This window comes from Harpia harpyja, chromosome 1, assembly GCF_026419915.1.
Source record: "Harpia harpyja isolate bHarHar1 chromosome 1, bHarHar1 primary haplotype, whole genome shotgun sequence".
Taxonomy (NCBI): Eukaryota; Metazoa; Chordata; class Aves; order Accipitriformes; family Accipitridae; genus Harpia; species Harpia harpyja.
This window is the reverse complement of record NC_068940.1, coordinates 63,756,981-64,910,413: the sequence shown is the minus strand read 5'-3', so window position 1 is coordinate 64,910,413 and position 1,153,433 is coordinate 63,756,981. Positions and strand designations below refer to the sequence as shown.

The 1,153,433-nt window shown below is 40.2% G+C and overlaps 4 protein-coding genes across 11 annotated transcripts; 2 read left to right on the top strand and 2 right to left on the bottom strand.

The window, feature by feature from the left end:
* Window positions 1-50,268: 50,268 nt before the first annotated feature.
* Window positions 50,269-55,291, bottom strand: EOMES (eomesodermin). Its single transcript, XM_052797638.1, has 6 exons — window positions 54,491-55,291; window positions 54,008-54,162; window positions 53,569-53,690; window positions 52,917-53,075; window positions 52,765-52,826; window positions 50,269-52,093 (listed from the first exon to the last, which is right to left on the bottom strand). The coding sequence occupies exons 1-6, from the start codon at window positions 55,243-55,245 to the stop codon at window positions 51,358-51,360; spliced, it is 1,989 nt and encodes a 662-aa protein (XP_052653598.1). The 5' UTR covers window positions 55,246-55,291; the 3' UTR covers window positions 50,269-51,357.
* Window positions 55,292-258,096: 202,805 nt separating this feature from the next.
* CMC1 (C-X9-C motif containing 1) lies at window positions 258,097-303,375 on the top strand. 2 transcript variants are annotated; one of them, XM_052797617.1, is made up of 4 exons: window positions 258,097-258,157; window positions 269,970-270,062; window positions 301,644-301,734; window positions 303,109-303,375. In XM_052797617.1, exons 1-4 carry the CDS (start codon window positions 258,133-258,135, stop codon window positions 303,221-303,223), a joined length of 324 nt encoding a protein of 107 aa, XP_052653577.1. In that variant the 5' UTR covers window positions 258,097-258,132; the 3' UTR covers window positions 303,224-303,375. The 2 variants fall into 2 exon arrangements, with proteins under 2 accessions (XP_052653577.1, XP_052653585.1); XM_052797625.1 differs by lacking the exon at window positions 269,970-270,062.
* Window positions 303,376-309,073: 5,698 nt separating this feature from the next.
* AZI2 (5-azacytidine induced 2) lies at window positions 309,074-338,557 on the bottom strand. Of its 5 annotated transcripts, none has more exons than XM_052797592.1 (9): window positions 337,666-338,196; window positions 328,905-328,965; window positions 328,180-328,409; window positions 324,993-325,118; window positions 324,565-324,664; window positions 321,700-321,848; window positions 319,113-319,174; window positions 314,872-314,987; window positions 309,074-311,479 (listed from the first exon to the last, which is right to left on the bottom strand). In XM_052797592.1, the coding sequence occupies exons 3-9, from the start codon at window positions 328,402-328,404 to the stop codon at window positions 311,091-311,093; spliced, it is 1,167 nt and encodes a 388-aa protein (XP_052653552.1). In that variant the 5' UTR covers window positions 328,405-328,409; window positions 328,905-328,965; window positions 337,666-338,196; the 3' UTR covers window positions 309,074-311,090. The 5 variants fall into 5 exon arrangements, with proteins under 5 accessions (XP_052653552.1, XP_052653560.1, XP_052653566.1 ...); XM_052797600.1 differs by having other exon boundaries at window positions 328,905-328,962; XM_052797606.1 differs by lacking the exons at window positions 328,905-328,965; window positions 337,666-338,196 and adding an exon at window positions 338,493-338,557.
* Window positions 338,558-406,302: 67,745 nt separating this feature from the next.
* Window positions 406,303-1,136,769, top strand: RBMS3 (RNA binding motif single stranded interacting protein 3). Of its 3 annotated transcripts, XM_052797551.1 has the most exons (17): window positions 406,303-406,508; window positions 407,204-407,394; window positions 514,769-514,837; window positions 629,528-629,701; window positions 777,952-778,121; window positions 805,686-805,744; window positions 867,246-867,337; window positions 976,661-976,818; window positions 986,980-987,059; window positions 1,041,574-1,041,680; window positions 1,053,920-1,053,966; window positions 1,061,405-1,061,501; window positions 1,064,138-1,064,188; window positions 1,096,126-1,096,236; window positions 1,124,049-1,124,129; window positions 1,126,655-1,126,782; window positions 1,130,649-1,136,769. In XM_052797551.1, the coding sequence occupies exons 2-17, from the start codon at window positions 407,215-407,217 to the stop codon at window positions 1,130,653-1,130,655; spliced, it is 1,611 nt and encodes a 536-aa protein (XP_052653511.1). In that variant the 5' UTR covers window positions 406,303-406,508; window positions 407,204-407,214; the 3' UTR covers window positions 1,130,656-1,136,769. The 3 variants fall into 3 exon arrangements, with proteins under 3 accessions (XP_052653511.1, XP_052653526.1, XP_052653517.1); XM_052797566.1 differs by lacking the exons at window positions 406,303-406,508; window positions 407,204-407,394; window positions 514,769-514,837; window positions 629,528-629,701 and adding an exon at window positions 678,576-678,860 and having other exon boundaries at window positions 777,955-778,121; XM_052797557.1 differs by lacking the exons at window positions 406,303-406,508; window positions 407,204-407,394; window positions 514,769-514,837; window positions 629,528-629,701 and adding an exon at window positions 678,576-678,860.
* The last annotated feature ends 16,664 nt before the right edge of the window (window positions 1,136,770-1,153,433 follow it).

Genomic DNA, 1,153,433 nt, shown 5'->3' with positions numbered 1-1,153,433 from the left:
TGATGAGTTATTAATGAGAAATTGTCCAACTGGAAAGTATATCAACCTGTGTTATGCAGAACACTGCTCTAGGGCCCCAGCTAGTCAATATATGTATTTGTGATTTGGAAGCTGGTAGAGACTTACTGCATCTGCAAACAATGTCGAACTGGAGGGAGCTGTGAGCACCCTGGAAGATTACAACCAAAAACAATTGGGACAGCAACGAGTAACTGCTCTGGGTCCTTTCCAGCCCTGTTTTCTATGACCATATTTTTCTTCATATCTAACCCTTATGCAGAGCACAAACTTTAATCCCCTAATTTGACACTTCCTAAAGCTTCCCCTTATCCATGTTGTGCTTTCATTCAATTCCTTTTGGCCAAATCCAGACAATTGTGTGCCTCCTCTCAGGCTGTCACAGCTTGCTGCTTGACCACAAGTTCCTTGGGAGGCAGACTACTTTTCACTGTTATTTGCATATCCCAAACCTTTGCTGTGGTTTCTAACAGTTTACTTGGGGAGGGGAGGGAGAGGGAGAGTCCAACATAAAACAGGCAGGCCTCTTCTTTGTCAAAAGTGATGATTGTTGTTTTCAGCATTAAAGTGTTTGCATGTTTTAGAACAGGACAGCATACTGGACAGGAATGGAATTTAAATTTGCATTCACTTTTAAGTTGCTTTCTTTTCATGCAATACCTAAGGCAAGAGTATTCAGCACTGGTACGTACAAATAGCACACATACTAAGGGCTGACACGTGGAAAATGAAGCAAAGTCTGTATAAAATGAAATCATTCCATACAAGGACACCAGGGCCTAAGGGATGAAATTACCAGCCCTAAATGGCGCAGCAGCCAGCTTCTGCAGTGTCTGATCCTGCAAACGTTGAACACACATGCTCAGCTTGACTATGAATAACTCTATTGAGTTGAAGGGAATTATTTACAGTAGTAAAGTTAAGTACATGCATAAGGACTCACAGATTTGGGGTTTAGCACAGGGCATAAGAAAAAAGAGGATGAAACCAGACATTTCCTGTGCTACGGAGAAGTTTCAGTCCAGCAGATCTGCTCAGACCCATTTGCCCATGCCTGGAACTTTCCTTTCTGTAAACACCCACTGTGAAGTCTTCCTGGCAAGCAGATGAGGTGGAGCTCTCCTGTGTCAGAAGCACTGCTGTTCCTACCCTAGCACCTACACAACCTCCATAGTGCTTCTGGATCTAAGATGGCAATAAAAAGCACCCTCAAATTTGGCATCTGTGGCCTTTTCACTCAGTTCAGAGAAACTGAATCACATGCTGTATTTTCATTGACAGTGAAAACATACAAGCCAAGAATAAAATCACACAGGCTTTTACAGGCTGTCCTCACCCTCACCACACTGGTATTTTCCAAACTCCCAGCCAAATGAATACATATGTCCACAGTCTTTGAAGGGCCAGCCCCCATACTGCGATGCCTCTCCTCTTCACTGTCTCTGTTAAAAGGCATTCAGATCTGATTTTCATTTGCTTAATGTTTTTAAATGCTCTTCTTAGGGAATAAAGCAATTCACTGGATCCTAAAAGGTACCTAAGCCACACCACAAAAAGAGAAATTATCTATGAAGGATTTAAAATAAACCTGGATTCTGTATGCTGTAACATTTTATGATTTAATCACTGGAATGGAGAAGGGAAAATGCCACAGTGAAAGCATAGGTTTGACACTTAAGAGACACGGCCTTTATCACTGACTGCTACAAATATGCTCTGTGATTCTGAGCACATTATTCAAATTCTTTGGCTGAATTTCCATCAGTGATTCACAATATCAATATCCAACCAGAGCCTCCAAGCCTGATACTTAGAGGCCTTACACTCTGCATTCTGGAAACCTAGCAGACCTCCTTTTAAATACCTCATATGCTGCCTACCCTGTAACTGACATTTTCAAAGGATGTGGGGGAAAACAAAAAATCAGTTCAGAAATCATAGGGTTCAAGCTGTAAACTGGGGCTGAAGTTCAAATCCCACGGCTTAATTCATTAATGAAAACATCTGACAGGAAAGTATTCTGGACACCATGTGTTATTTCTTACGTTTTCCTCTCTGGAGTTTGCTTGCTCCAAAAAACATGTTCACATACCAGCCCCTGTAGGGCCAACATAAAGGTTTTGTAATTATGGAATGACTGGAACTGAAACAGCCCCACCAGGAAAGTGCTTTACAGCAGAATACCTTTGACTTTGGCATGGGAAAATAACACCAACAACCACTTTTAGGCTAATACTTCTGCATTGTATAACAGAAAGTGGTATGTACAGCTGTCTCAGTACTCATCTACCACACCAGTTCCTCCAAAGGGTGGGCACAGCAGAGCATGAAGAACAAGCCAAAAAGCTCTTATACAGGTTCACTATCCACCCTGCACAGTAAGACAGCAGGACATAACAGGCAGGGCCAAGATGACGACAGCAGTGCTTCAGGTACACCACTGCCGCCATCTCCTCCTTTGAAAGTAGCAGGGCACTGATGCAGAACTGACTGCAAGGCAGCGGCACAACAGAGGAGGAACGATCTAAGATGATGTATGTTGTAATTACAGTTAATCCCTCCTGGCATAGCCATACTCTGTTCAGACATCAGTGGCAGAAGTTCAGTTTTGCATCTAGAGCTTGTTTTGCTGAGGTGGGCTAGAATAAGCTGTACAAACTGAAACATACATTTACTGTCATGAACCGTGGCCACAATGGGCAACTGTTATGAACCTTAATGGCGCAGTAAACTGGGTAGCACCTCCTCCAGAGAGATAGAATCTATGTGCGAACAAGCTATCATTAGGCTATCTGGTTCTCATTTCCTTCTACTTTTGCCAACCTAAAGAAATTCAGAGGTGTTAGTCATCATAGACCTGGTGAATTATTTTCACCAGTGATTTTGCCAGTAGTAAATCCTGATGCCTTCAAAATGTTTTTTGATTTTTACTCTGATGAAAATAATGCTAGAACGTCCTCATTGTTTGTATTTTATTTCAAAGTTGTCTGAAAAAGAAAAATATTTTTCAAAAGGGATGATCAGTAAACACTCGTTCATCATGATTATTCTGAACTAAAAGTGGGTTTAATTTCGATCACCCTTCTTCCTTAATAAAAAAAGATAGTAAGAAGAGTCCTTATGTGAATAGACATGTACACATCCTTATTATATCCTGTCAGTGCACTGTTTGGTAAGATTATACTGTCACATGACAACAGACCTATTTGTATCACAGGCTTCTTTTGAACAGAGAACATGTTTCAGCAATTTGGACTCCTAACTATTTCATGGGTGGAAGCTTTTCAGAGAGAAGATACTGATGGGCCTATTTCAGCAAGCGGACAGATAGAAGCCATGGAATAATACTGAAGGGCACAGCTAACAGAAGTTGGTCTTTTCATAAGAATAGAGATAAGGATATAGAAGCAGTTCCTTTGTTTTCACTCCACAGATCACTCCATTTGGCCTCAGGCAAGTGGAAGCAGCCACATCCACACCCTATCCAACAGCAGGGAAGTGGGTTACATCCTGTGATTCTTGACACAGCTGCACTGAGCTGAATTTATCTGAAAACTATTGTTGAAGAACTTGCCTGAGATTTCTCAGCACAATTAGAGGTGGTTGTAGACCACAGGTTCACTGAAATGAACTACTTCCAGCATGGCACATATTTGGTTTCTGGCTGTGGGCTTCCTTTCAGTCAGTGTCAAGGCATGGGTCCAACTCAGAAAAGGAACTTGTTTCAGCTGCTGAGATCAATACAACCCTCAGTACAGGAAGGAGGAAGAGGTAGAGGCTACCCAACACAGCAGAGGTTATAAAGGCAGTGGCTCATTACCCTGGGAAGGAGACTGCGTGTTTTGCTGAACAGAGGCACCTCCAGGGCTTTGATAGGTGTGAAACAACCTTGAGCTAACAACTTTGAACAGGACACCAAGTACAAAATGGCAGGGACTGCATTGCCAAGAAGGCTTAGGTTAACATACAGGAACATCAGAACGAGCACGCAAGGCGGTCCGAAGTCCTGGAGCTGTTGAAAAGTCTCTCTAGTCCATCAGTGCAGAGCAGAGGTGCCACAAAAGCAGGAATCTGAGTTAACCTTGCAACAAAGATAACTCATTTATATTTCCTGGTATTTGGTATTTGTGTAGAATATCCGTGTGGTTTCTTCACTGCAATGTCACCTGCTAGTTCTACGGTTTCAGCCACAATAGTTTCACACAGCTGAAATGTTTTTCCCAGCCACAAAAGGTTTGCCTTGCCCAGATAGCAATCCTCTCAAATGTTTATCTTGAGCTCTTAAGAGTGTCTGGCCCAAGGAAACAGAAATAAAAAGGGGTAAAGAATGAAAAAAACCAGCAGAGAGGACTGGAAAAGGAAACTGGAAAACAAACATCTAAAGAATAGAGAAGTGAACTAGCGTCAAAGATATCAGAAGAATAGCTCCAGCTGCAAGAATAGGAAGGTGTGGTGTGTAATTCTTGTTTACTTTTGTATACAATAATAGAGGGGAACCAGCGCAATTCAGTTGAAGGCATTGTTATTGCTTGTGTGTAACAGCACACCTGAAACTACTAGTGAGGAGTTTTAACTTTACCAGGCCCAGCTCTTCCCTGAAGAATTATCTTCATTCATCCCCTCGAGCTCCCTTTGCTAGCACTCAGTAGACTGGCATTTTGGCACCTCCCACATCCTTTAACAGCACGTTCATGACTCCACAATGTGCGTGGAAAGAAAAGTCAAGCTCACTGTTTTTAAATGCACTAAAACAAATGCCAGGAAAAGTTAACCCTAGGCCATTTACATGCTTATTTAAGAAAGCAAGGATTGGGCATTACACTGCTAAAATGTTTGTTATGGGTCTAAGCCAACATGATTTCTTTGAAATTTGGACAGGTGCATGACACAGTCAGTTACTGCAGCTCAACAAACAGCTGGCAACTAGTTAAACTGCAGCAAAGCAGCCACTCTGTATCAAGAGGTCCCAGATGACAGTGCAACCCAGACTGATGGAGCCCACAGGCTTCCAGCTGCGGCACGTGATCAGAAGCACTGAGTATCATGCCTGATTTTAAGGGCTAAAGACATTTAAAGCACTTGCTCAATGCCAGGCTTCATATGAGATATTTCAGTGTGTAATTCCACTGCCACAGAGGAACTGGGCACCTGCCTTGCTAAATCTAGGCTTTCACATCTTACTGCCTGGCTTCCCAGATCTGAGTTAGACAGGATCTTGGCTCCCTTGTTAGAGTTGATTTTAAAGAAAAGATGAATGGGGCAAGGTGACACAAGTACATAAAACGTTGGTTGGTTAAAAAAAAAAAAAAAAATAGGTAAAGTGGAAACTTCCATTACCTCCTAACTAAAGAACAAGAAAATGTTGACACAAACTGCAAGATGATAAATTCAGAGCTGGTAAGAATATTGTTATATAGAATATAAGAATTTCAGCTAAACCCAACAGTCAGTGTCACTGAAGCTACAAATTAGGCAAGACTCTACCAGGATTTACATGTTTATAAAGCAGAGTTACAGTAACCATTTTTCCAAAGGGGAAGGACAACTAAATACATGCTCCCAGGCTTAGTATTTAGAGATTGCATTGCAACAAAGAGGAGGCTCCTTTGAGGAACAGATTATGTCACACACACTAATTAAAGGCATGCTGTGCCTTCCCCTACAGCGTGCCATACTGACCACTGCCAGAGAAGAGGAATTGTCATGCTGAAGCAGACCTGAAAATGCATCAACTCCTGTGACTTGTGTCAAGGTGCCACAGTCCATGGCTGGGCAGGGAAGGGCTGTGGGGAGCTGGAGACCAGCCCTGCTGCAGCGTAACTGGGGCAGGAACTGACAGCCCCAGGCTGGGCTGAAATGGGGTCCTGGGCCATGGGCAGGGTAGGGGGAGCCCCTTGGGGAGGCTGGGCATGGCCATTAGTGCCCTCAATGCCCTGACAACTTATGAAAAAACATGAAAATGATTCCCAGTTGCTAAACGGTTTTTCCGTGACCAACTCAAATGCAGTCTCCCAGATTACTCCAAAACCAAATATTCAGCAACTTTTATGAATAATATCTGCATCTGTTCTGAGGGATGGAAGCGTCGGAGTGGGAAAAGCAGACAGACCCGAATTCTGCTCCTGGTCCTGCTAATAACCTGCAGAGGGTAGGTCACTTGCCCCCAGCTCTGCCATCTTACAATGGAGGACAATGAAACAGTCCACAGCTGTAAGCAATAGGCATTACACATGGCCAGAAGAAATGGGATAATTTTGTAACAGGCTGTTTTGGAAACATTAAGAAATGAGGTTGAGGGTTGTTTTGTTTCTTAATACATGCTATATATTGGGGCTCTTTTCTAGCTAATTCATATCCAGACTCCATTAGTTGCCAAGAGTCCATATGATAGTCCTCTCTTTCCCAGAATTGTATCTCCTCAATGCATTTGTAATCTTTTAAGATTATGTAGAATACTTTATCTGTATCTAGATGCCATTGTTAAGGCCAATATGACAAGTGTATCTAAACCTGGATCTGTGCAAGCAGTACCCCTAACAAAGAAAGATTAAAGGTAAAAATATAGGCAAGATGGTCAAAGTACATGATAGATTGTTATGTTTTGGTTTAAATCAGGTAACTCCACAATTTAGCACAATGATATCCTTCCATATACCGAGTGCTGTTATCTTAGGACTTAAGCAGTAAACAAAGAAAATCTCTGCTCTGCTGATTTCAGAGTTGTTTTTTCAGATACATTATTTATAGATTATCATAAGTTTTATATGGGTCATAAGAACAGATGTAGTTACTGTTCCAAGAATCTAATAAATAAACACACCTAACCATCAAACACAATAAAAGCAGAAAATAAATTCTTGAAGCATTGCTAGCATCTGTAGCTGATGAGATAATTATAGGCAGTTTTTCTGAATAAAATCCTAAAAATTTTTTTTCAAATTTCACTTGAAAATTATTTCAAAGACAGAAGTGCCACTTGGGCATGAGAACTAGCAGTGTTCTTCACAGACATATAGCATGAGGAAAAAAATTTAGATATGAGAAGATGGAAAGGGTCTAGTCGAGCTTCACTGATGTTAATAAGAGTCTTTCTGTTGGCTCCACAGGGCAAATATGACCAAAGACAACAGTTAGCAAAAAGGCATGCAAAGAGTAAGCAGTGGATGAAGGATATAAAGAATGAGGGCGTATTGGGCTAGAAATACAATGATGTCAGGATAAGCCTGAACTTCACAAATAAAGTAGTGAACTGATTGCAGGGAGGGTCTAATATGTCACAGCCAAAAAGATGATCATTCACTTAACTTCATAGCTTTCCCTTGAATCTAATTATGGGTGATGTGAGACAGTGTTGACTATTATCCTCTTGGAAAGGCCTAAACTCCAGTTGTCCCAAGTACCTTCACCTCTAATTGACCTGGAATTTTATAATAAATACTAGAAGCAATAATACCCATTGAAATTGTGTGATCATGATATTAAGAGGTTGGCTTGCATGGATATTTGGTCATTGTCTGCCAGAGAGGCAGGGAGATAGTCAGAAAGCAATTAAATCTGTCTGGCTGTGCTGACATTTTACTCAGTGTTCACCAAGTCCTTTAATTTCTGTAAGTGTACATTAGAGTTTGAGCTGCTGGGCGGGAAGGGAGGGGAAAAGATCAGGCCCTAGAGCCTCTTTTGTATTGGGGTGGAATTTTGGTTTAAAATCAAAGTTGATCAGTTCCCTAACATGGGTAAAAGTCCTGTGTAAAAGGCCATGCCACTCTCCACTCAAATGGCCAGAAGCCATCGTTTCCACAAGAAACAAAAGCAACTAAAAGCTTTAAATCCTATCCCATTGTAGGAACACAATTGAATTCTCTTGCCAACATGAGGACAGAGTATACATAGTCACTGCATAGGACTGACAGTCTGTGTGGGAATTACTGAAGTCTAGCTGTAAGATTTCCATATACAGACATTTCCTGCCACGAGAATGTTACAGTAATAAGTCAGCATCCAAAGTAACCTAAAGAACAAAAGCAAAGCCTCTAAAATAGCAAGGAGGAAAAAAATTATACACAAAGAACACTTCATACATTCAATACAGACATTTAAAGTAGAAGATATCAAGGTCATATCCTGCAGCCTTTATTCAGGAACATCAATAGGAGGGGGTTGTTACAGTAAAGCCTGAGGCAATATCTGACCTTTTTCAATTTTTTTTTTTTTTTCCTTTGGATAAGATAGTTATGAGATGCTGCCCAAGAATGGAACTATAGGACATACCAAACTCAAACACACATTTGCAACTGAATAGCATCTATGTTTCAAAGTATGGCCCCAAAGAAGCTCTGTGAGTAGCAGTAAACGAGACAAAAGATACTTGGGTCTACAGTCTGTTAATATAAAAATAATCTAATCTTGCTATAAACAAAGCAAAGGGAGTTTAATTAATCAGCCATTACATCAGCCATGTTTGAAGTGCAAACAGCAATTCCCATGGAGGTTTGATGGCCTCCCAACCTGTCAAATCCATTTTGTGGCGAAAATGCAGGTAACATGCACTGAAGCAACCCTGCCCACCCACCTCCCAGGAAATCTTGTTTAGCATAAAGACAGAAGACAGGTGTAGTCTGTGACTATATCAGCTCAAATACACAACTCATCCCTCTGACCTGAAATCCTGTTGCTCAACACAAGGAGAAATACGAGAAGATTTCCCAAGTGTCATGATGGAGAGCAGCTCCTTCTTCCACAAACAGTGTATGTTAATAACACCCTTGTATCCCCATATACACAGACATCTGAGAGGAAAGCAGCCGCCATCCATGTCAACTCCCCTTCCATGTTGCCTCAGCTTGATCCCACTATAAAGACAGACAAGAAGTATTAGGTCTGCAGTGTTTTTCCACTGTTCTCTCACTTCCCTGTTCCCTTTTGCAATGGTTAATGACATTTACCTACAATAAAAAAACCCATAATAAACTATAATAAAGCCTTTGCTTTTCTATGTGCCCAGGTAGTACACCTGTGCAGGAAAGCAAGACTGCTAGAGTGTCACAAACCTAAATCTGACATTATTATGCAGCACTAATATTATAACACTTAGTAGCTGTTCCTTACACTCCCTGCAGCTCACTGCTACCATTATTGATCGTTACTTCATAATACTAATTCCAGTGTTATCAGAACAGCTCTCAAAGGTCATATAACAGGCACCTGAAAACATTCATGTGCCATTGCAAATGGTATACCCTGATACCTATTTTGGTTGAGTACTTATTTGCTCGCGTAAATGAATAAACTCTTGCTTCTTTCAGAGTATGCTTAGAACAAGTTAATTTTTACAGAATTTTCCGCACCAAGTTTTCAGCTGCTTCTAGAAGAAAGAAGCTTTGCAAAACATACTAAAACAACCATGGCATGTAGGTGGGAAATAGAAACCCCTCCATTCATGTGTGCTGGGCTGGGCTTGGTGCCCCCCTTTGAGAAGGGCATAGCCACCTCATGGAGAGTATGTAATTTACACATGTGTAACATCTCCCTCTACTGGCTAAAACCGTGGGAATACTTTAATTCCCAAGCAGGAAAGTTTTCTCTGGAGTGAGAATCCCGGGATCAGGTCACCTCGCATACTCTTGTTCTTACACACATTTGAAATCTCTGTAATCCTAAAGCAGACAAGGTTTGTGTGATGGAGCAGGCGAGGATGAACTAGGCACAATTCACCTGAAAGTATTCTTCGATGCTAAAGTCCTCAGTGAAATGCTTTGAAGACAATGTGATGTTGAGCAAGTGCAATGGGACTGTTCTTGGGAACCCACAACTAAAGGGGACAGTCGCATTGCAGAACCTTTCATCTTGGACCCTGGAGCAACATCTGAGTTTAGCAATACTGCTTATTAAGCAATTTTGAAAACTAAGATCCTAATGGTGAACCTTAAGTCTCTTCAGTAAAACCAGGGTCCAGTGGTTAAATATGGATGTTTTACCAAATCTCAGTTCTTTACTCTTTGAAGACCACTAAAGCCACAACTCAGTGTCATTGTGTACTCCCCGCTAACAGCATTTTTGTATCTGATCCTATCTTTATTCTTTTTAAATGCTCAACAGCTGACCAAATTGATGAAAAATTATCTTGATACATTTTGAGAATGAGAAACACTAGCCTACGAATACACTCCAGATGCCAAGGCAAAGCTGGGATACTCTGTCAGGACAATTTCACGACACATAGCATGTACACGCATCTTCAGTTTCCAGCACTGCATAACATGCTCTTTTACACCCTTGAGAGCTAATGCTTCTTATAGAGCCTTTAGGCTACAACTGGGAGAGTATAATTCCCATATACCCCAACACTAAATGGCATTAAGCTAAGATAAAGACATTCTAAAGTTAACCTCCTCTTTTGTAAGCTGCTATCAGAGCTGGCCGTATGAATCTCCTGTGGGCAAGAAAAAGAGAAAAGATGATCCATTCTATTAAAAATGGAGAATCCACCTCACACCAACCCTTCTGAAATGTGGCCCACACTATAGATTCAGAGGTTCTTGATCTATAGGCTACAGACACTAATATTTTTTTTGCTACAAGATTGTCAAGTTCAACAAATAATTCAAATACTATTTTCTATCATAATTCACACAACTGTAAATAAGGTAAATAATTGAAAAATTTAAGTTATTCATAGCAAGAGAATTATATCCTTTTCATTGCTCTCCATCTTTTAAAAGCCTTTTTAATTCACCATTCCTTCCCTTTTATTTCCCTTCTTCCTTTGTTTGATAAGCTTTTTTCTAAATTTCCCTTCCCTGAATCCTGTGTGCAGGGTGAAACCATTCATGCAGAATACATCACAGGAAAACAAACATAATAACTCACTCCCATATTCCCAGGAGGAAATTAACTGAAATTACCAGTTCTTGGGAAACTGGCATAGAAAAAAAGCAGGAGAAATTACTATAGCCAAGTTGTCACGGAAACTGTTAGCACTCTGGTAGCTCAGGAAAATGGGCTATTTGAAACACTTTCTTGTAAGTACCCAAGTAAACTATAGGGTCGTTTATGGGGACAGGAGGTGCACAAAGTCTGAAAGCATTATTGCCTTTGAAAGGCTTAGTAACTCCTGGCTGCTGTGGGAGAGCTCACTGCAGAACGGACTTTTGCTACCTTTTCAGCACAGACATACAGTTCTATGAATAGGACTTGGCTAATTCCCCCTTTGTGGAAGTCTTTAGGAAGCTTTTCATTGTATAGCCCATTCTATAGAACTCCTAAAGCCAAAAGATATGAGTGACATTTTCCAAGGAAATTATCCAATTCTATAGTGGGCTTTTTAAAAATTATTTTTGCCCAACCTTATTACATTTCCTTTGCTACTTACAGGACAACAATTATCACAGCCAGCACTAGACAGACTTCTGCAACAGAACTTCATTACTTTTAGTCCTGCTAAGTACATGGCTAGTTCCAAACACCCAGGCAGCTTCTGTAAGCTATAGCTGTCTAAGTCACAGAGCTAACATTCAGCACGAGACTATGATTAGCAGTGCAATACTCCTCTCTCCTCTGCTCTGCTCTCTGCTCGAAACTCTTCCAACTTGCCTTCTAGCTAGGGAAGACTTCAGACTGTAAAATGACCTGAACTTAGGGCACACTGGGAACACACTGCTGGGATATAAGCATTGCTCCAGCAGCCCTCCCTACACAAATGCACTCATACCCAGACGATATCTTGTTTTGCTCTGCTACTTGCCACAAACACACACTTACAACATATGACTGGAGAGCAGAAAATGAGTTAGAGTGCATTTCTGTGGTATAACTGCACTGGCAGTACTATTTCTGTGAGCAGAGTAATGCCTAAAAAAAAGAGAAAAAGCAACGTGCCTATGCCAACCAATCTTTTAAGTGTTGACCTTGCTGTGAACAGCTGAATAGTGACAGCAAGTACATGAACTGTGGGCCAGGGTAGGCTGTGGGAAGAGGGAGAAGAAATCCTAGGCTTTAGCCCTGACCCGGGACTGCAGTGGATATGTAACAAATAAATAAATAAATAAATCTGTCTTTATATATTACACGAGGAGATGCCTCAGTCATCCTGGTGGTTAAAGGTGTGGAGCTCTCGCAAAACATGCCTAACCTCATGTCCCACACGCTTAAACAGCCAGCAGCAAATTTCACGTTATCGTTGCATCCGCATGGACCAGACTCTCAACAAGAGAGCCCTGGTCAACAATACATGAGGCAGTATGGGTTATTCTAACCATAATCCTTGCAAGAGGCCTAGGCAAGGCTTGAGTTTTCAATAGGATAAACAGCAGAGTAAAGAGGGGGAGGAGAAAAAGATGAGGGGAAAAAAACCCCAAAGAGCTAAAAACGTGCTGACAACAATATCAGGTTAACATCAGAGTCAAACTTAAGATTTTGGGGGCTAGTTTTTTCTAGGGCAAAGGTTCTAGGGGAAGCTTTTTCTTCCCATTCCCCCCCCTCAGAAATAAGGCCAAGGCATATAAATACAGGTATTAGATTACAGACTTAGAAACCTGCTAAAGACAAAGTTTTGTGAGCTGATTCTACCTTCTATTCAGCAGGTTATAGGAAGTTTCCTTACACCTGCATAACTTGCTCATAGAGTATTCAAGTATTCCTCCTTCTCCAGTTACTCAATTTGCCTGCTTGAACTACAGACCTACCAGCCCTGAAGATTCATCCAACTTGTACCTACTTATCCTCTCCAAAAGTGCTTGCCATCCCTGGCTCCCTTTCACCTTTGAGCGTGAGGATGTGCACGCACATATGCAAGGTGTGTTAAGAGGTTAAAAGGGTGAATTTGTGCTGGAAGCATCATGTAGATGATTGGAGTCTCAGCTTGGCACAAGAAGAAAGGCCAAGACATGCCAGAATTTGCAGAGACATATTCCTCAAGTTGCTTGAACTGTACTTGGCTCTCAGACTCCCAGCAAAGACCACAGGACTCAAGGTCACCACGTTCATCAGACAGTTGGTAAGCACATGAGCATACACACAGCTGATTCAGTCCACATCTGAGGCCCTGCCATCAAGGGCACTTTGCCACACGCATTCCTCCCTGTACAGGGCTTCTCCCTCACTCTCCTGACAAGGAGCAGCCATTACACTCAGATCATTCATTTCACTGGCTATAAACCTCTGGAGCAGAGCAGCCTGGCCTGTAGTTTTACCTTCCTCTGCTGTGAGGAAAAAAGTTCACTGTAGTTCTCCAAGTTACCAAGCACATATTGGAAATCAACTGGGGCTAAAGAGGCATGGGAAAAAGAATGAAACCCAAGCCTGTAGCCCCAAGGGCAAGAAGAGATTGCACAGCATGGTCTGGACAGCCTGCCCACACCACCTGACTTTTCCCAGCAGTGCCTACACTCACTTTCCTTCTAAATGAATCTGCTTAAGCCGCCCATGCCAAGTCTTGAAAGAAAGGCCTGGCAGACACCTGCAGCAAAGTCCCTATTGCTTCTATGAAAACTGCCCTGTTGCAACCAACGATCAGGAAGGATACTCTTGCAGAGGCTGGGACTCAGATTCAGTTCAATTCACAGCTCGGCAATCCATTTCCCCAGTGACATGGAATAAGGCACTCTCTGTGCCTCAACAACGAATGCACAACAGGGAAACTGTGCAGCCTTTCTCCCAAAGGTACCTTTTACTGGTCTGCAGAGCTAGGCTCTAAGATACACAGCATAATTTAGAAGGACTTTGAAATATCTGAGCTAGCTCTGAGATTAACTTAGAGAGTGGAAGACAGTCACATTAACACTACCTTGGGTCAGTTAGCCCTGATGAAAAGCAAGATCTGTTCTATAGGATGCCAGCTGGGGATCTTCCTCTTTCTACTACTAACCTCAAGACCCTTCAGAGAAGCAAGAAGCTGGCAAATGTCCCTGGCACAGGGTCATAAGGCAAAGATACGCTCATGCTCCTCAAATCTCGTGGGGAATGATCTCTCTGGCAAAATGTAACTCCCTTTCTCCCACTAGGAACACAGAAACTCTGTTCTGGGACTTCTCTAGAGAAAGAGGAAAATGTTGCCGTATGGAGTTGCGGAGAGGGTGAGTAAGAAGAGGAGTGTGGCCTCCTTGGAGAAGAGCGGCTGTGCAAGTAACACAGGTCATGGTTGAGAAGAGAAACATGGCAGGTGGGAGAGGGAAAGGAGGAATACAGTATTACAGAAAGAGCATAATGTAATAGCCAAACATGTTACTATTGATATATAAAACCCTTTAATATAATACGTATTTGGAATTGCAAAAAACCCTACAGCATCATAAACCTTGATGCAGAATAGCGTCAGGCCATGTACACATACTAATGCCCAATACATTTAGGCATCTCATTCCCATTAGCTTTAATAGGAGTTATGCATCTAACTAGGATTTGGGAACTTTATACCTTTGTTGCATGTCCCATGAGCCTCTACTGAAGTACAGATAAGGCCAATGGTTGGGACAGTGCTTCTGTCCAACAGAGGATGCAAGGTATAGGGAAAAAAGACACAGCATCAGTCTGTATCTGGGAGCTGCTAGCTCCAAAATCATGTTATGCCTTACATGTACAATAGTTTTCAAAGTTGGTTTTGTTTCCTCTGCAAGCCCATTCCCTAACACTATCACCTACTGCATGTTCCAGCCTGCATTAAGCACCACCCTCTTCACAAGAAGTAATTTTGCAAGAAATTGAGGTGATTTCAGCATATTTCAAGGTATTAAAAACAGTTTAGTAAGTATCAAACTCTGAAGTAAAGTAGATAATAGGCATTAATCACCCAAGTAAATCCATTAGTCAGTTGCACAGTGTTCATGGTTGTTCCTGTACCTACAGCATCAACAAAGTCAGAATGAAACATCAGCCTTCTCTGACTTGCTATAGCAAATCCAGCTGTTACTTTAATGGAATAAAAAATTTTCACCCCCTGTGATCTCCTCCTTTATTTTTGCTAATTACTTTGGTACAGAGATTTCAAAAACATTTTTATGCCACAATAAAAAGGTAATGGCTCATCTGGCCCGCAGAGGCATAATTACTACAAATATATTTGTAATGCAGATGATTCTGGACAGCATGTTTCCATGAGCAAAAGCCAAAAGGAGCAAGCAGACTGATGACTGTCACCTGAATACCAGTCTTCTAAAATCATGATCCCTCTAGAAAGATCAACACTGCTGCCTAAAAGCTATAGGTATGTGCCTCAGGCATCACCTAATATTTTGTCTTTCCTCATATTATTGGTTGAAGTTGTGTATTTTTGGGGTTGTTTGGGGGTTTTTTTCATATTTTGTCAATTTCACAGTAAGCAAAGAGCATTATATAAAGGATCACTAAATAAACATTGTCTTTCACTCTGAAAAGTCAAATTCCAGTCAATTGTTCACCACTACAGAAATAGCTGTTCAATATTTATACATATTTCATGCATAGGATATCTAGATTGATAAAAAAAGCTAAACAAATTCAGACATGGATTTGTATGTTTGCAATTAATTTACATATACAATTGGATTTATCAATACAGTTCCACACTATTGCAGGTTATCTCCTTAGATAGTTTCCTAACATCACAAAGAAAGTTTCCATACCTAGAAAATAAATACAGGTTCTTAAAATTCCCCATTCAAACTATCTCCATTCTTGAAACGCAAGAGGGGAAGAGCAACAAGTTGGGGAAGAAGGGAAGGCCAAGGAAAAACAACACCCCCCCCCCCCCTCCCATTTTTCCTTTGTGAAGTTATGGAACAAAAAAAAAAGGTAAAATATGAAAATAGTCTAATCTTAGTGAAGAAATTGTTCTAGAAGTTTAAAGTTCTACTTAAAATCAAAATGTAAAGGATGGAGGGATTCTGAGGAGTCCAGACAGGTATTTCTCTCAAGCCACAGTTAATGATTGTTTGCATTTCTCTTAATGTGCAGAAAGATTTTACCTTAAAAAGACCACAGCAACCATCTTAAGAACAGACTGTCTCTGCTACAGAGATCTGCTGTTCAGTTGCCACCAGTAATGCATGTATTTACCTCAGTGCATGCCCATTCAGAAGTCAAATGTAGTCATTCCTGCTCCAAATGGTTAAAGATAAGAACAGCACAAAAGCAAACTCATGTAATACCTTTGCCCTTGCCAAGTGGCTGCAAGTTTGAGGCGATTCCAGACCTCCCTCCTCCTGTGAAGTGAAATCAGAGCTGAGGAGACAAGATACCCATCACGCAGGTAGCTGTCTAGCAAACACACACAAGCCCGTTTCTTCACAGTGCTCCCATACCGCACACAGGCAGCCTTTTGAAAAGCCCCCAAGCAATATACTTCTGCCAACCACCTACCTTGGGGCCACGTCCTTCAGGGCATTATCACACAGAAATTTGGTGGCAGCAGTTTACATTATTTCCACATAGCCCTTGTCTGCTTATACCTGATCCTACAACACCCCTTGCCAGTGCTAGGACAATTGCACCAGGGCAGCACAGTGAACCACACCGGGACCTGACCCAAGTTACACGTAACTTCTTTTTTTTTTTTTTCTCCAGATAGATCAGTCTCCTGATCCTACCCATGACTCCGCCCCACACATAGCTGTAGCAGCACAACTTGTAGGGGCGCATGGGGAGGGTGAAAAAAGGGACCTACACAGGAGGAAAGACTGAACAGGAGCTACTTAGGCCATCCTCATTGCCAAAGTAACTTGGTAAGTAATTTGTTTAAAAATCATTCTCAAACAAAGATTTAACACATCTGACTTCTGAACTCTGAGCCTTACACCCTCTCCTCCATCAATCCCTGCTTCCAAGAAGTCCATAAGCCTAAGCTTATTAAGCCATATTTTGAAGACTTTTCTCTCACTTGCAGTGATGGTTAAGTAACCACCCTCACACTGTCCCTCTCAAGCACACAGAGCCATCCCAGTATAACCACGCCAGGCAGGGGCGAATACTTTTAACTGGTTGGGGTGACAAATTCATGTTTGAAATATTACATGTTGCCAGATTATTTTGGTACTTCCACTTCTGTCTCAACCAAGAACTCAGAAACTGGTAAGAACACACAGGGAAATGAACAGCAAGCAAAAAAGTGGACAAAAACCGAAAAAGAAAATGGACAAACAATAAACATGTTTGAGCCTGAAATTAAAATGGGTTCACTTCAAGGTCTTGTCTAGCTTTAATCCTGGAAGATGTGTTTGCCTGAACCAATCTGTCCATCGTCAGCGAACAACTGGCAGTCAGCAAACACTTCAATATTCTTCTCTTATTTTGTACATTCCAACTTCTTCACTGCCAACTGTTCAAATCTATTTGCAATGATTTGTTTTTCTTCCTAGTTTGAAGAATGTGATGACAATCAGTGCAAGAAAGCCTTATAATAGTTAATGCTGTGCAAGCACTGGAATGATGAGAAAACTGTTCTGAGTAAACACAGTCATTTCTCCAAAACTTATTTATCCAGTAGACTCTACACGCTTGTGTGGACTTCGGGAATTACAGAATACTAAATCTGCAAAATGTTCATTTAACTCTATTGACAAAATAAACAATGAAGCTGAATACCTCAGGATCAGATGGACAGTCTTCTATGAAGAGCACATTACCTAGAGAGCAACTGGAAGATCTTAGCTATCACATACAGCTTCGTAAACCATTAAGGAGACAGAACATTGCCTGTTCACAAGTCAACAGCAAAACTTCACTGGCACAAGAATCAGCACCAACATAAAATGAGAGCAGATCTGAAACACATGTCCAGGCCCTAACATGATACCTTAACAGAATGGTTCACCTGTAACTGCTTCACTAGCAGTATTTCCCTCCTGAAAAACAAAGCCAATTTTTTAATAATGTACTTGCAAAAAGGAAAACCAGAAATTCTACGTCCTAAAAGCTCTCTTTTCTTTCCACCCACTTTGAGTGGATTTTTTCCTCTTCTTGTCTGTCTCATTTCTAAGTCAAACTCCTAGCAGCTGCTTATTGAAGACCTCAGTGGTGATTCTAGCTGGCTGATGGCAGCTTCTTTCTTTCAAAATAATAGACAAAGAAGGATACATGATAAGAAAGATTTCTTCACAGTTTCCAACGCAGTGGATGAGTAATTCCAAAGGTATCGAGAATCTCTTCTGTTTACAGTATTGCTTTCTTCTACTTTATTTAGAGGATAAAACAAAGAGCTACCTTAGGAGATATCAACAAAGCTACACCACACAGAAGGATCTCCTTTGCAAGGGGGAAGGATGCAATTAACAGCTGTCACATATAAAAGTTAATTGCACATTATACTTTTGCAATGCAGATTCCTGAATCCATTTCAATAGTTTATCAAGATAAAACAAGGTAAACAGAACAAGATAAAAACCAAACAACTCCCCCCATAATTTATGCAAATGTTTAAACATTCTTTAAAAGATAACTTAGTTTGCTGCTGACTGACATGCAGATGGTATATAAATAACCACACACAGAGGCTTTGCTCACTTTAAGTCTTTGATTTAAAACTCAGAGAAGATTCCAGAAGAAACACCAAACTGCAACTTGCCACAAGTAAACTATAGTCTTCTTGAAAGTCACAGTGCATTTAGTATTCATTCACTAAGATCAGAGAGTGTTCATAGTGAATCTCTGTGATCCATGAAAATGCACAGCCTATACAAAGTTTATATTCCAGAGATCTGGATTCAATTTTGATGCATTGTTGAAAGCTGTTGATCTTCCTCACATTTGCAAACACTTGATAGAACTGCTGGCTTTATGAGAATTTACTTATTTATACAACACACAACACCAGAGACCCAATACCATTTGCAGATAAATCAACAAGAACATTCTCGTTATTCTGGCTTGCCTTCTGTTAGCTCTTAGAAAAGAGACTTCCATTCTTGCATGCCTAGGAATAAAGCTCCATCAATCAAAATCATTCACCAGTTTCGTAATGCCCCTCCACCTGACCTTCATTGCCTTATGTAACAAGCAACCTGCTGAGTCATCTTCTGTAAAGAACACATCTTGGTAGCCTATTCAACTAATCCATCAAACAGAAAAGGAGTAGTTGTGTTGGTCAAATTCGTGCAAAAGACACTCTGTGGTAACTAACTGATCCCAGGATCCACATCACCTTAAAACTCTTACCTTCTAGCACACAACAGACAATATTGCACTCACCAGACAAGCAGGCAGCTGACAACTGCAATTAAACAGATTGGGCCTGATCATCTTTAGGCCAATGTTGTAATGAGAAGAGTACAAGCAAGAATTATTTTAAAATTACATGCCTTAGATGCTGCTTATGATTCAGCTTCTCAAGAACATTTGTAGTAATATTCTCCTTTAGGATAGGCAGCATAAGGATTATTTTACACTAGCCTACAGCATCTGAAAACTTCACTAAGTCAGGTAAGATAAAAGTAGAATTAAAATGGATTGAGTGACTTCAGGTAAGTCTCTTGTGAGCATTTATTCACATTGCAAAACTACTGCTGAGAGAGGGTTGACTCTAGCTTTTGATGTGGCCATAATAGAGAGACTGCTCTGATCTGAGCTTTAATTATACATGAACAGCATCTGAAAGAGATTCTCTGATGGAACTAATCCTTTCACACCTTGACCCATATATTTTTCCTTAACCAACAGAAGACATTTAATAGATTAGACTATTAAATATTACTCTGGTCCAGACCTGCATCATAAATCCCTGAGACAACATTTTCAATTAAGACAGCCTGAAATGACCTGTTTTTCAATGCCCATGATCTGATACACCTATTTGGTTTAACTTATTATTCTAGTCATGGAGCTTGTTAAAATTAGGTGGCATATCAGAATCTAAATTATACATCAGGACAAACCCTGGAATCATATAGCCTTACATCTTTCCCAAACCCCTTGACCTCTTTTTTCTAAACCCAGTCTGACCAAGGATCTCTCTAGGTTATTAAATTGTTAACATTTCACAGATTTTTTGTATTAGCAGCATGAAACTACTGAAAAATCTGTCAGGAGAAAAGTAGAGGCTACCACAGATGGGGAGGTAGTGGCAAGAAATGGAAATAAGAACTAGAAAGGAACTGGTTTGAGTTTTGGGACTGACAAAAAAGATTCACCCCTTCAGTAGTCATTCGGAAGGCATTCAGATTGCTTTGTATTTGAGAAGGAATATTAATTTCCTCATACCACATCCCAACCTAATTTACACTGCAGGTCTTTCCCCAGAAACTTGCAATTATAGTAAGGAGGAATAGAATGGCAGCAGATTCTATTTTACTGTTTATTACTTTACAGTAATACACACACATCTGTTTTAGTGACTTTAAAAATTCAGTAACATCTATGGAGAGCTGGCCATCTAACACCCCGTATCAGGGAAAACAATTCCATGTTTTGTTCTTCTAAAAACCTTAATAAATGTTTCTTTTCTCTGTTAATTTTACATCCATTTTTCTACTCTTCCAGATCCTTCATACACATCAATATGGCTTAGCCTCAGATAGACTCTAAGGCACTGCACCAGGAACCGTTAACTGTTTCGAAATATGATCTCATTCTGCTTTTTCTTATTGCTTAACCAGTTCTGCGTCTCACGCTTGCTTTCCCACGTTAAATGAAAAAAAGCCTCTTGTGAAGAGCTTTGTCACAGGCTTTTTGAAACATGATCTCCAAATAAAAAGTTGCTGTGAAGATGTAGACTATGCTATAAACAGAAAAGGGATCGGAAGACCAACTGCCTGGGCATGACTCATTTTCTGCCACACATGTAAGCTATGCCTTGAGAAAGGCATAAAGGCAGAGATCAAGAAGTCTTTGACAAAATGGGGGCTGTAATTTAATGATTGGTACCAAGTGAGAAACAGCTTCACCACTCTGAAAAGGAATTGTTTGTGCAAATCAGATGCTGGCTCCCAGCAGACCCTCTTTGTCTAAGTCATTAAGACTCTCCCTCCTACCACTATTAGTCATGCTGAGTATTAATATTATTCATTATTACTCATAGTTTACTCTTTGAATAACCTCATTAATTTCAGTGAGACATTTGCAGTAGGAGGTAGTAGATAATCTATGCATTTATATATGTATGCATGTCTAATTAAAGGCTATCAAATGAGAAGACTGAGTTTCCCTTGCTGACTAAGCTGATCCTTAAAACTCTGGACCCAGAACTGAAAGTATTTGTGGCTGCTGCTGAAGACATGCTAAGTCAAGCTTTCAAAAGTACCGGTGGCAGAATCGGTCTTCACAGCAACTTTCATGAGGATACTGCAAATTTATGCCAGGCTTTCACCTCTAGGCTCTACTGTACAAAAGAAACTTGGAAAGCGCTAACTGCCTGTCCCTCCATACTCCCAAACAGCACGCTAGTAACAAAGTTAGCAAGCAGATTCAGAAGAAAACACACACAGCTACCTCAAAGACCACTCTTCTATTTATTCCTGCTCTTTTGTGGATCCCACTGTCATTCAGAACGTTTCTCCTCTGCAGGTCTTCCTTCTTCCGAAGTTAGGGAGAAGAGCAAGCCAGTTAACCGTTCATTATAAGATCAAACTGTGCTTTATCCCCCTCTGCAGGCATCCTGTGATAAGATCTTCTGGGGGAGAAGGGCAGACTCATCTCAAAGAAGTAAGGGGCCCATGAGAGCACCTCAAATCATCCAGGTCATAAATAACTTGAGTGTTGTTGCTGTTTATTTTTTAAAAAAGAGAGTTAATTTTCTCAGTGATTTCAGTACATTTCAAAACTTCATGTATTAAAACATTAATTCTTTAATTATATTTTTAAAGAGGAACATTCTTGTGATAACTTTCTACAGAAATACACTGGGACAGCAGTACTATAGGCAGCAGGAGACTGGAGGGGTATGCTGTCTGAAAACATGACAATGAGTCAGAAAAGCATGACTGAAGTCTGCTCCCTGATCATTTCCTTCAAATGTTTAAAGGAATTCCTGTTATGAGTGAGAATTATAACTTTTTACTCTGTCCCCATGTCTTCCCCTCACTCCCCTCCCCCAAGCAGAGATTACTAGCACAGCTACAAAGTCATCACCCATCCTGTTTCTCACCACTACCCACCTCATCCCTATGAAAGCCAGCTGGATCAAGCAATGCCTGTGAAGCCAGGCTCCTAATCCCATCAGGGGAGGGTGATAGCAATCTGAAAGAAGCAAGGCGGGACACTTTCTAAATACTACCACCCACAGGAAAAATTGCACTCAGCTGCTTACAGACTATGCAAGCCTGTCTGCTCTCCTGGCCTGGACAAGGAGCAGGAAAATAAGCATAAGATCAGACCATGCTGTTTAATGGCTAGCCCTTTGAGAAGCAGACCCTGTCTTTCCCCCAGCTCTCCGGGGCACACCTTGAACATTAGCCCTGTACTACTGAATTTGCTCAGTCTCATGCACTGGACACATTGGCTCACAAGTGGCTCCCACTTCATGTTTGTCTGAAGCCAGGGTTAAACTTCATGTTCAAGACAGAGCCACAGGCTCTCATAACAGCTGAGGTGAGCTTAGTCAATCACAGAGTCAAAGAGGCTACAGCTCTTTTGCCACCAGAACCCACCTACTGAGTTCCCATGATCAACAAAGTCCCACTAGTGGATGCATGTGATCAACATGGACCCACACAACCCACTGCACCAGAAACCTTCCCCCATCACAAGCCTGGCTGAGGCACGTGTTTGAGAATAAATCAGGAGGCAGCATACTGTATGATACAATGCTGCCTTCTTCCTCAAACTGTAAACATGAACCATCCCCTGCAGCTGGGGACAATTTTAGTCACCACAAGCTCTTAAGAAGTAACAGCCTATGCACTTCCCTCAGAACTGATGTCGTATTTTGCTCTGACACAGACATATACTGAGGCTGGGGAAGGAAACATTTATCTCTTCCACAGTGGAGCCAGACAAGAGACAGGCACCATCTTATCCAAAACAATGAATAAAGTGATCCTACCATTGACTCAGCTTTCAAATACTTCTCTTCCATCAGATAGGCTTCTCCTTAACACAGGAGGAGAGGTGGAGTTCTTCTCAGACTTGTAAATATTATCAGAGGTACATTAAACATATTGATTGCTAAGGTGTGTTCCTAGACAGGGGCCAATGCCAACATGGATTGCAATTGTGTACAAACCCTCCACCTCCTCCTTCTAAGAGCTCAGTCATAATCTCATAGAGATTGATCAAGGCTGACATACTTTAGCTTAAATTAAAAAAAAAAAAAAAAAATCGGCTCCAGGGCATCTGCAAATAACTAGCATAAGAACCAGAGTCTATTGGACAAAACCAGGAACTTCCACACCTGTGAAATTCAGGCCTTCATTATTTTTAAGAATTCTGTAGATTCAGTCATATCATTCCAGTCATCTCAGTCAGAAAATTCTGATTTAATCTATTTCTCTGTTTGAGAAATAGAGGGAACAGTTATTTACCTATCACGTAAGAATGTAGTGAAGAAATACTAGCTAACATCTGTCTCCCAAGTCATAAATCACGGCACAATTACCAAGGAGTATTAGGACTTAAATTTTTTTCAAAAAAAGACTCATCATATAATCTGTCTTCTACAAATACAGTTGCAGCAATTCTCACAGATGTAATAAAATGATCCATTATAACCTTTTAAGAAACATGTTTCATCAGGGGTCCAATGAACAAATACTTTTTAATGCGAAAAACCCCCCCACCAAACCCAGTTTAAAACTATCTCAATTTTGATCATGAGAAACGCTGGGTCAGTCCTATTCCCACTTACTGGTAAGCAAATGGCAAAGCTTCCACTGACTTCAACAGGGGAATGATAGGACCTTGCGGCAATGTATTTTAAGTTACTGATATTCACAGAAATTTCCCTGTGAGCACAAATGTCATATAGTAACCACTGGGCAAGAATAAAATGGTGACATTATTACTAGTGCAGAATAATGGTTCATGATCTTTGCACTGTGCCCTATAGTGCAAATGTCACTACATTTATTAAGATATTTCTTTTCCTTTGTGTTTGAGGGTATGCATCACAGCAGGAAATATTTTTATTTTTACAGTGACCTTTGCAAAGCTTGCACAGCTAGATTATGTTGTGGTAATGGGACAACCCAAAGGTCATGAAACATTATTCTGCCCTAGTAACTATTAGAAATGTGATGGGAGTTAGAAAAGGTATCTGTCCTCAGGGCCAGTTTTTCTAGTCTTCCACCTCTGGAGACCTGGGTTCAATATTGGCCACGCCAGTTATACGCTGGAGGCTGTTAAGAGTCCTTGTTAACATTTCACCAGTTAACTGAAGGCTATGCTTCCTGACTTGATGAAGTTCACTCTCTCTTTAGATACTACTGAATCATCCAGACAGTAAACTTAATAATAATGTTTAGACTGGGGGGAGTGAGAGCTGATTTCCAAATGCAAAGGAAAATGCTGCCTTCTCCTTAAGAACAAACAATGAGAAACTACAAACCAGCCTGAAGGTGAGGAAGAGGCACTATCCTGGATAACATTGTCAAATTAAAGCTCCTAACGCAGCGGTGCACAGCTTGTTGGCAGTAGACTATACTTGTGATATTTCACAGTGACTGTCAAAACATTAGATTATAATGATGAGTACAGTACTATTGTGTTAGTCCATGCTTTTCAAAATTACACAAATCTAAAACGTAGTGCATGAAAAGCAATGCAAATTTTTTTTAAGAGCATTAGTGTGCATTTGTATAGCACATAGTAAAGTGAACAGCAACACTGGCTAATGGGTATAAATGCCTGCAAAATATGTGTGTTTTTATCACAATGTCGTTTAGGGGCACAGGATGCAAAGTGACAACTGAAAAAAAGTAAAATCCAAGGTTCAGAACCACACGGAAGACAAAACAGGCAGTGATGAGACACTAAGGAAGCAGAAGCAAAAGCTGGTGCATCCACTGATGAGTTCAAACTGTCCTGTTGATTCACACATAAACAACAAGAGGTGAAGTAGTTGCAGCAGAAAGAACAGGATTCCTGGGGCTGACACATGAATTAGAAAAGCATTTGACTGCTTTGCTTCAGAACGTCCCGTTCTGGCACTGCCACAACATGTCACTTTGAAACCAAAATGGCACTGAGAAGAATTACACAAACATGGGCATGTGGTTAACCCTGCTGGGGCTTGTAACCATGATGTAATCACCTGATTTTTTTTCCTCAGTGTTTTACATGCCAGGATTATAAAATTTTTACCATTTTTAGCCTCCAGGCCTTAATTATATTTGAGTTTTTCTGGTACAACAGTATTTTATGCTACCTATCTCTAACAGAACACCAACTTTTCATATCTCTGCAACAGTTAAGTGCATCACTTGGTTGTCTTCATGGGAAGCCGATGCTGAAAACATCTTAGATATTCCAATATGATAGAGACAGGGAAGAAATGCACTGGGAGAAATGAACCAATGGCAATTTCACAACAATTTTAGAAAACAAGAGGAATGTGTTTGGGGGCTAGGTTTTTAGGAAGCCTCAAGGTTACCAATAGGATTCCATCTAGCTTTTTTATTTTGTTCTAAAAAAAAAAAATCTGATGTCATTTTCAAGGAAAATTACCACAGAATAAGACTTTTTTTTTTCTGACGAGGGTTGAACACGACTGGTGAACTTCCCATTGGAGTCTCACAAAAAGAGCAAATAGGTTTTGTGACACAAACCTGCCCTCTGCTGGAAGTACAAGAACATGGTAAATACAAAAGAGAATCCCAATCTAATTTGAAAGGGGTAACTTTGATATTTTTTGTACACGAACAGCGCTTCTTTAAATTATATGTTCTCTTTCTTTAAATAACAATGAACTAATTTTTCAAACTCCAAATAATCTATTTTATTCAGTGCTACAGAACGATGTCCAAATGTCTCATCTACCAACAGAACATCACTGATCCTGTATAGACCTAAGTCTGCAAGAAGGCAAACGCTGGTACAGTCAAGTGTCTGGAGGAAGCACTGACCTGATAAAAATATCTGTGTCTTCCTTTCCTCATGAAATTCCCCACTAGCTGCACATGTGCACCACACCTCTGCCAATATTCATCTTCCTCTAATATTTTCACCCTCCGTAGACTGTGAAAGTCACATCTACCATTGCCGTCATCCCACTTCTGCCTATTCTTAATTATTTTTTGCCTTTAAAAAAAACCCCAAAACCTGTTTGAATAGCTCCACTATGCTTCCTGTATTCACATACACAAAGATCAATGCATATTAAATAGGCCCTTAAGGCTCTTCAGCCTGATATGAAAACATCATTTTTCATCTAAATAGAATAACCTTCTTAAAACTCAGTCTCCTTGCAAATAAAGGACCACCTAGTCCAAATAAATGAGAGTGACCAGTGTTTGCTCCCTGACCTACTGAAATCAAGCAAAGCTGCAGATGTTGAGCATTTTGTAAATATATGGTTTCTAGGTACCATTCACTTACTGCAAAAGAAAATCCCTGCTTCTTCCAGCAGCCACCCACTCTCAGCTTAGAGTTAATTTGTGGCTCATTCTTAAATCCTCTGGTTTATTATATCTGGGTATCGCAGCTTGTCCGACCTCAGCACGTTGCTAACAGAAGCTATTAATGGCATGAGCTCGAAAAACATTTGTGCCAAGAGATGAACTCCAGCCCCATTTACATTATAGCCTCTGCTTTTTCGCGGACTTTATGGCAGCAAATAGTTGTACCCAGGTGCTCCTGCACAAACACAGGGTTAGTTGAAAGATTGTAGCCACAATCCCTGCTCATGTCCCAGAACCTGCAGAATTGCGTTCAACCATATTTGGAGATGACTTTCCTGTAAATGCGATCCCCCAACATGGTACTCCAATGGGGTGGGTAGGACTTGAAACATCAATGGATCTAAGGCGATCAAACAGGCTTTTAGCCACCTTCATAGTTTCACAGGGTGCATATATTTAGACTCTCCAAATTTCTGCGGACTGATAGCTCTCCTCTCTGAGCAGTACCTGCAGCTGTGCCATTATTCAGCCATGCTTTTACGTCAGCTGGCATGGGCCTTCTTCATAGGCAAAGGTGTCCACTCACTCCCTGCTAGGGCTGGGCTCCTCTGGAGCTGACTGCTCTACAAGCTGCATTCTCACAGAGCTGCAAGGTGCTCAGAGCAACAGCTTAGTCCATGGCATCCCTGGCAGCTAGGTAAAAGTATGGAGCCATGGCCTTGCTGGGAGCAACAGATTCTCGGTGTTTTTCTCCTGCATGGGACAGGAGCTCCTGGATCCTGCTGAGCTCCTTCTTATTCCAGCTGGAGCCAGTGTCCATCATGAAGAGCAAAATGGACAACATGGCTGATCACTTTGCTTTTGTGAAAAGCAAAGGCTTCCAGCTGCTGCACTCAACTGTGCTCCTATTTCAACAGCAGCCAAGAATCAATGTGTCCATGTAGGCACTGATGATCCTATATTTGATCTGAAAACTTCTCAGACATACAAAAGTTCACCTGCCAAGTGGCAAATACCTTAGAAATTATTAAACCTCTCAAAAATCCTTATAAGTAAGCTTACAACCACATGCTTGGATAAGAAAGGACTGCAGCTGAAAATATGTAGAAGCGCCTTATTCATCTGCAAAAAAAAGTATGTATTTATTGCAGAGTTAAATCTCCTGGCGATGCACTCTGTAGGAAGGTGTTGCAGTTTAAGCACTATCCCAGGAGAATCAGAGCTCAAATAACCCCTTACACCTTTGCACTGCACAAATAAGACTGGTCTTCAGGACCACCCTCAGCAGGCAGAGGCTTTGCCAATATCTTGTGTTTATATAACCAGCGTACTTAAGGTGGAAGAAATACAATCCAGTAAGTATGGAACGTATCAAATACATTTTTACATTTTGTCGTGGTTTGACCCCAGCCAGCAACTAAGCACCATGCAGCCGCTCACTCACTCCCCTCCCACCCAGTGGGATGGGGGAGAAAATCGGAAAAAGAAGTAAAACTCGTGGGTTGAGATGAGAATGGTTTAATAGAACAGAAAAGAAGAAACTAATAATGATAATGATAACACTAATAAAATGACAACAGTAATAATAAAAGGATTGGAATATACAAATGATGCACAATGAAATTGCTTACCACCCATGCCGATTGACGCCCAGTTAGTCCCCAAGCAGTGATCCCCCCACCCCCACTCCCACCAGTTTATATACTAGATGTGACATCACATGGTATGGAATACCCTGTTGGCCACTTTGGGTCAGCTGCCCTGGCTGTGTCCCCTCCCAACTTCTTGTGCCCCTCCAGCCTTCTTGTTGGCTGGGCATGAGAAGCTGAAAAATCCTTGACTTTAGACTAAACATTACTTAGCAACAACTGAAAACATCAGTGTGTTATCAGCATTCTTCTCATACCTAACTCAAAACCATAGCACTATACCAGCTACTAGGAAGACAATTAACTCTATCCCAGCTGAAACCAGGACACATTTTCATGTTGCTGAGTGGCACTGGCATTTAACAGGATCCTTGGATGAAAAAAGACTAACTTAAAGCAAATTTGTGATAATTAAGGTAATTATTAACTGGGTTAATGTCTTGCATTTGGCTAGTAAACAAAGCCTATCTTTATTAAACCAAAGTAAAGCAGTGAACGAACTAGTTTTATGGTGCACTCACTTTTCTGCCACAGGGCCCTAACCTATGAGAATTGTCGACTTCAGTAGGCAAGAAGACATGGTGTTTCCACAACTCCAGCTGAATCGCACATTGCCCTAGCTTAAGGGCTGGTGATGGTATTTGCAGGTGCAAGCCTAGTGCCCAGTAATGACCAATGAGAAGTAGTAAGGACAGACTGGAGAATGCAATGGGACACGCCAATAGGACTGGAAGGCAGGAGCAGGGTGACAGCATTTTAATAGCTAAATTCTGCTCCCACTTACTTTCATACAGGTCCACTGGCACGCTGCATCTATTTTCTAGTCAGGACACCATCCCTTCCCTCCTTCACCGTTTCTCTGCTCCTTTCTGTGCAGCTCAGTTCAGTTTGCATTTCACCTTACTACCTCTCCCCTCATTCTTATCTCTCTCTCCAGCCTCTCCTCTGTGGACTCTCAAATAAAGTCAGGGTGGAATTCTCACAGTTTATTACATCAAGAGCAAATGTTTAGAATAGAATGTTTAAAATGAGACAAAAATGGGTTTCTGAATCTACATGCTAATCAGAGAAAAGCATGGTAGAAAAAAAAACCCAACCAAAACCAAACAGTCTGCTTTTTCATTGACTGCAGAGATACTGCATGTTTCCTCTACCTGTGGACTTCAACTGAAGTCAAAGTACCTAACACTTGGAAAAACCTGTGCCAAGTCCTTCTTTTTCTAGGTTTATACAGTTCAATGGCATGTATTGAGGAACTAGGTTTGGATTTTTCTTTTTTTAATGGTATGACATTCTTGCTTACAGACTTTAAGTCTTCGTAATACAACGACAATTTTCTTGCTTAGTTGTCACTTACACTCCCTACAGTTTTGTCATGAATTATACCCTCAAAACGGTAGCTATAATTTTAGAATGATCAAAAGGCATTTAATCAAATGAGTGGGACACATCCCCTGAATTTTCTATGTCATGGTTAAACTTATTTGCATAGGCAGGCATTCTTCTTGGCTTACAGTAATCTTGAAACACTGTGGTCACAGCAGATTTTTGCTTTGCCACTTTCAAATGATAATGTGTCAAAACCCTCCTGGGTCTGTCCTGCTCACTTAGTTCTGATCATTGTGCCCTTTCTTCCCTTGAAGTTTTCTTCTTTTTTCCAATCAAGACATATTAATTCAGTTTCTCTAATTTCAGAGGCAGCTGAAGTGCAGCTGACAAGTTTGGGGTGGGGAAAGGAGGAAACTTCTGTCTGTCTTCCTGCAAAAGAATAACCAGGTTTGGTTACTTACTTTTCCTACACGATTAAAGCTTCACAGCACAGCAAGGGCCCTACCTCTGAGCGTGGAGACAGCACCTAGCACAGCCAGAAGCTCCTCGCCATAACAGGTCCTGTGGGCATCACCACAACAGAAATAGTGAATGTTCATTTTCCAGCTAATGCCAAAATACTAGCAGAATACAAAGCACATTTTAAGCTGTAAAAGCCCAGAGGCTGTCCTTATATTTCCATTGTATCATAGAACCAAACAAATTGCTGGTGACTAAAACACAGCTGCAAAAGGCCACAGCAGGAAGAGGATTTTGGTTTCAGTGTCCTTCCTTCTCTGGCAGCCAGTGTTTTGGAGAGATCTTTTCAATCAGCCGCTGTTTACTAGCGCTCACTCGCACAAGAGGGCACTGTAGCCACACACACCAGGGCGGAGTGCCTCAGCCCACGAGCTGTTCATCTGCAGAAACAGGCTTTAAACAGCTCTCTTCCCCCGAGTTAAAGAGGCCTTGTCTTCTCATCCAGACTGGTAGCAAACACAGCAGTGTGTGCTGACGTGTTGCACTGGTACACCTTGCACAGATGGATTGCTCTGGGGTAAAATATGCCTTGCAGAGTTTATCCCAGTTCCAAACTTGAATAAAATTTGATACTTACGGTTTACCTGCATGGCCCAGGGAGTTGAAGTCAGGGAAACTATCATAAGCTTTTTTTTTTTTTTTTTTGAAACTTAAATCCCAGTTCATGCTGTTGAAAGGAAAAACTTTCTATGCTTGTAATAATGTGACTATTTAGAGTATACTGGCAAAACAAAAACCTTCTAGATATTCACAGGACAACTGGAAGAGAGCTCATGGCAGTTTCAGATGAAGGGTATTAAAAACTTACGTGTCTGTCTGCCTGTGAATCTTCAAGCGTGTTTATGCTTCCAAATAAATGGCCTGTCTTCAGGATCAAAGCATTCACAATTCCCACTAATTCAGATATGACTAATAAGCACAATATACCCCAAAATATCAGGCTACCACTAACACAAGATACCTGTTGGAGTTACCTAACTTTAGGGTCCCCACTTAATATTTTCAATTACATTTATCATAATGAATAACAAATAGCAAAAAGGTGAAATACTTATATCCTAGCTCAGTACCGCAAAGTACCTGAGGTTTGCAGCTCCAGCAACAAAGTAAGAGAAATCTGTTACATACAACTATATTTATGTTCTGATTCCACTCAAGCACTGGGTGGACATGAAGGCTATTTTGCAAAAAGAAGTTTAGGATGGGAAAAATTAGAAGATGAAAATCATATTTAAAATCAGCAACAGAGGAGGCCATTTCTGGTAAACCAAATAATAAAAGAATAAGCAAATCCTACTTGCACTTTTGACGTGCTTTTCATTTGGCACTGATGATTAATAGAAGTGGTTTGAAAAGAATAAATCTCAACAACATGGGTTGAGATTTCTGGTGGGGAAATCTGCAACCAAACCACTGCAACATTGGACTGCAGAATTTAAGGGGTTCCTATGGGGAATGAGGTTTGCTTAAAGGATTAAACCACATCAAGGAAGTGTTAAGCATGACAGTCCAGAAATAGCTCAGGAAATCCTTAAAGCTGATTGCTGGAAGCTCTCAAGAGAACTATCAATCTGTAACATTATCTTATTCTTATACTCTGCTATTAGCTGCTCTAGAGACAACATACTGGACAAGATGGACTTTTGGCCTAATGCCATATAACCACTATGTTCCTATGATCCACCTTGACACAGAGGAACCCATACCATACTGATCCTGAGAGATGACCCAACAAACCAGGCTAGGCCTTCAGCCTACCTCCCTACCACCTTCATCTAAATGCTAACACATCCGAAGCACAAAACTTCCAAGTATTTTCCTGCTCTTACCACCTTTCTTGTATCTCCTTTTCTTTCTCTGCCCCACTTTTTCCAACCCCTCACTACTGAAAAAAAAAAATCAACCAACAGCCTGGCTTAGGTAAGTCTATTTTATGCAGTCTTCTCCTAGAAGACTCAGATTAAAAAGGCAGCTATGACTTCAGCAGCTGATACAGATTAAAATTTGCCAGGTCTCAGAACATCTAATAAATTCATATGCTGAACTTGCTTTTCTGTAATAGCAAGATTATTAGAAAGCTACCTAGTCTTATTAAAAGTCACAGCCTCTATTCCCTGTTCTTTTTTCTTCGCTTTTACATTTTTGTCTTCTGTTGTTGTGAAGCAGATTTGGACTACAACAAGCACAGTGCTTATAGCAGGCTCCGAGCCTGGTGTCACCAGCAGAATTTGGGTTTTTTTGATCATGGGTCGGTTTACAGGACACCAGGCCTGCTGGTGACAAACAGCATACACCTGTTTCAAAGGGGGAAAAGGATCTTTGCACAGAAGTTAGCAGGGCTCATTGAAAGAGCTTTAAACTAGATTTGAAGGGGGAAAGGGATAAAACCAGGCTTGCTAAAGATAAGCCTGGGGGCAGCATGCCAATGTCTGAAGGATGGTGTGCTAGCAAGGTCCTTTGGTCTGCTGTCTCAGTGGAGGTAGGGGATGGAGATCCATGCAGCAGCAAAGATACAAGGGTTATTGATGTGTTAGAAACCACGGAAGTGCCTGAGAATGGTCACATAGGAATTAGGGATTCTCCCCCCAAAAAGGTGGCAGGATCAATAGCCCAACTGAAGTGCATCTACACCAATGCACACAGCATGGGCAACAAACAGGAGGAGCTGGAAGCCATTGTGCAGCAGAAAAACTATGACATAGTTGCCATCACGGAAACATGGTGGGATGACTTGCACAACTGCAGTACTGCAATGGATAGCTATAAACCCTTCAGAAGGGGTAGACAAGGAAGGAGAGGCTATGGGGTAGCCCTGTATGTTAGGGAGTGTTTTGATTGTCTAGAGCTTAATGATGGATATAATAGGGTTGTTTATAGGTAAGAATCAGGGGGAAGGCCAACAAGGCAGATATCATGGTGGGAGTCTGTTGTAGACCACCCAACCAGGATGAAGAGGCAGACAAAATGCTTTATAAGCAGCTGGGAGAAGTCTCACAATTGCTAGCCTTTGTTCTCGTGGGGGACTTCAACTTACCAGAATTCTGCTAGAAATACAATACAGCAGACAAGAAACAGTCTAGGAGGTTCCTGGAGCATGTGGAAGATAACTTCCTGACACAGCTGCTGAGTAAGCCAACTAGGGAAGGCACTCCACTGGACCTGTTGTTTGCAAACAGAGAAGGGCTTGTGGGTGATGTGATGGTTGGGGACCGTCTTGGGCACAGTGATCACGAAATGATAGTTTTTGATTCTTGGAGAAGTAAGGAGTGGGAGTCAGCAGAACTGCTACCTCGGACTTCCAGAGGGCAGACTTTGGCCTGTTTAGGAGACTAGTTGACAGAGTCCCTGGGGAGGCAGTCCTGAAGGGCAAAGGAGTCCAGCAAGGCTGGACATTCTTCAAGAAGAAAATCTTAAAGGTGCAGGAGCAGGCTGACCCCATGTGCCAAAAGACCAGCCGGCGGGGAGGAAGACCAGCCTGGCTGAACAGAGAGCTTTGGCTGGAACTCAGGAATAAAACGGAGAGTTTAAGACCTTTGGAAGAAGGGGCAGGCAACTCAGGAGGACTACAAGGATGTCATGAAGTTATGCAGGGAGAAAATTAGAAAGGCCAAAGCCCAACTAGAACTTAATCTGCCTACTGCCGTAAAAGACAATAAAAAATGTTTCTATAAATACATTAGTAACAAAAGGAGGGCTAAGGAGAATCTCCATCCTTTATTGGATGCAGGGGGAAACACAGTGACAAAGGATGAGGAAAAGGCTGAGGTACTTAATGCCGCCTTTGCCTCAGTCTTTAATAGTAAGACCAGGTGTTCTCCAGGTACCTAGCCCCCGGAGCTGGAAGACAGGGACCGGGAGCAGAATGAAGCCCTTATAATCCAAGGGGAAATTATTAGCAACCTACTATACCACTTAGACACACACAAGACTATGGAGCCAGATGGGATCCACCCAAGGGTACTGAAGGAGCAGGTGGAAGTGCTCACCAAGCTACTTTCAATCATTCAGCAGCAGTCCTGGCTAACTGGGGAGGTCCCAGTTGACTGGAGGTTAGCAAACGTGACACCCATCTACAAGAAGGGCTGGAAGGAGGATCCAAAAAACTACAGGCCTGTCAGTCTGACCTCGGCGCCAGGGAAGGTTATGGAGCAGATCATCTTGAGTGCCATCACGCAGCACATCCAGGACAACCAGGTGATCGGGTCCAGTCAGCACGGGTTTATGAAAGGCAGGTCCTGCTTGACTAACCTCATTTCCTTCTATGACAAGGTGACCCGCTTAGTGGATGAGGGAAAGGCTGTGGATGTTGTCTACCTGGACTTCAGTAAAGCCTTTGACACCATTTCCAACAGCATGCTCCTGGAGAAACTGGCTGCTCACAGCTTGGACGGGTGTGCTGTTCACTGGGTAAAAAACTGGTTGGATGGCCAGGCCCAAAGAGTTGTCATGAATACAGTTAAAGCCAGTTGGCAGCCGGTCACAAGTGATGTTCCCCAGGGCTCAGTATTGGGGCCAGTTCTGTTTAATTTATCAATGATCTGGATGAGGGGATCGAGGGCACCTGCAGTAAGTTTGCAGACGACACCAAGTTGGGTGGGAATGTTGATCTGCTTGAGGGCAGAACGGCTGTACAGAGGGATCTGGACAGGCTGGATCGATGGGCCAAGGCCAATTGTATGAGTTTCAACAAGGCCAAGTGCTGGGTCCTGCACTTGGGTCACAACAGCCCCATGCAACACTAAAGGCTTGGGGAAGAGCAGCTGGAAAACCGCCCAGTGGAAAAGTACCTGGGGGTGTTGGTTGACAGATGCCTGAATGTGAGCTGGCTGTGTGCCCAGGTGGCCAAGAAGGCCAATAGCATCCTAGCTTGTAGCAGAAATAGTGTGGCCAGCAGGACTAGGGAAGTGATTGTTCCTCTGTACTCGGCACTGATGAGGCCACACCTTGAATACCGTGTTCAGTTTTGGGCCCCTCACTGCAAGAAAGACATTGAGGTGCTGGAGCGTGTCCAAAGAAGGGCAATGAAGCTGGTGAAAGGTCTAGAGAACAAGTCTTATGAGGAACAGCTGAGGGAACTGGGGTTGTTTAGCTTGGAGAAAAGGAGGCTTGGGGAGACCTTATCGCTCTCTACAGCTACCTGAAAGGAGGTTGTAGCAAGGTGGGTGTCAGTCTCTTCTCCCAAGTAACGAGCAATAGGACAAGAGGAAATGGCCTCAAGCTGCACCAGGGGAAGTTTAGATTGGATATTAGGAAAAATTTCTTCACCAAAAGGGTTGTCAAGCATTCGAACAGGGTGCCCAGGGAAGTGATTGAGTCACCATCCCTGCAGGTATTTAAAATACATGTAGATGTGGCGCTTAGGGACATGGTTTAGTGATGGCCTTGGCAGTGCTAGGTTAATGGTTGGACTCGATGATCTTAAAGGTCTTTTCCAACCTAAACGATTCTATGATTCCATGATTCCAAAAAACACAAAACTGGCAAAGTTGGGGAAATTTTTTTTTTTAATCCTCTTTGTAGCTAATAAAAGGGAAATAGGGGATATTGGTAAAATTAAAACCTTCTTGATATTACAAACATTTAGGTCCCTGCATCTCTTCAAAAGATTCAAAGTGACAATTATTTGCCACAGTATTTGATAGACCAATATCTCTCTCTCTTCCCAAAATGCCAGGTAATGGTTAATAGCTTGCTACTTTATGATGACAGTGCCACACAAACACCATGAGCTCTGAGAGCCATTTACTCCAATAAAAAATAACACAGCAGATGACATGAAATCAGATGAGAATTTTTCAGATTCACAAAGGCACAGCTGAAATCTGTATCTGGTGATCCACCTTTAGATTTCCTAGAATTTATCTCCCATCTTCCTTATGCCCAGACACAGCCATAAATTCCTCCTGCTTCCACAAAAATCACCTTTTGTGAATGGAAAAGCACATTGGTGAACTCAGTGCTAGCATTAAAGAACATAAGCCTTCCCTATCTATGAACTGCTGCAAACAATATATGTAAGGTTTGAAAAGCTGTTTGTGTACAGACATTTCTAACATTTGCTATTTACAAAGACAAAACAACTATAGTAAATTTATTCTACCAAGATTCTTTGCACTAACCACAGGAGCACTACAGGTGCATTTGTAGGGCCAAAGGGCATAGCACTAAAATAGAATAATCCCTTGTGACATAAAAAAGCAGCGTCTCATTTGCTTCTATCATCCAAAGACATTTGCTTGTAGCTGTGCACTACCTAAATCTAAGGTGTTAATGTACTAGCCTGACTTCAGAAATCTCAGGAGTTGCTCACCCCAGGCAACAGATACGCATCTTTTTGGGGGGCTAGTGTGTAATATAACACATGAAAGCTCTATTTCTTAGAGGAATAAAGCAGCATCTTAAATAACATCTAAGGGAGCAGATGCTTTTTCCCCTCTTCTAGGCTAATTCTTTTCTTATTAGATTTGTAAGAAAAATAATCATGTTTTTCTTACCCCAACCATCCCCCACACCTAAAAAACCCCTGCCAAAACAAAAATCCCAAATCCCCTCAAACCAACAAACTCTCGGAGCCAGTGCATCATTGGACCATACCTCTCTGTTCAGATCCATTTTAAAAAGCTACAATTTTATGTTACTAACCTAGGGCCAAATTCAACATATTCTACTCATATTAACTTCAACAGGGATGCATGAATGAACAGCATTCAGTGAGACTCCTTATACCTCTAAGTGCTACTCAGTGTGCAGACAGCCATATCTGGGCCTTTGTGACAGTGTCTCTCTTACCTAGCCAGAAGGCACCCTGGCTTTGGAAAGTCTCTGATTCCAGCCAGTATCCTACTTCTACAGGAAAAGTTTTCCTCCTTGTATCTCCAAAGTATCTGTGTCTTTCTCCTACCCACATTCCTTTATTTGCCTTTTCCAGATTGCATCTGAAAGATTGCATGCTAGTCATTATGCTTCATGTATATACACATCCTTTGTATGTTTAGGAGTATGCTAGATCATCCATAACCATTACTACATCAAATGGGATATGTCTTAAGTGTTACATTTGCTATCAGAAGTGCTAGAGTTGCAAGCCCAGAAAACAGGTCTGTAAATCCTGTTAGAGTTGTTGCATTGAAGCTGGAAACTGAGGCTACATGCTTACAGAAGTCAGGCATATCCCTCAAGGCTGTGACCTGAAACCTTCCTCCACAATGGGGAAAGCTTCCTCACAGAGATGTCCTGTGTTAAGTGACATGGTAATTCTTAGAAGTTAGGAACAGCTACAGCTACACAGTTTGGAGATCATTATCAACATGTTACAGAGTAGAATTTAACATGAAGCAAGCTAGAACATCTTCAGCAGTGAGAAACACTATGTACAGATGAAGTGGCTCCTGATGGGTCTGGAAGCTTTCAGCTCAAGCCTGAAAGGAAGTCAAGTTCAGAGCAGACTTGCACAAATAGTATGTAACAGGGACCAAGCCCCTGCATTAGCAAAGAAAACCCATATGCAATTCCTTCACACCTCCTCCTGATGTGACTGTGCTGGGCTTTATGCTGCAAAATTGGACCCTGTTTTGTGGAAAAAACAAGAGAAAATCTCTGATTTGGCATTTAAATGCTACAGCTCAAGGACCTGTCCCTGGGAAGTGCTGACCACTTGATTTTTGCTGCAGTCAGTTCTTTTTTTCAACACCCTGTACTCAATGCCCTCTGCAGACCCAGACCCTGCCTTAGGGATTTAAGTCAAACATTTTCGTCAGGAGGTCAGGCAGGGAAAGTACCTGACCTACTGAGAACCATCTCTGAGAAAAGCATGAATCACCTTCAGAGTTCAGCAGCTCAATGATTTTGTCTGATCCACAGAAAAACACAACAGACTCTCAGGATTGTACTAGAAATGAACAGAGCATTGCTCATTTGGAATGGAAACATTCAGAAGTGTCTATTACATAGAAAGCACAGTGGAAAGCAGACACAAGAACCACTGAGCCAGCTCCTGCTGATCTACTGCAGTGAAAGTTATGCTATCACATATAACGCTGCTCTTAATACATAGCAGTGAACCCAAGATACTGTTTGCTCATGAGTACTGTCACAACGCAGCAAACTAAATATGCTTTTACAGTTGTAAGCTGAGGTCATAAAATGAGACTCTGCCACAAAAATCTACAGCGGTACAAAACATTCAAAGTCATTTGACCTGAAATATTTCAGGCCCTTTTGGAAAAAATACAAAGTGAAAAACTTTTGCTCAGAATTCAGCCCATTTAATCCCATGGGCAATGTTATTCTACTCAGACATGATATCAGAATGTTTCAGTTTAAAAGAAAGTGGAACTCCTGCCTTATTCATTATATTACACATGATTTTGGAGCAACTGTTGCAGAAGGCTACTGTATTTCTATAGAAGCTTCAATGGGAGTCTCAGTATGGGTAATACAATACACTTACTTACCAGACAGACTGGCACCTTTTATTTTTACTTTTTTCAGCAATTTAAAGTATTGGTGCAAGAAAAGGTTTTCTTGTTATTAGTTTTCGGATACTACAGTATAATACACTGATTGTGAGGCTGTAATAATTTATAAACCTTACAGCACTCTGCAAGTTTTGCATGCAGTGGCAAAATATAAATTGAAGGTGCATTTTGCTTATTAGTAACAATAATAGCATTCAAAATTCATACCATATCAAACACACATGGTGACGCTGATAATTCTGTGACAAAGGATTGAGCATGACTTCCTGGCAATTACCAACACTTCTCCTCTAAAATGGAAACACAGTGTTTATAGCCGTAGTTCCATAAAATGGTTAAGTCTGGTTTTAGGGCACCTGACATTAGATTAAAAAAGGTGATAGAAGCACATGACATAAACCACTAAGTTTCCATTAAATAATTTTGCTTGATCAAAGTTCTTCAGTTAAGTCTTGAAAGGTATATTCTTTCACCAGGCTTTGTTTGATGGGTATCACATCTTCACGCAGCTCTGCAACTGACCTTCCTCAGTCAGATCAGACCTTTACTCTGTACCTTCCTGCCCCTTTTCTGCTCCCAATATCCAATAATGCAATAATGCGTGCCTGGTGTGCCCTTCAATGCTGACCCAGGCCTCCAAGTTTTCTCTTTCCCTTGTACATCCACCAGAGTTAGGCCTTCTGTTTTCTGCTACTGAAGTGTCCCATCAACTTCAAGCCTGTCAATTCAGCCTGCATCCTTGCGCAGTCTGCTGCTGAGCAGACAGAATTAGGTCCCCACACTAGCCAGCCATGACTGCAAAAATATCCTTGGGAATACCAGCACCCCAGGCTAGAGGGCATCCATGCAAGACCCTACTGCCAGGCAACGTGAGGACCAATTCCATCTACCACTGCCTACAGAAAGCAAGCATCACAGCGTGGGAACATGAAGTGGTGCTGTGCTAAAGCTCAGCACCTCAGGCAGGCCTCCCTGAAGGCTCAAAAGAGTACCATACTCAAGGGCTGCTAGAGTATCCAGCTCCTATACTACAATGTAACTAGTGCAATGAGAGACTAAAGTGCATTTACTACTACCACTTACTTGATGAAGGAGATAAGAACAAGGAACGTGCTGCTGAAAGAGGCACTCAGGGAGGGAAAGAAGGGATGAGAAGGTGGCAGCTCCAACAAGCAGCACTCTAAATCCTGGAGTAACCTAAAGAAAGGTACCTGAGGTCTGAAAGCAACCATAGAAGAAAAAGGATTGCTTGGTGGCATCTCACAGGGATTACAGAATCACAGTGGGACAGCTCACATGGCTGGATTGCTGCAATGGATGGATACAGGCTTTTAAGAAAAAACAGGCTGGGAAGGTAAGGAATATGGATGGGTTTCAATCTATGCAAAGGGCTGGCTGCAGTACAGCTTTGCTTGGAACAAGTGACGAGGCAGGAAAGACTTTATGGGTAAGGACCAGAGAACAGTCCGACATGGGTGACTTTGTGCTAGGTGCCTGCTACAGACCTCCTGATCAAGAAGGGGAAGTAGAAGCCACCTTCATTTGAAAGGTGGAGGAAGCTCCATGAGCTGGTACTCCAGCTCTAGTCCCCACTGGTACTCATTGGGGATGAGAACCACCCTGATATCTGCAGGTAGGGTAATACAGCTGGGCACAGACAATCCAGATTTCTGCTCTGTGTTGATGGTAATTTCTTGATGCAGGTGACTGATGAGTCTTCTGGACTTCTTGCAAAGAATAAGTATAGGATGTAAAGGGCAGCCAAAAGATTGTGGAGATTAAAATTCTGAGAGAAGTGAGAAAGACAAATAGTACAATTACAAGGTGGCACTTCAGGAGAGCAGAATTCAGCTTGTTCAGGGATCTTCTTGGTAGAATCTCATGGGAGACTGCTGTGGAAGGTAAAGGGAAAGCCTGTGAGAGCTGGCTGGTCTTCAAGGACAACCTCCTCAAAGCACAAGACAGCCCATTCCTGCATGCAGGAAGTCAAGCAGGTATGGTGAAAGACCAGCATGGATAAACAGAGAGCTCCTTACTCCTGAGTTCAAATACAAGAAGGAAGTACATGAAAGGTATAAGCAGGAGTGGGCTTAGTCTCTTCAGCTCAGGTCCTGCCTCCAGTTATGTCAGATGCTTTGAAGTTTTGCAAATTTCTGCAAGCACTAGCATGCAGTGAGCTTCCTTCCCTTTCCTCCAAAACGAACTCTTCTGCAGGCTCTAATGAACTTAAACAGGGTATAATTTTGCCTCTAGCTCATGACTGTTTATAACTGTTTGGCTTTCCGAAGTTCTCTTCCCTGTTTAGCCTGGAGTTTAGCAGAGTTTTTGGCCCTGATTCCAGTGCTGTTTGACAACAACAGGTTATAAACCCTCACCTCATCTTAGGAGGAACATCTATTCATGACTGCTGTCTGTCCTGATCAGTCCAGATCTGCTTCAGGGCATGCATCAGAAATGCAACACAGATAGAACTTTCACCTAGATCTATGTGATACTTCTATAGCTACTGATACACCTATAGTGACAGATCTTTGTACATCTATGCAGATCCAGCCAAAGCTATGTGTCACTTCCTGAACCAACAGTTTTGCAAGACCAGGTCAAGCACAAAGGATCATTACTGCATTATTTTTTTTAAGACTGAAGAATTACAGCCCACTGATCCTGAATGCAGTCATAAACTTTTTGAAATGAGACAAAGACTTTTCCAAGCCACTTAAACTGGCTACATGGCCACCACACAATTCTGCACTCATCTCTCCTCAGTTACTGTTGGCTGGAGTTTCCAAGTGTCCTGCAAGATGACAGTGAACAAACACGATACTGCCTATGCAGCAAACTGTCTCAATCAGCCAGTCCATAATAATGACCTTCTAGTTCCTCAAATTACTCTTCATAGCATAATCTGCTACTCACACACAGGATTGTAGTAGCTTTGTCCCACCGATAAGAGACATTTTCTCATAGGCAAGATATATTTTACCAGTCAATTCATTTTCCATTACATTTGCCCTAGCTATAGATACATATGTCTCAGAAAACAGAAATTACAATGAGAAGAGGAAGAAATAGGGAAGGTCTCCCTAAAATAGTAAAAATATCTGCATCAGAGGCAATTCTTCCCTACCAACAAAGGTAGCTAGTGGGTTAGTAAAATGGAATTTAAATAATAATCTGTTAATATCATAAACTAATTTCAGTGGTTTTCACTGTTGCAAAATTTCCTTTGAAATCTAGCGTTGCAGAATTTAGCTCACAACTTGGGTTCTTCCAAGCAGCACTGTTGGCTTGGCCATTTACTTTAGGTTTACCTTTTTATTTTTTTATTTTCAGCTTATAGAGTGCCCTCCCTGCAGTTGGGTATTGACTGCTTACAATCTAATCTTGCAAACACTAGCAGATTTGGTACATATTCTAGGAGACCTCAGGGGAGGTCTCACAGCAGTATGTATAATATTTGGTAGCATTGGCAACATCAGGATTTTGTCTGACATAGCTGATTTTGCCCCCTTAACAGGCAGGAACAGATTTTTTACCCTAAATGTTTACTTCTTATTTGGAGGAGAAAGCAGAGGCATCAAAGCAGGTCTTTTCTTAATGTAATTTACTACCAATGAAATATACCCAACTACCCACTTCCCCGAGTAAATGACAAAAATACAACCCATTCTTGTGGATTCCTTGAGCAAGCTTACTTTACCCAAAGAAATACTCTTCCAGAGCCTGAGTCAAAAAGCATTAACTCAATGCATATCCCCTTGTTCCCAAATTAGCCCCAGGAAACCTATCCTGAGAGGCATGTCATTCATTGCAGAGTTAAATTTGGGTGATCATGACTATATGACAAGGTCACCACCAGCCTGCACAAGAAAGGTCACACACTCCCAGTGATATCTGCATTAATGTGTTCTCAGTCACCTCTTCCTACCTGATCACCCCACATTTCTTAAAGCCATGACACAGTGAGGGGTTTTGCAATTTTCTCCCAGGGACCTTGGCCTTTCTGGACACTCAGAAGGAACAGGAGGGCAGTAATGAAGCATTTATCACAACAGCCTGGGGAAACACCATTTAATCTGAAGCAGAGAGTTTTGTCTCTTTGAATGATAAAGCTGCAATTTCACAATTTCACAAATTAAGTCAACATAAGGTTATAGCAAAGCGAAATCCTGCCCTCTTCCTACAGTCCTGGGAGGTTGCTTACAACCCTCTTCTCCACCAGTCCTGGCCATGTAATCCTGCCCTCTCCTTTGCACTGTCTCTGACTCTTGTCGGATCTTAGTTGAGCCAATTCAACTTGTGAACCCAGCAGCATGCAATTGGACTTTTCTCCTGGATGTGTTTTATGCCAAGTCTGTAAAATGAATCGACTCACAGAACACTTTGAAGAGCCCCACAGCTAGTACAAGGTAAGAAGCAAACCCACAAGCCAAGCATAAGAAGGAAATACTAAGGAGGGGTAAGAACCTTTCTCTTTTCTCAGCAGTAAGTGGCACCTTAAATCAGCCCAAACCCCCTCCCATAGCTTCACCCTTCGTCTTCAATAAAGATACACCTTAAGACTTGAGATGCTTTGGCCTAGCTATTAACCTCTGTAACTGTTATAATAAAGGAGACTGAAAGCCTTAGCTGTTAGACAAAAGAGACAGTTAATCCAGTTAGTCTCCATCAGGATTTTTTTTAGGTGTGGTTATGGCCAATCTCTAAGTCTTTCTATAGAGTGTTTTCACCTTATACTTCAGTGACCTTTAAACTTTATGGGCAGCCATTAGCACTTCTCAGCATAACAATATTAATACCACTGTGGAGGATGATGCTGATAGATCAAATCTGATTGAAGTGAATAGGGTGGAGGAACACAATTAATTTGCCTTGTTTGCTGCTGCTTTGGCTTTCCCTGTGACTCCTGGTTTGGAGAATACCACACCAACAAGAAAAGGGATCCATGTTTTCTTTTTTTTCTAATCTCCAGTCCCTGGGTAGGTTGAAGAAACACCAGAAGGGCATTGCCTCTCATCTTGTATTCTCCATGCTTCCCTACAGAGACTCAACTCAGAGCAGGGGGAAGACATGGGCAAATACCTTAGCCACTAATCAAAACACCCACAATCCAGTCTAGCAGAAGTCAGTCACAGTTCAGAGCAATCCCATCAATGGTTGTGGGATTTGGTTTTTTAGCTCTCCGATGAAATACCCCAATACTTTTTGTGTGTTTGTTCATTTCTTGTGTAGCGTACTACAGCTAAACACACCCCTTGTTCCTCTAGATAATCTCTCCGAATGTGAAACAGAAAGAAGCCTGCCACCAAGCATCCCTCCTGCAGCTGCTGATCAAAGACACTGCCCTGGAACTCCTCATATTTCAGGCCATTTCCAGGGGAGTTGTATCTCCCTAAGCATTCTCACCCAGTGGGAATGTCAGAAACAAGAACTGAACCCACATCATAATTACAATTTTTGGAAGAGAAACTGCATTCAGGCTATTACACACCTTCCATTATACTAAGCAACAGTTAAGCCTTTTGTAGCACGGCAAAACCAGGGAGTTTGTGTTTTCTAATAACTATGGGAATGGCTTTCTCTTCCTGTGGCTGAAATCAGGAAAGCACTAGACCTAACCATAGGCAGGGGACTACAAAGTAAACTACAGAGCAAGCATGTGCCCACAGACAGCTGCTGTGGGGTATGAGAAGTGGTCTAAACCTGTGCTTCACCATACTCCCACAGCTACCTAAATGCTGTGATTGTACCACTGTGGTACCTCTACCCGACCTGAAAGTCCCCTCACAGTTTTCCAGTCAGAATGTTTATACCAAGCTCCTTAAATGCTTTTGAAGGCTGGTACCTAAACTGGCCACGACTTTGGGTATGGACTTTACCATCCAGGCATTAGCTGTCATGTGCAGTTATTGTGGGGGAAGAAAAAAAATAAAAAAAAAAAAATCACGAATACTGCTGCTTAAACTGATGAAAGCAGACACCAGCACCCCTGGCACGAATATGTATGTAAGTTTTTCACTCTTACACCCTGCTCTGTTTCTTCTTTCTGTTTGGTGCCAGCACAAGCATTTCTGCTGCTGCAGAGTGAACTAAATTAGAGAATTGATCTGACTGGAAAATAACCTGATTCTTCACTTCCAATCCACTACCCTTATTCACTGGCCCATCCTGACAGCAGGCATTTCCAGAGGTTTATTATGTACATATAATTTAAGCAGATCACGTAGAGAAATATATTGTACATTTGAAATGGAGCTTTACAATGCAGATTTATCTGCTATTCAGATCATTGCTGCCACAAACTTTAGGAACATTACTCATTCTGTAAGTAAAACCAAAACCATTCAAATGACACAGGTTTTGCCATAATTCTTCTTCCGGATCAAAGACATTTCCACCCAAAACAAGAACTTCACCTAATCCTTCCTCTGAAATGACCCTGCTAAGGAGTTGCAAGTTAAAGGCAGCAGAGCAGAATCCTGCCTTTGCTGAAAGCAAGTAACAGAAAAGCTGGGTTAATAATAATCTTGAGACATAAAACAAAAAGCTACTAGAAAATAAGCTACTTGATGTATCAGCGGAGATGAGGCTACACAGGAAAGGCTTTATCTGTCCTATCTGGAGTAAGAGATAGGATAAAATTTACCTGCTATTGCGAATAGCTCCCGAAAAGTCTTCTTTGCGTTGGTATGCCCTCTGAAGCATCAGTTTAAGAGCTCTCCTTGCTCAAATTGTATCTTCATTAGGGCAGGAATGTCATGTTCTTATATTCTTACACAGCACAGGAAGTAAGGAGAGGAAAGTAATAATATTTGTGCTATTGAAAACTTATCACTAAGAACAAGCAAGCGCTAATACATTACAAACCAATTAGTTTCCGAAGAAAGTTTTCTTCCTCAAAGGAAATTTGCAACTATGCCAAGCAATTTACCAAGACTGTATTGCTTTATGGACAAACAGGATTATAACTGTTCATGAAGTTTAACAATTAGTGCCCTATCTGCACTACAAAAACCTAACCCTGCTGTAAGAAAACCAAGGATCATAACAGAACTGACTCCTTTGCCCTCAGTATATACAATCACAGTACAGAAGAACCCTAACATGAAGTTTCATTCCCAAACCTGCTAAAATGGTACGACTTTATGTTACAGCCACTTTAGTAGTGCCTACTTCAACCATAAGAGTTCTTCTGTAAACCATAAAACTGCAGAGCTCATACTTCAGCAGAAGAGAGTATGGACTTATATGGAGTCCTGCTACAGATTTGTTAACTGATGTCCCACTCCACGCAGCCTTCCCTCATTTACAGACGTCATGCCCTGCTAAAAAAGAACTGAATGTTGTCTTTGGGGCCTTTCTTTCCATGGAGAAAACTCCAGGCAGAAGGAACTCACCTTGCTCTTTGCCTGAGTTTGCTGATAAAAGACTGGCTACTTTGAAAAAGCTCTAAAACCATCAGATCATATTTGGGTCTTAGACACTCAAAGGAAGCCTAACTTTAAACAGTGGCAGGATGAAGAAGACAGACCGCTTTTCAAGCTTCAAAGATCATTATGTGAATTCAGGTTCATAGCTTGACTTCATTTCAGTGGTATAAACCAAAAGGTGGTATGCATTAAGAAAATGCACCTGTTCCATACCTTCCCCAAAAGCAAGAAGGGATGAAAAGTCGGTTTTAGTAGTTACAGGAACCACAAATAGAGCCTTGCCCCATCCATCATCTCAGACCATCCTTTGAGGGACAACGGTCAAAATAGGTTGGTCCCCTTACAGTAGTAGCTAACCTATTTATTTCATGATCAGAGGGGATTATCACCACATGTAGGGAAGACAAACTGCCTGATACCATTTCACCCAACGCACTACACTACTGAAAGACAGTCTGAGACCATGACCATGAGGGCCAGACAGGAACCAGCTGATGGAGGGTTGGAAAATAACCCCTCTGCTAATAAATATTATCAGCAAAAAATCAGTTCCCTGCTGCAGATGGAAACTAAATGGCATGCAACAGACAGAAGACTAAATTTTGCTCACAAGCCTGGGACTGAGCTGATGGTCAAAGCCCAGGTGGGAGAGAGACTCTCCCTCCAGACACAGAGGCCTCCTGCACATGATTAACACCACTCACATGTGGAAACCCTCTGCAAGCAGGTAGGTACCCCGTGAGTAAAGCCTTTATTTTTTTATTATCTGCAGGGTCAGGACTGCAGCTTTACCTCCTTCCCACCCAGCACTCCCTGTGTTACTGTAGTCCTTCAGGCAGGCAAACCACCCAGCACTTCATCTCTCCTTTATTTCCTCTTCCTCTCCTGCATTTTATTTGACTCCAAAATGAAAATGGGGGAGAGGGCGGAAGGTTAGAGGAAAGCCTGCAGAGTATTCCTCCTCCCCAGATTAGGATTTAATTGTATTCCTAGTGAGTCCCTTCTGGTTGCACTCGGTCTTTCAGATGAATGTTTCATCAATATGATTAGGATCACATCCCTCAGTCTCGTCTATTTACACAATCGGTTGTGACAGCTCAGAGCATAGTACTCCCTAAAGGAAATATTAGATACCACCCTATCATTTTATTCAAATCATATTTTGCACTCCGCACTTTCAGCCTAATATCATTCTCCCCTGGATTACATATTTGTGATATCCAGCAAGCACTAAAATCCTTCCAACAAGGATTAGATTAATATTTATATTAGCCATACTCATTAAGAACAGGGATATAGAGATTTTGGAAGGGGAGGAGTGGGCTACAGATACCTCAAGGGGCTGGGGAATGGGCTTGTATGTACAAAAAAAAGTGGGACAAACAGTGAATAATAATAATAACAATAATAATAATGGCAGCACCGATGGTGGCAAATCCCAGCTTCATGAGCTGAAGGGGCGCGAGGGAAGCACCGGCAGGCCCCGTCTCCCTCACCTCAACCCCCTCGGCGCCATTTTCTCCCTAGGGCCAGCTCCCCCGGCACCCCTAGCCTCTAGTCCCGACGAGAAGGGGCATTTCTGAAGCCTAACGGTACCGCAGGAGGCACCGCGGGCCTATTCCCGCTTCGGCCGCCGCCGCCCTCCCCTCAGGGCCGCCTCAGCGCGGCAGAGCCGCGCTGAGGCGGCCCTGAGGGGAGGGCGGCGGCGGCGGCGGCTGAGCGGGGCTGTAAAAATAACCGTTCCCGGGAAACCCCCCGCCGTTAACGCCCGCTCCCCTCAGAGAGGAGGAGGTAACAAGCCAGCAGGTGGTGAAAAGGCGGCCTTGAGGAAGGTGGGAAGCAGAAATTCAGACCGAAAGTAAAACCCCATCGCATTACTCGAAGAGAAAACACACCGAAAAATACCTGCTCCTTCCTCCCCGGAGCGCTGAGACCGCCGCGGCGAGGAAGGAGCCCTTTCTCCCGAGGGGGTCGGACAGACGCCATTGGAAGAAGCAGCATTTCGGGGTCGTTTCGTTTTCCCGCCCAGGTGTGAAGCACCAGCGATACAGTTTGGGGGGAGCAGCAAGAGACGAAGTTTCGTTGAAAAAAAAAAAAAAAACCAAAACAAAAAAATACAAAAATCAGACGGTTGACTCCCGACGTACCGCTGCAAAGAGGACAGCCGGAAGAGGCGATGACCTGTCGGGTCTGCTTTAACGAAAAAAACCCCCCAAAACAGAGTCTTTGGTGAGGAAATAGTCCCTCGGACGAGCCCACCCCCGCTGCCTCTATTGCCCTGCCGGGCGCCCATGCACGCAAAGCGCCGAACCGCTCCCTCGGCTCAGTGGGGAAATATCCCAGAGAATTGCTAATTCGCGGGGAACGGCCTCAAATGGTTACACCGGTGTAGCCCCGTTTCCCGGGGCCCGCGGGGAAAAGGAGCGGAGCCCCCGGGGCGGGCAGAGCCGGCGGCGCCTTTGCCCGCAGGGATCGAAGCAGAAGCGGGCGGGTTCCGGGCAACGGCCGCGGAGCTCCGGATTTTCCTTTAACCGAGAACTGGGTTTTGCAGCTTCACCGAGCAGGCTTTCTCACTGCACACCACCGCAATGGTGTAAACAACTATTTATTTATTTATTTATTTTCCTCTAGACGCTGCTTGCCCCCCATTCCCGTCCAGCTGTCGTTTCAAAGTCGCACGCAGTTTCCATGCGAGAGCTACCGAAATCGCAGGGACGGACGGGGCCGACGGACGCCTTTCCTTACAGCGTTTTCTGCCTGCAAGCTGCGAGGAGAAGGTGCCGTGTTTCCCGGCGCACGCCCGCCTTGCCCGCGGGTGTCGGGGCTGCGGAGGAAGGGGCAGTCATCCTCGGGGACGCCCCCTCCCTCCAAATCCGCGATAAAAAGCCCGCCGAGGCTAGGCGGGGCTCTCCACCCGGAGCCTGCTGTTTGTCTCAGTAAATCACGTTACGAAGCAAAGTGCAAGGGTAGTTAACTTTATCTTCTGTTAATGTAAACAAATAAGAAGCATTCAGTTCCTTGATCTTTATTTAAATATAGTTGTTTATCGGTGTCATCCTATGAAGATTAATTAGATACCTTTATTCACAATTTGGCGTCTGACACCCCGTTTTAGGAATGCATTATAATCACAAGGTGTTAATTGGGGCCAGCCAGGCACTTACGTTTCTATTAAACAGTGTGAGGACTTTTCACAAGTATTAAGTTCTTTTTTTACCGCGCAGTGCAAAAATATACAGCTTTTAATAACACACCGCGGCGGAATCGTGCTCCTGAGCGTTGTATCATCGGCGTTTGCAGCGCGGGAAGGGCGGGCGAGGCGCGGCCGGCATGCCACTGCACCGCCCGGCGGGAAACGGGGGACAGCCCGCCTTTCCAGGGCGCTTTTCCGGGAGGGAGTATCCCCCCTTAGAAGAAAATATACGGAAAAAGAAAAAAAAAGCCAAAAAAAACCCCCAAACCAAACCCCCAAAACCGTATCCCGTCCGTAGTCGCTTAGAAATTACCGCGGGTCCCCTTCTGTCCCAAATCGGATGTGACTCCTCGTGCAGGGGGAGAGCTGCTGGGATACCGATTTGTTTCCTTTGCCAACGCGCAGAGCCGGAGCCTCGCACCCAGAAGTGAAGAGCTGATCGAAATCTCCTCGGAAATCCGCCGCTCTCCGCTCCGGAGCGGGGGGTGGGGGGGAAGCCTCCCAGGGGCCGCTGCCAGCGCCCCCCGATCGCGTTACCTCCTCCGGGGAGGGCCCCAGCCTGAGCCCCTGGTTTATTTTGTTTGCAGCCGGGCATCGCTAACAGTTTAATCCCATTACTGTCTGCATATCCTCAGGAAAGGTCCCGCTGCCGCGGGAGCCGGGATTCAATTGCTCTGCCAGGAGGGGCTTTCTCCCCAGATAAGCGGGCAGGGGAATTTCTTACCGTGTTCCGGGAAACGGAGGGGGCGAGCAGGGGCCGGCCCCACTGCTGCTGGGGGAGGCGAGCCGAGTTCACAAGTCGCTCCCCGGGACGAGGGCTGAGCTCACACCTCGCCTCCCGCAGCCCCGCAGAAGGGGGGGAGGTAGGGGAAAAGAGGCACTGTCGGATTTTTGGACCAAGCCGGGGGGAGGGGGTGCTCAGAGCTTGCAGGGGATGCATAGGAGAACTGTGACAAACCATGAGATAGATAGATATATATATATATAAAAAAAAAAACACCACCAAAAAAACCCCAACCAACCACACACAGATAGCAACATCTGAATGAGCACAGTGCCAGGGATAAAGCTGCAAGGAGAAACTTTGCAAGGGATTGCTAGATTCAGAGACAACTCAGCCCCCAAGGATTGTGCTCCCTCCTCCTCCTCCCCCCAGTTGGGACACCCCATAGAGGCAAAGAAGAGGCACAGAGCCACCCCCACTCTTACCCCCGGCACCACCACATTTATTAAAAATTACTACTATGTACATAGAAAAAAAACAGAACCAAGTTTTGTTGGGAGAAGTTTGTGTGCCAGTGCTCTAGGGTTGATCAGTTTAAAATGGCTGAAACTATAGGCAAGAAGAGTGGGTAAGTTACATCACTTCCAGTTTTGTACAGGGCAGCTGAAAAAGTCACTTTACATACACATAAATAGAAATCTGTTCATGTTTTTTTTTTTTGCAATGTTCCATATGCTAAGTTTGAATAACAAAAAAAAGCCTTTTGAACTTCAAAGCACCACTGGAGGTCCTTCTGACTGAACAGCTATAGGTCAACTATTTATACATTATTCCACAATATTCTACAGTGTACCTAGACAAAACACAACTGTACACTTTGCTTTTTTTTGGCCACCTCAGTAAAGGTTAGGCTTTTGGGATGGAAGCATGGGGGGGTTTTTTAATGCAAGTTCTAAACTAAGAAAAGTCAGATTTGGTCATTGTAACCCCATCATTAGTAACAAGACCTTCAAGTCAAAATCCTGTCTGGCAAGCAGGCCTTATTTTGGCTATCTTCTGCCAAAGAAAGCCTTAGCTGAGCAATATCCAACTCAGCCAACTGCTGCAGACACAGGTTGAAGAAGCCAGCTCTATCTAGAGCAGAACATAGCATTTGTGCAGCTCCCTGCAACCCAGCCTCCTTTTATCAGAGGGGGAAGCAGGAGAGAAAATTAAATTTGGGATCCTACACCCCTATTTCCTTGCTCAGGAGTGCATAGATTTGATCAGGCCTCTGAGCCAAGCCAAACTGTACACTTTAGTGTCTCCAATAAATAAGCCACACTGTAAAAATCTAGGCTCCTGCTTACAGCTTCCACATGTGGTTCCTTCTAAAAGAGGGGAAGAATTCTACCATAGTTCACTCTTTCCCTACTTTGCTACCTGCAACACTCAAAAAGCTTTGGCACCTTCTTTAGAATTGCACACAACAATTCAAGGTGGAAGGCAAGAGTCTTTTTGGCAATTGTAATGCAAAAAAACCCAAGGCCACCCTGAAAGAAATTAGCCAATTGGAATAAAAGGATGCTTTAAGAACTAGTATAGAACGCGTAGTAGCCCATGCCTTTTGAAGTGTCCTTGCTATAGTCCTCAGCATTAATGTCCTCACATTTCATAGTTGGGGAATTTTCATTGCTGGAAGTGCTAGGGGAGAGCCGTCTTCTCTTACAAGCACCCGTGTAGACCCCAGAATCATTTGAATCTAGAGACTTTATGGAGGGTGGAGTCTCTATCCAGGATGAGCCAATTTCTTCTTTCACCTTCTCCTTGGAAAGCTGGTCTTCAGAGAAACCTGGAGGACTTGTTCTGGAGGTCCAAGGTAATCCTGTTGCCATTTTTCGCTGGTAAGAGCCCCTGCTCCCCCAGCCTGCCATGGATGGAAATGTCGGGTCAGGGTAGTATCCCAGGGCATGGGATGTCTGAAGGGGGAGGGATTTAATGCTGTAAGGGAGCAAGGTGCTAGGAGAATACTCCGTCTCGTAAGAGTTCATGTCCAGTTTGTTGGCACTGGGCTGCTGTACAGGTGTAACAAACCACCGCTGGGGAGGGCTGGCCACCTCTTCATTCTGCTGAGGGGAGAGCAAGCCATTTGTCTGAGGGACGGTTCTCTCACCATTGTAAAACCTGGCCGGGGGCAGGTTGTTGACAAACTGTTCTTGGAAGAACGGTTGCACGCTGTATCGGGCACCAGGAACAATCTGGTGGGATCTAGGAGAATCCGTGGGAGATGGAGTTAATCTGTCATTTTCTGAAGCTGTGTACATGCTACAACATAAAAGAGAAATACTGAGTGTTGTTCTTTATAATTCCAGTGTGATAGTAAAACAAAAACACACAAATGGGAAGAAACTGAGTTATTTCTTAATTAGAATCACAACTACATTTAACTGGATGTTCATTTTTATCCAGTTTAGGAGTTCAGGTTGTTTTTCTTAGAGCAGTGTAAAATTTATAATCTTGCTGCTACAAGTATGCACTGTTCTCTGCCAGCCAACCCATTTTAAATGGGGTGCAGCACCTTCCTCCCAGAAACCATAGCTGTATACATACAGCTCCAGCTTTTCAAAGGCCATTTGATGCTAGAGAGCGAGCATCAGGCAAGTCTTCTGCCGACAGTTTGAAGCAGCTGCCTGCTCTGTGAAGATACCTGATACACTACTGCCAATCCGCAGGCCAGCTAGGTTCTGCCAGTAAAAATTTTCTACCAAAATTCAGAAGCCTGCTGGAAGACAGGTCATCAAGACAATACAGTAACTATCTAAGCAGACATTTAATGTCTTTGAAAGGAGCACATCAGCTAGCAAAGCAGCCAGCAGAAGTATCACTAGTCCTGAATAACTGAAGTAGTGACTAAAGAAAAACTCTCCCACACACATTTCAGGCCAAAATCATGCCTCCGAGAGAGACAGCTGCAGAGAAGACAGAAGCGTACTTACGAGTCATAGTTGTCTCTGAAACCTTTTGCAAAAGGATTATGGTCAATTTTGAGCTGGGTAATCTAAAAGTGAAAGCAGAATATAGTAAGATGAGACAGTGAACCCACAAGACAATTTTATTCTTAATTGTCATTTTATACATCCATGCTTACATCAGTGTTTTGATATGCTGTAACTGCTATGAACTGCGTTTCAGGGAAAATAAATGTTTGAGTCTTTGAGGAATCATTCAGATCTTCAACACCATCTTCAGTCACTTCCACAATGTGAAGCCGGGGCTGGTACTTATGTAGAGATTGCAGTACTATCATCTAAAAGGAACCATGAAAGAGACAAGATCTTTAGACACACTGCATCTAACATTAAAACATCTATTTTATAGCCTAACACTTTCTTCCTGTAAATTTTAATCTTTTGACATGGGACTGGAGCAATTTTAACTATTAACAGGAGATGATTCACAGCTTGTAGCCCTGTTTCACTAGGTTATAATATGCTAAAATCTGTAAATGCAGGAAATCAAGAGCTATCAGCTACACTTTGAGCAATTCCAGAAATAGATATATTATTGTCTAAAACCAAAGAAATTCACACATCTATTTCTGACATTTCTAGTTGTCTTTATAAGGACAAGCAAAGGAAACAAGATCTACAATCCAGTTCAAGAAGCGAACAAGTCACATCTAGCAGCTCGATGAAATGCTCTAAAGCCCTGAAATCCCAGGGGTCCCCTGGCTGGGCCACCAAGAGCCCCTCAAGCCTGCCTCCACACACACCCCCGCTCCACCCCCCCCCGCCATTTACCTGCGCGTTGTTGTTGTTAGCACCTTTATTGTTCGTTAGCTTCAGTTTCCCGAAAGAAATCTCCTGCCTCATCCAGTGAGCCCCGGTGTTGGGCGACTCGGGGTGGACGTACACCTTGTTGCCTGTGGAAAATAAGCCAGTAAAGCACCTGCCGGGCACAGGCGCTTTGTTCCACCGCCGGCGGCTCGGAGCAGCGGGGCAGGGCGGGCGGCAGCGCCCGGGCAGCACCTCGGGTCCCCGATGTCCCCGCTCCCGCACAGCCTCGCACACCGGGGCGCGAAAAAAAAGTTGCAAGACGCCCTTAAAAGCGTAGCTCTGCCCGCAGCGGGATGCCGGGGGTGAGGAAGACCCTGCAGAGGCGGAGGGAAGCGGGAACCCTTTCTGGGAAGCCGACCCGCAGGGGAAGGCGGCAGGGAGACCCCGGAGAACCCGCACCTACCTTGCATGTTGTTGTCGGCTTTGCCGCAGGTCACCCACTTGCCCCCCTGGAAACGCCAGTGGTTGGGGTCTGCCAGCACTACCTCCACGAAGACGTTGTAGTGGGCCGTGGGGTTGAGGCCGGTGATGTTAAAGCTCAGGAAAGGAAACATCCTCCTGGGGAGGGGAGGAAAAGCACACGGCATGCGAGGCGGGCCGGGGAAGGGGGCGCGGGCTCCGGCGGCAGCTCCGTCCTGCCACCGAGGAGGCCAAGGAGGCGAGCGGCGAGCCCTGACCGACCCCCGCCTCATCCCCCGGCCGCCTGGCGCGGGGAAATCGGGAGATCCGCTTTTCGAGGACAGCATCGCCGGGCCGGAGGCACTCCCGAGGGGGAAGGCGCGCACCTCCTTCCCGGTGGACCGGGCAGCGCTGCCCAGCACGGAGCGACCGCGGGCGTCCCCCCGTCCCGCTTCCCTCCGTTTCGGCCCGCCCCCTGCCCGCTTACCGGCCCTGCTTGGTGATGATCATCTCCGTCTGGTGCCGGTGGAACTTGAGCCAGAGGGGCCGGTTGCAGAGGAAGACCTGCGCCCGCAGCCCCGGGCCGGCGGCCGGCACCCCCAGCGCCCCTAGCCCGCCGCAGGAGCCCGACGCCGCAGGGTACGGGCCGTAGAGGGTTCCGCCGGCCGCCGCCTGCCCGTACTGGTACCCGCCGCCGCCGCCGCCGAACTGCGCCCGGCCGCCGGGCGGGCAGACGGCGCCCGCGAAGCCGCCCGGCGACAGCACCGAGCCGTAGGGGTAGCGCGGCCCGCCGGGCGGCTGGTAGACGGTGCCGTGCTGCGCCGCCGGCGGGTAGGGGAAGAGGGCGCAGGGCCCCCCCAGCTCAGCCCCCGGCGGCCCAGGAGACTGCAGGTAGTAGCGCTCGGGGCTGAGGCTGTCCATGGAGTAGCGGGCGGCGGCCGGGGGCAGCTCCTCCTCCCCGCAGGGGGTGGCCTTGCGGCCGTCCGGCTTGGGGGCGGCGAAGGGCGGCTCGCCCGCCTCCGCCTCGCCCAGCATGGCCGGGGCCGCCGCGAACTTCTTGGGCGTCTTGTCCAGGTCGAGGCGCGGCGGCGAGCCCGGCCGGGGCGGCCCGCGAGACCCGCCACCGGGCCCGGCTCCTGCTCCCGCCCCTGCCCCGCCGCCGCGTCCGCCGCCCTCCAGCGGGTAGAAGGGGGCGCCCGGCAGGGCCCCCGCCGCCGCCAGCAGCGGCTCCCCCAGCTGCATCCTCGGTGGGCGGTGCGGCGGAGCGCTCACGCGGTCCGGTGCCGACCCCGACCCGCGGCCGCGCAACGCAGCGCTGCGGCAGGGCTCCGCCGAGGCGATTTATACCGGCGCGCCGGGCTCCTCGGGCCGCCGGGGAGGGGCTTGCGCCGGGCTGTCTCATCGCCGCCCTCCACCCCCGCCGGCCCATTGGCTGGGCCGCGTGACACTAATTTAATTAGACAGCTACTAATTGGAACAAGTCACCTGTGACTCTGGTGTGTGCCCCCCTCCCCGGGCCCCCCTTCCCGCAGCCGGCTGCCGGAGGGTCTACGGCCCTCCCCGTGCCCCCGTGCCGCTCGGAGCGAGGGGAGCTCCCGCATCACCCCGCGGTAGCCGCAGTGAAGGTCCCGACTCCCCCCCCCCAAAAAGACCTTTTGCAGAAGTGGCACCGTCCTCCCGGGCGCACAGCCGCTCGGGGACGGAGGGGGGGATCCGCGGCGGGGAGCGAGGGATGGGGACGAAAGGGAAAACGGGGGGGGAGAGCCGGTCCCAGCCCCGGCACCCAGCGGGGAGAGAGGGCGGCGATCCGCCTGGCCGCTGAGACGGGGCGGGTGACACTAGCCCCGCCACCCCCGCGCTGGCCGTCTCGCCGTTCAAACAATCGGGCTTGTGCCCCAGCGGAGCCCAACAGCCGCCTTCCCCCCTCTCCGCTCCCCGGGCAGCATCGTTATCACGGGGGCGACACGTTTCACCTTATCGGGGACGTCTCTGTGGGAAGCGGCGGGCTTGGTTCGCAATTTGTTTTCAGGCACTGGGCGGTCGGTTTTCCGCAACCCGCGTTCCCCTTCAGCATCTCCCACCGGGAAGGCAGATTTATAATTCAGGCGGGTGTCAGGTCTGGCGCTCGCTCTCAGCGCAAAAATCGGAGCCTTTTGCCCCAAAGGGTGAGGGAACAGCACTAGGAAGGTGTAGATGCCCGTGTGATTTTGCGGAGCGGGCAGAGCCCGCGCGAACGATTTGCAGCTACAAATCCGCAGCCCCTCGCCCTCTACTCGCCGCCAGCCAGCTCGCAGGGAGCGGTGCGAAAACCTGCCTCCTCCTCACGGCTGAATTTTAAACCAGACCCGCCGAGCAGCGGGGATTTCGTTGCCTGACGGAAGGACCCGCCGGGCGCGGGCGAGCGGCCGGACTGGAGCCGCCGAGCTCTGCCGCCCGCCCCGCCGCCGCCTCGCCCCGCTCGCCCACCGCTCGCCCACCCGCCGCTGCCGCCGTGCCGTGCCGCGCCGCGCCGCATCGGGGCAACTGAAATCAATCGCCAACAATTTGACGGCGGCCGCCAGACCCCGGGGCAGAGGCGCAGGCGGGGCCCCGCGGGGATGCGGCTCTTTGCGCAAGTTGGGCGCCCGCACGGTCGCGGGTGGCGGTGGGTGCCTGGCGGTGCCCGCCGAGGCAGGGGACAGGCACCGGAGGCTCAGAGGTCAGGAGCCCGGAGGCGGGGGAACCGGCCCCTGATGTGGCCACCGCCGGCTGCGGCCACACAGGCGGGAGCCTAGGACAGGCTCTGGAAGACCACCACCGCCCTCCCACCCCCAGCCCTAACCACCCGTTCTCTCCGGGATAACATTTGGCCCAATTTTTGCGTTGATCTCGTCCGACCGAGGAAGGCAACAAAAACGTGTCGGAGAAGCCCGACGCTCCGGCACGAAGCGGACTGGCCGCTGCGCGCTGCTGCCCTTTCCCCGGGCTGCCTCTCGGCAAGGTGCTCGCGTTCACCGCGGGGCGAGGAGGGGAGCAGAGCCCGGCCGGGCTGCCCTGCTTTGAAAGCAAAACAAAACGAGGAGCATCCTGCCGGGCTGAACCTCTGCGTCCCTTCCCGCGGCCGGCGAACCCCGGTGCGGCTCTCGGCGGGGCCGGCCCCCGCCCGGGGCTCTACTCCGACAGCCCGCTCCCTCGGGGTCTGCCTTTCCTGGGCTAGGGCAGAGACGGAAGGAAATTTTACAAAGCTACTGCGTAGGATTTAAGGGAGTTAATTTTACGATATCATAGACTGAAAGGGTCCCATGATTTAAAACATCCCCGCAGGACAGGTGCCGCGTAGTTCAAGGCTGCTGCTGTTTTTTCTTCCAAAACTCGGCTAACCTCGCGTTTAACAGAGAAAGGTAGAACAGCTTTAGATGTTGCTTAGCTTTCTTGCGGATTGCACTGTCTCGGAGGGGGCGGGGGGGCAGGAAAACTGTGGCGACCCTGGGAAAGGGAGACCTTTTCAGTTTTGTTCGAAATACGCCTGGGGGGGGGGCTCTCCCTAACGAACGAAGGATTCGTCCAGCTCTTTCCAGACTCGGGATTATTTTCAGCTCAGCTCGGGAGAAATGCAGCCTGGCCTCGATCCCTGCCTCGCACCCCGCAGCTCCAGCTGAGCCAGGGGCCCGGCGGTTGTGGTAGGGGATGCCGGGGCCGGGGCTGACCCCCCACCCCCCGCCCCGGGAGCCCCGTCCGGCAAGGCTTCCCGGAGACCTTCAGCGGCACTGCGGCCGTGCGAGGGTTTGAGAGAACCGGCTGTAACTCGGGGGCTTGTTCATTCACTCCGTACGGTACGGTACGGGCTGTAGTTCCCCCCCGCTTCCTCACACCCCGCAAATTAAAGTTACTACTGCAGTCACCAGCCAGACTCAAACTCTTGGGACTCATTATTTGTCATTCCCTTAGCTTGCAAATCTCCCTTTCCTGGGGGTCAGGGAGGCAACCGTGGGATTGCCCCCCCCCCGGCCCCCTGCAAGCCAGCTCCATCGTTACTCCCCGCCCGGGACCTCTCCGGGGTCTGGCCGGGGAACATCGCTGTAAGAAGCTGCGGGATGTTTCAGTCATGTGTGGGACCGGAGATTCCTGAATGGGTCCCGCAACCCTTTAGATGTTATCTTAGAGATAACACTGTAGAAACAGCAGACTGGTGAAACAGAAAGGAGCATGTTAGGTTCGTAAATCTACTAAAATAACCTCCAAACCACAAAAAGAATGTTGAAAGAAAATGTAGGTCTTTGAAGGGTTACAGATTATCTTGTTTTGTTGGGCTTTATTCAAATATACTTCTGGGGTTTATTCAAATAAGGAGCGTCTCTGACTAAAAAAGCCGTTCCAGAAGAGCTCATTTTCTGCAGCCTAACTTACAGTGGAGTCACACTGTACTGGAGTATTTCATCCTTCGCTTTCGGGCTGGGATTGAGCCCTTTCCTCTTTTGTCGGAGGTCAGCGTATCGGAAAACAGCTCCCCGCTTCAACAAATTGCTTGGACTCGTGGTACTGAAACTGTTCAATGGAAGTACCCTGCTCAGTAGGGCCTAAGAGGGGAAAAGAAATTGGGAACCATATAACATATTCTGTCAGGCTGTTGTACACCTGTATATGTGTATATATACATTTATGGAAATCCATATATCACCATTTATAGTCGTAGATGTCCTTTATACTTATAAATATGGATACAGATACACCACCCCCCCGCTGGGTCTATACGGACACCTTAAAAATTTTGGTTATCAGAATCACCTGCCATGCTGTTCCATCACCGTATTCTTTTCTTGAAGTCCTGCCGTCACCATGGCAGGACTGACAGGTATTTTCTGAATGCTACATTTGAATAGTTTTGTGAGGTAATTTTTTTCCTTGTCTGATTTTGGTTAAAAATATTCTGTCAATTTCTGGATGTCCTCTTCAATTTGCTAGCATCTGATTCCCAAAGGGCTTCAATACTGTCACCTTTATGTCAAGTTTGTGCTGGGATTTTGTAGATTTTCTATTTTTCCAGTCATCCAGTCTCGCTTTCCCCCCCCTTCAACTACATACAGAGTATCTGGCTAGGCAAATGAAAGAGGATACTTTTAAATGCATCCGTGGGACTTCCACTTTTCCACCATCTTTCAACATCATTTTTAAAATCACTAAATCAGAGATATTTCAGCTGTGGCCAGTCATATGTGAGTGCTTCCTTTTTTTTTTTAAATCTAGCTGCCTTTCTTTTCAAGGCTGTTGACTGCTTACAGCCCTCAGAAAAATCAAGGAGGTATTAATATGCCTGTGTAAGGCTTGGCATTTCAGCTTGTCCCTTCACTTCAGGGGCTATTTTTATGAAGAAGCCAGCCACACCCTTTCAGTGCTCAGGTTGTTTCATCTGTCAGATGCAGACAACAGCCATCTGTGTCACGGGAATGTTAGGAGACTAAATTAATTGAAAATGCTCTTTATTTTCTGACGAAAGGAAGTTCTGCTATAGCTGTAAAGAGCATCAATCCCTTTTAGTTTATGCCGAGTGGGATTTTCAGTGTGCAGACATATACAAGTGAAGATAAAAGTGCAGCTTAAAATCTGCTTTGAGGTTGTGAAAATCCGAACCGAAAAGGGTCAAAAAGTAGAGTCAACTGTTGTTGACGCAGATATACATGGACTTTAAATAGAAGAAATCAATAGCTCTACAAAACCAAGGAACTGTTATCTTCAGTATTAACTGGAGATGGTGTCACATTAACAGCAATTTTACCCTTTGGTAATGAATTCAATTTAGCTGCCACTTTCTTAGCTATCAAAACCAATTTAAAGTCTGTATGCTGCCTTTTTAAACTGGCAGCATAGACACATACACATTTTAAAAAAATGGACATAAGTATACATAAGCCCCATAATAAGTATGGGGCTAATTTATAAAAATGAGAAAGTAAAGAATAGCCTTTTCTAGCCGAGGTATATGGAACAGAAAGAACAGACACGAGTCAATGAATCAGAACCTGGAAGAAACAACACAGTATTTGAAAAGAAAGTGGTATTCAAAGCAGCCTTATTGGTCACTTCCTTTCTCCTCCTTAAAAGAAAAACACCACCTAAAAAATCCTTATCTGTGATTTAAAATTGAAGGGAAAAGCAATGGTTAGTAAAAACCAGGCAAGGTCTGATCCTAATTGGTAAAATATGGCAGTATAAGCACAGAGAAGGATAAACATATTCAGTGCTTGGAGGGAATTCTTGGCAATGGATAATTTTGCCAGGTAAGACCACAAAACAGCTTTTTGTCATTGGGCCTATGGTACCCTATTGGCTAAAGAAAGAAAAAGAAGTCCGTTCGAGAAAGCGTAAGCCTTTGTGAAGTGGATGCCTTTGTCATATTGACAAATATTTGGGAAACTTACAAGAAGGAAGATGGGAAAAGTATTAAATTGGCTTTAGCTTCCAGGTGACTTTCCTTGCTCCAAATGGAATTGAAAAAAGGTCAGTAAAGGAAGAGGCTGAAATTAGGATCACAAAGCCAACCGTAACTGCGAGCAACATTTCATATTTTGTATTATTCATGCATAGGGATCTCCGAACAGCTCTTCTTAAATGCTTGCCTTTTTACCCTCCAATAAGTTTAATGAGGGATGCCTAGCACCTCTTCCCTGGTTTTAAAGCAAGATCACTTACTCGCTTATGGATTTGTGCCCATTGCCAGCCTGACAGCCATGCAATAGAGATGTGAGAACATAAGAGGAACCGTGACATGGGTGTGATAGCCACAGATCTGGTCAGTTTGATCCTATTTGTATTTACAGATCTATTACAGAGAGTATTAAACAGCTAATTTGGGCTTGCTTGCCCTGCTTTATATCAGAAATTACTATTGAAAGAGCCTGGATTCAACTGCACTGTTTAAATCGCAGCAATTAAAATTAGCGGCTCAAATCCTGTGAAAAGATGTTCTGCTTTTTGTTCTAACACTTTAAAAAGTACAATTTCATCATGCGAAGGCCCTGATAAACTTCCTGCTGCTCAGGGCTTATGATGTCAGAGCCATGAAATATTTCCTGCTGATAACATAATAGCTGAGAAATATGAGTTTTGGAGGATTTGGGGTTTTGTTTGCTCTACACGCATGCAGTATGAGGCTTACAGTGGGAAAACAATTAACTCGAGGGGCTGGAAAAGCGAGTAGCAGTGGGCTACCGTGTAATTGCAGAAACAATGAGGAATTTCACCTGGTATTATTTGTGACAGCAATCAAACAGCAAGGCCTAGCAGGGAACCACATATTAAATAACTGCCGTGACGGGTGAGTCTGCTATAAAAATAAGTGGAAAGCAGAACGAGGACGACATATGTACTCTCTGGGAAGGTGAGAAGATAGCTGCAGGGTTCCCCTCCCGGGGAGGGCTCGGGTTTTGCTAGCTGCTCGCCCCGATTTCCACCAGCGGCCCGTTGCTACCGGGGGCGGGATGGAGCCGGCATCCTTCCTCCCTTCCAGCCGGCCCAGGCCTGCCCGGAGGGAGGGCAGGGACCAAGCGGGGTGACCAGGGAGGGAGGCAGCCCAGTGGAGGGGGGATCGGACGGCGGGGGGACTGCGTCCCGAAGGTGCCCCCGCAAGCGGGCCGGGGGTGGTGTGTGTGTGTGTCCGTGTCAATGGCTGTGGCGGGGGCAGCCTCAGGCCGGAGGGGGCAGCTCCAGCCCCGCACCGCTCCCCCCCCCCCCGGCCCCTGCCCGGCTGCGAGGGCCGGCAGCAGCCGCCTGGACGGGGCGGGCGGCGGGGCCGTCGGTGGCGGGGAGCGGTCCCGGCTGGGACGCCGCCCAAGCCGGCTCCTCACCCGCCGCCCCTCAGGCGGTGTCAGGCTGCGGGTGGGGGGGAAATGCCGGCCCCCGCCTCGGGAACCCCATTTTCGAAACATCGCTGCCAAATCTTCCCACCTGAGGAAAGACCGGGCAGCCCTCGCCCCCCGCACCAGCGGCGGGGAGGGCCGGCAGAAACCACCGCCCCCCGCTCCCGCCCCGAGTACGCCCTTGCGGGGACTAGCCCTGCCGGCAGCAGGCAGGCGGAGATCGGCCCTGTGCCCGGCCGGGGGCCGAGGACCGGCGGGCAGGTCTCCGGGGCGGGCGCAGCGGTCCCGGCCCCGGCCCCGGCGCGGGGCGGTGGCGGGCGATCCGGCCGGATTAACGCCGGGCGCTTTGAAGTCCCTGTGTCGCTTGCGATCCCACGTCGGGGTGCTTAGGGCTCCCCATTCAGTTGTTAATTCCCACTAAGCGTTTTTAAGTACCTGAGCTGTCAGACCTCTGCGCCTTCAAAACAAGTTTATGCAAGCAAATAGCTCCAAAATTACCCATCTGGGCACCAGCAAGACCAAAGGCAGAGGCGAGCAGGGTCGTTAGAAAATAATCGAAGCAAATGGGCACTTTCTTTGCCACGTGAATTTCAGCTCAGAAACCCCTTTGCAGGAGGGGCAGTTTCAAAGGTGGCCGCACCTGCGGAGCCTGCGCCCTCCGGGGCGCGGAGCCCGGGGGGCCGCGGGGGTAGGAGGACGGGACCGGCACCCTGCTCTGCTTAAATGGCCAGAAAGGAAAAAAAAAAAAAAAAAAAAGGCATCAAAAAAACTTCCATCAGAAAAACATTAGCTGAGGAGGAAACGGCTGGGGACACCCTGGTGAGATTCCCCCTCACTCCAGGCAGGAAGAATTTTTGCCATTGCTACCAGCCCTGCAGAACTGTCCGTCTCTTTTATTTTTTTTTTTTTTTTTTTTTTAATAAGCAGAGATTTAGGACATATACAGGACAGCGGAATGAAGTTACATTATGAAGAAATAAAAAACGTGACCTATGCCCCCCCGCCAAAAAAAAAAACCCAAACCCAAACACGAAAAACCCAACCACCCCTCACAACAGAACCGATCACTGCTTTGCCACCATAATTTGCTTCTCGGTGACACAAGGACAATGTGAAAGGATCCCTGAGCCTCTTGTCTTCAATTAACTTCAGTGAGTGAAGTATGAGCACCGTTTTTTCTAGCACAGATGATTGTGTTGATTCCTAGCACATTAGTGAGGGAAAATTTTAGCTTGAAGAGCTTGACTTATACAGATGAGAACAGACAAATGAGCAACATCACAGCAGAACTTTAAACCATCTCACAAATGCGCATTCTTTCTGTTTTTTGACTATATTCTTTCCTTTCTCCACTATTCATGTTTCAGGTTCTCCTGTTGCCCACAGCTATGGATTGAAGGGCAGAAGAGGAATGGATGTAATGAATGTGAAAAGCATGTGGGAAAAAAAGTCTTCTGATCTTTTGTTTTAGGTGTTGATCTAAATTAAAATACCAGCCCCTTTAGTATGACCCATTAAAAAGTAGCAAGGGGCTTGGTGTGAGCAGTCAGACCCTGATGTCCACAAGGTGGTGAGGCCTTGGTAAACAATACATTTCTGCTTAGTTTACACCTTCTTCAGCCCTACTCAAGCTAAAAACCCACCTTCCAATTTCCCTTATATATAGCCCAAGGCATAAGGTTTGACAGCTGTGGAACCATCGGGCAGGTAAAATACAGAGCCCCAGCATGATGATAGAGGTCGGGGGCTGTGCCCCTCCATCCCATGGATGTTTTCCTAAGCCTGTGCTCCTGGTGCCAGCCCGGTTGCAGGGGACAGCCTGGGACCTGGAGGATGGCCGTCCTCGGCTCCTGGGAGGAGTTCCTGCCTCTGCTGCTCCAGCTCATGTCCAGCCTTTTCTCTTAAACGACATGTGAGTCAGAGCTAGGTGGTCAGCCTGTGAGGTATCACAGCAAGGCAAAGGACATGCTTTTCCTTTGGTCGAAGCAGCTACGAGAACAGGAGCCTTCCATGCATGGGGCAGATGGCAACCAGCAGCCGAGCAGGGCACGGACCATCCTTCCTTCAGTCACCAGCCCTTGGGAAAAGGAGTGGGATGTCAGAGGGTCACAGTCTGCGCTGTCATAACAAGAGCGGCCAGGGCAGCGAGCAGTGATTTGCAAGTGGCAGAGCTGGACCCAGAGTAACTCACTTTGCAAGACAGGATAAGCTGTGTTGTATTTGCATTTGAACATTTGGTTGGTGTGTGATCTGGCACGCTCCTGCCAGGCAAGTTCTCTTAATGTCCACCCAGGGCTTGTGGACTGCGTAGATGCCTTGACCATTTATTTCATCACTTTTCTACATGTGGTGTAGTAGGTGGGAGGTCCTAAAGGATGAATTTTTACTGTATTGCCTATTTCTGAATGCTAACAGCTCGGGGGAATATTTGTTGAAAGGTGCATGTCTGGAGCTCCCGAATAGAATAAATGCTGCTAAAAATCCACCTTTAAAGCAAAATAATAAAAAAGCCTACTGTAACCATGGAAAACCATCCCACCAGGCAGCAACTACACAGGTTTCAGAAAAAAGAAAGCAAAGCAAGCCTGCATTTCCATCTGGTAGCAGAGCAGCTCTGGAAGTAATTGTCCATTTTGTTTCAACTTTCTCCTTCTGGGGTTTTGGGTCTTGCCTGTCACATTTCATGGCACCATTTACCAGACCTCATTGAAGTGCTTAGGGGTGGGTGGTGCCCCGGAGGGCAGAACCCGCGTGGGAAGTAGTACCAGCCCAGGTTAGGGGGACACAAGTGGGCGCCAGTGTGAGCCGCTGTCCCGGTTCGCTGAGCACTCCGCCGGTCCCTGGGGCTCTCCGATTCCACGCTCGGAGAAAGTGGCCAATTATTTTTCTGTCTGAAAGAGTCTGTGATGTGGCAGAGAATGACAGCTCCAAGGGAGAAAACACCTCTTCATTAAAAAGTGCTGCTAAGCACACTGAATATCCAGACCCCAGCACCCAGTTGCACAAAGGTTAGGATGAGAGCCAAGAAATTATGCACGTTCACAGATTTTTACATATACACATATATATGTATGTGTACAATGTACATGCAGGCACACACACACAAATCTACAGGCTCTCTTTCAACACAAGGTGGCCAAAATCCTTTAAGTTCCTCCTCAGGCAAAACTCCTGCTAAAGTCCAGTTTTACTATCAGTTTTGATGTGATAGCAATCACCTAGGAAAAAACCCAATGAATTTGGTTACAAAAAGCAAGAAGAGACTCAGCTTCACAGAAACAGAAATGATTAGGAGTCTGTTGAGGAGAAGATTAAAAAGAAAAGAGAAAGCAATAATCTGTGTCTTGCACATCTCTGTCTGAAAGGTTGCAGGGAAGAGATGTCCAGACTGCTACATTTTATAGGTTCCATTTGATTTCATTGCCTTTTAAGTGATTTTAATGATTGCCTGAATTAATTTTAATGAATTACTATGTATTTCTAAAAAAGATACAAACCACATATGAATTGTGTGACAATGCAGAATTGGGTTTCTTGGTGAGGCACATTGTGTTGAAGAAGAGAACCACTCTACCACTGATACCAAAGAAAGCTCAAAATAGAACCTGCATTTTGGGATGTGGTTTTTAACAGCCTTCCTTTTCTTTTCCTTTAGAAATTCTGAAAGGCTGAGAGAAGAGAAAAGAAGGCACACTGAGGAAAAGATGGGAGAAAAAAGTGGTGACATCCAGGGCTACAGCAAGTCAGCAAGTTGGAAGTCATTGTTCCCACAATGGCTCTGTGGAAGAGTTTAGGCTCCAAGATGACCAGAAGCAGTCCTCAGCCTTCACCTAACTCCTCACAGCCCAGCAGCTTTCCTTAGCCCTGTTCCCTGGCTGCCTGCATTCACGCACCGAGCTGCGTGGTGCTCAGCCAGTTGCTGCCTGTCTCCCACAGAGGCCCAGTTACAAGCCCGACACTTTGCCTCCCCCACAACAGTGGCCCAGGTGGGATGCTCAGACCACCACACCACCAAGGCTGCTTTGCAGAGGAGCCCCGCTCCCTTTTGCTCCCATGTCTTGGTGAAGCAGGAAAAACTTCGGACAGAATGAGGGCAGGGCAGCAAGCGACCCTCTGGTTACTGCTATCTATTTATAGGGGGACATGCTGAGATAAACCACCACCAGTTCCCTCGGAACTCGGAGAATATTCCAGCTGAACTACAATCCAGCAGTGCAGTGATGAATAAAGAAGGGGATAGTCGCATATTTGATGTTCAAGGCTGGGCAGTGCAAAATGTGGAAATCCTGTGCTGACCAAATGGATAAACCCCTGTGACTATGCCTTTATTTACTGACTTGACAGAATCACTAAACACAACATTTTTCTAACCTTTCCTGCAGTTTAATTTCAAAATTTCCATCTCCCTGTGTCCTCTCACCTGACCATATATCAACACCTTTCTCAGCATCCTAAAGAAGGAAGCCACAACAAGGCAGAAATGTTCAAAATACGGAAAATAATTTCTTCTTTTCCTAAACAATTTACAGATTATAGCCACTTGTTTTCAGTAAAGATTTTAAGCCACAATCACTTATTTTCAGTAGGACTTTAAATCCTGCAACAGCACATCTTTGTTCTCCTATGTTTCAATGCAGAACTGCTGGGTTTTGGTTCTGCAATATTCTTATTTGATTGTTTTCTGCTTTAAATGCACTGTAATGTAACCATAACAATATACTGCTTTTCCATGCTTAGCATATTCATTACCTTGTCTTCCTCTCAACTTCTTGATTTGCATGCAAGAAATCTGTGTCAGAGAGAATGCAATCTGCAAGCCAATAAAATCCCATCCCATGGGAGGAAGGAGTCAAAGTGGTACATGTAGCTCAGACGAAGAATATGAAGTACATACAAGAGTGTGGTCCTGCATCACATGAAAGGCCCACGGTCCAAGTGCAGCGTGCCAGGTAGAGAATACCTATTGCAAGAAGCAGTGAAAGGACTCCAGCTGCAGTTCCACCAGGCATTGGCTTTATTGACAAAACCAGACCATGAAGTCTCCAGTTCCCTGGCAGCTACCTGCCCACTCCTATGGCTCAGGTCTTTGCCCCTCAGGTCAGTCTGTATGAACATCTGGAAGACTGCTGTAGATCAAGCCCTGGGAGTAGTTCTGCTTAATAATTACCGCCTCCCAAAAAAGCGTGTTTTTAACCCTGCTTAGTTCAGTGATTGGGTTCAACATGCAGTCTTACCAACAGCTGCATCAGCACAATGAAGGTGACAAGCAGCGTTACGGGAACAAAAACAAAGAGCTGCGGGGTAGAAACTTCCTCCGTTGGTTTCACAGGCACCCGGTTGAACCCTCCCCGGCAGATGAGCCGGGGCAGGTTGCCCAGGTTGCTGCCTGCCGCCTGCCTGCAGCAGCCAGGCTGGGGCTCTGCGCTCGGCAGAAGCAGTCCCATGCCCTGCTGGAGCACCCAGCGGTGCTCACCTGACCCAGTTTAGGCTCGGGCATGTGGTCACGTTTCTCTCAAATCGGTCCACGCGCCCAGCAGAGGTTTAGCCAGCTGCAGACAAGTAGGTAGCACCCGGTTCAGGGTAAAGGCTGCTGGTGCAGAGTCAACTTGTCTCTGTGTTTTGAAGAAATCTGAGCCCAGGCGTGGGTGTACCGATTGGCAATCTGAGGCCCGCAGCCACAGCACTTCTGATTTAAGACTAAGAATCTTAAGACCAGATTTGTTGAACCATGGTCTGATCTGCTTGCAGCTCCTGACCCACTGTGGCATTTTAAGGCATATGAAGATAAATGATGGTTCTCCTGAAAGTGCTGCACCCTCTGGCAGTTTGGCAGCTATATGTATGGCAGGGGCTGGGGCAGTAACACCATCAGCCCTCCTAGCTCTAAGCAGAGCAGCAATTAGAGAGTTAAAGCAGCCAGCGCTTGTTTCTCTCTCCAGATTTGATCTCAGACAACCAGGACAGAGGCAGTTTCACCTCTCTGAACCAACTCTTTGCTGCCTGCCTTCCTCTATACTTACTTGCATAAAACCCAGAGTGAAAAATCTGCCAGTTCAGAATCATAATAGGCAGTGGCAGATGAAGCCTAGTTGCACTTTCTGTCTGTCTCACCAAAGTGTAATCTGGTAGTATCTGATATGGCTAAGAGGTAGAATGATGATTTACTATGGCTCGGTTAACATACTGCAGGTTCACAGCATTTTGCTTTGGGGCATGCCCTTTTCATCACTCCTTATTCCCAGCAGTGGCCAGTTCAGCTAGGCTGGTCCAACCATTGGTGGGATCTCCTTGTCAGCCAGAAACCTAAATCAGCTTTTAAAATACATGCTCGTAGCCCAGATCCCCACGTGGTTGTGCTAGGGATCATACGCTCTGCTACAGGGGCCAGAACCCACATGAGAGGAGCGAGGTGACTCCATAAACCCATTTGGCTGCTAAAGCACACCTAACTGAAACCGCAGCCTTGCAAACTTCAGTAGCTGGGCTGTGTGCCCATTATCTGTGTGTCAGAGTTGCCAGAGTTGTCTTTTAATTTGCTCCCCATCACCCATCCTCTCTTTCCAAATAAATATGAGTCTGCCAGAGACTTCATATTTCTCTGCAAAGATGTGGACTCTGTACAGTGCTACTCAGCTGAAATTTGCCTCTGTCTATTTGTTCAGCTAGTGACAGGTCTACGTGAAAGACTTTAACTTAATGCAGAGCCTATCTTAATAAACATCAGGAGTTTTCAACTAATACATCTAACGTACCCCCAAAACTTGACTATGAAAGGTACATTCAACCACGTAGTATCTTCTGTAAAACTGCAGGCGCTCCAGTAACATTTACTTTTTTTAAAGGAGGTTGCAGTTTTCATAGAAAACATTTAAAGGTTTGTGAATTAGAAAATGTGCCCACCTCTGCTATAGCAAATCCCTGAAAGGCACAGGTGAACAACCTCCTAAGGGAAGAGGGGCACGGCAATGTCTATTAAATCATGGTTGAATACTTGACTTGCCATAGCTTGTTGCTTTTGGAAATTCTGACTTTATAGATCTTGCAAACAGTTATAAAAAATGAGAGGTGGAAACAGTGTTTGTAACAAGAAGCAATAAAAAAATTCTTAGCGTAATATAATTCTAAAAAAACAAGTTAAAGAAAAAGAGTATGTAAAAGTATTAGGTATAGCCAAACTGCTGTTAAGGCAGTCTGCTTTAAAGCATACACACAGGGGCATTTGAACTGTGACAGCTGAAAAAAAGTTTCACAATTACATCAACTTTGTAGGCTGAACTGTTACTACCATTCACAGGAAAATAAACCAGTGACTAAACAAACAAAAAAATGACAACGTTCACCCCCATCATATTTCTCAATAGCAATGAGAACAACTCTCCCTGGTTGTGACTCACGTGAAGTCGGCGGAGATTCACTGGGGCTGAAATGTCTCCCGTAAGTCCGGCCCCAGCGTTTACCCACAGAGCCCCTTCCTGACACCTCTGTCCCTCGCTGGCTCAGCAGCCATGGGGATCGTCTCCCCCAGCGACCCAGCTACACCTTTCCCATTTCTTATTTTTCAGCATGGGCAAGTCTGTGGTGTAGGCATCCTTACTATTGGCTTGAGTGGTCTTGCACCAGCACCAGTCCTTCCCAGCACCCGGGCTCAAACCCGCTTTCCACCTTCCCAGAAGTGCTCTGGATCCGCGTCCCACTGCCTGGTGAGCTGCACTATACATGTGTCCCCGCTGCACAGGAACGGCCAGGGTGGCTGCACGCTGAGACAGGCCCTAATGTCAACCCACAGCTGCTGGTACCCACGAATTGCCCCATCAGCCTCTCAGCACTCCACGTCCAGGGAGCTACCGGGTGCTGGTTTATCTGACGGTGGTCCATGTCCAGCTGGGTTTCCTGCTGCCAGCACCAGAGTACTGCAGGGTATACAAACAGCTTTTTACGGTCTCAACACTTTAAACTTCCTCTGGAGGAAAAAGCAGAGCAGATGGTGCCTGGGCTGGGAGCAACTCACCTTTGACGTCTTCAGAAAGCACAGCCTGGCCAAAGGCCACTAGCCATGCTAAATAACCTGAGCACCTACGTATCTGTCCTTTCCTGCTATTATTCTGGCTCTTCTTGCACAAGCCGTATCAGGAGGGTTCTGCCACTGGTGCTGACACTCTGGAGTTGAATATTTGTAATATTAAAAACTGATTATGTTACTTCCCAGTGAACAATACTCTTAGGTTGAGCTTGGCTTCCTTAACTGGCTTGGCTACCAAAATAATTTGTCCTTCTTATCACTGGAATAGGGACAGATCTTACTAAACACTCCGCTTATAGCTAAGTAGGTTTTTCAGAAGTGGTACAAGTGATGGCAGTTGGAATACAGCATTTTTTTTTTTTTTAACTTGATCATGTAATTTACTTAGAAGAAAAAAAGTACAGGTTTTATTTTCCTACCTTCTCCTTAACCCCTACAGGCTGTGATATCATATGTGTAAATTCAAATTAACACTTCTCCCATCTGGATTTCTGTATATTTAAACTGGAGGCTTGGAATAACATTTTTCTTTTTAGAATAAATGCTTCTGAGAAACTACTGTGTTTGAAGAGCAATGGGTTGGGTGGCTGACCGTGCTAGTGCCTGACTAGGAAAACCACAGCCAGCTGAAATTACTTTGTCAAGTTTTTTTCACGTTTAGGCTTTATAGCCCGAGGAGAGATTGGTATCTTTGTAGGCAGGGCACGTTAGCTGATAAATGTTTTTCTGCAACTTTAAGTTGCAGAAATAAGTTAAGTCCTTATTTTTACCACAGGCATGACCTCCTAACTCAACCTTTGCACTTTTTTCAGCCAGTTCCCTGTGCAGCTGGGCACCGCCATCTGTCACCAGCTTTACCTCCTACCTCTGGGGCACCCCGTCCTGTGGTGGGTACAAGGGCATGGCTGCCTCAGAGCTGAGGGGCGAAACAAAACCCCAAGAAGAAACCTCCCAGGTCAGCCACTGCATCCATAACTGGGGCAGAGGAGAGCATCACCCAGGGCCCTGGCTGCATTGTTGTGCGGATGTCCTTCTTGTGAGAGCCGGCACCTCCACCTGCCCCCTTCAGCCCAGCAGACAAGGCTGAGCCCGTGTGAGAGCGTGTAATCCGCCTGCACGGGCTCCAGTCAGCTGCAGGAAGGCTATGGCTGTGAAGTCCTCAAAACCAAAAGAGTCAGTGGGCAGCACCAGCCCGTTTCTCTCTGCCCCGCTTTTGTTTGCAGCTTCCCCCAGCTCGTCCTGCCCTCGCAGCAGGGCAGGAATCTGAGAGGAAACTCTGCTCCGCCATTCCCAAGCAGATGCCCTGCCAGAAACCCACCGACAAACAAACACAGCTGCTCTTCAGCCTCCTCCTCATCCTCGTAGGTGTGTCAAGGATGCTTTTCCACGCAGACAAACGGGGAGGAAGGGTCCCACGGCCTCCAGCTCCCCTGTCCCCATCCCTCTCGCTCTGGGTGCCGGCGCAAGGGGCAGGAAGCAGCAGTTGCTCAGCAAATTTACTTCGGCTCTCTTCAGCTGGGTCAGAGGAAGAAAAGCCTCAGAAGTCAATTGGCGCAGCTTGAAAGCAAATCCGACGCCCCTGCCTGCCCCAGCACCCCTCCAGACTCGAATGCCTGTTCCCAAACCCAACGAGCCCCGCAGCATTAAGATGAGATTGCTTCTCCTTGACTTCAGCCGCCAGCGGCCCTGCAGTGGACCCCCAGCCGGCCCACCCAAGGCTGAGGGGAGAGCTGGGCTTCCGGGGACTGTCCTGAAACACGGACACGAGCAGCTGGAGGAAACGCCGCTGCTTGTGCCGGGTGGTCAGCATGGGGCACGCTGCGGTTTCAGCAGGAGGGTAGGGGGAATGTGACGGGCTGTGTTTGCTGACATGATCACAGCTTTTAAAAACAAGCTTATGCTGCAAAAGCCAAGGCATCTCAGATGACGCTTTTCAGCATGCTGCTGGCTGGCGCGGCAGCTCCCAACAAGTGCAATTCAGAGCAGCTCCACAGGAAGCCACACATGCACCAGAGAGCAGCCAGAAACCCAGGGGACGATGCTGCACCCCTCGGCCCCTGAGGCGAAGCTGCGAGTGATGGGGCAGGCGGCAGGATGAACCTACAGGCTTTCAAGGACTCTCCCTTCTGTCATCCCCAGCTGCAGCAGCCCTGCACACTTCACTTCCACGCTGCAGTGTGGTTCCTTGCTCTCTGCTAAAGCTTTTCCCTGACCAGAACTGGTGCCAGGTCCTCCCCAACCTGAGCTGGTGCCATCATGCCAGTGGGAATCCGGTCTCACCTCCTCAATGCAGAATAAATCAGATGCCGCATCTATGGATGGCTGCCATTCCTCTTGCTCCCAATGCATCTGGAAAGGCTCCTTCAGCTGTCCCTCACTGGTTGGGCTGTCACACACCAATGTCACACAGTCCACAGGTCCCCATATACCCAGGGATAGCCACATGTGCAGGAGGACAGCATAGTATCACTGTGAGCAGAGCAAACCCTCCAGCAGCTCTTGCCCCATGCTGGGTCACAAGGTCTTCCCTACTTGCATGCAATTAGGAAACAGTAATATGGACACCACATGCAGCAGGAGACAAGGTAGCCTTTTCATATTGGTATCACTACCTGTAGAACATATAGGTTCCAGTGTGTTTCTGTACTTATGCAAGTAGCCTTTTTTCCCCCAAAACAAAGTCCCCAAAGAAGCTGAAGCTGATCAGTTTCTGTCTCAAGTGGTGATCGCCATTCCTCCCACCCCCTGCTTCTCCCTTTCCCTGCTTTTGGCTCACGGCCCTCCTTCCCACCTCGAACTGTTCTTTGGTCTCGGTGTTCACGTGGCCCTTCACTTTAATCCACTCAGCTGACAGAGAGTCATCCACATGATTGTCCTGTGGCCATTCACATGAAAATCATTATTTACTCTGTATTAATATTCCGCTGAGTTGAATCACAGCAGGGTCTCAGGAGCAGACTGGGCATGTGGAGAAGAGAAGGGATGAGGGGAAGGGAACAGGACATCTTCCTGCTGATGGCGGAGATCAGCTCAGTTGCATGACCTCACTTCCTCTAATAAAAGGTGTTTTAGAGAAGCAGCATTGTTGCTCTTTTTTTTTTTTTTAATGTTAGAAGATCACTGATTTTGTCACTCTTCCTTCAGATTTGATGCTTTCCTTCTGAAAATGCTCTTGCTCAACCAGAAAGGCTGGGCTTGGTGCAGGAGTGACTAAAGAAATCCTATGGTTTGTGTTGCAGAGAAGCCAGGTTAGAGGTGTTAGGTCATTATTACCAGTTTAGCCAACCAAGGACACCAGGCATGGGCACAGCTCTTCTGTATGCGTTAAATACTTAGCCAAAGCCAGACCTCGGTGTCCTACTCACGCTCCGCTGCACACTCTTACTGCCAGCAGAAGTTTGCTGTTTTTCTTGGATTCAGATAAGCCTTTCTCTAATTAATCAAGAATATCCTGCCCTTCTTGAAGCATGTGTTATTATCAGCACTCCAGCCCCATCAGCACTGTATCCAACAGGCTCCTGTCTCTGATTCAGTCTTCCATTTTTGTCAAGGGGAGCTGAGACACCAAATGTTGAGCACTGAAATTATTGCTTATCATGTGTGGTTACTGTGCTTTGTCCTTGGACAAGCCTGAATCCCTGGGGTTAGAAACACTCAGAGGCACCTTTAAAAAAAGCTCCAAACAATCAAGCCCATCAACAATTTATCTATATGTTTGTTAATACAATGAAACTTGATCTAAAATAGGGTACAGTGAAAACACCATATGTCTTCAGAAGAATTTCCTTTGGACCACACACATAAATGTCAGTTTAACAGATTATTTGATTAAAGGAGTTGAGATTCTGCACTTAATTTATTCCTGGTCTACTGCATGTTTCATCACATGCAAATGTTTAATCTTTTTCTGGGGACAAAGGGAAAAGTTTTTGCTGTGTTGTTCTATCCACTATCTCCTTAAGCAAGCTGAATCATACTGACTTTGCTGGGGCTTTGAATCAGGTTACACAAATCTGCTGATTTTATTGGGCAAATTGGGTGTTGCAGTAATTTAAAACACCTAACAAAATTGCTTCTTTTTGTCTTACTACCGTTGAGTGCTGTTCATATGGTACATTATGACATATATAATGTTCAGGTCTGACCTGATAACATCTTGGCTGTAGGTACAGCATTCAGCATTGTTTGACTCTGGCTCTTGCTTCAGCTCTGGCGAAGGCGGCTGCAGTGCATTCAGGAGCAGGGAACCCACAGCAGAGCTAGCTGAAAAACAAGCGGAGAGGTGGGAAGGATCAAGTTCATGGCATAAGCAAATACTCTGCAAATCATCAAGAGACTAGCTGGATGGCCACAACGAGATTTTTGTCAAGGGTTTTATACAGCTAAAATCAATTCATTCACTTCATCTGTTTTGAACATACTGGGGATGCAGCTAAAGATGTCACAAATGGTTAGAGCTGCCTGGAAACCTTCAAGGTGTCAATTGACCATATTTTTAGGCGCAGGAATGTTACATGGACACACCACAATTTCACCAGTGATTTCTTTAAAAAACGAATGGAGTCGGAAATCTACAAGGGAATAAAAATATCAGGAGAGTGAAGCTGAGTTGAAGCAGGGTAACTCAAAATCAATATTTTGCTTTTAAACTCTTAAGGGGAGGCCCAGGAGGGCTGCACTCATTTTGTCCTCCTTCCTTATTGTCCTCGGAGGATTGGCTGAGAAGTGACAAGGCTGCTCCGTACTTACTGCAGGACATTCCTCACTAACAAGCCACTTGTTAGAGTATTCCGCTGCTGCTTCCCTCCCCAGTGCCTGGCTTTCACTGAACAGCATCAGACAATGGTCAAGCCAAACTTGAAACTAGGGATGGAAAAAGGGCTCTGTTCCTTTCGCCGTATGCACACGGAGCTCTGTCCATAAGCTCAGCTCTGTACATGAAAACGGGTCATTGAATATCCAACATCCCCGGCACAACCCCCAGGGTTTGCATTAAGGGAGTAAATTCAATCTGAGGTTGCTCCAGAGACTGGGCCAGTGGAGAGGGAAAGAAGTGGCCACGTAACTGCATCCTGCCCCTTTTACTCGTGGTTATTTGTCTGTGGCTTTGCCCCATACAACTGGGGAAAAAGGAGGTGAAAACTTGTAGGTGTTTTTCTAAGCAGAGGTGGACAAAAGGCCAAGAAACTTCTGGGGTGCCATTTTCTGCAGTTCTCACAGTGTAAAAATATATGGCCAGGTGTGGTTTAACCCCAGCCAGCAACTAAACACCACGCAGCCGCTCACTCACTCCCCTCCACCCAGTGGGATGGGGAGAAAATCGGGAAAAGAAGTAAAACTTGTGGGTTGAGATAAGAACGGTTTAATAGAACAGAAAAGAAGAAACTAATAATGATTATGATAACACTAATAAAATGACAACAGCAATAATAAAAGGATTGGAATGTACAAATGCTGCGCAGTGCAATTGCTCACCACCCGCCGACCGACACCCAGCCAGTCCCCCAGCAGCGATTCCCCGCCCCCACTTCCCCGTTCCTATACTAGATGGGACGTCACATGGTATGGAATACCCCGTTGGCCAGTTTGGGTCAGGTGCCCTGGCTGTGTCCTGTGCCAACTTCTTGTGCCCCTCCAGCTTTCTCGCTGGCTGGGGATGAGAAGCTGAAAAATCCTTGACTTTAGACTAAACACTGCTTAGCAACAACTGAAAACATCAGTGTTATCAACATTCTTCTCATACTGAACTCAAAACATAGCACTGTACCAGCTACTAGGAAGACAGTTAACTCTACCCCAGCTGAACCAGGACACCAGGAAAAGTTATAAGGTCCTTAGGTCCTTGACTCCCAAAATGGCTCCTTGGGGCCCCCCTGGGGGGTGGGTTTTTCCAGGATGAGGGGTACAGACAGTTCGCAGTGGTCTAAGGCAGACTTTGGTCAAGCCAAAGATGCTACATTGAAAAATTCAGAATCCATGCCCTCGTGTGGTTGCATTTGCTGGACTCAGGCAGCCAAGAGTGAACTACCCATCCCTGCACCAGGGTGAATGAAACAGGAGCAGATTTTTTTTCCCCCTTAAACAAGGAGTGCTTTAGAGACCAGTGGCTGGCCAGCTGAAATTGTGGATGGGCCACTAAAGACTCCAGTTTACCAATATCAGCCTGTGCACTCCCCTCACTCCTGCAAGACACAAAAAGGGGCCTGTGGTCCTGCAAGCCCTGACCTTGGCATCACAAGGGGGCTGTGTCATGGCATAGCCTCTTCCCCGACCTCCGAGGCAGCAAACACACCATGAGCATTGCTATCGAGGAGAACACAGGGACAGCAGGATAACAGAGCACATAAATCCACAAAGTGATCCAGCACCAAACTTCAAAAACTATTTTATCCAAATCCTAAGGTGATGGGAGCTAAGTGCCTCAGGACTTTCAAAGCTCTGGACCTAAATCCCTACGAAAAAGTGGGGTGAGCCCTCAGCCATCACTTTGGGCCCTTCGCAAGCCAATAAACCAGAACCAGCACAAGCATAGGGTGGAAGTATCGGTCCTTGTCCCTGCTGTGCTTGGTCCATAGCTATGCCAGTCAGTAGGAGCTTTGCCCTGGGTTCAAGATCACCTCTTGAAGAAGTATCTGTTGCAGGAGGTACAAACATTTGTGGACCCTGGGCCTCGAGATCAACACCAAGGCAGAGTGTGGACGCTGGGTAGCATCTTGGGGAAGCCAGGGTTCCCATCTCCTTACCCTGCAGGGCAGGCAGAGTTACAGCCACAGGATTTAGTTCCCACAGACCCTTCAGGCAGCATGTGAGATTCTTGGTACAGCTGAAGCACAGAGCTATGCAGTCTTTGTCCATCCAAACCCTCCCCGGGAGCGCGTAGCTCAGTTGTGCTGCTGACAAGTGAGGCTGGGTTGCCTGACAGGAGACCTTCAGCCAGAGCAGGCTGCAGCGCAACGCCAGCGGTCATTTCTCACTCGCCATCTCCTGGGGATGGAGGGGTGCCGTGGGAGCTGGCTCCTGTTTGCAACAAAGAAAATTCAAATCAGAGTGAGGATTTACACTTTTTTAGAATTAGTCCTCCGCCAGCGGTGCTGCCCACTGGAGATTTTCAAAAGACTGGCCCAGGCGGTCCCCGCTGACCCGCGCTGCCAGCATCAGCGTCTGGAGGAGGACCTCATTGCTGCCCAGCAGAAAACTTGCGCCAAAACTCTGCTCTGAGCAGCACAAAGCTTTCCGTTTTGCCCTGCTCTGTGTTCTTTTCCTGCATGTTTCCACTTGTTTTCTAAATGTTGCTTCTTCCCCTGGTTGCACAGATTTGTAAAATGCCAAATCACCTCAAAGCCTATAAAGCGCTACATAAGGCTTTGGTCTGGTTTATTCCAGTTTCATGCCTCTGCCAGTGACACTAAAATGGACCTTGCGTTGGACTTCAGGTATCCCAGAGAGGACAGATGTGTGCGTCAGTGCCACCTCGTTAAGTTGTTTGTTTAAAGCCCCCAAACAATCCACTTCCATGCAGATGGAAATCCCAGCCTCCCTCTTTTCATTTAGATGTGGATTCTCCCTGGCAGACACGTGTTGATCTGCTCAATTAAAAAACTTCAAACCCCTAAAATTCTGGTCTTTGACCCTACCCTAAAACTAATTTGAACTATTATCAGCTGATCTGGAGTTGAAGGACATGGCTTTTAACTGGAAATACCTTATCTATAGACGAGTAATCATTGTTAATTAAACCAGTAAAGAGACATTAGCCTCCGCTTGCTTAAGTTTTAGCCTGTGGATTAACAGGCAATCCATGATGTCCTTTTAAATGAGGATGTTCTCATGGAATTGAACAATCCCAGCACCAATATCCTTTTCCTGTGAGATCTGAAAAATAAACCTTGCAGCGTGGACTGAGAGTAAACTCTCCTGCACAAAGCACAAATTTCTAAAGCTTGCTTTCTCTCTTCAAAACAGATGTACAACTCTTCTAATTCCAAAAATTATTTTAGCAGTAATAGAAAAACAATCTGTACCCAGTTGCTAATTCAGAAGTTACTGTGTGGAAATAGAAGCGGAGGGGTGTTTGTGCGTGGAGCCTTCCCACACTGGCACTCTTGAAACTCGTGAGTAACAATGAGGAGGTGCTGGGAGTTGCAACAGCAAGAACTTGACAGAAAATGGAAAAGAAGCAGGCACAAGATTTGACAGTGCAAGAAAAAGATATTTATGGTAAAATATTTCACATTGTCTAAAAAACTCAGCTGCCTTACTGTTCACTTGCGGAAAGACAATGATAACTGTGATAATTGCAAAAATGGTGATAATGCAGTGAGACAAATTGCTGGGGAGATGGGAAATGGCCTGGAACAGCCCAGGTAGAATACACCCAGGTGGGGCTGCCAAGCACATTCGTGCAATGCAGGGAGCCCTTGAAGCACTCCTTGCTTGCAGCATGGCATGTACACCACTGCCAAAGAGAGGATGGATGAACATTTGGACTGATCCAGCAATGTGTACACCCATGAACCTATATAAAATTTTTTTACCTGAGGTTTAGATACCTCAAATCATGTGTCTGTGTTAACCTTTAACTTGGGCCAGAGCCAAAAACCACCAGTGAGGTGTTATCATTACACTTACTGGTCTTCAGTGTCCACAGGTTGGATTCTTTGTGTACTGTCTGGTGTAGTGTCATTTGCACCAGAGGAAAGTGAATGCCAGCTGCAAAATGCCAGCACTTGACACTTGTTATTTGCTGTCAGAAATGTCTGTTGCATGGTGTTAGTCAATATTGAATTGACTCCACAGAAAGTTTTCCTGGTGACTACAAATTGGAGAAAGCCACATACAACTTAACAAATTCTGTCTGTGAAATATTCTATACAAAATCATATTTCTTGTTTTGCAGATTCATTACTGTGGTCCTAAGCAATATCTCTCTGTTCTTTGGAGGTTTATTCCGCTGTAGATTCCCCTTAAAATAAAAAAAACAAACCAAATCCTTCTCTACATTTAAAATTACCATTCCCCTGTCAAATGGTTCATTTTCAAATTTTGTGAAACATGGAAAAAACATTGTCTGCACAGAGAATTTTTTCCTCCTCAACCACCTTTCTTTGTAATGAAGAAACATCAATGTATCATAGGCCAAGTAAAGCTGAAAATTTGCTATTTTATGGAAGTTAGCAAACTTGTTGAAGCTTTTCCCATCAAGTTTTGATTGCTATGCCCTTTCCCAAACAGTATCAGTCTTTTCTGTCTCTGTCTTTCTCTCACACATGCACACATGATTCCTGTGACTAAATCAAGTCAGCAGAGGTACCGCACATTTTCTATGCCATAATTTAGATTTAAAAAGTGGTTCTGAAATTTCACATATAGCAAAAAACCTGATCCCCAGGTATGATGTGTTCTTCAAGAATAGTCTGACTGTCATTTGAGTTACTGAGGAAAGGAAAAGATGAAGAGTAGATATAAAGAGATCAAAGAAAATTTTTCCTCTGCCATTAAACACCCTCTGTGTTTCTAGTAATGTTGCTACTGACTTTCAATGTCCCATCCTAGATTTGCTAAAATAAAGCTACCAAAGGTCTTCTTTTTCCCCATTTACCACCTTGGCTACAATGGGTGTACGTGCTTAGGGGACAGTGGGGGAGGGAAACGCAGTGGGGGAATCAAAGCTTTAAAGTGCACAGACTGCTAGCTACAGTTGAGACCTTGACCTGTCACATCAAGCAGCTCCAGTCAGACGAGATGTGACAAGGAGATTGCACAGCACCCTCGCAGTGGGCATCTGCACCCAGGACCTACCTCTCACTCTACCTAGGAGCCACCGCAGCAGCATGGTGAGAGCTGGGGCACAATCTCAGCTCCCCAAATCCATCAAGTTCACACAGAAAAGAGAGACATACTGGCATTTAAATGGGATCTGAAGCACATTTGTTGGTTTTGCACGTCTGGCTCAGGGCGGGCAGTAGCTGGGATGACTCCAGACAGAAAATAAGGACTGTGGTGCTTCACAGTCCCAAAGCCTCCTTCAGTGAGTGGAGTTCATAAACCTCCTGGCAGCTCCGATTATGATATCCTCACTCATAACAAGCAATACCTTACTCCAGGGGAAATCTCTTTGATTTTTAATTTAGCCTAAAGTTGTCACATAGGTGTAAGACACCAAGACTCAAAAGTTCCTGGAGAATTAAAGAGTAGTGGTATTTGCATTTGAATCTCAGCTGCTGGCTCCAAGTGTGAAGGAGGAGAGAGGGGGCACAGTGTCCCCTTTTCTTCCTACTTACACTCTTGCATATTTTATTTTAGCAAGAAAAAGAATTCTGGAAGAAGAACAAATGCTGGGGAAGGTCCCAATGTTTTTAAAGGCTCTCATATTAAAAACTAGCTCAAAATGTGTTAAGTTTTTTTAATTCAGGCATTTACTTCTTCAGCTGAGTTGACTTTAAAGAAGTGTAGTTACAGTTTGTCATAAGTTACAGAAGAGATCCCAAGTAGTTTCTGTGTCTATCAGCCAAAGCTCCTGCAGAGCCATTGGTTTTTACCATTTTAGCAAGTACAGCTCTCATGTTAAAGATAGGAAATGGATGCATATATAGTCTCACCACAACCAGTAACAAAGTCAGAAATAACATCCAGATGTCTGTCTTGACTCTGCTTCCCGCTCTACTCAACAGGCCACGCTTCTTCCTTGGATGCAGAGAGAAATTTTTACTTTTTAAGCTTAGCACAAACCCTCAAGTTTCTGTTTGAGTTCTAGTGCTGTGTGCCTTTGCTCTTCCTTGCAGTGTGCCCTTCATTCACCCCCACCGTACCCGTGTGTCCCTGCACATGCATGGTTTGTCCCCCCTGTAAAGCCTCCCGGGGTCCGAAGGCCTGGCCGCTGGCCCGGCTGCAGCGGAGCTGTATGTGGATGGGGCGTCTGTCTGGCTGCCACTGCTGCTTTGTCCCCCAGATTCACTCGGGGGGCTCTGCAGAGTTTTCTAGACTGAATGCAAAGTGGAGAATGGGGAAATTAGTGCAAATATTGGAGACTAGCGTGAATGCACGAATGTTTAAGAGGGTGTGTTTGAATTTGGTGGCCAAGTGGCCACCAAAGGAAGAGAGAACGAATGAACCCTGATCACACTGCATCGTGGGCTGTAATAGCTACAGATGAGAGACTGATTTATATTTCAGTTTTTCAGAGGGTAATAAGGATTCACCTGTTTGAAAAGAAATAAGCAGGCTGGACTTCGAATCTCCCATTTGGGATCATTGCTGTTTAAAAATGAAATGTTTATTGGCCTTAATGAGATTAATGTAAAAGGGTGTTGGGTTTTTGCATCCCAATTTCTGAACTTCCAAAAGAAACGTGGTGATGTCTGAAAGCGTAGAATGACACCCAGCTGCAGGTCTCTGGTTTTGAAGTATCACTATTTAGAAAAATTACATATCGGATCCTTTTTTTTTTTTTAAATGCAAGAGCAAGGAAACTTTCAAAGTAATTAAGAAGCAAATAACTTAAAAACACTAAGGAGACTGTTTTTTTAAGAGTTACAATATTGTCCTAGGGTTCTCTGCTACAACCTACTATGAACATTAAAAAAAGAATTAGACACTACATGGTGGCAGGCAGTATGAGCGCTTTCTTTCCTAGACAGCAAGACATACCAGGATAGAAACACTTCGACATTAGAGCATAAACAAATCTGTAAATGATCAGCCAAGGAAACAAGTCTGGTCGATTGTTTGACAGTTCCTTAACTGTCCACTGCAAAATATATGGCTATTGTCTCCTGCTGCTGGAGGAGGGTGATACAATAGCAATAATAAAGATAACAGACAGAAGACCTATTGCACTACGTGGATTGTGCACTTGGTCTTGCAAATCAATTTATGTGTATCTTGTCTCAATTGCAAGTGATATCTGGAAGGTGAAGAGACAGACTAACACACATGTAAAATAAATGGAATTAATCTGGAAAATAGGCTCACTTCCATTTTTTGATCCAGTGCTTGCCTAAGAAAAAACTAGCTTCAGGTCACAATACAAATCTCAGTGTTTTACATTTGTTTATGCACAAATGCAAATGGCTTTGATTCAGTTAAGCACATGAACAGCTTCAGACGTGTGCTTAAGTCCCGTTTATCACAACTAAACACTACTTACAGTACTTTGCTGAATCAGGGGCTGGATTCAGTGTTCCCATGGATAGGCAGCCATATGCCATGCGCGCTGTGGTATACAAAGCTTAATTTCCCAGGGGAAAATAAATCTTGCAGAAATTTCTTTTCATCAGGCCTTTTATTAGACACTGCTAGATCTGAGTCCCAGGAGAGCATGATTTCCTTGGCTGCAATGGCATGTGCACTCCTAGAAAATACAGAAATTGGCTGGGCACACCAGTACCAGAACTGGTCAATTCCAACAGCCAGCTAGACCCTTGCTTGCATGTTTATTAACAAATGATCAGGAAAAATAAAAGTAAAAATAATAAAAAAAGAACATAACTGCACCTGGAACAACCTTGCCGTGCCACGAGCCCACCGCCCACCAGCCCCTTCCTTTCCTGGCCATGGTCATCTCCACATGTCGGGATGCTGCATGGGACGCAGCAGTTCGCTGCCCAAGCGGGGCTGGCTCCAGCACCACAGTGGGGACAGACCCAAGCCACCACCTTTCCCTCCACTGCCCACCCTGACCTCTTGGCACATATGCTGACCCCTCATAAATGTCCCCGTGAGACGAGGGTGACCTGGCGTAACCTGGAGCTGGAGAAAGGGGATTCCACACCGTACTGCTGCCAGAGCAGGTCAGCAGCAGACCACATGAAGGGGAAATGCTCCACATGCTGTGAGCCAGGCAGGCTGGAAAGGATGCTGCTGCAGGGGTGCGTCACCACGTATTTGTGGAAGGAATAACAGCTTTGGCTCAACAGTGAGCCCACCTGAGCACCCTGGAGGGAAGGCTGCTGGGAAGGAAACCTGCTGTGGTTTTATATTTCCTCCCTTGCCAGATTTGCCCCTCTCCCTTTCTCTCGCCTCTTTGGTTGTAATCAGCCAGATATACTCTTAATGGTTTGGCACCTGATGGAAATCAAGGGCAAATTAACGTGTTCCTTCTAACTGACATACCAACATTTTCTAAACAACTTCCCTTACTTTCCACCCTGGGAACACTATAGTCCTGCTCAGGCATTACTATTCCTATGTTATGCAAGGACCAACCAAACCCACTCTTAAAAGGATGTTGTCTATGATCTGCTTTCCTTGAAATGCCAAGCACTCCCAGGGGCACTCTCCCCTTACCACTGGTGAACAGGTGGTCGCTGCTGGTGTAGGATGATATACTGGATGGAAAATTGCAGACTGCTGAGACATAGGTGCCTGCTCCCTCTCAACATCACCTTTCTCTTCTCTTTCATCTTCCATCATACTGGTGCAGTAAGATTTTTTGAGCCAAGATTTTTTGAGCCAAGTTTTTTCTTGTCATATTCCTGTGTGGCAGCTATGTTGGGTCATGGTGACAGATGTGCACCAGAGCCCTACGTTACCAGAGACAAAATTCAAACCAGTTTAGTCCCCAATGGTTTATTTCTTACCTTGATGGTCAAAGAACCATTTGTCTTCCTGCTTTTCCGCCTTCCCTTGACTTATCTTTTGCTCGACACAGCAGAGTCCCTTGGGATTCCCCAGGGTGAGGAAAATGAAACACATCACGGTAGCTGTTGCTGCTTTCTCAGATACTTTCTTCCAGCACAGGACAGAGGCTGGCATTTGAAGAATATTTCTTTCATCGGCAACATCTACTTCAGCATTCCCCTGTGTCATACCATCTCCCTGTTTGTACAGCCCCGTCCATTTCTCCATCCATTTGTGGATGGAGAAACCAGTTCAGCTTAAATATATCTAAGCAAAAATAAGGTGAAGATTACCCTTAAGAGTGATGGACTCCTGGGTGCCTCTCGCTGCATGGCTGGCCAAAGCGCTGCTTGGTCATAACCGAGAGAGCCGCTCCAGGGTAGGAACGAGCAGCCAGAGGGGAAGAAAGGGCTGCTTCAGCCCACTTTGCTATTGAGGAAAAAAAACTACCTGTGGAATCATCCCTGACTGCTTCATTACTTTTTCAGGCTGAGACGCTTCTTCCATTACCATTTAAGTTACCTTTTAAAACACAAAATAAATAAGTCCTCTCTAGACTTCCTTTAGGAGCAAACCAGGTTTGTTAGCACAAAAGCTTTCAATGCATTTTAGCTGACCTCTGTCCATCTGGAAAGAGAGGATATCTACAGAAGAAGTAGTTGGGACCAAACGCAGACTGGACTGTGGGTATGAGCAGTCTCCTGTTTTACTATACACCTGGGCGTGATGGAATTAAAGCCTGATCTGGGACATGAAACTAGTCAGGTATTAAGGCATCTTCAGAGGGTGAAATTTTTCTTGCATGCTCCACGGTTAGCATAGTCAAAATCAAATCATTGATCAAATTTAGATCTAGCCCTGAAAATGGTGAGCATCTCCTGTTGTTCCCATGCTCTGTGGGGCTGTGATTTCACAATACAAAGTGTTTGGTAGCGAAACAGGCTTGTGGTACTGCTGGGGTCCTATCCATGCTCTGCCCTCCTCTTCCTTCCAACTGTGGCTGCTTATCTCTGCCCCTGCACTGGGAAGAAATAATCAGGCTGGGTATAACCCAGTAATAACTTAAAGTAGGGATGCTAACAAACACTGTATGGTAAAACCATCACTCAAGAGCACATCTGCTGTTTGCTTAGTGGAAATGAGAAGGAGAATTACAAGCATAGACGAGACAGGTTTGCTTTATCATTGGGGCCAAAAATACACCAAACCAAGCTACCGAAGACACATCAAGCCATGCTAATATGCTCGGCATCTTCATGCCTAGATATTGCTTATTGCTCCAAATGATTTCTGGAGGAAGAAAGAAGTGAGATGCATACACAAATAATATTGACACACAAAAACAATGACGCACACACTGCAAAGGCGGTCAAGGTATCGGACCAAATAGCTTTCTTGCCCCCATACCTCAAATGTTTCTAATCTAAGACACTATAAAAGATGAGACTGCTTCATCTCTACCAAAACAGCTTCCTTCAAAACTGCAGAAAAATATTTCGTAAAAAAGTAACACAAATTAAATTGTGTACACTGCAGGAATTTATCAATCTGTATCACCAAGGGAGAATAATAAGACAGACAAGCCATCTATGTCTAACATGCTGTAGTGAGAGAATTGTCATCATCTTTGGGTTCTTTTATAAATAAAATAAATATAAAAAGAAGAGTAATTTTCTCACCTAATTTTCCTGTAGAACTGATAATTAAGTGTTGTTGGCTGCATCACCAGCACACATTTGTAATAGTTGATATAGTGTCTCTGCATATTTAGAAGCTAAAAATCTTCTCTTTTGCTGAGTAAAAATACCTGTTTCATGGCTTTTTCTCCTGTTCAAGTAATAAGCCAGCTTTTATTTTTTAAAACTTGCCATCAATGAAAAGTCTTACATTTTTTTGACTCTTTCATGTATCTAGGACCTCACTGAAAAGCAGCTACTGTGTATATCATAGAATGAGTCTAAATATATTAACAAAGCTGTAAGGTGCTACCACATGTGTATTTAAAATGTACATTACAAAAACACTGGCTCTAACACAGGGTCAAATTTTGGAAGTCCTTACTTCAGCTGTTGGCTTTACTTCACTGTAGCATGTTTTGAACATCCACGAATTTTTGTCATGAAAATACAGCTAAGACAATACCGAACATGGAAAATAAATCCTCACATATGAGGGAAGCATTTGTGGCTTTCCTCACAAGTGTGTACACCCTCTAAGTGCGGTTCATTCTTCACGCAGCAGCTCGGCAATACCATATCACAGAGCCAAATCTTCATGGCTGAGAGCTTCACAAAAGGAAGATGAACAGATTGGATACAAAAATGAGAAGATTTAATTTAACATGCCCAAGCTGGAGACAGACAGTCAGAGTCTTTGACCAAGAACTTTTCTGTGTCCTCAGAAGTTAGGTGCAGCTGAGTGAACTCCTCTGTTCTTGGTTCTTCCTCTCTCAGTGGCCGCAGCTCTGGCTCCCAAGGACAAATCCCTCGCACTGTGATGTTACGGTGTGTCTGGGACTCACCTCCCACCACACCGACTGACAGGTTTAACGAAAAACAATGTCTGTGCAAATCAAGGGCCCCCATGCCCATGCCCATGCCAGCATATTGCTTGTAGGCACACACCTTTCATTTCGTTTCACTTATTTTGGTAAAAAAGAAAAAACACCCCCCCCCCCGAAGAGATGACATTAAAATAAATTGTGTTTAAACTGAAACCAAGTACGTTTATGGTTTTCCCCAGCATAAAGCTTGTTTTAAGTTAAACCATTGAAAGTTCCCTGAGTACATCAGGCTTTGAAGAGTGCGTACTTACTACCCGTGACACTGCAGATTTCGGCACTAGTTCACAGTAACTCCCACGTCATCTACACAGTAGCGTAGTGTTAGCAAAATTGCTGTCATTTACCACAGTCACTGTACCTAATCAAAACCTGCATGCACATATGAAGCTATGGCTGATACTTATGTCATGCTGCGGGGTGGTTTTTGCCACCCTGAGTTGGCAAGAGACATTAGAGGAGACTCCCTCAAAATGGTCACATCAAAACAGCCAGAAAGGTATAAAAATTGCATCACGTGCAAATTTTTCTTACTAAAGTAAATAATGAGGTAGAACCAAAGTCCTAATTTAACTCTTCTAACAGGACCAATGCTGCTTCTGCAAACTGTAGTGTCTGCATACTGCACTGTAAATCCTTGAGGACTTGTTAGCTCCTGCAAATCCCTCTGGGGTGATTTAGGAAGTTTGTTGTTGTCTGCCTTTATATGGAGGCATTAGGAGAGGTGGGAATTGTGTGTAAGCCTTTGTCACCACAATTTGCAACCTGGAAAATTAAATTGCTATTGATCCCGCCTTATGTTAATATTCCTGCCCATAGGCAATGGTATTTTGAACAATCCAGTGATTATATATATATATGGTTTTCATTTTGAAAATTAAACATCAGGGACTGTGAATCAAAGCCCACAGCTGCCTGCAAGGACAGAAAGCCATTTTGCCAGCAGTGACTGGTGCAGGCTGAGCACTGGAGCACCTTCCTGCCTGCCCAGCCTTTACCTGTGTTCTCGCCTGTTTGCCACTGAGCCTGAAGTGTCAGTATGTGCAAAGTCCTGGTAGCAACTGCATCAAAACCCAGTAACATTTAACTGGCTTAACATTTTTAAAGGCATTTCTAATGAAAGGCTTGTTATTTTCCCAAGCAGAGACAGGCAGCCCCAGCTTTCTCCTTTCTGCGTCTTCCCTTTTTCCTCATCACCACTGTTGTGTAACAACCCACAAGATACATGACATTTATCACAACAGTTCTCATCCATTCACCTGACAATTAGAAATGCCCAGTGGGTTGGCTAAAGGCCTGATATTCGTGTTTGTATTTTTGAATTTCAGCATTTCTGTAACCCTTCGTTACCATCAGTATAGCCAAAAGTCAGCACTTACCTCACACAACAGACACATCCACATCACTAAAACACGATCTTCTCAACAGATTGAAAAGGAGCTTGGGCGTGAAGTCTCGTTTGTGTGAAGAAGCACCTCCACCAGTATTTTCTGCTCAGCTGACATGTTACAACCAGTCGCTCTTACCACTGGGAAGGGTTTGTCAGCCTCTCCTTCCTCTTGGAAGAAAGACATCAGTGTGGGGCAGCAATGAAACCTGTCGTTTCTTTGCCTATGGACAGCTAAGGCCAGATCCTGCTTGCAGCAAAACCATATTGAACTACTGTTTATGAAAACACACCCTTACTCCACTTCTAAACAAATGATAATACTTTAGCTTTTTTCATACCTGACATAGTTTTATTGATCACAACATCGCCCCATCGGTATTTGCTCATTACCATCACATACTTTGAGGTACCTCACAGGGGCACACCATGCTCAAGTAAATCAGGATAACTAGAATTTAATTAAACAGAGTGATTTAAGGCAGAATTAAAATGAAGTGACACAAATTATGATGGGCTTATGCCCAGACCTAGTGCCGATGGAGCTACTAGGATTATTACTCCTGAATTTGTTTGCAGAATAAATAGTTAAAGAAAAGCAGGTTCTGACTTGCTTAGACATGTCTGCAAATAATGAAACATCATTAATCATGCAGGAAACTTGTTATATTTTGGTGTATTTGATTTTCAAATACCAGGCTTGGTTTCTTGCTTCCCAGTCTCCATAGCCCTGCCATCACCACTAGTTGCAAGAGAGGCGGTTTCGCAGGCAGTGGCATTCCCCTGCAGAGGCTGTAACACCACGCTGCCCGGAGGCATGGCGTGTTGATTGAAGCATGGTCTCTATGTGTCATGTGTCAAGGATGATATGTCACCAAATCATCCTTGCATCTCTATGCAAGGTGTTGAGATAACACTATCAAATCATGGTCTCATGACTGTTTTTTAGTATCTAATATAACAAATCACTATAAGCTCACTCTGGATTAATGTCGGTGTCATGAATGTTTACTAATGCATATCAAAGCTGTGATCAATGCAAGGAAAGGATTTCGAGTATAAGTTTACAATGAAGTAGAGACACGGAGCTGACTTCCCCCCTCCAGCACAAATTACAAGTGAATTTACACTGCATTGTGCAAGGGCAGAGGGCAATATTTGTGACACATTATTAAGAAAACAAAGCTTCCCTTCCTTCTTTCTATGAGGGAGCAACTTAATTTTGAATATATTGGTTTGCTGCTTGCAACTGTTGGATAAATCATGTTGTGAGCAAAATGTGAGCTCTGGCTGGTCGGTGGACCTGTTACCACATGTACTTACAACTCACGCTGTCTGACCTTACATCATCCAATTGGACGTCATCATGTTTTTCCACTCTTTTTTTCACTTTCTGTGATTGGACATGTCTTCCCAGACCCTTTGAGATGGTCCATGACTGCGTCCAGTGCTAGCGCAGCAGATGCAGCAGCATGTCATGACCCGTGCTCACAGAAACTCCCACCCCTTCCCACCAGGTTCCCCCCATGCAGCTAGTGTTTTTCACAGGGGCCCATGGTTCAGAACAAACAGCAAATGATGCGATTTGAGGGCAGCATGCTGTTACTTTCAGTTTTAATGTTTTGCCATTTCTGCTTTGAATAGCTTTGTAAGCATGCCTTAGTAGAGTGCTTTTCTTTGTCAAATGGCAATATTTATTTTAACAAAGGCGTTTGGGGCAGACAGGTTAAAGGGTGATTCCCCCACTTTTAATTCCTGTCTCCCGGAGGGATGGAGGAGATGCCTGCTTCTCCGTTGGTGCTTAACCTCTGCATGGGTCACTCCGGACCTGCTGGACATCACAACCTGCTGCACAGGGTCTTTAGGCCACTCCTTGGCAGGCAGCAGCACTGTGGGGTGTTTCATGACGCCAAGGCATATGAGACAAAAAGGGCAGACGCAATCCTTTTCCTCCTTCATGCACCCTCTCTGCAGCTGGGCAGTACGTGCTCCAGCACTGCCACGCACTGGAGCTGACCTGGAGCGGCTGGGACCCCCTTGCCCAGCCGCGTCTGGTGGCAGCGCTGTCGTACACCGTGCCAGGCTGCACACGGGTGAGCCGGTGCCTAAGCCTCACACCCGCCTGGAGGAAGGTGAGCGTTAATGTCTCACTTCAGCCTCATCCCGGATATGTGTTTGTGCACGCGTGTATTTTCACAGCCTTGCAAAGGAACAAAAAGTATGGTTCTTTCAAGCAGCGATAGTCTCACAAGACAGTGGTAGACTTGGGACATCAACACTGCAGCTCCAGTCTGACTATCGGCCTGGGAAACGCCTGCCCCTTCACATCACTGCATCCAGCTGATCTCAGCAGGCACATCCCACCCTCCTCTCCAGTCCTGCCAGTTGCAGCAAGGCCAGGAACTCATGTGTAAGCTGGACTGCTGGGAGTTACGGACATTGAGGCACGCTGGGGGCTGTAGGTGTTACTGCCCTGCCTTTCTGTCCCCACCCCAAAAGCGGGCAGCAGGATGCTGGCTCGCACCTCACCGGCTCCCAGGTTAGAGCCACTGAGGGCAGAGAAAACCAGCTTGCAGAAAGGGGCTGGACTGTTAACTGTGGCTGCAGATGCTGGTCTCGACCTAGCACTGCTGTGGCTGAGGAGCCAGCCCGAGCAGCGGAGCAGGGTGGCAGCAGCAGCCTGTGCGACCTCGCACATGGCTGCGGGCAGCTCTCCAAGCACCTGTCTCTCGTCCCAGTGTCAGAGCTGGGTTTGAAGCAAGCTTCAGGCAGGTTTAAAGTAAGATAGTGTAGCAAAGGCTGAAAGTCCTGGTTAGCAGTGCAACCACACACTACTCTGAGCCATCCCCCAGCCTGACCAGACTTCCTCGCCTATTTCTGAACAACGCGGAGTTACTCCTGCCACAGCTCCGCACTTTGGTGTCCCCATCTGCAACACAGAGTCCACAAGCCTTCCCTTCCTTTGCAAAGCATTGCAAGACATTTAGACCCGAAGCTCTACCTAAGAGCCGGCATTACTGCTGTTCAGCTGATGATGCTGAAGGCAAAACGGCAACAGCCTGGAACTTGGGGGAGGGAGAGAGGGAAAGAAAACCTCTTCATGTGGACCCATGAAAAAGCACCACAGAAGAATGCATAAATGAAAAAGACCTTCATTTTGGAAAGGGTGGGTGCACTGAGGCCATTGTAAGGCGAAGCAAAATAACTGAGCTGTGACAGGCACTGTGGCAGCCATGACTTTCCCACTCGCAGCAAGGCGTTGCTCACTCAGAGGCACCAGCTGCTAAATGGCCTTGAAAGAATCCAAGAAACAACTTTTGAGCTGATACCCAACTGCCTTCGCTGCCAGCCAGCCAGCGCCGCAGGAGGAGCCGACGTCCGACGGGCGCAGGTGCTGGGTGCCCCTGTGCTGCAGTAAGGGGAGGGCAGCGCAGAGCCCTGGTCTGTGAGAATCTCCATTAGAAATGACTGCTTGTCCAAAGTACTACGATTACCACTTTAGCTGCTCCTCTCTGATATACCGTGATATTCTTTTTCCAGCACCTGACCAAACCAAGCAGAGAGAGCACCAGAGGCTGCATGATGTTTTTATCTATTAATCTGTCTTTGCAGCACTCCTGGGTAAGTCAGAGAGAGCAACTAACCTTTTGATTTCCAACACAACCAGCAGCTTGTAATCCAAGACTGCCCAAATCAGAAGAGTACAAAACTTTATCATCAGCCCCCCCCCCCCCCTTTAATTTCCTTCAGCAATTTATCACCTCTTTGCAGCTCACACATACAGAACAACCAGGAAAATTTCTTAACACCCCTTTGGCAAGCTGCATGGAAGCAACTGCCACAGTATTTTTTTATTATTGTTTTCAGGGCCAACGGCAAAACAGACCTAAAAAAAAAGACTACCCAAACCCAAACTAAACTAGGAAAAAAAAAATTAAGTACCTACCTTCCACATGCAAGACATGTGCAAAGAGTGTGAGAATCGACATGAAAGGGCAAAATAATTTTTCTTTCAAACAGAATTAGGCTGGAAAACATATTGAGAACAGTGTCATCTCCAAATATATATTCACACTACCTACATACACACATGTGTTTGTATGTGTATATATTATATATTTATACAAATAATTTTAAACACATTAGAGCAGGGTGTTGCTTGAAGTTTCACGTAAGAGCAAGAAAATGGGAAGTAAAATTCACTCCCTGCTCCAAATCCACTGGCACTGCATATTCATTTAGTAGTTTTTCTATTCTATTGCTCTCCTTTTCCATTAAACCCTCTAGCTGAAGCTCAGGCAGCCTGTGTAATTCCAGCATAGATAGATTTGCCTTTGTTATTTCCCATTCATATGGCAACTGATTCTCTAATGAAGTGAATACTTGGGGCTTGGTTCTTTGCTGCTCCATAGCATACATTCTCATTTTACAGCAGTGTGAAGTGGTGGTAAAATGATGCCTTACTAACTGGTAGTATTTTACACCCACTAACCAAACTCTTGGAAGCAGTGTTAATGATTACACAGAGTGCAAAGCCAGAAAAATCAGACCTTAGGGGTTTATGGCCAGGAGAGGTGAGAGCAAGTACAGCTCGCTGGACCTGCAGTGCTGCAGCCTTGCCACACAGGTGCTTGTGCAGCTCGCTTAGGGCTCTACATGACTTGCTTGTAGCCACGCAGACATGCAGCCTTCTTCAGACTAGGGCTGTAGCTATGCTTTCTCTAATTTGCAATTTCACTGACAGATTTCGTGGCCAGGCTTTTATGTCAAAGCTGATGGCTCTTATTCAAGAGTGATCTTCCCTCCCAATGCCCAGTACAAGGGCACACTTAAGCCACATTAAATGCCAGAGACACATCCAGCCCAGATTTGAGACCACCACACGACAGACATGTCACCACCTGGCCTGGGGCACATAACCCTTTCGCCACTGAGATTTGTGCCTTTTGTCCCGTGTGAGTGTGACCAGGTTAATTAATTCCCCAGCATTCACCCTTATCATTCTTAACTCTGTGCTTTGACAAGATGCATTTCCACAAAGCTACAGCAAAGAGCAACAATTTCATTTCCAACCCACAGTTCTTCATTAGGTGAGTAGGCAGCCAGAGCACTGAGCAGCAATGCCCCACCATTTCTGACTGGTTGGCGTACCTGGGTCTCTGTTCGGAGCTTCTTGTCCAGCTTGTCCAGCTTGTCAGACCAAGGTGAGGAGTGTCTTTCTGTTGGGAATCTGTCAGTCTGCTGATATAGTGGAGTCTTGACCTGTGAGCAGGACACAGACCAATCTTTCATCTCTCATGTAAAAAGCACGTAGAAAAAGAGAATTCTGTCCAAACCCTTTCAACTAGTCTTCTCTGAAGTGTTTTGTTACGCTATAGTTCACATGGGGCGGGTAAATGTTCCCATTACCCTTTGCTCTTGAGACTCTTTTTTCATGCAACATGTCTACTGCAGAGGAGAAAAGCATTCGTGTAGCTGCATTTTGCTCTCACAGCCTCTCAGTAGGAGGCAAAATCCCCTCTCTTCTATCTCTGTCCCTGATGGGCTTGCAAAGCCCACTGAGAAGAGGCTGACATGCAATTTGCTGAATGCCAGTGTTGTGGCTCCCTGCTGTGCCCTATCTCCTGCATGTGCAGTAGACATTTGCCTGCTTACGGGCAGTGGTGTATTGGCACTGGGGTATCAATTCACCCTTTCAGAAACGGGAAATAGAATGGTCATGCTATTTTTCTTCCTGGGACCACCTACCAATTGGTAGTCCTATAGCGTTGTTAATGCAGGATCCAAACACCGACAAATTTGCTTACAGAAGAGTTTACCTCTTATGCCCTGTGTGCTTCGTACTAGTTATGTATGAGCGTATCAGTTTCTAATGCTAATACCAGAGGCACAAGGGAATGTACGTATGTACAGACTCTTGAGGCTTGCATAGTAAACCCTGTGTAATCCATAACAGAATATGGTATCAGTCATCGTGTCCCTTTTGAATTGTCTTTTTCTTTTCTTATACTACATATAGTGCACATCCAGAAGGAGTTCTTCCATTGCACACAGGATTTCCTTGGAGAAGGAGGACGATTCGTCTACTTGATGTTAAGCATCTTATTGAGACTTCTGAGGTGCCTGCCCTAAGCGCTCTTCATAGCCATGAGAGAGAGACAAGGTTTCACCCCATCACGAGAAGCATGACTTCTCTCCACTGACTGCAAAGACACTCTGAGGTACTTGGCTTTCACTTGTCTCTAAATGTTTAAGGTGCAGCTTGATGCTGCAGTGAAACTGATCCAAGAGCTGCCAAAACTCCTGCCCACACACCGCCTCCACCCCCCTGTGCAGGGGATCTAGCAGTCCGGCGGCTGCTGGGGACCCTGTTCAGCACACCCATCTGGGACGGGGTCTGGGAAAGGGGCCTTCCCTTTCAGCAGCACCCCACAGATAGAGGTAAGGACAAACTGTGCCCCAGCACTTAGATGAAAGGAATGTTACCTTTACTTCTACTTTCCTACTCTATTTAATTATTTTTAAATAGCTCCAGGATCTGCCTTTTCTCTCTCATTTTCTTCTCCTGTCTCTATGATATTCTTTTATTTCTCCCTCCCCTTCCTACTCCCTTTCTGCAGCTTTTCTTCCCTCTACTTAACGTACAGTAGTGTATTAGGAAGACAGACAGATAACACATTCCTACACGTGGGATAGGGCACAGCCATTAACACGACCATACATCTCCCTGGAAATGGGCTCACAGCCAAACTCTGTAACTTTTACCTACAATGAACTCTTAAGTCCAACTAGAATTCAAATAAATCAGAAGGCAGTTTTCTATGCTATGGCTGAAAGCAGCAAACTATCTTACTGGAATTAAAAAAAAAAACTGTTTAAACTTTTTAAACTCTTTCTAATTTGAACATTTTAAAAGGAGATTAATCTGATTTTCGGTCCATTTCTGAACAATGTTATACCTGTCCAAAAACAAGTATCAAGGTCCTGTCTTGGGCTTAGGGATGGGGCTGAGGCACCATTTGTTCAGGTTGAGGATGTCCTCTGGGAAAGGGTCAATATAGGCTTTCTCTGGTCTCATATCCTTTCCCCAAGCATCTGCTGCTGGGGAGATGGGAAACTGTCCTGGAGCTGGGAGCTTTGGTCTGACCCAGAATGTGTAGTATGTTATCAGCACTTCCCAGAAACACCTATACAAGCATCTCCATCAGCATCTACCATGAGTGAAAAAGTCGTTCTTTGGTAAAAGAAAAGAACTGAAAATTCAGCATAATGAGTTTTTTGCCAGCATTTGCAGCTAAGGCTGTGTGGGCACATGCTAAATGAAATGACCTAATGAAGTCAGGAGTTCACACCGTTCTTTTAATTCAAATACTCATGTAGCTCAGAAATCATGTAGTAGGCCCTTATTTATTCAAAAAAGTACTCTTAACTTTGCTTACATTTGCCTTCAGTCTAGCCTGATCTCAGAATAACTATTATATCTGTGTTTAGAGTGAAAGATGAAGCAATGCAATTTTGCTGCAAAGCAAACTCAGAGTAACTGACCCCCTGGGGCAGGCTTAGTGAGGGGTTGGATCCTGTCCACCCAGGGAAGGGGGATACAGCTGTGAGGCTGAGCGGTGGTGGCCTTGAGCTGAGGTATGGAGAGGCAGGCGGCAGTCCTCAACACCTCCCTGGGCTCAGGCCATCCCATCACTGCTGCTGGCAGGGACGGTCACTGGAATTGACACCAGTTTGGGAACAGACAACTCCTTACAGCCACCCATGGACATTCATGAAAAATGGCTTCTAATGGAAAATCCAGTAGTGCTGCAAAAAGTGGCTAAATCTGTGCTGGAAGAAGAATGCCAGGCAACATTGGCTGGGGTACCTATGCGCTTCACATGAAGAGCTGCTTCTGCCTACAGTACCAGGCTTTTGACAGTGCAGCTTACATGGATTCCCCAAACTAAATAAGCTATACTGGTCAAAGCTTTTACTTTTCCCTTAGTGTAACCACATCCACAAAGGGCTTTTGGTAGTATAGAAATGCTGTTAAAAAAATCACACTTCTAATCAAGAGTATTTTTCTGGAAAGAGTTGCTAGAGTGTGATCTTAGAGCACTTTACACTTGTGATTCTCCTCTGTCATGCTCATACTGCACCACAGCACTGCAGGAATCAGGAGCACTCACACAACATCAGTAGGCAATCTTCCCTGGTCACAGCATGTGCCCAAAGTGTATATTAAATACCCATCAATATTTGGCATGAGAAACTATTCGCCATCCCACTGTCACACAAAGACATTTCAGCCTTAAAGCTGTACCTGTACAGCTTTAAATTAAACCTGCACCTGTACAGCTTTAAATTAAACCTGCTGGGGACTGCTCTTGGCCACCAAGGCCAGCCGGCACAGTATGGCCTGCGTCTACCGGCCGCTCTTCTCTTCCAAAACCATGTGGCTGCCTCCGGTCTGGTCACTGGGAACGGCCCACGCTGGCTCCCAAGCACTGCCTGCAACCCACTGGGAGGGCTGCTGCCTGCTTGGACTGGGTACCAGCACAGATGATCGAGTTCCCATCCCAGGGATTTTCCCTGCCACTGTTTTTTGACTCAGATGGACGCAGACAAGATGTCTGTACGGAGTGCAACACACTCTGAAGACCTTCACTTAGGTTATTGCACAGAAGGATTGGGACTCTATAGGCTTGGGTCAGCAAACAGTCTTCACAAAGAACAGTTCAGCAAACCATTTACACATATGCTTAGCTATAAATCGGCTGAAATCTGTGATAAATAAGCCCCGTTTCCATGCTTTGCTATAGTAAAGTGGAAGACCAGTAGGAAACGCAGGTCCTCTGGATGCCTCCAGCAGCCTTGCAGCATATGTGTGGTACGCATCATGGTGTCCACACGGCATGTAACCAGAACCCACCCCACTTTGACCATGAAGGCGGTGGCCCTGCAGGTCTTTCATACCCCCCCAGTGACTTAACATATTTCCCAGTGACTTGACAACTCTTCAGAGACAACAAAATGGAGAAACCACAGAAGAATGCAACAGCCACAACTACTGTAAGCAAGGAAAGCTCTGCAGGGACAACTCATGATTTTTACTAGACCAATTAAGACAGCTGGCAATAACAGACTTAAAAAAAAAAAAAATTGACGTGTCCAAAAGCGTATTCCTTTTTTCTGGCTACCCTTTGAGCTAGTAACAGGTATTGCCTCCCCCTTGCTATTTTCCTTAGACCAGCCCAGCTGTTAACTGTTAAAGTTACTCTTGCTCTCTGCAGAGGAGTGGATCATCTAAAAGAACCAAACATACTGCTTCTAGACATGATGCAACTTCTTCATACCAGTGTCAGAACAATCTGCCTCCCTTTCCATGGCATAATTTCTGAAGCCAGAAATTAAGGACTAACTAGAACAGCTATCAAAAGACACATGGCTAAAGCAGGGAGTAACTTCCCAAGCCATTGTGTGAGCATCATGTCTGCAGATAGCGTAACAAAGTCCTACTGGTTGGACAGACATGAGATTAGATTAGATCAGATCAAATCAGATTTGATTAGATCAGAATTAATTCAAGATGGGTGCCTTATTATCTCTTGACAGGGGTCTTGCTCTCATGCTGGGATTTTAGGAAGCCCTGAAATATCTTGAATGGTTAGAAAACATAAATACATTTGTATTCTGCCCACAATTTGTGATTTTGTTATTCTTAAAGATTTAAGAGGTGACTGAGGTGTGAAACCAAATTGTAATGCTGTTCATGACAGATGTACTGTATTACCAACACTGTTGGAAGTGCTAAATGACAATGTCACATGGACAATTTTTAGCTGGGAAGGAGAGATGCACAGGCAGTTTAAAGGATAAATAAACACTGCGTGCTTAAAAATTCTCACAGTAAAAAAATAAATACCTTCTGAACACAATGATTCCTCTCTCAGGATACAGTTACCTGTTTGCACCATACAAAACCAACAGCAGCACGATGTTCCCAACCCAAAATAGCTGCTACACTTCTGTTCTGAAGGTTGTTAGACATGATTTTTGCATATCCTAAAAGTCTGAATGCACCAGTGAACAACAGCTAACTTTCACTACGTTTAGCGTTGTGCAGACTAAGTGCTGAGCTCTTACTTACTCCATAACAAGATTCCTCAGTCTCCTCTTGCCCTCATTTTTTCTACTGAAATAAGGGCTCAAGTGCAGACACCTTAGGCTCTCAGCAGGCCTAGAGGCTTTCACTCCCCTCCATGCAAGTGAGGGGAAATGCCACACTCCTTTTCTGGTTTTTGCATGGGAATATTCAATGAAGAGTTGAGGGAAATGGCAAACTGGACACATTTCTTCTCATTAGGGGAAGTAGAAACACTGAGCTTTCTCAAGGAAATCTGCTTTATATACTTACGCAGCTGGAAAGTTTTAATTGCCATATATACTCTTGTAATAGCTTCATTATTGTGTTCTCCCTATCTCCTCATCCCTCTAAATTTTTTCCAGAGTTAAATAGGGAATGGCTTCAAGGTTCATCCACAAACTATTGCTTGTATCAGGGGAGGTGGCCACTAGATGTGTGTGCAGAAAAGTGGAATGAAAGGCAGGGCTGGGAGGTCTCCCACAGTTTCTTAGGCTCCCCACTGTCTACATTGCGAGAGGGTATCACAAAATCAATTTAGGCATGACTTAAAAGCCAAAAGCAAAATAAATTCTCCAAACACTACTGATGTACAGAGAGGGAGCTGTTCAATCAAGTCATCAGTGGCCTCAGGTTTATCCTGAAGGCATATCAGATCCAATCAGCTTCCTAACTACTATTGCTTTTTACAGATTTCTTACAGGAATCAGAGGAATTAGGCCATGTTGATGCTTTTGGGGGGTGCCTCTCGTCCATTGTTAGAAAAGTTAACTGCATGGTACAAGATGTTTCTCTGTTCTTGGAAACCCATTGTCACAACCACAGATTTAAATGAGTTTTAAATGCAAGGGCACATCCACATTTGTGTGCAAAGAAAAATCAGTTAGACCTAATAACAGAAAAAAAATTGAGCCCAATTTAATGTATTCTTGGGTTTCCTTCTGCTTCTGTGCTTTATTTGTTTTATTGTTTGCAGTGCTCCTTCACCATTTATTAATATTGGAGTGGATGAGGCAGACTGCACCATCACTCAGCCACATTTGAGAGGAGAAATTACCACTGGGGTGGCACACCTGAAAACATCCCTCCTTGGGCTGTCTCTTCAAATCCACTGCAGAACCACAGTTGTGGCTTTTATGCCATTCTAAACAATTTATCCTCTCATGAAAAAGAGATGGAAGAGGGATGTGAAGGCTGACACCATTCAGGGGACTGCTGTACCAGGCTTGTGAGCGACATCAAGAAGCTTCCTTTGGATTCCCTCCCCATAACCTCCTGCCCTGCACAGCTTGGTTCACATCCATCAGATACAATCTGCATACAGCTCTGTCATCCATGCCTCATTTTACTGATGCTAGTCTTATTTTTAGGAACTGGGTATTAACCACCATTTCCATGGACTTACCTTTGTCTGCACCTCTCACATGGTCTTGGATAAAAGAATAAATATTCTTGAGATGTATTTAATTGTTTTCACATGTCCTGGTGGAAGAGTGCTGTCAGATGCTCCCCTCCATCTCTTCTGTGTGCGGGCCCAGAGGCACTGAAGAACAGCAGCAATGACAAAAGTGCAGAGATGGAGATGAAATATGGTCACCTCAGAATTTGGCATAACTATTGTCTATCAAAACTACAGAGGCTGCTTCCAGTGAGTGTGTAGGGACTTTCAGATATGACATTGAAGAAGCACAAGTGAGAAGCTTTAAACAATAATGTGTTACTAACACAGCTAAAGCAGTCTGACAGCCCCTAGCAGACATGAGGCAGCCTGGGCGCTCTGTCTCAGCTGCTTTCCTTGGTCTCTGCCTGACAGCAGCAGTTCCTGAGCCTCGACAGGCACAGGCACAACTTCTCCCAGAAGACGTTATTGGAAATGGGTTTTGCTTTCATCCCTGCTTCAGGATAAATGCTTTAACTTAAGCACCCAAGGTGGCAGGAGGCAGGTTTCCCTTTATTTTGCTTCAGGTTAGGATACTAACCACCAGGTTTCTGAGGCAGCGGATCAGTGACGTGAGTCACCACAACAGTGCTGGTTTAGGCTATTTTTTCATGACCATGCTTTTGAACTCTGGTGGCATAGCCAAAGCACAAAAGGAGCAGCCACCTGGCCCGAAGTGACTACAAAAGGCAAATTCATTGCCCATCAGCACTGGCAAGCTGGAATAAGACCACAGCAAAGCTAAACTCTAGACTGATGGTGCTACTTTAGGTGGTTCGCATTTAAGAAAATACATTCTGAAACTGACCTTGTGCTATGCTCTCACATAGTTTTAATACAAGTTATTTCACAGTTGTTTGAAGCCATTTTGTTACAAGGATGCACAATCTAGGGAAAAAGAAAGCAAAACCCAATAGAAAAATGACGAGGGTGTAGAGACAGATGGTGACACGTAGATCAGCAGCTGGTTCCCCCACAGCTGTCCACACAGCCAGGTCTTCTCTCAGTTCCTCTGAAGAAGCCTGGTCTAAACCTGGAAGTGGTAACCACGCTGGAGAGGAGTCTTGTTTTTCACAGACAGATATATCAGGAAGATCTCATATGCAAATGCAGCTACAGTGATATAAATGCACCTTGCACTGTAAATGTTATTTCCCTTCCTCAACTGGAGTCGCCACAAAATTTCTACAACCTTTATTCTGACCCGAGTCTCAGCAGGGAGGCATATTACTTTAGCTAGACAAATTGACCTTATTATACTCAATACACTTCAGCAGCTTAAGCGCCTCATCAACTAGATTTTTAGCAGCAGAGGGCTCTTTAATTTAGTTTGCAAAGGCATGACACGATGCTATGGCTAAGAGCTGACGGAAGGTGCTTTTGGATAATACCCACTACACAAGACTGGATTACTAATGTCTACTTTCACAATATGCTTCATTTGCTAATTTATCATAGTTTTAAGAGCCCTCTGGCCATGTGCTCCCCTTTGTCCCCTGGCTAGAGTTGGGGGTGGAGCGTGGGGTCTAAATCTGATCTGCTGCCCATGGAGGAGGTTTTTATTCCAGCCCCAGCTGGTCTGGTGGAGGCAGATCCCACTGCTGCAGCAGAAGTTTCTGCTCCCTCCGTTGTGCCAAATCCTGCTTCAACCCACTGTGTGGCCACGTGCTAAACGAGGAGTTAGAGACCACTAGTGAAAGACTGGGAGAAGAAGGGACACTTAAGTCTGGTTTGGGTTTTTCTTTTTTTTTTCAGGCAATAGGCAAAATTAGTAGCTTTAGTTCAGGCTAGATGTATGCCCCTTGCAATAGGGAAGGTAATGAACGGAAAATGTGCTCAGTTTTTTTCCTCAAAGCTTTAAATCAAGAACATACCTGAAAAACGTGCCCTAGTTCAAACAGATATTAGAAGCCTCCTCAAATTAATGTCCTTCTGATGTAAAATTTATTAATCTGAGGGGAACTGGCAGGTATGGGGAAACCTTACTACTCTGGTGCTAGACCAGTTACCGCAACATTGAAAATATGTTTGTCGAAGAAACCTTGAGAAAGCAGGTAATGATTGAGGAGGTTCGTCCTACATCCCCAGCAGCAAATGTGAAGTGCAATGAGCCTAACACTACTTTAACTTGCCCCTTCAGAAGAAACTGGACAGCTGAAGTGCAACTTTCCCCACTGTAGATCCCGCACAGCCCCTCTGGACTAATTTCTGAACTTGACTTCTAACCCAGAGCTCAGCGCAAAGCTGAAGTGTGTTTGAAGACTGGACAAAACTACCTGTAGAGAGTTCAGAAATTGAACTACCCCAGCAATGTGTGTGGGGTGGCATGGAGGGATTTTCATACAGCAGGATTTTTCACAGGTTATGTTATTGGTTTCAGTCAAAAGGTTACAAGTGGGTGTAGAACTTAGATTTAAGAAAGTTTGTCTTTTTACTTTTCTTTCCTTATTCAGGCTAGCAATAACCAGTAGAAATATATTGCTTTATAGAAGATTCTGAAACTTGTAAGAACTTCCCATCTGTAAAAGACTTGTAATAGAAAAAGGCCAGCAATGAAGTGGTGCCGAAACAGAAGGACAGACTTCAGCCCTCCTTTCTCTTTGAGATAACTTGCATTGAGCTCTGCTCTGGCTCACTTCTCTGGGTAGGTCCCAGCCATTCTCCTTCGCTCCTCCCCACCTTCCCCTCGCAACCTCTGAGCTCCCTTACAAAATAAAGCACTTTCTGACGGCATCAAGCACAGTGATGGGTTGCTACAATAGCAAGCATTTAGTTATTTCAAAAGCCATCTTTCCAGGTCCCATGACTTCTCCTCATTGAGCTGCTTAGTAGAAGTTTCCTCAGTTATGTCTCAAAAGGTTGCTTTTGTACCAAAGTGAAGTTTTCATCAAAAGAAGACAAAGCTTTAATGGCATTGCAAAAGCTCTTCAGAGCTATGGATATCTTCAAACACCAGTCCCTCCTCAAAGATACAAGGATGCTCAGAAAACACATCCAAGCAAAATGAAACATGATGACAGACTGAAAGGATAGCAGGACTAGCATTAAACTACAATCTAGATTCAAAAATCAGGGCTAGGAATTAGCTGTTCCCACAAGCTTTCAGACTCGAAAGGCAGTGAAACCGGTAAAGTTGCCTTGGAAAACAGAAAACAGAAATACAACATCAAAACAATTTCAGTCAAGATGAAGCCTATATCTCGAGGAAAATTTGCAAAATTATGGGTTTGGGGTTTGTTGGTTGCTTTTTTTTTTTTTTTGGTCTGCATTTAAATCAGAAACAAAACCACAGTGAAAAAAATTAGTTTGAGAGTGCTTTTGGCTTCCAGAAGCTTCAAAACATGACCCAAACAGATGTGGAAACAGAATTAAACCAGTAAAAAACCCCATTGTCAGTCTTTTTAATTTAAATTGGTCCTTTGCCTAAAGGATTCTAAACCAAAGTAGATTCTTAATATTCCTAAACTGTTTGAAGGTTTCCAAACCAGTTTGCCACTTTCTTATAGAGACAATGCTTCAAAATCCGAAGAAGTTCAGAGCACTGGTTCTCGTTTTGTCTCTGTCCAGTTAAAATACAGACCATGCCAAAAGTTTGACTTTTTCCACAACAAACTTAGAAACATAAAAACCTCCACAGATTTTTAAAGTAACTTTAAAGTGTTTAGATTCTGTTGTATCAGCTAGAATATAAGATTATTAGTAATAGTATCATGTATGTTTTTTTCCAAATCCATTCTGCTTTATCACCACATACATATTTTGGCTTTTTGTATGTAAAGAAAGCAAAAAGAAGAAAAAGAGAAAAAGGCTATTGGGCTTTACATCTCTTTGATCTTTTCAAACTACAGGATCACTGGGAAATGAATGGAAGCAGATATGCACATCAGCCAGAGGGCTTAATGATTGTTTTGTGACTAAGAAATGTCAGAAGAACATTCTAAAGACTGTCCTGGGTTAGACTGTATGTAGCTGATATCATCTAGACAGTTAGGAAAGTGTGTAAGAAGAGGAAAAGCATGTAGGGATATTTCCCGAGACTATTCTCCCAATGATTTGAAGTTCAGAGAATTTGTAAGCCAGAAGATTGGGGTTTCTGTTTAACAGCCCCACTTGGGTTTATATGCTATGAATTTGCCTATTTCCCTTTCAAACCCATGTGAAAAAGAACATCTCCCCAGGTTTGCATACAATAAACTCTATCAGTAGATAAACACACGTTTACTGTGTTTGCACAATAGTCTCATCACTGAGTTATGACAAAATAGCACACGATACTGTAGTGCAGGTTAACAGCTTCAAAATAACTTATGGTGAGTACAAAATACTGTGTGAAAAACATCCCTGAATATGGTTTGATCTGATAGTTAATATCTCACATATATTCTAATTGTTTTAAAATCATATCGTTCCATGTATTCACAACGGTTGCTATTATTCTTCTTTTACCTTTTAATTTTCTTTCTGAGTCTGTTAAAAATCAACAGAGTTAAATTACAAACCTAGTGTTAGTTGTGATCAGCTAATTCATTAACATACTCTATGAAAGGTGTAGCTTCTGTTTATCCATAGAGAGTGCCTGGAGGGTTTTTAAATTTAAAAAATATATATGTAAAAGCAGGCAATAAGGCTTCTGATTGTTTTCAACATTCAAAATACATTTTTCTAGTCCCTGTGGCTAGAAAATTGCTAATGTTCATTACAGGAGGCACAGGAGAAGGGAGACACCTGACTCCTGCGGATGGGACCTTAATTAGAAAGTCTACAGTCTAGCATGTTTTTATTTTTAATACTTATATAGCTTTAATGCTAGATTAGCACTTCAGAGAAGGGATATCTTTCTTAGAAATGTACCAGTCTTAACACTTTAAGGTGAGAGAGATAACAGTAAAACATGCTTTTAAGTAACAACAGAGCATCCTCAGTCTTTCTACGGAGAAAAAGGCAACGAGAAAATAGGGAAAACTGCAAGTCATCTTAATGTTTCACACAGCAGTGACACACAAAGACCATGTAGCTCAGATCTTCACAGTTAATTTTTATGGGCTGGAGATTAGCACAAAAAAAAGAAGAAAAAAAAAGGTAGTGAGCTCTATGGCAAGAAAATTAAGTCCAAAAGGGATTTCCAAGTGCTGCAGACGATGGGTATCAAACCTGTTACTTCCCAATCCCTCTAAATTAGATTTGGTCTTTGCGACCAGGTGATGTGAACAGGACAGGGCACGCACAGTCCCTGCATTAACAGAGTGGTACCTGAGAGCCCCTTTGACTGGCAAGTCAGCAATGCACCTCATGCCTTTCCTACGGGGTAAAAGCCACAGGGGCTGGGTGCGTGGCAGAGCTCTGTACTGTTCTGTGCCAAACAGGCAAGGCAAAACCGGGGCTGGGGGGGGGGGGGCGGGGTGGGAAGAAAAATCATTAAATCAAAACACAAACCATTAATACATCAATATGTTAAAAATCCCGGCGTTAAAAAGAGCTGACGGAAACCACATGTCTTTAAACTGGCAGCGTGTCAAAATGCTTTTAAAAATAATCGGAGAGGTGCAAACCACGGAGGGGACCCTGCTGCTTGCAAACTGGAAAGCGGCTGGTACTTCTCAGGATGTGACTGATTTCGACCTTCTTGCATGTCAGCACACTCCCCACGTGAGCCCGAGATAAGGGTCTCTGCCAACTGATACAGCCAGGACCGGCCCCTGTGGCCGCCCAGTCGCAAGGGGGTCTGCAGCGACTTGCAGCCATCCTCAAGCCTTTTTCAGCCCGGCGGCTCTCCTCCTTGTCAGCGATGAGGTGATGTTCAGGAGATGGATTTTTTTGGGCCCCTCACATTTCAGGCAGGGCTGGAGCACCCCGCGGGCACGCAGGGGGATGACACGGTCCCACAGCAGGCCCAGGGCACCGGTGCGTGCCGTTTGGGCTATATGGAAGCGGCCTCCCCAGGCTGCTGCTCCTCTGCTGCCCTTGCAGGTCCCAGGCAGTTTGTGGGGAAGGAGCCAGCCCCGGCTGCAGGGCGGCATTTTGGCAGATGGCGCAGCCGGGGCCTGCCATCGCCCCAGCTCCCCTTGGTCCAGGCACACCGCCGGGCTTCGGATGCGCCGGGCAAAGGGACCCGTGGCCGGCTTGGCCTCCCTCCGCAGGTTCCCACGCACGCTAGCAAGGCCTGACGAACAACAGAGGATGCTCTGCTAGGGCCGTCAGAAACAAACAGCGCAATTACCCTCTGCAGGATTGCTTCAAGTTGCAGACAAAGGATGACAAACAAAACACAGAACAGATCCCCCTCCAGGCCCGTAGGGCAGTCAAGAGGAGGCTGACAATGGCAGGGCCCCTCCGGCCCTGTGCCAAGGACACTCACCCCCAAGGACAAGCATACGCTGCTGCCTCGCAGAGCCCCTGGCTGCCCGCCAGCCCTTTTGTCTAGCACGTATGGAGCCCATCCTTGCTTGCAGACCGCTCTGGCTATGCCAAAGCTGTGTCTACCACTGGCCTCCTTGCCAAGAGTTCAGCACCTCTCACTGCCGCAATCTCAACCCTCCGGTGCCAGCTCCTGCCCATGCACCACCTCCTCCTCCTCCTCCTTCCCGGCGAGTGGCAACGCCTGCCCGAGCTGGATGAGACACGAGGGTTAACACCCGCTACCCAGAAATGAGTCAGCAAGTCCCTTGCCCCCACAAGTCACTGCCTGGTTTCCAGAAACGCTGACCGTTTCCAGATCACCCCAGCGTCTGATGAATACATCAAAAACATGACTCCGAGCCTCAAAAGTGGAAGAGCACACAGCTAAAAGTCAGCACTGTGCTCCCCAGGCCAACACCTCGGAGGAGTATAATGGAACCTGGGATCGTTTTCTGTCCAACGCCAATTTGATAACCAAAGGTCTTCAGTTGGATGCTGTTATGTCCGTGCAATTAATGACACTCATTCACTGTAAAACTCTGCCATAAACATACTGAAAAGTGCAATGCAAATCTCACTGTCTGTGTTTGTTTCTGAGGCTTGCGGTCCCCATCCTACCTCCCTTCCCTGCCGGCACGTCTTTTTAAAAGAAGAACAAGGACGCTAAGTTTTTGACTTAATGGCAAAAACATTTGCTCTTCTCTCACCTAACTATGAAGATGTGATGGCCAGGGCTCATAGGATTAGGAGGTTAAGGTTGGCCTGGCTGAGTGCTGGGGCTCTTGGGCATTTGTCCAAAGGGCTACCCCAATCTCTCACACCTTCTAAGCAACACACGAAGACTGGAGAACACGATTTCTGTGAGCTGTCGCTGCAAAAGAGGCAGGAAACACCATGAGAACAGGTTTTCTCTGCATACATCAATGTTTCCACTTCCAGTGCAGGAGGAAGTCCTCCACAGAAAGACTTTAAATTGAAATGCTCAGTCAATACACAAGTTCGTCAACATTTTTGGGACTTCAAGAAACACAGTTAACAGTCCCTGTACTATGGGCTTCAGATGAGGGACACTGTGTTTTTCACCTGATCATGAAGTGTTAGAAGCAAATGTTCACATTAATATGATTTCCCAGGAATCTAAGCACTGTTTTAGAGACACATGCAAATATAAGTACTCAGATAAGGAACCTAAACTTGGAAATGAGCATTTTGGTCCATTAGGGTCTACATACCACAATCGATGCCTACTGACTTTAAGCATTGTCAGCCTGTACAGATTACCATAAGTCTCATCAATGTAGCACCTCTCCTGAAGTCCTACATCCTAAAATCATGTTGCTTGATAACAAGCTCAGGTTCTTGGCTTTTTTTTTTTTTTGAGAAGAAAAGCAAATCAAGCAGATCCACATTCACTCATACTAATTAAACAGCCCACCCAGAATGTTTATAACACAGTCAATGTAGTGCTTGAACCTTGGTTTCTGTGGCGTTTATTTTACAAAATTTTATCAATACCAAAAGGCCAAAACCAACAGAAAAAATAATTGAGATTCAGGGGGGGAGGGGAGGGAGGCAAAGAAAAAAATCTGAAGTTGGTTTGTTTCAAAGTTCTTTAACAGTCTTTCCCGTTTCTCTTCATTATATATATATTTAAACTTTTTTCAAAGGAATATTGATTCTTATTTACATGAAAAAAAGATCATAATATGTACAAAGAAAAGGCATGGTGCCTTTTACATGAACATAAAGGAATAATTCCTTGAAAAGCACTGTATGTTTCTGTGCAAGTTCTTTACTGATTTTTTTTAAAAAAATGAATTCTTTTTGCTGTTGAATTCTTTTTTTCCCCAATTTGTCCATTTCTCCCTGCCTACTCTCATTCCGAGAACTAGTCACCCACATTACACCTGATCGCTCATTTAGCATAACCTGGGTTACGGCCATTCAGATTTAAATTCTGCTTATTAAAACTGATTCCAAATGATAATTTTCATTTTGGCTCACCCATTCACATAAATTTCATTTCTGCAATATTAAGTTCAAACAGTCCCTGTTTGCAGCTTGTGAGTAATTCTTAATTTACTTTTACCACCAATAAAAAAAAAAGCCCACTAGTTTATTCAACCAAGTCTCCATTAGTCATCATGAACCATGTAACTACCAAACACGGTTTTCACTTCATATACTCATTGGCTGTTCAGGGTGAGGGTGGAGGTATGTGGGCTACAAGTGGAAGAAAAGAGGTTACTGAGGTTAAAAAGAGGAACGTATGACTGTGTACGCCCCTGGTACCTCTGCTGCTTATACCCTCTTTGCTTTGCATCTTATGCTGGTAGGCACACAGCTGGCACTCTCGCCCAAAGATGAGTTGCTTAGGTAGCAATTTCTTCTGCACATTCTAGCTAATGGATGTGGTTGTGTTTGTGGTTTTGTTTCAGCATGTGCAAGTCCAATACAACATAAAATTTGGCATATGCCTGTGTTTTCCTGCAATATTTATCTAACATGCTTAGCTATATAATGGGATGTGTGTTACTAGAGGTTCCCCTAAATTTGTGTTGAATTCATCTATGCCCAATACACATGCACAAAGGCAAACACACACATATGCCTGTATTAAAGAGATGGATCTTCCCCCCATGTTCTCCCCCGAACATTATCAGCATGGAGAGCTCTGCATGGCTGAGAAATCACGCTGACACTAGAGACTTAACACCCTGGCCTGTCTGAGCTCTGCACAGTCTGAGAACCAGCAAACAAAAGCAAGGCAATTCAGGGCATGCTCAAAGTCATCCTGCCAGTTCTTTCATCTTCCTACAATAAAGTGGTCACAGTTTTCAATCATCTGCTGCGTGCCTCTGCCACTGTCCCGAAGTCCTTGTCTCGCTTTTGTAGAAAATCTCTGGGCAAGATACTCTTTGCCCTCCTGCAACCTCAGTGTCGCCTGCTGAAGATATTCCAGCTGTCACTGGGGTCACTACGATTTGAATTCAGTGCTTTCTTCAGAGCCTTTGCATGAAGGGGCTCCACATGGTGGTGAGCTGCTCCTCTCTGCCAAGGCAGATCAGATGGTGGCTGCAGCTACATAAGTCAAGGGAGATGCAGGTCAAGGCTGTTTCTCACAGCAGGGTCAACCAACTTCTGTAGGTTGGAGGGACAGTTTTATTCCAAGACCATCTGACATATTCACCCAGCACTATCTCTAACCAGCACTGACAGACATCTCCAGGCACCGTCCCATCCCAAAACACAGAAACAACGATGCCTACAGAGGATCAGGGACTGGACAGCACTCCCAGAGAAACCTGTGGGAGGTGCTGAGCTGGAAGGGCTGCCCCCATGGAAATCTCCACCTCTGCTGGGAAAAAAGGGGCTGTGGCTGTCTTCTCCTCTTCTCCCCTTCCTCATACTTTTCCTGTTTAGATCTAGTGAATTTTGTTCATTCCCTACTTATAATTAGAAAGTGGAAAGCACTTACTGCCTTCCCAGTTGTTCATTCTCTAAAACAACACTTAACGAATGGAGAAACAGCTGAAATCTAGGCCATTTAAAAAAAAAATTAAGCGGTGGTCCTAGTTACTACACCTGTCCCTGAATCCCCCCTAATAATGTTTGTGGGTTTGCATCACATTTTCCTACGTGAAAAAAAATATATTAAAATTATCTCTTTTATTGCCAGTTGAAGAACCCGCAAACAAATGGGCAAATCTGACTAACTGGTTAAGCAGAGAAAACAATGGAAATGTATATGCACCAAAGGCTGTCAACAGCCCCGAAGAAAGAATTGGAAAGACAGAAAAAAATTCTTTAAGCTCTTGTAACAACAAAATGTCAAAACCAAACAAATAACAGACAGAAGTGGGAGCTAAGTGTTGACTGTACCTCGTTAAGAGTTTAGTGAACAAAGCAGTCCCAGCCTTCCCCTGGGCTGCCCCAGTCCAGCCCTGGGACTACCCTGCAGCTTTCAGGGAGTGTGCTCCTGCAATCCACCCGCCAGCAAAACTGGGACTGATTACAGAGATCTCCTGAGTAAGGTATCAGATGTCGCATGGTATTTTAGTATGGCTATTGGGAATCCTTCCTCCTGCCCTGCCCCCCTGCCCCCTTTAATTATTGTTAATACAATTTGACTCAAATTCTGACCTGACATTCAGATACTGGTATTTGTAGTGCCTCTTTATTTTTCTTCTCTCTCTCTTTTTTTTTTAATCCCTTTTTCATGTTTTTATGCTGTAACCTAGAATAGGTAATGAATTTCCTGGCTTCTGTGGGTTAGATAGGAAACTCAGTGTTACTATTTTGATGTAGAATGCAGACATTTTTGTGGTCATACTTATCATAGCTGAGCTAAACTCAACAGGAAATGGCATTTATATTTGCCTGTTCATATCCCACAACTACAGTGTAGAAATAACTGATAAACTGATGGGAAACTGATGAAGGCCGATTTAGACAGAAGGAACTGGCAGGTCAGATGCCAGTGGTCCAGGTATAAACCATACCAAGAAAATACACCGCTGCTTTGCATTCAGACATTTGTATGAAGTCAGGACCAACTACAAAGTCTTGGTTACCAAACTGGTGTTGTTTTTATGCTCAAGGAGGGAGGCAGGCTTCAGAAAGGATACCTCCATAAGGAAGTTTAGAGCTTGCCCTCTTTCATTTTTTTCTTCTCAAGTAACAGTCACAGCTAAGACTTTTATTGTCATTCTAAGATTAAGACGTAGCTGCTGGAAATCCATGGGGAGAACAATCCAACTTAGGGAGTCAGAAAATACTCATTTATACATTTGTTTGTTTTCTGGGAAAACTCACATGTCCACACGCAGCAAGGTTTGGTACAAGACACCTGTGGGACTGCTGCAGCTCGGAAGTTGGAAAGGACAGAAGACTTCAGGTAGCACCCCAGGTTCCTTCTGTCCCTCAGATCTAGAGACTGCATCAAGGGTACTAAAAAATAGCTATGGTTTGGGTGGGTATGGAGCTGGGTCTCAAGCTACAATATTTTGAGGGGAATCTGTGGGAAATGGTGCGGCCCACCTTGCACTGATGCCAGCGAGGTACTGGCCTCACCTTGCCTCATTTAAAAGGGAATGTTTCTCTGAGTTTGTCCTCTATAGGCTCTAGCATCGTGATTAAACTCAAAGACGAATATAATCTGACACAACACCCTTGGAGGTTTATTGCATTTTTACTCTGTTCAACCACAATTCACTCTTTCTTCTTCTGATATACTACAGTTCTGGGACCTCAGGAACTGCCTGTCCCTCCTTGCTCAGGTAGGTAGGGGTGCAAGGGCGACCTGGGGCTGTGGTGGAGTAATGCTCCTCGTTCGTCCCTTTCTGAGCTGAAACCCCCTTTTCTGAATTTGGAAGTCTTGTTCAGTATGAGGGTCTTGGGAGGCTCCGCACAGCCCTTTTCAGGGTTTATCTGGGTTGATACCTTGTGTTGACAAGGTCAAAGGCCTTGCCAGGGCCACATAATTCCTCTGTGATCTCCACCTAAGCCGCTTGAAAAAAAGTGCTGTGAAAACTTGAAGCTCACTTTCTATCAGGCAAGTCTTTATTTATGGCAATAAAAGGCAATACTGAATATTAGCCTCAGCGGGGGGGACTGTTAGAAGCAAGGTTTCCATTTGTGCATGCCGTGCATCTGGCAGCACTTCGTGTACCGTCAATTTCAAGTTCCCCCACGCTGGCTGCTCCGTCAGCTTTGCCCACCATTCGTGTGGCTTCACACAGCAACAGGGGAGAGAAAAACGTATTAAAAACAGGAAAATGTGACTGTCAAACTCCCAACCTTGACAGGTGAAACTCAGAGGGTAAAAGCAATCTCCAAGACCACATATAACTCAATTTTGTAATGACTGTCTTCTAAATCTTCCTTTTCCCCATACAATCCCCCTGTTAAAGGAAAACTGGGGTATCCCAGGAGTGTTTCACGTCCTAACCAATTAGTGCGATTTGATAGCCACATCATGACCACAGTTAAAAGGACCCCCAGGGAACAGGTTCCTCTCTGAGAACAATGACAGACATTGGGCAGCAAATTTAACTTGGATAACCAGGGCTGGTTTTGTTTGCAATAGTCCACTCTACACCAGTGTTGAGCTCCTCAAAATACAGCCATCTCATCCGCTTACGAGCTAGCTCCTGAAGCACCATTTTGGCCTATTAAAGTAGCTGCACGTCACCTTTGGTTGGCCTGAATATACTGGGTGGCACTGCTGCTAGATGAGAAAAATCAGATATTCCCAAGTAGATGTAGAAACGTCCACTAGAAACATGAGGTAGGTGGCTGGGAGAAGTAATTGCTTTAGGCAAAGGCTAGAAACTCAGAAATACTGCTCCATAATTCTACTCAACCACTGGAACTGACATACTGTTTGTAAGGCAATGTGACGAACTAGACTGGGAAACTGATCCTGCAGAAAAAAATGTTGTATCGGCTGTATTGGGACCTTATCCGGGTAACTGCGTTCCTGCACATGAAGCTGTACCAGCACAATCCCAAGCACAGCACAGGAGTGGCAATGAGGTGTTGGAGGTGGGAATGGCTTCGATGTGCCTGTTGCTGAAGGTCCAGGCTGCCCTCGGCAACACCACTAGACACTGTAGAAGCTTCACTGTGACCTGAAGCAGTGCAAACGGATCAGAAAATACAACAACATTTTAAAATCCAGAAAAAGAGGCCGGTCAGGAATATTTTTAGAAAATACCTCATCACAGGATGCCAATTTGTGGACACTAAAATTTTCATGGACATCTGCTGGGTTGGTGAAACTTTCTACTCTTTCATTGCTTAAAAATCTTCCAACAATTTCTATTACAAGCAGGTATATATCCATTAGCTGTAAATTAATTTAAGTTAAGCAGATTCTGCTTGCCTTGTTGCAAGGATCAATCTTATTATTATTCTAACTTACCTTTTCCATTTCACCCTAGTGGTGGCCACTGTGGAAAAGTCATTAACTTTTGTGTTGGCAATTTTAAGTCTTTGATGCCATTTTGTGTCTGAAGAAAGAAATCCATCTGCTCTTTTTGATCCTGAGCTTACCTTTGTTTCTCACATCTCCTGTCTTTGTAAAGCTGCTTATTAACACTTTCACTATATTGCCCTATATTCAACGCTGTCTCAGTCACACTTCTGCTGAAAGTCTTATTCACACTTTTGTCTTCTCCAGGCTTGATTATTGTAATTTTCCATCTCCATGGCCTTTGCCAGGAGTTTGCTTTCTTTAGAAGGCACAAGAAGGATCATAAAATAAGAACAACTCACACTTTGTGTTGTACAGAACGCAAGTCCTTAGCTTGCATTAAGGGCCTGTACCGTCAGCTCCTCAAGGCACAGCAGTGGGCAGTGCTGCAGCCAAGATAAGCAGTGTACTCTCACTTCTATTTTGAGCTACTCCCTGGAAACAAAATTTGCCCATTTGTCACTGCCCAGCTCAAACATCCAACCCTTATTCATCATTACATGCCATTTGTGTTGATCAATACACCAATAGCAGTGGATAAGACCATGGTGCAGATGAAGCCAAAGTATTTTGATCACTAAAATTTCTGTCTCAGAGATAGACTATAATTCCTAATCTGACTCAAATTATGGCAGAGGCCAGACACTTGATATGCAGTTAACATCCTGAGAAATACAGTGCCTATGGGGATGTGGGTCCACATACAGCTGTGTACACTGTGATGCCCCAGGTTATAATGCCACGTTCCTGCTGGAGCAGAAGGCAATTCCCAGGCATCACTGTGAGCAAAATGACCAGGAATGGGTCTGTACACTGTCATAGCAAGTTGTAATACACTTGTCAGTTGAATAGATTAAATGTCAATTCCCACATCTACACTAATATTCATAGGGTCTTCAAATGGTCACAGCTACACAAACAGAACCATGCCAAATCTCTGTCTTTTGCCAGCTGGAGTTGATCCAGCAGTTTAAGTTTCCATGCAGTAGATAAGAACTTGACTCAGTTGTGGCAGAACTGCAGAGGGGCATGGGCCAAATCCCACTCTAAAGTAAATGTACTCATGAGGTCTTTTCACACAGATGTAACCAAACCGGCTTACGCCTGTCTGCACACAGTCCTGCACTGTGCAGAAGATAGTATGAGGCTATTCATCCATCTGACAAGTATTTGCTATAGATTATTTATAGATTTTTAAGGCTATTATATCACACGAACTGACTTTCTGTATAACATTGCTCAGAGTCTCACAGTGTTACACCTAAATTTACCCCAGGATCATGCATTTGACTAAACAAAACTTCTAAAGAGACATTTGGCCTTGGTATGAAGACACCAAAAAATTGAAAGTCTACAATGCTGCTGGTGGTTTCCACCAATCATTTATCCTCTTCACAATTCAAACAACCAACGCACGCAACTTATTTTTAGAGTGAGTGTACTTGGCTTTCCTTTTCAGTCACTGAACCTTTTTATTTGTTTGATTGTTAGGTTAAAGACTTCTATATATGCACACTATAACAAAGTAGCTTTTAATTTTTCTTTTGATAAAATATTGGTTTAAAAGTGTATCACTGGAAGGTGCTTTCTCCAGCCTCCTTTGTATTCTCCCCATGTAGGCAGCAGAATGATGTACAGTATTCTAGTGTGCGATATGCTCATGCTGTATTTGGAGGTAAAGTTGCTTCTCGTCAACTTCCACCAACCTAAAATAGCCCTTCCTTAAGGCAGGGTCTGTACAGCCTTTCACATCTTTTTAACTACATCTGTTAAAATTCATATCTTGATTTAAAACAGAATAATTCCCACTGAATACAAACCTTTGACGTATGGACACATAAGTAACATGTTGTGATATACAGGACATGGACATATGAAATACTGAGCCCATACTACAGTTTGGACTTAAAGCTCATCAGCTAGTCCACACCAGCTGTATATGTCTATACCCTTACCCCATGGTAAATTCAAAGGGCACTGGGGTACGTGGCGTGTTGATGCAAGTGCTGGCTGGCATTCCACAGTGGCCACGACATGACAGACAATACCTGATCTGGTGTAAAGCCTGCCAGGATGAAGTTTCCTTTGCCACTTTTTTGAATAAATTAAAACTTGTAGAGTGAGCACAACATGTAGATCTCATACTAGGAGCCCAGTGACTGGATTTACAGTCCTTTGGAATCAAAGTCTAATAAAGACAGACTCACTAATAGGCTTTGATTAACACAGTTCTCAAAAAAACCCCAACCCCAAATCCAGTTCACACTTGTCAGAGAAACCATATCAGAAGCATCTTTAGACATAACGTGAACCAAGATAAATCAGCGTTGCCAACAGAGGACCGCAGGGAGTTGGATTACACCATTTGGAGTCCTTGGGGACTCCAAAGGTTTTCCTCTGGGTCTTTTGTCTCTTAAATTAGCCAAAGCACTGACATGACACTCTGTTTTCACTAGATGAATCATGTGGCAATGTCTGCAGAGTAATTTTGGTTTCCCTTTTATGTTTCTCATGTCTTCAGTATAACTATTTGGATTTGCCCGTTTTGTTGTTGTACTATCCCGGGGGGCAGAAGACGCTTAGGTCATTAAGGACACAATTCAGGGTTTTTGCTGGGTGTTATTCACGTATTTTCGTTGCAGAACTAAACAAGTCTAGTGCTCCATCGTTGTCCCCCATGTAGCCTCATCAGCGTACAGAAACCTCTGACCTGAGCTTAGCTATGTTTTTGCTGTTTCCAGCCAGTGATGACACTCAAAATCTTAAAGCTGCCTTTTACTTTCCCCACTCGAGTTAGCAACCTGCTCACTTTGCAGTAAAGCTGCCCGCTAACCCACTGGAATGCTAACAGTCCTCCACGCCTTCCCACAATTTTCCCCGTGTGTCAACACCAGGCATGTTTTACAGCAGTTTGTTAGCAAAGTCTCCCAGAGCAGACCAGGTTCCTGCAGGGCCAGGAAGCATGGGATGAGCCCCACAGGACCAAACAGGTCCTTTGCAATAGCAGGGAAGAGCAAATTGTTGGTCTGGGTTTTTTAGTGTGATTGCTTATATATGAGCAGTGTTAGCTCCACTGTGAAGATACACTTGGGACAACCAGGAGATTGTTCATATACAAATGAAAACCACACTGTTTGTAAACATTATCTAGAATCTGGAAAAGGGTTTTCAGTTAGTATTACCAGTAAATTACTTCCATAAAGGATGCACTGAAAGATGCACTGTCAAAGACGCATTCAGAGGGCTATTGCTTTTCAGCCTGTGCTGAAACAAAAATATAGGCTGCATGAAGTGCTGTTGCCTAAAGGGGTTAAGAATAGTGAAAAGTCATTGAAGCCAAGATGTTTCAGCCTGCCTCTTGTTTTGCAGTATTAATATAGAGATGAGTTTGCTGTCTTATTGGCTACTGTTCTGATCATCAGCATTTGTTAGAAAAATCTCTGTTTAATAAAAGAGAAAATTCTGTGTATTAAACATTAAATGGAATTGTGTTGGAATTGTGCTATTTTACTAACTCTTGTCTTAGCTAACACCTAAAGTTACTGTCATTGGAAATATATTATACATGTAAGTATACTGAGTACTGCCCAATTTTCACTCTTCTTTTTTTTTTCCCCTGTTTATTTGCTTTCTGCTTTTCCTTACATTTTTTTGTATAATCAGTTCACTTTTCTGAGAAACAATCTTAAAATATTTTATGTCTTCCTCATCATGATTTTTCTCCATTTACAAGGAGCTTTCCTAATTAATGTCATTATTTCCATAGTGAGATAATTTCTTCTCTTATTTTGCGTAGGGATCTCACATAGCAATGAAACCAGTCTGGTGGAACATGAAAATTATATCAAGGGCTACACCAAGATATAATACTGTAATACCATTTTTTTTTCTTTTAATGGAGTGGCTACACAGAACTGAAAGCAATCCACGTGTACCCACAGTGATTCAGAGCCATTTTTAATGTCTAGTTCAGAAGGCCACAAAGTGAAAATGAAATTAAAACGCATTTGATAGCAGATGGACTGTAGTTTAGCTAAAACCATTGCAAGAAAAACAAACAAACAAACAGGAAATGGGAATTATCAACAATAGACTACCTTGAAACCAAGAGAGCCCTACAGAACACAGCGGAGGTGTGAGACAGGGGCATAGCATACAACTCCATTTCTTTTTTTTCCCCTCATATTGGTAATGTCAGGTCAAATCCTCTCTCTCTCTCACTGTTACGTTTTTCCTGCCACCCTATTTTTGTTAATGATTAATGAATTTCAAAGCAGCTTCACACAGTCAACAATGTGTTTATAATTCCCAACCTGTAACAGAATATTTTAGGATTCATGGGGGGTGTGGGTGGGTGGGGGATGGAAATCAAATATTTCAAGGTCTTTTCCTTCACTTGCCCAGAATCCTGAGTTCTGAATATCTCTTGTCTGGGATTTGACAAATGATCTAAGTAGAACAGTGGTTTAAACTGCCAAAAAGGAAATAATACCATTCATGTCTAAGGCAAGATTGTGGCATTTAACACCACTGCTCTGTGGCAAAGAATGTTTCTGAGGAAAAAAGAATTATGCAATGAAAAATTAAATGGTATAGCAAAGTACTTACATAGCTTAACATCAAGCATCTCATTGAGGATCTTCGTATATTCAGATACATGCTCCTCCAGTGCTGGTGATTTAGATGTTAGGAGAAATGACTCCTTCCGTCATTCACAGGGGGTCCCTACTGCGACTAATTTCTTTAGTCTTTGGTCTAAAGTTAGGTGAGCTGAAGTCTACTTTTAGGGAACAAAGTAATGCACAGACTGAAGAGAGTTAGGCTCTGTTCCTGGTTTTATGCCAAGTTCCCAGGTAATTTGAGTTTGAATGTAGCCTGTGCTTCAGTTCCACCTGTTCATTAAGGGAGGATGTTGCTTTCCCTTTCTACACCTTGACAGGTGGTGTAAGGCTAAGCCACAGCTATTACAATGATAAGGCTTGTATTGGTGCCTAGAAAAAACTGCTCCAGGGAGTGCAGGAGAAGCATAAATGAGCCATCCCTTGCAAAAGCTGGATATATTTGCTGATTGGTTTGTACTTACACTGCCTCCTCTGTTTCCCCATCTGTTTCAAGATGGATCCCTTTCTGTGGAAGTTCTCAATTTTCATGAGAGACTTTGTACTGAGGGCTTGAGAGAAATGACACCATCAGGCTGTTACTGGGTGATCGAAAGCAGATCTATAGCCAGAATTCTACAAAAGCACAAGTTTATCAAATCTCTCTAAGGATATTAGGATGTATTATTTATAAAATAACTGTGCTACGTGTAACAGGTACACATAGGTGAAAAGGCAAGCCCAGCCCAGAAGAGGTTTCAGTCCAAACGAAGTGTTCCACTCTTTTGTATAAAGAGAGAACTGAAGTACAAAGATGTGACTTGCCCAAAGACAAGAAACTTCAGGGAGATTAAGAAAGTGAACCAGATCTTCTGAGCTGGTCCTTGTTGAGTGTTATAACCACAAAACTCTCCTTCCTCCCCTCCTTGTTGCTCAGTCTAGTTTCTCTTTTGTTTCTTTGCAAATTTAGTCCTTCCCTCTCTTTTACAAGAAGTCATTATTTAAAAAAAGGTGAGGTGTAAAGATGTTTCTCCTCCCCTCATTGTACTCCTGCCCTCAACAAACCATATCTACATGATTACCTACTTCTTAATTACATTCTATACCATAAAAGATGTATCTTAAATCCCTTTTCTCTGCTTTATACTTCCCTGCTTTGTTATTAGGTTATAAACTAATGGGATAGCCTGAACGTTCCTGGAACAGCTTTTCTTCTCAGATTAGTCTAAGAAACCCGTATGTTAGTGCATGGGGAATGGCAATTCCCCATCGGAGAAGCAATTCCTTAAAGATCACCTACACAGTGGAAAATGTTCTCGTTGCAGGACTAGCAATTGGTCATCTTTAATTCAATGAAGGTGCTGCACACAACTGAAATATAAAGAATACTAGATTCTTTCCTCAGTGTTTGGGGACCTGACTGTAACTCTTAGTCATACTGATGAATACTGAGTCACCCAAGGACCCCTTCTAGTCCAACAAGGTATTACTCACACAGATGCTCCCCAATGTGAGTAAGGACTGGAAATTTGTACCTTAGGTGTTACTGACTAGGAGCTAGTCTAAGCATGGTTTTACCAAACTTCGGATCAGTCCTAAAAAAACCTCATGTATGAAACTCTTATTTCAGAGTGCTTGTTCTTTTTAACTTACTTTCTTTCAAGGTCTGTGGGGGCTAAGTGCAAATGTATACAGTAATAAGAAAAATCCTCCTGGGTTATTCCTCAACAACTGCTGTCATAGGTGAACTCCAACCTATATGGCAGCAGCTGGCTAAAGAGACCAAATTTCTTGGCTTGTTTGGGCCTTTTTTCCATTTGCTTTATGCTTGCAGTAAAGTGCTTTCACCAAACTGCTTTACTTCTTAAGTCTAACAGGTAAAAATATATCTTACAGTGCAGAGAAAACTGCACTGTAGATAGAGGTGAGCTTGAAGGAACATTTTCAAGTAGGAAAATAAAAGAGTTCATTTCAGCAGTGCAGATACCACACTACTCAGTTGAAAGGAGAGTGATGCCAGTGGCATGTGCTACAAGCTTTCACAGCCATGCCTGTGGATGCTCGTGTGTTTCGTTGCTTAAACTCCAACCCATAGTCAGTCACTGTGAGCTGGGAAAATGGAAAATATGACTATAAGACCATGACAACAGCTAGCTTATGAGCAGGTTTTCTTTTGGGTTTCGTTGACATTGTCCCTATGGGAAGAGGAAGATGGGATAAAATAGTTAAGAAGCAATCTTCCACTGTAAGAAACCAGCTACATACAAGATCATTTGAATTTGAAGCTTGGTTTGTGTATGGTGTCAGAGGGATTAGTGGTCCCTGTACAGAATCTCATATATCTGCTTCATTCCTCCCCCTTCCACTTCTCTCCCCTAAAAATATTCTTGGTAACTGACACTATTTGGTTTCTCTGTTAGCAGAGTCAACAGACAAGCTGACAATTAGATTGAATAGAATTACTTTCTGTTTACGCTAGATAAACTAGCCAGTGCTAACAACAGGTGGCCACAGTACCTGTAGATGGGGAAAAGCTTGTGCTGGAGCACAACCCCGAGAAGCTGTGCTAAACCCCATTGTTTCAAACAGGCAGCCTAGGCAGGAGCCGGCACGGTCCAATTGGCATCAGCCAAACATGACTAACCTCAGCAGCAGCAAGGCATGACTGTTCACCTGTGCTAGTCACCCTGACACAAAACGTAGAGAATGGTCTTACCAGCTCAGACTGAGCCCAGTGTCCTCCCTCCAACAGCAGCAGCGGTGGTTACCTAAGGCAGTGTGTAAGCATCAGAGAACAGCCATCCTTTCTCCAGTAATGCGCAGTGCAGGGACTCTGAGCCGGAGGGGGGGTGTTAGAGGTAATGCACTACATGTATTTGAATGCAAACGAAACTATTTGGGGATGCAAATAGCAAAAAGGGCAAGCTATTGTGGTAAAAATCTAGTATTATCATATATAGTTTCTCTCAGGCAGCATCCAGATGCTAGCTTAGATGCGCTGTTTTGTAGAAATGCAGATGGACAGGCTAACCAGAAAGAGAGCACTTATGGGATAGGCAAAGTAAGTTGGGTAGAGATCGTATCTGTCCATCTGGTTATTTAAAGGCAACTAATGAATTTCAGTCTCCTAAACTGTCTACCTAGGCATTTGTAACACACTGACATTGATGGTATCTGACTGCAATTCAGGGAATTCACAAGCTACAGTGCAGGTGTTATGGGCCTGGCATTTTCCTTGCTCAACACATCTTTTCCCCTCTCCACCTTAGATCCCAGTATTTCTGGGCACAGTTCAGCACTCACAAGGAGCTGCCTCAGGTTGGTCCCCAGTGAATCCAGAGCTGGGGACTGACTAGGTAGGGCTCAGCTCCCTGACTTTGTGCCGCTCGCTATCGGTTCATGCTCAGAGTAGCATGATTCTTTTCTCCCTAACACTTCAGTGACACTTGAGTAGCTTGTCGTGCCAATAAAGCCTCATTTTAACTGAGCTGAAATCACACTAACAAGATGTGGAGGAAGACGTTAACAGTACCTATAGCAATGAGTCTTTGGAAGGAAAGACAGACAGAGGAAGAAATTCACTCTTCAAAATTATACATCACACCTAATTGCATGAAAATGTTAACTACTATTTCTTGCAGGGGTACAGCTGTGACGCTAATGACAAATGTTATGTGGGTACAAATTCAACATGGGATAAAACAAAACAAGGCCTATGGAACAAGAACGAAAAAAAAAAGTAGAAAAGAGAGAAAGACTACAAGCATTGACAAAGCCAGCTGTGGACCACCAGCCTTAAGGAGCGCTTGACTTGTGATTCCAGTATTTAGATAGCTTAAATTTGAAACCTACTCCCCCATGAAGACATGCCAGGGCTTGTAGCTGTACTAATTAAATATGTTAGGTTAAGGTTTCTGATATGATAATCAACAACAAAACGGCAGCTTTAGCATTTAAACCATCTTAATGAGGTGTTAGAACCGAAGCCCTTTGAGGTGAATGGGGAAAGTTTATACACACTGCTATTGTTCCAGCCCGTCTGGCTCTCCTCTCGAAACAACAGTGCATTTTACCAGTGATTACCTTAACAGCCAGGTGGATAAGAAGCTGAATTCCTGGGCTGTTTTTTTCTTTACACCCTCTTAATTTTCAAATGCTAGGAAATGTAAAGACAATGAGAAAAATAGTCTGACATTGGAGGTACTGGGCGAGGGAAGAACACGCCTTAAATCACCAATTTATGCACCTTTGGGGTTGCCTGTAAGTTATTTGAAGCTTCAGTCTATTTAGACGCTGGGGGAGTAAATGGGTGTGTTTTTAATAGCTCCTCATTACCTATTTTTTTGTACAGAACAAAACGCTTTCTTTTCAAAACGATGGCCTATCAGGCGCTCATCAGTGTGATTAATCAGCTCATATTTGCCCAGGACTTTGAAGACAGAGGAGGCTCTAGAAGTGCTGCGGGTTATTGCTGCCAATGTAAAACTCCCCGAATTCCACTTCCTCACTAAGCCAGTCTCGCAAACAACTGCCACCAAGCAAACGATTGAAGACGTAAGTACATCACTTCATTCCCCTCAAAGAAATATTAACTTCAAAGCCAAGTTAGGACCATTTAAATGCAAGTAACTCTAAAAGGAGCAGGAGGCTGCGCAGGAAGCCGTGGTACGGTGGCACCCGAAGGCACCGCTGAACACAAGCATCAGCCAAGACACCGTGCCTCAGCTGTTTTGCCACCAGCAGCGCTGAAAGCAGACTTATGTTCTCATGCACTTCCACAGGGACGTTTCAGAGGAATAAAGACTGCCTCTTTGTAACATGACATCACCTCATCCTACTCCGAAAGGCAAACGCCCAAACCCATTTAAGGTAAAGCTGCTGCCACTGTTCTCCAGGTGTTCTCCTGCACCACTTTTGATTGTAGCCAAAGGCCAACATCTCCACCCAAAGACTTTTAACTGCCTAGCAAATTTGGGGCCCCACCTGAAGTCCACAGAAGATTCTGGATAACTTCATTTGCAGTCTAAGTAGAACAACTGATATTTGGCCGTCTTTAGCTGTGCAATTAATCTAATTGTGCTAGTAATCTATTTGTTCTATAATTGGCCATTAGTCAAAACACAAAGGACAATTCTGGTGTATGGCTAGCCCTCACAGGGAAATAAATGCTTTGATGTTAGACACAAATTTTGTTCAGCGTTAGTAAAAAATATTTACTGGTGTCCTTTGCCCAGCCAGTGTGTAGGTGTCAGACCATGGAAAATGTTAAAGGTATCTCCCAGAATAATTGCTCCCTTCACAGGTGCTGTTGTTTGGGAGTTGGGTTTTTTTTTGCTGTTGTTGTTTTTTTAAAAAAAATTAATCGACTGACTTAAAGCAAGCAGTTGAGTACCAAAAGAAGGTTTAAGTGCTGTCCTTAGGAAGAAAAGGAGCTCATACTGATTTATTTAGACCACTGAAGGCCTCAGTAAAAGACCTCATGCTTGTTTAGTGCAAGCAAGAGACTGGCCGATTCATGGGCTTACCTGTATCCTTTAGAAATTGTTCCTGGAGGAAGCTTTGTTGAACCCTTTGGTCCTTATCTTACATTTAGTATTACAAAACCAGATCTCTGTACCCATACGCGGTCTAACTGAAGTCACCACGGCTGTATATAACCCTTTGTCAGATACAGACGACTCTATCATCTATTTCAGCATGAAGAATGTCCTCTCTCAACTGACCCTAATTTCAGATTTCTCTCTACAGTTACCTGTTCTGCAAGACTCAAATGAGAACAATAGTACTGGGGCTAAATCCCTCAGAAAGGCCTCCAGCAGAGCTGGAGTATTGGTTAATTCCTGAAAACAGCACAATTAATTTTTAGGCTCTCGTGAAAATACTAATAACCAGAACTGCACAGTTATTTGCATAGGTTTGGTATTAATATAATTGTACTATGTCTGACTTGCCGGACAGAAAGTAGGACAGATAAGGCTCATTATCTTTTTGTAAGCAGATATGTTTAATATGACAAGTGTGAAAAAAATGGAAGAAATAAGAATAACTTATGTAATGTAGACAGTGAATAGTTTTACAATTGCTAATGACAATTCTATATCTTCGGTTGAGGAGAGAATGTATTTCAAAAGCATTTTCCTCCCTAATTTTCCTACCTGATAGGAATGTCAATTTGTCAGGCTGCAGCCACAGCCCTGCCAAGAAACAGAGGCTGAACACAAGAATGCCAGTCAGAGAGTGAACAGTTCAAGTCTGCCTTCCCAAAGGAAAACTTCCAGCGAGAGCTGGTGAAGGCATCTGGGTGAGTACCTCCTTGAGGAACTCGTGATTGACTGGAAGGAGAGGGGAAATGGGGGGCTGTTGTCTACCCTTGCTCATGCTTCCTGGGGCAGAGGTGCTGTGCTTCTGTGACAGTTCTGCACTGCAGTTTGCTCTGCTGCCAGGCAGGACAACGGGGCTCCAGTCCCAGCTGCTGCTAAGAGCAGTTGTTCCAGAAGAAGGGTTTGCTGCAGCAAGTGTGCACAGCTAAGGACGTGTTGCATCCCAGCTATGAGGTTTGACAGGCCCTTGGGAGGACAACATCCACCTCCTTGCACCTTCACTTCCTATCTCCTCCCTCCTTCTGGTTTTCCAGACCTCTAAGGCAAAGAAAAACCTATCACAAAGCCAACTAGGTAGCCATCTATCTAGCGCAGGCAATCCTAGAAAACTCCAGAAGCTGAGACTTGAGAAAATCTAAACAAAAGAAATGAAAGGAAAGCCATTTCCTTCAACTTTACAGATTTTTTTTTTCTTTTTGGTTAAATTTGAAGAGTGTGGAAGAAAGACGAAGGATGTTTTGCTTGTTTGTTTTAATGTGACAAAATATCCCCTCATTTTTCTCCCTATTACTGGGAGAAAATGAGTGGTTAGCTCATTACACTGACACCAGAGACAATATTTTTGGTCTACTGATTTATAGCTTCCATCTTTTCTTATTTACAGACCATCGCTTCTAAAAAGGTCTAGCTGAGGATGTAGCTATGGCCCTTTACATCACACATGTAGCTGGGGGGGTGTGAGACACAAGGTGTTCGCAGCTCGCAGGCCCAAGACCTGAAGCAAAACTGTACCTGCTCCTACTCCCACTCACCTGTCCATCCATCGGTTGAGAACGTTCAGTCAAAAGGAATATGCTTATCTAAGGAAAACATGTGTTTTAACACCTTTATGGAAGCCAGTGTTGATGCTGTCAGAAGAGGCAGGAGCAGTGAGTAATTTTCAGGCTGACAAAAAGCCCAAAATCGAGGTGACAACCACCCAGCTACCACCAAAGGGAGCTGCCGGGGGTTGCTGGTGAGGCGAAGAGGGAGAACGTGGGAGTTTGTTCAGTTTTGACAAAGGTGGGCTTGAATTACCCTGGAAATCATGACTCAGATGTTTTCGTGGCCTCAGCTTGCATTACTCCCAGGAAACTCTCTGATGCCGAAGTCACAGTTTAGTTACATCAGTGACTCAGAAGTGTGAAGATTCATATTTTAGCACTTGGCAATCAGAGGCAGCATTAAACCATTTAAAAAGGAATGCTGATGAAAACGAAGAACTTATGAGCGCTGCTGACCATGGGTGTGCATTAGGATCCTAAATTGAGATGAATGGTTTAATTGTTCTCTGTCACTTATTTTGGTTAATAGTTCAGGGACAAAATGAGCCTACTGCTATAAGAAAGATATTTGTTTAATCCTGTCAGGAGAACCTACATTAATTTTCACTTTGCCTTATGTGCTAGTGTATAACTGAAAGAGAAATCTTCTGTGAACACTCCTGTACCCTGTACTGCCTTTCTTGAACTAATAGAGAGCTCCCAGTTTTCCTTAAATGATGTCAAAGATAACATTTTCTGCCTCTTTTAGGAGACTCTTTTAAAGCAGCTACAGCCCTCTTCTATATTTCTATAGCATCCAATACAAATGAGGTCTGCCCTGATTGCCTTTCAAAATGAAAAAGTAAAAATTATTTGTATTATCAGCTTTGCCAAGCCTTGCAATTTTATCATAGTTCTAGTATTACTGGCTGATTTTAAAAGTTATTTATTATGTACCAATTTTTCAAGTCTTGTGATCAAATGGAGATTTTGGTCCTCTTTTGCTCTTTTCAATGAAATAACTTTTCTGCCTCTTGCAAGGATAGCTTGAAAAGGTGAATGTGAAAGGCTTAAAAAACCCCAAGGGAAACACTCCTCCTAGGTTTGTAAATATGTGTCTGTGTTTATGTGTGTGTGTGTGGAATATGTCTGCTTATGCCTTCGCAAATCAACATGATTTTTAACTGAATATCCTCCTTTGTCGATTATTTTTGAGCCAGTGGCTGAAAGCATTGAATTGCAATCAAGAATATTTTAACTGTTTCTTCAGTGGCTCCTTAGTGTGAACTAAGTTAAAGCAAACATCATTTATGCAGAACTATCCATTCACCTGGTGTCTTGAAATAGATAAAGCATGATCCATAAAACTCATCTTTTTGCCCTGAGGCATTAAGACCTAACGCATTTTATTAACTGAGAGAATGTAGCACAAAGTGGCATATGGCCTTTTAGCTGGGATGATTTATGGTGACACACTCCAAAGGAGCAAAGAGAGCTTCAGGTTCCTCTGTGACTATTGTAGCTTTTCTGAATTGGGCATAGGAAGCTGAATGGATTAAACCTGTCTCTAAATTACAGTGACAGAAGCAAGATGAATTCTCAATAAAGATGGTGACACTGAACAAGAGAAGTGGACCCAGTTGTTCCACTGGTGGCTGTGCCAGAGTAAGAGATTAAAAAAGAACCAAAAATGTTTTTTTTAAAAATGGGGGGCATTTCCACTACCCCCTCCTAATGCTGTAGGTCTCATTAGAAATTAAAATCTCTGTACAAGCAAAACACTGGCAGCTTGTTCAGAGCCGCTCAGCATTGTGTTTCGCTTTAGTTTTGGCAAGACACAATGCACGAAGATCAATGAGGAAGCAAGTGCAATGTGCAAGATCCTGCTTTACTGCCTTTATTTACCACACTCAGCCTGCTTTCTAGTTTTCATTGTGCTATGCGGCACCACAAGTGACGAGACAAACCAGCGGCGTAAAATAAGCTACAGTCTCACTGGCAAGGATGTATACTGCCTTTTTGTTCCAGAGCTGCCTGCCTGATGCACGGGGAGGTCTGGGTGGCCCTTGCTTGGGGAGCAGGCCAGAGGGGCCATGCCTACTGCCAGGTACTTGGGTACCAGGGCAGTGAAGCCACCAAGTGAGCATCCAAGTGTTGGGGAGGGTGAGAAGACAAAGCTCCCCTCATCAAACAGGGGGTGTGAGGGGGAACCAAGGGCTGAGGCCTGGCGAGGCTGTAGCGTGTGTGTTTGCCTGGTGGAGCTGCTTGAACCTGCTGCTGCCTCCCTGCTCCCCTGCACTGCCTGGGGCATGTGGGGAGCAGTGGGGGGTGACTGTCTGCGGGTAGGATGACCCCTCTTCCCCAGAAGTGTCCCTGCACCTGGTGTTGCATCATGCCAGAGAGATACCCCTCTGCCTCCTATACAAACCTCCCTGGAGCATGGGAAGATTCTGAGCCACACATGTCAGCGGCCGGGGCAGAGATGCTTGCGCTGGTCCCTTACTCTCCACTGGTCACTATCAATCAGAGACAGGAGTCCTAGCCGTGGGCCCATCCACTCCTGCATGCATGTCTCTGTTTCAGATCCCCCACAGGTCCTCTGTTTTTCACAGTGTGAGGTTTTGTATAGTAACTTCAGCATAGGCAATGATGAAGCTGGGCTGCAACCCTAAGAGGCAGCGGTGACCCTGTGGTGGCCATAGCAGGAGTGCCATTGCTTCCACTGGAGGTGATGCTGTGAGCCCGGCAGAAGCAGGAGCTATACTGGGAAGGGTCTGGCAGCCTGTGGTCCTTGAATTCACACAAAGAGTACAAAGGAGCAATGGATCCAAGGTCTGGTTTCTCAGATTGGGTAAGATGGCCTTGCAGTAGGGGACAGCCAACCAAGGCACTCCTATGCAGTAGTTTTCAGGGCCGGGGTTGCAAGCCCCAGAGTCAAGGAGATCATGGAGGGATTTGCAATGACAGGCTTTCCCCAATACTGTGCGGTCTCACAAAACCCTGCCTCCGGCGTGAGGCTGATGGAAAATGATCCCACCCACATCCAGCCCCACTCCTAAGGACCTATTGCCACCTTCATGCCACAGTTCACCACCTATCACACATGTCTTATCACTGTTTAGGGGGCTGCACTGCAAAGTAGATCAGTAATATCATCCCAACTAAAAATAAAAGTGTTTGGTTTGTTTTTCACCTGGATCCTAAAGGAGTGTCGCAGCACAGCAGAGGGATAACTGAAGTACAAAGACAGGAACGGGCTCTAGGAACCTGAATGAATTGGAACTTTTAAAGCTGGTTGTGCCACCAAAACCAGCATCTTGTGAAACCACAGCCAGGATCTACACAAAGGGTCTGTATTTGCATGTTTACAAATTTCCATAACATAGGAAAGCCCTTGATGTCAGCTCTCTTATGGGCAATAATGAGTGCTCTGTGCCAGACCTGCACGTGCCACTTCAGAAATGTATGCCTAAGAAGGGAAGTTCTTAATTTGATTATTCAAGCAGGCTTGAGACTGGTTTGCAGTCTCTTGCATCAAGATCCCAAACATCTCCTGTCAGAAAAGATATCCTCACTTATGCCCCATAGCTACTGCCAACAGGATCAGAAATGCTGTTTTTAATTAAAAACGTTATTTCTAAATACAGTTTGCAGCGTATATTCTCAGTGATAAGTGCTCCTCACCTTGTGAACTTTTAGACTGCTGTACTGCTGATCAAAATATTGCAAGCCTTTCTGTGATATCTTGTCTACACAGGCTAAGGAAATATCTTTGGGTTCCACTGAAAGGTTCTGCTGGTATAGCTGTGCTGGCTCAGAGTTGAAAAACCCATGCTGGCAGAAAGCTAGAAAATAAAAGGGCAGAACTCCCAACTTTTGCCATCATAGCTTATTTAATTTAATGTAGGCAGCTACAATCACAAAGGAACTCTCTTGCAAATGTTACACTTTATCAATCTTCTGTATTAGAAAACTGCCAGTCATACCCCACACTCCCAACCCCTGGTGTGCTTATAGGAGAAACATAGTAGCAGATTAATTCATGGCCTCAAACGATTTTAATCGATCGGGATGGGTCATCACTCACGTCCCTGGACCAAACTCATTCTTACTGTTCTATGCGTAAGACTGAAATCTTACAAAAAAGCTGTTTGGTAAAGGAACTCTTTTGCTAACATAAGCTGAGTTTCCACTGAGGGCTTTATTGTACACTTCTAGCAATTAATCTTTTCAAAGGTAGACAAGCTCAGAGCCCTGACAAAGGTCGTGGCTTGGACCTAATAATAACCAGCCTGGTTTTCCCCTGTCCTGCATCTTGTACAGTCACTTACACCTGTTACACCTGTGGGTGTGAAATGCTACCACATGAGAGCAGTCCTGTCTTACACTCTCCTTCACTTACTTGTCATAGGTGTAAATATTTGTTTCATGACTATAGAGGTTCAGAACCAACATGCTCTGGACCAAAACACACAGATGAGGCTACTTCATTGTACAGCCAGGTTCAAAGTACTCTTTCAAGTCCAACCAACCAAAGTTTTTCTCTATAAATTTCCCACCGTTCTGCTACTTATACAGTAAACCCCCAACAGACAAGCCGCATAAATACAGTCTAAAATATGGTCACCAGCATTTTTTCCCAGGCACACAGCTGCAGAATTAACTCACGCTCTCTAGTTTAGTGTGTCCTCCAGCCAAGAAAGCTACTACCATGTTACACCGGGGGTAGTTCAGTCCAGCCTTGCTGGCCTGCCTTTAGCGTGTGAACTCCTGAGTGAAACCTTCAGTGAGGGGGCTCTTAACACCCTCACTTTGCAATGATTGTGAACACGAAACCGTTCAATGTGGCCAGTAGCCCTCTGACATATTCTGCAGCTCTCTGTGATGATAGGAAGAAAAGATAAGTCCTTTCCCAACAGACTAGGAAAGCATCACAGAGCACTTCAGTTTACCACACTCATAAATTTCAGGGCACAAGTCCTCAGAAGCCCTTGCAAAGCACCCAGTGCCTGTGCGTGGTTTTGCACTGTGTCTGCTTACCCCCTGCAACAGCTTAAGCTCAGATGTTCATCCACATTCATGCTGCAGCGAATTCATTCCCATATTGACAGGCAGTAAGGCAACAGAGGCAACACTAGCTACACCATGCCTGGGCAGTCTAGCTGTCATCTCTGGGGTCAGAGGAGAGATGATATGACAGAGGAAAGAAAGGTTTATATACGCAAGGCCTTAGAGAGCAAGCAAAACAAAGGTACAACAGAGTCTTCTTATCCATAAGAAGCCAAATCATCATAATAAAAATGGTTTCAGTGTTTCTGACTTTACTGCAACACTTGTCACATTTGATCATTTTCTTAAAGGCCACACTCTCAATTTTCTTCTTGAAGAAGCTGAACGAACAGCTTTCATGTAAAAAATACAAAAAGTATCCCTGTGGTTGCAGGGCAAACCGTGAGAACACAACCCACAGCAGTTAAAAAACCAGAAAGCAAATCACAACAATACATCGTTGCCTGAAAAAGCCACACAGTATTATAATAGTCTCATGACTCTGGGAGGCAAAACTTAGTGTCTTTGAGTGCTTGGCACTGGCACTACACTGGTTCCACTGCAACTTCGCTTAACAGTGTGAACTTGCCTGTGGTCCTTACTTCTGAGCGTGTGTGCCATCAGCAACATATAATTCCTGACATTGCCAAACACCTTGTCGCTTCTCCACAATGCTGCTTTTCTTAGCTTTTTCAGTCATTTTGTAACTTCAAGCAGACAATAAGATGCTCACAAGCACTGTAGACCTTTCCCAAGAGCAGGCTATCAATTTGCATGAAAGCAAAAAAAGCAGTAGGAGTCATCAAATTGTCATCACATCTGCACAGAGCTTTAAAAAAATACTGTTTTTTTTTTCTTTTTCTTTCCCTTCCTTTTATTTTTCATGGAGGTTTTTCCCTGAAGCCTCAGCTCTCATGCATTGTTCAGCTGTTGCTGTGTTTCTGACAGAGACCCTGTGGATTACAGGGGTCCCTTTCTTGCTAAGCCTCTCTGATACTGCTAAAAAGACAGAAAGCTTCCAAATGTTACTGCATGCTGCATTATTTCTCTTTTTCTCATCTCTCATGTGTTTTCAGTTATGTGTGTATGTTGGTTTTTTAAGACTCTTCTAAAAGCTTTTAACTTCTCAAGCTTTCAGTCAAGCGCAGAGCCGAACATTGTACAGACTCCCATTCTGACAGATCCTGAAGAAAAGGGACAGAGCCATTTGCAGCAACCGGGAGCCCACGTGCGTGGGCATGCACACAGACACACACAGGGCTACGGGAAGCTTTGCAGGAGGAAGGACTGCAGGATGGACCCACACAGGCTTAAAATTTTTGCAAACACACAATGCCTTTCCTGGAACTTTGGTTTCACAGTTTGTCGCTTCCAATATTAGTAAGTGACCAGAAGAAAACAGAATGGCAACCAACATGTTTGCGAAAAGAATATTTGGATTTCTATGCACATTTCACGAGGAACTAATCCACATGAATTCCAGCCCTTTTCTATGGGAGTAGGCACTGCTGTCCATCAAATGAACTGTGGTGTATGCTTATTGTAGTATCATTGTATTTTTCTGCCAGCAGCCTTCCATTTCTTCTTCTTCCTACTTTGCAGACAGCTAGTACAGAAATCTGCAATTCAGAGACTGTCCTAGATTCATCCACTGCTGCACTGTTGAATCGCACATTTGATGGAAAAAGACAGTCTAAACGTTCAGTTCAGTTATGAAGACTCAAACATGAGATCCAGCTGTTTTCATGCAGCACATTTTGATAACTGATACGGGCTTCAGACAAAAAAATACTCCAGCTCCCAGTGCTGCAGTGCATTTGACTAGGAACATTTTTAAAAGCTTAACTTTTTAATTAAAGACGTGACCCAGAATTTTAAAATATGAAACTTGCCTTGCAAGATGTGGGAAGTGTCTGCCCCTCTTCTGCAGTCCAGGGATGAACCACATGTCCCCGTCTTCTTTTGTTGCTAGCAGTAGTTTAAGATCTCATCCAAACAGCAGCCTTTATGGAGCAGCTCACTCTCCTCACTGTCACAGGGAGATTGGGGCTATGCTGTGTATCTATTAGAACTATTCTGAAATAAACACTGTGAAAATTAACAGCTCTGTAATCTTTTCTAGAGCTTATTTTCCCAAGTCGTATATGTCTGTTTACCTTTTTCTTCTATTGCAGTCAGCCACTGTTCCTCCCAAGCTACAGAAATATCGCAGGTGCAGGGAAAATAAAGTGTCCGTGCAGGCCTTGCCACTACAACTCTTGTTTCACCGGGACAAAGGATGGTACAACAAATTTCCAAATTAGAGCCTTAGTTAACCACATACATGTTTGATCTGGAATGATTTGGAGGGGGCATCCAACGAGCAGTTTAGAAATCGCAACAAATCTTTAGTACTAAATAGCATTTTTTTCTCCCCTCTGAGCCGGTTTGGGAAGGCCCTCCAGTGAGAAGTTGCTGAAACTCTTTTATGGGCGGTGTTCCCCATGTGGCAAGAAAGGCCCAAATGAATGACACTGATTTGATCAACTCAGTCATTAAGGGTGTTACTGCCAGCAGGGATATTGCACCCTCACCTGCCCTGAAAGAATTGATAGCCAAAACACCTCTAAGGGAGATGCCAATTAAACTCCCTCTTATCTTCCTGAGGACTCAGAAGCTCCAGGTCTTCACTGCTGTTTTGACTCCCAGTTTCCTCTGGGTTTCTCTGCCGAGTGCCTTTTAAGTTCCCATTTGCAGCACCAGCTGCAGGACCAGCCTGCTCAATAAACTGGCTGGTGCAGCAGCCTTCCAACACTGCTGCGGCAGAGGTGAGCCCAAAGGAGCCTGACCCTGCCTGACAGCAAACCCCAGGAGCACTCAGTGCCGTAATAAATAATGCAGGGCAAGTATACAGAAGGCATGAGACGTGGGAAATGTGATATCTCAGTTCTGAAACCCAGGTGGACCAAGTTGGCAGTCTTGGATAGAAACAGAATAAGTGTGAGAAATCACTCATCCTTAATAAATACTAGTTTCATAGGCCTTGCTGGTTGTGAGAAGCATTCAGCTTCAGCAAGTCATTGAAAACAAAATGTGCATTTTTTCACTTCAGAGGATTTAGGATTTGATTAAGTACAAAAAGAGGGAGCTCCGTGAGTAAAAGGACTAGACTCTCACTTCAGGGAATTCGGGTCGAGCCCTCTGTGAAACGAGTTCATGTCTCAGCTCGGCATCTCCAGCAGATACTAGCTCACATCACAAAACCACTGTAAAGGATTTGGCACAGTATGGCATGTCTAAGGATCTCTGCTCAGAAAGGCTGGAGGGAGGGAGGAGGCTTAGCCTGCATTAGTGCAGGACTGGATCATCCCTTAGCTGCAGAAAGTCAGCCTGGGGAGGTCTGGACAGGAAGGGTTGGACCTTCTTTAACCTGGAGTCGTATCTGCCAAGTGGAGACCATTGGAGTTTTATTTACACTTGAAATCAAATCCTTTCCCTTCTCTCTGGAGATGGCAGCATTGAAGAGGATGGCTGAGGTGCCCTGCACGGGGCCCTGTCTCAGAGAGGAGGAGAGAAGGTCTACACACAAGGGAAAACAACCCAATGGGGGTAAATCTGTAGCTGCACTGACGTGTTGTGGGCTGTGCCCAGCTAACCTCCAGCCAGCTGTGTCCAGGCCCTCCTGCTGCAGTGTGGCACAGAGGCTGCTCTGCAGCTACCAGATATGCTCCCCAGTGTTCATAAAACCTAGCATACCACAGTGAAACCACAGCTACATGCAGTACTTGGAAAAGCAAAGGCAAATCAACAAAACCTGTGAAGCGAGCACACCTAAATTAAAATATGTAAATGATGTAATTCTTTAGCTCTGAGGAGGAATTAAAGCATGGCGAAAAAGCCCACTGTATTAGTGAGAATGCTCTCCTGACTTCCCTTGGCATCTCTATATAGATGAATTCCAGGCATGTTCAGGGGGGACCTGGCCAAGCCTAGTTCTTCCCTCTCTCAACCCATTTGCTCCACAGCGAAAATAAGCAAACATCCATTTTTTTGGGTGCAATATGATTTTTCTCAAACCTTATACCTTGGTCACCTTCGGGGCTCGATATACCATCTTAAGCTTTGCAGATTAATGCATCTCAGTGTGCTCTTTTGAGGACACAAAGCAGAGGGATGTACTCAGTAAAAAAAAAAAAAAATCATAAGCAGCAGGCTCTGAGCTCCAGTACCTTATAACTTCAGCTGTAAATGCTTCACTGACTTTTTTGCAGTAGTGAAGAAGTTTACATTACAGTTGTGGGAATGTGTAGGTGCCCTCTAGTGGTGTATTTCTTTTACATTTCTGCTGCTGTGCCCTAAAGGTGCTCCCACACGGAAGACCATGTGCCCTCCTCTGCAGTGCTCTGCATAAGGGAGCCAAATCACAGTGCAGCCAGAAAAGAGAGACGATAGTATATATAACTTCAACTCTGTGTAAAGCCAGGTTGAAGCACGACATTGAATCAGACAGCCCACTTCCAGACTTGCTGACCTTTCAAACCAGTAGGCCTCATGATATAAAAAGTACCTCTAACTTGATCAAATGTGACATCATCTCCAGATCTCAGAAAAGGATGCATTTTGCTCTTAATCTCAGTCTTCCTGGACAAACATTCACCCTCTTCGCCTACCCATTCCCTTCCAACATTGACCTCTTTCCCCAGACAGGTTCTCCATAAGAAGCAATCTCCAACAATTAACTGACAGAGTGTGCGGACTTTGCCAGGAACTGGGAACAAGCCATTCTGCCCTGTGAAAAAGACAGGTCTCGAGAGATCTTCAGACAATGCCAACCAGCCAAAACACCATCAATGAAAAAGATGGGAGCTTGATGGAAAATTTTCAACAGGTCCTTGTTACAGGTCAGCCCCTGGGTGGGATTATTGTCTGGTCCTGTTTTCCTGTAGAGCAGCTGGAAAATGGTATAACCAAAGCTAAGTACAGGCAATGTATTTATCTGCTCCAAGCAGTATAGAGCAGACTGTAGTTTATTGTATTTACAGTTCTAGCCACAGAGGCATATATAGACCAATCTGATGCATTCATCCAGTGTTTAACTTGTTACCACTTCATGACAGTGGATAAAAGGCCAAAAATCCCACCCTCCTCACTTCACCTACTGCAGGCAGGTGCCACTCACCAGGGCACGTTCAGGAAGCAGCTTTTCCTCCCCGAACTACTTTAGACTCTTGGAACACATTAATTACTAGTTTTATCAACCACAGCCAAAAACCAAGGACAAAACCACCGGTCTTTCCGTGGCCGTTTCTGATCCTGTCTTGCCTGTCCCAACCATAGTGAGATATTCTCTTGCAAGTACAGCTGTAGCAGTTTAAGAAGTTACTGTGGATGGAGGCTCTTCAGATGACCCTGACTCAGCTGGCACTGTGAAACAGAAGAGGAGTGTTAGTGCAGTTGCTTATTCAAATTCTGTACAGAGTTTTAAGGAAGAGATGGGGTGGTGATGCCTTTTATATTACAACAGGTAGCCTTGCAAGAGGACCCTTAACTATGGTATTAGACTATAAACCTTATCAATTCTTGGAAGATAAAGCTAGATTGGCAGTTTAGATTACATGTTTAGCTGAGGTTGGTTGTTCGCAATATATTTGAAAGAGCTAGACACTGCACTTTTCTCTCCCAGAAGACAATCATTTCTGGAGCACTTACAGTAAACGTAAAGAGAGCCAACAGCACTCAAATCCTGGAATGAGGATCAGTGGTCGGTCCAGCCTAGCATATTGTTACATTATCAGTCAATCAGCCAAGACATTTAAACTAGGAATGTAAAATCTTTTATAGATAAACCCTAAAGATTTGTGCAGCACCTAGCACAATGATTGGGGCCACTAGAGTTATCAAACCATGAATAAGAATTATAGCAGAAGGGAGCAGTCATGAGACTGTGTGAGAAGTAGCATCAATGCCCAGAGTGCACCTCTGAGGAACTTTTTGGCAGGGTGGGGCTGTAGGATCAAAATAAACAATACAAATACATTGCAAACAATGTTTTCATTGAAAACAGCAATGGAGCCCTAATGAGACCTGAAGAAATGCTGTGCTCCTGATATCCTCAAGTCTTAAATCCCAGGTCCTTGGCAATTTGTTTGGAGCATACCAAAAGAAGATGGATAACATGGGGAGGGAGGGGAACCTACATGGATTTAAGAGTTGCTCCATGTCTTTCAAGGAATGAATCATTACTGATGACCAACACATGGAGGGGGGTGGCCAAGGGCCCCTGAGGTCGTCTGACACTCGAGGAATAGTGTTATGAAAGCAGACATCTTATAAATAATTATAAAAAAATCTGTTCCATTCTTTTGCACTGACCCCAGATGGGCAAGCCAGCCCCTTAAAGATGGTCTTTCTCTGCTCAGACAAAAATGGTATGAAAATGAAGCATTTGACAAAGAATCTGTCTGCATTTGCAAAATACATTTTTCAAGCCCAACCCAAGCAACTTTTTCAAGCTGCTTGAAAAAGTCTTTGTGTATCTAAGCTTCAAGCCACTTGCCAGCAATTGTTATCATACAGAAAGGTCATTAGTTCTTTTATATTTTGCCTTTTACAACTATTTCTGAAGTAACCAATTTTTGAGAAAGGAGCAAAAAGGAAAACCACACAGTGCTAATTACAGCAGGGAAGAAGCTTTGCTATTGACAGACTTAACATTAGTTGTGACTTCTACCAAACAGGCTGTGCTGGCGTACATCTAATTGGAAGATCCAATGTTCAGTGTTTGTGGTATAACTTCAAAAAAATGTTCAGTACATCTCTGTCTCACTGCCAAAAAGAGACATCGAGGCTACGCATTATGCAAAAGGATGAGCATTCTCTTGGGGAAAATGGGTGTCCCGATCATCTACTTACTTGGTGTTAAAAGTACCTACTACAATGCTTTATTTTGGTATTTTGCTTAGTTTTATAAAGGTGTTTTTGCCTGTAAATTCTTTTTCTCTTCTGCATCCTTAACCAGACTTTCTCCAGCTACCTCTCGCACACCTCTTGCCTCACTGAATGGAATTGAATCCAGGCCAAGAAATTCTTGCCTCTTCCTGGGTCCCATGCCACTACTCATGGGGCAGTGCTTCATACCCTCTTACAAATAAAAATACAGGATTTGCAGCCATGGTGTGCCCTATCTTGAAGCATGAATGCAGCACTGTTTGGCTGTAGCTCCAGGGGAGCAGTCTGCAGAAAAGTGGCCTTGGGGATGTAAGTCAGGGCTAGTTAATAGCAAATAGGATTTTTCCCTGCTTCAAAATAGGCTCTTGGGCTTTGAGATGAGAGAAGACACTAAACGTGCAGAAATGCAGACAAGTTATTTTAAGCAGCTCCTATTCTTTGGTCTCCCACTGGATATAGCTACAAACAAAATGCAGGGTTATGTAGAGATAGCTGTGCTGCATTTAAACATGTTAACTCAGGCACCAGTAGCTGTGTAAGCACAGCAGCATGCAGCTCAGTGCAGGGCTAATTTGCCCTGCTGCTTGTTTAACGCCAGCTTGTATAATTCCACAGTGATTTGCAGTAGCCATACCCAATTTCCACAACAGTTGCAGCTGGGTATAGCCTTCTCTCCTGTAATTGAGTTACATACTCTCCTTGTGCACTTGCAGCTTTAATGGCTCTGATCTATGGTAATGGCTCAGGCTGGATGGGGAAGGAGATTAAAATTTGTGTTCTTGGGGCAGTGTAGGGACTGCCAATAAGGGAGACAGAAATCATCAACATTAATCTAATTAGCAAGTAAAACTGTTGTATGTCAGTTACTAAAGGGAAGGCCTGTGTTTAACTCGGTGCCAGCATGGACCTATCTACAGTATCCAGCACTGAGACCAGAGGGGTTTGGTCCTGCACAGTGCTGTGTACCACTCCCACACTGGCTCAGCAGAAGTCAGGGCACACAGCACCCACTGAGCGTTTTCTTCCTCTGGCCTTGCTAGCAATTAAAGCCTCTTCAGAAGTCAAATCCTTAAATCTTTCTTGCCTTACTTCCACCCCCCCCCCTTCAACATCCATATCCTTACTCCTGTGTGTAGTTTCTCAAAGTTCCTCAGACAAGAAGGAGCTGGAAGAATTGTGTCTTAAGTTAGAAAGTGAAGGAACAAACAAAGTAATACTGTCTATCAGATGAGCTCAGGAACACAACAGTGGGAAAGGCTGTGCTCCTCAGTGGCTGAGTGCTGTTTTCAGTATTGCTCTTACCGCACCCAGCCGTAGGAATAGAAAAGGCTGGGAGGGAAGGGCAATACCTCCTAAAGGGAATGGTCACTACAAAAATAATTAAGAAGTGCAAACTGACTCAGATTGAAAAGTCAAAAAGAGGCAGCATTCAGAACAGCAGAGCTGTGACAGAGCCCCATCAAGCGACTAACGCAACCACATGTCAGAGCCAGAGGCAACTCTATGGCCACCAACACAACCGACCGCCTCAGGACTCACATAAGGAGCCAGATGCTCTGTCTGGGAATCATTCTTCCACAGGTCGGCATCAAGATCCCAGGACTGTCATCTTGAGAAGAGGAAGAGCAAGTACAACATGGTGACATAAAACAAAGGTTGAACTGGACTATATTTGGTTTTGTTTGCTTGTTTTTTAATGCACTGACTTATAAATAAAACACTTATTTCTGACATACTTTTGCTTTGCTACATGACTGGCTTTGCTTATAAAAAGAAAAAGAAAAGCCTATGTCCTCTTTATGAATATTAAGAATGGGCCTCAATTACATGTTTCCCAGCACTATTGCCTCAGGCTTGGGAACCCAAGGAAACCAGCCCCACATGCTTCTTTGCAAAACAAACCCTCAGATCACAGATTGATTAGGCAAACAAACCCCTCCCTGTCCTGCAATGGAGATAGGCCAAGAGAAGAAACATTTACCTAGCTCTCCACCCTGCACTTCTCAGATAAGAGTCTGAGCCATTCTTGATTTTGGTAATCAAGAACTCAGCCAATGACGGTTGCAAAATCTAACTCAAAGGCCATATCCATCCTTGGAGGCACATCGATCCGGGAAAAACAAACTTTGAACAGTCAAGTAAAAAATGCCAACTTGTTTACCACCAAACAAAAACATAACAGAATGACCAACTCCAATTCCCTTGCCCTGGTATTTTAACAGGATCATGGTTGAAAGGAGAGAGCTTGAAAGTTTGACCTTACAAATGACTCATTTTCGAACAGGCCTGTCCCCACAATCTTTTCTGTCTGCCCAATGCACTCCCAGGGATGAAATCTGCATCAAAAATTAGGAAATTTAGGCTGCTGACAATTTAGTCTATAGATATCTAAGGTTCGATATCGGGAAGCAGCTACGGTGTGTTGGCTTCAGCTCTGTTGGGTCATTTTTGCCTTGGTAGCTTCGTGCTGCTGCTGCTGTGGCTCAGCATTCCAGCGCAGTAGGAAGCAATGCAGGATATCTTGCAAGAATGCAGTAGGCATCACCTGTCTGGTGTTTGGGCAAAATTTATTCATGTGCCACACCTGGGTTAAAAAAAGCTCTTCCTCAATGATGGAACAACCTGGCCAACCTTCTTTGCATGAAGTAAAATGTTGCTTTCCCATAATTACACCTAGTATTTTGTTGTTTTGTGGGAACACATCTGGTGTATATATATTATACCAGACTGTAAGCAGAACTGCACATAAGGGGATTTGGGGAGACGACAGCCTCCAGCAGCATCGTCCAGCAGGTGGTACAACTGGCAGTGGTCTTTCCTCCAATCCCTCAAGAAGAAAGGAGACATCCTTGTGTCCAAAATAGAAATATTCATCCTAGAAGCAAAAAGTGCTTTTGCTTAGGTGTGCCCACAAGGATCCCCTCAAGTGACTCTGTAGCAGCAGGCTGAATCAGACTAGATCAGAGCTGATGTGGCAGCAGCGACAGCACTGCCTGCTCAGTGACTCCCGGAGCAGACTTCCCAGGGCCAGCCGCAGTGGGATGGATGCTGCCGAGCTGGACTGTGTGGCTGCATATTGAAATGAGGGCTGGCATGGTTGAATGTTTTGCACCTGAGCAGACAGAGAGAGATGAAACCTCCCTGACCACCACTGAATTTGACTGGATCTGTGCATTTGCTTGAAGGTAGTGGGGACCATCAGCTTTTCTAGACCATAACCATGACTGGACGCGCAGACCGGTGTCTATGGGAGAGCTCATATTCCTAATAGACTGACTGGGTTTTGCTCATCGTGCTTTTTGGAAACGTTTATCATGTTAGTTTTAATTTTTTCCCCCAGTTCTCTTAGATTCCTGGGGTTCTGTATTCTGAAGGCCTCTGGAGTGTGTGTGGGTGCGATTCTCCTGGAGAAGAGGCTAAAAAGCTTAGCGTTGAATTTTCCTGAGCCAGAGTTGGAGCACAGCTTTACACGTAAGCTCAAGCCATTGTGCCACTTGGTGTCATGAGAACTTAGGGAAGGTTACACCCACCGATCCACCCACACCCCTCCATGTATGTCCACCTGCACACAGGGGATTTCTCTACGAAGGCTGTCATGTAGAAATGCCCGTGACCATTTGGCCTTCTGCACAGACAAAGAAATGGAGACCTTTGCCCACATTTCTAATGACAACAATTAATTGTACAATACAGTGGCGTACCTGTCATTTTAAACATTAGACAAAACTGACAGTATCGTTGTCCCCACTGTTATAATCTAAGTTACTGAGGACAGGGATCAGCAAAAAGATAGGGAAGCTGCATGAAGAGAAAAATCCTAGTGAAAGTTTAGAATAGAAAATGAAGAGGGAATTCACTGATAGATGAAATTTTTTGTTGTCATTAGAAGGTGTAGAATGATATAAATACCATGAGTTGAGGCAGTATGTGTGATTCATATTTCTTGTTTGTTATGCTGTATTATTTAGAGTAATTGCTAGTGGAGTTAATTGTTGACACTATTTTTCTGTGTGAATGTAGCTACTTTGTACTATTCAGATATAATTACAAAATAATTCTTTTTTCTATCAATTCAAAAGTATTCATCAAGTTGTCTACTTAAATAATTAGGAAACTAAGAGACGACCCAACTGCCCTCCTGACTACAGAAAAAAGAAAATCATTTGATGTAAAATAATGAAAGATTTAAAAAGCAAACCCAAGAAAACTCAAAGCAACTACAACAGTCAAGCTGAAAAATGGTGAAAGAGAAGCAATTACTGGCAAATACTATGTGTCAATCCATCTTAACATGGAATCATTTTTATGACTATAATCACAATAAGAATGACAAAGGTAATGATTGTCTTTTCTGTTGATAGCCCTTGTAATGTCCTTCAAACTAATAGATCCTCCAAAACTCTTGGTGTTGCAAAACCACACAGTTTACTTCTCCGCACAAAGATGAAGCAGTACCGTTGTGAAGTTGATCTTAACATGAACCTCTAATGAACCACCTACACAAACTCCTTCTAACATGCTGTGTCCTGGTTCTTAGAAATGAAACTCCATCACCAATTCTGGTTTAAATGTCAAATACAGCTTCAAAAACTCCAGACAGGTGCTCTGACATTTAGGGGTTTTTTTCTTGTTTCACTTATCACTTTACCTACAGTAATCTCCACGAAAACTGCATCTTTTACTGCATTCACATCCTCCTCATTTATGTGATGCCTTCAGAATATTCGTACATGCTATCAAATGCATAGAAAACGCCGTTGGACCTAGATACCTCTTCTATACATACTTTTTACATGTGCACTTAAAGATATTTTAAGAAGGTCTCTCTCTCATCCTGGGTTTACCTACCATATACATATGAGAATAAATGTGTGTGTATTTCAAACCCATGATTCTTTTAATACTGTTTTATGCAGCACCAATCATGCTTAAAAGGGTCATTTCAGAACAGCAAGACTGAGAAGAAATCACAGTAATGAAACATCAGTCCTGGAGTGTGGGAAGTGTCAACACACAGCCTGTTGAGGGCTGATACTAGCAAAGAAGCTGCTTTATCTGTTCTACATTTACTGTGTTAAATACTCATATCTAATGACTCAAACCAGCTTGAACTTGTTTGTGTGGGTGTCACACACAGGACTATTTGAATATACCAATCCATAGATGCAGAGAGCTTGCCTACAACAGCATCATTTTTCCCTGTTATGGACGTGTTGAATGATCTGTGTTTGCAGAGTGTTGAGGGAGAAAGAGTGCTCCATCTAAAGGGCAGAGGCCCAAAGGGTTTTGTCTCCATCTCCAGTGGATCAGCTACGGCAGTTACTGCACCCCATTGCCCGTGTGCCTCTCCTGTCAGAGGTCACAGCCCCCCTCACATGGGTGCCAGCAATTTGCACTGCCACTTAAGAACACGTGCTGTAATATTTATGTAATCCACCCTTGGTTTTGCTTTAGGTTAACACACTAGGCTGTTAATCAGGCTGAGGAGCAAGCCCTGTTGTGTTATTCCTGCTTTGGGCCTTAATCTCCAGCAGATGGATAGGAAGGCAAAGGTAACAACACTTTCACCCATAACAACTGACTCACCTTGGGGGTGTCAATCTGGGCCTTTAGCACTGTATGAGAGGCCATTTACACCACAGGAGTTTTACTGATAATGAGAGTCTATTCAGGTACCTCACCTGGGGTAGCAGTTTATAAACTGCTTGTCCTGGCCTCCATTATATTGCTGGATAGAAAGATCAGCTAACCACTGGAGTTCCCCTAGCCTCAACACAGACCAAGTGAGTGGCCACAAAGCAATACATGGGTCCCAGGGCACCCAGTATTAACTAAGTCCTGCATGTACATTATATATAGTTGATTCTTCCCTTTTCTTTACCTCCTACTTTGTGTTCCCTTGGCACTTTGCCGAAGTTAATTCTACTATTTTAACAATGTTCATTTGTGCTACCTGTTATGGATTTAACACAAATCTCACTGTACCTGGTGTTCTGTCTGTCTATTGAATTCCCAGTGTCAAGTGATCACCCGGGAACCTCAATATTCTTTTATCAGAAAAAAAAAAAGAACATTTCATCCTTCAATACTGTGATAAAAAAGTTTGAAACAGAAACCAAGTCTTGCCATTGCCCTAAAAAATACTCAAGATTTACTATTACTTAAAATCTCGTGATTTGGGGACCTTCACTCATGCTTTTTGAATGCTGGGAACCATAAAAATGTACTTTACTATTTTTAACTTTTTAGATGGCCAAGAATAACTGATCCATCTCTGAGTGATGTGGATTCTCTTCTGCCTCTAGCATCATTCACGGAAGATTGATAACTTCCTCTCTGTGTTTTCTATACAGTTTTTGTGTCCCTATTCTTGTTTACTAGGTCAAGAAGATTACGTGTCTAGGGCTTCCAGTTAACCTAATGAAGGTGATGAAGCTGGCCTTTGGAGGAAGGAGAAGTCTTTAGAGAGAATTTTTTTATACAGATGGTTAATTTTAAGAAAAAAAAAAGTTTGTTAAAGTCTTCTGGAGATATTGAAAGCTAAATTAGATCCAAAGCAGATGAAGCTGTATAAGTGAAGTGGATAAAGGTGGGCTACATACTTTGTTTTATTTTTCCCCCAAATTTATCCAAATCACTGATGTGGTTTGTACCTAGAGTTATACAGGGCATGAAACTAGCCTCATTAAAATCAGTAGCAGCTTTTAGACTTCAGTGGAACCAGGATGTAATCCAGAAAGTCTTACTTCTCCAACTTTACAGTGTTAGAGCATTCAGTTAGAACACATCCCATATGGAGTAGGACATGACATAAGGCTCACAAAATCAGGGGAGGTAATCCTATAGGATTGCAACAGGCCATGTTTAATACCCACTAGATTTGCTCTAGCCCCCAGTGACTGCATTAGCTTTCATTGACTTCTCTAGATTAGAATCACACTGAAACAAGCCCAATTAATTTCTGTAAAGACTCAGCAGTCAATGAATACGTGACATAAAACTATTCATTATTTGAGCTATTGTTCTTAATTAGCTCCCATTCCCATTTATCATTTTAAAAGGATGCTACAGCCACATCATTTAAGTATTCAACCTTGAAAACACACTTGCATTTTTCACATCTTGAATATTCTAAACTTTTAATGATGAAAGCTGGGAAATTTCCCTGTAATCACTGGGCTTAATTATGTCACTGATGGGCTGCATCCCTGATTTGTGCCAGAATGTAACATAGCTCTCAGATCCAGGCAAAGGTATTCAATTACATGTTGGAGGTGAGCAGAGGAGAGTTTAGAAAACAAGCTGCAGAGAACAGAACATATAATAAAGGACAAAGAGGAGATAAGTATTTTGTGCAGGAGATGAACTGCCTGCAAACCATGGATTGGTGTTAAATCCTGAACTTTAGTGAGCAGGCGATGAGCTGGGTTCATCTAACACCAACAAACATGATATGGCTACAGGGCATTTCACCCTGGTAAAATACCAGATGAATTAAAGGCTGTTGCCAGCAGCTGTGATGAATGTCACTGGGATGCCGTCTGATTGCTCTCTGAGTTTTATGAGTGAAGTATGTTGGCTCTTTGTTAAGGTCAGCATGTGTTTCTAATGGTTCATCTGCAGGGCTTTGCTGAAGGCACCAGTGAGAACACAGGTGCTGGAAAATGTCTCTTTCATGCAGCACGGACTGGAACAAGCAGGACTGAATAGTGTCAGGAGGAACTTTTGCATCAACATGTTTGCAGTGTGGAAACAGCACTCACAGATCAGGACATAAACTGACAGGCATTTGTGGATGGTACAAACTTACTGCCAAACAACAGGCATTTTTATTTAACTTGCACAAAAAAGTAATTTTCCTTGAGTTACCTGCTTCTGAAATTCAGAGAGACTTGCACAACTTTATATAAAGATGTTTTTAAAAAATCTCAGAGTGAGAAAGGATCAAGGTTTGCCTGTTTTCAAGGCTTGCAAGGTTTTAGCTACTGGGTTTTGAGACAGTGATTCAAAGAAGGGATTATGAGCTTTTTAACCCTCCTCATCCATTCTGGATGATTACCTAAATTAATCTCGGTGCTCCTATTTCTTCTTTTGTACAGGATAAAGTGAAGCTTGCCTTTCACAGCAATGTGAAATTCCTGGTCACTCACTTTCCCACCTGTTCTCAGCTCTTCCTCCTTCAGTCTGTCTCTACAGACTACTGGCAGAGGAATAATTCCTAAATTTTTGTTGTGGTCAACAGTTGTATAACAAAATAGACACCCTACTGCATCTTACTATTCCTCAATGAATAAATAGCTAGATGTGTTCCTCCCCTGGGAACTTTCATTCACTTTTTAAAAAAGTATTTTTACAAGAACATTTGATTGTTATTACCAAAAAGCCAAATCATCTAGCTGTCCTAATGCCAGAAAAACATATTCCATCTAATTCACCGAACTTGCTCACTAACTGCATCCCAACCATCTCTTGAGGTAAGAGGATAACTAAGACTTTGTCTATACCCAAGAGTAACCATAATCCTGGATGTTGATAACAGGTAAAGATAAATATAGTCAAACCAGAGCTTGCATTGACTGAACTCACTCACTCATATCTACCAAAATCTAGCATGAACAAACTGATGGGAACCTGACCACATCCAGCGGAGACCTACTAGGCAAGCTCTGTTGATTAGGTCATTAAAACTAACACTTTTCTGGATTCACTTGGCCTTCCATGAATCAGCCTTGCTGCATGCGTGCATGGACTCTGACACTCTCACACATGCTCTCCATGCTCAGATCACCCTATTCCACATATGCTGTGAATCCCCAGTGTCTGGGACATGTTGAAAAGCCACAGGTGCTTCTCTGTATGTATGCAGTGATCACTTGTCTGGCCAACTGGCAATTGATTACTGCCAAAAGTGGGCACTGACCTCTCTACAAGATGGTTAATGTTGCCATTTGGACATTAGAAATATCAACATAAGTCCCTTTACCTTCCTTTTGTCTCGGCACTAAGTCTCTCTAATGTCAGGAGATCTAAGCAGGACAAAATGGATGTTTATTTGAAGCTTCCTGAGGCATAGGTAGCAAGGTTGACACAATATCATTAACTCTCTCTTCCTGAGATGAAAGGAAGGTTGACTCTCAGACACTTGGACAATTTAAAATAATCCACATAATTTCAATGATATCCATAGGAGGACACATTCTTAGGGCTTGGTTTTACAAGACAGGTATGACTTTGTACCAGCTATTCTGCACATCACATCCAGTCTGATGTGAGCCAGTCTAATTCACTAAAATGAAAAAAAAAAGAAAAAAAAAAAAAAAGGAAAAAAACCCAGGACAGTTTTCTATTGTTTCAGTGAATCAAATTGGCTCATGGGAAAGCCCAATGACTGCTACAGCTGGAATAAGGGGATAGGCATGGGCCAAGAGAATTAGTAAGGGAAGAGCAGGGAAGGTCTAGCTGCTCTATCATGGCAGTTGTCTGGCTTCAGCATCGTACTGAAAAGTACCATAATGAGTATGTGGCAGGAGGTGACCAGTTCAAAAAAAATCAACACAGTTTGAAGTAACTATACAGAAGGTTGTTGCAAAACCTGTCTTGTCATCTGTCTACCAAACATTTAGTCACTTAAAAAAAAAAAAGCTCCAATTATGAACACATTTTGTAAGCTCAAACAGATGAGAAAAATGTGTAATGGAAGATATTCCACCCTGAGCAAATACATAACTAGGGAAACCTCATTTAGCACGAGTACTCTCTCCCACACAATGTCTCCTGCTGCAGGTGTCCTCTTTGTCCCCTTCTCTGTTCTTCCCTCCCACCGTGAAATAAAGGTGAAAGCTTCACAGCCCTGCCACTTCATCACGGCTTGCGTTGCAGTAAAAACAGAACTGAAGGTAAAGATAGACAAGTCTTAAAAAAATTACTGTCCTTAATTCTGCAAGACTCCCATATGACAAATAACACCAGAGTCAATCAAAGCATACTGGGATTTTTGCAATGCTGTGAAGCGAGGTATGTGCCTCAAACCAGAACTGGGCTCAAGAAGTCAGTTCGTACCTTCCTAACTCCAGAAAAACTTCCACCAAAACTCAGTGAACAGATAGTGAACCATCTGTTTCAGGAGGAGATAAAGCTCATGCCACTTGACTTGGTTTTGGATACTTCTCTTGCAGTACCATTTCCATGACAGTTTACAGTCCTGGTGAGACTCTTTGCTGTGCTTCTACAGCCATAAGGGCCGGAACCGGGGCTGACAGTCACTGCAGCAACTGCCCTGCTTCCCAATCACACAAGTTTCTCCTTGCTATAAGGTTGGCAGTTACTGAATGCAACAGAAACCACCACCAAGTTGTTTACTTACCAGCAGAGGTTGATAACACTCCAGTAGATCTGTGTGGGACTGACCCATCTACCTTTAAAACCAAATTGTGCTGAAGCGAAAGAATAATGCTGTTGCAGAACTTGGCCTTTCATTTAATTCTCTCTGTTAACCTGCTCATTTACACTTTGAAGAATATTGACCCTGAATGATGAAAGAAAATTACTAAGCACACATTTTTCTTCATCTTCACAGCACAAAATTGTTCTATTTATTTTCTGACAGATGTAGGACAGTACTGGTTTAAATTACTTTCCTTCATACCTCTCACCTATCTCTCAATCTTCCCCTACTCTTTCCCATTTGATCTCTAACCAGAAGAGGTGGGCTGGCACTCATATGCTGAAATGAGGCCCAGGAGAGCTGACGTACAAGCAAGAGCTCCTTTCTGTCACCTACAAATGGAGATACAAACTCCAGTCAAAGAGCAGAATAGGTGTTTGGGTCAATAGTGTCTTAAATCACCTTAAATAAATCCATCAGAGCCCACCTCTCAAAAGGTCTCAAGCTTTCCCCATATCCTCTCTTTTTTTGACAGCTTCACTGCCTTCAAGTTATGCTACTTCCAATTTTTGTTTCTTAGCAAAGGCCATCACTAACAGAAAATGCAACCTATTTTTATTTTAAATGCTTGTCTGGTTATGATAAGCAAATCCCTTTAGTAGTTTCTGTGACCTTGTAAACCTTTGATTTCTTTTTCAGTATGCAAAATGTGTTTCTCTAGTTGGCTTTGACAGCACACTGAAAAACACAGCATTGTCAAGGTTCACATTTTCACAAGTGATCTCTAATTTTTGATGCCTAAATTTTTGTATGCCCAGATGTGGAAATTGAGACTGGTTTCTCATGCACTGTAGCTCTGAGAAGAACCACAAACTACACAAATCCTGTACTCTGGCATGTCACACTTTCACTCCAGGCATTCACCCAGAAAGAAGCCCTCAGCCTACATGTATATAATAAGTATGTTATTAATACATATGCTTAAGGACAGGACTTCTTGGATCAGAAGCAGTGTTCATTGTTTTGCAGAATCAAACTTGCACTGTGCCAAGCTAAGCACATGCACGTATATTTTGCAGTATAGTGCATTCTCAAAGCAGCACTGTTAAGTGTCTGCTTTTTCTGGGCCTAAGCTGAGGGGACCCTCTAACTGGGAGTCACACAAACAAAAGGACAGCTCATGAGGCTAACTACAGGGGTACTATGAAGTACCTGAAATGATTTGGGAAAAGGGTATATGGGGTTTGTAGCTACCGGGCTTGTCTTCCTCCTGGGAGCTCTATTTTGTACAAAAGTATTGCATAAAAAACAAACCAATGTTGCAGTGTAAAACTTGCGATCAATTTCCATCATGCTAGCTTTTCATTTTTCTTTACTCCTTTGCCTTCAATGTGCAAAAAAGATGAAAATTAATTACTGAAAGAACAAAAAAAAAAAGGGAAAGGAGAGAAACAATGAACTCCCATACTATGCAAATATCTACAAGTACCAGTTTTGAATCGGGTGACACCACAGTAGAATCTAAAGCTAAAATACGCCAAAAACTCCTGAGAAAGCAACAGAGCTTTTTGCTTTCCCACAAGATGCCTCACTGGACTCTTTGAAATCAAATAGTGGAAGATTAAGCTTCTCTGAGTCAGGAACCTACAGGAGTTATTTTACCATGCATTGTGCCATGCCATAGACAGAGGCTAAAGCACAAACATAGATGAGTAATGCAAAACCACCAGCACGGCAGAGCAGTACAATGCTGGTGCAAGAGAGGCTGGAAAACCAAAACATATTTGAACTGGTGAAAGCAAAGAGAGGGAAATACCTTCTCGAGCTGAACACTCCCCTCACACTATAACACGACTTCACTGTCTGATGGTTGCCTCTTCCTGGAAGCAGTCTGCAGAAATGGGGATGGAAGGAGAGACACAGAAAAACAACAGTGAAAATACAAAAGATACGGGATTGGATTTTGCAGTGTACTCATTGTTGGTTCGATTTTGTCCCACTGAAGCTAATTATAAAACCTTCATTAATTCAGCAGAGCAAAGCTGTAACAGGACTGCATACTTCTGAAAATTTGATTCTTAAAAGAAATTCAACTTAGAGACTGCCAGGGCAGTAGGAGTCCCCAGTCAAACAACAAGGAAAACCACCCTCTTTTCTAACTGTCAGTGAGGAACTTTTCTTTTCTTACTTCTGAAGAGGAACTAATGCTCTGAAGTCAGTAATGGCAGTGAATCAGCACATTTGCTAGACAAGGCAAAAAAGAGGACCTTGCTGTCTGACTCTAAATTCTTGAGACAATTACTGCAGTTTGCTGTTTGCATAGAGAACGTGTGGCTAGGAAGAAAAAGACTTCCTCTCCTGAGGACACCTGTTCTGAGAAGCTCTGATAAATTGAATATGCATAGCACAGGAGAGGCACTTGTGAAGTGTTAAGTAAATCACCTAACAAGTAACAAGGGAGGTGGGAAGAGGAAGAACAGAAGGATACAAGACAGACAGACTATAGGATAAATTAAAGCATACACAGAATGCCATAATGAATATGTACATCAATATTTAAGCTATTTGATTTTTTTTTCCCATTAGAAGTATATATTTCTTTCAGTTTCCACAGGCAAGTGGTGATTTTGATTAATTTTTCCACTTTTCCAACTCGATTGAAATGAGAAAATGCTCTACGTCAGCCTTAAATTTAGTTTCTATTTTAACATCACTTCACCTCATTTCATACCCAAAATGTTTACATTTCCCACTTTTTCACGTTTGTGACTTCTCAGAATTTGTTCCTTAAATTTCAGTATCTTGTTCTTATTATCTTACATCCATGCAGGAATCATTCTAAAATGGCAAGCTTTTCAGTTAAATAAAAATTCAACTTGTTGAACAACTGAAATATCTTTCCACTGACAGCTGCATTTGCTGCCTAAAACCTATGGAAAAGTAAGAACACCCATACTATGGCCTAGGTTTATTGTATTATCATAACATTTTATGCACACCTCCCTGATTTTGTGACTAATAAAATTGCATGTTGAAATAAGATTTGAGCAGAATTACATACAAGATTGCTGAAAGTATGGGTGAAACTCACATCTGAGATGCTCTAATAACTTGCCATCACTGGAAAGGAGAGATCTGCTTCCCCCTTGCACTCCCACTACCGGTACATCCCAACCCCATATCATCTCTTCCAGCTGTACACTCCCACTCTGTGGCAGCAGCTCTAGAGCTAATTTGATTCTCGAATTCACTAAACTATTGATACTTTTGCTGCATAATGTTCTGTTGGTTCAGCAAGTTCAGCCACTGAAGGATGGGATCAGAAGATCGTCAGAGCTGGTGCAGGGTGGAAAGGGTACCAATAGGTCAACTTCAGTGGTACTATGTAACTGAAAAATTAGGTGCCCTTTTCAGGCTCTTGCTATCTTTAATACGTGTCTTTAATATATATTTTTGCTATCTTTACTTGTTAAGAGAGAACTCAGCCCTAGAGCTATTTTTCTTTTGTTCAATGTACTCAACACCTTCATCTCTTGCTAGTCTTACTGGGAGCAGAAGGAAGTCAGTCCTGGCAAGGCTGGACTCTCCGCGAGACCACACACAAAATGTCCGTCCTGACAGCTAACAGGGAAGCCACTGACGGAAGTACACTGCCCAGTGCCTTCTAAGCCCATCTACGTGTTATTTGTCCCACACTTTTATATGTGTCACATTTGCTTGTTGTTTAAAAAAATAATATCCATGCTCATCTCAAGCGCAGATATGATTTGTTTTTGTTGGTAACATGTTTGTACTTTGCTAGAGGAACCGTATCCCAACTGAGGCTTATCGTTGACTTCTCTTAAGCACGGCAGGTAGGCCAAAATTTTCACACATAACACCTATATTTAGCACCAAATTGACATGGAGGACTACGTGACAGCAGGACTGCACTAGAAACTTTTGCTGGTAAAGCAGCGTGTAGCACAGAGTTGGTTAGAGGTGTGATTTTAGTGCAGCATCGCTAATGTCAGCAGGACTGCTAGCACAGACACAGTTAAAAAACTACTTCTTGCCTGTAAAAGCTTATTTCATTCTGGCAACTGATACAAAATGTAGCAAAAAAAGGTGTTTTGCTGATAGAGTGGACATCAATAGTGATCTAAATCAAGCGGGTGCAGAGCCGTAATCACATCGTATCACACAGGCACACATCTTGGACTGGTTCATACCACAGGGGAAGGGACTGGAGGGACAAAGCATTTAGTCCCACTGGCAAAGCTACTCCTGGTAAAAGCTGCATCTCCCAGGGGAGAAGACAGCAGTAGGACTACATCAGAACCAGGTTTACGCAGGAAGATGGGCCTCAGGTTGATGTCTTGCCATCACCAGAACGTCACATAGCTCAGGTAGTGGAGCATTTGTGAAAATTTTAGACGCTAAAATTTGAATATGTTGTGGCACCCAAGCTTGATAAATATATTCTGAATAGCTGGAGTCCTAAGTTTGTCCACAGAGATAGTCTGAGGCACTTAAAGTATCTTCATGACATCTCAAGAAATAAATAGGATGAAGGCTGAATCCTACTGTGTGCGTGTGTGTGTGTGCGTGTGTGTGTGTGTAAGAGAGCACGAGAGGAGAGAGAGAAATAGATCCTTTTCCTCATAAGTGTGAAGGAAAGCTACCAACACACCACTTCACATAAACATCACGTTAAACCCTACTGCTGTCAGGGCTAATTGAAATTTACAGGATTGGTACTTGCAGTATTAACCCAGGAACTGTCAAGCTTCATTATTTCCAGTGGAGTCTGAGAGTCTTGTCTTAACATTATGAAGTGTCAGTCTCTTTTCCCTTGATGACAAAGAAATAACATCTGCATTTCCCCACCCTATAAGGCTAAAAGGGTATGAAAACTACTGTTATGGTCAGTATTTCAGTGTTTTCAGGATCATGATGGTCCAGTCACTGCTGTTGTCACAAATACAAAAGAAAAAAAAAGTAACTCTGTTTACTTTATAGTTGTTGTTTCCCTGTTGAGCCAAATTAATACTACAACTTCCCCTTAGTAGAAATGGTGCTACCGTTAACACTTTTGATTAAAAGAGTATCTAGAAAAGTCCTTTCTTCCTTTGTTTACAACTGACTGAAAGGACTAAGTTTAGCAAAAGGCAGACAGAGCAAAGCAGCATTTCATCTTCAGAGATCTGTGTTCAACTAAAAGCTTGGGAATGAAGTAGAGGTTGTCTCCAGTACAAGCCTTCTCTATTGTATCAGGTTCCGAACTGTTGTCCACAGGGATGAATTTAATGTCTTAAAAAAAAGAAAAAAACCCAACCCTATATTAACATTAGCTGAAGCCCAATACAAACTTCCACACACAGATCTTTAACCAAACTCTAATAAACTCACTACTAGTGTTTCCACCAGCATCAGTGATACCCCTACCCTGCTGAGATATTCATAGGGGCAGATGTTCCTTAGGAAAAAGGGGTGAAGATATATCTATATAAGAAAAAAAAAGAAGCAAAACAAAAGAAAACCTAGGACTGCTCAAATTCAAGAACTCGCAAGCTGACTTTCTGAAATTTCACTCAAAATTACACTGGCAGTTAGCAGCTCCAGATGGGCTGAGCAGGCACTCTGGGGCCACCATGGATGGACAAATCCACCTTCCCTAGAAAGAAATAATTGGAGGTAGCATTATATACACAAACTACCTTTATAACAGTTACCACAAAATCTTGTTGCAGGAGTCAAGGAAATTTATCTAAAATTAAAGAAGTAGCGGCTGTATTTTCTCAGTTCAAATCCAAGTGCTAAGCTTTTGCTCCTAAAAGCCCATGCACAGATCTGACCCATAGGACAGCCTGTTGAAAAAACAAAATTCCACTTCTCACCAGTGGTGCATGCAACATAGAAAACCAGAGAATGCAGCAGTATACATAGTAACAGTGCAAACCAGTTAAGCCAAAATAAAGTAAAATCTACCAAATCTGAAAAAGTTGCCCTCTATAAACACTCTAAGCCTGGCAGTTTCATCACAGATGTTTCCTTCGTTCATTTTTCCTCCTGCTGTTCCTTGCCTCTGCTCCTTTTTCTCCTAATGTCAAATTGCAGTTGAGTGGGTAAACCTAAAAACAGTGCAGGACTTTTAGATTCAGTCTAATGGAGTCAGGGTTGGTTCCAGCAAGTAATGCTTATCTGTAACTGGGCCAGGACAAGGTAGTGCCAGATCCTCACAAGACAAGAGGGGACCAAGAGACTTGGGTCTATTGTGCTGCTTTCCACAATAACTGTTACAGAATGAACACTACCACCTACGGATTTATGAAACACAGAGATCTCCAATGCACCTGTCTATACATGTGTGGAAAACATTATAAACCAGTGGACCAATTTACCATTGCTCCATCAGATTACCTGAGAGAATTGTTAGCTGCAAGCTGTTAATTTTTATTGTTACTATGCTTAATGCTCCTAAGCCTAATTAAGGTATTAATTTGAACGTACATAGGCTAGCATCTATTCTCACATTCCATAGGTAAGTGGCTAAAAGAATTAAAATCACTTATGTGATCATAAATACAACAGACCTTATGTCCCTCTTCATAAACATTCAGAACTTGCATGTTTTCCAACACTCAAAACTTTCTGAACAAAAAATGGATAGAGGTTCAATGAGGACAAAAGATCATAAATAGTTCAATGAAGCTGAGGGGAAGAACTTATTTCTTGGTCCTCTCCCATCTCAGTTCTTTCAACTCAAATAAAAGTGCAAAAGCAAAGGTCAACGATCACCATTCTAGATCCTATTGACATAAACTTTCTGTAACTACAAGGCTAATTGATAAAATCCTAAGTAGCGTCTCTGATTAGAATCACAGAAACAACCATGACGCTCTCACCTCACCCATTCATCCTCCTTACCTGCAGAGAGACAATACTCAGAAGTACAGGGAGCTATCTATTTGACATTCAGGTCCTTGCAACTGGAGAAACCAGGAGAAGATAAAAATAAAAGTGGAAGTATATTAAAAAAATGCATGGTACAGGAAAGTTCTACTCTATAAGGAAAAGATGAACATTCATTTACATAGGAAGCTATTAAAAATTCAGAAAATTCAAGGGAATTTTTTTTTCCACACAAGGTCTGGCTGGACTGCAGAATTGTCACAGGAAGCCAGGGAAGCAAGAACACGAGAAGATGCAATAGGGGATTGGACTTTATTACACAGATATCAAGAGAATCCAGATAGATCATAACTAATTATAAAAATCTTGAAGGGATGCTAAACCTGGTCCACCAGAACTTCATAGTTAGAGGGTAAGATACACCTTATTGTCATTCACTGTCAGATACTGGATGTTGTGCTCTAACTGTAGGTCTGATCTAGCAAAGCAATTTCTGTATTTCTTATTTGGCTGAAAGATTCAAGCTCATTCACACATTTTCTCATATGCGTATCCTTTTGATAATCCTAAAGTAATTTACAGCATTTGAAAACCATCCATAAGTCAGGCTTTACTGGCACATACCTAATACCGTGTTTGGCATCTGTTGCAAATATTTTTCAGGATATGATGATTAATGGTATAATTACAGATTTCATGTTGGCTAATACCTTTAATTCTGCGCAGACATTAATATTGTAGATTTAGCAGCATTTAGCTTTGAAACAGATTGCAGTGTTATAAGTATTAGCTAATAATTAATAGCTGTTATGCTCATTGTAAACTACAGTGTTTAATAAACAACAGCAAGAAAAAAAGAAGCAAAAAACATAACCAAACAGTATTTCCTGAGTATCTCTGTGATGCTTACCTATCACCTTTTTCTCCTGTTTATATAACTTACATAAAATTATATACCATGGTAAATGCTGATATATCAGGAGCTTATAGGAAACACTCTCCCATGTTTAGGCTAGCAATTTCATTTTGTGAAAAACAAGAAGTCCAGGCAGAGAATGAAGACTATTTGCACTTGAAACAATGGAACAATTGGTTTGGAAAACAGAGCTTAATGTGTGAGCTGGCAGCTGTCCAAGTATCCGAGAAAGATGTTCATTTTCTTTGCTCAGATGCTTCCCAGTCTCTTCCTGAACTCCTGGTTTATTGTGACAGCCGAAAGCTGCACAATCTAACCTCTCACCAGGTTTGGTGATCCTTGTAGGAAACAATTTTCACCTGAAGGGCAAGAAATAAGGGAATGTTGTTTTGATTCCCACAAAACATAACTCTTAATTGTGGGAATAAATTGGCCATGAGATATATCTTTACGGACTGGTTTTTTTTGTGTACTTCCTTTCAACTACCATTCTCCATTTCGCTTTCATCCTCTTTCTTTTTTCCCCTCAAATGCCCACACTCCGATGCATCCCTGTTCTCTGACACTTGATAAGAATTTAAGACAAACACTGTTTATAGTTTTCCTTAGCAGTGAATCTGATGGATTTCCTAATGGCTATTCCTATAATTGATACATTCTTCAATTTGTATAGTGTTGACATTCTGAAATATTTCTATTTGTCATACACAAACTCATCCATTTTCTATTCACACATCAACCTCCAGTACCACACTGCTTTTTGTCCTCTCCTGAAAGCCATGTATTAAGCTGAAAAATTAACAGACATCTTCACTCTTGCGCAGCTCAACTCACAGGGAATCAGTTGCCAATAAAAGTAGAGAAAATAACTGCTTAAAAGTGTTAAAGATACTAATTGAGTTCCGGTTAACTTGGCCTGGCTGGAAGCCAGCATATCTAGTAAGGCATTGACAGGGAACAAAGATCTATGCGCTGCTTATATACTGCGTATGGTTTTCCTAATGACAAAAAATGGTTTGGAAGAGGAGCAGTAGCAATGTGTGCTAAGCATTTTTTCCTTCTACTATATCTCTTCACCTAATGCTTTATTGTCTGTATATGATTAAATCATTATTATCATTCAGTGACCATGATTTAAAAGGGAAGAAGGAGTAGAAAAGGATGCACATGATAGGCAAGACTTTGTTGTAGCTGTGGAACTTCTTTAAGTACTATTTGCAGTTCCATACCTAAAAAAGACAGAGCAAAGTTAGAGAAAGTAAGGAGAATAGCAAATAAAATAATTGAGGGAGCTACTCCTTTGTGAGATACCGAATGGGCTGGGACTCCTCAAGTTGGACAGCAGATGGGTGAGGACTGAAAGACAGGTTTAGAAGCTCATGGTGGCAATGGACAAGGTGGGCGGTGTAGAGAAATTCCATGCGGGGACGGACGACAGCACACCAATATGATGATCAAAGTCGCCGGTTTATTGAGCATAGCAGATCATTCTTATACAATTCTCTAAGTTCCTCAAAAGCTCTTATTGGTTGCTGCGTGCAAGCATACAGTGTCCACGTGCATAAACACAAAACATAATTGGTTATACTACTCTATACACGCGCATAAACATAAGGCATAATTGGTTATACTACTCTGTACACGCGCATAAACATAAGGCATAATTGGTTATATCAATCAAAACATGCGAAACTTGTCTCAATCTAATTGGTCAAGATAAACTGCCGAATTGAGGTTGTTTGTGCCAAGTTCCCTTTATCGTGGAATGTGCACCTGTGTTCTTCTAATTGGTAACTTCCTTTTTTTGTCTTCTTGTTTACCCTGTTCAAGGCCTTCTAAAGGCGTCTGGAATGCTCTCGTGTACTCTACTTTCAGACCCAGTCACTAAGTTCCATATAATTGACTCCTACATCTCCCCCTTTTTCTTTAAAAAGAGCATTAACAGATCTAGTCACCATCATCCGCGAACATTGAATCATACATCGGATAATAACCAAGATTATAAATATAGGAGCCACCAAAGAAATCAACCACTTTAATATTTGCTGTATCCAAGGTCCAAATCCCAATGATTTTAACCATTCACTAAACGGGTCAGCATAATATCTAATCTTGTTTAGGTTCTCCTGTAACTGATTTAAGTGTTTGTGAATGCTTATATAATGGCCCGACAGGTTCATGCAACACATTCCTTCAAACTCTTCACACCCATGTCCTTGCGCTAAAAGTAAGAAATCTATAGCCGCTCGATTTTGCAAAACAGCATGCCTGATACTATCAACATCGTTAAGAAGTTCTGATATTATTAATGATGTTGAATTGAATTGTTTTACAGACCAGCAGGCTAATCTTTTTAGTTCCCTATAATTTCTTCCTGCTGCTCCACCAGGAAGAAACTTTGCTAATGCAACAAACTTCGCCATGGACAAAAATTCCACCTCATCTTTACAGTTTTCATCAAAATTTTTAACTCCTCTCTTTTCCCTGCGTGCTCTGGTGTTACTAGTCAATTGTCTCATGGAGGGTGTAAACATTGTCAACTTACCCAAGTAACATGGTCCTCCTACAGGCTTATATGGTATACCATTCCATGCCCTATCTCCGCAAATCAAAAACACTCCTGGGGGCAACAATTTTCCCCCTGCAGTATTTACATCAAAACTTGCAGCATCAACGTCAGGCCATAAGGACAACCCTCTTATGTTCTGCCATCCCATAAAGTATGACCCTGGTTGCTCTTTCTCCTTCCTTAGTAAAATGGTGTCCCCCAAAAATATTGCCCCTATGCCATTATAGGGTGGTAATTGCGATCGGAGGTATCGACAATCTTTTAAATGGGAAATATTGGTTACCTCAACCGGGGGCAAGGAAAACATTGAATCTAATTCCTGAAGGGGCAAGTTTGCACTAATCAGAAGGTTTTCTACAAACAATTGCTGTTGTTTAGCTCCTATCAAAGAGGGCCACCACTTTTCGCCAATATTTATGCACATCGCCGAATCGCTTGTTGTCATCATGTTGAATTTTTTAAATTCTATGTTGTAGCTGGTCTGGTTGTACCATGAGCTGTAAAATTCAGGGTTAAAGTCTGGATACCCAATTAGACATGTACAAAAAGGATCCCCTGGTGTAGCTAAAGACAAACAAAAATCAGTCTGTCCGGTACTGTTCACCCAAGTTACCCACATATTCTGCCTGGGGTCAATTTTAAATACAGATCCCGTGACTAAGGTCATCGCAGTCATTATCACTACTATTTCTTTTTCCAAACTCATCTTTTTCTTTTTTTTTTTTTTTTTTTAGTCTTTATCATAAGCCAATCAACATTAAATCAAATATATTTGCTGTAATAGCTCTAAGCTGCTTATTCTCTTATACAATTAATAACATGCACGAGGCCAAAATCAGCAAGCGATCTATTGCAAAAAATAAATGCTCTTCTCATCTACGCAAGGTTAGTAGGTTAGTTGATTAGTTGATTAGTTGAATTTCTATCACAATAATCACACAAAAATTGTTTATCTTTTTCACCCACTCGTACTACTCTCCGCGTCTTCTGCCTACATCCTGGGCAGAAGATGCATATCCAGGGCTGGCACCGTACTCCGTTTTTTGTTGGTGTTTTTTTTTTTTTTTTTTTTTCCACACGCGTTCTTGATTTTCATATTGACTGCCAGTCTCTGCCGTGGTTTGTCCAGGTAGTCTATCCAGGGCTTCAGAATTTGCTGAAGTCTCTACTGTCTCCTGCTCTTGATCTCCTGAGTTGTCTGTGACATCTGATTGTTTAATCCATGGCTCGACCCATTTCGCTGGTATCCAATAGGGCTGCTCGTTACCTGTGGAAACACAAGCATATCCTCTTCCCCACGTGAATAGCTTGCAAGGTCCCTGCCATTGTTGTAAATCTGGATTGAATATTGAAACTTGTGACTGGTTTTCATCAATATTTTTGCTCCCACACATATGCCTAGTAATTGGGATCTGATCCTCGGTACCGTGTGGCTGTAGCCAATTCAAAACATATAGTGCTTTGCTTATTAATTCTTGGGGGGTACAATGCTGCATGTCTTCCCCCATTTTTAAGATATTTAAACAATCCTTTAAGGTTCTATGTGCGCGCTCAACAATAGCTTGACCAGTAGAATTATGGGGTACGCCAAATGTATGAGTTATTCCCCATAACTGTAAAAATGTTTCTAATGACTAGGCGTGATATCCCGGGCCATTGTCTGTTTTAATTTCTGTTGGCACTCCCATGGCAGCGAATGCCGCCAAAAGGTGCTTAATTACTGATCTGGCATTAGTTGACACATGAACAGTAGCCCACATAAGGTTCGAATACGTGTCAATAGATACATGAACGTATTTATATTTCCCAAAACTGGGATACTCCGTAACATCTGTTTGCCAAATTTGCAATGATGATAATCCCCAGGGGTTTACCCCTTGTGGTTGTAAGTTTGGAATGTTCGCATAGTCAGGGCAAGCAGCAATAATACTTCTGGCTTGCTGCAATGGGAGGTCAAACTGCTTACTCAGTGCTTTTGCTGACTGATGATAAAATTTATGCGATAACAGCACTTGTCCAAATAAATCAGGTTTGGGTGTATTTAAGCAAATGTCTGCATTGGCTACTACCAACCGATCCGCACGCGCATTACCTTCCACAATAAATCCTGGCAATGTTGTATGGCTATGAATGTGATCGATAAAAAATAAGTCTGTTCGTTTTTCTAATAACGTCCATAATTTCAAAAACGCCATAAATAGCTGCTCGTTACTTACAGTTTTTAGCAAGGATCTGTGCATACGTCTGACTACCCCAACGACATATTGCAAATCCGAAATAATGTTGACAGGTGATTTATCCCATTTTTTGAAAACAGAACATACGGCTAATAACTCAAGCACCTATACTGACCCTTCTGACAAAATGACTTCAGACTTCCAAGATCCATCCTGAAGATACACAAATCCCGCTTTACCTGTTCTGCTGCTAGCATCAGTAAAAACAGTAATTGCTTCCAATGGGTTTTCACTGCAAATAGAGCGTGGTTCCAATGTCAACATTGTTTTAAACAATGGGTGAGGGGGATAGTGATTGTCCACTTCCCCCTTAAAGCCCATCAGAGCTACCGCAAGGCAATCATTTTTCATCATGGCATTATTCACAATATCAAGGGATATAGGCAAAATAATTTTGTCCATTTGCTTCTCTGAAATTTGTATCACCCTCGCTCCTGCCTTTTGAATGCACATCCCCAAGGCTTCAATTCTAGCGACTACCGTTTTTGACATGCTAGCAGGCAAGAATATCCATTCTATTATTATCAATGGGTTTTGTTCCTGTCGTTCATCCCACTGACCCAAAATTCCCGCAACTTCCTTATCTGAATTATATACATATAAATTTATGGGTAAGTAAGTCAGGAATGTATCTGCCAGACATGGATGAAGTGATTTTTTGTTCAATTGCTGCCAAGGCTTGCCGTCCCGGTGCACTCAGTTGTCTTGTGGAAGTTAAGCTATTGCTACTCCGCAATAAATCCAGCAGTGGTTGCAAGTCTGTATTTGTAATACCACAATAAGGTCGAATCCACTGTAGGTCTCCGACAAGCTTTTGCACGTCATGTACATTTCGTATGTCTTTGTGTAGTGACAACTTTTGTGGACAAACAGAGGCTTCTGCAACTTGCAAACCCAGATATCTCCATGGTGCTGTTAGCTGAATTTTTTCTGGAGCTATGACTAGGCCATACGTCCCAAGGCACATTTAAAGGTCAGATAATACCTGTTCATATGAAAGTTGTTGTGCACAGAGAATCTTGACCTGTTATGTTGGCCAAGGTGACCTACACATTAGTTTTTGGCCGAGGTGGTATTCATATTGCCGCACCATCTAGGATGTTCCAGATGATGATGGTCGTACAAATCGAGCGGGAGTCCATTGTGGGACTGTATCCCTAATTTCCGGCCGTTCCTGATATGTGGATAAAAAGTGTCTAAATATCGGTGGACCGCCTGCATCAGACCAACGATTTAGAAAATTTAAAACATAAGTGGCTTTAGCTAACTTTTCTTGTGGAGAGAGATTCCCTACTCCCTTTTTTTTTTTCATCAATTAACACCTGCTGTATTGCACTTTGCAAAGATCTATGGACACAATTAATTAAACACAGTAAAAGCAATATTATACCTAATAAAATACACAAGAATAAAAGAAACCCCGATTTTTAACAAAGATACAAACCAACTCCTAAGTCCCCATCCCGCAGCTAAATGCTCTAAGCCGAAATGACAGCTTTCTTAATTGCATTAAAGCTCTTGCAGCTCCTTCTTGCCTCTGCAGTTCTGTTATCTTGTTTATTAATTGCTCCACTGTCCAAGTTCCTCATGTCCGTTGTTTTTCTGGTGGTTCAAAAGTCCTTTCATACTGCAGCTGTCACATACTCTGGCCCACTCATGCTAACTGCGGCCTACTTATGCTAACTCTAAATAATCAGGCTTGAAGAAATGTCCCCTATTTTCCATGAAATCTCCCATAATATCCCCTTTTTGTTTTTGTGCAAGCCAAGTTACATGAAATGCTTTTGTAATCATACGTTCAATTATTTTTATGATACGTGGTACAATCATTACAACTGCTAATATTACAATTAAAATAACTAAGCCATGCATAAGCAAATCTTTCAACCATCTCGTAATTCCCAAACTTGCTAGTCATCTACTTAACCCTGTGTCAGTTATTGTGAGCCTTTTTACTGTGAATCATATTGATATCGGGTGTTAGTAACGTAAGTTGTCCGAGGCTACATGGCCTCCCGTTAAGTTTCGATGGAATTCACCCTCACGCTCTATCCCCACAAATTAAAAACATCCCTGCAGGTAAAGCAGCTGGAATAGAAAAAAAGCGTGATATTCTGGAATAGATATAGTTACACCAAGCTGTAGCATTTCTATATACAGGCAAAATAGCATTTACATTCTGACCCTTTCGAGTGGTGTTATAGGTGTAATTAAACATCACACAGGCATTCATGATGACTGATCCTAACAACTCTAACTCTTGAGGTTCCTGCATTAATTGAGGCAGGTGTGCATACACACCATCCCAATTATCGACACAGGATTGTGAGTTAGTACAAAGGGAAAATTCAGGCATTGGATCTGGCCAGGTATCTAGAGGTAACCCCACCAAAGAGGTAGAAAAAGGGTTTTCAGGGTTAGTGACAGAAAGACATATAGCTTCTTGATGCGTTATGTTTGCCAAAGTTACCCATACATTCTGTTTTGGCTGTTGGATCATCCATTCTTCACTTATGTGTGTCACCCATAACAGGCCAAATGCAGTGAGGAGGAGGAAAGTGGGGGGGGGGGGGGGAAGGGGGTGCATCAAAGGACACGGTTGGCGGTTTTTCTCGCTTCACAGCAGCCTCCAGCTGTGCCAGCTTTTCTATTACTGACTGCAACTGCTGCGAAGTAGGCTCCGGCCCCTCTTCATGCTCTTGAGGCGATCCAGGTGTAGATGGACGCAACGGAGGGTATATGCTAGGTATAATTTGTTCATGTTGAGCGGCGATCTCTGGGGGCTGTTTTCTCGTAGGCAGATTTTTACTCGCTTCCTGATTCTGTAGGGTTTCCTTTAAGCGTACGGTTAGGGAGGCTTGGGAACTGTCAGATAGCTGATTAATACCGGCAGTCCCAGGGAGTGGAGTAGAAATCAAGGGCACAGGAGCAGGCGGACAAGCTCCAAAAGTCTCTCTCGCTGCATTATGTTTTTCTCCCCGTGTTTCTCCTTTGCTTGCGGTGGGAGAGAGAGCAGCAAAAGCAGACGCAGCCGCTTTACGATCTGCTTTTATTTCTTGCAGAGTTGTCTTAATTACTTTCCATAAAGTTGCAAGACCTTTAACTTCTTTAGACCTGTCACTAATTTCATCCCATAGGGAGGTTCCAATAGCTTCCCAGGTACTAAGCTCAAAAGCTGTACCCACACTAATTAAAAGGTTTCTGTCCTTGCTCCATTGTAAAAGCCGCTTTAAACAAGCTTCATCATATTTTATGCCTCTCTTTGAGAGCATATGTTGGAGGAGCTTAACTACCGCTTCTTCTTCTTTGGAAAGCGTAGACCCCATCTCCTCCCCTGACCGCTCACCTCCTTTACGGGCGAGTCCTCACCTCAATGAGCGAAAAAATGACAGCGCTGTCTTATCTGCCTCTATGGGCACACCAGCCGGGGCAGCCGGTCTTTCAGTCAGGATCCTCCCGTCTGTTTTTTCAACCAGCCTCATAAATGTCTTTACGGCTGCCTTTTCCTTCACAGATGCTGCGATACCCATGCCGCCTTTTATCACGTAAGCTTACGATTCCTGCCTCTCTCGAGCAGCCCGGCGCTTTCTTCTAAGCCCACCGGCATCCGCGGCAATCTCCCCTGCCTTTTCAGTCGTTAACGTTCCCCTCTTGTTCCTTACCGGATCATGTCGGAGTCGCCAGATGTAGAGAAATTCCATGCGGGGACGGACGACAGCACACCAATATGATGATCAAAGTCGCCAGTTTATTGAGCATAGCAGATCATTCTTATACAATTCTCTAAGTTCCTCAAAAGCTCTGATTGGTTGCTGCGTGCAAGCATACAGTGTCCACGCGCATAAACATAAGGCATAATTGGTTATACTACTCTATACACGCGCATAAACATAAGGCATAATTGGTTATACTACTCTGTACACGCGCATAAACATAAGGCATAATTGGTTATATCAATCAAAACATGCGAAACTTGTCTCAATCTAATTGGTCAAGATAAACTGCCGAATTGAGGTTGTTTGTGCCAAGTTCCCTTTATCGTGGAATGTGCACCTGTGTTCTTCTAATTGGTAACTTCCTTTTTTTGTCTTCTTGTTTACCCTGTTCAAGGCCTTCTAAAGGCGTCTGGAATGCTCTCGTGTACTCTACTTTCAGACCCAGTCAATAAGTTCCATATAATTGACTCCTACAGGGCGGTTATTCAGCAAGTCGCAAACTATTTGAACAAGGGGGCACACAACAAATAGGAGACCCACGTAAAGAGGATTTTTTAAGTACTTTTTTTGTTTTTAAACAACAAGAATGAACTTCTGGAATCTATTGTCGCAGCAGGTTGCAGAGGCAGAAGTTACCAACAGGTTCAAAGAGGACTGGATAAATTCATGGACAGCAGATCCATAAGCAGACACTAAAATAAACAGGCAGGGATGCACTCTCTAACAACCCTTATCCAGCAGTTGTGGATGGTGGGGAAATACAAAAGGAAAGGACCACAGAGAGTAGCTAGAGTTGCATACTGTTCCCAAATAGCATCTGCTACTGTCACTGTGAGGGACAATACATTGGATAGGAAAAGGAGATCAAAAATTGCCATGTTGGTTAGACCATCACTAACACCATCATCACATCCTATATGCTCATCCTATATCCTGATTTCTGTATGCTTGTACCATTCCCAGTGCGACAGGGACCTCTGTGCCAAAGACTCAAGGAATCAAAATAAACATTGAGAAGGTACACACAGATCTACGGAAAATACATAATATACTTGCTGAAGGCATGATGTAGTTCCTAATTATTTAACAACATAATTTGTTCTAATTTCCCCCCCCCTTTTAAAAAAACACGACATTGTGTCGAGAACTTTTAATAATGCATGTATTCTACCAACGAAGTATGTCTAGTTAGATGTGATTAGAGGTGATAATGCCTTATTAACCTCAGGTTAGACTTAAAAAGGTAAAGCAAATACATCCCAACAGAAAACCAGTGTTCGTTTAATACCTTCCCTTTATTTTTCTCTGCTGGAAATCAATACATTGCTATGGTAATTCACCTATTTTATCCTCAAACCATAATAACCTACAGATCCAAGGAAAGAAAATTACCCTCTATATAAAAGTATAAAATTAGCAGCATGTGTCCTTACTAAGATAATCAGAAGTACTTAAAGTTGACCTCAAAGCAAAAGTAATTGGGTCTCTACTGTTTTGTGTCTCCTAATTATCTCTGGAGGGGTACAAAAAATTGTCTTTTGTTTGTTTTCTCCATTAGAAATGCAGATGTTTTCTGCCTTGGAAGACTTGAGACCTAAGACTTCACAAGAGTCAAAAACCTGGAAGTGACTTGCAGAAAAGGGAAGGATTCTTGTGTTTCTTTGGCCTTGAATCTCACATAAAACCAAATATACAGAGCACTAGAATAAATGGTCACAGGAAAAAGCAGTATGCATGCTTATCACTGTATATAAAGTAGATAAATTCACATGCTTGATATCTATAAGAAATAGATGCATTTTGGATTGTTCAACCTAGAAATGAGTGAGTTACATTTATAAACATTTATTCTCAGGTAAGCCATGGACTTACCACTCACCTATGCACTCTACAGAGTCCAAAATTATTTTGGTTGACCTGGCTCCTCAATTAATTCTGCTAATAATGGAAGTATTTTTATTGGCTCTTGTCACCAGATTATGGCATGTGCCACTAGAACCCTTGCTGCTTGATGTACATTCACGAGCATGGGTTTTTCTAATGAACACAGAGCTTTCCTCCGTGAAAGGAGGAAATGAAAGAAAACTGTCTCACCCTTTTGAGCAGATTTGTGCTATAGGAGCATTACATGTTAAAAAAAAAAAAGTGGCGTGTTTTCTGAAAGAATTTACATTTAGTCCAGGAACAAATGGATGTACCCTATCTGGTTTTTGTCTATCATTGTTTGCAGTAGACAAGACAAGCTTGTTGCATTTTTGACTCGTTGTTAGCTAGAAATTTTTGTTATTTTTTACTTTTTCCAACAGGAAATAATGCTGTTTCCTATTATTTTCAATTCTCTTGCAAATAATTGCAACATAGCGTCTAGATTCTTACACCAGGGCACCATAATACTACCTTAATGCCATTCTTTCATCGGTAACCATTTCTTGCTAAAGACCTGTGGTTTGTAACAATATCTATTGAGAAACCTAAACCTAGACTTACCAAATAAAATAATAGCCAATATTCAGAAACTAGCTAATTTCTGCAGATAGTTCTTTCCCAGGAATAGCAAAAACCTTTTCTTCTCATCCCCCAAACAAGGGAAGAATTAGATCTTTACCCAGCAAAGCATTTTCACCACAAGTTTAGCCATAAGCATGATTAGGACCTTTTAAAACCAAATCTTGAAATTTAACCAAGAACTTAGTCAGAAATGTAGGTATATTGCCATTGTACAATTTGCATTTTAAAAAAGTCATGTTTCTCTCCCACCCCGCTTATGTGTCATTTTTCGGTTCTTATATTAACTTCCAACGAAATATCAGATTACACAAAGACCAGTAACACCTCTATGCCCAATCCCTCTCCAACAGGAGATTGTTAAAACATTCCCTGAATGATCTACTGACATGATGTTCCATGACTGTCCAAATGTAACACCATGCCAGCACTGCAGCCTTGTGCTAGTGAAAGCTCCCACCAACCAACCTCAGAACAATACCTCTGTCCTATCAGGCAGGAGGCTCTGGGGTGACCGTTGAGTGCACTCTGATTTTACAAACTGTCATATGGCGAGATAGCGGTGGGTTTCAATGCCGTCACCTATTCAGTCAGCCCAGATGAACTAGAATCACCATTTCAGTTATATCATAGCTCGGGGCAAGAACATGTCACCCTCTTTATTTCCAGCTCAGAACAAGCTGCTTAGGCAGATGCTAACTGTGGTCCTCCCTGCCATGTTCTGTAGAGTGGCCTTTGTCTGCGTTAATTGAGCCCCCACTCCATTTAATAGGCTGTTGAAGTCTTATTGAAACGGAGCTAGTGCCGCAGGTTAAATACATTGCAGTGCTCTTGTTAATCCCCTCATTAACGGAGTTGTAAAGCTTGTTGAGAGCTGTGAGTTTGCATATATTATCAGAGAGTTCTTCACTCAAGTGCTATCAATAAAATGACAAAGCCAGTTTGCAAATAGTGAAATCAACAGTGACATAAAGCTAGATACCTTAAAAAAATAAACAAGTTAATAACTGATAAATCTAATTTTCACACTTGGAGGATAAAATAAAACAGGTTGAAGAATCTCCTTTTTTATTGGATGAACTTAAAACATGAATTATACGAACATGATTACTTTCCTTGAGTAAAGAGAACAAGCAAAAAAAATATCACTTCTTCAACAGGAGCTTCTGGCTGAGGTTTTGCTGTAGCTGTTTGGAAGTAACTTAATGAGCCATGCACAGACTAGCTGCGCTTCACAAACCCAAAGAAAACAAATTAATTCATAATACAAAATAAGAAGTGAACTTAGATATAATAAAATGCAACAGAGCACATTGAGAAAGCCTTGTATGATCTCCAAAGGAAAAGAAAGCAGAGTAGGCCCTGGAAAAAAGAACTGGGTGGTTAAGAGGAGCATTTAGCAAATCAAGGCGCTCTCACACCTGCTGGGATGGGGAGCAGGAGAAGGGCCTCCCCCAACACATGCACAGTGGGATATGGCTGATGTCAAACAGCAAAGAAGTAGGAAGACAGGACTGCATGGATGATGTTCACCAGGACACGAGAAGGAGTCTGAGCAGGAGAGGCAGCCACTAAAAGCATGATGAGAGCAGAGCTGTCTGGAGGATAAACTACCTGGTGCTGATGTCAAAGGGCATTTTTGCAATGACCTGCTGGGGCCAACCAGCAGCCTCTCGAGTGTGTGTTTTTCCTGATGCTGATCTGAAGCAACAATCGTCCTTGTAATAAGGAAGACAGAACTACCTGAAAATATCTTTTTGTGCATATTCGTCTTTATCTTTTATCTGCATTGTAGGCATGATCCTTGGCAGATCAGAATGCCAAAGAGAAGCCTATAAGTAAAAATAATGACTAACACCATCAAAACTGAACTGTTGTAGATACAATGTTGATTTAGTGCTGATTTCAACTTCCCCCTCTCTATCTCTGACCAATGAATGCATATGGTTTAGAAAAGCCCAGTGAGGTAATTTCAGAATCATGACAGCCACAGCTAAGTCCTTTACAGATACTCTCAGAAGTTTTTTCTAAAACGTAACATGAGTGGCTCTGGTTGCCCCTTATTTTCCACTTCTTGCTCTCGCTTGCTGGCCTATAAGAAAACCTGATATGCATTCTTTTCTTAACAGCCCCACCTATATAAATAGTTATAATTCTGATCAGGGCCTTTTTTTAAACCCTGGAATAAAACATAGGCAAAGTTTGCCCATCTATGCTAAGACCCTACCCTAGTGCATGCACACCAGTAACTGGACTGGACAGTGAGTTTACTACAGGCAATTTTTCACAGTGTAATGAGAACTGTGTCTTCTTGGGCACTTTCAAAACTTAACCCTGAATGCTTTCTTCTAGGAATGAACCCTGTGCCCTTCCTGAACACTTTTTTTAGCTAAATGAGGACTATATACTACTATTTTTTTCTACTGGGGTTCAATGTTCTTCTTTTTTGAATTTGGAAACAACCAGAAAGTGGGGTTTTGCGTTGTTTGGGGGTTTTTTGACTCTTTCTTTACCTGCAGGCACTATCTCTGTAAACTGTATATAGGTTGACGTAGATGCAAAATCTTTCTTTTCCCAGGATGCTACCTTTGGACAAAAAAAAGTCTGAGAAAAATTGGACATGAGTTGGCAATGTGTGCTTGCAGCCCAGAAAGCCAATGGTATCCTGGGCAGCATGAAAAGAAGTGTGGCCAGCAGGTTGAGGGAGGTGATTCTCCCTCTCTGCTCTGCTCTCGTGAGACCCTACCTGGAGTACTGCATTCAGCTCTGGAGTCCACAGCACAAGAAAGATATGGACCTGTTCGAGCGGGTCCAGAGGAGGCCCACAAAAATGATCAGAGGGATGGAACACCTCTCCTGTGAAGAAAGGCTGAGAGAGTTGGGATCATTCCACCTGGAGAAGAGACAGCTCTGGGGACACCTTATTGCAGTCTTTCGATATATAAAGGGGGCTTGTAAGAAAGATGGAGAGAGAATTTTTACCAAGGCCTGTAGTGATAGGACAAGGGGCAACAGTTTTAAACTTAAAGAGGGTAGATTTAGGTTGGACATAAGGAATAAATGTTGTATGATGAGGGTGTTGAGACACTGGAACAGGTTGCCCAGAGAAGTTGTGGATGCCCCATCATTGGCAGTGTTCAAGGTCAGGTTGAACAGGGCTTTGATCAGCTCCATCTAGTGAAAGATGTCCCTGCCCATGGTAAGGGGTTGGATTAGATGATCTTTAAAGGTCCCTTCCAACCCAAACCATTCTATGATTCTAGAAAAATAATATAAAATTGGCAAAGGATGGTCCCTTTGTTTTACCTTAGAAATTTTTAAAAAATCATTTTCTTTGGTAAAATTCTTACTTTAATCATAGTAGTAATAGAAAGGGTAATTTTGTCCACCACAATTGGCTTTTTGTTAAAGTTTAATTGCTGTCATCATGGTTTTTTGTCACATCTTAAATTTTAAGTTTTGAGGAACAACCTAAAGCAATTAGGACTCTTTTGAGAGCAATAATAGACAACATAAATATCTTCTTATGTGTTCCTGCTTCAGCAAGGTCTGGCACCTGACCATGGTCTCATAAGCCACTTTTTAACATCAAACATATAGTGCTTATATCCTGCACTCCTTTTTTCACATGAGTTAGAAGTGGTGGTGGGAGAAAAGGTAGTGGCCATAGTCAGAAAGCTCAACACAGTGCTTGAGAGTTGGCAGGTCTGCAAGTGTATCTTGCAACAAACGATGTTAGATTTTGTGAGTCTATATGCTGTTTAACATCAAGGGTGCTATATTTAACATCCAAACCACAATGATTGTTTCTTACTGGTTGAATTACTGTTCACCTAACTGCAGGTAGTGCTAATCACAGCTTCAGGTTCAGCACTTCAGCTGTGTCACTCCAAGAACATGCTGCTTGCCTTGCCATACTGGAGGCTTACTGTCATTTACATGGAGATGCCTTTACTAAGCTTAGGCAGTGTAAAATGCATGCATGCCCATGATCCTGCATAGACTACAGAAAAATTAGCAGACTGCTATTGCAAACTACATTAGTCACTTAGTCATTTCTGTGGGTCTGCAGACAAGAGGATCACTTCAGTACCTGAACAGTATACTCACAGTAACTCACAGAATTTCTGCAGTGTTTTCCACAGCAAAAGGCATTCCTCTTCTCTACCAAGTCAGCCTGGCTGACTGTTTTTCATCAGACCTAGCAAAGTACACTTTGAAATGCTGGCATCTTGCACATAAATTTTCATTATTTATATAAATTAAAAGCTTCATATATCCTCCTCTCCATTCGCTAGGTCATTTGTAAAATAAAAAGAAAGAAGTGATGACCTAAGTGGAGAAAAGGGTCCTTCACTACCTGGCATAGTGGATGGGAGTTGCCAGTTTCCATTTCAATTTATACAACTGCTGTCAGCAGAAGTAACTCCTCTCCTTTCCATGAAAAGCATACCTTTTAATAGCATTTCTGTTAATAATTAAAGCCTTTGGGTAGCATCAAGTGACTCCCCAGACCACTCACCAGAACTTGCAGTTCTTGATCAAAATGGGACTGTTAGTGAATGTAAGCCAACAATTTTAAACGGAATTTCCTCTGCTTCCTCCTCCTATTTGTCTCTCATCAAAATATTCCACCAGAAACATTTTTCACTGGCTCTTTCAAATATTGAGGCTGTAGACAGACAGTGGCTGAATAAATATTCTGCTGCTAGCAAGGGTCCAATAAATGACTGTCCATCTGTACAAAGCTTGCTTTGCTCCCCATGGATCTAAAATGGCACCTGTTAAACAACACACAGATGGGTTTTATGTTTGCCAGTTGATCTAAATAGGGATAGTCGTCTTATTGATGGTGGTCCTTGGCTGGCCATAATGCTCAAAAAGAACGGAAAATCTTGGCATAGGAACACTATTAATTTAGTTTTTAAAATATTTATTTAGCTAGATTTGAGTAAAATGGCTTTTTATTTAATTTTTGCTTACTACCAGGTAAAGCAAACTGTGGTTTTATCTGAAGAGGTGAACATCTAGCATTAATCAATAACTCAGCTTGTGAGTATTTCAGAAAAATCTCTTCTACCAGCAACTTCCCTCTGAGGTTACAACAAGAAAGAACATTTTCTGTTTGACTTTATCTAACCTACATTACCTTTCCAGTCTAGAGAAGACCATGTGATATGACACCTCTTCAGTGTTGTGTTCTACTATCATACACCAGTGATTTATTGTTCAGAATCTACTCACTCACCCAGTTAACATGCAGTCTTCCATTGCACAGTTTCCATAATCTTACAACATGCAAACATTTCTGTCTCAACTCAATGCTATGCTTTAGCTGAGCAACAGGGATTTGAAGACAACGCTAACATGATCCCTTTTTCTTTCAGTCAAAGGAACCTTTACTAGGAAGCATATGATTGACAGAAGAATAAATTATTTCTTTATTCTATATCTTTGTAGTGTAAACTTTTCTAAGTCTTTACTTCATTTCTTGTGTAGCTCCCCAATTGCTGGGAGTAAATTTTCATGGTAATAATGCAGGGCATCAGTTTCATGTAGTATCCCTGCTTCACAGTACCAACCCTTACCTCTCACTATCAAAATCTCTAGTAAATACTAATGTCCTCGCTTGCTTGCAACTGGGGAAGTTGCCTTCCACACTTGGACTAAGCATATGCTGAAGTGTGCTAACTGGAAATAATCCTTGCAAAAGGTGGGTATTTTTTGGTAAGGTTTTTTTGGTTTGAGATTGCTGTAACTAAAACTCTTTTCATTTCTACACACAGTTGAAGAAAGAAACTTGTTTAGACCACATTCAAACATATAATCCAGAGAATTAGGACTGCCTTTCTGCGTAACCTGGAGTTCCATTTGTGGCTGAGGACTTCTCCTTCATAGCTTGAGGAGTTTTTGGCCATTTTTGAAGATCACATGGTCAGAAGAGTGCTCCAAATACTTTTTGTGTGTTCTTCAGGAGCACTACAAAAGCTGAGGCCATGTAATAATGAGCTTCAAACAGCTGCTTTTGCACATTAGAAAAAGAAGAATTCCCAGGTTGTACTGAACTTACCTCTACCCTGCATTTAAAAAAAAAAAAGAAGAAGAAGAAAGAACAGGCAAAGAGCAAGATTTACAGAAAATCACCATGGAATGATGTTTGAATGAACTAGGAAACACTGATGTTACAATAAAGTTATTTCAGCACCTTTGTCCCTACAGAGGGAAAATAACGCAGTGAACTTTTCAGAACACTGGAACACCACAGTCTCTCTGCTAAGCTCTTTCCCTCAAGTAAAGAAGTTCTGATGACATTGTCTGCATGTAGACTGAAGTTTTTAAGAAAGCCTTAAGAGTGATTTAAACAGCTACTTCCTGGTACTTGGGCGTTGAATACCGTATGGGCGCTTTGAAATTCCCATGCATGATGACGGATTCATTTGCCTAGATAGTCCTCAGGATTAAGCCTTTTGCTTCCAAAAGCATTTGAGTTATCTCACGTAACTCAACTGAGAAATCAACCACTTCTTCCTGTATGATATGAAAAGAACATGTTTCTAAAAAAGTTATTTTCTTTTTAAGTCTTTTCCCTTGAAAGCTTAAAGAAAGAAACCCACAAGTTAGGTTAGGAAAGCCTTTTCTGGCATGAACTCCTCAAGATCTTTCAAAAATGGAGAGGGGAAGCTCATGAGAAGAGTCATCCATTAACACACTGTACACTTAGACCAAGGATGAGCCATGTACTAATATACTGTGCACTCAGACCAAGAATCCCTTGCTAGTCATCTCTCCATAAAGTCAGCGAAGAGATTTCTTTGACTAAATATTTGACTAAATATTGAAAAAAGAACAGCTGGAAAAAACATGAAGGAAAGTGAATTAATGAGGTTCCAGCTCTTCACTTTTGATATGCTAGTTGCTGGCTCTGTAATGAAATGTGTGTTGACCATTTGTACAGGAGGAGCTCACTGCAAATAATTTGTCTTGTCATATACTGTGGAAGCCACAAAATGATCCATATTAGCTGCAGTGCACAAAAATAGGGAAAACAAAGTTTTAACTGTTCCTAGCCAGGTACTGCTCCAGACCTCAGGGCCCCAGCAGACCCTGTTGCATCAGCTCAGCACAGAACATGACAAGGCCTTGACTCCTCATCTCTCTGTTTCACTTGAACAAATGTGTTAATAGATCTAATGCCATCTTATTTTCTCACTTTGGTTCGACAGAAGGTGACCAGACGACGAGTGTGAGGTCATTTTGGATAAAGGAGGACTGCTGAGGTAAGGGTCATTGAAGAGGCAAGGTGCAAGAGTTCAGGATCTTGCCTCCTGGGAAAACTAAAGTTTGCACTCTGATTTCTACATTTTTACAAATTCCTTGTCATGACTTATATCTCCACCTTTTTAGCCCATTTATCTTCCTTGCTAGAGATCATCTCTCCCTAGTTTGGTGGATAGGGAGAAATGTCCAAAATTTGCAGAAGAATATGCAGTTGTGCTTAGAGAGATGTAGGTGGAACACGTTACCATTACTGCCCACATTTGTCATGTATAATTGCAATGTCTTCTTCAGAGCTAAGTTCACTTTCTTCTGTGGAACAGAGAGGCTCAAAGTTGCTGTAACCTGTGCTAACTGCTTACAGCTGCAAGTCAAAGAGCTGCTGCTGCAGCTGGACAGCCATAGGGGACAATGTAATGAGCTATGCTTCTACACTTCTAGGCAGAGGCTGCAATTAGAGTTGCATGGGAGCTGTCACAGCAGGTGCCTCACTGACAGGATCCTCCAGGAAGATGAATCTGCTTATTCTAGAGCCACTTTTCGACAGCAGATCTGGCTCAGCTAGTAATTTACCATCAGATCAAAACATGCAAAGCTGAACAATCCCCAGCTGTCTGCAACAAATTCTTCTTAGTTTTACTCCTTGCTTTGCTTACTGCACATTCCCAACATCTTTGCTCATTCTGAGCTCCAGTATATCTAGGTGTATGCCCAGAAAAGAAAGCTCTACAGCATCATTTCCAGACACAGTGGAAAAGTCAAGTTAGATTCTTTCCCTGTAGTATTGACGGATACTTGTTTGATTCAAAAGGGGCAGGCTGGGTCAGTGTGTGCTACCTGAGTATCCAGGACTCTCTGTTCTGAATCCAAAACAACCTTGCAGGAAAGGAAAGACTTCTGAGTGCAGCCATCATCCTCCATGTGCAAATACTCACTATCCCAGGAGCAGCAGAGCAAGATTGGCCATTTTGAGAAAGTGCCAAAAAGACAGAAGGCCATCTGGTGCTATAGACTAATCTAACAGCACTGAAGTCAATACAGCCTGGTTGGTATACAGTGCATAAGGCTCTTTTACAGACAGATTAGTCCCTGTAGTCAGGAGAGACTGGACATTACGTTATCTGCACTAGAGAAGCAAACACTGACAAGCTGGAAGAGACAAGCTGGCAATGTGGCTCTCAGAGCAGAGAGTAGGAAGCTGATCACAGATAGATTTGTTTGGGATTAAGAATTTTGGAAAAGAAAGTGGCTCAATATATTGGACTCAGTTGCAAATTGGTGCGTGTGAATTCCTGCCTGGGATAACTTAAGACGTGTTATCATTTGTACAGGTAGTTTGCAAGCGTGTAAAGTTATGAAGATAACTTGGAAAGAAAGGGAGGAAACTGTGAGATTCAAACAGAAAGAGTAAAAGGTTAGTGCCAACACATGCAATCACACCAGCATAACCCAATGTCTCAGTGGTCTGCTGTGTTCATTGCATTAAATGTGATAGTACCATGTGCTTATACAAACATACAGTACTGAAAGACAATACATTTATACACACAATATGTCACTTTCCTGAGTGGGAGGGCAGGATCAACTACCATACCTGAGGGCTGGAGGACAGTCAGTGTTGCACATGCACATATATTGGTAAAAGTGTATGCAGTCATCCAGTGAATTGCAGACCAGTAGTTTGCTTTCAATAGCTGGTAAATTATTTGCATTTGTGACTTAAAATACTTAGAATATAATGGGATCTATACACTGTGAGGTCTGCAACGAAGCTGATCTGTTAAAAATTCTTTGAGCAAGTCAGTAGTATAGTAGGTAAAAGAGAAGGCTGACATAATTTATGAAGGTCTCAAAATGCCTTTGTCCAAACCCTTCATAAAGAGCAACTAAAGAAGCTAAGTAGGCAAAGAGGAGAAAGAGGAGGGGACAAAGCAGTTGCACAGATCAAAAATGGTGAAGTAATAAGAAACAAAAAGAAAGAAAAATGGTTGCTATGGCATGAGGTTATCCGTGGTGTGCCACAAGGTTCCATCCTTGGGCATCTGTTATTTATCAACTATCTGGAAAGTGTTTTGCTGACATTCCAAAATTATTTAAGTTGATCAAGACCAGAGAAACTGTGAAAAACTTTGGAGGCCTTAAGCAAGTTGAGTGAATAGAAAATATGATGGCAGATGAAACCAAATGCTGGCAAATCTCTTTAGCACACTTTAAAGGAAATCACTGGAACTGCTCACTTTCCTGGGTACGAAACTGACTGTATCTCAGAAAAAGACTCAACAAACACTGTACATAGATCAAAAAAGACCATTACTCATGAAGAAGCAGTGGTGGAAAAAGTAAGCAGTTACTGGGCTATGCACAAAATACAATGGTAATAGAACAGAAATATGATAATGTATGTCTATGTATTGTAATTTATTTAACTAAATAAATCACTTGTCATCTGGAACACTGTGCACAATTTTAATTACCCCTATCAAAAAGGGGACAGAAGAACTAACTGAGATAAAAATTAGTAGAAACACACTGAAAGACTGTCTTATGTTTGCCTTAGACAGAAGGCAAGTGGGGACACAAGAAAAAAAATCACAACAATAAATAACATGCTCTCATACAAGAACAAGGGAGCGTTCACTGAAAGGGGAATTTACTGGCAATTTCAAAGGGGCAATAGGAAACTCTTTTTCACACAAAGCAAAATTGTATGTAATTATAATGTTAAATATTAAACAACAGATAATTATGTCAGGGTAATCTATCAACAGCAATTAGAGCTTTTGGAAGCACACTCTTCTACACAACCAACTCCCTAGCAATATACTGCCAGGCTTCTTGCACTTCCTTTGACATATCTAGTACTAGCTACTGTTCAAGGTAGGACAATATGCCTTGGATCTGATTTACTCTGGACACTTCTATGGATAATTACTGGAATAAAAATTATTAGTACTGTATAGAGTGTATATTGACATTAAAGCTATCTGTTGAATGATTTTACTTTAAAACTTTGTTGCTTGATCGGTTTCCACCCATTTTAAACTGGAAATAAAAAGCAAGGAAACCAGCAGCATAGAACCCTTTTCTACCTCATTATATCTCTAATTTGTTGTAGAAGAAGTGTTGTAAATTCTCTTTTCCCTCATAGGGGTTTGAGTGAGGGAGATGCAGATCACAATGAATATTTCCTTGACCATTGTTGTTACTATTGACAGCAGATAGCTATTTACGTAACACATTCACTTACTCACTCACATTTACTCAGTTGCCAGTCAGAGCAATAGTTGGGAGACCAACTCCACTGTGTACTTGGAAGAAGATCATGCTGAAGCACTGATGGATTCTAGATAGTTCTTCAGACAGTCCTTCAGGGAGTCCTTTGTTTCATGAGGTGTGCATATAATCCTGTAGTCTTTTCATACAGCAGCCACTGCCTCCCAGGATGTGGTCCAAGTTATACAACCCACTCACTGTTGATGCCAGTGTGTGCTAGTAGCCTTGTATCAATTCAGCAGACTCAAGGTGCTCTGAGTTTATTAGTTCTTGCAAATTCAACATGACTACTTGTCTCCAGATCTTGTCCTAAAGAAACTTTCACTAACTGCCTTCTCAGTACTTTACTTATCCCCTCCTTGGTTTGTAGATAGTTAGTATCCAGAATTAACACAGGTTTATGAGAAGGTATTGATTCAGTCAATCCTGCCTTGAATTTTGTGCCAAGGCTTATGAGTAGAGGCAGTGTAAAGACACTTCTGTTCACCAACTTCTTGTTCCTGTGCAGGTGAACTTGCTCTCCACACATGCATTACTGAGGTGTGGATATAAGCCAGAGTAGAAAAGGATCAGCTGAAATGGCAGGAGGGAATGGATCTACCATAAGCTTTTTTTGCAGAAGTGTCCAAGTTTTCTCTAGAAAGTGGTGTTCATGTCATATCTTTAAAGTATGTGGTATTAACACTTAACCAAAACAGCTTCTTGTACAGCATATCCTACATCCCAGCTTCTTGTAGTCACATCTTCAGGGCACTCTTCTGTGAAATAACATATAAATGGATATTGGTTATACTATACATGCCCATGTATATATTCAACAGTTCTGGTCCTTGCTCCACAAATGCAGTGCAAAACAATAACAGAGATGTCAAAATACATTCATACTACTAATCTTTGCCAGCAGCTTGGCTTTTATGTTGTGCCCTGCTTTAAATACCATTGCATTCATTGAGACCTGCAAAGAGAGGAAAGTCTTGGTTACGTTTCACATAAAATCATGGAATAATTTAGGTTGCCTAAGGACCAATCTAAATGTTGCCTAAAGGATCAACACTTAAATCAGACCTAACTTGTAAGTTAGATCAGGTTGCTCAGGGCTTTGACCAGTCATGTTCTGAATATCACCAAGGATGGAGATTCCATGACTGGTCTGAGCCCCTGTTCCAGTGTTTGCCCACCCTCACTATGATCTTCTCGATAGCCTTCTACAACAAATGCTTCTCTAATCATCTTTCTGACCCTCCACTGGATTTTCTCCTGCATGTCACAGAATCACAGCATGGCTGAGGTTGGAAGTAACCTCTGAAGGTCATCTGGTCCAAACCTCCTTCTCAAGCAGGGCCACCTACAGCTGGTGGCCCAGGACTATGTCCAGACAGCTTTTGAATATCTCCAAGGATGGAGACACCACAACCTCTCTGGGCAACCTGTGTCAGTGCTCAGTCACCCTCACAGCGAAAAAATGTTTCCTTATGTTCAGAGGGACTCTCCTGTGTTTCTGTGGGTACCCATTGCCTCTTGTCCTGTCACTGGGTACCACTGGAAAGAGCCTGGCTCTGTCCTCGTTGCACCTTCCCTTCAGATATTTGCATACATTGGTAAGAGACCCATATACATTGGTAAGAATCTTCCTAAAGTATATACCTCCCATATGTCAATATTTTTCTTGTACCACAGCACCTCAGACTAGACATAGACTTCCAGAAGTAATATCACAGGTACCAAATAGTGGGCAACAGTCATTTTCCTCAATGTGCTGCCTACCATTTTACTAATGCGGTATGTGGTTAGCCTTCATCAGCACGCTGTTGACTCATGGTTAAAGACCAGAATGTCATATGAACACTTATATATATGACCAGTTAACATGGTGAGAACACCAAAATCTTCCCATTAGCCCACATACATCTACTGAGAAATTCCCTGGAGTTGTCTGAAAGAACTATAGCACATATGCAAAATATGTACCCATCACACATGTCAATGAATACCAAATATAATACTATAATACTTGCAGTTTTTCTCTTCTTTGGATTGCAGTGGATGACCTGCAAAAATGATGATCATATTTCATGACAAATTCTAAAAAAAAAAAAAAGGCCTGCAAACAGTAGTGCTTTTCAATGTATTAGGATGTATTTGAGAAAAAAATCCAAAAGTTGGCTGTGGATTAACAGACTAACCAGTGGTATCTTCTTTCAGCACTGTGTGATGTTACATGTGCTTCCATGTGAAAGTTCCTCCTTCAGAATGAGATCTGGGCAGTATCAGTCCTTGAGTGACATGCAGGGATTTAGTGAAGCATCTGCCTTGGTGCATAAAGAAGGAGGAAGCCAGCTCTGCTGATGGTACCTTTTAGGAAATCCTCTACAAGTACAGTGGAGAATCAGGCCTGTAAATTTGCAAGCTGAAGAAGGACATGCTTGCTGAAGTTGCAGAAGCAGAGAGACTGAAGCTAAGCCTGCAAGGGAGACAGATGGTTCCTGTGTAGTCATGCAGAAGGAGAAGGTAGCAAGACTTGTTGATGCTCCAGGAGGAGAAGATCTAAAGAGAGAAACATCAGTAAATATCTGCAATATTTGGGTTCCAGAGCAGAAACCACCAAAAAACTGATGTTCTTTCTGTGATGTATTTATTAATTGGCTTTATATGCAAATCTACTCCACAGCAGGAAGGAGGAAGGTACAAGACAAAAATGGAGGCAAAGTCAGGGTTCTGATAGGAGGGAAGAGGGAATGGTGTGACAAAAAAGAAGACACTATTAAAACAAATATATACTAAATAAATATATCCTATGCTATGTTCAAGTTTGAAGAGGTATGCAAATCAGGCAAGAAGACAAAACTTTTTTTAAGGTATTCCAAATTGTGTGTCATACTTTGAGTAAACATGAGCCGATAGAGGTACACAAAATAATAGGGCATTTCATCTCTCTGATCTTTTGCTATATTCTTTTAGCTATTAAATCAACAGATATGTAACATTTTCTTCCAGCATGTGTTATAAACACTGGTTCCCAGTTCTTTTAATTCTTAGCAAGAAAATGAAGTGCATACTTCCTTATACCAGTGGTGACGTTAATCAGTGGGTGCCACTGTGCACCAGAAATAAGTAATAGAAACAGATATAAAAAAGAACAGCAGAAAATTCAGCAACCTAGTCAAAATGTTTATCCATATTTCTAAGAGTAAAACTTTTGCTGTAACTGCTAGCAAATACAATGGTCAGCAAGATGAGATCCCCAGGTTATGATCTTTTAATTGAAATCGATCTCATTATATTTATTTTCATTTCTATTTTATATGTTTTTAATTGGATTTGCAGAAAATAAAAATACAGGCATCCGTGTGGTTTTTGCTTCACAGATTTAATACAGTCCCTGTGCAGGTCACTTCAAATATGGGCAAAATTCAAGGAGTGAAAAAATGTCACATTTAATTAGGACTACCAAGATAGCAGTGGTGAGGTAAAGTTCTCCGAAGTTTTTGAGACAAAATTATATGCATTTCATGTTGCTTAAAAAAGGCTATATTCTGAGCTAGACTGGTATGAATCCAGAGCACTCCACTGGAGTTATGCTGGTGTAAACCTGGAGAGACTGAAATCCAGGTCTGTCCCAAAGCATGCCTTTCATTCTGTAATTTTCTGGAGACTAGGTTCTCAACCAATGTACACTGGAATAAACAAGAAAATAACTTCAGCACCATCAGTACAGTTATTTGTGATATATAACTACAGGAATGAAACCAGAATCCTGTCCTCAGAATTACAAATATTCCTGCTGAGTCTCTTTTCTTGGGATGGAAACAGATGGTTGATGCATCAAGGCCAGATTTTAATCTCAGCTGCAATGATATAAGTCTGAAGCTGTTTTGCTGAAGTCTTTGCAGGGGCTTGTTTTCACAATAGAAAGTGGTCAGTGGCTTAAGGTATTCCCGATCCCCGGCTTGTTTTCATTGGCATGCTGTCCCCTCGGGCATACGTGTTAAAATAAAACAATTAATAAAACATGACTTTTTCAACTTGGATCAATTCCCTGATTTAATCCACAAAACTGACTCCCAACCACTTGCACCAGCACAACTTGGAGGGTGATGTCCCATGACAAACACCAGAGCAACTGGGACAGGAATACTATTTAGACAACAAACATGAAACTGCAGCCTTGGGATGTTACCCATGACCTGAGAACTAACAGAGTGATGTAAAGCAAGAACTCAGGCTAGGGAAGGGAGAGAACAAGTTAGATGTTACTTTGATAAGTTAGAGGTTTCTAAATTGTATACACCTGATGAAATTTGCTATGGCCTAGAGCTCATAGGGAATTGGATACAGTAATTTAAAGCCACTAGCAATTATTTTTTATAACCTCAAGGATACAAGAGGTTCTAAAAGACTGAAAATAGGTAACCAACATGCTGGTTTGCACAGGGACAAAGAGGAGCTGATACTCATTTTAACCCAACATATGTGTAAGTAGTCAATGGGCAGGACAGTCACACTGTCCCATGCATCTGGCCATCTCCCTAGTGTTAGCACTGGCATTTTTGCAGCTGTGTGGTAAGCCAGGTCAAGGAACCAATTTGTCTGAAAACTCTTCCCACCTCCCTCTCTACCCCTCTCGTCCCAGCTGGGTTAGCTCTGCAAGATCAAATCCTTAATTTTACTTGGTGTGTTGCCACACAAGGAAAAAGGAACAAGCAAATGATGTGAAAGGAGGAAAACAGCCCAGTCAAAGCTTATTTTGATAACATAATGTTATGGGTTTGTGTGGTGGGGGTTTTTGGTAGTGGGGGAGGGGCCACAGGGGTGGCTCCTGTGAGAAGCTGCTAGAAGCTTCCCTGGCTCCAAGTCAGACCTGCCTCTGGCCAAGGCCCAGCCCATCAGCCATGGTGGTAGCACCTTTGGGATAAAGGAGGAAAAACCTGCAGCAGAGAGGGGAGTGGGATGTGAGAGAAACCTCTGTGCAGACAGCAAGGTCAGGGAAGAAGGAGGGGAGGAGTTGCACCAGAGGAGGGGATGCCCCTGCAGCCCGTGGTGAGACGGCAGGCTGTCCCCCCCAGCCCGTGGAGGGGAGTGGGGGAGCAGATGCCCACCTGCAGCCTGGGGAGGACCCCACGCCGGAGCAGGGGGATGCCCCCAAAGATGGCCGTGACTCCATGGGAAAGCCCGCGTTGGAGCAGTCTGTGACTGAAGGACTGCAGCCCATGGAAAGGACCCGCACTGGAGCAGTTCATGAAGGACTGCAGCCTGTGGGAAGGACCCACATTGGAAAAGTTCGTGAAGTACCGTCTCCCATGGGAGGGACCCCACGCTGGAGCAGGGGAAGAGTGAGGAGTCCTCCCCCTGAGGAGGAAGGAGCAGCAGAGACAATGTGTGATGAACTGGCCCCAACCCCCATTCCCCGTCCTCCTGTGCCGCCAGGGGGAGGAGGGAGAGAAAACTGGGAGTGAAGTTGAGCCAGGAAGGAGGGTGGGGTGGGGAAGGTGTTTTAAGATGTGGTTTTACTTCTCATTATCCTTGGTTTGATTTGATTGGTAGCAAATTAAATTACTTTTTTTTTTTCTCCAAGTTGAGTCTGTCTTTTGCCCGTGACCATAATTGGTGAGTGATCCCTCCCTGTCTTGTCTCGACCCACTAGCTTTTCTTTATATTTTCTCCTCTTCATCCCACCGTGGCCATGGCCAGGGGGAAGGAGTGAGTGAGTGGCTGCATGGTACTTTGTTACTGGCTGGGCTTAAACCACGACACATAACCTCATGATTGTACCCAGCAGCTGGCCAGCCTAACTCAGCTCAACAAATAATCACATAAGATATTTATAAGCCCAGGATATAATAAAGATAAAAGCAACTGCTAGGATACATTTGTTAAGATTAAATCAGGTCAGACCAACCTAATTTCCATCCATGACAAGTAACAGGCCTCTTAGCAAGGATAGAAGTAGCATCCGTGCTATAATTAAATGTCGCTTAGATTCTGCCACTATTTTCTGTGACAATCTTGTAAGTCAGGTAGGGTAACATGGCCTGGACAACTAACTGCTAGATGGGCATGCTTAGATGTTAGTTCTCTGTGATCAAAGCTGGAACGTAAAATGATGAATCTACATGTGAAATATGAACAAAGTCAAATAAAAATGCCACCATCAACCTAGCAGAGATAACTATTTCAACATCATCACACAGGAGCAATATTTCAGTATAGTCAGGAGCTAAAAACAACAGACATTCTTTATACTACTTTCATTTGTGACAGAGACATAATGACTAACAAACTGACAAGAGTTATACTTCCTGTGTTTGGCCAACTGGCATTTCTTTTTTCTTGGCTTATAATTCAACTGTCTTAGAACTGTGCTGTTTCTGGTACTGCTTCCCTGTGACTGGGGTTGTATCAATCACATGCCAAGGGAATCCAGTAGGAAAGAACCAAAAAGAGCTAACATAGAAGTAGGACTTCTGCTTCTTCCACAATAACTTAAACTTCATGTTTTAAGCAATAACTGAACTGACATACCCACTGGAGTCTACTTCTCTTAAAAGCAGCTATATACTTGGTTATATAGAAAAGTACTACATTTTATGGTTTAAATAAGACTTTTTAACTATTCTGCTATTTTTAAGTTTTTTAATACATTTTGTCTTTCATATAAATAGGCAGGTATTTTCTATTCTAATTTTAAAAAAACATTGTGATTGCTATATTGATATGGCTGGCATATTTCTCCACATGAAGATTTAGTTCTTTTAATCACATCTCTAAAATATCTGGGGAACTTTTATATAAATGATACGTAATACCATCCACTTAAGCCTAGAGTGAACTCAAAGATTTTTCTAATCACTACATTAGAAACACTTGTCTCTGGAAATGCAGAATATCTTCTGGAGTTGATATGTATGTTCCAAATCTGTGATATGAGTTTGATTATCTCTGCTTTTTATATTTCTCAAAGGAGTGTCAAAGAACGTCTGTTCTTGTAGCACTTAATTTTCTTTCTCTGAAATAATTCTCCATAGACTTTCTGTATCAGCATAGTTAAAGCTCAGTATATTTTTGTTTGTTTGCTTGTTAAATCATCACTTTAGAGTCCAATTTCTTTAACATGGGATTGGTCAATCAGTCATTTTTGTTCCAGATCTTCTGATCTATCTTGACTATTAGATGGCATATAGGTCATATTTGCCTTCAGCACTGTTTAAAGCTGTATAGCTATTTGATCTGAATCATTTGTGTGTCTGCCTACATTTAAGCATTTTGCATATTAAATACAGGTACATTTAAGGGGTTTTTTTAACATAAATATCCCTACAGTAACAGTCAAATATTCTAAGCCCCACTGTACATTAAAAACCAGAGAAGATGATCTAAGACTCCCCTGAATATCACACTTTGTTAAACCCATCAGAAATTCAGTGTTCTAGCTACTTTCCCCCTTGGTTCCTCTGATAAATGCAGCAATCTGCAAGTGTCTTACCATGACACAGAACAGTTGGGAGTAGCTATAATTACTGTGGCTAAGAAAAAGATCCCCACAAAGCTTCCACAAATGGTATAAGGACGAGCGGATCTACTGTAAACTTACATATTAACAGCTGAAAACATGTATCCTTGTACCCTTGTGTTGGAACTGTGTTAACCTTTGAAGTGGGACAAGCTACAAGATAACAAAGGTAACTTTGAAGAGATTTCCACCAGCTTTGTAAATGTGCTGCTAAGTATCTCCCAGATACATAAAAGCTTTGCAGAATAACATGGTTTTATATTGTACACGTGCCGAGAGACTGTGAGTGATAGCATATCCCATTAGTCACATGAGATGGATTCAAACTGCTTTCTCTATAAAATCAGTATGCCCCTGCCAGCTCATCGTTTACCAAGCAGCCTTCTCACTGGGGTTGTTTTCTTAGGTCTGAGTCATTTGTTGTGGGTGAAGTTTTGCATAAGAAAGTACCACCAATATCAGAAAAAATGTCTCCAACATGAAACCCAGAAATAAGTAATATGTACCATTCCTTTCAAAATACCCAGTTATTAATTTTTTACTGGTGCACACTACTCTGTGAGATATAAACCAAATAAATACAAGGCCTGGCAATTCCATAGTGATTTTGTACTGTGAAATGATACTCTCTTTCAGTTATACAGGCAATATGAAAATAACTTTTCTTTACTATTCAATTTTGCACTGGTGTGCATGGATGAGGAACCAAATCCTTCCTGAGTATCATTTCATATCATCTCTTTCTGCCCTGCAGGTACTCGTGAGCTGAAACCTAAAAATAACTTTGGAGAACAGAGCAACTATGGTAACAAAACTCCCTGTCTGTCCATGTCCACAGTGCACAGAACTTGCAACTCCTTCCCGTGGCACAGCAGTGAGTACAGTCTGCAAACCCCTTCCATTTCTATAGATCAGAATCCACACAGGAGAACCATGGGAGAGCGAGCTCTGACTTTCTCACAGCACGTGAGCTCTGTCATGGCCACATGGCAAGGAAACTGGGAGAGGACACATGGAGCTGACACAAGAGGGGTGTCGATTCCAGGTAAAAAGCACAGTTCCATGTTGATTCAATGTTCTCCAGCCACAGCACAACAAAGCACGAGTCTCACAATGATGCCTAAGTGCACTCACAGTGTCTACTTTTCTAAGGGCAGAAACCAGGGTGAAACCCATCACCTGCCGAAGTCAGCTGGAGCTTTGACACTGACTTAACAGAATCAGCATTTCACCCTAGGACATCTTCTCTGTTGCAGGTTAGCAAGGAGGATCAGGAGCTTTAAGCCTCTGTCGCCTCTCCAGTCTTCATTTGGCAAGAAGTTAGACCCAGCCTAATGATGAACTGCAGCTGCAGCATGCAGCTGGCACTCACACACCGCAATTTCTCACTCTGTTCCACTGACAATCTAAAGAGACCAATTCAGTAAAACATTACTCACCAATTACACTGGTTTCTAAGGAATTTACTTGGAAAATGCACGAACTGCACCACCACTCGGTCAAGCCACTGGCTCTTCTGCTCACAAAGCTCTCTTTTTCCCTTTACCAGTGTTGCCTCATTCTGTGTTGCGTTAGTAAAAGAAAAACAATCTTCTGAACAGTTTTCTAACCATGAACCTGCCTTGCATCCTTTCACTTTAACTAATGCCAGCAGAACTGGTATTTCCCATTTGCAAGGTAATATGAAGTTTGCTGATAAACATTTTACCTTAAAGTATCACACAAATCTCCCATGAAATACTGTGTTTCAGCAGAATCGCATTTCAGAATGCCAGGATTTCTCCCCCACATCATTTTTTTCCTGTTAACTGGCATATACAATACAGTATTTTTTTTAATCCTGTGATTTCTAGTGTCTCCCGCAGATGAAGAGTGTGAGCACACTGCTGTTTTTATGTTGCCTGAAGCCACATCAAAGTAATTAACAATTAAGTTGCACTCAGCAATTATACTGCACCATATACTTTTCAAGGGCTCTGCAAACATTAATCCAGGCTTCATGAATCTCAGTTTTCACAACTTAAACCAGGTCATGCCTGGTTAGTACTCTGAATGAAGACCTTCCATCCTCCCCCCCCCCCCCCCCCCGCCCTGATCCCAGATGTTAAGAAGGGAATTATTTGAGAGATCCAAGGGATGGTGCTGTCCAGAAGAAAAAGAAACAGTTCTAGAATGCAAATTTTCAGAAGATTAAAATGGCTTTCATTTTCATGGAGTTATACTGAGCCTGTTTTTGTCAATGCCATTTTTAAAAGCTTCTTGAAACAGCAAGAAAATTATGTTTTCATAGGGGAATCCAACAGGAAACATTACCAAACAAAATACAAACAATTTTGATTAAAATGTGTGAAAAAGAACCAACCCCCCAAAATATCAACATGGAGAGGAAGAGGGAAGGCGATTTATTTTGCTGATATTTTCACTGATTATTTTGGTTTTCAATCTACACTCACTCTTGTAGCAATCCATGATGGCATCACTTCCTGAGCACCATTGACAAATTGGAGATTTGCTGATACCAGCACCACCAGGTGGCCTCTTTCATGTGAGGTACAAAACCAACATCTGAACCACTACCGAGTTCCCTCAACATTTTGGATAGTGGTATCGATGAAAATAGTAATATTAATTATTAGTAGGTTTTGTCTGCCACCTGAGTTCTTCTACAATTCAAAATGATACAGACACAAGGATGGGAAAAATGCAGTGCTGTTCCTAAAAACTCACCCCAAACCCCAACCCAATAGATTTAAAATCAACATATTTTTAAAGTTATCACAAGAAATTTCAGATTTTATCCTAATTAGCAATTCAGACTGCTGGTAATTTATGTCTGCAGTTGCTCATGTTTACTGCATAGAGCAACCTGTGCCAATCTGCATACACCTAATGTCATATATTTTGATAAAAAATGAAATGGTTAATGGAGTTGACAGTTAAGTTACTGTCATTAGATCTCCAAGTTGATACCACATTGAGATGAATGGGATATTTCTGACCTCTCAGAGATGCAATTACAAGCTTGCAGAAGGGTAAAGGAGCTTCATTACAACGCTTGGTATTTCGTTTCTGTTTGTGCCTCCAGATGACTCCATACAGCTCTAGAACTGCCCAGATTTTAAACTGATGAAGATCACATACAAACTGGAAAAGAAGAGGATGGAATTTCAGAGTTTTTATTTGTAACTATATGATCAGGTTCTCAGTTATTCCAAGGGGTTTTAAAGTGAATGAGACTGAAATACTTACAGCTGATTTTTGCTTTAATGAAAACCTAAATTCTGGAGCACAGATGGCAGCTGAAAAAAAAAGAAGAAAAAGAAACAGCATGACAACCTACTGTAAGGCCACTCACTCCAGTCCTTGGATTCAGTCATTTTAAAGTGCTTTCCAATACTGCTATATATTACTAACAGTTCCATTGTACCAGGAAATGTGATGAGACTAATAAACAGCTTTTATGTGAAGTGAATACTCTTCAAACTGCCCCTTAGAATGAAGATTTCTGTGCAGATGCAATTTGTTATGGTTTCTGGGGTATATTGTATGGCTCAATGCCATCCATATAGTTTTATATTGTCATATATTTTATTTTATTAAAAACAAAGCCAAGTTAAAACACCAGGCAAATTATTTTGCCTCTTTTGAAAATCTGAAATAAGAGGTGTGAAATTCTGCCATTCTTACGCAGTTGTTACACTTTCAAACTTTCAGAATCCAGTTTATGCTTTGCTTCAAAAGCCAGACTTGTCCAAATCACTTGCAATCACGAAGTTTTCCAGACACACAGGTTGGAAAACTAAAGTGCTTTTAACAGCTGCGTCCCAAGTTCAGAATGTAGGTCTCTGCATGCTTTGTTAGCCCTGAGGAGGGAAGCAGGGACTTCAACATTTTGGCTATGTCTTCCACTGTTTGCCTTTTACTGTCACAGCGGCTGCTGCTGCTGCTGCTGAGGATGACATCTGATGTTGACATCAGGCATTGGGGAGATAGAACAGACTTTCAATATCTGTGCTCAGTCACTGGGAGAAAAGACCTCGACAAAAGCCATCACAAAAGGAGATAATCTCCTCCTCCTCAACCTTCCATCACCATCTCCTGCAAACACGGGAAAGGTTCAGAGGAAGGCAGGCTAATGAGTCACCCCTGAGCCCCACTTTTAATTCACTTATGCTCTCTACCTTAGGGGAGTCTTTCTGCAAGCACAACTGATAATGTAAATAAATAATTTCTGTTCTGCAAAAAAGTCATATTTATTGAAGTCATTCTAAATATTGTAAGCAAGCAACCACATACTGAAATTTCTCATTCTTTCTGACTGAAAAGCTGCCTACATCAAAGGAAGAAAACATTAACAGAAAGAGATAGTGGTAGGCCTGTAACCCACTTTAGTTTTAACAAGTTAAAGGGAGAACTACCACATGATTATCTTTACTGCCCTACACTTATAATGTGAAAATGCATTGAATACAGGACTTCCTGAGGCGTATAAGTTTTCAGAGAGCTTGATGCTGCAATCCTTACATCTGTTATACAGAATCCACCTACATGAGTCACCTAGTTGCAATGGGTCAAGTAATTTGTATCTATGAGTGTTGTTCAACATAGGAGCTACTAGAGTCTGGCCAAGCTTTAATTTCTTAATTATTAAACTTAATTAAAAACTAAAAAAGCAACCACTGTAAAATGGTTGAATTTGCTCGTGTTAACTCTTGTTTAACCACATTCAGTGTTAATATGATACAAGACATACATGAGTTGGAAGGCTTCCTAATATTTCTGTAAAATGTAAAATATTAAACACTTCAGCAACATAACAATGCTGGTTCTAATAAGAATGAATTGAGTCAGGCACATGAAGGAGTAAGAAAAAGGAGTTTTTGCAGCAGTATGGTAAGCATATGCTCCATCCTCTCCAAAAAGCCATTGTGCAAGCTATTTGGTGGGGCAGGCTGCTGGATTTGGTGTTGATGGCTGCAACAGATTTATTGTCTTTCAAATTTATGTCAGCTGAAGTAAAACAAAGAACTATGTCAGTATTTTAAATTACCCGTCTTTTTCCATTTTCAAAAAGTGTTTCAGCACTAGTCAAAGTTTAAAGTCCTCTGAGATTTTTTTAATACCTCTCAATTCATCTATCCCCCTTCAGTACTCACACATGTATTTCCAGCCAGGACAGGTACACAGCTCTGCTGCACATCATTCAGTCTAAAAATTCAACATTTGGTGATAAGCCAAAGACACTTTTTTTTCCTGAGGGAACTCTAGTTTTCTTTTGAGAGAGAATAGGAATGAAAGGGGAATCCCAGAAATTCCCCTCCCATTAGCTCTGTGCTTGAAGTATTATTAACACTTTCACTTTCTCACTCCTACTCTCACCATTTGAATCTGGGTCATAACAGCATGCCTACCCTTCAGTACCCTGAGTGGGTGGTTGTTTTGGCTGGCGCTAAGGCATACTTGCTTTGTGACACAGAGTGCCCTTATGGTGACACATACCTGTCCTTTTCAGTTGCATTTCATACTTCTTTTTATCAACTCGTTTATTATAAAAGACAGACTAGAGAGTGGAATTTGTGTTATTCAGTATTCATATTGTTTTAACAATGTGTGAAAGGAAAACCCACAAAATACTTGAGTCTATTCTTTTCACAACACTGGATTATTCCCTATAGCATCTTTTCTTTTCCCTTTCCAAATACCTTTTCCTTACTAAAATACTGTAATACATGCCCTACCCTCAAATACTACAATGCGTGCCTGAAGTCTCAGGTTGGGCCTCTAGTACTAGAGTCTTCAAATCCTAAATGAAGAATTTGAACAGCTAGAATTAAATTATAGTAGAAATTAAATTCATTTAGTGCGAGGCTGCCTATCTAAAGAAAGTGTCAGACCTATAATAACTCCTGTATGAAAAGAAAAAAGGGACCAAACAAATATGTGAAGAAGCTCGATCTTCAAATTACCCTGTTAGCAGAACAACAAAATCAAGAGTCCAGCACAGGAAAGGTTTAAGTGACATGCAGCAGAATGGGAATGACACCTGTAGATTTATGCCTTTCCGAACAAGTGAAGTCTCTTATTGACTCTTCGTGTATCCAGTCTTGATGCTTCTTTTTATCCTCTTTGAGGGGTGGAAAGAGTCTGTGAGAAAATTCTGGACTTTTAGAAAAGGACCAGAAAGATGAGATGCTATTTTTCCAAACTAAAACATCTACCTTTCTGTGTATGATTCTAACGAAGATAAAGAAGAGAGATTATTCTACATGATTCTGTTCTACCTTCCCCATTATTCTGAAATGGTCATTAACTAATTGGCAAATATTCTAAACAGCTGCTATTTTAAAATTTCTTTAAAATCAGTACCAACAACCTGTTCAAAGTAGTTCACACCTGGTTTTTTAGCTAACATATACCAAGTAGAGACAAATTATTGCTTGTGTAGTCATTATATACAATATTAAAACATGATCCTAAAATTATATAAATGTATGTATACTGTTTGCTTTTATTACTATCGCCACAAAGCAAATGCAACATTTGCAACCTCGGTAATTAGCACCAGGGCTGTTCTTTCTAAATTGCAAGTGAGTATCTCTATGCCATCCTTTTTCTTTGCATCCAATTAAGGCAAATGCATACTGCCCTGCAAGAATTTGCAAGCTGTACCGAGAAATAATGCAGTGTTAGTTTTGTGATTTAGTGCACAGGGCACATTTGTGCTAAAGCTCTGTAAACTCGGCCCGTGGTCAAAAGGAGCAATTAGCACTTTGTTAGTATGCAATGATGTACTAATCTACACAGTCCCCAAAAGCAATTGTCTATTCCTTTTGCCCTTGTGTACAAATTTTCTACAGTATTCTCCACTCTGCCCCTAAAATAGCCCATCACAGCACAGTTGCTGCAAATCAGGTTTCCTGTAATTAGAACCTATGTATCACTTAGAATTTATTTATTGGTAAAAGATCATATTGTAACATTAATGCCCTTTTCTGTGTTGAGATAGGTGCATAGTTCTCTGAAAGTGTTAAACAACTGTAACTGTTCTATTAAAGAGTAAAAGGGGGTCAAATTTAAGTGACAGAATATTTCCATTTGAACCCCCTCTAAAGGTTGCTCCTTACTAAAAATAGACTGTTGCAAGCCGTGATCTCCAGGAACATAAGGCTGGTGTTAAAAGTGGCCTGATGGTAAAAATCATAGAAGATATCAATAATACTGACAACTGTCAGAAACAGTGGACTAAAACCTACTATTCAGTGAGTATTCCACATCCCCCTCTTGTGGCTGATATGTAAAGGATGTGAATCTATCATCACAGGTACCAGCTAAATTATCTTTTAATATAGATGGGCTTTATGAAAGTCACCAGAGACAGTCCACAGCAAGGGCTGCAAAAATCAAGGAGGAAAACAAGGCAGCATATTGCCAAGCATCTGAGAGTGACTAGTGCTTGTTGTTAAAGGCTTGGTTTCAAAGGCTATTTTCCAAAAATCAGGCTCATTATAAGGTATCTCAGCTGGGGCACCCACCAGCCAAAACACCTTCAGCCACTAACCATTTTGGAAAATCTTGGCAGTGCAATATGTACCTACCCCTTAAGCGGTTACACTCTAGGCATCCTCTCCTCCCTGTATCAGTTGCCTAGAAGGAAGCGAAACTACAATTTCATATTTACCTAGCAAAACTTACAAGGCTGACAGCATCTACCACAGGGTTACAGTTTCCAAAAGGAGTAGGGAAAACTAGGATGTTAGCTCCCTCAGAAGAAAGGTAAGTCATATTAAGGAGCCATAGCACCTCCATAATAGCAGAATGCTACACAATTAGGATGAGTAGAACATCACTATCCAGCTAGGTAACGTGGAAGTTCAATCCTCAAGTTAAAGGAGAAAATAAAAAAGAAAGCTCTATGAACTGACAGTGCAGTCAGTAACTTTAACAGAATGATCCTTCATGGGGACCTCTAAATAAAAAGATAACCATAGTCACTGCCCACATACCTGTCTCTGATCTTACGCAAAAGAGCTCTTTGGCTTTTCAGACTAGAACAAGAGGCACACTCTAGGCTTTGACAGAAGAAAGGGAAGAACAATGAAAAGGAGGTGTATGTAGTTGTAGGAAGCTGACAGAGCTTTTCTCCTTTCTCATTTCTTTCCCATTACATCTATCAATGCTATGAATTCAGTTCAAAGAGCTTCTGGTTTCCATTTTCCCTTTTTTTCTTCCTTCTCTTCATTTCCAGTGGGAAAGAAAGGAAGAAAAGAGGAATATGAATGAGGAAATGACAAATAAAAAAATCTCAATGAAAAAAAGTCTACATTTAATTTTTGGGGGGTAAAAAATATAAAATTAACATTTTTGTGAGACATGCCTAATAAATTCCCTGCTCCCACCCCCACATACCCTTTGAACAGTTTAGATTTGCTGTTCTCTCGAATATTATATTCGCTTCATGGGGACACAGTCAAACATTTCATTGCTTCTGACAAGAAAACTTCACCTCCATAGAACTAGCCCCATGATATTCTTGATAAACCTGCCAATGCCCACCAGGCAGTCATAGTCATCTTTAGAATGGGAGGGCAACAGGACAGTAACAGACTTGAAAATGTGCTTGTTTCTCCAGATTTGAAGAAAACTACTGAACACAAGAACAAGGCCTGTGAGAACTGTATTTTTCTCTTAATTAGGGGACCTAAGTGTTAGCTTCTCGGTATTTGCCATTTTGGTACCAAAAGCAAAAGTAATTTGAAGAAGTATTATAAATATCATTACATTCACTGCTTGCAACACTGTATAAACTAACATATTCCTTCTAATCTTCTCTCACTTGAACAAGTCAGGAGTCATAGTATCCCTCACGGAGATGAAAGAAAGAAATTAGACATGGTGGTTAAGGAGATGGAGTCTCTTGTGACTTGGGATGAGACTGTTTAGATCAACTGTTAATGGATGGAATACTCTAACATCATATAATTTATTGATGGGTCTGTTACACAGCAATATGGATCTACTAAGGTCATATCAACTTCTTGTCTTCCTCATTCACTTCCTTGTGCAAGCAGCAGTACCTGATTCATTTGATTTCCTCCATCTGTCTTTCTGTTTTCCCAGTTCATCTCTCCAGGACACCACCTTTTGCAAAGAATGCTTTAAATTTGCTCTGGAAAGAAAATATAGTTGCTTGGATGTTATCCAACGTGGCTAGGCATAGAGAAGATTTCAGAGGTTCTTTGCTTGGTTTACATTTAAGCTGCAGAAAGGTTTATGCAGCTGTCTGAAATATTTGTAGCAGTACTGAATTAGTTTTCAGTTAGTTCATTTAGCTTTCATCATCAATGAGTTTTGTAACAGAGCAGTGGTAGATGAGGAGTAGATAATACGTTAACAAGAAGGCTGTTCTCTCTCTACTTAGTGTCAGCACCTGCCATTTGGGATTCTCTCCAAAATGTGTGTTCTGTTTCTGAGAATACTGAAAAACAATGAAGAGAGTTACTGAGAATTCTAGTTCTCCTTGTCTACACTTACATTTCTGGACTTAGCAAATTAATAAAGAAAAAGACATGAGCATAAGGAACTGTAAATTTTCAGATATGTTATCCACAGTAGACAGAAATAAGATCCTGTCAAAGGTTTAGCATTTGAACAGATTGTTTAATATTCATGTAGGAAAATTTAAACTGATTATATTCCAAAATTTTTTTTTTAAATATGACTTTGCTGAAAATTCTGAATTGCTCATCTGCTTAAATTATTTTTTTTTAGAATAAAAGAACATATTTTAATATATGTTGCTATCATGCTGTTATAAATATCGGAAATGATTAACACTGAAAGAGTATTAAAAATTTAAACTGTTTCACCATCTGTGCTGTTTGTTTATTTTTCACATTTCATTCAACTTGGACAGTGAAAATAGATTAGTTTTTTCTCTTTCACTCTCATGTGCTAGCATAATGATTCAGTGTTTCTGCTACAAACACTGCGAGGGTATATTTATCTCCAAACTGCCATATGCAAAAATGCTGTTTTCATGTAGTCAGAAAAAGATATACATATATACAAAACCAAACACAAATAACTTGACTTTATTAAAATGGCTATGTGATTGGTCCATTGTTTCAGTTTTTTATGTTGATTACTTTTCCCAACATACTACAGGCATACTTGGGCTTATATAGCTAGTGTATATCTATCTGTTGTACTTGACAAAAGTCGTCTTTATTATTTTTTTGCAAAAAGAGGACAAAGGATGCCTGAAGTGTGATGGTAAGGTGCACTTGTCTTCAATAATGCACTCTATGTTATTTTTATGTGATGAATGGAAGACAAGTGTAAATATTTTTTTATAGGCCTACCTTCATTCAGAATGTCTTGCCCACCCGATTGTCACAATTCAAAAGCATTAGACTCTTCAGCTGCAAAATCACTGAAGATGAAAACAAGTTTCAAGATCCAGATTTACCATGGAAAAAGAATGGTTCCAGCTCTGCTATCCTGTTACAATTGTGGTGCTCAGGTGGAATATCTCAGGGACATTCTTCTTCCATATTAAAATGAAAAAAATCTGAAACAACTGAATCCTGAGTTGAAGTTCCTCCTCACAAAGAAAGGTCACATCCCAAGGCCATTTAATCCCTCAGAATCTGACAGAGGAGCAAATCCCCATTGAATCACTTAAATTACAGCATGAAAAGCAAAGACAAATCTGTTTGATTATCATTAACAGACACCTTCTTTGTTCCATGTTTGCAGGCACAACGGCTAGGTATCAGTGTCATCTCTAAATTGGAGTAGATTCCATGCATTCCTCAGAAAATATTTTCTGAATCATGCCACGATCACCCCACATTTATTGATTCCAAGCCTGGATTCAGTGGCAAAGATCTAAGCCGGAGATCTTTGTGTTTTCTCAAAGTGAAACAAAATAAAACCAATTTCATATAATGCAAAAACTTCACCTAAGATTGTTAGCTTTCTCTACTTACCTCTTGATTACACTTCTCCTGGACAATTTCCAGCAACCATTCCACTGTAATCCACTCATTAACTGCAGTGCTCTGACTTTCAAGTAAACTTTTTAAGTCTATAGTGAAAGAGGTGGATAAAAAGAGAAAAGTTAAGGTTAAAACCTCTTCTAAATTAATCACGTTTTTCTTGGCAATTTGGTCTATGTGGACCACACAGTGACCAGAGTAAACAAAACCCCAACACCCCCCCCAACACCATCACAGTGAATCAGGATAACAAGAAAGACTTAAGGAATTAAAAAAAAAAAAAAAAAGAAAAAGGAAAAAAAAAAGTGTGACTTAGAAGGAACATTTAAAAACCTTTATAAATGACAACATTATGAATGCGAAATAGAAATGAAGAACAGGTATAAACAAATTGGGCTTGTCTAAAAAATGAACTTGACCAGACAGATTTGTTTTATCCTTTCATTTGCCCTTGAATTTTGACAAGAATTCCCTTGCATGCCAATTGCCTGGGATTTGAAAGGTCTGACACACAATATTCATGGTAGTCAGCTTTACTAATAGTTCTCCACTCTTGTTTTTCAAGAAAAAAAAATCACACTTTTTGGAGACATAGTTTCCTTATTCATTTTCTCAGGGGGGATTAAAATGTTAAGTCCTTTATTCCTTACCTTTGATGAGTCTGGAATGGATTGTGAATGTGATATTGCAAATTGGCAGAAAGATCTTATTTTGTCTGAATTTTTGAATCAGCCTCTCTCAAAGAGTCTAATCAAACCTGTCACTCTTATGAAGACTGACGTGGCCAACAAGTGTGCTGCTGAACTGCAACCTGCCAGACTTAGGAACTCCTGCCATAAACGCATTTGAAAATCTGGATTTTCTATTGATCACAACTTGGTTTTGCTATACTATGACTTCTGTAGCTGGACCACATTGACATTTCTGTTAGAAAGGTTACACTGCATGTGTTGATCATGTCCAATTTACAAAACGTTGACATGACAATAATGCGGTTATTTGAACATTTATTGTTGAACAGTGAGAAACAATGTATTTGCTGATGTCAAGGAAGACTCTATACGTGCTCAGACACCAGCAAGTGCAGAAGTAATTTATCCTTCCACAAGACCTTGGGAAGGGCTTTTTAATTCTTAGCTCAAAAGAGCCTTAGGCTCAGAAATAAAGGGCAAATACTCTTTCAGAAACTGATATTCAGAACTAAGCCATGCTTTTCTACTGTGGAAATTCATACTACAAAATAAGTGATTTTTATTTTCTTCCTCTCCATAGGGGTGGCTTGCAAACACATATTCCCCTCTTCTCTCTCCTCTCTATGAATGTTGCACTTTTCCTGCTGCATTCAGCAGCATAGCTTACACTCAGATCATAGCTGGTCATTTTAGGGCTCTGGGAAGATTCTGAATCCTCCACCCAAAACTAAAGGTTAGATTTTTAAAAGAAATATGAGAATTAGGTAAGCAGGTGTCACTGAGTTCAGAGGGGCTTGAACAGCTAACTTGCTTCACCCCCAGTAGAAACCCAAGACTGGAATTTGGGAAATTTTCCTTGGGCAACACCCAGTAGGGAGTTTTGCCTGAATACGAATGTCAGGACTGGATTTTTACAATACCATCCTTTACCAAATCTGAATGGTATCAGACCTGTTCCAAGGGCTTGTTTGCTATATTATTTTACCTGAATGTAAGTAGACAAGAACAAAGGAGGCTGTATAAAGTGGACGGAATAAACACGTTCAAAAAGAACAGTGGCTCAGCAAGTATCTGTGGGTATGAGGGCTCTGATAATATTAAAAAGCTAAATGTTTTCAAATCAATCCAGTCAAGTGCCTATTGAAAAAAAAAAAAGAGGAAAAGAAAAAAAGAAAAAGCTCTCTTTTTTCCTCAGCTGTGGTGGTGCAGCACCTGCCATTAGCTGTGGTGGTTCCTATTTTCATATTGTCTGACAGTAGCAGTTGGACTGAGCCAGAGCCAGTGAGGCCGAGAGGCAGACTCCCTGCTTCCACAAAGCTGAATTTAATAAGATGAGAACAGTATGCCAAGATGGTGAACTCCCTCCCTAGCACTTATCATGACACTAGTCACTCAGCAGGGCCCTTATTGCAGCAGTAATCTGGGTGAGCCTGGCAGAGCGTCCTGCTTACAAGTTCAATATAATAGAACAGCAGGGCACTGGAGGCCTGGCAGAAAAGCTTAGCAAAGTTAAAGCCTATTACGCTATGCTTGAAAAAAATGGCTCTCAAAATATTATATGCCGAGCAAAAACCTGGACATGCCAAGTGCAGTGACATACTAAGCCTCTTCCATAATGGTGCACTCATTAGTCTATAGACGCAAGCAACATGGATTTAAAAGTCCATAACTTGAATGGAAATGGGTATGCAAATTCGTCCTTTTCTTCTGCTTGACTTGAATTTAATAGGCAACACTACAGCATAATATATAGATAGTGAAAACAAAACTTGAGTCTGCTTGAGCTGCATTAAGTTGTTGAAGTTAGAAAATCCCTGCTCTGCATTTTATTTCCCTTATATTTTCATAAATAACAAAAATCAGTTGGAAGTAATAACCCATCTCACTGGTATATACTGGTATGTGAACATGAAATCTCAACCTTGACAAGACCTATGGCAGAGAAGCTGTATCAGACACACCCTTAATATAGCAACATACGACACAAGCCCATCAGCATTTAAATTAAAGCAGAATAAAGATTTTGTTGTGAGCTGTCCACAATAATATCATGTCAGACTGGTTTTCATTGGATGATTACTTATTTGATTGAACATTTGAAGGTCTATTTTACTCCTGTCCCTATTTTTAGCTTCAGAGGTGTCTGTTATAGTATGGGCTTGAAATTCATCAAAAATGGGCTGATCCAACCTTGAAACGTGGTCCCTAGTTTGAATGGCATTTTGGAAAGAGAATTTAACTTGTTAGGAATTGCCAGTAAAGTCTTTCCATCTGGTCAAAAGACCATAATGATAAACTCCTCTGAAATGAATTCTAAAATGATAAAACAGCTAAAAAGAAATGGAAAAAGAGGTAGATATAAACACCTCTGCATATACATCACTTGTGATGGGAAGACCAATGTGTCACCTGGCCACTTTGCAAAGTCAAGCAGGCTTTCATTTGCCTAAACACAAGCCCTTAAAGTCATCTGACATGCCCTTGGGTTTTCCATGTAGTCTATATGCATCATTCCAGAAGAGCTAGAGTCTCCTGTGGTTTCTGCACCACGTATGTCCCACATAGAATAGACTTGCATAACCTTCCAGCTGGAAGGAACCTCAAGAGGCCTCCAGTCCAACTCCCTGCTCAAAGGAGGGTCAACACTGTATTCAGATGAAGTTTCTCTGGGCTTTGTCCAGTTGAGTCTTGAAAACCTCCAAGGATGGAGATTCTGTAATTTCTTTGGGTCCCTGTTCCAATGCTTAATTATCCTCACAGTGGAACATTTTTTTCCTTATTTCCAGCTATAACCTTCCCTGTTTCAATTTATGGTTCTTGTTCTCCCACTGTGCTCCTTAGTAAAAAAAATGTCTCTGTCTTCCTAGAAACCTCCTCTTAGGTATCAGAAAGCTGCTACTAGGTGCCCCACACCTCCCATAAACAATCTTACTCTCTAAAGAAGCACAGTTCCTATAGGCTTTCCTGACCATCTTTGTAGCTCTCTGCTAGACTTGCTCAAGTTTACCAGCATCTTCCTTGTACCAGGGACCCCAAAACTGAAGGCAGTATTCCAGATGCAGTCTCACAAGTGGCTAACAGAGAGGAATAATTACTTTCTGATCTACTGGCTACACTTCTGTTGATACCCCCAGTATGTGCCAGTCTACTGCCAGATCTACTGGCTGCACTCCTGTTGATATGTCCAGTATGTTTGGTCTACTGCCCACCAGGACCCCCAGGTACTTTTCAGCAGAATCTCCCGATGTTAGGGTGGCAATCCATAAGAACCAGGGTCGGTGATGTGGTGACTTCCTTGAGTTGCTTAAAGAAGAATTCATCCATTTCCTAATACTGGCCATGTGATTTGTAACAGATTCCCACCACAATGTTGCCCTTACCAGCCTCTCCTCTGATCATGACCCACAAGCCCTCAGTCACCCTATCTTCTGTTCCACAAAATAGCTTCATACATCCAGGCTGTTCCCTCACATAGATAGCACCCCCATTCGTTGTCTTCCCTGCCTGTCATTCTTAAAGGCCTGTACATGCTTTACAATGTGAAGTTCCTGCCACATCTCAGTTATTCTCACGATGTCTTAGTTCTGTGCCCACACACAGAGCTCTAGCTCCTCCTGTTTGCTTCCCAGACTGCATGCATCTGTGCATAAACACTTGAGGCAAACCTTCTTTTAACCTGTCTTATCCTTCCTGAGGGCTCTCTTGCTCCTGCCACCCTGTCCCATGTATTTACTGCCCTGACTTCTGTTCCCTCACTTATCTGTAAGCTGTCATCACCATCCCCTGACATACCTGGTTTAAAGCCTGTTGGCAAAGATCATATGTGTGGATATCTTGGATACTCTAGGGCACTTCAAATGGAAAGTACTTGCGTTCAGACAGTTAAATCCTGCGTTTAGTGTCTGAGTCCAAGACTTACAACTGCTTCTGTCTGGTCATGTCTATTTCTCATCCCATCCTTACAGTCTGTACCATTTTATCAATCATTCACACAGAGGAATAGACCATTATATTCCTAGGTGTTCTTTATAATGCACAGAAAGACTATTTTAGATGCAGATTTTAGGGGTTCTTTTTGAGCAAAAGCCTTCCTGTGTGAAAGAAATTAACTTCTTTTAAGTATCACCCTACAGAATCTAGCTAAAAAGTGCTTGAGTTACAGCACAACTGTAGCAAAACCAGCTAAAATATTCCTACCCTAGCACAAGGGTCAACAATATTTGGCAGATGTGATAAACACAGCAGGTAGCAAAATTTTAGGCAGCACACAGCACGCACTTAGGGTGCCTGAGTGCACTAACAGGCCTTAATGGCCCTGACCTGCCTCAGCTGGGGCCTCTGCCCACACCCATGGGTCCAGGAGCTCTACTTAAGCTCAGCCCTACACCTTCATTTCTCTTCTAGGTTACTTTGGGGGAGCACTGGTTTTCAGCTTAGCTGCAGCTATGCCCCTGCCTGGCAATGTGACCAGTTGACCCTGGCCCCTGTGAACTGACTTCCCAGCTTGACCTGGGATCTGCCTGGCAATTGCCAGACCTGATTCTGACTTGCAGGCTGACTTCCTGGCTTGACCTCAGGCTTCCTTCATCACCATGAACTTGCCCTGGTGATTTCAACTCTTGGTTGGACCTGGCTACTATTTTGGGGCATGCCCTGCTCAGGTACTGTAGTGTGGTCCCCAGCCAATGAGACCCCTGCCCTGCTGGCCAGGTTATTCCCCTTGGCTCCATGTACCTTAGGGACCCCCTGGCCCTTGCTGCTCCCTGATGAAAACTGTAAAAATGGTTAATGCGTGGTATTGAGAGCTAAGCATGTGGTTAAAGCATTACTGTGAATACAGCAGTGGCAGTACTTTGAATTTTACTGCAAAAGAGAAGCTTTCAAAAACATCACCTGTTTCCCTTTCAAGTTTTTCCCTACTGTTCTACACTGTTGACTAACCTTAATATCTACTGATCTCTCTATTACCTTTGAAAGCTTCTATTTATGTACTAGGTTTCTTGCATCATAGCCTCTATGCAGTGCCTTGTTATATTCTGCCATGTTGTTGTGATGAGTTATAGTGCCCTAATCGAAGAGCTTTAATTTAGTATTGCCAAACTTGATGGTTTCCCCCTTGGAAAGGGACACCTTGTGGCTTTTTGGAAGGTGTTAGTAGTTCACTTAACCCAGAGAAGAAATTTTGTAAATTACAGTAAATTACAACACATCACCATTCCTCAGTTTTGTGGCTGTGCTGGCAACAGAACTGCAAGTAGTTTGATTTGCTCTGCATCCTGTCTCCCCAGTGAGAACAATGGGGAGCTGAGGACATTTATGGTGTCTTCTAACCCCTGAACACTAAAGACCAAACATGGTGCATACCCCTTCCATACCTGCAGTTCATCTGAAAGGATTCCAGGTTTAGCATAAGGTAAAAAAAAAAACAACCAGCTTATGAAACCAACAACCTTAACTCTGCCCCGCAGTATGTTTTGGGATAACCATTAAATTAACTTCTTTGGATATCTGTAGTTGTAAATTACATGGAATTTATTTGTAAAGTTGCTAGAGTTGGGATTTACTCTTAGATTATTTTTTTTTCCCATTGACATTTTGCAATATACACACTTCTGTTGCCCACTAGTAAGTGAGCTTAAACTACTTTGTTCTTCTGCATGTGTAAAATCCACAGGAAGTTTTTACTGATTGATAATGCACATTAGCAGAAAAATTGCTGGCTAGCATTGAATGACTTCATGCAAGTAAGCGTAAGAGCCTTAGAGAACAGTCGTGTCCCAGAACACTTTTCAGGGCCTTTGAGCATAACTTGCATGAACCTAAGCAGCTAAGCCTTATAATTTCAACAGTATCTCAAATGGTGAAAAGGCACTGTAAGAAGTCCTTGCTTTGCTCTGTGGTAAAGCTTCTGGTGTTAGAAAGCAAGGGTACCACTGATGTCCTCCTGTGCATATCCAAAACTCTGAGCACGATGAACAGAAACAGAGCACTGCCAAATATTACCAAGGAAGACTTTGCTGCTATTTTAAGTCTTGCTTTGGGTGATTGGTTTTAGTTTTATCACCTGTCATCTAGTGGTGAAACATTTCCAGGCAAATGGTATGTTCAGGACAGAGCAATATTAAATGTTCTTGGTAGATTTCAGATACCCTGTCAATATTAGGTTGGTATTCAACCATTTCAGTATCATATGAAAGATAGATACAACACTAGTATCTTCAAATTATTTTGTGGCTGAAGCCAAAATTGGCAACAGTAAACTTTTCAAATAAGCTTTTAATATTACAAGGCATCAGGAGTACTGCAGAAACCATTAGCAATGCAGTTTCATGAAAAAAGAAATTCCTTTGGATATTCTAACCGATGGGACCAGTGTACTTGTGAAGAAGGGAATGAGTGAAAGGCACCCTGTAACAGAAAGGACAGCATAGGTAGTGTTATATAAAGCTGAGTGTGCCACTTGGCTTGTGCTACAGCAGCTGTTACTCAAAACCATATGGGAATTTCTGAAGACAACTTTTGTTCTCAACTTCCTCATCTGACTTAGCAGAGACAAATACATAGCAATCAGTATGTATACTTTTGATGAAATTCCAAGGAAAAGGTGTTCCAACATTCTGAAAGCAAAATCTTAATGCCTTTGCATCTTGGTAATCTCTTAACTTAGATACTTAAGACAAATCAAATAAATGTTTTATTTTGTGGGACCAGATGGCTAACACCTCACAGGCTAAAATGCCAGATGCCAATTTGTTTGTTGGTGTTTGGCTTTAAGTTACTGCACGCACTGGGAGGTAAAGAATAAACTTTTAATTTCTGTCAGATTTATTATTTCACAATTTGAATTTTAGTTAAGCTCACGTTGAGTCGAGCAACAACCTGAGGCAAATCCTTGCCCTTTTCTCTTAGGAGATATTTTCCTACATGTACTTACGCTACCATTTTGATGTGAAAGATGGGCAGATATGCTCAAAATATCCAGTTCTCCTTGAGTTCCGAAGACCAATGTCAGATGAGTAGCTGGTTGTGATTTACTTTCGGTGATGGCTTCTGCTTTGCTTCTGTTGATATCAATTTCCAGCAACTATTCCAGTTACATATGCAATACATTGTAACTGATCTTCCATATTCCATCAGATATGTCTGATGACACAAAAGGCCAAGATTAATTATTATTAATCTGTATTGCAATAGTGCAAAGATACTACGGTATAGCATATGCCAGCATCATGCTTGAAGAAATTTCAAAATTATTTTCTTGTCCAAGAGGAAAATATATATATTCTGCTTGAACAGAATTTTGAAGTATTATGCAATGGACAGACTGGATGTGGTGCATACTAAGCTGATAATTCCAACTGCCAAAACCCTTTTTCTACCAGACCTTGGCACTGAAAGATTAAGGTATCATTGTTATCTGTACTCAGAGCTAGTTTGGATATGGGGGACTAATTCATCCTGATTTAATAAATTGAAGTGCTTTTTGCATGGCTTATGTAAAAATTAGCTTCTTGGTATATCATACAATTAAAAGCTATTCCAAAGAAATTTTCATATATTTTATAGTGTCTGATAATAACTACAGAACTGCTTGCACAAAAAAGAATAATCTATGCTAGAATAATAGTGTATAATATGATCCTAGTAGGCCACTGATAGTGAAAACAGGATAGTTAAAGTCAAATATTTTATATCCATAAAACAGATTCTGTTAATCAGGAATAAACTGATGTGCTTAACTGCACTATTGGGTAAACAATGTGAGGAAGAAAACCAGTCATTTGACTTGAGTGACAAATTTAGAAAACAAACCAAAGTGTGGATATACCCAAAGAGGGATTTTTATTTTTTTTATTATTCTGTGATCATCATATATTTAAATTCCTTTTAAAACATGACAATTAATTCAGAAAAGAAATTACTTCAAAATTGGAACATTAATAACCCCAGTTCTAAAAATTAAAAAAAAAGAAAAAGAAAAAAAAAAGAGAGAGAGAGAGAGAATAATGAGGGTTTTTTTCAGGACAAAGGGGTCTTCATTTCTTCTTGGCCAAGACTGGTTTGGAATCTGTAACTGAGGCCTTTGTAGGACAAAACCAAAGTGTAAAGTAGATACATATCAGAAGTTATATATTTAAAATTTTTTTAGGTTCAGTTGCTGGTTTTATTTTATTCAGGAATGAAAGCTAAGTCATCAATGTTAAGTTTGCTTTTTCTCCCTATCTGGGAGACATCCCTAACTCAGTTCTGTGACTCATGAACATTAAAATAATCAACAGTAGTCCTATACTGTTAGATTCCTGTAAACAAATATATATAAACCCACTGTTGCCAGCTGTAATGGGGCCTGGTAACATGATTCAAGGGAATTCAATTAGCATTTTTTAGGTTTTCTTTGTCCCATATTATAATATTGAAACCAACACTGTGTATCATTTCTCATCATAGACTAGAAGCAATGCCCATTTTTCAGATTTTTAGAATGTACTGAATATGTCATTATATGTTTTCCCTCTAGCAGCAATCTCAACAAGATATTAGACCACTTCTAGTTCCATCTCCTGTTTTTCCTTTGGTTAGTTGGCTATTTTAAAGTCTTAATTCTGTCTTAGGAATCAAACTGGTCCCTCCAAATATGGAAAGGCTTTTCATTGAAAGAGCTACTTAATGTTCGTTTATTCTGAAAACAAGAGGATGGCACTAAATGAAAGTGTGCATGTATATTTGATTCCAAGGTTACACAGAGCAGATGAGAAGTGAGACAAGTGAGCAATGTTCAAACATACATATTCTGCTGTCTGGGGGTAGTGGGATGGATCTGTATGGACTTATATAGTTAGTATAAATTACAGCTGATCTGACCCGCAGTCACTTCCATGCCTGTCTGTGCTTTGTGGTACTGATAAGGAGCTGCTCAACTGTTGTAAGCCCTTGACCTTTCACTTGTCTAAAGTGGTAAGCGTGAAATTTGCGACCAGCTATACTTTGGTGCAGTTTCAGAGCACATCAAGATCATGGCAGGACATGGATGAATTGAACTGGATAGCGTAAGAGCCAACACTGCAGACTGAAATTCTGATACAAGAACCTTGGAGAGAGGTTCATCTTTATTTTACACAGCATTGATATTGTTCAATGCTTGCTACTATAATAAAATTATACCCATAAAGAGGATTCCAATTCCAAATGTTGCTATTTTTACTCTAAAAGGAGAATTTAAAAAAAAGACATCACCAAATAAAAACAATGTACCAATTTATCCTCCCTACAACTTCCTTTGTGGTCAGGAAGTTAAAATGGGTATGAACTTGTGAATGAGAGCTTGGCTTTATATATTTACAAAGGTGTTAATGTCTCTGTTTTTCTTCATGATTTTACATTACGAAAACAGCTGATCATAATCTCAAGGTAAGCCAATACTAAGAAAGATTCAAATCTCCATATTAATTTTCTAGTGGGATGACACTTACTAATTCCCACTCCTTGCTGCAGATGGATAGAAGGCCACATCTTTTGAGGATGGTATGCCAGTGTCTTTTGTTGTCTGAAGAAAAAAAAAAAGTGTACTACTCAACAGCATTCAAAGTGTATTTTACAAGCCAATCAATAGTTATATATGAAAATATATCAATATAGTTATATATGAAAAAGTATCAATTCTGTACTCAGCAGCCGGAAGAGTGTGAGGTGATTATCATTTCAAGTTATTAATACCTAGAGCTACTAAAACATCATGCAGGGTTGCATCTGTGTGCCAGTGTTTTAGTAAGCAGCACTGCTTTCTCATTTCTTGTTACGATCCATAGGTGATTCCCCTGCCCTTAGTCTACTTCAATTCCTTGCAGCAGCTATTAATTTCCTGCTCAGGCTGATGTTTGATCAGAAACATCTATTCCTTTACCGTATCCTGAAACTTTGCCACTCACCGTGCATCATGCCTGTCCTTTACAGGTTCCAGACTCCCACTGCCTTTGCTTATTACAGGCCTCCAGTGTTGCTCTGCAGCTATCTTCAACACCTTATGGTCTTCAACAGCCACTGTTGCCTGATAAATCTCCAGCTTTGTAAGTAATGGTAACAGCAAATGAGAAAGGTCAAGTCCTCCTCTACCCTGATGGAGTAACGCTCAGGGTAGATGCACCGAGACAAACAGGTGAGAGGCCTGAGTAGCAAATGCGGTCTTGCTCAAGAGGAAGATATGGCTGACCAGGGCTTAGGGGAACCTGCCTCCTGTATCTAGCTAAATTTCAGCTCATCTGAAACTGGGAGCTTCATAGTTACCTCTGTATAGGTGCACTTCAACACATCAGGGCACTAGTAGGACTTAATGGCCCTGACCTCCCTCAGCTGGGGCCTCCACCCTAACCCATGGCCCAGGAGGTCTATTTAAGCTCAGCTTGAGGCCTTCATTCATTGCTTGAGCTTGACCTCAGACCTGCCTTCTCAGCATGAACTTGTCTGGCAATCTCAGCTCTCGGTTGGGCCTGGACATCATCCCTGGGTCTGCCCTGCTCCATTGTGGGGAGCAGCGGGATAGGCCCTGGCTGGCGAGACCCTTGCTTTGCTGGCCTGCTGTACCCTGACAGCTGGAACTTGGTATCACTGAAGTTGTAAAACCACAACCAAATTCATGAATAATTAGTTAATGAGAAAATTCCATTTCTGATTCAGTGGACCAGTGGCAGGATTTCTTAATAAATTCTAAGGGGGGGGGGGGGGGGGAAGTAGTCACACTAGTGTTAAAAGAGCTTTATTGAAGACTTCTTCTGTTCACATACTTTGAATTTGGAAAATGAAATTTGGCAATGAGGTAATTTGGGAGTTCACTGGGTACTTTATGCTGCACTATTAAACTGCTCTGATATACATTAAGCCTTCAAAATTCATTACTCGTATCCTTGCAAAAGACAGTAGAGTTGCTCATTCTAACTAGACAGTGTACATGAGTTCTGCAATAAAGGTAGGTGGAATTATAACCAAGTCATATCATTGTTTAGCAGTCTTTTGTTTCAAAGATGATAATTAGCACACTACTGACTGCTCCTAAAAGTCTCACTAGTAAGGTATCTGAGAGATAATTAGAGGAAATCAGAAGACAAATTTTCAGATTGACGCATAATATCCTCACTGAAATTAGCCACTGTGCACATAAATAAAGATCAACTATGACTCAAACTTAGGAATCAATATTATGTTGCCACTGTAGTGTCTTAATGTTATGACTGAGTTTTTTTACATGTCTAAATGTCTAGGATTCCAATATGAATACTGGAGTGACTCTCAGTCAACAGAATATATAAAATGTATAGATCAGACTGACCCAAACAGACAGCCAATGGCTTAGAATCATGAATGTTCATGAGTACATTGGACTAATGCAACTGCTTGGATGAATGTACCCATTTATTCACTCTTCTACATTATGGAGAAAGAACACTTGCATGTAAGCTCAATATAAAAAGAAAATGCTACTTTAAAATTTCCTTCCATACTGACTCAGTTTTTTATATATTAGGAAGACTGATGAGTATGAAAAGCTTAGTTTTGACAACCTGGAAAAAAACAAGGTTAAATGCAAACCCGAATATGATTTAGCATGGAAGTTTATTACAATTGTAAAAAAATATGCTTTTAAAAGGAAAAATACTGAATATTTAATACTGCAAATAAGTAGTATGTAGAATTATGCCTGAGGGCTCTTTTGCTATGTTGAGTGGATTTAATTTAATTTAGAAGGGCTGAAAAAATAGTATACAGTACACACTTTTCCAATCTACCAACTTTTTTTATTTTTGTAGAAAGGCAGAAAGGAAGCTGCATAACTAATCTAAAAAACCTCTAAAATAATTTAAATCAGAGCAGAGTTACACAATGTCCACCTTGCAAGCAGCATAGCAGAGAAAAATGCTACACTGGCAGTAGAAGGGAATTCGCTCACACAAATTTTTGTACTTACACATGAAAGAAGATATCATTTTCATCAAGCCTGCTCTTACTGAGGTGTCTGTGAAACAAATAATATTAAAATGACTTTTCATTTAACCTTGTAAACAAATTTGAAATACTTTGTTATACTGGAAATGAACAGTCAGAATGTAGAACTGGAGACTTAAAACAAACAAAGAACCCCCCCCCAAACAAACAAACAAACAAGAAAACATCCCAAACCGAAAGCCCTCAATGAAGAAACTTTGTAGAAGTCACATGTTTTGGTCAAAGTTTGTCATTTTTAGTGGTCTGGTGCTTAAATTTGGTACTGATGTTGTAATGTTATCTCCATGTCAGTGGAGTATTTGAAAAAACCTCAAAGGCTATAGGAAGCTGGAAACAATTTAGCAAATACTTTCTGCAAGAATCAGCACCCAAAAAAAAGTGCCTTATTTATACTCCATAGATTATTGCTTATACAATCACATCTTCCACAAATCTAAAATGTTATGTTTGTACAAACACAGGAGGAAGATCAAGTCATTTGTTGGGAATACTGAAAAAGTGCAACTCTGAGGCGCACCACTTTGCATTCTGCCATGCATGTCTACAGCCAGTCTTAATAGCTGAACTGCATCACCACTGCTTATTGGTTTCACTGAGGCTTATTCTATGTAAATTATACGTTGTTAAATACTTTCAATAAATAACGGCTGGTCACCCACTTAACCTGTATTTGCTTTACTCATGCAACAGAACTGGAAGCACTGGAAATACCCAAAATTATACTGTGCAATATAACATCTACAGCATTTTGGAAATACACAAAACTATGTACATTCTTTTAATAAGATTTGAGGGACTTCATAGAATACACAGATCTACCAGTGTATCCAGTCAATCCTTTGTAATCTGTATTAATAGTTATGTCTTATATTTGTTTTGCCATCATAACCGGATAAAGAAGGATATTGACTACTCTCTATTTTTATCCTAGCATTCCTGACAAGGTAATTGTAGCATTTTTCTTCAGTGTGCTTTGAAATTCAAATATTCTAACACTTCAGAAGTTCTAAAATACCTGGTATTACTAAGGTATTAATTAGTTCATTGCTTCATCACATATAACTAGCTATTTGTACAATTATAGATAAACATCTAAGTCTTGATTCATAAATAGAAGGATTATATACATGCCAGTGAAATGCTGTATGTATGCTGCTATTGTGTAGTGTCACCCTTTGGGTATTTTCCTTTATATTCACAGTCAGATTTTGTTGTAGAAGTGAACTGCATATATGATTCAAATGGGCTCCAGGCAGATGCTCAGATTTTTCCTGAAAACATAGAAAGGCTTCAGGGAAACATCTTCCCTTGGTGATCATAAAAGCACCACTTGCATGTTTCCATATGGAATATCCTTAGAACCTTGTTCACAAACACAGAGAGAACTGAGAAGCAAAGCTGAGTGGTTCTGGCACCCTAAGGATTTCTGAGATAATAACCACGAGGAGAAGATTCTTGTGTATGTAGCAATGTGTTACAAATAATGGAAGATATCTTAACTATTCTTAAATGCTTGGCAGTGCTCTGCTCTGGGGCTTCACTCTGGTCCGTTATAAAGACAGATATTAATTTTGGACTTGATTGATGTTTCTGTAATTCAGAATCATCTGTAATTACAAGTTATAAGTGCTTTGGACTAAAAGCATTTATTCAGAAACAAACAAAATACTGCATATTTACTCATAAAGTAATAGTAGTAGTAGGTGTAATGGATGGTAGCACTTCTTAATTGGAAACAGCTTGTGATTTCATAGCTGCTTTATGGGAGAAATTCTGCACTTGGCAAAATTATACTAACAAGTTAATCTTATCACATCATAACCACTGCTAAGTAAAAGCTGGTTATGTTTATCTGAATTTTTATTTAGATAATAGTGATGGTAGGCTAAGGGTGGGACAAAGTCCTTTTTAAAGCAGTATCTAAAACCATTGGTAAATGAAGCTGCATTCAAGTATCTTTTTCCATCTAGATCCAGGGTCAGTGTAACTGGAAGTGAAACATTTCTTTATTTGTATTGTTGAAGTTAATGTTTTGGGGTTTTTTTTTAAACTTTGCGGCGTGTCTCTCCTATATAATTTGGTTATACTGAGTCATCTTTTTCTGTCCATCCCCTGGCTTGTTACTTCCAGGGTGGTCTGCATTTCAGATTTTGTGATGGGATGTTATTTTGGTTTCCTTCCGTTTCCTTGTTCTCCCTCACTGCTGCTATTCTCTTCAGAGAATCCATCATACTTTCGTGTATTCATGTCAAGGTGCTTTACCTGTCAGTAAATTCTAGTTTAGAGGCCTAATTCAGTTCTTCATTGAGCTTTCTATCATGTTGCCCCCTATGTAGCAAAGCAATTTCAATGCCTGTAAATACATTCTAGTACCTGCATCCACCATGTGATGCTCAGGACAACCCTTCTCTTGGACTATTACTACTTTTAAAAATGGACTTTTTTTGTCAGACCTCTTATGTGTGTTGTTTAATCATGCGTTTTCTATGACTCCTAAGCGTATTGCGACAGAAGTTCTGTCTTCTGATTTTCTCTCTTAACCTTTTCTGTAGGTGTGTTACATATTTCAATCCTTAATATTATTTCCCCTTGTCTACCCATCTGCTTATTTTAGCTGCTTCTTCCTCTCTGCTGGATTCTGTACAGACTTCCCATCCCCCTGTCCACTCCTTTAAACTCTCCCCCATAGCTCTGTCTATCCTCTCAGTCGGTGCATTTGTGACCCTTCTGTTCAGATGGAACCCGTCCCACCTATATAGGCTCCATCTGTTCGAAAATGTCCCACAAACCTAAAAGGGGACGGAGGAAGTTCTCCTCTACAGAATTGACGTCACTAGGTGGAATTCTCCTGGGGTTCTGGCCCCGGATCATCAGTAGCATTTACAAACAATAAAAAGGCTTCTTGCTGAAAGGAATTCCTGCTAACAATGTTACCACAATACCTACCTATTTGCATGTATACTTCTCAGGACCTGATCCAAAGCCTAAGTCACTGGGGATTTTCCACTGATCTCAGTGGACTTTGGATCAAGCCTTCATTTCACAAATACATGCGTTCAAAGGACGGGTTTAAAAAATAGCAAATTCTGCCAAGACAAGGGTGTTTAATAACTCCAAAGCAATTCTCTTTCCTCAAAAAAATATGGCAACTAAGAAAATATTACAGAGACACTTCTTTGGGAAACCATTATTACAATATCTCTATGTATACTGGGACCTAGTAAAATTAAATCTTGTAGATATGATGCAACCTTTTGTCAGTGAAGTGATTTTTTTGGTCATTCTCCAAATGTTGCTCAATATCTGCAGTATGTGAAGTATTAAAATCTCCTTGTGATCTGCTTCAAGGGACAAGAAAAGCTGGTAGCAAATAAAAGCAAAAAACTCTCTAAAATGGAACCTGCTTTCAGCACTGGTAAAATCTCTAGTGATTTTTTTTCTCTATAGCCTAAGGAGAAAAGTTGTATTAGTCTATTGCATGAAGCAAATCTTTTGCTGTTCAAAATAAATAAGGACTGAAATCTGAAATTTGCTTTTATACATCCCACTGAATAAATGTAAAAATGGGGAGGAAAGGCTGAAATTAATTCTTGGCAATTATTACTCTACTCAGTTGCTGAGATGCACTTTAAAATTGCTAAAAGACAAGAACCAGAACTGCTCTATATTTTTGAATAAGGTTCCTGCAATGATGGTCTCTCCCAGCTTTTTGCAAGGTACAGTAGCTGCAGCTTTGTTTATCTGGCCTCTACACAATATTGTCAGGATGCATTTCCATTTTCCAAGTGACTGCTGCCACTGTGCCACAATCTGTGCTCATTTCTCGAGCAGCTAAACCCTTTGACACTGTGGTTTTTAATTAAAATTACATTAAACTTAATCAGCCAGAAAGAGGCTGCTGTAGAAGGCAGGTTTGATTGCAACCTGCAAAGGGCGCTGGGGCTGCCAACTCGCTAAAGATGTGCCGGCAGATGCCAAGCTGCTTGTGTGAGCCCCATGGTCACAAAAATGCTATGAGAGGTCAGTTCTGTCTTCACTTTTTTCTAGCACTGTCACCAAACTATAAAGCGTGACAACTCTTGATAAAGCTCAAGGAAGAGAAAGAAATACATTGCTAATACAGCCAATGTACTTTTATTCATTTCTCAAATAACTGAGAATCACAGAAAAGATGTATTTGACAAATGTTATTATTTGGTGAATCCTGCAAATGATAGCCCTGTAGGTCTACCTGCATGTTTAAGAATCAAAACATGTGCAAGGGGTTATGAGATTGGGCCTTGTGATATAAATAGTCCCTCATCTCCTCAAGATTTTCCCTGGAGTTTCTTTATTTTTTGTTCTTGTTTGGCTTTGAACAGAGTAAGGAATGAATGAGCAGGCCTAAGAGTGTTAGACTGTCAGTACTTCTTTGTAGAGCTAAGACTGATTTAGCTGCACAAATTAATAGTTTTCATCTGAAAATTAAAGTAAAGGTTAAAGTAGAGTTTTGGAATAGCATTCATAACTTTTTAAAATATTCAATAGCAGCCCAGAGCAACTGTAGAGTTCCTCAAGCTTGGTAGGGTATTGGTATCTTCTAAACACTTCCCCACATGTTGGTCATTGAATGGGAATTATATATATATATATATATGAGTAGTATTATTTAAATTATTTTAATACTTAAGAAACTTAAACCAGGTCTCTCTGTGAACCACCCACCCCTGCCACCCCCTGGCCTTTATGTCCACTGTTTAGATCTGAACAAACTCACAATGAACTGGAAAGGTACCAGTGATAGGACTAAGATGTCTCTTTGAAACCTATTCCCATCTTCTTGAGTTCTGGATTTTAGACTCATAATCTGGAGGGGCATGGTGGTTACAACAATCACGTTTCATGCTTGAAACTGTCCAATCTTAAGAGATCTTAGTGCTTTGAAATCCCTTTTACATTCAGTACAAGAAGAGGAAAAAAAAAGCCCAGGAGTCTTTTGGCTTCTATTATACGTTATGAAACTCACTAACAAGGCTTCTGAAAGCTTCTGGGCAAGATTTTAGTGTTTAACTCCATTTTATATTTCCTTTTGTGGGCTATTTCATTCTTCTACCTACAACTAGTAATTCTGGAATCACTTGATTTTTGCTATGAGAATTTGATTTATTTTATGTGTTCAAGGGAGCAGACAACTACTGTGATCTCACAACTATACAAGCTAACCAGAATATAATGCTTCACATAGTTTTCAGTTGTCTATGCCTGGAAATGTGTTACTGAAACCTGGAAAATCAGGAACAAATTGGGCAAAGTAATGAGAGAAATGGAGAACAGTCAGATGGGAGAGGTAATGAAATCTAAGAGTCTAGTAGATTTATAACTAGCGAGGGGAGACATCTGAAAAGAGAAGAGAAAGAGAGAACAGTAAGAAAGGTTTCCCAGTGACTGAAGTGGTAGAATAGCAAAGTTATCTTCTTACTACATAACCAGACATATTAATTACAGCGGATGGCAATTACTCTGTTAAGATCTATTATAAACTCTATGAGAAAATAAATACATTAACACTCATAAATTAGGAATAACACTAATTAAGTCAATGGAATCAGATTGTTCTAGGACAAACAGGAATTTTTTTTTTCTTCAATTGTTCACTCGAGAAAAGAAAACAAAAGGACAAAGCACTTCATGCTTGCTAATTACATTTGGTGTAGGAAACAATAAAATATATCAGAAAAATTAAACTTGTGTGACAGAAGCATAAAATAGAAATGGTGGAAGTAAGAAATAGTTTTTAAAAGTTTGGACTTCTTTTTTAGGGATATAGAGATTTAGGAACAAGCAAAGAATTAAGCAATGGTAGTTTCATCATATTATGTCTTACATGACCGTGAATCCTTTTCTTCCCCCTTATTCTTGCAATCTCCACTGTATTTTCCATTTTTTCCACATTATATATACAGTTCTTAATTTTTTTGAGTGTTTGTTTTGTGCCTTGGAAGTATTCCTGCAACCCCAGCTTTGCTAATCATTTCCTGTGACTGAGCTTTAGCCCTGAAATGAAGAGATGAAACGTGGAAAGCATTACACAGCAAACTTCCCTCTTAATTGTTTGGGTAAAATAGGCATTAGCAGTAAACAGGAATCAAACAGTTCTAGGCCTTACTAAATGGTGTTTTTTCACTGTATCAACTAGACGTTGTAATGTATTGAGTGTGCCCAGTGTAGAGCAAGCTGCATGGCAAGAAACACTGTTATTCTGTATGTGGAGCTTGGCCAGTTACTTAAAAGGATTACACAGTGTGATCTCCATGGTTAGCAGGGACTCGACCCGGTAGTCAAATATTTCCTTCTAGTACAATGTTCGTAACGAGGAAGGATAAAAAAGCAGACGAAATACTTTTTCACATTTTAGGTCATCTTTTAAGCTACATTCTATGTAATGAAGTCTACAGTAAAGTTGGGGACAATACTCTTTACTGATCACCCACACAGCTTTACTTGGAATAGTAAGATATGTTACTTATACAAAAAATTAACGGGTAATTCCATAAAAAGCAGAACTGATGTGCCGTGGTTTAACCCCAGCCAGCAACTAAGCACCACGCAGCCGCTCACTCACTCCCCTCCCACCCAGTGGGATGGGGGAGAAAATCGGAAAAAGAAGTAAAACTCGTGGGTTGAGATAAGAACGGTTTAATAGAACAGAAAAGAAGAAACTAATAATGATAACACTAATAAAATGACAACAGTAATGATAAAAGGATTGGAATGTACAAATGATGCACAGTGCAATCGCTCACCACCTGCCGATCGACACCCAGTTAGTCCCTGAGTGGCGATTCCCCCCACCCGCCCTCCCCAGTTCCTATACTAGATGGGACGTCACATGGTATGGAATACCCCTTTGGCCACTTTGGGTCAGCTGTCCTGGCTGTGCCCTGTGCCAACTTCTTGTGTCCCTCTAGCCTTCTTGTTGGCAGGGCATGAGAAGCTGAAAAATCCTTGACTTTAGACTAAACATTACTTAGCAACAACTGAAAACATCAGTGTGTTATCTACATTCTTCTTATAACTAACTCAAAAACACAGCACTATACTAGCTACTAGGAAGACAATTAACTCTATCCCAGCTAAAACCAGGACAGTATGTCTCCTGGTTTGTCCTGGTTTTGTGTTTTATCAGTAATTAAACCTTCTTCTGTAATAGGTCTTTCTAAATAGCTTCCCCTGTGTGGATTCTCTGGGATCTAATCTTAGTTGAATTTACACTGCAGTCTTTGTCTTGTGGATCATGGTCTATCACACCACTCAGATGCCTTGTTTCAGGCAACTTGATGAACTTTATAGTTTGAGACCTCTCTGTCAGATTTGATCGAAGCTGGTCAATAGATTCAGGGAAGGGAGACAAACATATATACATATTCCCTGGGAAATTGCAGAAGTCTTGTTTCCTCAGAAAATGAGGCTAAAAGAGAAATGTAAAAACCAGATCTGAATATTTATAGATTGTCTCTTTACCCCATTTCTTGATGTACAGTTGTGAGTTTGTGTTAATAAATTTCAAGAGAGTGATGGACAAAGAGCTCTATAGTTAGAGCAAGGTACAGTACATGCACACAAATTCTGCTGGCCCATGGAATGGCACAAACCTCACTACCCCCAGGAGAAGCCAGGGACTTCAGAATGATGTGTACTACGTGATGGGATAAAGATGGCATACATGGCAAAGGGCAATTTGATACAGGGAATTTCTACCTCTTGTATAATTGGGAAACCTTAGAGGTGCGACTGAATGAAGGCAAGGGTGATGGATACAAAAATGATGGCTTCTTAAACTAATGTGTAGAGAACCCTGCCAGGAATGGTTCATGTCTAGATCTAGTTAACCAATGATCAGGCAGTAAGAGCAAATTAGCGTTGAGCCCCTGGGGGTCAAGTGACCATAATCTGATTAAATTTATTATAATGCAGAAACCAAAATCAATTAAAACAAATATAAAAAGTATGACTTCCGACTGGCCTGCTCTGATGCTTCACGGAAGAAAGGGACCTTGGTAGTGCATGTACACTGGGGAAGGCAGAACGCAGCTCTCAGGCAGCATTGAAGTTCAGAGTATGCAAGACAAACCTAGGATTGGTTCTGTTTAAAGCTCGACATTTCAAAAGGAGAATAATTTTATTCCTCCTAGAAAATACCCACCCTACCAGTTGCACCAGTTACATTTAAAATGGTGATTTCTTCCTAACTGGAAAAAATACAATTTAAAGACAGGACTGATATGCATATTATTAGCACTCTAAAGACAAGATGCACCTTTTTAAGAGGTTACATTAATACTATGATATCATTCATTTGCATCATTAGTATGCTCCAAGCCAACCACTGCAAACAGCCGTATGGCAGGGAACTGTGTATCTCATCAACCCACACTTGTAAAGCAGGACCTTGCAAGCAAAACAGACAGTGAAACGCAAACACAATTATTCCCTTGTAGGTGGGATACTCAGTTTTTATTTGGTACCTGCACTGCATTTTGTAGGGGATGGGCACACATCTACACAATGTGGCAACTGACCTGCAGCTGGTGAGTACTCAGGAGTGGATTCCCAGCTGCCATACTCCTTGGCTGTTTCCAGGCAGGCTAAGACTTCTTACGAGTGTGTATATGGAGCTACGAGACACCAAAAAGATCACAGGCAGCAAACTGGGCAGTATAGCTCCTCCAGAGTTTGGGTAACCACTCAAAGCCCAAACTTGTCAACTGTCCACACAGGAGAAAACTTCAGGTTCATGCTGCCTTTAGTTTGGGTCCAAGCACATATAAGCCTGAAGTGTACAGAGGTAGCACATGAGAGAGGGACCTCTCCTCACCTGCCAGATTTGCAACTGGTATTTGTAGGAAGCCTCAGCTCAGGTTGCAGTCATACAGTGTGGATGCTGGAAACAATGTGTGTGCATAGAATCAGGTTGAGAAACGGCCTGTTCCAGCCTGAGTTAATATAGTGCCATGTGATCAAAGGAGGACTGAATGGTGCTTTGAAAGAAGGATTTTTTAAATGTAAAGTTAAAAAGCCTCCCACACTATAGAACTGCTGATATGCCTTGCCGTGTAATGTGCAGCTTGAGTCTCTCTCTCCCCTCCCTACATTTTTCAGTGCTACTCTTTTAAAGACAATGCCATATCCATTACTGTACCAGCTCATGCTCAAAGGCAACATGCAAAGCCTACAATGTCTCATGACTGCATATCTCAGGAGAACTCTTTCCTTCTAGCTCTGCTCTCCAGCCTGGCCTGAAGAACCAGCACTTGGCTCTCTTAATAATTCCAATGAGGAGTGTTGATTTTGATTAAGTCTGTGTAACACATCTCACATCCAAGAGTCAACAACATAGCTTATGAGTTACTGCTTTCTAAGTTTATCTGACTTGATGCTAAACCACGAAAAAACCTGAAACAAATTATGAAATGGCAAATGTAATTTTTCATCCATTAATGCAACAATGTGAGGTGCCTCAAGGCAACTGAGACAGTTTCTGGTGGCCAAATATATGTTATTTGTAAGACACCCATCATAAAGAACAGAATTAGTCATCACACTGTAAAAAATAGAGAAATACCTCTATGTAAGTGAAGACAAAACCTTTGTTAAATAACTACAGCTTCCACATGGCTGAGTCTGCCATTGATATAACTTCTGACTGGTACCGTATTACATGAGTAAACCCAGTAATTTCAGTGAAATTAGACAAGAGGTAAAGTCCTGCATAATGTAAGTACAAAGAAGATTCTAGTCTTCACTAAACTGGGAGGGCAGTACTCACCTCCCAGAATGGACAATTTGACTTTAAATATCTTCTAAGACAACAAGAGCGAAGTCTTGAATGTCTTTTTCTGCACACCTAAATTGATAAAGTTCTTTACATCTTTTTACCACAGGAAAAACACTGATTTAGAAGACAACACCTTGACAACAGAAATTTTCTGCCTGGAAATTAAATGAAAGATGCCACAGAAAAAAAAGTAGAGAAAATACGTCTTATAGAACTGGAAATTTATTCATAAATTTATCCCCACTTGACATAACAGTTTTGATATTTTTCAGTGAAATTTAGTAATGTCCATGATGTGAGAATAAGTACGGGAAAGAACTAAGCTGGAGATAACTCAGCACAGTCACTCTTCAGGAAACTATCTGGAGAAAACAGTAAAAATCCAATAAAACAAATGAAATAAAAAAAAGGTGTCAACTCAATTCCAAAGCAAAATTCCTGAGATTTTTTTCACTTTACATTGTTCTAATTTCTTTCCTGCTTGCTCTTTTGCTTTATATTTTTCATGCATTTTTAAGCCACTGTAGCTGTACACTTAAAATTTTGTGTTTAACCTTTTAAATGCCCAGAGACATCTTTCCGTCCAACAAAGGAACAGACCTATGACTCATCTGGACCTATGACTGTACTTTATACATCACCACTGATTAGGAAGCATGGGGTCTATCAACCAAGGCTTGTCCCAGGCAGCACTGGGTCATTGCACTCAAGGGGTTAACTGATGGCATTTAATATACTTATCTGGGGGTAAAGAGGTTCAAGACTGGAAAAAACTTCCCCTCGTATTACCACTTGGTGAGTTAGCAACCTTTAGGCCAGAGCTATGTGTTCATACCCTCTTGTTATCCTGTCAGGACTCCTTACTCATTCACCAGTAACAGAGTCCTGTGACTAAACCTTTTTTTGGCCAGGGTAGCTTTCAGACCAGCTTCTGATTCCTCACAGAAACTCTCCTATAGGCAATAAAACAGCAGTTATATCACAACTGCTCAAATGGCAAATGTGAAGTGACTGCTCGAGTATAAGATGCTGCCTGAAAAAAAGGAGATGGGGGTAGCTCATTTGACAGAGCTGTTCACACTTTTTCTGCACAGCTGAGAGACATTAGCTTGATTTCCCAAGATTGGTGTGTTTTCCAGCACGGCGAGTTAGAAAACCCAGCAGCTTCAGAGATAAGCTGGGTCTGATCATACATGTTTCAAAGCTCAGGCCCCAAAAGCCACTCCAAAAAAACCCTCACAGAAAGCTGAATATTTTTGCAAGGTCAATAGTTCAAATAAAGTAAACAGAAAAAGAAAAAAGGCTTCAGTGAACTGTCTCGAGACCATCTTTCCCACAATGGTACCCTATCTAGCTCAGAATTCCATACTTTGTTTTGTAGATACTTTGGCAAAATTCACCTCTTTGTCAAAAAAGAACAAATTGTCTATGTTCACACAGGCTGGAGACGACTGGTAACAACTATCCAGTTCAGTGGATTTGGGAATTAAGGCAAAGCAGGACACAGTTGGTGATAGAGGAAACACAAGGCCTTTTATTTTTAGTTTTGATTGATGTCTAAAGTTAAACACCTATATTTTATACTGAACTGCTCGGTCTGGCAGGCTCATAATCAACACTGTTGGTTACCCAGAAGCTTCCATTTACCTTGCCCACAGTAATCATTATTTCTAAAATATCAAATAATTTTTGGATGCCTAAATATGGATTGAGATTTTTATCTTGGGTAGCCATTTTTTTAACTTGCAGAAAAAATATATTTTACCACCCTCATTCTGCCACAGTCACTGATAATCAACATTCCCATAGAAAAAGATGTGTAAAGCATTTTTATTTTTAGTAGTATTATAACTATTTTAAAATGTGTATTGTACTACAGTGCACTTATTCAGTGTGTTATATGGAGTTATGATAGCTCAACCTCTGACAAGGAAAGTAGAAGCAGTAGAGGCTATTTTTCTAGAAAAGATGGAAATATGTTGATTTTGACAGTTTGATTTTGGGATGTGAAAATTTGTGGGATGATTATTATTCAATATTCCTGGTAAATCTCCTATTTATCTCATGGTATATACCTGGTTTGTACTGAGGGTCAATGATTTATTTAGAGTTTAAAATTTTTTCAAGCTCCTATCTCTTTGAACTGAAGCTACTCATACAGTAGCAGTTCAATATGTAGTAATGTGACTGAAGTTGAAAAGGCTTTCCAGAAGTATTTTGAATTTTTCCACCGTGTTTCTGATTGTGGATGCTCACTTTTATTCTATGTAGGCAGGCAGTCCCCTGATCCAGTCTTTGTTATGATATGCCACTGTCTGGATTTGGAGGTGAAGGGGTTGTGGGGTTTTTGTTGTTCTTTGCTTTAAAGACATCTTTACCACTGGCTGCTGTAGAAATATGGGTATGTCAGAGGCCTGAGGATATTTTGAAATGATCTGTGGGAGTCTAATTATGTTTTATTTGTTTAAAATTCTGATTTATCAAGAGAATCTCATGAGTCATAACAGCACCTTCACCTTCCTTCTCAGATCAACTCTACATATGGACTAGAAGGGTATTTTGAAATTCTCTGGATAAGGAAAGGCTCCGATGATTTTATATATATCATACTCTGAATTCAAAGTTATATGTTTCAGTGAGATTCCCATTTTTGCAAACATTTTTCTTATGAACAACAAAAAAAGATGTAACCCTTTAAACATATATCTATGATCCATTAAACTACATAACACCTGCAAGGAGATCCTTGTAGTCTTTAATTTAAATTCACATGGACTGTGTCTCAGCACAAGAATACTTATTATACACATCTCCACAGATTGATTGTACAAAAAGACCTGTAACTGAGAACAGAAAGCAGATTTCCAAACAGTTTCTAAATCTAAGCTAAACTTCTGGCCCCACTGAAATAAATGATAGTGGGACACAGATTTCTTCATTAGAGCTTCATTATTGTATGGATAAAAATAGAGCAACTATATAAATAAATATAGTATTTTTACCTACCCTAGGTAGCTTTGATGTCAGTATATTCCAGTTACTGGATTTTTTTTTTTTTTCAGAATTAATATAAATCATAGCAATTTTATTGATTACAGGGGAGCTTGTAATCTCATTTACCTCAGAGTAGAAGAAGAATGGAGAAAGCAGAAATGAAAGAGATCAAAGCAGCAGTAGTTCCCACCTAAGCAGTACCTTCTAATTGCAGACACCCCTCTTCATCTCCATTCAGACTGCAGCTGAATGGAGCTGCTTCTAGTTTTATGTTGCTTTAACAATAGTACCATCTCATTTTCTAATCTCAAAACTTTACAATAATATAAAGCTGTATTTGTTCTAAACTATTAGGCCTACTTCTCATTTTAGTTGCAAGGACAAAACAGAAATTATAAAAAAAAAAAAATCAAGTTAATACAAGACAGAGGTAGACGACAGCCAAACAGATTTATGCATCAGCATACTAAATAAAATTAAAGAGATTATGCAGGTATAATCTCCCTCTTTACTACAAAATAAAAGACAAAGCAACCACAGAGAAGTTTTTTCCTAACTCCTAAAGCTGTGGATAGCAATGAAAGAAAAAAATAGACACAATATTTTTCAGAAAAGCATTTTCTCCTTTTTTCTGCTGAGATACACTTGATCCCAAATCCTCAGTATATTTGTACAATGATTCATTGCCTCCATCAAAGTGCCAAGGTGGGTTCATTCTAATCCAGGATATCTCACTGTTTAACTCACATTTGTTTCAATCTACATTAAACACAATCAATAGTAATTGATCCCTGATATTTCAGTTTGGACTTTGAAAACCTGACACTTTAGGTCAATTAAAATATATTAGCCATTGTGTTCTACATTAGTTTACAAGCAAGACGTATTTTTGAGGCAGATTTACCACAGAAGTCCTCACTAACAAGTCCTCCAAACTTTTTCAGAAGAAAACAGAAGCTGATTAGAAGTAAAAATCGGATACCTTACTGGAATGTTCTAAAAAGCAGATATGCAAGGTGTGCAACAAAAACTTACAAAGAGTCAATATGAGACCCATACTTTGATACATTTCAGGTGCTTGTTTAAAATCAGCATTTGTCATGGTGAGAAATTCTGTGGTGAATGTTGAGACAAAAATCAGAATAACAGCAGTGATCACAGCTGGAAGTAAGTTTGAAAAAGAAACAACAATGAAAAATCCACTCTCTAAATCGATACAACTGATAATGTAGACCTATACTTTTTTCATATTGACTGAAAGCTTGGAGTATGCTGACCTAGGTCTGAACCCACTGCCATGCCATCTATATGTATCATGTGCTCTGAAAACTAATTGGTTGATGGACTTACGCATGGAGGCGTGAAAAACTTTGTAAAGCTCAGTCACAGCAGGATAAGACCAGAAGAAGACATTAACAGGGACTGAAGAGGAAGATGACATGGTAACGTGAGTGAAGTAATGCATGTCCTTGTAGACATAAAGGACTAGGAAGATTAAGTAAGCAAGAGCTGTTTTTCCTTTTTGACTGCCAAGAAACAATCCTCACAGATATTTTCCAGGCTTTTGTCAAAACCAGGCTCCATTTTTTTATTTATTACATGTAATAGAGAACACAGTAATAGACACAGAGGAATGCAGTATAAATGCCTAAAGCGTAGTCACTTTTTCCTTCCATATTTTATTCAAATTTCCTTTTGTTTTATATTGGCTAAAGATGGAAGAGAGATTTTTGCTGTTCTTTTAAAGAACCAACAGCATGTTTTACCATGATTTTCACTTTTAACATTAATAGCTTTACTAAATTCCATTTGCTGTCAGGTAATTTCAGCATGTGCCCAAATTCTCTCAAAAAATATCCTTTTGCTAAGATTTTACAGCTATTGCACAGTTTGCTGCTCTTACTACTACTTCCTCCATTACCACAGTTCCTCTCATTCAGCTTGGGCATTCAGTTAAGGATGAAGTGGAATACTTCTGTAGTTTAACCATTTTTTAGAGAAACTTTTTATAAACATTTCTATCATAAAGAAACCACTATCTGTACAACCACATAATTCATAACTTGCATTCTACAATTGACAAGCTTGGTATGTAGTTTAGCAAGCTAACACTAACTTTTTGCATAGCAGTTCTTTGAACAATATCTTCAGTTGGCTAGGTGACTTCTCTATTCTGCTAAACCATGATCTGCACTCCAAAATTGCATCTGTCGTGCTTGTTAGACTGCTATAGCAATACCATAAACTGTGTATGACATAACCAATACAAAACACTGCAGTGTGTCTTCTCAGCAGCTGTATACCAGGTGCATCATACCTATCCTCCACCCCTTGTTCTCGTTTGCCGCTGAATATCAAAAGTTAGGGCATTCATTTGCTGACACAAAGAGTATCAATATGAAAGACGGCCTAATGCACACAGGTGAAGATGAGGATTGATGACAATTTTCTGCTTGGCTCAATGGAGCTTTCAACAATCAGGATAATCTTGTCTGCACTGAAGATGCAGATTTTGGAGGGCTTGTTCATTTCACCACTTCTTGAGGAACTACAGATCATCACAAACCTCATGTCTGCCTATTCAAGTTAGAGTATATGCTTTTGAGCTTCCTATTACAACCTTTTCAAAATAAACCCACTTTACTGAACACACTGCTGCCTCTCTGGAGTCCAAGGACAAACATGACAGACATTAGTCATATGCACACTGCTTAACACACTGATGGAAGGCACATGGATACAATGGTAAAAACTATGAAGAAGAGATCAGAATACTCCACTACAGATATAATTGACATGAAGTGCATCAGCATTGTAGAATGTAAGAACAGAGAAACCTCTGTAAAGGTTATCTGACTGTAAAGTACTATCAGTCATTGAAATTAAAAGCACTCATAGTTCCTGTAAAGCATGTGGTCTCAATACTGAACCATTATAAATACCACAGTACAATATATACTCCTTTTGCAAAACAAATGTGAAGTACTTTGGAAACTGTTAAAATTAAAATCTGCAGGAAACACTTTTTTTTTTAAATTTACATTTAAAAACAAATGAGAACTATGAGCTAGAAGATGCTAAAAATCTAAAAAATGAGTCAATAAGGATGAAATTTATTAGTGTTTTCCTACAAATTTCAAAGCCTCCTGTAAGAATAGTGAATATGGAAGCTCTGGTAGTACTAAAGATGGACAGCACAAACCAGAGAACTCCAAACAGGGGCAGCAGTGAAAAGAAAACACTGTAAGGGATGCAGATGGACACTGATGTTCTAGCTGATAGCCACAGTTTGCACATATTGCAGGAACTGCTATTCCCACCTTATTTTTTTGCTTGCTAAGATAAAGGCTGTTTCTTTTTTTGATGAACTGGAATGTTAAGTCTATTGAGCATCATATGTACCTAACCGATTTAACCTTGAGATGGGCTGCAGGACTGCAAATCCTTAACAACAACACGTATCAGCACAGATGAGGATGTTTACACAAGCTTAGGATGAATCATCTTGCACTGTGCAGCAGTGAGTGCTGGGACTTGGAGGAATTCCCATCCAAATTCCCCTACACTAAAGAAAACAATGGAGATCGTAGCAACATAAAAGAGGAGGGGAAACATTACATCCTTAAACTATCAGAGGTGCTAGAAGCAAATCTTCAGATCCTATTGGTGAAGTGGCTGTTTTAATAGTCACGAAGCTTACACTTCAGGAGGAGGGAGACAAGCAACCAAGTGGGTAGATTCGGAGGAATGTTAAAAGACATCCCACTGGTTCAACCATTTCCAGTTTGCAGAATGGTTTTTGTTTGTTTGTTTGTTTGTTTTTTAACACCACAGCTCTGCTGGCAGCCATTTCAACAGCTTGTCTTAGGCTGTGAGAAAGACAGCTTCTCTTTCCATGGGATCAAAAGATATAAAAAGAACAACCGAACATACTGTAAAAATACAGCTAATACAGTATATAACAACCAACATACTGTAAAACACAGCATTATTAAATTAAAAGAATAACTGATCCCCAGAAAGTTTGGATCCTTCCTTTCCCTATGTGAAGGAAGAAATGCCTCTTGAATTTTGTAGCTAAGTGCACTACTAGAGAAAAATATTCTTCCAAAGAAGGGGAAAAACAAATAAAATATTTACACACAGCATATAAATCCTCAATAAGCTTTTTCCTTATTTTGTTGAATAAGAAGGAGGTTGCTAAGCATTTTTTGGTTTTGAAATGCATTTCAGGAGTTCTATCATCATTTTTATTAGCTGCAGAATAGGTTAAGAGAAGATATTTTATTTATTGTTTCTTTGCAGTGATGCTGCAAGATGAGAATTCCATTTCTTTTCACCCAACTACTTCAGTGTTGTTATTTTTAAAGAAATGTGATACTGCTACCTAAAAGCAGTGTGCAGAACTTTAATTTCACTATATCAAACATAGGTTTTCAAACTAGCAAATACATCTAGGCTACCAATATCTATGTAATTTGATACGCTGACACATTTTTATTTTCTGTCTCAGTAATGTCTCATTTCACTAACTCATGGCCATAGGCTACAAACAACTCTCACTCCCTGAAATGTCATACATAATTAATACGTGGTAAATTTTAAAAGAGAAAGTTCTTCAGACCCATTGAACAGGACATTTCTTTCACTTTCTGTCCTACAGTATTGTGTAATGTTGATGCAAATCATTCTATTTTCAAAGTAGCCATATTTGGATGGTCAGTGAAAATCTCCTGTGCTGAGATGATGATATTCCCAAACCTCTGGTTGTACAAATATAAGCATAAAAGTTCAGCTAAGTATGTTGGCCTTTATTTACCTGCTTATTCACTGACTGAAAGTGCAACTTACATAGTATATAAAGGTACATATACTTTTGGCCCTATAATGTTTGTAAACTCATGGACTAAACAATTTTAAAAAATTTAGCCTATACATTTTGTAAATATTTTTAGTATCTGTAGACAAATACAGCACTATATACTTGGAAGATACATTTTCATTATGTAGTACTATACCTAAGATCTATGCCTCCTGGAGTCTTCAAGCCAAATACCATTCAGAAAACAGTTTCTGTTCCCCTTGTTTCTGTTTCACTTACTACAAATGCTGTGTAGCTATCCCTATGATACCTTTGGTCCAACAGCATGTGTATGCAGATACAGTTTGTTTCCACAAATGATGTTTACTCACATAATTATTTGCAGATTTAGCAGCACAGTCAGTTCAGAGAAGTAAAGCAGTCCTAGGTCTGAATACCTCATCACAGTCGACTTTTTTCAGAAGCAGAGACTCAACCGCAATGATGACTAAAACCTTGCAGTACCAGTGGAAGGAGAGCTGCACAGCCTTCCTCTTTGTTTCACTTTGCCACTCTCAGTTTTGGCTTTGTTCCTTCATTTTTGCTTTCCTATTTCTATTTTAGCCATCAATCTGAATGCAGGTGAAGCCATATTTATTGCAGTCCTTTAACATCAACTAAAATGTGAAACAGGTCTAAAAATTCTGCTTACATTAGATAAGGATGGTCATCAAACCTGCAGGTGTCTTACCAGATCGATGCTAATGATATAGGCTATACAATTTAGACCATTTTAGTAAGAAAAACTGGAATGAAGCAGACTCATCTCTGAATACAATTTTATAATTGTAACACACAATATACTTAGATTTTTTTTATGGCTGGACACAACGAATCTCTTTGCAGCATTGTAAATCTCTTGCACCACCAAGAAAAAGGTGGCTAGTAATCTCACATCTTTTTGGTGCATTTTATGGGCATGTCTATGTGCTCTTGGTTGCCAGGTTCAAGCTCCCAAAGCCAAATGGCTAAAGCCAATTGTGTCCATGTTGTCATCCCACATTCATTCACAGCTGATGCCTGTTGCATTCAACTCACTTTAACAGGCTTTTTGGGCTCATCTGCTTTTGCACTCAGCAATGAGAGAGGCCTTTCCAGGATTAAACATGAGATGATTCTTGTGCATTTCACACATCTTACGATCTCCCAGCACACTCTGTGAGAATCTCCCTGGCACATCAGTTCTTGATTGGCTCAGTCAGGACTGAACTCCCTGCACAAGCGAACTGCATGACAGGGCTGATGAAGACTGGGATGTGAGTAAGAGGCATCAGTGTGATTTGGCTCCCCTACCTCGAAGCCGACATCCCTGGAGTTACAGGACCCAGCATTTCTTTGCTCTTTAATCTTGCTAGGTCTAGGCACAGTCCCGGCAAAGAGGACATTCTACATTTGTCTAGATCTAGATATAGACTCCTGAGAATTCACAATAGCCCTCAGAGGGCCTACGACAGATTTACTGAACTGCCTCTTCAAGTTTTAAGTGAACCACGAAGGTCTGAGCAACTATCACATATGGCCCGCATTTCCAGTTGAAGCTTTCTTGTCTGGGAGCCAGTTGTTTTGCACCAGAGACTGAATGTGAGCCAACAGTGGGTACTTACGGGATCTGGAATCAAATATGTGAGCTTGCAATCTAAGTTACGGTCAGAGCAGGAAGTGCAGTACTAAGCGTAGTCTAGTTCTTACTCTCAGAGAACTTCTGTTTATTTCCGTGACTGGGTTCCATTAACCAGGTTACAGCCAAGAATCAAACCAAGCTTCCAGCAAGGCCACTTTTGTCACTCATTCATTCAACTGTGTATCATCATTTTTCCTTGTGAAGACATTCAAGAAATAGCTAGGCATCCTGGTTTAAACAACAGTTTCAGCATACATTTTAATGTAATATATGCTGCACATTTCCCACAATAAGAATCACCACTAAAAATGCATTATAATCCATGTAATTATTCCACAGTCCACACAAGAATTGTAACAGCCAAAACACAGCCAGTGGCTAACTGGGGGAGAGAGGCAAGGGGCAGAAGAAGCAATTTAAAGTAGCAACTAAAAGAATTTTAATTTATTTTGCCTGTCACCAAACTTGTACTTAAGAAGACTATGTTCATTGAATTAACATGAATGCATAATATTAGATAATATTAGACCTACCACATCCTGGCATTTACTTTCTTATATGAATAGTTTTCGCAAATGACTGCCCTATTAAAATACTGTATCTTAATGCTTTATACTAATTCATAAATCATTTAACTGTCAATACTTTAAACATCCAATGACAATGTATCATTATGCTCAATGTTTTGAGTCTCAGTGTTTCACTGTTGATTATCTGTGTTACTTATTGAATGGAATAAGTCAAAGTGTTTCTTTTTCACATACTATTTTTGGGAGTGATATTCAGACTCTCAAACAGCATCATCAGTTAGATGCTTGAAGCCTCCTGACTGGCCAAGTCTGGCATGTATTCTTCTCCAGGAGAAGGTTATTAACAGAATTAACATAATAAGGTTTTTAAAACCACACTGTAAAAAACTTTTTTTTTCCTAGGGTGAAACAGGAAATAATTGCACCATTCTACTAAAGTCTGATGAGTTTCCAGATGTGAACTATCTTGGGAAATTATTCATTTTCTGTGACCAATTTTTTCACTGCAGGAATGCATCTGACAAGTTCTACTATGTTTTTAGAAGTCCATTTCCAATTACAGAACCAATTACTTGGCATTTTAATTAAAAGAGAAAGCTGTTTTTCTGCTTTGAACTAGATAAACTTGCTCTGGTTTTGACCTGGGTAAAGATGGTAATTTAGTCCAGCTTGAATGGTTAATAACATGAAAATTTTCTCCTCCCTTCCTATAATAAAATGTTTACTTTCTAATAATTTGTCTTCTGTCTGGATTGTCTAGTAACAGAAGGCCACTTTGTGCCACGTAATCAGTATATAGTTGGAAATTCCCTCTGTGGTAAGGAATATCCCCTGGTGGATGCTTTCATTAGAGGAAAGGTAAAGCCTAATGAAGCTGTTCTGGATTCTACATTAGTTTGCACAAAATCATACCAACAGACCCTATAAAGAGCTATTTCAAGAGGCCAAAATAAGGCAGCATTATCAAGCTCACAAAGACTAAGAAGCAAAAGCCTATGAAATGTAATCCCATCTCCTCATACTTGCTCTTCTGTACAGAAAAACATAAATCATAATACAAAATGTCTTTTTTTTCCTTATTTGGGTGAAATTCCAAAGGAGCACATAGTGGAAACCCAATGGAGAAGTCCTTTCAAAAAAATATATGCACTGAGTTCTAATAATTTGAACCATGGATGACGCTGCTTTACTGAGGTAGGCAGGCAACTGAGGAGGGCTGCTGAGAGTACAGTCACTTAAGGTGTACATGGGAAGGGTTTTGCTGAGGTAAGTAGAGATGACTGTAGCTATGTTTGGCACTTTTAAGAAAGTAAATATGAAGAAGAAGCCCCACATTTCAAAATTAGAGATTAGTAATTAATTATGTGCAATTATTCCTGCCAAAGTTTATAGAAGACCTAAATTGAAAGAAAACTACTATTGCTGTCACAATCCGTTGGTTTTGTTTATTTAGACAACCAAGTGATCATGGCTAGGAAAATAAGATTAAAAAAAAATTAACAGGTTTTTTTTTTCCTTTTTAACTTACATTGGAAGCCATCAGAAAGTAACATGGGTAGTTTTCCATATAAATTGAATAGTTTTGAACATTAAGTAGGTAATACAATTCCAGTTGCTGCCTCTCCTTTAATGACAGCAGTCACCTAAGCAAAAATGCAATGTGTTTTTATCTATTTGTCATGTGCTGTTATCCTGATTTACACCAGGTACTAGTAATTCGTTCACATGAAGGAAGTGAATGAAACATGATATGACACAATACATATCAACATGTAAGACAACACACACCACAGTGGATAGATCACAATTATCAGCAGATGCAACTTCTAAAAAACCCCATTTAAAGTTGACTGAGAAATGCTCAGGTGATTGACTACATGTGTATTTCAGAATGTCCTTATTGCACAACTCATATCTCCATTTCCACACTTCAGAAAAGTCACATTACTAGCATATTAAAATAAATTCTTATTGAGGAAAAACAATATGCACTGGTAGAAAGATAGGAATAAAAAAAAAATTTATCCCGTTACCTTAGAAAGAAAGGGTCCAAAATAATAACTGATCTCAGTCTCACCTTCTGTAATCCCTTTTGTCAGGAAATATAGGAACAAACATGGTATTTCAACCAAAGAGGAATTTAACAGAATTTGCACAAAACCCCCCAATTTGGGCCCACACAAATTATAAAAGGAAATAGATGAGCTACTAAATTACTTAGTTTATTATCAACATGTCTTTTTGTCTTAGTTTATTATCAAAATGTCTTTTTGTCCCTTTCTTAATTCAATTACATTTAGTAGAGGTACAATATTTAACAGTCTCCCCATGTAATTATTCCTCAATGTCAGTCAGCATCATCCACTCAATCCACATTTTTCCCTTTTGTCTCAGACAACCAGCATTCACCTAGGCCTTCTACTATCTACAACACAACATGCATGTAGATCATTGAGGTGAAATTCAATCTCACTACATAACTTCTATAACATCTTGATGAAAAAAAGCCAGGAGAGGGTTCCCCCCCCCCCCCCCCCCCCCCCCCGGAAAACATAAATAATTCTTATATCTCAGTAGATCTACTGACTAGCTTTGGTCAAACTCATATAGGTTACAAGGAATAAGAGAAATAGCTCTGCATATGCAGTTTTCATATTTCAAAAGCATCTTATGTTTAAGACACTATTTGAGTCTATGAAGTTTGTGGTTTGTGGGAATTGTGGTTATTTAGCTAACTGAACTCAAAGATATGTGAGAAAAATGTGCAAAATATCAATAAGAGAGCATTTATACATATTTCCTCTGCTACAGTCAGTAAATATTTTTCTTAAAATGTGATAAAGAAAATTCAAGTGTCCTCTGAAGAGTTACTGCCTTATTCAGAGACTGAACTCAATCTTTAATGTGTGAAACAGAAGGATTATAATTTTGCTTTAAAAGCAAGTATCAACAGAATTTAATTATGGAATTACTTCTGGTGCTTCACTGATATTATGTGTGCCATATAAAGCAAAATAAAAGACTGTCTCAGAAGTGAAGAACATTATTAAGCTTTCTAGAGCTTGAACCTAGCATAAAAATACTCTTACCATCTCTTCTGCAGTTGTTGCTGGTTTATTAATCTTTATGCAGAAGATACTATCTATCATAATATCTGTGCTATCAAAACCTCATAAAACATCGGTTTTATGAGTGATGGTTCAGGAAAAACCCTGATACAAGGAAAATCATTGATACAAAGAAAACAACCCAACATTCATAATAATTCAGCTTCACTATTCAGTAAATCAAACTATAAACTATAATAAATAAACCTGAATTATTGCAGGAAATATATCAAACCATTTGGTATTACCCTGCTATATTTGTTCATCATTGATGCAGAATTTGGGAAATGCTGCAGCAAGTGACATAAAAGGGCCAACGGCTATCAGCCACACAGGTAGCCTGCTGTGAAAATTTAGTGCCAAAAGATTACTCTCCTGTGTGTAGGACACCTGTGGGTGAATCCTCTATCACACCAAAAGCTGCTAGCTGGCAATCAAGTTCAAACACCTGATCACTAGATACATGTGTATTTTGCTGGTCCATCTGCGGCACAGAACATGTGCCAGAAGTTTCACTAAAAGTGAGTAAGAAAGGAGCAGTGTAAAGTGTATCATATGTTTAGGAAACTCTTTGTTCATGAATCTACACTAAGTATTTTATTACTTTTCTTATTCACAACCAAAATGCACCACAGGCAGTGAAAACATCAGATTTTCAGTTATGGCCTGAGGGATTTACAAGCTATTATTATCATATTTTGGGGACTACTGTTGTACTGTCATCTTTTCTCAAAGCTCTTGAAATTTCATGTTAAGAGAAACTTCTGAAAAAACAAAGTTAAAGTAAATAATTCCCTGACTGATTCATAAATCTGTCAGAACATGTTAAAAAATCAGATCACTGGTACTAAATGCAAACTTCCTGGTACTCATGGGTGAAAGGAGATCTAATGCATGATGGGATAAAGAACTGCCAGTCTTGTTAAAAACGGAGATTAATCTAAACCTCACTGAAGCTAATGGGACTTTCCATTAACTTCTACAGTCTCTGGATCAGGTCCTGTAGTTTATTTTTCTCTGTCCTTTTATCTTCTCTCCCTTTCAGATTTGTTTTTCTCCTTTATGTGTTACAAGAGCAGTACTGAGAGCTGAAATGGACAATGCTTAGCTGGCAGTCATTCTCTGGTAATTAGACTGAGTCTCAAACACCTGACCTGCACATCTATAGATATCAAGCATGTCTGAGTGCCCAATTACCCAGGAGTATTAAGAAATAGGTTTGGAGGATGGGCAAATGATTTGATTCTTAAACTCTTCTCTAGTTGACGCTGTATATGCTGCTTCTTTAGCACAGCCTAGAAGACCCAAAGAGAGACTGGAGTTCAAATCCTGTCTGAACCATCATATACGGTGAACAATTTCTTCATACTGTTCAGGATCTTTGACCTTTAGAAAGTCTACAGCATTCATAATTATATCTAAAGCAGCTTTGATGGTGTCTTCCTCTATAATGGATTCACAGACATGAATAATACTCCTTAATTTTCAAGTATTTCTTTTTCAAATTAATATTTCAAAGAGAAAAACCCTTATCTTGTTAAGAAGAAGAGTTTTTAGGGTTGTAGCTCTTGCATAGGATGATACAGTTTGGTGGCCTCTCTTGTTAAAAATGTTCTAGTACCCATCTAATGCCCACTTATTTATGGATTTTAGACTAAAAGCCCTTTTTTGCCAGTTTTCTTCACAAGCACTTATCTCAACATCCTCATTAGATGGTTTTTCTCTTTTCTTTTTTTCAAGGCCTATCCATGCCCTTGGTACTTTCTTTTGTTCCATTCTGCAAAAGGAATGGCTTTAAAGGATCTCTCTCCACCAGTTTCAACTTTTTTCCTTTGTAATTAGCCTTATTTGAGGAGCAGAAAAGTAGAAGACCAGAGAGAAATAATAATAATAAAAACCCCTGGTGAACAAAGGAGATGATATTCTTTACTTCAATCATATGCTGTATAGCCTGAGTCAAAGAACTTGCACATCTTTCTTTCTTTTTTTTTTTTTTTAAATCTGACTCATATGGTACATGTAAGCCAGCTGAGAGAAAATTTTGAAGCTAAAGAAGAAGAATCTTTTATTCAGATGGTTGTTGTTATTACCAGGAGCTTATTTAAAAGTTATAATTAAAGAAATCTTTTGCAGACAGTAATTTGGAAAGGAAAGATACATTTGCCATCATCTGCTGAGAAGGAATATATTGATAGTATTAATACACAAATGTGTGAATAAGAAAGAATATATTTATGATGTTAATGGACAAGTGTATGAATATGCATATTTGAAAAATAAGCAGTGAAATAATCTGAACTATAATGGAACTTGAATATGAATTACTGTAGAATAAAGTCTAGAACTACTCGTATCATAGCTAAATCTGGTGTCAATCTTTATTCAAAAAATAGGGGAGAAGAATTTCTTTGGTATTCTCTTTCAAACTGATAGAAATACCTGATACATATTGGCAGTCCTGATAAATCTTAAAACTCTAGAAGGTATTTCAGCATACACACCACCTGTGGAAATACAGACACCTGAATTTGTAGTGGTTCTGAAACTCACTTGTGACTGGTTCAGAAGAGCTATGAAAAAGAAAAAAAAAAAGGGTGCCTTTCTTATAAAGAAAGTGAATGGATTTGTATTCTAACTTTCTTTAAAAACCAAAGAACATTTGTACCTTGAATATCAGGTCTTGACTTCCTAAGTTTTGTTTGCTCTTTTTGTCTTTTCCCTTTTTGGTAGACAGTTCTTACAAGACTAGATATCTAAATGAAGGAACATTTGCCACCTGGAACAAAAGGATATTTGAAACTTCAAAAGATAGAACTCTTCTCCAAAAAAATTTCCAAGCATTTGAGTTAAGAAGATGTATAGAACATCTTTTACTATTAGCAGTCTACAGCTGTGAAATTCTTACTCTTTAATATTTGTGAATTATGTATTTTTATTATTAATATCACTCTGAATACATACATGAAATTTATTTTGCCACCAAAAAGTAGATTAGCTAACTTTTATATACTTGAAGATCACTAAATTTGTCTTGTGTTGACTGTCTTGATTTTACGTTCAGTCTAAAATAGGTTCAGCTAAAGCTAGTAGTAATTTCCACAGATGTTATAAGATTATCTAATATTTACTATAAAAGAAGCAACATACATGTAAAGCCTTGATTATTTAATTTTTGTTTATATGTCTAACTTTTAATAATTTTAGAGTTATCCAACTTAAACTAATTTTGATGGGTACACAGGTCAGTTAAATATTTATACAGTTGGGATACTTCTGTGAATTTTACTCACACTACAAGATCTTTTTGAATCTGCCAAACTGAACAGAAAGAGACATTCCAGCAAGATGATAGGCCATTTGTTCTGCTGCTTACATGAGAACAACCACCTTTTTTTGCCACTGATTTTTTTTTTAGTTCTAGTTGAAATTCTAGTGAAAACAAAACAGTATGTATCATTTGAGAATGATCGCTATATGCTTTTGAATCTTAAAAAATTTATTTAAGTTTAGTTTGAATTTTGGACAAAGAGTTCAGGTATTTGTTATCTAAATAGGATCACCATTCCTCATTTTGCATATCATGAACCCAGTCAATCTACTGACATTCTATGTATCAAGATGTGTAGGTTCACACTTGCAAAATGGGTGACAATTCATTGGTTTGCATACTGCTACAAACTGCAAGCCCGAAGTGGTTAAATCTCTCATCATTTTGTCTCTGTACCTCGTCAGAGTTCTGTGGTCTCTGCTCATTTACAAAATTGTCTCAGTTAATGCAAATGCATTATGTAATCCATGCTCATGATGGACTATCAGATTTAGAGTTTGTGGCCTGCATTGTTTAAAGAATTATATCTGTTTCTGTTATAATTTACTATACTGCATGCTTAAGACATCTAGATGCACTATATTTTATCAAGTAAAGCACTTTCTTTTTTGTAAAGGGAAGTGTACTTCTTTTTATTTTTATTTCATATTTTTTTATTTCATATTTCCTTTTATATTTCCAGTTACAAGTTGACATTTTCAATCGATCTCTAGCTGAACCCAGCTATAGCCTAGGTATGTGCAGGAAAGGCAGACAAGGATCACAGACTTTCCAAAATCTGTAAATGTGCAAATACCTGTGGTGCTTCACCTGCATGAAGTTTGGCACAGAAAACATCTGTGGGAAAATTAGAAACTGATTCTTGCTCAGGCTAAGGGCAAGTGAAGAGATTTATGGAAGGGATTTATAGCTCCTCCTTTCCTTAATAATCTCAACCTAATGAGCTGAGAAGAACATAGCATGAAGTTATTTTAACTACATTATGATAGAATAAGCATAACTGGATGCAACTAATTGTTTCAAAATCTATTCAGTTACATTGCACAATTAAATTTCATTTAGCAGTATGTTACATAGATTAAATATGTTGAATACAAATTATTTTTAATTTTTTCCTTTTCATCGGTAGGTAACTTACCCATATATTAGTGGTAACTTACTTTGTCTGGCAGTAGGCATTTTAAGGACAAGTGATCAGTTTCCTACAGGAAATGACCCCTTCCTACTTTTTAAAGTAACCAGACAGAAGCCTGAGAGGCAGTTTTCTCTATCTTAACTTGTACATATGCAAGTATAATTTAAAATGCTAATGAGAGACATTAGGAAAGACTTCTTTACTAGCAGGGCAGTGTAGCTCTGGAACAGGCTACTGAGAGAAGCTATGCATCTCCATCCTTGGATGTTATCAAGACTCAACTTGACAACACCACAGCTGACCTGCTCTAGCATTGACAATCATCCCACCTTGAGCTGGAGGCTGGACTAGGTGACCTCCATAGGTTCCTTCCAAACAAGATTTCTGCCATCCTGTGATTAAACTGAATGAATCCGTACTTTAATTAGGCACAGTCAACTTCTGACTTCATTACTCATTCACAAAAGGGAGATCAATATTAAGTTGTTACTTAAAACCCCTATTTTTCATAAAATCTTTCTTCAAATACCTAAAGCAAAAGCATCTCCGATGGTTCTGAATGCCATTTAAGCAGAATGACTACATTTTTGTTGCCTGGCCAAATGTTCTTAAACAGCACTCTATTCCCTTGATTATGGGTTTTCATATTAAGCCGAGAAAGAAACCTGCTCTGTGCTGACAGACCTGAGGACAGTAGAATTGCTCTGATCCTGCTGCGCAGAACTTGTTCCTTTGTGAAAATGTATTTATATAAGGAACACAAATGTAGTGGGTCTACTATTCAGTTAGCTGAGCTGAAGTGGGATCCCCAAAACAGAAGAATTGGAAGAAAACAGATGAGGCAGAATCAGAACTACAATAACTGGTAACATACAGATCTCAAAAGTGTCTTCTTATGTTACTCATGACTCATGTCAGACTCCTGCTGTAGAAGGCAGCTGGGCCCTGTAATCCTGTTCAAGAACTGATGAAACGTCCTCTTTAAAATCAACCCAGTTTGCTCTCTCCATTAATATTTTAAAGAGGTTGTTCCAGAGCTCACTCCTCTTAAAGTTAAAAACCTTTTAATTTCCAATGATATGCATGCCCAAATTCAATCCCATTTCTTGTGCCAACTCAAATGGCTCTTTTGCCACACTCTTCCTTACAGAGATCTTCTACTGAGGAGATTGAAGCAGACGGACGCCTGTAAAGTTGAAAGCAGACAACCCTTTATTGCTAAAACACACACATATTTATAGTCACATATTCTGCAAAGTCACTGTACACGCGCACAAGCATAAAATATGATTGGTTATATCAACTCTGTACATGCGCATAAACATAAGATATAATTGGTTATATCAACTTAAACATGCGAAGCTTGTCTCAGTCTAATTGGTTGAGATAAACTGCCGAATTGAGGTTTTTTGTGCCAAGTTCCCTTTATCGTGGAATGCACACCTGTGTTCTTCTAATTGGCTTTATTATAATCTTTCTTTTTTTGTCTTCTTGTTTATTGTGTTCAAGGTCTTCTAAAGGTGTCTGCAATGCTCTTGCGACCGACGTTAGCTAAATATGTGTCCACATTCTACCTGCTACCAAAGGCTGGTCACTGGTAAGAAAATTTGCTTCTTGATATAAAATGAAAGCAAGTTTACGTTTGTTTGCAAATAAACAAGGAGTGCTTTCCCACAAGTTCTGTCTGTCCAATCAAATACCAAAAAGACAAACTATAGTCATGGCACCTCTTCAAATGAGTAGCACCACAATAAGGCTTTGCCCAGCACCTCTTTCTTTGGACTTAGTATGTAAAACAAGATTGTTGGGAACCACAGAGCAGCAAGAAAGAAAGAAAACTACTGAGTTTCAGGTGGATCTGCATCTACAGTACTCAGCCTCAGCCATGCATACTAGCTCCCACGTCATCAACACTAATGTTACAATGGCACTCAATGCTCACAGTATCGCCAGTAGCCTGAAACCATACACATTAAACCTTACACAGTAAAGTCTGAGATGAAGGCATCCACTGCCAATCTGTTCTCCCCATACTTTACAAATCTTGCAGACACCTAAAAGGGTTATCTCGAGTCCTCCTCACAGTAAATAAAATATTCTTTAAAAGGCTTTTGGGGATCCTCAGGGCATTCCAGTATTGCCAGGAAGATGCTTTACCCTACCTAGTAGAGAAATACATAACAATGTGCTTTAAAAATTAAAAATTTAGAAGAATCTGAATAATTGCTTCCTGTCAATTTTCTAGGTTGGCATCATGTAATTCAGGAGTGCACCATCTCAACAAATTCATTTGGAAATGTCTGTCTAGCCTGTGGAAAAGCTATGTAAAACTGTGTACAGAGCACAATACATAATGAAGTTTACACTTGCTTTGGGTTTGTCCTGAGGAACATACAGCAATTCTGACATGGTATCTGTCAGTGTTACTAGTTACAACATGCAGCCTTGTAGCAGAGGAGTCTATTTCCTGTTCAAAGGTAAAATCAAAAACTTTAATAAAAATTTACCAGTCAATTGCCTCAAAGTATTAGCATTTGGTTCTCCTTAAAAAATAAATAAGTAACTGCATTATCAGAATAAATGAACAACAAAGTTATTATGTAGATATTCAAACTACAGGTCAGAACAAAAAATCCATAATGAAATCAGTGGTTTTCAATCTGATTTTTTAGGTGTGCATACGCTATAGTCTCATACCACTCCCTTTTGACCTGATGATAAGAATCAGTCAAAACTAAATTTATCGGCGTCTTGTACTCTGATTTGCTCAAATAATTGCATTTTGTTTTCTGACCTGCACAAAATGGAGCTGTGTGCATAAGCAGGGATGAATATTCCACAGGCAGAAAGACTCCAGTTTATTTCAGTACCTTTCTGGTTCTGGAAAGAGAACATGCAGGAAAAAGTAAAATGGTAAGACATATTTGTTTAGAACATACGTTCCCTACATGCATCAACTAAAATGCCATCAATCTTGAACAGCTTTGGACACAGTAAAATCTCTGAAAATTGTGAAGCGCTGTTTGAAAACATTAAGGCAACAGAATTTCTCAGCAAAGCAGCAGTTAAGCAAACAAATACACAGTGAAAACAACATATTTTTCCCTAGTTTTTTTCCAGAAAACAGATGGATTTTATTTGTTTTGCTCCTTTTTAAAAAAAGTTAGCCTCAAAGCAGACTCAGCCAGGAAGAATTTCAAACTGTATGGCTTCCTATATCTGAAAGCTAAAGGCGTATCAGGCCATCCTAACGCTAAGCATATTTACACTGTGACAAGAACTGTAATATAAATAACTTTTGTATTAACCTGGATAAATGTTAAAGACTAAAGAAAGAATATTGTGCCTAAATACAATGTAGAAAAGTGAAAAATTACATATTTGAGATAGGAGTACAATTAGATATTCTCAAGTTAAGCATTCTTGCAGAACCACTGCTGCTTCCACCAGTGTTGTCAAGGTCTCTTGATTTAGATGGGTAATGAATCTATTACAGATTATACACACATTCCACTAGTTTCATGTATTTATATACATATTTTGAAGGAATCATTCTGACTACTGTGGCTAATTTCCTGAGCCAAGAAGACTACAGTTTCTGTTTGAGCTACAGGATATTCAGCAAGAAAATAAACATTTTGATTGGAAAAGTGACTAATACTGAATCCATTACTTGTCTTGTTAAAAACTAGAAATGCTGCTCATTTTCATTTGTCTTGCTTTCGTTTCTAGGCTCTGAATCTTGTAATGTATTTCTCTACTGGGTTCATACAGCATGAATCATCATATATTTTCTCCCACTATTTTACTGCATGCTGGTGAGGACCAATCCTCATCTTAGTCTTCTTTTTCTGATAAGTTAAATATATCAAGGTATTTATAACTATTGCTATAAACCAGGTACTGTTAAAGTCAAATATGCATATTACTTTTAAAATTCCATTCCAATTCTCAACATTAAAAAATACTGACAACTAAAATGGACACAAACTATTTTGATTCTCCATCACACTTCCTCTTTGCCCCCTTCCTATGTTCAACCTGGCTTCCTGGTTTTTTTCAGCAACGCCATGAGCAATGCCACGAACAACAATGCTGCTACGCCTGTAATAACTCAGTACTCCTCTGTGTATGTACATTATCCAGCTACTAGAATGGCCAACAGTGTTGCACTGAATATTTATATTCAAGAATTGTGATAGGTATCCAGCTAATATATTTTAAAATCGTAAAATATATAGAGGATTTAACCAAATGCACTTAAAAATACTTGGCAGATCTTGGCCTTAGCTATTAATCCTATTTATTTTCAGCGAAACCAAGGAAATACAACTGAAGAAAATCCTTCCATCCCAGAACCCTAAAAATATGTTAATATATTAAATCTATTGAATTTGAACTTTTATTTTATTTAGTTTCTGCCTGGCAATACTTTTACCAGACAATGAGCAGGAGGAGATTTCCCAGAAGTCAGCTCAAGTCTGACTAGAGGTCAAAATTTCCCCACAGATATTCATGCACAATCCGGCTGTACAATGTATGCCTCATTCAGAAAGAAAACTTTTTAGAAGATATTCTACCTCTTAATATACTTTGACCTAAAAATTCAGAGACAACTCTTGTGAATCAGTACGAGTGTTACAAAGAGTTTAAAAATGGGTTATAACAATTCTTAAAATTGTAAGGGTAAAAAGTTTTGAATAAGCCATGTTTTTAAAGCAATATTCAACTTTTAACTTCGGTATCTTGGATACCCCTATTTATATGACACAGATCAGCTGCAGACAAAGAATAGTTCAAATGAAAAGAAAGAAAACAAAGAGGAAGAGAGAACTACTCTTCAGTGACCAAACCACTTTCTCTTCATTTGCAGGAAGAAGGTAGTGAAAGTTCGAGAGCGCTGCCTTTAGGGGACCAGAGATGCAAAAGGTTGTTTTCATCTTTTCCCGTTGCTCTCCCAGGGCATACTGCTCCTGGCTTCAAGGCAAAATCAGCAGCGTTCAATTGCAGGCCTAGCAAGAACACCCACTAGCTATACTCAAGGCAGTATTATTGAGCCCTTTCTCTAAGTCTATGTACTACCTCAGTTTAAACTTCTAGTTCTGATTATTGATCAAACAAAAAATTTCCACTCGAGCAGTCCTGCGAGAAAGCCAGGAGATTTCCTGCACAGAAGCACAGTCCTTCTGTATGGGTAGCCCATATACTGAGGCTCCCTGTTCAGTTTTGTATCCTGACAACTATGCCCCTGGGGTGTCTTGAGATATGCCTGAAGTACTTCTCTACCATCCACCTACTCTTTATTGGCTCTTCACCCTGACACTAGACAACAGCCTCACACTGATCCTCTTCACCTTGCCACAGAGCATTCCCCAGCTGCAAGGTGCCATGAACATGTCTTGGGATAATGGTCCATCTTTACACATTTGCAGAAAATGCTTCAGAGAATCATGAACCCTAAATTCATGATTTTCCCCTGATCTACCTGAACCCCAACTTAAGCCAAGTTTAACGACAAAAAGCCACCAAAGAATTATTAAGCAAGCAATAAATTTAGACTTTTAGTTCAAGAATGGAAACCCTGAACTCCCACTTATATCCTAAGCCTGGTTGCTCAGCCAGTAAGACTCTAATCTTTAGATCTGTAACCTCTATCTTTTTTATACTTTGCTGTTAGCTTTGGGACACAAAAGCAAATACCCTAAGTGCACCAGCACAGTACGGATAATTTTATCAGTGGGAACTATGGTCATACTTATATAGTGAAGACCATCTCTTAACAAGGGATGCCTTTTAAACTGGGGACTACATCCACAACCAGCAATGCCAGAAACTGATGAACTGAAATCAAGTAACAAGTAACTATACAAAATTTGCTTTTATGGAATACAATATGAAACACAGGCTTAAGTATCCTCTTTGAATAACCTGAGACCTGTTACTTTAATTTATTAGACATTTGGAATTGCACACATGGAAAAAAAAAAAAGGTGATACTTCTTCCTGAGCTAACATAAAGCAAAGTTGTTAACGTCTAATTTTGAACTCTACCTTTGTGCTTTAGCAGATCTGAAGACAGAGCTTGACAAACCGGAGTATTTATCCAGACAAAAATAGCCACTCAGCTGTGCTTTAGTGCCATTTTCTGTCACACCAGCATGACAGCACTAAGTGTTTAGTTGAAATAAGTGGTTCTACGTCCTCTGATAATACAACATGGTTCCAGCATTCTGTTCACTACAATTTCAGCTCCATCAGGGGTGGCACAAGACAGCTCAGTATTCCCAGAGATTTTCAAACTGTGGTGCATGTGTTCTATTATGCACTCAACCCGTCTGGTCCATTTGGACTGGATTCACCAGGGAATACAATTAGCTGGCCATTTTATTTACACAACCCAGCCTGCCAATTTGTCTGGAGCTTCAGTTATTTTTATTTTTCTCTTTCTTGCAGTTTCGAATTATTTCTGATGTGGTAGCTGTCTGTAGCACAGATTTTTCTTCCACCGAGCATTAGTGTGTAAGGCAACCAACTGTTGGGGATTCATCTTGGTACAGTTAGGATTTTCAAATTAGCAGTAGTAGTTATTTCCTCAACAAACTGAAGTACATTGTTCTTTTAAATGAACCACTAGATAAGACTTCTTCCTAATGTGCTGTCAAACAAATCATGGAGAATATGAAGGAACAGCAACAGAAGAGCAAACACACAGCAACAAATTCTGCTCCGTGCTGCATGACTAATTGGTGGTCCCAAAACAGGACACGATTGTTGCACTGAAGACCAGAATTTGACACAGGCTATTCAGTATTTTAGCAAAACAGGCAAATCTTCAAAAACTGAGATGAGAAATGATCTTATCCAAAGGGCACAGAGCTTATGTGATTTCAGCAAGCCTCACAGAACCACTGTTGTCACTGTATTTTGAGTATACTTCCCAAAGTTCAGATAACATATATAACACAAATATTTCATGTCAAAAAATAAGACCAGACGTAACCAGATAAATACAAAATGTTGCTCCCATTCAAACACAAACATTTGAAATGGTAAACCTATGAAAATATTGTGTGCTTATTCAAACTAGGAGGTTCATACCTTACTGATTTGATGATGCCAAATATTATTTTATGCCAATGTCTTCTCTATTCTTTTCTTCCTCTTTCTCTGCCTCTGTCCTCCTGTACCAAAGAAAAATCTCTCAGCTTCCTACATTTTTCTCTTGAGGCAACACAAACTCAAAATGTTTCATACAATAAAAAGGAAACTTAGTAAGAAGAAAAAAATGTGCCACCTTTCATCAGACACTGTTTTTTCCTGTACTGCTACTCAACACAAATAGCCTGTCTTACTTACAATTTTCCTAATTACCCTAACTATCTTTTTTCCAAAAATATGCTACTTCCGGACAAGCCCATAAAATATGTCCTAAGCTACCCTCTTGCCAAAAGCTTTTTCCACGAGCTTTGCTAATCAGCTTCATGTAACTTACTCATTTTTGTAACGATTTATAATTAAACTTTGATAGGAAGCCCAGATACTTTGGCCATTTAACTATAATTCAAATTACCAAAAATTAAAGTTACAGTATACATTGCAAACACAAAATGACTGATGAGATCACATAACATCTCTCATAACTCTGAAGGTTTCCATCACTTTAAGTCTTTCAATGAGTAATAATGAGTCAAACCGAAACTATCACCAAAATAGGGTTAAACTAGAAAAAATTATCAGTGCATTTATGCTGACAGACAGCCATGGTCTAAACTCACTAGAGTGCATGAAATGTTCACTCTCCTTACCAATACAGCATGTTCTTATTTATATTAAGAGGCTTGAGAGCAAAACCCAGAACCTTTATCCGAGTACTTACCTCAAGCGTCTCTTATTCCTCTGGCCAGTCCACTGCCTCTTGGAATGTTTTCCCAAAGCACCACAGGTTACTATCCCTCTTGCCAAGGAAGTAGAAAGTCCTAAAATCACTTCTCTCCATTCTGTAACTTCATATTGCATATTTGTTTGATGGACTGACATGGCAGTTAGAACAAATACTCCTGTTGTTCTTGACGCATGTTGTGTTTAGAGCATCTGTGAAGCTGCAGGAGGAGAGGGGGACACACTGTCAGGGCAAATGGAGTGGTTGCCTGGTCATTCTGGCAGGGTACACTGAGGTGCTGAACTGTGAAGGGAAGGTCTTAAAAGCACTGACAATATGCCATAGCCAAACAACACATCACTTAATATTAGTTTTTGCAGCTTCATCAACACACTGGCCTTGGCATGTTCTAGAGTTTCGAGTAATTGCTGGTAAATTTTACAAATCTAGTGGGGGATACTAGATTTTGGGTTCCAGAGGGTTTTTTTGCAAAACAAACTAAACATATCATTGCTTTCACAAAGTAAGACACTTCAGCAATAAACAGGAACTTCCAGGAGACATTTAACGGCCCACGAAAACAACTGAATGCTAATGCTTGGATCAGGACAGCAATTGTCTTTGTTCTCCCCTCCAGCTGAGTAGAAGGCCTAATACACTGCCTTGATGGAGTGGGATGGGTGGAAAAATCCCTGCTCCCACACCAAAAAACAGAGCTGTCTGGCCACTGTAATTACTGCTGGGTTATAGGTTCCACATGACTTCTTTGAAGGGATTGGTAGTAACCCTTTTAGTTATCTCAAGAGCTGTGTGATATCCTGGTGAGCTTAAAAGTCATTTATTGCTCTTCTTCATTCCCTGCTGAATATGCCTCCTCTATTACTCTCTTTCTTGTCCTCTAGACTCACAATTTTAAGAAGATTACAGAATGGCCCCTTCATAGGGCCATTTTTATTTCCTGCTGAAGAAGGACCATCCTTTGGTAAATATAGACCAGGTGCATTAGAAAGATGACATACAAAAAAATGGGCAGCTATTGTTAAAAGATAATATAGCATAAAAGCAAACTATGTTAAAAACTGCCTGGAATGTTACAATTCAGATGTCAGAAAACTCTGAAATAATCATATCTGCCCTTAAGCGACTTGCCTCAGGACAGCTGCACAGATCGAGTACAGATCAAGTGAGTATTTAGTGACAATTTTCAAAGCCTGTGACTGTGAAGAGTAGACCACTGGGTACTGTAGGTCACAGGCCTGAGGCAAATAAAGTCTGACCCTACTTAGGAGGGAATGAAAGAATCTGAAGACAGCTGCTAAAGGTAGGCAGAGTTTACCCTGCTGTTGGACTTTTTAAAGCAATGATGTTGTCAGAGCTCCTTCCCAAGCAGACCAGAAAGGTGCCTTAACAGGACAAAACAATCAATTCAACCACATAAAGACAGCTTACAGACAACCTGATTGATTGGTAACTTTGTCCCATTTCTACTGGAAAAACTGAACTCTGGCCAAGGCAAGTTGATATGGCACAAGTGGAGAAAGTTTGCTCCTATAGTCCAAAACTAGCCAATTCAAAGCCAAGTTCACTCAGTCAGTAAGAATGAGTCCATTTCTCTCTCCGTACCTGAATGTAATTGTTGAAGTAGTTTCTCTTCTGTCTGGACTTCAGACTGGAAATTCAACACACTGCACCTCATATGCAGACTTCAGACAAAAACCTTGTCAGCTGCATGACCAGTTCCTAGATTGCTTACAAGGATTTCTTTTTCAATTTATACGTACAAGTATTAGGTTTACTTTTTCCTTTTTCAATACACTGATTTATGCTTAGAAGAAATAGTATGTGCCTGTCCCACCAAATACATGCGCACATCTGGAAATGTTTGGGGTTGCTTAAGGTATTCTTAGTTTTGCTTATGTTTTCCAGGACAGAAGGTTAATTTAAGAACTTATTTGAAAGGCAATTATCTGGTCAAGGTTTCTGCTGCAGTCTCCAGAGAGTGGAAGTGAAAAGGGGAAAAAAAAAAGTGTGTCATTAATAAACACACCCACTTTATTCTGTTGTTTGTATTCCTAAGTTTTATGGGAAGGTCTGAGCAGTTTTAAAGGATCTGAATCTTCTGAGATCCTCTCCTCAAGGAGACTGCTGTTGGTCTGCACTTCTGGATGTTGCAAAATATCCAATGCTACTTGACAGGGATAAGATAGTTTTCCCAACCAAAATGGCATTTGGTTATATAGGCTTTACCAATAAATTTTCCTGGTAATATTAAAATATCAACAATTTTAATATGAAAAATGTAAGATCTTTCCTTTCAAATGTGGGTCAGAATTAATTTTAACATTTACAGTAAGATCTGGACAGAAATTCATACATTTCTAGCTAAAAGTTTGGCAACATTTTTTAAAGTTTGCTGTATTTCAGAAAGATTATAAAAATCTTAAATAAAACACCATTTAATTCCTACACACATATTTCCTCATGGACATTTTTGTCATCATTCATCATCATATTTGCAAGAAAATAACTCACCCTCTCTTAATCTCAATTTTTTTCTCTCAGGTGGGTAACACTAATATTAACATTCCAGGAATGAGCCTAGTTCTTATAAAATAGTAAAAGAAAAAAAGAAGTCCTTTGTTGAGTTTTTGCTGGAAATGCCAGAAGGAAAAAACCCAAAACAATTATACAAATGAACTTTCTAATATATTTGAACAACGGTGAGATTTGTTAGTTGAAAACAGGAGAGAATTTCTGGTTCTCTGGTAATTTTAATGGTAAAATGACCTAGGTGTGCCCCCATACAACCCAAATACTGGATTCTTCATCAGCAATACCAACACAAGAGGAGACCTAAAACTTGACATTGACACATACAATATCTGGTAGTCCAGAAATCAGTAAGAGCAGTGACCTGCTTTCAAATGAAAAGCAGGAAGAATCTCGCCCAAAGGCCCAAATGTCTATATGGCCTACGACTAACAACCAAAATGCAAGAAAAATGTAGAAGCTTCATACATGACTACGGAATGGACAGAAGTAAAAGAACCACTTGTTTTAAGCACATATCATTCATGTTTATATACACTACGAGTTGGAGTTTTTTACTGCAGAAGTCAGAAGTGGTCTAAAGTAAGTGACAGAGGAGAGAGAAACTGAATGAAAAAGTGCTAAGAAGAGTTTATGGCAAAACCACTTTGCCAGAAAAGCACAGCACTTACAGAATTACAGCAGTCTTCCGACTGATAGTGTGTGAAAACCTGGGAGGGTATCTTTGATGTACATCAAAACCAGTAAAAGCTGAAGTGAGACCACAAAGCTCTTTCTCTTTTCTGAAACAGTGTATGTATTTAAGTCTGCAGAAATAGAACCAATGTGTGCATGCCTTCTTCTAAGGAGGGTCTTGCAGATGCTTCCTAGAAAAATTGTTGGTTTACGTACAGTAGCACAGTTTCTAACTCCAGTGAGTTAGAAGTATGTTAGTGCTTGCTACTCCCCTTTTTCTGCAGACTCCAGCTCCTCCCTGAGTCAGACTGAATGCACCTCTTCAAAAAAAAACTATTCTGACAATATGTTCATCCTTTCTCAGGGTTTATTGCCAATTTCCAGAGCCTAATCACTGTTGTGAACTGTGAGGAATATACTATATCCAAACTGTGCCTAGAACGAAAAACTACCTTTTTCCCCCCCCTGTTCTCTCCCTATTTCAGCAGCAGATTTTCTCCCCTGTTAATGCAATATCTGTTGTGGAGGATTTTTCCTTCACAATAAAACCAAAAGCATCTCTTGTTTTCCAGCATGATTGTTACAAATCAACACTACTTCTGACTTTGTATTTGACATTAGCATTGCTCTTTAAAGCAAATTTGATAGTTTCTCAGCAGTAGCATCACATTTCTTTAATGCTTATTGACAGGTAGGTCAGTAGCCAGTGACTTTTTTTTTTTAATGACTGTATTCTTTTGTTCTCTTTGCAGTACCCACAAGGACTTGAATGACAGAAAGTTCATTTTTCTCCGAATGAACATCTGATTAGAGTAGCCCATGCTTTACCCCCCTTTGGGAGACATGCTGTCAGCCAGCAAAGCCATGGTGGTCGTGGTAACTGTCACTGCATATCCAACAGCTGCTCCGTTACACATTCCCTAACCTGGCAAGAACCACGCTGCTGAGGTTCTGCTGCTTTCCCCTACCCTGGCTCTGTGTTGCTGTAGCCCTGTACCTCCAGCAGGCAGGCTAGCTGGCGTGCAGCTCTGGCTGCAGCTGCTTCTCACCCTCCTGGTGTTGGTTCACCATCAGCAGGAGATCTCCCTAAGGTGTCTCCTATGGCCTTGACCCCGGAGACTGAGCGTCACCCCTGCCAAGGAACCAGAGCTCCTCCTCAGCTGGAAGCCTGCAGGGGCCTAACCTGGTTGGTACTCAGAATTTGCAGATGGTGGTACACTGTGGGGTTTTTGCTATACCAATGGAATGAATGATGAGGAAAAAATTATGCTGAAGTGGACATTTTGAATTCTTTAAGTTCAAAGCAGAACATGGCTTGATGAATCGACAGTTAATAAAATGGCCAACATGTGTTGCCCTGACATCAAAAGAATTATGTCTCTGCAGTTGCCATGTTCTAGCTGTTCAGGCAGAACTTGGGCTACATAAGACAGAATTCAATGCAAATTGCATTCCATAGATGGATGTCATAATCATCATCTGGACAGTCATTTTAGTTTAACGCTAAATTGTTCAAAATGATCTTTTAATTATACAAAGCTAGGTACCATAATATTTTCTTTGGAACAATCCTTTACACTTCTGTCTTTGTTGAAGACGCGATACAAACATGAATGGAGCTTAAACTGCCACCACAACTGGTTACACCTTCCTAGAGGTACGTTGCTTGCACTTATGCCAGATAGTCCTAGTTAGGATTGTATTCTAAGTCTCTCACGTATGAGTAGCTCTGTCTTCCACAATGAAATCTACAACTGAAATCAATGTGAGACATTCTTAAACATCATACTATTCTACAAGCTTAAAGAGATAGCATATCTTTAATAAAGATATTCCTACTTGTGTAAACCATACATGAGCTTAAAAAAAAATTCAAAATTTCCCCTAGTTTTTTGACTAACAAGACTTAATTTCAAGCCAATTCAAAGAATGAGAGCTGAATTACAAAGGTATTTATTTACTTTCAGTTACAGTATTAATAGCTACCATCGCTGTTGTAAAAGTGCAAATGCATTTCAGTACTTCAAAATGGTAGCATCCATGCACATGCAGTAATTTTAATGACTTGACATGCCAGGTTATGGATTGCTTTTTATGTTAAAAAGCAATTAACATGTAAATGGCTAAGGAAGAAGCAGATGAATATGAAGGGACTGTAAAAGTGCATCGCAGAAACTCCAGTTCAGCCACACGCCTGATTTGCATTGGTACATCTGTCAATACTGGTACAGATCAGGTGCCACCCACCAACCAAACCTTTATATTTTACAGAGTAAACAAAAACTTTCATGGACAACAAAGGATGGCAAGAAAGACAATATGACAAATTTGGAGATGAACTGTGGTAAAAACTGAATGATAGTAATGAACTGGAGGATACTGGATGACAGCGTAACTGGCGTACCAATGGGTTTGAAATTGGAACCGTAACAAGAATACCATTTGCCAGAGATGGTAGATACAGTTTTGCAACATATTGCTTCTTCTCCCACTAAAACTGACAAAAAGTGATCCTTATGCATTACGAAGGGCCAAGCTGTCACACTTGTAATAGAGAGCAAAAGAATAATAAAAGTTTTTCTATGCATGAAATAGCAATGGAAGAAAACATGTAACATTAAGATACTATACTTACAGTATATATTTCTGGAATGAAAAATCAAGCAGCATAACAAGAAGGTGTAAGAAGTGCTTGTTAAGAACCCAATAAAAACATACTAAAAAAAAAAATTGTAATTCTCTAAAGGTGCTATGATTTCTCCAGCTAACTTGGCTGCCTCCATTTTGCTAAAATTTCCTAGCTGAGGAAATAAATACCAAGCTATGCAAATTTCCACATCTTAAAACTTTCTTTTCTAAACAGGGAGAAAGGGCCCTCAGAACAAACAGAACTTTTATTTCTATAGATGCTAGCAACAGTATATAGCACAGCCAGGTGAAGAAGAGTTATTCTGACATTCCATACGCAATGTTTTTTTAGAACACAGGGGTTAAAATCTTGCTGTTACTCATAATCTGTTGTTCCATATCAGACAATGATGAAATTCAAACTTCAGTTTTCCCTTTCTACAGCTTATACCAGCATGGGAATTGATTCATCACACTCTGCAATCAACTTTTTGGTACTTAACTGAATACAAATTATGATACTGAGGGAGATTTACATGTTTGTGTCATAGAGCACAATGCTCAGGAAAAAAAAGTTGATTTATCCTCTGCAGTGGATTTAGTTACATTTTTTAATTCCTATTCAAACTAAAACACAGAAAGACTGGGAGGATTGTTTTCTATGCTTTTCTACTTCTCTATGCTAATTTATGTAATTGTTAATTTTTAAAAGAATAATTTTTTGTTTGTTTCAAGCCTTTGATTTACCAGAAATATCAGATTTGGTCTCCCATAATTTTGTTGTGGAAGTTCTGGGAAATCTCACAGATGTTATGAACCTTACTGAAAGTTTAGAGAACTGACTATTCTTTTCTCTAAAATGTGAATTAGTCACTGAAATTAAATAAAAGGTGTTATAAAAAGTGGGGTAAAGAAACTCCAGGAAACAATGAATTCAAAATAGCCTGACCAAAAATCCCTGCTTTTCTGAGTTGATTAACACTTTGCCCTAGTTACGTAAAAACATGACAGAAAGTTAAACTAAAGAAAGTTACACTTTCTTTAACAAATCACTGTTCAACCACGTCTTCTTTGACCTTTGCTATGCTCCTTCCTAATTCTATAGGATAGGTAGGAAAGATAATTAAATACCTATATATAATACATATACTACAGTCCACATATATTACATGCGTATCATGATAACATATATGCAGTAGATGTGTTCATACCAACTACAACATTTGTAATGTCTTCCTGCTCTCTTTGCCCTTATTTAATTCTGCCTGTTACGTCATTTCAATTGTTTATATTTTTGGAACAGATACGCAGACAATGCCTGAAGAAACAGACCCCAGTCCCTGATACTGATGTTAACAATGCACAATGATCAGACTAATGCTGGAGATAGGTAAATAATATAAATATTTACATAAAATCTATAATCCCAAATTGTAGCGTGTTAGGAAAAGTTGAGAAATATAGGACACACCTTAAACACTTATTTAATTGGAGAGCAAAGAGAATAACTATGAAATCCTGAATCATAGTACCTGTATTTAACTCCCAGTTTCAGTTTGCCCTAATTTAAAATTGTTACCATTGTCACTGAAATTTCAGAACTGTCCAGCACTTCCAAGATCTTACAAGACTTGTTTTACTAACTTTGCCCAGGGTTTCCATTTTTGCATCCAGCTTCATTCCTTTACATAGCCTCACATACTTTTCAGTTGTGAATAAAGGTTGAACACTGGTTGTAAAGCAAAGGAGATGGTTAATTAAATGCTTTGCAGCAAAGAATTTGAATGTAAAAGTCGTCAGGCTCTTATGACATTCTAAACACAACTGGAATCCATCGGCTAAATCTTTTGAGTTTTCATTTGGATTCTATGCATTACAATATGTTACATTAATCAGTCTGAAAAATATCCCAGGATTCTACAGACGATACTATGGTTTGCCACATCAACAGCAACTAACCCTTGCTGCACCCCCACCAACCAGCCATCAGAACAGGAGTCGCACAAAACCTGTATTACTTAAGGATGTAAATATCCCAGTAAGGTAGATAATTAGGAACATACCAGAATCATATCGTGGAGAAATACATGTTGAGAGCTGAGTTTTCAAATCAGATCTCCCTTCCCTGCATTCAGTGCTCCCTTAACACTGAAATGAATGTCAGTAGGTGAAAGTACAGCAGCTATAAAACCGTACTCAGCAACATAAAAAAGATGAGAAAGGGAGACAGGGATAGAAAACATGTTTGTTTGCAGCTACAATGAGAGTTTATTTCTCAGCTGAAAAATATGTGACATGATAATTTCACTGCCTTCAACAATGAGTCCTGTACTTACAAACAGGCAAGTGCTTAACTGCACAACATAGATAGGATACTAGGAACTGAGAAGTTCATTTCCAAAGCAATGGATGAACACAAAGAAGCATGTAAGACTTTTTTCCCCTTACACAACTTCAGGTTATGGAGTTTTATGACTGTGAATACTACCTCTTTATAACATCCATATCTCAGTAAGTAAAACCATGGAATCAGTGCTGGCCAGTTGAGGCTTCTTAGCAGAGTAGTGTTTAAATTTAAAGTCAGATTGAATTTTCCAGACTGGTGAATATGTAGAAGCTAAGTGTTCAGCATTATTATTGTTGCATCACTCTTACACCCCTGAAAACTAAAGGGAGGGGAAAAGTTTTTATTAAAAAAACCACGTTTTGATCATATCTGTCATGGTAGGAAAAGCGTCTTCCTCTACTCACATCCTGTTTATCAGTCTTCAAGTGTCAAGTTTGAATTTGAAACAAGTCAAAGTGTAGTAAACACATTTAATCATTTTAAGTTTTAAGGAACATAAACCCCAGTATCTCAGATTGGTTTTTATATTTTATGGAGAAGGAGACAACCAACCACAGACTTCTTAACAATGTAAACTAAGAAGTATGCAAATATAATATTGTAGATAATTATATAACACTATCCTACTGTAAATTTGGGTACAGATAGGTATGAGGATTTACTATAAGCTAAATACTGAGAGTTTGATGCATGCAAAAAGAAGTCATCTGCTGAAAGATTTTTTTAGACAGTATCAGGATCACATCCAGCAATGGCATTTTTTCTCATTCATTTCTGCATCCTTCTCTACATACATTAAGTAGCTTTTGTTTCATCACCTTTGTCTTCTGCTGTGATGACTCAGATCTTACCATTTCCAATGACACCAATCCAAATGCAAAGCCTAATTTCCTGAACTATGAGCAGTGTTATGATCTCGTGTCATCTCAGTGGACTATAAATTGAGGAGCTTGATCTTCAGCCCTCTACTCTACCACTAGCATTCCTCAACAATGTCAGGCAAACTGCTTAAGCTCTTTGTACTGTTGTTTCCCTATCTATAAGGCTTTTTGAGGTTTGGAGATGAAAGAAGCAACTACTGCAGTTGAACTTCAAGGCAGAATGGTGATCCTACATTACAGGGTGGCATGTCCTATAAGAAGAAAACAATTTCAGAACTAAAGAAACAGACAACGATTCTTAAGAGAATCAACCAGCAGTTAAGAGGATTTGTGTCTCTAAGCAGGGATTTACTACACAAAAAGAATATGTACAAACAAGACTTAGCGCTCAAACTGGACTATGTAGCATGTTTCAGTTATTAAAGGCTTACTCTGTTTCTTTTTCTATACTTGCAATAACTCCTGACACCAAGGGTGGAGCTGTTATGTTATGGAATGTTATGGAGCTGTTATGTTATGGAAACCTGTCTATGTTAAGGAATGGATTGGAAAGTACCTTAGAACTTCAGAGCTTGCCTCCATAGAGACATTCTCTACTGTGGCACTAAAAACCCAAACAAATTAAAACCAGACCAGGGAGTGATTAGGAAATGTCCGGGCTAGTACTAATGGAAAGACAGCAAGAAGGCTCTAGTGCCAGCTCACATACCTAGAGGACTGCACCACACAGTGGTTACTGTGGCCTAGAAGCCACATTGAACATTGAACCATCTCCTTTCAAACATTTATGATCAGGGACTAGCCCTTCTCTGTACGGCATTTAAAAAAATGGGAAAGGATAAAGCAAGAGAATGGCTAAGTAGCTTTTTAAAGAAAATCATGAACACAAAAAAAACTTGTGACTGCACGCAGAGCCACAAGGAAGGAAAATGAAAATCCAAAGCTTCAGCAATGGCTGAAGTAAGTTTCCAAATAAAATCTTCAATGCAAGTGACAGTCACCCATAATTGTCATGAATGTATTCAGACAAGAAAACATTCTGACCATAGCCTGAAAAGTAATTGTTCTTGTAAACAGGGTAAATCAAACTATGAAAGTTTATAAACTAGTTTGTTCTGGTGGTGGACCTTCCCTTCCTTTTACATTACTGAACTACTATTATTTGAAAATCTTGACGCCAGTCATCTACATTTGGTATATAGTTTATAACTTTGGAGTACATCTGAATCCATTGAGATAAAAGAAAGAGGAATTTTTAAGGAAACAAAAGCCAGTGAAAGGTTGTGCTACTGTGTGTGGACTTCAGGAAGGGAAGCGAACTGAAGTGTTTTTCACTCTGCCAATCAGATCTAGTAGTGACTGGCAAACGTAATTATTATTTGATGCAATTTTTCTACTTGAGCAGATGGCCAGCTCCCCAGATACTACTTCAGTGACGTCTTGCTAGAAAGACAACAAAAAAATTATGGTAGTCACCCTGATTGGATGCTTCCAACTCCCCTGAAACATGAGTGGAAAGGCCAGGCCCACAAAGGGAAAGGTTTCATTCTTGGTGAAGTGGCAAGATCAGTGCCACAGGACTTGACACAGGCACTGCCACCGTAGAGCGTGCCACCTAGTGACACGCCAGCTGCAGTTCTTCTAGAGCAAGAAAGAGGCCAAGGCACTGTGAAGATAATGCAGAAGTCTTACATCAGTTATGAGACTTGACAGGCTGCAGGTTCAGAGGTCTGCCAGCTACTAGTACCCACTTGCTAAAACAAGCAGAATTATAGATTAGTAACACAGGACAGAAATAGTTCAGCATGCCTAGTGCTTCTTCTTCCTACCATAGCAGATTCTGCTGTAAAGACCTCCGATCCTTAAACCTTTAGAAACCAGACAAATGGATGGTTTTAATTTTATATGGGGGAATAAATAAAAAATGTTGCAATTTGCACAACAAAAAGACACTACAAACTCCTCCTTCATCTTTTTCCCTCTTCTGGAAGAAATGTCTCCAGTCAGTGAAAATTCAGATGGCAATTGCAAATAAGGTCCTGAACAACTTTACAGTGTCTTCAGTAGAAGTATGTTCCCTTAAGAAGAGAAAGAAATGTTTCTTTGATTCTAAATGTTAATTCTCATTTAAAGCTCCCCCACATCTCTCACCTATGAGTGAATGTATTTCACATGGGTAAACTTAGCAAAGAATCACAGTCTTTTACTGGAAGTTATATTTGATGAAACAAGATCAAAAATGTCAACAGCAAACATGTTTAAGAGGTGCCATTTGAAAAATATTCCTTTGAACTCATTTGACCAAGGCTATTGTTTGGAGTTGAAAAAAAAAAATCACACCTGTGTGCAGGCAGACAGGCTCTCTTTATCTGGTAAGAACAAGGTGCGGAGACTTGTGCGATAGATAATTAATCTCTATTGCTATCTATAGTTTCATTGTTAACACTGTCTTGGTTGAAGTGTGAAAATATGTTCACACTTTTGAAAATGAGCGATTAACTAATCAAATGACAATATGAATCTTACAAATACAGAAATGACTGCAATCCAACACTACTTATGACTATATTTTTATTTTTAATTTTGTAAGAAAAACAGTATCTCAAGCACCCTTCAAGACTATAAGGGAAGTTACCAGATCTTCCCCACTGTAATAATCAGTGCAGAAATTGTTACCACCATCACCTGTCTATTTCCACTAGAGCACCCAGTATTTTATCCTCAGGGAATTAACTGCAGGTAACATTTTCCTTGTATAGACAAGTTCCAAGAGACTGTAACAGACAGAAGGCATAAGCAGCACTGAATGACCAGGGGCAGATACTAGTAAGCAGTAGCCACTATCCCATTAAGGCCCTGTTAAGTAACAGTTGTGTGTATTAAGTACTACTGGTCTTACATCAATGCCCCAGGAGATGGCAAGTTTTCTGGATAAGTATGTCAGTTAAATGAAGCATACGGTACTAACTTGTATCGAAGTGCTACACAGCAAAAGCCCCATACATTTCAGCATAACTTCACAGGGCTGCAGAACTTGTGCAAGAGTCATATTAAAAAAGATTTGACTAAACAAAATTACATATTCCAGATGTCATTTCAAAACTCTCTCCTGGGATAAGATGCAAGTTAGACCTCATGTTTAAGGAAGACCCACTTTGCACTTTTTTTTCTTTTTTAATGAAACCATCCCTTTATACCCTTGGATATTCCTACAAGACAGAGTTCACATAACAGGCACTTCCACATTAATGAAGGAAGTAAATCTATCTTTTCTCTCTATATGTAGGTTGATGATCTTATTAACATCTAGACTGCATATAAAAGCATGCAGAACATGTATTTACAAAGTGTTTAGCTTTTTTTATGTATGCTACTAAAATTCCTGATACGGCTCTTAACACTTCACATCTCTAACACAGTAACCTCTTTTCTGGTCGTGAAAATTCTTCTGCTTATATTCATTCAAACTGCTATAGAAAATAATTTTCTTGTGTCACTGATTCAGCCACTGCACCACCTCCTGGGATCACTGCACTGACTCCCAAGTCAGACACAAGCTATTTATCTTACTTTAAAGCCCTTAGTAGACAGTTTTTGTCTTACTGTCTTTCTTATGCCATTCCTGCTCCACATAATGTCAGTCTCATTTACTTATCTGTCAAGATAACATTTTCTCTGATACTTTCTCATTTCCAATACTTTCTAATAGCCCCAAATAGCGTAAGACTATTATCAGACCCACATCGGCATATGCCCTCACTCAAAAACTATTTCTGCTCCAGAACAAAGTTCTTCTATCCATTTTTTTTCCTTTGTATTTGTTTTTATTTCCCCAAGATGTCTCTTACTCCCTTGCAGTTCTTAGCATTCTTCCTTCTTGCCTGTCAGACATGAAAATAAGACTTGCAGAAAAATGCTGTTTCTGCTTTCCAGGCCTGTTACTGGAAGAAGCAGCAGCAGAGGACAACTTCCCCAAGTTACAAAGTTGTTGGACTTTTCGTATTTACTGTCTTCATCAAAGAACAGAAATACTACTTCAAAGCAAAGTTCTGTCTAGCCTAGCATCCTGTCCCTGAGAACGATCAAATTAACACAATACACAGAGCTGAGATATAAGTTCAAAGATCTTAATCTTAAATAAAATAAATCTTCACAGTTCTGATTCTGCAAGGGCATATATAAACACCAGTAGCCAAGAGTTTAAGAGCAGCAAAAATTACTAACTTCAATTTTTTTTTTTTTTTTTTTAAATTCAACCTACTGTTTTAAGTGTACGTTCTCCTTTTTGGTTCTCATGCTGAAAGTTCCTTTTTGTATCATGTGTTTTCTTGTATTTTCTCATTGCATAGATATAATAACTCTTCACAGATTGGCTGGTATCCTTTTTTTTCAACACTCTCTTACATTCATTGCAGAAGTGGCATAGCCAAAACCCCTTAATAAAACAAACAAATTGATATGTTGCATTTTCACAGCCCTGTTCAATTAAAATTCTCAAATCTGCATATAAAGATTAACTGAAGTGGTACAGTTTAAAGTTACAGAAAACAATTGTAATATCCACATTTTACTCTAAGGAATGAGATCAAACTTATGGATTAAAAAAATCCAAACATAAAGACACTTAATGCTCTATAACAGAAATGGTCTAGATCAGTAAGGCCAAAGGCATTCATGTGGAAGATTTTGCCTACATCACGCTCTACTAATTTCTGTGAATGTATCAGCACAAAGTACTTGGCTCTTAATGTGGCCTCAAGTTGAAACAATCCATTTTCAAATAAAGAGACTGAATTTTCGTATGGGGAAAATAATGTAAATCTGGCAAAAACCTGTGGACTTGAAGCTCATACCTTTACTTTAATGAATGTTCATTTTAAGAATAAATAACATGGTAATTACGATTAAAATTCCTCCTACTGATTTTTTTCTAGACTGCTTATTGTTATCTTCCAGAGCACATAAGGTCTATCTGGTGTTTGGGGAAGGCTCCTGGACTTCCCACTTCCCTGAGAATGTAACGTTTAAAGCTCACCTTTCCACTGAACAGGAAGTAACAATGCAGGATAACAGAGGAAATGCTACATTTAGAAGAATTTTTGCAGCCTCGTGTAAAAGGCTACTGCATAAAATGACTAATTTTCCATACCACCTGTTAGTCTAAAATGTTGAAGATAGGAAAAGAGGGTAGGCTGTTTCAAAATTCTGGACTGTATTTGTTAAAAATAAGTCCTGAGTTTCAGCTATGTCTCCTTGTTTTTCATCTCTTAATTTCTGGGGAATCATGTTCTCAGGTTTTTAAATGTATGGCAATTTCTTGCATTTTTTTTATTCCATGTTTTGTTGCTAGAAGTGGTCGGCCTTGCCTCATGCCACTAATAACTAAAGAAAGACTGATCAGTGAAATATACTACAGACTCATAAATAAAAGATACCACCAGAATTACTCCTTTGCCATTAACGTATACTTCACATATGTCTCAATGGTTACTTACACAGGCAGACCAAAACGACACACAGATAAATTAGTCATTTTTAACACTATCAAACTTTTAGTGATACTAACCAAAAAAGCGTTTCGTATTCTTTCTATAGACCTAATTTCTATAAAGTTTTCATGAGCAACCACAGTTATTCAAATTTTGCCTTAAAACCTGCATCTTTTCAATAACCAGACAGCCAGTAGTCCATATTTATTTCTCTATAGCATATTAAAAGCATCTGTTTGACCTTTTGATTGCTGGCATTTATTATGCAATGTTTTACATGGCAAGATCCTTCTCTTACGTATACAATGCTTGAAAAAAAATGACAGGACATTCACACAATATCAAATGGAACTACCTGAAACCCTCAAAACTGAACTGCACAAACAGAGGTAAAAAAATGTAAGCTGTGTGGAGTAACCCAGCTGCTGCATTTTGCTAGGCTGACCACCACGCCATCCTAAGTTTCCATAGTAGTATTTTGCCCAAGTTTCTGGTGGGACACTAAATTTCCTGATTCCTCTGTCACCTGAACTACCTGTCACAGGAGCATGGTCCCAGACACATACAGAGAGAGAGAACGTCTCCTGCCCATAAACTGGGAAGCCCTTTTTAAAGGGCACAAACCAACTCATCGGTAAAAATGGCCACCATTGTGATTCTCTCCCACTGCAAGCCCTTGCTGTGAAAGCCTCAGACACCCCAAGGGCTCCCTCGGCCAGAGGCTGCGACACCCCGGCCTGCAGTCCGGTCAGGGGCTACACCCACACGGAAAGTTTGCCCGCGGCTCCCGGGGAAGCTGATGTTCTCTGTACCCGCACCTGCGGGGACCCCTAAGTGACTCCCAGAGACAGAGCCCACCCACGCTCCCTCAGCCCCGTTCACCGCAGCTTGCCCCGGCGGCAGGAGCAGGGTGCGCAAGACCGGGAAGGCAGCGGCTGCCGGCTCCGTCACGGCGACCCACCGCCGCCCACCTGCCCAACCCGAGACACGGCGCATGCGCTCAGCCTCCCGCCCCCACCTCACCACCGCCCACCCTGCCACAAGGCGCATGCGCTCAGCCTCCAGCACACCCCCCTCACCCCCCGCCGCGCAGCTAGCGCATGCGCCTTGCCTCCCCCTCCCCGCGTCTGCTTTTCAACGCCCTTCGCCTTGCCCGCGTCCGCCCCCGCTCTCTGCCCGGTGGGGGGAAGAGAGGGGTGGGACTCGCCTGCGCGGCAAGGGCGGGCTACGTAGTCTGCGCAGCTGCTGCTGCTGCCGCCGTCGCGTGGAGCCGCAGATGGAGCCTCCCCCTGGCGCAGCAGGTAGGGGCGGTTGCCGCACGCGCTGGCTGGCTGGCCGGCCGGCCGGCGGTCGGCACGTGCAACGAGGGGGAGGGGGGCGGCGGCGGAGCGCCCCTTCCCCCCGCTGCCGCTTCGGCCCGCCCTCCGCCTCGCCAGGGCTTCCTGTGGGAAATCCCCGTCGCTTTCCGCTGCGCCCTCGCAGGCGGCGGCGAGGAGAGCGGGCCGGGCTGCACCGCCGGCGGGTGCTGGGAAGCGGCTCGGTCCGCCCTCCGCCAGCCTCGGCGGGCTGGGGCTGCCCCGCCCTCCGCAGTGGCCTCCCGGCGCCCTCCCGGCGGCGCTTTCCCCGCCGCGCCCTCCTTCCCGCCGCGGCCGTGACCGTGACCTCCGGCGGCGAGACGCGGCGCCCGGCTTCGCCTCAGCGGCGGCGCAGGCTCCTCCGGGGCGTCGAGGTCCTGGCGGGGCCTTGCCGCCGCCGCCGTCCGGCCTGCTGTAGCCTCCCTGGTTGTGTAACAACCGTAAAGGCAAAACGCCAAGGTTACGTGGTTCTCGGCTCTGTGCTACCCAGACCTCGTCCGAACAGTTACAGCCGCGTATCCGCAGAAGTGAATTGAAGCCCGTGTGTGTACACCCACGTAATACTCACTCTTCCGCCCTGTTCCTGAGGCGGGTGCCTTCGGCTGGGTACGTTGGTGTTAAAAGGCCAGTCCCCCAGCAGAGCGAACCCAGCGAGGTGTTGGTATGCTTCAGCTAATGCCAGGTGTTGAGACACCTGTAGTTGGTGGTGAACTGCAGCGGTTGTGACTCTGCATCTTGGTCCATGCTGCCTGTGACCACTTCTTCAAAAGCCAAAGGGTGCCAGCCAAGGCCAAGCTCTCAGTTTCTGATGGAAACCTGTCCTGGGCCTGGCTGTCCAGGCCCTGCAAACAAGGCATTTGTGCAGTAATCAAGTTCTGGTTTTGTTGATCGTATCGTCTAAGCATCAATCTGTTATCAAATTAAGAAAATGTTTTAAAACTTATCGCTGCATTTCAAGTGGTGGTTGTTCAGCGTAATTTTGCTTCCCAGTTGTCCTTTGGAAAAAGTCTAGTTATTACACTAGCTTAATTCAAGCTATTGTGTGTTCAGCGTATAGCAAAAAGGATGGCTCCAAACACTGGGGTTCATCAGCATTCTGCTTCCCTATTTATGTCTATAATGACATTATATGTCCCTCCTAATCCACGTTGCAGTTGTATGTTAGCTGTGGTAGGACTATTGAGGGTGTACTTTGGGTACATGCTATGTGACACCAATACTGAGATTCATCTGCTGGGCAGTGGCATTGCTTACTGACACCTCTGTAAATCTGCTACCTTGTTATCCAGTATCTTTTGCTTACCTTCCCCCCCACCATCAAGTCCCTGGCTGTTATGGGTATGTTGAAAACCTCAGAACGTGAACTAAAAGCAGAAATGTCTAAGTGAGGTTGTCCAGAAACTCAAACAATAGCTGCGAGAGGTGTGAGCTGCCCTGTTCATATCAGTAAGGTGTTAACTCAGATACCCCAGTGCGGTAGTTTTTAATGTCATCATTGTTAACTGCCTCTTGGCTCACATACAAGAAAAAACGGGGAGAATCACAGGTTAGTAAATTGTTACTGTGTCTGATGCTTTGTTTTGTCGTCACAAAAGACACAAATATTCTCATGGCTTTGCCAGGCAGTGGGGAGTGACTATTAAGGAGTCCTCTGAAGCTCGGAATGTAGAACCTGTGAATTATGTCATTATTTGTATGGGAGGAGTTTTTTGACAGCCACAGTTTGGGAGGGAGCTGTGGCTGTGTTATTAGGTGATTGCATCCAATAAACAAATTGGTAGATAAATCCCTTGACAAAATTTTATGTTACACTATTTATTTTATCCTTCTTCGGAATGAATGTGCTGCAGCCCAGGCTTGAAGTTGATTTTTGCATGTAGCACTTCCAGAACTCTGCAGGGTGCTGTTTTCAGAAGTAGAGGTCATGGGTTATTAGAAAGCTCATTTTCTTTTTAATGTATATTTGGTTATAGCTGTCATTTTCCGATGCTGATGTCTGGATCCCTAGTTGAAGATTCACAAATGTGTAAGGAGAAAAGTAGGGTTATTGAGAGTAGCTTAGACAATACAGGTTTTGGTACCTATCCTGGACATTTTTGGGAGTCTTAAAAACAGAGGTGTTGAAGACTGGTTTCATAATTTTCCTAAGCTGCTTAAAATGTCTGTTTCTTACTGTCATGTGGAAATCTAGGCTGTTACATACAGCAGCAGTATATAAGTAGAAGGAGAGAATCAGGCTTGCAGAATGGTTGTGACTTGTTTCAGAGGGGCATGGGCAGTAAGACAGAGCTAGAAGAATATAGTGAAAGGAATGAAATTATAGCTTCAAAAGATAGAAAGGAAAAAATAACAGGAGATAGAGCAGTGTTGAATTTAAAGGGCAAAAATATCTAAGTAAAAGGAAGAAGAGTTTCAGCTTTTAATTAAACTTCTTTTAGATAATATTTGCAATGAAGAACATAAGTTGCCACCGTCAAGAAGGGAGTTGAATGAGAATGACCTTTTTGATATTGCTAGTGTCTTTGACCTGTATTAGGAACTTGAAGGGAGAAGATAATTGTGATTTCCTGAAGTTGTTTGGCACCACATTTTAAAGAACTGTTCTGGGAAAAGAACTAAAAAATGAAAGATGTATTGGGACACTCCAGTGAGTTTTATAAGACTGAATGGTTTGAAAGGATTCTTTAGAGTTTAAAATCCAGAATAACATCTGCAGTCCTTGTGTTAATGTAACCAAAAGGCTTTCAGCCTTCTCTTCATGTCAGAACACCTCACGGTCTGCAAATTCCAAAAACACTGGTGTGTTTTGGTCATATCCATGATGTTAGTTTCTAAGATCTTCGTACTGATTGTTCATTAAATACATAGCTACAGAAATCAAAGGTAGGCATTGTTTTTTCTTGTCTCTTAATCCTTATTTCCGGTTAAAAAAAAAGAAAAAGCAGGAAGAAAGGTATTTGGTCCTGTTACTCAAAAGCCTTGCTCTTAATTTGTTTGTGGTGTTCATTATTTGGAATGAAAGGTGTAAATTTTATCTTGAAAGGAGTGGTTAAAGAGCTAAATATTCAAGCTCTCGGAGTTTGATCAGATTTTTTTTTTAAATGAAACTTTTATTTGTGATTTACATGGTTTTTCTTTACATGTTATCACACAATTCTGAAAATCAGTAAAAAGGAGTATGTAGTGCTGTAGCCACCAATTAGTGTTATTGAGCATGGTGGGAAATCTTAGGTGGTTAGCATCTCCTCTTGTAATAATCAGGGGTTTCATTGGTTGTTAGATTTTCCTGCATCCCGTCTTCATCCAGATGCCGGGTACTTTGCTCTTTCTATGTAGTTTTTTACCTGTTACTCATCTCTTGTTTCTGATGCAAATTATTGCACAGTTCTTGAGGTCACTGCTTAGCTCTATTTTGTGGTCTGTTTGGTTTATATACTTCAGGTAGTTTGTGATTTTTGCAGGACCTTTCTCTATTTCTTACTCCAGGTGGAAGCAAGCAATAAATTCTTGGACAACATCTACTGTTAGTTAGAAAGGGCATAGAGGAAATAGGGATTGTACACTTGGGACCGGTTTCAAATAGGTGCTCAAAAGTTTGGGTTTCGCTTAAAAAGTGTGGAACCCGATGTATAGGAATCCAATTGTATCTGTGCTGTTACTATATTTTTGCCATACCAGAAAAAAACCCAAAATGTTTATTTGGTTGCTGAAACGTTGCTGCATGGTGTCTTTGTTTAAGTGACAGAAAGTTGTGTTGAGGATTTTACATGAGTTACCAAGTGAAGCATTGAGAAGCTTTACAATGGCGGAATTAAGGCTGTCTGTGCTATTTTAGTCCTTGGCCAGTCCACAGCCCTAGTTGTTACTGACTGTGTTTTGTGCATTTTGCTGGAATCCTCATCCACAGTTGTCAGAAGAGATTTGAGGTGGGGTGGGGTGTTCCCCTTATAGGTAGCTCGCACCCAAACTTTTCCTAACTGGCAGGTCTGTCATACTTGAACAGTAGTTCACGCTAGGTGTTAATGAACGTGCATTATTTTCAGTAGTAAATATTAATCCCTGATCTGTAATTAATTTTCAGGCACTGGCTTTGCTGTGTGATCAAGAGTGTAAAAAAAAATCTCCCTGTGTCAAAAATCTTCACAAGCAACTTCAGGCTTGGCTTTACTTATTACTCACTAGATGTATGAGCATTTGCAATCCGCATGTAGTTAACAAATGAGTATGCTTTGTCAGGTCTGCTTTTCCTTTTCTTTCTAGATATTACAGACTTGCTGTAATACAGCCATTGTTCATTTTTAGCAAACAGGCTTGTCAGTATTCTCGTAATCCAATGCTGCCATATTGCAAGAACATGAGCCCCAAAGCAAAATGTAAGATAACAAATTCAGCCAGTGAAAAAGGTGAAAATTGACTTTGAGGTGATGATAGAATGGTGAGAAGTTAAAGCTTTGGAAATTTTCCCTGGTGTTGTCATCCCTGTACTCCATCTTAATTTAAAATGATGTCAGTATTAGATAGAAAGATCTCTAAATCTGTAACTTTTTAAATACAAAGAAATTTATTCATATACATTTAAAGAAGAAAAAATGGTTGCTATGTAGAGAAGCTGCACTGATCAGCTGCTTTTGCTTTTAAATCAGGGTTTCAGGGTATCACGTATGTTGTTTCACTTGGATTATAACACTTCTGTCACTTCATGTTGTCCTTCTATACTTTAAAACCTTAGTAGAGAGCAAAGTACTTAAGACTCTAGTTCGTATGCAAACACCTATGTGCAAATGAAATTACCAAACTCACTAGCATTTCACATATGCATAAAGGTGTTTGGTCCTGGTCCATCATCAGTCAGTTCACACTGGATGTTTTTGACTGATAAAATCCATTGCCTTTAACAGGATCCTGAGTGGTTTTTGTGGGACTGAGGTTACAAAGCAGTATGCTGAAATTATTTGTCACTTTGGCCCCATGAACCTCTTGGCAGTAAGGGCACAGGAGCCCCCTCACAGTCTACAGGACTGGGTACTTAAAAGTATTAATTACATTGATAAATAAAATTACAATTGTAGGAAAAAACTTAGATTTTTAGGAACATTTTTTTTTTCCTCCAATGAGTTTAATGGGTCTATCTCTAAATTAATTTGTTCCAATGTGTGACTTAGTGTTTTCGAATAGAGGTTTTAAGTAGTTGATAATATATTCAATGATACAGACTTTTTTGATAACTGTTTTTATGATGCAGATACGCACAAATGATTTCGCATGAATTAACATAAGATTGGTAACTTTTATTTAATACAAATTGGATAAGCTAGGCAGAGTAAAGGAGGTGAAAATTTTGAGTTGAATGCATTCTTTTCCTGGAGGAGTAGTAAGCTATAATTATCTTTGCCTATTCAAAACACTGTTACAAGTACACTAAAATAAATCTGAAATGGTTTTTGAAAAAATTTAACCTCTAGAGCCAACAGTCTGATTGATGAAAGGAATGTTTGCCAATAAACACGCAATTAACACCATGCTGCTACTTCTGTTATTAATAAAAGTGTACTTTTTCAGTGTAGTTTTATAATAAGCTTATAGGCAAGTGTTTTAAAACAAATCTTTAGGGTGAAATGGAATATTTACAGCACAGAAATAATTTTTACCAAGTGATACAAAAAATAGCTGAATCCCCCAAATTAATGCACCTACATAACTTAGCTATAAACCTGTTATTCATTCTGCAGCCCATCTTAAGTGTTGTTTATACTATAGGTCCGCATATGGAAAAAAATGAGAGATTGGCTGGCAAAGTCTTGTTTAGTAAGCTCATCACAGATGACGGCAAGACCTTCCCTTCCAGGAAAAGATCTGTGTTACACTTCTTTGGAGTGGAGATTTTCTTTAAATGTGGTGTAAGTTAAAGAATGGGAATTCTGCATGTATCTTCTTGTTTTTCTTCCCCTTCACGGTAATAACTCTTATTATTTCTGCACTGAAGTTTTCATTAATACTTTTTCAAGTTCTATTTCTTAAAAAAGAAAGGCATCTTAGAAATCTATTCACTGACAACTGCTTATCTTTGGTGGCAGCTTGTAGGAAAAAGATAGTAAGGTGTATTTAAAAAAAAAAAAAGTCCCATTTATGGCTCCACATTTCTGAACCAAGGCCTCAAAATAATGAAAGTGATTGTTTTAAAATGTTTATATTTTGAATAGTGTTATATTTTTTAACTTGGAGTCTTGAACCTTGACTGAACTTTGTACAGCATTTTTGCTAGTAAATGACATAACTGATGTCTAAAAGTTGATGTAACGGGGACTTCAAGAACATGTGGTATAACAGTTGCTAATGAAAATGTTAAAAACTTACTAAAACTGTCTCTGTTCTTTGTATGTACTGTGGTTCTTACTGAAATAGCTATAATATTTAAAGTACTACTTTGAGCTATTTTTTTAAAATGTGCATAGATAAACTGGACTAAGAAAATCCAAATTACAGGTTGTATAATGAGAAATTCACATTTCAAAAACTCTTACTGGAATCGCTTGACTCGCTTCCTCTTGGAGGCAGAAGGTATGAGGCTTCTGTAAATATCTGGGTAGACAAGTTTTCAACTTTTTGTCAACTTCCCTAAGTAATCTGTGTCCCTGCTACCTGAAGTCATGAGAGAGATGAAAGCAGAGCTGTAAACTACCGGCAGGACATAGTGACAAAAGAGTAAGTCGTTTACCAGCTGTGTTGAATGAAGAGGGGAGGTGACAGGACTTTTCTCAGGACACTCTTCTAGGAAAGCTTTTGTCTTGGTATCCCCTTTTTGTAACAGTCTTCTAATTAATATGACAAGCTGCTACAGTTGCTTTCATTATTAGGACCGTACAGCAGCTTTGTATTTCATTCTCTTCTTGTCCTCTTAGAGGTCTGCTGCCTACAGCACAGGTCTACACCGTGCTCCTCTTTTTCTCAAGGTCTTCCTGGAACCTGTGGTCAGAGGCAAGGAGGCCAGGAGAGTATTTGTCATCTGTTTTCCCAGCTTCCATACGGACTGGATTTGATGTGTATTCTGTGCTGTTCTAGTGGTTGTGACGCTTTTGTTCCTATTGATGCATTTATTTACTGATTTTTTTTTTTGTCATTTTTACAAAAATAATGAAAACGGTTAAACCGAATGGCTGTGGTCCTTGGCCTTCCATGGCAATAAATAGCTTTTGCAGCTGAGGGTTTTGATCAACCACAGAAAGCTATTACAGTCTTGTGCCCTACATATTGTATGCAACCAGAGAACAATTTAAGCATTGAGATTTGCCAAAACCCACAGATTTTATTTGTTAAAAAAAAAAAAAGTCTTAAATGTGTTCTTAGTGTTTTGCTGAATAGGGGTATCTCCCAATTTAGTAATCTGTCTCTTCTTCTTCCTTTAATTCTTTACACTGTGCTGAGGTGGTATGGAAAACAATTTCACTTTCCCAGAGGTATTCCCGTTTCTGTAGTTTTCTCCCCTTCTGTCTTTTTTTCTGGCAACTGCAAGCTTATAACCTCTATACCCATTCTTTATCCTCTCCTCTATTCCTCATCCCCACAAGGAGTGGCAGCATTCTGGAATGTGTTGATCTCTGTCTTTAGGAAACATTCAGTAGTTTCACCACACAGATTCCTTGGCTGTAACCTTATTCACATTTTCAAGGAGCTAGTGATTTAGATGCTGTAACACCTGCAAGCCTGTATTTGGTTTTAATTCTGGCTTAACTTCTGTATATACTTTTACAAAATACTTAGGTTTTACTGTTAATTGTATTTAGTCTGCTTTTTGTAACCTTTACTCAATTAGCTCATGTTCATCCATCTGTCCCTTGTAATGTTTGATGGTACTAGGAAATTTCAACAGAATGTAAGGTAAAGATAGAATCTCAGAATATTAAGTTACTCTAACATGCCCGAGTTTTGGCTGACAGGAGGAGAAGGAAAAGCTGCTGCTAACGTTTGTTTGGCCCTCTGGAAGCTGAGAGAAAGTGTGTTCTTGTTGGTTCACTTTGCGGCCAAAGGCCATGATCATCTCAAACAATCTACCCAGAAGACTAGGCAAAGTGTGTGGAGCATGCAGGTGGGAACCAGAAGTACCAGCTTTCAAATGCAGAAGGCAGACTGTAGGAAAATGTATTTCTTGCTTGTCTGGGAATAATTTTATTGATGTTTTGAAGATAAAATAAACCAGTAGTAGGTCTGTTGTAATGCCGATTCTTCTGTAGGGACTAGTCTGCAGCAAACCAGGTATTAGAGTAAGAATTACCTTTCTTAGTGCAGAATAGTGAACTTTCAAAAGGGGAAAAAAAGTACTTATTCTAGAAACTGTAATATAGTTGAAAAAAGGCAAAAGGAATGGATGGTTTCACATCATGGCTGTCTCATGTTTTTTGATGAAGTCTTGCTTCTGAGGTGTTGTTTCTTTGAAAGTTCTTGCCGTATATGTTACTGCAGAGCTGATTGGGTTGGATTGGTGATGATCTCCTTGCAAGTGCTCATATCAGAAATTCAGTTACTCTGCATGTAAACATTTTTCTAGCTGGTATTCAGTATTTGTGCCTTATTTTTCCTTAATATTTTGTATAAATGTTAGAGATGCCAACTTCAGTAAAGCGTTTTAAGGTCCTTGAAGGAAAATCACTGTAATCATAATGCAACGGACAGTTTAGAATCGAGGAAGAGTATTAAAATACTTAAGATGTTACAGTTGAAACTCATGAGTTTCAGTACGGCCCAAACTGAACTTCTGAATTTGAGCTATTTGGGGAGATGGTTGCACCCAGATGCCTAAAACTACCTCCTAGACTTTATATGATGATTTGAATTGCTTGCGCTTTTCATGGTTTAAAAACTGATACTTACCAACAAACTTCATTTTAAAAACTGTAGATGAGATTATAAGTAGTCTTTATTTCTGTTTCCTTTATACTGTTGAATAATTACCTTTGAATTACTGTTGTAGCTCTCTTCTGATTCTTTGTACTGGACACTTCCCTGTGTCCTGATGTGCCCTCTCCTTCCTGCTTTTTTAGCTGCTGCAGGTTTGACAACAGGGGACTAAAAAGAGGGAGTTTGCCTGGAGCACAGCTCTGTCATGGTTCTGGTTGAGCTTGTGTTAACACTGGTCCACTACTTCTTGCTGTCAGTCTTAAGTCCCTTTCCTTTTGAATAATCAAGCAGAAAATTGGGTGCTTATGCTCAGATAAAACCCAAAAATCCTTCTTGACTGTTCCAGGCTAACAGGGAGGCCTTCTCTTGTCCTGTTTCCTTTCTAGCCTTCAGTTGCCTTCCTATCCACTTCTCCTCTTTGTCAGTTATGGGTGGCTGATCCTTGCATTGGACCCCTGTGCTTTCTTGTTGGAGGAACTGTGGTTGCTTCTAGCCACCGCTGCCAGTGGGGGAAGCCCAGCTGCCCTTCCCGGGCCCTTAAGACTTCTGTGCTATCTGCTACATTTCCATGTATGGTGGGATAGATACTGATGTATAAAAGTTAAATAAAGTAATTATTAGAACTCTGATAATTATATTTAGTTGTACCCCAAACTGTAAATCAGTTGAGAAGCACTTTTTTACATATATTTGAGTTAGTTTTCTGTGTTGAACTGGTCGCTTACTGTGTTGTTAAGTGCATAATAGTGCTGATGTGATAGGGTTGGGTGAGGGCAATGGGGGACTGTCAAAACTTCCCTTTTGGTGGCAGCTAGCAATCCACTTGCTTACCTGTATCCACACTCATAGATCAGCTTAGTTTCTGCCTACTTGAAGCACCAGCATAACTAATTTAAAAAAAAAAAAAAGCGGGGGGGCAGAAATGCCAACGAAAAGCTTAGGCTATAGTTTGAGCCAGTGGTGCTCATGACAGTTGCAGTCTTCCCTTTGCTTGTTCCTAGTCTTACACAGTTCCCTTTCCTGGTGCTTTCATGCTGTTGTATAGTGAACTGGATTGGAGAATTTGTCTGGCTGAAGAATTGCCTGACAAGAAATTTGTTTACCTTTAGACCAAATTAACTTCCCCTTTCAGTTTACCACAGGGCTGCAGAGCACATCTGTGTGGGCAGAGCATCACAGGGATTGGGAGAGGCAGGACTGCAGTAGTGCTGGCTTGCTTTGACTGAAGTTCAAAGTAGAGCTGAGGCACGCAGCTTGGTGGCGCTGTCCCTGCCATGTCATTCAGCCGAACTGATGTGTCCTGCTTTTTAAAAAACGTGTAAAATTTTATGACAGCTTTGTGTTGTCTGTGACATAATAAATGCTCGGTACAGTAATTCTACTGATATTCTGCAGATAGTTAAAATGAAGGATATTTAATTGTAATTACTTTATCTCAGTCATGAAAATTGGAGCATTGAAGCAAATCTTAAGTCGTGAGCTATTTGTTTGGCATTTTTGTTGTATTTACAGCAGATGCTTTGTTTTCTTTCTTTCGCTGTAGAAATTCCAAGTAAGAAATTTTTGAGGAGAAAAATAAGTCTTTAGTTCAGATTCTGTATATTGCTCATTGTAATCCTCAGTTTCATTACCTAATTCCCCTAGTAATATCAGAGATTCAATACTGTATAACCTCATAATGTAACCTCATAGCATTAGTAAACTTTAAAACATGATGAGTTAGAAATGGCTAGAGAAATGTTAGTCTCTGTTGCCTTTTGATCTAGAAGTAGATGCAGATGCTCTGAAAAATAGGTGGTGTTTAAAAGCAGTAGGTAATTTAAATTCTTCTTCTTTCCTTAATTTCAACACATCACGTTTTTAATTCATTTCATCTAAATTTTTTTATAAGCAATTTTTAAATGAATTGATTGTCACTCAAAATAACAGTGTATCTGACAGTAGAGTTTTCATAATGTGAGCACCACAGCTGATGCTATTCTGAAGTGTAATATCAACATCAAAGGAGGAAAACCAGGTATTTGGTAAAACTGTGTTGGACTATACAATGTTCTGAACAAATATCCTTTAAAGGGTTTTTAACTCAGAAGCTAAGAAGTAAAAAGCTGTGCTTGGTAAATTCTCATCCCTTTGTTTTGAAGAAAGTGGATTTGGAAATGCACTTTTTTTCAAAATGGTCTGTGTTGTTTAACTATTCAAAATCACTAGCTGTACTCTAGTACTGAATTCTGTTCTGACACAACTGAAAGCAAACTGCAAGTATACTTTTAAGCACAGAGTTCAGGCAGCAGCATTTGTTCTTGTTCAGTTGAATTTCTCAATGAAAAACTCCTAGATCCTCCATTTAAGAGGCTTCTTAGTTTAAAGAACTGAAGTCTGCCATGTAACAATACAAATTTCAGGTTGTGCTCTAATATGTGCTGTATTTCTCAGCTTTATGACAGTGAGTAAAAAAGCCAGTTTGTAGAGATAATGTACATAGAAAAATACTAGTATCCTGAAATAAAAGTAATTCTCAACCTTTGTGCAGTCTGTATGCAGACCTTCTGTTTAGTAAGGCAGAAATTAGAATGTGCTGCCAGAATTTTCTTCATAATTTTTGGTTCATTGTGCACATTGAGCAGAACAGAAATATTCAGGATAATGTTCACATTTGTATCTGAGCAATTTTAAATCCTGGACTTTCCTGCCTTTTGATTTGTCTGGTCCTTCCATGGTACTTTATGTTGCTAGTTTGTGACAGTTTTAGTATACTAGTGTATCTTATATAAACAATGCTGTGTTATTTCTGTAGATGGACTTTCTCTGATGTAGAGATAAAAAAAAAATCTTTTTTTCCTATTTTTTGTTTTTATCACTCTTGCAGAAAGTTCTAAGCTGAGACATGTAGAAAAAGATATTTTGATTCCACAAATAATGAGGGATCGGGCCAAGGAGCTGTGTTCAGATAAAGTGCAAGGTAAGAGTCAAATATTCATTGGGAGATCAGATGTATTCACTTTTGAGCCCTGAATATAATCCTTGGTTTTGAAGTCAAGTAGTCAGAGAATTAATATGTATGATCTGCATCTTATCTGTTCACTGTGAAACCAGTAGTAAAGCATATAAATCTGCTGTGTTGGCTTTGGCTGCTTGGTGATGTGGATTTTTTTCCAAAATGACTTGTTCTCGAGGGCTGTGGAATTCAGTATGATGAATATAAAACTTTCCACATCTCCGTCTAGACTATGTGATGACAGAGCAACACAAGAGTTACTGTATTCCTGTACATAATATTTGATACTTACATAAATGAAATTCTCATGTGAGCCTTCAGTTAGGGTCTCTCTCATTATGATAAATTTATTTAAATATCCCAACTAACTGCATCCTTTCCCTGTCCCAATATTTTAATGATACATGCACATAAACACACACATGTTATTAGACAGATGTTGAAATAGGGTGGTACGGCCCACTTTTGCATGTTTTCATTTTCTTTTGAAGAGTACTGGACAATAACTCTTTAAAGTTGGGTATCACCACTTTTGACACCCAGCTGTTCATATATTCCTGGCAGAAATCTGGAGCTTTTTGAAGTAGCAGAAGGATAGAGCTACTTACGCACAGGTTAGCTGAGAATGTTGCTATAAGAGGGATGTAAGAATGGAAAAAAAATTTAGGCCACAGAATTATTCTATACAAGTGGCATGCTTTCAGTGGAGGGCACTTGCCTCTTGTTATCTAGATCTGTGCTCTCTAAACTTTTTTGATCATGCACTCCATCAGTAACAGTTTCTGAGTGTGCAATCCCATTATATGTATATTTATTTATAAATTATATACATGTACCACTCTACTAGTATATTATGTACATTGTAAAACAAAAAAATAGAAATTAAAAAAGGATGAGATAAAGATGAAATAAACAGTACTTTAAAATAATTTTTATGTTATTTATCAATGGTACAAAAACCTTTTTGCTCTTAAAATATTACTATTAATAACAATATTTTTATTGAGAGCTATATGATTGAATATGCTTCATTATTTTTTAAATCTTTGTTTAACACTTTGTGATACAGCAATTTGAAGGTCTGGTTCTAAGTTCAGTTTATTTCAATACTTGTTTTAATGGGTGTCATAGCTGAAAAAGATACCTCACAAAGATGCACAGATCCCAATGGAAGAGGTGCATTGTTGCCTGCACTTACTAAATCATGATACTCGTTTTTGAATCCCATCCACAAGTTCTGCAAAGGTTTTGCTTGAAATTGGGCTAGTAAATGATCATCTTCCCTGATGGCAATCAGTTGTTCTTCCAAACTAATCAGAAGGTGTTGCGTGTTTATATTTCTAACAAATAGGTTCAAAAACCACTGAAACTCTCATTTGGAAGGTTTTTAAACAGGTTAGAAAATTCTGTTTCTGTCCTTTTAAAGTGTACAGATATGAGAGGTTTTTATAGGTGAAACACTTGCATTGTGTTCAGCAACAAAACCAAAGCAAACCAAAAAAATCACATAAAGAGGGGAACACATCCAAACATCTGTGTTCAAAATGCTCTCTCCATAGTATGAGTTTCTTTTGAAAAGCAGTTACTTTCTCACTCATTGTTAAAACATCACCTTCACCTCGAAGGGACACATTAAGTGTGTTTATTTTTTGGAAACACCTGCTAGGTAGCAAACTACTCACAGCCACCTGCCATCACCAAAAAGGTCAGCAAATGTGGAACACTTGTCTTTTTGTAAAAGAAAAATGTGTAAAGTTTGACAACTTTTTTAAGCACTTTGCCACAAGTTAACCAGCAAACCTCTGTGTGGTGCAAGAGATTTTCATGGTCACACCCCATCTCATTACAAAGTCTGGTAAAGATGCTACTGTTTGAAGGGCTTGTTTTTATAAAGTTAACCACACTGATGTCATCCTGTAGCACTTTGTGCACTCCTGGCTCCAACTTCTTTGCTGCAATAGCTTGCCTATGAGTGATGCAGTGAAGGAGTTTCACATGCGGTGCTATGTCTGTAGCCTTACCCTGGAATCTCTTTTTTATTCCAGTCAAAGTAGCTGCTCCATCAGTGGTTACACTTGCCCAGTTTTTCCATAAAACATTGTTTTCATTAAAGAAGCCATTTCTTTTTGAGAATATATCTTCTCTAGCACAGCTCTCCTTGAGTGGCTCACGAAAAAAAAATAGTTCTTCATGCATTTCATTATTGAAATGCAAATACCATAAGCTGAGAGAAGTTCAAAACATCTGTACTTTCATCCAACTGTATAGCAAACCTCCCACACCGTGTAACTTGTTCTAATACTTGCTTCTTCAAGTCTTCAGCAGTGTCTTCTATGCATCTTCCAATAGTATTCACTGACAAAGGTATGCATTTTAGTTTGTTGCCATAATGTTTTGCATCTATTAGAGTGACTTTTACCATGGCAGGAAGAACAAGTGTTTCCCCAATGGTATGTGGCTTTTTGTCTTTCACTGTTACCTAAGAAACTTCAGAGATGGCTTGTAGATATTTATCACTAGGTTTAGAGTCAAGTCTAGTTAAAGTGGACCACTGTATTTTCCAGCAGCTGCTTTTAGGGGTTCTCCAAAAGACATAAAAGAGTAGTGTTACAATAAATTTGAGATGAGTAAGTGGGAAGAGAGTTGGGAATATCTGCCAAAGGAAAGTGGCATCACATGACAGGTAACTTCCAGTGCTGCCAGAAGGAGTTAATACACCTTTTTTTCATTTGAATGATAGTTGAATCATTTTTACTTTGAACTCTGTACCTGTTAGGGGAAAAAAAAATGAAGGGGAAAAGCAATTACAGTAATGGGTCATTGAAAGACAATGTCAGTTAAAAGTATTTTGAGAGCATGCTATTTGTATACTCTTGTTTGGGGGTAGACCAAAGGGAGTGTGTGTGTGTTTTTTTTCTCCTCTGAACTTTCTCTGTGTAAGATGAGGACTTTGGTTTCAGCATCTTAGTTTTCTGTAGCAGCAACCAATATTGGAGAGTCTTGAGCTGTGAGTTGTGGACCATTACCTTATAGCTTCTCCATGTTTTTGCCTCCATAAATTTTAAAGCAAAATGCTATCATTTTTTTTTCTGTGATGTTAGGCAAAACTATATTTTTTTAATTCTTTCTCCTGAATAGAGTTCAGTTGTGTATCTTTAGGGAAATGAGGTTTGTGGATGCATCTGTCTCCCCCTCATTCCTCTGTCACCTGTAAGCCAGCTTTGATCAAATTGTGGGGAAGTTAGAGGTGGAAACTGAATATTTCTGATACAATTTTTATGATCAAAGAGACAAGCAAAATCCACAGTGATATCCCTATTAAAAAAAAAAAGGTGGTAGCATAAGTTCAGCTATTTTGTTGTACACCATTTAATCTGGACAGGACAGGGAGAGAGACCAAATCACGGGAAATGAAGCTTAAGCACTTTTGTGAACAGGAGAATTTATCATCTCATAAATCCATTGTGAAATTATTCCTGGAGTAGATTTGTCTTGTTAGTACACAGGGATAGGTGTTAATCAGAGTAAATAGGCTATGTTTTTTAGGCTATAAACAATTATAAGCTATGAATATAAGCTGTGTAATTAAGTAATCAGAACTCCTGTGATACAGTTTGCGTGCCACAGAGTGTACACATGTGCATGAAATTGTGCTGTTTACACTAAGTGGCATAGCTACTCATGTAACTTGCTCTCAGTGTAGGATTTTTCTGCTTTATGTTAATTTTGTCTGAACAGCTCCTATTAATTAATACACCTTTCTTTCATTTTGTCTTTAGGAAATTGTGGTAAATGCATTGGTAATACAGGAAATAAAGCTATTCTACAAGTATGAGCCTTTACAATTTACTTGATCATGCTAGGTTCATATGTGTCCCTATGGGGAGCCCCTATACATTCAATAGTGCTCTGCGTGAGCACGGGGGTCCATCTGTATACAGTCCGTTACCTTAGCCTGCAGCTATACCACCTAGAGCTGTGTGCTTATCAGAGCTAATAATGCAAGTAGTGACAGCCTGTCCAGCTCGTGTTCAAGAGCCATCCAGGGAATAGAAACCCCAAGGGTTAAAAAATAAATAAAAAATAAAGGTTTTGTTAACTCGAGAGGTAATTCTGCTACCCTAGCATGGTTAAATGGGTGACCCATTGCTGTGCTTGGTTGTTAGCGTACCAGAGTAGCTTAGGGAGTAAATAACCATGAAAATGTGTCCACCTGATAATTTTTAAGAAAAATTAAGTATTGTGTCTAGTCATATTTCATTTTACTTAGATTCTTTAAATTTGCTTTGAATTTTTTTTCAGGTTGTTCCAGTATAGTTCTTGTGTGTGCTGCATGTTCCTCAAGAATTTAGTACATCTCAGTTGCAGAATAATTTCTGTGTTTAAGATTTTCAAGCACTTTTTCAGTGAAAATGGATATATTAGTAATTTTGTTAAGAGGGTGAACATGCTTTCTGCAAAACAGTAGTTAGTTTTCCATGACTATTATGTAAATATGCTTTATTGTGTTAATATCCATGCACTGTATGTATGTGAAATTGTGGGCACAATGTGTGTGAGTCTGGAGTGTCAAAAGTGTCGTAAAAAACAAGCAAACAAAAAAAACACAACAACATTGTCATACAGGAACTTTTCACTGTATTTGTACAAACTGTAGCATGAGTTCATCTGAAATAATATTAAATCCATGTATTTCTGTATCAGTGTGTCTTTGGCATATAAAAATATGTGCTTTCAAACTGAAGTAGCTAAAAGGAACATTTATTTGCCTTTGCCTCATCTATTGCTTTTATGAAGTAATTTCTTAAGCAAGCTGTTTTCCTTTAAAATTATCAAGTTTTTGGCTTTAATTTCCAGTTATAAAATTTAAATTTGAGTAAACTTTCTTGAAGAAAAATAATAGCAAATTTCAGGAACCTGAAGTTAGCATTTTTCATCAGAAATGTTATCTTTAGCTTATCAAAACTTCTGTAGTTTCATCTAGCTGTGCTGTGCTTTCCATAACTCCTCTCTGCTCTGAAACTAGGGACACTCACTAAAAAAAAACTGCAAGAGCTTTGGTTGATCTTGATCATATCTACAGAAATGTTTGTTCCATTTCTTAAGAGCACTTATTTTGCTGTTCAGAGTTACTGATTCTGAAATTTAACTTGATGGGCTTAGGTAGAGAAGAACTTTTGAGGACAGAAATATACAAACTTTAAGGATTGTACACTCCGTTCAGTTTGATTTTGGGTTCCTTGGCTTGAAAAATAAAAACAGGAACAGCTGACTAACTTCTGACGGGTTGTGGGTTTGGACTTTGAAGAAGTTGTCTTAAGTTGAGGTCCCAAAAAGAAATTACTGGATTACTGAGTCAGTCATGAGATCATAATTTCGTATTATATTTGTTGTATAAGTTTTGTGTATTTGTCATATTATAAAGCAATTCTGCTCACCTTCCAAAACTTCACAATCTTTTTTTGCTAGGAGAAAAACAATCTTGTTCCAGACACAAGGGGTTTTAGTTCTAAACTTTTTTCTTCTAAATTTTGGTGTCTACTACTGATACATGGTCTCTGCGTTTGGGCCTTTCAGGGTCACCAAGAGTGACTTTCAGATGTCTTCTGTACTTGTGACTCATTTGTAAGGCTCAAGGATTCAAGCAGGAAATTGAGCTACACACTTTTCAGGGTGAATACAGGGATAGATAGTTCAAATTAGCCTGGTTCTGCCATTAGGAAGGTAGTGAAGTAAGGGAAACAATTTGGATGATTGAAGACCTGATCCTGCCTGTGACTCTGCAAATGAGAACGTGACCATTTCTTGTTTGAAGCTTGTTGTGGGAGATATGCATTTGGCCAAGATGACAAGTTGTTTTGTCCTTTTTTATGTTGGTTCTGTTGTCTGTAGGAACTGTGTAAGTAAGGCAACTGGATTCCTATTGCTGAAAAAACCCTTGATACTTGGCTAGTCTTTAAAAATGGTTTGGAAAGTGTGGCTGGAAAAGGACATTTCCAAGCAGCCACCCTCCTCCCATGCTTGTTTCCCCATTAGCCTTCTCCTCCTCAGGGCTCATGTTGATACTTAGTGAAAATGATGGGATGCAACACTACTGCAGGCTTCTCTACAGTTGAGCATGACCAGTGTCAACCAGAGTTTTGATAATGTGCAGTTACTCAACAGTCCTGTCACTGACATCATCTCTGTCCCCGTAGGGGCCACCTGCTCTAGACTATGACCCTTACACCTGACACATCAAGGCCCATAAAACCAAAGAATTTCTGATTGAACTACATGTGATGCTGCACATTTAAATGCCCAAGCACACCTTTAGATATTCATTCTAAAAAAAAAAAAAAAAAAGTCTTGTTATATATACTTTCTTGTCAGAAATGCAGATAATAAAATGTGTGAAGTACTTAGCAAATTTCAGCTTGATGTTACTCAGTGGAGTTGCTCACTTTCCCTTGTATTGCAGGACAAATACTGTTAATTGATGCAAACCCTTGCTGAATGCTGGCAGCGGATTAACCTGTTGGTACCTACAGTCATGGTTCTGAGGTTGACCCTGGAAGATGCTAAGACTGATAGTAGTGGGAAATTACATGACAGTCTTACTTTCTTGAAGCAAATTAAAACTAAAATCACCATTTATTACCGAACTTTGCTCATCTGCTTTGCTTCATTGTGAAAATAATAGTCCTTACAAATTTTTTTTGTAAATTCACGTATTTTAGGAGTATCTGGGAATATAGTGGTCTTCTAATTGACCAAAGCAAAAAGAGCAAGTAACTGAAAAAAATCAATGAGTTAACATGACAACTCCTGGTAACTTCTTTTTAATTGAGCTGTTGTGGCCAGAAATGCTTGTATGTGCTTGTGTACATATTCTTCAGAGCTTGATGGAAAGCCTGAGAGGTTACATGGGAGGAATCATAGATTTTATAACTGGAATAGCCTTCTCTTACGAGGATGAAAAAAGAATGCTGCGTTACTACCTGCAGCTTCATATTCGTGAGAGGAAGGTTAGTATAATTTGAGAACATAGTTTCAATCCAATGACAAAACTGCAAGTGGAGAAGAGAAGAAGAATATTATCCTCTCTTGCTGTATTTATTATCTGAATATTAAAGTACATTATAGTCATATTGTGTGTGACCCCATGACCCTATATGAAGCTATTGAGATTACTGTTTCAACATGCACAGTTGTTAGTTATTTAAATTATTTTAGATGTTTTGATAGTGTACAGCTGTATTAAGTACTGGTGATAAATTACTACATGTTTTTCCCTGGCTAGCGTTTCTCAAGAGTAAGGTTCTGAACTTTTACATGATGTTCTTGTTCACGCACAACAGCTTTTATTTTGAAAAAATGATTCAGCTCTGTATATTTCCAATGAACATTTACTCTCATCACATTTAGCTATGTGAATTAATACAATCTCTAGAGGGATTATGGTATATTGAGCTTTGCTCCAACAAACTGGGCAGAGAGAACAGCTATATGTAAATTACAATTTGAAGAAATGAGATCCTAGATCTCATGGTCTTTTTTTTAATGATACTTACAGCTTTAACTACCCTAAGCTAATTTAGGGGATTTTATAGAAAAGAAATATGGGAGCATATTGTGTTGGTTGGTGATGGAAATCTAAGTATTCTAACTAGTGTTAAGACTTAGAAGAAAATGTTTGGGGAGGGAACTTACCCTATTTGATTTTTTTTTTCCTTCCCCCCTCCATGTCATTTCAACCCAGCTGATGACAAAAAATGGGTCAGACTGCTAGCTTTACCACTGCAACTTAGTTGTGTGGGGTTTTTTATTTTTTTTATTAGGGAATGGAACAGCTTTTACAGGGACAAAGAGAAATGAAATCACTTTCAATGAAAGAAAGAGGCCTCATTATAGCCACCAACAGCAGTTATTGACAGCTACACTTCCTATTAACAAGGAGCATTTAAGAGTTTGGCTGTTGGATCTTTGGACTTGATCTAATTTGCTAGCATTAATTAGTTTCTTTTGAGCACAGACACTTGGTGCTCACAGCTATAGATTTGGAGGACTAATTAGGACAGAAAATTGAACAGAATGGGGTAAGGCATTAACCTTCAACCATTACCAGCTGGGGCTCTGATAAAGACCACAGAGTCCAAATGCTCCTATTCATGCAAAGAGTACTCTAATGAATATCAATTTCAGCCAGGTTGCCATATCCTACAAGCGCTGTCTTAATTTTGATTCTCCTACCTGGTAGAGATTTTTATGTATAGATACTAAAGTGATATTGGTAGTTAAGAGCTCATAGATGACAACCTCAAGAGGTTACCTGTGTTTTGTCCAGCCTTTCAATTTGGTTTTCTCAAGTCAGAGATTTTATTGGTTTCTGGTTAAGATCCTGAATTTCAAATCATTTTCCCTGTCCAGCATAAATATATTAAGACAGCATAGATTAATTACATGATGTTAACAAATGCTGGTTTAAATAGAGGATGCCTGTATGTTTTTGGATTATTGTAGTACATGGTAGTAATATCCATGACAAGAGCACTGACCAAGCTAACTGCTGAAAGTTGAACAATAGGATTGCTTCTTTTGCCCCTTTTATGATGAGGTACAATTATATTGTGGAGTTAAGTTGGTGATCCAGTTTTAGGAGGAAAACTGTTCTTGCAGGCTGTGGATTGATGGTGTTTTAACATCTGCAGAATGGAAGTACTTTAACTGTATATAAAAAAGGAGAAAAACAATTGCCTTTGTCCTTTTGTACCATTTCTTGGATTATTGGACTTGAAATTAAGATCCAGGATCATCAGTTGTTTCTTCTACCCTTTAGTCTATCACTACTCCCTGACGAACTCCCCATCAAATCTGGATCATTGGTTCTCTCTTCATGTGACTTCTGTACCTGGAAATTCCTTGCCCATTGATGAGAAAAGTGTAAAAGTCTCTTCTTTGACATCCTTTCTTCAAACTTGTTTCTTTCAGGAAGGGTGCTAGCATTAATGTATATCCTGTGACTTTTGAAGAATTGAATCTGTTTGGGTTATATCTGGTGTTTAGCTCTTCGAGGCTAATATTGCCTTTTATATGCTCTAATGACTTCCAGTTCTCTAGTGGTAAACTCTATATTGTTAGGTTGAGTAGCTGGTTCCATGTCTTAGGGTCCTCGTGAGTTTGGTTTGTCGTAAGCTGTGAAAATAGAGAAATTCAAACTTGCCTGTAGCTTCTCATCTTGGTGTATTTCGTGGTATTTAGATCAGTCTTCAGAGAACCACTTTTGCTGACTATCTGTGAGGTTGAGTGTCCATAGGGCAGCAGCTAGGGGATAGGGGAGACATGGTCAAATTCTCCCAACTAAAGGGGGAGGCTAAGGTGGTTACTGTTACATCCTCTTACTAATACCAGGTTTGTATCTTTTCTTAGATGTTATATACAATATTTGCTGATACCCATAGTTTTCTTTCCCAACTGACACGTTTTGATTCTTCTGTATCAGTCATTCTTACTGCCAGCAGGTGAGGGCATACTTGGGATTCTGTAGGGTTTTTTTGTATCCATTCATTGGTGGTGGTGAGAACCTATAGATATCGTAGCTTATGTATTAGAGTATTACAGTATTGTATTACTGTGGCATAGTTGCACATAGCAATGCATTGTTAATGACAGTACACGTGACTTACAGTAACTGTTATTTTAACTGCATGTCCTTGATGATGTATTGGGTAGTTGCTTTGCAGTTTTGGATTATAAACCACTCTTAGATACTACATTTAACAGTAGTAACACAGTTAGCACTTTGTGTAAATAAATCTTAATACTTTTAAGAGGTCGTGCTATATTCCCATTGCATGTGTATAAATATTTATATTGTATATGAATTATGAATATTACCCTGGGGTTACTTTCACACAGAAAATAGGTTATATTTCAACTGCTGAAGTCAGAATGTGTTGTGTAGATACCATTAGGTTCAGCAGTGGAAAATAGAACTTAGTTTGGTCAAAAAGTAGCTACTGTGTATTCAGAAATAAAATGAAGAGTGAGCTTTCAAATAGCCTACAAGCAGTGTATTGACCTTGTAAAGAATGTATGATAAGCAGGGTAAGGTAATAGGGGAAAACTTCTGTCCACTATTCGTTAGAAAACACCTGAAGTTGGCAAGTGTATTTGCCAAAGAAAATTGCTTATCCAAATCACAAAAAGTGAAATGAAAATATTATTGCCAGTTGAGCTAAATGGGAATGAGAATAGTAGCTGCAGTTTCATCTAATATGCTTTGGTTTTATGAGGCAGTGCATTTTGAGAGTTGTAGTTTTGATCTCCATTATTTCCTGTAGATTGGAGAGCTATACCTGTTGTACATATCTTTGTGTGGAATATGAGAAGTCAGCAGAGCCAGTCAAAAAAAAGGGCAGGAATCACAGGCCTTATCAGGCAATAGGGGAACGCAAGTTAAAGTAGAAATACAGTTTGGCAAATAAACACACTTTCAACAAGATGTGGTGGTCTGAGTATTCTTCATGCTTTTTGGTGTTCTGGAAAAATTAGTGTGTTTAATGAAATCTCAAATTTTCATTATGGTTTGGGATGGAAACATTTTAAACTTCTTTTTCCATGTGGAATAGTAGTTCTAAAAATTGTTTAGCTTAAATGGAGTGAGTTGTCCCTCCGGCACTTATACTTTGATATAGAAGTTAATGGATCCTGTGGTAAAAACACTGACAATGCACAACTTTTTTTAAAAGTAGAAACCATGTCTGTTGCTGAGTAAAATCACATTCTCGCACATTATTGTTCAGGTCCTTTTAATAATGGCAACAAAAAATAATCGCCCTCTTTCCCACCCGAAATTTAGTTTTGTTGCTATTGTAATTGTCCAATAGTTGTCTCTGTGGTGCTGCATAGATAAAGAGTAAGGAGATCTGTGCTCTGACAAGTGTTCTACTTACAAGCCTGATGCCTAAGAAGGGAGTAAAGGCTACTAATAAAAGGTCATAAAACACTTGTGCTCTATTGTTATCCCTATGAATTTTATTTTTAACAGTTTATGACCCTCAAAAATAAGAAGAAAGAAACCTTGCAGAAAAGAGCACCTGGAATGTGTGCTCCCTAAGATCAGGATAGATATGTTTACATGAAGTGCAAGCATATGACAAAGTGAGAAGTATTTTGCGTGAGGAATCAGGAGCTGCAGAGTTGGTCATAGGATGTGAAAGGGGATGGACAAGGAATACTAGAGCTGTACAGAGATGTGGAGGTATGGATAAGGCTTTAAATTTATGATCAGGGAGCAAGAAAAATGATTTATCTGCTGTAGTCTAGGTATGAGAGGGATACTACTAAAGGATTTGAAAGGAATCATGTAAGGGATGGAAGTAATCATTCTGATGGTATAATGAGTAGGAAAGGAACTAACATTAGGAATTTTTGAGAAGATAGCGTAGAAGAGCAGTGCATGAAAATTTCCCTTGGATGGGATTCTTCTCTTGATATCCACTGTATTGGGAAGGAGTTGAAATAGTTGTAGGAAATTTTGGACTTTAATTATGGTATTAAGTGATCTGCCTTCTTACCTTTTTCCTAAAATAAGCTTAAGGAAAGGTTTCTCTAAGTCTGAAATGCCTTTTTTCACTTCTTATAGTCAAGTTCAGGATTCCCTTGTATGAATTTTATGACATAGAATGTCTTGTACTTCTTTCTTCCTGTCTGTGATCCAGAATCTCTCAAGGAAGTATCTAGCCATTCTTTTCCCCCCTCTTCAATATAAACTAAATATGGCCTCTAAGCCTCCAGATCAACAACATATTTTAAGGATATTTAAATAGTCCTTTTTGAAACACTAAACCACACAGTCAGCTTATGTGTGTAAATTCGTCATCACACTTGCATACCAAGCTTGATACAGGTCTTGCTTTGTTTCTTGGTGACAGAAACATCCCATACACTTTGCTATAATGGGATGCTCATGAAGCTGGTGAAAAAGCACTGCAAATGTGACTTGAGATGTAATCTCACCTGTGGCTGTAGACTATCAATCTAACCTTTTAAAAGTCATTTTATAGAGGCACAGCTTACGTTGGTGAAAAGAACTTCTGAATGCTATTGTTTAATATGTGGGAAATGTGTAGGAAGTGTATAATGTGGAAGCACATAGAGAGTTGAAAGCAGGACTTCTTGATGCAATCTAGACTGGTCTAACTGTGCTTTAATAGCATTACCTTCAATTCTATAAAGAGATTGTCAAACCTAAGTGCTCTAAAAAATTACCTCCTCATTGGAGAGCACGTTTATCAAGCCTAAGAGGAATGCAGAGCTGGAAAGGACTTCTAGAAGACACTTTGGGCCATCGTCTTCTCTTGCGGCCATATCTATTATGCCTGTGTTTGTCTTGTAATCTGATTAATGTTGCAGCTTCTATAGACAGGCTGTTCCAATGCTTAGTTGTTTTTTACTGTGCAAGGAATGTTTTTTTGGTTTTCTAAGTTTTGGGGTTTTTTTTAATGTCTAAACTAACTTTTCTCTGTATATCAAGCCATTGATGTTCTCAGACATTGGGCACATTCCTGTTAGTGGTGTGAATAAAAGCAGCACTTTGAATGGAAGAAATAGGACAATCTTTTTTATCTAAAAAAGGCAAAAAGGGGAAAAAGAAAAAGGAAAATACAAGGCTTGCTCATTAACCATCCTGGAAAACTGTTTCTACTGCCGAGTCCCTGAGATGGCTTAGGGAAGGTGTTGGACCCTGAGATTCCAGAGTTGTTTTCAGGACTATGGAGAATATAAAACAAAAAACTCAAACTTCAATGTCACAATGTAAAAAATTACATTTAAATTCACAGGGAGAACTAGTGCTTTCAGGTTGAAGAAAATGGTATCTAATAAATGAGAGTGACCACAGTCTGCAACTTCAAATACTATACTATGTTGCCCATTACTTTTCTTTCTGCCTTTGGGGTGCTAATTTTCTACAGTGAATCTGACAACCCAGTCAAAATAATTCATAAGACCAATGATGAAAAGTACTTTTTATTTTTTCTGGTGTAAATAATGTTTGTCATTCCTCATCTGTCCTGATTTCTTCCTCTTGTTTCTTTGCTTTGTGTTTTCTAAGTGGTTGGGTTTTTTTAATGCTCCTTCTTAATGTATATAAACTCTCCAACTTACAGTGTGCCTTCTGTTCATTGTTTAAGAAGCATAACAAAAGTATAGTCTAAACATGGCTGAAGAAATTGAGCTCCTAAATATGGAAAACCTGTGTGTTACAGGTTTTGGACAAGCATTAATTTGCTGGTGATACCCATCCTGGGTATAGCTATAGAACAGTAACCTGGAGAATAAGGTGCCTGTCTTGTGTGCCATCCCATTTCCTACCCCAGCAATGCAGCTCACACAGGATTTGGGTGTGCAGGGAAGGTCCCTTCTATTTATTTTCAGATTGCAGAGCACCTCAGTGAGGCAGATTTTTGAAAGCAAAAGTCAACACGGTTGAAGAAACATGGCATGCTGAGTGAGACCCAGTGCAGCAGGGCAAGCACATAGACTGTTAGGGATCCAAATGGGCATATTCATTCTGCCTGCCGGGAAGTTCAGGATGAAATTCTGCCAGGCCATAATGTTTACATTCTTACATTGTTTTAAGGCACTGTTGTGCGTTGTTACCTTAATATAGGCTTCGACATATATCTCGTTAATGAACAGAAACATACCATTGCTTTCCATACAATATGGAAAAGAAGAATATAAAAGAATGTATACTGTTTGGGGTTATATAACCAAAGATTTAATTACTAATTAATTACTAATTAACTAACTAATTAGGATGAGAGGAAATGGCCTCAAGTTGCACCAGGGGAGGTTTAGATTGGATATTAGGAAAAATTTCTTTACTGAAAGGGTTGTCGGCCACTGGAACAGGCTGCCCAGGGAAGTGGTGGTGTCACTGTCCCTGGAGGTATTAAAGAAATGTGTAGACAAGGCACTTCAAGACATGGTTTAGTGGGCATGGTTGACGGTTGGACTCGATGATCTTAAAGGTCTTTTCCAACCTAAATGATTCTGTGATTCTATGCTAGTTAATCTTTAACAGGGTACTAACAGAGGTCAGAGCTTCTGTGGTGTCTTCAATGACGTCAATGTCCTCTTTAAAACATTTTATATTATCTACATCTAATGATGCTTCATTACCGTTGAGTAATAGTACTAATGGTTCTTCAGCTTCCTCTGTGATAGAGGTGTCTTCATCTTACACTTTCGAAAACTGTTCCTGATTTAACTGGTTGGAAAATAAAAAGCATATACATGTATATGTGATGGATTTTTTAATTTTATTTTATACATTTAAAACTGCTTGAGAAAGTTTTAAGTCCTTTGTGGGGAGTGAGAATGGTGTGGAAAAAAATCCTCTTGCTTCAGCAAAGCTATTGTGTAAGTTCATTTTGATATGCTTCATCTGTTGAGTAATTATGAAACTTCAGTATTTTTGAAACAGAATATTGTTTGGGGAATCTGTCTTCTTCACTCTGCCATCAAATTAATGTAAATACTAGTTACTGACTGTGCATAAACTTTTGAGAAACATTAATTGTTAGGCAGAGAATACTTAGTAAATTACAACTCCAAAAAATAATTTTTGCACTTCTGTAGAAAGAAGATATTTAATAGAGTTGGCAACTTTTGCTTTAGCTACATTCTCCCAACAGACTAGTAATTCAGGTGAATAGTTCTGGTCTCATCTTCTTCTCTTCTGCTCTTGCCGTTTAAATATCAGTTCAGGAAAATATGGCAGGTGATTAATTTTTTTTTTTTACCTCAGTTAAATATGCTAGTTCCATTCTCTTCTAGATAACTACTTACATATTCAGAGATGCATTTATGTACCTGAATTTAATTAGTGTCTCATTACTGCTATTGTTAATGAAAGGTAAGATTTCATGTTGGATTTTTAAATGCAAAAGCATATTATTGTCTCTGTGGAAAACTGCTAGATAGGCATGACTACAGAATGAAGTTCTCTTCTAAATGGTAACAAGTTAAACTTAGGAAACTGATGCAACATTTCACAGGCAATTCTATTAGTGCAACCTAGTTCTGATCTCATGGTCTTACCCAAGGCTTGTAGTTCACAAAATCTTTTTGCTCTGAGGCATAAGCAGTGGTCTCAGTGCAGTGCTGTTTGTTCTAGATCTGATGTTACTTATCTCCCTTGCCCTAATGTTTGAGTTGCAATGACCTGACTTGTCTGAAAGCTAATTCAGCCACTCTAATAAGGAGGAGAAAAAAAATCACCTCTGTGAGTGTGTTAAAAGTACTTATAAGTAATTTAGTGTTTGCATTACCATATTTCAGGTCTACTTAGATATATTTCACATAAAGGGTAAATTGTGACAGTGACTATAATTGCTTTACGTGAAGCAGGTGGAATTTCCTAGTTTCTAATATAATATAGTCAATGTCTTAAGTTTGATTACAAGGTTGGTATACTAAAGTTTAGGTTCTACCGTGTGCTATAGTCATCTGTATAAAGAGATGATGGTAGTAACCGGTGTTTTGTGTGTCCAAACCGTAACTGATTGCACAATAACTTTTTACGTGGGCAGGTTTTGTACTAATAGTTCTCCAGCACTCAAGTCTCTAAGCCTTAGCTGAACTTGTGGCAAAAAGTCAGAATGATCAGTTAAAGCTTGTTATATTTCAAGCAGAGAGAATGAATCTGAATAAGAAACAGTGTCTAGCCCTTCTCTTCTCCCTTCTACAGTCCTTCAAAGCTCCAGTGGGGCAGCAGGTACTTCATACTGTTCCACAGTGTTCAGAGAGGAGACCCTTGTGAGTAGCACACTAGCCTTGGAGACTTATGTAGGCTCCTTGAACTTTTCTTTTATGATTTTTTGGTAAGTCATGTAGGATGGGAGATATTTCATCCCAATTCTAGTCATCTGAAAGCTATGTCTAGTCTTAAACCAGTCATCCTGTTTAAATCTCTTCAGTGGGACCTAACTGCATGCTGGAAGTACCTTGTGCACTCACTATCTCTCTCTCACTCTGTTTTGTGTCAAGGCAACAAGAAGGACAGCAAGGTACTTCCAGAATCAGCTTTAGGTGAGACATGTAAATTTTAGGTGGCTAAAATTAGGTAAAGTGAATTCCACTGGTAGTCATTTTTAGTCTCTGTTCACACATGTTAAATGAGGATAAGACCATATACGAAGAACTATCATGGTTAATGCATACGTGGCATTGCACTGGTATGCATAAAGCAAGGATGGCTATGCTATGAATTTTTGTTAGGGTATTTGATCTCCTGCAAAAGCCATGTAGAAACCCTTGGGGTTTTGTGAGCATTTGCTAAGGATTCCTTTGAGCTGTTTTTTCCTCCCTATCTCAGGTTAGTTCCACATCACTTGGGAGTCCCATTGATTTGTTAGTGCCTCCTCTAATGTTAAACATCAGTGTGTCTGCAGTTCTGTGCAGATGTGGACTGACAGGGTAGTAAGTGTCTTTCAGTTCCCACCAAGATTTGGTGGAAAGTAGGGGAAAGGCAGTTGATGCCTGCTACTTCATTAGAAACAGGGCTCAGCTGGAGTTACTAATTTTAAAATTTGGGGAGAACACTTGGAATCGAATGAAGGTTCTTTACTTTTATGGCCCCAATTACTTCCCGTTTTTTTTTCTTTCACCACTAGCAGCAGGCCCAGACTCTAGTCTAGGCTGAAGAATAAATGAAACTATTTTCCATAACTAATTTGACATCTTATTTCCTGTTTCATCACTTTTTTTTTTGGTCCCCAAATACTTATCATATATAAGGCTGAAATCATAGTATGTAAGGGAAAACAGGCAAATAATCCCAACAGTATAAACTTAAATTCATAAATCTGAGACTTGCAACCAGCCTGCTGTACAAGAAAACAGATGCCATGCAATAAATTAATACTAAGCTGAATAATAAACAAGATGTATTGTTAAAGGTCTTTAACGCAAAGAAAGTGATTTCAGACTTTCATATGCTTGTTTTCTGTCTTTGTTTAAATGAGGCCCTTGCATGTGTTTTCTTTATTGTTCTCTTTCGCACACATTTGAGCTTTGTTGGGTTGAGAACTCAGTCTCTGGTTGGGCAGTGGTGATTAACTTACACTAAATAGGCAGCAGTAATGTGATTTGAGAATGAAAAGGATTCATTTCTTTTAAATGAGGGGAAAAAAACCCTAGGTTGAAGGAAATAGTTTACATAATCTGTAAACTAGTTAAGGAGCTGAATATTTATGCAGGTTGAAATTGAAGCTTAGTTGCCCTCTAGGGGTTTTACATTAATACAGCATATGTTAGCTTTTGGGTGTTGGGTTTTTTTTTTTTCTTTCAGAATAAAGGTGAGAGAAGTCTTTGGAAAAACTTACATACTGACAAATCTGTGGTGGTGGAGGCACGTGTACATCTGCATTCAGTGACTGAAGCTCATTTAGTTCAGAACCCAGAAAACGGAGGAAAGATTTTTATCCAGATTATGTTCTTGTAATTTCAGTGTACCAGTTGAGAAGGTACTCACAGTCATCCAGTCGTAGACTGAGAGGTCCCAGCCAGGAAAGATCCTTATGTAGAAGTAGGGGTACAACCTAAAGAGCTTTCAGTCCTGAGTAGACATGGAAGACAAAAGGTTACATGGGGATGGAATGGTGCTGCTGAGGCCACAGTAATGGCAGTATGAAGACCCTCCATCAGGTTCTGCTTGTGTCCTAGCCACTGAATTCTGCTTTGAATTCTTAATGTCCTCAGCTGCCACTGGCTAGTGCACAGGGGTCTTCTGTCACATCTTGCCTTACAGCAGCTTGAGCCCTGTTTATGGATCCTGTGACTGAACTTGTTAGAAATGAACTTTGTCTCCTTCTTTAGAAAACAGTTGACAAAAACTGAGTAGTTCTTGTTTGTTTGGGTAGCATATGATATTTCATAGGAAGTGTCCTCATGCCATGGGAAGAAATGTGACTAAAATGGCTTCTAAACTAAAGCTACATATATATTTCTCCTTGTCTAAACTTTTAAATGTCTCCTTTGCCAATGGTTTTGTAGCAGATGGATTGCTAATGCTTGTTTGAAGAATTGCTAAATAAATTCTTTAAAGTGCAGTTGTTTTTCTAAACGTGGAAACCACATTTATATGATTATTTTTGCTGTTTCTTTCTTAAGTGTTGAGCCTATATTATTCTCAAATCTTTTTGCATCAGAAACAAGGTAACTTGGAGCAGGCAGAATAGATGCACTTACACAAGCATTTCCTGCCACACTTGAGTATATGTGTGCATACAGCTTGAGGAACAGAGTTTAGTCGACTGTCAGAAGTTAGAGCACTGTCCCCGAGGCTTCATTATACCAAACACAGTCTGGATTTGTGCCATTAAAGTCTATGGTGTTATATAGATTTTTATGCCATTTGCCCATTAAGCTTTACACTGAAAAACAGTTCCTCTTGGTACAGTACCAGAGTTCCTGGTACATTTTGTTTTGCTTTGTGGATTTGTCAAAAGCTTGTTTGTAAATCCTCTGTCTACAAGTATTTCATTTTACTGTCTTCAAAATTATAACCTTTGCTATGGAGAAATGGCCTAATCTCTTAATTTCTCTATAGAATCAGGTCTCTTATTACAACCCCTTATACATGTATAATGCTTTGGCCTGGTACTGTTTGGTTCCAACAGCCAGTAGCATCACAGAAGTACCTGCTTGGCTGTATCTGCTGCATGCTTGGGCATGACATCACGGCTTCAGCCTGGTGCTCCCTTGTCAAACCCAGTGACTTTATCAGCAGAGTTCTATGTTATCAGTTCTGCCTTCTCCTGCTCTCTGATGCTTGATGTCCATGCCCAATCTGCCTGGGCAGTGCATTGGACCAAAAGAGGTGGTAGGTTAGAGGGGATGGTGGGTTGGTTGTTTTTAGGACCTTTTTTTTCTCCCTTCTGTGATCTGTTTCCCTCCATGAGTAGAAGCACCTGAGCTGACTGCTCTTTATGCAAGCTTTTGGTCCAGAACGGAACTGCTCTGTAAGTAAGGTTGTAATAAGCTGCCAGTCTTGCATTGTTCTGAATAGTCTTGGCCTCATCTGTTCTGTTTAATGTCTTTGAAAAGTTTGAAGAAAGCATGTATTACTAGCTCAGGGAGGGTGTGTGGCATGGGGGAGTTCCTGATCACGGGGAGCATCGTAATTGCCCTGTTCCTGCAGGGCAGTGTGCAGTGCTCACGGAGAGTTTTTCAGGACCTGAACAAAATACTGAGTTGTAGTGCTTTGTCATTTGAAAAAAGCTTTTGTGCGACAAAGATGCAGGAAGAGTATGGTGGCTGGATTATTTGCTGTCTGGTATTCAGTCCTTTTTAGATATCTGGTTATCACAGTCATTTATTTAAAAGAATTTACAGAAGATGAAAGATAAATGTTACACAGTTACTACCAAGTTTCCAGATCTTGCTAAGCTTTGGTAGTGTGCTTTCTTGCCATGTCGTTAAAACTAATCTCTTCAAAATCATTAAATTAGTAGGGAAGTCTGAAATTCTGACTGCCTACATAGTCAATGATGCACTTCCTTTTGAAAAAGTAATTATACAAATTTTATCACACTGTGGCCACCCTTGCAAAAGGTCAAGTTACTCTTCAGTATACAGTTCAGAATACAGACACAGCACAATTTTTTTTTTTATTTTCTGAAAAATTGCGCTTCTGGTTCTGTCATCCTTACAAATGCTGAATAGTACCTCATTCAGCAGGTATTCTTCCCACACCTCCACACTGGCATACACTGAAGGCTAGTAATTTTTGAAAAAAGAGAGAGACTAAACATATACTGCAAACTAAGGTAAGTATGTGGTAGCCTGTTCTGGAGATGTTGGAATAGTGGTTGGGAAGGAATATAGGATGAATTGTGACCTGTGAGGGAAAGTCACTTCCTCTTTTAAAAGAGCATAAGTGTATTAATTTTAATACTGTATCCTTGTTGGAGTGCTCAGAAGGCCTGAAATTTGGACCCCATTCTGTATACCCCATCCCACCCACAACCTCCAGCTGGAACCCTGAAATCAGTTTCACTTTTGCTTAGAGGATATTTTTTCTATTCAGAGGAGGGAGAAATAATACTTTAATGATGATGATGATAATAATAATACCACCACCACCACCCCACCCCCCTTGGTATTGGAACTTTGCGTTAAAGTCATACTTTTGGAAATACAGTAAATTGAACTGAGGGGGGAAAAAATTATCCCCTTAACAGCATGCTGTAAATTAGAGGTGGTGTCATGGTAGAATAGCTGTGTAATTGTCTCTTCCAAGAGTTACATAAATGACCTGCTCTATCTCCACCGTGTGGTAGAAGGACATAACTGCTATTCCTGCCACTTGGTGAATCTCTGTCTTTTATAAATAGGTATTTTTTTTAACTTTGGAGTTCAGCTAAGGAGTCAGTCACTATGGGACGGAGGGAGGGGGATGTTGTTTCTTTTAATCATCTGTTATGCTAACTTCTCAGCTGTCCCTGAGTGGCTCAGCAGCTCCCAAAGGAGGTGGGAGGATAAGCAGCAGCGAGGCTACTCTGCACAGCTCAAGTTGGATGCACTTGTTTATGTAGAAGCAGGCAGTGACAGACAGTAGCCATGGGGGAACTTGCATTTGTTCCAGTTCTGCCTCTTCCAGTGCCTGGTATGGTAATGCTTGATGTCAGGGATACTTACTGTGGGGTGGGAGGAAAATTAGATCAAGTCAGTCTTAAAAGAAGCAGTTATTTTAAAAGAGTGCAGTTTAACTAGGTGGCTGTACTCGCTGGGTGTGCTTTACTTGAAACTTTATATAGAAGGCAATGGTTGTACTTGACAAGAACATTCTTAAAGCAAGTATCTTTAGTAGACAAATGATTTACCTAAGTAAACTGTTTCACAGCAATGTGTTTACTTTGCTAAAAAGGATTTTTTTTTTTTTTTGTAATTTCTATGGGAAGAAAAAGAGGTCTGCTTTTCTTGACAAATCTGCCTGAATAGCCCAGCAGATTGTCATCTTTGGGCACTTAAATCTGCCTTGCTTGACAAAGTACAGTCACTGTAAAGCCTTATACATAATAGTTATACCCTTGCTATTTCTCCCCTGTCTTCTGAGGACATAACCCTCTTCTTTGTATTGCTGTGCTCTGGGTGTCTTGCTTAGTCAGAAGCAGGAGAACTTGTCTCTTAGCTCTTAAAGAGCTGGGTTGCTGGAACTTATTTCATAAATGTGACAGTGTACTATATTTCTGTGTGTTTGGGGCAAAATAACACACGTATAGATATGTGTGTATACACTCACAGACAAAAAATGCTGACAAATCTGGAAATCCAGGATGGGAGATCAGATCAGGTCAAGCTTGTGCCCGCTACACTAAAGCTAGCATGTAGATATTTCTCCGTATCATCTGTGCCAAAGCTCCATTTGTTGTTGAAGTCCAAGTTCAGTTGAAATTCTAGTGACTAAACACATATTACTAAGAAATCATGTCTACGACAGCATTTCATCAGCATTCAGCAATAGTCAGGAAAGTACTGTCTTGACATTTTAAGGTGTCCGTTTTTGAAAAAATCATCTTTTCTGGGTCTGTGATTTACTTAAGAAAACACTTTCCCTAGTCAAGTTTCATGTGTGCATTCAGAATTCTTGTCAAACCGAAAACTAACTTTAATTTTTCCACCCGTCATCCCCCAAAAGTCATTTTGGTCAGATCTCATGTGTGCAGGACTGATACAGAAATGTAGAATGAGGAGAGCTGACCTGTCCTTGGCCAAGTGGCATAACTGAGAGCTACTGAAAGGACCATGAGATTCCAAGGTTTGGTTTTTTTTTTTCAGAACTCAGTTTTTTAACTCTAATTACTTTGATCTGGCATATTTTTGTGAACAGTTTTAAGTATTTGCCTATTTTTTGTTAGTTGTACTGATTGGGTTGACTTGAATTACTTTGTTAGGCTGTGTTCCTCAGTCTTTTCTTTTTTTTTTTTTTTTTTAAATTAAAACATTTTTCCCTTTCTTAAACTTGCTGCTTTTCAATTTCATTCACTGTCTCTTAGTGCTCATTATGAAATTAGGAAGAAAAGATCCAACAATCTGCTGTGGACAAGTGTGGGTTAATTGGGACAGACAATTACTTCCCTGCTGTTGCTTGGGGTTTCTGGATATACCTCTGACAAACATCTACGATTCTCAGTCCGAATGGGAGCAAATTTTAGACTGCAGAGCATATATAGTGAGTCTGGTGAGGGAGGTGCTCCCAGAGCGAGCTTCTGCATCGTATGGGAATGGGACTGTGTCTTCATTGTTCATGCCTTTCTTGGTTTTATTTGTCATTCCTTGATGCTAGTTTCTTAGAACCCTCTTTTTTTCCAGAGATTTGGTCTTTAATGATTGTTGGCTTTGAAAACAACAGAAACCCTGTTAATGTTTCTGTAATAAAAAGTAGATCAGCAGCTGAGCAATGACTTCTGTTTTGGATTAAGTGATGTTGGAGAATCCCTATGTGCCTTACATGTGTTTTCAGAATTGGTATGGTATTGTGGTTTCTAAAAAACCCAACAACACAAATGAAAAAAACAGTAATTTTTTTATAACTTTTGAAACAAAGTTTAAATAAGCCATTGATTTTCTGTATTAATTTGAAAAGCTCCTTCTAAGCCTTCATTTCAGAAAAGAAATGCTCTTGCCGGGTGTGAGCAGTTGACCAAACCCAGAAACTTGTAATATCTACGTGTTTTAAGAAATGAAAACTTTGAAGACTGTTGCTTCTCAGTGAAGGTAGATGGCATTTACAGAGCAAATAACTGCATTGTTCTGAGAGAAAAAAAAAAAAACAAACCAAAAAACCAAAACACCAACCAACTCCCAACAAAAACCAACCCCCAAACATTTTTAATCTGCACAGAGTGCCTTTCCTCCCTACTGCTTTGGCCTATTCTACAGCCAGCCGATGCATACTTTGAGGCCAGTTAATTTTTGCAGCAGGATTTTGAAAACTTGCTAATGAAAAAGGCATCCATGGTATGACACAAATAACCACAACTGCAATAGCTGGGACTTCAGCAGGACTTAAGCAAGCCGGGGCAGTTAGATGTTGAAGGAATTCAGGCTAGCATATGTGTTTTTAGTATTGGGGTGGTTTTTTCCTCGTTCTTCCTCCTTTTCTCTTGCAGCCTTGTCAGTTTAGACCCACTGTGCAAGTGATCGTAAGGGTTTTGAAAGGTATGTGAGAATTTTATGCTTCAAGGTATAAGCCAAGCTTACAGCTGATAAGGGTTAGGAAGAAACTTCACTTGAGAAAATGTTTTTCCATAATGCAGACCTTCTGGCACCATTTTCTGAAGCAGCTATTACTGGCTTCTGAGAAAGATGGTATACAGGACAAATGGGCCCTTTGTCTGATTCGGTATGTTATTTTCTCATCTCTAACTTTAAATGTCCCCTAAAGCAAAGGTTTCAGATTTGTTTCTGGGATATTGATAACACGTATTCTTTACCCCAAGGCAATGTGTTTAGAGAAACCATTTCTGTTTTTTTTGGGAAATACTCTTTCTCTGCAGATCACAGTTGTGCTGTCTGCCTTCCTGACAATTCTCTCCTGCTGTATGTTCACCTCTCAATCATGAGACGAGTGACTTTTCAGCATTTCATACTGGTGTGCCAGAGATGCTCTAATCTACTGGAGGATCCTCTGTTTGCATTGTATATTTTAAGACAAAGCTGGTTTTTCATGCTGAGAGTGCCCTGGAAAAGATTGGGGAGGAAGAGAGATCTTTAACACAGTGAATATCCCTTCCCTAAAATTCCTGGATTCCTGGAATTGTCTCTCCTCCCTGGTCATCTGTTGTGTGCTACTATGTATTGATCATCTGCCCTAGGGCAGATGCCCCCAGCAGTATGTTGGAGCTACAAAAGCTGAAATGGAGCAGCTTTTTGGGGTGGTGATGATAGGGAGGAAAATAGAAAGTGTATGATTACTTTTATGTTATAGCAAATAAGTATTTGTGGAGACAAAGTATTTGATCTCATAACAGAAGTTCACTTGAAAGAATCAAGGTTATTTTATGTCAATTTTCTCTTTGCCCTATATAAGATGCATTTAATTATTTCATGCTATCTCCTATTCAAATTAATCTGTCTTATATATATTTGTTGCTCAAATTAGAATAATTCTTTAATCAGCTGTGTTATGCATGCCATAGTAGACTAGAATAGGAAAGCTACTCCTGGCATACTGACGATGCATGTATTTTATTTGTTACTGTAATTTAAAAGTAAAATCAGAAATATTGATTTCTACTTGACTGGAGAGATGATTTAGTTTGAATATCAGACTGATCTTAATCAGGTGAGAATTAATTGAGTTGGAGGTATTAGATATTCAGTGATGTTAACTGAACCATGATCAATCTACAGAGAAGCTTTCTTTTGTACTGTGTTGGAAATATCAAATAGCTTGTACTCTACAATGTAAAACAATCTTTTCATGTTCATCCTACTACTTCCTCTGGCTCATTAAATGCACCAGTAATCTGTTCTGTGCATACTGAGTAATCTTCAAAGTAACAAGCTAATAAATCACAATTTAATACAAAATTAAAAGCATAATAACTTTGCCATAAAATGTTGCTGATAATGTTTTGTCTCATTTTAATGTTTTTGTACACATTTTACAAACATAGATTTTAAAATCTTGTCCTTGTTTACATTTTGAAGGGACCTGTGTCCTCCTTCCACCCTCACCCTGCAAATCCCCATTGTTACTTGGTCATCTTTTCTCCACTCAGTTGTAGAGCTCAAGGAATGACCCAAACATTGGACAAAACTATTTCCTTTTTTGTGTAAAGGAAAAAACCTACCCCAGGAATAGAACATAAGCCTGGTCTGGATCATGATACAAGCTTTTTTTTTTTATTTTAAGAGTGTGATAGCAGTATCATAAGTGTTGAGAAAATATAAATGGTGAGATAACACCTCTGTAGGACTTTCTCTTAAGTAGTAAAATTGTAAAGTCTTTAAATAAACTAGAGCCAGACCTGAGAGGATCAATTTATCTTAATAATGGGGAATATTTCATTTAACTTGTGTACAATAACATCTGCAAAATAGATACATAATTATGATTTATAAAACTAGAGTTCTAATATTATATGAATTGCACAACACTGCAATATGAGTCAATACGGAAGTGCCAAGTATTGTTATAATCTGAATCTGCAAAAAAAGAACTTTCAGACATAGCCTTCATGCTACATACAGTTCATACACTGAAAATAATAATGGTGGTCCCTTGGTATTGTTATATCAACACAGTTTCCAATGCAGCTGGTTGTCTGGAGGTAAGTCCCACTTTTGTTCTTCTCTTCCTTTGCATGTGAAAAGACTTTCATGTTTGCAGAAAGAAACAATTAAGTATCTAATATTTTTAAATACTTAAAGTAAAAAAAATTTACTTTAAAAAATCCCCTACAAATATAATCTACTTGCTGGTTGTTCCCCTTCATTAAATCACCAAAAAATAAAAACTTTTTGTTTATTTTTAATGCTTGGGGCAGGGCATTACAGTTTTCTTCATAAAGTCTTTCCTTTACATATATGTAACTGAAACTTTTGCAGTCCAACACACTGGTTCTGCCATTTCATTTTGAATGCAGCACAGTGCAGAGACCAGCCTACCTCTGCTTGGGGGTGGAGGGGTGTTGTAGGCTACATAAAGAACACTTGCATCCTAAATATGGTGCTTTGTTTTTGTGGTCCACTGTTTGTAGGTCTGCAGACACTGAGATTAAGAATGTTAAATTTAACCTTGTCTGGTTTAATGGTGTGGAAGAAAATCATTATCTTTATGCAGCAGAGCTGTGCCTCTGTGTTTCGTCAGATCTTGGTTTGTCCCTTTGAGTCAAAATCCTACAAGTTTTTGTTTTCGTCATATAGGAGCAAATATTTCTTGAACCTCTGAATATGTTCTAAGTTGAAAAGGGGCAGTACTGTGGCTTTTTATTTCCTTTTTTTTTTTAATGAAGAAGTGTATGTACCAGGGTGTCTGTTGGTGGACCCCCACCAACTTTGTTGTAACTAACTTTCTGGTAATGTATCTGATCTTTTAAAATTTGAAAATCAACACTTTAATGTGCTGATTATTGCATATGCCTCTCTGACTGCTTGGATAGACAGGGAAATCATTTGTCCAGTCTTTAGTCTGAGATAAGTGAACTGTTACCCAGATTCACTTTGGTTTTTATCTGCTTCCCATATTATCTTGTAGTAAAGTTATAAAACAGAGTTGGGGGAAAAAGCTATTAAAAATACTAAAGGAAAACATTCTTAGATACTATTTTTCAGCAAAGATTTATGTGGACTGTAAAGATCTTTGTAAACAAAGTTCTTTACTGTGTCAACCTTCTAGCTAATTATCAAAGAAACCTTAATAAAAGAGTGCTCTGTAACTTAAAGCAGTTCTTAACCATCAAATATACTAATAGTCAGACATTAAAAAATAGTTCTTGATACCTCCAACATTATTTGTATACTTCTGTATCTGAACAGAATTATACAAAGACTCAGAATAGGATTTTTATAAAAAATAAAAACCTGCATGTCCAGACAGCTTTAGAAATAATTTTAGAAGGCTTTTAAAAGCTCGCTCTTCCATTGTTCTGCGACCTTACATGTGCCAGGATCTACAAAAGCAGATGTTTTTCCCTTTGTTCTCTGTGTCCTGCTTTCTCGAGTAGTTAAGCTGAGATAGGGAGACCCAGTGAAATACTGCTCTTGGATCCTGGGCAGCTGGAGATACGGAGGTGCCGGGGACCAAACTCAGCAGCTTCCCTGAGCTGCTCCGGGCCCCAGATGCTCCCTGCTGAAGAGTAAGCCATGGAAAGGCTCACTCATCGCTGACCTCAGCCACAAAGCTGTCATGTCTGTCCCTGAAAATCGTAGGAGCTAAGTGGTCCTCCTGTCATAGGCAGATCACCTATATATGCTAGCATGCCATAGATAGCAGGTGGGAACTGGTGAAACTGAATTGCTCTGTATTCAAATGGGGTTGTTCAGCTTTTGTTCAGTTGAAAGCAGACCTTCATCTTGGCAAAGATACCGTTTGGCCTTACATACTTGGTTGATGTAGAGAAGGTACTAAATTGCAAGCTTGCTTTAGCAGATAAAATCTCTCTATGTGGCTGTAACGGCCCAAAAGTAATGAGACTTAAAATTCTCAGGACTGTGCCCAAAACTCATATTGAATTTGCCTTACAACAGAATCGCAAAGCTTTCTTTGCGCGAGAGAGGAAGACAACGAAATCTGGCCCCGAATCAGTGCGGAACTGTTCAGTGAACTATTTCTGAGCTGTAGCCTTGAGAAGAGTTCTTTGCTCAGTGTGTGTCCCCTTAGACACAGCCTATGGCACGGAGAAGAGCCTGTGGGGCTAACCTATGTCAGATATGATGTCATGAACTGTAGCTGCTGCAGGTGAAAGAGGGGTCCATAGCCAGTTTCTGTGGTAACTGGTAGGCACCTGCAGCTCGTTGACGCAGTACTGGATCTGTCCTTATCTGTGCATAGAGCACTCAGTGACAGGCATATGTAGCTGTCCTGACAAAGCCTCATCAGGGTTCATTTTACAGAAGGCAAGCTTTTTCTCCCCTTTCTAACAAGGCATTTTGACTCCTGTTGTGTTGAGCTCCATCCCTCATTTTATTTAGCTTGTATTTGTAAATACTGGGGATAACTTTTATTGTTTGAAACATTTCTTTCTGTTGTTACAATCTGCAATGAATTTGCAGACTGGCCAAAATTTACATCTAGTTTCACTGCTGCCTGAGGTTCTGTTTTGGTAGCTTGCTGCTTGCAAGGAGAAAGAAAACATTTTATGGGGCCACGAACTTGAAAAGTCATGGAAAGCCATTTGCTAAAGTCGTAAAGATTGGATGATGCACAAGATTTCTAAAAGATCAATTCTGCTCTGAAAGAGCAGTTGTTCTTTGTATCACGTGCAGTATATCAGGAAGGAGTTCGTTTGAGTGTGAGACTGGCTTCCCTAGCATTCTGCTTACCGCTCGTAGCTGCTAAAGTGTTAAACTACAATGGGTTTGTAATCAGATCCTGTGTATCCGCTCCTTTTGTGGTATCTCACTATGCACCCTGAAGCTTTGGTCTACAATGCAGATATTGCTTGAGTGAGGAATGAGTGGTGATTGTCAAGATTATGGAGATGGAGATTAATTCTTGGTTTGAGATTATATCTGGAACTATTGTGCACAATTCGTGAGATTATTCTCCAAACCAGTAGTTTTAACACTCTTTGTGCTGCTCAACATTGAGATTTTTTGTTTCATGAAAAAGTTGTGAGCAAGACAGAGCATAATTAAAAATAAAACAATGTGCTCCAGACTCCTGTGTGGTTTCTGGTAAACGTTTATAGCTAAACCTATCTTGCAGCACATTCCTTGTGCCTCTGCCAAAAGGATTTTAAAGTGCCGGAAGTAAGAGAAGAGAGGGATAATCAAGTTTTGTGTGCTTATATGAGGATGCCCAATATGCTTTAACCTGCTCCTTTTTTCCCCTCTGTTGTTAAGCATCAGCGACATTAAAGCTAGATAGCTGGAAGCAGTTTTATCACTTTGCAGCAGTGCCTGGCCATGTACCGCAAGCGGGGCCTTCTGAAGCCAGGGAATGCTTGCAATTGCAGTTCAGGTTTTGTTCACTGGGACATCACGCCTGTAACCAAGCAAGACTGGTAAGCTAACAAGTGAGAGGGACCTCCTGTTGTCTTCAGTGGTTTTTTTACTTCACAGCTTCCAGAAGGAATGATTACTACAAAAAAACCAGCACAGCACTTAAGGAAGTGTCTGCAGAGAGTAGAAATCAAACTGGTCACTAGACAAACCATAAGCTTTCAAAGGCTTCTGATGTTTTTCCCAGAAAAAAAAAAGGACATTTCTAGAAATGTGATAATAGGTATGATTTTTCTGAGGTGCTGATGTAGGGACATTCAATGTAAACAGTCCAGGAAAGAACAGAAGAAACGTCAGATTCACCTTTAAAACCAAAGAAATATTTTTGATAACCTGATATTTCTCATATTGTTCTGAGCTTACACTGCTTCGTGAACGTCAGCTATCCAGAAGTATCCTTAAAGTTGTGGATATGTATTTGGATGATTTTAGGTCTAAAACTAAAACACATACTGAATGAGATCTTAGAAATTGAGTGTGGTTGTTAATAGATACCTTTAAGCACAGGTTACAGTGTCTTCCCAACTGGTAATTAACTGGTTAATTTCAACCCATTTTTTTTGCATACTTTCATCTGATACATTTTCAGGTGGTGTATGGTGATGTTACCAGTGTTTAAGGTTAGGTGCTGTGTTGAGGCATGTTTTAAGTGTTCATAAATAATATGTTCAAAGTAGAGAAGATGCCAATTCTCTGCAAAGTTTTGCAAAGATATATGTAAGTTTGGCAGTGTAAGGACACTTAAGACTGTCATCAACACTTTCAGCAAACACTGATTTTATCAAAAGCCTAATTAATATAGCCGTGGGAAGCAGATTAGCCTCATCTAGGGGTTGCTTGCAGCTGTTGGATCACTTTCTCCTTTAAAGTCTTGCCAGTAGTGTCCAGGATACTAGAAGGTGGATTTGGTTCCACTGAGGTCTGCAATTGCTTAATGCTCATTTCAGTGGGCATCTGCTGTGAGTGAAGGACAGGATTGCTGCTTTTATAGGCACAAATCTCTGTTTTCTTCTAAGTTTTGATGTAATGGACATCACATCATCATACAGGATCAACAGTTACTTAGTCTGCAAATCTGAAACTTCAGCTAAATGTCTTGAAAACATACAAGGACAGGTACATGACTGTGCTACAGTTGATATGTTTGACAGTCATGCCCATATTTTCACATGGTCAATACGCTGCAGGTGCTTGAGGTGCCTTTTTGATGCCCAGCATGACTTCAGAGGTGTATCTATACAGTAAGCTTCAAGAATGGAAGTGATACGTAGTATTTACAGAAATAGCAACTTTTGTATCTGATTGCTGTGTACAAAAAGTGGAAGATTCTAGTGTGAGTACATGAAGTACAAGTTTTTGGACAAAACAGAGTAAGAGCAATGCATTGAGCATATATATAAACATATGATACTCAATGTGCATATACTTAATGTATGTAAACATACTCAGTGTACATATATGCTGAGTATAGATGATGCGATTTACCCTTTGTATGATGTAGCATCATTAAGTTTTGATGTTACTGGATTAGCTGTAAGTTTTGCAAAAGATGTACAAGGATATAACAATTTCTGTTTGCCCTAAATTTGCTGGATATTAAATCACTACCAGGAAGAGGTCAGAAGAGTAGAAATGGATGGAACTCTGGAAGGGGACACAGTAGACTTGACTTTGTTCTTCACCTGGCTACTGGTTGATCTTGGACCATTGGCTTTATCTCTCCCTCTCTTTCACTTATTAAATGCAGATGATTACTAACTCAGACCCCTTATAACAAAATAGTTTGAATCTCCTGATAGGAATAACAGCTAATTCTTACCTAGAGTTACTATTTAGTGAAACATCTGTACAGGGTGCTGGTAACAACGAGGCATAATTTTAGTTACTCCCAGATAAAAACCACACCCTTAACCATGACTTTGCTGTTCTGTTTCAGTATCTAGCATCTCACTGACTTGTTTCTAAGTCTCAAGACCCTTAAGACTGACCGGGTACTTTTACTTCATTGAGCAAACAGATTGGGAAGAGACAGATCATTTTTGTGGGCAATGCTCTTTACTAGCCATTTGGACTTTGAAGAAACTCCGTATTGAAGAACAGCTACAGGCCACTACACAACGCAGAGAAGATACAGAGAAGATAGAAGTCCTTCTTGGAGCAGTATAGTGCCGTGGAGTACAACCTGGCACTCCCAGCTGATAGATAAGCTGCTGGCTTTCTCCTTGCACTCCCAGGAGACATTTTTGGAAATTCCAGGAAAGAACCATGACCGCACAGTTTCTTATCTCCTGCCCCAAGGGAACCTTCACAGGAGGTGAAATGCCAGTCGATTTCTTTGAGACAGTTGTTGCTGTCAACATTACTGCCCTCTTTATTTGTAGATACAAATGTGCTTCCATAATTTCAAAAGCTTTCATTGTAGAGGAAATGCTAACAACCCTGGCTTACCTCATTTTTCATGCTTCCTTTTGTTTTGCTGTGATAGCCCTGAGTAGTCGGTATGAAAAGCAGGCACAAGAATCATGGATTTGCTGCAAGAATAACTTCAGAAATTTGTTGGTATTAGCAACAGCAGTATGCATGTGAACATGTTACATGATATGAGGGGAGAATCCCAATTAAAATCTTGTTGCTAAACAAGTGACAGAGACCTTACAAACAATGTGAGACTCCAGGCCAATTATGGTTATATTAATAATAAATCAGATCTGGTCTGTGAGGTTTTCTTAAATGGCATAGTATACACATACGAGAATTTTTTTACCAATGGTCATTTTTCTAACTTTAATTTAGTTTGTGTTTTTTCTTCTTTTTTTCCAGCATTTACTAAATGCTGTCAAGAAACTGGTCTTCTTATGGTGGTGAAGTGTCGGCAAGAGAACACAGCACTGAAAGCCTGTCTGGTTGGCTAGTAAGTCCCTCATGAGTTTTTGTTGGTTTTTTGTTGCGTGGCCTATACTAATCTAGAAATGAGTAGAAATCTTAAGTCTTCTCAAAATGCTTATGCAAGGTTAGTGACTTTGACGTATTTTCTGAAAATTGTATCTTTGCTTTATTAAAAAACATGTTGGTCAGGGCCCTACCTGACAAGATTTTATTTCCTTAATAAAGCTGTCCTGTGGCTATAAAGACTCCTTTCTTGATTTAAATGCTGACGGATCTAGATTTTCAGCCCAGACAACACATAGCTTTGTATTCACTATGCTGAATGACATATGTGGGGATGGGGGTGAGCAGTAGAAGCACCTTCATACCCGGTTAGTGAGACAGGATAAGTTTGTTTTGATTTTGCTGCTTGAACTGTTTTTTAAGATTTAGTCTTTGTCCTGAAAGTGTCCTGCTGTTGTGAACAGCAATAGCAGCAGCAATGGGAAACTGTTCGATATTAGAGAGGTCAACTTGATGCCATGGTGGATTTGAAACGTCTCTTTTAGAAGTCCTAATTTATCCCCACTGCCATCAGGCTGAAGTGTTAGATTCTTGAATTTCACAGGGTGAGGGTTGGGGATTTTTTGAGTTTGACTCAGCTGGTTTGCTTTTTGGTGCAATGTGTGTCCTGCCCTGTTAAACCAGAGATTAAGATTAAATGCCTTTGAACTAGTGACAGTTATTCTCAAGTATTTGGGAACTAATGAAAAAACATGTGCAGCCAGGCAAAAGTTCAGGCCTAACTGCAGTGAGAACTTGCTGGAGTTACTCAGTTTTATTTGTACCTTTGCCTTTTTTAAAAATCAAACCAAAACAAAACAACACACAAACAAAATTCTACTGAAAAAAAGTTTAGTGCTTGAATAATTACACTTAAAGTTATGAGCCAAATGAATTGATTTAATGATCAAGGACCTACATATTTATTGTTTGAGACACACACTTGAACCTGTTACCAGTAGTTGCTTCGGTGCATAAAAAAATGTAAGCGTACTCCAGCAGATTCCCATGCTGAGGAAACTAATGGCAAATAACAACAAATTATTTAGCTGAACTGAAATACCAAATGTCTTTCCCTTTTTCTACCTTTCCTCTTCATGGCTTCACTGTAGAGGCTTGAAAAGGACTGTGCCTCAAGAGAGAGTAGTATCACCAGAAGGCAAACCAACTCAGTATTTAGAGTTTACAAGATAACTTTGTAACACTTATGTACTTTATAAAAAAAGGTATTTTATTATCAAAGGCAGGCAAATTTTCTTTGGGTGTGAAAGGAAGATCAGTTATGAGTGTTATTGATGCAATATCTGTTCCATATTCCAAGATGAAAAACAGTATTATGTATTTGTCTGTCTTGTAGCTATTCTGATCCATTGTTCTATGAAGAATGCAAAACAGAATATTTGAAGCAAAGAGAAGAATACAGAGCAACTGGAATTAAGAAGAAAAGACAGAAGCTTACTTCAAATGTGTAGTTAAAACTTAAAGTGAACTTTCCAAATTTTATATCCAACTTTGATTTGACTTGATTTAAACAGACTTAAATCATCTGTACCCCTCTGTGTGGACTATAACTGAAATACACAAAATGATATGAATGGAGAATAAAATAATCTCTGAACTTAAATGTCAATTTTTTAATTTGCTGTAATTACAGTTACAATGCATGCTGTCACACTTTGCAAGGAAAGTTGCAAAGGTCTGTTATTCTGTCTGGACCTGAGATTTTGTTACCAATTTACAAATGGTCTTTTGGAATTTAAAGCTTGTGTCTAGTTATGTGTGGCCAGCTACATAAAAACTTAAGGGTGAATAATTTAAGTTGTATTAACTGATCACAAATTGGGTATACGTTAAAATTGGTCTGTTTGTCATCTGGAGCTGAGGGGGTGTATAGAGATGCTTTTGATGCTCTTACTAGAAGAGAAGGGTGGCAAATGCAGAAGGGAACAGCTTCTTGGAGCAATTTGATTTATCTTTTTCATGAAAATGTTGAGTCATATGAGAGCCTGATAGTACTTTTGCCTACATTGTGACTCATTTTCAAGTCTACATTGCCAGAACAGATGGATGCCCCATGCCCCTGTGTGGCCCAGACTGACTGTTTTCACTCCAGAGGAAAAAGTCATCTGATCTAGACCTTCCCTGAGAATGGGAGAAGGCATGCTGAAGGCAAAATCATTGAGAGCAGTAGCCTCCCCTGCTTTCCTCTTTCAGAATGAAGACGATTGTATAAGCTTCCACACTTAAGGATTGAGCGAGTGACCACACTTGCAAAATTATTATGGATAGAGGTGAGCAAACAACTAAGCTAGATATGTAAGATGCAGGTCACTTCTTGCGGACACAGAAGTATAAGCAAGTCCCTATTTAAAAAGGGGCATTCAAAGGATCTTTTGTATACTAATACTTGAAGCTGCTTAATTGTAGAACTCTCAAATGTGTAAATGGCTTCACTAGAGAGAGTCTGTAAAACTTTATATTACTATTTTGGAATATCTTTTGAAGCATTTTGAAATAAAAAACTTCTTTACAAGTAAGGAAAGGCTGCACTTGGAAACCTTATTCACATGGTAACCTCAATGCCCTGATTTTAAAAAAATTGTTTAAGTAGTAGGATTTGTTACTTTTCTATCAGGAGATGCAAAATTTTACTTATTTGAGCACTGTTTCACCACAAAACCAGTACTGCTTTAAAGCAATTCAAGTAGGAAATTCAAATCAGACTTTGAGACACTTATATGTAAAAATACTTAAGTTAATGTTGCGGGTTAGTCCTTGCCCTTTATTCTGTGCCTTTTAGTGGAATAATCAATAAAATATTGTTGCTTCTGCTATTAGCAGATTGGCTGGAGGACTAGGGAGTGCTTGTGAATGAAAAACTGAAAAGATGTATAGCATTTTGCCTTGTTAAGCAAACTTAAGTAAGTGGCATTCAGCTCTAAACTAACCACCTTAATGTAGCTTCTGTGGACTGAAGTTTCCTACATATGTACTTGCTCTTGGCTCCTCAGTTCAAGCATTTTGGAAAAAAAAATATTCCGAATCAGTTAGTGGAAAAATGGTTGTTTCCCTGTATGTAGTTAAAAAAGAGGAAACTTAAGGTAGATGGTGAAATATCTTTTTAAGGACAGCAACTGTTCTGTTATCCCACTATGAAAATCTGCTACGTTTTCAACCTCTGGGAAGCAAGCCTGGGTGTTCGAAATTGTTGTCAAAAGCACTTCCAAAGAGGACTTGGGCTGGAGTGAGCATTCTTTCGGAGGCAAGTTCCATGTGCTGCCAGTGGTATGTGCCTGCACCGAGGGCACACCTGGGCCTGACTCTGGTTCACACCATAGCCAGTGAACACAGACAACAGCACCAGTGTGGGTTTCCCCTTTTCTGGCTTAGCAGAAAGTATGTTCAGCAGGTGAGCGGGAACCCAGTGCATTGACCAGTACTGCTGGGAAGGAATTAATGCCTGTAGTGGAACAAAGCCCAGTTTAACCTGCAGGTATTACTCCCCACCATTCTATACATGCTGTATGTGAAGGACTGTGACAACTCACTTCTGCACCGATAGTCAAGCTCTACTGTCAAGCCTGAAATTGCATGTACTGAATTACGCTGTCAGCCATTCATTTCTCTTTAGCTGCACTGGTGTGTGTATAAGGAAGAACTGGGTTATTGCAGCTCCTCCTGTCTTTACTGTGGCACGCACTTAGAGCTGGGCTTTGCCCTTGGCTCCGGCATCAACTTCTCTGTAGTACACCCATGGCCATAATGCAATGTTTCCTAGTTTTGAATTCTTGATTTCACACCTTTCACTTTCTTAATGTCTTGTGCAGTATCCTGTATTTTAATTGCATTTACATCTTTTATTTAAAGTTTAAACAAAAGAATGACTACTGTGAAGTGACAAACTCATACTAGTAACTTGCTTTCAGTTTTGTTTTTATCTCGGCTGCAACCTCTCCTTCCTACTCAGGTTAACAGGAAGTAGCCCTCGATTCTAATCGGTGTGAAAAAACATCAATAGTCGATGAAGCCTTCAACTGTGCTTCAGCAGTGAACTGGAAGCTTTTTTGCTACATGTTGAGTATTTTTTAAAAAGCACTACTTCTATTTTGTCACAAGTTACTTGTGAATGATGATGAGAGAGTTTAGCTCTGGACCTTCCCCCCCTCAGCCCCTCGACCTCCCAACACAACAGAACACCTTCACTGCCTGTACTTACTGAGAGTAGCCAGCTGTGGGTGATGAGGAAGAGAGCTGACATCAGTGCAGATGTGCAGTACTTCAGCTAGCCATCTCCATCTAAACCAGGGATTGTGACTCTAATTAACGGTCCCTAGATGTGTTTTTGTGTTTTTTCGTTTTGAAATCAATTCTGCAGGATTCTTATACGTTATTATTCTGTGTAGGAGTAGACAATTGGTGGAATTAATCTAGGCGTGTCTCCAGTGTTTTCAAGTTAGCCTATTAATATAAAAAGGTTACATAAGTGCAGAGGCAGGGACTAACTCAAGTACGTCAGCCAAAGTCTGAAGCATGGCAATGCCGCTAGCCCATCATAGTTAACATTTGTAAAGTGCCTGATGTTTTCTAACACGTGGCCTTCTTAAAAATTAAGGTGGCATTACCAAGTGTTTACAGTTCCAATTTTAACACTGCCTGTTACAGCTAGAAGCTCTCACAGAGTTGCACGGCTTTCCCTGTAGCCGTACAACTAGCCTGCAGCCTATGCTTACCTCCTTTAATGGGAACCATGTGCTCAGCCAGTTTAAAACCATCCACCATGTGGCACTATTGATTGACATTGATGCAATAAGGTCTTAAAACTAGAAGACTGATTTGTCACCTAGCTCCCTCACAGGGTGCAGCAAGGCGTCTGTCACACTTTCTGCAGCAAAGGGCCCTATCTTTGCCTCTTCATAGCACTTGGGAGGACTTGGCAAGCACCCAAGACACCCACATTTTTCGCTTGAGACTACATGCTTTCAGTGTAATAAAGCCTTCTTCAAACTCCTGAGACAAGACCCCTACAAATGTGAGATCTAAAAGGCAGGAGGAAAAAGGTGTCATATACTTAATTAAAATGTTTGCCTTCATAGAGTAAAATGAAGCCTCGGAGGATAGATGAGTGGCAGTTTGTAACGCACAGGGTTTTCAGACAGTCTGAGACACCACCCAGCGATAAATCTGTAAGCAAGCCAGAAACCCATTCTGCATCATACTTAGTACAGCCATGCTCCTTAAGTAATTCCTCCAAGTAACTCCTGTGTTCTCTGTTTACTCTGCTGGTCCAAAAATGGTCAAGTACAGTTGAAATCTAAGTGTTCCATCTAGTTAAAAATCAGTTCAGTAACAGTAAGCACCTGGTTATTTCTTTCATGCTTCTCCCCTAGATCAAACATCCATACTTGGAATACCATCATCTTATCACCTAATTACTGCATCTTGATGTTTGAACCACTTTGTCTCTTCCATCTTAAAATATAATGAAATGAATTCTGCTGGACACTGATCTCAGTTCACATCACATTTACTACAGAGAACAGTTTTGGTTTGCTTTGTTTTTAAATGGTTCAACTGCAACTCGATTAAAATTAGGGTTTACCTTTAGTGCTGATAATAAAAAAAACGAAATACTTTTGTCCACTGTCCTATGTTCATACAATTGCAAGTAGCACACCACTCCCCCTACAGAAAGGGGCAAAAGCCTGACCCCTAAAAGAACAAAACAATACAACACCCCCCCTCCCCGCCGCCTTTTTGTATTCAAACTACACAAAGCAACAGGGAAATGCCTTACCGCTCAGCCACCGCTGTTCTTCACAGGGCCTGTCTGAAGATCAGAAGAAAATGCAGGCGGGTCGGTCAGGTACCGGAGCTTTTCACTCTTCCTTTACCAGGCCACAGCATCAGTAAAAATACAGGTGTGGGACTGCAGGAGTTTCAAGGTCTACTGCAATTTGGTTTTGAAATAAAATCAAATCTGCTTTACATCACCAGTATAGTTCGTATTATACTTATGTGGAGCTGTGTTAAATTACTTGGAGTGGGTCTTCCTGTAACTCCAGCATATGTCTAGTACTGCTCTCATCTTTTTCCAGCTGTAAAAATTTGACAGTGCATCACAGCTAATTTGGCAGTTTGCTTTCTTCAATATGGCTAGTTCACATAAGAGGAAAACTAATCAGTTGTAAACCCACAAAACTGGCAGGGAGACTTAAAATGATCAGATTTAAAAAATATTTAAAATGAACCAAACAGTGGAAGTTGACATATGAAGGTTAGTCCAACTCTCCAAATACATATTCATCAGCTTGCCATATGCTCGCTTAAATGTGCAAAGCAACAACCTCCTCCTGCCCCAAAAGCTGTCTTCCATTTCTGTTATATGGAATTAGTGCTTGCTTAAATTAAAAATTGTCAAATCAGTGGGTTGGGTGAAGTTTTAAAATGTTCAAAGTTTGCATTCAAGTTAAGTTTTTTTTGGTGTCACTTAACATACTTGTAGGACTTTGGTTCTTTCTTTATGCAATTTTATGGTTTTATAGAACAAACGCACACATGCACAAAAAACACCAGAACCCCTTTACTACAGCTACTTCTGCATGTAATTTGCTGTCACTGTGATGAAAAGCTTTCACATCTGAAAATGGAAAAAGCACTGTGAGCCACTAGTGGCATGGATTTAAATGACTTTTCCATCTTGAGTCAAAATTTGATTGTATGCTCTGGACCAACAGATGCTTCACAAGCCAGCGAGCTCCCAAGTGACTTCAAATCTGGGGACTTCCTTTTCAAATGTTACGGCTTGGCCACAGCAATGAGTGATTGGATTGGAAATGCTGCCTACAGCAAGCTCTCCGTCATCCTGCCCTCCTCTCTCTGGTATCAGCAGTTCTGAAGTCCCTCAGGGCAAACATCCCTGCTCCCTTCTCCAGCACGGGAAGCAGCACAGAAGATAAACCAAGAGTCAAAGGCAAAGCCCAGAAATTCTCAGGCACTGCACAGAGAAGCTTAATTTTAAGTTTTTCTGTCACACAGGACAGGGCAGGCTGACCAGGAACCTTCTGACACAAGTAGTCAAACCACAGGAACAGGCTGTAGCTTCAGGTAACAAGTTCTTCAGGTTTCAACATCCAAAAGAATACTTTTCCCAGAATACATTGAAGCAGTCTACTGCGGATGTTTGGTTTTTTCCTGAATGGAGGAGGATGAACCTCAAACTTAATTGTTTGTATTTTGAATCACATGTATAAACAAACAAGAAATTAAAACTGAGTAAAAAATTTTGTGCCAGATACAGAAAGGAGATTTGTAAGTGAAACCCATTTCAAATAAAAATAAATTTATTTAAAATCTTACACAGTAGAATTCCTTCATTGCACAAATCAAAGTATTAATCATGTTGACGTCTGTTGGCTAATGTGTTACTTTATAAAAAAACCCTCTGTAATGTTGAGGTGGGGAACCCCAAAAAGTAAGCTACATTAGAACTAGATACCATATAGCTTATGCAGCCACATGAGAAATGTTTTCTGCTGCTTTGTTATTACACAGGTAGTTGGTTCTATCAGCTAAAGCCTAGTGACTTGGATTTGTTTTATGCATATTGGGTTTTGTTCTATTACTTTCCAAGAGATTGTACTCCCCTGAGTCAGCTGTGTTCATTGGTCAGAATAAATTCCAGCATCTGACACCATTTCCATTAATCACAGACAAGCCAGTATACATGAGCAAGATAATAGAAAGATAAAAACAATATCTGGTGAATGGGAAACATTATTTATGTATGCTGTTCGCTAATACAGTAGAAGGTAGCTGGAAGGCATTTTTTCAACTTTGATAGACAAACTGAAAGGAGAAGAAGGGCATCATATGAAGTACTTACTCCACAGGGAAGAAAGTGTCTGGAACCACACAGATCACGTAGCACCTTGGTAACACTTTTACAGCCCATCATTACCATGGCTATGCTAGAGTCATAGCTTCCCCATGTATCTGCAAGCAATATTAAGATAATTTGCTAAACAGCTGTGAAATTCATTTTTATTACACTGATCTTAAACTGGACCTGTGAAGTTGAATACTTCACCCACTTACCCACACATCTATAAATAACACAGTTAGTATTGTGTCTTCCCACCTGTTACAAGTTAGATGTCATGGATCTAAAATACAAAGCATTTTTCTTCAGTGTATTGAGCAGTCAAGGCATTTCACTTAACCCTGTTGTATTAAGCCAGATATGAAGCAGAGCAGTTTAAAAAAAAAAAAAAAAAAGGTGTTAGTTGTATTTGTCTAAAAACAGTTCTTGGCCCTAAAAGAAAAAAAAAGTAGTACTCGGACACCCATAGTCTATAAAGCAGGCAGTTGCAATTCAAATAACTCTAGTTCCCACTGGCATACTAAAGATACCACAAAAATACTTCTTATGTATATCAACAATGCTACAACACCTAGTCCAATTAAATTAAGGCTTTGTTTCTTTAAAAAAAGTTAGTAGCCTTCACCACCACACAAATAAAAAGTCGAGGTTCTGGTGCTGTGCAAAGGAGGCACAATAAGGATAACTGCGCTCTGAACAGGATGATTCTGTGGCAGGCACCACTGTGCGTGGCATTAAGTCGGTTTCCTACAGCACAAACGGAGGGAAACAAGCTGAACATCCAGATTCGCAGTGTTCAGCAGCATTACTTATGATCCTTTATAATTCACAATAAGGCCCAAAATGGCACAATCTAAACAGGATAGCCTAGAAGTGATTTTTCTCTTGCCACTATCTAATATAAATCAAGATTTTGACAAAAAAAATCTCACCTTTCTTGATTAAGTATTACATAAAAATGCATTTCTAAGCCACAGGAATCAGAAAGTTAATTGAAAGGAGGAAGGAAGATATAATCCAATTCTTCATTTTATGTCTTACTCTGGAAAAAACAACACTGTCAAAAAATAAGCTCAGAGCTGGTACAAGTTTTAACACAGGATACCAAGTATTTTCTTGATTACATACAGATAGCAAACAAATACAGAACTGGATTATTTTGTTTTATTCCAAGAACTCACTTTTCAATGTAATCTTTTGCAAATGTGTGCCATTTGCAGTACAAGACTATCTAGGCCCCATGCTAGATTTCTTTATATTTACATTATACCAGCACAGCTTTAACTTCAAGGAACTTGCTCCTGATTTACAGCTGCGGAAGACTACACTTGCTGTTTCGGAACTAGAATTAAAAATAAAAGAACATTTCAGGAAATCTGTTTTCCCTCTTTAAAAGTTCAAGCGTTAAGGTGCCTATTCAGAACCACTCTAAAAATGCCTCAGTTCATTCCAAAAATTGTTTAACTCTTGTACAGACAGTTTTGATTACACTGATCCAGGTAATCTGCTGGACAGTTTAACAAAGTTGTTTTATTTCTCATTTCCCAAAACACATTCTCATTAGGCTTTGGAGGACTTGGGAACACCCAGGAATTATCTTCCAGAGAGCTCTTTCCGTAAGAATGGTGTTCCTGAAACGTTTTGCCATCAACCGGAATGGGTCTCTCATCTGTCCATGCTTGTAGAGTCACCCTTTCAGATGGGGTTTTTACATCTCTCGGCAGAGGGGGAGACACAGCATTGCAGAGTATTTCATCATTTTGTGAGAGTTTTTTATAGACTACCCCAGATGTCAAATTCAGCTTTGAAATATTCAGGTCAACACATTGTACCGGTACAGTACAGGCAGCTGAAGAAAGAAAATAAACAAGAATTTTAAACGACATTATTAATGCATTTTTCATATACTCCAAATGTACTACAGTATAGCAGGGATGTGAAACCTAGTGTTTTCAAGCTACAAATTTTCAGACTGTATTTTACTTCAGTAACTACTTAAAAGTTACAAACTACACGTACTAACCTCTTCAGTCTCATTTTGCAAGATGAACCAGAGATGCTGAAATCTCAATGTCTAAAATACACCTAACACCAACAAAACCTCCCAGATCCCACTTGAACACAGATAAATTGATGAATCTTTTTGACAAGACTGGAATGAATGCTGAAACAGAGAGGATTTTCATGCACTCGGAGAAATCAACCAGATTCAGAACACTGCTTACACAGAGCATGTGTCGTGGTTTAACCCCAGCCAGCAACTAAACACCACGCAGCCGCTCACTCACTCCCCCCCACCCAGTGGGATGGGGGAGAAAATCGGGAAAAGAAGCAAAACCCGTGGGTTGAGATAAGAACGGTTTAATAGAACAGAAAAGAAGAAACTAATAATGATAATGATAACACTAATAAAATGACAACAGCAATAATGAAAGGATTGGAATGTACAAATGATGCGCAGTGCAACTGCTCACCACCCACCGACCAACACCCAGCCAGTCCCCGAGCGGCGAATCCCTGCCCCCCCACTTCCCCGTTCCTATACTGGATGGGACGTCACATGGTATGGAATACCCCGTTGGCCAGTTTGGGTCAGGTGCCCTGGCTGTGTCCTGTGCCAACTTCTTGTGCCCCTCCAGCTTTCTCACTGGCTGGGCATGAGAAGCTGAAAAATCCTTGACATTAGTCTAAACACTACTGAGCAACAACTGAAAACATCAGTGTTATCAACATTCTTCGCTCTGAACTCAAAACATAGCACTGTACCAGCTACTAGGAAGACAGTTAACTCTATCCCAGCTGAAACCAGGACAGCATGCTTCTTCCTACTCTACTGATTCTTTCTCAGGCTGCCAAGAACCTGAATTCTCACTGTCCACGAAGCAGTAAGAAGGAAACACGCGGTGTTCACAGGTTCTCTGTGCTCCACTATTGTCTGACTTCTGAAACTATTGTCTGACTTCTGAAACTAAAGTGACAGACTGCAATGTTCAGCCATCTGAAATTCCAGGGGAGTTTTAAACCGTGCTAGGAATGGGAGGATTTTGGAACAGAACAGCATCTACCTGAAACAAAAAAGCTGCACCTTCAACGCACATCTGAACAGATGGCCAATAATTTACATAAACATGTAGTGATTCCTGCAGTTACAGAAACTCATGTCTTACAGGTAGTTTTCTAGAACAGCTATGAATCTTGAGTACAGCCTGTGATTGGTAACTTTAGTTCTTAAGGGACAGAAAGAGGAGCCAGTATCTCAGTCAAAGAATACAATGTCCATTTGTCACTAAAAATTAAAAGGCAGTACCCAATTTGCAAATGTCAGCCAAAAGCACTTTCCAATAGCACAGGCATCATATCTGAAAAACATGCTAAGGAACTGGATTTGGCCTCTTTGAGCTGACAGGTGTAAAAAGCAATTTGAGATCTACAGACCTTTAAAGTTCAAGAAAAATGGAATACACTGAAAATGGTTTGAAAATGTAAAAAAATAACTCCATAAGCGGACACAACATTTGTTGAAAATGCCTCCATACATAAATGACAGCTAAGTAGAATCCTCACGTTAACTGGTATTGTTAACATCATACACACAGCAATGAATACATTGTGTTCTACAGACTTCACGCACCTCTTGTAGAGGCAACTAGTTTGTAAATGGTAAAATAGCTAGTACTACAGGTATAGGAAGTGAAAGTTTTAAGTGAATTCTACCCTTATTTTGCATAAGCCAAGATTTTTCTATAAATACAAGCACAGATCCATCTGCATTGCATTTGTAAGAGTGGCTGACAAGCAAGATAAACAAACAAACCAAAAAATTAGTGTTCATTTCTGCTGAACCTGTCCACTCAACATACTTCTGAAAAATTTACTGAAAAAAGCTTACAGAGCAAAAGGCAAAAATCCTTTGTTTCCAAAATCAATCAATAACGTCTTTTATAGCTGTGGATGTACAACTGCATTAGCAACCTCAGAAAATCAGACTGTTCACCAGCTAGAAGAGCAAAATCAGTACTTGTGGAGTGGCAAGACAGATCTAACCTCAAATCAAAAACAACAACAGAAAGATATTCCATGATCACATCAAAACTTGACAGACTTAAGGATTAAAACCTCATTCACTTCCCAGTTTCTCTGCCAAAGTTATTTGACAAACATGTCTTAGAACTGTAGGAACACAGACTCACCTGGTAACATGTGACCAAGTCTACAAAATGTGTTGATAGTTTATCAGCCAAGTACCAGAGAGTGATTAATCACTGCTGGCCATGGACAAAGGCCATGATTGACCTGGAGGTGAATCCTATCACTACCTCACTGAGCCGATCAAAGCTGTTTAGAAACAAAATGTCTTGATCTTGTAATGGACTAGGACATCAGAGACTGTCACCAATATATTGTAACCAAGTTCACAGTGTTTCACCGGCATCTTCTGTATTCTGAACACAGTAAATACCACAATTGGAGTGAGCAGAAAACAAAGGAAATAAACACTGGAATAAACAGTCAGACTGACAGTCTGGCCCCACCAGACTTCTCTCTTGTAAAGCATTTGGCTTGAGAGAAACATACGCATGAAATAGAAGAACCAACTCATGAACTGCTCAAAGAAATTATACATACTTTATGTGGAAATTGTTTTCCTCTTTATTATTTGCAATGTAGCAGCAGAAATAAGGCAGTTTTGCAGCCCCAGTATTTTGACATTCAGAAAATGTCATCTTGCATAGCATTTTGCTAGGAAAGACAACTTTTCTGAACGCCAACATGAAGAAATACGCGACCATAATGGAATTTCAGTCTATTAAAGTCTGAGTTTAAAATGTTGCCAAATTAATACTTTATATATTCTATACTGGGAAAATAATACTGCATTTGCAAAAAGATTTTTCTCCCCCTAATATGAAGTTATTCTGGTAAAAGGTCAAATACAAGTAAACTTAACACCTCAGCCTTGTGCACATAAGCAACACTTGACTGAGAAAAAAGCCACAAGGGCAACAGAATACAGTACTGAAGAAAAAAACACATCAGCAACACCTTTATGTGTGAAGTTGACCAGTATGAGGCAGAAGCAAAAGCAGAAAATGGGTAGGCTGAAACCATAATATAGTCTAGCTTATCAACTTCAATTGATGAGATTCTGATAAGATATGATAGCTAGTTTCTTTCTAAAATGGTACAGCTTGAATCAACGGTTTGTGTTTGTAAGGTCTGTTACTGCAAACACTGACTTGCCTTTCTTGGTCGCTGTTGAGTTTGTTTTCAGTTTTCGTAGGACCTCAGCTTGCATGTCAGTCACTAGACGCAAATTAGACATTTCTCTCTTCAGTTCCCAATATGCTTGTTGCACACTTTCAAAACAAAGATTTTTTAGAAGTTAAATAATTGCCATCTCTAAAGCACCCTCATGCCTATTAACATGCTTATCAAGCACTAACTGTTAATAATAATTTTTGCCTGACAATTACTGCCAATTTTACTAGAGTACCACAATTCAAAATGAATTGAGCAGTACTGATAATTACCTTAAACTGATGGACCTTTGTATATTTTATTTGACTCTTATGTATTACAATATATAATGTATTCTATATCAACATACTAGTTGATACTAATAATTTCAAGTTTCCCAACGGGAAAGAAATATGAAGCATATTCTCCAATTTCATTATTTGAAGCTAACCATCTTACCATAAAATTAGTAATCTCCAAGGAATACTTTTTAAAAAATACATTAAATGGACACTAGACTACAAACAAGGTAGAGTACTAACTTTCAATGGCTTCTGATAAAAATGACCACACAAACCATCATATGTTAAGATCCTAGTAATGTTAATTGATCATAGTTTTAAATATTCCATCAAAATCAGTATTTGGGTCTTTACACTATTCATTTTGCTACAGTGAATTCAGACTAGATATCCGAGATCCAAACTTTGCACCCACAGACCAGACTAAAATATAAAACATACTGTTTCATATTCAAGTCATCTAATTTATGTTAATACACTGCCTTATCAGACAGTTTAAAAAATAGCAACCCAATTCATTCTCTGATAAGACAGCATAATATGAGAACCATATTTAGCAACAGCAGCACTGTTCCAACATGGAAGTTTCTGGTTATTAGCTGGTAAGAAAAACCAAGAACAAACAAAAAAAAAAAATCAGAGAAGTCAGCATCACCATATGTTTCTTGGTAAAATTTCGAGCAAAGGCTCACTGAACACCACATTTATGTTAATTAATAATTAACTTAGTGTTCAAAGACATAAGGATGCAGTTACTTCAACTTAAACATGAAATCAATGATTTAAATTTTTTTTAATGCTTAACATTCTACCAAAACACATTTATTGAGGACAAGTATCATGGATGGGCGTTTTCAGAATATTCTTTCTACCTCACTATATTCACCTAAAAGGCATTTACTTTAAAACAGTTCAGTACCTCAAACTATTGTTGAGATGACTTAAGAACTATTAAGCTATATAAGAGTGGCTGGAAAGCTGCCAGGCAGAGAAAGACCTGGGGGTGCTGGTCGACAGCTGGCTGAATATGAGCCAGCAGTGTGCCCAGGTGGCCAAGAAGGCCAACGGCATCCTGGCCTGTATCAGGAACAGTGTGGCCAGCAGGAGCAGGGAGGTGGTTGTTCCCCTGTACTCGGCACTGGTGAGGCCGCACCTCGAGTACTGTGTTCAGTTTTGGGCCCCTCACTACAGGAAAGACATTGAGCTGCTTGAGCGTGTCCAGAGAAGGGCAACCAAGTTGGTGAGGGGCCTTGAGCACAAGTCTTATGAGGAGCGGCTGAGGGATCTGGGGTTGTTCAGTCTAGAAAAGAGGCGGCTGAGGGGAGACCTTATTGCTCTCTACAACTACCTGAAAGGGGGTTGTAGTGAGGTGGGTGTTGGTCTCTTCTGTCAGGTGGCTGGAGATAGGACAAGAGGAAATGGCCTCAAGTTGAGGCAAGGGAGATTTAGGTTAGATATTAGGAAAAATTTTTTTTACTGAGAGGGTTGTCAAACATTGGAATGGGCTGCCCAGGGAAGTGGTTGAGTCACCATCCCTGGAGGTATTCAAAAAGCGAGTGGACAGGGTACTCCAGGGCATGGTTTAGGGGGCATGGTTAATGGTTGGACTCGATGATCTTGAAGGTCTTTTCCAACCAAAATGATTCTATGATTCTATGATAACAACTGTATTTTCAAACATGCATATATACAGATTTCTATCCCGCTAAAATACCAATTTAGGATCACTCCTGCATGAAATGTATCAGACATTAATGTGTTCAAAAGGACCCTGAGAAGCAGCTATTATTCTGTTCTGCAAGTTAACACTAAAAGAGTTTCCTTAAAACATAGAAATTAAACTTTCTTCTATGCACAGAAATATTTCCCCAGAATACAAAAATTCAGATGCAAAAACTCTGTTAAAGAACAGAGGAAGCTGACAGTTTAACAGGTAATGTATTAGGTATCAGCAATTCTGATACATAGAAAGTTAAAATTTTCAGAACTGATATTTCAAGAAGTTCAGCTAAACCTGTGGCCTTTTTGCTGCAGAATCCATGTGGCTCTTTGAACTTTTGAGATGACAATTTTAAAATTAAGTTGATGTGGCAACCACACTTCATTTATTCACGTGTTTTGGTCTCAAAACCAAGATCAAATAAACTTTACTTATATCAGAACAGAACTGTCCAATAGTTAAATATATTTATGTATATAAGTGGTAAATATAAGAACAGCTCAGTGTCTGCCACCAACCAGAAGGAAAGCGCTTAGATAAATTTTGTAACATGCATTTAGTGCTTTTAAAAGCATCTTGCAAAGGGATGCAGGTACCAGAATTCCACTTAATTCAGGTATAACATATTTTAACTGTTTTTGTTGATACTGACCTAGAATCCCATTGCAAAGCCTCATTTTCAAGGAATTTGCAATTGAAAAACCAAGGATTCCACACGCTTGGAAGTTTATCCTATACTGCTTTCTAACATGTAGCATAAACCTTGAATATCATAGCCTATCTAAATCTACAGCAAAGTAGATTTGCAAACCAAGAATTTAAAGTCAGATTTGCAGGCTGCTGACAAATGTGAAATAATTACTTTCCAAAAAGTTAACTAACTGCAAATACCTCCATCTCCCATAAACAGCAGGACTGCTTGCTACAACAAATGTTTCACATAAGAGGTTTTTCAAGTGTTTGTCCACAGATTTTTGGATAGGCTTACATATTCAGTACACATTACACATTCATTATTTATGTCATATTAAAATAAACACTATACTGTACATATGCTAATTCAGATGGTTGCCACCTGAACGTCACTTTGTGGAATAAATCTGCTCTGGAAGATCAAAGAGATAACTGCTTTACCTTGAGATAACACCTTTTTTCAGGCGTGCAAGACTGACTATGAAGCTCCAGCAGAAACCACAAGAAAAAGTGTTAGCTACCTAGCTATCCAGTCAAGGTGAAAGGTGAAAGTGTAATCTGTGTATAGTGTGTATAATATTATCATTACACCAGAGAACATATGAAAAGAAATATCTGTGCTGTTCTCTTTCAGTGACTCATTTCCTTTCCCATCTCTTCAATAGCCAAGGTATTACACTAAACAATCTGTCATTATGAAGGACCACTCTTCCCTCTTGTGGAAAATCATGTAAGTACACCAGTAGGCATAACGGTGTAAGAGTTGCAGTTAGTATTTCATTTCTGCAACACAGAACATTTGGGAACCTTCATGCATTCATGAATTGTTCTGTTGCATAAAGAATTAAAAGATATATATACTTTATAATATGGCACACATACTCATGACAGGATAATATAGGAGTTTAGATCCTTAGATTTACCACAATTATTATTTGAATGGCTGCAAAATGAAAACAAATGCTTTCTGATATGTTAGCATTTTTCTGGAAAATTGCTATTTCTTTTTTAACAGGTCACACGATGGCTCCTCCATATTAAACAAAAAAATCCTTTACAATGTCTTCTAGTAGAAATATTATTTCTAATAGTACTGCACTAAATAAGAATGTATGTTCCAACGCTAAGCAAGAGATTTGAAGCCATCACCTATGCAAATACAGCAACCTCCCCATACACAAAATGAAGATATTCTATAGCTGGGATAAGACTTGGAAATGTATCTACCACCTCCTCAAGTCAACTAATTATTAAAAACCTGATTTTTGACTACAAGATAATTTAACTTTCATTTTCTGTACAACAATCTGAAGATGTAAATATTTTCTTATCATCATCACCCTGGACTACCAACATAACAAAGGAAAAAAAAATTACAATGATCTTGCTAAATTAGTATACCTAGACTTGAAATTAGATTATATAATTTGAAATAACACATTTGAACACGCTGCAAGAGTATTTACTTGTTCAAATAACTGTCCCTCAGTAAACTAAAAATAAACATGAAAGCCACTTGATTTTCATACCTCTGGATGTCTTGCCTTTGAAGGAGGTCTCCATTGAATGGATTTTTGTCTTGAGTGTGGTCCTGGCATAACAGAGTGAGGGGAAGACAAAGAAAGAATGAACGTATGATTTCAGATCTTCTATGTGAAAATACGTCAGTGAAACTACAAGTTCGCTAATACTGAAATTCAGAAGTAAAGTAGTCTTCATTTGTGTTGGCTGCAGTGGTTTTCAAAATGGACATAAAGACTTCTACTAAGAATTTCCACTTAAAAATGTTTAAATTACCTACTTATATGAAAGCATTGCTCAGCCACCACCATACTCTCTCCTCTCTCTCTTTTTTTTTTTTTTTAAATAAACAGCTGAGCTCTTGGAATTTGTGATTCTTTAAAATGCAAAAATTGAGAAAGGCTTTTGACTTCCATTAAAAAAAAAAGTAATCAGTCTTCTCTTGTTATTTCCCTGTCCCAGTATATAAAGACCTTTAATATAAAGAAAACTTTTTCAGTATAGATTTACTTCCACAAGTTACTTTTATGATAGAACATAATTTATCCCTTGATTCTGAAAGACTGCTTTAAATTGTGCATACAAGCAGGCTTGCTGAAGTTAACAAGACTGTTTAACAAATCGAACATTGGGCTTGCTTCATTAGTCATGTTTCTATTAGATCTTCACCTGTGATGAGTTCCCATTCATATCACTTCTCTTCATGTTCCTTTCCTCCTACCACTCCCTCTAGCCAAAGCTGTTATGTATTTGATATCTGTTACCGTGGCTTCATGATGGCCTATACACATTTCAAGCAACTCGTCAATATAATATACACACTGCATCAACTACAATGCAAAACCCAAATATCTAAAAATAGAAAAACATAGAAAGTATACTTGCCTAAGGTAGAAAACATCTGAAAATGCTAACTAATGTAATTAAAAACAGTAATAATGAAAATACCAGCTGGGTTTGAAACAATGCTGACTTGTCATTGCCCATTGATCACCTTTCCCTGTATTTTACCTGACAATTTTTCCCCCTCCTGAAGACATTCCCACCACCACCCATCAGAGATTCAATTTCATAGTTAAAAAAACAGTTGCACTATATTACACCCCATCTGAAAACTTGTATCTTTTTATTTCCTATATTAAGCAGTTACCAGGATCAAGAATAGATAATATTAAAAAAAGAAAAAGGAAAAAAGCTGTTCCTTAGATTTGTTCTTTGCAACAAAAGCTGCTGACATAAACGTTATTTAAACAGTGCCATGTCTAGTATTCCTTAAAACTGCTACTTTAGTCTGTTCTTTCTAGCAACATTCATTCTCACAGTACAATCTGCAATCTTAAATTATTTATATAGCTGTTACTCTATTCTATAGAGCCACCTGACACCAGAACTGCGTACAAGTTATAGTATGGCTTCAGAATTTACAAGTTATTGAAAACACCTAAAAGAATTCCAGATACAACAGAAAACAACCCACAGTAACAGAAGTTAACAGAACACCTCACATGCCTTCCAGGCAACATGCTTTATCCCCACCTAGTGTTAACGAACACAGACTACACGCGAGACAAGAAAATCATGCGCGAAAACCTGTCCGTGTAAGCTAGGAGTGTGGCATGACAGTAGCAGAGACGTATTCAGTGCTGACAGGCCAAGAGCTCAACTATATATGCTTTGAGGGCTGCAGGGGAGAAGGACTTCAGCTTAACTGTAGTCTGGTCCCTGAATGCCCAGGAGAGGTTGTCTTACATACCCTGAATATTGGCTCAGTCAAATATTATGTGACTCAAGATTACATCACCATAATGACCATAAGGAACCTAAAATCGTCTGCCTCTTCAATCAATCACATTTAAATCTTTTAAATTTATCGTGTAACTTCAATGTGACTGCAGAGTCCCTAGAGACTGCCACTGTACCTTTTTTCATGTGAAGCAGTAAGCATGCACTAGATCTTTTAATCTTTTTTAAGCTTAATGAATTTTATTACTGTTAAGATCTCTTATTTTCCTTTTTGAGATCCTAAGCACATCTATGTCACACAATGACTCCCTCACAACAGACACGTGTCCCAGAAATGGCAGGGAAGGGCACTAAAAGAGGTGTAGCAAGATTCTGAAAACCTTGTTACAAAAATACACTTTTCCTGACAAGCTTCATGCAACTACCCTGCTGTGCTAGAGCTCCTTAAACAAAGTTCATGATAGCTTTTAACATAACTATTCTATTGTCTTAAACAAACAAAAAAAACCCCAAGCAAACCAGGTCTTGCCCAAACTTTCTAAGAAGTCCAGCCCAAGACAAATATCAGAACAGAACACTTTGATCTGACTGGCTACTTAAAAGAAATTGTAAAGCTTTATTTTCTGTTGTTACATGGGCAACAGCTGGGAAATCTCACCTATGTAAGTGTACTATTTCCAAGAAACAAGCCAGTCTATGCGAATATTTAAGGTTAATTTTACTAGGAAGCTGATCTTTCACTCAATTTTCATCTCTTTGTTTAGCCTTTATTTTGCTTGAACAAGGGTTTAAAAATAATGCTATAACACAGACACATCTATTAATACAAAAATTCCTTAAAAGTAAAGGTACCTTCTGCTTGGATTTTTGCAACTCCTTTCTGAGACTGCTGCACTCTTGCTTGAGCTTTTCTAGATCCTGTTCCAGACTATGCACCTTCAGGTCACTGCTCAGCTTCTCTATTTCCCAGGTGGACTGAGTACAATTCAAATTTTTCATCACTGTAAGAAGATAAACAAGACAATCAGATTTCAGTCTCAGTTCAAGAAATGTAACTCAATATGTAAGGTTTCACTTTAACCAGCCCATGCCCTACAAAAAATTATCCTGTATGTTCTGAAGAAACTGCAGTCTATGACAACAGAGAAATAGTAACACTGGTAAAGTTGTTGGCAGAGAAGTCTATTTTCTGAGTTTAAAGTACAGAGCCCTACTTTCCAAGAATGCACTGGAGATTTTACATAAAGAAAACGAAAGTAACAGCATAAAAAGGCATTGGAAATACAAAAATCTGCTAATGGCAAACATGCATGATATATATACCAACTTGCATACTTCTTACATGCTTTGAAAACATGAGCCTTTTCCTCCCTCAGATTTATATCATTACATAATTCACCCTAAGTTTTTCCCAAGTTTAATATGAAGAAGTTCCAAACAGAACTACAAAAGATACAATCAAAACAAAAGGGTAAAGTCCAGACGTTACTTAAGGCTTCTTATTAGATAGAAGAAATTCACATGGTGTCTATTAAGAAGCAACCTAAGACAATCGTAGCATCAAATCAGTAGTAGAAGGCTAGTTAGCAAGAAAAGAAAGAATATGACAGGAAGAAAACCCCCAAGTCTTCAACTGCACGGTACACTCACTTCCAGATTTAATAATTTAAACAAGCTTAAGCTACACTGATTTTTCTTAAACAAGGTACTCAGAAGCCCAGTTATCAGTAAAATTGATTACTAAGTAAGGCTTGAAATCACCACATTTTCAGAGCTCGCTTTATAAACACTGCACTTCCTACCTCCTTAAACCATGATGTCCTCAACAATGATACTACTACTACATGTGGTTTGTTCTTCTAGGTTTAAAAACTTGTGTAACTGAAGTAGTGCATTACATGCTTGAGGTCCTCTTGGAAAGTAATCCAATTCAAGCACAGCAATACTTACAAGCACCCTTCAAATGACTGCATTTGTACACAGTCTGAAGTCCAGTCCATACCTCTAACTCTACACAGACGGCATTTTCTTATTCTCTTTTCTTGTAACAGTACATTGATTTTTTTCTTCCATAGTGTTTTATTTTACATACCTATCATCTACACAGCAGTCTTTACAATGGCAGTAACAGAAGCTGGATTTGGGCTTTTGGAATTGCCAGGGTACACTGCTTGTTTCTCTTTCCCCTTCCACCAGGCTCTCTACAACCAGCATCCTTCTACCTTTCCTCACCTCCCAGCCCTTTAAATAGCTGTTGCTGACTGCAGCTATTGCTATACAACATCCTCCTGTACCTGTCATATCCCAACAGTGAAACAAAGCAATACATCAGATCATCTACAGGTACCAGGGAAAGTGGTATTGACAGGATAGTGTTTGATACTTGAACAACTATGACCCATCTCACTCTGAGGAAAAGGTGGTGGGTGTTTTGGGTTTGTGTGGCAGGGGTTTTGGGGGGGGGGGGGGGGGGGCGGGCTGCAGGAGTGGCTCCTGGGCTGCAGGAGTGGCTCCTGTGAGAAGCTGCTAGAAGCTTCCCTGGTTCCAAGTCGGGCCTGCCTCTGGCCAAGGCCCAGCCCATCAGTGACAGTGGTAGCACCTCTGGGAGAACAGATTTAAGAAGGGGAACTGGCAGTGAGTAGGGGGACTGGAAAGTGAGAGAAACCCCTGTGCAGATACCGAGGTCAGTGAAGAAGGAGGGGAGGAGGAGCAGGGGAGGAGGGGATGCCCCTGCAGCCCGTGGTGAGACGGCAGGCTGTCCCCCCCAGCCCGTGGAGGGGAGCGGGGGAGCAGATGCCCACCTGCAGCCCGGGGAGGACCCCACGCCGGAGCAGGGGGGTGCCCCTGAAGATGGCTGTGACTCCCATGGGAAAGCCCGCGCTGGAGCAGTCTGTGCCTGAAGGGCTGCAGCCCATGGGAAGGACTCATGTTGGAGAAGTTTGTGGAGGACTGTCTCCCGTAGGAGGTACCCCACGCTGGAGCAGGGGAAGAGTGAGGAGCCCTCCCCCTGAGGAGGAAGGAGTGGCAGAGACAAAGTGTGATGAACTGACCCCAACCCCCATTCCCCATCCCCCTGTGCCGCTGGGGGGAGGACGGAGAGAGAACCGGGAGTGGAGTTGAGCCGGGAACGAGGGAAGGGTGGGGGGAAGGTGTTCTAAGGTTTGGTTTTACCTGTCATTATTCTGTTTTGATTTGATTGTTAACAAATTAAATTGATTTTATTTTTTCCCCAAGTTGAGTTTGGCTTTTGCCCGTGACCGTAAGTGGTCAATGATCCCTCCCTGCCCTTGCCTCAACCCATGAGCTTTTCTTTATATTTTCTCCTCCCCATCCCACCGCAGGGGAGGAGTGAGCGAGCGGCCTTGTGGTGCTTTGTTGCCGGCTGGGCTTAAACCACAACAGTGGTGTCCAGAGATGTACATGACTAGCCTATAAACTGTCAGGTTGTGCACATTTCTCAAACGATTAAATAACCTACAGTGGAAGAACACGACAGCCTCAGATCTGTACCATGGACCTCCTCGTCTATGATAACAAAGATGCCTGCCACCATTTACAAGAATGAACACATATGCAAGCTCAAGGTACCTCACTGCAGTATACTCCTGTCTTACCTAGCCACTATACAATAGAGTTAAACCTCTTCATGCCCCGAGATCATAATATAACCACTAAGACTAGTCAACATACATTAAGATGAAGTAACCACATACATACCTTGCTGAGTTTCCACTTCAGTTCTTAGCTGTAACAGCTCTACTTCTTTAGACTGCAACTGTTCATTCAAGGTTTTCAAGGATTCCGCACTTTCTTTCATCTGTTTTCAGGGGAAGGGGGAAGCCATTTGTGAAGCTTTTTTTCTATCATATCTGACAATTCTGAGGTTTTGGGTTTTTTTAAAAAACAAACCAAGAAAACTATTGCTTTGAGGTTTTTTTTAGCATTACCCAAGCCCAGCAATAAAATTGAGATACTTAAGGCCGTTATTCCTACATAAAGTATTGTCATGTACTTTAAAAACCTAAAGGAGTGATAAAACAAACACCACGGATCTTCAGCAAATAAAATTCATTCTACAGTAAGCATTTACTAACTATGCAGTACTTATATAACGTGCATTTAAGTCATTACTTAAAAAGGCATACCATTTTATCCAGTTTGCTTTTCAGATTATCTCGGTCAATGCAGGCCTCTCGATAGGCTTGGTATGCCTTATTTACTTGTTCACGTCCAACTGAACCACATTCCTCTTCCAGTCGGGAGCCAAGCAGCTAAAGTTTAACGGACATGAGAAGTAAGAAGTTTTGTATGTTATATTGAGAACTGCAAAATTTAAAAAGTGCAATAGTACAGCCTGCAACTTAAACTAACATCATTTTTTTTAGTTTAGAAAATAAATTAATCAAATACATTGATACGGACCAAAATTTTTTACAAAAGTGAAACAAAAGCTGTCTACGAATTCTGCAATCTTTAACCATACTTAATGCTCACTAGTTTACTACTATGAGTATTTAAAAACCATCCACAAGTCATGGTTACTCACACTGGCAATCCCGTAATCATATTTTTTCCAGGCTCTGAAGATGTGCAAACTGCTTTTTGGAAAAGAGTTTTAAGCATATAAAGACACAACATATAGAAAATTCAGAGGAAACCAAACATAACTTTTTTAATGACTCATAATTTAAACAAAGACTTTTTTTTCAGTGTAATGTGTTTTTTATGTGAGAAAAGCCAAAGCAGAATTATTTTACAAATAACTATTAACTTCCAAGTCACCACTATCTCATTGCCTGCTAAGGCAAGAGAAAAGCAAGGGGGAATAAGCACCACTAACTAGATTGCCAGAAAGAGGGGGGCAGAGTTAAAATATATTCAGTATTTTTAATAAGACAGCAAGAAGAGAAGTCTTACATCAAATTACATCCATTCACATAGAAAGTTCTTGTACTAAGTATTGCATTATCCTTTTCATTCTGTTTACCCTGCACACTTGCTTTAAATTATTGAGGCATTTAAACACATCCAGTGTAGATATTTGCAACAGATTTATATATATTTTCTTAAAAATTAAGAGACATACACACAAAAAAATTACAAAAATCAACAGTTATGTATCTACCTTAAATATCTCCTCTTTTAGGTGTTCGCTCGAAAGAAAGTACGGGAAAACAAGCCATAAAGATAGGAAGCTTCTGCCCTTTGCTTTTTATATTGACCCTCAAAGTATGTGTACTACTCATTTTAAGTTTTGTCTTTTAAATTTTCCTCCCCCAAATAAAGCCATTCTGATAGAACATAAGCCTTACCAAACTTTCTGGAAGTTTCCATACACTTTGAAATTTAAAACTCAAAAGAGGTAACTCCCCCTGTATTTTTTATCATACAGGTATACTAGCCATTAACAAAGACTGAAAGTCAGCTCTGTTAAGTAACAGTCTAGGCCCTCTCAATGCCCCTCTCTCATAGAAACATTTCTATGGTATTCATATACTAAAACAAGTCTTCTCTATGGAAAACAAAGTATCATCTTCAAGACAATTAAGCTGAACCAGGCCAAACCAAAAGACACAAGACTAAGAGGGATCGTCAAGGTCAAGTCCTGTTTATTGTGATTTTGAGTAACCACATAAAAGATGTTAGTTGCTGGCTGGGGTTAAACCACGACAAAGCACCACGCAGCCGCTCACTCACACACACCCCCACCCACCCATCCACACCCCTCCACCCCCCCCAGTGGGATGGGGGAGAGAATTGGGGAAAAAAAGTAAAACTTGTGGGTTAAGAACAGTTTAATAGAACAGACAGGAAGAAACTAAGATAATAATAACCATAATAAAATGACAATAATAATTATAAAAGAGTTGGAATATACAAAACAAGTGATGCACAATGCAATTGCTGACCACCCTCCGACCGATGCCCAGTTAGTTCCTGAGCAGTGATCCCACCTCCAGCCCAACTTCCCCCAGTTTATATACTGGGCATGACATCACATGGTATGGAATACCCCTTTGGCCAGTTTGGGTCAGCTGTCCTGGCTGTGTCCCCTCCCAACTTCTTGTGCCCCTCCAGCCTTCTTGCTGGCTGGGCATGAGAAGCTGAAAAATCCCTGACTTAGTCTAAACACTACTTGGCAACAACTGGAAACATCAGTGTTATCAACATTCTTCTCATACTGAACCCAAAACATAGCACTGTACCAGCTACTAGGAAGAAAGTTAACTCTATCCCAGTCCAAACCAGGACAATGTTACACTCAGCATGGTTCAGAGAATATTCAGTCTAGAGCTCTGTTCCTATCCCCATTACTTTCCCCAGGACCCTATATAAAGAAAGTGCTGAGAAAGTTTTGCCTTTTGACAGAAGGTCAATCCTGTCAAACTAGTCACTAAGAATTCCTGAATAAGTGTTTCAAAATTGTACTGACTCAAGCTCTTCGTTCCAATGCCACAAAATCATATATACTTTGTAAGCTTTTAAGAGTCAGTAGCATATACTTAAGACTAATTCCTAATAAACGTCTCGGCTCTAACTCTAGGATCTCTCCTTCCATCTTACATTAATAAGAAAGTAATCTATCAAAGTTAAGACCTTCTGCAGTACAAAGACACTTCACTACTGAATGATGGATATACATAGCATTCTTTACTCGGGGAAAAAAGCCTGCACCATGACCAATTTCTAGCTTTAATGAATTTCACTAAACTAAGGCCATGAGAAACTGCATATAAAACAAATTCCTAGACTCCTTTAAGTTTTAGAATTGCTGCATCAAAAAATAGCTAGCCAACACCTCTATGTTAAGCATTGCGACTTTGTATTTCATGTTTGAGACTGCTATTAGCTAGACCTAACCAGATATTCTTAACAACCAATTTTTCCTTATCATTGTGGTATGTTGAGCCAAAGAGATTCTTTTGATAGACAATCCCTGGATTCTGACAGTTTAAAGACGTGGCACCTCACTATTCAACAACACTGTGACATGTGCCCAAGTTAAACACCATAAAGAGGTAGATGAAATACAGTAACAATCCAATGCAACCACACCTCTTTTGGAATCACAGCCAGTGTCTTTGCAGTGCACTACTGCATTGTGTCATATACATGCCCAGTAAGAATCAAAAATCCCAGTATGATGTAACTAGACTACCAGAGGAACAATCTGTGTTTCACTTAAACAAATAGAACAATTTACCAAAACTTTTTAACTTGGAAATTATTTTAAGTACATATTTTAAACACTTAACCACATGTTCCGCCATCCAGACAGGAGCAAAAAAGTAGCTGCTACCAGAAGCTGGTAAGTCAACTTTTTTTTCTTACCTTCTCTTCTAGAATTCTCACTCTTTTTTTTAAGAAGGAGTTCTCCTTCTCTGTCTCCTTTAGGCGTTTCTTGATATCTTCATATGCAGTGACAAGTGCGAAGTGTGAGGCAACAGACTCATCTCCACTGTAAGATGAAACAGGAATCTCCCCATCTCTCTTATGAGCGTTGTCTGCTTTTTCATGGTTCAAAATACAGATGTCATCCTCTACCAACTCCTCCATGACAGCTGTTAAGAAGACAGATAAGAGTGCAAAATTTCACAAAGACAAATTCATCAAGAGTCTCAAGTCTGAAAACCTTCCGAAACAATACTGCAGGGTGTTTCTGTCTAAGTACGACAAGACTGAATAATTAGGAACTATCTTAATGTTGCAGAAAAATCTTGAAACCCATTATACATTGAAAATACACTGCTTAGAAAAGAAGCATCTTTCACTGTTACTTGATAAAAATATTTTGAGTACACATCAGATTTATGAACCCCCAAATTAATTTTATTAAGGCTTAACACCATCCTAGAATTTGGCTGGTACCAAATATTTGAACTACAAAGGAATTAGAGGTTTTCCAAGTCAGCACTGAGCAGTAAAAGAGATTATAGTTGCAAGAAATCAACTAACTACTGTGGTTCCTGAGCACAAGGGCCAAATTTCCTTCATTCTTGAATGCAAATATTTATACTTTTCCCAAACTTTAAAATGGAATCTTAAGGTACACTTGCCTTAGTCCTTAAAGAGGCATGAGTAGCTATTCTTTACTTAGTCACAGTAGAAAACATCCTGCTGTACAAGAATTATGATCTGCCTAAACATGCATGGAGGAAACTGACAATAATCTGACCATAGGAAAAGTATCACCCTAAAATCCACCTGAATGACAAATGCAAAGTAACCATTCGGTTGAGTTTTCATTACAACACATATCATTTAGGCACAGCAAAATATTCAATAAGAAAATACTACCTTTAAAAAACTCCATATACTTTCTTGAACTCCAGGCCTTAAGGGAAAAGCCCCAACAGCACTTTCCTTAATGTTAATAGTTATCAGGAACAAGTTCAGGGGTTTGATTTAAAAACAAACAAACAAACACACACCCCAAAAAACCCAAACCCAACCAAACAGAAAAAGACACAGCTCATTCCTGTTTAGTTATGAAGATCAAGATTCCTTGCATTTATATGCAATACTAACAAATGCTATACAGCATCTGATAACATTTCTCCCCCCCTTAAAAAAAAACTACTGATGCTACTTCTACCAAAAGTAGATTTTTATTTTTATTTTTTCCCCTTGAACAAATCCTTAGGTTCCTGATGATTAGCTAATGAACCAACAGAAATGATGGAATGAAAGAAATGAGCATAATGAAGACAGTTTGTATTGTAGGAAAAAGCCATTTCAACAGAAAACTGACCTGACCACCCCGAACATCGAAGGAAAGACAGGCATCAGTGGGGGAAAAACCCACAGCCACAGTCACTGACTTTACTGTGTATTTGCTATTTAAATTCAAACTAGACTTCCATTTATTTAGCAATACTAAGAGGTAAAGGGATCAACTGCCCTGGAGCTTATCTATATGGTCAACTTTCTCTCACCGTGCTAGCAATGGAAAAGCTACATGGACTGCAGCACTATGAAGAGCTGTAGCACAGCTATAGCTGAACAATGGTGCTGTTATCACATTTGTCTCAATTTGCTTCAAGCCAGTTAGACAACATGATAAAAAACTGCAACAGCTTGTTTATACTAAATAGACAGCAATGGAGTTGCAACAGTGAAAAAAGACAAGCAAACTACAAACCAAAACTGAAGTCCTTCTAATGGTTATCTTCAGGAGGTGAACAGATGCCTTGTATACTGTTTGATGTATTCTAACAAAACACGTAGCCTAAGCTTCCCTTGCCTGTTGCTTTGCCTCATACTTAAGCAGAAAGAGCCTTGCAAAAAGGTTTGCTTCCTTTTAATTGTAAGAATAATATCACTGCAGGCACAAGGTGACCTTGACCAAAAGCACTACATCATTCAAACTGCATTAACTGACTGAAGCAATTGCTCATTTTGTCTTCTAAGATGAACATACCTCTTCTCTCCCTATTTTACCAAGGGCCCTGCAAGTCTTCTCACCCATCTCATCAAATTCCAAGAGCTTGCCTTCTCAAGACAACACATCTCTTTTCTCTGAACACTAGACTCAAATGTCACTAAAGAATTGTCACAGCTTATCATTATCTCTTGAAGAAGCAGCAGATTGTGTGACCTTGTACACAAAATCCATCTTTATCCCCACACTTTCCTATAGCTCCTAAACTTGAGCATCATACATTCTCTATTTCTTGCACACATCAGTTCCACCAGGAGATGGCAATAAGGGAAAACGGGAGACATCAGAATACGACATCATATTTATTCTGCATTTTGCTAACTAAAACTTACTGCCTTCATGAGCTTCCAAAAGAGCAAGACCTTCAAATAAGACTCAACATACACAAATACTATTTTATAAATTCAGGTACACACTTAACCTGTACCTACTAAGAGGACTAGTTACACTAACACCTTTTTACTTGAAAGATCTCATTTAGTTTACAAGATTATTCAACTCTGGTTTTCTGATGCTGCTCTCTAAGCCAGCACTGGATGCTATTTAGAAGATAAGCATATAATTCCATATAATTCAAAGGAGCTTGTAATATACATTTTTCAAAATTTCTACACAAGAGAGAACCATTTCAGAAAGATCTGATATACACATTTTTGACTAATCTTACTGCATACTAAATGACAAGAAACTGCCTACAAAAAAGAAGTCTACTTCTGAAAGACAGGTGCCCAAATAAGACACCTTCCTCTTGGCTCATCCCTTTAAACATATCTGATGATGTAACACTTTGGAGAGGAAGTGGCAACACACCGTACACAGGCTTAAATGAAGTAGAATATTCAGAAGGAATTCTGCGATTTTTAAACTTTTTGCTTCAGTTATTAAAAATAAATAAAATTATCATGAAACATGCTTCTCTGTACTGGAAGCTTAACAGCCTGTCAAGAAGGGAAAATCACAATATTCACTTTTTATATACTTTATTTTTATCTTCCATTATCTCTATTAACATAAAGTATTAATAATATCCACATACCGTATTACACTGCCACGACCACAAAAAAGTGCAGTCGTTTCAGCTCTACAAGAAACACTATTCAAATCACCATTGTCATCACGCCCAACAATATGGAAACAAAACCAACTTCAGACAGACATAACTTTCAAATAAATGGACAGATTTACATAAACTGAAATTTAAATGCCACTGAACACCAATTCACTCAGAATTTTAGTGCCTCACATGAAGGAAATATAATAATAAAATATTTACATTACTCTAAGTTTAGCATAAGATCACTTCAAAAAGACATAGCGTAGACAGACAGAAAACAAAAAGCTGTTGGTATTTTGAGATTTCACCCTATGTCTTAAAGGACATTTCTGCTTTTGGAAAGAGGCACTACTCTTGAAACCGAAAGCATCTTTTCTTCACAAAATAAACAAGCCACTATGATTTCTAAGAGATATCATGATGCTATTGTCAGTCAATCTGAAAGGAAAAGTCTGTACATATTTCATTCTAAATAGCTCTCCATTTTCTCCCATAATAGTTATTCTACAAAACCACACAGTTAAATTAAAAAAAACAAAACTGCAAAAATTGTAACAAATTTATAGAAGAGGAAAAAAATGAAAAAAACATGCATTTATCAAAGCTCAGGTATGAGTTGATACAAAATAATTTTAACAGTTAACTCTATTAGTAAACATCAGTCTGTTGCCTGTCCTTACTAAATATTCCTTTTATTGCGTATTTACAAAAGTTTCAAATCTCACAGTCTACAGAACTGTATGATAGACATTTCCTACGAAAAGTGTTAAGACTTCTGTATTGGATAGGTGCATGATGACTCAAAAATAAGTTATAATATACACACCACTAACTGCACTATGCATTAGATGAGCATAAGAAAAAAGTCACATTAGAAAAATTAGAGCAGCATTGCTAAATATATCTAAATAAATCAACAGAACCTAAAAAAGAAAAGAAAAAAAACCCAAACAGTTTATTTCTATGCTGCAAAAGCTTTCTGAAGTATTTCCAAAGAAAAAAATAAATGCAAAGTTACTTCTCCAGCACCTGCTAAGCCTGTATTAAAAGGGCCAATAAAAGATATAAGCTCATACAAGAATAAAACCTGGTCATTAAACAGTGTAAGATCAGCAGTTCTGTAAAGGTCATGGTGAAATGCACAGTTCATCAGCTCTGTCTTGCTGTCAGGAAAAAGAAAAAAAAGAGAAAGCATGCTCACAAGTACTTTCTCCATAAGAAGCTCTCTCATGATATTATAGCAATAGACAGAAATTCTTAGAAGATGAAACCTTACAAAATGGGGCTATTATCTGTAAGAAAGGCTGTAGCCTTTAATTTTACTCTTTATGGACAGGAATCAAAATTTAGTTTCTCCAGTATTATATTACATCATTTAAAAAATATGAACTGTAAGCAACAAAGAAGTGCTTTCTGACACAATACGTGCATTAGATTATTCCACAAGTTACGACTTGTCAAATCTGGCAGTCCCAGAAGGGCTTGCAGGATGGCTTACTGAGTCCAGCCACAGACCTCTGCCTGAGTTTTATTCCGTTTGGCTTCTCCAATTCAAAGCTACACTCGTATGTGCTGCTGCAAACGCTCCAGAGCTGTCACTCTGTAGCACCCGAGTGAATTTTGATCTCTCTGGAGTAGCAGTTCATGAGATAATCTGTACTAGAGTAACCAGTTAAAGTGAAAGATTTCCCACTAAAATATTTAAAGTATTATACAGACAAGTTAATGTCTATGAATACAATTGATGTCCATCTCAACGTACCTAAAGCAAGCTTTACGATCCCAGTTACCACACATCCCATCCCAAGAAAGGTCTCCCTAATACTTTTGCCTGTGACAAAGAAACATGTTACATTTATACATTTTTTGGAACGATCTGCACATGAAACAGCCTATTTAAAAGGAATTAATCTTTACTTCCAAAAATAAATACAGTAAATGAATACAGTAGTAGTGTTTGTATTAAATAACTAATGTTTTAAAAAAAACCCACCACAACCCGAATACACTGTCGACAGGACGTAGTATCAAGTTCTAGCAGGAGTAATGATGTCCACTGTTTATAAGCATACAAGTTTGAAGAGATGGCACCACTCAAGTTTTCTTTCACGTACTGTAGAAAAGAATGGTTTACAGAAACCACTTCTGTTGTTCACAGACACTTAATGTAGGTTATAGAACAGCTTTAGGATTTAATATATTAAGCATCTTGAGAATAAAAATGTTTTCCTATTTCTTACTAATGCTTGGCAGAAATATAGCTTTTCTCTTCATAGAGCTTTACAAATATTAGTCATTAACACCATGGGAGGTAGTTAAATATAAAACAGATTCTACATACAAGGAACACAGGATGCAGAGGCTCTAATAGCAAACAGACAACTGCACAAACAGATTTCTGTAGTTTGAAATGCTAATCTTATTCTCGGATCAGGAAGAGAGAGAGTAAAAGCAGGATTACATTAAATTTTTCCCAGTATCAAGCAGATTCCCATTTTGCCCCACCTTTTGATTTGAAAGAGAACGGAACGGTTTTCAAAATATTTCCAAATGTCGAATGCAAATAATTTCAAGATGGTATTTTCCTGATTTTTTCAGGGCTACTGAGGGTCTGAACTATTTTACTTCATTTACCTTCTAGACTTCAGCAGTTTGACTTCATAATGGTAGTATGAATAGTCTCCAGCTGTTAATAATAAGAGTATAATTTTTGTACTGGTTTACCTTGCCTTACATAGAAGGGTGTATATATGCATGTAGACATAAAAATAAAACATTAAATTCAAGAAATGCCTTTGATCCACAGGAGCCCTGAAGGAGCGTGTTGCAGCCCTCACCTTAATTTCAGAAAAGTTGTACTGCTTTTTTTTCCTTTTTAAAAGACACTCCAGCACAGCAACGAAAAATACAGAATTCCTGCAGTCAGCATCAAAAACTCCACATAGTATATGGAGCACATGACACATGATGCTAAATAAAGCAAGACTTCAGTCTCTTTAAGCATCTACCATTTTGCATCTCTCCCTCAGAAATCTTAGGTTCCCTTTGATTCCAGTTGCGAACAGCCTGTTCTACTGCGAGACACATCGCTGTTTACAGATACTTGCTCCATTTTTAGAGAAAAAAATCTGCATACACACATCTCAGTAGCTGCTAGCTTTGGCCACCACTTACGCTTCCGTATGGACAAAGTCCACAGCCCCAAAGCACTCCCTAAGAGTCCATGTGTACAAGGGCACAGCCCTGCAGCCTCAGCATACTTGGTGCTCTTTCAGAAACACGTCAGCATATCAGCTACATCAGACCTCCAAATCGCTTTTGTTTTGCTGCCTCCCGGAAATGGAAAGTTACTGTCTCTAAGCTCACAAACCAGATCGCTGTAGTTCATCTATCGTGAACGTCTGGGTGAGCTAGAGGAGCCAAGCAAAATCTGCTTAGGTACAACAGGCAATTTTTTTCAATCTCAAACTTTTTACAATAAATAATCTACTCTCCGAAGAACTAGAAAAGTACTAAAAAGCCCATTTTATGACAACGGTGCTTTATAAACTTTACTTTCTCTGCACAGTTTTACACCCCAGCATCTTCATCGCTAATTTGCAAACCCTATGCATCTTCAACATAACGTATTCAATTTGCCTTTCTGTGGATGCTGTCACAACCACCACTTTCCCTGACAACCATCAGAAAAGGAGGGGGGGGGGGAATAAACCCCAGAAGTTAGAGTCAATTAAATATTGTCCTCTCAGCATCCTATAATCCTGTTTATTAAACTATTAAATTTAATCTTGCAACTAATTAGAAGCAATACTGCCAAAGAAACACAAGCAGGAGCAACGTGGCTTCTGGCTGTTAAACCTTTCTAGCACCAAATATAAGTATATTCAAAGCTTACTGAAAAACCCATATGTTCTCATGCTAACACTGATTATTATTTTAATAGACACTTTTTTGGTGTTCATTCCTTCCCACTTCAAAATGTTTATAAAGACGAACATTGAAGAAAGTTAAGAGGGTTTGTTTTGGGGTTTTTTAAATCTTTTGTAAAACAAACAGTAGGTCCTACCTCCCAGTCATCAGTTTCCTCCCACTCAATTCAACTGTCAGATTAATTAATGTTCAATAAGTTCACAAGTTCAGCAATAAAGTATTATGAAAGCCTTGTATAATTACATTAAGTTTTAATTCAACTGGAAACATACCTCACCTGTTACAGCTATTAAAAGGCAAGTTAAACTGAGCCACACTGATGGCCTTTGGTCATCCTGCAATTCACTCACTTAACATCTGGAAGTTTTCAAGACACGACTGGACAGGGTGCTAGATAATCTCACCTAGCTCCGTTTTCCACAAAAAGTTGGACCAGATGATCTTTTCAGGTCCTTTCCAACCTGGGCTGTTCTACAATTCTGTGATTCTATATTCAGGTTTACATCTCATTATTTCAGACAAACCTGGTCATTTGAACACAAGTTCCCACCAGCAGCTTGTAAGTGGATGACTTTGAATATTCAAGTTACTTATGCTTCACTTCCCTCCTCAAACTTCATTTCTTCTCCCCAAACGTATTGTCAAATTTTAGCAGCATCTACCATTTTATACACTAAGAACTCCACATAAAAATATTATATAATCATGTAAAAATAATAGTTAATTAATGCAATTATAGTATAAACATATAGCAAAAGCATAAGACTGATTGCAAAGCTGATTGTGGATAAATCACATACGTATGGAGTCTCTAAAAGTACCCCCTCAGTGGAACCCACCACTGACTTCTACCAAGCTATTACTAGTCTGACTCTTGTATTACTCCTATCATCGCCATTTTAACAAACTGGATCTTGTTGCCACCATAACTGTTTTATGGAGTATGGACTGCCTACCTAGACTACCTCTGTTTAGAAAATACCTGGGAAAGAATGAAAAGACATATCAAAAGGTAAATCCACACTGCGTTTTATCCCATTTATTTCTACCTTTTAGCTTATTTTCTTCAAAATCTATTCTAAGTCAGTCAGATATCGATGGCATGTGCAGCGACAGGTCTGCACTTTTTCCAGGGTAGTTTTCACTTTCCTAAGTAGACATCCCACATTGAACATTTTCCAGTCATAATACACAATCCCCAATTCAATGCATCTATTGATATCATAAGAACAAATGTTACTGGATTTGGAACTTCATGTACAGTTTTTCCAACATTGTGAGACAAAGTTATTCTATTTCTTCACCCTGAGTATACCAAATACAGTTTGTTCATGTATTGGACCTGATAATTTTCACACTTTCCTCACCTTTTAACTCTCATATAGAAAGCAGAGATATACTGAAAATCAAATTAGAATATTTGCTGAAATTTAGGCAATCTTAAAATTCTCTCTAATTTATGACCCATTTTTGCTGCACGAAGATGTCACTTCATCCCCTTTGCTCTTTTAAAGAGCTTTTTACTATTTAATTTTCATTGTAAAACATAACCTAGCTAGTGTTCCAGCAATGGTCACTTTATACTTTTCTGAACCGTAAACTGTAGTATACAAGGGCTGAAAAATAAAACACAGTTTTAGAAAAAATGTGAGGTTTTGGAGGGGAAGAGGTGGCTAAAATCCTCGTATGATCTCATCTAGAGTTCACTCAACCAGTGTTTTCTGCCTTCTGACTTCACTCATAGTTGTTAGCTCAAAAATCATGCTTTGAATTTGGGGCAGTAGTCTCCTACTTAAGTTATAGTGCAATCATCTGATAAACACTTCTATCGCCAAGTTCTTTTACAAAATACCAATTATTCAAAGAACAAAATGTAGTAGTAATCTTAAATTTCTTTTGGTTTCTACAATAAAAATTCCAGGATACATGTGCTAACAGATAACTGGTATTACTAGCAGCAGTAGCACCTGATCACACACCACTATGCAAGAAAATTAAGTGTTTCCCATAGTCCATAATAACACTTCTCAGAAAACTCTGTCTCAGAAGAGCACCTCGCCTTTGGAGCCCAGAGCAGACCTGACTGTTATGACAACAGCCCGACCCGCACTCTGCTTTTTCCAGAGCTGGCTTGCTGGTTTTATTGCATACACACAGTGTATGGGACAGCAGGGAGATTAAGGGATTCCTCCAAGACATGCAAAAGCTCCTAAAACCACTCGCTGGAACAGTTTACGGCCCAACCCCCTCTCACTTGTAGGCTGCTGGGGGACAGATTTATTTAAGGAGATGAGGGCGATCAGGTAATACCAGGTGAAACACCAGGACTTCAAGCTGGAATTTCTTAAAAGTCAAAAGCATCACTCGCATACGAGACTATCTCAACACTCACCTGTACTCCCTTCTTCCAAACCAACACGGCCCGCAACACCTGTATTCCGATCTGCTCCGGTATTTCACCATGTTTCTGTTTCCACATCTCGTGCCAATAATCCTACTTCGTTCATGTCCTTTGCCAGATTCCCCTGTACCCAAACTGCTGCTCTAAGAACTCGCCCGGTTTTTCAGCTCAATTAGCTGCAGCTTTTTAACTAGTTTTATTGCCTACCCGAGACCCGTTCCCAACTCGTTAGCAGAACCTTTAAACTCTGCTCGCCCTCCCTCAGCGGGGAGGCCCCTCCTCACCCGGTCACCCTTCGCCCGCGAAGCGAGAGCCGTTCAGGGACGCCCCGCAGGGCTCCGCCAGCCTGCTCCTTCGGCGAGGACGACTCGGTTTCACGAGGAGAAACGAAAGATCGACCGGAGCCGCCCCCGTCCCCAGGGGCAACCGCTCCTACTCCACTGGGCAACGGGGCACGAAGCAACCCGGCACCCCCGGGGACGCCACGCGAGAGGCTAGGCCGCGGGGGGCCCGGGCCGCCCACAGGCAGCCCCCGCCGGCCCCCTGCGCCTGCCCGGCGGCCCCTCCCCCCCGCCGGCACCGGCACCAACCTCTCCGGGCCTCGCTCGGCGCCAGGCGGGTCAGCAACGGGCGGTCACCTCGGCGGAGAGGCAGCGCCGGCCGTCGCGGCCCCCGCTCGGGCCCCCTCGGGCCCCCATCGCCTCCGCCCCGCCGGCCCGGCCGCCGTACCGGCCTCCGCCACCGCGGGAAATTCCCGGGGCGCCGGCCCCGCCCGCCGCCTTTCGGGGAAGTCAACAAACGCCTCACGTGACGCGGACCTCGGCCCGCCGGTCCTTCTCCCCCTCCAACGGGCACTCGCTGCTCCCGGAAGGAGAGAGGCGGCTCCGCCGCCAGACAGGGGGAAGGAGGGCGGGCGGACTACAAATCCCGGCATGCAACCGGGTGGGCTCCCGGCCGAGCATCTCGGGAAGGCCGGTTCCCCGGCCAGGGCGCAGGCCGAGGCCTGGCTCCGCGCGGCGGGGGTGGTGAAGCCTGAGGCTCCGCAGGAGGTGTGGGCGGGCGGACGGACGGACGGGTGCGGTGCTCGGGGTCGGCGCTTCGTGTGGACCGCAGGGCACGGCCGCTAGAAAGCAGCGGTGCGAAAACCACGCTTCGCCCCTCTCAGAGGTGCGCCGAATCCCTCACCCCGACGCCAAGTAAGACCGCGATGAAGATCAGTGCCTTTTACTGGGGAGCTGCCCCCGGGCAACAAGCACGTCGGGTGGGAAAAGGCGTTTCCCAGCAGGCGGAGCGCACGGCGCCCTCCGAGCGCTCCTCAGCGGGATGGCTTTTTGTCCTGTGTGTCCGTGTGTTCTCACCCCCCCCCCCCCGCCCGTTTTACCTTCCTTTAACTATTTCCAGCTTCTTGAGAAGTTCACATCTGTGCACAGTTGAAGAACTAGCGAGCCGCAGTGTAACATTTTACATTCATACTCCCCTCCCCCCTCTTTTCTTTTTTGTTTTTGTTTTGGGGGTTTTTTTGCAGTAAGCGCAAAGGCAGAGGTGAAAGGCAGGACATCGCCGGTTGCTGCACCGGGGGGACAAGATCCCCGCATGTAACCTCATCTGACGGAAACACAGCTTTTTTTTCCTCGGCCGAGTTCAAAGTGAAGCAAGAATAAATCTAAATCACAGTTCAGGACCTCTGCTTTAGGGATAAAAACAAGCTGATTCAACAAGTCTAATGTGGATCTACAGGGGAGAGCAGCTGTAGCGTTCAAGACTAATTTAAAACTAACAGGAGTTTCCTTTCCGGCTGAAAAAACAAGCAGTTTGCTTTTATGTTGTGAGAGCTCTCTGGCCGAGTCCCAAAGGGCCTTTTGCAACTGTGCCACAAAGTCAGCTGGAGCAAGGGAAGTGTTTTAGCATGCCAAATTGATCTATATATGGAAGAATATTGCAATATTGTGTACTCCTTAAATACTTAAAGACCAAATGGAAACAGGACCTCACAATCTGCTGTGGGCAGGGAATTGTTATTTGGACAAGAATCTCATTTAAAAACCAAAACCACAAGATCTCCATTAATCATGTTCATAGACCTCAAAACAACTTTTTAAAGTTTTAAGCATACTACCATTATTAAGATTTTCACCAGAAGTTTAGGTTAGGTATAAACTTTGCTTTTTTTTATGAGCCAAAGTAGTACGGTGCTCAGTTTTCAGCTGTACTTAAAATCCTTTTTACCAAAAGCAGCGTCCTTCTTTTAAGTCCAAAAAATACCATTTCCAGGTTAACACCTCTTCATGCTAATCAATACGGCATGGATACAAATGTGTTTGTATGTCATTAAGTTACAGAACAGAGGTTTTATTACATAAATTAGCATTGATTTGAAATAGTGCCATTATGAAATCCAGAAGAAAAGCATATAAGGATTTGGGCTATCAAATATGTCCACTATTTTTGTGAATAGCATTAATGGACTGATTATCACATTTATTTTTATCCATGTACTTAATTTGTAGTCTTTTTCCCATAAAAAATTACAGTTGGGATCATATCTGCAGAGCAGTTAAAAAAAAAAAATAGTCCCAAGCAATGGCCAATGTTGTAAAACCTGGTCGTACACATCTAAAACCAGCTTAGAGACAGTAATATTAGAATTAATGTCAGAATTTATTCTCATAGTAGAGAGCCTGTTTTTTTTCTTTCAAATGTTGAATATTTAAGTGGACAACAGTTCACGGTGTCAGTTATTTTTTCTGAAAAAAAACCAGATACCTCAATTTCTGAAGAGAGAAACACTAATTTATTATCACCTCATTTATACAGAAAGTACTAGAACGGGGTATGGATTAAAAAGCTAATTATAAAGTCTAAGAACATATATAGTTCAGCTGCAAGTGGGCATACAATGTTTCTGTTGAACAACTATGGAATTAAAAAAAAAGAGAATGAAACGTACATTAGACTGACAGATTTTTTCTTAAAACACCATCATGTTGCTACATAGCTCTTTGTAAGCTGTCCAGCCTAGATCTTGCAACCTACCAAGCATTATTATTTAACTAGCAAGACATTTCTCTCTACTTCAGTTTGACATCCTAATTCCAGTGCGTTAAGCATATACAGTGAAATATATTGCCAGGCACAAGCATAAGCCTGCAGAACCAGAATACTGGACTTTTAAAACAAACCAAGAAAACCCCACCAAACCCAAATCCCAAATCTTTTCAAAGTCTTGCAAATAATTCAACACAACAAATGCCCAGAAGGATGTGGGCCAGAACATCCGGTATCTTTAACTGAGAGTAGTAACTTTTCAATACTAAATACATTCTGGTTTGATGACCCACCAGAGAGGTACATCCCTTAAAGAAACTGATTCCATAGCTTGGTTTTCAGATTTACGGAAGGACTGTGTGTTTTACAACAAAACAGAAAACTTAAAAATTCTGTTATGGAAAAAATACTGATCAGCAATTAAATACAGTTGTTTAGTATAAGCTATATTAAACCAAACCACATCAGATTTTCATCTAGAAAATTGTAAATAGAAGATGTAGGATTCAGAAATGTTAAGGCCCCAGGCAACAATTAAATAACTAATGCATTAGAAGTATGTGCCTAGAACAGCTTACTCCCTGTACTCTGGTGAATTCTCTTGACTATTTCTATTATGTGTGATTTAAATAATGTATAATTAGAATGATACAAAATTTTTATTGTATATAATTAGAATAAAATGAACTTGATATAAAAATCAGCATGTTATAAAACATACTAAGTTAAATTCACTTTAGCAGATGCAAAAGCTGTTTTGAACACCCCCATCTATTCATTCAGATTCGCTTAGCCTCCAAAATAAATGTGAGTAATCATAGGTATTACTCTCTCCTCATACAGTGCAAATCCTTGCAAATACAAAAATAGGTCGTAGTTGCTCTCCTCAGATCCTTTCCTGTATTTGACATTGTACAGAAGCAGCACAAAGATCATAAAACCTGTTGTCCTGGTTTCGGCTGGGATGGAGTTAATTTTCTTCCCAGTAGCTGGTACAGTGTGTTTTGGATTTAGTGTGAGAATAATGTTGATAACACACTGATGTTTTAGTTGTTGCTACGTAGGGCTTATCCTAAAACAAGGATTTTTCAGTTTCCCATGCTCTGCCAGCAAGCAGGTGTACAAGAAGCTGGGAGGGAGCGTAGCCAGGACGGCTGACCCAAACTAGCCAGAGGGATATTCCATACCATAGAACATCACGCTCAGTATATAAACTGGGGGAAGTTGGCCAGGAGGGGCTGATCGCTGCTCAGGCATCGGTCAGCGGGTGGTAAGCAATTGCATTATGCATCTCTTGTCTTTTCTTGGGTCCAATTTCTCTCTTTTTGTTATATTCCTTTTCATTATTATTATTGTTGTTATTATATTTGTATTACTCTTATTGTTGTTGGTTTTTTTTTTTTATTTTAGTTATTAAACTGTTCTTATCTCAACCTACAAGTTTTGCTTTTTTTTTCCATTCTCCTCCCTATCCCACTGGGAGGGGGCAGGAGTGAGCGAGGGGCTGTGTGGTGCTGAGCTGCTGGCTGGGGTTAAACCACCACACCTCTTGCCCAAAGGTAATGCCTTAGCAGTCTTTACACTCTCTTTGCAATCCTTCTGTACCAGTCAAGGTAGGACACAAAGTTGCATTACAGTAAAATCTTGGAAGTACTAAATACTAATATATGCAGTTAAAATCCTTGCTGTGTATTTCCCTAGACTGTTGATAAAGCACAAGTAACATTTAAATACAAAGGGTGTTTGCTGAGTTTTAGTTATAGGTTAACCTTCTGTATTATATTAAGCATAAATTCTTCTACAAGAGTCACTCGTTTCTTTTTCAAGATATATCACTTAAACTGAAGTACCGAATATAGTTTTCAAAGTTACAGCATACTTTTTCTTCAAACACCTGTTAGATTGAAGCTATTTCTACAATATTGTTTCATCAACTCATCAAGGATCTTCAGGCTACTCATAATAGAAATTTGTAACAAATGAACTAAAGTCTTTCAGAGAGAAATAGCATATACACAGACCTATACAGAACAGGAAACCACTCCATTAATCCTTCAAACACCCTAAGAGTGGAAGTGCAGAATTTTCCTGTCTGCAGAGTATGTCTGATGGAGAGAGAGATGGGAACAGCTCTACATCCATTGAGTGGGGTAAGCAGAATCAGGACTTCAACCAGTATGGGTTTGTTCAAGAATCAGTAGCTAGCTGTAGAGGTAGGAAAAAAGCGAACCCTACCCCCCAAACCCAAATCACTTTACAAAGTGATTTCTGCAGTCTATTGTTTATGGATTTCTAACAAAACCAAGGCCTCTATTAGATGTGAAAAAAAAAGTCCATGCAGTAACACCCCTGGAAAACACTGGGCTGTGCAAAAACATAGGAACAACGCACCCCTTACCAAAATTGCTAAACTTTGTAAGATTACCAGGCTGGTACTTCTTACCTGGCTATCTTGGCAGACAGCAGAACGTGCTGGAAGGTAAATCTCCATGTTTTTGGTGACTTAGGCTGGTGGAGCTTGTTCTACCCTGGCTATTGTTCAGGGTCTCTTTATGAAGGATATGAAAGGAAGGATTTGATAACACACACAGAATAATCATAATAAAAAAAAAACAGCCACCCTCAAAACCCCAAACAAAAAAACCACACACACAAAAAAAGGTCTCTCTTACAGAAATAATTTGGGGTATGTTTATACTTCATTAATTTATTAGGATTTTTGTTAAGAATTAAAATGCAGAAGCGTAACTGAGTAATTTTATGACTGGCAAAGAGTAAGTGAAGAACAAAAGGAAAGGAAAGCCCACCTTTATTTTCTTATCAAAGGTGAACCATTCCCACAGTTAATTCTGAGGTATTTTCAGTCCCTTAAGAAAACCATGACTGAGAAAAACCTCATACAAGTTCAGTACTGCATGAGGGACAGATGTGGGTGACAACTTTTAATGAACCAAGCTGTGAATAAAAATCAACAAACACTTTATAGACACTATAGCAAAAGAGAACACCTTTCTTTTGAACCTTAATGTATGAATTAGTAATTTTATTCCTACTGCAGTAGCAAATGAACTGGAGAATAATTTCTAAAAGGTTTAGGAAAAAAGGATTCGAGAAGGAGGTGTGAAACTAGTTTTTACTAGGCAGGGCTCGCCGACTCGGGCAGCAGCGGGTCCTGAGGTGGAAGAGCTCATGGAGACATGTTTCAGCCTAGTAAACTGCCTTACCCAGCTGCCAGCGAAGAGGATGAAGCTCAAGTTAAAAAGCTGACAAGCTCGGAGACTGCCGGCCGGATCAGCGGCCGGACCGGGCGCCGCGGGCCGCCTTTCCCCCTCACAACCCGCCGCGCAGCCCCGCGCGCTCCGGCCGCCGCCGCCCGGGGACGGGCGCTGCCTTGTGGGAGCAGCGAGCCCGTTGACTGCTTAAGAAATCTCCACAAAGCCCGGGGGAAAGAAAGCTTGGGACTTCGGGTCCGCGGGGCGGAGAGGGCGGACGAGCAGAGCGGCGCTGCCGAGCCCCGCGGCCGCCGGTGGGGCGGCCGCCCGGCCCAGCACGCGCCGGCCGCGGCATTTGGCGGGAAATGCCGTCAGGAGCGCGAGGCCCGGGCGAGCGGGGGAGGCCGCTGCGCCCCTGTCCCTCAGCCTGGGCTGCGCTCAGCTGAGGCGGCGGCGGCTTGTTCGAAGGCTCCGCCGGCCGGCCGGCTACGGGCGGAGGAGAGTTGGCGATGCAGGTGAGCGGCGCCCGGTTTGTCCGTCAGCTAGGCGGCTGGAGGGCGTCGGCCGCGGAAAGGGAGGGTGGCAGCGCCGCCGCTCGCACGCCTCCCCTCGCTTCAAACGCCCGCGGCCGCGCCCGTACCCCTTTGCTGCGCGGGTTGCGGTTTTCCTCGAGGTGGTGCTGCTGCTACTGCTGCTGCTGAAATACCGCAAGTTCCGCGCCCGCTTCGGCTCCCCTCCGAGACTAGCAGCTCGCCCCAGTGCGGGGCAGCCCCTAGCCGGGCAGGCGGAGAGGGGCCGGATCGGCGTGTGAGGGCAGCCCCAGGGCGGGCTCCGCCGGTCGCGCACCTCCCCGGGGCCGCCTCGGGCTCCCTCCCAGCCCTGAGGGGAGCGGCCGCGCCCGCGGTTCGGAAAGGCTCCGGTCCCGTCGCGAAAACCGCCCTTCTTTTCCCTCATCCAGAACCGTAACAGGCTGAAGGACGAGGTGGTGGCAGGTAGGAGGTGTTTTTTGGTTTTTGTTTGTTTGTTTGTTTTGGTTTTTTTTTTTTACCCTTTTCGCCCCCTTCTTCTGCCTAAAAAGCCTTTCTAGCTTTACTAGTCGTGATAGCAAGCTCCTCAGAGGTTCTCAGAGCTGAAAAATGTTTTTAATCACAATAGATCCGTGCATCTTGCTTAGTTCTAATGCTGCTGCCTTGGAACCCATGCTAGTTGAAATGGTGACTTCTTGCAGAGAACAGGTGCTTTGGCAGATGAAAAATTAAGTCCTGTTAGGAAGAAAGTACTTTAAAGAGGCTAAAAATATAAAATATTGAAGCTTGAACTTTCATCGTCTATAGCTTAAGTCATTGGGGTTTTTTTGGTTGAAAAATCAAGGGCAAACCTTCCACTGAATTCAGCTGAGCTAAACTTCTTTTGTTGTCCCCTTAATGCTTATAGATTTTGAAATGCTAAATTGTTTTGTGCATTAAAATTGAATGTTTCTTGTTTGTGCTTAGATGAATATTATTTGTAGATATTTCCACTTTGTCCCTTCTCTATTTTGAGATTTAAAACAAAAATTAGCCCCTATTTGCATGTGGGAAACGTCACTAACTTTTCTTTCTGTGTAGCTAAAATACTTAATGTCTTTCAGGCTTGTTCTATGCATCAAAAGAAAGAGCTGCCTGTTTGAAGCTTTGCACAATTTTACAAATGACTTGAAAAGATTCTTAGAAGTCATATTTCTACTTTTGTTTGATGTTGCCAGGAGGTAAATGTGTGTGTGAATGAGAAGAGAAAGGAAACAGAAAGAGGTCTGTCCAGAACTAATTTGGTGGTAAACACTGTGCTTTAGAATGGTCAGTCATTTTTATGAAGGAAACACTGTTCTGAAAGAGAATGTAGTCAACAAAATGCATAAACTTCAAGGCACTACAGCATTGGCATTCCAAATACAGCAATTTACAAACTTTTATTACAGTTTTTAGAAAAATAGGCTTTGGATTAGAAAGGAATCAGGGAGGGGGGAGGAAGCTTAGAGTATCACCTGAGTTTTGGCACTGGCTTAGTAAGTATGGAATCAAGCTAATTAAACATCTCTTTTTTTTTTTTTAATTGCCATTTAGCTATTTTCACTTTTTTTCTTAGCTGTTTCATGTATGCATTCAGTTTTTTTCTGCAGTACAATTAGGATATGGCGCAAATGGGCCAGAGGAAAAAGTCAGGTATTTTCAGGATGATAAAGAAACATATGTAATTATTAGTATCATGAAATTCAAAAGCTGAGTAAGTAATATTTTTATGATCAAGGTAGTAGTTAGCTCTGGCTTAATTTGTCTGTCAAATGTATCCTAAATTAAAGCCATGGTCTGCCTACTGTTACCTTCAAGGATTACAGCAGAAGAAGGTGGTAAGAGCTAACAATGCCTTCAGAAAATTCCAGTGTGCTATGACAGCTTTCCGTAGCAAATTGTTCTTGTTTGCTTGACTCCATAGTCAGAATTCTTATGGCTAATTATGTTTTCTTTTCTTGTGAAATACTTCTACTGTCTTACATAACTCTTCATTTAAATTACTGTATAGGTTAATGACTTTTGGATAAGTAGCCTAGCATCTTCTGTTATCTTACTCATAAGCCTTCTTATAGTAAGTCTTTATGTTGTATGGGTATTATTGTTATTTCCAGTAACAAACTGTTACTCTGTGAAAATGTAAAAATACAAGGTAGAAATGTTCAGAACTTGTAGCTCTCTGAAACTGTTAAATTACCTGAATTCAAAAACTACCATATGCTGAGCCATAAGCACCATCTTCACTTGTGGAATGCCCTGAACTAGTTGGTGTCTAGTATTTTGTTACTCTGTAGCAGTCTATAGTCAAGGTATCTGAGCCAGAGAGATCTGTTGACCTTCAGGACAATGTGTTCTGGTACCATTTCAGCTGAGCAAAGAGAACAGGGTATGGTCCTGAGCATGCTAACTCATTCTCATTAGTTGCAACGAGTTTGAACTTCCATATGCTAATATGACAAAAGCAGTTAATATTCCATTATCCTTTTGTGACTAAGCTTTTTAGTTTTATTTTGGTGTTAATCCCAAACTGCTCATTTCTTACCTATGAGTATTTAGAATTAGAAATTTAGCTACTTTTTTAGCTAAAGGTCTTCAGAACTTGCTCAAATATAGGCTTTCCCACTGTTTGGCTGTTTCTTTATTGATTTCTTGTACAAAATTTAGTGAAATATTTTAAGAAAGCATAGGGAAAGGAGAAAAACTTCTGGGGTTTTTTTGTGTTTGGGTTTTTTGGGGGGGGGGGGGGAAGAGGTGTTTTGTGGGGAAGAAGACTATAGGAAGGAAATGTTTGTACTCCTTATTCCTGGAAGTATTAAGTGATACTGTGATAAATAGCTGATTTGGTACTATAAGAAGAATGAGTCATTTTTTGCTGAGATAGTTATGTTAATTAGAGACTGGCTTAATAATTCTCCAGTTCAGCGATACACACTGTAAATGCTTTGTATTCTCAAGCCTTCCCTAACCAACGGAACTCTTTTTCAATGGCTTCGATGTTTTAAATATCTTAGCCGATTCAAGAAAACGGTTACTTCTCAGCTCAGGAAAACCAAATGACTTTCTTGGGGCCTTCTGTTGATAACATAAGCATTGTCCTACTGCTAAGGGATAGATCTCTTTCACAAACCAGAAGGTTCCTTTGGCATAATTTTCCACCTCTGTTTTATACCATTAAATACTGCTGAACCACTCAAGATCTGAGATGACAGTTTCAGAGCCATAAGTTGGTAAGCATGAAAAGAAATGTATAGAGATGTCCTGGTCTGCTCTGTGATGGATCTGCATCATGTTCCAGAAAGCCAAGGAAGAGAATTAATTTTGTTAATTTTGGTGGAGAAATCACAGTTCAGAATAGATTTATGTACTCCCCAGAAAAGCAGCATTTTCCTGGGGGCTCGTACTTCCATCTTTTTTGAACCATGAGAAGAGAGAGAGGTATACATAGGTATACTGTAGTGAAAGCAGGCTTCATGTTCTTTGCACTTCTCATCTTTTTCCTCTCTTTTCGTCTACTGGGCTCTTGTATGAGGATGCATTTTCGGATGTCTTTCCTGGTAGTCTTGAAAGTATCTGACAGAAAAAGAAGGGTCTGGACTTGATATCCTCGTATCAATATACATTGTTGATACCCCCCCCCCCCCCCCCCGGCCCCTGCATACGTGTACCAACAATGTCATATTCTGCAGCTAAACCACTTAAAACAGTCCTGGTTTTAAGTTCTGCCTAACATGCTCTCTAATCTCTGCACTGACCTGGTAATGTTGGCAAGGTCTTTGCTGTCATACTTGATCTCATTTTCAAGCACCAAAGCAATTAATTTTTAAGATGACTCCCTTCTTCCTTTTGTGCAATATTCTGATTTAACAAAATTAAAAGCAAAAAATGTGTTAGATACAGTCATGCTTCTGTGATAAAAGAAAACAGATCTGGTTTTGTAAATTACAAAATAAGTGAAAGTAGAATTATATTATGATTTCGTTGTTAAAATGCCATTAATGTATATAATTAATTATGCATCTTAAATATCTGATGTTCCTTTGGATGTAAGAATTATGGAGAAATGGAGATCTCAAGAGACTGTATTGACGAATGTATTTTACATGATCCTGCTTTTTCTCCACAACATTTCTTTGCCTTTTTTTTTCTTCTACCCTCTTCATTACTTATCTGTTACATACCGATTTGTTGACAGTGTTGGTATCCTGTTGAGTGTTAAGATAAAATGCTTTTGTTACATGATGTTACTTTTGGATCATAAAAAGTATTAAAAAACCCATTCACTGATAAGTAAATCTTCCTTGAAAAAAAAAATATCTGTTGAACTAGTTGTTAAAACTTTGGTTTTGGTGGTTTTTTTTCAATTTAGAATACACACAGTTCAATGCTTTTTTTTAAGGATTAGCAAAAATTTGACTTTCTTATGGCTGAAAAAAAATGAAAATTTTATCTAGATAAAATGTGGGTTCAGAGTGTAAATGGAAAATGTTTAAAACAGGGACTGTTTTCATGTGATGATGCTATATAAGTTTGTAAAAATTAGCCATGGTATTGCAATGTGGCTACTCATCCATGATTTAATAAGCATTTGATTTCTGAGAAGTATTTTCCTGAAGAGTCTTGAGTTCCATAAAAGTGTAAGTAAGTATATCTGTCCAGAGCTGCTTCTAGGAAGTAGTTCTGGTAAAAGTGCACAGATGGCCAAGATAAGATTACAGGTGTGTTAATTTTTTGATCGTTGTCTTTTTTCTTGAGACCTGCACATACTTACTTTGTATTATGTGCAGAAATATTTTAGATGTGTTCTTTTTCTCAAGGGTGCTTTAGTGTGAAAAATAAAAATTAGTTGTGAAAAAACAATATTATCTCAATCACTGTTGAATCTGTACTTGGTTGTTGGGGTAAGATGATTTATATCTAATTTTTAGCACCAGTGATATATTTTTTTATTAGCTTGTACTTCATGTTGTCTCCATTGATACTTATTTAACTTTACTGACTAATGTTTTGTAAGAAATCTTTGTTAAAGATTACTATTCTCTAGTACCAGTTGCCTTTGAGCAAAGATGACTTCTCTGATGATCCAAGACTTGGTTTTAGGTATACAGAAACAATAGAAACATGCAAGCCAATTTTATCCTTTCCACAGACCAAAATCTGACCTCCGCACCCCGTTCCTGCATTTTTCAAAGCTTTCTATTCCTTGGGGCTTTCTATTCATTTTACTATCTTAGAAACCATACCATTATCTTGCCCACAAATGGATATGTTGAACTCTTCCAAACCTTTGTCTGATGCTCCCTAACAGATGACTGTTCTTCTGTCCATTTCTCTGGAGAACCTCACACCAAGCACTATTCTCTTACACAGTGCCTACAGCACTGCTTTTTATAGTGCTCACAGAGAGTCATATGCCCTGGCTTACAGTTTCCAAGCCTGTTTGCATTGATTCTAAACAGCTGTGGCACTTCTTGGAGCAAAGGTTAGCTCTTGCTTGCCAGCTGCAGCATTGACAGAATGCCTAGACCTTTGCTGTGGAACAGGAAAGCTTTCTAATTCCTCTTGTGAATTGTGCTTTTATAACAATGTTAAGAATGTAGAAATTACAAAAGGTGCGTCTTGCGTGCTATTCCAGTGGAAGTTTTTTCCATTGCAGTTTTACAGCCAGTATTTATTTTGGGGTCAGATAACATTAACATGATCCCTAATAGAGCAAAATCACAAAACTGTGATATTTGTGTCATAGTACTGTTGGATTTTAGTATTGACAGGTCTTTCAGATCCATGGTAAGAATTTCTGAATGTCTATAAAGACAATCGCAATTGGAAATGTGATCATTGAAGGATCTTCTAAGCTTTATGTCTGCATTTTCTGTGATTTTAAATTTTTAGAATAAGCAAATCCATAAAGTAAAAAAATGAACAGCTAGTGTGTCCTGCCACTGCAGGAATATCAGTGAAACGGGAAACTGAATTTGTTAAATGTATCAGATTGGACCTTCTCCCTGTTGGTAGACAGTTTTATCACAAAAAGAGAGGTTTATCACAAAGTTCAGAAGAAGTCAATATGGATGTTATAATTGTTCACCTTTAGAGAGCTTTCAAAGTAAGAGAGAGTACATTTTCGAAGTACTTTATTTCTTCCTTCTAATGCATTCCATGCAGTAGTTGATGGTAACAGAGATATAGATACATCTCCCAAATAGACTACCTGTGAAGGCCTTTTTAGGGTGGCCTGACACACTTTGTTCCAATCCTGTTAATAGACAGTGCATGATATATGATTTAGATGGCTTTGTTTAAGGCTATCATGTTGAATTCCTGGTTAGTCGTTGTTCCAGATCTTGGGTTGCCACAAAACATATTAACAGTTATTCCAAATTCCTTTGAGGTTGGGAAAATAATTACATTATACACAAATGACTGATAGAATATTTTCAGATATGAGTTACTGTATATATTCATGCTTAAAGGTAGTTGGAAATTGATTTTGCATATTATATAGGTATTAACAGATAAAAGAATATAGTGCTAATTATTTAGAGAATTTGGAGATTTTTTGACTGTCAAGTCAAAAGTTGAAAAGTTAAACCATATTTTAGAAGTGCATTAAAAGATTCTATTCAAAAGTAAAATTTAAATACAAAGTAGATTTAAAAATGGAAGTTATATATACTTTCAGATAGACCATATGTTTATCTACAGCAGTTGTTATATGAAAAACAAGTAGTGTAACTAGAGCCGTAGGTTCAATTTGGAAAAAAGAAGATGCAGAAATATGATTGAAATTTCTGCGATCACAAAGGCAGTGAATAAAAGGAACGTGGAACTGTTACTTGCCAAATCTCACAGTACTGAAACTAGATGGCACTCAATTAAGGTGGTAGGAGGTGAATTTAAAACAGATAAAGCAAAATGCTGCTTTATGCAGTGGGCATTGAACTTTTGGAATTTACTGGAGATTGTAGAACCAGGTAGCGTAGTTAGGTTCAAAAAGGAACTGTTGTCATAAACAAAATGATGACTTAGTAAGGAAAGGAGTAGGCAAGTTAGTGCTTTCTAGCATCCCTAACCCAACATTTGTAGGTGCTGTGGGAGTGTGCTGGGAGAAACTGGCTGAACATGTGTGTTCTCCCTGAATAGCATTTCCTTTTGCTACTCTGAAGTACTATGCTAGGTGGACCTTTCATCTGATTTAGGAGTGCTTACATAATAAAACCTTCCATTTTTCTCCCCCCAGAATTTTTCTCCTAGTACTTGCTGGCAACTTCATAGGAGCTTACAACTGATATGAAGAAGGAGGAGCACTTTCTTTCTAAATTACTTGTAATTTTGTGTGTATGTGTGTGTTCATTTTTACCTTTATAGGCATTCACAAGATCAGTATGCATTTCTTGCTAGTGTATGCTAATGAAAATGTCAGATATTTACCATAAGATAAAACTATCTCATGACTGTTGCTTTGACTGCTTTTGAGTGCTTGCCAGAGATTAGATTGTGGGTATAATTTTCTTTTAATAACTTCATGTTGGGTAGCCCTGCAGTCTAGTTTACCCAGATTTGTGCCAGAACAAATCAAATATGAAATCTGTGTCTTATTTATTTTGGAATTCTGAATGTAAAATAGCTTATGGATATTTTAAGAGAGTATGTTCTGTGTGCTGTCATCAACTATAATCATCTCTTCCTTCACTTATTCAGTGTATCAACACTTGTTCCTCAGTGGCATGCATGTTTTTCTGGAAGGTGTTACTACTTACATCCCACTTACAGAAACACAAACCAGATAGCTCAGAAGTGACATCTTTTTCATTTAATATTATCTGAACCATTTTTCAGATGTCCTTAACTTTCAATAAATCAACAATGCTTTGCGTGCTACTTGCTATGTTACCCATAGCCAGTGCTTTATTTTATACTGATAGAAATAGCAGAATGCTAATATATTTACACAGGAGTCTGTAACTCTCAATATTCACTTATTTGGGCCAGAAGCTGTTGAACTACTGTCATATTTGAGTGTTTAGGCATAGCACAGTTTTATATCTGTGGATATATACCTGTGTATACATGCATACCAATAAACTGGAATTTTGAATGTTGACATTAGAAAGGAATTGCTTTTAAATAAATAAAAATAGTCCTTAGAGATGTAATATTTTGTGCAGAAAGGAGTCTTGGATCATTTTTTAAAAACACTCTGTAACATTACCATGAACTTTTCTTATTTATGTGTAACTGTACCAAACTAAGTATGAATGTCCTTTTTTATTGTTTTTATTTAGTGTTTAGACTACCATTCTAAGAGGAAAAATCTGAAAAGGTGTATTGGGTTTGAGTGACAAGGGGGAGGGGCTACTAGAGTGGCTTCTGTAAGAAGCTGCTAGAAGCTTCCCCAATGTCCAATAGAGCCAATGCCAGCCAGCTCTACAATGAACCCACCGATTGCCAAGGCCGAGCTTGTCAGCGACGGTGGTAGGGTCTCTGGGGTAACAAATTTAAGGAGGCAAAAAACCCCCACTGCACAATTGCAGCCAGGGAAAGGAGTGAGAATATGTGAGAGAAACAACCCTGCAGACACCAAAGTCAGTGAAGAAGGAGGGGGAGGAGGTGTTCCAGGCACCGGAGCAGAGGTTTCCCTGCAGCCCGTGGTGTCACGACCCGGACTGGACAGACCAGGGAGTCATGTTGAGTTCGGAATTCCCTTGGGCTAAATTAAGGTGAAACGACACCAAATGATCAGTTAAACATTTTATTCATGGCAGAAGCAACCTGAACTTGGGAGGCATAACAGTAGGTGGCAGGGTTTCTCTCAACAGGAATTGGCACGGAACTACCTCAGTAAACCATGTAATCCCTGGTAACCATATATATCAATAGAGGGGGGAAAAAAGAGACCCCTCCCATTGAGTCACGAGGTTCAGAGTGGACCCCCTTGCTTTCTAGACTCCTTTTCAGAGAAGAGCCTAGGGGCAGCTGGATCCACTCCTAGTCCCAGACTTGGTCAATGGTTTTATGTCTTAAAGGAGTGAGGTGTAGGGATTATGAAAAGGGGAGAGAGGAAAAGAAAAGAGAAAGAGTTCACCAGTCCTGGGTCCAGCATTGGTCCAGTCAGTCTAAAGGTCCAGTTCCAGTGGGTGTGCGCCCATGGGGCTTCAGTTTGTGTCCTTTTATCATCCTTGCCCCTCCTTCAGGAGGGCACTCAAACCCATTAGGCTAATTAAATATCATGCACAGCTTGTGCTTTCAGAACCTTTGGGAAATGGGTTGGTGGGCTTTGGGGTTGTTTGGGGAGTAACTTCTCCTTCCCTGCAGACATGACCATTGTTTGATCTTTGGCCATGCATGGTGAGCTGCCCTGCTTAGCATATTAGAACACAGAGCTGTGCACCCTCTGGCATGCCCTCCCCGTCCTGTTGCTGATGTCCTGTGCTGATCTGCTGCTTTTCACCTGTGGTTCCTTGCTATGCAGGTTTCATCGTTATGCAGAACTTGCCCCACCACAGTGTTTGAGACATTAACTCCTTCAGTCTTTCACATCTGGTGAAGACCATAGTGAGGCAGGCTGTCGCCCTGCAGCCCATGGAGGTCCACGATGGAGCAAATATCCACCTGCAGCCTGGCGAGGACCCCACGCTGGAGCAGGTGGATGCCCAAAGGAGGCTGTGACCCTGTGGGAAGCCTGTGCTGGAGCAGGCTCCTGGCAGGGCCTGCGGCCCCGTGCGGAGAGGAGCCCACTCTGGAGCAGGTTTTCTGGCAGGACTTGTGACTCCATGGGGGACCCACGCTGGAGCAGTGTGCTCCTGAAGGACTGCACCTTGTGGAAGGGCCCCATACTGGAGCAGTCTGTGAAGAACTGCAGCCTGTGGGAAGGACGCACATTGGAGAAGTTCATGGAGGACTGTCTCCCATGGGAGGGACCCCACGCTGGAGCAGGGGAAGAGTGAGGAGTCCTCCCCTGAGGAGGAAGGAGCAGCAGAGACAATGTGTGATGAACTGACTGTAACCCCTATTACCCATCCCCCTGTGCTTCTTGGGGAGGGGGGGAGGGGGTAGAGAAAATGGGGAGTGAAGCTGTGCCCGGGAAGAAGGGAGGGATGGGGGGAAGGTGTTTTTAAGATTTGGTTTTCTTTTTCATTATCCTACTCTGATTTGATTGGTAATAAATTAAACTAATTTTCCCAAGTGGAGTCTGTTTTGCTCATGACAGTAATTGGTGAACGATCTCTCCCTGTCCTTATCTCAACTCATGAGCCTTTCATCGTATTTTTCTCCCCCTGTCCAGCCGAGAAGGGGGAGTGACAGAGCGGTTTTGGTGGGCACCTGGTGCCCAGCCAAGGTCACCCCACCACAAAAGGCCATCTGTCCTTTTATGTCTCTGAGAAGTGTTTGAGTGGTTTCTTTAGGAAAGATAGCATGTTGTCACTGTTATTTAGAGCCTCCAACAGATTATTAAAAAATTAAGGTGTAGAGTGTGGACAGATACTCCCTCAAGCAGAGTTGACAATTTAAACGATTTCCAGTTTGTCTTAGATTGGCTGAAAGAATTTTTTTTATGTGTGTGGAGACAAGCTGAACCTTTGGCCTTTATGCTGGACCAAAAGTATTTGCCAGGTGCCTGATTCTGCTTAATTCACTCAACTCATTAATGTATTGCTTAATACACTGATTTCTGTTATTTTCAGATACTTAAGTTCTTTTTCTCAATAAAGACTTGTCCATTCTTGTAAAGAAAAAAACGTTTCTTAAAGGAATTACTGTGTTCTTGCCTTTGGCTGAAGCATATCTCACAGTTAAGATTGTGAGAAAGCTTGCTATGCCATTCTGCAAGAGAAGCAAGATTGCATCTGAGATTAATAGTCCTGTTGACTTCTTTCATAGACTTTTTCCTAATACCTGTCTGAGAAGGTGATTACCTACAGCACTGATTGGCAGCAAAATTTAACTCCAAATAGGTACTATACATGAGGTCTGTGGAGTGTTCCTGCAAAAGTTCTCAGAACCATCTGCTAGTGAGAACTCCAAGATAATACGCTTCAGGACTTTATTTCAATTTTCACATCCATCTGTTCTGATCATTAGACACATCTGATCTCCCTGTTGGAGAGGCTGTCTCTGACTGAGAGGGGTGGGGTGGGCAATGCAGCTTTATGTAAGTGTTCCAGAACTCTGACCCCTCTCCTTCTGTCCTCCCCTCAAAACTGAGCAAGAGGTGTGTCTTTCAGCAGCTAACACAAATAAGAAAGCTGTATTTTAATGAACATAGAGGAGGATACTTATTTTCATTCTGGTAGCACTTTGAGACTGGTATCTAGCTTTTCAAGTACATCGGATGCTAGCTTTGCCAAGCGGATGTAAAACTCTACCAGCAGGACTGAACTGCAAGTTTCAAGATTTTATGAGTGCTGGTTAGATTGTGGTATTGCACTAGGCTTGCTATTCAGGAGGTGCAATGATCTACCTATAGATAAATTATGACCTAATGGATAGGAATTATTCTCAGTTTTTGCTGTCAAATATGAGTGGATGGAAATTTCATCATGAATGGTTTTGCGTTGGATTTATTTTTGTGAGTTTCTGTCAATTCCAGTAGTAACCAGACAGATACACCGTGAATCGCATTGTATCATGATGGCTTCTTCTATACAAATCTGACAGTAGTGATATAGACATTTTCTCACCTCTGTTACCAATATCTCCTTTCCATATAGCTAATTCAGAAAAGCCTGTCTGATCCTTATTTTACATCATGGCTTAGTTCATAGAACACTGAGCATAACTGACTTTGTATGTAAGTCAAGACCCTATCTGGAAATATGGATACTGTACAACATTATGCTTGGGAGAAAATACTTATTTGTAGCAAAGCAATGTAGTCCCCCTCATTCTGTATCTATCTAGTCACATTGTTTATTTATTGTGTTAGATATTTCTAGTTTCTCTGGGCATCTTCTTTGGGTACTCCTGACTTACCTCTGAACTTACCTTATGCCTTGACTAGGAGTCTTCTGAAAGGTCTTAGCAATACTTCAATCCTTGTCATAAAAGTCATTCTGTTACATGACCTCATCCTATTGTTGAGAATTAGATTTTTCCCTCTGAAATGTTCAGAATGCTCTTTGCTTATGTTGCTGAAGACAGCATTTTTATTACTTTTTTAAAAAAAAGAAACAGGAGACTTTAATCCTCACATTGCCATATTCCACAAGAATATATTTCATTCTCATCTAGGAAAAGCAGACTTGCAACTTAAATGCCAAGGGAGCATTACATATGCTTATTTTATTTAGTTAATATTAAATTCTTGTCAAGATTATAAGTTGCTTAAAAAGAAAAAGTTGATTAATGTGATTTACAACACTACTGAGCTCTTGTCATATATAAACATATTTTATGCTGTTAGACCAAATACTAATTGAGACTTTGGGAGAAGAAAATCCTCTTGAACAAGTCATAGAAAAGTTTTGTAGGACTTTCTAAAGGTGTGAATGCTTTCGTAGTTACTGTAAGTGAATAAAACAGGATAAATTCAACAAAACCAGACAACATAGTAGCTTCAGGAGAAAGCACATCCCAAGAATGATTGTCATGAGCAAAGCTCATATAATATCAGCTGTCCATAAAAGGCAAGTTTCTGCTCTTAAAGGAGCATTCACCACTTAAAACATGTACTGTAGAGAGTGAATGAAGGTGATTGCAAAAATCCAGCTATTCTTCCACTTGCATGTTTCACTAAATTCCTCACATTACAAATAAATCTTTGGATAAAGAAATATGCCTTTCTTCTGACATCTTTAGCCAGAGACATCTCAGATATGAGTATGCATTAGGTACATATAGGTACTTAATTTATTCTTCAGACTATCAATAATAAAGTTCTGTCATTAGTTCCATTAATTTAAATTTGCATTACTTATTTTAAATAAACTCTGTTAACCTGTAAGGAAAGACAGTTAAGCAGTTTATTTTTAACTAGAAGTGTTGGAAATGCAGAGAACGAGTTAGAGCTGAGGAATAGAAACAGCTTATTTTACTACAAAACTTTCTTGTTCTGCTATTCTCACTAGAGAAGTGTATCAATATGCAAATTAAATAAAAAATGTCTGTTAATATTTCTACATGGAAGTAGACTTATCTAAATTATGGTAAGTAGATAAAATAGTTTTTAAAAATACCTCCTGTCACTTTATTTGTATTTTATTCAAGAAAGATTGTTTTTCTGATTTAATATTTCTGTCACCTAGAGTGATTTTTTTTTTAGATTCTTTCAAAATTTGCAGTTGAATAGGTATCTCAGTGAATGTGTTGTCCAATATATTTACACTTTGAAATTCAACAATAACTGTATGATAATATTTACTTTTAAAATGAAATATGCAATCACTTCACAAGCCTTAAAGTAGGTAAATGAAAGTATCTGTAATAATTGAAAGCTTGTACTATAGTTGTGACAAATTCTATATACTCCTTTCTTTTAAGGATCTCAAAATAAAATTATTATTATTGGGTTTGCTGTGCTGTGCTGAATGGCTCTTAAAAGGTGCACAGAGCCAAAACAAAGGATAGGAGTAAGTTGCATTCCAGAAGGGTTTCCAAATGAACAGATGTGTTTTGTTTCCCATGCATATGTCTTTAAGATTCCATGTGTCCTTATGTCTGCTAGAACCATATCGTATGTATGCAGCGTAACTCAAATCCAATTTCATTCACAGCCGAAGGAGCATTATTTCAGGTGGTCTGTGATTTTGGGGTTCAGATTAGGCTCAAAAATTTAGTCTATTTTCCTCAATAACTGAAGTTGTATTTAACTGTGTTAATGAAAGCATGTCTGTTTTAGTGGTAGAACAGCATTTAAGTCAACTATTATTTTCTTTCATGTATCACTCTAGAACTTGACAATTTAAAACTTGAGATCTAGCAGGCCCTCCTAATAACCCCTCTTCTTAAGTTTTAGAAAAACAAATATATATCTATAAGTAGTGTATATTCCTGATTTTATTCTGCTCTCCCGTCACTGATCGTGACTTCAGTGTCTCTGCTTTTAATATCGAAAGCAAAACTAAAGGTGCTCTACAGCATTATATATTTTTAATGCATTTACACTGTCTGACCACTAGATGTCACACACCTATCTGTGAATGTGTAACGTAGCTTAACACCATTGATGGCGCTTTTTTTTATCACCTATTTGTAAAGATTTTTTTTTCTTTCCCTTTTTTTTTTTTCCAGAACTCTAATATTGTCTTTGGAGAAGTGTTTGTTTCTTAATGGCAAATATTTCTGTGTTCAGGTGCCTTTATCATTTGCTCTCCATTTGCTAACTTCGTAGTCAAAATTATTCTGTTTTGTGACAAACATTCATTTGGACTTTCTTCACAGATTTACCATTTTGCTTTCTCTTTTAAATAATGGCTTTTCCCTTTTGTTGTTGTTGCAGATCTTTATTTGTGTGAGGACATAGTAAAGTAGGAAATATAAATTTAAAAAACCCATAGGAATTCTGGAAGTCTCTTGATTCTCTTTTGGTTGTGGCAAATCTCTGAAAGTGCTGTCACCTTACTAATATTCCTGCCAGTAAGTAACTTCTTCAGAGCCCTTTCACTCGTCTTCAGGCCAGGATTCTCTTGCTGGACACAGAATTCAATTTTTAAATCCTTACTGTTGTAAAAAAAACCAAAAACCTGATCCACCTCCCCAAGTGGTTCTTTTCTAATGTCAGTTTATTTTGTCACCCCTTGAAAGGTACTCCAATGTATTACTCTTGTGTTTGGGGGGTTTTGGGGTTTTTTTCTTTCTTCATCTTGCATAATATATGAACTTTTTATTTCCTTATTCCAAAATCTTCATTTTTCCTGTCTTCATAGTCTTCCTCCAAATAACTTGACAAGTTCTCTTTCTGAAAGCAAACTAGGCTATGTGTTCAAAACTACCAGAAAGTGTGGGTTTAGGGAAGTGGTGAAAATGAATGTACATAATACAAAATTATAACATAAGATTAGTTCTAGCAAGTCAGACTGTTGGGCCACCTAGCCCACCATCCCCTTCTTTGATCAGTCAATACAGAATGTCCAGCAAAGAGTATATGAACAATTTCAACAGGTAGTAGTACTCCTCTATGATGCTCTCCCAGCCTCCAACATTTTGTAGCTGTAGGGCCTTCCTTTACAAGCAAAGGTCTTGGTGGTTTGTTCTTTTTTTTCCCAGAAATTGTTCAGTTGCTTTTGGACCCATATAATCTTTTATGTGATGTGGCAAGGACTTCTTTGGTGTAACTACATATTGTACGAAGTATTTTGTTTTGTTCGTTTAGAGCCTGCAGTGCACAGAAGTTGTTTGATGCCACATAGTTCTCATGCTAAAAAAGCCAGTGGAAATTATTCCCTATTCACTTTATGCCAGTCAAGATTTAGCACATCTCCATTTTACCACCTTGTCAGATATCCCTTTTCTAAGCTAAAGAATTTTACCTTACGTAGTGGTACTTGAAAGTCATTCTACACCTTGATTCCTTGTTGCCTCTCTTTTTTTTTGTTCTATGTTGTTCTTGCGATTGTGGAACCAAAACGCATGCAGCCTGTAAGATTTGGGAGCATTGTGGAATCACACAGTGGCATGATGATGTTTTCCTCTGTTCCATCTTTAATAATTCCGAATACTCAATTTACTTTTTTGATTGCTACTGAGCATTGAACCAATGTTTTCATAGAGCTGTCATAACCTCATGGTCACATTTAAGTGTCAATTTTCAATTCAGAGCTTGTCGTGTTTGTAAAGCTAAGAATTCTCTCACATATTCCATCACTTCTTGGTTTTAATTTATGCTGGATTTCATCTGCCATTTTATTGCCCAGTCAGGACTAGAAAGTTGTGGGGGTTTTTTTGTTTGGTTGTTGGGGTTTTTTTAAATTTGTTTGTTTTTTTCAGTTCCTTGTCCCTATGCCTTTCATCTTTCTGGAATAAGTTAGTATCATCATCAGAGGATACTCAGAGATTCATCTCAGTGTTTACTCCATTTTCCAGATAATCTATGAACATGTTGTACAGCAAAGGCCAAGCACAGACCGTTTGGAGATTCCATTAGTGAAATGCCATTACTGAGAAAACAGACCAAATATCCTTTTACCCATTTTTGTTTTTTTGTCATTGGCTTAGTCATTTGAGGACCCATACATTCCATGGTATTCTTACTTGTTTTAAGAGCTTATGGTAAGGAACTAAGTGCCTTTTGGAAATCCAAGAAGATTGTATTAACCTGATTTTTTTGTTCAGATACTTTGTTCAGATCTTCAGATACTGCAGACTTCTTTGGGAGTTCAAGTGGAAGTATTAATCTTTCTATCTATATTCATTCTCTACAGTAAGCTGTGATTCAGTATTCCCATCAGCTGAAGGATCTTTGAAGAATCGTATTGTTATGAAGAACAGTGGTTCTTCAAAATAGCAATTCAGCAGCACTGCATACATCTGTTTTCTCCATACCAGCACCATACATTCCAGCACTGTATCCTAAAACTCATCTGGTACAGCCTTCACACTGTCACCGTGGAAGTTTCCTCAGCCATGGCATTGTCTATCCCAGTTACACAACTTTAGTGTTAAGAAAAAGCAAGAGACCAGGAAGGTTATTCTTCGGTGCAAGTTCTTTTGAAAGAAAAAAATGTCACTGCTTAACACTATGCTGTTATGCTGTTTGCTGCCACCCTGTGGTCTTAAAATTTCAATCTTCCGCACCGCAGAAAGTCTGCAGTCAGAAAATCACCTGAGTAAAAAAGGAAGTCCGTTATCTTGTAGATAGATAGTTAGGTGGGTTTTGTTGTTGTTGTTCTGGTTTGGTGTTTTTTTTTTTTTTTTAGAGCCCTCTTTGATCTCTGTGCTCTTGAGCTGTTTTTTCTGGTTTTTTTGATGAGTAATTCACCTGTTGAATTCCTGAAGGCTCATTTAGCATCAACCCCTGTGTCCAATTTCATTTCCCCAAAGCTTTAAAACTATCAAACTTCAAAAAATACATATTCATGACTACCTACATTATTCTCTCTGAATACAGTGCTAATAGAATTGAAGTATCAGTTTGACTATCCTTAAGATGACATGTTGGACTCTTATAGGGTAACATTTCTAGCCTATTTCCCTGAAAAACTTGGCGGGTTGCCCAAAGATTTTCTACATACTTAAGTGGTGTATCTTCATTTGTAACTCTGACTGAAGTTCCTGTCTTGGAATTGGAATTATTCTAGGTACTATTGCCTTAATTGCAGATGCACAAATTAAAATAAGTAGAGTAGCCATAACAGAGTTAATGTCTCTTCTTCAGTAGTCAGTACCTTAATCTGTAATTTTGCTTAAATGTTGTGCTTTGTTTTTTGCTTAATACTTTTTCCTATGTTTAACTAGAGAACTCACACGTCCTTATATTCTGTGCAGCATTTCTGACTGTTACTGTAAAAATGTACAGAGGTCCTTGAAGAAATGGGGTTTCCTTGTTAATAATGGTGGTTCTCTAAGAATTATCACCATATACACAAACTTTCTACCACTGCATCTTCTGCATCAAAGTTCGCTTTGCTCAAGATAACATCACAGTTGAAGAGATTTAACTTGGTATGTGGCCACGTCACTCTCAGATATTCCCAAGTAATTTTTTATGAATGCTTTCAAGAACAGTGCCACTGGAGGAGGAATTCCCACCCTTCCCTTTGACTGCTTGTCCTTGCTCTAGCATTTGATCAATGATCAAACAAAAAAGATTGAAATTAAACTGGCAAAAAGTGAATTTCCAGTTGGTTATGCCAGTTTACAATATACTTATATTTGAAAATAGGATTTAAGACAAACACCAGTTTCAAATGCTGATTTCAGCAGCCCTGAGATTTGTTAAGGATTTTGTAAGCTTGTCATCAGAGGTTGCTACTTCCACAAACAAGAATACACAGAAGTAATTCTTAACCGTAAATTTTCTTCACCAAGGTATGCTCGAGAATCTTTATTCTCCCACTGACTTAGTCTCTCCAGTTTCAAAACTCTCTTAAGGTGCTGGTTTATTTCTTGTAATTCACTGTGGCAGGATGTAGTTCATTAAGAGCTCCACCCTAAAGAGTGGTATGGAGCAGAAGACATAGATTTAGTTCAGGAACCTGAGGGGACAGGTTTTGGACAGCAGCAAACCATCAAAGTTTAGGCTGATATTGCTACTCTCAGAAGGCTTTAATGGAACTTGCATTAGTGTCCTACAACTGTGGATCTGGTCCAGTGTGATTGAACTATGTTCCAGTCAAGGTAAACGTCATGTTGAATAGGAACTGTCAAGTTACAATACCATCCAAAAAATTCCACGTATAAGGGTTCATATTTTTGAAGTAGCCTTTTCACTTCATATGAGCAGTGCTTGGTCTCTTCAGATGCAAGTACTGGTACGTGGGTATAGCAAAATCCAAGAGCACTCTGAATGTGTTGAAGATTACCTCTGTTTTCAGATGTGAAAGTTTGCTTAAGTTCAGAAGCCAAAAACTTACAGGCATTCACTTTATTTTCTTATCAAAAGGTGGAAAGCATGATCCCAAAAACCATCTGCTCTGATCCTTCATGGAAGATTTTTCAATCAAATTACTAAGATTCAGTTCGATGCTCTTCTGTCACTGGAAGAATTTCACATAGGCTTCTTTAAAGCTGTGAAACCAGAAATATCAAAAGGGCATGAGATTTGAACAGAAGCGATAAAGTAGATTTTGAAAACTATAGGTCTTTTATTTTTGGATGTCTGTTCAACAGATTACAGGTATAGGTTTTATTACTGTTTTTTTAATGTAATGTGTCATATTGAAGACTTTATGCTTAATAAGCAATAGTATTGGGACTTGTATCAATTTTAGAAATAGTTACTAAAAAGCTTAGTTTTGAATTATATTCTGTTTTGCACTTAAATTTTTTCAGATTCAAAATCACCAGTTTTCATAAATAACGTCTTATTAATTCAGAAATTGTAGGAAAATAATCTGCATTTTAGGTTAGGTAATGTCACAGCATGCAAGTCTCCTTGCTGAAACTTTATAGTTAGTCAGAGGCCTAACGCTCCCTGAATGATTACATTATGCAAGTTGAACAGTGTTCATGGTGGAAGACAGAGAGAACTACACTGAATTTCCTACAGATGCCCAGAGAGTACTCATGTTTCAGTAGCTATATAGAAAATTACAGCAGTGTTCAATTCAAATTGTTTTGATGGTGTTTTTAAGTAATGGCTTCTAAACATGTTCAGTATTTGTGAAAGTTTCACTTCTTGATTTATACTGTCAGTGTCCAACAATGTGTGATGAACTGATGCAACCCCCATTCCCTGTCCCCCTGCACCACTGTGGGGGAGGAGGTAGACAATTCGAGAGTAAAGCTAAGCCCGGGAAGAAGGAAGGAGTGGGGGGAAGGTGTTTTTAAGGTTTGGTTTTATTTCTCATTACCCTACTCTGATTTGATTGGCAATAAATTAAACTAATTTCCCCAAGTTGAGTCTGTTTTGCCCCGATGGTAATTGGTTGAGTGATCTCTCCCTGTCCTTATCTTGACCCATGAGCCTTTCGTGATATTATCTCTCCCCTGCCCAGCTGAGGAGGGGAGTGATAGAGCAGTTTTGGTGGGCACCTGGCATCCAGCCAGGGTCAACCCACCACAAATACATATAACAATACCCCTTTGACACTGCACCTGATAGCTTTGTCGAGAAACTGGTAGTATTGGAAAACTTCTACTTGAAGCAAGGCCTGCAGGATAGTGATAGAAACATCTGCTTTTTTAACAGTAGCTGTAAGAAAATGATGTGAAGAATTTGAATTTTGTATGAATATAATCATTTGCTTAGTGATCATCTAGACCAGTGGTCTCCAAAGTGGGGTGTACACACCCCAGAAGGTACACAAGATTATCCAATGGCATGTGGGGAAAACAATATTAGCACTTGTATTTATTTTCTATCAAGAAAAGAAAAAAGAAAGAAATTAAGTTTTACTGATATTTATTATACAAATGGATGCTGGTGCCCTCATTCAGTCTGTATCAGATGCTCACAGCAGGTATGGTACATGGGGTATCCTGGGGGAGGAGTGGGTGTTCCACAACGCAGAGGGTTTGACAGTGGCACCCTCACTTGTTTGTTTTCAGTGTATTGCAGTTTACATGTGTCTGCTTAAGTAGATTTACAGATTATATTATCTAGTTTTAGCTACATTAACCCTCACAAAATGGACAAGTGGCTTAAAATATTCCTGCAAAGAAACCATGATTGAAGATAATACTAAGCACAAGCAAACAATAGGAAAATGGCAGAGCTAACGCTTAGCCTGTTCCTAGTACGAGCTCTTTGTCAGCCACATAAGATCAAAACCAATGGCAATCTGATTGGATCTGACAATAAGTTGATCAAAAACATTAAAAATTATCAAGACTGCTTGAAATATGGATTGACATCCAGTGTCGTTAATGATAAACCTCTCTCTAAGTGTGTATCGTGTCTTGAGATATCAGCTAATGGTAGTATGAAGCCCTTAGGATTAGCAAGATCTTTAGAAACTAAGCATTCACAGCATGAAGACAGACCTTCACAGTTTTCAGCTATGTTTCAAGTTGTGATGCTCAATACAGTACTTTACAAAACTTGATAAATATCTAGAAGCCTCCTTTGAATTTTCTTAGGTAATAGCAAAAGACCACATACCATTGGGGAAACACTTGTTCTTCCTGCCATGGTAAAAGTCACTCAAATAATAGATGCAAAACATTATGGCAACAAACTAAAATGCATACCTTTGTCAGTGAATACTATTGGAAGATGCATAGAAGACACTGCTGAAGACTTGAAGAAGCAAGTATTAGAACAAGTTACACGGTGTGGGAGGTTTGCTATACAGTTGGATGAAAGTACAGATGTTTTGAACTTCTCTCAGCTTATGGTATTTGCATTTCAATAATGAAATGCATGAAGAACTATTTTTTTTTCGTGAGCCACTCAAGGAGAGCTGTGCTAGAGAAGATATATTCTCAAAAAGAAATGGCTTCTTTAATGAAAACAATGTTTTATGGAAAAACTGGGCAAGTGTAACCACTGATGGAGCAGCTACTTTGACTGGAATAAAAAAGAGATTCCAGGGTAAGGCTACAGACATAGCACCGCATGTGAAACTCCTTCACTGCATCACTCATAGGCAAGCTATTGCAGCAAAGAAGTTGGAGCCAGGAGTGCACAAAGTGCTACAGGATGACATCAGTGTGGTTAACTTTATAAAAACAAGCCCTTCAAACAGTAGCATCTTTACCAGACTTTGTAATGAGATGGGGTGTGACCATGAAAATCTCTTGCACCACACAGAGGTTTGCTGGTTAACTTGTGGCAAAGTGCTTAAAAAAGTTGTCAAACTTTACACATTTTTCTTTTACAAAAAGACAAGTGTTCCACATTTGCTGACCTTTTTGGTGATGGCAGGTGGCTGTGAGTAGTTTGCTACCTAGCAGGTGTTTCCAAAAAATAAACACACTTAATGTGTCCCTTCGAGGTGAAGGTGATGTTTTAACAATGAGTGAGAAAGTAACTGCTTTTCAAAAGAAACTCATACTATGGAGAGAGCATTTTGAACACAGATGTTTGGATGTGTTCCCCTCTTTATGTGATTTTTTTGGTTTGCTTTGGTTTTGTTGCTGAACACAATGCAAGTGTTTCACCTATAAAAACCTCTCATATCTGTACACTTTAAAAGGACAGAAACAGAATTTTCTAACCTGTTTAAAAACCTTCCAAATGAGAGTTTCAGTGGTTTTTGAACCTATTTGTTAGAAATATAAACACGCAACACCTTCTGATTAGTTTGGAAGAACAACTGATTGCCATCAGGGAAGATGATCATTTACTAGCCCAATCTCAAGCAAAACCTTTGCAGAACTTGTGGATGGGATTCAAAAACGAGTATCATGATTTAGTAAGTGCAGGCAACAATGCACCTCTTCCATTGGGATCTGTGCATCTTTGTGAGGTATCTTTTTCAGCTATGACACCCATTAAAACAAGTATTGAAATAAACTGAACTTAGAACCAGACCTTCAAATTGCTGTATCACAAAGTGTTAAACAAAGATTTAAAAAAAAAAAAGCAGCATATTCAATCACATAGCTCTCACTAAAAATATTATTAATATCTAAATTTATAAATAGACATATGTGCTATGGTACCAATATGTACATTATAAAATATACACAAAGAAATTAAAAAAGGATGAGATGAAGAAAAACACACAAAAATATTTTTTATGTTGTTATTTATTATCTGTATGGTATTTATTATTTATAAAAAATAATATTAATAGTAACAGAGACCACAGATCTACGCATCTATAAAGGTAGTCATTTGAAAAGCAAGCTGAATTTTTTTGATACTAATCTTTAGTGTGACATAATCAATCAGCTGCAACAGCTGTATTAATATTGCAACAGGTAAGGACATTTATACATGTATATATATACACACATGTACATTTATATCATGAATAACCAGTATAACATAATTTATTTTGTTTGTCAGAAGTATTTGCCTTCTGCTTATATTGGCTTTGTAATGTTTTTTGGCAGTACTAGAGTATCAAGCAGGTGATAATGATGCAGTATTGCTCAAGAGAAGAGTGAGGGTGAGACCTCTTATAAAATTTTTTGTAAAATATAAGTTTCTAATCCTTTGATTAAAACTGATGATAAGCATGGTATTAGGTTCATATTTTTTAATTGCCATATCTATGTTTTTTGCTGTCAACCACTTTTAGACTTTGAGGTCTTAAGGTACTTTGAAAAAGCAACTGGAGCACACCCCCCCCCCCCCCATTTCTGGTCGTCTTTATGTCAGAATAGACAAACTTTTTTTTAAAAAGCATATCTGGAAGACTGTAATAACGCATTTTAGGATATGATAAAAGCAATTGTATTTGTAAATATTATTTGAGTTTTGCATTTCTTTCATATTACTATGTTTTGCATATGTTTTTCAAATTTTTCATATGTTCTTTTGTGTGTATTTTCTGTATTTTAAAAGTAGGTGTTTCAAGTGTACCGCTGTAGAACTGTGAGGCACAGTGGGGGCATCCTTTGAGGGAGAAGAAAACAAAATGAAATCTGAAAACTTGGTTAGTGTTTTTTGATGTGTTAGACATAGTTCAGGCTTATATGGTCACATATGAATGTTATTTAACAAGTGGCATGTAAAATATTTTGTTTGTGTGGTTATGCCCAACAGCAAAATTCAGCTAACCCTTAAACTCTATGTCTCAATTTAATTAAATTTGTTATAATTTCTTTAAAATGGTAACAGAACAATTTTCTGGTATCTAATAATCAATCTCCACCAAGTTGTTAGAAAAATAAATCCCTAAGTCACTATTTCATTGCAAAGAATGTGAAAACAAAGCAAGCAATGCACATTCATTGCTCCCAGCATGGAACTCCAAAGGAGCTGCTACAGTACAACTCATTGGTATGAAAAGTAAGAGCTTACCATGTATGGTTAAATATAAACGATTTGCTGTAGGGTGGTACGCTTCAAGACTCCATAGTTTGTCAAGTTTCTTATGCAAAATATCAAGCTCTAACCATATTCAAAACTTGCATCAAAGATTTTGGAGGGTGCCTCCTTTTTTTAACATTAAACTCCCATTTAACATACATGAAAAATGTAGGCAATCTGTTTTCCTTTTTTTTTGTTTGTTTTGTGATTTTAATTTTTTTTTAATTTTAACTACATATATTTATTTTTGCATACTTTGCCTTTTTGGAGTCAAATCAATGGCTTTAGACACCTAAACAGGTGAACAACTTCCAGAAAATCAAAATACTGAGTACCAACCTCTCTTAAAAATTAGGTCACAAGTAGTGTAATGGATCCCAGGGCGTACAAGGCACATCTGAAAGTCTCATACCACATATAGGGGATTAATTATTTGAAAAAAGCTGTCTGAGTCATTTTGGAATTTTAGAGAAATGATACTCGGTCTGAAGTTTCTTTTAATTTTACCAGTAAATATTACTATTAGTAGCATTTCCAGATATCATGTTATTAGTTTGTACAAGAGATACCATTTTTTAATTTATTAATTTACCAGTCTGGACTTCCTGAAAAATCAGGGGTTTTTTTCACATACTACACTCCAACACAATAAAATATATCTCTATTATAAAAAATACGGAATAATTGTTAAATATGGGATTGAAAAAGAACATCTAAAGCACTAGTAGGCAGCCGTTGCTCTGCTGTAAGAACTGGTTATGCTTTTGTCCATTTAACTGGAACTACAACTGTACTTTTTGATAGTTAAAAGCCTTCTGATTTCCAGCCTGAAGTGATTTCTGATAGATTTATAACCATTTTCTTTGAGCTTGTGTTGTCCTTATGTTTAAACAGGTATGTTCCTTCTTGGTGTTGCTATTCAACATGTATTTATTAGCAAACAATGATCTTCACTTGCACCATAAATTGGCATTGCTACTCTTACCTCAGCTTCAGGCCTTATTTTCTGTGTGCCAGCAGTTACATGCTCAGAAAATAAACCCCATCAGGAAACTGATGATTGAAAACTTTTTTAATGACTGATTAGTTCCTTGACCCAGTTCATTGCATAGCTACATGAGCATTTGTGTTAGTTGAAAGGTGCAGGTGATGCTGAGGCAGAAACAAACAATGGTGGAACTGGGGGTAAGGAAGAAATGTAGTGTGACATCACTTTATGCAGACATAAGTTCTTTTACTTGGTTCTTATAAAACAGGGGCTTTTCCATTCTCTGATCATCCTAGTAACATTTCTCTGCACGTGTCCCACTTTAAATCCATTTTTCTTTAATATAAGTTGTCAGAATTCTGCATAGCCATATACACAGGGGCTCATTAGTGCAATGTAAAATAGCATAAAGACTTCTCTTACCCTACCGAAATGATCTTTTCTGATTTAAGGTCATGTTTGCCTTGTAGGGTTGCATCATGTTGGTGGCTCAGTGGTCCTGAGATTGACTAATATGTTATGATCTTCATTTCCCTAATAGGTTTTCAGTGTATTAGTTTCTGAGAAACTGTCACAGAACTAGATTTAGGCATAAATAGTTGTGTATGGTGACAGACTGATGGGTCTGCAAAATCATCATGGTACAGAATTGCTCCCATAGCTCATCCTCTCTTAGCAGCTCAGGGTGCCAAGATCACTCAAGCATTAATTTCATGTGGCTGCTGCTATGCTGGCTGTGTACTCAGCCCCTTCTGCCCACACCTCTTCCCCAGTCAACTCAGCCGTTAGAGGGGCAGCAAAATAGAAAGCAGTTCATTTCAGCATGGGGGAGTAGAAGATGGATTTAAGGGCTTAAAGCTGGCCCCTACTTCTAGCAGGGCTGGGTGTTTTTAGGTTTCATAGCCACATATTACTGCGACTGGGAAGTTCTACTCAGTTGTGGCTTTTCTCCCTTCCTCTTCATTTCTCCAGACTGGAGACAACATAGTGTTCTAGGAGGATTTGGCCATTGACAGAGGTGAGCACAGAGCAAACTGTGGGATCTTGGCTATCTGATGCTGGAGCTGGAAGTTCTTTTGACCTCGGATGTGCCTGTTTCACCTCTGCCTCTGCTGGCAGTGTTCTGTTGTCCTCCTTGGGCAAGGTGCACGGACCCAGCCCTGAGTCAGAGGGTGGTTTGTGCAGAAGGCAGTGGGACTGTGGCCATCTGTTATTGGTGGTAGGGATGTTGCTTAGCTCAGCAACACACAAACTTCTCAGGGAAGATGTTCCTGTCCTGGTTCCTCTGTCGTCACCATGAAATATAGTTTTGATGCCCGTTCATGCTGAGAAAATAAGTAATTTTGTCCTCTCCTTGAGGGCATCAAAATCCAATTTGGTATACACTGCTAAGAGGCCTTGAGCACTGCACCTGTGTCCCAACCTCATACTTTGTATTATTAAATGTCATGACACTTCTATTACTCCAGTCCCCAAGTCACTCAGTTTTTCCTTTATCATAGTTCAGTTCTCTGTTTTGACACATGGTTAGGAGGCATTGACATCACTCCTACTTTTTATGCCAGGCAGTTTTAAAAATATTTATAAGATTGTTCCTGAAGATGATCTTTGAGGAACTCCACTACTAACCTCACTCTAGGGCAGAGGTCTAGCACACAGGAGTTGACATCTCCTCCATAGCCACTCCCTTGCTTCTTACAATTGTATCATTAATCCCCATTTTATGTAAAACTTCTTTGTAGTGTATTACAGAGGTCTGGATAAATCCTATCCTGCTTTTTCTTTGTCCATAAAATTTGCTCTTTTATCAAAGACATCCAGTCATTCTAACAGGGTTACGTTGGTAGTCATTTTATCTCATTTTCCATTTACCCTCATATTTAATGGTTTATTTTCTTCAGAAGTTGTTTTAGATCTTTTGTACTCTAAGATCAGAGTAATGTGTTTAGGTGTGTAGATCACTTTTTTCTGTACTGTTTGCTGACATAGAAATAGTATAGCAATAGAGAAGTAGGACAACATTAGCTAATGGCATAAGTTAGACTATTCCTGTAATATTATTTTCAGTTATGGTTGTTATATTTCAAAAAGGAAAAATTATTGAAAAATTGTTCAGAAATAGCTGTAAGAATGTTTGTGGGTTTCTTGTAACGTCACTTACAATGAAAGGCTTAGAAAGCTCAATCTGTTCAATATGTTTGAGTGAAGATTCAGATGTAATTTGATCAAAGTCCACAAACAGGTGCATGAAAATGAGATTTCTAGTATTTGATGGCCTTAAAACAGTAAAGAATATAATAAGGTCCAGAAGCTCAAAATCGAAGGTGGACAAATTCAGACCAATAAATAAGGTGCATATCTTTTAACAATGAGGGTAACTGACCTTTGAAACACATGATTTAGGTTGTCATCGTTACAAAGACATTTAGTTTTGATTTAATAGCAGGAGATTCTTTGGCCTGTATAGGAAGTGTGGTCATGCTGATTTAGTTATAGTCCCTTTTGGTCTTGATATTCTTCTACTTCTCTGTTAAAATTCTGAAATATAAAACAGGTCCCTCCAAAAAGCAAAAGAAAGGAAATAATATTAACCTCTATTTTCTGTTTGCCATGTACAATGCACTTATTTTCATTTTCTGTACTCAGGAGGAAAAGACCTCACAGAAAGAAATCTACTTGCCCTCCTGTCTTGATAATCTGCAAAAGATGGTGTTTTATAATCATAAGCTGTTGGAAATGCTATCTTATTTTTATAATACAGCAAAGTTTGTCATTTAGTCAAGATTATTTGAGCTTGAATTAATTCCTAGTCAGTCTTTTTCAAATGTGCTGTGAGACCTATAAAAATAAAATAGCATTTGTAAAAATATCAGTAGCCACTTAAAAAGGCAAAATGTTGCACTTCTGTTATATGTGGGAACCCAGTTGTAGACTATACAGGGAAGTATTGGCGTTTTTTTGGAATCAAGTTTTATGGAGACTGACAAAAATTCACTGAGAAATATGGGCAGACATAGAGAATAGCAGTGGTGCTGATTTTATCAGCCATATGAAGTGTAGGAGTAGATGGGCCAGTGCTTGAAGTTACTCTGGCATGGGAATCTTTGGGGTTTTCTTAAAAAAAAATAATTAGAAGTTCTATGCTTTATACTTATGATTCAATGTAAAAATGGAAAATTATTTAACCTTTTGTATCTCTCCAGACTTCATTAGTGAATAATCGAGGAAGAAATTTTTATTAAACTGTTAGAAGGAATAGGAAATAAAAATGAATAAGCTTAAAAATATTGCATCTTAAAATACTTCATTCTATCACTTTCTTCTTCTGTTTTCCCGTATCATCAGTTGTTTGCGTGTTACTTGAACAATTTAAAAGTTATCATCACTTGAGGAAAAAGAAGCATGAATGGAGAGATAAACATAGCTTTTTAATCTAAGAACATTTTCACTTTAAAAGCACAGAACTACTGATTATTATAGTAACATTCCTTGACATTGTGCGAAATGTAAAAGTCAGAGGACTGAATTAACTGTGACCTTTTAAGAGAAATCTTAACCTAGATGACAGAATTAAAAATGGATGAGCAGTCTTTGACAGATGGATTAATGGATTGTCATCTAGTATGCTTTTAATACCAAAATTGTTTAATTAGTGCTCTCTTTTGAGACAAATAAACTGACAATGTCACTAGCAGAAAGTTGAAACTGATGAAATGTCATGAATCTGATAAAAAATCTTGAGGATCTAAGGACAGAAAATCAACTGTTTCTTATAGAACTGCATAAAGAGAATAGGTGTTCTTAGGTGTTCAACAACAATTCAACTTATTTTTCACTTCACACCTGATTCGAGAACATAAAAAATATGTTATAGAATCTTACTGGAGAAGCCTACCTTTGCCTTCTAAGTAATGAAAGCATAAGTGGGCACTATGGTACTTGATCATTGCCTGGAATTCTGTGATTTTTTATCTGGAGTATTTTTGGTCCAGAATACTTGCGATCATTTATTTGAACATAAATGGCATTTAGGAAACACTTATTTTAGAAATGTGATGAGGCTAAACATAATAGTATACCATTACATAATTTCATTCTGTAAGGGCAGAATTTGAAGCAGCAAGTACGAAGTTCATCTGCATTTGTCAATTAGAGCAGATGTCCAGGATGAATACTGAATTATTTTAGTCTTTAAACAGGAGATTTAGAAAGCTTCATGTTTTCAGTTGCACTGGAAAGAGCTATAAGAAAGAAATTGACTTTAATGCTGAAGATATGAAAGTGAGCTCTTCTGTATAATTTACATTATATAACTATTCTAAAGTGATAATGCTGTTGCTATTCCATTCACAGCAGTTTTTATGCATCATGTTAAATCATGCCAAATTGGTGGCTTTTACAATGATCCACTAGAGGATACAGGGATGCTATATATCCCATTTTCAAATGTTGAACTTGCTAAATAGTAGCATATTGCTTCAGCAGGTTTTCAGTGCACCATTTCGCCCCATAGAAAAAAGTTTAGGGGAAATCTACAGCAGCTAGGACTAAAGCATCCTGTTAATTGATCTAAAGTATATTCTCAGTAGACATGTTTTAAAAATAATTGGCATATTGGTATCATACTACTCAGATAAGTTTTCTTGTTAAAAATTACACAATTTATTAGAACAAACCTCAACCCAAACATGGAATTTACTGTAGCAGTTTCTGCTGCTCTTAATTAAAAATGCTTGTTCTTCCTACAGCATCATTTTATAAAAATCACTTATTAAACAGAAGTGCGGGACTTCACATACTACTTTTTATGCAGCCAGTCCTTGTTTACTTGAACTTACAAAGAGTTCCAATCTACTGTGAAAAAAAGCGTGTTAAAGGCATAAAATTAGTATCACCTTAAAATAAGTTAAACTTACACATTGAAAACATTTAAATTGCTATTTCTTCAAACTACATGTGAACCCAAAAGCTGAGATTGTTGAATACATTATTACTGGTAAGTAAGAGGTTTGCAGATAGGCTGTGCTCACAATGGAATCTAATAGAACAATATTGTAGGACTGAGAGTACAGAGAATCAGATAAATGATAATGAGATATAAAGCGCACTCTTCTTACTATATAATTGTTAGTATTATAAGGAGAGAAAGTAATAATTATTGTTATAACCAGTAACATTGGTGTGACTGAAGGCTTGCAATAAACAGACCTGGAGAACAGTAATGCATTTTCCTTTGATTGCATTTCTAAGTAGAAACTTCAGGACTTCTTGTCTTTCTAGGCATTTGAAAAACAAGTATGGGTGACTACTGATTTTCTCTTGTGAGTGACTACAAATGCCCCAAGCCATTTTTGACAAGGTGGATAGGATCTGAAATTCATGAGATTCGGGGAATGAGAGAGAAAGGCTTGAGGAAGGAAAAGGAACATTGCTGTCTTATGTATAACAAAAGGGGATGAGACACAATTAAATTATAAGTTTTCTTAAAGCAGAGACTTTCTGAGCACTACATATAATACTTATGTAAATACAGGTGAAAGTCAGAGAGCATAGGTTTTTATTTTTTTGCACTGAAGTATTCACAGGGCTTATGTTACTGTCCTAGAAACAGTTACAAAGACAAATCTTAGCTGTGCAGAGTGGTTCAAGATTTGATGTGAGCAGGAACTCGTTAAGCTGGCTTCACCGCACAGGCTGACAAATCAAGGAGTAGCTTTAGATTTTAAGTGTTAGCACAAGCAGCACTTGAAAAGAAAGCTATTTATTGTTTGGTTGATTTGTGCTTCTGAACTAATTGTGAACTATTACTATTTTTTAATGATTACTTACCTACCATTTATTGGAAATGTCACAATAAATTTACCTGGTTTTCCTTAGTGTATACTAATTTAGAAAATCTTAATAAATAATAGTAAATTTTTATTATATGTATTAAGTGCATAAAAAAGCCTACTCCTTGGGACACTGTAGAAATACACTGAAAGGTAACCCCTTCCAAATATTTCAAAATGTGTATAGAGCTGACAGATAATCAGAAGGAAGATGGAGACTCAAAGAAATGAAACATGTTACCCAATATTTCAGAACAGGTCAGTGGCAGAGTCAGAGGTGAGACCCACATCACCAGACTGTCTTAACCGAATGACCAGAGTTTACTTTCTTTATAATATCATGAAACTTTAATATGCAACTCTAAGGAAAACTAGTGATGAAGAACAGTTTATTGTATTAAATAACTTTTGTTTCCTTTGGCAGTAGTCTAATCTTTTGGTCAAGAGTCCATTAACATGGTTTTCTTTACCTTCTCTTTTTATTATTTATAGACAAAAAACCCGCACTATCTTTCAGCCAGTGTATCAAGGCTAGGGTCTTAACTGTACTAGCAAAATTCTCAAATCCTGACTTTTTACACATACATGCTAGATTGAAGTTCATTTTGTAGCCAACTTTATTAACATACAATAGAAATAAATAAAGCGTTACAGCTAATTGTCACTCAGATACCAGAATTTATTTTTACTCTCTTAGGGAGAACAAACTCATAAAACCAGATATGGACTTGGACAAAAGAGAAAGTTTTGGAGTAGTCTTTTAAAAATGTTTTTATGTAATCTAATAAACTGTATAAACTAATAACTCTTTATTACTTGATAACACTATGACTAACATGCAGAATAATTTACTAAGTTATTCCTGCATTCTTCAGCTAGTCATTATGTATCCATGGTTCATGTGGATACAAGTGTACTTTTAGTGTATTTCAGTGAGGAATGAGTAAGGACAAATAGAAACCCTGTTCTGGGATATAACCACTATTTCTTAGTAGTAAATTCACAACAATGTTGAAAGGAAGAAGCATCCTGTGGTTGCAAGATCTCTATAACAAAGAATTTTGAAGGAGAAGACATAGATAAGGTAACAGTTAAAAATTTTAAGGATCCCTAAAGAGCAAATATAAAATTATTTTATTCAGAAGTTAGAAACACTCTTAAGTAAGAATTCCTTTTCCCAAAGTCACATCTGCTCACCTTGCTACATAACTTATTGTTACTTCTAATGAGTTAGATCTTCATTGTGATTTTTTTATCAGGCTTTAATTTTTGGTGCAAACTACATCAATGAAAACAACAGCAGATGCAGTTCTTGTTGGCTAACAGCATAGACCATTTATACTTTGAAATGTCTCATTTATCAGTGAAATTAAGTACTTAAAGATCTATATAACTTAGATTAGTTTGCGAGATATTTAGGTAACAGAGTTTTGCCTCATTGCTTGTAGACAGAAAAGCTGTTTTTCAGAATGTGGAACTGTGGAATATTTGCCCTGTTAATAAATTGCAGCAGAATAAGCTAAGTACTATAATTATTGCTAAATGGTGAAAAGAAAGAGTCTTTTTTCACAGTTGGTGCCCAGCCCCTACCTCTTTTATGAAATGATGTGGCTGGAGATCATATTTCAGCTTTTTGAAATTGTGAGTCTTATGGATACTTAATGACATTTCACAAAATGATATGGTCTTTTTAAAGGAAAGGTGCGCTAAGATGGTCTGTTGAAACAGTTGTTGTGGGTAAGATACATAGTAGTCTTTTGTTCATTTATGAAGGTCTTATCAGAAATTACTTACCTACAACTAGCATACAATACATGTGAAATATTTAATCATTTCTCTAGGAGGAGAAAAAAGTTTATTTCTGATATAGCAGCATTTTAGCAGGCAAGTCAGATGTATCCTTCAGGCCCAAGAAAAAGGCTTCTGTGCTAGTGGTTTTTTCTCCCAGCTGTATCACTTGGCCTAAGAAAAGATTTTCTTCTTATAGAAATTGTTTGGTTTGGTTTTTTTTTAATATCCTCAGATGTTCACAACTGTAATGGTACTACTATTACTATAGTAAGTATATATAAATAGTATAAGGAAAAAAACCCCAAATCCAAGATATCTGTTATTGCCATATCACATTTTACTTCTAATAATTTCAAGATAATGTAAATTACAAAAGCAAGTAAACTCCTGATTTTTAGCAGCTATATCCTTAGTCTTTCAGTGTAAGTAACATTTTCATTTTGGCCCTGGAAGCAGTGGCAGAACACAGGGTGGCTTGGTAGTCTGCTGGCCCACCTTATTGTCTTAATAAGCATTCTGTAATGAAAGATTACAATATTTACTTTGTCTCAGATTGTTTGTTTAGTTGAGATAGTTCTGTAGGACTAGCTTCAGTTTAAAACCAGTTGAACCAACCTGACATATAACTAAATAGTGTGATTTGGATCTTCCATAGTAGAGGGCTAGGTTCTGTGGTATTCCTATGCCAGAGTGTTTTGTGCAGCATCTTAGATGATCAGTTAATTTGTTTATAAACTGTGTGGATTGAAAAGACCCCACTCAGTAAGACCTATGAAATGACAGAGTTTTTAATCTAAGTCTGTTGAAAAATTGAGGTTGAAATGGCCATGCTATAGTTCCAGCCACACTCATCTTCATATAAGCAGAAGAGCATTTGGAAAGAATGGGAGTGGAAAAGAAGGGGCAGGGTTGAGGGAAGAGAAGCTGGACTTGCTTTTCTTTTATCTTGGCTAGAGATACAGTTCTGTATGTTGCATAAGTAGAAGGTCAAATAAGTGAAACTTAGGAAACCAGAGCCTCACCTATACTGTTAATTATAAAAGCATTTTTGAAATAAACAATAACCATAGAAGTAATTTCTATATCAGTAAGAGGTTTTCTTTACCCTTATTTTGACAAGAAGAAGTATTCACAAGTTGTTTTCTCTTAATGATTCCAAGCAGAGTTCCAGCTATTTATGTGTAAACATTTTCAATCTCTTGTATCATTTTCTTTGGCCGGTTTCGTTTTTGCTAGATATGCCTGTGCTTTCTAGGGAAATAGTTGACAGGCAGAAACAGGAAATTAAAACAGCTGCTTAACCAAACTCCATTCTCAAATACACTAAAAATTACTTAAAACCACTAGACGTCATAACCAGTTTTAGAGCATGTATTTTTGAGGTCAAAACCTTTTTAGATAAACCTATGAAGTGACTGTGAATTACAGTATGTAAAAGTGTAAGAAAATAAGACTAAGTGAAATACCCTGCAGTGTAATACTACCAATATACTAGAGGCTAAACGGCAACTGTTTTTTTTTTATTTTGCTGTTTTCTTGTCTGGCATTCCAAACAGGCTAGCTGTGGTCCCATTTGAAAAGCCCTTGAAAATACTGTAGAGAATTTTGTGTAAGTACATCCACGGATGGTATGTATGAATATATGGACCGCAGTCAATCAGACAAAAAGAAAATGAAGTCAGGTCCCCCCAGAAGAAAACAAGACAAAACATCCTAAAATAATAAAAGCAGAATTCAAAAATCCTTCCCCTTTTGCTTTTCAGATTTCTTGCTGAGCACTCTCAGTAATGACGTTGACAGTGATTAATAGTATTAAGTTTTAGGATATATAATTGTATACAACTGTGTTTCCTTAGCTACAGCTTTGAGGGACACAGTTTCACAAATATTCTTAATACTCTGAAACAGTCTGAGTATAGGCTGCAATAAATGCAAAAAAGTGAACTTTTGACATTTCATGTATTTTTAAAATACTTCTCCCTGTTACTTGGTATGTAAGTTTTCTTCTAAAATAGGAATTTTTATCAATAAGGAAGAAATAAATCATACATAAAATAACCATTTGGTATTCTGATAGCTGATTTCACCTAAACAGCAAGAAACTGCTGTAAATTAAATGTTTCCTGCTGATCCACTTCCTTTTAAAACACAGTAGGAGGGGCATTAGTTAACATTAAGGCAAACACAATTATCTGCTGACTACATTGTATTAAAAATAGCTAACAGCAATAATTCTTTGGCTTCTTCCATCACTGCAGGTATGTTATGAAATTAGTTCATGTAAACATGTTGGACAGCAGTAAGATACTTCTTAATGATTTCCTGGATGCCAGTGTGATCCACAGAAGCCATTTTTAGTTGTGAAGAGACATACTAACCATGTTTACTATGACCTGTTTAAAATTATCTTATTTTCAGTAGGCACAATGAAAAAGTATTTGTGGTAAACATGAAATAAACCTGATTTTTTTTTTTTTAACATATATACCTATATATAAATAATGTATTTTCCTCTTACACTTGTCTTATACTCATGTATGGAAATATGGAAGATGGCCATGCATGGTCTTTTGTCCCCAGAATCCTGTTGTCTTCAGGTAGAACTCCCACAGCTACCCTAATACTGTATCTGAGAGAGAGATGAGGAAAAAACAAACAAATTAAAAATCCATAGCCCTTTCCAGAGAGTTCAACCTCAGGAACTTTAGTTTTTCATGTGGTGTTTTGTAATCATTCTTCCAGAGTGTTCTGCCCCAAAAGGTGAAGATGTCTGTTTTGATTTGTGTGTATGAATAAAATGTTTGTCTTAAGTATTTGCTTTTAATGATGTTTCTACTGATGTCAGTTATACTATTTACCCAGTAATTTCATATTGAGATACAATTATTTGAATATTATTCGCTTACTTCAAATAAGTGAAAACTCTGGAATAAGTTATGTCCTAACCTAAAGCAAAGATAGTTAATCTGTGCTCACATAAATGAAAGCTGATTTTTTTTTTTATTTATATGCTTTGACAGTGAAATCATAATTTTTCTTACAATTAGTGTCCTTCTGAACCACTATTTTAAATGATCAAATAATAGAAATAATATTGCATAAAAGAATAACGTATATGCTAGCTAAATTTTACTTTTTAGTTATGTCTGAGCAATTATTTTAAAAGATCTGGAACTAATTCTGAGGCATGTTGCAGAGCCGTTGTTTTAACACAGCTTGCTAGTCATGTAGAGAGAAGGAAGAGATACAAGTAAAAAGGTACAGAGTATACATATTTTTGCTGATAACTGATGACTAGAGGCATTTTTGCATTTTGGATGTATATTTATAATTATAAAATGCAATTTTAAAATTCCTTTGCAATTAATAAAAACTATTTCTAACCCCAAGTTACGTTGCTGAGAATCATAGAATCATAGATTCATTTAGGTTGGAAAAGACCTTCAAGATCATAGAGTTCAACCATCAACCATGCCCACTAAACCATGTTCTGAAGTGCCTTGTCTACGTGCTTTTTGAATACCTCCAGGGATGGTCACTCAACCACTTCCCTGGGCAGCCTGTTCCAATACCTGACAACTCTTCCAGCAAAGAAATTTTTCCTAATATCCAACCTAAATCTCCCTTGCCGCAACTTGAGGCCATTTCCTCTTGTCCTATCTCCAGCCACCTGACAGAAGAGAGAGACCAGAACCCACCTCGCTACAACCTCCTTTCAGGTAGTTGTAGACAGCAATAAGGTCTCCCCTCAGCCTCCTTTTCTCTGAGCATTACATATATGATAAATAATTCCTCCTATGAGGAACTCCACGTATTTTCAGTACTAAAATTTTAATCTCTTCTTGTTGGCCTACAGAAATTCTGGGTCTGTTAAGGGGTGCAGTACTACTCATTCTGAAGTAACTTACTTGACCCGTCTATAAAAAGGAAGACAATTCTTGGCCCAGTTTAGTTCTTTTATATATACTTTATTAGCCAGAACTACTACTCTGTCCATATGTCCAGTTAAGGAGTTATATTTTATTTTTTATTGGAACGCGTTTGATTAGTGAGAATTGATTGCTTTGATCACTCTGACATCATGGATCAAGTCCAGAGCGTTGCAATTCAAAAGAGCTGCATCCTGTCTGTGTTCTTTTTTGAGAAAGACCTTTTTTTTTTTTTTTTTTTTTTTTGCATCCAGTGTATCAAGGATTAAGTCAGATATGGAAACTCATTTTCACATTGTATTGATGTTTCTGCTGCCCTTCTCAGACAAGGCAGGATGCACAGACTGAAATGCTAGTGTGTTCGTTTTCTGTAAGCCTTCAAGTGGGCCATCACATTCTTAATGAAGGTCTTGGGTGTACTTTTAAGCTCAGACCTTTAGAAAAAAAGTTGGAGCTACTCCCTTCTAACTCACTGTGTGCCCAAATGTTACATCTGAGATCTGCTTTTCTAAGTCTTAGCTAGATTCAATACAAGCTTTGTCTTGTGAATAGGAAATTAATTTAAAGAACTGCAAAGAAAAATGATAACTTATATAGTCTTACTATATATGGTGGTATGTGGAAATTATGAACTGTAAGAGTCAAATGAGAATGACAATCTCACAGCAAACTTTTTTGATTACACAGACCTGGTGTTCCAATGGTAGTTACAAACTTAACAATGAGTAGCGCACACTGGAATTTGAACACAAATACAACATTTGAAATGGAAAAGATAATGCCCAAGTAGGTCCCTGCTTTGTGTGTGTGCTTCAACCCTTTGATTGCCATGGAAATTTGCTATTAAATGTTGGGAATCTGTAGGGATGTGTATTTGGCACCTTTTTTATGCAATTTATTTCTAACTGATTTTGAAAAATGAAATTTCCATACCTCATGAAGATGTCTCACCCTATTGCAGCGTATTTTAAAATACAGCATTATAACTTGGTATTTGTTATTATTTGTTATTCCATATACTTTCTTTTATTTGAAAAAGAAATATTTTGGATAATATTCAAATGGCAACTTAACTTTTTAAAGAAAAATTGTGCTTGTAACTTGGGACACTTTTTAGACTGTTATGCTCTGTTCCTTTCATGGCACTTGAAACATTAGTGGTCTGCATTGTCTTTGGACATGAGAGTCCATTTCTTTTGCTGTTCCCTCCTGGGAGCAGTATCCCAGGGAAGCCCAGGGTTTGTTATATATTACGCTAGGCTCTTTGGTTCCAATTATACCATTTATTATAGGAAGGCCTTGTAAGAGAAATACTTTTGACATACTTGAGCTCTTTCAGCATTCTTCTGTTTCTTGCCTTTATTTTCTCATCATGATTCTTTAGGTCAGACCCAGTAAGGCTATGTTTATATAATCTACATGTATTGGCATTGAAACGCATCCTCATGTCCTCATGCGCACTGCTTGTAGAGTCTCTTGGACATGTTTTGGAAGTCATTTGTTTCACCTGTGTAGTAGGGGCCATTTTTGAGTCAAAGTATACTATGGTGTGAAAGGGAATAGGTGCTTCCTGCCACCCCCCCCACCGAAAGGGGTCATGAATTCATGTGGGTTTTTTTTTTTCTACAGATCTACATCTACTTTAAAAAGTGACTGGGGAGGGCTGTACAGTGTTTAAGTATTCTGCATGATCTGAAAGCTTTGTTGATTTTTTTGACAGGACGGTTTTGTATTTATGTGCAGAGGGAGATCAGATTGAAATTAATGCCATGGCAATGGGTTATAATCTTTGCTTTAAGAGAAGCATTAGACTTCTGCATTGTCTATTAGTGCAGTGTACTTTGAGGACAACCATATTGGCCTAAGGCATTTCTTCAAATGAAATTTATTATAAATCTTTTCCAAAATGAGCAAACCCAAAAGTTCTCTTTTGAGATATCAAATAGTACATATTTGACTAAGTTGAATGCAGTAAGTGTATTTTCACATAGTTGGAGTCAGTTGTTCTGAAGGCATTTGACCCAAGGCACCATCCAGCACATAGGGACGGAACTCAGAAGAGAAAGACCAGAAGTGATTGTCTTTTAGGCTTTACCTACTCATACATTAGGTACAGGGTTTATGTTAGGGTTCTTAATTTGTGACAGAGGAAAACTGTGACAGTGATTGAGTTGTAATAAACTAAAATGATGGTAGTGGTGTATCCTCTGTTAGTAAGGAAGAATTTTTTTTGTTCCTTCATTATTTCTCAGTATAAATAAACTGTTTCCAAATAGTAAAAGCAAAATGGGATAAACTACAAACTTTGTTATTTACTACTTACATTACCTCCTGTAAAAAAGTTGGTTTCTTCCAGTGTTTCCTGAAAGGCCTTCTAACAATTAGAAAATATTCTTCAAATTATCTTTGTCTTTTGGATGATTTTGCTATGGTGTTACATTCTTTAGAAAATAATCTCCTGATTATTTTCTTTCTCAGTTTTTTAAAACAATTCTGGCAAGAATAATTGTACTGTAATTTGTTATTCAAGTATTCATATATCAGACTTCGATCATATTTCTTGAAAGTGAGCATGTATATACAAAAGATTAAGGATAAATTATCTAAGTTTAGAAAATTAACCTCTTCCCACAAACCCTTTTAAAGAAGATAGGAGGAGCAGCAGTACCACAAGGGACTGTACTCTTATAGTTGGTACCCACTTAACCACAGTCCTAATATAATCTGTCGTGGTTTAACCCCAGCCAGCAACTAAGAACCACACAGCTGCTCACTTACTCCCCCCCACCCAGTGGGATGGGGGAGAGAATCGGAAAAAAAAAAGTAAAACTCGCGGGTTGAGATAAGAACAGTTTAGTAGAATGGAAAAGAAGAAACTAAAAATGATAATGGTAACACTAATAAAATGACAGTAGTAATAATAATAGGATTAGAACATACAAGTGATGCACAGTGCAATTGCTCACCACTCGCCGACCGATGCCCGGTTAGTCCCCAAACAGCCATCCCTCCCAGCCCCACTGCCCCCAGTTTATATACTAGACATGACGTCACATGGTACGGAATACCCCTTTGGCCACTTTGGGTCAGCTGCCCTGGCTGTGTCCCCTCCCAGCTTCTTGTGCCCCTCCAGCCTTCTTGCTGGCAGGGCATGAGAAGCTGAAAAATCCTTGACTTAGTCTAAACACTACTTAACACACTGATGTTTTCAGTTGCTGCTATCAACATTCTTCTCATACTGAATCCAAGAGAGAACACTATACCAGCTACTAGAAAGAAAATTAACTCTATCCCAGACAAAACCAGGACACATTGAAAACTGAAGTTGTATTTATTTTTTTCACACAGAATATTTTTATTGAGATTTTGCCAAATTTTAGATACCTGAAATATGACTGTTCAGATAACTGTTAAAATAAAACCAGACAAGCTTCTCTGATTCTAAACACATCTTCAGTTCTCAATGCATTCTAGTAAAATGCTGGATCTTTATATGTTTGGAACTGATTTATGCAAATCTTTCAGCGGTTAGAAACTACATTTCAACTGTGTAATCTTGACTACATTACTTTTTTCAATATTAAACAATAATGGGGTTTCATTGTCCTTTGATCCTCATATATAATCCCTTTTGGTTAACATTAGGTTTAAGTTCAGTATTGGAAAATTCAGCTTTGCAAACTCCGAAGTTTGTCTCTAAGAGTTTTTTCACTTCAAAAATAGTATGTTTGTCCAGAGAGTATTAGCTGCTATGCAGCTTTTAGATATGTTAGAGAACATCCAAAGTACGCTCATTTCACTGTCCTACAACTAAAATTGTACTTTAAAAAGAAAATCATAGAAAATATAATAAAGATCAAAGAACATCTCTTTCCTCCCACCCCCAGGAGTAGGGAAGGAAAAGAGAAACAGAACAATGTGGATAAAAATGGCATTAGGAAAGAGGCAGAAAGAGACAGATAAAATATTAATATTAAATGTGAAGGCTTTCACTTCATTATTCTACAGGATAAATGGCCATCACCCTCACCCGAATTTTTCAATGAAAAGCCTTTTAAAATTATTTAATGCTATTTTTGCAATAATTAAAAAGAATTCTTTTTGAGACTTTTTAAAAATAAAGTATTACTGAAATGATTCTCAAAACATTTCTATTTCTGACAACTGTTACTGAGTTTTTTTAAAGTTTCAGATAATTACATATTAATGTTAAGAAATATTTTAAGTAATACATCACCTCATTTAGGACAGTCATCTTATAGTAATTTTTATGGCCTCAAGCAAACATAAGTTGTCTTTGAAAATACTTCTTCTTTGCTACATTTTGCTTGTGACTAAAAGACAAAAGAACTCTAAGAGGAAAGCAGTAACATAAAATGTGAAAGTGAAACTATAAAATCTATACATTACTTAAAGTAAAAAATTTTTATGTTTGAAAAGTGTCTAGCACTGTTCCCATCTTTTAAACGGATTTGAGAATGACTACGGGTATCACAGTCTGGCAAACTTCTCTTCAGTATTAGAAAAACTGATGGAGTATAATTAAGGACAAAGTAATGAAATGTTTGGATAAATATATGCTGATAAGATCAAACCAGCCTGGTTGCCACAAGAGTAAATGATGCATTCTTGACCTCCTAAATTCTTTGAGTCAACAGTACAGTGTATAAAGGGCATCTTGAGGAAGTAATTTACTTTGATTTTTCAAAAGGATTTCTGATAAAATCTCTCACAAGAAACTAGTAAGAAAAATAAAGTAGCCATGAGGTAAGGCCAAAATTCTGAGAAGGATTAAAAACAAGTAAGCCAAAATAAACAAGGTTTTAATAAATAGCTTCTTCATAGACTAGGGAGGGATTTTTAGCAGGCAATATGAAACACTTAAGGGAAAAAAAAGGTTTTATGCTTTTACCTAATAGCTAATAGTTTACCCTGTTTTAGTAATTGTGCTACCTGGATTGGTGATTTCCAGGAAATCTCTCATGACTGCCTTTTCATCACAGTTCCTTATGGTAGGATCACTGATGTGTTTTAGGTACCATTTGATTTTAACCACACTGTTTTCTAATATCATAGCTTCAAAGCATCAAATTGACATTGCTGCCGTCCAGTCCTTCTGCCTTTGGTGCTTTGTTTTTGTCAGTGTCACTTGATGCAGCTCAAGTATTTGTGTGGGTGTTTAGTAAATTGGATCAGAAAACCAATCTGGGTCAAAATTAATCCCATATCCCCTCCAGCAAAGGATTAGCGTTTTGCCAGGTTACTTTGCTGATCCAGTTCACCAGGTAGCCACATAAGTACATCTGATGATGTAAGAGAGGGAATAGAGCAAGGGCAGGAATAGTGGCTGCAGGGGATTCCTTCTTTTGATGACAGTTCCTGTTTATACTTGCTTCACGTTATTTTTGAAGCTGTGGCTAACTCTGAATAGAACAGGTAGTGAAATCAATTATATCCAGTTTAAACTTGAACTCTAGTAATTGCTAGCACAGATGTAAATGCAAATGGTGAGAGATTTGTGATAAATGCAATGATGAGAGATATCCTAAAAGGGCCGTAATAAAGTATGATAGGTCTTTGAGCTACACATTCATTTTCACCAGGCAGCTATACTGGGATCAATTTCATTTTACCTAAGCTTAACAAACAGTCAAATTGGTGATCATTAAAAAAAATAGTAATAAAAATTATTTGAGCTAGCAGAGTTTTGTCTGCATTATGATTAGAAATACTTAAAAACGTAACTGAACTTTATAGGATGCTTGAAAGTTTACAAAACGAAATATAAGCACACATGATGTACTGTATTAAACATGCTTATTAATATAACATTTCACATGTATTAAAAAAATCAATCTTCAGTCTTTTTTTCAACTGATTAGTAGTAATAGAGACAGGAAAGGCTGATTAGTTAGGTTAAATGCTAGTCTGAGAGTTATCTGTCACACAGAGGTCTCAACAAAGCAGTAAGTCACCATTCAAGTAAATAAGTGAATAAATAGCTTAACTAACTTATTTAAATTTTTGCCAAAGGAAATGTAGAGGTGAGAAAGATGTAACAGAAAAGTCCCTGGTTCTTTGGTATCTTGATTACACCTGAAATTTTGACCAAAGAGAGTTAGTAATGGATATTAGAGAGAAGTCATCTCTGAGTTTTTCACTATTCAGGTACTTGTAGCAGGTGATTGACAGGCAAAGCATTATGACCAGTATGGCTGTAGTACCCTTTCTGGCTACCTTGCAAGAAGATATATAGCACATCATCTTGTTTCAGCTGGCCCTTGGTGTTGGACAAAAGTAACATGATAGCTGTATTTTAGCATGCATGGAAGTGGTCTAGGTTAGAGTTAATAGATTGATTGTGGCTGGAGAGGGCACAGTTTCTTCATACCAGTGGATTTATAAAAAGTCTCTAGTTACGCCTACAATCCGTGAATCTTCCACTTAAATTCAGTAAAACTTGAGTTTGTGAACTTGCTGAGGCTAAGGTAGGAGTGGTTTTTGTTGATGGAATATCAGAGAGGTGCCAGTTCCTCAGAACACAGTACACTCCCTAGGCAATCCATGCTACCATTTATTCAGATCTGTCTTCAGGGAAACAGATTTCTTTAGGTTGCATGTTGCAAATAGTCATTGAGAATGCAAGGAAGGAAGCTGCACAATCCCTTAAACCTGTCTTATTTAACACTATTATTAATACTCTGAAAGAGGGGGTGTTAAAAAGAAGATAGCAAGTTTCACAGACGATGTTAATTTAGGAGGTGTTGCAAATATTAGTGAAAACAGAGATAATACAGAAGAGCGAAAGAAGGTTAAAAATACAGGAAGGAAATAAGTAAAACAAGGAAAGTTTTGCTTAGAAAATTCAGAGCTAATTATATAGAGAAAAATAATATGAAAAAAGTTCAGTATTAGAAATATGGGAAGTAGTAACACCAAAGAAGCTACAGGGACAATAATTGAACTGCAAATTGTATATGAATGTGAACTGGAACATGGAAGAAAACAAGCAATTTGATTTGGGAGGCAAACTCCCTTCTCCAGCTCTCTGATCTGCAGAGCACATAAATAAACTGTATCATCTTTCAGGATAGTGCATCTTGTTCTCTCAAGTTTACCTTGCCAATTTTGTGAGCTGGTTGCAAGAGAGGATGTATCACCACAATGCAGCATTTTTATCATGCGCAAAGTAAATGCATGATGTGATCTACATTGCTATAAGCAGAGAAATGATAATCCCTCCCTGTATCTTTGAGGCCAGATGTAGATGCAGTACAGCTGTTAATGGCAGAGGGGGAGGCTGCATCCCATTTTCATTGTTTCAGGTCATTCCCTGCAGACTGGGTCATACGGTGGGGCATGCTGCCAACCTAAGAGCTGCAAAGCATATTTTTCACACTCATATTTTCAGGTGCTGCACAGCACTGCAGTTTCTCTCCAGCACTGGAGGAGCTAGAAAGAAACTGCCGTGCTCCACTCAAGTCAAGATTGAACGAGTGAGTTGCTGGTGCAGTGGTGGAGAATGAGAGAGAGGAGGTGGAACACTGTAGTAATAATACTGTCAGTACTCAATGTCATTATTAGCTATAAGCATCTCAGAGCTTTCTTTTCTCTGCACGGAAGAGTTGAAATGAAAAAACTTTTTGATACTGGAAGAGTTGGCTTGTGGAAAAGAGTAAAAGAGCTAGACATATGTTCATGAACGTGATTATGTCTACATTGCACCTTGGGGGCTGGACCATGGAGCTCACTAAAGCTGCTGTGCCCCTTGATGTGTCTCAGTGCTTTGCATGGTCAAATATAGGACACCTGTAGCATACCCTACAGGCTTAGAAAGGCTTCTGGAGCTCAGACAACCTACCAATCCATCTGCCTTTGTATTTCACAACATTGGGACTCTCTAGGAAGATTCACATAGCTGACTTGTCATGGGCCATGTTATGTCACTGCAAGGTAGCTGATGCTTGGCCAATGTATAATTCAGACAGAAGTATACTCCAGCTTGCTAGGATTTGATCTAAGTTTTCGGTCTGCAGCATGCCCCAGTTCTATCTCACTTAAAGTTCACAATAAATGTATCATTCATAACCAGTGTGGGCCTGAGACAACTAATGGGCCTTAAAAAATAGGCTTTAAACATACGCTCCACAAAACCAGAGATGAAACCTATATAACATGCCTAATAGATAACTGAAGAGAACTTAATAAGCATTCTGTAACAAAATATATACTGTACAATAAAATGGAAATTGGCATATGAAAGAGGACCTGTACAGTTTAACATGAGTAAATGTAAATTAGAAGACAATGTTAGGGTGTTAGTATGTGCTAACTCTTAAGAGACCTTGGATATGTACCCTGCTTGCCAAAGCATGCTGAATGTACTGGAAATCTCCACTGCTATTGTCACTTGAATGTTCTATAGTTGCATGTCATTTTCTTGTGCACATACACCCAAACATAGAAAGTTTGCACAGCTATCATCTTCCAAGGGCACTGCCAGGTTTGAACAGCTTTATTTTATGTTATGATTGCATTCATCCTTTCTGGCTGCAGGTATCCTAGAAAACAGTGGTTCAGTCTGTCTCCTTAGGCACTGTGTGTCCTTCATACCTTCTTCAGAATTGCACTTGACATTTCAATATCAAAAACTTAGTATATGTGATAGGTTGTGTTGATTTCCACACTTGAGTTGGGCATCAGGAAGATTTCAATGTTCTTGCCCCAACGAAACAAAATATTTCAAAGGACTGAGTCTTAAAAAAAAATTTGAAAACAGGAGCCATGAAACAGAAAAAATAATTTAAAAAACAGTGCAATATAAATATTTTGTAAAAGAAATACATATGCAGTGCACTTTTGATAAGCTTGGCAGACAGACAGCAACCCTATCACAAAAAAAAGCTCTACAAGAGTAGAAAAATGTTAACAGTTGGCCAGATGTTAGGGAAAAACCTTTTCCAAGTTCTAAACACTAAGCTGCAAAGAGGCAAGGATCTTAATGTATCTGCAGCTGGGAAGCTGAGCATGAACATCAAATCAGTGCCAGTGGAACCTTTGCCCAGGGCAGGGCCCTGTTTTACCATCTAAGCACTAACCTGAAGCAGTGTTAGTGCAAATGTGGCAAGTGGATGCACCTATTTTTGTCAGCCTTTCTCCAGCTAGACTAAGTCAATCATTAGACTAATTCCGTTACTCTGAGATTAATTGTGGCAGAAGTGGAAAGTACAGTGCTACTGGTCTCTGACTATTTCCATTGGCACTTCCTTAGACATTTCTTTTTATCCTACCTAGATTAAAAGCCTTAACTTATACAGCATGGTCTCTAATGTCAAAATTTATCTTCCTATAAATCATTAATGCCTACTAATGCTCGTATTAATGCCTAACTGCCTATTAAAACCTGCTAGCATTATTACACCACCACCACCACCACCCCCCCCCGTCGTCTTTTCTTATTTGTTCTTTGGAGTAGGAGTCATCTTCATTCTCTTTTTTGGTACAGCTCCTGGCACAATGGGGCCTTGATCCAAGACTGATTTTCTTAAGTAAAAAAGTTCTAGAGGAGATGTATTGGGAGTAAAAGTTTCAAAATAGATCTATGCCATCTGAGCTTCTGTGCTTCACTGCATGACTCCCATTTTAAAGACAGGGTCAGGTTCAGGAGTAAAATAGTTGGAAAGATAAAGGGGGGGCTACATGAGACTTCTGTCAAAAATAAGATCCTCCATCTATAGTCCTGCAGTCTCTGAGACTGACCTGTCATGTTGTGAAATCAGGTACGTTGTGCCAGCCTTCATTTGTGTGATGAGAAAACACAAGGACAGGAGGTTACAACTGTTGCCACCAAAAGTTTAATACTAAAAATATGGAAGTGTCATGTGAAGCTTTGATAATCACTTAAATAATTATTTGATTGACTGAGATACCATATCATGTACTCAACAACAGTTCAATCAAAAAGACTAAATTCCAAAATATGGGAATCTTGTATTATTCAGTCAGATAATATAAACTGAGTGACTATGTGAGACTGAGAAAAAATTAACAAGAAATAAAGTTTACCATTATTAACATACTTCTTAAATTTCATTTTTCTTGATTGTAAAAGGAATTTTTAAGGAACCTCTGTTAAAGAACAGGGAAGTATTATGAAGTTGCATAAAGTACTTGCTGATAAGCAATCCTTTGAATCTTTGAAAATCTCTTTTCTTTAATAATTATACCAACTGCCACCCCCAACCACAGAGCAAAGCATAACTGACCCAGTGACTTGAGAAATGCAACAGTCGTCTAGGGAGGTTAAACAACATATTATTCTGCATTTATTTTAATAGGTATTTACATGCATATACAATTTGTAAATGCACATACTTTCATAGATGTAAGTAAAAAGAACAAAAATACCTCAGCAAATGATACTGTTGATGATGTAAGATTCCATAATCCCCTTTATAGCCCCCTAATAGATATTGCAGCAAAAACAAAAAAGGAAATTTTCCATTTTAACCAGGCCTCTTAAATCCTGAGAAGTATTTAATCTTTTGGAAATGCCTCAGTGGCACATTGCTGATGGCATGCAATAAAGGTAGTTGACCTGTCCCCTGTGGAGCAAACCCAAGGCAATCTGCCTAATTTCATCCTGGGAAACACATCCAGTATCACTGCAACTGGAGAAATCACATGGGTATTTTTTCAGATGCCTTGAAAATGCATACACAAAAATTATTAAAACAAGCTTTGTTCAGTTCACAGTTTAGCCTTTTTGAAGTATCTTCCATGCCCTTGAAGAACAAAGAAGCCAACTGTAGTTAAATTCTGTTTTTAAGATTGTCTGCACCTCCTCGCATCCCCTTGAGAAGAAAAAACTCTATCCCCACAATGCCAGGTTTCAGAGGAAATACTGGTACAGTCAAAATCTAAAATAAACACATATAATTGGCAGAATAAGAAATCCCTATATTTAAGACATAGTCTTTTCCCATTATTAAGTGTCTTAAGATATAATACAGTTTTGCTAAATTTTAAATACTCAGGTTGAAGTTTTCCATGGCAGGTGTCTGCCTCAGGCTGAAATGCATGTAGTTCTTTACTTGTTTTGGAAGGCTTAAGCAAGCAGAGCACATCTATGCCTCACAATAGGTTTCATAGGAAAATATTTTTTCCCCTATGAAAAATGTTTACAATTACCAAGGAAACTGTATTATCTTCATGTTCTGGAGCAGCAGCCTAAAATTTGGCATGAGCTATCCTGTGAAAATCTGCCTACATTTGGCTTGCATTTATAACCTGCTGGGATTAAAAAAAAAAAAAAGAAAAAGCTTCCATGTTATTAGCCATTAGGGGTTGGCAGCTATCTTCTCCAAAGTTTCATCTGCACTGGGTCTGCTCCTCACCTGAACTGAAGGGGCTGAGTGGGACTTTGTGCAATTTCTCCTCTCTTTGACAAGTATTGTGGTTTGGAGAACAGAGCTTGTAGCAGGAGATTATCTCTCTTTTAGCGTCAAAGAACCCCTGCTGATGCCACAGCAATAAAAGGAAAACTGCCTAAGTGGAGCATTAGGAGCTGGATCTGAGTTGTTACAAGGACAGGGACAACGATGGAGCAGAGGAGAAGAGAGAGTAACTGAAATTATTAGCCAAAGGATGTGAAGACAGACAAAAGTGGAGTTAAAATGTGAAAATAATAGAGAGAAATGGGAACAGTCTGGATGTCAGAAAGGAATTATTTGACTGGGAAGGCCAGCAGGGAATCTATGACTGTAATATGGATGTACTGGAAATAGCACCAGTGGAAGATTTATGTTTGGAAAATGATAGATAGGTATTACCTTTCCCTGCCCCCTAGAACTAGTCTTTTCCTCCTGCCAGGTAATAATTCTGTAGGCCAAATGAAATGCATGTCTCACCTGCCTCTTGTGGCTGATTCACAGAAGAGTGACAGTTTTTCACTAGTCAAATACTTTTCTAGATTCATGTCAGAGGTCTGTGCTGTACCTAAAAACTCAAACCAGTTGAGAGTACGTGCATGTGACGTAACTTCTGTATATAATTTTTGCTTTTAAAAGCTAGGAAGTTGCACTGACTTTCCAAACATCATCTTATTGTTCTTTAGGCTTTTATGCATAACATATACTTACTTCATTGAAAATTCATAGTGGCAAGCTTTTCACTGAAACCTGGTATGAATTGGTCATTCTTAGAATACCCTTAAGAGTCTAAATGCTTTGTGTTTCTGTCATCACATGCCTCTGAGGAGGGAATCTAACCCAGAATATCCAAGGAAAGAGAATATTTGAGACATATTCAAGCTCATAGAGCTTAAAAGACAGGGATATATGTATAAGCCTAAAATGCAGCTGCCTGGAAAATGTTCAGTGATTAGAAATTTGCAAGGACTAAGGGCAGAAACTCAGTAAATTTCTCTCTGGTCATTCAGCTATGTTGCCCAATTTACTAGAACGGGCCACAGGGATCAACCCATTCCCACACATCCTGTAGACCTCTGTATTTACAAACTTTGATTGTGTTGGTAAGCATCGAGGAGTTTCATTTGCCTTTGTAGAGTAGCACTAGCTGGGCTATTGTGCAACTTTCCTTTATTTACTATTTACCATTTCTTGCTTGCTGTCATTCTAAATAGTATTTATATTTACTTCTACATAAAATTACAAATGAAGTTTTGTAATGAAATAGAAAAGAGTGTTTTGACTATAGTTCTGCTAAGTATGCAATGCTTTGTCATGGTAAATGCTCCCCACAGACATCATGTCTTGTGACCACTGTTACTTAGAATTAAGAAAATAACCAACGTCCAAGGGATAAAGTCTATTGCATGGTTGGTGGAACATACTGAAACTTCACTCTAGCTAGGAAAATTGAGTCATTGCCATGACTGAGAGAAATGAGGTGACTTACTCATAAATCCCTAGCAATCTTCATCTCTCGGACATCATAGCTAATGAATAACCATTTGTTTACAAATAGACTATATCATCCTCTGGTAGCTGGAAGTCTGTAAAGCTAGATCGTATTTACCTCTTTCTGAAGCCTTCCAATAAAGTTTCTAAAAGGTTTCCCTTTGACTATCTTATGTCTATAAAAATTGAATCCACCTTAATCCCTTTGGATATCGTATTAGGTACAACTTTCCTCAGACTGTGTGAAAATCTTGAAATATCACTGTGAGGATTTTTTTTAAGATGGTTTAATTGTAAGCCAGTTTAAGTGATGTAATGTAGCTGCATTTCCTTTAACCTTTAATTGTACTTAACTGAACAGGTTTTTATCTTTTGCAGCGAGGATGAATATTTTTTCCTAAAACTTAGAGCTATCAGACAACTGGAAAGTTTTCAAGGTAATAAACTATGTTGAGTGTGTCCTGGTTATTAGAGATGTTAAACAATGAGAAGTAAAACCAAAATTTGATTACCAATGAGCACCTGAACATTAAGAGGAAACTATTTTATCCAAATGATGGATTTCAAGAGAAATTTTTAAAACTTCTCTCCTCTTTGAACTATTTTGTTTTGAAATCTCTATTTTTCAGTGTCAAGAAAATGTTTATTGATACAAAATTCCTTCTGAAGAAGAACAGGGATTTCGCTCATCGAACCACCATCATCAGTCATAAAGGCTGTCCTTTTTTACTTTGTCCCTACATCACATTCCTTTCAGTTGCCTCCTGAAGACAAAATCTCTTTAGTCAAGTATTAGTGAGATAATAAGGAGTTGTATTTTAACTAGTACAGATAACTTGGTTGCTGTGCCAAAAATTAAAGTTTTCATTTTTGAAAAAGAATTACTCCAGAGATTTTTTTCCCCACAACTCTTAAAATATACAGCAGCACTAAATCAGCACCTTTTCATGAATTCACTTGAAGACCTGAGCTGTGAAATTTCAGCTCAAGAAATTAGGAATTCTTTGTACTATGACAAGTAATACATACTAAACTTGTTGCCCAGAATTGGCCAAACGAGATCTTCCAATATTATGGTATCTTTTCATCTTTTTAGTGAAATCAGTATCTGTGATTTTAACTTTCCAGCTTTTCTGGATTTCCACTTGAGGACATGTATGGCCAATATGGTCCTACATCCTTTCAATTTATATCTCTTCTGTCTTTGTGCTACTCATGAATCATAAACTTGTTCTTCAGCCAGTCCGCTGCATCTATTTCATTTAAACTTAGTCTTGGCTCTGTGAATCAAACTGCAATTCTTTTAATACTTGTCCATAATCAGCTACACCAATTAGCAAGTTTCTGCTCATATTAATTTATTTTTCCAACATTTTAGAATTGTTTCAGCAATCAGGATTTTATTCTATTTTTCCTCCTGCAGACTGATTTCAATTCTCCTTCGTGTTTGAAGGGAATTTTCCAATTTCCATTGATAAACACTTTTTTTTATTCTTGAGAATATTATTTTTTCCCAATTCCATAGCGTTTCTTGCTTGTAAATGCTTTTCTAGTTCATCCTGAAATATGGCAAATGGGACTGAGCCAAGAAGCAGGGATGTTTTGTTTGCCATCTACCCTCTATTCCTTTTCACATATGGGGGTGGAAGTGTGTCTGTGTAGTATGGAAATATATGCTTTAGATATGTTTGTGCTTTATATACTGATATATACCCATATGTTTAAATGCATGGATACACAGACTCATCTGAGTGGATTTTTTTAATGAAACATAGAGATTAGCTTTAATATTTTCTTGTCCTCTTTGTTTTTGTGTACACTGCAGATATACTTGAAACATATTAATTATTTCCTAACCAGAGAATAAGAAAGCTTTCGCGTTGGCATTCTTTAAGTTAGTTTGTTGAGAAAGAATGACCGAAAGGCAGTATTATCTGCTTGTACCTATTTAACCCTCCCATCCATCTGAATCATGTCCCAGAATACAGGTTTCTTTAGTGGGAGGCAATCTTAAATAAGAGCTTGAATGTTCTCCTTAAATAGATTGTTATGTTGTTATGACAGGTAAAAAAAATAAATCAGCTATTAGATGTCAGAGGACTGTAGAATCACCAGATTGTTTAGAACTTTAGTCTGACTGATAGCACTGCACTGGAAGATGCAGCTGTAGAAATCAAAATGCATATCTAAACAACACTGAGTCATTAGCCATGTTGTTTGAAAAAGTAATGTCTACTGATTTGCATTTGCTTTGCTGTACCTTATTTTGGATTTTGAAAAAGCCTTATAAGATTCTTAGAGTATTAGACCTCTATATGGGTAAAGGGAATATCGACAGTTACAGGAGTTAGAGTAAGAAATGTTTTTTACACTGTAGATAAATTTTGTTATTTTTGGCATAAATTAATGACAGTGTGGTGCAAATTAAGAGGAAATGTCTAGTACAGACTAGTTATTGCATACTTACTCAATACTTTTGCCTACTTATTTTCCTTTGAAGAGCATTTGGCACTGGGCACTGTCAGGCTATTGGAGCAGGAGGCCTGTTGGTCTTATCTAGGATGTCAATTCCTAATTTTCTTCTAAGTTGCTTTAGAAAAGACAGAAGTATCTAATATAGTAAACACACAAATAATTATTCCAGAGCAGTTATTGTAGGGTTAGCAAAACAGATAACTTGACATGCTTATAAAATCTGTATAAATATAGCCAAGTATGTAAACTGTAATGTTTCTCATTTGAAAGTAATAGAAATGCAAATTGATTTCACAGAAGGCACACAAAATAGTTTTTTTTCTGCAAAATTGTTTTGTTATTGTGAGGCATCAATGTGATAACGCCACGAGAAACAGCAAGCATCTTGCTGTTGCTTTGTTCTAAGAAGATAGGGGTTTTCCCAGTACCAGACCTGCTCAGGTTAATGTACAGCTGTACTGGGTTTTGTGGCAAGGTTTTGGTAGCAGGGAGGGTTACAGGGGTGGCTTCAGTGAGAAGCTGCTGGAAGCTTCCCCTGTGTCTGATAGAGCCAATGCCAGCTGGCTCTACGATGGACCCGCCGCCAGCCAAGGCCGAGCCCATCAGCGACGGTGGTAGCGCCTCTGGGAGAACAGATTTAAGAAGGAAAAAAAGTTGCGGGGCACACAGAAATGGCAGCTGGAGAGAGGAGTGAGAACATGTAAGAGAAACAACTCTGCAGACACCCAGGTCAGTGAAGAAGGAGGGGGAGGAGGTGCTCCAGGCACTGGAGCAGAGATTCCCCTGCAGCCCGTGGGGAAGACCATGGTGAGGCAGGCTGTCCCCCTGCAGCCCATGGAGGTCCACGGTGGAGCAGATATCCACCTGCAGCCCATGGAGGACCCCACGCTGGAGTAGGTGGATGCCCAAAGGAGGCTGTGACCCCATGGGAAGCCCGCGCTGGAGCAGGCTCCTGGCAGGACCTGCAGATCTGTGGAGAGAGGAGCCCATGGAGCAGGCTTTCTGGCAGGACTTGTGACCCCGCGGGAGACCCACGCTGGAGCAGTGTGCTCCTGAAGGACTGCATGCCATAGAATGGCCCCACGCTGGAGCAGTTCGTGAAGAACTGCAGCCTGGGGAAGGACTCACGTTGGAGAAGTTCATGGAGGACTGTCTCCTGTGGGAGGCACCCCATGCTGGAGCAGGGGAAGAGTGTGAGGAGTCCTGCCCCTGAAGAGGATGAAGTGGCAGAGATAACGTGTGATGAACCAACCGTAAACCCCATTCCCCGTCCCCCTGTGCTGTTGTGGGGGGCTAGGTAGAGAATCTGGGAGTGAAGTTGTGCCCGGGAAGAAGGGAGGGGTGGAGGGAAGGTGTTTTGAGATTTGGTTTTATTTCTTATTACCCTACTTTGGTTGATTGGTAATAAATTGAGTTAATTTTCCCCAAGTTGAGTCTGTTTTACCTGTGACGGTAATTCGCGAGTGATCTGTCCTTATCTCAACCCATGAGGCCTTTGTTATATTTTCTCTCCCCTGTCCAGCTGAGGCAGGGGGGGAGTGATAGAATGGCTTGGTGGGCACCTGGTGTCCAGCCAGGGTCAGCCCACCACAACAGCTCTATTATTTCTAATAATAGCTGTTTAGTCTTTGACTATCTTCCAGACACAGCTCTTGCATTAAACCAGAAAACATTCACCTGATCAACTTCACATAGACTCTGTCTTCACGGACATACCCTCTAGCTCTCAAACTTGAACTCCTTTTTTAAGTATACTAAATTCTGCTTTGGTGGAATACCATTTATCTTATGTTCAGCTGTGAACTGACTTTATGAGAACACAAGGTAACTTAAGAGCTATTACTGCTCAGGGCTTGAATCCTGACTACTTTTACATGTACACAGAATGATGTGAGGACTCAGGTTTCACATCCTGGCACAGTGTTCCCAGAGGGCCAGAGCTTAAACTCTGGAAGCCAAATTTCAATTGAGGTCGGTACAGGTAGATCACAGGAAAGTACCTTTTGGAGGTTGAAAATAGATTTAAATGGCTGATGAAGAAGTAAAAATATAATCTCTCAGATTGCTGCTGGACTCTGACTTCAACTATTTTCTGCAGTTGAGAGTTCTCCTGGTGCTCATATGAAATGAGATGAATAGCTGAACAGATAAGCTCACAGACTATGAATGAATGTGATTTATTGTATGAGGGATAACATTGTCTCTTAGAAGCAAGTGCAAGAGTTAAACTGGACAGTGAAGAGCTTAGGAGTCCAGTTCTTTTCCCTGGCAGTTGAGTCTTGTGTATCAGAATCTAAGCATTCACTCTAAATAAATTTTCTCTAGCTCTTGCTACAAAATCCTGTCAAACACAAATAAACAATGAAATAATATATTTTAAAGGTGAATAGGAAGAGCCCAATGGATCCCAGTGCATTAGGATTCATTGGCCTGGGATAGCGGGGACTGTGCTGATGCAGAATTCAGTTAAGGACCTAGCTCAATGCTGAAGATGGCATAGGGGGAAGTTAGCTGACTAACAGCCTTACACCTGTCTTGATCCAGGAATTTTACTTCTGGTTACATGACTGGCATCACTGTAAAGTACAGACGTGCCATGAATCTTCACAGCAGGATCAAAGAGGAGTAGGAAGAGTTATGAATTGTGCCCACTTGTAGCAAAGGAGTAGTAACTCCTCTGAAGTTAACTGACCCCTATCGACTGTCAAACTTATGAACTACTTCACTGTCAATTAAAGGGCACAAAAAAGGAAGCAAACACACTTGAACATCTACATGTTGCCTGGCATCTTGTTTGTTTGATCTTAAATTGTGTTATCTTATTTTGGTGTCATTGCTGGAAATAGATTAGATTGTATCTGCGGCATTGTATTGGGGTTTTTTACTTTTCCTGAGTACTACTCAGAACCAGATTTTCAAAATGTGACATCTGTTTTTCAGGTACAATTTTGAGCACTGCTTTTTCTGCAAGGAAATGATAAAATATACAGATATGCATACAAAGCTCAGCTGTATGTGCTAACTGAATACAAACTAAGCACAAATGGGCTTTTACAGATGTAAATTCTGTCATTTGCTTGTACAAGTGACAGGGATAAACAACCACACACCCCAGTGATTTGCATGCACGAAGTTGAAGTTTAGCCCTGAGTGCTTTTTGAGACCTTAAGTGTCATACCCTGTTGACAGCATATTTGACCTGAGAACATCAGCTTTTTAATCAAAACATTTCCTTGCAACTTCAGTTTATTTTCTTTATATCCATTACCATGTCTATTTATTTTTAATCTGTCATCAAAACATCTATCTTTGAATGCTGAACTATTGCTAATGTACTGACAGGCATTGCTATTCAAGTATGTTTGCCTAATTTTGGGTCTAATCCTACTCATTTTGAAATTACTGGACATCTTTCCATTGGCTTTTCGATGGTACACTCCTTGGGGCAGGGACGTGTCTTCCATTGTTTTTTGTGAGCGCAGTACCAGTGATGGTGTCCCAGAAATACAAGTAGACAATAAAGTATTCTTTCAAGGAACAAAAGGATGTTCTTTTTGATGCATTCATCTTTCATCTCTCTTGAGTTTGTCATTCAAAGTCAGAAAACTGTTTGCAGGGTTTTTCACTTTCATCAATTTCCTACTTTTTTGCATCTGATAGTCTTCTCATGTATCCTCATTAAATTCCTTCATACTCAGTTGTTCAAATGTCTGTTTTTAACTCTACAATTGTGGGTAGAAATATTAAACAAAAATAAATTTCTTATGTTGCTTTTGGAAAATGTATCATATCCCACTCAGCAAATGTTTCTTAAAAATTTTTACTAGTTTTTTTTCTTTTCTCTATAGCATCCTGCAAAAGCAGAAATAGTGAAAATGTGGCCTTTACAGTTAAGGATATATTGCTAGCTCCAAAGTATGAATATACTGAAATTATTTATGGAATTTAAAATTATTTTGGAAAGGAAAAGTTCAGAATTTTGTGTTTCTCCTTGAAAGCCCAGTCCTTCATTCCACCTTGTACTTGTAGTATTGACCTCAAAACAGGTTTATCCTAGGCAAAGACAGCAAAGTCAGACTCTTCCCTGAAGATTAATTAAAGTGGTGAAGACTATACTGTTTAAATACATACTCTGACTCAGTGGATTCAGCCAGTTGCAGATTAAGTGCTGAATATGATGGACAAAACTTCAAAACCATAAACTCAAGTCCCAGCAGTTGAATAGAAGAGTAATTGATAATGTACATACTTGTTACCAATTTTTAGCTTTAAGAAGATGTGATGAATAGTATTTGGTCTTATTTATGCTTAAACATACTTTGTTTCTTTAATTTATGCTTAACACATCTTTTTTTTTTTTTTACTTTAAGAAATTTGGTGAATTTAAATGCATTTCCAATCTGCAGAAGGAACAAGGAGAGAATGGGGCCTATCTCAGCAGGGCCAGAGAGTTAGCAGAAGTTGGAAGAAGTAGTCAAATTGAGCAGTATGCATTAATCTAAAAATTAAAAGCAGAAACATTTTAAGAAAGTGGTTTTGTGTATATTGTTTACACAGATACTACCAAATGGATTACTCATTTATTTTCATCATCAAGAAAATTCTCCAGACTTCAGTTTTGACAGTTTTAAACAAAACCAGTCACCCCTGCTCCAAACGATATTTGCATATGTATATATGCAGTCTGCTACAAAAAAAAGAAGATGCTATTAGCACATTGAGCCCTTATGCTTCTCTCTACTACAAGGGACAGAAGCATTGAGAAGAGACTGGGAGAGAAAAAAAAAGAAAGCAAGGAAGAAAGGGATCAGTGGAGCTAAACACCTAACTGTTCTGGGTATTCTCCTTACCCCATGGCATGTTGCAGCTCTGAGGATGTTTCTCTAGGATCCCACTGGGTGTATCAGAAATAAAGGCACTTAGGAACACTCTATAGCATGGAAAATCAGACAGGAGTTAGTGCTCCTAAGACCTGCACTAGTTCCTACACAAATCTCTGCACTTTACACAGCAGAGCTGTGTGCTGTGGGTGGGCTTCAGGTCAGCTGGTGAAGCAGAAATGCCTAAGGGCTAAACCCATGCATATTCTTGTTGTATCTCCCTGCTAGTGGGACTCTGAACTTCAGTGGACCAGTCCTTGAACACCGACCCTTGGCTGCCACTGGAGATGTTGTATCCCTTGTAGAGCATTCTCATGCCTTTGTCTGCTCCTGAAAGTTTAATGTCTAGCAATGAAGATTTGGCATCCATTAAGAAATAATATAGACCAATTCTATTTCTCTTGTTTTAATGCATCTCCCTTTTGTTTATTTGTTTCTAACAAATGATTATTGTGACAGATTACTTTTTTCTCCATCTTCAAAGTTAAGTGAACTCAGTAGAGATTTTCCTTTCCAAAAACCTGAAAACTAGGTCAAATTTTTCATTTTGGCACAGATCCAGGTTTACCACGGGAACTGAGAAGAATGCAGCACCACCCAGTGAAATACAGATGTTTTCAGATTGTGTGAAACAAATGTCTATGTGGCTGTGCTGCCCGCCCATTTGCCTCAGAGCTGCGTTTCCTTTCTTTGAGTCTGCTTGGTTAGGCCTTTGTCCCACCCAGTGATGTCTTGACTAACCATGAGCCCAGTCCAACTCTCAGAAAAGTCAGCAGAAATAGCTGCTGCTGCTTCTACCTCACACAGCAATTTTGAGGGCAATAAAGCCTTCCATACACCCTACAGAACAGATACTTACGTGCTCAAATCATGAAACTGCTTTGGAAAGTGAGTGGAGGGTCTGCATGGCCATTGGTCTCTTTGCAATACCTTGGGCAAGGAGAGACAAAGCTCTTGCTGTGGCCAGAATAGTTTTGTTTGTCAGTCATGTAGAATATAAACTATGAGGAGCTATGTTCATGTTTAAAAGTAATGAAGCCTATCAATTCTATTTTGATCGTTTTCTAGAAAAGGAGCTGTAGGAGCTCAAGAGGCTTCCCAAGGGTTACAGGATTTTTTGTTCCAAAAAAGGAACAGAGATAAGACTTTAAAAGGCTCAAAAAAATCACTCAAGGCTTGAGTTGTGCAGCCATTCTTTGTGGTTTCAGTACTTGTAAGCAAAAATGTTAGAATGCAGGGGAGAACTGATATTATCAAAATTGTGGGTGGAAAGCTAGAAGACAAGATGCTTTTGAAAATGCAGCTTGTAATGTATCCATTTTCATGTCGGACCATGTAGAGAATGGTGGAATTCAAATAGTATTTTCACCTTTTACTCTCCAAGAATATCCACAGCATGTCTTTATATCCCCGTGTAACATAATTCTCTCAGGATAGCATTTATTAAGCATATACAATTATAGACTTTCTGAGACAGAAAATACCTGCATAGATAGATCTTGAAAGTTAGAGGAGCCCCCAGGTTACTGAATGTTTGCATACTGGCAGCAAAGCACCTTAGAGAACAGAAGCAGAGATCGATGGGTGGGAAAATGACTCAATGAACATCTGTGTTAGCCACTTTGAAATGTATAGTACAGAGGGAATTATCGATAAGGTCAGAGTCTTCATGAGAAAGCAACTCTGTTTGCAACTCTCAAGCAAGAAATGAAATAGCGTAGAATGCAAGTTGACAGATACAGTGTTGAGTGAGACCCCAAGGAGCTTGCATTGACAACAGGAAACCTTTGATTTGAATTGTCTAAGGGTGGGAAAAGGTCAAAATTATTCAAATGTTGAATGTAGTGGGTAGATGAATCCTGAACCAACAGATATGCGAGGCAGCAGAAAGCCAAATGCTCTGTCTCTCATACAATGATAGCTGTGTTTTTATAAAGATTGCATATATCCCGCTAACTTGTAATAGCCATTTTTGTACATTTGACATGCAGCATCTTCAGTTTATCCAGATTAACATAAACATAAATGTGCTTGAGAAAGACCTGAAAATATATTTGAACAAGAATTGTTATGTAAGTAAATATCAATAAATGATTTAGTTTCTGAGCAGTTATCTTAACTATTCATAAGAAAAAGTGACAAATTGCTAAATGAAACAAATGACCAAAAGAAGAAACCATGGAAAGGGCATAAATGTTCTGTTTAATCTGCCACTGAACTACTTTATGATCTTACGCAAATCATTTAATTTGTGTATGTCTTCCCACCATTTCTAGCCTTATTAATTAGAACTACAGAGGATTCCCCTGCCATGTGGCTTGCACAGTATATTGTACTATCATCTGATCATAACCAAGAATAAGAATGCAAAAATGGCACTGTATTCTAGAAGAAGCAATCTTTCACCCTTTCCATCAAATTGTTCCAATACTTGGCCTGTAATTAAATTCAGTGTCATCCCTCCCTAATTTTAATTTTTTGGAAACATGAAGAATGTAGTTGGTCTTGAAAGGCTTTCCTTTTCCATTTTAGAATGTCAGTGTCTCTGGAATCTATTTAGTCACCTACACCTGTTTTACAGCACAACCCACAACTGTAAAATATGCAGGAGCATGGAGCATGTGTTAATGAGTTGTAGTATTGATTTCACCAGCAATGTTTTAATGCCGTTTCTCTTGAAAAATGAACAATAGATCCGGGCTCAGAAATTCTTGATGCATGTTGTGTATGGTAATAGACAGTCCATATTCAGTAATGTACTTTATTATTCTATATAGAAGCTAAATTATATGCTGTTTTACCAGAGTAAACATGAGTGAAAGAGCCACGCTAATTTTTATCAATGTGTTGGCACATCTGGAAAGCATTCAACACAATGTTGTTTTCCTACGAACAGGGCCTTCCTGATGTGGAATGACTTGCCCTCCAGTGAGACTCCTGGTTTCTGCTTCTCAATGCATTGTCTTCCAAGACAGTTGCCATGTGATACAGGACTCTGGCTCTCCATTCTTCCACCTCAGCTCCAAATACTATTCTGTGGACTTAGGTTTTGAATTTGATGTATGTACCAAGTTAGTTGAAGGTACTGAAAACTTTTAATTATGCAATACCGATCAACTGTTCAGCTCTGTGGCGTGTTGCATTATTACGGTCTTTAGTCCCACTCTTCTCTGAGTGCTTACCAAAAATAATTTGGGGTAAAAGCTCATGTGCTTCTGCCTGGACCTGAGGAACCTGATACTTGTCAGAAGGACCATTTATGAGACTGGAAGGAGGTCATATTTCTTATCTCCTCAGCCTGCCGGTTCAGATTTCGTTTTCCTGTCCAATTTATTAGTGCTCCTAGATTTGTAGTTACTGTTTGTGTCTCAAAAATATGTTTGGCCTGAAGACCATTATTTCTCTCACAGAAATTTGTGATGATTATTCAGACCTTTACCTTAGTGTAACAAAATATGTTCTACTTAGAATTCTCTGGAAATCTATTGAATATCAACAGCTGGGCGGAAACCTGGTTTGTGCAGAGAACAACTGGGAGCACACTGTTATGAGGAATTATTTGTAATAATTTTATTTTTGCAATAGTATTGTAAATCTTTTGCAGCACAAAAAGGAAAGATGGGGAAAAGAAAAGAAAGAAAAGAAAGAAAGGGAAATTTGAAATTCAGCAGCCAAATACAAATCTTTGTACTGACTTTCATACAGTCTCGGGGCTGCCCTTTTCTTCTTATGTATTATCACATTCACTCAAACCATCTAAGAAGTTTGTGTTGGTTTTGGGGGTTAAACTCTCTAGGATTAGGAGTAGAGCTTTCTGAGTCAAGAGCCCCCACCTCTGGAATTAGTTTTCCTTGGTTCTCTGCCAGTGTCCAGCTCCAGTAAGCTTCAGAGCACATGGTGAAATGTTTGTATTTGGGTTAGCTTTTCTCTATTTTTAGATGGCTTGGTTTTGCTTTGAGTTTTATTTTACAGACCTGGAGATGGTAGATTAGGAATTGTATTACCTTCCATGGGAAGGTTTCTATGTCCTTTATCAGTAATTTTTTAAGTGTGTGTTGTAGTGCCTGAATGAGCAATACTTTTATTTTCACTTTTATCTTGCCATTTTCCAACCTGTGATACTGGAAGTATTTTGACCCAAACTGGAAAAGCTCTTGAGCACAGAATTTTGTTCCTTGCATGCTTTGTGGTGTGTGGAGGGAGGTGGTGACTGCACAGGCGGACTGACAGCGCGGTGGCTTGTCATCTATGTGGGCTTATTGCTTTGCTCTGGGCAATTCTGCAGCAAAGTCCACCTTTGTACGTGTTCTGCAGCCATCATGGTTGTGAAGACAGATCCCGCCAAAAGTACCTGTCTGCAGTTAGTACTGCTTTTTGCTAATGAGGCTAAAACTATAAGAGTATCCAGAATGTTTAAATCATTACACCCCAAAATGTAGAGTATATTTAGATGATTATAAATAAATGATTGTAAGTAGTCTGAAGTATTTGATTATAAACATCAATATTCAGGGCTTGATTGTCTTATTATTTACCTCAATTTTAAACATTGATGCTGATAGTTTCAGTAGAAATGCTCCTTATTTTCACGAATCTGAGAAGACAGCAGGGCCCATCAATACTTGACATGCTTTGAGAATAATACTAAAGGATCTTTAGCGATGTGTATTTTAAAAATACAGCTTTGGTGTGTGACAAAGACTTTTTTTTTTCTCTCTATTGCAATATTAGCCCTTGCCCTTTGTCCAAATACATTGTTGCAATAAGATCTGTTCAGGTTCCCACAGTAACAATCCTGTTGGGGAATAACGGAACCCAAGGCGAGGAATAAAAGGGCATCATGTAATACCTGATGGACACCCGCTTCCCGAAACACCTTGGGACATGTTCTCTCCTGGTGTAAAATAGACCAGCTCCTGAGGATGTGGCCCAGTATCTCTGTGGAGCGGGTAGGTGCTATTGGAGAGGTCAGTACATGCATCAGACAGCTCAGGTATAGATCAGATACGTATCTTGATACTGCAGGCTCTCAGTAGATGTTTCCAGTTAACTTTCAAAGCAGCTGCTCCTCAGGACAATGTGGTGTTATATTTAGAAGTGCAGACTGGTCACCTGATGGTGTCCTGATTTAACAACGATGGGGTCTTCGCTCACCATTCATCCCTTCAAAATGAAAAGGGGAATAGCTGAAGACTTGGCTTGGCTCGGCTCCGGCGCCACTGAGGAAATTCTTGTTTTGGTATAAAACACTCTTAATGAGGCTGCATTTTTCCGTACCTTGCCTAACTTCAGTCTGAGAAGGAAGCTAACACGAGGATTGAAAGTCGTGTGCGCACTGCAGTCACAACTGATTTAGCAGCTTACACGCGATTTTTTTTTTTCCATTTCTCTTCTTGTATTTGGGTTGATAAAATCGGAGAGCCGGTGGCTGGTACTGATTTAGATTTCCAGCCTGGATTTGCTCTTGTTTTTCTCCTTAACTCCAGTTCTCCTTGTGCAGTGCTGCGTGGCGCTGGCAGCCTGAGAGAGAGGGAGCTCCAGTCACACACATACACTCAGACCACGGCGAGGAGATTAACATCAAGGAGCCTACATTTGCAATAGCGGGTGGTGCTGGGGGGGAGGCGAGGGGAAAATAAAATAAAAGCAACAATCGGGTAAATGCTCGTCTCTTCTCGCCACCAGCACCTTGCACAGGTCTGAAATCGCTTGGTTTTGCTTTGCTGTATTGCGCTTGCCTGGGATGTGGAGAGGGGAGGGGGAGGGGAGGAAGGGGGAGGTTTAACTTTTACTTGACATTACCGGATTATTGTCGGTTCCCCCGTGTTAAACCCCGGTGGTTTCCCCTCGCCCCCACCCCCTCCCCGGGCTCGGCTCCCTCCAGTTAACTTTGTTCAAAGGGCTGCAGCCAGAAGGGCTTGTCCGGGCCTGGGACATAGATAGCGTAAAGTAAATAACCACCACAATTAGACTGGGGCCGGGAGTTGATCTTCGTGGCGAGAGATCTGCTTAGTTAGCGTTTGCCGTTTCGGGGCGATTGAAGGCCATCGTACCAAGGACACGCGCGCACACGCACACACACGCACACGCACACACACACACACACACACACACACTCTCACTCTTACACACACACACGCTGGATACAAAAGTCTGGAGGATCTAGGGGAGGATTGCAGCCGCCGGATCGGTGCAGCAGCGGCGGCCAGAGCCATGCGTGTCACGGCCTCCTGAGGGGGGGAAAAAGGAAGGAAGGAAGGGAAGGAAGGAAGGAAGGAAGAAAGGAAGAAAAAGGACAGAAAGAAGGGAAAAAAGAAAAGAGGGAGAAAGGAGAGCACAGGAAAGACGCGGGGTGGTGGAAAGTGTTTGCCTGCTTTTGTCTCGCAATACAGTGAACTGGAAGATGGAGATGGATGTTAAGGGAGTTTCTCCGTGCCCGGAGCCCATCCCCCCGGCGGCGGGGTCTGGCGGCTGCCCGCACCAGCGCCCGCACCACCGCGATGGGCAGCCCGCGGAGCCGGCCCCCGCCGCCGACAGCGGCCACCCGGAGCGGAGGCACGGCAGCGAGAAAGAGGACAAAAAGGTAGGTAGGTCCGCTCCGCTCTGCTCCGCCGCCGGCCGGCCGGAGGGGCCGGCTGCCCGGGGCCGCGCTCGGCGGGGCGGGCGGGTCCGCTCCCGCGCCCGCTCCCGCGCCCGCTCCCGCCCGGCCGCGGCCGCGCCGCCGCGGGCAGCCCCGGCCCCGCGCCGCCCTTTGTCAGCGCGGCGGCGGGAGGCGGGGGGGCCGGCGGCGGAGGTTGTCTGAGGACACGGGGGCGGCGGGGCGGGGAGGCGCGGGGCCGCCGCCGCGGGGCCCGGGGCGGCGGGCATTGTTCCGCTCGCCCTGCGGGAGCGGCGCCGCGGGCGGCGGCCCAGGTGCCGCCGCGAAAGTTTACCTCACTTCGAGGGGCCAGTGCCGGCAGGGCCGCCGCTCCCCGCGCCTCCCCTCGCCTCGCCGCCCCTCGCCGCCACTCGCCTCGGTTTTCGGCCGGCGGCGAGGGGCGAGTCACCTGGGGGAAGGAGCCCGGGCGCCGTGTCCCTCCAGCCAGCCCTGCTGTGTCATTGTGGACCGGGGGACGGCCGCTCGCTGCCGAGTGAGAACCTGTGGGTGACGGAGTTCAACGAGAAATGGGTCAGATCGCATCCGTTAGTGCGGCTATGTCAGCTGCTGGAAGAATCGGAAAGTAGGGAGGATGGGATAGAGAAAGGTTGCCATTAAGATAATGTCAGCGGAGTGCATTGATCAGTGCTTTTGTCTGTGGGCACTGTCTTCATTCCCATTCATTTTTCTCGCCGTGGGTTTACCAAACTGAAGCCGACGGATTCTGCTGTGTCTGTAGGTCTGTAGTAGGCAGAGACCGGTAAATGTCTAAGTTTCATCGTAATACGGTGATTGTTGCGAGGGGTGATCCGTGTGTGCTAGACCGTAAAACACATCCGTTTATATCTTACTGAAATCCGAGTAATTCTCTGAATGGACAGATACCCCAAACCAGATTGTAATCCTAGCGTAAATGGAAAAAAAGAAACGTTGCCGTGTACTGGATTTGAGCCGTGTTTCTTTAACTAGTTTTGCTATAGTTTGATTTTGTTACAAATGTGTAAGAGAAGAGTAACACAATGAAGGAATGTAAACCAGCAGCGCAATAAATTAATGCAACAACTATGTCGCGCCATATATTTGCACAACTAGAGTTGCAATTTTTGTGAGAAATATAAGGTATTTTGAAAAAAAAGGGTATCTCTAACTGGAGACCCCGAGTTTGTAGTATTTACCTCCTACACTTTTAGGTTTGTTACTGTTTGGTAAAATCTGTCCTATTGTTTTAATTAAAAGAGAGTGTCAACGACTGATCATTTGAACAGGGCCTGTACAGTTATAATAAGGGCTTTATACAAGGGCTTTATTTTTGAAACTATAACTGGTGGTTTACATATTGTGATAGATGAATGTGGAATTTCATCTCCCTTGACTTTATGAATATTTCATTCTGTCGCGACTGCATGTTGCTGTAGGTAGCTAAATTATTTGTGTGTGTGTGATTGTTTCTAGGATCCCTTTCCCTGCATCGTGTTACTTACTGGAACTTAAAGTGCTTTTATGCTTTTATTTCAAAATAATTAAAATGTAGAGCCAAGGTTGCCATTTACACATGAGTTGGTTGTGCCAGTGCCTTCAGCATTTAAAAACCCTGCCATCAGCAGAAATCCATGCTCAGTAGTTACTTTCTGATGTGCCACACAGTCTGTCTAATGTTTTACTGATCATGGACACGAGGAAGGCAAACAAGGTATGATTGAAGGTGATTGAACACCAGAGAAAGCCTGATTCTCTGTGGTGTGGCTAATTAATGTGTTTAGATAACTCAGTATTGCACTGTTTTATTCTGTATTTGCCAGCATTTTCTGGACATAGAAACAAAAGAAGTAATACCTTTTTTTTGTCCTGGCTGTAGCCATGCTAAAGTACTGTGATATATTCCTTTTTCTTAATCCACTATCAGGTTTTCCAGGCTTGCCATTGCCAAGGTGGTTGCAATGACTAGCTTGTATTTTTGGGAAGTGCTGTGATATTTCAAACCTCCCTAAATGTATCTATCTTTTCAGGATGCTGTCCCAGGACAACCAGTACTTCTTATTAGTGCAGAAGTATTTCAGTTATCTGGTAAAACAGTGGCACGAGAAATGTGATGAGAAGGCGAAAACCCATTAAAGCAATAGTAAAATCCAACACTACTGTGAAAAAAACATTCCAACCACAAAATAAAACCCGAGTATTGCCGGAAACATCATTAAGAACTTTCTAAATGTCTTGAAATAACAGTACCATTGTTTATTTGACCCTTGAATAAATGTCAGAGGCACACTGATAAATCCTAGAAGTGTAAGCACTCTATGTGGAAATTGTAAAGGACATTAGAACCTGATTTCCTGACACCTGTATACTTATGAGTAACTGAGTATTAAGATTTTACAACATCTCATGATTCAGGCCTTGCTTTTGGGGATCAAAAGTCCTATATTTTACCATTGAGCTCCATTTCCACTGGAGGTAAAAAGAGTTTTGCTTCCATCTAAATGGAGCTGGGTCGAATTTACGCTCTAATAAAGCTATTTTTTATCACTGCCTCCAAAAGGAACATTGCTCAATTAACCAAAGAAAGTATTTTCCTAATTCTATGGAATTTCAGTAGAAGGTAATACCATAGTGTCAATTAATGGATATTGGAGGTTTTTTTCTGCTCTATGTTCATTTTTTATTTGTCTTTGAACTTCAGTAAAATTGTGAAACATGTGCATAACTTGAAATATATCCCACTGTCTTCAGCTTGGATGCTGACATGCTGAAGTGTATGCTTAAGTGCTTTGTTGGAGGAAGACCTAGGTTGCCTCCCATATATCCTTCTGTGTTGTAACCGTCTCTGACCAAGAGAAATTATGAAGTTTGACTTTATAATTTATTAAGTATACAGTACTTGGTGCTTTAAAGCATAGTTGCCATTTAGGTGGGAGAAAATTAAGGAGAAATATTAGAGTGTAAGATTTAGAAGATGGTTGACTCTATAAGGATACTATTTTTTCTCTTAAAGCAAAACACATCAGAAAATATTTTTCAACACTCCTACAATGTTTTCTGTTATTTTAGTTAAAAGCTTGTAGGTCTAACCCTATATACAGCAGCATGTTGACATTCTCCAATATGGCAAAGTGGGTGACTGGGGGAGAGAACAACATGCAATCCTGGCTGTTTATTGCCAGCTAGAGGTACAACTGACGCCTGTGACAGGTTGTGTGGGTGGGTTGTCATGCCGTCTTGCCACTCTGTGACTTGGTGCAAAGGGACGCAGGCCCATAAATTTTACCAAGGATTCTTCCCAGCTTATATTGGAGCGATAGCATCTTTGCAAGGATCTGTGCAGGGAGCACTTTGAGAGTTGAAGGCAGCTGTGCAATTCCTTTGCAGATTGGTGACTGTGTGTGGCATTTGTCACAGCTGACGTTATGACCAGAATTTTTCCAGGGGTGGTACCCTGAGTTAGGACTTTCAAGCCCTCAGCTACAGCTGGTGTGTTGCAGTGTTTCCATTTTCCAAAGTACTGTGCAGCCCCTAAGTCCTCCAAAAGTTGGTCCTAGGTATGGATTTGGTAATGTAGCACTGCATAGCCAAGTAAGAGCATTTTATTTTGCTTTCCACTGAGGAAAACCTCTGTATGTCTGAGGTTTGCACAAATCATTTAGCACAAATGATTTACAAGCACACCCAGAGCTTTCACTTTATACCTACATTCCAGATACAAAAGCCCCTGTGAAATAGCTCCAAGGTGAAGAACTTTTTGTGTATTTACATGGAAATGAGCACACCAAGGTTACAGCACAAGCAAGCCTATCTGGGCTGGGTACATTGTATTCTGGTTCAAAAACAATTTGCCAGTGTTCGATATAAAAGTTCTGAAGTGTTTTGTGGGCTTATTTGTATGTCATTTCCCAGAATTCTCGCCTGTGATATCACTGTGCGAGAGTGGTACCCAGGTGTGAGCTTCTAGAGGGGAAAAGCTGAGTGCTTTGGGGAAAGGCACTTGGTATTAACTTGGGAATTCTGTTCTACTGTACACGTGATCTGATCTAATCGTCAGTCTCTGAAAGCCTTCCGCTAGTGTATTTACAGGACTACTGCTATCAACAATACGGTGGTTGTTCAGTCATCCTCCACAAGCAGTAGGTCAGGAAGAGTGGAATACTCTTCAGGGGCAATTCTTTTTTAATAATTTCTCTTATGTATTTAGTTTTGTTTGAAAAGCCATATGTTACTGTGTGTTTACATTTAGAGAAGAGAAGGCCTAAGAAATGCAGTTTATGCTTGAAGCAGATGGTGGGAAGTTTCTTTTTGGGGGCAGATCACTCCAGTTTCAGGTCAGATGTGCTTATCTTACCTTAGGCAGTTCCATTGTGCACGGGAGAGTAGTTGTCAACCACTGTCTTTCTCCTGGAGGTTTAGGTGTTTTTCCAGATAATCTGGACCCAGCCCATGGAGCAACTTGAAGTTAAGATCCAAAAGCTGAAACCGAAATCAGTAGTGGATAAGGGGAAAAAGTCTGGAGTGTGTGGGACAAAGAAAGCAGAGATAGAAAACACTACCAGTTGCTGATGGTAGCAGCTTCTCCTGATAATCATATAAAATGCAACACCTTGTACTAGCTGGAGTTTCCAAGTACTGAAGGCTTTGTGCCAGGTGTATCATGGGCTGTAGTCCTGCCAAGACGTAATGCAGGCATGAACAGTCAAGGTCAGGCCATTGTCTGCCTGGATGGACAAATTCTTAGCCACCCAGAGAGGCCAGAAAACTTTACTTGTGACTGTTGCTATTCTGAGAGTTTGATGTCAGACAGAAATTCCAGTGTATCTTTAAAGTGTGGACAGAGCTGGAAAATAATGGGTCTTCCTCTAACTCATTGCTAAGAATGTTTCAGAAATCATTCCTCAGCCCAGCAACATCAACTTTTGTCTTTTTCAGGTCCACTTTTAAGGACCTATTCTTCATTCTTAAGCTGCTCCTTACCATGCTGTGGTCCATCATGATGTTGGTATTGATCTGCATAGTTCAGTGTCTTCCTGATCAAATGGTCTGAAAAAAAGCTTATTTTGTGCTAGCACCCTGTTCTTCCAGAGTTCCCAGAGCCTGATGGCTGTCTGGGTGGTGAGTCTGTCCCAAAGCCACAGACCCAAGACATGCTGAGTCCCTCGTATTCGGATGTTTGTCCTGCAGACTCCCAGGTTACAGCTCCAGGGCAGGCTCAGATTCATGGCAGCGTGAGGAAGCTCCCAGACATGTCTACTTGCAACAGCTGCCCAGAGAACAGTGCCTGGCAGGTGCCTCTGGAAGGGAGTTTTTGGTCCTTTGTGTTGCTGCTGTGAGCAGCAAAGCTATTAACCATGCCATTAACCTCTTTCGGTGAGCGAGGCCCAAGGGCCATCTGCTTTGAGGAGAATAAATAAAAAATTCAAATTAAAAAAAAAATCAAAAAGAAGAAATTCACTGTGAACTGAAAGCCTTGCTTTGCAGGCAGGTCTACTTCTGCATTTCCATGTATTTGATGTACTCTGCCACTCACACATCTCTTGCCTTCTAGTGAGAGAATCCTTAGATGAACCTAGGATTGTGCCTTTATTACAAAAATAAGCGGATGAGAAGAACAGAAGAAAGAGAGAAACTGTTAGTACCTCAACTGAAGGCAAGACTAATAAACTCATATTTTATTAGACATCAGAGAATCCAAAAGGAGAAGAGATTTTGGGAATCAAGCCTCATAATTTTCATGGCTCAAAAATTACTTTTTATCTCATATTCTGAGAATTCCTTTTACCTTAAGTAGAGTAAATAGACACTTAAAATGTATTTATTTGCAGGTGGCATACTGAGAATCTGGAATGTGGAGAATGAGGTCCAGTGATGGTTTTATGTTAGAGTTAAAGCATAAAGTTGGAGAAGGAGGAATTGACTTCTGTGCTTTGCCTGTGTCTGTACTAAAACAACATACCTGATAGTGCACATGAATGATTCTTTAAAATCTTACCCAATACTGAGACTTCTGAAAGAAGAATACACTATTTAAAATAGTTTTCCCTTTAAATAAATTGCAGGAGAAATGTTTTGGCAAATAGCAAACAGCTGTTTAAATTTTTCAACCAACTGATCAATAAGTGGATGAAGCTTGAAAAGCTGATCACACTCTGGCTGGTTCTTGGGGTAAACATGGAAATACTCATTGTTATGCAGAGAAGTAAGTACTAGTTAGAGTTATTACAAAGTGAAATTAAGTGCATATGTAGTTGATTAGGTAACAAATCCAGGGACATAAACAATGAACATCATGGGTGGGAGCTAAACAACACTCTTGAGTCATCAGAAACACAACCACAAATTTTGTATGCAGAAGACACAGAACTGGCTCTCTGGCTAAAGGCAAATTCGTCTTGGCTGCAGAAGAGTTGCGAGGATTCCTACTTGGAGAAAGTTGCAGCACTGAAAAGGGCTTTGTTATCTCCTCTTGGGCAGTTGGGACATTGCCTTGACTCAGATGTAGTGGTACGTGTTCGTGCCTGTGTGCCGAGACTGGAAAGCAGTCCTATTCAGGACTGCGCATGACAGCCCAGAGCTTGGCCAATGCATGGCATATCCTTCCCACTTATGTAGAGCTTGTTCTCAAAAGCCCAGTATTCACAGGAATTCCTGTCAAAGGGTTGAGTGCCAGCTTGTAACAAATCTGGGGCTTCAAACAATGGATAATCAATGAAGCTAGAAAAGAATAATACCCATGTTGTTGCATGCTATTCCCAGTGTTTTGCTAGATGCTCACAGTGGTTTTAGACCACCTCTAGCTGTGGAAAAAGCTTACTGTGTTGTACTGCATCCTTACAGCACAGTAATTCTTACTATACTGAGGTTAAGGTTTACTTAATTGCTCGGAGCTAAGAGGGAAGTATAGTTACTCATGTGTGAAGTGGTTCAGTTTTTGTTTGGCTCCATATTTGGTTGTTCTCTGCCTGGCTGTAGCCATTCCACTCACATAGTGGCTGGGATTATTTCCCAGCAGCTTATGCTAGGTGGATTTCTGTACTGACTAGCTGCCAGCACTAGTTATCCAGTAAGAGTATAAAAAGTTTCACACTCCCAGTAGAGTTACTAGTTTCTAACAACTTGTCTCAGAAAATACCCAAATAGTAAAGAAAACGGGACTGCAGCTGTAAATAGGAAAAAAGACAACAGGAGCACTGATAATATTTTCCATGGAAGTAGTGCTCAGATGAGGTTCTAATGTGATGTTTAAAAATGTAGAAGAAAAAAGGACAGATCTGAAAGATATTACAGATATTAAGTATTCTACAGTAGTTTCTTTCCTTCCTCACTCCTCATCCTTTCTCCATGGCTCTGGAATTCTCCTCTGTCTGAATGAAAACTTCTGTGTTGTTTAATTTCCCCACATTGCATTCTGAGCTATAAGGGGAATATGAATTGTTCCAGGAGCTATAGTAACCAGTGCATCTTAACTGGGATAAAACAAGACACAATTTGGCTCATAGTATGGACAAGGACAGTCATGTATAAAATTTGTTAGACAGACATGATTTACTAGAAAAAGAATAATTCTTCCATGTCTAATGGCTTCTGCCATGTGTTTAAATACAGCTGTTATTTTCATTATACATTCTATTAAGTGAAGACCAATCTTGTTATAGAAGCAGAATAGAAATAGTTTCCTTGACTGAAAAACAAGTGTTGGGTGAATAAAAATTACAGACTCAAGCCCCAAAGCTTGGTTAATATACTTACTGTTCCTGGGCTTCTGAGTTCATTCCATTGAACACCTTGGCCTATAGTTTCAGAGTTTATTCTTTCTGAAAAGATATTCTACGCAAGTTGTTCAAAGTGATAATGTGATCAACAACTGAAAATACTGCAGGGAGATAAAACGAGTATTTCCTCATTTAGTTCTAGACCATCTGCAAAGGATTGTTACCATTGACTGGAGAATGAAAATAAAATGGTGTGGAACCTATGCCTATTCCGTTAGCATAAGGTCCGTGTTAATTGATTTCAACAAGTGCCTCAAGCACCACTGACACCTCTTCTTTGCTATTAACTAATGATGGTTGTCTCACTGAGGTTATTACTGAGTCTATACTCATTTCCAGGAGCCCGTAGCAGAAAATCTCTTTTTGGATCCAAACTAAAATGCTCAGGATAAGTCTTTGTGGAAAGGGAGTTAAAGGGCTAGTATCTACCAAAGACAACTGCTGTAGCTGTTATATTTAGTAGTAATTTGATATTAGCTATAGTATAATAAATATGCATTGTGCTTTACTGAGAATTCAAAAACAGTATGTTATTGCCTTCAGGTCGTTACCATGTGAATCAGACATAACGCAGGAAAGATAACTGCAAGTCCTCACAGAGGGGCAGGTGAGCATGTTATGTGGAGGTAAGATGTAAATAACTTACACTCTTTAGGTGAATTAAGAGTGAAAGGGGGTGGCATGGAAGGCAGAGGGAGTCCTTGCTGGAAAGCTAATTGAAAACAGCAACTTTTGCATAGGGCTGGAAGGAAGGGGTTTGTAAGGTTAGTAAGTATTTTGAGACGAAAGAACTTTATGAAGTGTGTATTGGGTCCATGTGGAGTTAAGGAAGCACACAACAGAATCTCGCAGAGTTCGCAAAATGCCTATCTAGGCTTCACAGACATTATACAGTGCCCTGGTAAGCCTTGTTAACTTTATTGAGTGTGCTTCGAGGACATGCAGACTTTCAAAGAATGTGAAAGACACTTTTAATAATTAATTGGCTCACTCTCTCCCACCTATTGCTTCATATCTAATAAAAGGCAACAGCGAGTCCTTGCCAAAGCCAACAGATACAATAATATTTAGGTTAGTTGGGTTTGAGATATGACAGGCTAGAAAGGATATCCCCAAAGATCTTAGAAGTGAAACAATCCCCATTTTTTGTCCTGTCTTGTTTCTCCCATGACTCTCATATGATGTGCTCTTAGACTAAATTTTCCCTGATCTAGTAAGTGATTTCAGGAAGATCAGTCCACTTTTACAGAATGGGAAATGTGTGCATGCGTCTGAACTGATTTATAACTGGAAGCATGTTTCAACTTTACTGTGTCAGGGAGACATGCTGAAATTTCCAAGTGATAAACTGACTTCTGCCTTAAGCAGAGCAGCCACCATCCACACTATCATCTACATCCATGCACACGCAGTGTGACACAGGAAATGACACACCATTATCAGATGGCTGTTAAGATAGATGTAGGGAAATGGTGAGCTTGCTGGCATGACCTCAAAGACAGACATAGAATCATAGAATGGTTTTGGTTGGAAGGGACCTTAAAGATCACCTAGTTCCAACCCCTCTGCCATGGGCAGGGACACCTTCCACTAGACCAGGTAGCTCAAAGCCCCATCCAACCTGGCTTTGAACACTTCCAGGGATGGGGCATCCACAACTTCTCTGGGCAACCTGTTCCAGTGCCTCACCACCTCATAGTAAAGAATTTCTTCCTTATATCTAATCTAAATCTACCTCTTTCAGCTTAAAGCCATTACCCCTTGTCCTTAAAAGTGTGCAGTTCGAGTGTGCCTGTTGTGCACTTGGGGAAATTTTTGTTTAAACAGAGAACACTTAAGTTTGAAGGAGGCCATGAATATGTTTCCAGAGGGAGAAGGGAGGAAACCAGGAAGCTTAATGGGAAGGAAAGCCATATAGGTTTTCAAGAGACCAGGAGGAGCAAGGCAGTAACAAAGGGTTGGACATTCATCCTGAACCTGACTTTATCTGCCTCCCACAGTAGGGAGATAGCTAATGTGGTGGAAGCTTACTGTCACCTGCTATTGTGGTCTTATGCAAAGCATAGCCTTGTTAGACCTTAAAATAGGGACCAAATGTGCCACTTCTTGAACTTGTCAAGAGGACACACACTGTGCAGAAGATAAATAAATGATGAATCAATTCTAACAGAAGCCATGTGGAGGCTAGAGAGTCAGAGGCAATCAAGGTTAAGGTGGCTTAAGGAATCTTTACAAGAAGGGTCATACCACAGATCTGTCATGCGATAATCAGCCAGATCTACATCAGAATTGGAATCACCCGGTGGTGGGAAATGTTGCTCAGGACAGGAACAAGGCTCTGGCTTCTCTGGTCTGGTCTCTGCTGTGCATGTTCTGCCTGTTCGTAAGACTCACCAGCTTTCTCTTTTTAGGCAGTGTTTCACAGTCATATCCTTTTGCGTGCTGTTGCATGCAGAACAGTTACTAAGGTCTTCCTTACTAACTGGTCAAGTAATGCAGCCACAGTTAAACCTAACTGCTATTGTATTAGAGTTAGACTTACGTACTCACAACAGGCTATCTGTTAGATCACACTATCCCATGGACTGTGGCTTTATTCCTGGTAGCTCAGAACTATCCATAATGCCTATGTTGTCTACAGGTACAAGCAAAGCCCATTAAAAGCTGTCATTCTGCAGTGCCAGTCTACATTTCACAAGTCTCTATGCATGTTACCTATGATCACATCATGGCACCTCTTAGTCATACATCCACATCTCATGGTAATAACTGGAAGAGACCAGAGCCGTTAAAATGAGATAACCATAGATAACAGGCACTTATGTATTATGTACTGTATGTTATTATTAAGAACTAGGAGCAGGAAGACACAGTGATACAACAGTTAACAGGTGCCTAAAGCGTTACTCTCTTATTTGCTGATACAAGTGACTTGTTTCTCCCCTATGCAAAGGAAAATTATAGATGAATGTGTCATAGGTAGAACTTCTGCCATTTTTGAGATGCAGGTCAGAGCAGTTGCACCTGTTGACACATAGTTCTGTGGTATCAATAGTCTCAGCATGCAGTGTGGTCCTTGCTTTGTCATACCTCATGGCTTCCCTTCTAATGCTGCAGCAGAGGCTGTCACAGCTACCCAGAAGACTGTGAGGAGGAGTACAGGACTTCAGCAGTCAGGGTCAGGACCTCTGAAAGGTGGTGTGGAGATCACTGCAGAGAATTTAAAAGGTGAGGTACCAAATAAGTACAGAAATGCACCGTGCACCAAGCTACTCTGTGCACAAACAGAAGTATATGTATCGTGCAGAGTAAAGGCAGAAAATACTAAGTTTTGCTTCCAACCAAGATTTGTTGTATTATAATGGTGCATAAAATAATGGGGAAAAAGCACATGTGCAACAGGCGAGAATAATAAAACTCACATTTAAAAACCAAAACAATAGAAAATGCATAAATGCAGCAATAGGATCTAGTGATAAATTTTAAGTGCAAAGTCAAGGAAGAGAAGAACAAGGGAGTTTATCCATCTTCCTCTGTTGTTAGCAAGTGTGAGGGAATGGAACCTGCTTGTATGGCAGGCTGCTGCTTGATCTGAGGTATCTGGGGGCACATTCACCATAGGTAAAATACTTTTTGGGTACTCTCTCTGTCCAGGTGGCAATGGATGCCAATGCAATACTGGCCATAGTGGGGGACAAAGTGTCGCCTCTGATCTGTAGTCTGTTACTGTCCCCTTTCCTGATCTGCTTCCAAACCAGTGCCAGCATGTGCTGGCAGTGCTCCTGTGGACTCAGGAACAGAGGCCAGAGACCGCACCCTTGATGTGGGTATTACTGTATCTCTCAGACAGCAGCTTTAGCACTTTAGCATCAGTCATAGCTAACGACATTTTTAAAGCTGAGATCTAATTTTTTACTTCATAGTAGGCTAAGGACAAATTTTGTACCCTACTGGTGAAGGAAGTTCATCACTTTTTCACAGGCATGTTACATTTTGCCTTCTTGAAATGATTTATGACTGAGTAAAACTTATTCTGAGTAGAAACTGTGCAGGAGGGAGTGGGGAGCTACAGATTATTAAAAATAATCCAGAGGAAGGTGGATTAATAGGCTCAGATGAGGTAGTCAGATGCGTGTTGTCAGTGCTCTAGCAGTTTAAAGGATTCTTACATTTACACACCTAGAAGAAGGACATGCTATAGCATGAATGGGAAATTGAAACTCACCTCTGTGCATTAAGCTCTTCAAAGTTGTAAGAGAACTGTTTTCCGCAGTATAATTTTGGGAATAATTTTCACGTTTGGAAAAAAAAGGAAGGAACGTGGACAGGTCGCAGTTTGAAACAAATCTGGGGGGTTTAAAGTTTGTTAACATAACAATTTTACTGAACATGCATAGTCCAAATCTTACTCTATTCCACACAAAAGACAGAAGCTCCCTTGCTGAGATTTTGTTTGGGATTGGGAATTATCCTGCTTTGGAGCAGGAAAATGCTGTACATTTTCCAATTCATTCTTGAATGATTCTGTGCTGGAAAATGCTTTGATGCTTTTTAAAATGAAACTGCTCCTACACAGAGTTTTCAGATGCACTCATACTCCAAAAGTTGATATGAATGACCTGACAATTGCATAAAATGAATGCAACTGTAAATGAAATTACTCACTGCAGTCTCCCAGTCAGGTGTGCACGCTTGCAGGATCAGATCTTGCAGTTTCGAGCTTTTGAGGGGGAAGTACCCTCTCTCTCTGTGTATTTAAACATTGGTACATGAAACCTGTATATTTATATGTTCATGTAGCACTAAGTATAATATTTCAACAGTGTAAAATTGTATTTCCTACTATATCAAAACCAGTCTTAAAGCTCAGTAAAACAAGTGTGCTGGGGACGTGGTATCTAATCTGAATCTATTTTTGGCAGTAGATAGTTCATATAAAGTGCTAGTGTAATAATCGAACAATGGTTTGAAGCATCTTAAAAAGAAAATATATTTTAAAGTTGAAACCATCAGCAAACTTGCATTTTCCTAGGGTAATACGTTTAAAGAGGTATTTCATTATAATGCAATATTTCAAATTCCAAGTAGTCTTTTTTTTCCACGTAGAAGAGATGCGTAACAATATTAAATGTTGCTATTGGTACGAGAGCCTTAGCCTGCAGAACAGATTTATAAGAGCAGAATTCTTTGTCCTCTCACAGGAGCATCATTTTGAAGAGTAACACATCTGTAATAGATTCAGGTTGCTTTTTTATCAGCAGCCAATGGTGACACTCTTAAGAAAGGGCCGAATTCTTATACCTACAAATAGATTTGTCAACAAATTATGAGCATGCGAGACAACAGTTCAGTCACATTTTGCTTTCATTTTTTCTCTTTTGTGCTAACTTTTGGGTGTAACTTCCAACTGTCAGCTCTTTCAGCTGAGTGTCAGCCTTTTTATAATTGCTGCCGCATGTCAACCCCTTTAAAATTACCATATGTCAGCTCTTTACCATATCGACTGAAAGCATGCGTATTGGGTTGTTCCCCTTTGCCCCTACCTGTGTTGCTCTTGGTGACAGCCAGGTGATTATTTTAGCTGACAATTCAGCCACTGGCAGGAATGCCCCAGGTGTATTTGCTGTGGCTGTGCTGAGTCTGGAAAAGTCCATCAGTCGCAGAACCAGACAGCAGGAAGAATGGGGCTGGGTGGTGGATGTGCTTGGCAGGCTGGCTAGTGAGCAGGCAGACTTACGGACCTAATCCCTTCCTTCCTTGCCTGAATATTCAGACAACCAGGAGACAATTACACTGTAGGTTGCGTGATCTCCGTGGGAATTTGCTCTAGAGAAGACCTAGCTATGCAAGCAGGAGAATCTGTTTGTTCTAGTGTCTGCCTGAGTTTTTGACTAATGCCATCACGATAGGACGTTAGCACCTTGCAAATATTTAAAAATATTGCAATAACCCTATTTTTCCCTGTCCTCGCTGGCAAAAAGATGAATGGCAAAGGGCTTATTCATGGCAAACCTTGCGTAATGGTAGCGTGCCAGTGTGTGTCTGGTTCTGGACTGTGTCCAGTGACTGGTTCCTGACCGCAAACCAGGGCTTTTGCTGGCATTTTTCTGTGTCTGACATCCAATTTGGACTTGTACTGCAGAGGGAAACAGTAGTAAGCTAGTAACGGAGTGCCAGATAGTAAGAAGATGACAAGTCTTTTCCAGTCTTGTGTGAATGTTATTGAATGAGCAGTCAGTGTGCTAGGGGCCAGTGAGCCAACAAATATGTTCAGCATTCCCACAAAATAGTCTTCAGAATAGTAGGAGGTGTGATTACGAAGGGGAGGCATTTGAAAGCTATAGATAGTGGAGTTAGGCAGGGGAAGTGAGCTGGCAGGAAGGCGTTTTGAAGCTGAATGGGACTCAGCGTAAGCCTTTCCCACAGCAGCTCTGCCCGGCCAGCTAGCCCGTCCAGCTGGCGTGGAGCAGCCAAGGGCAGCTGCCGGCATGTTTCCCTGTGGGAAATGAGGAATGAAGGTTATAGGGAAGTGTCAAGGGGACACACATATGGCGTGGACACAAAGAAGTCTGAACAAGGGGCATCTCTGCCAGTACCACAGCTGTAGCAGTGACCAGGACTGGCTGTGTGTATTTCAGCTGTTTTCACCAAGTCTGCATACGGTGAAAGTGAGGTCTCTGAGGCTGAATTGTCTGACATTCTCTCCTTTTACATTAGCTGTATTATTTACCAATTTTGAAAATGATTCAGTAGGGGATAACTAGTGTTCTGAGATCATGATGCGCTAGTCAGCTTTCCAGAGAGTACAGCAATTACTGTGTGAATAGAGGTGAACGTGACGGACAGGCTGGGTGGCTGCTCTCTATAACCTAAGCATTAGTTTTCTTGTGTTTATGTGCACGCCTCTTCTCTGTGATTAGCCTCAATGGAAACACCGTCATGAGGGTCCTGTTGGCAGCAACAACTTAACAGGCAAAATGGAGGGGGTAGGTGTTCTGTCTTTTTCATTTTTAATTAAATAAGGCAAAATACACAAGAAGTGAAGTCTGATTTGCATGAAAATTTGTATGCATGTATAATAGAACTTAATGTTAATGCAGGAAATTACTTTCTTTCAACTCAGTGGCCTGCATATTTTTATTTTTAGAATTATTTGCTTCTTTGTAACTTTCAGTAAGTTTCTATTGCAAAATAGTGCCTCTAAATTCCTTGTGAAATACTCAAGCACTTTGTAGTCTACTAGATAAGGATGTTGCCTTCTATTGGAAAGTACTTCTTATTAAAATCCATTGGCAGCTTTTCGATAAATTATTCTTTTTTTCCTCTGTGAAATGTATTATTACGAGTATAACAATGAATGCTATCATTAAGAAATACCATGCATTTAATAGCCATAATTTAAAACTTTTATTCCACAAGCAAATGTGTGTGTGTGTGTGTATGTGTGTAAAAGCCAGTTTTCATGGGATTTTTGAATGCAGCTAAGTCTTGGAATAAACTAGCAAATATCCTTTGTTTGAACTTAATAATGCTTGTATTTTATATTTTCAGAATTAATTTTTATAGTAGATTTCATTATATCTCTTGTGTTCTGGGTACAATAGGGCAGCTCACTTGCAGCTGAATTAAAATCTGTGGTTTAATAGCAGTTTGACTTGCCTAGGCAATAAACTATCTCCTGCAAATGGAGGTGCTATCGAGATAAAACATGTTAAGTTAATTCTGTAACAAATCCCTGTGTTGCTGATGGAAAATATTCCAGAAGAATTACTCCCTGCTATACATGGAGGCTTCATGAATTTCAGGATAATGGAGATTACTATCTCTGAGGGGTCTGCTGAAATATACCCTTTCCCAAAGCACTATCTGAATTCTTCTTGGAAGTCCTTGTAGATCAGAAACTGGCTATGGCCTAACTACACTTTCATTTGCTTTGCTTTAACAAAAGGTATGATTTTAAACTGACTTTAGGAATTTGGTGAAAAATCCTGTGTGGATACACTTAATTCAGTTAAACCTAGCTAATACAAATTTAATATTCACAGGTAATTTATAGGTATAAGCTAAGCTAACAGAGTAAGTTTTAACTGTTTACCTAAATCAGTTTTTAAACAGACAAGGAAAAACTTTCATATAGTACAAGATTGAGAAGATTGGGACTGTTTACCTTGGAGAGGAAATGAATCAGATGAATCAGAAGTGAGATGATAAAAGGTTATAGACAATGAAGGCGTAGGCTCTACAGAGCAAGAAATGCTATTCTACCATCAGGGAAGAACAAGGAGCATTCAGTGAAGCTTAAAAGTGGCAAAGTCAAAAGTACAAAGAAATGCTCTGCCATGCAGTGAACTGGTTGCTGACGGAACTCATTGTTGCTGGATATCTCTGAGGGCAAGAGTTTAACAGGACTCCAGAGGAACAGAGAGTTACGTGCAGGGTTGGCTTAGGCTTGGCTTAACTGAAGGGGGAAGTTTGAGTGAAGGAAAGAGCTTTGCAGCTTGATGGTGCAAGAACATGCTGATGCTTAGAAAGCTCAGCACTAATGTATACACTCAGCTGTTTATATAGATAACAAGGGTATCCAATTGCAGTGGTAGGGATTAAAAAACAGAAGGAATGGTGGAAAAGGTAAATGCCTGTTTGGGTCAAGCTGCTCTGCTATTAACGAGGTCAAAAGAACTTTTTTCCCATGTCTTTCCTGTACACAGCTGCTTGTGCAATCTTTTGGTTGCAGGATTCTGGCTGGTTAGATCTTCAGTAGCAATTTCTTGTTCCTGTACAGATTACCACAGTTGTACCCATTTCCTTCCAAAAGCTCATCATGTCTGGTTATACCTTAAAAGCTACAGGAAACTCTACTGCAGTCTCATTAGGAGTTTGAATCACTGCATTTCAGTGTTTCTAAGGAGCAAATGCTGCCAATTTTTCTGTAAAGGTGACTGTCTCTCCCACACACTTGGATAATAGAAAGTACCTTTGTGTGGTTACCAGAGTATGAAATAGGACAGGCCTGGAAACTTTCAGTGTGGCTTAATGCTTGGTCCTTGGGAAAGGAAATGCATCACAGGACAAGGTGGTTTGTTCATGGCTGTAGCTGCTAATCAAATGAACTGGGGTCCCTTTGTAAATAGCCATAGAGAAGCAATGCAGACAGAGGAGGAAAGGAAGACAACCTGTTCTCATCTTGCTGCCTCAACCTGGTGGCTCTAGTCTCTTAGACATACAAAGATACCTCTTGGACACAGTTTCTAGAGCTTAAAGGAGACTACATTTTGCTGATCAAAGCAGGAGAGCCTGGAATCCGGCTCCTGAGTTGGATTTGTGGAGGCAACGGGAAAGACTGCTGTGCAGAGTTAACCAGCACTTCTGGGTTGGTCTCAGTTCAGCCTGGAGAGCTGTGTGCTACACGGAAGAGAGGTCTGGAAAGTGACTTCTTTTTCATGTGGGTTCTTGCCTTTTTGTGGCTTACTGCTCTGCAGCAGACACTGAGGGTGTCTATGCTGCCTCTTGGCTCTCCTTAGTCAGCAGGTGCTGCTTTGTTATCTGTGGAAGAAGCCTAATCATCTCTCCAGGTAGGCAGCTAAGTTGTTCTGGGACCCAGCTGCTACCTGGATCTTCTGTGTTGCTACTGCAGACTGCACATTGTGGCAGCCCAAGAATGTGTGCAGTATGCTATTTCTTTTGTCTCACGTGCTCAGCTAACCCTGCCAGATTGGTTGATCCACACACAAGTTCTCTGCTGTTTATGATGGAATGAGGTCACAAGTTAAGTCTAAGGCCGTTTAATCATTCACTTTGTCCCTATCATTTACCCTCACATCCCGCTGTCTTTAATCATGCCTACAGTATCAGTGGACTAACTGTGCTATGGTGGAAAGACCTGACACGCAAATCTGCCATTGCTTATTATTGTGGCCTGGTTTGTGTACCACGTCTTCTGCCTGTCTCTCATGAGCTGTGTACTGCTCAGGATTACAGGCTGTTGACAATGACCCAGTCATATTCAAAGTTTGAGTAGTACCCTCTATATACAGAGAATGTATTCTTTTTTTTGTTCTGTTTTGTTATTGTGCTATTGTTCTTCATTAATGTAAGTGAGAGTCAGGCATTGGACAAGAGAGAGTCAAGATTAACTTTTTTCCTGATACTTTCTTCTGCTTCCGTCCATTTCTTCTAGTCCTTCTTTGTGGATGTCTGAGGACACAGCTTCATCAGACCTGGCGAACTGGAGGTGGAATTGATGGGTTGATGGGGGAGGAGAGCTGGTCAAAAGATTTTTCCAAAATATTTCATTGGAAACACTTCAGATTTTATCTGATTTCAGTAAATCGAAGACAGGTTCTTACAGTCACATCTGGTCTCATGGCAGGCTGAAGGGGAGCCTGTTACTTGAAGATACTCCTTGCAGAAAAGCCTGATACCCTTGCACTTCCACTCGGTAGTGTGGAGCCAAGACTTTGAAAACTGTGGAAGTCCCAGCAGTAAATGGTGCTTACCAATTAGGTCCTCAGCAGAAAGCCTAGATATTTCAAAAGGTCAGCTAGCTCCGGAGAGGCAGCTGGACGACAGGTCTGGAAGCTCTGGTTTCCCAGCCTATGGTGTGGTATGGCTGCTAGGAGGGTGCTCGGCCCTCCTGGAGCCCTGGCCCTGGGAGGCCTGGCAGCTGCTCGGAGAAAATGACGGGTTCCTCATGCTCATGGCTACTGCAAGCACAAATACCAGTTTCTCTCAGCCCAAGAGAAGTGGTGGGGAGCCATCTCCCACCCAAAGCAGCAGCCTGCCGACTGTCCCAGCTATATGGCGGTGGCAGCTTTTAAAATTTTATTCTGTTTGTTAAAATAGTGTTTCAATCTAAAGGAAAATGAAAGCGAATAGAAAGTAATTCCTGGTGAACATGAATTGCTGTCTTCTGGCTGGCTCCAAAGGGGAGCCTGAGAGCAGCTTGCCAGCTGCACTGGGGAGCAACTTCTTCCGTTAAAGAGATACGGCAATGCATTTCTTTTCCCAGCTGGCATTCACTGCAGCTCATGTTTATGGCTCTTCCTGGTGGAAGTAGAGCTCTCCAGAGGACTCCTGGCTAATAGCACAGTCTAATGGAAGGGCTCCTGTGCTGGGTGATGCTGAGGATGGAATCATGAGCCTTACAGCTTACATTAAAAAGTCAGGCCCTGTAACTAAAAGCTGTAATGATTCATTTCCTTCGTGGACGGACTGTAGAGAGGCATGGTAACAAACAGTGATGAGTGCTAGGATGCTAGTAAAACCAATATAAAACAAAACCGTGCCACCAAAAAATGTCAGCGTGGAAATAAAACAAAGGTGATACATGGCTCATTCTGTAGCCAGGAAGTTTTTGTCAGTCTTTCTTATGGGAATATCAATTGTAATTCTGAGATAGGTAACATTAATATTGAAATAAGACTTTCATGCATGTATACAAATACAGGTTTTAGAGAGGGTGGTAGTTTTAGAAAAGCCCTTTTCTGATGCTTACTTATTGCACTTTTTTGAGATATTGTTTGCACCCTAAAATACACTGCAAGTATGAGTGTATGTCTTGTATTTAGATCTAATGTTAGATCTAATGTTATGATGGCTATAAAATAATGCATTTAGAATAATATGCAATTGGAGTCTGTTAATTTTGTGCGTTAGCCTAAAATTTCTGCTGTAGCAAGGTTATTTTCATGTAAATAGAGAAGTTTGGATTGTAAAGTAAATCATTTCCATTCCTTATTCAGTGACTGAACTATATTTCTTTTTGACACTTTTGCAAAATGTGTTACACAGGATTAGTAAAAAAATCACTCACTAGAGCTTTTATACTTAATTTCACATGGCTGTGCTAACTGGAAGAGGCAGTACGATGTTAGAAATACAGTATTTTCTTTGTTTGGAGAGGAGGATGTTACCTATGATTTGCTTGCTTGTGGTTATTGGTTGTTATTGGGAACGCTAACATTTTGGAGCTGAAATTAATAAAGTTGAGATCCATTAAGCAGAAAAAAAAAAAAGAGAAAAATGCATGTTCCTGTGAAAAATCCCTTTGTAGGTAATAGTATAGCTATGTGTCATTTTTTAGCTACTGAAATGTAAAGTAGGTAATTGGAAAATGCCTACGTTTTCCAACTCCCTAGGATATTAATAAGCATACTTCTGATACAAACACTGCATGTAATGGCTTTACTAACTCAGCCTGCTGCTGATGTGATACCAGTACCATCAAATCACAGGCCATACCAAATGTGGTTAGGTGCTGTCACAGTAAATTTAACCCTCATCTGTTAGGGAAGGAGTCCAGGTGAAAGGTCACTTCCAACATCAAAGTGGCCATTTAATGCTTTTATTTTCTCTAATTGGAAATGATAATCAATGAGAATCATTTATAAAACTTGTCCAGAGTAGTGATTCTCTACTTAAAATGACATCTTCTGCCTGAGGTGCTGTAATTGCAATCAGGTTTATGCCATATGATCATAATGGAATTCACAACTTAATGATGTATATGGTTAGCTTGTTTGCAGTACTTGGCAAATAGACCTGAGTAGGTTATTTCTCTGATAGGAACTTCATTTCGTTTGACCTTTTGTTATCCAAGGATTTGAGTAAAGTGTTACCTTCTCTGGAATTAGGTGCTTGAGTAAAACATTTCCTGGGCCTGTTTAACAGTTTGTCTGCGCTACAATAGCAATTAATGTCTGTGTAAGTAAACTTTCTATTTTAAAGGTCATTAATTTTCTTTACACGATGCAGCTCAGAGAGCCTGCTACTAGAATAATTGGGAGCTAGAGGTATTGATTTATGAGGGGGGATTAAAAAGACTAAAAATCTAAAGATTAGCTAAGTGATGACTAGGAAGGAGTGTGATGTAAGTCTGCATCTTGGTGTTTTTGTTTGTGTTGTGTATCTGGGTGAAGTTCTTTGGCTTTTGTTTCAAGAGAGTCAAACTAGATGTTCTAGTCACCCTTTCTGGTCTTAAAGCCCATATACCCTACTTACCTAATTCTTTAAAACTTGAGGAGGAGCACAGTTCTTCTTTACATGGAGAAATATTTTACCCTACAAAAAACCCAATAGGGCCAGTTCTGCTGTAAGACTTGGGGGCGTAAAGGATGTTTGGGTGGTGATGCAGATCCAGTAACACAGTTGTGCCACCACATTGTTGTCCTGGGTCTGGGTGGGGTCTGTGTCAGGCAGCTCTTGTCCCACGCAGAGGCTGCTTTGCAATGGTGTCACACGGCTGTGTTAGGAGATTGCTTTTTGCTCTGACAGAAGATGTTCTGAGTTCTGGCTCTTCTTTACACCAGTTCTGACTCAGATTAATTTGAGTCACCTGTATGGGAGTTACTTTGGTTTTACAGCTGTATTAGGGGCAGACTGCATTTCATTAACTTTATGAAGACTATGCTAATGTGAACAAGGGTTTGTAGGACTGAAGCATTTCCCACTGATGAGATTGATTCAACAGTAATTCCTCTTATGCATCTGTTTTGGATTTGGCTCCTTCAGTTGGCAGCACAGTTAGTTCTGTAGCATCTGGAAAATGGTTGTGCATCATACATTACCATCATAAGAATCCTTATTATAGTATATTATTTATCTGTAGCAGTGCCCACTATTTATTGGGGCTTTCCAAAATGTAAGAAGATCTTTACTCTGAAGTAATCACAAACTAAATAATCAGTAGCTTACCAAAATTTAGAAACTAACCATTGTTGCCAACGAGATCCATAGAGAATATTTGATGGCATGGCTCAGAGTACATCAATTAAGAATTGCTGATGAGAATCCAACACAGTAAGTAACAAAATTAATGGAAGGGCAAGCAGTGGAGCTTCTTGCAGTATTTCAGTGTTATAAAGCTCCATTTCTAAATTAGGAGAGTGCATGTTACGAGACTTTCGACTTGTTACTGATCCAAAAGTGAATGTTGCCCATTAAACACTATGGGACAGTGTCATCTTTGTGAGGAAACCACGTGATAAACTGTGCAGGAGAAAGCAACGTTTTCTTTGGCAATTAAAAAATAGGTATTTGTTTGAACCTGTGCAGAAGCTGAAGTGTGAGAAAGGCAGAGGGAAACTGGTCAAAAGTAAAGGAGAATAACCAGAGCTGAGCCTCAGTGAAAACGAGGTGGGGACTCCAACGCCTGGCTTCTATGCCTTTACTTTTGGTAGTCTTGTGGGGCTGAAGCTGCTTGTGTGTGTGTGTGCGCGCGCGCGCATGCAGATATACTTAACGCAGTGAGATTGAGATCCTTAATCTAGCACTGCCAAGCACCAACAATAGTTAATAATTTTGCATCATATTTTTCTAGAAAATGATCAGTGCTCTGAATTGTAAGAAACAAATTCACAAAGAAAACGGAGCTGCAGAATTCTATTGCTTAACCAATATTTTGCAGTATACAGGCTTTCCTTTCACTTTTTTAAGCAAAGAAGAATTTAAAGCGTCATGTGAGGCACATCTTCTGTTGGATTTGTTTTAGTTTTGCATAAGATATTTCTGTGAATGAATGTGAGTTCTCTTCCCCTCAAGACTTCTGTTGACTGGCAGAAACCATCTGTTTAGATGTTTTTATGCCCGTTTAATTGATAATCAAGACTGAATCCTGTTGTTTAGCAAATCTGACTTGCCTGTTAGTAAACTGTATTGCCACATTAAACTCTGAAATGTAGAGTACACAGAGAAACAAATTCCTGACCTGTAGTAAAACTGACAACCTGTACCTTCTGCTAGTATCTCTAAGTACAGCCTCTTTAATCATGGTCTAATTGAGGCTTTGGTATTAGAAGGGAAGAGGAGACTGTTAGAGCCTGAAGGGACAGTTTGTCTTAAAATGCCAAGAAAACTTCCACGGCTCCCAAGCACACAGAGTAAAATGAGTTATGTTTACCTGTCGGGAAGGGAAATTCAGCAGTTCTGCTAGACTTCGCAGTTCAAATCATGAATCAGGATCCCAATGATGAGCATGGCTTAGGACTCATGAATGATTTATGAATGACTTCTGCTTTTTAGCTTCTGGAGGAATCTTCAAGCTTTTTCTTATGCTCTGCCCACCACCTTTCTTTAAGGGAAATTTGCAAGTGTAACAGAATACCTTGATTATTAGAACTGAAGGTTTAGGGGAAAAAACTAAATACTGTAAAAGTAGTAATTTGATCATGAGGGTTAGCAGGAATGTGCCTAAGGCTTCCCCCCCCCCCAAGTCTGCGAGTCTCTAAAGGGTGTGTATAGTGGAAAACTCTTACTGCTCTCTCACATATGCCCTCCGTTCTCGTCGTGTTCCCAGCTTGCTCTAACTGATGATAACTGCAGTAGTGCTTTCTACTGGAAGAAACTACCAGTCTCCAAATCTTGTTCTTAGTATGTTGGGCAGTAATCAAATTCAGAATCGAAAGTAGGGAAAAGATAAGTTTTCTTTCTGTTATGGACATACCCCAGGAGTTGTAGATTGTGAGGCTTCAGGAATTTGAACACACTAGTGCCTGGTCACAGCTGTCTACTGGCGTTGTACTGCTAAAGCAGTAGCTTTCAATGTACTTTGCAGACTCCCAGGTTTCTCTTAATATCTTTTGCAGGTGGCCATTGCCTTCTCTCTACCACAAAAGGTAACTAAAACCATGTAAAAGGCTACAAAGTTATAAGGGAGCATACATCTACCCTAAAAATACATAGGAATCTGAAACTGGGGGGGGGGGGGGGAGAATGGGGGTAGGTGGCAGGGTGGTTGGATAAAGTTGACCCAGAAAATTGCCAAGTAATTAAAAGAAGGTTCTATGATCTAGTGCACGGTCAGTGCAATTGTCCTGGAAATGCATCTGTGCATAGAAGTATGCACGAGGAAATCCTTGCAACTGTAAGTAAAATTCAAATGATTCCCTGCGTTATTTGGTTGAGGTAAGGGGTTCCTTATACCTGCATGCAAGCTATGTGGCAGGTTTCACTCTCCCAGACTGGGACCTGTGACAAGTAATCACAGAGCTTCTTCTAGTTGTTCTGCTGCAATCACTAAGGTTTAGATTGCAGCTAAGCATTACTCTTGCAAGGCTTAATATTGAAAGACAAATGTTTCCAACAGCTACAGCCTAAGTACCAACATTCCTGTTTGAAATGGATTATGTTTGTGCATGTAAGAATTTTATTTATGACTGTTGTCTGAAGTGTTGCATCTTAGTTTCTGTCTTCTCAAACGTGGTGCGTGTGTTTCAGGGCTGAAGTGTCTATTTGTAAGGATGGGAATGGTATCAGTTGCCCAGGAACACAGTGCATGTAGCTTGGTTATATGGAAGGAGTTTTCGTAAAACACAACTAGGATTTGAATTTAGAGTGTAGTAGCACTGTGCCAAATGGGTGATTCTGCCCCCAGAGTGCCTCTGTAGTTCAGATTAGGTGGAAAAAGGGGGCCTTAGTGCAAAGTAAGAGGGCCCAGGTGAGAGTTAATGTAGAATAGCCATAACTTGGTCCTTCCCGAAGTAGACAAACCCCAAAGAAATTTATGCTTTAGCCATCAGACCAACAGAGACTCTCTTTCCTTGGATTCCTCCTTATATTGCAAACCTTTTGTAAATATTTCCTTTGGCTTTAAATGCAACATTTCATAGTCTTAGAATTTTTTTTTTTTCCATAATGTAAATGGACGCTTTCTTGTAGCTTAAATGGAACCAGTCATGATGCTGGCTTGTTTGCTTGCTTTGTGTAGGGAATTTGGTATGAGACCTTTTCCTCATTGTGGTATGTTACTTTCTTTCTTTAGTATCAGAATTTTTTAAAATTTTATTTTAAAGTCAGTGAGCACAGGGCAGAATATGTTCTCTTGAAACCCTGGTAGACTTGATGAGCAGTTTTTCTACTTAATCCTCAAAGCTCTAGTGCCACTTTTCCCCTGCCTTCATGATTTCAGTCCCAGTTTGGCCCACTGCGTAACAAAAAGAAGCTCGAAGGATGCTGTAAGTTATAGTGGCATGTGTGGTCCCTTGAGAGATTATGCGCTGCTTCATCCAAGTCCCAGGGTACCCCGACACCCATCTGCCAGGGAACTCCTCTTCTGCCTAATGTGGGATTAGATGCTGTATGAAGCACTTGCTTTTTCTTCCTTTTTAATACATTTTCTGAATACTAAATATCCCTTTCTACACCCACATAGCTTACCTCTTTCATGTTGTTTTATAATAAGTATCTGTTATTAGCATAATAACTGCTCAAAGTGACATCTTACATTGTATTGTCAAAGATCCATGTATTAATATTTCCACAGTTCTGATGCTATGATACACTGTAGTACTGTAATTTTACCAGAGATTATTATTTTTATGTCAAAGATCTGCCTATTCCATTTACATACCATACAGTGTCACCAAAGCTACTGATAGTGGGCTGTTACGAAGCTTCTGTAAAGCAACGTGTCAAAAAAAGTACGTAAAAGCATACCAAACCTCAGAGTGCTTTGATTGCTTCTTGAATTGCTTGAAAAAGGAGAATGAGGAAATGCATTCATGCAACATTTCCCTGTTGCGTATGTATTTGTTTATCTTAAAATTGTTTAGGCCTGCCTTATACCCTGTCTTCTAAGCAATGTAAGTTGGCAAAGGCCAGCATGCCAGTCTTAACTCTGTTTTATTATTTATCAAAAAGCCTTTGTATAAAGATTAACTGTGTTTGCTCTGTATTTGCTATTATTTCCCCCTACTGTTCAGTAAGTACCCCAAGCAGTTTGATAAGATGATGGAAAGGTTGTCTGGTTTCATTGTTGCTCCTCTCAGAATGTCTTGTATCCTCTGGCGAAATGTTATCTTGTACTTTGTTGCAGTAATAGTCCTCAGTGATTCAAAACAGGTATTCTTTTGTCTTCTACCCTCACAATGCATGTAGGGGAGACCGTTTGTTCTCTTTCACCAGCTCGCTGCTGTTAACAAAAGCAACACTGGATCAGAAGAACGGCTGTCTTTACACCCAGTATCAATAGATCGCCCTCCTCCTCCTGCATGATGATAAGAAGAGGGAGGGGGGGCGGTGAATGAGCAAAATCATCTTGACTCTTTCCTTGCTCTGTAGGCTACAGAATTCCTTTTCCCTCTGGGCTACAAGGCATGTTTCAGTGTGTGGTTAGAGAAGATAACAGTGGTACTCGTGCACGCGCATGCGGTTGCGAGGTATCCTTCTTGAGGTGCCCCAGTTCTAAGCCAGAGTCTATAAAATAATTTAAAAAGTATTTACTTGGGGTGATGATTTCCTTTGACAATAGCGTACTTAAAAGGTTTGTGTGGGTAGAACTGCTAAATCCATACTCTCTGTTTACATATAACATTTTGAATCTAGGAAAATATTTCATCAAGCCACTCCTTTTTTCCCATTCACTGCTTCCTGAAAATGATCTGACTGCCATCACATTTTTCAACGTATAATGAATGCTGAATCAGTGGATAAGGCTGTTTTAGCCCTCTTCAATTCTTTTGGGGTGGCACAGAGGAGGGTTTGCAAGAGGAGTTTGTTCTGTTTTTTTCTGGGAAACTTGGAAGAAAACATTCTACAGAAATCACTTGTGTGTAACAAATATACTCAGCCCTAAGGAAACCCACTTCATCTTGAGGTTTTCTAAAGAAAACCAAAGGATTGAAGTCACAGATGGGAAGGGGAGAGAAGAAGGAAAGAAATAGTGCTCATTTCACCCTACTACTGGAGATCCCAGAGACCTGGTCTAGATTGTGCTTGGCCTCAGCTCAGATCTTCATTTTGTGCAAAACCATCTCATGCCCCATTTTGGGAATGCTCTTACTACAGAGCTATAGGTTCTCATGGGATGCTCTATTATCCTGAAGCTCTTCCATCATGAAAACAATAATGCTAATGGTCATAGAGCCAGAAAGAGTGAGAGTGACTTGGAAGTTTTCTGATTTTGGCTTCCATGATTGTTCTGTATAAAGTGACACAAGCTCAGGTAGAAATAGTGAAGAAAAATCAACCTTAGAATAGCTTTCAACCTAATGATTAGGTCTGTCTTCTCAGAAATGAAGGCCATGGGTTAATGTTCCTTCCTTACCTAAAAGCAGCAACTTAAAATGAGGACTCTGTCTCTCTGTCGTAAGTACTAGCACCCCGTAAACATGTGATTGTCACTGTAGAAATCATAGCTTATAAAGACTATATTCCAAGGCCTTTCAATATTTGAGGGGTTTGGGGTTTTTTACTGAGCCATAGTTATTTGCCAAATATTACCTGAATTTCTCATGAGCAATATTAAGATCACAGTGAATCTAAAAGGCATGAAGTCCTCAACCCATAAGCAGGCTTTGACCCAGCCCTGATTGCAGTCTCTGCTAAGAGAGAAAAAAAATTGAAAGGGTATTTTGGTGCACTGCAGCACCTACACAGTGAAGTTTGCCTTTCCATCCTGTGATCTAGTCAGGGATGGCAGGTTCTTAGTTCAAGGACTACAAGATTCATGGAAATGAAACCCTAAATAAGAGAGAGGAGAATCTGTACATTCTGTAGTTATTGTTATGTATTTATTTGAACTTGTTTAGTTAAATTGTTTATGGCTTTAAATATTTTGGTGTGATTTCCATCTGTATGGTGTTAATCATTTCAAAGGGTTAATGAAAAGTACAATATTTTCTGTACTTACTTCCATTCTGACTAATGAGACTTCTTGTGGTATTTAGCTATGCAACAACATACTGCAGTATAGGAAGAGACTGTGTTCATGAAGATCTGGAGGGACCTCCCAGACAGGCAGTTTCTCTAATATGTCTATTGGTTCTCTGGTTTCTCTGATGAGATTTTTGTTGTAATGTGCATTTATGATGAAGATTATAACTTCTGTACGTCTGCAGTAACTCTAGCAAACTGCCCTGTTGAGAGTGGCTTGTTCCACAGAATTAAAATGTAAATGAGCTCATTTATTTCTAATAGAATAGGTGTTGTACTCCATAATTCTCACAGTACCTGGCTGAACTCTTTCGTACACGGACACAACTCTTACTGATTTCTGCAGAAAGTTTGCTGGAACATCACAGACTAGGACCATGCATAGAAGTGTTCTTGTACTGACTTACCTGCTGGTGAATACGGACTTACCAGTTAACGTCAAAGACAAACAAACACCTTCACATTTTGTTTCTCTGCTCAATAATAAATTCGAAGTGGTAGGCTGGACCAGTGGTAGGTAGGTAAGACTGTGATACCGATGCTGGTTGTATATATTAAGACTATGTTACAGTGTCACATGGTCAATTTATGTTTTGCCTTTAACAATTCTAAAGTGGTTGGAAACAGTAGGTTACTGGGTTCTGTTGATGTAAATCTGAGTGGCTTCGGGGAAAACTGCTTCCCTTTCTCTCATCTGTGTAGGTAACCAATATATTTGTTTGCGATTCTGGACTTGGAATTGATTTTGTTTATGTGCTTTAAGCTCCTGTGAAACAGTGACAAACATGCTGATGTCTCAGTAACTCTGCAGATCTGATTATCTGAAGTCATGGCATTATGTGACCTCTCACTTGCCAAATCTTGAATATTGTATCTGTTCTAAGAAGGTCTCTGAGAGCAGCTCCAAAACAAAGCTGAATTGCCCCCAAAGTGAAGTTTTGTAAGAATGTGGGGAAGGGGGAAAATATTAGTTCACTTTTTCCCTAAATGTTTATATCTCCATCTTCATTATACTAGCTAAAATGAGAAGGTAAAAAGGCTCTGCATGCTCTTTCCAACCAGCTTTGGGAAACACTGTATTTGGTGTGCTGCCTAAGACTGTAACAGAACGAGCTAAAAAGCCGTGGAGATCAGCTTGTCTCAGGTTTACTGAAAAATACAGTTTAATGAGAATCTTTGCTTTAATAATAAATAAGGCTCTTCTTCAGTCACAGACTAATCAAGTGGCATTTCCAATAGTACTGCTCCATTGGGTTTCTGATTAGTAGGAGCCTCAGTTAATGTGAAAGGATACACTGCATCTTCAGATGCTTGACTGCTGTAAAGTACAGAAGTAGTATGTCTGTTTTCAGGCAGTGTTAATCACCTATGCTTTAAGGCCATTTGTGCATGGATTAATGCAGCAAGAGCCAGGGTAGAATTGGATCATGAAAATACTCAGGCCTAGTTATCTATTTATTAATTCATGCCTTTATTGACTGTCAGGGGACTTGATTACACATACTGGCAGCTAGAATCAGGACCTAAATGTGCTGGGGGACTGTATTTGGGGGTAGAGGGGAGAAACACTACATGGAGCAGTAAAGGGAAATGGACCTAAGTTTTCTTCTTGAGATTGTTACTTAGAAAAAGTGAGTAAAGTTGAAAGCTACCCCAAGTGGGTTACTGCTGTCTGCCCCCCTCCCGCCTCCTTTGGAAGCATCAGAATTGTCACAGCCAGCTCCCAGCTGGCCCTGGGGTGTGTCTCTGGAAGGACACTGTTACAGAGCTTTTTGCAAATGTTTAACACATTGTTTTTTCAATAGCTTATTATATCTAATATTTAATATTTTATTAAAGCAAATTTTATTTTAAGAAAAAATACTACAGAAGAGAGGCTGTAAAACCAGATCTTTTCAGCTGTTATTCCAGAATTTTCCCTATCTCATTAGCTCCTTATGATAGCTCCTTATGATTCTTATGCAAAATTTTAGGGGAAAAAACTCCCAACTCATTAAGTTAGCTCACTGCCTTCCACCGTGTAGTTTAGATAAATTTTTTTTTTTTCTTCTTCTTCTTCTTCTTTTTTTTTTTCTTTTCTTTTTTCAGTATTTTATTCACAATCTGCTCAGAGTGATCATGTCTCTGCCCTGCTTTCGTTCGGGCTGAAGGAAGCCTGAGCAGGATGACTATCAACACATTCACAAATGCTTGCTCACACCTGAACAAGCTCTTTGCTGGGAGGTGTAGGTTGAAAACTGGGAAGGACTGAGATGAAACAGAAAAGCACCAGACTCTCTCTAGTAAGTTCCTGTGCCCTTCTCTGTGAAGCCATGAGGACTAAGCTCAGCCCCATCTAATGCTGTTTGCTTTGGAATGTGGCTGTAGCAGGTTTCACAGTCTTAGATGCTGGCTCATGGCAGTAGACAGCTCTTTATTCCAGCCATAATCCAAGCCCCTTTCTCTTTCTGTCTACTCCTTAATAGTCAGCACATCTTCCATATGTGCCCCACCTTGCAGGTGTTTTCAATGTTGCACAATCCTTTTACTTGACCTGCTCTATAGTCTTGAACCTTTTTCCCCCTCTGGTAAATGTTTTTTATATTGAATTTGGAGCAAACTCGTCGTCGCAACACTGTCTGCGTCTCAGGCTGAAATCCCGCGCTTGCTGCTTTTAAAATGGAGCCTCTACAATGGCCATCCTAATGGTGTGAAGATGGTTTTCTGGTTTGGGGGTTTAAGGTTTTTTCCCTTTTTTTTTTCTTTTTTCCTAGGTTCCTTGAGGTGGTGTTGGTGATCTTGAGTAACTTGTAACTGCATAAAACTGTCTTTACAACATAGATAATTTGCTGCAATAACCTCAGCTGCTGGCTAATAGATGTGAAAGGGGTGCTTTTTAAACCCAGTGGAAATCTTTGGAGTGGTTGTGGCAGCCAGCAGACACAACCCAAACACAAATTCCTGTAATCTCAACAGACAGCAACACCGAATCACTTCCAGGAGCCTCTTGCCAGTGTAGCACTGTGTGTTTCAGAGGCAGGGGTATCTGCAACCCCACAAATCGTCACGGCACTGGGCACTGCTGAGTAGCCTGGCATCACGTAAGCAGGGCCCCCAGCCCCTCAGCCCTGAGGGAGCCAGAAGAAGGTGGTGAATCTCAGCTGCCGCTGCTCAGTGCATCCTTAGCAGAACGGGAAGGGAAACAGAGAGGCCTGAGACTGAAAGAAGTAATCCTGGCATCAGGGTCACCACTGACAGTTTAGACAAGGAGCCTGATCTTTGTTGACCTGGACTTTTGTAATGATCCATGAGAGCAGAGTGAGCCTATTTCATGCCCGTGCTGCTGTAAAATAGCACAGGATAAAAGGCACTGACCAGAAAGTCTCTGTGTCTTTCCACTGGCAGTGTTTTTCTGTCCATTTTACAGAGGCGTACGTGACTGCAAAGCAATGGAAAAAATTGACTTTACTACACATCATTGTAAATGTCTCCTGTCTCTGCCCAGGTCGTAGAAGGGAGGAGAAGGAGAGGATTTTAAATTTGGAAATTTTTTTTCCAGAGACCCTAAAAGATCAATGTTTTGTACTGTTTATATTTAGCCTGAGAAAACTTCTCACACTCATGTTAGTTATTTTAAAAACCTTTCTGATTTTGAGTCCCAACCAGTAGAGAACTTGCAGCTACTTTTAATAGTTGCTTTATTGTAGTTTGTCCCTGTTTGGAAACTGAAAGCCATATGTTTCAAGGTGATTTCTGTATGAACTTCTGACTAGCATAAACACAGGTTCAGTCGTTAAACTAGTGTTCAGTATATTAAAGAATTCAGTCTGTACCACTTTGCATATCTCTTAATTAATATGTACCCAACATTTTCATATTCTGTTATGTGTTATATGGAGATGTCAGGCAGTGAGTTTCAAGACAGCCAGACAATAATAGCTGGATTCATGTGTTTAAGACCTGGTGGGGTGGAAGTCTTGGTGGTTTCTGCATAGTGATTTGGTAGTATTGAATATAATAGTAGAGAGATTTTCTTTTTGCTAGTTCTGAACTTCCATTTCAAAGGTGGGAATCAGCAAGTAATATCTTCTAGTCCTGACCTCAGTGGCCTTCTGCACGCTGAAGGTACACCCTTAGATGCTGCTGGTGTTGAGCTGGGGTTGCTGGGCACTTCTGAAAAGTAGGCTACTTCTCCTTCCTTATTTAAAAAAAAAAGTAGAAGAAAAATTTTTGTATAATGGTGATTTCAGGAAAAAATATGTAATATTTCAAATAACCTCACTGCTATTCATATTACTCAGACCTTAGGAGACAATTAGTGGTAGGAGGCAGGCACTCCTTGGCTCTCGTTCTGCAGAGGGTCAGGTGCTGACTGGCTGAACCCCTCTGCCCTGGCTTTCCAGTAACGCTCCCGGGCATCGGTTTCATGCTCCATGTGCGTCAGTACCAATCCAAGGAAAACAGTTTGTCCTTGTGGCAGAAAGCATTCTCAAGAGGCTCTCCACCGCATAGGTCTTCATGCTTTTGTTTTGACAGTATCTCTTCTCCCACTGTCATGTTCTCAAGTCCTTCTCGGCTTCCAAGACTCTTACGTAAGGAGTGTGGCACTGAAATAAATGTGGAGGGCCAAACCAGTCCCGACTTGATCAGTCACAGAAACACATTCTGCTTTTGCAAGGAAGGCTTGTCTGAGAATGGCCTTTTTTGCTTCCCTGGGTAAATAAATGATGCATCTTTCTCCAACAGGGATACAAGGTTGAGTATGTCCACACCCCCTTTTGTAAACATACTGTCTGGCATTGCTGGCTGGGAGCAAGAAAAGGCCCCTGGCATATCATCTCCTGCAGTGAAGTGTCATGGATACAGAGAAGCAGGAAGAGGGATTCTTTTACAAAGGTACAAGCTTATCTGACCCTCTTGGGGCTGGGTGACTTCCCACTGCACTTTCCTTGGGGCTGTGGTGAAATGCCTTAGTCTAGCCCACATGCTTTTGCTTGGAAATCTGAACCTCCAGGCGTGAATAACTTACTGGAATTAATCTTCAACTGTTGTCATCCACTATTCAAATATTAATGTGGCTGATCAGAGTGAGGCAGTGCAACCATGGTGGTCTTGCAAAATAGCGCATCACACAAGTGACATTTCCTAACACGAGTCAATGTTTGTTCTTCTGTAAAAGGCATTCTAACATTTTTCTTCAAACTGCCAGGCTAAATGGCTTGTGCTGGCCCAACTCCTGTGCAACAAACAGCGCATCTGTGCTGAATGGCAAACATCAAGAAGCAGCATCTGAAGGGGGAAGGAGTAGTAGTGGAAAAGCAAGAAGATCCCCTGGAGGTGATCAAGCTTCTGAGATACTACAGGTTCAGCAAGAACAGTCTTTCCCTTTGTCAGCCATGCAACCAGTGTACCACTGGGAATGAAGTGGCACCGGGGTCTGAATGAAGCGATCCTTGCAGGAAACAAATGACCTAATAGTTCTCAAAGTGGCAGGTGAGGCAGGGTCATGTTTCCAGATATGCCAGATTTACTTTGTGCTTTGAACTGGAAAGTTTTGTGCAAGTTCATGAACTATGACAGTGATCAAGATTTTTTTCAACCCTTTTATTGAAGGGCACGTGTCACCATGAATTAAATAATCTTGGATCTGGGGTTTTTGTTCCCATACAGGTGGCTTGTGCTGAAGTAGGTTATGTCTTCTCTTCCAACTCACCTCCTGGGTTGCATGGGGACCTGGGGCAAATACTCTTCTCTCTTGGGGCTCTGTTATTCTCATCTGTAATGATGCTTACAGATTTTATTTAGCAAAGTTTTTTTAAGTAACTGATGGAAGGTGCCATGCAAAACTTGAAATCACTATGTTTTAAATAACTTCATGAACAAATCCCAGAACAATACCATCTGTGCTTGTTCATGAGAAGGAATGCTGTCCTAAGTCAATGAGGCTGCTCAGATCAGCTTTTACCTTACTGCACAAGTGATCATCTTGTATGATATTAGGATTAAAAATATCTTTGAGGGAAAGGAGGCTGTACTGTTAAATATGGCCATAACTATTTCTCAAGCATGTAAAATATCCCTTTTCTCATCTCCTCCACAGTGCAAGGACTTTATGCAAGGACAATATGCACATTTCCCAGCAAGTGAAAGACAACAGAATTTCCTAACTCTCATTGAGCTTCAAGTGAAGGTAGATGAGTACAGAGTGAGGCACCATAGAGATGGGTCCCGCTGTAGGTAACTGAATCTAATCTTTTAAACTAAACCTACAGGAACGGAGCAGAGGATGTGAGAGGCACAGGGGAAGAAGTTGCTCCCTGCCAAATCACTTTTTACAAAAAACAAATTAATGATATGGTGTGAAATGTGCACCTCTGAGTTGTTGGACAGACTACAGCTCTTGACAGACTACAGCTCTTCCTGTCCACCAGACCAAGCAGGGCCACTTGGGCTAGTGGAGTAACTGGTGGCCAACAAGAATCTTCCCCACAGGCTGGCATGAAGGAGCATCAATCTGCTTTATGATTCACCTCAACAGAAATTTGACAGAAATCTCAATTCTTGGCTCAGCCACACAAAGTCCCCTGATCATGGATTTTCTTCTGATCTGTCTCTGCTTGGACTTCGGTATTTTCTGCCATGTTGGTTTGTTCCCATTGAACCTGACGCGTGAGCTCCTTTCCAAAGATACCTCAGCCAATTGGTACCCCCTGGACATAGTCTCAGCATTTCTTCTGCATCCAAGATCATCAGAGCTGTGACTCTCGCTCACTTTTCCACACCATATTGACTTCTTGCCATGGTTTTCTTTGCCAAATTTCAGTGCCAGACTTGTGAGTGATCTCAGTCTCCCTGACTGTCAGATCCCATCTCTCATCCATTCCTACTTCAGCCTCTCCAGGCCAGTGATTAGGAGCTTAGGCAGACATTTCCCCACCTACATACTTTGTCCCTTTCCCTTTCTCCCTGAACTTTGCAGCCCGACGCTTTTGTCCCTACTATGTTTGGTTCTGAAAACTCTCTTCCATGTTCCCTGGACCAAACAGGGGATGTTGGCTGGGAAAACACTGATGGGGGAAGAGGATATCCATGCTTTTGTTTTAGAGGTCTAGATCTGGCAGCATTTAGCACACTGGAATTGCAGTTCCAAGGAAAAGTCCCACTCAGCCCCAGGGTGGAGCAAACCTGAAGGGCTGGGAGCCTTGAGGGAATGGCTGAAATTGCCTAAGCAGCTTATCGGCTAAAACAGCTAAAAATTGAATATATCTTTATTGACAGTTTTTGAACTGGAGTTTTTCTTTTCTGTTCTGTTTGAGGACTTACAACTTGACCAAATTCAGGTCAGTTTTTGTTTAGACACATTCCTGACACAAAGGGCAAATTTTGTTGTGTCATTTATTGTCAGACCCAAAGCTGGAAGGTAGTGGGGGGCCTTTCTTGGAAAAGACCGTTTCCCCTCCACACCTTTCCCTGTAACCTCTTTCTCAAAACTGCCTACAATATTATGTCTAGAAACCTTTTCCTTGACCCCAAATCAGGCACATATTCAATGCATTTCCACCCTAGATTCCCACTCAAGAGGGTCAAAGTTTTGCAGAGTTATTGGCAACTGAAAATGAAATTTTACATCAGGAAGTATCAAGTAACCTTGGTAACAAGCAGAGCTGTGCCCCATGGTAGTCTGAGCTGACACCCCCAACCTCCCTGCCTGTGCCTTTTCTTGCTGCTTTATTTAGCTTAAGGTTTCTTATGACAGAGCCAGTTCCTGTTCCCAGCTGAAGTCTGTGACAAGCTTCTTGCTGGCTTTGGGGCCGGAGAGTTCATTGCTTGATAAAATGGGAGCACACTCAAGGGATCACTCAGAGGGTCACAGAGCCCAGCTGGCTGAGGCCACTGCAGGATGTTGTGCTGCTGAAAAATACAGAACAGAGTTGGGTGTGCTGTTCTGTTTTGGTTTAACTTCATAAACATCAGTCCGTTTTAAATAGTCTGCCTTTATTTTTTTTTTTTTTCCCCTTTGAAAAGAAAACTACTGCTGGAGGTGGTGTAAGCAGGAAGAAGATAAGTTGTTTGATGCCACACATGGCACAAAGCTTGGGGTAATGAAGGAATGGGTATGTTTCGGGTCAGCATAAGTTCAGGCAGTGAGGTCTAAATAGCTGCTGGAATGGCACAATTTGTCATTGTGTGAGAGAGAAGGTTTTGGTTGCTAGACCAGTTTGTCTATGATCTATGTACCTTTTGAAATCACAGTGCTTTATTTACCTTAGCAGAATAGAGGTTTAGATATAAACTCAAATACGTTTTTTAGCACACTAGGAGTTTGGGAGTGTCCAGATATTATGATAATATTATCTTAAAGCGTGAAGATTAGGAAACACTGTAAAACAAGGTAAAATATCTGAGACTAATGTAATACCTTTGTGTAATTCTTACCTATCATTGACTATTTGCTTGTGGTGTTGGAGTGGGATATAACTGTACGGCATTCGTTCCTTGAGGCAAGACTTTTTTTAAGCTAATATGAATTATCCTGCATTTGTCATAGGCCAAAAAAATTTACATGTGGCCAGTTGATGTGAATCAACAGATGTTCAGCAACTGATTTGTAAGTCTAAGCCCTTACTACAGTCATATGTTGTCATATCACTGGATACTGGCAATGGGCTAATATGTAGGTTTTGGATTAAAACAGTTAAAGACTATAATTCGTTGAACGTACAAAAATATCGTGAGTTGGTATACTTCAGGATACAGACTAGGTGAGCTTTTTGACAGCTTTATCTATGTAACTCTACATCTGCAAAAAAGGGGGGAAGTATAGATACTGACATTACACTCTAGGCTTTTTGATAATGGCTTGTGCCATGTGAAGTCATCACAAGGTAAAATTGAAGCACTTATCACATTTAATAGCAGAGAAATTAAAGATAGAGGCAGGGGAAAGGGAGTGATTAACATAGCAGAATAAAGGAGGATTTAAACATATAGAATAATTAACAGAAGAGAATATACTTCTACGAAGAGTGATGAAAGAGGACTGGTGCAGGGTAGAAGGTAGGAGTTAGAGTTGCATGGCTGCAGACACAGCTGATCATGAAGAAAAGCTAGAAAAGAATGCCATTGGTAGTGGTTCTGGGGTTTGGTCTTGTTTTTAAAATGCGCTTTCAAAACAAGCTTTTGGCATTGTCACAGGATTATCTTATTGCTATCATTTGTGTGTGCTATTCAGCTGCAGCTTTCTGTATGTCCTGGAACTGTGTGAGCTGGGACTGGGGATGGCACACAGGAGATTCCTGCAGCATTCAAGAGGAGAGGAGACTAGAGGCTTGAATGACTGCTATGGCTGAGAAGAAGGAAAATGTATTGGCACGTTTGGGAAGTATTCCAGATGGGGGGTAAAACTCTTCCCTCTGTGTCAGTATCTGTCCGATACCAAAACAGATCTGACTCAAAGGCTTAAGGCTGGAAGAGGGGAGGGGATATGCTGCAGGTGCTTCTCTGAGAAATTTCTGGAAAGCTTAGGGGGTACGCCAGGTTTATTTAGTAAAAAAGACATGAGTAAGGAGGGAGGAGCCCTGCAACACAGCAAATTTTTCAAAAAGTCCATAATTTTGATTACTGAATGCCTGCCCTGAAATCCTATCCAGAGCAATATTTTGTATTGGATAATGAAGTGTGTCAAAGTTTTTAGGGGAGAAAAGATATTCTTACATTACTGTAAAAGGTAAATCAGTAAAACTACACTATATAGCAGAATTTCTAAGTTAAATCAATAACCCTACACACTAAAGTAGTGCTTTGTAAGCTAAAACTGCTCTACACATCATACTAATCCTTTGAGAGTGTAGAGAGTTTAGGAGATTGGTTATACCATCTGCAATATCAGTAAAATACAGTATTAGGTTACATATGCCTACTAAGGCAGGCGTCAGTAAGTAAGTATGTGATATTAAAAATTTGACACTTCTAAGTCGTTCTTTGATAGTGGAATGTGCGTATTGGTATGTTGCATTTACCTTTCTGTGTATGTGATCTGAGTGAAAATCAGTCCTTTGGTAGAGCTAACAGGCCGCTTTAAGCATTTACCGGTGTGTGGATGAACCTCGAAGATTAACGCTGTAATAGGAACAGGAGTTGGAGGGCTGACATTAGTTTACAGAGGTCTCTGGGGTGACTTATCTGCAGCTAGAGAGGCTGCATTTGCCATTAATTTTTAAACGGTGAATGAGCTGGGCTGAATCCACTCCTGGCTCCCTGTTGCACTACGTCCTAGGGAAGCAATGTGTGCTGCAGGAGGTGCAGTCCTGTCTGGGCTGGCAGGGGGTTGACTGCTCTCTTCCCACAGTGTTTATGTCCTTGAAAAGGGAAGACTGGGGTTTCCACTGGGTGCCCTGGAGAAATCGAGAGGGTGTGTGTAATGAATAAGTGCCTCCTTTAACTCTGGTGTTGACCAGTCACCGGAATAGTCTCCCAGGAAGAGAAAGTACCAGCTACTTCAGTGCTATAAGGTTGCAACGGGCAGAGCTCTGGTGGAGAAGGCAGAATCAGAATCTTACCAATATCTATTTTCTTCAAGTTTTACTTTTTTTGACTCTTTATTGCTTAGGAGTAATTATTTACTGCTTCTGGTACAGTAGCTTGGTAAAGGGCCATGCAGGGCCTGAGCAGACACCTTTCCATCCACTGCTCTTCACTGCACTGCACTGCGAGGACCATCCAGCCATGTCAGGGCTGGTGTGTGCCGTGGGCCCGTACTTAATGTGGCAGAGGTCCTGTTCATAAAGAAGCTCCATGTTGTAGCACAACCATTGCCGCATGTGTTGTCCTAGTGATCCTGGAGTTGTGCTTGGCTGAGGTTGGATTGCTGTCTGAAACTTGCAGTTCGTTTTTGTACTTTGCCGCACCTGTGCATTTTGTTTGCTGATTAAGGGTAGCCAGGTTTATTCAAATAATTTGAATTAAAATTCTCATATTGGGTTTCTCTAGTTAAAGTGCATGCATGCAATAAGAATTGCCTCCTTTATTATTCTCAAAGGTACTCACCAGCTCTAGTCCCCTGAAGGGTTATTGGCATTATATTTGAGCCAATTATTTTTATTTAGAAGGTTATGCTTATTCACCTACTGTAATATTAAGTAACCAGGGTTGATGTATTTCTCTTCCTCTAGCCTACATTTGCTGAGCTAGATCTAGGAACATATGCATCACATTCCTTTTTATTTGGTGGGCCTCAGAGTCTAAATTGGGACTTTTGAGCTACTCTTGAACGCTGGGAAACCATATGTGGCGTTGCGTTGTTTGAATGACATTCAAAACCAGAGGGTTTGTGTAAACATGTCATTGAAAATATAGCTCAGTCAATGAAAGAACATGCACCATTGTTTAACCTATGCATGTGTACAAGAGGGCTGAGAATGGGAGAGAAGAGCTGCAGCTTTTTTAAAATAAGAAAGAACAGGAAAAAGTCCTTCCAGATGGACTCTACAGAAAAGATCTGCAGACCTGGTGTCTCCTACTACATACCTTGGCTTAACGGTCCTGGAAGGAATGAGGCATTTGCAACACATAACTGCTGGTAATCTTAAGGGACTGGAATGGGCCCTTCTGTTTAGCAGTTCACTGTGATTAAAGAAAACATGGTGAGAAAAGCCCTCTTCAAAGGCGAGGCACACATTCCCCACAGGGGGCGAGTAGCTCCTGTGGCTGGGGAGAAGTTGTTCAAGGGTATGGGTACATGTGCTGTCATTTTAAGAAGCTAAAAGCTTGGTGTATGAAGGATAAGAGTTGCTTTAAAGAAGGGTTGGACAGTGGCAGAGATTTATGAGCTTCAGAATGTTTGTGCTTGTGTTATAGTCAAATAAACAAATTTTCTAAGGTGTTTTTTTTATGTATACCTCTTAAAAAATTTTTTATGAAATCAAGCTACCATGCGATAAGAAGCAAGGTCCTTACTTGCATTAATAATCATTTCAGTTTAGGAAATAAAGGTTAGGGAAAAAGTGGCCAGCTTTTAAAAAAGGAGTGGAGTGACCAGTGAAGTCTCCCTGTTGAGTCTGGTGCTGTTCAGCATAGCCCTGAAAGAGATGGAGAATGAGACAAAGAAGCCTCCTGATACTACCAAGTCAGGTGGGATAGCTGAGGTGAGATGTACTAAGGGACCACAGAAAGGCCTCACGATACAGAGTGACTGAAGGGTGATCTGGCAGTTGAAATTCAATGTTGATGAATATAGAATAGTGCAGAGGAGGAGAAACAATCCTAAACTGAAATACACAACGATTGAATCTAAACTATCCCTTGGGAAGAAACCTTGGGTTACAATAATTGCGTAAAAATGTCTGCTGAATGTGCAGTAGGAGTAAGAAAAGGGAAAAAAAAAAAGAACTGAATTCTAGGAATTATTGGTAAAGGAGTCAAAAACAAAAAGGAAGATCTTTATGCTACAGTATAAATGCATGGCACACTTGAATATTGCATCCTTGCTCCCTCATTTTAGAAAGGATGTAGGAGAGGGGGAGAAGATATAGGAACTGTTGACAAAAGGTGTGGAGTGTCTCCCATATGGAAAACAACACTTGGGGATTTTCAACCTCCTATCTGAGCAGGAAGAAAACAAAGGTTTATCAACTCTAAAGTGGCATGGAGAAAGCAAATAGAAAAATGACTGTTCACTCTCCCATACCGTGGGAGCCGAGCAGCTTCAAGTGAATGGTTGGGTGACAATTCTAAAACTAGCAAAAAGGACTTCCTATAGCTGTGAAATTGCCCTGGGATATTGTAGATGCCAAAAGTTCTCATGCTGACAGTGGTATTTAGACATACCCCTTAAAGAACATTCTCCTGGGGGAAATTGTACGCAAAAATGCAGTTCTGGTTCAGGGAATCACTGCGCCAGAGATTGCTGGGAGCTGGGGAGGCCCAGAGGTTGGGAAGCTGCAGGGGGGGGCCACAGTCCTGCGGCTATTTGCACTCGCCTGAGGAGGAAAAAGTTTAAGTTGTGAGCGTGATAGGATGCTTGACTTCCTCAGTCTCTGAGCCGATCCTGTCTGGCTGTTCCTGTGTAATTAGACTCACCTTGTGCCAGGGTATTGTTTAAACACATGACAAAAGAAGCTTCTGCCCTTAAAAATCAATTTGAGCTTTTGTGGAAGGATTTCAGTGAGTGTCCTTGCAGAAGAGAGAGGCAGAAGAATTTTAAAAAAGAAAAGGCTGAGATGAACAGAAATGTCTACCGGGTGAAGTCTTAATTTGCAAAGGTATTTTAATACTTTTGGAGGGTCTTTTTGTCTTAATAGCTATACATAGCACATTAGTATGTCACCCACCTGTGAATAACAGTGATGTTGATGTCTGGTGATAATCTCCAAATTGTGAACATCTTTGTATCCAGGCGCTTGCTGTAGCTTTTCAGAGAGACTGAAATGCAGCTGACCTGAATAAAACCTGCATATTGAAACACCTGATTTTCTTTTCTTTGAGGGTATTGTAATGTGTGCAGTGTACGTGCTAAATACATTGCTTTCTAGTTGGCTCTCCACGTAATGTTGGATTGCAACAGACTGCTCTCTGTCACACCTGATGACTAAACCTGTCTCACCCACGCCATGGGAAAGTACTGGTGCATTGAGCCTTCTTAGAATCAAGCTTTAGGTTGTCCTCAGATTTCAAATCTCCTGTGCATTTTTTTTAATATGGCCTCTAACTCAAGAGATACAAGCACAAATGGATTCCAGGCAACAATTAATCAGATAAGTATTTATTTATTTAACTCAACCTATAGAATTACGCTGGCAATAGTTTTTTCAGAGTTAGACTTTCATTGAGCAAAAGACTGTCTTTTAAAGACTCTTTTCTCTTTTCCAGGCATCTGCACTGAAACATTCTGGATTTCATTGGGCATGGTAAGACATTCTCTCTTAATTACAGAAAAAGAGTCAGTTAAGAGCTGGCTGCTTTGTTTAGCTCCTGATATGTTCAAAGTGGAAGTACAGGTGTGGAAACTAGGTGCATTTAATTTTTGTTGTGCATTTTAAAACAGGAGGGAAAGACATAACTAAAGCAAACCTACATTGCAACCATGTGGGACAGTGTTTACTACTGCAATACCAAGAACTGAGTTAGAGTTGGCTGTAGGCTGGGGTTGAGGGCCCATCAGAAATTGTGGAATGTCTGTCTGCATGATGGAGAGAAATTTTTTTTGAAGCTATATATAATAAACACCTTTTAAATGGTCTTAGTGAGCATACAGTTGCATACTTGAACTGTAAAGGTTGCCTAGCAGACCCACGGTTACCAGAGTATGGGCAGGAAGCAAGACAAAGCCAGGCAATTGGGAAGGATGCACTGTGCTGTGAGGGGAAAAGCTTGTAATATAAATGTTGTTGAAATATGAAGTAGTTCAGTCTCATTGAGATGAAGGCTTTAGTCTTGCTGGCACAGCTGTGTCAGGAAGGGATTTATTATATTTTTGCCATCATTGCTATGCTAGCAAAAGCCCTAGTATATACATGAAGTTGCACCAGGGGAAGAAAAAGAGGGTTTTTTTTCTTGGACAACTTAATTTGCTCATGGAAATGTTGTAAAACTGTACCAGCAAAAGGCTTTTTTGCTAGTGTAAATTGTCTATGCTTGTATAACTATACCAATAAACCATTACAAGAGTCTACAAGGACTTGCTGAAAAGAAATAATCTATCTGAAGCTAAAGACAACAAATAATCCTCAGTATAAATTGGCTAATTCATACAACTGGACATGGTATGTAAAAAGTAAATAACAAATCCAGAGATGCCGCAAGTTTTTTGTGGGTTTGGTTTTGGTTGCTTTTGTTGTTTTTTTTTTAACCATCCCTCTCAATGTGCAGTCACTTTTGTCACTTTGCCTAAAGTTCAAGCTGAGAAAAATTAAAGGCAGCATCATGCAGATGTTTTTTTTCTCCTTGGGCATTTATTGTCTCTGAGGGACTAGGTACTACTGGTAGTGCTTGAGACGCTAAGTCCCAGAAAGCCTTGCTTCCGGACCGTGAGAATTACCACTTTCTTGGGCAGCGCTGAGGGAGTCTCTCTTTGAAGGCTCCCTCCCACATCTGTATACTGGGCTTGAAGCCAAGCCTCTCTTCTGTAAAGAAACCTTGCTAAAATTTCTCATTTCATGCCCCTTTATGGAGAGAGAGAGAGAGTGCGAGGGAGACAGAGAAGGAGGTACGTGCCAAGCTTATTGAGAGGGCAGAGCAGAGCAGGCTCTTGATTTTGTGTGTTTGAGGACAAGGGGGTAGCAAGGAAGGAGAAGGCTTTATATTAATTAGTACCATATTTGTCATCCCTTCCTCCCACCTCAAAAGTGGTAAATTCTCCTCCTTCTTTCCAAAACACATCTATATTTTTTTTAGACAACTGTTTATGTTTGAGTCCTTTGAACTAGCAGAGGCACTTGAAATAAATGCACTTATAAATGTGCCTCCTGCCAGCCTCTGTCTAGTCTGCATGTGGACACTTAAAAGAGTTGAAGAATATGTCTTACATATCTCAGAAATATGCTAAGTTCACAGTGGTGGCACCTGAAATAGCTTTATTCTTCCCTCCCCCTTAGAGTACAGTGGAATTGCTAGTGTATTATTTGATAAACAATCACCAATTAGTCGTTCAATCCTTGCTAATTCAGCAACTGCTCTCCAGGGCCTCCAGGCAGCTTGTATGCTAGTTCATGTGCTCGCCCCAGGTAGCTCTGAACTGAAGGAGTTTCCTTAATTGTTTTTGCTGTTGTGTCTGTTTAAAAGGTTTTACTGCTCCTTTTGGTGAGCTAGGTGGTGTATTACAAATGCACACTCGCTGTCTTACCTTTCCCCAGCATGCCGTTAACAACACGAGTAACATAATCCCAAAATGTAATGCTACGTCCTTTCAGTACCTCTGCACAGGTGGGTAGAAACACCCACTTTGCACACCAAATGGAGGGTGGCCTTGCTGAATGTGAGCGATGAGTGTGATGCTGCTTCACTTCCTCAATCTTTTATAGGTTTGGGTACTGATGGGTGTCTTCATGGATAGCCCTGCTGCCCCTGTGGAACACCTAGATCACAGATAAATCAGATCTCCTTCATTTGCTGATCATAGAGCGGTGCAGGACACGAAGACGAATTAGTCATCCTTGATAGATGTTAAAGATTCTTGCAAATTCTGTTGAGCAGCAAGCTGTGGATGGGAGAAGTGTCTCTCTGCTAACACTTGTTCTGTATTCTTTTGTCTTACAGATGCCTGTCAATGACTATGAAATCTGCTGCTGAAGCAAATTCTAGAGGAGGTGGCAGACCTATAGTTGTGGATCCTTTGCACATATAAATGTTATTGTGTGTGTCTGTTTGACCATGGTAGGGTATTTAATGTATCATAAAAACAAATTTTGTACCTCCACACTCAGTGTCACTCCCACCATAGATCCTTCCTTCCAAACATATTTTCCCTCATTTGAGCCTTTAAAAAAAAAACAAACCACCTTGAAAATATGTAACTTTCTACGAAAAATATACCCTTTTGTCATCTTCTGGGGAAAAAGGGAACGTTACTGTATCCACTGTTGTTGTAAGTGAAATATGGTGTACCGCATGCTAAGTAACTGCTCAGTCAAATGTCAGTGTGAACCCAGAAATCCTCAGTAGGGGAAAAAAATAAATATTTTTATTTTCTCTAAAAGCTTCCCTGTAAAATTCTTCTAAAGATTTTCTTCATGAGACAACACAAAACAAGCAGATGGGTGCCTCTTCACTTCTTAGCCTGGTGGCAGGGTTGTTTGGACTTTTGGCCAAATGCTCTGAAAATGTTCTAAGTCTCCACAAAGATGAAGCCCACGTTGTTAACCATCGATATGCCTCATCTGTGGTGAGCAGGAGACTTGAGTATTAGATGTTTCTACTTTAAGTCACACTTACCCCTTTATCAGTACCTCCAAAGAAACTGCAAAGACAACTGATGTGAACCTTCTCTGCTCACAAGGTCTGGGCAGAAAGTTGGGCAAAGCTGTTCAGCTAAAGTAATTACTTTTTTTCTTTCCTTTCATGTGCAGTCACATCGTGCCTTTTGAAGTATATGTCATTTTTTTCACATTACACTGTCTATGCTTCAGCATTTTCATTCTGATTTGTATAATTTTTTTTATAACACTTTTAATTTTCAAACATATTTGCTTTCTTTCAATCCTTCAAATGGGTTGTTTGGCCTCCACATACATAATCTTCTAGACTTGTATTGAAGATTGTAGAGAAAAGCTGATACCACAGCATAGTACTTGCAGTATGGTGCGTCATCTTGTAACCAGACTAAATAGCAAGGCATTATTCACAAGGAGGTGAGGTTATCTTTGCTGCTAAGTTCTTAGCTGTTCAGTTTTAACACTGGATGCCTGCATTTCTTTTTATGGAGTGCCTGTTTACTCTTGTATATTTTTATAGAGTAAAAGGGTGGTGGGGAGAATGAGGGTGTTATGTGCAGTAATGTTATAAATAACATTGGCGCTCGGGTTATTTGCATTATATCCACTTGCCTGAATGTGTAAAGTTAAACAAAAACGTCTTAAAAAAAAAAAAAAGGCAGAACAATGGCATGGATAAGAGGTCTAAAGGAAATGCTACAGAATATATTTATTGGGGAGTATTCCCTACCTAGCTAATAAGCCAGACAGAAAATTGCTTACTCCTCCCACAGCCTCAAACAGATCAAACAGAATATTAAAGCCTTAAAGATGCTTCTTCTTTAAAGATGTAAGGAAGAAGGAGGGTTACTCAGCACCCCTCATGCTGAACTGACAGGCAAATGGGGAGCATGCTGGGAGCAGAGCTACGTTCCCAACCCAGAGACAGTGACTGTAGGGTGGATGACATGATGAAATGCAGCTGTGATGGGGAAGCACACACATAGGGTTTGTTGTAGTTCTTGTCCTTTTGCTCTGTGTGCTGTATACTTTGGGGTAAATAAACAAGAAATCCTTACTTTTGAGCTGCATTTCAATCAGTGTGGTGGTATTTAGTTCAATAATGAGACATTCAATAACGTTGCGAACTTCTGAACAAACAAGGTGCAGGACAGGGATCCAGGGGAAAGCAGCTGCAGTTCCTCCCACTGACCATGTGTGAACACTCACATGGGACAAAGATGCCAAGGTCCTAGTCCTGCGGCTGCTGAAACTGGAAAGGAGGCAGACTCTGATTTCAGGCAAGGAAGGACTGAGCCCCGAGGACAGCTGTCATTGTGAGAGCTGTCTGATAGATTTCAGAGTATGTCTACGCCTGTGATTTTTTCAGTGCTGGAATTTAATTTCTAAAGTGTAATAACACCAGTGCATCCTTGTAATTGTATTGCATTTTTTATTATGGCTATCATTTACAATAACCCTGCTGTCATATCGGCCTCTGGTATGGTTTCAGTATTCTCTAACTCTCCCTCCAAGATGATGGAAGTGAAGTTGTACCATTTCATACACGCTAGGTTTTCTTTCCTCCTTTCTTTCCTTTTTTGCAAACGCTGGTTGAGTCAGTGGAGTTGTTCTGGCTTGTTCTTTCCTAGTGTTCGTCCTCAAAGGTACACAGCATCCAGGTAACCTTTCCTCAGAGTAGAAGAATTAAATAAAATTCTTTGACAGAGCTACCTCCTTGGTGCAGCAGAGATGATGGAAGACACTGTGTCCTGCTCATTTTTCCTGTCCTTCCTGGATTCCCAGTTCCCATCCTGTATCAAAATCTTGAATTCCTGCATGGCAGTTGGGCCTGGCCATTGCTTTCCTTGAAGAAGGGAATTCAAATTCTGGAGGGCTTTGAGGCAAGAGGAGGCCTTGAAGGACTTCTAGAATAGTAGGGTGTGTTCTGGATCCCAGAAGTAATACAGAAACACCAGTGAATCTGCATGGGTGCACAGCAAATCTGCAAAGGAGAGCAGGGCAATATTGGAGCTAGCAAAGCCCTGTGAGAAGTGGTTTCGCTAATGGCTGTGATCATGCACTGCAGAGTGTTCCAGCAGCAAACCTCTGCTAGATCGATTGGTCCCATATGCCATAGGACTTTGATTTGTGGCTGGGTTTAGCAGTGATCAGAGGCTTGCGTCTCTTCTATAAATTCTGCTGAAAACAGAGCTTCACTGTGAATCAGTTACAGGCATAGTTAGTTAATTCAGTGATATATTTAAATAACACTTTACATCTGGACTTGGCAACCAACTTGAAATCCTCATTTAAAAACAATAGGAGAGTACCAGAGAGATTATGGCATGATGTAGTCCACCAGCACTTTTTTTTTAATAATGATGTGAGCTGATGTTTCGGTGATCTTCTAGCATGGAGAACATGTTGGAGAAGTCATGGGTAATTGGAAACAAAATGCTGTGAGTGACAGGTCTTTGACAAAGCTCTGGACAAAAGATTACAGAAACTCCAGTGAGGTGGAGTGAGAGGCAAAATACTGTTATGGTTGAAAGCTGGGGAGGAGAGGAAAAGCAGAGGATTAGGCTAATCTTCTGGGGTAGAAAGAGACCAAAATCGGGCTTTGGACGTGCAAATTAACTAAGATTCCTCTTGTTAACCCATTTATTGCTGGCATAGAGATAGGGCTGGAGTCATAATGTTGCAAAGTCTGTAGTAGAAATACTTACTTAGTCTGCTCGGGAGCAGTAAGAACTATGAATACCTTCAGAGAACTGTAAAGTTTTCCACCAAGTGGGCAGAACAGTGCTGCATAAAGATCAGTGGTGAATAAAGAAGGTAAGACTGAGTGTGAACAGTCAGTCCTGCTGGATCCAGAAGAGCCAAGTATGAGAGATCAGTGGGGACACTTGCTTGAATTACAACCACAGTCAAAAACCAGCTGTGATACGAGGTTGCTTATCATTCCAGACTACTAGGAGGTTGAGTAACTGGAAGGGTATTATATAGCCTTTTGTATAAAGCTGTGCCTGTGGTCTCAGCTAGAACACAGTGTGCAATTTTGGCCTCCTGATCTCAAAAAAGGACGTGGCTGAAATAGGGGGATTGGGAAAAGGGTGACAAGAACATTCAAGAGCCTGGGAAAACTCCTGCCAGAAAAGGGATCCAAAACTTAGCCTTAGAAGATAGAGAAGAAATGATACAAGTATGGAGGATACTGATTATGTTGGAGATGAGAGGTCAGGAACTTACTCTTTTCTCATCCCGTAGTGTAGGCCGAAAGGGGCATAGGATGAAACTTCAGAGTTGTTCAAAAAAAGATACTAATTATGACTAATTGGGGAGGTGATATTAACAGTTCAGGCTTCATGTCATAAACTCAACTTTAAGATTTTCAAAGGGGGAAAGGATGGGCAACAGCCGAAGTCCTACAAAAGCCTAACTCCTGACAAACACACCTCTTCAGAGGGATTGTTACTTAGTTACTTCATGCTCCAGTTTTCAAACTCTTACTTGAATTTTTCCTGATTCATCCCTCATCTGAAATCCTGTTTACATTCTGTAAGGGGAGTTAATAATTCAGTGTGCTGTGCTCATTTAAAAAAAAAAAAAAAGCCTTTGATAGAGATGTCTAGTGCCTGTGCTGTTACAGTGTCATTCAGCTACTGTGCAACTTTAAAATGTCTTTTCTAGTATGTAATATCTCATGATTCTAGTTTGTGTGCTTTGGAAAAAAATGGTGCATTTAATTGCTTGATTAGCTGGCCTAAAGCCACTTACTCAGGTGTATATGAAACAAATGTGTGTGTATGGGTGTTTGTGTGTACGCACAAATGAATTTATAGTGAAACATGATAGGGGATTGCTCAGTAGGATGCAAATAAGAATAACAGAGGGTTTTTTTTTTCCAGTGGCTTTCATGACCTCCTTCTTTCAGGGTTGTACACAGATGGCGCTTTCCCCAGTGGGTCCTAGTTCCCTTCACAGTGTCAGAAGGATGGCTGCCCCTTTGAGAGATTGTTCCTTGAAGCAGAGTCATCATTTTTTCCCTTCCTTTCTCTTTCCCATATATTCTGCTGCTGCTCTGGGTCCACACGTTCCTTGTGCCATGGCAGTGCATGAGTTAAATTTTCCTAGAGGCATGATGCAGCTCTAAAGTAACTTGTCTGTTGATGATAAACAGGCTGGAGAGCATAGAAGCTAATGCATGGCCTTAGATATTTTTGCACTTCTTGGAACACAGATATTAATCTAAACATCCATGTGCCCTTTGTATTGATTTGAAGTATATGGAGACATTGAACAGCTGATCTTAGAAAAGATCTGTCATACAGAGCCCTTCCTCTGTTTAGCTTGCTCTGCACAGCTCTCAAGTAATTAGATTTTTTTTTTAAATAAGACAAATGAAAATTCTGAAGCCTGAGTCTTCCCTCTGACAGAAAGATTTTTTTTTTTCTTAAAGAAACATAAATAAATTGGTTAGATTTTTTAATATAAATATTTTTAGGGACTCTCTCAAGCTTGTAAAGACAGAAGTGTTTATTTTAGAACGGTATATTTTTCCAGATAGAGATCAATTACTAAATTATTCATTTTTCCCCTTTCTCTATTTTATTGCAGCTTTCATTTCTAGGTGGCTGGAATGATTAATGGGATGTGCTGGGATAATGCCTTGTGTTTGGGTACTCAAATGATAGAAGCAGCTTTGTGCAAAGCTTTTAGTGTGGGTGCAAGATTGGAAGATATTTTGAAGGCAGTGGATTGGCCATGGCACTTCCACTTCCCTCAATTTAGCCATAAATCAATTGTGAATGATTTTCCCACAGTAATTTTTCATAGAGTTTGAACTTGGGTAATGAACATCCCTGTCCTGGAGTGAAATTGTGATTTTTCTAGATCTTGTTGAAGACTTGATCAAGATTCATGAAGGGTGACAATGTAAGCTCATTACATTTTCCTCTCTCTCGTTTGCCTCTTCATGCCTTCCTTCCTTCCTTCTTCTCTTCCTCCCTTCCTCCCTTCCCCCCACCTCCCAACCCAAGGAGCTTCAAAATGTCCACTAGAGTACAGCTGTTGCATGACAGTGGCTCGTACTGCATGAACAGTCATTTATCAGTGACAGATAGCAGGAAACAGCAATAACCTAGATGGATATGAGATGGTTCAGATCAAATAACAATAGGATGCAAGCAACTTCCTACAGTTCTGAACATTTTTTTCTCTTCTTAATCTATTGCATTTGCTTTTAATGTTGCTTGATATCTAAGTACAGTTCTGCTTAAAAAGGAATTCTGTAGAAATGACATTGTGCAGTCTTATATTCATTTTGTCTCCTCCTCAGTTTCTGTATCAAATGCTCAGTTTGAAAGCAAGAGAGTACCTTGTTGTTTGTTTTTTGTCTTTCTGGCAGTCCCCAAATCTTCTCTGGACTCTTGAAGCTCAAGGTAGAGCCACTTCTTCCCTCCCTCCCCATCTTTGCCATCGACTAAAGTGAAGCTGCCACTACTGAGTAACCTGTCCGTCTGCTAATGGTGCCCTTTGTACCAGCACGGCAAACCTACTTGAAAATCACATTGGAATACTGCATTTATGTATTGTGTAATATTCTGCAATATTGTATTTCTGTCTTGCTTGGCTGGTAGCTGTAATGTTGAGTTACAATTTATTAGATCTGGGGCAGAGACCCTTTCCTTGAGAAGGACCAGCTAGGTCTCTCAGAGACATTTGGCAAGTCATATGTTAACGAGCGCCTTTGTTTTTCATCCAATAAGAAATACACATGCGTGCAAACTCATTTGGCTGCAGTCTGCCTGAAATTAAGTTGCAGATTGTATCTGGCCCTTGGGCCAGGAATTCCTTGTTCCTGTGTTAGACGGTGTCTAATAGTAGTTGAAAGAGAAAATTTTTAGAAATCATTTTGCAAGTGACTCTGGAGAGACAATGAATGTAAATCCTTGCAGACTTACAAAGACTGCAGTCAGAATACTGAGTGAAACTCAAAGTGCAACATAGCGGTTCCTCCCTACATCACAGGCTTCAAAGATTTAGTATTCAAAAGAATGTGGGAAATTGGGTCATTTCTGTACAGTTTAGAAAAGATCTGAGGTTATCAACTTTCTTGCTTTAGCCATGCAGAAACTCTGAGTCTGGATTAGCAGGAAATCTGAACAGGATTTTCCTCTGCATTTAACATGAAAATCTAATAAATTTCAGTGAACTCAGTGAGTGAAATTCTGCCACCATTGAAATGGATGTCAAAATTTCCATTGTTTTTTGTGGGAATAGGATATTACCCTAGAAACATAAAAACAAAGTAGACTCTCTAGGTCTTAAATGCATTTTTTTCTGTCAGGATATACTTACTGTAAGACTTTCTGAATATCTTGTTTTAAGAAAAACAATTTAGCTTTCTTACTCAGAAATAAATTTTATGCCTTTTAAAAATGGCTAAAATTTACTTTTCAGTAGTCATCACTTAGAGTGACGGTCGTTGAGATGCTGGAAGGGGGAAGTATCTGAAAGAGTAATTAAGAATTATCTTAAAATATCTAAAGGTAACAAGGAGGTGGAGTTAATTACCATCAAATAAATGAGTATTCGCTATCCTTCCTGCAAGAAGTTTGAATTTTTATTATTCTTCCCCTGCTTTATTTTTGGTGAGTAATACAAAAGGGAGTTGCTGTAATGATTTTATAGTCCCCAAATAGTTTTCAGAGTTTATGGGATAGTATTTTATACCTACATTCTGTAAGCAGTGGTGTCTTTTGGAATGGCCATGAAATGTTATAGTAGAGATTTCAAAAAGACAGGGTCTTGGCAGAGGTTTCTGCAGGAAGAAAAAATGACTTTAGATTGGGTTTGAGCATGTCTCATGCCAGGGATGGCCCCAGAGCTGCCTGGTTTTGTAGGCTGATGGGTCTGTTTCATCAGGTGGGAATTAGTAGATGTAAGAACGGCCAGAAAGAGGTCAGAGTGAAAGTCCAGGTTGCCCATGCCCATCTCCAGCACTAGGAAGTAGTGGATGTCTCAGTGAGCTTACATTGGTACCTTGTTCTTATACTTGCCTAGATTCAGGAACTTCCTAAGCCAGAGGGTACAATAATAGAGTAGCAGTGGAGAGAAGAAGAAAAAAAGCAACATCTGGTTTCTCTTTCTCCATGACAAGGCTCTGAAGGAAGTCCTTCCTTTATATTCTTTTCCACAACACCTGTGTTTCAGCAATTACCCTGCTAGAAATTAGTACAACCTGACACTATTTTTGCAGGGAGCTTGAAAGTAGTTAATATGTAAGTTACATGCAAGAAAATCTGATGGAGGAGGCTGAAGAAAAAGCAGAGAGTTAAAGAGGGTGTAAGATAAAGGGATGCATGGCTTTTTACTGTATTTTATTCTTAATTACTCTTTCAGATACTTCCCCCTTCCAGCATCTCAACATGCAAGGAAAAATCTATTTTAGCCTGTGTGAATGCCTATGAAGTTTGATGTTCGTTTCTTTTCTGTATACACCTGTTTCTTCAAACAACCCCAGGCCAACATTTGGTGTTAATGTAGAATTTGCCCAAGAAAATAAAGTAAGCTTTGGCATGGAAAAAAACCCCAAAACCTAATGCTATAATAGCAGTGTAAGTTTAAAGGCATAAATTGATGGTTCACATAAAGGTTATAAGACACTTTGGTTGCAGGCTGTTAACCATGCTACCAGTACATTACAGAAGTCTAGCTTGCAGTTGTCAGTATTCCAGAGTTTCACCCACTAAGTCATTAATTTGTTCTCGTCTGGAAGATTTAGCATGCCACTATAGTTTCTTGCATGTTAATTTTTAATATGTTCAAAAAAATTGTAACTAAAATGGTTTTTGATAATAGAACCCCCAAATACCTGAGACTCCTTTTCTTCTGTTGAATGCCAAAATCAATTATAGTATTATTTGTATATTCAGGTGGCTGAAAAGTAAAAATTACATCTGGATTTGAAAGCCTGATGAAAAATCAGACTGAAAAAATCATACATTGAAAAGCACAGGCACCTCATTTTCTGTGCATGTCTGAAACTGAACATAAAGTATTGCTGATTGTCATATGAAAAGATGGACTCCTGTATATTATCTCATAAAACATGTTTTTCCAGTTTCTAAGAGGAACAGGTTAAGACGTTTGAACACTTCAGCTACACTTCTTAGAGGTTGGCTTGAAGTTACCAAGCATATGGTGTTTTGGGTAAACGGAGAGCCACTAAGAAGCTATTTGAAGTCTTTTGGAATATATATGCCAATCAAATTCCCACTGGGATCTGACACTATTGCATGGAGCTCAGATCATGTAACTGCTGCTTAACCAGATCTAAAAAAGGAAGCAACTAGCCCAAGCTAATTCTCTGGGTTCCTTCTACAGTCAAGGAGTTAAGGAGGTAAATTCACTGCACTTAATTTAGAAGCCTGTGTTGGAATTAAATGAATCTTCAGCTGCCTGTGTCCTCACTGATTATAACGGGAATTAGCTGGCTAGCCTAGGATACATGCCCTAACTCTGAACTAAAGTAAGTTAGGTGAGATGAATCCTGTCCCAAACATACTACTTTCCTGCAGTATGGTCTGGGTGGAGTTGTACTCAAACAAACCAGTATTTGTGTAGAGTGACAGTTGTTACCTAGTGTAAACTCCATAGAAAAATGTTCAGGACAAGGGGTGTCGAAAATATAGGACAGGGAATGGATTCTGATGGTTTTTTTCAGGGATCTTGCAGGATTGCAGCATCTGAAAACTGCTGGAGAAGTTTGCGTGGTTAGAGCTGCCAGATAGCAATTAAGCCTAGCAACACGGGCTGTTTGCTGTCGAGACTGAAGCATATGAGTTGAGTACACCCTGTTCTAGAGGGAAGTTCATGGGCTGGCTGTTTTGCTTCTGTTGAAAAAAAATCCCAAGATGAAGGAAATACCCAGAGTCTGCGCTTTCCTTTCTCCTTGGCAATTGTCACTAAGACAAGGGTTCAGAGGGACTGGGATTTCACTCACACAAAAAGCAAAGATTCACACTGATCTTTGCTATTAGGCTGTGTCGGCAGCAGTAACCGGCACTAGTCCTATTAAACTCATCGAATTCATTGGCAGCAGATTTACGCCTGTATTGAGGTTTGCTGTTGACAGAAATTGAGATGATAGTAATGGATGTTCTGTTTCTCCAGAGTGTTCAGAAAGACAGGGTTTGGGGAGGAGGAGGGAACTCAAAGTATGCTGGACAACCAGAAATTAGAAATATCCAGCATACCTTGCCCTTTCCCCCCTTCAAAACTAGCTGCTTCTAACAGTCACCTACATGCAGGAGTCCTTCAGAGAGAGGGATGAATGGTTGTGGGTTTTGAAACCCTCTGTTATCAGTAGGCTTACAGTAAAACAAAGTTCCCATTTAAAACAATTGCTATGCATCCATACAGGCACAAAGGCAATGTATCAAATGAAATGATTTTTCTATGCCCCTCTTCTTCTGTCATTTTAGACCTGTTTTACAGGTCTGCTACATCATATTGTGAGAAAAGAAATAGCACCTTGGCTTGTTGCTTTCCTTCCTTCCAGTTTAGCAGATGCTGGGGTATCTGCACTGAAACTGCAGAACATGTCACTGCTCAGGCGGTTATTTATCACCTTCCCTGAAAACACAATAATCCAATCAGCACTAAAAGTTTTTTTGATGTCATTGGTTTGGCAAGCTAACACACTGCCTAATTTCTTGTTTCTTTCTGGGATGACTGAGAAAATGGCTAAAAGCCAACCTCAGAAGCAACCGATCTCGGCCAATATGCTAGACCCTCTCAATCGGACTTTAGACTAGAATACAGCAGAGATTACTTCTGTGTTGCTGATGGATGATTTCTTAGTCATAGCTCATAGACAGATTTATTTCTGGCCTGTCTAGAATATTTGACATTGTGAATAACGCATTGCAGCTGATATGCCTTGAAGATCTTGCAAAGATGTAAGCAAATGATATGGATTCAATCCAGCTTCAGTGACTGAACTGTAATGCATAACTGCAACTCTTCCCCCGGTATTCTTTTTTGTAAAAAAGCCTGCAAAATGGTATCCTCTCTCCTGTCTTGGTATAAGCACTATGAGAAAATTAACTGTACCTTAGCATGTATAAGCATCTGTCCTTTGCATCCAACTCAGAAAATACAAACCTCCTGACTATTCCTGTAACTTAAGTTGAAAAAAACATACTTCACTGGAAAGTTTCAGGCTAAAACCAGTCTCTGGCAAAATAAAAGGAACAGAGAGGAAAAGCTAACATTTGGAAGACTAGGTAATACATAACATCATCAGTTGCCCATGAAACTCTTCCAAGTATCATGTACTCTTCAAATGGGGTCTTCACTTTTTTTTTTTTCCTTAGATCATGGATAATCAATTAGTGATGACTCCCAAAATGATGTGATGACTCCCTCTTCTTTGCAGATGTTCTGTGGACAGATAATATTTTGGTAGTGTTCCGACATATCTTTAGCTCAGATTATATTCTGTTTTCAAATTGAAAATCTGGTCTCCAGGATGTCAAACTACCTGTTTAAGTTCTCTGGGTAAAAGTTGGCCATCAATATTATGCTCTGCTCACCTTTTTGCTTTCTGTTAAATATGGGATTAGGTGGTGATTCAAGCTTTATAGGGCTTATGGTGAAGAATCTATCATTCTTTTTGTTACCAAAACCTACCATGGCATCAAGCATTCGATTACTGGGTGAAACGCATCTGGAGACAAATTACTCAGATGTCCAGCTTCTGGTTTCATAGTTGTCTCTTAGAGATCAGGCTTACCGTAAATCATCTTGAAACTAATTTTTTCCACCTATCCTTAACAATAATTCCCCTAGTAAGAGGCCAAAGTTGTCCTTAGCCAAGGAACAGAGGAAGAAAGAGATTCGTGAAGCTGCAAGTGTGGGCTGATACACAAATTTCTGGGACAGGTGATAAACGTTACCCCTGCAAAGATACTGCACAGACTCTGGGTGGTATCACTTCATTATCTGACGTGGGCTGTAAGGCTTTTTGTCCTGTTCTCATCCTCCTCTTTCAGAACTAGCCAGTTAGCTGCATGTTATTTATTGTCTTCAGAAAAAATGTAGATAACAGTATCTGGATAGGTCAGGAAAAATGTAGATAACAGTATCAGGAAAAGGTAAAATCCTACAAACAGCAGCAAAATTCCTAATGACTTCACCAGAACTAAGACTGCACATGAAATCACAGCTTTACCCTATGGATCAATATTCTTCCATTCCTTCATAACATTTCAGAAGATGGTATAGTCCAGGGAACTTTGTTTTACCTGTTGCCGAAATGCATTTTATGCAAAAAAGATCAAAAGAGCATGTAAAGGCATGGTTGTAGTTTATAATGTTTATTTATTAATGCTATCATTCATATTATATATTTTCTTGCCATACCCTTATGGTATAGAGTGATGTCATCAAAGCATAAAAGATTCAACTAAACAAATATTTTAAATACATTTGGGTGATTTTAGAAGCTAACTGCATGATTATACTCTGAATCCTAAGTGAGACTGAGACTGACACCCTTGACTGAGATTAATCAAGGTGCTTACCTTCCCCCCTCACCCCCAGACATGTGCTCTATAGTTAAGTGCTGGGTCTAGTATAAAAATGCAAATGTTGAAGAGTATGAAAAACCAATAAACTAGATTATGTTAATTTTAGACTGTAACAGAACAAAAGCATACAAGGGATGTTTCAAAATTGTGTTAATTTTGTGAATGAGCTTAACTGGAAGGTAGTTTATTTTTTTGCCCCCTCCGGCATGAATTCACTGTAAACAAACAAGGGATTTACTAGGGAACTAAAATAAGATGCCCCTTATGTAGCAGTGTAGCAGTTATATTTATTTTTCCCTCTTGCATGATCTTTGCCCTACATTGTTCCTCTTGTTGCAAGATACATTTCCCAGGAGCAATGTGCGAAGTTTCCCTCCTCTTGTGAAAGACTAAGCATTTTTTCAATAATCTTGAGTTATTATCCAGTGATATATAAGGAACGATTTCTATTACCACCAAATCCTAGAAGAGATCCATTGTGAAAAGCTGTTCAAAGCCTAGGGTGAGCTTTTCAAAGGTATGTGCTTTTATAGGGAGTTGGATTCCTATCATCCCATGGTCTGTCTTTGAAACTCTCCCCCATGTGACTAAGACCATGTGTGCAACTGTGTGCCTAATTTGTGAGTAGTCATAATGATCCTACTGTAATAGGCATGCAACTGAGTCTGCGTTTTGTTCATAACTCCAAGTGCCTTTAGCTGAATTTTCAAAGAGGCTGAATTGTCACATCTCTTGCTACTTCAGTGGAGCTGTAGGTGCTCCAGGACTGAAAATCAAGCTACTGGCATACTGAAAAATTAAAGCTGAGGTATGAATGAGTCAATCACATATCTACTGTTCATTCGTAAGTCAGACTTATGAACTGGGTCTTTCTGAGTTTAATGGAGGCTGTTGATGTAGTCTTTCAGGAGATTTTCAATTTGAGAATTTCCTCTTTTTGTCACCTTATCACCCAAACTTTAGCCTTACATAATTGGTATTTTCTATTCACAGGCCACTGCCCCCATTTTATTTATTGGTTTAGGCATCTGGTAACTACAGAGTTTGGTGGATGTTCTATTTTTTTTTCTTCATACTGCATGTTTACACGCAACACTTTGGATGCAGGTTTTGGATGGTCTGTTGGCTGAGCCATGGTTACATCCTCAAGGCTGATTGATACTCACTTTTAATACACAGAAGCAAAAATGAATAAAACTTTCTATCTAGCCTGAGTCAGCAAAAAGTGCTTTTTCCACTAATGTTTGTCACATATTATGAATATTCATATATGTTCACACCTATGCATGTGCATAACTCCGTTAAGTTTTTGGGCACACTGGTATGTATGGTTAAACAGGTATCTTCATTCTTGCAGAAAAGGCATTTACTTTGTATTTTTTCCTCCAGTTCCAACCTTTATAAACCATGTTATACTTCAAAAACATCATGATGTTAGCTGAAAAAAATATGGGGCTTTAAAACAAAATGTGCATTCTTTTTATTTGCCTTCTGGTTTTTGATCTTTTATCTTCAGCTTAGTGATGTTTTCAAAAGTCCTCTTTTCAATAACGAAGGCTAAGAGCATCTGGGTTTTTATTTTAAAGCAAAAAATGAAATCCTTACATAAACATATCATTGAAGGAGCTGGGCTTTAAGAAAAACACCAAATCAAAAGACACAAAATAAAATTATGAGCTAGAGGTAGAGGAGCCTTAGACAGAGAGCAAACTAACAGCATAAAAGATAGAGTGTCTTTTTAGCAGTTGAAAGCTTAGAGGCACTGAAGTAAAGACCCTTGAAACCATGTGAGTTTTTAAGACAATGTGGTTTCAGGAGTCTTTCAGCCTTGCAATGCTTAATTTAGACCAACTATCAAACAGGTCTGAACTTCACTTGAACAAGAACTTAATGTCTGGATTTTTGCAGGCGCTAAAGGATTATTGATGAGTAGGTGGAGGAATTTTGTCTTGTTTGGTTATATATGTCGGCATTTTTCACTGCAATAGCTGTAGCTGTTTGCAATGCTGTCTGCAACCACCTCACCTGAGGATGAATTTTCCTGCCCTGCATTTGCGTTTGTTTCTCGTAGAGCACCCATGGACTGTGAAGAAAACAGTGCTTAAGCATAGTCTATTCAAGTATATTCAAAATACGTTATTTTTAGCATTATTGTTAATACGAAATGTTCCACCAACCAGCTGGAATTATGCAAATCCTAGCACATGCGTTCCTCACTAATCTGCACTCTTGGATGTACTCTTTAGATTCATTTCGTTTTATGAATGTCTTTCCAGCATACTTCCCTACAATAGGAGATTGAAAAGCCTGCAATTTTCTTCTTGCCTGATTCTCCCATTGGGTTTTGTTAATATTCGAAAAAATAAATTGATGTCTTTTTTTTTAGTCCAGATTGAGGAGAAAATCAACCTGCCAGCACAGATGAGTGGGGAGAAAAGGGAAGGCTCACAAACTGCAAAAGCTGAGTTCTTTAGGCGGTTCTTTGGTGATTCACTGGTTGCAGTAGAGGTAATTAGGGCAGTCTTGGAAGGAGCTCTGAAGGTCTGAGAAGTTTTTCAATAGCTTGATCTCAAGCCAAAAGCTCGTAAGCTCTGTCACCGTCACTGGTATCACCAAAATATCATGTGTTTTGGGACAATGTTTAGATAGAGGGAAAGGAAGCAATGTGTGGTATTGGCCTGCTTTACATGAGTCTGTTTGTGGATCAAGAGAACGTAGACACGGCCTTTGTCATCATCCTCATCACACCAATGTTCTTGCTGTGGAGATAATGCACAACCTCTCTTACACATTTCCCCTTCCCTCTAGGGGCACTTGACGTGTTTTAGGAAGCTTATATGTGTGCCTTGTTCCTCATGTGGTTTTGCATCCCTGTTGATGTATGGGAGCAGGCTTTCAGTGCCTTCTGGTGTCTTCATAGGCACGGCTGTGGAAGGGGTTTCTGTGTGGCCATGGTCCACCTGGTGCTGGAACAGTTCTCAGTTTCCTGCTCTGTAGCATTTTCCCTGGGGAGCTGGAGGATTTGTCCCAGAGGTGAGCAGTGTTGTTCCCTGGTGTGAATTCCCATGGTTAAATGACATTCTAAATCTTTGTTTTATCCTCACCTTCTAAGCTGTCTGCTTTAAAGCTTTCTTAGAAAACTCATTCAATTTTAAAAACTTACACCTCTAGTTCACCTTGTCCCCCTATAAAGGTCTTTTCAAACCTGGTAACTTCAATAATTTGTCGTGTCTCTTCATTTTTGCTGAACTTGTGATTTCCAGGAAATTGAATTGGTATGAGGTTTATTTGCTGCTGCTGTTTTAGTTTTCCTCAATGGAAGATAAAACACCCAGCAAGATAGGGTTTTTCAGGCTTTTTCTGACAAATAATAAACCAGCTCCAATTGCTGCTAATCAAAAGCTGGCGATACGTTTCACATTAAGCCTCCTGGGGCAGAAGTGATCCACCCTCTGTGCACTCATACACTGCCTAGCACCTTCAGGTCCTACCCACAAAATCTGATGAACACTGGGATGTGTCATTGCAAGATTCTTGCTTTGCCTAAGGCCATCTCTTTTTTAAAGCGAGAAGGGGCATTCAGAGTTGTTATCACTGTGCACAAGAGGTTTCTCACTTCTCTAACAAATACAAACTTACAGATCTGGTGGCCTAGATACACGGTCTTCCGTATTGACCTAGAGCTCCAAGGAGTGATAGCGGTTTATTTCTTAATTGCTTCAGTCAGTCCTGTCTCCTAACTACTCTAGTTTCTGCTATTATTTTATCCACTTAGGACCTGATTCTGATCTGTTTACTAACACTGTTTTCTTAAATGTAACTTTCATTGAGCTGCTGTTAGAAGAAGGCAAAAAGAAAGGGAAGATTACTCTATTACTAGTTTGAAAACTTCCCTAAAACTGACCTTTATTTTGCTAGTTAATATTTATCATTTTTTGGTAAACATTAGGTATCAATCAGCAGCTCAGTCTTATATAATTCAAATGAGATTGTTTGATTGAGACTTACTGATAAGTTGTATCTTGAACAGAGCACATTTGAATGCTGATTTTAAGTATTCTGGCACTGGAACTGTTTCCTCTGGTGTAATGGTTAACCATAACTGTTAACCCCAGATGTTAATAATGTAATACCATGATTGCTTTACAACCACAACTAATTTTTTCTATTCATTCCTTCTACCAATGAGTTTGCATTGTAAAACAATCTGTCCTGCTTCATTTGATATGGTTTCTGGCTTCCTAATATTTTGATAAGAGTTGCAAAATGTTCTTGTTTAGAATTATTGCTGTCCACATGACCTCTATTTTATATCAAATATTTCTAGATATAAGTGATGTTGCTCTGAAAAACTTTCAGACTTGCCTAAACCAAGAGTTTAAGTAATTATACCCTAAATTTGTGAAGGGGGGGGCATAATTAAGTCTACCAAACTTCTTGTGAGTTGTGTGAAGCAAAAAGATGTATCAGATGATTTTTGGACTGTAGGAACTTAAGCATTCAGAACAGAGTAGAGTGAATGAAAGAGTGTCAATTTACATTTTGAAGAATATAAATTTGGGGTTAGATAGATTTCTAAAACACTTCTTCCTCCCTTAGGTTAATCTTCTGCTTTGGTTCCCTTCATCAAATTCTGTAGGAAAGAAATAATCTTTTGCCGGTATCCATTTAATGCCTGATACAGTGGAGTCCAGATCATTGATTAGACCTTCTATGGGGTATCGCTATGCAAGCGATAAATACCTCACACAAGTCATGGACAAGATGTATTGGGAATAGCGTAAGACTGGCAGCAGTACCTCTTTGCTGGCATTGATGCAATATTATACATCCTTTTTTCACAAAGACACCTCCTGATAGCTGTTTTAAATAATTTTAATAGGCAACTAAAAAATCTGCAAGATTAATACCTTAGCATCGACCAATCAGGGCTCTAACTTCCCACTCAACTGGCAAGGGATTTCCACTCAACTGGTATGGGATTTCTGGTTTTGCTGGGTGCGTTCCAGTCTTAGTGATTTCCTCTGCGAGGTTTATATAAATGCTGAGGCTCCAAAAGCGTATGCTTTTCAAAATGGGAATACAGGCATGTTCAGCATAAGGCAATACATTTATTACAATCAGGTTTCTCATGTTTCTGAATTACTAACAAAGAATTACTTTTTCCTTTGTTGTCTTGCCATGAATCATGCAAAACTGACGTCAAAGGAGTCATTCAAGGATTAATTTGATTACATATATACATGCATACACACAGAGAGAGAGAGAGATGTTTATCCTCAGCGTTTTCTATCTGCCTTCACTGAGGGTAAAACTGGATCATTCAAACAGAAGTGGAAGACTTTTCCAAAATAATCCTCTTTTCTGAAAAATGGAAACCTCTTCTCTGTCCAAACATGAAGTCAACATATGCCCTGAAACAGATGCATTTATTATACCTAAAAAAATTTACAAACAGTAGGTTCAGCAAGATCCCTACCTGTTGTAATTTCCCTACATGGAGAAAATTCCTCCATACAGGAAAATTTTACCTCATAAGAATCTCTTCTACAAAGTATCTTTTAAAAATTATTTTTATTCAATGGGTGAAATAGGTGCATAGTTCTTTTAGGAAACATCCTAATCCAGGGAGCTGAGTTGCCACAGGCTAATTACATATGATGCAAAAATGTTTCCTGTTGTCTTGTTCCGTCTATAAAATGTAAGCACAGTCTTAACAAGAATCGGCAGCACGTGGTGCTCTTTAGAAGTCAGAACAGTTCCAGCAAATCTGACAATAGGACTGGAGAGATGAAATAGGTTTCTAAAGCATATTTTTCTGCTGGTGAGAGAGTGTCAGAACGTGGGGAGAGGTGGGTCAGAGAAAAGTGGTGAAAAGAAAATAAAAGAGAGGAGGAAAGACAGAGACTGAGGAGGGATCCTCTTCAAAATGTCCCACATTTCACTTTGAATAGCAACGCACACATCCCTTTTCCTGATCCCCTTTGCTATGTCTGGGCTCTGAAGCAGAGAAGACTCATGGCTTTACCCTTACACACTGGCCAGAGCTTTCGGGGACTGAGGGGCCCCCGTGCCTTCCCCCGGAGACCCAGCACACGCTCCAGGCCCAGGTCTCGCTCTGACGGGGAGCTGGGGGGCACTGGGGGGACGCAGGGCTCCACACCTCTGCAGAGCACGCACACCTTTCTGAAGGACTCTTGCCACAGTGTTTTTGTTGCTGCTGTTGTTGTACATAGTACGGGTATCAAAGGCTTTAGGTGCCTTTGAAATGCAATTCAAATACTCTTTAAAAGAAAGTCTGGTACAATTGTGGACTAGAAGTGAAATTCCATTTCAATGGACAAGACTCCTGGCAACTACCAATTCGGTTTCGATATGAAGCAAATGGTTGCTGAGAAGGAATTTAAAGGCAGTGAAGGAAAGCAATACAATTTTGCCATGGGGTCAAGTAGAAATAAAACTGTTTGCCTCTGCCTTAAGAAATGTTGACAGATTTCAACACCCCACGGGAAGGAGTGGTAGACGATGGATATAGCACAGAAAAACTTGTCTTAAGCAATAAGTTGGAGCCCACCAAAAAGTGGTTGCCTAGTGATGGTGCTTTGTGAGATTGAACAAAATTATGCCGGGAACTTTAGAAGTGGATCGATGCGGTCTCCAAAGAGAGGAAGTGTTTCAGTTTTTACAACATGTCTGTCTGTGAGCAGACTAATGTTTGGAGATGGAGGGCCAACTTCACCCCTTCTCATCCAAATCCACACAGCACCAGAAGATGCGAATAAGTTTGTTTCTAAATGGGTCTACTTTTCTGTAGAACGTTGTTTTGACACTCATGTTTTCGATGGATCCCTTGTCCCTAGCATTTGTTATTGTCCTTTACCTGTGCAAATTAGTTCTATCTTTTCACTGCCACAGCTGTGCTGGTTGGCACAGGTTTTTATTCAGCAAGTGGGAAAATGGCTGGGTCCGTGGCTCAACCCGCTCCTTCTGTTCCTTTATTCCCCCACACGGGAACAGAGACAAAGTTAAATTGCAGAGCATCAGAATTGCTGAAGAGCAAAGTGCTAAGGAAAGATTATAATTGATACAGAGCAAAGTTACCGTATGGTGGAGTGATGTTATGCCAAATATTTTTGCAGCATTTCTAAAGTGGGAGCATAACTTTTCAAACAACTAGGAAGTGCTTACAAATTGCCTGATGTGAATTGCTTTTCTTCATTTAGCAATATTTAGGAGAACTGAATAGTTTTGCTCGATTATAGCAGTTAATTTGATCTAATGCAATTGATGTAAATCATGTAGTTAGCCTGATTTATGTCAATTGTGCCAGCAAAAATTTGTTTATAAACCAAGCCCGGAGTGTCTTTCTTAAAACCAAAAGTATTTTTGTGACAACTGCTGCTGTGAAGTAGAATACATATTGCCAGGCAAACAACATTTCAATTGTATTTTTGATTTCTTTATGGGTTTGGGTAGGGAAAAGACTTGAATTATTAATTACAGAAATGTGACATTTTGTGGTAATTTCTTAGCAGATTTGGGAATTTCATTTTCAGAAAAAAAAGCTATTATGTTCAAAAGACATTTGGAGAAATAGAATGGTGTTTTCTCACTAATGCATTTCCAGTAAACGTGGAGATTTAATGATTTTCAGAGATCTATAATTGTATGCTGACAGTTTCACCACTGAGGGAAGACTGCTCTAGGGAGGAACAATTGTCCCACATGTGGATGATTCAGAATTCCTTTTGCAAGGGATTTTGTGGCTTCTGTGGGCATTTATTATGGCATTTTAAAATATCATGCATGAGTCTTAAGGCAGTGATGTTCGCTGGCTGGTTCTTCTCTCTCAGGATTCTCTTCCATTGAATCTGTAGCAATTTCTCAGGGATCAATGAAATTACACTGGTATAAAACTGCTGTGAGAGGAAAACCAGATTAGATGCAAACCAGATTAGATGCATGCAGGTGTTTTTACCTTATGCCTCTCTATTATCATCAGTAAAGGCACGCTGTATATTTATATGTTTTAAGTATTTAAAAAGAATGGCTGTTTTTTGATCTAGAATGCTTTGAATAATACATCTAGTAAGTGTTAGTTTAAGAATCTTTGAAAACCAGCATATGAACAAACAGCTTAGGTTTCCTGTTACCTACTGCATGTATATAGGTCTTTTGAGGGACTCCAATAGCAACAACAAGCAGTGTGCTCCCAGTCACACCTCTCCTTTCCGTATGCACAAAACTGCCATATGTTTCTTCAGTTTCTCTGTCAGCTTCACTGTTCTCATTCCTGTTAAATGCAGAGCCTGGAAGGTAGATGTGAATTGCCTCCAGAGCGGGGCAGAAGTAGTAAATGTGACCCTCTGGGAGGGAAATTCATTATGTGCAGATGCTGCCCAGTGGCATAAATCAGCCCCTGTGGAGTTTGGGAGGAGTGTTTCACCCTCTCGAATCTCTGCCAACGCTATTTAAGCTGAGAGTCAGTTACAACCATGTCGTATACGTGCTCTTCCTAAAGAAATGTGGGGGGTTTTTTCCAAGTTGACTGTGTCCCTTCCCCTTGAATAGACCAAATCCCGATCCGCTATACAGACAAATTGAGTAATTTGGTTTCATGCATTCTTAAGACACTGTCTTCTTGCTGTGCTGCCTCAGTGCTGTTCTCTGGGGAACTGTCACAAACCTCCAGCTAATGCAAGTTAGGAAAGCAAAGTTGCTGGCAGGGCTAGTTCCTAGGATTGTTACTATCCCCAAAATCTGACTCCATCCAAAATCCTGATGATGCAGTTCATCTGGCTCAGGGCAAATACACACTTTGTTATACATAACACAGACATGATTACATTTTCCATTTGGTAAAGTCATAGCGTAGCTCCAAGTCCTCTAAAAATAGAGACATGATTCAAGCTGCAAACAAGATGGAAGGATTTCAAATGGCTGCATTACACATAGAGCAAGCAAAGTGAAATTAATAGGAAAGAGCTGGTTTGGGAACTAGGGCTGTGCTGTCTTTTTCTAAGCAAATGCTTAGCCATGAAGCTGTGTAAATCAACAGTTCCACTGTTGCAAGTAGAAAGAGTCTGGTTTACTTAAAATGCAGGCTGTTGCAGGCTTTACCCTCCTGAAATGACAGAGCAAAGAAACAATTTTTCTTAACTCACTGACCCATTTGTTTACCTGCTGAGTTGCCAAATATGCATTTACAAAAGATATTTGCATTGGCTAGGAAATCAGTATGTATATGTACAGTATCCTCCTGCACCTTTTATTAGGAGAGACTGAGGCTATTTTAATTGCTAGTTTTGCACTTTCTGTCCCATTACCCACAGCAGCCTCACTGACCTCTGCAAGAGCCAATTTAATATTTAATTGCAATTATTATTGTTTAGGCTAGGAGCAGGTTAATAGGGTGTTCTTCTCGACTCTGGGTGCAAGGGTCCACTATGCCAAATAGCATTTAATGGATAAATAGGAACTGCATCTGTCAGGCCAGGATATCAAAGCCTTTGAAAAGGATGGCAACATTAGTTTTACAGGGAGAATTATTGGGGGAGAGATGTGGCAGTTTGTCCAAGACTGCAGAACAATGCCCGAAGCAGAACCATGAGGGCAAGTCCCAGGCTTATTAAAGGAAAAGAGATGCTCCTTGAAAACACTCCTGGTTTATACGTTCAGGAGGTAGGGTGGTAGACCCTTGGGGCTCTGGACTTCCAAATCCCATTCAGGGATCTGTCTGGGCTCCTTGTCTGATCTCAGGTGAGTGGGTCATCCTGGGCCTCACATCTCTAAAACGGGGGTATTAGCAATTCCCTAGTCTAGAGGTCTGAGAAGATTAAATTCAGGTAGGAAAGAGAAAGGAGATGTGTAGGTGTTGTTATGGAGATGAAGCCAGAACACAGGCTTGGTGGGCCGTTTGCACCAGAAAGGTCCTTACTTTCTGCGTCAGGATTTGGAGGTTTTAGACTGAACTGCCCAGAGACCTGGCTTTTTCCAAGGACTGAGAAGGAGAAGGTTCCCTCTTCCTCTTACTGACTCCAGTGTGTTGGTCTGCATCACCGTTGCCATCTCCCTTTAGGAACCACAGATCTGCAGAGGGAAATGATGCACTTAAAGTAACATGCACCTTACGTAAGGAGTAGTTTGTAAAACAGCGTGTTTATATAGAGGTAATTAATGTATCCTATAATTAACAGCAAACATTATGCTCTCTGCATAATAAATATTTTAAAATATGGAATGTATTTCTATAGTACCAAATATTTGATTTTTCAGGAAGGTAAAATTCCATGCAAAGATTTGATGCTTACTTCAAAGTAATACTCATACTTGCTGCTCTACATAAGCATTCAGATATCATCAGTGTGCTTTTTGGAGGTGTTATGTATTTTTTTAATTTCTTCACTCTATTCACAGTGTTTTCAGTGTTAAAACAATAAGAAAAGCAAAAATGTAAATATTCCAATTAAGATATCTGTTGTTTATTTCTGTACTGATGCACATGAATAAAAACTATATAAACAGAAAAAAAAAGACAGAAAAGGAGAACCCCCCCCGAAAACAAAGAGCAATATGTACTGCAGCACACACAAGGTTTCTCACTGTAACTTTAATGAGATTTATTAGGTTTCTGTTTGTGCTGAGGCTGAGGTTATGACCAAACCTGAATCCTTGGTGTTCCCATGGACCAGCGCTGCTCAGTCTGCCCATGTAATTATCCATTTTTTTCTGTCCAACTCATCCTTGTGGCAACTCAGCTCTTGAGAGCCTCTGAGCTACCTGGAGTGCGATGCCTGGCTCTTTCGGTCTCACCTGCTTCCACAGAGGGTTTCCTGAGCACGGTTGACACGGCAGAGACCACCAGACACCCCGACACACTTGTAACACAGGCAGTCAAGAGTCAAACTAATCAACCTGCTCAAATGTTAGACCTGGGTGTTAGTGGGTGCTGAGCCCAAGGACACTAACCGGAGCATCTAAGTGTGGGGAGTCCCACCTGTTTGAAACTGGATGTATATGGATGTGTGCCAAGAGTTCAGTGGTTTGCAGGGCTGCACTTCTTCGTTCTCAAAGAACCCACAGGAAAGCACTGTTCATCTGCTGCCGCAGAGCCTTCACCTTGCCATGTGCTGGTTTTGGAGTCTGAATTGCTCATTAACTTATAGGGACATTGCAGATCCAGATTAAAAAAACCACCAGTGTCACTCCATTTTATCTTGTCATTTCCTGTCGCTAACAGCAGATAATGATGGAATAATTTGTTACTATGTTAGAGCTCTGGAGTATTGTAAATTCTCCTAATCTAGCTTAGCCCACAGGTAGTTCATGGGAAAAGAACAAGGAATTTTCCAATAACTCTCTCTTTTCTCTTTTGTAAAGAATGTTGAACCCAGTTCTGTGCTTCAAAGCAATTAGTTTTGAGGCCGTTAAGAATAAATTGCTGATACCCTAGAATCCTCTTAATTGCTATCCTGATCAATGACACGCCTGCTTAATTGGGATGATTGGCAGGCAAGTAATCCCGTGCAATGCATTTCAATTACTCTAAAGAATATATTAATGGCCTACCTGTGTTTAAATGACACAGTCCTGTTGTCTTCTGCCGCTGCAAGCTTTTCATAAGAGCTATAAAGCAAGAGCTGAAAGCTTGAGAGGAGACGTCCTACTTATGCAGCCCCCTGCTTTCTTCCTGTTGTTCTCCTGCTTCTACATCACTCAACTTTATCCCAAATATTTAATACAAAATTATTGCATGTACACTTAAAGACAATTCATGAGCTACAGCGGAGTATTTCCCAGCACTATGCGTTCCCCTCGTCCCCGAGACCTGGAAGAGTCACTTAATTGGTTGGTTTCTGTCTACATTGGGTTCTTTGTGCTAACCAGAGTGTGCCATTACATGTAGCCTATTCCTATGGTAGCTTCACACTTCATTTTCTAAATGTGGCGTGGTATAACAATGTGTAATTGGACAAGCCTATGGTCTTACTATTAGAAAAGAATACTAATAAGGTATATTAATGTTCTCGTGTTATTAGGGGAGCTCGTTTAAAAAATGTCAGTGTTTTAATGATGAAAGAGATAGTTGTCTAGGAAAAAAAGTAAAAATGCGTTTCATTTTAATTAGCTCTAATTAGAAGATTAATAGATTTTAAGGACAGAAGGAGTCATTGTGATCTTTAGGGCTAGCTCCACAGGATGTAGTCACATAAAACAAACCAGATCCAGCCTCTGATGGTACATCAGTGTGCATACAGCAGATATCTACTGCTTACTGGTCATGTAGACCCACTCTTCTATCAAGGGGGAGGATGTGATTTTCACCTCTTAAGTAAGACATCTAAAACAGTTTAAATTGACCATGTCCTAAAGACACCTAGACTAAAAAGATCCATAGACTAAAAAGGGAATCGAGAGTGACTAGGTCAGTATGGTGGACGTCAAAATATAGATTAGATTAATCCCACTGTGTCTCATGTATCCCACAAAATAGTGAAATAAGGAATCCTTCAACAGCCACTGCCTTGGAGGTGTCTGAACTTACTTAGTATTTTGTCCCTGAGACTCCGCATCCTGCAGTTCTCTCTGGTGCATGCAGCCCAGAGAGGGCTGCTCTCATCTGACCAATCATTTCCAAACAGAGACAGTGAAAAGCCTTCAAGTGAGGGAAAGCACCCTGACTGCATGCAGGTCCCGTGCCTGGCTGCTACAGGTCCTTCGGGGGGAAGCTGAGTGAGCTGGCAGTGTGGGAGTACATGGTACGTGTACTCTGCTTGGGTAAACAGGAACTGGGATTATAGGGAACACCACGAAACATTCACACTCCACAGGTAAGAGACAGCTCCTTGACCCTTAGTTTTTGCCTAAGCTGTGTGCTCCTAAACCTCTTGTTGGCCACCACCTCGTAGGTATGCTGAGTCCCCCCAACATGTGCCAGTAGGACTCGGTCCTTCATAGAATCACAGAATCATAGAATGGTTTGGGTTGGAAGGGACCTTTAAAGGTCATCTAGTCCAACCCCCACTGCAATGAGTGGGGACATCTTCAACTAGATCAGGTTGCTCAGAGCCCTGTCCAACCTGACCTTGAATGTTTCCAGGGATGGGGCATCTACCACCTCTCTGGGCAACCTCTTCCAGTGTTTCACCACTCTCATTGTAAAAAATTTCTTCCTTATATCTAGTTCATCAGGAAGCAGATATGGCTGTTGTCTTTTTAACTCACCAGAGAAAGAAAGGGAGCTGTTTTCCATACAAATGCATACTGATCAGGAACACTTTCAAACATAATTTTTTTTTCTCTAGGAAAACTGAAGTCAGTTGCTGTCTCAGTCTGCGTTCATTCAAACCCCACTTTCCTGCACCTGAGAAGACTGCCCTAACCCTAAGGCTGTTGTAAAAAAGGTTGCTGTGCAACTGGTATTTGAAAATTCATCCCTGCTTTTCTGGTTCTCCGACATTACAAATCCTGAACCACACAGTAGCTGAGCTTGTGTGAGAGAGGAAAGGTGCCCTTTCTGTTTCCCCTGCCATCCAGCCAGCTCAGCAAGGGAGCCTGTCTCTGGTTCTCCCAGTTCTTATGCATTCACAGGAAGGACAGTGGCAGTATCGCATCCTTCTTCTTAGCATTGCCCAGTTGCTTGCCTTAGATATATGATCAGAGTACGGATTTTTTGGACTGCCTCTTTGAAGTGTGTATTTCTTCTCAGGAACAAGGATCCAGTACATAAATCCGGTGTTTAGATTCAATGTGGCAGAAAGAAGGGACATCAGATTTAGGATTTGCAGATCCTAGTAGGCAAGTCTTCATGTCTTCCTTTTTTTTGGTCACATCCTTAGTCTAATTTTCCATCGTGATTCATGATAAACTTTTAGTTAAATTATCTGTGCCACGCTTCCAGGTTTTGCTTACCTAACTCTGTCTTTGCTATACAGCAATGAATTTGGCACAGACCATTTTGGCTCCGTTAAATTCTGCTTTTAGAAATCTTTATCCCATGTGAGTATCTACTGATGTACTATGTAAGTAGATAAAGCAATGATCAGGTGACTACTTAGCTTTTCTTTGATAAGTAATAAACCACATCCCTTAGATCTTCAGCTTTATAGTGTGTCGTGGTTTAACCCCAGCCAGCAACTAAACACCACGCAGCTGCTCACTCACTCCCCCCCACCCAGTGGGATGGGGGAGAAAATCGGGAAAAGAAGCAAAACCCGTGGGTTGAGATAAGAACGGTTTAATAGAACAGAAAAGAAGAAACTAATAAAATGACAACAGCAATAATGAAAGGATTGGAATGTACAAATGATGCGCAGTGCAATTGCTCACCACCCGCCGACCGACACCCAGCCAGTCCCCGAGCGGCGAATCCCTGCCCCCCCACTTCCCCGTTCCTATACTGGATGGGACGTCACATGGTATGGAATACCCCGTTGGCCAGTTTGGGTCAGGTGCCCTGGCTGTGTCCTGTGCCAACTTCTTGTGCCCCTCCAGCTTTCTCGCTGGCTGGGCATGAGAAGCTGAAAAATCCTTGACATTAGTCTAAACACTACTAAGCAACAACTGAAAACATCAGTGTTATCAACATTCTTCACATACTGAACTCAAAACATAGCACTGTACCAGCTACTAGGAAGACAGTTAACTCTATCCCAGCTGAAACCAGGACAGTGACAGATAACAACTCTAGTATATATTGTTAATAAATACAATTTCAAAAATTTGCAAATAGAAAAAAAAAATAGGTTGATCCTTTACTAGAGATGTTCATTTCTGCGCACCTCTTTCATGCATGTTTGTTTCTGTTTATCCTCTTATTGATGCATTTCTTGAGATATGTTGTAGTGTAATTTGTGATGAACAGGCAAATGAATTGTTTTCACAGCACTTACGTATGTGTAAAATAGGCTTTTTTATGCTATATATTAAACCTCTGGAGAATTGTAAAGACGGACTTCAAGATGCCTACCTTCACTACACAGCTTTGCAGCCTTCAGTCTTATTATTGTCTTTATATGTATAATCACTACCCCAGGGACAACCTTCCTTCCACGTAACAGTGTGTAGTTGCTGAATCTGTATTTTTTAAGAAATCTTTCTTTTCCTGACAGTTACTCCAGAGAGCAAAGTACTAGTGCTTTCTCAGATGTTGGTTTGGTGACAAGGGCAGGAGACTGAGTAGGTTGGAGTATTAATACACATTTTTAGAGGAACAGAGGAGAAAAGGGGATAGTGATAGGCAAGAGGAGAAGGAAATTGTGTAGATGTGTAGAAGATAGGACAAAAGGAACAGGGATGAAGATGAGTTTGCAGTGATGCTGCAGGGAAGTAGACGATGGGAACCAATGGTGGCTTGCTTGGGGGAAGCATCGGGGCACAGCAAGGGTTGGGGTCCAGGAGCAACCGGGGCTTCTCGGGGTGGCAGGGCAGGACCTGGCAGCCAGGGCCCATTGCACCCCCCGGTCAGGAGCAGGGCAGCTGGGGGGCACCGGAGGCAGCCCCAGCCCTGGGCATTGGGCTCCTCCCTGGGGATGGGGACAGGACAAGGCTGCGACAGGATGGGCCATTCCCTGGGGTATACATGCCGTACCCATAGGAGAGGCAGGGGAGTAAAGCAATCTGTGTGCGAAAGTGAGTTTGTCTTTGCCTGTCCATCCTGGTGAGCGCGACAGCAGGAGAGGTGCAGCATAGCCATCGGCCAAAACCAGTGCTGCGCCAGGGGATGCATTGGGACTGCAGAGCGGGTTGCTCCCGAGGTGGACACCGGCCACTGTTGGGACAGAAGGACACCGAGACAAACTTCCGTGCGGTGGAGGAATAGGGTGATCAGGCACAAAATCTTTGGATTCACCTTTTTCCCTGTGGTGTTACAGTCACAAAAGCAGCCATTTCTTTTGCTTGAACTGCTTCTCTGTATGAATAGCATTAAGCTGTGTGGGCTGGGTATGTAAAATAAGTGTAAGCCACCAGCATTGTAATTTCTGTGCAACAGAAGATGCTCCTAGTAGGAAAGACGAGTGAAGGTGTGTGGGGAGAAAGAATGGGGACCTGTGGACTCCTTGCGTGCATGTGTGGATGTGGCGTGTCTACCTAATGCACAAGGGAGGGCAATCTTCAGCTATGTCTTCCAATATTCTTCCCTCTGAGGAATGGGATGGCACTTCAAGTAGACTTTGGATGGCTGTCTTCATGAATAATGCTAATTTCATCATAATACAAAAAGTTTAAAACTTTAGCTTTTGTACAGTATGAAATGAATGAACAGTGCATCAGAAACATCTGTCAGGTTATAGAATAAAGGCTTAATTAGCATTTTTGTGTGGTGTGGAATAATTCATGCTGGGACATCAAAATTTGTCTTCTCAAATGTATGGGAAAAACATATTTTCTGGTCTTTCTTGTTGCTCTCAATAGACTGGTTCAGGCTGGGGGGAGGGAGAAAACAGAGTTGTACCACGTTAGCACCAATGAAAATCTGCAGGGTGCAATGCAGTAGTATGAGCATCTTCAAAGTGCCTTACAAATAGGAATTAATACATTGATGTTGCACAGGGATTCTGTGGCCAGGATAGTGCTGCAGTCCTATTGAGAGTTCAAGGGTATGATTTTCAAAAGCACTTAAATGACTTTGTAGCAGAAATTCAGTTCAGTGGCACCTAACGATTCTGTTGCCTAAACCCTGTGTTGAGTTGCAGTGTATGTTGGCACTGAAATAAAGATAGCAGCAAAAAGGGAAGAGATGAAGAAAGACCTCTATGAATGATCTGAGTTCTGGAAAATCTGTCTCGCTATCACCTTGCAAATTCCATGTGTTTTAATTGTTACCAAGTTCTATGTGTGGCTATAGAGAAAGTAGCTGCCTATTCAGTCTAGCAAATGAAGTATATTGCCAAAGACAATAGTTGGAAGGACCAGCTATCAGTAGGAGGAGGATCTCAAGCAGTTCAGAACAGAAGCTGGGATAGGTATTTATTCTCCTAGTCTGCTTTTAGCTCTTCCAGGCATCTCGTCTAGATGCTCTGACTCAAAACACTGGAGCTGACTGCCTGCCTCTTTTCTTTGAAGAGGCAGGGAACTCGAGTCCTTTACTTTGATCTGTTGAATCATTCCTAAACTAGATACCTAACATGGGCATGCATATATGGTGTGAAAACCTGCCAGGATCTATATTTTTATCAGTGAGGCTATGTTACAAAATTGGAACAAATAGCTGGACATCCCTAAATGAAGGTTGGATACTTTAAAAAAACCTCTTTGAGAAACCGTTAGCTTTATAAAGGAATCCCTGAGTGAAATCCTATGGGCTTGTGTCATGCGAGTAGTCATATTAGAACAACAAAATGGTCCCTTTGGCCTTAAAATGAATACGAAAATCATTGTAAGCTGCTTTCAAGTCTCTTATGTTTCCTGGACCATGCATCCTGGGCTATAGGGTCTGAGGAGCAGAATGTAGCATATTCATGCTGCATCTGGGCTGCATTGTGGCAGAGAAGTTTAAGAAAATATAAATAATCAAGAATTTATTAACTGCTTGGTCTCAGTTTTATTCTCCCTTCCCTTTATATACTGTAGACACACAGAACATTTTAATTGACTCAGTTATAAGTATGATGGGATGAATTAATAGGATTTATATGCTTTGTATATACTTCATAAATTCTGAAGCACTATAATGCATTGGAGTTATAGATAAATTATATGAAGAAGCTGGTGAATTTAATAATAGAAAGGATAATAGGAAAACAGTAATTGAAAAACCTATAAACTCCATTAATGCATGCCCTTCCTTTATTAATTTGTAATAATAATGTAGTGGATAAATCAATCAAGGATATGACAACAATAGGTGACTTAAAATGTTCTCTTTTAACGAGATTTCTTGCAACTTTATTCTGATTCCACACACTGAGTGACTTAAGGATGGAGTCAGTCAGATACCCTTTTGTGTTACACCAGACTGATTTTGAGTGAGGCCGTATTAGTGTATTTGGGAGCAGAATTTGGCCCTGAGCTCTCACTTACCGTGCGAGGAAGGAGAGGGGGGAGAGAGACACTCCCCAGATTTGCCCATAGTTTTCTAATTTGAGACTTGCACAGAATGAAACCCTGAACCCAAGCGCCTCTGTATCAACGGCTGCATACATAATGCATAAGCTATTAAGTGTTATGAAGAGTGCTCTGCTTGTTGGGTAGCTGCAGAATAACATGGCTAACAGATGTTGTGCTTCTAAAGCAGTTGAACTCCTGAGTGTGCTTTTATCTTCTGATCTGCAGCGTACTGTGGCTCTCTCACTAGTGCGTACACAAGGCAGGCAGATTAGCGTTAATTAGAGAGAGGCTTTGCTCATTTTTCATTGCCAGTTTCAATTTTGGGGAAAGTAAATGTTTCTTTCCTTTATGATTTCAAATAAGGGCATTTTAATATATGTATGTGGGCAAGGGATTAGGCATTAATCAGTGATGCTTATGCTTAAATTGGCTGGTGCAGGTCTGGAAGTCAAGTATTGAAGTCCCAAAGTGGACAAAGGCTGGCAGGGAGGACGGGGAAGGCAGAGCCAGGCTTGGTGCTGGCTGTAGGACAAGGGTCCTAAGAGGAAAGCCAGAGGAGCCAAGGAGCCATGCCATTGTGCAGCATGGGTTCATGAGGAGAAACATTAGCTGATTATTCCTTCTAGGACATTACTGAGCTTTATTAAAGCATTTTGCATTGCTGGTTGTAATGAGAAAGGAAAGGGAGCTCTCTCCACTTTCTGACCCCCCTCCCTCAAGCACCAATGCAAGGGAGGATTTATTGCTTCATTAGCAGCGTGATCACACTTCACAATGAGTCTTAAAGGATTGGCTTACTGGGTTCTTTAGGGAATGACTCTTCCCCCAGCTATCCCCCCCTCCCACCACCACCACACCCCCACTTTATTTCATATGCTTTTGCCATTTACCCATCACGATCAAAATATCACTGTTTCCCTTTCTGTAGCAATAGAACATTGGCAACAGAACAAATATTTTTAGGTTGACAGTATGTTACAAAATTGTAATGTGGGCAGGGTAAATTGAAATCAAAGCAAAACCAAATTCCACTCATTCTTCAGATTCCCAGGCAGACTGAGACATCTTTTGCAGTTCATTGATCTTTTAGCATGGGCTTAGAGATCATTCCCAGACAAGGGGAGTAAGTTCCCAGATGGTGAAGGCTATGCTCTCTGTTTCAGTTGTACTTGTGGTTTTTTTCCCCCACAACTCTGTATTTGCTGTTGTGAGAGTATGGCAGGGCCTCTGTAGTGCTTGTGTTTACCTACCCCCCTTCTTAATTACCTCTATACAATGGGATTTTATCAAATGGCATAGGTTCACTTTATCTAATGTCTTCCTGAATATATCAGTAATAGAAAAGAACTTTTGCTTTTGCAAAGCAGTAATTGTGGTAGGCTTGTGAGTGTTGCTTTCTTCTATCATTAATTTCAATTATGTCCTCTTAGATTTCCACAGCAGCTGTCCAGCGGTGAGGCTCCGTAGGACTTGGGACTTCAAATTGTGGTTATGTTTAGAAAAGTGAATTCTTATTCAGCCTGTCTATTGCCTGTGTGCTTTGAGTCATATTTGCTTACTTTACAGACACAAACACTTTTTATTACTGCTACCATCTCAGCGCCAATATACCTCCAAGCTCCAGGGTGACCTGTAATCTGCTCCGTCTCATCTAGCCTCAACATTGTCAGCAATGCTTTAATTGTAGAAGATATTTTGGCCCTGATGCTTGGAATGAACTCAGCTTGGCCTCCATCCACAAAAAGAATTTGTGACAGTGTATTTTTTCTTTATACGTTAGGAGGCAATTCACTACTTGGTACTTGTTGGTTTTGTCACAAGTGAAGAGTCTTTGATACTACCAGAGCAGCAGTCAGAGAAGCTAGGGTTCAAGACACTTCTTTGATGAACCTCAGGGGTGTTCAGCAGATGCATATGCTCACTCTCTGAAGTGTCTTCAGAGGCAACATCCTTGTCGGACTTGCTCCATTTGTATGAGCTGAATACTCAGCTGCCTACCTGTTTCCCTGGTTTTTGTCTTGGACTTGTAAGACTGCTCTGCACACAGAATTTTACTATCAAAAGGTATGATGCTTGTTTTGGCTCAGTAGTTGATACTTGTTTTGGCTCTGTAGTAATGAATGGAATTATTTTTAGCATTAAGCCAGGCTAATTTGACAGTGCTATTGCAGTTTAACAAATTAACACTTCAATTTGTCATTTCTACCATCTCTTAGGGGAGGGGTTGTTTTGAAGGGTACTACAGTTAGCAGTGGCAGCAGGCACCGCCATCATCAGCCACAACAGTTTCTGACTCCTAGCAATTTTGAAAGGGTGCAAGCATCAGTACTGACATGTTTTTCATGGTAGGGGAACACCTGCATTTCGAGCACTCATGCCAGGATGCATTCTCGTTATGGAGGAAGGAATAACCAGGGCACTGCAGAACTTTTCTGCTACTAATATTCGTACTGAAGATGAGTACTATTCTCATCTGTATTTCACCACTGGTGACACTGTTGGCTGCCTCTCCCTTTGCCCTTTAGGACTCCCTTTAGGCACTCAGGTCTCTGCACTAAGAAATAAGTTGTGCCAAAGATTCTTTGCTGGCCCTGAAGCCAAGGGGCGCACAGTGTGTGCGCACACTGCTAAACTCTCTTGCCCCTCAAAATTTGGTGACCTGATTCAAACATCCTATGGGGAACATGAGGCCAGGGACCCATGGCCAGAATGGCCAGTGGCATGCAAGTGCTGAAGCCCATGACCTGGCCTTGTTATTTTAGCAGCATAGATGTAGTCCTTGAGGGCGAATAACGTGCTTGTCTGTAGTATCTTGGCCTGTATCTGGCACGTATCAAGACAGCCCTTGCTCTGAACACTAAACAGAAAACTTTAGGACCGCCGTGGCTGTTGCAGTTGTCTTTATTGTGTTCCTTCACTGAATCTTGATGATGCCTCTCCAATGTGTGTCCCCATTTCTTGCCCATGGTATGGTGTCTCTTGGTTCAGTGCTTTTGGGAAAGTCCACAAAGTCCTCCAAAACCTGTGTACACGAACAGAAAATCCAAGAGTTTTTCCCTTCCTCTCTTCCTTTCCCACACCAAGGATCTCTCAAAGGGGAGGGCATCCAAATCCCTCTGTATCCTCTTGGGAAATGGTGAAAAGATCTCATGCCGCAAAGTCCTGGCCTGGCAGTCACGGCACAGATGGTGCTGAGTCCTGTTCGACGTAGGTACATATGTGATTGAGCTTGTAGGGGCTGTCTGCTGCTTTGTCTGCTCCAGGGGGGCAGATACAGGCAGGGCCCTGGCAAAATGGTGGTCCTCAGGCTACTTTTGCCCACTTCGTCCTCACTTCTTTAACTACAAAATTATGAAAGTTGGTGCGTTTGGGGGTGGCGTGGTTGGCCATGGGAGAGCAGATGAGCTGAGCCTGGGCTAAGTGCTAGGGAGGGTCTGTGGAAGCCTGTAGGATGCTTATAATCAAAACACATATGATTATCATGCAATCATAATTTTTGTTGTTTCTGTGGTTGAGAACACTTGGCTTTGATTTAGCTAGGCCCCGAGCACAAGCTTATCATTAATAATCAGGAAACTCTTTTACTCTTTGTGTTTAGTTAAAAGGAAATTTCTCTACAATTTACCACATAACCACATCCTTTACCATCACAGTTTTATTTTCTGGCAATCCAAAACTTTGAGAGGTGAATACCTCTGAGCTCAGGCATTGGATGGGATAAATACCCCATTTGTAGTAGCAGTGGATGGCATAGATACTCATAATTAATATTTAGTTAAAGACATGCTAGATCAGGCCTCAGAATAACTTGAACATAAAAGACTCAAGTCAGATTTTGGCAAAACAGAAAGTAAGTACCTGTTGCAGGAATGAAAACAAACCAATATCAACATGTTGTCAGTCACAATGTTTATTTTTTTCTTTTTTTTTTCCATAACCTTGTTTCATGGATTTTCAGTTTCTGACATTTTTTCTCACAGTGTGAATGATATGTTGGGATTAAGGCATTATCTGTAAGACAAGGCTTTCCAGTTTCTAAGTTACCTCACTTGATGATGACTATACATTAAGTTTCATATTACAGCACTTCAATTTGCAGTGTCCTAACTTAATCCTCTTACAGAAGAGGGCTTTCCAGGGGGTTACAGCTGCATGCAGCTCTGCTTTAGTTTATGCCTTTAACAAACATTTGATAAAATAAGGCATGAATCTTACAAGGAAAACAAGTTGTTAAAGGCAATCCAATCATGTCCTTGTAACACATCCTCCCAAATACCATTTTATTCTGTAGTTTACTAGTTAATCTGTCAGGTTGAAAAATATTTTAAAAATGTTTTAGGATACAAATCTGTTAGCATGTGGTAGATTTTGACTGACCTTTGGTGAATTATAATTTTGAATACATAAATTTCTTTTCATTGACACTTTATTGTAAGGATCATGATTGCTTTACATTTTCGAGGCGGAACACCTGAGATATTTTACTTCTCGCTGGCTAAAGAAGGACTCGGGGAGTGCTCACATGGTCTTTTAATGGTTTGTCAAGTTTCACATTGGCCAAAGCTCAATGGTAAACCTCCATTTTGATGTAAGGTGAGCTTCAACTGTTCCATAGCTGTTGGGGTTAGTCTGCACAGCCCAATGTCATTCCTCCAGTATCTTTCCTCTCATGTCCAGATGAGAAGACAACAGAGTTATCAGCAATACTTCCAGGTAAGAGGCTCTTTGGGCAATATAAAACTTTGTTATTCCCAAGAGCTGTGATAGGAAGGGCAAGAAGTGGGAGCTCTGTCCGCGGTGAAGGATTTTGATTTTCCTTCCTAAGCATTCAGCAAGAAGTCTGGCTGAGGATTTGCCGCTCAGTTAACACCCACATTAACTCCATTGCAGAAAACTATCCCTGATTCCCTGAAAGAAAACTATATCATCAAACCTGTTTTTTTCATTAATATGTAACTGCTCTCTTTTCAAAAAGTCCAGCAAACTGCAATCCAGTAATGCATTTGTATAGGCAGACAAATGTGTGTTTTTCTTTCTTCCTTTTTGGTAGCCTGAAGGGCATGGATTTCTTATTTATTTATTTATTTTTACGTAGAAACAATCCACTGTAATCAGCTGGTTCTTGTAATCTTTGTGCCCTTTCCTGAGCCATTCCCTGATTACTACAGTGTAATTTCATTTGCTTTTATTAATTACTTCTTTTTGCTTGTACTGTCAGATTAGTTCTGAAATATTTCCATTGTAGGAGCTATTTAAACCTTCCTCCTTTAGATCCATACCAGATAATCAGGGCAATTTGATTAAAATGGGAGGCTGACTTTTGATTCATGTTTCTTTTTCTAAGATGAGGGAAGAAAGTTCAGGTCATCTTTGAACCACACACAATACTAGTCAAAAACCAGTATGATAATCCTCACTCCAGTGGTCTTCATCTCAGTAGGATCTTAGTTCTATTTATCTACATGTAATTTCTATTCAAAACACAATTAAAACAGCGCTATTAAAAAAATAACCAGCGATCACACAAAATGCAGAGACAATCATGCTGAAGAATCTGTAGAGACATAAATCTTCTGCCAATACAGCAGAAATAAATTGTGTCCATAGTTCTCATTAAGAAAAGAGAATAAACAGTGAGATAGCAAAATGTGCGAAGGACATAGAGCTATTTAGATGGGAGAATTTCAGAGGGTACTCAGCAGAGTGGCCAAGAAATTTTTGTCCTGAAAAATGCAGATTAAGGCATGGTCAAAGGTAGATTGCTTCTTTCTAACCACTTCGGAAGCAGAGCTGGACATCAGTGTGGGGAGTTCCGCATGCAGAAATGGTCAAAAGGCAAACAAAATACTTGCTTTGGTAGAATTCTTCCTGTCCCTGGAACTTGGACATTTTTCTCAAACTGTATTGAAGCTTTTGGGTTTCACATTTTCATAAAACTGAAGTTATTTCAAAGGATAATCAGTTCCTGCAGGTAGTAACTAGACTGATTTTTTTAATCTTCATTTATTTTCTTCAACGCATTACCAGAGCAACTGATAGATGTCTGAAAAGGTGACTGACTTCTGCCTCCGAATATTTGTACATTTGTAAAATATATTTCTTTCTTTGTTATTATTTTTGATTCTGCGTGGTCTTATGTAATCAAAAGAAATGCTACTAGTAATAAGTACAAGTCAGCTTTTCAGAATTATGTTTATATATTCATTTTACTTATAGTACAATTCAGAAGAGGACTGCTGTGATGCTGTTTCTCTTCAGTTTCTATCTGGGAAAGATCAGCTAGCTTACTAATATATGTTGAATGTCTACCTTCACAGAAAAGGGTAGAGGATTGTTGGGGTTGTCGTAGTGTAGTATCAGATGCTGTCAGAGACTGCAAAAGGGACATTTTCCTATTTGCTATCTCTTGACACTGGAGTAGTTACCTGATAAATAATATTTCTTGTATTTCCCATTTTGGGGAGTTTTTGAGAAGCTTTCAGTGCTCTGAGAGCGACTGACCCTGTGTGCCTAGAGCAGCATGGCACATGGCTGTGCCTGTCTCTGTTCAGCAGAGCAGTTGAGTGCATTCTTAAGTTTAAATATGTGAGTAAAGTTAAGTATGCGCTTCACTGCTTTGTAAAAAGTTATGGCTGTCTCAATTTTGGACAGTAAAGGCTAGTTTGCTGACATCTGGGCAAGCCACAAAGGCCTGTCCAGCTGGGAGTTGCCATCTCCTTTCTGCTCCGATTCAGAGGCATCTTCAAGAGGTCACTGTGGTTGAGGGACTGCCTCAGAGCACAGATTACAGCTTTCCCTAGAAATGCCTGCATTTTCTCCATTATACCTGGCACAAACAATCAAATAAATACAAACCAGAGAAGCAAAATAAATCAGACAGAAGCCTCAGAGGTAAATGAAGAACCTTTGTTTTCCATTTAAACCTGCTGGATGCAGTAGTCTGTATGCCAGACTTTGGATCTCTCGAAAATTACTTATTCCCGGCATAATTTGCCACCTACATTAGACTGAATGAAAATCCATCAGCAGATGGCTTCCAGGTAGAGAGTCTACAACATTGGATTTAGTTCCAAATTTCAAAGGTCGTTTAGAAAATCCAGGTCAGGATTCACAGCTGAATTTCAAATGTCCCTGAAGTTCATGTTTGTTCAGACCTAAGCCTACAGATCTGAACCAACATGATAATGCAGATTTAAAACAAGAACTTCTAGGTTTATGCAGAATCATTTATTCAAACCCTTGGTTACTTTTTTCTCTGTGGTATTACTTACCAGTCACAAGGGCATGTAAAATAACTGCTTAATAATTATGAACTGCTAAAGCCACTCGTTATGCATTGAAAATGTGCGAGTGCAAATTCTCTAAATGATGTGGAAGTTGGACTGTTGGGAACATTCAGATTGTACATTATCAAAGTGTAGGCTACTCTCTAGTACATTTGTCTGATATACAAGACAATTTCATCTCAACTTGGATGAGATACAAAAGCGTAGGCTCTGTGGAATATGCAGTGGGCTTGGTGGAGCAGAGGGAAATTCATGTTATGTTCAATGTGCCTAGTAAATAATGAGATATTAAATTATAATGTGTTCCAGGAGTTTTCAACTGTATTTTCTCTTTAATCATTTCATTACTCAGAGTCCTTTGTTTCTTACTTGTGTCTTTCATTAGAATTTTAGGACTCAAGTATGTGTAGGGAGCTCTGTGAAGGTCCCTGTGGCACCTCCACTGCATTAATTCCTTCAAATAAGAAGGAGATTTGTCTGCAGCGGAATCACTTTTTGTTTCCTGAGCTACAGATTTCTTCTATGGGCATGAGCTCCTGGGCAAGTCTGTGAAGACAGGCTTCATCTGCAGCAGCCACCATGTATAGCTAGAGCTCCCTTGGACCATATCTCACTCCCATGGCAGCATACTTCGAACGAGCAGATGTGAACCCTTTTTCAGTGAGACTTGCAGCAGAAGTAACGTAGTGTGACTGCAGGGGTGGAAGCAAAGGAAAGGACTCTTGGAGCCTTTTGGGAGTGAGCGTTACCCTGCTCAGTGTTCCCGTCCCTTGGCATCACTGCGTGAGCATTGGACCACCAAGCAGGATTGGTGATTTCAAACAGATGGGCCTGAGCACAGTCTGAGCCAAGGGAAATATGTATGTGAATCACTTGTGGGTGTTAAGGGCAGGATTCCCATTTGATATTCTCAGCATCACAGCAGGTATAAGGGTCCAAACATTTAAATAGCGTAAAGCACTTGAGCCTCTCAAAAATGCATGATAGATAGTTAATAGATAGATAGTTAAATTCCTGTTAGTGGGAAGGGGAAGGAAGCTTCTGCAGGTAGGCTCGCCAAGCAGCAGAGGATTTAAGGATGTGCAGTCTTGTTTGTTTGTTACCAGTGAGTCAAAGAAGCCCTGGCGTGTGAATTTGGGACCAGAAAGGCAAACAGGCTTCTAATGCATGGTCTTAGCAAAACTCAAGGACAGACTTTTCAGCTATTTCCCTTTGATTACCAGGTGCTAAAGTGTCTTTTACAGGAAATCAAGGAAAGTGCTTTAATTATGTTTCCATAAACAAGATCCTGATTTCCTGGACTGAAGCCTCAGGGAGCATTATAATGTGGCAATTGGTATGGGCCTGTGTACTGGTTGTTTTGTTTTACCTTGTGCTATTCAGAGGAGCCTAAAGGTGTTTGATCCCTGGTCGCTCATGACTTTCTTGTTTCTTTGAAAATCTGCTCTTTAATGTTCACTGTAAAATATACCCTGTTGACATTGGCTACGTTTATGGTACCAGACTGCAAGAGCTCTCTTTTCTGTGCTTCCAGTCTGGGCACACAAACTAGCCATGCTTTATTTCCATATGGGATAAGACTTGGCCATGCAAGTATGCTGTTCTCCCAGACCTAGGGTTTTAAGGAAAGGAAACATGCCTGGGTAGGAGCAAAGACATGCTCCAAGAGATGTCCTGCCAGACTAGGCAAGCAAGAATACAAGTCATACATTAATGTACCCCCACTGGTAAATCCATACATTGACACAGACACTACTTTGTATCTTAGTACTGTTTATACACACAGAATTTAATGCAGATCTAGTGCTTACTGAATACCCTGCCATATTATTTGTGAAAACACTTATTTAGGTGCAGAGTTATTTCACTTGCATGCACATCCCCCCCCCTTTTTTTTTTAATGTGAGTGAATGGACTGGCATTCATGTATAGTTGTCAAGGCCACAACTGGAACAGTTTAACCTAGTGTAAATAAAAAGCAAGAAAATCTTTGCAGTCATGGGTAAGATCGCACTTTCAGTGTGGGTCCAGGCTTGACACCAATTAAACTTATATAATGGCAGTAAGAGAACATTAAGGTTGCAAAGACTGCACTCCAGAATTGGAAATTCTGGAGCATGTGTTGGCTGAATTCTTTGGTGCATAGTAGTATTGTCTTTAACAACAATACACAGGCACACATACACTCCCATTATCAGCTGATGGCAAATGTGCCCATAGATGGCACTCAGAAAATGTAACAGTGTTTATGGCTTTTGCAGGATCAATAAAGTTCATTGTTGTGTGGTCCAAATAGCTCCCTTTGGCGCAGCTCTCTTTACGGCAGCTTTGAACAGCAAAACCCTTGTTGGAGGGTTCTGAGAAATGGCAATGTAGTTTCAGAGACAGTCATATAATATATATATATTTTTTACTAAATTGAGCCATCTGATAAATAATACAAAGCCAACACAGGAAATATTAAATGCAGTTTAATTTGGCGGCTGCTGCTGTAATGCAGGGTGCTCTCAAATAAATGTGCACTTTTATTTCAGAAGATCAGTATTGCTTTGCTTTGCTGGTAAGAAAATATGCAGCGCTGATCTGAAATGTGGCTTGACACTTGAAAATATAACCTAGAACTAGGAAAAGGAGTAAAAGAAAACAAGCTGGCCTGCCAACCTGTTAGTTTAGCACCTGACTTACAGATGCCCTACATTTAAAATGTTTTGGTTTTTTTTTAAATGCAGACTCATGGATGTATTTATTTCATGATTATCTCTGTGTCTTCCTCCACATTCAGTTCCTTTTGTGAACAACTGGTAACTGTGCTCTTGCATACTTTAAGCTGGCTTGAGTCTTCCATAATAAGTGCTTTCAAAACCTAATTGTATGAAGTTATCTGGGAGCACTGAAACATTCAGAGAGGCTGTGGTATCAATCTTCTAGGGGTAAAGACTCCTCTGCTTGGCAGAGCTGCTTTAGTGCATCGGTTACCCTACATCCACCCCAAATATGCAAGCTGGTGTTAGACATAGTGTGCTGTGTACAACCTGTGTAGATGGACTGTATTATCCAGATTCAGTGCCCTGCTTGTATGACTCTGAATCTTTTGCAGAGAACGGGGAGGGAGTTTCCTGAAGAAGTGATGTTGATGGATGGGCTGGGCAAGTGTTAGTACCTTTTCCTTGCCACATCAAACACAGCATGTGCTGGGCTGCATGTGCTAAGAGGAGGTGTTATGGTCACCCTTGCCTGCAGTTTCGGATGGATGACAAATTCTCTCCGAACACTTCATGCTGTAATACTCCATCCTGTTTCAGTATGGCAAGGAGTTAGCTTTGTACGTGCTTACGTCTAAATACAAATGAATATAAATAATAGGTGAATATTTTCATTTGATATTCTGTTCAGTGAAAGAATCAGTCAATTGATTAACCTATTATTCAGTCCATTATTCAGGGTTGTATCACAATGAAGTCACAATTATTTATGAAACTTTGATTAATTTTAAATCTGTTCTTGGCTTTAGGCTATCAATTAAACCATATAAAAAGAAGCAATTAGTCACTTTACCTTTTAAGAATTTTTTATTTAAGTTCATGCAAAGATTTATTTCTATCTTGAAAAGACTATAGCCGTATGCCACTGTGTTTGTCTCTCTTAGGTCTGTTATTTTCCCTACTGTTTTCATTTAATTCCAAAAATTTGCTGAAAGCTGTGACTACTCAGCACCTTCCCAAACTAGGCTACTTTGGTTTCATTGCCTAAGCATGCATTCAGGCATTAGCTTTAGGTAGAAGTGTTTTGAAATGCTGGGCAGTGGTTTCTAGTCTTTGAGGGCTACCCCTTGCGGTAATGAAAAAGCCTGTGTTTCAATGATCCTATCATCTCTGCTGTCTGGAGTTTTAACTCCTGGTAGGGCCACTTAAGTCTAACAGGTCAAAGAGGCCAGATGAAATGAAGCTCACTGTTTTGCCAGACTGGCAGATGATTGGTAGTTCTATAACTTATACTCATTAGCAAAATAAAGTCAAGTACCAAAAATACACTAAGGTAGTCACACAAGCAAGGTAATGGACTCGGCAATTTTTGCAAGTCTTGATGTGAGTAATTGGTAAAGCCAGGCCTCTATGACAGTCTTTTCTGAAGTTAAGCATGTAAGTAAATTTCTAGAGCGTTAGAACAATAGTTGCAATAATAAAAGTTGATAGTGGTAATGAAAGAAATGGACAAACGCAAGCCCTAAATCCTTGGAGTATGCAAACATCAGTGCTGACAAAAAGCAATTTAAAAATGAGAAAATCTGCAATATATCCAAGGATGCAAGATAGTTACTATTCAGTGAGCATAATGTTAATTCAGAAACAGCATCATCACTCATAGGCTAAGAGCCAGTTATGACTGTGGAGTTATTCATCAGCATGCTCTGACTGACAACATTGCTAGGCCAGTATCTTTGCAATAATGGCAATAACTAAAGTTGAGGCAGTCAAAATATGTTGGAGAAAGCAATGAGCAAGCACAATCCCTGTGTTTTAGATCAGCATGAGGAAAAAATGATAATCAGTGCCCCATGTCAGAGTTCAGAGTGAGCAGAAACCACTGTTAAATGTGGCTGTCTACAAGTCATAGGAGTCGTCCAAACGGAGTCACCGCAAATTGGTTTAATTGGTTTAACTTTTCCTGAAAGGAAATTTAGGTCAGCTCTTGAAGACTTGAGGTGGTATAGGTGAGCTGATAATAGAAGTTATGAGATTTTTTTGTTTGGTAAGACTGAAGAACGAATTCATTAAAGAAGAGCGCCCCTTGTATGATGACGCTGCAAAAATATGAGTGACACTTTGGGATGTTTTAACTTTTTTGTCAGTGGCAGGAAAAGTGCTCTTCTCCTCTTGCAACTGGTGTAGCTGCAGTTGAAATATGGGTTTGGGAAGCAGGCTTAAGAGTAGACAGGCCAGATAAACCCCAGAGGAGGGTAACAGGAAAAGAGGGTTAGAAAACGTGCTTATGGAAACAAGGTAAAGGAACTGATTTATCTAATTTAGCAAAAAGAGGCCTGAGGGGAACTTCATCTCCCAAAACATACAGGAACAATAGGAAGGAATAGTGAGCAATTGTTCCAACTCTGGGACAGTCATTCAGGGCTCCTCATTAGAGGCTTTTAAAAAGGAAACTCTGCCAGGGATAGTCTACAACTACTTGATCCCAACTTAATGCAGAGAGTGGGGCCAAAACAGCCTTGGAATTCTTTTCCAACTCTTCCTTTTTTACGATCCTAAAAAAGTATAAAGAAAAAGCTGATCAAGATACAACAAAACAAATTTCCAGTTGTACTGATGAAAGGAGTCTACGTGTGTCGAGGCACAGGTCCTGTACAAGTCAGCTCTGATGTGCCATTGTCTTTTTTGAATGATCGTATCGTAGATGCTGCAACAGCTGTTATTGATTTTCAGAAAAGTGTCTCTGAAGTCTGCGTGACTGAGGGACAGAAAAGAAACAAGCCAAAAAAAGCATTAACTCCTCAGAAATACCTCTGAAAAAAGAGGCAGCAAAAAGTTGTAAAACAAAGGACAGTGCAGTACGAGGCAACATGAGTAGAAATGAAGGGAACAACAAGGATAATTTCATCAAGAAGTTGAAACAGTTGCTTAAGGGGATTGTAGTAAAGCATTCTACCAGCTCAGCTACTGAATTTAAGACTTTGACCATTCTGAAATTGCTATTATGGCGCTTGCTTTACAGGTACAGTAGAAAGATATGATAAACATTCATAAACTTGAGAAAACTTCAGGTGAAGCTCAAACCACTAGGGAAATGCTTATGAGAATGAGATGGCTGATAAATTACCGAACTCTTCAGCAAAGTGAGGAACTAGGAAAATCTTGCAGAGTAATGGGAAATGCAGCATTATAGCCAAAATACCAGAGAATGGAGATGTAAGCAATCGTAGCAGATAGCAAACTAAGCCACTGCGACTGTTACACTTCTTCCAGTGACAGGCAAACTCTTCCACATTGTCCTATAAAACAAAATGAAAGAAGTGGTTGTGCTGAAACCTGGATTTCAACCTGGAAAATTAACCTGTCAACTGATTTTTCACATGAGAGTTAATCATTCAAGAGAACATGAAACAGCTTAAAAAAAAAATTGTACTATTTCTGAAATCATGTGACAGATTTCTTTATAAATTACTCTGAAACATCTTGATGTGTCACGGTGTGCTGATAAAAATAATTTTATCAAGGTGCAGTGTGCACAGCTAAATCAATGTAAACTTGAGTGAATGATTTGATAATAGATAAATGTCAAGCATGGTTGTATTAGCTCACCTCTGGTATTTGGCCATTATGCTGAAAAATGTAGGTGGATACAGCACAAGCACTCTATGACCCAGAAGCCGTACATTGGAATTAGTTAGATTTTGCTGGCTTCAGAAGTCTTCCAAATGGCAAAAATCCCCCCCATGTAGTTCAAGACTGTTCAGCATCATAAACATGAGCTGGTTATCAATCAGGTGTGAGTAAACAACAGATATTGCAGCAAGAAACCCCGAGGTCCCAGCTCACACATTATTTTAGGAGGCAGAGCATACAAGCGGTAATGTACATCCTTTGCAGTAGATTATGGGTCAGTACAGATGTATAAAAGGAAATGCTGTCAAATGGCCAAAATGTGCTTCCACTTAAAAGAGACTTGATTTTCAAGGGTCTGCAACTGCAAGGCTAACCGACAAATCTTCAACTCAGAAGTTACTTCTGATAGAGAAAGAAAGTGCCTTAAAAAGACTAGGCATTAAGTGGAGTTAATTTATAACAAATACCAGAATTCATCAGAGTTTTCAGATAATTATGCTTTATCATTAAAGCTATTCAGAAAGGAAAATGGGAAATATTTGCTGAGAGTTGTGAATCAAGGCAGGGCATCAGCCATGACAGCTCTGCCATGGGGCAGTTGGAGGAGCACAAGAAAAAGGCCCACAAAAAGAATGTCTCTAATTGAACTTTATGCAGTGTGGGAAATAGTGCAATATTTAACAATTCTGGGAATATGTAGAAAGCTGTCCAAATAAAAAAAAAACTGGCAAGGCCTCATTCTGGCCCTAAGCTACTTTAGATGGCAAAGGAAAGAATCATCCTGGAGTTTAAGGATCTCTCTTGTTTCTGTAGTCCTTGCAGCTATAAAAGGTTTGTGTATGGAATATAACTATTTCATCACTGAGTAATATATTACCGGGGGTAACTAGGTATTACTAGTTGATTTAAGAAAATTTCAAAAGGCACTGTGTGCCAAAATTGCAAGACTAAATATATTGTATTGTAAAAACAGGCATTAATGGTTGCTTCCTGGAGATGAGCATTATAGGTTTCAATCTGTAGCTACAAAGCAATGAAATTTTCAGTACACTCAGAAAATTGTACATTGTCTATTAAGTGAATTGAAGACTTTGAAAATGGATATGGGTGTTCAATTTTTGTATCCACACAACTGTAGAAGAACTAGGGAAAAACACCTGCTTTGACTTGACTCCTGAAGGAAAATGCTGATGCAAAATTGCTAATTAAAAGCAAAACAAACAAAAAAATCACACACATACCCCCCAACTTGCTCAAATGTATTCAGCACAGGCTTCCTGTAAGCTACCAGAATCGCTCAAGTACTTGTAAAAGTGAACAGAAAACTTCACTAGCTTTAAATCAGTGCAGGCTGGGCAATCACAGGCTCCCTTATCACTTCCAAAAATGACCTGCTTAGAGTAAATTGAAGCGCTTTGATAGTTCAGATAGCTGTACAATTCACATGTTCAGAGTGGTGATCACCTTCAAATTTAAGCACTTAATTTAAGAGCTTCAATAATTTTAAATTGCTCTGTGCCACTGAGTGGCAGACAGAGACTCGAGTGCTCAGTATTTTAAAAACACTTTGGTGTTCTGCTTAATATTTTTATTTCAGGGACTTCAGAGAGGGTTTCTATAGTCAAGCGTGGAAAATGGAACAGATTTCAAAATTGATGTAGAAAAGTAAGAGACTTCATGTTTTTCAAAAATCAGAGCAGAGGAGGTCTTTTCTGGATAACGTACAGCTCCTAAGCCCGCACTTGGCCTTTTCTCTGAACCATTTGACCAATGTCCTTGTGTGGGCTGCGGCAGAAGGTAGAAAGAGAGGTAATGGCGTTTACATAGGCATCAACAGACTTTTCTGTCTATTTACTCTCCCAAAAGAGCCTGCCCAGGTTAGGTTTGTTTCCATGAGGCATTTCTGCTTAACACTTACTTCCACAGAAGCAGCTAGGAATGAAAGCTTTACTGTTATTTGAATGCTTCCCCACTTGTGGGTTCAGACATTTTTACCTGGCTGCAGGTTTGTTCATTTGTTATTTTGGTTTTACTAAGCTGCAATTTGATGTCAGGATCAATCCTTCCCATGTGCTTTTAACTAGCCCTGTACAACATTTATCAATGAAATGCTTTGCTGAAGACTGAGCTGAACTGTAAGTGGCTGCTGTGGACTTGGTCTCAGCAGGTAGGAGAGGTGCAGAGCATACTGCAAAGACCCTCACAGCCCCATAACTCTGTCAGGCTCCAGATGTGGGGAGCAGGATTTTTTGGGCATAATGGGAAAGTCAGACTTCAGGGACTATTATTCATGTCCGCTTGGGAGGAGGTGCAAGTCTTTGGACTAGGAAGGTGTCACTCCAGCCTCCTGCAGCCCAGCTGACAACAGGTACCGCTCTTCAGGCTGGAAGGGGAACGGAGCAGGGAGCAGCAAACTGCAGTCTCCAGAAAGCTTGCAAATGAAACGCCAAGAATTAAATCTTACCTGAAGAGCCTAGGAGCAGTTCACTGGAGCTGATACCTTGTGACCTCTCATTTAGTGCTACGAGACCCAAATTAGGCTCCTGAGAGGTAAATGTGAACAGTGCCTTTCACTTCCAGAAAACTAGAATCTGGCTCACAGAGATTTTATTATTGAGGGTGCCACTTTAAATGCTAATCACTGTTTGCAGGCTCATTACAGCTTCAGACTGGCCTCTTCAAAGGAATGAAGGGGTATTACATGTTCATCTACCAACGAAATTCAAACTCCCTTGAAAATCCCAGCCTGAAGGTAAGAGAACACAGGCCAAATATGACTTCAGTGATTGTTTTGCCAAGGCCTCTTTCAGTATCCTTGTTTGTGAGTACAGTCCTAGCTTATACGATGATCTTGTGCTGGCGTACCTAAGTTGGACCTAAGGGGTGTTATGAAATCTGACATCAGACCAACATCACACAGCTAGAAGAGAAGTGGCTATTTCTCCGAGGGAGCTGCAATAGGCTGTGTTGGCTGAGCACAGAATCATTCCCCAGTATAGTGTGCCGAAACACCCACTGGTTAAAATGAGAATTTAGATGTCCTGATGTTAAACCTATTAATGCAGCCAGTGTATATGCATCATACTGGATACAATCTTTATGTTATAAGGAAAGCTGGCCTGCTTCAACTGCGGATTATATTTCTGCTAGCCAAGTACCCTGATGCAGGACTTGGCTTAACACACCGCTGGTATTATGCAACTGAAACTCTTCTGTACACCTGGTGAAGGACTCTCTGGGGCTCCACTGGATCTCTGCCCTTGTTTGATGATTTTTTTGGTTGAACATAAGCAGGTTGTGTAGGTTGAATTGTGGCTTTTCTGCCAGCAATCTGAACAGCCCAATTAAATTTTAAGCTAACCTCTCTCTGCCCCACTCCCAACTACTTGAATGGATTTATACTGTGTTTAAGTACAGTAAAACTCTGTTGAGCAATTTCTTCCATTTTTAATGAATATCAGCTCACTTTCATTCTTGTTTTTTTTCAAGAGCATACATTTTTTGTGACACATCCCAGAAAGAACTGTGTTTCCTCTGTATGCCAGCTCTTAGCTGCGATATTCCAGACAACTTGTAGTTTGGGTCTATGAGTGTGAGCTTTTCTCTTCCACACGCCTGACTTCCTGAAATCCAGTGCTAAGGTGTTTAGATCTACTTGTCCTACTAGATGTTTAGATCTACTTGTCTTACTCAAGAGTTGCATCTGCTGACTGAAGCTTACATTTAAGGTTGTGAAAAGTTTCATACTCCACCTTCCAGTGTTCAGGTGTTGAAAGCAGGCTGTGAACATTTTGTGAACAGCCATGCTGATGGGTGCAGAGAGGTCAAGTGATGCAAAAATTGACTTGGCTTTTGCATGTGGGTGAGCCTGGTGGTCAGCCTAGGTTTGTCACTTGTCTTTGATGTGACAAGAAGGTGTTAGAAACCACCTAGTGCACACCTAGGGAGTTTCTGCCCAGAATAATTGCAGAGACCTGGATATATGCTCTGAAGCATCAAGTTTTATATATTTCCATTTTGGGGGGTTAAAATCTAAAGTAATTCTGAACAGAGGTGTTGTGGTTTAAGCCCAGCTGGCAACAAAGCACCACAAAGCCACTTGCTCACTCCTCCCCACCCCACAGTGGGAGAGGGAGGAGAAAATATAACAAAAAGCTCGTGGGTCGAGAGAAGGACAGGGAGAGGTCACTCACCACTTATGGTCACGGGCAAAAACCAGACTCAGCTTGGGGAAAAAAGCAAAAACAATTTAATTTGTTAATCAAATCAAAACAGGATAATGAGAAGTAACACCAAACCTTAGAACACCTTCCCCCCACCCCTCCCTCCTTCCCGGCTCAACTCGTCTCCCAGTTTCTCTCCCTCCTCCCCCTGGTGGCACAGGGGGATGGGGAATGGGGGTTGGGGTCAGTTCATCACACGTTGTCTCTGCCGCTCCTTCCTCCTCAGGGGGAGGACTCCTCACTCTTCCCCTGCTCCAGCGTGGGGTCCCTCCCAGGGGAGACAGTCCTCCACAAACTTCTCCAGCATGGGTCCCTCCTGCGGGCTGCAGTTCTTCAGGCACAGACTGCTCCAGCACGGGCTTTCCCATGGAGTCACGGCCATCTTCGGGGGCATCCCCCTGCTCCGGCGTGGGGTCCTCCCCAGGCTGCAGGTGGGCATCTGCTCCCCCGCTCCCCTCCGTGGGCAGGGGAGGGACAGTCTGCTGTCTCACCACGGGCTGCGGGGGCATCCCCTCCTCCCCTGCTCCTCCTCCCCTCCTTCTTCACTGACCTTGCTGTCTGCACAGGGGTTTCTTTCATATTCCAATCTCCTCCCCTGCTGCAGGTTCCCCTTCTTAAATCTGTTCTCCCAGAGGTGCTACCACCGTCACCGATGGGCTCGGCCTTGGCCAGAGGCAGGTCCGACTTGGAGCTGGGGAAGCTTCTAGCAGCTTCTCACAGGAGCCACTCCTGTAGCCCCTCCCCGCTACCAAAACCCCACCACACAAACCCAGTACAAGAGGTAAAGACGTGACTTCAACAAGTTATTTGAGAGGTTTGGGTATTTAGGGAGGGACGTTGTTCATTTCCCCCCATTTTCTGGTTAGAAGTCTGAAGGTGACTATCTGAGATGACTGTGAAGCTTGCAGATTTTGGAATAATGGTGTTGCTATGTTCTTGATGGCTTTTGCCTAGAAAAAGGAGACAGGCAAAATCAAACTATTTCTTTGAGTGAATTTATCTGCCAGTGCTTGGGACACAGTTAGGTTGCTTTTTTGTGTTTATTTAAGGAAAAATCAGTAAGCTTTGTCTCATCCCTGAATTTATGCTGGCTTCCTCTAATGTTTCAATGTGAATTTGTATTTTATCCCATTACAAACTTTCATTTCTTGTGTTCTTTCTCTAGTAATAATTTTCCATGTGTTCATTCATCTCTTTCTTTAATTTTTTTTTACTGAAAGGTGCTGTCTGTAGAAGAGTTCTTACTGCTCAAGTTATTTACTTTTTGAAGTCCTGAATGGACTCTGTAGGCTACAATTATGAATTGTCACTGAACAAAGTAATTTGTATAAGAATATGATACAAACTTTTATAAGTGGTGTCAGACAGTTACTTCACAGTTCACTTTTGATGCCACATCTGTAATGCTGAAGGACAGTGGACATACCTGACTAGCCCTCTCACCAGCCTGGGCCTGAAAGAAGTGGAAAGACTTGCATGAAATGGGAGAAAAGACCAATATTTTTACAAAAAAATGGCTTATAATACATTCCACAAAAACTATTTCTTCTATTATTTTTCCAAGTCCATTAGCCTTGTCTTTTACAAGAAGTATGCTGTGGCTATCTTGTAGAGCAGCCTTTTAATTTTAGGATCCTTGTTTGAGTTTCTCACTAACTCACAACAGGTGCACAGCTGTCAGGACAGAATTGTACCTCTGTACACCCATGTCTCTGTCCTCCCACAGCTGGAAGAAGTACTTGGGGTTTTCCCAGGGATGTGACTTTGTCATGGAAACTGCACTCATTACCAGCAAAATTGTGAACATTTTTAATTTCCTCATGGGAAGAAGGAGAATAAAATTAATTCCAAAGCTGAAAATGTTGAATGGCATTCCCAGAGTCACCAGTGGTTTATATAACAGAATCTGTCACTTCAGAAAATTCATAACCCAATCTCTCTTCATAGTACAAGCAGTCTTATAATTTAACAGCATAAGAAAATTCAAGAATGCCAATGTGGACACCCCTGTGTTTCACTGCAGAAAAGAATTACAGCACAGTTCTCAGGAATTCTATTGTGTAAGAACTAGCAATAGCATATAAAATGCTGGTATTCAACTAATATGCCTTTCTTTCACACTATGTCTCAATTGAATGAAGGAAAAATACCCAAACAAAACTGTACTGTATTTTGATTATTACAAAATCATGGTTATGTTTTCCATCGAAATCATTTCAGTAAGCATATACCACAAAATCACAGAAAATACTGCTCCTATAAATAAAGATAGCAGCACGAGAGGTGGCTGAGTCAGTGTGAAGAGTAACAGGGTTTTACTGGCAAAAGGGCGATATTTTCAATACTCATAATTTATTTACTCTATCTATCTCAAAATTTCAGCCCATCAATTATACATGAAACTGAATACCATAGTATAGGAGGGGACTAAAAGGCAAGTATTCATTTCCAGCTGTAACATCTCAGTCTTTAAACAAGACCTGCTCCTTAGCATACTGGTAAGACAGATGGATAAGTGTTGGTAGATATGAGATTTATAGTTTGGCATTATTTAACTTCTCCATCATTTGCTTGTACTAGTGCCCTTGAGACACATTTTTTCAGAAAGTCTGATTTTTCTACATTTATTCTAGTAATGGTATATTGAGAGTTGTTAGGGAAATTAAAGTCCCATTTCAGGCCCCAGTTCAACAAAGCATTTAAGTAATGCTTAACTTAAAGTACATCTTAAACCGAATCTTATTTAACAAAGGCAAAAAAAAAGAGAAGCCTTCAGAGGGACTTCCCCACATGGTTCAAGAGTGTGGGGTTTTTGTTAAAGTGAACTTGGAAATGCTGTGTGTATCAGGCTCAAGAGACTTTCTGTGGAAAAGGACATTTAAAGGAGGTATCACCCGTTGTCCAGAAAGCCTGTGTGATGTGGTGAAGGAGGCAGGAAACTCAATTCAAATTTAGGAGCAGAATATAGAATGAACTGGATTTATCATGCTTAGGGGAAGTTTTTTGAGACCAAAAAAAAGGTGTTGTTTTGCAATGAAAAAGAGCCATCTCTCAGCTCACAAACTTATTGGGCAGTTAGGCGTGTTCCCCCGAGACATCATGACATGGGAGGCTTTGCTGAAAAGCTGGAAAAAAGACCTTGTCTAAGGATGAATGGAGAGACTTCCATCAAGCTGGCAGTTAAATCCCTTGTATCTTTCTGTCACTAGTAATACTTCCCCTTTTTAGTAGCACCGTCTCTGGTCCCTGTTCTGGAGCAACTTTAGGGGGCTATATAAGACTGTTTTAAAAAGTTTGCCTAGTACAGTCCCAGGTCCTGTTAAAGGACTTGAAAAAATTTGACAGACAAGTATCAGGTTTGGTATTGTGGAACATAATCTGTATTTCTGGTTCTCCTCAGCAGATTCCATGATATACCTTTCAGTTTTCAAAGTAAAACACCACTAAAAATATTTATGTCCACCTCACGTTCCCCAATAAATTGGAAGCTGTTATTTACAGTAGTAAACCCAGGCACAGTTATTTTCTTCATACAGGTCATCTTCTTTATGAAAATTCATTCATATTCACCAGGAAAGTACCTGGTGGCCTTGTGTTTTGCCACCTGGTGTGATGCAAGATAAAAACCCACAATTTCACCTGTGAAGACACTCAGATGACCAATAGTGAGGAAAAGAAAAGTAACTTTCTGGCTAAGTAAGCTCAGTTTCCTAGTTGTTCATGAAAGTTTTAAGGAAAAGAAATTAAAAATAGCCACCAAGTATAAAACACCAGTCATGATGACAAAAACCATTTTTCCACTCACTATTTTGGATTGTTAGGGAGGTCAAAATATACCTAAACCCCAAGTTTTGTTAGAGAAAAGAACTGAGTTTATCGTGTTTAATGAAAATTCCTGTGTGATAGAAATTCAGCACTGCAAAATGGGTTATTTTTCCATATGACAGTATAGGGAAAGCACAGACTCAATAGTTTTCTTAATTAATTATGTCTCTGTATTTCAGCATATGGGTGAAAGTTTTAACAGCCTTATAGAAAATGTATAAATGGATCTGTAGTGAGTCTAAACAAACACACATTAATATGTAGCTAATGACAAGAAGCACTTTTCTTTATGTAGTAGCAAATTGTTATTAAGCAGAAGAAAGTTGATATTATGTTGATATTGCACTGCACAGTTCATTTCATCACATTTTTGTTTTAACTTCGACACTTAGAACTTCTGGGTACCTTTTATTAAGTTTGTCTGAAGAGGGCAGCCTTTCCTAATGCACTTGGAATTTTCTTAATTTGGCAAGGTTACTGTACGCTGAACAAATTGAAAAAGGACTTGCTTACGATCCCAAGTTTGCCTCTCATTATTGCCTGTTTTTTCCTTGAAGTCTCTTTCCACGTATATTTATCGACCAACTCCAAAGAATATTATTATTTTAAATATTTGACCTCTGCTAAAATACAGTCCAGTCTCACTTATTCTCTATGCTAAATGAATGGAGACTTGCTGTAACATTTCTAGAAAGAAATTTAAAGAGAAGGTTATTAGGAAATTTCTGAAAATATGGGTGGTGTTTGTTCATTCTACAGTCTAGAAATAAGAGTCTTAAGTGCTAAGAATGCATGTGAATAGAGCAGGGAAATATCTGTCCCTTTCTGTTGACAGTTCCCCTTATCTTTCATGTTTTCCATCCTGACTCCTCTCCAGGCTTCAAAAAGAAGCATTAGCCTGAAAGTAGACAGAGTGATGTCACTTTTTCATTTTTTTTATGCTTTAATCACAAGGAAACATTAAAAAAAAATCTTACAGCAAATTCATGCATTGCAATGTTACCAGGAAAGATGAATGGCTACTCCACATTTAGCAATTAGTGTGATAGATTTAAGGGCTCTTATAAGAATTTATTGCCTTGGTGTGCCTCGATCATGGTGCAGGGAGGGGCATTTGAAGAAGCTGGAATGATATATTTTTGCAGTTATTGCTGCTCTAGCCACTATGCCGCATCTCTCCTCTTGCAGTGACAGCCAAATTTGAATGCCTGTCTCACCTTCTGTGGTGTTGGGATTTAGATTGCATGATAGGCCTGGGGGAGAAGGAGCGCCAGCTGAATGCAGGGAGTAAGCACAGGGCTTTTGAACAAGGCTCTACTGGTAGAAGAGGGAGGTAGGTGGAGACAATAGGCGTAGGATTTCACAGCCTTTAGATAAACGAGCATACTGTTTGCAAGAGAGTATTATCTGGATTACTAGAATCTCTCTATAAAAATCACGTCCAACACATCACTTGGGCAATAACAGTGGTGGTGTGGATCCTGTGCAAAAGAGTCAGGTAAGTGTATTCTCAGTAATTGTCTGTAGAAGTGTCTGCAACAAAATGAGAGTACTTTATGTACCAGGAGCCCAGCAAGTTTGCTGTGGTGGTTGACAGGTAGTAAACCTTGTACCTCTTCACAGTCACAGCGGCTGTCACCCATGGTAGTTGTATTACGCTAGTTCTGACTATGGTCAAACTGCAATACAATGTCACCCCTTCAGTTTGTCAGCTCCTTGTCTCAGCTGATGATCAGGCAGTATCAGTGCTAATCTAGTCAAATGATCCCTTGTTTTACTTTGGTGGCTTTTTAGGTTTTTTTAGGAAAATAAGACTATAAAGACAAATTTCCCCACTGACACTAGGGTCAAAGTAGGAAACAATTGAATTTCTTCCTCCCACAAACTTGTACTATTATTTAATGCTGCCAGGTGTTTAAGCTACCAAACTCATTGCAACCTCATGTCATTGCCTGACAGAAGGCTTGCTCAAAATCTTGTGGTTACACAGCTATTTACCTGGTTTAATATTCCTTGAATTTTTCGTGCTATGCTCATTGATCTGAAAACACCATTTTCTTCCTACCTTGTCTTTCCTACAGCAGCCACTTGCTCAGAAGTCGAGGCAGATTGCTTCAGTTCCTTCCAATCCCAGACTCTCCCAATGACTGAACTGCTCTGAAAAGTACTGGGCTTCTTCCTCATCCCACCTTAGCGTTGGATTGCTATGAAACAGAGCAGAAATTTCATTGTCTCCCTACTTAGAAAGCACTCAACTTTCTACACGTCAGACAAACAGTTGCATGCTTGTGCTATGGTCTTCTAAGATGTCAGATCCTCTCCCTGCAGGCCAAAGACCCACTAGCATATTCTTCCTAAATCCTCTGAGAAATTACACCTTAATTGTGTTTATATCAGCATTTTCTCTTAAGACAACATCCAGCTGGAATTGATTGCTTGTTTTCTTTTTTTTTAACTAATCTTGGGAGGGGAATGTCATGCTCTTTGCCAGACACCAATACTTGCTGTCTCTCACTGTTTCCTCTGTTTAATGAGTATGTGTCTGTAAAAGGTATGGAGGATGGATTTTTGAGGTTGTAATGAGAAGAAATGTACAAATAATTCTTACATTTTCAATACATCCCTATTTTGAAATTGGAAATGTGACTTTCTCTTTCCACTCCTTGGGAATGTTTTCAAAATTAGGTTGTAAAAAATTTGACTAAGCTTATTGTGTCCTAGTCTTAACAATTTAGCAGGAGTTGCCAGTGTTTTTCCTGAAAGTCTAATTGCCTTTTGAATACTTTAAAAATTTGATTCTTCTGAGAATGACTCATTTATCTAGAAAATAGCCTTTTGTTGTTCACTTTTATCAGTCTCACCATTAAAGAGATCATTAGAGTACCTCCTCCACCTTTCTATGATTGCATTGTTTGCAAATAAACATATTTATTTTTGTACTTTCCTGAACCTTCATGATTCATGTCCTTGCCTCCCAGTACTGAAATACATGTAAAATATTCTGATTAGTATATCTACTGTATGCCATCTTTTACTCCAATTTCTGCACTATTGTCTTTTGCATTGTCTTATCAAGGCTCTTCTCTGTTCTGGCTTTATTATAATCTTCAATGTAAGCGTAATTCTGAATTCTTATTATCTTTGGTGAACATTAATAAAATAAGGAATGATCCCCCCACACCTTTGTGAAAGCATCCACTGTTTTTTATTTGCATTTGTTCCTCTAATGATTTTTGATACTCTCTGTTGTTTAGCTCTGAAGTTCTCCTACACAGTGCCAGTCTTCTGTGTGGTCACTTCGTTATCTTTTAACACCTCAGACCTGATATTACTCAAAGATTCTGGGTCACTTTTCATATTTCTTGTCTGCTTTTTTAATGGGACAGATATCTTTTGCAGAATAGCTGCTGGAAGAGAATAGCTCTCACTACGATGAAATTCTTTTACTTTCCTGGTGTTGTTCCTTTGTCTCAAATCAACACACACCTGTTAATTCCATTTTTGCAGACCTATGAAAACTTCTGAGGTAAGCCACATCTTTCAGTCCCATAAAACTAATCCCATTCCACTCTCTGCCATAACCAAGACTCTCTTTTTTATGGTTAGTTCCCTACACCTCCTTGTGCCCCAGTGTTTCATTTACTAAGGAAAATGGTGAGAGTCCAAAGGACGTAAAAGATGTCATATGTTCCAAGTTCTTCTGATAATGCATCTTATATTTCATTGTGAATTCTTTCAGTAGGAGTAGATGTCCTGGTAGTATCAGTACTGTTGCATTCCCTGACTGATAGTTTAAAGTTACTGATTGCTGATAATTTAACATCACTCAACATAATATTATACTTACTTCCTACCTTGTAGTCTTTTTCCCACAGAAGCAGCTGCTAACTTTTAAAAATCCACTTTCTGACTATATTATCTCTCATATGGCTGTGATGTGCTCCCCTGCCTTCTCAGTGGTGCTTGGGAGAGTTCTTGACCTCAAAGCATCGAATGTTTCCATATTCTTGTTTTTCTTTTTTTCACTCAAGCTGAGATGATTTCTCCTCCTTATCTTATTGCGTGTTTCCAAGTCTTGTGACTTTCTTACAATTTCTTAATTGTACATTTCATGGGATAAGGATGCCAACTTTATGTCACCTCCATCTGGAAGACTTGAAGGTTGTTCCTCGATCTCTTTGCAGCTTATCTTCAAACTCTCTGGCTTTGGGAGAAAGTACTGACTGCACAGCAAATCATGGTGTATGTAGCATCTCCACAGAGATGAGAAGTTCTTTCACCATATTAAAATTCCGAAGAAAGAAGTTGTTGCTTGTCACTAACAGTAACAGTCATTTGGCTTGTTTGTGATTCAAGTATGCTGCACTTCATTGGCCAATACAAATGGGAATGGAGAAGGAATTAATGGCTACAGTATTGTTGGCTTGAGCTTGACCAGCCAGTTCTGCTAAGGTAGATGTGGTTTGAAATGGGTAGTGCAATCTCTAATATCAGTTCTTATTTGGTTTGTGAAATATAAAAGTCTTGTGGACGTCACCCCCATTCAAAGATATACTTTGAAATTTCAGATACATTCATTATTAGTTTTAACAATCAAGTAGGATATGGGAGGTCATGAAGTGAAGCTTTTTTTGTTTAACACAAAACTCCTTGTTGGTAAGTGTAAAGAGAGTTTCTGAAAAGAGGATATTTTCATCCCTGGCTTTGTCCAGAATTTTTTTCCTTCCAGGGTGTGAAAATATCTATATTAAATTGATGAACAGGAATGAACAAAGAGAAAAAAGAGGAGGAATCACAGTGTCATGACAAGCCCTACACCATGGTTCAGAGCCCATGTCTAATTGCCAAACAATCAAGAATCCACTGTTGGGGTGAGTAACAGATGAATTATACTACTTTTGGCAATTTCACCTCAAAAATTATGAGTCACTGTGTTGATGACCAAGCATAGACAGTGGATATAAAATGCAAGTGAGTACTTTGAGTGAGTGCCTGAGATCCTATAAAAACATCTACTGAATGCATTTGCTTCATCAAAGCCCAAACCCACAGGTTCAGAGAGATGTAGTCTTTGGTTGACAGCTCAGTCAATATCTCTCCTACTCTGTATCTTCCTGTCATAACATTGATTTCTGTAAGCTAGAGGAAGTAATCCCTGATGACACTGTGCAACAATCTTAAGGAAAGTTTGTTTTCCCACTGTGCACTTTTTCATACACAACTTATAAATGTATTTCATTTACAACTTACAAACTTTACCTCTCATAATTCTGTTACATTTTATGTCTTGATCACTGTATCCAGATCAGCTGCTTTTTTAATGCTGCCTTCTTGATTTTACACTGCTGTGGGACAACATACTTGATGATTCTCCTGCATCATCTCATCACTGCAAAACAATGATGTTACTTTGACATATGATATTCACTCATCTGCCAAGCTACGCCAAGCTATGAATGTATCATGTGCCCTTTGCATGGAAGAGAAGACCATACTGTCATGCCACGTACCATTGTTCCGCTGCTGCCAACACCACTACATTTTGTTTTGTGTCCTAACCCCATGATCAGCAATGTTTGCCATCAAGTGTTTAAAAACTGCTGCATAGCTGTAATGAAATGATGTTCCTGTTATTAATCTAATTATCAACCTTTTCTGTCTTCATTTTTCTGACCAAAAAAAAAATAAAATCCATCTCTCTGGAATTTCATAGTGCTAGTCTCACTAGAAGGCAGGTAGTTTTCCTGGCAGTTCTGGAGGACTTTTAACTGTGAGGAATGAGAACCTGAAAATTAATTTTAATTGTATCGTATTGAAGAAACCATGGATCTTTAAAGTATTTGCAATTTGTTTTGTCTTATGTCCAGAGCGGCACTAGCTATGAATTTCCAGCATAGTATTGGTATTATTGAAAAATGGGATGAGGTTTCAAAGGGAGCAAGGAATTGTGTGTATTATAGCACAGGAGTGAAAATGGCTTCATGGGTGAGCGGCACATCTGTAATGAACAGGCTTCAGTGGGGTTTGTCTCCCCATGGAGCCAGGTGTGATGCCAGATTGGAAACACAGAGAGACCCTTTCCACTGAGCTGACTCCTCTGATCCATTGAGATGACATTTGTGAGGAAGAGGCAGTGAAGGATTTAGTATCATTAAGTGTGCAAGGTCTTACCCCACACAGAGAATCAACAAGGCTTAAGGAGCCAGACCAGAGGCAGGGATGGATTGACATGTAGGCATGAAGTCTATGTTGTTTCAAGAGGTATTACTGGTTCAAATTTCAGACTCTGTAATTCCTCCAAGTCCTATTTTTGATCAGATAGAATCAGATAAGTTGTCACCTTTCCTATTTCACTTGTATGTAGAAATGAATAACTTGTCATTTTCTATACTGCATTGTTGTGGAATATGCTCAATAAGTAAAAAGAAATAAAACTCAATACTTCAAAAAACAGCCCATCCCACCCCCAGTCTGCTAGGGTTAATGGCAAAAGGACTTCACCCACTAGTTGTTTCTGGAGAGTCATAAAGGACATTATAGCCCTTTATAGTATAAGAGGTTACAACTTTATTTTTCACTTGTGTTTCTCTTCATAAACTCCTGCTGTGAAATAAAATAAAATAAACAAGTGAACCCAAAAGCTTGTATCTGTCACTAAGCAGCCATTGAATATTGTTTCTTTTTAACATAACATTACTGGTTCCTGTTAGCAAAAGTCACAGGTATACAAAACTCCATGAAAAAAAGAAAGCAAACTTCAAAGAACGAACTTCAGTGCCTTAACATCCTACAGCGTTGCCAGATGCCACTATTATTTTGTTCAGCAAATGAATCTTTGAATTTAAGGACAAATCAGTGAAATTCCATAGCTAATAATAGAAAAAAGTAATCTAGATATTGGACAGTGCAAAATATATCCTGATTTTGATGTCAGCCTTTGCATAAACAGCTGGACTCTATACTCTTTAAACAAACATCATCTCCAGTAAAACTGATGAGCAAGATACCTTCTGAACGCCAGCAAGATTTTAGGCCAGGAAATTGAAGAGCCCAGGAACTGGTAGTATAACATGTATATCATGTAACTATAACTGTATTCTCAAAGAACTACAGATATAAACCTAGGTAGTTTTTTCTCTGAAAAAAAAATGGTTTTGATGTGATTAAATGTTTAGTATTACCTTCCACTTACTTTCATATTACATTTTCTCTATTTATAAGTAAAAATCTTTTCTTCCTTTCTCGCCTAGCCAAAAAATTCTGAGTCCTGAAAGTCAAGACAGTACTCCATGTCTTTACCAGTGAGCTGCATTTGAAAGATTAACACAGTTTGTAGCAGTTCACAAGGCAGTTCAAAAGTACCCCAATTACACACCAATTTGCTACCATAATAACCCTTTAAACCCTAGAAGAGGACAAATTGCCTAGGTCCCTTGGTAGGAAGGAGAACATGGAGTATGGGTAGATTTAATTTCACCTAACATTAGCCATCCAAAGTTAGATGTCTCAAACTGGCTGCTTAGCCTCTCTCTCCAGTGAGCGGATGGAAAGAGACAGGTAGTTCCAGACAGTAATTCATCCCATGTTACGATACTTTTCCAAGCTAATGGGACGAATTGTCATGCCCATCAGAAGGCTTTATAAGTTTATTTGGCTGTAGAATAGGTTATAATATTTGACTTTGTTATCAGAATATATACTCTTTTTTGCTTTTAAAAATATTGTCACAGTAACACTTGTAACTCTTTCTCTGTGCTCTGCTTTTCTTTCCTAATTTTGAAGTGTGGCCTTACATTGAAGCTCTCCTTGACTTAATGAGAAATTATTTATGGACTGTACGTGATCTTGGCTTGTATTGTATACAGTCACTAATAGCCTTAGCCCAAGAATGAAATAGCAACACATCTTTTCAGGAGCTCTCCTGTTGAGCCATACCCAGATTTCCATGTATTCTCCTAAAAGTTTTTTTTCTAGCTTCTTGCTGTGTTATCTACTGCGTTGAGTAGTAGGAGTCTTCCAAGAAAACAGTTTTCCTGCGAACTGCATATAAAACAGCAGCTTTGCACATACACTGCATCATGTGCTCTTCTTTTATCTGTGCTGTTTTATTGCTATGAGAAGTACTTTTTTCCTGCTCTCGCTGGGATTTGGAGGCAGTCTGATGTTTCATCAGCATTCCTCATGTTCAGGCTTGGGTCCGGCCATGTGCTTGAAGCACACGTTGCGCTGAATCTACACCAAATTTTCTCCTCTCATACTGACTGTTGTCTGGGCAGTACTGTGCAGACCACCAGCTCTCCTCTCTCCTTTTTTTCCATAACATCTATCTCAGATACCAAAACTCACATGTCCAGTTAACAGTTTTATTGCCTTCAGAAGTACAGTCTGCTGTAAAAATTGTTACACATTTCTAAAGTTTTCAGCAGGACTTCATTTGTCTTTTAAAGCGACTGGTGGTCATCTGCAACTGTGTGAGTTTAACCTCTCTTCACAGGTGGGGGGAATAAGGAGGAGGGGCAAAGGCATAAGGAACAGCTTGGACAAGCAGGTAATTAGAGCAGTCAGTCCTAATTAGTTTTTAATATTTGGGGAGGGTTTTTTTGTACCTACGTATGTCTGAGAGACAGCTTGCAGGGAGCAAAAATGTGCTGGGAAAGTAGAAGGGCTAGATATAAAATTAGCTAAGAGTGGGGGCTTGCTGGTGGCCTTAGAAGAGCTGTGAGCTGCTTGGTTTAGATGTTTCAAATAATGCTGTCAGGGAGCTCTATGAGACCAGAGAGGGAGTTTATGTCCAGGACTTGTACTAAAGTGCTAGTTGTGCCAGAGGGAGAGTCCTTAAATGTTCTGAGTATGTGCTCCTTTCTCAAAAGGAAGAGTGATAAGGAAGGTGATTTTAGCTGAAGAAAGGGATGTGGCTTAAGGGACTAAATGCAACCCATGTGCTCCCTGGTAAAATACCTAGTGAAAATGCAACACCTTGAGGTCTCCTTTGTGGTGCAAACGGCATGCAAAAGCTATTAATCCAGCAGAGAGTGTGGTCTAGCTTGTGATCTTGGCTGCCAGGCGTGAAGGGTCATACTCCTAAAGGTAGGTGGTTGTCCAATTTCTACTGATTGCAGTGAAATAGGAGTGAGAGCGTGTATGTATGTGTGTGCGTTTGGAGTTTATTCATCATGTTTTTTAAGTCACCTGCCTCAAATATTTTAACTGCTGAGACAAGCAGGGGATGTGGTCTAGCCTTCAGTTTTTTTCCTGTTCTCCCTTAGAACTTGGAGAGAAGCTCAGGTGGAAGTATTTTCCAGATCTTTCAGAATCTACACCAAATGATCTGATATAGAAGCTTCTGTGTGTGAGCAGCATAAGCCTTTGCTCTATAACCTGATATTTTGATTGCCTTGGAACATGCAAGTGATACTACTCATTGATCTATGAATGGAGTGAAAAAAAAAAAGCCTGGGAGGATAAGGGAAATAAATGCTGATCTTAGACCCTTTTATACTACTATTTTTACAATTTTTTTTTTCAAGTGCCTACCTCTTAAATTGGAAGGTGGAGGTCAGCTTCTAAATACTTCTGAGACTCTGGCCCTTTCTTGTTTGTAAAATTAGACAAAAAATGATCTGCCTTTGTTTTTGGAGGTATTTGTTTGCTGGCTGCCTGGCCTCTGTAATATTGCAGTACTGTTTCTCTGTGGGGTATCTTCCTTTGGGATGTCCTTGAAACTGAGGTGGAAGAGTTCAAAAGAGTGACTGCTGTAGAGGAATGTACCTACTAGAGGTTAACAGGTGTTGGAGTAAGTAATGAAACAAGACTGCTATTTATGTGTTTAGACAGGAGGAATATGCAGTTTTTATCAGACAATACTAAAGGCAGACATACATTATACATATGTATTAATTAAGAAAGGTGTGTGGTGCTTGTGGAAGGGCATCGTGCTGGAAGACAACTTCCAGATGCTTCCAGAAAAACTCCAGCTATCTTGTTATACAACTTGTTAGTCATAGATTGACCAGTCTTTCTTCTGAAGCAGATGGAGATAGTTTTCATAAGTTTTTACAAAGCTGAAATCAGTGTTGTGTGCAGTTTGTGTTTTCTGAGGTTGCTATCAAAAGAAAGTGTTATTCTGTTGCATGGTGTATCTGACTATTAAAAAATGCCTATCCTTCTAAGGGTGTTTAGTAGAAGCTAAATACACTATACAGTAATGCTAATAATTAAATTTGTAAAATAACTGCTTTTTGGTAGACTAACGCAAAAGCACGATTACAGTAGTGGCTGTTTCTCATTAGTGGGAATGACATGCCAGCTTTAGAATATGTAATGATGTATAAGCCCTAGTGGTTATAATTGGCATAGAAATGTACTATATCCTTGGGTGTTAAAAGCCATAAGCTATTTATTTTCATACTTACAAAGAGTATACTACATTGTGGTATAAATCTCACATGGATTGTCTTACTTGCATTTTTTAGTATAATTTATGTCCATATGGTTCAAATATGAATATGTCCCCCTATTAGCATCCTGCTGGTGACATAATATACTGATAAATTAGTATCTCGTGTCTGGAAAGCCTGTTTGAATTCAGATCTCATGAATAGGTAACTCAAATCTACCTGATCTTCCTGATACAGATAGCCTTGTCATCGCAAGGTTTCTGTAATACCTGAGCTTACACAATATAGTAGTGATATACTTGCAAGATATTTGGCTACTGACTGTGGTGTGTGGTGTTTTGGGGTTTTTTTCAGAAGGACCAAATTCACATACGTGAGGGGTGGATTTGGAGGAGCTCTGTGTTACACTAGGGTCTAGCCTAAACTAGGAGTAAATGGCGTAGAAGTTAATGGTATAAAATAATTTTGAAACCAGGGATAATGTGTATTAAAATAATTGGTGGTGTTCTACTAGACACCATATTGCATTGATTCTTCCACAATATCAAAGGCAGTTTGATTATAAGGTCTGTATGTGACACATATGATATGGCTATGGAAATATGATATGGATATGAAAGTCCGCAGTAGGGTCTTTTTTCTTACTGCTTCAGAAAATAAATACAGGGAAGTGGGTGAAAGAAGTATAGGGATAAATCATAAAGACTGTCTTTTTTCTTCACAAAGAAGTTGGTAGGTAACTAATCTCTTTTATTACCTATTCCAATAATATCCAAGTTTCATTTTTGAGTAAGGTGAAGTGATTCTGAAAGAACAATTTTGCTTCATTTTCTATGAGTTAAGAACAGCTTCTATGAAACTAGTATGAAGTATGGAATGAAACATCACTATGAGTTAGGGAAAAATACAGATATAGCTTCTCAGAACAGGCAGACAAACCCCTCTAAAGATGCCTTTCTGGAATAATTGTGAATTTAGAGCATGTTTGCTTAATCTGAGTAAATTACCTGGCTGAATGGTAGGTAGTGCTTTGCAGCCCCGGTTTAGGTTAGGGCTCAGCATTTAGATTTGCAATCTAGGTGACATGCAGAAGTTGGGGTGAAAATTGAGGTTCTGAGGTCCAAGGCTGAACAGAGCATTGGTAGCAAATTCAGCAAACTTTCATCTCTGATTTTAATGCTACAGTATCATATTTATGGTTTCTTGAGGGTTTTGTATAGGTTTTTTTTTTACTATGGGAATTTACATGATTGAGATTGCTGAAGCTGACTGTGTGTGACAGAGATGTTGGTGAATATTTGACATGTCTATCTTTTATTTTGCAGAGAGCTACAGCCAACAAGACTTCTGGTGCTCCTTCCTACAGCAGATGGTCCAGTTCACAGCCCCATCAGGTAATATGCCCTTGTCAAAAAGGATATGAAGCTCAGGTTGACACATGCTTCCTTTTAAAATGAATCTGTGAGGGGATCTGAGTGTTATCTACCTGCATTAGCCCAACTAGGTCATGCTGATCTCTGAGGTTGTTGCAGGATTTCCTGTGGCAAACTGTTAGATGCAGTTGCTGCTCATGGAGGGGTTGGTACAGCTGTGACTCCTCTAATGCAGTGGTGCCTCTCTGTGGGTTGTCAGGGGTGGTTATTATGGCTGAATCACCGTATCCTTTGCATCTTGTCACTTAAGTTAGAAGTGTGTTTGATTGATTGATGCTCTTTGGCAATGTGTGAAGTCGTGTTCTCCCACGCTGCCGCCCCCCCCCCCCCCCCCCCCATATTTTTTGCGCTACTTAAAACAACTGAGTTGTGAAGTAGGTAAGATGGCAAAAACTTTCAGGAAAACTTGTTATAAACCCAGACTGAAGCTGGAAAGCTGTTCAGTGATAGCTAGGAAGCAATATTATTGTTAGTGATTTTTTTTTTAATAAGAATTTGAATGGTATTCAGGGTTTCTGTTACTTTATCAAAACCAAAAGACTTTTTTGACTGTAGCAAAGCACATGGCTTGATTTGTAATCAAAGAACAATGTATTTCAACTACAGCAACTTTCTCTTTAAAAACCTTTCAAGAGTTTGTTCAGTATTGATCATATTAACATTGCTTTCCCCCAACCTCTACTTCTACTTCTTTCCAACATCTTTCTACCTTCACCTCCTCTTAAAAAACAAAAAAAAAACAACAAAAAAAGCCCCCCCAAACCAAAAAACACCCACCCACCTCCCACCATCCTCCCTTGACACTGTGAAAAATTTACGTTATCCTGGTGAGCAAATCCTTGATATGACATGCTGGATTTTTGGTTTTTATGAAGGACATGTATGCTGAGAGAGGAAACTACCAATAAGCTGAGATTTGGCCTTGAAAACTAAAGCCAAAGGAACTATGAATTTCATTTGTATTCCAATTAGGGTGGAGAAGAAGGTGGCTAAATGCTTCATGGGCTGTTAGCTACCTATTTCACCATCCTTCCAGTCTTAATAGTTCTGCTTTCACCAAGTGTTGTAAGAGTCTTGTGCTTCCTCTCCATGTAAAAGTATGTACTTTTTGCCTGCTAAGGATGCTTGGTTGCATGTGTACTTTTCTTTCACATTTTGAACACTGAATTTTCACTGTTGGGGGGGGAAAAATGAAGAATATGTAGGCAGAATGTTAATTCTTTTCAGTGGTTATTGTTTGCCCCATCCTAGGGGATCAGATGGTGAGCAAGAAAAAGTTCATGGAGTAATCGCCAATATATCCAAGGCTGAAACACCAATGACTGTTCCCTTCTTTCTGTGTGTCTGCAGTTGCCCATTAATGTTAATGGGAGATGCATTCCTAAGTCAGGAGATCATCCTAACAAATCATATGAAATGCACTTTATACTCTACACACTTGATTTCCTTTTTGAGGAGGGAGAGGAGGAAAAGTACATAATAAAGATTGCTAGTAGTGTTACAACTCTGTGAAATCACTAGCAGATTTGAGGGATTAACTACCAAGAATGTTGTTTGAAAGTATGTCTAGACCATCCAGCATCTGCAGGAAAAAAATTGTCGTACTGTATTAAAGCATGCCTGTGGTAATTTTCCTCCACCTATGTTGTACCCCACACATTTTAATCTCATCTTTCTTTGTCGTTTACACTCTAATCTTTTCTTTTTCATCCTTGTTTATTGTAAGCTTTTGTATTCTGTGTTTTGGGTTTAATAAGCTTATAAACTTGCCTTACGGATATTACAAATACTAGTACCAACTGTGAGGATGTATAGCCATGCCGCGGTTCAGTTTGAGAGCCCTGAATACTGCTGTGCACTCTCATGAGCTGAATGGCAAAATATTTGTACTGGATCAGAGATTTGTATTCAGCCTTGCAACTTGCCAGCATCTATATATAGTTTATTTAAACATTTTTGAAGATGGCTTTCCAGGAAAGAAGATTAAAGTTCGAATTCATATTGTCTGCATTTTCTTTAGTCTCATGCAGTGAACCCAATGAAGGCTTTTCCACACACATCTTAGAAGAATCCACACAGCAACCTAATAGAACTACATGGCTGAGACCTTTGATGCATCTAAGAAATGTTAAAAGTTAAATTGATTTCCTCTTTCCCTCCCCCAAGTTTTCTTTTTTCATTTCCTCTATCTGTGTGAAGTCTGAAGGTCCATTGGGTGAGAGGTTTGAAAGGGGTTCTGCAGGTGGGGTCAATGAGTCACTGAAAATAACACATTTTTCACTGACTTATTTTGCTTTGTGCTACCTAGACATGCTTAGATTTTGTACTGGATAAGCTGAAGCATGTTTATCTATCTCAAATACGCTATCTGGGGAAGGTTTTTAATAAGTTCCTATTAACTCATCACTCTCATGGACATGTGGAATTTGTGTGCTCAGGTTTTTTTGATGTGAAGCTGTTCAGAGAATGTGTGTGGTTGGTTGGTTGGTTTGTTTGTTTGTTTTTCTCTCTCCCCCCTCCCCCTGCCCCTTGAGCCTGGGAAAGTGTCTTGTTGCAGAGGAGGTGTCTTTAAAACTTGATTTAAGAGGTTCCTTCTGACTGCCCTGGGAAAGAGGCATTACTACCTGCTTCAAGCTAGCTTGTTTCAAGCACTCCATTTTCTCAATGTCAGAATAAGAAGCCAATAGTCTAAAAGGTTGATCTTTTTTGGAGCCAAGGAATTAATCTATTTAATTAAAGGATTGGGGGGTAGGCAGGGAAGCCAAACCAAATCTCGGCTTCTGAACTGGCATCCACGGAGCTGTGTTGGACCTTACTGCCTTCAGATGCACTAAACTGGCTTAAGGGATGGAATCAAGGAGAAGATACAAACTGATGCTAATGAGCTGAAATTGCCTACGCTGCTGTTCTTGGCGAGTGGCATCATTTGATGCGTGAAGAAGTCTGAAGCAATTTTGTGAGAAGCTCTGAAGTGAACTTAGTCCTTCTGTGGTACTCTGAAAACTGTGTGTGCTTCCTGAAGTGCAACTGGCTCTTATTGCTGATGAAAATGAAGGAGGAAGTGGCACTTTATCAGGCATGATGATATAGCTGATTTCTAACATGATGCTGCTTTTGCTGAGTGGGAGGGCAGCCAAGGCAGAGTGTCTTATAGTGGCATATCCATGAGTGGGACAGTCTGTCTTTCATTAGGAATCATAAATACACAGGCAGGGTGGGACCCAAGGCGCTCTATTACAGCTCAGCTGTCCTTAGAAGCAGTTTTAACATTAACAATGCACTCATTACTGGTAATGACTTGAGAACTAAGTGCTAGAAACTATTGGGGTGGTATAGCCAAAGAAGACATAAAAATGAAGAAAAAAATAAATTGATTTGTTCCTTAGAAAAACAGAAATTTAGTATTTCAGATGCTAGCTTAAGGTTGAGGCATTGAAAGAAACTGTATGTGAAGTGTCCTAAAAGAAAGGAGAATGGGAAAACAATCCTCCTAACTTGCTTATGTCCCTACTGTTGATGAAAGGCAAAAAGTGGGTAGCACCTAAACATATCTCACAAATAAATCCACTTTGTATGCAAGTGGGAGACAGTGATACCTTCCCTCTGAAGGACTGAGGCTGCCTTTTCTTGCTTGTGGGGACACTAGGGCACTGGTCAAGTCTGACAATTCATTTGGTCCCCACTGTTGGCTGGTGCCTTTGTGACAATAATCCAGGTCTCTTGCACAAGGGTTGTTAACAGAAGTATCTTTAGAGATGCTTAGATAATATTGCTTCCTAGAAATATATGAATGCATCTTTAGTATTAGGTGCTAAATGAGCCTGCAGAATAATTGGTGTGTCTTAAATGCCATTAAAAATAATATAGAACATTTCAGCATCTTTCCCCTCCCCATAGCTATTAGCAAGACATTAGTTTATGAGCTAATGAAGTAAAAATGCAGAAAGTGAAACGGTGTCCAATGGGCCGTGGGACAGGAGGACTCTCAGCTAAACTTCCATAATGTTCCTCTGTCTGGCTCTGCTGCCGCTTTGTTACAGAATTATTGCTCTGGCTCTCTGGTGTTGCCAACACAAGCTTTTTGTTTTTTTGCAGATAGTCAAAGCTTTGTCCATTGCTGAACTTGGCATCAGTGCCTTAATTAAGGTTAGACTTAATCCGTGTTTTATCTTCAATCTCCTGCTCTTTAAATATAGAGATAAGTACTATATTTTAGTACCCAGTGGTAAGCAGTTTTCTTAGAGGAATCGGAAAAGACAGTGGATGTTGATAAACATGCAGTGTAGGATCTAAATTTTAAATAGACCAAACTCTTCTACCACTCCATGTGATAGTTTATAATACAGCTTCTTCATGACTGAGATGATGAAAATACCAGTGAAGAAGACAGAAGCTAGGAAGGGTGATATTCCAGCTTTACTGTGGCAGCTGTTTCATTGAATCCCAGGTCAGAGATTTCAGTATGTGTTAACTTAGCTCTCTTGCTTCCTCCCTGTTATGTGTGTATGTCCCCGCTTTCCCCTTGCCTTGTTTTTGCCCTTGTATTCTTCCTATGTATGTGTTGGGGCAGTGAGGTGTTGGTAAGCAGATAATTATACATAGTTGTCAGTTCAGTAGTCTCTTTCACAGTGCATGAGGTCAAAATGAACCTTGTGATCAATCATTCAGTATGAGAGTAAAGCATTAGTTTTAAGAAGCCATTCCAGGCGTGGCTGCTGGTAGTAATTGGGATTGTTGCAGTATGCTTGTATCCAAAATAACAGGGACCTGCAGGTGGAATTCATCACTTGTTAGAGCAGGGAGATGGGCAATGGTGAGTTTCCTTTATGGGATCTGGCATGTTATCTGAACACAAAGGTTATTGGAGCGTTTGTTAGCAATGGCTCAGAAGATCCATTCCTGTGAAGTGCCTTTTCTTTTAAACTGGTGGAAGATACCTAGTTCTAAATACTATAAAGATTCCCATATTAGGCTGTTTTGAATCTTCTTTGGGTTTTTCCCTTCAGTGCCTCAAGTGTGACTTGGAGAAAGTCGGTATTGAGAAAGTCACTGTCTCCCTGATGACTCAGCCATTTGTCTTTCCGCTGAGCACTGCAAACTGTGGCAGTAAACTTGAGGTTAAGTGCCCGTCCACTAGAAAATGTACTGAGAACACCAACAATTTTCCCAGAAGCCACTGAACAGCTGTCAAATGGCAACAACATTCCTTCACTGTTGACCTAGGTTTGAGCTGCACCAGTCTGCTCATCTAAATGAGAGTGACTTAGTCCAACTACCAGGGTTAAACCTTATTATAAAGGTCAAATGAGATCTGGCAACTTTCCAAAAGCAGACCAGACAACCCAAGCCACAGAAATATGTTACTGCCTCCTGGCACTTGGCGTATAACCAAAAACCTGTAGCAAAATTCAGTAGGCTTAATCAGAGTTAATGAGGGAAATTTGTCAGTTTTGCAATAAATTGAGTATAAAATCCCTAAATACCTCCTTTCCATAATACATCTTTTCAGAACTATACATACCTCTACACCATACATCATCGTAGTTTTACAACATTTGAACTTGGTTCTTATTGCACTTTGATCCTAGGTACATTTGTTTTTAAATCATCTTTGATAAGCACATGGAATAAAATCAAATACGGAATGAAAAAACCTGAATTCCTAAAGTTTTTTTGATATGTTGTCGAATGGACTTACTGAATTTCAACAAACTTCTGTTAGGCTTACCTTAAATAATTCATTAAACTTGAATTTGAGGGGAGGCGGTGCCTTGCAGAAGCAAGTTTAGCTAGTTAAATACTCGTTGCAAGGCATGATGTATAAAAGAATTATTACACTTCTGAGTTCACTGAAGGATTGGAAAAATCAAATATCTGTGGTCAATACTCCAGGTTTGCTGTTCTTATTATGTCCATAGCGTATGCCATGTTATGCACATCATATCTTTGTGGGATTTTGTCTGCTATTAATAAATACTGACCCATGTAGTAGGTAGCCAAGTCAAGTACAACCCTGAATAATAGACACTGTTTTTCTTGTGTGTATCACCTCTCATAGCACTTGCTCATTTCTTCTGCTAGAGGTTGCTGGCTTCTTCCCATTAGCTGGAAACCCAGTGTTAAAGGCTCTGTTTGACTGCAGAGTTTGACACTTCTTCAGTAAAATCTGTGGGCCACTGCTTCTAGCATGATGCTTTTGGTAAGCCATCATAAGGCAAGATTGAACCTGGCATCTGTTTTTTAAAGCAATGGGAATCTGCAGCCTGCGCTGACAAACCCAGCTTCACCAAGGTCATTGGCAAGGGCAGAGCAGAGCAGACCTGTTAATCTCTGTGACTGCTAGGCAAGTAACAAGAGTTAATCTCTGTGACTGCTAGGCAAGTAACAAGAGAGCATGGCACACTGGGTTGGCTACTCAGTTAAATGCACAGGTACAGCAAGATGTGTAAGCTATTTTTATTGTATGACGATAACTCAGCCAAATGAAACTCGGGAGCTGTTGTATCTGTTGCCAAGCAAAGTACAACATAAACTTAGCTTTGAAAAGCCAAGGCGTTTTTAAGCAAAATAAGAAGGGAACTAAAAAGGGAAACTGATTTCTTCTGGTCAGTGGCAGAATATGAGTAAATGTACATAGTGTTGTTCAAAGGTTGCTCATCCAAGTATGCTACCTGTTGTGTTGGCAAAATTACCAAGCAGCCTTGTAAAAGTAAACGTAAAGCTGTTTTGTAAGCTGCAAGCAGGATGAGACCCTGTGCCTAGAGGGAAGCAATAGCATAGATAAGGTCTAATGCCATTCTTTCTCTTACTGCTTGTGGAGAAACACTTTGTACCTGATAGCATCAGTAGTCTTCATCCTGCTTTGTTAGCAGTTGTGTATCTTTAGAAAGAAACTAAAACTTATATTTAAAAGCAGGGCTTATGCTTCATGGGTTAGTGTAAATGACAAAATGCAGGTTAACTGTCCTCTGCAATCTATTATAACAGGTCACTCTAGACCACTCTGTGGGTTGGATACATATCCCTCACCAAACATGGGATTTTGGCATTAGTCCCATTACACAACAACTACATGAGTCTAGATTACAATACTTTAAACTCTGGAGAGTGCATGCTTTGCAGAAGTTATAATGACCTAAGTCTGGGTAAACTAACTGTGTTAAATTTCTCCTGATTATGATATATAAACCTGGAAATTTAGGTGATGGTTGTGGAAACATAAGAGGACTCTTCTAAGACACAGTATTGTGTTTTCTCTTCTGCAAGTGTGAGAGGAAAATATAATGGGTTTCCCTTCTCATCATTACTCAGTCAGACATACCATTGGTATTTCATTGCACTTCTAAGTTGAGGTTCAGAAGATTCCATTGATAGCCCAGCTAATCTTAAAATCAGCATGCAGGGAAAAAAGCTTTTGTTCAAAATGATGTTTCTAAACAGCTGTCATAATAGGATATTTTCTAGACCAGCTAACTTTTTTACTCTATTAGCTTGTTATGTAATTATTTTTGAAGAAAAATACCAAATGAGTGTATTATGTTAAGTGTCTGCTCAGTGTGCTCATGTTTGCCTAGAGAAGTGTGTGTGCTGGGGATGAGGGGAAGTCACAGCATTTGTGATGACTTCCATAGACATGAAACATTTCCAAAAAGAATCTGTCAGCTGCACTTATTTTGTCACTCAACTATCTTCTTCTAGAAGGAGAATTTTATAAGATTAAAAAAGACTGAAACCAATAGGATTCTACTAATTTTAAACCAATGAAGTAAAAATTTTCCCTGTGTCTGTGGTGGGTTGATCCTGGCTGGATACCAGGTGCCCACCAAAGCTGCTCTATCACTCCCCTCCTCAGCTGGACAGGGGAGAGAAAATATAACAAAAGGCTCATGAGTTGAAATAAGGACAGGGAGAGATCACTCACCAATTACCATCACAGGCAAAACCAGACTTGACTTGGGGAAAACTAATTTAATTTATTACCAGTTGACAAGAGTAGGGTAATAAGAAATAAAACCAAATCTCAAAACACCTTACCCCCATCCCTCTCTTCTTCCCAGGCACAGCTTCACTCCTGGATTGTCTACCCCCCCCCCCCCCCCCAAGCAGCACAGGGGGATGGGGAATGGGGGTTACAATCAGTTCATCACACATTGTCTCTGCTATTTCATCCTCTCCAGGGGCAGGACTCATCACACTCTTCCCCTGCTCCAGTGTGGGGTCCCTCCCACAGGAGACAGTCCTCCATGAACTTCTCCAATGTGAGTCCTTCCCACGGGCTGCAGTTCTTCACGAACTGCTCCAGCATGGGTCCTTTCCATGGCGTGCAGTCCTTCAGGCTCAGACTGCTCCAGCGTGGGTCCCCCACGGGGTCACAAGTCCTGCCAGAAAACCTGCTCCAGCATGGGCTCCTCTCTCCACAGGTCCTGCCAGGAGCCTGCTCCAGCGTGGGCTTTCCATGGGGTCACAGCCTCCTTTGGGCACCCACCTGCTCTGGCGTGGGGTCCTCCACGGGCTACAGGTGGATATCTGCTCCACCGTGGACCTCCATGGGCTGCAGGGGGACAGCCTGCCTCACCATGGTCTTCCCCACGGGCTGCAGGGGAATCTCTGCTCCAGTGCTTGGTGCACCTCCTCCCCTCCTTCTTCACTGACCTGGGTGTCTGCAGAGTTGTTTCTCTTACATGTTCTCACTCCTCTCTCTCCAGCTGCAGTTTCTGTTGTGCAGCAACTTTTTTTCCTTCTTAAATCCGTTCTCCCAGAGGCGCTACCACTGTTGCTGATGGGCTTGGCTGTGACTGGCGGTGGGTCCATCTTGGAGCCAGTTGGCATTGGCTCTATCAGACAGAGGGGAAGCTTCCAGCAGCTTCTCACAGAAGCCACCCCTGTAGCCCCCCCACTACCAAAATCTTGCCATGCAAACCCAATACATACCACCCCTTGCCTCTGTGCTTCACATATTTAAGAATTATCATTAAAATCCCCATTCATCACGCAATCTTCACAAACTTCACTCACATCAACAAAAAAAGAATTCTTCACATCAAAATCAAAACATCATCATAACACTGACAAAAAGTGGACAATTTAGGCACAATCCACCCCTTGTCCCTTCACCACAGTTACAACAACATAAACTCCCCACAGTCATTCCCCTCTTCACTCTCTAGCTGTGTTCAGTCCATGTTTTGCCCATACCTCTCCCAATTACTATCCTTATCTCAAATTCCTTATGCCACATGTTGGGCACCAAAAAGGACAGGGCACAGTAGTTAATGAGAATGTCTAAATCTGTATGTTGGGTATGAAGGTGGTTTAAGTATGTAGTTCCAGTTGTAAGTGTTGGTAGGAAGGGATTTCAGTAATGATAATTAAACACAATGGCATGGTTTAGAAGATATATGTGTATTAAATTATGTGGGACCTGAGCATGATGCAAATGGTATGGAATAAGGGGTGGAGATTGTATTGGATCTGGCTGAGATGGAGTTAATTCTTCCTATAGCAGCCCTCATAGTGTTGTGCTCTGTATTGGTAGCTAGAAAGATGCTGATAACACACTAGTGTTTTGGCTACTGTTGAGTAGCGCTTGCACAGCATCAAGGCTGTCTCTCTAACGTTTCCCTCCCATCACCATCAGGCTGGGGCTGGGCAAGATCTTGGGAGGGGACATAGCCAGGACAGCTGACCCAAACTGACTAAAGGGCTATTCCATACCATATGATGTCAGCTCAGCAATAAAAGCTAAGTAAAGGGAGGAGGAGATGGGGGCATTCGTTATTTACGTTTGTCTTCCGGAGCAACCGCTATGTGTACTGAAGCCCTGCTTCCCAGGAATTGGCCAGACATCGCCTGCTGATGGGAAGTAGAGAATAAGATCTTTTGTTTTCCTTTGCTTTTGTGCATGACCTTTGCTTTTGCTTTATTAAACTGTCCTTATCTCGACCCTTGAGCCTTTCATTATATTTTCTCTCCCCTGTCCAGTTGAGGAGGGGGAGTGATAGAGCAGCTTTGGTGGGCACCTGGCATCCAGCCAGGGTCAACCCACCACAGTGTCCCATCTTGTATTGTCACTGAAAGCTGCCCTACCTCTTTTGGAAACCTCACTTCAAAACTGTGGAGAGTCAATTTGAGAACTTCCTGGAATGTTTCTCCCATAACTCTCTTGCCTGTTTTTCTTAGTGAATGAAGCTTCTTTACATTCTATCTGTGAATGCTGACTGGTCCCTATAACTTGGTCTATTTTGACCGAATTTGGCGAAGCAAGGGAAGGGTGAAAGTTTCTTCAACCTTCCATAGATGTGAAGTTTCTACATGAATGGTAAGAGCACAGCAGAGGAGAGAGGCTGGTAATGCCACACCAAAGGCAGGCATGAGATCACCCTTCACTAGCTGTCAGGCAATTCACAGGCAAGAATGATGTTATGGATTTCCTAACAATGCGGCAAAAGACTCAGTTGTTGGTGTCTGTGTTTTTTCAAGAATGAGGCTAAACTTTCTCTCCTGTGCAGATTTTCTGGTTAAGGGATGAGCTCACCCCAGAGCTTAAGGAATAATTCAGTTAAAGTCAATCATCTGCAAGACATGTGTACGTTCACTATCAGGTTTAATTACTTTTGTTGTTCACACAGCTACAGAGTTGAAGGCTAACAAAATTCTATATTGTATTGATTGAATTCAGAACTCTTTAAATCTATGAGTCTTTTAAGGAAACTATCTCCTTGCTGCATCTAGCAACATTATTCCTGACTCTTCTCAAGGTTCAAATCATGCCAGATAAACTTCAGATAATATTGCTTGAAGCAGCACGTAATCTTACAGTGGGGTCTTTCCATTACACTGTCTGTAGTATCCCTGCTGTGTGCGTGTTACTAATAGCAAAGATTGACAAAGGATTTTACACACGAACATCTTGCCTCATGTTCTATTAAATGTGTCATTTGATATCTTCTGTTGTAGACTTCTTGGTTTTGACTTTGCAATGGCATCTTCTTAAAAGAAAAAGAAGCTGTCAGCAGATCATGTTTTAACACTTGTCAGCAATTCGTCATGATTCTTCTTACTTTAGATTTAATTGTTCTTGGAATGAACAGTTCATAGAGATTTTTTAAAAATTCTGCTTTCTGGCTAATGCAATCAATTTGATGCAAAAGATAATTATATGACAAGTTGCAGCCTACATGCGTACTACTGTGTTCCCCCCTCTTTCTTCAGTGTTCCAATGTTTTTAAAGATTGGAAGATAGGTGGGAGCAGAAGAGTTTATATTTAGGAGACTTTTGCCCCCCTGTCCTATTATTTAGAAGTAACAGATGGACTCTGCTCTTTGTGCTTTTCATCTTTCATACTCCTGAAGCCTTAAACCTGGAAAGGAAATGCAACCAAGAGACCATGGCTGGATCCACCATCAGCTGCACTAACAAAGGGGTTGATGATTTTCCAGAGCAAACATTAGCCGAGGAGTAGGGCTAACCTTTGGAGGAGAAACAGCTGGCATTGAGCTGTGTCCAGGGGCAGGGCTGGAGTGGGGTTGGGTTGGGGGCACGTCTAGGGAAGACGGTCATATAAAGGCTGGTGGCATAGAACTGTTTTTCTGCCTTTCTAAACAAGGTCCTGACAAAAAGTTCTCTAAAACCTTTCACCTTTCCTATCTTTCACATGAAAGAGAACAAAGCTGGCTGATGGATTGTTTTAATAATCTAAACGATGATCATCCTGTTTGATAATTAACCATGCAAATCTGAAAGAAACAATTGGTGGATCAACAAAAATAGATCTGGAGGCTACATTTGGGGGAATAGCTGAAAAAGCTAATTTGGTTATAAAGATAGGTTATGCCTTGTAATGAGAAACGACAAGGCATTTTGCTGCAACTGTCATGGCAACTTTAGAGCTTCTTTATATAGTCTAATTTAAAATGTATTTACCCCGTAGCAATGAAATAGCAATCTATGTATGAATCATAATAGCTGGAGATGGAAAATACCTCTTGAACATATGGACCAGTTCCTCAACAGATACAATTCAGTTTAATTCAAAGTCAGAGAACAGATACTCTCTGTTTTCAAAGTCAGCCTATTTGTCCCAGGTTGTTTTCTGAATGTGGACTCTTTCTAGAGTCTCTTTGTCAAATCTTGGAGCTGGTTTTGGCTAAGAATCTTTCATTAATTAGAGATCTCAATATTTCAGTTTTACTTCAGCAGTTTGTGAGTTCTGCTGTATACTACATGGCTCTAAGTAAGCTTGAATAGTCATTGAACACTGGTAAAATTCAGTTATATCAGGATGCTTACTAGTCCTCATGTTTCAGTATACAGATTAGTTGCCTACTAAGACCTTGATTGTATGAATGCTCCTTTTTTGTTCAATCAAGCTATGTTGATAATTGAAATCAAACTGTACTTCTCAGGAAATGACAGCTTTTTTTTTTGCCATTCTGTATTAACAGTGAATCAGTTACTCACTGGTTAATCCTAAGCATTGGTGGAAGTTATCTGAAACACATGAATGTGGTGCTAGAAAGAAAATGAGACTTTTATATTGGCAATTGAATTCAATGTGAGATTCAGGGTGATGGTTCTCCCAGCATATCTAGAGATCCTGTGTCATCCTGATGACCAGCTTTTAGACTTAAAGGGAAATTCTTTGAGAATTTCTTGATGTGTTCCTAGCAGAAACTAGTTAGCTTCCCCAAATTCACCAAAGCTCGCATTATTCTCTTATCTATAGTTTGGTATCCTACTGAAGAGTTCTGTTTCCAAGGTCCATGATGAATATCTTTAGTACCCTGCAGTTCTGCCAGTGTCTGAGAACATTCTGTAGAGTGACCATTGCTCTATCTATGAACTGGGCTATCAGCTTTGACTGGGATTATTTTAATAAGCACCAATGTTTCACACATTTGGGGGATCAGACTGTTAAAAAAGCCAAAGGCCTACAAATAACTTAGAGTAATACCTCAAAGTTCATTGATGTTGGAGGCCAGGACCCTAATTCCAACCTAAATGAAATATTCAGCTCTTCTAAGAAAGAAGCTGAAATAGGGATAATGCAGGCAATGAATTGGATAATGCAATTCTGTATAAGCTTGGCTTAGATTTCATCATAAATCCACTGTATTTCTTCTTTCAGCTGTAGTGGACGAGAAAGATAATTATTAATGTGGCAGGGGAAAATTTGCACAGGAGTACAAACTTGAATTAAACCTTCAAAAATCAAGGAAAAGCCACTAATAAGCTAGTGAAAAGGCTGAACTAGTGAAAACAGAAATCCTATAGGCTTCAATGGAAACATAAAGTTGTGATCAACGACCTAAGAACTTGACTCTAACAAAATAAGCAGTTTTGTTGGTTTCTGTTGCCAATAAGTGAGAATGGTGCTCAAATGGGGAAAGCATCTGAACTGCAATGAATGAGTGACAGTGCCTTGATGGCTGAGATTGATTTGAAAACGTCTTCATGCACAGGTTAAAATGTTAACTGGATAGTTGCAAAGTTAAGAAGGAAAAACTAGAATATTGTGTGCAGGTTGCCAACATACCCATCCATAACTCGCGGTTTACATTTGTGGGCAGCAAAAGTAGTAAGCAAAATCGTGCTGTGTGCCTCCATAACCACAGCTGACTGTAAGGAGTGGGGGGAAAAAATGTTGTTAATCCTCCCAGTGACTTTTAGATGGGTCTCCAAAGACTAAGCCACTTAGAACAACTGAGCTCTATTGTCTCCTGCAGTACAGTGCTTGCTTATCCTGCTAAAGATCAAGCTCTGCTTGTATCCATCTAATAGGAATATATTGAATCTCACATGGAGCGCGAACAGGACTTTGATCAATATTGCACGCACTTTATTTGAGGACCTACAGCAGAGGCCCTACACTTAGAAAAACAATTGAAGTAGGTCTTGGGAACACTTGACAGAATACATAAACAGATGATGTTATGGTCTCAGTGGAAATCTAGCTGTATTGAACTGAAAATAGACCATACAAGGAGAAAATTGAAGAATACTTAGTCCTTGTAGTAGGACACCCTATGCAGTAGGCCAGCAAGCTCTGTTTGGATTCCTTTGGAAAATAAAACTGCAACAAAACTGTCTCCCTCAAAGAATGTAGTACACTTCTCCATACTATCCTGTGAACTTCTGAAGGAGGAGTTTCTCTGTCTTACTAAGTGAAGCATCCTATGGGTACCTGATAGTAAAAATTAAAAGCATGAATTGGCCAGAAGAGGATATTGCAGGAGTTGTTCATGAGATCTTGCATTTCTTTAGGGGGAAGTGTGAATCCTAGGGTTAGTTTACAGTTTGGCAAAATAAATATATTGTCCCTGAGCTTCAATCATTTGCATTCCCTGTTCTCCTGTGCAACAGGACAATGCTCATATCAAATGACTACATATTGACAAACTGTGGATTGTGAAGCATTATCTGAGCTGGATGTCATCTGCTGTTTGTTTGTATAACTTTCTGCATGTTGATTTTTATCTGGGAATGTTGTGCCAAACCACTTATTTTGGAAAAGTAACTATGGAAAATTAAGTGAAAATAGCATTAAGTTCTGATTTAGGCCAACATAAACAGCCAGTTCAGAATGAAAGGCTTTCCATACCCTTTGGCTACTTGTTTTCAGTTCTAGTAACAAGGCCCAAGTCTTTTATCACAGTACAATAGTCTGGCATCCTTTGATAGGATAATAGTCTGTTATTCAAATAACTAAATTGCATTCTGAAGTAGATACTTATTTTATCTTAAGCTTTGCTCTTTTTAAAATCCAGAGTCTTCTCCTAACTTCTCCTTAGTCTTGTTTCTTCTATGATGTTGTTTCCCAAATGTAGGATCTGAGAAGTTTTATAGTTACTAAGCAATAGTGGCTGTACCAGCCTTTGCAGCACAAGTATTAATATGAAATTCTGCCTATGATAATGGTTGTAAAGCTGTTGATGTAGCTTCATTAAGAAGTATGAGAAATAAATCATAAAAGGCCATGTGTTTTGACTGGTATGGGAAGTGTCCATGAACTGTAGTGTTCTCATGTCGCAGTTAAGTGGTTGCTCTTGTGCCAGAACTGTTTCAGAGTTCCTTGTGTTTAAGGTTGCAGTGATTATTTTTTGCCTTCAGTGCAAAAGCTTTTATTTAGGGACTCGCAGGCTGTATTATTTTTTTAATTCCTTATGTACTTTGCCCCATTACAGTATAGAAGCATCTGCAGTATGAATTTTGATCCTTTCAATCTTTCTCCCATATTGCCCTTAATATGATCTTTCTCAAGAACCACTCCATTTTGGTCCCTGAATACAATAAAACTGTCACTATTGGTTGGGCTTGCTGAAGAGCCACAGGTAAACTAAACTGAAACCACCAAACTTCCAACTCAGGCTTATACTTTGTCACTTGTCTCGGAGATGTTGAATATGATGCCAATCTCCCAAAGAGGTGCTGGACTCATATATATCGAACTTGCAACCAGCAAGGACACTGATTAAAAACTTTCTGTAATTTAGAAATGACATGAGGGCATCTTCTGAGGGAAGGTGAGCATCTGGCTGAACTCTAACAAGGAACTGGCAGACTCCTAGGTGAAAGTGGTATGGATTCTGCAGTGTACTTGGGTTTCAACATTAAAACAGTCTGGCTGGAGTCCTTCACTGAAGGTATCTAAAACACTGAAAAACTCACTAAATCCTCATAAGATGAGGAAAGTTCACTGTTGATTAATAAGATGTTGAAAGTGTAGGAAAAAATTATTCTTTTCTGCAGTAGGGAAAAGCTGCCATTGAGGTGTAATTTGGATTGGTTCTTGTGCCTGTGATGAGTACATTCCTAAATGATCTGAAAAAGCAGAATAATAGTGAGATTGTACAGTTCTAGCAAATAAAAAGTGCTTGGGCAGAGTAGGCTGAAAGCTCAACTGCACTGAGAAAAGTTTTAAGGGGACATAGAATAACACTTATGTGGAAAAAACTAATAGAGAATCCATCTCCTGTACTCTAGGACTTCTCAGGAGCTTGCAAGGCAGTGATCAGGCAATCTGTTCCAGAACAAAAGGAGGATTGTTCTCATGGAAGGAATAAATAATACAGGGGGCTCACTGCTGTGTGGTATTGTGGATGCAGAAAGTATGGATAGATTCAACATGATTACACAAGACCTGGCAAAAAAGTCTACTGACGTGTATTCAGCATAATGGTGCATATCTAATTCTTGGCTCTGAAAGCTGTCAATTTAGTAGGGGTCAGAAGACAGGATTACCCACTCTGGAGCAGTACCACTCCAGGCTTGCACTGTTTCTTGTACCTTTTCCTGAAGCAGTTGCTGCTCACAGGACTGGAGGAGTATAGGACCCACTTGGACCTTTACTCTGAATTGCTACAGCTGTTCTGTTGTTACTTAAATGTGTGTTGTGTGATGTATCCCAAAAGTGAAGGCTGTGTTAGGTTATAGAGAATAATTTTCACATGTAGGACAGGCCAGCTCTTCTAGCTTCTGCTGCAGTGTGACAATAATCCATTACCATGGCATATTGTATTTGTGTCAATATAGAAAAAAGAGAAGTAAGCATTGCACAGACCAAGACTCAAGCAACTTAAGGCTTTCCACATCAAAGCCACCAATTCTCACACTATGCTTATGAAGGATAAGTGAGGTAAAGTCAGCATTCAGAAAGTGCTGGAGACCTTTGGGGTCAGCTTGCTAAGGCCTCCAGATGAGTACTGGGATGCTGCTCAGCTTTGTTTTCCCTTGAGCTGGTCCCTGCAGAGGTTTGCTAAACAGCCACAAGCTCAGGAAGAGCGGGGGGAACACCACAAACTTTCCAGTGAGTTTTTTCTTGCTTCTTTTTGTCCTGCAACTTCTTGTGGTTTCTCACTCAGTTAAAAAATTAACTGTAAGCTGCTTTCGGATGATTTTCTAGGAGAGCCAACGCTCCTGTGCTTTTCAGAGCTGACATGCGTTTGCAGCTGAACCAGCTCTTGAGGGAGGCTCATTCCAGTGTCTGCCACGAGGAGGCAGAAGCATTAAATCTTAAAATACTTTTAAACTGGGTTCTTGATATGTATCTCAGTTTATTATAAACATGCCTTGGAGTATCTATAGCTGCTTGATTTATACAGATGATTAGGGAGAGGTAAATTTTGCAAGGAAGAATCCAAAGTATCAAACAAGTTTGTGCATAGTGGGGTTTTACTTGGTGTTTTGACAAGGTGTAAAAATTGTTATGCAAACATATCAGCAACAATTAAAACAAAGACACCCCCCCAGCACCAGTCACGTGAAAGTTTCCCACCTGTCGCATTTCATAGTTATCACTTTTGGTCACTTTCCCTTTGTAAAGGCAACTCTAAAGTCCAGATCAATGACAGTGACACATTAACATTGCAGTAATTGTATTTTCAAACATGCCTGCCTTCCTGTTCAGCTAATATGTTGCTTACTCAGCTGCTTGTGGTAATTTAGAAACGCAGCATGGCATATTCTTGTTTCTGGACTACCTTCTTGGTGAGGATGTGGTCTGATTGAACTATGATAATTCTCTTAGAGGAAAGCTATAGAGAATTCTAAAAAGCGTGAGTGGTTTAATTGAGTCTGATCCCTGCGCAGCGCTACTGAATGCGAATGAAATCCCACTTGCATCCTGGTGAACAGAATATTGAAACCTTGATAGTGGTTTATTGTATATGCTTTTTATGCTTGGTAATGCACATGAAAGAAATGGAGAAGGGGAGGCAAAATTCAAAGTGAAAACTGGTATTTTGTCCTTAATTTGGCCTGCTTTGCTTAAGTACCAAAGCACATATGGCAGAAAGGTCACTCGGTTATCTGAAACAACTGCAGCTCAATACATACCTGGGCATAATGGAATTTGTTTAAGGACATGGTATCATCCGTAATGTCAGATGTCCTAGCTGTTACCTTCTGTGTCAGACTTCATCTAGCTGACTGTAAATACAGATCCTCTGCTGCGTACTTTAGACCGCTAATCTCTGTTAATGTAAGTTAGTTTGTGTGTTGACATCCACTTAAAAGAGAAATTTCTTCCTGACTAAAAATGTGTGTGTAAGGAAAACGTCTTCTGCCTGTAAAGGGATGTTGCAGTCTATTGTATAAGATGTATTACAGGTTTAAATTACAGATTATGACACTTAAAAGGTGCTTTCTGATACTCCTGCAGCAATCAGACATACAGTGATGATGTTCCTGTGGCTTAGTGGCTTACAAATAAAAAGGAAGGGAAAAGGCAATTGATAGCAGATCTGCATTTCTGTAACACAGCATATTGTTTCCGTGTCATTCTGTATGCAACCACAAATGCATATTGCTGAGAGCAGGCTTGCACTCCCCCACTTCTGCTGCAGTGCACGATCAGAGTAGTGGAGATTGTGGAATGCAGTATGCTGTGCTACGTGGGGCTTGTAACCTTCATACGCTACAAGCACTATCTTTATATTTCAGCAGCATATTGAGGGCATGTCTTTACACAGCCCAAGGCTTGAATTTGGGATCACATCATCTTGCTTCTGGTCTAATTAGTTATTAAGTACACTGGACATTTTCATGTGTTAATTAATATCCAGTGAGACTGTATACAAAGTGGTGAGTAAATAAAGCATCAATATATTTACATTCTTTCTTAGGTACTGTATATATCAAGGGCTGGTCATACCTACTTTTAAATGGGGAGATTTTTTATTTTGTTTCAAGCTTTATGGAAGCTTTGGTTTGAAAATAATCATACACTTCTAGTAAAATAGTTTCAATAAAGTCCAGTTTCTGACCTAAAATTATTTTCCTCTTCTTACCTTTTGAGATTAAATGCAGCTCTCCCCCCCCCCCCCCCGCCTTTTTTAATTGTTATTTTCATTTTATTCAGTGTTACATGATAAAAGGGAGATAGCCAAACCAGTTAAACATCCAGGCTCTCTCCTTTGCTTTGCACTTTCTCATTCTTTCATCAAGTGCTTCCAGAAAAAAAAAATAATCTATGCTATGTGTTGTTCTGCCATAGGCCTTACATATTGGTAAACTTGTCTCCTGTGAGAGATCTCTGTCAAAAACACTATCAGCAGTGTAAGATAAATGCTTTATATACATAAGCTGTTTAATGTCCTGTTAGAACCAATAAGATCTACGTTGTCCTATTAATGCAAGTAATCACTTAACCTTTTTGGCAACTGACCTTTATTCTGCTGTATTTAGGAGGGTTGTTCTTGCACATCTCAACGCTGCGCAAACAGTTGTGCGCGTTTGGTAGATGGCAGAGTACATGTCTTACTGTCACACAGGAGCTGCCTTACACTCGCTTCTTCTGGTGTTGCAGTATTTTATCAGCTTCTTCAGTTAAGAATAGCCTGCCGCATGTTTTTGTTCTCATCTTGAATAGCCATAACAATTTTAACTGCTATTCACTTTTGCCATTTGACTGACTTCTGTGTTAAGGAAATGATGTGTGATATGCCTGACTTCCCATTTCCAGGTAAATCACACAAAGACAAGGGACCCCAGTTTACTGTAATGATACTTTACATTTTCAGATATCATGGCTGAGCAAATGGTCCATTGCCTTGATTACAGTGGTCACTGAGGTAATGTCTGACAGGGTTGTTTTTTTTTTTTTTAGTTCCCAGGTGTCTGGATAATAGTCTGTGATAATGTTGTTATTGTGTGCTTTTTGTAGTGAAACAGGTGATTCCTACTATGCTTGAAAATCTGCTGCGTGTTTCAGCACGGCTGTAGCTTTTTGCTTAGTCTGGATATCCCCATGCACATCACAGCTCTGCATTGGGTCTCGAACAGTTTTGGCCCTGCTGGGGAATGCACTGTTTCTTTAGAGCCTCCAGAGAAATGTTTGTATTTCAGAGTGACTCCCACATACTTCTGAGAAACTTTTTGAAAGTATTTTATAGTATACAGCCAAAGTGTTTTGTCTTGCTGTGTGTAACACTGAAGTATTTTTCAAATCACCTTGAGAGTTAAAATGTTCTTGAATGTCAAGTTTTTTTCTGCAGTGTCTGACTATGCAAGCAGTATTGATATGAATTTTGCTTTGTAAATTTCTTTTTTAATTTTTTATTTTTTTCCTAGCTGTTACCTTGAAGTGGTCTGAAACTGGTTTGGTTTAACAGTTCGTGTTCTTGTTCAGATGCTACGCTTTTCTGTTACAAGACTGTCTTACAGAAGTCAGCAATATATCCCGTGATCATTTTTTTTTTGTTGTTTTAGCTGTGCTAGCAGTGACCTTACTTTGAAGTCTTCTCTGTCTGTCGGCGATACTTCCTACTCACAACTTCTCACTCTTGAAAATTATTACGATGATATGGTGTGAGTTTAGCTATTTGTCAGATTATTATTTATCCCCCCCCCCCCCCCCAAACACACATGCATTTGGGCAATTGTTTGTTCCCTCGGCAGAAGTGGCCCTGGCATGAAAGCTCTGGACACTGGGAGCTGCAAGAACGTGTGCTAAAAGGTCCTTTTTTGCTCACTGAAGAATTTCAGGACTGGGATTGCTTTTTGGCACAGTTTCAGTGAGACCCAACTGTCTCTGACTACTAGATAACTGCAGCACAGTTTGCAGACTTGAAAACTTAAGAAGATGTTTTTACAGCTTGTAAAGCTAAATAACCTTAGAACTTACTTAATCTTTTTAGGGAAAGATGTGTATTGTAATGCTTATACCTCTTCGGGTAACAGTGTAATCTTTGGGTGGACAACAAGCATATGGTCCTGTACGTAGTTCTACTCTCAACCAGAAATTTATACTGTTTTTCTTTTCTCTCGTGTTTTACTTCCCTGGCTGTTTCTAGCAAAGAGGTGAAGATGTAATTCTGATCTCCCTTGCTGTCTCTGGGGCCATTTACTTGTGTTATCTATTTTGTGACTGCTACACACAAATATGTCCTTGGTGTTGATACTAGTCTGTGATTTAAAACTGCTCTCATTCTTTTTAGTTTTGTCATACGCATAAAATATTTCATCTTTTGGGACTGCCTGCTCTCTTGCTGCTGTGTGCTTTCCCTTGGTTTGCAAGGTTAGGTATAATTTTCTTGTCATAGTTATTAGCTTTGTTTCCATATGCAAAGTCTTTCCTATGAACTTTGTCATGGCTTTTCTCTACTGTACTTATTTGTTGTATTTCTGTTTAACTTTTTTACCTTGTGTCTTGTGCAAAATCCATATTTTTCCTTCTTTTTTACACTTTTCCTGTTCTACTCAGTGAATTATTTGTAGGCCTGCTTCCCCAGCTTCCTGGAGTTCAGTGTGAACTTGTTTGCAAACATTTCCCATGTCTATAATTCTTGGTGGAGTTACTGTATTCTCTTCTGAGTTCTGTCTTTGCAACCATGTATCTCTTGTCCTTATTGTAGTCAGAAATTATTTTTCCTGAAGTGTTTGTTACGATATGTGTTTATTGTGCTGTAGCTTTGCAGGAGCCCTGAAAGCTAAAAGATGCTCTCTTACCCACTATGTATACAACCCTCCTCCTACACATACTATAGGCAGTGCCTTTCTCTCTTCAGTTCTTTTCAGCCTGTGGTGTAACTCATTCAGCTGTGCTTCCTTTTCTTTGACTCTGGGTACAGCTCTATGTCATCTAGTACCCTCCTATATTTGGATGTCTGGGAGATTTCCTCTTCAGAGTGCCCTCCTACCACTCCTGGACACAAAGCTCAATGTGTTTGTTTTTTAACTAGGCCATCATCGTATGGCTTGGGTATTCCTGGCAGATTTCTAACCTGGTGTTATGTGTCGTAGTTGCTTCTCAAATTCACATGGATGCTCTCATTGCCTCTATTGCTTGGGAGGAGAGTGCAATTCCTGGTAGGCATTTAAATCTTGCACTACATAAGGTTGGTAGCGTTGCTTCCAAGACTATTTCACGAAAACCTCAAACCTCTTTTAAAGGCTGTCATCCTCAGAAGGGTGATCCTTCTTCTACCTCCTACTCACCATTTGGAGGTCACCTGCCCCATCATAAATTCAAGCAAGAGATGAGACCAGTGTGATGCCAGTTTTGGTGCTAGTGGTAGCTCTGCTGCTTGACCAACATGACCAGTGAGCAACCGAAATCATTCTAAAGCTTTGTGGAAATTCCCAATTCTTGCACTCTTCATGGAAGGAAGTGAGTTCTGAAGGCACTATAATTTTTTTTTTTTTTCAGACCTGCTCCTTTTGGTGACTAGAACAGAACTAAGTTTAAAATGGAGGCTGAAAGATTACGAGTTTTTTTGAGACCATGTGTTGGCTCTTCTCCTGCCAGTCCTTCACTTCTTCCTTTAGACATGCTGAATGAAGCCTCAAATTCTGACACTGAGCAACCCACTTAGTCTAAACCAAAGGATAAGATGAGGCCTTCTAAGCAAAGAGAACACCAGTCGTCTCTTTCTGGAGACTTTTTCTGACAGGTCTAGTATATCCAAGTGGAATTACAGAAAAATTTGCAAACTGTTCATCCACAACAGTTTGCCACTGGGGGCTCCTGGTAATCTAAAAGGCTCACAAGAGGAAGCTTGAATGGGCTCGAGTCTTAACAGTCTAATTTCTTTTTTTTTTTCTTTCTTCTTTTTTCTTCTTCTTTTCATGCACTCCATTAGCAGTAGGCATGAAAGCTCCTGCCTGCCTTGCTGTTGTCACTGGGAATTACCCATTGATAATTCTTCAGCATGTACAAGGTTTTTATGCTTATAAAAGCTTGTGTTTCTTCCTCATATCTCAGTTCCCTGTTAGGCACCTGCTACTGCTGACCTTGCAGAAAGGCCCGAGAACTCTTACCCTCTCCCTTTTTCATCTTTGCCCACTACCGGTAAATCCTGCTTATGGTATGAGCTGGGCCTGAAACATGCCAGGAACAAACTGTACAATATCCTCTCTGACCCAAACAGAGGCTGAGTCTTGAGTGGAAAAACCAGCTGAGCTGGTATCTCTGCTCAAATATACTTTCTTCTGCCTCAACTTCATTAAGGCACTGCTGCTAAGCTGTGTTCCTGCCATTTGGTGGAATCTGGCTGCAGCAGCCCATATTTGAGGAGCAATCAAGAAATGTGAGATTCTTTGAGGCAATACTATTTTTCCTTTGACCTCTTGAGCCTTTATGGTCTAATGGTAGTTTGAACTGTAGAGTGGAGGAATCAGACAAAAAGTGCTTTTGCTAGGGAACTGTGAGCATACACAGGTACCCTCTCATGAGAAATTCAATACTCTTCTGCTCATACAACTTCATATCTCAAGTTGTGTGACCTTAAATAGCGTTGGTCTCATAATACACCTACCCACTTGTCTTCTGAGGAGGGAGGAGAGAAGGGGTCTTTTAGTTCCACTGTGATAAGTATTGTTAGCAGATACCAACTGACACTTGTGTTTCAGGTTTCCTTGAGGGATAATATATGATGTTTGTAGACAAATACTGTTATAGTCCTTCACCTTCCCCAAGAAGTTCTAGTCCAAAATAAAAGATATTCTTTTGAGAAGAAATATCTTCAGCATGGGTACTGACAAAGTGCTTGCAAGGAATACCCGGGCAGGGCTTGTTCTAGTTGCAAGTGAAGATGTACCTGGAGAGGAAAAGCAGGTCTTGGCCCTATTGCTCTCCAGGCAAGGATCATGTTTCTGTTGGATTTGGGGAGATGAATTTTTAGGGGCTAATATTTGTATATGATTCTGCCGTCACATGCACTTTGGAAGCATGATTCTCCTGAATATCTGAGAAGGCATATATGTTGAGTGACGTACTTGCATAGGGTTTCTAGGAATTACTGGTCCTCCTCTCTACTGTTAAAATGTGCAGATGGTTTTGACGAGTTTTGACAACCTCCTTTTATGACTTATGAGTAGGGCTACTCTTATTGTCCCTTTTATCCATCCCTTTAATGATTTAAAAGATTTGAAGTTTTTTTTCCTTTTCTGATCAAAAGATATTCTAGTGATGAACACATACATATATGCATATACATCAATCTGCTCTAACATAGATCTTGTGTGACATCAGTTGTCTTTTGTTGAATGTTTGCAGCTTTTTCAGAACTCTTGATGTCTAACTTCTAGCATGTCTGTAGGAGCTGCCTTGGCTTTCCCTCCCATTTTATGTTTAACATGTGTTAGAGGCAAGACAATGAAATGTTCCTTTTATTTCTTCCCGTATGTGTTTTGTGGTCCCTTTTCAAATACCTTCTGAAAGTACAGTTCCTGGAAAACTGCAGTTTTCTGTGTTAAAAATCTGTTTTATCTTCATTCATGTGATTCTGGTGATTGTAAATATAAGTCTTGGTTTTCTTCTTCTTTTTTTTCCTGTTTTATTGCTTTTTTTGGTCCTCTTTAAATACGAGGTAGTGGGCTGCAGGCATGAAAGAGTGGATGTGTCTGTCTTCTGGCTTATTTCTGATGCACAACTTGTTCCGGCTTTTTTTTTAATATGCAAGGTGTCAGCATAGCACCCCAACAATATGTGAATATGTGCTATATTGACCTCTCTGTGGCTGAGCTATGAAGGTCTGATCTTGCAGGTATTTAGATATATACTTAACCTTAGGCTCCTGAGCAAACTTACAGGCTTGATTGACATTACTGGCAAACATGAAAGTCAGGGCTCTGCCCTGCATATGTTCCTGTTGAACACAACTTTTTTTTTTTTTTTTCCACTTCTCCCCCATAGTGACTCAATTGCTATTTCTAAGATAGGATACATGCTAAGATATAGACCACTCACTAGTTAAGTAGTCTAGCTTTTCAAAGTAGACCAATTTAACTTAAGGACTGAAATCATGGCTCTTCTGTATGATCTAATTGAAAGAGTTTGCTGACTTGGAAATGAGTATTTGCCACATAATTTGTTATTTGTCATATAGTAATCTTGAAGGTAGTGGGGTTACGTTGATACCTGTTGTGACAAGAAGTAAGCAGTCACAGTACCTACAGTGTTCTTTTGCTATGATAGTAAAGCTGCATTAGTCATAAATGCTGATACTTACAAATTAGTGTTTATTCACAAACCTCTTGGTTGCTCTTAAGTATTTAGTTTTGGGGTATTATTGTTTTCAAGGAGCATTAACAAAACGATGATTATCTATTGGTTTAAAGGCTATGAATGTTTAGTACTTCAAGCACAAAAGACTTTGATTTATACTTGAAATCATTGGTAGTAAATGGGAACATGACATTTAAAGATACGCTCTTACTGATGTTTTCCTTGGTAGCTCAGTTGGAGACAGAATTTTTCTGTGGTTGTGCATTTCTAGGGGTCTCGAGTGTCAGCTAGTTGCAAGGCTCCACCCGAGCTTCATGTGCACACATCAGGTAGATATAATGTTTTACCAGGTATTTTTCTGTATTGAAGATAGGTGATAATATGAAATGGCACAAGTGTTTTGAATTTGGACTATTATGCAAAGAACAGAGCAGTGTGAATACCTTAAATAGTGCCTTCCTTCTGTTCTTAGCACCTGCTGGCCTAGTCCATTGGACTACTATTATGAGTGTTGAACTGATAGAATAAAAGGAAAAAAAAAAAAGCTATATGTTTCTACATCTATTTTACAGCTGAATGACACATTTCTGGGCAGATGAAAGAAAAAAAGGGTGACTGGGGAAACAATCAACATGGATTTACCAAGAGTAAAGCATGCCTGACCAACCTTTTGTGGTAAAATGACTAGGTCTGTGGACAAGGGAGGAGCAGTGGGTGTCATTTACCTTGACTTTAGCAACTCTTCTGATGTGGTCTCCTGCAATATTCTTGTGTCCAAATTAGGGATGGGTGGTTAACGAGATGGATTAAAAAATATCTCTTTGGGTGATCAGGCCTAGGAGCTAGATCCAGGTAGGGCAGTACTCTGCCTGAGCTGACTCTAAGTGGAGTAGGGGTCTGTACTGGGACCTTTCCTCTTTAACATATTTATTAGTGACTTGGAGAACATGATGGAGGACACTCTTGTTTGCAGATGACACCAAACTGGGGAGAATGGGTCTGTATGCTTGAGGGCAGGACTGCCATCTAGAAGGAGCTGGATGGGCTAGAGGAATGACCTTATGAAAGTCAGTGGGGGGAAAAGCAAAGTCCTGTGCCTGGGAAGGAAGGAGCCTTGCAATGACACTGGCTAGGGCTGCCTGGCTGGGAAGCAGCTCTGGGAAAAAGGTGCTGGTGGACATGGCAGCAGAGCAGGTTGCCCAGAGAAGTTGTGCAGTCAGTGTCCACCCATGCATCCATGAATATTTTCAAGATTCAACTGGATAAATCCCTGTACAACCTGGTGTGAGATCACAGCTGGCCCTTCTTTGAGCAGGGGTTGGGCTAAAAACCTCCTGTGGTCATTCTGACCTGAATTTTCCTATGATTCCTATGACTTTTTGCATTGAAATAAAGGTCCACATGAAATATTATTTACTTTCCTGTAGAATATTTTGGAAAATGCTCTTGTTTGTTTAGAAGCCTGCCATATTTTGATTTAAGATTCAGGAAGAGTTATCTAATCTCCCCAAAGTAGTTACAGAGATAAATTTCAAATTCAGTAAGCCTGAAGTTTAGTATATTGATGAGTATAATAAACAGAAAAGTGAATTTAATAACCTGATAGTAATCTGGCCAGTAACACAGTAAGATGTGTATTATAATTCATTCAGGTTCTTCCACAGTACTCATCACACTGCAAACTGTACTTAAAGTGTGCACATGAGCTCAGAGCATCCAAGGTTACCTAATTTCTTATGAGCTTAGAAGTTGACAGCTGTTTTTGCAACTTCTACTACGTCTGCCATTTATCACGTTTTGCAAAATGGTCCCTGCTGTTAGGGTTAGGTTACTGATGGGGTGTTTTAACTGTTAACCAAGAGCATGCGTTGTCTCGGTTAATGCATTTACCTTGTCATAGATCTAGGCTTTCATGTTTTAGATCAATCCTCTTGCACGTTTCACTTAAACTAGTGAAAATTAGAGACATCTCAATGAATTTGATGTGAAATAAATCAGAAACTTGCCACTTTTTAGTAGAAAGCTCTTAATATGCCATGTTAGGTGATGAAATGCAAGAGCCCCATTCTTGAAAAATCTGTGGTGACCTGGTTTTTAAAGTGCAAGTTTACTGGCAGTACAGTGACAAAAGCTTTAACCCCAGTATCCTCTTACAGCTTCCCTCAGAACTTGCCATCTTAGCAGTAGACCTGCTGCTAGTTATATCAGCCTTGCAGTGAACTGGTCTATTAGCCTAGCTAAGGTTCTGATGGCTAAATCCGAGATTACTCTCAATGATGAGCATATTTTCAGGACATTGGTCATTATCCAGCATGAGCTAATTGGGTCTTAAGGGCATGACAGCAGTGAGGATGATATTCATCAGAAGGGCATAACTCAGTTGCTCATAGCTGCTTTCCGTCTGTACGGGTGATCATACTAGTCTTATATGGCCACTTTATGTAGGAAATTTCCTGTAAGCCTTAATCCTGATCTGAATATATTTACGAGGGGGTTCTGCCCCCAGCATTTCTGCCTGTCTGTTCTGGGTTAGAAATTCTACATCTCTCATGGGAAGATACTTGCTTCTTACCCATAAACAATGTCGACCTTTTTGGTTGCCCATGCACCCCAGAAAGTACTGTACAGTGTAGGAATGACAACTTACTACAGCGTCAGCCTGAGTTGTTAGGGGAGATAGCATTAAAATATCTTAATGTTGGAAGAGAGTTGATTATCTCTCTTAGCCACTTCGATACATTAGTGCAAAAAATTGACAGCCTGTAGCACTAGCTCATAAATTTAGAAGCAGGGATTTTTTGTTTTGGTTTGCTCACTGCATAAATCAAACAGAGCCTTTAAGGAAGTATAACAAATAATGATGCTCCCACTGTTATAAATTTTCTGCTGCTGAATAAAAGGAGAGAAACTCGATATGAAACCTATGAAAATACAAAATTATAAAAGCAGGTATTTGGCACTAGAAATTGTTCCCAGTTATTCCCAGCACTGGGGATTTATTACTAGGTTATATTTCACCCTGAAGTGTGTGGCTGAGATCTGCCCACTGTCATCTGAGGGCTGATTTTGTCCCTCTTGGGTTTTAATAAGTATATGATGCTCTTGTAGCTGAATTTTACATGGCTTCCTGTGATGAGCATTACAGGCTCCTGTGAGAAGCGATATCGTGAATGAGACTTGAGCAGCTGAAGTTTGGCAAGCCCCGATGGATCCTGTTAGAGATCAGAGGAGTAACCCACAAGCAAGGACATGGAGTAAACAGTGATACATCTGTCAGCAGACAGCTGATGAAATCTGTGCTCTCAGTATGACTGGGTATGAAAGAAAATATTCGCATCACTATTTCACCTAACTTGCACCTCACAGACTGTAGTAAAAGAATGGCCATGCTGTTGAATATAGGCTGCTCTGTTATTGAGAGATCATGCTATGAGCAAATGTATGGTATGGATATTAGCACAGTGGGTTGCAGGGTGTCTACTTTGGCAGTCTCTGGAAGAAATGGGACCAATGCTGTCTTCATTCAATTAGGTTTTCTGTACTGGAATAAAGCCAAAGTCAAGAAATAGAATTGTTCAATGAAGAGTGCAGTAAAAGAGCTCAGTTTCCATTATTAAGACATTGAAACTTTTGTTTTAAAAACAAAAAGTATATAAATTGTTCTGAGAGGATGGAAAAAGACCTGATTAACATTTATTTTCCTAACTACTCTCACTTATTCTTTTTTATTTAAGAAATTGGAATTATGTCTGCTTTTTTAATTCTGAGCAGTGAAAATAGGAAAAGAGACTTGAGAGACTTTATACATACATAATTATTTATTTTTTTAAAGTAATATTTAGTCAAGGACCATACAGTAAATTAACAAAACTTAAGAACTGGCATTTCATTCTAGGCATTGCATTATGTGTGAATGTAATATCTTTTTATGGTGATTTTCTTTAGACTAGTCTAACTCGAAGTGCTCCAGAAAGAACAGAACTGAACATGGAAAACAAGTAACTGGTCCTGCTGCTCGTCCTGCCAGCTGGAGGAAGGGAGCAGAGATCCTGGCACATGGATGCCCCTTGGTAGGCTGTACTGCTGAAAGAGAGTAGGATGCAGCTCAGTTACACTGCTACAGCCAGGGGCATTTTTTTTTTTCTGCTGAGCTGAGCAGACATCAAGTGCATGCTAATTTGGTGCTTGATACACAGGTTAATTGTTTCAGGGCTAGTTTTAACCTTCTTTGTAAATGGGGAAACTCATAAGACTGGGCCTAGAAGCATTTCTGGGGGAAATTACTTTTCCTTCTGCCTTAGTCTTAAGTCTCTGAACTGCTTGGAAAAAGATTTGTTCCAATGGCAGTTGAATGCAGAGTGTATCCCAGGTTGCACCTATGTTAGCATTTTTGTTCAGAGCAGTAGTGCAGCTCTGAAGCAAGCCTGCTAAACCTCCCTGCTTACAAGGCACTGGCTTGATTCCCAGTGTGACTCTGGAGCACATGGATTAGATCCTGTTGAGGGCAAAATAAGCTTGGATGTTCATGTTAGGTGTTCAAGCACACTTGCTAAAAACTTAACAGGGATATAAACATCTCAACCAGAAAGTGGTAGTGCATGTAGCTTGAAAAAAATTCAAGTCCCACAAGTGAGGCCTCTAGTAGCCTTCTTTGATTGGCAGCAGACCTGGAGGCCAAGCAGATGAAGTTATGAAACTGATATTGCCACCCCAGAAGGTGGGACAATGCAAGACCTGTGCATCCCACCGATTGACTTCTGTGGAATACTGAAGTGTAACTCAATAGCCAGCTGCCTGTTCCACACAGGGAACAGCATACCACTGTAGCTTTAAAGCTCTTCAGTTGTGAAAGTGCTAGTTGCTGCATAAAAATGTATATGCAGAACATTCATCATAGCACAGATGGATGAATGGCACTGTTTACATTTTCCTATTTAGTATCTGTGTATTTAGATTATTTTATAGATGATCCAATCCTTCAGCAAGAGTCCCTAAGGGTGTTGGAGGATCAGAAGGATGAGGGAAAGCCCTCAGTCGTATGACTGCTGTGGGAGGCCAGGAAGAGCCTTGCAGAGATGTACAATGGGCTGTGGATCGAAACGGCACAAAGGGTCAGTATGACCCTCCTCCCCATGGCCCTGGCAGGTTTTTGGCCATCTACTTTGGTGGTGGTGCAGAAAATCCCACTTTGGCTATGTGTGTGCTTAGTGTAGTTGATGGGGTTTGGTAGCTTGTGCTTTTCACTGTCTGAAGCAAGCTATTTGCTTCTAGGAGAGGGGTTGGGTTTGTGTGGTGCCATAGTTCAGCCATTGAGAACTGGAGGTGCAAATTAGTTCTGCATGTAGGTATAGAGGAGTGCTTAAACCTGAGGCCTGGCTAATCTGTTTATGGAGAGCAGAAGTCATCAGAGTTGGGTTTTAGTGTGGTACTCTGCATCTTCCCGGGTCTTCAGAACATGCTGAATTTAGCTTAGTTACTCTCACCAATGTAATGTGGTTGAGTTAGTAAAATATTTGGAAAAAAAAAAAAAAAAAAAAATTGAAACCTCGTCATGGTTTAACCCCAGCCAGCAACTAAGCACCACGCAGACGCTCACTCACTCCCCACCCCCCGCAGTGGGATGGGGGAGAAAATTGGGAAAAGAAGTAAAACTTGTGGGTTGAGATAAGAACAGTTTAATAGAATATAAAAAGAAGAAACTAATAATGATAATGATAACACTAATAAAATGGCAACAGTAATAATAAAAGGATTGGAATGTACAAATGATGCACAGTGCAATTGCTCACCACCCGCCAATTGACACCCAGCTAGTCCCTGCGCGGCGATCCCCCCGCCCCCACTCCCCCCAGTTTCTATACTAGATGTGACGTTACATGGTATGGAATAACCTGTTGGCCAATTTGGGTCAGGTGCCCTGGCTGTGTCCCCTCCCAACTTCTTGTGCCCCTCCAGCCTTCTTGCTGGCTGGGCATGAGAAGCTGAAAAATCCTTGACTTTAGACTAAACATTACTTAGCAACAACTGAAAACATCAGTGTTATCAACATTCTTCTCATACTGAACTCAAAACATAGCACTGTACCAGCTACTAGGATGACAATTAACTCTATCTCAGCTGAAACCAGGACAAACCTCAATCTGTGCTAGATGAGCTTTCAAACATAACTAAGAAATGTGTTGCAATTAGAGCTGTAAACAAGTTTCTATTGTTTCTACTCCCAAATATTAATGTCTGAAAAATTTCTACAGAGACTAATGTTCTGCAGGATATTATACATGAGATCTAAAAGTAATAACAATGAAGAAATTACTGAATTTTTCTGTAATGGGAAACAAGGCTATAAAGATGTTGAGTTACATTTGCACAGCTTCTACCTTTAAACAGAGATATAGCTTGTGCAAGAGGTTGAATGCAGTATATAGTCTTGTAAGTAATGTGTAGATGTGTGACTTCAGTCCTAGCTGCTTATGCACTAGCAAATAAAATACTTACAGTAATTTCTTTTTTACATAAAAACACATTTTGAATTTTGGGGTTTGGCCTTAATTGTCCATGACTGAGATCTTCCATTTGAGGTTTAGATCTTTTCTGCTCACTGCTTTTTTCAGTTTAATCAGGAGCAGCAACTGGTATACATTACTTCATTGAGATGCCATGAAATCCAGAATATGATGTGGACAAGGAAACCTACATTTCTTGAACAATGCTTTTCTGCAACCTAAATTCAGAAGACCTGACCATGCACTTCACTGTTTCGTACATTTGATGACATCAAAGCATGGAGGGTGGAGCCGGAGAGATATGTTAATGAGGCTTTCATCCACCAGTAGCCTGCTGGAGTCCAGCTCCACACAGTCATGACCAGCACATCCAGCCTTCCACCAGCCAGCTGAGCAATGGATGCACTGTGTGAGTGGGCTCTGAATATGAAGCTGGTGGTGTCAGTCTAGCACTTTCAAAAGGGACGTCTGCCTCCTAGGAAAGAAAATAAACACAGCTGACATTAACTGAGCTTCCATTTTGGAAGTTGAATTGGAGAAAATACCAAATCAGCCCAGACACTGAAAAAGCTACAAGAGACAAAAATGTTGGTGGGTCCATGCGATGCAGTTAGTGGCAGTGCTGTCTGTGGGCGTATGCTTTATTCTCCAGGAGTGTGAATAAAGTTTGTTCAGTTTTCAAAGGAATTCTGCAAGCATTTAGTGAAGAGGAAGGTTGTTGATATCAGCTGATAATGCTGATATGGGTAAGGAGTTGGCTGGTCAGGTGGCCATCCAACACTAAAAAGCAACTGCCTCTCTTTAAGAGTCCCTACACGCCTGTAAGATAGCTGCAAAGAAGGACTGAAGATTTTGCTTTTTATATGCCCACCTGAAACCACCTGAGAATAACATCATCAGTAATTTCATCACACTGACATTCAGATATAAAGGAACTTCTTTTTTTTTTTTTTAATTAATAAAAGAAACTATGAAAAACATTCTTTTAGCACACACATAGTAATTTGTTTGCAAAACTGGTGTAATGAGTGCAGAAAGCTGCCAGACTATGTCCATTCAGTTAAAGAATCTTAATATTTTGATGCAAGCTCAGTATGTCCAAACATGGATCTGATAGACCAGCAGGCAGAGTGAGGCTTGAGCCGAATTCCCTTGCCATGAGTGCCCCCTGTCCAGAGGGCTCTTAGGAAAAAGACAGTCTTTAAGTAGCAAGGATTTCAAATTACATGGGATTTATGAGCTAAAACCTATGCTTTGAGTTACGCTTGAAAATGAACTGATAGCCAGTGCATTTTAGGACCATGCTTTCCTCTCTGCAAAGGACTGTGCAATGCTGACATAGCACATCCTGAAACAATTAGCTATAGCTATACTAATTGTGTTCCTGTACTGTGGGGGAACACAATACAGGAATGCAATCATGTAAATTGTGCCCCACAATTTTGAAATTGTTAAGATATTTGAACACCTCCAGAGGAGGGCATCAAAGCTGGTGAAGGGGCTGGAATGCATGTCCTCTGAGGAGTGGCTGAGGACACTGGGTTTGTCTAGTTTGGAGAGGAGGAGGCTGAGGGGCAACCTCATTGCTCTCTACAGCTTCCTGAGGAGGGGAAGCGGAGAGAGAGGTGCTGATCTCTTCTCCCTGGGATCCAGTGACAGGACATGTGGGAATGGCTCAAAGCTGCATCTGTCAGGGGAGGTTCAGACTTGACATGAGGAAACATTTCTTTACTGAAGGGGTGGCCAAATCTTGGAACAGGCTTCTTGGAGAGGTGGTTGATGGCCCAAGCCTGTCAGTGTTTAAGAGGCATTTAGACAATGTCTGTAATACCATGCTTTAACTTGTGGTCAGCCCTGAAGTGGTCAGGCAGTTGGACTAGATGATCACTGTAGGTCCCTTCCAGCTGAATTGTTCTGTTATTCCTTCTACCTCCTTCTTCCCTAGCAGTACACGTTCAGGAGATCTCTGATGACATTTCTTCCCAGCCCTGCACTAGCAGAAGGCATTGAATGGGTAATCATCTCCCAGCCTAGGAACTGGTCCTGTCACTTTGTGGGAACGAGGCATGTACCTTCTCATGGCAGTGAGAGCTGTCTTTAGGTAATTTGACCATCTGAACAAATTTGCAAAAAGCATGTCTGAAGTGCAGTTTTTGAAAGTCGTCTATGTTCATCCAGTTTAGCTGGGTTTCCACAGGATGGCAAAACCCCCACATCTCTGACAATAGTGAGGTTTAAAAATGAAGCCCTCAGTCTGAAGCAGGAAGTGCTCATGAACTAAATGGTTGCAAATCTTTTTGATGTGAGCAATACCTGTTCGTTTCCCCTTGGACTTTTTTTTTTCTCCTTGTACTCATTTTTAGAAATGCCTGAAAAACATAATAAAAGAGTCTGAGAGCAACAGTACTCCGTCAGAGTCAAGGCCCATCTTGACCAATACTCTTGTCTCCAAAGTGTCCAACCATAAATGTCTAAAGGAGATCATATGAACAGTGCAAATCTACTTCTGTCAGGATCCTGTGGGTGCTCATAGACCTCAATGGCTGGGACCAGCCTCCTCTGGGACCCACACCATCTCCTGCCAAGGGCCCAGGGGATGTGTCTCAGCTCAGCCCGGGGCCTTCAGTCCCTGCCTGAGCGATGTTGTAGCTGTGCCCATCTGACCCTGTCTGCTGGATGGGCCTGGGACCTGCACTGCAGAGACCTGCTCTCCTTGGTGGACCCCTCAGGCCTAGGTCATAGCTTGTCATACATAACTCTAGGCATAACATAGCATAACTACAATATTCTATTCTATTCCATTCCATGTGTTCCCCATGAGTGAAATAATGAAGAGACTGTTACTTGCCTGAAATGCCAAGGATTTTTCAGCTCCAAAACCACTTTCAAGGACACATCACAAAGGTTACAAGTGGAAACAGGATTTATTTTTCTGAATCTGTTTTGGAGCTGATGCTCACAAGCATTGACACAATGCACATGTGTAGCCAGGAGCAGGCTGATGCATTCTTCAGTTTAGCTTGAAAAAGTATTCTTTGCAGTCTGGCAAAGGCGAGTGACAGAGCTACAGAAAGTAGCAGCAGGAACACAGGCCAAGCAGTCCTTCTTTCCTGAAGAGAACATGAGGAATGAGGATCAGGACTGACCACACGCAGAAGAGGAGGTGTGTGGTACCATGGGGTATTTTCAAAAGTATTTGACACGTATTGATGACGAGCATACTTTTTGCCTTCAAAAACTTGCTCTGCTGCACTTCTTGGCCAGTGATGCATGAAAAGTACTCTCGTGCCTGCCCTGCGCTTGTATTACACGCAGGGAGAGCTGAAGTGGCAGCTCCTGATGATGCAGCAAGCCTGGAGCCCTTCTAAGCACAGGCTGTTTTGCACAAGCAGGAACACCTGCAGAAATGGAGCCAAGGGAAGAGCAGAGCTTGGTCCCACTACAAACTTGCAATGGGAAAGAGAGCCAGAGAGAGCCAGGGCATGAGTGGTGTCATGGAGGTGCAAGAGCAGCAGGCAAGAACATAGCCAAAATGGCCCTAAGGAGCCCTGGCAAGGGGTTGTGCTCAGTGCTACAGAGGAAAAGAAGCAAACCCTGGGGGGCCTGCCCTGAGGGTAGAGAAAGCTTCCTCACCCCAGATGTGGGGCACAAGGTCCACCGTGTCACGTCCCAATTTCTCAGGATGATGACTCAGGTTCGCTGATTGCCAGGTCAGGATTAAGGTGAAACGACACCAGGGATCCTTTAACCCACAAAACTCAAGTTTTATTTGCTCACAAGAATTGGCATGGTCACAACAAGAATTGGCATGAAACTACATCAGTAAACTGTGTAATGTGCTAACCATACGTCACCAAAAATCTGCTACAAGCCTTGCTTGTTTGGGGATCAGTTCAAGGAAGAAAATAAGCAGAGCCCTCCCATTGAGTCACGAGGTTCAGAGTGGACCCCCTTGCTTTCTAGACTCCTTCCCAGAGAAGACCCTAGGGATGGCTGGATCCACTCTTAGTTCCAGGCTTGGTCAGCAGTTTATGTCTAAAGGGATGAGGTGTAGGGATTACAGGAAAAAGAGAGAGGGAGAAAAGAGAAAGATTTCAGTAGTTCTGGGTCCAACGTTGGTCCAGCCAGCCTAAGGGTCCAGTTCCGGTGGGCGCGTGCATGTAGGGCTTCAGTTTGTGTCCTTTCATAATCTCCTTGCCCCTCCTTCGGGTGGGCACTTGAACTCATCAGGCTAATTTGGTGTCACGCGCGGTTTGTGCTTCCAGAACCTTTGGGAAATGGGTTGGTGGGCTTGGGGGTTGTTTGGGGAGTAACTTCTCCCTCCCTGCAGGTACAACTGTTCTTTGACCGCTGCCCCGCTCAACCTATCAGAACATGGAACTGTGCACCCTCTGTGCCCTGTTGCCAGCCAACTTCTCGCCCACCTGCAGTTCCTTGCTAGGTGGGGTCCCTTGTTATGCAGAGTGTGCCGTTATACAGAACTTGCCCCACCACAATGTTTGAGATGCTAACTCCTTCATTCTCTGACACACTGTCACGGAGCACGAGCAGCAGGCACCTAGCCAAAATGGCCCAAAGGAGCCTTGGCAAGAGGCTGTGCTCAATGCTGTAGAGGAAGGCAAAAAACCTCTGGGGACCAGTGCCAATCTGCCCCAGGGGAAAAAAAGCCTTCCTCCCCCCAGCTGCAGGGCATGAGAGGCCATCTTCATCATCTTCATGGTGCATGAACAGCAGGCAGTAACCTAGTCAAAATGGACCAGAGGAGCCCTGACAAGTGGTCACGCTCAGTGCTACAGAGGAAGGCAAAATGACCCCGGGGACCAGCGCCAATCTGCCCTGGGGGAAAATTCCTTTCTGACCCCAGAGCTGGCAGTCAGCTATTCCCTGAGCATGTGAGAAAGACCTGCCTCCTCGTCCCACAGGCTGGTCATGCCTCCCAGAAGATGCTCAACCCCTAATCTTTCTCAACCTGGAGCCATCTCAGGGCCTTCTGAGAGTGGCCATATGCCCCTGGCCTGATCGGCCTTGATGACAAGAATCCTTCCCATGCCTGGCAGAGACACCAGTGGGTGTTCCAAAGTGGTGGGACCCCTTGCAACATCCGTGCATCCCATTTCTTATGACCGCTGCCCCTGGCTCTGCAGGGGATGAAGACAGAGAGCTCTGCAGTGCTCCTCAAGTGCTTCTCAAGAAGACATTCCCTTTGTCTTGCCACTGGGGTTGGTGGTTCTTCTCATCTCCTGAGGAGCTGGCGTTTGCTCCCCAAAGGCTGAAAAAGGATTTCCATCCATCAGATGGGCTTTGAACGTGGTCCCGCCAAGAGCTGGCCTTGCAGTGGAGAACCTCCAGCAGCCTTGTCCAGCCTCCAGTCTTCCTCCCTCCAAGTAATTCCACCGGCTCCCTAAGGACTTCCTCTTGGATATCTTCGGGCTGCCTGCCAGGCAGACTGGCAGCGGGGCACGGGAGGCTGCCCCTTTTATGCTGCCCCAGGGCATTGTGACTGCTGCACTGCCTAGTGGTGGCACTGTGACACGGGGGTGACAGGGCCCCCCACAGTCCTGCCCACCGCCCTTCCACAGAAGAAAGTGCATGCTGTTTTCAGCCAGCGCTAACCAGGACAGACAGGGCTCCAGCTGGGTGGGAGACAGAGCTGTATCTCCACAGCCTTTCCCATCCACATTAGGGTCCTTGATCCCCCAAAAAAGTAGTTAGAGAGGACTGCCTAACTTTTGAGCCTCCTCATTTTTTTTCTAGTGAGCTCTGTCAGCAATGATGCAAGACTTAAATCAGCCTGTAATCCACCATAATCTTTCCTGTTTCCTTTGAAAAATGAACAGCAGGTGCCCAGCTGTGGTTTCTGATTACGGCTGCCATCGTCGTGCATGCACACACTCATACCTTCTAGCACTGGAACAGGTTATGAAAACACCAGAGCTGATGGGAGCTGGATTTTTCCATTTCATACAAAGTTTTGGGGAAAATAAAAAATCCTCTTCCAAGCAGACTAAGAACAAAAGTTTAAAATCTCATATGAAAGATCTACTACTTTTTCTCCCCCCTTCAGAAAAAAGTAAACCATTTTGTTTCAAATGTCTCTTTTTTGCTTCATATAAGACAACACAAAAGCTACAAATCGCATTCTGAAAAGGTCAAAGTTGTTCAGCTTTACAGGAATGTTTTGTTTTGTTTTTTTCCTGAATGAAATCATGTTTTCATAAGTGCAGTTTTTAACAAAGAGCTTTCCCATGGAAATCTTATTTTGGAAAATGCTGGATTTATCAACAATTCATATAACTGTTGCTCCCTGCCTTAAATAGTTGGACTTTTTCCCCAAGTTGTGCTACAGAAGTCCTTTATAATCTGGAAGTTTTACTCATTAGCGAGCTTTGTCAGCCAAAAATTAAATGCAAATCACAGGAGAAAACTAATCCATTATCTTTATTTGGCTAAAAGTATCCTTTCAACTAAGTCTATCAGGTTGTTTTGTTGCTGTGCTCTTGGGAATGATCTTTTCTTGCTGTTGTTTGTTTTATGCTGTAGGTTTAGGTAATATCAGGATAATGTACCATGTAAGTCAAGGAAATAATCTTCTGTCTGGAATATGACAAGTTTTTCTAATTGTAATTAATAACTCATATATTAAACAGTCAAATTAGCTTTGATTGTTTAAGCTAGGAAATGGTTTCATGTCAATGACATGAAATCGTTAAGCAGTCTTTGTGAGAATTGGATCATCAACTGTGCCATTAGGCTCTCATTTCTTTGGTCAGATTATTTTCACAAAATTTCTCCCTGTATAAATGATTAAATCCCACTGAATTTCTTGTCATCTTGAATTTGATTTCTTAGGTGACATTAGAATTTTAGCAAGGTATTAACATCTAACTAAAATGTTTTTAAGTAGTGTTTTAATCCGTGATTTCATAATACTTTCCATTGTATAGCATCAACTACATGAACTGCAGTTTCATATATATGTCTGGCCCAGAATCTTGAAAGCCCTTGGTTTGCAAGTGTCTGAACTTCCTCAGCTAGCATAGATTTACAACTTTGCATGGAAGTTCTCTGGTTTAAGAGCAAGCAAACCCTCTGCCTTGCCTCCCACTCCTCCCTAGGGTTGTATCGCCCAGCCGTGATGCAGGCTGTGTCTGCAGGTAGTGCAAGTTAAATGGAGCTCAGCAGCACCTCACCTTTCTTTTTTTGGGTGGTTTAGCACAAGACTTGCTCTTGAGCTGAAGTCTGTTCTTTTCTAAGAGGCTTAACTGATGTCTGTGTCATTTATGTGAAAATACAGTTACTGACTGGTACCCACCCTTCCAGAGGGATGCTGTAAAGATTAAATTATGGAGCAAGCTGGCAGCACCATCTATTTTTTATTTCCTTTGTTTTGGTATGGGTGTTACCAGCTCTTCTTGTGGAAGTATTTCCTTTTCTTTCTCTGATGGCAAAATCTTGATTTATTTTAATTTTTTGTTTCCAAAATATATGTATAAGTCTCTTTGTCTTCTGACCAGCTGTAGGGACGTTACTGGGAAATTTCTGAGCAGAAGCTTAGTGTGTTTCCAGTTGTATTCCGCATAATGAAAGCTCGTTTACCCCCAGACTGTGCCACACTAAATGGCAGTGATGCTGCTGGGTTGGAATCTTCTGCGGTTGGCTGTGGATGGGCTTGTTGGATTGCCCCAGAACTAAATTTATAAATGGGGATGCTCCTCTATATGCTATGATAGACTCTGCTAATGAAGGGCTTGAGTGAGGTGCCTTCCCTGTGGCTTGAGGCAAGTGCTGTGTGAGAGGGGCAAGCAGGAGAAAATGAGGAAAAGCTTGCTGCAACTAATGTTTTGCTGTGAGCATGTTTGCAGTATTAAAGCAAATACATTTTTATAGCCTTGTTAGTTTTAACTTTATCGCCTCCAATTCAATTCATAAACTTAGAATGTCTTATGTAAATGCAAAACTAAAAATGCCAGTAGTGAAGAATTGGTAAAATAGAGAGTTATCTGTATAATTTATTGAAAGAATGTAAACAAAGATGAATGAATAGGCAGACTGCTCTCATGGGGACAAGGGGAAAGCAATGTCAAAAAATGTACACTGCGTGAAGCCATGAAAAGTTAATACAGCATAATGCAACAAGGTCTGCAGAATATTGGGTGAAGCCAATTACTGCTTTTAGCCCAATGTGTTTAATGGATTCAGTGTTCTGCCCCTGTCCTCTCAACTGATTCACTTGGGACAACACAGATGAGAGTCTTAAAGTAGCTACAAGATGTGACTTCCCTCAAACAATTTCTCTGTGCTATTATCAGTTAAAATGTTTGCATTAAGATCCATGAAACTTGGAGCTAATGTTTAAAAAATTTCACAGAACAGATTTACCAGAGGTTGTAACTAGTGCAGAGACAGCCTGATGCTTCAGTAGATCCCAAGTAGAACTTGGCCAAGTTTGTGTGTTTCACTTACACTTGTTTGATCCTTAGAAGTTGTGTTCGCAAAAGCTATGGGGTGGAGAGATGGGGGGATTTTTTTCAGTAGTTATTAATTTAATACCTGGCACTTTCCCAGCTTGCTTTGAACACGTTCCTTCCCCTTGACTTACACAGAGCTGAAGCAGCACTGCAATTACTTTTCTGTATCTTCTATGCTGTTAGTCCTAACACAACTGTAGTTCCTGATGGAAACCCATGCTCAGAACTGAGCAGGTGTAGGGACAATGCTGGTGTTTCAAAAGCATGAGTCCACATGGTTGTAAGTAGAAGAGGCTGAGCTTGTTAAGTCCCTCTCTAGCCACAGATAAGCCACTTGTGTGGTAGAAGTAGCTTAGCTACATAAATGTGGTGCTGTGCTACAAAATCTGCCTTTTGCTTCTGTGAGGGTTCTGCCAAGCGATCATGCTTTCTCCAGCTTTGTGTGGTGGGCATGGGGTGTGAATAGCAGAAAGAGATAGAAAAGTAAGGCTTTTATGCAAGTCTTTCAACGCCAAGCTTTTCATTAAATGCATTTCACACATTCGTTAATCTGTCTCATATATTTTGGCTGTAATTTTCATGGCTACCTAGATAAGGTAGCATGGTGATAGCATGATAGGAAGGAATAGCTACTCTTTTCCCAGGAGAATCATTAGAAGTTGGAGGAGATGAATTCTGTCCCGTAAGTTAGGGAAAAAATGTAGCCAGTCTGCAGCTTTGGTTTCAGCTTACAGGCTTTATCCACTGAACTGATATAAAGACCGTGTCCTTACCCCTCTTTGGTTCCCTTTGTCTCTACTGTTGGTTAGAGACAGCAGCCTTCTCCTGAGCTGATTTGAAAATGAACTTGGAAATAGTCTACATAGGGCTAGATACACAGTTCAGGTATCTGTGATTGTGTGGGTTTAAAGTGTTTTGCAGGAATGACTCAAGCGCTTAGTGGTTTGCAATGCTGGGGCATTTATGGCTAAGTGCAGGACATCTCCAATATTCATGAGAGGACAGCAGCCCCATCATGGGACAGCGTAGCAATAAAATCTTTTTTATTACGGCTTTATAGCTCTCTTGAGATAAAGACCTGGTTACAGAATTTGTGACTGTTCCCTCAAGCGTGTGCACGAGGACATTTTGTTTCTTGCTGTTTAATTTCAAGCACCCCTGTGAATCTTCAGTTTAGAGTATGTAAAGATTTTCACAGACATGGGTAAATAAACAAACACCTCTGTGTTCAGTAAAGTGGGCAGCAAGTCCTACTCTTTTAACACAGACGTGTTAGAGCTTTCATGGCTGCTGTGACTTTGGTAGGAAGCCTGAGGACAAAATTCTGACCAACTTCAGCATAAACTGGTTCCATAGATGCTTTCCCTAAGAGAAAGCCCACTCTGAAAGGGGATCTCTTACTACAAGATCCACAGATGCAGTGAGGTGTTTAGAAACAGGATGTGTTCTAGCCAGGTGGAGGAAAATATATATCTACATTTTAATGTTTTCAGTGTATGCATTGTATATAGCTCAGAATTTATACTGAGGTCACCATAAAGCTATAACTTTGTAAGAGTTGAACTTCACCTTTTAAAATGTGGAACTTCTCTTTAATGATATCCAAGTGAGCAATACAGCACAAGAGCCTTTGCCATAACACAATAAAACTTTTAGCAAAAATAGAAAAATAAAAAGTCATCTCAACCTTTTAGCCAATTTTGTTAAAGGATATTTTTAAAACAATGCAGATTAAAAAAAAGAAAAAAAACATTGTCGGGGGGCAGGGAGGAACTTGAATTTCAAAACCAGCAGAGGAAATATTTTTGAAGTGTCAGTGGAATCCTGCCAAGGATACACACTACACATCCTGGTTGATGTAGAAGTCGCCTACTAGCAAAATTTTGGGAGACAGAAGCAGAAAAATAGACAAGAAGGACATGCAACTAAATGCTCATACATGCGTAATGTTACCTCCTGTGTCTCTAAAAACCAAAGAAAAATACTGAAGCCACTGGATTTGATATGCTTATGCAGTTTTAGTTTTTTAATATGCACAGATGCAGTGGTGGGATTCTTGCAAGACAGTGTGTTCTGTATTACTCCCAGCAGTTGCTTAGCACGGAAGTTAAGAGCATCTACTTAGTCAACAAACCTGCCACAGTGGTGCAAAATGGAAATCTTGATCCTTGTGTTTCTCTTGGGTAGAGAAATAACTCCTTCAGCAATCTGAATGAGTGCTGCTTGTACTGTCTCTATAACGTGGATGAACATGTGAGGAGGCTGTGTTCTGTGTAGCATGTTGCCGTGATCACACAGAAAGGATAATGTGGTAAGTATTAGATGACTGATGATTTAGCAATAAAAAACAATAAATAAATAAAAAGAAGATGCTGTATAGTTTATTGCAATTTTCTCAAACAAGAAAAGATATTGAATTTCTTTCAAGAAGGATCTCAAGAGCCTGCCTTAATGCACAACCAAGGCCAAGCTCTTGAAAGCCCCATGTATTGTATAATATGGCTTACAAAGGAAAAACTGTGCAACAAAGCAGGGGAGGGGCTCATATTGACTGAATGTGGACAGACTGTGATTGATAGTGTTGCCTTTTTTCCCCTTTGTGCACTGTGCACAATAATTACTGTAGGCAGAACCTCATGTTTTAATATATTGTACAATAGCTTCTCTTTTGATTGAAATTCATGTTCATTTGATCTTGACAGCAATGCAAAGTTAGTTTTTTCCGGTAACATTTTTAATAATTAAACAAGCTATTTAAAGCTTGGCATTTTCATTATATTTGCACCAGTGCTATCCATTATTCTGATGATCCAGTGATTCTCTATTAAAACAAAAAATATTACATTCAAATATTAAATGTCAGGCATAATTCATAGATGTAATGAAAGTCATATCTGGCTTGGGGATGCAGTCCTCTCATGCCTCTCAGTGGCCAGAGATTGCAGCATCCTTTTATGCTGGGCCACCTGGGTGACGATGGATGCACTCCTAAACCTGGTGTCTGTTAATGGTGGCATTCTCCTTCTGGAGAAGATTCTCTATAGCTTTTGAAAGTATTATTTCTGTGGATGGAAACTAATCAGCAATGCTGCATCACAGTATTGTTGAAGTTGAAATATCTCAATTGTGATTATCTGGGCCTGCTATCCTTGAGGGGCAAAAATGAAAACTGAAAAACCTGTTCAATCACACCGTGATTTAGGTGAGACTGTGATATACCTTCTGTAAAATGTCATAATTCCAAGGGTTAGATGATGTAGAAATATTACAGTTTAAGTTCAGAGCTTAGACTTAGCTTAACTTCACCCACTTCATATCCTTACCCTTGGAAAGCACCTAAAAATGTTTTCTATAACAAAGGTAAGGTCTCAGAGAATATTCATTTCTTATTGAGCAAGGAACATTGGTAAAATAGGCTATTCTGGCTGCTTTTCTTCTGAGCAGTACGTGCTTTTTGTAGAAAACCTCCATCTGCCTGGACTCCTGCTGTAGTTCAGGAAACATTACACCACCCTGTGTGTCTGTCCCTCTGTGGCACGGTCTGTCTGACTGACATCCTGACAGCTAGTGAATTAGCAATACGGATGAACCATGAGCCTTTTCATTGTCCTGATGTGTTCATGTGGCTGTAAAGGATTTTGTCCAGCTGATTCACTTCAGCGACACAATCCCAGTTTGGTATGTTTGTGACTGTTTGCCATCTTTATCCCCTGTCATTTAAAGGGATGGCATACTCATTACAGCTGATCAGGGTGATGTCGCTATTCCAGCCGAATCTTCTCCTGTGCTCTCCAATTGCTTGCCCAGAGATGGGATCTGGTTGAGGAAAATATAGCATTTTCCCCTAATCTACTTTCACAAACACACTGCTTTTGCCTGAGTTGGACCAGTCAAAAAGAAAATGCCAAACCTTGACTTTGCTGTGAAGAAAGCCATGCCAGATGGAAGCTCACTTGGGAAGGGGGCAAGAGGTGACCTCGTGGGAAGGTAATACATGCTTTGCCAGCAGTGGAGGTGTCATTGCTCCTTCCCCGCGTTGTTTCTTTGCCAAGAGGAAGGAAGGGTTGGAATTAATGTGGTTTCAACCTATATGGAGTCCCAAAAGACTGGAATTGGAGTGGCGGCATCATCTGGTATTATTTACAAAGGGCAGCAGCTCTTGGGCCATTTCCTCACCTCCCCCAAATATTTAATCTCTTCTGGTCTACAGAAATGACATGAAATGGCAGTTGTCTAAAATTCCAGAGCATAACTTAAAATAGAGATTAGGTACTAATAGATACTATAGGCCAACTGTACGTGTAGATTATTTAAATTATTTTTGAGAACTTAGAGCTTTTGTTCAGCAGCAATTTGTGGACCTCCTTCCCAGCCTGTTTTTCTGCAGATGGACAGATACATCCTGAAAGAAATCTGGGGAGAATTGTGTCTAAATGCTCCATTCGAGACATGGTGCTTTCTGGGATTCCTCAGCTCCGGTCTGGTTTTACAGTCAACTCTTTGCTCAAAGCACTGCCCACAGTAGCAGCCTTCCCTTTAGTATCTGGCGTGCCGGCTTGGACACTGTGTGTGGATGTCTGCGTCTGTGGATCAGACCGTGTGCGCTTCTTCAGAGTCACAGGAAAGCTGAAACTCGGGAGTATTTCCAGAGGGGGTTTAAAAAGGCGACAAGGTTTTCTTTAGTACATGGTTCTTCTTGTTGCTTTTTATTATCCTTCTGTTATTTCATTTAAAAGGACCCCCAAAGTTTTGTTACGTTTTTGTTTAATAAGGGTAAAGCCATTAAGACAGTATTCTGGGATATTATTTCAGTATCAATGTTGTTGAAGCGCATTTTTCAATTTAGTCTGACTTTGAAGCCATGGGAGCAACTTTGCATTTGAATCCAATCAAGGAACTCTTGATGTAATAAATGAAACACCAGGGAAAAATCAAGAGTAACAATTGTGTTTTCCCCTTTTGACTTCGGATTTTTAATGGGAAGAATCATTTCTGAACATTTTGAGAAATATTAAGTCTTTCCAGGCAAGCGTGCTTTTGCCTATTTGTTTTTTATGTATTCTTGCCACATAACAGTGGGAGATTTTTAACATACAGCTGAGACTGAAATATAAGCTCCCCTAATGAGTAAGATATATTGTCAGTGTCAAGTCAAATACAATAAAAAATGAGTGAATAATATGTGTACAGAAATGTACCATATGCCATTTCATGATGATTTTTATTATATTTATTCTTATACTGATGCCACAGGCAGTCAGGCACTTTGTACCTTGTGAGGTTTTTCTTTGAAATCTGTGTGTGTATTTTTGTTTAGCTGATGCTAATCTGCTTCTAGTTGAATAATGTATGTATGTCTGTGCATGTCTATAATGGTATATACACACATACGTGCGTATGTTGTGAAATTCATATAACTATAATATTGCTTGGTGACAGGGAGTGTCTCTTTGTCTCTTTCTTTTTTTTTTTTTCCTTCCAACCCATGTACTCAGGTTGAAATGCAGTCTGTAACCCAGGCACAGGACAAAGGCTCAGTATCTTACTGGGTGGCTATGCCAGGCTCCAAGCTTGCTAACTTGCTACAGACACTTCATGGCACTGTAGTAGGAACTGAGAATTAGCGAAAGCAGTGTCTGAGCCTTTACTTGGTTTTACTGGCAAAGCTCTTATTGTCATTGATAGGAACATTATCATGTGTTTAAAAAAGAAATAAATCCTCATTTTGGCCTAGTTTTGTAACTTCATTAAACTTTCTGGTGCTCAGAATCTCATTTCAATCATATGCAGCTTTTAGCCTGGCTTTTCTTCGGCTAAAATGTACTGATCTTTGCTGGTTGAGCAGGGCTGTGATTTATTATCCATTTTTCCCACCCCACCTACTTCTTCCCTCTGCTTTTCTACTCTTCCCACATATGCTTTTTCTCTTCAGGTCTTTATTTTTTTTCCCCAGTTTGTTTATTTTCTTTCCGGCATGCTTACACGTTTTATTGGCTGGTTTAGACCTTCAGAAATTTAACTGAGAGGCCTTATCTGCGTGCCAAATGCAAGATGCTTTAAGAAGTTTCAGGTTTGGGAAGATATCTTGATCTTTGGAAAGGAGCTCTGTAAAGACATTGTAAACAGGGTACCCCAAACTTCTAGTCAGTTTAACACCACTTTTTCAATTTAGTCAGTTTTGAATTAAGTAAGTACATTAAGATACCATGACCAAAATAATTTCAAGTGATTTTTACTTATGTGAGTTCAAAATATTGAAGAACCTTGCTCTAATACTTCCTGTATTTACAACTACTGTGTGAGGTTCAGATGGGAAAAATTTCCACCCAATGAGAATTTTAAGGTTCAAGAATATATGAAAATCTGACTTGGGGCGGGGAGGGCGGGAAATGCTGATTTAACCAGACATTTCTGAAATGCTTTAAAATAACTATTGAGTGGAGTGAGACTGTGAGACTATTGCTTTTTTTTTTCTTTTTTAACCTAGGTCTGTGTTATATGCATATACAAAACTTACATTGATTTCCTCTCTTTGGGTAGTGGTTCTTCGAAACCTACAAAATGAGTCCTGAGTTGAAACGATGGTTAGAGCATAGCAGGTCTGGTTCCCTGTCTCAGGGTCAAATCATAATCAAATCATATTTTGTTCTCGACTTCTTCAAGTTTGTGTTATCAGCCACAGGTCTCTCTAAATGAAGGGATGCCTCTATTCTAATGAGGCTGGATCCAAATGAAACTCCATTTTCTACCTCAGTTATCCAAATGACACACCTAGGGTAGCATCCAGTGTATGTAACTAAACGTAAACCTCAGGAGATATCAGAAAATTCTGTAATATGGACTTGAATAAAGCAGCAAAAAGTCATATGATGTGCATCCTCCTTCTACACATAAATAAATAATGGGTCCTGTTACCAGGCTGTGAGGCTTCATTGTGCCGCAGTTATGGACTTTTCCTGGCCGGGGGGGAAATACAAAGGATGCAGCTATTGAAAAAAATGATGGGAACATGCGTGAATTATGTATGGAAGTTTCTAAGAGTTCTGCACTGTCCTGGGTTAGTGTAGCTCTTCCTCCCCTTCTTGTGGAAATGATGATTCATGCAGGGGCTGCAAGTTGAGAAACTAAATCATTTTAAGTATGTTAATGGAATATTTGTAACAGTTGTGAAATATGGGAGGAAGGATGCAAGAATGAAACAACTAACAATTATTAAATAAAAGTGTAAAAATATGCAATAATCTGCCACTTTTACAGCATTTCCAGGGATTCTGCTCAAGTCGCTTGCAATGAGAGATCAACTGTTATGACTTTAGGGCCTGATTCTGTAAAGTGTTATGTTGCTGGCATAATCCCACTGGCTGCATTGGCATCACTTCATGGAAATTTTTCCAACACCTGGTGCTTAGTATCCCAATTCTGAAATGTTAAAGTAATATTAAAAATTGACTGTAAATGCTATTTAGAGCGTGTTCATGTGCATATGCATATATATATGAAATAAGAGACAGAACAAGCAAGAACTACTGTGAATCCTAGGTGAGCAAGTATTTTTTCCACCAGCTGCCTTCATTGCTCTTTGCATTCATCACAAAAATCTTGTGCCATGCATCTGCAGTTGTATAAAAATATTTATATGGCGCAAAACCTGTAAGTGATATGGCATTCTGTCTGCTCGTTTCCTCATTTCCTTGCTCAGCATTTTGTTCATGTTCACATTCAAGAAAACGGTTCCAACTCCCAAGAGATGAGATTGAATCAAAACTCCTAGAAACTATAAAGCATCAAATTTTCTGTTCTTCTTTCTTACCATATGGGTTTCAAACCTTTAGGTTCATGATTTTACATGATTCTTTGCAACCTTGAGGGCTAGAAACTTAAACCTGCTTATAAGCTGGTGTTTATGTCAAATGCTGCGAGACTTGCTGGAGTTAAAAAAGCAAACCAACCAACCAAAAAAGAAAAACCCCAACCCACCATAGATTCACAAGTTCATAATGTTATAAAAGAACCAGTTCAAACACGGAATGCCCTTTCTGTAGAAATGTTAACACCTGAATTATTTCATTCCAAACTGGAAACATCTTGGGCTTTTGGGTCGTCAGCTGCTGCACTGCAGTTTTGTTTCAGTATTTAACACAGTGTCTGCTCGATCTTTTTCTTAATGAAATTTTGGAGAATGAGAGCATTTCTGCAGAAAATCTTGCTCTTTTTATTTCTGGAAAATAGCATTTCTCAAGAGGAGAAAAGTTCGGTAAGATTATGTAGAAATAAAATTAACCAGTTCTAGTGCTAGGACTTTGAGGAGGTTTGGTCAGCCATCTGGTTGACACCTCTCAAGAAGGTGAAGCTTTGTGAATTTATTTTAGCAAATAAAAGCGAGGTTCACTAGCCTTCAAAAAAACAGCTGTCTAACTGGGGGAGGCTGAAAATGTCTGCTCAGAGAATAACATAGCTGTAGTGGGATTTTTAATGATAAAGGCTGCGTTAGAATGCAACCTGCTGTTGCAGTATGTTACATATTATATCAGCAACAATGAAAAATTCACTGTGTGCTTCCTGTGATATAGAGGATAAACTGTCCTTTATATCGCATATGAGGTTTGTGCATACCTCTGACCTTTTAAGTCTTGCTAATCAATTCTCATCCATCAGGGTATCCACAAATTGCTGTATGACTTGCTAAAGAGGGGAAATTCTCCTCTCATTTTACACAGTACAAAAGGTTTGTCTCCCCCTGAAGCATGAAGGTACTGCTGGAGGCAGGTTACTGAACTAGATGTAGAAGTGGACTTGATCTGTTTTGGCACGTTCTATAACACCAGCATGAAGACACCGAGAGAGTCATCGTTGGGTTCCAGTGTCATGTTAGGCCATAACAATGAGTGGTGCCTAATTTGACAATTCTGCAACTATTGCTGTCAGAGCACTTCTGTGCTGGGAAAATTTGTGGACGTCAGGGGAGCTATACCAGTAAAAAGCTAGAAAAGCCAATGGTGAATTATATCCCTTGAAGAGTATTTTATTTGGCAGGGGATGAATGCCTGTCTCTAAGTGCAGGATACCTCTTGGCACCCACGGGAGTGGTGGAAGTCCAGGAACTGCAATAATCTGGCTGTGGGAATCTGACTTTACGAAGTGCTGTATGTCCCTGTAGGGTGAAGGGCATCTATGTAATAGTAATAGGATGAGATGTTAGGAGAAATTCAGGATCTTACAGGACTCTGCTTTTAATATTATGTCCATTGCGTGATGCTCAGAGTTTTGACTTCAATGGCCTGTGTTGCTCTTGCATGACATGCTTCATTTGGGAGGAAAAAAACCTCATCCCTAAAACAAAATAACCCCCTAATCCTACAAGTTCCTAGTGCATAATCAGTCCAAATCCAAGTAAAAAGCAGCTTTTTTCCCAAGAAGAATTCCTAGATCTGTTCGTTCACAATTTTTGCAGATGTTTATTTGAGTGCAAGCAACACAGTGTAATGAAACAAATGAGTTGGAAGTGTCACAATGCCCAATTATACAACTCACTGCCTGTCTATGAGGCTGAACAATGGAAACTACTAGGCATGCTTTACTCATTTAACTTCGTTTAAACTATTCTTGGCATCCAAGTTGCATTAATGCAATAACTTCTGTGTGGCAATTAACAAACTGTAGCAATTGGAGACATTCATATGGTGTGCTGGGGAGGGGTTGCAGGGTGGGCAGTTAGCTGTTTGGCTAATTTCCTGGTGGACCTGAAAGGAGGGAGGAAAAGATTCAATTCTGGTTTTCTCCTCTCAAATCTGAAAAGAAAAAAGAAGAAAAAACCCATAAAATCTGAGTAGGAGTTGCTATTGCTTCTCCCAAAAGGACCTAAAATCTCTTTGCCATTTTATTCCTTTAGCCACTGTCATAATTTCCTCTCCTTACTTGCTTTCAAGTCCTGTGTCATAAAAAAGATGGACAAGGGGAGGGGGATGCCATTGTCAGGAAAGAGATTGGAAGTGAATGGGGGGCAGGTGAGAATCAACTAGAAAAAGGCAGAAAACTTCATATTTAGGAAAAGGACAGCTGGAGTAGTAACTGCAGCTGGACCATCAGCGGAATGGAGAACCTGAGGATGAAAGAGCCAGTCTTGAGCTACACACTAAGGAATTTTTTAAAGAATAAACTTGATCTTATGCTCTGAAGGCAGCCAGGCAGGGCCTATTTTCACAGACATTGTTCTCATTGACTTTAAGTTTTCTTTTAACTGAGACCACAGTTTTGAATCCATCTTGTTCAAATAGATGTATCTTTTATATATGCAAAATGTCACTTGACTGTAAATTATTTCAGTCTGCACTTTCTCCACAGTCTAAGTGATAGAATATAAAGTGGACTGAGACACACATTATGCAGAATTCTGTATGATTGTTAATAATAGCTGCCCAGCCACTCTCCTACAATTTTATGGCTTAAAAATAACGCTCAGCTGTTCTGGAACAAGAGGCCATTGGAAAGGGGTGAGGGCAGAATCTTTCATAACCTCTAAGTGGAAACAGTAGCCGCTGATCTGTTGGCACAGGAATTACCCAAGCCTATTATTATTCTATAAAAAGTAAATTGTTATTACCATATGTACAGAACTCCGTTTGGTGGTACAGAATCAGAACGGCTATTTCCTGACAGCCTGTGCTACTTGTAGCTGTGTTGCGTGTGTAATACAAAGGAGCTTCTTGGGGATGGAGGATAACAAAAACCACTCATGAAAGAATGATCACCTACCGTGCATAACTACAAGGGCTCTTCCAGGGGGTGTGACCTCCAAAATTCCTATTGGCAGTAAAACAATACAGCATCTTTCTTACTTTTTTGTAGTGGAGAGCAGTACATAACCATGCTTGGTGGAAGCACGCTTTTCGTGGCCAAGTCCGCAATCCTCATTCCTGTTTAGTAACATGTATTAGTGTAGGAAGTAAGAGCAAATGAAGGAGTGCAGAGCTGAGCTCTCTCTAGACAGTTGGGGCATTTGACTTTCCTAGCTTCAGGAGAATGTTAAATGTCTTTTTAATAATAAAGCTTCGTAAGTGTGGCGTTTTGGTTAACTCGAGGCTGAAAACCCAAACCCAGGTCTGTGCTAAGGCAACAGCAGTTGTCTTCATGCAGGTTAATAGTGTGATTTGGCAATTTCTGTGTCAGATCACTGAATGCTTTTTTTTTGTCAAACTGAGTTCCAGAGAACAGTTTGCAGGAGTAATTACTAGTAACAAGTAAGGCTTACAAAATTGTATCTTAAGTCACCTGACAAATTCAAACTGTTTCCTCTTTGTAAACTGTGCTCAAATTTTCTAGAGGTATTTCTGGAAGCTGTAAAGTGTAATATATGCATGGCAACTCAAAGGCAAGAGCATGCAGTGCCTGCAGTCTGCTTGTGAATAGCGTTGCTGGAATATTGGTTTGTGCAGAGGCGTCTCAGCTTTCCTGCAGAATTTGTATGTTGCGCTAGATCGTGGATGCATAAGAGTAATTGCCTAATTCTGCAGCTTGTCCTTATACTGGCATGGGGTGGGTGCGCTCCACTGGGTTCTCAAATCAAATATATTTTAAGTGTGAGGAAATGGCTCTTTATGTTCACATACTGTATGAAGTGCTTAATCATTCATAGCTGAAAATTAGCTGAGTGTGATTATTCACCAAGGTACATTAACAGCAGCTGGTGTTTTACTGCACTCCCACAAGAGAACAAAATACTGGTCCAAAATGTGTGCACAGCTTTTGTAGTCTTCTGGGTAAACACCTAGGGGAAAATGGACCAAGTCTTCCTGCTTGCACATTTACTGACAGAGAAAGTCTTGTTTTCAAAGCTACTGTGCTAAACTGAAGGATGAAAATGTTTCTTGGGCAGTGTGGCACAGAGGCCAGCTCCCACCCCTTCTGTGGTCTCCCTGCCTCTGCTTCTGGGCTGGGATAGTGGTGGGCAAACACTGCATACATGCTCCTTGGGGAGGAAGAGAGATTGAGCTTGTCATGTTGTCTCCACGTTATTCCAGAATAGAAGCCAATTATTGTTCCAAACCGTACTCAGGTCTGCCTGTGAGTTCTGCTGCACTCCTTGGTCCATGTACCAAAGCTCAGAGGTGGTGCTGTGAAGTCACCAAGCACTGGTCTAGTGAATGCTCATACATTTTCAAAGAGAGCTGGTCTGCCAGAAACTGAAACATGTTAATATTCCAATCACACTTATTTTTTGTGGTTACTGTGAAAGTTGAAAGAAAAGAAGGCTCTAAAGGAGAGGTCATTCAGTCCATCTACCTGCCTCAAGACAGTACAGATACAACCGATATATTTCAGACAAATGTCTATATAGCTGTTCTTAAAAGGCTTAAATAATGACGATCACAGGATCTCTGCAGGCCAACTCTTCCAGGGCTTAACTATCCTCACCATTAGAAAGTGCTTCATAAAGTCTAACCTCAATCTCCCTTGCTGCCGTTTCAGCCTATTTCTACACGTCATACCCTTAGCAAACATGGAAAAGGGCTTACTTCCTTTCTCTTTCTAGCAGCCTTTTTCTATATTTGAAGATTGTTATCGCGTCTCCCTTCAGACATCTTTATTTTTAGACTAAACAACTCTGCTTCTCCCCGACTTTCCTCTGAGGATAGGTTTCGAGACTTCTGGTGGTAATTCTTTTCATCTGAACTCCTTCCAGTTGGCCTGCGTTGTTCTTGCATTAGATACTGTGCCCAAACCCAGCTGCAGTACTCCAGCTGCGGGAGCCTTACCACTTCTTAGCAAAGCAGAAGGTTTACTTCAGCTGTCTTATGAGCAGCACTCCTGATTATATATCCCCCTTTGATATTTGCTTTCTCTCAAAAACTGACTTGGGTCCAGTTTGTGATCCATTATGATTCCCAAATCCTCTTCTGAAGACCCACTGCCTCTCCAGTTGTTTCCTGTCTTATGTCTTTTGTCAGCTGCACAGAAAACTTCTGTATATATGGTTGGCACATTTCATAGTCTGCTACTTCACACTTGTTGAAGTGCATCCTCAGTTTCTCAGACACTTTTTCCTCTTTCTCAAGATTGCTTTGAGCCCTAAACCTCTCCTTTAAAGGATCTGTTGTACTTTCCTAGCTTGTTACTCTCTTCAGACCTGGTGTTTTATCTTTCACCATACCAAGTTATTAATGAAAATATTGAAAAGTCCCAGAATGAAAACAGGTTCCTGCACTTAATTCAACTTTCCTATTCGGCAGTGAAGCACTGCTTGTGTGATTTTTCAAATATTCGTGAACCAAACTGAACCTAAACCTTAGTTGATTGTCTTGTTTATGATAAATTTGTGAATGAGTATCAAAACCCTTACTAAAGTCAAGACCTAGTACAGCCACTGCTTTTTCATTCTCCATAAGACCCATCCTGTCATGGAATGAAATTGGTTTGTTGGATATGTTATGCATGTGAGTCCTTTGTGTTTGTTTATAACTTTCCTTGTCTGCTTAATTACTGCTTGTAAATAATTTAATTTTGTTCGATATCTTTCTGGGATTTGAAGTTACATTGATTAATCCGTAAGTCTACTCAAGGTATTTGAAAAAGTGAAACACATTTTATCAAGGTGACCTTCATATAGTTATCTGGGTGCATATATGCATTTGTCTACCCATCCGCTTGCATTTTGCTATGGATATGCTTGTCGGCAGTAGGACCTGTGCTTAACATGTGCTTGATCTCCAATCCGAAATTTCAAGGTACTAGCTACAAAATTCATACTGGCTGGCTGGCCTCCATCACTGTCCGCCTCTTGAACCTGTTTCATTCAGGCCACCGGGAATGATTTAGTTTTTCAGTGCTTTGGGATAATAGGCTTCTCCTCCTCAATTAGGCAAAAGAACTTCAGTTGAGCCTAACTAGGATGAGAAACGGTACATAGTTACAGTGAGCATGTTTATGCTTAGGCTTGTGAATCTGCGATACATATTCTGCCTTGGTTTTGCACTTTATAAATGTATGGGAGTGACTGAATGACTGAAGCTTTTAAATCTACCTCTTGGTTTTTTCAAGGTCCCTAATGTGTCAGGATCTAGTTATGGCAGAGATTTGTTCCTGCAGCTTTGTTCTCATGGCAGGATAGCTGTCACTTTGACAACACTTTGACTTCTAGAATTTTTTCACCATCTTCCTCCAGTGTCCTTAGTTGTACTAAGTGATTACATTCTGCCTTTAGTGATGAGCAGAGTTTAGATGCAATTCCTATTAAAACACAGCCTCTGTCATTCTGCCCTTCGCACCGCTTCAAAATCACAAGAGCAAAACAACACTGTAGCAAACTCAGCTTTCCAGTTCTAATCAGGAGCAGTGCTTGTGTGAGATCAGCAGCTCTTAGTTTTAATAGATTTGTTCAGAAGCTTTTCCTTTCTTTGTTGGGTTTGTATATTTTTTTCAGATTAACTGATTTATCTTCCATGTTTTATAGGGGGAGTTGCTAGCAGTGCCTACTTTTAAGCTGCTTAAATCTTTCCATTACGAAAGATGCTTGCAGCCTTTCCTTTGAGAAGTTCCTGTCTTTCTCCTGTTGGCAGCGAGTCATTGATATGCAGCATGAAGGATGCCCTTTGGTTAGGGAAATGCCCCTTTTTGTTGTTGTTCTTTCTCCTATTCCATAGAATGACATCCAGCTTGTGCTAACATATCAAATATAAAAATAGCCACCTCACTTTGTTGCCTTGTGTGCTCCAGGAAGTGCTGGCAGCCCACCAAAATCACAATGCAGTTTAAAGCCAGGCTCTCACTTATGCCACAAATGCAAAGGTGGAAAAAGAACTATGAGTCCCAGAAAGGCAATGGATTAGTTATAGCTAAGTGGTTAAAACTGACTTCTTGCTTTCCAGGGAGCAGATAGAAACTGTCTCTCCTAACGCAGGTTTCAAGTAGCCTGTTGCTTATCCTCCTCCAATGTACCACTTGAGGGCTAGAGCTTTTTGAGACGTCAGTGAGAGGACCTGGCTCCTCCAACCATTCCTCATCTTGGGGAAAAAACATACCAAGCAGGAATGCCCAAAACTTCATCACACATTCAGCCCATGCACTCTGAAAGAGCAGGTCTTGTGACATAGTAGGCGATGGTCTGTATTGTCATAGAGGTGACTGAATGCAAGCTGCACTGGGCCATTGTAAAGCCAAGCACTGGAGATGTTGAACAGGCCACCTTTACAAGCTGAGTAACAGTTTTCTGAATGCAGCAGAGTAAGGTGGCTGGATGGTTAGATGTTTTGAACCTGATCCATGTTACTGAAGCAAATGGTTCCTTGCTGCTCTCCCCAACAGGTGCTGGCTCTCTGCAACTGCTCAAAATGACCTTTTGAGTCATCTGGTGCCTCATGTGCCTCCAGAAGGCAGCCTACCCCTTCTGCACATCACCTGCAAAGTCGAGTCTGGTACTCCTACCTGAGCAAAAGCTGCTGCTAATTTTAACAGAGGCCCTGACTAAAACCTATTGCTGTATGATACTGTGGAGGCAGAGCTTTCTGGTGATTACTCTTGCCCTTTGATACTATTCTGTGTGCAAGGCAATATACACTTCACTTCCAGTATATATTCACATACAGAAACCTTATGCAAGTGAGTCTCCAAGTAGTTCAACCAAAGTTCAACTCTGAATCCAACCAAGTAGTTCAAGTCTGAAGATAATGGTTGCAGAATCAACCTCTTCCTGATCAGGCCTTCCATTGTGTCAGGTGCAGCAAAAAAGTGTTTCCTTTAACTTTTCTTTCCATCTGGGATGGGAACAAACAATCCACAGTGAATTCTGTCTCCTTCCACTCTCCCTCCATTCCCCAGGTACGAGTTCCCTTTTGTTGTTAGAGGGAATTAAAAAAAGCCCCAACGTTGAAATTGCCACGCGTCAAGGCAGTATGTTTCAAGAAACTTCTGGAACCAGAAGAGCTACCACCAGTCTCCAAGCTCTGTCTCACTGCACAGCTGGAGGGGACTATCAGGGCTTAAGGAGCTGCCACCTGTGCAATTTCAGGGCAAAAAAGGGCTAAAAAAATGTTAATGACATTCTTTAAAATGTGTTTACTATGGAAAACTTCAGAGCATCTGTCATTTGTAAATTTTAACAGTGGAAATATCCTGCAGAAGAAAAATCTTAGTCTTAACCTGACGTATTGGTTAAATATGGATTCTCTGGCACAAGCGACTATTTTTCAGTGTTTGCACTGCCCTGCTATGGGTTCAGAAATACAACAGCAATTAACATAGATGCACTCTGATAACTTGCTTGTGCATCAGTGCTATTAATATCCATCTATCTTTCTGGCTAGTTTCGAACAAGAGACCAAAATAATCCCCCACAAAATGCTGAGGCAATATCTTGCATGGTAAACTGCTGTAACTGTAATGAAATCAGACTTACACCAGTTTCTTTTATGAAATCTGTTTCGTCAAGCCTTTGACAATGCCTGTCTGTTATCGGGGGGGGTACCGTGTGTCTTACAGTGTAACACAGCCCTTGCCATTTGTGTTTGAACTTGTCCAGCACTCCCACGTCTTTGAATTTCCTGGCACTTTAAATTACACAATAAATGTAGCTTTCTTTTCTTCTTGAATCAGATGCAGCTATTTCCCAACAACGATAAACCTGAAGAAGCATCCTAAAATCTTGATATATACAAGTCTCTCACATTTATTGTGGATGTAAAACACTCTACAAAGAATACAAGCTGCTGCCAGGCATGTAGCCACAAGATGGGTGTTTTTCTCACATATGTATCCATTTCTTTTAATAATGAATAATGGACTTTATATTTAAAAGTGACGTTTCTATGAATGTGCTAGATTGTGCTATATTTCTTTCACATGAGTATATTCCCATCATGGCAAACTTCTCACAGAGCTTGCCTTGGGGGGTTTTGTTTAAAGTAATGTACTTTAATGAAAAAGAGCTGCTGAAATTCGTCAGCTTCTTCCAGCATGATTGGGCTTTGGTGGTAGTTTAAAAAAATCTTTACCCACTTTATGATCTTCGTGCTTATTCCAAAATTCCTCTTCATTTTTAAAAGTGAAAAGATATATGTACACACATATTACCGAAAGCCCTAAAACTGCCTTGGACCTTTTGCATGAATAGTCTCATTGAAGTCAATGAGTAATAGAGGTAGACTTTAGCTGTGTGCAATTTTCAAGCTCAGGCTGTAGGGTAGTTTTCAAATATTACAAACAATTTGCAGATGTACACTTTGCATTGAGTTTTCAAAGCCAGTGATATGTTTTAAGGACTTAATATCTAACGAGAAATGGATGACACTGATACAGTATTGCCAGTAGATGGGTTTGGAAATTATCAGCCTTGACTCAATGAAGTACAGACATCTTTGTAAGAGTAAGAGCAAATGAATGAAGTACCCTTGTACTTGTAAGAGCAATGGCAAGTGAGTGCGCAAGTTCCTGTAGGTTTTTTGTTTCTTGTATTTTCCTTGGGAGAAGTTAAAGTCCTCTGGCATTGGGCAGACGGGCATGGCAAACCATACGGCTGTGGTGGTCTGTGACACACAGGTTCTTGGTTATTTGTTTCTTCTTCTCCAAGGGACTGTAGAGGAGACAAACTCAAAACCAAAATTAATTCTTGTAAGGTCAGCTCTCCTTTAACAGAGGCAGTAAGGGGCTGGGTGGCTGCAGTGCTGAAAAAAGGGAGGAAATATTTAAAGAGGGCAGCTGGCAGAGGCCTGGAGTGGCTGCTGCCACGGCAGACATAGTAAGTCCTGCTGGAGGCAAGGTGGCCTCTGGGGTGCTGTTAAAGTGTGTTGGAGCTGGTCTGGGGGAGATGTACCATCCTGTGGGGCAGCGGCTGCACTCCTGCAGCCCAGGCTGCAGAATTACTCTCATATGAAGAAGCATTGATGAAAGGAACAGTCTGCTTGGGCAGGAGCCCAGCTCTGCGCCAAGCCAGCACCGGTGGCAAAGATGACCTGTGGCACAGGGAGCTGGGAGCAGCTGGTTCATAACTTACAGGTGACAAGTGCAGGGTGTGCCACACTTTGTCCGGGAAAAAGCTTCCTAGCTGCAGGCAATGTGCTGGATTTACAGACAATTGGTTTCTGTGGTTTGGAGGAGCTAGTGGACACTACCAAGTATTCAGGTAATTTTCAAATCAGACTGGCTGCTCCTGTCTTCTAAGTATCTTGGTGGATCCTGACAGATACAAGGTCAATAAGGTCATCAGAAATGATAACTTTTGAAAGTGTATGTTCATTTATGAATGCTGATGGAAATCTGAAACTAGAAAGATATATACACTCCCCACTCCCCTGAGAAACAAAAATGTGAAGTGGAAATATTCCCTCAGAGACTTACTAAGCCAAATGTTTCAGGCTACATCAAATCGGCCCCTGCGAGAGGGTTGCTGTGTGAGCCTCACCAGGAAGGACCTGCAGATCAAATGATCCTTCCTGGCACAGAAGCAACAGAAATTAAGACACTGATCCTCAGCATGGCCTGACCATCTGATCACTCACTTTTCCATACCAAAGATCAGCATCTGTTTTCCAATGGCAGCCCTTGAGTTATTGCTCAACATCTGTCTCGGTTATTTGGCAACATCAATAATGTGTCCCTAATAGCTGGCTGCAAAACTGACATTTGGCCTCCATTTCTTACACCATACTGTTCTAGACAAGCAAGCATTTCCTCCGGAGCCTGGACTCATTTCTCTGTAGAAATGCCCAAAATTTTAACAAGCAGCCCTATACAGTCTCAATCAAATGGTTCAGCAAGGAAACACATTTTAGAGGTTATTAGGTAAAGATGAAACCTATAGGAACTCTGTAATCTATGTAAATTCCTCTTCAGTAGGAGGAAAATTCTTTCAATGTAAGAGTAGGATTTCTCCAAATCAATGGTCTCCTCTTCCCTAATAAATCTTTAAGAACTAAAAAAAAAAAAAAAAATTAAAATCTCAAAACAAAATTTGAGCTCCTATCAGAACATGCCCTGAAAGGGTAAATGAAGTTAGAAAGGGGCAACATTTTTGTTATTGATTTGTATCAGATATTACAGTGACGGATAGCAGTAAATTAAGTAGTGCAAGGTCTTCAGTGGCATTTGTGCCTCTTTCTAGTTGCTTTATGTTGTTTGAGCTTGCTATTAACTCTCCAGAAACATTCTCAGCTTGTTGGAAGACACTTTGTCATAGAGTGATTTCTTTTTTTCTCCTACAGTGCGATGTCCATGCCAGCTTATTCCCCTACCCATTTTGGAGTGTTTTAAGGTGGCCAAAATTGCTGCTGTTACTTTATATGAGGACCAGTCAGGCAAATGCTTCCCACACAAAACCATTTCTAGACTAGCTGGTTTTGTAACTCACATATAAATGTCTAGAGCTCTCTGGAAATTTTTGAATTGCAAGTAATATACAAACTGAGTTATTTGGTTGTTGCAGTGTGACTAATACTTGTTTTACATAGTTCAAGTTGATGTTTACAAACTTTGAAGCTTGGATGAATAGAATTTAGTACCTAATACTCTGCAGAGCTTGTTTTCATTTTACATTTGTTACGGATGCACGACTAACCAAATCCAACAGGTGTTAAAACTCAGATTTATTCTTCAGCAAAAGTTAGTTAGAAGTCTGGTAACATTTTATAAAACCACAGGCTCAGTGATGTAAAGAGAATTAATACTACATGGCCGACTTAAGAATTCCCAAGATTTAAAGTGATGGCTCAAAACGTGCGTATCACTCACCTAAAAGCTGAGGGCTCTCTCCCTCGAGGAGTTACCTCGGGCGGTGCCCTGACCCGAGGGGGAGTCCCTGACTGCAGACCCGCTGCTCCGAAGAGGACTGCCAACGTGTCCTCTGGCGGGACCCCATTTGTAGCCCTGTCGAATCTGACCTGTGGTCATTTAATCCTATTGGCCAGGAGGGTCACCTCGGTGTACGTGGCGCATCTCGATTGGCCAGTTCAAATTTCAACCTGCAGCCTCCAGGGTTTCCTTCCCCTTCTCCCTTCCTGGAGAAGTTTTGTTTCCTGCTGGCAGGATGGGGGGGGGGGGTTGTACTGCCACAACATTTAATCAATTGATTTTTCTTTTAATGGATTCTCTTTGAAATTTTATGTTTGTACCAATGCGTAGAGTTCACTATTGCTATGTTGCATTACCAAGGGCAATATGAGTTTAAATCACTTTATGATACAACTTTGCATAATCTGCTCATACAAACTAATTAAATGTCAGGTCATTGTAATACAGAGCTCATATTATCACCATGGGTCACTAGAAACAGCAGTTAGTAATTCATGTGTAATCCAGTTAAATTCAAATTAAGAAAAAGAATGTCAAGTCAGAGTTTTGTTCTTAATTCCTAGTTTTTATAATTTTGTACAGGTTTATGGAGGCACCACTTAAAACCACAGCTTCAGAATTGGTTTTTAATTTAGTTTAATTTGATTTATACTGCTCGAGCATGGCTCATAGGTTGTTCTAAGCAATGGTCATATGAGTGACTTGTACTTAGAAATTAATTACCTTTAGAACATATACATATTTTGAATATGTTAATTCTTCACTAACTACACTGTTATTTTACTGATGGATATTTCATGGTATGAAGGACCTCTGTATTCAGCTTTCACAAGAAGAAACAAAAGAAGTGGCTGGTTGTTAGGTGAACTATGCAATTCATACCATAGTAAGCCATAAAAAATGAGAAAGGACAACAGTAGAAAGACACAGAGGTTGCTGCACGCTGCCTTGTGCTAGGTAAATGCAAGTGAGAAGACAGGAGAGCATTTTCTTCCACAGCTAGTTCTGCCCTGGTAGGGCAAGGGCTCTGTGCTGGGGAAGCACCACCTGGTGCTCTGTCATGCGGGACGTCCAGCTCATCCCCTGGTTTGTATTGCCTGGCGCCCGAGGGAAAATGTACTGCAGGATGCCTTGTCTGTGATCCTGTCCCTGCAGCCAAGGACTTATCAGCTGCGGTCACTGTGCCCTTACTGTAGTAGTCTTGCTGTGAATATACTGCAGCCAGAGCAAAATCTCTACTGCTACACTCCTCCTGCTATTGCTTTTTTTGTTAGAGCTCCAGATAAGAAGGGTGTGCTCAACATTAGGTACCATCAGCTTGCTCTCTATGTAGTCTTTATAGGCTTTTTCCTTTAATTTTCCTAGATATATTTGAATTCAGGCTTCTTAGCATTTGCCTTTCTTTGGTTAAAACCTCATTAGGCTCCTATCGTATTTCAAACTAAATAGAATATCCTGACTAAAATGTCAGTGACATTCTTATAATGGCCATGTCTGAAAGAAGCTAAAATACTGGTTGTAATTTATTTATATAGCATGCAAAGGTCGTAGGTGATTTAGAGAAAAGTCTAAAGACAAACAATCATTCTGATCAGGTAATGGTATATCTCCAAATATCTCAGCTTCATCAGAAGACTTTTAGTTGGTGTGAGCACTGTCAGAGCTGTATTAAAAGTGACAGTGTGAAGATACCCACTGTTCCCAGCCCTGCTCTTCAGTACTCATCAGATCTGCACAAAAACCGTCACTGGTTTCACTGGATGTCATATGAGACCTGTTGTGCATTGCTTTCTCAGTAAGGGAGTCTATTGAAATCACTTTGAAATCCATTAAAGATGAAAGGAGCAGCCTATTCCAGGGCACTTTTATTTTGATGTGACTCAAATTTAAGTATATAACTTCAGTTGCCAGGTTTAAAAGAGTTGGCCGCCTTTTTTCCCATAACAAAGTGAACATTTGAATTCTAAATCACAATCAGCCAAGCCCATTGCTGCCAAATTAGGGATGACAAGCATACCCTGCTGTGCATAATTTCAGATAGATGTTTTCAGATATGAATTTAGCTTTCAACAAAGGCATGATTTCTTTGTAACTTTCCTGTCACATTCACTTTGTAATACAGTAATCGCCGAGCATTCACAAATAAGCGGTTACCCCAAAATATTGCTTGTGCTCAGTTTATTATGCTATGCAATACAGCTGTGTGCTGGTAACCTGTAATATTGCAAAATACTGAAAACTTGAACTGCAGAATCAAATAAACATAGATATTAATCAAGTGCTGTGCTAATCAATTTTTCATATTTAATTAAAGAAAGTGTTTTGCTTTGGAAAGTTGCCGTGAGAGCTGCAGATTTCCATTTCCATCCCAGCAGACTGATACTGAACCCAAGAAACCTCACCCCAGGTGGTATGTGGGGCTGCTGGGCATCAGAGAGAGCTGGGCAGCTGCAACAACTGAGTGTGGAGTGTGGAGCATGGAGAAGGCTGCGATATGCTTGTATCTCTTCTTTTCTGGACTTAGTAAATACCACATGAGGCTGCATCATTTTACATCAGCTGAGATCCTGGCCTTGTATTCTGGAGAAAAAAAGGACTGTTTTGAAAACAGGGAGAGACAGACTTATGAAAGACCTGGAGATGGGAACCTGGCACTCTACCAGAGCAGGCCTTGCTTAAGTGAAGCTGTATTTAAGTACTGCTGTGCTCTTTGCCATTGTTTCACAAAGGCAATTATGCTGAGTTCATTAAGATGGCATCAAAGGCAAAGAGCTCCCACAGACTATTGTACGACTACTGCAGCGAGTATGCAAGTGTGCTGTTCATATGCATAGAGAAACGGTAGTGGGTATTTTGTTTTCCCACCTTACAGCCTAAATTCAACATCATTTGAAAACAATGAAGTCAATGAAAAATTTGAAGAATGTCTCTGAAAATAAGCCTACTTTGGAGTAATTGTCTCTTGGTGTTGTTAAAGGTTAATTTGGGCAATGCAGAAAATGAGAGTTTACTGTCTTCATGTACATTACAGACCATGGCATCAACTCCCTTCCTACCGATGCTGGCAGAAAACTCTAGCTGGTTTTGAATGCTCTAGGTTTGGTTTCTAAATATAGTCTTATATCACGCCTGCCCTGCAGTGGCAGCAGGAGTTCCCATTTACCTCACATTGTTAGCCTAGGTGCTGTAGCAGTGAAGCTGCAGCCACGTGCGACTCGGCCCAGGCAGTGAAAACACAGGTTGCCCTTCGAGGAAAGCCAGCCACAGCAATTGGAAATCACGTGGCTATCCCCCTCCCCTCAAAAATCCTACAAAGCTGTTTAATTTTAAGATAGATATATTTTATATTTGCTTGTGACTTTGAGTCATTTGGTTTTCTACTCATAAGGGCTTAAATTTTAGCTTTTACAAAAAAGAAGAGGTTTTTTTCATGCAATTGCACAATGCTGGAGTATGAGGGGTTTTTAGAAAAGACATCAAATGGTAAAAGAAGTAGGTAGAATTTATCACTATCTAAAGTGGGCATCATCCAAAAGAAGGCAAGTTTTCTCATGGGCATTTAAATGTTTGGAGATCTTCAATTATGAAAGAAGTCCTGCCAAAGGATGTGTATTGAAGTGACTTGGTCTACGCGGGAATGTGAATGTGAATGAGGATAAATTTAGAATCGAATTAACTGTGAAACTAGGATGCTTTCTTCACTGGTAATGGATGAGTTGAAATAAAGTACAAATATACTTAAGATAAGACAGGTTAAGTTTGGCTTGACCTGTAAGTGTAACAGTGCAGAAGCAGCCTGGTCTCACCTGTGTTGCACAAGCTAATGGAAATGCCAGGATTAATTGCCTGTGCACCCGTGTGATGACTTGAAGCTGCTTGTATACACTTAGCAAACAAAAGCGACACAGATGTTTCTTCTACAAAAGCAGTACATATCATTGTACTGTCTTACACAGCGAGGAGAAGAACAAGGCCACTGATCTTAGTTTCTGGAGATGTTACAACAGCCACATCACCAGTGAACTGCCTCAATGTCCCCCCCAGTGTGATATTTGCAAAAGCTGTATGCCATATGTTGTGGTCTGTGTGGGTGCATTTAGAAAGCAAGCACTCACAACCATGCAAAAATAAAGCACAAATTGGTCTTTTCCGAGCCTGTGTCTATATGAATTTACCACTACTGACAGAACTAGCATGCTGCCTTTTCAGATGTTTTCTGGGGGGAAGGTCTGTAGCTATATATGGGGACACTAGTGAATACTAGTCTAATAATACTGATAGAAATCTCCATTGCCTTTTGTGGCCAGTCAGAGGAGTTGCCTTTGTGCAGACCAGTACTACCTCTGTGCCCATGGAAACAGCAGCCATTGAAAAGCAAAACTGCAAAATTCTTGTGTGCATTAGCAGGAACATAGAGGGAATGAGACCGTGGTTGAAATAAATCCCTTACCTTTTTACATTCCTCCCATTTACTTTGGTAACTGCAGGACCAAGAATTCTGCGTTCAGCTTAATTCTATATCGGTTCCCTTCTTTCTGCCCCTGTAGCTCTGAGGCATTGGGCTCAAATGTTTCCCAGAGCTCCTGCTAGGGTACTGCATTTCCAAATATGCTTTATGTAAGCTTGCTTTATAACCAAGAAATCCTACATGTTGGCTGGTGGACTCTGGGAATGTAGACTGCCCCAGCATAGGAAACTTCAGGTTGCCTAGGTCTGAGAGGTGAAGCCATGTCATGTGCAAAAAAGATACTGAAAATGCTTCCTTTCATGGCAAGCAGTGTCACTGTTTGTGTTTGCTCCTAGAAAAGCAGTTCATTTGGACTGCCCTGCTTCGTTTTCATAAATGTAATCTATAGAAGTAATGATAAGCCAAGCAAGCTCTAAGGGTCCTGGCACCGTCAGGCTCTTTAGAATTCATTGTGGCAGGGGAGAACATCTGTGGTCTGAAACCTCAGGAGTTTGGAACAAAAGACTATTCTGTGTGTTTAGCCAGCAATGAACTATTTTTAAATGCCTCTCTTATTTGTTAACACTGAATAATGACAACAAAAAAAGAAAATGTGTTCTCATATAGCTTCAGAAGAGACTAGGCCATTTCTCCAAAATTCTTTTTTCTTTAGCTATGGCTTCTTCCCTCATACCTGAGTGAGTCTTGTTGATGACTATGACATTTCTAGGGGTCTGGATATATTCTTGCACTGAGGTCCAAAGTCCTGAATGTGTGCTGAAATTGTCTGAGATTCAGAGAAGCTCATCGCCATGCTGTCTGCCTTAAGTATGTGGCAGTGGGCAACCTTTCATTATATGTTCCAACAGGGAAAAATCACGCATCCCCTCCCAGTGACTGACAAGAGGCAGTGAAATCTCATTGCTTTCTGCTCTCCATCACCCTGCTTCAGCCCATCAGCTAACTGATAGATGGTACACGGTCCTGATGTATAGGTATTGGGAGATTAAAGAACAACTCTACAACAAAATAAACCCATAGGACACAAGTAGCTTTTAAAATGACCTCAGGAAATGTGTCAGTCAGCGCACAGTGTGGGATTTTCTCAGGTAGGAATTGCATTTATGGGTTGTGTTTGTTGTTTAAACTGTAAAACGCCCTACTGCCAACAATTTGCCCAGCTGTTTCTTCCTGAGATGAAGGAGGAAGCTGGATCCAGGACTCCCTGTGTCCACAAGCAGAGATTATAGATCTGTATCTACAGCTATCTACCTACCTGTCTATATGCCGAATGTCTCTTTTTAAAATGACACTGGCTAAGTTTTGTGTAAAGTGGAGCAGAATTCTCCTGTGATGTTGATTACAACACACACTGTGCACATTTCTTATTTCCAGGGGACAATGACTTAAAAAGTTGTTGAAGCAGAGAGAAGCACATGGGCCTTGGTAGCGTTTAATGGTAAATCACATTTGTCAAAAGCGCAGATAAGGGAGCCTCGCTCCAAGCAATTTCTATAACAAAAAATAGAACAAAACTTGACCCTGGACTCTGGGCATGCTGATCTCAGTGTGGGAGTTTTGCTTGCAGGAGAGTGGTGGGATCAGTCCTTTAATATGAAGGGCTTTGCCACGGTCTGCCTTTAATGCCCTTCCTCCCCACCCAAGGGGGAGAACTACAGCCTAGGATTTTTTTTTTTTCCTGTGGAGATGAGCAGTTTGGGTTTTGTGAGCTTTTAAAAACCTGACGCAGAAGCCCTCAGTAGCTTAGTAGTGAACTGTGCTGTGGTGAGGCACTGAACTGGTGTGTATGCAGCTTGCTGGTGTGCAGGAAACCAGCAAAGTGTTTCCTGTGGACAGCTTCCTTAACTGGCATTAAATTAAGTAACATTTCTCTTAATTTGAGGATGGCTAATTTGTTGTACCCCTTGAGTATACAGATATTTTGGGGGAACGAGTCTTTCACAGGATGGTTATTTCTTCCTTACATGCAAAATTATTTGTGAGACCATGGCTCTGTATGAGATACAGGCCTCAAGCAAGAGGCGTTTGACTACATCCAATGCAGGTGAGGGGGGAGAAAAGAGTTGACATCAATGTGTTCACAAGTGAAATCTCAGGTTTTCACAGGATATTGCACCAAGTTTGTCTTTGTGCTTGGCTTAAAACCAAATAAGCACTTTGATTGCTCTGGAGTGATTTACTTTCAGTAAGAAAACCTGACTAGTTTTTCGACTATCAAAGGTAGTAAAGACTCCTTTAGAATTTCCCATTTTAAATTTGGAATTTTTTTTTTTTTCTATTTAATTACCTATATACTTGTAGACTGTGTAGCACAAGGCAGTTGTGAATGGTGAGAGAAAGAGGAAAAGTGCTTTTGCAGCAGTCGGAGCCACTGAAAAAGCAGAGATGGACTTCTCTTTAATTACAGCAGGAAAAGCTGGAGAAGCTCTGCTGAGGAAATTAAAAATTGGCCAAGTCCAGTGTTTTGATCTTGATCCTTCAGCCAAAGCAGCCAGTCTTCTGGTGTCAGATCTATAAAGAACCGCTGAAGCACCTTCAGGGGAACCCCACCTTCTCTGAGAGTGATGGGTGACAACTGGTTGCATCTCAGGTTGCTTCATGAGAGGGGCAGTGCCTTGGCTGAGCAACACTCGCTCGCAGCCTCCAGGCCCTTCTTGCCGAGATGTGGCTGCTCTGGACTGTGGAGGAGAGAAGGTACCAGGACAGGGACACCCTTACGCTGCAGTCTTGTTACAGTCTGCCTCTCCTGTGTAGGAACCAAGGCCTTGACTTTGGTCTAAGCAACACTGGCAAATTTATAAGCAACTGAAAGCACTCTGGAAAGGAAATATATGTGATTTCATCTACCATGATATGCTGTAGAGAGTTGAATTATTAAAATGCATGGGAGTTTCTCTTTTGAGCCAAACCAGGAGCTGCAACTCTTCTCTGATCTGAGGCCTGGCAGTAGGTCAGATTTTTGCTTTCAGTGTACAGTAAGTACAAGATGTTGCTCCACCTGCTTTCCCTTGGTTTTACTGAGATGAAGACTTGCCAGGTGCCTCCTCTTTGTGTCTGCCTCTAAGTGCTGTGGTCGTGCAGGCTGCAGCCTGAGACAACTCCACACGACTCAGCAGGAGTGGTGCCCAGGGGCCACTCCTGCTGGAAGCGTGGCTGGAAAGTGAGCTCAGGCAATTTTCATTGCAGTTCTTCGGTACAGGAAAACAGACTGAAACGTCTCGTCTTTCCCAGACTGTGCTGGCTACTGCTGAAGAGCAAATAATGCAGAAGATGACTGGTGAAGCTGCCATGATTCCTACCACAGAGTAGAAGATACCTTTTTGGTACCCTTCAGGCTTTATCATTGTGCAAAAACCCAGTTGTGACTTAAGCTAAATCAAGACCAGATCTTGTCCCTTAGGAAAAGACTTGAAGAAGCTGCTCAGCGGTGAAGCTGTATTTCCTGGGGTTTTCATCAGGTTCTTCTTACTAAGCAAGTGCTCTTTTGCTGAATGGGCGGGTGTTGGGTTCCAATAGAGCCATGAGGAAATGAACAAAAACCATAGGAGAGCCAAGACCATTGGCATGAAGGGCTTGTGCTCCTGGCAGACTCAGAGAGGTTTTTCCCTTATGTAAACACTCTGCTCCCCCCAGTACTCCTCATCCCAGTTTCCTGGCAGTAAAAGGCCCATAAAATTGTGCTGGTAAACAAGGCATCCTTGAGTACTGCCATGGCTTGGTGGCCATGTGTGACCATGACAGACTTCATGTGTGGTCACCACGTGAAAACATAATTTCAAAGAACTGCAAGTATAATACTTTCACTATAGCTGGAGATTTGACAGTTTACTGGAGAGCCTCACACTCGGCTCCTGCGAGCTTGTTTGAGAAATGCCGCCCCAGGCACCGGTCGTCTGGTTCTTAATTTCCTCCTTGGGAGACAAGGTGTGCGTGTGTGTGAGAGAAGATGTCAGGACGGCCTATTTAAAACTTCAGCGTAATCACAAGCTGGGTGAAGCTTTCAGCAGGTTCCTGCAGAGTGCGTGTGGGGAAGGAGTGTGAAGCACACACAGACGCATGCGTAGCCAGAGTGGGCAGAGCAGCCGCTGAGACCTGAGGGACCAGCAGAGCTTCTGGAGGCCGGAGGAGCCCGCCCAGCCCTCAGCGCTGCAGTGTGAAGCCTGCCTAGGTGGTTCTGGGAAGCTGGTGCAGGTTGTGACTCTGTGCATAACTTATGCTGCATATGGAAAAGCCCCTCCCTCCAAAATTGGATGTGTGCTCTCAGGCAGCGTGGGGTAGCAACAGGGCTTCTGTCTTTGCGTTTTATTTCTGAGACATAGAAAAATAATTGGAAAGAGGGAGTTTTAAAAATCTTTAAAGGCACTTTTTTTGCCATTTTATTGAGGATTTTGGAACAAACCCGAAGCCTTTCCTGTCGCATTGTTGTGTTCCCAGAAGTGGTGAATAGCAACCAAGATAAGTAGCTAAGGCTTTTCTGCAGAGATAGTGCTCCTTGTTGCAAGGCACAGTGATTCCCACAGCAGCACTGCCTGCTCAGTCCCTGCCACCCAGTGCTGGAGCTGAGACACCATTTTCATTTCATCCTTCCTAGCAAATCAGAAATAGGAAGCTGGATGATTTTATTCTGTAACCTGTATGTAAGAAGTAACTTCTTCATTCTGGCATTAAGGTATTTGCCTTTATTCAGCATAAAGCACTTCAGTGGGTTGCTGAATTACTATTAGCTCCCACTGGAGAGTACATGAAGTATATTCCTTGTGAAGCAAAGTTGTAACATGCTGTAAGCTCCAAAGCACTGATGCAATATTTATGTTGTTCCACGTTCTACTGGCAGATTTAAGCATAATATTGTAGACTGGCAGGAGGCTGTTATGATCTAAACTCCTCGATTATGTCAGTGTTTAATTTTAAGTTCTGTTGAACACAGCAATGTATCCAGTTACTTTTTTTGTGTACGATTCTCCTTCTAGGAAGCAGAGCAATCAGTGCTAGTGACCTAGGCTGAAAGGCATAGAGTTTTCTTCTCGCTCAGAGTAAACCATGCATGGTTTGGGCTCTATGATCTCAGTCATTTATCCAAAAGACATGTTTTTCAGTGTAATGGCAGGTGGCATATCACTCACTGGTGCTGTGTTATCTGTAAGTCCCACACTGAGGTCCCATCATCCCATTTAATTTGGAAACATGTACAAGTATTGTAAGGAGGATGCAAATGTAAAAGACCTTTCCTCACAATGCCTTCAGTTTTATACCAGACTCATTTCTGATTTGCACTACACTGGCAGAACAGTGTAGCTTCTTCCCCCAAGTTCCCTTCTCTTCCCCTTGATAAAGGTCCATCAGAGCTAACATGCATTGCCTGTGTCAGTCCTCTCTCCTAATAATTAATTTGTTTGGTTTTGCATTTAATGCACAGTGATCTCCACTTGGCTTCCTCAGCCCACAGTCTTAAGAGAGTACTGTAAGCTTTACGGGTGATCAGCACCTATGAAACCATTACATTTTGTGAAGTACTCAGCTCTCACTTAAGCAAGAAAACATCTTTGATTTGAAAAGTTGGGTACCCACCATGCTTAGCAATTAGAAGGAGTTTCATGGGTAGTTTTGGTTTCAAAACTGAGTTTCTTGAAAACTGTGGGGCTTGCTGATCTGAGTCTTCAGGTGCTACTGAAAATCTGGGTGTGAGCAGTTGCCTGTTCCTGTTGATGGTAGCTGTGAGTCTGATGGGTGTTTTGCATGCCTGAAGGTTTTTTGTCTGGTATCTACAAGTAGATTGTTCCAAATGGTTGGCCTCATCCTATGAACTGATGAATTCCTGTAGAAGATGTTTTCTCTTGGTTCCATCAGTAGAGATTGCATGTAAGAGAAGTTGGGTTGTACATCTTCTTCCATCGTGCGTGATGCTCGTATAAGTAGCGCAGCCACAGCTTCAGTCAGAAAGTGCACTTAAGTTCTTAACTTTAAGGACAAGTAGAAATTTTTGCTTCAATTCTTAATGCTAACAACATCCTTGAAAACTTAATTGCATTTGTGATCATGTAAGCCCACTCCACAGAAGGCATTTTATCGTTTTAGTTCACTATAAACACAAATTTGTTCTTGGCAGTTAAATATTGAGGCTGAAATTTATCCCAGCTAACTGATGAACTGTAGCTTCCCTGTGTGGCCAAGAAAGAGAGGTCTACCTAATCATGTCTTAAGTGGGCTGTAGCACCTTTGCAAGCATCTCTCTCCACTGATTGCATCAGCTACTCTCCTAGCTTAAGTACTTCAGTCCTTAAAGTTAAGGATGAATGTAGGCCTGAGGAAGGCTCCATTTTTCTGTTGATGAACAGACGTAAAATGCTTACAGTCCAACCAAATACTTTTCATTCCTTTATTTGTTGCTGTGGCTGTCTGTGAATGTCTCTCTTCCTTTCTATTAATGAATACAGATGTGCAACTGCCTGCACCCATCTGGCTTTGTTCAATAAATGTGCAAGCACAGACATTTAAATCAAATATTGATAAATACAGCCTTTAATATGTAAGTTTTCCTTGTGACAAAACTATGCCTGCCTGTTTTTTTCATGGAGAGGCATTTCTACCATGATGATACTTTTTTTGATTGCCATTGTATTCTGTCTACAGCGGCACATGCATTGATGTTTGAGAATCAGAGGGGTAAGAACAGTTCCTGAAATATATTTGGGGAGAGGAATAAAAAAGGTGGAAGGAATTCTTTGGACATAATAATGCTCCTTCTGTTTTGATAGCAACTTCTTCCTCATCCAAATGTCTTTTCAACAATTGGAGACTTGATGTGCAAGGTGCACTGCAGAAGTCCTAAATGGTCCCAAATAACATCTGTGGGAGTGCCAGACAGGAAAGGTTAAAAGGTGCACCTATGTGTGTACATGCAAAAAAAGAAGTGAGTAATAATAACCCCTATCTTTCAAAATTTGTAACACTCTGAAATTAGTGAACTAAGGCCTTGCTAATACATTCGACAGGTGCTTAATGGGGTTATAAAGGACCTTAAGGTGAGTTGCAGTAGGGGAGAGCCTAGCCAAAGGTTGTGAGCAGTCATTTCTCTCTCAGGGTAGTTTGTGATCAATTATCACACTTGCTGTTAATTCTAAGATCTTTAGGACCTGTCATTTCAAGGGATTTCCCGCCCCCCCCCCCCCCCCCCCCTTTTTTGGCAGTAAGTTGTTAATCAGAAAAATTCTACTGGAAAAGCAGGAAGGAGTCAGCTTTGATATTTTCACAGTAGAAAGTTGCAACCAAGTATGGCTTTAAAGGAGACAACACTGTTGTATGGGTGTTCAAGGAGCACATGGGAACTAATTGCACAGCTGTGCATGCCTTTCTCCCCTTCTGACTGTTCCAAACATATTTTATTTTGGCCTTTTCAGAAAATCAGTTATAAAATGCATCTTACTGTAGAGAAGTGTGCTAGTAAAAGCATATAATTTTTTTCACAAGTTCATAAACATACTTTTAATTGCATTTTTTTGTTTTCTTCAGTCTGCAAAAGTTTGTCCTGATTTGGACTGCTCAGGATGGAAAAAACTCTTTGTTATCTTGAAGTACAGGACATTTACCTTCCCCTTTCCCACTTTCCTTGGGGTTTTTTTGCTCTGGAAGCTGGATGTAATGAATTATCAGGTCTGCAACTTGCTTCCAGATTATTTGATGCCTTTTGCTACATAGGAAAGACTTGCCCATCTAGTCTTGTTTACTGGACAATCAATTGAAATTGCAGCTTTTGTGGTACATCAGGCTGAAGATTTTAGGCACAGAAAGAGAACACGGAGCAAGGCATTTTTTTAACTTATGGTATAGTCTCATCATACTTTATTTGGGGGCAAAAGAAGTAGAAGTAGCTGCTGCATGCTCCAGCACCTCCCACCCCGTGACTTGCTGCCTGCTCTGCTGTACAGGTACTGTCATCTGTGAAGCTGCCCTCTAAAAAGGAAGATGCGCATCCCCAGGAACCACGACTGATGGCTTTCTGTCAGGGCTCTCAGGACCAGACCTGCCACTGTAGACATACAGCATTTATTATGCTGCTAAGGAGATTTTTAAGAGGAATTAAGGTAGACATGTAAAACTGTACTGTATGAATGGTTACTCAGTGTCATAAAATGCAAACTTAAGCTATTCAGTCTGTTAAAATACTTCGGTTTCCTCATCTGACCTCAGAACTTTCTATGGAGAATACTTGCATGTCACTTATGGCTTTTTTAGTATCTCCAGAAATGTCAGAAATTCTATTAGTTTTTCCAGAGACACATATGCAGAAATAGATGGCATTATTTCAGTGGTTTATAGAAAGATTGCTGGATTAAACTACCTTTTTGTCTAGACAGACTCCAGGATTTGCACTGTGATACAAAACTAAAATTGGAAATGTATTAAAAATCAACATTTTATTTAATGCTGTAAATTGTACTTCAAAACAATTTAGATGACATTGCCATTATGTACACAAATGCAAGGAGCAATGTCAGTAAGTTGGAAGCTCTGTGGGTTGTATTTTATGCTTTGTACTGCGGTAAAGGAATGTATCAAAGAAACCTCTCAAATATACACATATGTTGTAAAAAGTAACACTATAAAACATCAAGATTTGAAATGCTTGCAGTAAGTGCTCTGTGGGATTATGCTGCCTTCATAAAAAGGTTGTCAGCACAAAGAGACTAATTCCAGCCTTAAATTAACCAGCTCAGGGGAGCATGTTTTGGTACCAAGTGGTAGGGCTTGTGAATCACTCCTGGAACATTTGCCCTGTGGATGGAGGAAGAACATGGTCCATAAAGTTCACAATGGGTCTGAAAAGCAGAAATGTCTGTTAGAATCCTATTGCACTCCTTGGCTAAACTCAGCGGCAGGGAGCCTGCGGTTCATCAGTTCTGCCTTCGTTTAGAAAAAAAGAAGAGGGAAAAGCACACAGAAAAAAACCAACCCACAGATGGGAGAAGTTCCTCTCATCCTGAGCCCTTTTATCTTCTATTTTCTCACAGGTTTTGTTGTTGTCCTGGGCAGAGTCTTAAGCTTTGAATTTTATGTAAATGTTTTCTAAAGAGCGATGCCCAGATAGGACAGGATGGGGAGTGCTTTTCAGTCCTCAGGTTCAATGTATTCCAGATGCCAGAACTTGCACCCAGCACTCTGCAGGGTCCAAGTACCTCCAGGTGGGAATGGCATCTCCTCCCTTCCTCCTCCTCCCCACCCTGTGCATATTATGGCTTGGTTAAACTATTCCCGAGTCCCTCAGGTCCTTCCCTCAGAAAGCACAGCTCTTGTGAAGACCTGTCGCTCCCACCAGCCCTTCCCAAAGTGCACCATAATAACCAGAAATGTGAAACTTCCTCCCGTAATACATCAGAGCTTTTTCCTAATTCCCTTAAAAAGTTAGATCACTCTTGCATGTAGATGATCGGAGAACAGTATTTGATCAATGTTATTTTGTTTCAAAAAAAAAAAAAAGAAGACAAGAGACTCTCCTGGAAAGCTGTTTGCATTCTACGCTTGTCCTGGGAAATAAACACCTACCTTTACTGTGTCGTTTTAACGCTGCTTTTAACAACTTTTGCACATGCAAATACATATTAAGCAATACGGTGCCTCTTAACTAGGTGTTCATGAGCTGTGATAGATTACTTTTAATGGCTGGCATTTACCTACTCCATCAAACCTTCTTTGATAGGCTGCTGCTACGGGAGAGACGAAGCTGAACTTTGCGGGCACAGAAAGCCCAGCACCCGGCCTGAGGAGTTAGAGATCTCGGCCAAATTATTAAGAGTGCTGGACTCTCTGCCTCCCGTGCTTTCCGCCTCTATCTGGCTGGCCTACTGCCATTTTCATGCCAGTCTCCATGGTAACTTCTTTCGGGGATAAAAGAACAGAAATGTGAGTTAGCTGCCTGCCCACAGGAAAGCTGCCATGGTCCTGGTGCCAGAGCCCTGGCGAGACATGGCCCTGGCACGCGCATTCCAGCGGGGTTAGGCAGGTTACAACAGCTGCTTCCAGTTAAAGGTGAAATCTCTCCTTCCCCTCTAGCCTTGCCAGGGAAAGTCTTCTCAGCCCTTCTCTCTCATGTTTGGAAACGTCCTCGTGTAGTTCTTCCGCGGATTACTCTTCCCCTCCTGTTTGCAGGTTTGCGTGATTCATTTTACATTTTAAATGGCTTTGTCAATAAAAACTTCAGTTTTCAAATGAAACATTATCTGGTAACTGGGGAAATGTTACAGGAAAATGTTTACTAACAGTTGCTAGTAAATTAATGAGTTTGCTGTGCCACAGTGTACGTAGGAAATGGCGATATAAAAAATGATTTAGAGAGCCGGGCAGTTTATTAGGAATAAACCACCTGAGTTCTGTCCTTCCCTTGGCTGTTCGAGTTGTTGTGTGACCTTGTACAAAGTCGCTGTCAAGTCCTGTGCCTCTCCTTCCCTAAATGTGAAAAAAGCAAATGGTTATCTACACTCTTAAATGATTCTGAAGATTGTGGGTGAACTGCTGTCTAAGTGGGGGCCACGGTAGCACCACTTGGGGTCCTCAGAAATGGATGTTCATTTTTTTAGTGCTACATTAGGAAGTGACCTGTGTTTGAGTCCCCACATACTCAGTAGAAGCGGGAAGCAGTAGAAGTAAATGCTCTAGATGTTTAAAATACATTTTTTTCTACAAAGTCTTGTAGATTTCTTGCAAGTGTATTGCTTGCATTACCCTTTCTTCACAAGAAGTGTCAGTAGAAATCACAACTGTGTTGTTCCAAGCTCCCTACCCAAAACTCAAGAGAGACTTCCGTGAACAACTCAATCTAATCAGATGAGACAGAGGCATGTTAGGAAATGTTATTATCCCCTTCTGGAATGGCCTGTATGTCACACATGAAATGTGATAGACCTGGAAGGTGAGCGTTGGGGTCCTAATTCAACTGAAAAATAACCCCTTCTTTTGGGGTTGTTGGGAGTTGGGGGGCTGCTGGGGACAACAAAGGTTGTCATCTCATTTTATGTCATATGAAATCTGTGTCTTTAAAATGCCTGTTTTCCTCTTTGCATTTAGGGCTGGAATTCTTCTGAAACAGCTACCCCTACTTTGTCCCCCAACATGAAATGAAGTTACACAGATCCTCCAGCAAAGTCAATGAATTAAGTAGCTGGTTTGAAAATGTTATTGTCTTGAGAAATGTTTTGTTGTCCTTTTGTTGTCATATATGGAAACAGTTCACAAGTGGAGGGATCTAGGCACCTTTTGTCCTACTTTCTTGAAGTGTCATATGGAAAAGAAGGCAGCGCTTCAAGTTTGCACATCCTTGGCCAGGTACCATAACCCTTGCACAGCCTGGATGCGCAGCCTCGGCAGGCCTTGCGTCTGGTGTTGGACAAAAGAGTATATAACAGGTTATAATAATTCCAAGCCTCATCCCCAGTGTCCTTCATAGCAGCTGTTATTGAAATGAGGAAAAGAGGCAGTGAAGTGGTGCTTCACAGTCCCTCTTGTATGACTTCTTTCCCACAAGGTAGGAAGCAAAGCCTTTGAAGTGACCCTGACAAATGGGAGCATGCACAAACTCCTGTAGGGAACTTAAGAAGCCTTTCTGCCAACTGCCATCCTCTTTTTCCTTGGGATGCCTTCTGCTAAATCTCATCAGAACTGGAAAGTATTTCCAATAGGGATGGTATAATAAATCTGGTGGTTTAGCAGATGCTGGCCTTACACACTCTTCCCCCTTGTGCTGAGTGCTGGGCATTTGTTTAAAACGTCCGTGAGGCGTATGGTATTATTTCATCTCAGTGAAATAATACATGGCATCATTAATTGTGGGTTGTTGATGAGATTTTTGTGGAAGCAGTGGAGAGCTACATTCTGCTGTGTGGAAAAATTTAATGTATAAATAGAAAACAGAGCAAGTGGAGGCTTTCATTTTGCTGCTCATGCAAACAGGTGAAAACAGATTTTGAATGCAAATATGTATAAAAATAAGGTGTTCTGAATGAATAAATTAGCTTCCTGTGGGAGTGTATGAAATTGATCATTTGCTCAGCATCCCCAGTTTGGAAATTGAAGCTGCGTGTTGTATCAGCCTGACAACAGCATTGCATGCTCCTCTTACATGGGCGTCAAGAGGCAATTGTTGGTCAGAGATCATTAATATTCAAATGTGCAGACCAAAATATAGCATTTGCTTTTTGAATTGGCTTCTTCATGGTAACTCTGGCCAGATTATCTCTGCTCAGGGTGAACCATGCAAAAGGGAATCATGGCAAGGGGAATCTCTCCATTCTCCATGTTGCCCATTAGGGAAGGCAGGTTCATTTGATAGCAAAAAGCCAGACCCACTCCCAAAGCTGCTGCTCCCACAGAAGGGCTGTCACTCTGGTCCCCTGCTGTGATAGCTTAATTTTTCTTCTAAGAGAGCCCTTCCCCTTGAGCTGTACCCTGGAAATGCGGTGTGGCTCTGTTCTGGCAGGTCCCTACAGAGCCCAGGCAGATGAATAACATCTCTGGGCTTGGCCTTTCATGGCTTAGTTCTCGCTGTAGCGTGTCCAGACCACCAGACCGCTGAGTCTTGAAGAGATCTGTTAGTTACTGACAGAAAAGTACTGATGACATTGTTGTAAACACAGCTGTCTCCCCACGCTCTGGGTAGGAGTCCGTTTCTTGCAGATCTCTGAAATGGGGTGATTATTTGTTAATTTAAAAATATAAACAAAACCGATACTGCTATCAACAACAGTGATAAGAAAATAAATAAAAAACCCTGCAAAAGCTAAAAACCATGCTATTGTCCTTCATATTAAAGACAGTTGGCCTCTTACAAACACAGAGCAGGGGTTTTACTGTTCATTTGCTTGTTTCATACGGAAATACACAGACATTTTTTACATCTGTGCTGAAAGTAGTAAAGCCCAGTTTATCAGGATATTTGCTTTTGATCAAGTGTACATGTTAGGTAGACAAATTTATTCATGAGTTAAGCGTTTCAGGCAGTATTAAGGTTCCTGTCTGAGCATTTTGTACCTCCCTCCTGTGCCGCCTCCTTTCACTGGAGAGAAGTGTTCTGGTGCTGTTTTGTTCTGCTTCTCCAAGTGTCCTCCTTGGAGGTACACTCTTGTTTCACCTTGCCCCTAATTAATGGCACACAGTACTGTTTGCAAAAGAAAAGGACTCTGAGTTCACCATAGCAGTTATTTACTGTCACCCAGTTGCTTTACTTCATTATCCATTTTGCCAAGTAATGTCTGTGGGTGTGGTCATGCGGAAAAACCTACTTGTCACCTTTTTAAGGTTGGTGTGTGAATCCCTGTGCATAATGGTCACTTGTCCTTGTTCTGCAGCTTATAAATATGCCACTGGACACAGGAGAAAAATGGGTACACCCTGTTGGGATGCCATCCCTGAGAGAAGAGCCAGTTGGTGACTGCTGCTGAAACTTTCTGCTGAACACTGCTAATCCAACTTCCATTTCTGCTTTCCTGCTGCTGATACTTCTGCCACTATGGGAGATGTTGCTACTCTCTGCTTCTTTATACTTCAGGGCCTGCCTTACTGTCTTGGGACCATTCAAGGATACTCAGCAGCTCCCCTGCAGGCAAATAAATAAATAAGGGAAGAAAACCAATTCCCTTCTTCCGTGACATAGAACTGTCTGGTTAAAATAGCAGCATGTAACACCATTTTCCTCCATCATCTCCAGAGTGATTGAGGGATCTGCTGAGAAGATACTGGTGTAGAGCAGGACCTCCATTAACTTGTTTGGCTACTGTGAGAAATGAGGAGATTCAACAAAGGTCTCCAAAGACCTAAGACGCAAACAGTAACACCACTGCATCCTATATGTAAGTGGCCAAAGGTTGCCTGGTTTGTGTTTGTCTTCATGCCAACTACATAACCTAAAGAGTAAGGCACTGGGAAGCACTGTAGTCTGAGCTTAGATTTAGGGCCTTGGAGATTGAGGATTAGGTCCTGTTCTTGCTCAAGGTCACACAGCTCCATAACACGTTGCTCAAACTTGCTCTGCCCCCATTTCCCTACTGTAAAATGAGGATGGTTGGGCATTATATAGCCCATGCTCATCAGATCTTCTAAAACTACAAAGTATTTTTGCTGAAGGTAAATATTTCCATTTGTATTCACATTATGGATTTTCTTAAGGCATATTCAGTACTTACTTAATCTTTTGAAAATCATTTCAAATAGATAGGAGCTCTACATGAAAAAGGACTTGCACACAACTCTCAAATGAAATCTCTATTGCAAATGATAGAATATGGGATTTTAGAAATTAGAGGTAGTGGAGATTTCATACCTGATTCAGTACAATACTCTGACAGTGAGGAATATTTGTCTGCAAAACGAGTTTGCAGGGGATGATTTGTTTTGCCTAGACTGTGGTCATTTAGTTTGCCAGCATTGTTTAATGCTTCTGCGCAATCTCAATTTTGATTTTAACCCAGGTGCCTTTTGTTGAGAGGAGTCTGCATAGCACTATTTACATCCAACAGAACTTGAATAGTTTTGTAAGATTACATAATGGCATTTGACAAATGTGGCACTAAAATTCAAATCTGTTGTGTCTGCTGAGTTCCCTTCATCACATTTTGGAGGCAGGGGGAAAAAGATCTGTCGAATATGAGAGTGATTGCTATGATTTCTTCCTCAGCGATACAGCTGCCTGGAGTTCTCAGTAATTTTCCTTCATAATTTTAGGGTGGTTTTCTTCCTTTTTCTGACTATTCTCTGCATTGTTTTATAAAGAAATTACTTTAGACTTGAAAGTGTTTGTTTCATAAATATAACCTGATTAATTGTCATTTGCTTTACTTTGTTCCTTTGGCATATCCTCATGAGTTTATAACCTGAGTAATCTTTGATGCATGCTCAAAACTCATTCGCTCCAGTTGGCTTAAATCTAAGTAGATGCTTTAAAGGCTTTGCTGCAGCAAGATCTCAGTCACCAATGGCTTGAGAGATTCGTCAGTTAAGTTCTTTAAATACCATAAAATGCAAGTCAGAAAGCCTATCCGTAATCTCTGGTTTGGCTAGGAGAAGGTTTTTGCTTTCAGTTTGAGGGGATTTTTTTTATTTTCCTTTCTCCTCTTTACTTCTTTGAAAATGCTTGGTATTTCTAAATGGAGCACAGTCCTAAAAATTCCATTGTCCTTGAAAGGAATTTTCTGAATTCCCTTGTGTTTCCATAGCAGAGACGCCCCCTTTATTGCTGGTTAGGTGGCACTTCAAAGCTCTGGTTTGTGAAATTGCTGGTTGGAAGTCACACAAGAATTTTTGGTTTAAGTTAATGGGAATCAGAATCAGATTTGATTTTTGTCAGATTTTAAAATTAAAAAACCCCACACCAGCAAGACCATAAGCACTTGTTTCATGCCAGCCTGTTTTATGATGGTGTTTCATCTTTTAGTTAGGAGTGGGGATATGATCTGCCACCCTATAAGCAGCTATGCAGTAAAATCCAAGAAACCATTATTTTGTCTCTTCAATGGTCTGCTCTTACTTACATCCCTGCTCCCAGCACTAACTGCAATAGGAGTTTTAATGGGACAAAAGATTTGTGATTTGACTCACTGACTTTTAGTAATATTGTTTGAAAGAGACGTATTGAATTCTTTCACAGCTAGGATTGTCCTGTACTTTTTATGATGAAGAATAAACTTTTTTGAACCATCTGTGTAAAATTCCTGTTGTGGTAGTTTTACTCATCTTAAGCAGATCTACCTTCCTCCAAAGAAAACCATGCATTTGAATGGTTTTGTGGTCAACGGCATTAGAAAAACAGGTTGTCTTGGAAAAATACATTTGCCAGTGTTATGCATTGGAAAGTGATTTTTCCATTCTACCACTCATATTCCAGTACTGATGAAAATTACAGCTATTAAGTTAGCCTGCTTTGTCTCAGCCCAACTAGCATTTTACTGCTAGTTTGTCACTGGATCAGGATGAATACTTCTGCGCATCTTTCTTTCAAGGAAAACTACAAGTAGAATCTATTAACATTTTGCTGTATCAAGAAGCAAGGATGCTCTTCCTTTAAAAGTGATCTTTGCATGTTGCTATGCAGTCAACCATAATTTTCTTAAAAATGAACGTCTTTTGGAAGCCAAATATGGGTTTCCTTCTACCTCCTTGCATTGTCTGGAGAAATCACTGTTGTTGTGAGTGGGATAGAGAAACCACTGCAGCCAGGAAACCGAATTGATCTTTATTTGGGGGGGGAGGATGTTAAGAAATGCTAGATTTCCCAGGTTTGCATAATGTAACCAAGACAAAGCATGTGAAAGCAAAAGAACTGTAAGAATGTTAATATGGCTCCAATTGCTGAAACATATGGAGCCAATCATTGGCACTGCCTCAACACAACTGGGAATGGAAATTAGCATTTTTCTTTGAAAAATATGGGATATTTTTTCCTACAGTTTGTCTAATTTTTGTGGCATTTTTCTTGTATAAAAGCAGAGCAAGGCAAGGTATTTTGTCTTCAATATTGATTTCTGGTCTTGTTTTTAATGCCTTAAAAATAGGAGAATTATGTGCAAAGAAAAATATGAAGAGGACTTCGTATGCAGTTGAGCATGTTCTCTAGCTTGTCATGTTTGTGCTGATCCTACCATGGTGCACACTGAGGGAGGAACTGCTAATAGTTTTGCAAAAAAACCCATGCTGATATCTGTGAGGTGGTACCCTGACAAACTGCAAATTTAAATTATATTTGGGTTGCGATGCGTCTTCTTTGATCTTTAACACAGAGCTGCATTTCAGTTCAGTGAGGTGATGAGTCACTTTTAAAAATAAGACCTTTTAAAAATGAGATTTAAAAGCTTTAAAAATCTTAGATTTTGATCTTAAGAATCCTTTAATATTAACAAAAATGATATGGTAACTTCAAAAATAACTGTGCTCCAAAGAAATGATTGCTTGATTTGTGCTCTGAGGTGAACTTTCCTCATTCTACCTCCTTCATTCCTTCTCTTCTGATATTAGAATTGTTCCAAGTGGAGAGAGGAGGGCTTTTTTCCCCTGTGGCATCCGTAATTGTTCAAGGAGACTTTTTGCTGTTTTCTTTTCCCTTTGTAAAGAACTTTTTCTAAAACTTTACTTTGTTATTATTGCTATTATTATTATTATTATTATTATTATTATTCCCTAACGGATCAAACAAGTACATATTTAAGTTTATGCAAAGGGACTTAAACATACATAGAGCTGTTCGCTCCAATATCACGTGTAAGCACCAGCAGTTTAAGGACCTTTTTTTTTGTAAATATAGTTAGTATTTCTCAAACTCTTTGCCTTCAGTTGGCAAGCTCCCTCTGTTTCTAATAAAGCAGGTCATCCCTGTCATGGCTGACAACAGCACTGGAAATAGTACTTAAATTACTTTGTGTAAAACGATGAAAGAGAATTCATATATGGTGTATTTTCTTTCGTTTGTTGTGTTTGTTTTGCCATTGTGTCAGAGGGGAAAAGTAAGGCAAGGAAAGAGGAGGACTTAATTTTTTATTAATTTGGATTCAATTTATTTTAAAAATCTATTTAAATAAAGGCTGCACGTTCCTTCTTGTTATTTAAAATTATCAACTCAAAATGCAATGCTTTTGGTAAGCAGCAGACATAATTGAGTGCTCACCTTATACGCAGCTCCCGTACACACAGCAACTCAGTGGGCGGCTTCTTTTATGAACTCTGCAGTATCTTCGTTGGTTTGACTGGAACATTTCCAGGTTTGAAGCAGCTCAGAAGAAAATTGCCACTGGGTTCAGTTACATGGAGTGTAAGAACTGGTCGGATTTTCTTATTTATTTATTCTCCCTATGTGGAAAGAGCCAGTTTTGTCAAAACTGAAGCGTTTATGGGAACATAACTTTTTTTGATGAAATTTTGCTGGGAAAGAGCCAGGTAGAATTTCTCATGGAAATACAGTGCTATTGCATGTGTAAACTTGAATATGTATTGAATATGAAAAGCACTAGTCGAGAGCAGCCCTGCTGTGCTGCTTACTTCTCCTGTTCCTGGCAATAAATGGCTTAATGCCTCTGAGATCAAGGTTGCAACCAGGCTATTAGCCTTCACAGTGACCACTGGATCTGTCCTCCGTGATCCATTTTGAAGCTGTTTATACTTCTGGCTGCCAAAGCATCTGGTGGCTGTAAGCTGCACAGCTTAACAGGGCATCTCCTGAAAAAGCTTTCTTCTGTTGGCTTTAAGTCTGACAAGTAGCTTCTTTGGGCAACCCCTCATCCTTGTCCTTGCCACTTCTCCACATCACTTGTGTTTTCTTTAATAGACCTTTATTGCCCTGTTCTCCAGGTGTTGTCTCTTTCCCAATGTAGAAGCTGTTTCACACCTCTGATTGCTTTTGTTGCCTCCTCCTGTAACTTCTCTAGTTCACATATGTGGTTATCATGAGATGAGGTGCCCAGACAGCCAAGCGCTATTTCAGATGCTATTGAGCAGAGCATAACAGGGCCCTTCCTGTTTGCTTAATATCCTTTCTTAAACAATTTGTAAAGTTCTGTCACTCTAGAGGCCATCTCTCTGTCTAGCCCAGGGGTGAACTCCTCCACCCTGGGGATCCCTGTGCCACTGTGTTCTGAACGGATGGTCCCAAGGCACCGCTATTTGCCAGTGACAGAATTCTGGTTTAGCATGAAATAGCCACCCACTTTCCTATAGTGGAGCTCGTTAAAAACTGCAGATTTGCAATCTCACATTCCTCACTTTTCTATGTATCCCTTACTCTAATAACCCTGATGATAATCTGAGCCCTTCTGAAGACTGAAGTGTTGCTGATACTGATTTCTTTTTTTCTGCCCCAAACCCAGACACTTCTCAACAGCACCTGGCTTCTAATGACATATAAGAAGGGAAAAAATTCCTGTTTAATGCCACATAAAAATGTCAGATTTTTAATAGAAAAATAAGTTTTGGTTTGGGGTTTGGATTTTTTTTCCCATTTTGCTTTAAACATGGATGATCCTGACTACTGAGGTATGAGGAGAGTGGCTGTGTCCTGCCTCCACTTCTACACTCTTCCTCTTACCAACAAAGTATCTGATTTTCCTGTGGGGAGATAACAGCTCCACTTATCTGAATAATTGTAACAGTCAGAGTGAAAATGAGAGTCAAACTTGTTGGGTTCTTAAGCATGTCTCTGCATATTATAGCACATTAACATAAATTAAGGCAATGTTTTTGTTACCCGAAGAGTCCTCTCATGGTTCTGTGAGGTTTAGATTTGACTAATTATCATTTCAGACTATTTTTCTGCCTTTAATGAAAGTTTTTCCTCCAATCTGGTTCTATTGTTGCAGTTGGTCTCTTGACAAAGTACAATGCTGAAGAAGTGTTTTCATTTTATAAAATGGTTACTAAATGTGAAACATTTCTTTCCCCCCAAAATTGGCAATAAGTATAAGCAATTTTAATGAAGGAAACCCCAGAAATTCATTTGAAAATACAACCCTTTAATATCGATAGGTTGTTCCACAAATAATGGCAGGGAAATAAGTAGAGGTAACAAAAATGAAGAAAACTAACCTCTAAATTACTGTTTAAATTCAAATTCTCAGCTTGAGTAAATCAAAACTGCTGTGCTGAAGTGATATGATCTATTTTCACTTAGAACTATTCTATCTAAATCAGCAGAAATATGCTATTTGCACAAGCTGGCTACCGGGGTATTATGGAGATTGTCCTAAGAAAAAACAGCTACCTTTTTCATTCAACAATGGGCTTAAATACTTGAAAACTAAAATTAGCCAAATAGTTGATGTTATAGTTGCCCAATTTATTCCTGCTTGCAGTGAAGAACGACAAATCGGAGAAAGACTGGCAAAATGTGGATCCAGACTTTTCCTAAATTCCAGTGTTTTGGCTCCAGAGCTCTGGGTTGGAATGTTGAGTAGTTTTCTTTCTGTTGAAAGCGTGTTGAAGCTATTTCCTGCAAAAGGAGAAGGATGATGGTACCCTCTGAAGTTCTCTTGCAAGTGGCATCTGACCTTCACGTGGGAACTTCAGTGGGTTGGTTGTCAGTTCAAATGAAGAGGAGCTTTCCAATCTGCTGTAAATAAACAACAAAGCATCAAAGGACTTGAGCTACAGCAACACTAACTGCATGCCCTATACCTCTTGTATTGATTACATCGTTCTCTAAACCTGTGGACATTTGACACCTCAATCAGCTTTCCCAAGTTGCACATCAATTTTTTTTTTGTCATAACAACTCAACTTCCAGCATAGGTACAGTACAAATATAGAAAGATGCTTCAGCAAAAATACTAGGAAGGCTTTACAATTTACTTTTGGGGCAAGGGTCACTAACTCCTTTGATATTTTCTTTTCCTCTTTCTGCATGGTTCATTAAATTCCCAGAAAGGATGTTGTATGCTGTGCACATAAATGAAATAGCGATAACAAGGTCCCATCACTTACATCTAATAACTAGTTCAAAAAAAAAAAAAACAAGCCCCAAACCACTCCACTATTGAATGGGGCTGTTTCCACACAAGTAGTGTCACAAGTACTTTTAAGTCTTTGTAAGTCAAACCTGTAAGAATATATTGCGCTACTGAGTTGCAAAGACCTTTGTTAGGTAATTAGTGCATTTACTATTCATTAATTTAATAACAATTGATAGGTAATGCAGGTCACATTGTTAGGTATTGATATATCTAGTGTTTAGTCTCATCATTGTGTTCATGGTAAAAAGTGAGCTGCAAGCAAGGAGTTTTTCTGCTCTTAAGGGACAGTTACTGCAGCTGGCAAGAAGGGGTGTTGAGGAGTAGGCTCGTGAATTCAGCATCTGTGACCCAGATTTTTACCAAGACTACTAGTTACTATACAGTTTATAGGACAGAAATTATAAACCATATTGCTAAATATTACAATAATTTCTGGTTTTAGTTTGCAACCTGCTTTTTTTCCCGTTTTGCAGAATTTTTCATTTTTTTTACTCCAAGGACTCTCTTGATAATGTTATCGTTACTATTATTAAAAATATTGAAAAGATAAATATCATTATAAATACTTAATAAAGAAGTGATTTTTTTCTGTATCAAGGATTCCTGCAAAAATCCATTTTTAGGAAGAAGGCTGGTTTGTAAATAAATTTTTTCATGAAAATTTGTCACATTGATGTCGTTAATGGTATACAGTTGTTTTTACACCAACTCTCAATTAAAATGTTATGCTTTTTCAAAATCATATTGCATTTGCCTAAACCGAGCCTTTGCCATCTCTCCTTTCCTTGCTTCTCAGGCCTTGAAGGAAGTAGGACTAATGCAGGAAGATTAGCCAGGTCACTAAATCTCAAGTTGGGAAGGATCAGAGCCGATGCAGTCTGTGTTTATTCCTTCCCTTCAGGATTACAGATGCTCCTTCTGCAGCTAGAGTTCATAGGACAGGGGAGCTGATAAAGATGGGAAAGACGGAACAATTGAGCAATTTTTGCTGCAGTAACATAATCCCTAGTCAAATCCTTAATAATATCAATATGCTTTAAGACCAACCTGTTTTCTTACTGCCCAATGAAGTCCTTATGTAATATTATCACATTGCGCTCCAGCCGCTCGCTGCCTAGAAATCGCAGGATGAGTCAGTGTGAGCGTCAGGAAAAGTCATCGAGTCTTGTTCTCCTCTCTCGTCTTATGTGGTGATCTCTAAAATATGACCTTGGAATTTGTCTGAGTGTAAATAAATGAAACTGGACTAATAATGCCAGTAATGCAAGTCCATTTTAGTTCAATTTTCTGCAGTAAAAAAAGACTTTGAGGTCTGCTGCCTTGAAAAACAGTTCAAGGTGAAGTAGATTATGTAATAAAAATGCTTGACTCAAGGAAATAGCAAGAAAGGGAGGAACTATCTAATTTAGAAGTGAAAACATTTTTTCTTGTATCCCATTCCTGCAGTTCTAACTTAGTTTCATTCTGTTCCTCTTGCTGTTTCTTCCAACTAAATTTCTTCTTTCACTTTTTAATTAAAAAAAAAAAAAATCTCTCCCTTATACTCAATGTGTTTTCTTTATTTGATAACTGATAGCTAAAACATGAGATGAGTTCAGGTGGACAAGGAATAAAAAAATAAGTGTGTGTAAGAGGGTTGAAGCAGTTTTACTAATAAATATTCATTTTTATTTGTATTGCATTCAGGATAAAGGAAAAGGAGAACTAAAGAATTCTGCATTTGGTGTTTGCCAAGAAAGAAGAAGTGTGTTCTAAGGCATTGGTTGCTATTAATGAGTGCTTAGTTTTGTCTGTCTCCTTGCATATTGATAATATTTATTAAAACAGTAACCTTTTCCTCATTGTCCCTTCCACTCCAAATAGTATTTTGGCCAGATTGTTAGTGTTGGTGTCAATCTGGTAGCTTTAGAAATCAGAGCAGTTATCTGCTGGTTTGTTTGTTGTGATATTTATATATGAATCCCCTAGTTCACACAGATTTTATTTAGGTAATGATAAATGAGTCTGGATTTCAGCTGTCTCGCTGGCTGCATAGTTCTTTGGTTGTCTTCAGCGGTGTCTGTAGGTTTCAGGTAAGGTCACTGCGCACGGTAGATGTCTTCTGCACCCTGACGTGACCCTACGGCAGGGAGTTGCTCTCACAAGTAACTTCCCTCGAGTATGTTTCCCTTGAATGACCGTCTGCTTGGAACTAATGAAATGTAGAATTGATAGCCAGAATTGATCTATATAATGCTGGTTCCATAATCCAAGTATGAGCTGATTAATTAGCACTTTTTGAGCATCTCTACTGTTGAAGTGAATTGAATGAAATCAATAAGATCTCTGAAATGTTTGCCTTTGGAGTCAAAAGAGGCACCTGCCTCACTCCCATGAAATTTCCTTCAGAGCAATTTTCAGATTTGAATTTCAGGTGATCTAGAACTTGTAACGATCACTTGCAAGCATCTGTACCTGGAAGAGATGAACACAGAGATATAAGCTTATTTGGTTTACTCTGTTAAATGTTTCTATTTCCTATTTCTTCCTGAATCATGGAGCTTCTTGCTCAGTAGTCATACCTGGCAGGTTGTTTCTGACAAACCCAGTGACAGCCATTGAAGACTGGAAGTAGAAACGTCCAAACATGCAGCCCTAGGATTTGACAGAGCGAAGGCAGCAGAAGGATACCAAGGCCAGATGTTTTAGCCACCCTGGTAAACCTTGATTCAGGGAAACCCCATTTCAGCAGTGTTGGCTGGGATATCAGGCTGCAATCACAAATAATCAAAGTACGTGTTTTCTTTTGCTGCCTTGGCTACTAGTTCCTTGTTATGGTTAGTTTTTGGTCTCGGGACTTGAGCAAGCAAACAAGATCTTTTCCTGTTATAACTGCGCATGACTTCTGCTGTGGATCAAGCAGGTAAGAAGACCTGTGATTATATGTTGGAGAGGAGTCATACAGAGAAGGTGCTTTCAATTTTTATTCAGTCAACCAGTCAGTGTTAATAATATAAGAGATTAAGGAGCAGGGATAGGCTAGTTATGTTGTTTAGGCTCTTGGATAGGAAATGCAGCACGAAAAATTGCCAAAGCTGGCTGCTTATGAACATGAACTCTCATTGGCCACATTTACGTGAAAACCAGGTACAAGGGACTCTGGGGGTTTTTAAGGCAGTGAATAGAGGCTTGCACTTGCTTATAAGAAAGATGGATGTTAATATGAAAGGGATTTTCTTTATGTAAGCATGGATAGCGATGCTCTGAAACCCATGAGACTCAAAGATACTTATTGAAGAGAGCTGAATGTGTAGAATGAACAGACGAAGTGACCAAGGATGTGCTTGCTTTTTAATGTGTTTTTTAGGGTAGGATCCCTAATCAAGAGCTGTTCCAATTGAGGAAGGTGTAGTAAGAATTGCAGACTTCCTTGATAGAGATTGTAAGACCAACTGAAATAGAATTTCTCCTGTGCCCAAAATAAAAAAAGTATAGAGGGATACTTACGGGCTATTTTCTCTACATCTACTATAAAATAAAGTTTATATTAATAATTTTTAAGTGAAGAATAATGTGTAGTGCTCACCAAATATTTGGAATTGCGTCTGCCTGTGGAATGAAGCCAGGTTAGCCCAAGCAATCTGGTGGCAGCAGTAAGAGTAGTCTGTTTGTCAAGACTTCTGCCAATATTTGATTATCTAGAATAATACTAGTCTGTATGATTGACAGACTTTTGAATTTTTTTTCTTTCTCAGAAGTATATTTGTATTATTTTTCAAAAGGAATTAGGTAATTTTCCCTATTTCAGGAACTAACGGAATGTATGAATTGTTCAAGACCCTGGTGGCCTTCAGAAGACAATCTTTTGCTAAAACTGTCCAATACAGGGCATGTGCCATTTGCATGTTACTAACAGCATTTTGATGCTTTCATTTTGAACTGTAACTTTTTCAGTTATCTATAGAATATCTAGAAAGTCTAAAACAAGTGGGTTTATTGTACTAGGAGCCAATAAGATGAGTCTTTTTTTATAGGACCTTAACATTTATGTGCTAATGTGTACAGTCACACATCTTACATGATGTGAGATGCATCCGAAACAAATCTTCTGGCCTTACTTGAAGATGGTCTTGATCAGTTTTTTCCAGGGTCCCCAAAGCTAGTTTTCTTTCTGCTCAGTCCTCAGATTCTTTTTTTTCTTTGCACGTCCAGTACCCTCCATTAATCTGTTTGGGTCAGGAGGCTTTACAGGTCTTTTCTGCTCAGAAAACTCACCTTTAATAATCGTTTCTGGTACATCCTCCTTGTTTGTTCTCTGCAAATTAGCTGGTGGAGAAATCAGAATCTTCTACAGTGGACCTCTTTAGTGTATTCATTATTCTAATTAGTTGGAATCATTCAATGTTAATTGTTCTTGAGATTATCATACAAGTGCTTCCAAAAAGGGTGCATGATACATTAAATGGTCCATGTCAGCAAATGGTTGTTCAGTGCATGGTGGGAAACAGTGGAACATTTTGCAAAGACAGTCTTTAGCAAGACTTCATTCTCTGCATTGCCCAGGGCAAGCCTATGTCTATTCATTGGCTGTGGTGGGAACACAGTCTCACTAGATTAAACTCTGCTTTTGTAAATACCCCCTCAGCAGTACAGACCACTTTCATTAAATCAATCAGAATCAGTCAGTTGTGCATTGACAAGTTTCTTAAACATTTGCAAGTCAGCTTTCTCCTGTGTCTCTTAGGGGAGTCCTTACGTTCCCATTTCAAGAGGAACCATTTAGCCATCTCCTGTGACGCCATTGTGTGGTTTTGGCACCTTGCAGCAGTGCACGAAGCTCACTTGTTAGGAGGCTTTTTGGGGACGGAGTGGGAAATATCTCTAGTAAGGGCTTTGGAGTTGACGACGTGAACCCACCCTTGCTGTTAGATATGCGGGCAGAATCCTGGTGCCTGGGAGCTGGGGTTTGGGGAAAATATCTGAAAATTCTGGCGCCTGGCCCAGCTATGGCACTTTTAATTGCTGCTTTTTCTAAATTTTTTTTTTAATTGGCAGTTCTCTTATTAGAATCAGTCAGCAGCAGTTTTTCTCCTCCTCCCCCTGCTTCCCACTGCCCTGTGAAGAAACGTGTGCCTCTTAGGGGTTGCAGGGAGCAGCTAACAGAGCAGTCAAGAAAATTCTTTGTATTATTAAGAAATGGGATGATGGCTTTTTTGCCTGAAGGTAAAACTAAATTTGAGCAGCAGGGGGCATGGAGAGTGTTTGTGAGCATAACTGCAGGCTGAAAAGCTAATGTCTTCTCTCTTCTGCACCTTGTTCGGGAGGGCCACAGGGGAGTTCAAAAGTCAGCTTCAAGTGTGCTGGATTGCTCTTTTCTAAATCTCCCAACTCTTGGGGGTCTGATTTTTCAATGAGAAGTGGGAAGTGCTAGGATGAAATACCCATTTGCTACCTTTTTGTGAGTCACAATGTCATGTGCTTTAAAAGAAGGGTTCCTGTAATTGTATCTGTATCCAGATGTTATTCAGAACCTTTAGCTTATTAGCCTAAAGCTCTGCACGCAGCTCAGCCTGTGGTCTTGGGGAAGGCCAGTGCCCTTAGGAGGAGGACACGCACCTTCTCATACCCTCCCTCTCTCCTCTCCAGCGTCCTTTTGTACTCCTAATGTTTTTGAATTGCTGTTGCCCCAAACAGAGGCTTGTAGAAAGTATTTTAGCCCAAGAGGCTTCTGGCAGATTATTTCCTCCTTTGTCCCCCCCAAAGGATGGGATCCCTTAATCTCCTGACCCATTTGGAGCCAGCCTCCCTGCTGCTGAGGGAAGGATGTGAAGCTTTTCTGCCACCATCCCTTTCAGATACACTGCTGAAAGTGCCACTAGTCATGACGAAGAATTTCCCCTTCCTGCTGGCTGTTGCTCGATGCTCCTCGGTTTGCCCTGGGTTGTACTTCTGGCCGGTGTCACTGGGGCCTTTGATTTGGAGCTGTGCCTTCATTTCCTTGTGTCTGGAGGCAGTTTTGGAAATAACCCTCTTCTGCCTCCATTGTCTCGGCAAGGCACGTGGCACGGCCTGTAGTGTGTCACCAATTTGTCTGCATCCAGAGCCCCTTTGTTTCTACAAACACCTGAACCACATGTTGCAAAATGGAGGATCTCTGGGAGGTGCTGTACGTTCCTCTGCTTCGCTGTTGGACCCTGATATAGCTTCATCATCTGTGGGTTGCTGAAGATGTGAGTCTCCAGCCCCAGGACAGTATTTTTTTTATTTGTTCTCGCTTCATTTCTCTAGCCAGGATCTGAGTTCCTGAGTTTACTCTCTAGCTATAGGAAGGCAGCAAAGCACGGTTGTATTGTAGACCTGTAACTTCTGTCACAAATATGCTGTGTGTCCCTTCAGGCTTGCGTTGTGAACACAAGTGGAGAAATAACTTGGGGTTTCTCACAGAAGGCTAATATGCTGCAACCAGGTCTCTGAGGCACGGACACAGCTGATTTTTACCCATTTCTGCCTTCGTCCTTGGAAAATGTGGCACCTTCTGTCCTTGAGAGCAGGTTGGAGGAAGCCTAGCTTGGGACTGTAAGCATTTTTCTTTAAATTCGATGTGATGACCACAACAAAGTGCTCAAGTCAGTTTTGGGATTTTTTCTAGATACAAATTAATCTGTTACATGCTTGAAATGCTGGTCTGCCGACTCCACGCGCTACCCTGTAATGTCACGCAGGCATGAATGGTGATCTGGGGAGCTGGCAGAGATGTGACTCCTCACCCTTTCTCCATTGGGCCCGGTCACCTGGGATGAGAAACTCTATCAAAGCATCTGGCCAGTCTGTGTTTTTTTTACCCAGAATGTTCCTAGGGGTTATTACAAATATGTGCTGGGCAATTTCAGAATGGCTGCAGTGGTAAAACCAATTTTTGTCTAAATAAGTCCTTCTCTGTGTAGTATTGTGTGTGAATGTTATTAGGTAAGCAGATACTTTAAAGTAAGTCAAGTTCAAATTTAGCAGTCTTCTCAGACATACCATGTGCAATGTTCTGGTGAGGTGGAATGAGAAGATTGGGTATTTAAATTGCGCAGCAACATCACAGCTGTTGACAGTACCAGAGAACCAATATTCCCAGTATGATAATGAATTCTGAGTTATTCCTTGTTGCTTTGAAGCGGTGAAACAAAACAGTAATCCAAGGCTTTTCTTCTTTCCTGTATGTTTCATTTCAAGGGATAGGATCATTTCAATTGCTATGAAATTTGCTTACTCTAAGTAGTATTGAATGCAGCTAACAATTACATCATCTATCCATGCTGTACAAACCTTTTGACATGGTTTTACTACTGCCTCATAATCAGTAAGATTTGCTACTTACTTGAGTGTGGGAACCACAGTTTCCTTCTATTTGACAGACTTCATTAAAATCTCAGGACTATCAGGACCATAATAAATTAAGGGTGTATACAGGGAATTTATACAATGATACATAACCCTACATGTTATTAACTACTAATATAACTTAATTAGTTACTTAATTAACTACTAATATAACTTTTGGATCTCCAAACTGTGATTTGTCAGTGGTGATCAGCTTGCACAGAGCTTCGGGGTTGAGCTATAGCGAGGACTTTCAATGAGGAGTGTGAAGATACAGCACATTATGGAAAGCCCTGAAGTTCCTTGCCTCTTCTAAGCTGACCAGAGCCCTCATGGCAGCCTCCAGTGAAGCACAGATTATTTATTATACACCCTTGCTGAGAAGTGGAATTCAGGATTTCACATCTGCTTACAGCATTGTATAGATGTACCACTATTTCAGTTAAATGTTTGGTATAATTTCATGGTGGTCAGTGATCAGTGGTGAAGACCGTCAGCGGACCATTGGCCCAAAAGTTTGAGACTTAGTGATCTGAAAGCCATTGTGCAAAACACAGCCTTGTTCTGAGTGAATGTCAGAAATGCAGATTGCGGCGAGTGAACAGAAGATGTTGCCTAGAAGCCAATTAAATATCATGTAACTCTTCAGAATTTTTTTTTTTTACATATTTATCCTATGAATGTACACTTCAATTCCTGTCCACTGTTGAGAATAAAAAATTGCTTGAGACAACTCTTGAGTGAAATTTTATTTCCCAGCTTTGGAATTTCTGTAGTCTGTATGTTAAATAAGAAACTATGTTTCATAAAGGTACATTATACATAGGCAAATTATGTATGATTTCCTGTCCTGTGCTTGGCTTAATTTTTGTGTATTATACCTGCAGATCTTCCTATTTTAAGATCCATTCAGAAAGAAAACTCTTTGAATTGAGAATTTCCAGTCTTTCAGAGGGGACCCAAGAGACTTACATAAAATTCGTGTCTTTGTTGATGACGTTGTTTTCCAGGATTTGCAGACAGAAGTCTGTTGTTTAACCTTACTCAATTTTAAACAAGTGTTTCCCGACAGATTTCTAGCAGGAACTGTTGGACAACTATATCACAACAGCTGTCAGATTCTCTGTAAAGATAATTACCCTCACATACTTGGTTGACCCTGTAAATTAAATTTGGATACACCTTTGAAATATAATTGGCCACACTGTAGTTAACTTTTTCTTCAGTAAAATGTTATGTTTTTGCCAGGTGTGGGGCAGGGTAGGAAGCAATAAGGGGGGTAATGGGGAGAATGGAATTGATTATAACTGGTATAAATTTCAGATCATGTAAATCATCAGCTCTTTGCGCAGGGAAACCAGTGATTAAAGACCTGGATAGTTCTACACAATTGACTTATACTCTAGAGTGGTGTTCTCCAAATTACAAAACCAATCAACCACCCTAATTGCCTTCATTCAAAACCAGTCACCAATTTGATTCTTTTACCAGCCAAATAAGACAGCATAAATCAGGCAGTATGAGTGTCGAGGAATGCACATTTGGGACCCGGCCAGATCTTATGTAAACCTAACAATAACATATTAAATCCACGGCCAGGAAAGACTTGCAATTCTCATTTTGGTACAGCATCTCCTTTCAGCTTTCTGTGACACGGTAAGCATAGGACTGAAATGCTCCAGGTCTGAATGTGGGCCCCAGCTACGATGGCGTGACTTTACAATGGCTATGGTGTAAGCAAGGGCTGAACGGGGCCTTTACTTTGTAGTGTCTCCTTTTATTAGGATTTTTCTATAAAAGGCTCTAATGGGATTTACTTTGCTCCCATTGAATCAAACTGTTACTGACATTAGTGAGAGCAAGTTCAGGCCCTAGTCAGCTTTTCACTGTTGTTGTGAAAGCATTTGTTGGTTTCTTTTAGTGGAGTGGAGCTAATTCATTTTCGTTTTCGGCATGCATTCTCTTCGTCTGCTTTTGTGTGCATGTTCTATTTTGGGGGGGGGGGGGGGGGGGAATCATTTCCTTATTTAAAAATCTGACCCTTTTTCAGCACGCCTGTCACCCACTAGTATAAACGGGAAATGGAGTTGTATGGCAACTTCTGGATCTTGGACACATTGAATGACTATCGAAACAATTAAAGATTGCACTGTGCCTGAGGAGTGTTTCCTTGGAAAGAGGACTGAACTGCTCTCTAGCTACCGGTAGGACTGAATGCCCATTAAAAATTCTCCAATCCCAATTTGACTGTCAGTTTAGGAGGTGCAGTCACAGATTGGCAGTAAAAGATCTTGCTGGGCAAACAGCAGTAGTTAAAAGCAAATAGATTAACTAGATGCTTGAAGTAGGAGAATAGAGACTATGACTGCCACTGATGGGGCCTTGTAAGAAGTCTTGTAATAAATTTTGACCACTATACACATGAATCTAATGTGAAGAGTCATGACTGAATTGTCTAATATGAAAAAAGGGGGAAATTTTCAAGAATTTAGAGAACTTAGATTTCTTCCAAATGTGAACAAGAGGGCAGTATAGATGACTGACAAAACGACAGAATAAACCTGGAAAGGAGGTGCAGAACATTTCACTGCTACATGAAAAACTATGAATGCCGTGCTGAAGACTTGACCTGTTCCTCTTTCTAATTCTGCCAGTAATAAAAGAACATGGACATCTGATTTCTGATAAAATATAAAGGCATTCCATAAAAATAAATTAATACTTTATGCAGAAAATATTGAATCTGTGATACTTCTACAGGAGAATACTAGCTGTGGCCACATTGTGGTTATTATGACCAGTGCCTTCTGCCTTTACAAAGATTTAAATATAAAAATAATCCATTCTTAGGTTTCAAGCTATAAATGTATATGAAAAAGAATCCACTGCTGATGAAGAGCATTACCCATCTTTCCAGGTGTTTAATACTGATTGTTTTCCAAGTTCTCTAATAGATTGCCTCTAAACTGGGGAACAGGATGCCAGATTACAAAACAATGGCAAACATTTACCATAAGTGTCTGAAAAAATGTATTTCCTGTTGCTGAATGTTTTCTGAAATAGCTAGAAGATACACTCTTTGACTTCCTTTGGCTGTTAAGTGGAGGTAAAATGCACCATTCTAAAATAGTGAAGAATTGAAGACACAAGGGCACTTGCAACCGGTTTCAGGTAAGGGGACATTGTCATAACCTGTGAATTCTGGTTAATTTTATGAAATTTCTGTATTATTGATGACTTCATATCTAGAGGTATATCATTCCTCAGCTTGGACAGGGGAGAGAAACAGAGAGGCATACTTGTGTTGGACACGATTGCATGTGAAGGACCTGATCCAGGAGGAAGGAAGCTGGCTACAAAGCAGAGGTTATGCATGATTTGGTAGAGAAGTCAAAGGAAGGGCAATAAGGACTTTTTTAGGAAGGTCTGACCTAAGCATAGACAACACTTGACACTGTTTAGAAAACTAAAAAATTTTCTTGGCTGTCTGTACAGTCCCTTCTCAAGCTTGTGGGCCTGCCTGCTGGCCACCAAGGAGGTGAACTGCGAATAGGATAACTAAAGCTTTGAGGAGGAGATATCCTCATGCTGTTAGAGCATGAGCAGGAGGGAAGTTGGCCCACTGGAAGCTGGTGATGACTGGAGAATGCAGACATAGTGAGGTGCTCCTTCTGTAAAGAAACATAGAGCGGCTGGGCTGAAAGTGAGCCGAGGAAGAAAAAGAAGGAAACTGGAGCCTCTTCTCCCAAGGGTATCATGAGTGCCTGCACCGAAAGCCCCTAGGGCTGGGGTCAGCTCTGCTCAAGTATAAGTATCCCATTCATGCCTGCAAGTTTCTCATTCGAAACCCAAAATGTAGTGATCTAATGGAAGAACCTGGAAAAGAGCAGTGGAGCCTGACAGGGATGAAGAAGCCCTTCCCCCACCCGCCCTCCCCCTTCGTACGCCGAGGGGAGTGTGGAGAATTCCTTCTGAAAAGTGGTATTGTAAGCTGTACAGAGGAAGGAATTGAGTGCTTCCCCGCATGAAATCTAATTGCATAGTAAATACTTTTTCCTTCTCTTTTCACTGGTCTCCTTTCTGTTATTTTCTCTTCCCATCTCCTGATTTTTATTCCTTTGTAGTTTCTCATTTCTCTTTCATTCTGATTTCATATGTCATTTCATCATCCTGTCTTCTTTCGCTCTGATTTTGGAAACGTATCTAAATAATTTTGCTAAATATACCAGTGCTCTAGTCTCTGTGCCTTTCTCCTCTAAATGACCATAATCTGGACCCTGCGTTCCACTGCCTAGCGCACGTACCTCATCTAGCTGTGCAGAGGTGACTCCTTCCCTCCCCACACCCCCAGAAGTGGAGGGCACTGAAGTCTGATATGTGGGGTTTAAAGAAAAAAGGCATAGGTACGTATACTCATTTCCTTCCTGTAGCAGGCAACCGATTCTGTGGAAGCAATGTTAACATGAATAAGATCATGTCCTGCCAAACCTTAAGACGGTCTCAGCTACTTCTCATTTTAGAGGGAGGAACGTATGCAACTTATTGATCTTCCTAACCCCTCAGAAAAATCCCTAAATTTTTACGGTGACTGGTCTGAAAGATCTGGTTTTGCAGGATGCAAACAAAGAATCCCAGATTTTAGTCTGCAGGCAGATGGACCTTTAAACAAAACTCCCTTCACAGCAGGGACATCTGTTACAATTTGTGATCCACAAACTTTAAGGATACTCAAAATTCAGCTATGGGGCTCAATCCTTAGCTAGACTCAGCAGGAGAAGTAAAAGGCAAAGTCTGTGTGCTGTGAGATTTACGAAGAGCTGAAATAGTTCCTGCAGCAAACTGGAACTATGTGCATTTAACCTCATGTTAGCCAGAGCATGGCTTGGACATCTTTTCTTCCACTTCTTTATCGTAGAAGACCTAACCAAGAAGGTGGGGACAGTGACAAGCAGCTTGGTGGAGCCATTAGAGGGGTACTGTACATTAGGATGATATTTTTTAAAATAAATTGTTCCCGAAACTGTGCCAATGGCAATTTTTCATTCACCTCGTGGAAGCAGGAGCCAGCCCAGTTGTTTGCATTTTCGTTTAATACCTTCGCATCTTCTGTTGGGAGTTAAAGGTTACCAAATAATTTTGTCACTGGAGTCCAGTGTTGGAGACTGTAGAACTGTTTCTGCCCAACTTTAAAGCAGGCTCCTTAGCTGGTGAATGATACGTATTTAGGACAAACATAATTTTCTATTAAGTACCAGAACTCATTTATTCAATACATCTTTTTTTTAACAGTTTTCAAGGTTTTCTGGAAAAATTACATGGCACTTTTCATTGCAGTGGTCACTTCTGATGGTGCTGCTAGCATTTGTACAGATATTACATGATGTTTTAAAATGTTAATTATTAGTTTGGATTTTTTTCCATGAATCGTTAGTACTAATATGGGATAAGGGTCATTTAAGACACGACTGAAGTACTTTGCCTTATTTGTCACTCATTAAATGCGTATGCTTTCTTTTCATCAACTTAATTCTTTCGGCAAATACTTCTTCATCTGCATTCCTTGCAAACATTAAGCGGGGGATTCAAGGAGCTTTGGTTAGATGCTCACAATGTGTTTTGCTTGGACAGATAGGACAAACATAAAATTCGTAGGACTGTGTTGCTGGCACACCACATGCTATATTTTAAAAGAATTCTATCTTTAGCCTCCCTGTTCCTGATACTTTTAGACATGAATTAGTATTATGTTTATAGAAGTTCTGAACTAATGTCTGTGAATATTTTCCAAAAAAATCCAGAAGGTGCAAACTTAAAGGCAAGCAGAGCCAAAGCAATTTCTATTTCTTCTTTCAGCGAACATTTAGGAGAAATATTTAGATATTTTAAGTTCTGCTTGACAAGTTTCCCTTAATATCTCAGATTCTGCTATCCCTAATTGCTGGTGTCACGGCTTTTCTGCAGTAGTGCTCATGCCAGCAAAGGCTTGGAAAAGCCGTCTGTAATTTAAAACTTTATTTTGAAATTCGTTTCACAGGGTATACCTGGCAAGAAGTCAAAGTGCTTCATTGTGTGATCTTTCCACTCTCTGCACTACATAACATGGTGATAGCTCTCCTAGCTCTCCTTTCAGTGGTTGGCTTACCCCCCCAGATCTGTCTCCACATGATCTGACCTTTTTCGTTCTGGGGTAGAAATGTGGAACTACAGTGTGAATATTAATTTAGCAATTGAACTGTGTTCTCCAGCGACAACCTTCTCTCTCAGATACAACAGGCAAAAGGAATTGATTTAGCATCTGCTCCCATCAGACTGATACTTCATTGCACCCTCTTGGAAGAAAAAGTAAACACGTAGATTTTCTACTTAGTGCCTCCTGTTTCTCCCTAGTTTGGGGTAACATTAAAAGGAGGAAACTTGTGTATTGCTGATAATACACCCAAAGTGATTTGGCCATTTTATGACCTTTAGGGAACATTCAGTAGAAGAAACTTACTGGTTTTCCCAGTGGCCTATAGTGGTTTTTATCTACTGAGTAGTTCATGTTAGGTGGAGCGTCCCATGATTTTATAGCTCCCAGTATGGCTTAATGTTATTTGTAGATATCATTAAGCAAGAATAGTGTTTCTCCCTTTATAAGCTTTGCATAACAAAGTCCCCATGGAAGTGTTCCCAGCTTTTTTCCTGTAATTTTCAAAATTTCACCCAGGTTTAGTCATCTGTGGATTTTTTTCAGATTATCACCTCTTTCTTCACTGATACATGAAAAAATGGTGACAAACACATGTTGCTCTTTGTAGACTTTAAGTTGTACTGGGAAGAAGGAAAACCCTAGACTGTACATTCATTGGGAAAGTTGTCAGCTATTAAGTGGAAGGAGGGGTACCCCTGGGTGTTTCTATTCGCCAAATTGCAGTAAGAGGTCTTTTTCTAAGGAAATACTAAACTCTTGTAAGATGCTAATAGTGTGCGCTTAACAAGAACATGTTTGGGAGTAAGTAGCAGCACGTCACATTGTAGTGGCAGTGAAGCATGTAATGGTGCATTGCAGATGGCTTTCTCTTTGACACCCTTTTCACAGTGCTGCTGCTCAATTTAGGATTTTAGCATGAATTCTTGTTCCCCAGTCAATTTCCCCCATCCTTCCAACTGGGACAATCTTGTGACTGTTTTGCTTTCTTTTAATAATAACAATAATAATAACAACAATTAATAAAATAACAATAATTTAATGTTTTTATTACTACTACTATTAAAATGCAAAGTGAACCTTAGGGAAACTACACTTCAACCTATACATTCAAGTTTTAGTAGTAAAAAAAAAAGTCCACAATCTCTCTTCTCAAGAATGTTATAAATTTATGGATATCTATCGCTGCATAACTCACTTAGTCAACCCTGAAGAGTAAAAAAAAAAAAAAAAAGTAAAAAACAGAAAAGTTTATATCAGCTCTTAAAATCAGTGGAGATGTCTGTGCTCCTTATTGGAGGCAATTAATAAAAGTAGATTCATTCATGTTGGGTATTTGGGTACTGAAGCTTTGTTGGCCATTATAAACCTCAAACTCTTTTATTACCCATTTAATCTTGTACTTTAAATTGTTGTTTATTTCCTGAGAGTCAAATTATAAGGGTACAAATTTTCAGGTGGAGATATTTCATATATTGACCTAACTTTAAACTGTTAACCATATCTAAATAAAGAGAAGTGAAAAAAGTTTCACAAGAAGGGTGTGCAAATAAGTGAAGAGAGGAATGGAAGAGACATGGGTGCACTGAAATAGATAACCATGATTTTAAGGAATAGCCTGAAGGTGGTCATAATTTCAAATTGAGATGCAAGTTGCCTACTTACACCTACTTTGTCTGCAAATTCTTGATTTTTTAAAGGCAAATGTGTTTAAGTACAAATTACACAAGCATTTCTTCTCTGTTCCATCATCCTTTTTTGTGCAAAAATGTGGATTTTTTTAAAGGTACAGTGGATGCCTCATCTTTTGAACAATTTAGCCCTGATAGAAAGTAAGTAGAAGTAAGAAGAATGCTTGTGTAGAAGAATATTGAAGGAAAAAGCAAGACAGTGAAATACTTCAATTGTTTGTTCCTGTTGTTAAGTCTTCTGTCTCTAGACCTCAGCTGCACCAATATTTCCTCCAGGAAGTAGGATACATGATGAATGTGTGTGTTTTTTCCAAAACTGAGTTTATTAAAAGAAAAAGGTCATTAGGGCTTCTCACAATTTGCAACCCTGATATGCACAGAGGCAGTGTTCTGCCAAGCACTTACAAACACCATTAACTTCCCTTAAGTTTAGAAATTTTGCATGATGGCTGTATTGATTGATTTATTTATTTATAAGTAAGGAAATACACAAGGGAGAGAAATGAATAATCTGACGATATGTTTTAGAGATTAGCCTGGTGGAATTCTCTTGTAAAGATCAAATAAGGCCATACGCACCCTCTGGTTTTGATTGCTGTATCACAGTGATCGATGCAGCAAGGCCATATCAGACCATTAAACATCTGTTGTTCCATGAGCCATTGCTAAATGCTTCAGAACAAGGTGCAAGATATCCTGTAGATAATAAGAGTGGAATATGCTGCCCAGAGAGTATTAATCTTCCTAGCCTTCTTTTATAGCCTGCATCATGAAGATTTATATCCTTTTAAAACAAACAACAAAATCCCCGCTTTCCTATCTAAGTCTCCATCTTTTTGTTCTTGTAATGAAATAAATTTTTTGTCTTCAGCGCAGGATCAATTCTGTTAGATATTTAAGCCTTTCAGATGAGAGTCTGTGTATGATCCTAGTACTACAACGAATCCTCTGGGCTTCAGTAGACTTCCTCCTGTGCTTACAGCTATGCATATGCGTAAGGATCTTGATGCACTGGGACCTTAGCATCTAGAACAAAATTGACATCCAGCACCTGAATGGCATTTCCTAAAGTTATCAATTTTTTTGCAGATGAATGGTTAGCAGAATCTTCTCAAAATGTATGATTCTGATGTTAAAGAAACAAATAAACAGTATATCTGCTGCTTCATCTAATAAGTTTGCTATCCTTTGATCAGCTAGATGTGATCCATAAAATCAAATGATTACTTAAAATTTGTCTTACCATTACTGAATTATACTGTATTTATAGCAACTATATTCCTGTGTATTTTTTCTTAAATTTCAGGATACAATAAAATTTTTATTTTTTAGAATAAAATGTTCTGCTTCTCAAAAATAAGTTTTAAAAATAAAAATAGTTTTGCATAAACTAATTAAATTGTTTTGCATTAACTAATAATTTATCTAGAGAGTTTGTTATGAATTAAAATGTTTCTGACTCAAATCAGAATTTTAGGCAAGAGCAAAAAAAAGAATCTATGCATGTTCTATCAATTTGATCTATCTATCTAAGTTAACAATTCTTATTAGGAAAGTCTACTTAGGAAATACGCATTTTTCTGTATCATGGCCAAAATAAAAGAGAGAGCTGTAAAAACAGTTGGTAACCTCAAATCTTGGTGTTACTAGCATCTATTCAGTGTCCATTTAATAATTTTAATTTTGTTAATAGGTTGACAATGCTACCAAATATTTCAACAGTTTATCTCTGACTATTCCATTATACAGCAGCATCTGCAAACAATTTGGGTATAATGACAGTCTACAACAGATATTTCTAAAATTAGAGGAGTTAGGGGCATAAATATATTTAGTGTTTAGAATACGAGATAAATTTTTTCTTCCATATTTAAGCTGTAGAACATTATCTTTTTTCCCGTGCCTTTCTTCTTCTGTTACATAAAATCTTATCAGCAGTCAGTTAAAAAAAAATTTAAAATTACCTTTTCCTCTGAAATAAATGTTTCTAGATATGTCTTTTAAAATATAAAATTTAAAAAGAATATTCAAAAAGTTGTAACAAGGTCTGGTTTTAATCTCTATGAATTAAAGAAAAGCTTCACAACACTTCCCCCCAGGTAATATATACATAGATGTATAAATGTAAATATACATAGATAAATGAGATGGAACAAAGCTCTATTATTATGATTCAGCTCCTCAAATCTACTTTCCCCTGTCTTTGCTTTTGTTTGTGCTTTAGCTTTCTTAAATCCACCTAATTCATGGTTCTGCTATTAGCTTCCTTAAAAAATTACTCTGCCAATAGTTTTAAACGTCACTGGAAATATCCTCTGTATTCTGCCTGTGTTCTTCTTTATTTCACTTAATTGTGCTTATGTATATGTATGTGAATTACTGGAAGCCTCTCTGTGTCTTTTGTTGTGTTTATTCCCAATTATAGTAGCTTTCATAGTCATTATATAACTGAAAATTGACCAAAAAATTGATTTGGTGATTGGGTGATTGGTGATTGATTTGGTGGTTTGGGACATTGCTGTTCTAGATGAATGGACAAAAGATGTCACACCATCTCCCAAAGGGTGCAAAAGAAGAAGCAATAAAATCTCTGTTATAGAGACCAGGAAAGAGTTGTGGAAAGTTTGAGTCACATAAGAAGCCTGATTCAGAGCTAATGGTGATTTTTGATCTTCCAGATAATAGTTTTCCTCTTTAGGTGAAAGGCCATCCTTTTTTTCCCAAGTATAGTAAGCGAGATTCTTTTCTTTTACATCTATACCCATTAACTTTCTGTCTTAGTATCTACATAACAGTTCACTAGATACTAAAAGTTGTGTTTTAATAATAATGAAGCTACGTATTGGTGACTGGAGTTTTAAAATACATTTCAAACTGAACAAATAACATATCTCTAAAAATACCTTTTAGCATTCTTCCATGATATTCCCACCAGTCATTCTGAACTGTTTTGGTAGATAATAGGGTAACTAATGTTGTAAGCTTCTGTACAAATCTTGTTAATATTACTGTTTTTTCCTGTTTCTGCTGCAAGGTTATGACACACACATGTGTCAGGAAATACAATATATGACTGAATATGCTATATGGCAAATTTTCCTGAAATGTGTATTCTAAGCACAAAGCTGCAGAGACTATCTACTGACATAGAAATATGAAATTCGAAATGTACCTTTTAAAGAAATTTCTACGGTAACCATATTAGTTTAATTTGCTGTTAATCCTCTAGCCTTTTTAGACCAGTGTCCTTATAGAGCGGTAAGAAATTCTGTCCATTCTCAGGCTTTGGAAATGCAGTCATCAACTCTAGAAAGGATTTGACTCAAGAAGCAGAGGTTTTAAACCAACTGGGAACAATGTGACAGAAATCTCCATCTGCATTCATTCCATGTCTAGTCTTTTGAGAAGCAGGCTCAAAAACACAAAACAAAACACAGATGAGACAGGGTAGCATCTGTTTATCCTCGGAGCCTCCTGCTGTGGTTTCTGGTCATCTTCTCTCTTGTCCTCAGTCTCTGTTCCTTATCTCTCATCTGGTTCTTGCTGTCTGAACATGACTGCTGTACTTACGTTTTAAAATCTAGATTTTAACATTTTAACAAACATTTGGGGATAGGAAAGGGGGCTCTGGTTACAGCAGGGAGAAACACAAGAAGCAGAGCTTTCCTTATTTTTTCCCCTCCTTTTGCCTGTCAAGTTTATGATGTTGAAGTTCAGTAGGAAGGATCTGAATCTTCTTCATACTGTTGGGCACTGGGGCAGAAAAATCCCTTAGGCTGAGCTGCACTGAGTTATTCCCCTAGCTGTCAGTATTTCCTAAGCAAAGAAGTGCAGTTCCACATGCCAGGCTCTGAGGAGCCTCAGCTGGATTTCCTCTCTCGAGGGTCAATGACTTCTCTTATTTGAGCGCCCTCCAACAGGATTCAAAAGATCTCTGCTTCCCACTTGGAGCTCCTCAATGTGTAATGTGTTGGAGTTATTTTTTTCTCAGCAGTTTAATGTCATGAAAGCTGAAGCTGTTTTCAGACCTATGTGAGTTTTTCCTTACTGCAGTAGCCTTACTGAAATTTAAGTTATTGGAGTTTTGTTGTTGTTGTTATTTTGGTTTATTTACCAATTCATAGAGTATAAAATGCCAATCTGAAACACTTGTGGCATGGCCAAAATGCAAGTCAGCCAATAAAACTCTTGATTGTTAGCTGATAAGACTAAAAAGAGTGGTTTATATTTTGAAGGAAAGTACTATGAAAGGAAAGTTGCTTGTTTGCATTCACATTGATACTTGAAAGTAAAAGTATTTTTATATATTTAGAAACATTTGATTGACGTTACCTAGCGGGAAGTTTTCTTTTATGATCTGGCCCCATGATAGTGCTTTATGTGCAGTAGACAGTTACACAGGAGAAAACCGTGTTTAACTCAAGGAGTAGTTTCTACAAAGCTTTGTCAGGGATCTGTTTGCTTATACTCATGGTTTACTTTAAGGTCATGAGTAGTCCCATTATTTTAAATGCTGTCCTGACCAAGACCAGAGAAGCTTCACATTGTCAAACCTTCAGCATGTGTTACCTCATGCTGCTTTATTCCTTCATTTAAGATATTCACTAATTTTTTCATTGGTTTAATAGTATATTTGTTTGTTGATGCCCATGTCTCTTTCCCACTAGATTAGACTACAGGACTCTCAATAATCTGCAGAATTATTTGGATTTTAATAGCCTTTCATTGCTTGCTTTTTTTTCCCAGGGAAATAAAAACAAAGCAAAGCAAAATCCCATAACCCCTTGTGCCTTAACACACAACTTGTGCCTTAGGTGTTTCTGTTGTCTTTTACATTGGGAATTTTAGTGTCATTTTTCACTGAGATTTACTTATTTTTTAAGGAAATCTGTAACCTTGTATTGATGTATCCTGGAAAACCAGTCTTTGCTACACTGAATTCAAACAGCTTATAGTCAACTTCCCAGTCATAATTTGCTCATCCCTTTTAATAAATTAATGATCTCTCTCTCTTCTCCAGCATGCGTGCCCAAAGCTTAAGGGAAGAAAAAGCAGCTTTTCTAGGCAACTCTGTAGCCCTGTATGCATGTTCCTCTGTTCTGTATTTGATATTCAACAGATATCTGGGGCAGTTGAAATTGATTTTGAGTACCCTGAGAGCTGGTCTTGGATATGTCTTACTTCTTATTTTCTTCTTCTCTTTGTAGTTCATTCTGCTTTCTCTTTTATTTTTCATACCTCCTACTGAAGTCACAGAATGGTTAGACTGACTATTACATTTCTAATGGATTAGTTGACTACTGGAAAAGCCAGAGGATATTAGCCTTTTCACATTCAAATGTGTCATATACAATATATGTGTTTCTATGAATATTTAATTTGAGTGAAAGACCTGTCTGAGTATGATTTCACTGAGGAAGAAATCACTTTTCATTTCTGGATTTCCTGGATATCCAGTTTGCTGCTTTGCTTTTTAAAATGTTCATTGAACATTTTCAGTGAAACTGAAACCTTTGGTGAATTCTGATCCCAGTAACAAAATTCATATTGAGATTTGGTTTTAATTTTAAAAGAGAATTTTGTCCATTTGATTTATTTGACATTTGCTTCCTCTTCCTGCATTCCCTCAGTTGGACCTTTAGGGGCTGTGTTGTCTGTAAAGTCCCTCAGCAATCAAACATGTTGGCACTTAACGAATAATGAGAGTTCAGGAGTGATATGGAAAAAAAGTATGCTATGATTTTCCCTATATTACTTAATTCCATAAGAAATGGTATTGAGCTTCAGATTGTTATGCTGGAAATTATAACTCTGTGGTCAGAGAAAGCAAGCTGTTTTACTGTCAAGGGAGCAAGAGCCTGTCCCCCAATCAGCAGTAAAACAATTTATGGGAGGAGTATTTGTTTCTCCAGCACAAAATAAAAACTGTTTGCAGGGTATTGTAGCTAATGACAGGATGGATATATCATGCACCTGCAGAACTCCTGGTATACAATAGATATAACATCGCAGGAAAGAAATCATAGCTATGATAAATGTCCTAATCCCACAGTGAGTTTTACAAAAGCATGCAGGCCCATCCACAGGAGTTAGCTGTAGTGGTACATTGGGTAGCTCTGCAGGATTTATAGAATTCTTCCCAGTGGCCAAATGCATTTCATAACTGCATTGCATTCAGTAAAGTAGGCATTTTGTGGACGTGAAGATTTGTAACATGCATGTGATGCTGGAATCAATGCTTTGCCTACTGCAGCTGAGGAAAGAAATCTGACCTTTTCTCATTTGGTAGAACTGTAGAAGTGATGTTGTGCCACAGACATTTTTGGTTGTTCATTAAGTATCCCTCTTCCCTGGTATGTGAGTCTGGATTGCACTCACCGGTTAATGTTGCAGACTTGCTTAAATTGTCAGCCAGCTGTTACTCTTGGGATTGCTTAAAAAAAGTTGCATATTGCAGATCTAGTGTGAGGAAAATCATTTTGTATCCAAGACAGTGGTTGATTTATTGTTCAGGGAGTAATTCAATATACATGTAGTAAACAGATACAGCAGAAAAAACATTAAGATAGTGCAGAACATAGTGAAACATACCTTTGGGTACTGTAAAAGGGGAAGGAATTCAAGTGTTAATGAAATAATTATTTTTCTTCCCGAACTATCAAAAAAATAATGAGTTTCACAAAAGATGTTAGCTGTCTGTAAAAAGTCCCAATTTAGCAGACGGGTAAATGCTAAAATCAGTCATTAATCAGTAAAGCTCCTGAACTTGTGTTTCAGTCAGCGGTATGTAGGTCCACATAAAAAAATTAGATGTAGGTAAAAGTGGTCTGTTGACTTACAGCAAAACTAGTACAAGAGCCCTCTGTACCTGGGAATGTGATCCTAGGAAATGCACTTAGCACGTTAAAATTTTTTTCAATTTTTGCAGCATCCCTTTGTGTCCTCTATTTTATGAAGGGAATGCTGCAAGTCCCAAATACTGCTGTGTAGTTTGCAGAAAAGACTTCAAGAGTGGCAACTGTCATATATGAGAGAGGAATTCTTAGACGTAAAAATACTACTGCGGAGATCTGCCAGGATCAGAGACTTAATATGATAAGTTTTGTATGTAATCAACAACTTTCCTTAAGATTAGTGTTCACCATTAGACTTTCTTATCTGGCACAAATCCTCCCCTTCAAGTTCTTTGCCTCTGTGACTTGTGTGCTCAACAGCTCCTGGTGGAAGAACATCCTTTTCTCCAGTCACTCCATACAGATGAGCTGGATGTGCATTCATAGGAGTATTGGACTGAGTGATTATTTTATATGGGTGACTTCTTTAGAAATCAGAACTATGCAGGTCATCTGTGGTGGGGTCTTAACTGGTGCTATCTTGGCAGAATTTACTGGGAACACTCAGATCACGCTCATCTTGGATTAACATAATGCTTCACAACTTTAAATTGTAACCTTGGTGGTGGAAAAAATGCTGGAGTAAATTTAACAGATGCCAGTGTGTTTTATTTTCAGAAAATAATTACTTAATGGCCTACCATTACAAGGTCATATTCAATGTCCTTCTGAGTTTATTATGACTTAAATTTCTCACAATAGATTGACTAAATAATATTCTGAACAGAAGAAACTTTGACATGCCCTTACTCCTTTCAAAGTGAAGGAGGCAGAGGAGAAGGGAGGAGGAGGGGACTTGGAGTCAAGATATTCACTGTGTTCAAACCTAAATTAAAGGTTTAAACTAGACCAATAAGAATCCCATCTAACAACATACATTTTAATCCCAATTTACTTTTTACAAATAACCTAACAAAGATAAAAAAAAAATATCCTTTCACTTTTCCTTCTGTGGAAGGAAGACATACAAATGAGCAGTCCAGGAGCATGAGTGACCCCATTCCTTATGGCTGGGTAAACATGGGTAACAAAACCAATACAAGTTTCTCTTAAACATGCAAAATTCCTTTTCTTATTCTGGAGAAATCAGTTTGAAGCACAGGAGCATTTCCTGTGACTTATACTTGGTCTTTGCACTGAGCTTGCCTGCTGAGATACTGGTGCTGGTAATGCTTTTCGGGAGGTGCACGTGTGCGGAAGTTGGCTGAAACCCAGCGGTCTCTTGCCTAGAGAACCATCAGGTAACAGCAACTTTTGATTACACCCAGGTCTTCCACACAGGTCGCCAAGAATCTTTAAGGCTTTAATCTGAATTGTCGCTGGCCTGTCTCATGTTACTAACTCTTTGCCCCTTGGCAATGACGTGGATGATAAGATGGCAGAAAACCAGGCTCTTCATGGCCTCTTCCTCAAACCGTGAAGGCCTTCATTTTTTCAGCTCCCTTGCTCACTCTCTGTAACTACAAGAGCAATGTTTCATACTTTGCCCAGGAAAAAAATGCTCTTAGGATTCAAGTAACAGTTAAAAGTACAACATGAATTACGGTGTTGAATCACTGGAAATGACAGCAATTCTAACCAGAAAAGTGTGAAAACCATATATATTTTGTTTTCAAGGCATAACTCTGGGGAAAAATAACAATGAGTGGCAGACTCTTTTTGTAGAATACATTCCTCAAAAGTTATTTAGATAATTTGGGACCTATTCTAAAAAGTCTCTCAACTTAGCATTCCTGTTGGGCCCCAGCTCTAAGTAATTCAGCTGTGCTGGTTGTGTCCTGCAGGCCTGGGTCCCCTTCACCCAGCTGGCCGGGAGCCTGCTGAACAAAGCCAGCCCACGGAGAACATTCCTCTCCTACCTACTGGGAAGGGGCAGATGGGCTGCATACCCTGGGTTTTGGCGTGATGTGGGCTAGCGCTCAGCGCTCTTGGATCCACTGAGTGAGCTATAGCCTTACATGTATGCCGAGATATGAAATATAGCCTCATCATTTCTCTGTGGTTTCAGTGGAATGCTATTTCTCTCAGTTGATCCTGTTTTTCCAGGTACAGCATATTAAGTTTCAATCCCATGTCTGGAAAAACAATGTTTCTCTTAAATTTGGTCATGTCTCTGAAGTTTTTTTCATAAAGGTTATGAGACAAACTTGATAAACTCAAAATCTGCAGTGGCCAGATATTAAGAGCTCAGTTCTTACTGGAACAGATGGAGTCTGGTTCTAGACTGTAAAAGATTTGCAAGCTATAGTGAAAGATGATGTCGGGAGAAGTAGCAGCACAAAATTCCTCTTTCCTGCTATTAAAAAAAAAAAAATCTGCAATATCTTCCATGCTTAGATTTCATAACAACCCCAAAAGAAAAAAACACCCTCATTCTTCAATTTCACAATTACCACAATCGTTAAGGTCTCTCAGGTGTATTTTGTGATGAACTAACATCAGATTTAGTTTGCCAGTTTCGTATTTTCTCTGAGCAAGAAAACAAATGCATCATTTTAGCTCATGCGATAATGTTCCAGGGCAGCTATTTTCATTTCTGAGTTTTCCAGGTTATAGGAAAACTTTGATTTCTATGGGAACGGTAGTATTTTGTAAAGCATCCAAACTTTTAAGAGCATAGGACTGTGCTTTTCATCATGGTCTGATCCAAATACAGGCATACAGCGTTCCTGCAAGCAGTATCTCCAGAATGGCAGTTTCTCTACTTGGCCTTTCGCAACTCCTGTAATCATTTTGACATCCAAAATAAGGGATGTCAAATCCCTTGAAGGGATAGGGGGAAGAGGGTGGACATCCTTTCAAACACAGTTGCTTTCACAATAAACACCAGAAGATGCAGCTGAAGACAGAACCATTCTGCAATCAAAATCCAAGGGACTGGAGGCAGCTCAAATTGTGTGGGCTAAGAAAATGACATCATAGCTCTGGGAAGTTGCTTTTAAAAGATGAGGTAGTGGGAGGCTGAATTGAGATGTTATTTACACCTCTTTAATCCCACTTGTCTTTTTTTTTTTTTTTTTTAAGTCAATGCAAGTAAAGAGGTAACATAGAGTAGAGTATTTGAGCCTCTTTCTTCTTTTGGAGTGCCAAAGCCAATAATAATCACAGCGTTTTGTCATAGTTGGCAGAAGGATGTCTGATAGATGTAGTCAGTCTTGCATTTGATGTGATGTAGAATTTCAGAATTAGCACATATTTTTCCTGTTAGTTTACTGCATGAAGATGCTGTGTTGCAAAAGAGTGGAGAGCACGGGTGTGATGACATGAAGACTAGGTCTATGTCAAAACTATTTATGTTGCTTAATGTCCTAGCCAAATGCGGTGCTTTATTCACTCACATACAAATAGGAAGAAGTGGCTGCTAGTTCCTGTATCTACTACAAACTGCTTTAAAAGTTGGAAATGTTGCACCAGTCAAAAATTTTGCCACCATTTAACATTTGCGCAGTGCTTTGAAGATAAAAAGTGGTCCATAAATACTATGTTCTATTTTTTCCACTGTTAGACTTCACACATCAGCTATTAAAAGAACTAAGATCTGAAAGCAGTTAAGCTCAAGAAACAGTAAAAATACTAATAATACTTTGCACTTCACTCATGCTTATGTCCAAAAATATTCAAAACTTTTACAAATGTGAGGAAAAGCTTAGCCTAGAAGTTTTAAGATTATCCATACTTATATGCCAGAGAAATTAAGGCAGAGGAAAAAAGGGGTCATATTTTAAAATGTGCTTAGACATTTAAATTTTACTGATCTCAATTTTAGATTGCATCAGACCTTTAGGGTATAAAGGTACTGGAGTGACTTATTCAAGGAAAAGAAAATTCTACCCTAACTTTGTAATATTTGTTGTTTCTGGCAAAGCATAGGAAGGAGGGCAAGACTTCTTTTTTATTGCAATCTGATAATTTTCTGCAGAAGTTTTCTGAGAAAAGCTGATTGGGTTGTTCCAGGAGTGGCAGCAGTGGTCCACCATTGACAACCCAAGAGATATAAATAAGACAGAATTTTGGGGAGAGGTGATACCTTTTATTGGAGTAATCAGTAGACTTAGGGGGAAATAGATGCACTTTCAGATCCTGAATAAAACCCTGTGTGCCACAAGACCTGCCAGTTTGTGGTGGGTTTACCTTTTCTGGCTGCCAGACACCCACCCAGCAGCTCTTTCACTCCCTCTCCTCAAGAAAAGGGGGGCAGAAAATAAGATGGAAAAGCTCATGGGTCAAGATAAAGACAGGGAGATCACTTAGCAATTACCATCACAGGCAAAACCAGACTCAACTTGGGGAAAATTAATTTATTGCCAGTTAAAATAAGTTTGGACAAATTAAGACAATACCTTCCGCCCAGTCCTTTTTCCCAGGCTCAGCTTCACTCCTGCGTTCCTGACGCTGTGCCTGCTCCCCAGCCCTACTGGCACAGGGACGTGAGGAATAACAGCTCCTCTCTCCTGCTCTTCATGCTTTTCCTCTGCTCCAGTGTGGGCCCAGGGTCTTTCCACAGGCACCTCTGCGCTGAGCTGGGAAGGCTGCAGAGATGTGCAGCATTTTGTTGTTCAGAGGACACCTTGAATTCAACACGTTGACTTTTGGGGTCCCTGATCTCATGTCTTAGCTCCCCAACCGCCCTAGGTTAGATCCGTGGGGTGACCAGACTGTCCTGGGACTTGGTGGCTGGTGGTACAGATGTCTGTCTTCTCTGGCTGACATTCTGGATAGCTTCAAGGTTTCAAAGCCAATTATCCTGGGAGTGTCTTCATGTATTGACTTGGTTTGTTTTGGTTTGGTTTTTTTCTGGAGGTAAGCCAGCAGAAAGAGAGAAGCTTTTATTGGGTCAGAAATAGTAGTCCCCCTACAAAGCCACCGTTCAGAGCGGAGGGCTTTGCTCGCAGGGACCTCCCTCCCACGGCCGCCCAGCCGCCCCGAGGGGGAGTGGGGTACGTGGGGTCTCGCTTCCCGCCTCTGCGTCCTGAGTGACCTGCATGGGTAGGACACCCGGCGCATCCTTGAGGGTCTGAATGGCTCACCGTTTCTAATGCATCCCCCCGTGAGGTGAGAGCTGGGTGGAGGAGCAGAAAGGGGAGCAGAGGGGCTCGTCTCTGTGCCAGGATTTAGTGCCGGGGCTGAACCATGCCTCCAGCATGCTGGCAGATACGGGAAGGCGTTTTGTGTAGCACGCAAGCACGAAACGAAACTCAATCAACAGGCAGAAGGTTGTTCAGCATCTGAGGCAGGCTGTTTAAAAAACAGGCTTATTTTTGCTCCTGTTTTCTAATACAGGAATAGGTATTGTGCACGTCTGTTTAGTGCTAATAGCACGTCTCTCCTTACTGTAGTGGAGTTAGCTGCCATAGTGAAAATAATCAGTTAACAATTATCACAGCTGACAATGCATCTTCATATCCCATCAGCCATAGATATTTTCCACTGGTCCATACAATGCAGACTCATCAGAAATAATAGGAAGGAGTGAAGCTATTGTTAGGATACAGCAGCTCAATACTCACAGAATATTCGGCCGGGGATGAACTCCTCAAGAGGAGTTAATAAGCAGCCATACTTGAATACCTGATGTTTATAAAGGGGAGAAATGTACAGGAAGTACATTATGGCTAAAAACCTATTTGATCTGTCCAAAACAAAACCTAGCCTTCATCTCTCATGTAGAAGCAAGTCTACCAGGGCCCAGAAAGAGAGATTTGTCTTTGAGGAGTGATCTGAAAGATAAGTAATACGTCAAAGGAAAGAAAATGCAGTTTCTGCTCCTTGGGGAAAGAGGGTAAAAGGGGAAGGAAAAAAAAAGAAAAAAAGAGGAAAAAAAACCATTAAAACCCTTCAGTTTTTTTCTAGCTGTAGCCATAGCCTCTTTCCTTTGATTTGTCGTGATTTAAATTCATACAAAAAGATTTATTTCAAATAAGCCCCTTTAACTGTAGGGGCAGATTTTTTTTTTCCTGAAGCCTTTTGTAAGAACAAAGTAACCACTTGTCACACACAGTGACTAATGAGAGTTTAGTGTGGGGTTTAGTGTTCATTCATACGCTTTGTGTTCAGCTAGTCGTAAGTTAAATCTTTAGAAATCACACTGCAGGAATCCTTCGCTTAGAGGTGGGGGCAGGAGGCGAATCTGTTGAGATACTGAGAACTGGTCAGCGGAAACTGCTCTTTTCGGGCTTCCTAATCGGTGGCGCAGGAAATAAACACATGCAGGAAGTCGTTTGGCCTTTTCTTGAACTTAAAGTTTATACAGCAATTGATAACTGAGAACTTTATGTACTTAAACTTTTGAAAATTAAATGAAATAAAGAGGGCATGTTCAGCCAATGCCGGCGTGGCCTGTAGTTTCTACAACCAGCTCATCTAAATACAGTATTAAAAATCAGAAAGATAATACAGGGTATATATTTTCATAGCTAGAATGTGTCCTTGAAACCTTTTTATATGTCTTCTCTCCATCCCCTTTTCCTTCCATTTCACTAATGCTCTCCCAATGAAACTGAGCTGAAGCATTGAAATGAAACTGAAAGTCATGTTTACAAAGCTATTTTCTCTGCTTCTGCATCAGGCTCTGCTCTTTCATCCTTTCCCTGACCTTCTCATTTATCTTGTAAGCACGTCAGGGTAAGGATGGTCTTGGACCGTGTGAAACACCTTGTTCGATGGTGGCCCATATTGATATTTGGTTAATGCTGCATATATTGTGAATAAGAGTTGTCTTTGAAAGGAGGGTAAAAATAAATGAAGCGTCATTTTTGAATATAGCTTTTGAAATTGATAGCATCAATTTACTAACAAAGACATTTATAAGCATTTCTAAGAAATATTATTTGTGTTCATATTTCTCAAGCTTTCACTGTATTACTAAGGTCACTGTGAATTTAATGCTTTAAAAAGAACAGTTTCAGGTTTATAATAATTACAATTAGTTGGTGTAAATTTGTATGGGATATTGAGAACACCTTTGCCAATAAGAAGAAAGCAAGCAAAACCCCAATGCAGAACAGAATCTGGAGGAAAAAGTACATTTGCATGTCTTTGAAGACCAACCTAAATATCTGCTAAAGATGCATTCAATTCTAATGCATCTTCTACTCTTTTTGAAAGTTGATTTTTTTTTTCCTGCCCTAATAAACCACCCCTATCAGTGCAGCATTTATTAGGAATATTTTTTATAAAATGAGGACTAGAAGCAGAAAAATGCAGTTAAATAAAGCAAAGCGAGAGAAAGCCAGAAAGAATGAAAATGAATTACACATCTGTAGTCTGGGTTACTTTCATACGAAGTTATTGAATTAACTTTAAAAAAAATTAATTTAAGATTTTTTTTTTCCTGCTGCTTTTTAAGTAATTAAAAATGTCATGAAGTTTCATGGTCTGTTTAGAAGGTTACATATTTGAAATGTAGGGGTAGCTTTGCAATGGCTTGGCCTTACCTAGCCACTAGATGGGATTTCAAGACTTCAATAAATATATCTAAACATTGGCCCCAAACTGCCATTTACTCTAAAATGGACATAACTGATCAGGACCTCAATAAATGTCAATATTTAGTTCATTATAATAAATACATATGCAAGTTTCAACTATTAATCTTGCAGGATTGCACCCTCTACACATTTTCAGAACATCCCCTTGTCTTTATTACTTATCCATTGCTCATTCAATTTAGATCCCAGCCTGAAGTCCAACAGTCATCAGTCTTTCTTTTGGGCATTAGAGCGACATAGCTGTTTCACTTCATTTGAAGGAATCAATTTTTTGCTTTTCCCAGTTCCTTACAGAAAACACTCAAGTTTGTTCCAGACTCTGTGGCAGTATGTATATGCACAATGATGATATGTAGCTGCATTGTTTGTATTCTACCCTAAAAGCTATTTTTACGTTGCATTTCTTTCTTTTTTGATAGTCCAGCTCCACAGTGAGAACGTACCAAAACAGTAAATCGAGAGTGACCATGAGCCCTGGCTTTAGCTCCCAGTGGAATAGCAGCCAACCTGCTTGGAATACATACACCTTTCCAAGAGCAAGCTTGCACTACCAGTCTCATGCTAGCTACACCTACTGTGCTGGACATCCTGCTGTAAGTAATTATAACCTTTTCTGCAGTTACCTGAATGAGCTGTATGATTCCCTGGGAGGTGGAGGCACTCAGGGGCTGACAGTTCAGCACACTTTGCCTGGGTTCTTTGTGTCCCACGGCAGTCAAGACAGCTCATGTGTACTAACCATAACTCTAGAAAATATTAGAATGAGTCTAAGACATAAGCAAATGTGAAAGTTTCATGGCTCAGTAGAAATACATATATTTTTGTACATTTAGCAATCCTTCTCCTTGCATGAAATTACTGTTGTGTGCCTGGGTTTCAGTGTCAGGGATGTGGGCTGGAAAGCAGTATTATTGATGGCTTCTTTTCTGTTTCTAGTGAGTCTGTTAGATGAATGAATTATTCTTTCTATTTCAGAGATTTTGAATTGTATGGATGAGTCAGTGAAGGAGGGCATCTCTTCTCATCATTAGATTTGTTAATATTCACTACTTTATCGTTAATGTGATCAGTAGTGAACATGCAACTTTGTTGCTAAGCAAAGGCTACTGGTCTTCTGTAATTTGCATGAACTGGTGGCCAAAAAGAATGGAGAGGGGGGCTTACTGTTGTGTGTTTTAATTTGACAACCATGAAAGGGTCACAACTGAAGGCTGATGGTGGTTTTTGTCGTATTGGTGTAGCAGACTACGTGCAGCAGAGCCCTTTCATGCTTTTAGTTTCTGATTTTGAAAGACTCTGAGAGAGTTAACTGGGGAAGACCTCGTTAGTGTAAGCAATCTTCCTTTTTTCCCACTCTGCACTTTGTTGTTTTAATGTTTGGATTTGAACTTAGCTTTGGATATTGTTAGAACTTCTTAAAGGATGTACTATCTTAACATCCTGTCATGTGTATGTGATGAAGTTTTGCCATCCTGTAGTGAATTCCAGTAGGAAAATAGGGGAAAGTGCAGCTTTTACTACAGAGGGGAAATTGTGCTATGCAAGATCTTTGTGATTTGATTTAGATCTGCTATCTTACCTTCCAACAGACTTTTGGCCAGAAGTTTGGGTTAGGAATTGTCTCAAGCATTAACATGGTAATTGAAATAAAAGAAGGGAATAAATTTGTAAAATCTTATCTCTTTTCTGAGGTGGTGAGATCTTGGAATGAATTAAACATCTCTATGGATTCTGCTGTTTGCTCAATTCCATTACGTTGTCATTGAAAATGATAAAAACTGTTGTGAAGGAAAAAAAAGGTATTTGGCATTGGAAGAGCACAAATATTTTCCTCGTTTAGCACGATGGCTCAAAAAGAGTCCCTGTACAGCTTAATTTAACTTAAACTGTGAGTATTCAAGCCATTAACTGCTCCTTAACTTTGACCATTTAGAATAAACACTACCTTCTTTGTGAGTCAAGCTTTGACTCTACTAAGCAAAAGAGCATACAAGAAGAATGCTATACTTCCTGTAAGATGGTTTAAAAATGGTGGCATTTTTGTATCCATGTGATTTAAAATTATCAGTCAAGGCAAGGGAGTCTTTTTTAGGCTAATTCCACAGTTCCTCTTTCCTTTGTTTAGACTAAAGCTGATGGTACCTCAACTAGAATTGCTTTACCTGTACAATATTTGTTTTCGTTGAGCACCTTAATATGTAGTTGTTGGAAATGATACTTCAATCTGGAAGTCGATTTAGGTGACTGTTGGTAAGTGGAGATTTCAGAATAGCCAGAGTTGCATAAACCTTTGTGCAGATGAGAAATGCCAAAAGCAAGTAGATAGGTACAAGATAAATAACTAAATTGTTTGATTAGTCCTGCCCTCAGTGTCCCTGGGTTCAATTGCTTAGAAAACTTGGCACATTTCTTGGCTCCTACTCATCCGAGGAGCTCTGCTGCAGTGCCACTCAGCAAGATAACTGGACTGATTTCCTAGGCTGGTGGTAAGAAGCTGTAACAGGTTAGCTGCCACTGCAGTGCCTACCACTGTGATGGCATACTTTCTCCATACCTCCCCTACTTCTGCACGCTCTGAGGATGAGGCCATTAGCGGGGCCCGGGCAAGGCACTCCAGCAAACTCAGCTCCTCCCTCCTGCAGCATCAAATGAGGGTCAAGTTTTCCAAGAGAAAACAATGCCTTAATATTTGCGTGAATATCTGTTGCAGTGTATATGATAAAGTTAGAATTAGTCTGGTTCCTGGTTCTAACTTAGATTTGTTTAATCTGGGCTCAAACCAACACTTTTATGGCAAATGAAAACAATAAAAGCTGGATATGGAGGAGCTCCTTTATTCATGAATCTTCCCAGTGTAACATGCTCAACTGGATATCTACTATACTTCAGAGGATTTTATTTGCCCTCATCTGGCACAGGTTCACCAGAACAAGCTGTAGGTTTTATTGCTGTATGAAGCTGTTTCTGCAAAAACTCCCACATGGAATATGTCTAAAGGTCGTTGTAGTTTCTTGATGCTTTGGAGGCTAACAAACTTACAAGCGCTTTGCAAGTTCAAGGCAGACAAATGTCAGGGAGTTGGATCTGGCCTTGAAGTACTTAAAGATATTAGTCCCTGGAGAGACAGCCAAGAGAAAAGCTTTGGATTTCTCTACTGTTTGGAGAAAAGCCGAAGGAGACAAAATGATTCATGTTAATTGGGCCAAATGTAACTCGAAAAAAAATTCCTCTAATTCATTTTTTTTCTAAATGAAAGAAAAAATTTCGTACAAAGTGCAGTGTTAAGAGACCCTTACAGCTCTGGCTGGTTCTGAGAAATATGTCTGAGCCAAAGGTGGGGGGTTTATTTTATTTTTTCTGAGCGCACACTCTGCATCTCTCTTCCATAGTGCTGCAATCATTGATTAAAAGCAGTCTTTCCACCCTAGGAAGAAAAGAACAAGGAGTTTGTTTAAACAGAGTAATTTTTCAGCTCTTGGAGTTATCTAAGGGAAAAAAAGGCTGCACGTCATCCCAGTTAACAGTGCAATGCAGTTTTTGAACAAACAAGAAGATGCTAACTTCTCCTAGCTATACTGGAAGCAGGATACCCTGTAGGATCTGTGTATACTGAGATGAGTGATAATGTGGTAGATGGCCCTTACAAAGTATATGATGACTTGTTTTTGGTATTAGGGGCTAGAAACTCCCCTGGCATTCACATGCAGAGGCTTGCAGCCAGAAAAATAGAGCATGTAGCGCTCAGAATAGGAGGAGACACCCAGACATCTAACATGCTTTTCTCTTAAACTTTCTTCACTCAAGGAAGATAAAAAAATAGTTAAAGTAATTCTGATTATCCCCACTGGGCAAGATAGGAACAGTCCTTTGAGCACTTTCACATCTGTGCAGGTTTCCTACCCATGCTTTTTCCAGTCTCTCAAAGATTCACTTAATTTCCCTTTCTCCACATTTTGCTGGAAGGACGATAGAATTTCAGCAGATCTTAGGAAATCATGACCAGTGAATTAACAAATGACTACTTAGATTGTGCTGTAATTTTAAAGAAGTACATGTGTAAAGTGGGCAAACAAAACACAGATCTCATCTGCTTCTGACTATATCAGTTGAAACTGTAAGGGAGTCTCATGTCTTTCTTGAATATTCATGTAGCAGTCACAGATACCTGCCACGCTCATTTATGTAGACCTCGGTTCTTACTTATGAAGGAATTTGGCAATGTGATACTCTTTGATGAAGCACACAGTACTGCTGCAGACAGAATTACCCTGCAGGGTTTGAAACCTTTGTTGTAGGCCCATGGGATGATGAATTTAGTTGCACGTATTAATTTCTTTGTGCACATACATCTCTGTAGCATATGTGATGTCTTTGCATTCCTTATCTAGATATGCAACTCAGCATGTGTAAGACTTTCCGCTAGAATCTATTCTGCACTCTAACAGGATTTGGTCATGCTCCACTAGATCAGTGACAGCCTTCAAAGCATGATTGGTTAAATCTGTAAAGTTATTATTTAGAGGTCTACAGATAATGTTTACAAGCTGTTAACATCTGAGATGTCATATGTGGATCAGACAATCAGTTTGCTTAGCAGTACTTCTGTCCCCATTCCAACAGTCTGTCCCCAGACTTCTTTCTTTTAACTTCTTTAAATGTGTGATTGCTTCTGAAATTATCCTGTTAGTTGGAATGTGCAAAGCAGAATTAAAAAAAAGTGATGCAGAGCTCTATGAGACGCTACTGGTCTTCTTTGACTCACTTCTCTGAGCCCTAGTAGGATCTCAAATCTTGAATCTTAGGAATCTTAAGACCCAGTAGAAGGAGCTGTAGCTCCTTTTACACTTTTCCACTGACAATCCTTGGACAGAAAAGCAGAAAGGCAGCAAGGCTGTCACTGTGGGCAACAGTAATGGAAGGTCCTACTCACTGTCAGCATGACTATGCAGAGTCCATCGGAAAAATTTCCAGTGGCAGGTAGGTAACCCTCATTGCTGATGACAGAACTGCAGGACTTCAATATTGTACAGATGTAATGCTTTATGTAAACTGACTGTTTTGATCATTACCACACAAATTGAATTAACATCTGTACTGAGCTCTCAATGATTGACTTTTTTAACAACTTATTTTGTATACATTTATAAAATTAGAAAACCTGCCATTTTTATGTGATTAGATAATACAATGTTTAGGGATCACCTGGGAATGTGATACGCAATCATTAGTTTGTATGTATACATCTCTCTCTCTCTCTCTCTCTAATGGCTAAATTATTAGTTTGTGTCTAAATTTATTTATGTACAGATCAAGTTTTTGGCCAAAATCCTTGCAGAATCACATAGAAAAGTTCTCAGTGCATGGCTGGTCTTGAGTGTCAATCTCTAGTCTTCTGATGTGATCTTGTCATCTGAAATGTAAACCTAGTTAGGGAACACATTCTTGTAAGTATAATATCCTACTCAAAATCGGTTCTATAGCACAGAAATAAGACTGACAGGAGCAATATACTGATACATGCCAAATTCTTAAGATAGACCATAAATGATGTGACCATACGCTATAATGCAAAGATAATGTTTTAAGAAGCAACTTTCTTTAAATCCAGGGAGTGTTCAATACATATAGCGGGGGTGTCCTATTCAAAACAGGCCTTTATTTCTCTAGAAATATAAGTAGAACAGATCAGCACTCCAATTTATTATTTTTTTTATACCAAGATCTTTCCAGTGAGTAATTCTGTTGCACCTCTTTTTAGAGAATGAGACAGTGCTAAGAGTTAAATGCTTATGCAGTACAACACTGTCCTCTCTCATCACTAATTTCCAAGATATCTGTTTGAACAGAAGCTGTCACTTTCTGTTCTGGCTTGAGCCTCCTGCCTGATTCATTTTGTAATGTCACGAACAGTGGATTGTGGATTCATGGAATAGAGCTGGTCTGATTAGAGACGAAGAAACTTCCTTTTACACATGCACATCCTTATAATCAGCAATGATGGGAAAGGAAATAAATAGTACAGTAGGCGTGAATTGGAAATGTGTCTCTAAGAGAGCCTCTCAATTTCACTTGAAGTTCTGAAATCTCAGTTTTCTCTGCCCTTAATGTTAACCCATTCTTACCTTCAAGAGCCTTTCATGTGAGATTGATCCCTATCATTCTGCAGCCAGTACTTCTTTGATGCTACTGTCATTATAATAGCCACAGGTAAAAAAAATGCAAATGGGTCCAAAGAATTATATGCTGCTGAAGGACCATTGAGCAAAATGTCTGCTACATGACCCTTTGGTCACAGTCTTTCAGTATATAAAGCATAAGGGATGTATTTTTATCCTCTAAAGATGGTGATCACTTTACAGAGTACCGTCATAGCCCCAGCTTCAGAAGCCCATTAGTTAATCTGGGGAAAACTCAAGTGTGGGCTGGAGAGAGGCGGGAAAGAGAGTTCCCAACCAGGAGGAAAAAAAAAGGGTTTATCACCAGAAGCTATTTTTTGTAATTGCTGATATGTTCCTTATGAAATACTGCAGAAGAAGTGAGGGAGCAAATGAAAGAGGCAGTCGTTAAAGTTGAGAATGAAAAGGGTGACATCTCCATTGCTGGGTGTCAGTTGTGGTATAAGAGAAAAGCTGTGCTGGGTAGGAGGAAAGTAAATGAAGAATTGTGGAGAAAGGAATATTTTTAATTGACAAGATGTTGTAGCTATCAGGTGCAATGAGTAGCTTAGTGATCAAGTGCAAATCCATATGCTAACTGCTGACATAAATTATTTATTCTGTTTATCTATTACCTCCATCTACAGGAACAGAGCCTCAAAAACATGAACTTATTAGGCCGCAAACTTAAAACACATTTTTACTGTGGCTTGGCTTCTTTGGAGAAGAGAGGGTGGAAATTTCAAACCCCCAAACAAATATGTCTCTTAATTAACTTTTCTCACCATCTGTGCTTACTTATAGCTAAGGCAAGCGGTACCAGTGACGTGAGATTGCTTTCAATGCTGCCTCTTTAGGCCAGCTTTTCAAAGCAGCAATCACATGCAGTTAATTCCGATCAGATCAGCTTATCAGCTCAGTTCATTGTAGCGCTTTCATAATCATTCGTGTGTGACAGCCCATTAAAACTTGGCCAGGCCTTTAAAAAAAAAAAATCACAAAATCCACAAATGTGTTTTACATTCAGCCTTTGAGGTATCCAGCATATTTGTTTTGTGTGTTAAGCTTTGAAATTAAACTTCTGTGAAGGGTTGTAGGGAAAAGTCACCAGTAATATAGGACTTTAGCCAAAGTAGTTTACTGTATTTTACCTCAAAGAGTAGTTTTATTTAAAAATATATATATGATGCTGTGATAATTGTATTAAATGCTGCCTATGGCTCTGCTTGGCTCCTGCAAAGGTACAATGCTGTGGATGCAGCCCGCCAGACCCAGGAGGGCTAATGTGGTGTGTGTGAAAGGCCACTGTGCATGGGTGGTTCAGCTTGACCAAGTGAGGTTTTCCTTTCTGGAGGACCTTTGGTGGATGGCAATTACAGTTTGATTGCCCTGGTCAGAAATGGCAGGCCCTCTCAGAGCGGAGAGCACTGCTAACACAAAATGTTTCAACTGACTTGCAACGACTGTTTTTCAAAAAGTCTGGGGAAATGGAGAAGTTCCACCTAAATTTCAGTTTGGAGGTGTTTGTTTTCAGAATTCTGATTTTTTAGTGTGAATGTTGTTTCAATGTTATTTTTCCCTGTATCCACTACTCATTTACACATCACATATATTATGTCTTGTTATTCTTTCTCACAGATTAATTCAAGAATGTTGTGGATTGATATTTGTTGATGCCTGTTATAGATTTGTCTCTAGCTTGTATTTTAAGAGAAAAAAATTCAAATTTTCCACAAAAAACACAGGACAATTTTTTTTTTCTGAATTATTAATATTAACAAATTGGAAAAAAAATCCTCTGTATGTAACTCTTGTGCACTTATTTTCAGTAAGAAAGATTTCTGTGTGGAAAATATGACTGAAATCTTTGAAATGACAAAAAAGTACATACAGATATATATCCACACTATTGGTAAAATATGTACTGCTGAAACGTTCCTCACCACCTTCTAGTGATAATAAGGTCAACTGTTTTGGAGATGGGAACTTTTTGTTTACAAACAGACTCTATAGGAATTTTCCTACTGATTCTACATTTTTATTCTTGCGTACTGAAGTGGCAGATACACTCAGAAAGAAGGTATTTTTGAATAGACTTGAAAAATACAAACCAGATGCTGCCATTTTTCTTTTTTCTTTTTTTTTTTTTGAAAGAAGGGAAAAAAATTCCCAAATTTAGACTGTAAAACAGACTTGGAGGAGGCAGTAAATACAGATCTCAGTAAATGTCTATAATTTACAGCTACATATCTACCTATACATATCTCTCTATATATTTGTGTCTGCATTCATATATGTGTGTGTGTCTATATATATGTATATATATGCTTCTAATGTTTATTTTGGTTTAGGGTTTCTGCTTTAATTTAGCAAATAGGAAGTCCGTGATTCTAATTTAGCTTATGCATTACATTTTCAGTGAGCCAGACAGGTTGTCTTTAGGATTTGTTAGTAAAGGTGATGAGTTCCTCCAGGCTCCAAAAAAAATCCTGGTATTAGGGCTCAAGTGTAGATGCTACAAACTGCCAACCTGTCACATGTTTTGGAGACACCTGACGCTTTTTGAAAGATTGATTATTTCAAAAGGCCAGCAACTGTGTTGCTTTCATTTTAAATAATTAACATGCTCAGGAGACTTCCTCGTTGTATTGCAGCCCCTGAGGGTGAAGAGTTTTGGACTAGTCTGAACAAATACTGCTTCAAATAATTTTGCTGATGTAGTCTTTCTCTTCTCTCTTAATTTTAATTGGGGGCATTGATTTAATATAACCCCACCCAATTTAGTGACGGCATGGGGGATGAAAATTTTCCTTTTGCACTTAGACCTATCTCCTAGCCTTGAAGTTTTATTTACACCAGCCTTGTGAATGGGATGATATTCAGCAGCACTGTCAACAGCGACTTCTGTTTAGAAAGGGAGCTGGAAGAAATGCATGGGAAATACTGATTTGTCAAAATTGAAATGTTCTTTTGATGAAATTTCAGATTTTTTACCCTTAAGGAATTTCAAATGTTTTTGCTTTACTGGAAATCCAAATGCTGACCAAAGATCCTTTGTCCCTTGCTGTTTTCTAGCATATGTTCCACCAGCGATTTAGACACTTTGTTGAGAGCACATGGTCTAAAAAAGACTAAAATCCGAGAGTTCCTTGCATGGCCATGATTAATCTGCTAGGCAATCTGAATTTTGATCTTTGTCACCTTTGTTGAAATGTTTGCTCTTGCTTTTATTAGCTGGGTTTCCTTTAAAAGAAACACCATGGGAGAAAATGTGATCTGTGTGTCTGTCTTGGGCCTGTTTTCCAGTCATTTCTCTACTTTCGGCTAGTGTCAAGATGACGGTTACTGTGGGAGAACTTACTCTATGTTGGGGAGACTGGAAGCATTGTGTGGAAGGTGTTCCCACAGGACACATAAAAGAGAGATTTGTAGTTTTTGAGAGGGAAAACAGAAATCCACAAGAAACCAGGCTTTTTTTTTTTCTGCCACTCATCACAGTGCTCTCTTGACTTTTTCCTGGATAAGGACTCTATTGACCTCAAAATTGTACCAACATACTGTAAAAGAAGGTCCCTGTCCCAAAGCATGTAACTAGATGGGACAGAAAGCAGGAAGGGAAGCAGGGGCACTGAGAGAAGGGATCCTACTCATGGTCATGCAGCTGTTGCAGGAAAAGAATGGCAGTAGGCTTTGGTTTTCTTCAGTTCCAGGTCGGTGCCTTATGTGTCAAACCAGGCTGGTTTTCTGTATTTTTCCAAGTATATAACTAGGCAGTGTTTAATTTTGTTCTAAACCCTGCAACTATAAGGTGATGGAGGTGTTTCCTGAGGACCAAAACTTCTAGCTGAAAGCAAGTATGGTTAGTTATGTTCTTTGCTTTTAACCAGTGTCTCTCTTCTGTGCTGTATCAGGTTCTCATTAAGGATGTTAAATACAGACATTTGTGCTTTTGGGAATAGACATGCTTCCTGCAAGGGCACTTCCCCCCAAGGCATCACTCCATTGTTTCTTTGCTTTTATTTTATTTGGGAACTGTCAATATTTTAGTATAGTTTTCCGTGGTGTTCCTCTTTACAGATGCAAGATGAACTGCCTGGATTTTGCCAAATAGACTACCTTTAGGTTCCACAGGGAGCAGAATATTTTCCATTTGGTCCATTCATGTGCAAATACCTATCTTCCTCGGGTATACAGGCAGCTTCCATGCAAGAGGAAAAGATTTGAAAGGGTCTGGAAATATTGCAAAGTTCTTTGTGGAGATTCTCTACAGTATTTTTACCTTTTGCGCTTTTTTCTCATCTTTTTAAGCATTAGCACTTTGGCATGGTCAGGTGCTAGGAATCTCCTGGCACCAAAGGCAAATGCTCTGTTGAGGCTCTGTCCTTCTGCCCTGGTGACCTTTCCTTGGATGTCTGCCAGCATGGCTGTGATGAAACTGGAGCTGCTGCAGATCTTTCTGCCAAGCACTTGCAGTCAGTAAGAGCAAAACTCAGCCTTTAAGTTCAGCATGGTCACAAACTCTCTACGGTTGGATTCGATGATCTTAAAGGTCTTTTCCAACCTAAATGATTCTATGAAACAGTGTGAAGGTTTTCAGGAGATCTAGGTTGCGGTCTGTTCCAGCATATTCACTTCTGCTCTATGTTAGGTTCTACTACTGCGTCTCTGTGTGGTCTTGGAAAAGCCATGCGGCTTTATTTGTCCCCCCATCTTACTTTAATTCTTCATTTGCATCATGTTAATGAGAAAGTTTGCCCACAAACACTTAGATGTGCAGCTGATTTTTTTTTGTATTGTCAATGATTTATTTTAAAAGTAGGCTCTTTTAAACTTCTAGAAAGCACCTCAACTTTTGCTTTGCTATCAGGTTAGTCTTTCTTTGACTGAAAACTTATGTTTCTTCAGAAGCTGCACTAGTAGAAATCCTCATATTGTATACAGCTGGATGAAAGGTTGGATTGAATTGTTTTGCTACCAAACTATAAAGTGATTTTCTTTTTAAATCTTTCTTTCCACTTGGCCGCTACTTAATGTCTTTCGTCTGCTTAAGGAGGACAGGTGCAATTATTCACCTTTGAGTCCTGGGAAAGAAATTGTAATTCAGCATGGTCTCGTATAAAGGAATGTAATTCACTGTCCTCATACAGTACGTTATGCAGGTCAAACAGAATTGTGAAAGCTGTAGCATCGTCAAGGAGAGAATACAATGGATAATGCTTGGTACCAAATCAGGCTGTTTATTTTAATACTTTATTTGGGAGTAGAAAAGTAAAAAGAATTAATTACAGATGAAGCTTGATAGAATTGTCTTTTCGGTCTTTTAAGGACAAAATCTCTTGGTACTGCTATGTGAGGAAAAGGATGTGTGAAGGTTCTCCAACTAGTTCATTGGGATGTAGATTTTAAAGCAGTGGTAGGAGATCCATCATTATTTAGATCATTTAATCTTTTTCTGTCTTTTTTTTTCTTTTACCGTGATGAAAATGGGGGCCAAGACTTCAAAAATGTAGCACAGAATTTGTTTCTGAAGAGAGGAAGTTCTCACCCTTTCCTTAAAGAGCAACCCTGCCCACCACTGAGTAAAGATGCTCTGTCTGACTACATAGAGGTTTCAGCCCAGGGTGAATATATTCAATAGGTATTTAATAGATTAATGATGGAAAAGATCTGTTTATAGAACAAAATTCTTCACTGGGTAAACTAACAGAGTTTCTAGCTGTGGTCACTTGCAACTGCAGAGCAGCTGTGTCCCAGCGTACCTGTTGCTTGAGAATTACACAAAATGAACAGATTTAATTTAAAGATATTTAGTTCAAGTTTCAAGACCTTTTTTCTCACCTGTGGGGAAAATAAGTCAGGTTACTGTTTGTGTGTATTGTGGCTAAGTCTTTTCACTGCAGTCCTTATTTTTACTTGCTGATAAGTTTATGACACTTGCACCTTTCCAGGAGAAACCTGTCAGGTCTGGTCTAATCGTAAATTAGATTAGACCCAGAATTTTGAATAGACTCGTTTTTGCTGCTTCATAGTCAAAGAAGTCAGATTCACATTTCCCACCTTTGTTGAAATAAATAATTTAATCGTCAAATCTTTTCCTCCCCCTAAATGCAAGACAATGATTTATAGAATAGATACCAGTCTTTTCAGGCAGTTAAGTGTTCATGCATTTTTTTTTCTCCTCCCTCCTACACATGATCAATTAATTCAGGAGTGGAGAGGTAAACTTGATGCTTTCCAGTAGAGGGTGTCTGAAGCAGATGTTTGGTCATTTTGATTTTTCTGAAATGCAAAATGGAGTAATTTTGTGATTCTCTGCCATGGCTTTTTAATTCTCTTTTCTTGCACCAGAGGAGTTAATTTGAGGTAAAAAGGGCAATAGAAAGAGGACAAAGCATTCAATTTGTTGTTCTTACAACCAAGTATCGTACAATAGGCAAACTGAATATGGAAACTGTATCTGCTTATGGTAAGATGTTTAATTCCCTTCAGAGAAAATACAGACTGCTGTGTAGATCTAAAAAATGCTCAGAGTCTGGGAATAAACAGCTCTGCTGCTGTTCCAGGACTGAGTGTACCACATGACAATCACTTTGTTTCTCTTGAAACGTTAGTGAAGTAGAAAAAAAAAAAAAAATCACATAACGTTAATGAAAGAAAGCCAAGCATGTTAGCACTTTTGTGAAGGCTAAGTTGTATGGCTTCATGAATAACTGCTTTTTAAAGGGCAACCAGCATTGAAATCTTGTTAACTGACTAAAAAGAAATTAATTGATTTGAAGGACTACATCTAGTTTTGGTATTTTATTCTAAGATGTTCTGTGTGAACAAACCCCTTTTTCTAGTCTTGTTAACATCATTAGGGGTGTTAGCATTAGTGGTGGTCTCTCTGGGTAGAGTAACTTGCATGATTAAAAATATTTTTCCTTTTTTAAGAAAAAAAAAAGGGAGGGGGAAAGGAAAGATTTTTTCCTCTGAAAAAGGAATGATAAACCCACACAGAAGGAAAAGTACCAATTAAATTATGATTTTGGGGAAACAGTTAAACTGTCTACAAACATGTCAAATATAAAGAAGGAGGGAAAAAAATCCAAATATAATCTCTTTCAACAAAAGTGAACTTAGATTGTTACCTGTAACATTCTTAAGGAATTTTGTTTTCACCATATTTAAGTTAGTCCTAAAAACCCCAACACCCTACCTCCCACCCCTCCAAAAAACCCAACAAAAAAACAGACCCAACAGAAATGTCATTCCTACTCAAGGAATGCTTTATAAACTGACCTTATACGTCTTTATAAGTCATATGTCTGGAGGAATAAAAACATCTTATTTCCTACACCCAAAGTGAAAATACTTCATTCTGATTTAAACTAAAGTGAATCAAATGTAATTCAAAAGCAGATGTAAATAAGGCTAGTGATCATAAAGGGATGAGTTGCTGGTCCAAACATGGAACTGAAGGAGAAACTTGAGAGTCATCCTGTGTAAATTACATAGCTGGAAGGAGAAGTCTTTTTCTTGCTTTGCACAATACTTGAGTTTCATGAGGAAGGGAAGGTTTCTTCAACAACATGCTTACTACAATGATGTCCAGTGATGGCTGTGGTATCAGCAGATCCACAGCTGCATATGAGACTCCTTGCTGATATATTGGACATTTATAATGTAGCTTCCAGTCTGAAGAGGTAATGGTCTGTCTCACTGCACAGAATGTCTCCCACAGATATTTCACTTCTGCTTTTCCCTCTAAAAAACCCCAAAGCATACACTTGCTTTTTCTGTGTAGAAAATACAATCGGCCAAGCTCTCAGATGACCAGAGGTGATGAAGTCCCATTGAACTCAACCAAGACATTCCTGTTTGTATTCACTGATGGTCTGATGAGCAAAAGTAGCCGAAGGGTGTGTTTGACTCTGACGTGGACTTCTTTTTCATGTACTTAAGTCTTTATTGTCTATTGTATTGATACACTGAAACAAGCCCGGTTCCTGTGGTTCTAAAAAGAGGCAAATTGGCTCTCTGAATTTTGCCCTGACCAGGTTGCTTTAATCACATATAGATGCTGTTTTGTTCTGTCCCCTTCTGGCTTTTCTTGAGATCATGGGAGAAAGGCAAATACCTTTTTCACATGAGGCAAAGACATTTTTTGCGTTTTTTCCACTATTTTCTTTTCACAAGCGAAGTGAATCCCCCACCTACCTGTGGGGATTTTAAGAAAATAATCTTTTAATGTGGAAGTGTTTATGTTCTCATTAAGGGGTGAACATAACATTGATTTCCTCTACCCTCACCCCAAATCTAATTGTGAACAGTAGTGGCTGCAGCTAAGTTTGCTCACCAGGTTTAATGGTGGTTTACTAGTACAGTTAGGCTTTGGGTTTAAGATGTTTCATGAGAAGAAAAGGTCTTCTCAATAGTGGGGTTAAAAAAGCAGGGAGAAACAATAGCCGTTAAGGGCACTTTCCCATGTACTTGAGCATGATTAAATGTAGCAGGGGGTTCTTCCTTCACTGGGTAAATTACCTTTGTCCCACGTGTATATTGATATAAACTTTAAACATTTGGCTTTGCAATATATCTCAGGCTGCTTCTCTCGCTGCTCTGGGTCAAGAGAGAAATTCATGAATGCTGACAGGAAATCTCTTTCTAAGTACAAGGAATAGGTGTCCAGTTTCTCAGATAAACAGAAGGTTAAAATTGTCAAATTCTTTGTGTGTTTACTTTTAAACAAAGCACATAGCAAATGAAGGAACCTTTTCACCAGATGTATATTAGTGATTCAGATGCCACATAATTTCTCTAGTGTCATACATACAAACTCCCTTGAAAAATCTGCCTCCCTGTACAGATTGTTTCAGCCCGGTATGGTGATTCAGAACAATATTGGTTTGGGTTATTTGTTACTATTTTAGAAGCCAAAAATCTGAGCCTTCAAGAAACTCTACCTGACATTGCCAGATGTTACTGAAGTGATAGTTGCATCAGGGTGCCACAGGGTTTTAATAGGAAGAGTGTGCATTTCTTTTACAGTGTAGGAAATGGAGAACAGTACATAAACTTTTTCATTTTCTCTCCTCCTCTCCCATTTCTACCCATCTTAAAATATTTTTCTTGTCTGTAGCATTGTGACAGATTTAAGACCAAAGCTGAAACATAAGGCATAAATAAATGAATACATGATCTTTTTAATCCAAATGTAATTCGTTAAAATCTGTTCAAAATCTTGTCTAATAGGCTAACTTATATGTTAAAATTCTTCAAATCTTATCTCTTGTATCTGGAATTACTTTAAACCATTTGGGACTGCTAGATGTTGGATATTTATTAAATAGAGCATCAATATATTTATATTTTTACATTTTAATTTACTAATATTGAACCAAATACAAAATTTCCTTAAAGTCTAATATTAAGACAGCAAAAACTTGTGATGTGCTTTTCAGTCAAGCTGAAGACATTTTCTTGGATCCTCTTTTTATAACAACATAACAGTTAAAAAGAAAATGAAATGGTTCAAACCAAGGTGTGTAAATATTTAGGTACTAAAATGAGACCAAACCAACTCTAACAAAACACTTCTGAATGTATTCACTCAGTCTATGCCTTAGTCACTGTGCTTCCTGTGGCTTATTCCTTCTGAATTTGGGGTACAGAGCCTTCTCTATGGAGGCAAGAGCAAGGTGGGATTTAGGCCCGTGAGGCTGTGCCATCTAGTGACAATTCACCCTACGGAAGCCACCGACTACCAGGGACTCTTGCCATGGCTCTTATGCCACCACCAGTCTACGCTGGCTCCCGAAATATCTTCAATGATATTTGCTTAACAGCGAGCTTTTTATCTCAGTTTCTGACTGAGAAGTCATTCAATGAATATCCTTGTTCATTAACTACTAGTTTTAAACATTTTAAACATTTATTCCATTGTAGCCACTCTTTAAGCATGCTATTTCTAGCTCTTGCTCTGAATGCGCTATTTAATAATGATGGCGGGCAGAATAACTTTAGTCATATCACTAATAATCATCTTAACAAATCTATTGTACAGCTGAACAGATGAAGTTAATGCAGAAAGCAGAGGGGTTTGGAAGCAGTTTCCCTATCGTAAAAATGTAAGACCATTCACTTGTACATCGATTCAGATTTGAAAAAAGCAAATTGCTGATCTGAACAAAAATATATGCCAGTCAGAATAAATATTGGCCTCAATGAGAGTTATTTTGTTGGAGAAAGGGATCTGATATTGAGGACACTCTTTAGCTGTGGTAGTTGTTGAGTATTGCTTATTCAGGCAGTAGAATTGTTGGGCGGAAGCAGGGAAAGTTTATTAGCCCCGCCTTGGGCATCAAACTATTAGATTTCATGTGATTTCAGCAGGTTTATAGGAACTATTTTACACCTTCATGAGTAAATGTGAAATTTGGGGCATCAGTAAACTATATAAGCATTGTATTTTTTTATACCATTTTCCAAATAGTGCTTAGTTCTTTGAGACCATATTGGTTTTATTACAATAAGCATTATTTGTCCCTCTGTACTGTTGGTGCTCATTTTCTTTTTTAAGGAGAATATAAGAGCGAGTGCTGATATAAGGTACCGCATAACTTTGTTAAAAAAAGGGCGGGGGGGGGGAAGGATGATCGAGAGGTGCCTCAGACAGATGAAAAATGCCCAGTATGTCAAGGAAAATATATTCCCCAGTGTCATTTCATGCTCCGCAGGGGTTTGTTTTCTTGAGTCCAGTGCAAATGCATACTCTCAAGAAAGCCATTTTCTGCTTAATGTGGAAAAGAAGAATAAAGCAATTTTTTATTCCACTTTTATACAATCTTGTCAGGAAAGAGAGGTGGATGAAGAATTACAATCTTCAGAGATGCCATCAAGACTCCCTAAACACAAACCTTATCAACCCCAGTCTGTAATCATGTCAAATTTCACAAATTAAGCAAGACTGGATTCTGCTTTGGACGCCTCCAAGGAAAACCCATGATACAATAGGAACTAGCATGCACAATTCCTTAAGCAGATCTCTTTTTCCTCTGAGTGAACAGTGATGAGATGAATAGGGAGGAAGTATGCAAGCCTTCCCTTCCATTCCCTGGAAGAGGTTCTCCAGCACCCCTCTCACCCCTGCAAAATGAAAGCTTGCTCTGACCTGTTTTCATGTTTCGTATTCCCTGTGCTGCGTGCCGGAGAGCAGGCACAGAGCAGCACTGAGAGTTCATGCACCCGCCTGCAAAGAGAGGGAATACGATGCAAGAACAAGCTAAGACAGGAGAATTGATCTCTTCAATATCCCGGTGGCAAACACGTAGTATTCAGTTCCTAAATGAGTCTAAACAAAAGTTCCCTGTGCCATTTGAAATGTTGTAGGGGTTATCCTTCCTTGCCTACAGCTCCTGCTCTGGAGGACAGAGGTTTTGTGTGATACCTGCCAGGCCTTTGTGGTTGCTGGGGGTACTCTAGGGCATCTCAAATGGCACTAGGCAGCTATAATTAGGCAACTTAATCAAGCCCTTAGTTCCTAGGACTGCTTTGCCAAATATCTAATTTTAGCTGTCAGTGATGCAATGAGTGGACATTTCAGATGCTGCAGAAAATGAGAATTGTCACCATATGACCTACCAGATCTGCCAACCCGAATGAAGTGCTCAGCAAACCGTGAAAAATTCAAAGACCAGCACCTGTAAATGGGAGTGTACACCCAAAAATGAACTTATTTTTGGCTAGTCACTTTGCTTCCATTGGATTTTATGCATCAGAGGGGAGAGTGCTGTGCAGTAGTAAATGTCAAATGAACCCAAGGAGAAAAAAAAATAATAAGCCTTCCTGAGATAAATTAGTGTAGACATTAACAGCACTGAATATTTTGATGAGTCCTTAAAAGATTCCAAATCTCATAAAATGAAATCCTACAAAGGATTTGCTTTTGTTATAGGTCAATTTAAACCTAAGAGTTTGGGGAAAAACATTCTTTATCTTGATAGTATTTTATTAAATAAAGTCTATAAATGAAATTGTAACATAGCAATAATTTTCCTGGAGTACTACATGATAATAAACTAACTTTCTAGGATGGGTGGGGTGACAGGTAGTAACGCTATTCATTTTAACAAGCTGCCTTGATAATACTCTGCTGCATCACTTCCAGAATGCATAAGTAGTAATGTTTGGAATACTTCTGAATGCGATTAGGAAATTCACCTTTCATTTCTGTATCTGCTCTTAAATAATATGAATATAAAAATAACAGTATTCCTGCAACTGGTAAAGGAGACAAATGCATAGTCTCCTGGGAATGGCATCTATGAGAATGCTCCCACAGAAAATCCTCACGCTCTTCCTATTAATGCAATGGTTAAAATATTTTCATGTTATATTCCATCCCCATATGGTTTTCTTCAGTGTTGTTTTCTCAGTTGATGGAGGGAAATTCCCTAGACACATTTTACATAATTGCTTGTATGGTTGCTGTTGCTTACATTTGTTCTGTCAATTGTGGATAGTTCTTATTTCCAACTATTTTGTTAGAAGTGTTCAGAATGCTTAAAAATGCTGGAATAAAGTATGTTTAACACAACCACCCACTTGCAGAGCTCTACAAAGCTGGAATTCATCCCTCAACCTTTCTTCTCTCAGTACCCAGCTCTGTCTCATGGAAATACCTTTGCTGTTTTCTTTTGCTTACTTTAACACTGTTTTGAATTTATTTATGTTAATTTTTAGAAATTATTTTGGTAGTTGTGGAAGATATATTTTCACCACTGTTTTTATTTGCAAATTGCTTTTGCCCTCTTTGAGGCAGTGCAGGCTGTTGAAAGAAGCCCAGGCTCCAGAGCCAGGAATTGTGAGGTTGCCCCGCACTTTGGTTGATGATTTTCAGATTAATTAATAAAAGGATTCTGTAGCATCCTACAAGTATTGGCTTTTACCCTCAGTATTTCAATGGGGGAACATTTCCTTTATAGCTTAGGAGAACTGATGTACAGTGAAATTAGATGAGGAGCATTACTAAGATTGGAACTCATGTTTCTTATTACCTACCACCTCACTAAATGTACCAGAAGGTATTACTCACGCTTTTTTTTCCTGTAGCATTTTCCCCCCTAGCAGAATGATGCAGTAATACTTGCCATTAGCCATCCTGATGTTTTGAAACTAATATCAGTTCCAAGACAGCATTAAACCTGTGCGTGTAAAGACAATTGCCTGAGGTAGGGATGAACGTGGGCTCCCCACATGGATCTCCCTGCAGTATTTGGGATATTTTTTCTCCAACATGTTTGATCTCTCACTTTGAAAGTCAGTGTCAAATGAAATCTGACCTGGCCAAGTAAAGTATTTTTTCAATAGACTTGCAGAAGCATCCACAAATTGGATCTATGATTTAGAGAAGTTACATAGTGTTTTGGCTTTGTTTGGTTGGTTGTTTTTTAATTCCAAAAGAGTGTGCTGTTGGACATATTAGAGGTGACATGAGGGTGAATGCTTCTGAAGCATATGCTCTGCAAAGACCTATCTAATAGATTAATCTTTAAAACCCCAAGTGTCCTGTCTTGTAATAAAATATGATGACAAATCTCATAAGGCAAGTTGTTGTATTTGGGCCTTCTTCATTTGCTGAAAAATGGCTTGGAAAAAACTACCTGAAAGTCAAACCAAAAGTAATAGATTGTGCCTATAAGAAATCATAAAGTTCATTATGTACACAACGATGTGGCAAAGGAGAAGAGCTGAATTTTTAGTAGTGCTGGATGAAAATTAAAATAATTCTGGGTAAGTAATATGTTGCAAAGTGGTAGTTCAGTATGTTTGAAACTCATTTGAATTCAGCACTGAAGATAAGTGAGATCTTAACAGAGTATTTTAGAGTGGCTTTTCAAGTCTGTAATCTGTAGGACAGAAGGATTTTTATTTGATACCTGCATAAAACAAACAAACAAAAGGGTTTGGCTTTCTTTTTATAGGATTAATTTAGAATACTTGTCCAGTTTTATATGTTCCCATAATAATGCTTCACTGGGGAAATAGTCTGTCAATTATTCCTGTTTTTCATTTCAGATTTTTACATTCTGCTTTTAACACAAAGAAGGTGAGAAGTAAAACTAATTTCCCAAGTGATTTTGTTTTTCTTCAAAATGAGAAATGTAATTTGTAACGTTTCAGATGATGTAGAAATCAGCTACAGATTTAAATGGCAAAATTCCACTTTCCATTAATATAACAGTTCATACCAGCTGAAGACCCACCTTTCCCTGCATATGTGGACATCCTGCCATCAGTCATATAAGTGGGATGTGCTGTACTTGGGAGGGTTGTGGGGTTTTTTGGTTTGGCTTTGTTTTCTAAACTACTTATAATGAGCCACAGTCATCTATCAGCATTAATTTTCAGGTGCAGAAGGAGAAGCACTTTCCATTTGAGCTCTATTTGCTGTAAATAAGTAACAAGCTGGGAGAACTGCATAAGCCAGCCACCAGCACAACTGTAGTTTCAAATCTAAATAAGCGCATAAAGGTAATAGCCCTGAGAATTTGATGATGAGTCCTGATCTGATGCCACAGGAAGTTTAGGGTATTACTAAATGTTTCTGAAAATAGTTTACCATCCTAAAAAAGCAAGTTGTCTGCCTGAATATCTATTAGACACAGGACACTTGGATATTTATTTGGTGAAGGAGAGTTCAGCTAAGTAACCTTAGTTTTTCCTGCTGTTCACTAGTAGTGTCATGACAGAGTAACAATTTTAACCAGTTTGTTAAATATTGTTCTTTAACTCCCCAGATACGTACATCTGCATTTTTTTCTAGCCTTCATTTTCATGCAAGTAGTATGGATCTGCCAGTTTACACTTCAGACTTCTTCCTTCCATTTTGAGGCACTTTCCCATGACGTTCTTCAAAGGGCAGAGCTAAGGGTGTGCGGATTTGGTTCGGGTAATCTGGACAGGGTTGGAAGTTTCTGCCAGCAAAGCGGTAGGAACAACTCGTTTGCCGATGAGGTGGCTTTGCTTGTTATTCCCCATGCTTGGACTCCCCAGTTCTCTTGAGAAGTTTGAGGGTTGCGAAGAAGGTTGTGGCTGTATGTCAAAATATTACCTCAAAGATAGCCTGATTATCTGGTGATGAATTACCCTCTAGCTGCTGTTGTGTTTCGTTTTCATAAACTCAGAGCCTGGAGTCCCAGTTGATACAGCAAGCCCCTGCCAGGATGCCTCCGAACTGGAAAAGAGAAAAAAAGTCCATGCTGGCCACAAACAAGTTATGGACCAGCACGAGAGACAGCAAGCAGACAGAAAAAGATGGAGTAGTGCAAAGAAGCCATGCAATGGTGTTGGTTGAGGTTACAGGCAGCTAACGGCGCGGGAGTGTAAAATGAGCAAAACAAAGGCCTGTCTAATCTGGTTACCTCTTTTCACCAGTGGCAACACAGATGACCAAGACATGGTACAGGAGCAGGGCAAACACTGCTGCTCTGCCAACCTCCGAGAGCTTGTGGCTGAGGCACTTTCTGAGCCAGAAGTGTTGGGTTTTTTTAACTACCAACATTTTTTGAGGCATCACTGCAATTCTAAGGAACAATGGGGAGAATAATTGTTCTCAAAGATTTTTACGGAGAACTCCTCCCATAGGCAGTTCCTGTGAGGGACAGGCTGAGGGAAACATGTATTTTTGACAATTTAACACATGGTTAGTGGGGACCAAGATCGAAATTGCAAGTAGGAGCTGACTTACTGGCACAAAATGAGAAAGAATACGTAATTGTTGCATGTGAGAGCGAGGGTCTCCTTAGAAAGATAGATTGCTGTTGTTTCTGGTGGAAATGACATTATTCACTTGCCTGTATTGAGATGCCTCTCTTTCCTGTAGGGTTCAAAGCAGAAGAGACACTGTCCCGAGCAGTAAGGGCTGTAGTAGCCCATTAGTTGTACCGAAAATGAAGTCAAGCTACCCATGGCCTGAAGGGTTAGGAATTGAATAGCTAAGATGGTAGAAGGACTCAAGTGCCTTCTGAGGTTTTACTTAAACTGCTGCCAACTGACTCGATACCTCTCATCTGAACAAACACTTGAACGGAAAATGTTTCTGTCTTTTCCCAGTGAAGTGTTTCATTAGTCATCAGTAACTCTTGGGTGTACGCGCAACCACTTTCACAAGCAAGCGTAGCAAATAGCTTGAAATCTGAGGAGAATTTTTTTTTTAATTGTAGAATTTAATCGTTTTTTCTAAAAAACCTGATTATTCCCATGATATTTTTCTGAATAAACTTGAAATTCAGCAAAATCTTTGTTTTTAGGAGAAAAAGTTAGGTTCAATTTTAATTATGTCATCAGAACCCCTGGACTGCATTGTCAAAGTATGAAGACTATAAATATGTATGGATCACTGTCACATTAAGTAAACATTTCCCAGTATATCTGTTATCTTCTGCCTCTTTCTTTTTGGAGTAATATAATATTCATTGAGGTAGACAACTGTCCATGCTGGTAGGTATGCAAAGGAAAAGAATTCATTTTTAAATTTAAACTGGAGGGAAAATAATTAAATAAAATGCACAATTAAAATCAGATATAAAATAAATAATACACAAAGTATATATTAATTACAGACTATAGTTACTCTGTATGGGCCAGATTTTGGCTAAATAATTTTGCAAAACAGGCCCTATATTCTGATCAGAATTTTGGTCCTTGGTAGATCATAATCTTTGCTTCCTACCAGGTCACCAACAAATTCCCTATTTCCATCAATTCCAAAGTTTTTATTGTTTACTGCTCTATCAGTTAGCTCTCTTCTCGGGTTGAAATGCGTATACCTGGACATCCTGGGGCTTCAGGAGAGAGCAAGGTCAATTCAAACATAATGTCCCAATCCAGGCGTCTTGAAGAGTGGTGGAGAGAAATTCTCAGCCATGCCTGTGGATATGCAGGAGCACCCAGACAGGCTCAGGTGAGCCTAGATATCAAAGAACAGGCTGTTATAGGACCTACGTAGTGATCTTTCCACTAACACAGTTTTCAACCTTTGGCAGTGTATGACTTCCTTATCCCAGTTACATGTAAATCACAGTATTTTGTAACTGCTGATGGCCTTAAGATTTTTCAGCCTTTCCATGCCTTTTATCTATTCTCTATCTTCTAGCAATGAGTTCCATGGTTTATTTATGCTTGCTGGGAAGAAATATTTAATTAATATTTTGGTGAGTTTAAACCTGTTGCCTGAATTGGAAATTATGGATTTTGGATATCTTGCAGTGGTCTGACTATCATAAAAATGGGAAGAAGCTATGTTACCACACAGCAAAGACAACTATTTTGTCCTCTTCCACAGGCAAAACTTAGGATTTCTTGTGGTTAACTATGTAGTCATGAGCTGTATCTACTCTCTCTCTAACCAGTTTTACTGGCTGGCGGTGAATCCCAGGGCCTTGGATCAGACTTTAGAAGATTTTAAAAAAATATTTCACTAGAATAATAGTAGGATCATTTATTTTTAGCACAGAGTGTAGCTAGTGCATTTTAGTTTGAGATACTGTTTATAGACTGTTTAATTTTTTTTTTCTGTCAGGCCCAGCCTGAATTTACACTTATTGCTCTTTAGCAATAATTAAAATTTGTTTTGTATAATCTTAGCTATATAATCAGCTAAAAGACGCAATGAATTTATATAGCTTCTGAAGTTTGTAAATGATTTCTTTTGGCTAGTGGCTGTCTGCTATTAAATCACTTCAAAGCTTTGGTATGATCGTTAGGTAAGGCAAATACAGGATATTTTTTAAAGAAGTTGTTTGGAGAGTAGTAAGAATGTTGACTTTACAGAAATATAGCTTGGGTGAAATTTGTGCTAAAATAATATCGATTACCCTCTTCCTCTTGAGGAAAGATGAAAACTGCATTACTCTTGGTGGTCAATTTAGATGACCATTTCTAAGGAACCTATTCTTTATTAAATTTCTTAGGGATAAGAGCAACAGAAGTGGTTGAAGAATGTGAAATGAGGCCCTCTAAGAAAAATTGGTTACTTAACGAGCTAACTAGGAAGAAAGATGGAGACTATGTGTTCATTTGGCCCAATACAATTTCTGAATAACTTCTGAAGGTGATCAAGTTTCTGTGAATTTATTGGTTTAGACTGTAGAATGAGGAGATGGGGATTTACCTCACGGAGCTTCCCCCAAATGGAAGTTAAAAAGTCTTTTAATCCAAATCAAAAGGACATACGAGTTCACAATTCTGGCACACTAATCTGAGTGTTAAGAGAATCCTTTTTTCAAGCAAACTTTTCTACAATATATCTGGCCTTGCATTTGAGCAATGTCTTACCTATGCATGAGGCAGGAGCCTATCACTGTCAATCAGCTGGTTTGTACTTCCTTGCTGCTTTGCAAGGCAGCCAGCAGGAATTCAGCAAGATCTGGCTGCTCAGCATCTGACTTGCCCTTGCGTGAGGTAGGCTTGTAGGATTTCGGCTCCTGCTATCTCACTCAGCGCTTAAAAGTGGGTTGGAAGGGAGAGGGTTTGGAGAGCAATGATCATGTGTTGGGAAATCAGGCAGGGATCTGATGGGAGAGCGGAGGAGGATGTAGGAAGGCCAAGTTTCTCTTTTACAGCATATAAGCATGTTGAAATCTCCTTGAATTCAAGGTCATACTTGCCCTCTTAAAACAGATGTGTGCACATGCAAATAAACAAAAATCATGGTCTCCTTATATTCAGGTAAAAATAGCAGTTTTACTTTTATATAATAATTTCAAGCAGCTCTTGTGCTTTCGATGGAGTAGCTCTATATTAATACGTCTGAGTTTAGAATTTGACCCTAGTAGTATAATGAAATGATCTTCCTATTGAAGCATGGCAAATATCACTGCCTGGAGCTTCCTGACTTTCAGTGAGAAGGAAATTGGGCTAGCACTGTGCCTGCAGTGAGAGGGATGCTGGTCTGACTGACCCAATACAGATTCAGTCTTTTCAACTTTAGCTTCTATGGTACCTTGAAATCTTTGCAGAGTTTTCAGCCTTTGTGTCCTGTTAGTAATCCTTAGGACAGCTGTTGTTATGTGCCAGCTTAAGGGATAAGAAACCAAATCTAACTTCCGGGGTCTTATCTTTGCCTTTGTTCCACAAAAACTGCGGTCACCATCCTGCAGACAGACATGTATGCAGAGTCATTATTTCCTCACTTGAAAGAAGAACTACATATTACTGCCTGATGGAGGGGGTTTTTTTTTCCTTGTTACTTTTCAGTTCACATGCACAACTTTGGTTTTGATCAGTTTGACAAGTTGAAAATAAGCCTGCATCGTGTTGTTTATTGCAGATTTGACTAGAACAGAGTACTTACAACTGGCAATGTTCTTATATTGCATACATATTCAAACTTTCTACCTGACTCAGGTCCTTATTGCTTTATTGTGGCCAGGCATGACAAGCACCTGGTAATTTCATATATTCCTCTTCTACATAATTCAGGTAATCCTCCATTGCTGCACAAATGTCAACACTTATTGACAAAGGAGACTTGGGGAAAAGTAACTTAAAATGCTATCTGAAAGGGGCTTTCTGTGGAAACAGTTGTGGTTGTAGCATTATACCTACCCAGTGGTCCAATTACCTTGTCAATGAGTGAAATACACTCTGAAAAAAGAAGTGGAGATTAATATACACAGCCAATGTCTGAAGATCAATATAGTCTTGGACCTATCTCAGATTTATTAAAAGTGTGGATAGCACTATGGATGTAAAAGGAATTTTATAGATAGATAGATGTATCCATATTTTCAAAACCGATATGCAAATTTGATCCTCAGTGCTTAAGAAGAGGCAATTCAAAATGAGTTGATTTTCTAAAAGTGCTAAGATACCAAGCATTAATGATTTGGTTTCTTTGGGGGATTTCTAATTGAACATTTCTCCATAATGGAGGAAGAACCAAAAAAAGTCAATTTTTATGTCCTAGTAAAGTTCTTGGTCTCAGGAGCTTCCGTATTATATATAATATGATGTCAAGAAATAAATGAGAACTATCAGCTGAGGGTAAAGTAAAACACACCACAATTTGCACAATAGGGCTTGTGTATTTTTGCTGGACATGTATTGGTGGTATGGAAAAGAGTCATCTAATAACGGTTGCCACCCTGACTCAGGTATCCTATCCATATCCTGAGATAAATGAACATGAAAATATTTCAGATGCTGACGTTAAGAATACAATACTGTTATGCTCTGCCTTTCACACTGTCCCTTGGTTTTTATATAGTTCAGCTTAATGAAAACACCAGCAAAACAGTATGTGTTGGCTGTCCAGTGCAAAAAACACAGTTGACACTTTAGTCGGACACCTCACAAAGGAAAACCGGCCCTGAAGATTTAGCGAGAATCTCAGAAGACGTCACTGCTAATTTACACAAGGCAAAACAGCAAGAAAATGTTTTCCTCAGGGAAGATGTCCCAGTGTTGTCCCAAGACAACAGTGGAGAATCTGTTGTCTTTGAAACAGATGTTATGCAGGGAAGATGAAAGACAAAAGAGAAAGCTGACCAGACTGAAAGATTATGCAACCATACATTGCTGCAAGATGGAAGTCAAATGCATTTGCTTTTTCTTGCTAATGGAGGAAGCTTTACAGTAAACAGGAAAGTCACGGAAAGGGGTAAGAAGCACAGGTTTCTTCCTCAGTAATTCTGTGCATAAGGCAGATCAGACTGTTCCACTGCTTGCACTGGGAAAAAGAAGGACGGCAAGGGCAGTCCAGTCACAGAAGATTGCTGATTTGTGCAGGGTTGCAAAAATAATGGCAAGTCTGAAACTGAGCTGGAATTTGTGTGGCTTGAATTCATCTCTAGTTTCAGTCAACAGGGACTGTGCCCTTCTCAGCATCATTCAGTGGCTAAGCCTGCAGTGATTCCAAGTCAGTGTTATTTTCCTCTCCCTGTCATTTTAGGATTTTGCAACCATAGTTCTGTTTTGTGCTAATGTTCATTAACCCCCCCTCTTGGATAATATGAGTTCTCAAAAGGTGAAGCTTGTTACACATTTAGACACATCCTAACTATTGATTAACATACTTGTGTACTCTAGGAAGTCTGTCGCATTGCAAATGTACTGCAGGCTGTATAATCTACTTTCTGACTGGGTGAGAGAAGTAATGGCTTTCTCCCCCACCCCTCCATCACCCCTCCATCCTCTGCCTCTGTTATTTACCAGGCATCTTAAATTTCTCTTAAGGTAAGACTGATGACTGCCCTTAGACCTGGAAGAGTGCAGGGTCCTGCAAAAAGGCTAGCATGAAGAAACAGTCAGGAAAATTTGGTACATTTTCACTCCCCAGCACTTTGGGTTTTCAGTTCAACATAGATTAAAATTGAGTCAAAACCACTGCAGATCTGTCTCTTTCCAAAACAGCTCCTTGCCAACTTCTCCATTTGAACCATTAAGCATTGGCTCTGTATTTCTTCCTGATCACTATCATGTTAGCTAGGAGAATGAAACACCCTTCTCCACTCAATTTGACAAACTGCTTCTTCGAAACTGCCCCTGGAAATTTTTGCCTAAGACTGTCTTTCCTCTCTTGCCCTAATAGGAAAGTAGCTGTCTTATGTTTTTATCCTTTGACATGCAACCTCTGCAATTTCTCTACACAACTAGAATCTTTCCCTATAGTTTGTTTGTGGAATTATATCACAAAGTGTATGTTCTTCATAGTATGCTAACAAAACCAAGATAAAGTATGAAAACCTGGCATGTTTGGAAATGTTCAGTTTTTCTGAAATATTAGAGAGTATTTTTAATTTTTTTTTTTTTAACAAGTCCCAGCAGGAAGTGTCCACTGGATTAGCTACTCCATGTTGCTGTTGGGTACGAAGTGGATGCATTTCAAATCCACCTAAATGCTTGAGGTGGTTGTCTTCCCATCTCCCCCCCGAGTATGATAATTTTCACACTAAAAGCAGCAAGGTACTATTTTGTTTCTAACTTCACATATATCTGTCCTGAAGGCTGCCAACCCCTGTGTATAATGTTACCTGGTGCTATGTAAAGGTGCCATATAACAAATAAAAATGATTGCCTCCTTGTAATTCTCTCTGAAATACTGTTTTGTATCCTGCTTATTGCAGCAATGAGAGAAAGTCTGGCTGTTCTAACCTCTCACTGAGAAGAGAGAAATCTGCACCCAAGTTTGAGGGTTGCTCCTACTGTTGCCTGCAGCAGCCGTAGCTCCAGCAGAGTTTACCTCTGTGGGTATCTAGGAAATGTTTTGCACTGTGCCTGTGCTCTTTCAGAGAAAACATTGAAAGAGTTTCACTGATCTCCAAATGGTTGTGAAATACTTTTTGCCATTACCATACTCATTAGAAGTGTGTTGGGAAGTCAGGTAGGCTTTGGCATGTACGTGTGAAAGGGGTTAAATCAGCCAAATTAGATGCCAGGGACTGAAGATGTGCAGTTGCCCAAAATCTACACAGATGGACCCTGGAGAGGGTGTCCAGATGCTTTTTGAAAATCCTACTGAACCATCATGTATCTGTTTAGGAAATGGAAGACCCTTACGATTCTGGCACCAAATATACACAACTTCTCTTAGCTGGCTTAAAGTGAAGTTAGTTTATAGATGAAGTAACATCTTTCCTTTCAGGTGAACTATAGACATTTTGGTAAGTTTGGCAAAGCTAAGTTACCAAAGTAACCAAGTATAGTTACCAGTTTTGATAACTGTAGTCCCTCAAATTTCTTGATTTCAAGGCTATTTTTGTTACCTGGTCTTGATTTTGTACGTGATGGAGACTATGAGCACTCCTTGCAGGGAATCTTGTTTAATGCAAAACCAAAGGACTACCATAGCTGTAGCTGCATGTAGATGAAGCCTTGCCCTATACAAGATGAATGGCACCATTGTTTGTGCTGATGTTGACTGTTGTGGTATGTGTTCCAGCAGGGAGATCACAGCTGACATCACTGAAATGTTAAGCTCAGCTTTCTCTAATTTATGCACAAGGAAGTCACCTAACCAAAAGCAAATTTAAGTCAGTTCTGTCTGGTCAGTGTCCAGAACTGTGACAAGTGCAAAGAACACACGTTGCTTGTCAGGATTTCTGGAGCTCTTTGCTAGTCAGTCTAGCTATCTTTTCGGTATAATGTGGCCTCAAAATGCAAGGCAAAAAGTGGGCCTTGGGCTTATGATGTCTGAATACAAGTGTTTCTCCTTAATATCATACCATACATGAAAGGAAGCATCAGGAAAGAAATATACCCTGTAGCATCATTCTCAAGGGAAGGTATGCTTCCACAAAATGAAAATAAATGAGTTGGTATTATGATAGTCTAATACTGTGATGTTATGTACAACAGATGCATTTTTCTGCTAAGGGTTTAATCCCTTCAGGCCCATTAAACGAGGGGAAAAGTTTAGAAGGGATGCTGTTAAAAGAAGACATTAATGCACCTTTAAAAGAAAGTAGTTGGAGCACAAATCACAAGAGAAATACAGTACAAAATAGTGAATGAAATATTTATACTTTCCACTGAAGCTGAGTTTATGCACTTGAGGGAGAAGCCCTGTTGAGATGGGTCTTCCCATTTGTTCTGTATCTATTTTTCCAATTGCTCAGACACAGCTGTTGGTTTCACAATCATTCTGAGTTTGATTAGGTTAGAAATCATAGGCCTGCCTGCTCAGCATAGCCAGTGACACACAGAAAGTTCTAAGCATGTAGTTTGGGTAAAGGAGATTTCTTTTCGTGTGCTTCAAGACACATATTGGTTCTTCAAAATTTAGCGGGACTGGATCAACTTTCCTGTCTTATTCTAAACAGCAAGTTAATACGTGATATAATGCTTGTACATGTTCATGTGAAATCTCACTTAAGGGCCAAATATGCAGCTACAATAACTTGGCATAGTTATTTATCCAAGGCCCATGCCTCTCACATTTATGTACCACTACTTTTAATTATATTTGTTCAACATGAAGCAAAACTGCATAATAAAAAAGCTATGAAAGGTTTTTGGGGAAGACTTTCCAAAGCAGACGGAGGAGGAAGGTGCCTGGCTTGAGAGTAAGTTGGACTTGGCGCCTTTTAGAACTCTCTCTTTCTCTTTGGATTTTGACACTGAGATTGCTTATACAGGACTGTTCTCCTTTTAAAACAATTATTTATGGTTACTAGAAGAACATTATTTATTTTCAAATAGCTTCTGAAAGAAGAGCAAAATTCAAAAGCAGTTTTGTGACTTGTATTCTGCAAAAGAGTTTCCATGTTTTCTCTACATGGCTCATTTCTTCCTAGAGGGTCTTTTCCGAACACCGCCCTCCTATTCAGTCTCATTTATACTGGCTACCGGCATTCAGCTACCCACATCCCTCGCTGCAACTACAGCAGTTGCCTAAATGGAAAGAATGAAGAAAAGGTGTTGTTTGGGGGTCTTTTTTCGTTGGTTGGGGTGGGGTTTTTTAACCTTAATTTACTGCAATTTGTAAATTTGATATTTGATATAAAGGGCAAAATGATCTTGGCAAGGTGTCCCTCTTGTGTTTCAGTTTCCTGAACTGTTTTTAAGATTACAGTTTTATGATCTGATATAACGCCTTCACCTGCCTTTTTCACAGCTTTTCATTAAAACACACAGATCTCTTAGGCATTCACATTAGATCTTTCATACAGAACATTCAATACTCTTGGGTTTTTGCTTAGACATGGCCTTTGTTTTTCAGGTTTTTTAGATTTATTTTAATAAATAGATTTGGATTTTTAGATAAATCTGAAGGTGCAGAGGTGCAAGGCATATTTCACAATTCCTGAAATGAGTAAGCATCTAAACTAATTGTCCTGAAGTAATTTTACAAGAAATAGCAGTAACATACTTTGTGCATGCCTATTTCTTAAGTGTATATAAGCATATAAGACTAAGCTGGACTGGACATTAGAGAAGATAATTTGCACAGAAAGTCTTAAAATTATAGCCCTCAGGAATGGTTTGGGAATATGATCAGGGGTCCACTGAACATTTTTATTTGTAGTGTCAAATCAAGAGCATATGTAACGGTGAAAAACATTCCTTGACATCTGTCAAATCTAATATTTGTTTTGCTGCATTAATGAGTAATCGATATATAAAGAAAGGAAATGTAGTAACTCCCCCTTAGAAACATCTTCTGCTCACTGTTTCAATAATATTTAATGCTTATAGAACCTTTTTCTTCCTCAAAATGTGTTAAAGACATGAATTTATTTAATCCATCCAACACTTCACTGAGACTTGTAGTTATATACTATTATTTCTGTGTCCAAGAGAGAGGAGAGGGCGGGTGACTTAGGTTGCTTCATTAACATTTTTGTGGACAGAAAAAAGGGGCACAGTTGGATCCCATTTTAGAACCAGGGATTTCCTGATTTTCAGTCTTCTGTTTACCCAACTGCATTGTGCTGCTCTGACTTGAACTAAGCATTCCCTGGCTTAGGGGACCAAGGTGTTGTAGATGTAATCAAGATGTCCAAGTTTGCGTATCTCCAGCAGGCACACAGGTACTTTGTTAGCTGCTGCATGAAGCTTCCCGAAAATCATTTGGTGGTGTCCAAATGGATCTCATAGTCATGGATCCATTGTCTACTGCTTAATTTAGGGCATTGTATTTTCTCTATAATTTTAAATCAAAATGCCATAAAATAGCTTAGCTTCAGTATTTCTTTTACTGTATTGAACTGAAAGGTGCTTTGAGACATTTGCAAACCATGCATTCTAAGGACAAGGTAGCATTTTCTTGTTTACTTCTTCTTAGAACTTTTTGGGTTTTGATATTAAGGATGGTTTTTCAAGGTGGAACACAGGGAATTTATTGTGTAACACCTGTTAACAAAAGAGGGACTTGATTAATTTCCCACTCATGGTGCTGAGAATGTTCTCCTTTGTTGTCATTTTCTCAGGGTTATTACTCATTACCCTTATTCATTCTGCTTTGATAGAGGTAAATAGCTTTTAATTCCCCCTGCCCCCAAACCTTCTTAAAGTTTCCTTTGACAGCTTGTTGTAATCATGCCCTTCATTGAAGACACAGTCATTATTCTCTGTTGCCCTGAACAAGATTATTTAAGGCTCATTTTGGATTTACTCTGTGCATGTATGTTAAATGTATTTCCCTGAAAAATAGAAAATAGCAGTGTAGGGGCAGTGTGAGACAGTGGTAAATGTGATACTGATCACAGCTTGTATGTAGTTGGAGGTATTTCAGTGAACATGAGCAATGCCCTTGTCATTACACTACAAAAAAAAACAAAAAAGAAAAAAATGAATGCCAGAAGGATACAAGCAAGAAACTATCCAAGCTTGCTGTAAAACCCGTTATTGAGTAATTGTTACATACAGTTTACTGTTGAGCTGTCACTGTATCCTAAGCTTTAATAAAATATGAGCTGGTTTGTTTTTTTGTTTTGTTTTTTTTTTTTGTTATATCAGTTGTCTTCTTTTGGAAGGTATCTGATGACATTATGAATGTTATTCATAATGTTATAATATTGCAATGCAACACTATTACATCCTCATTTTCTCCACTTCAGCTCCCCAGACAAAACTTACTTGCCAAAATTAACAAGTTCTTGGGAGTGTCAAGATTCTTGCTTTGCCACAGGCCTTATTGTTACTGAGACATCCCAGTGCTGAGGCATTTAACGAATAGCTCAGACTATTCCTGAGACACAAGGAAAGAGGGCATTTGTTCTTCATTTCATGTCTTCTCTCCTTTCCCTTACCAAAGGGTGCTGCTTGGTAAGGCTCTGTTCCTAATTGCTAAGGCTGTTAATTCTCTGACAGACCAGACAGCAGGGGTAGTTCGAGAAACATACCTTTGCCCTTAAATGAACTTGTATTCACTTGAGTAACTATAATACACTAGGGCTCCCATCCAGAAAAAAAGAACCACCTAATACAGTAGTTATGTACTTGCTTTTTTTTTATATATGTAAGTGATCACGTTTGAATTATCAGCTCCTGTAGAAGCTGCAGTCACAAGTTTTCTAGCTGCATTGCACCTCATCTAAACAGATGCTTTTCATTTGGAGATAGCAGGTATCTTTTGCTTATGTCCTTAATTTCGTCTTCTTGCCTGCTCCCTTTTATGTTAGGAACTGATTTTTTTTTGTATTCTAACAATCTTAGGCTATTTAGTAGTAGTCTGATTCATTAAGGTATTGGCTTTTCTGGTTATTTGAAAACAGTAACATGATGCAAGGAATGCTATAGAGATTTAAGGGAAACAATAGTTACTGTACAAATGAATAATGAACACTACTTCCTAGCTTATCATCAAGAGTACCTTCAGCTACACTTCCATATTATGAAACTCTTTTTGCTTTATGGCAAACATATTCCTGATGGGGTGAGTTGTCAAACACAGACACCATTTTGCCTGTAAGTAATCCATACAGAAATGGCTGCATGTGCATAGCTTTTTAACTGGATATATTAAGTTAAAAAAAAAAAAAAAAAAAGAAGTTTCTATAATGACATATCCCAAGTAAGGCATGTCTACCTCGGAAAGCAGGTAGCTGTGTTTTTACAAAATCTGTCTTAGACATAGGTGGTAGGTGAAGACAATAGATACAGACTTACAAAATGTACTTGTATAACTTACTTATTCCTATTACTTTTTGCTTCATCTAAGCCATAGAGGGTCAACAACTGTGTAAAGATATATGTTGGAGGAGATAATTCTTTTTGAAAAGGAAGAGGCTGAATGAGGATCGAGAAACAAAACTGGGAGCACTATGGTGGTCTAACCTTGACACAGTTTGCGTTTGCTGGCTAGTCCCGGGGTCCATGGTGTATTGCACTTGCCGCCCACCTGATGTAGACCTGCTGCGAGTAGCAGTTCTTTACCTGGGATTTCTGGATGTCTGTATCAGAGGCTGCCAGAGTACCAACAAACCCCCTAAAGCAGCAAAGGAGGAGTAGCTTGCACCACAAATGGTGAAATACCACCCTAGCTACCAGATTTTGCAGATCTGCATTTGCTCTAGGACCACCCTTCCTGTAGAAGTTTACTGTATAACTACACGCATTGTGTGTGTTGAGATGTGTAACTTCCAGATGTACACATGAGTCTGTGATTTACAGTAGGGTCTGTGTGAATAATTACAACTTTTGTGCATGCACACAGATTTTACAGGATGTTTCCAAGAATTCTGAACAAAAAGGACACAGAGCCAGTGCATATTTCAAAGATATCATCATCTATACGTGTGTTTCTCCTTGCTTCCTACAGTCTGAGTTCCTATAATTGGGAACAATCCCAGTTCGAGAAAGAAAATGAGAAATAGTGCAAATAATGCAGACTCTTTTTTATCGTAATGGTCTGCACATGCCAAATTTAAATGTGCACACAGATGCCACTGAAATTGAGATAGATCCAAACCCATCTCATGCCTTTAGCCTAGCAAACACTTTCTCATTTCCCAAGAGAACATGAAATCCCTCACTGAATATGAGAGATTGTACCTTAAAAATTATTTCAAGTGATTATATTTATAGGCTGTTTATGAGGCTCATTACTATGTACATGAGCACATAAATGAAATTAGCCTCACAAGAGGCGTTTATCCAAGGACACACAGGATGTCTGCAGCAGAGCCAGGAACCAGAAGATATCTTCCAAGATTAGTCCAATATCTTAACCACAATGCTATTTTTGCTTACTTGAGTCCCACTGTACTCCATTAGCAACCAGAAATCTTCAAGCGGAGAATTCTGCTCTATCTTTCCGAACAAGATCACATGTAGCTTGTGTGTTCCTCCCCACTATATTAAGACATCTCAACAAGAATATGCACCTGTGTCAGTCAAGATCACTACTTCTACGTGACTGTAACAAATAGCAAAAGAAAACAAAAGACATATTTAAAGTGAGATATTACAGATCTTTTTAAAAAGAGTATCTCATGCTTCTGCTATAAAGAAATATCCTATTCAGAGAAATCCATTACCCAATTTAGTATGGAGGGGATAATCTACTGTGGATGTTAATCCTTTGGAGTCTGTTTTAGCTCTCTATTTTGTAAAATTACTGCTTCATTCTCTGATAGTTTTACAATTCAGTATCATTAATTTTATATATAGAAAAGGATTGATGGAAATGCTTATTGTTAAGGTTTCCCGTCTTTTCCCATTTAAAATCTTTCTTTTCAGTTGCTGTAAGAGTAGGATTAAGTTTACTGAGCAAAAAGACTGAGATTAGCATGCAGGTCTGAGGCTTGGAGCAGTACCCGCCGGCCAAGGCTCAGCAGGTCTCTCTGCTGCCAGGATATCCACGGGGCTCGCTGCTGCAGTTTGGTGGGCTGAACCCACGGCAGGGGGACAGGAAGGTCTTGTTGCTACCCATCGCTCTGAGAGCTTTGTGGCTGAGGCCTGTCTGAGAAGGAGCTGCAGGTTTTAATGTTGTGGAAGAGCTGTGGCAGGGATGGCTTACCTGAAGCCCCCAGTTTACATACGAGTTGGGACCAATAAGCGTATGTCTCTTGCCGGAAGGCTGGTCTTTGAGCAGGACTGTGCTATATGATGCACGGTATTCTGAAAATGTAGGCCCTTCCTTAAAATGTGCACCAAAACCCAGTGCTGACTTTTTAGTTAATTTTGTATGTGCCTTAGTTGCCTTCCTGTTAACTGGAGATGAACATAGTTCTCTATCTCCTCAGGTGTTAGGAAGATACATTTACGTGTGTTATAAAGCATGCTGTCACTGTAGTGAAAAACACCTGCTCGAAAGTCTATGCAAACATTAATAATTCTGTCTTCATAGCAGAGTTTGAATGCTGTACAGTAAACACAGTACGGCGTTAAAAAGGGATGAGAAAATAAAATACGAAGTGTTTTGTCGTTCGGTTAGCAATGCCCATCCAACACTGAGAACAAGGCAAGGGGCCCTCACAATAGAATTAGATGTAATTCTGCAGATTTTATTCTAATGAAGAGGCTCAAGGGAGCAGTTAAGGTGGAATAAGCAGTCTTAATTCTGGTACTCCAGAAATTTTAGCTATTTACTTTGCAACTTGTCTTTTAATATACTTTCTATTGTGTTATATAAAGCGACTAAGGTGGACATTTAGAAGCTCCATCAGGCTAACGTAGAAATCCTAGTATCATATTCCAGAAATCCCAGGCTTGGTATGACACCTCTTCCCTGGCCAAAAGGCACTGGTATTCATGCTGGCAGACGTGCAACAACCACCAGCTCTAAGGAGGAGGCCAGAGCTGGGGACTGAGCACTGAACGTATACCGGAGCCACACACCGAGCAGAGCCACAGGCGTTGTGGCTCCTAGGGGAGCTGGAGCGAGTGGTAGGGTGTGCAGCTTGCAAAGTCCACTGCTGGAAATGGTTTTTAATAGCTGGTTCAGGAAACGGTTGCGATGTTTAAGAGAGAATTCTGCTGAACTGGGTCAAACTGCTTCCAGACAGTCCTGCAAGACTAAAGCGTGCAATGGCACACTGTCATCTACTAGCCTACTTGGATCATGGATTACGTGTGTCTAAGTGTTTGTATATAGAAAGCCATCCATCATTTCAGTTCAGAGATGGTGCTTTTCAAAGCAGCACGTTGGAATTTCAAGTCTCTATTTTCATTCATCTTTCTAGGAGTTATACAACTAAGTATCCATACATCACCTGATTTTTTTTTTGCCTTGCTGGTTAGTGCTGTTACAAGGCTAGCTCTTGAATTAGGTGTCACTGTGTTTCCTTCATGCAAGAAGACGGCAACTAAATTATTGCATAAAATTAGAGATATAAATACAGTGAAGTTCATATACTGCTTTTTGTAACGTTGAAGAACAAGTGAATGACTTGCTGTGACAGTAAGAGCATGGGATCTCTGTCACCTTTCTCTTATAGCCAAGAACTTAATAACAGAAAAGACCAATTCAAAGGCATGCAGGGAGGGTCTTTCATTTGCCCTATCATTCTTCAGTACCGTTTCTTCCTACTTGATCTCTCACTTTACACCTAAGACATGTTTCTCTTGCTGTTTGAAGAGTGCTGAGTAGGGATTGGCCCTTATCTAATATTATTTAGTGTTAACTCTCCTTTTCCACTCAGACTGCAATGCCTGCTTCACGGTCATGCAGCTGGAAATGAGAATGTGTGCTCCACAGGTAGTTGAGTCACTGAGCTGGTCCCCCAAAGTGTCTGCTCTTTACTGCAAACAGTTTTTTTCTTTTACTGCAAATAGAAATCTCAGCTGCCAAGAGAACCACCTGCATATAAGCATGCAGGTAGTGTAGTGATGGATGCTACATGGTACACATTAGGATTCCAGTCTGAATGATGCAGATGTTTAGGGACTTGCAGTGGCTTTAAGGTGACCCAGCGTTGCTAGAGTGACAAGGAGTTGGGACAGTGCTATGGGGCATTTATTAATATTACTATACTTTGGAAACAAGAGCTAAGAACTTGCTAAGAGCTGACATTTGCAGCTAAAATATGTAATGCCTGAAGAAATGCAAAAGCAACCCTTATTAATATTGGCTTTTCCTAGCAGTAAGCTTGAAATATGATGATAGTCCGTAAGCATGCAATGCCTCTTTCCAATTAAAAAAATGTGCCTAGTACCATGTCTAAGCAGGGGTCCAGCAGTGAAGGACAGCACGTACAACTAAAGTAATCGGCACAGTGTTAGATGAAAAGGAATCAAGAAAATGGTTGATGCCATGCTCTTGGCCACAACCCTAACTGAACCATTAAATATTTAATTGTGTCCTGAAGCCTCATTAACTTGGGTTCGGCTGTTAGACCAATGGGAGAAGCAAACTGCAGAATCAAGAAATTTTGACAGGACCGTCATAAATGCAGAGGCTTTAAAGCAGACAAACCAAGCCCAAGAGTTCGTAGCATGGTCCCAGCTGTTGAGATTGGAATTATGAATGTGCTGAGAGGAAACAACCAAATGCATCCCTCACTATCTCCTGGCTGTTGCTCAATGAGGTAATCACTCGCCTCTTCTCATACCCAGTACTAAAATTTGTTTGAAAGAGATCAAGGAAATACGAAGACTGCAGACGGTGTCTAGAGGTTGTTATATATCATTACACAGGCAAAAACAATGTTAAAAAAGCATTAAGGTTGCAAAGTCAAGTGTTCAAAATGTATAAAATTACAGAGTAATGGTTGTCTACACAATTGTAATGGGCTTCTCTGTGAACACTCATTATCTTTTTACTATTCATTATAATTATCCCATTACTCATTAACCTTAAATGTGGGATCACATGAAATTTTCCCCCTTGTTCTTTTAATTTAATTTATGTGTGAAAAGGGTTTTAGCTTTTAAAAAAAAGAACCTGAAAATGCCATCCCATGCATATTGACAAATGGATTGTCAGCCAGGTTGAAATCTTTCTATTTATCACAGACACATGGAGAGTCTGGCAGCATTAGATTTTAATAATCTATGTGGACCAGTGCTAGAAGGGACTGGATCACTTTGCAGCTGGGCGTAGATGATTTTTGTTGACAACAGAGGAGTGGTGAACATCAGGTATTTGGGGTTTATGGCTAGGATGCAGAGGGGAAGGGCTGTCCTTTCTTCATACACGTCTCTTCCCCCTTCCATTCTCACCCATTTTGGCTCCTCGCTTGTCCTGTCTAGCTTCCCAAATCAATTTGGCTCTTCTTAACTACCTGGTTGCCATTGCTTCTGCTTTTTCATTCTTCATTTTAGTCGATTCTTAATCTCACATCCCATTTTGCACAGGTATTTCCAGCTCCCCATTTGATTCTTCTCCACTCTAGACTGTAACAGTCACTCACCCTGCGCTCCTTTTACAACACCAGTGCCTTGAGGTATTGTCCTCCTCTCCCCCTATGACTTAGGCACATCCCTCTTTTGCTCTTCAGTCTCCTTTTGTGCTCCCTCCTGCACGGCTCCTCATCTCAGTGAGTGATGGGCAATACCCTAACAGCACACCGGTATCATAATTGCAAAAATAATGCAATATCCCATAGTACTACTAGAGTTAGGTGCCAGCATCTCCTATCATATCTGCGATCTGTGTCTCCTGCTGTGCTGCTCAGGTGAGACCAGTGCTCCTCTGCCGTTCGCATGCTTCCCCACAGCTAAGAGGGACGTAGGTGCCATTCCCTGTCTGTCTGCAGAGGTCTGTGGGAACTGGGAGGGAAGCAGGTATAGAAACCCCAAGGAGGTATTTGCTGAGAGTGATTTTAAATGTTTCTCATGTGGCCAAATCTGGAAAGTTTTTCACAAGGCACAAGGCACATCCCTAGCAGAAAGAGTCACTCATTTGGTCAAATTTCAACTCCTTCTTCCACATGTAGTAAGAAACCTTGTCTTCCTTTGGGATCCTTCCAGCCACTATCCAAGGAGAAGCAGCTGGATGAGCTTGGACATTTTTGCCTACATTTGGCACCACTTTATTCCAACACAGGAAAAAAACTTCCTATCTTTCTTGAGAAACAAGAAGAGGACAAACGGTTTGACTGAAATTTCTCACCATGAATTTGAAGGGAGGATGTGATCTGCAGGATGAAAATATGCAGCTGAAATAGTAGAGATCTGACAAACCAGTAGTTCACTCAAATGGAGGTCTGATATCATGGGAAATGTCAAACCCCCATAGTGACAGAATGCTACTGGCCCTTCTGACAAAACATTCAGATAAGATGACTAGCACAAAGAAATATCTATTGCTAAAATACAACTCCCAAATTAAATGAAATTAAGTTGTTGTTTTTTCTCCTACAACCTCTTCACAGTACAGAAACATCTACCTTTGCTTGGTGGGAATGTACCAAGTGGCCAAACCGCAAATTATCTGCAAGCTGAATTTGTGTCAGTATTTCAGCTGGAAAACTGTATGAAAAGATTAGTATTTCACTCCTCCTCGCTTTTAGTGTTTTCTCCTTGTCATTCTTACCCTGTTGTATGTGAGGTGAGAAATCTTTGGCAAAGACTGTTTTTATGTTTTTAAGCTGATATATTTTGCTGCTGTAGGATCCTGAAAAGACAAGTGTATTGATGTCAGGAGTGTGCAGCTTGCGGTTGTGAGGAAAAGGGAAGCTGTGTACATCTATACCTAGCAGAAACTTCTTTAAATCCCTTTATTGAAAAGAAGTCAGTAAGAGGTGAGACTGATTGGATCCTCAGTTTGAGACCCAATTCTTCCCCTATTAATGAACTTAATAACCTCACCTTCTACTATGTTTCAAACTCCCCAACTCTGTCCACAACCCTGCTGAGGCACCTTGGCTGACTTGAATTTAGATGTTTATGACACGCAGTGCTTTCTCCTCCCATCTAGCAGCATGGAGTTCCAAGTTAAAAGAATAGCTCAGTGGTATCTTCCCCCCCCCCCCCCCGAATATTTTGGTTCTACATTCAAAGAACTCCGACACAAGCAAGAAAATATCAGTGGAACCTGAATCATCTGTGACTGAGGAATCAGGGCAACAAAACAAAACAAAAAAAAAAAAAAAGGAGAAAAGGTTAAGAAAAGGAAAGTACTTGTGCTGGCAAGACAGGGGTTAGGTGGGGACAGGAATGAAGAGGAGACAAAACGGATGAAGGATTACAGAGTAAAAACGATTTGGGAATAGGATGTTGGGAGAGGTGAATAGGGTAGAACAATAGGGAAGAGCGTTTGCTGAATGTGAATAGAAATCATTATAAAGTTTCCACCATCTCCTAATAAAAATACAGTAGCCTTGAGTCCCTGTGCTTTATTAAAAACTCCAGCTGGAATATATAAAAGAAGGTAGGCAAATTATTCTCAAAACAGATAACTTTTAGATGAAGGAGAATGTAGAGATCTGATGAGATTTTTTTGAAGGCAAAAGATATTTGATGAACAAGACTGAAGAAAAGATGCACCGGGGAGGGGAGGAGGGAAAAGAAAAAAAATGGTAGAGGAAAAGAAGAGGGAAGATTTGAGCTATAATTAGCATTTGTCTGTTTGCAGGAAATAAATGATCTCTTACCCAAAGAATTTCTCTGGTACGGGAAAGTGGCTGTCCTAACTCTGTTTTTGTTAGATGTCAGGTATCACCCTCCCTTTTGTTCTGGAAAGTTGACAAGTATAGGATTGGGAGGTTAAACATTTCTACCGTGTGCTCTGTTCAGAGTGGGCTTGGTACTGCTTAATGGACAATGAGCCATATTGCAGCTGACAAAATACAGATTTCCTGAACCAAATATATTCAGTTCAATACGTTTTCTTTGGTTATGATGGACAGTAATCTGGCGTGACACAGGGTTTGATTTTGCATGGCAGGTTGCATTGGTTCTGTGGTAAATGGAAGCTGTCCATTACAAAAAATGCCATTATTCCTATAAAAGAGTGAACTGGTCTGAAAAATGGAGAATTGGTTCGAGTCTCCAGCTTACCTGCACGTGGAACATTTTAGGCAACTCCAGTACTGTACTTCTCCATTTGCTATGCATTTTCTCCCTATCTGGGTGAGACAGAATTTGAGAGCCGGAAATTCCTCCTCTGTTGGGAATCGTTACGCACAATCTTTTGATTCCATATTTAGTGGACACTTATAATTTTTCTTGTAATGTCACAGGCAAGCTTTACATGTTGATAACAAGGCACTAGAGGTCCTAGTAAGTGTTTTCACATGGTTTCTACTTCACTTCCCAATTGTGTTTAGGTGAGAAGGAGAAGAATAGCATTTTGTTATGGCCGAAGATTACAGTTTCTCATAACCTGTGCTTTTACTTTATCTATAAAATACTTTGGACTGAAAAGACTCTGAATTACTGTAGGGCTTACTGGGGCAAAATAAAGTGCAGATTGCTTTTCCCAGTCATGAATTTCAATTAAAAACAAACAACTGATGAACACATTTCCCTAGAGACTGACTTAAATAGTGGTATTTCATCTGTATAATTCCTAAACAATATTTTCCTACGTGTGTAGAGAAAAAAGAGAATTTTTGCTTAAAATATTTTTGACATGTTAGAGACTTTTTTTAGACTCTGATTTTTCCTTTTTCAGTGGAACCAAGTAGAGAAATTTTTATTGCAGTTGGGTCAAGGCAGAATTTGTATGAAAAAAATAAAATAAATCAAAATTTGAACTAAACTGAAAAAAAAAGATGTAATATTTTGAGATTTCATCAAAACCATAACATTTGCAGTAGTCATAATGAAAAATTATTTTTATGAATACTTTTGAATGAAGTTTTGGGCTAAATTGCAAAGGTAGTGCCATAATTTTACTGCATTTTAGAAGGGGGTCTACAAACAGATGAAATAGAAGTTACTAGCAAAGGCTCCTTCAGGCCTTATTTACAGCCAGCTTTAGATGAAGAGTTATTTAGTGGGCAAATAAGCCTGCCAGATATGAAAGAGACAAGAAGAAATGTGTCTTGGCATGCTGGAAGGATAAGTATGGAGAAAGCAGAAAGTATTCTATTTGATAGTGATGGAATGTAGCCTGAGATGACCCTCTATTCTTGCCTATTGTTAACTTTTTCCCATGCAAAAAAATGCCACAGCCTGTGAGTTCTCTAACAGCAGCTGTCTGGATGGTGGAAGAACAAGCTGTTTACATATATTATTACAGATTTCTGATGATGTGTTGTTTTGGTGCCCTACCAAAATCAAGGTTCCCCTGCGGTATTGTAAAAACATAGAGATTGTTCTCACCACAAAGAGCTTCCAGTCAAAGCTCGTGAGACAGAGCCAGAAGGGAGGGAGAAGGAGAACTGGTTTGTCCAAGGTCATGGCATAAGTCAGGGCCAGCACCAGCAGGAAAACAGGACCCAGACCTCTAGTCTTTCTGGGCTTACGTAAATAGGGGCATTTACCAGCGCATTCGCTCCTGGGTAAGAATGTCCACGCGAGGCCTTACGCGGGTATAACTCTAGCTGTCGAGGATGCTGGTGCAATTACGTTACTAAACTTTCCCAGGCAGATGAGCCCCTGGTCCTGGGCTTAAACCGCGATAGCCCTGTTGCAAAGAGACCTTCAGCCAAGGAGTGTTGCTGGAAATTTAGCAAGAGGAAGGAAAGAAAAACCAAAACAAAACAGCCCTCACTTCAATTAGAGGAAAAGATAATTCCTTTCAAGTTGAGAGGCTCGACTCCTGCTGGCCTTTGTTCTTAAGCTTACCCTCGCTGTAATTTCATAGAGCAACTTGAATAATGCCAGTTTGTTCTGTGATTACCCTCAGCTGGAGCACAAAATTAATATCTCACTAAGTAATTCAGTACATGATGGGTGAACATTTAGTTAAACATGCCCTAAAAAGCTAGGATTTTGCGTGTTTGCTGGAACTCTCTCAGTGACAATTAATTGCCTGTGTTCTTGTGTGTTTATGAGCCTCAGTAAACAGGCGGCATATTTACGTCTCCCCATTACCTTCAGAAATAAACTTCCTTAAGAAAAAAATATCATGTTCCCTGATTACAATCTGATTTTAAGTAAACAGAGGGTGGGGAAAGTGACTAGTAAGCAGGACTTTGGAGGGGGGAAGGTGGGAAGCAGAGAATTTTCTCCCTCTGAAATTGTATCATATCTAATGCTGGTAGTATTAAGTTAATATGCTGCAAGAGTGAAGTGGCCTTGGTTAGTCCTCTGACTGTTTGGGGGTTTGTTTGCCCTTTTTATCCTAAGAGTTTAGACTCAAGAACAGATGCAATATTTACTAACTTGTCATGTGGAGCTGCTATAGAAAATACCACCTTTGAAAGGCATGTCTTCTAACCTGTGCAAAATCCCGGTGTTTTCTGAAAGCCCTGAATTATTGATGTGGGATCCTAGTTAAGGGTACAGCGGTGATACGCTACAGCTGATGTTCCTCTCCCGTTTCTTCACGTAGCATTTCTCTGCCATTGCACCGCTTTTTCTCCTCATGAACCTCCACCAGAACTGAAAGGAAGTACCAGTCCTTCTCCCTATCAGTTGTGTTTGCTTTGGACTTTACCATGCGATGACGGTCTGTAAGGAGAGAGCAACCCACCATTCTTTGTGACAACTAGGGCATCGCCGCTGACTGGTCATGTTACTTAATTCTCTTCCACATCACAGAACGAATTAACACTTGCAAAAGCATTCTGAGGTGCGTAGGAAACAGACGGTAGACAAAAGAATAAGAATATTTTTTACTTTGGTTGTATCCATTAACATCTGCAGAAAGGACTCTTAATGCATAACTTTGGGCTGTCTGTACAACTGCTGCTAGTTTTATTTGCTTGTGCAGGTAAGAGAGTGTATCAGATGGAAAACACAAACAATTTGGTATCAGTGAATGTTCACTGTTGTTCACTTTTTCCCAAAATTTTTCACTCTGCTGCTGTCTGTAGATTTCCTTTAGGATTGGGCCTCTATGTAGAAGTAGACCAATGGAAATACCTGAGCCATAGTATTAAGATAGAAGATGATAAAGGGAAAAACAATGAAATCTAATGACAGATAGATGGCAAGCCTTTGCTGTTGTCCCAAATCTCATACATTAACTCCTTTAGATTTACTCTAGGCCACCTGCAGCTCTGCCTAATTCTAGATGTCATGGTGCTGTGATGGTTAGTGCTGAAGAGCGAAGAGCAAACCTGGCTGATTTTTCACGCAGGTGGGGGAGATGTGAGTGTGTGGGGAAAGCCACCCTCAGGGGTGTTTGGTCTCTTGTGAGAGGAGGATGTCCGAAAAAGGTGGCATCCCCCACCTCAGAGAGATTTTGTCCATCCCGACACTTAAAGCTGTTGTCGTTAAGCTAAGTGTTTCGTTCCTCTGTGTCTTTTTTTTCCCCACCTCCTCCACGGTTATCACATGTTTTACTGATGGTTGCACCAGGATATATCCCTTGTTAGAAATTCAGTTAGCTATCCTTAGGCAAATCAGCTTGATAAATGAACTATTAAATAGCAAGTTTCTGTGTCCATCAATATGGTTTTAAGGTACCTGGACTGAAGGAGCTGACAGATCTAGAAATAAAATCAGTATTCTTCTTGTAACCCATTGTAAACAAGCTGTCAAGCATCACTATGGCCTCCTTTGAAATAGCTTTAATGAGTAAATAGAGAGAATAAAAGCAGAGAGACGGCGTCAAAAATGTAAAAAGCCCAAGATAATTGTTGTTCTTTTTTTTCTTTAACCTATTATATTGCTTTAGGTGGTGGTAGCTGTATTTCTGCTGCTCAACAAGCAAATTTTCCCTAGTCCTGACTTAGACAATTTTGACATAATTTTGTCAAAAGTTAATACTTCTAGAATATGTATTGCTGCTTTTCAAGAGGAAGGAGCTAGAAAATGCTTGAATTGCTCCCTGATTCTGATACCTATGTCTTTAGAAGGTTTCCATAGGATAGGTAAAAAGCTTAGTCAAAAAAAAAAAAAAACCCAACCAAACAGAAGTGTAAGTAGAATTGTATTTTAGCAAATGAGACCACCTGAATTATGTTCTTCTACTAGGTGTCCACTTTTTTCTTTTAACTCACTTTATGTAAATGAAGAAATCCGTGTTTTATGAAAGGTAAAAATACATCCAAAGATATGTAATTTCTGTACTTCAGGCTGCCGGGAGAAGCATTCTCTTTTTTTTCTCCTGTCAGTTAACTCTGGGTTTCTTATCCATGGCTTTGGTTGTTGCCGAGTTAATATCTTTTGGCGCCTGCCTTCGAATGTATTTGGCTGTCTGGTTTGCAGTTGATCTGTTCCCATTTATTTTATTTCATTTCTAAATTTCCTGTTGCAGAGATCCTTATTGCTCGGCTGTCTTGTGAATCTCCCCCCAGGTCGGTGACACCAGCAGCAGCAGTGCCTTTGCAGGTGCACTGGGACTTGGCTCACTCGCTGGATTCTCGCGAGTGGGTCTGGCTTGGGCTTGATAATGAGCCTCCGATAGGAGGAAAAAAAGTTGTGAAGTTTGCTCGCTGTTGCTCACTGGGATCGAACAGCTTGTCTTTTCTTTTGAGGAACATTTATACTTAACACTCGGTAGGCAAACTGCTATTTCAGTTTGCAAGTGGATTCGGTTATTCAAATGCACAGGCCAGAAAATGAAGGGGATTCTATTTAAACAGTGTGCTCCCGAGTCACAGATGATCTTTTTGATGTCTGTATTTTGCAAATGGAAATTTTCCATTTTCCAGCACTAGCATTTGTTCAGAGGCTGTGTGCTATCTAAATCTGCTTTTGTGGCTGTTCATTTGCATTTTTGCTATGCTATATTGCCTCCCGTCTTCTCCCCTTGGCCCCCCACTCTTTTATATTGAATTCCTATTTTTGCTGCCTCTGCTCTATCTTGCATCTCTGAAGGCTCAATCATGCAAGGTGCTGAGCACTCGGAACAGACAGCAGAGACTGCTCAGCCCCTTGTCAGGATTACAGCTGAAAAGGGAAATCCAGACCATCTGCATATGTAAGACTTTTGCAGGGAGAGAGCAGGAGGAAGGTGGAGCTGTTACCCACGCAGGTAACAACCCGGCTTCTCCTGCAGCTCCTGACCTTTTCCTACTGGCGAGAACTGCTGGTGCTACTGGCCAGTGCGTCTGACGGGGGTGTGTGGAAGTCTTGTGTTGAAATTTCATGCCGTGATGTGAAATACTCGGAGTGGTCAGGTGGCATAGCCAAAATGGCCCTTCCTGGACTTAAAATAACGGCCACAGCAAACCTTGCATGTTCAGATAGATCTCTTGGTCAGAATGCACGTTTTTCTACTTTCTTAGTATTTCTTTTTTATTTCACCCTCTACACATAGGTTCTTTCTTCCCCCAACTCTGGTTACATCCACTTCTACAAGCAAACTGCTTAGCAAGAAAAACTGCGTTAATATCCTGAGGGAAAAGTGAGAAGGTGGGGAGAGAAGCACAACAACTTAATTCTGGCAGTTGAAAGAACAATCTGAAAGTTGTCAGGCTCAAAGTATCACGTGCAGTCAAGTAATCACTATTCACTTCTGCAGATACCAACCCTCAAACAGTCTATTTCACCCTCAGGGAAAGCGGGGGGGGGGGGGGGGGGAGAAGAAAAAGCGTAAGCAGGAGTATCATGCGCTACTATGAGAGGCAGCGTATTTAAAGCTGAGCAGCAATATAAACCATAGGGCTGGGAGCTGGGAATTGCAGGCTTCTCCTCCCATGCCCGTCTTTCTTCTTCATTCAGCTCTGCTCTGAGCTTCCGAGGGACCGTGCAGTCCTGGCCAGCTTGGACTTCAGTAGGAATTGAAAATACTCAATAGTTTACGCAACCTGGCCTTTCTTCCGAAGCTGTTTATGCAGGTTTGGAAGCTGGCGCGGTGGTGGTGCTCCACAGGGCTCCTCCGGATGGGCAAGAGCGACTGGTTAATGCCTGTGCAGTGCTCTGGGAACAGAGTGCTCGTTTTGCCAAAGTTTTTCTCCTGAAACAGGGGGCAAATACCTGTGCAAGCACGGCGTGTTGTTCCCACTGTATGGCACACGACTGGTACCTAAATACCAATAATGAATAATTACTACTGCCTGGTGATGAAAGCACAGTGTATCTGTGCATACTACACAGATACATAGGCAGTATTTTGAGCACGCGTACGCCTTCCCATGCTGCCCATAGTGAACTAACTGGCTATGGGGCAGTTCTAGGAATCCGTAACAACAGCCTCTGCTTACGAGAACAGCAAACTGCCAGAGTAAAGCGTGATATTTCCATGTTCCTGTCATGTGCAAGCACGTGCCCACAAACCAAAACACAGCTGGCAAGTCTAATTTTAGCTCTACCAGCCTTGAGAAGTGTCCCTTTAAAGAAATTCTTTTTATAATTATTTTTTTTTCTGAAGCAATTTGGTTGATAATACAGCAGCTGACAATCCTGCTGCAATACTACTGATGATTTAAATAAGAACAAAAAGAAACTGCTGCCCCACATGTTTTGCCCCCCCCGAATTTATAAATAGGCAAAGCCACTGTAGAAAGGCCCAGGAATCTGATGACGTGCTAAAGGAGTAAGTGATTTAAAAAAAGGAGAAACGCTGGGATTTGTGTACGAGAAACATTTTGTTATTCACGCACTTTTCTTCCTGGTGATTTATAGTCCTGTTGCAAGACATACTCTTCCTTCGCGTCTTTCGGAGGATGAATATTTGGGACCGCTGTGCTGACACGGGGCCAGCGCGCCCGGGATTTGTGGCAGGTGTGCGGCTGGCCGCCGGGGGTGGGTGCCACACCTGGCCCTCACCTGGGCCCGGGGGCTGCGGGGTGGAGGCCGTGGGGCGCGCTGCCGCCACGGCCGGGGAAGCCCAGCCGTTTTGGGGGGAAAACGGAGCCGTGGGTAACTTTTGTGGCACTGTGGTATTTTCACGCGTGTGGCTGAAGGCACCCGTAAGTCAGGCCGGGCGAGTTTCCTCTTCACCCTCTTCCTCCATTTTGTTCCAACTTTAAATAAACCAAGTCTTATATAAGCGGTCTAACAAAGTATGTATTTAATATGTCTGGGCCCGGGTCGCCTCTCCGCGAAGTGCCGGATGACGGCACGGAGTAGTTTTCTGAGGGGGCCTGGCCGGGAGGACGACGACTTCCCTGCTCGGCGACAAGGCTCCACGACCTTCCCCTGCCTGTTTCTTAAAAAAAAAAAAAAAAAAAAAAAAAAAAAAAAAAAAGCGTTGTGGGGCTTCTCCCCCGCTCCGCCCCGCCCCCGCCTCCCCGGCGTTAGGATTTCCCGAGTCCCACGGCAGCTTTTCGGCGCTCCCCGCTCCGGCGGGGCCGGGCCGGGCGGGGCGGAAGGGGGTGGGGCGGGGCGGGGGCCGCGGCGGCTGGGCGCGGGGAGCCGCGGGCGCGGCGGGGGCGGGCGGGGGCGCGGAGGCGGCCGCGCGGCCTGCGCCGGCCTCCCGGGGGAGCGGCGCGCCGAGGTCCCTCCCACCGGCGGCGCGGCGCGGAGGGGGTTTGAATGAAAGACAGGACGAGCCCCGAGCACCATGTCACTCCTTGAGGGAGGCAGCGGCAACTAGGCTGGGGAAGGCTCTTCCCTCCCCCCCCTTTTTTTCTTTTCTTTTTTTTTTTCTTTTTTTTTTTTTTCCGTTTTTTTGTTTTGTGTTTTTTTTTTTTTGCTTCTTCTTCTTGGAAGGGGGGCGGGTGGGGAGCGAGAGGGGAGGGCTCGAGAGTGGGGCGAGCCGAGGAGAGGACGAGGAGAGCGAGCGAGCGGCTCTGCGGAGGTTTGGAGTTGCACTGTCTTCCCGGCTCCTCTCGCAGGACGTTTCCCTCCCGAGCCGGGCAGCGGGCACCGCCGGAGGCACGCTGCTGCCAGCGGGGGAGGCGGGCTGCTCCGCCGCGGGCAGCCGGGCAGGGGGCTTCCACCCACCCACCCACCCCCCAGCCCCGCACCCCCCCCCTCCTCCCCCCACAGGCACACACGCAGACACACACACACACATACATATATATGTGCGTGCGGGCGCGATTTTGGCTGCGCTGGAAGTAGCGCGCGGTAGACGGCGAGGAAGTCTCGGCAGCCTCCTCCGTCGCCCGCGCTGTCAGGAATAGCGGCGTGAGAGGAAGACAGGCCCTGGGGCACTACACCCTGCGAACGAGTTCCCTGCACCAGCCAGAAGGACTCCAGCTACATGGGCAAACGCCTGGACCAGCAGCCAATGTACCCCCAGTACACCTACTACTACCCCCACTATCTCCAAACCAAGGTAGGGTACGGCGGGGCCGGGCGCCTGGCGGATGATGGAGAGCGGAGCGGCGCGAATTGCGGGCTCGCCTCTCCTCTTCGGCGGCTTTTCCGTCGCTTCCTCGGGTTCGGTGTCACGCAGAGCCGAGCTGGTAGGCAGAAAGCGGGCGCGAGAGAGGCAGGAAGGTTACCGTCTGCCCTCTCCCGCGTTTCTTTATTTATTTTAATTGATTTATTTATTTATTTTCCCAAGGGCTGCTGGCGTCGGCTAATTCCTCTTATTGTTTGGGGAGATCGGTGCGGTTAACGCTATCGTAACGGCGGGCAGGTAGTGCGTTTGTGATGGCACGGGATAAAGATTGCTCTGGACAGCATCAGGCACGCAGCGCTGTTTTGGTGGCTCTTCCAGGGATCTCTACGGTTTATTCGGAGCTTAAAAGCGTTTTGCTGTTAGAAAAGCTGTCTGTGGCGACTCAAACTTTTAATCAGCTGAGGAGATGCTGTGGAGCTCGGAGCTAACTGACCGTAAATCTGGTGGAGTTTGTTTCAGTGCATTGCGCTGCTTTTAATATTTCATTAAATACTGAGGATGATACAGCTGTACTCTGTTGCATTTAAAAGGTCTAGAAATAGAGGGTAGCTACTTTTGGAGCGCGTATCCAAGCGCGGACTCATCCTTTTTCTTTCTTCTTAATAATTTTTAAAATGCCAGCAGGCTGGAGAGCAGGCCTGCGTCTCCTACAGAGTCTGAGGGAAGTCGATGCTACCTGGCCATGAGTTAGTTAATTAAAGCTTTATTTTTCTAATGCCATTGTGTAATAGTCTGCTCTCTGAAAAGATTTCCTGTGTGACCAAGGGACAGCAACAAAAGAAGGCCCTAAACTGGAAGTTTGCAAACCCTGTTAGGACACTATATTAAAAAAAAAAGAGAGAGAAAAAAAAAGAGGAAAAAAAAAGGGGGGTAAAAAAAATACTGTTCTGAAGTCTGACCTCACAGCCACAGATTAACAGTTTCAGTCAATAAGCAAACATCCTTTGGGGGGGGCAAAAACAGGCACGGCGCACACACGTGCGTACGGCACTGCATACACATATACACATCGTGCTTCTGTGGCAAATTTAACACATGGGACATTTGACGTGTGCGTCTGTGTGTGGTGAAGTGCCACAGGGGAGGCTGACTTCTCCAGACTTTTGGTTTGAAGCACATTGATCTGGCTGCAGTTCTGAAAGGATAAGTTATATTTCCTTGTTAATAAAATTACTTTCCCGTTAATGTTTATAGTCTGACTGCTGCATTATATAAATTAACTAATTGTCAAAACTGTGATTCAGGCTGGTTGGAGTTGTGATGACACCAGAACCACTCAATGTGATTACAGCCTTGTAATTCATGGCAGGGTTACCTCTCACTTCTTCGCTCTGCTGTTTCTTTCTCTGTATTGTGCAGATTTTTTTTTTTTTGCATAAAATTTAGCCTTTTTTAATTTTGTATTTGGGAGTGATTTTTGTTGTTTTTTTTTTTTTCTTCCTTTCAAGGTCGATCCAAATTGCATTTTACCTCTGTGACCATTTAGTGTGTATTGTTGCTGTTGCAGCAGCAGCCCATCACTAGCTTGACTGCAATATTGCCTATAGCTTTAACTGTTTGGGGGATTGGGGGACGCAGACTGATGCTATTCCTCAAAACCTGGCAAGCCAAGGACATGAAACAATTGATGGTGTTTTTTTGAAAGAACAATAGCCTCGAGTATTGGAGGAGAAATATTGGACATTCCATGCCTTTTACTCACGTAGCTTACATTTTGCCAGTCTTTTTTTTTTTTTTTTCTTTTTTTTCTCTTTTTTTCTCAACTTTGTAAAATAAGCTTTTTGAGGAAATTAACCTTGTATTTGAGCTTAAAATAGTGACAATAGCTTTTCTGTACCTTGGCTTTTTTTTAACCTGATGCTTTAAAAAAAATAAATTAAATGCACTTTTATAGCCAGTAAATAAAATTATCAACCCCGTGAAAAGTCATGTGTGTCTGTCTTTGCACACGTGCATTATTACTGTAAGGACAAGTAAAATTTGAAATCGGTGATACATTTTATATGGCATTAATTTTTCTTGTTTTCCTTGCTCCGCAGTTAAGTGCATACATCAAAGCTAAATAATAAACACATATACACGCACCTATATATACACACGTACAAGTATTTCTCTTCTGTAGATCTTAAGAGTTTAGTGCAGACAGGCAGCATCTGGATTTTGTTACCTTAAAGCTAGCCATCAGCTTCTGGGACATTTTAAAGCAGTTAGATCCATTGTATGTCTAAAGCTAATAGTCGGGTAATCAAATAACGTTGTGGTGGAGAGCTGTATCTTTTATCATGCCTATTGGAGCAACGCATATTAATAAACCCCTGTATGATTCCAGCCATCCTGTGAACTCCAGCTTTTTATTTTCCAAAAACTACTCTTTGTACTGAGCATGGTAAGATTCAGCTCTGCAGAAAGAATGTGTTGTTATGCTCATAGTCATGCATGCTGAGGGGGGGTGCATTCATTTGTAATTAAGAAAGAAATTCTGGCTTTTCTTATGGCATTTGCGTACAGCTTGTGAAATGCAGAGTGGCAGTGTGTTCAATGGGCAAAGTTTGGAAATTCATGTTCCCCAGCATATTTGGGCAAAGTGCTGGTTTTGCTTCGCTTGTTTGGTGAGGTTGTCTCGGTTCTTCTCAAAGAAGTACCGCGTTACTGTACATCACGCCTTTCTCACGGGGGAGCACGGAGTTGCGCAGGATCTCAGTCTACAGTCCGTGTTTGTGTCTTCTAACATAGCTAGCATGTTGTTGTGCAGAAATGGTGTAAATTAATAGCTATATGGGTAATGGGATTATAAATAGAAAAAATGGATTCCATATGTTTGTCTGGTTGCTTTAAGTTTTTAGTGTTTCGTGGCCTTTTGTGGAACATGAAGCATGCACTCTTATTATTCAATTTACTTGTGCTCCTTCATTATCAGATGCCACCACTGAAGCTAAAACTTTAATTGCAGGTTTAGACAAATGCGTTGTCATCCAAAAATGAAAGGGGGTGTGTGTGTGTGGGGGGAGTCAATTTTTAAGAGACAATTGCAAGGAATTTAGTATGTCTCTTAAGGACAAGCACCGAGTCTGAGGAAAGACGTAACCTTATTTTTCTTGTTTTGGCATGACGCTGATAACTGCAGTTTGAAAGTACAGTGTTGGAACTTCTTCGGGCAGATCCTGAGAGCAGAGTCCAGTTGTCCTAGGAGTTTATTTCAGAGTAAACATTTTTGGTTACTGTTGTAATTGAAGTATAGTCTTCTGTTCTTGCTGCAAAGAATATTGCATGGAGGTGGTTCAGCTCATGTATATCTGATGAGAATCTATAGGAGTTTTTAATTTTATTTTGAGACGTTAAGTGAGATTTCCTTAGTTGCATCCTTGCTGATGGCATAACTACTCAAACAACTGGTTTACAGGAGTATGTTGCAAATTGTCACATATGAAATGATAACAATGCCAAATCTTGCATTGTGGTCTGAATTTCTTTCTTTAGTTTCTTGCTTGCCAAAGCAAATTCTTTTCTCTTTGCTGTTTTGCACAGAGGAAAACAAAACTAGGCACCATGAAATATCACGTAATGATACGAAAAAGGGAGAAAAAAATATTAACTGAACTATTTGAATATATTTGGAAGTGTCTTTAATTTAGTAGACGCTGTGTTTTATCTTTGTCCTCTGCAGCTGGGGTAGACCTAGCGCTGGGGTAAGCTTTCTCTCCAAATGCTCTGCTGAAAAAAGCTGAATTACTTGGCTAAAAAGGAGGAGGTGCCACAGTTACCTGCCGACACGAATTGTTTGGTTTACAATCACTGTACCTGCATTTGGGGTAAAAATATGCCAGTTTAGCAGCTATTTCCGTGCCGTTTGCTTTCATGCATTCTCCAGATATTTCCTACCTATTAGTCATGGTTCGGGTTTGGTAGTTTAAGTCTCATGGTGTTGACTCTGCTACCCAGTTAGAAGGCTGAAATACCTCAAACAGAGAGGTGGTGTTTACTGTACTCACGATACCTCTTCATCTCTGATTGCCTGATGCACATATGAACACATGCAAAAGGAAGAAGTGTGATTTCCCAACACCTATGTGAATAAAATCCTGTCTCTGTGGATGTGAAAATTGTGCAGACTGGCCCGCGGGCAAGAGTGGCTTAATGAGCATGTCTGTGAAGTGACAGATATGTGCCCCAGCTGAGGAAAAAACAATTGGGAAATTCAAACAGGTGTACTCAGAAGAGTTTAAGCTTGATAAAGTAATTTTACAGGTACATGTCTGGGCGTGTGTATGTGTTTTGTTATGTTTCCTTTTGCCATTTTTAGGGTGTCAGTTGGCACAAAGGAATTGGGGACCTCTTTCAGTTCCGTGCCACGAGCATGCCTCCCTCCTTGCTCGTTTTAGAAAGCGTATTTTTGGAATTGGCGCAAAGCTCTTGCCTCTCTTCACCTTGTACCTACCAATCCTGTGCTGTTTTGTCACTCACGTTTCTGTTTAGCAAGTTTACCGCATTCCCCACTTTTGGCCATCTGGCCATACAGAAGGCCTTGAAGAAAGCGTTCCAGATACAGAGATGCCTGACAGGGCTTCTCTGGCTGGTAGTGTTCAGATTGTGTTTGGTGCCTGGTGTGAAGCAGGGGTCAGGTGTAAGGAGTAATTCATCAACCACACACTGATTTCAGGCTGCATTTCCAACCATCTGCAGCTTGGATTGCTGCCAGAGCTCAAAAGTCTAGCTGGAGCCCATGTGATCATGCCAAAGTAAAGGCAAACACTTGCAAATAGAGAAATGCATTTCTAGGAATGAAGTTCGTTCGCACTTAGCCCCTGTTTGATTCAGTATGTCGCAGCATGTTCTAAATGCTTCCGAGAGCTGCCCAAAAGAAATATGAGTTCGTTTAAATGCCATTTAAAAATATTTAAGCCTGGCTGTAATTTTGACAGTAATATTAATATCTAACCTAGTATTTTGCCAGTTGCTTTAAACAATAAGGAAGATAAAAGTTATGTTCCTCTGAAAAATGCAGGAATATATGAACTCGTTTGTTTTCCATTACTGTTTGCCATCTATCCTTACATGCCTGGAGAAAAAATACTTTTGTTGCTGTAAGGGACACCATGATATATATTAAAATGATGTTGAATCTCTTGGTTGATCTTCCTTTCATGCGTTGCCTCAATGTCTCAAAGTCTGTTTAAATTAAAAAAAAAAAAAAAAAAAAAAGCCCCACCCCACCCCAAAACGAACAAACAAAAAACCCGAACACCAAAACTGTGGGAAAGGAAAGTTCAAATTTTTTTTTTTTCGAACATTTGTGTATTACTGTATCTTATGGAGATTTATTTTGCAAGCAGATATTTTACTTCCATAACAAAAGATGGAAGTTACAAGCATTTGCTAGATTCGGCAACATAGATCTTGCTGTGGCAAATGCTGTGTGTTAATAGTTATAATTTAGAATGCCTTATACTAGGTGCCTTTTCAAAATAAAGGACAATGCTTCAGAACTGGGCTGGTTTGGTTCTTAATGCATGGGGGCCTTTCAGAGTAAGCATGATGGTATATTCACACTTTAATTCAAGTATCTTGGAAAAAATCATCAGACTGTCAGTTTTTAAATTTCCATGAGTTAAAAACCAGATAAGAAAAGATGCCTTCCGAGTAGGATGCCTGAGTTCATTTCAGGTCTTGCTGTAAGTAGCCTGGATAGTGTTCCCTTTGCATATAATTGCAGGCAGGGTTTTTTAATTATTATTTTTGTTTGGTGTGGGGGAAGTGGGTTTGTCACTATCTACACTCCAGGCAGGGACTTTGAGTTCACTTGCAAACAAGCCCATTCCGGAGTGTCCAGGAAGAGAAGCAGATTTTAAAAAATGAGTGGGCTGTTTTTATTTTTTTTTTCTGTTTTGTTTTTCTTGAAGAAAAGCCTTTTAATGTTAGAAATTTTATGTAGAGGAAAATGGTTAATGTGTCTCCAGAACTTGCTTCCAGTGCTACATTAAAATTGTGTTTTGTAACAGTCTCATCAGCTACAGCTGTATGTGATTAAATAGTGTAATATCAAAAGCATGTGTGAATAAGAGCTTTTATGATATAGTTGTTCCATACCAAAGACTGCAGATGGGCAGAGAAGGGAGACAGAGAACAGTGATTTACTCGGATATTGTCACAGCCTATATTGTGAGTGTTTGTGTAGTGATCGTTTTGCAATTGCTTTCCCACTCATATGGGCAAGATTGAGTGATGGAGGGAAGTTTAGAAGTAAACACTTTTACACAGAGAGCTACTTTAAATGTGCAAAGTATCAGCCTGAGAATGGTGTCTACTGATGCAGAATGACATACCAATATTGTAAGTAGCTGATTAACAGTAATATTATTGAATAGAAGTTACAGTGAGAGGGATCTGTGCTGCTTCCTTTGAAAAATCAACGAAAGAGATTCACTTGTCTTCAAGAAGGCAGAATCAGGCCCACAAAGCACATACTGTTCTCCATGGCAAAACCAGGACAGCTGAACAATATGCAGGTTTAAAAAAAAAAAGAAACAAGAACTGTCTATCAAAATGATTCTACATAGTACAAGTGGGTGAGGACATACCTCATATGATATTTAACAGCATTTGGGGTTTTCTGTGGCTATAATTTCTATTCAACATTATTTATTCTGATTTATAATTTTAGAGAATGAGCCCCCCAAAACTGTTCTGTCTTTCTGTCTGTTTCTCTCTCTGCCACAATTGAGATATGATTTATACGTAGTGGAACTCTAATTGCCATAGGAGATGTTTTCCATGGAGCCCTGTACCTGTAATGAAGATTAGCAATTTCTGTGAGAGAGTAAGCGTGGTTAATCCACAAGAAGTAAACGGTAGAGTGGTGAGCCTGTTTTGCTTTTATTTATGTAATTGTTAAGATAAAAATACTGTGTAGCCTCTTTGAAATTTGAAACAATCAGTTTTCTGTGTAGGTCTTTTTTTGAGGATACAGTGTTTCTAAATGGAGAACTGAAGGAAAGGTTTCTTGTCCTATTTGTAGTTGCAGATTAGAGGCTCCTGTTGAATTCCTCAGCCACACTGTCTTTTTGATTTTGTTGGTTTACAGCAAAGTCTAATCTCTCCTAGAATTTTTTATTAACTGAAAGACTTTTCAGGCCTGACACTGTCAAATAAGAGAAAAAGATGATTTTTCCTACTTTTGGATGCAAGGACTTTCTTTCTTCTTGTCTTCCTTGTTTGTTTCTGTGCTTGCTTGCTTGCAACCATGGTGGGAATAAATTCCCTCTCTGCTTATTTGTCATAAAGTCAACTTCAGTATCAAATGTGGTAGTTTATTAAAAAAGTAAATATTTACATTTTAAGTGTTTCATTTGTGGTAAATTTATGCAGATGAAATTGTTAGGACATATTTTCTGTAAGGGTTCCTCTGTTAATTGTGTTGACTTCATTCAGATGCAAATGAATGAAATAAACCACCTGACTTATATAGATCATGGTCAAAGCTGGAAGACGCATAAGATTGCATGTTTACAATGTAAAGTGCTCTGATATTTTGTTCCTCGGTGGTGTCTCCATGACACATGTTTTATGGCTGGTACCATGTGGTTGATGATGATTTATGGGCTGTCACATAGTGGAAGTGACGTCACTGCTGTGTGATTCAAATTTATTCAAGAAGAAAAGTTGTTGAACAGATTTGTATCCCCCCTCCCCATGTATAAATCAAACAGCAGTTTGTTCTTACTCTGTGAGTTTGCATTAATAGACTAAATCCTGAAGCTGCACTTAAATACTCCACTGCAGAGCGTGGCAGAGAAAAGCGGGAGAGTGTTACGGGTAGACCAACGTGATGTTGTTTTATTTAACTGATTGCTCATTTGGCTTCTGTCCCGCTCCCTTCCCCACCCCCTTTCACAGCCCTTCGTCTGCCCAGCCCAGCTATATTTAGAGACCAGCCGGGCTGAGCCATTCAAAGTTCAGTATCGACGCTGGGCGGGAGCCTGACCTTTCCGCACGCGGCCTCGCACTGGCGGGATCAACCATCGTGTCCGGTCTGACTTGCCTGCAAGAACTCTCTGGTTATTTGAAGCAACATGCGGGGCAGTCTAGTTGCCTTCCTGGGTGAGAAGCTGGCAACCTTTGCCCCGGGATAACCGGAGGGCGAGAGGCAGACTGAAGATGCGGTAGACGGGGCAGAGGGCCGTTTTGGACGTGTGGTGCCAGAGCTGGTAAAATCTTGAGGTGATGCATTGGTGACCTGCGAGATGAAGGGAGATTAGGGGACTTCAGATGGAGGCGTTTCGCCAGAGGAGGAGATAAGGGAGCCTGGTGTACTGCTATATCACAAAAGGTTTTTAAAGCTAGGTATCCATAGTTACAGCAGGAGAGTTAAAATCTAGATTTCAGGGACTCACCTGGTGTAATGTCCTCCTTCCCTTTAAAGAAGAAAGTATTTGGCAGTTCTTAAAGCTAGAATGATGTGCCTGTGTGAATTCCCTGGTGCTCTGAGAACTGCCTGTTTAAAGTCTGCTCTATTTTTCCCCTCTTGTTCTAATTTTTCCGGCTGTGGAAAAAAAAAAATGGCATTGCAATTCTTAGCCATATAAGGGACTTGTTAGTTTCTTTATGTGGTTGGGAATTGTTTCTCCTTTTGGTCTTCAAAGGCTGTTGCTGCTGAGTTTGCTTTAAAGGGAAGGAACTACTTCTTGCTTAGACAAAGGCTGCAATCCTCATTTCTTCTCTTCCTCACATCTCTCTGACCTTTTACTGGGGGACATGCATATAAATAAATTCTGCTTGTTGGTATCGTGCAAGTTGATGGATGCTCTTGTGAAGAGAGAAGCATAATGGGAAATGCAGTCTTCATTTCTGGTCTCTCATTTTATAGTGATGAATTTGGTTTGGTGCCAGTTAGTAGGTACATGACCTTTTCCCTACATCTTTTGATTCGTGACAGGGGGTGTCAGAGCTGCGTTAGTGATCTCTCGTTTCAGCTTTTAACAAACTATGAAATATTAAAAATGAATTAGGTCACTTGGAGCGCAGCTAATATGTCTGTGATGCAGGATGGTGATTTCACATTAATGAAGCATAACACGCAGCTTAAAATATAAAATTCAGATTTTTGTGAACACGCAAACAGCAGGGACATATCACTTGTAAGTCAGAATATTTTATCTTGAAAATGTTATCTTTTTAAGACAAACCAAACAAGATATTTTGCAAAGATGGTGTTATCGGCAGCATTCATTTAGTGTTCATTCCAGAAAATCGTATCTGCCTTTCAGCCTAATTAGAGCTAAGTTTTTCAGTGTATTTACTTTAAGATCAAAACTGCCGACAAGACTTCTTTTAGTATCGGCTGAGATGTGTCTACACAGCTGTCAATGTTCTGCTTAGCTGATACACACAAACCGATAATCTACCATATGTAACTGAACAGTGTAATATATACTCATTTCATGTGCAAATGACACTTCTGAAATTGTTTAGTGATGAAAAGAGCTATGAACGGTACAATGAATAAGGTAAAGAATAGGACCGATAGCTCTTGTACAATTCCCTGCCCGGTTTTGCATTCACGAAAACTAGCTTTAATACCACTCTATACCTGAAAGGCATCAGAAAAAAGTCAGAGGCACTGCAGTCCTTCAGATGTTTGACAGAGCATGCAGGAGGACTTGGTAAGCTGAATACTTTACCTAGGCTGTATTAAGATGATGTTTACTGTGTCAAGGTAGAGCTGCACTAAGTACTGTTAAACAATCCTTCATGAAAACAAGCATACAGCAGACATATTGCTGTGGCCTTTAGCAAAGCATCTGGGAGATTTCTGCCTGGGAGAGCATCGCACTTGCGGATTTTGTGTTTGTGCTCTTTGTATCTCTTTGGAGCTTTTGCGTCCTAAAGAAACACAGGGGTAGATCCAAATGTTCCCAGTAACAGTGCCCTTTCGGTGGCACTTTTACTATGGCTACCGGCTGGTGGTGCAAGATGGGATAATAATAAATCTGGCTGAGGTATGGTGACTCCGGGATGGCAGTAGTGGTGCATGCTGATTCCACCTGTCTGTTGTTGCCTTGCAGATACAGGTGTGCAATGCACTGAGTCATCTTGAATTTTGAGATTACGGCTATAATTCCCATCTCTAGAAACAGCCGTGAGAAAGCTGTAGACTACTGGCCCGCCAGGACATACTTGTTATCTGTGTCATTTAGAAGCCTTGCCAACCACTCAGTTTCTGCTTTATATCTCTGCCATTTTACAAAATCACTGTAATTGTATACAGTTGTCCCTGCGCAACGTGCAATTTCCTGTAGTTTGAAAACCTTTCAGCATAAGATTGTCTAAACTTAATAACATAAACATTAATTTACTGTGTTAGATGGGTTATTGGGTGTTTTTAGCATGCATAAGTCTGGCAATAATTGTGCTGGACAGAAGAAATAAGTTTTGTTTCTTTCACTTTCTGCCCTGCTTTTACTTAAATGGATCCCTGGTGATGGTAATACTTAGCATGTAGCAGTCATTTCAATTTTCAGTGGGCTGTATAAACATTAACTAATCTTCAGAGCCTATTCTGAGAGGTGCCTTAAACACCTTATTTGCTCATGTAATGGCTGCATGCAAATAATGGCCTCAGCCTCCGGAAGCCTTATACCGGATTATCGAGAGTTTGGGGATAGACTTGCGTAGCATCCACACCTTCTCTTTTGGGGCAGAACAGGGAGGTGGGGAATGTTGTTGCTGCTTTATGAGCAAATGCAGTGAGTGAGTGATGTAAGAGTGGAGGCAAAGCTGGGAAACTAAAGGAAAAACATTTGCAGAAGGTGGCATGTTAACCTCTGGTTATCCAGAAGTGCTGAGTACTCAAAACTCCAACAGATGGAGGTCTCAAAAACATTTGAAGCCAGACCCAGTATGACTCCCAAATGGGGCATCCAGAATTACAGAGCAGTTTGAAAAATCACTTATCTGAAGTGAGCTCCTGAACCAGCCTAGCTGGTTCGGTGTTACACCTTCTAGCCCTTGAGCTTTTCTGTTGGGGAAGAGGAGAAATGGAGCAGGGTAAAAGGATGCGCTTTCTGGAGGAGAGGAATTCCCTGTTGTTTCAGTGTTGGGGAAGTCGTTTGCAGTCCTACTAAGGCACCCAGGTGAAAAGGACATTCGTGGTGTGTGACCAGTGATGAGGGGCAGATCAGGGCCCAGGTTGCACTGTTGTAGAGATTCAAACAGTGCTTGGCCCAAATTTTTCCAGAAGACATTAAAAACTTAGTGGACACCTGGATAAGTATGCAAAGGATGCTTCGAAGTAACAGAGGGAAAAACTCTTTCAAACAGTGCCCATGCACAGCCCCCAGCCTCGCTGGCTCTTGCGGAGCCTCCTGTCAGGCACCGATGGCAAGGGTTTTTGAAATGATTGTCACGATTTGATCAGCATCCTGTAAGGACTGGTCTATGTTTGAGTCCTTCAGGATAATTTTTTCCAATCTACAGCACCCTGTTAATCAGCAAGGGAATAGCAAAGAAGTTATTTACGGGTAGGTGTTAGCTAAATAGTAGTTGATAGATACAGATTCATCAGAGCCAACTGGCTTTGGTTTTCTCATGCCTGACGTTGTGTGCCTTGCCAGGACTTATTTTAGATACTTTTGTTGTCATTACTTTTTTTAATTCCTCTCATCTTGGCTTGTAACACTATCATATGTGCTTCCCTTACTGTTGTATTGAAGTAGTTGAGTTTTTAAAAATTATGGCTTGCTGGACTCAAAGGTACACTGTGGATGGGAGAGAAATGGGTGATATCCCTGATGCTGATAACTTCTTGTGTCCCAAGAGTTTTGTTTTAAACATATGAAAAGACTATAAACAAGAGTGGATTATTGGTGTTTTTAAAGCAGAACAAGGAACTGTGCCAATGGCCACAAAGATGTAGCTTGTGAATTTTACAATGTGTGTTGAGGAATGAGGTATGACTGCCACACTACTATAACAGCTGATGAAGTAGACTTCATTTATGCTTCATCTCTCCTGGTCTTTTAGCAAGGGAGTAAATTATTAGTTGTTTATTATTTCTTAACCATCAGTGGGTGACTTCCTTTTTGTGCTAGTCAGCTGTTCTGGGGTAGATATGTGAATTTTATTTCCTTCTTCCTCTTTCCCACATTCTCATTTGCTCTCAGGAGGGATTGTCAGGTAAGTTCATGCCTACTTTTTAACCAGCCCTAGTGGCAAAGAGGTGATCTGAGGCTTAGGTGACAAGGACAGACCTTGAAGAGGCTGAGGCACGAGGTGTGGGCACCATTAGCACGAAATGAATGGAAGGAAAGCCAGAAACCTTATTTTTATTCTATGATTTGTCCATCTTTTGTGATTTAGCATATCGACCTCTTTACCATTTTCTCCCAGTTTTGGATTTTTTTCCCCTTGTTTTATTTTTTCTCATCCTTTTAAGAGCTCTTCTTGTTCTCATTTTGCTTTCGCCTAATGCTTTTGTGTATGTCATGGTGCTTGTTCTGGCATTTGACCACAACTTTTTTTTTTTCTATATAGATATTGCAATTGTGTTTCCTAAGCCAGTCATACTCTTCCCCTCTTTTTGGTTGGTTTTTTGTTTTTTTTTTGGATGTTGTTTTACTGTTTACAGATTGCCTCTGATTGTACAGTTCTGTTGTGCTGAGCTGCATACAAAACGAGGGTAAGAGATAGTCCCTGCCTGCAAGAGTTTATGAGCAATGTAAATAAGGCAGGCTCACAAAGGTGGGTAGGAACAGAAGCGGAGAGAAGTGAAGTGGCTGGTGGGAGGTTGCATTGCCGAGCAGTGCCAGTACCTGGATGGTAGGTGGTAACTAGTGTCTATTGTTTACCCCTATACTGTGTGCTACTCCATCACCTTGGGAATGAGTGGCTCTACCTTCCCAGTTCATGCATTGCTAATTTTTTTCATTTTCTTCCCTAATATTTAGGGTTGCAGTTGCACGTATTCAGTTCGCAACTACCTTTATGCTTCCCTGGGCTTTTCCGGGCTTTGATTTCTTCATCTTTGCTGTTTGGTGGCCATTGCCCCATGCGTTGCTGTCTGGCAGATTTTGGTTGTTGGCAGCAAAGCGAAGGAAACTGTGGTGTGGTTCTCTGGAGTTGCCTGTGTCGGTACACTGGCACTTCAAAAATAAAGTCTTAGCTGCTGTTGCTGGCTGGCTTCATGGGGAATGAAATGGAACTGGACGAAAGAGCAAAGCAGCCAAGGTTAGTGTGAGACAGCAAGTCTATTCCCAGCAGATGAGCGCTCTAGAAATACCGTGGTGTGCAATGGCTGGGGCCTCGCGCTCAGTGAGGATTAAAGTTGGTATTTTTTCATACTTGCTTCCCATTTCGCTAGGGCTGTAACATTACAGGAGAGCTGTGTTTCCCACAACTGTTCGGTGCTTTTAAAAAGTAAATACTGTGGGGGAAAGGGATGCATATATCTTGCACTTCAAGTTGACTGCTGATAAATGTTAGGCTGAAATTTCAAAGGGACAGTGTTTTGTACAGTAGCTTGGGGCCTCAGAGTCAGAAGTGCTGGTCACCTGCAGCTCCTATTAACTTCAACTAGAACCGTATGTACTTTGCACTTTTGAAGACCAGGAGCTCCTTAGGGCTTAAATGTTACCTTTTTTTTTTAATAGCAGTTACAAGCTGACAGGGAAATCTTCTCTCACTTTTACTGTATTTTTCTTAGGGGAATAAAAGGGGGTTGGGGGAAAGAACTCTTTTTTTTTTTTTTTTTTTTTTTTTTTTTTTTACAGCAGTGGTAGAAAGTATTTCCATTAGCAAATACCTCTGTATCTCTAAACAGGTATCACTTCGTATTGTTAGCAGCATAATGTTAGTGATTTAAATAACTTTTATTGTCCATTTGCCTTTGGCAACTTAGATTGGATAATGAGGATGGACATAATTTCTTCCCTTTTTAATTTTTAAAAATCTTGTAGTGTTTGGGATGCAAGGGCTGTCAGGAAATGATTATTTACTTAGACGAGGAAAAATGTGACAGAAGCTTCTCTAGCAGCTATATGGAGTTTATTTTTATGAGACATACATTTTGAAAAAATACTCACTGCTTTGGTCTGTTACCAGCTCTTGTAATTATATTAAGTGGCAGGAATTTGTTATTCCTAAAGGTACTTTAGTTCAAAAGGATCTAAATTTTCCATATGTGTGTTTGTATATGTATCAATTTTTATCTCCCTCTAGATTGCAGGAAGAAGCTTGAATGTCTAACACAGATATACCTAAAAGGCTCAAAAGTCACACAAAAAAAGCAGAACGCAGTCTTCTAAAAAGCTTGGGATGTAATAGCCAGCCTCCTCAGGGCTCCCTAGGTTTAGGTGTAGGTTGCAGTCCTGAGTATTTCTTGAGTTTATAGACTGAGGTTTTGGGGTTAACACTCAGCTGATGATCATTGACTTTTTTTAATTAGACATGTATTTTGAAATTCTGAGTTTGTGTTTCACATTGCTGCTGAGTGCTGCTGTATCTGTTGCTTACTCAGCATTAACAGTGGGAATATCCAAAGCAGACATCTAGAGAAAAAACCCTGTGCCTGATTTGTTTAGTTGTATTTATTTTGTTGCCATTGTTGTTGGTAGAAGTGATTTATTGGGACAGATGGAGTGCCTGTGTTGGGAGACTGATAACTTGTGAGGTGCTCTCCCTTTGGGCCCCATCCTGCGGTCTGGGTGTGCTCACAGCTGAATGTCGCCTCGTTAGCAGCTCTGCTGAAACCACAGCACTGCATACATGATGAGGAATTATTTAGTGGGAAGATGACTGGCAGAATTTGGCCTTTAGGAAAGAAATTGCATTTTGTGAGCGTATTACAAACAATAGAGAGTTAAGTGATGAAAAACTGCCACTACATAGAAAAATAATACTGTTTCAATTTAAGCCTTGCTTTAGTAAGTTTTCCTGGATAGAAACTTGTTCCTGAGGGCATTTTATCTATTTTTCTCTCTCTCTTAGGGTTTTATACTGCTGCCCATCACTGCAGTATCTGAATGCTTTCTATATAGAGATTGATAGCAACTTTGAAGTCCCCAGTGAACTCTGCAATCTTTGGCATATCTTTCTTTAGGGGGTGAGAAACTATGTTGGGTGGGATTTTTCAGATAAAATACTAGTCTTATTTAATTTTACATTATAATAGCAAAATATTTTAAAATTACTGCTTTGGGAGATGCTATTAAGTGTTTTTCATTTTTCCTTCTTCTTTTTGTGATTTTACTGAGGTTCTGGGGTACAAGAAATGCCAGTGTTGAAGTCAGAATACATTACTGACTTTTAAAAATGTGTTTTCTTAAATGTCACATCAAGCAGATAAGGGACAAGTTATCAAATATCTAATGTTACAGAGGTTTTCTTTTTTGTTCAGTGTTATCTAGATTGTTTGAAAAACATTTAAATAATATTTATGTTTTCACAGGTGATGCATACCAGCTCTGTATCACCTCATGAGAACTGTTAGATGCAGTCTTTTATCTTTTAAAATGATTCAAGTAAATGTTTAAATTAGTAGGTAGGAATAAATACTTAAAACTAGCAAGATTACAGTGAAAGGATTTACTAACTGGTTTGGATATTCAGTTCCAAACCATTTCGGTATTAGTCTTGTGTAGCTAATCTATCTATCCAGCTATGTAGTCTGTTTAAACAAGGTACTTGGTTCTCCCCAAATAATTTCAGAGAGAAATAAAGATAACATCATTGTTTTCTCTGTCTTTCCAGTTTGTCAGAGAAATACCTTGATTAGTTTATACTTAGTTCATATGCGTGGGTGTCTTCCTTGGATGTGAACAGTAAGAAATTTTTGAAGAAACTCAAGTTGTAGCAATGAGTCCTGTGGTTAATTCAGAAGATGACTGTTGTCATTTCTTTGTTGTTGCTTTTCATTTTAATCTCATGTGATTGTGAGCTCCAGATATTGGAGCAAACTTGTAGACCTGTCCTGCTGCCAACATTTATGAGTGCCTCCAATAGTGTCCTAGCAAAGATAGGTGTCTCTGGTAACTTTTGACTGAGAAATGGTGTTGGTGGTAGCTAGAGAGAGTTGTAGGTAAACCACTCAAAATTAAGTCATGGATTTGAACTAGGCTGTGCATTTAGTGGGCGGTTTGTGGAGAAGGAGGAATTCTGGTAGAGTTCAGGAGAAATGGGGAGAGCAGGGAGGATAATCTTGCAGTGAAAAACTTTTTATTTCCTGGATGGACTTGATGGCATTTTGTTAGAAGGGATACAGTGTTAGAAGAGACCTCAAGAAGTCATCCAGACCATCCTCCCTTCCTCAGAGGTGAAATCAAGTAGATTTACAGTATCTCTACCAGGCATTTCTCGGTGGCTTGTGTTACAATGAGACACAAGGAATTCCTACCTTGTGGTGAGAAGCATAGCTGAGGAAGCTGCTGAAGCCCTCACCCTCTGGTTAAAGAGGTTCTGCTACCTATCCAGGTACCTCATCCAGTGTGCCAATAATTTTATAGTGAGGAGGGGGGGGGGAAAAAAAAAAGGGCAGATTTGTCTGGTTCTTTCATTTTTGTCCTTCAAGAAGGACCTGTTGTCCCTCCCCCATAAAGACACTTCCTTCTGAATAGAATTTATGGATGTGAAGGAGCACAGTCAACTTGGGAGTGACAGCTCTGTCTGAAATGTCAGTAACTATTAGTTTTTACAATACCCATTTTTTTTCCTGCAGCTGTTGTTTTAACTTCACATAGTCTTCAAAGGTGTAAACATGTATTTTCATATGCGTAAGTCATGTTTTTTACCAGTGGGTTCCAGAAGTCAGCCTGTATATTTTTGTTTCAAAAGCTAACTGTGTAGCCTTATCTTATTTTTCACTATTGAGTGCCCATTAGGTTTGGTGGGAGCTACTGGGTGCATAATATTTTTGGAAATCAGGCCATTGAAGTATACTATGGTTATAAATAACGGTGAGCTAATTAGGTTTTAAAACGATGAAGATTCACAAACGAAGTGCATCTTTCTTGCCTTTCACTAGTAAAGAGACCGGGTCAACTTGGATGAATCCCCTTCTGGCATGGATGGTGTACCCACATCTCAGTACGTTCTTTGAACAAGTTTCTTTTTTGAGGACTGTGAGTCAGCAGGGTTTTGAAGTGCATGAGTCATAGACAAACTAGCTGAATGATGGTTACCAAGTGGGTGGGGGAAGCAAGGATTTTATTCTGGGAAGGTGTAAATGCAGACAGAGGCCAAGTCTGGAGGTGAAGGAGGCCACGGGATGGAAGGCATTAACTGATAGGAAGCACTGACCCAGTGTTTGATGCTGGCTGCTCTTCGTGGTTCGCCGCAGTGATGTGCTTCCTCATGGCTCTGTTTGATGCTCCTGTAAGAAGGCTGTGCCTTTCTTGGGGAACAGGTGTCCCAAGTGAACAGCAGCTAATCCTCACAGATAATAGAGAAACATTAACTTTGCTGAGAGCCAGCTAGTTTCTATCCAGGAGTTAGATTTCTGACCAAAAGCAAAATGAGCTAGTCTATGCTTCAGCCCTTTCATTCAAACAAAGTGTAAACCTTTAACATCTCTCTGGCTGGGACAGGCAGCATCAAGTGCTCCTGTGCAGAACAGGTTAGCATGCCGAACTCTGAAATCAACAGTGGCATATTGTATTGTCTGAGGAATCTTCTTGTAGGGCTTAAACAAGAACGCAAACCACATGAAAACATCCCATTCTGGATAATCCCATTTAGTGGTTGGTAGAAGACCAGAACACTGCTCCAGAGCATCCCTTTGCGTGTTTCTCACGTGTTCCTGCAACTCCTCAAGTTGTAATGGAATTTGAAATTATATTTCCCTTGAGGTGTGAGGATTTTTTATTACACAGTATTTTGTAGTTCAACAGGAAATTAGAAAATATGATTGTATATCATTGCCACCAGAGTTACTGTTGACCACATACCTCTGTATATTAGCTGATGATGACAAAATCTGAATTTTTGGGATACAGGCAATGTTTTTGTGTGTGATGGAGTGTTCATTTAGAGTGGAATAGCAGAATAGCTCTCAGTCAGAGACCTTTGGAACAGACTTAAGAGCGGTGGCTTAACAATCAAGCTGCTTGCAACCCTGGCTCTCTTTCCTTTCCTCCCAGTATGTTCAGATAGCCCAGCAGAGAGAGTAAAGTAAACACTTCAACTGATAGTATCCCAGAGTGTTCAGAAACTGAAGAAGGAAGCTGTGGTCACCAGATTCCAGCTGTCCTGTTTCCTCTTCCAAATTAAAAGGCTTTTATCAGGATAGCATATATAAATATTTTTCAGTGCAAGCTTAACTCATTCTAAAACTATTTTGATTACAATGTTTGTATTCTCTTGATTTCAGATCTAGAAACTGTGAGACACTGAACTGGCTGAGAGGCAATCAGATATACTCTTTATAAGAAATACAGAAAGAAACTTATCCAGCCTAGTAGAACAAAGAAAGAACAAATGTCTGAAAGTTGAAGCCAGTAAAATTCAAGAGATGACACGGTGCATGTTTTGAAAGGTAATGGTAATTTACCACTGGAACAGATTGCTGAGGGGTGCAGCAGATTCCCCTATCACTTGAAGTCTTTAAATCAACATTGGGTGTCTTTCTCATTCATCCTCAACTTGCGGTGTTCAGTCCAGGGGTTACTGGGTGATATTTGATGGCTTCTGTTATGCAGAAGGTCAAACTAGATCATAATAATGTTCCTCCTGGCCCTAAAATGAGGGTCTGTGAGCTGTGGCTGCTTGTATTGTTTGAGTAACAAATTCAATTGCTAGTGGTAATGGAGGATGTGCAGAGCCAAATCTCAGACTGAATCTAAGTGATGGGGAGAGTAGATGTGCATGTGAGAGACACCTGGCTTCCCTAGCTTCTGTGTTACATCAACTTAGATTTCCTTAGAGTCATGCTCGCTTACCTACACCTGGCTTTTCGCTTGGCCCATTGCATCTCAGAGATTCTCAATGGCATAAATCACAGGCTTGAAATGGTAAAAGGAGGGAGGATTCAGGACAGATTAATGAAGAGAACAATATGTAGGAAAGCATGACTTTAAGTGCCCATGACTTTGGGGCCTTATAATGTTTCTGACTCTTTGGCATATAAATTACATCAATTTAGAGTCCCTCATGCATCAATAGATTGGGTAGAACAAGTTCTAAGGGAATCTGAGTGAGCATAAGTGGGTATAAATTACATTACCTTACAGATTGCCTCTGAATTTGGCCCAGATTCTTTCCTTTATTTTCATTATGTCAACTTTGTGCATTGGCATTATGGTCTTTTCAACAACTGGCCTGACAGCTAATGAGTTCTTTCTACCAACAGTAAATCAACCAAGTCAGACAATGCTGCTCCGTGTAAATACTTCTCTTTATGTTCAGAGTATTCAGAATCCCATTAAATTTAGAACAGTGTGCTGGTAGAAATGCATGTAGAGAAGTACTGTAAAAAGTGATAATTATTCATAAGCCACCTGGTTTCTTCTTTGCTCCCCAGCTAACCATGTTCTGAGTCTTGGGGAGAATTAGAAGGGGGCTAGACAACATGATAATGCTGAAATATAAACTGCTGTGTTGAAAACAATTAAGTCCAAATGGCTTTAGGAAGTTTTTCTGATTTATGCTTGTTTGTACTCCCTGAAATTCCTGCAACAAATAAGGTTAAAAGAAAAAGTCAAGAAATAAACTAGTAACACTTCCATTCTTGGAGAGCTGAAACAAAGGAAACTTTAACTGTAGTTCATTAGGAAATAGAATAGAGTTTTCCTTTTATTATTGAATGTAAGAAAAAATGTATGTTAATTAAGTTACAGTAGAATTTGCTTTAGGAATAAATTACATACATGCTATGCAACTTATTTCATCTCTTGGTTCAGAGTATATTGCTAAAAGGCTAAACTCTATCCCAGATTGCAATGTTGATAAATTTTTCTGTGCCATTTCATTATGTTTTAGAAAATTTTTTCTTTTTCTGATATTGGCACTTCAGCATTTAAGAAGCCATGGGGTAGGTAGAGCAAGGAATTCCTGACTGGTTTCTTCTGCCTTTTACCCTGCTGTATGAACTGAAGCAAAAGTTGCTATTTTGTGTCTGTCTTTTCTGATCTGAGATCAGTAAGAAGCCTATAGAATCTTATGAAAGCTATTCAGAGATACAGTTGATGTCTTTTTTTTTTTTTTCATATTCTCAGGTGGTGGGAGCTATATAAATGCAAACTACCCATATTATTTCCTATCATATAAGATTTTCTATCGTGCTTCTCCTCCAGAATCCCTGTGTTCTCTTGAATGACAAAATTGCAAATGTTCCATGAATGTCAGTGCAATTTATTATCATCTTTCATTCAGAGCATTACAAAATGATTTGGAGATGCAGGTGTTGCTAATGATTTTCAGCCACCCTCCTTAAATATTGGAGAACATAATTGTCCCTGTTTCTATAACAAGGATGAAATTTGTTAACTAAAATGAAAAGGCCAGTTTTGAAGGTGAGTCTGCGTTGCTACTACATCTTCTTGTGGCTCTTTTTATACTTTCTTCTACTTTTTCAGTTATTTTGGTCAGTGGAATCCATTGGCTGCAAAGGAAGTGGAAAATTGTTTTACATGCAGAAGGATGCTTTAGATGAAAAGGAGCGGGTAAAGGAGGGGAAAAAAAAAAAAGTGCTGCTTGGCAGGCCTAAACAAGTATGTTACAGTATTTAACTGTGGACATTGCGGGTTTTTCTTTGTCATCTAAAGACTCTTAAACCTCTGTTTACTCCTAAAATCTACTTCAACAGCTTCATGTACAGTATCTTACAGATTGCCTCTGGTTTTGGTTCTTAAAAGTCCTTAGTTAATAGGAGGCATTATATATGACTCTTGCCATGGAAGGTTTGAAGGGCTTATGTGGGGAAACATTCCTGGCCATATCTCAGACACTCCTTTGTTAAGCTTCCTGGTGAGGAAGTTGCCTGAGAAATCGAAGCTGTAAATGGAGGCATACTAGAGGCACTAAATGTTTGAGAATATACAAGTCTATAGACTTGACCCCTCATTGGTGAGGACATTGGATCAAAGATCCTGGTGATAGGAATGACTGTATCAGCAGAAAAAGGACAAGATTCCCTCTCTCTGCAGGACTGAGCAGGTGTAGTTGGTCCTGGTTGCATAGAGATGCACAGATTCAGCATTTTTTTCCCTGCAGCCTCTAATGGAGAAAGTACTGTAGAGCACTAGCTGGAAATTAAAACTTTCTTCTGTTGGGAAAAACCCTTGGGGGAAGGTTGGTGTGGTCATGTCAGCTCTTTCTTGGGGCAAATCCTCTTAGGCATTACTATATAAGGGGATGCAATTTGCAGCCACATGCCAGTGGGAATAAGTCAACTGGGATGGCTCGTGTGGCCAATGTCAAATGTATTTTAGTACAGGTGTGGTTATGAGATTTTTGTTGTTGTTGTCTTTTAAAGTGAAGCTGTACATATTTTGCTTGTGGCAGCTCTCTGAAGGTTCACTGGCTCACTTTTTATTTGATTTTGATTAAAATCGATGTTTCTGCCAGTCTTAGTGATCTCATGAGTGAGATATCTGAGTTTGATTCCTGGATTTGATCTTTTACTGTGTTGTATGGTGTGGGGAATCTCTGCCTCCCTCTAGGAGGAAGGCAGAGCTTCAGATCTCTGTGCAGCAGCCCTGTTAGGGGTGGGATGACTTTGATGGGCTCTGCAGGAGGTGCTTTTTACCACTAATTGGCTGCAGATATGCACCAGGTGGGCATTCCCAGCAGCCTAAGCTTTCCAAACACAGAACAGGCACTGTCAGTGCAAGTCTCCCATCCCTCTCTGATAACCCTATTTAATGTTCATATGGAAAGATCAGGTCTTGTAGAGAATAGGGTACTCTGTCCTAAGTTCACATAGACCTTTGTGTTTCTCCAGAGGCTGAGAGCAAGGGGTGCCAGGTAGTCCTTTTCCTCCACCCAGCAGAGATGAAGATGGCAGGCTGTGAAGTTGTGAAATTAGCCCAGGATTTGAGTAGCATGTTGTTACTAAAGTACGTTCTCAAGAAAGCTGAGGCAGGCTATGGCTTAGATAAACTATCCAAAGGTTGGTGAAGTAATTAGTAAATGTGCACTGTCAGACCAATTAATTTGTTTAATCTTGAACAGGCAATGTTTATAGATATTTAAATCATCTTAAGAAGTGGCTGTCCAGAGTCATGGCAGGATCGTGATCTACATAGTGCTGCAGACAAACAGACCTGCTCCCTTCCTTTGCTGCAACACCACTGAGCTCTGTAGAAAGCAAGCACAGTCCTACCATGCTGCTGTCTCATGTTTATTTAATTAAGTCCTAGTGCTAGAGGTAATTCTGTCCTTGTTGGCAGCTGCTCCTTCCCTGGTGCAGGCATTTGCTTTCGTGTGGCTACCAGGTGAATCAGGCTAGGGAGCAGATGTGGCTGAAAGCTAAGGCATTCTGGTTTGGGTTTTTTTGTTTTGTTTTGGGTTGTCGTGGTGTTTTGGTTTTGGGTTGGTTTGTTTGTTTGTTTGTTTGTTTTTCTGTCCTTGGGCTCCCTGAGCCAGCTCAGCACATGGCCAAACAAGCACTAGTGCTGGCACTCAAGAGGGAGTGGGAACACCCCGTCAAGGGAGCTGGCGAGGGCAGAGATGACTTGCACTTTGGGCAGCTCAAATTGGTAACAAAACTACAACCTGAGTTTACATGCCTGTTTGTGCGAATTGAATAGTTTACTGATTTCTGGCAGGAGTTGTGTTTGGGTTCTCTGGGGTCCAGGGACAAAAATGTCAGAAGCTTCACTATAGTGACTTAGTCTGTCAGCTTCCTGTGTGGTTCTTTGCCAAATTAAATAGAGCCAGAAATCTCAGCACCAGCAGCTGTAGGGAGTTAATCCCACCCAGATCCAGATTAGCCATGGCACATTCTTGCAACCATAGGCATGACAGCTTAGTGTAGACAGCTGTTCTGATAAACTGATCTGGGAATCCTGCCCTCATAGGAATGTTCGATGTGTATTGGTCACAGAAGTTGTTTGCAAAGTTATGGTGAGACAAACTGGTAGCCTTGATAGCAGTTGCGTGTTATTGTCACTGTTGTGATGGCAATACCACATGGTTACCAAAACTGAATGGTTTTCCTTTGGAAGTGGAATGCATTTGTATCTCTGCCTGAGTTACACAGATACAATGCTATTACTTGTCTCCGTGTGTTGTGAGGGTGATGCCTATTTGCTCATACGCTAGAGGCTTGACACAGAGAGACAACAGGTGTAGGGATGGACAACTTGCTTCCTACTCTGAGCAATATTCTTTTTGCAAAGAGGATCTTCTTCCCTGCCAGTTTTGCTCTTGTGGCCTATGTTGGCCTCATTCTTGGTGGCACTGGCTGGATATTTGGTGGAAGAGGAGGACAGGGATAATTGAAAATTAGGGGAATGTGGTGATTGTAGACAAGAACAAATTTTGCCTGGTGAATGGAGGTAAAACCTTAAGATTGTTTGGAGCCATAAAAGCGGGTCAGCTTGGGTAGCTGCATGGGTTGAGCACCAGACTTTGAATCTTAGGAGTTGGGGATTTGAGCACCATTTAAGGAAAAAAGCATGGTTTGCCACAGGGTATTTCGATGCTAAAAGTTCACCTGGGTTCAAAATGAGAATGGATGATTTAATTGCATAGGAATTAATCTCCTGGAGAGCTAAATACTTGGGAACTGCCTCCAAAAGACTATCCGTGAAGTGCCAGACCCTCAAGTTGTTGAAGACTGGGACCGTGCTCAAGGGTGGTATCTGTATGTTTCCTCTGTTCCTGTGCTCTTCTCTTGGCATCTGCTTCTGGTTACTGTTGAAGACAGGATTTGGGGCTAGATGGACTTCTGACCCAGCATAGCCATTTTTGTGACTTGAAGGGATAATATTGTTAGAATTAGCGGAGTCCAGTAAGTAGAGTATTGTAATCTTAGGCACAACAGCTTGGTGTAGACAGCTGTTCTGATGAACCGATCTGGGAATCCAGCCTTCGTAGGAGTGTTTGTTGTGTATTGGTCACAGAAATTGTTTGCAAAGATATGACAAAACAAAGTGGTAGCTTTGATGGCTACCTTGATAGAGTAGGTAGTCTGGAAGGTAATCCATTATTTTCTGGGCTTTGCCATTAGTGTGCTGTTCAACATGGGACAAGTTATTTCATCTGTTTGACTTGACTCTCCCATTCTCCTGGCACACACCCTTTAAACCATGTTGCAATTTCAGTTGTCACCTCTGTCAGTTGAGGACTTTCCTAGGCTGTGTTTGCACAGTTGCAAGCAAGGCAGTGCATTTCAAGGACTTGCCTCTCCACTGCTGGAAGTTCTGCCACTCAGCTGAAATTTGGTGTCTGACTGTGAATGCTTTAATTTCATTGTGAATGTAAACTAAAGCAGGTTAAATTAAACTATCCTAAAGCATTGCCATGAAAATGGTTTACACTGACTTTGAAATTGTAATAAGTCAGGAGCACACATGTATCAGGTAAGATGGGGTAGCATCCCAGGGTGTACGAACTCACCGACTCCCCATTGTGCCAGTGTGTCCCCTGTGTTCTGCGCAGTGCTTTGCTCAAAGGAGCTCTCAGTTCATTTTATGTCACTACTCACTATTCTAGTAATAATAATGATAAATCTGAATAGCAAAATGATTCTGCTCAGATGTTCAACCTCTGCTGCTCCTTTGATTAAGGAAAGATTTAATGCTTTAATTTGAGACATGTTTTGTTAAAGAATAGAGGGCTTTGATTCGCATGTTTATAAAGGGGTGCACTTCCTGAGCAGAATGGAAAACATTCTTTGCTGGTGAAGGATGTTGAAAGTACAGGCACTCCCTGCAGCTGATGGATTTGTTCTGGACTTGTATTTATCAGTACATGTTAACAGAAAAGAAAAATGTTGAGGTATTTTTCCACAAACAAGGTAAATTACATTCCTTCCCACCCTTTTGCTGAGATGGGTGCAAAACCTGCAACTCCATCTGAGTCATTTATTGATGTTAGGACACCTTAGTGGCAGGATTTCTTTCTTGTGTTGTTTTTTTTCTTGATATTCATTCCTTTCCTTCATATTTTTGTCAAGTGACTGTATCTAACTTCAGCACACGTTTTAGTATGATATTTGTATGGCAAATAATGTGCATCTTAAATGAAATTAAAATTTACTGTATTAGAAGATAATTTGAATTGCAAATATAAAACTCCCAAAGCAAACACCAGCAAACTCTCCTGATGATTTGACTTCCTGGTCTTTTTTGTTAGACTGGTGACTGATTCTGATAGCAAAGACAAAGAGGTTTTTTTTCCTTTTTTTTCCCCTTTTTTTTTTTTTTTTTCCTGAGGGAATAAAAGTTAAGTGCCTATTGTATAGTAGAGAAAGGACATTTATTACGTAAACTATTGGTCTTCAAGCTATGGTTTGGCATTATGATATTATCAGCACTGTAGAGTGTCACTAATATGACCCAGAGCTTAAACTTGCTACTGTCACTGTAACATGTGTTTCTTCTAAAACTATTATTGTCAGCCAGCTACTGCAAGTCCAATTCCACATTCTAGCATCCTCTCTGAGAACAGCTAGGCTTAGCTTATCATCCTCTTGGCACAGAAAGGGATGTGGTTTTGAGCTCTGTAGGGTGCAATCAGAGCTAAGGAGCGCCATTTTCCAGGAGCAGCACATAATAAGTACAGAGTTTCAATCTGCTTTCTCTTCAAAACCAACACGAGCAGCCCTGGCTTGGCCAAAACTCAAAGATCAGAATTTTCAGGGTTTTTAAAAGTAGGGGTGAGATTACTACAATTTGAAAGATCTGGAGACCATTATGGCTTGAGCAGAAGGAAAGCTTTCAGTTGATGTGTAAAAGACTGGCCCTTATTGCCCCTTTTGAGAAGGTGCAGCATGCCTGTCCTTTTTCCTTGTGCAAGGCAAGCTGATTGCTACAAGGGTAACAAGCCATAACCCTCCTCAAGTGCTTTTGAGAGTCTAGCACTGGCCTGCACTTCATAAATTGGAAGGCTGTGAATCCTGACTGGCTCTGCAGAAAATATATTGTGTATTGTAGGCTCTTTGTGATCTTTTTGCCTTTGCACACCTTCACAGAGCCAGACACAATCCAGCCCATTATCTGTATGTGAGAATTTTCACCATTATAGACTTGTAAAAGTTTCTATTAGCAATTCTGATTTGGAAAGGACAATTGGAGGCTGAAAGAATGGCAAATGCAACCCGGATATAACTTTTTGATCCCAGAACCCAATTAAATTTGTGGTTTTAAAGTGCGTGTGACTCCTGAGTTCAGCTCTAATACTAGATTTATATTATTTCCTGGAAGGAAAGTCACTGCAGACAATTTCCAGAGGAGCATAATAATGATCCAGTGAAAAATGAATCCAGCTTTTGATCCCCCCCCCCCCCCCAACAGAAATAAGATAGAGAACCAATTTAGTTTTATATTGGCTATTCTTTTAATGCTCAGTAACTTCACTACCATCAGTGACTTCTTTTTTTCCCAGATACCTTCTTCATTAGTGCTGCTGTTGCTACACAGTGGTAGCATGCATTTGTCTTGAGATGGCTAGTGCTCTAGCACTACTACATATTTGGGGAGAAGAAAAAAACCAGAGTATTTGTTGAAGGGAAACATTTCTTATCAAATATCCTATTCATAAGCTCACTTTTCATGAATAATTAGTATTCTGTGAGCCATGTGTTTCTTTTTTTCATCATGTCAAGGTCCTCTGCCTAAAATGATGCTTCAGCCTGATCAGTTAAGGTAAGGGGGAACTTCAGACAGCAGTAACCATGAATGCTCTGTGCTGAGCTGCTGTCTAGCTCAAAACAGACTTCGTGCTCCTGAATTATTATTAGAGACACTTAAGTTTTGGACTAGCAGTACTGTTTCTGTGTTTCTTTCCTAGTTATATCACAGGACCGCTTTAGTCTCACAAGGAGACTGTTATCTTAATTCTGCTGCTTCTTGGGATTTGTGGCACCTTTTGCTCTTATAGACCTCTAGGAAAGAGAAGTGAAATATGCCAAAGATGAAAGCGAGTGTCCTTGCCCTTTTCTTCACTCCCCTTACCGAGCTCTTTGCTGTGGATCTTGGCAGGTTCTGCGGGTAGTATGAGGTTTCTGGTCTGTAAAGTGATATACTTGAGAGCTTTGGAGACAATCATAAGTTATTCTTAGGGAGAAAGTGACTACAAATTGTTTTCCATGGGAAGAAATGAAGGTGGTGTGAGAAGTCGTCTTCTATGGAGTTGAGCTCTTTTTTTGTACCTTTGCTGCCCGGCTCTTAATTTTGGGGGCACTGGCTACCTATAACATTTATCATAACAAAATTTTTGTCCAGCAAGGCTGTGCTCTGAAAATGAGCAAGAATCAGAAGTGCAAATGTGCTCCCTTGCTGTTACCGGTGGACTTGCATGGACATGAATGAAGCTGTTTTTTTCAGCTACCTGAGGTTGGAGCACTGCAACCCATTTGGCATCCTCTTTCTAACCCCACATGACTGGGGAACAAGCTGAGTAAAGCTCTGTGTGGTGTGTATGTAGGTAAGTTCCCAAAATAGGTGCATCTTCATATTCTCTCTTTAGTTTGAATATGAATTACAGCTTTGTTTTCAGCCTTTGGCTGCTACCGTTTAAATGTTTTCCCAGATAAATATAATCTAGTTGTGAAGTAGAAGCATATTCACTTTTACTTCTTTCTGGACTCCCCCCACCCCCAATCGGAGCTCTGTCCAGAGACAGAGCTAAGGGAAACATGGTAATGTAGTTCCTGGATTATCCTGGATTTGCAATAACCACGGGCACAGGGGGATGAATGCTGTCAAGAACAAGTTTCAGCTCAGGTGAATGTTAACTGAAGATGAAAATTGCTATGAAGAAAAAGAACTGTTGCTGCAAAATCAAAACAATACATCCTTTCTGAAGCCTTTGGGGAAAGCCCTTCTTGCACAAAAAATCTTCTGTGAATCAAAAAGATATCCATTAATTCCTGTTATCCCTTCCCCATTTCACATTAGAAGATACCTTGGCTGTGATGATCATCATCTTTATTCTTCCTCTGCTGTCTTGACTGAATACAGAGTATGACTCTGATGTGATCAGTTTGGTCCTCATTTCAGGTGCTGAAAGGAGAGGTGCTCATCTGTGTCCAAAATAAAAAAGCAAAACATCCATCCACTTGAACTTGGAGATTCACTGAGATCTCAGAGCAATGTTTTTTTCTGTGAGCAGCTAACTTACTTGAGCTGATGCTGATTTACCGAGTAAACCTGTCCTGGATGATACAAAGCTTATTGTATCTCTCAGCATTGCCTAATAGAGGGAAAACTCAGCAGAATGAAGACTTGACCCCTAGATCTATCTTCTTTTTTTTCTTTTTTTCTTTTGTCCTCCTTTTCACTCTAAGCTGGTTTGGTAGTTGACCACTTTGCACCTTGAAAGACCAGTAATGTACCTTGTGGCCTCTTCATTCAGAGTGAAGCATGAATTGCAGAACTGGGCTGTATCTCTCCATCTACTTTTTTTCAGGCTCTGTGGAGAACAGTGTTATGCTATTGGTGCTGGTTTTGAGCTGAAGTTCCTATCTGGATAATGTATCCCTGGATATGGTATGTTGAGGTTGCAGAGCTGGTCTGCTGCAATGAAATCCAGGACCAGTTGAGTTGAAATGGATACTTGAATGAAATCATTATTACTCTCACAGATGCAGAAAAGTAGACACGGAGTAATGGCTTAGACAAAATGTATTGCTTTTAAAGACCATGTTAAATTAATTCCTCCAGGAGGGCTGGTGTTTTTATGGAGAATGCTGTCCAAGCTAGAAAGATCTGTTGTTCTTTAGTCCTACAGAGTAATTGAATATGATTTTGAAACTTCAGTCTGCTTCATATGTTACTCTCCAGGTCAGATACCTGCAAAAATAAATATTATACTAATTTTTCCATCAAGATAGACATGTTTAGAGGCCCTGTTTCTAATCAGATAGTTTCTGGAGCCTAATATTCTACTCTGAAATCAGAGTAGTTGTCTTCTCAACTGATTCACAATTTTTTCCAAAGTAAATTTAAGAGATTTTCTTTCTTCTGTTAAATGTAGTCCAGCAGAACTTTTAGGGTCTCAAGAAGGAGCAGTCACTTTGCCTGGAGTGACACAGGCTAAATAGCCTCAGGGTTACTGATACAGAAATTCACCCATTGTGCTGCTTTGTCATCAATCTGCTACCAGTTCTGTAAGTGTGTGTCTGAAAGTCTTCTCTGTGCATTGGTGCTTACTGAGAGAAAACCATATACAACTTGTCTCATTCTGGGTATTTATATTCTAAGGAACGCATCTCAGAGAAAGAGGTGGAAATTCTCTTCACAAAGGATCTTTGATCCCTAGGATCATGATTGATAGGAAAAAATGTGGCTGTATTTACTTTAAAATCCTCTTTCTTTGAACAAGAAGATCCACAAGCACAACTTTGCTAGACATAAACAGATCAGGGAGGAGAAAGTCAGAAAGTAACTTGGTCGCTGTTACTGGGAATGCATCCTCTGCATTTCATATATTCAGAATGTATGTTATAATAATTTTAAAAGTTGCTTATGATTTTTTTCCTAGCTTGTACTTGGAAATCAGTGTGTATTTCTGTGTGTAGGAAATGACCAAGAAATAGAGTAACCTGTCTAACTGTTTTGTAAGCAAAAATTAACACTCTTTAATTCTGTTTTCATGCAAAATGCTGAATGTTTCTCTCACTTGCATGTGCACAGACACAGACAGGCACACATGCATGCACTGCTTGTCAGGTTATCCATTTGTAGATATGAAAGCTGTCTTTGCAATCTATGATGTGCCTTAAACCTCCTTATTACCGAGATGTAGTTATAAATAAGGTATCAAATTTCCTGTTTGCCATTTTATTTTCTCAATATGTGAGCAAGTCTATACGTTAGTTCTGATTTGTAGGCATTCTTACATGTAGAAGTGATTTTTGGCAAGACCATGTTTCTCTCCAGGGTTCTAATAATGTAATAATATGTTATTTTGCATTACACAGAAGTGTTTATTTTTAATCTCTGGTTTTGCTGCTCAGAAAGTGATAGGTATTTGGTGAACTGTTTGTGCATGAGATGGGTATGCTCAACACACTATTTAAAGGTTTAGTTACATTTTGGGGGGTTGCAGTCTGAACAGCAGCTGTCTTGCATGATACTGAAGATGTGCCTGGTATAAACCTTCGTTTTCCTCAGAATTTGTTGCTGTTGGGTAAGTTCTGTAGCACATTAGCACAACTGCCTCTTGCCATGCTAGAGTAGTATTCCAATTTCAGCTTAGCCTTAACTGTTCTTACATCTTTATCCTGTCTTCAGTGCAAAGATGCTCTATAAATAGGCACAGCTGAATGGCGTGAGGAAGGTTATGAATTGCAGTCCCCCGCATGGTTGAATCTCGTTATGATGGCTAAGAATCATCACGAGAGTAAAAACTTGAGGTTCAAAAGGTGGTACGTTTGTAGGCCTGGTAAAAAATGTCAGGTCAATGATGACGCATCATCTTGTTTACTAATGTCTCGTTGTGCTGGAGAGGAAAGCCTTTATATCCCATTAAGCATCTCCTGAACACTGTTCTCTTCCTTCCCCTCACCCATTGCCAGTGATCCTTATGAAAAGATACAAGGCTAGGTTGTGGGTTTGGTTTTGTTCCCCTCCCCCCCGCCCATGGAATCCTAAAAGAGTCTGGTATCCAACTCCTACTTGAGCCGAGCCTTAGTGGAAATTGGCTGTCTGATTTCCATTCCAACATAATATGTTGTGAATATTAAAACTCCTAAAATATGCAGCTGTGCGGGCATTTCTGCAAGTACTACAACTCTTACAAAAGCAAAGCAGAAACTTGCTGAGCTCTGAACAAAATACCTTCTCCCTTAGGAGATGTTTCAGAGTACAGGTATCACAAACAGGTGGGGGCAAGGGTTTATCACCTTGATATTGCTGTTGGCAATGCTGGTGCTCGGAGGTGATGCTGGCACTGGGAGCAGCATTCAGACATGCAGAAGAGATGTTTGGGCAGCAGTTGCATACTGCTCTGCAGAACCAGTGCAACAGTTTGGAAAAATCTTGATTCCTTTTTGGGTAAAGATGCAGTGGTTACAAATACCCAACTGTTTGCTAAGGGCCTCTGTGCTTGGTTTGGATGGTAAGTTGCATTTGAACCAAGCATAGAAACCCAGCATTTTCTGTAGAACTGCCTGTGGAGTGGGATACCACACAAGTAGCCCCAGCAAAATCTGGCCTTCATTGCTAAGCATGGAACCAGAAACAAATGTTAAATTTTTAGTTTTCTACATGCATCTGCATCTATTAGTAAATAAAAATATAGCCATGGAAATTTGTATGTCTTCCTTGTGAAATCTCTGCTTTTATAACTATTCCCTCATACTGTAGAGCAAAGCTGACAAAAAAAGTGGTTTTATGAGGCAAACTGTGTTTTTCCTATTTAGCTTTCTGAAAGCAAACCTGAAGTAAACAGTTGTGCAGCCAGAGTATGATTTGCAAGCAGTATTAGAATAAAGGTAATAAAGAAGGATGGCATTTCACTATGAGAACTCAGGTTAGTTGCATCAATCTTAATGCAGTAGTACCTTTTCTGCATTTAGAAAAGTAAAAGAATAAAGTGATAGTGGCCTTAAAACCTAGATACTGCAATGTAGACAGCTGCCAGCAGAATCCAGTCTTCATTAAGAAAACAACTTTTAGTATTGCAATAAATTATTTTTTTAATTAAGACTTTTCTGTATCTTTATCCTCCTTGGTCCCAAGGAATTGTGAAGTTAGTGGTTCTGAAATGCAGGGCATATAAATAATGCAGCATTACAAATAAGAAATGTGTGCAAGAAAAATCATTAGATCCAGTATCAGTCTGTTACTGAATGTTGATTTAAATGAGTGGATGCTGTTCTATCCATTGGTTTTGAATTCCTATTGGTTTAGTTGTAAACTTTTTGGAGCAGTGACATCTTATTTTGAGCTTGTGCAGGGAGCAGGGTTTCAGCTTGGACTTGTCAGTAGTGGAAAAAGAAAACAACAAACAAAAATATGTTTTTGAAGGGAGGAGGAATCACCAAAAGTGTGAGAAGTAGTGCAAATTAGAAGTGGAACATGTTTCATATTCTGTTCGGACTTTGGTCCATCCAGCTCAAATGGTAGGTGGAAACTGTAGCGAAAAACAGCTAAGAAGAAATTTTATGAACTTTTCCTAAGCACATTACAAAGATACAAATACAATGAATATAGTAAAGTAAGAGAGCATGATTTTAGAGTATATTTGTAAGAAGTAATCAAATAGAATTACTCAATGGCTGGTATTAAACAACCATTAGTATCATTCTTAACCACCTACTAGTATAATTTGATCAAGGGATTTTTATTGTATGTGCTCATTTGATTTAAGTAAAGTTGTGATATAATATCAAAATACTTGTAATTTAGGCAGGGGGCTGTTCTTTTTATTGAAAAAAAGATAAAGAAAATGCTATTGATTTGCTGTAGTAAACTTGGATATTACTTTCAATCAATACCTTTTAAAGAAACTTTTAATCAATTCTTGTGGAATCTAAAAGTTCAGTAATATATATTGTTTTTCATGTTTTAGGGCCAAATTTTCCTTTCCTGAGACTTCCTTGTAGAAGAAAAATAGTTGACAGAGGATGACATTTCTTCTGTGTGTTTCTGCAGAAGGAACAGAGTTCCTGCCTTACCCTCTTGCAGCCTTTCCATTGCCTTCAAAGGGTTTTGGATCAGACCCATAAATCTCTGCTCACTTCTGTAGGCTATTTGAAGGCATTGCTATAGAATCAGTTTTCTTCCATTCCTATTCAGTTCGTAGGATTCATGGTATTTGACTGAAGAAAATGTTCAGCGATACCTTCTGGCAAACTCACTTGTCAGGGGGTCATTGTCATCTGCTCGTTATTAGAGAGGGCAGGGGAGGAAGAGTCGTGAGCATCAGTGGTGGTACACAGAGTGAAGCTGTTTATGCCTTTTCTGTGACTGTGGATGGCGGTGTCAGTTCCAGATGCCTTGCACCAAACCGGGAGCCGGTGTGCCTGTAAAAGGCAGGAATGTTTCTCTCCGTCACTGCGGCATCCTTGAAACTTTGTTTCTGCCAGAGCTCCCACCTCCCTATTAGGCATGACTAAACTCGTCAGGTCAAAGGGTAGGATTACCAGACACATTAGTACTGAGGTCCATTTTCCAGCTTTTGGAAGTTCTTTCCTTATCAGTGCCTTGGTTTTGCTTCATGTGTTCTCTCGGTAATAGAGAAGTCGTGGTCCGAAAGCGAAGGAATCTGACCTTATTCATACCAGGCTGTTTTTTCTCTCTCTTTTTGCGAATGTATCCTTTTTCAAGGCAAGTGAGAGAGCTTTGCCATTGTGTGCATGGTTTTAAAATGGTTCAATAAAATTCTTCCTCAACTCTAAAAATACGTTGCTGGCTCTTTACATAATATGCTGTCTTTAACTATGATTCTTATCTGGGCCTCAACGTATGAAGAGCTAGATTTTCAAAATCGGAGGTGCCCGACTGTGGCATTCCTCATACTGGCCAGTACCTGATCACAAGTAATACCTTGTGCAACAGGTGTATTAGGTACAGCTGCCCAGAGATACCATGGGGGTCAGAGGTGTATATGTTTACGATTTAAGAAATGCATTAGTGCATGGCCCAGTTGTCAGCATCTGGCTTGAATTCTCCTGTAGGAACTGTTCTGCTGCCCTAATAAAGGTGAACTAAAGAAAGAATGGAGCTGGTATTTAAAAAACTGACTTTAGGTTGGCTGCTGAGTGGAAGATATATCCATGTGTTTTTAATAAAATTTAAGGGAAACATTATCAAAGGTTTTTAAGATGGCTGTACATCTTCCTCCCCTGTAGCCCCATCAAACAATAATTAGGAAAGATTCTGTTTGAAGTGAATGGGGGTTACTCTATGAGAATCAGGGGGTGAAGGGGTACTTTTGCCTCCTGTAACACTTTTCCTCTTATCACCTTCAATTAATCTTTTTGTATCTATACAGCAGCGGGAAAGGATTTTCCTTACATTAAAGTAGGGCTTGCTCTTTAACTCTTCACTCTCACTGATACTTCATCCTGTGAGGTTCTATTTCTAACCATCAGTGGCAATGTCGTGCAGTTCTTTGAGAGCATTTTGTGAGGGCTGCCTTAAAACACAGGTTGGTGCTGATTGGAAATGTTGTGGACACATGTGGTTTCAGTTATATATCACATAACTGAAGTTATAATGAGGTTTGACCATGGATAAATGAAGACTTCTGTGGTCTCTTGTAATTTGTGAATTTGTCTAATCGGTGTTGCAAACATCTTGCTCATGATGGGTCTACAGCACAGTTTAGTGAAATATTAATAGCCCTAGAAAAAAAAAGTTCATAATTTCTTCTTCCAAATATCAAACAATTTGTATGTCTCCTGATTAGGGTATTTTTTTTTCTAATTTCTTTTGTGTTTTTTTTTTTTTTTTTAAAAACATGAGACTACACAGATGCGGGGAACTCTGTTCCTATAGCCTTGTTGTAAAAGCAGTTTTATTGGAAAGGAACATTACATTCTCCAATGTAGTCAGTCTGGGGAAAAGTTTCAAGGTAGCGTGTGGGTGATAAGTGTGCAAATCACATTATTTGTTTACAGGATTATAAAAGCTGAATGAGAAATTAATTCAGTATGGCATGTTGCTTTTTCATTTGTGACTCTTGAAGCATCAGTGTGTAATATCAGACACCACAAAATCAGCATTCTTAAACTAAATCTGAAATTAGGGCATAGAAAATGTACATATAGCGACTCACTGGAAGGGGTAGGAGCCTTTGTCCTCCAAATTTGAATTTAGTTTTCTCAGTTGTGGGTAATATGTAAGCTGGAGAGACCTAAAGCCTTTTCTTTTTTGTTCTGTTTTTTTTTTTAAACACCTTTTGATTGAGAATGTGAAGTGCCACAATACCTCCTACCTTCATACGATTGCTCCCTTTACACATCTAACAAATATGTCCCATCTGATTTGATTTTTCGTTTATATATTGTGTCTTCTCTTGTGAAATTCCTTTGAGTTTAGGTACGTTGCTGGGACTGCACCGGGGAAAGGGGAGGGGAACAAAGCCCAAAGTCTCTGTGACTGATAGGTCTGACTTGAAATCTCTTTGCTTGTGGTGATTCTGTCTTTCCTGGCAAACTGTTCTGTTCTTTGAGCTGCTATTCTTTGTATTAGAATCCCTTGATGATGAATATACTGGATGCTGAACTGAAGCTCAAGCTTCCTTGGTGATATTTTCCTTCCTGGATGGTCTGTTACCAAAGACTTAAGCAAAGTGTATGTGTGCAGGTTGCTTGTCTCACAGCATCAGGTGGTGTCTGGATGTGAGCTGTTGGCATGTGAATAACGATGCTGTTCAGTCAGGGCCAAGCAAATAATCAGCAGCTGACTTAGTCCCCACATCCAGCCCAGCCAGAAGTTTTCCTTGCCTTCCTTGGGTCTCTGCCAGGAGGATGAGGGCTTTCTAACCCTTATTGAGTCTGAGCATGTCACACCCAAAGCAAATGGGGTAGAGGTAGGTGATGGCTTTGCATTGCTTCATCTTGGGCCTCAGACTAATTGCAAAGGGGTTACTAAAATGCCACGCTGGGTAGGATTAGCTAGGTCCTTGCCACATGTGAGTGTGAGAGTTTGTCCTGAAATAATACAGGGATGTCCTTAAATAGCACTGCAGAGCCTTATAAATTAGGGATTTGTTTAGTCTTTCATTGTTCTAAGGAATCTGCAATTACAGCATTGGTTTGTGCATGAATGTATATTATTAAACCAGCTTTAAAAAATGCATAATGCTTGGAGAGCAGTGTTTTGCAAAGCTGAAACTTGGCATTATAAATTCATTCTTTAGCATTTGAGTGAAACATGAAGAAAGAGTGCAGGTCTGTCAGAAATTAACTCCTTGTGGTCCTTCTTTCAGCTAAGTACTGGGGTGCCTTCCTTTCCTTCTGTGATAACTTAAAGTATTTTCTTGCTTTAAGATTTTGTTAAAGTCCTCAGGACACTCATTCCAACCAATCAGTCCATCCCCAAGTCCCTGCACAGCATCAAGTACAAACTCCTAGCAGATCCACTTTATACTGAAGTTTGCAGGCACCTCATAAATGCTAAACCAGAGCCAATATGAAGTCCTCCATCTCTTGGGGTCAATGAGCAGTCTTCAAGGGGGGGGGGGGGGGGGGGGGGAGAAAAAGAAAGAAAAAAAGAAGCCCAAACTACTCTTTGTTCAAGATTGCCTCATACACTTTTGCCTTTTGAACAGTTCTTATAAGCAAGTTTTTCATTTAAATTCAAGGTAAATTTTCTAGTTAGTCACGTTTTTAGAAAAAAATATCCTAATCTTAGTGGAAAGGAGTCTGATCCTCTAAAATGATGATATGTAAAGTACACGTTGGGTTCTTCATTTTACTTTGAATTTTCGAGAGATCAAGGTACATTTGGTTCCCGTTCCCAGGCTTTTATGTACAACGTGAGGGCTGGAAGTATGCTTTAGGAAGTGAAAGCTGACATTCTCAGATGATCACTTGTTTGGAGGAGCTGGGGCTTTAAATAAAACATCAAATATGAGAAAATCAGAAGAACTGTCAATATTGTCATTACCTGAATGCAGTTCAGATCAGCAGTGTTGAAAACTTGTCATCTGATGGTTACAAGATGGCCTGTGACACAGAGCAGTTTTCTCAGTGACAGGTGTATATTAGGTTGATGTAACAAAATTGCTACCTGCAGAAAGATAGGCAGAGCTGTACTTTCATTCCTCATATTAACTTCACCTGCGATGAGGCTAGGAGAACATGCTAATTGTGAGGGTAAGAAATACTGAGCTGTTACTCTGGGGAGAAAAGAGTCTGCATGTACTGAGAACAAACCAAGCTAATAATTGCCCTGGATTTTAGCATTGTTAGAAACTGAAAACACATACAAATGTGGTTTTGCTAGAGCCTCCTTTGGAGGTTTCATTTCCCTTTCAGCCCATTACATCAGTTCCATCAGAAAATGTAACTCCAGCTTTTTTTTTATTTATTTTTTATTTTTTTGTGTGTGTGTGCATTGGTTGGAAAAAACAAATTTGACCTGCCAGTGTGAGTCAGAAGAAGTTTTGGTGTATGCTTAGGCAGAAGGATGTCTAGCACTTGGCTGAGGCTAACTTGACAGAAGAGCTTTTAATTCCTGTGCAAGTACATGGAGACCTGGCACCCGCTTCCGAGGGCAGCTGGGGTCAGTGTTACCACACACATGCTCACAGATTGTTCCTTTCCTGTAGCACAGGAATACTTGCAATCTGTTCAAAACTTACTGATTAAAAAGGGTGCCCAGGAAGAGGCAGCAGCAGCAAATGCAGTGGCCAAACAACAAACTTCATTTCTCAGGCCACACAGCAACCCGCAGCAGCAGGGGAGTCCCAGGGGCCCTCTCCCTCCTACACAGGGCACGGCCGTGGGGCTGTGCCCTCCCCATCTGCAATCCATTGGGAAAAATGGATCTCAGGGTACCCCTGCCACGCTCCCGGGCTCTGCTGCTGCCGAAGCAGAGGCACAGCGTGGTCCTCCTGCCCCTGGCCTTGCTCTTCCCCAGCTGCTGCTACGCTTTCTCTGATGAGTTTGTTGGAGCAAGGTTTACGATGGGTGTTGCCGAGCATTGGAATGTTTTGGAAAAAAAAGTCTCTTAATTGGAGAATGTGCCCAGGGATGTGTATGCTCCTAAGCCCAATTCCTGTTGTAGGCAAGTGCCTCATAAAAGCATAGGGAGTACAACTATAATCCTCATTGGAATTGACAAGCACAGTGGGTGAAACATCTCAAATCCCACAGTCAGCCTGGCAGAATCCTGAATTTGAACTCAGAACTCATGAGATTCAGTCCGGAGCTTCAATCAAAGAACTGTCCTTTTCGTCTCTTGCAGTCCTTCATTTTCAAAGATGTTCCTGTTTAAATGTGTCTTGACCACGTACAGGTGACCTGCAAGGAGCAGGAAATAATCAGAAAGCCTTGAGATGCTCTGTTATGCTTTATTTCAAAGCCCTGACCTGTGCAGGATGCCTCTGTATGTCTCTGGCCATCTCCTTTCATTTTTGAGACCTCTATGGCAGATCTTTTGTCATGGGTTTCCATAAGTGAGAGCAGAGAGGCTGTTGGCATACCTTATGCCCTTTTAATATCTGCTTGAACACATCTAAAGCAACTCAGGGAAATCATATTTATGTAGCATGGTCATGAAATCATTAGCAAGCTGGCTGGCAAATTAGAATTTTTAAAAAAGGGAAATTTAATTAAGTAATGACATAGTTGTAGTGCGGTTTCATATCCTCTTCCTAGACAAGCATTCATTATGAGCTTGAGCAAATATTAGATATTTATCACATGGGATGTTAAATATTTAAGTTTTCCTGTAACTGATATATATTCCTACCTTGTAGACTGCTGCTCAATATTGAATTAGAAGGACGAGTTTCTCTTAAGTTGTTTTCTTGCTTGGGTGTGAACTTGTAATGTACACGCATTGAACTCATCAAAAGTAGGATTTTGCTATTGTAATTTAGTAGTTAAGTGGCTACTCCAGGCATTAAGGCTTTTATTTCAAAAGAATCTTGTAACATGGTCCTGAAGAGTCTGGTCAGTGGCAACCAGCACCTGCAACTGGTACTGTAGGGTAAAGGCACAGAAATTGTTCTGTTGTCTTTCATGGGAAATCTCCCATATTCGCATTTGGCATAAGGGCTTTTCTGGAGCGGGATGTTAATCAAGCATGCTGCGAGCTCTCTTTGGCCAAACCAGCCATGGCCTTGTGAACATCTGTACATCCCACCTGCCACAGCATTGCATGGCAAGCTTATACAGTGAGTACTTGGGTGACAGATAGAGGCCCAGCTCTGGTCTGGGAGTAAATTTTGCTTGGGTAAATTTTCTAAGACTCCAGATGTGTTGTCTTTACCTCTGCTTATGTTACATTATCCCTCTCATAATTTTCTAGTTTCTAAGGAAGTAGCTGCAGGTGGTTTCTACAGTTCTGAGCCATGAAGCAATTGGTCCAGGGAGGTGGAGTCATCACACTGCCCCTTGATTAGCAGATCTTGGTAGAAACTTAGATCTAGATCTAGAGTCTTGTGACTACAAGTGTGCTTGGGACAGCAGAAGACTGGGGAGCTAGAAGGGTATTTATTATTAGACCCTGTGTCTGGTTTGTAACTGTGCCACCAGCTAGAATGGAGTTTGAGGTATGCAGCATAAGAAATGGCTTATGCTGAAACTAGACGGGCAAAGTAGAATCAACTGTGTAACATGTGATGTCTTAAGCAAAGGTATTCTCATGTTGTGTCCCTGTTATCTTCATTTTTTTATTTCAGAAGACATACACCAGCTATTTGTAATTTTGAATGCATTAGGAAGCAGTCAAAACAGTGACAGCTAGGTCAGAAAAACAGATGCGTTCCTCCATCATAATTGCATATGATAATCCTCTCCATTGTTGTTATTTTAAAGGAAATTATACTGATTTTAAATTAGTCTTTGATTTGTCTTCTGTGCGAGAACCACAGCTGAGTTATCTTTGCCTTAGAATTGACAAAACTGCACTGTTTGTCATTCAGTCATTTAGTAGCAACCCAGCAAATGCAATGCTGTTCTGCAACATAACTGTATAAATCAAAACCTAATATTTGCTACCACCTTTTAAAAAAGTTGCTGACATATTAGAGAGATGCTAAATGAGCCTTATTGATGTTTCATTCTAATTAAATACAAGGTAAATGCTTGGTAATTGCACCTTTCATTAAAATGTGAATGTGTGATCTGCAAGCTTCCTGGTGCTGCCCTTTAAAAATCATCTGAAAATATTTTGGTCTGGTGGCATTAAGTCACTATAGCTTAGCAATGTATTGGTAACTTAATAAGCTGCTGGCATTTGTTTTGGAGAAATTGTCCTTCGTATGCAAAGCTGTCAGACTGCTTGACTATATAATTCTTCTTCATGGGAAATAATACGATAAGGTTCTCGGTATTGAATTGAATGCTTTACCGTGACCTGTGCCTGCGATCTTTGTGTGTGAACTGGAATTGCTTCACAGCAGAAGTATCATTTGGTGACAAACACGCTGATTTCTTTACATCCATCTATCTCATTTACAGGGTAGACCACCTACTTTCTGCTGTGCACTTAGGTCTGAACAGTTGCATGTTGCGAAATGGAGCTGGCACCCTGGTTATTTTTGATGTTGTTGAAATGAATAAATGTTGAACTTGCACTATCAATACTGCAGGTGTGTTTATGCCTCCTATGAAAGCCTGACACGTGCCATTTTGTGAGAGGAGAAGATAGGGAAAATTTACATTCTTGCCTGCTTTAAATTAGGATCTGTATTAACGATTTAGACTATTGTGTTATGAGAGCATCGATTTCATCTGTTCCAATGATTCCTTTTAATGAAATTGTTTAAGGCTCAGTTCACCACAGAGGAGAGGCTGCTCTCTGCATTATCGGAGCCAAGTTAAGGTCACAGATCTTGGCTCTTCCATCACGAGAATCATTCAATAGAAAACATGGACGGGCCAGAGAACAATTTTCGGCTAATTCCATGATTGCTTTGAAAGCAGTGGTGAAAAGCACAGGAGTTAATGAGTCTCTCCATTACTTATCCATTCCACCTAATTCAGCAAGCCAAATAAAAAAAAAACAAAAACCTGATCATCAACTGAAGCTATTTTTTTAACTGTCCCCGAAATAGACCTGTTTCAGCTGAGAAGGAGGCCTGCCTCTGGTGAGAGGAATGATCAAATGGTTGAAAGACTGACTTTCCTGCTTTCTGTTCTCCTGTCTGTCAGTGGCCTTGAGGAAGTCACTTCATCTTTATTTTTGTCTTCTCCTTTGAAAAGATAATGTTTTCCCACTTTGAGGATTCTGGCTTCACAGTGTTTGAGCTGCCTGAGAAAACACAAGTGCAATTAACTACAAAGTATTCCTGTTGGCTAGCACAATTAAAATACAGTGTTTCCTGCTCCTTAATGTACTTCTTATATGTTAAAAAGAAAAAAAAAAAAACCAAACAAAACACCACCACCAAAACTCACCAAAAAAAGAAAGTCAGTCCAGATCTCTGTTTCCTCATATGGTGTGTCTGGCATAGCGTCCTTTAAAAAGAATGCTAGGCAGTCAGAGAAGAGCTACACAAGTACATGAGTTATATTGATAAACCAGTATCTAAAATGTTAAGGAAATAATTTTCATCCCGTTATGTGTATGTGTGTATCGAATTGGAAATGTGTTGCTATATACAATATAATAATTACATATGTAACATGTTTTGCTGTATGTATGGATATAAATATTTATTTAATGTAATATAATCGGTATCTGTAACAACTGTAAAAAAGATGTAAGCATGTGTGTTTGTGTATTAATATATAGATAAAATGTAGTAGATAGAATAATAATTGGATAGGTACAATAATATATTTCATGTTCAGGATGCCCTTGAGCAACACTTCCCACCACAAAGGCGTTTTCATAGGTTACTGCCCCGTAAGTATCTTTATGGTGGCAAACTCAGAAAGCCTGTCTTCTAGGGTATCCTTTGTGCATTCCCTAGGTAGCACTGACAGAAAGCTAATTTCCTTGTTTTCATGTAAGAAGGAAAGCTGCTATTCAAAGTGTTTTGTCTGGCACAGAAGAGACAAATGATAGTAATAATACTTACCTCTTATACAGCACATCTCAAACCATTTGGTCTAACTATGAGTTGGGCACTGTCGGGGAATACCAATTCCTTATGTGCTATCGTGGCACGAGTCCTGAGTGCTCCCCAGGTCTTGGAGGACTGCCACATTGTGTTCAAGGATGAAAACAGAGGCACCCAAAATTTAGGGCTTTCATAAGGTGGAAAAGACAAGAAAATAATCAGTATTATATGCTTTGAGAAACATGCTTTCAGCAGATGCAATTCATTCCCAAATGTACCTGAGTTGTGTTTTCACTTTATTATGCTGCAGACATGGGTAGAGTTTAAAGATCCCTTTCTGTGTAGCACAGCTGGGCTGTAATCCTGACTCACATCTCCAGTCACAGCCCCGGCAGGAAAACGGGCAGTGGTAGCTGTTCCAGCTCAGTGCTTGTAGCTGGGGCATGGGAGCTCAGGTGGGCTTATCCGATGGTCCTGTCTTCCCTTCTCTGAGTGTTTCTGCAGTAGCTTACCACTTCTGTATCGTTTGTTTGTCTCTCGATCTATTCTGATGAGAAAAGGGTCTCTACAAAAATTCCTCTGGGAAATATACTGAAATGTTGGGAAAGTCATGTCATTCCCCACCCCCCTGCAAAGAAATCTGCATTTTTAAACTGTGACTTGTGCTCAACTCTGAGGATTTGAAGTGATCGTCTTACCCTTGCACACACTTCACTTTCAGGAATGTGCAGCTTTAACAGTTGTGTGGGGATGACTGGAGGGAAAAAATGCCAGGAAGGAGGGAGAGAACTCCTGGACCAGATTTTGTATTTTAACTGCAGCGTCACTGATGTGAATGCGATTTCTAGTCTCCTCGTCTGGTCTTTGTAAGTGATGTATGACTTCTGCTTCGGCTGCTCTGCATTTTTTCCACTGATGCTTCCAGATTCTGAGATGCAAAGAGGTCAGCTCTGAAAGGACGAGCTGACATGATGAGATGCAAGTCCCGAAAATCCTTTTTAGTGATCGTGGGCAGGAAAAAAAAGCATTTAATCAGGGTCAAGGTATAAGGCTAGTACTAGAGTATGTGGGGGTTCATAATTACTGAGTGCTCCTTAGAAATAACTCAAGTGCAGTGTGGGGAAAATAAAGCTTTGCCAGCCTGGATTGCTTTTCACCTTCCTACCTTAAACTTGGCTTGTTGAAGTAGGGCAAAAAGACTACTTAAATTTTGTGTGTGATCATACATTGCCTGGCTATGTAGTCTTGTGTTTTAGTCAGCCTAAAATGTTTGTGAATAAGCCAGGCAAATACACAGAGTAACATAATTTGCAGAATTTACCAATAACAAAGTCTTCAGTTCTTGATGCATGGCCATGAAGAGGAGCTGAATGCCGTATACTTGTTTTATTCAGACCTGCAGAACTGCAAGAAGAGACTTACTGCTCTTTAGTTTTTTAAGAAAGTTACCCTACATAATAATAGTTCTTTTCCTTGTACCACAGTTTGTCAACCAACGCTATGCACACATCAAAACATTCTCTAGATAACAATGGAGATAGAGATAACAATAAAGGTCTGTGAGTGTCTGCATATGAGTTTCTGTATTAAATATATAAGGAACATTTTGCTTAGGATTGCTGAATATTAAGATAAATATGACCACAGAATTCATACTTACCCTCACTGTTGGTAATTGACTGTTTAATAGTGGTAACAAGACTTAATGCTAATTTACACCCCGATTCTTGGGAGTGACTCTTCCCAGTGGTGCTGAACTCCTGTAGCTCCCCCTAATTTAGAGAGCAGCTGGAGGATGCTCAGTTTGGCCAGCCTGGGTTCTGGGTGCTCTGTGGACTTACTCCTCGTAGAGTATACTGTAAAGAAGTTGACTCTGAATAACCTAGATATCTACTTCAGAGATTGTTGCTTTTTTTTTTGCCCCCCCCCCATTTGTGACTTGTATGGCATCAATCCAGCAAGCCTCATATGCTAAATTCTCTGAGCAGAAAAATAATTACAGGACAACGAATGTGACCAGTAATATTGGAAGTGGCAGTGGCAGGGTGGGAAACCCCAAACAATGGAGTTTAAGGAGCACGTAAAGTGTGCCTGATAATTGAGAAGTAATCTATCTCAGTAGAATTTTGCACTGTGGAAATGCATCAATAGTTGCTTTGTTAAAAGCTAATAACTGTAACTCATTCAATTAAGCTATTATGTATACGCTTGTGTACGCACACGTGTGGATGTGATGGGAAGCACAAAATACAGTAGTCTACAGCGTGAATCTGCATATGCACAGGTTTAGGACAGGACAACCACAGCTGGGCAGAAACCAATTGCTGAAAGTTTATTCCGGTGAAGTGTATTTTTGGATCTGATTTCTCAGGTCCTATTCTTAGTTAAAAGCTACTTCCAGGTGCTGGGTTGGGGCCACTTGGTTGTTTGTTTTTTTTTTTTTTCTTATTTACATAAAGATTGTGGCATGCAGAGAGACTTGGGGAAAGATTTCTGAGGTGGAAATGCATTTCTAATGAAATTGGCTCTATTTTCATTTCTTTGCTTGGAAATACAAAGTTTTTCAACTTGGCCTCTGTATCTGGCACTTCTCAAGTGCGAAGGGAAACACCTTTATATAAGCATATAGACCTTTGTTATCTTACATTGCCTTGCTGAGACCCAAATTTTAACTAGAAATATATTTTTTTAGAATTACTACAGCTTTGTAAAATAGCCAAATATTTTAGTTTTCTCTTAGTAGACAAATATTTAATTCTTCCTAAGTACATGAAGAGGTAATGTATGGGGAATGAAATCATGTGAACATGACTCATATGATCATCAAAGACAAACTTTTTGTTAAAATCCTGATTTATTGAAACTATCTTGCATTGAATAAACTGTTTAATGATGCATACATTTAATTCCCTTTTTCAATCTTGTATTTATTGTTTAAGGCTGTGATCAGCATTACTTGAACATGAGATGTTAAAGTTAGAAATGGCACAAAAGTCTTCTGATTCATCATATCAGGTGGCTTTTTCTCTCCTGTTTTTGAGAGGGGAGAGAAGTATATCCTCTCTATTTCAGTGCCCAACCTGGCTAACTCCAGCATTTGCATGTGAAGGACATTTCAAAGCAGCAACCAATCCTGGCAGTTACTAAAGGGGAAAAGAAGAAGGGAATAGAGGCAAATGAAACTTTGCAGTAAAGGAAGGCAAAATGGAAATAGAAGGGATATGTAGGGTGTTGCTAGAGTTTATGTTCCGTAAAAGAAAGATGCAATGGAAATCCATGGTGGGAAAAGTGGTTTGATGACATAAAAAGCAAGAGTCATTTTCTTTGAGAGGGAGCATCAGCTGAGTGAAATAGAGTTCCCCAGAACTGCCTGATTTAAACCAGGACAGGACCTGTCCTTTGAACTTGTATCTCTAATCCTAAGGGAAAAATTCTTTTCCATCACTGCAAAAACCAAACCAGAAATCTAACTATATTATGAGGAAAGTCAAAAGACTTTAATATTTTGCTGGCAAATGTTTTAGCAATGTTTGTAAACTATATATAGATTCTTGAGTCATATTTCTTAAATAATTGCTAGGCACAATTTCAGTCTACAAGAACTTATAAAAGACATTATGAAATTAGAGTAGGGATAAATTCCTTACAGATGAAGTTGCCAAAATTAGACCATTTTAGTGTATACATTTAAATTAAACTTTTACCTTAGAACCTTGCCGTAAAGCACAATGTAACATCATTCATAAAATAATGTTGTTTGATAACAAGCTTTTAAGAATACATCTTATAAATCTGTTGGTTTACACCAGTAATGTTTATGTAGAAAATATGTTCCAATACAACCCAGACCTTTAGGAAACAGAATTTGTCTGCATGTTACTTTGCAGGTAATGCTTTGACTTCATTATTGGCTGGCTGATGATACTGATGTTTTCAAACTGCTAAATAGATTCAGTGCATTATAAAATGCCTTCCTGTGGGATATTCAAAGGACTTAGATCCAGCTTGATTATTATTTTCACTGCTTAGTCTATGAATGAAAATAGACATTGCAGTTCTGTGTAAAAGTTGTAGAAATCCCTGGAGTTTGACCTTACGTATCATTGTTTTCTCCCTTTTAGTTGCCTGTTGCCATTCAGGTGCTAGCTGATTTTACATATCAGCATTGTCAAGCATCAGATATTACTGTTACATAAGTCATCAGAAACTTGGTGACAAAAATGAGCTGCCTCTTGCTTTACAAACCCCAAATGCTTGATACTTGAGCAAGATAACTGCTTTCCGCATGGCAGGCTGTCCTTTCCTGTGCGTGTTATTTTTAATTCTTAAGCAGCTGTAATACGGCGCAAAATATCATACAATAGTGACTAGAAGCTGTTTTTCAAGCTCAAATGAGGTGGAGCTTCTTATGAGGCTGCAAATGCCATGTTTGGTATAGAGGGATTTCCCAGTGTCCCGGGAACCTCCAACTTCCCCTGCCCCCTGGCAGCCTAGGCAGGCCAGGGCAAATCGGCACCTAGCTCCATCAGGAATGCTAGCATGCTGTACTAGTTGTTACTGATAGCCGATCAGCAGGAATTACCTTGAGGAATGCTCTGCCAGGGGAGTATTGCATGCTGAGACCAGGAGAATAGTTAAGGCATTTGGGAAGCAACATTTTTATAATGCAACGTTTTTATGATCCAGCATAGAGTCTAACTAATCGGGCTATAGCCCTATTGTATGTTTTCCTGTAGGATGGATACATATATTGCATTTCCAAATAGCTAATTCATGATGGTTCTACTTGCTTTCCTTTCCTTGCTTCCTGGCACCTGCCACCCCCCCCCCCCCCCCCCCCCAAGATAAAAAGCTTCAAGGGCGTATTTCAATAAATAAAATACCACCACCCAACTCTAATATAACAGCCTTTCCTGTAGTGAACTGCCAGTTGTTCTGGTCTTATATTTGATCACCAAAAAACCGATCTTGTAAATGCTGGAGGTTGGAATGTTGGTAGGATCTAGTACTGCGCCTTGGCCCTGGTGTGTGGAAACCAAGTAACTCGCAGTGAGCCTCAGGGCATCTCACTGAGTAGTGGTTTGTTCTGGGTGGTACCGGTGAAGTGCATCACTTGAGTAACATGAGCATTGCAATGGAGCAGTGACCACTGTGGCATCAAATATAGGAGGAAGTGTTGTGCCTTTTCCTTCTGCTCTCTGTTAGTCGATCTTTCTGCTTCATTTTCTCAGCATCAGCTACAGTTCTCTTGCTTCCACTTTGAGTGATGTGTGTGTGATACACTGCTCTTCTTGCCTATCCTCCTCTGGCTTGAGTACCACACGTGACTGGTTTGTGCCAAAAGGAGTTTGGTCCAGAGGGGAGATGGTCCTGCTTCTCTCACGTCTATGTTCTACTTTCTGCTGTTTCATTGCGAGGCTGAAGGACAGATGGGCTAACCCCATACCAGAGACAAAGTATATTCACCTCCATGCTTCTAGTAGATGATGCTTGTTGCAGGGAAGGGCTTCAAAGGTCTGACTTGTTTCTAGCAGCTTATTGTGTTGCTCCCAGCCACTTCTCCATAAGGAAGCTGAAATACCCTCCTGGGTTAGGCCAGGGGCCCCATGAGCTCAATACACCACTGATGGTGGATGAGCATAAGCCTGGCCCGTTCCTCCTGTATTGCCACAGCTGTTGGATTTGGCATGAGAGAGGGGACATCTCTGCCCATTGTTTTTTAGTGTCTGCTTACAAATTTGTGATCCCATAGTTTCTTATTCATTTACAACCTGCTCATGTCACCTGCTACCCCAGCCTCTGGAGGCAGCGAATTCCAGGAGCTTGCCACTGTAGTGTGAAGTTCTCTCTGTTATGTGTTTTAAACTGATTATTTTCTAGTTTCAACTATTGTCTGCTGGTTTGTAGCATGACAGGATTTGGGGAGTAGCAGTTCTGCATTCACCTCTTCCGTTGCCCGCACAATTCTTGTAAACCTCGCCCTTATTACTGCCCCCCCCCGCCCCCCCCAGCCATCCCCCTCTCCAGATTCAAATGTCTCAGCCTTTTTAGCCTCTCGTTGTAAGGGGCAAGCTGCTTGGCCAAACTTTAGGCAGAAGTCTGACTTAAGGCTGTTTTTGTTTTAAAACGGCTGTGTAAAATTAGGCATCCCAAGCTCTGGTCCTAAGGGACTCAGATAAGTGGCCTGTTTTTCAAACTGCTAACACCCCAGTAGTTCCTGTTCAATGATTAGAAACTGCTGAGTCTTCAGCAATTTTGAAAATTAGGCCAAGGATTTAGTTGCCCGAGGGGGGTATTTTCAAAAGAGTATGGGTTAGGCCAACACAAAGCGCTTGTAAGCACCTTGCTTCAGTGGCAGATTTAAGCGTGTGACTTTCCAAAAGCTAATACTTTTCTTAAAAGGATAGTTATTTAGTCGTGTAGAGGGACGGATGGGATTTATGGAAGCTGAAGTGGGAAAGAAAATGCGAGGTATGCATAATTTCAGGTGCTGTATTGTTAGAAATGTCAGTTTTTGAGAAATATTTCTGTGAAGATGTGGAGAGTGGCAAGTCTGGGAGTTTAATAACATGTTTTTGATCTGTAAATGTTATTATGCCGTGGTTAAAAGGTAACTATATTTTTCTTGTCCAGTAATCGCTACTGGCTTAACTGCAGTGTATTTCCTTTCAGGTTTGTGTGGTTGGTTATAGCAGAAATGAGCTATTGACTGGAGTCTTATCATTTATCTAGACTTCTTCTGGTTATTTGAAATGTGCCTGAGAGGTAATAGGTGGCAATTTGCATTCTTTTGTTCTGTGAATTTTACCTGACAGTCTTGTCTACAGGCTCTTTTGTAAGGTTTAAAGGAACACCGGGGTGGGAGGAAAAAAGCTGAGCAAAATCCTGACCTTACTGGTACATATTTTTGTTGTGTCAAAATTCTGCCAATTTAGAAAGGTTTTGCTGAAGCAAATGCAGAAACAGGAGGAAGCACAGCTCATCGCAAAGAGGAAAAAGGGAAAAGAGTAAGTTCTCACAGCAAGTTTTTTTTGGTCATCTTCCTTCTCTGCTATACTTCCATTTAAACCATTTTTTTCCCCTGTTACTTGTGTGAGAATTTGAATGAAAGACAACAATTCCTGTCTTCCTGAGACAGGACTTCCAGGAGGGTTTTGTTTGTTTTTCCATGTGCATATGAAAATTCAGAGTGTGTTCTTTAAATTATTTAAAGTGACTGTCTACACAAAGACCTGCCTATAATGGAATCTCCTAACATATAGTTTAGCTGTTTAAAAGGGTATTGGGTAAAAAATGTATGGCAACAGGATCTCATTAATGAAACAGATTTGATTTGAAGCCCTGATGCAGCTGTTGACAGCATAATTAAAATGATTAATTTGGAGTAGAAGAAGTACTTTGAACTAATTTGAAAAAATGGCTATGATCTTGACCATACATCTGACCAGCGTTAGGCAGGTGCATAGAAATACTAAAAGGAAAAAAAACCTGAAGAAGTGTTTTAGCTGAAGAAGGGAAGGCTTTGTCTCAGATTCCTGTTTTTTCAGACATCAAATATTTCCTAACAAAAGTGAAGAAGGTAAAAAAAAAAATGAAACAAAACCTGACCTAAACATATGAACAAAAGCAATTACGTATGATTTCTTTCCTAAACCTCTAGAGGTTTCTGCATGTGCCATTTTGTCACAAAGAATCATTATCTAAAAATCATACTTAAGGCACTAAATATTCTTTGCATTTAATTCCATTTATTTTTTCTCATGTGAAATGCAATTGACTACATGTTGTTTGATGAATATCTATGCATTTTTATATATATACACACACATATTTATATAAAAGTTTAAAAAAAATCTGTTTCTTTTTCTCCCTGTCTGGATCATGGTGGGAATTTCAGTTAGTGCCTGGGGCAAAGTGCCCTGCAAGGATGTTTGGAATTCCTTTGCTCCCCATAAAGGAGATCTTTGGAATCTGTAAGAGGCTTAGAAAATATGTGGTTGTTCTATAACAATTAGCTTAACTTCTATTAATTTCTTTTATTTTCCTGTTATAATAAGTAAATATATTTGATATGCTTTAATTATGTCCTAAAATAAGAGCTGGGCTGCATTTTCTAGTTCTTAAACAGGCTGAACCCCCTGTTAATGTCTACTATGGCACGTGCTGTATTCTCATGGATGCTGTTATATATGTGCATTTAAGCTTATATATGTAAGCTTTCCTTCTGATTGGAGGTTTTATATCTCAGCATTTAATTGCTGAAAACTTTAGCATGGGTAATATTAATTGTTCACACAAACTGGGTTTTGCAGTTTATGTGCTATTAACCTAGTCAGACATTTATTTTTATACTGCTTCACACCTTTGTAGTCAGGGTTTATAGGGCTGTAAGGTGCAGAGAGAAAATTAAAACTGGGCAGAAGTTTAGCTAGAGAAAGTGTTCAATTCCATAGTCTCTTAGTGTTTGTATATTAAAAGTGCATGTATGCTTAGAGTAGATGTTTAATGTTAGAATGACAGTTTTCTTTGAAATTTGGAGCTTGAGGACTAGCTTGTCGTTTTCATTTCTCTCCTCTGGGCTTCTAGCTTCATAATTGCTTTTCTTTACTTCTTATTATGGTAAAGATAAAACGTTTTTATTGTAGGGGAACCAAATGTTTTGCTTTGTAAACACAAAACTGTGCACACACTCTTCCTGCAAAAGTATTCTTGACACCAGTGCTTGTCCCATCTGCATGGGTGTCAAGGCCAACTGATCCATATGTGTAACATCCTTTTCTTTTAAAATGCGTGAAAAAGTTGCCAAAGCAAGTGTGTGATGCTGTGTTGCATGCTCCCTGTTTTCCTAGTCCTTCTGCCTGAAATTGAGGCCCAATGTCTGCAAACAGTTTTCTTTGCTAAAGATTCTGCATCTTGGATCTATTGTATGATACCACCTTAGCAAGAGTAACCCATGTATTTTCTGACAGGCTAAATGCCTGCTTAAAACATGCTAGTTTTTCTTTACACATTTAGGAAAAAAAACCCAAACAAAAAGCAAAACCCCAACAACAACAAAAAGCCCAATCACAAACCACCCAGATTTCTTGAACAAATGATCTGCTTTTTTTAATCTTGGACTGACCTTTGGAGTTAAGCCTCTCTGTGGTGTATAAATAAGTGGTGACCAATTACTCTTGGGAAGAAGGAAGTTTGATGAATCACAGGAAATAGTAAATTATGTGGATTCCACATGATTCCCAAGGTTGAAACAACTTTTTTTTCTCTTCCCCCCTTGCACAGGGGCCCTAAAATGTCACCGATTTGATGGGATGGTAGGCTCCGATTACTTCTGGAGGGCACAGTGGGGGGAGTGAAGAAGGGAAAGCAAAAGATTTCACAGTTTTTATCGCACTGTGTAGGTTAAATTTGCGGTCTTTGTTTCCTCCCTGGAGGGTATAGAAAAACAATCGTGGTGTGCTAAAATTGTTCAAAAGCGTACCAGCTATTTGGGGACAGCAACTGATGAAAGTGGGGCCTTTAAAGAAAAAAAAATGTGCAAGGCATGGCTGCGGTGCTGATAACCTATTAAGTTTTACTCCGCTGGTCTCCCATGATTTAAAGTTTCAACATATCCATGAAGTGGTAGTAATATAAATAGTTAGGGTGGGGAAGGCTGCAAATACTAATAGCAAATAGACTCCAGGATGTGAGAGCAAATGTGGAAATGGAGCCTTTCCTGGTCTGCTCTGTCTCTGTCTCTTTGCTGCTATTCTCTTGGCTTCCTTGTCAATTAAACTAATTGGTGCTGAAGATATTTCCCTAAAGGAGATCTCATACTAGGGCATTTCAGGCAAAATCGTTTGCAAGACTTTTAATCTAGTCAGGATATATTAATAGTATGCAGGTTTTTTTATGCGTGAAGGGAATGCTCTGAAATTGCTACATTGTTCATGGTCCATATAGCTAGACAAAACACTCGGCACTTACTGTCTCCAGAAAATTAAAGTTAATTTATACAGCATAGCAACACGCATTGTTGTGGAGCCACATTAATATAATATAGTTCAAGTTGCAGGAATTTTTACTATTTGATTTGGTCTTTTTCATAACAAAAGTAACTTCTTAATGTAAAAGAAAGAATTTCCTTTCCATTTCCTTTCCCTCTTTTTTTTGGTTTGCTGTTTGTACATTTTACATCAGGAAGTCTGCAACCTTTATTTTACTTGAATGTCTGATATCTGCATTGTGTCACTAAAGGTTTTCAATCCTCATTTGCTCTACCATAGAATTTATTTGTGGTGTATGGTAATAAAGTGTGTTGGGAAGAGCGTGCAAGAATGGTACTAAATGTGGTGTATCTAGCTGAATTTAACACATCTTTGGGAGAGTTCATTTAAAAAAACCCGAACAAACAAACCTCTAAATTAAATTATAAGCAGTTAATTTTTTAGATGAACCTTTGTGAAGTCTGATTTGGTCACAGAATTTCATTGTTTGTGTATCCTCAAAGACGTAAATGGCCATTTTCTAATAATAGCATTAGCTTACAAATATGACTGTGCTTGCCAGAGGTGAACTCTGCTCAGAAAAGCCTCTGTGCCTAAGAGAGTGCCTTGCTCTGATCAAAGACAACTATAGGACGAATGCCATTTCCTAATTTTAAGTGTTTTTTGCTATTGGTGTGCGTTCCTTAGTCCCAAGGATGTATGTGATGCTTTATAAAACAGCGAGGTGGAGTCCATATTCTGTGGAGCGTACCGTGGCTGTGCTCACGCAAAGCTGTCGCCCATTTGCTGTTAGGCTTAGCTATGTGAAGAGCTCCAGTAAAGGCTTTTAGCATTGACTGTGTGGTTGGAAGCTGGATAAGTGGGTTTTAGTCACTGCGTGAGTGGTACTGTGAGAGCATTGCAGCTTTCCACAGGGTAAATGCCTGGGACAAATGTGGTTCTTGCCGTAGCCTTAAAACTGTTCTCAGTTCAGACGTCTTTGGGGAATCTTCCACAGGTCAGCTGCAAGGCTTTCATTGCTACCACACCTCTGGGATGCAGCAGAAAGAAGATGGCGTGGAGGTTGGCATCTTGCTCTAAAGCGTGAAAAACATCACAGCTTTAACTCGCTTGCAGGACCTGGATTTCAGACTGTTTAAGCATGGCTCTTGGAGGAAGACTGCAATTCCCACCTGGGTGACTTCCCAAGAGCACTGGAGCGCCGACCTGACAGCACAGTACTTTTCCTTTTAGATGAGGTACTTGGGTTAGGTGCCTCCTGGTTGAGGCACCCTGAAACCGCTCTGTCCTGGGCACTCGCCCATTGCAAGTTACCTGTCAGAAACTTGAGCAGTTAAAGTCCAGGAAACAACAGGGATGTAGGGTTGCCATAATTACTCACCGGCTTTTCAGAAGCTCATTTGTACTTGAGTGCTACCACAACCTGGGGACATCCACCCCAAGCCATGTAGGAAGTGATCCACAGGGAGAGCTGGAGGACTGAGCCAAGGAGCGATGTGTATTACCTGTGGAGCTGGGTGTATACAGGGCTTTCAGATCTGTTGATGAATTGAAAAATTGGCTGAAAAATTGATTTGCATTGAACCAAATAAATCTAAAGCTTTCCATCTTAGTTAATGATTCTTTGTCCTTTAATGTAAGGGTGCTTAGATCAAAAAACCCCACCTTTTCTACTTAGAACATCCTGTGTGTTGCTTGCTTCTGGGTTTGTTTGGGGTTTTAATACTTAAACAATATCAACTTCAAGTGAACTGTTGAAACATTTAGTGAAAAATGTGGAGAAAAAACTTACCATTTTACACATTCAATATTTCAGTTAATACAGCAGCTGAAACCTTTCTTTCACTGAAACTATTATCTGAGTTTGAACCATAGATAGTTTCTCTTTGTATTTCAAAACACAAAATACATTTTCCAGTGTATTTAGTATTGATTTCCTCCCCCTTCCCTGATCCTAGCTGAAAGTGCTATGTGCTTATTTTTATTTGGACTTGCAGGTACATGATTAGCTTTCTACAAACCGTGACTCAACTTAATCAAGGTCAGTTCACTTTTCAGGCTTGCTGGGGCTCTCAGCAGGCATTTAAACCAATTTTCACTGTGACTGACCACTTGGAGAGAGTTGCAGGCAAAGCTGGGCAGGAAGTTACAGAATACCTCTTCTTCCAGACTTAAGCTTTTCCCACTCAAGTACCTATCAATTTCAACAAAACTCTTTATGTAAACATTTCTGAGGTGCATGGTGAGTTTTCAGTTGAGAGAGAGGACAACTGCCCTCAGCATAGTCACTAACACCTTTTTTGGGGGAGTCACCTGCAGAGAGGAAGATCACATTGCAGTTTCCAGATGCTTTCCAAGTTGGCTGTGGGCCCCAGTTTCTGGGTTTCTCACACCCAAACCAACGTGTTTTCCATCTCTTAGATTGGTTCCGTTTTGTAGAATTAAATACAAATTCATTCAAGAGGGACTGGGGCTCTGACTGCGTGGATCAGGCACTTAACATGGCGCACACAGCAGAACGACCTCTTTTGAATCTTTCCATTTGTTTGAGAAGTCTGGAAAAGAGCTTTTTTCTAGGGTGGAATATCTGGTTGGTGACTGAGAAGGAAAGGATCTTCTGGAGGAAGGGCATGACACATGTTTTCATGCTACGTCCCCCCCCCAGTACAGATGTGTATTAGTGATGCCTCTTTTTTTAATGTGGATAGAAAGGATATCTATAAAATGGGGCGGGAGGGAGGGGGGGAGACAGAAGAGCTGGAAGCAGAGAGGCAGGCAGATGAGCACAGATGCCTCCCAGCCAGTGCCAAGCGATGGGGCAGTCACCAAGTTGCAGACCTGGCAGTGCACGCAGAGAGCTCTGAGACGGACTTTGCTCCAGTTTTGAATGCTGTTGGGTACCAGCAGCTCACAAATGCTCTCCATACAGCCATCTTCTGCTGCTTATGGATATAATGTTGTGCTGGCCATGTGTGAGCAGCGCTCACTGGTAATATCAACGAACTCCCTCTCAGGCCAGGCAGCACGTTTTTACTAAAGAGTGTTCTTGGTAGCCTATTTTCTTTGAAATGCAAGATTTTACCCTGTAAAGGAACAAGATCAGTTGTAGGAAGGGAAGTGCATGTATATACAAGTAAGGAAACTTTTCTTTTTGTTCCCCAGAAAAATATTTGCTGCAAATACTTTCCCTTGTTTCTTCATCTCTAGAGGCTGTTGTCTCATGAAACTTGAGGTTTCAGAAACCTCCCAGTAGAATGAGAATTGGAAAAGAAATTCCCTTTTATTATATCTTCTTGTTGTAATGGGAAAATGTGTGGTTGCCAGCAGACAATTTCTTGGTGTCATCTATTCTAATCAAAATATTCTATCATTGGGCTGCTTTCACAGGGAGTCTCATTTGGCTCTCTTTCTCCTCTTGGAGTAATGACAGCATCCTTTCATTCCAAAATGACACCCAGAAGTCCCCTGCTATTGAGAGTCAGACAGCAGTGTGATGCCTGTGACTTTCACACAATCTGATAAGTATTCATAAGTCTCAGGTTGTTTCTGCTTAGCTGGCACGTATGGAAAGTGGCCACTTATAGTGGTGAACTGACAAAATGTCTTTGTAACTAGAATCTCACACTCAGTTTCGATGGGGGGAAAATAGTGAATGTTCTTGTCAAATGGTTTAACATGATCTCTATTTCTGGGCATGCCTCGCAAAACAGAAGTCATGCAGCGAAGGGGAAGAGAGCACTTTTGATGTATGTATTATCTAGTCTTCTGCCATGGTGTGAGAAAAGCTTTAGCCAGCTTGTCTGTTTACCCAGCTAAAAAGCAAATGAAGGTTACCCATAATTAGAGATGGTTGAAGAAGAGGGTGTTCAGATTTGAGTCTGGATTACAGGCAAGCTGCAGTTCGTGTTTGAGGCTGAATGATCTTGTCTGGCTTCAAGGGCACTGAAACTGGAGATGTGCAATTCTCGGGAGTATTTTGGCCTCAAATGGCAGAAATGCAGTCTGTTGTTTATAACTTCCTCATGAGGACAAGTGAAATTTTTGACTCTGAGTTAGCCCCTGGTAGCTGATCTAGAGAATTTCACACTCCTGCCCTCTCTGTGAAGCCCTTATTTAATATTCATTGCCATGATATGTGAACTCCTAGGAGGCAATGAAGTGCACTTTATGAAAAGGAGCAGAGAGCTGTTGCACCAGCCCTGATCTTTTGTTATCTGTGGGGAGATCCTGTGGAAAAAAAATTATGTGGCTTAATTGGAACTCTGTTTTCTGCCACTGGCTTTCTTCATTCCCTGCAACTGGATGATTTATGTGGATTGTGGGAACATTTCTTCCCCGTTCTTGCCTCCCCAAAGAACAAGGATTTCATCAGTAAGGAGAGCAGATAGAAACATCCATTTGCTAGGTGAGTGCATCAGATCTCTTTACTAGATTTCCAAAAATCTAATGCTGGGATCATTAATTATGTTTGTGAGTTACCAACATCACAATAATAGGACAGAAAATTTGTCATGAACGTGCTGTTTAGGTCTCTAGAGTAAAGGAGAAGAGCACGAAGACTTCCTGCCTCTCCCTACCCTCCCTGCCCCAGCTATTTGAATGGTTACATCTTCACATCTAAATACGTGAGCATGGTCTTGGAATGCTAAGAGTGGATTCTTTTCAGGTTTATAGATTAATCTAACAAAGAGGGGTTAACAGTCAAATAGATTTGATGGTATCTATCTAAATGCATTTTTACATAATTTATACTTTGCTAGCTATAAAAAGATGCTTTGGAAATGATTCAGAAAGTCCTTCAGGAATAGTCCCAATCTCTGCAGCCTTATTAAATGCATACAGGCATGTCTCCCAGTGAGAATCTCAAGCTGTGAAAGTCATTAGAATAATAAATTAAACTTCTATGTATACAGGCATTTTAAACTTCAGGTGAAAATTCCTTATATGCCACGTTCTAATTTTCAACTCAAGGGCTAAAGAAACGGGACTTTGGAACTGATAAGTGATCTTCTGCAAAGTTTTACATGTGTAATGAGTCACTGGGCTGTGCTGGCTCCTGAAACATGTTGCAGAGCTTGAGATGTTAATGCTTTGAAATGTTCTTCTCCTTTTTTGACTCCTAGAGCTGCAACAGCTAAAATCTAATTAAGGGGGAATAGACTAGTTAATGGTGGAAACTACACAGCTAATGACAAAGTGCATGTTGCTATTTTGGATTGGTTCCTGTCATCACTTTCTATTAATATTTTAGTCAATATTATATTGTAAAATGGGCTCTTTGCATACATTGTGTAATCAGGAGGACAAATGGAAATCATCAGGTTTTGCAACTGGAGAAACATCTCTTAGAAGAATAACTCCAAGAATCTAAAAGTCAAGGAGCCAGTAGAAACAATACTTTCATGGAAAAATCTTTGAGACTAGTGCCGGCATGAATCTGCATTCGACTCTGGATGAAAGGCTAACTTTGCCTTTTAGAATCAATTTTCCAAAAACATCTTGCTTGCGTTAAATTGCTTCATTTGATGAGTGTATTTGCTTAGATGTTTCAAGGTACTTAGCAGCCAGTTTATGAAGTGGGAAGAACCAAAGAATATACTTCATGTTCTGTCAAAAATAGATGTCTCTAGAACCACTAGAATTAGCTACTGGACCTGAAAAATTTTATCTTTAGCCATTCTAAATTACTTAACACATGTCAGAGTACTCACCAATGCCACGCCTGTGAGGGAAGGGGATGAGCACAATATGCATGAGGGAAGACAAATACATAAGGAAAATATCAGAAGAGTTGGAGAGAGGTTTGCAAGGGGGCTATAATCTTTATCTTCCAGTTGAGAATTTGCTATATACCTTGACTAATCGATGTGGAGCGCTTCCTCATAAATTTCAGTGAAGTTACTTTGACTTCACTAGTGAGAAAAAGGTATTTATATTTAGATAAAAGTTGCAATTTCTTCCATTTCCAAAATTCTGATTTTTGTCAGAATGGGAGAATTCAATTTACAAAATTGATCATTGTAAGTTAAAGGACAATGCCTAAAAGCTAAGGAGTGGAAAAATTAGAATTTCTTACTTGATTGTGTGGGTTTTTTAAATGTCTGGAGGTTATGATTATGGAGGATGTTGGATCGTCTGATTAGAAATTTCTTTCTTAGTTGATACCTTAGGCTATGATTGCCGAATAAAGTAGTTTAATCAGAAAGTCTGGCAAACAAAAATTAGGAAGGGATACAACTTTAACTGGAATCAAATATGTCTTATTGGCTTCAACCGCAGCCAGAATGATAAATTCACAATATGAGTGTGGCGTCTCGCTATGCTTGGGTTGAGGAACTTAATCAAGAACATTTTGATTCTCTCTCATAGAAACTACAGAAACTGTTGGAAAAAAAATCTATATGTAGGAGAGTTTTGTGGAAAAAACCCCCCCACCCCAAAACTTCCCAAATAATAACATTGAACCCAGCTCCTGCTCATGCTGCTGCAAAGTAGTCTGTGGCAACAGCTGCTGCTCAAACAGCTAAAAACACTGAAGCATCTATTTCAACACAAATAAAAATAGACCTCAAAATGCTTAGTCTGAACCTAATTCAGAAACTAATCCAAAAGAAGTGTATTCTGGGAATTGGCTGTATTCAACAACTGGTCATTTTTAGCATTTCATCAGGCTATAGCGTGAAAGAAATATCTACTATAAAAGTACTGAAGGACCTAGTCAATCACAGAGCAGAGGTGGATAGAACAAATGGTAATAAGTGGTAGTGTTTCCATCGATTTTGGTGGACTCTCAACTCATTGTATGGTGACTATTTGCCCAGATTCCCAGGCTCCTTTTGGCCTGGTTGAGCAATAGCAATAATGACCTTAACCTGCATTTGTTTTCCCTGACATAGATCTTTCAGGATTTATATATGTACCCTTTTTCACACGTTCCTCAAGTCTGAATGAAAACCAGCCTCAGTAGAACTCTACTGTTCTTCCCCAAGGTCTTTGTGAAGCATTCCTCTTTTAGGATACCTTCCAAGATCAATAGGGGCCACTTGCAAATTGACTAATTGCACCATCAGCAATTGAACAAAAAGGCATATCTTGCTTTCAGCAGATCTCTGAGTTCCAGATGTGCACAAATCCAGTTCCTCAGTGTCGTGGTTCGAGCCCAGCCAGCAGCTAAGCCCCGCACAGCCACTCGCTCACTCCCCCCGCAGTGGGATGGGGGAGAGAGTTGGAAGAGTAAAAGTGAGAAAACTTGTGGGTTGAGGTAAAGACAGTTTAATAAGTAAAGCAAAAGCCGTGCGCACAAGCAAAGCAAACAAGGAATTCATTCACCACTTCCCACCGGCAGGCAGGTGTTCAGCCATCTCCAGGAAAGCAGGGCTCCATCATGCTTGACGGTTACTTGGGAAGACAAATGCCATCATTCCGAATATCCCCCCCTTCCTTATTCTTCCCCCAGCTGTATATGCTGAGCATGACGCCACATGGTCTGGAAAATCCCTGTGGTCAGTTGGGGTCAGCTGTCCCAGCTGTGTCCCCTCCCAACTTCTTGTGCCCCCCCCAGCCTCCTCGCTGGTGGGGTGGGGTGAGGAGCAGAAAAGGCCTTGACTCTATGTAAGCCCTGCTCAGCAATAACAAAAACTTCCCTGTGTTATCAACACTATTTTCAGCACAAATCCAAAATGTAGCCCCATACTAGCTACTGTGAAGAAAATTAACTCTGTCCAAGCCAAAACCAGCACACTCAGGCTCTTCAAGGTATAAGGGAAATTTTCTCCTCTGCCTTTTCTTCCTCCTCCACCTTTTCTTCCTTTTGAGAAGAGGACTTGACATACTTCTTGAAGAATGCTCATTGAGTCTCCAATTAAGAATATACACAAAAGTTTCCCATAATGGAAGTGAATGTCTGTAATTGTAATGGCAGAAGAAAAACAGCATCCCATCTCACATTGTTCTTCCAATTCCAAACAGACTCAGTTTGGGGAAAAATTAACTCAATTTATTACAAATCAACCGGAGTAGGGTAATGAGAAATAAAACCAAATCTCACATTGTTCTTCCAATTGTATCATGGTCTTCTGAAATGAAGAGGCAGGGAGAACATTTTTCCCCAGACCTGCATTTCTTGAAAGATGTCCCTTGGTTATTCTCATCTGAGCCTGCAGAACTATATGGATTGCTAGCCCTGAGACTGCCCATCCGGTCTGAAATCCGAACACTAAAGGACAATTGCAAAGTCAAGGGGCGATGCCCACGCCTTCAAACTCCATCAGCCTGGGCAAAGTTACAGAAGGAATGAATACTGCATATTGTTTGTATTGCTCATTTTCATAGAATTTGTGTCTTGCTTGCATGTGGTTCCCTTGGTTTTTTGGATGTCAGAGTGCAATGTCCTGTTGGCGTTATCCCTTGCAGAAAGGGAAATGGAAATTCTGGGTCACATTTGTTGTCTCTTTTATACCCTCTGTGCCAGAGGAGAATTAGGGCTTAGGACACACAGGCTTTCTGATTCATGCTCCTTTGCTGTGCTTGCTAGAGCATGTTGCTTTGGCTGCTGTGTTGGAGTCAGGGGTGGAAGTCAGGGGAAGAGCACTGAAGACTTGACCTCAGCCTTTGTCTGTGAGGAATTCAAAACCCTAAAGGGAATGCTCTTCCATGAAGCAACACACTGAAGCCACAAAAACAGTGTCTGCCCAGCGTGGCCTCACATGGCCTCAAAATGCTATTCCACAACTAATTAGAAAAGCTTCAGGATGGCCTGCATTGATGCTTGGTCCAAACCTGTGGGCAGCAGTTTATAGGAGGAAGGTGTCAAAAACACTACAGTGGCTTTGAGGGCTGTGCTCCGGTGCTGTACTAAGCCCCGCTCCTCTCTTCAGGTGAAAGTCTTCTCTCCTTGCGTGTCAGCTGCTCTATTTGTGAGAAAGAGAAGAGAAGAGATTTTTGTAAAGCTTTTAACAGCATGAAATAATGTTTTCCTGAAATGACTGGAACCACTCCTTAAGTAAGAGACAACCTGCAGGTGGAGGAAGAGCCCCTGCATTCTTTCTGTATCTCAACAAGAGGACGGAGACAGGCTCTTGACAGGTAGTAAGCAAAGTTTGATTAATTGACTTATCTATGGGAGACAGAAAGAACTGTAGCAGTCAGCAGTCTGCTGGCTTATACCTCCCTGATATAGTTCTTTGCGCAACAGAGCAGTCAAACGATGACCACATTTCTCCCCCCCCCCCCCCCCCCCCCCAACTTTCTAATGAGTTTTTGCTGAGCCTGTAGATCTACTGGGGACATACTCCTGGTTTGATAATTGATAGGCAGAGTCTAACCTTCCCTGGGACGGATTTGCAAAAAAAAATGGTATACAAGCAGGCTTAGTGTTTTCATCACATGTAGCATCCCTTTTGAATTGTGGACTCTTTATTGCTATTATTACAGTTGAGAGCTCTTCCCATATTTCTGTCTTTTGGTTGCCTTTAGTGCACAATACATTGTGATGGGTTAACCCTGGCTGGACGCCAGGTGCCCACCAGAGCTGTTCTATCACTCCCCCTCCTTCTCAACTGGACAGGGGAGAGAAAATATAACAAAGAGCTTGTGGGTCGAGATAAGGATAGGAGAGATCACTCACCAATTACCGTCACGGGCAAAACAGACTCAGTTTGGGGAAAAATTAACTCAATTTATTACAAATCAACCGGAGTAGGGTAATGAGAAATAAAACCAAATCTCAGAACACCTTCCCTCCACCCCTCCCTTCTTCCCGGGCACAACTTCACTCCCGGATTCTCTACCAACCCCCCAGCGGCACAGGGGGACGGGGATGGGGTTTACGGTCAGTTCATCACACGTTATTTTCTGCCGCTTCATCCTCCTCAGGGGGAGGACTCATCACACTCTTCCCCTGCTCCAGCATGGGGTCCCACCCACGGGAGACAGTCCTCCACGAACTTCTCCAATGTGGGTCCTTCCCACGGGCTGCAGTTCTTCACGAACTGCTCCAGCATGGGTCCTTTCCACGGTGTGCAGTCCTTCAGGCACAGACTGCTCCAGCGTGAGCCCCCCACGGGGTCACAAGTCCTGCCAGAAAACCTGCTCCGTGGGCTCCTCTCTCCACAGATCCGCAGGTCCTGCCAGGAGCCTGCTCCAGCGCGGGGTTCCCACGGGGTCACAGCCTCCTTCGGGAACCCACCTGCTCCGGCGTGGGGTCCTCCACGGGCTGCAGGTGGGTATCTGCTCCACCGTGGACCTCCATGGACTGCAGGGGGACAGCCTGCCTCACCATGGTCTTCACCACGGGCTGCAGGGGAATCTGCTCCGGCGCCTGGAGCATCTCCTCCCCCTCCTTCTTCACTGACCTTGGTGTCCGCAGGGTTGTTTCTCTTACATGTTCTCACTCCTCTCTCCCGCTGCCGAATACCGCCGTCCCAACTTTTTTTCCTTCTTAAAAATGTTATCACAGAGGCGTTACCACTATCGCTGATTGGCTCGGCCTTGGCCGGCGGCGGGTCTGTCTTAGAGCCGGCTGGTAAGGGCTCTCTCGAACACAGGGGAAGCTTCCAGCAGCTTCTTACAGAAGCCACCCCTGTAACCCCACCCGCTACCAAAACCTTGCCACACAAAACCAATACATACGTGAATTTTAGAAGCCAAGTTTAATATGTGAGTGGCCTGAAAACTTAACTGCTGCTTAATCATGAGATAAATCTAGCTCCTCCTCTTGTGTGACTAACAGAGGGAGGCATCCACTATGTCATGTTAAAGGAATAATTAAAAGTTTCATTCACATGCCACACAAAATGACCAGAAATGACTGCATTCTGCTTCAAAAAGTGCTGTAATTCATACTGTTACTTTGGATTGTTTTGGTTTTCTAAAAATAATAAATGACCCTCCAAATAGTGGTTGGCCAGAGGCATACAAGAAGCAATCCATAGTATATGGATTTGTTCAATGGCATTTAAAGGACCTTGATTAAAATTCAGCCCAGGCTGGAGTGATGAGAAGACTGTTTACTGAGGGCTGTTTGAAGTCGTACGTTGCACTGCAGACAGACCAGAGGGATGCACAGATTGAAACATTTTACCTTGCCTGTCTGAATCTGGCTGTGAGGAGCTGATGGCGCTCTGTGAGAGAGGTATCAACATTCTTGAGTTGTTTGACTGCTGCTCCTTAAGAGTTTTAATTTTCATTGTTTTCAAGTCGGCGTCTGCATGAGCTCAGCTTCAGAGATCATGGCAATAACAACAGTCTTGTTAGCTGGATCCGCTTTTTTTGTCGACTACTACAGATGCTATGTTTAGATACTTCATCTTAAAGTAGTATGCATTTGAAAGTTTGTGCTGTAAAACAGACATCACTTTTATTCCTCTTTTCCCTTAGCCCTGTTCAAGCACATCTCCATGCATCTCTGAAGAAACATGAAAGTATTATTCTCTCACGTCTCTATCTCCCTCTCTGACTAGAGTACATAAGTACCATAGACAAAAAAAAAAACACCAAAAAACCCCCCACCAGGCAAGCACTCTGTCCAACCTCCCTATTGTTTTATATAGGGTTTTTTTTTTCAAATTGAGAACTTGATTTTTTTTTTTTTAAATAAAAATCTGAGTTAAACACGATTTAAAAAAAATAGATTCTTTCATTTTATTTTTTTCTTGGTTCTGGCTTTTGACTAGGTTTCAGGTTAACAACTGTAAAAGGACTTTTCTTGTTCTATTTCTATATGTATGCTTTTTCCACAAGCTGTGTAACCTTGGGAAAGAGAGATGCAGGTGGTACAAAAAGGTTTAAAAAAAAAAAATCAGTTGAGAAAGTTTGAAGAGTAAGGTTTCCCTTCCAGAATGAACCCTAAATAAAAGGAATGTAAGCAGTGTACATCCTTCACTGTTAACACAAGCAAAATTTGTACTATCTTCAAAATACTCTCCGCAGTACTTACCTGCTACCTTCTTTATGAGTCCATGGAAATATCTATTTGGTATATAGATGGCACTGGTTAATGGAAATTATGAGAGTCAAACCATCATTAATAAATGAATAAAGTAGAATGCAAAGTGCTGTGCTGTTCAGGGTAAAAGGAAAGAGGAAAAAAATATTATAGATAATAAAGGAAATATTTTTAAAGGGAGCTGATGAAGACTTTGAAACACCTGACTTTGTGTTTTATCGCTCAGGGTAATTCTGCTGGCCTGTGGTGCCGAGAGCTTTGCTGCTTCTGCTCCCACTCGCTGCGGTGTGAATTGACAGTTTCGCTGTTGGAATCAGCTCAGATGCCTCTGCTGGAAGTTTTCTGGAAGTTTTCCCTTTTGCATGTTGTCAGATGTTTGGATGTTTTGTCAACATCCAGAGTGTATTATCTGGCTCTGGTTTGGCTAATCAGTTTATGAGTGTGCTGGGGCAAATCATGTTTGATTTGGGGTATTTTTGTTATTGCTTCCTGTCTGAATGGGTTTGTGGAGCTAACAGGTGAGTGTAGGAGCAGGGAAGCCACACAAGTGTGGTCATGTGGATGTGCAATGGACAATTAATTAATTGATTAATACATGATAAATCATTATGTGATACTGATTTCTTCCAGTATTTGCTGGAAGTATGTTTGGCAGACTAAGCTCAATTATTGAAAAGGGGTAGGAGTTGCTTTTAGAAAAGATGGGGCTCTGAGAGCTTATTCATCCCGGTTTGTGCATTGCACTTAGATATAAGCAGGTATTCTGAACTAACATGGTCTCATCCATCATTAATCACCATTCCTGGATCTAGGCTATGGAGAAAAATTTACCTGATGTATCAGTATTCCTGTCTCAGCTTCAGGCGGGATCCTTGTTACAGCCTAGGCATTTTCAGTAAACTTCTAGCTGTGTGTATGTTGTGAATAATAGTGATTTACTAAAGTAAATTATGGGGGAAATGGAACACACCGAGATAATTATCTGTGTAGTTGGGAAAAATAAGTAAAGCTTGGTCCCAGTTTTGAGAGAAGTCATTGGTATCAGTTTAAAACTCTTAATTGCTGCTTGTAAATGGTTATCGGTAGTTATTACCCGTTTAGAAAGAGTAGGGCTGCTAACATCTGAAATGGAGCAAAAAGTGGCAAGTAATTGAGCCTTGAGGGACTCCTTGTCACTTAGGGAAGCGTAGTTGATGTTCGTATTGCAGTTTATGGGTGCCTGCTTGTAATGAATGCACTTATGGTTAATTATTTTTTGCCTAACATTTGCTGAGCTATAATCAAAACTCATCCAGAAGTATAAATGATCACGAAATGCAAGGGGCTGATGAGCTAAAAAGGTTCATGATACTGCTCAACTAGTGGCGAGCATCTGAGTTGCAGTCTTGTGAGCTATGGTCCCTACATGAGAAACCAGTTTGAGGTATTCCTTTACTGTGTAATGCAGAAAGCTTCTAGATGGAGGCTTATTTTTCAGCGACCTACTGGTGCAGCTAGCTATTTTGATAACTTCAGTCCAAGAACTTGGCACAAATGCAAGCAGAACTGGCTTAATGCTTTTTAAGGAAGTTGAAGCATCAGTCTCAAACAATAGTTTAGAAATTAGTAAAGCAACCAAAAAGGATACAGGTATTTAGCTGATGTCTGGAGTAGGCGGGGACATAGCAACACAGTTAAAAGTATTTTGGCTTTTTTTCCCTAAGGACGCAAAATTTAATGTCTCGTATTCTGTGCATCTGGTAGTTTCTTAGAAGTCCTGCCTAACATTTGAAGTATGTGCTCATAAATTTTCACTGTGTTCCTGGCGAGCTTTAAAATTTTAGTGAATTCAGTGGAACGTCAAGTGACTGCAAAGTGATGGCGGAGAACTGTTGGACAAACAGTTGAACAAATGTATTGTGCAATGTAGATTAAGAGTTCAAGAATCAAAGTTATTTGCAATTGGGGTGGGGTGGGTGGACGAACAGGGAGCGAGATGTGGAGGAAACAGACATAGCTGGCTAACAAGAGCAGAGTAAGTAGTTCTGGTGAAAACCAAAACAGCTTCATCCAGTGGTGGTAACTATGCATTTAGCTTTCCATGGCTTATGTGACCTAACGTACCGAGGAGCCATTTCCCAAAATGTTGTTGCAGACAATAAGGAGCACTGTGTCACTTGGCAGCTAATTAGGAAGCAGAAAAATCTCCTCCTCCCTCTGATGCTCTGTCTATTAAGTCCTCAGCTGTACAGTAGAAACACTTCTGAATGGTACAGATTCATGATACTTTTGCACTGCAGTGTTCACGGTAGTGTCAGCTGCTTGATGCTAATAAGATAAACATGGATACAATGTCTTCAGACTCCCTTACAAAATGTGAATTAGCTTTCTCTAAGGTCTTCGTTAGTTCGCAGGCAAGTGTGATTTGTAAGGCCTTTGCTCATACCCTATGTCATAGAAACCTTTTAAAGAAATCTATGCTTCCGTTTTAAACATTGTGCTGTCTAAACTTTTTTTCCTACATAAAAAGAATAAAACCAAAAGGCGTTTCCAAAAACTTGCATGTCAAATTAGCACCTTTGCATTCTTAACCTTGAGTGCCTCAAGTGCAAAGGCCAGTAGATATTTACTCATTCTTCCTTGTCCAGTTTGTCTCGTGCTTCAGATCCCTCTGACACATTTTTTTTTTTTTTTCTTGTGGCAACTCTTTCCCCTTGTTCCCTTGACTCCCAGTTCTGTCACTAGGTCCCCATCCCCGTCCCTTCCATGAGAATCAATGGCGGTGTGTGTCTCTAGGTAGTTAATGCAGCAGTACTTTTGGACAGGTGTCTTTATTCTTTGTTGTTATGATTAATGCTTGCTAAGTTGGAGGCCATGATGTGGTTTGACTGATCATATGAGTGCATGTTGGGTGCACATCAATGTATAGCTCCCAACAAATCTCCAGAGCGGGGACTTGCAGGGTAGTTCCTGCTCCCTGTGAGCTGGTACTGCCTTTCCTTGCCATGGCTCAGTCTACCCATAAGTCCTGTCAATGGGAGTCAACTGCACCTGTAATCTATTTGAAATGCAACATAACTCTGTTTCACAAGGTAAAAAACCCAGGCTTTCAGGGGCAATCTGAGTAGAGGACGTATACAAGTATGCTTATTGCATTCATCTAGAAGGCTGGTAGTTATGCGCACAACATCTGGCCTGCTACGATACAATCTGCATGTTGGATGTGGCCTGTAATTGCACTTCGTATGGTCTAATGCAACATGACTTGTATCTCCATGTGGGTACCGCTAAGGTCTAGCTTAGTGTGTGGCTTCCAGTGGTGTTTGGAAGTCATGTTTGGCCTGAAGCAAGCAAAAATTTTCCTATCTCTTTGCTAGACCAATGTATGCTAATCCTGTAAAAATTAACCTGTACTGGAGCAAGTAATTCATCTGGGGACAATATAAGAATTCTTTTACGATGTATGATTTTGGGCAAAGGAATACATTATCTTCAGCTCTAGTTTCTATACCTGTACAGATGTTCACTTGTTTCTCTGAGATCTTGTAAAGTTTATAGAGAACGTTGAAGTAGTTGGTGAAGAGTGATTTGGTATTGAAGTTGTGCTTGCAGAGTACGTGATCTGTGATGCAAGAGAGCTGTTGGATGAAGCTGATCAGTGCTGTGTTTGTCCTGAGTGCAAATGAACATCATCTACAGTATGGCTGCCCCTTAACAAAGATACACTTATTTTTTTTTAAACTAGTGTTGTGTAAGGAATAGTAGTAGTAAATGATAAACCTTTGAGCGTGCTCCTCTTCTGTGTGTGATTTTGAAATGTAGTTTTTGAGTCTCAGATCATCCTAACCAGAGTCCTGTATGTTCCCAACGACAAAGCTGATTTCACCGGGAGAGCTGGATCAGGTCCTACAGGCTAACAGCGCAGCAGAAGATTGTTCCTGTATGTGTGACCTTACTGCCGTAACGGTCTTGTAAATTGATCTGTAGAGGAGGATTCCTCTTTCTCTATGGGCAGATTTTAAAAATCAATGCAGGTTACAACTTAAATGCTCTCTGGTTCAGCACTTCAAATGAGACGTAGATTGTCATGTAGAGAGGGGACGGAGACTAACAGAGGCAGGAACGGGTAAGAGCTTTTAGAAAATGTGATATGGTCCTCAGTGAACCAACCGCCAGATGTAAGCCGGATGGAAATTTATGGGGGGAGGAAAAAAGCAGCTCTGTGGATGCTTCATGAAAAGTAACAGCTTTTCACGCTGGTAAGATTTACCAAAGGGAGAGTTTGTTAGGCACAGTTTGATCTGGCAGGGTTTGGGGTAGGTGGTAAAACCCACACCCTTCAGTTATACTCTTGTCTTGCCCAGAATTATTCACCTGACAGACAGTGTTGGTTTTTATTATGGAGTAACCACATCCCATTGCAAGTACTTGGGCATAGCATAACCACAGTGAGTGGCTGTATCACTGCTGTGAATGGGATTCTGGCTCCATACTGGTAGCTGGAAGGAGGATGTGTGAAGGGCTGCTCCTGTCCCAGCCACACTGAGCTCTGAAAACCATATCAAGCACTTCTTGCTGCTCCCAAGGCCACTTTGAGTGAAGCTTGTGCTCACATGTGTTGTCAGGAGCCTTCAGCACTGTTAGCAAAAAAAATAAAAAAAGGAAAGAATGGCTTTCTAGTTAGCTCAAATTACCTTGTTCTGAGTAAATGAAGACTTAAAAAAAAAAAAAAAAAAAAAAAGAAAGAAAAAAGGCTGTGTTGTCCTTGTTATGACAGGTCTGGCTGTCAAAGCCCGTTCTGTTGCAGTGCTGCCCTGCAAGGCAGCTGCAAAGTCATCCAGGTTGTTTGACTGCTTTACTAACAAAGTAAGTGTTAGGAGAGCCTTGCAACACTTGTGCAGGTGAGTAATGTTTCAAATGGCCACCAGTGAGGGCAAGGACAGCAGCCCCAAATACTATACTGAAAAAGCACTCCTTTTGTTGTATTTTCCAGCTGTAGTACTGGAGGGGTGTGGGCAAGGGGGAGGGAATATAGCTCTCTGGGCTCTAGACAACAGCATATATAATGCTATATAATGCATAGTTGCACTTGCTTTTAGCTCTTGGGGTGTTAGGAGGGCGACAGGCAGAGCAGGGCCTGCCAGGTGAGGCCCCGATGGTTTGGGCCATGAGAGCTGTGTTAGCGTTTTCTGTGAAGGGCGGCGAGGGCTGAGGGATGGCCTGTGCTTGCAGAAAGGGAGCGGGTCGGTAAGTGGAAGCACATGCTGCTGGCTGGCATTGCTGCTCTCTGTGTTTGTAGTAGGATAGAGTTTCTAAAGGATTAGATAACACGCCTGAGCTCCATGGCGTGCAGTTTTTAAACTGTGTTTACAGTTCAGGAGGTACTGTGAGTAGAGATGATTATGTCCTTTAAGTGCTGTTTTTGTTGCAGCTTCTGTGATAAAAGGAGGCTCTGGTGAAGACATTTTCACTGGCAGATGTACATTCTCTGCAGATGTATATTCTCTGAGCAGTGGCTGTGCAAACTTTTGGGGGATGGGAGCAACCTACAGGGATACCTCAGCACTTCCCTTTAATAAAGGCGCATCATTAAGCCATTTCCTGCACATCTGAGAGGCTGTTGGAAGAGCAAGATGGTACTGAAATGAAATTAAAGAACTGCTTGATTTTTTAAAAGTATTATTTAATTTAATCTTTTTGGAGTATTACTGTTTCTGGGGAAAAATAATGTAATGAAGACAGCAGAATTACATTGGGTCTATGGTCTGAGTAACTAGAGGTATAAATTCCAGTCTCTTCTTTGCTTTCGCCTTCTGAAAATGTAAAATATGGAAGGCAGTACAAATTGCAAAATTGTTTTACCATGTCAGCTATTAATGTGACTGACGCAATCCCTGTTTGTAATATGAAGAGGCCTTTTGCTGATGTGTGTGTTCTCTACTGTGTATATATATGTTGTATACATTATGTCGGCAGAAATATACGTGTCTGTATCTATATAATGTATACATTATATCCTTATGTTATGTGCTGTAACATAGCATAATGGAAATAGAGGAGAGGGAAACCAGGAAGTCTGTTCAGGCCAAGTAAGCCTCATTGGGTCCCAGACTAGTGATGGGTGCCGGGTACTGGGCAGTGGCATGTGAAGAGGGCAGGCGCTGGGTGGCTGTCAGGACTGGCCTGATGGGCAGGGTGGGTGTACCAGCATGCTGCTTTCTGTATTGCTGGCCATTGCCACCGACTGCGGTAAGGATGGGTTAGTAGGGACATCTCTGATAACCAGCGTACTCCCTGGAGAAGAGCTCTCACCAGTGTCCCCTTGTCTCTCCTCGAGGCAAGAACGACACCTCTGTGTCTCTGCTCTGTAGCAGGGATCATGGAGAGCTCTTCTGGCTATTTTGAGCAGAACAGCTAATATGGTTTTGATGGTAAAGATGAAACAAATAATTTAGATTTTTGGTGATGTTTGGAATTAGAAGATCTTATTTACCACCATGGCTTTTCTGTTGGTACGTGAAGAACCCAAAACTCATGGTGGAAAGATGTATAAGAAAATAACTTGGAAGGTGCAGACTTAGCCGTACAGCTTAGAGTATTCAATGGAGTCCTTGCATGACCTTTATTCAGCAAGGAGGAGGTCTTGCAGCACTTTACTGCAATAGCTCTTTGCAGCATATTGCTCAATATCATAATGGCTGCAGAAGAGCCAAAATATCATGCTCTTTCTGTCATCTTTAATATTTTTTCCAGAGTTCTGAGCCAGCTGCATCTAGCTGGCTCGCTCTTTTTTTGTAAAGGAGCTGACAATCCCACTGACTTCCGTAACAATGAGTTATGCTCAGTTCGTTTGTATATGAAAACTACACAGCAAAGGCAAGTCATGTCTTTGTAAGTCAATATTGAGACATGGATGAAATGATTATTTGGCATCCTAAGGATACAAGAGGGTTTTTTTTTATTGCTGGTCTTTGAATTGAAATGTTGAAAATATCTTTTTATATGTGAATGTGGACATGGTATGTGCCGGATTTTTATCTGTCACACCGCATTTTACTGCTTTCCTCAGAGAAGATGAACCTTTAAAAATGTTTCAGCTAAGAAAAGGTATTATTATTTTCTCACATAAAAGCCTTACACTTTGAATAAATATTAATGCTTCATGTTCAAAACTCTATGCTGTGCTCTGTTTACAATTTATATATGTTTAACCTTCAAAATGTGGGTATTTTTTAGACTAATTGGTAAAGGCATGGCTAAGGCAAATTGCTGGAAGTATAAAATCAGAAGAAATGAGCCAGGCCTCAATCCTCCAGTTCTTTGTCTCCCGTGTACTTGTTTGGATTACAAATCAGAGCAAATGGCTTTTTAAGTTATTGATCCCAAAGCGGCTCTGTGCTTTCGCTGGTGTTGAGCTGAAAGGATGGGTCAGCATTAGCTTGACATCATGACAGCTTTCCATCAGAGGACTGGTTTGGTTCCAGGTGCCAGATGGAGCAGACTAAAAGTTGCTGCAATTTATACCTCACTGGTGTCATCCTGCTGCTGATGCTCAGGGTTTGCTATGAGGCACCTATGCTGTCTGGCTGCGGGGAGTCATAACCAAGGGGATGGTAATGTGTCTCAGCAATAAATGCTGCTTGGGAAAAGTGAGGGTGAAAAAATTCTCAAAAATAGTAACAACCATCAGAATACATATAGCAGTGTGAGGGTTTGTCTTAACTTCATATCTTAAATTACCAATGTCTCAGTGTAGTCTGAAACTGTAGCTCTTGCATGAGAAAAATGTCCCAACACATAATCATGTTAAATGAAGCGTGTCTGCACCTTTAGAGGGAAGACCATCAGCATAGCACCATATCCCATATGAAATGTAAAGAACTCGGCAAAATCAAATCCATGTTCTTTACGGGTATATCGAATCACCTGGATTAATCCATAGAATAGAAAGAAGCATATGTTTTAAGGGAAAACAAGTTCTGCGGCAAACACCAACTTGCTGGTAGGAATCTTCTAAAGGAGGTTTTCAGAAGTCAATGTGTTTTCCCGTAGCGTAATGATTTAGTGTGTCAGGACAACCATTAAACAAAAGGATGAAGTAAATTTTGAGAAGTTTCCCATATCTGTAATCTTTCTGGGTCAAAGAAAGCTTTACTTCCGTTTCTCTCCAATTTAAAGAATGACAGCCAGATTTGACAAGTGGCACTGGTAAAACTGTGCTGAACACCAAACATAAAAGATATCATGGGAATCTTGTTTATAGTTGTTCAATGGCTTGTAATTATTGCTGATTTTTTTTTTCTTAATAGATTTATTGATGGGCTGTCTTATAAATTCACCATGAAAAGTTAAGGCAAACTCTTTTTTTCTAGCTTGCCTTCAGTCACATAAGTAATATTCCCATTGATGACATACATTGTGAAAAAAGCCTTGCTGCTTTTCTGGTTTCAGGAATGGAAGAAAACAATGTTTTTTAACTTGGAGTGAAACATTAGTGACTCCACAAATGCAAAATGAACAGACAACTGATGAAACAGGTGCTATTTTTACCTATTCCGTTTTTCTCTTGGCCAAAAGAAGAGTATGTGTAATGGGATCTGTATAATTGTGGTTAAAATGTTTTATAAGTGGTTCCAATATCTGAAATAAAAAAAAAAACTGCTGAAAAGCATACTAGCCTACACATATGAGATTGCACATACAAAGGATGACTTGGGAGGGGAATCTCAAGAAACAAAAGCAGTTAAATAAAAACAGCTAAAGTGCCCGTTATTGGGGGCTGATCCAAAGATGCCTATTTCTGTGTTTTAGTGAAATGTGTATTATACTTTTGGCACGTTTTGTGTATTTTATCCTTTATTTGCCATATCTAAAATAGATACAATGGAATATATTTTTGTAATGACACTTACCATTTATTATTTTGGATCCCCTACTATATGATCCCTTTTTAGTTTTTAAACATAATTTTTTCTAATGGAGCTAGATATAAAAATGCAGAAAAGAAGAAAAGAAAAAGTGAAGGTATACTCTGTGGTTCAGAAACTTCATAAGAAAGGACTGATCCTGCTCCCCCTGTCAGCTGCCATGCTGTTGATGAGTCCTGATAAAACAAAAGTGATGGGACCAAAAATGGAAACATGTGAATCTTCAATTTTAATGAAACTTAAGGATTCAGATCTGTTTTAATTTGGATTCACATCTGTTTTAATTTGATTTCAAGTCTTTTTAAAAGTAGTGAGAGTTTATTGCCTCTGTCTCAAAGAAAACCGCAGCACCTGAACTTCAGCTCCCTTCCCTCCTTGCTAAAAGTACGTTCTCTTTTCCTTTCCCCCCTTCTCCCTTTCTTTGCTCAAGGCTATGGTTACAGTAGTTAATTTTTAAAACAGGAAAATAGAGAATTAAATATAATTAGAGAAAGACGCCTTTGTACTAGGTACTGTACAGTGTAGTGTTTAAAAAGTCAGAAAATATGTTAGCAGAAAATGCCTAGACTGTAATTTAGATAACAACCCAGACAATGAGCTAGCTTGTTAATTGTAAAGGCTGGTGGAGAGCTGCCAGTTAGAGAACTCGTCTTTTTATATCCCACTGCTCCTCGCGGCTCTCCTAGATGGCGAATGACAGGACGTGAACTTTTTTAGTTTAGGCTGGGCTTTTTTTAACATTATTCTTTTTCTTGCCTTTATTTCCACCAAAAAAAATAGTCCGTGTATCAGAACAGTCATTAGCTGAACTTTTATAAGACTAAGTAATAGTCAATACTGTCACGAAGCAGGCAGGATGGGTGGTCTGGAAAGCAGGGTAAACAGAGTCCCACAGCCTGAACATTGGTGCTGTAGACATCACTGTAAGTGCTCTTTAGACCAAGTATGCAGTTTGCAAACAGTGAATCTCGCCAAATTATTCATCTGAAAACTGTTCCTGAAATAGCGGCTGTGAGGTATGCAAAATTACAGGCTAACTGCCATTAGATCCTTTTTTCAGCTGCCTTAGAGTGACTGCAGTGATGGACAGGCAAAATAAGAGTGCTTCTTCAGTCAGGCTGCTCAACAGGTTTGTGCCTTGTCTCTGGTAGCTCCTGGTGTGAGTTTGTTTGGGGGGAGATGAGCCCTGCAGCACTCCAGCCCTTCCCCTTGTATTTCTCAGCAGGCACTGGATGGGAAGATGACCTGGCGGGCTGGTCATCCCATCCATCCTCAGCCTGTCTTGGTGCTTTTTAGATGACAGATTTTGAGGAGCAGAGGTATTAAAGCTGGTGCAGAGGTATACAAAACAGTAATTTCTGAGGTCCCAGCAAAGAATTTAAGCATAACTTATCCAAAACACCTGAGTAACCCTACTGCTCCTCTGCAAAATATTAAGCATGTGGTTAAAGTATTCTGTTAAATGAGGGGTGGTAGGAAAGGAGCAATAGCTCTGGTAGAGATATGAGCTGCCCGGTTCATCTCTGAGGGGTTTTGGCGTGATTGCTTCCTGCTTACCCTTTAGGCTAGGATTTCCTGAGGAATTTGAGGGAATTAAGCACAAGTCTGTCACTGCATTTCAATGGGGCTTGGGTGTCTGATGCTGCAAGGGCTAAGCTTATGCAGAATGACACTAGTCCAACTAATGGTGTGATTTCAAACTGATGTAGTTAAACTGATGCAAAAGACTGTATGCATAAACCTAAGTCAACATTCTCTTGGCTTTATAGCAGTTTAGTTTAAATTAATTAGGACAAAGGTTTAAACTAAGGTAAAGTAAGTCACTCTTAAACTGAACTGTGAGTATGTTTGATAAAATCTAGTGCAGGTAGACGTACTGTAGGTGCATAGATTCGGGTTTGTATTTCCTGGTCAGGCCAGCTTAAATTGCCTAGGTTTTCTTTGCCAGAACAACATTAGTTCCACAGAAAACCTTCTATTTGGATGTTTCCACAAGCTGTTTAATTTATCTTGTAGTTTCCTTTGAAGACTGATAGAAGTAAATTTTGTCTTTCATTTACTGTTTGACTCAAGGATTCCAAACATTGGGCCTAGACACACTGTAAGATAATAGACAAGACAGACATTTCTTTAGAGAAAACTGAACCATCAGAAGGGCTGGACCTTTGTGGTTGTATTGTATTCTCTTCTTGACTCTTTGTATTAACTCATCTTAAAGTTTGGTAACACTTTTTAAAATCTACACTTACAGTTTTGGAAAGTAAGTGGAAGAGTCAAGATTTGCATGCCCCCACTGTAGTGCAGATATTGGTGGAGAGTCTGTGTGCATGTGCATGTGCTAGTGCCAGGCTGGCTACTTGTGGAATGAATTTATTTGGAAAGGGATCTCTTCAGCAGCTGGTGGTTTCCTCTTTTGACCTGTGCCACTTCCAAAGAGGACTTGAGATGGTTTAGTAGTGATGAATTGGCAGACTTGTCACTAAGCTGTAAATCTTGAACCTGCCTTGCTGTGTTGAGGTGTGAACCTGAGATCTAAAGGAGGTCAGCATTTTAGACTGCTGCTGCGTATGTAAAACTCTTAAACCTTCTTTAGTGAAGGAAATACTGTTAATAATAATAATACTAATTTTTCCACTTTTACAGTCCCTTTGCTATTCCAAAATTATCTGATTGACATCCCTAATAACATCAAGTAAATGCAATTGAGTCAAAAACAAACTACCGAAACAAAAAAACAAAAACAAAACCAAAAACCACCGAAGTCAAGCCCTGAATAATTTTGTTCTGATATTACTTTAATTTCTGCTAGTTCCAGGACAGATATAGAAGAAACAGGAAATCTCTCTTGTTTAAATGTCACTTATAAAATAATGCTAACACTGTTGAGTGTTATTCTGATGGTTCCATTAGGAAGATAAGTTTCTGCACAGACTCCAGATTTTTAGACATTTGATATTGTTGGGCTGCATATTCTTGCTACATATAAAATACCTTTTTTTATACTCTGTATACTTTTTCAAATTGTCCAAGGAACTGTCTACCTGGCATAGTGCAACCTTAAATTAAATTACTTCAACTCACTTTGCATGAGCTACTGGGTTTGTGCTCGCTACTGCAGAGCAACCAACTCAGGTGCAAAAAGCAGTGTAACTCTACTATTAGTTTAGCCTTATTATGACTAAGCCTTAGCCTTACTACTTCTGCCTTTGCTATACTGGACTTTTTGTGGCTGGTCATCCAGTCTGTGTCTAGAAAAGATGGAATGAGGAAGGGCTGAAATGCTATATTGTATTGGTTAACACGTTTAAAAAAAAGTTGTTCAACTTATTTATTATAAGGTGACCACAACATTTTCACCTAATTTGTAGAAATTAAATGATTTACACCTTCAGTAAATAATATACTTCTAATATCCTTGAAAGTCTTAAAATCAAGCGATGTGAAAGAGTATTTAAAAAACCCTGTCATTAGCTACTGAGTAGATACAAGCATACTCCTATGTAATTGAACTGAATGAGGAATTTTAAATTGAAATGCTTATTCATCACATTGAGTGTGAATCCTCTTTTCATGATAAAAGTCCAGCAGATTAAAATCAGCTGGGAGAAAGTGTGGCTCTCAGCAAGTGAGAAGATTTGACAGAGTATCAGCAGAATTTCACCACAGAAGGCTTTGCTCACGTGCAATCCCGTTATTTCAAGTACAATCTACTCCAGCTAAAATTAGCATATATAATTGAATAGTGCCAAAGGCTGAAATAATTTACACTTAAGCTCGTAACATTTTTTGTAACTCTAAACAAACAGAGGTAGACACATAATCCAAGCAAAAACACCCTCTGGGCTTTATCCTTCTCCACCCCCTCTAATTAAGAGGACTTCAGAACCAGGCCTGAGATATTATGATGACTGAAGATGCTCATCTGGAAATCTTGCAGCTTTTTAACACTTAAAGTGTTGACCTCTGTCTTTGGCCTAGATTTGCAGGTAGCTGTTAGATAGCTCTTTTGTGCACTACTCTTGGGTCTGATTTTGAATAACCATGGAAGCGGTAGAACAGTATCACTGACAATAATAATGTTCATTTATAGAGCTTTTCTATCCAAAGATCTCAGAAGTGCATAAAACCAGTTATTGTTCTCATTTTGCTTAGAAGAAATGGAAGTCCCTAGTGACAGCTTAGTCAAAATCACTCAGCCAACTAATGACAAAATCAGAAATAGCACCGAGGTAGCTGCACTCCAAACCTGGCCCTACCTTCTTGGTCCTCCGTATGTTCTCATGATAGATGTTTACTCAACATGAGCAAGGGGGTCATAAACAGATCACAGATCTGCACACCCTTCTTTGCCAAGGATCCCTAGTGTCTAGTAGCATCACATATGCGTGTATTCATTCAGTGTTGAAGTAGTATGGCTCAACCAGATTAAATTCTGGACCTTTTTGGTGTGTTTTTTGTTGTTGCCAAAGATACTGTTTGACACTTTCCAGTGTATGTTTTATACTGCTGTGTGCAGAGTTCGGTGCCAGAGCTGAAGCTTTCCTCAGGGAAGGCTCTGTTTGCGTGCTTAATTTTTAATCTGATCTCTAGTAAATGTTAAAAAATGAGTTTAAAAAAATAGCAGGCCCTCCTACATGCATTATAGGCAAGCTGAAAGGAATAAGTCTGGAGAAGGAGGCACGGCCACAAAATTTCAAGTGATTTGAAGGGGCTGGTTTTCATACAAGTTGCAGTTTAGCTCCACTTTTCAGTCACACCTTATTGCCTGGTAGCTGAGTTATTCTAACGTGACTGAGAGCAGAATCTAGCCAGGAGGCTGTGGTGATTGCCGGGCAAACATGAAATACGTGTGCTTTTCACTGGAGTGAGTGAGAGCTGCAATAACTCAGCAGGTAATTCAGCCACCCTCAGGGCTTGACCTTATATTTCACATCAGGCTGTAAATTTTTGCTGTGAGTCCAATTTGAATTTTTTGTTTTTCTTGTTAATTTGTTAAGATGCAGCCATGTGTGAGGTGCTAGGAGATATGAAAGAAAATCTGGACTCAGGCCTGAGAAAGCTTAGCCTTAGGCTTAGCTCTTGTATGGAACAGCAGCAGCTGGGCTCTTGTACCTGTGTGGGGCTCTAATGGTGTTATTTTGGACTCCCTTCAGGCACAGGAATCAGCTCCATGTGCTTCTCTTTGTGGGGTTAGGACCAAAATAGATCACTAGTATAGGCAGGCTTTGGGAGACTCCAACAATGTTTTGCTTTAAGAAAAGAAACGAAACTAGCTAGTAGTTATCTGGGCAGTATTTTTGTTCTTCCATTTTGCAAGAAAACTGTCTTGTTGCTTCAGCCCATTCCCAGGAGCAGGAACTTGCTGCCTCGGAACCAGCTTCCAGCAAGGCTGCTTGTTTCTTTTTCTCTTCTTCTGTTCCCTGCCCTCCCCGACCCACTCCCCCCGGAGAGGGGGGGAATAGCGAGCAGTAAGAAGTGATATTGTGTACAAGGCTATTACACTTTTGTCTTGGCCTGCTTAATGTCCTTGACACATACCCATTTCACCCAGCGACAGCCAGTATGCAAATTGGCTAAAAGCTCCATTAGGTTGTTCAAGGCTGGGGAAACCCATCTGTCAGTGTCTGTGACACAGCCGGGCTGGAGTCTCATGTGGGAATCTGTCCTTGAGATACCCAGGCAGCTGAGTTTCTTCTAGCCTCTAGTGTTCCCAGAATCAAAAGAAATTGTTGTACACTCTTCTTGCTGCAGTTTGTATTTTTATCGTTCCTTTTCTCCCCTGATCCCTTCTCAGAAAAGCACAGGCATAGACTGAGAATTAAGAGGGAAAAATGTGTTTTATTTTTTTTTTAGTTGCTTTTCCAGAAGTGAACAATTATGCATATTACTTGTGGAAAACAAGAACAGTAGCTATTTGTTGTCCTAAAAGAAGAACAGCTTTATAACCCTTTTCCATATTTTCCTGTGTGATCTGCTGATGACAGGCATGAGGTGGGTATTTAAAAAAGACTTGCTGGGGATCAGCTGCGGTTGATATGTTCTCTGTGAGTGGACCAGAAGTGCGTGATAACCTAACAAAATACCAAAGAATGCACCCGTAAAAGGCTTTCATTGAGAGGATTTGAATGTGGGGCCTGGGACTGAGAGTTACCCCTGCAGAGGCAGAGAAGTACAGCTCCTGCACGTAGGTTTGGGAGCAGGCTTGAGTCTTTTCTCAGATTGGCATCGCATCCCCAGGGAAAGGTTCCCGCGACAGGAATAGCACTTACTCTACATCTGTTGAAGGAAGCTACTTACTTGGTTTTTCTGCTGGATGGAGGTAAGGCTACAGAGTGGTAATTTTGCTGTTTCCTGCTTGCTTTCTGAAATCTCCAAGACCCCCATTAAAATGCTTAACCAGCGAAGCATGCCGGCGTGGATGGTACAGAAGTAGTTGTTAGCCTGTGAGTGCTACAGTTAGCAAAGTTACAGCGTTTTGTAATATGAGACAGTGACAGCAAAATAGTTCAGATTTTCATCGCATTAGAGCAAGAAGACTAGGCGTATGCCATTGAAAGTAGAGCCTTTCGAAGTGTGCAAGGTCTGTATTGACAGGCCTCGCAAACTCTTGATTATTTCCTGCTGGTGTCAAGTAAGAGCCCTGAAAACAGAGTATCTGGCAAAATAACTACTGTAACTTCAATGCCCAGTGGTGTTCAGATGCATGAGATAATTATAGCCTCCTCCATAGCAGATGCTCTGTTCTCCAGTTTGGCGCTTCCCTCCTTCAGTGCGCAAATAATTTTCTCTACCTAAGCTGATGGCCATTTTGATGATACAGATACAATTTTTTTTTTTCCCCACCAAAAAGTCAGCAATTTGTTTTTTATGGGAATGCTTATATAGCTCAGAGAGTGGAATATCCCTTTATCATCCTGTTGAGGAAGAAGAAAAGCCCTTTTGATACTACTGTATGGAGACTGATAACATTAAGAGTTAATGTGTTGGTATAGCAGGGATCAGAGTAAACTTTATCTTTCCAGAAATAGAAGCCAGCAATTCAGCAGTTATCCTTCATATTGCTAAGTGCGACTTATTCAAATCATGATATATTCTGCTTTTTATGTTCCAAACCCAGTCACGTAATAAGGAGGCTTTTAGATTAGCATATTAGTTTAAATTTCAGACATACCATTTTAGTTCTCTGTCTTATGCTCCCAATACTTCTTTCTTCTCCCTTTGTCTCTTGAGGTAACGTAGACTTTGCCATAGCATGTAACTCCAACTAAAAAAAATTAAAAATCAGAGTAAGAGATGGTATATGCATTTTTCTAGAAGCTAGTTGTGGCCGGATTTACACAACCTTTGCTCTCACAGTTGAGTATATTTTCACACCGCCCCAATTATTTCAGTGCCTTTGTGAGTAGCTCAGATTTGCCAAGGGGAGCAGAGGGCTTGCAATCTTGCTCGAAGCCATTTCTGCATTTATGTATTTCTAGCTGGCTGGTCAGAGTGCCACATCCTAATGGGAGACAAAACGTAATTAAACGTTGGTGAGTTGAACAGCTTGCTTTGACAAGAGGTGGACTCTGCTTCATGTGACAGTGAATCAGCCCTTTCAAAAAACCTAAAAATGATGGGACATAAATATTTGGCCTTGCCTGTGCAATGTGTTCCTGTGCGTAGGCAAAGCAGAAGATGAACCAGTGTTTTCACATGCATTTAAGGAAATTGGATGCCCAAAGCTGTTGGGAACAAAGAACCTGCTTTGTCCTTACAAAAAATTTGGCCTTAATACTAATAGTCCTCAGGGCAAACTCTTCCTGAGACTGGCCCTATATGCAAGAGGGCTGAGGACATGCCACAAGGACTATCGTCTTTGGCAGAGGAGGAGGGAAGTGCAGAGCCTTTCTCGCAGCAGGTCCAGGGCACAAGGGCCACCACAAAGCATAGGCTGTAACATTTTATAAACAGATGGAGAAAATGATGTGACCATAAAAAAAACCTCTGAGACTTGCTAAGTTTTTGTGGCCTATTTACAAATGCCTGAGAAATGGATTTTAATTTTAGTGAATACTCACAAGCCTGTCAGTGGAGCAGCACAGGGGGACACCGTTCTAAAATAGCTTTAGCAGATGCCACAATAATACGAGTTTTCCCTGCATCTCTCATTTATTTCTTGCTGTGTGCAGTTCCTTACGAAATCTGTTCCCTTGATAAATGCAAGGATGTTCTTGCCATTGGATAGAATAGCTAAGTGCAATCGTCACAAACACTAACTAGCTTAATCTTCTCATTGCATAGATACTGCTTCTGTTAAATATTTCCTGGGCTAACAGACATCTTTGAAATGAGTTTTAAAGAGTTTTCTTTTTGTATACACAGACCATGGCTGTTAAACAATGGCAGCTTGAATGGAAGCTATTTTAATGATAACAACAATAGTATCAGTTATTTGGATAAACTGTCAGCTTAGAGAGGGAGACCAGCCATCAGTTGATCACTGCAAGGGAGCCTGGAAAATAGAGAAAATTAACCTACTAGTATAAGCAATGCCACCAGATCTTCAGAAAGGATAATTATCCTGCTACGTCACTTCACACGTGAGTGTTAGCATTGGTACTAGATGTTGAGAGACCTTCTATCCTGCCAACTTTACCTTCCCTGAAGAAAGGTTTTCCTTTCATATCCTTAATTGCTTTAAGTTCAAAATACAGTGAGTTGATACTGATTTATGAGACATCTTGGTAATCACTTATCAGCCTTGTCACACGACTGGTATTATTTATTGTAAAATTTATTAATTGATACAAAGTGCCAACTCCACCGTCCACATTCATTTCTGAGAGTCCCTGCTCCAGTGCAAAGTGAAGGATGTGCAGAAGGGATTGGGTGCTGCTGCAAGGCAGTGGGCTTCACCTGAGCGATGCTGTGCTGAGATCCTGGTGGTCTGCATCCCCTTCTTGATGGGGCACTTCTGTGCATCTCTGCCTAGCATCTCACCCTTGCTTACCAACCTCGCCTGCCCTGGGCAAGTGTGTTGGTCCTTGTGCGTTAGCGCTGTCACTCCTTGGTGATGATGAAAGCATGACCAAGCCCTGGGACAATAACCTCGCAGGAGGGGTGTCTGTCTGGTAAGGTGCATGGGATGGGGAATGGAGCTGATCTTGTGCGTGCCTCCTAACTGATGCCACCCTGTAGCTAATAAATGCAGCTAAGGCACTTTTAAGCCCTTGGCTGCTGAAGGCAAGTATTGTGGGCTTAGGTTGGAGAAAGTGTTGAGAATTTTTTGTTGTTGGTCGATTTTTGTTTTGTAGCGGTTTTTTTTTTGCTTTTGTTTTTCAAGGAAGCTGAGCTCATTTTAAAAATCTGTAAATAGGAATGATAGGCTAGGATCACAGGCAGCAAAATAAGCTAATTCGGATGTTTGCTTGAGTAAGATCAGCTACTGCTTATGAAGATGAAAGTAGTTTGTCCTGTCCTGATTTCATTAATGAGTGTTGTATATATTTAAAGAAGCTCTGATAAATTATGAAATATTTCAAGAACCACTCGAAATTCGAAGTCATGAAATTAATCAGAAGCAGCCACATAATTTTGTTAGTACTTTTGTTAGTAATTTTTCAGTGCAGCGAAGAAAACCCTGGTGCCTGGATTGTTGACAAAAAAATAAATAAAAAAACCTTGAACCCATCTATTGTCTGTGAGCATTTCTTCCTCAATTTTCAACTTCCTTTTTCTTTATTGTTCTGTTTGTAATGAAGCTGAGTCTTATTTTTGTTGCCAGTAGTTTGATGAATGTCTTGAAGGGAATCGATGGCGATGGCCTTGTTTGCTCCTTAGCTGTTGTGGCAGGGGAGGAGGTTTTGCGTTTGTTTGTTTTTAATTCCCTTTTGTTTGCATAAATGGTTCTTATTAAACATCAAGGTCAGTTCACAGACTTGGGATGTTGGGTGAGAACTGCTAATCCAGAGGGGTTTTTTGTGTTTTTTGGGGGGGGTTGTTTTGTTTTTTTTTTTTCAGAGATGTCTTTAAATTGGGACTCATGTTTGTCAGAAATGTTACTGTGATCAAGTGAGTAGCTGATAAACGCTATTTTAGCAAGTCGGCCACTGGCCTATGGAGCTGCCTGCTGCCAGGACGTCTTCAAGTAAAATGCTGTGGCTAATTTTAAAAAAGCTCAGAACATTTTAGGACCAAAAATAGTGATGTTTGTAATTAGGGATATGAAAATAGAAGCAGTCAGATCCCTGGGGATTTGCAGAAAAATCTCTGCCTCTCCCTACCTCAGGTCTGCTGAAATCGCTGTGGCTTCATTGCATCCAGGGCGCTGCCTTGGGAATTCGTGGCCAAGCCAGAGCCTTGTTCAGGGAGAAGTTACCCCTTTCCTCAGCCACAGGCACACCGCTGCAGCAAGGAGAGTAGATGAGATAGTCGAGCTGAGCTAGAATGAGCCAGCGAGGTGATGATGAGCTTAGAAGTAGGTTGTCAGAGCATTGTGTAAGTTGAATCATGTTGGTTATATGCACTCCTGTTGTATGCTATGTAGTGTTATGCAACACTGTGACATATGTCTGGGGTTTTGTGTATGTGCAAAGGACTATTCTTGCTTCCCTTATGCAGGAGAAATAAAGGCTGTAAATGAATTGATAATTTGGCTACGCTTTTTTTGTGTGTGTGGACTGTGATACAACTTCAGTAGATTTAATTCTACCCTTCATTGTGTTTCAATTAGCAAATTGACTTAAATACGCCTGATTTTATGTGTGTCCTCTGGACAAGGTTTTGAAAAAGAAGTGCCATGGCTGCTTTGCATGGCTGTTAAGGACTACGCAGCAGTGTTTGGGAGGGGGGGGAGATAAATATGACCTGGTGTTTTATCTTCCAAGTCCTGCCACCCAGCCTGCAATCACCTGCACCTCAGTAGTGCAGGAGGGAGGGATGTGGCCTGCAAAGGAGTTTGTGATACTCCTGGGTGAAATGTAGAATAATAGTTATCAATGAGATGGATCCACTGAAAGGTTTGTGTTATCTATGCAGAAGGGTGCTAGAATAAATAGGCATCTGGTAACATAGTGGTGCCTAATAAAACAATTTGTCTGTAGCATAGACATGAAGTAATTTGATTCAGGCCAGACTGGGTTGTGAAGGAGCATATTTAGAGGTGGTCGTTTTTTTAACTATGCTGCAGAAAGCAAATTATAATGCTAGTAGCAGATGACATATCACGAGAAGCTGCTTGTGTAAGTGTCCTTCAATTCTAAACTGTTACTGAGATGAAAGTATTCAGACTTCACCTTTAGGAACATATTGTATTTCCCTATTTATGTTTGTTTCCTATCATGTGATGAGGTGCAAGGGAAGGTGTTGCTTGCTAATTTTAGCCTTGCAGACTGTCACTGCAGAAATCTGGCAGTTAATGCTTCTGGAGGGTAGTGCTTTAAGGAAAACCAGGCTGTACTGTGTGTCGTCATACTCGATGGCATTGGGGGGGAAATATTTCAAAGTCTTGTCTTCCTGGCTTGTGTTAATGTACTAGTTAGCTTCCTGCAGAATAATTACCAAAGACTGTTAAAAGCATTAATGAGAAAAGAAAAACTATTTCTTTGCTGAATAAATGTACGATATGGAGACTGAGAAATGCAGTGAATGCCTATGTGTAACTTCATAGCCATTGCCATATTTTTCAGAGCTATGGTACTAATTGCAGGAATCACTCTGCATATCAACCCTCACCTGTACTTGCCCATTTCACTATCAGAGTCTGAACAGCTACTGTCCTTCCAGATGCTCCGAGGCATCTTTATGCAGCTGCTGATGTTTAGAAGGGGGGAGGGAGAGAAAGGGAGGAGGATGCCAGGAGGCCACTTGTGGCTCAGAAACCCTAAGTCTTACAGCCCGTGAAGGAACTTTTAAATTGTGGTCATCCTTGCCAGACCAGTGGATTGTCAAAGGTCTGCTGGCTACAGAGACTCTTGCAGATGTGTTGGGAGCAGGGTGAGATCTTGAGTGTGGGGAGCCAGAGATGGGGGCAGGGAGAGCCGGGCTCTGTATGTCAGCAGAAAGCTATGGCAAGGTCCCTGCCAGGAATGCCACGTTGCTGCATGTGTTTCCTCCTCTGCAGCAGAGTTTTGTCTGTTGGGGGTGATAGGATGAGGGAATTGTAATGATAAATGGACCTCAGTGAAATATATAATAGCCTTATAATAGGTTATTTCCTTCATGGAAAGACTTTTTGCCCTGCGAGAACTACATTAGCCCAGGGTTCAAGAAAGGAAATTTAGTGGCAAGCCATTGCAAACAAAGTAGCAGGCATATGAGGGATAATTCAGCTATTTAACACCAGTAGAGTTAAAAGAGCATCTATATATTTTTAGTCTCGTATTCTCTTTTTCCTTTTAGGAGGAATCCCTAAGATGAAACATTTTTTAATATAGACATTTGTTTTTCAAAGTGTGTTAAAAACATCTAGCACTTTTAATAATCTGACTCTGTATTTTGGCACATACATCACCATGTCAACGATGTTTCTATTTACTTGCAAAAAGATGTGATAGCAATCCCCTTGACTGTGTGGCTGCCACCTCTTCATGTTTTTGAGGATTATCCATATAAGACATGGGATACAGTATGACAGAGTTTCACATAAAATGTTCTGAATGGTAGGAAGAAGGTGGAAAAAGAACCACTGCAAAATTTTCCTTGTGAAACAAGAGTGGGGGAAGCAGCCCCAATTACTTTTTTTTTTTTTTGGTGGCAGCTTTAAAATAAACAGATTTAAAATTTTTTTCTTTAATATAAAATTAAATTCTAAAATTGATTCCCACAAAGAGGTTCCTAGAGGACTAAAGTCTAAATGGGTCAGATCATGGAAGAGGTAGGGCCTTTGGTATGTGTAAGGTTGATGGTCTATGTACAGCCTCTGACTGGGAAGTCCCAAAGTGAAAGGTGTCCTGGGAATGATTATTCTCTGCTTGCATTTCTTATGCCATTTCCCCAAACACCTATTATTAGCAACTCCCAAATGTAAAGCTCTCTGCTAGGTGGGCTTTTTGTTTTCCCAAATGTGATGTTTCTTACAGAAAGTAACTGTCAGCTTCTGTTATCAGACTCTGTTAATTATGTTAAAGGAAGTTAAGGTTATACAGTCAAGGAGTCAGGAAATGTTGGACTTCTTCATAAGCCTGTGCAGTCTGAATTTGGATCCTGTGTGAGTAGTCATTACCATGTGGTCATTTAAATACTTGATTAGGTATGTTCTGCTTTCGACAAGACCCCGGCCTTTGCAGAGGTATTTAGTGGTACTTTAGTTCCTTGTGTTGTAAGTAGGATTCAGTCCTGCAGCTGTCCTCAGACACACCTTGGAGACCTGCAGTATTTGTGCTGTTGTCTTTCAGTGTACTGTTGCAGTTTTAAGATCACTGAAGAAGTTATTTTTCAAGTTTTCTTGGGCCAAATTCCCAAAAGTTGAGGCTTAAGTTGCCCTTACCACTTTAGATCTATTTTGTGTGACATTTTATGTCTGCGATGGAGCCTAGATACTCCGAGTACCTCGTCTGAGTGCACTGTCCATTGGGAGTTATATCTTGATATGATTGGGCGAGTCAGATTGCCTTCCCCATTTTAAGAAGGTGGTAAAAAAATCTATTCGTTACAACTAGGGGTGCATTTAATTTAATATCTTACCAAAAATGAACTTTGATTATCTGATGGCAGCTGTAGTGGCATTAATTGTGTAACTTTTAGTCTCAGAGATTTTTAAAGATCTGCCAGTTTATTTTATTTCAAATGATTGAGAACGAGACTGCCTTTAAAATGGTACTGCTTTTTCTTAGACAGTGTTTCCTTTGACTACACTGTAGATCTTCAAAGAAGCGGAGGAATAGGAATTTCAGCATTTCTAATTCCTTTAACCCAAGGATGTTGCATTAATGTAAATACTACTGCTGCTGAAATCTGTGTGGAACATTGTTGTTTAATAATGACTTTAGCAAATGAACTAAACTTGAGGTCAAAGTGTAGCAAAGGAATAAAGTTCAGATGTCTCAATTTTAGTAAATCCTTTGTGTGCAGTTGAATTTGATTATAGGATGTATCTGCACCTGCAGAAATCACTTAGTAGACATTTGTTCTGGAAGTAAACTTGGAGGGTTTTTAACATACATAATGTGTGAGGTGAAGGAGTTTTGTGTTGAGTAGTTCTTATAGCATTGGATGTACTCGTATTAATATTTGAGACAGCCCTTTTCTCTAGTCAGTCAGCCACTCCCCCCAAGTTGGTGTTATCTGCAATCTCGGTGAGGGTGCACCCCCTCCTGTTGTCCAGCTTGTTGGTGATGGTACCATGTTGCAAGACTTGCTAAAGTCAAGGTAAACAACATCCATTTCTCTCCCCCGATCTGTAGAGCTGGTTGTCTCAACACAGAAGGCAAGCAAGTTGGCCAAGTGTTATTTGCCCTGCTCATCCATGCTGGCTGCTCTCAGTCACCTTGTCCCTCATGTGCTTAGACACAGCTCCCATGAGGCTTTTCTCTTTAGTTTTGCCAGGCTGTGGCCAGCCTGCTGTCCCCCAGATTCTCCCTCTTTTGAAGACAGGTGTAATATTTGCCTTTTTTCCAGTCATCAGGAACATCCTGATGGCCTCCAGTTGCCACAGCCTTTCAGGGATGAGAGAGCAGCTTCTTGGTGACATTGGCCGGCTCCCTTGTGGTGGTTGCTGAGTAACCTCTAACTGGTTTCCTGGAGTAGTTTCTAACTTAATGCTCCTCTTCTGGGGCAGCACCTCTTACCCCAGGCCCTACTACTAGGCAGAGAGACCCAAGAGCCATGGCAGCAGACCTTGCCAGTGGAGACTGAGGCAAAGCAAGCACCGAGAGCCTCTGTCTGTTCCGTGTCCTTTGTCACTAGTCCCCTGTACTATTCAGCAGTGGGCAAATGTTTTTCTTGGTCTTTCTTTTGCTGCCAACATGCCTGTAGACAACCTTATTGCCCTGGTATTCCTAACCAATTTCTGCTCCAGCTGGTAACACTGTGTGTCACTGTTACAATCTGATTATTGTTTTGTTAGAAGTATTGTAGTTGTCACTCTTCCCCATTCTGTTTTTTTATGTAAATTATTTTTCATTTTAGACTTGAATTCCTTTTTTTGCTCAACATTTTGTGCACAGGAGTCTATGACAGTGGTATTAAATGGTATTAAGACTTTTAGAATATTTATATGTATCTGATTTGAAATATAAACCTTAGTTACATGCTAACACTTCAAGCTTCTATTCTAAAGCTTGGTACAACATGTATTAAGGAAATGTGTTAAGGAGACTTTCTTTCTTATTTTATTTATCCTGATTTAACATTTGAAATGACTTCAAATACATATTATTTCCAGAGAGGAAAACCTCAGACTTAAAAAATAAATCAGGCATGAAAGAAGAATATTAAAAGGTCAAAAAGTCAGAAAGCTAACAGAAGAGATTGGAGGCAATGTTGCAGTGCAGAAGGAAATTTAAGTTCTTATTTATCAAGAAATATATCATTTGGATGAAAAACATAGTAAATACAGATGAATGTGTTAGTATCTCTCTTTTTTTTTTTTTTTTTTTTAAATCTTTCTGGTTTGTTTCAGGAATTTTAACATATGTATCCTGTTACTCTGAATTCCTATTGCTTGCAACAGGAGTACCTCATTATCCCAATTAGTGTTCCATTGGATTTTACACAGATGCATAACGAAGCAGCTGAGTCCCCACATTGCAAGGCTCTTCACCTCTGAGCACATAAGTTCAGGTTCTTTGTATTGTTAGGCACAGTATGGAAAAAGTGCATGGCACAAAGCCCAAAATGGTTTAGGTGAAACGTCTTCAGCTGAATCTGTCTGTGTATGTTAGCAAGATACTTGGCTGATCATCCCGCAACATTTAACAGAAAATAATGATGATTTTAGGGAACTGAGAAAAGAAAGTTGTCACGATGAAATTAAATTTCTGCACTGGTTATGAGCTATTCTAAGCATATCAGAAAAAAGAGGGTAGGTTACTTTTACCAAACTGCAAGTTGGTTTTTGTATGGATATTTTAATTGAGTCAACATTTCTGAGTGCATGAGTCAAATGACATTTGAAATTTCGGACAAGCACAGAAGCACAGTCTGTTGTTGAAGAAATGGGAAGAGACTGAGAATTTATACCATAGTAAATTTAGACACTACACCCCCCCCAGCTCTGAGAAGTGCTAACAACCAGAGATGGTGGAAACACTGAAGGAAGAAGTAGGGATTATAAGGGAAAGGACTTGCTGAATAATACTGGATTACAGTGTAAGAAATGATGGGTCTTTTGTATAGCTAAACAGCAGGGCAGGTCTATGCATATTCAGATTCACTGATTTTGAAGCAAAATGGACATTCTGAAGCTATTTGTACTTTTCAAAAAGAGTTCATGTTTTTTATTTACCTTCTAGCAAAAACAGATGTCAGAATCTCACTAGCTGCTTAGAAATAGTTGTCATCTTCCAGTGACTTCAAGTATTACAAAACTTAGGAGGAGACTTTCATCATTCAGTAGTCCTGTCGGCATTCCCAGGACCTCCAGTCATGACAACAAAGCGTGTGCTGGGCAGTAGCTGCTGTGGCATCTAGTTACACAGGTGATCAAATACCCCTGCAGGTGGGCTGATCAGTTTGGACCTTTGCCTCAGTCTGCATTTGGTGTGAATATAGGATGTATCTTGAGGGTTTAGTGCTCAGGCTTCAATTCAGCCTAAGGTACATATGGTTTCCTAAGAAGAGTATGAATGGAAACAAAAACTCACAGCATGCTTGAGTAAATTCATCCTCCAAGCCAGTATCATTTATAGAAAGTTGAATTTTAAGGAAAAAGGTAGAAATGCCTTTAAGTAAATTGAGTGTAATTCTGAAAATTCAAAAAATAGAAAAAAGAGGTTCTCTATTTTTGCATTAATTATTTAGTTTATGTAGTAAATTTTGCCTCAGGTGGATTTGATTGATGTCTGGAAGAAAATTTAAACGTAAATTACAGTAGATGCTTGTTAAATCAAAGAAAATGAAATAACATTTCCCACACTACCTCCCATGTCTGCCACATGAAATCTAGAGAAAATAGAGATTTTATAAGACACCAGAGTCTATAGTAACGAAGTGGAGAGTGTTTATCTGTGTTCAACTTCCTTAGCGTATGAGTAAGTACTTCGTGACACTAGCTGAAAATGGAAGTGCTTAAATCCCAAAACGTGTCATGGCAAATCTTGCTGACCCTCCCAGGTACCTAATGTTTTGTGTGCTCATGGGATGTTGGTAGTGTGATGCTCAAAGCTGCCTTTGACCTGATGAAGTTCCGGAATTCATCTTATTACCAAGTTCCTTTAAGGCTTGCAGAGATCCATTCCTTCACCTCAGTCTTTACGTGGGCCCAGACAGTTTCCTAGCTCATGTGTAATGGTGACTTCATTATAAAGCTCACTGTTTTACACAGACAACTCATTTTAAGAATGTAGAGAAGTACCTAGAACGGGACAGAGAGGTTCCTAACATGGGGTTTCAGACCCAGCTGCCTGCAGTGAGCCCTGCGCATGGCCATCCTGGCTTCCCTGCCTCCCTTAGCCTTTCCTGGTACAGTATTTGGGGCTGTCACAAGCACGAAGGTGTCCGGCACCACCTTGGCCATCTATCTCCATAGGCTGACACCTAAATCCCAATCACTACCGTTAGATTCTTATCCCTGCTGTATTAGCTTACTGTTGGCTTTCTAGCTGTCCTTTAAAAGACATCACATACATCAGTCTCATGAGGTTGGTTGTCTCCTCTTCTTCCTAAGCAAGGAATTAGGTGTGAACTGTAATGACTTGTATGGGAAATTTTTTAAAAAGTTATTTGCTACCATGAACTTGTTAGAGGAGTTTGCACTGGAAGCAAAAACGTGGTGAGGTTTGTTGATGGCTCATTATCTTCTGTGGGCATCCTCTGGTCCCTGGTCTGGGAGCAGTGCTTTGCTGTAGCCCAAGGGGTCCCAAAGAAAACATGAACTCTGGCTATTGTGGAATGCCCCAAATTCTGTCCTGATGGTGTCACGCTGTTATCTTTGGGACAAAGCTTTCCCAAACTCTGTGTTCTGTGGATTCCTTTGGCCGCAGGAGGGGAGGCACAACTCATCTTTATATAGCGCTGGGTGGAGGGGGCAGAGGTTCCCTGTACACATCTGCAAAAGACTGTTGTGGTAACATGGGGAGATGATGGGGGCTGTTCCTCGGGAGCTCTGCCACCCCTGATTCCTCCATCCCACCGATGCTCATGTCAACAGTGGCAGATTTCCTGCTTAATTCTTCCATAAGAAAGACAAACTGAGGAAACTTGGGCTGGATTTTGAAAAACCTTTTTGGTTGGGCTTTCTTACTGCAAAATGAAAACACATCTGCTTCTGATCTCTGCTCACTAAATTCTCAAGTGGAGAGGAAAGAAATGATATCGATGTTTTGGTTTTGTTCTGTGCTTTAAGTTCAGTTTTCTGTCATGAGCTTTTTTTATACTCAGGTTCTTGCACCAGTGTTGATGCTGTGGTATGTGTGGACTGTGTGCAGAAAAGCAATGCAATGAAGCATGTGCCTCCTACATCTCATTTCCAAGATGCTTTTAGTCTGCCACATGTAAACAAATACCCAGAGAGTAAATTTAGTTTCTCAGAACCAAAAACGTGTTTGTTTTTGCAAACATTTGGAAAGTTAAGTATCAGCCTTTCGATCTGCATTTTTATTCTTAACCTTCAAATGGACCAACAGTTCATCATTGTAGCACAAAAATTGGCTACATGGAAATGTAAACACAAACAATAATTTCTGCTTAAATTTTATATTCCCCCTCCCCTGCCTTTTTTTACCACAAAGTTGTTGTATCACAGGAAGTAATTGCTGTCATATTTTGTTCTGTGCTCTAAAATATTCTTATTAGGGGAATTGCAATGTTTTATCGTTCAGATTGCCCAGATTTAGTATTTTTAAGATCTAGATTCTGTTCACATTTAGTCTCAGTACATCAATAAAATATGAATGGATTGGATAATGAAGCAATAACACTAATTTATGTCAAAGAATATAGGTTATTGTTTACGAGTTTGCCAAAGTGCCAAAATACTTTATCTATAGAAAGAATTCTTCTTCTCCCTTGCTGAGAAATAAATAATGTCACAGGAATGGTCTGTCATGGGAGCCTCCTGCCATGAAATAAATGGGAGGAGACAAGGCTGTGAAGGTTATTTTCCGCTCTGGAAAATATTTATTTGGTGACACAGCTCTTATTCCTAGTCTTTGGCTTTTTAGTGCTAAGGACTAAATTGTACCCTCCTGTCTGGATGCGAGAAGCTCTAAATTCAGGGAAGCTACCATAGTTTAGTCCAGAGCGACAGGCAGTCCATGGATAAACAGAAAATCGCTTACGAGGGATGAGTAGTTTTATCTTTGGTGTAGCAACATGTAGGGAGGAGAGAGTGAAGGGCTGAAGTTGGCAGCTTGGCAGCTTACATCTATTTAGTGACCAAAACCCAGGGTCGGCAGCGATGGCTGGGGTGTTCTCAGTCTGCAAACGATGCTCTTCATCTCTGTGCTGTTCCCTTCACTTGGATTGGTTTTTGCTGGGGCCTGTTTATCCTCAGGTGAGATGACCATGTCTCTCCTAATGATAAGTGCTCTAATCCGCTTTATTATTTAAACTTCAAAAAAAAAAAATCGTACTTCAAAATAAGCTGCTGTCCACCTGAACGATTTGGTTTTGAGTTTCCCATTGGTAATGGTGGGAAATGGAGTGATGTATGGATTAGTGTATTTCAGTCTATCTTAGTGGAAATAGAAGATACTGTGATCAGTGAGAAAATTTTCAGGCTTCTAGTGTATGTCACCCTGGCTAATGATTGCTAAACTCTCAGTGCAGTGCTCTTAAAGATAGCCAAGAAGAATGAATTGTTGTTGGGTTTTGGTTGGTTGGTTCGTTTTAATGCAGAAAACTGTATAAAATGAGACCTACTTTGTAGGTGCTGTCCAATAAAGGACTTCCTCCTCTTCCCATGGATGTTTTGCTTCCTATGTATTGTCTACCTGTAAGTGCTTATAAAATGCTAAAAGCTGGGCAGTTGTGATTTGGAAGATAAGTGTTTTAGAACAGAGAAAATTGAGCCAAATTGTGCCTGAGCTTATGCTTTATGGACCTCTAGTGCTTTGTGCCTGGTTCAAGGGAACTGTAAACCCCAGGAGCATTTAGCCTACTAATTTCAAAAGCTTTGTGTATGAAACAAAGATCTCAAAGTATCTTACTGACCCATCAAATCCCAATTTAAATCTGACTGTTGAATGACTACTGTGCCTGTTGGAGGACTAGGGTTTGGGGTTTTTTTTCCATAATTGTCATTTTTCACAAGTGGGGTTTTTTTGCTGTGTGAAAAGAAAGGGTAAGCAAAACACAACGATACCTTTTTCCTGTGGGCTAGAGATATAATTTGGAATAGAATGAAAAAAAAAAAAGTTCAATGTATACAAGAAGCATAAGCAAGATAGCACTGTGATTAAATAATTCTAAGTTTGTTTTTAAATAAAATAAAAAGAATTATTTTTAATGAGAAAGCTAATTGGATTGGCATTTTATTTAAGCTTTAAAATTATTTCATTCATTCAGTTTAGATACAGGGTAACAAAATCATTGTATGCAGAAATCATTTTTATCTGTAAAAGAATTAGAGATAGCTTTAGTTGTTAAGTTAAATTTTAATAATATTTTCCCCATCTTTAAGTAATATTGTAGTCTTCAATAGTGTCTTTCATCCAATAATCACAGAGCATTATATAAGCCTTGAAAAGGTAAGGAAAAATCATTACAGATTGGTAAACTGAGATATAAGGAATATAAATTACTTTCTTGGAGTAGCACAGTGATGTAGTGGCAGTACAGAGAGCATAACCCAGCAGCTCTGACTCACTGGTCTTCTTGTATCCAGCAAATCACTTTTAAAGGCCTTGGAAGGGATTCAGAGAAATCAAAATGCTCTTGAGGTGTGTTCTGGTTTTCTTGATTGAAAGAACTGTGATGCAACAGACTTTGAAGCTTATTGTCTGTCTTCATCTTCTGAGTTTACTAACATTTTCACATGCTGTTCCTTTACAAATGGAAAACATTGCCAAGTGGTGGGTTGTTGCTTCTACGGAAACAGTCCAGGAAGCTTTGTCACTGTGCAGAGAAGTTAGAAGATATCTGTTTGTTTTCTGTTAGATGTCTAGGGAAAGACCTGACTATGTAGGGAAGCGTCCAAGAGGAGCTCTGTCTTCCAGGCCTTCGTTGGTCAGAGGGGAGCTAGACAATAGTCATGGCTGGATTCAGCGAGACCAGTGAATGCCCTGCAAACTCAGGAAGAAAATTATGACTCGAGCTCCCTTGACTGCAGCCTTTCTAAAATACACAAGGTTTCTGTGTTGCCAGTTTCAATGTTCATCTTGTATTTGCTTTTCTGTTCCACCTGGCTGTAGATGAGAAATACAGCTTACCTTTTGGTGCTGCTTCTCACTGAGGAAGGCAACCAAAATGCAGAAGAGTTGCTGTGGCTTTTATCTAATTCTTTTTATTATATTTGCCCTACCTCTCTGTTTTCTTTTTGACTGTGATGATTGTCTTTTGCTTAATATGAGATTTGCCATTCAATCGGCTCCAAAATCCCATCATCAGGCCGATAAGTTGGTGGCATCCTCTCATCATTGCTATAATTGGCCAGTAAGAACCCTCCAGCTCTCAAAAATTACTCCTTTGTACAGTAGGGTGTAAAGAGAACAGTATTTTGCTAGTGTGTGCTGTAAACTGATATTTGCACAATTTATTTGTATTTACTTTGCCTTATTTTATTCTCTCAATCAGGAGCTAAGGGAATTGTGTAGCAATTGGTCTCTAAGTGAGATGAATCTAGCAGCTGGAAAACACTCTGTTCAGAGAGAAATGGATAGTGTATGTTCACAATTGCTTAAATAACGCATGTTTTAATGCAGGACTGTGTGTTGTACTCCTTTTTTTTTATATAAAATATGCACTACAATAGGAAAAGTCAACATATCAGTGTTAATGGGGAATCTTTCCAAGACCTTACTTTCAAGTGGATAAAAGAGTACAAATTTGGGATAGCCAAAGGTGAATACAAACAAATTGGCTAGTCCATTAGCATAGCTGTCCAGCTGCATCCTAGACTCTGAGGCCACTCCAAAACCACAAGCCCAACTGCCTCAGAAGCCTGCCAAGGAGCCAGCTGCTGCTAATAAAGCAGACTCTACAACTTGGCATCTGGGGCCTGTGATTCCCATCCAAAAGGAATTGTATGTGAAAAATATTTGAAATTTGTCTTTTTAAGTAGTGTTTTGCTTTGGGAGAAAAATGCTTTAAACTAAACTTGCAACAAGTGAAAAAAATACGTAAGAGTACTGTGGTTTCTATGGGAAGATAAATACCGTCCTTGTGTTAAGGAGGTTGGATGTTAGAAGGAGGAGTATTGTTCATTTAATAACCAAGAGGCTTCTGGTTCAGCCTTTCTGGGTTATTGTGTAAGAAGGACCAAGGTATCTCATTATTCATGCTTAGCTGTGTGCACTTGCATGGGACACTGTTTCAGAGAGCTCAACAGTAGGTTTTAAGCATAAGGGTGCGTTCCTGAGACTGGATAAGAATTAAGCACATTAATTTCTCACTTTTAAATAATGAAAAAGGAGAAGTTTCATTCATTTTTCAAAGATGAAAACAAATCCTATTAGCCAGCCATGCTAAATTAATAAGCTGCTTGGAATGATCTACAAACCAGTTCACTCCCCCCCACTCCCCATTGACTAATGAAGCATGAGAATTGAAAAATGAGTTGGTCGCGTTGGTTATCTGAAAAATTAAGGACAAAGCCAGCTCCGAATTCCAGCTCCCTTTTGAAGTAAAACGTAGATTTTGCCTAATACTTTTTTCTAGTGCTGCAGGTCCTGCACTCGGCTGTGTTGGCAAAATGTTTTTCCCAGATTTCTACAGCTGGTGTCAGGGTGTTTTGAGCCAGTCTGGACAGCGGTGCTCCTCATGGCTCTCGTGGCAGAGAAGTTAAGTGCTTTGCCCCCAGCCACGGAGGAGGCCGACATCAAAGCAAGGCACAAATTTCCTGCCGTCGGGTGCGCAGGTGGCTCCCCAGGCAATGCCCCCCTTCAGCATCATCCGGGATCCTGTAGCAAGTGGTCAATATCTGGGATCATCATCAGGTTGCCATTAATTTCTTTCACTCCAGTTATTACGTAGAGATTAACGAACCAGACCCTTTGCTCATTTGGAGGCAAAACACATACTTCTGCCATCAGTCATACACTCACAGGCTCAGGAAACAAGAATTCAAAGCTTTCTTCTGACCTGAAGCTTTTAGTCTGGCAACCGGCCAGAAGATGTCATCAGCCCTAGTACAAGCAATTTTGTAATCTTTCTGCGGATAGTATTCTGGGGTATTGGATATGCATGGAAATTACTGTGGGCAGCAGTGGCTGAGATTTATTAGTGAAGAGAGTTTGGAGTATAGCTGTGCTTGCTGGTCTGAGATCAGCATCCTCCAAAGCGGAGTGTGGCTGCCTCTCTGCCCACCCTTAAAGCATCTCCCAGGATGCTGCTGTGAACCTGGGCATCTGTGTGTGCCTATTGTCTGAGCAGCTCTTGCTTGAGAGACCACCTATCCCATGGCCTAATTCTCTGGATATACTGAGGACTTTTTTTTTTTTTTTTTTTTTTTTTTTTTAAATAGCCTTAAAATCAGTGTAAATGTAATTCATGTTCACATCTAGGTCCCCTTTCAGCTGGCCAAGAGGGATAAAAAGTCTTAAGCTTAAATTAGAATTAGGCCCCCAGTGCTTTCCTCTGTTTGAGGATAAAGATCTTACAATAGAATGAAAATTGCTCTTTGTATTTCAAAGGTGTATTTCCACTTGTTTTTTTTTCTTGCTTATTAGGTTGGTGTGAGAATAGGCCATTTACTCATTATCCCCTGCTAAGACATATATAATAATAACAATTAATAATTAAAGTACATAGCACTTTACTGGCTTACAGAAAATTCTGTCCTTTACGTGCATTCAGTGTGTATGGTAAACTTGGAGGTGTGGGGTAAAGCAGTAAGAATGTTACCTTGACATTTTTTAAATTTTTTTTTTTTTTTATTCTACCTTACCAGTGCTTAAAATGTACAAGTTCACCACGGTGTATTTCCTGAGCTCTTGGTGTACTAAAGCCAAACATGTGCTATACACAGTCACCTCTACCATGGCCCTGGAGTGCCCAGAGATTTAAATATGCTTTCAGCCAGGATGTTTTAAGATGCACTTGTCTATGTATTTGTTGGAGGTCACTGTTGCCTGCAGTTTTACCCAGCCACGCCATGGCTGTTGTGTGGAGCTGATTTCCAGGACGTGCTCACAGCACTAGGGCTCAGTTGAGGCAGTTCCCCGTGCTGGTATTCAGGGCTGCTGCTTCTTCAGCTTTCTATTTCTGGGAATGACATTGAAGCTGGGGTGGGTGGGGATTACCCAGTGATAAAATGTGTGTGCAGAGAAATATGATCCGTATGCATTAAGTGCTTTTGATTGTCAGCAAAAGTATCTACGCAGATACTCGGGGAAGGAAGCTGGTTGGCCTTTCTCTGTTACTGTAGATGAGAGTGAACGTCATTACTTGCTAGCATGGCGATTGCACTGTCTATTAAACCGATTTTTCCTTTTAATGGGTCCTACTTGAGTCACATTACAACCAGGCTAGAATGCGGAAGAATTCTGATGTCTTGACACTTGATGGTGTGTTCCGACTCTGCTGGTTTAAATGGGATAAACTGGGAAGAAGGAAGGAGAAGGCAGCAGGAAAGACATCGTTGGAAGTGTGGCGCTTTATATATCTCATCAAAGCCTCTGAGCTTCACCTATCACTGATGCTCCTCTTCTGCTCTCTAACTTCTTTTGGTTCTTCTAAGTAAAGGGACTTGTTTGAAAGAGTTTAGAGCAGAGAGAATTTAAAAATAACCATGTACCGACGCTCTGATTTAGTGTGTACATAATTAGAAGCTCTAAAGTAGGGCCACTGAAATGAAAGGGGCAGTTGATCAGTGTGATCAAAATTACTCACAGACTTAAATATTTTCTCTGTTCAAGGCCTAAATGTAGAATAAGCATATTAGAAGTCACTAAAATGTCACTGCTACTATAATGAAAATTGCAGATGTTTTGCTTTTATTAGTCCATTAGCACATCATGGTTGACTTAGTATTCACCTAACATTTACCTGCTGTTGTAACTACGCAGACTGCTAGCAGAATCCGCTGATCAGCATGTGGGAAGGGGATTTCCCCCCTCTCAGCAGGCAGTTATGTTCCTGGAGCTCTGCCACCAGTTCCCCTGGCTGCCCAGGCCGAGCCTTGGCCCGCAGCATTCCCAATCTCCCCCAACTTCTCCCCTAGGTCGCAGCTTTTCTGCACAGGTCACAATGGTGTCAGGACATGGCTTCCTCCTGCCAACCACTCCTCCATTCTCCTCACAAGCACTCTGTGCTGTGAGTAAATACGCTGATGGTCAGAGAGCCAGGCATGGTTGCAGCAGCTTAAATTCCCCGTTGCCCCCGTTGTTGGAGGTGCTTATATAATTTTTATAGCATGCATGTGTCTTCTTTCATAGCATGTATTTACCAGGGAGAATGTTGTTGTCCCTGTGAGAATGACTCCCTTTTTAAGTGGTATTTCTCAGTTGTTGTGTCTGGTTTGTGGTTGTTTGGAAGTGGGTAAGGTTTTGGGAGCAGGAGGTCTTAGCCTGATCATCTTTTCCAAACCCTGTTTCTCTATGGAAGACATCCATGATAGTCTTTTCAGGCTCCTTTGGAACTTTTTTCCCCTCTCAGGCTAGCCAACTCTCTGCCACCTGACTGTGCATGTACTGGGTGCTCCTCATGTTTAGAAGAGACTAACCAGGCTTCTGACATCAGCTTCTGTACCTTTGGCTAGATATTCTTATTTGTGTCTTAGAGTATTCTTAAAGCAGATTGTGTTTAACTTCTCTCTTTAATACCAGGTACTCCTGAGTATCTGCCATTTCAGAGCTTTATTTTGTGATGTAGATAAAATAGGCTCATAATCTAGCTACGTTAATTCCAGATTAACAAAATAAAGTAAAATAATGCATAATGCACTTCATAGCCATGGCTAAACCCAAAATCTCGGCCCCATTTTGAAAGGCATTGCTGACCCGGGGTGGGTGCACGCACTGTAGGAGCAGGCAGCTGGAGGCAGTCAGGGAGGGCAGGACAAGCATGTCCTCCCTGCATAGCTCTGGAGTTACCTGGGTAAAGCACGCGAGTCCACCATGCTTTTGTTTTCAAGTAACACCCTTTTTGTTTTGTTTTGTTTCCAGCAGTCCTATGCACCAGCTCCCCACCCCATGGCTCCTCCCAGCCCCAGCACAAACAGCAGCAACAACAGCAGCAACAACAGCAGCGGAGAGCAGTTGAGTAAAACCAACCTGTACATTCGAGGCCTTCCACCCGGCACCACTGACCAGGACCTTATCAAGCTGTGCCAGCCGTAAGTGCACTTAAAATACTCAGTGTCTTCGGGTAGGAAAACGTCAAAGCTGGCCTTTCAGTTTACACTTATGTACGTCCACAAAAAGACATCAGAAGCCTCCTGCACTTGAATGTTAACCCTTATTCCTTTAGTTTGAACAGTTAATTAACGCCTGTTGAAAACCTTCTGGTAATGAGTTGTGGGGGACAGAGAGGTGAGGGCCTTCACATTGTCTTATGTTTATTTTAATCTGGTTTCTTTCTTATGTTAAAAGAAGAATTAGCATGACAAGAAAACCTCCCTAATGACAGACTTTATAGTTAGAACGATCTGTGAATCACAGCCCAGTGCACAACAAACATGGGTGTTCCCATCTCAGTCATTTATCCCATCTTTTGATTGCTGTGTCACACGTTGCTGGGCTTAAAGATTGAGAAGTATGAAACCCACTGAAGGTGGCCTTGTAGCCATCTAATTAACATCTAATTAACTGCTGTTCTACTGAAAAATGATGATGTAGGAAGTAGCACCTTCTACCTCCCTGTTTATCTTGAGAGTCACATTTGCAGGTTGTGCTGATAAACATCAGTTTTATTGTATTTTATTCCTGTTCAAACTGGAGAGGCAGCAGAAGGGAGCTCTTTGCTCCTCATGCATCATCAAAAGAACCGTTTCCTAAAATGTTGCACCCTGTTAAGCCTCCTCACTCGACTGAATGTGGGTAATGAGTAGAAATGAGAACCTGATTGGATCTCCAAAGTCTTGATTATTATTGATGACATGCGGGAGGGGAATAACCCAGTTTGAGATTCCAACCAGAGATTGCCTGGGTGGATTTAGGATAACACAGTTTCTGTGTTGAAATAAGAACATGGAGAGATTTGAAAAATAAAAATCCACCCTTCTTATGATGCAGAACTGCAGTGCTTTTGCCATAGAATAGCCTATTCCAAAAGACAACACTGTCTCTGATATTTTTCATCACAAATCAGTCTTTCAAATAGGGATCAATAAATTAAATTTGGTAAAGTAAGGAACAGTCTGGGGCTGATTTGTTGACTTGAATCCAAGTGGTTGTTGTTTTGAAGCCTGCAATAGGAGTAACAATTTAATAGGATATTACAATTTTATGTCATTTTGCCTTTCCTGATTTTGACCAAAAATGCTGGAAGACTTCCCTAAGTATGCTTTATGTGGACGTGGCTGGCCAGGACTGGAACTAGCAGTCTCAGTGAAGTGATGTCTGAACTTCAGCAAAATTATGTTAGCTTGAGACTCTTCCCTGTGACTTTCTCCTACTAAGGCTGCTACAGGTAGAACTGGCTCACTGTTCGCAGGAGTATAGTGTGGTGGTGATTTTTCATATTTCATGCAAGCTGAATTGCGAGTGTACCTGTCTGACATTTGTACAGACTACATTCATGACACTTCCCGCCTGTGACAGTCACAGATAATCCCAGTTCAGGGGCCAGATCCTCAGTAGGTATAAATTGACTGTAGTCTGCTGATGTTCAAAAAGCTATTTTGCTATACATCTTCTTGCAGTCTGACCCTTTCCGAGTTCAGACAAATGCTTTCAGCTGATCAGGAATGAACTAACTATTCCTAGAGGAGCCTTACGGCTTTGGCACTTAGTGCTGCAGTCATGGTGTGAGGCTGTGGTATGAGCAGCGATACTTGAATCATGAAGTTCAGAGAGCATGTCCCTACCCCTTGTCTGCGTATGGGAAGTGCGCATCAAGTATCTGAGAGCTTCCTTTCGGCACTGTGGCAAAATTTTTAATGCGCTCCACTAAACTTAATCTGGTCTATGATTAGAGGGCTTTTGTCTTGCTAGCATGGAGTTCCTGTGTGAACAGATGCTCTTTAACAAAAATGCTGACATTTATTTTGCTGATTTTCTATCCTTTGGCTGAATGGAAGCGAGGAGAAACCAGATAGTTGTTCTCTCTTTTTTCAGAATATTAAAAGTATTTATCAAAGCAAAAAGGGAAGGATGGTATAGGGAAACGTAAATATCTGAAAAGACAAGAATTTGTCATGGCAGCACATAGGTTTTTGAAGTAATACGTTGCAAGACATTTTCTTTACCATTGCAGATGTTTACATAGTAGAGGTGGATAAAGGTCCAAATCCCTACTCTCTTTTCCCCCCTGCTCCATGTCCTTCTCTGCCCTGCCCCCCCCCCCCCCCCCCCCCCCCGCCCCCAAATGCAGTATGTATAGCAGCAGATTGCTGCTATATGAGCAAGACATACATTTGTCTCTTCAGGAATGGTTGTCTTCTGTAGAGCTCTCTCTTAGCTTACATGGCTGGGGGCTCACCATGCGTTAAGACTTCATGCGAACAGATATTCACAAAACAGCACAAGGTGCTGGCTCTTAGGCTTCCTGCATAGAAGTATTAGTGTAATTTGCTACAAGATGTGAGGTGAAAACCTGAATTCCAATCCCTAAACTATATTATTATTTTGCAGTACAAGATTTTTAGAGAGCTAAATTTAAGGGAGGTATTCACCAAAGCTAGCTTATGCTCAGGACACTGGTTCGCCTAGGCTAGCTGCCAGTGCCCAAAATGAGCCCTTCTGAACCCATTTCCTCTGCTCCAGCATGTGACAAGGCTGCCAGCAATACAACTGTCACTTGTAATGTCTGACATTTGGCAGGTCTGAGGAATAATGTTCTAAACCCTACAATATTTCTCTCTCAAAAGTACAGGGAATGCTGGAAATGCTTATGGTTATGTACGTTTATCATAGCCCATCCCATTTCCAGGTTTATTCCAGCAAGGAGGCCACCCTTTAACTGATATGTAAAATTTTTTATTTAAGTGCATTTTGCCAGGTGGGTTATAGAAGACAAATTCTTTAATCAGAATTGTTTGATAAAGTACAAGGGGCTGTTTTGGTAAATCCTGCCTGCTTTTCTGTATTTCTGCTGTATGTTTTTGGGCGGTGTGTATCGCACACTGAATGGAAAACAGCAGACTGCAGTACCATTGATGCTTGAAGTGCAGAGTCCATTACACGTGATGTCAGACGTTTCTGACAAATGTTCCGACACTATCAAACCTTTTATCAATTTAAGAGTAACCTTGTCACAGTAATCTGTCAAACTGTTCATATAACTAAAGGAAAACAAGTCATCATAGGCTGTACGGTAGCTGAGTAAATAAAAAAAAAATTGCTACTGCAAGATTTTCTTTTTGTGTAGTTCTGATCCTAAGTATTTGGTTTAACGTGTCCAGCAAAGTTGCATCAAATTCTCTTTTGCAGCAGGGAGCTGTTAGGTTTCACTGTATCTTTTGGGACTTTATACAATGATTCTATCAAAGGTTACATCGAAAAAGAGTGAATAGGAATGTTTAGCAAGCAAGAATCTTTTACATATGTATCTTCTTCTGGATTTTCATAAACACTGAGTAAAGGAACTTCCAAAAATGGACCTTGGCTTCTCTTAACCTTTCTTGAGGTTTTTTAAAAGGAGGCTTTATACCCATCTGTGATCATATTGATCATCAGAACTTATTAGTCTAAAATTTTTATTTTTAAATATTTCATGAAAATAATGGTAAATATCACATCATTAGCATTTATTTCTCTGAGGTACACAGTCTCTGCTGGTGCAGTGGTACACACCATTATACATGTATCTTCCCAGTCAAAATATGCTTTTCATCAAAAGGCAAGATAATCAACCTTAAGATGTAAAATTACAGATTATAGACAGAAAAATGTGCGTGGTGTGTCACTGTACAAGCAAAATGTAAATTATTATCTTTGAAATATTCATAACCTGTCACTCTAATTTTCATGCATGGTGTTATATTTCATCCAGAAGAATTCCAAAATTCTCTTAAAAACATACACAGGTGGCTAAGTCCCCTGTTGGTATACTGGACATATTCCATTCTTACTAACTACATCCCTGTGGAGATAGATTGAAGGAAATCTCATACACAGATTAAACATTTCAGCTTTATTACTTTGAAACATTTTTCATTTCAACAGCTCACAGTCTGTCTCTCAAGATTTTGGTCTTTCTGTCTGTCTTTTCTTACATGTTTGCACTGAAGAAGACTTAGGCCCAAAAGTTTTTAAAAGGTAAAATAAGTTTTGGGGAAGAGAAAGGGAAAAGAGATATCAAATAACTCTTTCCTGCCCCCCTCCCCCCCAATTTTGAAAAGAAAATTTGGCTTAAAAAACTCAACATTTGACTTAAAAAAAAAAAAAAAAAGGAAAAAAAAAAAAGAAAGAAAAGGGGGAAAAAAAAAGCCTTGTGCATTGCACAGTTAAGATACTGGCATGTATTCAAAAGATAATCCCTGTCCGTCTTGATTCAGTCATGAATTTTTCATGCCCAGTCTGTAGTCTGAAAGCAAGGTGCTTCAGACTTCTAGTGTCTGATAGTTTAAACTAACTCATGTTTTTGTCCTGACTTAGTCCTGTCCCCTCCCGTCTATAATATAGCTTCAGAAACTTATTTCCATCTGCTTTGTTCTTATTTGGATTAGTTATCTCATCACCCTTGAAGTTTTGACTTCTTTGTGGTCCAGGGTAAAATTAAAGGACTTAATTAAAACAACAACAGTAAAAATATCTAAACCTAAAGAGCAACAAGTCTGTAGACTGCTCAGGCTGACTTTTGAGGAAGATGAGATAGAATCTACCAAATAAATGTTTTTCCAGGTATAGGAAATCCCTACTGAATCATGATTGTCATGAGTGTTGCTTTCTCAAATTGCTTCTAGATCCATATTTTGTGCAGATTACTCAAGGTTTTGGGTTTGGGGTTTTTGAGGGTGGTGTTTGTTGGGGTTTTTTTGTTTGTTTGGTTTTGGTTTTTTTTCTGAAGGTATCCTGATTGTCTCCTTGACAAGTCATTAAATGTGAGATTTTAGCCTCTCGTTTCATTCTGAACGTCCTTTGTTTTGTCCCATGGAACATCTGAATAAATATTCAGGCTGCCACTGTTTGGATCCTACTGAAGGGCTAGCCCCAAGGATAATGTAACTGAGGTTATTAATTGAAAATACACGCATTATTTAAATCTTAGACTATTTTTGAAATGAACTGTGTGCATTCCTTTTGCCCCCACAGAAAACTGCTGAGTTCATCAAGGTTTCAGAGGGGTTCAAGGTGCCTTTCAGGACAGGGTCTCTTGTTAATAGCTGCAACAAGTACATTTTTAATTAGACCAAGCTTTGTAGCAAGTTCATGATGGCCGTTTGTGCCATGTGTTAAGGCAGCAAGAGTTTGATATTCCTGGCTATTTTTATTTTCCTTTTGAACTATAAATAAAATAAAGGTTAACCAAAATAAAATCCCCATAGTGAGGTCAAAATGAAAAAGACCAAAAGAATCCCTGGAGTAAATCCTTTGTTCTACAGTGAAGTCGGACCAAATTTGTACTCAGTGTAAACTGGTGTTCTTATCCTGGCCCTGGTGAAGACAAAACCCAAACTATCTGAGACTTATGTAGCAGTAGAGTGTTAGCCTGTGTCTGCTCCTGTATTTTGAAGAAGTAATTTTTGGAGATGTAAAGGAATTTACTGCGTTCTGTAACCTTGTGTAAGTTAAAGCAAGGTGCCCTGTGGCTTCAATATTAATTCAAACAGAACCATGTAATCTACATCTCTCCTGCAATTAATATCAGCTGACACTGTTGCTCTGTGATATAGCAGATACTGAAAGGGCATGAAGGTGAGAGCGCTCATTCAGTGGGATTAGCTCATATAGGAACCATGTAGCATCATACAGGGCAGTTCCTACTTAAATCCCACTGGATGTTTTGGTTCCGTGTATCCTGGTAATATGAGAACTGTGAATGGCTCTGAAATCTGCCGAACTTTGTGGGAACCAAAGAAATGCCCACACTTGAGGGGAAAGAAAAAACCTCTAAACGCCCTCAGATTTTCTTTATTATTCCAAGTAAAATCAAGAAAGCAAAGTCCCAAGAAGGATGTACTGTTGGGCCAAGCGCAGCAAAGGTGTCCTGCTGGACTAGATATGCTGATTCAAAGCGATGAGGGAACTACCTGAGTTTGTTCCTCTCATTTGTTAATGTGTGTGTTCAGACCAGAGGAAAACATGCTGATGGGTTAGCTTGGAGAAATCTGCGTTCTTCTCAAGTTTTTTTGTATCACGGACATTTCCTAAAAGTTTATTAAGAGGGGTGGGAAAGGGAAAATAAATTAATTTCAGGTTAATACTTTTAAGACAAAATGCCTTTGATCAGGAACCAGATGGTGAATATTAAGGATGCATAAAGTAGACATAAAAGCAGAGGAACCTAATGCCATGGACATGATTTGTTAATTCTTGCATTGAAGACACTTTCATAGTGATGGTGCTTATGAATGCTGTTAGAAACATTGTGGCGTTGCTCTCTGGCTCCAAAATGGTACAAGGCAGTGAACTTGTATTTCATCTGAGTGACATCTTGGTTTCTGAAATCAGTTGATTTGCAGTTTTGCACTCAGTTATATAAATATTACATCTCTGCAGTGTGTAAATATGGGTATGGATATGCACGGGTTTTTTCTCCTTTACCTGATACTGTAAAAAAATTATTTGTATATTCACTCCCCATTAAAATAATCTCCAAATGTCTTCCATTGTTAAAAACAAACATTAAAGTTGCCCCAGTAGGCAATGAACTGATCCTCTTCTTGCCTAGCCTCTTTCATCAGGGGAAACAAAACTCTAGGTCAGCAAATGCCCACAGCACTACAGAGAGCTCCATCTGGGATGTGAACGTTCCCATTGTCAGGAAGAAAGGCAGAAAAATAATCTGCGTAAAGTAATAAATGAGCACCTGCACTCTTCTCTGTTTTGAATGTGCCCATCTTTTCACTGGAGTGTGACAGTGTGTCAGTGAGAGTTTCTCATCTTCTTTCAAGTTGGATGAACCTGATTTAATGGAAGATAGGGGAGGAGGCAGGGTTCTCAGAGACTGCTGCTGAAAACATTTATTCTGGTGAATTTTAATTAAAGTTCTTGTCGGGGGGGGGGGGGCGGAACCAACCAAAAAGAAAACAAAAAACAAAACAGAGAGCTCATAACAGAAATATTGAGTCCTGTGTAGCAGTGTGAAGGGCATGACCGTAACAGCCACTTGTGTTGCTTACTGTGCAGGAGGGGTGTTGAGATAGAAAGAGGGCAAACACACTTAACGAGTTTCTTCTGACCTGTTCTGAGATGTGTGTGTTCCAGTCTTTCCTTGTCTCTTTCTTTCTCCACTTCTCCAGCATATTTTGTGTGCAACCAGTCAACCATGGCATCACCATCCATCCATCAGGCTATTGTCCCCTTACTGATGTAAACATTTAAGGATCTGAAAATGCTCATGGCCAAAAACTGTCCAAAGGACAGACAGGCTCTACACCATGCACGTCTGTCAGACAAATGCCTGGTTTTGTAATGTGGGTATTGCTCTGTGGAAGAGCCTTCATGACTATGGGACTCTTGACAGTCTGAATTGTATGAGGTCAACAAGGCCAAGTGCCTGGTCCTGCACTTGGGTCACAACAACCCCATGCAATGCTACAGGCTTGGGGAAGAGCGGCTGGAAAGCTGCCTGGTGGAAAAGGACCTGGGGGTGTTGTTTGACAGCCTTCTGAATATGAGCCGGCAGTGTGCCCAGGTGGTGAAGAAGGCCAATAGCATCCTGGCTTGTGTCAGAAATAGTGTGGCCAGCAGGACTAGGGAAGTGATTGTCCCCCTGTACTCGGCACTGGTGAGGCCACACCTCAAATACCGTGTTCAGTTTTGGGCCCCTCACTGCAAGAAAGACATTGAGGTGCTGGAGCGGGTCCAAAGAAGGGTAGTGAAGCTGGTGAAGGGTCTAGAGAGCAAGTCTTATGAAGAGTGGCTGAGGGAACTGGGCTTGTTTAGCCTGGAGAAAAACTTTCAGAAAAACTGCAAGGAGGTTGTAGCAAGGTGGGTGTCAGTCTCTTCTCCCAAGTAACAAGCAACAGGACAAGACGAAATGGCCTCAAGCTGCACCAGGGGAAGTTTAGATTAGATATTAGGAAAACATTTCTTCACCAAAAGGGTTGTCAAGCATTGGAACAGGCTGCACAGGGAAGTGGTTGAGTCACCATCCCTGGAGGTATTTAAAAGACTTGTAGATGTGGCACTTAGGAACGTGGTTTAGTGATGGAATTGGTAGTGCTAGATTAATGGTTGGACTCGATCTTAAAGGTCTTTTCCAACCTAAATGATTCTATGATTCTGTAAAACTCTGTTGCTCAGGTTCTGCTTTCCAGTGAGGAGGCTGATTGATGCACTGGTGGTTTGACAAAGGTTCCTTCACTACTATTCTTTGAGTTGTTGTGGTCTGTGTTTTTTTAATGGGAGTAGTGGCAGTGAAAGTTCTGGTTATGTTTGGTTCTTCTGTTTTGAAGCTCATTCACGTCCTTTAGATTTGTCAGCATTTTTGGTATTTGTTCTAAATTCTGGTGTCAAGTTCAGTGGGCCTTTCTGATCTGTTCTTTGAGAATTGATGGCAGCAGTGGAAGAGCAGAACCAATGGCTGTATTATGTGCACAGAGCAGAGAAGGAAGTAGGAAGTTCTCTGACTGGGATGTGGTTTATGCTTCTTAGGAGTCACCGACTTTTGGGAGAGGATGGAGAGATACTGTTCATGTTCTGACATTTGTGTAGCAGAAATGTTTCTGTAACCTTTCTCTAGAAGGTATGACACAGATAATGTTCTGATCTGTTTAAGAAAAACATTGTCCTAAAGCTTTGCTGGAAGGAAACAATACCAGCTATGCTTAATACCGCTCCCGCCCCCCAAATGCAAATAACCTGGGCACTGCTTCCAGCTAATGGCAAGAACCTTAGAGCATGCCTGTAACTGCTATACAAGGGAAAGTGTCAGGCCAACTTTGGTGGCAAAGCTATTGAATATTATCAGCACGAAAACAAAAATGTCATTGTATTCAGCTGCTAGACTTTCCCATACCATTCCAAACAAGCATCGACAAGAGCTCTGTGCTATGCAGCATGCAATGTCTTTCATTCCAAGTATTTGGTAACTTCCCAGAATTATTTGTGTGACAAGAGCTGCTGCTAGATTAGTGTTAAAAACTGAAAAGTCTTTAATTTTTTTAAAAGACGTTCACTAGAGAAGGAATTTCTTAGAATTTTTGCAACTACGTCAGAGGTTTAATGTCTGCCTTGTTACAAACAGAGACAGGAAAGATGGAATGTTTTCAGCCTAATTTTAAAAGATGTTGATCTGGCAGAGGTCTGAAAAGTTTTTTTCTCTCTTTGGGCATGTATTTTCTGTGTCCCCATCATGAGCTCTAGGGAAAGTGGACACCTCTGGATTCTGGTTCTCTTAGAAAGTACCTAGCCACAGCTCTGGGGGCAACCCCAAATATAATATAATATAATGAAGGTAACAGCAATGTGGAAATACAGGTCCTATTCTGAAATAAACTCTCTTCCAACAGACACCCAGCCTCATATAAGCTTCATGGAAGCACAGCAGTCTGTTCAAATAGCAGTTATTGCAGGATCACAGCCATGTTATTGTTTCAGTGTAATACAGGTAATAAGTGCAGCATTTATGGCTATTACTGCCTGGTGATCACATAAAAAAAAGAAAACAGACATGCTTTCCTTACTTCAGCTTCCCAGTTCAGCATTTCCATATACTCCTGGGGTTATAATCCAATTATGAAACTTCAATTATTTTCTGTAATTCACTGATTCAAGAAGAACATTAGCTTTTTAGCTTCTTTATAGTAGGGAACTAGTAATTAAAAGGGATAAAATAATTCACAGATTCATAGAATTTAAGATCCAGAAGAGACCAAGGGATGATCTACCATTATTTTCTGGTTGATTCAGGTCCTTAAATTTCCCTTACTTGCTCCTGGACTAAATATAGCAATTTATTTTCATGTAAAGAGTATGTTCCAGAAAAGCACCCACTCTGTACCTGAAGATATGAATGCAACAGCAAACCTAGCTCTGTTGCTAACAGTTTGTTCCTGTTAACCATGTTCCCTGGTCAGAATTTCTGACCCACTTCCAAATCAGCTTTCTGGTGTTGATTTTTACCTGTTGGTTCTTGGTGTAATCAGATTAAGGACCTTTCAGATTCTCTCCCTCTTCCTCCATCCTCCTCCCAGATGTACTCTACACACTATGGTCAAGTCACTTTTCAGACTTTTTTCTTTAATAATCAAAATAGATGGAGCTGTTCAAGTCTCTGATTATAAGACAGTTTTCTCCAGCTTTTGGATAATTTCATCAAGGACTGCATGGGTCATTTAAATGTTTTTAAAACTAATTATTTGTGGTTAGAAATAATTTCCTTTTCAAGTTTATGGAGATCTGTTATTATGTGTAGTTTATGTAGCCATATTTGTTTGTATGTGTCCTTAACTGGATGAAATGTATCACTGGAACATCTATGTTCCTAAGCAGGATGATGCTCAAAAACTGCCTTTGTGTCCCAGCAGGAGTTCACAGTGGACTGGTACTGGCACTATGTCAGAAGCAGAAGCTCATCTCTCCACCTCTGACGTTTTGATTACCTTTAATTGTAAATCAGGTGTCTGTCCATCCTTGGCTTTGAGTAATAAAAACCCACAGAATGAGAAAACTGCAGCACCCTTGATGCTTTATTTTTAAAAGTAAGGAATTTGGATCTAAGCCATATCTAACTTAATTTTGTAGAACTTAATTTCTCTACTCATCTTTAATGTTTCTTGTCCCCTCTGCTTTACTTAAATCAACACCAAATTTAGGATTGTCAATTAAATGGAGTATGGCTATAAAGTTTTTTAATTACTCTACAATAATTTAGCACAAATATTTCAATATAAAATTTATTAAGTGCCTTATGAACTGCATAACAAATTAATTCCTATCACATGTACAAACATACAGCCAGTTCAAGGAGCTGAAGGATTCATATAGGGCAATCTCTTGACTCTCAGAATAAAATGAACTCAAAGCAATTGCTTCTAAATGGAAAGGAAAACTGGTGGCTATGGTGGAACAAAATGGAATATGACCAAGTCATTTGTGGGGTTTATATCAAAGCAGGGCAGTATACTCATGCCATGATTTTGGTTATTGCCTAAAGTAAGAATTGGACTAAAGACATGATAGCAGGTCTTGCAGGTGTGGGAGACAGACTATAATGATACAGCTATTAAACACTATCAGCAGTTTTAGGACTTTTAGTTGTTCCATCTCTATTTTCTACGAGTGGTAAGAAAAACCTGGCTCTGCTGTAACATGGATTTGCAATTGTTAGTTCTTGTTAGGTTCCTGCATTTGTTTGTTGGTTCTTATTATGCTTAGATATAGGGAAACAAGAATTTGTCTTAATCACAAGACTGCATTGCTTGTCCCTGCTGTGTCCCTGCCACGCTGTTCCCATGGTACGTTGGGGACATGGGGCTGCTGTTAGGTGTGCCCTAGCAGCTGAATCGCCCACAGGTGCTGGGTAAGTATAGCTCTACCAGCCTGCATACGAGGTGTTTTAGGGTGAGAAAGAGGTGGGTCAGAGTGGCAAGAAGAGTGACCAAAATACATTGCAACTCCTTGGATGATGATGTCTGTCAGTACAGTTTAGCATGTACTGAGCCAACTATGTGGAACAGACTTAAATTCCTTGCCCTCCCTCATTCTTTTTTCCATTGCCCCTCCCACTTTCTTCCCTAATGCAGTCCTCCTCTGAAGAGGGATGTTTCTGCACAGTAGTCAGGCTCAACGTTTGCTTAGTAGGTGCTGGTTAGCAGTGCAAGGGTATTGATGAGAAAGCTTGTGTTAAATCTCTCTTTGGAGGCTGCCCTAGAATTGTTAGAACTCACGTACAAGTGGCATTTTAATCTCTCTGCAAAGACTTCTGGAAGGGATTTTTAAAGGACTGTGCCACTAGTTAGTAGCTGTCGCCAGAGTGTGAGGCACACTCTCAGTGGAGAATTTAGCAGCCCTCCATTGCACCTGGAGTTGAAATGTCGCCAAGTAAATACATCTCTATATTTTCAGACTGCCAAGTCACGGCAGCACCGTTTAGGACTCGGGATGTTGAGCCCTCAAGAGGGATCTCAGCACTCTCAGCAGATTCCCAGAGCTGGGCACTTTTTTCAGCCAGGGGACCTGCTGCGGCAGGCCGTCTGCTGGGGACATCGAGGTGAGTTCGACATGCTGAGGGCTCGCGGGATTCAGGCCGTGTGCCAGCAGTAAAGTGCTCGTCGCCTCGTAATGAGGTAGCCCTCCAGTCCTGCTATCAGGAGGTCTGCAGCTGGTCTGCTTAATGGTATTTAGTAACAGTATGTGTAGTAAAGCATGCTCTCTTATTACACAGAAATCGACTAATGCTGGCATCAGGAGTGGCGGGTAATTCAATCACACCCACAAAAATGATATTAACATAACATTAAAGAGCTGTGTAGACTAGCAAAAGACAGGAAATTATGGAGTTGAGCTTGAAACTTTATCCTTAACTCACCCATATTGTGTCGAAGTATTTGGAAATTTCCACAGAGCGTGTGATTTTATGGAACCTACAGCGGGGTGGATTGTCCTGTTTGTCTGCAGAGGATTTCCTCAGCTAACATCAGCCAGCATTAGTGAGAATTATATAAAGAAATCCTGGCACAATTTACAGAGCGTAGCTGGACAATGTGAGCTTTAAATATGAATTTCTTGGCTGGGGCAGTTTACCCACCCCAGCATTTCTGAAGTGCTGTATCAGGCGTTAGCTGTGTTGACTTTTTTCCAGACCAAGTTGCAGTTCAGTAGCTAAGTCCCTCTCCCAGTTGCAGAACTAATTTTTAGGGTTGTTTTTTTTCTGTTCAACAGTCACTAAAAAGATTTTGTTTTGTTTTGTTTTTTTAAGTTTACCTTTTGATTTAAAGACAGTGCCCCTATTTATTTCAGGTAAATTCACTGGAACTAAGTTGAATTATACTTAAAAAAAAAAAAAAAAAAAGCAAGCTCTATACCCATCTTTGGGCCTTATTTATATTTTTCCTCATTTTTGGTCCTGCTGAAACTAGTAATGCAACTCAGTAAGCAAGATTAACTTCATCACAAAAATCCATTGTTGGAAATGGAAGAAAAGGTGTTGACTACCCCATCTTCTTCCTCGAGGCTTCCAGTCCTCCATTGTACCTTCCTGTACCAGCAGGGACAAGGGGAGGTTCTAGCAAGGACCCTGTAGGTCAAGGTGGAGGCAGGGAGTACAGGGACACTGTACAATTTACAGTGTATCCACAAGGTGTTTATAGAGAAGGCTTAAGTTGTTTTGTGAGCACAGTTGTTTTATTTTACCCATTGGCATCAGAGCCACCAAGAGTTAAGGGGAGAATTGTCTGTTACTCCAAGCATGGGACTTCACTACAATCAAACATGAGACTGCAGATCTCCCAGAGATGGTGAAGCCAGCACATACACTGCTTGTAAAGCAGCTAAAACAGCAAAAGGTGCAGCACACGGATATTTTCTCACATCTTCAGGCAGGTTTTGCAGGCTGTGCTGAAATGCATTCTGCCCTTGGATACCCTGATAGTGGTGCCCGAGTAAAACCAACATGAGCTCAAGTCACATCTGATTTAGAGTTCATTTCCACGTGGCTCTGGGAGAGAGGGAACTACATGATGGTTGTTATTTGGGGCAGATTTAAAAATTTTAATCTAGTGCAGTGCAAGTAAAGAGTGACAGAAACCAGCAAGAATTATTTTACTCTCATAATAGCTCATTTGGAGATTTTTTTAATGGTATTTTCTGGAGATTATGAACTCTTGGTATGGTTAAGCTCTGAGGTTGTTCTGATTTTCCCCCTGTGCACTTTCTGTGCTAAGGAGCTGGGGAGGAGTGTCACCATGTCTGTCTCTGTGGTGAACAGGATGGTCATTAATGACTATGCATAGAACAGTAGGATGGCTGTATCCTAGGGGAAATCAATTTTCTGCAGAGAGCCAGGCTTGTAAAGAGTAGAAAATTTCCACTGAAGGGGAGGGGGAGAAGGGGAGACAAAATTGGCAGAGCAGGGATTAAAAAATATGAAGGCTTCAAAAGTGAGGGAAGACTCAAAAGGCTTTCTGTTCAGGGTGGATCCCCCCCCCATCAAAACTGAGCAGGTCTTGAACATGCTAATCTTAGAAATGGGAGGGAGAATGGCCTTCTGGAGAAGCTCTGGGATGGGGGACATGGGAAGGTTGGGGAGAAGACTACCTGGCGTTTAGACAAATGGTGGTTCTTTTTTAAAGTGCGTTTTTCTTTTCGACAGAGAACAATGCAGAAACATGCAGAACTGAATCAGTACTGTGCATTTAACTTCCTGAAGGAGCATCTATATTGCAGATACTTCTGAGTTTTAGAGCCGTGCAGTGAAACCTGGGACTAGGTTAAAGATAGCTGAGGTAGCCCCATGCTTTCCTGCAGAATTGGCGTGACTGTGGCATGGGTGGGTCCTTGTGTTCCTCACTGTGTGCGGGTGTAGTTGGGAATTCAGACTAGGGTCATTTTCTTCTGCCATTCTCCACTCTTACACATTTGTGTCTCTTCTCTGAATCACAGAGTTTCACTGTGGCACTGAGTGTCTCTCTCAACTTTGGGTGGCCCAGTGGCTATGAAAGTCCTCCCCCCCACGGTAACGGTTTGCTTCCCTCTCTTCTGCTGATTTCCTGCTTCTTAAACCTTGCTGCTCCAACCTTGCTCCTCCCTTGCAGACAGGCTGGAGAAAGCTTGTTTTCCCTAGGATGCTGTCATTTTACTCTCTCAACAGATTTTGAAAAAACTGTTTCACAGGGGAAATAAGGGAAGTAAACCGTAACTGGTGTTAAATATCATCATTCAGATAACAGCTCTAATAAGAGTAAATTTGCTTAGACTTTGTAAATATGTTTGTATGTTTATGTATCTTAAAAATGTAAGCAGACATAAATCTTTACATCTCAAACAAGAGGATGATTCTTTTCTGACTCTGCTCAATATTAAAGGCTAAACCAGAGATAAGATAACATTCCCATAAACATGGAAGCTTGAACAAAGGAGCTGTTGTCCTGAGAATGTGGGAATCAAAAAGAAACCAAAGTCTGGACTTAGGAAATTGTCTTACAAAATGGAATGTTGCATGAAGAGTAACATTTAATGGCTTTCAGAAATTGCAGAACAGGGCAAATCCGTAGGTCTTTCTCTTGATCTCAGTGGTCTCTGGAGCAAGCCCAAAGAAAGCGAAGGGCAGAGGCATATGGGAAATGAATAGCTGGAGCAGACCTTTTCTTTTGTTTTGGCTTCTTATTCATGATGTTGGTCTTTTGAGAACTTCCTCTCTTGAACAGCAGAAAGGGAAAGGGTCGGAAACTCCCATGGTCTGAGTAAGTGGGAGGAAAGGGTGCAAATGCTGTTGATGAATAAGATGTTTGAGGAATGCGTAAATGCATGGCCTGATACTGTAAGTGCTTGGTTTATAAGAGTTGGCCATTGGGTGCATTCAGGACTGTCCAGGGTATGAATTCAGTTGTTCATAGTTGTAAATATTTGCAGACTATAGGTCTGTTTCTTGTAGAATGTGTCTTTGACTCCATGAAGAATGACTGTGTCCTTTTTACATTGGTTTTGTGCTTTCACTGCTTCTGGGGGCATGTCCAAAAAGCAGTCAGCTTGCCACTAGAGGTGATCACTGTAAATTTTGTGTTGTTAATTTTTAAACCCAGCACATTTGGCAGATTATATTTTGGCTGCTGGAATATAATTTATCTGTATAGGATATACTTGCCATTTATGTGTGTGATAGCAGTAGTAAAGTGAGGCGTGTCAGCACTGGGGTTTTCATAAATCTTTAAATCCAGCTCTTTTTATAAAGTGGGAATAGAACACAGGGTGGATTTGTTCATTGTTATTATTTTTTTTTCTTTTTTTCTTTGCAAGCTTGTTTTCTGGGACCCAGAACATGCAACTGGCGAGCAGTGTTTTTTCCCTAGCTGAGGATGTTCACTAATATTTGATGAAGATGTTGCCCTTGGTGTTGCCAACCCTCAGAAGTTTGTGAGGCTCACAATATTTGTTTCTTAAACTCTTAGATCCTGAGGCATGTGCTAAGATGGGAATCTCAGCTTTCATTTTTTTAAAAAATGTAGGTTTCTCTCCTTCATGGCTGTAAAGAGAGGTGTGAAAATACAACCTGAGTCTATCATAAAGGCTCAAAATATATAAGCAAAATAAAAGGATCTCTCAAATGTATTTATTTCTTAGTTATTTCTGAATACCAAAAGTTAATTTTGTAACTTTTTTGGTGTGTTAGAGAGCAACAGGAATTGTCAGTGCTATACTCCTTGGCCACTTAGAGGAAAAACTGAGTTTATCCCAGTGAAGCACAGTTCTCTCTCTCTCACAGTATGCCCAATACTCAGAATGAAGTCTTAGTTTTTCCATGTATATCTTCATATGGTTTGAGGATTGTATCTTATTTAATTAGTTTCTCTGAAGGCACCTGAAGCCAGTAAAATACAGCAATCTTTTCTTGAGGGCTCCCAAGCAACTGAAGCTAATTTGCTTCCAAATCCAGTGTTACTGATCAGATTTCAAGATGTGCTCACTATGTTTTTCAGTGAGTCTTTTGTTCCTGGAGTAAAATTTCTTAGCAGAAACATAAAATATTTAAATTTTTGCTCTTTCTTCCAGATCTGCCTATGTATATTTCAGAAAGGATGGGCTACATAGCACGTCTTTTTCATAGCTCTCCATCCAGGGTTCTGCCTGGCAGGACCAACCAAGTGTCCTTTTAAGGACAGAAGACACTGAGTATATAAAGAGTATATTTATTTAGTGAATCCCACGGCTTATCTAACCCCTTCCTGGTCCACGCTGGCTGTTTCTGGGTGCAAGCTGAACCACAGCAGAGCGCAGCAACTCCCAGTGTTGGCTTTTCTTCTGCAGGAGACTCATGGCCAAGGTGCCCAGTGAGCACAGCTGGCACAAAGCCTGAGTGAGGAGTTTTTGGTTGACTAAGATTTTGTTTGCTTTAGGCTTGGAAGTGCTCACTGATGAGCAGACAGCTACAAGACATGCTAATTATGCCCTATTCCCTGCCCCTTGATGTTATCTTAAAGTGTAACTTCAGTGCTTTAAGACAGAAAATGATAAGGCAGTTGCTCCATTGGTGTAAATTGGGGCAGCCCATTGGACCCAGAAGCAGGGCACCACATTTCTGGAAACCAAGAGCCTGATCCAAAGCGCAGTTTTTAATAAGCTCTCCCTCACCAAAGATATTTACCAGCCTGACACAGTGAGGCTAATACGTTCAATTATGTCCATCTTTCTTTGGAAAATAAAGAATGAAGAATTATTGATGTAATAGACAAGGGCTCTAAAGTAAGTATCTTTTTAAACCTGTAAATGTGCTTTTGTAACAGGTGGACTCTTCATTTAATGCTGTATTTACTTGCAGGTTTTTGAAGCATTTTGAAAACGTGGAAAACTTAACCCACGATTCATAAATTATGTATCTATATTGCATGCTGGGCAGGTTCGCCTAGTTTGAATTTTATTGTTGACAAAGCTATCACTTAAGAGAAGGTTTTGGACAATACCTGCTTTGGGACCCTGGCCTAGGAGTTGTGGTGAGTTACCAGCAAGAACAGATTTTGTCCTCCTAAAACTAATTACCACAGTAGTTATAGGCCTTGCACTGAGGAAGGCAAAGCACTCACTGACCGGAAACATGCACTTGCATGTCTTGTGTAAGTCTGTTTACTGTATTGGGGCTGTAGGGAGGACTTTCCACACCAAACAAGCACATTAATTTATGAGCCTACAAACATACTTTAACCTTGAGAAACATGGATCGTCCTGTTTAAGTTCAACGGGGCTTCTTACATGCCTGAAGTTGTACATGTGCATGAGTATTTAAAAATATTGTGGACAAATAGCTTATCGAATCCATTTTCACACCCTCTTCTGAGGCTGTCTTTATGTTACAGAGTTGCCCAAATAAATGGACTAAAAAATCCTTGCTTTTAAAAATATATTTGGTGGAGTTAAATAAAATTCAGAGAAACCCAAAATGAGAGGTATTCTGTCCCAGTCCCGAGCAAGCAGTGTGAACTTTTGTCCATGTAATTATAAAAATCCAACTCCGTGCTCTTGTTGTTTCTCCTTGCAAATTTCAGGCAGAGAAAAATGTTCTTCTCTGCACCACTTTTGTCAAAGTTAGGCCTTTGGAAAATGAATACAACTGTGACATTCCAGCCCTGGAAATAAAAGGATTAAAATTAATATATTGAAGAAAAAGAAGCAATTCTGTGATGTAGCTCCTGAAATATGTATTTTGCAATGTAAAAATCCGAAGAAACAATTCCTTCCAAAACTACATTGATTCCAAAGACATCCCAAGTACCTGGATTTTTCTAATTTGTAAATAATGAAATGGGAGCTCTGTGAACTCAAGAAGTCTCACTCACACATTTGTTTCAAATGGCCTCTGTGTGAACTCTATAAAATGCTTTAGCTTTAAATTATCAGTTTGAGTTCACGGTCCCTGGTGGTAGCTGGAGTTCTTGCCTTTTTCTTTAATTCCTTTTCTTTTTAATTCCTTTTCTTTTCTTGGCTATTATTGGAGAGGAACCATCTGATTGAGACATATATATGTGTGTATATATATATTTTACAATATGTTGCAGTCATTGAATTCTTTTTAAGAGTAAATGGTTTCAGTGACATGTCAGAAAATCTGCCCAAACTGAACGCTCAGAGTTCCCTTGAATAATGAGGCTATTGTTAAATGATTGAATACTTTAGAGATTAATATCATGGTATGCTGGCATGCTGGTTCATACCAACTGTAATTTAACAATGAATCCTCCATAAGTAAGCAAGACTGTGAATGAGAAATCGGATACAAGACAGCACAGCATGCAAGAACATACAAAGTAAATAAATTCTACACACAGGAATGATCTGTTGGGGGGTTTTATTTCCACAATATCTGAAATAATTTTATTGTTGGATAGAGAAGATTCTTCAAGTTTGAAGATCTGCTTAATTTTTCTTCCAAAGCTGATGAGCAATATCTTTATAGTAGAAAAGGTTTGGGATTTTTTTTTTATCTCCCCCTCCTCTAAAAAAAAAAAATTAGGCTATGCTACAATAAACTACATCTCATTCTGTGAAGGGTTTCAGAACCCTAAGCTGTCTTCCCAGTAATGCATCCTGTCATTATACAGAAAATTTAGCGGCACTGCTAAGTGTCTGCAAACAAAAGTTGCATTTTATTTTTTTAAGACATCTGAATTCTTGCAAATATGGCATAATTAGTAGTTGAAGATTTAATGATGGCCCAGAAGAAGGACTGAAGTATTCTGCATGAAATCATAGTTATTAATTTGTGTATGAATTTTGTTTTCCATTCTTAATTTAGCAACTGAAGAATATTTTGCTAATTAATTATTAACACTGGTTATTTGTCATGGCAGAACTGTGAGGGAAAAGCATAGCTTTCTATCAAAGCAAAAATATAAATGTCAGAATTTTAATTTAAATGTGATATACAATAATGTAATCATGTTTTAAATAGTCTTAAATAGCTTCAATATTCAAACATACAGATACAATATGAATATAATATATAGTGCTAATTCAGAATGAACAACGTTTAGAGTAAAAACTGCAGCTAAGAGCCAAGTGTCTTACTTGCAACAAACTGGGGAAAACCACTGTAAAATGTCGGGCTTTTATGGGCAGTGCCACTTTAGTAAGTGGCATTTTATTCTGTCTTGGGTATCAAGAGTGTGACAAATCTGTAGCCTTATTATAAGCACTGTGAATAGGATTTGAGCTTGTACCTACTGAAGGCAATGAAAAAACTGCCTTTGATTTCTTCAAGTGTTGGATCAAGCCACTTAATTTCATTTACATGCAGACAAAAAAAATCTTTTTTTTTTCTTTTATTTTGGTAAGGAAAGGAACAAGGCTACAGGAAAAGTTACCTTTGAAGTACTAAAGTGATATACTTCTTACAGGTCTGAAAGTTCAAGTTCTTTCTAGTTCCAAAAATTTAGTATCTGTTTAAATTTCTTTAACTTCTGTTTTACCTGACTTAATTTCCCAAGTACTGCAAACAATTACAATAAGTGTCCAGAGCCTGTACACTTTCATATGGGACTATTTTTCCAGAGGTGAATGTGCATTTAATGTTTAAATATATGAATGCAGATTAGTTTGACTAGGAAATACGACTCTCTCTTTCTTGGTAAATATCTGCGTTGTCTTGTAAATACATTTTTAACTTGAATGTGAGATGCCTCTATCATTGTAGTGAAGGCAAGATGCATTCCTGTGCTTTAGCAGCAGTAGATTTTAGGAACACGGAAAGGAAAGCTAGCATTTTAACAGTGGAGGGATATTTTGGTTGTAGGTGTTTCTACACACATTTTAAGAGGTTTATTTACACTATTCTCTGCCCTAGTTTGTTGAAATTTTACAAGAAGCAAACATCACTAAAACTACCAAGTTTTCTATATTCTTCAATAAAAGAGCACCAAAGGTGCTAACACAGGTGCTCTAGGGCTATATTAGAGCCCTGTGATTTGGGCAAAATGGTGCTTGCATCTTCTCCTGAAAAGCAGGGTTTCTGAATATGATCTGTAAATGCAGTGTAAAGTAAATGCCATGATCCGTAATTTGAAATAGCCTTCTAGGTTCTTTCCTCTTAACATGGAGCTGTTATTCAAGAGAATGGTATGATCTTGGTTTTATTTGTCTAAAGCAATAATAGTGTTCATAGACATGTGCATATAGTTATTTTATGGGGTTTTGTAGCTTTTATTTCTCTCATACTTCTGAAAAGTATATTTTCAGTGGACATGGGGTGATATTGAAAAATGGGCCCATGTATGAGTCAAATCACTACACCCTTAGTAGTAAATATCTGTACCAGAAGATATTATTGAATATGCATACATTCTTTCAGTGGTTCATCAGCTTACATTCTCTTGAAAATGCACTTCTCATATTCATTACTCTGCTTAAAACTGGGCTCCTAGTTGCGTTGTTAGGAACAGAAATATATGGTCTGAGTTTCAAAATTGCTGAGCAACACCTGTCCTTACAGAATTCAGTAGTAATGACTCGGGAGCCCTTCTGAAAGTCCAGGGCTGTTTTAGATGTACAACCAATGGATTTAAGAGGCCCCTCCCCTCCCGTTTTCTGTGGTGCTTTTGAAATTCTTGGACAACTAGTTACCCTAAGTTGCTGTCCTAACTTATATTATATTTAGTGAAGGAATGATTTTTTTGTAAACTTGACAGCCAAACTGAAGTAAGTAGAGAAGACAGAGCAGCCAAATGTTAAACTCTTAAAGAAGTATGGTCTTGTTAGTCCAGTACACTGTAGGTTCCCTGCAACTACCTCCTCCTGTTTATTCCGAAGTCATGCACTGGTCTGTGAAAATAAAAGGTGCTCTGAATGGCATGAATTTTGTTACTGTATTTTTGTGTGAATAAAATAGTTAAGACTAAACTTTTCCTTCTTTTAACTGAAAAGATATACAGAGAAAAGAAACAAAGCAGCTCAATCTTTGTTAATGGGTAGAATAATAATGTGTTGTATTTTTGAGAAAAAGTACAAGCATTGAAAATGTCATGCAGTAGATGAAATGCCCAGAAATGATCGTGCAAATCAGAATTTTCTTTCTGAGTGAATTTCCCTTTTGTATGTGTTTGGATGTCTTAAGTTCACATGGCAGTGTATTATAGGAATAACATCTCTCTGAGAAACCCAGCAGCAGTTCCTTCTGTACTTTAGGCCTTCATAATGTGGGCTTTTTTTTTTCCTCCCCAAATCCATGGTTTTCCTGATAGAGTCTGCTTTAAACAAAATAAACACAGTTATGCTATTTATATATTAATTCACAAGAATGAAAGAGCCTCAGAGTTGCTTATCTAAATCCAATTACTGCTGGTCAAATTCATCCCAGTACAAAAGTTCCCAAGATAAAAGCATATATTACCTACATGCCCAGAAATGCAGACTGTTTTCAGTTGGGTGAATTGTGCTCTGAGTAATGCGTGAGGCCTTGAGTGAACCCTAATGCTGGGATGTAATTATTAAGCTCTGAATTTGGAAATTACGCGATAACTCCGTTGGTTTAACTAAGCAAGGAAGAATTCTGTACACCGGTTACTTGGGTTTAAATCCCAAGTTTCACATTTATTTAAAGCATACAAGCAGTAACCAGAATTGGGCAAAAGCTGTGTTTGGTACATGCCTAAGCACCTACCGCCTTGTAGACAAGGATGGCAGCCTGTGCGTAGCACCGAGTCAGGCGAGTGGCGAGAGACTTGGCCTGTCCGGTCTGATGGCCGTTTTGCATTACAGGACTAGCCACAGCCAGCCCAAAGGCTGGCTTGGAGGACAGACTAAGACGTGACTATCCCAGAGGCTTTTGTTTTCCGTAGTAACATGGAAAAGCTGAAAAGTTTGAGTGGCCCCGATCAGTCTGGCCTCCCAGGAAATCCCTTCTTTGACCCTGCAGCTCTTGGTGGCAGCTGTCCCCCCAGCAGGCTTCCCACCTTGGTGTATTGCCTGCCAGCGGTGGGGCGGGTGGCACCTCATTTCTCTGCCTTGAGCTAGTCCCCAGCTGAATCTCACTTGCCTCCTGACCCTGGGTCTCCCGCTTGCCTTCCCTGCACCCCCAGCTTCCTGCAGGCAGAAGCAGAAATGGCTCGAATCCTTTGTGTGCCGTGAGACAGCAAATTCCTCTCAGTTTGGGATCAGCACGGGCACTGGGTAAGGTTCCCGCATCTTGCAAGTGGTATCACTTGCAGCTGAAGTGCTTCCTTCAGGAACTATCTCCATTTTAACAGCAGTTATCAAATAACTTCCCAGGAACGACCGGCTCGAGCTTTGTCTGCAGTGTAAGTGCTGATCGACCGCCTGCCTGCAAGCTCTTGAAATGATCTATTGATACTGCAACTTTGATGTACGTTAAGTGCTTATTCTGTATTGCTTGCATCTTTGCCGAGTCTGCTGAGTAGTCAGAAAATGTGGGGTGCTTTGGGATGGGGCTCTTGAGAGTGGTTTTTGACATAGCTCTGTAGCCGGGACTGAGCAGGGAGATTGTTTCTCTGTGCACAGCACTGTGGGGTCTTCCCTTAGTCCTACCCTCCGTGTGACACGGTGTGCGTTACCACCGTTGGTAAGTGAAGTGTTTTTAAGTGATCTTTGTAATTTTAATAGTGGATATCAGATGACTTGAACAGTTTCACCCCAACCGATATATACAAGAGAAGGTAGAAATGTTTATGTTTGTAAGAAGGTATTTCCGCCCCCAAATTAATGTTCTCTTGGAACACAAGAACGGCTGGGCTGGGTCAGACAGGAATTTGTTTCAGCAGCTGTGGAGGCCCCTGATGTTAAAACAAGGGCAACATGCAATGATACTACTCTGGTATCCTCTCCTGGTTTCTGGCAGTATGTGACTTCCAGGGCCACAAATGTGTCTTTGCTTTTAATTTCATGACAAATTTTCCATCCTAAAAGCTGTCTGATAGCTCTGATGTGCTCTGTGGGGCATCAGCACAGGCTGTGTCAATGAATTCCCCAAGTAACTCTCAGTTCTGGGGAAGTACCACCTTCTGCAATTTTTAAACCTTATAATTTTCTTGGCAGTCCTTATGTATTATGAGAAACAATGAAGGCAACTAGTCACCATCTCACTGCTTAGATCCTTCTTTAATGAGCTGAAGTTCTAGTCTGTGTCATTGCTCCTGACATGGAAGCTCTTTCAAACATCTGACCACCTGGTTTTAAATGAAAATTATTGCATAGGAAAACATTAAAAGCATAATTGAATATAAGGGATTAAAAGGATTTTTAAAAAAGCATGTAAACAATTTTATTTGTGCTTACTGCACATTTAGAGAACATTTTGGGAAGAATGTAATGAAAAACAACACGTTGTATGCCTGGAAATCTTTTGAATATTGATTTCAGTTCAGATGTTCAGTAGACACATTCTTGAGGTAGCCATCTCACAGATTCATTCCATCTATTCCCTTGGATACTGTGATGCAGTAGGTTATCCTTAATGATACAGTCATTATGTTGAAGGGTTGGTAATAAGGCAGTGAGGTGAACTCAATTCCACAATTATCTTTTTCTGACCGGAATTTTTGATTCAAAATCTTTGAAAGACTACCTCCATGCACCGTAACTCAGGAGGAAATTAAACAGCGCTCATGTTTTCTCACAGCAAGCAAACTATACTTGGTATTTTTTTACATTATTAATATCGGTAGTTTGTAGAACAGAGGTGTGCAGGCTGTTGAATTTTACAGTAGTTTCCATTTAAATATAAGAAAACAAGAGGCCAGGTCTTGTGATGCACTTTATCCTTATTTCTGTGGGTGTTCCCATTGAAGAATACATTTTTGGTACTTCTGGGTGAATCAGATCACAATTAAAGGTCACACAGACAGAAAGCCAAACAACTTTGGAGAGGAGACATAACTTAATACCAGTCTCCACACATGCAAGAAAGAAATATGACTGCAAGAAAGAAATATGACTACATTTGTAGGAACAAAATACCTTCCTGATTTCATGCAGCACACAAACTAACATTCTTCATCAGAACTGATGTTCTGATTACTGTAAAATAATTACTTGAAATATTTAGGAAAACAGTGTCCAAATTAATTCCAATTACTTTCTTGTGGTAGCGCTCAAGGTTTATAGCAGTAGATTAAATCGCCTGCATATGGCTAATTGCCTATAACAGTGTTTGTAATTGTGGTGCCTCTTACCACTCTGATGTCTGTTTTTGCAAATGTGAAGGTGTGCACGTAACTTTATGTGCGGGAGGAAACCTCTTCTGAACTGAACAGAATTACTTCTGTGAGTAAAATCTCTAGTGTAACTAAGTGTTTGCAGGATCACAGTATGTAGCAAATAACTCTGGGAAATCTGTAATAAAAGCAGTGGAACCACAAATGCCTGTCGCTGCTGGCAAGAAATGTTAACTTTTAGCTCTCACATGAGTTGGATGAAACAACATATCAATTCATTAGGAGTGGCTGGACTGAAATGGAGGCTGGGTGTTAGTTTTTGTTGGCGGAAGTTTAGGTAGGGGTTGTGTTTTATTTGAGGTTGTTGTGGGTTAGCCGCTGATTTTTGTTGGATTCTTTTTCCATATATCTGTCAGAGGCCCTTTGCTGTACAAGATAGGCATGTTTTTGCATGCTTTTCATGTATTTGATTTTAAATCTAAATAAATCAAATAAATGAAGATGCACCATGTGGGCCAAATTTCCTGCTGGGTAAGTTGGCCCACTGAACAACCATAAATCACACTGGCAGATAATTTGGTTTTGCCTTCTTAAGATATGTGCTCTAATGTCTTTGAGGCCAAAGTCAACTTCAGGTATTACCATGAAGAATTATAAAGTTAAGTGGAACATAAGTGAGTATAAAGGCCCCAATTCTGGAAACACCTGAGGTTAGAAAAGCATGTGATCTCATGGTTAACATTAAATCTGTTATGTATGTGTTTGGAGTGGAGCCAGCTATGGCAAAATAGACCCACAACTCCCCCTCCACGTACACATCATGGTGGAGCATACAATGGATTACGCCTGCCTTCAGAGCACAAAATCCTGCCTGTCTACTGAGCCAGCCAAAAAAGGGGGTGGTGTGGAGGGGAGCAAGGCTTGTATGATTTTTTTGGTTCCTAAAAGATGGCTGAATTGGGGCTCAACTTAGATTGCACAAACCATTAATGCCTTTAGGTCAGTTTGCCCTCCTCCTGACTGGTTTCAGTCTGAAATAAACCAAAGCAAAACATGTTTTTCCTCCCCAAAATGAAAGTCAAATGGAAACAAATGCTTTAGTGGGTTCTTCTGGAAGGGAAAAACAGTGAAATGGAAAGTCTCACTTTGCATCAGTCACGAAAACAGAGTAAAGAGAGATGGAGAGACAGTGGCCTGTATCTAAAGCTAAGTGGTTACACGTCACTCATAGTGTGGAATCTTCAGCTGAGAACTTTGTCAGGCACGAAATTGCCTCAAATCTGTGCTTGTACCAAAGAGTATGTTCAGACAGGCTGCTCCCAGTCTTTCCTGTTGGTGCTGCTCCCCCTTCATGAGATATTTAAGTGTTTGCTGGGTCCCAGAGTGAAGCCCAAAGGTCCCTTTTCCCTGTCAGTGATGGTACCATTCCCTCTTTGGTTCCCTGTCTGTTTGTTGGGGTTTTTTTTCCTGGTTTACTGGGTATGTTTATAGACTGGTAGGACAGAGAAGAGCATGGCCTTGAATATGTAGTACAGTGCTGTAGCTGCCCTTAGACTCCTTTTCTGTACAGTAGGAGACTTGGGTTTCCTCCTGAGGCAGAGAAGGGAATTACAGCAAGGTCTTCCACATCCTGGTTTCTGGACTTCAAGTAGAAGTCAGTAACACCAAATTTATATTGCTGTTAATAAAGATTAACCAATTAAAAATTGGTCTGCCATACATTTCAGTAGTTTATAATTGATGAACAGTTGGTTATTTTCCACGGGAGCTGCTTTGCCATTAGAAGATACAATTTTATTATAATCTTTTATAGTAATACATCCTTCATTGACGGTGAAAGTTGCGTTCCATGGAAAAGTCTTCCAAATGAAAGCCCATCTATCAGAGTGCCACTAATGCTTTTTTAAAAAATCTGGGAAAGGACATTTTAGAGGAAGTTCTCTTCATTGAAGCAGAGACCAAGACATATCAGTGACTTGAGAAATAAAATTATTTTCCTTATTCTCCTGAAGTCTTATATTCATCCATAAATGCCGCCATCTGTGATCTCTTACCAGGGTTTTGTGATACTTACTATTAAGTCTGCATTTTTAATCTTAACCTCTGTGAGGTAAAGACAGATACCTATTTTATGGTCTAGTTGCTTAATGCAACAAGTTGTAGCTGCCCGAATTCCCTCTTCATCACATTAAGTCTATCGAATTGCAGTGCAGTGCCATGCTATCTATGGGAGGCAATATAAGTTCAAATAAGTATTAACATTCATCTTGGAAAGAGCTAGGAGATGCACATAAACCTCAAAACTTCTGTTTATCCAAAACAGAAGTTTAGAGTGTATGTACGCAGGCATGGATGAACACATGAGCACAGTTTTGTGTGCATACATGTAAAAAAATGACCATAATTCCTGCATTTCTGTTAATCCTGGAGGAATCTGGTCCACCTCTATTAAAACAAACCTTGTTTGGCAGCTAAAAATAAAAAAAATATTTTTAAGCAAACCTAATTAAATTAACCAAAGAAACATCTTTACTGGTGCTGATGTCTTAAAATCCCTGCTATAATTGGCATTTATGCTGGCAGTGCAGCACTGTGACCAGAGACGGACAGGATGTGGCAAATAACCAGTGCTTCTCAGGTGGACTCTAAAGGTGTTGGTTGAACTGCAGTGGCAGAAGGAACCTCTCCAGGAGTATCAGGCAAACATTTTTCAAGAGCACTAGATCTCTTCCTAGCATATGTGTTATATGTGTGCAAAAATAACTATGTATGTTATTAAAATATAATAACACGTACTTCTGGTTTTTGTTTTCTCCATAGGTATGGGAAAATTGTATCCACAAAGGCAATTCTTGACAAAAACACAAATCAGTGCAAAGGTACGTGCAAAACGTCTACCCTGTGAGTTCATTGTCTGTTTGAATGATTGACTGGTGGCTTGACTGCCAAGGCTTTGGCTCCAACTGTGCAATCAACATAATGTACAGTATATTACAAACGTATTTAATAATGCCAAAGCTTTGAGTTGTGTTTCCAGTAACATTGCTCATTAATTTTTTTCATTAACAAACAAAATGAAAATCACAAATCAGAACAAGTATCAAATTGCTTCAGCAGAAAAGTAAATTACCTTCTAACCACATAGTGCTATCTGATTTGAATGATATCATCAGTGATGCAAATTGATTTCCTATATAAAAATGAGAAACCCTTGGGAAAAGATTCCCAAGCAAAACCTGGTTTATTTTTTCTATTTTTGTGAAGTCTTGGCCTATGCTATTGGAAGAAGAAGGTATTCTTTATGACACAAATAGATCCACAAGTTGCAATACCAAGATATAAAAATGATTCCTCTTCCAGTTTTATGTTCTTAATTTTTCTGCTAACGTATGAAAACATTTCTTTAGTGATTTATAGCATGTTTCATGTGTGTGTGTATAGCTTTATTTGCCTAGATAAATATTGACTAACATGTCTAGTAGTATCTCAGGCTAGAATTGTTATTCATTTACCAGTCTGAAGAGCCATCAAGTGTATGGGGGAGAAGCTCTGCTTTAAAATGACTCTGTAACTTTACAGTAGTGATATACAGAATCCTTTTGGAGTAATAAGATCTACTAAAGTGGGTTCTTCTGATAAGAAGCACATTCTGGACAGCATTTCTATATGAGTTAGTAAAAAGAAAAAGTATTGCAGTACCGGAATATCTCACGAGTGGCTGGATGGGGTGGGAAGAGAAGAAGAAAAGGAAGACAGGAAGACATTTGGGGAAATTACAAGACGGGTCAAAATCCTGCCAGCTGTACCAATGATGTTCTTGCAGTTTGTAGAATTGTGTTCCTTTACCTATTGGCCTGCCACAACAGCATTCATTAGCCACTCAAGAGAAAAGTAGACTGGAAGACTGCAGTTCTAGTCTTGGAAAACTCCACCGACCTGATCAGTCACGGGCCATCCTCAGAAGTGGCACTGTGTGTTTGCTTTTGCCTGGATGTGCTTTTCCTTGGAGCACTGTTCCGGCAGACTTCTGATAACATTGCTCTGTCTGCATTTCTTTGAATATTACATCAGGAACAAAATCTGGTTGGTTTGGTTGGTTTTTTTTTGTTGTTGTTTTTTGTTTTGTTTTGATTGTATTATGAAGGAATACCCTCATACGTGGCTGGGCCAGGTGCAGAAAGCCGTCGCAGGGTAGCCGGGGGGGCACAGAGGTGAGTGCTGCAGCTTTAAAGCCAGGAGGCAATGGACGTGCCTGACACTGGCTGCTGTGTGGCCAGGAGATTTGAGTTTTGGAGGCAAGGTGCAGCGTGGGGAGTTGTAGGGAGAGGGGGACTTGCAGCATGATGGGGCTACAAAGGAGCTGAGTGGATCAAATGGGCTCTGAGCTGGTTTAACAAGAAGAAAGAGCGCTGCAGTGGGATAGGAAGGGCTTTGGGGTAGGAACACTTGGGGACAGGGCTCTGGGGCAGGAAGGAGTTGAGGCTTAGGCCTAGGAGAGCTGGAGGGGGCCTGAGCTGCTGATGTGAGGGATGAGAAATAGAAAGTCTGTGATTAGATAGGTTGGGGTTACCCTGGGGCCACTGTTCACTGGCTTACGCTCCAACTAAGGCCTTCCTTTAGGGACAGGGGACATGTAGATCCTTGTCCCCCTTCCCACTACCATACAAGACTGAGGTGTTTTCTGCTCGCTCATGTGTCAACTCCATCCTTTTTTCATCTTTTTTCTGAAATTCGTCCATCTGAAATGGCAACACAAATCAAGCGGATGGAGTTGGATTTGAACTGGGCTGTATGTTGAATAATGAGATGAAGTCCATGGGAGAGAGAAATGTATTTGTCTCCGCTGATCTTGGTTGTCCGAGACCACTATGTTGTCAGTGTAGATGCTTCAGCTGGGTGCCTAAAGGTTGGTGGAGACAGTCTGGGGGAAGTGTGCTCGATGATTGTTCTTAACTTTTTGTTTTGTTTTTAAATGCATGTTTGACTGGTAACCACTCTACGAACGTGGTGGCGTGTGATCAGAACTTCGTTCTGCTCCCATTGCCAGTGGTAAACAAGGAAAGGAATGGATCTGTTTGCGAAACACAAAATGTGAAGTGGAAAGATTGTAAAGAATATGAATGGTAGAATTTTGAGAAAGAAAAAACATCTGGGTTTGGTGTTCTTTATATTGTAGTTAGCTTTGAGATTATTGTAGTGGAGGCCATATAACAGTGAGTTGGAATTTTGTAAAAGTTTGCTTTCATGCTGTTGTACTACACTGTAGGGCAGAGATATTTATTTGTGTTTTCAAAGATGGATCTTTATGACATAAGTGGTGCCATTAAAAGATCACGAACGTAATTGGATTTATTAACAGTATGCTTTGTGGCATAAAAAGAATACACTTGCTGCTTTAAATGCTGGGTACAATTTCCTACCTTTTCAACAAGGCTGCCAACAAAAAAAAAAAAAAAAAAAAAAAGCTTCCCAGGAATCAGTGGAAGGGACCTGAAGAGATTAGGACCTGCCTTGGGGCAGGATCAGCTCTAGCCCACTGCTCAAAGGCCTCCAGCAGTGGAGATTCCTCGAGATCCTCAGGCAATATGTGATAGCACTCCCTCTCCTCACTATAATGAAGCCTTTCCTAATGTCTAACCCAAATCTCCCTTGATGCAATTTAAACCTATTGCTTCTTTTCTTATCCCCAGTGGACAGGCAGAACAGTTTATTCCCTTCTCTTTTTCAGCAAACATATATATTTGAAGATTGCCATGCGTCTGCCGTAACTTTTCCTTAGACTAAACACTGGTCCTTTCACTTTCTCCTTAAAGGCAATTTGTTTTAAGTTTCTGATTATATTGCACTTTGCTGGTGTCTCTCTAGCTCACTTCTTTCTTGAAGACCTTAAAGCCGGGCACAGGATATCAGATGGCCTAAATCTCACCATTTTAAATAGTGTGGAGAAGTTATTTCATTTGTCTTCTCTGTGATCACATGACTCTCCTTTGTTGCTATATCCATGTAAATAACTATGTGTATTTAAAATATAGATACATTTCTGAGGCACAGGGTGTTGCATAAAAACAACGTTGCTGATATACGCTAAGAGGTTCTCTGCAGCCCCCGGTTCTGTTGCTCTTTTCTCCAGCGCTGCTGCCAGCCAGGCATTCCTTATTGTGTGCTCTGCTCTGTGCTGTTGATTATTCCCTCCTAAGGCGAGCACTTTTCATTTGTCTGTATTGAATTTTATCCCATTTTTTTCCCAGCTACTCCTTAATTTGCTAAGATTATTCTCAAATCTTAAGTCTTGAGAGTGCTTGCAGCACTTACCTCTTTAGTATCCTCTTCACAGTTAATAAATGATTTCTCTAATCCACTGGACAAGATAATTTGGAAAAGACTGAATAACAACAGACCTGGGGAAGGCTTTTGAGGAAGCCCTCTCAGTACATCAGGTAGCCATTGAGAACTTCTTTTAATTGGATCTGTTATTCAGTTTGGCACCTACATTGCAGCAGTTTTAGCTAGATTTATTTCTTCTATCTTTTCAAGTTATGAGAGATAACCAAGGTTTAACTAAAATATGTAGTACTTACCTATCTATAAGACTAGTTACCTACTTCTCGATGGAAGTACAATGTGACATTATTTATTCTTGTTATATCCATGCTGCATGGTACTAATCACCTCTTTCCTTTGAGGGTCTGTGAATGGATTTATATGACTATTTGCTCTAAGCTTTTTCCAGAAGTTGAAAGTCTCTCTAATACACTGGGGCCCACATTCATTCCTTTAAAAAAAACCCCCAAAACAACAAAAAGCAAAAAACCAGGCAATTTGTTTGCTCCTTTCCAGTCTTTTGCATCTCACTCACCTTCCACAAAGCATGAGGTATCTTGTTAAATGAACACACCATCCCATGATGTGTATCCAATGCAGTAGGGTGGATTAAATTCAAGGAGATGATGGAAGAAGTTATCACATGATTGGAGATTTCAGAATCTTTCAGCATCATTTGTGTGTTAACCAAGGTATGGAGTAGAGCTGAAAGTGGAAAATAGTTAATATAGCAAAGAAATTATTTTGAATACCCCATGTAATAGAAGATCTGTTAAAATAGGTTACTGCTTAGCAAGAAGTGTTAGGTTTCCTCTTGGAAAAACAAGGAAAACACTCTGCAATGGACTTCAAGTCATTCTCTAGTATTCCTCAGATTATTAAAAAGATACCCACTACATTCCTGTTGTGCTAAGGAGTAGTGTCACCTGAGGATTTCTCCCTGGTATGAATTAAGCAGTTGGGTCTAAAGTAATCATATGTGCTGCAACGGAGTTCACTAGGGAAACCTTTTGACGTAACCTCTCATTTTCAGATTGCTCTTTGTTGGTGGCATAACAACTAAGTGAAGCAGAGGAGAAGCAACAATCACCCTGTAATAGAACAAGATATAAAACAAAATAAACAGAGTCATGACAAAATGGCCAGAAATCACTGAACAAAGCAGGGAACTATCACATATGGAGAATAATGAAAAACAGACACATGATTCATTCAGATGTTCAAACACAAAAACCCTAATGAACAAGTTGGAGAGTTTTGGCTGCTTTTGCTTTTTCCCTTTCCCTCCCCTCTTTCCTTCTCCCCCTTGCATTTCCCTTCTGGGTCTACTGTATTTGCTAATTTAAAAAGTAGGGGAAATGAAATAAAAGAAACCATTCAAGAGAAGCGTTAATCTGAAACGTGTAGACTCTTCTCTTTCCAGCCCTCGCCCTCCGCCCTCTCCAGACTGGCTTGCCTTTGATAGACCTACGTGCTTAGAGCCGAGGGAATGAGTAATGGTTGTTTCACAGTACAGTTTCCATACCTCATAGCAATGGAATACAGAACAGTTAATCTGCCAAATACACAAGCCCATTTCTTAGAGTATGAATTACTGTCATCTGCATCTGCCCTTGCAGACACTTTAATTGCATGCATGCAGATTTACTTCCTGGTTTAATCAGGAGCTCATATGATTTCGAGTATTTTGCTAGGACCTTAGAAGATGAGCACAGGAGAATGACTAAAAGTCCAAAATCCCACCTGTGGGAATTTTTTAAAAAAATAAAACCTATGAATCAGTAATTTGTAGGAGACAAATGCTTCAACTGCATATTCTTCATTTTATGTATATTTTTTCAAACCATATATGACTTGATTGTTGAATAGTAGTGTTTGTCTTAGGAGAGAAATGTGCCTAACATGATGAGGGGAACTATAGAGACTCTACTTATAATTTTAATATTTCATTATGACTTTTTCTTATTGAGAAATGTTAGCAATGATCTATTCATTTTTAAAATACGAAAACTGGGGATGCAGATATGCAGTCATTAGGATTGTGGTGGGTTTATGGTAAAAAAAATGCCATGAAGTCATCTGTGTTAACCCACCATATATCACATACAGTTTTATTTCTCCAGTTGCCTTGCTGGTTTTAGACCAGGACTTAAAACTTACCATGACCTATTTTATAAATTGAGAGTTTATTTGTGTAACAAGAATGAGATAACTGGAGGCTTACTATAAGTGTTGGAGGTAATTGGAATGGCATAAAAAAGTGTTGCTTCATATCTCCCAAAAGGAGTCTGTCTTGCCTTTTGTCAGTGGTGCTACTCATCTGCTTAAGTTCACCAGCATCCGTAAGTACCCTAATGCATTGGAGCTTAATGAGCTGGAGGCTTCTGCTCTGGTGTTCTGATAAACAAAGCTTATAAGCATACAGTAGATATACTTTGGTGTGTACGTTAGACAAAATACTTTCATAACTTTAAATTTTAGACAGTAGGGTTTTTGCACATATTCTGTGAAGACTAAAGGTTATTTGTGATCATATGAAATTATGCATTTTCACTTTATTAATTCTTATTCCTATTATACTTAAAATGGCACAATTTGGTTGTGACTAGCAACATGAAGCAAGTCTATGTAAAATAATAAGCTAGTGAAGAAAGAGCTAAGCTGCTCTCATGGTTTAACTCCAGCCAGCAACTAAGCACCACACAGGCACTCGCTCACTGCCCCCCCACAGAGTGAGACGGGGGAGGGAATCAGAAAAAAGTAAAACTCGTGGGTTGAGATAAGAATAGTTTAATAGAACAGAAAGGAAAAAAAAAAAAGATGATGATAATAATAATAAAATGACAATAACAATAAAAAAAGAATTAGAATATGCAAATCAAGTGATGCACAATGCAGTTGCTCACCACTCACCAACCGATGCCCAGTTAGTTCCCGAGCAGTGATCCCTCGCAGGCCAGCTCCCCCCAGTTTATATACTAGACATGACGTCACATGGTATAGAATACCCCATTGGCCAGTTTGGGTCAGCTGTCCTGGCTGTGTCCCCTCCCAACTTGTTGTGCCCCTCCAGCCTTCTTGCTGGCTGGGCATGAGAAGCTGAAAAATCCTTGACTTAGTATAAACATTACTTAGCAACAACTGAAAATATCAGTGTGTTATCAACATTCTTCTCATACTAAATCTAAAACATAATACTACAGCTACTAGGAAGAAAATTAACTCTATCCCAGCCAAAACCAGGACAGCTACATAGAAAGCTATTTAGTTAATAAATTTTATTTATTGGGAATAAGCTGAAATTGCAATAACTGTGCTGTGTTATTTATGATTCTTAGAATTACCATTTTGAGACAGAAAAAAAATCCAGCCAAGTAGGTCTGTGCCTGATCACAGACTGTAAACTGTTCACACTAGGAGGGCATGCGCAGCGTGCTTCAAGGGGAAATGGATCTTGTAGAAAGTAAATAATTTGTAAAAGAGACTTATTTAATTTTGAAACTCTAGACTTGTGTAACAAATAAATCAATCTTATTTTTGATGCCAGCATAGACAATAGATGTGGTGATTTTTTGTGCATTAGTTTTGTTTGTTTGTTTGCTTTTTGGGGGGGGGTCTTTTTTTTGATCCACTCCAAAGTTTCATGTAATCAGTGGCATAATAGTTCACAAGTTGCTGTAAGTGTAGCAATATGGAATATTTTACTTCAGCAGGATTTCTGACAGTGAGGCGTTTGTGAAGGCTGGATAGATGCTGAGTGTGGGCAGGTGCTCAGCAAGTTTTACCTATGGCTCTGCTGATCCATCTCACTTACTGACCTGTAGCAGCCCCAACTAATCTGGTCCTTCTGGTCCTGGGTGTCTTGAACAGAAAACACAAACTATGCTGAGTTGTGCCAGTTCTGGTTAGCAAGCCAGCTGATAAACCCACATCTCCTGAGTTAGAAGGACAAAATCTTCAGCAGTGTCACTAAGTCCCATTTCAAAACAGTGAACAACAAAAACAGCAAAAAGCAAACTTGCCATGCTAAGTTTTTTGATAATGAGATACATTGCACATCATGAGGTTAGTTGTTTAAAATTTATAAATGTTTGGAGGTTTCTTTAGTTTGTTTTCTGTTTTTTGAAACTTTAGTTTCAGTCCTGTGGTTTTTTATAAGTAAAGGTTGAGATTTAATTTTTTTCTGTTTAAATAAAAAAGTGATATTACTGTGTAACCACATGAGACTGGGAGCCAAGTCTTTAGGAAAAATGCCTAAAGGAGACATCTAAACACCGTAAAGGCAGGCATACATTAAAATAAAATGAAAGAATTGCCAATAAGAAACCATGAGGTTGTTCACTGTGTGGTAAGTTCACACCCTACCTTATCAAATGAAAGCTTGTTTGATCTGCAGGCTCATGAACTATGATGCTATGTAAATCTGACCATTTTAAGAAGTTACCAGAAACTAGATGAGGAAAATGAAATAATGCATATGTATATTCAAAAATATATACGTAGCTATCCCCTTGAACTTAGAGATGTTGTATTTATGGATGTTTAGGTAATGTAAAGAAGCAATGACACTCAGTGGGAGCATGTGATGCTGTTGGGTGAACTATTTTCCTGGCACCTGTTGGGTTGGTCAGCAGGCGTTATATGTGTCTTGGCAAACGTGTGAGTGTTTTGCAAAATCTCACTTTAGCTTGGAGGTAGAGATTCTCTTGTTTGTATATTTTTGAATTCTTTCCACATCTACTGAAGTGAAATAGGAAAGGGTTTGATGAGTCGTGCTGAGCAAGTCATCATAGCTAGAGTGTGCCAGCACTGGGCCGCTGCCCTGCCGTGGTGAGGACTTGGAGACATATGCGCCTCCATGTCTGCAAAATGCAAATGTAGTCAGCAAACATTCTTGACTAAGTGCTCTGTCTCAAGCAAGTCCTCTAAAAATTGCTTATCGAGTTTAAAGCCAGGTCTTCTACAGAGGAAACTCCTTTCTAATTAGTTCCCCAGGCACTTTCTTAAACGGCTTCTTTGCAATTAAGGAAAATATTTCCTGGGTCATTATCTTTTCATAAATGAACTCATGGCCTAGCAAATATTTTCTGTAAGGAGACCCAAGATGCTCAAGTATTCTGTGACATATCTAATCTGTGATTATTCTTAATTTACTGCTTCCAAAATTTGCAGGCCCATATCGCTGGCAAATAATTGGTTTAATTTTGTTTCCTTCCAGAGAAATAAAAACCTAAAATTTCCATTTATACACAGTGATTAATGTTTTGATTCATTGGTCTGTATAAAACTTTGCAATAGCTTGGCATGCGTTTGAAGTGCATTTTGGGACTGGGTAATGTTAGTAGGCTCTTAGTGGTCTCAGCAGACTTGGAAATATCTATTTCATATCACAGAAGCGAGTAGAAGAGAAATTTTTTTCTCTTTGAACAGCGGCTCATAATCAGCTTTGTTGAAAGCTTACTTGCAATGCATTGGCTTTTTCAACTGTCTTGCAGAATCACTTTGCTTAAACTTTTTTCTCTGATGCCATGATAGAGCATCTCATATATCAGTAAATCTGTTTGTACTCTGGTTGCTTGAAGGCAGGTCATCTCTTCTAAAAGTGGTGGTACTCTGCTGAGAAGTTGGTTTCTCCAAAGTCTGAAGACCTTCAGTGCAGCAGCTGACCTGTGGAAACCCCCAGGCAGAGGCAGAGGAGGACAGTGCCTGGCTCCGTAGTTTTGCTAGAGCCAACTCCATCATGCGCTCTCAGATTATACAGTATATGCAAAAAAAATGATAACTTGATATAGGAACAATTTGATACTAAATCCAATTGACAGACTCCTACTGGACACAGGTACACAACAGGAACCATTCTGAATCAGATCTGTTAATTACAGCATGACTTCACTTCTGTGGTATGCCAGCAATCAGAGAAGTAACCGCTAGCATTTTCCACTATTAATGCACGTCCCTGGCTTTTGTTTAGAAGAGTAGAACTCTCTTACCCAAGTGAATTAAATAAATGTTCTCTTTCTTGGTAAATATACTGTGAAAGTAAAACACTAATAGACTGTGCTATCATTTTTAATAAATCTGTCTTTCTGGGTATTTGAGGGCTGCCTGTCTGGAGATGGCGTAGGATTGCTGGAGTAGGAATATATGTGCAACACAGGAGAAAAATCATAACCTCTGGCAATAAGATGTAGCTCCCTCAACGCTGAACAAAAAACCCACCCACACCAGTTCTGGGGAAGGAACTGGTAGGCATTATTAATATTACTCCATCTATTTAGGTTATGGTAGCTGTACAGCAGTAAAACTCTAGGTGCTAATCAATGGTACAGAAAACAATTTTACTCTGTAAAAATTAATTAAAAGACAACCTTGTCCTATGGACTTTGCAGCCCAGGGCTTTGAAAAAGAGCAGGGTCCACAATTAATTTAGGTACTGTGAGTAATTTTATGACTTTGAATGGAGTTAAATAACAATTTTTTGAAATACTGAATTCTCCAAAAAAGAAAACCCCAAACCAGTCTTTCAGCTCTCCTGAGAACAGTCATACATTTGGATAACATTTAGTGAGTTTTTTCAAACCAGAATGTTTTGAGGAGAGGTAAATTTATATGAGAGAAAAGGAGGAGGCCATGTTAGGGGTGGTAGAAACAACTCTCCTACTTGATGAAATAGTTTTTGTCTGGGTCTTCCTCAGGACCAATGATCGGCTGACGTTTTCTTCCATTAGATGGCAGTGGTGTGATATGTGGTTTCTCTGGACCCCTGAATTACAAGTTTGATTAAAAAATTACTAATAGTTCAATTTTTCTTTTATTTTAAAAACCCCAAGTCTTAGTTCGGTTTATAATTTCAGAGTCTCCAAGATTTCAGTTTTTTATTCACATAGAATTTTACAACTTATTGACCAGTTTCAAGCATATGTGCCAGAGGACTGGGACTTTCAGGTACAACAGAGTTAAATATTTTCAGAAGACAGGCAGCTATGTACAGTTGGAGACTCAGTGCTCCTGCTGCAGGAAATGCAGGGTGGGTTTAGTTTTACTCCGCCTAAAGTAACCACAGTAAATCACCACTTGCTTATCTATGGTGGAGCCAGAGCTTGTGCTGGTTTTGCCCAACCAGGAGTTTGGGAGGGAGGTATGGGTATTGGAGGAGAGGGTAGGTAAGGAATGCTTGGGATGGGGAATTGGAGTTACTACAGCAAGTTGTAGCGTCACACTTGGGATAGGACATGAACAGGAAAGATGGGGCTCAAATGTATAAGACAACAGGCTTTGTTTACTTCATTGCTTGTAGAATATTCTGTTTTATCTAAACAAAGGAAAAAAACCAGATTTTTTTTTTTTATATGATCTCTATAAAGATCTTTCAGCCACATGCCCTTGTTGCTTGTGGTATTAGTTGTGGTGTTGTTGTTTATTAACTTATTAAATATGGAGCAGTAAACAGCATTTGTTTTTAAATGAATTAAAATGGACTTGTTGCCCTTCACGGCTTTTTATTAATTGAATATTTTTGCTAAGCCGTCTGCTTTCAGAGCAAAGGTTGCAGCCAGGAGATGGGGGTCAATGGGACCTCCATTTAAATGCATGTTATCTCTATGTTAATTGCCTGCATATTTAACCAACCAAGCATGTCATTCTGGAGAAAGTAAAGGTTTTTGTGGTCAACCTTTAATCATGAAACAGCAAGAAAAAGTCTGAGTGACCTGGTTTGCCTGAGGTATCTTGGTTGCTGCTGTCAGTCATTTCAGCTCACAGTAAATTGCAGGGTAAATTCCACAAAACTGATGGAACATATCTTTAAAAAAAGCCCCCAAACTGCGGAAAAAACAGTATTCATAATTTTAGTGTTTAATTTTTGTTTATTTGTTGCACATTACCTTAGTAGTTATTTCCTTTTTAATAAAAACAGATTTTATTGCTAGTATAGATAGTTATTAGAGAAGAAAGTCACAGAACAGCCGTTAAATATGCCTTGAGTTTTGGAGACAGATACATATTTATCAGGTTGGGTGAATCTGAGTTCTTACATCAGAAAGAACTGCATAGCTACTGCTTGCCGTGCTCTACTTTCTTGGGCTGTTACTGCAGAAGTGTTAAAATAGTTACACTTAAAGGAGAGGGGTGTATGCCATGCAACAAATCCTTCTGAGGCTGCTGGGATTAATGAGCCTCTGTTTTGTGACTCTGCTGTGTTTTCTCTAGTGTCTAGTACTGAGATTGTATTTTTGGAACTTAAAATATTTGAGATTGCTACTATTGCTTGAATAGGGTCAGACGGTTCAAAAGTTACAGGGAAGGAGGGGCTAAGCGGGAAATATGTGTAGATATTTCTGCAGTATATTCTTTGCCTTGCTTTTTATTCCTTTTGTAACGATTCCTAGAATTCAGTTTGCCTTTTTGAGCAAATATGGAGCTGACATTTCTATGGACAGTTCAAAGGGCATCAGTTTATAATGTGAAGCTGGAATTTTGTCCCATGTGCATCACTATATTTATCTACATTTAATTTCTTCTGCTGGTCTATTACCTAGTCGCTTAGTTTAATAAGGTCCTTCTGCAGTTCTTCACAGATGCCCCCCCTGTTTTCTCTCCTGAATAATCTTGTCACCTCACTGTTGAGCTGCTTTTTGTCATTTACAAACAGGTTGTGCAGTATGGGTCCTGGCAAAGCTCCATGTGGAAGGCCATTGGTGCCATTCCCCTCTTGTAAGAAAGACCATGCCCTCTACCCTCTGTTTTTATCTTTTAACCAATGGTTTATCCAAGAACTTTCCTTTTTAAGCCATGGCTGCTTAGTTTCCTGAGAAATCTTTTGTGGGGGCCTTGTCAAATGCCTTTCGGAGATCCAAGCAGACTATATTAGCCAGATCACCCTTATCAACAGGCTGGTTGACCTTTTCAAAGAACTCCAATAGGTCTGTGAGGCAAACCTACAAAAGTCAGGTTAACTCTTTCCACATGTTGTATTTCCATTGATTTTACTCTGTTTCTGTAATTTCTGGTAATTTGACACCAGGTTTACAGACCTGTAGGTACCAGGATCTCACCTGGGATCTTTTCAGAACACTGTCATCACGTATGCCACCTCCTGTTTCTCAGGTACAAAGTCTGTTTTAGAAAAGAAGCTGCATGCCACTTACTAGTGCATGTAGTCAGCTATTGCATCCTGGAGCTCTTTTCAAACAGGGAGGGTGAATACCATCTGTTGTTGCAATTTGTTAGTGTTCACTTTTGTCAATTTGTCCCATAACCTCCTCTGTGGTCATTTCAAATTAAGAGTTGCATCTGTTCTTCTGGGCTTCCTAAGCAGCTGCTCTCTGAAACAGCACCTAAAAATGTGATCTTTGCATTATATCGCATTTTGCCCAATCTGTGTAGGGATAATTAAAGTCCCCTATGAGCACTCTGCTTGCTTTCTGCCCTTATGGCTTTTCTGCATCTTCCTCTGCATGTTGCAGTTGGTGTTGCCATCCTGGCAGGGCAGACAGGAGTACAGAGATAGCTCTCCAGTAACGCAGAACTATTGTTCTTCATGTTTAGTGCTGGGATTTCACTTCCTGCAGTATCTGTGTTACTCACTGCCATTCTTAGCCTGATCATTTCTGTACCACCAGCACAGTCTACTCTTGTCTGTGCCATGCATGTTGTATCTTTGTGTGACGGTGGTCCACTCATTGCCTCACTTTCACAGTCTTTCTAATACATGAGTGTTTTCTTACTGTAGTATGTATTCCAGTTCACCCATCTTATTTCTTAGGCTTAAAACATTTAGGGAGCTACTAGTGTTTCAGTTGTGTTGTTGGCACCGTATTTGAGTGACTCTGTGGTTACTTTCCATCCCAGTATGTCCACTTATGTTCTCTGGCCTGTTGTTTTGTTTGCAAGAGGGATAGATCTAGTGATCACCCCCTGATTTTCTCCAAGGTTACCACCTCCCCCATCTGTTTGCCTGATGAGAGAGACTGCCATCACTCCAACCTGCTCCTTCCTTCTGGTTAGCTCCAAGTTCTAGAGGGACACTTTCAATGCCGGAATATGCAAACTCAGCAGCTCTCAGTGGGGAAGATCCAGCACTGGCCCACATCCTGCTTCACCACCTGAATGCTGCCTTGAGCTGGCAGCTGTCCTAATGGACTTGGGCCTGCTCTATGACACTGCTGAAATATCCTCTGTGAACCTCTCCTTCCTCTTCCTTAGCAGGATTTGGCTCGATTGCTTGGAAATGATGTCCCTGAATGTGCAGCTGCTGAATTTCTGTGTCTCATCCAGTCCCTCCCATTTTGCTGTCCTGCTCTCAGGAGCCAGAATCTCCTGCTGAAGACCATAAGTTGTCTGCACAGTGCACTCATGGGTGCAGCTTTCCCATGGGGAAGACATAGAAATGATAGTTGACATAGTAAATTGGTTAATTCCCACCTTAATTTCTTCTCCCTGAGTATTTGATAGGGTTGTTTCTTCAAATTCTTTCTATCCAGGTAACCTGTTCGACGACCCGTGCTGTTGCTGCACTAAGGACAAAAGCTAGAGTTTTCTCCTCCTTCCATGCAGTCAAATTCATGCTTCTGTGGTCTCAGCTTAGGTGTTGGAAACATTGAGGCTCTTCTTACTCAGAAGAGTGTAGAGAGGGATTGGTGAAGAATGGAAGACATAGCATTTAAGAGAGCATTTACAAAACCAAAACAAAATAGGAAAGACACTGTGTATGAATAAATCAGCGTCTGCTATTAGGCAAGGGAGAAAAACGTGTGCACAGTGCTGGCAGCAAGAATAAGTGAGGGTAAATGGGCCGTGGTTAAATTACAGGTGAAATATGGGTGAGAGTTTCTGACCACCAGAGCAGCAAAGTTTTGGTACAGGAGGTGGAGCAAGCTCAGTTTTTATGACAGGAGTTGTGGCACGAGGCTACTTGAGAGTGGGATGAGGGTTCAATGATCAAATTTTTGTCCCAACGCATGCACTGATTTTGTAGAGTTCTCCCAATATTCTGAGTTTGGAGTCAGGCAAATATTATAAGATGTAGCTTTTTAGTGCATCATTTCATTCAGCTGCTACAAAATTCTAAATAGCCACACCTCCGCAAAGAGCGCTGGGGAGGGAGCTGGGAGCTGTACTCTCTTCAGGGCTGCTCTCTTTGGGGCCACTGCAGTTGACGTGGGAGCTGGGCTCTGGTGGACACTGGCTCAGGGCTCTTGGGGCTGTGGCACTCTCCCATGTTCTCTGCTGCCCTTTTAAACAAACCTGTCCCTGGAGGATGCCTCCTGGGGCAGCTCCTTCAAGAACAGCCCAGCTCTTGGGCTAAAGTGGGGGCAGCAGTCTCACTCGCCCTTAGCCAGGCTGACTGGCTGTGTCGGGGTACATGGGAGTGGAGGGTGGGGAGCTGCGGTGGTTTGCTGAAATGCTGGGGAGCAGGAGCGGGAGGAGTGACGCATGACTTCGTTATGGTTCATGTCCTTGCAAATTACGTGCATGTTTGCCAGTGTAAGGCCTAGGAAATGTCTGTAGGTTTGCACATTAAAGAAAATAAAATAATTCCCAAATGGGTTTTGTCAAATTAACCTTCAAAAGCCCAGCAAGGTGAGCTCTCTGTGTTTTGGGAGTGAGGATAAGGCAGAGAAATAGCTATGAAATGCTCCTCTATTATTTTAACTGAAAGTTGAGACTATCACTCAGTCATTTCATATTAATAAGGCTCATAAGAAAATAGGATTTTCAGATTATGATTTTAAAGCCCCATGTTCCCACTGTGTTTTAAGGAAGAGTGGAAGCACATGTTGCCCACAGGACTAAGTGAAACCAGAAATTTCATTGCAGTATAGACAGTCTTTACTGACACTCTGCTCCTGGGTTTGGCAGTTGTGGAAGGGAGAAGAGAAGTGGAATGTAAAAGGGGAGAAACTTTCCAGTCAACATTTGGTTTGAATTTACATATAGCTTTAAAAAAGAAAGGGAAAAAGAAAAAAGGAAAAAAGTAGCATTATAATTTCAGTGTAGGTCCACTTTAACCTCAGAAACACTAGCTGTTCTGTAAACCTCCAACACACCTTTCATTCTATATGCTGCATGAATATCTCTGTACTGTTATTTTATCCTGGTAAATAAGGATTTAAATGGAGAAAACTTTGCAATACAGAAATATTTGGATTGGCATATAGAAAAGTGGTGTTCTTTATTTATTTTACTTCTTTTACTTATTTTATAAATTAGATCGCTCCCCACATTCCTTCAGAAAACAGAAATAAGATCTCATATTACAGCTTATCTCCTCTCTAGTAGAGGTCCACACTGTAGGCTGCAGATCTAATCTGTGCTATTCAAGGCATTGTAAGAAAATCTCTGAGGTAGGGTAAAGGCGGCCTTCAATTTTAAGACCTCAGTTGCTCTGTGCAGAGCAGCCCCATCATATCAAGGAGCTTGTGAGATATCTATATGTATATATAGATATATAGATATATATAAAAAAATAAAAGTATGTGTATATCTGTGTTGAACTGCTTATTGGAAGATGATGTATCAGTGCATCTCATATAATACCTTGCATCATTATAATGAAAGAATTGATAATTGTAAGCATTTAGATATAAGTTATACAAGTTGCAATTCATAAATAATAACTAAAAATATAATTTTGGTCTAGTGATAGACTTTCCTAGAAAGAGTAATTTAATTATCAATCACAAGATCAGTGTTGACATTTGAAGTTGACAGTAGGGTTCAACTCATTAAGGTTTCTATTTTGCATGTGTCCTTTACTTTGCCTTCTGAATTTTCTGAGTGTAAAAAGGGCCACCTTAGGATGTGTATACTTAACATTAGATGCATCCTGAAGCACAGTACTGAAGAACACCTTGAGTTTCACTAAAATCAATCTTCTTCATAAAACATGTTTCAGCTCTGATGCATCCTGGTGTTTGAAAGTTCATTTTATGATAAAGGATGTGTAAGCTCGCTATTATAGGACCTACAAATGCTATCATTTATACTGAGCCCTATACGTCAGTATTTTGTTTTATAGTACTGTTAGAAATATCACAGGCGTGAGGATATATTTGAAAAGCTCCCTCACTCCTTTGTGATGATGTAAAGATAATGTTCCCAGGTCTGACGCGCTTGGAATGAATTTGGTCATTACGGTTAGACTGCGTGTCAAAAATGTTATCTCCATTATTTCAGTGAAACCCTGACTATGCTTTTAAGATGGTAGCCTCAAGGAGTATGTATAGCTCACTTGGAGAGGACATTATGCTCCTGATATTTATGTTGGCTGGCCTGCATGCTTGTTTTAAACATATCCTATTTGGATCTTTTGGATCACTTTTCAGATTTGGGGCTGAGTCTTCAAATATTTGTCAACTGCTTTCAAAAGTGATACACAGAGACGTGCAGTGTATTATGCTTACACGCCTCAAAACTTATGGTACTTTTGGGAGAGCAATACATTGCTCTTCTTGATAAATGCTTACTTGTTCTGCTTGTACTACTATACCTGAAGCTGCACATGGATCACTCCCTGTGATTTGAGTACATTTAGGGGATTATTTTGATGTGCAGTTCTGCAAACTCTTATTTCTGTGTGTATGAGCATGAATACCTTCTTTAATCATTAAATGGGACTGCAAGATGATTAAGAACTGGAAAGCTCAGAGTTAATGCAGAAGAGAAGACCTTCTACTTTGCAAACTTCTGGGAGGAAAGAAGGTATTTTACACCAACTGGCAAAGAGCTTACAGGGCACACTTCCAAACCTTCAGAAAAAGTTTCCCACAAAGACTTTTTTTTCTTTTTTTTTTTTTTTTTTAAAGTCATGCTGCAGGAATTAAGTTGGAGATATCACTGACCAAAAGGACATTTTTTCTGAATGAGCCGAGAACCAAAGGAAATGACTCTGGGGTTTGAAATTCTTTTATTTCCTCTGTGGAAGATATCTGTGCAGCTGAAACAAACCATTCTGGCTGGCTCCAAGCCAAACTTTATGGGAACTGAGATTAGGAAGTTCTATGGTCAAAATAGCCATTGAACAAATTGCTTCCATTTTAAAGCCTCAAATTTCCTGATAAAGCTACAGTATTTAACCCTTCCTTTTTTTTACTTGGGTGAACGACCTGCTCGTTATTAGGCACAAACCATTTATCCAGTTGTGGTCCCTGCAGTGCTCTCAGAATTGCCTGCAAAGCATTTGCTAATTTTTACTTTTATGTAAAATAGGCAGAGCAAAACCCAGAAATATGTTAGAACAGGTTTGGGTGATGTTTCCCGCTTGCAATAGTGGGAAAACTGCTATAAACAAGAAATCAGATTGCCAACTGCACTGTGGCATTTTCATCTTGCAGCCCTTTTCGAAGGGATGCTTTGTTTTGTTTTATGGTGGGGTTAGCTGGCTTGGTTGGCCTTCATGAACTAAATGAAGAGGCAGCAGCAATAGCAGTCATGCCTCTGAACTGCCGTATTTACTCCAGCAAGTGCTAAAAACCAAGCAAGTGCTGTGATTAGAGCACCAAGCCTGGCCTCTGAATGCTGTGGCATGGGCTAGCTAATCTCCAAAGTAACAAAATACTTCAATTAGAACAATGAAATTCTACATTTTTGTTTATGGATTTCTTTCCTTGTTGCCTTCAAACTGTTTTGCCTGTGGTAGGTAAGGGCATGCTAAGGAAGGCCTGGAGGGGGGGGCAAAGAGAGTCAGTGCTGGAATCAGGAACAAAGTCCGGGTGTGCTGATGTGTCCTTACCCTGCCGTGCTTAGGACTGCGTTGAGCCAGCCACTTCTGCCACCTGCCTGTGTGGCCGTCCCCTCGTGCACATGCCCATCTCTTTTCCATGTGAGCAATGCTTCAAAGCAGAGCTTGTCTGATGTGGGTGTAGGCTGTGTTTTGGACAGTTATTGAAGAGGATGTTGGTAATTGTACCGCAGTCATAGAGATGTGACAGGATGTGGCCACATCCGCTCTTTCTGTCCCCACCAGCACTGTTTATTCCCCAAAGTGTATATGCCGTTGTGCATACTTTGTGTATCATGCGTTTTAATGCCTTTGCGCAACCTAAATTTAAAAGTCCTAAATCTTAGACAGGTGTTTCCATCATTTTGCCTGAGAGACTAATTCCCGAAATAATAAAACTCATTATTAGTAAGGTTTTTTTCTTTATACTCAGCCTAAATTTTGCTTTTCCTAATTTAATCCCACTACTCTTCGTTATCCTTCCTCCCCTACCTCTGGGTACCACACTAATTAATTCATCTCCCTCTTTGGTTTTTGCTTTTTGCCCTTCAATATTATAGTTCAATGTTAAAATGCATTCCTCTTTTCTTGTATTTACTCAGCCCAACATATATATTTTAGCTCCAGCAATCTTTCCTTGTAAAACTGTTCCTGCTGACCTCTCTTCAATGTTATTGTTCATCAGTGAACAAACCCTCTGGTTTGTTTACAAATTACTGGTATGAAAGTGATCAGAACAAGATGCATTACCCCAGCTAAGTGAGTGACATTATAAATGGGGAATTTATATATCAGTGCCCTTAAACCATTTTTGTTTGCTTTCTCTTGGGCTTTTTTTTTTTTTTTAGAGGGAGATTGATCATAGTTTTTATGATCAGATTTGAAATCAAACCAGAGTCTGACACTTCTTAAATGTAGTTAGAAAGTCCTATTTATAAATATCTAGGGCATAGGTGATTTTAATAATTTGATGAATTTTGAAATGTGTTATGAAATGTATATGTGGGTGACCTGGCATGAACCTTTCAAAAGTCTTGTTTTGCATGTCTTTCCTTTTCAATCAGCACTATTTCTGGAATGACTTGTAAACATCGTGAAGCCCCTTCTTTCCTATTCTACCCTTTGTTGGTAATACGAATAATCAGCCTCTCTGTTCCTTAATGTCATTCTCTCATGTATTTGTAGACAGCTATCACATCTACCCTCTCTAATTTTCTTTTCCTTTTATTATCATCTGTGTCCTAGACATAATATGCCAGTGTAGGTAAACTTAAGCAAGTCACTAATGAAAAAAATGCTTAGTCTGTTATTAGTCATCTGAATCTTGACCAAGCCACCATTTTTTCTCTTCCTTCTTCCAAAAATGATACCTAGGATAATTTTTCCATTTAAAAGTCTGCCCTTCAGTTATGAAGGCAGCACAGTACCACCATGTATTACCAATCATCTGAAAAATAAACAAAAAAACCCAAACAAAAAAACCAAGCCCAAGTCCCAGACAATGAGCAAATAAAGGCTGGAAAGAGCACATCCTTATCATCTGGCAAATATGGTATACCATCACAAAAAGTAGGAATGATGTGAGCTTTGCCTGGAAAAAACAAATCACTTATTAGAGACTGCGTCTGTTAGGATACAATGGCCAACTCCTTCTGCAAGAAGTCCTGTATATTATCATCTGAAAGTTCCACAGGGCTTTAATTTTCTGTTAATCATTCTATCAAAATATTATCTGTGGGTTTTTTGTCACCTGACAAAGAGGAAATCCTCTCTGGACCATGTTCCCGTGGAAGAGAGATTAGGAGGAAAGGCCAAGCTCTGTGAAAGCAGTGATGATACTACATGGCCTGAAGAAAATTGCTGTAGGCCAATAATAAATAATAAGCAGGAAAATTAAGAGTAAGGAGTATTCCAAAAGGATACTCTAAAGTCATGCATTTTTAGTCCTTACCTTAGAGATGATGGAAGACTCCTAATTCATGCAACAGGAGCAACTAGTAAGTTCAAACTGGAGAACTGTCACGAATAATGGACTACTGTTAGCTTGAGAGGTTGTAGTTAATAGGCATATGAAGTGATTTTGCAGTGTCTGTATTTAAATGGATCAGCAATAGGACTAAATTATTAAGAGTCAGAAATTTTATTCCTTAAAATAGTTTAATGAATTTAAGATGTCCTCACAGGAGGTCTATTGGTCTATTTTGAGATCCTTTCATGGAAACTGAAGCTACAGGAAGAGGGATGGAGAGGTTGTCTTTTATCCACAGTCACAGAGGGAAGTGTTGGCAAAGCCAGGATTAAACCCTGAGTTTTCTTTGCTGTCCCATGTACGTCTCACAAGACTCTTTACAAGTGTCTCCAGGAGGTAAAGAATTCATAAAAACCATTTGGACCAGAAAAAGACTGCATTAATTGGTGTAATTAAGAAAACCAAAACGCAGAGTCCTGGCAAGTGAAATACAATTACTGAATTATAAATATATAGTCTGCATTTTAAAATCCTGTGCAGTAAACCTGAGTTTTAAAATGGAGATGGCCCCTTTAATTCCATGCTTTTCATATTGCACAGTTGTAGGAAATGTACTGATTTCTGGCCATGCAAGCTACTAGAACTATGAAAATTCCAAATTTATCTACTAAAAATATGTAGCAGTACCCCTCGTGCAGATAATAGCTACAGTGACTCAGGTAAATAAAAATGTAGTAGTAGTGCTGGATAAACGCTTGGAGATATGTTCCCATGCATATGATTTTGAACTGATAATAAGTTTATTGTGGCCATGCATCTTTGTGGTCATTCTCCATTAATATTTGTATGTAGTGAGTTTCACTGCTGTCAGTGTTCATGGAAAGTATCATTTAGATTAGTGTGAGGCACATCTTAGTTTTGGGGGGAGCAGTATTCCATCAGCCTTTACCATCAGAAAGCAGGAGCCTGGTCACTGTACTTTGCTGTTTTAAATTTAAACTCGATGAGCTCAGCACTTTGTTTTTTTCTAGAGAGAATCAGATGAACTGCTGAATGTAATGTTACACAATGACAGGTTTTTGATAGTTAAGAAAAATTCAGACAACTGTATTTCCTTTTAAATGATTGACTGGAATACCTATGTTATTCCTGGAAAAGCTTAAAAATGTATGTATTGTAAGAACATACCTAAAACTTGATACTTAAGTAGACTGCTTTCTTGCCTAATCACGTTATTGAGTTCTGAAATAGTGTTGTCATAACACATTGCTATAAATTATTTATTAATATTATAAATTATGATTTTTACAGCTCCCTTCATTTTTTAAAAATATGTTGTTTTGAACTGGACATTTCTGGAGGGCTGAGCTTGAAGAAATTTGTAATAAAGCTTCTGGTGAAATATTGGTGCTTATTCATTTACAGATATGGCAATACATTTTTCTGATTTTTAAACACTTTTGAAAAATCTTGAGTTTTCATTTGAACACTTGGTAGTAAAAACAATCATTCTGCAAAGTGTTGATTTCCTGGGTGGTTTAAATCACCACACGCGGCTGTTTTGCACATGGGAAATACTGTAGCTGTGTAACTGTTGTGATTGAATGTGGGAGGTATAAACTCTCTTAACCTACGTGTATCTTCTTATCAGAACTATCTTTTTGAAAGTGCAGAGTTTGCAGCAGTTCCCATCAGTCTAACTTGGGTTTCTCCCTCCTTCTCCCTCCTTTTTTTTTTTTTTTTTTTTTTTTTTTGTAACTCTTGATCTGATTTCCTAATCTATTGTTGCAAGCAAAGCTAACACACACAAATCCCACGGGCATCTCTGTCCCCACATTTACGGCTTCTAAATTGCTATTCCTTGACTGATAACTCTTTTCTTGAAACCACCCAGGCAGAGGTATTGCTAGTGGAAATCAAGAGTCATTCTTCCAATGTCATTAGTTACTACATCGCCATGAAACTTGTTTGGTAGCAGCAAGTCTCTCAGTGTTCAGAGGTACCTGATCCTGCAGGATTGAGGCAGAGCTGGTGCTGCCACCTTTCATAGTAAAGGATTAGAAGTGACAGCCAGCTCTTCCCTTGACTGACTTAAACAATCGCTATCAAAATGAGTATAGTCGTGCTGCATTCAGTCATTTTTTGCGGTAATATATGCTAACACCAGTGATGGGATAGAGGAGATGGTGTTTTATATTCATTGGGCTATGTAGTTGGGCATCTGCTAGTCGCTTGTCTCCCATGCTGTTATTTCCAGTAATATTCTTCATGTTGAAGCTTGTTCCAAATGTCTGAAGTACTGGGGAGAGGGGGATGAAATTCTCTTTGCAGCAGTCTCCACATTTTTTTTTGAGTGACAGGTTGCTTAACTTCTCTCTGCTTCAGTGTTTCCCCATCTGGTATAAATGAGGATTATCTGTCTATCTTGGATTCCTCCATGGCTTGCATTGCTGAAGTACCAGAGTGCCTCACAGTCTTGGATGCATTTGATCCCCCGATACTCCAGGATGTGGGAGAAGTACCTTTAATCCCTTTTTACAGAATTTTAAAGAAAGTGTGTGGTAGAGCAGATTTTCCAGGTCAGTGTTTGCTATGAGACATTTTTCCCTCTGGTTGACCATGTATAATACCCAGAGAAGGTGGAGGATCTTGAAAGTAACATTTGTTTTTTATTATCCTCCTGGGTGGTGAATGTGTCAGTTGGGTGGTTGAGTTGGCTAACTCTGAACCTATGGCCTATCTTAGCCAAGGTAGGCCCTGCTTACTTTATAATCAGGACAGTCTTTCAGGAAGTAGGCCATGACACTGCCCACACCATGTTATTTCTCACTGAGCTGTAGGCATTCCTAATCCGATTAGAGCTGGGTGGCCAAAGGTGCTCTTCTCACAATAACCTAGCCACCGCATTTCCTGGACTAAAGAAGACCAAGACCAGAAAATGAACATAACCTTCCTTTTTATCTGGGGGATGGTGCCCAATGTAAGGATGGGAATATGACCAGGTTTTGGTAATGTTTAAAATATACTCAATCTTGTGTTTAATATGAATTTAATAATTAATAAAGTAAACCACATGTATGATAAAGTAAGGGTCTTGAATTTGGTATGCAACACTGACATGTTCTACAGCACCGGAGGGGCTCACGTGTTGGTATTACAAACTTACAGGAAAGATTGCTGTCTTTGTGGCTGGAGTTGATACCTTTCTTTCTCAAACAAATTACCTTGGGGGATGTGTACATGGGAATGAACTTGTCCTGATTCTCGTAGCAAGCTATGAAGGAGCTGGGGGGAAGGAGCCCCAAGGAAAGCAAGGATTGTCCTGAGAAGTGTTGGAGATGCTCACAGTTCTGTGGGGAAACAGGATCCGGACTCGAGCTCAACCTTGCAGCCCTCTTTTTTCCTTTAACAGCAGATTGCCCGGGTAAACGCATTTGCTTCTGGGACACTGCAAGGCAGGACAAAATCCCAGTACAAGTTATGACCAGATGGTTTCCCAAACTCTCTGCACAAAACTGGCATGAGGAAGCACAGGTCCTAATTCAGTATCAGCAGTGTCTTTTATTTCCTAATGTGTGGGGATGGTTCAGGACAATAGCACTCCACACTTGTTCCTCTTTTCTCCCCTCTGTCAGGAGGCAACAGATACTATAACTTGTTCTTAGTCTTTCTTTTCAAGACCTTCAAGACTTATGGGACATGTGCATCTTTTGAAGTTACCTGTACTTTCTTGGCACTCTTCAGATATGCCCACAAAATTGAAATTAAAGAAATCTATTTGGCTGCTTAGTGTATGCTTACATTTGCAAAGGCTCTTTGCTCAGTGTTAGTGCAGAACATTCTGGTATATGCATTTGTATAGACAGGTTTATTTTGTTTTTTATAAAGCCTAGGAGAGATTTTGGAATTGCCCAGGATATAGTACTGGGGCTTATGCCTGTTACTGCTGCATTGCCCAAAGTGCATCCAAAAGAAGGTGCTCTAGTTCAGATCGCTATTTTTGTCCTTGCTCAGGGTGACGCACACACACATCTGCGTCTCCTGTGGTGTCTGCATGGGGTGATCTGAGGGCATGGAAGGATGAGTGTTTTCAAGGCCCCAATTTACTCCTAAGGCTTTTCAGCATGTGTGCTGTGGGCTGGTGCTCGGCCTTCATTTCCTCCCTCCTGCTAGAGCCAAGGACAAACTCCTATCTCTCAATACATTAAACCTGTCAATGTTTGACATAAGCAGCCAAAAGATTGATGAATGGAATGTGATGCAGCTGGTTTAGGGGGTGTGTTATTTTGTTATTGATAGGCCACCATTTTTTTTAACAACAAAACCTGTTTCAAAGGTGTCTTTTTAGTGTTTATTTGAGGTATTTTAAAAGAGAAAAACAAGTTCTGTCATGAACACCCATAGTGACTTGTCCTATGGGTCACCATTTCTGTGCGAACCTATAGATCTCCATCATTAATGACTTCTAATGAAGGTGCTAGAAGAGGATTTGATACAGGCATTTCCTGTAGTTTTATAAAAAATTTTTTTTAGGCAGTGGTAGAGCATTTGAAGCTCAGGGATCCTGTGTTCTGCTCTGAAGCATGAGAGGACCCTTGTCAGTGTTTACCTAGGATTATAGCCAGAGCTCTGGGCGTGGAAGGATCATTCTGAGTTGCAGAAGGGTTTATCTGTTGATGTGGATCCTACTCCTTGCTCTGCAGAAGTGAATACTTGGCCACCTTCTAGGGTGCAGGGTATGCAACTGATTCCCCTCTCATTAACTCATTCCCTCACTGTCCCTTCCTCTCTGCTCTGGTAAACCCTGCCTGCTTTTACAGAGAAGGCAGCCTACTTCCGCTGAAATTCTGCAAAATTTTCCTCTAGAAAGGCCTTCTTAAATCACAGCCTAGTATTTTATACCTGGAATGGTCTTTTTAGCCATCTGCCTTTGTATAAGCCTTATATTTTCTATGGGTTTTATGTTATATTTTTATTAGAAATGGTCTGAAGGGCTGAAATTGTGGGACTACTGATGAACATATCAGAGTAGGCTGTTCTTGACTATCAAATCTCTTTAAATACTCTGTCTTACTAGCAGCAATAATTAATAATTAGGAAGGGTCAAATCTATTTTCTAATTATTTATTTGGCAGGAAGCTTTTTCTAGGAAGATAAGTAAATACCAAAGGAACAGTGGCTTGAAAAATATTGTGCAAAGTTTATGTAAACAAATTATACGAAGATAAACAAAAAAATCCAGAGTGTGGGCTTTTGGCTCTTGATTAATGAGCTTTTCCGGTGTTTTGCTGAACAGGATCACTTGGTTACACCATGCTGTGTACAAAACCCTTCTAAAGCTTTGTGCATCTGTTTCTGGAACTCTCTCACCCAAGATATGTTTTTATTTAAAAATCCTGATGTGTATCAGTAAGTGCAGTGGACAAGTAGGTCTTGGCATAACTTTGAGGTCATTGGAATTATATGAGAGGAGACTTTGGTCCCAGCATCTCTTCTCATGCAGACGGCCACCCAAGTGCAGTAGCAGTGTATTCATAAGCACGGATGTTTGTTTTCATCTGTTTTTTAGGGTAAGCTTAACACTTGTTGAACTCATATTGCTGTTGTGCGTCAGACTGGGGAAATGCTCCTTATTCAAAGGTGGTGTAGGCAATGAAGAGTGAGCACATCCCTGTTCATAACATAAGGTAAATCAATTCCTGTTCTCTTTAACATTTCAAGAGAAAAGGAGTTATTTTTTTTTAAGCTCTAGGACTATCATCTCAAACTTATACATCATTGTGGGCCTTAGGATCATTGACATGGAGTTCAGATGGAAGGATTTCTATTTAGCTTTTGTTTTAAACCACAGACTTCTATTTTGTCTCTAGATTCTAGCATGCAGTGAGAACCCACATTGTTCTACAAGTGAACAGGATTAAACCTAAGGGAAAGAAGAGACTCTAATGACTGAATCGGGATGTTATAATTACATATGGCAAATACATATGTTTAGTAGGTTTTGGGGGTTGGAATCCAGACTCTGGTGGCAAGGATAACGTAGTGGTTATTTATCAGCGCTAGCCCCAAATGCTCTGTTACACTGACATCCCACATTAAAGTAACTTGTGGATTTGCATTTTCGGCGTGTTTTGCATGTTTGCTTCAGTTCTTTAACAGTGCAGTGATTCAGCTATCCTGAAATAACACATGGATAACAGCTGTAGGAAATCATGCAAAAATTCTATTAAGCACTAGACTCTGAAATTGCCTTTTTCCACTACAAATGCACTGACATCTGGGTCATATCTTCTGGTTAATTCCTATGTGCCTGACAGTGTAACACACGAACAAACAACAAGGAAAACAACACAAAATGCACAAAAGAAGGAAATAGGAAATCAGTGTTCCTTGTGTTTCAGACACTGGATGTCCAGAATCTCTCTCATATTTTCCTGATAGATCTATCTGAAGGTCTGACTTCTAGAATGGCTGGCTATGGAAAGTCAGTATGACAGAGCTGGCTACCACTATCATGAAGTTTTGAGGTTTATTATTTTCTACCAGTCAAATTAAAATTGCGGAAAGTTATGTCCAGAAGGTAGAAGCAGGTGTCCTCCACGGGTCTTGTTACTGGGCATTGAAAATAAAAGGGATCAGAAACCATTCTCAAGTTTTCTGAAAGCTTTTACAGTGAGATATGAATGTAATTTCAAACAAACTGTAACAGACAAAGCAAGAGAAATGCCAGCTGTGTAATGATTGACTGTCCAAATAGCCTGAAATTTACATCTGTGCAATTTTTTGATAAAATTGAGATTTGTATGTCCACTTCATACATAAGCTTTTGAATGCTAATCTGTCTTTTAATTTACAGAGGTTAACATGAAAAAAAGTGGGTGTCCTTAGAAGTGAAAAAATACTGCAATGAAATATGTGATCTTTCTTCAGCTGGTAGTTAGCTTAATATGTATAACGTTTCATTAGTTACAAAACATATTTAGTACAGGCTTCAAATTATCAGTGACTGTCGTTGTGAGAGATATTCAGTGTAATATTATCATAAATTCTGCAGTTTCAAGTGAGTTAAAATGGGGCTCTATAAAAATATTACTTATGGAAGGTAGGGATGGTAACAATTTCTGTAGTACATCCACCTGACCTTAAGGCAGGCTTAACAATATCTGATTTATTTCCTGCAGTTATTCCTACACCCTATCCCCCAAAAGTTCCATGACTGGGATTTCTGAACATTCCCAGGCAATGCATGCTCTGCTTACCCACAGGGGTTTTTTTTTCTGACATCTAATCTATTTCCCTTGCTGTGTTTTAGGCTACTGTTCCCAATGAACATGGAAAAATAGTTTTACCTTTACACATTGCAGCAACTGTTAATTTGCCAGAAGACTGTTATTCTGTCTCTCCTCTGCCTTCTCCAATAACTGACCCCAATTATTTCAGTCTTTCCTCTTAACTCATACTATCTAGGCTTGTAATTGTTATTCTGTTCTACTCTGGGCTTAACCAGTTGGTCATGAAATGTGGATTTCATAAATGGGCATAAACTTCCAAACTGCATAGTGGAAGGATTATTTCAGTTGGTTTTTGCACCACTTTCCTGTTCACACATTACAGTAAGGTCTGCTCTTTGGTGCTCCTATGGTATTGTTCAGTTTGCTAGCACTATGAACTCCAGCATGTGTTTTTCAAAGCTGTTGCCGGGCGGTCGTTCTCCTTCTTAGTTAAAAGTATGTCCCCAGTATGACCTAAGCACTGTATTAGATTACTTTTGTTGCAAAATCTCTTCTTACCACTTTTTATTTTTGCTATCTATATGACAAAGTCAACAAAGGAAGGAGAGAGGGAGTGAAGGCTCGTATGACCAAGTTACCATAAGGCAGCAAGTTCTTGCATGCTCCTCAGTGACTGTTCAGGTCCACACACCACTCAGTACGCTGGGGTAAATGCAAGTTATTTATGAGAGAGGTTACCTTCAGCAAAGAAGCAGCAAGCTGCTTTGCATTTTTCATGGAATGAGAACTTGCAAAGGGGGTAGCCAAACAGATGATGGATGGTAATTTGTTCCTACTTCAGTTTCATCCTGAACTGTAAGAAAAAACTAGTTAACCACATTTTAAATACAAAGGCCTTTATAAGCATACCATATAATGTAGTGGAAAAGGTTTCTCATTAAAATTAAAAATTGTAATGAGGAATTTTAAATTGTGAATTATTTTTATTCTTTCTATTTATTAGTGATACTTTTTGTGCCAACTGACTTCAGGGCACTCAGGAATTTTCTGGCAGTAAGGAAAAAGAATCTCTATTTTTAATAATTCAGTTGAAATTTTTAGTCATCCAGTTAAAATTACTTGGAGAGGAATCCACAGTCCTGTTTTAGAAAGCCATTTGAGCTGAGTCTCATTTTAGGGATATTTTTTCCTTATGTGCAAAAGAAATTCAGAAGATTTTTTGAAAAGGGGGGGGTGGGGAGAGACATCAGATTGAATCCCCCAAAGCTGCATACAGTAAAGTTGCAGAGATGGCTACAGACAGATCTTCGCACGCAAGAGGTGTTTACATGTTCTCTGTATGTACAAAGGGCTATTGCAAGTGAGGTAAGTGATTTGGTTTTGTGGTTAAGCTAGTTTTGGACACCTGTGTTGATATCTAAAGAGCCTTCATACGTCTGCCCGAAATCCCACTTTGGAGATTTTTCAGTGAACAAACATCTTTTGGCACTGGTGATGCCACTTGGTTCAGCTGCCTGCAAGCTTCTGCTTCTCACAACAGTTAACTCAGAAGTGCTTAGAAACTAGTTGGGTCTGCCCATACTTAGTATTTAGTGTCAGTGCACACACAGACGTTCTGGAAATGCCATTATTTTCTATCCATGTGTGGGTTTAATGGGATTTCCGAATAGTTCAAGAGCTCATTTGTTCCGAGATGCTGAGAGAAACATGAACGCGTTCACACAGTGGCTCTGGATTGCTTTACCTAAGCCTTTTGCATTGGTTCACCATCTATTGATGTGCAGTATGAAGCAGTGGACAGTATCTAAGGAGAGAGTAAGAATATCCTTTAATCGAGTACAAAGTCAATAAAACACATTTTTAAAATGAGCCTGAAGGCACTAGCTATTTTTCATAAGCTCGGCTCTTTCCTTTTTGGTCCTCTTTTTCTTTCCAGTCAGGTTTTGTTATTAAGCACTGTGGCTTTTTAATCAAAGCCCACAGTTACCCGGAGTACATTTTTATGCTGGCTCTGGCCCAGGCTCAGGCTGCCGAGGCTGCACATCGACAGAGAGCCCAGAGAAGCATTCCTCAACTTGGACCTTTTGTCCCAGCTTACTTCCTGTTGACCGACGAGTGGCCCTTTGCCTGGCTCCTTGTCAGGTTGTTCACACAGAAGAGAGTTCAGTGTTTCTAAGGGCAGCGAAATCTTGAAGCAGATTAAAAGTACTATGTGATGCTCTTGGACTAAGAATGCCAGCTTTTTTTTTTTTTTTTTTTTCCCCTCTGTGTGTTTGCTGAAGGACAAAGGTCGCAAGGATGAGATAGAGCGGTTTGGTGTGCTGGGGTGTAATTACACTCCTGCTAGGGAAGAATGGCACAAGACTGGCTGACTGTTCTCTTTAATGGCGGGGTTGAATCCCAGACCATGTGCAAAGCCTCGTGAAAATGTAGTATTACTTGTCGGAATATAATTTTAACACAGTCGCTACAGCTCTGTTGCAGTATGTCCAGCGTAAGCACAGCATTTAATAGCTGGAGGAAAGAACAGTATTTGGACATGTCCTTTAATGCAAAGCCTGTAGTATGATGTGTTCATCATATTATCGGCAAAATCTCGTTGTCTACCTCTTTTCCGCTGCGTGTATCTATCTATGCACATATACATATATGCACTTATGAATATGCATAATAATTTTAGTGTTTATCATAGGAGTAGAAATACAGTTGTAGCTGCAGCAGTGCAATGATAATACAGGGAGCCCTGAAAAAGTCATTTGTGCCCCAAAGCTTTTCTCTTCTCTTCCAGCTGCATGAGATGGACTAGAGAAAGTCACTGCTACTCCCTACAAACATTATAGGCTTCGCCTTGCTTTTTTAGTGCTTATGGTAGAGAGGAAAAGTATTGTAGTGAAAACCTCTTTGCTCAGTTAATCCTGCGTGCACCGTTCTCCTGGCACACAGGTATTTTTTACTGTTGTCCTGAGCTACTAGGGATTGATATGAATAGGAGATTCCTTAACTACCCGGCCTGGGGGATGGTTCAGGAGGGTAAGGTGAAGGTTTACAGGGTTAAATGAAGAGAAGGAAGATGACGCTGAACACCCAAACCCCAATTCCTGAGAGCAGGCTTGTGGCACAGCCCGCTGAGGGAGGGCAGTGGCAGGGGCCCTGCCGTTTGAGTCACCTCACTGAGCACGGCAGGGCATGGGACACAAGTGCCTGTTCGTACAGGCAGGGGTGGGAGGAATTAACCCAGCTCAGTCCACTGAATAAAGGTGGATGTAGGTCCAAAAACTGTTGAAAGGGGTTTTGTGTATGTGTGTGTATGATTTCAGTGATTGAAAGCTTAGATTTTTCAAGAATTTTCTAGGATGCATCCAGGTAAAATTCAGTAGGAAGGAGCATGCTTGTGTGAGGTTTTAATAGGAAGCCGGCTCACAGCAATACAGAAGTAGGTTAGGAGTCCTAGTGCATCTCTCTCTCGTTCCTCATTTCTCTGTCTGCGTTCCTGAGGGACTCCTTCATATCACAAAGCCCATTTGACTTATGACCTAAAACAGATTTTGGGTTTTTTTTTTTCAGCTCAGCAGAGGTGAAAGGCTAGGGCAGTATCCCACAACCAACCTAACTTCCACATTTTTTCCCAGTCTTAAACACTTCAGTACTTGCAGATAATTTTCCACTGTCAAGACACCTGCTTCCAATGGCTGGAGGATAAGGGGAAATTATGGGGTTATCACACATTTTCAAAAAGTCTGCACAGGAAATCATAAATAGTTCTTAATACTAAACATTTTTTAAAAATTAAGGGGAAAAAATGCTGGTTACTTTTCTAATAGGAGAATGCCATTAGTGGTTCCTATCGTTTATCAATAGAATATAATTTATTGCTGGCATTTTTTTTCTCCTCTATACATTTCTGGTATCATTGTATTTTTAATATCACGGCTATCAAATTATTGTAAAGGGAGAGAACTAATGCTTTATGCTTATGGAAACAAACATTATTAAATATGGAAAATTAAAATGTCTTTGATTTTTTCCTTTTTGTGGATCTGGGTTTTTTAGTTGGCATTTGTTCCACACTACTTTTCCCTTTGTAAAATACTGTTATATTAATAAATAGCTGAGCTGATTATACATGTAAAATGATCGCTCCCCCAGATGCTAGGACTCAAGAACCATCTTCTTTGGAGCCAGACCACCTATCCACACAGTTATTTCTCTGATTTTCGTGTCATCTTTATGGTTTTGGCATGAGCAGCCAGACAAATTAGCCACCATTAGCCCATTTTTTCCCTCAGCTTTCGAGGTTTAGGTGCCTGAGAATCACTGTGAAACCTAAACCTTGGTCTGTAAAGTTATGCAGCTAATTGATCACATACAGTAACAAGGAAAGGGCCAAATTGCTCTAGAAATACCCAAAGGTAAAAAAAGAGGAGATTGGATTATTAAAAGGAAGGTGAGAGACGGCAATATATGTGTTTGCTGGAAATGTGTTTTTCGGTCTTTGGGCAAGACCAGTGGGCACCAGTGGTGACTTCAAGCTGAGAATACGGTGGGTCTTTTCACAGTTTGAGTATTAGAAGGCTTCTTTGAAGTTTGTCCATTTTGAAGGACTACAAAGGAAACACAAAGATATCAGAAGTGAATGCAGTTAAGCGGAAGCCTTCAGTATGGCCCTGGTGGTCACAGTACTGAAAGGTTGGTATGAAATGGATAAGGAAAGTGTACGCACACTGGTGGCATATCAGACACCAAGAGCACAAAGCTGCTGGCTCCCAAATGGCTGAAAGGATAAATGCTCAATTTGCACATGCAAAGAAAATGTTTCTTTGACAAGGTGTGTTGAATTACACCCAGGGAAAATTCCACCTGCCCTTAAACAAAAAAGAAAAATCAATATACTGTTGTACAAATATATTTTTATTCCCTGGCTTCAGGGACTTCTGTAAGCTGCATGTCTGATGCCTGGCTTCCAGGTCTAAGCAGCAATGCTATATTAAATAGCTGTGTTTTTTAAAAAACAATCTGTTTTCTTTTTGACATTAGTGAAATATTAAAGCATCTACTGGCAAGCTTGTTAAATTAGTTGCTTTTCATTGGATGTCATTGGTGAAAAAAGAAATACACAGTACAGATGTGTGCTTGAATGCCCAGGGAAACAACTTTAAGGTGGTATGATGTTCATGACATTGCTTGGCCTTTTGGGCTGGTTCAAAACATATGTGCAGCTCAGCCAAGTTGTGTTTTTACTGGTTGGATAGCAAAGCCGATAAGTCAATACAGAGTTTGAACTAACAGAAGGAGTATTTTCTTGGCTACCATTAAAAAGCCAGGAATGCAGACCATTCCTAAACATAAATGTCCTTGTCTGTAAATAAATATTTCAATTATAAGTAGGTGTAGTTACAGATATCCATCTTAAACAAATAGAAGACCCTCGAACTCAAACCCCAAAATCTCTGCACAATTTTGGGGGAGTCCAAGTTGTCTCTTTTACCAGTTATTTTATTTTTGAAAGATGCATATGAGCAAGCAGTGTCAGCTGGAACAACACTTCTGTGAATTATTTTAAGTTAGAAATAGGCTTTTGCCTGGTACACTCCTATGTCCATTTGGAGTGCTGTTTCAGTAGGTGTTTTTCCCTTTGAGGTCCAACTTCTCCGTCAGCTGCAGTCAGCAGTGAATTAATACTCTTGGATGAAACAGGGCAAAAAATGGGTTTCCCATCTGTTAAGTCTTTTTGAGGATTTCTTCACCTAGTCTGTATTGGGGTGAACCTGAGATTTTTTGAAATGGAGGCAGGGGAGAAGAAAGAGGGGGGCAAAAACAGTGTACTGCTTTTTCAAATCTGAAGAAAAGCTTGTGTGTGAAAAGGTATCTTTTCCAACCATCTGTTGGTCTAATAAAAGGTATTTTCTCTGTACCTGCTTCTCTCCTGTCCCTAGCTTGGCACTGTTAACAGCGTCATAACCACCAGAAAGAAACACCCCTTCCAGACAGCTGGCTGAGGTGTGAAAAGCTCAGGTTGGAGCTCCAGGTCTGAATCAGTGCCTAGCCTGACCTCTTCCACCCTCCCAAGGGTGTCCTGACCCTTGGGCTGCTCTGCCGCCTTTAGCCCTGTTGCAACTTCAAGTAGAAATCATAATGTGGAGGTGAAAGGTCTGTGGAAACTACTATATTGTTTTGTGTTAATTTAAATGGATTGTGGTATCTTTTGGAGGAAAACAATTTTTCTGGCAACTTCTCGGTCTGTTCTGCTGTTGAGCCTGCAATATTTGTGTCTGCCTTAGGAATAAGTTGCAGCAAAATGATTAATGCCTTGGAGAGTTGAAGCGTTGGATTATATAGCCCAGGAGAGCAAATGCCCCTGGGTCCGGGGCTGCTCACAGGCTGCACTTGGTCTAAGGAAAGCCCGAAGCAGGCAAGCATAGTCTGTATCAGCAGTACTAGTATAAGACTAGAAGGAATTAGAGCAAACCAGTAAGAAGCTCACTAGTCTTGTCTAGAAGTTTAATTTAGTGGGAAGAAGTAAGCATCTAACTTTTAGACATGAATTGACTACCAGCACAGAGCAATTTCTGACCCTGACCACTTGAAATTGTGGGACATTAAAAGATAGATATTGACTCCACTGGAAAGTAGGAGACATTGAAACCTTGCGGGCAGGAACATCTAGCAAGAGGTCATAGTAAGATGTGGGAAAGCCTTTGATTTAGAAATTAAATAGCTACAGTAACTAGTATAAAAACTGTAAGACATAAAGTTTGTGACTGATAGAAGGATTAAAACATTGCTTTGCCGCTAGATGTTGTGCACCTCCCATCCTTCTCCCTCAGATTAAAGTCCCTCTTTAAGCCAAGACATTTTGGTAGTTACCAGTTGAACATTAAGAGGAACATGCTGTCAAACGTTAACTCTAAATTAAGATGTTTGTTAAGTGATTATCTCTTCAGGTGTATGCCCCTAAATATCTATAGAGAATGTTTTATAAATAACTCTTTCAGAAAATGATAACGATAAAGTGACTTCTTAAGGAAGAGAGGACAAGGACTCGTTCCTTGTGGTGATGCCTTGTTTATTCTGAAGCATATAAACAAATGGTGTGATAATTCCTTCTCTAGAATACAAAGGCTACCTTCAACATACAGATTTGACCAGGTTTTTCTTTCTTTCTATTTTTGCTAATTTTTTCCTTTTATCTAGAGAAATCATCACAATATCATAATTAAAGCTGTGTATAAACTGATCATTAACTGGGGATTCCAGAGACTTGATTTATTTTCATTTTATTCTAGGTTGTCTCTCCTTCCACATTCTTCTGTGCAAAGCAGAATGCTGTGCTGTGATTGATCTGTCTCTATAAACTAGCGCATCTTGTACAATACATCTGCTTTCTTTGGATCTAAGTCATTAGGCTTTCTGAGAATACCTTGGATGAAATGTTGAAGTGAAACCATACACTTCGCCACACACAGCTTATGAATGCAACATATTTTCCTGGGACAAACATATGGTAGGGTAGCAGTTGTTATCCATTCCACCAGTCCTCTCAAAATTGATCCAGTACTACTGCAATACCTCATGCCAATGCTGTCAGAGACACCTCCTTTCTGATACTGAAGAGTTGTCAAAGGTCTCCTATGTGATTTCTAGCCTGACGTATCATGGCTACAAGATCCTGTGATGTGCCATTGTTCCATTTCATTTTCTTTACATAAGTGGGAAGATAAAGATCTCCTTAAGACTGAAATCAAGATAATTTTTCTAACAATATCTCAAGATGTGCTTTACTGAAAACGCTGATTTTCTAGAGCAGAAGACACAAAACCTCAGAATCCAATTTTAGCTACGTCACTGTAAATTAGAATAATCTCTCATATCCTCAGTGTTCTCCAGGTATACATTAAGATCAGAGTCTGGTCAGTAGATTTCAATTTCAAATCTTCAATGTGGTGACAAATTAATTACAAGTAGATAAGCTCTGATTACCTATCAAGCTACAAGTATAGCTCCACAGTTTTCATCACTTTTGCTGACATATCTGCTGACACAACATGTTGTTGTCTAGACTCAGTGAACAGTTATAATAACACATTAATTAATGCTGTTAGAAACAAAAGAAGGGGGGATGAATTTGCTGCCTCAAATGAAAATAATTTAAAGGGAGGAAGAGGGCAAAACTATCATCAAACCTAAATGAAAATGTAACCACAATAGTTGTGTGTTTTGATAACTATAGTTAACAGAAACTGCAAAGCTAAACTTGGCAGGTGAACGTGGTCTATTTAAATGGTAGAATAATGTAATATTTTAAATGTACAGTTGATGCTAATGTATGATTTTCGGCAATTTCCAAAATGCTTTTTATGATCAGAAAATGTGTTTTGCCTGTCTTACTAGTTGCACAAGATGACTTTAAAGTGCTTCTAGTCTGGTGCAATAACATTAGTCCTTTGTGTAGTACAGTGTCCTACAGTGTGCGTAATGACAGTGTAGTTATCATAGCTGTTAACAAATGGGGCTTAATGGTTGCTTCAGTCTTTATGACTCAGGCGAGACCCTTTAAAAATTGTACTGTAAACTCATTAGATGTAATTTGAAATGGAAGTTCTAGAAATAGATGCTAGCTGATAGACTTTGTTGATGGTCATAGAGCAAAACAATTAATCCCTAGTTTATTTATCCCGGTGGGTTGGTTTTTTGTTTGTTGATACCTCGTGTGTTCTAGTTGCTTTCTCCGAAGAACCGCTAGGGCTTTTTTTTTTTTTTTTTTTTTAAGGAAGGCAGAAAAAAATCTGTTTTGTTTGCATGAATTCAGATTTGAGGGGCTTAAAACACCCGGTTTTCGATTCTGCTCACTGCCAGCCCTCAACTGTCCTGGTAAGCTGTGCTTTTTCACGGATGTGAGGCAGACTGGTATAAACAGCTGCCCCCCTAGTAAAAAATCGAAGCATTAGATCAGTGTTTATGTCTTTTTTTTTTTTTTTTTTTTTTTTTTTTTCCTTTGAATGCTAGTAAATAGTGACTGAAGTTCATGTGAACAAGGATGTTTAGAACAATATGTTTTGGCTGCCTGACTCTCAACATGAGGCAATGTGTAATTCACATGAACCTTCTGCAGAAGTTTCTGGATCACATACCAGTGCAGTGCTGGCCTCATAGCACAGAGACCCAGATTGAAGTCCAGCTTGCAGTTCCACATAGACTCATTTTTTCCAGGACAGAGCTCTTTCCCAGAGCACAGAGCACAAGTGAGTAGTTAGATGATGTTTGGCTCATCAGCTGTTCAATCTTATGATAGAGAAATAGTTCCCTTCCAGCATTCACAGTTCTTCTGAATAGAGGCACTCGGCAGAGTCACCCAGCTTTGGTAACAACCAAAAGCATATTCTGGCCAAAGCCATTAAAATGTCCTTTGCAAAGTATGCAGAGTATTGCCTGGATGAGCTGGGCATAGGCACGTGAGCCAAGGGGTGGGCGTGAGCCACTAATTAGGCAAAACAAAATCAAACTCGGATTTGGAGCCCTATATGGGTCAAAGCCAGCAATGTCTCCTGCTTCAGCAGTGATTTATGGCACTTCCTCAAATACGAAACATCTGGGAAGAGGGATTGGTAAAGTCCCTTAGAAAGCGCATGCAACAGGATGGCAGAGGAAAGCAACACTTATGAAACCTGCCAAAATTTTGTATAAGTCTTTTTAGCATTAAAAAAGCAAACAAATAAATAAATAAATGTTGCTTCCTTTCTCCTTAGCCAAACATAGTGTAATGCTCCTGATGAATAAGGTCATTATTTTATTTTTCCCAGATAATGAGGTCTCATTGGGCTAATCCTATGGCAAAGCAACTCACCAAATTAGAGCCCCGGCTTCTGCCTGATCTGTTATGTCATTATTTCTGCTCACCGATTGTTTTACTGTATAGTACATTTTATTTGGTGTAGTGAGCCTTTCTGTTATGATACTTGCTGATATGGAACATATGATATTGTGACTAGTCCACGTTTTCTGTCATATTTCGCTAGCATAACCTTGCAAGTGGTATGAAAGGCTTTTACACCTGTCAGAAAGGCTTACTTAACTCATATGTTAGAGCTACTGCAAAACCGGCTTGCTGAAATGAGCTGCAAATTCAAAGCATCATATTGAATTTTGTAATTTATTTGTTCACAGCACAGGTCAATTAATTTATTTCACAGTGATGTAATATTTAATATTTGAAAAAAATAGATAAAGCATGGCTGAGAAGCTGTTCCCTGTTCAGCTGAGCAAAACAGCAAATGTTTCTCCTGTTCGCAGCAAATACAATGCGTGTCATATGAATAATACTATCCAGTGAATAATAGGCATGCTTGCTGAAATGGTTTGGACTGTATTTTTTTTCCTGTCAACAGAAGATTCCTTAACATTCCTTATTAAAAGGCACAGTACAATTAAACAAACAAATAACTCTTTCCCAGACAGGAAAAATAAATAACCTTTCTGGGTCTCCCAAGCCTGAATTGTCATGCATATTTTATCCAGAGTTCTTTGAGACACGAAATACATCTCCCTTTTTGGTTTCTATGAGGGTTTGCAATGGGGGGCCCAAGCTTAGTGTAAGCCTTTCTTCTACACTGTAACACAAATAATGATTATTGTAGCATCCTATTTTTTTATCTTTTAAAATAGTACTCAAAGAGGTAGCATTATATGCTTAGTCAGGTTTGTTTATTCCAGTTCCTCAAGCTTCATCTTTTGCCAAACCCGAACATTAAAAAAACCCCAACAACAAGTCACAAATGATTAGGAAAACAAACTCTTGAGTTTGACTTTTGGATAAGTCTCCAATACCAAGAAATCTGAGATGAAAGAGCTGCCAACTGTAGAAACCCAGTATTTTTTTTACAGCAAGAAAAAAACCCCAGAAATGCTTGTAGGTCTAGTGGCATAGCCTGTGGTGTATAGACAATAATAGAATAAGGACAATAAATGTATGTAAATGATGTACTATAACTGGAATACATCCTGTAGTCTCAAATAATAGCTTGCTCTTGTACACATGTTGACACCCCTGGCCTGGTCTTGGCGAATCCTCTCTATTAGGTTGCATATATTATCCCTTCCTGAAGAAAGGCCAATGGAGAGACTCCCTTACACGTTTCCCAGCTGCCTGGTGGTGCTCCTGCCAAGATAGATGGTAAGGCTTTGTTCTTAGCAAATGAACTAGGTATTTTTATCCTGTTTTTAAGATAAATTACAGAGACGAAATACAACAAATACATCTTTCAATGTAACCAGTTTGTTAAGGTGAAGAGTACTTGTATTGCAGTCTTCAGTGTTGATTTTGATGGCCAGATTTTGTTTTTGTTTGAATGAGTAAATGCTTAACAGTTTGCTGATAGTTCTTTATGAATATCCCTCCTAACATTCATGCCAGTGCCAACATACATGAATTCTGTCATGTTTTCTGCTTCTTTACTTTCCAAATTAATTCATGATTTGTAATTTTTGTTAACTTACCATTAACAGCATCTTGTTTGTGTTATCATTACTGTGTGCAAAGTTTTGAGGCGTGCCTGTGTGATAGTTGAACTGCGACTTTGCTATTTTGGCATTGAATGCCAAACCTTAGTCTCCTGCTAGAGGGCTAAGCTGATGTTTAGATAGTATCTGTTTATCCATTCTTCATATAAAAATCTGTGGCAGTGTCCTGCAGAAGGCAACATATTTAGCTCCCATGCCTTTATTTCATTGCTTCATTTTGATAGTTCATATTAAGGCTTGTCATTATTTCTAATAGGAACCCATGGCATATAAAGATGCAGAGTTGCTACAAGTGAGCAAAGTAAACAGCAGCCTGGACTAAAACGGCAGTGGCCCGGCTGTTTATGTTGCCCATGGCAGAGCCGTGGGAACCCACATTTTTTGCTGCTGTGGCCAACAAGGTGTTGGGATGAGCAAGAAGGTGGCTACTACAGGGATAGGGGGAAGTGTAACAGGGCTTTTTCCACATTGTCTTTCAAGACAGTAAAAATAACAAATAGTTTATGCTGTTCTCCTCCCACGACAAGAACCACCCAGCCATGGCCCCTTGTGTCTGCAACAACAAAGGTCTGTTTTGCTCCTGATCAACCTTTAGATGCCTCTGTTAGTGTTTAAGTGAGCAGTGATGGAGGCTGTCAGATGCTGTCAAAACCTGATTAAGTTAATGAGCTTGTTTTGCCACTTGATGTGCTTCTTAGTAACTGTTCTGAAGGTGAAAATCTGGTAAGCACATGATATTCTGGACTCTAGAATCCAGTCCGCTCTTCCCTTAGATATGCTACTATGGGTCATCTATTTTGCCTGTCACCAATCATCAGAGTCATTTAGATCACCTTTGATTTACACACACTGTTTTCCTGCCTTTTTCTTTGAGGACCTTTTTTTGAGGAATTAACATTTGGTTTGACTTGTTCTCTTTCTGGTGCTGGTATCCTCGCTTATCCAGGCTTTCAGATGAGCCTCACTGGAAACTAGATGCAGCTGTAGCTTCTGCATTGCCTTTCATTTGTCATATACACAAAATTGTGGTGCGTCAGTAATGACTTCCTCAGATCTGAACTAAGCCTAAGAATGCTGAAGCCTGCTCTTCAGTTCAGCTTAGATTTCTCTAGTGATGTCAAATCTTCTGTTGAATCCTCCAGCATTCTGCTATTGCTTTTCCTAACACTATGAGAGCGTCAGGTCTTCCTGAGCCTGATTCATAGCTTTACTAATCAGAAATTAGATTGCTTGTGACATTAGTTCCTTTGATATCGTGGGGAGGTGGTCTAATACATAGATACATTTCAAGTCATATGGTGGGTACAGATGTGGGGAAACAGTGCTCTGCTGGTCAGCTTGGTCTTCTACTGAGTAGACAGTGGTTACCAGTGTCTCACTTGCCTGTTGTTTTCTCTACTTGGTTGTCAACATCCCCAACACCATGCTGAAGTTTTCCATTCTAATTTGTGGGAAATTGCCAATAAAAAATTGTAGAATTAATCTTTGATCTCATCATCATAGTCGTCTTTTAGTTAGTAACATTATATAATTGTCATTTTCACATGTTTTGAAACCTACCTTGGAGCAATCAGTTGCTAATAAGTTCCTACAAGATGAGAAATCTTCTTTTAGAAGTCCTAATTAATGATGCTTCCTGTGAGTGGTAACTGTCTTGTCTCTTTGAGTAAATTGTGTTTTTATTCTCATTTTTCAGTGGCTTTCTGTCTGCTTCTCATTATTAACTATTGCTTATTCCAGGAAGAGTAATTACTCCAGGATGAGATTCTGTTTGTTGACTCCTTTCATAACCTTTTTTGGTTTTTGCTGATGCAGCCATGCTCCAAACGTTCAAAAAATCTTTCAGAAGTTGTTGTAGATCCTCAGAGATTTTGTTACATTTCAGCTTTCAACAACAGTCCATGGTTGCCAGTATAGTCTCTTACTTCCATACATTCTGTGCCACACATCCATCTTTCTGCATCACTGGCTAGCGTAACTTTTCTTAGACAGCCAGAAAGGTCCTTTTTAATTGGAATCTACCCCTTAGCCCGGCATAACTCAGATGTCATGAATAGGAGTGAAAGCCTAGTAGAGTCTTACAATCTTTCTGCAACATCAAGGTACAAGCCCCAAGGAAGAGATTTAAGTGAAACATGTATGATATGTATGTGCATGTTTGTATGTATGTATACGTATGCATATACTTCGCAAATGTGGGGTTTAGAGATGAGTTAAATCAAGAGGATTTTTGGCCATGAATACTCGAACATATCTGTATTTTGGGGAGGGAAAAACCTCATTTTCTTATGTTGAGGATTTTTTTTTATTGTGAGTCTGATTAACCAAAGCACCTAAACGCTGGTTTTACTCTAAGCGTGTGGTTAAGGACTTCTGCTTTTGGAAATCCTGGCTCCATGGAAAAAAGCTGATCAGACAGTATTTTGAGCCACAAGGAGCTTTCAGTGAAAGAAGCTGACAACAGCTCCTTAACCAGTTGAAGACTGGAAGCACAAGCCTGCATAATCAGCAATGGTCCTGCTTTTATTACAATGAAACTGCTGCCAGTAAGTGAGACTGGATATTCAATCTGCCAGCTGGCATCTTCCCTTCTCCTCTGAATTTTGATTATTTTTACAACAATAAAACTTTGTGTTACTGTAATGCTTTGCATCTGAGGAGCTTACAGTGCTTTACAAATGCACAATAAGTGGTTAATTGGATTAGTTAGTCTAATTGCCAAAAGGTAAATATAAATGTATTATTACCATTTTACAGAAGAAGAAATTGAGGCAGCAAGAGGTTAAGTTATAGGAATGTCCACAGACTGTTTAGCATTGGTGCAGTAAAGGGAATAAAAAGGGTAAGCTCAACTGATAAATAGAAAAGGAGATAAAATAAGGTAACATTCCCTCTTTGGTGATCTAGGACAATTGCTGACAACTATATCTTTCATTTCACCCTTTGGTTTGTAGCCTTGTGAGCTGGACAACCTAGTCCTTCCTTTCTGAGAGGAAAGAGTAACTCCCCCTAAGGGGAAGCTGAGGTAGAAATACTACAGAGATTTTTCTAGCATTATTGTATTTGCTAGGAAGATGGATGTAGCTGGTAAGGTTATGATGTGAGTGGAGCCAAAAGAAGAAAAAAAAGTCCTGCTTAGGCTGTGTGAGGAGTGAAAACATTTGCGAGGCACTTGCTGTGCTAACCTGGGCCTGCACTCACCAGTTTCCCTGGGCCCTGCGGCTGTATTGCTTCCAGCACCCAGGCTGGCTTGTCTGGAGCTCTTTCAGGGATCTCTGCACATTTCTACCCTGTGACATGTATATACACCGTCAGGCTCGGCTGTACTGAGGGCATTAGTGACCTCCAGCAGCAAAAGAGCAAACCTGGTGCCAGTTTCCCTGTGACTGTAATGCAGTCAGCTCTTATTGATCCCCTGCTGGGGAACAGGCTTTGCACATGTGAAGTTACTGTCATTGTCCTTTTCTCAATTTACTGCCCTTGCCTGGCATGGAGAGATTTGGAAGTTTATGTGTGTTATGTATGAAGCAGGTTATTGTATTTTAGATTAAAAACAGTGGAACTGTCCTTGAAAGGGTACAGCCTGGGGAAGTAACAATGAAAATGGGCTTAAATTATTTTAGTTAAGAAGAGAGTAAAGAAAATGCTTTGATCTCCCATGGTAATGATGAACTTCAGCAGACGTACCTAAAGTCTGTAATTCGTTCTTCCACTTTCTCTTAATTAAGTAAAAGACCACCAAAATCTACAACACTTGGTTTCTGAGTTTTTCTTTCAAAGAGAATCTCACTGAGGGTGAGTGAAATGCTCATTAAATTGAGCTAGCTTGGTAGATATGGAGTTGTCTCCACTAGCTAGATAATCTGTTGGGCATCAGCCATAATCAGAGAATGATTACATCTGCATCTATGCAGTGAGTTGTTTGTTCCTTGATACATCTGTATCAATCCACATTTGCATTTCAGTGATAGTACATATGTATTATGAAAATTTAAGAAGGCACTTCAGGATTTAGTAGGGTGCTGCACTTGGGGGTGGGGTGGTGGTATATGTTGTCAATATGGTAAATTACACCAACTGAAAACTTGACCTCCTATTTTTCTTTAAAAGTTATTATGTATACCTGTAATAATGTGCATGCTCGTATACTCCACCTACTTTGTAAGGAAAAAAAAAGCTAAAGAAGAAAGGATGAATTGGTTTTAATTCATTTGGCTTCTTAAAATATACATAGTAGCACATTGCTTTAAAAATATGTAAGGGAGCAGAAGAATTATAGGCAGAAAGGTTCATGCTTTCCAGCTTGTCATTGTATTGGCTCGCTGTGGTTTGCCTGCATGACCCAGCTGCAATGAATGGAATCGAGCAAGAGCCATTTGCCTGAGTCTTTCCTATGTGCTAACAGGAAGAAGTAGTGGTGACAGTCATACCCTTTGTCATCACTGGGAGAGAACAGAGAGGGGAGGGAAAGAAAGACCAAGAGCAAATGAGAACAATATTTGGCCCAAATTAGTTTTCCTGACCAAACACTTGGTATTTTTGTTCCAAAGTCCCCTGGCTCACAATGAAAATGAGCTAATCCCTATTAGGAAGTCTTTCTGGATTTTGACTGGGAAGTGTTTGGTGTTGAATGAACTAGCTTTGAGAGAAGCTTTTGTCCATGTTGTGTTCTTATTAGCAGTGTTCTCATTAGCAGAGCCTTGTCATAAAAATGGGTGCATTGCCCTAGTTTTTATTTATTAGAACTAAAATCCAATGTGCAAGTATCCCTGATCTTTTTTTGCTTTCCTTATCTACCTATGCCGTGCCTTGCATGAGTGCCTCGCTGCCCTGTCCCTTCGTTTGTGTACCATCCCAGCGTGAGAGTCTCTCCTTCCTTTCCCTTCCTTTCTTCTCTCTTTGGCACATGCCATGAGCTGGCTCTTGGCCCACACTGTAAGCTTGATAAAGGCTGAATAGTGACACTTGCAGAGGGAAATGTTCACCCTGCCCAGTTTTAGAAACAAACAGAAAACTCTCAGTTTAAAAGCTGGTTTCTCTAGACTCTGTGTAGAAGGTAGTTCAGAAAATGAATCTAGCTTTGGTACTCTGAAATGTTCTATGGAGCAGCTGCTCTCCATTTCCACTGACATATGAGGAACCTGGGGATCCCATCATCCTAAATTAGTCAACATTACCTGAAGCTGGACAGAACTGACATTTGGAAGCTGAGCTATCTTCAGCTGTGCTCTGGTGAACAAGTTTTCTCCTGTAGCAACCATACTTTGAGAAGGAAAATAATAATCTTCTAATACATGTTCCTTGGATAAAAATTACTTATGTTAAGTGTGTTCAACAACTTTCCAAGGCCTCAATTCCATCTTGAGTGTTTTCTAGCTGTGTTTATGGGACAGAAGCAAGTGCCTGTGAAGCAAGTTGCAGCAGGGAACCGTTGCAGCAGGCAACAAAAGGCTGTGACACCAGCAGAGTATTGGCTTTCTCACAACTGCCCTAGAAATGTGCTGCAACCCTGAACTGCAGCATCCATCAAGATAAGGCTTCAGTTTCTTTGTTCTGTGCCCTTGGCCCTTTAGCTAGGACCAAGCTGTCCTTTGTGTTGGGGAGTGTTGATAGCAAAGCCCCTCCTGAGGCAGCCAGACTGAATCTTACAAAGTTGGTTAACATGTTTGAGTGTTAAAAAGATAAGTACAGCACTTCATGGGCCTGGTCTTGCTTGGGATACAGGGCTGGACTCTTCCATGAAAGAAATTTTCCATCTAATTACCTAGTACTTTCTGTTTCTCATTTATCTAGAAATTCTGGCATTTTCTCTGTCTAAAAGTCTCATTAGTAGGAAGACTCTCATGATATTTTGGCAAGTCTACTCCCAATTTTGGATAAAATCAGTAAGTACAGAAACATATTGGACAAGAAAAATAATGGATGTAGTGTACTAACTGGTTTTTTTTAACTGAAAAAAATCTTCAATTCCAAGCAAAGATTTGGGTTAGTTTTCACTTTGTTTCTTCCCTAATTGGCCCTTTTTTGCACTATCATTTCAAAACAGACCTTTCTGCTTACTTTTCACCTTTTTTCAAAGCCCTGATATTCTGCATTGGACTCCTAAGACATATGTTGCCTCTGTAGTTTTCCTGTTTCAGCTTTAAAAGCTGGGGTGGGGTTTTTTTGAGAACTACTGTTTCCATCTTAATAGCTGAAATTAGCAGAGAAGGGAAATTGGGGACTGGAGAGGCTAGAAAAACAGTCTAGGAAAGAGGAGATGATGGAAGAAAATGACAGAAATACATAAAATGCAGTAAAGGAAAAATCTGTTTGAAACATAGCAGGAAGTATGGGAAAAACAGAACGTATGGGGAGAAAAAGCAAACAAACAGAAAAGGAAAAGAATTGCATTGCCAGAGCATGAGGTCTTCACTCTTTCCTTGCCTCCGTGGGTATGATTATGTATTTGCTGGAAGCATGCAGGGTTTTATGGAAACATCTTCCCTGTTGTCATCCCTGGATAGAATGATACCTTTGAAATGACTTATAGGAGTGGAAAAGTCATTAATCAAGCCATCTTCCTAGCCTATGCATGAGTCTTTCTAAGTCACCTTAGAGGAGCAGGGAGAGGAGGAGCTGGAAAGTGAAGAATAGAAGTGATTATCTCAGGGCTGGAAAGAAAATGGACAAGGCTGGAAAAAAGAAACAAAAAGAACAGCCTACCACAGAGCTTCCTAATACCAATTTATCTCTAAAAAAAGGGAGAATATGATTGTGTGTGATTTGCTAGAGGAAGGTAAATTAAAAAAAAAAGAGCTAACAACTTTAAAAATTATTATTTTCTACTTTATATATATAAAAATAAAGTGAAAACTTAGATGAAACACTCAATTTTATTTGTGCTTGTTTGGATGGTATGATGGCCAGGAATTGTTTGTTTCAAGGGGGTCTGCTTCACCTCTTTGTTCCACTATGGGAACAAGTCTCTCATACTGTTTGTGTCTCAAGAGCCACGCCAGAAGTCTGCAGTTCTTGTCTTCCTGTGCAGAACCGTTTTGCTTGGCCGTGAGCATAAAAGCTCTAGGGAGGCGCTGTCTATTAAGGCTAATTCTGTTTCAGCCTTATCCAATTCTTTTTGTCTTTTGTGTGGCTCTCTTGCACTGTGTAGTTTGGCTGTAGTTATAATCCCTGTGCCTCTGGCTTATGAAGTGTTGTGCTGTTCAGTTGCTTTCCAGTGGCCACGTTCCATACACTCTTTCTCAGCAGCTCGCAGCATTTAAATGTATGCAGTGATCTAATCTGACCTCCTGCACAGAACCAGCTACAGAATTTTGTGCAGCAATCCCAGTAAATCCAGGTTGCATCCGAGCATGGCTGGTAGTGACTGTGAAGTGTAGCAGACGGGGACAGTGGAGATCTCAAAGCAGGTTGTGCAGTAACTGGGGTTTTCAAAAGCTCCTGAGCATCTAGGAACACACAGCGCAGTGCTATACTGAGCAAACCTCTCCAAACTAGCACTGAAACTGGTGGCACAGTGGTGCTCTGCTAGATCTTTTTATACTTGATGAGGAACAGGCATAAATATGCTGGAAGAATGTTACTGTTAATGTGCTGCTTTGTGCCATGTAGGCATACTACCTTGTTCAATGCTGGTGGGAAGGTCTCTAAAGGATGCTGGTGTGATGTGTTGCAGATGTGCTGCGGATGTGCCTGTTGCATTTCAGGAGCAGAAAATCCCATCCATTTCCAGTGGCACTTCTAGAAGTGCTGCTGATTTACTGGAGTGTTTCTGATAATCCCCCTCTAATTGGCTTGTTTTGTGGTCCGTGTGGGTTGTTGCTCTTGCCACTGCTGCAGAATGGTGATTTGTATTACGTGAAGTCCTGGAGATCCCGAAGAAAACCAAAGCGCTGTGGTTCTGCATGCTCTCCACACATGTAGTAAAAACCAGGCCTTGCCCCAAGATCTTACTGCAACAGGCACTTTTTTGTGATGTTCTGCAGAGAAACAGCATGTATTGGGGGAATGATTTTATTCAAATTCTTAAGAGGATACAGTGATGAAGAGCTTTGGTGCTACACGCAGTATCTGGGATGATATCCAAAAAGCCCAGATGTTTAGTCTTCAGTGGCTTCATTTTAAGCTATTAAATGTGGGGTTTATTTTTTGGTTGGAAGCTGACTTTTTCTCAATTTTCCTAGCGTACACTGAAATGTTGACTTTCCTGAGGGAAGCTGGATTCTGTTGGTTAGCCCATTAAACAAGTGCAATGCACTTGTGCCACATGTATGCATTAGCATTGGAATCACATGATTTGCTGGGCATTTTTTTTTAAAGTTTTTTAATTTTCATTATCTGGAACAAAAATGCCTTAATGTAATAAATGCAGATTTCCTCAGTGACAAAATGCCTGACAGGAAGGTGAAGTGGGCATGCCAAGTTGGCTGTAGTTGTGATGTAGACTAAGGAAAGGAAAGGCTGCCTAATACTGTAGCCTGTCTCCCATCATGTCACACCATTGTGTTTTGCATGAGGTCCTTCATCTACCCCATCTGCTTGTTTCTAGATAAAGGCAAAGAAAGGCTACTTCTTTTTTGTGTGCAGTGTTTGTCCCAACCATCCAGGGAGAAAAAAGAAAAAAATTAATAAAATGAGAGAACAGGATGGTATGATTTCTAGAAGGCTAGAAGGTTTCCTCTTTCCAAATGTCTTCTGTGTCTGCTGCTGGAACCTCATATTGTCTTCCAGTGCAGGAGAGAGAGCTAGGGAGCGTGAGGCTGTTGCGCCACTTGGCTAGATAGGAGAGTGGCAATCCCCATTTCCTTCAAAGGCTCCAAGCCTGCTCTATGAGGGAATCTGCACCTCTAGGGAATGATTGCTTGAATGAGACATCTGCCACCCTGAGGGGTAAGAACATGATGACAGTTTTTTCCTTTCCTAGCCAGATATAGTGAGCAGGTCCATGTCCCCCTTACCCCCACCCTTTAGCAGTGAAAAATATACCTGCTCTCAGGATCATATAACGCAGTATCGTCTCTATGTAATAGAAATACCCAGTGCAGGATCTTCTAATGGCATTACATACAGAAATATATGGTTATGCCATCTCCTGATTCATGTACCACCTGCCTGTGTTACCTGATGGAAGCTCTGGAAGAAAGAGTCCCAGGTCTGTCCCAGAAATACAAAATAGTGACTAGGAAGGTGTAAGAGTAGAGTAGCAAGCTGCTGCCAAGGCTGCCATCTCTGTGTAATGGAAATGAGATGGGTTGCCTTTTGCGGACACCCTTTTGGTTGTGGGTCCTGAGTAACTCTGTGCATTTCACTTAATTATTTCAGCCAACTAGTACCTCATCATCCTCCTCCCCACACACCTCACTGCTTCCAGGATCTAGTGGGGGTATGAGAAGTTGCTTTCCTTTGTGTTTGGTCACAAAAATGGCTTTCGGAGCAACAGGCCACTGATAAAACAAGCAGCCTGCAGATTTTGTAGTACATTATTTATACCCTAAGAAAGCACAACCATGTGTGCTGGATATTCGTCTGGCTAATTCTTGCTGTTGACAGGAAGCAGACATTTAGTCTCAAAACATTTACACATCTCCACATTGACAACACCAACATGTAGTTGGCGTCTGTGTAAGAGATGCACTGCAGTCCCTTTGACTATTAGCTGTCTTGCCTGCTATAATGGATGTAGGCCAAGTGACTGACCAAGAACCTACACACACAAGTATGTGAGATTCAGCACCATTTCTTGAAAGACTAAAAAATAATTTTAGATTGCTGGTTCTTTATTTCTTTGATACAGTGTATGAGGATACATGCCGTGCATGTAAAATGTCTTTTTCTCCTTATAGGCATTTTGGCTTCCTAGACAAAATATGTTTGCTGGGTTTGTGTGTCCTGGCAAAACTCCTCCCTGCTTTCTCTTTCATTTTGGTTTATTTGATGTACTAAGCTGATACATCACCACTCTCTGCAAACAAACTCAGATCCTACTACAGACTTGGGCATCTCTCAGTCATTTTCTGTATAATTTCATGAAAATTCTGGGATTCTAAAAAATAAAATATCCCTTGTAAATAAGAGAATATTATTTTATCTGCATTGTCCTCACTTTCATTTTTAAAAAGAATATTTTACCACATAAATTCCGCCTCCTTCCCATCTATCTTCTATTATTAAGCATTGAAATGCATACCTTTCTCTAAACTGGCTTTGTGGGGTGAAAGTTGTTCTCCATCGTCTATTTGGCCTTTCACTGGCAATATATATCAATGAGTTTGCTCTTTAGTTAAACCTTTGAGGTTTTGCAGGGACCCTAAACAAAATGTTTCTACATTCAGAAGGTCCCTGAACATTTGGGAAGAGTTACTGAGGATAGTCACTACTGATGTAGCTCCTTGCTGATATTATTATGATCTGGATGCAGGCTTGGACATGTCAGTCAGCATCATTGGCAACACCCACCTACCTCTCTCTTTCTAAGGCATATACCAGATTTCTCGTCTCATCTTTAAAGATATTGCTACCAAAACTCCTTCGATACCTGCTCTTTACACAAAGTTGGGAAGCATTAGGCAATAACACAGAAAGGTAATTAGATGATCCTGAAGACTGGGTTGTGAGAAACAGGGAACAAATCCAATAGTGAAAACATGTACTTAGGAAGTAATAGGAGAAACTCTGCATGGGAAGTTGGAAGCTTATCTATAGGGAATAAAGGAAAAGGATGACAGAAGCGTTAGATGATCTTGTAAGTGCCCATGCCAAAAATGGGCACGGCTGTGAAGGCAACAAATATGGTACAAGGATGTATCAGGTGAGATCCTTCCAGTAGGTAAAGGGTAATATTAGAGAAATTATGTGAGTCACTGGTATGACCCCATGTAGTCATCTAGTGTAGGATTATAGTCATCCACTTTCCAGAAAGACCCAGGATGCCTCTTCCAGCCCTGTATTTGTGCCTTCTCTCTCTACAAGCTGTATGAAGGCTTGTTGTGGACATGAATTTCAGTGTGCAAGAAGCTTCCTACACGTTGGCATTTGTGCACAGGGGATTGTCCTTCTGCTGCTTTGACCTACTGATGCGTCACCGTCATGATCCAGGCGGCTTCAGTATGGCCTGCAGATAGCATCCTTTGTCATACCTTTGTGGTATGTGATTGCTGTGTACTGTACCAGCAGGTGATTTTAAATACAAGCTGACAGTCAAAATAACAGTAAATAGCTACCTTAAATTACAGAAAGAAAGAAAGGTAGGTGTTCACTTAAGATTAAAACATTATATTATTCACTTGATTCTTTTTCATATATTTGAGGTACGTGATTTGTAATGATAGGAAAACTTATACAGGTTCAGAAATTCAGATTAGATTAAAAGCCGGCATTTCAACCACTTTATCTGCATCTTCCACTTTCCTAGATTGTAGAACTATCTCGAATCTGAAAAATGGATTGGAGATCTTGAAAGGAGATTTTATGATGTGATTTCTTCTCCATTCTTTTTTTCTTTCTCAGCCTGGAAAACTAATAGCCATTTCTGGCTACCGTAATAATAGCATTTTTCAACTTCAGGGTACAGATAAATGTGGTAGATATATGATGAGAGGCTCAGAAGGTGCAACTGGTATTTAACCACAAAAAGATCTATTGCAAAAGAAAAAGAACACCCTATAAACCATGATGGGCAATACAGCTATAACTTTACAGGGATACTTAAATTCTGATTGTCTGAAATACTGTGTAAGACCAAAATTATTGGGCACTGAACTGACATGGTGTCTTTAACATGGGTTTTGTTCTGACCTGTGTGTTGTGGCTTATCCTGCTCTGTGCTGCCCATCCCTGCTGTGCTTCCCCTCCATAGCACAGATGTAACATTGGTTGTGTCCATCAACCTTTTCTTGAAAGCACACTGCCCTCTTGCTCAAAAGGTCATTGGTATTTTAGCATTATGGTGATGGTGGTATCGGGATCCTTTTCTTAGTATCAGAATCATGAAATATTCAGAAGGTATTGCTCATCTCTGCCTAAAGCTCCAAGACATCATGAGTGGTGATGAGTTGGAATAGGAGGTCTTTGCATGTTATCCAGAATGTTTATCATAGCAAAGGTTGACATGCCAGAATTGGCCAAGTAGCATGAAAAAAACATTTCACTTTCTTGGGAAAGTGCTATCACTTTGCTGCCTTTTAGAAACTGTAGTTGTTTTCTGAATTACAAGTGGTTTGCATAAAGAACATAAATTGCTGTGCTCTTTATCACTGCTTACTGTATGACAAATATACAGTCCAATTTTTCAAGTGTGGTGTCTTGAAAATGAATGTGTATTTGAAATGAAAACCATTTCAGTACTTGAGCATCCTCCCTCTGGAACAGGCTGGATAATAACATGTTCATCACCTTGGGTTATTTTAATATTTCCTGAAGCCTGCACAAGATGATTTCTATTTTCTTGTCAAAACATACTGAAATGAAAATTATTTTTAATAAAGTACAGTAATCACAGTGTGATCAACAAATGCATCTTCTCTTGTCAGATTGTTTCTTCCTACTCACGAGTATTTGCTGTTACTTAATGTTATGATTGCTGAGGAATCCAGTGTTGGGAGGAAGAGAATGGAATATTTCATTTCTGACAAAGAGCACTGGGTGATACAGAACATCCTCCTTTGCCTCTTAGAATAGTATCATTGTTTAAACCTAATGCTGGAAGAGATGACTGCTGAAGGACTTCATTTTTTTCCCCCCAATATTTCATTGCTGTCTTCCATAGGTACTGTACACTTGAAGTAGAGCTCCCATTGATATTCTGTTTTGTCCATGCCCGTCCATAAATGCCTGCTGGAGTGCCATGCCAGATACCAAACCTGAAAGGTGCATGACAGTATTAACATTCATTTCTAACTAGGCCATAGGAGTGCTGGGGTTAGTCTCATAGCTTCTTAGGTTATACACTCTTTTGGTGAACAGCTGGTGGATAACTTGCTTAGCTTTGGGTAAACTGAGGTCCCGTATTTAGAAGAGAAAACTGCTTGTCTACACAGGTGCTGGGAGCTTTTGGAGATAATGGCTGAATGATTTTTTTCTAAACTGTTTCTGTACACCAGGTTTTTTACTCAAGTCACTCATCTCTAAAATAAGTGATGGACAAATCTCAAGAGATTTGGTTTCATATCTTACCCAAACATTATCCAAGCTAAGTAAAGCTCTGGAGTCTGCATAACTGAGCATGAAACCTCAGAAGAACAGACTTTCTCATGAGAGTGTCAGTGTTTCCTGCCGGCTGGAAATACCAAGAAAATAGTCTTTCTTGTGGTATTTTGGAACTTCAGCATCTGGACGTTGCTGTAATTAGAGAGGAAAATGAATATGAAAAATAATTGTTTAAAAAGAGAACACTTTTTCAGGTTTGGGTGTGAGGTTCCTTTCAAGTTTTTCAGTAAATCTATCAATTGATATCGTAACTCTGTATCTAAAGTAGGAGATCTTAATCTGAAATTGCAAGTTCTGGCTATTTTGTTCTGGGTATTGCAAAATATTATCACTTGTGAGTCACCGAGTATTCCTTCAGTCAAGGGAAGAAACTGCTATTGTATACTTCCCTCCCTTTTATGTAAATATGTAACGAAGCACTGCTCTTGAAGTACTTGTTTTTTGGGAGAACGTTCTGCTTTCTTCAATCACTGCTTCAAGTGTGAAACTTAGCTCAGCTGCAGAGCCACAATGAATGTCTCATGCTAAACAAGACTAGTAAAAATAATGTTAATGATTACATTATATAACTAATACACCCATAAGAAATGTTATGGTACTAAATAACTGCAATATGAAATCATATGTTGTTTTATATGGAAATTGTAGATGTGAGCTACCCCTGTATTTAAAAATAGAGTTAATCTTCATTTTGGATTTTGACAGTGAATCAATGGACTTGCAGAGAGAGTAACTTCAAAAGTTAAAGATGGAAAAGTGTGTTTATCTCTTGTCCTTCTGCCACTGCAAGATTTACAATATGCTCTCTTCTTTATTCAGTCCATATTTAGTAACTTGAGCAATGAGTTTTCCATCATTGGCTTTGTATGATTAAGCCAAGTTCGTGCTGTTAGCAGAATACCAGGAAATATTTCTCAACTTCCCTTTCGGTTTATTTTCACCAACATTTTCGTTCTTTGACAGGTCCTCATGAAGGCTTACATCTCGCTGTTTATGCTGGTCGTGTGCTGCAATTTGGTTGCCCATAGGTACTCACTCACATCTAGGGTCACTTTTAAGGCCTCAAACACTTGGCATATTGTTAGGGATAATCCAATAGAGTTCTGCTGTTCGCAAAATCTGGATTTTTATGGCTATTATTGTGCTCTTTCCAGAATTTTCTCCAGTTTGCCAGTCTTTGTGGTTCTGAATAGCCAGGAATGCAGTGTAAATGTTGAGAGAGGGTAGTCAAGTGCAATATCATTTTCTTGATAGGTATATTTGCTAAATTTGTATTGCTCACCCCTCTCCCCCTTGCTGTTGCAACCATATTTGACAGAGAGCTTTTGTCAGTTTTGAGGTCTGCTTCTGTTCTTTCAGAGAGTATGGTTTTGGAAGGATTACTTTCCAGAAAAATACACATGCATATGCATATACATATAGTTAGTTAGTTATTGTATAAGTACTTCTTTCCCACATACCAAAATTTTATAGGTTTCTTTGTACTGTTACCTTTACTTACTGGAGATTGCAAAAATTTTTCAATTTAGTAACATTTCAAAATATAAGAAGAGATCATCATGAGTTCCATACTTCAGTTTTGCATGTAAATATTATCATTAATTAGTTGTGCAGTTAATAATAACCTGCATTCATATACACTCTGTTTAAATCAAAGTAATTGAATGTTCAAATTAAGAATGTGTTTGCAAACAGATGTCTAAAAATTTTGTTAGTTACCTACAGTGCTGTTTTTCTCTGGTTCTGTTGTTATAAAGGGGATTCAAATAATGCAAGAGGCAAAAGAAATCACTGCAGAAACGTAATCAAAGTGACAGTTTTGTGCCGTATTTCCATATCAAGCTAAAGCAAACAAAGAAATTCAGCTGTATATGCATACTTAACAATGTAGGTGTGTCTCTGGGGAGTGATCTGAAATGAAGGGACTATCTTTTCTTTCTCTCATTTAAGACTCTCAATTTCCAATTATTTTTCTAACTGTATATTAGGTGTTTTAATTAAAAGGTGATGATTCACCACTTTTTAGCCACTGAGAAAATTTTTTATAAAGTAGAGGTTTAAAAATAGTAATAATGTAGACTATTTTACTATTACTCTGAGCATTTGGAGCTGTAGGAATATTTTAGCACAATTTGAACAATGAAAGAAAAAGCAGTTTTCAGTAATTTTGTGTTCAAGGGTGATTCAACCTCTTTGCTTGCTAACTCTAATTTTCCAAGGCTTATAAGACTTTAATTTGATTCTTTATCTGAGCATAAAACAATGTCTGAAAATTGCATAGTAAATTACTGGATAATCACTTCTTTGTGGACTACCTGATTGTCAGAATGAATACTGCCTTTTAAGAGACACTCTAAATAAGTGCTGGGCAAAAGTGAACTTTACAACTCAAATTGACATATGTTCTCATGAGGTCCAAGTGGTTTTATCTAAGCGTGAGGGAGAAATGTCTCACTGATTATTATGTATTTGCTTAAATGTGTATATATGTTAGTGTTTGTGTAAAAACTTTGTGCTGGTGTCTTCAAATATATGCATATATGTATACAGATATGTATAGAGGTGACATCATAAAGTTAAAAAAAGATACCTGTGATAAATATATTTTATTTCATGGTTTCTCAATTCAACAGGTAATTTTGACTGCTGCCTCTTCCCTAGGCTGGTATTGCTCTCCCTCATCACAGCCCCTTTTGGGAGTGATTTTCAATTTCCAATCTCTAAGCAACGTTAACAAAAAAATTAATGAAAAAAAGCAAGCACTCTCTTAAAATTACTTTATCCTCCTTTTTGTCCAAGCAGCCCCTCCACCTCTTGAAGACCCAACATGTATGATATGCTCAGTCTTGTCTGTTCTGGATTTCAGATCTGATATATTGAATTCTAGATGGCCAGAAACAAGGACTGGGAACTTCCTTACATTAAAAAGATGTTGTATCCCAGTGGGAAGCAGAATTCCAAGTGGTCTGGTACATCAGACCTAGAAAAACAGGTTTAGGTATAACAGAATTGCTGTAATTACACATAAGCAAATTTGGGGTTATCTTTAAAAAAAAAAAAATTCTCTACTATTATGTAATTTTATGCAAAATTTACACAAATTTTATGTTGCCAAAAAAAGCCATTGTGCCAAAGGCAAACTCTCCAAGGTGGGAAAATGACAGAGCTGGAGTCCCTCCTTTGCTCTAGCTTCCCTCAAACTCCCATGTCAGCTGTTAGTACAGAGGGACCTGCAGGAGTGAAGGTTGCATGGTACAGCTGTCAGTCAGCATCTCCCGTCTGTCAGGCTGGATGTGTTCTATCGACAGAAAGATGTTAGCTTACAGAAACAAAGCATTAAAGCTTTTGATGAAGTGAGTTTGTTGACATCAGTGGAACCAGAAGAGCTCCTCAGTATTTGTGAGCTCCCCATCAGTATATTTGGGCACTTTTTTTTTTTTTTTTTTTAAATAACAAGATTAGTTACCTGGGCACACTAATTGGATTAACATACAGACTCCATGCCAGTCTCCTGGCTGGATGCATCAGCTGTCCTGTCTCCTGTCTGTGTGTGTATGTGTGTGTATGTGTGTGTGGGGGGGGGGTTGGAAAATGCAGAGTACTAGTTGACTTGAATTCAAGTGATTTAAAGCAGCACCTGGTCAGAGGTCAGACGTGATGTTTGGCCTTGTGGCAGGGTGAAGCTGAGAGCTCACCAGCCCCAGCTTATCCTCGCTTGTTCATCATGGTTCCTCCTTTCTCAAGCTGGAGGTTACTGCCTTTGCAGAGCTCCAGCTCAGCAGCATGCCAAGGCGCTCCGCTCCTCACTTCTGGGATAGCACACTTCTCCTGCTCTTTTTTTTTTCTTTTATTTTCACCTGGGTTGTTAGGACAGAGCTGGGATGGGTGCAGAGCAGTGGCTGGCTGCATGGGCTGGTGGGGCTGCATGGTACCTTGGTGGTCGTGGGGCTGTGGGTGATCCAGTTCAGGGGGCAGGGCCAGCAGGAGTGAGGGAGCTGCCGTGAGGACCTGGAGGCATGCAGTCGGGGCAAGAAGGAGGGCAGAGCCAAGCAGGTGTAGGTTATGGATTAGTTCAGCAGGCATGATGGCTCCCTTTCCGATGGCATCAGCAATGACGTCTGCCAGCGGAGATGTCTTCCATGCAAAAGAGCGCTGTGGTGTGCTACCTGTAAGTACTAATTGGGGGACCAAACTTCCAGGATACCCTGAAACCTCTGTTCCCATTTGCTTCCAGTAACTAATGCCACCTTCAGCAGCAGCAGAGGAGCTGCCTCAGTTCTCCAAAAAGGCAGCCGAGCCCTCGCTTCCGTCACTACACGAGTGGAGCTCCCCGGAGGTGGACGGTGAAGCCCACGTGCGCCAGTGGGAGCTCACCTTTGCTGTACGTCACTGCTCCAGGACTTTGTGATAATTGTGGGAACCGCAAGTGGCAGGCAGTCCCTTAAATTATTTGGCATTACCCTTAAGTACCCGATCAGTCAGGGCAATTCAGTTTGATGTCTAAGAGCTCTACACACCTGCAATTACTTAAATCCACAAAATTGCACCCATAGGTATCTGCAGGCACAAAAATGTTGGCATAAAATTAGAGGCCATTTCCTAAAACCTGTGCCTAAATTTTGATGATATACTATATGAGGGGTTGTTATTTTGAAATGGATTTGCGGAAAGCAATTGAAAATCTCCAGGCATCCCATCTGTGTTTAAAGTAACAACAATAACAAAACTTTAAATTAGCATAGGAGATTTAAGACATTTCAGGAAAACATTGATTAAATCTGCCAATGAAATGAACGTGTTTGGCGAGTGACCTAATTAGTGTATACTTGGTTCTTTTTCACTGCACGGCTTACCACTAATTGCTGTTCTGCTGGTCTTCTCTTGACAAGTAAGGAAAAACAAGGATGAGGGATTTGTTGAGGAAATAGTGACATTCAGTTTTAATTCATTTGAACCTGCTGCCAAGCTTAATTATGGAACTGAGAAACTGAGACCGGGAGGCCCCCAGCCGTTTAGGTTATAGGAGACAGAGATGTTTAGTGTCTGCCAGTGTATTTGGGTAGCACTTATTGCAGCTAGCTATAAACCTGTCCTTGCTGATGCTTAGCTGTTTTCTCTCCCTCACAGGTACAAACCCACTGATTTTATTCCTTAAATTTAATTATTTAGCTCTAATGGCGTCAGGCCAAAACAAAATTACAGGCATTTTATTTCTTAGAGGAAAGGTTTAACAATTAATCTAGATAGTCCTGTCTCGGTTTTGTGTGTGTGTGTGTTTGCATGTACAAACTAGTAATATGTCATTCTGTAAAAAAACTTCAAGATCCTGGAATAGTTGTTGTAGCATTGGAGTGCCGAAGTCACCCTCAGTGTAAGTACACTTGAGCTGAGGGGCTCATGTCAGTGATAAATTCAATTCCCATCTCTTGAAGCAGCAGAAGATAATGCAGCTTTCCCTATTTGCGTTTGGAGCTCTTAAAGGAAAAAGGCAGGCTGCTTCATGAAAAAAGGGGAAATAGTTTTGGTTTTGGTTTCCTGTGGTGGTGATGGATGCTTGTGAGCAGAGTCTGAAGGTCCCAGTTTAGAATCTGAGTGCATTTTTCATGATGTTCTGCACAAAAACTGGGGGGAGGAGGTATAATCCATTGGCCAGAATGTTTGAGGCACTGCACACACACAAAAAAAACAAAAGGAAAAAAAAAGCTGTGGAATTTGAGGCTAGCAGACGGTGGGGCTGGTGGGGCTTGCACTTGTTTTTAAAAGAGGAAAAAGAAATGTAGATGTTTTCTTAGAGCAGCAGCATCCCATTGGCAGACCCTGGTCTGAATCCCTCCCAGGGGATGCTTCCAGCCAGCCTGCTGCCGTTTCCCAGGAGGAGCCAGGGAAGAGTTATCTGAGCAGGGATGGGTGCCTGGGCAGCCAAACCTGCCCATGCTGCACCTGCCAGGGGCAGCCGCAGCAGCCCAGCTCTGCCGGCGGGGCCGGAGGGGAGCACAGCCTACGTGTGCTTCAGCCACAGCCTGGGCAGGAGGGAAGGACTCTCAGCACAGGGGGCTTGGGGATTCATTTATGCAATGAGGAGAGCTGGAGGGGATGTTCCAAGACCCAGCTTTAGCTTCTGTGGGGACTAAACTTGATCTACCCTGAAAAGTATATAAAACCAACCAAACAAAACCCCCCAAAACCCAAAGAAAAAAGCCAGTGCTACTTTGTTAGTTCCCGAGACCCCCAAAATGAAGTGAGATTATAAACAAATGAAATATGTTAGTGTAGGTCACCAACATAGGCTATAAACCTCTACATGGAAGAACGTAAACTATAAAAAAGGCAGCATGCCTGGTTTTCTGTTATATAGCATTGCAGGGTTCTTGTAAGGATACTTGAATGCTGAAACAGCCTGGGAACTTGGCTTCCCTTGTGGCAGATTGATGTTCTTTGGACGGATTTTCAGCCATGGAGTGATTTTGTCCTGATGTTCTGTGTGTGGTGGAGAGATGTGTTGGGAGTGGGGAGGGCCAGAAAAAGGTACTTGGAATGAAAATGAACTTGAGGGAAGGAAAAAGAGCAGCTTTGCAGTAAGGCTGGGAGTAGTAATACTAGAATGCATAATGGGCAGCTAAAGATGCAAGGTTTTTTTGTCTTGAGACTCTGACTGGATCTCTGATGTGGTTATATAGTTCCTTATACCCATTGAATAAATGTTTAGAAGATATTGATGGTTTTAGATATTATGGACTGATGTTAATCTTCAATAATTCACTATGTTACGTATACCTGATCTCTATAATACAACACCAGAATATTCTTAGACGTTCTGGTTTATATTTACAAGCAGTGCTAACTTACATGTGAATACTTACTGTGCTGTCTAGAAAGTCATAGTAAAAACCATTTCCCTTCTGTTATTGCATACATGAATCCTGCACTCTACACTGATGACAAATATAAAAATCTAATTCTGTTATCTGTTTTTAATGCCAATATTAAAACTTATTTTTGCACTTTCACCTCCTAGTTTTTAGGCATGAACATGGTGAGAAATAAAAAGCAATTTAGTCTCCTGAGAAGAGCACCTTGCTATCCTAAAAAATCATATGCTCTGTGTTTGATCCAAGCTGTCCCATGACTTCCCAAGGTATTTCAGGTGTCCTACTCGGCAGCTCTGGCTTCTTGTCAGGATCTCTCATCTAGCAAGATGGAAGCTGCATCTAATTGTATCTCCCCTTTCCTCCTAGAAGCTGCTCTCCCAAAGGGCAAAGGCATTGGAGAAATCCAGGGAGGACTCTTGTTGCTCTCTTGTAGCATGTTTTTTCATTCAAAGCAGCATCAGCTTTACTGCTGCTCTGCAGTAAGGAGAGATAACACTGCAAAGCAAAATACATTGTAGAACAAGCTGATTTAAATATGACATGCTCAGTAGCAATAAAAAGGGGTAATGAAATGGGGGAATCTGAGCAGGTAAAACAGCCCCACCTCCCCAAGTTGACCAAACTCCAGTGCACTTCTTCCTTGTGGTGTTTATTAGATCTGCTGTCCCAACATACAGTTGTTCTAGGCTTTCCCTCTATTTGTAGTAATGCCCTACCAAAAATTCACCCAAAACCAAAAAACCCCAGAAAACTGAGGGAAGAAAAGAACAGAAAGGTTCAGATCTTGACTTTGTTATCAAAATAGTGCTTCTCATACTCTTTAAGTAAGTCAGCATCAGCAGTTTCTTCAACAATTTTGGCAATTTCTTTTTTCTTATTTCTTTTTTGTTTTCATAAAACTTTGAGAATGAGTTTTGAGCCAAGAAAACAAAAAAGTCCATGTGTGCAAAATTGTCATCATTGGACCCCTGCATCGAGTAATGCATACATACCAAAACAATAATAAAGATATGTTTATAACTTGGGGGGCAAGGTGATCACAAGCAGGCACTCTTATACCTACATTTGGTGCAGAGAGGAAGGCAATAAGGCCTCCCAGGAGCAGGAAGGAAGGCTGGCAAAAGAAATAAAAATGGATACGGCAGGAAAGCATATCTGTGGTTGCCTCCTGTATGATGTGTATTGACCTAGTAAATTGAGATGTCTGCAAAGGAGCTGCTATGCTATAAATATGCTTGTGCTAATATTATTAAAGCTTTCAGCCAGTTCAGTTTCATCCACATGGCTTTCCAGGGAGATGCCAAAGAGGTGGCCCTTGGCCACAGCTTGTCTGAGCAGCACGTGCCTACCTGCGCTGTAATTGGTTAATAAGATATAGGCTGTGGTTTTCCCTGGATGTATTGTGAAATATATGCAGCTGCCTAAATAGGTGCTTGGTGAGATTTTTAAGTCTTCCTAACTCTGCTGAAATCTTTATGAGCAAGAAAGACACTTGAATGCTGTTGAAGACCAGAGATAGCTCAATGCTTAGAAGTTGTGAAAAGTCCATTCCTTGTCCTCTTTGCCCTCCTTTGTATCTTTAAGAAAATAAAAATACTTCCAGAGTTGTTGATATCCAGGTGGGGCTTAACAGCACTGGTCTTGTTTGAACATACCAGTCTTGCTGATTAAAGGAAGAAACAATGGAGATGGAAGAAGAGAAGATAGGAAGTGACTGGCTGATTAATAAACTAAACTAATGCAAATACTGGGAGTAGGAAAGCCATTTAGAAGCTGATGATTATCCCTTGCCAATCCCTAAGATCTAACCTCACTAAGCTGCTGTTCAGATGATACTCTGAAGCCATTCCTGGTAGAGACCTGGCCTTTGTTCCAGCAGAGAGGGCAGTGAGATAAAAGGGATGTGGTTTAACCAGGCTGTGACTTTATTATCTTACCATCTTCTAGAACTATCTGGCAGTCACTTGTAGAGCACAGGTTGCGATTTTTCCCTTAATGGCTCCCACCTGCTGGAAGGCAGTGCTCCCTGCCCCTACACAGGTGGCCCCAGTCTGACACAGAGACTCGCTACCCTCTTCTTCTGAAGCTTAGTCCTCATATGGGTTCAAGGGACAGGGAAAGGGTGTTGTTTTCTCACTTAGCCAGCTATTGCAAGCTGTAGCTTTATATCCCAGGGAGGCTCATACTGCTGCTTCCTTTTGTAGAAGAGATGGGGCAAGAATCCAGAGCCCCACAGGCATGTGCCCTTCTCCTTCCAGGGACCTATTATCTATCAGGAGAGGCAAAGAGCTACTTTCTCTCCCCCTCTACTGCATGCCTTCCTGCACTTTGAAGCTTCAGGCCATTGCATTTCCTTAAACCCCACCAGGTTCAGGAGTGAAAGGTGTGAGAAATAGAGGTCTGATGGCTGGTGGTGGTGGCAGTGCTACTGGAAGACTATGAGACAATGTGAGAGAATGGAAAGGGTTTCCTTCTTTATAAAAATAAAATATTTACCTATCCACATACACATGGATAATAATGAAAATGTTTGTTTATCTGTTTATTTTTCAGGTTACGGTTTTGTAGATTTTGACAGTCCAGCAGCAGCACAGAAAGCAGTAGCATCTCTCAAAGCAAATGGAGTGCAGGCACAGATGGCAAAGGTAAGAACCACCATGTTATTACAGGATTACCTGAGCTGTTGGGTTAAATTTCCAAGAGTTTGTTTTGCTCCTGTTTTTCTTAAGGTTTTGGATTGCTTATTCCAATGGGTTTTTTTGTCCTCTGGCTCCAGCGCCTTATTCATCCTATGGTTTGCATACTTGAGAGCTGTGTCTCATGTGACGGGTTCTGCTCTGATATTCACTCTCTGCCCATCTCTCTGGAGAGGGTTGTAAGATGGAGAGTGCTGGAGTGGCAGAGCAGTTGGAAATGCCTTTGTGCTGATTGCAGTGTGAAAGAGTTGCCTTTTCCTCACCTCGGAGTTATCTTCATTTGGTTCCTTTGCCTTGGAATAGTTACTCTTTTCTGATGTGCCTGGTGGACTTCTCTGAAGGAGTGATTGACTGAACATAAGGAAAGTTTGTTTGATCTGCCTCAGTTTGGCTTCTGTCTTTTTATTTTGAGGACATAAATGGAAGTGTAGCAGGTTGCTGAAAGAATAGTTACTGGAGGTTGTCTGGAAGTGACTGGCATCTGTTGCTCAGAGAGGCTGCAGGAGCCATGCCGTACATCTTGTAGCAAGTGCAGTGAGCTCAGCTACTCTCGTCCTGGAATTGTCCTTTGTCCCCAAGCAAAGGGGCTGACGAGGAGTCAGGGGTTGTAGTAAATGACCGTCATGTGCTCCAGCTGCTGCCTTTCTGAAGGCATAATCATGTGTCTTTTGGCTTTAGACTGTGTCGGCCAGCAAAAATAGCTGTTGCTTTGTACTTTAAAAATGCCTTGCCCTAGAATCACAAAAAGCCCTTAATATTGCCTGACATAGTCTCTGCAGAAATGATGCCGGCCTAGAACCTCAAACAGTAAAAACAAACAGGTAATTACAAAAACAGAGGCAAATCAACTAATAAACAATCACCACATTTGAAGATTCCTATTTAAAGGAACGCTGGTGACTTAAACCTTTGTTTTTCAACAATGTCATACTGAAAACATTTTTTTTTTTTTTAATGAAAAAAACTGGTGGTACATGAGGTTCTTTTGCCTTCTACTGAATTACACTCACTGTGCCTTAAAGTAACTGGATGTCATCCATGTATTTCTGTTTAACAGTGACCCACAATGCCAGCTGTGCTGTTTTATTGGCTCTTAGTTTTTATTGACATGTGGCGATAAAAAATATTTGCTTCAAATGGGTAAAAGATGGCAAGCTTAAGAATGTGAACACCTACTAAGGACTGTGCTATTTTATTTCTCAGATATACTGCATCTCCTTGTTAAAATATAGGCAATTTGACACATTAGTCAAGCTGTGAAAAAGAAACTAAAGACAGAAGATATGTTTTGTCCTACTGGTTGATATCAAATAGCCACTTCTGGGGAGGAATAAATCTCTAACTACATAAATCTGTAAAGTTGTAGATTTAAAGTTAGAGATTTAAAGATAGGATTGAAAGATAAATCTATATTTGGTATTTTTGTGATTCAGAACAATGAATAATTTCAGCACATACATGCATGGGAATACCAAAACAGAAGGTGCCTCAAAATACTATGTTTTGGATTATCCAATGTTTTGGGGACTAAAAGCAAAGTCTGATGCTTTCAGAGTTGGAAGGACTGTACCAGCCACTGAGGTTTGTTTTCTGGGGCATCTGTGGCGGGAGTAGTTTTTTGCCCTGCATGATTTTGAGGTGGCTGGTGTGTACACATTTGTTTGCGTAAGGCTGACTATATTTTTATTACTTAGCCATGGTGCCTGGAATCCCGGATAGGTTCTTTTTAGTGTGTTTGGTAGTTCAAGATAAATATACAACTGACTTTTCCTATCGCTGAAAAAAATCAAAGTATTCAAAAAAACGGGGATTCAAAGGAAATTGAGATGACTACACAAAGTACCTCATATTGCTGAGAAGGCAGGAGCCTGGGAAAGCAAATCTATCTGGAGAAACGTGTTAGTTCTTGCACATGTTGGAAGCCAAGTTGCATAACAGGACTGAAAGACGCTGTTACCTGCCAGTGTCTGAATTAACAGTGAGGGCTTAGAAGAGGTTTGAAGAAAGAGGCAGAAGAATTTAGCCTCCACTTCTGGAAGTTTATCCAAAGCAGGTGGTTTTTGGTTTGTTTTTTTTTTTTTTTCCCCAAAGCTGCTTTAATTAGTGGTGAATGGTGGCTATCAAATGAAATCAAAGAAAAAAGAGTAAGTGTGAAGAAATTACCCAAACCTTTTATATGCTATACCTTTAAAAAACAGTGTCCTGTATCTTTTGTTCTGCATTGTAAAGCAGTGAAACTGCCCTGTGTAGGGGCCCAGGAGAAGACTGTAACCTGTGTTCAGTGAATGTCAAAAATCTCAGTCCAGTCGTGGATGCTTTTGAATAAAGGTGAAAGAGGCGTCGGCCAACTTTTGCTATGCACTGGCCTTCTCCAGTAGCAAGAGAAAGTATGCTGAAGTGTCGGTATAGTCTGGGATGTTTTCCTGGAGAAGAATCTTGCTCGGAAAGAGAAGTTCTTTCTCAGTTTTAACACAATATAATTTTTCTTATAGAAATCCAGGAATCTTCTTTGAAAAACAAAAAGCAGAACTGAACCCCCACCCATGTTGGCTAGCAGAAGTATCTTGTGGATACTTGAGTAAAATATACTCATTTTATCGATGCTTAAATACAGCCACCTCCCTCATTTTTATAGCATTTGGACACCTTTTTGGCTGATTTTGTTTGAGTGCTGTCTCTGAAGAAGGTTAAACTCTGGTGGTTCGATGCTCCAAGTCCCATTGCTGTTGGAAAACTTGTTCTGTTGAGCCTAATACACCCCATAAAAGTACGCAGGGAAAAATATCATTAAACATGTTTGAATCTCTCTTTTTGTTCTCTTGGATGCTGTTCAGCCTGGTGTAAAGTAGTCAGGAGAGGATTCGGCTGAGGGAGAGGAACAGCAGCAGTATTATGCCTGTAGAGGTAGTGGTGGCAGCTCGGTGGTGAGGTCTCACGGGTCCACAGACAGCTGCGCGCTTGGCGGGACAAGGACCCTCACAGCCTCCCACCTGCGTGAGATCTGCGGGAGGCTCTTGTACATGTGTGTGTTGTCACCTTGCCTCTCTAGCATTTCCCTGACACGGGTACCTGTAACAGAAGTTTTGACTACTGCTGATGTTCTATGACCAATGAAGTTCATCTAAGTTGTCCATCATTTTCAAAAGTGCTTATTAACAATTTCATTTATTGAGAAGAATTAATGCTATGGAGCTGCTGAGTGATGGTTTCTCAGCTGGCCTGTGTCCTGGTTTCAGCTGGGATAGAGTTAATTGTCTTCCTAGTAGCTGGTATAGTGCTATGTTTTTGAGTTCGGTATGAGAAGAATGTAGATAACACACTGATGTTTTCAGTTGTTGCTAAGTAATGTTTAGTCTAAAGTCAAGGATTTTTCAGCTTCTCATGCCCAGCCAACAAGAAGGCTGGAGGGACACAAGAAGTTGGCACAGGACACAGCCAGGGCAGCTGACCCAAACTGGCCAACGGGGTATTCCATACCATGTGACATCACATCTAGTATAGAAACTGGGGGGAGTGGGAGCAGGGGATCACCGCTCAGGGACTAACTGGGTGTCGATTGGCGGGTGGTGAGCAATTGCACTGTGCATCATTTGTACATTCCAATCCTTTTATTATTACTGTTGTCATTTTATTAGTGTTATCATTATCATTATTAGTTTCTTCTTTTCTGTTCTATTAAACCGTTCTTATCTCAACCCACGGGTTTTGCTTCTTTTTTCCCGATTTTCTCCCCCATCCCACTGGGTGGGGGGGAGTGAGTGAGTGGCTGCGTGGTGCTTAGTTGCTGGCTGGGGTTAAACCACGACAGCCTGGCTTATTTTACTATGTGCTTCCTGCTTGCCTTTGGAAATAGCTCAGACATGCAGATTCGTTTATATGTGTGTAGTGCCTGCTTGTCCAGGCTCGTAGAGTCCAGATGGTTTTTTGGTTTTGTTTTCCTACTAAAAACGGTACAACTGATATGCCACTGGATAATCTCACAGGAATTATTGATTTGTTTGTCTTTTTGTGCTAGGGACTACACAAACACAACACAGAAAAGACAATGCTTATGTGCATGGTTTATATATCAGTTTGGGTTTTTCCATCTGCTCCTTTCCTACATTTTCTAGAAAAAATGTTATAGACAGAACATGGAAAATTAATAAGGAGAATCTTAGTAATATGGGAGTTGGCTCAGACAAGTAGGCAAGGAAGCTAGTACACATGAAAAACGTATCAATGTACTACTAAAATCTGTAGCCACATCTATTCTTAGGATCTGCAATAGTCCTTCACCCAGAATTACATATTCATGAGGACATTTAATCTGCTCTATATGTAAGCTTTTAATGATGCTAAGGAGTCTAAATCACCTGAAGAATCAATAGAAGCCTGTTGTCTAAATAAATTTGAGTGTCTGAACTTGTGTCAGCCTGAAGTTAGTAGACTGTGCAATCAGTTTATACCTTCATAGGCATTTTGGGGTCCTGTCTATTGTCTTTTATTTCCAGTTCTAGTCTGCTGTAAGATTGTGTAAAGTGGAAGTTCAGGCAAAGGTAGGTTCTTGCAGAGAGTATATAATAATTTCTTTAATATCTAGCAGCCCATCAAGACTGTTGAAGCAAACACATATACCAAGGAGGGGGTTTCAATCCTGCTGTTATTCCAAGTGCATTTTTAAGGATTAAAAAAAGTATTTGATGATGCATGTCTTCTCTGAGTTTTCCTTTTGTATGTATAATGCGTTTAGACATCCTCAGCACCTGTGTGAGAGACATGGACATTGAAGAAATATTTAATTAGCGTTGGCAGTTGTCTAAGTCCAAGGAACATTTCTCGACTACTCTGCTGCAGTAATTGCCATCCAGAGGGTACACTGAAGGAGCTGGTTCTGAAAAAGGATTCTGCCAATAGGCTCTGATGTGTTTTGCTCGACAAGGGAATTACAGAATGTGATTTTGCTTCTTGTGTGATGTTTTTCTCATCTCTCCATCATGCAGAAGCTTAAATACAGGGAGTAATCACCATCTAGGTGAAACATAAAAGGCAGCTGTTTCCCACAGAACAGAGCCAAGCATAAGAGCTTCTGAAGAGGAACAGAGAGCTGGTTGCTCTATAGTTAAATAGACAGGTTTTCTCAAAGGACCAAGGAAAAGGAAATCCCACAGAAGAATCTTATTTATTTTCCAGGCTTTTGCGTAGGTTTCAGGAATGGCTTTGCTATGAGTCAGCTGACCAAATAAGTCCATTCTGCCTGCTCATTTTTCAGCTTCATTTTCTCTTCTTTTTAAATTACTGCCCTTTTTTATTCTGTCATATACCAATATTCTAAAGGGCTGTTCCTTAAAATGGAAATTGCAGGAAATGGAAAGACTCTCCAGTGAAAGCCCTTCTTCCTAATATTTTTTTTTATCTAGATTTTTAATTGACTTTTTTAATTCTCTGTATTTTGCAGTTTAAAAAAAAATGAAAATATTTAATAAAAATGCTATCCTTACAAAATATGAAATGTGGCCTATACACTGAACATCTGATACACTGAACCCCACAAGTGTTTTTTTAACTCATAATTGAAATGTCCGCAAATTTTAGCTAACCAAACTTCAGGGTACTGGTTGTTTGTGGTTTTGGACAATATTTGTGGATAACAGCTTTAATGACCGAGTTAACTTTCCTTTTGATATCAAAGCAGGATGCTAGGATTTTGAGTTCAATATTGAAATTGTCAGGCTTTGTTTTAATCCTGTTCTTTAATTACCTGGTCCATCCCTGCCCCGCTCCCCAGCAAACTGTTCTATGAAGTCAAATATTTGTATTGGCTCTATAAAAGATTTTCTTCGTTTGCTGCTAGAGCAGAATCTGGTGACTCTGGAAACCTCGGCGTGCTCAGCAATGTAGGAGAAGCTGAGAACTGTGCTGTGCTGATGCTGGCCACCTTCCATGTTATTTCTGAACAAATTGCACAGCCAGGCGTGGGCTGCTGCTTCACCAGTTGTCAGAGACATTTGGCACAACTGAGTGTGTGTGGAGCACTCTGCAGTGAACACTACTCTTATCTGCCTAAAATGTTAACTATGTCTCCTTGTGTTTATTCACAGTACATACTGACTGACCAATATTCACCTGAATTGATAACAATCCTGGGTTAAATGACAATGAAAAATCATAGCTCGGAGGAAGTGAAAGGTGGTTCAGTTTAGATTTGGAAATTACAGGTGCCAGTGTCTCTCTCCTTTGATTTCTTTTACCAAGTCAACCATACCAAAGGAGTCCTGCAGAAGCAATAACCACAAGCCCTGAGTTTCATATAGTGCCACTTACCAAAGCCATGCCCTCCTCATCCTCTCTTGCCGGCTTACCTGTGGTGGTGTTTTGCATAAACTATCTTTCACTCTTGTAATGGGGAATCATAGTTTCCCAGCTGGAGCTGGTAAATATAGGATATTTTTCTACTCCTTGAAGGATAATGATTGATGAAGTACAAACATTGAAGAGATGCTAAGTTATTTGTTTCTATCAGATTTTATCACAAAATTTCTTAGGAAGATGTGCCTTTCCAAACCTGGAAGTTTTTTTCCAGATGAAACACTATCTGAATTCAGGATTCAAATCACAGATGGGCTACAGCAAAGTGCTAACTTTAAATTTCAGAAAATCTGCAGTAGCAGATGACTGTGTCTTATGAGCTTCCTAGATAATCAAGACTGAAGCAGTGACCAGCTTTGTAAAAACAGTTATGGATTGGGATGATAGCGAAGATACATGACATTAATGGAAGGACTTCAGAGTTTCATCTAGCCTGGAAAATGTCATGCTTCTATCTGAGAACTATATGGTAGCCAACGTGAAATGAGCTTATGATTGTGTTCCTGCTTTTAGATGCATGTTCATAAGCCAACATAGAATGCATTAGCTGAAGCCATTCTTGAAAGAACATCAGGTAATCCTGGGGGTATTAAAATCCAACTGTCCTTTCACGCTTGCATGTATTGCTCCCAAAAACATGTAGGTCAGTATGAAAGGGGGTGTGCATCGGCAGTGCTTGTACCACAGCTGCCAAATTTATACGCAAAAGTTTCTTTGGAGTTGTTCAGAAGTGCTTAACTTAGAATAATTCTACTCTCTAAAAGGGAATGGGACTTTATTGTTGGTTAATGGAGAGGAATTAGGTCAGTGCTATGTTCCTTTGTTCCCAAAAATCTTAGCTCAGCACCTTTCTTAACCACTAAGTTAGCTTAGAAAATCTTATGGCACATACAATCATGTTTATTCTCTAGCTATCACCTCAAATAGACCTTGCCATGGTATTTTACTTCCCTTTTCAAGTGCTGTTTTAGTTTCAAGATTGACTTGATTTTTTTCATACTGTAACTTCATCTAAGATTAAAACATTCCTCTGCCTTTGAAAATTGCAATGTAAATAATCAGTAAATATATCCACCTCCATGCTACTAATGCTCCGCACCACAGAACAGATGCTGATAAGTGAAAGATGTAGCCAACTTTTAGGCTGGAGCATAGTGGAATTACTGGGTTCTTTTCGGGTTATGAACTTCAGCCAAACAAGAATTGGCCTTTTTTCATAAATACACATTGTTCTTGACTTTCCTCTGACTTGGAACACATTTGAATTGGTAATAATACAGCTGAAATCCACAGAGCTTTGGCAATTGAAGCTGGAGAGAAGAATGGGGCTCCCTATCTTTAGTGCTCACATAGCTATACATCTTGGAAGCTCTTACGCACTCTTTGCAAACCCTTTATGTTTGCAGAACAGGAAATCTGAGTCCTGCAAATGAGTTAAACACTGGAGTCAGATTAATTCTTTTTTCCCTCCATACTCAGGAAACTCCAAACGCCCCACGGAGGAGTTATCTGACCACTACTATGCAGCTTGGGAATCTGCAGCTCAGACTGAAAGAAACTATGTTCTAAATTCAGTAAGCACATCTTTACTCACCAGGAAAAACCCAGTGCACTCTGAAATGATCAAAACCCCGTGGTTTTCGAAAATATTACTGTGGTAGAAAATGGACGTAACCTTTCTTTCAGTGACATATCATTTAATCATGTTCTTCTGTAGCTCAGCATGAGGACAATGCTTTTGTAAGGTGAGAAACAAAAAATCATTGTATCTAGCATGCTTCCTCAGGAGGTAGAGGAGGCGATTCACATGACCACCAGTGGGAGGATGTGTGCATGCTTTCTGGGGTACCGCTTAGTCTGTACAGAGACATGGATTCAACAAAGCAATGTGATTTGTGTGAAAACTTTCAGATATTTTTGTCTGATTTGGAAAGCAGGTGTGCAAACTTCAGTAGCATTTCTTCTGAGTTGATGTGAGTGCCTGTATAACAGCTCATCAGCCTGGAAATAAACAGGTGCATATTCTGCCAGTAAACACAAATCTACTAGTAATATGCATAGATATTCCCTGTGCATATATGCATCCTCCTCTCAATATCTAAATGTTACTGTATTAGTGAATACTCTGCTCGTTATTTCCTTATTAATGAATGTCTCCCATTCAACCGACATGTCTGAGTGGTTTGGCTGTAATCTAAACAAATTTAGGTTTAGATGCAATTTTTTTCACTAATGTATGATAATTTTTGTCGATGGAAAAAACCCTCTATTTTTCCATTGTATTAAATTACCAGATTAGGCTCTCCTCGTGATGCATGGTACAAACTGGCTGATGGCGGCTCATTGAATTTTTTAGTCCTCGGACTTTCCCTTTATGTATTTGTGCTTAGAAAAGGAGGTTATGATGATACGAAGGGTTGAATTCTATTTGCAGTCACATTAGACTAGCTTTGATGTGATCAAAATAAATTTAAGTGATATAAGAACGTAAAACTGGCCATATCGGGCCAGATCAAAGGTCCCTCTGACATCAGATTATCTTTCTGATAGTGCACTATGGCACTTGCCAACAGAGGAGTACAAAAAACAGACAAGCATCTGAGGATACTTCCCCAGAGTACTCTCCTACCCTCTAGCAATTTGCAGTTGGGGGTTTCCTGAGCTTGTATTGAATAGCCTTCTGTAGAACTGCCTCCCCACCCCCAAATAAAAAATCTATCCTGCCTTTTTTGCATTTAAAATTTTGGCAGCACAACATCCAGCCATAAGATGTTGTACTATAAACATATAGTGTATATATAGTAAACATACAGTTTAACTATATGTTCTTCGAAGAACCATCTCCTTTGCTTGTTCTAGACCTGCAATGTCGATTTCATTGGTTGCCCGCTAATTCTTATACTGGAAGAGACAGAAAGCTCTTGTTCCTTATGAACCTTTTTCATGTCACTTACGATTTTATAAAATGCAATCGTAACTTCCCTTAATCCCTGGGGTTTTTCCACTTTTAAGAAAGATGTGCCAGGATGTGCATGTGTAAATAAGGATGTGGTTCTTAGAAGCAAGGAGCAGCTGCTAAGTAAAGAACATGATGCATGGTAAAGTGTTTTTGTAATATGAGACCACAGCTGATAGGAAGCTTAGAGGGTCATTTTATATCAATATTCTGTGCATGAGGTGAGTATTGCTAATGCTGTGTAGTGCTGGAGCCTGGGAAATGGGAAAATGGACGCACAGAGGAAGGGTACATTTGGCTGGTATCAGATATTTTGTAAGGCTTTCCACATTTTGTACAAGGATAAATGCACATATCTGATTAAACCTAGGAAGATCAATTTTTTAAATAAGAACTGTCAGCTTTAGAAAAATGTACCCCAGAAATAATTGAAATGTTAAAAAAAAAGTAACATAAGTATTCCTTTAAAACAGCAAGTGAAGAAAGTACAACCCCAAGTATGAGGTCATATTTTCAATGCTGTGTCAAAAGGAACTATACCCCCCAAACCCTCCACATCTGTGTATAAATAAGGCGTTATAAATGCCTACCTCAAATTCTGAGATTGTTTGATCTCAGCTTTCCTTAAATCTTAGACCAAATTAGAGTCTGTCATATTACTGAACAGTACCTGAAACTAATGCCACCAGTGGATCAACGTCTGGCCAATACTGTCAGCAGGCTTGAGGACATTACTTTTGCCAGGGGCTGTGAACTACCCCTGTGCATTTTTATCTTGTGCTCACTGCTTGGGCATGATGTTACCAGCAACACTGCAGCATGTGCCTTCATATCTAAAAGGAGGATGGGACTGCAGCAGATGTCATGCCGTGCAGATGAATCCTTATTTAGGAAGGATGTGTATTAATGCTGTTCTGCTTTCCCTAGTGCTCACAGAGGAGAATGACCCTTTTACAAGCCATAGTCCAAAACGGCGACACATGGGAGGACCTAGGGACCCTAAATTGCCAGTTTCTCTAGCTGTGTAGGCAGAAGGAGTCTTTGTTTGATTCCCAAAAAACCTGTACAAAGGTATGTCCTGGGGACCTCTGGGAGGTTTACATGTACCAAAGACACCCCTTACGCTGCAGTAATGGAGGTACAACAGTTATGTCCTGTACTATGCCTCATAACTTTTGGTCTTGTAAAACATGAAGAACAATGAAAACTTTAATGATAGCAGCTGTAAATGCATTTTTTTAGTTGGAAAAGTTGAATCTCCCCCAGGTGAACACAGAATTAGAATGGATGTAATATTTGATAGGAGATATATTTTTCCCATGTTAGAGTGGATATAACTTTGCTTATCTGGGTGCCAGTAAGTAACAAAGCGGGGTGTGTTCAATAACTACCACTCATCAGTCATCTGTAATCTTGATATTTTTATCAAGATTCAAAAAGGAAAAGAAATAGTGAGGAAAGGGAGTATGAGATGTTTCATTTCTAAAGTCAGAAAATTCTGGATTTGGGGTAGTTAAGGCTTGGTGCTGGAAAGCTTGACTTTGAATTCCTCAGAACAAGTGGACGTATCTTTCTGAGAGTTGTCACTGAAGTCTGTGCCTCAGACGTCATTTCTTCATGCAGCTAAATCATTCTTGGTTCTTAAATGCAGCTGATAGGTAAAGAAAGAGAAGGTGCCTTGAAGAAAGGCTTCCCCATCTTCAAAGGTATCTTTACCACTTCGCTATCCCACTTAGTTAATACACGATGCTGTTTCAGTGCAGTATCACAGTTCTGTCTCTCTGTAAATGGGACATATGGGGTTTTAGTATGTGCATGCATAGTTGATAAGTATTCAAGTAACTATATTTATATACATGCATACACACATTTATAGATGATCATTTAGAAATATTCTTGAGAAAATTTTATAATATAATGCAATTCTCATGAGTAGCAAAAAGTATTACAGTGATTCTTTTATAGTATGTACTGTTGGAGTGTGACTATTTACTAGTAATTCTTCTAAGCATTGGGAATAAAATGTGTGTTTTGTAGGAATGTGCTGCAGAAATAGGAAGGAAATTGGAGGTAAATTAAATCTTCGTTATATTCAGCTAGTATTTTTCCATCTGTCAGCAAAAAGTGGCAAAAACAAAAACAACAACAAAATTGTAAAGTCTGAGATGAGATTTAGTGATTTACTGCCTGCTTTAACTGTGCCTATGGCCTGAAGTAGAGCTACACAGCGTCAGGTTTCCCCAGATATTTCCATAACTTATTTGTCCAGTTTGCATAAAAGGTTATGATCCCACCATTTATCTAAACATTTTCCTAGTCACCTACTCCAATTATAGCTTGTTATGGAAAACCAGGACTATCATTTATATGGCTGTGTTGCTTTAGTATAGTGACGCGTCATAAAGCAGTATGTGGAGTCAGTGAAGGGAGGGTCTTTGCAGTATCTTAGCTTCCAAAAAATATTTTCCCTTGCTTAAAAACTGTTCATCAGTGAAAGGTCACTATTGCTAATAGCATGACCTAGTTCATGTCAGACCGCCTTCTTACTGTACAGCACATTTCACATGGTAAAATCATGGGTTTGGTAAAGAAGCTATAACCAATCCAAACCAGGTGGAAATCTGGCTGTAATGGGGTCACAGGGGTCTTGCTACATTGCCTTCTCTACTGGGGCTGCTGGGCCTATGGTAATGGAAATGTTTCCCTTTCAGAATAAAAATTTCATTAGCTGAAATACGTATGTATTGTATGATCAATCTTCTAATTCTTCTTGAATTCAGGCTTTCTATGTTAAAAAAGATTGTTGGATGTAGACTCTGCTTTGCTTTGCTTGAAGTTCAAATAAATAGTTTCATCTTGCATGATTGCGCTGTTGCATGCTATTCGCTTCCCTTGAGTATATAAGTAATTTCCAGATTGGCTTACGGGAACAAATTGAAGAGGCTGGACATTGTATGTTAGCAACTAGATTAGTTACCAGGGTACCTCTCTGCACTCCTGGATGTGACTATTGTACTGGCTCTCTTTGATCGCAAGATGTCTGGGAAGCCTGGTGCAGGCTTATCTAAAGGACACGGTCTGACAAAGTAGCAACTTAGGCACTTTCCTCCTGGGAGCATCGTCTAGTACCTTATCCTTTATACTGGATTTTACTAAAGGTTTCTCCATTTCTTTGGTGAGAGGTCTTTTGAATTTGTAGTACCCGAGACCTGAAACACTTTACACTGTGATGAAAACCTCTCACAAACACAGCCCTCTCAAGTCACCTGGTCTGAATGGTCCATAGATCAGATAAGGCATTGAATGATACCTCTAAATACTGTTTATTGCCTGTTTGCTGGTATTTCTTTGATAACCCCTTATGTGTTAGTCTTTCACTTACTATTTTGGAAATTTTTCATAGTGATCTTTGCCTTCATGAATGTCTTCCCTTCTGTAATGTCCCCCTTTGTTCCCATGTGAGTGCAGTCCTTTCACTTTAGTCTTTTCCACCTCTGTCGATCCACATGAAGCATTTGTAAAGCAGAATGATACCCCATTTGCATCCTTCCTTTTACTATTGTAAATATACCACATTCTTTTTAGGGTGTTTCTACACACTTATCACCATCCTGTTGCAGGTACATGAATTTTGGATCTGAGCTGGCTGGATGTTGCACAAGGCAGGCAAAGTCTCTGTTCTAGGAAAGACCAGTTCTTCTTGCGATATTCCACTGATCGATAGCCCTGTTCTATACCTTTTTTACTTACAATCCATCTTTCTTGAATGTGGTTGAGCAGAGCTGTACACTGTTTTTCAGAGAGGGTCTTTGCAGTGCTGTAGTACCATCTCTCAGTTAGGCAGTACCTTGCCTAATATGTATATTTTACTACCTTTTAGTCAATTGATGAGCACCCTAGAGTTTGCAGCAGAAACTCTTACTTTTAGCAAGTGTATAAACTGCATTATTTTGCATGTTGAACTGTTAAATTTCATTTGGTCTCTTAAAGTTAAATTTCTGAATGATTTACCAGGTTTAGAGTCAAATGCAGATGTTACATTTTGTAAGTGCAAGTTTTAAAATGACCCTCCAAGTGTTTGCAAATGTTCGCAGCTAAAGTTCTGTTCTTCAGTTTGTCTTTAGTGATTATATCAACTAAATTGGTTGGCTGTTGTTTAACACCATAAATGTGAAGGCTCAGTATCTTGAGTTGTGCTAGGAAAGTCTTGCCCGGTGTCCTAGAACTTAATTTCTAGCTGTGTATAATTCCAAACATATAGTAAGCTAGACAGGAGTTATAGAAACTAAGTTAAATTTATGTGTTTCTAAACTTTAAATGCTTTCTAAAATGCTGCATTTCACAAAGAAAAGTGGAAATGAGAAAATGCCAGTAGAGGGTAGATGAGTATCTAACATTAAATCTTGGAATTTTTGCTCCAAGGGACATTTACTTCAATCGTGATAAAATCTCACATGCTTTAAGAAATGAGGATTAGGTTCCATGGGGTTGGCAGGTTTTTATTACCTTTAAGATTATTAAAAAAAAAAAAAAAAGTCACCAACACCTTTGTATTATCTATGCAGGTATTTCACTGCTAAAAATTTTTAACATTAATATAGAATGGTGAGAAATATAGGCCTGAATTATAGTTCTGTAAGAAGTAAATGGGTATTTTACTACTACTTTCATGTTTTTGGTTGGTTGTGGGTTTTTTGTTAGAATTACTGTTCACATAAATATTGTGTAGCGAAAAACCTTAAGACATGCAAAACCTATTTGCTAAGAAAATGATCTACCCTGTTCAAAATGACACTTGAGAGATGCACTCTTGAGATATATTTGTGTCTAATACTTGTCTTAGACAACTATGAAATCTTGCTGTCCCAATATAAATATCCAGATGACAGATACCTGTACAAATATTTTTCAGGGAATCAAGTTCAGTTGGTTTAAGACAGAACTCAATTTTTGTGAGCAGGAGCTCAAATCTGGAAGTTTGGATGATTTAGATGACCCTCAGCCTTGTTGGTACTGCCACTCCTAATCACATTTAAAAATAAAATTGCTCAGAGTTACATAGCAGTGATTTGTGGTTCTGAAGTTTGCTGGTTTAGAATACAGACCTATATTTTGGACCCAAAGTTAACGGATGCATTCAGCATGCAATACTGGAATACAAAGTCTTCTGTTAGGAAGATGTGCTGAATTGTTTCAAGATTTTGGCATCCTGCTTGCCTAGCTGATATTCCACCTCTGTAAAATACTTCGCTGCCTCATCTGTGCTTATTGTCTTCTTTTGCAGCAGAAATGGAATATATTGGGGTTTTTTGATCAACAAATTATCTCTGTTGATCTTTTAATTTTAATTCCATTAGCACTTGTTCTTAGTTTTTTTAAAAAAAAGATAATCCAAAACAGGATGTATTTGGCAAAAAAACCTCAAATCTTTGATATTGCTCTGCTTGGTCATCAATAATGTAACCACCCCCACTTAACATTGGTTAACACCCCCCCCCCCCCCCCCCCCCCCCCCAACAATTCTTTTCTTCAAACAATGAAGATTGGTTTTGTATAGACCCTGCTTTTAGTTTTCACCCTTAGTGGCCCAGTGCAAGATTTTATTCTGGAAGAATTTAGGAATGAGGGGTCAGATTTGCCCTTAAAACTCAAGTCCCAGCTAGAGGAAAATGTCCCTACTAAATCATTCCACAAAATTCTTGTGTGTGTCAGTGGGGACCTTGCAGGCCTACTGTGGATTGTTTGAAGCCCAAAGGCAAAGCTGAGATAAGACAATTGTGCCCAGAGGTCAGCTTGGTCCATCAAGCTGGAACCAAAATCTAAGACTCTGGCCTTCTGACTCTCAACTCTCAAATTATCAGCCACAGTCAGTGATGCTGCTGAATCCATGAACTGTCTTCTCCCTCACACCTCCTTTCAACTCTTCAGATTTGTAACTGAGGCATGTTGGGACTTAATCATAGGTAAGGTTCCCGCAGTTTCTTCAAGAACCACTTTTGAAAGAGGATCGCACCTGATTTGTATAGGCAATGTACATTAAGGCAAATATTTCAGCTGTTTTAAACCAGCTTAGAGTTTCCAAAACCAGTCTCAACAAAGTAGAAACCCCCAATTAATCTGCTTGCTGCAAAGTAGAGGTTGATGGCTTCTTACAGACTGCAGAGTTTAAAAAAGAAGCCTTGTTAACCAAAGCTGGCTGTCCAGCACCCTGTCAGACCATTACAGTTTGCTAAGTCCTGTCTTTTTCAGGCTGGAACAGTAGCATCAAGAGCATTACTAACTTCTACCACTCACTTTAAGTGTAAAGATTTTATTTCTAGATGGTGAATGACAGATCAGATCAGGGACCAACTATGAAAAACTGTACAGCTTTTGACACATCAACAAATCATTTCAAAGTAATAAATTGTTGATTTATCCTTCCTTTACTTGAAGGATAAACTACCTCAAATTGGTGCATGTATTTTCAGAGAAAAATATGCACGTAGATGGCTTCTGAAAAGTGGTTGATGTGCAATAACCTGTTCTTTGGCCAAAGTCCTGCAATATGCACAGGATTAATTTTAGTGGTCTGTGACGAGTAGGCCATGTCCTGGCTGAATACTGTGAATTAGTAAATAAGTAATTTAGTAAATAAGTGATTTAGATTAAAAGTTATTGCATTTATTTAGCAAATGTATTTTCTATTCTCCTTCATTACTTGAGCACCAACTCTGTGCATAGCTCTGTAGATGGTACAAATTAAAATTCAGTGCTTGCAGTGAATAAGATACTTACCGTAGGAGAAAATGTTGGGATGCCTTGGCCAGAAGTTGATTTCAGACATTATGTGTCATTTCTGCTTGTGCGTATATGCGTGCCTGCCTGCCTCACACACTTGCATTCAGGGAGAGAGAGATGAAAAGGTCAGATGCCTGCTCTAGGTGTGATCTTTGTTCATCTTGCTGTGCTGATGAAGTTTTGTTGATTGAATGGAAATATGCCTTAACTCTTCCGCAGCATGTACATCAAAAAGAACATTATTATAGAGAAGACAGGCATTTGTTGGTACAATGGAAGTAATACTGAGTGTGCAATACTGTTTAGAGGTGGTGCATAGTGGTGTCTGGATATATTTGCATCTAAATGAGCCGAGCGTTTCTTTTCATACAGCTTTGATTTACCTCAATTGCTACAGGTTTTTATTCCTCCTGGGATTTGGGAAACCGTATTCCCATTATGCACTCATCTTCCCTTCACATGCTGTCTGCCACCTTTAGTCAGTGCCGCCAGATAAGTATATATAATAAAGATCTTTTACATCAGAGCTGGTTACTATGCTGTCAAGCCAGTAACTGTGTTCTAGGCCTCAGGAGGAGCAATGAGCGATGAGTACAGCATTTATTTAAGTACTACTTCTTTTTTATTTTAAGTATTGACTGTATCTGAACCTGCTTCAGTATTATTAATGTTTATGAGAATGATTGGATGACAATGCGTAGTTCCAAATTTTTTTTTAGAATTGTTTTGAGAGCATTGATTTTCCTTTTATCTTTTTGTCTCCAAAGAGCCTCAGTAGCCCATTAACTGGCTTCCTAAACATCTGTGTCAGACTCTCTTGCTCACTGAGTTTGTAGATTGCTGTTGGATGTTTCACATACGTCAAGATGTTCCATTTGCTACATGTGTCACTTAGGCTGGGTCATCTTAGCAAAAACATTTCTTGGCCCAGCTTTTCTCTTGGTTGCACCAAGTTGCACTTTAAATTGAAGTCACAGTAAATCAATTTAAATTTCAGTATAGTGCTGATGTATCTTACAGGGTAGTCAGAGCTTTGGCACTTTAGGAAAATAACGTAGAAAAACATTTGAGAAGCAAAATTTGTAAATCAAAATATGAAGGCATGGGTGAGCCTCTTGTGCTGCACATTATAAGCTTTGGCTTTGAATTAGTGCAAGATCATTTTCAAATCCTCCTTTGCGTCATATAATCATTCACTGAAGTTTTCTTTCCTATATTTTGCAAAACATACAAAACTTTCTGAACTATTTTAACATTGAAAAAGAGGAAGCTATCATTTCTTGGTCATTGTTATTTAGATTGCAGTACCTTCCAAGGAGTGCTAGACAGTTACCAAAGACAGAGGAAGGACCATCCCATTCCCGAAGGACTGTATGATTTAAAAAGGCAAAGGCAAATACACAACAAGGTAGTAACAGAGTTGTGCGCGTGCTTTTCTAATGAGAAGCAGAATTATCCCCTTTGTCTTCACTTTTTCATTCCCTTTTGTCATTTTGGTGAGGGATTTCCATTCTTACCTATTTACCCAGGTTTTGTATGTTTGGGTCTTATGATGTTAAGTACATTTCCCTTCAGTGGAGCATCTCCAATATTTCCCTTTTCCTTCCCTCACCCATTCACTGGGACAATCTTGTCCTTCTGACATACCTAATGGGATTTGTCAAGTCCTTGGTGTAAGCGTGTTTTATTTCCATGAGTAATGAGATACTGTGGTAGGGCATCTTGTCCTGCCCTAAACGAGACGTGCCAAGCTAAACATGAAATGGAATGCCAAACATTATGTCCTATATGTTTGTCAAGTGTGTGATCTATTTTTTAGAGACACAACTCAGTACACTGAAATATTTTACTACTTGTGAACTTTAGCTTCTGTTAATATGATTGAAGCAAGTGGAAATGGAAATTGTCAGGGCAATTTAACAAAGAGAGCCTGTAAAACTCATTACATCCCAGGTAGTAAAATCACTTTAGAAGGCACATTCTTCAAACTTGAGTTTTATTCAGTAAACTGCACTGGTGCCTGACCTTTTAAGAGCCTTCCCTTCCTTGGGAGGGAGGAGGGGGAAAGGCCCCGTTGTTCAGAGCTACCTATCTTAAATTATAAACAGCAGCCTTACTTGACTCTGTGCTTTAGATCACATGGGATGACAGAGAATGCAACTGCTCCAAACAGACAGTTAAATGGCCAGCTATTTAGATGAGTTTGATGTGTATTTCATGTAATTGTATACTCCATAAAGCAGTAAAAAGCCAATGTTGTGTGCTGGCTGTATTTTAGCACAAAGTAAATCAAAGTACCAAATGCAAGTTTGTAATGCAGCTTAATCTTTTCAAGACCTGATGCTTTTAAGAAGCTTTAGATTGATACTATGTAGTGGATGTGTGAGGGTTAAAGTTGCTTTTGGGAAAATAATTCCTGTTAGGTCTATATCTAATTTGCTTAGCAAGTTAAATTACCTTGTGGAGAACTCCAGGACTGTGGCTGGGTTTCTCCTGCACTGCAGTGTAATCATGCCCCTAAGTGTGCCTCCCTCTGCAGTCTCTGGGCTGCTATAAATGACTGTCTTTTACTGCTAAGGTTGTGAATGAGCTGTCAATCCACTCTAGATAGCAAATTAAAGCACAATTTTTTCTAGTTGTAAATCTTTTATTCTTCTGATCATGTGTCAAAAACTTTGATTAGTGGAATACATGAAAAGCAAATGTGTTGTGGGCCAGGTCTCAACCAGTTCATTATTTCTGTGGTTTTCCATTTTCCAGCATCTAAACAATTATGAGCTGTAGGGATTGCATTTTCTGGTAGCTATTCTCTGCCTGGCTCATGGGCATGAGTCAGGTTGCTCATTAGTGAGCCCACACACTCAGGGTTTAGTTCAGCAACCTTTGAAGTAAATGGAAGGCCTCCCACATATTTATTGGGTGTCAGATCGGACATTTAGTGCACATTGTGGCATTACAAGATTTTGACTAATTACATGATAAGGCTTTTGCCTTCTCTATGCTGTTTGTGAGATAGTATTACTTATGGGAAGTATGTTAGAGCTGATTGTGGGAAACTTTGAAAAGAAAGAGCATTTGCCTGCTCTGCAATTTTCATGTTTCATGTATTTTTTTGCCTTTGGTGCTATGCATTTTTTATTTCTCCTGGATCTGTCACCATCTTATCTAGAGGTTTCCTGAACATGTTTAATGGAAACTTGATAAAAGGCATAAGTGAAAATAAAAGGTTAAGAAAGGATTGAGAGTGAGGAATAGAAACTTAAGAAAAGGAAACTTTTGTAAAGAAGAACTGATATGAAATAGAAATAAATACTTTTTCTTTTTGGTTTACTATAGGCAGAAGAATTTTCAAATGCATAAATGGTACCAAGTGCTTCATGCAGAGAGAATAGTCAGGTCCTTAGGTGACAGGTGAAAAGCTATGTAAATTCACAGCACTCCCAGTAAGATTCCTCCTTGTGTATGTAATCCACAAAAAGTTTGCCAGCATAAAGAAATGATGGGAAATGGTTATACATACAGGTAATTGAACTCTGCAGTAGGGTTTTTTTCCACAGAGAAGTACTGATCTTTGTGTATAAATTGTTTCACATGGAGTGGAAGGTGGTAATAGCCCAGATGCAGAGCCTAAGATGATTCCTCTTTGAAAATTTGGCCTTTTCTCATCCAGAAAAGAAATGCTCCTTGCTTTCCAACAGGTGAAATTTATTCCATTATTCCTGTATATCTGTAGCATTTGCTCTTCCCTGTTTAAATTCCCTTTTCCGGTGTGCAGCAGGGCCTTAGGTTTGTAGCATAGAAAAGAGAGCAATTATAGAAGAAACATTAATCTTTCTGAAGATACTAGGATGTAAATGATCCACTGTCCTGTGGAACAGGAATGCAGATGAACCTTTGATTGTAGATATACATGGCATGTGTTATGATTTTCTTTTGTATATACTCTCTCTCTTTTGCAGAAAACAAAAATAAATATAGTTGGGAATATGCTCTGTTCCACTAATCAACTTGCAAACTGTCTGCTGTAACAATACTGCCTTAACATCTTTCTTTCGTGCCTGGGTGTCATGCCTACCCAGCATTTAAAAAAATACTGAAAATATAACACTGTGTTTACTATCCATAGCCAGGTAACCTATGACTGTTATTGAGGTAGGAAGTAGTTTTGAAAGTTTACATTTCTGTGAGGAAGATTGACGTTCAAAGGAATTTATTTGATAATGAAAGAAAGTATTTATTTAAATAAGTGGCTTGCCTTCATTTATTAGAGTTGTTTATTTCATACAAAGCAGAGTTTTCCAGCAGTATTTGTCCTGTCATTTCTGAAATGTCAGATTTTAACACTAATTATTTCATCTTTGAAAAAAACAGTTAATGCCGTGTAAATACTCATTTCAGCAATCACTCCATCCCTGCGTATTCCTCTACTTGGCATGCAGGTCAAATGGTGAAGAGAAGGGAAAAAAGAAGAAAAGATTGCATTTTGGAAATAGCACTGTGATAGAATATTAAATCCCATTCTCTGTTTATATACTTTGTTACTATTTTCTCAGCTTTTGCAATGCTATGGTTACATTTTAATTTCTGGTCTTTTTTTTTTTTTTTTTTTGTCCTTTGCATTATTTTACATGTGCTGTCTTCAGTATCATCTTCTATTAAATGCTTTATTGTTGGTAGCAACTGAATTATGAGCCATTTACAAGACATGTCTGAATGGTCTTAGCAAGAAAAACCTTCTGTCTTTTTAACAGGTTCTATGAGAAATTGAAACTCAACCCCAAGTTCAGCAAAATATTTTAAAATATGCTGCAATTATAGTATTGTAATTGATCATATTTTTGTTCAGAAGAAGTTGAGCTTAACTGTGTGTTTAAAATGAAGTATATGAACTCCTCAGCAAGCTTTTCTATCTCTAGCTCAACTCTCTTCTAACTGCAGCTCTCTGATTTTCAGTTCACTCAGAGCATGGACAGAATGAGTTCCTGGGGAACATCCTACAAAATTGCCCCATAAACACAGCCCCCTTGCTAACAAAAGGGACTGAGGCCGTCCTTGGAGCACGGAGTCACATGCAGTGAGATTAGTCAGTGCACTGGTTATGAGGTTTCCAATAAATTGTGTTAGCTTGAGTAACAGTTTTGGATGGTGACTTCTAGGTCATTACATGTAATCAAGAGCTAGTCACAGCCTTGCCTGTGTGTTTAGACTGACTGTGGTTCCTCCACAACTTGGGTGAGAGAAAACATATTAGACTGTATTTGGTTTAACTACCTGGAGTTAACAGGAAAAGGTACATTTAGAAAGAGGGTGGAGAAATCACATTTACCTAAGGCATCCAGTACCCAGCATAAAGTAAAATGGCACAAATCGTAATTCTTGGAAAATTTTTCCCGGGTAGGTAGTGTTATGCCTTTAAACATTCCTACTCAGACCTGTTTGTCTTCAAATGGCATGAGTGTGTATTGGAAAGCAAATGCAGGTGTTTGATATATATATATACCATTTTGCTGGTAATCTGAATCTATCAGTAGCAAACTGAAATTATGCATAGATTTATTGTGGAAATGGTAAGTAGTATTCACAAGGAGAATACCTACAGTGACTCCCTGACATGATTTCCCCTCATAGATTTCAGCAGAAAAAAAAGATGTTGGCAGGAAACGTGATCCCCTGTTAAGCTATTTGGTTTTATTAGCAAATCACTCACAGTTTTATGTTATTCACTGGGTGTATTTCTTTTGTCCTAGTGCTTATTCTTCCAAGTCACGGAATAATTCCAGGATATGATTAATTGCCAGTAATTCTCACCAATTTTAGTGGGATTTTAAAGTTTTCAGTTCTTTGCAAGATGCTGTGTAGAGTGAAAATATCTGTCCTCTCTCTATGTATGTGTATATGGGAGGCTAGAGCTGTATTTGATAGAAGTAAACATTATTGAGCACATTATGTATAATTCTTTTGAATATAAATCTGTTTTCTGTGCCACACTTCCTATTTTTAATAACTCTTCTTTCTTTTTCTCAATATTGTTCATATTGTTTTTCTGAAATTAGGTAAAACCTCAAGCAGCAAGAAAGACACGTTGAGAAATACAGCAACTAGGTGCATTTTTGTAGACCTCTGTCTTTTTTTCATGCAGTGGTATGTAAAGGATTTGTTTAAATTTTAAACTACACAAAGATGAAGAATTCAACACAGAGAAAGGACATTCAGGAAGCCTCACTGCAAACACAGTGACACCTAGAAAGCATACTGGTGCTTTCTAGGGACTTGAAGCAAAGAAAATATATTTTGCCTCATTGCAATAGCAAGCAGTGACACTCTTCTCCTCATTTCCTACAAAATTTGCTAAATTAAAAAAAATATATATTTTCAGTGACAGAGAGAAGGTACTTAATAAATAATCTTTGCTTGATGTTACAATCAATTGATCTAATGACTATTTCTGGAGTAGCAGTATTTTGAGTAAAATGTTGATCAGCATTAAGGCAGTTTAACTGGATGCATGGTGTATCTGCATCATGCTCGCTACTTTCTGATGGAGGTTTCCCCCTCTAAAACATTGCAATGTTAGGGTTTGAGTAAGCTAGAGGAGTTTCTGCCTGGTAGGGTATACTTGATACAAACAGACACTACGCAAAGCAGGGCTTACCATAGTGCTGGCTTAAAATATTCAGCCTGTAGTTTTCTGGGGAAAATTTCCAAACTGGTAACTGCGTCATATTTTCTCTCAAAACACTATTTGTTTTCTGTAAACAAAGAGCAGCTTTTGTATAGGTAGTTGAAAGTACAAAGGGGTCTCTTGGCAAATCATTAATCTTGCTTATAATTGCTAGTCAGCATTGTAGTTCTTTTCCATAAATTAGAAGAAGAGGAGAGTTAGCCAAACATCTCGTGTTTCCTGTGGCAGGGAGCAAGAATAGTGCTGATTGTCAGGGGCAAGGACCCCATTCGATACTCATATTAACGTATAATACCTTATGCATTACTCAGTAGTGGAGAAGGGAAGGGCAGAGACAGATGGGGAGGGGAAAAAAAGAATTAACTTTGTTCATTTACTTCATTAGAAAGGTGGAAGACAGGCTTAACTCCTCCCCAGCTTCCATAGGTTAAATAGTTATGGCTTTCCTTCGGCTCATCAGTAATGATATGAATGCCCGTGTTTCCCTCATGCTCTGTTTCTTGTGAGCGTGTGTACATACACATGTGTCAATCAGAAAGTGAGTAGCCCCGGTCTCACGCCACAGTGTGGGCATTCACACCAGGGGCTGGCAGAGTGAGGACTGCGAGGAGTGAAGCTCTGGCCCAATCCAGAGGAGACCACCTATAAATATCAGCACTGAAAAAGGGAAGGAGGAGACTGCCACCCTCCTTGCCCCGCTTATTCAGGGCCAGGCTGCTTGCTTGTGGGCTCAGAATGGGTACGGCGCGACTGCGGGGCTCCCCACACCCTGGTGCCCCACAAGGATCATGCAGGCAGAGAGCTGGACTTCTGTGTCCCTCTGTCCTCCTTTGTTGTACCTTTGTAGTTTGTTCCTAACTTTTCATAACAGAAAGCTCTTAATTAACCTTCTTCTAAGGGCTCTGAGTCTGACTGCTGCTCATGAAGAGCTCTTTAGGTAAATCAAGTGTGGGGTGTTCCTCTGTTCTGCATATAACACAGCTTGTCAGCTCAGGGATTTCACACACTGGTATGACAAATACTTTTCTTTGTATGTGTCCCAGGCCTATTACTCTTACGAAGTGCTTTAAATGTATTTAAAAAAAACCACAAGGCAAAATGCTTGTCCACAAGAGCTTGCACAGAGCTGGTGCTTGTGGATTAAATACATACAGCATGCAGCTATACTGCGCTAGTGGCTTTTAATACTGAAACATTCAGCATTCTCCTGTGATAAAGGCTGGTGTATTGCCTGCTTCCTTATATGTTTCTGGATAGGGCATGATAATACTGAGGATGTGACCAAGAAAGCATGCAGCTCCAAACAATCATGCTATTACTTTGCATGCCAGGCAATAAGGTGTTCCTGACATTAGATTTTTCCCTTTCTCAACCTTTTACCTGCCTTGTCTAGATTGAAACCTATTCTGGGAGTTGCCTTATGTTTTATTTTTAAACTGTCCATCAAAGTCCAATGCTTAACTATCATAATAAAAAACCAACACCAATTACTGTCAGAAATTAATGGACTTCATACTGAAAGATGCATATGGAAATTTCCTGTGTTACTCAGACCTTTTAATATGCTATACAAAATTCCTCTTTAGCAAAAAACCAAAAGGTGTTTCTCATACCACCTGCCTTCTGGACAGTAGCACTATGACATTCCTGTTGAGTAAAATTTCCCAAACTCTTCTCTGGTTGAATGCCTGTGCAAAGATGCATGCGCCATGGGTACTACAAAACAGTACCCCAAAATTCCTGAAAGCGTGGGAGGCCACATTTTGTGTAGGAGCAGAAATGCTAGTTGTCTTGTCCCCTTGATAACTTTCTCAAGGGCCGCTGAAGTGGCAATCCTCCATCCCCGGTTTGAAAACTGCTGCTCTCCAGGCTAGGGATTAGCTCTAGCTTCCTGGTATAAAAAGTATAGGTGCTATTCATCTCTAGTTTCTATGTAGTATGGAAACCTCATTGCATGAGGACAAGTATAAAGACAGTGTTTGTTGAAAGAGGAGTTAATATTCTACATAATAATAGAAACAGAAAGCGGAAAAACATGAACATGGGATGGAAGAGAAGTCAATGCTTGGAAAACTCTATTTGCATACAGCTCAGATCACTGGTGTTACTTCTCTTCACGTATGTTCCTGAATTCTCTTTCCCATTTTATTCTGTTTCGTTCTTTGCTTGGATCTTGCTGGTTAGTTTTCAAGATAAAGTATGTGAAGAAGGACCAAATGGTTATAGAATCAGGATTGGTGGCAGAGAGTGATCAAATCATTTTATAACATGAACAAACTTCAGGTTCTAGCTTGTTTTTTCCAAGACTGGAGAGGCCTCTATCAAATTTCTGTTTCCCATATGGGTACTCATAGGCTGAGATCAAGTCACCTCTAAACCATCTCTTTGAGTTAAATTGATCATCTTGCATCTCACACTGTGAAGCAAATGCTTTGATCCTTTTATCGTTCTTCTTGCTTTTTCCCCTGCAATTGCTCTGGTTTTTCCAAGTCCTTCTTAGTATGAAAGCAAGAACTTGGACCTCGCGGTTCCTGTATTGCGAGTACTAGAGCCAAAGGCAGAGACATTGTTACACTTACCCATCCTGTATCTCCCCTTCATCACATTAGCCTCTTGGAGCAGCACTACACTAGGAATTCATGTTTGTCTTGTCATTTAGTGTGACGTTGAGACTTTGTCAGAGGCACAGCTCAGGGTCAAGCTCACCACCTAGAAAAATGCTCTCTATTTCTTATTCCTAGATGAAAGCCTGTACACTTTTTAAATAGCACATTGTTTGGTTATGTTAATGCACGAGAGAGCACACTGATGTCAACTTTTAAATCAGTTTGATCTGGAGCTCTAGTGAGAATAAATAGTTTTGCTATTTCCACTGAAACTAAGGAGTGACAGTATATCTGGAAAAGAAGAAAAAGACTTTGAGATGCAGGTGAAATGGGAAAAGGATCATGCATAGGCTTAGTTTGGGTTTGTGGGGTTTTTTTTAAACCTATCCATTAATTCTAATAACCTAACTTGGAATATTAGTTTCAAAAGTCAGAGTTTTGGCATTATTTAAGACGGTTGTTTTGTGTTCCCATGTTTATATAACAGACCTCATGTAACTGAGTATAGAGGAGGGGGAAAGAAAATGCTTTGATCCTTCAGCAAAATGTTTTTATGTAAGTAGCCTTCTCATGGTGAGCTCTGGAAGTCTGGACAGATCGTTGTCCATCTGTTTTTACAACTTTCTGTGATCACCATCCAGCAAATGCTGTTTAATCTACAGAGAATAAACACTTCCAGAGTTGACAATGTGCTTCCCAGGTGCCGAGGGGGAGGGTCACGCAGCCACGCTGTTTGCTGAAATGTAGGAAAATAGTCATCCAGAGAAAACAAATATCCACAGAGACTTTAGGGAAGAATCCCATCTCTTTCATTTTCCTTTCTTGTTAGAAACCAGAGACTCTTTTGGAAGGGAATATAAAGGTATTGATAACATGTCTTGTGCTGTATGGGCTAGTGTAGAAAGAGGGAGAGATGCCAACGACCTTTAGAATGTGTAGCTCCTTTCTTAAGATTAAAGGAGTGCGAAGGAAACGTGTAAATGTTTGTGCAGAAGGCAAATGAAATAAATTCCCATAAATGTGTTTCCATTTGGAGCATTGTTGATTGCTGGAAGAGGGATTGGAGGCCCAGCACTGCAGCGTGGAAATGAGCCACTCATGTCTGGATCATGTCATGGCAAGGAGGCTTAGTAGCTCTGAGGCGCTGCCCTCATTTGTGCTGTAACCTTACTAACATCCCCTCCAAAAAGTCATGAAGCTAGCAGATAACTATCCCTCATTACGCTTCATCCCAAGTACTGTGCCTGTCTCGGCTACATTCAGATTAAAAATTCTGTACTGATTTTCTCACCCCAGGATAAGCTTGCAGGGCTTAGGCTCCCTGGAGCAGGATGTAAGTATTGTACGTATGTTTTTATATTATGGCAACAAAAAGGCACATGCCATTGTTGCTGGTGCTGCCCTAACTATAGCATTGCTAGCTTCTTTGTATCTCGCTCTCAGGTGTGTGTTTTGTGCACCTTTCTGAGTGTTTATGTTTCTATTCACAGGATTTTCCTTCATGGAAATCCAAAGGGCATTACAGAACTGATGCACCAAACTTCCTGTGGTGTAATACCCTGCTTCAAATACTCTGCACTTCTGAAATACCTAGAATATCCAGGATTCTTTCCTGATCTTTCTTAATAGTTCTTCACTCTAAAGTATATGTAGGACCCTTTATTCCTGGAGAGTTTATTCCCAAAAATGTTCAGGAGACCTCAACTCTAGGCCCTTTTTGTGAATTTTTTGGGGGTCTCTCTCTAAGTGGTTAGTAAGATAGATAATACATGTACGATCCTACCTTTGGGGCCAAACTAACTTCCCTGACATCCTTCCATCAAGCGTGTCACCTGTGTGCCGCAGGATTTCTGAAGGGAGAACAGGAGAGCGAATGAAGCGATTTGGCTTCTGGACTGCTTCTTTGTGTGCTTTTTGGAAGGAGTGTGACAGGGCTTTGCTCTTGATCGGTCCCCAAGTACGTAAGAATAAATCTTGTCCAAACATATGCCTTTCTCTGGCTGTGGCGGTTTCAAAAGCAAGTTGCCCTCTGAGCTGGGATTTCTTCTATGTTTTCTCATCCTATATTTAAGGCTTGGTGGTTTTAAAAAGTAAGTAAATGTTTCCCATCTTTGCCTCTAATCCATAAATATCACATATCATCTAAGCTGCTGAAATTAATCAGCGTAGTGAAGAAACCACATACACACCCCAACTGGCCTTCTTTTATGGCTGGACTAGGCCAACAGCACTGCCTGCCAGCAGTATCCATCACTGCCAAATGCGAGTCTACTGGATGAGCAGCAATAGGTTCATGAAGTATTTTGCCACTACAGGTCAAGCAACTGAACATGAATATTGGCAGGATCACATTACAAGGGCATTATTTGATGAGAGCTGGTCCTTCTTAGAAAATAACTTTTAAAATGGACTGGGGAGCTAGCTCAGGACTGAAGGGTCTTGTGTACTTGAGTACTTGACTGAAAGGCTGTATGATCTAACAGCCAATATGAGATGTTAAAGCTGGGAGAATGCCATCCCCTGAACGTGGCCGAGTCAAGTTCAGGGTCATCCCACTTCTATTCTGGAAAAGAGAAATCATACCCATTCCTTGCCACCTGGGGACACCAAACAACTAAGATTACTGGGCTTTGTTTGGGTTTGCTAATCAAAGTGGGAGATATAACTACTTTTTTATTTATCATGCTCTAGGCTACTTAGAACTGCATCAACTGTTTCCATCTTGCTAATTATCTGTAGTAAGGAAGGATAATGAAAATTTTAAAATAATTCCTGCTGTCATTTTGTTACCCATATGTATTTTTCTAGCCTGTCATGATTTTCTGCTAATCTAGAAGATATTCTCTATTCACCACTATGAAGTTTAAAAACAGTAATGAAGAAAGATAATTTGTGAATTATATCACTTCAGAACAGACCTTTGAGGTTTAACTGTGAGGCCAAAGTCACGAGGCACTGGTTTTGACACAAGGTGCTTTATCATCTGCAGAGCTTAAGTTCTATTTCTTCTTTGAAAGCTGGGAGATGCCTGCTGAGAACTGGTTTATGTCAGGTTGACCTTACCAGCAAGAGACACTGTGAGCAAAGGTCTTTAAAAGGGGTGCTGATGAAACACTTATTTACCTCTCTGTTACTGATAGTACTTTGAGACATAACCTCCTTGCAGAACCTTATTAGGTTCATATAAGGGTAAAGGAAAGAATAGGGGGAAACTACTTTGTCTTGTCAATACCTATTATTTAGATTTAATATCTAAATACGTACTGATATGTATATATGTATACACAGAGCTTTAGAAAGAGAGAGGACTATTTAACCATTTTTTTTTACTAAATAATTTAAAATGGTAAAATGCTTGCCAGGATTCAGGGCTCTGACATAGGCTATGTTGCCTCAACAATACTCTGAAGCGTGGCACATAGTACTGATTATAGAAACAATATCCATGTCTGCTACTTCAGATTTTGGTCCTTCTCTCTGAGCTGCCAGGGCATGGATGACACAGTGGGTAGCACCAACCCCCAAGGTTAAGAGGTGACATAGCCTGCTGGACTCAAATTTGGGATAGCGTGGATGCTGTTCCATGCTCTGTTGCTGGTCTGCTGTGTGACACTGGTCAATGCATTTCTTATCTCCATCTTTGTTACTCCCTCTAGCTTTTTTCAGTTTGATACTTTTTGCTTTCGGACACTTTCTTACTTTCTGTCTGTGCAGAGCATGGCACAGAGTAATGCTGTTCTTTGCTTCAGTTACTGTAGCATAAATATTAGTGAACAGAAGGAGAGAAGCGCTTCTCTCTGGTTGTTACTCAGTGCTGTTTCCGTGGCACTCTAGGCGATACTGTAGCCAGGTTGACATGAAATTTGGAAATGGATAGAAGGAAGAAGAAAAAGGGCTTTTCTCAAAGCGATCTCCCTGCTCCCTCAGCATGGTGTGGATCCTGCTGTTGGGAAGCTGGACATTAGCTTCCTGTGTGTGATGAGTTGGTGGCTCTGCTGGTAATACACCTGCTTAAGTGCTTTTTGCTGGATTGCAGCCCAAACAAATTGCAAATTCCTTATCCTCTCGTATCTACATTACCGCGTGCTTCAGAGCTGTAGCAAGGCATTTTAGTGTCTGGGATAACACCTTGTACTTGGCAGCATTCCTGTTCCCCCTGCATAGTCTCCAGAGTGTCAGCACCTGGGATGGGGAAAGCTCAGGAAGCGAGTACCAGCCGCAAGGCAAGCTGCTTGCAGCCCACCTGCGCAGCTGCCTGGCTTCTGGCCCTGCTGCCGTTGCCCCTGCGCTGTTCTCCCCTCTGCCTTCATTTGGAGATAAACACAAATGGTCAAGGAGGGTACTGCTTTTGCCGTTTAAAAGGGACTACTCTTGCTCCCTATGAGAAAAGGTTTGGGCAGCGGCCAGAGGCAGGCTGCCGGGATACTCCCACCGCCCAGTTTGGATGCTCCTTCTGTCCCTGGCCCTGTCTTCCCCCTGGAGGTTTCCCTGCCCTGCCCCAAACCATGCTTCTGTCTACATCAAAAACTTGCAGTCTGCTTGTGTGCAGTCCCTGCTTCTGAAAAGGAAGTCTTACATGGCATGATCTTATTTATTTAGACTGGTCTCAAATCCACCACTACAGTTGATCCATTTATACAGCAGCCCCATAACTCCTATAGTTTTGACAGTAAGCACTTGTAGGTATGTCTACCTCCAGTAAAGCCTTTGAGATGATTGAAATGTAATTAAAAAGTGAAGACCAGATGTTTCTTCCCAGATTGTTTTCAAGATCACAACAGTCCTTTCAAAAGGGAGGAGAGGGAAGAGAAATGAGAGAAAACCTCTACTGCTCTGCCTTAACAAGGGAATTTCCTAAAGAATACACAAGAAAAATCTGGATCTTTTTTTTTTTCTTTCTTCCACACTGGAGTTTGTAAGCGGCTTGAAATGGTAATAAACAAAGTGGACTTCTGTTCCATTGTGCAAAGCCAGCAGATGTGTTTTCCCCAGTGTACCTGCTTTGTTGCTCAGCCTTTCCGGGGGGGGGGGGGAGGAGGCTGATTTTTTTTTTTTTTTTTTTTTTTTTTTGGAACAGTGCTTTACTAGTATTTTTTTTTTCTGTAATTTACCACAATGAAAATGTTTTCTTGGGTATACTTTTGAAAATCCTTCATTCCATTCCATGAAGGCAAATAGAGACATAGAGGAGTTGGTCGAGAGAACCCACATAGATCAAAAGCAAAAGAGAATGTTTGAATAGGTGCAAATCCTTTATAGTAAAACTGCCAGGAAACACACAATGTTAATGTAATTATGGTGTGGAACTGGCAAATTAGACAAGATATGCTCCTGCCATCTTTAAACAAGCCACTTCTAATACAGATAGAAGGATGACTTGATAGGTTGAGGTTTCTTCTAAATATTTAATTTTATTCTGTGGTCTGTGTTTTATGTTGTCCTTGTACAGTCTTTGACAAGAAAAAGCCCTGTCAAAAAGAGGTTTTTTTCCAGGAGTCTATGATGATGCTTTGTGTCCTGTAGACAGCAAATACCTGGGCAAACTTTACAGGTATTTGCGTACTATGTTTATGAAAGGTTAGGTACAGATGTGTTATTTATGTCACCAATTTAAGCTGACTTTTAAAATTCAAGTGCTACTAAATGTCCTACCAACCAGTTCAGGACATACTAAGTCTACTTTATGTCCAGTGAATATGTTTTTCATTACTCTAGGCAGCACACACATTTGCCATAACCATGAAGGAAGGAGATCTTGGTTAATGGTTACTAGGACCATGTTGCTGTAAGTTCTATTTCAAAGTGGGACCTACAATAATGGGTTTTTTTCATGGTTTTGATACTTTTCAGGACATGTTCATTGTGAAAACTATTATGTCCTCATTAATAAAACCAGATTTGGTCATTCCATTTTTTTTTTTTTTTTTTAAATAGAAGGAAAAGATTAACCAATCCAAATTCACACCACCAGAAGACTATAAATACTTGAGTAAGTTTTCTCTGGAAGTAGCACTTGTACTCCCACAGAAATCATGAAGGGATTTTTAACAACAGGATCAGTGTGGTGTTTTCTTAAACTGATGCTCCAAAGCATTCAACATTTCTGCCCAGACCTAGGGGCAGTAGTGAGCCGTCAACCTTTCTGTACTTCGGCTCAGTGAGGTCTGAAAGGTGTTGTATGTTACCTTCTTGGATATTGCTGCTAAGAACAATGCTGGAGTGAGGCAAGGGGACCAAAATGGTTTCTGATCCTGAACTCTTCATTCACTTGCTTCATCTTTAGATCACCATAATCCTGTTAAATTCATTAACAGAGAGAAAAATGGTTCTGTTTTCAGCTGGGCAATGTTTGCTGAGCTGAGAATTGTAGGACTTTGCCCAAGTCCAGCATTCAGGTTGTGTCTACACTACGAAGCAGTATTAACTAATGGGAGCAGATCTGGGCAGAGAAACAGTGCTGCAGAGCTGACATCCACATGTTGCATTTCAGCGGGGTTTTATTTCACACTAGTTCTTGTCAGGTCCTGTAAGACCGCATGCTCGGTGGTGGTGGAAGTACATCAAGTGTAGTCCTGAACTGAACTTCTGGGTAAATTTAATCTGAAAAGACCTGAGGTCCTGCGCTCCACAACCCCTCTGTGATATGAACCAGCACATGGCAAGTGGGAATAATTAGGAAATTTGCATCAAAGACACATTCCTGATTCACAGTGAAATGCAAATGTGGATGCAACCTCAGTGAGCTTCGTGCCTGATTATACTCCGGCTACTTTGCACCTCTTGGAAAATGTGAAGGAAACAAGTGAGAGGAGATTAGGCTATGGGAATAATTGCACACTGGGTAAGTGGGAATCAAGGCTAGTAATTGCCTTAATTTATGTTGTAAATAACTTCATACAGCCATTATAGGAAAAAGAGCTTAATAGAGCAAGTAGATTGCTTTATAAGGTTAAAAGGATATACTGGATTGTCTTTTGCCTGTATCGTTATCTGTTCATTACAGTGCAGACTCTGTTTTTTAGTTATGTGAGCCCTTGATGTGTGATAGCCCTTTGGAACAAAACACCTCCTCAATATGTCTGTAGAATATTGCGGCATGTACTGTCTAGAATAACATTTATCTAAAAGCATGGAGAAGAAAAAAAATGGGTAGTGCCTGCCATCATGTCTCTTTGAATAGGGTCTGGGCTAAGGACCCACAGAGTTCAAAGCATGGTGTGGTACAGCTTGAGCTAAGGTGCTAAGTGCTCATGTTGAGCAGCGTTGCAGGCTTGTGGAGTCAGGCACACAGAGGGATTTAATACACATTTACTAGAGGATTTCTGTAGTGGTTTTGTACCTTACATTTTAAGGATTTGGGGAGTTTTGTGAAGGTGGGTATGTCCAGGTACTCAAAGGCTAGATCGTGACATATAGTTAGGTGTCCTGTGTGGTGCCAGTGCTGGCCAGTGGCACAGAAGTAAGCAGAGTTAAGATACCTTTTTCCTCTGACCTCCTTTCTTACGTAGACTGAAATTCTTTTGCAAATTGTAGCTATTTATAAGAGATTCTCATCTGGGCTGTCTCTCCTTAGATTTGCTATCATGGCAGTCCCCTGGCTCCCAAAAACTGTGCTCTAATCAACCTCATTGACACCTCTATAATTAAATGGGGAGACAGGAGGCTGAAGAAGTGGCAAAGATGATGAAGTAACAAGGAGGCCTTCAAAACAGAGCTCAGAAGTCTCTGGAGCTGCTCCTGACAGAAGATTTGCAATTCCTGAGTTCTCAGGATTTAAAAAAAAATGGGGGGGTGGGGGTGGGGGGAATCAGGTATTTGCTTTTTCTATAATGGTTGGCTGCTACGTGTGTTCTTCCCCCTGTATTTTATATCAGTGCTGCAGATTACCGTGGTGGAGAGTGTCGCCACGGACCTCCGTGTCATCTGGAGCTTCACAGCCCTATCTTAGAATGTAAAATATTTTGAAATGTGCAAAACCAGTCTGAACTTTCTCCTCCTCCTCCCTCTCAACTCTGGTTGTTTCTGCTCTACCTCCTTATCTCTCTCAGCTTGTTCCTTCCTCCCCAGCCTCTTTGAGTCCCAGATGCTAAAATACCTGCTGAACAAATTTTTATTATGGTTTGGAAAAGAAATGTTTTGCAAAGAGTTGAGGGAGAGGAGAAGGGGTGCCCTCTGTTAAATTTCTGGCTGATTTGAGAAATAACCAGTCCCAGATGCTTAATGGAAAAAACCTTAGAGCTTCCAAACCTTCTCAGAGCCACCGGCTTCACTGTTCATGACAGTGCCAGTGCGTATGTGCATTTTCAGCCTGCTAGATGTGTTAACCTTGCAGCAAGAAACCTAAAATAAATCAGAGTTGTAAGAAGATCACTATCTGCCTTAGTATTAATACCTTATTTATTTGTAGTAGATTGCTCAGAGGGAGACTCTTGGTTTCTCTTCGTACCGAACATGTTGGGTGGTAGAGGACAAAGGGCATCGTGGGAGGGCAGTTGGGGGCTGGTCCTCCTCCGGCGGCGCTGATGGAGCCCACAGTGGGCATATGTTGCCGTGGCTTCTTGTCTCTTGTGTCCCCTGGGGCTGCAGTGCCCGGCAGGAGCTGGGACTGCTGCACCTCCCTTTCCTGTGCCAGTGCACGGAAGGAGACATGCCTCTAGTGGGGCTGCCCATAGGACAGCAGCTCTGCTTCGTGGCAGCCTATTGTGGCTTCAAAATCCTTCACTGGTACCATATGGAAAAACAGGATTGTACCTGACTGTCTGGCCTGTTTTGCTTTTTTTGTTGGTTTTGTTTTGTTTTTTTAATGCCTTTACTGCAATTGGAGAAGTCCTCAGCAGCTCTCCTACAAGCACGCTGCCAGAGAAGGGCACGGGTGCATGCGTATCGAGGACGCTGCTGGGACCACCTGGCTTCCCAGCTCTGCTCCTGAGGGGTTTTTAGGTGCAACTCCTGCTATTTCTGCCAGTGTAACCCTGTAGCCTGTCCTCCTGAGCCAGGGATGCTGACTTCCGCCGCCCAGGCTGGGCCATGTTTGTCCCTCTCGCCCAAATCCTGCTGAAACTTTGTTTGCATGGATATATGGGCACTGTCTTTCTATCCTTACCTTAAAGTTTGTATAGGTATTCAGGACAAGAGGATTTGTTCTCTAATTTAAAAATCAGGATTTTAATAGTCTGCCACAAGTTGACATCTGTCGCTTCCTGATTTTCCCGGTATCCTTTCCAGCCTTCAGCCTCTTGGGACAGGGTTGTGCAATTTTTCCATGTTTTGAATACCCCAGGCAGGAACACGTGGTGGTGATTATCTCAGCAGGTCTAGTTTGAACTCAGCACCTGCAGCTCTCTGCCTTCTGGGAGCACCATAAATGGTGACCATCATAAATGGCAAAAACATTGCTTAATCCCAAGTAGTATTCTCTAAGTACCAAAACGCTGAAGAAAGCACAGATCTAAACAAAAAGTACGTGTGCATGCCTTGTCCTGTAAGTTTTAAAAGAAAGCCAAATTCCTTCAGACTTTCTGTGGTTTCTGCCATGGGTAGTCTTGAACAGCACCTGAAAATGGCTTCCTGCTTCCTCTCCCCTTCCTACCAAATTTTTTTAACTGCTGTTCTCCCTCTTGATCTCTAAACTTTCAGTACTTGCTTGTGTGAACTTGTGCTTGCACTGGAGATGAGGTACAGGCCCCTCAAAGCTGGTCACGCTCTCCCGTGTATCTTGAGATGGCTGGTTTGAACCCTGGCTTGTGTTAAGCTTAATCAAGGCAGTCAGGAGGCACCTTTGAATCATTTACTGTGATTTTACTGTTGTCACTACCCATGTTACGTGTGCTGTTCACAGCATTATTCCCCAGCGTCTCTGTGCCCACCGTGGACCCAAGACTTTGCCTCCCAGAGCTGTGTGCTAATTAGCAGGGGTTTTTCTGATGAGACCCACGTAGCATCGATCCGGGCTCGGCCGGTGACGAGGTTACTGATTGCCAGCCTGAGAGTTGCCAAAGGAGGACTGTAAAATGAGCATGGCCTAAGGAATGTACAGCTCTTCTGCAGCCCGTGGTAGGATTTTCAGTGTGCTGAAACACAGAAGATATGTTATTTATCTTCATGTGCTATGTTCATTACCTGTGTAAGATTGCTCATGAAGCACTCCTAAGAGCTTTCAAAGAAGTAAATTTTGCCAGAACAATGACTCAGAGCTTTAGTCTGCTAAGAAACTTTAATGAGTGTATATTTGTTTACTGTGTTAAATTATTATTCGGTAATGGAAGAAAGTAGGAAATGACTCAGACTGCAATAAAAAGTAATTTTTTTCCAATTGCAGCAAATGCATTGCATAGCAGTTTGTGGTTTATAAGTAAATAAATAATGAAAGCTGCTATTCCAAATAAACCTGCTTTGTTTTGTGTTGTTTTTAAAACATCAGTGCAGGATATGTATCAATAGGTAGAAGTAAAGGGAGAGACCTTACAGAAGTGAAACACAGGCAAGCTTTGATGATCTCAAAATTTTTTTCTGTTTTTTTTATTTTCTTCCTATGTCTCATCGTTTGCCCCTTTCAGAGTTCTTATCCATTCTCCTTGTTTATAAGGGGATTTTTTTTGTTTGTTTGATTCCCCTGTGTTTACCTGCAAAACATTACTGGTAAGCGGAAACTAATTGTCTGCACTGTACAGCTCTCTTGGGACTTCGAGCTCCTCAAGGTTCACTCAGTTATATTGCTGGTTTTCTTTCCATTTTCAGAAAATTTGACTGTGATTGCAAAGGATCTGTGTAGTAGCCATAACGCATTTTGTATGGCAACCAGAATATTAAGATCCCAAAGCAATGGAAGTGACTAAATGCTTGCAAAGGACAGTGAGTGGCTACTTTCTGAGATGAAAGGTATGAGTATTACAATAAATAACATATGCCGATCTATTAGCAATTATCTCGGACTTCAGTGTAACAGAAGATACTCAGCCTGCTTGATTTATTTTGCAATGTGTTGTGTGAACAAATTATCTTTATCCTGATTGTACATATTAATCTACAGTATCACCTGACTAGTTGCTGTATTCTTTGTTGAAATATGTTAGGTGAATTTATTTTTCATGAAGAAATTCTATTTATCAAAACCGTAAACATTCTAACACTTCAATTCACTGCTGAAGTCCTTCCAAGTGCAATTTTCTGAATGCACAATCAATAAAACTTCCATTTATGTAGGCTGTTTATCAGTTCTCAATATTTCTACCTTCTTCTTCCTGGACTTTAAAAACTTGTTTTACATCTATCTTACTTCTGTGTAGGACCCTTCGTCCTGGATCTCACTGGACAACCTAACCACACTTTGCTTTGCCAGTTACAATGGTAGATAAATGTGGTGGTGAAAATGGTGAGGGGTTTTTTTTGACCTTACCAATAAAAAAAATAATAATAATAAAAAAAAAGCTGTAGAAATGTATTTAGACAAAAACCCCTGGAGCTTCTGAAATGAATTTTAATAGTGAAAGAATCTCTTTTCTTCAGAACAGTTAATAATTCAGAGCTTAAAGAACTCATTCAGGTTTTGGTGTCTTGCCTTCAGTCCTGTGTCAGTCTAATTTGAAGCAGTGGCTCTAAGGAAGGTCTCTTACATACCAGGTGATTGGCCCCCCATCAAATTATTGGCTGTCTTGAAAGAAGCCTGCCTCATTCTCTCTCACCCAGACCTTTCCCACCTTGTATGAATAATTGAATAATCGTTGGGGCAGTGCAAGAGAATAAAGCTGTAGCCCGCTAGTTATCAGGGATGTAGGGCCTTGAACCCAGAGCTCCTGCATCCTGCTGGAGAAGCCCAGAGTCCCTGTGGGACCTCCTGCTGTCAGATTGTGCCCTACGCTTTAGTGTTCTTTCCTGGTTTGGGCAAAGGCACAATAATCTGCCAGCTGTTCTTACTGACCTACCTTCTCATCACTTCCTCAAAGAGACAGTACAATGAGCTGCATAGCCATCTCTGTATAGGTTTTCATACTGATATTCTGTGTACTGTGAGACATACTACTTAATCCATGCAGATACCCTGTTGCACTCCTGGCTGTCAGGTTTCCTTCTGTTGTACAAAGCAAAAAGTAGTTTATTCCCATCGTAAACAATGCCTGTTGTTTATTGGTAGCTTTGATTGTCTGAGACTGCAAAAACCTACCATCAAGCCTGTTTTGTTTATAATTAAACCTAAGCTCATTTGGTGGTCAGACTGTCCGAGTTCTTTGGTTTTTTTTCTTTTTCTGTACTAACTCAGTGATAATGATAATAATGGTAATAATGAGAATTAATCTGTGCCGCCTTCACTGAAATTCACTTAACCAGTGTAGAGTGCAGATATGGAGGTTTCAGTAGATAAAAAGCAGAAATGCTAGAAAGGGGAAATCTGTGTTCCTGTAATGAGAGGTAGGTGTCGGAGGCCCAGCACAGACTTCTTGCCATTCAGCTTGCAATATGAGCTGTGGACCTTCTGGGTTAAGCAATAGCTTCTCTGAAGGTAATGGCAAAACTCCCGTACATTTTGCTCCTGTTTTCAGAAAAACTGGCTTTGCACCATCTTGTGTCATTTGATCCTGACCTTAATATGGACACCATGGAGACTTTATTTTTTGTGTTACGGGTAGTAATGGATCTGGCCCATGACTCCACTAGGTCCTGTACAAATCCAAAGAAAAGGGCAACCCTTGCCCCAAACAGTTGAAGAGATTCAGGTGGGAGACAGCAGGTGATGACAGACATGGGATAATACTCATCATGCATTAGAGGCTGGCCTCGTACCTGGATGTTGTGGCATCTTCACTGCTGTTTCTGTATGCAGAGAGAGAGAGGGTTGCACAAGCTTGAGGCTGTGCAAGGTTTAGGCAGGATTTTTCCCACCGCTTGAAGAAATGTTTTGCGTGGAGGTCATTGCATTCTAAGAAATGAAGCTACTAGAATAGTTTAGTAGGAAGAGAAAATCCTGGATTTTTAGGCTTTGTTAACTAATGTTTTCACGTGACTGTGGTAAATTACTCAGCAAGAAGTGAAAATGCCAGTAGTTTGATGCTTGTTTACACAGCATGTTCCTGCCAACTTTATTTCTTCCTATACATCCATTAATAAATAAATGCTTCTCAAAGCTGAGGACATGGTAGAGATCAAGCTTGTAAGACAAAACCTGCCGATCTCAGCCCGTTTTGATTCCAGTCTGCCAGCTCTGTCCCGTAGCTGGCAAGTGCACAGTTGCAGTCCACAGAACAAAATGTAAAACGAGAAAGCAGGCTGCAAAAGAGGTACTGTCAGATCATACCTACTGCAGCGCTCCAGCTTGGACATACGCCTCAGTTCATTGTACATCGAGATGCAGATTCCAGTTGCAGGTGGAGCCGCAGTGGAGGCGGGTCTGAGTGGGGCTGGGTCAGGCTGCCCTACGCCATTTCCCTTAGCCCAGCCTAGCCTGGTCCTCCTGTTTTCACATCAGGGCAGCCTCACTATACTCATTTGTTCTTACATTATGGAAGGGGCTATTTATTACCATCAGCTCAGGAAATGACCTAATGTGGCCTTGTAAGGCAGAATTAATTTGCAATGACTCCAGCTGAAAGTTGGCTGTCTTTTAACTTAATAACTGAAGAACTGTCAGCTTCCTTTGAAGTTAATAGCAGTTGTGATGTTGAAATAGAAATTTTCATAGAGGAAAGCAAACTTGACTTGATTTGGGTTTGCAGTATGTAGCATTTTTCTCAGTGGAATAAAGGGAGAGGGAGAGGGGTATTTAGCTGTAAAACAAAAAGCATTCCTTTTGTGTTTAAAGAGAACTTTTACTACGCTGTGCCTTTTGAATACAAACTTAGCAATGATGTTTTGCAGTGAACATTCAAGCTGGAAGTATTTAAAATGTTGAGTGACTCTTGTAAGTTGTGTGTTTTTTCACAGCAGGGACCACACACTGCAAATAAATGCGAGCCTACTTTGGCTCTACCACATCTCACCCTGGGATGCAATTTTCTGCAAAGGTGTATGAAGCCCTGTTTTAATTAGTTTTTCCTTAATGATCAGAGGAGTGGCTCAGCTGTAGGGTGAATAAAGGATTTATTGCTCTAGATGCAGAGGTTGTTTATTATTATTTTTCCTCTTTAAGTTATGTAAACTTTAACAAATTGGTCATTTTGGGTTATCAGTGAACAGATCGTGTGTATGCATGTGAATGTGCAAAATGTAGCTGTTTCTAATTTAAACTAGAGTTTATTACTGCCACTGGATCTGCTTCATTGCTGCTAATGAGGTTTTAGGGATCCTCGTAATGTAACAGCATGAATAACCTTTTGTTAAAATAAGGCCACCCAAAGTATGTGAAGTGGTGAATAGTATTCACATTATTGGTTTAGTGCATTTAGTTCTCATGAAGGGACTGGATGATAGCCTTTTAAATTGAAGAGCGCTCACTCCCCTGCACACGTAAGAACGGGATTAAAACCCTCCTACTCTTACGATACTGGCTTTAATCATAATCCCACTCATTATTAACCAAAATGTATTAACATCTGATAGTTGTTAGGCACTGTGAAAGGTGCCAGTGGTTTCTGTTCAGCTCATGTTGGACAGGTGTCCACATCAGAGAAGACCTCCATCGCAGTGAGCGCAAACACACATGCTCCTGAATGAGCCCAAGGATGAAAGCCCAGGGAAATGGAATTCCCCTGCTGCCACTGCCAGGAAAGGTTTCCCTCAAATTGCATTATCAAAGCAGCCTCAAAGGGGGAAGAGTTACAGTGCAATTAAGGAAAAGCAGAGTATTTCAAATTTTAGTCAAGGTTTTATGAGTGCTTGACTGCATGTGCATGTATCTATCCATCTGATAAACAGCATAGACAGGTGAATAATGTATTTATATTTATGTCAGCATTAACTTTATATTAATCTGTCTCTCACAGGTCATTTTCTGCCATTCCAATTCCCTAAGCAACCTTAAACAAATGCCATTTTGCTTCTGTCAAGTAGTCAAAGACGTTTTTCCTTCCTTTCCTCAGACAAAGAATCGTTTATTAAAAGATGACTCCAAACCCCATTCTGTATTGATTTTAATCCCAGCCCACTGAGTAGTGATCAGAACATGTTTATACCCGGTAGCCTAAAGTTATCAACCCAAGGCTCTGGCTCATCAGCAATTTCCTTATGCATAGTTTTGTAAGAAATGTCGTAGCTCTGGTGAACAGGTGAAGGTATGTGACAAATCATGCTCTTGATGGATACAAATCAGCTGGGCTCCACTAAAGTGAATGGAGATTTGAGGTTTTACTCCAGTTCTCTACTATGAGCACATGGGCCCTAATTGTTGGGAACTTTAGTTTTCTGTGGGAACTTAGTTTTCTGTAGCATTCAAAAGACACATGTAAATGGCAAGGTCTCTTCAAGGCGCTGTGTTGCTAATCTCATTTCTGGTTGACTCATAAAGATAATAAGTTAGCATGTATTCACAAATAGAGTTAATATGAATATCTGAGCATATATTCCCTTTTATTGCACCTTGATAGAAAGGAATCTCACAATACTTACTGTCCATCCCAATCTGTGAGATTGGGAAGAGTTAATTTGAACATTTTGGTTGAATTCTAATTCAAGAAACCTGTTATAATCCCTCTGCTGTTTTCCCTAGGTAAAGTGTCACTCACTTCTTATCCAAACTTGCTGTTTGATGTTGCTGGATGCTGTAAATCAACCAGTTCATTTTCCCTCCAAGGTGGTTCTGTTTCAACCATAAGTGAAAAAGACAAATAATTCTTATCTAGTTTTATAAAAAACAGAATCTGTGGGTGGTGAAAAAAGGTTCTCTAGATAAATATCTCCATATTGTTAACTCGATTGTTTGTTATTCTAACTATTGTTGTGAGTCCTTGGAACTATTATTCATATCAGATATGATAAATATACATTAGCATTGTAAATACAAGCTATGTAACAGTGGTTTGTTTCTTAACATTAGCTTTTGCTCTGTACATTTATAGTTCACTGTTTTAGCTGCTTATCTACTCTCTACTTTGTTGCCATTGCTGGTTATAACTCTACCCCTTCCCCATTTCATCGGAAAATAACCTCATACAAGTGTAAACTACTTGTACAGTTTAAAATAAATTAAAAAATTATAAAGTCATTAGAAGGAAGAAAAAAAAGGAAATGCAGATACAGCGTTACCGCTTCATACATTTTTGATATTCTGAAATACATTATCAGAGATGTTCCACCTTTTCTTTGGCTTCAATCTTCTCTTTCTTGTGCAAACTTCAAAAGATGTATTTTTCATCACGTTGCATAAATTTGCCAGTGAGACCAGATGTACAGAAAACTTTACCTTTATTAACTAGCTGTGGAAAGACTCCAAATATGGTACTGTTGCATAATTTAAAGTAAGAAGGAAAAATACTGGAATGTCTGAAATGCAAACTTTTGTGCCTTGTTCCAAATAGCAGCCTTGAAATCCACAGGAAAAAACCCAGTGGTGCTGTGATAGCTAGTGGGTGCCTCAGTAGGGATAGCTGTTGGGACAGGGTTACAATGGAGCAGCAAAGCCACCGGTGCTAGGGCTACCAAGTGCTGTTCCTCTATGCTCTTCAGGATGATGGGAGACTCACCACTGTTTTCAGCTGAATCAAGATACTGACTCAGGTTTGGCATGCACCCGTTGCTATTTTTCAGAAGACTTTTCCCATCCAGTGATCACTTCAGGAAGAAACACCAAACTTACTGATCTTCATGAGATTCAAATGTAGAGGTTTGACAGCAGTAACATTACTCGAGTATTTGGTAACTAGTAATTCAACTTTCCATTCTGGTCAGTAACAGAGTTCACGTCAAGCTCTTCAAGGAGAGAATAGAGGAACCAAATACCAGAAATCTACCAGTTAGTGTTTTAACAACACATGGTACAGTACCAGTTATGGGAATTTAGGAATATGAAAAGTTTTCAATTCCCACATTAAGCAAATGTGGAAGAGCCAAACATACCTGCCAGCTCCTTTCTGGGACTGAACAGACCCCCAGAAAGAGCGTGCGAATGAGAGCCTTGTTTCTCTGTAAGCAGAACTTTGAAATGTTCCTTCTTTACCCCCTTCAAAGCATAATTCAGTTTTGCCCTTCCATTAAGTAATTGGCCAGATGAGTATTCAAAGCCTCATGATTCCCATTTATCAAGTCAAATTAAATGTTTCTGACCAGGTTTATGAACTAGGTATGTTTTAATCAAATTTAATGACATTTTCAATGAAATACTAAGTGCACTGGGCATTTTTCTTATTGGTCCAGTGGAGGTAGAAGAGGCATTTACATCCTTTGAACATGAAAAGCACTTGGTGTCAGTCCCTGTTTGTTATTGTGGAACATGACAGTTATCTGAGGAAAACCAGCAGGATTTCATCTGACAGCCCAGTAAGGGAAGAGTGCCACCAATCTAATTATCCAGTAATCTAGTCAGAATAGGAGTAATTCTAGGCCTTTCCCAGTCAGTTAATCACATTTCCCATGCATTAGCAACTGCACATGCAGAGCTTTTAGGGATGAGCTCTTAGCTCAGTGTGGACCATGATAGACACAAGAGGAGCATCATGTCATTGGCTTTGTTTGTTGTCAGGTTGTTTTTTCTAAATCATGATAAAGTGTTTCTGTTCAGATTTGTTTTCACTCTTTGAGATAACCCTCTGTTGATAATTTCTCCATTCACCATCAGTCATTAACTACAAAAGACACTTTTTAACTTTGGATGTCCCAAGATGGAGGAAAAGGGGTATCATCCTTAGCCATTGATAATATTGTCAAAAATTACTCTTCCTCCATCCTTTTTTGTTTCTTCTCCCTAATGCCCTGTGGTAAAATAAGGGGCATAATGAATAAAAAAACCCTAAAACCTTAGTGTTTAGCCAAAGATTGTCAAGTTGTCTTCAGGACAAGTGTCAAACAACATGACATATCGATGGTATGGAAGGTAGGTTGGGGGGATTATTCAGGGAGAGAAATTAATTTAGTTCGTGACAAAAGTTCAGAGGTTTTGGTTTTCTGCTTTTGTTGTTTTTTTTATTTAACAGTGCTTAAGGCTCGATTCTACTATTTGCTAGTTGTGTGACAGGCACATTTATCCTGCCTGTCATTTCTCCCCCACACATTTTATTGTCAAGCCGGGGGAGAAATTATTTCATAACTCTGTCCTCAGAGGTATAACTTGCCAGCCTGAAATACCTACTTTGGATTGTAAGTAGTTGGGGCGAAAAATGCTGATCCCCGAATGTTTCATCATTTTTTTGCTAGGGCGGCAGACCTTGTGCTGTCATATATTTATTTATTTCTGCCGTCCAACCCACTGTTCTCGTAAGTGGGCAAGATATGCCTTACTCTTATTTCAGTGGAAGAAGAAAGGAATATTCGAAGTGTGTGCCTTTCCTATACTTGGCATTTGAAAAAGGATTCTTGGGGGCTGCCAGAAGATATTTAAGTGCTTGCTTCTCAGCTTTCCCTCTGACAGCAGAGGGTTTGAACTCCCTGAAAGCTTAGATATCACTGAGCGCCTTGTGGCTTGGTTAAGTCCCTGTGGGATGGCAACGGTTTGTCTCTGGACAGCATCACAGTACATGAACAAGATACCCGTACATAAAGCAGAAATAAATTTCAATTAGAAAAAGAAAAAAAGAAAGGAAAGAAAAATGCCCAGTCAGATTCCTTCCCTTAGCTTTGCTTAATTGGAAGAGTGCTGATGCACCTGACTTGCCTGAAAGAGTGCTCGTTCTCAAGCCAGGCCAGAATATCAACTCTGCGTGAAGGCCAGGAATGGGGTTTCCTCCTACCTCTAGAAAAGACCTGATAAGTAAAAAATTTGAGGTTAGGTGGTCTTCCCATTCAGTGGGCTTTAAATTGGGTCTCGGCTCCTTCCTGAAACTCCCTGTCTCTCCCTCCAGCAGTGACATAAGAAGAAAGCTTTGGATCCAGATGTTGCAGTTAAATTTGATTTCTGCTTTATCTGAATTCCTTTCATCTTTCTCACCCTGTTTGGATTAAAGAGGTTGAACTGAGTAAAGACAGTTTCTGCAGCAGCAGTCCATACAGACTGGTCATGCATTTTTTCAGCTTTCTTGTTATTTGCGTAACTCTGGGTGTTGTAACTGACAGAAGGAGCTGATTTAAATGGAAGAGCTGGTTGTTTTCTATTCCAGTTTGACAAGGAGGTGGTGGAGGTCAGAAATGGAAGAGCTGGCATCAGTGCTGTAGATTTTTCAGAAGGGCAAATGGCTCCAATTAAAAATAACAATAATTCCTTAAAAAGAGATACCAATGTCTCCTTTGAAACACCAGTGACTAAATAGAAGTCAACAACGAGGCATTACACGCCAAAAGGAAGAATGGGAAGAAATGACCCAGCGACATGAATTGAGCTAAAATTCATGCCAAGTTTGGCATTTCACTTGCAAATGAGTACCAGATCTGAGCTGATCTTCAAAAATGCATTTGCAAAGTTTGAAAACAAAGTATGTAAGAGCCTGCTTTGCAGAAGCATTGGTCCTTTTTTTAGTTTTAACCTAGTAAAAACAGCAGTTACACAGCACTTCTAAGAGCTGAAAGTGCTACCATTACCTACCAGGATCTTGTAGAGTCATGTAAAAAATTGATAATGTGCCTAAAGTGGTTATATTTTTATAACAAGTAGCAATGAACAGCAGTGTATTTAATATGCAAATATGGTTCTTGTAAACACTGTTTTATATTCAGGAGCCTCAGGTCCTCTCTTTCTAGTTTATTTTTTTCCTGGTCAGAAGTCATCTGTAACCTTTGGAAATATTAGTGAGATTCTCCTTCCCAAGTTCTTCAGGAATCCTCTTTCACTGTTATTCTTTAAGAAAGTACAAATAAATTAAATTTCTGCTCTTGGATATGCTGCCTATGTGCACAATTTACTTATGTGATTGACTTTTTGAGACCATGAAACCAGCATATTGAAAGAAGCAGGACTTGTTTATTGCTTGTAGAGATTTGTGCTTTGTTTTGAGTATTCCTTACGTGGATAAATAAGATACACATGTTTTGCTCAGCTTTTTTCTTAAAAGAACTTTTCTAAGTAAAATTACCTCAATCTGCAGATAGGGGCCTGTGGAACGAACCTCATTAAGTAGAAAAAAGCATCTTCAGACTTCAGCTCTGAAAGAGATAGGAGAAGTGAAAGGCTCCCTTGTCTTTTGAGGTCCATTTTAATTGGTTATTTAACTTGTGATTAATGAGTGAGATGTTGAGACTCAGAGCATCAGTTTTAAAACTCCTGCTTAACAGTGCAGCAACAATGCATAGGTATGTACAAATCTGAAAGTCCTTTCACTGCTTTATACCCTAGGTCTTACGTTTCTCCAGTGATGATGAGCTGTTTGTCAGCAGACACGTTGATTTCAGTGTTCAAATTAATATCTGCTGAATGAGCAGTGCTTGCAGAAGTTGAGCTTTGTGTCTTGTTCATTCTTAACAAGAGGGCCTGCTGCTGTCTAAGGAATTTCCCAGTGACAAGAAGGGCTTTGTGGAAAGAGTAAAGGGAAAAAAAGATCTTAACTGACGTAAGGGAATTATCAGTCTGCCTTTCTGTACAAGGAAATAACTGTGGACTTTGAACTCTGGAAAATGATGATGGGGTTATCATTTCAAATCTTGATGTAATATATAGGGCCTTCCATTTTTATCAAATTTTTAACTTGTTTGTTTCACTTTGCTTTTTCGTATTAATAATCTGTGGTCACATTCCTGACTGATTTTATCCATGTAGTCACTATAGTCTTTCAATCCGTTTTCCCCCATCAAGTGGAAATACTTTGGGTTGGAACTACAACATTTCTATTTAACTAGACCACAAATTCCAGCCTCATTTATTAGTTTAGTTTTTGTCAGACTTGCTCAATCCTACTGCCAGACCATAAATACCAATGCTACCAATAGTATTGCTCTGTGTGAAAATGTTAATTTTCCCTTCTTCTTCAAGATCAGCAGTAGACCGCTATTTGGCTGTCTGTGTGTACCTAAAGTGGCACAGCATGAGCAGGCAATGTTGAGAGACAAAAGTGTTTGTGGACTTTATAGTATTTATAAGACCGTAGGAGGAGAATGAGGCCCAAAGAACTTGAATCACTTGGCTGAGGCCATTATGTCAGGGCTTGTGCATTATAACCCATCTTTTGGCTCCCAGCATAATATGCAGGTGCCACACCAAAGGCTTACACCTTTGCTACATCTACCCTTAAGGTTTTAGTGTCCTAAGAGATACTGCATATAAAAGTGGTTTTTTCAGGCAGCTTTTCAACACAACACTGAAGCTACCCCAATAAGCCTCGGAGGTTAGCTCTGAGAAGGAGGTCTTACACCTATATCCAGAGCCGAAGCTGGAAATGTTCTGAAGGGTTATTTTTCTTGGTTTTTCTTTTTGTTCTGTGTGTGGGATTATTTTTACTAGAGCTCTACCTAACAGGACATTAAATCATTGATTCAAAATGTTTAAAGAAAAATATTGAAGTAAAAGAAAATACTACAGTAGACAAACCTAAAAGGTCAGCACATACCACAGAAAATGCTGTGAGTATTGGAAATTTGTGGCAAAGTCAAACTTATGTAATGGATGGAAAGAATGACCTTTTAAGGGTGCCCTTCCTCTGCACTCCATGTTCTCCATTTTGATATCTGCAGCCTCATCTTCAGGCCATCCCCTGCCTATGGTTTCCTCTGATATTTATATTATTTTTCATTCTTTTAAAAGGACTTAAATTTCTTTCCTTCCTGTTTCAGAATTTGTTTTTGTTAACTATTACTCCATTTATTTTTGCTTTTTCTCCCTTCTTCTTTTCCAGTTCTTAACAAATAGCTTTTTCACTGATGTTTCTATGTTTTCCATGTCTGTGATCAACTTTTTTTCCTTCTGTTCATTTCACTCTACTTCTACCACCTATAAGAATGCCTTTTTCTTTTGTTATTGTCCTATCTTAACCCATTCTGAATCTGGAATGAAGGTCGTGCTTATATTAAAATGCAAATAATGAAAATTTATGAAGTTGAGAGATTGAGAAAATGAATTGGCAACTGAACCTTCCAAAGGCGAATGAATAGATCTAAGAATTTAGATATTTGATACTCATAGGCTGGTAGAAAATTACTTTGCTAAACATACCTGTCTATGCAGTCCTTTTTTATAAGCCTATATATTTTAGTCTGACAGTTTTCCATTGGTTGTCTACTATTGCATTATTTTAAATGTGTAAAATATGTGGAGTGCAAAGCTGACATGTTGTGTTTGTAAGGCAAAATATTTTATCCTGGCGAAAAACTCTGAAAAAAAGTTGGCAAGTTAAAGAACCTGAATCTCTCTGAGATGTGAAATCCTTGACTTCAAAACTTGACAAATGAACAAGCCTCAGTAAAAATGTAATGATGTAAAAATGCATATCTATTAGTCATCTGTAAATAATAGACAGAATAACAGATTTGGAAGGGAGAAATATTTATTTTTTTTCCTTAAATGTAATATATTCTCTATTGTCCTAATGTGAATCATTCAAATATGCTAAACATTTAAATAATACGGACAGAATTATGAATACCAGTGATTATAACCCCAGGTTAGCTATATTACATAAATACCATTTTTAATACAAATCAAGGTGGAGTAACAATATAGTGCAGTATATATTTTGGGGGAAATGCTGTTGATGTTAGCCAAGCCTTTCTGGCAACTCCCTGTAAACTAGCAACCAAAGCTCATGTCACACCCTTTCGGCAGACATGTTTAAGGTGGGGAAGAGTTCAGGCCCTTGCTGGAAAGTGCCCTGGCTCTCCCTCCTGCTCGCTTTCCTCTTGGGGAGCTCCTTCACCAGATTGCAAGAAACTGATGTGATAAGCTGAAGCCTGATTTTCCCATGGGACAGTAATAATAATGTAGCTTGGGAAGAAGAAAGACGGAAACCGTGTTGACCCTTGAGACTGTCCCGAATACATCAGTGGTCAAAATAAATGGAGCATTTCCTATTAAGGATTAAGTGTTGTAAATGGGATGAAAGACTAGACGTGGGTCATAAAGGCAAATGACGACTCTGATCTGACTTAATTATCCTTATCTCACAAGACAGTCAGTCGCCCGTGCTGCTCCTTGAGCTCCCAGGGCGTATGAAACTCCTGGTGTTACCTGATGAATCCAGGCAAGAGGGGAGGGTGTAGGTTGTTACTGTGGCTCTTCAGCCATTTACTTATCTGGCAGTCCCCAGCAGGTTGCTGAAATGTTGGAGATCTTTGGGCATCTGTGAATTAAAAAAAAAAAAAAAAGGAAGGAAAAAAGAAAGGTCCAGGGTTCAGAATTCCATAAAAGACCTTTCTGCTCATGTGGCATCTTGCACGTGGCAGACCCAGGGATCTGCTTTCATCCCTTGTGGCTCATCACAAGAGACCTGGCGCACTGCAACCCTAAATAGATTCATGGGAGCAAGTGGTTCCCTTCATCTCTAATCGAACGGCCTGCCAAATGGGTAGAGATCCAGTTTGCATAATAATGCTCCCTCAAACCATCTCCTTAACCTTGGTTTCTCCTCTAACTCATCTGTGTTGCTTATCCAGTACTTGAAATCCATCTTCTGCCCTGTAAAGGACAGTGAATAACCGTGCTTCAGCTTTGTGCCAGGTTGGTAGGTGGGAGACCTCTTGAAGACATTTCTGTATCTCTGCTAGCCTTCCTGCTACTGTTTTCACATGCAGTCTCATTACTGGGCATCTCTATGCTAGCTACAGGGTATGGAGGTAAAAGGTGCCCTTCGATGGCATTATTTAATTATAGTACTTGACCAAAAATACAAATGTTTATTACTGAGCTGTTTTTAATTGAGTATACGTCTGGAATATTGAATTGAATATACTGGACCTCTCAGGGTCCTTGTTTAAAACAGAAAGGAGGTGTCTTGATTTTTGTTTGAAAATCTTTATTACTGCATCAAAGAAAGTGTTATCAATCTGTCAAACTCATTCAGTAACGACTTACTTGGATCAGGTACAAATGTTTCTTTTGCCACAGATTTATTTGCGAAGTCAGACTAGGCAAAGAGTGAGATTTTTTTTTTTGCTGCCATCATTAGCACAACCTCCTACAGGACAAATTGATTTAATATGTGGAGTACTAGGGTTGTACTCATTTTGGAGATATTTAACTGCCTTCAGAGAGTGCAGGGCTATCTGAAAACAGATGCGATGGAGCAGTACTTACAAACACATTGTCTGCTCCCCCTGCACTGCAAGGCATGCCTTCCAAGGAGAAATTTTTTCATTGCTTGCATGGATGCTGGCTTTTCCCAGGGAAGCATCTCTTGGAACACATTAGTGGAATGTGCTAGACTACACCATAAATAGAGTTAGCACACAGTCACATCCAAATGATAGTTTTCTTAGAACTGAAGAGAGAGATCTGTATTTGCAGTCACAGCACATGAAAATATTTTTATTCCAAGCTTTGTCGACTCTCCCGTCTAATTAAAAAGCATACCTCTCTAGGTATAGAAATTTAAATGCTTTTAGGTTTTTTTGTTGGGTTTTTTTGTTTGTTTTTTTTTTTCCAAATGCCATCAGTATTCAGATAGTAATTTACAGCCCAGTTCTTCCAGCAGGTGTCTTTTTCCTGCAGATCTCATTTAAGAAAGTGTTCTTCTGGAGGAGATCTATAGGGACCCAGTTCTAATACAAGGATTTAATTGCTCTCACTTTCCAAGTGATGAGTTGGCTGATTAAGTTATGGACGCTAGATGGGAGAAAATGGGACACTATTGGCCAGAATTTTAAATTCATTTTAGACATCTAAAGATGCAAATAGGCTTGCAGGGAGATTTTAAAAAGCAGATAGATACCTAAGTGTGGAAATTCCATAAAAAAACTGACGCAGAGTGCATTTTGGGAAGTCTTGGGCTAATGGTATGTTCTGAATTTCTCTCTCGGACAATTCAGCCTTTTGTGGGAGGAAAAGGTGTCCGAAACTGCAATTTTTAGTTCTCTTTCTTGGCTCTGTTCACTACAGCTGTGGGCGTTTTGTTAGGTTCTTAACACCCTTAAGAGTAATATCTAATCTTGCACAAGATTTATAAGGTGCATATGTATGCTTTCAGGGCCCGTCCAGGCTATCTTTACTGTTGTGGCTTTATAGAGGAATTACTAGCCCTTAATCTGGCCCTGAACTATTGAAAACCAGTTTTTTATCTAAGCCTACTGTTATCTGCACCTGTGTTTAAAATAATTTTCCCAAGAGGAGTCTAAAAGCAAAATTGAAATCCACAGGAGGTATTTTTATACAAAGAGTTTAACATTCATTTTTACATGTGTTTCAAACACTTTGTCTCAAGGTAGTTGTTTAGTTAAGAGGTAAACAGGTTAATTTCAAAAATAGTTTTAATTAATTTTAATTCTTTTTTTTAATTAAAAAAGTTAAAAGAACAGGTTAATTTTTTTCAAAGCTTAATCTGCAAGAAGGCTCAGAAACATGGTGGCAGAGTGGTTTTTCTGAGTTTTTTTCTCTTTGGGCATTGTTTGGGTGTTGTTTTTTTCATCAGTAGTACCTCAGTACCACTCTAGCTGTGAGTTTTGGCAGAGCAATATCAGGCTAAGAGTTTGCAAAGCCTTCCTAACATCTGTGGGGGCATCCCAGAATGTAACTGCTGACAAGGATGAGCCTCAGGCTGTAAGGTGCTTGGGCAAAACCCCCATCTGATTGCTTTAATAGCAATGCCTAGTGATTCAGAAGAAGGAGGGTAACCTGTGATTTATAATTTTATTTGAATTACTTTATTTTATTTAGTCCTGAGCAGGGGAAGCTAGGGCTGCTTCAGCCATGCAGAAGGAAGACTGTTTGGCTCTGAAGGCAGCACTTAGAATGGCTCTGGGATGTTCAGCCTTGGAGTAGCGCTGTGGAGCGAGAAACTAAAGGCTTATTGTTTGCTTTTCCTCCCTTTCGGCCCCAATGGGCTACCACACTCTTGGCACAATCTAAGCATTGCATTATTTTTCCTGACATGAAGGCACATTGCTCAGCCTCATTGCCTTTGGTCAGATATCAGCAACACAAAATGATGTCTTTGTGTAGCAGTTTTGTGAGGAGGAGTAGTTCTGGTCAGTATTTCATAGATTCATTTTATTAGTCAAGATCTAAAACCTTCCTTTTTTTCTCCCTGTATGAGGGAGGGATGCTGGTTCCACAAAAGACTGGTTCTCGCAAGACAGTGGGACATTTATTTAAAATCCAAATTTGAATCTTTGAGAACTTTTCTTCCTTCCTTGTTTTGTCTGGGACTGGAAACAAAAGGAGCAAAATTCCCCCCCAGAAACAAGTACAGAGACTTTGTAGTGCTGGCCATACCTCTCTTGAAAAGCTATCCATTTCAAACTGCATCTCAGATTTTCCTTACATCCATGGCAACCTTGCTGTCTTTCCATGGCTGCAAATTAATGCCGTTCAGAAAGAATGGGCTCAGTGCTGATGGTACAGAGCCCTTGCACTGGCACAGTGACTTCTTCAGGTTTTTTACTTTTCAGTGAGATTGTTTCACGTGCTCTGTATGACCTTCCTATCTGCAACGCTTCAGAATTACATCTGGGCAGGCTGCTGACCCATTCTCTCCAAACCAGAGTATCAGAAGACTTTTGTGAGGTAGTCTCTTCTCAGCATTTCTCCAATCTTCTTCCTGAAAGATCTGGAGAAGTTTTACAAAGATTTGGTAAAGTGTTAAAATTTTGGATGCTTCTCTCACACACTGCTTTTTACAATACCTGTCAGTAAGAGGGGATTTATCAAACAGGGCACTCAAAAGCCATTCTGAGATCTGGACTGAAACATTGTCTGGGGTCGACATGTGCATCAGCTTGATTCGCTGGACTCTGTAGTAACTCAGTGTTTTAATCAATGAATCCGGTTTTATTATCAGTTCTGCTACCTGCCACGTGTAGTTTGCTAGCTCTGAGGTTAAAAGCCTGCTCTCTTCTGCTGTGGTTGTGTTGTTTGTGACACACAGTGGATTGGAAGACAGAGGGGATCATAGTGCCTAGCAAAAAACAGGATACTGTAGAGGTGTTCCTAGAAAAAACGGAAAGGAGAATATGAGCAGAAAGTAAAGAGAAGGAAGGAAATTAATGAGGCCCACTCAGGCTCAAAATGTCCAGGTGAGGAAGTTGTGGAGGGAGTTGGAGCCTGGAAAAAGAACCATTTGGTATCAGCTGCTGCTTAATATCGATTGCTTTGAGTCTGGACAAAGGCAGGGATTAGCCAGAATGCAGAGGATGAAAATAAGGTCTCTGGCAATGAATTTGAGCAACTAGTCTTCTGAATACCATTTAAGATACCAAGTATGTAAATTGTTAATGTAGAACTAAGTGTGTAATTGCTGTTACTGGATTTTAAATTCTCTTTCCAAACCGGTGTATCTAAATAAATTCCCACCCAGGCAGAATGGGTTGAAAATGGTTGACTAAACCAAATGTGACTGCAGTAGATAGCGTTAGAATAGTTATTTGTAGCTAAAAGAAGATACCACTAACGCTGCATAAACATTTGCTGCTCTCTTATAATTTGGGGAGGATAGCATTTGGTCTACAACAGGCCTTTCTCTGCAGTTTTGTTTTCATATTCCAAGTTAAAATTAAAGCATTTTCTCTACTCGTCATGGTACATAGTAGATTTGTAGGAATTCTGCAAGTTTTGGCCCGAATCCATTTATGAGTTTTCAGAGGAACAGTACTGCATAAACCTGGGCCTTTTTGTATGAAACTTAGAGCATGAATTTCTGCCTCCACTGAAGCCAAGGGCAGTTTTGCCACTGGTGTCAAAGGGGCTTGACATTTCCTCAAAACGAGCAAATTTATTCTATATCGGGTGGCTGAGTGGCTTCAGACTTTCTGCCCTGTAAGGTACCAGATTGCCATAGCTGATATATGCAAAGGTGCTCGAGTATAAAAGAAATCGCTTGCTATTAGGTGTTCTCTGTAAGAGCTAATTTCTTCTGCCTGTCTCCTACTCTGCCCCTCAGTCTTCCAAAGCAGACCTTTAGGAGTCTCCTTTAGGAGATATTTAGGAGTATCGTGGAAGAAACAACTGTTATATACAAAATGGGCACGGGCAAGGCAGAGACTTAAGTTTAATTTTTTTACTCATTTGCTGATTTTTTTTTTTTTATTTGTACATTTGTATGGAGACAAAAGTTCCTGCACATTTGGAGATGCTTATTTTGGTGGATTTTGTCAGTAATTTTCAGAGAAACCCAGGACCTTAGGTAAGGTCCTCCTGTCATTTTACAAATTTTTACCTAATGGAATGAAAAATTAGCACTGAGATGGTAAAATATAAAGGAAGATTTTGCCAAGTTTTTAATTCAGAGCTGGTCACTGGCCAGATGACGTGATGTGCCAGCCCTAACAGCGAGTGGGCTGTCTGTGCTGCTTGGCGGGAGACTCCCCCAGTCTGGTCTGGGCTTTCCCCACGAGAGGATGCCAACCATTTTTACGCTTACACAGCATCTTTCATCCATGAGTGTGAGTTTATAGACATCAAGATCTTGGGCCACTGGTCTTCATAGATTCAGGTACTGGGATCTATTCTGCTAGCACAGTCTTTGTAGAGCAAATGATCTAACTTAGAACAGATAATGGAGAAGAGTTGAAAGATGTTGACAGCAATCAGCAATTAAATGACACTAGGAGGAAAGCTGGGGTTTTTTTCTGGCTTTTGGGACTTGTTTGCAGCATACCTAGAAGTCCATCTGCATATGTGGCCGAGAGAATTTTTGCCCATCTTTGCTCTGGCTGCCAACCGCTGTAACACCCTGGGGCTCCAAAGTAGATCCACACGGTAGCAAGCTTTCTGTGTAGACTGTCTTGTACTGGTGAAATCACAGTCCTGCTGAGGTCATTACAAGATGAAGCATTGATTTCAAGCAACTCCTGACTTTATGTTGTTGCCAACATTTGGACCCTTTAGAACCATAGTGGGATTAATCACCAGGTGATCTGACTTCATGTATGTTCATTTTAAGGGGAGATGAGGGCTCCTGAGGGAGATGCTGATCAACTTGTGGATTTGGTGAAGGAAGGTGTGTTAAGAAACTAAAACTGTAAAGGCTGATTAAGTGAGAGAAAATGGTCAATAATATGGTAAAGCTCTGAAATTATACTACAAGCTTCCTCTAATGTTGCAGGACCTCAGATCACTCTGTGCACAGTTTTACATGATCTCTACATTGGTGACATGCATCCATCTTTGTACAGGTACACCACAAGATTTTCAAGGCACAGCAGTACCACTCAGTGCATTAGGCAGGTGGAAGACAGTACTCAAGCATAAGGTGTTCAGGGGTCCAAACTATGAAAACTGGAATTTAGCCATGAGATCAGCTTAGACAGATGCCTGCTTCTCAGAAAATTATCTTTGGAACATCAGTGGCACGGTGTGAACTTGGCTCTCCGAGTCTCAACATTGCACTTGCATCTTCCAACTCTGCTTAGATGGAAAGATGAGACAAGGTCACAACCTGGGGGGTTCAAATCTATGATTTTTTGATTTTTTTTTTTTTTTTTTTTCCAAGGCAGACAAGGAACTCAACTGCCCAGGCAACAATAGGGTAGTAATTGTAGAAAAAACCAGGAGAGGTAAGGCACTGTAATGTGTGAGCAGAAAAGAGGAGCAGCGCTGAGAGCCGAGCAACGCATCTGCTGCGGTGTGCTGGCAGCAGGCTTGCTGTACTGCGGGAGCGCTTAAAGGTGAGCTGCCTTCCTGGTGGGGAAGGCACGCAGGGACAGTGGGAGCCATGGTTAAGTATAACAAAGATGGAAATGAGGAGGAAATTCCTTTTTAGCACATTTAGCATGCTCAGCCACCTTGCAGGGTAGGACTGCCGGAGACAGTAGCTGGATATTAATAGGTGACATTAAATAATTGCCAAATGTAAATGCAATTGAATGCCTCTCTCTGCAGCTATCTAAGTGTTCATTATGCCATAAAAAGTAGTTGGTTTTCCCCCTTCTGTGCATAGAAAGAGCTCACAGTAGCAAAATTCAATTTACATGAAAGATAAGAAAAGATGAAATAATCTAAGTCATTTTTATTCTGTGTAATTTTATTGTGAACAGATAAACTGTGTATAGCATATTGGTTTTGTCCAAGTTTACACTAGATGTTAGATTATTTCAGAAGATGAAAGAGTCAAGGGTAATAATGCAAGTCCCTGTTTATAAATCTGTTTTGTTGAAGTATCTGACATAAATACATGAAAGTGAAAAATCAGAAAATGAAGAAAACGGCACAGACATTCTCATAATAATTGTGGTTCACATAAAAATTAATCACTGAAGCATCTAGCTTGGTCACTGACTGCATTCAAAGTTAAGTACAGCCTGTAGCTTGTCTGTAAAAATCAAATGCTCTTTTTCAGAGTGTTAATGGAAATCTGTTACTCATGGCTGAGGGTGCACAAGTGATGCTTGTAAATAAGCTTCAGCTTTTCTTCTTAGAGTTGTTTGGGATTTTGAGAAAGCAAAGCACTCATTCCTGTTTGATGATAATGTGGTTCAGTGAGAGGTATCTTTGGGGCCTCAGCAGCAAATTTATTCTGAAAAGTGAAGTTAGTGCATAAATTAGTCTGTTTAAATATCTAAAAAAGGTTTTGATTTTCTGACTCCCGCATGAGATGTGATTTCTGGCTTTACCCAATTCTCTCTCCACGGCAGATTTTTTCCCCCAGCAGCCTGTGTCATTAGCTCATCAAAAAACCTAGGGGAAAGTTAGGGGTATTAACAAAGAATAATGGATAGCCTTTGAGGTAACTCTTTATTTCTCTCACACAGTTCGGTGTGTCCATTCTTAGAGTAATGTTGACTGCTTCTGGGTTTCCAGTGGAATAATTAATCTGGGTCACTGCCTTAGCATCATTTTGCTTCTGTGTCTTAATGCCTGGAAATTTCTGGAGTCTTTGACACGTATTGTTTCATGTATACTGTGATATTATTTAGAACAATCTCATTTGTACTTGAAATCAGATTTCAAGGTTTTAATCCAACCTGAGCTTAAATATTCACCCTCGTTTAAAGTGAATTTAATTTATGTCCTATCTGAAACAGGAGAATTTGTTTCAGATGCTTTTGTTGAGAGACTGATACATGGAGAAAGATTCAGTGTAAATGGCTGGGTTTGCTTATTTTCCAACAATGTGATAGCTCAGTTCTGACTACTTTCAGTTCGGTACAAATTGTATTGGGGTTCCATTCATTCTTGCTTCTTTTTTAGTATATTAAACTGAGTAAAAGTCTCATACAAATTTAGTGGATTTGTCTGGGGTGTGATAGGGAAAACCAAGAGAAAGCTGGATGAAATGAAAGGAAGTACTCAGAGTTAATCATCTCTGATCGGCAGTTTAAAGAGACCGGGTGCATTTGAAAGTAGAATTGACTGAGAACAAGCGAAATAGCTCTACTGTTTGGTACATTTGTTATGTGCACCTCCATTTGCCAGCATAAATTGTCCTAGTCTGTCTGCTGGTGTGGAGCTGAAGACGACCATTAGGAGGAAACCAGCAGTAAATGCAGCAGTGGAGGAGGTGAGCTTGGCATCCCAGGGGATGTACCTGCTGGGAGCAGGGCTGAGCTGTGCCTCCCCATGGGGCTCAGCAGCCCTCCTTGCCTGCACCAGAGCCTCTATACAGAATATGACGAAACTGTTAAAAGACCCTTTTTTTAGCAAGGAAGGAGAAGCAAGCAGTAGTTGCACAGAGAGACGGAGGCCACGTGAGAGAGGCCGAGGGCTGCAGGCATCATCCTGCCACCCTTGCAGGCAAAGCTGGGGCTTACTGCTTGGGTTTACAGCCTTTGGGTTAAGAGCTGTGTGTTTTATGGGAGCTGTTCTCTGTGGAGCATTGCTTTACTCAGCCGCCATTCAAACTGTCTTACAGACACGGGGCCTGTAGGAGGGTAAGAGAGCTAGGAACTGCAGGAGTGTTCCCCTGCTTGGATCTGGACTACACTCAGGAACTGCAAAATTTCCCCAGAGAAAAATTAATATCGCCAAACTGGAGAGTCTTAACAATACAGAGTTTACATTTAACAAATGTTTAGTTTGTTGGGTCAGATGATTATCCTGAAAACTTCCATAAATGTATTTAAATTATTTAAGTTATTTAATATCTTAACCTCTGACAGAAAGTTTCTCAAGGATTCTCAGAAATTGCTGTGTGGTTCAGGCACTGACATCTTACTGTATTGCTACCATTTTGGCCTAGTTTTAGAGGTAGTAAAAGGCACACAGCAACCAAGTGGCCCATACATTTCCATCACATTTGTAGCATTCTTCTTGACAGATGGAGATTTTATCCAAAAATAAAATATCAGGGTATGTCTGATTCTTTCCAGAGAGGCATTTTTCAAGGTCAAGCTTGAAGGGCAGTTTAAAACCTATGAGTGATTTTGATCTGTTGCTACCTGTCTTATAGGTGTTCTGCAATGAGATTAGCTTTGATCGGGAAGCCACTACCTGCGCCCTTATGTCACCCACCTCCATAGGTATCCACCAGTGGTGACTGACAGGCCAAGTCTACTGGAGCAGATTTGCTACCCTATCTCTGCTATGCACCAAGGTTTTGTGCTTCCTTGGAAAAAGGCCTGAGTTTGATCAGCATGTTAAATTTGAAACTCTTGATGGAGGTGCCGTAAGAGGTATCACAGCAGGTCTAGTCTGTAAACCAGGATGCTGGGACCACCATATCTACATCGGGAGACAGCATATGTGCATTGAAATTACAGGCAGGGAATCCTCATTAAATCCTATGCCCAATGGCCTCACAACATGGTTCTGGGTCAAAAATATGAACTATTGGCTTCACATGCTCTTGAGCTTTGTGCAGTCAATTATCTCTGCAAGATCCTAGGAGGAGCTCCCCATTCTTCACTTGGTCTCTCAGATCGGTAAGGAGGAGGAAGAGGGCTATTGCACTCCCTCCTTACTGCCCAGCAGAAGGAGGCTGCACAGCCACAGGCACATTCTGTGCCTCAAAACACCAGTGGGGAGCCCGGGCTGGGCGTGTCCCCTTTGCCCCACGCAGGTGGGGACAGTGCCTGCAGGGCGCCTGCTGCAGAGGCTCCTCTGCTGCCCTGTGCTTCCTGCACCTCTGCACCCTCAGCACTGGCACATGGCAGGCAGTTTTCCTCTGCCTGCCTTTTTTCCCATCCTTCCTTTTATTATCTGGCTTTCTCTTATTTATGTCCCTTGTTAAAAGCCAATTTATTCATTTTAGAGTCACTGTCTTTTCTTTGTCCCAGCCTTCATTTATTAGCGAACCTCTTCCATCTTTTTTCTGCCTGACATGAAGTATTTGTGAAAGCCTTTCTTACTCCCCTTAATCCCTTTGGCTAGCATGAACTCCCCTTGCTCTTCTGTTACTCTTACTTTCCCTGCAAGTCTTAACTGATTCTCTGTAGTCTTGTGTGGATCCTCTCTACTTCCAGTATACCCGCTTTTTTTAAACCCGCAGAGTATTCCCTTGTGAAGCCCTACTGGCTGCTCCTTCTTTTTCTTTGAATTTTTCTGTATCACAGGGACTACAGCAGACTGCATTTTCATTATAGTGCCTGTCAGGGTTTTTCTGCTGCCTTCTGCACTCGTGGCTGCTCAGAAAGGGGGTTGGATTTTAAGCACCCCTTTGGGAGGAACAAGCTACATGTCTCCTGCCCACAGCTCCCCCTTTCAATTTGCAAATGAAAACTAGTAATAAGGGACAGATTAAACAGCATCATGCCTGGGTGCACTGATGCGCGAGGCTTTCGATGTGCTTGCGTCTTTCTTCTGAGGCATGTAAGGGTATGGTATGCAAATATAGACATACACATAATGAGGTCCCTGGGTTGGGTTGCTCCACACAGATTGGATCTTTTTTCTGTACTTATCACTTTGTGAATGCACACATCTAAAATGTCCTGTGGCAGTGAGTTCCACAGTTTAATTAATTCTGTGTAATTGTTTTAGACCTGTTGCCTGATAGTTTCGTATGATGTTCTTTACTTCTTTAGAGAGAAACAGGGCATTACCCTTCTGTAGTCACCTTCTCTATGCTGTTCAAGATTGAATTGGATTTTATATGCTAGCAGGTCATTCAGTTTGACTATTTTATAGAAATACTTAGTGTCTTAAAAAAACCCAGTGTGGGGTAGTTTCGTGTACACACATTTTACCTTTAAGCATTTTATAAGGTAGGCTAGCAACATTCCTGTCTTTGATTGATTGAGTTCAGATGTTAGAGGTGTGCGGCATATATGGAAAGTTACATAGAGAGATATTTTCCTTCTGACAGCAACAGATATTTTAGAAAAAAGAAGGGCATCTTCTGTCTAATGCTGCAAGTGAAAAACTTATTCAGCATTAACTTGGCTAGTGTCCACAGGAACATCTACTGCAAATGAAGTAATAGATGAATATTTCAGTGACCCATGGTGATGAGTAATTCAGTATCCACCCAGTAATGTAGCAATATAAAGGTACGTGAATGAGGCATGAGGCTGTGTCCAGCGCTAGAGTGTCTGTAAGCCCCAGAGCAATGCAGAACAACAGTTGGGAAACCAGAAACGCCTTCCAAAAAGAACACGTGTCAGGCCCAGGGTCCCGGCCCCAGAGAAAGATTCCAGATGACTTTCAAAAATGAAGTTATTGCGTAAGTGCATAAAATGAGACGCCTGCAAATGCATGTGGTCACCAGAGCCTTGCAACCGGTCGTTTTGTATCCATCCCCTGCTAGAGGCAGAGCACTACTTCTAAAAGCCTTTTACCTCACTGTAATTTTAAGTGGCAAGTAGACAGAGTCAAGTCATGCTCTGCATTCCAGTAATAGGGAAGCGAAGCATCACAACCTGTGTTCCCTTTTTATTCCCTCTTGTTCCGAAAACCCCATAAGTTTATTAGCGGTGTTGTTCAGAAGGGAAAGCAAACACCAGGATCAAAACTGCCTTGTCATGTCCTTGTACATGGTGGGAGATGAACTCTGCCGAGGGCTTGACAGCAAGGGCTGCTGAACTGCAGTGGTGCCTGTTAAGCTGCAAGTGTGTTAAGATATTGGTAACATCAAGTGGCTTGTTGAAATTCATCCTTTCCTCCACATGAGGTACTTGCTTTGCACATGAGGGAATAATTCATGCGCAAGACTTTTTGGCATAGATATTACTGTCATGGTATTAAGTAAGAGAGAATATGTAGGTGAAGGCACTGGGGTAATAAAAGAGTTTTACAAAAAAAGGAGGAGGAACAGGAATCCTTGCATGGATGTAATTTGTTAAAAACCCAGAAATACTGTACACAAGATAGCAATATTAGTGGCATGCAGAGGAGCTGGCTCAAGTGCAAGCAGTGCAGCTACAGTCCTGGTACTATCTGGAAGGGAAAAAAAGCACTTTTGGCTGCAAACAGAGTTGAAAATGCTTAGTGGGTAAAAATTCTAAGCATAAATAAAAATAGGCTTACGTTCAGACTTTTAGTAATAATTATATTAAAATGACACAATTCATTAAATAATGCAATACATACACATCTCTAAATACACAGCAGCTGTTCACTTCTGTCAAACATGATTCCTTTAGGGACTGAATAGAGAAGAGTAACATGCTGGCTTGCATGGTAATGTCCTGACAAGTGCTGGGCTGCAGCCTGCCCCAACGTTTATTAACAAAGGGTGTCTCTCCGCCAGCGCTGGATCCTGAAGGTGCCCCTCCGGCTGGGCAGTAGGTGCCAGCTGGCCAGGGTAGGGTAGGGAAGGAGTGGGTACAACACAGGCCTAGGAATTGTCCTCCTCAAGCTTTGCAGAAACTGAGTTTTAAAAGATGTTTCAGCCTAAGGCTATAAGCAGATGAATTTGGCAGGCTGTGATGTGCTGGAGTTGAAGCTCATAGGAAGATTTTGTTTTAAAATAACAAAACAAAAACAATAGAGCTGCGAAAAAAGCTTGCCAGGTAATGGCTAGTTGGGAGAGGGAATTGTCTGAATGTAGTGTCATCTTTCTCCAGCCTTTGTTTATGGAAGTCATACATCCCTCCTGCTGCCAAGCTTGTAGTACATAGTAATGATGTCAAAAATTTATCGATGCACCAGTTAACCAGCCAGTAATTATATTTCCCATTGCTTTCTAAACAGAGGACCTTTTCCTTCACACCAAAACTGAGGTAATGTTCAGACAGTGTAGAAAATAGAAGCGTCTTACCAGCAAATGATAGGCACCTGTGAAGAGCCCAGCCGCAAGTAGAATTTGAGTTGTTGCTGATGTTGTCATCATCTGGTTATTTATAAAAGATGGTGAGCTGCATGTCTCCCTTACACTACCATGCTTCATTTAGAGACACCCCTGTGCATGAAGAAATATAATTTGGGCCTTAGTTTCTAATCATGGCAAGAAAGTCTTTGCATATTCTACCAGTCTTTACTAAATTAAAATGATTCTACAGACATAAAATCTCTTTGCAATAGAATACTGATCCTGAAGGTATTATCTTTGACTTCTGTGACTTACCCTTTCAATCACCTAAACTTACATATCAGGCCCAACATTTGTCACACCAGCATTTATACATGACATTTTACTTCTACTTGTGCCAAACTTAATTTTCAGATTACATTGAATCCAGTATTGGGAGGCTCATAGTCCCTTATTTATGCAAGAAGAGAATTCAGGATTAAAATTGGCTTTTGAAGGCTCTCTGTGCCAACATCTGTAGATGAAATGGCAATAATCTACAAAATTAGAAGCCCAGAGCTTGTAATTTCCTTGTGAATTATTCTTTCCTTGTTCCTTTTGTATTACTTACTAGTATAAATAGATCATGGTAGCTTATTTTTCTTTGCTGATGATGGATCTGGAGTGTTTGTCACCTGTGCTCTAATATGATTTGTTGTGATATACTGAAGGTTTTTATCTTGGTAAGGATTTTTTTCTCTTGTGCTTCATTTGGGATTTTTTTCCCCTCTTCATTCTGGTATTATACAGGCACCAGCTTTTCATTCAGGATCATAACACAGGTTTGATAAGAACACTCTAGAGAATGAAATTCTGACATGAGAAGAGGCTTTAAAAAGAAAACCACGATTTTATTAACTTGTAGACCGAATTGTGTGGCCCAACATTTGAAGTTTAAAATGGCTCTATGTATTGGTGAAATGGAGCATAAGCACAGGTATGTGTCATTGACAGACTTCTCATTTCGGTAATATATCATTATCCGCTGCTGCTTTATACCAACCAGGTGAGCTTACCCACTCTGTATACCCTCTGCATGCTAACTAACCAGTATTCAGAACCTTCACCTTTCAACTTAAATCGCCAAGACTCAGCCTCCTTGGAGACAAGGAGAGACAGATACAACATTACTACAGCTTGCCAAGAGTTAGCATCTCCCCTCTTTTAAATCTTAATGTAATCTATGATTCTTTTCTTGGTCTTTTATTTATCTGGCTGCTTTGTGCCTTTACCTCACACTGAGCTCACAATGTAAGGTGTAGGTGAAACTGTACTTAAGCGCACCTAAATAATTGCATGGCTTTTAAATTCTTCTCCTTTCCAAACTACATAAAGCCAGGCCTCTAGACTACAGGTGTCTTCTGGCTTAAAAGGAAGGGGGGAAAAAATAGGGCATCTGCAATCCCTTTGTTTATCCTCTCTGGATCACAGAGGTTGTCTTTTCTCTTTTGGCAAGATTAAGCATTTCCAGAGGTTACAGGAGTAGGGATGCTGCGGGTTATATATTAGCATATTTCATGTCCAACAGCAAGCTGGCCTTGCAGTAAGACTTTAACTCTTTCTTTTCTAGAGCCACTGATAAACATTGTGTGAATTTTTGAGCCTCTATATTTATCAATATTTTCTACACATTATACCAGCAGTAAACTGGTAGCACAATAATTAAAAATAAATGGTTAACACTTAATTAGTTCCACTCAGTTTTGTTTGTCCTGAAGGTTTTCTTTTAATTTCTATTCTCTCCTGCCTCTTTCTGCTCATCTAGTTGCCACTGCTTTTCCCCACATCCTTTTTGCTCAGAAAATGGTCGGTGCTGCTCTCCACAATCAGAGAGCTCTGGACCTTCCTCTCTGACTAAGGAGGTACTTTACTGCCTGCTATCTCATGTCCGCCTTCACAGATGGAAAAAAAAACCTAAGACCTCCAGAGATAGCTCAAGTTGTGGGATACTTTTTCAGTAGGTAATACAATGCTGTGCAGTAAAGGCTGAGTAGCTAAATTCAAGCACCTTTGCTGAAAATGTCCATCTAGCATCTTTCCTGCTAGAAGAGTGGCAGCCCTTCACATTTCCCTCTTAATTTGTACCCTTTGGTTGACTATAGTATTGATTTGTGCATTAAGGATGATTTAATCTTTCTTCCACCATCTTATTAACAGGGTTTGAAACCCTACCTGGAATCTTTATTAGCTTTTGACATCACAAAGGGAAATGTCAACACATAGTGAGATAAATTTCAACATCACAGAAGACTGGAATACAGCTTTCACAAAAGATGGATATAGGCAACACTTACCAAAAAAAAAAAAAAAAAGACAGAACCCTTCCTTTTCAGCATCCATCCATCTTTCTGTTTGTCTGTTGCTGCATTATAGTATTTATTAGAGTTTGTCTTGCTATACAATGGACTGCCAGAATCATGATTAAGAAGCTTATTCAAACGAATTAAAAATGTTTAAATGAAAAAGACCCGGAGAAGTAATTGCCAAAATTTAATCAAGGATTTAATTTGTAGCACAGACCAGCCAAATGGATTTTGCCGTTTTCACTGCACTGTTTGTACAAGGAAATTAAAAAGTATAAAGAGTCAAAGACTCAGCAGTGTAACCCTTTAAGAATATTGCAGTGTGCTCACTTATTCTCATTAGCCGTATTATATCAAACTTGCTCCTCAGGGCTTGCAGTTTGCAAAGCCAGACCACAGACAGTGGAAAAAAAGATGATAGCATTTTTTTCCAATGTCATAAATTACTGCCAGCACACATTAGATGATTTCTCCACGCATTGCTGTAAGCATTTCAATGGTAGGTTAAATATCCCGCTTCTTAATGCCACTTAGTAATAAATGCCCTCATTTTAGCATGTCATCTTTAGCTGAACTGAACTAACTGAGACTAAGGAGCTGTCGGGGTTTGAAACAGAAACATTTCACTTGCATTTACTGCCAAGAAATACATACGTGGCACCATTATGCTGTCTCTGTTTCATTGATGATAATAAGGTATCATCAAGCCTGGCATATCTGTTTGAACGTGTTTTGCAGAAGTCTAATCATTAAGTAATATGTATCCCATTTCATCCGTCATTTCCACACAAAGAGCCTTACAATGCAATTGACAGAACAATACTTTGAGCCATGAATAGCTGGAGCAATGGTAACTTCCAAGTAGTGTATAACAGACCCAGAATTGTGCTCTAAATTACAGCGCTGAAGGGGTAGGAGGAGAGATGAGAAGTCCCTGCTTGTGAGGAGGAGGCTGGGATCAGGCGCGCATTTCTTTCTGATTGGTTGTAGTTGAATTTAACATTCAGCAGAGTGCCAAATGCTCAGCCTCTTTTACAGGCTGAGAGCGAAGATGCTAGTGCAGAGGCACGCTGATTTGCAGAGCCTACAGCAGCAGTCAGGATGGCCCTCAGTGAGGGGTGAAAGGGTGCTGCGTAGTTCAGTAGCTGTGAACTTCCTTTCTTCTGAAACTGCTGACAAGGATGTCAAAAGAAGCAAAATGAAGAAAACGTGTGAACCACAAATTGCCAAATTGTGAATGACTTCTAGCTAGCCCAGAAGAGTTACAGGTATTCCCCTAAGCTGAAAATAACATTAGTGATTTAAAAAATGGGAAGAAAGCAAAAAGCTTCACATTTAGGACAAACCTGAGGTGAATCATACCAACTGTAATAGCACAAAATGGCAGATAAGTATGTAACACTGGGGACAGGGTGCAGTGCTGGAAGACTATTCCCTTATTGCAGGGGAAAGCATTTGGTGTTCATTTACAAGTCAAGTTTAAAGGAAATTGTGTGCAGTCAGTGATTCTCACCCCTATGTCCTTCAGAGAGACAAAGATGATGTTTCCTATTTCTTCTTTTTCTTTTTTTACTCCTGTAGCACCTAGTGAGTATTAGTTTTATAGCAGAGTGGTGGGCTCAGTCTCTCCCCACAAGAGCATTAGTATCTGACATGACAAGACATTTTCTAAAACGAAGGAGCCCTTCTGTGAGCAGAAGCAAGAACCAGTTGTGTGGGTTCATCTGTTTCTCTGCCCCTTCAGTTCCTGGGAAGTCCTGCTCCCTTCATTTCTCATGTCCTGTACATTGGAAAAGTAGGGGGGTAGAGCTTTTGGAGAATGAAAAATTTCTCCTCCTGAGATACTTGAGCTCATGAGCTTCCTTAGCTTGCTTCTGCTCGTAGTCATTTTTGGTTTGCATGTTGCTTTTGCACAGTTGTTCTCTTCACAGAGCACTTTTAATTTAAGGCATCTCTTGCTTGCTCAGTTACGTGGTTATAATTTTATTTGCACAACAGAAGAGTCACTGGTAAACAAAGTTAAGACTCTGGAAAAGGAAGGAGTCCAAAATCCAGTGGTTAAGTTCCAAATATTTGAATTTTGTTCCTTATCCAACCTTCTGAGCCTTTTAAAGATTGTGGCAGTGTAAATTATGCAGCTTCTTTTTTATTTTTTTTTTTTAAGTTGAACTTAAAAAGGTCATTTTGTTACATGAAATTTGAGTTAGTCATGCCCGTTTTTACTTCTTGACTCCCTTTTAGAGACTTACATTTTTACAAACTGTAGTTACTATCCAATATAAAGTTCTTACATTTAAAAGAACAAATAAATAATATTGAACAAATAAGAGGAAAAACATTATAGTATGAGATATCAGTGGATATTATCATTCCACATTTTATTTTCACAATTTATTCTAAAACCAGTTTTATTTGTCACTGCATTTCACCCACACAGATCTTAACGTTAATATTGTAGAATTGGCTGTATATTGATACTGTTTGATGGAGCCCAGCTCAGTTTAGCTGCTTTCCTTGGCCATAAAGAAAAGCTACTTAGGTCATTTTCAGTTTGTCCCTAAACCTGAAGAACAGCCACATTTTTCTTTAATCATTTTACTGCTGCTTTAAGTTGTAAAACTAGCAGATGATATAATTTTTTTATTCCTGGTGGCCTTTTGGAAATCTCTGCTTTACTAGGATGTTTCGGGAGTGCAGTTATTTGTTGTCATGGTTTAACCCCAGCCAGCAACTAAACACCACGCAGCTGCTCACTCACTCCCGCCCACCCAGTGGGATGGGGGAGAAAATCAGGAAAAGAAGCAAAACCCGTGGGTTGAGATAAGAACGGTTTAATAGGACAGAAAAGAAGAAACTAATAATGATAATGATAACACTAATAAAATGACAACAGTAATAATAAAAGGATTGGAATGTACAAATGATGCGCAGTGCAATTGCTCACCACCCGCCGACCGACACCCAGCTAGTCCCCGAGTGGTGATTCCCCCCACCCCCACTCCCCCCAGTTCCTATACTAGATGGGACGCCACATGGTATGGAATACCCCGCTGGCCAGTTTGGGTCAGGTGCCCTGGCTGTGTCCTGTGCCAACTTCTTGTGCCCCTCCAGCCTTCTTGTTGGCTGGGCATGAGAAGCTGAAAAATCCTTGACATTAGTCTAAACACTACTGAGCAACAACTGAAAACATCAGTGTTATCAACATTCTTCGCATACTGAACTCAAAACATAGCACTGTACCAGCTACTAGGAAGACAGTTAACTCTATCCCAGCTGAAACCAGGACATTTGTCCAGGATTATTCTGAATGCCTGGTTTTGAAAATGAGAATGAATAAATTTGACCCATACTTCTTCACAGAATTTCATGAGCAGAAATATCTGTGCGTGAGCCATTCAGCCCATGTGTTGTGGGTTTGAGACATCGAGGAAAATCTTGGACAAATGCCCCCCCCCCCCCCCCCCCCCCCCCCAAGATTTCCACCAGAAAAAAAGGCAAGTCCAGAGAAACGGGAATCCATGGTAGTCCTGGTCATTCTACTCTTAGCATGAGAGTCATGCAAGAAGAGAATTTGGTGACTTCTGCGTGCATTGTGTATCCTCCAAATACCTTTATTTTCATTGGTTATTATAGAGGTAAATAAAAAGATACAGACTTTGAAAAAAAGGGTCTTTTTTCTGGTGACACTATAACATAAGTGTTGTGCGAAACCTTCTCATCCATAGTACAGCTTTAGCTTCTTAAGGGGCCCTTGTCAGGACACTGCTGGTTTCTCCTTCCTGCCAGTTCCCCAGCAGGAAATAAAATAGGGAGTTGCTGCCTTGATCCAAATAGACTTGCACAGCATTTCATCAGGGAAACAGAGCTGAAGTGGAATGTTTAGACTGATAAGCTTTTAGAAAACATTTCTGGGAGTGCACTTTTTAAACTGGTGAGCAGAGACAGTCTGTCTGTATCGGGTACTTCTCCTCCTCGTTATCATGGAATTTACTATTAAAAAAAACCCACCACCACCTCCTTGAGCGCAGAGGGAACCTTTCACAATGCAGTTTCTCAGCAACTGACACTCTGGAGTCATGCTGGAGGTAGTAAATGAATAAAGCCATTTTAAAAAAAAGTGAATAAAGCTATAGAATCTCAACTATGTTAGAGAATCAATCATAGGCTTGAGCTCATTTGTTCCACTAGAGTGTAGTCTTATAAGAAGAGAACTGCTTGTTCCAGAAAAAAGTGTGAATAATGTGATAAAACAAAATGAACTGCAGAATATATTCTAGCCAGCAGCGAAGAAATTATTCACACTGACAGATATTACAGGTACAGTACATTTTCTGTCTAGAATACCACCTTCTAGTTTCTCTTGGCATATGCATTATGGTTGCTGTTTTCCTACTTTCAGTATAGAAATGCAGCTGGCTGTATATATGTGTGTGAGATACACTTCCTTTTTTTGTGTATCATGTGTGGTAGTCAAAACAATCATTCTTTAGTTAGAGCAACTGCCCTTGCTTATACAATTATTAAAAAATATTTGACTCTATTGAAACTTCAAATGTTTAGGAGTGAAATAGGAGCATTGTTTCTCTTCTGTTTTTACTTTGAGCTGATGCACATCCATACCTATTTATGTTAATAGAAAGATGAATAGACACTCATGCCAAAAGAGTAGACTTGCTGTATTCTGAAGCAATAATTGTATGGGCTGCAGTTTTGCCTTAGCTGTGTTAAGGAACTCATGGCTTTCTGTCCCATTACTTGGGGTGGTTTCTACTGTATCCCTGTATATAGCACACAGCATAATATGGATCTAGATAAATAAATCCCTGTATTTCTTTAATTTGTCATCATAGAGTTGTATAAAGTAGTAGTGCTGATGTCAACTTAGCTTTGTTAGGTATTGCAGCTTTACTACCAACTCATGAGTATTGATCTGTGCGAGACTTGCCTAAATTAAGTAGGTTGCATGAAATATTAACAGTACAGCCCACCACAATAGGCCAAAAAAATGACCTTGGAGGAGGGGGGACAAGGAGGAGTTCAAAAGGAAGAAAAAAATAGCCTGAAAATGGACAGACCTAGGGGAAGAAGTTAAAGGCAGGGGGAGGAAGACAAGTAGTGATACATACGTGTAACTGTACTCTTCTGCCTATGGGTGCTGTGTTTGAAAAATACCACGTTATTTCTACTTCCTTCTCTTATTGTATTTACAGCCTGGAGCTTCATTCATATGATTATTTGATATGTAGTAGGTGTTTTGTTCTTGACACAAAGACCTTCTGTTTTTCTTCCTATTGAGATTTTTTGTGCATTCTATGGAATATATGTATCACACATAAGCAGCTGCTAATCGTTTATGAAAATACCTTTGAAGCCATACATGAAAAACTAGGGAGTTTGTCTAAACCTAGAAGAGTTGAACTGATTATATGAGTCTGTTGGAGAAATGTGGCAAATCACATATTTTTTATTTTAAGTCATGGACATGATTAGTACCAGCACCCCCAACCAGTGATCAGGTTTGACTGAATATGCATTTATAAGTCAATTCTTTGCTTTTACCCCAAGTGTACTGTGATGGCAAAATCTTTCAGGATGCTGGGAAAATGGATTTATTCCTTTACTAAGTGGACAGAAACGTTGTTACATCAATTACACATTTGCAATTTGCCTTGCACTCTTGGAAGTGAACTAGCAGACACTGGTTTCATGTTTCACTCCACAAAATGTTTTGTTTGGGTCTGTTTCCCTTTGAGAGCCTGACTGGGGAAGAATGAGGTCATGCATTTTGAAAGTACATCACTGTGTGAGGATTTTCTTTATGCATAGCTTCTTTCTGAGTCAGAAGCTTATTCTGGCATGAGTAGCTGCTTATGCCATGTCCTACAAACTGTGTCAACTGAGGACATACCTTTGAGTAGTGGAAAGCAGAGAGAACGTAGTAACAAAGGACCACAGCGGGTTTAGCTTAACCTATGGGTAAGCCTCCATTTAATCTCTGAAGCCTACAAAAAACAAACGGGTGCCTTAACTCATTGATATTCTACATATGTGAAAAACAGGTTCTTCAAAGTTACTGATAGACAGCCGATACCTGTTATGCCATTGACTTTATACTGGCAGAGACAGGTGAATGCCTTCAGCAGTGTTATTCGCAGGGCTCTCGCTTCAGCTCAGGCCTCCTGATCAGACCTGAGCTGCATGGGAGTTCGCTTCTAAATGGGAAGGTAGTTGACATATTGTGTCTCAATTTAAGCCCCATTACCATTCATTAGACATGCTCCTAGTTAATTATTTTAAAAAATAAATGTAAATAACAAGTGTTAATTATACCCTCGAGGCCATTGATGTGTACCATGTTGGCATTTCATGTTAGAAAGGCTGCCTGAAATTAGAATAAAGAGCAGTATAATGCAAGGAGGAGGTTTCAGGAAATATTATTGCTAACATAATATTTTATAATAGCAATTTCATCAATTATAAGTCTTAATATTTAAATAATATTCTTTTGAGAATCTGTTATGAAAAGCATTTAGGTGATTTGTTGGCTGTTATGTTTCCTTCTGCATTTGAAAGGCTTATTCTGTTAAAAATGGTTTTCAACTAGCTATAACATCACACAGTGTTTCTGGGGCAGTCTCCATACATGTTCACTTGTGGGTTTGTGTCCTGTCATTTTCGAACATTGACGGCTTTCTAGAGAAAGGTTATAATAGTCTGCACCTCCCTGGTAGTGTTCCTTCCTGCTCTCTACTCCGTGACTTCACTGGATTCCCTAAGAAGTTTTTTTAAACTCTTAGCCAAAAATTTCTTCTTATCTCACTGTGTAGTCAAATAAAGTGGGTTTTGTATGGCCAATCAGTTTGGATTCTTATTGTCACTTTTGGGCATGGGATGTCTGAACAAAAAAAAGAAACCAAAGAGAAGCTACCTAAGTGGTGCGTTTTGGGTCCATTTGACTCTCTTAAGGCCATGCACTATGTGATGTGCATTGGTTTTCATTCCTTTGCCTTAGAAAAAGGATGTTCTCCATAGGCCCTGTAGGGATAATCAGATGGACACTTTCAGATTCTCCTCAAGAATAATTATATTTAGGACCTGTTGTGAGGGAGAACCAAGGCAGACTTTTCTTGGATGCAAAACTTCATAACACGAAAGGATAAAACTCCACACCTAGGTTTGACTCAAGATCAAAGGAGCGGTCTGGGGTTTGCTCCAAACTTCTCCTGGTGATAACTGCTGGATCCAAGCCCTCGACTTGTTGCTCCTTCCCAGGATTCCTTGGCCATGCTGCCAACTGAGCTGTCGACTGGTGTTGTCTGTGAGTGATACATGTCTGTCTCAACACCAAGAAAGGCTCCAGCCAGGCAGTCTTCTGCTCTAGGGAGTCTCCAGCCAGTTTGCACTGTGGCAATGTTTTTTACAAAGGCAAGAGACAGTTAGGTATTCACAACTGACTTCTTCACACAGGGAATCCCTCACAGTACTGGGCAGTTGCACTGTCTGTACCCAGGAGTCACTGGCATTGGGACTTTCTGTTTGTGGAAGCTTCTGCTCCTGCCTGCAAGGAAAGAGTAAAAGAAAGTGAAAATTAATGTCTGTTCCTAGAGGACACAGTAATGAAAGAAAAAGGGAGAGGGAGAGAGATGGAGAAAGAAGGAGAGAAGGGAGGGAGGAAGGAAGGAAAGAAAGAAGGAAAAGCTTTTTTGTGTGCTTGAGGTGGCTGTGCATAGAGGCTTTTCTTGCAGCTTCTGCATCCTCTCCTGATGGCACACACTGTCCTGCAACAATATATTGCTGCCTTCTCATGATTGTCCCTACCTTACCAGAAGGCTTCAATACTGGCCTATCTACCTTCTAGCTCATGTTAACCCAAGAGTTGGGCAGACTGCAGCTCAAATCAGAGTGCACTTTGTGGAGCTGCATAGCTTGCGCTGAATATCATCCCTGACGCTTCCAAGCTCTTGTGGATAAATATGAGGTGTCGCGTCCCCTGCAGATCCTGCTAGCAGCAGCTTCTCTTACTCCAGTGCCTGCCAGGCTCCCTGCACAGCCTGCCACCTCCCTCCCACCTCTTCCTCAGCCTTGCTTTTACATTCAGACCTGGCAAAAAAACCATGAGGAGTTGCAAGGCTGTCCTCTGCAACTCAGCAGGGATCTAGCATCTTTTTGATTCTTGGGGTGAATGCAAGGACACCCTTCTTTCAGTGACTGCAGATAATGCATCCTTATCTCCTGAAGCTATCCACATCATATCGCAGGCTGTCTTGGCTCGCTTGAGAGGGGAAAAAAAAAAAAAATCTTCCCCTTCAGATGACATTGTGGCTTTCCATCGCTTATTCTGTGCATAGGGCTGCAGTGATGCTGTGATCGATACCTCCATGAGATATACAGAGTATAAGTCTGCAGGGCTGAGTCTGGGTGCTGCCGATAGTGCTTTGCTCTCTCTGGGTATGCTGAGAGCCAGTCGGCATGCCAGAGCATGGTGTTATGCCTCATCTCCTGCAAGAAAGTAGACATGAACTTTTCCTCTTGGTTTTTGTGACCAGGGCAATGACATGATAAATTGTATGCTGAGGGGTATGTGTGTAAACTATGTGGAAACCCATTTCTCTAGCTGGCTGGTCAGATTTTATATTGTCCTGTGATCTTTTCATGAAAAATAATCACAGGTCACCTTGTCTGACTCTTGACGGTGCTATTGTTTGTCCTATATTCAGTAATAATATAAGGAAATTCCAAGTAATTTTATCTTGTGTTTGTAAGGAAGGGAATGTGGGGGCTGCTGTAGAAATTTGAAGCGTTATATAAACTGCTTCAGGCATTTAAATACATTCCTTTTGCTGCCTGGGGCATTCCTTAACCCTGAAATACCCTAAAATTAACAATTTTAGGAGGGGGTTATTAAGATTTGCCCCCATCACTACCTCTGTTGGTTGCCTCTCCGTTAAGGTTGAGATTGAAATTATTTAGTTTTTAAATCTATTTAAAAACATGCACAAATGAACTTATGAGAAAATGTTGCCCTAAGCATAATTTTATGACCCATACATTTTGAATATTTAAAGCAGTACTAATAAAAATAAAGCAGTGAATATTCTCAGGGGTTTAATTTTGCTGGTGTGTGTTGATCTGATGGTTTGTGAGTTTTACTACATTTCATTAGGGAAATTTTACCAGAGAAATGGAGTTGAATATACAAAATAGTTTATCCTAAATTGGCAGCATGAATCCTCAGTAGAGCTTGTTTACAAGTACTGATTCACTTGAACACTTACTTTATGAAGAAACATTGTGGAAATAATTTTATTGCCTGTAGTACTTAAGCAAGAAAGATAGAAAAAGACTTACTGAATTGTTTCAGTCTTTTGTATGGGAGTCTTTCAGATCCTTACAAATGGTCTGTATATTTATTTGTGTGTTGGATGTTACTTTCCTATCCATCAATATAGCTCAAGATAAGTTCAGTAAGCCCATTTTCAGATATCTCTACTGAATTTTTATTAATATTGAAGTTTGAAATCAAATAAAATCCATGAAGTCAACAGCACTGAAATTTTACTAGATCTCAGCCTCAAAGGGGAAAACTCCCCCAAGATTAAAAACATTGCAGACAAGCATGCTCTTTCCTGCAAAACTTGAAAGTTTGACTAGACACACCTCTCTGAAACTAAACCCCCTTAGTATCACCTAACTTTCTGTTCATAATGCCATAAGTTAGTAATCTAGCTGAGAAAAAGCCCACACATACACTTTCAAAATGCTCAGGGATGAATAATAGACAGTGGTTTTAAGAGAAAATTGTCCTAATTCTGAAAACAGTAAGGAGAAAAGTGTCTTTTCTTTCAAAACCAATTTGCCTTGTCACTGGATTTGTAATTTTGGGGGGGTGGGGTTTTGTTGTTGCTGTTGTTGTTGTTGTTGTTTTCATTTTATTTGGGGCTGGTTTTGGTGTTTACTGAATGCTTTCTCCCCCAACCCACACTATAAAATTCAGCAGCAAGTTAGATTACTGTTTACTCTCCCTTGGAGAATACTTGCTCCATATTTTCTTTTTAAGATAATGGAGGAACTCTTTGAAGTGAAGCATTTCATTGGAGTTAAATATTCTGTGGGGTGACAGTGTGATTTCAGCCATTAAGAGGTGAAAAGGAAGAAATATGGTTCTTTTTATTCAAACAATTTTTTTTTTTCCTTGATATTCCTCATCTTTTTTGAAGCCTGACTGCAAACAGGTATTGGAGAAAAACATTTTTATGTTCACACAAGACTTCTCTTCTTGATTCCAAGTCCAAAGAGATTTGGATAGACCTTTAAACAACTCCAGACGTTTCAGGGCTGACTTAGCTTTAATACTTCTGTCACATTTCTCTATCTCTTCTATTGTGTTGACTGGTGTTTAAACTGTGTTATTAGAGGGTGTTATGCACTGCACTCCAGCAGTCATGTTTTATAAGTTTAATGAAGACCAGGCAGGATAAATTTCTAACATGGCCTGTTGGATTGAATGGAAGCTTCAATTTCTCCCTAAATCCCAACATGAGATAGCTTTACAATATGCTGAAACTAAGCGCTGCTTGCTGAGGTTGGACCTGCTCCTCACAACACACAAATGAGCTACAAAGCAATGCCAGTTTGTCATCTTTTACTATTTGTTCCTTTCCTTTTATTATAGTGGCATTGCATTTATAATATTATGGGGCTAGTAAGGAGAGCCATTTCCAGCTTCTTATTTGATAAAGGGATTTGATAAATAAGAATAAAATAGCATTTAGGAAAGAAATTTGGATTAATATAAACAGGAAAAGAACAGCAACCAGAATTATTTAAACAAGTATAATTTATATGAGTATACTTTAGAGTATAATGCCAGCTACCAGTGAAGGGAATATTGTGTCTCTACATGTCTCTCTGTTTGTCTGACTGCAGAATATGACAGCTACTTCTGAAATTGCATTTATATGTAAGGGAAAATAAAAGTACAAAATAAAGTATTGAGTATACCAGCTTCTGTACAAGAGGAATTTTGGACATTTTGACCTGCATATTCCTCCAGTTCATCTTTCCTGGGATTTGCTTTTCATATTTGAAACTTCTGAACAGCATAATGCACATATCACTTCAGTGATCTGAAAAGGAGAGGGTGCTTTCTCTGTTGTGATCTCATTTTCACTTCAAAAAGGACGGAAATTTTGAGTCTTGCAGCAAGGCCCGAACCATTGTCCACTACAAGGTAAGAGCAGTTGTACTGAACCTGGCCAAATGCAGTAACTCATCAGAGTGGCTCTTAGCAGATGGTTAAGGAAGAGGTGTAAGCACTGTGAAAGTATAGTAGGATATTTCTCTAAACAGTATAGTAATACACCTTTTGGTAGTCAACAGGGGAATTTTATTTCAGTAAAGTGAGAAGAGAAACACCCAACATCTCAATGATCTAAGATTTGGTTTTATCCCTGAATGACTTTAGACTTTTAAATCCTGATATTATTGCTGGGGAAAAACAGTTTTCTGTAAAACTTTATAACATCTTTAGTTGTTCCTGTTCTCTGCTCTCCTTTTGGTAGACACTTTTTAACAAGGAAAGCTTATCCTCACAGGAAGCCAGTGAGTAATAACAAATCAGATAATATGATTGTTGGAAACACTAACACATTCCTAAAAGAGCCAAACCCTATTTATGATGCTAAAGTCTACATCCTTGCATATGCTCTAGATGTGAGGGGAGCACTAAATGAGAAGCAGCCTATTAATAAATACAAAGGCTACATGAAAAATGTCTGTGTCTCTGAGCAGCCACCTCTCTTCACATTTGGCCTTTCTAAAAGTAACAGGCATCCATAGTGTCCATAGATATTGGTGCAACAGATGGCTTTTTGCAAAAAAACAGCCTTAGAACCTCACATGATTGGTCTGCATTAACCCCGAAAAATCTGAGTTTGACTTACCCTTGGCAAGTAATGTAGTAAGGGAGAGAGTGTATCACCGATGTGCAAAGAAGGGCTGCTAATACTAGCAAAAACAGTCTGCAGCCCAGCAGTTTGTTTCAAAACATGCATAGAGTAAAATCATGGTTTGCATTTGAGAGTAATTATCTTGAGGACAAGTTTGTTTTCCCTGAAGTTTTCATATTGAACCCTAAATTATGATCATTAATGGTAGTGCCTACAGTGCATCAGGCACTTTCAGATGCAGTGCCCTGAAGTCGTCACATGTGCACCATCGTTATGAAATCTAGCGTTATAAATATTGCTACAGTCTGAAATAGTGCTTCTTCATAACCAATAGCTACAAGAATTGAAGTGATAATGTTTCATTAGGCTTTGAGCCATGGAAACAGTGACTATCAATATTCTTTGTAGTGTTTCCCCCTTGCTAACAACAGTGGAAGCTGAATAAAGACAGTACATTGGACTCTACAGGTCTCACCACTCTTAATCACACCTTCCTCAGCTGTGATGTTGCTCATTTTTCAACTTCATATTTGCATCTGGGGGAGTGTTACAAACAAATTGTTCAGCTAGTCTGCTGTTAGTGGGATGACCAGTTTGTGCCCACTTACGAATGGGCAAGTTTAAGGCAGGTGCATTTTTTTGGAGGTACATTAAAAGCAACGATGTTGTTTAAGCTCTGAAAGCAAAAAGTTTCTGTGGCTTCTCAGAAGGCGATGTGGGCAGCCTGGTGCCGCACTCACTCGGCTGCTGGCTTTGTGGAAGGATTAGGGTTTTATTCTACTTTAAGGGAGACAGTGCTCTCTTCTTTAGAAAAACGTACCATCTCTACTTGCATTATTCTGACTTTAATCTTAGAGGAGAAAATCCTCCAAAGAAACATTGTTGTAGAGTAGATGACTAAATAGCACTTAGCTTTGTTAACATTGTAGCCGATGACTGAAAAAGTAGTGTAACACTGGTGAACAGTTGGTCTCCCATTCCTCCCCAGAAGCTGGATGAAAATGACCACAGTACTTGAGATAAAAAGAATATGGCTAAAAGAATAAACATTAATTTTTAGATGGCTGGTTGTATTTATTTTTCTGAGTTTTTGGTCTGTCCTTGTTATATCTGGATAATACAAGAGACTGTTTAAGATAAGAATTGCTCTTTTTTGTTTTCATCAGCTAAAATAATATTATGTTTCATTATGCTACATCCTTTTTATATGAAGTAGGGCTGCATTGCCCATTTCAGATAATATTAGAAATGTTCTGAACCCTCATTCATTCTTTTGGAACCTAACCAGCCACACACTAGAAATTTGGCTGGTAACCATTCAAATTACAACTCCAATTTTGTACTTTGCTTTATTTTCTTGGGCAACAGCAGGGCCCTTGCTTCCGTTCTAGCAATTCTGGGGTTTTTGTCTGCTGTCCCGTCAGGAGATTTGGAGGAGGCAGCTGTAAGCACCAGTAATAATACAGAGGAGTCACAAACGCAGTTGTGATGATGCTCAAGAATGTCTACAGTCTTGAAAAGATTTTTGGTGAGAGGGGGTTGCTAGATGAAGACACATCAGAGCTGGGGGATGGGTCAAACTGTCATAGACAGACCTCAGCTGTGGTGGCCTATTTGGTGGTGGTGGTTGTGGTGAATTAGGTAAATATTAGTTTAATAGGCCATACAAATATAATTCATATATCTGTATCACATTATTTCTGATGTGTGCCTGTCATACTTTCCATGCGCTAAGTGCCGTAACCAGAATTGGAGTGAGGAGGTGGAGTGGTATGTGCTTTTCTTGGAAGATCATGAATAAGAGTAAACAATGTCTAAAGCGAGTGGTAGACCTTAGTGATCTGCAGGAGACAGAGAAGGAAACAGCGCATACTGTGTTTATTGAAAGCAATCAACCAGAATAGTTTAACTTGTAATGAAATTGATTTAGTTGAATGTCATCTTCCATCTGAGAACTGGGGTATCTGACTGTGTCAAAAAAGGGAGTATAAGTTTAGTGAACAACTGCTGCAGGACTGTGAATCAAATGAGACAGATCTGTTCTAAAATATTCAGAGGCTTATGTAAACATTTTATGTATTCTACATGTGAAGCATATTTTATAGCCAAAAGCACTGAGCAAGATGGATCTTTTTTTTCCTAAGTCAAAATGAAGCACTAGGTCAATTTAGAGAACAAAAACGTTGAATACTGCAGCAAACACAGTGATGTTACTTCTTAAATACATCATTCAGGCTACTGGACATGAATAATTTCTATTTTCTTGTTTAGATGAATTCTCATTTTACTATTCTATCTTTATTTGCAGTTCCAATTAGTGTAGCCATTGTCATAGAAAAGACCCCAAAAAGGGCATTTATTTTATTTTTCTGTTTTATAATGAGTTTACAGGTTGGTGTAATGTATAAGTTTGTATACAAGAGTATAGCCTTCCTCTGTTCCTGACTGTCTTTCTCTCAAATAAAATGTAAAGCATGACTGAGTTTGTTTTAAACATGCTGGAGAAAATGAGAGAGAGCTGAGAGAGGTTTTGGTGGAGCACTCAGCAGCAATTGTTGCAAGAGTATCCGATGAAACATTTCCTGTTGACCACTACGATGCTATAAAATTTAATAGAAATTCCTTGTCATTAGAACTAGCTGGCCTCCTGAATTCACAGCATTATATTGGGAAGCTTAAGTGCCACTATTCCACAGTCGCGATTTGGTTCCTCCGCCACTGCCTTTTATTAGTGTTCATCAAGTGTTACACCTTAAAGACTGTCTTTCTTGCTGGGAGGGGGAAAAAATGAGGTCTCTCAGGCTGTAGGAGAGGCTTCTTCTCTCCGATGACACTGGTAAACACAACAGAGGAACCTCTCAAAGAAATTCATGCTGCCATTTAGCACCTCATTTTTCAGAAGTGTATAGAGATGGTGTGAGCTTCTGGGGTCCTGGTTTTGTCCGTACATGATGGCGGTGTGAGGAGGCAGAGGAAGAGCTCAGCAGCCATGGCTGTACTCTCCCCACAAAACAGGTACAACTTGTGATGCAGGAGTTCAGACTCTTCCCTACCTCTTGTCTTAAATTCCAGCCTCACAAAATTGTCCCCACATTGGTGCATGGGGAGGTGGGGTGGGTGCTTTTTTTTTTTTTTTTAAACTTCTTTAGCCTATCCTTTAAGGCCACCCTAGAAAAGAAGCTGATTGCAATGATGGCCTTCCTGATGAAATCTTCATTAGGGAATGGGTTGAGGCCATCCATCATTTCATGGGAATAACTGAAATGGTGTCTGGCAGCAACAGTGCTGGCTCTCTGGAGCTGGACTGAAACTACAGCCTCAGGGAAAAATGTACTTTCATCCTTTTTACCCAACAGCTCCCACAGCCCTCCACTTTCCACATAGCTCTATCAAGCAGCCGATTCACACACTGACGGGAGTGGATGTTTTATGTGTAGTTGAACGGCAACTCTCCCAGGGCTCTTAAGCATTTAACTCATTTTTTTCTTTGGGAAGAAAGAAAAGAAAAGCTCCAGATGTTTCAAGTTTACTTTTCTGGAATTGGCACATTGCAGGCAGCTCCTGTGCCTCCCTGGGAAACAGGTAACCACCCAAGCAGTCCTCCTGCTCTTGCAATGGTCAACCCTTGATAACCAAGGTACAGAGGGGAGTTTCATAAAAGGAGCGTTACCCACTTTTTCCAATTAATGCCTTTGTTTTCCAAACAGAAGTGTCTGGGGGGATTTTCAAGGCTTTTTGTTTGGGCACTATATGAGGCCTTTGTTAAACTCAACTCAACTCCACTTTCACTGCCAACTGTCTTAGGGATCCCTGGGGCAGCTCTGTGCACTGTAGCCATGTCCACAGTGTGCAGATGTTGCGCAGTGTGGTTGGAGTCACTGCTCATGCATGCTGCGCTGTGTCGCAATGCACAGTAAATCCAAGGCATGGAGCCCTGAATGTGTCACCCAGATGATTTGTGCAAAACAATAAATCCAGCATTTATTGTGTTGGGATTTACATGCAGACATATCAACTGTTTGTGAAGAACATATAGAGTATGATGTTCCTAAACTGAGTTTACCAAGTATGTGCAATAGTTGGGGGCATGGATTTCTCTCCAAAAAATTCCTGGATAAAAACTGTTGGAGTCCACACAGGAGGATAAGTTCATAAGGCGTGGGTAGAAAAAGTAGTGTTGATGTCACTGATGTCATGCACTGGGTCTCTTTTTTGCTTCTAGTTTTCTTTAGGTTTAATTTGTATTACTGAGTTTTGCATCAACAACTCAAACAAAAATAATCTTTCAAGAGTAAATACTTGCTCCAGCACCAAAAATTTTCTTTAGGTAAAACTACTGCTTCATGGGAAGCATATTCATTTAGAGTAGACTATTCTTTTTTCTGTGAAAGAAGTGATTTGCTGTAGCGCATTTTTATATATTGTCTATAATTGTTTTCAGTTGCAGATAGCATATTTTCCACAGTATAGCATATTTGATCATACTTGTGGAAAACATTTGAGGTGTTTTCCTCAAAATTAATAACTACTAAAAATAACAAAAGAAAAGTCCCGTGCAATTGGAGTTTGTTATGTAGCCTTCATGAAGGAAAGACGCACTCTGGCTTTGCCTGAATTCCTGTGAAATTAAAGCTCTTTCATTGGACATAGCAATTACTTTAATTATAGCACTGGGGATTTGGATAGAAGCTGGTCTGCAGGGCTCTGCCTCACACCCAGCATCATCTATGTGTGCTAACTTCAACTTCAACTGAGATAGTCACAGCCAGAGAGAAACTCTGCAGCTCTACAGTGACCTTCCCCGTGATAAATGCTTGTCCTCTGGGAGAAAAGAATTGGGTAGAGGAAGGAGGGAAGGCAAGGACGACTGGGAAATGTTAGTCCATGTCTAGCCTAGGCATAGGGGGGAGGATTGTTCCTGGTGCTGAGCCATCCCTACACTTTTCTGTGCTTGGCGGCCAGACAGCCGTCCTTTGCTTCCCTTCCAGCTCACCTTGCTGCATGCTGGCAAGGTGGCAAGGGGAGCTGCAGCTACAGGAACGAAAGAGTAGCTATGCAAACTGGCAGTGGTGCCACTGGCATTGTGTTCAACTACCCCCTATTTTCCCATGGTAAGCATCTCATTCCTGTTCATTTTGGCCAGGAAAGGAGGAAAAGGAACTCTTAATTTTCTGACTGGTGCCTACATTGAAGGGGCACTGTCCACGTCTGTCACTCATCCCTACCTTGCCCAGGCATGGAAATAGAAAGTGAGGGTGTTAGTACTAGTAAACCAGGAGTCCAAACAGTCCAGGCTGGATACCACATAGTCATGAGAAATGTTTACGACTGGTATTCAAAGTGAAGTTTTAAATTAAATTGACTTTTTTCCTTTTTTTTTTTTTTAAATTATAGGAAAAAGTAAGACAGGTCTAAAAGCTATGCTTTTCCCCTGAATTCAAACCTAAAACGGGGATGTCTCATTTTTCTTTAATTATTATTTTTTCATGGTAATAAGGTACACACATTTACTGTGAGTGCACGCATTTCTGACTTAGGAGTGACAGCAGCTCCACTTGTCTCTGAAGGGAGGGTCCTCATTTCTTAGGGATGTAAGCTTCAGCCTGCCTTCAGAAGTACAGAACAGATGCGACTGTGAGAGCTGCACAGATGTGTTGTCACCTGGTGAATTGCCACATTGCCCCACCAGGCTAAGCCCTTCTTTGCTGTGCAGGGAGGGGAAGAGAGAGTGCTTTTCCCTACAGCAAATTCAGAGTGGGTAATGCCAGCAGTAGGAAACAAGGCTGGCGATCTGGCATGATAGGCTGTGCTTGAAATCTCTGGGATGTAATGTGCTGATGTTCCTGTGCTATAAGGAATCCAGAAAATAGGACATTTGGAGGGTGAATTGCTGTTGTTACTGCTGTTAGCTTCCTGAAGTAGCAGCAGGTGTGTTAGTGAGGGCTCTGCCTTCTTCCCCATCATCTGGTGTAATTTTTTTTTGTCTGGACAGTAGTACTGAGCTATGGATGTGCCCAGGACCTGGTGGCACGGGCACCAGGCTGCGAGGTTGTTGTGGCAGCACGATTATGAGTGTGTGCAACTGTGGCAAGTGGCATCAATTCTGCGGTTTCTGCCACTGGATGTCAGGAACAGAAAATTGCATGAAAACCGTAGAATGATTGAAATTGCCAGGAACATTTAAATTACAGAATCACTGTGCTCCCAGGCTGTAAAATTAAATGTTACTGCTCACTGGAGTAATTGAGTTGAAATGGCTTGTGAGAAGGCACTCAAGTAATTGTCATTTGGAGAAAGTATTGTCTGCGTTCAAGTTTCCATATTCGCTTTCTGGACAGGGAAGCTGGTACAGTGCTTTTGGGACGTCCATCAGTAGTGACGCATCAGCCAGGCTAGAGCGCCGAACCCAACCTCACCTAAGACATGCTGCAGTCAGTGGGAGAGAGGGGTGCAAGGATGAACAATTTCACGTGCAGAAGCCCTGTGTGTAAATGCAGTTCAGCATTTTGTGGTGTCAGTGCAGATCAATGGGGATGCAAATACAGAGGTAACTCAGGCAACCTGAATGTTCCTGTAACCCAGCCACCCATGGTGCGGGCATATCAGAGAGCAGAGCCAAGAAAGGATGCTGCACAGTTAGCTGCAACGCTATTGTTAAGACATCATTCCCTGAGCACCAGAACTAACAAAGCTTAGTTTCCTGCAGATTTCTGTTGGAAAGTTGATTGATGGGGGTGTTTCAGAAGCTCACAAGATCTGAGTGAAACTTTTTCACGATGAAGGCATTTATAAAGCATATCTCCTATATGGATACTCTGCTGTTGAACAAAATATGAACTCACACTACTTTTTTTCTTACAGCTGGGGGAACTTGCTTGGTCTCTCATCTCCCTCTACGGCAGAAGACAAGTAGAACTATAGTTTATCTTTGAAAACCTTGGCTTTCTGTTGGGTTTGCCAGTAAGCTGCCTTTATGTTAAGAAATGATGGACACAGACAAACAGCATGTTTGCCTCATTTCCCTAGGAACTAGGATAAAACAGCCACTGTTTACTGATAGGAGATGGGAATGAAGTCTACTTTTGTTTTGCTAGTCATCTTCCAAACATGGCAGGGTAAAAGAAGACAACTGAAAGTGAACGAGTGTGTGTGTGTGTGTGCACGTGCACACATGGATTGGAGCACATGTTGATGAGGGAGGCCATTCCCATGTCACTATTCCCCTGTTCTCTCTGGCATTCAAGTAGAAGAAAGTGCAGGTTGTCTTCCACTAGAAAAAAAAAATCTGGGAAATTAGTAGTTGTGGTTCCTAAGAGCTTAGCTGAACAAGAGCAATTGCTCCACCCAATTGAGAAATGAAGCAATAATTAGGTGAAAAAAAAGAACAACGTAGGGCATAGTTAATTGCTCAGCTAATCATGCTGCAGCAATGCATGAACAGAGGGAGCCCTTGAACGGACACGAGATTGAAAGCAAGTAAACGAAGCATTGCAGTCACCTTGTGGAAGATACCACACTTCCACTTACATTGCATTAGCTAAGCAGGATGGTTTTGAGAGAGGTATTTTTATTTCTGTTTCATATCTGCCCAAAGTGCTTATCTGTCTTTATCTCTGTTTATTGATTTCTTTGTGCTGCAAGTCCTAAGTAACAGTGAATCTGCCCTTCTAACTTGTGTTGAAGCATTGTATTGGGAACTGTCTAAAATCAGCTTTGAAAATGAGGCATATTAAACAGTTTTCTCCCATCAGTGACACTGATGAGACTGAAATTTTCTTGCTAGCCAAAGGAAAGTGAGCAAATTCTACCTCAAAATTGTTTGCAGAGATTTTTTTCGTGTACCTTTTATTCCTCTTAACTAGATGGCTCTGCTGTCTCAGTTAAGCAGTCACAGATGGAGAAGAAAAACTTTTTTCTTTTTTGGTAAAGTGCCTTGAAAGACTATGGGTTAGGTTCAAATGCTCGCTGCTTTATGCTGCTCCAGTGATGTAAAGCAGCTGCTAACTCACTGGAACCATTCACTGAACTGGATTTACGATGCTTTGCATTTCTGTGATGATGCAAGGCAGCTGGAAAAGACCAGTGAATCTATTCCTTTAAATGAAATAAAATACTTTGATAATTAGAAGTACAATGCTACTTTTATCTCTGTTTGACATTTGTTTTGTCTTCAACTCCCTGTTTATAAAGACCAGATTTTGCCCATGATTGCCATAATCTGAAATTAAAGGGAATGTTTATGGAAAAGTGTACTCCTCACACTGAGGAAAGGCAACAGAATTCAACCGTGGGAGGCACATGAGGAATAGCAGCCTTAAAGTGACAAACCTGTTTGAATTAGGAAGAAAAACTATTCAACTCTTCTCACAGGCCAAGTACACCCCTGTTAAACAGTTATTCTGTTCATACTGTCTCTTGGCCAGCAGTTGATCCCATTTGCTATCATTACAATCCATTTTTTTTTTTCACCAAATCCGTGCAACTCTATCAGTAGCCAGCATTGTAATTACGGGCCTAATCCTGCTGTATTTACTTGGAGCTCATTACATCTCCTTCTGCTCAGGTGCAGAGCATTGCGGTTGCTTTCCTCTGGAGCCTTCTTGTAGGATCCATCCCCACAGGACAGCAGGGCCCACCTGGGTTGAACTGTGGCTTTCTAGGTCAGCATACATATCTGTTATACCAAAATAACTGTCACACCTTTTGGTAAGAAAGTTCATCTCTTTTTTGGGTTTTTTGGGGTTTTTTGTTTTTTAAATTTTCTTTTAACTGTATGTTCTTCTTAGCAAGACAAATGTTCCGCATTTTGGGAAGTTTTGCAGTTGAGGAAGAGGTAAATACATTTCTGTCCCTTTACTTATGTAACCTGTTTACTGTAACAAAGCAGCAAACAGGTCAGGCCAACATAATATTTCATATGGCTATGAATGAGTGAAAACATACACATTTTTTCCTTGTAAAAAAAAAAAAACCACAACAGTCCTGTTTGCTAGTGAGGAACTATGATGGTGGAATGCCTGGTGAGGATGTATCAGGAAAGACAGGCTGAAGTGAGCTGCCATTTAATGGAAAAGCCTAAAAAAAATGCCAAAAGGGGAAGTAGTTGTGTCGTGTAGCTGCACAAAGGGGTTTGTGTCGTGTTGTTTTGTTTTCCTGCTGGCATGGTTTTGCCCGTTGGTTTGTCTGAAAGGCGAGCTGGAATGCGCCGAGATGAGCTGCCCTCCACGCGGGTGGCGCGGCGCAAGAGGGCCTAGCAGCAGGTCTGGCGTATGGTGATTGATCCCTCCATTTAGGAGGCATAATGCCTTCTGAAGCAAAGAGCAGATCAAAGACTTTAATGATTGACAGCAATTTATGCCGCTTTTGTTTTTAATTCCTTGACTCCTGACACTTTAAGACAGGACTTTATAAAAGAAGGATGCCGTATCCTAGGGTTACGCCTCCTTTCATAACAGGGAAAGCTGAAGGAGCTGTGGAGACTGATACCCAGATTTCAGATATATTAGTTTTTATTTAAATCTGAGGTTCAGAGTTTTGTGGGCATGCTGTTTCTGTTATTAAATTATTATGCACCTACCTGGGGGGGGAAAAGCCAACAATCTTACCAGGAGTGCCTCTATAAACGTTTCTTACTTTCCGTAGTGTAAGGCTGGTATATTAAAAATTCTTCAAATAGCTGACCTCGACAGGTGTTTTATTTGAGCAAACAAAACAATAAATAGTAATATAATCCCTGTGGAGCTGGCATTAGGCTTTGTGGGAAACGCATAATTTCCTTTACTAAATGTAGGAAGCTGCACAAATTTAATTTCTTCATTTTTGTCATTAATACTAAACCATCCTGGAGCTCTTTGCTTCTCGAGGCCAAGGTCCAAAGACTGTTACACACAGTTACACAGAGGGGTTTTCCGTGGTTTGTGTTATATTTTTCTCTCCTTCATTGGTGCAGATGCTCTCAGGGGTTTCTGCCAGCCAGGGTGCAGCATGGAGGAGAGCAGCCTGACAGCCCTTTTGCCCTGGGAGCGGGTGTTACACCATCGTGCTTGCAGGAAAATGGCAAGCAAACTCTTTTCAGAGTGGTGCCGGATATGCTGCAGCGCTGCACTTGCGGCCGGCTCTGCTGTCAGTCTCTGCAGTACACTATAAAGCAATTATTGTACTTTTGGCTCCTTGCTTCTGGAAGGCCTCGTAATTTAAGGGGTGGTTTGTTTGTTTGTTAGTTTTAATCTAGACCATATGCCGGTTGCAGTTTTAGTGGCTGTATTTGACATGTTCTGGAAGGATGATGTCAACTTAAGACACGCTTTGCTGAAAACATTTTGCCGTTCCTCTGTGCAGCAGAAGCCATGGTGTAGTCCTGGGGTCTGCATAGAGGGGGATGGTGAATTTCCTAAATCATTGCCACTGCCATGCCAGGCAAGACAGGGGCCAGGCAGGACCCAGTGTCACAATGTATGTATGGCCTTGAAAGTTCCTAAACCAGCCTTCCATTTTAATGGCAAACAAAGAGCAGTCCTGAAAAAACTTTAGGTCTGAAATGTAAGTTAATTTAGGCTATTTTCTATGCACTACATAAAGCAGTGATGACTTATATTTTCATTTTCCTTTATATATGAGTAAACTCCACTGTTATATTAGCAAAAGCTGCATTGCTCTTGCATTGTGATAGCAAAACTGATACTAAAGGGATGCAATCTCCAGGTTAGGTAGACCAGCAACCTCACCCAGGGTGGCGAATGTTACCTTTTTATGCTTACTATAAAGCCTGAGGTCCTACCCATTAAGAGATGATGGCTGAACTGTGGAAGCCATTAGAAAAGCCCATCACTATATTTTATTATTCTCATAAAGTTCATGAATTAAGATCCGCATTTTAAGCATCATTTACTGTTAACTCCTCTATTAACTATTTATGTATCTTCAGAAAGAAAGTGGTCTTGTAGTGGTTCTCAGGGGGTTTGAACTATGCTTAAATTGTAACTTGCGAATTCTGTTCAGCTTGCTAGGAACAGAAATCTTTCCTAGCTTTGAACATGTTTGCATAAGAAGATGTAAACTAAGTTTGGTCCTCTTTGTGTTGGCAAACTAAAGAATTTGGTTAAAACCATGTGAACATGGGAGTCCAGTCGCCCAAGTATAGCTAGAAGTTTGACAGTGTTAAAAAATGGAAAAAAACATTCTTTATAACGGAGGAGGCACAAACATGAGAGGCAAAACCCCAAACCAGAGGGCTATATTTTCAAAAGTAATTCAGAACAGCATTTGGTACATGCTTTCCCAATGTTGGTTAAGAATGTTCCTTACTTTAGGTATTCTTTAGGAGCTTATGAGATTAGCAATGTATACTCTTTTATTGTTATAGTTATTATAGCCTTTCATTGTGGGATTTACAAACAAGTATCGTGCTTTAGCTTGTACATAACCCATCCCATTCAGCATAATTTGGTGTTGAACCTGCCTAGCCAAGTTAATATTTACCCTTTGTTTGGTTTTTATTGTCAGTTCAAACTTGGGTAATTGACAAACTGCTTCAATGAAGGTGGACTAAAGCTTAGCTACTGTGTATCAAAAAATGTAAGCAGTCTTTCATTTCCAGATTTACTTATGCATACAGTATTTAGAGCAAAAGGTCAAGAAAGGTATTCCTTTACAGCTTAAATCTGGTCCTGTGGGTGTTAGAGGTTTTAAAATAGCTAGTGTGAGTTAGATCAGCAAAATGGTCAGCTGATTAAGACATCATTGATTTACATACTTGAAACAACTGAAATGGAAATCCATTTATACATTCACATTTTCTTTGCTGGGTTCTTTTGTTGGCTTTTTTTCTGCTTACTGTCTGTTATTGTCTGGTGTTGCATATACTTTTCAGGCCATATCTGCACATTAGGGGTTGCTCATGGAAATGAGCTGTTCATCTGCCCCACTTTGAGCCTTGCACTCATCCCTTTAACGTCATCTGGCAAGGAAAGGCCAGATGCTCAAAACCACAGGGGATTGCAGGCGATAGTATTGAGACCTGTATGAGGATGAGATCTGAAGGGATGGTACCACTTTTAGCTGTTGCAGGCAGCTTCTAGGATCGAGCTGGAACTCACTTAGGAGTGAAAGCAAACATGACCCAAACTCTCAGCCAAAAATTATTGGGCTGACTTTAGATAGCAAAGTTAAATTTAGTCTAGTCATTTAGAACGACTTCTTCCTCTCATTTCCATCTCTAAAAGGTTACGCATAGGCAGTGCAAAGAAAAAGCTTTCAAAATCAGACACAGTCCTCAGGCTGGGGTCTGCAATCCAGGCAGTCCTCTTTGCCTTTTCACATGGACTTTAGCACCAGGTGCAGGTGCTAAAGCAGAGCAGTTTTGGATTAGGATAACTGAGGTCCCTTATGACAACAGCTTAAGCTAAAACATCTCTTAAATGTCTCTCACATATGCTGGAGGGAAACTACATGTGATGAGGTACCTGCTCCCAACTGTCCTTTCTGCCACTGTGTCCGGGTGCAACCAGGGAAGGTGAAAGGGCTGTCATCATCTGCATGGCCCGAGGGGCTTGCTCTCCTACACAGTATTCAGTTTAGCCAGATATTCCAAATAGTACACGGAATTATTAATATTTCTGTTGTGAGCCTTAAAGTTTAGTAAATGCTTTTCTTTCCACAGTGCGCAGTCTGGACAACACCTGGAAAATATTCAGGTTTTCTTTTTTCTTTTTGGAAAGCACAGACCACATTAATGGCCAAAGCATAATTAATGAATAAAGTGAATAATTCAAACTGTTCTTAAAAGTCAGTTTGAAAAACAGAAAATATTTTATGCTTGAAGGCACTGTGTTTAAAATCAGGGAAGTCTTTTTCCTTTTGCTTAAAGAGCCAGACTGGGATATACAAAGCCAGGTGCATAGTGCATATCCGAAACTCCATGGTGTGGGCATGCAGACATTTGAGCACATACCTCTGCCTTTGTGTGCAGTTCAGTCATTAGCAAATAGCTTTAAGTGCAACCATGTGCCTTCAGCTCCAAATGCCCAGTATTATTCAACTGCAGTGATACAATTTTTAATGCAATGATTTGTGGTGCAAAATAGAAAGCTTTAATTTGTATTTTTAAAAGAATCCTGGGAAAATCTCTGCAAGCCAAATTTTCTCTCCAGAAGCGTACTTATTGTCTGAAAATACTGACCCATTCTCTGGAATAAATAAGATTACCATACCTGTGAAGGTGTACTTAATCATACTGCAGAAGGAGAGATGCTTAGTTGTACTGCTTGCACGTAAGCATGGTTGTGTTATTTTCCAAGAGAACAAAAGCTTAGCCTAAATAAATTGTTTTTAAGATTGTAATGGAAGTTTACCATCCTGTTTTAAAGTGTTTGCAGAATACAAGATGGCAAAAGTTCAATCACTCTAAATTATAGGATGAGGAAAGCCCTGAGTTGTCTGTAAAAGACAGCTTTTGCAGCATGACTTGAAGGTGGAAGGTGTTGAGCTCTGTTGGACTCAGCAAGGGGGATGAATTCCACAGTGATCCCTTCCCTGAAAACCTCTTGTCACATCCCCTATTATTTATATTTTAAAGCTGGACACCCCAGTTTGTCTTAATGAAATGATCTGATAGAAGGAGTAAGATGGCTTCAGGAGGGAAGTCCAAAATACTTAAAGGATGAAATGCTGTTGGGAAGGTTTCTTTTTCTTCTGGATACTGTTTTCCCGATCAGATGGCAAAATCTGCTAGCAAAGTTATGTGTTGAAAAGCTTAGAGGGCTCCCTTCCTTCTTTTTATTGTCTCCACGCGAGTATCAATCAGTTCCAACCCCCAAACAACTGGCCAGCTGAAACTGGTACAGCTCTTTTCTTACTGGACCCGTTTTCAGGGAAAAAATTGGGATTTACCACTGCTGTGTCGCTTGCAGTGTTTGACATGGAGGCAGACGCCTCCTTTGCCCATGCTGCTGATGGCCACGCACCAGTGGTGGCTGGTCACAAGCCTCTCTGGCTGGGAAGCAGCTGAGAAATGTGATCACGTTGCGGGGGTGGGGGGGTTCACGTGTGTGCGCTCCTGTGTTGGTCAGCAGGCAGGTTTTCCTGCTCTCCTTGCTTGGCATGGGTTGGGTATTCCCAACTGAACATATGGAGTCAGAACTGTGTGCCAGAACAGTTGGATTTCGAAAGCCATCGTACTGTGTTTTGTCAAAAACCATAGGGCTTGAGTAGTACGCTTCAGCTAAGATTTGGAAGCTACATTTTTCATTGCCCATAACAAAACCACCTCAGTTTGTACACTATCAAAGCATCTTTTGCTTTAACCACATGCCTTGTTTTTGTCATACTCTAATCTTCCCTCATAATGTTGCTTTCTTGGAGTTTGTTTGATGTAGACAGGAACACCCACGCAGAACCCCACGCCCTTTTTTCTGTAATTAATTCTGTAATCTTTAATGTTAATATCTCTTCTTGAATCTTTCAAACCCACTTCTGAAATACATAATCTTCTTCACCAGTTTGGCATTGCACTTTCCTTCATTCCTTTCAAAAATGTTTAGAGGAGGAAAGGGAACAATTTCTCCCTCTCAGGGAGACAATCCACTCGTTGCTTTGGGGAATAGTTTGGAATAAACAGATAGAGTTTGCACATAGAATTTAACAAGCTAAATAATAGTCCTAAGACTGTTTCTTTCAGTTTTGTCCAGCACCAAGCTTATGATGAATCTTGTGAAATCTCTAGAGTAGTTGCTATTCCCATAGTTCTTAGTCACACTTAATTTTTGGTCGGTTACTGGCTTTTTTTTCTTCTGTTTTTCAAATACCAAAGGAAGCGTGGTAGGTGGCCCAATGGATATTTACTTAGAAACAAATCCTTCAGCTAGAGAAATCAGACTGATGCACACTAGCGTTGATAAGACTTGGGCTTCTTTGCCCTTTTGGGATTGGTGAGACCTGTAGATATTAGAGGCACAGTTGTGACCCTCCTGACTGAGGAGGATGCAGAACATGCTGTTACCAGATCAAAGAGAAGGATTGTTTTTAAGTGCTGTTTGCAATTGCTCGGTATGCAAAGTGGCTGGCTTCTAGCTGAGAAGGGTTGAGCACTGGTTACCCTGATGCAGTTGGATAAAGATGTAATTTTGCTGAATCTTGGGAAGGTGCTGTCTTCTGACTATCAGGACCAACGCCGTGCCTCTGCTGCAGCGTGTGTAGGAAACACATATGGGGCATCCACAGGCTTGCTGAAGACTCAGGCTGTTTGTTCTGGTGCCGCTCTGCAGGCACAAAATCCAGCCCCCCACCATGAACAGGGCAGGAGGATATTTTCAGCATGCAGAGTGACCGTATGCAACTAGTATTAGCGAAAACACCCACCAAAATGCTGAGTCCTGTGCTTTGGGTCCAGAAAAATGACACCCAAGGAAACAAAGTCTACTTGAACATAGTTTGGTGGGTGGCTTGGGAGAAAAACATGGATTGTTTCCTGCCTCTGAAGGTGGTTTTTTGGTGTTGATGGAGAAAATTGAATTATATTCTAACAAAGCAGCAGAAATAGCTGAGGTTTTTGTGTTGGGGGAGGGTTAGTACAGTATGCTAGTACATTTTGCTTTTCTGTTCAGAATATTAGTGTTGTTGTGGCTTTTTGTTTCTCCCTTTCAATGGAGGAGGTTGACGGAGAGGTTAGATACCAGTTCTGCCTCAGTAATTCATTAAAGCAGAGCTGGAGCAATGGAAGTCGCCCTGTTCAAAGGTGTGGGGAGTGTTTTATTGTTCTGCACGGTGCTGTGAATGCCAACGATTTTGCAGCTGTGGAAAGGGCTCTTAATGAGTTTCAGCATTTTAATGTACTTCAAGTTCCCAATTGTACAAATTTAAGAAGCTTAGCAATTCAGTATCTCCTGAATAATAGCATTTATTTTATACTCTAAATACACTCGGGAAGTCTCAACAATATTGCAGGAAGTCTTGGTAATATTGTGGCTCCTTCCTGATGTAATAGCTTTAGAGGACCTAGTTGACTTGAACAGTGGAATTGGTCCTTTAAAAAACATGCACACACAATTTTTGATTAATGAGCCCCATAATAAATCATTAATCTTTTTTGGCTCAAAAAATGATCTGAATAGTTTTCAAAGTAGAAGTTGTGTATGTTTTCCTAAACTGTCTTCATGATACAGTGCTTGCATTTCAAATCTATCATCTTAAATTTACAGAAAAAATAGTCTAACCTAATTTAATTTTTAGAAAAACAAGTCCAAACTCTGAACTACTTGGTTACTAAGAGGCATGTGAAGAAACATCTAGATAGGAGTACTTCCTCTTAGAATAATAAAAGCACTGTAAAAGGTCCATGTAATAAGTGTCCTTCTTCCTGAAGGATCCCAAAGTGCTTTTACACATTTTCTATAGTCAATGTGAGTCATTCACCCATCACTTGAATGAAACCAGTCTTTACTGGCTGCACTAAACAACACTTTTTATAGGAAGGAAATCACAAATAACTCTTGCATTTGAAACTCTGGAGAGAATTTGAGGTAGGCAGATTGTAATTGCCCAACTTGGAACCAGGCCAGAAGACTGTGATTAATATACCCAGGCTGCACTTTAATTGTCCCAAAGTAGTCAGGGCCTTGGTTTCAAGTGTGCTTTGTCTCTGAATAGTATTTCTTTTTCTTCATGTTAATTTTGTAGCTTATAGTATGGGTGGCAGGTTTAGCAGAATTGAAAAGCGGGGAAATTTTTTACTTGCATGGGGATCAGCAACATTGGGACAGTGCAACATGATTTTCTACGTGCATCTCCAGTGACAGAAGCTGGTTGTATGTTTTGGTTTTATTTCCTATTTCACTGCATGACCTTCTGATTTGGTTGGCTCCCTCAAAATATTTTCACCACACTTCACTATTTTGAACTCTTTAAATATTATTATTTCAGGTCTTAAAATCAATAGCAGAGTAACTGCAAATGGCTCTACTCCTTAACTTTTCACTTTCTCTGGGAATTGCTTGATCTTTCGAACAGTGTAATATCTCAAAAACCTGTGAAAGGCAGCCTAGCAGGTTGATTGATCTGTAAAAATAGAGTCACATAACTGGAAACTATTTTCCTTAAAAAGCAAACAAGCTGCAGAAACCATTGATGCTTTTCTCAGCATAGCCAGCGTCATCCCCTCCCTGGCGGGGTAAGGCTGGGAAGCCTCTGAATGTCAAATCCCATCTTGAGGCTGCTGGATGCGCGTCCGTCTCTGACAGTCACTGACCTGCAGATCCACAACTGAGTCAACATCAGGCTGAGACATTATTCAGTGGGATCCAGTGGATATTTATTTTACTCTTGGGGAACCTGAGGCTTTTTAAGGGATTTTGCATAGATGCGACCAACTTCCCTATTTAGAACATAAGGGTGGGTTTTGGTGTTTTGTTTGTTTTTTTTTTTTCCATGCGGCCCACAGAATACACGTTACATTAGCTTGGTCTGTTGTCAAAGTTGAGCAGAGTACAATTTTCTCAGGACTGCAGACTATCAAGTTTGGTCCCTTAGGTTTAAAGCGTTTACACGGCTTGTAAAAAACACACGCGTGTCCACAGCTGTATGTGTTTTACCATGAGCCACCAAGAATTGCTACGATCATGATGGGAACTTCACAGGCAAACTCTGGAATTTCGTAGGCATCCACTTAAAGGCATTGTACATGGTACCTTTCAGTCCTATCTCCTTTAGGAACAACTGCATTTTACCTCCTCAAAAAATGGTTGAAGTTGTTTCCCAAATATTGGGTGATTTTCTGTTTAGGTCATCAACTGCTGATATCAGTATCAGTAAGGATAAGCACTGGCATAAGGAGTGTGCCTCTGATAAAACACTCCTAATTTACATGATAAAATGTCTCTCTCTCATTCTAGTTCTTTTCCCTAGTGGTGCAATATTAGGTAGCTGAGAGTTTAAGATGTTCGACTTGTAAGTCTTCAGCTTTTCACTAAAACTGGTTTGAAAACAAGTTGCGAATACAGCACCTGGGAGAGGTAATCCAGAAGCCTAAAGTGTTTGCTAGTTCAAGTTCCTTTCTTTAATGCTGTCTTTTTAGCTATAAAAAAGATTCTAAAGCTGGAGCAAAATTACTCAGATCATTTAAGGACCAACACAAGAGCCAGGTCCAGCTTTCAGCATCCTAGGAGAAGACCCACACCATTGCCTCTACACCCTGCTGCAGATTCTCCTTTGCCTTTAATTCCCAGCCATCCACTACATCCAAAATGCATTCTTTGTAATTCCTTTCCAGTCTGGGACTCAAGGAATGCCTATGTATCTTGTCTCACAGTTTTATTACTGCAGTAAGTTGTTAGAGTTGCTTATGATTTATAAGTGAGAAAGAGGATAATAACATCCTTCATTTGCTGGATTGATACAGCCTTCACTTTTTATATGAATGGTTTACACACGTATACAAATAAATGTAAAATATGATTACATGCAGATATATTTAATCACACACGAGCATACCACCAGCTAAGCACATTAAGTGGCTATGTATGGGGATACGTCCTTTGTATATACAGTCACTCACACATATGTATGCATAATTGCAAATGTGTCTCCTTTTTTGGAAGTCTGGGTGTAGTCTTGTATGTCCTTACGCATAGACGTCTGTTTACCCAGATCTTCAAAATTGAAAGCATGCTTAAACTGGAGCGCACTTTTATGTGTGTAATGTATGTAATATAGAGCTGTACTTATGTACTTAAACACATCATTCCCATGCATATACACACACACAGGCACATGCTTATACATACATACATTAACCGCAGCTGAAATACTGTATAGACATAAGAAGAACAGATAAACATGAGCCACAGAGAGCTTAATATTGGAATGCTAGGGCATTTTCTTACAGGCCAGCTTAGTACAACACAGCAAATCGTTGACATATGAGCAGTCACAGCCAGTTGTGTGCTAGGCAGGACAGCCAAATCCAGATTTCTGGAAACAGAAGGAAAGACAGAGTTACAAGGCTTGGAGCATTTCCTTCTTCTTTTCCTCCTCCTCACAGGGACTGGTCATGTGTACTCGGGTTGAAGCATTGTGCTCTGTCCTGGATTTCAGCTTGTAGTATCTTTCAATCTCTGCTGTACTGTGCTCTTATATCATCTTGTGCCGTTTCTGTACAGTTTGCCTCCAGGTCTCTTGGTTACAAAGGAGCTGAACTGCATGAGCTTTTGCAGGTAGGCACCCTTCATGCAGCAACACCTCTGAGCTTGTCCTTGCTGCCCTGTGAATAGCCCTGTGCTGCAGAGCTCCTGTCCAGCCACCCCAGTTCTGCTGCATCACACGAGCTGACTGCAGACAACTGCATCCGTTATTTCATTTGAAATGCCAGACATCTTTGCTTAACAGTCTTCTTGAAGCTCTTCATTTCTGCCACAAGAACAGCACCTGTGCCCTTTCACATCAGTTTCCTGAGCAGAGGGAAATTCTTTTCTCTCTCCACAGTAGGACCAGGTTATGGCTCCTCATGGCTCAACAAAATTTGCTTTATAGCTCTGTCTTGATCCTTAGTAGGTGGATAGAACTGGCAACATTGTCCACCTTGCTATACCTATTCTAATTTCAGAGTGGTTTTCTGCTTCCTTCTGCAGAAAATTGTTGACTTTGTCTTTTCTATATGAATATGCAACTGGAAACATTCATTGGCTTGGAAAACTTGAGTCAGCATTCACTGCTCAGAAAACTGCATTCTTCTAGCTGACATGAAAGGCGGAAGGAACTAATGAAAGGTTTGTAGGAAAACTCTGATGAAGAACTCACACTTTCCTTGGTTTTGGGAAGTACGAGAGTTCATAGACTCCTTTCTGGTTCGCTGCCCCACATCTTGTGCAGAGGCTATGTTCTTTGTAGATGGAAAAGCACAATAAAATCCCCTCTCCTCTCTGCTCTCATCAACCAGCAAGGGAAGAACCATGTTTCTCTTACTGCTCTCTCTATCCTTTATTTTTTCCCCCAATATTGTAGGAGTTGTAGGACTGTCTACTACTCTCCCCTAGCTTTCCCCAAACATCTAGCTAATGCATTGTGCCATTCAGATCCCTATTTGCTGCCTACACAAAGCATAATATACCCTTAAATAATGCGTTCTTCTCCAGTGGTGCTGGGTTTTTTGTGTCAGGGAAGGGAAGTTTTGATGCTTTGTTTATCTCCCTCTCCCAAGCAGGCTATGAGGAATGACAGATGCCTGGCCCCTCTTCCTGATGTTGTCCATCTGGAGACCAATGTAGTGTGTCCTTTTCTGCTACTTGTCCAGTGGCCACCGTGGGTTATTGATTTGCTCATGTCATTGCCATGCTTTTCTTCTTCATTAGTCATAGACTCTGATGCTCCCCTGGAGCTAGTCACAGCCCCAGGTTAGCTGAGGCCAGGGCAGGGATGGAGGTGGTCCCACACCTCCCAGTCTCCCATTCAGGCTACCTGCTGTCTAGGCTCTGCTTTTTGACATTGACTGCAGCTGTGAGGCAGTGGACTTCTCTGGCAGCAAAACCATGGTGGGACAATGCCAGCACTGCTGAGACTGCAGCCTGGACAGCATGGGACCATGCCTGCTTGATTTGGCAAAGAGGCAGGATTTTAGCCCCATCGTTAACCCTTTTTTGTTGCTTTCCTGACATTGGCCCCTAATCTCAACTTCATTTACCAGAGCAATCTCATCACATGGAGCACAAGGTGCTCTGGTGGGTGCTGAGGAGAGCACAGACAGCTCAGCTGCTTCTGTGCAAGGGGATTCAGCAGTGACAATCACAGCGATTCAGCCCTGCCTTTTTGTTCTATTTTAACATTTTTCAAATAAAGCAAAGTTTCAGTTTCTTCACTTACGAATAATATTTCCTCATTTTCATCTGTGAGGGTGGAAATTGAGTATTTCAAGGCATTTTTGCTAACCCTCTGCTGGGACTTGCTGACTCAGCACCAGGAATTCCACACACAGGGAAAATTTGGTATTGCAGTGTCTGTCATACTTCTGAGTGATAACCATCCCTTGTCACAAAAAGGCAACCAATTCATGTTTCAAATGTATCTGATGCATTTAGGAAAAGTGTAAGTATTTCTGCAGTGTATGTTTTGTGAGTTGTGCCTGATCTTAAATGGGAATCGTATTTTTGTCTGTGTTAAATACAGAATTCCCAAAATAAAACTGTCAAGGCTGTGTTTTATGGCGGATTTTGTTTTCCTTAAGCAGTATCTATGTAGATTTTTTTCTTAAGTTTCTGTAGTAGTTAAAAGAATCCAGACTCCCTGAAAATTGATGCATCCTCAAGGACTAGTAGATTTCCATTTCTGGCATGTGCATCAAGATGAATAACTGTTCTCTAGCAGTTTGTATGGACTCAGGCTAAGTAGACCTCAACCTTTATCCCAACAGGAATTCCCAGACAAGAAAATTCTGACTTCATTTATGGTTTATAGGAAGTAACGTAAAACATGACAAAAGAAAGTGTTCCGTTTTCTTCACAAGCAATCACATGGGATCTGTGTGCTGCTTGAATTCGCCTTTGGGTCAATAGGTCAAATATTAAAAAGCATTATACTGTCCCAAAAAGTCCTCTTAAAGCTTCTAATGCTTTCCCAGTGCTGATAATTTACTACCGTTAATAGCTACAGTCTTTTTTCCAGTGCAAGTGTAGACAGTTAAATGCTAAGGCTTTGAATTTTACATGAAGGTATCTGAGTTTTCTGACTTAGCCCCAACCTAGAGAAGCTTCTGAAGAGAAATGCGTATGCTCCTGTTGATCTACAGATAGATGCAATATTGATAATATTAACCCCGTGTGCATCTGTAGCATTTCAAATCTGTTGTCTTCATTTTACTGGAAGCTTTGAAAGTATATATTAAAGGCAAACAATAAATGCATGATAATCATCAGAAGAGATGCATCCACTTGGGTTTTTGCATCTTTGTTAATCTGAATATAGTTCTGAAAATATCTTCCAAGTACAGACCCTGATAATGCCAAGTAAGACCAATGAAAATTTTGCTGTAGAATTCAGTTAGAGAAGGATCAGGCCATGATAGAGCAAATACTCTGTCCTTAGGGAGAACAGCTGATAGAAATAGTGGAGAGAAAGTTCTAAAGTCATCCAGGCCAAGTACTGGTTACACATGCACGAGAACATCTGTAACTTGTGCCTCTACTGCTTCATTATGACATCCTGTGGCCACTGGAAGATCAGACAGTAAAGCCCTGCCCTTTGCCCCACTCCCATCATTTAGAAAGTCCCCTTGCTTCCTTTTCTGAGCTTGAGGAGCAACATGCAACCTCTGGTCAAACACCTGGCACAGTCTCCACAAAGTACGTAGGAGGGGTTAATCCATAGGTTGATCTAAATGCTTTAACTCTACAGTTTGAGGAACCCAAGTTTGTCCACTGCAATGCCAGATTCTGTATGCACTGAGCGAGTGATATTATTGTATCCTGTGACAGATCAGGGAGAAAACCATTTATTTCCACTACCATTTGTAATCCTTTTTGTCCAGTGTTACTTTCATGAGAACAGAGACATTCTGCTTGAAACTTTGAGATAAGAAAGTAGCCCAGCCCAGTCAGCTTCAGAAGTCACCAGACCATGGCTTAAGAGTTGCCACCTTGACAAATGTAGACCAAAAAAGCAAGATCTAGAAATTCTGTAATAATTTTAACCACTTACTCTAGAATCTTCATTGCTTTGTACACAAATCCAGGTTTTCAGGATCTGTTGTGATAACTTTCCAGATTTCAGCTTATGCAAAGGAGAACAGTAGAATTCTTGAAAGAGTTTTATATTGTCTGAGTCCCATCTTGAAACTTTTTGTGTTATGTTGGGTGTTTGGGTGTATTATGATTTTAAGTAGAGCAAAAATAACTGTAATTTTCTTTTTCAGATATTATTACAGTTGGACATTTTTACACTGAACATATTAAAAAAATTGCATTTCAACTAATTAGTGTCATTGGCACTGCATACCCTTTTGAAAGAACTGAAGTAAGCAGTGCTACTAAATACTTACTATTTGTGTGTATCATGTTTTTCAAAATGCCAAATAATCACCAGAATCCATGATAATGGGATGTTTTTTCTGCATATTTCTAAGATCTTTTTTAAGAGCACTTTAAGTTAAGCTGTTAATTTAATTTTATTGATTTAGTGCATAGAGCATTTTAGCTCAAATTAGTTTTATTTCCTCTATTCTTGATAATGGGAAGTTTGTACTGTGGCCCGATTTCATGCTATGTCCTCTGTAAAGCAAATAAACTCTTTTGTGACCTCTTCTTTCTCTGTTTGTATAAGTATATACATGTGTCCTGGTTTCAGCTGGGATAGAGTTAACTGTCTTCCTAGTAGCTGGTACAGTGCTATGTTTTGAGTTCAGAGCGAAGAATGTTGATAACACTGATGTTTTCAGTTGTTGCTCAGTAGTGTTTAGACTAATGTCAAGGATTTTTCAGCTTCTCATGCCCAGCCAGTGAGAAAGCTGGAGGGGCACAAGAAGTTGGCACAGGACACAGCCAGGGCACCTGACCCAAACTGGCCAGCGGGGTATTCCATACCATGTGACGTCCCATCCAGTATAGGAACGGGGAAGTGGGGGGCAGGGATTCGCCGCTCGGGGACTGGCTGGGTGTCGGTCGGCGGGTGGTGAGCAATTGCACTGCGCATCATTTGTACATTCCAATCCTTTCATTATTGCTGTTGTCATTTTATTAGTGTTATCATTATCATTATTAGTTTCTTCTTTTCTGTTCTATTAAACCGTTCTTATCTCAACCCATGGGTTTTGCTTCTTTTCCCGATTTTCTCCCCCATCCCACTGAGTGGGGGGGAGTGAGTGAGCGGCTGCGTGGTGTTTAGTTGCTGGCTGGGGTTAAACCACGACAACATGCACACGTACAAATGCACCCTTGCTGTCGGACAGCATAATGTAAAACACAACTCAGTGAGAATGCGAATAGTAGGAGTTAAATTGCAAGATTCATTGGCTCTGTGCAGGGACAAAGGACTTGACTCCTGTCTAAATATCAGTAACAAAATTCTGGAAAATATACATCAATCAGCATGTCATTAACCCAGTACAGTATAAAGCAAATAAACATACTTGATACAATATTGTCTAACGTGCAATAGGACACTGTGTCTTAAGTTCACTATGACACAGTTGGTGACAAATCAAAATAAATAAGTTGTTCAACTTAGGTTGCAGCTTATCTGGCAAATCAGCCTTTTGCTTCCAGAGGTCATCAGTGAGTTTCTAATTTAGGGTTCATGTCTAGAAGATTATGTAGTATTTTCAGAAATTGTTATAGACAGCCTTCAGATAGTCTGAGGTAATTAATTGATTCTTATTTAACAGCAATATAAATAGCAAAGCTGTTGTTAAAACAGCGTGGAAGAGAATATGGAGGCAAACGAACACCTTCGAAGCTAGACTGACACAATGATTTTTGCAGAGGTGGAGCTGCCTTTTTGGCTGCAGTGCACTTTGCAAGTTGGAAATTGTGGAAATTTGTTTCTAGGAAAACTAAGGAGTTCTAAACATCTCACCTTGTAATGGCAGAAGTATGAAAAATAGGTTTTTATATCAGTCTGTGATAGTTCTGGTTATGATTGTATTTTGTGGAAATAAAAGGAGGTACCATGTATCTTATACAATGCTCTGAAGGCAGCGACCATAGCAACTCAAGTCCATATTTGTCACACAAGATGAAGGGCATATCAAATCACCATTGGCAGAAATGCATGATGGAAGGTTCTACAGCAGCTCTGCGCTGGACAGACCAATAACAATTCGGTTCCAGCAATATTTAGCTTTAGCAAATGCTGTGCTGTCCATGAACAAACTTAATTAAAAGAAAGCTGAGTCCAGCTTACACAGCACGGCACAGTACTCTGATAGTTTACACAGTGAGAAGAAATCCTGGGCATATATAAACTGTGAACTCTTTTTAAAGTTCATGGTTTTAATTAAAACAGTACTTATAAATAATACTCCACTGTGGAGCTGCTACAGGTATTTGTGACAAATAATTTCCTACAATACTTTTGTTCTTCTTCTCTTCATAGGTCATGGCTTTTAGGAATTTGCTTGGTTGCAATTTTTTGACAAAATTTGGTAGAGCAGATTGTAGCCTATGCCTTGTTTAAGAAGTAACTGTGAAGAGTGTTTCACTGATGTCACAGTAAGGCTGGGTGCCTGAGTCACATCTCTCTTTTCTGATTAGATGATCGCAGGCAAAGGATTTTCTCATGGTGGGAGTTCTTTTCTTGGGTCATTATAAAGCTCAGAAGGGCTTAAATTTACTTATGCAAATAACAATAAAATACTTTTGAAAATAATTGGGAAAATGCTTTTCTTCAGAATAGCGCTTAGGAGTGTTTTCTGTGTTCATGTGCAGAACCACTGTGTCTTTTCAGAAAGTGTCCTTGTCATTAACAGGTTTTTGACGTGACTTGTTGACAGTCAAGCTTATACAGAAAATGCCTGCTGCAGGTTTAGTTTTAGCTATATTTATGTTTGATGGATTGGGCTTAATTATTGCTGTACAATAATTGCACAATTATGCTAAGGCCAAATCTCTTGCAGCGCTGCGGAAAAACCATGTTGCTAATAAATCTTGAACCATCGTAGTGTAAAAGTGGGGTAGGGTTGGGTACAGAAGAAAGATAATTTATGAAACATGTAGTCGGCACTCAGTCTAAAAAGGCATAATGACTACTGTGAAGTAGACATATCAAGGTGAAAGAGAGATTTAACATCTCAGGATGTTAAATCTTTACGTATTGGAGCCTGTGGAAGGCTATCAAACAACACAGAGATTCTTTTGAAGGTATCTAAGACAAAATAAGCTTTTTGAATACCCCAATGTCCTCTGCTCTTCAGTACTTTCCCTGTGAAACCTTCAATGTTTAGACACAGTCTTGGTTGAGGAGATAGCTAGTGCTTCCAGCAGTGCCTGCTGCAAAGAGCTTTGGAACGACTCTTGACAAGGTGGCCAGCATCACTTGTACCAGTTTCCTTCTGCTGTATCTGTTGGATTATCGGTACTTAGTGCACTAATAAAATCCATGTAAAGTTCAGGCTTTCTGTACAGTCTTGTAAGCCTTTCGGTGTGCTGCTCAACAAGAGAGCGAAACCAGCCAGGGATCAATAGTTAACTGGCCATTGATTTAGCTGTCTACACTGTTAAAACTGTGCCCACACAAAGGGAAGCAAATAAGCCAGTAAAAAGTCCAAGGAAACCCTGGCAGCTGCACTTGATTCATTCTGTTCACCTCATGTTACTGCAATGATGGCTCAAAATATGTCATTAACAATTCTGAAAGGCTGTATGATCTGGACCATTGCTATAGCAAGTGTTTCATGTGGGTTTCTTTGTTTGTTCCTTCTTTTTATAAAAGAAACTGTAATGTGAAAAATCATTGAAAACAGAGCTACTATCACTTAATTCAAATTAGTGTATCTTCATTGATTCAAAAGGCACCACACGGACATATGCAGGCAAGATCCCAGTCCCCAACCACTGCACAGAACCCCTCCCTCCTGCCCCCACTGGGAAGGAGGAAAAGGGTTTTCTGCCATCGCTTCTCTGATACCAGGAGGTGGTGGAGTTTGGGGTGACTTTCTTTTAACTTTCACACCACCAGCCCATATTCATCCTATCGAACTGTGATAACTACATTAGGAGCATTCTGCCATGCTTGGATAGGTCAGTGAAGAGAGAACCTCTCCAAATGTTACTAGCAGACATTAGGTATTAGATCTGAAGGTAAACACCTGAATTATATATTCAGTAGCTTACTCTGTCTGAAAACCAGGCATCTTTTACATCTGTGCAAAAATATGCCACATTAATGTGAAAAAGCATCAGGGATAAATGGAGAAACAATGGAAAATTGGGGGGAAAAAAAAAATCTTTTAATTCAGATTTTTGGTGTGCAAATCCAATCTAATGCATATCAAATCAGCTTTCAAATGAATGTCTGTTTCAGATGTCCTGGAAAGTTCTCATGATCTGCAGTACTAAAAAAGTAAATATTAAATAATAAAACAACAAGAAGAGATATTGAATGTGAATCTGCTGAGAGAAAGTATTACATGCTTCCTCTAAATTTCATTTAAGCTCAGTGGCTTGTATAGAATCCAGTTTAGAAATAATCTAATAAACCAAAGATGAGACTGATGCTACCATACAACTTTCAAAATACTAAGCAACACTGGAAAATTTATGAAATGTCATATAAATGTTTCTGTATAAATGATCTGGTTTCATATAAATGGTTCCACATAAATGGCTTTTTCTGTAAAAAGCATTATATTGAGGAGAGACAGAAGTTCAACCCAGATCTTTAAAGAAGAAAGGAAGTTACATACATAGCCTGAAGATCTGGGCAGTGGCCATTAGGCAGAGATGAACTAGTTTGGGGAAAATACTAATTCAGGGTGATTTGAACCTAGGTCTAAAATGTTCAGAAAAACAGGAGTATGCTTCTAAAGGTGAGCTGTAATATTGACCTGTGTTAATGTTAATATGATGAAGTCTCAATTTATTAAAGACAAGAAAAGTTTATGATCTATTAATATAAATACCGATTATATCTTTAAAAGGAGGAGTTCAGAATCTCATATCGATCCACACACAAAGTTATATTCCCAGAATAAGTTTGGAAGATGGAAAAAGGAATCGTTTGAACTAATAATCAGTGCTTAGCTTCCTAGAGCAAGCTGCTCTAAAGAGAAATAATTTAGGTTGAATAAAAAGACTTGGTACATAGGGTTCCCAGATAAACCAAATACACTCGGTTTCCAGCCCTACTGAGTTTACAGGAGGTTTGAGTTCCTTTTGGGGAAAAAATAACATAGCCAAAACCTGCCCACCCCTCCCTCCACATGTGTCTTTAAAGAATGCATTACTAAATGTACTACGTAAAGAGGCTCAGCCTCTTCTCGCACCGGCAGGAATTGTTCTTTCAGGTTTTCATGCATTGCTTCCAAAGATTATCTCAAGATGGGAGGGAAAATCCCATCTGAGCATTGCCCTTTCTTTCAAAAGTGGCTGGGAGGGTCCAGCAAAGCAAATGGCAAACTTTGAGTTGCAGCACACCCTCTGCTGCGTTTTATCTGTTTCAAATGCTGTTAGTGTAGTGTGTTTCAAATCCTCTGCATTATAAATTTCTTTTGCCTCCTTGGCACAGGCCTTGAGAGCTGAGTGACTGGCCCAGTTCTTGCTAAAAGGCAGTGACAAAACTTCTGGCTGTTTCCCCGGTACAACTGCTCCTGACTGCTGAACTTCCACAGCAGGACGCCTGCTGCTGAATGCTGGAAATGCTCTGAGCTAATCGAAAACTTGGTTTTGACCTACTGTTAGTTTGCAGTATTCACAATTTTAAACCTTCCTAGCTGTGGTTTTGACCAGTTTGGGAGTGCCTATTATGTACACCCCCCAGCCAGAATGGCCTAACTACAACGTATGCATGCAGCTAATGCCCCTGGAGCCCACAGGCCAGAGCAAATGGGGTATTTGGGCTACGACGCTGGTGAAACAGGCTGTGGTGGGAGCAAAGGCAGTTGCAAAAAGCCCTGCGCTTGTCTGGAGAGGAGCTTCAATTGGCTTAATTTCTTTTTTGTTGTTTTTGTTGGCCCATTCTGTGGCACTCTGTGCACCCACGCAGACTGGCACTCACCAGGACCCCAGAATGAGCTCAGACTAGGGTGTGAGGCTGTGTCAGGATTTCAGAGGGTTGGGGCTGTCTGCATGAGTTCACTCCTGTTTCTCTGGGGCTGCGGTGCAAGTGCAAGCTGTACGTGGAAAATGTGACCCTCCTTGCGCTGTCAAGTGGGAGATCTTGGGTAAAATGAACTTCGGCGAGGACAGCCAGGAGCAGGCTTTTGACGGTGCCTTGAGACTGCGCTTGCAAGTTTGCATGCCTTGAGCATGATGCTTTTGCAGCTGGCACACACAGCAGGCTCCACAGCTGCCTTCCCACTCCCTCCGAGAAGCAGCAACTTGGCCTGGTCTTGTACCCATTAATTAGCCGTGTTTGGAACACAGGGTCTGGGAAAGACAGAGGAGCCGTGCTGCCGCACTGCGGTGAGCCCTCCGCCGCTCCCGGCAACCCCCTCCTTCTCTGAGCCCCCCGGGGCGGCAGCTGGCTGCAGTGGCCAGCCCTGGTCCCCCTGGGGGGCCCTTTCACATGTGGGGGATTAAACCTCGGAGGCCGCTGTGCTTTGGGAATATTGTGTCAACAGGTGTGTCATTCCCCTGTGGTGTGAGACGAGCCTGGTGTCTCTGGTGTGGTCTGGAGGGGGAAAGCGGGACAGGGACTGCAAAGCCCAGGCAACAATGGTGGGGCTCTGCTTGGCTGGTGGCCCCGCTGCGGTGGCTCTAAGTCGGCAGCTGTGGGACGTCCAAGGCATGGTGCTGTTGGAAGTGTTTGTGGGGAACGTGTGGCTTTTGCCCCCCCCCCCCCCCCGTCTGTTCCTGTCCAAAGAATTGGGGGCATAAGGGGAAAATGCAGTTCTGAAGTGACTGTATCACACGATTGACTTTCAGCTCTCTCGCTGATAACTGGTCAGTCAGTCCAGTTTGGGATTGGACACAATAATAAATGGGATTTTAGCATCCCAAGGTGGGAAGCAGCATTTTTTAATGCCTAGTGAAAAGCCATAGGAAGAATTAAATGAACCAAAGGGAGCCTGGGCCACACTGTGTGGATCCAGATGCCACCATTGCCACCAGTCCTGCAACCTTGGGATGTGATCCTTCACTGAAGGCAGAAACCTGACTGTCAACTAGCTAGGATTATGAAAGGCTAGTAGTTCGTGAGGTGCTTGGACTTATGGTTCTGGTTAGGCTCATCTTGTCAACAAATAGGCACGTTTTGAACAGCAGGTCACCTGCCTTTCACAGTGAAAAACTCGGCAGTTACACGGGGCCAGGGAAGCGAGTATGTCACACAGGAGCTTGGGGAATCTGACATGAAAAGGCTCGGGCAAACCGAGGAACATGTATCGGCACCTCCACGTTGCAGAGGGGATCTCTGCGCAGCTGAAAAAGATCATGAGGAGCCCCAGTGCCAGAGGCTGGGAGGGGGGGGCCGAGCCTGAGAAACAGGGGCTTGTGAGGGTAGGTGGCCGTGGGGTCTGGCTGTGTGGTGGCAGGGCAGCTGGGCTCCACACTGCTCCTGTAAAGCCCACTCAGCTCCAGGCTTTGTCACTGGGAAGGCATTTCATCTTGTTTCAGTTTGTGGTGTAAGATGTGGCATCTGTGGGGTGATATTTCTCTGTAAAGGAAAGGGGTATTTCTCTAAATGTTATATTTGTATAGTAAGGAAAAATAATGTGGAATTTTTTTCCTTTCTTAGAAAACACTGTTGTGTTGTGGAGGTAGTGTGAGCAGCCACATCTGTCTCTCTCTGCTTGCAGCTCTTGTTTATCATGTTGATAAAAGATAGGCTTGGTAAATCCTTGTGAGAGAGTGACTGTGGCCTGCTAGTCTTTAATTCATCCTCAGAGTGTAGCTAAACTTTCCACGGATATTTAAAACAACGGCATTTAATCTCTAACACAGTTAAAAGGCTTATGTGTTCCTTCTGCAGAAGTGAGACACATTGGCGGTGGTTCTTATTTATTTTATTTGTTTGCCCCAGCTTGAAAACTAAGTAGGCAAAAGGAAAGTTCCCATTTTAATATTCTGAGGGACTGAATTGCTTCAGTGAAAGCAAAGGCTGTTTTGCGGTTACTGATGCATAACTCTGCTTTCTTTCATATTAGTCTGTGCTTTGGCTATGGGGATCTCATCTGCATATTTTTACTAAATATTGATAAGGGACGTCAGTCCCTGAGCACTGATTGGTTGATTAATCAAAGTCCTTAACCAATCAATGGGTAGAGGTTTGCATAACAATGTGATTATTTCTGAAAAACTGTGCCTATTGGAATTGCAAACCTTTCTACTTTGATTTGCTTCTGTAATGCTTCTGCTTTAACTGCCTCCATTGCTCGCATTTTCAAAGTATTTATTAACAATGAAGATGCTTCCTAACTCCTATATCTTTCTTTTTTCCTGTGGCCTGTGTGTGGGGAAAAAAAAGTAACAGCAATAAAACTTAAATAGTCTGCACACAGAAAAGGAGAAAAATGGGGGGGGGGGAAGACGAGAAAGAAAATGCTTGGGGTTTTTGTTTGTTTGTTTTTCCCAAAGCTAAAAGTGTGATCTGAAGCTCATATTCCTCTCTTTTCTTGCCTACCTTCCCCCCAGGACTGTTTGCATGATTTTCCTTGCATTGTCGATACTGTACCAGTTCTGACCCCTCACTAATATCTTTGGGCTATTGGAGAGGAACTAGTTTTCAGATCTGTGTGAATATAAATTGAAGTGAAAGAAAGGAAGATGACTGCAGGGAAACATGACCGGAAAGGGAAGGAATTTTTTTCTAGATTTGGTGTTTATAACTTCAGTTCAATTTGCAGTAAGTTTGCTGTTTGTTTGTGTGTGGTTTTCCTCTCCTCTGCCCCTTACTATAAGGTGTGGTAATAACTGGGTATGTTTTTACAGACAGCAACTTGAAGATGTGCCCACTTAGTTCTTTTATTTCCGTTTTGTAAAATAGTGGGGAATTCAACCTGCATGGTAGTGTGTTTTTTCATGGGGGTAATGGGTCTGGAGATGTAAAGCTAGAATGCAATGGGCATTAAGTAGTATGTCCAAAGGCAAGTGTTTGCAGCTCTTAGGTTAGAGTCCAAATTATGCAGTAAAACACTATTACATGCCTCCTGATTTTGGACCCTTTGGGGTATCCATTTTCAGCTTTTCTTCTCATCCAAAAGGGCTAAAATTTCCCTTGAGCCTGGGGTAAGAGAAGCTGAAAACTTTCTTTGGCTTCTGATTCTGGTATTTAGCTATGCTAGACTTTGCTTAGTCATTCTTGTCCCTGCAAAGATTGGGTGTGTGAATCACAGCTTGAAACAATTTCTGCTTCCATTTTTGAGGCCTTGAATGTGCAAGGCAGTGATGGAACAGACATCTTGGTTCTGTCCTGTCTTCATACATCTTCTAGAAATAGGACATGTGATTCTTTGTGTTCGACAAGACACATCTGCACTGATTTTAATGGGGTGTAATTTGAAATTAGTTTACTTAAACCAGGGCAGATGGCTGCAGTATTGTATGTAATTTCTTCAGTGTGAGGTTGTGGTGCTGCTGCAAGATTATTAATCTGGTTTTAGGACACCTCACAGCAAAAAGGGTAACACTGTTTTCACAAATCTCAGTGTTGAACAAGTACAAATTAATTCTGCCCATTAAAATGTGTAATGAAAAACAATCCAAAAACCTCTCAGAAGACTTTGTCAGGGAAGGTATTGTCTGGCCTACTGCACAGCATAAAGATTGTATCTTATGCTTTTGGTTTTTAAGCATTAGCTAAAATTATGTAGTCATGCCTGATCCCAATCAGGCTTGTACTGACAGGTGATCAGATATTATGTAAAGCTCGTATCAATGAAAATGGAACCAGAGCCATGAAAATTTGCGAGGGCTTAACTAAATTGATTTAATATAATCAAGACCTGGTTCTCTGTAGACAAGGTTTTTATTTACTGCTTTAATACACTTATATTACATACGACATCTATGCCTCTCTCATTTTTCTGTGCAGTAGTTTGGCAAGCAAGAATAGAAGTTGGAATGGTTGCCAAAACAGAAAGTTTAGCCTAAAAATCCAAAATAGAACGAGAAAGATGTCTTCACATTTGTTTTCTCAATTATTCATACTTCAGGCTTTATTTTATAAGATATTTTAATTCAGTCTGAGAATAAACATGTGACCTATCTCACCAGGACCTTAGACTGAACTGCTGAACTCCCCCCCCGCCCAGTTAGGTCTTGTTGCACATTATCAACCAAGACATTTCTGATGGGGGAAAAAAAAGGAAAAGATACTATGGAAAGTGTTCTGTGTTTTCAACCAACCTTGCTCATGATGAACAGGTTGAATGGGAATTCTGCAGGCTGGAAAGCACATCTGCTTAAAACATGTGTTGAGTTTTCTTTCTTTATTTATGTTAACAGTGAGCACATTTGTGGAACTCATGTTTTCTTCACAATCTGTTTGCTAAATTAGGACACAAAAACCCAAGAACGCTTGTGCATGAGAGTAATTTTCTGTAAGTGAGTAGTGTCACTGAGTTCAGTAAGAGCAGTCACGCACAGAATTAAGCACATGCATGAGAGTTTGCAGAAATTTGGCAAACGTTGTCGTCATGAAAAGATTGCGCAGCTTTGTTTCTAATGCAGCTATAAATTCTTGGCTTGGTCCTATTTTGAGTAGCCCCCATTGTATGAGCCATAAGCTATTCTATTGTGCTAAGCCTAACTGAGGACATTTCTCTTATTTTGTCATAGCAACAAGAGCAAGATCCCACAAATCTATACATCTCAAATTTACCCGTTTCCATGGATGAGCAGGAACTGGAGAACATGCTGAAACCCTTTGGACATGTCATTTCCACCAGAATATTAAGAGATGCTAATGGAGTCAGCAGAGGAGTCGGCTTTGCCAGGTGAAACCTTTACTCTTTTTTGATTCATGCACGTTTTTTGGCTTTGGTCCTTTGCAAATGCTGCCTATTACGTAACTCTGAAGCCTCATAGCTATGGAAAATGCAGAGCAGCACCTTTATCAGATTGTGTGTATGTTCTTTCAGCCAAGCTAAAGAATACCAATGCAGATGGATGATTGTTACCTTTCTTTAAAAAATAGTTCATTGTATGTATGTATAGGTGAATAAAACTTGCTATGAATAGTGAGCTATCCATGCAGTATCAAGCTTGGATAATAATAAATGTCCTACAGCCAAAAGCACACACTTGGTGAAGAAACTGTTTAAATGTTTAGCAAAGATTTTGCAACAGGAAAAAGTAAATTTAGCAGTTGGAAGAGCAAAGGGGAGGAACTATAACTGAAGAAACGTGGCTTCCTTGAAAGCTGCAGGGAACTCAAGCCTGTGACAAGAGCTTAAGAAGAAATATTTGCATATAACAAGCCCTGTTGCAGTAGTCAGATATTTTAGACAGAATGGGCAACATATTATTACCATGTACTTCATTGTCAGTACAGATAGACAAGTTTCCATGTTTACTCTCAGGGAATATTTACATAGATTCTCTTCAGCTTGAAACATTCTTGAATCAAATAGTTTTCTTTTGAAAAGCCAAGGAATAGAGAGCTATATATAGAAAGGTATTGAAAAAGCAAATAAGAAGAGAAATTTGCAATTGTGCTGTAAATCAGTTTTCTGCTTCAAAAGAAAAGGAAAAAAAATCTCAAATCTTTGTTTCTACAGAATATTCATAACATTGTGCTTTGTAGAGAAGGCAAAATGACTTAGTCATCTTGCGAATTTCTTTGAAATATACCGTATCTTGGTATATCATGGCACTTCTGTTAGTGTCATAACACTACTGAGTGAAATGGGGTACTGTATGATAAAAAGGTGGCTTGCAAGATAAGTGACATTGTAGTGTTACCTTTGTCCTTGATGTGAAAGATCATTTTGCACAAAAAATGTTAAGATAATATTGTCTGAATTCAAACGGAAAAAGGCAAAAGATTTATGCTGAAAGATGACACACTGTTCCTTACGCATTCTTGCAGATAATAACATGAATTTTTCTACCTCACTAAATACAGATCAGTGTAAGTCATGGATAAACTTGCATTTTAAAAAAATTACTTTGTGGAAATGTATTTAATTATGTAACATATTTCAAGAAACCTTTGGTGATCTAGCATGAAGGTTGTGTAATTCACCATGCAAAAATGACAAAGGGCTAAAACCTTTGCTCCATCAAAGTATACAGCAGATCGTCCATTGACTTGAATGAGGCCAGAGTTAATCCAGGAATTTAGAACTGTAGCTGAATGCTGACTCTTGTCTTTGCAGAATTATCAATACAAGATTTAATTACATGACCACCTGACCTTCTTTTTGTAATAAAGTGCTATTTGGTATCTTTTTCCTGCACATCAATCCAAATAGATTAATTTATTTCACTTTGCTTGTCATGAGGGTTTTGTTCTAGTGTACCTACAGTGTGAGCACATGCTGAGTGGGTATAAATGTAGTACAGGTAGGGGATGGCAGCTGTATTTCAGCCCAGATAAGATTTCAGAAGTTCAAATCAGCAACCCGTGTGGTGATCCTGGCTATTATACCTTCTGACCTGGGGCCTTTTATCACAGCTCTTAACTGAGCCGCAGAAGCACAGGAGTAAAAGTTAACTTTGCATACGCTAAAGTGATGCAGCATCCAGCAATTTTGAAATTTGATGTTTCAAAGTTATTAATTAAGCACTATGATGATTAAAAATCACTTTTTGATTCTGCCCAATTATGTGAATAGTCAATCTCAAAATAAGTATATTCAAAAAGCAATCGGAAATAAAGACTTAACAGTAGACAGCTATTGTCAGATTTTTCTCCTAAATGGGTATGATTAGCAGTTTTATAGTACTGCAGGTGGCTACTTAATCATTTATAACCTGGGTAACTTCAAATGTTCTTGGATCAAAATTATCTGAGTAATGTCTGGCCACATTGGAGTTCAGCCTCCTTTAAAGTATGCACATACAAAGCTAGCTCTCTTTTTTAAGCTGTGAAAGTACTTCCTCTCTTTTGCATCCCTCAGAAGCAACTGAACAGATTTTCCCAAAACTTTCCAGAGCATTTCTCTGTGGCTTGAACCCAACTGTGCCTAGGTATGCTCCAAGGGAGATTTTGGGGAGGAGAGTTATCAGCAAGGGGCCAGACAAGGGAAGCTTTAGACTCCAACAGTGGCTCCACAGAAGTCCATCCAGTTGAAAGGCAATTGCCATAACCTCTAGACACCCGACTCTGCCTCGCCCCTGGCCTGTGCTTTGTACTTCAAAGCCATGCTACCTGGCTCCAGGCTCTCTGTGGGAGCTGGCATTCTGCAGGGCTCATGTTGCTGTTGTCATTTGGCAGCGTGGGTTTCTGCTGACACCGGCAAGCAGAAGCTGGGACTAAACACAGCCTATCGTATAGCAGAGAGATAAATTAGGAGGAGGAGGGGAAAGAAACACTTACTAGAAGTAAGGAATTGGAAAAAGGAAGCGGTACAGATGAGAAGCTTTAAGTTCAGTCTGTTGTAAGATTGCGGTCGGAAGAGGGAGTGACGCAGTGTTGTCCTCACACAGGATTTCATCACGAGACTTAAACTTGTAGGCATTTCTCTTAAATCCCTGTGGCTGGGAGTCGTCTGATGACTTCAGCATCTGATCTTTCATTTAAAAAGTATAAGTGGATTCCTCAGAGCTTAGAACAAAAGCATAGTCCTTCATTGTCAAAAAAAAACCAAAACAACGAAAAAAACCAACCAACCAAAAAAAAAAACCAAACCAAAGGAAAAAAAGCCACAGAAACTGGATTTGAAGACTTTTTTTGAGATATAATCTTAAAGCTGATCTCTTATGATTTGAGTTTTGCAAACAGGACATTAGCAGTGTTGGTGGTGGTGTGAGTAAAAAGGAGATCAAACATAGTGAGTAAGTGAGCAGGTCTTTGAGGGAGGCTGGAATTGCTGGATAGAAGGTACTGAAAGCATGGAGGGAAATATTTAACTTCATCCTGAAGATGTGTTGTCACTTATAAAGAGTGTATGTGCTGGAAGACCTGGCTTTCCACAGGCCCATAAAGGGTGAGTTCCAGATGATAAGGTGGGAGAAGATAAAGAAATAACACAATCACAGTGGAGCCAAAGCAGTGGTGCTGTTTTGCTAAATGAAAGGGAGAATATTTAGAGGGAGATTTCTGAGGATCAGTGATGATGCTACTTTGGAGGCAGAGAAGTGTCAGTAGCACCAGGGGATAAAGGAACATTCAGGCAGTTTAAGGATGCATTTGTGAAGAGGGGAAGTGCTTTGTTCTTCCTTATTCAAGGGTTTAATTGAAGGCAGTTGAAAAGGTGCTATAAATTTAGCTTGAACAAATCCATCATTTGGGATGGTAGTGCAGGCTTAGATATTATAAGGATCATTCCCACTTTTAGTCAGAAGAATGATCTGTCATATCCTACATCTTACGCAGGAAATTGCCTTATAATTGGGTATCTCAGATGAAACTGGAAATCACAAACATGCCCCAAAGACTTTGTGTGATACCTTTAAAATATTCCAATGTCTGTGGTGACAAATTTCCATTGAAAGGCCGCCCTGGAAGGGGCTCACAGCATCACTGCAGGGTGCTGGGGAGGTCTGTGGGAGGATGTATGTCCATGACCCTCACATTTCCATCTGGCACTGCAACCTGGACCAAATTTTGGTAAACTCAGTACATCCCTAAGAAAATTGCCAGGCATGGAGCTGTACTTTCAAGGAGAAGCAAACTCCAGAGAGGGACAGGTGGGGCAGGATTCCGAGACAAATATCAGTGGGACTCCGTAACATGAAAATGGATATGAAGCCCTTGAAGGTGAAGAGGGAGGAACAAGGAAAGTTAGGAGCCATCAGATAATTTGACTGAGCAATTTTCATAATCCAAGCCCGAGGTACTGTGAGTTTAACTGAAGAACTCCTTGGGACATGGAAAAGGGGGCAAGGAGGCATTGGGGTATACCTTGGGGAGGGACTTACTGATACCACTGAATCATGAAATAAAAATTGTATTTTATAACCCCACAGTAAAATACCATTCAAATATTATTTAAGTATCCTTCCTATAAAGATAGTATTAGTAATACCATACATACATGTACCACACTCAACTGAACAGCAGAGCAAGCATTTTATAGGTCCTTTTAAATGATAAAGTGCAAAGAAAGAGTTAGAAACCACTAACTTTTTTATTTTGTTTGCTGTCTTGTAACTTAAAACGACCTTGCAAGATTCACCCCCCAAGCGACATTTTACAACGAAGTCATAAGCCTCTGAAAACAGAAATTTATGATGGAAATGCTGACAGTCAGACAGTCAAGTATTGCACTGCTGGCGGGCACCAGTATAATGCTTAACCTGAGACTGTGAAGACAGTAGCATAAATCAGCCTGGGTCTAGGTGGAAATGACTGTGTGTTCATACTATTCTTTTTTCAGTAACATGAGAAAATTTGTTGAACACAAACTGTCATAAAAGAATGTTATGATGCTGTTCCCAGCAAGTGACCAAAGTCAAGAGATTCTCAATTAGCTGTCTCTATCATCTCAGAGCAAAAGGAAATATCAGGGAGATGCTTCCATCCCTTTGTGACAGAGCTGGGGGGTCTGTAGTGAGGCATTTACCCACTTTTTTGTTGGGAGTTTGGGCTTCATCCTTGTCTTTTCCCTACCTTGTTCTTCTGGTAGAGCTTCCAATGGGTTGCTTTTCTCTGCCTGCATATGTTTTTTATTAAACTTATCTCCTACTTGTCTGCATTTTACATGTCTTAAATTTAGTCTTTGGAAACAGTATTCAATTCAGCAACTGAAAGGGAGCAACAGAAAATGGGAAACAAGATTTTGAGCCCCCACAGGATCATTATTCTGTTTATAGAAGTTTTGCATGGATTTCAGTAGAAATGGATGTGCTCCAGCTTCCATTGAAGCAAAACAAGAGAGCCAAGCCTTTAATTTGTATGTTCTTTCCTCAAAGGAAGCTGTGCATCTTTCAGGGTTTTTCAGGATAACGTAGGTATCATTTAGTTATATTGGCTTTCTTCTGAAATAAAGAGGTTTCTCTATGGAGAGTACTGTAGCTCTATGCAGAGATACTCAGGCAGCTCAAAACGGTCACCTTGGCATGATGGGTCATGCTGTGAGATATAATATGGACCATATTCCCAGAGAAGAGGAGCCTATCCTGTCCTCACTGGAGTGGTTTCTGCAGATTTTATATATTCATCTGAGATAGTAAACAACTTGTTATTCGTGCAAACAGGACTGAACATGAAAAATATACAGGCAAGACATTTTGGGAAAAGATATAATTTATGAGTGATGAGGAGAACTTGTCAAAATTAGTATCTCTTTCTAGGCTGTAAATTACAAAGGGAGCAGTTTTTCCAGCATTGGATTCAAACCAAAAAGCACAAACATCTTGAAGCAATCTCTTACCAGATGAAAAGTTGGGGACATAAGATACCTAAGTTAGTTACAGGAGAGAAGAAAATCACAGGTTGCAGCTATATCAGGGTCTTAGAATTCCTGGAATTAAATTAGCAAAATAAAGAAATTAGTGAACAGGTTGCCATAGAAGGATGAAGAGTAGAACATAAGGAGGTGCTAAGAAACCTCATACTAATCAAACCTACCTTGTAGCTTTAGAGTATTTAAGACCTGAAGATCATTTTCCCTGACCTCTTTTATATCACAGGCAGTTGAAGTACTCCCAGTTACCTAATATTGAGATAGTACTTGTCTTTTACTAAAATACAACTTTCAGAAGTGATTTGAAGACATCAAGCAGAAAAAAAAGCCACCTCTTTTCTCTCTAAAGTGTGCCAGTGGATCATCTTCCTTGCAGTTAAATGTTTCTGCCTAATTTCTCTTTCAAATTTATCTGGTTCTTGTCACAACTTTCTCAGCAAGATTAAAGAACTACTTAGTACCTAGTTTATTCTCCCGCAAAGGTACTTATGCACTGCTATCAGACTGCCCCTGTAGTCATCTTTTTGATATGCTAAAGAAATTGAGTTCTCTGGTGTGTATTCTAACTATGTTCTTTGGACTCCTCCACTGTATAATATTGCTACTACCTACCAACTTCCATCTTTGCAAAATGCGTTATATCATAAAGAAACATTACCCCTCAAGATTTATTATTCCTGCTCTTATAAATATAAGAAAACAACGATATTCATGTGCTGATCATAACATAAATGTGGTAGTAACAATTTAATCTTTAAATATTTACTCTGGATATAAAAAAAATAGAATCCTGATTCTCATTTACATTATTATTATTAAGTAAAGTGACTACAGGATATATGTAAACCAAACCCACATTTTACCCCTACCTGGTAATTACATGGTACCAAATATTTCTCATGTAATAATTATGTAATCATAATGTTATTCATTGTATATACATTTTATTAAGTTGTTTCTTGACACTGCATCAATCTTTATAATAAGCATCTGTAAGAGCTTTAGTTTTAAAAAAAAAATTAATTTTCCCTTTTTCTTCTTTTTTTTTTTTTTCATGGTAAAGGTTCCCTATTACTTATAACAACACATAATGACTACTTTGGAGCCACTATGGTCTGTAGAGAGAGTAATAAACATTTTTTTAAATTACCTAAAATAAATATTTAATAGTAAGATGTGAACGGCAAATTACTTAGTTGTGATACTTGCTTAAGCACCCCCAAATTTTGTTCTTTTACTAATCATATTGGAATATCTTAAATTTGCAAACTATGGCTAGAAAAAAATCATAAAATCAGTCTTCCTTTTCAGATTTTTTTAAATTCACTTCCTTTCCAATTGGATAGAATATGGACAGTCTAGTTACTCATACTGTATTTGGGAACTTTACAACTTGGTTTCCAGAACCTGGAGATATATAGACACAGTTGAAAATAAATTCTCATAGTTTTGTTAGTTTCATTGTTTTAGATCATTATCTTTACCTTTAAAGATATCATAAGAATCTGGCCTATGGCTTTGATAAATTTTTTTCTGCAGTGTATTTCCTGATTCAAAATAATACTCAGATTCATTATAGTTATCTCCAAATTGCATTTAAACATGAATTGTTATCTAAGATCCTCTTAGGATCAGCACCAAAATCACATTGTTGAAGGGAATTTGAAAATGATACTTCATGAGTGATCTGATCAGAAGCAAATTTCTATTACCATGTGAAGCTGATGTCCTCCCCTTTCCAGCAGGAGAGCTGAATATCTGTATCTTTCAGTAGAAGGTTTTGAAACATCTAAGATGTTTGTCTTTTTTCCAGAATATTATCATTTGCCACATTTTTGTTCTATCAGTTATGAAAAAACCCCTAACACTGAAAAAATGGATTTAAGAGTGCTCTTCCCCCAAGTTTGCCTGTGCTCCAATGATATGCTTTTGTAGAAAACCTGTCCCCTGGAGGCTAACTTTTAACATGTAACATTCCTGTTAATGATATTTTTATCAAATACCAGTCTCAACCAGCATTTTGAAACATTTCTATCTCAGACGCGAAGAATAAATTCATGACAAAAATCATATTTTGTCCATCTCCCCTGAGTTTCCAAATACATTCTGCAATAGAGGAGTGCCACAGCTTTTTGAAGAAAAAGTAGGTAGAATTTATTACTGTAGACCTAAGAAAAGTATATTATTATTGGACCTTTTTCCCAGATATGGCTAGTCTTTATGGCTAAACCAAGTAAGAATAGAAAGAGGAATGTCTGAATGGATGTGTGCAGATAGGTTCAGCTCATGGGTAGGCACCTGCCATAGACATTGCCACCTAAGTGGTTGATGTTGATCAGAGTTTTAACTAAACTAAAACCGGGGTCTTGTGATGGCAAATATCAGATAATTTTAGTGATATATCTGGTTGCTCTATACCACTCATTCTTCCCAGTCAGTCAGTGAGCTAATCATCCTGACAAACACAATTTGAAAGGGTTATTTCTAAAAAACGGGTATTGTGGACAAGTGTAAATTATAATTCATACTTAGGCGGCCCTGGGGTAGATGCCATCGTGGTGAGTTAGTGGCTGGCTGGCCAGCCTCGGTGTGGCCGGGAGGAAGGTCCACCCCACAGGCACATGTTGCAGAAAGCATGCGGGGGACTCAGGTAGGGGAGACAAGGGATGGATGTAGTGTTACTCAGCGACAAATCTGAAGGAAACATGTATAGATGGCTTTGTCTATTGTGCTGCCTTTTCAAACTGAGTCGATAATGCCAGTGTTGGTTTCAAGCGAAGTGTGTGCCAGATTACAGATAGCTAGCAATGGCATTTGAGAGCCGTTAATTGTGAAACTTGAGAAGAAAATGTGCGCATTCCTTTTCAGAGTGCTATTCGAATGGTGGCCTTTTTATCCCAGAACACTGTGGATTTCACTTTTATTCTCTTCCCACATAAAATGCATGAAGTGCACTGAGTCTCTTTCACTTGGCAGCTTATATATTGCATTCTTTGCAGGGACTGCTTTGGCTTGTTAAATTGTACCCCATGTATTAAAATGAAATTGTCACTGCTGTGTGATGCAACATAACATGGTTTGACACCAAGAGCCTGCAGCTACAGAAAACAGACTTTTATTGCATTTATTCTTTCAGAGACAAGAGTCTCTAAAGGCTCAGCACAGACATTCACTTAGTTAAATCTGAATGAAGCCAAAGTGAACAATCTAAGTTGCTGTCTTTGTGCTTGTAGAAATGGCCCAGCCCGTGTGATATGCAATGATACAACCTGGAAGGGCAAATTTTTAATGATTCCACCTGAAATAAACTGACAAATGACTTTGATTTGCTCAGAGAATTAATCAGGCAATCAGGATATTATTATTATTATTATTATTATTATTATTATCATCATCATCATCATCATCATCACCATTATCATTATTATCGGTGCTGGTGGGGTGGCCCTTTGAACTCTGGCAAACTTGTACGCTGGGAGACAAAATGCTCCTCTGTGCGGGCTGCATTTTCCCAAAACCATGTGACAGGAAGGGTGGTGGATAAATTAATTTTAAAAAGATCTAGACTGGTCAGAAGTAAGCAATATTTATGTCAGTGGAGTTATTTTGTGGAGTGTACCTGGAGGTAAGCACTGGTGTATTGAAGGAGCATTGAAGATGGTTTTTAAACACAATTTTTCTAAGAAAAACAAAAGCAGTACGACTTTTCTTTTTGCTTGCTTATTAGCTTTCTGTTTCTCTCTTTCCTCTCTTCAAAGTTTCTATACCCACTCTGTAGCAAAGTCAGCTGTTCTCTGGACTAGTGTGCAGTCAATTTACAAGACTGAAAGAATGGTGAATTCCCAGATGTGGTATAACTGTGTTTTGGGATTTGACTAGTAGCTTTGTATTCTTTACAGTTCCCTCAATAATATATGTACCAGTTCACTGTTAATGCTTTAACATCTCAATGCTGGAAGTTATCTCAAGATCATATGAGATGAAAGTAAGGCATTTCACCTACCAATATTACATGTAAATTACTGTCTTCACCCAAAATTTGGCTTTATGTTGTAATAGGCATATATGCATTGGTTTTGGTTTTGCTATAGAGTCTGTCTTTGCAGGTTATTTTTTAACATTGTAATCCTTAATTATTGTTGCTTAATCCTCTGGGTTCTTTCCCAAATCCTGAATGTTTTTTTCCTGTCATTTGAAGTTATTTTGAGTGCACAAGGAATCTAGAAACACATCCTTTGCCTTTCCAAGCAGCACATGAGAGCATAAAGAATGTCCTTGTTCAGGGTGATCCCCTGGAGCCAAAAGGGGACTGTTCATTGACACTGCTGCAGCTCACACACAGCTGGGAGCGCAGCTGCAGGCTTTGAGGGTGGCAGGTCCTCCTCGCAAGCCCCACCATACTGTAATGAGCTCAACCAGTTTCTTTGCAGAAATCGGCAAGAGCAGCTTTGAAGATTTCTCTCAGCATCTGTGCTTGTCCTTTTTTTCTCCTTTTGCTTTTTGTTGTTGCTGACTGAGCACTTTCATAACAGTCTAGTAACATGTATTGCCTCTACCCCCATCCTACTCTCTTCTCTTTTCCAGAATGGAGTCTACAGAAAAATGTGAAGTAGTAATTCAACATTTTAATGGCAAATATCTGAAAACCCCACCCGGTCTACCAGGTAAGTCTAGCCGTTACTATGAAATTTAAAATTCACTGAAGAGTTTAGAATACAGAAACGTTGGAATTTATGTTGAGAGTGGCTTGTATTACTGGCCCTGCTAAGAGGGCGTATGACCTCCCTGGTTGAAGCCTATCCTTTATGACCCAAAGCAACTTCTTCCTTTGCCAAGTTTGTATTATTCAAACATTTATGCCTGACAGCAGTAAATTTAAGTGCATATAAAAATCATGTTGTCTTACTGCATTTTTTCCTTTTAAATGCATATATTATGTGGGATTTTTTTCCAGCTGGAGCAAAGGCCACATAAGTAAATGCCGGTGCTTCTCTAACAAACTAGAAATACAACTAGATCGGCAACTGCATTATAGGTTATAAAGTAGCCAGGATTTCAGGTTGTAGTAACTTTGTATTCTTTACAGTTACTAGTTAGTGTTACTAGTTACTGTTAGTAGTATTAACAGCAACAGCTGTTAATACTAATGGAGGATATTTGAAATATGAAGTGATTTTATACCATTTGTACTTGTCATAACTTAATGAAATCCTGCCATTTTCTGACAATACCCATCAAATACATTCATTGGTGTGTCCATGTGACATCAAAAGCCAAGTTCCAGCCACTATCTTGCTTTTAAAATCTTCAGCTGTTATCTATGTGGCCATCAGCTGTGCAAAGTTTAGTGATCGGTTGCCTGATTCTTAGTGCTTGACAAGGCCTCCCCAAGGCCACAAATCTGCAAAGATTTCTCCCTCAGATTGTCTGAAGAGCTATGTTCAGTGAACAGGAAATCCTTGCAAGAATTGTGTCCTAGGTTATTCTCTATTTTCTTTTTAACTTCCATTAAACGATTTCCTTTTTTGGTTACTTTCATTAAATTCCTCCTTATTCATTGCCTGGTTCTTTATGCAGAAGATGCACTAAATACTCTAATTAAAAGAGAGCCATCTGCACAGCTACTGTGTACAGTAATTGAATGCTGCAATGTACATATAAATTTTAGTCAGATCACCTTCATGAAAGAGCATAAAACTTTTAGTACAAGCTGTAAGACTACATTTTATGGATTTCTTTTTCAAAAGTAGTCACTGACAATTTTTCTCAACACCAACTAATGAAATACACCACCAACTTTGTGAAGTACAACAGACTCGGGCTGCGTAGAACAATGGGCAAAGCAACATAGGCAGAGACCTTAAACCTTTGGCGTGCCTTTCTGTATGCATACATTGAGTCCCAGTAGTAATCTGTTTAATATCATAGCAACACCCAATGGAAAGAGTGTGAATAGCAAGGAATCAGTAAGTGCAGCTTCGTCATTATAATCCTATGTGCTCCATGGTCACGTTCCTGGACGTCTCAGAGAGGACTCATCATTTGAGCAGGAAATAAAGCAGAATATTCTTACAGTGCCTGCTTGAGACAAAAAGGCTACATGGTAAAGAATGAAAGCTAGAAGTTGAAAATAGTTTTATTTTCTTTTTTTGTTTTTAATTTCTAAATTAGTCAGGAATATACTGGGTTTTCAACAGGAACAATGTTGGACATCAAAACAGGAATCTTGATAAGAGAGCATGATTACTTACCTTTGTTCCAAGAGATACACTGAAATTGGATTTTAATGGTTATAACTTTTACTGCTTTCTTAATTAAAGGACATGAATCAGCTCTTAGTTTCCTGAAGAAGGTGTCCATGTGGGAAAATTGTCTACTATGTTTCTCTTGTGATTGTTCTGATCAGATGGCATTTAGTTGCAAGGATGAGCTGAAAGTGACTATTTTAAGAGTTTTCATTTACCTGAGTACCATTCAGATGCAGATAAAGCATAATGCAGCTTGGGGCAAAGCCACTGAACCAGTAACTGAACTCACTCAACTATGAATTAGATATCTGTAAGATCCCATCTTGTCTTCCATTTTTGGAGGACAGATTTTGTAGCTTCAAACACAGATAATTACAAATTATCATAGGGTATTTGATCCACGTAAAAGAGAATATTTGTGCCTCATTATTAGAGTAGGGCACTCTTCAAATCCATATTTAACAGATTTTTCTTATTCACTCCTCTTCTTAAGAAGCAAGAGGACAAACATGATCACTTGAGCAGTTGGGTCGATTCAAGTGATACTGACCTCTCATACTCATTTACCTTTGATCCAGGGCAAAAAACACTCAGCCCTAGTTTCTTCTTCTTGACATAGATTCCTGTTAGAGCTTCTACTCAGTTTATACACCTGTGCTATGAACCTGTATTTAAGCCTCTCAGCAAAGATAGAAGCATCTTGCTTTATCCCCCTCCTGGCAGTTGCTTATCTACCTGCATGGAGAAGGAAGGAAGATCAGGTCTCCTAGTGTACTTGGAAAATCACAGTCAGAGTCTGAAAATTATCCTCCCAGCACCTCAGTAATTGGCATAGAAAGAAGATCATCTCTAGTTATTGCTGTGACCTCTTTATGGATTTCAGTTAAAAAATGAGGAACCAGAGAACATTAGCGGAAGTATGCAACACTATCTGTTATTAACCTCTACTGCTCAAAGACATGATCTTACTGTGAGAGAAAATTAACTAATCCTTTTAGGGTTAAATTAAATTGATTTAGGATTTTCAGCTGGATTTCTTTCAGGTATAGCAGTGAACTGGGAGGGGTTTACATTTTTGTCCACATCTCCTCTCACCCAGGCTCTGATGTTCTGGTTCAGGCTTGCCAGCTAATAGAAGGTTGCATGAGGCCCATCAAGAAAGAAATCAGCCTGGCTACAAGCCATTTTATACTACTCTGATTCCTGAAGCAGTGGGATTACGGAGCAGACAAACCATTTTGGCAGGTAGCTTCCATCCATGCTGTCTTCCCTAGTCGTGTTCCCTGAGATGCGATCCTGGTGACACAGTGGGATGTATGTGTGTGGGAATACCATGTCTGCAGGATAAAATGTTCATGTGTTGTGGGGGTGGTTGTGCCTAGTTACCAAGTCACGACGGAAGAAGGACTGGAGTAGGTAGCTTTCACGTGATGCTGAACAGCCCATCAGAAACACTGGGCACCGTGACTCTGGCTTTCACAATGAATAAATCGTGGACCATGACTTAGTTATATCCTCCCAAGGAATTATCTCAAACATTCATTTTGAATACAGAGCTATTTCCCAACTAGTGTTTCCTTGGCAAATGAGATGTAAATTTAATTGGATGTATTTTTTGTTGCTGTTGGAAATAAGATAGAAATTACAGGAGAGTCACTGTTGTGTACCTGGACATTTGAGCCCAGCCAGGAGTCACACATCTAAGCTGACCCAGGCCAACAATACAGTAGGAAAGGGTAAAGCAGTGTTGTGTCTGCAAGGAAAGAAGGGCACACAAGGCACTCTGGAGGTTCGGTATTCTGTACATTCCTGAGGCAAAAATTTCATTCCTTGTTTGATTTTCTAACTTCAACTACTGTCTGTTGTCTCTTAAAAATTGTCGAGCTGAGCACTTGCAGCTCCAGACCACTCTGCTTCAACCCAGTAACAATGTAAAGGTTATTTTCTGGCACTTGCAAAATCTTGCTGGTCAGATGTGTAATGCCTAGGTAAATTGAGCAATACTGTGTCTATGTTAGTGAATTATTCTCATTAAGGGTGCTTCTCTGTCCAACTCCTTGGCTTCGTTCCATTCCAAAACCAATTGCTCCACTGTCCTGCTTGCTCAACTAATAAGCATTTCATGATGTTCAGTCTTAGATGTACAGTACAAAATAATTGGTTACCCCATAAATAATTAGTTAATATCTTTGTATTTCTTCCAGACTGAGAAAGTACAGTTGTCTCCAGAAATGTGCAAACTCTCAGTGCTTGGCAGATTCCATGTGAACTTCATAAATATTCTGAGTAGCTTTGAGTGATTATTTTTTCAGTGGTTTTTTTCTGTTTGTTTCTGTTTTCCCTTTATTAGCACTGTTTTTCTGAGATAAATAGACCAGGGGCTACTGGGTATATTTTCTTCCTATAGAGAGTGCAGCCCCATGTGAAACTAATTGTAAAGGCCCCGTATTGCCACTCTGAAGGAGAAGTCAGCAAATGAATGCCTCAGACTATAGCGCTGTATGTCTCCATCAAGATGTAAAGGGCACTACTAATGATGAAGTTAGCTCGCCCTCAGTCTTTCAATACTGCATCTCCTTTTGTTCGTGAATGGGAGACTATGTGAAATCCTGCTAATCTGTCACATTTTGCAATCACTGAATTCAAGTAAAAATTCCTAGCTTTTCTGTCAGTAACAAATTGATTTCTCTTTGGATGGGCAAGCTTAGGGTACAGTCTTTGCATAGAGTTTTTGTTCATCTCCCAGTATCATTGGATGTCTTTAAAAAACTTCATTTTCTGGTTTTGAATAAATGGAAAGACTTAATGAGTTCTTTCTTTTCTCTCTGGAATTTCACAGGAATATGCCTCAGTTGCGGTAATTATCCTCTGCTGATACATTCATTATGCTCCCTCACAGCATTTTCTAGTCATTATAGTGCTTCCTAAATTTCATTTGCTTTGTAAATACTTTTGGTTGTCAGAGGACATTGGGCCAATTCCTATCTCAGGGAAAAATTCAAAGAAGTGAGACACACAAATGCTATGATGCATGGTCAAGAATCTTCCTCTTTCGTAGTAGCTTTGTGTGGCTTTTATTGCTAATTTTAATGCCAGGTTACAAATATCTGACAAAAAGAAAGAAGAGGGAAGTACTATTCTTGTGCAGGTTAAGAACTCCACAAGTAACAAGCAACTGTGGCATTTTGGGACTGACTTTTACTAGAGCAGAAACTCTTAAATACAAAGAAATTATCTGCAACAATACAGATGTATTTGCAAATACCTCATACCTTGCTTTAATCATTATTGGCCATGCATTTTTTCTCTTGAAAAGGTCCCAAGCACTGCATTTCTATGGACTCATTTCACCAGAATGAATGGATATTTTCTGCCTCTCTCCTTAGTTTAAATATTTCTCTTAAGTATTCTAGTTGAGGGTTAACTGTGCAATGGATAGTAGCAAGATTTTCCACTGTTTTTCTCTTAGTGGATGAACAAATAATATCTTGTTTGTCATTAGTGATGCTGTAAATTGTTTTTCTGAAGGAATAATCTTTAAATGTTTTGTTTGATAACTTTAGCCTCTTTCTCTAGTTTGGTGCTTTATCTTTTTATTTAATTGTCTCTTCATTTATATGCATAAAACACTGAAAAACTTTTCCAAAACTCTATTCTTGGGGAGTTTACCTCGTTTTGTCAAGGTAAGTAATACGTTACTATAAGTATCCGTATCTTTCTATCTCGCTCTCTGTATATACGTATATGTGTTTGACATTTTAAACAAGACAAAACAGCAGCAAAAGTTAGAAACAACTACCTGAAAGGGGGTTGTAGTGAGGTGGGTGTTGGTCTCTTCTGTCAGGTGGCTGGAGATAGGACAAGAGGAAATGGCCTCAAGTTGAGGCAAGGGAGATTTAGGTTAGATATTAGGAAAAATTTTTTTACTGAGAGGGTTGTCAAACATTGGAATGGGCTGCCCAGGGAAGTGGTTGAGTCACCATCCCTGGAGGTATTCAAAAAGCGAGTGGACAGGGTACTCCAGGGCATGGTTTAGGGGGCATGGTTAATGGTTGGACTCGATGATCTTGAAGGTCTTTTCCAACCAAAATGATTCTATGATTCTATGAAACTAGATATTGGTCTATAGTTAGCTTAAAACATTTGTTGAGTGCTGCAGAGAACTTAAACAGAATGAAGGGCATTCTGCTAGGTTTGGTACTTGTAATATTCGGTGGAGCTAGTTTAAAAAAGGGGTTTATCTTTTACATATTGTTATCCTCAGAATTTATGTTTATTCAAAAAACCCAGACTCCCTCACTTGTATCCTCAGTTCCTTTATCATATATGATGTTAATATTATCTGAATCTTTTATATTGTCTACCTTCTAAGAATTCAGTTTTGTAAATATTTTCATTGTTATCTGCTGACTTCAGTATATAAAACCTTCCCTGCTGTATCAGAAAATATAATCCATGTAAAGACCTTTGTAAAAAATAACTGTTTGACAAATTTTCTATTCCTTTATCCTGTTTCCAATTCCTGGCTGTCATTTTTTATGGAATCGCTGTTATCTTTCGCTTTCTGTGCTCCATGAATGCACATGCTCAGCTCATTGTTAGCAGTGTCGTGGTTTAACCCCAGCCAGCAACTAAACACCATGCAGCCGCTCACTCACTCCCCCCCACCCAGTGGGATGGGGGAGAAAATCGGGAAAAGAAGCAAAACCCGTGGGTTGAGATAAGAACGGTTTAATAGAACAGAAAAGAAGAAACTAATAATGATAATGATAACACTAATAAAATGACAACAGTAATAATGAAAGGATTGGAATGTACAAATGATGCGCAGTGCAATTGCTCACCACCCGCCGACTGACACCCAGCTAGTCCCCCCGAGCGGCGATTCCCCGCCCCCACTTCCCCGTTCCTATACTAGATGTGACGTCACATGGTATGGAATACCCCGTTGGCCAGTTTGGGTCAGGTGCCCTGGCTGCGTCCTGTGCCAACTTCTTGTGCCCCTCCAGCTTTCTCGCTGGCTGGGCATGAGAAGCTGAAAAATCCTTGACTTTAGTCTAAACACTACTGAGCAACAACTGAAAACATCAGTGTGTTATCAACATTCTTTGCATACTGAACTCAAAACATAGCACTGTACCAGCTACTAGGAAGACAGTTAACTCTATCCCAGCTGAAACCAGGAGAGCAGAAATTTCTTTTACATCTTGAACCCTTTAAACATCCTTTTAACTTCTGTCAGTTCCCAGTCTTCATCTTTGACAGACAGTTAAAATCTTTAATTCCTTCTGTTGTTGTCCTGCCCGAGTCCTGGTGATGACCATGAGGCCACTGTAACTCCTCCTGCTTTGGACCCCAGGTGATTCCCACGTCCTCAACAGCGTGCAGGCGGCAGTCCCCGGCTCAGGTCTCTCTGACAAACTGCTCAGCACAGAATGGGCTCTGTGGACCTGTTGCCTGGGTCATGTTGGATGTTAAGAGGTGCCTCAGCGGTATACGCAGCTGTCAGAAGAGAGAGTTCCTAGGCAAACAGTTTCATTTTTCGAACACCACATAATGGTTAAGATCACATACACTTTGCAGGAGACAGTCATAAAGATGGACTTTCTAAGCAAGAAACTATAGAATGGGTACTGAATTAGTAGAAAATACAAAACCTTTTGCTTAGAAAGCAGCTCCCTGGTTAGGTGTCTGTGGCTTTGTTTTGTGGCTCATGCAGGCTTTTATGGTGTGGCCAACCTCTTCAGTGCTGTATGTTCTGCTGTCACACACCACCAGCCGAGGCTCCTGGCTTTGCCCTCCTTCTGGTACTTGGCCACATATCTCTTGTAGTTAATCCAGCCTGTACCGACTCTTTAGCAGTAGACCTCCAATAGGTTGTGACTTCAACTGAAATCAAGTGTTTCTTGGACTGTCTCCTTCCTTTCAAAGACAGCCTTTAAAAGCCAGATGATATTTTTATTGCTTCATGGCGTTCTTGAGAATTTCAAATGTGAAGTGTGTCATTTTGTATCAGTGAACAAGACAGGTTTCTCTGTCTTTAGCTCCTTTTTTTATTTCTCCAGAATTATGTTTATGTAACCTTTAGTTGTCCTTGCTGTGCTGACATTTGTGTAGATGCTTCTGGTTTCATAGCACACATTTCCATGTCTTGCTGCAAAGATCCATTCCAAATTTCCTAGATTTCTTGGATTCTTAAGATTGTGTATTCCTTAAAGGCAAGGGATACTTTCTAGAAAAAAAGATTATCCTGTCTACTCAAGACTTGATCTGATTTCCACTTAGCTCAAACAAAGACTCCCTTTGGCTAGGAGGATACAGAATTAAATGTTTACCCAGTAAACCCCAATGGCTGGTATGCACTTATTTGTTGGAGGAACATGAGTTGAGCTAATTTGTATTTCAGATATTAGGAGGTGTGTATCAGTGCTAAATCACATAGTTTGGGCTCGTCAGGGAATTTGTGTGAGAGAAGACAGTGCTGATGTTATCTAAGGCCTGCTTTTCCAGAAATATATAAAGATGTTGATGATGGGGACAATCTCAAAGTACTGATGTGCTACGTATTTATGTCTTGTTTTGTTTGAGCTTGTACTGGTCTCAAAGTTCTTAGGAAAAGAACCATATCTTTTTGTATTTTAAATAACCATATTATGAAATAATAACTTTTGAAATCTGGCTGTACAATTAACGAGAAATTCTTTCCCAGGTGTTTTTTATTATTTTGTAACTAGAAGTAATAAAAAGTGCATAAGATCAGTTTGGTTGTGGTATTGCAGTAATTCAGGTCATGATGTATAAAACAGCATTACTGCAGTTTGGATTAAGATCTTTCACTTGGTTTATAAGATTGAAGTTAGAGAACAATATGGCATATAAATGAGAAAAGATTATTCCTTGTTTCCTTCTGTCGCAGTATCACCTGTCATATCTTTCCTAAGATTTCCAGAAGTCTGCAACATGAATGGAGAATTGCATTCCTTTCTCATTCGTAATATCTAGTGGTAATGAACTGTGTCACAGTTTATCTAAACTAATTTTAATATATACACTTTTTCTTTTAACTCAAAGTGCATTTTTGCTGTGAAGAGTGACTGTGTAAATCTTCTAATTCAGCAAATCCATTGCCTTTATATACAATGGTAGATAATTTGCTTATGAACAAAGAAGTCTCTCCTCTATGTTACTGCTGCATAACCAGCACAGCTGAGAGCGTGTGCACTGAATTCTGTCGTGCCTCATACATCAGGAGGGGAAGTGTCGACAAGTTTCTGGTCCAGGGACAGTGCTGTTCCTTAGATGCACTTGTAAGATCCAAGACGAGACAGATGACTTGCACAGGTGTTATGGCAGGCAAAATTTATGAGCCAGAAAGATTCACAGCTTGAATTTCAGATTGTTTAGGTCTAAAGGGCTGGCATTTAAACCAAAGCAAAACAAACAAATAAAAACGTGCAAATCAGAGCATGAAACAATGTGGAACATTGTAAAGTCATTTGTACGTGATTCAGATTTCAGGGAGGAATTCTGCTTTTGCATCAACTGTGGCCAGCAGTGGCACAACTCCTGTTTCTTCCTCTCCTGCATTACTTTATTAGTCCCTTCAGAACACTTTAAATGATGGAGTACATGTGCTTTGCAGGCCCTACTGCTGCAGTACTGTGTTGTCACACCTGAGCCAGCTAGTTTAAAACTCATTTAAAAAGCTAACTTGAGCAAGGGTATCAATCTAGCTGAGCACAAACTAACCACTTGAGCTCATAGTGTGTTATGTTCAATAATATCCAGCAAGTGGTTTACATGATGTTTTTTCTTTTTTTAACTGAGGAAAATGATTTCCCTTTCAGCCCTTTCATGGAAAAATTCTTCCTTTCCTTCTCCTTCTGCCTTCCTCTCTACCTCCCTCGTGCTTTTCCACTTGCTTTCACGTTAAACATTTTTAAATTTGAAGTATAGAGACATTTAATTCAGCAGTTTCAGTCTGAACCTTTGCCCTGTAAATTCCAGCTAACCTGAACAAAAAAGTTTTATTGAGGCTTAACAATGTACAAATTGATATTTTTTTGACACACTTCTTTGGGCATCCATATTTCAGCCAGAAGTGGAAGCCTCTGGGATTGGACTTTTCAGATGTCCCAATAAAATTGGAGCATTGATTTTTCACAGGTTTTGGAATCCCACTGTAAATCAGTAAGCATCCAGGTGATGTGTGCCTGGTCTGTGCTGCCTGCAGGGCTCAACAGGGACATGGCAGCTGCTGCCTTGGAGCACACTTGGGTGGCAGACAGCCTCATGGAGGCTCTCAGGTGGGTTTGCTCCATCACAGCTGGCATGGAGGATTTTCTCCAAATGCATTTTTACTGGCAGAGCTTGTGAAGAATTAGGTGGCTTGAAAGAGAGGATATATATCCAAACTTCTGAGTGCTTTTGTGAACAGAAGTCAGCCTACAGGTGCTTGGTGTGTCCTTAAGCATTTTGGGACAAATTTGGTGCTGATGCCTTTAGAACGGACTGGGTAGCGAGAAAGGGAGTGTAATGAGAGAGGGAAGGCACATATAATGAGAAAGGAGTATACAGGGTCTGTCCTCCCTTCCTGGTCTTGCCTTTCTGCCACTTTCCCTCCCTCCCTCCCAAAGTAAACCTTTCTCTGCCACCAGAGGAGCATTGAGGACTTTTCTGCGGGGCTCCCCCCTTGAAAGCATGAAGTGGCATGAAGTGTCTGAAGCAGCGTGTGATGATCTTTCCCTTTGTGATTCAACCAAAGTAAGATGAGCGGTATCACAACAGCAGTTTCCATATGTTTTGAATACCAGGAGCTTCTTACGTAATTGAATTCTCTCTATCCCCCTTCTCCTCCTCAAATGGTATGGCACAACAGAGAAAAGCAATTCAGCCTGAAAGCACTGGGAAAGCAGGAGGCTAACATTTTACTTGATTTTTTTTTTTCTTTGTCACAACAACAATGTCATTTTATGCTGGTCAGCAGTCCTTAGCAGCTGTAAAAGCCCCATTTCTTGGCCATTTCTGTTAGTCTTTCTTATTTGAATGGCAGCATTTGATCACAAGATCATAGAAAGGTCTTTCCCGGGTTCAATCACAGGAACTTGAAAGAGGGGCAAACCAGCCTACATTTTACTAACACTGCATTAGTGTCTATGATGTGTCTGCAATTTACCTTCTACAACGTAAGAGACATCAAGAGGGAGGGGAAAGGTGCTGGATGTCTGATTCTACATTTATCCTTTTTGTTAAAGCTCATTAAAACAGCATTTCCCCCCACCACCCTGTATATAATCCTCGAGTACATTGTATTTCCAGAATTGCTGCTGTTCAGCAAAGAAGAAGAAACCAAAAAATGAGAGAAGGGGGAAAGGAGTAATTTAACTTTTTGATTGCATGGATATGATATGAGAAAATACTTTTCCAAGGCCAAGTTTTACAAGCTGTACTTCAGATAAGACTTTCCATTTCAAAAAATGTGAATTTTGACCACACAAAAAAAACTAATGAAAAAATGTCCCAATTGTCATGGGAGGCTCTTCAGTTACAGTATTACATTACTGAATACAATCAGCATCTTCCTCAATTAGGTTACTGATTACACTGTGAATTCACTGATTCTGAGCCTTTTTTTTCATCTGGCTTTTTCTTTCCCTTTCCCTTTTCATTTGCTTTCTTCTTTTCCCCTCTTCCCCTCTCCTTCCCTGTTCCCTTCCTTCTCTCTCCCCCCTCCTTTCAGTAAATACCATTACTTTGTGATCAAGTGTGAAGTTTTGTGCTTCATAGCTGACACTATAAAGTTTTGATGTATGTATTCAAATTAAGAAAATATGACCCAGCAGCCTACTAACTGTATTCTTGTCTGGATTTCTCCCTCCAAGCTCACCCACTACAACAGCACCATGAGTGAGCACCTGCCCTCCAAAGCGCTCTCCTTCAAGAAATTCTCCATCAGCTGAGATTTACATTACAGTATCATGAAAGCCTCAGCATTTGGGATTTTCAAAAGAAGCCTGGTAGCATAGGAGTAAATATATTATGAGAGTCTGTGTCCTGGTTTCAGCTGGGATAGAGTTAACTGTCTTCCTAGTAGCTGGTACAGTGCTATGTTTTGAGTTCAGTATGTGAAGAATGTTGATAACACTGATGTTTTCAGTTGTTGCTCAGTAGTGTTTAGACTAATGTCAAGGATTTTTCAGCTTCTCATGCCCAGCCAGTGAGAAAGCTGGAGGGGCACAAGAAGTTGGCACAGGACACAGCCAGGGCACCTGACCCAAACTGGCCAACGGTGTATTCCATACCATGTGACGTCCCATCCAGTTTAGGAACGGGGAAGTGGGGGGGGGCAGGGATTCACCGCTCAGGGACTGGCTGGGTGTCGGTCGGCGGGTGGTGAGCAATTGCACTGTGCATCATTTGTATATTCCAATCCTTTCATTATTGCTGTTGTCATTTTATTAGTGTTATCATTATCATTATTAGTTTCTTCTTTTCTGTTCTATTAAACCGTTCTTATCTCAACCCACGGGTTTTGCTTCTTTTCCCGATTTTCTCCCCCATCCCACTGAGTGGGGGGGAGTGAGTGAGCGGCTGCGTGGTGTTTAGTTGCTGGCTGGGGTTAAACCACGACAGTCTGTCTTTCACTGATGCAGGATCTGATGTCATTGGTTATTTTCATCTCTAATTTATCTTATTTCAGACTAGCCCCAAGGGTGGCTGTAATAGAAACTGGGGAAAAGTGAGCTGGATTCTCGAAGCGCAGAGTATTCACCCTGCGTGTGAGTGGCAGCACCAAGAAACTTTTGCCTTAGGAGGCTGTGATTCCAACAGGTGTGGTGGATGCGAGTTTTGGTTGAGCAGTTTTTCCTTTTCCATATGAGTTATCTGTGTTTCAGCATACCACATATAATATAAGAAAGAATAGTCATTAAAAATCCTAAATGCAGTTTTTTGTGACTGAGGTGTTGGTAGGCAGTTTTTCATATATATATGTCTTGCCTGCCTGTAGTTTCAACCAAATACAGTCCTTTTGTGCATCTCATGACCCAGGTTGCTGGTTTTAGCATTGTGTACTAGGCATTTCATCCAAAGTGGGATTTAATTTCAGTACTAAGAAGCTAAAAGATGTAGATGGGACAGTAATAGTTCAAGATGGAAAATACTGAAGATATTGGAGCATGTCTGAAGTTTAATTTTAAACATTTTTCCCAAAACTTTGCTTGTTTGCTGGCTTTGGAAAAGTGAAAAATATTCAGCACCCATAAAAATGTACATGATGAGAGGACTGACTCAGGATTCTTCTGTTCTGACCATTTTGTGTGATCTTTGATTTCAGAAGTGTTTTCTGGATGTCAGAGTAGTGACGTACAGGAGGCTTATTTTGTAAGTGGGCTCCATACTACTCCTCCGGTATCTGTTCCTAATTTAACATCATTGGCATTTTTTTAAGTAGTTTGAGTGAGAGGTACCTCAGTCCCATTAAATTGCATAGATACTTAGGTATTGAAGTCTTTTAGGCTTAATTGAAACTATCAACCATTAATCAACATTAATATAATCAAGTGTATGAAAATTAATATATGGAGCCAGACTGTCAGACCTGGGAAATAAAACTGTTTCTTTATCTAACAAAAACAACTTGGAAGCTAAAAGCTTCTATTTGTCACACAAGAAAGATCAACTCGGGATCAGGAAAAAGATCCACCTTTCCTTTAAGCTGAGAGTTTCAAAAAGATGCTAATTATATTGATTTTGATAGTGGTTTTTGTTCAGCAGATGTTTTTCTCCTAGAAAATACATGAGGACCACCAGCGTACTTCAAACAGACCCCCAAAAAAGGGCAGTTACCACATAATGGTTTTCAGTCACCACTGGCGGGTCTGAATCAATGGCTAATTTGTTATCTCATTACCATTTCTCATGCATCAGATCCTGTACCTAGCAGTGAACATGAAAACCTTTCTGCCTGATTGCTGCACATCTTCTAATAACAAACACAAACTTAATTCTATTTATTTTCATGTTTCTAACCTTCTGCAGGGGAAGAGCAATACAGGCAGAGACTAGTGGTAACTGCTGTGCAAAATTGCCATTGTAATTAGCCCTTTTTCCAGGAACACAATGAATCCCAAGCAGTCCAGTCTCAATCTAAAACCTGTAACAGAGCCCTAAGGAGGCAACGTAAAAGGCTTTAGCCAACACAAGTGCATTTAGTAAAATTAAATGTGGCTATCAGAACTTATAGACACTAGTTAACAAATCAGAATAACTCAGTTATCTAACACAGCTGACAGATTGCAGCTATGGGTCTATTGATGGTTTATGTACACCATCTAAGGGGGATGTGGCAGAGAAAGGTCAGTCAGGGAAGAGACAATGCCACATTAGTTAGGATGTCAATCCTTCCACCAGACCTATGAGCAGAGAGATCTTTGTTAGGTACCACAGTGGAAGCTCCACAGTGCATGCTTTCTGTGAGAGAGTTGCAGCTGTTAAAAATACCATAGGTTTGCTCTTTGTTTTAATCCTCATTTTGTTACTTTTTTAGTGTTTCTTAACCTGCTGCTTTCTTGGTAAGAAGCAGCTTAACCTGCGCAAGCAGCTACTCGAAGAACAGCTGACTGCATCTCGCTTTCCTTGCTGCTGAGCACCTTGGAGAGAGTATCTTGATTAATAAAATGGTTGTCCATCACTCTCCTGTTCCCAGTAGGCTTAGTGCAGTGTGTCTTCCCTGCAGCTAGCGTTGCCTTGCTGTCACTATCTTTTTTACACCAGCATTTCAAAAATTTCCTCCATGGATTTTGAGGAGCCTCAGCTGCACTGAACTTCTTGTAAATACAATTCTGCATCTATATGTCCTGTGCCTGCAGCACTAGATCAGACACCGTCTGCATCTTGTCACTTACCCACTCCTGAAGGAAGCGTTTTGCTGGCTGATGACACAGCACAGATTCCTCCACTCTTGGTATGCAGACTGAGCACCAATGGCTTGGACCTAGGGCCTACCCATTGCTGTCCTTTTCTCAATGCAGAGTCAGAATTGCTTAATGTTTTATGCTGTGACAGATTAGACAGGAGAAACCTTCTGTTGTCTGATAAGCTCTTTTGATAACAAGTTTGTATCATTGGAGCTAAATTCGTATGACAGCTACTCGCCTTGTCTGTTTTGCTTGGGCTTTTTGAGCTCTGATACGTGTGAAAGATGTTGACTTGAATATGCCTTGCATTGTTGATTTTTTGTAGATGAAGATACAGCCTAACAATCTGGGAAAATTTGAGTTGTGGTCCCACCTGTCATGCCAGAATTGTTGGCAAGTCCATTTTTCATCAAAGCTGATTCTCATAGGATTGTGTGTGTGTATGTGTGTGTATAAATATATATGTAAGTTTGGGGTATTTTTCCCCCTGAAATGTCATAGATGACCTTGATTGAGAAAAGTTTCTTAGCACGTACTTAAATAACCCTCACTCAAATTTTAAGAACATGCTTGATTTTTGTCCTAAACAGCAGTAGTCTTCCAGGTCTAAACTTTCTATTTAAAGAGTAAAAGAGCAGCTGGGTGAGAGAGCAAAGTTCATTTTCTGGCATCTGCCAAGGTTTTGAAGGATGGTTTTGAATCTTTTTCTTAAAGACAAATGAAAGTTAATAATTTTGGATAGATCAAAATCAATTTACCTGAATTGTTTGAAGAAGCTAAGAACTCCTCTGAATCACCAAATTCAGAGAGGCATATTGTTGTCTAGTTACATTAAAAACCAGTTCTGTTCTTTTTATACTTTGAATACTTTGGACAGTTTTGTTTGTTCAATATGCATATCTATTTCCATGCCATTCAATGTCCCTAACACTTGAGCATCTTACAAATGAATTAACTCATAGGATAATACACGGAGTAATTGTTGGCCATTTTTTATGACAGGGAAAATGAGACCAAAGAAGGGAAGATTTGCTTGATATCATGTAGGAAGTTCGGAGTGCTAAGAATAACAAAAAAAATTAATGCATAGCTTTTCCATATACTTTTTCACTAGCGGATCTCAAAGAAATCTGGTTTTTAATCCTACATCTTAGTTCAAGCTCATTAACTCTTCTTAAAGTCAGATTATGTTTATTTTGATGGTTTTGATGGGTTTTATTTTCGTTTTAGAGATTATAAATCTGTTTTCCTAGGTAATCCTTTTTAACGCATTAAGTTTCCTGATATTTTACCATTGTGTGCCGATTTTTGAGACCATTGCTGCCTGCATCTTCCATCTGGATACTGCTTTTAGTTTGTTGGCATGTGCTTTTGTGCTGAAATACCTGTCTCTTGGAATTAGATCTCAGCTGAGCTGGATGGGGAATTGAGCCATGAATGTTAACATTCACATGCATCAGTTCGTTTTTACGGGCTTCTGCAATTGAGCTTGGCTCTTAGAAAAGGACTCGTGTTCCTTTCAAAGAGGATATCCTTTTGCTCTTGTGGCACATTAAAGGTCTGTCCCTAGTATCTACCAAAACCAAAATAACAATTCCTTAGGTATTTCCTGTTTTCTCTTGTTAAGAACTCTAAAGCATCTATCAACTTAAAACGGTTCCTCCTCTTCTGTGCTAGCTTTTAAAAGTTGTGTCAGTCTTAAAAAGCCAGTTCTCAGCACATTCCCTTGCATTCAACATCCTGATAGATTTTTCTCTTGCTATTTTGTCTTCAATTTTGTTGTATTTTCCGTGTGTTGACATTTTTTCACTGCTTGTTGCCTGTTTGGAAATCTCAAAGCTCTATCCCAGACAAAAAGACAGTCTTTAAGATGCTGAGTCTCCTCCTTTGCCAAAATTAGAAACATGCTTAAGGCTTTTGTTAGATCCTGGTTTTAATTTCCTGGTTAAAAGACTTCCCCTCCTTTTCTTTCTAATGCCTCCCCCGCTCCCCCCCACCCCTTATTTGCCTTAAAATTGGTTGCTTATTTCCATGCGCAGTGAGATGACACTTCTGAGAATGTCTTTGGGCTTGTTTGCTCAGAGGAAGAGGATGCTGGGGAATGGGCACTTAATTGCATCATCACTACTTTCCCATGGCTGTTACTGTTTGGTTGAGAGAGAAGATTCTAATCGACTCTATTTATATTCTTTGTTATGATTATTGGTTTTTTCATTGTATAAAAATGAAAAGGGGCAAGTTTGGAGTCTCTGAGCACGGTATTGTAAGTAGTGTCATTTTAACAGCCCATAGAAAACATTTTTCATCCTGAGATTCTTTCTGATTGTCAAAGTCCAACACTCTCTGACCAGGTTCCTTCAGGTATTTCACACAAGAAGAGTTCAATGTTTTAATACCAGATTTACTTACTTAAAGATATTTGACATTATGTGGGATTGTGGTTTAGAAGAGCAATACAGCAATATGCTGAAACTACAACATAAGCCTGATATAGCAATTGTTATATACAGCGGAATCACAGTAGAAATGTGATTCCCAGGGCCGGTCTCTTCACCATCATGATGCTGAGCATTTCCAGTTGCTGGAAAGGAATATGTACATGGCTTGAAGCCAGCTCAAACCTATTGCTTTTTTCCAAGCTTGTTGTATTAGTTGTCCATATTTTATGCTTTTTGTAGACACTTCCTCTATGCTGGTCTGGCTGGTTCAGGAGGACATTCACACCTTTTGGATTAACTCAGGCAAGTTCATTTACACAAACAGGTGATTCACTCACCATTTATCTAAAGCAAAGGCCACTTTGCGGTGCCATTTGTGTTGAGCTCAGTTCAGCTTTCTTTACAAGGCTGTGGTCACCCCCTATGTTTTTCCCTGAGCTTCATGAGCGCATACCTCACCTGTGCCCATCTCCTCTGAGCCTTCTTCCAAGGAGGAGGAGGTGTTGGCTGGTGGTTTTCTACCCGCATCTCAGACCAGCACGAGTGATCACTGGTATTGCACAGTGAGCTTAATACGTTCATCACATGAATGACCAGCCCTCTTGCCTGGGCACAGGAAGGGTGAGAACATATGCCTATAGGGAATGCCGGTGGGCCCACCTCCATTAGTTCAACTCTGTCACTTTGCTGCATGGGGTCCACCCCATCATCATTTACACAAGCACTGGTGATGACTCATGTGCCAAAGATGTCATCCCAGATGTCACTCTTCTTAATCCGTTGCCTTTCCTTGCTAAGCCGAATGATCCAGTCCATGGCTCAATGAAGTGCCTCTTTGGCACACCACCCAAAGGACAGCAGCGTCTGCTGTCTAGATCCTGCTTACTCCAGGTCTCCTTGGAGAAGTGGACCATCAGAAGGCTGCTCTGATGGCCATTGTGATGGTAGCCTATGCATGTGGCCATCAAAGCAGCCTCTTGATATCAGGAGCCACATCACCGCCTTACTTCCTGAGTCCCATAGAAACATAGACCCGTGGCTGCTGGCCCATAACTCACCAACCTCCTCATCCTTGTAGCACCAAGAAGACTTGGCAGCTGCCAGTCCTGTCCTACAGGCTGTGGTCTATCCAACAGGTCTGAGGCAGCAGAAGGGTTTAATATTTTATTACCAAATTTAGGTATTTGAAGATATTTGATGTTACATGGGATTTTGATTTAGAAGAGTGATATAGCAGTATGTGGTAATCACAACACAAGCATGATACAGCAATTGTAAAATACGATTAGAATATTGAATCACAATACAAACCTGATTCCAATACCAGTGTCTATATGCTCCACCATCACAAAGAGGGAGGTTTTATCCCAATTAGAGAAGTCCCAAACATGGATTGAATAAAAAGCAGCCTGGAAATCTTTAGATGGCCTGCACAGTGAGGCATTCTTACTATTTCTTTCCTAATAGTTTGCATTCTGCTGCTTAATTTGTAAGAATGCATGTATTTTCTTCCATGTTAAGTCATGGCCCTCATTTTAGCCAATACTTATGAAGGACAAATCTTGTACTTCACTAAAATCAAGTCCTGAAAGTTGTCGGGGGAAGAGGAGAGCCTGCATAATGCCGGGAGTTATTTGGAGATTCAGAGTCAAGGACTCTAGGGTAATTGTGCGTGACATTTCAGATCTGAGATCTGTCTGCTTCGGGAAGGGGGACAGCTCACTTGAAACGTTTGCCAGGATCAAGGCTTTTTCTGGCTCCATCAGGAGTTTCAGGTTTAGATGGCAATTCAATCAGATGTATCTTGTGCCATCAGCATGTGGATGCCAGCTCAGCCATGCAGGGACAGGGTGGCTTCGTGTGCGCTGGTGGGAATTTACACCAGGATGTAAGGCTGCATGTGGTTAATACAGTATAAAATACCATCACTGCTGATTTTTTAGGCATTATGACTGAAGTGAGGTGAAAGTAAAGCCACTACAGTTAATTTTTGATTTTCCATGCTAAAAAAAGTAACGGAAGGAGCAGCCTAGATAAGACGTGGATAATGCAAACCACATATACATGAAGCTATCCTAACCTTTGATATACTTGTAAACAGTTTCTGTAGAGAGCAGGGGCAGCTTTTAAAAAGCAGCAGCCAAAATGTGGAGAGCAGTGGGCATTGTGCATCCCATTTTCTATGCCATGGTGCTGGAGCCAGGGGTGTCTGATGAAATCTCATAATGAAACATTTGAATGCTTTGAGCAGTTAAACACAGTTCAGCAAAGCAGAGCTGAACTAATGTGGACTGCCTGTTTGCCAGTAAACAGATAATTGGACTCTTGTTTAATTGAATTTTCGTGAACCTAAAATATACTTTGGTAAAGTCCACCATGAAAATGTGTTCTGCTTGTGGATCCTGTACATAAGGGGATCAAGATACTGTGGGGAGGGAGGGTGTCTATCAGATACACAGATAAGGCTTGAGGTTAAATTGTTATAAAAATATCCACATATTACCCAATTTAGATGTTTTTACCCAGAAGGTTTTTCAATGCTGCTGCTGTTATTGGTAGTGATCTGTTCATAGATGGATTAGAGTCAGGGAACATTATTAGGCCACAGAAAGTTCTTTTGTTTTTGCAGAACAACCTTGCAGCTGTATCATTCATACATGGTTAGTTTGCATTTCTTGGCTACTAGCCATTCTAAATGGTAAAGAACATAGTACTGGACAATGTGAGGTTTTTGTGTTGTGGGGTTTTTTTGGTTTGGTTTTTTGTTTTGTTTTGGTTTTTTTCAAAAAGGAAAAATCAAAGAATCCTTCTGATTCATGTTCTTTCTCACGAGGCTATCATTTCAAAGGCTCGGCATGCAAGTTATGTCATCATAACCTCCTCTGTTCTTCTTTACTTGCTTCATGAACAGTTTTCTCATGGAGGAGAGACTGGATATTCTCAAGATATTCTCTCTTTGAAAATAATAAAAATTTTCTGATTCTCTGAGGCACTGTGGGCAAGGTTAATAATTCCGGTTTGTTGCTTCATTCATAGTGACTTTCCATTGGGCATTACAACCTCACTCTTAATTACAGTTCTGGGATTTGACCTTGGGCTGGGGAATCGGAGGCTTACTACTTGCTTTTTCTCTATATGCTGTACAGACTGCAGTGGAGAATCAAGCATATGTGACTCCCTCATAGCTCTTGCCAACGAAAGTTGAAAAGCCTAGGCAGAGAAACTCTTGTTTGGTTTTCAGATGTCCTTTTGGTTTAGACACCTAAATTTAAACACCTGAAGGTAGTTTTCAAAGGTAAAAACCACCCAAAATTCCACTGCTTAAAAGAAGGCTTAGAAAATCATGCTCTAGATAAGAAAACAGACACTTTTAAGAACAGAAATATGAGATGGAGGGATTCTCATAATTTTCTAATTCCTTCATTTGGTTAAGTACCTGGAAGGAAGATGATTAAATGTTAATGGTGTTTCTAGGATTATTACTGTCTCTATTTGGTATAGGTAAAAGCAGTGGTCCAGAATTTTTTTGGACCAAAGGACAGCCTTGGTCTTCTGTCAGCCTTCAGAAGTTTTTGAAGATTATCATATCACCACCTTTTTAATTAGAAACACCGTCCTGTAAGTTTGCTGTGAAAACTTTGTTCTCTGGCCTTGTGGTCCATAAGAGGTGTTATACCATGGTTTGGAAACACTGTGTGTAAGACACTCCTAAAATGTCTAGAGTAATATAATGGTTGTTCATAGAGTCCTGATTCAGATGCCAGCAGCATATTTTCTTTAATAAAACCCTGTCCTTGTAAGGAAGTAATCCATCCCCCAAGTCAATTTTAAAGTTTCTTGTTCACTTTAAATATTTCATTACATTAATTTTTCAAAACAACAAAACAAACATTCATCAAGTGAAACTAAGCATGTCACCCTTGAATCTGTACATCTGTTGCTCTCCTGCTGCTTTCCTGCATAATTCATTTTAATACATTTAAAGTGTACATCTCATTAAAATTCCTTACACATGTTTATGTATACAGTTTGCATTAAAAAGGAGAAAAGGTGGGAAAGGGTTTTATGGCAGGGAGGTTCATTAATATGACTGTTTTTCTGTTTTTCCTTAATTTTTTATGTATTTGATGTATACCTGTGGTCTGCCTTTAACCACCTACCTCGACTTACGCTGTCATCTGTCTCTCTGAGTCTCTCTTAAGTATGAGTCATCTCTTCAGTGCCATTAGAAATTTCCTCCAGGATATTTTCTCTTACTCTTGATGTCTTTGTTCCTTTTTAAGTGCATACATCCTCTTCTCTTCATTCCCTTTTACTCACTTCACATTGATTCATATAAACAATGTGTTCTGCGCATCAGCCCTGTTATTGGCCAAGAGAATATCCATCATTTGCACAGGTGCCCTAAAGAGTTCTTGTAGGCTGGCTGCAGTGCTGGAAAGGGTTTTGATTTTCAAATTTTATTAAGTTTGTGGTTTCTTTTCCTCTATCAGTACTTCCAATGATTGCAGTGTTTGGTTTGGTTTAATTTATTTTAGCATTGTGGAGTTGTTTGTATTTCTTAAACCAGCTGTAGAAAACAAGTCACCAAGTTGAGGTGGCAACCTTTTAATGTTGGTGAATTCTTATTTTAGTGACTGCTGAAATTTGAAATCCCTCATAGGTGTTTAGGATTATGTATGATAGTTAAAAGCAATCATAAAGTGTTATCATTAACTCTTCATGAATCATAAGAAAAGCTTATAACTGCAGAAGAAAACGTAAAATGCTTTGAGAGGAAAAGGAGGTCCATATTTGAAAAGAAAAAAAATGTAAAATGGTAGTTTAAGGAATTATCTTCAAGAATCATTCTTGAGGAATAAATGACATTTTATGTAAGATGGTATATGGTTGTTTCTACCCGGTTTCTTTGGACTTCCACATTTAGTTCTGACGTGTCACTTAGAAACCTCATGAGAAGTATATGATAAATGAAATTTAAAAGTGAAATTCGTAGTGATTGTCTACTTGACTAACCTTTTTCCTTCTTAGAAATAGGAGTTGAAATATACTTTCTGGAAAAGTTTATTCAGAGTTTACATGGGAAGCTCCTCTCTGCTTCCTGGATATGATACAACGTCAGTTAGCAAGGAAGAGGTTGAAAGACATATATGAGCCCTTTAAAAAGATTAGGTCAGGTGCGTCCAGTCACTTTGACTTCCTTGAAATTGAGTAACAGAAAATGCAGCTGTGAAGGGAAAATTGAGAGTTTCCTTCAGAGCAAAAGTTACTTCATTTTATTCAGAATACCTAGTTCCAAATAAGCAGCATAGGTTTGGATTCAGCAGTGTGCAGCGCTGTCAAATATAGGTTATGAACTGTGGGAAACAAGCTCAGCCCTGGGAGGTTGTGGGTCTGGGGGCAGCTGAACTCACGTGCACTGGAAGTCCTCCCCTTGCGCTTCAGTGAGAGTGTGGTCTCTTCAGTAGCAGGCAAGCACAATTTTCAAGTGCAGAATGTCATGGGATTAATTCATCCATGTTCAACATGGAGAGAAAAAGAGATTCACGTGGACTCTAAATCTGTTGTCTGTATTGCCCCTGTACAGGTATATGTTGCTGGGCTTTAGAGTAATGCACTTGTATTATTATGGGCTTTTATCTAGTGTATTATGTAGTCCAAGCTTTTATGTAAATACAACAAACATTGCACGTTATAATGACAGAAAAGGTGGAGATTGGGAGCAGACTTTGAGGACAGTGGAGTGCAACAATTTATCTTCAAAAGGTCTTAGAAGTAAGAATGGCTGATGAGAAATTCCTTGTTTGTGCTTTTCCTTTGCAGTCAAATGTGTGGCAGGGTTTTGTGTGACAGGTGGGAACCATGCCATTTGTTTCAAGGCATTTCAGCTACTGGAAGCATGTGAAATTCAAAAGAGCAGAGTTACATTCACAGGTTGATTTTTCCCAAGTAGTGCTAGGTAATTTCATATGTATTCCAGTGAGATTAATGAGTGAGAATCCTGCAGTATATCTTAAGAGACTCAGAATGACAAGGCAAATAATGTTTTCTTACAGGCCCTTTATTTCACAGATGTCTACAGTTTGCTTTCTTGAACTTTCTTTTTATGTATCAGATACAGAGCATTGTCTGGGGCAGACTGGGCATCAGTCTGATTGGGTGGTTTCTGGATTGCTGCAACAAGCACTAACTTCTGTCTGGCTGCCATGTTCCCCTTTGCTGTTCCTTTTCGGCTTGCGTGACACTGCATAAAATGAAATTGTGACAAAAGCTACCAAAACTATTTCTTATTATTTTCATAAGCTAGAAAAGTAAAACAGAAATGTTTCTTATTTAGAATTACTAGTTGAACACCTAATTAGTCTATAAACCCAAGTGATTTTGTGCTTTCTACCCTCTCACGACTCATACTTCCATTTGTTCTGTTGCACCACCTTTATTTAATTTCATCTTAAATTATCTAATACTTTAATCTCTTGATGTCAGAGCCTGGATTTGTCTATGGTTTGGAAAGCTCCCAGAAAAATGAGGCTGGGAACCATCAAGTGCTACTGCAGTGCAAGAAATGGTTGATTAGGCTACGGTCAGGTCAGTGGCTTACTCCTGATCAAGAGAGAATTTCATGTCCCCTTGCATTAAGCTTCAGTGATGTGTACCATACTTCAGTCAATAAATAGCATCTTGCTGTTCATACCCATTGGAAATAATACATGATGCTTCAAGTATTGATCAAAGTGCTCTACTCTGTTAATCCCTCTGCTTGTATCAATGTTAAATATTTACAGATTCTCCCTTAGTATCCTGAATAGTGGTTTAGCCCTGCAGAGGATGCTCAACCTTTCTGCTTTATACATGTTTCACAAGTATTTTCTTCTTTTTTCCTCTTTTTTTCAAGCACACATGCGTGACATAAAGCATTATACTATGCTTGCACCAATTTTAAAGCTTTATTGCATTAGCATGTTGTGAATGTACACATTGATTGGGATGATGTAGTAATTCAGAATTAAAGAGGAGAATGCCTCAGAGATAAAATCCATCAGTGCCACATCTCCGAGTGGCTGACTTACAGTAAGGACAAGGAGAGGCTAACACTGTGCAGCGTGTTGCTATATTGTGAGATGGTAGATAACAAAGACGACATATTCACATCAGGTTTATTTATCCAAATATTCATGAAATTAATTAGAGTACTAAAAAATGAGTTATTTCCCTGCTAACTGCTTATTTATTGTATCTGTATTCTCATCAAGAAGTCTCAGAGGTTTGTAGCAGAAGATACAATGAATCATGTAGGCTTTCTGTCTCCTGTACTTGTTCATTGACCTCATGTAAATGTAATCATTTATCCTCAATTTTTTATACTAATGTATCGAAGGCAGACTTGATATTGTCAGACATGCAATGGAATACGCTCCAGGAAACCTTCCTTCCAGTGGTGAGGTGACAAATGAAAAAGAAAATAAAAATGGATTTTGCAATTTAAAACATAGTGTGCTCAGGGAAGAATGCATAGCCAGCTATAATGTGATATGATTCAATTCTATATATGCAGGGAAGAATTTTATACAAAAGCTTTATGGGAGATGTACAGGATATTTAAAGTAACATGAAGACTATTCTACATAATGGTGCTTGCTTTGTCTATCACGAGCTAGAAGAAAGGTTTAAATACTTGTGTTTGCCCTCTTATCTTTCAGTAAGATGTCACATTATGCTTCATTCCATTACCTATTTAATCATCCTTTAGACCTGGTTATGTCTTTAGAGGGGAGGGTTGGCAGAGAGAGTAAAACAAAATGCACACATGCTTCTCTCACTAAATCCCTGAAGATCTTGTTCATATTATGTAAAGAAATTACGGTTTAGATATCTACAAAGATGGTGCAAAAGAAGCCAGTGCTTTAAGTTGAAAATCTTACATGACTTTGAAGGATTTCCTCTTCTTCTAGGTGATCAGTGGCAAGTGGATTTTAATGGTTTGAGCTGCTGTGATGCTCACTAAAGATTTGGGGCATGTTTTGTTCAGAGTTCAGGTTTCATCTGAGCACAAACGTAAATATCCAACATTTCAGATCCCTGATGTGTACAGTCTTAAATGTCAACATGGGTGTTAGAAGGGACAGAGCACTTCTAAAAACCTAATCTTCATCTAGGTGATTTTATGCTGTGGAACTGTATGAAAATCTGGCCATGACTGGGGACAGGGCTTGGGAGAGTTCAGTGGCTGATGGTGCCGCAGAGTGGCAAGCAACGGCTGCAGCTGCCCCTTTCTTTCCTCATGCCTGGGGATACAAAGTTGTTCATGTTTAGGACCAGCACAGGGGTGCTATCTTCTTTTCTTTGCCAGATCCTCTCAACAGATTAAGAAATCTGGTTTCTGTCAGCAGTATTCAAGGTAATGTTTTCCAAATACCAATTATTTTAGCTTCCTTCAGTTCCTGTATATGAGGAAAACACGCCAGTTTCCCCAGTAAAGAGATTGAGGCATAGATACAGTGAGGTGATGGATAGGAGTGCTTGATACCTTTTGTACTCAGCATTCTGCTCAGATGAGTTGACGTGGCCTTCCAAAGACTCCTGCTCTCTGTGGAATGGATGGGGAACTGAAGCCCCTAAATTTTGCCCACTGAATTGCAGAGACAGTGGCTGTGCAGTCAGTGTGAAAACCTCCCAGCATGACTCTCAAACCTGGGCCTTACTTTTGAGACCAGAACAAGAGTTTGTAATCCTCCTAATCTCTACTGACTGGCCCTCAAAATAGAGTATAAATCTTGGGATTAGTGAGAAATTATTTTAGTCTAAGTGGTTGGGTCCTATGCTTTTTGGAGCATTTCTGTTTAAAATGTATTTCACTGATTTTTATTGGTGTGGTTTTATTCGTGGCAGACAGCTATATCTGGATATATGATTTATTGCTTTGTATTACATTTTCAAGCTGATTTTTTGTCATCTATATGTAAATAAATAGCGCTGCCAAAGTTGGGAATTGAACTCCCAAGGTTTGCCTAGCAGTCATGACCAGATGTATCCTCAGGTGTGTTGACTGAATCATTCAGACTAATGACTTGGCACTCTCTGTGCAGGATGGGAAGTTCACACTTATGGGACATCCAACCACCTCCATAACTGCTTGTGGGCATATAAGCCAAGGTATGGATCAGCCAAGGTGGGCATCCATGAGTGAGGAAAGTTGTCTCTGCTCTGTGTACAATGATGCGTTTTGCTATGCAAATGATTGACAAAGGATTTGAAGCTTGAAATTTTTCCTGAAGTATTTCCTAATACTCCAGACCGTGACACGAGGAAGTGGCCACTGCCATTGCCTGCTGTGGATTCCAGGTTTCCAGGTTTCATGCAGTACATGCTCAAATGACAGTGCTGGTTGCTGTTCTAGTAACCTGGATGGGATAGAACTATAGCACAAGCCTTACGCTCAGCTTGTTCTTGAAAGTACCTGTATAAAGGGATTTATTTGCATTGTTTGGTTGATGCGTTTTCTATGTTTGGCAGTAACATGTGATCACTGTTAGGACTTAGGGGACTACTGAAACAGTTGCAAACTGGTGCCCTGTGGTGAAAGTGAACTGGTAACAGAGAAGGCCCTGTAGTGGATGGCAGCTGGCGTACTTCATCAGGAACAAAACAGGCAGTGAATCCTCATTCTGGAGGGAGAAGATTACTGTAATAAATAAATAAATAAATCATTAACTTTAAAATGTAAGGGGTGTGCAAAATCATAAAATTAAGAACAAAATAGAGCTAAGTGGATGTACGCTCCAGTGGAATGGACTAACAATATGTGGAAGCATGCTGCAAAGCATAAAATACAAGGGCATTTTGTTTTTTAGTTTGGGAATACTTGTATGATCAGAGCTATGTGATGAAGAGCTTTAACTTTTGTAGGTGGATGTTTAGCAGAGTGTATTTGCTGGAATATCTGTCCTTCACAGCAAAAAGCTCTTTTGTACCTTGTAAGCCCATGTGGCCTGACAGAGGTAGTTTTGTGTCTATGCTGAGTGATTGCATGCTTTCTGGGTCATTCATGTTAACATTTTGATTATAGTGGTGAGTTACAGGGGATGAGCTGTAGAGGCTGTGATGTTACACTGGAATGTACTAACTCAGATGAAGAAAGCAAGCATTTATCTAACTGCAAAGCTTTGAGACAAAGTGAATCACATTAACAGATAATCTTTAAAGCAAACTTTCTACTCTGTGTTCTACTGTTGTTGTCAGCTGATGGCCTAATCTTGGTGTCCTTCAGAGTTTGCTGTGTTTTATAGCAGCTGCGATCTAGGGAAGTCTGTATGAAATAATAGGATGGGCTCAGTGATGATAAGGTATGAACCCTTATGAGAGCTCAGTTTCCCTGATAATTCTGTCATGTATTGGAAATATATACTTGATCCTGGAGAGCACACAAATAGAAATTGTAAGGAAGAGAGAGGGGCGTAATCCTGCATGGATGAAAGCACTTTGCATTTAACCAGCTCTGTTCTGCCACTTCACCACCACCAGGAGACAAAAGACAAGAGCAAGTACTCTGCTGTTAAGCCTAAGTGTTATGTCTTGATTCTTTTCTGCCAAAAGCACTTCAGACTAAGTGCACAGCTATACATTAAGCTCGAGACTCCCACTCAATTTGGAATTTTCACACCTCAGTGCATCTATATGCTGACTCTGTATCTGTGCTGGATGACAATAGTTGCTGCTCTTTGTTGGACAGTGTACAGAGCTGCATGATCTACCTTTAAATACAATCAATTCAGTGTTCCTTTAAAAAGCAATGACAACAAGTAAAGCCCCAGACCTATCTTTGGCTTTCAGTGAATTGTATAAAGCCTGAAATAAATCTTCTACCACTCACACAGCACAAACTCACCTTCCTTGAACCTGATTTTTAAGACTTATCTACCTTGGGGATCTCTGTGGCTCATTCCCTGCCCCTTCTATGCATAGAAGTTTCATTGATCTTAACAGGATTTCTGTGCAGCAGGTACCATCAGGATATACAGCAGAGACCTGTGGCACAGATAAGAGGTGCAGAACACTGACTGAAAAGAAAATATGCATCACAAGATTGCCCACCAAGAACATGTAGTTAGCTTTTTACATGGAGAGTGGCACTGAGCTGAATTTATGTACAGTGTAATTTATGTTTCATACCATTTTCAAGCTTCATTCATCTATACCTCTGTGAATGCTCCAGGTCCCCCTCTGCTGCCTTCAGATACAGGCTCCCTGTTTAACATTTGCTGAGATAGGTATCTGTGGCTATGAAGCACACGTGTATAGTACAGTGTATAAAATTCTATGTGGAAGAGGAAAGGGACATTCTGTATGTGTTTTAATAGTTATGAGAAGTATTTCTTTTGGGAGGGGGACTGTATTCTGAAGGTAGTATCAGGTGCTGGTTTGACCTGCAGCTACTGTGTACTCTTGCATTGTCCCAGTAGTACTACGTGGACGTTTGGAGGATTAGCTTTGCAGCAGTGCAAGTAAGGAGATATTATTATCAACATAAAGAAATAAGAATAGGGCTGTCTAGTTTGTAAAATGGAGAAGAATAAATGGCGCTCTGCTATTATTTCAGCTAAACAGTTCCTCTCATGCTCTGCAATGCCTGAAGTGTTTTGACCTGATTATTTTACCTCAGGGGGTCAAATTTAGGGGAGAAGCCATTCTCCTTCCATTGTCCTTGTGCATGTACACAAAACATTAATAAAGCAAGGTCAGAGGAGCTGTTAGGGATCTCTTCCTTGTTTTGGTGTTAGTCTCCCACTCTTCTCTCATATAGACTTTAGCTCTCATTAGGCTCTTTTTTTAATTTAAATTGTTTTTATCTCATGTTGCCAACAAATCAATCAGAGGAGCCATCCCTATGAATACAGAACATCCACGAAGGCCGACATTGATTTCTCCTCAGCTGCTTCTTATTATAAAGTTCCCTGGTGTGAGGAAGACGCTAAATAGAAGCTAATAGACATTCCATCTCACATGCATTTTCACATTCTGACAAATACAGTTTGGGGAGGGGTTTGTTTGTTTTTTTTTCATTAAGAATTTAGCTGTTCTTTCTTGAAAAAGGTTAAAAATATATTTCTATTCTCTTTTCCAGTGCTGGAGAGTAGAAACTTGCACAGGTATTGGGAGTCATTATTCACCCCAATCAACAGAGTGTGGTTGCCTTGCAATGATCACTTGCATGGTAGAATTATTTACATTTCCTGCTGTGTTAATTGGTGTTACTAGTAAAGTCTAGAAGACAGGTATTTCTCAGCTACCAAGAAGTCCCTTGCTAACCAGTCTGATTAGTAAAGAGAGTGAAAGCCATCCAAATTATTTTAATAGGATTTTTAGCTTTTCCAGAAAAAAAAAATTGCAGAAACAAAAATAGACCACTGAGAAAACTGCCACTTTTTCCTATTAACACCTTGCCATCTGTTGTGCATATATTTGTGAACTACCATGAGATCAATGGCCAGTGTTGTGAGAGGCAGCTGCATGAAGGTAAGGAAACTGAGGATAAGATAAATAGACTTGAGGTTCCCTTGTTGACAGCAAAAGTGGACTACTCCTCTTATGTCATTGTGAAAAGGTGTCCCAAGCCAAACTTCAAAAAAGCCAGCTTAACCCTTTCCCCAAGCAGCACTCCTTGGTTGGGTGTTTTGCACACGGTGATTGTTATCAGTGGTTGTAGTGGTTAAGCATCTCCTTCCACTCCCACAGTTACGCTTTCCCCTCACTTCTTCTGACAGCTGGATGCCAGAGATCCCCATCATGACAGAAGAGTCCCAATGGGCACTGCTGTCTCTCCTAGTTCAAATTTTGTGGAAACAGGAAAAAAAAAACCCTGTCCTCCATGGAGCAGAGCTGTTGGCTCACAACCTTTGCCCACTGCAGCTGAAATTCTTGCTGCAACTTCCTCTCCAGCATCTCCTTTAATTCAAAGAAGGGTCAGAGTAGGGCTTGTGAATGCATCAGGAGCATGTGAAGACTACTTTCGAACACGTCTTTTCACTTTTGTTCCTTTCTCAGCTCTTACGCTGAAGGAAATTGATTGTGTTGGTTAGACACCAGGATCAGGCCTGCTAGGTCTGAAAATCTATTTGGAAGTTTTTAAAGTGTTTGTTTTGGGTTTTTTTTTTATCCCACCTTAATGCTATCAAGTGGCTACTTCTCTAAACAGACTGTGTGTAGGCTGTTGGCTTCTTTTAATCCCTGTATATGTTGGTTTCCTATGATTAAGTCAACCTAAGCATTCTTCAGATGCCTACAGCTTTGGAATTTAAACGTAAATTGCTTCTAGAAGAAACAAATGAAACTTGCATTGCAGACCTACCAAAAGTGCATTAATATATATTAACCTGAAAGTTCCTGGTGGAATAAATTGAGAGCTTCAGCAGCACTTCCTTCAGCAGTGCCATATCCAGAGACATTTAAATTCATTTTGATTTTAAATTCATTTTGATTTTAAATTGAGTTTCTTTCTAAATTCCAGGCCAGACCAGCAGTCATCTCTATTTCTCAGCATTTTTAATGAAAGCATCTGCTGTGCTGGACTGATGTGATACAAGGATAAGTGAATGGGTAAGAGAAGTAAGGGACTGACTATTCTGAAGAAGACAAGAACTGGGCCCAGCATGTGGATCAAATATGAATGTCTTCTGTAGGTAGAGAAAATTGGGCGATGGTGATTTCTGTCATTACTTTTATCTTTCACCTATCCATATGGTGAGGACAGTTTCCACAGGCAAGTCAAAAAGAGAGAGACGCTGGAGTCTTAATCAAACTCTTTATAATTAGATTCCCTTTTTTGTTTTGCACAACAAAAAAAGGCTGAAAGGAATCCTTCACCCTGAACTCTCATTCACATTCGTCCATCACCATGTCAGAAATAAGATCTGTTAATCTAAAGGATAAATTAATCTAACCGTAACATAACCCAAATGAAGAAGAGAATGTCTTTGTGCATAAGCAGCTTCACCTGATACTAAAGAGAGCTGATACACGTACATACACACTCTCTCAGAACACACAGGTGCACACATACACACACAAACACATACATTTAATGTATAAGATGAAGGTTCATTTTCCTTTTGGCTTTGGAAAATGAATTCTGTTTACAGTAGGGCCACTTGATATAATACTGGCAGCATAAGGTGCCCTTTGTATTGATATAAATCAATGACATTAACTCCTGCCATGTCATCAGCAAGCAGACAACAAACTCAGATTTTCTTAATCAGAATGACTAACTTCCATACGTAAAGCACTATTGCCTCCTTTCTTAGCTGATTTTATGATTTAAATGTCCTTTTTTTAACTTTTTAACTTTTCTACCTATTTTTAACATAATCAGTTTATTATATTAAGTATATTGCTGTCTTTATAGCATTGACAGCCAGAAGGATTAAAAAAAGATCAAATCTCATTCCATTTTGGCAAGCACCTCTATGAGTAGCAGTTCTAATCTTCAGGCTCAAGCGACTGACTTTAGTCACCAGAAGCTGAATGTAGAAGCTTACATCCCACTACATCACCTGGTGTCCTCTCACAGTTAATGGAAAGAAATAGGCATTTTCAATGTGTGTTTCATCTTGTCCTAAAGTTGGTTATGTGTCCCAAGTCAAAGTCTGCTCTTTTATCTCTTAATTGATAATAGAGAAATCTCAGGAGGACCAGCTCGCATGTAGAGGTCTATAATGCCCATATCTGTTTTAAGGTGAAACAAATGCTCCACAAAATAGAAGTTCAGTACCATGAGGGGATCTTGCTTAGTAATCATAGAGCTGATGTCAAAAGGCATCTTCATTCTTGGTGCGGTTCCACCATTTGCTCCGGGTATGCTGAGTTCCTTCTGCTGCATTTTCACTGCCTATGAAGACAGGACATCTACCCTAAGCAGGGTTTTACCCAGCAAGTGTGTATATAAACTTTATAGGAAACATGATATTACTAGGTGCAAAATATAACAGTTGTCCCTAGTGAAACCTGATTAGTTTGTTTTATTTAGGCAGACTCCAGCAGAAGCAGGTAGCCATCACCTTTGTAGCATTAGGTGTTGCTTAGACAAATCATCCTGAGAAGCTTCCCTCATGCACTCTACTTCATAGAAAACAAACTCTTTGATTGTACCTACAGTAAGTATTGGGCTGGTGGTCTAAGCGTGTGTCTCTTCAACAAAAATTTGGTTCTGATTGCACAGAGCAAGGGGAGCAGCAGCATTGGTTTTGCCAGATCTCTTAAAAAGCGGTTTGGAAAGGTGCTAACCTGTCAGTGAGAGAGAAAAGTAACTTGTTCAATGTTAAGACCAAACACTGAATGCAGTAGAATATGAAAAATTACTTGAACAATGGATGGCATGGCACAATCTTTTATTATGGACTTCGCTGTAATGAGTCTCTCTTACAGTTCATTTTGGCAGGGAGATGAGACTCCCCCACCTCCCCCCTCAGAAAGCCAGTGTGCAGATAAGCACACTAAGCATAGTCTAGTATCACAAGTTATAATAAAATATGTGATAACACAGCATGCTTGGCTTGAGGTTGGTAGTTTTTCAGCAATAAATATTATTTACTTTGTGCAGTGAACACAAAAACCTTGGACTGAGTCGTAATGTACCACTACGGTAATAGTGATTGATTCACCAGATGTCATACTGTAGGTAGTGCCTGTTACCAGTATCAAATCAATAAGTACTGGGTTAGCACACTTACAGAGGGTGGAGTAAACAGTAAAGAATATCCAGGGTTATTATTACATATGCAACTTTTCTTCATTTAAGTAGAAAACCAAAAAGGTATTTAGCAGCTTGGCTTAAAATGCAAAAGACAAGAGCAGCTATCAGCCTCATTTTTAAAGAAACTGATTTTTTAACTACTAACTGATAAAACAATACATTAAATGTATGTGCTTCAGAGAAATCTGGATCTAGCCCAACCTCATTGTTCTCTTACAGTTCCCATATGCATGCTACAAGCAGAAATAAACACCTAGGTAGAATTTCTTGGTGTCAATCTCTTTGCAAATTTAGCAGTCATGCTGCAGTGTGGTAAGATGTGTCAATTTAGAGGAGTTAACAAAAAAAGAGCAAGAAATGTTTATATGAAATATGTGTTATTTTCAATTCATTTATGTGCCAATGTGCTATTCAAAGGCTGTATGCATTTCTCATTATATTGTCTCCCTAATTAAGACTGTGTATTCTTTGTGGCATAGATATTATCTTGGTATTTTCCAAGGCAGAGTGCATGCACTGCTACCACCACTTCTACTTCTAGTAATAATTGAATAATCACCTACTGAGTCTTTTCTTGTTCCTGTGATTCTTACTATATAGATGTGACAGTACTAGTAGTTGACTGTTGAATCATTCTAAATGTTGGTGGTGTTAGGATATATGGACGTGGGATTTAAGTCCTTGAATGTGTGTGCAATACTTTGCTTTGTTGTTTCCAGAGAAACATGGGGAACAGCACATAGTTCTTTGTTCAAGTTTAATGTTAGAGTTTGTTCCAAAGTGCCAAAAAATGGAAAAACCATTTAGTGAAATATTTCATGGCTTAAAATTTTCTGGTTTATACAGTGGGTTAAAACACAGTTTCAGTGGTTTGTATCCAAGAAACTCTAAAGCACAATATATGTCAGATACGTAAACATGAACTATTTTAATGAAAACACAGAATAACTAAAAGAAATATCTTAGGTGAAAATGGTGAGAAAAAGGACTCACAAAGGAAGTGTCAACAAAAGCAATGCTGAGCTTCAGCTTCTTTGATCTAATTTTCATTTTGTCACTCAAAGCAGGAGAAGTTGGAGTCAAAGTTAGATTATCTCTAGACAAGGGCACACATTACAGAACTCGGAAGGAATTGACAACCTCTAAAAGAAGTGTTGATTTTTTCCCATTTAAAACTGAGATGGAAACTTTAAAGTTGAAATAACAAAGAAAACTGAGAACAAGGACAGAAAATTTGAAAACAAATGGAAAACTTGGAACCAGACAAAAGTGCAGTATTTTATTTTATTCCCAAGTATTTTTCTGTCCAAAGTGATGTGATTTCATAGCATATCTCTCCTGAATGAAGAATCACAAAAAGTTCCTGCATTATGACCAAGCAGTGAAACCTCAGATATTTCACTGGTCCTGAATGTGAGTTTGAATTAACTTTCATTTGGGCTGTCACACCTTTTTCCTGGTCCACCTCTGCTGTAAAATGTGCAGTCTTTTTATTTTTCTGTGTTGTATGTATCTGGCATGCAGAAGCATCTCTAAGTCCCCATCACAGTTCTCCTGGTCCATCTTTAAAACTCTATTTGTGGTGATACTACCAGAAAATTGATGTGAGTTATATTATTTTTACATAAAGAACAGTGCCAGATATTGTCTTATGTTTCTGTTGCTTCTTGTTTCATACTTCAGTAGTAAACGCTTTGTTTGTTGCTTGTAGGGAACATAATACAATAGATTCCCTTGCGTTCCAGTAATTCAAACCCATAATAATGGTGAGGGTGATGATAGGATGTTCAGCCCAGTATGCCAGAGTATTATAGGAATAAAATGGTCCATTTATGCCTTTAAAGATTTTTTTGTTTTGTTTTGTTTTTCTTTGTGTTATTCTGTAAGTGGAATCATAGGGTTATTGAAACATGAAGCTACTTTTAGTAAAGATTTTTACTTTTGATTTATTGAGTGCTGTTAAACTCAAGTCAGCCAATTAGGTAGTCAAGAAATAAGTGTAATGGAAAATGTCACCAACTATGGAGTCATTCAGTGCAATAAGGAAACCTGGATTGGTAGGAAATTGGATCAGAAGGAGATTACCAAGCGAGAGCTGATATGAAATATGCTAGAGCATAAGGTTGTAAGGATAAATGACCATTTTGTTAATTTGCTATGTGATTAAGTACTGAAGAGTCCAGAATCTTCAAACACCCCACTTAGGAGAACTAAAGGAAGGAGCCAGCAGAGAGTAATGAGCTGAATATTTTAATTTTTGGTTTTATGATTTGAGTTTTGTAAAACATATGCATTTTCATGGTACTCCAAAAATGGGAACTTTCATTATATCTAGCTCTGCATATATGTCCTGCCTATATCTAAAATGAAGTATGCACATTTCAGAGAGCATGTGCTTTGGAAATGAGACCTGTGCTGGCAAATATCCTAAACTATGTTTTTGATTCCTTGCTTATTCTCAGTCCTCCATTTGCATCCTTACTAAACAAGGAGGAAAAAATTGAAATGACAACTCTTTGAGATGCGGAATAGTGAAACTGTTGTACAAGTTACCTTACACACACTTTAAGTTTAAAATACAAATTGTAAGAGGAGTAGCAGATGCCATTATGTAAATTCATTCTTCTAACAGTGATTTCAACCAAGTAAAAAAATATAGTCAGAATTGTGCTTGGTGGATTTGCATAATTGCATGTCTGAAAGACTTAAGTGGTAATAACCATTGTTAAATTACTTTGTAATATGAATTTTTTAAATTCAAACTAAAGTTCCAACAATTACTAATTGAAGGGAATTAACTAGGAATGACTATTAAAAACAAACACAACCCATTTTCAATCTGATCTTAAAACTGAAATCATGTGATTTTCCTTGTTTAGCTTTGCTGGCTTCTCGCTTGTCAACCTTGCCTTATTTAGTTCCTGGGGCCAATGTTCTTATGTTTATATTGATCTCCAGAAAAGCCACATAAACCCTGATATGAAGATCTGATGAGATCCAGCTTTCAGAAAATAATTTTGGCCACGTGTTGTGATGGGATTGGAAATGAAGATTGCATTGTAGTGATTTTACAGCACAGTTGTTATTAGCAGACTGAATAAACCCATGGGACTCTCTCGTATAGACTGAGTGGGAACAGTTTGCATCATGTGATAGTCCTGTACATCTGAAAGTATACTTTATTCAGTATGCCTCCTTAATTTTGAAGTGACTGGGAAGACTGCAGAAAAATAAAAGGTAGGTTTAGAGGAAGGAGCCATGTATGGTGTCACCATGCCTGAATCATCGATCAGACACCTGGCACAGTAAATGGGAACACCCTCCCCTTGGGTGGACCCTATGTCATTTTCCTCTTTTTGTTTATTACAATAACGCAAGAGAGGCAAATACCGAGAATGTTTCTACTGGTGGGTCATTGACTTCCTTGTCATGAAAGTCCATTCATATAAATGAATGCAGCCCACTGCGAATGATAGTGTTCAGATGGGTCAGAGACCATAGCAATTGCATTATGTACAGAGAGGCCTTGCAGAGAAATAAATCTCCTGCACATTACATGCTAACAAAGGTAGCAGATGTTGGATTTGGAAAAGAGAGGACCAAGAGGCAGAAGATTAATAATGGAAAAAAACAGCTGGATAAATTTTAAGCTACTTGAAAAGCACGTTTGCAACAGGATTTTCTTTTCTTTCTCAAAAATTTTTCATGCAAAATCTTTAGTTTTCTTTCTGATGGGAGTTTTCTTTTTCTGAATATAACTTGATCTGTATAGAATGGTCCACACAGACAGTAGAGAAGGAGAGCTGTAGCCATCCCAGCATGTGGCAAAAATTGGCTTTTTGACAGCTGGACTCCTTCAAAGCCTCAGATTGCAAAGGCAGAAACTGTGTGAGTGCACATGAGTGCATGCAAAAGGGGGGAAATCATTCCATATCCTCTTACCAGCATTTATTATTTTTAAAAGATGAGTGGTTAAAGGTAAAGAAGGTGGCAAAAGTTGTAGAAAAAAACCACTGTGTTGAGATGGGTGCTCTGCATGGTTCTAAGTAATTATTCCTATCACGTAGTGTAGGTTATGTATTTATGAAATATCTTGGGCAGACATGCCAATTGAGATAAAAACCATTAACGATGAATCTTGCAAGAATCCCTACAGCTTATCATCACTCAATATCAGGCATTAAGATTGAATATAGGCATCAACATAGAAGATTACAGTCTCTGTAGAACCGACACCGGAGAACAGAGACAGGCAAGTCATCATCAAGCACAGAATTCTTCTGCGCAGAATAATTGCCTATTTGCTCTGCATTCGAGCTCTGTTCCTTGGGCTTAGATCTCCTGCACATCTAGTTAGAACTTGCAGAATTAATATCAGGTTTCCTGTCACCTTACTCATTACTTTTGTCAGTGGAATTCAAGGAGGAAAGTCAAAAACGTGTTTTCTAGAGGCTATTTCTTAAGGACTTCTCTTTTTTCTTTTTTGTTTAAATAGAAACCTGTCTGTTAGCATGTCAGGTTATTTCTTTAGGCTACACTGGAAAAGACATCTGAATAAATTGCGATTTTACAATACAGGTATTGTTGCTTGAAGATCATTATTGTGTTATCCTTTCTACCCACAGCCACACCTTCAAAAAAAAGAGACTTTAAAATGGAAAAAATAGGTTGAATAGCAGATTGGATGTGTTCTCTTTAGACTTCTCTTTCGGAAGACTTCTCTTCTGAGTCTTAGAACATGGGAGCAATGCTTTGAATAATGTAGCACTACAAAAACGTGCTTAATTTGTTTAATGTAGTGCTAGGAAATCTCGGTGGGCCTTTGTGTAAAGAATGATGATATACAAATGGCATATTGAGATTCTTCACTGAAAAAAAAAAAGTTTTACTACTAGTCATGTAGGATTCTGTCAAAGAAAAAAAAAAGGGGCAATCATCCCTTAAACTTTTAAGTAGTTTTCTTTAGAAAGTTGACTGGCATTTATGAATGGGGTGGTGGATGGACATGGAGTGCCATAAGACCAGTAATCACATGGTCCCACTGACTTCAACAGATTTAAAAAAGCAGCTTAAGTCTTCACACAGAGGAAAGTTGAGTAAATGAATACAATCCCAAAGATACACTCAGAACAATTGCTAATATAACCTGCTTTGTTCCAAAAGCGTAAGTGCTGTTATGGAAAATAAATTACTGGACTTTGTTAGTCACTGCCACTGAAATTAGTGAGTGTACTGGCATACTTACTCGCTACTTCTCTTCCCTTAACTTTAAGATTTTTTTCATTGTTTTATGCACCCTCATATAGGTCTCTCAAGTTCTAGCCATTATTTCTCCTCCCTGTGTTACAAAAATGTAAAGGATGTCATTTTCATTTGTTAATGATTATCTCCATGATCTGCCTAATCGTTAATTAGCTAATAAATCCTTGCAAGAGAGTAACAATGCCAGCCAGTTTTTGACAGAAAAATATATGTATTCCTATGCTGAACTGTCTTGTTTTGTCCTCACTCAACTGTTTTCATGGGGCAGATTTTTTTTAAAGGTTCACATACACAAAATAGTTATTAGTTTCCAACAGAATTTTGGAACCATCTTGGAGAGAGTGTGTGTGAAGCAGTTCAACATGAAAGAGAAAAGTTAAAAACAGGGGTTGATTTTGCTTCTCTGCTATCATTGATCTTGGCTTTGTTGTTGTTTTAAAATATCATTCCGTACATTGTTAAAGTGAGTGAGCTTCAGATCATGCAAAAATTTTCTGGAAAATAGATTTTGTATCAGAATTGGAAATGAAATGAAAAGTAATGAGAAAAGAAATTAGGTTAAAAGGCCAGAAAACCCATTAGAAACTGTATGTTTATGTATTATCTAGCAAATCAAATGTCAGGGGAAGACATTTGTGAAATAATTATCAATCATTTAAAACAAAAAGGAAGCAAACAACAGAAGCCTACATTTTTATATTTCAGGGGCTAAATCCAGGCTGCTAAATCCATAAATAAAGCAATTACACGGCATTATTCTGATTTTAAAAGATCTTGAACAGTCACAGCTTCCCTTGCGGTCACACTGTCAGCAGCTTTCCTGGAAAACTTTACTCCCCAGACATTGTTTTCTGTTCAGAGGTAGCACATTGTTGTTGAAGTGAGGGGTTTCGCTTCACACGCGGAGAGAAGACCATTGAAATCATGTTCACCAGAGTTGTCAGAGCCATGCAAGCTGAACAATGTTGAGAGTAAGTGTGGAGTGAGACCTGGGGATGGACATGGGCCTTGCCAACAGGAAGCTTGGCTTTATGAAAAAGAATATTAATAGTGAGGCAGCAAGGTGATAAATGCAGGGAAAAAAATGACTGTTCTGTTTTCCCTTCAAGTTTCTCTTGTGCAGGCATTCAGATTTCTGCGTGCTATTAACTAAGGCCTCAGTGTCTTGAACTGTCTCTTTACTTGTGCCTGAGACTGTTCAACATAGGGATGTGTTAGGAAAATCCCAGAGTTTGCAAAGGTAGGTAAATTTTGCATAATCAACTGTACTTTGCTGTTCCTGAAATCAGGCTGCAAAACTTCTTGAAAGTAAACAGGGACGAGTCTATATTTAGCTGAATTAAATTTTATTAAGTACAGACTTATTTCTGTCTGCCTTCGCAGTAGCATCATCTTTGGCTTTATATGAAGGTCACAGGGACAGGAGCACAACCTATTAGGTGACATTGCCCTCTAGGGATATAGGAGTGTGAGCTTGGAATAGCTAAATATTACAGTAAATAATACAGGTTAGAAGCTTTAGATACCTGCACTTTCACTGTTCTGATGTTCTGTAGTTGATAACTTTCCACAGATACTTGGCAACGTGCACATATATAGATATGTATATGTAAATATATCATGTGCAGAGACACAAACATGCACAGAGAATATATATATGTATACCTATAATCGCCTCCAGTCCTTATTATTGTTACAAGCTCAATTTTCATGAGCACTGTAGATCAAGTTGTCTTCTGATGAAGCATTTTAGTGAGTAGATGGTGGTGTTGCAAACTTGGATCGGTTAAAGAGATCTACCCTGAAATAGAGTGAAGTGGGAAACGAGGCTGAGAAAATAGGGCACCTAGGCAGAGCAGTTTGAGAAGGGTTATCTTGTGAATAAATATGGCACAAGAACTCAGGAGATCCGTACTCATGACTGTGTGACACTGGGCAACTTGCATTATCCCTGTGCTGCAGCTCATCTCTTTGTGAAACAAAGAAAATACTTCACTACCTACTGGGAGAATGAATTCATTAGTGCTTGTGAGGTGTTTGCAAACAAAGTCTGCGATAAGCACCATAAAAAAAACCCTCATTAAGTATACAAAAAGTGGCAGCAGAAGTTACCTTGAAGGAGCATGACATGACACAGCTTGAGAACTACATAAGCATGCTTATACCCTAATCCTGCAACACTAGTACATATTGCATAATGTAAATAGGAATAGTTCAGTTAGTATGAGAAGACTCTCCTACAGTGGAATTATAAAGCAGGAATAAGACATATGGGATTAAATTTAGAATAACTCTGTGTTCATTTTATATGCTATGTAAAAACAGATAGTAAAAGCGAGATAGTTTGGTCCAAGCTGGCCATTTAAAATAACTATATTTTTCTCCTAGTATTGTAAAGCAAGTCTTGTTGGAGCAAACGTGCAATATCATTCTGGCTTGACACAAAGACACCCTAAAAGCGAGAGCTTTTGCCCAAATGCATTTTCATCTTTGCCTATCCAGGGGCAAAAGCAGTCTGATGTGAACAGGCTGGGCTGAGCCCTGGGTCACCGTGATCGCATCCGATGTCACATGTGCTTGTATTTCTGTCCAGGAAATAGATTCTGTCCAGGCTAGTTAAAAACCCTGTGCACATACCACGTAGCCAACCAGTAAGTTTCCAGGAAATCTCATATGACTCTGTCCCACTGAATGCACAATTTGATAGATACACATTAATTATGTGGCGCATGTCCAAGTAGTCCAGTTCTCTGGGCACCTCAGGCAGAGGTGTTGACAAAGAAATCTTACATTTTTCATCTCCTGCTCCACCAGCAAGTCCGTGCTGGCCTATTCAATGAAGCTTTTTCCACCCTTGGCATGGAGTCTTAGTATCACCGGTTATCTTATCTCCAGTATTAGAAGTTTGTCCCTCTCGATTTGCAGTTGAGATTTAGAGCCTGAGGCTCTGTCCACCCTGCTGGTAACAGCCCAAGAAGTGGAACTGTACTGCATAGAAATAACAAATGTGGCTTAAGGACAGCATTTTTAACCATTTGTTGTGGCTCCTTTTAGGATCAACAATCAGCTAGAATCCTGGTGCTGAATAAAATCTAGGTTTCTGTTATTCCTCTCCTCAACACTGCTAGTAAAGATATAAATAAACCACTTTCTACCATATTTTAGAGTTACAATCAAGTCTCATAAGGCAGTACAGTATTCTACTGTTGTGTTAATCCTGTAGCATTAATACTGACATCACTCTGTTGTGGTTCATTATCTGGAGATTTTATTTGTGTGCAAATCCTAGCTGAAGTATTTGGAGAATGTTTAAAAATTTGCGTAGTATTCATGCTTTTGTTACTCAGTCTTTACGTTACCCTTCATTTAAACTTCATTGTTCCTCTTTTGACCATCCTCAGGGCTGTGGGATTTTTCTTCCATCTCCTGTACTAGAAAACGTTCTAGAAAAGGTTTTCTCCCTCTCACTTCAGTCTGTCTCTCACTAGGTTGCAAAGTTCAGTACTGAGTTGGCCATCTCATGGCAGGAAAAAGCCATGAGGTCTCTGCTGCTAGGCCTGCCGCATTCCTCAAAGTAAAAAAGTTGTTACCCTTTAATTCTTACTCTACTGTGTTGTCTTCAAGTTTTCTTAGCAACGTGGAGTAGACTCTGTTCTCTGTGTCCAGGGAAATACTACATTGTAAGCAATAAAGCTGGGAAAAAGAAAAAAAAAAAAAGGAAACTGAGAGCCAGATTAGCATCTCTGTTAACAGCAGAGTGAAAAATATGATGACGTTTGCAATGGACTCTTATTAAGCTGGTGGAAATTGCAACCCAGAGGTCATACACTTAGTTACTGGCAGCAGAATGTTGTCACTCCCTGCTGGCTGATTCATGAAATCATTTGCTCTGAAGAAAATTGCTGCTTCACATCAGCTGGAGATGGCTTTTGTCAGGCCAGACTCCGATACTGCTGTTTGGTTGTAATCATGCTTTGAATAGAGTTGCACACAGACTCGTCATGCCAGCGTGGCTGTGTCCACGTGCCTGTAAACCAAGGGAGGATCCCACCCAAATGGGGACAAAACCTTAAAGAATGGTTGGATTTTGGTGTCAGATCCTGTTACTGTTTCTCATAATGTAATTTATCTGGAAGAGAGGTCCTTGCTTTTTCACCTTTCATGTAGTCATCTCTAATTTTATCTCCTGTGGCACTTAAGTACTGGATCATCTATAGAGTTTTGAGATAAGCCTTTAAACCAACTTTGATAACAGAGCCTTGGTATTTTTGTGTAGAGACTCTATAGTCTCCTCAGTTTCATTCATGTTTTGATGCCATACAATTACTCTGAGACCATCCACAGTCTTAGTGGATTCCTCATAGTGCAACAGAACAGGTCTTCAGTCTCTGTTTTCAGATAAAACCACAATTTTTATAAACTTCTGTCATGTTTGCTATAGGCAGTGACATTTAACCCATCCATTTGCTTTTTCAGTTACAATGTTTTCTTGCTGCAGTTTTTGTGCTTGTGAAGGCCCCTGTTGTCATCCGGAAATGGAGAAGGACATGAGCTGCTTTTGCTCTTGTGTGAAGCTAGAACATTTTCAAGGGCAATTTAGAAGCATTCCTCTCCCTTCTCTTCCTGTTTTTTTCTTCATTTTCTTAAGGTGTTTTTCTTTGCCTATTCCTATACCTTTTTTTAAATTATTTTTTCACCTGTTCTTCCTTGTTGTGCTTGGCTCACTCCTGTTCTTATTATTCCAGTATTTTTAACTGAAAGAGTAAAGGGTTGATTCTTACTTTGCCAATCTTAGCATTGAAATCATATTTCTTCTGTAATTTTTTTTTGACCCATTGCGAAGCAGGATCTAGCATGACCTTCATACGACCACTGAGATATGTATTACACGGAGTTAAAGATTAGGCTGTCACTCAGTCTCTAATATGTAAGTTTGCTTCCTTGTCTACCCTCAGCTGAGAGCTCTGCAATTGAAAATTTCAGAAGGGTTTAGTGTTATCTATTTAATATTCTAGGGTATTGTCTCAGATGGTAATAAAGGATTTTTAAGACGCAAGGGTTAGAATTTTCCTTATGTCATAGCACATTAGATTTAGTGTTGGTGTCATCAACACATTTTGAAAAGAGCTAAGAATAATGAGTAAGAGCTTCCATTGTCTTGGGAAAAGATGATAATTTCACTTTTTTTGTCTTTCCCTTTGGATGAAGTATCATCATAAACAGGTGACTTACTGGAAAATTCCCAGTGAAACCACTGTGCAGTTTTCTGTCATAGAAATCACAGGTACAATTTTGCCTTGAAGGCAGAGACTTACTTTAAGCTGTTGCAAAGCCTTTATGTCCTGGCAGGAGCTCCAGGTGGTGGTATGCTTCAGGGGCTTGCTGCCGCCTTGCCCTTCAGGGAAATAGCAGCCATTGAGCAATTTTTTTTCCAAGGCTCTTTCTTCCTTTTCTGGCACATTCATTCCAATGCCACGTTTGCTCCCTACCTGCAGGTGCTTCGTGAGGGGATCAGTGATGTTCAGTTCAGTAGCACCCAGAAAAGCCTGTCTTGCAGACTCAGGGCTTGGAAGTTGCCATGGGGAGCAGCCGAGGCACCGAAATGGAGCTGCAAGGGGTTTTGGTGTGTCCCGTGGGTGCTGCATAGTCAGCGATCCATGTTCTGAGCTGCTGCTCACCCCTTCTGCTGGGGAGAAAAAGGGAAGGGGTATCAGCGTCCTTACTTATATGTTGCTTCCGAAGTATTCCCTCCCTCCCTTTGGGCCTCTTTACAGGAGAAGATGGTAGAGCACGCAGCGAGGTTTTGTGGTACACAGTAATTATCCTGTCCAAGGTGCTTAGCGTGATTTGGATATTCTCTACCACAGCAAAATCAACTCCTGCCTTTAAGAATCAGTCAGTCACCGTCTTGTAAATGCTTTCTGCTGTGTAACCTATAACCGGCTGCAGTTCTGACACAGCTGGGGTCAAATCCACTTTTTAAAGGTGTTCCTGCATTTAAATGAGGGAGCTGGCAATGCTGTGTCTTAGCTTCTAGCAAACTCGCTCATTTTAAGGCATACACATTATGTCTTTCAGTGAATGCAGAAGAATAAAATGAAAGAAGGGCAATAACAATAAAAAGAATTTTCCCTTCAGCTTTTCCTTCTTTCTCACAGTAGTGGCAAAATTATATTGCTCAGCTATGTTTTAGATTATAAGTGGTTGGAGTTTTTGCTGCTGCACCCAGTAGTCATTGGAATGTGTGTTAATTAGAACTGATTTAAATAAAAGGATTTTCATTAGGCAGTCTGAGAAAAAAAAATCTGAATATTTCTGAATATTTTTAAACTGTTGAACAGATTGATAGCAGGTTAAAAATTGGGGGGTTTTTTTCATTTACACAGGAATATTTCATGCATCCACAGTAATCAGTGCTTTTAGGAATATGCTGTTTCAGCTCTGATATCAAGAAGATCATGTTACTGCTTTGACCATGCACAGGGCATCTTTACCCAAACAAAATCTTTTTTTCGTATTGTAAGAATTTTCTACTGCTGCTCTTTAACAGGCTATGAGTAGAGCTGAAAATAATGTTAGCATTATATATATGGCCACTTTTTATTGCAGTGACCATTCACAAAGACACAACAGATATGTCTTTTACCACAATTGATAAAATTCAGTATATAAACATGTACGTCTGAATTGAATAAGCTAATGGTCATAAATGAAGCATTTTTTCCTCATGCAGTTTAACACTGGGTTTCATAAGCTCTTCTGGACATTAATGGTATACATATGTTGGAGTGTGAGCAGCGAATGCCAAGACTCAACCTTAATTAGTCGAAAATAAATGTCTGTGTACAGCAATTATCATTATGCTGGTGGAAAGAAATCATTGTATTGACAAAAGACATTTGGCCAGGCTTCCTTGTTTATATTGAAAACGTATGTTTGAAAAGAATTTTCTTTTCTCTAGTGTTAGTTCTAGCAGTATCACACAGACAGGGAATGATGTGATGGTAATGTTCTGGTTTATCTAAATAAATACTAAATAAAAAGTAATAAATAATAAAATTAAATTTAAAATAAATAAATTCAATACTAAATAATAAAGAAATACTTAAACAGCTACCTGAAACAACCTTGTATGAGCAGACCCAGAATTAATTCTTTGTACTGCATAAATTCCAATCATTTTGTCTCTGGACTGTCAGTGCAAGTAAGTTTTTCTTAGTGGGATAATAGCAAAGTTTCTGTGATCAATAATATTAGTTTATGAGAATAGTAAAAATAGATTTTTATAGCAGAAGCGCAGAGCTATTGTTTTGAGAAGCAGCTTCAGATAAAAGCTTTGCATTTGCTCTTTTCTCCTGAGACTACTAAAGAGAACACTAAAAAGTAAAATGAGTGACCACAGAAGCAAGTAGGGTCACCCATTACCAGGGATTCATTTTATTTCCATTAGAGGGGAACTAGAAAGCATCTCACACTATTTGTACCTGATTTTCCATTATAAATTACGGTACATGAGATCATTTAAAAATCGCTGAGCCTTTCAGATGAAGCTGACTCTGTTGCTGTTCCTTAATAATTGAACAGTAAGAAATACAAGATCTCCATTTCCATCCAAACAAAATAACTTCTGAGATTACGGGAGAGGGCGAAAAGGTATATGAAGTACAATCTTCCTAAAAGCTCATAGAGCAGTCTCAGAGGGAGATTTAAAGAGTGGTTTGGGGTTCACATTTAGAGGGTGAGGTTTTTTCAGTTGACTTCTACCTGCAGATTGGAGTCCTGGGACCACACTCTCAGCTGGTGTACGTTGGTACAGGAGCATTCAAGTGGTACACCAGTGTGAAATAAATGCACTAAAGTCAGGGTGCTACTTGTTTAAAAACATGATAGAACTCAGACCTCTCCTCTAGTTCACTGCTGCAACATATGAACTTTCAGCTTTAATGCTTATCTGGGATGAGGGGCAACGCCATAAGACAGCAGAACCTCACTGTGTGGTTTTTTTCTGAAAACTAGTTCCTGATGACAGGCTAGCTGTCATCTTGACTTTCTTTACATGTTGTTACTAATAAGAAGGGATTGCAGCTCTAAGTTTAAAGACCCAGTAAAAGACTAGCACCTGTAATTTTTGAGTGGTGGCACTGAAGAAAAAAGCGCTGGGAGAGAAAGCAAAGTTCATGAAAGAGACTCCAGAATAACTGCTGTCGTATTTACTTCCAGTTCAACTCATAGGTTAGGAGCCTGTGCCACAACTCATTGGCGGTATTGAAAGTGTTCTCATCAACTTCACTGGATCTTAGGATCTTGGATTGGATATTATTCACGTGATCCCTCTCTAGTTCCTTGTCACTTGGCAGAAACGTGTGCCTGTGTGGCAAGTCATGGTGTAGGAATTCACAATGAAGAACAGTAAAATGTTTTAAAATGCTTTCAGGAATATTTTTTAAGTTTGGCATTTTTTTCATTTTACTTGGAGGAATCAACTCCTGCCCAAACATGTGTAGTCTAATGAGCCTCTGAAGCAGTAAGCCAATGGCATAAAAATGGAAAGCAACCCCTTTTCTTTCTTTTTTTTTTTTTTTAATCTTAGAAGTCAGAATTCCAGACAGTAATTAGCATTTGTAAAATCTATACAAAAACATAAAAAAATTTGTTGTTGTTGTTCTTTGAAAACTGTTCACACTTGTCAGCTGTTGTCGATGGGGAGAAATTCTTGATAGGGGACCACTGCATTATAGTATCTTTATTCTACTAATTACTTGCATAGTTTCCAGAAGAGCTATGTAGGCTCTTCTTTCTTCAGTGTCTTGCTTAGTTACTCTGGCATGAGAGAAATACAGGGAAGCTGTGGCACATAAGTTCCACACAAAAATTCTTCAAACATGGAAATGTGGGTTGGTTTCTTAAGCATTCACTTTTTAACAGTGCTGACTGAGCAAGTGTGACGCTTTGCTTATTTAGCAAAAAAAACCCAAAAAAGCCATTTTATATCTACTTGTTTCAATATTTATTTATTATCTGTGTCACAAATAACATGTGAATTGCTTTCAATGACTTGTAACCAATACTTCTCTTCAAAATATGATACTGTCTCATTTTTTGGCACGTGGCTTTTCCAGTGAGGCAGGAATCCAAGGCAGTCTATCAAGGTGTTTTTTGGAGGAGGTATTAACCCAGCCTAATTCTATGTTTTGTAATTAGAATTGGCACATTAAAACAATGTGCCCCAAATTTCAGTTGGTTATGGGTCCTGTCCGAAAGTCATGGAAAACACAGGTCTAAGCATAGGTGCGTGAAATTATTTCTGCAAACTGATGTGCATACTTAGTTGGTTTGGTTGCACAGTCATTCGATAAAAGGAGCTCCTCTTTTGCTGTAAAGGCTCTTGGAGAAATTTTAAAAGTGCAAAACAAATCACTCCTCAAAGACCCCACTTCCTTTTCATCCAGTAGTTAAAGGTTGTGAAGAGCTGTCATAGCACTGGGTGCGAAGGATGAACTGCAGCTGATTGTTTTCAGCATTACGCTGGGGACCTCCAATAGGGCAGAACTTTGCTCTATCATCAAGTTTAGGAAGCTGCTTTCTCTGGCAAAATTCACGGACCTGACTGTGCTCTTGCTCGCAGTTACCTCAAATTTATATTTGGCTTCACTAGAGTGGCTTTGGATTCACTGACAATCTCTCTCTAACTTCTGTGAGCTCTGATTCAAGCCTTTTGTTTAAAATAAAGGCAGAATCCGACATTAAAGTGCAGGGTATTATTTAATTAGTTATTAGTTAATAAAGTTAATTAATGAACTCCTTAATTCTGTTCTGGATTTGCTTCTCATCTATTCGTGCTCTCCAGTTGAGACCAGCACTAGAGTTGGTTGAGAAATGGAGTTTGTTAAAATAAAAATACACCATCGTATTACAACATTTCAGCATTGTTTTAATACTGCATTTCAGCTTTGCTATTTTGATTGATTTTATTTAAGTTTCAATACCATATTGAAGCATCTGTTTCTATACGTTATCTCCATAAAATAATGTATCAAGTTATAACAGTTTCTCCCTATCAGCAACATTGGAATGGAGCATTTTAATAGGCCTGAATCAGGCACTCTCAATCTGCTCTTCTGTTGAAAATTTAAAAATGAAAATAGTTATTTAAACAGAAACAAACTGTAAAATGAATGTTGCGGTTTCTCATAGAAAGGAGACTCTAGTTTCTGATCTGCTCTAACAAATCTTTATGGGGGCTTCTGGAACAATATGTTTAAGTGTAACTGTTCTATGTAGTAGCTGGGGTGTTTGCATCAACTGCAACAAGATCTGGACTACACTTCACAGTTGGCATGCTGTTTCTCCAATGTATGCATACAATTAGCTGTTCTACCTGCTCCAAGTAATTTCTGTTTCACAGAATAGAAACACTAACTTTATGCTTGACACACTATTTCTCCTCTGGGATTTGTTTTCCTTTTCTAATATATTCTTGCTCTTTAGAAATAATTATTATACAAAAAGATGAAAGGATTGCTTCCCATTTCTTAAGACAAAGAGGTGAACTAGAGATAATTACTTAAGCTATAATACAGTTTATCAAAAGAAAATCACTTTTTTTTTTTCTTCCTAGCCAAACAGATGTTTGCTTTTTAATTGTTGCTTTGGGGTACTTTTCTGTTGTGTAAAGCTGTTTCCCCAATTTCTATAATTATACTGTGAAAGTGGTATGTTGTAGAAACTAAAATGCAATGTTAACTCATTGTTTTGCTTTCATAATCAGCTGTACAAGTCCACTGAATACCATGTAGTTAAATTTAACTGTAAACCTATTGGGCAAATATGCTGCATATTGCTTGACCTGTGTAAAAGCAGTGGCTTTTGCAAAACCACTGAGCAGCAAGGAATCATATGAACATGTAATAGTGTGCTTTCATTATACTTCTATGCATATATGTTAGAGTCTGTCCTGTGACATCACATCCGGTATCATGGGCTTCTGGGAAAAAAGCTATTACTCTGTCCTTCAACAAGTCAAGCACTCCGTGTGGGATAGGATGATGCGTTTATTTGCTTCATTACTTATGGTTTCCTTACTCAGCTAACGCTTTGTCCTTACATGTCCTTTTGTCCTTTCGTGTCACGTACCATCTTTTGTAATTCTTCATCTTCATTTTCCAAGAGCAGAATAGCTATGGCTGTGTTTTCTAATCTTCCTTGGAGTTTGAGTTTTGTTTATTTATGACTTTGGGATGAATAAGTACTACGTGACAGAATTTTCCCAGAAGGCAGTGGACGCACTAAAGCAGAGAGTTGCTGTTGATGGGGTCCTGAAACGTTTACAATTTTAAAGCTTATAACAGCAAAATTCATTTTGTAAATAAACTCTGGGGGTTCTGTAAAGACCTTAGTCCTGCTGGGTACATCCATCCGAGCCCAGGTATAGAATCAGAACTTTAACTTGCTCTGTCCTGCCTTGCTTCTAGAGCTTTTGTGTCTCTCATGTCTCCCTCTGAAATACTGTATGAGTAAACAGGTCTGCTTACAAAGTGGCTTTGATATTACTGTAGGATGAAGTTTTTCTTAAAGACTAAAAATGATTGATCTGTGGCAGAAAAAAGGGGTTGGTTCTTGCATGGATGCTTCAATCAGATATTCTGTGTGATTTGTACATGAAAATGTTATCAAAATACTTAAAATTTGGAAGGGAGTTAAGAAGAAAATTAGTTATCAAAGCTTGATCAGTTTGGATGCTTGGCGTAATTGTGAACTCAGTTGTTGCTCTGCTCCGTTTTTTATTGTGAAGGAGGATTTGCCAAGCCTGAAAAATAAATTAATCCAACTTTCTCATAAGAACATACTTTGAAAAAGATCGTTGACTGTGCACTGACCGTTCATTGATATACCAATGACTTTCTCAGCATTTTTCTTCACATTAACAAATGAAGGTGTTTAAAGACTCATGAATGTTCACAATGCACTTGTTGCTAGGCTGTCTACTGAAAATGTTATTTTTATTTTTGCAAGAGATGAGAAGAAGAGATTAAACTCTTCCTGACATGCTGAAAAATATTCTGTCTTCAAAAATATTCATAGTGAAAGCAGTTCAACTACATAAATATGTTCTTGTTATTACCTTTTTATATATGTAATTCTTGCCATTGCTGGACAGACGATGCTATATGACTGAATCCGAAGTTGTGGAGAACAAGCTTTTCTCAGTAACTCTTCAGATAGAAAAAGTTTCAGAGCACCCAAAATAATGAAAAAGATTGACTGAATGCAAATGACAGCTTTCATCTTCCTTTATGAAGCACATGCTTATGAATATATACATTTTTGCATATGTAGAAGCTCAAGTGTATCTGCCTTCCGATGAATGAAAGAATAAGGAAATTATATATTCAGAACTAGTTACAAGTTTGCTTTTTTTGTTGAATTCTCCAATTTAATTGAAGTTGCTTTCCTGAGATGGAACATTTCTAAGAGGCTGCCAGATTTGAGAAGGGGGCACTGTTATCCCCATCTCCTTACATCTAAAGGTTTTGTCCTATTTTAAATACCAGTGTTGCTTTTGGTGATATTAACGGCCTTTTGGCAGTTCAGTGCTGTCTGTCTGCACAGTCTGTCCATCTAAAGTAGCAGAGCATGAGAAGCTGATCTCCTAAGGGAACTCCAACAGTATCGACAGGCTTGATTGATATAAAACCAGTCTCTCTCTTTCACCTCTGCTGAACTCTTAGAGTAAATTCATGGTCTGATTGAAGAGAGATAGGGCTTTAGCCATTGACTTCCATGGGAACAGAATTTGAACACTAGCAGCTACTGCCCTCTCCTAAAGCAGCCCTGAATATCTTGGCAAATGCTGTTTAGAAGCACTATCAATTTGATCCCACTTCCTTCTCAGGACTGAAAGCCAAGTTCAGGGCTATTTATGTCTTATTAAATAGAGCAGGCTTTGGATGGGAACTACAGCAAGCATTTAAATCTTCTCCTTGAAAAATGGGTTACGGCTTAATGAACCTTGTTCAGGTTAAAGCTGTTATTTATTCTTGATATTTGTATTTGTTACTGTCAGGTAGAAGTCAAAGAAAGAGCAGTGCCTTCTATCTTGAAGAGTTTATCAGGATGAGATAGCCTGAAATTTGTCTCAACTTTTCTGACAGGAAAATACCAACAGTAGATTTTCCAGATATGCTTCAAAATACCACACATGCTCAAAATTTTGAGGATGTCAAGAACCATACAAAAAGATGTGCTTATCAGTTCAAAATATGAACATCTACAGATATCCAAATTACATTTTCTATCAAGTCAGCAGTACAAAAGGTGAGAGAAGAGGCAGGGACACAGGCATTTATTTTCAGTCAGTGTGTTCATATAGAGGAAAAGGAGAAAAGTAAAACTTCAGTCCATAAATTGAAGAGTGTCTGCCCGGAATGAAAGAAAGAAAAAGCAGAAAAAGTTTAAAAGATTCCCCTTTTTCCTTCCTCCCCTTCTGAAGTATTTGGGGGTAAAATATCCCACTTCTGCTGCAATCCTTTGATATTATTCATGTAATGTTGATATTGTTTGAATATCAACATATTGTTTGAATATGTTCCTAAATATTTGCTTTTTGAATTGATAACCATGGTACCTAATTGTGATTTTTTTTTTCTTGTCTGAAGTAAATTAATTATTTTAAAAGCACTTCTGACATTTCATGAAACCATTAAAAAAGAATTCTACTTAGAAATAGTTTTGCTGATACAGTGGAATAGGATATACTCTTTCCGGTATCTTCTGTTGTTATGTATTTGATTAGTAAGAATGATGGTAGTAATGTCAAATATTCATGTGCATCTCATCTTGCAAAGCCTAAAGAACCTTTCTTACAAGGGATTTTAAGAGAGCTGAAGTAAACTTGAACTTAGAGCAACATGTTTGAACCCCTAAGACTGTTACACTCTACCTTATGTCCTGAAAGAAGAGAGATTATTAATTTGATTTCTTCGTATTTTGAGGTTGGTTACTATAGTTATTTCCAGGTGTAAACTATTAAGACCTACACCATTTCAGAGCTAATAAGATAATTTTCTATCTTGCTGGATGTAATATGCTACATGCCTGTGTTGTTTTTTAAAAAAAAAAACAAAAAAAACCCCAACAAACCAAAACAACAACCCCAGACTATCTTATTTGGATTCTGTCTTCCTGTCAGAACATTTTCTTTTGATCTTTTATGTTAATGTTGATTGACACAGGTTGACCTTTTTCCCCAGAACTCTCCTCAGTTTGCAGTAGAGGAATATAACCTCCTGTGCAGAAACTTGCCTGTGAAGGGCATGGTACCGTTGTCCTTTTCCATCTTCTTCCCTACCTCCTGAAAAGTCTGTACAATGTTTTTCACGTGTTTTTTAGATAGGGGGGTAAAGTTGTTTGACAGTTCTGTTCAATCTCAGTCAACTTTAGGAAGCCCCAAGTTAACAAATAAGAGGTTGTCAGATGGTAATGCTGAATATTGGGAGTTCCAGAGATGGCAACAGCTTCCTATTTGTGGTTGTCTAATATATAGAGAGGGTATGTAGTAAACCATATGATTTCCTAGCTTGCTCAACCACATCATGGTTTATGGGCTAATACCACATGTGTACATTAGCAGATTATCATGGCATGTGTAAATATCCAATGTGCATATTGTTTTTACATGCTCCTCCTAATGGTATCATATGTTGCTTGATAGTTGTTCAGTGCTTAAAACAAAAAGCTTTTGAAGCTTCAGATGTGATGTTTAATAGGTCTTTCTCTAATGCTGGCTTAGCACCTGCTCCTCCCTCACAGTCACATCAAAGTGAATTGTAAGTAACCACTCTGAAATCATGCAGCATCGCGCTGTGGAGTAAAACTGGTGAAAGTGCAGGGCAATCAGCCCTGTAAAATCTCTCCATCTGCAGAAAGAATCTCCATAGCCACCTGGATGCTTTTAAACCTTCATTATTTTAAATTTAAAATGGTTGGCTGAGCATTGCTTCTACCAAAATCTGATACAATAATCGAAGTCAGAGGTAGGGAAGGACCTCTGCGGTCACACAGTCAAGCTTTCTGCCAATAATGGATTGTTCCCTGCAGTTCAGTTTCTAGTGACCTTGGAAATTACTAGCCTGGTAAAATGGTAATGTAAAAACAAAGCTGTTCAAGCTTCAGAAGTAGCCAAAGTGATGCCGTCCCAGGGACAAACTGCGTTTTTGATGTGAGATTCTCTATGTGCATTGCTCCTTGGTTGCAGTTTTCAAGTGGTCACAGTTTTAATCCAAACTTTCTGACCCATTTTGAGCTGGCTGTAACTAAGAGGTTGGGAGAGGTGAGCTTTTTTAATATTATATGCCCTTATTTCATCCTTTAACTAAATCATGATTTTTATTACAAATAAATAAGCCAGCAACTTGACTAAGCCCCCTACCACAACATTTCCTTCATGTCCCTGCACTTTTATTCTTTCAACATTTCTAGCCTCCCAGAAACAGGAAATGAGGAGGAAAAAAACAGATTTCTTGCTTTTTTTTCCATCAAAAGCCCTGGTTAATTAATTAGAGCTTCTACTTCTAATGCCCAGGAACCCAAAAATTCCTGAAAAGATTCAGATGTGACATATCATTTTTAGATTTCTTTCAACCAAGCCAATATTGGTTTACTTCTCTGTTGATGCAGGCAATAAAGGACAATCCTGACATACACCTAATGGAGTGGGTAGAATCTGGCCCCTCTTTTAAGTAGGAGGCAGCAAAGGCAAACTCCCACCGGCAAGCTAATTACAGTTTTGGCTGAGAAATATTTAGGAGGCTGGGTAGATGGGAAAAGATCCCAAGACACAAAGTTGCCTTCCTGTTGTACCTATTTGATGTGTGGTAATTTCTTCACTAGGGGGCCCTATTGTGAGCTGCCTTTTGGGGTCTGCAGCTCTGTGAATATCCTTTCTTCCCGGGGCTCCAGCCCCCCTGACTATTGTATTCGCACACACCAGATCTCAGTTGGAGAGGAAGGGGGTTTTCTCAGCTGCCAACTTGCTTAAAAGAGGAGTTAAGAGGAAAAGAAAGCTAATTGGACTGTGCTTGGCAAAAGTCTCTATTTTAGTCTGTTTATTCAGATTTTTAAAGGATTGGGTGCTGAGAAACATAGAAATAGTGAGAACACTTATTCCTTAAACATATTCTTGCAAAGTTTTTACAATAAAAACAGAAAGCTGCTTTAGTAAAGCAGTGTTTATCCTTGCACTAATGCTGGTCATGAATATGTGTCTAACTTAGCTGGAACTAATGCCTGACTCTACTATTCCAGTACAGCAACTTAACATTCTGCGTAGGCTGATTATTTTTTCAACAATATTTGCTAAATTCTTTTAAGGGCTGCCAGTATATATTTTTTGAAGCTTAGTTAATAAGAACAGCTGCCAGTGGAGTCAAGGCTAAAAGAGGCAAAAAATATCTGCAGAAGGCAAGATTTTACTTCAAAAGATCAGTATGACAAAGCACTACTGTTGCTGGTATAATCACTTTCTTGGGGGGGGATGCTAATATAGACTGGGTTTCTTGTCTTCACAGCCCCCACTGAGCCTTTGCTGTGCAAATTTGCTGATGGAGGGCAAAAGAAGCGCCAGAATCAAAGCAAATACACACAGAATGGAAGGCCGTGGCCCAGAGAAGGAGAGGTAAGTGCCACGCGGCAATTATTTTCCTGGCATTTGGCAGGAGTCAGCTGCAGACCTGGAGGTCTACCTTTCAGGGCTACGAAGAAATCAGATTGCTCACAAAATACAATAGTTTCACACAGAAAAAGGTATATAAGCAGGGGGGAGAGGAAGGCTTATAGTAACATGTGGAGTGTAAAGTTAGAGGAAAAGAGAATTTCAGAGCTTGGTGTGGAACTGTGCGCAGCCTTGTCACACCGCAAGTGCTCTGTCCACAGCCAGACCCGAGCCCAGTATTCTCTCACTGGTGTTCCATAAGCACCCATGGTGTAACTTTTATAAACCCCAAATCAATTTACACTTAAGCAACTCAACAATGTTGTTTCCTCCATATAGTTCCTGGTGATAAAACATTATCAGGCAATAGGCGGGTTGTTACAAAAGGGAGAGTTGCACTTGCACATGCAAATGTATGGTCCATGTAAAAGTTCTCCAAAAGCTTTTCTGAGCTGGGCTCTTCATTCTGTCCAAGACAAAACAGTTTACAGTAGCCTCAGCTCCATCATGTGTACAAAGTTAAAAAAAAAACATCTAACAGTTGCTTTCTGCTCTGCTGCAAATAGTCTGTTACTGGAGTTTCCTTTCTGTGTATTTGTACATGAAGTGACTCCAAATGTGGGTGAAATAAGAAAGGAATTTATTGGACTCTTCAAGAGTTTGTTTACTCTTCTTGAATGTTATTGTAGGATAAAGACACTTGGATAAATGAGGTAGATCTAGCCATAGTACCTTCTTATGCATGATTATAGCTACAAAGGCTGAAGGACTTACAAGTATTTCTATCCTAAACACCTATTCTTTGTGTTTATGATTTAGACTTCAAGGAAAAAAAAAAGTATGTTGTTCAATTGTGACCTATGAGAATAGAAGTTGGTGGGGTTTTTTTCTTTTGGTGGGTTTTTTGGTGGTTTTTGCTATATTTACTTCAATTTTACAAAGCAAAAAACCAAGAAAACTATTTGGTATTTCTAAATTACGTGTTTCTAGAGGGTGTCTGCTTTTTTGTAACTACTTGATTTTGCTAGCTGATACTTTTCAGACCATTAGTTTATGACATATATACTCCAGCACGATTGGTGAGCTCCTAAAACAAACAGAAAGGCCTCTTGAAAGCATAGAAATTTCTCCCTCCAGCAAGGTGGTTATTGTACGTTGTTCTAACAGCAATGCTCCAAAGTATTTTTAGCTTTGTGGGCTGAAAGTGCCAGTGTGGCAGCCACATTTGCTACAAGAGATTGCAGAAGTCTCCAAAGGTTCATTGCAGTCTCTTATGTCATATGTCTCAAAAAAATAGAGAAATCTTCTTAGGAGCCATTATGGTTTGTCATGTTAAGGATCTATTGAGGAACAAGTGCCCAAGAAGTACTTCAAGCGGTATACTCAGGTCATCATATATAGAGCTTGAAAAACAAAGGTCTATATACAGGAGACAATAACAAACCCTCAATAAGGTCAACAATCCATATATTAAAGACCTCTAAATCCATGTTTAAATAGTAAATGCCATCATAGCTATTATCTCCACTGTTCTATACTTCCTTCAGTTCAAATCAATAAACAAGAGAATATAAAGTTAAAGCCAACAAGCCACCATTATGCCTATGGCCTCAGGGCATCAGCTTATTACATCGGACATCATTCATTTGCTGCTGGTGGAGTGGCTTACATTAAGCACAGTGATATCCCTGTGACCTAGAGGCAGGGTTTGGTTGGTATGTTTAGAGTATGAACATTTAAAAACTAGTTTTCAGTGCTGGGAGACATCATTCCTTACTGTTGTTCACAATCAGCTACAGAGCTGTTGTCATGGTATAATCTACAAATGTGGAAAGATTGTAAAGATACAAACTCAGAAATATTTCAGGCTAGGAATGTGCTCCGTTTTCTTAGATTTTTTTAGATTTTCTCTGTTTACTAATGTCTGGTTAATACCTTGCTGCACATCAGATATTTACTACTCAAAGCATCAAAGTCAAGAATGCATGTTCTCTTTTAGGGTCACTCATTTATTGGATTTCTTCCCCACTGTTGTTAATTTTCTTCTTTCCAATGTAAAATCCTTCTGTATAATTACTCTTATATTTTATATGCAATAGGGTTTTCTAACTCTTTGTCCTTTAATGATCTTACTCTAAGCATGATGTACCATTCAGTTGTTCTCTGTGTAGCAGCACTCGGGCAACCTTCCTACAATTACTCCTGTCAGCTTTAATTTATTTAAAAAGAACAGGCAGTGAGTAGTGAGAAATAATTGATATATGACAAGTGTCACAGTTCTGATTACAAATGGGATCTGGAAAGATTCCCCACACCTCTGCTTTTTCTCGGTTTCTTCCCCAAAGATAAGCATTAAAATAGTGTCCAAGAGATTACTCCCTCAGCATTTCCACTCTGAACAAGTCCTGGGGTATCTAGACCAAGATGTATTTGGCTATTGTTCAGATAAGCCTCTGCATTCTTGAATACTTACGTGAAGCGTATTTCTAAAACTTCTGAGGTTTAACCAGCATTAACACTGAGCGTGCGTGAGGGTTATTGCTCAGAAGGGCAGACCCCAGACAAATAGCACCAACAGTTCTGTCACTGGCCTCAAATTTGAGCATGCAGAGTAAAGACAGACAGCTGTGCCCAATACTCTGCTGTAGGGGGGAAATGGCAGGAGACTTAGTGGGGAGGAGCAGGTTTTCCCTCTCTGGCCATGCTGTTCTCAGGGGTTTTGCTCTCTTTTATGGAGACGTTCTGTGGAATTTTATAAGAGGGGATTACTTTTTTCAGTAAAGTTTTCAGGCCATACTGCAGAATGTAATAGAAAATCATATTCCTTTTATACATTTTTGTAGATTGCTTCATAACCATACAGAAATACTTTAGTTGGCTGTTAAATTGGCTTACCTTTTAAAGTAAAGTCTTTAGGAATACACTGAATTTCTCTAGGACTTTTTGAGGGGGTTTTTTGATACTTGGTTACTTGGCCAGTTGTAACCAGGGAAGAATGCCTGACCTTGAATAGCACTTTCTAGTCCTTACCCTTCCACTCTTGTTTGAAGCCTCAGGAAATACTCAGCAGATTTACCGAGGCATTTGACTGAGGATTTGTGATGGCTGACCAGTTCTGGACTAAGGAGCCAAGAGCTTAGATTACTGATGGCTTTGTAAAAGGCTGTCAGATTAGGCATCTAACATACAGGTGCAATAAATGTACAGTGAAACTTGCAAATGTTGGAAATATTTGCAGTGAAATTCTGACCTAATAACTGAGACAATTTCTGCACAAAGTTAAATTATTTTTTTTCCAGCTAGTTTTTCCTGAGTCACACTGGTTTAATTCAGCACTCTGTTTTGAAACTTCCCCTGACAAGATAATGCTGAGATGGTGATAGAAGGTAATCATATTCAAATTCTGTCTGTAAAATTTTTGATTTAATTTACCTCTAAATTGCAATTGACAAGTCTAGAGGTGGACATATCTCCAAAAAAAATGTTTATTAGCTGAAAATGCATCCAGGGAATCAAGAGTACAAATTGAGATCAGACTGGATTAAAAACTGCAACTTAAATTTTACAACATAATCTTTTATTTCAGATTTACTGAAAGTTTGTTTTGGTTATTCAGAATTAAAATCTTTTGATAAGAGTATTTAAGAGAGGGTTTATTCAAAATTTATCTGGTAGAAAGGGAGAAATCTTCCATAAACTGAGAACAAATGAGGTGCTTCGCATCAGCCCAAAGTTTATTACCGTTTACATTCTTCTAGAAAGAACAGTTCTAGAAATGGTAGCCTTTCTATATCTGGTCAGGCCAAAGTGATTAAGTATTTTTTTACAGTCACAATATTTTGAAACTTTTGATACTTCATTTGCAAGTTTCTGAAAAATTTAGACCATTTACATATTTGTGTTGTCTTTCTTGCAAGAGACTATCACTATTACAGTGTTGGTGCATATATCAGAAGAGCAACATGCACCATTGAATGCGACCCCCTTGTCATTGAATTTGGTCTGATGTCTATAATGATACTTAATAATTGCCACCAATAATTCTTCTATTGATTGCTTTCTTGCTTCTGTAATCTGGGTTACATTTTTGTTTCTAAATAGCCAAGAGGTTAACCTGTATTTCCTCCCCCTCCCCCTCTTCCTTCTTTCCCCCTTTCTCCTTTGTTTTCTTTCAAGATCAGTTGGTGAAATGTCTAAAGAATTAAACATGTTTTTAATTCTTTCTTAAAAAAATAAGATGACCTAGTAGTTTGGGAATGTTGCTTTTGTTAACAGTTTCTCTTTTTATCTGCTACTCATTACAGTTTTGTCTAATGCAAACAGTAATTTAGAGAGAAAAACATACAATAGGTAATTTGAGAGACTTCCTGATTTTTTTGTAAAGTCAGTACCAGTGAAGGGCTGAAACGATTGAACCTGGTGACAGTCGTCCCTTCTTTACCAGCAGCAGGCATTTAGAAATGATTAGTAGATCTGTGCCAGGCCCATTTATAACTCAGACATAGATTTCTTTTTATGCTTCCAAGGAGATAGGTACAACTTAGTTGTGTTCCATAATCCTCAGTGTCTAGGGCTGATGTATTTTATACCTAGACAAATAATTTTTTCTTTTCTGTGGGAGACAATTTACAGGCCTGTTCAGATATGCAGTAGTACCCTCATATGCAAACCATGCACAAAGACATTTACTATATATTTAGCATGCGTGTAAGTTAGACATTGGTCAGTATTTTGCATGGTTATTTTCAGCAAAAGCTTAGTTTAGCAAAGAGAAGAATTGAACCTGAAGAGGACCCTACACAGAGGGAGAAAGTAGAAGGGCAGAAGGTAACTGGCAAATAAGTGAAAAGATACAGAGCAATGAGTTAAAAATTCTTCATGACACCAGATGCTGTCATTTTGGGCAACGTTTTGAAAAGGTGTCCAAGTGGAACAAATACCAAAGAACAGTTTAAATGGTTGGATTTTGAGCTTGTAAAGCACATAGAAATATTTTAAAATAATGACCTATATGAAATCACTGTCCCTGAAATCAGGATTTTAAAAGGGACTGGTTTTACTCATAATAAGAGCCTTGGTTTGGTTAAAGTAATCAGGACTGTACCTGCTTTCTGAGATTAGTTTTCTCAGTTTTCATTTGGTTTGGTTAAAGTAGAATCAGGACTGTACCTGCTTTCTGAGATTAGTTTTCTTAGTTTTCATTTTGGCTTTGGATTTCCTTCCACAGAGAAAAATGTCATGCCATTTGCTCCAGAGGTTTTCTTGCAGTTGGGTTTTCCTCCAAATTCTGCTGCTATGACAGTGTTTTCTTATGCAGAATAAACAGATGTTGGAGACAGGGGAAAAGGACATATGGTTGATGGTTGGACTCGGTGATCTTGAAGGTCTTTTCCAACCTAAATGATTCTATGATTCTATGATCTTTTTCTGCACTCTGCTGTATCCCCGACATATTTGGTGGGCTGTGATTTTCAGTAGTGCTGCAAGCCATCCCTGGAAGTCATCCCAACTCACTGTAACACACACATCTAGTGTGCAGATGTGACTGTAACCCACAGCTGATTTAACACTGGATCAGACTGATGGCAAAATGGGTGTGCCAGATCCCCAAAAGCAGATGGTTCGTAGACCTGAAGATGGCAAGGTTAAATATATGAGTTGGCTGTGGAAGCAGAATAATTATATTTTATTATATACGTCTCTGTGAGGAGGATATTATGCTCTTTTTTTTTCCTTTTTAACTTTTGTAAACTTCAGCACTTATCTTTTAACTCATCAGATAAATTGAAGTGGGAACAAAGTGGCTCGATCCCAAGAACAGAAGCTGTGTACACCAGACTTCCATTCCAGTTCCATACAGTTCTGTAGGACAAAAAGGGGCTTTTGTCATTCATTTGGGTATCTGAACTTGTCATTGTGTTTATCAGCTCAACCTCTGACCTTCTGAGGTTCATGAATCACTTCCCATGTTTGACCTCAATATTATATCTTTTTCTCTCAACAACTACTTTTTTCTCAGAACTTGCAGCTGCTTAAGGAGCACACATCACTGGGAAATGCTCCATTTCTTTCATATGCATCTATATATTTAAGAGGTGTCACATTTAGTGGCTGGAAAGCTGCCCGGCAGAGAAAGACCTGGGGGTGCTGGTCGACAGCCGGCTGAATATGAGCCAGCAGTGTGCCCAGGTGGCCAAGAAGGCCAACGGCATCCTGGCCTGTATCAGGAACAGTGTGGCCAGCAGGAGCAGGGAGGTGGTTGTTCCCCTGTACTCGGCACTGGTGAGGCCGCACCTCGAGTACTGTGTTCAGTTTTGGGCCCCTCACTACAGGAAAGACATTGAGCTGCTTGAGCATGTCCAGAGGAGAGCAACCAAGTTGGTGAGGGGCCTTGAGCACAAGTCTTATGAGGAGCGGCTGAGGGATCTGGGGTTGTTCAGTCTAGAAAAGAGGCGGCTGAGGGGAGACCTTATCGCTCTCTACAACTATCTGAAAGGGGGTTGTAGTGAGGTGGGTGTTGGTCTCTTCTGTCAGGTGTCTGGAGATAGGACAAGAGGAAATGGCCTCAAGTTGAGGCAAGGGAGATTTAGGTTAGATATTAGGAAAAATTTTTTTACTGAGAGGGTTGTCAAACATTGGAATGGGCTGCCCAGGGAAGTGGTTGAGTCACCATCCCTGGAGGTATTCAAAAAGCGAGTGGACAGGGTACTCCAGGGCATGGTTTAGGGGGCATGGTTAATGGTTGGACTCGATGATCTTGAAGGTCTTTTCCAACCAAAATGATTCTATGATTCTATGATTTACATTCTAGATTTCTCCTTCTCTAAAAAAGAAAGGTGTTTTTTATTCAGAATTAAATTCAGAAATATTTCTAATAATGTGGAACATTTCTGACAGAACTGTTTAAATAATCAAAGGAAGGAACTCTGCCAAGTTAACTTTACTGGTGACTGAGCTTATTTTATTAAATTGGTATTTTAAGCAAATCTCATTCGGGTTGCTGGTTTCTCCCCCCCTCCTCTCTCTTCCTTCTTCAAAGTGTTTCAATCAGAGTATCTGCTGTCAGGCCACAAGAGATCCTTGTGCTGTGATGCCTGGCAGATATTAGCGGTGGTAACAAAACAAGTACAGGAATTTCAGTGTTGAAATTTCAATTGATCCACTGTAGCAGCCAAGAGCACGCCCATTCCCCTGGGACAGCAGTCCTCCAGCATGAAAGGATGAGAGGATGAGTCAGAGGAAATGGGGAAGAGAGACTTATCTTCTGGTCTAATTTCCACATGGCTTCACCACAGAAATCCCTTGAGTCCTAGGGTACAACCTTATTTTTCCAAATCTCACCTTAAGGAGGAGAAACCCAGAGAAGCTCCTGCTTGGAAATCCCACAACATCAGTGGATTTCATCCCTTTTTAATTTGTAGGCCTCCAATATTTTCCAATGGGACCGTGGCTTCCTGCACAATGAGAAACCCTGCAGTGACAGCAGCCTTGCTTTGCACAAGTGCTCCAGCACTAGGCATAGGCTGGCCAGAGCAGGTTCAGGGAGATAATGTGGAAGATTCACCTGAGGAAGAGGCATAGGACATCTCCATAGCAGGTTGATATTATGGTGAATTTTTGCACACAGTGAGGGAAAAAACCTCTACACTGAGGTGGTGATACGTTCACGAAGTTGTTCATGAAAGCTGCTTCCCAGCAGCACAGAAGATATCACGCAACCTAAAATTTGGTCATTTATAGGTGTTTGTGTTTGCTGGAAGACAGATACTGGGCTCATAAAGGTTGTTCCTGTGAGAGTTCACAGCGATTTGGAAAAGAAATAATAAACACACCTTATTTCACATGATATTGAAGATGTGATCATTTTTTTAATAATCACTCCACAACTTAATAATTTCTTCGAGAGATTTACAAATCCAATTTACATAAGCAATGCAAATGTGATGGTCTAAGAGCCTTTTTAATGAGGCAAATGTGCTCATCTGTGTTCAAATCATAACAAAGAGAGGGGGAAAACAACAGAAACAGAACACCTTGTCTTTGCCCATGGAAAATTTTTCACAGCAAAGTCTTGCACAAAGGCCTTCAAACTTCCTGGGGGAACCCTCACCTTCCAGAGGCTTTCTGATATTTCCTGCACTTTAAATTTAAAGAAAGGTGCAGACTGGGTCTCTTGTGATTAGAATCAATTTGTTCACCGATGCCAATAATTAGAAAACTGCAGCAACAAAAGAGCAAAAATCTTCCTTCCTTTGTCTTAAGTTCAGACACTTTGGTAAAAATAAGCAATAAGTAAACACATATGGTTTAAATACTCTCTTTAAAAAATAAGTATTTTAAATGAGCTTGTTTTATTTCTGTGTCATGTGACATTCTGAACAGACCAGTTGAGTAATAATTGAGAATGGTGTTTATTCTGATAGCAGATATCACTTTTTTTTTTATTACTTTAAAGGATTGCATGTTGAAATGTTGAGGTGCAGGATTTTCATTCAGTAGCTGAGTGTATGTCCATTATCTGGCTGAGCAGCATAAAAATTCTGTGGTTCAGTTGTTCCTTCACAGAAGATTTATCTGACAAATATTTTCCTAAAGCAGCATTCCATCATTGGTGCCACTCTCTCAGGTGGCATTTAATCAGGAAGTGTCACTATCAGAAGAAGGAATAAGACCCTGTCCTTCCACTGAAACATGAGCAAAACAGTGGATGAAAAGACCTGGAAGAAAATACTCTTCAGCTCAACAGAGGACTGCTATAGACACATCAGCCAGTGCCTCGGTATAGTTAATACCGTATTAAGCACAGTGACAGCTATATTCAGTCCTGGTTTTGACAGAATAAGCTGGACCTCTATCACGTGGAAGTCTGAGGCCAACCCTGATATTCTGTATTTGGTATTTTTGGAATTCCTGTTTGTGTGCTATGGAGAAAAGTGCAGACAATTTTCCAGTAAGTTATTATTGCTCATCAGTTTTTATTCCTGATGAATGAGGATGCTTCAGACCATAAATCTTTCACTGGTCCAGGCTAACTGTTACCTCTCCTGGGCTTCCAGCCAGCATAATTTTGTAGGGAGGAATTACACAACTTGATGAGAAAGAAGTAAATAGTCCTCTGTTAGCAGCTATTTGAAATAGCAGCTGTTTAAGGCTATTCAGCAATGGGGGATATTAGCGATATTACTGGGCAAACTGTAGGTGGTGTACCATATGCACATATTGCCACACGCTGTGTCGTATTTGTCTAATGTGGAACTTTCATTTACTGGCAAATGGGATAGTTATATTTATAGTGGTCACTGCTGAAGTACTTGAACAGATTCTGGTAATCTGTCACTGTGCAGTATGGATATGGAGCACGGGTAAGGAGATGAGTGTCTAGGCTTTCATATTTTGTACTCGCCAGGCCCACAACGGTGTCCCTTATTTCTAGTACCAATAATATGTAATGGACGTGATGCTAATATATGGAGAATGGAGTATGTGCAGTTTGTCTGCATGCACCCACACTCAGGTCTGGGGTGTGATGGGGTTGGAGGGCAAGCTGAGGGTCTGTGCACGGTCGCGTACTCAAATATCCATGAGACAAGTAACTGAAAGTGACGTAAACGTGTGTTTGCAGTTCTCATGTGGACAATGAGCATTGTTAGGGCTCCAGTGAAAGACCTGCTGCAATTTATCCTTTCTGCACCATCATTTTTATTTATCTCCAAGAAACTAAAAAAGAGCAATTGTTCATTTTCCCCTTTCCCCCCAGCCCTCCCTCCCTTGTTGCTACTTTGTCCCCAGGTCACACTAATGTGAGCTGTGGGATATAGTGAGCTCTTATCCAGGCAACTCTAAGGTCTGCTAGATCTAGAAACTCCCTTATTTAGCAAGCTTGAATCTCTCCTTTCCTAAGGAATTATAAGGGGTTTTTTTCTTAGTCTTGAGTAGATGTGTGGTGAGATGTTAAAAAGTCAACACCTTGATTTACAGAGAATATCTTAAGTTATTTTTAAGGTTTTTTTTAAATTGTTAGAACTAATATTTCTGTTCCTCTAGGGCTTATACATGCTATTTAAGTTGTCTTTACCAGTGCAGGAATATAAAAAGAGAGCAATAACAAACGTTACAAGTGTTGAAAAGAGAAAGGAAAATAAGAGAGGATTTTTTCTCTAAAATGTATTGCAGACAAAAAAAAATGTTTATGATATTAAAGTTTTATTGGTTCTCTTTTGAAATGAACTGTACACATTTCCATTAGTAATTAATGCAACCTTACCAAACAATACAATATGCTGAGAATGTGTAAGACATAAGAATGTAAAAAAATTTTAAGTGGATCATCCCTTATGATTTTCTAAGCCAATTTATTTTTTTACATCAAAATTAGCAGTGGTTGGGGTCACCCTAAATTTGATTTTTTGACATTTTAAACTTGCAGAAATAGCCATTTTTATTTTTCTTTGTATGAAATGAATGCATTTTAAAAAAATAGCCATGCGTTCTTGGCCTTAGTCTCCTGAATTATCCTTTGCTTAGGAGATAGTACATATTTTACTAAAGCAATGGCATTTTCAAAAAGCAAAGCATTTGCCCTAGCATCTGCTTAAAAGAATAATGAGAAAAATATACAAATTTAATAATGATATGAACATTTGTTTTTGGCTGCATAAGGTAGTGTGATCAGAAATTATTCTGGGCCTCTGGAAACTTGGACCATGTCCTCTTAGACCAGTGTGCAGCTGCTGGGCTAACCTGGCTCTTCCAGGAGTGCTGCCCGCTATCTGCCTGTTTGTCACCAGAGCATTTACCCTGGCTGCTCACCTGCCTGCGCGGGAGCCGGCCAACCCCAAACGCTTTCCTGACCTGTCTGAGCAGCCATCTGGAAGGGGGCAGATGCCATTAGTCAAAAGTACTTTGGTAAATGGGTCCAGGGGCTTTAAAAGCTCCCACCAGGAGCACAGACCCTGCCACGTGGTTGGTAAAGCACCTGTCCTTGAAGCAAATGCTGCTGTCTCCTGTCTCAGGCAACGAGCATATGGTCTGTATGACAAGTGGAGAGAAATACAGTGCCTTGGGGTGGGATGGTGCCATGGCCATTTTTCAGCTGCTCCCAAAGGGAGAGCAGCACCTTGAGTAATGGGGGTCCTCTCTTCTCCTCCTCTAGCCCTGCACAAAGGGAGATGTCTTCCCATCTCCTGGTAGTGTCTTACATTGGCAAGTGTTTCAAAAAGGGAGGGGAAAAGAAATAAATACAGGAGACAAAAAGTCAAAGCAAATGCAGTATGTGGGAGGAGAGATTGTCAGTCCCATGTCTTAAAGTAAATGCTGGGGAGAAAGCTGGTCCTTCCCACACAGCCCCGACTGCCATCTTGGAGCACAAGGTGGAGCGTGAAATTCAGTCTCCAGCCCTGCTCTCTCCCTGCCTTTCCTGTGGTACCTGTGGATACGTCTGCTAATGGTGGCGGTGGTGACGGTTGTTAACTGGACACTGTTTTGACACTGCCAAATCCTTTCACACAGGTCACCATCTGCTTGGTGGTGAACGGCAGTTGAAAGGCTCTGTGTAACCCATTAACAAATGCTGTCCAGACCTCTGAAGTATTTAAAAAGCCTTGTTTAAAAGCTTACGCACTTTTTTTTTTTTTTTTGGTTGGTCTTTTCTGCTTCACAGCCCACTTTTTGTTTCTTGTCTCATCGTAATGAATTAACAGTAGGTTTGAGTGACAGCCTGGGGAAATGCTAGACTGGGGTCATGCAGGGTGTGGCCTTTGTAGGAAAGATGAGACTCCTTCCTGAGAAGCTCTGGTGAAGTTGGCTTTAGAATATTTAGCAACTACCTGTCTCACAGGTAACAACAGGATTTGGCCCTGTCTTGTTACAGGGAGCAATGGGATGTAAATGCGTTGATCTCAGTGGAGTTATTAACTGATAGTGGTGCAACAAAACCACCATTTGCCCTAAATGTTATGGAGAGATGACAACCAACATACTGAACAGATCTGTTTCTCAGAGATCTCTCAGGCAGGGGACGTAGCCAATCTGTCCGTGCTGCTTTGGGCCATCTGAGCTTCCCTGGAGAATTTAGTTTTCCATCTAAGTTGCATTCAGTTTTTATTCCTTTTGGCTTAGAATACGTTTAATGTATTTTGTTTTTCTTTTTTTTTTTTTTCTGCAGTAATAGTAAAAATCTGTTTTTCTTCCCTAACTATGTGCAGGCTGGCATGGCTTTGACTTACGATCCAACAGCTGCTATACAGAATGGGTAAGGAATGCATGTTTTCTTATGCCTTTTTAAAAATTATTTTGAATGCTATCTTCTGTTTTCTTTTTCTGTAGTGAAACTTATTCAGAAGCAAATTCATTCAGTCATATTTTGTCTGAAGCATGTAATGCTATATTGTCAAGTTATTCTTTTAGTTTCCCTTTTGTTTTTATGCCCTCTTGTTTGTAATATCCATTTGAATGGGAAGTTGTTTTTCCTAATAGTTTCCATCTCTATTTGGCAAATGCTAGTGGATGTTTTTTTAATCCCTCTCTGTCATGAAGTGGAAACCAGTAAAGTTTCCCTTTACTGACTTTGCTTTTGTTAAAATAATCGTTGAAGATTCCAGCATATTTTGGATAATAGAGCTGTTACTTCATCTGGGGTTCTCTCTACAGGCTGGCTGGCTTCCATGGCATTGTCTGAATAGAAGTACCAAACAGGGAGAAAGCCTTAAATCAGTGTGTAAGCAGATGGGATTTAGGGGTAAAATTCTGAGCAACGCTCTTCTTAATTTCTCAACTACCATTTGTCAACACAAAGATTTGTAACCTTTTTTCAAATTTAGTAGAGAAGTTACATCATTGTGTTACTTACCAGCATGATTATATTTCCAATTATTTCAGGAGCTAGAAAAACAGAGCCTTGAAATCTAGCTATGCTTTCAGATAGGTTAACAACAATTTGAAGAGAAGCAGGAGGTTCGACTCTGAACTCTTTGACAGTCACTCTTTGATCAGAGAGATGTTTGATACGATTATCGAATTCCATGCATACTCCTGTCTGTGTTCTCCAGCTGAAGAGAAGAATGTATTGATATAGATGAGAATGGGTTTATTTGTTAAATATTTGTTAGGGCACTGCTAGTTGAAGCATTTAGGAAAAAACCTAACATTCCCCATAGTTTAAAAAAAAAACAAACATCAATGATAATAGTTAGTATATTTTGCTTTAATTGCCCGTTACAGGCAGTAGCTTTGTAGGACTCGTGATATTCCCATGTTGTGGAGAAAGCGGCCAAACCAGAACAACTCAGAAAAAAGAGGGGTTTTGCAGAGTTGTGATTTCAGAATCCTCTGGTTCTGTTTCCCTGTTCTGATCTCCCAAATGAGTCTTTCTTCTCTATCGTCATACTTTTCAGCTGGTAACACATTATAGGCTATAAATAAAACCATGACTAGTTCATAATCCACCAGTGTTTCATCCAGACAACTGGCTTTTATTTCAAATTAATTCCTGCATGTCAGTTTTGTGAATGTTTTGGAAACTGTAATTTGAATGATCCATTCAGATTAATCTCATTTTACTTCAAGAATATTTTTTTTTAAATTATGAAAGTTATCTCAGAATCAGACATTATTTTTATCAAAGAGTACCCATACTGCTCAGGTGTTCAGGCTGCTCAGATGGTTTGGTCACTGAATTGTTTGAACACGGTGTCACTGATCATTGCAAGAAGAAATAGTACCCGATGGAGAATTTCGGCTCTGCAGTTTTTTAAATGTTCTTTTCTTTGTAAAGCATGAAATATACTACAGCACTAGATATCTCTCCAAGAGTGACAATTAATTACTGCTTTGACAAATCTCTTCTTTGTAGAGTGTCAAAATATTTTCAGTTTCATCAGGACAAAACCATCTGATTCAAAATGCTCTTATGGTGAGATCTTGGTTGTATGCCGTATCATGAGAAGTTCTTACTATGCGGAAAAACTGATCTGTCCACCAAAAACTACACAACTGTTGTTCCATCCTTTGGTTGCATCTTTAAAATGCTGTCACCTGAGGATCGTCAGGCCCCTTTGATTACAGTTTCTTTTTAGATCCCCAGGCATTCACTGAATAGTCTCTACGTATCCTGTAGTTATAAATTTTTACTATTTTTCATAAGCCTCTTTACTTGCAAGTACAATAAAAATCTAGCTCATGGGTTTTATTTTAGCTAGTTCGGGAGCACCTCGATGCTTTGCCTGTAAAATGTGCAAATGTGATTTGTTGCTCACTGACACAAGACACAGGTATCGTAGCAGGTGTGTGGTGATGGTGAAAGAGAGTTAAAGGCTCTTAAACACTGTGAAGTAAACCGGGTTAACTTAATCGTCAGTGAAGGGGCACTAGGCAAACACATTGCTCTTCCTCACAGCGAGGACAGTCTGGAAGTGAGCACAAAGATGCTGCTTGCAGCCCCCTTGTGTGGATGGTGTGCCCATACCCACCCTGTGGGTAAAATGCTGCATAATACTTTGGCAGTAAGGTGGACCAAGCTGTTAAGGTTTGCATGGAGCAATGTTACCCAAAGGTCTGTAAAACAAAGACCACCTTCAGGCCTGTTCGGTGCAGCGGTCAGGTTAAGTGGGTGTTGACCCTGCACACAGCTCAGGACTTGTTGATGTGCTGTGATAAGCATGAGTCGCTCAGTCCTTTGGGTGTCCACCAGCATGGAGCTTAGTGAACTGAGGCTGGAGACGGGAAATGTAAAGATGCCCAAACCAAGGTGAAGATTCAGGTGAGGTATGAATTACCACTAAAACTTAAAAAGAAAGATTGACTGCATATGCTGATGTCTGTTAGAATCCTTTATAGGGTTGATAGATGCATTTTGATGCATATAAGTTGCTAAGTCCACACAGGATTATATGGAGGATGGAAGCCTACTAGAGAGACATGTCTCTGCAGGTGTCATGGACTGGTGTTTAAAATTAAGAGGTGTGGATTATGTTAGGGTTTGGGTTGGGGCATAAGAAAACCTCAGGGAAGAATCTGGACTCTTGTATGTTGTCCAAATGAAAAGGTGGGTTCTCATTGCTCATGGTGTAGTACTATCACTTTTATTACTGCATAACTGTGTATTTGTCTTGAAAATCTATAGCAGGAATAAAACAAAAGAGAGTGTGAGAGAGACGTTCACTAAAAATAGCTAAGATTTTTTCCCCACAAAGGAATAGATAATTTTCTTCTCAGTCTATTACATTGTAAAGCTTGATTCTCCATTTCATTATATTGTTTTTATGCCCATGTAACTCTGTTTAAGCATCCAGTGGAGTTACATCAGCGTAAAACTGGTATAATGGAGTAGAGAATCTGGCCCATAGTGTACCATAGCATTGCAGTATGAGTTACTGAAGACGTGGTAACCACACAGTTGAGTAGATAAGCTCTTTTCCCCTGCCAATCTCTCTGTGCCTTTTTTGTTTTATAATCAGCCTTTTCTGAATTGCATTTACAAAGGTACTCAGGTTTTATTTTGGGGAGTAGTGTGCCCATTGTAATATGCTATTGATTTTTCTATTTGTGGTATTAATATTGTTTTAGTGGTTTAATGCACTCACACAAAGAACAAATAGAGCTCTTGTACTTGCACTGTAAGGATGCTCATTTTAAATGTTCCTGAGGCTTGAGTCCTCCTGGCCATTTGACTCAGATTGCGATGGGCTGTATCAGTTTAATATCTGATATCTGGGGGACTGTACTGCACATTTGCTGGCCAATGGGCTCAATATTCAGATAGGTCTTTTTCATCTCAAACATCTGACTGTGTGGCTTATTGCAACAGAAAATTGCTGCCTTGATAACGCCTGGTAATACTCTTACGTTATTTGAGCCCCAGGATACTATTTATGAATCTAACTTTTTCAGTACTGCCCGCAGGCACGAGGCATGAGCAAACGGTGTTTATTGCAGTGCAAACAGGATCTTGCTCTTGTGCAGATCCTGTGTGGAAGCTTGCACATTCCCCCATAGGATGGGAACCATATGGATTGTTTTTTCTGTTTTTTGGCAGGGAAGTAGTGACCAGACGCTACAGACAATGCAGTCCCAAATGCGGAGGGAGGGTTGATGTAGGAGGGGAGTATGTTATTTGTCTGTTAACCAACAGAAACTGTTCTTAAAGCATTGCCTGTGTGTGCCTGATGATGTACTGGGAGCATGGTTCTTTTTAACATCTCTTAAAAACATTTTCTTTTGAGCCCTTTATAAACCCCTCTTCAGGAGCATCCAGGCACATCTTTTTGCTTCCTAGTGATGAGTTTTCCCTGTGCTTATGGAATCTAGGCATGCTGAAAAGGTCTATTTTTAATACAAGGGCAATGTCTATTTTGCCTCACCCCTGCTGCCTGCCTTTCTACGCTTTTGCTTCTAGCATTGCAGTTGCAGCTGAGGAGCAGGGACACTGGCTCGAGCCTGCAAAAAACTGCATGGGCCAATATAAGGATGCAAACTGCATTTGCAGAAAATGCAGCTGCACCTTTTGGAGAACTTTCCTTAGAGCCCACAGGTCAACTACCACAAAGCTTACAGCTCTCAAAGTACCATACCAGATACTTTACATTTTAATGCCAGGAAACTTGGGGGCATAATTGAATATATCTAAAATGAGTCAAAGTCAGTATAATTCATCTCTCTTTCCACTCCTCTTTCTGATGTACATATTCTGATGACTGAGAATCCTGTATCCCCTTGGACTTACTTACAACATGCATCTTTCACCTCATTTCACCTCCCCCTGAGCCCAAAGGAAAAAAAAAAAGGGAAAACCTAAGATCAAATATGGCAAGGTCAACAGCTGCAGATCTTGTTGGGATGCTGTAGGGTTTACACCAGAACAGGCCACTCTTGCATGTTTGCTCCTCTTGTCTTTTGTTAGGTCCCCAGCATGTCACTTATGCCAATTACATATTAGGACATTAGCCTATTTGTATGTAAAGGGAATTTGCGGAGATGCCTCTGTGTCCCATAGGTGAGAGCATGTTGAGCCCTCTTTGTGAGCGGGTCCTGCCAGGGCAGTGCATGGCTCCAGCACTGTGGCAGGTTGATCATCTCACGCCTGGGGGGGCGGGGGGGGGGGGTGTCTGCTTGAGTCTGTCCTCAGCAAGGGCACTCCTATCCTCACCATACCACTGTACTTCATGCGTGGCAGAGATATCCTCATCCTTTTTTTAGATCCCTTTGGGCACAAGTGACACTGTGGCAGGAACACAAGCCTTTGGGTATAAGGGATTCCTGACTGCAAAATGTTTGACGTACAGCCTGTCACAGTGACTCAGATTGTTAAACTCTATTTATTATTATTAAAATTGAAATTTATAAACTAGATTTTCTCACATTGTCATCTGCTGCATCAGATTTCCTTCCTTTCTCTTCTTTGATGCTCTGGTGCATGAATTTACAAAATATAGCTGAGTCTCCTGATAGTATGTTTTATTTGATGCTTATTTGAGAGCATTCCAAACTGCGACAGATAAACGGTATTGGTAGGGCTGTTGGAAGGGCTGTATTTTTCACATTACCAGAGTTCATATTCCACAAGCTTATGTACTGTTCAGATAACTGCATCTCTAAGCTGAAACTGAAATAGTTAGCTGTCTGTCAAGTTCTTGGCTTAGCACACGTTTTCTGTAAATTTGGTAGTATTTGCTGGGATTTATTGAAGAGTTTATTCTAAAGAATCAGCACTACTTCCAAATGGAAAGTTGTTTCTCCCCTGCACTCGTCTTTGTCCGAGCAGTTCATATGCGGTATGAGCGCAGCATCAGTGCCAGGCTGATGGACAGAATGAGAACAGAATGAACAAAAATGTGTTGTTTTCTCAAAAGAGTTTGGTTTTTGTACTGTCCGTCAGTTTAAGAGGTTTGTATGTATTTCTATACATTATACATTTTACCCATAGAGTAAATTCTGTGAGTCTGCCATTGATTGTTTTCATTTGCTGCACGCAGCATTTCTTAGTTCATCCACTTAGCAACAGCATAGCCAAAGTGATTTCTGGTTAACCTTGATCTGAGAGAAGCCCCCTGTAACAGGACTTGGATAACATACGCATCATGCTAATGCCGTAGATGAACCCGGCTAGTGCTGTAAAAATCCTTTCCCCTGCAATGTTGTATGAACTTAATGTTTGATACAAGCAGTGGGATACAAATGCCTCAAAGTTCTCATAATAGGATATACATAAAATTGGGCAATGGCACAGTTTTAAAATAGTCTCTGTGAGAGCTTTGTAAGGGCAGATAAATGTTCCTAAAATAGCAATATATTTCTATTAAACAAAAAATCACTCAGACGCCACCTGCTGCTTTTGGCATTTTAAAATCTTACTTGGAATAGAGAGAACAAATGATTGCTTCTCTGTCTCCCTCTCCCCTCCTAACTTTGAATGTTTCCGCCCAACCTTCAAAGACAGCAGCCTGTTTTTCTGAGGCTATTGGTTGGATGAAGTCGGTAGTTATTTGAGCCTGCATCCAGAATGAATGCATCCAGTCTGAACTAGACTGATTAGTACTAAATCCAGGATGCCAGGGTGATCAGGAAATAGAGCACTTGTTTAAACACCAGTAATGATTTTTTTGTTGCATGGCTCTCATGGAAAGCTTCTGTTGATTGCCTCAGCGTGGGGAGAAAAAAAAAACCATAAAAAGACAGGGAGTGTAATCTGCTTCACTGTTACAGAGAGAGCATATGTGCAAAGTCTTGTGTTACTTGTAAGACTGGTGCATGCTATATGAGAAGGATCTGCATGGGGTTTAAATTGGACAAGAGAACACTGCACAGGAGTGTTTCTCTCTCTCGGAGTCCAAAATATCAACATTTTGACAGCTGTAAGACCACAAACATTCTTTTTTTAAGCAACTTTATTCTTCTGGCTTACAGTTAAAACTGAAAAAAGGGCAAATGGAAAAATCTTTACAAGCACACACATATTACGTACTTACACAATCCACACTAGTAGTGATGTTTTCCAAGTGATAATTTTATCAATTATCATTAACCCACAGGGAAGGAGAAGGTATATAACATTTATTAGCATCAAGCAAGAGATAGTGCAACTTTTGTTCATAGCATGCACCAGTGGAAATAAACACAACTAAATGTGAGATTTTCAGTGCTGCCTGGGGCATTTAAACTCATAATTCCTGATACATTTCACCAGAAGGTGGGTTTTTTGCTCTCTGCCTAGATGAATATGAAAATTTCAACCAGAGTTTTTGTAGCCATCCCTTAATGAAATAATTCAGGCATGTATGTGGAATGTGTTATTCTCAGCACTGAAGCATTAAGATCTGAAAAGAAAACAGTACCGCATGTAAAAATGAAATCAGTAATATTGTCTTTGATATCGCCTAAGAAATTTCTTTTCACTAGCTAGCACTCTGGAAAATCAGCTGTCTTTGCATTTCAGATAATTACTTCTTGTACCGCGAAGTTCTATATTTGTGCTAGTTGAAGTGAAAGAAATATGCTTTGTGTAAATATTCCTCCTCCTTTCCATTTTCAAGATCTGTTCAGTGGAGCCATCACATCTTCTGTATTGTGGTTTTGGAAATAGATGGACATAATTACCTGTGTAGACTCTTTTTGTCTTTGCCCAGGAGGCAGTGAATTAGTTAGAGCCTAGCAGACGAAAGGTTCAAAAAAATCTCGCTTTTGTTCTTTGTTTGCAGATTTTATTCCTCACCGTACAGTATTCCAACAAACCGCATGATTCCACAGACATCAATCACACCATTCATTGCTGCTTCCCCTGTCTCTACATATCAGGTACGTCAGATTTGCGCTTGTCTACTATGTTCCCCAGTTAATTAAGTCTTGGATGTGGATGAAGGCAGAGCGTATACCACAGAAAATTGTGTGAGTGCTTGCATTCTTGAGTCACACTTTAAATAAAAGGCTTTCTAGTAGTATTTAGGTATCATTTGGTGTAGGGTTTTAAGTGTTTCTTGCATTTTTTACACTAGCAATGAAAGCAACCATGATTTTTTATTTCAATCAGCTTCTCTAGTAAGCAGCATTTTGCTTCATTTCCAGTTGACAACAGCAGAAGCTTATCATTCTTATTAAAATGTTTTGTCATTTTGGCTCCACTTCATTAGCCAGAAGTTTTTTTTAAATGCATTTTTTTATAATTTATGTTGACTGCATTGTATTTTGACCTTTTGACCTCAGCAGTATTTGCTCCAGTAACAGCATCCTTTAAAAGCACTCATTTTTATCCAATAATCCCTGACAAAGCAAGTTACTTGAGGATAACTGTCCTCATATCCTTCTTTAGTCTCCCACACGTTTTGTCGTTCAGAATTTCTCTTTTCAGCATATCCCTCACAGATCTCCACTGGGAAATTATTGCTGTGCTCTGGCTTTCTGAGATGGAAGTCAAAATCAGGTTGTATAGTTTTATTATTAGCCATTCTCTGGGAACATATCACTTCACTCTGAAGCTGGTCATTGGCTATATACTTTCCCATTTCAGTTATTTCTGTCCTATAGCATCAGTGCCCTTCCAATCCTGACTCCTACCTGAGATAAGCTACCAAAACTTGCAAAGCTGCATGGTGGGTTGTTCTTACTGTTAGGGTTGGTTTGTTGCCGGGGGCAGGGGGGGGAGATGGTATACTACTGCTTACAGGTAATTCTGGGAGGTTGTGCTTACACTTATTGTGTTTCAAACTTGATTTTCAAAGGTAAATTATTCTTGTAATTTTCTTCGACTTTTGTGTTATTTAATTTTAGATGGCTGTGTAACATTTGCCAAACAGAAGTTGTTTTGGCGAGATAAACGCAGTAAATTTCGGTAAATGGCAACACCAAAGAAATGTCAGTGCCAGAGACATATGAGTGCAGCTCCCGTGTGCTTTTCTCAGTAGCAAAGCTGGCTTAAGAGTCATACCTTCTCCCTCTTATTCAGGCCACTGAATTCAGGCCACCCAGGCACTTATTCCCACCACTGCTCCACAGTTCATAGTTGCTCCCTCCTCCCATCCTGACTTGAACCATTGCATCGGTTCATGGTTTGATGCATTTGCACCAAAACCATTGATTTTTTTTTTTTTTTTAACCCATGTCATTCTCCACAGATAGTTTGCAGTGTAAGCTGAATAGTTTGCAGTGTAAGCCCAAAGGCGTTTGCCCTGGCACAGAGGAGGAACTGCAAGAGTGGGAGCAATCAACAGCAGCAAGCTGTGGCAGCTCTAATATATTTTAACTAGTAGGGTTTCACAATAGAAAATTTTGTAGTAGAGGTGTGTTTGCATGTGTGTGCACTGGTTTTGGTTCTAAAGATGTTTCACTAAGCTTGCTTTTCAACAAAAAAATCTACTTTGATAAACTTCAACAAGTGTTGAAGCACACAGTTATACAATTAATTCTCATCACTTGCTTCATTTACAAAATCACAGGGCATCTGGAGAATCAGGACCTTGTAGCTTTCTCCTAGTCATCCCTGCTCATGCTCAGTCTGAGATGCCACATGCCCAACTCTGTGAGCTTGGGGATAGCTAGTGAGGTGCCCACTGATGGCTGTAGCACAGCTATATTTTTTGTGTACTTCCACTGTGTTGTGGTTCCCAGACTGATGCAAAAGGAAACTAGGGTACACAGTTCTTGGGGTTGAGTCTGAGTTATGATAGCATGTGGGCCATTCACACTTGGCACAAGAAGGAGTTATGGCTCAGCAATGCCACCACAAATGCGCAAGCACTCTGTAATGCATTTAATTGTCAGTAAAATTGGTGTATCCATGGAATCTGTTACATGTCAGTCATAAGGCAGAACAACAAAGACTTTGGTGAGGCATATAGAGTTCTGGTGGGAATGGACCCCACAATGCCCCAGGTAAGAGCTGATCCTGGGGGGCAGGGACATCTTAAGCCAGCATTGCCATGGAAGCTTTCAGTTAGAATAAGCTTCAAAAACTCTGAATTAGATCTGCAGTTCTTGCTGAAAACAGAATAAATCATTTTGGGATCTCTGAAAATGTTATACCTTTGAAAGTTCATACAGATACTTTTGAAAATAAACTTTGAACATTTTATGTCTCCTGCACTGTCGGTTGGATGACATGTTCATGATTATATTGATGGATGAAAGCAAACAATACAAATGAAAAAATAGGACAACATGGAATATTGAAGACTGCTTTATGAGATAAAATGGAGTGGATCATAGAAGTGGTACAATTGCTTAGACTTCTGACTTTGGTAGAAAACATTATCAAATGAAATTTGAAAGCTTTTTCCTTTGTGAATAACTTTATGAAGCATAAGTGAATTTTGTGTTGAGTTACATGACTTAAGTCTTTTGCCAAAATTAGCTCCATAGCTGTAATAGAATATTTTCAAGTAAATCTTTGAGTTCTGTTTTAAAATTTTCTGTGCTAATTGAAAGTATTTGATATGCAGGTCCAGAGTACTTCATGGATGCCTCATCCGCCATATGTTATGCAACCAACAGTAAGTGGATACTTGCTTATATCCAGCTAAAAGTGCTTACACTGTAGCCTCGCTGTGCTTGTCAGCCACATTGAAGTCCTAGGTCATGCAAGAGCAGCCAGCTGCTCCCTTTGACAAGAGCCCTCCTAAAGATTCTGCTTCTTTAAGGAGCACCATTTGATTTAGGAAAAAGGAGAGGATGGGTGATATGTTATCTAATTGCATTGATTGTAAGAGAATAACAAGCTCTAAGGCGTTGCTTCTGAAGCTTTTCTTCAGGGACTGCAAGATAACTGCATTACTGCATGCTTTGAATTGTCAGGATCAACACGTTACCCCTCCCTTATACGCTTATCCATCAAAAAAGTCCTTTGTAGTTGTATATGCTTTAAAGGATCCTCAATGCCTCAGCAATGCATTTCAGGTACTGGAAAAGGGTAAAGCACCACTGTCTTACAGAGTCTCTGCCAAATCTAAATCTGCTTTATGATTTGACCAGTTAACTCTTTTTTTTTTTTCTTGAGTCAATTGTCATCTTTCACCAACTTATAACTACTACTTAAAGCCGCATTACACTTCTACCAACATTCATTAGAAGCAGTGCAGTATGTTTACCTCACAGAAAAGTTTTGACACGCTTTGCCTAAATATTAGTGATATTCCAGAAGGAAACAACATACTGAATCCCACTGTGTACAGATTGCTTTAGTTTCATTTCCTACCTTTGATCAATTTCTCAGGTATGGATCCACTTAACAGTGTCATTAATCAGAATTCAAATGTATACTCCACATAAGCATCAATAGATTGATTTTATATCAGGAGGGTAACATTAAAATTGAGGTGTATAGTTTAGGATTGTTTGTTATTCACATTTGTGTTCAATTATTCTGACTTCATAACAGAGTAACCTCTGGTGGGAGTTAGCTATACAACAACATGGATATAATTACACTACATACCTGTTTAGTAGCACAGGGGTAATTCATCCCTCAACTCTTTGGAGACACGTTCTTCAGTTTTCTCTCACCAGGCAATGGCCATAGTGTGGGACTGACTGTCTCCTGGAAGACCAGTTCCTACTGCTGCAGTGCTGCACCTCTCTCCAGACCCTGGTGGCAGTTTCCATCTCAATGGAGTAAAGCTACCGCTGTGTTCCTTGTAAGGAGATGAGTGGTATCAAACAAACTCAGAGTTAAAATCAACCCTGTATTCCAATATTTGGATTTAATTGCAGACCACAAGAAATCTAAGGCGTGTGTATATGATGAGTTATCAGACTTGTGGAAGCCAAAGGATCTCTGATCCTTGCAGAAAGATTCCCTTTCTAAAAGGAAAACCTAAGCACTTTACCAATCCCAGTTTTTGTGTATATGTGTGTGTGAGTTTTATTTGACAATGTTCAGCAAAGCATTTTTCTGCAGTACTAGAAGAGGTCTTTTGGTGTGGTAGTTGGATGTATTTACCCCTTGGTAAAGGGCTGTGAAGAGAAAAATAACTTTTACAGTGAGTGGCACCCTCAATATGCCAAGTTAAATTTGTGTTCATTGCGAGCCAGAGAGTTGTGTCAACGAAAGAATGTGTGCTTGTAGGTGGAAAAGCAGAGGGACAGTGGATAAGTGGTGTAACATTTCAGTTCCAGTGTCATTCCCATTGTGGGTTACCTCCATGTGTTGTCTGTAACAATCCCAGTCTCTTCACTGAAAGATTTTTCCCATGTGTTTCCCAAGATTATGTTCTTAAACAAATGGACATGAGGCATTTAGTACTGAAGAAGTATAAAAGGAAAAAGGCAGAACTACCATTCCCCAGGTTTCATTCAGAGATGAATTCTTTATTAAAAATGTCTGAAAAGTTGTCAGAGAATTACTACACAGAGGACTCAAGAGGCATCAGAATTAATGTCCTGTTTTGAAAGAAAATAAAGCATCTGTGTCCATTGTAAGTTTGCTGTAGTTTCATGCCTAACGATAGACTCTATTCTAGGCAGCTCCATAGCTTAAAAAAAAATGAAGAAAACATTACAATAAAGTTGGCAGAATTTAAGACGTGAGCTTTGGTAACCCTGTGAGCTGATAAAACTGGGAACTTTCTAATTTGGTTAGCTTTTTATTTCTTCTTGTAACTTAGTTTGCCACGTTATTATCTAAATTGCCACTGCTTTACTTCATAATATTTTATGAGATGATTGATCGTGGCACGTGATGTCCCACTGGAAACCGGTGCAGATAAATATTACGTTCCCCTTGCCCCAGGAAGGAGAATATTTTGTTAAGCCTCTATTATTCTTTGTGAGTAGAGATGAACTCATACAGAAAGCACAGTTTGAATTGCTCAAATGCTGGTGGTTAATTCTTTGTTTTGATTATAAGTATCCACTAAATCATGTTACTGGATGATTAGCTTTTCATTTCCGACAGAAAGTCCTACTTCATATTTATGTATAATTTAACAGTGCGTAGTGTCCCTCATGACAGAAAAATAGGCAGGACCATGCTGTAGAGGAGACAAAGGAGGTTTTTCATTAAGGGTGCTGTGCACAGACCAGACAGTTTTCTCCCAGGCTGGCAAGCTTGCTGACAGGAGGGAAGAGCTGTGCCCCACAGCACTACCACCCTCTCTCTGCCTGTCTCTTCTCTGCCTGCCCATCTCATCTCCTTTGCCACCTGCCTGCCCGCTCATTTAAGTACCATACTCTTTCTTCAGTGATATCCCCTGTTGCAGGTTGGCCTGCCAGACATGTTGCTCATTTATTTCCCTTTATATATTGATTTCAGCCACATATTCCTGATGTGTGCATTCTGTATCTGTTTACTTGGTGGATTAAAAAAAAACCACTATAGTAAAATATTGTATCTCCAATTCCTTCTGTAACTTTTTAACTACAACCAGATAAACCTCTGACCCTAACAAATAACAGTAACATATATATTAACTGGAAAATATTTGCATATATTGCTTTCCATCCCCCAACCTTGTTTATCTTCTTAATTTTGTGATCTCCTTAAAAGCAGGTAACAACCAAAATGACATTCTATGAGAAAAAAACAGTCAGAATTTGTTTTTCTTGATGGGAGAGAGTCAGATGGGTAGTCAAGGACTCTGCAGGTATATCATAATTTACTCATGATTGTCCCTGTAACTTTTAACCTTGATATCGTAAGTTGATGCCAAGGAGCAACCGCAAATACAATTTTAAAAGGGTTTTTATTTTTTGTTATCAGTGATTTTTGCTAGCCTTGTACTAAGAGCCATTGAAAATTAGTATCAAATAGGTTGCATTGCTATTTCAGAATAAATAGTATTAAAAATATTCTTCTGCTGGCATAGTAGGGTCACATGTAAAAACCTCTCACACTTTTGTGCTTGCACAATATTTAGGGTTTTGGAAACCAGGATTCCTGAATCATGCGAACATGATGAAAAATTTACCTTGAGGCTAATGTGTGACTCGGACACTTTTGAAAAATGTACCCTTTGTAAACAGAGCCTTCACCACTTTTTGACTGTATTGACTGCACTGTGTCTGAGTAAGAACGCCTCAAATTTGCCAGTTTTGTTGCTTTGCCATGTGCCCTGGTCACTCTCACTAGCTGTAATGGAAGACAAGCTCCAGAAGAGTTATGGCAGTGTGGGTTTGGATTTATACTGGCATAACATTTAATGCACTGATGCAGTCTGGGCTCTGTTTAGTTAACTATAGCTTTCAAAGTACAGTGCTCACTCATCCCTACTTGAAACAAGTCTTGTATTTCATTACTGCCTCAGGATAAGGATAGATGGATAGCGATGACAGAATCAAAACATAAATGGGATAAGAGTTATTCTGGGGATTTATAACATTTGCCATATTAGTGTGTTTTTCCTGTAGTCCCCAAAGGCTGTCTGATGGTTCAGGGAAAACTTTGAAAAACATGTTGTTTAAAGTCAATTCACATATAGATAATTTCATTTTTATTAACAATTACATTTGTGTAGAACTTTTTTGATTCAAATCTTTATTATAAATCATACATGTACTCTTCCTCTGTAAAGGCAATTTTTTTTAGTGAACCGACAGAAATGCTCTGCCCTAATACTGTATGTGCACACTGGTTTTACACTTACGCTCTTTTATTTGCAAGTAAGGCTGTGTGACCATAGGTAATCACTGGCTATGCGCAGATAGATGTTCTTGTCAGTCTGGAATAGTTTCTGCATAATAGCTGCAGAAGGAATATGTCAGTGGCAGCGTGAAGGGTACAAGCAGAGCAGCATATGGAAAAACCTACTATTGATAATGATAAAGTGCACTGGGTACAACTTCTCTTCTGGACGATTCTCAAGCCCTTACAGCCCTTTTAGAAAGGTCAAAGTCTTAACAAACACCCTTGTTATTTTTTTCTGTCTTCCTTCCTCTGGCCCATGGCTGAATGTAATCTGTCTGTCTTTAAAAGCAACAACAAAAACGTTTCTTATTTCATAAGCAGTGTAAACCCCCTACTTTGGTGAGAAGCGAGGCTGAGTGAGGGCTCCAGATTCTTGCCTTTTGATTGTTGTGCATGAATGTAGCATAAAAAGTACAAACTGTCCAACTGAAATATATCAGTTTTCATTTTCTCACTAGCAACTCTGTTATTTTGGATAATATCCAAAATACCACAGCAGTTTCAGTGTTTGGATTCCTACGCTCTCAAACAAAGAAGTTCCTTGTGCTCCGTTCAGTGTCCCTTTCCCGAAACGGCTTTCTCTACCTCCTGTTTGTTGCTCTACCTTTTTAGCAAATAGAGCCGGGAGTCCATCTTGCATTTGCCTGTTTGAGTGTAAGGGAACAAAATTATGTCCTCTGCAGACAGTTGAGTCCTGCCTCCGAGATGAAATGTGAGAGTTCGGCTAGCTGGTATGAAAAGTAAACAGGAAATAATCCCTAGAAATTGGAATCTCCAGCTAGTCTTTTAACTTTTAGCTGTGTATTTTTAAGAGATCCTTTGAACATGAACTTAGTTGAACTTTTAAGGCTAAAGAGTTTAGAGGTTGAAATAACTAACCAAATACCAATGCCAAAGTTCTGCTGAACAATTTTAATTCGTGTTTCCCGAGGCAGAAAATCAAGGACTGCCAACTCTATAACTCTGATAATCAAGACAGTAATTGGCAATGTTCCTTTGGGACAGGCAGGCTTGCATGAGGTCATTTCTGCCTGCCTCTCACCCAGCACCCGCCGTATATAGGTGTTGTCTCAGTGCTACTAAATGGGTAATTTCAGACTCAGATGAGCATGCCCTTACCAACCCTCTTTAGTGCCAGGTGCTGTTGTGTTGAGGAGAGTACCCAGGACAGAAAAGCAGTGCCCAAGCTCAACCAACTCACACCTCTTAAAGGAAACAGGTGTAAATTATTCACTCAAGTTGCATCTCATACTCAGGTGTAGGGGTTTGTACGTTTGCTTATACAGCTCTTCTGGAATCATATCAAACTATTGCTGCGGTCATTTGTTCTGCTGTTGTAGAAATTAATATGAATTAATATGAATGGAAGAAAAAGATATATCCAAATTAGATTTCCAACCCTTTTTGACACTCTGCTAGAGCCCCCTAGTGAAACTGGACATTTTTTGTGATGGCAGCAAGACACACCACATATGGATTCACTTAGAAAACATGGATGGGAGAACCACAAGCGTTTCCAGTAGACAAGCCCTTGCATTTGAGGAACTTGTGCTTTGCTGGTTTAACCTAAAAAGGCTTAGGAGTTCTAGTAAAATTTTCTCTTCTTTCAAATATTCTACAGATAGTGTGAATACTAAATGGATAAACCATCAGTCTAAGATTTTTTTAAAGACATTTACATTAGCGGAAAAAACATATATATATATTTAATACAAATCTATAAACGTAAATGGAAAAGATATTTGGAAGAGAAGGCGGCTGACACTAAATTTGAAAGGTACCCCAGAGGTTTTGAAGCCAGGAAATTCTGGTTGAGGTTATGGAATATTGATTTCTTTTTAACAGAAAAGATGCAACCTTAACCGTCAACCTTCATTGTCAAGAAAAATCTTAACACAACAGCTGTTTAAAAGCAGTAAGTTTTATCAAAGGGGGCTATTTTTTTAAAAGATAGTTATTAATCAATAGATATTAGAGTACCTTCTGTGGAATAATGTAGTGCATTTTTTGAAAAATTAATCTCTTAATTTTGTACAAAGGCTGCAGTCTGTTTTAACTTTTCCAACTTCATGTGCATCAACTAAGACTGAAAATCACTAATACTTTATTTATTTCATATAATATATGTAACATCTCTGGTTGCATGTAGATTTGCATTTACATCAAGTTTTAAATGTATAGCAAGTCAAAAACCTGAACATGAACTCTAAGGTTCATATGTCATGTTTGCCATTTTGAGCAAAAAATCCTCACTGGTTGAGTACTGGTCAAGTTAGTTACTGTCCAGGTGGTAGATTAATAAGTAGGCAGAATGTGATAGGATCAGGAGAGAGCGATGGACTGCATAAGCACATGGTATTAATTATAGGCCAACAGTTAGATTAATGAGTGTGCAGAAAGTAATGGGCTCAGCAGAGTGGTGAATTAGGTAAGCATGTGATATAAATTTGTCAGATGATTTCTCAGTTTAGCTCACCATCAAATATTTTGCCACGTGTATTGCATATTTGTGCCGTAAACTAGAGAGGCATGTGATACGTGTATATTACAGCCCTCTCGAATTTATCCTCCATCATGGACCATCTCTTATTTTTTGCCTGGTAATGTCCATTGTCTTGCAGTTGATGCCAATATTATCCACAGCTCTGCAGTGAGAGCTCTGCTGTGCTGGCTTAAGCAAGTCAGACGATATGCATGTAGTAAGTGGGACACAAGCCTGCTCGCAACACAGGTGGTTGTATAGTGCAATTGCCAAACATGCAAGTTCTGTGAGGGTGGAAAGGAAAGGCAACAATTTTCATCTGCCACGGGCAGCAAAAAGCTTTGAATAAGCTCTGTGCTCTGGGAGCAGAGAGATTTCACGCTAGTTGATGACAAGGCTGGGTATGATCTACCGTAGGTGCCTGCTGCACACAGTGTTGGGTCACTTTGCCATGATGGAGGTGTGGTTCTCATTTCCATAGTGCAGTTAAGGATATAGGATGTTGCTGCAGGACACTTCTCCAGCAGAAAGGGACCTGGATCTCCTTTTGGCTTCCCAAAGCCCATCCCTGCACTGCAGAAAATCAGCATTTCCATTACAGATGAGGCGCTGGGCAGCTTTGGAGAAGGGCACAGCCCTGTGAACCCAGAAGGGCGTTATTGAGGAACAGCTGTGTTACACAACTAGAGTAATGCAGGGGCAGCACTGTAACTATGATGACTCCAAAATAAGAATTAAAAAGACTGGCACAACCTGTCAAAGTTGTAAATGTGAATTCCTGCCATTGAAGCATCAAGTCAAGTTTCAGGCTATTGACAAGATGTCCTTTTATATACAGCTGAGTAGGAAGGGAGTTATGTAAGAATCAAGGTATAAACTGCAAAGTTAATTATTGTATTATTATTTTTTAAAATATGGTATTCATATAGGGCTTTGTCCCAGAGGATTCAACTGTTATTGGGAGCAAATTCCAAATGGAAATCATGCATACTTTTTCAGCTATAAATATAATTCATAGCTTTATTCATCCTTGCTGGAGCTCCTTTTTGACCTGAGCCTGCCTTTTCTGCACACTGGTTTCAAAGGATGCACATAGGCTTAGGAGCACTTAGTGACAGATACATTTTCTTCTGCCATGGATCTGTTGTGTGACCTTGGAGAAAAGATCTTTCTTCTCAGCCTCAGTTTCTCATTTGTCTTCTTTTTAATCCCATCTATTTAGATTATGAAACTGTGATACCACTAAATGGCTTTTACTAGATGTTTGTGAAAAGTCTGGTGGAACAAGGGCCTATCTTGACTGATGCCTCTAAACACAGCCTCACAATGATGCTATTAATGTTTAGGGTTTTCCTGTTAAATATTAAAACAAGCCTGTCCTAGCTGCGAAGGGAAATATTGGAACTGATTTTTACCCATATAAATCAAGTGTTAACTTCGCTTAAGAAAATTGAATTGCATAGGTGTGAAACAGTGAGAAAAAGAAGAGAATCATGCCTGCAGCAATAAGTTGATGAAGGAGACTCTGGCACTTTGCTAATCCTTAGAACAAAAGCACTTCCATAAATTACCATTATGTTATGCAAGTGTATTCAAGGACCAATTTACATAAGTAGGAGAAACTAGCTAATCTATATATTACTTATGATTACATCATGATTTATCTAGTGCAGGAGTTGTGTAAAAATTATAATAATGTACTCTAAGGACTTAGTGACCAGTTTATAAGACTCAGGATTCCTGCTCTATCCAGGAACCATGCTATATATAATCCCTTCCAAAACCTGATTAAATAGTTTGATTTTTTGCGTATTGATAATCCTATAGGGAGGCTTGTTTCGGAACACCTTTGCTCTGAGGCTTAGCCCTGCATTTTTAATTTCCAACCTAAAGGTACTCCTATTCATTTTACATCCAACTGTTCTCAGCCAAACATTCTCCCCTACCTTCAGTAACTCTTCTCCCTTCTGGATGTTCACCACATTAATTTATAGACAAAAATCTTACCTGCATCTTCATTTTCTAGGCTAACTATGTCAACATCACTATGCATTTGCAGTAACTTAGGGATTTTGTACCTCTGGCTGCAACAGTGACCCTTCTTTGGATCTGTTCCACTTTGAATTCATTTTTCTGGGACAGCCGATGCAACCTTTTGTACAATAGCATTAATACTTCCTTCTCTTCGCTGGGAGTAATTTGCTGTATTGTAAAATAACATATTTTTTCCCTTGTGCACATGACCTTGGTAATGCAGTCATCCTGTAATTCACTGATCTATCTAGGTTTTCTCCTTCTTCCAGGTTTCCAGCCAATGCTCCTACATTATAAAGGAAACCACATATTAGCCTAGTTGTCTTCATGAATTTGAGCCTTGCTCTATTTAATCCAGTCCTTCCTGTATAGTAGTTCAGTCTGCCACTTTACTGAATGTGCCTTACAACTTCATAACTTCCCCTAATCTTGTTATTCAAGGGCATTATTAAAAATATTGGATGAGAGCAATCCTGATGGAGATTTTAGTGACCCTCCTCCTGAAGCAGTATAGCTTGTCTTTTAGCACAACCTGTTGTCATTTCCTCTTTAGTTAATTCTTTATCAGCCCCAAAGTTTAGTAATTTCTGGTGTAGCACTGCCTGAAATATTTTATTGACCTTCAGAGAGCTTAGATCTGCTGCATGTCCTTTGTCTAGAAAATAGGTCATTTATTTTAAAAAATGAGGTTACCTAGCTCTGTCTTTGGTTTATCTATGTTCTATCTTCATTAATATCCTTTAGCCCTGGTCACTGGACCTGTGCTTATGTGTGCCAGCTCTTCCATTGCTCTGCAGTAGAGATGATCCAGTCTTGGTTCCTCATTTCACTTTCACCTGCACCTTGAGTTCAGTGACTTCTCTGGGTTTTTCATCTCCTTTGACTGTACTCATTCCTCTGCCCAAACTCTCATTCTCAGAAAGCTGCCTCTGCTGTCTGATGGCTCATGGGGGAAACTGAGGCAGTGGCCTTATCCTGTTGGGGCTACTTCTGAAGTACCTTTAATGTGTACCCCATCCTCACTGCATGGGGAGCCCAGCTCTGGGTTCTGTCCTTGTTTTTCATTTATCTGTGTGAGAAACCTTTTGTTAGGTGTTTGAATATCATTTGCAGTCTCAGATGGGCTTTCAGCAAATCTTATTTCTGGCCTCTAGATGTAGCTTTTTTTGTCTTTTTTTTTTTCCTTCTGTGTTCATTCCTGATATACTTATTGAGGTGTCTGAGTAAGTGGCTGACTAATTAACACCTCCTCAGCTGTTACTGGTGAAGCATTTTAATAACATAATTATTTTTAAATTATTTTTGCAGAGACGGTGCTAACAGGGTTTTTTTATATCAATGTATAAATGTACACTGTAATTTGACATCCAGGAAGTTAGAAACGTCCAAGATATCATAAGTAATAGCTTATTATTGAATGTAGTCAGGTCTAACAGTATTTGCCATTCACTTTTTACTCTATTAGATAAAATGGTTTCTTTTCAGTTCTAATGTCTTTATAAAGAATGTAATATTGACCTAAGCTTTGCAGTACAGAGGCAAATCTAGAACAAATCATGTGTATCTTTCCTAAACTGATTTCAGTCCCACTGAGGTGGAGTGGTTGCTTAATTACAGTTTTCAGGTTGTGACCTCGTGGCCTTGTTTTCCTCTCAAACTGGTGTACGTTAGGAATAAATCTATTCTAAGTCCATGCATTCAACAGTGTGTGCCAAAAAGCTTCTTGTTATGACTCAGTGGTATCTGCAAGACTGTTGAGAGCATGGTTTCAACCTCTTTCTTGCATGATTGCAAAAACAAATAGTGAAATATAATAGTATAAACACTGAACATTCTTTGACTGTTTCATAGTGGATTGATGAAGAATAAGTTGTGTAACACAGTGACAGACAACAGAGTCTGAAGAATTTTGAAGGAGTGCCGAGTTGTTATTTAGTGAAACCACTGAATGGTTATTTTTTAGACTACCTGCCAAAGAGAGATGCACTTCCAGCAGGGTAGGTTTTCTTACCAAATGGCCTATTGTTAAAAGGAAGGTGAAAATTAGGGGTTGAAATTTCACTTCTAACCGTGATTTAAATGCACTTTGTTATTTCTTTTTTCCTGACTACAGCCTTGAGCGTACCTAGTTAAAGGATGAACAGCTTTCCTACTCCATGCCTTTTAAATAAGTTTTCTGGGAGGTTTTGTAATGTCGCTGCAGGCCTTGTTGCCCAGGAGAGCCCCTCTCTCTAACATCCATCCCAAATCCCAGGTGTAGCCCTTCACCACTGTGCTTTTCAGAGCAAGCAATCGAGTGGAAGTTACCTTTTCTCTACACACCAGAAACCACACACACATCCCAAAGCAGGAAGATATTTGGGTTCCTCATCAGGTGTCTAATTCTGCCTCCTAAAAAGCTGTATAACTCAGAGAGAAAAAACATGTGCAGAGTCCTTATCCAGGGCTCGGTCCAGGATAACTTGGATGATTTCTTCAGCTCCAAGCTGAGGGTCACAGGGTTGACACCCTGCTACTGATCTCCATGGTGGGACAAGAGGGTTGGATATGATTCACACAGCAAACAGCCTGCTTTCAAACAGCCTTTGTACTTTTCCAGTACGGCAATCTGTAAATCATTATGCAACCCTTCTTTGCCCAATCCACACAGGATGTGAGTCTGTGTCAGCTCCCAGCTTGATAGCCTTCCTCTTTAGCACGATCAATAAAAAAAACTCCTGCTTGCAGCTTTGGAAATTACTAGTCTATCGCCTGCCTCTAGCCAAGACAGTGGGCGTCAAATTCACAGATGTCCCACATCTGATGGGGTTGAGGCTCGAGGCATATTTTCCATTGGCAGGTAGGGGGAGAGACCTGCCCTTGTAAAGCTGGTCCATCCACACTGCCGCAACTGCTCCTGGCTAACCACGGGTTCCAGTGGGCCAGGAGCACCAGCAGTGTTTTGGGAAAAGTGCAATTGTACGCACTCCACCACTGAGATTTCTTCCTGCTGTCAGGCCATGTCATTTCTGTGGAAAGGAGAGTATTGCTCTAGGTGTACTTTTTTTAAATGTGGATGAAGTGTTTGATGAAATGAGCATTTCCTGGTGCTTGTCACAGGTCTTACTTCAGGGAGATGAGGGGGTGGACATTTGTCAGGAGCAGTTTGAGTGTTTCTGATAGGCAGATGCAGCGCCCTTTCTCCTTGATTCGTGTCTGTGAAAGTAGCAAAGCTGTATTAGCTCCCTCACTAACTCCTGCTCCAAGTTCAGCAAGCAAAGCCACTCATCATGACAGCTAAAGCTGTGACAGGCCACATCTTCCCCCAGGAGCAGCACGGGAATAACAAGAATTTGAAGGGAAATACCTGTGCAATTCCCCTCGTTTCGTGCTGCCTTCTACAGACAGTAACACCCAGTTCACGTCTTCAACCTCCACTTGATAGCCAATTTTATAACATTTCAGCCTAAGTCTTCACAGATGTTCGACACCTTGGGCACATTGGTTTTAACGGGAGGTGACTATAGAGCCAATTTTAGGCAGTTGCTTAGGGCAGGGTGATGGGGGGAAAATGGTCTTTGAAAGGTAGTCTTGGTACTGTTGCTGCTGCCAAGAGAGAGTTGGGGCTTAGTGCCGATATTTGGACTCACAACAGCAAGCCTACCTTCAATCCGTGCCAATGTTCATAGTAAAGGCAGGTGTGACTTTCCTGGAGTGGCTCCCAGAACCTCCATACTAATTTTGCCCTTTCCCTTGTTTTGCCTCCACTTTCCAAGGTAGCAAAGCCTTTTATCCCATTTATCCTTGGGTGACAAAGTTCAGGTTTGGCTATAACACTGAGAAATCTTTTGCTGGGACTGCACAGATGATGTGCACATCTTCGAGATTCTGGGCTTTGTACTTCAGTGGATAGTAACCACAGATGTTTCCACAGGGATAATACAAAGAGATCAATGTATGTCACTGCCATCCATTCAGAAAAAAAGCGTTGGAGGTGTTTGTGCTATAAAGCTGGGTGAGGTCATTGTAAAGATTTTGGAATAGAGCTTGAGGAGTTTCAAGTACCATAATCTAAGAGAACTTCCTTGCATGGGGACTGGATGTTCAGCTATGTTCATTTGCCATTCTTCCTGGAGTTTTACATGCCATTCAAATCTGTATTCCAGATAAAAATCAGTGATACAGGTCATGACTTGGAAAGTGTGGGCTATGGTGACTAGCCATGATCTGTTTGTGGTGATATCTGCTTGCCTCCCCAACATGCAATGTATTTGAATCCTCTCTGAGCCTCTTTTCATCATTTGTTCAACAGACAAGTAAAGGAGTAAGTAGGAGCATGCTGTGAGTGCTGTTGTGTCAAGTGAAGTATGAGACTGAGTCTTGCTCTCTCCTTTCATCTTCTTGGCCGAGCTGGGACAATATGTAACCGGGTATTATGCCATATTTATTCTTCTTCCCATAGAAGAAAAGGCTATCTTAACTCTCTTGTGCTGGTAAAATTCTTATGGATAAATACAAGTGACACAACTCTTTGAAGTTAATAATCCCAATATCCAGTATAAGTCATAGGCATGTCACAGGCATTGCTTTTGTATGTTATATGTGCTAAAGGACAATAGTTTTGCTCAAATGTGGTGGTTTCCCTCTGAGAAGTATTTTCTCTATTTCAAAGAACTCTATCTATCATTATGACATGTTCCAAAGTGGAAGCCCAAGCCAAGCAACAGCAGAATCAGCAGAAGGTTAGAATGTGTGGCAGACAAAGACTTAAAATCCCAAAAGAGCCTTCTGTCAGGCACCCATTTTTACCCTAGATATCATCGGTTAATTAGTTACCATGAAGTCAGTGCATCCTAATGTGAAATTGTTTAGCTTCACTGTGAGTGAGTCCATTTTGCTGACCTCCGCCTTAGGAGCTACAGTAAATGTTGTGAGCTGCAGTAAGCTGTTCAGGCCTTCTGCGGTGATCTGCTTAGACCTTGAAGCAGCTGACAAATAGGTACAGCCAAATAGCAAGTTTATAGCAAATACGCTTGATCAGAAGTGAAAAGATGAATCATCATCTCTAAGATATAGGACAGGTGCCAGCAACTTTTAAAATTTTCTCTGCAGAGTTAAGGGACTTACAATGCAACTTCCTAAAAGTGATGAATCAGTTCTGATGATGGTTATAAGGTTCTAATTTTCCTGAAGGTTTTCAAAGGCTTCTGAAATGTTTCTGAAATATTCCAATAATTGGTGGTGTACAATATTAAAAATCCTGCCAAGCTGTCTAATTAAATGCGGCCATAGTTGCTTCTCAAAACTGAAATTAACTACTTGGTTTGACATATTGTGAGCCCTCTTACACAGGTGGATAATTCAAGCTCCACAAGGAGTTTTGGTCACCTAGTTTCTCAGTTCAGTGGATCTGCAATTGAATCATTTCCTCTTAATGGGTGACTTGACTAAGTGGTTTGAAAGTAATTAGCAAACCCAGTGGATCTGATATTGAAGTGTATGATCAGCATCTTATCAGGAACTACTTATTTCCTGTGGGAAACTGCGGTCGACTTCTCAACAAATTCAGAAGGCCACTTGTTGCTCCTTCTTCTAAGGAAGCTAATCAGGGAATGGTTGCACCATCCCAGGCATGTTTTGACTTGTGATGAAGTGATCCCAGCTGATTTTAAAGTCATTTTCAGGAAGTTTATTCTTTATTAGTATTGGATGTTTTATTTGGTCACTTTTAAGAAAGCAGTAATTGACTTCTTACAGACGCAAACTATTTTTTATCCACTAATACATTTTAATCCTGGTGCACAGCTATTAATGGGATATGCTTCCACTCTAGAGCAATTCAGATTGATTTTGTTTCTACTTCAGAAATATATTACAGTAGACCCACAGTATATAAAAGTGCTCAGTGTGTTGAGATGAACTAGCCTCATGGTATTTGCAGCTTCTAATGGGAGCGCAGTACATTTAGAGAAGAAGTGGTGATTGATTGCCTGGTGCTCGGGCTAATTGATATGGCACTGAGTTAGTCAGAAGCTCTCAGCCCCATCAAAATCACACATGACATTGCTCCAGTGCCTCTTAATATTGACTGGGTAGTTCATATGATAAAAGCAGCATGTTTTGGAGGAGACTTCCAGAGCTGAGTGAATCTTCCTTCAGCATCAGTCACATTCTTTCCAGAAAGGCTTCCTGCCTGGAGTAGCATTACTCCTCCACTGGAAATTTTTTAAAAGGATGTTCTCAGGTCTGTTTATTTTTTATGGGTTTGGATGCGGTCACTGAGATCCTGTGAGATCAGAAGAATGGAATGAAAGTGGCCACAGATGACACTTGAGCTATTTCCACAGCTGGATGTACACCAGCCAGAGTAGGCGGTCCTCTGCAGATGAATTAGTTCGTTGAAGTACATGATACAAAACATCTGTTACAATAAGAACAAACAAAAACAATGTGCCTTTGAAGACTGCGATTTGTTGGGAGCTGCTTGCAAGGGTGCTGAATGAGGGAGTTGTCAGCAATGAAATGTTTTCAGGCTTGCCCTTGTGTGAACTAAAGCAAAACTACACAGTAAAAATATCTAAATTCAATCTAGCAAAAGACCTGCTTTTCCCGAATTTTGTTACTCTGGTTCCTGATACGGCAATGGGGAAGGAGATAGCCCTTCTGTGCCAAATGTTTTTTATACCCTAAAGCAATACAACGGTATTATTATTAATACAATGGTATAATTCCTGCTGAGTGGCTGTAAAAACTTAGAAGCTACACTGGTACAGTAACTGTTATTCTGTCAGTCATTTGCTGCACTGCTTTATTGCCAGCTGTCTTGAAGTGCAATAGAAGTTTTTCATTGTCACTGCCACTTGATGACAAATAAAACTTTCAAAATCGTTTTGCTCTGAGAAGTAGCTCACAGCTCCTAGCCAGAAGTAGACCTTTCACGTCACCTTAATGAGCAGAAGCGATCCAAACGTTCCCACCCCATTTTACTCTTACGAGGCAGTTACTTTTGGCTGCCTTTGATTTTTTTCTCACAGTTGAGCTGATGAAGAAATAGGAATACTAGATATTTCTGGAGTAAACGAACACGCTATGTGTATAAAGGCTAAAGACAGATCAGTCAAAGCCAGGTGTTTATCGGTTATTACAGGGCAGTATTGTTCTTGTAGACAGTTTAAAGAAAATGCAATACTCCTAACACAGTGTTTTAGCCATGGTAAGGATGAATTAGATGCAGGTATATACCAAAGCACTGGTTCCTCTTTTTTTTTTTTTTTTTTTTTTTTTTTTTTTTTTTTTTTTCCTAAAGTGAGCATACTAACTAGCATACAGATTTGGTACATGAGAACCGTATCCTACATGCATAATAGGAAAAGGCTGCACTACCAAAGCATGCTCCCAAAGAGGGTTGGTGCCCAGTCTGTGTGTGCACATAAGGTAGACAATAGTAGTAAAAGAAATAAATAGAAGTTAATCCTTTAGATCAAGTAAGTGGTAGGGATATGTGATTTTGGAGCTGGAGATCCTTTAGTTCTTCCGCTGGTGATGGCCTGCTGTGTCTGCACAAGGCAGCTACACTTTTTTTACAGGCTCAACAACTGAAAGAGGAGCTCCCGTGGGTCTCGGGGTGTCAGATGGGCCATTGGGAGAGGGCATCTTTCCTGGCTTTGCATCTGTGATCCAGTGGTGGGTGTCAGGAGAGGTGAGAAGCTGCTGAGGAAGCAAAGTTAAACAAGATTCTTGTGTAGTTCAGTTGATTCTAGTTTATCCTTTCCTGATGAGCAGGGTCTCTGATTGTATACGTAATCATAGTTTGTTATAGCTGTACAAGACAATTATGTTAATCTTACTTTTATTTCCTAATATTCTTTGATCTCATACACATCAAAGATGTAAAATTTTAGTCTTGTTGGTAATTAGCTAGAAAGCAAATATGTTGTCTGTCAGTACAGAGGATACAAAGCACAAGAAATTGTCCTGGGGGAGTCTAGATTCTAGTCTAATATTTTTTCTCCTCATCAGATTTTTATTTCCCTTTCATCAGTTGCCTCAGCCATTAAATGAATGTACTGGAAGTAAACTTTGCCATTGTGAAATTCATTCAGCTTTTTAAACCACCTAGTCACTCAGTATGGATCCTCAATTGAGGAAAAGCAGTCTGGTACATCAAAAAAAAATGTACATCAATGTTTCCCAAACTTGCAACAACCCCTTGTGGTCTGTATTGACAAAGGTTTCACGCTTGCTTGCTGTTAGTTTTAAGCAGACCAGGGCTAATGCTGTTCACAGTTCTGATATGATTCACCCATTATAGTCCAAAGGCTTTGATTCCTAACTTGTGATTAGTGCTCTGGTCAAGAACAGCAAATGAGTATATGCTAAATTTTTTGGCTCTGCAGTTGCTCTTCAAAGCTGTCTTTCTGGAAAGAGGAACCGCACAGGGATTATTTTACAATTTCAGCAGCGAATCTCTGCATCAGTACTTTATGCCTACAGCTGGTGGATTTATACATTGCAATTTATTCTGGGGATTGACCCCTCCCCCCACTTTTGTTCATGAAATGCAAAGAGATCATTATCTTCATAAATTTGTTTACTGTCCAAAACTTTCGTATGAATAATTTATGGCAACATTGCAGCCTAAGGATTGTTCTCAGTGCGCATAACAAGTATTTATTAGATGGTTTCATCCTGGAAGTTGTTATTAGACTTGCCGCCTTCCTGTTCCCAGGTTGGTTGTCCTTATCTTTATTAATTACTTCAGCTTCTAGACAAGTTGACTGTCTTGCCATAAAATAAGATTTTGTTTCCTGATTAAACAAGTCTGCAGGCAGCCATAGGCTGGCTGTATGGCAAGTACTGCAGAAAATAAAAATAACACAGCATTTAAAATTGGGTTGTTGGAAGAAAAAAAATCACTGAATTACAGTCTGAATCTGAAAACAAGAGCAAAATCATCTCTGCTTGGGATTATTAATTAATGACAATCTCTGGTATAAAAATCTATTGGATATTTACATAGCAATGTAGAGTGCATAGTAATGTACAGTTTGGCTTCTGTCTCTGAGAATTAAAACAATGTGAAATCCTGGTAGCATTCAAGTTGGTGACAAAACTCTAATCAATTTCAGTGGGGCCAGGATTTCAGGCCAAATTTTTCAAATTCACTAAACTAAGATCTGTATGTTACTGTGATTGTTGAATTATGGAGGTTTTAACCATTAAAACTGCAAACAGCTTCTGCTAAAAATTTGTCCTCATCTAGTTCCAATTTTATGCTTCAAGCTTATGCATTTCTGCATTACTTCCCTGCATTTATAATCACTTGCAGTAACACAGGGTGGAAACACCACAAAACAGGGTCTTTCATGATACTGCAGTTCCTCGATAGTAGAAATAGTACCAGAAATTACCACAAGAAAAACTACCAGAAAACCATTTCATGTACTTTTCAGTCCCACAAATGGATTTTTTGTGCGCCTGGAAAAGCCACTGCAGAACAGAAATATGGCTGCCAAGAGGTTGGTCTCTACTGGAGTTTATCGGAACATCTGCTGTTAGTTATGTTGTGTCTTTTGATGTCAAAGACAAAACAAGGGTTTGTTTGGTTTTCGGAGGAAGGGGGTTCACATGGAATGAAGATTCACAAGCATGCAGTGCACAGAGTCCAGCCCTCAAGTGCCCATCACTCTGGAATTAATTAGAGCACTCTTTTTTCTATCCACACAGCTCTCAAGAAAAGATGGGAGTATTACTTATTTGCCTATCATCTCGTCCCTATTTATCTTCCTTTGGATGTTTCTTGTTTCCTTTTGCTCTGAGGCTACCCTTTGCCTCTGGCTAGGACTGACAAGACTATTGCATATATAGTACTCTGTGAATAATAAAATTTGGCTTTGTGGGCAGAATCAAATAATAACTCTAAAACTTGTTTTGAAGTGAAAATGTGCAGAAGGAGAGGGTAGTGAAATGGAAAAAGTTGTGAAAATGTTGTTTTGACTTCACTCCAGGAGAGAGCTTGGGGAGTGGGGAGAGGGTGAGAAGAAGAACAAGGACAAAATATCTATAATCTTTCTGTTTTCATTTCTGGATTATTGAACTAATTTTAAGCTTTTTTTTTTTCCTTCAAATTTAGATAAATTCTGAAATGACATGTCATTTTGAAATATGGTGGAAACATCGCATTTTGACAGCTCCAGTTTTTTCATTCTTTTGGTCACAATTATGTGCCAAGTGTGACCTGAATTCACAGGATGTTTTATTCTCCCTCGAAGTGTTTTTTCCAAATAATTTACTGTTCATCTCAGCAATATGTGTATACCGTCCAGCTGGCCTTTTTTTCTCTAGCTTATACTATGATTTATTCCTCCAAAGTACAGAGATCTTCTTATCCTCATGTAAAAGACGTCTCTCTGAACTCATGGCAGACTCAGCCACCCAGTCTGTGCTTCCCACAAGGCTGATCATCCAGTTTGGGTCAAAGACTCACTCGCACATTTACCACAGTAGTGGGCCACCAGCTTATTCTTCTCTGGCTGCAGAGCAAGGTGCTCTATGGTGTCTGAGACACTTTCACAGCAGTATTTGGTAGTAGGCAGTTCCTAGTCAGCTGCCTTGTAGCCTGAAGAACTGACTTCTTTTGGGCAAGTGTAAATGTAGGGTTTAGAAAAAGACCTTGACAATTCTTTAACTGCTCTTTCTTGGCTCATCCTTAGGACCTCTGAAATTAGTGTTGAGCAATGGTAGTTTGATTTCTAGATGCCAGAGAAAATAAAACAAACATAAAGATTTTTTCCAGAGAAAACTGAGCACGTCTACAATATTCAAATAGCTGAAAGATATTCAGGAAAGCAGCCCAGAGAAACATCTTTGACTTCAACCTAAAATTCTGCAAATCAGGCTGTGTGGAGGACACAAAGCCATAAAGGAGTAAAGAATGTCTTCGTCATATGTCAGGATCTGACTGCTGTGCATTCACATGGACTTGTACACAGTGACTGGTAGAAAATGGCGGTACATTAAAAAGCTGTAATAAATCAAAGCTTTTTATAGAGATTACTGCAGCATGTATGGATAAATGTGAACCAGAGAGACTTACCTAATTTACTCCAATAAATCCCTTCACATTAGAAAACCGAAGCAGCAACCTTGGATTTCATTTGCCCATGTTGCTTTGGCTACATTTTTGGCTACTTTGGTTTATGACAAAAGGCTGCACTCGAGCAGGCAGCCTGATTCTGAGAAACACAGAACTCTGCATTTATCTGCGTATGCAAAAATTGACTACTGTTTTGAGGTAGGTTGAAATGGATTATAATTTGATGCAAATAGCAAGAGGTTGCTACCTATCAATGTAGAGAGAGGTAATAATAAAGTACTTGGTCATTCGAGGCATTACTGTAACTGGGGAGCTGAAAAAGTACTTTGTCATCTGCTTTCTGCCTTCGTTTAACCAGTATCACCAGAATTCCTCTGAAACAGGTAGTGTGATGGGATGGATGTTGTCCATTGACTAATGTGGAAAATGGACTCTCTTGGGATCAGCCTTTGGTGGTTAACAACTTTCTGATAAAATAAAGTGCCCTGAAAAGACACAGTAGCAATAGGCTGGTGATGAATACCCTCTGTAGACCAGCCAGCGTGCAGGGCAGTGACCGTGCAAGCCTCTCCCCTCTGTGCCATCAGTGCTCTTCACCTTGGAGCTAACCTGTGGGGATGCGTCCCCCCACCTTTTGCAATCCTTGGGAAGGCTGTTGGACATCACCAGTTGCGGTAATGTATTTTTGTGATGGAGAGTTTCTCTGTGAGTAGCTGATGCCTGGACATAACTGAACAGCTGTAGCTTGATAATGACTTTCAGTCCCAGCAATGACCGAACCTGGTGACCCAGCATTGAGACTCTCTATTCTATTACTAGTCCTCTGAGCCACTCTGTCCCTCCATGTACTTTCAACATATTTAACGTGTTACAGCTGTGCTCACTGCTATACAATAGTTAAGAGAGCTGCCAGCATTTCCAGTATGAACTCATATTTTAAGGATAATAACTCAGCTGTAAAAATGTGCTCCAGGCTGAAACTGGAGGAAGATCTCAGCCCAAGAGTGACTTTATCTGGACAAAAAAAGGGAAAATATATCAATTTAGTCATTCTTAATTGGTACAGATATATTAGAAAGTAAGTAATCCTTGCCGGATCAGTTATTTAATTTTTCTTCTTTTAGATTAATAATAGCCAAAATCTACTCCTTTTTGAACTTTTCACATCTACTTTTTAGACTAGCTGGACCACTTGCACAATGAAGTTTTACTCAGAAGGGTCAGTTTGAAAGTGCTTTTCCTCAATATTTTCATCTTCCTTTAAAAGACAATAAAGTGGAGCAAAGCAGACTTAAGCTATCCATTTTCTATTATTTACTTCAAATCTGCTCAGCATGAATCAAGAGGTAAAATGTTTCCTTTTCTTGATTAATTTGGACTGGAGTGTGTGATCAAAACCACCTGTTCTCTTCCAGCCTACAATGGTGATGACCTGGGCTATACCCCCAGTCTGAACGCTTGTGGACTTGGGAAAGTTCAGATGTTGATCCAGACCCATCCCAGAGACCAGACCAGCTCCTGAGTCCTCTATATATCACACAGTTTGTAAAGCATTTAGAGGTCTTTGGTAGAAGGGAGATTTATAAATGTCAAGCATTTATTATATTTATATATATATTTATATATATTTTTTTTATATATATATATTTATATTTATTTATTATATTTATAAGTAAATGAGAACTTAAAATATCACATTTTTAATTACAAAATGCATTCACCCTCTATAGACTCCTATTTTTGGACTATTGACACAAAACTGAGGGCTTGAGTTTGATTTCATTTACATCAGTTGTACCTTCACTGATTTAAACATGGTTACCTTTGAAGTACATGTCCTGTGTGCTTGCTGCCATTGGCTTTTAGAAAGCTTTTAGCATTGGCTAAAAGAAGCTTTACTGGCTTCTTGTGGTCTCGTGCATCAGGGACAGAATTTTTAGGTAAGGACGTTTTTGCAGCTGCAGTTTCTCCAGATTGTGCCTATATTATTAGTTGTTCAAAACAACGGAAAACTGCACAGGTGACACTGAGGACATCATCCAAGGATGGTGGAGTTGTCCAGGTGCAGCAAAATCCATGTGTTGGTGGCAGTTGGCTTGTACAGAGTCAAGTCCAAGCAGCAATTGGTTTGATTAGAGTCAGAAAAACCATAGTTAAAATTTGTAAAGGCTTGAATGAGGCATAGGCTTACATTACTTTTAATGATACTGAAACTATGTGCCTCAGTCTCAGTTTTGAGGTCTGTCACCAAGCTGGCACTGCCGGGTAGCCAGCTTTAACCAGTCAAAGGAGAAATCCCAGTACAGAACGGAGTGGATTTCACCCATAGCCTCCCCTGAGGTGTTATGAGTCCAGAAAATGAAGTGCAATTTTGGATCTGGGGCAGGGCATTTAGGCTGTGAAAACTTGTGGTTTTAAATGAGAGGAAAGGCAGGGCTGGAATAGTTTTTTCCATTACTGTGTGAGAAAGGGGTTTGTTTAACATAAAAGATTAAAAATCTAACAGAACATGACAGAGACAGATTTCTGTACTTGTCCCCTCTAATAAGGAGACATTTCTAGATTTCAAGACCAGAATGAACCACTGTGATCTAGAACTGAATTGATACATAACATGAACTATGGCTTAGTACAGGATTTCCCCCCCTCTATCAACTTCAAGTCTAAAATCTGTTACTGAATGGTAGCATATCTTTAGAAAAACATCCTTACTCACTCAGGGTTTCATTTCTAGCATCTTCCACTGTCTGTCTTTCCTAATAGGTAGGATAAGAAGGATTCCTGAGAAGATGATGTGGGTATTACTGCCCCTCATCAGCCTTCCAGAACTTTTAAATTCAGAAAATGGGATGGGGAGGGAAAGGACATAATTTTCTCACCCTCCATACCTTTAATCTTCCTTTGTGCAAGAGCTGCACAAAAAGGAGTTTAGACATAGGCAGCAGATGACAGTGCTCCATAGTGTGCTCTCATGGAGGATGGACGTTGGGTTTGTAGCTGAATTCGAGAGTGATGCAGCAACATCAGCCTCAGCATTTCAAGGCGGCTCTCTCCCCACCCCATGCAGCTGGATACCTGGATTATGTGGCAGCCCCTGCATCAGTGTGGCTCTGAGGGTGCAGCTCAGATTTGGGCCTAGCCTAGGAGTTAGCTCTGATGCTCAAGAGTTACCTTTGGCTAGACATTGCAAGGGCCATGTCCTGGTTTCAGCTGGGATAGAGTTAACTGTCTTCCTAGTAGCTGGTACAGTGCTATGTTTTGAGTTCAGAGCGAAGAATGTTGATAACACTGATGTTTTCAGTTGTTGCTCAGTAGTGTTTAGACTAATGTCAAGGATTTTTCAGCTTCTCATGCCCAGCCAGTGAGAAAGCTGGAGGGGCACAAGAAGTTGGCACAGGACACAGCCAGGGCACCTGACCCAAACTGGCCAACGGTGTATTCCATACCATGTGACGTCCCATCCAGTACAGAAACGGGGAAGTGGGGGGCAGGGATTCGCCGCTCGGGGGACTGGCTGGGTGTCGGTCGGCGGGTGGTGAGCAATTGCACTGCGTATCATTTGTACATTCCAATCCTTTCATTATTGCTGTTGTCATTTTATTAGTGTTATCATTATCATTATTAGTTTCTTCTTTTCTGTTCTATTAAACCGTTCTTATCTCAACCCACGGGTTTTGCTTCTTCTCCCGATTTTCTCCCCCATCCCACTGGGTGGGGGGGAGTGAGTGAGCGGCTGCGTGGTGTTTAGTTGCTGGCTGGGGTTAAACCACGACAGCCACCACACAGTTCATGAACAACTGTGAAGCATTCTCACTTGTATTGACCATCACTAATGAATTCTGGCTTGCAAGAGCCTATCTGATCTTGGAATTGCAGGGAGACATCCTGTTGTCTACCCATCCCTTGACCATTCTTCCCATTGTCCTCTCAAGGATTAGGGATCTCACAGAGGAGCACTCTGCTGTCTGCCACCCTGGCACCTCAATATGTCTCCTTGGTGCTTCGTTCAGTGATACCACCTCACTTTTCTGAAAGCTGAAAACATTTTGGATATTTCCATCTAAGCCTGGTTGTGATTAGGTCCTTCTAGTGTTGTAGAGTTAACACCATGCACAGCTATACCATTTTCCTCTGACTGCAGTTGTGTAGGATGTCATCTTGTCATCTTACCTCTTGTGGATACATAGCGTTATATTACTCACCTGCTTTTCTTTGGGGTTTTTTTTTTTCTCTTCTTGGTAGCCAGTTCCTGAGCATTTCTGATGCCTCCCAGTGTCAGTGTTTGTCCTTCTGATGAGTGAATCTTTTCTTCCAGCATAGCCACTAGATTGCAGCTCACACAGCGCGAGTCCCTCCTGGTTTCAGGCAGGAAATGAAACACAGCGCATCTGTTACAGATCACAGCTGCTGTCCTGTCACTGGCCGTTAGACTGTCAGGGCTAGAAGTTCATGTAGAAGAAATGTCACAGACATTTCCTCCCCAAACTCAGTTAGCCACTTCTCTGTGCCTGGCAAATGACCTTTGTACTAAATCTCACCAGAAAAGCAGACATCAACTGCGTGGTGTCTCAGATATTTGGTCTGATCAAATGTCTGCTGTCATGACTTCATGGAGACAGAGAGAGGCAGGGCTGCCTCACCTTGCCTGGAAGGCTTGAGATGCAGGGAGAGCCAAGGTCCTACCACATTAAACACGCCATACATGCTCTCATGGCACCAACCTGCTCTGCTCCTCTACAGCCAAGCACAAGCTCTGGAGGCAAATCATGCTGTTAGGCTTTTTTCGTGTATTTTGAGTATATTTCCCTGACTAAAATAAAATAAGCAAGTGTTTTCAGCTAATAACAGAAGCTCTTACGCATCGTTTATGAAATGTTGCTCATAAACAAGAAGTTTAAAAACCTGTGACTGTTGTTTTTTGTTACTATTGTCATAATAAACCCTGGACTGAGAGTTTCAAACATTAAAAAAATTATCCACATGTTGAAAAAACAGTGTGGCCTGAGTGGGTGTAATAGAAATGGCAATGTCATTTGTTTTCCCATATGCAATTATAAGTGTGTATGTATGTGTATATATATGTAAGATCAGACTATTGAGGATGCAAATATGGCATCCTTTTTGAAAGTTTCATTTGAACCCAGTAAGGCAGGGAAGTGAAAATTTAGGCTAAACACCAGTGCTGACTCATATTTTAATTGTGCTGTTTAATAATTTCCATTTTGCACCTTGTGAGAACTAGGATGTGCCATCAAGTCAATTTTCACGCCTGGTTATAGACATGAAGGGAGGGAACGCAGCAGAACTGTTTGGAGAGGAAATATTGTTTGGATTTAGCTTTAATAGATGAAATACCATTCTAATGCTAAGAAAAAAACTAGTCCACAGGAAAGAGACTCCTGATTCCCATTTATTAGTATGGCACATCAGCCACTGGGAGACAGGGGACGAAGGAATTAGTCCACATCGGAAAATATGTACAAGAACATAAACAGAATGGAATTGCCAAGCACAACACTTTAGCATGCATCACATACTAATTAGGTATAGATCAGGAGTTCTGTGCAGGAGTTAAAGATTTGTTTTCACTAACAGTGTCAAGGTTTTGAAATCTGTCCATGTTATGATATGCAGTAAAAAGACCTTTGGATATTTTTTGTGAAATCTGATCACGGGAAGGGCAGGAGAAGGTTTGTTCTGTATATTCCAGTGGTTATGTCCTGGGCAAATCACAGCCCCTGTGTTTCCTTTTTGTCTTCTGTGGATGCTAAGCCTTATGTGAGTGTTGTGAGGATGCTTTTGTTAGTGACGGCTGTTCTTGACAGAGCAAAAGCACTGTTACATGGATTGGATATATAAAGCCGGCATACAGCCAAGTGCACTTATAAACTGAAGAGTAGGAAGAAAACAAAAGAAACGTGATCTCTTGTTCCCCTCTAGAATGTCAGAAGAGGGAGCAAGAGCTGTCTATGGCCTCTCTGCCTGCTCCAGCACTTGCTGGAACGAATGCTCCACTGTGACAGGTCATTTCCTAACCACTCTGGGCTCCTTCCTGTTAGGAGGCCCCAGCAAAACGACTCCTATATATTCAGGCACATAATGCCAGAAAGTTTACTTTATTCCTGGGGCAAGTTAGAAAAGGGTATGAAAACTACTGTTTCTCTCTCAGTCTAGAGAGAGCGCACAGGCTTGTGGTCCAGCCTGCATGTGCAGGCAGTAAGGGCAAAGATATAGCACAAGGTTCTCAAACTCTGCTTCAGAGTCCCTGTAGCAATTCAGGTATATTTTCCCTTCATAAATATTGTCCTTTTGTTCAATGGCCTTTCTCTTGAGATTTTATTTTGGGTGGAAAGATTTAAGTCACCATGCAAAAGTCACTTTGGGCACTGAGTGACAGGGGCAACTGTTTGTTTGCAACTGAAATGCTATCTCTTTCCTTCTTTTAAGTCCTTTTAGATTAACAGACAGTGGTATGCTATGAAACTTACTGTTTTTTCAACTCTGGTAGGAGCATAAACTACTGACATAATATCACAGTGGTACTCCCTGATGTAATACATTTATTAACTGATACCAATATAGTTGCAGGTGTTGCTTTATTTACTGCTTTAGTTGCACAGTTACTGATACAAAACTCTTCCTGTTGCATCACCTGCATTTTCTATATCTCTTGATGTTCCCATTTCTATATCCTTTTAATCTGCATTTATACATGTAGGCTACTATTATCAAAAGCTGTATTTCAAACTAGGAGACAGGACTTACAGTTAAAGGCAAGAAGGACAATGCGAAAGAAACCATCAAAAACCTTAGCTGTTGTAGGAAAGGTGGTGCATACACAAGGGTCACCTTTGTTCTTTATTTACCACCCTATATTTGGATTCTTGATCTTTTAAGACTAGTTACTTCTGGGTAGTAATTCTCTTGGACCTATGACATATACTTTCAGCTGAGGAAAGAAGTTCAAAAACATACAGAAAAAAATGAGAAAGGGAAAACAAATGTGTCCATTGCTCCAAGGAGATTCAACTAAGGTATGAAGGTGATGTCAGATAAGAATTTGAATTTATGCCAAAGAATAGAAATATTACAATACGAAGTTGTGGTTTAGTACTTGCTGTAGAAACAGGAGTTGGTGAAGGTCTGTGTCAGGGTTTGCCCATTCCAAAATTAAAGCTGCTTTAATTTAATGCAGGGTTTGGACTTACTGCTCACTTTACCCCATTTTTAGCAAGCTTTTAAATTCAACAATGTAATGAAATGAAACCAAATCCTAAGATTTGCAGAATATACGTTATTAGCTGATATTTGCTGGTCTTCTTCACAATACTCAAATCATGATTTAATCTCTGATCAGCTAGTAAGTGCCAAGACAATTGGTAACTTTTCATTGAGAAAGGGAAAATAGGTTTTCTTTGATTTTGAAATGTAATTGATTTTCATGGAATATCAAAAAGTATTCCCAGCAGAGTTGATGACAGAGGGCAGAGAGGATTTCACAGCTACCTTTAATCTTCCTACTATAGTCATGAAAGTTTTGCCCCTTAACAGCCAGTTCAGACTACTTCACCAGGCTCACTGCTCTGACAAGGGGACCCTATTTTTACTGCTGCCTGTAAGAGGCAGCCCAAGGAGATGAGACAAGTCAATCTAGACAGAACAGTAAATCAATAGAAATATGGTCATCGTTTATTCAGTATGCAGAGAGAGTACATTTACCTGAAAAAAAGTATGCGTGTTGGGTTTTTTCGTATTAATCCTTGGTAGACACATCTGTCTGATAAGTATAAGGAAAGTCATCCTTTCACTCAGTTTAATAAAACCTCAAGAAGCAGCATGTTCTTGATAACATAAAGACATTCACTTGGTAGTATGGTAATAACTTTTCAGATGGAATGACCTGGTGCCTATATGACTGCACAACGTATCTGTAAACAAATCCGAAAACTAAGTTTGCTGCTTCAATGTTTATTGGCTTTACATTGGCCAGTATGTACAAAGTAGAATTTGTAAGCATGCTTAACTTGTTAAAACTTCCTAAATAAAGAAAAAGTAAACTGTAAAATAAGCAGATGCTTACTGTAAGCTTTAAAAACTATTTATTCAGCTGGTATTTGTGCCTTAAGTCCAATATCAGTATTAGAACACTGGAATAAAAGAGAAGCCTTTAATACAGTTCATTACTCTAGAAAGCTGGGACTAACTAATCCTTCCTCCCACTGGCCCCCAAGTGCATCTCTCAACTAGTGAACTCTCTGTTCCTAAAGCCCCCTAATACACTTTTTATTTCTGATGTCACTTTCCCACCCTTCAAGGCACATAAGGTGGCACGTGTCATTGCACCAACATAAACTTTATTTCTGCTCGCGCCTTTTGGTATTGGCAAGTACTTAAAGATAGTTTACTTAATATAATAAACAGGCTGTATTTAGTGTCCTTCCTGTGATTTCAGTTTGTTGCTGTACAGGGAGTGTACAATGGTTGTAGTTGATAAAGTCAGGCTTCTTTCTTTGCAAGTGATAGACTAGAAAATATTCTGAAATAAATATGTTTGTTTTCTTATATGAAAGGTATATCCATAGGGCTTAGAGCATTTTAAAACAGCAAGGTCTTTCAAATAAAGTGAAGAGGAATTAAAGTCTATATGTCAGTGAACTTGTCTTGGGTTTATTACAGTGTTGCAAAAATCGTGCATTTTCTTCTGTGTCATTGATCCCTTACCATTTGCTCTCTTAATCTTAATTTCTTTTAAAGCCACTATAACATTGACAGAATTGTATGATCAGTCATATGCCAATAGTATCATGCCAAATTTAAAAGTCATTATAGTAACCAGTTTCTTCCAGGATTTATAAAAAAAATAATCATACTGAGGCAACGGGGCAGACCTAAATAATTGGCAGGCCAGCTACTTGTTTTGGCAAAGGGAGTGGCAAAAACCTCATCATAATTTCTTCTACAGGTTTTTTCAACTAAGCTGGGCCTTCAGTAGTATTATGCCATGCTAAGATGTCTCTCTACACAGTTTACAAAGTCAGTAAAATCAGACATCCAAACAGATGAAGATGAAAAATCTGTTTGCTGTAGCCTTTGCCAGTCGCCAAGTGGATGTTTATCAGGAAATACCTATTATAGGCTGAAAAGAATCGAATTACTTTTAATATGATGGCAACATCTGATGCAAGACATTGTATTCTACAGCTAAATAAGTTGAATATGAATGGACTTGACAGCATGTATTATGAAACGCATTATGGTCTGGAGGCTGGGTGTCACACTAACAACCAGACGATATTTCCTTAATTAAGTGTAATTTTTTCCCTACGTGATCACAAGAGGATTCTGCAAACTCTGGTGCATTAATGGTCTGACAAATGCATGTAATTCTCTGCTCTAGGTAACTGTCAGCTTCAAACACGTTAAGCTGTCTTAGGAAAGCTGCAAATACTTGATTTGTTTTCCCAACTTCTTTTCCTAACGTGTTAAACGGTTTATGTTTATATGTTTAGGGACTAGAATATATGTATTTTCTATTTAAAATTAATATGTTTACTGTCTCTCAGCAATTTTTTTGTCCTTGATATATTTTTCTCGCAAGTCCATATTTTTTTACATAGTTTATTTGCAAAACCTGTCTTGCTTACTTGTTTACTGAAAGACATTTGCTATCAGATTTTTCCACTGTGTCTGGCACTTGTGTTTGCTACACTAAATCATAAGACTTCCTTCACCACTGCCCCTTCTTCATTTCCAGGTTCCTGAATTTATACACAGGAATAGCTATCAGCCTCTCACATCTGTAATCACAGCAAGTTCCTGCAACCATACCTTTGCAATAAACATCTTTGCAAAGAAAACTTGGTATTTTAAGGCTTTGGTATATTCTAAATTAATTGCAGCCACTACTGCTGGCAGTGCGGGGCTGCATGAAGCTGTGGTGCAGCTGTGACTTTCTGCTTACCCCATCACACATCACAAGTGGGAGCTCACCTTGTCTGTCACAGAAAGCCCTGAGACCATTCTCCATCTCTAGGCCAAAGGTGAAAATTGCTCATAGAGGGAGCTGAGAAATGTTTATCAGGTGACAAATTTAGTTTGAGCGTTTATAGTTTGGTACAGTAAAAATGCTGGTTTGTGGTATGGATCATTCTGAGCATAAAGCTTACGATTTCTTACCATAACTAAAAAGTGCAGGTGGATGTCCAAACCCTAAGACCTTGTCTGGCTGCGTGGTATCCCAGGCCACTGATTTCGAACATACAGCAGGAACATCATTTTCGTTGGGCATGGTGCTACTTCAGACTCTTGCACTGTATCTACTATGCAGGGACTGCCGAATGGGCTGAATGAGTGTATGCCCTGCAGATTTGCTTTCAGACTCTTTCAGCAGAAGGGTAGATTTTTTTCAGCAAAAAGAGAGGAGCAGCATGAAAGAGAAAAATGTCCTGTAAGGAAGAAAGAAGGGCTTTTTGAATAAAATATTAACTCTACTATGCTGAATGAAATTTTGTGATGAAAGTTTGTGGCTATCTAGATGCGTAAGGACTCGTGCCAACAAGGAGAAGGTTAGCACTGTGGTAGTTCATTAGAATGAGTTAATCAGTGGGTTAATCTTTGTAAACCAGTGCAAATTAATATAGCCAAGAAAGAGGCAAAAGTGTTGGCAAGTGTTGCAGGTTTGATGCTTGCACACTGATCAGCTTGTTTTATAAGCATTTATTTGGAATCATGACAGATATTCTGTGGAGGCTAGTTTCTGTAATTTGCCAGATTTCTCTAGGGACTCTTGTCAGTGCAAGAAACGTAATCCACTGTGTGACATTAAACAAGCTGAGGGTATTACAAAAAGGACTAACCAGGCTGAGCCTACCTCCTCCTTACCATTGCATGCAAGTAATGAGTTCGCTGCAGAATCTACACTTCTCAGATAGGATGGGCATAGGCAAAAAATTGCTGGAAGGTGAGAAAAAATTGAATTGGCACTTCCCCAGTATTTTTTATTTATATTTTTTATTTGCGACTGAAAATTTGAAATATTTTGCTTCTAATCAGATCCTTGGCAATGCAGTCACATAGCTCTACATAAATGCGAGACAGGCACTTAAGAACAGGTGTGCTTTGGGGTTTGGAACTAGTTTATTTTAAATTCCTGGTTATAGGTGGATTTTGTCAGTAATCGTGATGGAAAAAATGACAGTTTTCCTTTTTTTTTTAAACAAATACATTCATCGACATTTTCCACTCTTTGTAGCAGATGTAATGTTGTGATTGTGCAAATTTATAATGTGTGCACACAAACATACATATGCACAAAGTAGAGCTATTATTTCATATGATGAAATAGCTGGAAATACTTCCTTATTTCACTGTCTGCAAGAAAAAGAGCAGACCACTCAGTTTCTCACTGACTTTCTCTAACCAACACAGGAAATAGCATTTTATACCATAGAACCGAAGAAAATCAACAATTCACTAAGGCATGAGGTTACCAACATGGGACCTTGGGGAGTGGGAGAGCAAAAACCAAGGAATACGAATGGCAAAGAAGCTTTCTCCAAAGCTTCTCTGGCATGTCTTTTGTTTAATTTTTGTTCAAAGACTTGTTCTTGCTTTAGTTCATATGCTGTTTGTTATTAATGTCTTTGTTTTTAATGCAGAGAAGAAAAATGCTTTTAAATGCTGTGTATGTGTTTTAAATGGGTGTTACTACCAAACTCACTGTCAATAGCTAGTCTTACTCAATCAGCTATAAAATGTCATGAGTAAGGGTTCTTAATTGAGACTGGAAAAATCCAAGATAATTACCATAATAGGTTGAAGATCTCAGAGACTGAAGGTTTTAGAAGTCAGAGAAAATTGGGGACATATGTGTTCTGTCCGTAAGATTGTTCTATATAAGAAATGGAAAAATAGAAATGACAGGCATTTTGCAATGTACAGTAGCATTCATCATAGAAAGAACATATGCATTTGTTTGTCAGAAGCAATGAAGTAAAAAATGACGCTTAATTGGAACTGACATAAAATGGCCTCATTAGGAGTACAAATAATATATGTGTGTATCTTGGTTGTCAATAGAACAAAACATATTTCCTCTGACAGATATATTAGTCTCTTTTAAGATTCATGTCAAGTTTTCAGCCAGGTTCACTAATTTAGAGAATGCTGGGGTGTTTTTTTTGAAGTGAAATGTTGAAGTGTAAATGATGTGTGTTTGTAGGGTGCTGTGATAACACCAACAATGGACCACACTATGTCAATGCAGCCAGCAAGCATGATGGGCCCTCTGACCCAACAGATGAACCACCTTTCCTTGGGCACAACAGGAACGGTAAGATCATAGATTATACTATTTGCTTTCTCTATTGCAAAACATTTATTGCTTACTGAGTTTCTCAGGGTAATTTATTACTCTTGGGTTTTCAGTGCTTCACCTTTTTGCAGTTTAATATTGCCGTGGTTTACTTTGTTTTTTCTCCATGTCCAGAGATGTCTGGCCCTGTCTGGGCAAACGTATCAAAGTGCCTTTCATCATGACCCAAACTTGATGTACTACACAAACAATATCCTCATATTGCTATGTCACGCAAGCACGTATCTACAGATATATTTCTAAAACTATCATACAGGCAGCATTAGGTATTATAGAACAGAAATGACAAAGTAGTATGAGTAGTGAAACAGTAGGTCAACAAAACCTGCTCTGTACTTAGCAGGAATTATCTGTACTAATTCTCACGTAAATATGGAAGTACTCCTCTATCAGTTTGGTTTTTAATCAGAAATTGTTTGCTTGCCAATCTAGAAAGTTTTATAGCACTGGGAAATGGGAGTTCTGGCTTCGTGGTAGGATCCACTACTGACTTCTAAACCACAGCAGCCAGCCATACATAGTTTGCTCCAGGCTCAGAAATGTGATTTTGGGTCAAGGTCAGCTGTGTTTCTGGTATATTATATTTAAACATGCATATTTCAACAATTACTTTCTCTTTAAGCTGTGTAAGTCAGACTCAATTAATTCCCCCAGAGTCAGAGAAAGGCAAAAAATGCTTTCAATAAAAATGATTAAAACTCTCTGACAAGCTCCTAAAATACAATGGCCTACACACAATATATGGTGGTTTGATATGTGAATGTGTGCACACTACATATACATGTATATTTTTACAAAAATGCAGGCATAAAGATTGCGCTTTTATGTCTTTAGCACACATGCTCTTTACATAATAATTACGTGAAAGATCTATTAAGCACTTATGAATTTTTTTTCTATTTCACCACTGCACTACTTGATACTAATCTATAGAAACACAGTTTTCCAAATTTGGTTGTGGGGGGTTTTTTTAGCTTGAATAAGGTACTGAATAAAGTTACATCTGTACAAAGTAATTTAACCCACTGTATTGGGTCTTCTCTTCCTCTTCCTGATCCTCTTCTCTTCCTCTCCTTTTTTCTTATCTGTTGAATTTAATTCTAACTCTAGTGTCTTTTCCCCCTTCTTTAAAAAAACTCTGTTAAGATCTGAGACTTCTGTATTTATTTCTGATGAAACTTAAATATGATGGTTTGTTGTTTATTCCTATTATTTTAAATGTTTCATTCAACAATCAAAAGAAATAGGACTTATATCTTAAAGTTAGTATCAGCATTTTTCCCCTCTGAAGACATGAAATTGAAGGAAATACTAGAACTAGTGAGAATTTCTGCGTGTGTAATTTCTGTGATGCAAAAGCGTGTTTACAAATTAAGACAAGGAAGTGGAAAATGAATTCTGGTTGTGCTGCCGGGCAGCTCCTATGAATTTTTCCTTCTGTCTGTCACTTTCATTTCCATGACTCTACCAGACGTTGTCTTCTGCACTCATTTTCTTGCCATCTTAATGCAAACTAGAAAATTCCCAGCTAATGTTCTCTTCCGACTTGAGACCACTATTACAATGCTCATAGTAACAAATCCATAGTAACAAATCCATTTGGGGAGGCAGGGGAAGGACTCCAAAAGGCAGTGGGTGATCAAGTGGGTGATAATAAGATCCTGAATTTATTTTACTGCAACTGAAAGAATATTTTTCCTTCCTTTTCCTAGCTCTTTACACAGCCCTATCTTTTAAGGTCACAGCATTCCCTGATAACTTCTTGAAATACATTCAGAGGTACACCATATAGGTTTATGTTTACTATCTTTAAAACTCCTAACTCATTTACAGAAAACTTAAAGAGCAAGAAAAAGTAAATGATTAATGGGTGTTACAATATCCATAGGCTTTTCATAAATCTCAAATTACACCCTATTTTATCACGTACAGGATTTCTCTTGGTAAAAATGCCATCAGCACCATATTCACTTAAAGTCCTCATGCAAGCAGGATAATCATGGAGGTCATCAGGAATTCCTCCTGTCAGGAATTAAAGGAAGAACTTCAGGATTTGGGCTGCCAGTAGCAGTTTTGTTGGATTTATCCATCCTGACTTGAAATCAAATTTTCCTAACGTGTTCTGTTACAGAAAAAAAATGTGGGGAAAATGGACAACCTATTTAGAGATATGATTTATTTAGAGATATTTTTACTTCATTTATTCTGAAGTCTGAATTTCAGTCCAGAGAGAGGAGCATTGAGAGCATAATGCCGTGATGAATTGAGCCAAGTACAAACCATGCTACTGTGAGTACCTTAGCAGGACTAAGTTTTATGTGAGATATAAGATATGAACTATACATTTCTGTTACAAATATATTTTTTACTTTTATCCTTAAAACTGTGCAACAAGGTGCCATAAAGAGCCACCAGCTATCTTTCAAGAAACCAACCAGATTTTTTTAAGCAAACAAGCCAAAAAATCACAAACGGTTCTTCTCAGTGTTGGCTGTAACTCTGTCCCAATTTAATTTAAAAGCTTGCAATATGTAAAGCAGTTTTTATTAAAAGGCTCTCATACATTCATTTCCTTAGACAAACCATTTTGCTAATTAACATAACATATTTTTCAGCCAAAACAGACCTCTGTGGTCACTTAAGTGAGAGTTGACTTCAAGCCCACATCTAAACTTGCCTGATACAGGAAGAATGCTGGGTTTCTAAAATACTGCTTCAACAGAAAATCTATTCTCTAGCAAGTAAGCTAGAGAAATAGCATACGGGCCTATGCATGCCTCATATCTTGTGGGAATTACTCTGCCTTTTGATGCACTCTAAAAGATTAAAATAGTCTGTCCAGGCTGGAGCAATTCCAGAGGAGAGACCCTTCACAGAGAAGCACTCTTTAGCCCTTCGGTGAGGCGAATTACCTGAGTAAGACTGGCCTCTGCCAATTCCTGCTTCGACACCAAAAACTGGATTTGAGTTTTGATCTCTCAGCTCTGAAGCACATGTTAAAACCTGTCGTGGTTTAACCCCAGCCAGCAAATAAGCACCACGCAGCCGCTCTATCGCTCCCCCTCCTCAGCTGGACAGGGGAGAGAAAACACAACAACAGGCTTGTGTGTCAAGGTAAGGACAGGGAGAGATCACTCACCAATTACTGTCACGGGCAAAACAGATTTGACTTGGGGAAAATTAACTTAATTTATTGCCAACCAAGCCAGAGTAGGGTAATGAGAAATAAAACCAATCTTAAAACACCTTCCCCCCACCCCTCCCTTCTTCCCGGGCACAGCTTCACTCCTGAATTCTCTACCTACCCCCTGCAGCAGCGCAGGGGGACAGGGAATGGGGCTTGGAGACAGTTGATCACACGTTGTCTCTGCCAATCCTTCCTCCTCAGAGGGAGGGCTTCTCACTCTTCCCCTGCTCCAGTGTGGGGTCCCTCCCACGGGAGACAGTCCTCCAAGAAGTTCTCCAGTGTGGGTCCTTCCCATGGACTGCAGTTCATCATGAACTGCTCCAGCATGGGGCCTTTGCACAGGCTGTAGTCCTTCAGGAACAGACTGCTCCAGTGTTGGGTCCCTTGCATGGCGTGCAGTCCTTCAGGAGCACACTGCTCCAGCGTGGGTCCCCCACGGGGTCCAAGTCCTGCCAGCAAACCTGCTCCAGCGTGGGCTCCTCTCTCCATGGGTCCGCAGGTCATGCCAGGAGCCTGCTCCAGCACGGGCTTCCCACAGGGTCACAGCCTCCTTTGGGCATCCACCTGCTCCGGCGTGGGGTCCTCCACGGGCTGCAGGTGGATATCTGCTCCACCGTGGACCTCCATGGGCTGCAGGGGGACAGCCTGCCTCACCATGGTCTTCCCCACAGGCTGCAGGGAAATCTCTGCTCTGATTTTTTTCCCCTTCTTAAATAAGTTATCCCAGAGGTGCTACCACTGTCACTGATGGGCTCAGACTTGGCCAGCAGCAGGTCCGTCTTGGAGCCAGCTGGCATTGGCTCTGTTGTATGTAGGGGAAGCTTCTAGCAGCTTCTCACAGAAGCCACCCCTGTAGCCTCCCCGCTACCAAAACCTTGCCATGCAAACCCAATACAAAACCCCATGGGAATTCGAGAGGCAGCTGCCTCCATCTCTGCCTGCACTTGATTATTTAGTCATGAGGCCAGGGGGGGCATTTCTGGCTAAGTGCTGGCAGGGCTGCTCACTTCCAGCAGGAAGCATCCAATTCAGCAGCCGAAAAAGAGCAGTTTTCCTACAGCCCCACTCACAGCCAGCTGCCTTGCCCTTGTGCTGTGGGAAGCCTTCAGTTACTGGCCCCAAAAAAGCACAAAGAATTTTGTTTAGGAAACCATTTGCAAGAATAGGAACAAGAAGTTTTCTTTCTCTCCAAACCCCCCAAAGAATGTGTATTTAATTTTATTTTATTATCTTTTTTAACATTTTTATTTCTTATCTATTATTGAATTGTCTACATAAAAAATCAGACATCTCTGCTATACTAAGCACTCCTCTAATCAGGAGGATACCCTAACGCTGTCAAGATCCCAGGCCAAGTGAAAAGCTGCAAATCCATCTGTACTTGATATCACTGCCCACCTCACAAAAACATACAGCTGCAGCAAGTATTCCAGCCCAAAGGACAGTACAGGGCACCAAGGGAGGAGAGGAGGTAACGTTCTGCATTTTGTGGCAACTCAATCCCATGTTCACGTGCTGTGAAAGATTTTCATACAACATTTGTATCTCCCTGTTACTGTGCTTTGTGCTTCATCCACCAAGAACATAATTCCTTTCTGCCTTTATGAAAATCAAATTGATTTCTGCCAGTGAAAATACAGGTTATGTTACCGATGAATTGAGAGGCAAGTGTGCTGCTCTGATCACCTCCCCAAATCTGCCTGAAATCTGGAGTTAAGCAGAGAATCTGCCAGAGGGGTGATTTCTGCCATATTTATATGTATATTTCATACATACCTCTTCACTCAGAAAGAGCAGAAAGTATTTACATGGGTGCGCTGGCTATGGGCAAATATGTAAAGAAAACCTAAGCTTAAATTATGTCAAGATTACAGCAAAAAGGCGATAACTCTGAATGTTCTGATTAAGGCTGACAACCCAGCCTCAGCTCCTACAATTGTATTTAAATGAAATTTTAATGCCAGGAGGCATAATGTGAAGACAGACAACCAGTTTTAACCTTGACATTTTTCATTTGTTTACTAGTTTGTTATTATTTATTACAGTAAGTCTTGTTTTTCCTATGTAATATTCATCTACAATTAGGTCTGCTATTAAAAAATGTACCATAGAGGGAGAATAGAGTGAGTGAGTCTGTAAGGGTAGCATTGAAAGAGCAGCATTAGTATGTGTTTAATAATGTATGGAGGGTGGAATTGTTCCATTATCAGCTTGTCATTCAAAATGTTTCCGATAGAGCCATTGATCTGACACCTGTTTCGTGGTTTAATAAAGTTGTGACTGATGCCTGAATGGATATAATACAAAAACCTTTAGAAATATAAAAACTGAGCAGTCTGATCACTGCTTTCAGTCCCTGTTGCTCAGCTGCCTTTTACTGCAGCGCTTCCATGTTTGGCCATCCGTCAGCAGCAATAATCCATCTCTTCAGTGGGAAGAAGATTTGTTCTATTCTTCCTCTTCTGCTGCTCTTTCCTGAAGGAATTTTTCTGTTCTGCACTTTCTTGCTCTGGGTTTCTCTCCCCTCCCTGCTGTTAGCATCCATTTCAGATACCACTTGGGTTCCAGTTTCATCCAACAGATTGAGGCAGCCTTTGTTAGTCCTCATTGGCAGAGGGGTAATTCCAGCTTTTTTCCCCTCTCTTTTGGAACTGCCTTACTGTAGGCTTGTTTCATCATAAACCTTTGAGGCCCACACCCATGGGAGAGTGAGTAGAAGCCAGGTTTCTTACTAAAACTGCTAGCTCAACTCTGCTGCTTAATTGTTCTTCACGCTTGCAGACAGTTCACTCAGCTTTCAGTTTCTAATTTAGATACGTAATAGGCAACTTACAAAATAAGCTCTCCATTGCACTTTTTAAACAAACAAACAAAAACCTAAAAAAAATTGTTTAATTGTTCTGGATACCTCTGTATTAAAAATGCAGTCAGGTGGAAGAACTGCATTGACGTAATGTGGGATTCTGCTGAAACTGCAAACCACCCTAACTCAGCTTTCCTGGTTTATAGTATCACCAGAAATCTCTCAGTGGAATAACAGGCTTGTTATGCGGGTACATCAGTCTTATCTTTCACTTTGTTAGTTCTTTTTGTTGCCAGCAGAGCTTGATGATATCTCCAGAACCCTTCAATGGAACAACAAGCTTGTTATAAGTTTTTTATCTTTTATTTCCTTTGGATACTCCATGGTCACTGGTGGTTTAAAATGTCACCTAAAGGCCTTGGCAGAGTAACTGCTTTGTTAGATAGGGTTGTTTTTTCCTTGTTTAATCTGCAATTCTATTTGCACATACTACAGCTACATGAAGCTGAAACATCATCGCATTCCCCTGATGTTCAGATCCTTGTTCAAAAAGCACTCTCTGTTATTCTAATTGTATGTTGCAAGGTCCCTGGAGAGTTACAGGAGCAAAGTATCTTTGCAGTCTTGTGCCTTTCACGTTATCAGGTGTTAATCTTAAAGCTCTTTTATTTTATTTATTGACTGACTGTTTCAGTTACTGTTTGTGTGGAAAATATAGGACTGAACCCGTTGCAAATGAAATTAGCTCAGTTCAGGCTGAAACTAAGATCATCCTTGTCCATTTACTCAGCCAAGGTCCAGAGCAAATGCAAGTGATTAACAACATGGAGCCATGTGGGCCAGGAGATCCATTTAAGGAGAAATTATTCTGGTTAGAAGGGAGAAGAACAGCATAGGCTCTCTCGAGATTTATAAAAAACAAGTAACTCCTCCTGCACCTTCTTTCCCAAACAGCCTCTTGAAAGGCAGCTCCAATTTGCCTGATACATAATTTGAGATAAAAAAGGGGCACTCAGTGCAACTGAAAAGCACAAGATTCCAATCAGTCAGCAAGGAACAAATAACTTTTTGATGAATCATTTAATCAATTTGCAGAATTCGCTGCCACTAAATATTATTGAGACAAATAGGTTAGCAATCTTAAAAAAAATAGATTCAACGTTTCTATAAAGAAACATTTGCAGGTGCAGCAGCAGGGTGGAAAAATTCTTAATTTGACAGTACAGGCCAAATACCTGGTAGAGTCAACAAGGAAAGATGTGATCTTTTCCCTTTTTGGACCATCTTGAAGTCCCACAGACTCTTGTAAGAATTTGGGTGATCAGCCCTCATGTAGAGGAGGCTCTTTCTAATCAGCTGTCTCAGCATGGGTTCCACAGTCTACGTTTGACCATAGTTGTGGTTACATGGTATTTTTGAATTAATTGAGTTTATAAAATCCCATTTCTGTGTGTTACCCCTTCTCTTCTGAACTCAGCTTTGCTTTCCTACCATTTGTTGGTAGTGGTTTATTGTTTGCCTTTATGTGAAAGTGTGCCTACCTTCAAAGCCACTGCCTGCCACAGGCAGAGAAGGGGAATGTAAAAGGAGAATAAACACAGATGGAGGGAATTCCATTTTTGGTTCAAGCAGCCCTTCATATGAGCCCAACATGTCAGTAGCTTTTATTCTGTGTTAAATTTTACTTTCACACGACACTTCCACAAATGAACAAGTGCTTTTGCTGAGGACTCCTTGCCTGTCTTTGAGGTATCAGCTACTGACTCAACGCAACATTAGCCCAGATTCCCTTTCAGAGTAAGACTCAACTCCCTGATTGTGGTGATAAAAAGTTAAATCAACGCAAAGCAACAGTGATGGATCAGCAAAGCAAAAAGTATCAGCTAGAAGAGCCATGACTAATATAACTTTATTTTCATCATCAGACAAATATCATTCATACAGTTAATTTGCAGCTGACTTCCACATATCTGTGAACTAGAATATTTAAAGGCTTGTTTCTCATATATTTTCTTACATATGACTGCTACAGTTCTATTTTGTGATTTCTAGAAGTGCTACCTGGTGATACTTTGAAGGACAATGGGAATATAGTTCAAAGCCACCTCTTCCAAAGCATGTTTGTTATTTAGTGATAGCCATGGTGATTCACCATTTTGCAATAGTGAATAGAAACCGAAAGCCATAAAACTTGTAGTATCTGGCATAGTGGTCTGCAGCATATCCTCCCCCAAAAGGCTCACTTTTAGTCATAGTCTCAGCAATTTTTGTTCATTTTTAAATTTTGTTCATTTGTCTGCTAGAGATGAACCAAGATTGTGAAGTCATTTTGCTAGCTACTAGTAGATCATTCCCCTAAATACTTTGAATGTTAAGAGGAAAAAAGTATATGTTCACACACGTTCATGTGAAATTGTGTTGATGCCACAAATAAGAGGGCAGGTTTGGGGGAGAGAAGGTTGGTTTAGTTTGATTTGGTTTGGCTTTAGTGATTTGTATAAGATTTAGCTGAAAGAGGCTCTTTATTTAACAGACAGGGAAGTAGAAAAGAGGAACAAATAATAGGTTAAAAAAAGCTGAAAATAATTCTAGGTTTGAAACATCCTGCCACACCTACAACTGACAAACTCAATAAAAGGTGGAAAACAAAAGTACTCTTAATATCCGGTCTGTCATCTGTATTTTTTTGATGTGTTTCTCTTTTGTAAACATGTTTTCTATTTTGTAATCAAGAATGTAACTCTGCCTTATTAGAATGAAACTTGTTTTTATTGTCCTGCCTGTGTTTAAAGTAGACTCAGGTGATTCTGACAGAAATGATGAATGTGGCTTTCCAGAGAAGTAATGAATCCAAATCATCAGTGGTGCAGACAAACTCTGTGGGGCCTCTGTAATCCAAAACAAGTTTGAGGATCTTAGAGAGGTGAGGGGTTTTTTGCCAAACTGTGATCATGTGAAAAGCAAGAAGTGTCTCCCAGAGGTGGTGCTTCCACAGCTCTTCCCTGCCAAGAGCTGGGAAACAATCCTGTGGTCATGTCTCCACATGCTACAAGTGCATGTAAGCACAGCAAGAAGTCCTGAAATCCTTGAAGGGTCTGTATCCTTAATGGAAAAGAACAACATGATAAATTATATGGAAGAACAACTAGTTTCTGCTAAGCACTGTTGCAGTCCTTCACACAATATCAGTTCTGTCTGAGGTGAAGTACTTGAATTGTATAAACTTCAATCACAGATGTTGTAAACTTTAGGTGAAAGAAAAGGGCATGAAGGTGATAGACAACAGTAGTTTATAACACAATGTAGCTATGTGAAGGGCATCCAAGGAAAGGAGGAGATGGTTTTAATGGTGCTAACAATATAAATAAGGATCTGAAAGTAAAATAGGGAAAGCATAACTTGAATATCTTGCATAAATTGGTAATATATTTAGAGTTAGGCTAGTGTTTGAAATGAATCATGAAAAGGTCATTGTTTGGGACATCAAGAACTCAACTGGGCCAAACACCTTAAAATCCTCAGGAGGGACTTTCAGATGTTGACACAAAAACACAACAATGGTCTAAGAGCCTTTTTTCATCTCCAACCTCTGTTTTTCATTGCAAAGAAACATTGTTATTTCAGTTAAAACAAGTAATAATAATTTCATTTTTATTTTCTATTCATTTAAGTACTGAGAATTCAGGAAATTATTAAAACTTTTAAAAATGTTTACTAAGCATGATGTACCAAGACTCAGAAAAGAGCTGTACATCAAAATAACTTTATTTACAATGTCTGAAGTTCACACAGTCAAAGAGTAAACATATGTTGCAAGTGACCATTCACAGTATTCACTTCGAAAAAACCATTTGGGACCAAGAGTTAAGACTGACTCATTTCAACATGTGTTGTGTGGATTAGTAAGTATACTGCTTGCTTTTGGCATTTTTTTTTTTTTTTCAATTGGATGGGTACATTTTGTTAAGCAAAATGTCTCTACTCTGAGCACCAACCTTTGATTTACATTCTCAGTGTTTTCTCATAGGGAAAACTTCACTTCCAGGGGCAGTGGGACTTCACAGAAACACAAGATTATAGATGCTGCGGTATTTCTGAAGGTGACATGTTGCCATGTTACTGAAAACACATACAATGGAGTTGAAAGTGAATTTAATTTGAAGGATGTTCAGTATTTTTCTTATTTTAATCACAGTGACAGAAATAACATAACCTGTGTGTTGGGCAAACGCCTGGACCTGCAGATGCTTGCAAAAATAATATTCCATTGAATATCGCTGCCTTTTCCCATAGCGTATCCCACTGAACTTCAGTGCACAGTGCATTTCACAGTTAATCCACATGGCTTATCAGATGGTTGGCAAGCTGGTAGCCCAAAGGTTTAACTTCCTCTAAGACAAATTGCCAGTGCTTTTGAGGTATCTTTCTGATTTTCATTTGGAAAGAGCAGCCTGTTCGGGGTTCACTCATTTGTGAAGCAAGGTTAAATGAAGGAGCTAAAGGGGCAGTCTTCATACACTGTGTAAGACACTGGGATCCTGTATATACAGTGATTTCAGCCTGCAGTTCTCAAAAAAGGGTAAGCTTTGTTCAAATGATTTACAATTCCATAGGGAGCTGCTGATGGCAATAACCTTTGTGCCCTCAGATGGTATTTTATTATTTGTGAGTTATGGGCGATTCTGTGTCAGTGCTATGGCGCTGTAGAATCCTCTTGCTCCTAAAAGACTCAATTTGGGAGGAGAGTTCTGCTATAACTAATATTTACTATGAAACAGCTCAGTCAGCACATTTCATTAAACTGTAACAAGAGGTTTGAGAGCAGCTGCATTGAGTGAATTTGGGAGTTTGCTGAATTGAGTTGTTTTTCTAGCAAGGTAAATGAACTGTTGAACACGGCAGATTTCTACTGTGTGGCAGATGAGAGCTGCAACACGTCAGAATGGGTCCAGGGAGCAATTGTATCTCAAAGCAGCACATGCTTTTCCAGTCCCGTGGAGGACTGCTCTGTCCTTTGGGATTCGTTATGGCTTTTGAGTGTGGTAGGCACACCTGTATGCTTCTAATTTTGCCTTTTTAGTTTTAGTAGTTGTAATATAGCAACAGCCAGTTTCTTAAGAGTTTTGTAGCTAAATGGCCAAATGATTGCACGTTCGCCAGCCTCAACTCCCTGTTTTCCTGTGCTGAGTGTGGTTTTCTTGCAGGGGTTTCCCTCAAATCAGTATAATATTTCTATGACACAAACTCATTTCACTTATGCAAAAACGTCATGCTCTTTGTGTTCTCTGGTCTGCCAACCACTGTTGTATGCAGGGTTTGCAGCATAGACCAAAGATGTTATAATTTCCAAACTGACTTTTTTTTCCCAGCCACTAAGGCACCTGACTATTCCCTTCCTGCTGTACTGTTTACCCTGATTCTGCTCTACTGCCAACCCTTCCCACCTAAAACACCTGCACTGGGCTAAAAAATGGGTTCTATTTCTTCTTTTTTCAATGACCTTTTTTGACAGTGCTAATCAGGACTGACAAAAATATAATAACGAGGTAAAGTGAGTATTTGGATATGATGGTATTCCTATCTTTGGCACATGGGCTGACTGGAAAGCTCAGACATCTTCATTCTGCATTGGCGCTCATGGATCTTGCCTAGTCTATCCACAGAATCCAAACTGGTGCTCAAAATTTTAGTAGCCAAAGGTAATTTTCTAGCAAAAACTATTTTCCTGCTGTTCTTTTAACATGCAGGTGCTTCTAACTAGGTATTAGTAGGGCTGGTTTCCTGTGAAGATAATGGACTTTTCTCAGAAACTTTAGTTTCCTGGTAATAAATAGCTGCTTCATCAAGGTGGCCATAATTTGATTCATTGTATTTTATTTTAATTGGGGCTTTCTACTTTGATGTAAGAAAAAGGATATCTTTTTTTGTTTACACTTTTTAGAAGATTAATCGTATTAACACAAAGTTTATTAGTAAGTAGAAAATAATACAAGTAGCAACAACTTCAAATTTCCTTGATGTGTTATGGGATGTAGGGAAGCAGTAGAAACAAATTCCATTTGGCGTATGGACACTGGTTGAATGAGGAGTTATTATATTTGTATAGTTTGTGCCTGAACTATTGAGAGCAGAAGATCACTGACCTTCCTGAAATTTCTATCCTATATAACAGAGTTGGAAATCAGAAAATGATTGATCAAAACATTTAAAGTAATTAACGTGCAACAGAAAGCAAAGAAAAGAATGATACATTTCAAGGCTTATAAATCCACTTTTCCTTTTCATTAATTTCGTACAAATGTCATGAGCAGCATTATATTTTCTTGTGTTTCAAAAAGGAAAAACATGGCTTAAGCATCACAGCATCGTCTTGAGTTTATTTTAAATATTAGGATTTTTACTTTATTGCATACACTATTAGATATGTGTTCCAAGGAATGGTAATATATGATTGCAATTACAAGTCTGGCACAGAAGTGTAAAGGATTAGTGTCCCTGGCCTGTAGTTATTCCATAGAGATCTTTGCAGGCAGAGTTAGGCCCATTGCAAACTAAGAAATTGCAGCACTTACTGTTAGTTTGAAACACTTCTTTTTTAGGCAGTTAAGTTTACGTAGCTGTGGAGTTTCTGTGGCAATATTTTAACTCCATCTGGACATATGCAGATTTCTGCCAAATGTTTCTATTTTTTTTGCCAAAGTACAAGTGATACAGGGGGGAATCTATAGCATTTGCTATTCCTCCTGAACTTAACAAGACTCCAGTCTTTTGAGAGACATCCTGAGGTAGAAAACAACTGACAACAACAGCAGCATATATATTACACCTTATATTCTCAAAGTGCTTTAAAAACATGAATTAAACCTTATAGAACCACTTAAATAAATAAGCAAATTAATGCAAGACCTTTGATTTCCTTTGAGGAAAATGAACTCCATGCAGTGTAGTCTTTCTTATAGCATGGACAGCAGCTCCTATTCCAAACCCAGGGATGGCTCAGCTATACTGCTAATGCAAGCAGGACATCTGAGGTAAAGCCTAGACTCTTGGCACGATGGTCTGCCGTAAGCTGTTCTGGTCATGGCAGCTGAACTAATTGGCCCCTTCTTCCCAGTAAGAAAAGAGTAGATTTTACCAGTTCTGGTTAGATTTGGCTTTACTCCTTACCTCTTCAGTGTGCCTAGCATTGAAATTTATTTGCTTCTCACTGAATAATCTGTAATAATCTGTCCTCTATAATAATGAAAAAGGTTGTAAACTAGAATTTTGCAGTCAACTCAATGTTCTAAATTGCCATGCCAAAATCCATCATGAATGTCAAATACGTTTTGGCATTTATATTTCCTTGAGTTCACTAGCAGTATGGACAGCTGTGTCTTGGTGGTTGTATTTAATGGTTTTAATCTCACTCTGTTTTCATCTTCACGCTCTGTGTAGTCTTTCTCATGATCCTTCACAACAAGCAAAAAGTTCAGTCCTAAGGCTAGGATGACAGTTAAGCAGATGCTGTTTCAGTTCACGATTACAATTCCTTCAAGGCTATTAGGGGATATGACGGCTGGACAGGCTGGCAGGCCACCCCCCACACCCCCCTCCATCCTAAGATTAAATTCATTGTCCCTGACATCAGTGACTAAGTGAGAGGAATCTGCAGATGCCCTTATTCAGCTTCAGGAATAGCCAGTTTTACACTTTCTAAATGTTAGCTCTGCTAATTTGTATTTTAGGAGTGAGGCCTGGCAGTTCAGTATAACACTTATATGTCAGCAGCGATCCTTCTTTGTAAGGTGAATCATGCAAAGTCCTATGGTTTTAAAGGTGTTGATATAAATTTACTTGATGGAAAAATGGCCACTTTGTCATCTTTGTCATGTTCTTGGACAAGAAAATCTGTCGTGCAGTTAGGACTTTCTCCATTGCAAATACTTGCACAGCACTTAATCTTTTTTTTGAGTGTAAAAGGAAAGCAGAAGGGGACCGTTCTGCTGATCCATGAGCACCAGTGCAGAATGAAGATGTCTGAGCTTTCCAATCAGTCCATGTGCCAAAGCCAGAAGTGCATCAAAGAACCAGAAAGGACAACCTAGCCTAGAAATACATACTCTGCAAGATCCTCCTGAAAAGAACAATTCTCTGACTGGGCTGAGGCTTTAAAAAAGGCCAGGCTGTTTTCCCCCATCCTGTTTACTTGCCTGTACAGGCTGAGGTGCCTTTGTGGACAATTTGTTCCTTTTTGCATGATTGGAACAGAGGGATCAGAAAAGTTCACTGAAAAATCCTGTTAGGGCCTGTGTAGAATTCTTTTAAATATACACCTTTAAGGAAAGCTAAAGATGATTGAAATTCAGTTTTTGTAGCTGTAGATGGGCTTTCTCAGCTGTGATTCTTATTTTTTTTCAGCATTGTATGTGGCATCCATGGCTTGTCACCAATGACATCTAAGAGACTACATCTCTCAGTATTGCATCCTGATGAAAAGAAGGGTTGAAGATGTTTTCCAGATTCACAGTCCCAGTGTTTCTTGTGACTATTCTTTTAAAGCATATGGGGGAAAGTGTTACAGCCTTTTCTTGTATTCCTGGGTTGATCGATTTGAAGCATTCCCAAGTATCTGTAAAGAAGCAGTGGTGTCCCATACAGGAAAGCTAGATGCCCTAATACAGATTTGGGATTGTGCAGGAAACTCTTTCCTGCTGTCCTTATCGCTTGTTATAGTTTTGCCATCATTGACAGTAATATTTCATTAATCTGTCATATGGAATTCCATTTGAGGGGATGTAGTATGTTAGAATTTTTGTCAGTTTTAATGCTCAGCAGTGATTTATAATATTCTGTGAAATTAATATATTATTAAAAATATGTCTACAGCTCTGCCTACGCATTATGACACATTTGAAGGATCTTGTCCTCTCTTAGAACACCCATCTCCAAGGTCTCTTCATTTTATTTGCCATTTGGAGCGTGTATCTTGTAGCATTTTCAAGCTGTAACTATGCAGCCATTGAAAAAGGAATGAAAAAATGTCTCTAAACTTTGTATTTCAATCAGGTATAATTTTGAAAAAGTTCTACAACATCAGGATTAAACATGTAGAAACTGCATATTGAAACATCTTAGCAGATATTCCAGAGTATCCTTCTGCAAATTGAGCAGTGCATCTCTTGGTACATTCTTTTTTGTTTAAACTCCTTTACAATGAATAGCTCACTGGTCTACAACATTTCCTTTCTTTCAATGGAAATAGTTTTTAAATGTGCACCACTGCAAAACTTTCCTTAAAGCCAGTCATGACTGGGACTTCTCTCTTTTCCACTTTCCCTTTTCCCAGCCTTGCCTCTCCTTACCTTGAATTTGCCTTTGGGCCAAGACTTACCCATGTTTTTGAGCTGGATGCAAAGCTTCGCAACCCCTCGCTCCCTCGGTCTGCTCCCACCCCAGGGAAGCACAGCTCAACCTGGTGGTATGGTAATGCTTGCGAGGGACACGGTAATACATTGCCTGGATGAGAGCTGACAGTGCTCTGAGAAATATGACAGTACCTCTGCCCTTGATCAGGCTTCCCATTTGAAAGTTTTCGTTTTGGTAATTACATCCTTCCCAGATAGTAGCTGTAGTCATTGATCATACTAATATCATTATAACTGATTCCCGTAAGTCACCTTTTAAAGACACTTTCTATGGTTCCTTTCCCCCCTATATCTTCTTCCTCTGCAGTCACAGGATAAGGCTTTTTCTGTCTACCCTTCATCTGATTGATTAGAAATGCCACATACTTCCTTTACATATGGCCTGGTAATATACACATCACATTTCTTCCCTCGGGATCTTAATCAGAACAAGTAATGGCCTTTAGCTTTTCTCATTAGCAAAATGGAAAAGCACCATACCCAATCCATTAGAAATACAGCATTGTAATATGAGCTTATAGAAAAATGGCTGTGTGCCAGCGGACATGGAGTGAGTTTACCTTAAAGGATTTTCAGAAAAAAAAAAGAAAAAGAAGTCACCCTTTCTGTCTGGCAAGCAAATGTTTTGAGCCATAACTTACCACGCCTGTCTGTCAAGCATTTTGCTGTTGCTCCTTAAGTGCTGTTTAGACAGCTCTGTCATATAAAGGGCATTCATAAGGAGGAAATATGGGTGTTTGTACATGTATTAATGTCTTCCCCAATGTTGATTCCCTTCATGGATTATCCGCCTCGTATTACATCTCCTACCAGAATTAGAGGGAGGGGAGGAAGTTGGGAAGATTTTGTTATGTTTTGCTTTGTTTTTAATTTTTCATAGAATGTACTAACCTGAAAAAATTTAACAAGAACAACCATTACAGCATACTCGTCTATTAAGTGTTTACCTGAGACTGCTGCTATGCTTTTTTTAGCCCCGTCTAAAACTATTTACAATCAGTACACTGAGACTGAGGAGAAGACTGATTAAGAGGGGTTTTTTCCCTACTGAAGTGAATTGCTTTTCACTTGGCCTGGACTTTATTAGCCCTAAAAATTATTAAAATTCATACACCAGTATTTGTGCTTATACTGTCCAGAACTGTAAGAGGGTATTAAAGCACATATCCATACCAATTGGTGATTGTATATAATCTGAATGTATATAAGCTGACTCTGGCTCCTTTAGAAAGCTAGCAAGCTAGCACTGAAAGAATACAAAAACCAGCCTTGGAATGCTGCTATTCCGCCAGCACTAAAACACATCTGTTTTACTGGCCCCTTCAAGCATTGCTAATGTGATTCCTGGGAAAATAAGTACTAAGCACACCCATAAAGCTATATTAAATAATGTCTTTACGGCGAATGGATGCTTGCACTTTTTCTTTTTTTAAATACACCTCAGGTTTCCTAAGTCTTAAGTTGCTTACCTGTACAAAGTGAGATTCAGAGCTAAAGCGTCAAGCTAGCATTCTCGGCTGCTTTACTTACAGTTCATCAGCTGTGCTGATCACACTTTCCCAACAAAATAGAGTACAAGGTACAGTAAAAAATACAGTACAAGGTAAAGAAAATAGTACAGTGAAATACTGTGAAAAACCTGCAGCAGTCAAAAATAGGAGGCATTCTAAAGGGACCTCTTTAGGACAGTTTAGGAGGGGAATGAGTGATTAGATGACAAAACAGGAAGGCTTAAGGCAAGGAGGGATGACTGGGTTTTGAAGTATTGGCCATTTTTTTTCCTTCTTTCCTTTTCTGTTTTGTTCTTCTGCTGTTTTTTTACTTTTTGGTATCTTTCCTCTTCCCCTCCCTCCCTCCCTTGTCATTTGGATGAAATGATGACAAATTGGGAGAGATTCTGTGTAATTTTTACCACAAAGTAAGTTTAGGCATTCAACACTGTAAGCAGATCATTACATGGTAGACAAGCTCATAACATGGCAGTATAGTTTGATCCACTTAGCCAGCACCCTGCTAAAAGGCAAGGTTTCTCCTTCAGTTAGGCAGCCCTGGAGCTGATGCAGGCTGGTGTGTCTAAGAGATCCTCCCACAGCTGATAATTAACATACTTAGGGGCAGACTCTGTGATATTCTTACTCAGTCACACTCTCATCAGTAGGGCATTTTAAGGGGACCTTTCTCCCATAGGAATTTCAAGAGTTTGTGGAAAGTGGGAAAAAGGAAGCCCTCACAAAAATGCTTATTATTGCCACCTTCCACAGCCCTGCCACGTAAGCAAAGCTAATGATCATGTAAATATATTTAAAGATTTTAACAAACCAATTTGTATGCTAATGAGAAGCAGTATTTTGTACTGCATTATTTTAAAACATAGTACTTTAAAAGTATTGAAGTTGCCACCAGCCATTAAAGGTTAGTATTCTGTATTATCCCCAGCCTTTCCAAATATGAACATGGCTGATCCTTTTGCCCAAGTTACAGATAGAAGAAGAGCTGGCTGAGCAACATCCATGGTTTCCAGTTTCTGGGAAATTAATCTTATGAAATTTGGTTTCATTCTGATTCATCTTTTAGAAACTCAAAACAAAACAGAAAGATTCTCCCATGAGCCAGAAATTCCAAACAAAAATTAATTTTCAGAAACAACGGTTCATGGTGTTTCCAATACAAAATATACTCCACAAGATCGTGACAGCTGCCAACTGTTTTAAACATCCCTCTCGGCTGCTGTCCTGCTCCATGTCAGCTTTCAGGCAGCAGCTGCAAAGTGCTCCCAGGATTTCATGTTCCAGAGCAGCCTCACCATGTCTGATGCTTTGGGCAGGCTTCCAAATCTCCTAATGAGTCGGCTCACAGGTCTGCTTACTGAAGACAAGATTAGTCCTGGGAGCCAAGTCAGAAAACCCCAGGAATGTTGCTTTGGGCAGGCAACTTGGTGGGATTGTCCTGGAAGAAAAGCAGGGTACAGGCTTGAAGACTGAACAGGGACTGCTGGTTCCCGGGTGTGCAGAAAGAGGCAAGGACATTCCAGAGCTTCACCTGAGACCCAGATGGAAGTAGGACTCTCAGGGCTTGCGAACTCCCAACTCAACCACCCCAACTCTGTGTAAAGCAGCCTGGAAGCCCCGAGTGCATGTTTTGCAGGACATTTGGCCGCACACGCCTGACAGCAGGCTGATTTTCCTTGCATCCTGAGGCATAAGGGCCCAGCATTTCCCAGAGGGAATGTGTTTCTCCCTGCCTAAGCTTGGACTTGCAAGTTCACCATAAATACAGGAAGGCCAGCTTTTAAGGCAACCCTAGTGCCACTGTTAGCTTCCAGTGTAAGCCCCAACAGGAACCACAGGCGATGTCTGCAAGGTATTTCGTGCTCACTGAATTGGCACTAGATGCGGGGTACTTGTGGACAGCTGTTTTTTACGAAGTTTTGAGATGGTTTCTTTTCTTTTTTTTTAACATTCATTACAATTTACCAAATATTTTGGATTCTAGGGATTTTTTAGAGACAAAGGACTGAGCAATACCATGCTTCAGCTGCTCTTAAGAATGTCCCAGGTGTACTTTGGTCGTGTAATGCTATTATCTTACTACCTTACATCTGTCAGGCATGACTGTATTTTCATGTAGGAGGTGATGAAATTCCTCCTGTTTCTAGGGTAATTAGAAATACTAATATTCAGGTGACTTTTTGTGTGTTTCTACTGTGCTTTTTTTTTCTTTTTTTCTTTTAAGCTTGTAATTGTCCTTGCTTTCATCTGCTGCATTCTTGGACGGTTGGCCCATGAGCTGTGCACTCTTATGTCTGGTCTGAAAGAGCAAATGAAAGGTGTATGTGATCGATGAGCAACTGTTATTTAACAAGTCTAAGTGGTTCTCCTGTTGTTTTAACAACAACTTCATCCATACAGTATGGACATTTGCACACAGTAGTCTGCTTCTCTTTAGACTCTTCAAATTCATGGAGATTTAATAGCCTCTGGAAGACATGTTTACCTCTAGAAAGCAATTATTTGTTCATATAAATGGATATGTTATTAATAATAGCTTAATGTGCTCATGTTGAGAGTTTCACTGACACATTTATTTACTTACTTATGTTGAAAATATTAAAATACAGCTCAGTCTTCCTTCATCTTACTAGCAGCCATTCATCAGGGACTAATTGAAAGAATTGTATTCAGATGGAAATGCCTAAGAATTTCCAACTGAGGGGGTGCACAGAGTATTTTTATGTCAGAAGAAGCAGTTGTAATTCTGCTGCCTCATCCCCTTATTCTTCAGGATACAGGATCTGAAAGAAGAATATAAATGTGACAGAATCTCAGTGATTACCGACCCTGGCTGACCAAGACTGATGCAGTATGCTCTTTTGTTATGATATCGTCACTATACCCTGGTTTTGTATAGAGTGCGGCAGAGAGGACAGTCTGTAATAAATCATGCACTAATTCATGCTCAAAAACTTGCCCCAGAGATCTCACAATGTACATTCACAGAACAGGTTCACACAGGGTATTAGAAAAAATAAAAAATGCCCCTTTTGTAGAGAAATGGATAAGAAATGAAAAATTAAGAATTGGAAATACAAAAAAACACGAGACTCTTGGTCTTTGTTTTAAGCATAAGAGTAGTCTTGCTCTCTTGCAAATGTACCCATCAGACCCGTGGCATTATTAGAATTATGCGAAAAAGCTTTTTTCACATCTTGAGGCGATTCATATATGCAGTCATACATGGAGAATCAATCTACATTTCTGTACAGCCTCCATTGATCCCTGCCTACAGTGGAGGCTTTGTCACGAGGAAGACAGGAGTGAAAATATCATGGGCCTAGGTACACTGACATGGACTACAAGGATCATTGGCACCCTGACGTCAAGTTCCACAGCTGTGTATAAACTGATAAACATAATAAGAACAACTTATTATAAAGAAGTATTCCTATAAGAAGTTTCACATGCCTTTAATGAAAGATACAATCAAAATGGGAACTTAATTTTCACATCCTGATGGGTTTTCCTCCATTTTCTCCCTTTTCAGACATTGGTGAGATATCTGAAAGCGATTTGAGACTTTCACCAAGTTCCTTTGTAATGCCAGCCTTTAGACTCTAAGAAGTGGTTAAAAGGAATGAGCCAGTTTTTTTATTTATCTGTTTCTATAGACATTCCTGGAGTGCTGTTTGCATTAACTATACTTTTTACAAACATGGGATTTTGTATGCTAGTGAGAGCGTGGTGCACAGCTGTATGTGGTGATCTGACTGTTCTCACATTTGTTTACTCTAAATAGTCTTTATCTGATTAGTCCTGATCGCTCTGCTTTAGTAGCAGGCCTGAATTTCAGAAATAAAAAAAGACCTGTTAGCTGTGGCGGGTTTAGCTCATCTGCACTGTTTCTTCTATACCTTTGTATTACTCTGATTTCCAAAGGTAGGGATTTGTGAAGGATGCTTAGAACTCCTGAAGAGAAAAGGAGATTAGTTTGTAAATATAGTTCTTGAAGTTATTATTCTCTCTACCTTCATTTAACTTGCTCAGAGAATTAGGTAACATCTCATTAGGAAGGCTGAAAGGGAAGTGAGGTGTTCCTAAATACGGTTGTATTACTGAGCAGCAGGGAAGGAAGGTTAAATCTTGTAAAGATTTCTATTCTCTGCCTGAACAATGAGTGCAGTGGCCCAGTGATGGGATTCTGTTGAATGACAGTGCTATTCTTGATAGGGCTATGGTAATTGTGTGGTAAAATAGCATTATATTATTATATTTTAGGCCAGGCTAATAATTATTATCAAAAATATTGTAATATATGCAAAAACTCCATATCTTTTATTCTCACATTCTTTAATTGGGAAAAACTAAGATTAATAACAGCCATTGAATAATTACAGGATTGAGCTGGAAAATGAGAATGCTTCTGGGTAGCAAAAGATATTTGAAGTTTAAAGTAAAAACTGTGGTGGCTGGATACTGTATTTCATTGAACTGCCTCTGGCGCTGATGAACTAGATGGTCCTCTTCTCATCCTGAGTTCCTGCGTCTCCATGCCAGACTATGGGATAAGAGGACACAGCAAGACAGTGTTCTTTTCTATTGGAGAACAGGGTATTTTCAAATGAGAAGGTGGAACCAGGGACAAAAAAGCAGCAGTTTTATTCTACATTTCATTAAAGTTGTAACCACTTCACAATAGTCGAAGAGAGATGCAATTTTTGTTCTTTGCAGGGAAAGAGATTTGAAAGTGGGAGGGCAGGTTTCCTTCATGGGAAAAAAAAAAAAAAAGATTATAAAAATAAATCCAGCCAACGGTCTCATTTCCTTCAGTTTTCTAGCAATGCAAATGTTTTCACATAATTCTGTTAGTGATGCAGTGTCTAGACTTCTCAGATGGTTTAAAAAAAAACCCAAAAAACAAAAAAACACAAATAAACCCTGGCATTAATTCTGAGAATCCTAAAAAGCTAAGTCATTATCACTGTGCTATAGCTCATGCAGTGATAGGAAACCACAAATAGTCACTGAAGAGCAGGCTCTGGAATCCTTGCTCATTTAAGACGCATGGGTTAGCATTTACTCATATAAGATGTCCCATTTAATCTCCCTCCAGCAGGCTGCTGTGGTGTAAATGCTTACCAGTATATGCTGGTACAAGGCTTCTGCCATTTGGCTCTCACCTAGGCTCTGTGCCTTCTCAGGAGCGTGGTGGTTGATGAAATAAGGAAAGCAATCTTTGATTCTTGCAACAGATATACATTTATATAAAAACAAAGTGAAACACCAGAAAGCAGCATTTGCACATTGATTTTATAAAAGGCCTCTTCTTTAACATTTATTCCTTGCTCATTGCCCCTTGTCCTTAGTCAGCCTACTAATTCTCAGTAAGTGTTGTTCAAGGTTTCCAAATCTACTGCAAACTTATATGTTAATGTCTCACTTTGTTAATCCTTTCTGATTTTCTTTATGCCAGGAAACTTATTCAATGCTGATCAACTGTTGTCACTCTGTAAAACCTCAGAGTATTCACAGTGGCCAAGAGAGTTAACATATATCCAGTAGGTGCCTTCTAATCACAGCTGTGTTATTTTATAGGCAACTAGGCCTATAAATAGAACTGTACTTTAGGGTAGTTTCTTAAACTTTCTGTTAATGATGACGTTCAGTATTTAAACAAAGTGTGTAGCCAAAGTCTTCTGGTGGTGTAAATGAAATTGTTTGGTCTTGCAAGAGGCACTCGCTCTTTCAGGCACTTGTCTCAGCTGACATTCAGTAACTAATAGCTGGTGTAAGACGTGTTTGCTATGTATCTCAGCCGTTAGGCACTTGCCTGACTGCATTAACCTGAGCCCAAGAAAGGCAGGCCAGAGGCAGACTAGGGCAAATGAATAAATGGACAGTACCTGTGCCATATTCTCGATATAAAAGCTCCTGCAAATTCCCTGCAGGTCACTCAGCTCTGCCTTTGATGGGTGAAACATGTTATCCTACTGCAACATGCTCCCTCACTCTGCTTGGTGCAGGCAGCTGCCTTCCTCCTGTTTTTTTCTCCCCAATGCCTTCCACCTTTATGGGTTTAGTGTTTGCTGCAGGCTTAACATGAGTCTTGCTGAAGCCAGGCTGGATTACCTCACTGTTTGCAGATCTGTAGGAACTGATGTTGCTCTCTGAATTAAACATGATCCTTCTCACAGTTTCATTTTGTCCCCTCAACCGACCTCCTCATTTGTTACCTCCTTTCGTTTAACTCTTTGTAGTCACGGAGGTTAATATCTGAAAGGAGAGCAGAGGTGTAAGTGTATATTGCTACTCTCTCATTTTCTAGCTATATATTTTTTCACATGCTTAAGAAGTTTCAAAAAGATAAAAACAAAAATCCCATTGGACAAGGTGTGAGTGGAATTGTTAATGTAGCGTGTAGGCTAAATTGGTGCCCTGATAAATGCAGTCTGAATTAAGCAGTCAGGCATTGTAAAGCATGCATTATATTATAATACTGCACATCCTCAGTGCTGAGAACATGTATTCTGTATACTGTATGAAGAAAATAATAGTTTACAAACAAATTAAGAGCATGGTGCCACCAGCAATGTCTCTTTTTTTTTTTTTCTGTAGTGGAAATTACCAGCTTTTAAAGGTTCAGAGTGCCAAAAAAGCTCCCTTATACCCTCCAGATCCATCATCTCTGCCTGTAGAGTCACTATTCATTTTACTGTCAGAAATAAGCAGCTTCTACTTTTAGACCCACAAAGCCTGTACAGTTGTACAAGAATGAACAGTGTTTTCTTCTGCCTTGCACATACTTTGTTGAATGGCCAATCACATTACAGCTCAAGAATCTTTAATCTTGATGGAAACATATGGCAAAGAAAGAATGGATTTGGATTTTTCAGATTCTCTCATTTCAGTGCTTACAATACTAATATTTAGTGGAATTGGCTGGGTACTGCTAAGCTGAGCATGTAAGTCATGCTCTCTCTCACACATACATGTGGATAAGGAACTTTAGTGACTGTGGTTCATGAAGAAAATAAATCTCAGTGATGGTCTTCTGACCGAGATGTCTGTCTTTGCCATCTGCCTACTTCCAAGTTACATTAGTTTCCTTAGGTAGGTGGGAAGCCATGTGCAGACTATGTACATCTACAGGACCTGTGGTCCCCATGGAGTTGCATCGCTACTGAGTCCCTCAGCTAAGGGATGTCCTTAGAGCAGAATCTTCATCCTGGGTGGTCCTAACCAGGGCAGATATAAAATGTTTAACTTTTCTTCTGAATCTCACAATTCTTTCTGAAGCTCTTTTCCACCTCCCAGCATGGGCAGCACTTACTCCAACACATCCAACGCACACTGTTTTACAGAATAGCTAGGTAAAGTGTCTGGGGGATCCAGGGAGAGACATAGACTCCAGTGGGCTCAGTGTGTGCTCGGTATGGAAGCTACTGAAAAGCAGTGTTCAGGAAGCTTTCTGCTAACAACCAACTGTGAATATCCATGACAAGATATTCAACTTTTACATTATCCAATGCCATTGATGTAAGTATTGACACTGACATTGTGCCTTAGCACTATGTAATCTTCAATGTATTTATCCTGTGAGATCAGAGAGGTAGGATTATGTAGTTCATAAAGGAAAGAAATACATGCGAACTTGCTTGAGCTAATGTCAGTTATAACAAAAATTAATCTGTCCTCCTTTTTCATTATACTGTCAGTAAACAAACTACACTAAAGCAGCTTCTCAGCACTAGGCTTCCCATGGTGAAAACTGATCCAGCCGGGCAGACACTCCTGAATTCATGTGGTCTCAGTTGGGACTCCCTGTGCATGTGAGGGGACTTTAGATACTTAAGTCCAATTGTGTATCTCTGAGGACTAAGCCCTAGTTGTCTTATAGTTTTATAAAGTTTTTTACAGAAGCCTCAATGGATCCTTAAGTGAGAGTCTGGAGACTGAGAGTCAGTTCCAAGCCCTAATAACTTGTTTAATTGTTGACCTGGTTACTCTTGTCTGAAATGATGAGGGTATCTTTACATTCATAAAGATGAGTAGATTAAATATGTTTGGATATTCTACTGAAGGGCACAATGTCTGTACCTGTAATACAGACCTGCCTGCTGCTGTGTGGTCAAGGCCCCATAGTTAAGCAGTAGTACTCTGTAGGATTGAGCCTTAGCTAACTTCTACTAGGACCAAATTCTTTGCCACAAAAACTGTGACTTCATTTATGCCATTGGTGGAACTAATTTGGCTCACATCATTTGTTTCAATTGTAGAGCTCTAAATGATTTAACCAAAAGGTTGAACCACCATTACAGTGGACATTTAGACAAGCAGAATATGTTACATACAGGGGAGAAGTCACATTGCTACAGTTCTTCAGGGAATCTGGCAAGTAACTAGACAGCTTTGGTCTCTAGCACTGTAAATCACCTGCTGTTTGGCTGAATTCAGTTAAAATTCTTGCAAAAAAAAAAATTAAACTGGGAAAGTATAGGGAGGTGTGAGTGTCTGGAAAGACCAGGGCAAGCAAGGGTTAGCCCGGGCCACCAGTCACACTCAAGTCAACAGAACAGTTTCCCCTAGAGATTGTGTAGCAGTGAAGGAAGCAACGTGAAGTATTCTGACAAGTAAGATCATGATCTGCCTCAAGAGGAAAACAGTAACAATAGAGGTAAGAAACTGCACGAGAGCGGCGCTTGCAGAGTCAGCAAAGAAAGGCACCAGTTAATTCCCAGACAGTTTCAATTGTGCTACAGAACTCAATGCCAAAGGATTTTGTGAAAAGTGGAGTGGTCTGAATTAAAAGACGGTTGAATAGTGTGATATTTGTGTATTAAAACTCATTTGTGTTTTTATGTAAGGTAAGAGAATGGCAGACAATGGCGTCTTATAAGACTCTGAGCGTTGATCTTCTGCTGAGTTCAGGGAAGAACTTGGAGGAAGTCCAAGCTGAATGAAGCCACTTTATTCTTTAAATTAATGCTTTTAATTAAAATCTGTATATATTTGTCCAAGTGAAGCTAGCCTGCATAGGTGTTTAAAACCCTCGTAGGTCTTTGCAGAACTAGAAGAATGTGTGCTTCAGGTTAAATATTGACACATTTAGAACAATGCTACCCAGCAGATGTCGTCCCAACATGTGATGGCAACATTACAAAGCAGAATGAATGAAGCGGAAGCAGCTCTGGAACACCCTGCTGTAACAGTCTCATTAGCTCCTAATCCGTAAGGCAGGAGAATAGCCCAACTGTACTGAGTACAATAGGGATAGTTGGCCTAATGTCTTTGGTGGGTTAGCATTCATAAAAAACCTATTGAATTCAATTCTCTTTCTGAAGAACAAGGAGAAGGAGCTGCAGAAAAAACATGGCCTGATACAGGCACACAGACACTGGGGACAGTCCTGTCTCTTTGCTCAAGTTAAGGAAAACACTGTACATTTTAGCAAAAATATTGTAATGGTTTTCAACACAATGCATTACTCATATTGCAGGTATACATTCTATGTCACGTATGTTCGTCACTGATTTTTTTTTTCTACAGAAAACAATTTCATTTAAGTAATTTTTTTTCTTCTACTTGAATGAAGACTTCAGAATTTAGCTGTGGGATTCTTAAATATGCCATTCTCATTCCCTAAGGCCTTTCTCCAGCATTGCTGCAGACTCTGCACCCCACTATGCAATTTTATAATGCATGTTTGTGACAGGCATATCAAACCATCCAGTCAGTTTAGAATTGAGGTGAGAGAGTGCTTTAAATGTAAATTTTACTATAAACAGCAGAATAAAATCTTGCAAGCACTTCCTAGCTCTGCCAGGAAGCAAAGCTATATTTAACTCATTTTAAAATTCATCAAATACATTCTGGGCTGATTCAGATCTTCGGTGTGTCTTTGAAGATAACATGTAGTGGAAGTGTCACACAGTCAGTAGTTGTGGGATTGGGCACATTCTGAGATTCTTGTCAGCGAAGACATGCAGTTAGGACTGGATTGTAGAAAGAAAAGTACGTATAGATCTGACGACTTAATATCGATACTTTATTTGAAGGTTTGAACAATATCTGTTGCATTCAGTTCAAGAGCTTTTTAAGAAGTGCTCTATATAAAGACATAAGTGCCATACCAATAGTAAAATGCACATGCATTCCTGAATTTTAAAAAAGATTGTCTTGTAGTGCTTGGGAGAGACAGTATTTTAGAGAAACTAATACAAAGTGTTGCTATAATAATAATTTGCAGAAGTTTCAAAATGCATAGAAAAGATCCCTGGATATTAAGAATAGGCCATGAGAATTAGCTAGGGATTTTGCATACAAAAGGAGAAACTCCCAGATACATCTTCCTCTTCCTTTATTTTTCCTGTCTTGGATTGCACCTCCCTGCAGCTTTGTATCCCTGTGAACTCAACTGCTGTTATTGATAGGGTTAAATATAGACTGGAATAAACCTGTCAAATTTCATGCTTCATTTTTTGTATGTGTCATTAGATAAGATCAATAAGACTTCAAAAGATTGTTTAGACTGTTTCTGTATCTGTAACTACTATATATATGCTGCTATTGTGTCTCTACTGGTTTTCAAGTAAGTAGGAGTCTCTCAGTTTCAGAAGCCATGTGAACAGTCTGAATCTATCAGCAAGATGTTTGCTATTGCATATATTCAGATATGACCTGACTTTGAAGTTCAAGATTATGATTTTTAATAGCTAGGTAATTCCTACCATTGCCTAAAATCCTTAATTAAAAGAAATAATAAGCTATACACTAACCAAAGAACTCTGAACAGGAAATTGAAACAGCGTCATGCTTCTAATATGGTTTTACGCATCTTGACTGTGGTTTTCTAATGTTCATTTGCCTTTGATTTGTTCTAGTACATGACTGCTGCTGCACCTATGCAAGGGACCTACATTCCCCAGTACACTCCTGTGCCTCCAACAGCTGTCCCTATCGAAGTAAGTTTATCTCCATCCATGAAAGTAGAGTGAAGGGCTAGCAGAACTTTTATCTATTATGCCTCTTTGCTCCTGTTGTTTGAAAGGGGCCTGAAGTTACTTTATGGAATGGTGGCTGGAAGCTTCCAGCTTTTAAAATTAGGACTGCGCATTTCTTTCTCTTTTTCTTTTCTTTCTCCTTGTTTTTTCTTCTCCTCACCGTGCCCGCCCCCCCCTTTTTTTTTATTATTTGCAAGGGCTCTTGTTTTGCATTTCTTTTTTTTGTACAGCAGGACATGGCATAAAACATCAGTGATTATGACTATTTTTTCCCCATGTACTTGGGAGGGAGATGGGAAGAGGCAGGAAAACAAACCCAGCAGGCAGACCATGAACCCCAAAGAGATTCCAAGAAGAGAAGGTTGCAAGAGGGTTTGCTGCGGTCCTTAGCAAGTTTAGGTAATTGCTGAAACATTTAGCCACCAGAAAAAGTGATTGAGCAATGGAAACCTTCCTCTTGTATATACAGACGTGGAGGATGCTGCACTGACTGAGTGCTTTTCATCCTTGAGGAAGGATTCGCTCCCTCCCTCCTTGGGGCTGAGTCATGCTGATGACAGTCTAATGAGTAAGTATTTACTCAACCCTGTAGACCACAAGCTGCCGGGAGAACGTCAGCTTGGCCTCAACTTCTGTGAAGCTTCATAAGGGCCGCTGAGCACAGCGAGAGGAGGGAGCCTTGGCATCCTCTTACCTGTGTGCTTCTCTTTGGTGCTACCCTCTTTTATTAATAACTTCTCCCCTATGCTGGGGTAATGTGAGGAGTGCCAGGGTCTCTGTACTTCTGTCTTCGGCTGTGTGGACTTTGGAGTTTGTGCTATTACTACTCTGTGCTTTGAGGATGCTGAGTTAGTGGTACTGTTGGCATGGCTCCACCAGCAGTCAAGTTTTCCTGGTTCTGCCAGTTCTTTGCAATTACTGAGATTCCCAAATGAGGTCCCACAGGAAAGGTTGCTACTGTTCTGTCATACTGAGCTGGTCATGTTTTAGTCTTTTTTTGCCTCGGGATAATTTTGCCCTAAACCTTGTTTGTTTACAAACGGGCCATGGGTGTCTCTATTCAATTGCCATTCTTAGGTATTAAACTGGGCAGATACAAATCTGAATTAAAAGGAGATGGTGGGATGGAGAGTGGCTCATACAGCAGTACTGGCTGCATACTGTGCTGACCAGTGTGAATAAGAAATTAAGTTAATTCTTCCTGAGCCCTCCTCCCCATCACCCACTGGTATATTCATGCCCGCTAAAGTGACATGATGCCATAATTATCTACTAGAATAATCAAAATATTATCTGAATATATAGCCTGTCTTGCTCCGATCCAGTGATGATAATTATTGTTAATGTTTATCTGTATTCATGTAGCATCATGAACCAGGACTCTACTATGCTGGATGCTTCACAAGCAGAGATCAAAAAATACAGTCTCTGCCCCAGAGAGCTTAAAATCTCAAGACGAGATGGACAAAAGCAGAAGGAAAAAGATAAGGAAGTAGACAGAAAAAGATAATACTGACAGTCTGTTAAGCAATAGATATGAAGCATTTCTGAAAAATGAAACTCGTATTTTTAACAGGTAATTTCAAATAAACTACCTGTTGTTTACACAGGACTCAAATAAAAACAAAGCAAGTGCTTTGTGCTCCCTCTTCTGGCTCTGTTGTGTGCAGTACAGTAGTAAAGCATGTTCCCTGAAGAGACCTGCTAGTGTTACTCATGTGACCAACACACCAAGCATGAAAGTAAAGGAAAGAAAATATAGCTTGCTTTGAAAGCATACAAGAGCACTTAAAAATAATATTATTCAGACTGTCTAAATAGGATAAGAAACAGTGCATAATGTTAAATTCATACATATCTTTTCTGTGTTATCTTTTTTGGAAATGTATAAATAAAACTTCATTGGAGCTTTGACTTAAAAGATAAAAGTCTTTAGTGTGAAGTAAATTTATTTTTGAAGGGAAGCAGTGTGTAGAGGAGTACAGTATTTTTCTGAGGCAGCTAAAATTCTGTTGGATGTGTGCTAAACCAGAGAGCGGTGGGCCTAGATTCTGCCTTTATCACATTGCAAATCAAACAAAATAAGTGTGAACTCGCTGTGAAGTTGGGGTGGGTAAGTGAAAATCAGAAGAGCCATACATATGTTGTAAAAAAGACAAAAGGTAAAATCCAGACTCCTCTAAGTCAGAAGTTTTGCCTCTGGCTTTGAATGGGCAGGGAACTGCCCTCAAAGGTGGAGGTGTTTTCCACTGCAGCCTGTGAGAGCAAAGTACTACAGGAGCTGGTATGCTAAGGAAGCTTCTTGTTGCTGGATTAGCTCTCTAAAACTGATGGAGTTTGTTGTGTTAGCATGTGGTTCTGCTATCTCAAACTCTTTTGACCTCTAGAGAAATACAGGAATGGTGAGCTGGTGCTGAGCTCTTTTATGTAATTCACTGCAGCGAGTAAAATTAGTAATTTTTTCATGTTCTCATTTGATTCCCTAGGGTGTTGTTGCTGATACTTCTCCACAGACAGTAGCATCTTCATCACAGGAAGCCAGTGGTCAACAGCAACAGATGACAGTGGAAACATCCAGTGAACATGCGCCTGCGTATTCTTACCAACAGTCTAAGTAAGTAGGCATACACTTTGTAACCGGAAGATTTTTGTTTCTTGATTATAGCGGGCCAAATTCTACTCCCCATTTCAGCAATATGAATTCTGAGTAGCTTCGTTAAGTTCAGATGAATTCTGGATATATAGCAGTGTAATTAGCAAAAGGTTTTGGCTGACGGCCTCACCTTTGCAAAATGTCCTTGAGTTCATGCCTGCAAAGATTTGATCTCTAACTGTCTGCTGCTTTTGTGGACTCAGAAGGATCTCAACAACTGTGTTAACAATCATCACGCTAGGCTAAAGCAGCATCTGGCATCAGAGGTTAAAAAGAGGGCTTAAATTTTGCAGTGGTGAAAGTATTGGCACAGTACACATGTAAAGGCTCCTTTCTCAAAGTGTAGCTAATGAAGCACTATAAATTGCCCCAAGTTGGTATTTGTAACTATGTAAAACTGGTGCCATGCAGACACTGAGTGGGCAGGAACTGGAAACGGAAGAAGGGATAAGAAAGGGATGGAGAGAAGCACTGCTCTGTCTTTCCCCTGTCCTCTGCTCCCTTTCTTTGCTTCCTGTGGAATGCCTTGGAAAATTCAACATTTATACACTGACAGCTGGATCTAGAACTCCTAAACAGTCCCTTCATCTTCAGAATAGTCCTCAAAACATTCCTCTCTGCGACGTTAAAACTAGTCCTCACAAAGGGAAGGTTACTTAGTGACAGGGTACTCATTGGGACTGATCAATGTTGGACAGATTCTAGGAAGGAGCCCAAACCCAATCCTTTATTAATACACGTATATTGAACACCCACATCACTGTGAAAAGAGAATTACACATTTTTTATCTTGGGGAAGGAAGCAGACAAATAGCCAGACAAGAAATATGTTAGATGTGTCAGTCAATGCATGATGACATAGTAGTTATAGAGGCATAAGATACGTGCTGGTATAGGAAAGATTAGAATTATACCAATCTGTCAATTGCTATACTTCATCTTTGACCTCTGGAAGTGGAAGATGCATTTATTTGTCTAACATATGAGTAACAAATGGTTTCAGATCACACAATGTCCCTTTTTGACCGCCATAAAACGTAAGACCTCACTATTTATTGTATCATGCCAATATTTGTCTATATGTACATATTACAAAAGCAATTGATCACAAGCTTTTTGTTGATGCACCCAACTGGAGCCACAGTCTATGCATGTGTATCCCTTCTAGGTATCATTCTCTCTAGCACCTGTAAGTAAATGGTGGCAAAATACTTACAGAATATAATGGGCAAAGAGAGAAATATATGTGACCATCCCATCCCATTGGCTTGTTTTGATGACTCTGTTCTGTAGGGGTTTGATCTGACCATTCCTGTGTTCCAGTTCCCTTTTGCTTAAGTCTCAAAGCAGAAGGACTTAGGCTCAGAAACACTCATAAAGTAGCTGTGATCAGCGGATTCTGGCATTTTTCCCACATAGGAGGAAACTACATTGCAATTCTTTATTGAAATTGGTGCTGTGTTTCTTGCCAGTGTGGTGAATTCCCACCTTCTCTGAGAATGAGATCCCTCATCTTTCCTTGTCAGCTACTGCCTTTTTGCAATGATGGATACACTTCTAATGGCACTGGCATTTATATTCAGAGGAATTGCTTTCTTTTTTAATCACACAGGCAGATCCACTACGGATTTTTTATTATGATTATTTTCAGTATTTTTTTCTGAAATGTGCCCTCTATTTATATCTGCCAGTTGTGGACAGAAATGCAAAGTGTGGGAAGCTGTAGAAACAAACCAAAATATACACAATCTCTGTCTTAAAAAAAGAACTTCTGCCGGAATATCTCAGTAACCTTTAATATAAAACCAAGTGAAGTTATTTTGTAATTAAAATATAGTTTTATTAATCTGCTCTTCAAAGGGTGTATTTATTAATAGCAAGCATCATGCCCAATATACAACAGCTGTTTTCAAAGCGAGATGAGAGGAAGTAATTAACATGACCAGACAATGATTTTGTCAGATATAGGCAAAGGCAGACACTATAAAATTATTTCATAGGAGCTGACCAGTCAGGAGAAAAGTTATAAGAGTGTATTTCATTATATTTCTTTTCCTTGCAACAATCATGAAATTGCAGACAACAAAGGAGAGGCAATGTACTCAGAATGAACTGGGTGGTATAAGGACTGTACTCTCTTTGTAAGTAAAAATAAACCACAAGACTTAAAATTTGAGTTCCACTTTTTAAATCAGCATACATGTTCTTTATTTAATATTCTGGCTGCTGTACTTGAGGATCGCACCTCTAGATGTTCAGAAATGATAACTTCATGTCAAAACCTGGCTACCTATTGTGTAGCAATGTAGGAGAAACAGCCCTTGGTTTCTGAGCAGAGGACTCAACTCTATGAGGAAATCACCTTAATTATTTTAGACCCATACTCCCTTTTTTCCTTGTAAATCTTTAATTTTGCACATAAAAGTGTGAAATTTATGAAGTGCAGATAAATGGAGATCCTTCCCCCTGAAAAGTGTAGTCTGTTACCTCTAAGCAAAACTCTGCTGGACAACATACTCTGATTTTAAATGCAGAAAGAATTACATTTTTCTGGAGCCTTTTGTGGGCAAACTCAATGCCAGGTTAGATTAGAGAGTGTGTGCTGTGACCCTTCGGTGGAACTGGTCTTTCATACATATGGTGACCACTCGAGCCAGAGGGGCAGTAAAACTGAACAAGGTGAGCATTCAGCTTGAGTACTCCTACCAGAAGTTATGCATAGAAAACCCAAGAAAATAATTAATTCTTGCTTTCCACATAAATCTGTTGTTACATTCAAAATATTAATTTTCAGGCTTCATGCAATGAAAAAGTCCTTTGGTAAATTTAATACTTAAAATTGCAGTTAGTTTTATGTTTACCATCCCAGAGAAATAGTTCTGTGGCAAATGTTATGTCATCAACATTCTTCACAATTTAACTCCTAATATTAAAATGAATTTTAAACTAAGCAAGGCACATGCGTTAATGCTTGCAAAAGGAAAGGTGCTGGATATTCTTGTGTTGAACTTCATCTGGAAAAGGATTTTTTCCATGCAAGTTTTGAGGACTGTAGGAAAAGCAATAGCTAACCCTTACTGATAGCCCTAGACATGAAAACAGCGTTTTTATGTAGGTTCTGCATCTCCCCAAAGACCTCATATAGTCTTGCTAAGGTAAGTTTGATGTGACATATCTTTAAATGATATGAAACCTCAAAAATACAAAATGAGAGTTATCTTCTCTAAGGAAAAGGTTGATAGTTTAGGTTATTCTCTGTGCTAAATGTAAAAAGATTTGACACTATATGATCAAAAATTATATTTTTCTAATTAATATTATCTTGAATGTTTCTACTAAGTTAGCCATAACTGGCTCATTAAGCAGACTGCTCCACAGTCTAACTGCTCTTGCCATCAGAAAATGTTTTAGCAAATTGGATGTATCCTTTTATTGTAATTTTATCCTTAGTTTTATTATTAGTATCCAAAATAAAGAGTGCCACTTATTATTATGAAAATATTCGCTCTCTTATCGTATTACTCTTGAAATATTTACACAGTGTTAAGCCACGTATTCATCTCATTTCAGTGTAGGTAGACTGCCCATTAAGCATAGCATTAACAAGAGTAAATTCATCTGCTTAGGATGTGTTAACATCCCAAAAGCAGGAGTTCCCTATTTCTGCCTGACTATTTTCAGCTTAGTGGTTGTATCATATTTAAACAGCTGCAAATTTAGTTTAGCTTGGATAACTTTTAAAGGGAATTGGGTGGGAAAAAAAGGAGAGGAGCCTAATTTAAAGTTGTTTTGACTTAATGACCACTTTAATTCAATTGTTTTTACAGACAATAAACAGGACTGAAGAATGTCGGTCTGAAATCTTTGCCTTGAATGGAGAAACTTCACTGAACAAGAAGTTGGCTTCCAGTTTGCACAGGCGTCAAATGAATGCTTTTTTTTTCTACCTTTCCCAACGAAAACAAAACAGTGTTTTTATGTGCTGTGCAAATGGTTCCGTCATGTAGTCTGACAATTTTATTTTTGCTATATATATATTTTTTTTTTTAACTAAAGGAAAAACCCAGAGGAAAAACACTGGGTTGACATTTCATCTGGACGAACATTTGAATTCAGAATTTACCTGGAGGTGTAGCTAGATTTTTTTTTTTTTTAACAGAAAAACTGATGATGTCAAGAGGGAGCAAGTTGCGATGAAAAACCAATTGTCTTCCTCAAAAATTAAGCTACTCTTTTTCTCTCATTTTATTTTTCTTCTTGTTTTAAATCTAGAGTGTTTTTTGGTTTTTTGTTTTTGTTTTTTTAAAGAAATGTTTAGGTAAGGTTTATCTTGAATCTTAATTGCCTTAATTTTAAGGACGTCAAAGGCTCTCAAGGCAAGCTGTCAACGTCTTGTTAGAAAACCCGAGAATGAATTGAAACTGCTCACACCGGTGCTGGTGCAGAAGTTTAATAGACTGAGTTTTTGGGGTGAACAAAAAATAAACTGTACAGTTTAAAAGAAAATGATTTTCTTCTTTTGAAGAAAAATTGATGATAAAGGAACTGTGGCAACTGAAAGGATTGGAAAAATGCTGGGACTTTTATGAACTTTGTCTTAAGTGTTGACAGAAAAAAATTCTAGAAGGCTAAAGCATTTTACAGTAAAGTTATTGAATTGAGAAAAAAACTTGCTGCATTATAGAGAATGCAGGGTTTTTTTCTTGCAGAATGCAGATTTTTTTATTTACAAAGCGTGATCGCTAGCAAAAGCATTAGTGCTTTTTATCTGCAGTCTTTTTTATGAGCTTTAAGAAGTTTTTAGTCTGCTTTGCTTGTCACATTGCAAAAACCTAGCTTAAGAGCATTAAAAAAAACCTTAAGTAGATAGGAGCTTATGGTCAAAAAAGTGCAAAAAAAGCAATAGATAGAAGAAATTGTTGACAATTTCTGTAGTCTTTCCTAGTTGTGAACAAATGCAGCCTATGGATGGCCTATTTTATACCAAAGATGAAGTGACACCCTAACGCAGTCCAGAAGATAGAGGTTTTTTTCTTTTTTTATCTTTATTTGACCTACATGGCCGGACCAGTTCTTACTTTCTTGTTTGTTTAAACTATCTTCCACTGGTGTTTTACATACTGCATATGTTTATAGTGGAAATTTTGGAATAGTTGGTGTTAGAAGCTTGTTGATGGTGTGCTTTGGAGAACATCCCAAAGCAAGGGGGAGTGGGTTACCAACTAATCTGTCCAGGTGGACTTTAATTTTGATGAGTTTTTCTGTTAAATTGCCTGATCTTTGGTATTTCTACTGAAACAACAGTCTTCCTTCTGAATTCCAACATACCGCAGATTCATTTCTTCACCTCAGTCTTTGTCATCGTCCAGCATGCATAGCCACCTTAATTCTGCGTTTGTTTTTCAGTGATGCATTTGAATTGCCAGATAGATGCAAGAGAAAGCAAACCTGATCTTTGTTCTCACTTTAGCTCTCCCATACAAGCAGAAATGTTGAAAATGACTTAGTATTGTCATGCAGGCAGGAAGTCAAAAATTATTCTTCTCTGCTATGATCTCTGTTGTCTTAATATGTGGGCTGACAATCACTAATTAATATGATTAGGCAAAAAAAGGACACTAACTAAATTGAATCCACTGAAACCTGTTTTAGGAATAACAGTTATTTTCCATAGAGAAATCTTGATTATGGCCCTTACTTTTTCCAAACAAACAAACAAAAAAGGTGAGAAGCAAGTCAAAAGATGATTTTTTTCCTTAAGGAGGCAGAAGAGAAGCAGCACTTAAATATATACATACACATAGATCTATATGTAAAAATTAAACCAAACATTTTTAAACTTTCCTCCATCCAGAAGAGAGGGGAAGCTTCATCACATTTATTGTGGTGCATTAGAGACAGGGTATCCATTAAAAGTAATGAAATTAAAACATATATATTTGATCAATCTGATTCAGCTGCCCAATTCTAAAGAGACTTGTGTTTCCCTAACCTGACTTTTTTGGGGAAAAGAACACAATTATTTTTTTAAATTGATAAAACAAGATCATATTTTTTAACATAGTGTGTGGGGGGAGGGGGTTTCCCAAGTAAATGGCTGCTAGATATGCAACATAGAAAAGAGAGAAATGGGAGTTCACGTGGTTCTTCACCATAGGAAGAGGGCCTGATTTTCAGAAGTGGTAAAACTTCTTCTTTCTCCAGAGTAGTTGTTGATATTCAACACTTCTGAAAACCAGATGATGCCAAAATAAAAGAAGAACAACATCCACATGTTTTTGATTCAGAAAAAAAAAAAAAAAAAAAAAGAAAAATCTGTTTCACATGCTGTCTCATTACTTGTTGCTTTTTGAGAGTGGAACTTGAATTTTGTCCTTAGATAAAGGCTCCCTCTTTCTTTGGAGGGCATATGGGGGAAAAAAAATTGAGCTAGCCTTATTTTCTTCCTTTCTACACGTACTCTCTTTCTGTCTGTCTCTGAATTCTTTGTACAAATAGAGATAACCCCGGGCACAAGTCAGTTAAATATTAAATAAACACATTTGTTTCTGTGTTCGTTCTAATGTGACACACAAAAAGTCTCATTTACTATCAACAATGAGGCTACAAGGTAGCTACCATGTGGCTGATGAATATGCTGAGGTACCTTCTTGTTTCTATTCAGAACTCTGCTGCTTTATTTATACATTCAGAAACATTTTTCTTATTTTTTTCAGCAAACAAAGTTAAACAATCTCAGTGTTTTTTTATTAAGCCAGGCAGGCAACGTGATACCACGATGCCTGTCACTTTAAAGTGTTTCAAGTGCATTCTGTATTAGAATTGTTCCCTTTTTTTTCCATGCCATAATGTTCAACAGTGGTTGAAATCAAAAGAAACAAAGCAAAGAAGTAGAGGAAGAAGAGAAAATGGATCCCTTAAATACAATTGATCATCTTATTGATCCCCAAAAAAGCAATGAACTGGTACTTGACAGTCTATGAGTATAAACAATGTGAGCCTTGAGTATAAACAGTCATAGATCATAAGGTAAGAAAAAAACTTATTTGGAACATACAAAATGCTCAGAAACTTAAAAGTAAAAGTTAAAGATGAGGTAAAAGAGAACAGTGGAAGAGCAACACACTTGCTGCATGGGTGTTGTCACAGGACAGGAGTACTTGGTGGCCTCTGCAATCTAAAACTGGTTTTCTTTATGTTCTGACTCATAAGAATTTTTGGAAGGTTTATTGTTATTATTATCTGTTTGAGTTTCTGTTTTCCTTTTTTTTTTCTTTTTTGAAGACCTGAATTTGTAAAGTCAATATCTATGTCTGTCTTACCAATTTAGCTTTAAATATCGGGAGGGTTCCTGAAAGGTTGCAGAAACAACTCTAGAAGTCCAAGGCAATGGTGCCTGGCCCAGAGGCCTAGAAGTAACATCAAATCCATAAGCTGAACTGCGTATGTACTTTCCATCACACCTGAATTCTTGTAAATAGTCAAATCTGGATGTTCAGGTTTGGTATTTTTGTTTTTACCTTAAAAAATAAATACAGAAGGGGTGTCAGAAAAATATGAATTATGGCTAGAAAATTCTGAATACCTGGGCTTGTCACTTAACATTGGGAAAAAAAAAAACTATACAGTGGACCTGAAGAGAATACTATATTTGCAGGTGCTGACCCGAGTGTAGATCAGGGCACTGAACAGTCTCACTGTTCCCAGTGAGATTGCTGAGGGACTCTTCTTCCTATCTGGCTCTACTGCTGGTTTTGTAAGCACTTTTCACCTGTGACAGTCAGGCCTCAAATTGTGAATGTCCTCTTATTGCCTTCCAGTGAAACAGACTCTTGACACGTCCTTAGCTTGTGCTTACTTGTATAGTTCTGTTTACGAAGAGACTGCCTTGGTTGTGTTGGTCAAGAAATCCACTGTAATGCAGAATGAGGCATATTTGAGAGCAATTGCATCATGTTGTATCATCTTCTGCTATGGATGCATGCCCAACTGTGGAAGATAAAGGCTGGTGATTAGAGAAGTGAGGGCTTAAACTTTCAACGGGCAATGAGCTGAAGCATTCAAATGGATTTTTACTCAAGTAAAAATCAAATGAAGGATATTATTTATGTATGTATGTGTACCAAAACTCAGCAAATTTGAGGAAGCCTGCATTGTAATAAAGTTTATTTTTAATATGTCATAGTATTTGGATCTATATTATGTTGTTTATGGTACTGAAGGATGAGACTGATACTAAGTGTTTAAGAAATCACCATGCTTCATGATTTTAAGCTTGATGGTGCTCCTCATGCCACTTCATTTTAATGCTGAGGTTGACATGAGCAAAACAGGTTTAGGCAGACTCACTGAACTCCACCTATAGCAAGAGTCATGCTAAAGAGTGATAATGTGCTTAAAGTAATGAATCAATCCATTTTTAGTGATGAGACCAAATGTGGTAGTTGAAGATAGTAATGTTTGATACACACATGGTCAACATTTCCTTTCAAAACTTTATTTAACATGAAATTGGTCCGGATATAAAAGAAGTGCCCTAGGGTAAGGGATTTTCCTGGTCTTTCTCGGTAGCCCACATGAACTAAGAAAACAGTCATGGTGTGATGGAAATGCAAAACAGAAAACAACAAAAATGCTGACATTTGGTGTATTACTCTTTTCTGTTTAATGACAATTGACACTAGTAATGAAGATTCCTTTCATTTCTAATATGCATACACACAATCATGCACGCACACTTTCTCAGAAGGAGGGCTGAGTGAGCAGCAGACTCCTCCTCTCCCTCAGTGGAACAGATTTCCGGAATCTCAGCAAGCAGCAAAGATGCAGTGTAAGGAGAGTTATTTTCCCCTCAAAAAGAGCACCAACTTTTTCTATATTGCTCCTGTCACCCAAATAGGCTAGAGTGCTGTATGTACCCCAGAGATTTATTCACCTTTGTGCCTCAAAGCAGGCAGAAGAGACCCTTTCTTCTCCCCTTTATAAACATGCTCTTTGTTAAAATTAAACAGAAAATTATGAGAGAAAAGCTGTAAAAAAATAAATCCCAGTGTTGGTTTAGCTTTCCATGATAAGAAACATTCTTGTGTTTACTTCAGTTGTTCAGTTCAGTTCTTAATTCCCCAACAGTGACAGCTGAGTTCTCTCACCTTAATAAAAATGTGTAATGAAGTGAAAAATGTCAGCCTTTGACAGGTTCACAAATCCATTTTTCCTTGTAGGGCCAAAGCCTGCAAGGTGTAAGCACCTTCCAAGATCTGGATCTGTTGTATATGCCCAACATTAATTTTCTGCCTTTAAGTGTCTTTCTCTTGGATAATAATTTTATGAATTTGGTGAAATTTACACTCAGTTATATTTTTTAAAGCCCAAAAATACAGCCTAGAGAAGAGAACATGATGTTTATGTAACTAAAGTATTATTAAATATGCTGTATTCCAGAGTGGAAGAAAATTCTACTATCTTTTAGAGGCAAAACAATTTTATGTAAAACCAGGAAACGTACAGAATTCATATAGGAATTTTTGATTGTTTTCCTTTTTAAAGGAGAATGAACAGATTCTGTCTGTAAGAAAAATCAAAGCAGCTTTGAAAGCAGATGAACTTCCTATCAAGAAAACATGCTTCACACAAATGGGACAGAGGTTCTTTAAAGCCCTTACAGACCTCACTGTAGCCAAAATGTAGAATACAGAACCTCTGTGATACATTAAATTATGAGTTTTATTTATATGGGCATCTGTGTGCTGATGTCTCCGAATGTCTTTGAAAGATCTGTACTGCTATGATTTTTTTTTTTTTATGTTTTCCATTTGTACCACAATCCTAAATAGCTGCCATTTTCCCACTCCTGGGGCTTTCTGTAGATCAGTGGATGTTAGGTTTAAACTTCTGTTTTCTTTGATGAAGCTTTCAATAAAAAAATAAAGAAAGAAAAGAGCTGGGTGACTCTGTGTTCTTGTGGCATCTTTCTGCAGAGGCTTCCCAAGGCCGTGGCTCTTGTGCTGAGCACAGAGGGAGCGGAGAGGCTTTGCAGCAAAGTCTGCCTCCTCCGCGTCTTCACCAAGTGGAAGGAGAGAATCGGAGAGACAGGACGGCTCTGTTGCCCTGTCAGCAGCACAACCACCCCCGTGTTAGGAGGTGAAATACAGGAGAAAGTTTTTCTCACACCAAGACTGAGCGTTTAATGCTAACAGGTATCTGCCGTCCAGGCTCTCAGCTGTACACCTGCTAGAACATTGCCTCTGTTTCTGAGGGGTATTTTAAATAGTGACTTCAGGGCAAAAGTTGCCACATGGAAGACAGAAAATCTTTATTTACAGAATAAGTACAGTCTAAGCAGTGGTAGTGCAAGCCATACTTCATCTTGAAAGGGAACTGGAAAGTAAGTTGCGTCCTCGGCCACATCTCACAGGGAACAAGGAAGCTATTTGGCATACTCCCCCATGGCTGCTTCAGTCAGCAGCTCTCCTGTTGCCATGTGCATTTCTCCCCATGAGGGCCATTTCTGTGACACAGGCGAGGGTGGGCTGGAAGTGTCCAGTAACTCTCCTCCCCAGCCAAGGAGCTTTATTCACAGGTTGGAAATCATTGAGTTCTCCTTTTTACCTACCGGGAATGTGGCTGTCTCCTTCGGCACTAAACATGTTTTGTGGGCTTGCCTGCATGCTTGCTTTTTCATTCTTTCTGCCCAATGAAATGTCCATGGGTGAGCTTCTCAATCCCTTCAGCCCAATCAGGAAAGCCCAAAGAAATCTTTAGAAGACTGAGGGAGGAGGAAGCATGTGAGAGGGTTTTTTTCAACTGCACCTATGCAGAAATGTCCATTGCTGCTGGCCATGATGATGGTGAGAGAAGGAGGAAGGCAGGAGGCTGAAGCTACAGCATGCCTGGCACTCTGAGTGGTATCTGAGGAGCCTGGGGAGAGCAGCAGAAGGTGGGACACTTTGTCCCACCAACACAGGTGGTGCCAAGGTGGTTTATAGCTGATGCTCTGGCATCAGGTTCAGCTTTGTCACTTCCAGGATTGCTCCGTTTCCAAGATCATTCCACTTTGAATTCTACTAACGAGGATATCCCTAACAATTGTGGTGCTAGTGGTTTGGGTTTTATTGGCTGTCCGTGTGCATACAGAACCAGGCTGGGGGGGAGGGGGTGCATCATCTTCCACAGAAGTGCAGGTAAGAAGGCTTTCTCCTCTCATCCTCTCAGTCCCACCATCAGTGTCAAAAAAAAAAAGTTAATTGGTAAATGATATGATCGTGTTTAACACTAAGTCCACTATCTGTACTATAGAATTAAAATAACAAGGACAAATGGGCCTTTGTAATGTGTGATGTATGTTGCTTCCAGATGGAGACAGTTGTGTTTATCAGTAGTCTGCATCTGGAATGGAAGTCCATGACTTCCATGTGGAGAAAGCCATGTGCTCTGATTGTCACTCCCTGAGCTTTCAGGCAGAGGGGGAGAAAAAACCAAAACAACAGCTGGTGTAGAATAAACTGAGGATAATTCCACACTTACCAGGTTTAAATACATGTTATTTGTATCATTTTGGGTGACCAGAGATTGCAAATGAAGAGCAAGGTCTCAATGTGCCGAAAACGATCAGCAAACACAGAAGCAAAGGTTCAGGAGCAGACAGGACTGCAGCAGAAGTTACTGAAAGTGGCAAACAAACCAAGATACAAACCTAAGTGTCTGACTGTTGGTAAACTTGCTGTAGCTCTTCTCTGTGCCTCGGCTCCTTGCCCCATTCTTGTCAGTCTGGTCTTCAGGAGAAGACTCTATGCTATGCAAAAGTCTCCATTTGACTTAGCGGAGCACAAACCACAGTGATAATTAATGGCCAGCAGAAGTGATCCTGAGGCTGCACGCAACAGGGGATAATTTTGCCAGGCAAATAGCAAGCCTGACTTGTTGGGAGCGTGCTGCCCAGCACATCCAGACAGGCAGGCTGCAACAGCCCACTGCTGCATGCAAGGCAGTCGTGTTGAGGGGAAGCAGGCAGGAGACGTGCAGCTCTCCACTTAAGCCCTCCCAGAGCTTGTCAGTTCAGGGAAACACAGACATGGTCAGCAAGGTTTGTTTGCCAGTTACAATGTTCCTGAAAAAATCCACTTTGGGGGAAAGATGCTGTGACCAAGCCACTTCCTTCCTGTAAAAATTTGTACATATAAACCTCTGCCAAAGGCATGCTCACTTTTATCTGCTTGCTTTGCACTGGTACATCACTGAACTTATTTGGAGGGACATAAATGATAACTAAATAATCTACTGGATATGTGCACCACTTTAAGTGGAGGAACTGAAAGTTGATATAGTTAAAATGATGTAGCTGTTTTTTAAAGTTGAACGGGCTTGCGCTTATAGTGTGGCTAGCTGAGGGCCCTAAGCTCTGCTGCATTGAAATACTGCTGAAAAATAGAAGTGTCTGAAAAAAAGATAGAAAGCATGATTTACACCTATTATTTGACTTATTTCGCCATTTGTTACCAGTCAATATATTCTCTGTCTTGCGTGGAATTCAGCCATTGATACACAGCCAACTGAAAATTGTGCAAGCTCCTTGAAGATCATTCCTGTGGGATCTAATCCCACGTTTTGCCCTCAGAGATCATTTCCTCCTTATTAACAGTTGTGTTACACCAGACAGCAGCCCACTAGGATGCTCTTTTCCTCAGGCAGAGCAACTTCTACCCAGCGCCAATCTCATATGAAATACTCTGTAGTGGAACTCAGGCTCCTCTGAGCTTTCCACACATGATCTGATTATTTTCTAGTTAATCTTAGTGACATGCAAAGGAGATGCTTGGCCACCATTGAATCCCTTGTTAGTACAGAGGAGGAGGCAGAAGCAGAGGAGTAGGCAGATCTCATCAGTTGATACCAAGATGCAGCAATCATCAGCTAGAGAAAAGAAAGGAAGAAGCTGTTTGTCTGAGGAAAGGAAAGCAATAGAGAAATCGGAGTTCTTTAAAACTTCCCTCACTCTCTCTTTCTCTTGCTTGGGAGGCATGCACAGCCAGCCAACAGAATTAAAATTGTGGATGTGCGTTCTCAGGTGCAGTATGCAGCCATTGGCATAGCTAAACATACGTGTGTCTTCCTGTTCATAGCCACTCGAACACTCACCTGAGCCTTAACGTCCACTGCACAGTGAACAGAACTAAGCCAGCCATCCGGGGAAGTGGAGATCTGATCCAATGCTTCCTTTCTGCGTTTGTGCTGCAAGTTCCAGCAGTGAACAGTCGCCAGTGAACAAGCACCCCAGCAGTCTGGCTTTCTTGCTGTAGAGGTGAGTCTTCGAGAGGCCCAGAAAGTTGCCACTTAAAAAAAAAAAAAAAATTGTTTCATTTTTGCAGTGTCTCTTCCCTGTTTCTCAACTGTGTCTCTTCAGTATTATGTCCTTTGCATGCTTCCAAATGAGCAAATAAATATTTGTTAGAGTAATACACAGAGGCCCCAGCCTCCACTGGGTACCGTGCAAACACAGAAAAAAGACACATTCTGCTAGGCTTATGAGGTGAAGGAAAAATGATCCACTTAATCCATTAAGTGATTCATATTTCTGCTAGGCCCTCAGACACAGCTGAGTACAGTGGGCTTCAGCGTTACTGGTTACTTTTCACAGCAATAGCTGGCTATAGCACAGTTCGAGGACTGCTTTCCAAAATCCATTTCCCTTTTCACATATTGATTGTACTGAGGGCTTTTGGATGTAAACAGCTGTTTGCAGATGACAGGTTTTGGAGAATATCCAATTCTTTTTTTTCCAGAAGAAAACATGCTCAGAAGAAACATCTACTGCTGTTTAGAAAAACATAGTTACCCAGTAGTTTCAGTTGGTGAAAGTGCTGCCACCAAAATCATCTTGAGATGTATGATTCACCCCTGTGCAGACCCATGTGGCTTGGATGAGATATTTCTTCAATCCAAAAAACTTATGTTGGACCCCTGACTGACCTTGAAATCGTGCTAAAGCTTTGAGCTTGCTCTGACTAGTGATGAATGTTGTTTATAGCAATGACTGAGATAGATAGGATACTCATGGCAGGGTTGTTTCTACTACGCAAGACAACTGAATTGTCTTTGTAGAAGAGGGCCTCACCTAAACATAACCTAAATGGGAACCTTTTTTCTTTAAGGACTTATGGAGAGCTACCCATAAAACTGTCCCTTCTTTTGTCTTACTTTTGCATTGGGGGCAGGGGTTGCATTGGAGGTGTTTTCTGCAAATGACATTTTCTCCTTGCTTTCCCTTTGAACACGACCCTTTCAGTGCTCACTGCATATTGGCAACAGTGTCTGTGCTCCTAATGAGGAATCTGCCCCTGCACAGAGGCACGAGAGGCCCTGGACAAAGAAGGTTTCCTTCCACATCAAGGACTTCCTTGGGCTGCAACAATAGTCCTTCCATTTGCCAGCCCTGGCTGCGTAAAACACGTTTATTATTGTAATATGTTTCAGGTCATGTAGCCAGCTCCTCCTGACAGAAAGTACGAGAGAACAAGTCTTCTCTGTCCCCTCTCCATCAGAAAAAAAAAGGTGTCAGAAACTTCCTCCAGCTGTGGTGACCCAGGATCAGGGAATTGCAAAAGCAAAAACCTCTGCTCTCCAGCTAAATTCCAGTTTATTTTATTATAACTTCCTTCTTCTCCCACTTCACTTCCAGCTTACTTATCTGTCCCATCCACATGTTGCATCCTGTCTGGCATGCAGAGTGTTGAGTTTTCTGAGGTGATTTCCATTACTTGCCTACACAGCACCTAGGAGAAACCTTCAAAAAGTACCCAAGGCATGAGCGCCAGGCTATAACCACACTGGATTCTCTGCTGGGACTTCTTTGGTTATTTCTTCCCAAAACATATTATTTTTTATTAGGCTTGGAAAGAATTCTCGTTAAAAAATAGGGATTTGAGCATCAAAGCTCACTGTGGTAATGTAGACTGTTAACCTGAGAGAAGTAGTTCATCTGCTGAGTAGGAGTATTGAAGGCTGTAGCTAATTGGACAAAAAGGGGCAAAAATAGACAAACTACCCCAAAAGAAGAGGCAGGAAACGACCTTTCCTAACTCAGAAGAGTCTTTGCAGGCTGGTGAGGCTCTGCCCCATTTTGCCTCTCATTGGAGGCAGCTACAGTTTAGGAAGGTTGACATAGACAGAGCATGAGCTGCCCTGGTGAATGAATTAGCAAATAATTTTGATTAATGCTACGCGCAGATAAAAGGGAAAGAACTGAAGCAGGATGGATGGCTGAGGTGCACGCAGGCTGTGAGGGAACAAGGAAACTTGAATGTCAGATAGCAGGACATCAACACCTGGCCCAGAAAATTGTCTCCTCCTCAATGTGGCACAGACAAGCACTCACTTTATCAGTAACAAGTGCTCAGAAACACGGGATGAAAAATTTTATAGCAGGATTACTTTTCCCAGGAGTCATACCTGCAATGACCCAAAATAAATTATTTACAAAATAAAGTCCCAGTCCCTTTCCTCCCTCAGCTACTCATTGCCTGCACCACCACCACCCCCCAGCACACACAGCCAGACATTTCATAAGCACAGCTACACCTGACTATAGACATTAGTAGAAAGGCAGTGAGAGAGACTGCTGTAGCCCTGAGTATTTCAGACTTGTTTCTCTTTACTTCCTTGGTATCATTCATATTTTAGGTTGTTGATTTTCTTTTCCAAGAAAGACGACAGAGAGGTAACAATTTAAAATAATAAAGCTACAAAAGAAAGCAAAACAGAACCATAAATTGAATTACTGTAGAACTGCACCCTAAAATGGCTTACTTCCTAAATTAAAAAATAATAAGAAAAAAACAATTATACATTCTTTAAGAATCACACTTGTGTGATAAGTTTGTTTGCAGACTAAGGTAGTGACCAGAGGCAAGAAAGATGGCTGCTTTCAATCCTCTGCAAAGTTCTGCTTGCCTCTGCCCATTTATAAAATGCCATTTAAGAAAGGCATTGTGCTGTGGATGTCAATGTATGTACATGTATATAAAAAGACCCATGATAATTTTATGCAACAGGGACTCTATGTAGCATTATCTTCAACTTTCTTTAAACCATAACCCATCCTCAGAATTCGAATGAAAAAGCAAACCACAGCCAACAACCTGTTTCTTTTTTCCTACAACACTTTCAGTAATAAAAACTGCTTGGTAGCAAGGCATATGTGTAAAATGTGCCTGTACATTTGATGTGCCTCACTGCATGCCAGTGCGGACTTGGGCTTTTTTTGCCCTCATTTTTAATGGCTGCAGGTGCCATTTGGTGCACCAGACACAGCAGAGAGATTTGATCTATGGAGAATAAGAAGTATGCGAGTTCAAGTCTCTACACAGGAAAAATGATCTCTGGGCAAAGGTCAGAGAAAGACCTAAGTAGGGGAATCTTTTCACCATAATGAGCAACAAAAAACTTCTCAGTCCTCTCCCATAGCTTTACTTAAGAAGTGTCCAACCTTCCTTTCCTTGCAATAGACTTCATTACTCCTTTTGTCTGCACAGTAACCCCCTGCAGCACTGTCTCCACTTCCCACCAAATGCAGATCTATTCAAAATACTTGGTGTTCCTGTAGGTATTGAGCACTTAAAATGCAGAACGCCAGTAACAGCTGAGGGTGTGCTAGCAGATCTTGGTCCAGCGAGGCACAATTCCACCCATGGCAGCTGGCTGCTCTAGTAAAACTCTCCTGGGCTCATGAAATAACTGACATGAAAGTGATGTTTGGAGCAAGAAACGGAACTCATTTTTCAATTGACATTAAAGAGGAAATCATTTTAGTGTCAGTTGACACTGCCCAGGCTCATTTTCAGTAATTAAGGCTCAGAAAAAGCAATGGAAATACCTATGAGGTGTGTTAAGAATGAAGCCAGAAGCAACGTGTGAGAGGTGCCAGCTGAAGGAGTCTCTGCGCTGAACGCTACATGTAATGGGAAACCTTATGGAGTTCAACCACGGAGGGTACAAGAGCAGCCCAGAAGAATCAAGCATGGAGGAGCCTAGATTATGGCTTTGAGTACAGTGCAAGGACACAGGAAAGACAGACATGATTTCAGAAGTGTGATGCATGTAGTTGTGTAAGGTATTCTTGTGATTTTGAGGTACTGAGGAAAAAATGCTACTGTATATCCCCTCTTGCCTCAGCTTTGAAACACTTCTGATCCCATTCCTTCCCTCCCTGGTGGCTAATACAGCATCCATATGTGACTTGGTTTGCGTTTTGTTTTGTTTTCTTATTTTGTTCTCTTTCATGATATTAGATTTCACTTCTACATCCAGTTACAGGGTTTGGAGGTTTTCTTGAGAGTTTTGGTCTTACGTTTTCCATATTATATTTTGCAACATTATAACCACTTCAGAGATACATTCCATTGTGCACAAAATCACATGACATTCCTACATTTTTACAACCAAAAATCACCTAAAGAGGAGTCAGCTTGATGCATAGGATAAGCATATTTTTTTAATATGGAATTCCCAAATCCCTGAAGGATTTTTCTGCTATATCTCCCTGACTGTTCTTGAGGCCCCAGGTGGAATTACAGTGGTTCTCCTTTGTTAGCCCTAGGCAGAGGTAGATATCTAAACTTGCAAGGCAGATACTACCAAATCCCAAGGTGTATATTCTTTGCCGCTGATTGCCTAAATACTTTCCAGATTACCAGATGCTACCAGCCCCTGCTTTCCACACTCCAAGTTGGTGCCACTACCTATGAGCAGAGTTTATTGTTGAGTGAGGATGTGCAGCAGCACCCCAGAGAAAAGACTGCACTGCAACTGCAGGTGATAATGCTCCTTTGTCAACCTGCAAAGAAATCACTGAGGCTAAAAAAGCAACCCCCTTCCCTGCTCCCCCAAATTGTGACACTTTCCCATTTACTGTCAGCTTCTTCAGTCAGATGTCCGTTTGGGTGAGTGTTCATAAACAAATTGTCTTCAAATTACTTTTGCAAGGTTCTATGAGGAAATGAATCAGCTCCCTTGTTAAATTCCAAATCTATTTTATATTCTGGTTTTCTTATATCCACCAAGAGCCCGGTCCCCCTCCCATCATAGACAAAAGACAACATTCCCAAGAACTACAGAGGGAACAAGCATGTTCACAGTTTTGTAATGCATTTGTTTATCTGTTAAGATTCGCTTTTTATAAATCTTTGCTATTTTCCTGCTGTAACTCTTCATAGCAGAACATGCTGCTCTCTTATTTATTCTTGACAGTTCCTGTACAAATTTATGGTTCTGCATCAATAATAAGAGTCATTAATCATAGTAACAATGCACATCACAGGGTCTTGCAGGCATTCACCACTGAACTTGCTGAACCATCCTCCAAATGAACACACACACACACACACACACACACCCTCCCTCCAGTAATTATTTCTGGGCTTACACAGAAAACAAGGAGCTTGGTTAGAAAAACTGGGAGAAAAAAGATAATTTTCTCCCAATGGATTTGGCGCATGATGGGGGTGGGGAAGAATCTCAGTTACAGGAAGACAGAAAGGGGGAACTATAGTTATTGCAAAAGGGTTTCATTTCTGTAGTAAATGAAAGTTTGTTTTTGAACAACTCCTAGTCAGTTAAAACTACGGACAAAGATTTTGTTAAAAATGTACAAAAATTGTTCCCCAAAATAGCCATTGCTTTTGTTTAGCTTCCATTCTTCCAACAACTACATTAGCCAATAAGCACAACTTCCCTATATTCATTGTTTATTTACATAAAGCAAAGAAATAGCAGGAGGGAAGTAATCTAACAGATTAGAGCAATGGACAGTAAATCCAATTCTATACCCAGTAAAGTCAATAAGAATTATTCTGCTGAGTTCACTGGATACAAGAAGCAGCCTGTGATTCAGACATCATAATATAAGCAATGAGAAACAAAGGAACACGAGAGCAAAAAGCAAGAATTGCAGAAACAAGACAATGGCAGAAACAGAAGTCTTACATTTTAACTCCTTCCTTTTTTTTTTTTCTTTTTGAGTGAGTGAGTGAGCTTTGAGAACACATTTTGACAATGCTGAGTTTTGGAGGGCAAGCAATAAATTTAATTTGCTGGCTATAAAGGTGGTTTAACCACAACTCAAGTCCTAAAATCTTATCCAAGATTTTTCTCCCTCTATCAAGAAAAACTGCCATTGGATTAGGATGTTATCTCAGCAGGGACAGGATTATTATTCAGTCATATCACCTTTCTTCCCTACTGCCTTTCCATCTGCTTTGTTGAGAAGGTTTGATGGCTGTCAGGGAGGTGGATGGAGCCTTGTGAGTGCCTGAGAAGGAAGTGGGGAAGTGATAGAAAACCACTGAATGGGCAAAGAGTAAGGACAGCCTAGGGAAAGAAAGGGAAGGAAGACGAAGTGTAGGTAGCACATTTGCCTCAGCTGCAGAAGCTAATTATCAGCTGGTATATGGACATGTATTTGTGCTTGTTCACCTATGTACTTACAGTCTCTGCTTTCCAGAGTATTTTCTTTGAGAGACACAGAACCTTTGACAAACTTTCCAGCCTTTTTTGAAATATCCCTGATCATTATTTAATTAACTGACTTATTTCAGGATCTTAATCTGAAAATAAGAAAGCTGACATAGGTCAAGCTACCTCTAAAAGAATATGAACAAGACATAATGTCACCACTCTTACTGATGAACAGTCCAACTTTGGTTTTGTTTCTCTACAACACTCTGGTTTTGCTGCCTTTATTTCTGCCATGGAAGCTTTAACAATGTCATGACTGATCCTTAGCCCTCAGTGTAACTGTAAATACACAGTTACAAGTATATGGTAACTCTGTATAAAAGAATATTCCCAAATTACCAAATTCTGCATAACCTAGTGAAGAATTAGACCTTACACTTATGGGGCAGACTCCCTCAGGCCTTGGTCTGTTCTGATGTGAGCGCTGCCCTTGAAGGTAAAAGCTTTCTCTTAGAAAGTAACTAGTCCGTTTATACTTTTTTTTCTTCAAAAACTAAAGGGAATTTTGAGAAAGCCGGCCCCAATTCTTCAAATAAAACATGAAGACTGCCTTCCTCTGCCTGTATGGCAAGCATTACTCCCAAGTAATCTTTAAAATAAATGATTGCTTATTATTGTCTTGAAGCCCATTTCTATCCCAAGAACTGCATCTAGTGAGAGAAATGGAGACAACTCATGCCAGATGAAGTTGATGGGGCATCGGAAAAAAATAATTGAGCTTGTATTCATGTAAATATTCGCTCATTGTAAAAAGGTTCACTATGAGATGCAGACATTGAAGACATTGAAGATGTTTGCTGTTCCAGTAAATCTGCAAGACTCCAACCCATCTACCTCAGACAGAATCAGGGATGGAGACAGTTAGAAATGTCAGGGAGTCTTTATATTTTTCTATAACCCATTTAAGCTTTTTGTGGTTTTAAAAGCTCATCAGTGACTGCTGATCCATATCAATGAGTGTGACAGTCTGGGACAGTCAAGGTAAGAAGCTTTAGGTTTTGAGACAGACTGGAACTGATTGTTTTTTGATGAACACTGCAGCTTCTATAAATCATATGGATCAGACCTTCCTTCTTTGGGGGTTTTATTCATTCACCTGCACTTGTATTTTTTAACATACCAGTAGAGCTGCTGCTGACTTCTTTCCACCAGATGGCACCACAGACTGTAATCCATAGCCACTATCTATGTGCGTGTGTATACATATTTGTATAAACATATGTGCATATGAACATAGGTGTAGGCACGTATTTGTTGGTGCAAACGTATGAGTGCTAGACACCTACAAACCTCACCAACTTTACTTGTCTCTTACCTACCACAGAAGGAGGAGAAAGACCAACCAACACCTTGCATTGAGACCACACTAGAAATAGTGCTTCTATATTTGACGCATTCATGGTACCGGCACTCTGTGCTATTTAAAATAAAGATGATTAAAGAGACAATGCATATTATGAACTTTTACTTTCTAGCAGAATTTACAGTAGCCACTTTCTTCTAAATTGCAATACCTGCTGCGTGGTCCTTAAATTCAGTTCAGTCATTGAAGGATTATTCCTATTTGAAATCTTTTCAATCCAACCATTCCACATTGCAATACGGACTGTCTGCCCAATGCTGTAGTAGTAAATGGAAAGGGAATGCTTTTTCTATCCTAACTGGTTACCTTCCTTATCTTAATTTGACTCTTCGATAGTTTGATCAAACACCCTCACTGTAAGAATATTATAGAGATCTGAAAGATAAGCAGAAATGAATAATACACACAGAAAAATTGTTTTAAAAGAATTTGGCAAATAATACTCCTAAAACCTTCATTATATTGTAGGTTATATATTTAAAGCACACTTGACAAATTTGATTGTTACTTACCATTTTTCTTTCTTAATTAATTCTCAGTTGTTTCAGTTCGCTTTAGAAACAAAACCTCTCCTTGATCTGAAGAGTCTTCAGTGGGATTTGTCAGCTGACTGCTTAATGTCTGAGGTCTTGCCTTCATAGACATGTGAAATAATAATATTAATGTTTTTGAGGACAAGTATATTTAATTGTTACTGTAAAGTCCTTGCTGGAAAGGTGTTATTTCATGCTGCAATGTAAATGAAAGTTATATGACTATACTTTGCAAACAGTTTATCAGATCCATAAAGTCTTTTTTGGTCTGTGATTCATTTCCAAGCTATTTTAATTTCTGATGTTTTCATAATTCCTAATGTTCTTCACACTTTAAAGAGCTATCTTAGCTTGTGCTCTTATCACTACTTTGTGGCAATTCCTATAATCTATCACAACAATAAGAGGCACAACAGAAATGATACAATCTTAGGTAGTGTATATGGAAGAAAAAACCAGTGTTTGTTGCATTTTTTCTTCATCTGTCGTTTCCAGCTGTTCCTTCCCTCCCTCCTCATTAGGTGTCGCAAGGGTGAAACCGCCCTCCTCTCACCCTATGCCTTTAAAGCATTAATTTCCAACCCTTTCTGAAATGGGCAGGCACCTGCTGCCTCCAGTTCCTGCTGAAGGTGTCTTCAGCCTGTCTTAGCCTCTAGTCTTAGCTGGAAGCCTAAGCAATCCTGAGTGTATTGAAAACTTGCACGGGAGCCACCAGGAAAAGAAATGCATTGCTGATTTATGATGGGTGTCCAGGAACCAGCAGCGAAGGAAAGGAATAGCGATTGAGTTACTGGCAAACTCATAACGGCAAAAAGCAAGCCAAGAGTCTCCATTTGGGTACCCTCAATGGTAGCCTAGAGAGAGGGAGAAGAAATGTAATTCCTAGGATCATTAAACCTGGACAAGGCTTTTATGTGGCAGGAAAGCTGCTCTGCATTCAGAAGGCAGCAATTTTGGCTCATAACGTACCAGTGTCTCTGCTCCACATGGTACCCTGCAAAACAGGCTCTGGGTGTGAGATCCTGAGCTTGGTATCCACACTGCAGTTGTTAAGCTCCAGGCTGAGCCTGCCTCACATGACAGCCATTCTATACAAACTGTGTGGGATACCATATAAATCATGCTCTTTGGAAATAACTGCAATAATCAATGACCAGGAAAGATAGATAGTTGACCAGGGAGAGGTGTGGAAATAATAGGTCTTAGCTTGGTACAAGGGATGGACTGAGATGCTTGTTAATTGTTTTCTTCAGTCATGAATGTCATTTCTTAAAAGCATGTTGTAAAGTACATTTTAATGCCTCATCCTTTAAATCTCTTCTTTTTCCTCTCCTTCACTCCCTGTAAATGCATTGGCTTGTGGGCTTGATGGTACTTAATTTGTACATTTTTGCTTAATTTGATGAGCTGTAAGTGCTCTTTTAGCCTACTGTGAGTGTTCAATAATCCAAAGTGGCTGTGAAGTATATAAGTCCTGTTGCCGCTTTATAGTGCCTGATTAAAACAGGAATAATATATTATGAAATCCCACTCAAACGTCTTTATTGGATCACAGCTATCCATCATAGCTCAGAGGTAAAAACTGTCTTGGCTTGCTGGTCTGTTTTTTTCCCCTCACTATCAGTCTACATTAATAAGTGTGATGAAGTTAAAACACTAGCCTCCTCATGGTTCTCTGGGTGTTTTCTATTAACATGCAATTTTACATTCCAGTTTAGTGGTAATGTCCCCATCCCTTCACCTGTGCCTGGCCAGTCCAGAGCTGTGTCTCAAACTAACTTCTGGGAAAGGTTCCTCAGTTTCCCCATGTAGGAAAATGGGAACAGGAGTCTTTTCTCAGCACCTGCTTGAAAGCATAATTGATCATGTTTGCAAAATATTTTGGACATTCAGACACTTCTTTTTTTAGTGAAACCCCCCCCCCACATTTTTTTTAAGGATGCAGCACAGATCATTTTCTAGATTTGTCTGTATGATTTGTAAGTGACAATGTTTTTTCTGCCCTCTGCCCCTAAGTCTCCCCCCCTCCTGCCCAGATACAGAAGAAGCACAGCTAGAGGTGTGACTGCTCAGACCTGCCACTCTCTGACCAAAAAGATGCACACTTGCAAACTGCTGAGCAGAGCATGATAATACCATCTTATATACTCTACATCAGGAAGGATTTCTATGTGCATTACCTGCAAGGACATGTTTCCTAGATGAGGACTCCCTACTCCTCCTCCTTCCCCCGCTATGCTTTTCTTTCTTTTTTTTTTTTTTTCCCCCTTTCACATGGTCCTTAATATCAGGATGCTCTAACCTACTTTTATTAAGAGGTTAAATGAAGCCAGAATGCTCCAGAACAGTGTTCTGTCTCATCGACCTCCCCTCCAGGCTGTGTTCTGTAATTTCTCCCGCTGTGCTGAATTGATGCTCCTCTCCGTGTGTGAAATAAGCAGTCGCTTCCTGAGAGGAGACACGCTGCCTTCTGAAGTGCCCATTCAGCACGGCAGAGGACAAACTGTCTGGCAACAGGGGTGTGATTCAAGGGCTGCGATATATGGAAAAGAACAAAAGGAAGGAGGTGCAAGGGAAAGAGGCTGGAAAACAGAATGAGGAGATAAACAGAAGAAATGAGGGAGAGACTTAGTTAGGTTAGGGAACAAATGCTAGCGAGCTATGAATATTAAAATTGTTGGTATAGTGATGGAGCACCCAAAACATAGCAGGTTCTTGCAGACAGATAAAAAGTGCCAGGAAGGCTTACTCATGCCAGGTAGCACTCTGCTGTGAAAATAGGTCCCCTGAAAGCAGTACTACATTGCACTGGCACATATCTTTTTATTTTGAGTGAAGATTGATTCTATTGAATGATAGAATACCTGGAAAAAAAAAACAAACCAGCAAGGTGGCCTTCCCTCCCCCACCCCACCCCAATGTATAGCAGAGCTGAGGCTTTTCCCCCAACGAATTTTTTTGATTCATTTCCATTTAATATTGCAACATAATAAGCCATACTCCTATTTTAAAATATAAATTCCAGGTTTTCCTGGCCATTAAGATTAACATCTAATACCCCTTTGCCAACTGTCGTGGTTTAACCCCAGCCAGCAACTAAACACCACGCAGCCGCTCACTCACTCCCCCCCACCCAGTGGGATGGGGGAGAAAATCGGGAGAAGAAGCAAAACCCATGGGTTGAGATAAGAACGGTTTAATAGAACAGAAAAGAAGAAACTAATAATGATAATGATAACACTAATAAAATGACAACAGCAATAATGAAAGGATTGGAATGTACAAATGATACGCAGTGCAATTGCTCACCACCCGCCGACCGACACCCAGCCAGTCCCCCGAGCGGCGAATCCCTGCCCCCCACTTCCCCGTTTCTGTACTGGATGGGACGTCACATGGTATGGAATACACCGTTGGCCAGTTTGGGTCAGGTGCCCTGGCTGTGTCCTGTGCCAACTTCTTGTGCCCCTCCAGCTTTCTCACTGGCTGGGCATGAGAAGCTGAAAAATCCTTGACATTAGTCTAAACACTACTGAGCAACAACTGAAAACATCAGTGTTATCAACATTCTTCGCTCTGAACTCAAAACATAGCACTGTACCAGCTACTAGGAAGACAGTTAACTCTATCCCAGCTGAAACCAGGACACCAACCCATCTTTCTCACTCAACTAAGTCCCATCAGGAAAGTATTTTGAGAATCAGATTGTATCGATCATGCAGCTGGGACACATACAAGGCGACTGTACTTAGAGAGCCCATTGGAGTGCTGCACAGAAGTTGGAACAGAAAGTCTGGAGAGACAGGAATAGTTTGGTGTTATTACAAGTCATCATTTTCACATCAGAGTGACTGAAAAGCATTTGTCTAAGCGCAAGAGCCAGCACTGGCAGTCCATGCCACCCATGGTCTGCATGCACATGTCCAGTTAACTGCTGCAGTTGTGAATAGTGCTACTTTGTACTGCGTGACCCTTGTTGGCCAGAGGGGCCTACATCTCTTTTCCACCACAACATGAATACCATCGCCTTCTCTCCTCGCCAAGGGTAGATTGCTTGGGCAGGAGCAGCTCTGGTCCTTTCTGCTTCTACATTAATCTACAGCAGCTCCCTTGTCTCGGCCCACTGATCTCTGATCCCAAGGTAGATCCTTTGCTGAGAGAATCAGTTTCAAGTAGGGAACTGCTTTAAAAAGGGAGACTTTATGAACTAATTTGGGACTTCTTTTTTTTTTTACTTTAGGGGTGAAAAAAACCCAAAGCCCTGGGCTTGTGTCTCCTCTACACAGCTTTTGAAATTGTGTCATTTGCAATAATTTATGGAAAGGAAAGCTGGGTTGTTAGGAAGCTAGATTAACCTCTGAAAAAGCCCCCTATAAATTATGAAAAACGCCCACTGCAGTATCAGAAGCACAATAATATTTGCCTGACTTTGGGATTTACTCCCAAAACTAGTGCCTGGATGCCCTGCAAGCTATGCCATGCTATAGGTAACACCCGGCCTCACTGGCTGCTCATGGACTCCCATCGCCACCTTTCCCGGGCAGCGGGTGTCACCCGAGCAGCCCCATGAGCTCAGCTTGAAAAAAATAACACCCAGCACTTGAGACCTTCTCTAGCAGCATGACTGCGGGGTACAGCACTGTGTGTGCTCAACAGCAGCACTGAGCATGCTCAGCAGTGGCCCCACCCCTTCCAGAAGGTTCTAGGTGATCCCCAGCCCAGCAGCTGGTGCCGTGTCTGTCTTTCAGTGAAATGCTTGGTGTACACAGTGAATCGCAGACAAGCAGGTGGCAGCCGCATGCTGTCCCTCATAGCGCGCGCATGCTGTGGGCAGCGAGGTGGGAAAGGGCACGCAGCTCCACCCTTCAGGGCTGTGCAGAAATGGGCGGCCATCTCTTGCTGTCAGGGCAGCTTCTGATGGCTTCTGGTCTTGCTGGAAGAAGATAATCACCAGGGCTGGGCTGAATTTCACCCAGGTTTGGGGGATTAGTGCATATGGCCGGAAAAGCTGAGTCAATCCTAGCTGCATCTACCTTTTCCAGAGGGCTGATTAGAAGTGCTTGCAGCTGATGAGGAGAGCCGCCAGGCACGTGAGGTTATATGTGATTCCCTTTACCTGGCCCTGGATACTGCCCCAGGAGAGCCTGGCTGTGTGGTGTTCCATGCTAGGGTCATCGTTCAAGTCTAAGGAGTGCAGCAAGTCAGCTGAG

Bases quoted from the DNA above. Each gene is read 5' to 3' on its own strand.
- EOMES (XM_052797638.1), bottom strand. From the start codon at position 55,245: ATGCAGCTGGGGGAGCCGCTGCTGGCGGCGGCGGGGGCCCTGCCGGGC. The intron at 52,827-52,916 runs GTAAGCATGGAT...TTTCACTTTTAG, and splicing joins CAGCATATCAAAACACTGAT to ATTACCCAGCTCAAAATTGA. The intron at 52,094-52,764 runs GTAAGTACGCTT...TTTATGTTGTAG, and splicing joins TTCAGAGACAACTATGACTC to CATGTACACAGCTTCAGAAA.
- CMC1 (XM_052797617.1), top strand. From the start codon at position 258,133: ATGGAGCCTCCCCCTGGCGCAGCAG. The intron at 258,158-269,969 runs GTAGGGGCGGTT...TCACTCTTGCAG, and splicing joins GCCTCCCCCTGGCGCAGCAG to AAAGTTCTAAGCTGAGACAT. The intron at 270,063-301,643 runs GTAAGAGTCAAA...CTTTTTTTCCAG, and splicing joins GTGTTCAGATAAAGTGCAAG to CATTTACTAAATGCTGTCAA.
- AZI2 (XM_052797606.1), bottom strand. From the start codon at position 328,404: ATGGAGGAGTTGGTAGAGGATGACATCTGTATTTTGAACCATGAAAAA. The intron at 321,849-324,564 runs GTATGTATGTGG...ATCTTCTTACAG, and splicing joins TGAAGTGGAAACTCAGCAAG to TGATGAAAAATTTGAATTGT. The intron at 314,988-319,112 runs GTATGAAAATCA...TTGTTTTGAAAG, and splicing joins CAAAGGCAAGACATCCAGAG to TGTGCAACAAGCATATTGGG.
- RBMS3 (XM_052797551.1), top strand. From the start codon at position 407,215: ATGGAGATGGATGTTAAGGGAGTTTCTCCGTGCCCGGAGCCCATCCCC. The intron at 867,338-976,660 runs GTAAGAACCACC...ATTTTGTCATAG, and splicing joins TGCAGGCACAGATGGCAAAG to CAACAAGAGCAAGATCCCAC. The intron at 1,061,502-1,064,137 runs GTACGTCAGATT...TTTGATATGCAG, and splicing joins CCCCTGTCTCTACATATCAG to GTCCAGAGTACTTCATGGAT.